At 47.5% G+C, this 1,088,736-nt stretch overlaps 299 protein-coding genes, 1 non-coding gene and 1 pseudogene across 301 annotated transcripts in view; 147 read left to right on the top strand and 154 right to left on the bottom strand.

Moving 5' to 3' along the window:
• Positions 1–436, top strand: part of RhiXN_07180 (AMP binding enzyme) — a gene marked incomplete at both ends in the record, with an annotated part of 2,899 nt that extends 2,463 nt beyond the window's left edge. The window contains 2 exons of the mRNA XM_043326996.1: positions 40–228; positions 290–436. Coding sequence (XP_043185468.1) covers positions 40–228; positions 290–436 — 336 coding nt within the window. The remainder of the gene's footprint in view (positions 1–39; positions 229–289) is intronic.
• Positions 437–548: 112 nt separating this feature from the next.
• On the top strand, positions 549–1,293 carry RhiXN_07179 (uncharacterized protein; the record flags this gene model as incomplete). The annotated part of the gene is made up of 2 exons (XM_043326995.1): positions 549–730; positions 801–1,293. The coding sequence occupies 2 exons, from the start codon at positions 549–551 to the stop codon at positions 1,291–1,293; spliced, it is 675 nt and encodes a 224-aa protein (XP_043185467.1).
• A 2,810-nt stretch (positions 1,294–4,103) lies between these two features.
• RhiXN_07178 (phospholipid-translocating P-type ATPase) lies at positions 4,104–9,365 on the bottom strand (the record flags this gene model as incomplete). The annotated part of the gene is made up of 24 exons (XM_043326994.1): positions 4,104–4,353; positions 4,410–4,593; positions 4,643–4,668; positions 4,725–4,867; positions 4,928–5,161; positions 5,217–5,260; positions 5,308–5,422; positions 5,472–5,617; positions 5,675–5,761; positions 5,820–5,934; positions 5,998–6,081; positions 6,147–6,395; positions 6,461–6,682; positions 6,776–7,307; positions 7,357–7,402; positions 7,458–7,475; positions 7,533–7,590; positions 7,641–7,758; positions 7,811–8,080; positions 8,136–8,231; positions 8,283–8,398; positions 8,503–8,654; positions 8,715–9,019; positions 9,088–9,365. 24 exons carry the CDS (start codon positions 9,363–9,365, stop codon positions 4,104–4,106), a joined length of 3,888 nt encoding a protein of 1,295 aa, XP_043185466.1.
• A 4,355-nt stretch (positions 9,366–13,720) lies between these two features.
• Positions 13,721–14,665, bottom strand: RhiXN_07177 (uncharacterized protein; the record flags this gene model as incomplete). Its single annotated transcript, XM_043326993.1, has 1 exon — positions 13,721–14,665. The coding sequence occupies one exon, from the start codon at positions 14,663–14,665 to the stop codon at positions 13,721–13,723; it is 945 nt and encodes a 314-aa protein (XP_043185465.1).
• A 7,916-nt stretch (positions 14,666–22,581) lies between these two features.
• Positions 22,582–24,991, bottom strand: RhiXN_07176 (Retrotransposable element Tf2 protein; the record flags this gene model as incomplete). Its single annotated transcript, XM_043326992.1, has 2 exons — positions 22,582–23,467; positions 24,978–24,991. The coding sequence occupies 2 exons, from the start codon at positions 24,989–24,991 to the stop codon at positions 22,582–22,584; spliced, it is 900 nt and encodes a 299-aa protein (XP_043185464.1).
• A 189-nt stretch (positions 24,992–25,180) lies between these two features.
• On the top strand, positions 25,181–33,582 carry RhiXN_07175 (Retrovirus-related Pol polyprotein from transposon; the record flags this gene model as incomplete). The annotated part of the gene is made up of 2 exons (XM_043326991.1): positions 25,181–31,470; positions 31,500–33,582. The coding sequence occupies 2 exons, from the start codon at positions 25,181–25,183 to the stop codon at positions 33,580–33,582; spliced, it is 8,373 nt and encodes a 2,790-aa protein (XP_043185463.1).
• A 203-nt stretch (positions 33,583–33,785) lies between these two features.
• RhiXN_07174 (uncharacterized protein) lies at positions 33,786–35,131 on the top strand (the record flags this gene model as incomplete). The annotated part of the gene is made up of 2 exons (XM_043326990.1): positions 33,786–34,467; positions 34,530–35,131. 2 exons carry the CDS (start codon positions 33,786–33,788, stop codon positions 35,129–35,131), a joined length of 1,284 nt encoding a protein of 427 aa, XP_043185462.1.
• A 1,966-nt stretch (positions 35,132–37,097) lies between these two features.
• On the bottom strand, positions 37,098–39,554 carry RhiXN_07173 (Retrotransposable element Tf2 protein; the record flags this gene model as incomplete). The annotated part of the gene is made up of 1 exon (XM_043326989.1): positions 37,098–39,554. One exon carries the CDS (start codon positions 39,552–39,554, stop codon positions 37,098–37,100), a length of 2,457 nt encoding a protein of 818 aa, XP_043185461.1.
• Positions 39,555–39,631: 77 nt separating this feature from the next.
• On the bottom strand, positions 39,632–46,727 carry RhiXN_07172 (Retrotransposon-derived protein PEG10; the record flags this gene model as incomplete). The annotated part of the gene is made up of 23 exons (XM_043326988.1): positions 39,632–40,977; positions 42,745–42,832; positions 42,897–43,133; positions 43,185–43,268; positions 43,321–43,371; positions 43,432–43,575; positions 43,626–43,694; positions 43,756–43,795; positions 43,853–43,918; positions 43,969–44,339; positions 44,399–44,608; positions 44,663–44,737; positions 44,800–44,844; positions 44,901–45,035; positions 45,103–45,214; positions 45,275–45,481; positions 45,540–45,646; positions 45,701–46,036; positions 46,091–46,132; positions 46,193–46,336; positions 46,391–46,462; positions 46,520–46,559; positions 46,618–46,727. 23 exons carry the CDS (start codon positions 46,725–46,727, stop codon positions 39,632–39,634), a joined length of 4,131 nt encoding a protein of 1,376 aa, XP_043185460.1.
• A 773-nt stretch (positions 46,728–47,500) lies between these two features.
• On the top strand, positions 47,501–49,644 carry RhiXN_07171 (eukaryotic translation initiation factor 4G; the record flags this gene model as incomplete). The annotated part of the gene is made up of 4 exons (XM_043326987.1): positions 47,501–47,520; positions 47,653–48,349; positions 48,403–49,329; positions 49,381–49,644. 4 exons carry the CDS (start codon positions 47,501–47,503, stop codon positions 49,642–49,644), a joined length of 1,908 nt encoding a protein of 635 aa, XP_043185459.1.
• A 1,082-nt stretch (positions 49,645–50,726) lies between these two features.
• Positions 50,727–52,423, top strand: RhiXN_07170 (legume-like lectin; the record flags this gene model as incomplete). The annotated part of the gene is made up of 14 exons (XM_043326986.1): positions 50,727–50,825; positions 50,888–50,899; positions 50,955–50,976; positions 51,031–51,058; positions 51,116–51,146; positions 51,200–51,220; positions 51,278–51,419; positions 51,451–51,513; positions 51,564–51,597; positions 51,653–51,770; positions 51,822–51,890; positions 51,944–51,965; positions 52,015–52,117; positions 52,177–52,423. The coding sequence occupies 14 exons, from the start codon at positions 50,727–50,729 to the stop codon at positions 52,421–52,423; spliced, it is 1,011 nt and encodes a 336-aa protein (XP_043185458.1).
• A 353-nt stretch (positions 52,424–52,776) lies between these two features.
• On the bottom strand, positions 52,777–56,653 carry RhiXN_07169 (importin subunit beta-2; the record flags this gene model as incomplete). The annotated part of the gene is made up of 13 exons (XM_043326985.1): positions 52,777–52,881; positions 52,937–53,011; positions 53,066–53,165; positions 53,231–53,402; positions 53,483–53,687; positions 53,753–53,875; positions 53,954–54,103; positions 54,161–54,353; positions 54,419–54,537; positions 54,661–54,771; positions 55,190–55,263; positions 55,313–55,425; positions 55,473–56,653. 13 exons carry the CDS (start codon positions 56,651–56,653, stop codon positions 52,777–52,779), a joined length of 2,721 nt encoding a protein of 906 aa, XP_043185457.1.
• A 91-nt stretch (positions 56,654–56,744) lies between these two features.
• On the top strand, positions 56,745–59,163 carry RhiXN_07168 (Organic solute transporter Ostalpha; the record flags this gene model as incomplete). Its single annotated transcript, XM_043326984.1, has 11 exons — positions 56,745–56,817; positions 56,864–56,961; positions 57,008–57,023; positions 57,068–57,107; positions 57,286–57,656; positions 57,711–57,864; positions 58,295–58,328; positions 58,380–58,466; positions 58,517–58,592; positions 58,640–59,000; positions 59,058–59,163. 11 exons carry the CDS (start codon positions 56,745–56,747, stop codon positions 59,161–59,163), a joined length of 1,416 nt encoding a protein of 471 aa, XP_043185456.1.
• Positions 59,164–59,676: 513 nt separating this feature from the next.
• RhiXN_07167 (ribosomal protein L11, N-terminal domain) lies at positions 59,677–61,967 on the bottom strand (the record flags this gene model as incomplete). The annotated part of the gene is made up of 10 exons (XM_043326983.1): positions 59,677–60,114; positions 60,213–60,272; positions 60,319–60,440; positions 60,487–60,846; positions 61,305–61,354; positions 61,452–61,534; positions 61,585–61,655; positions 61,697–61,748; positions 61,801–61,896; positions 61,953–61,967. The coding sequence occupies 10 exons, from the start codon at positions 61,965–61,967 to the stop codon at positions 59,677–59,679; spliced, it is 1,347 nt and encodes a 448-aa protein (XP_043185455.1).
• A 430-nt stretch (positions 61,968–62,397) lies between these two features.
• Positions 62,398–62,923, top strand: RhiXN_07166 (uncharacterized protein; the record flags this gene model as incomplete). The annotated part of the gene is made up of 2 exons (XM_043326982.1): positions 62,398–62,464; positions 62,511–62,923. The coding sequence occupies 2 exons, from the start codon at positions 62,398–62,400 to the stop codon at positions 62,921–62,923; spliced, it is 480 nt and encodes a 159-aa protein (XP_043185454.1).
• A 3,520-nt stretch (positions 62,924–66,443) lies between these two features.
• Positions 66,444–71,957, bottom strand: RhiXN_07165 (ABC transporter transmembrane region; the record flags this gene model as incomplete). Its single annotated transcript, XM_043326981.1, has 32 exons — positions 66,444–66,464; positions 66,520–66,714; positions 66,768–66,785; positions 66,848–66,882; positions 66,937–66,949; positions 67,001–67,168; positions 67,226–67,389; positions 67,440–67,694; positions 67,747–67,828; positions 67,886–68,038; positions 68,092–68,249; positions 68,301–68,332; positions 68,385–68,512; positions 68,565–68,764; positions 68,817–68,851; positions 68,904–69,226; positions 69,279–69,378; positions 69,431–69,515; positions 69,573–70,023; positions 70,073–70,089; positions 70,149–70,427; positions 70,489–70,517; positions 70,574–70,625; positions 70,675–70,682; positions 70,732–70,781; positions 70,825–71,063; positions 71,114–71,136; positions 71,190–71,370; positions 71,427–71,578; positions 71,634–71,699; positions 71,776–71,891; positions 71,955–71,957. The coding sequence occupies 32 exons, from the start codon at positions 71,955–71,957 to the stop codon at positions 66,444–66,446; spliced, it is 3,831 nt and encodes a 1,276-aa protein (XP_043185453.1).
• Positions 71,958–73,343: 1,386 nt separating this feature from the next.
• On the top strand, positions 73,344–75,704 carry RhiXN_07164 (TPR-2 domain-containing protein; the record flags this gene model as incomplete). Its single annotated transcript, XM_043326980.1, has 2 exons — positions 73,344–73,380; positions 73,441–75,704. 2 exons carry the CDS (start codon positions 73,344–73,346, stop codon positions 75,702–75,704), a joined length of 2,301 nt encoding a protein of 766 aa, XP_043185452.1.
• Positions 75,705–75,818: 114 nt separating this feature from the next.
• RhiXN_07163 (CHAT domain protein) lies at positions 75,819–76,986 on the top strand (the record flags this gene model as incomplete). Its single annotated transcript, XM_043326979.1, has 2 exons — positions 75,819–76,139; positions 76,192–76,986. 2 exons carry the CDS (start codon positions 75,819–75,821, stop codon positions 76,984–76,986), a joined length of 1,116 nt encoding a protein of 371 aa, XP_043185451.1.
• A 369-nt stretch (positions 76,987–77,355) lies between these two features.
• Positions 77,356–79,481, bottom strand: RhiXN_07162 (dynactin subunit 5; the record flags this gene model as incomplete). The annotated part of the gene is made up of 10 exons (XM_043326978.1): positions 77,356–77,459; positions 77,521–77,623; positions 77,675–77,813; positions 77,867–78,044; positions 78,633–78,730; positions 78,787–78,961; positions 79,011–79,145; positions 79,202–79,269; positions 79,318–79,404; positions 79,456–79,481. 10 exons carry the CDS (start codon positions 79,479–79,481, stop codon positions 77,356–77,358), a joined length of 1,113 nt encoding a protein of 370 aa, XP_043185450.1.
• Positions 79,482–80,625: 1,144 nt separating this feature from the next.
• RhiXN_07161 (isoprenylcysteine carboxyl methyltransferase) lies at positions 80,626–81,520 on the top strand (the record flags this gene model as incomplete). The annotated part of the gene is made up of 5 exons (XM_043326977.1): positions 80,626–81,042; positions 81,093–81,157; positions 81,210–81,240; positions 81,297–81,374; positions 81,428–81,520. The coding sequence occupies 5 exons, from the start codon at positions 80,626–80,628 to the stop codon at positions 81,518–81,520; spliced, it is 684 nt and encodes a 227-aa protein (XP_043185449.1).
• Positions 81,521–83,153: 1,633 nt separating this feature from the next.
• RhiXN_07160 (uncharacterized protein) lies at positions 83,154–84,893 on the top strand (the record flags this gene model as incomplete). Its single annotated transcript, XM_043326976.1, has 1 exon — positions 83,154–84,893. The coding sequence occupies one exon, from the start codon at positions 83,154–83,156 to the stop codon at positions 84,891–84,893; it is 1,740 nt and encodes a 579-aa protein (XP_043185448.1).
• Positions 84,894–85,928: 1,035 nt separating this feature from the next.
• Positions 85,929–88,004, top strand: RhiXN_07159 (poly(A)+ RNA export protein; the record flags this gene model as incomplete). The annotated part of the gene is made up of 4 exons (XM_043326975.1): positions 85,929–86,684; positions 86,734–86,961; positions 87,012–87,231; positions 87,286–88,004. The coding sequence occupies 4 exons, from the start codon at positions 85,929–85,931 to the stop codon at positions 88,002–88,004; spliced, it is 1,923 nt and encodes a 640-aa protein (XP_043185447.1).
• A 1,658-nt stretch (positions 88,005–89,662) lies between these two features.
• On the bottom strand, positions 89,663–91,969 carry RhiXN_07158 (ATPase; the record flags this gene model as incomplete). Its single annotated transcript, XM_043326974.1, has 4 exons — positions 89,663–90,591; positions 90,642–91,373; positions 91,426–91,636; positions 91,715–91,969. 4 exons carry the CDS (start codon positions 91,967–91,969, stop codon positions 89,663–89,665), a joined length of 2,127 nt encoding a protein of 708 aa, XP_043185446.1.
• Positions 91,970–92,373: 404 nt separating this feature from the next.
• On the bottom strand, positions 92,374–93,825 carry RhiXN_07157 (ATPase; the record flags this gene model as incomplete). The annotated part of the gene is made up of 1 exon (XM_043326973.1): positions 92,374–93,825. The coding sequence occupies one exon, from the start codon at positions 93,823–93,825 to the stop codon at positions 92,374–92,376; it is 1,452 nt and encodes a 483-aa protein (XP_043185445.1).
• Positions 93,826–94,944: 1,119 nt separating this feature from the next.
• On the bottom strand, positions 94,945–96,630 carry RhiXN_07156 (F-box-like protein; the record flags this gene model as incomplete). The annotated part of the gene is made up of 1 exon (XM_043326972.1): positions 94,945–96,630. The coding sequence occupies one exon, from the start codon at positions 96,628–96,630 to the stop codon at positions 94,945–94,947; it is 1,686 nt and encodes a 561-aa protein (XP_043185444.1).
• Positions 96,631–97,180: 550 nt separating this feature from the next.
• RhiXN_07155 (glucosamine-6-phosphate isomerases/6-phosphogluconolactonase) lies at positions 97,181–98,950 on the bottom strand (the record flags this gene model as incomplete). The annotated part of the gene is made up of 10 exons (XM_043326971.1): positions 97,181–97,342; positions 97,398–97,497; positions 97,731–97,903; positions 97,957–97,976; positions 98,039–98,239; positions 98,294–98,452; positions 98,510–98,532; positions 98,596–98,676; positions 98,733–98,849; positions 98,904–98,950. 10 exons carry the CDS (start codon positions 98,948–98,950, stop codon positions 97,181–97,183), a joined length of 1,083 nt encoding a protein of 360 aa, XP_043185443.1.
• A 589-nt stretch (positions 98,951–99,539) lies between these two features.
• Positions 99,540–102,982, bottom strand: RhiXN_07154 (protein kinase byr2; the record flags this gene model as incomplete). The annotated part of the gene is made up of 11 exons (XM_043326970.1): positions 99,540–99,734; positions 99,786–99,956; positions 100,917–101,243; positions 101,296–101,371; positions 101,680–101,708; positions 101,799–101,933; positions 101,988–102,153; positions 102,206–102,215; positions 102,263–102,633; positions 102,763–102,890; positions 102,944–102,982. 11 exons carry the CDS (start codon positions 102,980–102,982, stop codon positions 99,540–99,542), a joined length of 1,647 nt encoding a protein of 548 aa, XP_043185442.1.
• A 1,883-nt stretch (positions 102,983–104,865) lies between these two features.
• On the top strand, positions 104,866–107,391 carry RhiXN_07153 (Tyrosine kinase domain-containing protein; the record flags this gene model as incomplete). The annotated part of the gene is made up of 13 exons (XM_043326969.1): positions 104,866–104,902; positions 104,952–105,330; positions 105,387–105,509; positions 105,568–105,706; positions 105,760–105,966; positions 106,023–106,393; positions 106,449–106,485; positions 106,540–106,599; positions 106,649–106,783; positions 106,838–106,912; positions 106,962–107,020; positions 107,078–107,096; positions 107,149–107,391. 13 exons carry the CDS (start codon positions 104,866–104,868, stop codon positions 107,389–107,391), a joined length of 1,884 nt encoding a protein of 627 aa, XP_043185441.1.
• Positions 107,392–108,974: 1,583 nt separating this feature from the next.
• RhiXN_07152 (kinesin family protein) lies at positions 108,975–111,943 on the top strand (the record flags this gene model as incomplete). The annotated part of the gene is made up of 3 exons (XM_043326968.1): positions 108,975–109,473; positions 109,527–110,149; positions 110,198–111,943. 3 exons carry the CDS (start codon positions 108,975–108,977, stop codon positions 111,941–111,943), a joined length of 2,868 nt encoding a protein of 955 aa, XP_043185440.1.
• A 1,192-nt stretch (positions 111,944–113,135) lies between these two features.
• RhiXN_07151 (kinesin family protein) lies at positions 113,136–120,823 on the top strand (the record flags this gene model as incomplete). The annotated part of the gene is made up of 19 exons (XM_043326967.1): positions 113,136–113,278; positions 113,358–113,795; positions 113,846–113,968; positions 114,025–114,163; positions 114,212–114,418; positions 114,477–114,847; positions 114,900–114,936; positions 114,992–115,051; positions 115,113–115,247; positions 115,306–115,380; positions 115,438–115,496; positions 115,555–115,573; positions 115,633–115,873; positions 116,784–116,922; positions 116,981–117,193; positions 117,256–117,875; positions 117,931–118,553; positions 118,602–120,749; positions 120,818–120,823. The coding sequence occupies 19 exons, from the start codon at positions 113,136–113,138 to the stop codon at positions 120,821–120,823; spliced, it is 5,796 nt and encodes a 1,931-aa protein (XP_043185439.1).
• A 753-nt stretch (positions 120,824–121,576) lies between these two features.
• On the bottom strand, positions 121,577–121,937 carry RhiXN_07150 (Dabb domain-containing protein; the record flags this gene model as incomplete). Its single annotated transcript, XM_043326966.1, has 4 exons — positions 121,577–121,620; positions 121,675–121,715; positions 121,767–121,833; positions 121,886–121,937. The coding sequence occupies 4 exons, from the start codon at positions 121,935–121,937 to the stop codon at positions 121,577–121,579; spliced, it is 204 nt and encodes a 67-aa protein (XP_043185438.1).
• A 581-nt stretch (positions 121,938–122,518) lies between these two features.
• Positions 122,519–123,923, top strand: RhiXN_07149 (uncharacterized protein; the record flags this gene model as incomplete). Its single annotated transcript, XM_043326965.1, has 9 exons — positions 122,519–122,760; positions 122,827–122,835; positions 122,891–122,954; positions 123,006–123,037; positions 123,088–123,169; positions 123,223–123,395; positions 123,504–123,634; positions 123,692–123,830; positions 123,884–123,923. The coding sequence occupies 9 exons, from the start codon at positions 122,519–122,521 to the stop codon at positions 123,921–123,923; spliced, it is 912 nt and encodes a 303-aa protein (XP_043185437.1).
• Positions 123,924–124,232: 309 nt separating this feature from the next.
• RhiXN_07148 (uncharacterized protein) lies at positions 124,233–127,257 on the bottom strand (the record flags this gene model as incomplete). The annotated part of the gene is made up of 10 exons (XM_043326964.1): positions 124,233–125,396; positions 125,434–125,598; positions 125,639–125,935; positions 126,031–126,131; positions 126,248–126,374; positions 126,444–126,604; positions 126,662–126,750; positions 126,825–126,926; positions 126,981–127,152; positions 127,203–127,257. 10 exons carry the CDS (start codon positions 127,255–127,257, stop codon positions 124,233–124,235), a joined length of 2,433 nt encoding a protein of 810 aa, XP_043185436.1.
• A 631-nt stretch (positions 127,258–127,888) lies between these two features.
• RhiXN_07147 (hemopexin domain protein) lies at positions 127,889–128,649 on the bottom strand (the record flags this gene model as incomplete). Its single annotated transcript, XM_043326963.1, has 3 exons — positions 127,889–127,925; positions 127,977–128,423; positions 128,486–128,649. The coding sequence occupies 3 exons, from the start codon at positions 128,647–128,649 to the stop codon at positions 127,889–127,891; spliced, it is 648 nt and encodes a 215-aa protein (XP_043185435.1).
• Positions 128,650–130,054: 1,405 nt separating this feature from the next.
• RhiXN_07146 (hemopexin domain protein) lies at positions 130,055–130,729 on the bottom strand (the record flags this gene model as incomplete). Its single annotated transcript, XM_043326962.1, has 1 exon — positions 130,055–130,729. The coding sequence occupies one exon, from the start codon at positions 130,727–130,729 to the stop codon at positions 130,055–130,057; it is 675 nt and encodes a 224-aa protein (XP_043185434.1).
• A 2,076-nt stretch (positions 130,730–132,805) lies between these two features.
• On the top strand, positions 132,806–135,815 carry RhiXN_07145 (short chain dehydrogenase; the record flags this gene model as incomplete). The annotated part of the gene is made up of 10 exons (XM_043326961.1): positions 132,806–132,880; positions 132,940–132,963; positions 133,025–133,226; positions 133,281–133,403; positions 133,454–133,535; positions 133,593–133,682; positions 133,734–133,819; positions 133,895–134,021; positions 134,327–135,316; positions 135,368–135,815. The coding sequence occupies 10 exons, from the start codon at positions 132,806–132,808 to the stop codon at positions 135,813–135,815; spliced, it is 2,247 nt and encodes a 748-aa protein (XP_043185433.1).
• A 2,470-nt stretch (positions 135,816–138,285) lies between these two features.
• RhiXN_07144 (L-aminoadipate-semialdehyde dehydrogenase) lies at positions 138,286–143,022 on the top strand (the record flags this gene model as incomplete). The annotated part of the gene is made up of 6 exons (XM_043326960.1): positions 138,286–139,555; positions 139,605–140,060; positions 140,119–141,120; positions 141,170–141,978; positions 142,031–142,376; positions 142,427–143,022. 6 exons carry the CDS (start codon positions 138,286–138,288, stop codon positions 143,020–143,022), a joined length of 4,479 nt encoding a protein of 1,492 aa, XP_043185432.1.
• A 3,603-nt stretch (positions 143,023–146,625) lies between these two features.
• Positions 146,626–147,658, bottom strand: RhiXN_07143 (phosphoribosylformylglycinamidine synthase; the record flags this gene model as incomplete). The annotated part of the gene is made up of 3 exons (XM_043326959.1): positions 146,626–146,909; positions 147,131–147,407; positions 147,515–147,658. The coding sequence occupies 3 exons, from the start codon at positions 147,656–147,658 to the stop codon at positions 146,626–146,628; spliced, it is 705 nt and encodes a 234-aa protein (XP_043185431.1).
• Positions 147,659–149,139: 1,481 nt separating this feature from the next.
• On the bottom strand, positions 149,140–151,306 carry RhiXN_07142 (Retrotransposable element Tf2 protein; the record flags this gene model as incomplete). Its single annotated transcript, XM_043326958.1, has 2 exons — positions 149,140–151,191; positions 151,247–151,306. 2 exons carry the CDS (start codon positions 151,304–151,306, stop codon positions 149,140–149,142), a joined length of 2,112 nt encoding a protein of 703 aa, XP_043185430.1.
• A 95-nt stretch (positions 151,307–151,401) lies between these two features.
• Positions 151,402–152,295, bottom strand: RhiXN_07141 (Reverse transcriptase (RNA-dependent DNA polymerase); the record flags this gene model as incomplete). The annotated part of the gene is made up of 1 exon (XM_043326957.1): positions 151,402–152,295. One exon carries the CDS (start codon positions 152,293–152,295, stop codon positions 151,402–151,404), a length of 894 nt encoding a protein of 297 aa, XP_043185429.1.
• A 247-nt stretch (positions 152,296–152,542) lies between these two features.
• On the bottom strand, positions 152,543–153,727 carry RhiXN_07140 (Retrotransposon-derived protein PEG10; the record flags this gene model as incomplete). Its single annotated transcript, XM_043326956.1, has 1 exon — positions 152,543–153,727. The coding sequence occupies one exon, from the start codon at positions 153,725–153,727 to the stop codon at positions 152,543–152,545; it is 1,185 nt and encodes a 394-aa protein (XP_043185428.1).
• A 2,588-nt stretch (positions 153,728–156,315) lies between these two features.
• RhiXN_07139 (uncharacterized protein) lies at positions 156,316–157,449 on the top strand (the record flags this gene model as incomplete). The annotated part of the gene is made up of 6 exons (XM_043326955.1): positions 156,316–156,375; positions 156,442–156,484; positions 156,541–156,752; positions 156,808–156,823; positions 156,886–156,981; positions 157,265–157,449. The coding sequence occupies 6 exons, from the start codon at positions 156,316–156,318 to the stop codon at positions 157,447–157,449; spliced, it is 612 nt and encodes a 203-aa protein (XP_043185427.1).
• Positions 157,450–157,578: 129 nt separating this feature from the next.
• RhiXN_07138 (carbohydrate esterase family 10 protein) lies at positions 157,579–162,165 on the bottom strand (the record flags this gene model as incomplete). Its single annotated transcript, XM_043326954.1, has 18 exons — positions 157,579–157,877; positions 157,928–158,007; positions 158,058–158,971; positions 159,020–159,040; positions 159,091–159,131; positions 159,180–159,307; positions 159,339–159,395; positions 159,463–159,653; positions 159,720–160,160; positions 160,216–160,286; positions 160,614–160,685; positions 160,737–160,860; positions 160,913–160,949; positions 161,008–161,105; positions 161,238–161,624; positions 161,696–161,856; positions 161,922–161,952; positions 162,007–162,165. 18 exons carry the CDS (start codon positions 162,163–162,165, stop codon positions 157,579–157,581), a joined length of 3,312 nt encoding a protein of 1,103 aa, XP_043185426.1.
• A 376-nt stretch (positions 162,166–162,541) lies between these two features.
• On the top strand, positions 162,542–164,122 carry RhiXN_07137 (phosphatidate phosphatase PPAPDC1A; the record flags this gene model as incomplete). The annotated part of the gene is made up of 9 exons (XM_043326953.1): positions 162,542–162,621; positions 162,667–162,687; positions 162,735–162,800; positions 162,849–162,994; positions 163,055–163,101; positions 163,171–163,334; positions 163,380–163,573; positions 163,624–163,659; positions 163,737–164,122. The coding sequence occupies 9 exons, from the start codon at positions 162,542–162,544 to the stop codon at positions 164,120–164,122; spliced, it is 1,140 nt and encodes a 379-aa protein (XP_043185425.1).
• Positions 164,123–165,219: 1,097 nt separating this feature from the next.
• On the top strand, positions 165,220–166,111 carry RhiXN_07136 (uncharacterized protein; the record flags this gene model as incomplete). The annotated part of the gene is made up of 5 exons (XM_043326952.1): positions 165,220–165,349; positions 165,410–165,574; positions 165,639–165,799; positions 165,888–165,954; positions 166,008–166,111. The coding sequence occupies 5 exons, from the start codon at positions 165,220–165,222 to the stop codon at positions 166,109–166,111; spliced, it is 627 nt and encodes a 208-aa protein (XP_043185424.1).
• Positions 166,112–168,265: 2,154 nt separating this feature from the next.
• RhiXN_07135 (uncharacterized protein) lies at positions 168,266–168,571 on the top strand (the record flags this gene model as incomplete). Its single annotated transcript, XM_043326951.1, has 1 exon — positions 168,266–168,571. One exon carries the CDS (start codon positions 168,266–168,268, stop codon positions 168,569–168,571), a length of 306 nt encoding a protein of 101 aa, XP_043185423.1.
• A 1,272-nt stretch (positions 168,572–169,843) lies between these two features.
• Positions 169,844–170,876, top strand: RhiXN_07134 (uncharacterized protein; the record flags this gene model as incomplete). Its single annotated transcript, XM_043326950.1, has 2 exons — positions 169,844–169,862; positions 169,918–170,876. The coding sequence occupies 2 exons, from the start codon at positions 169,844–169,846 to the stop codon at positions 170,874–170,876; spliced, it is 978 nt and encodes a 325-aa protein (XP_043185422.1).
• Positions 170,877–170,949: 73 nt separating this feature from the next.
• Positions 170,950–171,312, top strand: RhiXN_07133 (uncharacterized protein; the record flags this gene model as incomplete). Its single annotated transcript, XM_043326949.1, has 1 exon — positions 170,950–171,312. The coding sequence occupies one exon, from the start codon at positions 170,950–170,952 to the stop codon at positions 171,310–171,312; it is 363 nt and encodes a 120-aa protein (XP_043185421.1).
• A 1,110-nt stretch (positions 171,313–172,422) lies between these two features.
• RhiXN_07132 (GMC oxidoreductase) lies at positions 172,423–175,160 on the top strand (the record flags this gene model as incomplete). Its single annotated transcript, XM_043326948.1, has 16 exons — positions 172,423–172,583; positions 172,633–172,715; positions 172,779–172,875; positions 172,937–172,964; positions 173,024–173,069; positions 173,123–173,161; positions 173,219–173,353; positions 173,411–173,484; positions 173,542–173,809; positions 173,864–174,089; positions 174,139–174,359; positions 174,421–174,509; positions 174,558–174,624; positions 174,697–174,864; positions 174,920–175,002; positions 175,059–175,160. The coding sequence occupies 16 exons, from the start codon at positions 172,423–172,425 to the stop codon at positions 175,158–175,160; spliced, it is 1,887 nt and encodes a 628-aa protein (XP_043185420.1).
• Positions 175,161–175,662: 502 nt separating this feature from the next.
• On the bottom strand, positions 175,663–184,831 carry RhiXN_07131 (carbohydrate esterase family 9 protein; the record flags this gene model as incomplete). Its single annotated transcript, XM_043326947.1, has 27 exons — positions 175,663–175,704; positions 175,761–176,073; positions 176,133–176,194; positions 176,252–176,303; positions 176,363–176,514; positions 176,566–176,700; positions 177,243–177,569; positions 177,734–177,794; positions 177,856–178,010; positions 178,069–178,263; positions 178,320–178,325; positions 178,377–178,507; positions 178,742–178,761; positions 179,370–180,556; positions 180,607–180,752; positions 180,800–180,845; positions 182,423–182,492; positions 182,550–182,613; positions 182,724–182,838; positions 182,890–182,910; positions 183,131–183,355; positions 183,411–183,573; positions 183,837–183,946; positions 184,011–184,120; positions 184,247–184,359; positions 184,421–184,656; positions 184,712–184,831. The coding sequence occupies 27 exons, from the start codon at positions 184,829–184,831 to the stop codon at positions 175,663–175,665; spliced, it is 4,377 nt and encodes a 1,458-aa protein (XP_043185419.1).
• Positions 184,832–185,491: 660 nt separating this feature from the next.
• On the top strand, positions 185,492–186,586 carry RhiXN_07130 (uncharacterized protein; the record flags this gene model as incomplete). The annotated part of the gene is made up of 8 exons (XM_043326946.1): positions 185,492–185,553; positions 185,605–185,622; positions 185,716–185,825; positions 185,896–186,014; positions 186,074–186,161; positions 186,209–186,277; positions 186,335–186,485; positions 186,538–186,586. 8 exons carry the CDS (start codon positions 185,492–185,494, stop codon positions 186,584–186,586), a joined length of 666 nt encoding a protein of 221 aa, XP_043185418.1.
• Positions 186,587–187,411: 825 nt separating this feature from the next.
• On the top strand, positions 187,412–187,726 carry RhiXN_07129 (uncharacterized protein; the record flags this gene model as incomplete). Its single annotated transcript, XM_043326945.1, has 2 exons — positions 187,412–187,478; positions 187,554–187,726. 2 exons carry the CDS (start codon positions 187,412–187,414, stop codon positions 187,724–187,726), a joined length of 240 nt encoding a protein of 79 aa, XP_043185417.1.
• Positions 187,727–188,859: 1,133 nt separating this feature from the next.
• RhiXN_07128 (F-box-like domain-containing protein) lies at positions 188,860–190,827 on the top strand (the record flags this gene model as incomplete). The annotated part of the gene is made up of 6 exons (XM_043326944.1): positions 188,860–189,152; positions 189,209–189,539; positions 189,593–189,656; positions 189,710–189,816; positions 189,858–190,307; positions 190,366–190,827. 6 exons carry the CDS (start codon positions 188,860–188,862, stop codon positions 190,825–190,827), a joined length of 1,707 nt encoding a protein of 568 aa, XP_043185416.1.
• Positions 190,828–191,476: 649 nt separating this feature from the next.
• Positions 191,477–192,334, bottom strand: RhiXN_07127 (major facilitator superfamily transporter; the record flags this gene model as incomplete). The annotated part of the gene is made up of 5 exons (XM_043326943.1): positions 191,477–191,554; positions 191,611–191,737; positions 191,790–191,915; positions 191,965–192,150; positions 192,207–192,334. The coding sequence occupies 5 exons, from the start codon at positions 192,332–192,334 to the stop codon at positions 191,477–191,479; spliced, it is 645 nt and encodes a 214-aa protein (XP_043185415.1).
• Positions 192,335–194,065: 1,731 nt separating this feature from the next.
• RhiXN_07126 (major facilitator superfamily transporter) lies at positions 194,066–196,376 on the bottom strand (the record flags this gene model as incomplete). The annotated part of the gene is made up of 13 exons (XM_043326942.1): positions 194,066–194,085; positions 194,142–194,317; positions 194,374–194,462; positions 194,523–194,732; positions 194,785–194,908; positions 194,969–195,094; positions 195,145–195,330; positions 195,382–195,511; positions 195,568–195,674; positions 195,725–195,813; positions 195,868–195,947; positions 196,003–196,118; positions 196,174–196,376. 13 exons carry the CDS (start codon positions 196,374–196,376, stop codon positions 194,066–194,068), a joined length of 1,656 nt encoding a protein of 551 aa, XP_043185414.1.
• Positions 196,377–197,433: 1,057 nt separating this feature from the next.
• Positions 197,434–199,074, bottom strand: RhiXN_07125 (ribonuclease H-like protein; the record flags this gene model as incomplete). The annotated part of the gene is made up of 1 exon (XM_043326941.1): positions 197,434–199,074. The coding sequence occupies one exon, from the start codon at positions 199,072–199,074 to the stop codon at positions 197,434–197,436; it is 1,641 nt and encodes a 546-aa protein (XP_043185413.1).
• A 331-nt stretch (positions 199,075–199,405) lies between these two features.
• Positions 199,406–199,765, bottom strand: RhiXN_07124 (Reverse transcriptase (RNA-dependent DNA polymerase); the record flags this gene model as incomplete). The annotated part of the gene is made up of 1 exon (XM_043326940.1): positions 199,406–199,765. One exon carries the CDS (start codon positions 199,763–199,765, stop codon positions 199,406–199,408), a length of 360 nt encoding a protein of 119 aa, XP_043185412.1.
• Positions 199,766–199,967: 202 nt separating this feature from the next.
• RhiXN_07123 (uncharacterized protein) lies at positions 199,968–203,584 on the bottom strand (the record flags this gene model as incomplete). Its single annotated transcript, XM_043326939.1, has 6 exons — positions 199,968–200,685; positions 200,787–201,012; positions 201,455–201,655; positions 201,708–202,813; positions 202,861–203,363; positions 203,453–203,584. 6 exons carry the CDS (start codon positions 203,582–203,584, stop codon positions 199,968–199,970), a joined length of 2,886 nt encoding a protein of 961 aa, XP_043185411.1.
• Positions 203,585–204,997: 1,413 nt separating this feature from the next.
• On the bottom strand, positions 204,998–208,188 carry RhiXN_07122 (Retrotransposable element Tf2 protein; the record flags this gene model as incomplete). The annotated part of the gene is made up of 2 exons (XM_043326938.1): positions 204,998–207,766; positions 207,898–208,188. 2 exons carry the CDS (start codon positions 208,186–208,188, stop codon positions 204,998–205,000), a joined length of 3,060 nt encoding a protein of 1,019 aa, XP_043185410.1.
• A 239-nt stretch (positions 208,189–208,427) lies between these two features.
• RhiXN_07121 (Retrotransposable element Tf2 protein) lies at positions 208,428–209,786 on the bottom strand (the record flags this gene model as incomplete). Its single annotated transcript, XM_043326937.1, has 1 exon — positions 208,428–209,786. One exon carries the CDS (start codon positions 209,784–209,786, stop codon positions 208,428–208,430), a length of 1,359 nt encoding a protein of 452 aa, XP_043185409.1.
• Positions 209,787–211,969: 2,183 nt separating this feature from the next.
• Positions 211,970–213,793, top strand: RhiXN_07120 (uncharacterized protein; the record flags this gene model as incomplete). The annotated part of the gene is made up of 8 exons (XM_043326936.1): positions 211,970–212,051; positions 212,107–212,126; positions 212,188–212,340; positions 212,397–212,426; positions 212,460–212,712; positions 212,769–213,133; positions 213,184–213,336; positions 213,389–213,793. The coding sequence occupies 8 exons, from the start codon at positions 211,970–211,972 to the stop codon at positions 213,791–213,793; spliced, it is 1,461 nt and encodes a 486-aa protein (XP_043185408.1).
• Positions 213,794–217,027: 3,234 nt separating this feature from the next.
• On the bottom strand, positions 217,028–217,358 carry RhiXN_07119 (Transposable element Tcb2 transposase; the record flags this gene model as incomplete). The annotated part of the gene is made up of 2 exons (XM_043326935.1): positions 217,028–217,180; positions 217,218–217,358. 2 exons carry the CDS (start codon positions 217,356–217,358, stop codon positions 217,028–217,030), a joined length of 294 nt encoding a protein of 97 aa, XP_043185407.1.
• Positions 217,359–225,065: 7,707 nt separating this feature from the next.
• Positions 225,066–225,620, top strand: RhiXN_07118 (Transposase; the record flags this gene model as incomplete). The annotated part of the gene is made up of 1 exon (XM_043326934.1): positions 225,066–225,620. One exon carries the CDS (start codon positions 225,066–225,068, stop codon positions 225,618–225,620), a length of 555 nt encoding a protein of 184 aa, XP_043185406.1.
• Positions 225,621–229,671: 4,051 nt separating this feature from the next.
• Positions 229,672–231,600, bottom strand: RhiXN_07117 (Retrotransposable element Tf2 protein; the record flags this gene model as incomplete). The annotated part of the gene is made up of 4 exons (XM_043326933.1): positions 229,672–230,157; positions 230,206–231,079; positions 231,140–231,297; positions 231,478–231,600. 4 exons carry the CDS (start codon positions 231,598–231,600, stop codon positions 229,672–229,674), a joined length of 1,641 nt encoding a protein of 546 aa, XP_043185405.1.
• A 3,960-nt stretch (positions 231,601–235,560) lies between these two features.
• RhiXN_07116 (Retrotransposable element Tf2 protein) lies at positions 235,561–235,863 on the bottom strand (the record flags this gene model as incomplete). Its single annotated transcript, XM_043326932.1, has 1 exon — positions 235,561–235,863. The coding sequence occupies one exon, from the start codon at positions 235,861–235,863 to the stop codon at positions 235,561–235,563; it is 303 nt and encodes a 100-aa protein (XP_043185404.1).
• Positions 235,864–236,277: 414 nt separating this feature from the next.
• Positions 236,278–238,248, bottom strand: RhiXN_07115 (Retrotransposable element Tf2 protein; the record flags this gene model as incomplete). Its single annotated transcript, XM_043326931.1, has 1 exon — positions 236,278–238,248. The coding sequence occupies one exon, from the start codon at positions 238,246–238,248 to the stop codon at positions 236,278–236,280; it is 1,971 nt and encodes a 656-aa protein (XP_043185403.1).
• A 752-nt stretch (positions 238,249–239,000) lies between these two features.
• RhiXN_07114 (Retrotransposon gag protein) lies at positions 239,001–240,410 on the bottom strand (the record flags this gene model as incomplete). The annotated part of the gene is made up of 2 exons (XM_043326930.1): positions 239,001–239,920; positions 240,002–240,410. 2 exons carry the CDS (start codon positions 240,408–240,410, stop codon positions 239,001–239,003), a joined length of 1,329 nt encoding a protein of 442 aa, XP_043185402.1.
• Positions 240,411–243,252: 2,842 nt separating this feature from the next.
• RhiXN_07113 (uncharacterized protein) lies at positions 243,253–243,938 on the top strand (the record flags this gene model as incomplete). Its single annotated transcript, XM_043326929.1, has 3 exons — positions 243,253–243,355; positions 243,437–243,877; positions 243,931–243,938. The coding sequence occupies 3 exons, from the start codon at positions 243,253–243,255 to the stop codon at positions 243,936–243,938; spliced, it is 552 nt and encodes a 183-aa protein (XP_043185401.1).
• A 4,671-nt stretch (positions 243,939–248,609) lies between these two features.
• On the bottom strand, positions 248,610–249,063 carry RhiXN_07112 (Transposase family Tnp2 protein; the record flags this gene model as incomplete). The annotated part of the gene is made up of 2 exons (XM_043326928.1): positions 248,610–248,782; positions 248,835–249,063. 2 exons carry the CDS (start codon positions 249,061–249,063, stop codon positions 248,610–248,612), a joined length of 402 nt encoding a protein of 133 aa, XP_043185400.1.
• A 444-nt stretch (positions 249,064–249,507) lies between these two features.
• RhiXN_07111 (uncharacterized protein) lies at positions 249,508–252,858 on the top strand (the record flags this gene model as incomplete). Its single annotated transcript, XM_043326927.1, has 14 exons — positions 249,508–249,575; positions 249,933–250,252; positions 250,349–250,495; positions 250,757–250,824; positions 250,880–251,038; positions 251,081–251,145; positions 251,195–251,257; positions 251,302–251,397; positions 251,571–251,688; positions 251,734–251,844; positions 251,895–252,002; positions 252,041–252,136; positions 252,185–252,735; positions 252,795–252,858. The coding sequence occupies 14 exons, from the start codon at positions 249,508–249,510 to the stop codon at positions 252,856–252,858; spliced, it is 2,034 nt and encodes a 677-aa protein (XP_043185399.1).
• Positions 252,859–255,087: 2,229 nt separating this feature from the next.
• RhiXN_07110 (uncharacterized protein) lies at positions 255,088–257,114 on the bottom strand (the record flags this gene model as incomplete). Its single annotated transcript, XM_043326926.1, has 7 exons — positions 255,088–255,264; positions 255,289–255,672; positions 256,167–256,299; positions 256,359–256,511; positions 256,641–256,720; positions 256,778–256,993; positions 257,046–257,114. 7 exons carry the CDS (start codon positions 257,112–257,114, stop codon positions 255,088–255,090), a joined length of 1,212 nt encoding a protein of 403 aa, XP_043185398.1.
• A 319-nt stretch (positions 257,115–257,433) lies between these two features.
• Positions 257,434–257,843, bottom strand: RhiXN_07109 (uncharacterized protein; the record flags this gene model as incomplete). The annotated part of the gene is made up of 3 exons (XM_043326925.1): positions 257,434–257,571; positions 257,624–257,706; positions 257,756–257,843. 3 exons carry the CDS (start codon positions 257,841–257,843, stop codon positions 257,434–257,436), a joined length of 309 nt encoding a protein of 102 aa, XP_043185397.1.
• A 1,393-nt stretch (positions 257,844–259,236) lies between these two features.
• On the top strand, positions 259,237–268,641 carry RhiXN_07108 (interferon-induced transmembrane domain-containing protein; the record flags this gene model as incomplete). Its single annotated transcript, XM_043326924.1, has 17 exons — positions 259,237–259,281; positions 259,328–259,398; positions 259,451–259,516; positions 259,619–259,646; positions 259,842–259,885; positions 259,941–259,972; positions 260,403–260,477; positions 260,547–261,053; positions 261,119–263,137; positions 263,207–263,341; positions 263,423–263,557; positions 266,538–266,683; positions 266,736–266,951; positions 267,009–267,370; positions 267,430–267,562; positions 268,057–268,440; positions 268,465–268,641. 17 exons carry the CDS (start codon positions 259,237–259,239, stop codon positions 268,639–268,641), a joined length of 4,575 nt encoding a protein of 1,524 aa, XP_043185396.1.
• Positions 268,642–269,859: 1,218 nt separating this feature from the next.
• RhiXN_07107 (uncharacterized protein) lies at positions 269,860–271,052 on the bottom strand (the record flags this gene model as incomplete). Its single annotated transcript, XM_043326923.1, has 5 exons — positions 269,860–270,107; positions 270,471–270,489; positions 270,568–270,786; positions 270,849–270,899; positions 270,957–271,052. The coding sequence occupies 5 exons, from the start codon at positions 271,050–271,052 to the stop codon at positions 269,860–269,862; spliced, it is 633 nt and encodes a 210-aa protein (XP_043185395.1).
• Positions 271,053–271,622: 570 nt separating this feature from the next.
• On the bottom strand, positions 271,623–272,820 carry RhiXN_07106 (uncharacterized protein; the record flags this gene model as incomplete). The annotated part of the gene is made up of 7 exons (XM_043326922.1): positions 271,623–271,787; positions 271,843–272,042; positions 272,101–272,224; positions 272,288–272,386; positions 272,448–272,560; positions 272,628–272,675; positions 272,736–272,820. 7 exons carry the CDS (start codon positions 272,818–272,820, stop codon positions 271,623–271,625), a joined length of 834 nt encoding a protein of 277 aa, XP_043185394.1.
• Positions 272,821–277,305: 4,485 nt separating this feature from the next.
• Positions 277,306–278,355, top strand: RhiXN_07105 (Retrotransposon-derived protein PEG10; the record flags this gene model as incomplete). The annotated part of the gene is made up of 2 exons (XM_043326921.1): positions 277,306–277,923; positions 277,975–278,355. The coding sequence occupies 2 exons, from the start codon at positions 277,306–277,308 to the stop codon at positions 278,353–278,355; spliced, it is 999 nt and encodes a 332-aa protein (XP_043185393.1).
• A 623-nt stretch (positions 278,356–278,978) lies between these two features.
• Positions 278,979–280,599, top strand: RhiXN_07104 (Retrotransposable element Tf2 protein; the record flags this gene model as incomplete). Its single annotated transcript, XM_043326920.1, has 4 exons — positions 278,979–279,178; positions 279,247–279,538; positions 279,614–280,240; positions 280,285–280,599. 4 exons carry the CDS (start codon positions 278,979–278,981, stop codon positions 280,597–280,599), a joined length of 1,434 nt encoding a protein of 477 aa, XP_043185392.1.
• Positions 280,600–280,712: 113 nt separating this feature from the next.
• RhiXN_07103 (Retrotransposable element Tf2 protein) lies at positions 280,713–281,681 on the top strand (the record flags this gene model as incomplete). Its single annotated transcript, XM_043326919.1, has 1 exon — positions 280,713–281,681. One exon carries the CDS (start codon positions 280,713–280,715, stop codon positions 281,679–281,681), a length of 969 nt encoding a protein of 322 aa, XP_043185391.1.
• Positions 281,682–282,376: 695 nt separating this feature from the next.
• Positions 282,377–283,963, top strand: RhiXN_07102 (Retrotransposon-derived protein PEG10; the record flags this gene model as incomplete). The annotated part of the gene is made up of 2 exons (XM_043326918.1): positions 282,377–283,286; positions 283,356–283,963. The coding sequence occupies 2 exons, from the start codon at positions 282,377–282,379 to the stop codon at positions 283,961–283,963; spliced, it is 1,518 nt and encodes a 505-aa protein (XP_043185390.1).
• A 41-nt stretch (positions 283,964–284,004) lies between these two features.
• On the top strand, positions 284,005–285,105 carry RhiXN_07101 (Retrotransposable element Tf2 protein; the record flags this gene model as incomplete). Its single annotated transcript, XM_043326917.1, has 1 exon — positions 284,005–285,105. The coding sequence occupies one exon, from the start codon at positions 284,005–284,007 to the stop codon at positions 285,103–285,105; it is 1,101 nt and encodes a 366-aa protein (XP_043185389.1).
• Positions 285,106–285,180: 75 nt separating this feature from the next.
• On the top strand, positions 285,181–287,951 carry RhiXN_07100 (Retrotransposable element Tf2 protein; the record flags this gene model as incomplete). Its single annotated transcript, XM_043326916.1, has 2 exons — positions 285,181–285,579; positions 286,344–287,951. The coding sequence occupies 2 exons, from the start codon at positions 285,181–285,183 to the stop codon at positions 287,949–287,951; spliced, it is 2,007 nt and encodes a 668-aa protein (XP_043185388.1).
• Positions 287,952–288,060: 109 nt separating this feature from the next.
• Positions 288,061–288,764, top strand: RhiXN_07099 (uncharacterized protein; the record flags this gene model as incomplete). The annotated part of the gene is made up of 2 exons (XM_043326915.1): positions 288,061–288,304; positions 288,355–288,764. The coding sequence occupies 2 exons, from the start codon at positions 288,061–288,063 to the stop codon at positions 288,762–288,764; spliced, it is 654 nt and encodes a 217-aa protein (XP_043185387.1).
• Positions 288,765–289,251: 487 nt separating this feature from the next.
• On the bottom strand, positions 289,252–289,752 carry RhiXN_07098 (Retrotransposable element Tf2 protein; the record flags this gene model as incomplete). Its single annotated transcript, XM_043326914.1, has 1 exon — positions 289,252–289,752. The coding sequence occupies one exon, from the start codon at positions 289,750–289,752 to the stop codon at positions 289,252–289,254; it is 501 nt and encodes a 166-aa protein (XP_043185386.1).
• Positions 289,753–289,793: 41 nt separating this feature from the next.
• Positions 289,794–291,407, bottom strand: RhiXN_07097 (Retrotransposon-derived protein PEG10; the record flags this gene model as incomplete). The annotated part of the gene is made up of 2 exons (XM_043326913.1): positions 289,794–290,401; positions 290,471–291,407. The coding sequence occupies 2 exons, from the start codon at positions 291,405–291,407 to the stop codon at positions 289,794–289,796; spliced, it is 1,545 nt and encodes a 514-aa protein (XP_043185385.1).
• A 4,672-nt stretch (positions 291,408–296,079) lies between these two features.
• RhiXN_07096 (Retrotransposon-derived protein PEG10) lies at positions 296,080–297,725 on the top strand (the record flags this gene model as incomplete). The annotated part of the gene is made up of 5 exons (XM_043326912.1): positions 296,080–296,124; positions 296,448–296,758; positions 296,815–296,902; positions 296,963–297,065; positions 297,313–297,725. 5 exons carry the CDS (start codon positions 296,080–296,082, stop codon positions 297,723–297,725), a joined length of 960 nt encoding a protein of 319 aa, XP_043185384.1.
• Positions 297,726–297,850: 125 nt separating this feature from the next.
• Positions 297,851–298,624, top strand: RhiXN_07095 (uncharacterized protein; the record flags this gene model as incomplete). The annotated part of the gene is made up of 3 exons (XM_043326911.1): positions 297,851–298,073; positions 298,144–298,479; positions 298,557–298,624. The coding sequence occupies 3 exons, from the start codon at positions 297,851–297,853 to the stop codon at positions 298,622–298,624; spliced, it is 627 nt and encodes a 208-aa protein (XP_043185383.1).
• Positions 298,625–302,688: 4,064 nt separating this feature from the next.
• RhiXN_07094 (Retrotransposon-derived protein PEG10) lies at positions 302,689–304,304 on the top strand (the record flags this gene model as incomplete). Its single annotated transcript, XM_043326910.1, has 2 exons — positions 302,689–303,533; positions 303,599–304,304. The coding sequence occupies 2 exons, from the start codon at positions 302,689–302,691 to the stop codon at positions 304,302–304,304; spliced, it is 1,551 nt and encodes a 516-aa protein (XP_043185382.1).
• Positions 304,305–304,345: 41 nt separating this feature from the next.
• RhiXN_07093 (Retrotransposable element Tf2 protein) lies at positions 304,346–305,941 on the top strand (the record flags this gene model as incomplete). The annotated part of the gene is made up of 1 exon (XM_043326909.1): positions 304,346–305,941. One exon carries the CDS (start codon positions 304,346–304,348, stop codon positions 305,939–305,941), a length of 1,596 nt encoding a protein of 531 aa, XP_043185381.1.
• A 129-nt stretch (positions 305,942–306,070) lies between these two features.
• On the top strand, positions 306,071–307,891 carry RhiXN_07092 (Retrotransposable element Tf2 protein; the record flags this gene model as incomplete). Its single annotated transcript, XM_043326908.1, has 1 exon — positions 306,071–307,891. The coding sequence occupies one exon, from the start codon at positions 306,071–306,073 to the stop codon at positions 307,889–307,891; it is 1,821 nt and encodes a 606-aa protein (XP_043185380.1).
• A 73-nt stretch (positions 307,892–307,964) lies between these two features.
• Positions 307,965–308,567, top strand: RhiXN_07091 (uncharacterized protein; the record flags this gene model as incomplete). The annotated part of the gene is made up of 1 exon (XM_043326907.1): positions 307,965–308,567. The coding sequence occupies one exon, from the start codon at positions 307,965–307,967 to the stop codon at positions 308,565–308,567; it is 603 nt and encodes a 200-aa protein (XP_043185379.1).
• Positions 308,568–313,107: 4,540 nt separating this feature from the next.
• Positions 313,108–313,869, bottom strand: RhiXN_07090 (uncharacterized protein; the record flags this gene model as incomplete). The annotated part of the gene is made up of 2 exons (XM_043326906.1): positions 313,108–313,755; positions 313,813–313,869. 2 exons carry the CDS (start codon positions 313,867–313,869, stop codon positions 313,108–313,110), a joined length of 705 nt encoding a protein of 234 aa, XP_043185378.1.
• Positions 313,870–314,333: 464 nt separating this feature from the next.
• RhiXN_07089 (Gag-Pol polyprotein/retrotransposon) lies at positions 314,334–315,215 on the bottom strand (the record flags this gene model as incomplete). The annotated part of the gene is made up of 1 exon (XM_043326905.1): positions 314,334–315,215. One exon carries the CDS (start codon positions 315,213–315,215, stop codon positions 314,334–314,336), a length of 882 nt encoding a protein of 293 aa, XP_043185377.1.
• Positions 315,216–315,341: 126 nt separating this feature from the next.
• On the bottom strand, positions 315,342–316,274 carry RhiXN_07088 (Retrovirus-related Pol polyprotein from transposon TNT 1-94; the record flags this gene model as incomplete). Its single annotated transcript, XM_043326904.1, has 1 exon — positions 315,342–316,274. The coding sequence occupies one exon, from the start codon at positions 316,272–316,274 to the stop codon at positions 315,342–315,344; it is 933 nt and encodes a 310-aa protein (XP_043185376.1).
• A 510-nt stretch (positions 316,275–316,784) lies between these two features.
• Positions 316,785–318,439, bottom strand: RhiXN_07087 (Retrovirus-related Pol polyprotein from transposon TNT 1-94; the record flags this gene model as incomplete). Its single annotated transcript, XM_043326903.1, has 2 exons — positions 316,785–317,295; positions 317,346–318,439. The coding sequence occupies 2 exons, from the start codon at positions 318,437–318,439 to the stop codon at positions 316,785–316,787; spliced, it is 1,605 nt and encodes a 534-aa protein (XP_043185375.1).
• An 873-nt stretch (positions 318,440–319,312) lies between these two features.
• On the bottom strand, positions 319,313–320,453 carry RhiXN_07086 (Retrotransposable element Tf2 protein; the record flags this gene model as incomplete). The annotated part of the gene is made up of 3 exons (XM_043326902.1): positions 319,313–319,876; positions 319,939–320,108; positions 320,165–320,453. The coding sequence occupies 3 exons, from the start codon at positions 320,451–320,453 to the stop codon at positions 319,313–319,315; spliced, it is 1,023 nt and encodes a 340-aa protein (XP_043185374.1).
• A 629-nt stretch (positions 320,454–321,082) lies between these two features.
• RhiXN_07085 (Reverse transcriptase (RNA-dependent DNA polymerase)) lies at positions 321,083–321,643 on the bottom strand (the record flags this gene model as incomplete). Its single annotated transcript, XM_043326901.1, has 1 exon — positions 321,083–321,643. The coding sequence occupies one exon, from the start codon at positions 321,641–321,643 to the stop codon at positions 321,083–321,085; it is 561 nt and encodes a 186-aa protein (XP_043185373.1).
• Positions 321,644–327,161: 5,518 nt separating this feature from the next.
• Positions 327,162–330,238, bottom strand: RhiXN_07084 (Retrotransposable element Tf2 protein; the record flags this gene model as incomplete). The annotated part of the gene is made up of 4 exons (XM_043326900.1): positions 327,162–328,034; positions 328,105–328,287; positions 328,340–328,452; positions 328,498–330,238. The coding sequence occupies 4 exons, from the start codon at positions 330,236–330,238 to the stop codon at positions 327,162–327,164; spliced, it is 2,910 nt and encodes a 969-aa protein (XP_043185372.1).
• Positions 330,239–330,702: 464 nt separating this feature from the next.
• Positions 330,703–334,898, bottom strand: RhiXN_07083 (Retrotransposable element Tf2 protein; the record flags this gene model as incomplete). Its single annotated transcript, XM_043326899.1, has 4 exons — positions 330,703–331,023; positions 331,084–333,824; positions 334,313–334,477; positions 334,622–334,898. The coding sequence occupies 4 exons, from the start codon at positions 334,896–334,898 to the stop codon at positions 330,703–330,705; spliced, it is 3,504 nt and encodes a 1,167-aa protein (XP_043185371.1).
• A 48-nt stretch (positions 334,899–334,946) lies between these two features.
• Positions 334,947–336,146, bottom strand: RhiXN_07082 (Retrotransposon-derived protein PEG10; the record flags this gene model as incomplete). The annotated part of the gene is made up of 1 exon (XM_043326898.1): positions 334,947–336,146. One exon carries the CDS (start codon positions 336,144–336,146, stop codon positions 334,947–334,949), a length of 1,200 nt encoding a protein of 399 aa, XP_043185370.1.
• Positions 336,147–339,849: 3,703 nt separating this feature from the next.
• Positions 339,850–340,917, bottom strand: RhiXN_07081 (DDE superfamily endonuclease; the record flags this gene model as incomplete). The annotated part of the gene is made up of 1 exon (XM_043326897.1): positions 339,850–340,917. One exon carries the CDS (start codon positions 340,915–340,917, stop codon positions 339,850–339,852), a length of 1,068 nt encoding a protein of 355 aa, XP_043185369.1.
• Positions 340,918–341,120: 203 nt separating this feature from the next.
• Positions 341,121–343,139, bottom strand: RhiXN_07080 (uncharacterized protein; the record flags this gene model as incomplete). The annotated part of the gene is made up of 6 exons (XM_043326896.1): positions 341,121–341,133; positions 341,184–341,867; positions 341,922–341,949; positions 342,270–342,845; positions 342,898–343,024; positions 343,080–343,139. 6 exons carry the CDS (start codon positions 343,137–343,139, stop codon positions 341,121–341,123), a joined length of 1,488 nt encoding a protein of 495 aa, XP_043185368.1.
• Positions 343,140–347,331: 4,192 nt separating this feature from the next.
• RhiXN_07079 (Retrotransposon gag protein) lies at positions 347,332–347,789 on the bottom strand (the record flags this gene model as incomplete). Its single annotated transcript, XM_043326895.1, has 3 exons — positions 347,332–347,464; positions 347,540–347,668; positions 347,710–347,789. 3 exons carry the CDS (start codon positions 347,787–347,789, stop codon positions 347,332–347,334), a joined length of 342 nt encoding a protein of 113 aa, XP_043185367.1.
• Positions 347,790–349,165: 1,376 nt separating this feature from the next.
• RhiXN_07078 (Sec7 guanine nucleotide exchange factor) lies at positions 349,166–354,477 on the bottom strand (the record flags this gene model as incomplete). Its single annotated transcript, XM_043326894.1, has 11 exons — positions 349,166–349,525; positions 349,577–350,107; positions 350,157–350,516; positions 350,566–350,850; positions 350,902–351,192; positions 351,247–351,467; positions 351,523–351,638; positions 351,687–351,767; positions 351,819–353,536; positions 353,646–353,726; positions 353,785–354,477. 11 exons carry the CDS (start codon positions 354,475–354,477, stop codon positions 349,166–349,168), a joined length of 4,737 nt encoding a protein of 1,578 aa, XP_043185366.1.
• An 86-nt stretch (positions 354,478–354,563) lies between these two features.
• On the top strand, positions 354,564–356,352 carry RhiXN_07077 (uncharacterized protein; the record flags this gene model as incomplete). Its single annotated transcript, XM_043326893.1, has 3 exons — positions 354,564–354,731; positions 354,803–355,742; positions 355,796–356,352. The coding sequence occupies 3 exons, from the start codon at positions 354,564–354,566 to the stop codon at positions 356,350–356,352; spliced, it is 1,665 nt and encodes a 554-aa protein (XP_043185365.1).
• Positions 356,353–357,171: 819 nt separating this feature from the next.
• Positions 357,172–357,901, bottom strand: RhiXN_07076 (peptidase inhibitor i66; the record flags this gene model as incomplete). The annotated part of the gene is made up of 5 exons (XM_043326892.1): positions 357,172–357,231; positions 357,294–357,408; positions 357,468–357,559; positions 357,619–357,702; positions 357,767–357,901. 5 exons carry the CDS (start codon positions 357,899–357,901, stop codon positions 357,172–357,174), a joined length of 486 nt encoding a protein of 161 aa, XP_043185364.1.
• A 1,746-nt stretch (positions 357,902–359,647) lies between these two features.
• On the top strand, positions 359,648–359,741 carry RhiXN_12449. Its single transcript has one exon. It is a non-coding gene; the product is annotated as a tRNA-Ser (tRNA).
• A 1,008-nt stretch (positions 359,742–360,749) lies between these two features.
• Positions 360,750–362,539, top strand: RhiXN_07075 (Cellulase (glycosyl hydrolase family 5 protein); the record flags this gene model as incomplete). The annotated part of the gene is made up of 11 exons (XM_043326891.1): positions 360,750–360,911; positions 361,086–361,115; positions 361,170–361,220; positions 361,277–361,345; positions 361,409–361,462; positions 361,529–361,629; positions 361,681–361,707; positions 361,759–362,058; positions 362,111–362,235; positions 362,295–362,379; positions 362,455–362,539. 11 exons carry the CDS (start codon positions 360,750–360,752, stop codon positions 362,537–362,539), a joined length of 1,089 nt encoding a protein of 362 aa, XP_043185363.1.
• Positions 362,540–364,775: 2,236 nt separating this feature from the next.
• On the top strand, positions 364,776–366,520 carry RhiXN_07074 (Cellulase (glycosyl hydrolase family 5 protein); the record flags this gene model as incomplete). The annotated part of the gene is made up of 11 exons (XM_043326890.1): positions 364,776–364,941; positions 365,003–365,034; positions 365,098–365,127; positions 365,288–365,356; positions 365,413–365,466; positions 365,532–365,632; positions 365,674–365,709; positions 365,761–366,060; positions 366,117–366,241; positions 366,301–366,385; positions 366,436–366,520. 11 exons carry the CDS (start codon positions 364,776–364,778, stop codon positions 366,518–366,520), a joined length of 1,083 nt encoding a protein of 360 aa, XP_043185362.1.
• A 313-nt stretch (positions 366,521–366,833) lies between these two features.
• Positions 366,834–368,144, top strand: RhiXN_07073 (cyclin; the record flags this gene model as incomplete). Its single annotated transcript, XM_043326889.1, has 6 exons — positions 366,834–366,951; positions 367,001–367,052; positions 367,102–367,192; positions 367,252–367,416; positions 367,474–367,548; positions 367,623–368,144. 6 exons carry the CDS (start codon positions 366,834–366,836, stop codon positions 368,142–368,144), a joined length of 1,023 nt encoding a protein of 340 aa, XP_043185361.1.
• Positions 368,145–368,447: 303 nt separating this feature from the next.
• RhiXN_07072 (U3 small nucleolar RNA-associated protein 6) lies at positions 368,448–370,797 on the bottom strand (the record flags this gene model as incomplete). The annotated part of the gene is made up of 6 exons (XM_043326888.1): positions 368,448–369,014; positions 369,062–369,244; positions 369,556–370,285; positions 370,341–370,512; positions 370,561–370,705; positions 370,750–370,797. The coding sequence occupies 6 exons, from the start codon at positions 370,795–370,797 to the stop codon at positions 368,448–368,450; spliced, it is 1,845 nt and encodes a 614-aa protein (XP_043185360.1).
• A 775-nt stretch (positions 370,798–371,572) lies between these two features.
• Positions 371,573–373,833, top strand: RhiXN_07071 (MYND Zn-finger protein; the record flags this gene model as incomplete). Its single annotated transcript, XM_043326887.1, has 7 exons — positions 371,573–371,663; positions 371,739–371,927; positions 371,984–372,520; positions 372,574–372,788; positions 372,836–373,315; positions 373,370–373,785; positions 373,830–373,833. 7 exons carry the CDS (start codon positions 371,573–371,575, stop codon positions 373,831–373,833), a joined length of 1,932 nt encoding a protein of 643 aa, XP_043185359.1.
• A 1,606-nt stretch (positions 373,834–375,439) lies between these two features.
• On the top strand, positions 375,440–376,984 carry RhiXN_07070 (uncharacterized protein; the record flags this gene model as incomplete). Its single annotated transcript, XM_043326886.1, has 6 exons — positions 375,440–375,521; positions 375,579–375,655; positions 375,733–376,491; positions 376,529–376,579; positions 376,635–376,751; positions 376,919–376,984. 6 exons carry the CDS (start codon positions 375,440–375,442, stop codon positions 376,982–376,984), a joined length of 1,152 nt encoding a protein of 383 aa, XP_043185358.1.
• A 304-nt stretch (positions 376,985–377,288) lies between these two features.
• RhiXN_07069 (3-phosphoinositide dependent protein kinase-1) lies at positions 377,289–379,623 on the top strand (the record flags this gene model as incomplete). The annotated part of the gene is made up of 7 exons (XM_043326885.1): positions 377,289–377,597; positions 377,664–377,911; positions 377,981–378,145; positions 378,191–378,298; positions 378,355–378,984; positions 379,041–379,425; positions 379,483–379,623. 7 exons carry the CDS (start codon positions 377,289–377,291, stop codon positions 379,621–379,623), a joined length of 1,986 nt encoding a protein of 661 aa, XP_043185357.1.
• Positions 379,624–380,145: 522 nt separating this feature from the next.
• Positions 380,146–385,501, bottom strand: RhiXN_07068 (amino acid permease; the record flags this gene model as incomplete). The annotated part of the gene is made up of 20 exons (XM_043326884.1): positions 380,146–380,268; positions 380,325–380,513; positions 380,561–380,771; positions 380,823–380,953; positions 381,005–381,176; positions 381,237–381,351; positions 381,419–381,530; positions 381,599–381,730; positions 381,785–382,221; positions 382,283–382,371; positions 382,424–382,518; positions 382,577–382,840; positions 382,938–383,024; positions 383,202–383,491; positions 383,548–383,659; positions 383,710–383,829; positions 383,883–383,930; positions 383,982–384,555; positions 384,609–385,186; positions 385,241–385,501. 20 exons carry the CDS (start codon positions 385,499–385,501, stop codon positions 380,146–380,148), a joined length of 4,140 nt encoding a protein of 1,379 aa, XP_043185356.1.
• A 420-nt stretch (positions 385,502–385,921) lies between these two features.
• Positions 385,922–387,261, top strand: RhiXN_07067 (guanine nucleotide-binding protein subunit beta-like protein; the record flags this gene model as incomplete). The annotated part of the gene is made up of 6 exons (XM_043326883.1): positions 385,922–385,967; positions 386,021–386,083; positions 386,140–386,479; positions 386,533–386,608; positions 386,791–387,056; positions 387,108–387,261. 6 exons carry the CDS (start codon positions 385,922–385,924, stop codon positions 387,259–387,261), a joined length of 945 nt encoding a protein of 314 aa, XP_043185355.1.
• Positions 387,262–391,139: 3,878 nt separating this feature from the next.
• RhiXN_07066 (Negative regulator of sexual conjugation and meiosis) lies at positions 391,140–394,559 on the top strand (the record flags this gene model as incomplete). Its single annotated transcript, XM_043326882.1, has 6 exons — positions 391,140–391,288; positions 391,335–392,563; positions 392,613–392,691; positions 392,751–394,128; positions 394,182–394,194; positions 394,270–394,559. 6 exons carry the CDS (start codon positions 391,140–391,142, stop codon positions 394,557–394,559), a joined length of 3,138 nt encoding a protein of 1,045 aa, XP_043185354.1.
• Positions 394,560–396,620: 2,061 nt separating this feature from the next.
• RhiXN_07065 (pectate lyase) lies at positions 396,621–404,225 on the bottom strand (the record flags this gene model as incomplete). Its single annotated transcript, XM_043326881.1, has 42 exons — positions 396,621–396,854; positions 396,904–397,179; positions 397,226–397,288; positions 397,336–397,349; positions 397,402–397,446; positions 397,509–397,557; positions 397,613–397,622; positions 397,678–397,804; positions 397,865–397,932; positions 397,984–398,087; positions 398,137–398,180; positions 398,237–398,364; positions 398,427–398,584; positions 398,636–398,742; positions 398,797–398,824; positions 398,876–399,000; positions 399,057–399,088; positions 399,142–399,162; positions 399,216–399,266; positions 399,320–399,391; positions 399,441–399,496; positions 399,546–399,588; positions 399,659–399,690; positions 399,742–399,763; positions 399,811–399,886; positions 399,937–400,007; positions 400,055–400,129; positions 400,177–400,355; positions 400,417–400,486; positions 400,539–400,637; positions 400,685–401,007; positions 401,065–401,134; positions 401,188–401,286; positions 401,344–401,627; positions 401,689–401,755; positions 401,806–401,867; positions 401,920–401,956; positions 402,007–402,228; positions 403,279–403,558; positions 403,612–403,799; positions 403,878–403,977; positions 404,051–404,225. The coding sequence occupies 42 exons, from the start codon at positions 404,223–404,225 to the stop codon at positions 396,621–396,623; spliced, it is 4,386 nt and encodes a 1,461-aa protein (XP_043185353.1).
• A 934-nt stretch (positions 404,226–405,159) lies between these two features.
• On the top strand, positions 405,160–406,110 carry RhiXN_07064 (pectate lyase; the record flags this gene model as incomplete). The annotated part of the gene is made up of 4 exons (XM_043326880.1): positions 405,160–405,334; positions 405,408–405,507; positions 405,586–405,773; positions 405,827–406,110. 4 exons carry the CDS (start codon positions 405,160–405,162, stop codon positions 406,108–406,110), a joined length of 747 nt encoding a protein of 248 aa, XP_043185352.1.
• A 728-nt stretch (positions 406,111–406,838) lies between these two features.
• RhiXN_07063 (MYND Zn-finger protein) lies at positions 406,839–407,522 on the bottom strand (the record flags this gene model as incomplete). Its single annotated transcript, XM_043326879.1, has 1 exon — positions 406,839–407,522. One exon carries the CDS (start codon positions 407,520–407,522, stop codon positions 406,839–406,841), a length of 684 nt encoding a protein of 227 aa, XP_043185351.1.
• A 414-nt stretch (positions 407,523–407,936) lies between these two features.
• RhiXN_07062 (Jacalin-like lectin domain protein) lies at positions 407,937–416,401 on the bottom strand (the record flags this gene model as incomplete). Its single annotated transcript, XM_043326878.1, has 28 exons — positions 407,937–407,994; positions 408,048–408,733; positions 408,785–409,398; positions 409,482–410,216; positions 410,264–410,440; positions 410,493–410,595; positions 410,843–410,901; positions 411,130–411,238; positions 411,291–411,312; positions 411,362–411,465; positions 411,518–411,543; positions 411,601–411,966; positions 412,015–412,329; positions 412,390–412,438; positions 412,492–412,563; positions 412,628–412,683; positions 412,744–412,766; positions 412,828–413,236; positions 413,288–413,303; positions 413,352–413,436; positions 414,737–414,843; positions 414,906–415,114; positions 415,175–415,489; positions 415,565–415,616; positions 415,675–415,746; positions 415,827–415,883; positions 415,935–415,953; positions 416,019–416,401. 28 exons carry the CDS (start codon positions 416,399–416,401, stop codon positions 407,937–407,939), a joined length of 5,298 nt encoding a protein of 1,765 aa, XP_043185350.1.
• A 548-nt stretch (positions 416,402–416,949) lies between these two features.
• RhiXN_07061 (Sugar (and other) transporter) lies at positions 416,950–424,744 on the bottom strand (the record flags this gene model as incomplete). The annotated part of the gene is made up of 26 exons (XM_043326877.1): positions 416,950–416,995; positions 417,058–417,178; positions 417,236–417,413; positions 417,481–417,654; positions 417,705–417,928; positions 417,979–418,302; positions 418,356–418,410; positions 418,470–418,541; positions 418,595–418,651; positions 418,708–418,726; positions 418,786–419,194; positions 419,247–419,262; positions 419,324–419,399; positions 422,242–422,389; positions 422,440–422,513; positions 422,569–422,652; positions 422,706–422,779; positions 422,831–422,930; positions 422,982–423,333; positions 423,389–423,539; positions 423,591–423,815; positions 423,868–424,011; positions 424,061–424,296; positions 424,373–424,458; positions 424,511–424,601; positions 424,654–424,744. 26 exons carry the CDS (start codon positions 424,742–424,744, stop codon positions 416,950–416,952), a joined length of 3,627 nt encoding a protein of 1,208 aa, XP_043185349.1.
• Positions 424,745–427,239: 2,495 nt separating this feature from the next.
• RhiXN_07060 (adenylosuccinate lyase) lies at positions 427,240–429,134 on the top strand (the record flags this gene model as incomplete). Its single annotated transcript, XM_043326876.1, has 11 exons — positions 427,240–427,268; positions 427,315–427,357; positions 427,413–427,520; positions 427,578–427,699; positions 427,747–427,776; positions 427,831–428,010; positions 428,086–428,188; positions 428,241–428,319; positions 428,370–428,586; positions 428,633–428,846; positions 428,904–429,134. 11 exons carry the CDS (start codon positions 427,240–427,242, stop codon positions 429,132–429,134), a joined length of 1,356 nt encoding a protein of 451 aa, XP_043185348.1.
• A 91-nt stretch (positions 429,135–429,225) lies between these two features.
• On the bottom strand, positions 429,226–432,125 carry RhiXN_07059 (phosphoglucomutase/phosphomannomutase, alpha/beta/alpha domain protein; the record flags this gene model as incomplete). The annotated part of the gene is made up of 24 exons (XM_043326875.1): positions 429,226–429,357; positions 429,413–429,434; positions 429,497–429,557; positions 429,599–429,695; positions 429,754–429,840; positions 429,891–429,909; positions 429,959–430,002; positions 430,114–430,244; positions 430,299–430,391; positions 430,441–430,535; positions 430,586–430,590; positions 430,640–430,677; positions 430,738–430,745; positions 430,801–430,989; positions 431,035–431,119; positions 431,179–431,200; positions 431,257–431,298; positions 431,347–431,363; positions 431,424–431,476; positions 431,536–431,705; positions 431,760–431,768; positions 431,873–431,894; positions 431,946–432,019; positions 432,075–432,125. 24 exons carry the CDS (start codon positions 432,123–432,125, stop codon positions 429,226–429,228), a joined length of 1,566 nt encoding a protein of 521 aa, XP_043185347.1.
• A 184-nt stretch (positions 432,126–432,309) lies between these two features.
• On the top strand, positions 432,310–433,663 carry RhiXN_07058 (dynamitin domain-containing protein; the record flags this gene model as incomplete). Its single annotated transcript, XM_043326874.1, has 8 exons — positions 432,310–432,345; positions 432,401–432,457; positions 432,506–432,644; positions 432,697–432,835; positions 432,922–433,045; positions 433,071–433,128; positions 433,177–433,417; positions 433,486–433,663. The coding sequence occupies 8 exons, from the start codon at positions 432,310–432,312 to the stop codon at positions 433,661–433,663; spliced, it is 972 nt and encodes a 323-aa protein (XP_043185346.1).
• Positions 433,664–433,941: 278 nt separating this feature from the next.
• On the top strand, positions 433,942–442,747 carry RhiXN_07057 (uncharacterized protein; the record flags this gene model as incomplete). The annotated part of the gene is made up of 14 exons (XM_043326873.1): positions 433,942–434,059; positions 434,255–434,418; positions 434,445–434,723; positions 434,798–434,921; positions 435,084–436,621; positions 436,690–437,470; positions 437,526–438,065; positions 438,114–438,158; positions 438,213–438,704; positions 438,758–439,408; positions 439,518–442,226; positions 442,361–442,527; positions 442,588–442,670; positions 442,726–442,747. The coding sequence occupies 14 exons, from the start codon at positions 433,942–433,944 to the stop codon at positions 442,745–442,747; spliced, it is 7,713 nt and encodes a 2,570-aa protein (XP_043185345.1).
• Positions 442,748–443,110: 363 nt separating this feature from the next.
• On the bottom strand, positions 443,111–443,207 carry RhiXN_12428 (annotated as a pseudogene). Its single transcript has one exon. The product of its transcript is annotated as a tRNA-Ser (tRNA).
• An 845-nt stretch (positions 443,208–444,052) lies between these two features.
• RhiXN_07056 (Glycosyltransferase sugar-binding region containing DXD motif) lies at positions 444,053–445,219 on the top strand (the record flags this gene model as incomplete). The annotated part of the gene is made up of 3 exons (XM_043326872.1): positions 444,053–444,528; positions 444,589–444,854; positions 444,909–445,219. The coding sequence occupies 3 exons, from the start codon at positions 444,053–444,055 to the stop codon at positions 445,217–445,219; spliced, it is 1,053 nt and encodes a 350-aa protein (XP_043185344.1).
• Positions 445,220–445,456: 237 nt separating this feature from the next.
• RhiXN_07055 (pectate lyase) lies at positions 445,457–446,450 on the bottom strand (the record flags this gene model as incomplete). The annotated part of the gene is made up of 5 exons (XM_043326871.1): positions 445,457–445,469; positions 445,529–445,808; positions 445,862–446,049; positions 446,120–446,219; positions 446,276–446,450. The coding sequence occupies 5 exons, from the start codon at positions 446,448–446,450 to the stop codon at positions 445,457–445,459; spliced, it is 756 nt and encodes a 251-aa protein (XP_043185343.1).
• Positions 446,451–447,338: 888 nt separating this feature from the next.
• RhiXN_07054 (pectate lyase) lies at positions 447,339–450,436 on the top strand (the record flags this gene model as incomplete). The annotated part of the gene is made up of 5 exons (XM_043326870.1): positions 447,339–447,513; positions 447,570–447,669; positions 447,740–447,927; positions 447,981–448,260; positions 449,323–450,436. The coding sequence occupies 5 exons, from the start codon at positions 447,339–447,341 to the stop codon at positions 450,434–450,436; spliced, it is 1,857 nt and encodes a 618-aa protein (XP_043185342.1).
• A 1,217-nt stretch (positions 450,437–451,653) lies between these two features.
• RhiXN_07053 (pectate lyase) lies at positions 451,654–452,212 on the top strand (the record flags this gene model as incomplete). The annotated part of the gene is made up of 2 exons (XM_043326869.1): positions 451,654–451,955; positions 452,011–452,212. 2 exons carry the CDS (start codon positions 451,654–451,656, stop codon positions 452,210–452,212), a joined length of 504 nt encoding a protein of 167 aa, XP_043185341.1.
• A 1,844-nt stretch (positions 452,213–454,056) lies between these two features.
• Positions 454,057–454,377, bottom strand: RhiXN_07052 (uncharacterized protein; the record flags this gene model as incomplete). The annotated part of the gene is made up of 1 exon (XM_043326868.1): positions 454,057–454,377. One exon carries the CDS (start codon positions 454,375–454,377, stop codon positions 454,057–454,059), a length of 321 nt encoding a protein of 106 aa, XP_043185340.1.
• Positions 454,378–456,434: 2,057 nt separating this feature from the next.
• Positions 456,435–459,503, top strand: RhiXN_07051 (HMG (high mobility group) box protein; the record flags this gene model as incomplete). The annotated part of the gene is made up of 6 exons (XM_043326867.1): positions 456,435–456,566; positions 456,703–456,791; positions 457,045–457,188; positions 457,318–457,802; positions 457,852–458,216; positions 458,268–459,503. 6 exons carry the CDS (start codon positions 456,435–456,437, stop codon positions 459,501–459,503), a joined length of 2,451 nt encoding a protein of 816 aa, XP_043185339.1.
• A 3,307-nt stretch (positions 459,504–462,810) lies between these two features.
• Positions 462,811–464,308, top strand: RhiXN_07050 (alpha/beta hydrolase family protein; the record flags this gene model as incomplete). The annotated part of the gene is made up of 4 exons (XM_043326866.1): positions 462,811–463,122; positions 463,168–463,217; positions 463,265–463,302; positions 463,488–464,308. 4 exons carry the CDS (start codon positions 462,811–462,813, stop codon positions 464,306–464,308), a joined length of 1,221 nt encoding a protein of 406 aa, XP_043185338.1.
• Positions 464,309–465,158: 850 nt separating this feature from the next.
• RhiXN_07049 (citrate transporter) lies at positions 465,159–466,756 on the top strand (the record flags this gene model as incomplete). Its single annotated transcript, XM_043326865.1, has 5 exons — positions 465,159–465,179; positions 465,226–465,369; positions 465,419–465,527; positions 465,580–466,391; positions 466,442–466,756. The coding sequence occupies 5 exons, from the start codon at positions 465,159–465,161 to the stop codon at positions 466,754–466,756; spliced, it is 1,401 nt and encodes a 466-aa protein (XP_043185337.1).
• Positions 466,757–467,168: 412 nt separating this feature from the next.
• RhiXN_07048 (pectate lyase) lies at positions 467,169–468,159 on the bottom strand (the record flags this gene model as incomplete). Its single annotated transcript, XM_043326864.1, has 5 exons — positions 467,169–467,181; positions 467,241–467,520; positions 467,574–467,761; positions 467,829–467,928; positions 467,985–468,159. The coding sequence occupies 5 exons, from the start codon at positions 468,157–468,159 to the stop codon at positions 467,169–467,171; spliced, it is 756 nt and encodes a 251-aa protein (XP_043185336.1).
• A 945-nt stretch (positions 468,160–469,104) lies between these two features.
• On the top strand, positions 469,105–470,095 carry RhiXN_07047 (pectate lyase; the record flags this gene model as incomplete). The annotated part of the gene is made up of 5 exons (XM_043326863.1): positions 469,105–469,279; positions 469,336–469,435; positions 469,503–469,690; positions 469,744–470,023; positions 470,083–470,095. 5 exons carry the CDS (start codon positions 469,105–469,107, stop codon positions 470,093–470,095), a joined length of 756 nt encoding a protein of 251 aa, XP_043185335.1.
• Positions 470,096–471,066: 971 nt separating this feature from the next.
• RhiXN_07046 (uncharacterized protein) lies at positions 471,067–472,489 on the bottom strand (the record flags this gene model as incomplete). The annotated part of the gene is made up of 10 exons (XM_043326862.1): positions 471,067–471,102; positions 471,156–471,380; positions 471,436–471,503; positions 471,557–471,678; positions 471,732–471,787; positions 471,849–471,952; positions 472,006–472,161; positions 472,220–472,312; positions 472,370–472,427; positions 472,487–472,489. The coding sequence occupies 10 exons, from the start codon at positions 472,487–472,489 to the stop codon at positions 471,067–471,069; spliced, it is 921 nt and encodes a 306-aa protein (XP_043185334.1).
• Positions 472,490–473,854: 1,365 nt separating this feature from the next.
• Positions 473,855–474,556, top strand: RhiXN_07045 (uncharacterized protein; the record flags this gene model as incomplete). Its single annotated transcript, XM_043326861.1, has 4 exons — positions 473,855–473,926; positions 473,985–474,111; positions 474,165–474,330; positions 474,436–474,556. The coding sequence occupies 4 exons, from the start codon at positions 473,855–473,857 to the stop codon at positions 474,554–474,556; spliced, it is 486 nt and encodes a 161-aa protein (XP_043185333.1).
• A 937-nt stretch (positions 474,557–475,493) lies between these two features.
• RhiXN_07044 (SKG6 domain-containing protein) lies at positions 475,494–476,424 on the bottom strand (the record flags this gene model as incomplete). Its single annotated transcript, XM_043326860.1, has 5 exons — positions 475,494–475,828; positions 475,884–476,033; positions 476,087–476,145; positions 476,242–476,307; positions 476,366–476,424. The coding sequence occupies 5 exons, from the start codon at positions 476,422–476,424 to the stop codon at positions 475,494–475,496; spliced, it is 669 nt and encodes a 222-aa protein (XP_043185332.1).
• A 1,267-nt stretch (positions 476,425–477,691) lies between these two features.
• On the bottom strand, positions 477,692–478,641 carry RhiXN_07043 (uncharacterized protein; the record flags this gene model as incomplete). The annotated part of the gene is made up of 3 exons (XM_043326859.1): positions 477,692–478,089; positions 478,160–478,254; positions 478,307–478,641. 3 exons carry the CDS (start codon positions 478,639–478,641, stop codon positions 477,692–477,694), a joined length of 828 nt encoding a protein of 275 aa, XP_043185331.1.
• A 1,799-nt stretch (positions 478,642–480,440) lies between these two features.
• RhiXN_07042 (ATP-NAD kinase) lies at positions 480,441–483,330 on the top strand (the record flags this gene model as incomplete). Its single annotated transcript, XM_043326858.1, has 6 exons — positions 480,441–480,936; positions 480,989–481,127; positions 481,173–481,921; positions 481,972–482,048; positions 482,104–482,293; positions 482,411–483,330. 6 exons carry the CDS (start codon positions 480,441–480,443, stop codon positions 483,328–483,330), a joined length of 2,571 nt encoding a protein of 856 aa, XP_043185330.1.
• Positions 483,331–489,789: 6,459 nt separating this feature from the next.
• On the bottom strand, positions 489,790–490,619 carry RhiXN_07041 (RNA recognition motif protein; the record flags this gene model as incomplete). The annotated part of the gene is made up of 6 exons (XM_043326857.1): positions 489,790–489,872; positions 489,924–490,204; positions 490,267–490,361; positions 490,415–490,444; positions 490,499–490,539; positions 490,595–490,619. The coding sequence occupies 6 exons, from the start codon at positions 490,617–490,619 to the stop codon at positions 489,790–489,792; spliced, it is 555 nt and encodes a 184-aa protein (XP_043185329.1).
• A 403-nt stretch (positions 490,620–491,022) lies between these two features.
• Positions 491,023–495,123, bottom strand: RhiXN_07040 (Organic solute transporter Ostalpha; the record flags this gene model as incomplete). Its single annotated transcript, XM_043326856.1, has 15 exons — positions 491,023–491,060; positions 491,120–491,334; positions 491,385–491,479; positions 491,536–491,565; positions 491,620–491,660; positions 493,875–493,959; positions 494,025–494,150; positions 494,217–494,324; positions 494,375–494,393; positions 494,448–494,593; positions 494,654–494,707; positions 494,761–494,854; positions 494,909–494,939; positions 494,989–495,011; positions 495,065–495,123. 15 exons carry the CDS (start codon positions 495,121–495,123, stop codon positions 491,023–491,025), a joined length of 1,164 nt encoding a protein of 387 aa, XP_043185328.1.
• Positions 495,124–496,622: 1,499 nt separating this feature from the next.
• On the bottom strand, positions 496,623–498,916 carry RhiXN_07039 (cytochrome P450 family protein; the record flags this gene model as incomplete). The annotated part of the gene is made up of 12 exons (XM_043326855.1): positions 496,623–496,709; positions 496,768–496,873; positions 496,942–497,053; positions 497,105–497,252; positions 497,306–497,377; positions 497,425–497,570; positions 497,626–497,876; positions 497,937–498,073; positions 498,125–498,244; positions 498,302–498,445; positions 498,501–498,736; positions 498,790–498,916. 12 exons carry the CDS (start codon positions 498,914–498,916, stop codon positions 496,623–496,625), a joined length of 1,686 nt encoding a protein of 561 aa, XP_043185327.1.
• Positions 498,917–500,326: 1,410 nt separating this feature from the next.
• Positions 500,327–504,878, bottom strand: RhiXN_07038 (ABC transporter; the record flags this gene model as incomplete). The annotated part of the gene is made up of 12 exons (XM_043326854.1): positions 500,327–501,728; positions 501,780–501,893; positions 501,946–502,232; positions 502,297–502,502; positions 502,559–502,724; positions 502,775–502,879; positions 502,936–502,976; positions 503,040–503,172; positions 503,225–503,292; positions 503,351–503,627; positions 503,680–504,329; positions 504,386–504,878. The coding sequence occupies 12 exons, from the start codon at positions 504,876–504,878 to the stop codon at positions 500,327–500,329; spliced, it is 3,942 nt and encodes a 1,313-aa protein (XP_043185326.1).
• An 851-nt stretch (positions 504,879–505,729) lies between these two features.
• On the top strand, positions 505,730–507,140 carry RhiXN_07037 (signal peptide peptidase domain-containing protein; the record flags this gene model as incomplete). Its single annotated transcript, XM_043326853.1, has 7 exons — positions 505,730–505,822; positions 505,869–506,033; positions 506,084–506,146; positions 506,197–506,281; positions 506,330–506,543; positions 506,597–506,941; positions 506,993–507,140. 7 exons carry the CDS (start codon positions 505,730–505,732, stop codon positions 507,138–507,140), a joined length of 1,113 nt encoding a protein of 370 aa, XP_043185325.1.
• A 453-nt stretch (positions 507,141–507,593) lies between these two features.
• On the top strand, positions 507,594–509,028 carry RhiXN_07036 (signal peptide peptidase domain-containing protein; the record flags this gene model as incomplete). Its single annotated transcript, XM_043326852.1, has 6 exons — positions 507,594–507,695; positions 507,752–507,910; positions 507,968–508,030; positions 508,082–508,431; positions 508,494–508,820; positions 508,872–509,028. 6 exons carry the CDS (start codon positions 507,594–507,596, stop codon positions 509,026–509,028), a joined length of 1,158 nt encoding a protein of 385 aa, XP_043185324.1.
• Positions 509,029–509,429: 401 nt separating this feature from the next.
• Positions 509,430–511,511, bottom strand: RhiXN_07035 (cytochrome P450 family protein; the record flags this gene model as incomplete). The annotated part of the gene is made up of 10 exons (XM_043326851.1): positions 509,430–509,498; positions 509,558–509,591; positions 509,728–510,147; positions 510,204–510,506; positions 510,556–510,655; positions 510,710–510,895; positions 510,949–511,057; positions 511,117–511,175; positions 511,233–511,389; positions 511,449–511,511. 10 exons carry the CDS (start codon positions 511,509–511,511, stop codon positions 509,430–509,432), a joined length of 1,500 nt encoding a protein of 499 aa, XP_043185323.1.
• Positions 511,512–515,353: 3,842 nt separating this feature from the next.
• Positions 515,354–519,759, bottom strand: RhiXN_07034 (E3 ubiquitin-protein ligase synoviolin; the record flags this gene model as incomplete). Its single annotated transcript, XM_043326850.1, has 12 exons — positions 515,354–516,890; positions 516,943–517,469; positions 517,527–517,685; positions 517,735–517,887; positions 517,939–518,031; positions 518,088–518,211; positions 518,446–518,729; positions 518,778–518,897; positions 518,950–519,350; positions 519,408–519,436; positions 519,521–519,555; positions 519,670–519,759. The coding sequence occupies 12 exons, from the start codon at positions 519,757–519,759 to the stop codon at positions 515,354–515,356; spliced, it is 3,552 nt and encodes a 1,183-aa protein (XP_043185322.1).
• A 284-nt stretch (positions 519,760–520,043) lies between these two features.
• On the top strand, positions 520,044–521,408 carry RhiXN_07033 (phytanoyl-CoA dioxygenase; the record flags this gene model as incomplete). Its single annotated transcript, XM_043326849.1, has 8 exons — positions 520,044–520,091; positions 520,157–520,170; positions 520,229–520,331; positions 520,381–520,555; positions 520,617–520,715; positions 520,771–520,837; positions 520,891–521,162; positions 521,218–521,408. The coding sequence occupies 8 exons, from the start codon at positions 520,044–520,046 to the stop codon at positions 521,406–521,408; spliced, it is 969 nt and encodes a 322-aa protein (XP_043185321.1).
• A 726-nt stretch (positions 521,409–522,134) lies between these two features.
• On the top strand, positions 522,135–524,264 carry RhiXN_07032 (ABC-2 type transporter; the record flags this gene model as incomplete). The annotated part of the gene is made up of 11 exons (XM_043326848.1): positions 522,135–522,402; positions 522,455–522,675; positions 522,733–522,841; positions 522,900–523,057; positions 523,123–523,265; positions 523,323–523,379; positions 523,443–523,452; positions 523,506–523,663; positions 523,720–523,852; positions 523,902–523,984; positions 524,045–524,264. The coding sequence occupies 11 exons, from the start codon at positions 522,135–522,137 to the stop codon at positions 524,262–524,264; spliced, it is 1,560 nt and encodes a 519-aa protein (XP_043185320.1).
• Positions 524,265–524,447: 183 nt separating this feature from the next.
• Positions 524,448–527,488, bottom strand: RhiXN_07031 (pre-mRNA polyadenylation factor PF I, YSH1-component related protein; the record flags this gene model as incomplete). Its single annotated transcript, XM_043326847.1, has 11 exons — positions 524,448–524,621; positions 524,678–525,094; positions 525,150–525,254; positions 525,310–525,564; positions 525,621–525,770; positions 525,828–525,992; positions 526,201–526,390; positions 526,443–527,021; positions 527,075–527,166; positions 527,219–527,264; positions 527,322–527,488. The coding sequence occupies 11 exons, from the start codon at positions 527,486–527,488 to the stop codon at positions 524,448–524,450; spliced, it is 2,340 nt and encodes a 779-aa protein (XP_043185319.1).
• A 507-nt stretch (positions 527,489–527,995) lies between these two features.
• Positions 527,996–529,277, top strand: RhiXN_07030 (start domain-containing protein; the record flags this gene model as incomplete). The annotated part of the gene is made up of 5 exons (XM_043326846.1): positions 527,996–528,080; positions 528,147–528,374; positions 528,430–528,855; positions 528,911–529,009; positions 529,063–529,277. 5 exons carry the CDS (start codon positions 527,996–527,998, stop codon positions 529,275–529,277), a joined length of 1,053 nt encoding a protein of 350 aa, XP_043185318.1.
• Positions 529,278–529,647: 370 nt separating this feature from the next.
• On the top strand, positions 529,648–534,175 carry RhiXN_07029 (uncharacterized protein; the record flags this gene model as incomplete). Its single annotated transcript, XM_043326845.1, has 13 exons — positions 529,648–529,717; positions 529,768–529,782; positions 529,829–530,026; positions 530,080–530,135; positions 530,185–530,379; positions 530,435–530,602; positions 530,707–530,844; positions 531,161–532,450; positions 532,508–532,546; positions 532,601–532,742; positions 532,790–533,735; positions 533,765–533,834; positions 533,888–534,175. 13 exons carry the CDS (start codon positions 529,648–529,650, stop codon positions 534,173–534,175), a joined length of 3,615 nt encoding a protein of 1,204 aa, XP_043185317.1.
• A 1,594-nt stretch (positions 534,176–535,769) lies between these two features.
• RhiXN_07028 (Hydroxyethylthiazole kinase family domain-containing) lies at positions 535,770–536,971 on the top strand (the record flags this gene model as incomplete). The annotated part of the gene is made up of 8 exons (XM_043326844.1): positions 535,770–535,964; positions 536,018–536,045; positions 536,101–536,138; positions 536,197–536,278; positions 536,329–536,496; positions 536,554–536,642; positions 536,701–536,821; positions 536,886–536,971. The coding sequence occupies 8 exons, from the start codon at positions 535,770–535,772 to the stop codon at positions 536,969–536,971; spliced, it is 807 nt and encodes a 268-aa protein (XP_043185316.1).
• A 328-nt stretch (positions 536,972–537,299) lies between these two features.
• RhiXN_07027 (Hydroxyethylthiazole kinase family domain-containing) lies at positions 537,300–539,531 on the top strand (the record flags this gene model as incomplete). The annotated part of the gene is made up of 13 exons (XM_043326843.1): positions 537,300–537,362; positions 537,420–537,443; positions 537,494–537,553; positions 537,601–537,772; positions 537,823–537,919; positions 537,972–538,075; positions 538,129–538,581; positions 538,643–538,672; positions 538,719–538,775; positions 538,830–538,906; positions 538,955–539,036; positions 539,106–539,331; positions 539,384–539,531. 13 exons carry the CDS (start codon positions 537,300–537,302, stop codon positions 539,529–539,531), a joined length of 1,593 nt encoding a protein of 530 aa, XP_043185315.1.
• A 1,202-nt stretch (positions 539,532–540,733) lies between these two features.
• On the bottom strand, positions 540,734–541,725 carry RhiXN_07026 (pectate lyase; the record flags this gene model as incomplete). The annotated part of the gene is made up of 5 exons (XM_043326842.1): positions 540,734–540,746; positions 540,806–541,085; positions 541,140–541,327; positions 541,397–541,496; positions 541,551–541,725. 5 exons carry the CDS (start codon positions 541,723–541,725, stop codon positions 540,734–540,736), a joined length of 756 nt encoding a protein of 251 aa, XP_043185314.1.
• A 978-nt stretch (positions 541,726–542,703) lies between these two features.
• Positions 542,704–543,695, top strand: RhiXN_07025 (pectate lyase; the record flags this gene model as incomplete). Its single annotated transcript, XM_043326841.1, has 5 exons — positions 542,704–542,878; positions 542,933–543,032; positions 543,102–543,289; positions 543,344–543,623; positions 543,683–543,695. The coding sequence occupies 5 exons, from the start codon at positions 542,704–542,706 to the stop codon at positions 543,693–543,695; spliced, it is 756 nt and encodes a 251-aa protein (XP_043185313.1).
• Positions 543,696–544,259: 564 nt separating this feature from the next.
• On the bottom strand, positions 544,260–553,226 carry RhiXN_07024 (Fungal specific transcription factor domain; the record flags this gene model as incomplete). The annotated part of the gene is made up of 20 exons (XM_043326840.1): positions 544,260–544,448; positions 544,499–544,630; positions 544,683–545,189; positions 545,245–545,522; positions 545,582–545,918; positions 545,976–546,161; positions 546,216–546,234; positions 546,287–546,354; positions 546,922–547,092; positions 547,145–547,270; positions 547,326–547,820; positions 547,871–548,076; positions 548,186–548,357; positions 548,434–548,683; positions 549,220–549,544; positions 550,032–551,537; positions 551,589–551,747; positions 551,799–552,534; positions 552,587–552,712; positions 552,765–553,226. 20 exons carry the CDS (start codon positions 553,224–553,226, stop codon positions 544,260–544,262), a joined length of 6,450 nt encoding a protein of 2,149 aa, XP_043185312.1.
• Positions 553,227–553,669: 443 nt separating this feature from the next.
• RhiXN_07023 (uncharacterized protein) lies at positions 553,670–554,893 on the bottom strand (the record flags this gene model as incomplete). The annotated part of the gene is made up of 2 exons (XM_043326839.1): positions 553,670–554,163; positions 554,224–554,893. The coding sequence occupies 2 exons, from the start codon at positions 554,891–554,893 to the stop codon at positions 553,670–553,672; spliced, it is 1,164 nt and encodes a 387-aa protein (XP_043185311.1).
• A 1,082-nt stretch (positions 554,894–555,975) lies between these two features.
• On the bottom strand, positions 555,976–558,080 carry RhiXN_07022 (cytochrome P450 family protein; the record flags this gene model as incomplete). Its single annotated transcript, XM_043326838.1, has 9 exons — positions 555,976–556,044; positions 556,100–556,199; positions 556,271–556,702; positions 556,763–557,222; positions 557,276–557,461; positions 557,522–557,627; positions 557,687–557,745; positions 557,803–557,959; positions 558,018–558,080. 9 exons carry the CDS (start codon positions 558,078–558,080, stop codon positions 555,976–555,978), a joined length of 1,632 nt encoding a protein of 543 aa, XP_043185310.1.
• Positions 558,081–562,607: 4,527 nt separating this feature from the next.
• On the top strand, positions 562,608–567,213 carry RhiXN_07021 (Retrotransposable element Tf2 protein; the record flags this gene model as incomplete). Its single annotated transcript, XM_043326837.1, has 6 exons — positions 562,608–563,220; positions 563,259–563,764; positions 563,818–565,758; positions 565,816–566,312; positions 566,355–566,608; positions 566,645–567,213. 6 exons carry the CDS (start codon positions 562,608–562,610, stop codon positions 567,211–567,213), a joined length of 4,380 nt encoding a protein of 1,459 aa, XP_043185309.1.
• Positions 567,214–572,355: 5,142 nt separating this feature from the next.
• On the bottom strand, positions 572,356–572,946 carry RhiXN_07020 (uncharacterized protein; the record flags this gene model as incomplete). The annotated part of the gene is made up of 1 exon (XM_043326836.1): positions 572,356–572,946. The coding sequence occupies one exon, from the start codon at positions 572,944–572,946 to the stop codon at positions 572,356–572,358; it is 591 nt and encodes a 196-aa protein (XP_043185308.1).
• Positions 572,947–573,199: 253 nt separating this feature from the next.
• Positions 573,200–575,441, top strand: RhiXN_07019 (Retrotransposable element Tf2 protein; the record flags this gene model as incomplete). Its single annotated transcript, XM_043326835.1, has 5 exons — positions 573,200–573,206; positions 574,098–574,604; positions 574,630–574,852; positions 574,974–575,167; positions 575,236–575,441. The coding sequence occupies 5 exons, from the start codon at positions 573,200–573,202 to the stop codon at positions 575,439–575,441; spliced, it is 1,137 nt and encodes a 378-aa protein (XP_043185307.1).
• A 77-nt stretch (positions 575,442–575,518) lies between these two features.
• Positions 575,519–578,865, top strand: RhiXN_07018 (Retrotransposable element Tf2 protein; the record flags this gene model as incomplete). The annotated part of the gene is made up of 4 exons (XM_043326834.1): positions 575,519–576,971; positions 577,020–578,333; positions 578,374–578,727; positions 578,792–578,865. The coding sequence occupies 4 exons, from the start codon at positions 575,519–575,521 to the stop codon at positions 578,863–578,865; spliced, it is 3,195 nt and encodes a 1,064-aa protein (XP_043185306.1).
• Positions 578,866–579,942: 1,077 nt separating this feature from the next.
• RhiXN_07017 (Retrotransposable element Tf2 protein) lies at positions 579,943–580,749 on the bottom strand (the record flags this gene model as incomplete). Its single annotated transcript, XM_043326833.1, has 1 exon — positions 579,943–580,749. One exon carries the CDS (start codon positions 580,747–580,749, stop codon positions 579,943–579,945), a length of 807 nt encoding a protein of 268 aa, XP_043185305.1.
• A 147-nt stretch (positions 580,750–580,896) lies between these two features.
• RhiXN_07016 (Retrotransposable element Tf2 protein) lies at positions 580,897–582,987 on the bottom strand (the record flags this gene model as incomplete). The annotated part of the gene is made up of 2 exons (XM_043326832.1): positions 580,897–581,544; positions 582,178–582,987. The coding sequence occupies 2 exons, from the start codon at positions 582,985–582,987 to the stop codon at positions 580,897–580,899; spliced, it is 1,458 nt and encodes a 485-aa protein (XP_043185304.1).
• Positions 582,988–583,229: 242 nt separating this feature from the next.
• RhiXN_07015 (Retrotransposon-derived protein PEG10) lies at positions 583,230–585,154 on the bottom strand (the record flags this gene model as incomplete). The annotated part of the gene is made up of 2 exons (XM_043326831.1): positions 583,230–584,491; positions 585,061–585,154. The coding sequence occupies 2 exons, from the start codon at positions 585,152–585,154 to the stop codon at positions 583,230–583,232; spliced, it is 1,356 nt and encodes a 451-aa protein (XP_043185303.1).
• A 780-nt stretch (positions 585,155–585,934) lies between these two features.
• On the bottom strand, positions 585,935–587,046 carry RhiXN_07014 (Retrotransposable element Tf2 protein; the record flags this gene model as incomplete). The annotated part of the gene is made up of 2 exons (XM_043326830.1): positions 585,935–586,946; positions 587,015–587,046. The coding sequence occupies 2 exons, from the start codon at positions 587,044–587,046 to the stop codon at positions 585,935–585,937; spliced, it is 1,044 nt and encodes a 347-aa protein (XP_043185302.1).
• Positions 587,047–588,742: 1,696 nt separating this feature from the next.
• Positions 588,743–590,080, top strand: RhiXN_07013 (Transposon Tf2-1 polyprotein; the record flags this gene model as incomplete). Its single annotated transcript, XM_043326829.1, has 1 exon — positions 588,743–590,080. The coding sequence occupies one exon, from the start codon at positions 588,743–588,745 to the stop codon at positions 590,078–590,080; it is 1,338 nt and encodes a 445-aa protein (XP_043185301.1).
• Positions 590,081–590,481: 401 nt separating this feature from the next.
• RhiXN_07012 (Transposon Tf2-7 polyprotein) lies at positions 590,482–593,621 on the top strand (the record flags this gene model as incomplete). Its single annotated transcript, XM_043326828.1, has 2 exons — positions 590,482–592,103; positions 592,151–593,621. 2 exons carry the CDS (start codon positions 590,482–590,484, stop codon positions 593,619–593,621), a joined length of 3,093 nt encoding a protein of 1,030 aa, XP_043185300.1.
• Positions 593,622–594,454: 833 nt separating this feature from the next.
• RhiXN_07011 (Transposon Tf2-7 polyprotein) lies at positions 594,455–595,768 on the top strand (the record flags this gene model as incomplete). Its single annotated transcript, XM_043326827.1, has 1 exon — positions 594,455–595,768. The coding sequence occupies one exon, from the start codon at positions 594,455–594,457 to the stop codon at positions 595,766–595,768; it is 1,314 nt and encodes a 437-aa protein (XP_043185299.1).
• Positions 595,769–596,166: 398 nt separating this feature from the next.
• RhiXN_07010 (Transposon Tf2-7 polyprotein) lies at positions 596,167–599,310 on the top strand (the record flags this gene model as incomplete). The annotated part of the gene is made up of 1 exon (XM_043326826.1): positions 596,167–599,310. One exon carries the CDS (start codon positions 596,167–596,169, stop codon positions 599,308–599,310), a length of 3,144 nt encoding a protein of 1,047 aa, XP_043185298.1.
• A 519-nt stretch (positions 599,311–599,829) lies between these two features.
• RhiXN_07009 (Retrotransposable element Tf2 protein) lies at positions 599,830–602,259 on the bottom strand (the record flags this gene model as incomplete). The annotated part of the gene is made up of 1 exon (XM_043326825.1): positions 599,830–602,259. One exon carries the CDS (start codon positions 602,257–602,259, stop codon positions 599,830–599,832), a length of 2,430 nt encoding a protein of 809 aa, XP_043185297.1.
• A 32-nt stretch (positions 602,260–602,291) lies between these two features.
• On the bottom strand, positions 602,292–603,479 carry RhiXN_07008 (Retrotransposon-derived protein PEG10; the record flags this gene model as incomplete). The annotated part of the gene is made up of 1 exon (XM_043326824.1): positions 602,292–603,479. The coding sequence occupies one exon, from the start codon at positions 603,477–603,479 to the stop codon at positions 602,292–602,294; it is 1,188 nt and encodes a 395-aa protein (XP_043185296.1).
• A 4,527-nt stretch (positions 603,480–608,006) lies between these two features.
• On the top strand, positions 608,007–610,866 carry RhiXN_07007 (CHAT domain protein; the record flags this gene model as incomplete). Its single annotated transcript, XM_043326823.1, has 2 exons — positions 608,007–610,028; positions 610,081–610,866. 2 exons carry the CDS (start codon positions 608,007–608,009, stop codon positions 610,864–610,866), a joined length of 2,808 nt encoding a protein of 935 aa, XP_043185295.1.
• A 2,204-nt stretch (positions 610,867–613,070) lies between these two features.
• On the bottom strand, positions 613,071–617,924 carry RhiXN_07006 (glycoside hydrolase family 23 protein; the record flags this gene model as incomplete). The annotated part of the gene is made up of 15 exons (XM_043326822.1): positions 613,071–613,167; positions 613,231–613,316; positions 613,372–613,458; positions 613,509–613,651; positions 613,708–613,815; positions 613,866–613,964; positions 614,034–614,465; positions 615,801–616,080; positions 616,733–616,811; positions 616,872–616,957; positions 617,013–617,099; positions 617,158–617,374; positions 617,431–617,542; positions 617,604–617,705; positions 617,759–617,924. The coding sequence occupies 15 exons, from the start codon at positions 617,922–617,924 to the stop codon at positions 613,071–613,073; spliced, it is 2,181 nt and encodes a 726-aa protein (XP_043185294.1).
• Positions 617,925–626,964: 9,040 nt separating this feature from the next.
• On the top strand, positions 626,965–628,504 carry RhiXN_07005 (Fungal Zn(2)-Cys(6) binuclear cluster domain; the record flags this gene model as incomplete). Its single annotated transcript, XM_043326821.1, has 4 exons — positions 626,965–627,579; positions 627,633–627,683; positions 627,750–628,033; positions 628,102–628,504. The coding sequence occupies 4 exons, from the start codon at positions 626,965–626,967 to the stop codon at positions 628,502–628,504; spliced, it is 1,353 nt and encodes a 450-aa protein (XP_043185293.1).
• A 390-nt stretch (positions 628,505–628,894) lies between these two features.
• Positions 628,895–630,569, top strand: RhiXN_07004 (Fungal specific transcription factor domain; the record flags this gene model as incomplete). Its single annotated transcript, XM_043326820.1, has 10 exons — positions 628,895–629,094; positions 629,166–629,256; positions 629,333–629,507; positions 629,571–629,628; positions 629,681–629,774; positions 629,831–629,859; positions 629,910–630,036; positions 630,098–630,216; positions 630,280–630,371; positions 630,442–630,569. 10 exons carry the CDS (start codon positions 628,895–628,897, stop codon positions 630,567–630,569), a joined length of 1,113 nt encoding a protein of 370 aa, XP_043185292.1.
• An 895-nt stretch (positions 630,570–631,464) lies between these two features.
• Positions 631,465–633,530, top strand: RhiXN_07003 (glycoside hydrolase family 43 protein; the record flags this gene model as incomplete). Its single annotated transcript, XM_043326819.1, has 3 exons — positions 631,465–631,472; positions 631,649–632,801; positions 632,865–633,530. The coding sequence occupies 3 exons, from the start codon at positions 631,465–631,467 to the stop codon at positions 633,528–633,530; spliced, it is 1,827 nt and encodes a 608-aa protein (XP_043185291.1).
• Positions 633,531–634,320: 790 nt separating this feature from the next.
• RhiXN_07002 (glycoside hydrolase family 43 protein) lies at positions 634,321–635,566 on the top strand (the record flags this gene model as incomplete). Its single annotated transcript, XM_043326818.1, has 8 exons — positions 634,321–634,371; positions 634,427–634,442; positions 634,499–634,531; positions 634,580–634,666; positions 634,728–634,835; positions 634,889–635,041; positions 635,094–635,472; positions 635,530–635,566. The coding sequence occupies 8 exons, from the start codon at positions 634,321–634,323 to the stop codon at positions 635,564–635,566; spliced, it is 864 nt and encodes a 287-aa protein (XP_043185290.1).
• A 704-nt stretch (positions 635,567–636,270) lies between these two features.
• Positions 636,271–640,115, bottom strand: RhiXN_07001 (CHAT domain protein; the record flags this gene model as incomplete). Its single annotated transcript, XM_043326817.1, has 3 exons — positions 636,271–637,056; positions 637,113–639,939; positions 640,006–640,115. The coding sequence occupies 3 exons, from the start codon at positions 640,113–640,115 to the stop codon at positions 636,271–636,273; spliced, it is 3,723 nt and encodes a 1,240-aa protein (XP_043185289.1).
• A 4,397-nt stretch (positions 640,116–644,512) lies between these two features.
• On the bottom strand, positions 644,513–645,971 carry RhiXN_07000 (HMG (high mobility group) box protein; the record flags this gene model as incomplete). The annotated part of the gene is made up of 6 exons (XM_043326816.1): positions 644,513–644,840; positions 644,901–644,977; positions 645,028–645,202; positions 645,263–645,349; positions 645,410–645,496; positions 645,544–645,971. 6 exons carry the CDS (start codon positions 645,969–645,971, stop codon positions 644,513–644,515), a joined length of 1,182 nt encoding a protein of 393 aa, XP_043185288.1.
• Positions 645,972–647,748: 1,777 nt separating this feature from the next.
• Positions 647,749–649,808, bottom strand: RhiXN_06999 (oxalate decarboxylase; the record flags this gene model as incomplete). The annotated part of the gene is made up of 13 exons (XM_043326815.1): positions 647,749–647,829; positions 647,886–648,028; positions 648,083–648,159; positions 648,211–648,245; positions 648,307–648,414; positions 648,473–648,727; positions 648,779–648,868; positions 648,929–648,985; positions 649,049–649,066; positions 649,122–649,149; positions 649,199–649,265; positions 649,322–649,395; positions 649,459–649,808. 13 exons carry the CDS (start codon positions 649,806–649,808, stop codon positions 647,749–647,751), a joined length of 1,383 nt encoding a protein of 460 aa, XP_043185287.1.
• A 1,707-nt stretch (positions 649,809–651,515) lies between these two features.
• On the bottom strand, positions 651,516–653,497 carry RhiXN_06998 (ribosomal protein S10p/S20e; the record flags this gene model as incomplete). Its single annotated transcript, XM_043326814.1, has 7 exons — positions 651,516–651,572; positions 651,627–651,725; positions 651,787–651,887; positions 651,940–652,066; positions 652,595–652,720; positions 652,777–653,268; positions 653,315–653,497. The coding sequence occupies 7 exons, from the start codon at positions 653,495–653,497 to the stop codon at positions 651,516–651,518; spliced, it is 1,185 nt and encodes a 394-aa protein (XP_043185286.1).
• A 3,298-nt stretch (positions 653,498–656,795) lies between these two features.
• Positions 656,796–658,857, top strand: RhiXN_06997 (oxalate decarboxylase; the record flags this gene model as incomplete). The annotated part of the gene is made up of 15 exons (XM_043326813.1): positions 656,796–657,121; positions 657,175–657,248; positions 657,304–657,370; positions 657,422–657,449; positions 657,506–657,523; positions 657,580–657,636; positions 657,692–657,781; positions 657,833–658,087; positions 658,141–658,212; positions 658,270–658,305; positions 658,358–658,392; positions 658,447–658,468; positions 658,510–658,522; positions 658,577–658,719; positions 658,777–658,857. 15 exons carry the CDS (start codon positions 656,796–656,798, stop codon positions 658,855–658,857), a joined length of 1,317 nt encoding a protein of 438 aa, XP_043185285.1.
• Positions 658,858–659,530: 673 nt separating this feature from the next.
• Positions 659,531–662,771, bottom strand: RhiXN_06996 (uncharacterized protein; the record flags this gene model as incomplete). The annotated part of the gene is made up of 4 exons (XM_043326812.1): positions 659,531–660,779; positions 660,839–662,264; positions 662,332–662,678; positions 662,734–662,771. The coding sequence occupies 4 exons, from the start codon at positions 662,769–662,771 to the stop codon at positions 659,531–659,533; spliced, it is 3,060 nt and encodes a 1,019-aa protein (XP_043185284.1).
• A 296-nt stretch (positions 662,772–663,067) lies between these two features.
• On the bottom strand, positions 663,068–664,289 carry RhiXN_06995 (uncharacterized protein; the record flags this gene model as incomplete). Its single annotated transcript, XM_043326811.1, has 2 exons — positions 663,068–664,080; positions 664,133–664,289. The coding sequence occupies 2 exons, from the start codon at positions 664,287–664,289 to the stop codon at positions 663,068–663,070; spliced, it is 1,170 nt and encodes a 389-aa protein (XP_043185283.1).
• A 352-nt stretch (positions 664,290–664,641) lies between these two features.
• Positions 664,642–671,555, bottom strand: RhiXN_06994 (proteophosphoglycan ppg4; the record flags this gene model as incomplete). The annotated part of the gene is made up of 5 exons (XM_043326810.1): positions 664,642–665,745; positions 665,799–666,598; positions 666,655–667,839; positions 668,115–668,676; positions 668,742–671,555. The coding sequence occupies 5 exons, from the start codon at positions 671,553–671,555 to the stop codon at positions 664,642–664,644; spliced, it is 6,465 nt and encodes a 2,154-aa protein (XP_043185282.1).
• A 1,049-nt stretch (positions 671,556–672,604) lies between these two features.
• Positions 672,605–675,404, bottom strand: RhiXN_06993 (CHAT domain protein; the record flags this gene model as incomplete). Its single annotated transcript, XM_043326809.1, has 3 exons — positions 672,605–673,393; positions 673,453–675,332; positions 675,392–675,404. 3 exons carry the CDS (start codon positions 675,402–675,404, stop codon positions 672,605–672,607), a joined length of 2,682 nt encoding a protein of 893 aa, XP_043185281.1.
• Positions 675,405–682,343: 6,939 nt separating this feature from the next.
• RhiXN_06992 (Retrotransposable element Tf2 protein) lies at positions 682,344–684,410 on the top strand (the record flags this gene model as incomplete). Its single annotated transcript, XM_043326808.1, has 2 exons — positions 682,344–683,246; positions 683,283–684,410. The coding sequence occupies 2 exons, from the start codon at positions 682,344–682,346 to the stop codon at positions 684,408–684,410; spliced, it is 2,031 nt and encodes a 676-aa protein (XP_043185280.1).
• A 1,103-nt stretch (positions 684,411–685,513) lies between these two features.
• Positions 685,514–686,872, top strand: RhiXN_06991 (Retrotransposon-derived protein PEG10; the record flags this gene model as incomplete). The annotated part of the gene is made up of 1 exon (XM_043326807.1): positions 685,514–686,872. One exon carries the CDS (start codon positions 685,514–685,516, stop codon positions 686,870–686,872), a length of 1,359 nt encoding a protein of 452 aa, XP_043185279.1.
• Positions 686,873–686,901: 29 nt separating this feature from the next.
• RhiXN_06990 (Retrotransposable element Tf2 protein) lies at positions 686,902–688,834 on the top strand (the record flags this gene model as incomplete). The annotated part of the gene is made up of 2 exons (XM_043326806.1): positions 686,902–688,529; positions 688,801–688,834. 2 exons carry the CDS (start codon positions 686,902–686,904, stop codon positions 688,832–688,834), a joined length of 1,662 nt encoding a protein of 553 aa, XP_043185278.1.
• Positions 688,835–689,298: 464 nt separating this feature from the next.
• Positions 689,299–690,135, bottom strand: RhiXN_06989 (uncharacterized protein; the record flags this gene model as incomplete). The annotated part of the gene is made up of 2 exons (XM_043326805.1): positions 689,299–690,006; positions 690,079–690,135. 2 exons carry the CDS (start codon positions 690,133–690,135, stop codon positions 689,299–689,301), a joined length of 765 nt encoding a protein of 254 aa, XP_043185277.1.
• Positions 690,136–690,168: 33 nt separating this feature from the next.
• On the bottom strand, positions 690,169–691,453 carry RhiXN_06988 (uncharacterized protein; the record flags this gene model as incomplete). The annotated part of the gene is made up of 5 exons (XM_043326804.1): positions 690,169–690,188; positions 690,240–690,399; positions 690,458–690,553; positions 690,606–691,078; positions 691,132–691,453. The coding sequence occupies 5 exons, from the start codon at positions 691,451–691,453 to the stop codon at positions 690,169–690,171; spliced, it is 1,071 nt and encodes a 356-aa protein (XP_043185276.1).
• A 520-nt stretch (positions 691,454–691,973) lies between these two features.
• Positions 691,974–693,904, top strand: RhiXN_06987 (Transposase family tnp2; the record flags this gene model as incomplete). The annotated part of the gene is made up of 5 exons (XM_043326803.1): positions 691,974–692,126; positions 692,268–692,414; positions 692,477–692,535; positions 692,587–693,131; positions 693,189–693,904. The coding sequence occupies 5 exons, from the start codon at positions 691,974–691,976 to the stop codon at positions 693,902–693,904; spliced, it is 1,620 nt and encodes a 539-aa protein (XP_043185275.1).
• Positions 693,905–694,955: 1,051 nt separating this feature from the next.
• Positions 694,956–696,143, top strand: RhiXN_06986 (Retrotransposon-derived protein PEG10; the record flags this gene model as incomplete). The annotated part of the gene is made up of 1 exon (XM_043326802.1): positions 694,956–696,143. One exon carries the CDS (start codon positions 694,956–694,958, stop codon positions 696,141–696,143), a length of 1,188 nt encoding a protein of 395 aa, XP_043185274.1.
• Positions 696,144–696,256: 113 nt separating this feature from the next.
• RhiXN_06985 (Retrotransposable element Tf2 protein) lies at positions 696,257–699,553 on the top strand (the record flags this gene model as incomplete). Its single annotated transcript, XM_043326801.1, has 1 exon — positions 696,257–699,553. One exon carries the CDS (start codon positions 696,257–696,259, stop codon positions 699,551–699,553), a length of 3,297 nt encoding a protein of 1,098 aa, XP_043185273.1.
• A 691-nt stretch (positions 699,554–700,244) lies between these two features.
• RhiXN_06984 (Retrotransposable element Tf2 protein) lies at positions 700,245–702,085 on the top strand (the record flags this gene model as incomplete). The annotated part of the gene is made up of 3 exons (XM_043326800.1): positions 700,245–700,972; positions 701,278–701,632; positions 701,687–702,085. 3 exons carry the CDS (start codon positions 700,245–700,247, stop codon positions 702,083–702,085), a joined length of 1,482 nt encoding a protein of 493 aa, XP_043185272.1.
• A 79-nt stretch (positions 702,086–702,164) lies between these two features.
• RhiXN_06983 (Retrotransposable element Tf2 protein) lies at positions 702,165–704,353 on the top strand (the record flags this gene model as incomplete). Its single annotated transcript, XM_043326799.1, has 3 exons — positions 702,165–702,196; positions 703,106–703,904; positions 703,997–704,353. 3 exons carry the CDS (start codon positions 702,165–702,167, stop codon positions 704,351–704,353), a joined length of 1,188 nt encoding a protein of 395 aa, XP_043185271.1.
• Positions 704,354–705,547: 1,194 nt separating this feature from the next.
• Positions 705,548–706,900, top strand: RhiXN_06982 (Retrotransposable element Tf2 protein; the record flags this gene model as incomplete). The annotated part of the gene is made up of 3 exons (XM_043326798.1): positions 705,548–705,982; positions 706,085–706,507; positions 706,538–706,900. The coding sequence occupies 3 exons, from the start codon at positions 705,548–705,550 to the stop codon at positions 706,898–706,900; spliced, it is 1,221 nt and encodes a 406-aa protein (XP_043185270.1).
• Positions 706,901–707,139: 239 nt separating this feature from the next.
• RhiXN_06981 (Reverse transcriptase (RNA-dependent DNA polymerase)) lies at positions 707,140–707,961 on the top strand (the record flags this gene model as incomplete). The annotated part of the gene is made up of 1 exon (XM_043326797.1): positions 707,140–707,961. The coding sequence occupies one exon, from the start codon at positions 707,140–707,142 to the stop codon at positions 707,959–707,961; it is 822 nt and encodes a 273-aa protein (XP_043185269.1).
• A 1,989-nt stretch (positions 707,962–709,950) lies between these two features.
• RhiXN_06980 (Retrotransposable element Tf2 protein) lies at positions 709,951–712,362 on the top strand (the record flags this gene model as incomplete). Its single annotated transcript, XM_043326796.1, has 2 exons — positions 709,951–710,666; positions 710,709–712,362. 2 exons carry the CDS (start codon positions 709,951–709,953, stop codon positions 712,360–712,362), a joined length of 2,370 nt encoding a protein of 789 aa, XP_043185268.1.
• Positions 712,363–714,397: 2,035 nt separating this feature from the next.
• Positions 714,398–718,069, bottom strand: RhiXN_06979 (Retrotransposable element Tf2 protein; the record flags this gene model as incomplete). Its single annotated transcript, XM_043326795.1, has 3 exons — positions 714,398–714,471; positions 714,539–717,750; positions 717,834–718,069. The coding sequence occupies 3 exons, from the start codon at positions 718,067–718,069 to the stop codon at positions 714,398–714,400; spliced, it is 3,522 nt and encodes a 1,173-aa protein (XP_043185267.1).
• A 186-nt stretch (positions 718,070–718,255) lies between these two features.
• On the bottom strand, positions 718,256–719,182 carry RhiXN_06978 (Retrotransposable element Tf2 protein; the record flags this gene model as incomplete). Its single annotated transcript, XM_043326794.1, has 2 exons — positions 718,256–719,103; positions 719,173–719,182. The coding sequence occupies 2 exons, from the start codon at positions 719,180–719,182 to the stop codon at positions 718,256–718,258; spliced, it is 858 nt and encodes a 285-aa protein (XP_043185266.1).
• A 4,140-nt stretch (positions 719,183–723,322) lies between these two features.
• RhiXN_06977 (spherulin-1A protein) lies at positions 723,323–725,375 on the top strand (the record flags this gene model as incomplete). The annotated part of the gene is made up of 11 exons (XM_043326793.1): positions 723,323–723,666; positions 723,719–723,792; positions 723,849–723,915; positions 724,433–724,567; positions 724,621–724,634; positions 724,688–724,758; positions 724,816–724,851; positions 724,905–724,927; positions 724,994–725,070; positions 725,123–725,265; positions 725,328–725,375. 11 exons carry the CDS (start codon positions 723,323–723,325, stop codon positions 725,373–725,375), a joined length of 1,032 nt encoding a protein of 343 aa, XP_043185265.1.
• A 1,538-nt stretch (positions 725,376–726,913) lies between these two features.
• RhiXN_06976 (cytochrome P450 family protein) lies at positions 726,914–728,162 on the bottom strand (the record flags this gene model as incomplete). The annotated part of the gene is made up of 4 exons (XM_043326792.1): positions 726,914–726,949; positions 727,014–727,439; positions 727,528–727,958; positions 728,018–728,162. The coding sequence occupies 4 exons, from the start codon at positions 728,160–728,162 to the stop codon at positions 726,914–726,916; spliced, it is 1,038 nt and encodes a 345-aa protein (XP_043185264.1).
• Positions 728,163–731,319: 3,157 nt separating this feature from the next.
• On the top strand, positions 731,320–736,999 carry RhiXN_06975 (uncharacterized protein; the record flags this gene model as incomplete). Its single annotated transcript, XM_043326791.1, has 20 exons — positions 731,320–731,344; positions 731,404–731,493; positions 731,781–732,113; positions 732,334–732,454; positions 732,507–732,535; positions 732,586–732,662; positions 733,075–733,212; positions 733,298–733,456; positions 733,570–734,124; positions 734,177–734,558; positions 734,609–734,704; positions 734,758–734,900; positions 734,957–734,982; positions 735,039–735,201; positions 735,256–735,324; positions 735,382–735,597; positions 735,654–735,897; positions 735,999–736,013; positions 736,076–736,502; positions 736,552–736,999. 20 exons carry the CDS (start codon positions 731,320–731,322, stop codon positions 736,997–736,999), a joined length of 3,756 nt encoding a protein of 1,251 aa, XP_043185263.1.
• Positions 737,000–737,309: 310 nt separating this feature from the next.
• Positions 737,310–737,618, bottom strand: RhiXN_06974 (GNAT family acetyltransferase; the record flags this gene model as incomplete). Its single annotated transcript, XM_043326790.1, has 1 exon — positions 737,310–737,618. The coding sequence occupies one exon, from the start codon at positions 737,616–737,618 to the stop codon at positions 737,310–737,312; it is 309 nt and encodes a 102-aa protein (XP_043185262.1).
• A 392-nt stretch (positions 737,619–738,010) lies between these two features.
• RhiXN_06973 (GNAT family acetyltransferase) lies at positions 738,011–738,355 on the bottom strand (the record flags this gene model as incomplete). Its single annotated transcript, XM_043326789.1, has 2 exons — positions 738,011–738,054; positions 738,121–738,355. The coding sequence occupies 2 exons, from the start codon at positions 738,353–738,355 to the stop codon at positions 738,011–738,013; spliced, it is 279 nt and encodes a 92-aa protein (XP_043185261.1).
• Positions 738,356–738,602: 247 nt separating this feature from the next.
• RhiXN_06972 (uncharacterized protein) lies at positions 738,603–740,485 on the bottom strand (the record flags this gene model as incomplete). Its single annotated transcript, XM_043326788.1, has 5 exons — positions 738,603–739,298; positions 739,368–739,528; positions 739,578–740,173; positions 740,248–740,308; positions 740,359–740,485. The coding sequence occupies 5 exons, from the start codon at positions 740,483–740,485 to the stop codon at positions 738,603–738,605; spliced, it is 1,641 nt and encodes a 546-aa protein (XP_043185260.1).
• A 305-nt stretch (positions 740,486–740,790) lies between these two features.
• Positions 740,791–741,294, top strand: RhiXN_06971 (bolA domain protein; the record flags this gene model as incomplete). The annotated part of the gene is made up of 4 exons (XM_043326787.1): positions 740,791–740,844; positions 740,907–741,012; positions 741,072–741,112; positions 741,169–741,294. 4 exons carry the CDS (start codon positions 740,791–740,793, stop codon positions 741,292–741,294), a joined length of 327 nt encoding a protein of 108 aa, XP_043185259.1.
• Positions 741,295–743,651: 2,357 nt separating this feature from the next.
• On the top strand, positions 743,652–744,824 carry RhiXN_06970 (methyltransferase domain protein; the record flags this gene model as incomplete). Its single annotated transcript, XM_043326786.1, has 4 exons — positions 743,652–743,743; positions 743,801–743,956; positions 744,017–744,126; positions 744,181–744,824. 4 exons carry the CDS (start codon positions 743,652–743,654, stop codon positions 744,822–744,824), a joined length of 1,002 nt encoding a protein of 333 aa, XP_043185258.1.
• Positions 744,825–746,370: 1,546 nt separating this feature from the next.
• RhiXN_06969 (uncharacterized protein) lies at positions 746,371–749,631 on the bottom strand (the record flags this gene model as incomplete). Its single annotated transcript, XM_043326785.1, has 10 exons — positions 746,371–746,887; positions 746,934–747,095; positions 747,148–747,309; positions 747,394–747,463; positions 747,519–747,549; positions 747,615–747,961; positions 748,018–748,026; positions 748,217–748,330; positions 748,393–749,113; positions 749,167–749,631. 10 exons carry the CDS (start codon positions 749,629–749,631, stop codon positions 746,371–746,373), a joined length of 2,598 nt encoding a protein of 865 aa, XP_043185257.1.
• Positions 749,632–753,623: 3,992 nt separating this feature from the next.
• RhiXN_06968 (uncharacterized protein) lies at positions 753,624–755,391 on the top strand (the record flags this gene model as incomplete). The annotated part of the gene is made up of 4 exons (XM_043326784.1): positions 753,624–753,854; positions 753,908–754,311; positions 754,368–754,707; positions 754,756–755,391. The coding sequence occupies 4 exons, from the start codon at positions 753,624–753,626 to the stop codon at positions 755,389–755,391; spliced, it is 1,611 nt and encodes a 536-aa protein (XP_043185256.1).
• Positions 755,392–757,421: 2,030 nt separating this feature from the next.
• Positions 757,422–758,523, top strand: RhiXN_06967 (uncharacterized protein; the record flags this gene model as incomplete). Its single annotated transcript, XM_043326783.1, has 4 exons — positions 757,422–757,727; positions 757,777–758,003; positions 758,062–758,191; positions 758,242–758,523. 4 exons carry the CDS (start codon positions 757,422–757,424, stop codon positions 758,521–758,523), a joined length of 945 nt encoding a protein of 314 aa, XP_043185255.1.
• A 104-nt stretch (positions 758,524–758,627) lies between these two features.
• Positions 758,628–759,874, bottom strand: RhiXN_06966 (uncharacterized protein; the record flags this gene model as incomplete). The annotated part of the gene is made up of 3 exons (XM_043326782.1): positions 758,628–759,102; positions 759,155–759,265; positions 759,318–759,874. 3 exons carry the CDS (start codon positions 759,872–759,874, stop codon positions 758,628–758,630), a joined length of 1,143 nt encoding a protein of 380 aa, XP_043185254.1.
• Positions 759,875–762,051: 2,177 nt separating this feature from the next.
• On the bottom strand, positions 762,052–763,123 carry RhiXN_06965 (HMG (high mobility group) box protein; the record flags this gene model as incomplete). The annotated part of the gene is made up of 2 exons (XM_043326781.1): positions 762,052–762,511; positions 762,567–763,123. The coding sequence occupies 2 exons, from the start codon at positions 763,121–763,123 to the stop codon at positions 762,052–762,054; spliced, it is 1,017 nt and encodes a 338-aa protein (XP_043185253.1).
• Positions 763,124–764,306: 1,183 nt separating this feature from the next.
• On the bottom strand, positions 764,307–768,278 carry RhiXN_06964 (glycoside hydrolase family 63 protein; the record flags this gene model as incomplete). The annotated part of the gene is made up of 13 exons (XM_043326780.1): positions 764,307–764,408; positions 764,466–764,497; positions 764,555–764,622; positions 764,673–764,971; positions 765,019–765,151; positions 765,203–765,317; positions 765,368–765,647; positions 765,701–765,770; positions 765,823–765,966; positions 766,029–766,085; positions 766,244–766,441; positions 766,493–767,886; positions 767,940–768,278. 13 exons carry the CDS (start codon positions 768,276–768,278, stop codon positions 764,307–764,309), a joined length of 3,231 nt encoding a protein of 1,076 aa, XP_043185252.1.
• Positions 768,279–769,078: 800 nt separating this feature from the next.
• RhiXN_06963 (F-box-like protein) lies at positions 769,079–769,858 on the top strand (the record flags this gene model as incomplete). The annotated part of the gene is made up of 1 exon (XM_043326779.1): positions 769,079–769,858. One exon carries the CDS (start codon positions 769,079–769,081, stop codon positions 769,856–769,858), a length of 780 nt encoding a protein of 259 aa, XP_043185251.1.
• Positions 769,859–773,256: 3,398 nt separating this feature from the next.
• On the bottom strand, positions 773,257–774,786 carry RhiXN_06962 (oxalate decarboxylase; the record flags this gene model as incomplete). The annotated part of the gene is made up of 13 exons (XM_043326778.1): positions 773,257–773,299; positions 773,328–773,469; positions 773,519–773,590; positions 773,653–773,686; positions 773,739–773,774; positions 773,836–773,906; positions 773,961–773,979; positions 774,029–774,213; positions 774,253–774,337; positions 774,423–774,479; positions 774,534–774,551; positions 774,613–774,640; positions 774,692–774,786. The coding sequence occupies 13 exons, from the start codon at positions 774,784–774,786 to the stop codon at positions 773,257–773,259; spliced, it is 885 nt and encodes a 294-aa protein (XP_043185250.1).
• A 168-nt stretch (positions 774,787–774,954) lies between these two features.
• Positions 774,955–775,285, bottom strand: RhiXN_06961 (oxalate decarboxylase; the record flags this gene model as incomplete). The annotated part of the gene is made up of 2 exons (XM_043326777.1): positions 774,955–775,165; positions 775,188–775,285. The coding sequence occupies 2 exons, from the start codon at positions 775,283–775,285 to the stop codon at positions 774,955–774,957; spliced, it is 309 nt and encodes a 102-aa protein (XP_043185249.1).
• Positions 775,286–778,330: 3,045 nt separating this feature from the next.
• On the top strand, positions 778,331–778,851 carry RhiXN_06960 (mRNA-capping enzyme; the record flags this gene model as incomplete). The annotated part of the gene is made up of 2 exons (XM_043326776.1): positions 778,331–778,636; positions 778,693–778,851. The coding sequence occupies 2 exons, from the start codon at positions 778,331–778,333 to the stop codon at positions 778,849–778,851; spliced, it is 465 nt and encodes a 154-aa protein (XP_043185248.1).
• A 2,655-nt stretch (positions 778,852–781,506) lies between these two features.
• Positions 781,507–782,572, top strand: RhiXN_06959 (uncharacterized protein; the record flags this gene model as incomplete). The annotated part of the gene is made up of 6 exons (XM_043326775.1): positions 781,507–781,533; positions 781,559–781,722; positions 781,790–781,940; positions 782,000–782,054; positions 782,119–782,372; positions 782,405–782,572. 6 exons carry the CDS (start codon positions 781,507–781,509, stop codon positions 782,570–782,572), a joined length of 819 nt encoding a protein of 272 aa, XP_043185247.1.
• A 2,745-nt stretch (positions 782,573–785,317) lies between these two features.
• RhiXN_06958 (polygalacturonase) lies at positions 785,318–787,858 on the bottom strand (the record flags this gene model as incomplete). Its single annotated transcript, XM_043326774.1, has 11 exons — positions 785,318–785,566; positions 785,621–785,686; positions 785,736–785,849; positions 785,912–785,986; positions 786,036–786,099; positions 786,154–786,268; positions 786,342–786,484; positions 786,535–786,671; positions 786,725–786,859; positions 787,689–787,724; positions 787,778–787,858. 11 exons carry the CDS (start codon positions 787,856–787,858, stop codon positions 785,318–785,320), a joined length of 1,215 nt encoding a protein of 404 aa, XP_043185246.1.
• A 903-nt stretch (positions 787,859–788,761) lies between these two features.
• RhiXN_06957 (uncharacterized protein) lies at positions 788,762–789,245 on the top strand (the record flags this gene model as incomplete). The annotated part of the gene is made up of 3 exons (XM_043326773.1): positions 788,762–788,869; positions 788,932–789,128; positions 789,185–789,245. 3 exons carry the CDS (start codon positions 788,762–788,764, stop codon positions 789,243–789,245), a joined length of 366 nt encoding a protein of 121 aa, XP_043185245.1.
• Positions 789,246–789,913: 668 nt separating this feature from the next.
• On the bottom strand, positions 789,914–790,510 carry RhiXN_06956 (Rho GTPase-activating protein gacZ; the record flags this gene model as incomplete). Its single annotated transcript, XM_043326772.1, has 1 exon — positions 789,914–790,510. The coding sequence occupies one exon, from the start codon at positions 790,508–790,510 to the stop codon at positions 789,914–789,916; it is 597 nt and encodes a 198-aa protein (XP_043185244.1).
• Positions 790,511–790,620: 110 nt separating this feature from the next.
• Positions 790,621–799,109, bottom strand: RhiXN_06955 (FGGY-family carbohydrate kinase; the record flags this gene model as incomplete). Its single annotated transcript, XM_043326771.1, has 21 exons — positions 790,621–791,072; positions 791,130–791,269; positions 791,336–792,830; positions 792,890–793,092; positions 793,796–794,999; positions 795,067–795,223; positions 795,410–795,591; positions 795,705–795,843; positions 796,218–796,300; positions 796,792–796,901; positions 797,068–797,180; positions 797,234–797,340; positions 797,393–797,573; positions 797,626–797,682; positions 797,733–797,777; positions 797,829–797,967; positions 798,028–798,143; positions 798,202–798,404; positions 798,461–798,554; positions 798,607–799,006; positions 799,066–799,109. 21 exons carry the CDS (start codon positions 799,107–799,109, stop codon positions 790,621–790,623), a joined length of 5,664 nt encoding a protein of 1,887 aa, XP_043185243.1.
• A 1,579-nt stretch (positions 799,110–800,688) lies between these two features.
• On the top strand, positions 800,689–802,449 carry RhiXN_06954 (Fungal specific transcription factor domain; the record flags this gene model as incomplete). Its single annotated transcript, XM_043326770.1, has 7 exons — positions 800,689–800,698; positions 800,788–800,906; positions 800,963–801,122; positions 801,174–801,433; positions 801,493–802,002; positions 802,055–802,180; positions 802,234–802,449. 7 exons carry the CDS (start codon positions 800,689–800,691, stop codon positions 802,447–802,449), a joined length of 1,401 nt encoding a protein of 466 aa, XP_043185242.1.
• Positions 802,450–802,637: 188 nt separating this feature from the next.
• RhiXN_06953 (YqeY domain-containing protein) lies at positions 802,638–803,401 on the bottom strand (the record flags this gene model as incomplete). The annotated part of the gene is made up of 4 exons (XM_043326769.1): positions 802,638–802,931; positions 802,987–803,088; positions 803,147–803,238; positions 803,293–803,401. 4 exons carry the CDS (start codon positions 803,399–803,401, stop codon positions 802,638–802,640), a joined length of 597 nt encoding a protein of 198 aa, XP_043185241.1.
• A 289-nt stretch (positions 803,402–803,690) lies between these two features.
• On the top strand, positions 803,691–804,950 carry RhiXN_06952 (uncharacterized protein; the record flags this gene model as incomplete). The annotated part of the gene is made up of 3 exons (XM_043326768.1): positions 803,691–803,753; positions 803,813–803,837; positions 803,893–804,950. The coding sequence occupies 3 exons, from the start codon at positions 803,691–803,693 to the stop codon at positions 804,948–804,950; spliced, it is 1,146 nt and encodes a 381-aa protein (XP_043185240.1).
• Positions 804,951–805,315: 365 nt separating this feature from the next.
• Positions 805,316–806,612, top strand: RhiXN_06951 (Fungal Zn(2)-Cys(6) binuclear cluster domain; the record flags this gene model as incomplete). Its single annotated transcript, XM_043326767.1, has 6 exons — positions 805,316–805,371; positions 805,433–805,622; positions 805,679–805,838; positions 805,893–805,995; positions 806,070–806,157; positions 806,214–806,612. 6 exons carry the CDS (start codon positions 805,316–805,318, stop codon positions 806,610–806,612), a joined length of 996 nt encoding a protein of 331 aa, XP_043185239.1.
• Positions 806,613–806,887: 275 nt separating this feature from the next.
• On the top strand, positions 806,888–808,255 carry RhiXN_06950 (Fungal Zn(2)-Cys(6) binuclear cluster domain; the record flags this gene model as incomplete). Its single annotated transcript, XM_043326766.1, has 4 exons — positions 806,888–806,920; positions 806,970–807,225; positions 807,672–807,813; positions 807,871–808,255. The coding sequence occupies 4 exons, from the start codon at positions 806,888–806,890 to the stop codon at positions 808,253–808,255; spliced, it is 816 nt and encodes a 271-aa protein (XP_043185238.1).
• A 570-nt stretch (positions 808,256–808,825) lies between these two features.
• Positions 808,826–809,149, top strand: RhiXN_06949 (Fungal Zn(2)-Cys(6) binuclear cluster domain; the record flags this gene model as incomplete). Its single annotated transcript, XM_043326765.1, has 1 exon — positions 808,826–809,149. One exon carries the CDS (start codon positions 808,826–808,828, stop codon positions 809,147–809,149), a length of 324 nt encoding a protein of 107 aa, XP_043185237.1.
• A 181-nt stretch (positions 809,150–809,330) lies between these two features.
• On the top strand, positions 809,331–809,617 carry RhiXN_06948 (Fungal specific transcription factor domain; the record flags this gene model as incomplete). Its single annotated transcript, XM_043326764.1, has 2 exons — positions 809,331–809,340; positions 809,403–809,617. 2 exons carry the CDS (start codon positions 809,331–809,333, stop codon positions 809,615–809,617), a joined length of 225 nt encoding a protein of 74 aa, XP_043185236.1.
• Positions 809,618–810,307: 690 nt separating this feature from the next.
• On the top strand, positions 810,308–812,582 carry RhiXN_06947 (Vegetative incompatibility protein HET-E-1; the record flags this gene model as incomplete). The annotated part of the gene is made up of 5 exons (XM_043326763.1): positions 810,308–810,643; positions 810,699–810,778; positions 810,886–811,024; positions 811,078–811,125; positions 811,191–812,582. 5 exons carry the CDS (start codon positions 810,308–810,310, stop codon positions 812,580–812,582), a joined length of 1,995 nt encoding a protein of 664 aa, XP_043185235.1.
• A 213-nt stretch (positions 812,583–812,795) lies between these two features.
• On the top strand, positions 812,796–815,100 carry RhiXN_06946 (WD-40 repeat-containing protein; the record flags this gene model as incomplete). The annotated part of the gene is made up of 4 exons (XM_043326762.1): positions 812,796–813,025; positions 813,233–813,322; positions 813,375–814,770; positions 814,828–815,100. The coding sequence occupies 4 exons, from the start codon at positions 812,796–812,798 to the stop codon at positions 815,098–815,100; spliced, it is 1,989 nt and encodes a 662-aa protein (XP_043185234.1).
• Positions 815,101–816,189: 1,089 nt separating this feature from the next.
• On the top strand, positions 816,190–818,578 carry RhiXN_06945 (uncharacterized protein; the record flags this gene model as incomplete). The annotated part of the gene is made up of 13 exons (XM_043326761.1): positions 816,190–816,402; positions 816,426–816,613; positions 816,672–816,744; positions 816,795–816,913; positions 816,964–817,003; positions 817,056–817,121; positions 817,172–817,322; positions 817,372–817,539; positions 817,590–817,594; positions 817,807–817,965; positions 818,031–818,215; positions 818,263–818,413; positions 818,453–818,578. 13 exons carry the CDS (start codon positions 816,190–816,192, stop codon positions 818,576–818,578), a joined length of 1,644 nt encoding a protein of 547 aa, XP_043185233.1.
• A 2,646-nt stretch (positions 818,579–821,224) lies between these two features.
• On the top strand, positions 821,225–824,153 carry RhiXN_06944 (Rho guanine nucleotide exchange factor scd1; the record flags this gene model as incomplete). Its single annotated transcript, XM_043326760.1, has 6 exons — positions 821,225–821,812; positions 821,858–821,989; positions 822,037–822,256; positions 822,325–822,506; positions 822,555–822,641; positions 823,590–824,153. 6 exons carry the CDS (start codon positions 821,225–821,227, stop codon positions 824,151–824,153), a joined length of 1,773 nt encoding a protein of 590 aa, XP_043185232.1.
• A 485-nt stretch (positions 824,154–824,638) lies between these two features.
• RhiXN_06943 (uncharacterized protein) lies at positions 824,639–824,943 on the bottom strand (the record flags this gene model as incomplete). Its single annotated transcript, XM_043326759.1, has 2 exons — positions 824,639–824,770; positions 824,800–824,943. 2 exons carry the CDS (start codon positions 824,941–824,943, stop codon positions 824,639–824,641), a joined length of 276 nt encoding a protein of 91 aa, XP_043185231.1.
• A 319-nt stretch (positions 824,944–825,262) lies between these two features.
• On the top strand, positions 825,263–827,093 carry RhiXN_06942 (Rho guanine nucleotide exchange factor scd1; the record flags this gene model as incomplete). The annotated part of the gene is made up of 4 exons (XM_043326758.1): positions 825,263–825,298; positions 825,335–825,758; positions 825,809–826,210; positions 826,252–827,093. 4 exons carry the CDS (start codon positions 825,263–825,265, stop codon positions 827,091–827,093), a joined length of 1,704 nt encoding a protein of 567 aa, XP_043185230.1.
• Positions 827,094–829,899: 2,806 nt separating this feature from the next.
• On the top strand, positions 829,900–831,262 carry RhiXN_06941 (WD-40 repeat-containing protein; the record flags this gene model as incomplete). Its single annotated transcript, XM_043326757.1, has 3 exons — positions 829,900–830,092; positions 830,484–830,978; positions 831,033–831,262. 3 exons carry the CDS (start codon positions 829,900–829,902, stop codon positions 831,260–831,262), a joined length of 918 nt encoding a protein of 305 aa, XP_043185229.1.
• A 1,761-nt stretch (positions 831,263–833,023) lies between these two features.
• Positions 833,024–835,147, bottom strand: RhiXN_06940 (uncharacterized protein; the record flags this gene model as incomplete). The annotated part of the gene is made up of 9 exons (XM_043326756.1): positions 833,024–833,155; positions 833,220–833,593; positions 833,681–833,701; positions 833,777–833,964; positions 834,013–834,110; positions 834,167–834,258; positions 834,378–834,418; positions 834,556–834,896; positions 834,962–835,147. The coding sequence occupies 9 exons, from the start codon at positions 835,145–835,147 to the stop codon at positions 833,024–833,026; spliced, it is 1,473 nt and encodes a 490-aa protein (XP_043185228.1).
• Positions 835,148–837,605: 2,458 nt separating this feature from the next.
• RhiXN_06939 (uncharacterized protein) lies at positions 837,606–839,480 on the bottom strand (the record flags this gene model as incomplete). Its single annotated transcript, XM_043326755.1, has 4 exons — positions 837,606–838,873; positions 838,923–839,105; positions 839,151–839,279; positions 839,339–839,480. 4 exons carry the CDS (start codon positions 839,478–839,480, stop codon positions 837,606–837,608), a joined length of 1,722 nt encoding a protein of 573 aa, XP_043185227.1.
• Positions 839,481–840,482: 1,002 nt separating this feature from the next.
• RhiXN_06938 (SH3 domain-containing protein) lies at positions 840,483–841,032 on the top strand (the record flags this gene model as incomplete). The annotated part of the gene is made up of 2 exons (XM_043326754.1): positions 840,483–840,539; positions 840,676–841,032. The coding sequence occupies 2 exons, from the start codon at positions 840,483–840,485 to the stop codon at positions 841,030–841,032; spliced, it is 414 nt and encodes a 137-aa protein (XP_043185226.1).
• A 571-nt stretch (positions 841,033–841,603) lies between these two features.
• RhiXN_06937 (mitochondrial carrier protein) lies at positions 841,604–842,968 on the bottom strand (the record flags this gene model as incomplete). The annotated part of the gene is made up of 7 exons (XM_043326753.1): positions 841,604–841,677; positions 841,731–841,851; positions 841,908–842,106; positions 842,156–842,488; positions 842,517–842,569; positions 842,615–842,786; positions 842,838–842,968. 7 exons carry the CDS (start codon positions 842,966–842,968, stop codon positions 841,604–841,606), a joined length of 1,083 nt encoding a protein of 360 aa, XP_043185225.1.
• A 2,610-nt stretch (positions 842,969–845,578) lies between these two features.
• On the top strand, positions 845,579–846,275 carry RhiXN_06936 (uncharacterized protein; the record flags this gene model as incomplete). Its single annotated transcript, XM_043326752.1, has 3 exons — positions 845,579–845,719; positions 845,775–845,947; positions 846,041–846,275. The coding sequence occupies 3 exons, from the start codon at positions 845,579–845,581 to the stop codon at positions 846,273–846,275; spliced, it is 549 nt and encodes a 182-aa protein (XP_043185224.1).
• A 2,227-nt stretch (positions 846,276–848,502) lies between these two features.
• On the top strand, positions 848,503–856,381 carry RhiXN_06935 (Transcription initiation factor TFIID subunit A; the record flags this gene model as incomplete). Its single annotated transcript, XM_043326751.1, has 11 exons — positions 848,503–848,599; positions 848,651–850,490; positions 850,544–850,650; positions 850,705–850,877; positions 853,138–853,163; positions 853,216–854,069; positions 854,117–854,184; positions 854,279–854,338; positions 854,393–855,955; positions 856,012–856,126; positions 856,176–856,381. The coding sequence occupies 11 exons, from the start codon at positions 848,503–848,505 to the stop codon at positions 856,379–856,381; spliced, it is 5,109 nt and encodes a 1,702-aa protein (XP_043185223.1).
• Positions 856,382–856,747: 366 nt separating this feature from the next.
• Positions 856,748–860,193, bottom strand: RhiXN_06934 (glycosyltransferase family 1 protein; the record flags this gene model as incomplete). Its single annotated transcript, XM_043326750.1, has 17 exons — positions 856,748–856,929; positions 856,987–857,023; positions 857,077–857,148; positions 857,200–857,324; positions 857,376–857,537; positions 857,598–857,725; positions 857,787–857,845; positions 857,910–858,068; positions 858,141–858,385; positions 858,441–858,481; positions 858,539–858,638; positions 858,693–858,853; positions 858,957–859,080; positions 859,136–859,289; positions 859,342–859,580; positions 859,640–859,858; positions 859,911–860,193. 17 exons carry the CDS (start codon positions 860,191–860,193, stop codon positions 856,748–856,750), a joined length of 2,490 nt encoding a protein of 829 aa, XP_043185222.1.
• A 362-nt stretch (positions 860,194–860,555) lies between these two features.
• On the bottom strand, positions 860,556–864,062 carry RhiXN_06933 (glycosyltransferase family 1 protein; the record flags this gene model as incomplete). The annotated part of the gene is made up of 17 exons (XM_043326749.1): positions 860,556–860,836; positions 860,894–860,930; positions 860,983–861,054; positions 861,112–861,236; positions 861,294–861,452; positions 861,504–861,631; positions 861,689–861,747; positions 861,800–861,958; positions 862,020–862,084; positions 862,140–862,319; positions 862,374–862,414; positions 862,463–862,562; positions 862,622–862,741; positions 863,006–863,159; positions 863,212–863,450; positions 863,506–863,721; positions 863,777–864,062. The coding sequence occupies 17 exons, from the start codon at positions 864,060–864,062 to the stop codon at positions 860,556–860,558; spliced, it is 2,421 nt and encodes an 806-aa protein (XP_043185221.1).
• A 362-nt stretch (positions 864,063–864,424) lies between these two features.
• On the bottom strand, positions 864,425–865,373 carry RhiXN_06932 (glycosyltransferase family 1 protein; the record flags this gene model as incomplete). Its single annotated transcript, XM_043326748.1, has 6 exons — positions 864,425–864,678; positions 864,734–864,770; positions 864,829–864,900; positions 864,954–865,078; positions 865,139–865,300; positions 865,352–865,373. The coding sequence occupies 6 exons, from the start codon at positions 865,371–865,373 to the stop codon at positions 864,425–864,427; spliced, it is 672 nt and encodes a 223-aa protein (XP_043185220.1).
• A 1,236-nt stretch (positions 865,374–866,609) lies between these two features.
• RhiXN_06931 (uncharacterized protein) lies at positions 866,610–868,271 on the bottom strand (the record flags this gene model as incomplete). The annotated part of the gene is made up of 6 exons (XM_043326747.1): positions 866,610–867,187; positions 867,251–867,269; positions 867,324–867,383; positions 867,439–867,534; positions 867,598–867,932; positions 867,995–868,271. The coding sequence occupies 6 exons, from the start codon at positions 868,269–868,271 to the stop codon at positions 866,610–866,612; spliced, it is 1,365 nt and encodes a 454-aa protein (XP_043185219.1).
• A 1,074-nt stretch (positions 868,272–869,345) lies between these two features.
• On the top strand, positions 869,346–873,186 carry RhiXN_06930 (Retrotransposon-derived protein PEG10; the record flags this gene model as incomplete). Its single annotated transcript, XM_043326746.1, has 4 exons — positions 869,346–869,862; positions 869,913–870,808; positions 871,755–871,771; positions 871,836–873,186. The coding sequence occupies 4 exons, from the start codon at positions 869,346–869,348 to the stop codon at positions 873,184–873,186; spliced, it is 2,781 nt and encodes a 926-aa protein (XP_043185218.1).
• A 125-nt stretch (positions 873,187–873,311) lies between these two features.
• Positions 873,312–875,039, top strand: RhiXN_06929 (Retrotransposable element Tf2 protein; the record flags this gene model as incomplete). Its single annotated transcript, XM_043326745.1, has 2 exons — positions 873,312–874,718; positions 874,791–875,039. 2 exons carry the CDS (start codon positions 873,312–873,314, stop codon positions 875,037–875,039), a joined length of 1,656 nt encoding a protein of 551 aa, XP_043185217.1.
• A 429-nt stretch (positions 875,040–875,468) lies between these two features.
• On the bottom strand, positions 875,469–878,729 carry RhiXN_06928 (Retrotransposable element Tf2 protein; the record flags this gene model as incomplete). Its single annotated transcript, XM_043326744.1, has 1 exon — positions 875,469–878,729. The coding sequence occupies one exon, from the start codon at positions 878,727–878,729 to the stop codon at positions 875,469–875,471; it is 3,261 nt and encodes a 1,086-aa protein (XP_043185216.1).
• Positions 878,730–878,899: 170 nt separating this feature from the next.
• On the bottom strand, positions 878,900–880,258 carry RhiXN_06927 (Retrotransposon-derived protein PEG10; the record flags this gene model as incomplete). The annotated part of the gene is made up of 1 exon (XM_043326743.1): positions 878,900–880,258. One exon carries the CDS (start codon positions 880,256–880,258, stop codon positions 878,900–878,902), a length of 1,359 nt encoding a protein of 452 aa, XP_043185215.1.
• Positions 880,259–881,284: 1,026 nt separating this feature from the next.
• On the top strand, positions 881,285–883,024 carry RhiXN_06926 (Retrotransposable element Tf2 protein; the record flags this gene model as incomplete). The annotated part of the gene is made up of 1 exon (XM_043326742.1): positions 881,285–883,024. One exon carries the CDS (start codon positions 881,285–881,287, stop codon positions 883,022–883,024), a length of 1,740 nt encoding a protein of 579 aa, XP_043185214.1.
• A 630-nt stretch (positions 883,025–883,654) lies between these two features.
• RhiXN_06925 (uncharacterized protein) lies at positions 883,655–885,262 on the top strand (the record flags this gene model as incomplete). The annotated part of the gene is made up of 3 exons (XM_043326741.1): positions 883,655–884,193; positions 884,256–884,829; positions 884,882–885,262. The coding sequence occupies 3 exons, from the start codon at positions 883,655–883,657 to the stop codon at positions 885,260–885,262; spliced, it is 1,494 nt and encodes a 497-aa protein (XP_043185213.1).
• Positions 885,263–885,549: 287 nt separating this feature from the next.
• RhiXN_06924 (glycosyltransferase family 1 protein) lies at positions 885,550–887,749 on the bottom strand (the record flags this gene model as incomplete). Its single annotated transcript, XM_043326740.1, has 11 exons — positions 885,550–885,635; positions 885,698–885,874; positions 885,932–885,972; positions 886,034–886,133; positions 886,183–886,343; positions 886,396–886,522; positions 886,572–886,725; positions 886,783–887,234; positions 887,284–887,536; positions 887,592–887,619; positions 887,673–887,749. The coding sequence occupies 11 exons, from the start codon at positions 887,747–887,749 to the stop codon at positions 885,550–885,552; spliced, it is 1,656 nt and encodes a 551-aa protein (XP_043185212.1).
• Positions 887,750–889,132: 1,383 nt separating this feature from the next.
• On the bottom strand, positions 889,133–892,538 carry RhiXN_06923 (glycosyltransferase family 1 protein; the record flags this gene model as incomplete). Its single annotated transcript, XM_043326739.1, has 18 exons — positions 889,133–889,392; positions 889,448–889,484; positions 889,541–889,612; positions 889,670–889,730; positions 889,774–889,794; positions 889,848–890,013; positions 890,063–890,190; positions 890,255–890,313; positions 890,371–890,529; positions 890,592–890,656; positions 890,714–890,890; positions 890,945–890,985; positions 891,047–891,146; positions 891,195–891,355; positions 891,410–891,536; positions 891,587–891,740; positions 891,798–892,249; positions 892,301–892,538. 18 exons carry the CDS (start codon positions 892,536–892,538, stop codon positions 889,133–889,135), a joined length of 2,478 nt encoding a protein of 825 aa, XP_043185211.1.
• A 736-nt stretch (positions 892,539–893,274) lies between these two features.
• RhiXN_06922 (chitinase) lies at positions 893,275–895,463 on the bottom strand (the record flags this gene model as incomplete). The annotated part of the gene is made up of 10 exons (XM_043326738.1): positions 893,275–893,391; positions 893,453–893,564; positions 893,627–893,792; positions 893,858–893,944; positions 894,004–894,135; positions 894,336–894,393; positions 894,453–894,485; positions 894,538–894,630; positions 894,681–895,089; positions 895,144–895,463. 10 exons carry the CDS (start codon positions 895,461–895,463, stop codon positions 893,275–893,277), a joined length of 1,527 nt encoding a protein of 508 aa, XP_043185210.1.
• A 481-nt stretch (positions 895,464–895,944) lies between these two features.
• Positions 895,945–898,243, bottom strand: RhiXN_06921 (major facilitator superfamily transporter; the record flags this gene model as incomplete). The annotated part of the gene is made up of 15 exons (XM_043326737.1): positions 895,945–896,194; positions 896,257–896,346; positions 896,410–896,498; positions 896,552–896,629; positions 896,683–896,749; positions 896,802–896,814; positions 896,872–896,879; positions 896,932–897,063; positions 897,115–897,242; positions 897,297–897,427; positions 897,481–897,591; positions 897,643–897,679; positions 897,742–897,838; positions 897,904–897,918; positions 897,981–898,243. 15 exons carry the CDS (start codon positions 898,241–898,243, stop codon positions 895,945–895,947), a joined length of 1,509 nt encoding a protein of 502 aa, XP_043185209.1.
• Positions 898,244–900,817: 2,574 nt separating this feature from the next.
• Positions 900,818–901,928, top strand: RhiXN_06920 (homeobox domain protein; the record flags this gene model as incomplete). Its single annotated transcript, XM_043326736.1, has 2 exons — positions 900,818–901,162; positions 901,206–901,928. The coding sequence occupies 2 exons, from the start codon at positions 900,818–900,820 to the stop codon at positions 901,926–901,928; spliced, it is 1,068 nt and encodes a 355-aa protein (XP_043185208.1).
• Positions 901,929–902,255: 327 nt separating this feature from the next.
• Positions 902,256–907,623, bottom strand: RhiXN_06919 (ABC transporter; the record flags this gene model as incomplete). The annotated part of the gene is made up of 20 exons (XM_043326735.1): positions 902,256–902,590; positions 902,647–902,727; positions 902,783–902,815; positions 903,006–903,261; positions 903,316–903,416; positions 903,472–903,500; positions 903,563–903,684; positions 903,747–903,826; positions 903,939–904,101; positions 904,156–904,204; positions 904,256–904,341; positions 904,724–904,908; positions 904,975–905,077; positions 905,296–905,431; positions 905,648–905,778; positions 906,032–906,297; positions 906,353–906,758; positions 906,818–906,946; positions 906,997–907,431; positions 907,501–907,623. 20 exons carry the CDS (start codon positions 907,621–907,623, stop codon positions 902,256–902,258), a joined length of 3,249 nt encoding a protein of 1,082 aa, XP_043185207.1.
• A 468-nt stretch (positions 907,624–908,091) lies between these two features.
• RhiXN_06918 (methyltransferase domain protein) lies at positions 908,092–910,261 on the top strand (the record flags this gene model as incomplete). The annotated part of the gene is made up of 6 exons (XM_043326734.1): positions 908,092–908,237; positions 908,295–908,368; positions 908,395–908,682; positions 908,813–908,973; positions 909,030–909,165; positions 909,219–910,261. 6 exons carry the CDS (start codon positions 908,092–908,094, stop codon positions 910,259–910,261), a joined length of 1,848 nt encoding a protein of 615 aa, XP_043185206.1.
• Positions 910,262–917,115: 6,854 nt separating this feature from the next.
• RhiXN_06917 (C2H2 zinc finger) lies at positions 917,116–918,149 on the bottom strand (the record flags this gene model as incomplete). The annotated part of the gene is made up of 4 exons (XM_043326733.1): positions 917,116–917,275; positions 917,336–917,364; positions 917,422–917,600; positions 917,669–918,149. 4 exons carry the CDS (start codon positions 918,147–918,149, stop codon positions 917,116–917,118), a joined length of 849 nt encoding a protein of 282 aa, XP_043185205.1.
• A 3,261-nt stretch (positions 918,150–921,410) lies between these two features.
• RhiXN_06916 (mitogen activated protein kinase kinase) lies at positions 921,411–925,789 on the bottom strand (the record flags this gene model as incomplete). Its single annotated transcript, XM_043326732.1, has 5 exons — positions 921,411–921,573; positions 921,642–921,730; positions 922,139–922,285; positions 922,362–922,802; positions 924,461–925,789. The coding sequence occupies 5 exons, from the start codon at positions 925,787–925,789 to the stop codon at positions 921,411–921,413; spliced, it is 2,169 nt and encodes a 722-aa protein (XP_043185204.1).
• Positions 925,790–932,107: 6,318 nt separating this feature from the next.
• On the bottom strand, positions 932,108–933,271 carry RhiXN_06915 (Transposable element Tcb2 transposase; the record flags this gene model as incomplete). Its single annotated transcript, XM_043326731.1, has 3 exons — positions 932,108–933,109; positions 933,154–933,218; positions 933,268–933,271. The coding sequence occupies 3 exons, from the start codon at positions 933,269–933,271 to the stop codon at positions 932,108–932,110; spliced, it is 1,071 nt and encodes a 356-aa protein (XP_043185203.1).
• An 851-nt stretch (positions 933,272–934,122) lies between these two features.
• On the top strand, positions 934,123–936,670 carry RhiXN_06914 (Fungal specific transcription factor domain; the record flags this gene model as incomplete). Its single annotated transcript, XM_043326730.1, has 7 exons — positions 934,123–934,182; positions 934,230–934,703; positions 934,764–934,889; positions 935,608–935,618; positions 936,099–936,322; positions 936,375–936,497; positions 936,549–936,670. The coding sequence occupies 7 exons, from the start codon at positions 934,123–934,125 to the stop codon at positions 936,668–936,670; spliced, it is 1,140 nt and encodes a 379-aa protein (XP_043185202.1).
• A 2,413-nt stretch (positions 936,671–939,083) lies between these two features.
• RhiXN_06913 (Fungal specific transcription factor domain) lies at positions 939,084–941,330 on the bottom strand (the record flags this gene model as incomplete). Its single annotated transcript, XM_043326729.1, has 7 exons — positions 939,084–939,290; positions 939,354–939,479; positions 939,546–940,085; positions 940,142–940,419; positions 940,492–940,837; positions 940,913–941,213; positions 941,278–941,330. 7 exons carry the CDS (start codon positions 941,328–941,330, stop codon positions 939,084–939,086), a joined length of 1,851 nt encoding a protein of 616 aa, XP_043185201.1.
• A 510-nt stretch (positions 941,331–941,840) lies between these two features.
• RhiXN_06912 (Metallopeptidase family M24) lies at positions 941,841–956,418 on the top strand (the record flags this gene model as incomplete). The annotated part of the gene is made up of 39 exons (XM_043326728.1): positions 941,841–942,347; positions 942,398–942,794; positions 942,857–942,923; positions 942,986–943,237; positions 943,292–943,335; positions 943,404–943,510; positions 943,573–943,694; positions 945,337–945,538; positions 945,585–945,879; positions 945,937–946,211; positions 946,264–946,779; positions 946,833–946,955; positions 947,004–947,192; positions 949,080–949,165; positions 949,239–949,434; positions 949,481–949,775; positions 949,828–950,102; positions 950,158–950,673; positions 950,728–950,850; positions 950,901–951,071; positions 951,122–951,212; positions 951,402–951,584; positions 951,712–951,790; positions 951,845–952,043; positions 952,108–952,468; positions 952,516–952,784; positions 952,840–953,331; positions 953,388–953,510; positions 953,565–953,696; positions 953,818–953,842; positions 954,253–954,327; positions 954,383–954,450; positions 954,511–955,202; positions 955,261–955,514; positions 955,565–955,581; positions 955,633–955,736; positions 955,793–955,866; positions 955,923–956,158; positions 956,206–956,418. 39 exons carry the CDS (start codon positions 941,841–941,843, stop codon positions 956,416–956,418), a joined length of 8,445 nt encoding a protein of 2,814 aa, XP_043185200.1.
• Positions 956,419–956,682: 264 nt separating this feature from the next.
• Positions 956,683–960,793, bottom strand: RhiXN_06911 (Serine/threonine-protein kinase; the record flags this gene model as incomplete). Its single annotated transcript, XM_043326727.1, has 22 exons — positions 956,683–956,901; positions 956,958–957,182; positions 957,249–957,326; positions 957,384–957,428; positions 957,477–957,617; positions 957,680–957,742; positions 957,794–957,833; positions 957,886–957,948; positions 957,998–958,332; positions 958,401–958,613; positions 958,677–958,751; positions 958,805–958,879; positions 958,942–959,076; positions 959,133–959,226; positions 959,284–959,660; positions 959,718–959,930; positions 959,984–960,061; positions 960,122–960,163; positions 960,229–960,363; positions 960,431–960,502; positions 960,558–960,594; positions 960,654–960,793. The coding sequence occupies 22 exons, from the start codon at positions 960,791–960,793 to the stop codon at positions 956,683–956,685; spliced, it is 2,895 nt and encodes a 964-aa protein (XP_043185199.1).
• A 1,038-nt stretch (positions 960,794–961,831) lies between these two features.
• RhiXN_06910 (Jacalin-like lectin domain protein) lies at positions 961,832–964,324 on the top strand (the record flags this gene model as incomplete). The annotated part of the gene is made up of 14 exons (XM_043326726.1): positions 961,832–961,871; positions 961,931–961,989; positions 962,044–962,059; positions 962,122–962,536; positions 962,587–962,605; positions 962,655–962,711; positions 962,764–962,841; positions 962,900–962,960; positions 963,014–963,331; positions 963,394–963,587; positions 963,644–963,820; positions 963,876–964,059; positions 964,113–964,221; positions 964,279–964,324. 14 exons carry the CDS (start codon positions 961,832–961,834, stop codon positions 964,322–964,324), a joined length of 1,773 nt encoding a protein of 590 aa, XP_043185198.1.
• A 3,870-nt stretch (positions 964,325–968,194) lies between these two features.
• On the bottom strand, positions 968,195–969,017 carry RhiXN_06909 (uncharacterized protein; the record flags this gene model as incomplete). The annotated part of the gene is made up of 3 exons (XM_043326725.1): positions 968,195–968,330; positions 968,378–968,643; positions 968,700–969,017. 3 exons carry the CDS (start codon positions 969,015–969,017, stop codon positions 968,195–968,197), a joined length of 720 nt encoding a protein of 239 aa, XP_043185197.1.
• A 2,674-nt stretch (positions 969,018–971,691) lies between these two features.
• On the bottom strand, positions 971,692–976,137 carry RhiXN_06908 (LATS, large tumor suppressor; the record flags this gene model as incomplete). The annotated part of the gene is made up of 19 exons (XM_043326724.1): positions 971,692–971,985; positions 972,034–972,153; positions 972,208–972,417; positions 972,471–972,495; positions 972,546–972,612; positions 972,667–972,687; positions 972,742–972,936; positions 972,983–973,014; positions 973,078–973,130; positions 973,182–973,244; positions 973,293–973,385; positions 973,442–973,597; positions 973,649–973,843; positions 973,933–974,285; positions 974,338–974,496; positions 974,557–975,403; positions 975,454–975,548; positions 975,598–975,683; positions 975,737–976,137. 19 exons carry the CDS (start codon positions 976,135–976,137, stop codon positions 971,692–971,694), a joined length of 3,465 nt encoding a protein of 1,154 aa, XP_043185196.1.
• A 1,533-nt stretch (positions 976,138–977,670) lies between these two features.
• Positions 977,671–979,343, bottom strand: RhiXN_06907 (F-box protein; the record flags this gene model as incomplete). Its single annotated transcript, XM_043326723.1, has 9 exons — positions 977,671–977,714; positions 977,765–977,876; positions 978,374–978,537; positions 978,585–978,646; positions 978,697–978,773; positions 978,828–979,028; positions 979,091–979,158; positions 979,207–979,269; positions 979,313–979,343. 9 exons carry the CDS (start codon positions 979,341–979,343, stop codon positions 977,671–977,673), a joined length of 822 nt encoding a protein of 273 aa, XP_043185195.1.
• Positions 979,344–981,019: 1,676 nt separating this feature from the next.
• RhiXN_06906 (uncharacterized protein) lies at positions 981,020–983,190 on the bottom strand (the record flags this gene model as incomplete). Its single annotated transcript, XM_043326722.1, has 7 exons — positions 981,020–981,084; positions 981,141–981,638; positions 981,693–982,160; positions 982,210–982,426; positions 982,481–982,579; positions 982,641–982,763; positions 982,822–983,190. The coding sequence occupies 7 exons, from the start codon at positions 983,188–983,190 to the stop codon at positions 981,020–981,022; spliced, it is 1,839 nt and encodes a 612-aa protein (XP_043185194.1).
• Positions 983,191–984,826: 1,636 nt separating this feature from the next.
• Positions 984,827–986,111, bottom strand: RhiXN_06905 (uncharacterized protein; the record flags this gene model as incomplete). The annotated part of the gene is made up of 3 exons (XM_043326721.1): positions 984,827–985,048; positions 985,767–985,912; positions 985,970–986,111. The coding sequence occupies 3 exons, from the start codon at positions 986,109–986,111 to the stop codon at positions 984,827–984,829; spliced, it is 510 nt and encodes a 169-aa protein (XP_043185193.1).
• A 615-nt stretch (positions 986,112–986,726) lies between these two features.
• RhiXN_06904 (Transposase family tnp2) lies at positions 986,727–990,117 on the bottom strand (the record flags this gene model as incomplete). The annotated part of the gene is made up of 7 exons (XM_043326720.1): positions 986,727–987,073; positions 987,141–987,462; positions 987,508–987,755; positions 987,801–988,132; positions 988,188–988,400; positions 988,461–989,496; positions 989,775–990,117. 7 exons carry the CDS (start codon positions 990,115–990,117, stop codon positions 986,727–986,729), a joined length of 2,841 nt encoding a protein of 946 aa, XP_043185192.1.
• A 712-nt stretch (positions 990,118–990,829) lies between these two features.
• On the top strand, positions 990,830–992,892 carry RhiXN_06903 (uncharacterized protein; the record flags this gene model as incomplete). Its single annotated transcript, XM_043326719.1, has 9 exons — positions 990,830–990,899; positions 990,953–991,125; positions 991,191–991,286; positions 991,374–991,503; positions 991,553–991,857; positions 991,907–992,269; positions 992,326–992,451; positions 992,506–992,810; positions 992,862–992,892. 9 exons carry the CDS (start codon positions 990,830–990,832, stop codon positions 992,890–992,892), a joined length of 1,599 nt encoding a protein of 532 aa, XP_043185191.1.
• Positions 992,893–993,833: 941 nt separating this feature from the next.
• RhiXN_06902 (uncharacterized protein) lies at positions 993,834–994,370 on the bottom strand (the record flags this gene model as incomplete). Its single annotated transcript, XM_043326718.1, has 3 exons — positions 993,834–993,965; positions 994,026–994,171; positions 994,229–994,370. The coding sequence occupies 3 exons, from the start codon at positions 994,368–994,370 to the stop codon at positions 993,834–993,836; spliced, it is 420 nt and encodes a 139-aa protein (XP_043185190.1).
• Positions 994,371–995,127: 757 nt separating this feature from the next.
• Positions 995,128–1,000,687, top strand: RhiXN_06901 (uncharacterized protein; the record flags this gene model as incomplete). Its single annotated transcript, XM_043326717.1, has 6 exons — positions 995,128–995,269; positions 995,327–995,472; positions 995,533–995,663; positions 998,540–998,615; positions 998,703–998,761; positions 998,818–1,000,687. The coding sequence occupies 6 exons, from the start codon at positions 995,128–995,130 to the stop codon at positions 1,000,685–1,000,687; spliced, it is 2,424 nt and encodes an 807-aa protein (XP_043185189.1).
• Positions 1,000,688–1,001,641: 954 nt separating this feature from the next.
• Positions 1,001,642–1,004,383, bottom strand: RhiXN_06900 (GMC oxidoreductase; the record flags this gene model as incomplete). The annotated part of the gene is made up of 5 exons (XM_043326716.1): positions 1,001,642–1,003,711; positions 1,003,788–1,003,820; positions 1,003,874–1,003,922; positions 1,003,978–1,004,168; positions 1,004,225–1,004,383. 5 exons carry the CDS (start codon positions 1,004,381–1,004,383, stop codon positions 1,001,642–1,001,644), a joined length of 2,502 nt encoding a protein of 833 aa, XP_043185188.1.
• A 2,994-nt stretch (positions 1,004,384–1,007,377) lies between these two features.
• On the top strand, positions 1,007,378–1,008,311 carry RhiXN_06899 (Retrotransposon-derived protein PEG10; the record flags this gene model as incomplete). Its single annotated transcript, XM_043326715.1, has 2 exons — positions 1,007,378–1,007,486; positions 1,007,542–1,008,311. 2 exons carry the CDS (start codon positions 1,007,378–1,007,380, stop codon positions 1,008,309–1,008,311), a joined length of 879 nt encoding a protein of 292 aa, XP_043185187.1.
• A 42-nt stretch (positions 1,008,312–1,008,353) lies between these two features.
• RhiXN_06898 (Transposase family Tnp2 protein) lies at positions 1,008,354–1,011,397 on the top strand (the record flags this gene model as incomplete). Its single annotated transcript, XM_043326714.1, has 14 exons — positions 1,008,354–1,008,796; positions 1,008,860–1,008,880; positions 1,008,930–1,009,141; positions 1,009,188–1,009,391; positions 1,009,443–1,009,646; positions 1,009,697–1,009,703; positions 1,009,768–1,009,783; positions 1,009,831–1,010,130; positions 1,010,194–1,010,436; positions 1,010,483–1,010,636; positions 1,010,685–1,010,817; positions 1,010,866–1,011,102; positions 1,011,153–1,011,300; positions 1,011,347–1,011,397. 14 exons carry the CDS (start codon positions 1,008,354–1,008,356, stop codon positions 1,011,395–1,011,397), a joined length of 2,373 nt encoding a protein of 790 aa, XP_043185186.1.
• A 269-nt stretch (positions 1,011,398–1,011,666) lies between these two features.
• On the bottom strand, positions 1,011,667–1,015,816 carry RhiXN_06897 (Retrotransposable element Tf2 protein; the record flags this gene model as incomplete). The annotated part of the gene is made up of 5 exons (XM_043326713.1): positions 1,011,667–1,011,717; positions 1,011,756–1,011,979; positions 1,012,031–1,012,111; positions 1,012,160–1,012,670; positions 1,013,141–1,015,816. 5 exons carry the CDS (start codon positions 1,015,814–1,015,816, stop codon positions 1,011,667–1,011,669), a joined length of 3,543 nt encoding a protein of 1,180 aa, XP_043185185.1.
• A 752-nt stretch (positions 1,015,817–1,016,568) lies between these two features.
• Positions 1,016,569–1,018,107, bottom strand: RhiXN_06896 (Retrotransposon gag protein; the record flags this gene model as incomplete). The annotated part of the gene is made up of 1 exon (XM_043326712.1): positions 1,016,569–1,018,107. One exon carries the CDS (start codon positions 1,018,105–1,018,107, stop codon positions 1,016,569–1,016,571), a length of 1,539 nt encoding a protein of 512 aa, XP_043185184.1.
• A 1,281-nt stretch (positions 1,018,108–1,019,388) lies between these two features.
• Positions 1,019,389–1,019,898, bottom strand: RhiXN_06895 (uncharacterized protein; the record flags this gene model as incomplete). Its single annotated transcript, XM_043326711.1, has 3 exons — positions 1,019,389–1,019,535; positions 1,019,591–1,019,746; positions 1,019,797–1,019,898. The coding sequence occupies 3 exons, from the start codon at positions 1,019,896–1,019,898 to the stop codon at positions 1,019,389–1,019,391; spliced, it is 405 nt and encodes a 134-aa protein (XP_043185183.1).
• A 2,345-nt stretch (positions 1,019,899–1,022,243) lies between these two features.
• Positions 1,022,244–1,023,615, bottom strand: RhiXN_06894 (uncharacterized protein; the record flags this gene model as incomplete). Its single annotated transcript, XM_043326710.1, has 2 exons — positions 1,022,244–1,022,887; positions 1,022,934–1,023,615. 2 exons carry the CDS (start codon positions 1,023,613–1,023,615, stop codon positions 1,022,244–1,022,246), a joined length of 1,326 nt encoding a protein of 441 aa, XP_043185182.1.
• Positions 1,023,616–1,023,815: 200 nt separating this feature from the next.
• On the bottom strand, positions 1,023,816–1,037,058 carry RhiXN_06893 (Retrovirus-related Pol polyprotein from transposon; the record flags this gene model as incomplete). Its single annotated transcript, XM_043326709.1, has 2 exons — positions 1,023,816–1,026,799; positions 1,029,510–1,037,058. 2 exons carry the CDS (start codon positions 1,037,056–1,037,058, stop codon positions 1,023,816–1,023,818), a joined length of 10,533 nt encoding a protein of 3,510 aa, XP_043185181.1.
• A 1,394-nt stretch (positions 1,037,059–1,038,452) lies between these two features.
• On the bottom strand, positions 1,038,453–1,046,418 carry RhiXN_06892 (uncharacterized protein; the record flags this gene model as incomplete). The annotated part of the gene is made up of 7 exons (XM_043326708.1): positions 1,038,453–1,043,925; positions 1,045,596–1,045,683; positions 1,045,738–1,045,923; positions 1,045,975–1,046,052; positions 1,046,101–1,046,112; positions 1,046,161–1,046,281; positions 1,046,329–1,046,418. 7 exons carry the CDS (start codon positions 1,046,416–1,046,418, stop codon positions 1,038,453–1,038,455), a joined length of 6,048 nt encoding a protein of 2,015 aa, XP_043185180.1.
• Positions 1,046,419–1,046,922: 504 nt separating this feature from the next.
• Positions 1,046,923–1,049,655, top strand: RhiXN_06891 (uncharacterized protein; the record flags this gene model as incomplete). The annotated part of the gene is made up of 11 exons (XM_043326707.1): positions 1,046,923–1,047,082; positions 1,047,130–1,047,240; positions 1,047,289–1,047,366; positions 1,047,418–1,047,614; positions 1,047,658–1,047,797; positions 1,047,847–1,048,234; positions 1,048,285–1,048,440; positions 1,048,496–1,049,159; positions 1,049,208–1,049,288; positions 1,049,339–1,049,559; positions 1,049,635–1,049,655. The coding sequence occupies 11 exons, from the start codon at positions 1,046,923–1,046,925 to the stop codon at positions 1,049,653–1,049,655; spliced, it is 2,217 nt and encodes a 738-aa protein (XP_043185179.1).
• Positions 1,049,656–1,050,111: 456 nt separating this feature from the next.
• Positions 1,050,112–1,053,468, bottom strand: RhiXN_06890 (Retrotransposable element Tf2 protein; the record flags this gene model as incomplete). The annotated part of the gene is made up of 1 exon (XM_043326706.1): positions 1,050,112–1,053,468. One exon carries the CDS (start codon positions 1,053,466–1,053,468, stop codon positions 1,050,112–1,050,114), a length of 3,357 nt encoding a protein of 1,118 aa, XP_043185178.1.
• A 53-nt stretch (positions 1,053,469–1,053,521) lies between these two features.
• Positions 1,053,522–1,057,984, bottom strand: RhiXN_06889 (Retrotransposon-derived protein PEG10; the record flags this gene model as incomplete). The annotated part of the gene is made up of 7 exons (XM_043326705.1): positions 1,053,522–1,054,200; positions 1,054,240–1,054,913; positions 1,056,343–1,056,490; positions 1,056,541–1,056,850; positions 1,057,018–1,057,171; positions 1,057,218–1,057,823; positions 1,057,871–1,057,984. The coding sequence occupies 7 exons, from the start codon at positions 1,057,982–1,057,984 to the stop codon at positions 1,053,522–1,053,524; spliced, it is 2,685 nt and encodes an 894-aa protein (XP_043185177.1).
• Positions 1,057,985–1,059,233: 1,249 nt separating this feature from the next.
• On the top strand, positions 1,059,234–1,063,834 carry RhiXN_06888 (Retrotransposable element Tf2 protein; the record flags this gene model as incomplete). Its single annotated transcript, XM_043326704.1, has 2 exons — positions 1,059,234–1,060,391; positions 1,060,445–1,063,834. The coding sequence occupies 2 exons, from the start codon at positions 1,059,234–1,059,236 to the stop codon at positions 1,063,832–1,063,834; spliced, it is 4,548 nt and encodes a 1,515-aa protein (XP_043185176.1).
• A 556-nt stretch (positions 1,063,835–1,064,390) lies between these two features.
• Positions 1,064,391–1,066,042, bottom strand: RhiXN_06887 (Transposase family Tnp2 protein; the record flags this gene model as incomplete). The annotated part of the gene is made up of 5 exons (XM_043326703.1): positions 1,064,391–1,064,473; positions 1,064,525–1,064,728; positions 1,064,766–1,064,986; positions 1,065,036–1,065,056; positions 1,065,120–1,066,042. 5 exons carry the CDS (start codon positions 1,066,040–1,066,042, stop codon positions 1,064,391–1,064,393), a joined length of 1,452 nt encoding a protein of 483 aa, XP_043185175.1.
• A 1,795-nt stretch (positions 1,066,043–1,067,837) lies between these two features.
• Positions 1,067,838–1,068,963, bottom strand: RhiXN_06886 (uncharacterized protein; the record flags this gene model as incomplete). The annotated part of the gene is made up of 3 exons (XM_043326702.1): positions 1,067,838–1,068,469; positions 1,068,526–1,068,552; positions 1,068,606–1,068,963. 3 exons carry the CDS (start codon positions 1,068,961–1,068,963, stop codon positions 1,067,838–1,067,840), a joined length of 1,017 nt encoding a protein of 338 aa, XP_043185174.1.
• Positions 1,068,964–1,070,980: 2,017 nt separating this feature from the next.
• Positions 1,070,981–1,071,809, top strand: RhiXN_06885 (uncharacterized protein; the record flags this gene model as incomplete). Its single annotated transcript, XM_043326701.1, has 6 exons — positions 1,070,981–1,071,064; positions 1,071,128–1,071,141; positions 1,071,199–1,071,364; positions 1,071,419–1,071,499; positions 1,071,571–1,071,636; positions 1,071,702–1,071,809. 6 exons carry the CDS (start codon positions 1,070,981–1,070,983, stop codon positions 1,071,807–1,071,809), a joined length of 519 nt encoding a protein of 172 aa, XP_043185173.1.
• Positions 1,071,810–1,073,578: 1,769 nt separating this feature from the next.
• On the top strand, positions 1,073,579–1,080,179 carry RhiXN_06884 (Fungal specific transcription factor domain; the record flags this gene model as incomplete). The annotated part of the gene is made up of 26 exons (XM_043326700.1): positions 1,073,579–1,073,718; positions 1,073,781–1,073,891; positions 1,073,953–1,074,470; positions 1,074,530–1,074,632; positions 1,074,708–1,074,956; positions 1,075,009–1,075,036; positions 1,075,088–1,075,207; positions 1,075,260–1,075,404; positions 1,075,460–1,075,612; positions 1,075,662–1,075,668; positions 1,075,733–1,075,753; positions 1,075,809–1,075,833; positions 1,075,938–1,075,950; positions 1,076,002–1,076,085; positions 1,076,135–1,076,257; positions 1,076,311–1,076,453; positions 1,076,510–1,076,603; positions 1,076,660–1,076,794; positions 1,076,844–1,077,136; positions 1,077,188–1,077,270; positions 1,077,587–1,078,067; positions 1,078,117–1,078,272; positions 1,078,331–1,079,078; positions 1,079,148–1,079,311; positions 1,079,368–1,079,394; positions 1,079,442–1,080,179. 26 exons carry the CDS (start codon positions 1,073,579–1,073,581, stop codon positions 1,080,177–1,080,179), a joined length of 4,902 nt encoding a protein of 1,633 aa, XP_043185172.1.
• A 788-nt stretch (positions 1,080,180–1,080,967) lies between these two features.
• Positions 1,080,968–1,085,696, top strand: RhiXN_06883 (Retrotransposon gag protein; the record flags this gene model as incomplete). Its single annotated transcript, XM_043326699.1, has 7 exons — positions 1,080,968–1,081,418; positions 1,081,468–1,081,621; positions 1,081,673–1,081,769; positions 1,081,819–1,082,472; positions 1,082,520–1,082,652; positions 1,084,223–1,084,417; positions 1,084,447–1,085,696. 7 exons carry the CDS (start codon positions 1,080,968–1,080,970, stop codon positions 1,085,694–1,085,696), a joined length of 2,934 nt encoding a protein of 977 aa, XP_043185171.1.
• A 170-nt stretch (positions 1,085,697–1,085,866) lies between these two features.
• On the top strand, positions 1,085,867–1,088,621 carry RhiXN_06882 (Retrotransposon gag protein; the record flags this gene model as incomplete). The annotated part of the gene is made up of 4 exons (XM_043326698.1): positions 1,085,867–1,086,321; positions 1,087,282–1,087,835; positions 1,087,871–1,087,931; positions 1,088,006–1,088,621. The coding sequence occupies 4 exons, from the start codon at positions 1,085,867–1,085,869 to the stop codon at positions 1,088,619–1,088,621; spliced, it is 1,686 nt and encodes a 561-aa protein (XP_043185170.1).
• Positions 1,088,622–1,088,736: the final 115 nt, after the last annotated feature.

Raw genomic sequence — 1,088,736 nt, 5'->3', positions numbered from 1 at the left:
TATCACACTAATTGGGAAGTAAAATTGGCGTCCGCGCAGAATCTTTCACCTATACGAATCGAGGATTGTCTCACATCACACCCAGAGATTGTGGAAGCAGCTGTTATAGCCGTTCCAGATGAACGATTTGGCGAAGTCGTCGGGGCATGGATTCTACTCCGGCCAGACGCTAAATCATTTACCCGTCGAGAGGCAGTAGATTGGGTAAAATCTAAAATGAATCCACAAGTACGTGTTCCCGGGGAGTTGGATGAATTTAGCGTTGTGTATTAATGTGCTTTTTTGATAGAATGCTCCATCCCGGGTCTGGCTACTGGGGGAGGCAGGAGCACCGGCTGAATTGCCCAAGACAGCCAGCGGAAAAGTCATGAAGAACGTTTTACGAGATTGGGCAAAGGAAATGATACCAGCTGGGGACATTTCGTTGGGGCGTTAGATACTATGCTCCGAAAGAAACGGTGTAGGATGTATAAAATCGAAGGGTTATAGCTCAAAGACCACCATCAACTTGAACCCCATCGGTAAAATATATGCACATACCTACTCCCATGGGAACCGATAACCCGCTACCGCTGCCCCACATATCGTCATTGTCAGCGTTCTTTGCATCTTTGGCTGAATCTGACGCTAGTTATGATTTCCTATCGTCTTACCAAGTTGATCCAGCCATACAGGACGAGAAGTGTTACCGTCATTGTGCGAAACCAACCCTCGCTTCCCAGTGCTCGAGGTGAGATCAGGCAGTTCCGCTGGATTCTTGTAGGAGTGAATACTTCGTTGTGTGCATGAATGCCATACAGGTATTCAAGCACTAGGGCCGGTTCTGGAAGTACCCACGAATTTTCCGAGGGATGTGTTCATAATGCAGCCAAGAAGTCCCATGATTCGTCAATAAAAGCTCAGCCTAAAGCTCAGCTCGAAGACGAGTACAGCCAAAGTCAGCATCAAAAAGTTGATAGCCACCAATTTGAAATGGCCATTCATCCTGAAGGGTTACCATATTTTTATCAAGACAAGTTCGTTACTTATGATAACGTGAATGATCCAAATATCAAGAAGCTTACGGTGGTGGCGGTTGCATTTGTTTGCTATATGCTGAGAAATATGAAGGATACTCAGAGCGACTTTGCGTTTCATGAAGAAGTCGAGCTTTGTATCGAACTGAAAACCACGAATTATCCACCCGAGTTCAACTACTACATTGTAGATCATGCAAAACAGTCAATATTTTGGGCTGATATTCGAGAGCCTGAAAGTATCAAAGAAATAAAAGGAATAGCTCGGGGTAGGTGAAGCCATCGCACATCATTCAATGAATATGACGAGGTTTTCACGCGCAGATAACATTCTGCGCGAGGAGTACTGGAAACATGTTGAATATTATCCTTGCCATCGAGAAGCATCAAGGATGCATTTGAAGAACTTAAGGATCTTATGGCTGCATGTGCAACTGGCAAGTATCTTGGCTTCAGATTCAGCCAGATACCTTGACTGAGACTAGCGTTTGTTACACAGATGCAGCTACATCTGAAGGCTCAACTTCACCTATGTCAGCCAATAATATTGCTTCTCACATAAGCAACTTGAAAGAATTTGGAGAAGATTCAAAAGGCAGAAAGACATGGGCAATTGGTTTGTCACTGCCAATTCGCTTAATAGGTTTCGAGTTTCAGCTGCTGACCACCCTCTGTTGTTGTTCCCAGCCAGAATTTTTGGACTATTTATCCGTTCACAGATAATCAATCGGTACGGCATGCAAAATGCTAGGCTGGATAGGTTCGCATCGCTTGAGAATAGTCCTCCAGTATTTCACGGATATTATGCATGGGTCAACAAATACCTAACTTTCAACCTCGGAGATAAACATCTTCAAAGGTGCTCACGTGCATGGGCCGACCGTATCGCATACACCGAGTCTTGGAGAGCGTATAAGACGCATTATTTGAAGGAATGGAAAGAAATTAGGCACTTGGTAAGGAACTTCCAAAGAGGGAGTTGAACAATTAATTTAAAGATTCGACTAGTCATGCATGATGTTTATGTAAGATTGGATCTTTTTTGGGAGTATGATGCTCATCTGAAATTCAGTGCCTGCTCAAGTATAACCCGCGTACACCCACTTTGTGGACTCATACTACAACGTATCGCTATCATCACGATGATTTGGTCCGCATCAATTAGTTACTATCTATCAAACGAATTGGTCAATAAGGGGGACCATGCTGCAGATGCTGTATGCATTCTCACCTTTGGTTGGGTTCATGGATTATTGAAAGCTAACCCGTGGTCTACATAGGCCGACTACTTTCAGACAGAAGAACATATTAAATATGATGTACAGAGACTTGCATTGATCAACTGTGCCCCTCAGGCCATCTTGTGCTGGTCGGTGGTTCTGACGGTGATAATGTTAATGTCTGGGTAATGAACTTGCAGAATAACATCAAAACAACCATAGCCTTCATGCCCATGTGAGCTACTTAACCTGTATTCTGATAGGAACATCCGTGTCTATCATGCGTATATGTACGTGTATATGTATTATTGGCACTAATCACTTCAATATACAATGTTGGTTCCTAACGCGGCATGAGTGGGGGCACCCGGACTGCCTTGGTGGCCTAGGGTTGTCGGTTGGGCCACCTAAGACAACGACCATCCAGGTATTGGGTGGCAGGGAGCCGTGGGGCTGTCAGAAGGGCGTGGTTGCGCTGGCGGGGATGGTGGGCGACAGCTGAAAAACGCGAAGTGAACTGTAGAGTCTCGCGTGTGACGTGCCATTGTGAGATGGTCGAGTAGAATGGCGTCTGAAGTTCACATGTTTTCTCGTTTCTCTCTTTGCACCTTTCTCTCTTAGCGTAGTCTGGCTTGGCTTTGTGAGTGGTTTGCCGAGTTTGCATGCAGCTCCTTAAATATGAATTCCCCAAAAACAAAACTCACGTGGCCGTAATTTTTTTTTTTGAATACACTTCTATTAGAGACTAACAGGAGCTACATGCGAACAAGGCAAACCGCTCGGAGAGAATACAAAGAACAACGCAAACGCGCACAAGGCACATGACACAAAAAAACGGACAGGCAACGCGAGAGCAAGAAGGAGAGAGAGAGAGAAAGAAAAGGCGTGAATGCGAGTGCGGCGGGGTTCGGTGCCGCGGGTGGGATAGACGGTAGACTTCTCGTCGAATTCAGGTGGAGCGTCGTTGTGAGGATAGGGCTATTTATAGAGCCCAATTCCGGAGTGGTAGATGAATTTGGCGACCGCTTCCAATCCCTTGGGGGTCACACGTGGCCGTAAGCCTCTGCCACCGGTCGGGTATCGCATAGTATAGGACTAGAGTGGGGTGGGGGCAACTCAGTAACCCCATTCAGCAATTTATCTGATATCAACCCGATCAATTTACAAACTTTGCCCAGTATCGCATGTGAACCCTCTGTGGGCTGCGGCTCGCATGTCGCAACAACATTCATCATAAACAAGATAGTAGTCCTGATTACTTATGTTGGAAGCAACGTAACAGGAATGGTATAGCGTAACTTCGTCCCAAGTTAGTGTTTAATAGCACCATCGAATGGGCATTACCCCTTTATATATGGAAATTCGCAGCTTTCATTAGTTTAGATCTTGTCGCACGTAAGGAAACATTTCATATGCAAAGCTAGGTAGACACACGAAATAAATTCATGGGCGCTCACATATGGCACGTTGATACCTAAGAGTATCAGGACTTCAATATCACGCACCTGTACAGACCCACATACCAATATTAATTGTCCCTTTGCAGCTTGTCGCATCATACAAATGACCGGACGTGTGTTTTAATTTTAGTTCTCCGTACGAATGCAACCCAAGCTGAGATATACTTCTATTTTGTTGCATTTACTGGCCTTTCTCTATTATTTGCGCTTTCCTTTCTGGTTGGTCAATTTGAGATCCCAATTTCTCCGTCAACGCTTCTATACAGATCCTATCGGTAGGCAACTAAGAGGTTTTATAAATAGAGTAAAACGTGCTTGTAGTTCTAATAGTTATATAACGAAAAAAAATATGGATGGTACGAACGCTGTACAAATACACCGGTCATGAGAGTAAAGGACAACACAATCTAAAGTCCGGATGGACGTGCATGCGACTGCGAGGTATCGTACGCACGAATGAGTCTCGCTTGGTCTTGCTTCCCACCGTCTTCGGTTTGACTGAACGCAAACCCGCGGTTCCTTCGCATTCTTTGAACAGCACGAACTTTCTTGATAGCCTTCTGGAATTGCTCCTGGCGAGGACGGTAGTCCGGAATATTATATTTCTGGAGCTCCTGAGCGATGTGATACGATGCAGGACTGTAGGTGCGACGGTAGCTAAAAAGCACGAAGAGTTAGGTTTAGGGCGGGACTCAACGACGACAATCACTCACTATTTCCATACGTAATCACGGATGAGACAAACCACAGGAAGAAGGAGAAGTGTAAGGTAAAACACTCCATTCTCCCACAGACGAGGCACGATCCCAGCGTATTCGGTCGAGAACCCAATGGCCGGTGCCGCCAGAGCATACAGAGGTAAGAATATCATCGTAAAAATGAACGATCCAGGAATGGCTAACAAGGGTATTAGATACAGTATTGGCTCAAGCGGTCATGTACGTACCAGCGACAGTGTACTTGGTCCACAAACTACCCAAGAAGTAAGTTAGTTTAGTAGAGTCATTTTGGAACTCTCGAGTACATACTCAGAGACCAAGGCTGCTTTGCCAAGGACTGTCAACAAGACGGCAAGGTAAAGGGTAGTACCCCAGAACCAATGACCAGTGTCAAGCCCATCTGTTTGTTTCAAGTCGCCCCAGAACAGAATGATTGAGAAACCATACAACACCTATCGCCCAGGATTTGCGTTAGCGACACAAGCAAGTTTCACGTCTCCCAAATTACTCACCAAGCTGTGATAAATCGCGTTGGCAAACCAAAGCCAGAAGCTCGTGGGGGTGAAGAAAGCATTTTGTTGACCAAGCATGTACAACTGTGGGTATCGATCAAGCATACGCGCCGATACGAATTGATCGAATACACCGATGACGAGAGGGGGTAAGACAGTGAAGATAACGTTGTAGAATGAGAGTGTCCAGGATTCGTAGGCGATTTGGCCAGAGAAATTGTTAAAGAACGAGTACTGGAGTAGGGGGTAAATCGGTCAACTTCAAGCATTCGGATACAAACAGACTCACCCAGAACTGGGTCATGTACAACACAATATTCTTGTAAAAGGAATCTATTCAAGATATGAGTATGATACCGCGTGAGATACAGAATACTTACACAGAATGAGCTTCGACAATCTTTGGTAACTCCATGAACCATGTACAAGCAACAGTTTCTTAAGATAGCGGAACTGTGAAATTGCTACATCGGCCGACCTAGCAGCTTGGAGACCCTAGGAAAGTGTGAGCTATCTTGCACAACTGAAGAACTATCGGGCTTACCTCGACTCCAGAAATACCAATCCCCACATGAGCAGCCTGGATCATGCTAACGTCGTTCGCGCCATCTCCAATTGCGAGCAGGATGGACTTTTGGTTTTTCTTGACAAGTTTGACAACCAAAGCCTTTTGGAGTGGCGATACACGGCCTATGGACGGGACAATCAGCCCGATGGGTAGATGCCAGTACCAAAGTTTGAACTTACAGCATACAACAGCTTTGCACAGGATAGCGAGCTCCAAGAAGGTTTTCGATATCTCTTTCTCAAGCGCCCAAGTTAAACTTTTACCGTCTAAAAAATAGGGGTGTTATAATATGCGCAAGTGTGTGTATGCGTCATTTGCACGTACCAATCACGAGCGCGAGATCTTCAAGTTCGCCTGATTTGCGTTGGTTTTTGATAGCGTTTAGACGTTTGGTAATGAACTCCTGAGTATCATGCGCATTTTCCTCGTTGATAATCACCTAAGTGGCCGAAAGAAAGTTAATGGCTTTGGATAGCAGCACATAGCCACCATAACCGCTCACGAGGTTCATTGATTCTGAGATTAGGCGGCAAGACATTCCAATATTGATTGCAGTTTCTTGTCGATCGCCGGTGAGAACCCAAACCTATAGCCAGTCACCCCCCTATTAGCATACAAAAGCGCCAATTCGGCATGTAAGATTCTACGAACCTTGATACCAGCCATTTGGAGTGTATGAATAGTTTCCGGGACGCCTTCTTGCAGCTTGTCCTCAATAGCAGTTGCGCCGAGCAAGAACATCTCTTTCTCGATAATCTCCGCGGCCTTGTCGAGTGCATCTCCGCGCCCATTGATCGTCGCAGCAGCTTGGTCGTAGAGCACCGACCATTGCTGGTACTCTGCCTCGGGGATCTCACGCATAGCCAAACAAAGCGTGCGGAGCCCCTCTGTTGCATAATCCTGTGGGGCAATTTCCACGTTATGATGAAACGCTGCGCGGTTAAAATATTGAGAAATGTGCACACCTCGAGATGGACTAGCGTTTGTTCGGTGTACGGCTGGTTCTTGCTTAACCGCTCAAGAATGACCGTATCGGCGCCCTTGCAGTACAACTTGATTTTCCCATCAGGTCCACGAACAACTGTTGACATCCGTTTGCGAGTAGAATTGAATTCGCACACATTAAGGATGTCAAACTGCTGCGACACGCCGGCGATCTCAACAAAGACAGATTTCGGCTTGCGTTGCTATTCGCGGGCCCCAAGTTAAATTCAGAAATAAGCGCAGAGTGAGTTAGTCCAGTCTAGTGCAAGGAAACATCAAGGGAATAGACGGCTTACGTAGAATTTATATCCTAATAGCTCTGCGCCGGCGACCAACGCAGCCTCGTCTGGGCTACTAGCCTGATATACCAGCTTTTCACCCTTCATTTCCGGGATAACGGTATGGCAAACAGCCAATAGGCTAAGGAATTCTCGTACAACGTATACTTCCTTGCCTCCGCCGCTCCCTCCGCTCCCGCCGGCGCTCATCCCCCCAGTCAGCCCCTCGGCGCGTTCTAGTTTACGTAGTTCAGCAAAGGTTCGTTGGCCGCCAGTCACTTGTCCATTTTCGTCGACTTCCCCACGCTTGCTTTCATCCACAATGTCTGCGTAAGCGACACCAGCTATGGAAGCCTGACGGAATTCCATTTCGTTGCGGGTGAGGGTCCCAGTCTTGTCCGAGAATATGTATTCGATTTGGCCAAGCTCTTCGACTAGGGAAGACGTGCGGCAGAGAGCAGGGGTATCAGTCTTGGCATAGTACATATCCAGGTCCGAGTTGATCAGCTGGGCTTGTTGATATTTGACAACTTCCATCGTGACGATCAAACTAAATGCGGTGTGAGAACTAGCTATCAGCTTATGTAGAACGGACGTACGAGATAGGAATCAAGTTGTTGTAGAGAATAACGAATGTTAGGATGTCTGGAACAATTATGTTCAGCAAATACCCAATTAACTTAGGAGACCCCAAACAAACCTTCAATGAATCCTTTCGCTAAAAAGAAATGTATTAGCCGTGGGTTTCACCGTTAATTGAGTCTGTTCTGCGTACCCCTATTACCGGTCAATTCAGCACTAAGCAAATACCACTGGTTTTTCGCAAAGAACCACTGATGCCGACGTGAGCCCAAGGTTCACGAAGGATGATGAATTTACTCACTTGACGAATGCTGCTTCCAATAGTCGACGAAAGAGACAAAGCGAGCAAAACAATGAACAGGAACACGATTTGAACATTCACTTGTCGCTCAACTGCAGTCCGTTTGATAGGGGCAGCCCTAAACCACAATTCAGTACAGTTATAACTTTGTTGCCAAGACGCCAACTCACGTAGCGTTCCTCATCAGCTTCGTTTCATGGCCGGTAAATACGACCAATCCATAGCACCAAGGGGTGTTGCGCATTTGGGCACCGCGCAACAGTAGCTGATCCGGACTCATTGGAATCTTCTGGCCACTGAGTTCAAGTGTGCCTTCGTACGTATAGAGCGAGTTGTTTGGCTGTTCGGATCGCAGATGTCCTGCCAGTCGAGCAAACGCGGCGGCGCTAGTAAGGTGTGCTGTTTGATGGGATGCTTGCTTAATTTTGAGGTTGGTTTCACTAGCCATGATCGAATGTCAACGCCCATCCCTCATGCTATGGTGTAGACACACACCCGTCAAGATTACTCGTCTCAATGTAACTCAGTCCCTCCGGTTCCGAACTAGATATCAAAATCATATCTGCCGGAATGAAGTCATCGCTTTCGAGTCTAGGCGCCCGAATCAGTATAGGATCAGTGTGCCTCGGATCAATCACATACCGAATCAGGTCGCCTACACGAACATCTTTCCATGCCCTGGGTACAAACGATACAGTGTTGGGGTCGAGAACTTGGCATGTGCGCGAGTTGAGTTCAGAATCTGATTGGTGTCGTTTCTACGGGCAAGGGTAGACGAGGTGAGCCATTATCTCTTATAAGAACATGGCCAAGGGGAACCGGCGAATGGATAGGATGCCTGGGAATTAAACAAGATTCTCACCAGGTCTTCCGAAATTTCCTTGAAGGCACTAGCAAGCAAAACAAGGGACAGGGGTGCAATGGTCGTGTATCGGTTGGTAGGACTGACACCAGGCACTTGTTGGATGAACGCGGTAAACAGGAAGAACAAGTTGGCATATTTCGAGAATTGCTCTACGCAAGAGACAATCAAATTAGAGCTCAGATAGACGCAGAAATAGAGGCATAACGTACCGACCAAGAATTTCGGAATAAAGGTCGCAAGGTTGTACTTGCTTGTGCTCACGTAGTTGTTGGGGTAGCCTTCGCCAATGTTACGTGCCTGGTCGTTAAGCCATACCTGCCTTTCGCCCTCGTAGACCTTTTCCTTTGCCCACGGCCATTTCCACCCTCCTCCGGTCTTCTTCATTGCGCCCTTGAGTCCTCCAGAGCTTGAAGCTGGCGCGGAGCGGGACGTCGCAGGCTGATTTACCGGTTCGTCGTCATCAAAGGCCCAACCGGGAGGCATGCCGTCTTTCCCCAACGCTACGGTTGAAGTGCTAGCGCCGACTCCGGCCGGCGGAACGGCGTTAGCTGTCAGCCCAGGTTCGGAGTGGACATTCCGTACGCATTTCCGGTTGAATTTCCGGGCGCAGCATACTTGTCACCAAACGGGTTTCCGCGCCCATCTCCGAACGGGTTCGCGTCATCTTCGTCGTCGTCAAAGAATGGGTCCATGGGCTGTGCAGTGCCTGGAGATACGGCATTTTGAGGTGGCGGATAGGTTCCAGCTTGCGCATATGCCCCTCCGGTCCCTGTTTGGTATTGTCGAGAGGCTGGATTGGAGCGTGAAACAAGGGAAACAAAGTCATCCTGCGAAGGCGGTGGTATATCTCGATTGGCCATAGTAGCCTATCTCGTCTCGGAGTACAAGTGGTTCAAAACAATCAAATCCAGCTTAGCGTTGTCTGTCGATATTGATAGCAAGTCTGTCTCAACCGTCCGTATCCTTCGTAGACCCTCTGATTGTGCTTACCGCGCCTCAGGCGTGACTCTGCTGTGTGTTGTCCTGGACTATCCCAGAGGTTATTTTAATAGAGCTCGAAGCGACAATGTCGAAATTACAAGTCAGCAGAGGCGAATTCAAGTTTGGGTATACGGCCCTGAGTGTAGTGAAGAGTTGTGAGAAAACTCCGGGTCGTTGGTTGCCTCGGTCAAGCGGATATTAGTCAGCAGTAGTCTCATCATGACACGTGATGTTTTTAAATACTAACAATTAGACAATTTAGGCATACACTTCCATCAGTAGATTGCTCGTCTCACAGGGTGACTTAACTCTGCAAATGGATATGAATTTTGAAGACACTCTGTCGCTTTCAATTTCTTTAAACTTAAAACGTGTCCTGAAAGGCTCCCAAATTGGCATGCTACTTCATTTAATTAGTCGTCAAAGGTGGTATACAGTGCTGAGTGATCAGTCATATATAGTCAATACGTACTGCTCGAGCACTTTATATGCACACCGTAACCCTAGTTACTTGCATCCTCTCTAACAAGCAGAACGATATTGCACAGCTTTGATTCGATAGCAGTCCTTTCGCTGTGATAGAGGTGTTCAGCATATTCGGGGGTTCAGCATCCCAACATATTGTAGGCTGGCATCACGTATATGACACACATAATCCAAGCTCTACGAACGATACAGATTGTATTATTTAATGTTTCGCTAAATTCTCACCTGCGAGCCAACCACGTTTCTAGACACCATACAAATAACGTACGCCTACTTGATGTAAATGGCAATATTAGCTCTACAAACATAGCTCCTTGGTCGACATTGCCACTCTATACTAGGTGGATAGAGTCAACAATTCTGCGGCTGGCGACAAGAGGGTGACTCACAGGACTTGCTATGAGATACACAGCACACGACCAAATTACAACAGTTGGGTCGCCGATCCGAAAAGCACTAAAGCTATACAAAATCAAAGGTCTCGCCAACCTTCCCGAAGAGGCCTAGTATTGTCAACGGCATATAATTCCAACGTTGCTGCGGCGGACTTAGCAACTCAACCGCACACATCGCTATCCCCCATATACACAACCGTCATGCCCACGGTTTTCCACCGGTGTCTCATATGGTTCGCACATATACCCAGACATAGGGACGCCAATCATCTATTCCCTTTACAGTGCACTGTGCCGCTGGCTTTGCCACCTCTTGAGAGAAACATGTGATACTCCAAGTTTTCACGGACACATATGAGATAAGTGCCGAGTGGAGGCAAAACAGAACACTCTGACTTGACTAAATGTGCATGAGCTGTTAAGGACAAACGAAGGGCAGAGAGTGTCTGTACTAGGTGATATACCCTTGAGAATACCATACGATCCACATAACTCTCCCGATCACCGGAGACACTTAGCCGAAAAGAATCCGAACTATGGTTAAGAGTCAAACAAGTCGAATCCTTCTACCGGAAAACATTTTCCAGTATGTTAACCTGAGACACGAATCCGAAGCTTCCAGAAGTCAACGGAACGCAATCTAACCGAGGCGCATCACCTAGAACATTCTATTACACGTATTTGCCGATATGCAGTGTCCCTCCCCAATCGTGTATGAGAGTCAATATACGTATTGAATGCACGTAGGCCATGGCTGACTGTGTTCCAGACTGAAGCATACACACGCAATCATAAAGTCGACAAAAGTTTCACCGAAGCTAATATTGCCAATTCAATATAAGCAAGCGGCGGTGCAACTGCGCAGGCTAAACCAACAAGTCGGCAAGTACTGTTATTGCTAGCAGTAATATCCATTCTCAGCCTTTTGGCCACCTGAGGGGTTTAATGTACTCCCAAAATTATTTGTTCAATACCAGGCCAGATATTTATTCAAGTGTAGAATACCTTAGACCTCTAAAGCTTGCCATCGGCTAATGTTGATTGATAGGTATGGCTTGGCTGTGTCTATGAGCCATGTTGTATACTTCGGAACTACTTTGTTAGCAGCCCTTGGTACCCAGTGGGTCTGCTGCGGGTGAGCAAAGTTGGGATGATACACAGTATGGCTGTGGATCCGATGCTCCACTACTGTGGAGCTCACATTAAATTCCCCATCTTTATGTGTGGCAGAAGTGACCCTTGTTTGGTTCCATAGTATCTTGAGAGCGTAGCGGGCGGTATCACATACGCATATATATGACTTCGGAGCTGAAACAAACGTCGAGGAACTTACATTGAGAGATTACACAGGCTTAAGGTGTGCATTTGCACCAGCATCGATTGGTTGATGAGTCAATCCTCAAAATAGCCAGTTTGATTGTTGTACTCTCATACGGACCACAATCTCGGGATAGCCAATCCTGAGATTCTGAGAGAGCTTACGTTAAATACATAAGTATATTCGCCGGTTCACGACAGGTACATAAAGTGAATCACCTTCGAGCAGTAAGTGCTCTTCCTTTGGAGTCATAATGGGCATCTACCGCCGCTGCGGAGATCTGAGTCAAAGACTATGCATGATACATGCACGTTGCTAAAATTTCACGGCGAAATTCTGAGTCATTCAACAATCCCAGCTTACAATAACAGTTGCCGATACAGCTCTAAACTAGCCTTTCTAGGTCTGCTTCTTGTTGATCCGGTTCCAGCTATTTGCCATTTTTCTAAGGTGGCTTCTGTAGGGAGTAGTATGAGGCTAGGATCAAGCCTTCTCTACATTCCAGTTTGTCACCTCCTTCCAGTTCCTAAACAAAAAGAAGAGTAATAATAGAATTATATACATCGAGTAAACTCTTCACATGATCTGTGAAAAGCCCAACTTACATTTGTGATATATATTTGAAACTGCGTGATGATAGCCCATTGGGAAAGGCTCTAGAGACTAGGTGAAAAAGAGGGCGGGGTAGGTTTCATAATCCTCCAGAGCAGGCAATGGTATGACAACCCAGAGCTCCAAGGAGTCGTTGAGCGAGAGATTTATATATGTATACAATATTAGTTTTTTCACCCCGCCGTTCCAACTGCTCCTTTTCCTTTCCCTCTAATCACCCTTCTGTGACTTTTGTCGGTATTAGCGATTCAACTCACGAGTCCTGCTCGCATCCCGGTACCCCAGAACCCGCCCACTTACTACGCAGTGAATGCTCCAGTTCCTGCTGGTTCATTTCAAGTATACACGTGCTAGGATAACATATCATTCGGATTTCTACGACTATGTACCATACGACAAGCATGGTTTAGAACCCTAGGTTTTGCATGTGCATTACTGGGGAGCAGATACCATGATTTCGGTCCTAGGCCTCCAGATCATAATATAACTTTTTGAAAGCCACCTTAAACTAGATTTGAGCTACTGAGTACGACTCATTCGCACCCACTTCGCCTGCATTCCACTAAACCCCATAGACATGGGATTATCTTCACCCAATCGTCGTTTTGTCGAACTTTTGTTCTTCGTTATACCTATAGAGGGAAACATACCCGGCTTCTGTAAAGATACACACCACATTGATGCTCCAAACTAAGTAATACTTCCATCAGCTTGCCTTGTGCAAAGGCAGATTTCAACAAGTTCCAGCAGTTTTCCTGAATAAAAAAAATTGACTTGGAAAAGCATCCTTCACATGTTCAGCCTAGCAATATGTATCGGAATAAATTACAGATGGAATTCGGACTAAAACAGCCGTACACAAACGTATTCTACGAGTTAGTTCAGTGTCAAGAACAGAGAAGTGATGAGCAAAGGGAATGAATGTTGCGATACGTCTATCTACCCGAACGTAAATGATTATCTTTGTATCTAAAGTAGGACAGAGAGTGTGAATAAGATAAAACTCCAGATTAACAAGGCATGCGGGACAGCATTTATTATGGCTATTCTTTGTACGCCATATACAATTTCTTCTCGGGCTTGAAAATAAATCGACTATAATAAAGAGAGAGTTGATATTGAGCTGTAGCGTATATCTGATATGAAGATACCCACCGCATCGGCCGCGTGATCACCAAGGTTCTGGGACTCATCGAGTAGGTAGTACGCCGAAGCCACAGATGTGAGCGCAATCAAAAGAGAAATATGAGGCAATGCTCTAAAAAAACAGCTCATTTGCTTGCTAACAAGAAGCGATGCACTGAAAAAGTGAAGTTCCTTAGTAAACGAAGAAAGGGGTCACCAATTATACATACATTACTAATACGCAGGACTGTGCGGATTTCGTGGCTATTTGTCGGTCAATGATCATGACACTCGTGAGTTAACTACCCACCAATTTCGCCACTTGCTTCCATTCTTTTTCGTTGGTGGCTTTGAACTTCCTCCATTCTTCTGTATACGCGATTCTGTCGGCCCATGCTCTGGAGCATCGCCCCAAATGCGTATGGGGTCGTTTAAACATAAGTTTCGCAATGAAGGCATACATGCCTACAAAAATAGGTGGGTTGTCGGTAATACTGACAAATCTGTCCAGTCGTGCATCCGTTGTTCCGTATTTATTGATTACACGACTCTGTAGGATCAAGTTCCATAACCGAGCTACAGCGTAGGTTTTATGGATGTCGCCGCCACTACTGAATGATTCCAGAGACTTCAAATGTGTTTGAATCTGTTGTACAGACATTGGAGAAGTTGACCCCTCAGAGGTTAGAGCATCGATAGCATTGCTCGATAAGACATGCTTGAGCAAGCGAAGATCATCCGGGGTGGAGAAGCGAGGCCCAGGAAAGTTCTCCATATGAATCCAATACTCGTGCTCGTGTTTTGCGCGAGTGGCGCCCTTGAGCGACTCAGGAACCTGCCCAGCAGCCCATGTAATCGCCTTGGATTCATGATCAACTACATAGTAATCGATTTGGCGCCCTAGAACGTATAAAAATATAGTGATCTTCGCATCCTCTGCAGGTCTTTCGCACCGATCTAGGATACGATCCGCAATGATGGAGTGAGCGTCGGTCAGAGTCTGGGTAGAGACAATGCAACCACGGTACGATATAGGCCCACCCTCTGGGTGAACCACAGTGCCTATCGGCGGGGCCGAATTGTGAATGCTAAGGGAAGTTGTAGGCTGGGAAACGGGGTTATTTGGAATGATTGATAGCGCTGATTCAAGTTCCTCAATTTTGATGGATTGGGCTGGAATGAACCTATCAAATTCGGTAGGAGCCTTGGCAACAAGAGTGTACGGCGCAAGGTGTGATGGCATGACTGGAATGTGTGGTGAAGTTACAACTGCGCTTAGCTGTAGAGAAAGAGACGAAGAACTGGTACTGCAGATTATGAGAATGGCTCAACATTTGTACCAGAAGGTGGGCAATCGATGCACCAGGCAAGGAAATTTGATCGGCGCGATCCCAATATTTATGATTGGGGCCGCCTGTCACACCGCATTCTCCGCCACCAGCTCACAACAAGCTATAAAACGAATGATTGCAGTGTGAAAATCAAATGAACAAAAGCACACTAAAGCGGGTATTGTGAGGGGACAGGGTAGTGGTAATTCAGGAGCAAAGTAGGCAACGATGAAGAGCACAGCCCCAATCGATTATTTATAACTTTATAAGTATCACAGCAAATGCTATGATTCCCAACGCTTTCACCCTAAGTACACACAATAAAGCTTTGGAAGCTGATATTTCAGATGGATAACATATTATCGTATTATGGTTTTGTTGAACTCTATTATCCATACATGTATAGGCTATTGGTTTCACAAGCCCCACCTGTGGGTGGCGTACGGCAGTAGGATGACACATGAAATCTAGAGTATCACTCCAGGCTTGGTGCACTAATTCAAACACGATCCAATTGTTCCAGACATCCCCATAGTGGCACATACACGTGCACAGTATGCCCACGCATGTCCACCTCTGCGAGCAACCAGCGCGAATACCTAGTTACTCATAAAGCTCGTAAGCGGAACTTGAATTTCGCCCTCAGTCTGCGTGTTGACTACAGGGCTTTAGTAGATTTGACTCAAATCTCCTGAATCAGCAGTCAAGGGCGCTTGATCAGTGCACCATTACTAGCTTCGGGTTGATTTACAAGATTGCCATAAAAGTCCAGCTTTGACCCTGTTCTACTTAGGCTTGTAGAATCAGGTGTGATGTCTACCGGGTTAATCACGTTGGTAAATATACGAGACAAGAGTACTCTTGGATAATAAATACGCCAGAAATAAGATCTATGAGGCGGTCAATCGCAAGTGAAGGTGTCCACCAAGTAAACGTGGACTTTCGGGACTATTGATCAAGCCTTCGGGTGTTGTCACCGTGTATCATGGATGGGGCCAAGGCCCAAAACCTAAACTCTGGATCCATTCCTCGATATTATTGAGGCGACCGCGAATATTCCATGACTCCGTAAACAATGCTCTCCATTGTTTCGATTTCTAGAAACTGAGTTTGAACTGACGCTGATCAATAATGTGTTTAGAAGTAGCTCCACGCCGGGCCTAACGTGTGGTCATGGTCAGGGGGATGCGCATGTTATTGTATCAGGACGAAGGTGGCAACTCTTTTCTCTTTACAAAGGAAAAAGAACGAAAAAGAGCCGAAGAGACGGATTGGAGCATATAATTTACCAAAAATGTCTAAAAGGAGCATGAAAGAGGCAAAGATAACAACAAGAGTCTCTACCTCGAACTCCCCCTCTGGCATCATAGGGTCTAATTTAACGCTTTCCTGAACACATTGATGGAGTTCACAGTGAAACTCAAAAGCGCAAATTTTCCATAATCGTGAGGCTCATTATACAGTACACTGGAAAAAGAATGGACGTTTTACAACGAAGCCCCGCGCACCGCGCAGCAGTAAAACAGCGACTTAGCCCGAGCATGAAACGAGGCATATGACTACCGACTGTGTTGACTGCGCTCGACCTCCTCCACCATCCGGCCTCACACGCCGAGTACCGCGGCACGCCCTTGTATGTCGCTTTTACCCCGCTCACCATCCCGCAAGGTCGTGAGAGCTGGTTTGGTACGCTCGCCCAAGAGCCAGTCTCGCGGTCGAATACCCCGGTCTACTCTCGCTACTTCGCAACAGCGGGAACTCCCTAAACCTCACCGGTCTGGGCCTTGTAGCCAACACAAACGAGCGGGCAGAGAATAGGTTAATATTTTGTACGGGTCTTGGTTTGTACTATGTCTGTGAGGTTTTACTTATTGTCCACTACTGTAAATACGAACGTCGATGGCGACCGTGTCGCCGAGGTAATGACAATCCGTAAAACACTCGATTGTTGTGGTTCCAAAGTAAAGACAGTTTTTAGAGAATCCCCCCGGGACCTTATAAGGTCAACGGGGTTCGTACATGAGTAAGCGGAATAATCCAAACGAGAGTATATAGTTAGAAATCAGATACAAACAATACGGAAACGAGAGTGGGCCGAGGTGGTAAGTCGGGTGAGCGTTGCCGACTTGATTATGTAAGGGGATCGCATATAATGGAGTTAATATACGAATATCGTGCATTCCTTACAATGTCCTGACTAAGTAGCAGTGATTCTATACTTAAGTGCTTACGCACAATAGAATCACGAATCACCATTTCTGGTGGTTGGCACCAAACTCTCTGACAGTAGTCTATCAATTCAGAGACCATAGCCATTGGAGACGGGGATGTGTAGCGGTGGAAGGGATGGGTCTCTGTGCATGCGAGTACGTGCTATATACATGCGTCTGGGGAGCATACCCCCGTGTGCCCCCTACTCCACCGTCTATAGATCTAGCGTTTCCTTTATTTATGAGCGCCCGTTAATAATTAATTAGTTTGCGTTTATAGGGCAAGCTCAGATATGCTACTGAACTTGCTCAAATTGATAATAGCTAACACCAGCGATTGTTCGATTGTTCGATTGTTCGGTTTCCGAATCAATCCGGATCTCGATGAATTGAAGCACAACTATTCACCGTGACCAAGCTCTTATCTTAACACGAGAGCAATACCACTTATGTACATCAACACCCTGTCTGTTTATGGAAGTTACACTAATCATTCAAATATCACGTCCCTGCTTTCCCTCCAGCAAGCACTTCAATCCATGGACCGGAGCTCGCGAGTGCCGAGTAGGATATTCTGAGACCGTGCTTTTTGTGCCTGGCATTCTGGTAACTCAGGAACTTGCTGTTAGTTAACCCTTGTGACACCCGGATCCGGAGCGCTCGGTTTCCCCTGGCCGATGCATATTACGCTTTGAGGGTGTTCAGCAAGAACTGCCATGTGTGATATGCTCAGTTTTCACCCCACAGCTGGTATCCCATATCAAGGTTCGGTTTTGTTATTCTTGGAAAATTAAAATCTGTGTGTTCACTCCACCCCCGAGGGCGGTAGACCAAATACTAAGCTCACTGACTCAATCGTGTGAGTAGCAGTCGCTGCCCAGACATACAATGCTAATCTTTATAAACTTGAAAACTTTAATCCAAGAGTGAGAAATCTTCGCCTTATTGTTCCCGCTGAAATGATTGTATATCTATAACATTTTGAATGCGAATTACTTAACCTAACTTTCGGCCTTGTCTTGATATATGCTCATGTGTGTATATAAGTGAATTCGAGTGTTTACATATAAGCGATCATGGTTACAAGTGTCTTATGGCTCTCGACGTGGTACGAGTGGTACGGCCCGGGGCCGCCAAAGGCGGCCGGGGGGTGTCGGCCGGGCCACGCAAGACAGTGTCTTACGCTCCGGTGCTCTGGCGGTCGTGAGACATGCACGATATGATCTGTCGCCAGGTACCAGTTTGGTCTGGGCGATCCAGCGCACATATGTACCGGATGGGGGGTCTGGGGCACCCGGACGCGAGCCAGCACTCGCGGGCGGGTGGGCCATCCCTAGCGACAGCAACACACACCAATGCATATTCATATATGCGTGGACTCAGGGATGGTGGGTGGGACTTAAAAAGAGAAAGGGCGCGTCGATAGACCGAACGCGCTATGGGATGTGGTAGGCAACGACCAACATCCAATGATCACGTGGCCGCGTCACTCAGCCGTCGCATCCTTCGCGCAAGACTAGGCTCGTGGGTCTCCGCAGGCTCCGATCCACAGCCTCCAACTGTCCGGATCGAAGGCTTGGGGTGGCAGAGAACCATGAGCGGTGATCTGTGTCGTTGATAGGGATGGTGGGCGGGACCTAGATGCGGAGTCATATATGAGTGTCGTGCTCGGTGCATTACTCAAGGTGGTAAAGACTAGGGACTAAAACGGTCAAACTAGCTTTTCTAAAATATGAGTTGTATACAAAACACCCGGGAGAAGAGATGTATTGTGCCATGAACCTGTTGCCATCCGGGCCTCTGCATTGGACGCTGCGTTAATTCTCTTATGGCGCTTTATGCGCTGACGAACAGGTCCGCCTGGTACGGTACGCTTGCATAGAGTACTTGAATATGGGGTGGAAGGATGCATTAGTACATATAATGAGAAACCGAGATAGTTCACAAGATATTATACATGATATATGATATGTATCGACTTAACAAACAAGCCGCAGCGGCACCAGATTTTATACTGCACATATAATCAATTTTATAAGGATGATTACATGAGCCATTACGGATTCAACAAAGCACCGACGCAAAAATCTCCGCCGAGCAGCGCTCGCTCCAACCCGCAGCGACCCGCACCACAGTCCGGTTAATGACCGTGGCTGTGGCAGATCGCGGGTAGATATTGTCAGTTAACCGTGATGACCGCCTAACCGGCGCGGTTTGGGAATGCAAGATCCACCGCGGGTTTACCCGGTTAACCGCGATCCGTTTTAGTCCCTAGTAAAGACGGAGTTATGTGAGATGGCCACGTGACTAGCATTTTTTTTTATTCATATTTAACGAACTACATGCGAAACAAGGCAAACCGCTCACAGAACCGAGGCAAACTATGCTAAGAGAAACAGAACGAGAAAGAGAAGTAAAAGGAAAACAAAGCGGGGCGACAAGCGAGGTAGTAAGCACGGCGTGGCCATGAAGACCTATTACAGGGGCCATAAGGGCGTGATAAGTGGTGTGTCTTAAGGACGGGGGTGTGGCGGCCGTAAGGGCGTATGGAGCGGTCGTAAGGACGTGTGGACATAGGCGTAAGGCCCTACATAGGTTGAGCGGTTGCCGGCGGATCTCTACACTTCCCGATTCCCGACTTGAGTATGAACTCAGATACTGCCTCCAGTCCCGGCAGTGTTCCGAAAATCTCCTCCCAGGAGCGTTCAGGCGATATGTCAGTGATTATGTGCCTGAATCTTTCCGTATCCGGGCAGAATATGAGTAAATGCTCGGGCGTTTGTGATGGTTCGCCGCATGAGCATTGCGGGTCGATGTGAGGGTGAAAGCGAGCGTTGTAAGCCCCATAGAAGCCGTGTCCGGTGATGAATTGAAAGCCACGTGACTAGCAACCTCCGCTCTTCGGTCAAAGCATAGCAGATGAGCGCCTCCGCGCTGCAGCTCACCTGTCACAATTAAAGCGCGGAGTCGAGAAAGCTCAGAGAGCCTAAGAGCTATGATAATCCCTAAAAGTACTAGAGATTCGCATCGCATCCGGATTTTGCCAAGGGCCCGCACCACAGAACCCAAGGGGGTGATACACTGGGAGAGCGAATTAAAATGATATGTCAGATTTGCTGACACTCCGCATAAAGCGCGGATTTTCAAGTTTATGTTCAAAAAAAAATCCGCACTTCCGGGTTTCACCGTGCTGGTGATGAAGCCTCTTTGTAGCGAATACGCGTGACGAGTGAACAAAGTCGTGAACTGATCGTTGGTAGTAATCAGTTTCTGTATCCTCTGTACTGTACCCATCGTAATACCTTTGATCTCCATCATCATACTTAAGTAATGATAAGCTTGCTTATAGCTTCTCAATTAAATCCCCATCTTCTCTGAAGTTCCCCAGGGTTTTCCAATAAGGCGACTTAGCTCTGAGGTGCTCCAGAGGACGCTGGAGATGTTTGGAGATGTTTGCTCTAGAGATCTCTAGAGATCTCCGGAGCGCTCTGGAGAGTTCTGGAGTTAAGTGATCCTTTTGGAGAAATAGACGATTTCGTTGGGAAGTGACTTTAAGCTTTTTCAAACCGAATAGAGCACCAGGAAATCAAGATAACTAAGTGGCCAGAGGTATTTTCGGTGCGCATCACAATGAGACAGGGGGGTCGGCTTATGGGGCACTGGGGTGCAAGGTTGGAGCGTTTCTGGTTAGACCTATTTGGGTACATAGGGAAATCAGGCTTTGGTCACAGCAACAACAAGCAAAACTCAACAGCTACGAGAATTCGTGTAGTACATTGTATATACACTAGGCCACAAATCAAATGGGACATGTGACTGTGATACAGGAAAGTAGTCATTGCTTGAAAATGGTTAAGATATGTAGAATACATCTACTAATAAAAAGTATTACTATGTACATGATACATCCAAGTGCAAAATATGAGAGAGATTGGATAAGTACAGCTGTAGATATGAACCAATGTGTGATTGTGAGTGTCCCATTTGTTTTGCCAATTGTACTTGAAAAGTCAGTGTCCTGTAAATTTTGTGCTCCCAAGCCATTTCCTGGACAATTCTTGTCAAACAAAAAGTGCAAAAGGACTGAGAAGTAGGCCTAGTACCTATTTGCAGAATATTAGCACCCAAAACAAAGCCTGTGCTACTAAAACCAGCTAACTTCAAGAGTTCACATCCTCACCCCCTCTTGCCATGCTACTCTATAACAAGCAAATGAAATAACCCAAGATGCTACTGACACATACAGAGAGAGGTGATAAGTGTATGTGCCTGAATAAAACAGGATTTGAGGAATAAAAAATGCATGAGAGGCAGAAAAGCACAGACTTGCTAGAAGCATCTTAAGTGCATCAGTCATAGCATATGGAAAAAGAAGTGCCAGAGGTCCTAAACATAGCAGAAGTGTGCATTATGTACCAGTGAGTATGTGTACAAGATCTCAAGCTTATAGCTCTAAAGCCTCAGGAGCAATGGACCATGCAACTCAGAAATACCCACAATGTCCCTTATTTTTTATGGTAAGTGGGCTCTGTGAACATGCATGGTCCATTGCTCCTGAGGCTTTAGAGCTATAAGCTTGAGATCTTGTACACATACTCACTGGTACATAATGCACACTTCTGCTATGTTTAGGACCTCTGGCACTTCTTTTTCCATATGCTATGACTGATGCACTTAAGATGCTTCTAGCAAGTCTGTGCTTTTCTGCCTCTCATGCATTTTTTTATTCCTCAAATCCTGTTTTATTCAGGCACATACACTTATCACCTCTCTCTGTATGTGTCAGTAGCATCTTGGGTTATTTCATTTGCTTGTTATAGAGTAGCATGGCAAGAGGGGGTGAGGATGTGAACTCTTGAAGTTAGCTGGTTTTAGTAGCACAGGCTTTGTTTTGGGTGCTAATATTCTGCAAATAGGTACTAGGCCTACTTCTCAGTCCTTTTGCACTTTTGTTTGACAAGAATTGTCCAGGAAATGGCTTGGGAGCACAAAATTTACAGGACACTGACTTTTCAAGTACAATTGGCAAAACAAATGGGACACTCACTGTCGTACACCACTGTAAGGTGGGTACTCGCTAGTGGTGGGCGCTTAAGGCCGTAACTACTACAGACACTGCTTAAGTAATCTACTCTAAGGCTATACTACTTAGCGCTTAAGGCGCTCTACTACTAACTACTGTCGACAAAGGGGCCTTAGGCCTGGGAGGTGTGGTGAGTGAATATAAGGGGTAACTTCTGGGATAACTAAGGCCGGCTACTTAGCTGGCTTCTGATATCCTCCTCTAATGAGTAAGAGACGAGGTAAAATCAACTTGGGGTCTCCAAGCGATTTCCCTGCTGTATATATAGACAAGAGTACAATATTTACATGGTCAGTGCGTATGGGAAAAGAAGAGTTCGTGTGAAAAGAGAAGCGTGCTGCGGGCTGCGCAGAAGCGTGGATTAGCCCTAAGCGCCCTTGGCACGGCATCTCGGCGCGGCATCTCGGCATGATAAGCGCCGAGATCACGTGATCGAAAAACAAAAGATATTAAGTCCGTAAAAAATACTAAAATTATCAGAAAAATCGTGCGAGTCTGATGGTATATGTTAGGAGGTTATAACATTGCCCCCCCCTTAAAGGCTCTTGGCGGAGTCACGAGCCTTTTTCAGTCGCGACTTGTTGAAGCGTTGGATCTCCTCTTGGCTGTTTTCTAGGAGTTCTTCCGGTTCCCAGGAATTGTCTTTGGGGCCATAACCCTTCCATTTGATTAGGTAAAACCATTTTCCTCGTTGTCTCCTGGAGTCAATGATTTGTTCCACCTCGTATTCCTCCTCCCCTTCTATTGTCTCCGGGGGCGGTCTATCTGGGAATGGCTGACTGGGGGATTCGTGAGCCTTGGATAACAATCCCACATAAAATACGTCATGGATTTTGAGGGTCTCTGGTAGTTTGAGGCGGTACGCGTGACTGGATACCTTCTCTAATACCTCAAAGGGTCCTAGTCGCTTGGGGTCTAATTTGTTGGAATTCGTCCTAAGTTCTACGTTCTTTCCATCCAACCAGACTTTTTCTCCAATTGAGTATACTGGTATCGTCCCTTTGTTCCCAGACATCTTTTCCTTACTCATCCTCAGGGCTGCCTCCGCTTCCTTCCATTCTTTTGCCAGGGTATCTGCCACTTGGTCGGCTTCTGGAACGTTTGCTGGAATGTTGGACGGGTTCATGACGGGGTTTCGCCCAAAAACTAACTCAAAGGGTGTCTTTCCCGTGGCGGAGTGCTTGGCGTTGTTGTAGGCATATTCCGCTAGTGGTAGCCAGGAAGCCCAATCTGAGTGGTCCGCTGCAACGTACGATCTTAGGTAAAACTCGATGAACTGGTTCACCCTTTCTGTTTGCCCGTCTGACTCCGGGTGGTACGCTGATGAGAAGGATGGTTTCACTCCGAGGCGTTGGTAGAGTGCCCTTAGGAATTTTCCGGTGAACGTAGTTCCCCTGTCCGATATTGTTCTGACTGGCAACCTGTTATGGATATGACATTTCTTCTTTAATCTGTACTTATTTTATTAATTACACTAGTAATCTCACAGTAAATAAATGAGATAAAGATGCGAACTAAGGTTTTCAAGGTCCCTCTATCCAATAGTGACCTTTACAAAACCTACAAACCCCAGGAATACCCTTAATATGCAATGCCTTTTGCATATATGCTGTTTTCTCACTCATTTAAATATATATAAATTCAGCTGAGTAGATAAACAGTAACAAGTAATATTTCTCTTGTTTGTAGTATTTATTATTCAAGATTCTATCTTGTGGCTACACACAGAAATATTCAGGGTCCCCCCTGTCGCATAGGCAAGTGCTCCGGCGCTTAATCAGCCCTTAAGCGCCGACGCACTAAATGCGCCTTTTCTCCATCACCCGGGCATCCCACACTGCCGAATCGCTTGCGCTTAGGTGCGCATGTTTGCGCGCTCCAGAACGCTGGGTCAAACTCCCAAAACGGACAACATTTGGTAGAGTTATGCCCCATTTACTGTAAGTACCCAATGCAGAGGTATCCTACCTTTGGGACTGTTTACTCCAAGGATGAAACACTTAGCCTTGGGACATCTAAGGACCCACACAGGTAAATACTGCCTTGGGGCAAACATTGCCTTGGGGCAAATATTAGGATCTGTTGTTTGTTTACTATGTACCAAGGTATCGGCTCCCTCAAGTGTTTCAGTTGCCACATGTACCTCCTGTACCCCCTCTTGGTATCAATCATGTATATACTTGTTTGTGCGCCTTCTCAGGGTATAAAAGGACCCTGTGAAGACGCTTCTAATGCATCCTACTTTTACTCTTATATATTGACATATACACACAAGCCTTTAACAGCTTATCTGCGCATTTACTTTAGTGATTGACTCACTGTAAATAGCATAGGAGGTTATTCGGCGCACTAAGACCATAGGCCAGTCCCAACAGACACAGGGTAACCTATTAGTGTACTTACTGCGACCCTGTGCCCCTTGACTGTCACAGTTGTTGAGTTCAACATTGAGTATAGTGCGACAATACTGTAAGGATTGTTGTGATTGAGTGATAGTGTTTCAATCCACCATACCCCTTATATTGTAGATAGCTTTATCTACAATATCTCATAAATCCTAGATATATTTTAGGTAAACCCCATAAGTCTTAAGTCTTACTTAAGCATATATAAGTCCTATACTTATTAGGCAAATCCTATAAATCCTGTACATTAGTCAGGTAACCCTCTTACTTAAGGTACTATCCTAGAGACCTTAAGTATACATACCCTTAGTCACTTAGGCTTAAGTAACATTAGTCTAAGGTACTATACATAACCAACCACCTGCACTTCATAGTTGCTAGACTATTTGTTAGGAGTTGTTATTCCTGATAACCTAGCCTATATTGTGCATATATTCTGTGCATATATTCTGATTCTTAATACTAGTTCTTAGTTATTCTCATATACATTTTGTATATAGTAATTCTTTCTTACTCCTGTACTTACACGACTCTTAACATTGGTGACCACCGCAGGGCATAGTGTTGGTTATCTTTAATTCTTACCTGTAATCTTTTGTACAAGCTTTCACACTTTGTATACACATTCTAATTGTGGTACTCTACTAACATTCTTTTATGTCTAGAAGATCAAGTAGACCTGCATCCTCTAATAGGACCCCTTGGGACACAAGACTTTCAAGAGAAGGTATGCCTAGACATAGTACCCCTAGAAGCTCTGTGCTTCCTAGAGACAGCATACCTACAGATAGTCCCAACAACCCTTTTGGACCTACTAGGTACCCTATTGAGCAATCCTCTCCTGAGGAACTAGTGATTCCCCAACCTATCCAACCCTATGAATCACCCATCAAGCCACATGCTTCCATGCCAGCCTTGGAAGACCCTCAAGCAGGACCTAGTAGCTCAAGAAGGATATCTCCTCACTCTCATAAGTCATCATCCAGACACTCTCCAAGATTGTCTCCTTTGGAATATGAAGCTAATCAGGAAGCTAACAAGCTAGCTAAGCCAAGTTCTTCTATAAGGAAACCTTCACCTTTTGGTCATAAGGCTAGCTCAGCTACCTTCCAGAGGATGATACCTGTATTTGGACTCCCTGATATAGAGATGTTGGAACCTTCCTCTAGTAAACCTCAGCCCTCTGAGCCTATGAACTCTCATGAGCTTAAGAGATCTAAAGGAAAAACTTCTGAAGCCCACATATCTAAGCATAGGGAAACTCAAGCTGCCTTACTGGATCCTAATGATAGGTCTTTTACTAATGACCCAGCAATCCAGAAGTACCTACCCTATTCTCCTTCCACTACCTTATACCCTTTAAATGAAGAGTCTCCAGGAGAATTCAACTATCAGCCTGACTGTACCCAAATGACCTCTTGGTGCAGGAAGAACCCTCAAGCTAATAGCTTTAGGAAAGTCTACAGGCAGCTAGGAAGAGTATTCTATCATGTGGAGATACCTCCAGCCCATGAGAATCGCTACCCCTCACCTTCTTGTGAGCAATGGGCTTCTCACTACTTCAAACTACTAGATACTGTAGTAACCTTTAGACCTACATGTCGCATCACTACCAAGTTGGTTCCTGCTCAAGAAATCAACCATTGGCCTGAATATGGTAAGTTACACATAGATCTGAATAAACTAATCAAGAGAACTGTTCTTAGCGTCTATGACATGGAGGAGCTATTGCCCATTCCTGAATGGCCAGAACATGACTGTTTATTCACCTCTCATTCCTTTGAGGTAGCTGCTGTCACTTATAGGGATCAGATGGAGCGTTTCATTCAGAAGCTATATGAGATCCTTGGTAGACAACTTCAGACTGGACCACCTTCCCCCGTCATCTCTGCAGGACATCTCAGTGAGGTAGAACCTGGACAAGAACACCTTAGGGATAGGACTCTACAACTTAAGCAAGATATGACCCTGTTAGTGCCCAAAAGTTCTAGAGCCTCTTCTGTCACTCCACAGGAGGCGGCTCAAGAAAACTTACTAAGGAGTCTTATCAAGCCCACAAGTCAAGTTACTATTGCTAGTCCTTTACTTCCAGAACCTCAAGTTTCTCCTCCAACTGTAACCCTGCACACCTCCAGTAGCACTCCTCCAGGACAACCTCCTAGTAGTCTTCATTCATCCAAAGCCTCTCTTACTGTTACTATGCAACCTAGGTATTTAGGACCTGATAATGGAACCTCACTTATTCCCTCAGAACCTTTACCACCTCCTCCTAGCTCTATTGCTACTTCTTCCTCTAGATCTATACCCTTAGGAAGAATACCAGAGGAGTCACCCCATGTAACATTACAAGTCCCACCTACTTTAGAAAGGACTGAGAGACTTAGGAGAGAAGCCACTAAATCTCTAGGACCTAGACCACCTACTCCTAGACCCACTGTAGTCCCTTCCACTAGTTCAGAAGAAACCTTACCATCATCACCTAGAGGTAATGCTAGTGTTCCTATTGCACAACCCTCAGCTATACCTCCTTTCAATATACAAGCCCTTGAAGACTACATCAACAATCTTTCAGATGGAAGTATAGATGGCTTAAGTTCTTCTGAATCATCAACTGGAAGAGACCAAGTAGCCCCAGAACTAATAGCCCCAGCTACTCCTGCTGATTCTATTACTTCTGTCTCAAGTGCTGCTACTCATACCATGCAAATCCCAGTAGCACAGTCTACTCCCAGGATTAGAAGCCAAGTAGAAGAGGATAATGTTAGGAATATACCTTATAATCCACCTTTAAGCAACGCTGCTAGAAGAGTTAGCCTTGCAGGCCCAAGTATTCCTCTTAGAGATCCACCTCCACATGCTAACTTTATTAATCGCAGATCTTCCTTGGGAGCAAATCGGCGATCCTCAGGAAGACCAGCTATACCAGCTGAATCCTTTACCAGAGTATCTACAATCCCAGAAGAGCGCTCCTCTAGACTAGCTGAAAGTGCCCACAGGAGACCTACCTCCTCTCCTGAATCAAGAAGAACTCCTCTAAGTATCCATACCAATTTACCTTACTTACAGGAGCAGCCAGCCCCAGCTACTAGAGAAGAAGCCAATATGAGTAGGAGAGGAAACTTCTTAGCCCCTCTACTAGCACCTGTCCCACAACTTCAAGTACCTCCAGCACCACCCATTGACAGGACTAGGTTACCTCCTCATATTGTAGGACGTATGGTCTCCTCTAGAAGGTTTAGTGAGCTGTTTAATGATCCACCTCCTAGGGATCAACTTAGAGATAGACTAGCTCCCTTAGCTGAAGGAGGAGGAGGAAATGACCCACCATATGATAGCAATGAGGGAGATTTTGATAACTCTGGTAGAAGAAGGAACAACCCACCTAGAAGGAATGGAGGAGGACCTCCCAACGACCCAGAAGATCCAGGAAATGAACCATATGCTCAAGCAAATGCAGCTAGAGCTAGACCTTTCAATCCAGCTCCTGTACATTTTGATACTAAGCTGAAACCTGACATAATCCCAGAGTGGGATGGAGACACTAAGAAGCTGTCGCGCTGGATGACATCCATCAACAACATAGCTGAGTATAGTAGCTACACTAGAATTCAGCTGGGACAGCAGATTCCTCTCAGGTTCACAGGAAGAGCTCTTAGATGGTTCAATGCATTAGATAAGGACTATAGGCGAATTATAACTGAAGATTGGCCAGCACTTAGGCAAGCTATCACCATCCACTTCATGAATAGGACCTTCCTGAACAGAAGCAAGAATGAAGCCATGCGCATCAGGTTCAGGGATAAAGATCACTCAGAAGAGACTCCAGAAGACTATGTCATCAGGAAGATGGAAGCTCTCACTATTGTCAGTGACTGGACTGACTCTGAATTAATCTTTGAAATCATGAATGGTGCTCCTAAGTCCTGGACCACGCATATAGACACCTCAAGAATAGTCACTTGGGAAGACTTCCTTGATAAGATTGCATGGCATGAGGAGGACCTTTTGGGAAAAGATTCTTCTCATAACTCTGACATACAGCGTCAACTACACCAGATGCAATCTACTCTCAAGAGACTAGAAGGAAACAGGCACTCTAGGCCAAGTGCGCGCTCACACTTAGCAGGATCCAAACCAGTAGGATGGCATCAAAATAATCCTCCACCAAAATACCCTAAGGATGACTCTACAGTATCTAAAGGTAAAACTCCTAAAGACAAGAAAGCTAGACCTTGTAGACACTGTGGAAGTATGATGCACTGGGATAGAGACTGTAAGCATGCCAAGAAGAACTCCAGATTTGTGCGATCACATATGGCACAAGCAGATGATGATGAATGGGAAGCACAGGAAGCTTATGAAGATCTCTGTGATGAAGCCTACCTTGATGAAACAGAATATGACACTGAAGGAGAAGAGTCTGTTTCTGAGGAAGAGCAGGATTTTCATAAGCCCCTTCAGTCATTAGCTGTCTCTACCTCCAGCGCTAAGCCCAGCTCTGGATCCCAGGAGGAACAGCATGGTCTGGAGGGGACCACTGTCAGCCAGGGTACTAACTCTGCTGACCAGGGCAGTAAGGAATCTGATTCATCTGTATTTTCTGGATATGTACAACCCAAGCTCCCCACTAGGAAGAGCCTTAATAAGAAACTGAAATTGGCCAGTAGTCATACAACTATTGCCAAAATTGGAGAAGAAATCACTCTCAAGCGATTAATGTCAAGACCACCAGGAACTGCTTTCTTTGGATCCAAAGCCACCATCATCAAAGGTTGGCTTCAGACAAATAATGGACCTAAGAAGCGCATCACCTTTGACTCAGGATCAGAGATCACTCTCATTAATGAGTCAATACTTAAAACTCTAGATCCATCACCTAGAGTGCGCATTGGACAAAAACTCAAGTTAATTCAAGTTACTGGGAATAGTAGCTTATCACAGTATATTTCCCTTCCTATCATCTTTGATACTGAACAAGGATTAGTTAAAATGATTGTAGAAGCCTACATAGTTCCTAACATGAACACACCCTTTATCTTAGGAACAGACTTTGCATCTCAGTATCAACTGTCATTAGTTAGGAATGGAGATGGAACAAGGATAGTTTTTGGGGATACAGGACGTTCTATTCCTGTGGAAGAATCAGATTCCAGCCCAAGAATTGACCAACAAGGTAATACCTTTATGGTTGAAGTTGCACAAGGATTCATCAAGAATTCTGAGAAAATCAAGATCTCTAAGAAAGCCTACAAAAAGCGACTCCAACATAGGAAGTTACCTCCCAATACTGTCAAAGTAAAAGTCTATGAGACAGTTACTATTCCAGCGCATACCATCAAGCTCATCAAAGTCAAGACAATATGGAAGGAAGGTCAAGCCTCTGGTTTTATGGACAGATCTTTCAATTCCCATCGACAAGAAGAACATCTGTTTGCAATAACAGACTGCCTGATAGATAGGAACAATCCCAAGATTCAGGTTTCTAACCTATCAGAACATCCTTTAAGATTGCAAGGAGGAGAGATTCTTGGATATATGCATGATCCCAACGAATACCTTGCAAAGGAAAAGGACATTACTAAGGAAGAAAAAGACAGCATTATCAAGTATGCTACCTTAGTACAAGCCATGGTGCAGAGGAAAGCTGAAGAAAAGCCTACTGTGCAAGAAGAGGAATTAATGAAGTCGCCTGAAGGAGGACCTAAGACTGCTGAAGTACCTGACCCAGAACCTGTCCCTTCAGATAGATTTCTTCAAGAAGTTAATTTCTCAGAACATCTCACCCCCAATCAAAGGGCTAAACTAGAAAAGGTTTTGCGCAAGCATGAGTTAGCCTTTGGATTAGATGGTAGACTTGGTACTCATAACACTCAACTGGAAATTAGACTAAGGCCAGGAACTAAAGAAATATCTCTAACCCCTTACCATGCTTCTCCAGCTAAAAGAGAAGTCATTGACAAGCAGATTGAGGAATGGCTTAAACTTGGAGTCATTGAGCCATCCAAGAGTGCTTGGGGATTTCCTGTCATAGTAGTCTATCGCAACAGTAAACCCAGATTATGTGTGGATTATAGACGTCTCAATGAAGTAGCTGTACCAGATGAGTATCCCTTACCAAAACAAACTGACATCTTGCATGCCTTGGAAGGAGCTCAATGGCTTACTACCTTAGATGCGCTAGCTGGTTTCACTCAGCTAACCATTAAGGAAGAAGACAGAGAGAAACTTGCTTTCAGATGTCACAACGGCCATTGGCAACCTACCAAACTACTCTTTGGATATAGGAATGGACCAGCAGAGTTCCAGCGTGTCATGAATAGGATACTTTCAAGATTTCTATGGCAATTTGCCCTAGTATACATTGATGACATAGTGATCTATAGTGTTGAGTTTGAAGACCATTGCAATCACTTAGATCAAGTCTTAGGAGCTATTGAAGAAGCTGAAATCACCCTATCTCCAAAGAAATGTCACATTGGATACCAATCACTACTATTGCTAGGACAGAAGGTATCAAGATTAGGTCTATCAACCCACAAGGAAAAAGTTGATGCTATCTTAGAGTTGGAACCCCCTAAAAATGTTCCTACTTTACAGACTTTCCTAGGGATGATGACTTATTTCTCTAGCTATATTCCCTTCTACTCATGGATTGTAGCGCCTTTGTTCAAGCTTCTCAAGAAAGGAACAGCTTGGTCTTGGGAGGAAAAAGAACAACAAGCATTTGAACTTGCTAAAGAGGCCCTAGCATCTGCTCCAGTAATGGCTTATCCTATTATTGGAAAACCTTACAGATTATATACAGATGCATGCGACTATGGCCTTGGAGGAATATTACAGCAAGTCCAATCAATCAAGATAAAAGACTTAAAAGGGACAAAGGCATACAAGTACTTAAGGGGGGAATATGATAAAGGAAACCCAGTTCCCAGAATGACAATTCCTGCTTCCAAGCAGAGAGACGACGTGACTGGGGGGATACATGGGATAAGCAAGACTTTGAAGAAACAACTGTACAAGTAGAGCGAGTCATTGCTTATTGGTCAAGGATTCTAAAAGAAGCAGAAAGAAACTACTCCCCAACAGAGCGCGAAGCATTAGCCCTCAAAGAAGCACTTGTGAAATTTCAGGTATACTTGGAAGGAGCTGAATTTGTTGCTATCACAGATCACGCCGCTCTCACTTGGAGCAAGACTTACAATAATGTCAACAGAAGACTCATGACATGGGGCCTAGTATTCTCAGCCTACCCAGGAATGCAGATTGTGCACCGCGCAGGAAGAGTACATGACAATGCAGATCCTATCTCAAGACTTAGGAGGAGAACCCCATATCATACCAGCCCTCTGGCAGATCAATCGACTCCACTCAAGCTCAATATGGAGGAAGACCCATTAAGAAACCTCTACAAGGAGATAAATGAACGTTTTGAAGAGAAACTTCTTAGAGTTGCAAGCGCATTCACCCAGAGTTACAAAATTGGAAATAGTCAGAAGCCCATCAAGAAGTGGATACCCACACCGGCAGAAGCTATACCTTATCAAACAACTACCTCATACTCTGTGGAAATATCAATAAACTCAGAAGAAATCACAAGGTTCATAGAAGCATACAAGAAGGACTCCCATTTCAAGCAAGTGATGGAAGAGTTCAAGTCGCACCACAATCCACTCAATCCACCCTTCCATCAATACCAGATAGGAGATAATGGATTGATCTACTTTATAGATTCCCAGGAAAAGTATTGGCTATGTGTACCTAGGGATCTACAAGTAGATATTTTGAAGGAAAATCATGATAACCTTAATCAAGGAGCACATGCCGGTTATGCTAAGACATATCATCGAATTGCTTCTGTTTACTATTGGCCTAAGATGGCTAGAAGCATTCAGAAGTATGTACACACTTGTGATATCTGTCAGAAAGCAGGACATCGACGGCATGGACCCAGAGGATTCCTTCAACCTTTACCTATTCCACAGCAACCCTTTGAAGTAGTATCAATGGACTTCATCATGGATCTTCCACCAAGTAACAACTACAACGCTATCCTAGTTATTGTGGACAAACTAACTAAGTATGGACATTTCATCCCCTGTACTACTCAGATAGATGAAGTACAAACAGCGCAACTGTTCCATGATCACATATGGTGTCACTATGGTTTACCTCGGCAAGTAATCACTGATAGAGACGCTAGATGGACAGGAGCCTTTTGGGGTCACTTAGTTAGTATGTTAGGAATTCGGCGAGCACTCACCACTGCACATCATCCTCAGAGTGATGGACAAACAGAGATACTTAATCAAACTACAGAAGTAGCAATTAGAGTATTCACTAACCCAGCTAAGGACAATTGGAGTAAGCTTCTACCAGGATTTGCGCACTCATACAACACAGGTGTGCATACATCCACACAACAGACACCAGCCTTTCTACTCTGCGGATTCCAGCCTCTAACATCAGCCGACTTACTGGCTCTCACTTCTGAGAACATTCCAAGACCAGCCCAAGAAAGTCAAACAGCTGAAGAATTCAAGGAATCCATGGAATTAGCACAATCATTAGCTAAGGACGCTCTCAAAGTAGCTCAGAATTATCAACAGAAATACTATAATTCTGACAAGACACATGTTACCTTTGAGCCAGGAGATTTAGTCTTAATCAATCCCCATTCCTTAAACTTACTCAAACATCAGTCAGGGAAAGGGAATAAGCTAAATATGCGTTATGAAGGACCATTTGAAGTTATGGAAAGCATATCACCAGTAGCATATAGGATAAGATTACCTGCTAGCTATTGCATACACCCAATCATTAACATAGCCCACTTGGAATCTTACAAGGCATCACCCCCAGAGTTTGGAAGCCAACCCACTCAGAATATACCTAGAGGGGACTTCCAACAAATGCCTGAATATGAGGTGGAAAAGATAGTAGAAGAAAGAACAATCAAGAAAGGCAACAAGAGGATTAGGCAGTACAAAATCCGTTGGCTTGGGTACAGCTCAGAACATGATAGATGGAGGACAGAAAAAGAATTAAGGAATGCTCCAGAAGTAATCCAAGAATGGAAGCAAACCTCTGGCTCCACTATCCATCCCAATCACAAGAAGAAGAAGGAGTTCTAAGCTCCACATGGCTTCTTCCATGTACCACAGGTGTAACTAAACCGGTCATATCCTCCAAGATAGGAAATAACAACATACTCAACGCTCAAATCTCTAAGTCAAACCTATCTTATGGAGGATGGATTTTGTATAAATGCTATCACTCAACTCTCTCCATTGCCATCCCACTCACACTGAATACGTCTACTCAGTACTCTATCAATATGTCTTTTGCTCAAAGCTTCTACTGCTTCCCCATCTTCACCACCTATCGCAATGATGTGCCTCTCTCCCCTGAGACAGGTATTATTGAGGCTAATCATGTCCGCGACTTATACTACATTTATGCTAACCGCCACAATGATCACCCTTCACCCTACTCAGAAAACCATCCTGACCCTCTGGAGCGGCGCATTCATGCTATGCCAGATGTTGAGGTGTTCCTCATGGCTGATGATCACCCTCCCCAGTGGTTCCTAGGTGTTGACCTTGCCCATGCTCTCCATGGGGCCTACTACCATGCTCTCCAGGTCTTTGGGGATGCTGTTCAACCCACAGGATGGAACCGCCATGATCCTTGGGGCAATTATGATTATGCCTCTAAGCTAGAAGAGATCAACTTCCCATACATCCCTTGTCCTATCTGCTTCACTCGCGATCTCTACCACTTCCCTTTTGACACCTTCCATGAATTACAGTGCCAAGTCCACCACAACAATTTCTATGTCATCTGTCTCAATGCGCTTTCCATCATTATTAATGCTACCAAGCAGAACCATTACAGCAACCTGGCTCATGTTGGGTACATTTGTGGTTCCCCTGCTTGCGTATCAGCACACCGCTTCTGGTGTCGTCTACACGGGCACCCTGTCATTGATAGCTCTGAAGACGATTTATCAGATGCGGGTAAGCAGAATTTGGCATAGAATTAATAATGTGCACTAAATATACAAGGATATGTGTCACAGGATTCCCTATCAATGGCTACGACGCCGACGACGAGTCCTTGGGCCCGCTTACGCCGCCCACTGAAGTTTCTCCACCGCCTGCATTGGAAGAATTTGCGGAACAAATCTTCGACTACGCCGCTTGGGGACTCAAGCCTCCTGTCATCCCCGAGTCCCACGGAATCCACTGGCTGGGACAGCAATACAGCGATTCATTCACTGCGCCGGAGTTTGAGCCCCTGCACGCCGCAAGCAATGCAGGCGAGTACCCTGCACCCCCCAACAGCAGCAACTACAAGCTCGACGTCAACGCTCTTACCGAGCAACTTGCGCAAGTGGCCGTTGTACAGGACGCCGATCCCGCACCCCCGTCCTTCAGCGCCGACTTCGTCGAATCTGTTTGGGAATGGCCAGGAGAACCTCAGCCCGTCGCCGACCTGGGACCTCCTGAGTGGCCCTCCGTACCGCAGCAGCACACGCCTCCGTTTTCATGGGAAGACCATTGGCACGAGGTTCGCGCCCGCGACTTAAGGACCGAAGGGGATATGGACTTCGACATTGGCGGAGGAATCGAAATCAACGCTAACCATGTCATTCAAACTCGTCCTGTAGCCTCTAACTAGTAGTCAGTGTCTCCTTCAGCCTTGTAACTTCCAATCCGTGCTTTTAGCACCTCTTTCCTGTATTCTGCGACCATTAATACTCTACTCGCGAATCCGATTGTTTTTGACTCGTCTAAATAATCGTCGCTAAGAATTCAACCCTTATCCGTGTGAACGTCCCACCACACTTAGTACCGATCGATAGCCACGATCCGATAGATATCGATAGCACTTTTAACTAAGTCAAAAGCCTCGGATTTGACCTTGTAATAATTACAACAAGTAAATACCTTGCACCAGCTGTAGACTCAGAGCGGGTGACTAAGCCTTAAGCGCCCATGGCTCCGACCTTAAGACTTAGCAATGAAGTAAAGGAGTTTAATTCCTATTTCAAGGGGTATAATCAATTAGCATCAAACCTTTGATCAGGAAGCCATCTCTTGATAGGATAAGTCCAGATTGGGGGGGATATGTTATGGATATGACATTTCTTCTTTAATCTGTACTTATTTTATTAATTACACTAGTAATCTCACAGTAAATAAATGAGATAAAGATGCGAACTAAGGTTTTCAAGGTCCCTCTATCCAATAGTGACCTTTACAAAACCTACAAACCCCAGGAATACCCTTAATATGCAATGCCTTTTGCATATATGCTGTTTTCTCACTCATTTAAATATATATAAATTCAGCTGAGTAGATAAACAGTAACAAGTAATATTTCTCTTGTTTGTAGTATTTACTATTCAAGATTCTATCTTGTGGCTACACACAGAAATATTCAGGGTCCCCCCTGTCGCATAGGCAAGTGCTCCGGCGCTTAATCAGCCCTTAAGCGCCGACGCACTAAATGCGCCTTTTCTCCATCACCCGGGCATCCCACACTGCCGAATCGCTTGCGCTTAGGTGCGCATGTTTGCGCGCTCCAGAACGCTGGGTCAAACTCCCAAAACGGACAACATTTGGTAGAGTTATGCCCCATTTACTGTAAGTACCCAATGCAGAGGTATCCTACCTTTGGGACTGTTTACTCCAAGGATGAAACACTTAGCCTTGGGACATCTAAGGACCCACACAGGTAAATACTGCCTTGGGGCAAACATTGCCTTGGGGCAAATATTAGGATCTGTTGTTTGTTTACTATGTACCAAGGTATCGGCTCCCTCAAGTGTTTCAGTTGCCACATGTACCTCCTGTACCCCCTCTTGGTATCAATCATGTATATACTTGTTTGTGCGCCTTCTCAGGGTATAAAAGGACCCTGTGAAGACGCTTCTAATGCATCCTACTTTTACTCTTATATATTGACATATACACACAAGCCTTTAACAGCTTATCTGCGCATTTACTTTAGTGATTGACTCACTGTAAATAGCATAGGAGGTTATTCGGCGCACTAAGACCATAGGCCAGTCCCAACAGACACAGGGTAACCTATTAGTGTACTTACTGCGACCCTGTGCCCCTTGACTGTCACAGTTGTTGAGTTCAACATTGAGTATAGTGCGACAATACTGTAAGGATTGTTGTGATTGAGTGATAGTGTTTCAATCCACCATACCCCTTATATTGTAGATAGCTTTATCTACAATATCTCATAAATCCTAGATATATTTTAGGTAAACCCCATAAGTCTTAAGTCTTACTTAAGCATATATAAGTCCTATACTTATTAGGCAAATCCTATAAATCCTGTACATTAGTCAGGTAACCCTCTTACTTAAGGTACTATCCTAGAGACCTTAAGTATACATACCCTTAGTCACTTAGGCTTAAGTAACATTAGTCTAAGGTACTATACATAACCAACCACCTGCACTTCATAGTTGCTAGACTATTTGTTAGGAGTTGTTATTCCTGATAACCTAGCCTATATTGTGCATATATTCTGTGCATATATTCTGATTCTTAATACTAGTTCTTAGTTATTCTCATATACATTTTGTATATAGTAATTCTTTCTTACTCCTGTACTTACACAACTCTTAACACAACCCGTGAAGTTTCCACACATGCGAGACAAATAATTCCGCTAGACCCTTGGACGTGACTTTCTTGGTAGTTGGGATAAAGTGTCCGAATTTGGAAAAGGAGTCAATGACTACCAAAATTGCGTCGTGTCCATTTGACTTTGGGAAACCTGTGATAAAGTCGTAGGAAATGGTGTGGAAAGGGAATGGGGGAACTTCCAGTGGCTTTAGAGCAATAACTGGGGCGTGGGCGCGGCAATTGGCTTGGCATATGGGACAACACTCAACCCACTCTTTGGCCGAGGACTTCATTCCCGGCCACCAGTAGTTTCTGCTTAGTAGTTCCAGGGTTCGTTGCTGTCCTGGATGTCCTGCCAGTGGAGAGTCGTGGAATTCCTTCAGGAGCCGTTCTTTTAGGGGTTCTGAGTCTGGGACAACTAACTTTCCGCGGTACCATAGGAGGTCTTCTTCCCAATCGTAGTCCCGGTAGGCCTTTCGAATAGAGGGAGGTGCGTTATCTGCGTCCTCTGTCAGGAATGTGATGATTGGCTCCAGCAAGGGATCTTCCTTGAGCTTGGTGCGTATTTCTGTAACAATCTCAACTTCTTCCTCTGACGTGTTGGCGAAGACTTCTGCTGGGAGCATGATCTCTGGTTCCTGAGGGCTGTCCGTGTAATCTGACCTTCTGGATAGGGCATCTGGCTTCCCTGACTGCTTGCCTGGGCGATAGTGTATTTCGAAGTTGAAGTCGCTCAGGAAAATCCGCCATCGCGCATGCCTTCTGTTGAACGTCCGTGCCTGCATCCAATATTCCAGATTTCTATGGTCCGTGAACACCTGGATTGGTCTGTCCGTTGCTTCTAAGAAAATCCTCCATTCCTCTAATGCCTTGATTATGGCCAGGAGCTCCTTGTCATGGGTGTCGTAATTTGCTTCGGCTCCTGAGAAGGATTTTGACATGTAGGCAATGGGATGTAACCAATTATCTGGGCCTCGTTGGCTGAGTATGGCTCCCATGGCTACTCCCGATGCGTCCGTTTCAAGGTAGTAAGGGAGGTCCGGGTTAGAATGAATGAGGACGGGCGACCGGGTAACAAGGGACCTCAGCTCCTGGAATGCTACTTCTTCTAGGTTACCCCATGACCAAGGGGTTTCCTTTTTGGTGAGGTTATGGAGGGGGCGAGCAACCAAGCTGAAATTGGGGATGAAGCGTCTGAGGTAGTTCACAAACCCTAGGAAGGCCTGGACTTGTTTAACCGTTCTGGGCGTGGGCCAAGAGGTGACCGCCTCAATCTTCTTTTGGTCCATTGAGAATCCGTCCGGGGAGATGACAATACCAAGGTAGTCTACGGTGGTCACGTGGAAGTGGCATTTTGACAATTTGCAGAATAGTTGGTTCTTCATGAGGCGCGATAGTACCTCTCTGACATGGGACGGATGGTCTTCAGTTTTCTCCAAGAAGATGAGGATGTCGTCTAGGTAGATTACCACGGTTACATCAATCAGGTCCCTGAATAGATTGTTCATAAAGTGTTGAAACGCTGCAGGGGCATTGGTGAGGCCGAATGGCATGACTAGATATTCAAAGAGGCCGTATTTGGTTCTAAAGGCCGTCTTCCATTCGTCTCCTTCCTTGATGCGTACATTGTTGTAGCCCCAACGTAGGTCCAACTTGGTAAAGATCTTAGCGTGCCTGAGTTTTGCCATGAGGTCATCCTGTCTTGGTAGGGGATAGACGTTTTTGTGGGTAACCTTGTTCAACTTCCTGTAATCCACAACCAGCCTGAGGGATCCGTCTGCCTTCTTTACAAACATGACGGGGGCGCCGGCAGATGAGGTGCTGGGGCGGATCTTGCCCGTTGCCAATTCCTCGTCAATGTGCTGCTTCAACGCCTTAGATTCTGCATCCGTCATGCCGTATATGGGGCCAGGGGTCAGTTTGGCGTCCGGGACAAGGTCTATAGAGATGTCATACTCCCTATGTGGAGGGAGGACCTTAAATTCTTCTTTGCCAAAGACTTTAGCAAACTCATGGTACTGAGGGGGAAGGTCCGCTAAGGGGTCTGAGTCCGCTTCTTCTTCTGAGGCAATTTGAACTTGTTCAGGGAAGGTGACTAGTCCCTGTTGCCAATCAATTAAAGGAGCTTCTGCCGTTAACCATGTCATGCCTAGAATAGCCGGTGTGTTGCCTATGGGGCAAACGAGGAAAGGGATAATGTGGGGATGGCCATTGGCCGAGACCGCAAGTTGAACCTGGTGCCATATGCGACCAGTCTGAGATATGGTACCATCTAACATTCTCACTACTCGTGGATTTTCAAGTAGGGTTTTTGGGATTTTGAGTTTTTCTACTAAGGAGGGGGAAATAAAGTTGGAGGTGGCGCCAGAGTCGATGAGGGTTTTGATAGGGTCCGTCGGATAGTCACGCAGTGTCATTTCTAGGAAGAGTAACGGTTTTTTGTTCGAGTCCATTGCAATATTTACAAACTCCAAGACAGATACATGCGTTTCTATTTTTGAGACCAAGGGCTTGACGGTAGCTCTTGGCCTCACTCTTTTTCCGATTCTACGACCTCTCCTATCTTGGCGGCCTCCTTGATTGTGGCTTTCCAGCCGTTGGGGCACTGTTTGATCCCATGCCCCTTTTGCCCGCATTTAACGCATAGCCCTGCTGCGCGGCGGCGGTCTCGTTCCTCCGGGGTGACATAGTTAGGGTCCTCGGATAGGCGGACCCTGGTGGTGGTTGTGGAGGTGGCCACGGTGGCCGGGGACTTGGCTGGTGCCTTTTTAGGGCGATTCTCCTCATTTTTGCGGCGGATATTGTCAATTTTAATTGCCGCCGCAAAGATGGCTTTGAGCTCGTCAGGGATGCTATCTTTGGTGGATAGCAGTTCCTTGACCTTCCAGTGGAGGCCTCGCGTGAACTGCGCAATATAGGCCTCCTTGTTCCAGTCTAGCTCCGCCATGAGATTGCGGAACTCCGTGACATACTCGGAGGTAGTGGTGGATTGGGAGAGAACCGCAATTTTTCTGGCGGCTGCCCGTTTGGCGTCGGGGTCGGCGAAGGCCTCCTTAAATTTGGCTGTTAGGGCCTGGATGGTGGTAGGGGGGTTTCCCTTGCCCTTGATGATGCTCCCAATGATGGGGAGAGCCCAGTCGGCGGCCTTGTCTGTCATGTGGTACAAAATCCACACGACCATCTGCTCTTCCTCGTCGAATTGATCGCGATGGAGGGCTACCCATAGCATCATTTGATCCAGCCACTGAGTGGCTTTTTGTCCCCTGGCATCGCCCTTATAGGGGTCGGGAAGATCCATCTTGGGTCTTTTTACGCTGGACCCTGCGTCGAAGGGGGTGAGGGATCCCAAGTGCCTTCTAGGCGTTCCTTGAGGCTCCTTTTTGAGGGGCCTTGGCTCTTCCTCTTCCTCTGAGTCAAACCCGGTTCCTCTTGAAGGCCGGAATGGGGCCTTGAGCCCAGGCCTAACCGTGCCTGGAGTGTGGGTTTCTCCTCCCGAGTGGGTGGGAGGAGTGACAGGCCCAGTCAGTGGGCCAGGCTTGGCTTGGGTTGCTCCTTGGTCTTTGTCCCCAAGGAGGTCTGCGGTCTCCTTGCATATGGCCCTGAGCTCAGTAATTTGTTGGCTCTGGGCTCGGATTTGATCCTGTAGGGACCCAACGGTGACTGTGAGGGCTGTGATAGCCTTGAGGAGAGCGGAAGGGGACGGTTCTGGTTCCATCCTTGGCAAGTCTTGCAAAGTGGGTGATGCGCTGCGAGAGGCCGGTTGGGAATTGGCTGGAATGGAACGTCGAGAGGAGCGGCTAGTAGGACGGGAGTATGGGTGGGGGACGCCAGAGCGTGTGGATGGAATAATTGGAAACGGCGTGGGGGAATGGGTGCCTGATACAGGACTTATGAGCGGTTTTTGTGTAGTGTGTGGGCGCTAAACCTTTGCGTCAAGCACCTAGCGTTGAATAGTCCCTACAGCAAATCAACAGATCTGGCAATCGTGATATGAGCGGGTTTTCTACAAGCGGGTGTTTCAGCTGACTAAGGTCGCTAACTACTGTGTTCCGGCGAAACACGTGGTACGCGGGGGATCAGAACTTGTCTGCCTTGTAGCAATTTGGTACTACGTGGGGGTGGGGGATTTTTGATTATTATATCCCGCAAAGTAGCCCCAATCACGTGATTTCCCTCGTGCTAGTACAGGGAGTCTTCTCTTTGTCGATCAAGCCTACAACAAGTCGATTTTACAATGTTGTACACCACTGTAAGGTGGGTACTCGCTAGTGGTGGGCGCTTAAGGCCGTAACTACTACAGACACTGCTTAAGTAATCTACTCTAAGGCTATACTACTTAGCGCTTAAGGCGCTCTACTACTAACTACTGTCGACAAAGGGGCCTTAGGCCTGGGAGGTGTGGTGAGTGAATATAAGGGGTAACTTCTGGGATAACTAAGGCCGGCTACTTAGCTGGCTTCTGATATCCTCCTCTAATGAGTAAGAGACGAGGTAAAATCAACTTGGGGTCTCCAAGCGATTTCCCTGCTGTATATATAGACAAGAGTACAATATTTACATGGTCAGTGCGTATGGGAAAAGAAGAGTTCGTGTGAAAAGAGAAGCGTGCTGCGGGCTGCGCAGAAGCGTGGATTAGCCCTAAGCGCCCTTGGCACGGCATCTCGGCGCGGCATCTCGGCATGATAAGCGCCGAGATCACGTGATCGAAAAACAAAAGATATTAAGTCCGTAAAAAATACTAAAATTATCAGAAAAATCGTGCGAGTCTGATGGTATATGTTAGGAGGTTATAACACTCACAATCACACATTGGTTCATATCTACAGCTGTACTTATCCAATCTCTCTCATATTTTGCACTTGGATGTATCATGTACATAGTAATACTTTTTATTAGTAGATGTATTCTACATATCTTAACCATTTTCAAGCAATGACTACTTTCCTGTATCACAGTCACATGTCCCATTTGATTTGTGGCCTAGTGTATATATGTTCTTGTTAATTTCACGATTCGGTAACATTCTTATCATAGGATGTTTGTACTAGTACTGTAAATGCGTTATGGTCAGCTTTTGTCCAAACGCAAAAGGCTTTCCGCGAGTTCACCTTGGTGGCAAATGCCTTATTTGAAATTTAGAGCCACCCAGATGCAAGCTGAATTTCTAAAAATCAACAACTCATCCTCTGCCCGCTCGTCTGCGTCGGCCACGGGACCCAGACCGGTGAGGTTTGGGGAACTCCTGCGGCTGCGAAACAGCTAGGGTAGACCGGAGGCGCCTGGCCCCGAATCTGGCTCGTGGGCGGCCCAAACCAGTTCTCATGGCTTTACGGTATGGTGGGTGGGATTATAACGACACGCAAACGCGTACCGTGGTACTCGGTGTGCACGAGGCCGTACGGACATTCAAATTATTGGGTCCAACGCAGGGTTAAGACTCAGTTCTAAACCGTTTGATTAGGTAGTGTATTGGAGTAGTAGACCATGCAAATTCCCCACACAAGGCTAAACTACCAACGAATGTTGGCTAATTGGTGTACTGGGTAATTTCTTGAAGAGCATCTGAGGCTGAAATTCGGTCCGTGGTTGAAACACTCCACAGCCGTTCCGCGATGTTCCATACCCCCCTATGCGAGCAATCACCTCTTGAGTAAGGCTTGTCTTTATTAGCGATTCGAGAGAACACTGCCGGAATGTTGGTGCCAGAGTATGGCTCCAAGCTGCTACATATCTTCCTCAAGCATGATTAGTCCATTGGGTTTCCACATGTTTCGTAACGCTATGTATATACTTACCGCAGCCAGCAAGCAGCCCACTGCCCATAGATCATTATATCGAGTCATTAGTGACCCATCTGAGCCTAAAGTTTCCAGAAACATCTCGGGCGGGTGCCATCGTGAGGGCATTGGCGCCAAGGCAGGCGCACGAATCACTGTAGCCACAACGCCTGGAGATTGATTGTGCGCATACTGAAATGCAAACTCGAAGTTCCGTATTTTTGCCGTGCCGTCTTTATCCACTACGACTGATGTCTGGGGAAATCGGTTTATTAGCAGGTTCTCAATGGGCAAAACGCGGCTCACATCCATATTTAAATTCCCATGAACAATTATACCATCGGTAACTTTTTCGTGTAAGTAGCTTACACCATTCAATATGTTTTCCATCTACTGCCATTGTTAGTTATTCTATCTCTCATAAATAACGAACACTGAGTACCAAGTGCAACCTTGCGGAAATATGAAGTTGATCAGAGCATCGGGTAAGGTACTACGCAATTATATGACCCAGATCAATAAATTAAAAAAACGGGGATAATTGTTCGCCTACCTCCCCGAGTGTTCCATTGGGACAAAATTCCGTTACAATCGCTGGAGAGCTTGGAGACCCAAAGGTGTCTTCTTCGTATCCCCATAGGGAGCATACATTTGAATGTTGAAGTTGCATCAGGATAGCTATCTCATGTTTAACTGCCTGAATACGATTAAAATGCCTTGTTTAAGTGTCTCAAAGGGTTGACTTACTGAGCGCGATGCTATTTGATGGCTAGACCCAGTGCTTGATTGACCGGACATTGAGAACTTGATGATAACCTAATTGAATTATTTTAGTTCACCTAATTTGGCTTATCTTCGTGAATACGCATTTAGTTACCTCGGTTCGGGAACGGAAGAAACCACGCTTAAATGATGCTCTGGACAATACATCATTACTACTGAGAAATCTTAGGGCAGCAATTAATCGAACGTACTTGGTCCAGCTCATGCTGATCTTGGTTGTCCGCGGATCGGGATTGAGACGCGATGCTTTCGGATATCTGGCCAAGCATCACTTGTGTATGCTTGCGGTAGGTGGAAATGAACTAACCTCCACGAGCCACTTGTGCTTCCACCTTGAACCCACAAAATCGGTGGGCGAATGATGCTTCCAGATAAATTGGACACTCTGGACATCCATGTGCTCGTGTCTTCGAGTTCGTCCATCTCACTCGAGAGTTCCCGAACAAAAATTAGGAGATCGTTTGCGGTCGGCCAGCCGCTTGGACTCCAGCAATTTTCTGCTCTGTCCGATATTCCATTGAAAAGCCATTCCCTTTGGCTATTTTGTCGAAAACGTCCATCGACTTCGGTCTCTTCGCGTAATACCTGAGCATCATTCGGGAGAACTCCCCTTTGAATCAATTTTTCAACATCATACTCTCGTTTGGTTTCATGGTATGGCTCTAAGCTCGAAAAAAGCTAGCTCAGAACCAGCGTTGTCAATAAGTTTAACTCGTATCGTTTCACCACCTACTGACCCAAAATAATATACAACCGTAAGCCCAGATGTCTGATCTAATCGAAGGTATTGCGGAGTCGGATAGCATCTCTGGGCTTAGATAGCGAATGACTTCAATACGGTCAGCTGAAGGTTGACTTGATTCCGCTTGGGGGATGCTTGTGGTAATCTGGGATAAGCTGAAAGTACTGAGTTTCAATGTTCCCCGTCCGTCAACCATAATGTTTGACTGAGTAGAATAACTTAGATTTGGCTTATTGGTATGATAGATAGGTGTACGCACCGGGTTGAGGTCCCCATGAACAATTGGAGTGGGAAACGTGTGTAAATAATGTAGTCCTTCTAGCATTTGAACTGCCTTAAAATCCAGATCGGAAATTAGTCTAACCGTACTCTAGATATGCCACTGATTGTGCTGACATGACGAAGAAGGTCGAGTTGATCGAAAAACTGATTTGATTTATACTGCCATATTGTTTCAATGTACCATAGCCAAAATGCGTAACCAACGCGTAACTCACAGATCGGAGAGATAAGTTCTCACAGAACTCGAAAACTAGTCCAGCGTATATACCGAAGCTAGTATCGATCCCAATCATTTCTACTATATTCTGATGCTGGAGACTATAGCGCTCTCGAACAATCCTCCTCAGGAGCTAGGTCAGCGAGTAACATCTGGTTCAGTTTTTTTTTGTCTCTACGTGTAGAGAAGTATTGACTTACATATTGAAAGGGATCCAATTTGGTCTTTCTTGGACGAAGACGTGTTGGGGGGATTGGCGCTTTGACAACGTATGTTGTAACTACTTGGGTAGTAACGGAGGTCTCTTGATGGCTATGCATTCCAGAAAATTAGTGACGCATACAAAGATTTATATGCGGGGATTTTACTGACACCCATAGCTCGGCCCTATTCCCTCTGCAAAGAATTTTGCGGTTCGGAGATAATCCTTGGTCACCAAAATCAACGATATTATCCGGCCAAGAAGGCATAGTGCCGTCAAAGTCAAGTGACATCCTATCGGGAGTAAAAGAAGAGATGTCGATCAAGTTACTGTCTATCAAGCGATTTAGCTCGTCGAGTAAACGACTAGCGGTTGGCCTATACTCCAATGGTCGCCAACACCACTCTATAACGTTCCAAAGGTAATTATTCAGACATCGTGGGGCATGCGGCTTTTCGGGCTTTGAACTTGGACTTCGACCGCTCATTATTGCGCTGGGTACCATATGTTCGTTTTTGATAGTGTGATAAGGCATCAGCCTGCTAAGAAGCTGGGTTGTGTTACTCAACGGACCTGGAGTACTAAATGAAACGAACCTGTAAGGCTACACATCCATAGGCCCATACATCGGAAAGATTGGTTGGGCGGACTTTGGAGCTGGCTACAAACAGCTCAGGACTCATAAACCGGTGCGTTGATTCAAATGTCGTTGACGCGTCAGATGCAAGTCCTCGTTGATCATTACAAAATCTCGCCTGTCCAAAGTCACACAACTTGATGATTCCGTCGAAGCTAAGGAGCAAATTGGCCTGTCTAAGGTTAGACGATTGGCGGGCATGAGATTTTAAACAACTTGCTAATTTGAGGTCTCCGTGTGCGATTGGTGGGTCAAAGCTATGCATATGAACCAATCCAGCCAGTATTTCTTTCATCTTATAGCACTCAGTGATGCACAGCTACATGATTGGTGCAAATGGATTACTTACAAACCTAATATACTCAGGCTTGGAAGGCGGATTCTTGAAGTACTACGAAAGAAGTACTTTAGAGGTGGCGCATATATATGCCTGCTAATACTATATACTCACCGCTTCAAGGCTAGATTGACAGTATTCACTAACTGAGCAGAGCCATCTACTTGAAGGTATGTATGCGACTCCTAAAAGCGATAGTACATTTGGATGAGGGCTACGTTGAAGAGAGTTCCAGACGGCAAGCTCTCTGAGTAAGTTCTGTACTCAAAATTCTAGGGTTACAAAGTCGGAGTTTGAGCCGGTGCTTGTCACCTTTTGGGTTCGCTGCCTGGTCCTTTCTGACGTACTTTCTAGGTCACTGGTTCGGGCTGACTTTATAACGACCTACGTTCCCTAGGCGTAAGTTGGTCATATGAACGGCAACGTGATCCTCAAACCTACTTGGATGTTTGTACGATTACCGGGCTCGACGTATACACCACTAGTCCATATGGTAGTCCAAACCTTTGGGTCTTGAAAGGATAACACAAAAGTCTTACCGGTAAACGTTCGCCGTAGCACCAGTATCAATGTTTGCAAAGCTAGCTTGCGTTTGTGTTACATATGCAGTGATATTCTGTATCCCAAGGTTTTCAGGAGCTATTAGCATGAGTGCCAGTGATAAGCGGTGCGAACAGGGTGACAGAGAAAGCTAAAGTGATTAATATACCCAACAGCTTACCAGTATCTTGATGCTACTCTAAGATACGTTGCTGATCATATCTGAGGTTGAGGATGACACCTTGACATCTCCCATATGCCGATGGTTGATTGGAGAATATGCCTATTGCTATGTTTTCTGATTTTTGACAACGAAAGTGTTAGAGCTCAGATGAAACAGCTATGATAAGCATAAAATACGCAGAAGATGTGAACCAGGTGGTTCTTTCACCTAGAGTAAGCTGTTGTACTTCATAAGGCGGTAAATACCCTGAGTCGTGTGTTATCCATCACTCTTTAGCTCAACGACTTCGTTCAAAATTGGAATCACACGCTTGATACGACCGAGAATTCACCAAGCAAGGAGGAGAAAGATACATAGTCCCTATGTAACTTATGGCCCTAACTAAGGAACTTAAACTTGTAGCAAACCGCGAGTGCCACTGCGTACGTGCGCATGGCTTACAAAACGTATTTTGTACTACAATGGCGTTTTTTCGCTCCCGATTATAGCTCAGTGTAAGGACTATAAAAGTTACATACGCCTTGTAACTTACTCTCCAAAGAGAGTTCGGGGTACATGCAGTAGCTGTGAGGAGCACACGTCATGTGGCTGTGCAGTGGATCCGTTGTGTAATCGTAACAGGTCCCACTGAAACCTCCTGCGACTCTCAACCACATTGTTATCCTTCCATACGCGTAGGGTGAAAATTTGGGTGAGCCATGGAAGCGCCAAAAACAAGGTTCGTGAGCATAAAATTGAATGTTTCTATGCCCGGCAGAAATATGCCTTGCTTTGAGGGACCATGGGGGAGTGACAGCATAATGGTTGCGATTAGGTGTTTAGAAATACACTGATTCATAATTACGATTAGGAAAGATACGCTCTCGCTGAATCTTGTTAAACTTCTATTGGAACAACTCCAATCCAAAGAAGACCTCGATACTATTGCTCGCCAACTTGTGGCTCTAGTATCACCATTACAAGGACAGTCAAGGGTTGAACTCTGCACACAGATTTCTCGTCTTATTTTCGAACGTTATTCATATAATCCGGGAAAAGATTCTGCTGAGCTTTATACAGTACTCTGCCATTCTCTCTTGGCTTCCAAAAGACACGCACCCGTAGCTGGCACCTCCAATCAAATAGTTGTAGTTCACAATAAACTATTCAATCTCTGCATTAACTCAATAGCCCCTGTATCCCTGCCGGAAATTATCGTCCCAGGAAAACCAACACTTCTAGCAAGTGATGGCGGACTCGACTTGGCTGCCGGTTGTACTAAAGTCACCAAGTTGAGCATTGAGTCCATCTCTCATCTTGTTTCCAAGCTCTTTGAGTATGGATTGATATCAGTAGCTCAAGTGTATCAATGCACGTGCGAAATAACAAAACTCTCACCAACCCAATACGCAAAGGATGGGTTGCTAGGACTATGCACCTTACTAGAGACAGACGGTTATGGCCTAAATACCCCAATATGGGCCGCCGAGATCGAGCAACTACTTGAATGGGGCAAGAAAATAACTGCGGAACTCAATGCCGATGACCATGTCGTACAGAGAATGGAGGTACGTCAAGACAGTCACGAATCTAACCAAATGGTCATAACACACATATCCAGGGAATTACTGCCAACCTGAAGGGGTCATCCTATTCCAAACTAGTGGTGAATACTCAGTACAGGGAGCTATCCATATCACCTTCTGGTTCTTGCCTTGATGAAAGCGACTTGGCCGAAAACAACTATGGCAGCCACCCACTTGAAACCCTAGTTGAACTATCGCTATCACCACATTCTCCATCTACCCAAGCACAACAATCAAAGTACCAGGTACTGGAATTGCTCCAGAAATTGAAAGCGAGGGACTTTGATAGGGTTTCAGAGAAAATTATCGAACACGTGAATAACGCTGAGCACGAGAATGATGGGGAAACACTAAGGCAGGTTATCGAGGTCATCTTCGAAAAGGCCAAGGACGAGGCTGCATTTAGCGAGATGTATGCTCGTCTGTGCCGCAAGATGATGGAGCGCATTTCTCTTAACGTTCGGGACGAGAAGATTCGCAGCTCGGATGGCCAACCAATCGCTGGTGGGATGCTACTCCGCAGGTACTTGCTTAACCGATGCCAAGAAGACTTCGAGCGCGGATGGAGCGCCAAGGAGGCCGCTCTTGCCTCGAAAGCAGGGGAAGACAAGGCTGCTTCGGCCGCGTCCGCCGAAAATAGCGGAGCGGCCTCGTATTCTGACCAGTATTATGCTGCCATCAAGGTCAAGCGTCAAGGTCTCGGTTTGGTCCGATTCATCGGTGAACTGTTCAAGTTGCAAATGTTGACGGAACGTATCATGCATGAATGTATCAAGAAGTTGCTTTCGAACGTGGTCAACCCCGAAGAAGAGGAAATCGAGAGCTTGTGTAAACTCTTGACGACCGTTGGGCAGAGCCTGGATAACCCCAAGGCGAGGAATCATATGGATATCTACTTCGAGCGTATGCAGGAGATGGCCAAGGGCAGCAGTATCAACTCTCGTATGCAGTCTGTGCTGCAGGTAAGTCCTCAATATGCGCTTTCATACGGGTCGACATTGATTCCTGTATAGGATGTTATCGAACTCCGCGCACGACAATGGCAACCCGGTCCCACCCCCACCTTCCTTCGCCAGAATAGTAACTATTCCGATAGTGGTCGACCCGACGGAACCCAACTAAGCACATACCGCGGTGCTAGTACCACCGAGCCTGATGGCCGACCACCCATGCGTGCAGGCGATCTCTCTGCATTTGCCAAAATTTCCAGGCCAAGCGGTATCCTGTTCGGCCCTTCAAGGGTGTTTGGCAAGAAGGATGAAAACAAGCGCGATTAGAACATCGGTCATACTGCCGGTGTGAATATGCTCTCTGCGCTGATCAGTGGAACTGCTGATGGACCCCTGCCACCTGCCGAACACACAAGGGATAGCCGCAAGCCTGGTTTTGACCTTGCACCTGGCAGTTTTCTTGCTGAAGCATATGATTCATGTTACAGGTAGTTGTCCGCATGTGAATTATGCAAAACCTCGTTAAAAATGTGTGGCCAATGTTAAGCTCATCATATGGACTTCTGTTTTCTATGAAAAGTTAAAATGTAGCGAAGAACTAGACAAAATACAGAAAGGGGGGGGGTGAAGGGCGAAGGAATTTTGTGGATAACAATGTACGGAAAGAATATTGGACAGGTCCATTCTCAACAATCTGGTCCACCAGTAGCCGGTCACCGGCACGACAGTGGGGTATAAGCTAAAATTTCTTCCTTAACTCTGAATTCATCCCACCATACAGCCAAGGTCAATTTGAAGTTTCGAACTATTGCCCTCGTGTTTGCGGTACTAAGCCATATGATTGGTGTACAAAGTCAATTCACCCGTATTGTATCCTCAGTGACTATAACCGTATTCTTATGTCATATTGGCCACATCTATGAGTCCGACCCTGGAGCGACCCGCCTCGGTTCACAAATATAACCATATCAGCGTGGTCTATATCACATACCAGTTCTTATCATAGGGTCGTCTTGAGTACAATATAAGTTCCAAAAGGAATTGGTCCTCGAAATCGTGCGGACAAATTGTCTTTCTAACAGTACGGCTCACACACGGAATAGTGTAATTATCGAAGGCCGTTAAACCCCCTGTTTGTGACCTGAACGAGTACTTGAGTATAATACATAGTGGGTTCAGTGGTTCATAAAGGTCCCGTTTATAGTAAAGTAACGAGATATAGTCGACAATTTACTCTAATGCGCGTTTTACATGGACTACATATGTATGCACGTCTAGGGGAGTTGCAATATCGATTTTGATATCCTCCTCGAGCGCTCGGCGCTTAATGCACAGATTGCCAAAGACAACGACCAGGTCCTAACCTACTGTAATTTACGATTATAACGTTTCACTTCGACTAATTTAAGATGTGGACTCGGTTAAATCTTGCGGCTGCCTTAATACTACTTGCGGCGGCTGGGACCAACGCACAGCAAAAAGCTCGGAAAAATCACACTATTGAGCAGGTGCGTATAGACGTTGATAAGTTTGGATCTTTGGTGTTAAAGCGAGACTCGGGTCCATCTAGACTGTTCCCCTGGTGAGTACATAGATATTCGAAAGAGGTTAGCACATGCTCAACTTTGACTGTGTAGCGAACACATTCAATTTATGCCCGTACGTAGATACTACCAGCGCTATAGTCTTTATTCTAACGCAATTGAAACCTAGCTTATGTCGACCAAGATCTACAAAATAGGTAGGTGTATATAATATGTCGAATAAGACCAGACTATTGAAGCACTCGCTTCTAAAGATGGTTTTCCTTTGGTGGAAATGCCTACGTGGTAAGTTCCACGTTATGCTTCGTTTATAACCCATTGATCATCTGTTGAAACAGAACACCAACAAACATATCCGAGTAAGCATCATTGTACAGGAGGGATAATGAGCGATGGTTTATGGAACTCCAATTCAGCTTACACGAGACAAACCCTCTCAAGCCGGATGGCTCTGGTCGCGCCTGCCCTTGACCGCGTCAAGTTACGAAATCATTATCGAATTCAAGGCGAGTTTGACTTGGGATCAATGGCTCATGGCTATTAACACGTTGATCGCAGGTCAGCGGTTCATCATCACATCTTTACGGAGACGGATTCGCAATATGGTTAACCGACACACGCACCGAATCCGGGCCAGTATTTGGCTCAGTTGGTGAGCATGACTAATTTCGAACAGAGAGCCATACTAAATTTACCTTGTAGACAAGTTTGTGGGACTTGGTATCTTCATAGATACGTACGTCTTTTGAAAATCACGCGACTTGGACATAACCCTAATTCGTGCCCTATAGATACGCCAACTCGAGACATACCTATGCGTTCCCTCGTATCATGGGCATGTTGGGAGATGGTAAGACGGTCTATGATGTCGGAAACGATGGTGCTTCAAACGAGCTTGCTGCCTGTTCGGTAAGTGTGCCTAGAGCAAGAGAGGTCGTGGTACTCATACCTAGTTTGTAGGCGAATGTCAGGAAAACGGATATCGCGACAAAGCTCAAGTTGACATACTTCAAGGACGAGTATCTCAACGTGCGTAGTACCCAAGTAATTTGATAAAACACATCTAACGGGTTGGTTACCAGGTTCAACTGCATTACAAAGGCTGTAAGTTATACACCTACTCTCGATCTGACCTCGACTGACAATCCAATAGGGGACGAATGGACAGAATGTTTCACGGTATACGACGTTTCCCTTCCCAACACGCCGTATCTAGGATTCACCGCCCACACCGGAGATATATCCGATAACCACGAGTAAAAGAGCTTTTATTTATTCTGTTTCTGGCACAATCTGAACTTGTTTTTTTGGATAGCATCATCTCGGTCTCGACGTCATCGGCTATCCTCGCCGATGCGCCTATAAACATGCCCACAAAGAAATCAGGCTCCTCGTCCGGGTTCTGGACCTTCCTCTCCTTCCTCGTCAAACTCGCCGGTGTATCTCTGGTCGGTGTCGCAGCGCTGGCGGGATACCGAGCCTATGCCCGAAACGCAAAGCGCCGTGGAGGATTTGGGGGACTGGGAGGGGGAATGCCACAATGGGATAACAAGCACTTTTAAGTCTTTAGGAGGGGAAGAAGGAGAGGGGAAGATTGTGTAGACTTTTAAAGATAATCGTAATCGATGAGGGTTCTGATCAGACATCTATTAGGCAACATAAACAATTCATGAATTTCTAGCTATGTAAGTAGGTAGGTAGTTAGGTATTGAAATCCCAATGAGAAGAATTATTTATATATGATTCGAGAACACACAAACAATATGACAGAAATGGCAGAGAGGGGGTGAGGGGGGGGGGGTCGTACACGAGGAACAGAGGAATGCGTGAGGTAGATGCATGAACTAGAGGGTCTTTTTTTTCTTTTCTTTTTTTCTTTTTCACGACACGATCGATGAAAATGATATGCAGCCTGCTAGACCTGATAACGTGACCTCAACCGTTCCTGTATGCCCTCGGGGAAAGCCGCCATTTGCGCCTCCCATTGCGATCCGCTCATTTGCTTGAAGCCGTGTAATATCTGCAAAAAACGCGGTCAAGATGAGATGCAGGAGGGAAGTAAATGTGCAACGGACCTTGGAGAACAAGTCGTTGAGCTCTTGCGAAGGCGCGGTCCACCTCACGACCGCATTGCAGAAGAACACAAACGCCTGTGCGCAAAAGATCAATATCCAAACCCCAACCAAACGCAGTTTAGAACAAACCTTGGCGATCCCGCTCGGGTTCCTCTCGATCAACCCACAGAAACCTCTAAACGCCGAATCCTTTTCGTCGTTGTCTTTAATCTCGGACAAGGCCTGACACCTATTCCGCCCAAAAGGCGCCATTAGCTCCGGCGCACCATTCCAAGTAAATAAAAGGCAACCCACCAAGGTTGGGCAAACACTTCGAGATGCGGGCTCACCATGTCCGGCTGGACAAGGGCCAATCTCCCGATCGTCACCGCCGCGTTCTCGGTCAAACTCTTGGGGCTCTTGGGGCTCAACAGGATCGGAATGAGGCGCTGGATAAGCGGCGTGACCCATTGTGCGAATTCCGGATCTGTCCCCGCAGAACGATCGTCAATCTCAATTCCAAACGGCCCGCGCATTCAACAAACAAATGGGATTAATCAGACGCACCGTTTCCGTAATGCAGCGCGACTTCGCCCACGCTCCACGCAGCATTGTTGCAAGCGCTCACAAACTCCATCTTGGGCTCGGGCATAATCTGCTCGATGAGCTCGGGCATGATCTGCGGAATGACCGGGCGCAAGACGGCAAAGCACGAAATGGCCATGTCTCCTACGAGCGCGTACCCGGATTGGCGGACCGGTGGATCGGGGTGCTGGTCGTTTCGAGTGTCAACATGTGCTACTGGGTGTCGGTAGTCGGATGGGAGAGATGACTGACCTTTAAGCATACTGCCAAGAGCTGGAGCAGCGGTGGCTGGCTTCCTTGGACGAGCGAGATAATCTGTGCGCCCAAGCCTTGCGTGAGACCGCTCAACAGATCCAACGCGACGATCAAAAAGACCTATATGTCTCATATGAGCTCCATTCCCTTTTTTTTTCCCCCCCCAAAAGGACCACCCTGAAATTAGGGAGAACACACCTTGTCGGGTTCGGCCCTCGTCTCGGGCTGTTGCTGGAACGCCTGGTACTGCAACAGCGAGCCGTGCACAATCTCGACGCACCGTCTGAACACGGGCTCGGCATACGGCAGGAACCCGGTTCCGCACGCGACTGTTACGCTGGACAGGCACTAGAATCCGGAATATGAACATGGGGTCCTATCATTGTGATATACTACGCAACGCACCTCTAAAAGCGGAATCAGGTCCTCGTCGTCGTTGCTCAGACGGCCCCAACGTTCCACGAGCGGAGGCATAAGGACGTCGAGGACTTCTTTACGATTGAGAGCGCTGCCGACTGCGTCTGCGAGTGTACCGATCGCGTCGTAGAGGATGAGCAAGTTTTTAGCTTGGTATTTTTGAAAGGCGAACACCAGGTTCCTGTCCAAGTGAATCCGACCGGGTTAGCAGGGGGTTGGGGTGTAATGTCGTTGGAGAACGCGCACCTGAGGATAGGGTCCAAATATGGTTCGAGAGCTGGTCCAGCGTCTTCTTCGAGTGTGGCAAATGCCGAACAGCCAGCCTCTTGAACACGCTTGTTGTTGTCCAGAACCATACGAAGGAGCTAGTGGCGTGTACAGAGAAATAAAAAAAAGCGTCGCATAAGCCCACAACAAAAAAACGCGCAAAGAACAATTCCGACGACCCATTAGTGATCCAAACCGCAATCAAAGACATAAAGACTCACGCCCTCCATGGCAGGCACGAAATACTTGTTCCTGTGCTCTTCGCTCGGGTTGGAGGTGCACCAGCTCGCATAGCGGCCGAGTGTCCAGCATGTGATGGAACGAACGAGGGGCTGTTGGGGGTCGAGTGCGTGGAATGATATGAATCGTTCGAGTAGAGCCCGAGTGGCGCGCATAATTCCGTGAAATAGTGCCCGCGCCATTGCAATTCGGGCCGAACCAGCCATTTGTACGTCACAAGTCCGAGGCACCGCAACAACCCATTCAGTCGAGTATCCCCATCCAACGACCGACGCATCGACGGACCATGGGAAAGCCAAGTCCAGTCGATCGATGAGTGCCAGCGCGAAAATGCGCGCGCACGCGGATATACCGGGTGGAAGCGAATCGTCAAGTGAGATTCGACGCGCCACACGAGGCGTGACACGCGTCGAGATCGATCGGCAAGTGGACGTGTCGAGATTTCGTAAAGACCAAAAAAAATCAAGAAAAGAGAATGAGCGTTGTTCTGTGTAAGACAAGTGTGCGCACCTTGGGATCGTTGAGCGTGTTGATCAAGAACGGAATGAGTTCGGCGAGATAGGGCTCGATGGCCTCGATGCATCCTGAAAAGCGCGATTAGATACGGAAAAGGACGTGTAATCGGGGGCTCACCTTCTGCCATGGCGCCCAAGGCGAGAATACCGCTCTCGCGCTGGATCCAGTCTTGGCTCCAGAGACGATCTCGCAAATGGGGCATGAGGATCTGCAAGAGGTCGGCTCCGAATCTGGGCACGATTAGCGCAGGTAAGATGGGAAATGAAGATGGCCGCACCTGACGGCAATCACGTCGACGGCTGCGGCGGCGCATTTGCGGAGATTCCACTCGGTGGAAAGGTCATCATCATCGTCGAAATCATCATACTCGTCCTCGTCATCGTCTCCAGCGGGACCAGCGGGCTTTTCAGCCGAGGATTCCGACTCGAGACCGTGTGCCTTGGCGCCGAAATGCTTGGGTTTGATATCTTCTGGTCTGTCGGGCACGTCCGCGTCGTCTTCATCTCCCGCGAGCCAGATGAGATCGTCCTCGCCATAGACCATGCAGGAGAGCAGGACCGGGGCGACACGCGGGAGAAGCGGACGGAGGTGGTCTCCAAGATCAGGGTCTTCGGCAAAGGTGAGCCAGAACTCGCATGCCTCGAGGGCGACGTTTTCGTCCTGGTCCTGGGTGGAAAAGAGCATGTAGTCGGCGACATTGCCCAGTGCAGGGAGCAGCTTGTCGGGACGGGCAGCGAGGAGGAGAACGAGGGCCTGGCAGACCTGGCGACGGACATCGGCAGCGGGGTCGGATGCGTGCTTGAACAATACCGCAAGGAGCGAGTCGATGTGGGACCAGAGCACGGGGGACGCGACAGGGATAAAGTGGGAGAGACAGGTGAGGGCGAGGGTGCGGATCTTGCTTGCGTCAGCGTCGGCGAGGGCGAGGAAGCGGGGAATGAGGACGTCGGTGGGTCGTGTGCCGTGGATCTCGGCCTCGAGCTTGCGCGGATAGTCTTCGCAGCATTTTTCGAGCACGCCAAAGGCCGCCTCTTGGGCCGCGACATCGCCGTCCAGGCCGTGCAGCAGGGCCGCCAGTGCCTCGGGCCAGTTGGCAGGCTCGAGCGCACCGAGCACAACGACAATGACCTGGGCAGCGGCATTGCGCACCATGGCACTCGTGTCCGCATATGCCCTAAGCACCGTCTCTTTCACGTAGCTCACCACTTGCGGCTGTGCACTCGCGATCCCCTTGGCCGCGTTCTTGAGCACCAGCCCCGCCACAGTCCGCACCCGCTCCTCTTCCGTGCCCGAAAACGCGAGGATGTGGGCCAGATAGCACGGATAGTCCGGCACTTGCATAAACGATTGCAGTCGCAGCGTCATCGCCTTTTGCACCTCGGCCGACTGATTCTGCGTGCTGTCGCGTAGCACTTGCTCGACCTCTTGTAGGCCGCCGGCTTGCGGGCTCCAACTCATTCTTGTGCTGCTACCAGGTGGTCGTGGTTGTGGGGTGAAACCAGCACTCTAACCGCTCGGCGCTTATCTCTCCCTTTGCTTTGTGACCACCATGGGTCCATGTCCGCTCCATCGGGCGCCTCCTGCTCCCCCGTTGATTCAGAGCGGTCAGGTCCACTTTCAGGGTGGGTCCGTCTTATTGTCGTCGTGGTTTTTGCTCATGGGTCTCAGCTCGGCACGTCGGGTACATTGTGTCCTCGTTCTTTACGCTTGTGTCCGTGGTCGCAACTGCATGGCTCGTCCAGAAACATCTCAAGTGGTATTCTTGTGTATGTCCTCCAATTATTAGTTGACACTCGACTAATGTGCGCATAGAAACCCCAACAACGACGTACGTCCCTAGCTATCCCCTTGAACACAATTGACACCCAACAGACATCGTCAGACTCTTGTTCATGGTCCCCATATATGCCATGTAAGTCGTCCTCGGAAGCCCCTATTTAATATCACTCAATTTCAAATTAATTTCGCCTGGATGAATCCGGTACTCGACCTTGTTAATCATCCCCTCGCACCGTGCACTGGCACTCGGCCTCCTCACCGCATTTACGGCCGCCATCATCCTGCACCGCCACATGACGCCCCCTGTGCAGAATCACCCTCGCGTCATACCTCTCCCTGTCCCATGCGACGTCCTTGTTGCTTATTCGGGACGCATACGAATCGGTCGTTCTTGCTTCTTTCTTTTCCTTGTTGCTCGAGTATATCGCTGGACCCCGACATCCCCCCGATCCGCACCCTGACAAGTCCAATCCCAAGTCCAAGTCCAAGTCCAGGTTTAAACGCAAGGAGAAACGCAGGGACGAAGAGCGTGAACACCTCGATACCGAAAGCGTTCGCACCCAGGTCGAGGATGACCAAGTCGAACTTTTGGACGGTGTGGAAACGATCAATCAGCCGTTGAGTAAATCCGAGCGAGCGACGGTTGTGCACAAGGTGTTTTATCGTGTGCCGATGTATCCTGGTGAGTATCAACTGAGCTTGGTTGGCCATCCACTTGCATATTGATTGTTGGTAGCCTCCCATCCGCTCCGAACAGACCCTCAGAACGCGCACAAGCCCCTCAAGTGGATATTTCCCTTGGGTGCCGTCAGTGCTCGCCCCAAGGACGGGCTGTCGTATCTCCACTGGATGAAATGGGGTGTGTTGCAGTATTGTATTGTTAGACCTGGGTGAGTGAGTCGGTCTTGACCTGAGCACATGGTATTGAATGATCTTACTATGAATTCCTGGCGGTGAGATAGCTCTACACTAGTAAGCACACCATCACTGCTCCAAACGCCTATTAATTGAAACACAGGCAGCTGTGATACTTGAACAAATGAACTTGTATTGCGAGTCGAGTTGGAACTGGAGGTGGGGCCATGTTTATGTACGCCTTGCTATTCTCTCAATCGACTTGACCAACACACCTAACTCTCGGCGCATCTCAATTTAACCAATCCCGATCAACTTGGCTGGGATCTCAACCAAACCGCAGGTCGTGACAATCGTTTCAGTCTCTGTAACCGTACGCCTGCATTTCTTTCCCTCTGATCTTGTTCATAAACAACGGAAACAGATAGCAATGTACTGCCTTATACAACTGTATACGACCATCAGTCAAGAATTGAAGCCTTATAATCCACTGTTAAAGGTTCGTTATCTGCGATGATGTCATATGCACATGGTTAACCTGGACGTAAAGCTGTTTGCAGTCAAGGCAGTCGTATTTCTTACATTTTGGCAGTCGGCGTTGCTCTCGGGGCTGGCGTCGTTGGATATCATCAAGGATGTGCGTTTTTTTCATTCGGATTTGAAATCTTGTTAATGAATGCGCGCTAGACTGAATATATGACGGCGGAAGATATCGTCGTTGGGTTTTCAGCCCTCTTGCAGACATTCGAGATGATGTATGCTCGTTGATCTCTTGGAAACAACCCATGCTAATGCACGAGATGAATGCAGGTGGGTTTACACGTCAAGGCGTTTCGTACATCCCATACAAACGGATCGCCCGAATTCGCGCAGACAATCATGTCCAACCCACCTTAGACCGACCCCAGGTCCGAGATCCAGATCCAGACATGCCCCCTCTTCTCTCCCCCCCACCGACGAACGCGCGCGAACAGAAAACCCGACCGTGCGGTCCCGGCCCCGCCCAAACGCCAGTTCCCAACCTCGTCCAAGCGTTCACGTTTACAGACACATTTCGAGACCTCCGAGCTGGGGTGTACTTTTTCGGCAGGGGTGCGAGTCGAGAGGCCGATGACATGTGTAGGCGCGAGGAGAGGTTTAGGCAGGTGTTTGGGAGGGAACGCGTTCAGCCGTATGTTTCTTTTTTTTCATTTTGGGTTAGTATATGGGTATCTAACGGGAAGGATAGATCGTTTTTAAAGGTGTCTGGGTACAAGGGTCTTCCTCAGGATGATGGACGGGCTATTCCGGGTGTGCGCTGTAGTCCTCTTCCGACCCCACCAAAGGAAGAATGAGGATGCACCACCGATGAGTCTTTTGAGGACTAGAGAGTCGGAGGACACGGTTCGTGCTGGAGACTACTGGGATGATACGATTCGATCCAACAGGGCAAATAGGACACGAGACGGACAGCTAGAGTACTCGTCCAGAGGCTCGATTACGGGTACCACCTCGAGCACCTGACCCCCCACCGAGAGGCGCGTATGTTCCGAACATGGTCCCGGGCCGTCGTTTGTTTCCCCCCTATGGGCCTGCGTCGTATGAGCCTAGTGAGCGTGCTCTTGGTGTCCAAGCGACAGGAATACGTCCACTGTACCATGTCCCCCGTTAAAGCGCCCTCTCGCCGGATTGGTGATGTCTATGTCGGAGGTGCAAAAGGAGCGGAATTTAATTCCCTGTACCAGTGTCCCCCGTTAAAGCGCCCTCTCGCCGGATTGGTGATGTCTATGTCGGAGGTGCAAAAGGAGCGGAATTTAATTCCCAATCTCGTCCTATGGGTGTGTATGCCTCTCCTCGGCCCGAGGGGACTAGTACTCCTCGATTAGGGGCCAGTCCGACTTCACCCTTGTCTGCTGGTCCTCGGTTCCCGCCGCGTCCTCAAGGTGGTCATGTTTCTCCCCGAGCTGAAGGTGGTTATGCGTCTTCTCGATCCGATACTGCTCGTGCTCAGCGTGATAGAAGCCAATCTCTTCCTCTTCCTCGAACAACAGGGCGCATATATCGCCCGACTCGGCCCAAATGCTCGCACAGACGTCTCCCCTATTCCAACGGTCGTTTGCTCCAGGTGCAAGCTGGGTACCCTCTATCTCCGTTTCGCCCCCTGCACAACGAGACTTGAATACACCTACCACCCCTCCTCCTCGCGCCTCAGGTGAAACTCGGCGTGCGTCGGGATGTGGAAGACCGTTGCAGCGAAACTCGGGATCGGGAGCTCCTTCACCACGAACGTCGGGGTATACAGATTCCTCTCACCGGTATTCGGGATTTACGATCCCCCAAGGGCATTGATCACACCTAGTCACTTTCAATGGCCAACCGATACGACTGCTCCCACGCGACGTACATCCGCAGCTACAGCGGACCCGCCGAGCCCGACCCGAGGGCGACGCATGTCGATTGCAGCCTAGTCACTTTCAATGGCCAACCGATACTGCTCCCACGCGACGTACATCCGCAGCTACAGCGGACCCGCCGAGCCCGACGAGGGCGACGCATGTCGATTGCAGAAGAGACAGAGCCTCCGTCGAGGGACGATAGTATGCTGGCCCGATGTTCTCGAGCGCGACGCGGACTACGGAAAGTCGTGCTCGGGACTCGGAGAGCGCTGGTGCACGGACGTCGATGGTGTCTTTCCGATTTGGTGAATGTCTCGTCGACTACGGGGGACGCTGGGACCAACGACGGCGCATCTATCCATCTGTTCGGACTGTATCTTTCCGAACTGGCGCACCTGCCCTGATCCGGCTTGACTCTAGACGCGACGCGTCTTGTTTCTTCTAGTACAGGGTGCAGGAGAGAACCGCCCTCGGCTCCGAGTTCCGTCTCTTCTCGTCCGTCGCCTGTTGGTTGTTTCCCATACGCAGCTGCCCTCGCCTCCAGAGGTCGCTCGTCCCCTACGTCGAATGAGCGCAAACCTTCAACTCCGAGTTCCTCAAGGTCCACGCGTCCAACCTCGTACGATTGTCCTCCCCGCGCCACTGAGTCCAGCCCGGTACCCACATTCGCAGTGGAGACCTACCATCACTCGTTCGTCGGGCCTGGCTCACGTCTCGTCCGTCATGGAGTCAGCCACTGGAGCCCTATTCAACCGCCAGCGCTAGCTCCTCTGAGAGTGTCTGGCTGGCCGAGGTGCGGGTCGGTCGAGTGCAGGCGCAGTTGCTTCCCCCAGCCCGAATACACATCCCTCTCGTCTCTATCTACCTTGTCCAACATCGAAGACAGGTATCCGACGACCTCGAGGCGTGATTCGTAGATTTCGGATTTATTTATGATGATGGACTGGCGCAATGAACTTATTGGTGTATGCATACAGTAACGACCTTTTACGACGTTTTGGTAACTTTATTTCCGGTGACGATGGCATTTATTTGGTATTTGTATTTTACAGAATGTGTCGATTGAATTTATGGATGATCTATGAATTGAATATGCATACTCATATTCGACCATGGGCTTGAAGTACGATTCTTAACGCCATGCTTCTCACTTCAATCAATTCACGTAATGAGTAAAATGAATACCAGCATATGAGCGACAAAGTGAATACAAGTGCATACAGGACAGCCCAACTGATACATTTTACTCATCGGGGACCTCGACCTCTCCCGAGTTGATCCCATCAATGACGTCGTGAGCAGGCTTGCCGTCAACAGTGCAGCCAACAGACTGGGCATGCATAAGTACAAATAACTCATGAATATCATAAATGGACTCACCTGGCAAGTTCCAAGGATCTCCTTGACACCACCAGCCAAGTTCTTTGCGAGCGACTTGGAGCGCATTGTTCCTGTCGGTTTTGAATGGTGAGCTGCACAGTTACACGCAGACCCTTCCATGCGCCAGTCGCCTTTGCGATATCTTCTCCGACCTTCTTTGGAGACTATAACAGGTATTTAGCCGCAAACTAATATAATATACGCATAGCTACTCACTAGACCAAGAGGACCAATCTTGGGCGCGAGCGCCGAAGAGGCTCCGACTTCACCACCAGTCGCACGCAGGTAGATGATCTTGATCTCGTTGGGGTCCTATCCACCGCATTTCTATCAGTTCGTAATCCTACGCAATAATCAGCTTGACATACGAGTTTTGGCGGCATGGCGGCGAGATTGGGTTTGTAGGTGGGTTGTGTTTACGGGTGTCGGGTAGGCGGCTCGTGTACAACCGGATGCAAAAGCCACATCCGATTGTTTGGTACTGTATAGAACCACAGCGTCTGCGATCATTGCAATTGAAGCCCAAAGTTTGCTGTTTGTAAGATCTTGAAGATAAATAAATAAATATTCTTAGACTATCCTTTACTCTGGCTCTTGCTCACTGTGAAATTCGGCCCGAAGTCTTGGCACTTGGTAGGCGCGCCAACCATCTCTCAGCAAACAGATCAAGTTTGCATGTCGTGACGCTCTCCCAGATTACTGGTGCAGCAAATTGCCCTATAGTAGTACATTGTACATGAGACTACGTAGCATTTGGCAAAGGCCGATCATAGCCCTCAAAGTACTTCGATCGTACTCCGCGTGCTTCCATCTATGGCCTCTTGTTTGCGTTGTCCGGGAGAACACGAGGTAGCATCGGCGCACTCGGTACGAACCACCCGTGAGCCAAGGGGTATAGTATGGTATAAGTTGCTTATAAGCCTCAGGTTACATGATATTCGTTTCGGCGACCCCTTCACCTCTCGAGCTCCAGCAGTGCAACAAGGATATGGGTCGTCGAACGGTCGTCGTCACTGCTTTGCAGTTGGAGGGAGATGTTTGGCAACAGCTCAATGATAACACGCTGCTTCCTGAAGCTCTGGATGTGGGGATATCACCAGATGACAATGTACCTGCTCTCACAGGAACGCATTTGGGCACTTCCGAGACCGGGACCCTGCCTCTCGAGCTCGTGCCGGCAGGGCCCTGCGACGGGGGCATTCTGCAAGCCGAGGAAGAAGACGATTACGATATGTGCGCTCTCTGCAGTAGCCCTCAGGATGACGATTATGTCTTGGTGGAACCAGAAGCGAGTCTTGGCTCGTATCAGGCCCACTACCAAACCTCGGAGACAGGATAACCAGCTTTAAACCTGTGAAGAATACCCCTGTGATTTAAACTACTCGGTCAGTCTCGCTGGTATACTCTCTAACTAAGCTTATACTAACTCTTATAGCGGCTGGTATTCAGCTTTTGTCTCCGATTTGTTTGTCTGATCTCTCGACAACCCCCATTCATAAATATGAGATATATGTACATGTTGATTACTTGGTAATGAGCAGGCTTGTTGCCTTAATATACACTGGGTGTCGTGAACGCACCACCTAGTGGCCGCCATAGCGCACAGCACTACGGACAGTCGTAATTACAACTCGAGCGACCAACCCCGGAACTGTCCAAGTTGTCAAAGTTGTCGTACCTCAAAGATGTTCCCCAATAAAGCATAACACAGAAGACATACTAAACGAGAAGCCGGTGCCTATGGACTGTAAACATATACTAGGGCAGTCAAGGCTTGAGCACTGGCCCGCGTACTACCCTCCCCCATAGCACACTGTACATACGATATCTGCCGCTTCTACCGGTCGCCGAACATGATTTCCCAGCACGCTACCCTTGTGGGATCTGGGCTCTCCATCTTCAACCAATCATATGTTACTCCACGGGACACTGAAAGTTTCCCCTAACGATGTGATTTTGGCGGAGGCAACACTGGCGCCCCTCCTTCAGCGCATAATGCCATCGTAATGAGTTGAATATCTGACTATCTCTGAAGGTGTGCTCATTACCTGCTTCTTCACGTGCGCCGTTTATGGTATCGCTATCTTTGTGATTCTTACACGTCTCTATGCTCACTTTTCTTTCAATCTCAGATCTAACATCGAAACATACTTCCCTGTCTGAACTCCGAATCGATGGTATTAGCATCGGTATGTGCAGCTCTCAATCGTGTTGTAAGCCGCGTACAATGCATTTGAATGCCACCTGAAGTAGCCCGATCGAGAGTTCCTCGAGCCACATCACCACTTACAATTGTGCAGCAACCTACGAAATAGTTCCGCTTTAAATTTCTGGTTTGTGCCTGTGTTGTGAACTCTGTAGAAGATACTCTGACTAAACCGCTCTAGAACTACCCCATCGTGAACTTGCGTCAGAAAAAAGGAGTTTGTACGGTAAATGCTTGTAGGCTCGATCATAGCGCCCTTACGTAGGAAGGAACAACACAGAGGTTCTAGGGCGGACCCCGTAGATGGTAACATTTCCCTGATACCTAGCTATAGCAAGGTCAGGTAGCTCCGCTCGTTCAGCGCCCTGAGTGAGAGGCACTTTGGATCACAATGTTTGCAAGTGCCTCGGAGAATAGGTTTCGGAGCTTATGATTTTTGTTTGCTTATGATGATGCTGGAGCTGTATCTAGTTAGCGGTATGTAGAGGAACTATACACGTTCTTGGGATAGGTCACAATGCGTCCTCCAAAAGGAACGCTGTACCCCCATGGTCTATGCGAGAGCTTGCTTTCAGTAGGGGCGTGTGGAAGGGCTTCGGAGAAGGAGTTTGATAGTGGGCCAAGAGACGATGGCGCTATTGGGATGAGTATACCAGCGCAAATGTTTACCTGAGCCCATCGATGAGCTAAATGTTATGTTTGCGCTCTTTGGCTCGACTAAATTCCCGTTAGATCAAACCTATAGCTACCAAAATGTCTTCAAAATTCCAGGTGATACAGCAACACAGAGGTTATTCCCCGAGACTTAGCAGCTACACATGTGGCTACGAGCTTTGCTTGCGATTCCACTTTATGCATATATATTGAAAGATACTGTGATTGGTGTACCCAAATGGGGCGTCAAGTCATAAAAATGATGTTAAAATTTGTGGTATGTGAGCTTGCAGCGGCCATAAGAGCTTCTTTAGGAAGATGCAGATGTGGAAGCCTTTGGTACTATCCCATGCATACCCAGTAAACGGAGCTCGGAAACTATGCAAGGTGGCTTATCACAAACAGAGCAACTCTATATATGCTGTCCCAAATAATAAAGTAGCTCGCAACTCCAGGCAAACAAGAGAATATTGGAACAAGGTCAACCGGTGACCAGTTCAGAAGTAAATCCCCCCTTTTCAAACATAACGGTAGAAAGCTTGTACTCGCGCCCATCAATCATATTTACTCATTTGGCGAGCTCCTGTATCAGTTCATACGATAGGAAACAAATCTTACGGCTCTCTCAAGAGACACATATGACATAACAATGCACGTAGCAGAGCTTCATCATCATTACCATGGTACGAATCCTCAAGAATGCGACATAGCCTATTCCTCACCAGCTTAGTGCCGCAACATGCGGAACATCTGAACCAAGAAAAGGGGCTGAGTTCCCAAGGCCAGGGAGCGTTGCAAAGTACAGGGGCTTGGGTTGATCCTGATCTGCCAATCGTTCTCAAACCGGGGGAGGGGGGGCAGGACTGATTTCATAACATAGATGAATTCGAATTATCTCCCATCCAAAAGGGATCATACCAAGGTAAAAAGCTCAAGTAACTAGACTATGACTGGGATGAAGGGGAAGTAGCATCGTCCCATATGTATAAATGCGCATATATTCCCATTTTTTTAATTGTAGAATCACAACAAGCGCCAAGCTGACTCAGGTTGAAGTGTCGTTTATTCGGCGCTTCTCCGAAGGCTTTCCCTTCATTCATGTACTTAAGATTTTCCTGTCCACCTTTGAGTAGACTCGCCCTGCAAGGCCATCGTCGTGCTTACAACGATGGATCAGTTAGGCTTGTGCAAGCTCTTTTCATTAAATCTAATTGCATAACGTGCCTGCAGTGTGATTGGGATGATGAAATTTTGAAATAAATAGCTCAAGTACTAAATTAGGAAGCTATTAAGATTATTGTTCTTGGACGGTTAAGAGATATTTGACTGTGCGACATTAGTTCATTCTCTGCTATCACTTGGACCATATATATGTTCATATAGCACAGACTCGTGAAGCAATCGACTCACTTCAGGGATATCAACTATGAAACCCCCAAGGTGCATTTGTTGAAAAGCACGTGTGTGCGTGACTATGACTTTATCTGTTCAAATGATTATAATTATCGCATCATGAAGCCTTACCTTCCCGAAGCACTCATAAAAATTGGCCTGGGGGATTTGGGGAGCTCCCTGTGTTTCCATATAGTGCGAATAGCCTCTCCTTAATATGGCAACTCCCGACCCCCACAAGCCAACGAAGTTGGAAAACATTGTCCAGTGTGCAGATCCATCGATACTGTGAAATAGACAGCAAATAGCAACTCCCTCATAGCAGCTAGTTCAAGAAATATCTACCCTATTTATCTTAAATTGTATTTAGTTTCTGAGTCCTGGTTATAGAGAATAAGGAGAAGATATTCAGGCTATGGAGCTTATGTGAGCGATAGTGCCAACCGAACGAAATGGGTTGCTATAGTCAGAGCTTGTTATTATAAATAGGCTGAGTATCAAACAGCCCAGCTTGAATTACAATCATCATAGGTCTGCTCTTATTAAGGAAATTATCCCACTAGAGTAATAGAAATCAATAACTAAACAACGTAGCCGCATCGATGGCTTAGAGTTGGGATTTAACGAGCTATGGATTGCATGAGCAAGCAATACATTGACGGCTATCAGGCTGATCCACTCACATCAACGTAACGCCCATTGAGGGCGAGCAACTCAACATGACTACCGCTTTCAATAATACGCCCATCCTCAACAACATGGATGATATCAGCGTTCTGAATTGTGGATAAACGGTGAGCGATAGAAATGGTTGTGCGACCTTTGGACGCTTGTTCTAGCGCTTCCTGTACAGATCGTTCGGACTCGGCGTCAAGTGCCTATAATCGATAATGAGAGGTTTGTTCAAGAATAGTAGTTACTCAACACTCACAGAGGTAGCTTCGTCGAGCTACAAGTGGGTAGAATTAGATAATTAGCTTGCATATACCTAGTCTCTTGGACTGAACTTACCAGGAGGATGCTGGGGTTTCGAAGTAGTGCGCGCGCTAGAAGAAAATGATCAATTCTTAATTCCCCAGATAGAGGTGCAATATACGTACCAATACAGATACGCTATTGGAATACAGTCAGCTTTATCCAAATGTTGTACTATTCAACACTTACTTGCCGTTGACCACCGCTCATTTGAGAACCCTTGAATCCAACTGGAGAGTCAAAACCTTGCGGTAATGATTGTATGAAGCTCAAGATGTTGGCGTCACGGCATGCACGTTCTATTTCATCCTGCGAAATGGATGTTTGCCCGAGGGTGATGTTTTCGCGGAAAGTTCCCTGGAACGCCAAGTCCTGTCAAGCTTTCCTCTAAATAATTATTCAGTCTTGGCTTACCTCATATAATACTGCATCTTGCGCCACCAAAGATATGTGGCTACGATATTCCTCCAGAGGGATGCTCCGGATGTCACGGCCATCGAGAGAAATGGTCCCCAAGTTGGGATCGTAGAAACGCGAAATCATCGAAATGATGCTGCTCTTGCCGCCACCCGAAGGTCCTGATCGAGTCGGGTCAGCTATTTATCATAGCAGTATCATATTCACTAACCGCAAAATGCTACCGACTTGCCAGCAGGTATAACCAGGTTAAGATTCTCAATCGCAGGTTTCGGTCTGGAAGCGTACTGCAATGTACAGGATGTGAAATTAATCTCCCCCCGGACTTTTTCTAGCGAAGGAGCTTTAATTGCATCGAGAGAAGCTATCTCTGGCTTGCGATCTTCCCAGTTACAGATGGCACGGAAACCTTGAATCATCCTGGCCATGTCGGGTATATATGTAAACAACCGACTCGCCGCGATGGCTATATATAATAATTTAAAATAAAATAAAAGACGAGAGGTCAAGGAGCTCACCTCCAATGAGGACAGCCTCAAAAGTCGCATACAGATTCTTCAAGCTAATCCGCTCCGTCAGATAAAGCTCAACACCCCACCACTAAACCGCAAAAATTACATCAGCAATATCATTCAGGAATCCAAGTAAGAGATGTACCATCAAGATTGCGCTTAAAATCAGAATGCTTCCTATTCCGAAGCCGAAACCCAAGGCGCCGCCAAAAAGGTATTTTGTCTTTGTAGTTTTCTGAGCGGAATTTTTGTCGAAATATTCCATCACTAAGCTTTCTCGTCCCAAAGCAGCAACGGTCTGTGATAATCTTGTTCAGCCTTCCACCCATGCCAATTCGCTCAGAAACTGACCTTGATTGCATCCACATTCTCGCTGGCAAATGCAGACGCGTCTTCAAGCGGCTTATGAAGCGTTTGTTCATACTTCTCTAATAATGCAATGTTGAAGTACGCGGTGACCAGGATGGCAGGAACCGGTGCAAAGCTGGGGAGCGCAAGCCTCCAAGATACTATAACTAAGGTTAGCCCAGAACCGAAGAAAGCAGTGGTTATTGACTTACACGCGACTCCGAGAATAAATGCTCCGATGAAGCTAAGGATGTAACAATTAGATTCAGATATATCTAAGTAACCTTTGTACTCACTTTCCACCGGAAGTAATAAGTTGCTGCCAGACAAGGCCTATCGCGGCAGAGACGTGGCCAGCCTGAGAAGCAATTCCGGCGGTCAAGCTCCCTGCTGCATTCTCCTCTTGGTCGAAGAATCCAATTTCCTAGTTTTGTGATCAATAATATTCAAATCATCAAAGCCAAGCGCCTACCAACCTGTCGGAGAAGGGAGCTGAGGGCCGCCAGCCGTAGTCGCCTGTCAACTCGAGTTCCTCCCATAGACAAGAAAAATCCAGCGATGAAACTGGATACAATATTGACCATAGACAAAACTAGGAACCACATCGCCCAGTATCTGCCCTCCCGCAGCACCTGCTCGTCGTTATCGTGGATACTCAACCCTTCGATCACAAAACCTGCGCATATAGATTAGCAAAAGGAAAGAGTTGACTCGAGGCTTGAGCTCACCAATAAGCCAGCCTGCAATAGGGAACGAAGCACCACTATAGCAAATCTTAAACATGGTGATTAACGCTGTGTCTTGGGCCCACTTACATGCACAGAGAGCCGATGATGCCTATCAAAATCCACTGACTATACCTGCCCATGAGCCGGAAAAAACGAGCAGCTAAGCCTTGAGGCTCTGTCCCTTTGACTAGTAGTCCACGTTCCATGGGGTCGTCTATCACAGTTCTGGCAACCGATACCGTCGAAACTGGCCGATAAAGTGGGACGTGTGGGGTAGAGAATGTCGCCGATCTATTGCCCATTTCTGGCTCCTTGCTTGTGAAATTAGAGACGGTCGTTTGAGAGCTCGAGGTTAATTGGCCCGCGGATGCTTGGTGTCGTACAAGCGCACTGAAAACGCTGCCAAGTTTCTGAAATTCAGCGTTAACGAGCATTAAGAGCCGGTAAAATTATATCAAATACCATAAGCTCGCTGTATGTGCCTTGCTCGGCAACCCGGCCGTTACTCATAGCGATAATCCTGTCGGCATTCTGAATAGAAGAGAGGCGATGGGCAATCAAGCTTGGTGCGCGATTAGATCACAAATACTAAAAGGGCAATCATAGCAGCTTACATCGTAGTCATGCCGCTCTGTGCCTGTTCTTCATGAACAGCTGCCATCATGCGCTGTTCGGTCTCGGCATCGAGCGCGGAGGTACCTACGTACCAATCAAAGTCAACCTACATCCATAAGCGTTTTTCTAAACAGCACCCACCCTCGTCAAGTAGCAGAATCCTTGGCTTTCGGACAAGTGCACGTGCGGCCGCAATCCTTTGGCGCTGTCCACCTGATAACACACCAGTCCGGCCTCCCTTGATACGAGTGTCCATTCCTTCTGGTAGTTTGCACACAAAGTCCCAAGCTTGGGCCTGTTTCAGAGCATATTCGACCCGAATCTTTGCATCGGCCAATCTCTCTTGGTAATTGGGCTCGGATTCGGATGTAGGCAATTCCCACGGGGTGCCGCTCAGACCGTACGCAACGTTTTCAAAGATTGAAGCCGTAAATAACTGAGGATCCTGAGCAATAATCCCAATCTGGGACCGAAGCCACGGAAGGTTAAGGTCCCGGATGTCGCGTTTGGCAAGGAAGATACCCCCGCTCGATTTCCCACCTTGGGCTGGCGATGGATCATAATAGCGAAGCAAAAGGGACGCAATCGTAGACTATATCCGGGATGATTATTGGAGTTTAAATGATTACGCAACTTCATACCTTTCCGGATCCAGACGCTGAAAGAAAAATGAATTATCAATTTTAACCACAAGGTATGTTTGATGCGGGCGCATACCTCCAACAAGGGCAGTGACTTTTCCAGCCTCCAAAACGAAACTCACATCGTCCAAGGTCTTGTGATCGGGTCGAGAGGGATACGAGAACGTAAGATTGCGGACTTCGATCGAAGCATTAACCTTTTCCCCTGTCTGGCTATCCCAGAGCTTCTCGCCCTTGTTACCTCGAACGTCGATCGTTGGTACGCGCTCGATTTCAGAACGGATTCGAGTCGATATCAGGATCGAATCACGAATGGCGGATATATGCGGCAAGATGTTGGCGATCGCAAAAATGGCTGGTCATCGTTTACATCAGTGGGCTTCACATGACTTCATAGCAGCCACTTTTAAACTTACCGTTAAACATATTCCAGAACACTGTGAACCTAAGTAATGTAATGAGAAAGTGAGGTTAATTCAGGACAAGCGTTGAAATACATACATTAATCCAACTTCGAGGTTGTCCCGCACAATTAATTGGCTTCCGTACCAGACTGTATTTGGAGTGAGCGACGCCTAACATATCACAGTAAAGCCACTTACACGCAACGCTGTACGTCAAGTTAAGGATACAGTAAGAAATACTCAACTCCAACCCACGCACAACCGAACGCCATTTGCCCAGGCGTTGTAACTACATACGCAATGTCCTGTCAAATTTGATCGATCTGCAGGTTGGAGAAATTGGCGCACCTGGTCCAAATATGCGTCATACTTCTTGACCAGAAACGATTCCGCCGCAAAAGATTGCACAACCCGAACGCTACTCAAAATCTGTTCGAGAAGGGTTCCTGCTTGCCCCTCGACGTCTAGTAGCCGTGCATCTGCCTTTGCGGCCAAGTAGCCGCTGCTCATGAATAGAATGAAAGCAAGAGGCACCACGCCAAATACCACCCCAGCTAGGCGAGCGGCGCGAGAGAAGGCCATAATTACTGTGAAAGGTTTAGAACAAACCGGCGTAGACCATAATTTTGCCACTCACAAGCAACGAGAAGTGTAGTAAAGCTAAACGCCTTCTTGTCAACACAAAGACGACTAATGCACAAAGCAGAACTTACGCCCAGACCATAAATCCTAGTTTTTCTCCAGTCGCAGTCTTAATCGTTCCAACGTCCTTGATCATTCGAGTTCCAACTTCTCCGGGACCAACCCTTTCAAAAAATTCCGCATCCTGGTGTAGTACGGAGTCTAAATACGCCCTTCTAAGCCTGTCGGTTGTACGGCCAGACGCAATGGTAACTGGAACACGCAAATACTGAGCTGAAATAAATGCAGTAGGAAGCATTCAAACTTACAGCAGGTCAAGAAAATTGACCCTGTGATGAACTGCAGAATTCCAATTCCCAAACAGATTCCTGCCATAGTGTTTGTCGTTCCTCGCAGTGACGAGGGGGTCATGTCCGCAGCGACCAGTGCGGTCGTCCAGTAGCCATAGACTAGGTCTAGCCTATCATTCAATTCAGTCAATTAGAAGACAATCAGGTATCATTTATGCCACTTACACAGGGAAGCCCGCTCCAGATATTACTGCCGCGACCCCTCCGACGCCATAAAGTAGCCAATCCAACCTATCCGCATAAGTAAATGCATAGAAAAAGGCAGGACCATGATGTTGTGGCCGTCGAGAGTTGCCAGTACGCGTACTGTCTTGCTTCGTCAGCTCCATGACGAAGGGCGATTAGTGAGAATAAGATGATCGGTGCATGTTTCTGAGGAGCATGCTGAGGTTTTATTGGAACCGGCGATTCGCCATCAGCCGGCTAGAGCAAAGGACCCTGAGCGATTCGCATGCGAGCCGCTAGCGCGATGCGCCAGGTACGAACCATTTGAATTAACTTCCCGCATGTTAGTCAGTTGATGTAATTTGTGGAGGCAAATGATGGTGCTCACCAATTCACCGAGTGGTCCCAAGCTTAAGACTGTAATTTCGGGAAGAGACCATAATTCAAAACCACGCGCAAAGCACGCCAAGACCGAGTGATGCAATACAGTGATCCCATTGGTAATATTCGTGTATCACATGCTGACAATAAATGCCAACTTATCCTGGTCAGGATTGGTGCCTCGCGCAACGTATATGGTGCAACGGTAGTGCTGAGTGTACTGTAAAGAACAAATGGGCGTGACCTGAGTAGAAACAATGAAATACATGTTTGCGTCTAGGGGCTAGGAATATATCGGAAGAGTGGAAGTAAGCATATTATCAAACGCTCTGGAGCTCCGTGGTAAGGTGAAGGACTCTCCAAACCTCAAGCTTTGGGAGCTCCAGAGATTGTTCTGGCGTGAGCAATGAGGAGGGGGAGAGCGGAGCACCGAGACACGAGAGAAGCTCGTGGATTGGAGAATTATTTCTGCTTAGGCACAGTAGGGTGATGGGTCGGGCAGAATCAAAGACCGCGCATGGGCTACGGGACACGGGCAACACTGATCACGTGCCGGCGAGGCTGGAGGTGGTGTGTATTGATCCAGACGATCAAGTGCATGATTTGAACATTTTAAGGAACGGATTGGTTAGCGTTCAGAAGAAACCCAAAATATGGGTGAGCCACTCAAGAAAGAAAACAGGCTAGGTATGGACGATACGATTAATGATGATTATCATTTGTAGCGCTTGGTTTAGATTGCACGCATGCTTCGATCATTGAACTACTGAGTCACAGCCGCTTTTCTATGACAGATGTTAACCCCAAATCCGTTCGGATTCAACGACGCTCATGGGGCCAGGTAGACTCCTACTTGATAACTTGTATATTGATTCAATTCATCGGCTTTGTCTTGTGGAAAGGAATAGCTTGATGAATCCGTTAACATGGCATAAAATTTACCCCAATTTTACTATTTAAAATGCATCGAGGCTTCAGCAAACCTCCTGGAGTAGATGCTCTTAAAAAATGCGCATAGAAAAACTACCAGGTGTGTGCTCAACTAAATCGGGCTTCGCCCTTGCTTCTCCGTGGCCAGGATGGTTACAATAATTAGGAGATAGCTCGAATCATCTAAAAATGTCCAGAGATAGGTGATCAAGTCGCCGAAATGCAGAACCCAATGGATCCATGGATTACATACTAACTTTCAGGCTGGACACGTGAGACTCCGCAAGAAGACAACTGTCACTATACCATAGCATATATATCCCATCAGTAACGAAGGATCAAGCCAGAGGTACACTAACAGATACACTGGGCCAAAACAGTAAAAAAGCGGTAGAGAAGATGGATTCGGATAGTGATTTTCAAGCGTGCGACTTAAGTAAGCACGAGAATGGTACTTATAAAGCACATTCTGCGTAACTGATATCCCACTGAATAGGTCGTGAACGCCTATCTCAGATGTGGAAGTCTCATATTGATGAATTTCGACGCTTTGGAAGGCTCAATGATATCGAGAAAGCAATCGAGTATGGGACTCATGCACTAGGCTTCACGCCTCAAGGTCACACGAGGTGGCCAGACCTACGAGCTGACCTAGGCGTGTCGTATGGTGTTCGATATCAGCGACTGGGCAATCATGCCGATCTCGACAGTGCGATTGAGCACTTCTCCAATGCACTCTCACTCACTCCTGAAGGTCACCCAAATTTGCCGGCTCGGCATGCTGGCCTGGGCGCGTCATATGGGGTTCGGTACCGAAGTCTGGGCGAGCTTACCGACCTCGAAAAAGCAACAGAGTACATTTCTCGCGCAGTCGCACTCACACCTGACGGACACCCGGACTTACCAGGTCGATATGCTAATCTGGGCGTAACACATACAGATCGATATAGACGCCTGGGTGAACTCAATGACCTTGAAAAGTCAATCGAATACAAGTCTCGTGCGGTTGCACTCACTCCAGACGACCATCCTAGCTTGCCACACCATCATGCTGCTCTAGGCGAGTCATACAGAGACCGATATCAACGCCTGGGCGAACTCAATGACTTGGAGAAGGCAATCGAATGCGACTCTAGTGCACTCATGCTCACTCCCGAAGGACACCCAGACTTGCCGGATTGGCATGCTGGTCTGGCGACGTCATACGGCCATCGATACAAACGCCTAGGAGAACTCAGCGACCTTGAAAAATCGACCAAATTCTTCTCTCATGCGCTCGAATTTACTCCCGACGACCACCCGTATTTGGCAGACAGGCATGCTGACTTAGGAGTATCATATAATGATCGATACCGGCACCTTGGTGAACTAATTGACCTCGAAAAGTCAATCGAATATACGTCTCATGCCCTTACACTCACCCCCAACGGCCATCCAGACCTGCCAGACCGGTGCGCTAGTCTTGGGGCATCATACACTGACCGGTATCAACGCCTGGGGGAGCTCACTGACCTTGAAAGTGCAATTGTATACGACCTCCGTGCACTCACGCTCACCCCCGAAGGCCACCCGCGCTTGCCAGACCGACATGCTAGTCTAGGCGTGTCACATGGCGATCGATACCGACGCCTGGGCGAGCTCGCTGACCTTGAGAAATCGGTCGAATACAAGCATAGAGCTCTTTTATTTACCCCCGAGGGACATCCGGATTCCTCAGACCGGTATGCTGCGCTGGGTGTGGCATATATCGATCGTTATAAGCGCCTAGGCGAACTGATTGACCTCGAAAACTCAGTTGTATGCAATACCCGCGCTCTCACACTCACTCCCCATGGACACCCGGACCTATCAGACCGACATGCCAACACAGGTGCATCGTATATTGATCGATTTTGGCGCTTAGGTGAACTCAGTGACCTCCAAGAAGCGATTGAGTTCTTCTCTCGTGCACTGGAACTCACTTCAGATGGACACGCAGAGCTGCCAGGCCGGTATGCGAATCTAGGCCTATCATACTCCAGCCGATATCGACGCCTGGATGAGCTTGCTGACCTCGAAAAGTCGATCGAATACAGATCTCATGCACTCGCGCTCACTCCTAAAAATCATCCACACTTATCAGATCGGCACGCTGATCTTGGGGTATCATACACTGATCGGTACCAACGTCTGGGAGAAGTCAGCGATCTCCAGAAGTTGATTGATTCTCACTTTCGTGCGCTAAGCCTGACCCCTGACGGGCATCCAAATCTATGTTTACGGCATTTCAATTGGGCTTTAGGTTGTCATAGCCAGTATCAGCATACACATGAGGTTTCCCAATTGGACGCGTCACTTGATTCATTTCGCAAAGCATCACAGCTACTGAATGGGACACCGCGCAACGTATTTAACTGTGCTCTTGCATGGGCAAAGCTTGCCTCAAAGCATGCCTACCTCAAAATCATTGAAGCATTTCGTGCAGCCATCGAAGCTCTTCCTCATTTTATCTGGCTCGGCTCTACAACTGCTCAACGATATGAAGATATTTTATCAGCCGAGAACTTGGCCGTACGCGCAGCCTCGACCACCATTTTGTCATCAGAGTACTCTCTCGCGCTTGAGTGGCTCGAACATGCACGATGTGTGGTATGGAATCAGAGCCTTATGCTTCGGTCCCCGGTGGACGTGCTTCAGTCCTCCCATCCTGGCCTTGCCACTCAAATAAAGTCGATCTCCCAGCAACTACATTATGCGAACTCAGAGTCCCCCACTACCTAATCCTCCATCTTCCACTCGGCTATAGACACAGCAGAGCATCGCCATCGTCTGGCAAGGGAATATACGGATCTACTAGTTCAGGCACGCAAATTACCAGGATTTGGGAATTTTCTCATGCCACCAAATTCGATTGATCTTGCCCAAGCTGCAAGAAACGGACCGGTTGTCGTTATCAACTGCGAGGAAAATAATTGCGATGCACTTTTGATCGTACCTGGACGTGTCAACGTTACTCACATCCCTCTCCCCAACTTTACTGGAACGAAGGCTCAGCGAATTCGTTTAGAAATGGAAAACTCGAGCAGGAGCCGGCGATCGAGTGAACGCGGCGCTGAACGCCGGCCAATGCAGGAGGAAGAACTGGGCTTCGAAAACATACTGTCGGACCTCTGGTACGATATTGTCAAGCCAGTGCTAGACTTCTTGGGATATACGGTTCGTTTGCATACCTGCCTCCCGAGCTACACTAACCATGATGCCTTGGCAGAAAAATACCGATGAGACAGCGAAGAACGTGCCGCATATAACATGGTGTCCGACAGGCGCAGTGTCGTTTCTACCATTGCATGCTGCCGGGGATTACAACCAACCGCAATCACGAGTATTCGATCATGTCATATCCTCTTACACGCCTACGCTCACCGCTCTTCTCGGCTCATCTCTTGGCACACTGAACCGTGATTCGCGAGTACTCGTTGTTGGCCAAGAAGCTACACCAGGCCATCAGAGGTTGCCAGGTACCGTCAAAGAGCTTGAATGTGTAACGGGACATCTAAAAGGGAGAGTCAAGTACTCGGAGCTGTTGGGAAGTCAAGCAACCACTGGGGCCGTTCTCGATGCAATGGAGCAACACGACTGGGTCCATCTTGCCTGCCATGCCCATCAGAATGTCCAGAACCCAACCGAAAGCGGATTCTTCCTGCACAATGGCACGCTGAACCTAGAGTCGATCAACCGGAGATTCTTCAAGAACAAAGGTTTGGCATTCTTGTCCGCTTGCCAAACCGCGACGGGCGACGAGAAGCTACCTGACGAAGCTATTCATCTTGCATCAGGTATGCTGATGTCCGGGTATTCGAGCGTGATTGCCACAATGTGGTCGGTGTACGATGATGATGCACCGCTAGTAGCTGACAAGGTGTATGGTTGGTTGATGAAGGACGGAAAGCTTGGGAGCGGAGAAGCAGGCAAAGCGCTACATTACGCGGTTGCAGAGTTGCGGGACAAGGTCGGGGAAAAGAATTTCAGTCGGTGGGTGCCATATATCCATATAGGCTCCTAGCTGGGCCCAAGCAAACAGTTTCCTGGCCTGTACGAAGCATAATTATCAATCCTTGTGTTGTTATACCAACGAAAGTGCGGAAATAACCCAATATTATTGGTATCTACGAGATCGTTCCATAAAATCATCTGTGACGCATGTGGGTTTGCTAGTCGTTGAAAACATATCACCGAACCCAAGGTTTATAAATGGTAACTGTGCTCCTCTCTTCGCTATTTTAATAGCATCCGTGCAACCCTAAGCGTTCCATATTTACACTGGCTAGAAGATAGTTTTGAGTTACTTATGAGATATCAATACGCTCTGCCACCCATAAATGGACTGGAAATCGAGATTCGTGTAATACTAGACAGTGAATAAGATAACCAACTAGTGGCCTGCAGGCTCCTGCGGTTGAAACCGCGAATAATATCCCTTGGTATGAATCTCGACATTCTCCATCGTAGACTCTGGAAGTTCCTCAATAAATTGGGCTGAGAAAAAAAAATCACAAATTTAATGAAGAATTCAAAGTGCAAATTCAGTATTACTTACCAGGTGAGCCCCCAAACCTCGCGAGCGCAGGAATAACCGTATTGGGCGGTACAATCGAATTATCATCGATTTTCGCGCAATCTTTGATTATAGTGAACTTGCCCTAGGTGGTGGTGAGTAAGTGTAAAAAGGCCATTGGAACGGACAATCTTACAATCACGCAGTTTTTCCCAATCTCAACGTGGTTTCCGATTGTGGCAGCTTCCACCACGGTGCCCGCACCAATGTGAACATGATCGCCAATCTTCATAGGGTAATAGTTAAAATTACCCCGATAGGTCTTATACGGCGGCCTAATGATCACATATGAGATTGTCCACCAAGGCTACAAGGAGGCGCAACTCACCTCATGATACATTGCTCACTGATCAGACAGTACCTCCCTAGCGAAATAACGACCGCCGACCCTGTCCCAGTTCGTCTTAAATCTCCACGAATGATTGCGCCGCTGGCTATAACGGTCTTTCCGCCTAGTATGATATTCTGAGGACCTGCAATAGTGGCGCGCCGAGAGACTTTATTTCCTGTATCCTATAGTGAGTGAGAGGTTTGATAGGTGCCAGGCATGCGAAGAGGCGTACTGTTTCAATATATTCGGACTGGAGAACAGCTTTGGATGATGAGTTACGCGTTTAGTCTAGGGTATGTGCCGGCCAACCTTGTTGTAATAAATGGGTTGATTGCTCATTGTGATTAGTCGAGTATGGTGGACCAGAGCAAGTCTATCTTGCTTGATCAGACACGCGTGTCAAGCGCCGACACATCGTAAACTAAATAAACCACAGGTCCATATAATATTAATTAAATGTATATAGCATGAAGTGCGCCTACTCAAGTAGGCTCATAAAAGTCGTCAAAGATCAACAATGCGCTGTATATATCGGTGAAATGTCCATACTCCAGAGGCGGACTAGTGTGCAAGAAGAGAAAAAGGGAATGTGTAAAATCCAGACCAAAAAGAAAGGGTATGAGGACAGGAGGACAACCTATAGCTACATTAAGACGCGAGTTCAAGAGAGTCCAGAGTAAATAAAGAGAGGGTAAACACGAGGACACTTAAGCCTCGCCAGGATACCTATATTGGTACTGGCCCTGCTGCTTATGCCCCTCACTCTGGCGAGGACTCATCTCAGTCGCAGTCGCAGAGCTTCCATTGTCCAGACTGTGCAACTTTTCTGCACCACCATATTGGTTCTTCTTTGCGCGACGACTGGAAACAGACCGTCAAATTCCGGGTGTAAGCTAGTTGAGAAGGAGTGAACTCACCCCCGACGCTTTCCACATCCGAAGCACCCGCAAGCAATCACACTGGCCCCGATCACGCCCAACCACAAAGCAGCCACAGCACCCAAAGTCATCCAAGCCCCATTTCCTAGCGCAACGGTGAGGGCGTTCTTGGTAGCTTCTTCGACCTTTTGACGTGCGATCGGAATCAAAACAACTAGCAGGCCAGATTAGACCCACAATACGTAGAATTTGAATCAACTCACTGTCAATGACAAAAACGATTGTCGCCGCCACGGCCGAGAGAATCACAGCAATCAGGGATATCACGTTAAGAGCCCTGACCGGGTGCCAGGTCGTTACGAGCGACGCAAGGAGAGAGAGGAACACAAGTCCACAGGCTGCGCCGTTGGTCATCAGGTTTTGTATATAGAACGCTAGAGGGAAATGGTCTCACCAATAGGATGCAAGATGAGGATACCCATGAGAGCTTTAAGCGCAATTTTGGCAAGATCTTTCTGTCCTCTAAATGCAAATTTTAATATCGCGCTGAATTCGGGCGCTGGTACTCACGTAAGTTGCAAGATGGCATCGTCGACAGTATACCCTAGCCTTGGAGGCGTGCAAGAGCCAGCATCGTCCCAACTTGCGCCGTCGGGCCTGTACGGTCATTTGAGCCAAGAAATCACGTCTTGTCGCATGCTAACATACCCGAATCTGTAGAATCCAAGGCACATTCCCCATACTCCGAATCGAATACTGGTCGCGATACTTGTCTGGACGCTGGGTGAAACTTTAGCATCTACTTCCAGTATATAGATAGGCTTGATGATCGGGAGGGAGATCGAGACGAGTAGTAATAGTACCCATGCTGGTAAATCATAATTTTATAGATGAATAAAATTGAAACGCGACCGAACAATGGGGCTTACCTGAGAATAAGAGAAAAGGCACCAAAAACCGAGACTTGTACATGGTCGTCGTTGGTTGGCTATCAACACGAGCAAGGAGCGGAAGCGAAAAAGTGCGTCGTCGGGTGGATTCGACTTGAAATAGGAAGTGGGGCACGTAACCACGAGGAGATGACGTTAGTTGTGTCGAGGTTCCAGACCAACGATATTCTCAAAGAAAGTGGGATTTAATGTGGGTCGTAAGTCAAGAAAGGAGTAAGCTGAGTGTCAGTGGTGGATAAATTCAGGTTAAACCGGGAACAATTGTGTTCTAAACATGGAATTCGCAACCACGGCCAAGCCGGCAATGGGTGGCAGTACTGACTATTACATAATTCACGGTCAAATATCCCAAATCGCGATTATGACGCTTGGGTCTGGTGGTTCCAAGTTCTGCTGTGGATAAAGGAAGTCGGTTGTTTCGGATGGCGCATATCTATGATATTGTTTCCTGGAAAGTTCTATTAGCTCAAATACCGCAGGTATGACCATCCATCACTATTGGGGTGAGCACCCTGTTGCCTTGGCTTTGTAACGCAAGGCGCCGGAGTACAAACGTGTATAGAATCAGAAGTGAGGGTGAACGGTGAACTCGGAGTGGAAGAAGCTTTGCCTTGATCAGAGGTAAAGTAACCAACACAAAGCGGTGCAACAATTGGCTCCAACTTAGTAACGAAGGGCAGGCAAGTGGACATTACATAATAATCGTGCCAATGATCCCATCCAATCAGCTCCAACTTAGACAAGTAAGCGCCGACCACTACCGCTAAGGTCCTCAGCTCGGAGGCCGGAAAACCAGGTGGCCCCGAAAGCTGCTATGGATAGCGGAGGTTAGGAGGTCTTCAGCAGGCTATATAAGTGGAGTCATGTCTGTTGTAGTTTCGCCATCACTCATCATTTCCAGCTACCCAACTAGCCAAGCATTTCGATCATGATCATCTACATCGCAGGTTTGCATATCTCCATTTCCCAGACTCAGGCTCTCAATGCGGCCGGCTGGGCGTCCATTATCTATTGGTTCAATCGGTGCCTCCCAAGCGCACACCAGCGGGCTCAAATTGAGAAGGAGGCGGGAGCGATCAAGGCGATGCCTCCTGGCAAGCAAGGCCAAAGTATTTCAGTCATTCATGGCTTGGGATTGTTTGTCCCTATTGCTGCATTTGTATTCACGTTGCCTTTTACGGGATTCCGTGTCCCGGGATGGCTGTCCAAGACTAGTTTGCCTCCTATCGAGAGCAACAAGCTATACATTGGCTTGAGGCTCGGTGCATGTGCTGCAACGTTCGTGGGTGTGTATGGAGCCAGGCTTACATTTAAGCATCTTGGTTCGCAGTGGGGAGCTATCGGGGTAAGTATATGCGTACTCGTTTTGAGTGTATATTCATTTGAATTCCTTAGGTTCGTGAGCGGCCCAAGATTGTGAAGACTGGGCCATATGCTCTCGTCCGTCACCCAGGATACTTGTAAGCAGCACCACAAAATAGCGTAATTGTATAAACTGAGAAATCGTGACAGCCTTGCCATGTCTGAACAATTGATTCTTATTGTAAGTACGATATGCTTGATGGAAATCACTTATTCTGGGGCTCATATTCCACATAGCCCATGTTCTGGAACTGGGTTTTTGCACCTGCCCTTGTTCTTACTTCGATTGCCTTCGCAATCAAAATGCCAATGGAGGTAAGTGGGTGTATTGTATACACTTGATTAGTCTGATCTGAACACGTGAGTAGGAGAAGGTGATCGAAGAGAATGCAGAGATCGGTGAGGCGTACAGACAGTACAAAAAAGAAGTTCCTTATCGTATCATCCCTTATGTTTGGTGATGAATCCGTATATGAATCTCTCACATCTCCAAAATGCTATAGAAGCACCATGACTGTTCGTGACAATATCGTAGTTTTAATTTACGCATTCACCTTAGTGATAGTCTGAGGCAAAGTATGTTGGCTGACAGGCCAACTCGAATGACATATTGGCACAGTATCATAGTATTCGATCGAGGCAAAAGGCTTTACATAGAGCTTGGGTAGTATACCAGGGGCGTACAATCCTGTATGATTGAAAGTTACACAGCCCGAATATGTATTCATCGGGGCTCTAACAGCAAAACAGCGTTAAGCGCATAACACTAGTAATATGCCCGAATTAGCTTGGTACCGGTAAGATTTCTTTTCTGGTGCGAGTCATTGTATAATTCAGGAAGTCCGGGCAGTCGGGTCACATACATTGGACTCATTCCCACAACAACGCAAGCGAGGCGTGAGTACCCTTAGAGCTCAAGGCTGGTTTTATTGTGTATAAAACCAACAGATAAATCAGTATACCATAGGCGTCATTGCCTAACTCACCTCGCGGAATCGTGCACAGGATCGAGTCCGAGGGTGAATACCTGAGAGTTAAAGTCGAGTAGAGACATGGTGGGAACTAGGAGTAACACGATGGAGCGCATATATTATTTGTGAGTATCAGTGGGATCACGCACGAACTCGAATCGACCATGAATTAGCGAGTTTATGGTTTTGTTTTGAATAGTCGGAGATGGCACGCGTATCTGTTGCGAGTGTTGGATGTATGCCCTGATTGTGAAGTGTAGCACACCGTTACGGTTTGGATAGTGAGCCTGTATTCATAATGAGAGATCAATTTTGAATCACAACGTGGCAATGTCACTCCCAGGGTTGACTGCGTATTCGCTCCGGATCTTGCGCTACTCCAATGTAACAAAGTCCTGAAATCTAGTATGTTGGTGAAAGACGTCTTTTTTGAGTATGATATGACCTGAAAACAACAATTCGAGTATAATTTCTTCAACATGAATCAGACTAAGAGTGGTTTGATTTGATGACTAAAGTTAGTATATATTGATTTCTCTTACAGCCCAGGTTTTACTTGAGTACGCATACTTGTTTTTAGCATGTTAACCTTACACCGTGCTGAGGGCGTTAGCGCTATAGCTAGCCGAAAAAGGAAGCTCCATGTACACAAACCCAGTCATCGTAGTTGATAACGCAGTTCCTAAAACTTGAGGCCGGATACCACCGATGGTTTGAGCAAGGATTGGTGAGAATTTAGTCTATGAGGGACAGGGCTACTCAGAATATATCGCGTTTTGAAAGGGTGGAAATAAACGCTCGTTTGGGTTCTTGAGCCGATTAACCGAAATTCCAACCTCCCTCCCCTCTTCTGAAATCGGATTCTCATAATGGAGCGGGTCTTGTTCAGTTTAAGTAAACGAGCCTATCCTCCAATGGGAGGGCATCGGACTCAGTTTGCAGGCGGGGATATTTCCTTTTCTATCGTGATGTGTAACCTGACATTTCGTGGCCCCCATCTCGACAATGTACATGCCTGTGATTGAGTACGTCTATACCACAACTCAAACAAGAAAATACAGGTAACCCCCTTGATTCTAGGACGGTGTCTAGTAAAGGACTACGATAGAACAATTAGCTACGGATGTCAAGCTCACCTCTCACTACACGCAATTATGCTGATAAAACCCCTTGCTCGTCCCCGAGTCCCCCGGATATCCCTCATGCCCTTTACCAACCCAAAAAAATCACCGATTCACGACGAAAAAGCTTACACATATGGCTTGTAGGCGTCTGGCCTCTACTATTACACTTCCTTCTTCTCCTCGGTATCTTCCTTTTTATGAGGCTCTACGTTCAAAGACGCCACTTCAACTTCAATGAACGGAGACCATGGGTGAAACTAAGAAATGGTACCGAGGTCCCATGGGTTTACTACTCTCCTCTGCAATCCGATATCACCACCATCCTATCCTTCGCCTTGGCCGGTTTGCGCTTAGTTACAGCGTGTTGGGTTGGCTCTTTATGCTGGCGATGTGCATTCATATTAATGCGCGAACACGGATTGAAACATCGGGATTTACGGAGCATGGTTTCCTACGGCATCATGCTACCATCCATCCAGACGGCCCCAAGGTCTCCGAACTATTCTAGTTTTGTTATAATCTGGATCATACTAGCACTTACACTCCCTGTGCAATTTTCTGCTCCTATTCTTACCGGCTCGATTACTTGGGAGTCCTCCAGCCACCCTCATCGGCGTTTGAGCGACGATACTGTTTATATCCCACACACCGAGTATGGGCGGTGGAATCGGATGGTGGCAGGGCATGAACGTGTTCTTCTTGAATCAGCCGTTGAGCACGCTAAATTCAGAAACATACTCACTTGGGGGCGAGATTCCGACAATTCTACCATCAGGCGCTTCATTCTGCAGCTTAATGAACTCGAAGTTGGGACTAGAATTGACTCTGTGGCATTACCCTATTTCTCGGTGCATAAAATCGAGTGGTTAGAAGAAGATAGTGAAGAGTACAAAGATCCTCAATATAATGTCGACGGCGTTATATGTCCAAAATTGAATATTACAGGGAGCAGCTTCTGTCCCCTAATTAAAGGCCAAATGGCTCTGGTCCCAACATCATACCTGATATATCACGCAGGGCGTATCCATAATGTAGTTTCTGAGCGACGATTACTGGTATATGTGCCTTACGCGTCGTTCAGATGGAAAGGTCACTGCACCATAAGTGATTACCAAGGACGCAAACTAGCCACTGGTTACCTCCAGGGTGAACGATGCCTAAAGTTTGCATGGGTATCATACACGGCGGGTGTTGTCAATTGCAACAACTGTACTATCTCATCTGATCGGATCGTTCAACTCAAGATTAATGATGTCCCTTCACCTTCACCTGGATCGATGATTGGAGAAGCTTTGCGCATTATGCCACTGGTTACAGCATCTATATTTGGAGAAAAGGAGTCGTTTGATGTAGCTCCTTCGTGGCCTACTTTTGACGATATGGTGATCGGAACTCTTACTCGATCATATGCTGCGTCTTGGGCGGCTTTGAACGAGGGCATTGCCAGCGAATCTCTGGAGTCAGGTTATTCGGTATCGCCGCCAGCATCTCTTGCAGTCGTTAACATGCTACGACTCTATCTCTGGGCCGTTTTGCAGCTGCTCGTCACACTTTCGGGGGCACTCTTTATCTATGTTCAGGCTAATTCATCCGATCCTATTTTAGGCGATACCACTCTGTTCGCCTTTTATGCTGACACTTCTGCCGTCACGAGTGATCATGAATGGGATGAAGCTACGGGCGGAATGGTGCACAGGATCGAACCCAAGGGTGAATATCTTAGACTCAAAGTCGACTAGGGGTGAAGCGAGAGCCGGGTCCAGTACAATGAAGTGAACGTAGCGTTCGTGAGTACTGATGGAATCGCGAACGAGCTCGGATTTACGATGAATTAGGGAGTTTATGCTTTGTGTTGAAGAGGTTAAGATGATACACGAATCCGTTGCGAATATTGAATGTATGCCCTGAAGTTGAAGTGTAACGTTGCAGCTTGGGTATCGAACCTGTATTTATAATAAATGCTTGTCTTTCAATCACGAGTCATCTCAACCGTTTTAGTTGGTCAACAGAGTTATTAATCTCTCGCCGAACAAGGAAGATCGATGTACACGAAATCAGACTCATTTTCGTTAGCAACTCAGTTTCTGAAGCTCAAGGCCGGATATCGCCGATTAGCTGAGTAACAATGAGCAAAGTCTCTTCATTCGGGCGCTAAGAACAGAGACAAACGCTCGAATCAAACAGGTTTCGAGCGTGTGTTGCTAGGACAGCCCATCAATTGGACGCGTTTGTGTGCTTTACGGGTGAGACAGGATTGCCACTGACGCATTTGATTTCTGGTACGATGCCGTACAGCATAAACGGCCCGGCTGATCTGGCAAGGCCAACTATCGTGTTCTCTCGTTTTTCGGTGATAACGCGACGCGTGGACCGAGTCAAACTATCCGAAATAACTCGGAGATGCGAATTTTTCCAATGGTGTCATGGGCGGGCAATGTAGAGAAATAATAATAATAAATTTAAAGAGATTACTCAGTCTTGGTCGCACCTCGTGCGAAACAACGTTGACATGTGTTCCAGCATGACGACACTGGCCAGGTCCAATCGGAAGAACCAGAGGGTGTGATTCGTCCGAGATGAAGATGAAAACACGTGACGTTGTTTTCACCTGAACTTCAGGGTCCGTGCAGACCCAAAATCTCGCATTAGATCGAACTTGAACTCACACCTGTCTTCCATCCCCCTTTCCCCCACTCGCTCGTTTCCCTTTTGTAAGTGACCTCACTAGGCTCCACCACTACCGATTAGCTCATAACGAGTGTATTTCAGCCGCAATGGCCCGCCCTAAATCGTCTACGAAAGCTGCTGCTGCGAGTACGGAGACAAAGAAGGCTACGACTTCGAAGCCTCGAGCGTCTGCTACCAAAGCTGCGGCAACCGAAAAGGTAGAAAAGGCCGAAAAGGCAACTACCAAGAAGACTGCACCCAGAACTAGCAAGGGGGCTGCGTCCAAGGCAGCCGCAGAGCCCAAGAAGGCTCCCACACGCGGCCGGAAACGTGCTCCTGACGATGAGCCTGCCTCTAGCGCTCCTGCCAAACCCACCAAAAAGGCCAAGGCCGATACTGCCGCGGAGACTGCTGCTGAAGAGACCGCTGCCGAGGAGACTGCCGCTGAGGAAGAGGCCACCAAGGAGAAGGAGGAGACTGCCCAAGAGTCGACTCAGCCCGAGCCAGAGACAGAAGCGCCCAAACCAAAGGTCAATGGCGTCAAGAAAACCGACAGTCTGCTCTCCAATTCCTCTCGTAGGAGAGGTCAGCCTCCCAAGCCCAAGCCGGCTGGTACCACACTCAACTCGGTTCCTGCTATTCCCGAGCACCCTCGACCCGCCTACCAGATTTTGGTCTTTGGCAACGGAGACTCGTCGCAGTTTGGCATGGGCCCTAACGCTACGGGCGAGTACCCTCGCCCGAGGATGCAAAAGTTCTTCAAAACGGCCTCGGACGAGGGCAAATTAGGTGGAGAAGGCGCTGGCGTCGAATCTCTTGCCGCAGGAGGCTTGCACACCCTTGCGATTGACGAGGCTGGCAAGGTATGTTGGATCTTTTTTATTGTTGCTTGATTCTGATTTTTTGAGTTAGGTTTGGACTTGGGGAACCAACGACGATGGCGCGCTTGGGCGTTTGGTCGAGGGGCCCGACCCTGAGGACCCATCCAAGACCATTGACAGCGACGTTGCCGAATCCACCCCAACTGTGCTTAACACCCTGGCCGAAGAACAGTTCCGCGCCGTCTCGGTCGCTGCTGGAAACAACGTGAGCCTTGCCTTGGGCACAAACGGACAACTCCGCGCTTGGGGTTCTTTCCGAGTAAGTCGTTTCGTTTTACGGGTTGCCGATAACCAACTAACCTGTTTCAGTCGAATGAGGGAGCCTTTGGTTTCGATGGCAGACCCGGCTCTGCCCGTATTCAGTACCTTCCCACAACACTCGAAGCGCTCACCAAGGACGTCTTTGTTCAAATTGCCTGTGGAGGGGACCATTGCTTGGCACTTACGGAAACTGGACATGTGTATGTCTGGGGCACAGGCGAACAATTCCAACTCGGTCGCAAGGTTCTTGAACGACACAAGAAGCGAGGTCAGTCTCCTTTAAACATCCTCGGCCGCGATAAACTAAATTAATTCCCCCCAGGCCTGTTCCCTGAAAAACTTCACTTGCGCAATATTGTTTCGATCGGATGCGGTGCATACCACTCTTTCGCAATCGACAAGAAGGGTGTTGTCTATGCATGGGGACTCAACGTCAAGCGCCAGTGTGGTATCCCTGGCGAAGAAGATCAAATTCTTCAACCTACCCCTATACCCGCCTTACACCCCGACGTTCTTGGCCACGACGCCCGTGTTGTTCAAGCTAGCGGTGGAAACCATCATTCGGTATTCGTTACCTCCGATGGCCGAGTCTACGCCTGTGGAACCTTGACCGACTCTCAATTGGGCATCGGTGATGACCACCCGGCGATCGTTAACCCGGACGATGAGGAAGAGGCCAAGTTCGCCATGTCCGAACCTGTCCTCGTTCCTTTCCCCCCACCTCCCACCGCCGACAAACTCGACCCAGACGTCGGACCCTATGCCGAAGCGTCGGTATACCCTCCACGCACACCCATTGTTCGCGTCTCGGTCGGAACAGACTATACTCTTGCCGTTTCGAAGTCCGGACATGTCTACAGCTGGGGCGACGGTCAATCGTGCGAACTTGGGTTGACCAAAGAGGAAGACGACGAAGAGAGCGTTGTGCAGCAAAAGACACCGAAACGAATCGTGTGGAAGAACGTTGACAATTGGTTTGTCCAGGACGCGAGTGCGGGTGGACAGCATTGTATGCTTTTGGTCAAGAAGATCGAAGAGTAATAGTCATAGTCGTAGTAGTTGATCAGTTACGAGCAAACCCATATTCCATCCACCCTATCCGAACCCCCATCTCCTAAACGTTGATTCATGCTCTTCACTACTCTCTACGAAATATCACTCATGCCCATCGATTCTTATTTTCTGACTCGTCCCACAACGTTTCTTTTTTTCCTGTCTTGTTTTGCTTTGTTTTACTCACGTTAAAACAGGATGATGCGCTGCTTTTATCGTTTTTATAAGACTAGAAATGTACCTTGTCATGGTTTTTTTATCCGTTCTGTCATGGCCCGCCAACGTTGTATATTACATTACATTCAGAGTATTTGTTCAATGGCGATGTTAAAAAGTTTATTTTTCGCGCTGTGTGACTGCTGTGTGGAGGTCACGTGAGCTTGGGGACAAACAAATCCCGGTTCTGCAGTAAGGTTTGTAATGCATTGGAGGGTAACTTGTGCACACCGCTGTCCGTGTAGACTTGTGTGGGTATTATAGTCCTTCAAGTTCTGAGTGTTTCTATATAAAAAGGGTTTTACTCGGTAAGATCTGTTACATAAGCCTACTTTGGTTGGTAGTTTGGGGGTTCTTGGATTGTAAATGGGAGGTGAGGGCACAAAGACAATCGGGTTTATGAAGTTTATTTGCAGACAAAGTGCTTGCCTTTGCACTCGAGCTTTTAGATGGCGCATATAGGACCTTTTGTATCATATATTACACAGTAGGTATAGTGACAAACCTTCAAGGAAAGAGATGCTAGCTCAACCCCCCAAATTAAAAAAAAAAAATGTTTTCCGCTCTTTATACTCCAGGGTTTTACACATGAGCCAAGAATGTTGAGTATCGTAGTATAGTGTCTATTGTTGAAAAGTGTCAAAGGGAGTTATGACCCGGTCTGGCACTGAGTAACTTGGATGTTGGGGGCCATGTATATGATCCCAAAGTAGCTCACACATTTCATTCCGTTGCTTACTTTAAGTCTAGCTGGGAATGTACTTATAGCATAGGTCGACTCTAAACATCAACTCGCTGAGCATATAGCTGGTACGTTTCTTTGCGCATGCCGCACTCGAATTATTTGACTCGTTTTTTCAGATCACTCGACCAGACTACAATTGGAATGTCGTATCATATCCAGCATGTTTCGGCAAATCGCATGGCCTGAAGCCTTATCTATAGCTCCACATTATACTCACATACACAACTTACTAGCTAGGCTCACATAAACCAACACGCCATCGAGTGAATTAATGACCTCTAATTATGCCGGAGCAGAATTTCACCTGGATCATAAAGCCGACAAAGTATAAATCAAGTGCACACCAATTGAAGCATGAATTGATATGCGGTAGGTCAATACACCAATATTCGCTTTTGTTGTAGCTAAAAAAATCGCGTACCTGGATATACATTTCAGACGATTCCCTCATGCATCTGCGTGTTGGTATTTTGTTGGAGTTCATCAGACAGCCCGGGCTGATATTTGAGTTTTAAGATCGTGTGCACGCTGATTGAATGGGAAAGCAAGCTAAGATCACCAGACCCCAACATAATTAAAGGGGATTGACTACAGGGGAATGCATCAAACTTGGCCTTGTTTTCTATCCTGAATAGGCCTAAAGACATGCAAATTGTCAACCTTGGAGATGGTTCAGAATATATGTTCACCGCCTGGGTTTCCCCTTCCCCCAGTCGCCTACACCCTTTCCCCAGTCATCTCGCACACCCCAAGCATGGTTTTCGCTCAATCGAGGTGGCTCAGGACGACCCCTCCGACTACGTCGGGCATCATACGACGCTTCTTCTGCCCAATCCTTCTCTAACACCTGATCCTCGGTAGCAAAAGTCGGAATCTGATTGTAGTCGGACGGCCGAGAGGGCGGCGTGTCGACGTGCCACGGCTGTTGTGCCCGGGTTAAAGGTTGCCATATTGCCTGCGCGGCGTATTTGGGTGAAGTCATTTGGACGAGACGAGAGGTTGCACGAGAATATGCGAACTTTTCTTCTTGACCTGGAAGCACCACATGGTAAATAGGTAGAGGGGGGGATGAATATATGCGTATAAACTTGCCAGTAAATATCGATAATTCTTTAATTGAAAGTCCTTCTTTTCTCGAGGTTCTTGGCGATGGCTTCTTATTGTCCCGTTCAGCAGGAGGATCTTGATCAACAGGTTGGTAAGTCGAGACATTGGGTCGATAGACAATATTCCCTTCGGAGAGAGCCTCTTCCATCATTGTTTGCTCATTATCTCTCCCTTCTAACTCTTCGCCTCTCAATTCCTCGGGGAAGAATGTTCCATCGATCTCGGCTTCGGCCATACAAATAATCTTGACTCGCGCCTCGTACAGGGCATCAATCAAAGAGATGAATCGTCTTGCTCTATCCTTGGTTGCAAGCTTCAAGATCGGTATGTCCGTGATAATCAAAGTAGGAAACGTCGAGGCGAGTGTTGCATAATCGGCTGTACCAAGGGCGGTATTGCATAATTCGTCAAATGCGAATTGTGCGGCTGGTGGAGAAGTAACAGTTGGAGGATATGCCTTGAGAATGGTAAAGGATCTCGAGAAAATGGTCAAGGTGGTATGAACCGCTATTTGCGGTGGGTTAGGCGCTATTCGACGTTTTCTTAGATGAACTCACGTTGCCGATCCTGCAAAATGGCTCCAACTATACGATTAAAATCAGCTTGTTGTCCACGAGTGAACCAATTCCGCTTCGGTTTGTCCTCCCCGCTGGCTCGTGCTCCATCTATCTCGTCTTCATCCTCTTCTCTTCTCCAATCAAGCCCACCGCCGACCGTAAAGACATCACACCTTGCTTCTAGAGCCGCAATAAATCCTTTAACACGTTCTGCTCCTAAGCCGTTCTTGTACAGCTCTCCGGGGACCTTGTTTGAGGTAGCGACTACGACACCACCCATCTTCCAAAAATGAGCAAGCACATCAGATAAAATCGTTGCGCTCCCAATATCGAGTAGCTGAAGTTCATCAATGTGAAGCAGCCACCCTTGCCGTAATAAAAGGCGTGCGGCGAGAATTTGTGAGATCGGAAGGGGCGATATGTGCGTGGTGGTACCAGCCGGTGTATCAACGGTTGGTTGTTGGTCCCAGATCCCGCGTTCAAAGAGGGACTTCCATTTTTGTTTGAGCTCGGCGGACCATTTAACCCTGTTCATTCCAGTTTGGGCCTCCAGGTGACGTTGGGCTTGAGCGACTTTCGCACGGTGCTGACTTTCCTCCCAAACAGCTCTGTACATTTCCAATACAAGTGTACTATAGTGTTTTCGGACTTTGTGTTTGGTAGGCAGCGACGAAAACCAAAGGTCGAGTAGGAATGTTTTTCCTCGACCAGGGGGAGCGGTCAGAATTAGTCCTGAGATGGCACGATTTATTGATGTGAGGGTATGATAAATAAATTCACCAACCCTTCGGAAATGGGAGGTCCTCCATCTCCTTCCCTATATCGACCCTCCGGAGCAGAGCTTTTGACTCCTTGGATGGGCGAAGTGAGCTCTCCTCTTCGAGCTTATGATGTGGAGTCCACCAACTCGTTCCTGGCGGAGTGATGGCTGGGACGGCGTGTCCGGAGATTAAGTTGGGGATGTAACCTTCGAGTGCCTTGGACAGTCGCCTGAGCTGTCGCACACTGTCAATAACCATGGACCAGTGGCTATAAACGATTGTATAAATGTCTCGAGGCTGCGTTTGACTCACTCTCATTACAGTCCTAACTTGTTCTTCGTCATGTTTAATATCCCCTCGTATGACTAGACCACGGTATAGTTCAAGTAGATCTGTCGGTTGTAGCGCTCGGCTGGTATTTTCTGAAGCTGGATTTATCTTTTCTGCGGTCTCCTGTGAGAAGTGACGGATCTTGTACTGTGGATTGGCACTTCGAATCGCGGTGTTGACGAGAGAAGGGGAAAGTCGATCGGATGCTCGAGATGATAGGCGCCGATGGAGAAGCATAGCTAGAAGTTGAGGATGGAAGAACGCCCTGATCTATGATCCAGACATAGAATTTTGAACAAGATAGTAAGCTTCGGGAGTTCCAGGAAGGCCAAGACCTTTGAATGAATGTGGTAAGATCCGTGAGGTTGGGTGATCATGACGATGGATCGGGGGACCAATCTGCTTTAGCGCCGTGATCCCTGAGAGTAGCGCGGATCCGTCTGAAGGCTTTCCTCTCATTCACGCACATAAATCTATCTTCCGGTCCTTTACCCATGGAATTGCCTGCCTTGATCATCACCTTTGCACTTAAAGGACTCGTAAATCTTCCTAATCAGAAAAACCAGCTGTCCATAAATATATTGGGGTAATATATGCAGACAAATGCAACAGGGTGCAAAACGCCATTTAAGGAAGTTGATCTATTTCCAGTTTTCAGGATCGATGGGTTGTGTATCACCAGTGAGATACTCGACAAGAGGGCAATTCTCAATACTGGATAGCCACTCCCGAATACTATCCACGTTCTCATAGATCTTCGGCCCAGTTTTCGACGGACACAGCAAACGGCACTTCCAAAGAAACAGCTCCTTCACTGAGAACTGGTTGATCGCCTCTTGGATATCAGCAAGCGCGAGTTTCTCAAATCCAAACAGGTACAGTCGATCGATACGGACCGGAACAGGACCAATGATCATTTGTTCTTCGTTCACCGGGTGGACCAGAGCTGTGATAGTGTCAACTTCGAACTCGAAGGCATCGAGCACCAGTGTCTGAATTCGGGTAGCCATACGTAGCACCTCAAGTAGAGTACCTAAATCCCACCCACGCTGAAAGAACTTTGTCACGTTGGAGCGTCCAAAAAATCGTGCGAGAGCCTCTGTTGATGTTCCAAGATATGTAAACTGCAAAGGCCTAGAGCCAGGCTGTATCCACCGCAAAATCTCGCCATTTTCAATGCCCCATGCTTCCAAGTCTTGAATATTCAGCACCTCGAGCTCTTTGAGCGTCACAGGAACTCCCTCTATAGCTGGAAAGCCGCGCAGGAGTGGAATATGTATCTGATTCATGAGATGAAGTGTACGCAGGTTTGGGCATACTCTCAAAATTTCGACCAACTCAAGTTCAGTCATTTCGGAAACGTTGCTCCCTAGTCGAAAGTCTACGAGACCATGGTATAGCCCACTCGTCCAGAGTATACATAATCCTCTAACGTCCAGGAACTTCATGGAACGCCACTGGCTTTCCAGCTGTGATTCGGGAAGGCCTAGAGTGTTGACCAGGCCATGTGAGGTTTCGGAGTTGTTAGGTCCGATGAAGAGTTGCTCCCGCGGAATTCCCACTCGTGTAACGTAGTTTATGAGCGTTCCAGTTATACAATTGGTGAGAAAATGCTCTATGGCTGAGAAGTGGACCTGACGATCATATAACATAAAGATGTCGAATAGCCGCGAGCCGATAGGTGCAACGACGGCCTCTGTAAACTTGAGTTTGCGTATATTTCCATATTTGGCCAAGTGCGCGTGAAAGGGATGTTCCATCCATATATTCTCTCTATAGTATAAGTGGATTTGGAGAGGATGGTGACATGTCCGTTGAGCGTAGGCCTTAGTGCAAGCGAGGAGCTGCTGGTCGACATTTCTATTAATAGGAATGCTCATGTGTGACCAAAGAGATGGCTCGGCGAGAGCAACGCGTCGCCATGTTGAGCATACGTGAGATATTGTCTCGGATTGTCTGGGGAATTCCATCTCTATAAGATGTCCATCCTCATGTTCACGCGATGATGAAATGTAGTGGTTCGAAGAGTATACCAGCCAGAAAATATGGGCAAGGATTTCGACATGAAGTCGGTCAACAGCTGGTGAATTCATGCCCAAGACCATAACCTATACAACATTACTTGGCTCTTGGAGTAGCGATCAACTGGTTTCTGAAGCCTGATCACATTATCGGACCATCATTATCTCTCGAATGTGACGCCATGTAAGTGCCACATACCTAGTAAAATGATACTAACGTAGGAGCCAGTCGCGCCCACAAAGAACACGCGGGAGGTATCTGTCATCGGGGTCAAGATTGTACCCTAGATCAAGCAAACACCAACAAGTGCTAACACATGGTAGCTACCGTTGGCTCTCCATCCTTGTTTGCTCGTTCCATGCTCCTTTTGAAGGGGTTTGTCACCGCCTGGCCAATAGGGCACTATATCATTGGTTTTAGACAGTTTGGTATATGACTAAAGCCCATGAATGAGCATGATGCAACGGTCGACTGTATAGGAGCAGAGCTCCAATCGGATATATAACAAAGATTCAAAAATGTTTCTACCATCCATGAACTGTACAGATGATCTATTTGCCGCCATGTGTTATAACAACGATCTAACCAAACTCGTCCTTACTCGACGTTGGTGGATGAGTACAGTAGACTTCACTGTTCGCAAGGCTGAACTTATTCTGGTTTGCGTATTGAGCTAAAGATTCAAGTGATGAATGGGAGGCATATGATCGATGTGCGTAAGGCATGTGGCAAATGCAGTATTACAATAGAGCGAGCACACCAGGGATTGGGTGGGTGGTCGATTCAAAAAGGTAATAGACTGAAATATCACGCATACATACGGCATAGCCACTCGTCAACTTAGACAGTACGGAGCGACTTCATCTTACCCAGACGTACTAGCACGAAATTAGGTTTATGCATATATGCACTTAGTGAGATGAAAGGTGATGGGCAGGCTAACCAGCGGAATATCTAGATTGCTTATGTTTACCCTATCTCTTAGTCCAGAACGTCAAATGATACATTTATGTCCTTGTGTATGGCTACTATACAAATGCGGAAGCACTTTTCATGCGCGATAATTTGGATTCACAACAGCAAAAAGGCGAAAGATCGATCAAAAACGTCCTGCGTATACACAACCACCGGTAAATCGGCTTCAGCAAGCTCGCCCAGCTCGCCCAAAATAGAATTTGGGAACCAGCCCCCTAATCCCAGGTAGACCACCATGCACCCCCGTCAATATCTTCTTCTTCGTCTTCATCAAAAAATTCAAGCTCAACGTGTCGTTCGAGCCACTCTCGGTCCTCGGCGCTCAACCAGTGTCCACCTTCTACCGCAGGCTCAGGGTTTTCCTCATCTCCATCGCCGCTAGAAGCAACGCACACTCGCACTTTGCGGATCGGCACACGAGCCTTGATTCGTCGAGCCACAAACTCACGGATCACTCTACCAGGAACGCCTGTGCAGCTGATAGTTTGGAGGCGTGGGCAAATGCGTTCGAGAGCAGATCCCCTCATGTTTGGAAACGTGGGATGGAACGTGGGACGGGGCGGCACCATATCTTCCGGGTCGATTTCGCTCTCATTGTCGCTCTCGGTCTCTGCCAGAGTGCAGAGTACTTCCGGGTCCGCGTCCCGTGCATCTAACTTCACGTTGGTGAGGTTAGGCAGACCGCGAACTAACTGGCGGAAAGCGGCCGGGGTGCATTCGACCGAACTAATTTTGAGGGTGGTAAGGCGAGGAAAGGCAGCAGTCGAGGATGCAGAAGAGGTGCTGTCGATCGAGGCACTCGATCCTGCGCCCACTACGGAGAAAGTTGACCCAAGATAACCGTTGAGAGATAACGTCGATCCAGCAACCATAGATAGCGTCGATGCTTGAGCTGCCCAATTATGGGCTCCTACGCCTACACTACGACCAACGGCGTCGGTGTTCGACCCCCGCCCAATAGCAAGCATTTCGAACACCCTACTTGAATCACCTGAAGCATCAGCCAGCGAAAGTTCGTCAAGCGAGGGCGTGCACACGCGAGCCAGGAGACGTTCGACGTACTCCGGATCGAAACAATCCAGAGTCAGGGACTTGAGATACGGTAAATCTACTCTCAAAGGCTCGGTGTGGCCGTGAGGTAGAATCGTTGGACCACTGGCATTGAGTATCAATGTATGTAACTTGGGAGACCCAGTGACGAGGCGCGCGAATTGGGTGAACGTGGGCTGACGAGATCCTGAATGAAGGGAAAGTTGTAGTTGTTCGAGGTTGGAAGGAAGGAATGTCCCCCAATTGACGGGTATCCCGCAAAACACAACGTCACGTAAGCGGGGAGTAGGGTCGAACTCGTCTTCGTCGTCCGGATCAACATGAGTGGGTCCAAAGATGGAGATGGGCGGGGGTAGATCGCGGGGTTCGGGCTGTGTTGGGTCGAACTCGGGCGGCCCATAGAGCCTCAAAACTTCGAGATTGGGTGCCATGGTTTTGTAGGGTTTGAATGCATCGCCTATCATTTCTACTGCTGAGTACATAATGTCAAAATTCGGCACCACAATGATGAGGTGGCGCCAGCGCGCAATTTCGGGTAGGATTACGTCCAGGACTGCTTTCACGAGGTCTGGTTGTGCGCGAGAAGAGAAATCAAGATAAACGTTCAACGGGGTACCCTTGGAGCGAGTGATATATGTCCGGGTTTTTGTAAACGGAGGCAATTCCTTTGAGTCGAGAGTAAGGTTGTTCCATAATGTAGGCGTATCAAGAGCAAGTGTGCGCCATGATTGACATACAAGAGAGACCAGCGAAGGGAAATTTTCTTGACCAAAGTCATTTTCTGGTGAAGCAGTCCCAAGTTCAAAGATATGGGCCAGGACCTCAGAGGGGAGCGAGTTTATGTGGATCATCACTGAAAGAAAAACCAGGGGAAAAGGCTGTACAAACGAGTAAGAAGCAGTCAAGGTACAGACTCATCCTGCTGCATACCTACAAACCAAAGTGTGAGGTCGAACAAAGTCAATTTAGCGAAACTGTGGGGGTCAATGGTCAATAAATAGTGAGAGTGGGGTCATCGACGTCACCTACAATCAACCAACGTAATATCTGAGAGGGATCGAGGTACCCGGGAGCTCCCCTCTTTTATCTTCCGTGGGCTATTGATGGTTTCGGGATTGAGCCAAGATAGGCGGGGGACAATATACCAGGCCGGGATCAGATGCCTCTTTATGAACCATCCCACGCTGTGACCAATCGGCAATTGCACAGCTTTGTTTGATGTGTTTTCCGCGGGAACACGTAGGACAAATCGGGCTCCGAGCGTTTATCGGAAAATCTGTCAAGGTACGCGCCGAGATACTTTTGCCTACACACCACGAGGATTCCGTACACGTTGGTTCGATGCGCATGGTCTATCTTGGCCCACCAGCCGAAGCGCAGTTCGGGTGTCGACGGACGTTATCACCGAACCTCTGATTGAGCCACGGCGAACGCGACGTCAGTAGTCATCATGATTTCGGTAGTGGTTGTGAGAAGTTTGACCGTTGCGGTAATATCCACAAAATCAAATATACGAGCCTTTTTCTTGGCCGTCGAAATGAAAGACCTTGAAATAGCCACCGTCTGATAGAAACATGAGCGAATACATGAAACCGGCATGTTCCCCGAGATTACACACCAAATCGTGCAATGTTTCCGGAAAGCATGCTATCCAGCATTGATTCCACGCGATATGTCGACCTGGCGCTAGTTCTGAGGGTCCTAGCGGGCCGAGGGCGCTACCCCAACCAAGGCGTGACACATGGGCACGGAATGCCACGGAATAGGGCTAGCCGACGCTGACGCAAGGGAGATGAGACATGAGAAGAACAGGTTACACGGCGTGTCAATGCGACATGAATTTTGAAAATACTTTATATTCAATATGGGAATAAACCATGCTACACCAGTTGATCAGCAAGCCAGACTGAATAAGGGAGCTTTGATAGAGAACAATCCTGCCATGGCTCACTCCATGTTACCAACCCCTTGAGCCTCGTCCTTGGCATGTGCCTTTTCTACTTCTTGTTGTACCATCTCAATGGACTTGAAGTATTTGACCGTCTTGACATGCAATTCAGCTGTTGCATCTTCATCACAGACAATCAAAGACCATGGGTGCATTTGTAGAGCAGACAAAGTCCACTGTATCATTCGTTAAGCCAGTTTTATGAGAATGCCTTGGACGGGCAACTCACCAAATGATTCACACCCTCCTCTGAAACAAATTTACACAAACAAATCAGTCCAAACAGGGAGTAGAATTCTAGAAACACGCACCAATCGCCTTGCTCAGTGCCAAGCTTTTCCTAAGTCCTGTGACAACAACCACGACTTCACGAGATTCCAATACAGTAGCCACACCAACAGTTAGGGCCATCCTCGGCACCTTAGATAGGTCATTCCCGAAGAAGCGAGAATTGGCCAGAATAGTATCGTATGCAAGAGTCTTGATCCGGGTACGAGACGCCAAAGAAGAACCTATGGGTTGTAGAGTAGTCAGAATACTGTGGAAGGGTAAGATTGGATATATACCTGGCTCGTTGAATGCAATATGACCGTCTTCTCCGATTCCGCCCAAGAAGAGCTCAATTCCGCCAGCCTTCTTAATAGCCTCTTCGTATGCTTTACATTCTTTAATGAGGTCGGGAGCATTTCCGTCGAGAATATGGACGTTTTTGGGATCAATATCAACTGTCCAATCCTCCTGTTAGCCGTGAGACAAGAATCTGAGAATACAAATCGACCCACCATGAGAGAAGAACTCTCGGAACCTAGTGTCAACGTTCGTCATGATCTCGAAGGATAAAATGATAGGAAGTAACGTGATGACTCACATGAAGGTGTGGTATGACTCAGGGTGATCCTCGGGTAACCCAACATATTCATCCATATTGAAAGTCACCACATTTTTGAAGCTATATTGTTAAATCAGAAAAAACAAGATACTCAATCAGTCAGTAGAAAAGCATACCTAAGTTTCCCCTCCTTGACCAGCTTAATCAAGTATTTGTATGTCGGTATCGGACTTGAGCCGGTTGGAAGTCCAAGAACAAATGGTTTCTCGGGGGTTGGCTCGAAGTCATTGATTCTATATTTATTCCGTTTCAATATAAAAAAACTGGCTCTAATGAAATGCGAATACCTTTGAGCAATGTATTTTCCGATGTATTCTCCCACGGCCTGAAACATGCATTACGACCCACCTCCATCGAATAAACGCTCAAAATACGTACAGCAGATCGTCACGAATGATCAGACCTGAGAGATGATCTAAGTCTAAAAAAATCTTATAGTTGAATATATGACATACGCATTATGCAAGTTGCGGGGGGGGGGGTGGCTAAAATATGGATAGGTAGGTTCTCGGGCAAGACAGGTAGTTTGTTCTCGAACACTAGGTTACAGGACCTTGGGCTCGTTAAATACTTGAGCCAGCACACGTGTGAGTCTTTGACGAGCCAGCAAAAAATAAACTGTTGTTCTCGGTTGATCTACATAGATTTGCCAGGGTGTGAGAACGTGAGTATTCAACCGAGTTGGCCGCTTGTGTGCTGGACAAAGGTTCTAGAGCCTACTAGATGTAGTTCACATGATGAGAGCCTCGCGCTTGATTCATAGCCGGCAATAGCAAGACACTAAGAACTGTTTGGAACCATAAGCGACCTGTGGTGGCATGTGTCAGAAGGATCTGCAAATGATTTGTCACCGTTCTGGTGAATGTGATTTTAGGATCTATATAGTACCAATATGCTATAAAAGGTGAATGTAAAATGACAGATTATAAGACCTCAATCATTTCCAGAACTTTGGAAGCCGAGGATCTTTGATATGGAATGTCCTCCCATAATGAACTAGCCAGACTCCTAATTTCATAGGCGCAGTCGTCCTCCGCGTAGGGCTTTTCACCGCTTACGAGGCGAGCGATTGCTCCAGGGAGTTCACTCTGAGCATAAGGAAGTTTACAAGAATAAATCTATGAATTAGTCGTAGTATGTTACTTTTGGTCAAATACGATTAAACTTACAAACATAATCAATGATCCAAATGACCACAGATCGGTATAGCGGGTTGGAAACGGCGCACGAGAATCAGATACGTCTTGAAAGAGTTCGGGTGCGTCCCATCTTGTGGGGTGGGATGCCAAAGGGGGAGCATTCAACACCTGAGCCTTTACGGGGTTGTCTGTGTGTTGGTACTGGCAGCCAAACTCAAAATTGGTCAACTTCGGTGTTCCAGTAGTATCTACAACACAGAGTCCTGAGTCCTCGATGAATGGGCAATCAATTTGAAAGATAAAGTAAGATATGATACCATTGAAAGATTCCCATGAACTATCGAGCCTTCGGGGATATCGTCGTGAATATATTTTAGCGCTTGAGCAATTCCTCGAATCTAGGTAGCATATTTGCCATCTCCAGGTTTGTGGCAGGTTAAAGAAAAGGACCTACTATGGCTATTCGTTCGATACCAGTCATAGTTTCATTATTGGCTGGACAATACTATTAGAACAAAGCGGTAAGGGCATAGAATCCATCAAAACTGGCGAATGTAAAGAATTAATACTTACTTCACGTAGTCTTCCATTTGCGCAATACTCTGTAATTAGCGCCGGGACCTTTAGGTGAGACCCAAGGTGAGTGGGATCTGTGGTGAAGCCCAGTATTGAAATAACGTTTGTATGTTTCATTTGGTTCAGCAGAGTTATTCATGTCGATATACCTACAGAAAGCTATGTCAGATATAACTATTGGCGAAGGAATGTGACCAAACGTCTACCTGCTGTACCGGGTCTTCGAATTCGCCTTTATCCGATTTTGCGGACTTCACGGTTACCTGCCCGAGAAAAACATATATTGAATAAGGTAAAAGCTCAAGCATAGTTTAGAACATACATCCAGGTTTTTGCGGAAGAAGCCACGTGAGTAAACCCCCCTTTTGTACACGGGAAAGAACGTTTAACTAAATGACGAGGTGTACCCTATAGTGTATATAGACTTACTTCCACCACCACAGCTTGATAATATCCGGAGTTTTACCTTGTGCCCTACGAGTATATATGCGCCTAGCATGTGTTACTTAAATAGTTTTAATAATACTATAGAGCTAGTTTCGACTCACCGCCAGGTTCCGGCTGACCATCCAATTATGCTCCTACCCCCCGGAGTTTGAACGGCCCGGTAAGATCCGGCACGCCCGAAGGTGGCCTCCATCTCACTACGCCTGTATTTGGCAATAGATCCAAATGTTTGATGATATCCTTGGCCGAGGGCCTGGCCTTGGCTTGGGAGTCCCAGCAACGAAGGATATGAGAAAGGGTACCGTTGGTTATCCAAGGTGAGTCCGCTCCGGTCTTAAGATGAGAACCAAGAGCTTCGATATTTCGAATGCTGTCCATATCATTTGGGAGCGTTCCACTTTCGATTGCTCTTACGATATCATATTCCTTTTTCAGGTTTGGATATGGGTGTAAATCTGTGTAAATCTATCACACTGTTAGCCTATGCATAAGTATCGAGATCAATTACAATGTTTACCCAGAACGCCACACATCCAAACGACCACATATCGGACTCAGGACTGGCTTCGGGATTATCCACCAATAACTCAGGACTGTATACCGGGCAGAGATAGCGCTTTCAGGGCGAGCGGCTACTTGGGTATTTACGGGCAAACTTGCCGCAACGCGTGCGAAGCTGATGATACTAAGTTTCAATGTTCCTTGTCCATCGACTAATATTATCCTAGATATCCAAGTAGTATATGAATTCGTATTTACGGAATTGAAGTCACTAACCGGCGTCAGGTCCCCATGCACTAGGGCCGATGATAGATTATGAAGATATTGAAGTCCTTGACTAATTTCCCTAACTTTGGCTACTAAGAATAGATATGCTCGATAGAATCTTGACTAAGCTCACGTATCGTTGGTGGTCCCGTTCATATGGAACTATTAGTCCCTTGTACTGTTAGTCGACGGTCAATCGTTTAGCAAAGCCACAAAGTCAGCTATAGTATACCACACGCTATAGTGACTTACATGGGTTAGATCTCCGTAGGGGCAATACTCTAGAACAATACCAGGGTATCTCCCGTAGCTCTTATCAAGCCCAATTAAATCAACCAAGTTCTCGTGGTCTAGTTCGAATCGTTCTTTCGCTGCGATACGAAGGAACTGGAAGAATATTAGTCATACATTATAGCTGATACATGAAATTGGCTTCTGAACCTGACGGAATTGATCATCTTCAGGCGAGGTGGTAGAGAGCCCACCGGGTAAACGTGGAACTTTGACCACAAATCTCTTTAAACGATCATCAGTTTTTACCATATCGAATCTCCTGCGTTCGTCCGTTTGAAGAAAAGTCGGAGCCGAATCTCCTTGGATGCGGTATCTTTTGAAGACAGATCAACCTAAGCCACGGCCAATCAGCTTCAAAGACCCACATCCATATATCTGCCATATTTTTGCTTGAAATCAACTTTTTGAGTAGTTTGTCAAACTTCCCGAGTAATCCTCCAAGCTCTCTGGCCACTCCACATTTGCTGATGCGATATCAGTGGTCGGGCGGAGTGGCGTCGCAGCATTGGTCGATATCAATCCTTGTCGAATCATCCCCTTGATTCGCTCTAGTAAAAGCGCAGCCGTCGGACGGTTTCGGTAGTCTATGCTCCAACAAGCTTTGACCACGGCCCAGAGACTATCGTTAAGACAGCCAGCCGCGTAAGGGGGCTCTGGACGTGTACTCGGTGTTCTCCCCTGTATTATAGCCACAGAAACCCGATGCTCGCTGGCTATGACATGATACGGGCGGAGTTTACTGAGAATCTTAAAGAAAAAAAAAAAAGCCCCAGATTGTGGATCGTTTAGCCTCCTGCCGTTCCAACGATCATCAGATAAAACTCAAATACTTGCCTCGAGTGCAACACAGCCAAAAGCCCAAATATCCGATGGACAAGAGGGTCGAGCGACTAGTTCCGTGAATAATTCTGGACTCATGTACCTTGTGGTTGCTTGAAATGTGGAAGACGAATCGGTCGGTTCTGTATAAGAGGGTACGGTATCCACGAAACGCGAATGTCCGAAATCGCAAAGTTTAGCTATGCCTTCCTCTGTGACCAGGACGTTGGGCTAGCGAATATTGGATTAGGGGATACGTTGCTTTTATCTCTAGACTGACGAACCGCTTTCAGGTCGCCATGTACAACGCCCAGCTTATGCATGTGAGATAGGCCCTCCAGAGTATCTATAAGCTGCATATATGCACCATGAAGATATGGGTGCATAGTTTCATGATTGTTACTATCTTCCGTCTTACCAACTGAATCCTCCGAGACCGAGCCTCAGGCAAAGTCATATACTATCAGAATCAGGGAAATTAAAAAGAAAAAGATATTCATAAATGAGTAATGCACCCACCTCGGATAAGTTTCCTTTGCAGAGCTCGCTAACCGAAGATGGAAATATGAGATTTCGGGGTGCACCTTCAAGGCTGGTCTCAACGATACCGAGTAGTTCTAGTATATTTGGATGACGCTGCTGAGCCTGTAGAGTTTTCCATATATCTAGTTCTCGGTATATTTTCTATGAAATTGAGAAATGAGACGAGCTGATGACAAAATGCATAGTGCGTTCCCGTGCCTTTTGGACTTTTGCGACCAACAGTGAACTGGCGGCGCCGTGAACCTCGAGTCGAACTGATTTGATCGCTACCTAGTATAAAATCATATTTAAGAGTCCGAACGTTAACTCCGAAATAACTCTACAACTTTAGCGATTCTAACTGACTTTTTGCGTAATGGAACCATTTTTATAAGAACCGCTATGGTACCAATAGCGACACAAACGGTGAGAGCCAGTCCGTTGGTCGCTGGAAAATACCCATCGACTCACTAACGCACATCAGCGACCCCTCCTCTGGCTACATCCACCCCAGAACCGGAGCTTGAAACGTAAGTCGTGAGGTCGGATAATCCCAAAGATTGTGCGATCCAGTGTACTGCATTGCCCTCGATTAAAGCAAACTTTCGTCCTAAGCTGGATTACGGGGGACTCGAGGTAAATCTGGTACACGAATTCATGACAGTCGATCACTGCATGAGAAATTCGGACCAGTGCGTCAGCTGTACTATGAGATGATGATAGCCTGAAGTCCCGGCGTGTGTTCAGGGTGGAAGTTAGTATCGGTGTTTGAACTTGGTCCTTGAACCAAAAAATCTAGACGAGGCAGGAGTACATGTTTATATGCATCTTTGAGGGATATACTCATCCAGTGTTTTCATCGAACGAATAAGCCTCTATATATGAATCATATAAAAGTTCATCGTATAGTCCGCAGATGGCCAACGAGAATAAATGGGTGATATGGTACTGCTCTCGATAAACTGTCGAAGGAAATAGGGAGAGAGGAGGAAGACTAAAAAGATGAACTTGCGTCGAATTTGTTCCAAAACGAACCTGATTCATATTAGGTATATACTATTTCAGTTGCGAAATAAATCCCATAATCGTCATAGAAGGCCATCATATGCGCACGTGAATAGCTGTGTAAAAGAGTTGTGAAGGACTGGTTCGTGGCAGTGAGTGTGTGGCTGTCAATAAGTGCATGAATTGATAGAGCGGCTGTGATGCCTAAAGTGCAGTTGTCAGGGTTCTTGCCAACTTCACTGTAACCCAACAGACGCACCTTGAAAGATATCCAGGGGACACATTGATATTCTGGGACTCATACGGCGCCAATTGACTCGAACCTAGTATCATTTGATTATTATGGGGGGGAGGGTGCGTTGACAATCGTATGCTTGCCAGCTTGGAGCCCATCCCTCGGCCCTTGGGGTAAACGCCGAGAGTGCCACCAATGTTTGGCAAGAATGACTAATCGATCATCCCTTTGCCTCCACTGACAACTATCTCCTTAAATATCCCAATCACAACAACACAGCATAATTGTCACAGAATAGGTGCCGGATGCGCTTCCTTTATCTAGTTCTGGAAATGACAACCCTTCCTGTTCCTCACAGGTAATGGTTGTGTATTTATATATCGAGAGGTGGGGCAACAACTTCCGCCACTTCCTACCACCCAGCGTTTGGCTCATTTTAAGACAATGCATCGGATACGCAAAAGAATAAGCAAGTTATTTGGTATGTGTATTCAACGGCTTTGGTGGGTTCTATTAACGATGATCCACAGGTGGCAAATCCTCTTCCTCTTCCAAAACCAGTAGTCCTCCACGGCCATCCTCGCTTGTTTCTCATTCCACCACACCATCACACTCAGGCGATGGTCGCGTTGTACCCACGAATCCTTCTGGTGGAGGGGTACCAGCTATCGAAGTCCACGCGGCAAGCTCCGAGTCGCTTCCAGCCCAACCGTCTCGTTCCCGTGCGTCATCTGCATCCCACGTCCCTACTCCCGAGAACGAAACTCGGGCGCTTGCCTCGCTCGGTGTGCAATGCACGCTCTCTTTGGCGCAAGCGGTGGCCGAGATTGCACCTGTGCCTTGTATTGGATCGTTAGTAGGATGCTTGACTGCTGTATTTCAGGCTGTGGAGCGCACACGAGTAAACAAGTGAGCAGATTTATTTTCTTCGAATATTTAAGACTCAAGCCATGTACTCCGAATAGGGATCAATGGAAACTGTTACAGGGCAGATGTGTGATGGTAATGCGTATTGCCGGAGCGCAAGTAATGAATAACGGACATCATCACTATCCTGGGCTTGAAGAAGCTGCGAAACTACTCGAAGAGTAGGCCGCATAGTTTTGATATATTTCTGATACTGACTTTACTCTTTTGACTAAATAGAACTCTCAACAAGATCGAAGAACGCGCTCAACACTACAACCAAATGAATGAGGTTCTCAATTTCCTATTATATCAAGACATTAGCGACGAAATCCAGTCGCTGTTTGGTGACCTTGACGCGTGCCTTGGCATGTTCTCTGTGAGTTTCCTAAAATCCCGAACACTGCGAGAATACTGACATGACATCGGCAGTATGCGACTGACATTGCCCAATCCCAATGGATTTCAGAGTTTCGAGCGGTGCAAAAGCAGGAGTCGCAGCAGCTCGAACATCTCAAAAATGAACTGGGAAGAATGGACATGAAGATAGATACGATCGGAAGAAGCTCTGAGCAAATACTACAGAACACAAGCAAGGTGGTCGATGCTCTCCAGCGAGTACTCGACGACAAGTCTTCGGTGAGTAGTCAGCTCGTTGATTCCAAGACGGTACCCATTGAACGTATTTCCTCAAGATTCTGCAAGCCCCAGCTACAACCACTGCCGCCACATTCGACGACGCACAACGCATCGTTCGTACTATCCTTGCAGTCACCAAGCTCCAGCTACCTCCCAAGCTCCTGCTCGGCCGACAATGTATACCCGACACTAACATCCCGATCAAAACTGGGATCACTTGTGACGTCTACTTGGCGTCATTTCTCGTGGGAGAGAAAGTAGCGAAGAAGGTGTTCAGGATTGGGATGTCGGACAAGGCATATGTCCAAAAGTATGCGACGCGGTTCTTGCGGATTGCAAGTCTATGGTCTGACCTCCGGTCGGACTATACGTTGCCATTCTACGGAATTGGGATGGAGTCGTTTGAGCAGAATGATCACTTCCAGTTGTAAGCAATGTTTATCAGTTAGCGCGAACACCACCGAGTTGACAACAAATGATAGGTATATGGTGTCGCCGCTGATGAAAAACTTTGATGCTGTATGCATATACCCTATACATCCATGGATTATAGCTAATTTATTTGGTGGTTAGATGACGTACCTTAGCAAGTACAGAAACAACGCAGGAATGAAGAAGAACATACTACGAATAGTAAGTTACCAGCTCAACTACATATAATTTAGCTTACCGACTCTTTTAGATCACCGACGCAGCCAAGGGGCTTCAATATTTACATAACCGTAGCCCGCCGGTTGTTCACTCCGGAATGAGGGGAGATAACGTACTGATCACGGACAGTGGAGGTGCAGTTCTTGGCGGATTTGGACTTACAAAGGTGCGTGGCGAGTCTCTAATTTTCAAAAGCTTCCGCTAACAAGTATGTCCACAGGCGTTGGAAAGTGTTGAGAATACCAGCCTTCCTCCGGCTGTCATGACGGGCAGGACCGAGTCGCAGCGCTGGCTGGTGAGTAAAGCAAGGCGATTATAAATGTATAATAAACCGGTTGTTGCAGGCGCCAGAGATGTTCGAGGATGACCCTCCGCTGAGGACACCTTGTGATGTGTGGGGATGGTGAGTCGAAACATGAGCTCATGTTGGAAAAAGCTAACTAGCAATTCGCTTTTGTAGGGCTATGGCTGCTCTTGAGGTACGTGCTTAGTATATATAATTGCGAACGGTTTTCTCATCACTTTCCAAAGATCGTCAGCGGCAGCATACCATATCATATGCACAAGCAAGCTATGAACATCATTCTAAAGGTCAACCAAGGTCCGCCAAGGCGCAGAGACCATCCGGGATTCGACATATACGCGTATCGACCTGACGAAATGTGGACGCTGCTAGAAAGGTGTTGGGCGAAAGAACCTGAGAACAGGCCAAGTATGGACGAGGTAGTTGCAGACCTAAAGAAGATAGGAGGGATGGAGGAACGGAGGGCCTAGATGCGTTTTCTGAGGTAGCTGGGCTCACGGAGAGGTGTGGATATACCCAAGTCTACTATACGATTTGTTTTGAGTTTTAGCATTATTTTGTCGTGTCGCAGTTGACTACTTTCGCTTTCAGAACCAGGTTTTAAAGTCCATGTATTAATATTATGCATGCATACATAGGCAATAAAGCACAAATTCAACTACTTCATGTGTTGTGTATCCCACCTTTCAGGGCTCACTCATAGAGCAAAGTGGATCAGCCCACTCGATATAACTTTAGCCGCTTGCACGTAAAGGTTACTGGAATATATGTATTAGGTGTTTATTCTACTCCGGGATGCGTCGCACAGGGTCAAGCGCGCATATGTGCTGGCAAGAAACGATAAGATAGTGTATACTAATAAAATTCAAATATCTGCAGCGAAAGAGCTTTTACACGGTGTCTCAGGGCCAGGAGGTTGTGTGCACCGAAAAGAAAGGAAGAAAAACAAGGGTCATCAAAACTGTCTGGACCCGAGGAGATTTCTACAAAAACCTCTGGGGTTCGCGAGCATTCACGAGCGCCCATGATACTCCATACGCTCACCGAGGCTCACAGCACGATTGGCTTAATCATCAAGTGCCTTACCTAAGCTGGATTGATAATTCTACCAAAATAGCATAAACTCCATCTAGCCAAGGTTCTGTGGAGCTTGGCGAGTGTACGGAGAACCATGCCCCCCCAGGCGCTCACGAACCACAGGGTCTTTTGTAGAGGAGTGATGTCATTGGCTAGGCAGCGCTGATATCTATAGTGGAGGCCCGAAATTAAGCCCTGGGCCTCGTCATTCATTCGTACCACTACCCTCTTACTTTCCAGTTCGTTCACTACGGAAGAATAAGCCCATAAGATGTCTGGTGCTAGTGCTAGCGCCCATATAAAAGGCCTGAATATACTGTGTATAGGTATTTTCCCATCGTATTCACCTTTCGGGTAGAATCCTGATGCTAGCGTCCACGCGTAGATGGCGGAGGCGTGAGAGGGCTATCGGCCCTCTTGCTCTTGAAAGAGCTAATGATGCGGTTGCAGCACATTGAGAAACTTGATTCTCCCCCAAAACCCCATCAGTATTTTGATCTCATAGCTGGGTCGGGCACGGGCGCGTATGTGGTATCCATTCAGTATCTAGAGAATACCATTGACACTTATGAGCATATGAAGCATCCAAGCGTGTATGCTAGGAAGGCTGCACATGTCAGTACATGAGGCTATCGATTCATATGCCAAGCTCGCAAAAGAGGTGTTTTCGGAAAGAAAGTGGATTGGGCAAGGCACCTTCAGGACGACCAAGCTCAAGGAGTCGCTCAAGAACACTATACACGACGTGACCGGAAATTCGGATGAACCGATGATGGATAGTGACTCGACCGCACCGTGTGGCACGTAAGTCAATGTCCACTAATAAATATAATCAACTCTAAGACATAGCCTCCCAGCTTGGTTTTCGCCATGTCAAGGCATAACATGAGGGGCGGCATTCCCACAGCCTTTCGATCTTATTTCTACTGCCAACGAAGGACCGCAGTGCACTATATGGGAGAGTTTATGCGCGACCATGGCCCATCCGGAACTGTTCAAGAGCTTCGACATCGGCGGTCCAATTCTGAAACAGTCGTTTATTGACGCAGGGTTCGGATGCAACAACCCTCTTGCTCATGTTCTGGAAGAAGTAAAGAGACTACACCCAGGACGACATGTATCAACCATCCTAAGCATAGGCACCGGTCATACAAGTACGATACAGATCCCAGATGGGTCAGTATTCCGCCAATTCCTACCGACAGCTGCGATCGGGGCAATGAAGGGAATCACAGAGGATGCAGAGAAGGTGGCGGAGGAGATGGCAAAGCGGTTCAACTCGACGGATGGCATTTATTTTCGACTTAGCGTTGATCAGGGACTGCAGAGTATTGAGGTAGACAAATGGGACCAATTGGACGAGGTGGCAGAACATACCCACGCATACATGAAGATACAAACAGTTACGCAAACAATCGATAAAGCAGCGGAATCAATACACCTAAGGAGGAACAATTTACCTGCGGTTCAGATAAGTAAGCTAAAGTTTTTAACTCACCATGAGGTCAGCTATCTTACTGATTCGTAGATGGCGAGATCCAAGTCGCAATACAGCGCGCCGAAGGTCCTGGCACCCTCTCCACTATTCGACGTTGCCCGGCACCGTCGCCCATGTTTGCGGGGTGCGAGCATAAGCTGCGCATGACCGAGTCGTGTATCATGGGAGCTGGCAGGGAGCTCAAGGTTTGCATCGTTCATGGGCTTGGAGGGGCTGGCAAGACACAGATGGTACTCAAAGTGATCGAAAGGACGTATGACAAATGGAAAGAGATCATATACATCGACGCAAGCACCCGTGAATCCATCGAAGCCGGACTACAAGAGGTGGCCACGGCCAAGAAGCTCGGAGACACGCATCGATCTACACTTCAGTGGCTTGAGTCGTACCGTGAGCCATGGCTGCTTGTGCTCGACAACGCAGATAACCCATCGGTCTCGATTCGTGACTACATCCCTCGAGGCAATCACGGTAGCGTAATCATCACCACCCGGCTATCTGGCATGGCTACACTTGCACGAGGGCAAAACTCTGAGTGCAACATATCAAGTATGGACCCGGAAGATGCGCTAAATTTGCTGCTCAAGTGTGCGCGTCTAAATGACCAGAAGCTATCGCCGAAAGAAGAAGAGAGCTCCAGAGAGCTGGTTAAAGTAAGTGAGGCTACTGTGCTCGGGTACCGATATTAATGGCATTGGCAGGAGCTTGGCTACTTTGCACTTGCAATAGTACAGGCTGGGTCTTTTATCGGGCATTCGCCTCATATGTCAATCACCAGATACAGGTCTCTGCTTGGGGGTGAACAACGAAGCGCACTAGAAGCCTATCGCAAACTACCTGCCGCAGTCAAGGCCGACAGCTATGGACACACGGTGTATACAGCCTGGCTGATGTGCTACAATGGCATCGGACCTCTTTCTCAACAACTTCTGTGGCTAATTGCGCACTTGCATCACACCGGAATCACCGTCGACATTTTTCGAAGAGCGGCCATCAGTATCGTGGCATATAATCCTAGGCTACCCACTACCAAGCTTGAAAATTTAGCACAAAAGAAGCTACAAAAGTTTTTAGGCGCATTCATAAACTCGGAAGGTGAATGGGAAGAACTCCTATTCGCACAGGTTATCCACGAGATCGTATCGCGCTCGCTACTGGAGTACGACCGTATGAATCAAGCTTATCGCATTCATGCACTTGTGCAAGACTGGGTCCGCACGGTAGTACCATATGAACACGATCTGGCAGCAAAATGTGCGGAGATGTTGCTCTCGATATCGGTCGGTGGGTGTACGGATGACACTATGGATGCCATTGTATTCCGAATGAGTATTGGACTTCATATCGACAAAGTAGTTTGGAGTAGCCTTGAAAGGGTTGGGGTAGAGCACGCATTAAATTTCTCTAGGGTGTATGCGAGTAGAGGACAGTGGAGGCAGGCCGAGCAGCTACAGATCATCGCTCAAAAGGCTCTCAGGCAGGCTTTGGGTGACGAGCACCCGGATACACTGACGTCCATGCATGAAGTGGGACGAGCTCGCTCGCATATGGGGCAATACGAAGATGCAAGAGCAATTCATGCCCAGGTGCTACGCATACGAAAAAGAGTGCTAGGCAGCGACCATCTCGATACACTGGAAACCATGAACAACCTTGCGATTGCTTACTCTCACCTAGGCCGAAGCGAGGACGCAAGAGCATTGCATGTCCAGGTGCTACACAAGCGGAGACGAGTGCTGGGCAGCGATCATCCCGATACACTGGCAACCATGAATAACATTGCAATCGCTTATTCCTACCTGGGCAGATACGAGGACGCGAGAGCATTGCACACCCAGGTGCGACACAGGCGCGAGCGAGTACTAGGCAGAGACCATCCCGATACACTAGCAACCATGAACAACCTCGCAAACGCTTATTCATACCTGGGACGACACGAGGACGCAAGGGCGCTACATGCCCAAGTGCTACGCAGACGGGAGCGGGTGCTGGGCAGAGATCATCCCGACACACTGAGAAGCATGAACAACCTTGCGAATTCTTACATCGGGCCGGGCCGATACGGGGACGCAAGAGCACTGTACATCCAGGTATTACAAAGACGGGAGCGAGTGCTCGGCAGCGACCATCCCGATACACTGGCAACCATGAATAACCTTGCAAACGCTTACTCCAACCTGGGTCGATACAATGATGCAAGAGCACTTTATGCCCAGGTGCTAGATGCGCGGAAGCGAGTGCTAGGCAGCGACCACCGTGATACACTGTCGACTATGAATAAGCTTGCAAAGGCCTGCTCTCATCTAGGCCGGTACGATGACCCAAGAGCACTGAGCGCCCAGGTGCTAAACACACGGAAGCAAGTGCCGGGCAGCGACCATCCCGACACACTAACAACCACAAACACATTACGCCAAAGCCATCCGCCGCTTCGCGGAACTCATTAGCTAGACTTGCCCAGTTTCCTATCCCCGTCCCTTATTCTTCCTCCCTCTTTCCTTTCTTCTTGATTTCTCTCTCGCATTCCCCCTCCCTTATTTTATCTTTTTGACACCACCGATGCCGCTGTATGTCGTCTTTTCAAGTTTATGGTTCGAGTCACTTACCAGATTCTTTAATCTTACATCCAGGCCTTTAGCGAACGTGGGTCCCCTTCGAGTTAACTTCAGGATTCGTAAAAGTATCCTTTCGAATGGTACAGACCGGATCAATAACCAAAAAGCGCAGTGTCTCATCTTACCTTTCAGTCTCCACGCTCTCTAATAATGTATACCCGCCTGACCATGTTCTATCTCTTTGTTACTTCCTTGCCCCGATTCGTAACGTACCCTCGGAATTCCAATGATATACCTTCACCCGTTCAGATGCCTACTATAGCTGTCGCCGACGATTGTTCATTGGATCTCACCAAGTCAATTCGAAGTTCCGCCTTTCATATATGCTAAACTATCATCATTTGTGAATAAGGCGAAAGCAAACAAAACCCCTAAAACTTTCTTTTTTATGGGGCAGCACGAATAATACGCGCGCTGGTCCACACGTTCCTCCAACAGGAGACCTTCGTCTAGCTACATACAGAATACGTGGCAGGATAGTTTTGCACTGTTTCAATGCCCAATCGTATTTCGATTCCAGGAAGGTTCCCTAGTTCACAGTCTCATGGGATCAAGTGTCCTAATCTTGCCTTTCTGCGCTGAGCTGTGTGTGCGAACCCAGTACGAAAGATCACCCACTGGCATCAGGCTTTATTTCTCCAAAAATAATACTCATGGATTTTTCTGGTTTTTTTGACATGGAAATTAATTATGCGATCGTATGGCATAGACAGCTGAAGTGAACGACTGATGGCAACGAGTAAATGTCCCATAGCCCCTATGTCTAGAACCACTCGGCGAATATACATCTGAGGGAACAAAGATACAAGTCTGCAGTATACTGGTTGTTTCGTCGGCAGGAATCCGTCATGTGGCGCACGATGTGGCAAGGTCCAGCAGGGATGATGTTATATGATTACTAAGCAGTGCTCGGAAAAGTGACAAACGCCGATGTCTGGTTCCAATTCGCAAACACTGCCCTTTGCCTCTTAACTTCCTTTAGAAGGGATTGTCATCCAGACAACTGGACGGTATACACGCCGCCATGGCTGTGCATACTTTCGCTCAAGCAATGTACATCACTGTATCGTCCAGCCGACCCAATCCCTCCACAACCTTCACCAGCATTTCGTGTCGACGCCATGAGCTCGAAAGGAGGCTTTCGCCAGTCGTTAAGGAGCATTTTCTGTATGTTATTAATTTGGCTTGATAATATTGATATGATTTAACTACTTTCCTTAGCCGGATCGCCATCGGCCAGTAATAGTGATCGCCCTCCTTCCCGTGGAGGTTCCCGCCCTGAATCGACTGTGAACTTGGCTGTCCCACAAGTAAATGTTCCCCAAGTGGCCACCCAGCAAGGCGTCCAACAAGATGTAGACATGACAGATGGAACCAACTCATCTCAGTCCCGACCGGCGTCTATGCCAGTCCCTATGCCCACTGGCACCACTTCGACAGCATCTTCCAGACTAACCCCCGAGCCGTCACACGCACGCCGAAATTCGCACTCTCGCACTCGCACATCATCTTATGTTCCGCCCGTACCCGAAAATGAGAACCGGGCCCTATCATCGCTGGCCACCCAGTGTGCACTCACACTCTCCGAAGTCACCAAGGAGATTGCGCCTATACCTGCCATTGGCCCGCTATGTGGCTGCCTGAAGCAGGTGTTCCAAGCCGTAGAGCGATCAAAGGTTAACAAGTGTGTGAATCTGTTGGTCAATGCTAGCCGAGTGGCTCATGCTCAGACAGGGACCAATGGAAGCTACTGCGAGGTCGATGCGTGATGGTTATGCGCATCGCAGGAGCACATGTCGATAACTATGGGAAGGAACAGTACCCTAACCTGGACGAGGCAGCAGCGGTCCTCCAAGAGTAAGGTGGCATATTCATGTCTCTCTTATTGATACTCACGCATGGAATATTGGCAGGACTCTGAATCGAATCGAAGAACGCGCACGATACTACAACGAAATGAACGAGCTGATCGCGTTGGTGCTTTACCAATCGATCAGTGACGAGATTCGCATGCTCTTTGCTGATCTGGATGCGTGCTTGTCGTTGTTCAATGTAAGTGCTTCTTCCGATATCTGGCAGCCATTCTGAATTTGTTCATAGTTCACGGCCGAAGTGGCTCAAGACCAATGGACAGGCGAATATCAGGCCGTTCAGAGGCGCGAATCGAGTGAACTCCAGCGCCTGAGAGGAGAGCTCGAGAAGATGAACGTCAACTTTGATGCACTACGCTCGAACCAAGGCGAACTACTGGAAAAGACAAACAGGATGGTTGACGCCTTGCAGCAAGTGCTGAACGACAAGTCTATGGTACGCCTCGTCCAAGTGCCATCATGTTAATGCCAGTCGAGCTGACTTTGGGTTGTAGATCCTTCAAGACCAGTCAACCACGACAGTAGCTACGTATGTAGATGCCCAGCAGCTCGTGCGCACCATTCTATCAGTCACGAAGCTTCAACTGCCGCCCAAGCTTCTTCTCGGCAAACAATGTAACCTTGATGCGCCGATCCCGATCAAGACTGGAATTACGTGCGACATCTACCAGGCCTCGTTCTTGGGCGGAGAGAAGGTGGCGAAGAAGGTGTTCAGGATCGGAATGTCGGACAAGGAATATGTGGAGAAGTATGCGACGCGGTTCTTGCGAATTGCCAACTTGTGGTCCGAGTTTCGTTCGGACTATACGCTGCCGTTCTATGGTATAGGGATGGAGTCGTTTGAGGGTGACAACCATTTTCAGCTGTAAGTTGTCAAACTTCGGACTATGGGCTATACTGAATCGAATTGGTCATAGGTATATGGTGTCGCCGTTGATGAAGAACTTTGACGCAGTGTGTATAAACGATTTTAATTGGAGTTCCTCGTCCTGATGCGTGTGTGCTTTAGATATCGTTCCTGAAGCAGTACAGGAATAATCAGGGCATGAAAAGGGGCATGCTTCGTATCGTAAGTAGCCCTTGACCCCTACACGACTCTGGCTCGACTCATCCCGAACTTCACGCTCTAGATTACGGACGCTGCCAAGGGCCTCCAGTATCTGCATAACCGAGATCCGCCGGTGGTGCATTCTGGGATGAGAGGGGATAATATACTGATCACAGATAGTGAGGGAGGTATCCTGGGAGGATTCGGGCTTACGAAGGTAACAGTTAATGGAGTCGCCCATCTCATAAATTTGCATCTGATTTTTACCATTATAGGCGCTCGAGAGTGTGGGGAACAACAAAATTCCGCCTGCGGTGATGACAGGCAAGACCGAATCCCAGCGATGGATGGTACGTTTCATTCGTCGGTTAATTTTTGTTTTGTCAATTAGTGATTATCTGTTCTAGGCACCTGAAATGTTTGTTGACGACCCACCACTGGAAACGCCGTGTGATGTTTGGGGGTGGTAGGTCGTATTTCTACTTGTATCTCCTTCACCGTTTATGCATATTCTCACTTTGTAGGGCAATGGCCGCGCTCGAGGTAAGCAATAGCGAACAAACTGCATGGAAGTGGCCTATCTTACAAAACGACCTTTACAGATCATCAGCGGGTCAATCCCCTACCACACGCACAAACAAGCGATGACGATCATTCTCCAAATCAGCAAGGGACCGCCCCGGCGAGAGCACCACGCCAAGTTCGAAGAGTACGCATACAGGCCGGACGAGATGTGGGCGCTGTTGGAAAAGTGCTGGGCCATGGAGCCGTCGGAGCGTCCGAGTATTGATGAGGTTCTGGTCGAGCTGAAGCGGATTGCGAAGATGCCCGAGGCAGAAGGTAGTAAGAGTGGATAAGATGGAGTTTCGTTGTGGATATACAATGCGTGAATGTGGATGTACTAATGCTGTGTATGTTAGTTGAGCTTGAATGATGCTATGTATGAGAGTGGTGTCGGTGGGGTATGTATTGGAGAGTTGTGATGATTGCATGCGTAGTTGGAACGCATGCGAACAGTGAATGAATGCAGATTAGTTCAACCCCATATCTTATTCTGTCTGGACACAACGAAATAATGCGCCGGGTTCAGGTAGCCGGATACAGAGGGGGCATGAACAAGCCTTCAAAGGGAGTCGCGCGGACAGTCTCTAATTATGTCATAGTTCATCATTTTGCAGTTATAATGCGAAGCTTGCAATCGAGTACGCATGAATAATCCACCATGTAGCATCCGGAATCTTACGACCGCGGTCGGTGATTTCTATCATACCGTCTGGTATTCGGCGCTTACTACAGGCGTACTTTACAGGACCAAATGGATTTTGCTTCCCTTGCGTGCCTGTAACTTTGATTCTTATAGTTTCTTCTACCTCGAATTAGCAATTCGCACACCTTTTTCGCTTCACTTCCTGCGAAACTATATGAATTGAACGATTAGTGAGAGATAAAGTCTGGAGGTAGAGATTATGGAGACTCGTTGAAATTCCACAACAATACCACATGTGTCCGGTTAAGCGGTGTTCAAATAGCGCCGATGCCTCGTGTCCGGAACTCAACTTTGACTCTTTGATCGTTCACTCCTGCTAACCACCCCTTGTCTTCCCTTTCATTCGCTGCAAGGAATCATAACACAAGCATGTCTGACACAACTGCAGGTACCTCTCCTAAAGGCTTGAATATACTGTGTATAGGTATCATCACCTCATTGAGTCTATCCCTCAAACAGAACCCTGATGTCAGCGATCACATGTAGATGGCGGGGGTGTGCGAGGGCTATCGGCGCTTTTAATCCTAGAAGAGTTAATGAAGCGGATACAACACCTCGAGAAGCTCGACTCCCCCCCGAAGCCTCATCAGTACTTTGATCTCATCGCAGGCACTGGCACAGGCGCGTATGTCACTTCCATTGGTATATCGTAGCCCCAACCTGACGCCTATGATCACACAAAGCATCCAAGCCTGTATGCTAGGAAGGTTGCGCATGGGGATAGATGAGGCTATCGAGTCATACGCCAGCGTTGCGAAAGAGGTGTTCTCGGAAAGAAAATGGATCGGGAAAGGTGCCTTCAGGACCACCAAGCTCAAGAACGCGATCAGAAACACCATACAAACCGTAACCGGAAACCCGGATGAGCCGATGATGGAAAGAAATCTAACCACACCGTGCGGCACGCAAGTCAGCTACCACCAAATAATAGCGATGATGCTAACATGCCACTTTATAGCCTAGTATTTGCCATGTCAAGACACAACATGAGGGCAGGTATACCTACCGCATTTCGATCGTACCCTGCTACCGCCAACGAAGGCCCCAGGTGTACGGTATGGGAGACCGTGTGCGCGACCATGGCGCATCCGGAGCTGTTCAAGAGCTTCGACATCGGCAGCCCACCTCTGAAGCAGTCGTTTGTTGACGCAGGACTTGGATGCAGCAACCCCCTTGCTTATGTGCTAGCCGAAGTAAAGAGACTACACCCAGGAAGACATGTGTCAATCACCCTAAGCATAGGCACCGGTCATACAAGTACGATACAGATCCCAGATGGACCGGTATTCCTTCAGTTTCTACCAACGGCTGCGATCGGAGCAATGAAAGGAATCGCAGAGGATGCAGAGAGGGTGGCAGAAGAGATAGCAAGGCGATTCAGCTCAGTCGACGGAGTATACTTTCGACTCAACGTTGATCAAGGATTGCAAAGCGTTGAAGTGTCCAAGTGGGACCAGCCAAGCGAGGTAGCGGAGCATACACGTGCATACATGAGGATGTTCGAAGTCATACAAACAATCGACAAAGCAGCACAAGCGATACGAGTGAGAAACCCAACTATATCCACGGCACAGATTGGTGAATCAGAACGTTATCCTGATGATATGCACAAGACTGAGTGTTTAACATCCAGATGGCGAGATCCAGCTTGGAGTATCCTACGTTAGGGATCCAAACGTTGTGTCGGTGGCTCAATACTGCCCGTCCCCCAGCTCCATTTTCACAGGGTGCAGGCTCAAGCTTCACAGGATGGAGTCATGTATCGTCGGAAGCGATGTGGAGCGCAGAGTGTGCGTCGTACACGGGCTTGGAGGGGCAGGAAAGACGCAGATAGTACTCAAGGTCATAGAAACAACGCGGCGCAAATGGAAGGAGATCATATACATCGACTCAAGCACCCGTGAATCCATCGAAGCCGGACTACAAGAGGTGGCCACGGCCAAGAAGCTCGGAGATACGCATCGATCTACACTTCAGTGGCTTGAGTCATACCGTCAGCCCTGGCTGCTTGTGTTGGATAGTGCGGATGATCCGTCGGTCTCGATTCGTGACTACATCCCTCGAGGCAATCATGGCAGCGTAATAATCACCACCCGGCTATCTGGCATGACTACACTTGCGCGGGGGCAAAACTCTGAGTGCAGCGTATCAAGTATGGACCCGGACGATGCGATGTCATTGCTACTCAAGTGCGCACGGCTACATGATCGGGAACTATCTTTAGAAGAGACCGAGAGTGCCGATGCCCTACTTAGGGTGCGTAAAGACCGCATAATCAGCCGTCCGTGCTAAAGGATTCTACAGGAGCTCGGTTACTTCGCACTCGGGATCGTACACGCGGGGTCGTTCATAGGAAACTCACCACACATGTCACTTACGGACTACAGAGCGCTATTCATGCGGGAGCAGCGGAGAGCGCTAGAAGCATACAGCAACTTGCCGGCCGCAATCAAGGCCGACGACTACCGACATACTGTATATACCGCCTGGATCGTATGCTACGATGGTCTTAGCTCACGTGCTCAGGAGCTGCTCTGGCTGATTGGCCACTTGCATTACACTGGAATCACAGTCGACATGTTTCGACGAGCGGCGGTTGCTATTGTATCATATAAGGCCAAGTATCCGATGACACAGCTCGAGGATTTGGCACAGCAAAAGCTGAAGGAGGCGCTACGCGCGTTCATGAGCTCAAGTGGAGGATGGGACGGACTTCTATTCACGCAGGTCATCGACGAGCTAGCATCATGCTCGCTACTGGAGTACGATCGTATGAATCAGGCTTATCGCATCCATCTACTTGTTCAGGACTGGGTCCGTACAGTTATACCGTATGAAAGTGATCTAGCAGCGAAGTGCGCTGAGATACTAGTTTCGATATCAGTCTCTGGGTGCATGGACAATAGTGTAGAGTCCGTCATGGTACGAATGAGCGTTGGACTTCATGTGGATAGGGTACTTCCGGAATGCACTGAAAGTACTGGGATAGACCATCTGCGGCACTTCTACGAGATATATATGAGTCGTGGGCGGTGGGACAAGGCGGAGCAATTTCAGGAACACATCGAAAGAAGACTTAGACAAATGCGAGGTGACGAGCACCCCGATACATTGGGAAGTATGAACAACCTTGCAAACGCTTACTCCGACCTGGGCCGATATGAGGACGCGAGAGCACTGCACACTCAGGTGCTAGACACACGAAAGCAAGTGCTGGGAACCGATCATCCCGATACACTGACAACCATGAACAACCTTGCAACTGCTTACTCCGACCTGGGCCGATATGAAGACGCAAGAGCACTGCACACTCAGGTGCTAGACACACGGAAGCAAGTGCTGGGAACCAATCATCCCGATACACTGAGAACCATGAACAACCTTGCAAACGCTTACTCCGACCTGGGCCGATATGAGGACGCAAGAGCACTGTACACTCAGGTGCTAGACACACGGAAGCAAGTGCTGGGAACCAATCATCCTGATACACTGACAACCATGAACAACCTTGCAATCGCTTACTCCGACCTAGGCCGATATGAGGACGCAAGAGCACTGTACACTCAGGTGCTAGACACACGAAAGCAAGTGCTGGGAACCAATCATCCTGATACACTGACAACCATGAACAACCTTGCAATTGCTTACTCCAAGCTGGGCCAATATGAGGACGCAAGAGCACTGTACAATCAGGTGCTAGACACACAGAAGCAAGTTCTGGGAACCGATCATCCCCATACACTGAGAACCATGAACAACCTTGCAATCGCTTACTCCGACCTGGGCCGATATGAGGACGCAAGAGCACTGCACACTCAGGTGCTAGACACACGGAAGCAAGCGCTGGGGGCTAATCATCCCGATACAATGAGAACCATGAACAACCTTGCAAACGCTTACTACTACCTTGGCCAATATGAGGACGCGAGAGCACTGTACACTCAGGTGCTAGACACACAGAAGCAAGTGCTGGGAACCGATCATCCCGATACACTAACAACCATGAATAACCTTGCAAACGCTTACTCCGACCTGGGCCGATATGCGGACGCAAGAGCACTGCACACTCAGGTCCTAGACACACGGAAGCAAGCCCTGGGAACCAATCATCCCGATACACTGGCAACCATGAACAACCTTGCAAACGCTTACTCCGACCTGGGCCGATATGCGGACGCAAGAGCACTGTACACTCAGGTGCTAGACACACAGAAGCAAGTGCTGGGAACCGATCATCCGGATACACTGAGAAGCATGAATAACCTTGCACATGCTTATTTAAAACTTGGTCTTGTTTGGGAGGCAGATAGTCTCAGCCTGAATGTTGGTGACTTTATTAGGGTCTTCGGTGAAGGTCATACATGTGTTGGTTCTGTTAGGCGGCTTATGAGAGAAATTCAGGATCGAAGGCATCGTGAAGCGCATAGACAGGGTATTTTAGGGAGGCAGAAGGTATATTTTATTTTATTCTCAGCTCACGATTCCGTTTGCTCAATAAGTTTGTCAGTCTTATGTCCGAGCCTTGAGCGAAAGTAATCAATTGTAACTCGAGAACATGTAAAGCTATTCTTTTGAATTATGTGAGCTATGCTAGTAGTCCGCAATTGTTGTGCCTCTCCTAGACATTTAGTGCTCGCATTCTACAATAACATATATTTATCTTATTATGCGCAACTTCACGAGACTTAAAGAACACTTCTGGCCTTCAATCGATTTTTTCTCGGTAGCATCCTGTTTGGTAAAAGCTATGGAGTCAAACCAATGTCCGCAAGTGAATCGTCGTCTACCAGTAGTGGTAGCTATCAGTAGGTGATTTTCCTCCTGGTTCGAAGGTGAGCTTGACTTGCCCACCCAAAAGCCTCTTTCGGCGATTCCTCAGTAAGCTACATAATAAAGTTCGGAGGCGATAGGTGTTTGAAGTAGGTATTCCATGCTATAAAGCACTCGAAACTAAACCAGCGACCGAACCTGTCACTGACCATTAACAAATGGATTAGTTTTAACGCTATGCACTTATGTTGCTTGATTCAATACCCATGGTTCTGCCTGCATGCGCGGCCAAAACCCAGGTGAGTAATGAGTGAATGCGAGCCTGTTCAATCCGGGAGTCTTGGCTGTTTGCATACATTTGGTTTAGTGGCCTGCTTCAGGCTGTTGAATATAGAATGAGATACGAATAGCTCTACAAGGACAGCTCGTGCAGGAATCCTTTCATCAAGTCTTGATTTATTGTTTTGTATTCACAGCGGCACGTTTGCAATTTAGCGCCCACGAAGGTTTCACCATGCATCGTCTGGAATCTCAAGATCATAGTCGATGGTTTCTGTCGTAGCATCATGTCAAGTAATCGAATCAGCGCAAGGTATCTCCGACTAACCTTCAATATCAGTATGCGGCCGGATAACATTATCAATCACCCTGTGTATCACCCAGTCAAGAGAACTAGCGACACTAAACTGCTGTACCTACCATCTGTGCTCATCGTTGGCAGCATAAGTATCCAAAGCAGCACGGTCCTTGAAGCGTGCGAATAAGGCTAGATCGGCCCAAATGAGAATGAACTCGAAGCAGAAAACACAATGACATACAGAAGTCGTAGCCCTTCGTTCGGTCGGTGATGAGTGGTCCGCCAAACTGCATTGGCACAAAAGGCCCTTGTTTTTTGGTGAGTCGTATCAGAGGCCAAGACACGTACAGAGAAACTTGAAGACACATGCTACACCGTGTGCCTGGCTTACCTGGTACCTTGGCAAGTGCCCGGAGATTTCGTGTTTAGCTTTCTCCTTAAAAGCGTCGAGTTGTTCTTGTGTGGCTTTGAAATATTTCGAACAGAATTATGTCAGTGGATGGTACCAATACTCAACACGCCGATATACCTTCCGGTATGTTCTTGAGTTTGAATAAGACTGCGGGGTTTCGTAGATCAGGATTTGCAACCAGTGTCACGCAATGAAACAAGGAAAGCTAATTGGCGTATGGGTGTCCTGGCCTTATATGGCGAATCTATATCTCACCAAAATGAATGATCATTGCAGAGACACCTGGGTCGTGTAGCTGAGATTAGAGACTACAGTATAAGTAGTGTCGTCGAGGGGTATCGGATAACCTATGGTCACGTGTAATTGCCAGTTTAGGACAGCTAAGTGTGTTACATCACACGTGCCCTGACCACACGTTGAATAAACAAATACTGTCCAGTATCTTTCCTCCCTCCATCAGCAATGGAACCACTCGCACTTCCTCCCTCTTCCCCGCCTCCAGCAGACTCTGGGGATGGCGAGACGACACCAACAACTCCAATAGCGGCCAGTGGACCTCCCCGACCTGCTTCACCCGCATTTAGCGTAGCAGAGACGACTCGTGCTGGTGGTTCGAGCAATAGACAAGGCCGAAGTAGCTCTGGATACAACATTCCGGACCAGACATCGATCAACAATCTTGTGAACGGATTTACAGCTACATTGTGAGTGGTGTGTGTTGCAAGGAGACGCGTATTTTTTGGTTAAACGCGTTGTTTGTCTGTGATTAGGGAGCAATTGTGAGTAAACAAATCCCTGTGGTATGCACTCGATCATTCAATACTCTGGACACAGAGATTCGAATCTTAAAGCCCTTGCAGTCCATGCGAAAGAAGTGGATGCACTTGGTCCACCACCCGTGAGTGTTCTCGAAATACCCGTGCCCGTGATACTGACGCCATGCTGGTAGGACGCTGCTGCACAAATCCATAAATTGCGATTGTAAGCCTATACCTGCCTATTATTAGATAACATTTGTAACAACATGGTAGACAACTCCGAGCTCAAGACAAGAAACAAGAAGCACGAATTGCAGATATCAAACATATTGTCAAGGATGTTCTCAAAGAACAGGTAAAGTCATTGATTACTTCTCATTTACGCGTTCACCTGATCAATTACGACAGATCGCCGAACACATGCGCCCTCAAATTCAAGAACAAATTCGGCTTGAGCTAAGACAACAAATCCAAGCCGCTGTGAAGGAACAAATCTCCGAGCACCTTCCGGTGTCTCTCCAGGATCAGGCCGATGAGAGTAAACGTCAGTTGATTGAGGTCCGAAATTCGTTGCTCAATAGGTGCGTGGATGTTATCTCCGTTTTATCCTTGGCGGGATCACCCGGGACTTAGATCGGGCTTGGTTTGCCTGCATTCCTCGCAACCAAACTAATTTTCTTGTTTCATAGCGAGGCTCGTCGGGCGAATGCCACTCTACGTTCAACCAACTTGGACGATGCACTTGCGCCTGTCGTCAAAGCCAACGGCGAAGAATCCGCCTTGGCTCCACAAACCCTGCGACAACTCTTCTCATACGATAGTATGCCAGCTTCGTTTGTTCTTGCACACGGATGACTCTGATCCACGTTCTGAACAGGTGCCCAAGCACGTGCATTGGTTCGGGATTACGGCCTACGCGAACACGATGTGCGCGAACGCAACCTAAACAGGTTCATGGCGCATATCGGTGTCCAATTCAACCTTATTCCTATTCCGGTTATGGTAGATGGAGTTGTGTACGTATTGCTTATCATTCATAATTGAGAGGTATTAATCGCAAGGTTTCTAGCGACGAGAATGGTGCGCCTATTGGTGTTACATTGATCTGATCATGATGCTTTACGACCCGTGTGCTATTTCTCTGTCTGTACTTGTATATACCATACATCTCACGAGTGGATCTGTTGTCTTTTACCTGTCTTTTCATACTATGAATGCATCACATTGTACTTGGCCCGCAAAAACAAATCAGCGTAATACAGTATATTTGTGGGTGTGCACATTGCCTTCTACTTATACATACATGCAACCGTACCTCGAAATTGGGCATCACAAACCAAATCTCAAGGCAGGGTTCTAACAACAGCTCAAAAAAGCAATACAATGCAACTACAGTCCGTAAAAAATTCAAAAATCGCCTACCCTCTCCTAACACCCACATTCGCCAACAACTGCGTGCTATACACACTCTCATCATCCGACATCGCACCTTTATCCATTTGCATCCGCCTCAACACTTCTTCCCTCGCAAGCGTATAGTCCCGTTTGAGGCCAGGCGCAGGCGAGACGTCGCGCTCGACATCCACGACATCTCCGTGTCGCCCGGGACGGCCAGGCGGGAAGAACGTATCGAGGCCGACGATGCGCGGGGCACCTGGCATGGGCGTCCATCGCGGCAACGTCGTCTCGGGCTCGCTTGTCGGGAAGGGAACGGTCAGGGGAGCGCGGCGCGGACCTTCGAGCCCGATCCCGATCCCGCCGGTTGTGTCTGCACCTGCGCTTGTGCCCAAACTTCCACTTGCACCCGGTTCTCCGCGCCGAACGTCCGAATAGGAAGGCTTGTGCATCGATTGCGGATGATACGACTCGGACTGGCCGTCGTATCTAAACGGATTCCGACTTGCCGAATGGGGGTTCAGGGAAGTGAAGCCCGAGGCCGGAGACGTGGGAGTCGTCGAAGGAAGGGACATTAAATGGCTAGTCGACGATGCGGGCTGTTGATGCCCGGACGAAGATGGTGGCGCCTGATGGTGAAGAAGATGTGGCGACTGATGGTGATGGTGATGGTGATACAGCCTCTCTCGCTCGTCCACTTGGGACGTGCTCTGCGCGAGCGCCTGGGCGCTCAGATACGCAGCCAGCGGACTCGCAGTCTTTTCGCGCGGGCGAACGCGGTAATGATACTTGTGCTCCGGCCCCGTAGAGGAGTTTCTCGCAATAGCGTTACCCCCGCCTCCGCCGCCGCCGCCACTCTGGGCCGTGACGCCCGTTTCGGCGTTGATGGTAAAGTTCGGAAGGGCGGGGACAATGGTCGTGCTCGGCAGGTTGGCAGTCGTGGGGGGAAAGTCGGCAGCGATCGGGACGGGTTTGGAGATCATGTCTTTGGAAATGCTGTTTTTTCGGAGCGTGCTCCTGCGTTTTGCGGGAGCCGGGGCGGGGGCGGGGGCAGGGACAGGAACCGGGGCAGGGACTGGGTTTGGTTCGGGGATGAAAGGTTTAGAGTCGTCCAGCTTGATACGTTCCCAAACGTCCTCGTCTCCATCCGCATTACGAGCCTTGGCTTCGTTCTCCCCAGCCGCCCTCTCCCGATCCGGTCAGCTCTCTCATCTGGAGCATCACAAATGGCTCGGTCCGTCCGCTCGATTGAGAATTAGAGTGCGCATGCGAGCCCCGTCCAGATCCAGATCCAGATCCAAAACCCGAACCCGAACCGGACCCAGAGCCAGAACCAGAACCAGAACCAGAGCCAGACGTACGCCCCGCCAAGCCCACATATTCCTCGCGCTAAACCGCTTGGCCGCAGTCGGACTGACCGGCCCATCACCCGATCCCGAATTGGGCCGTCGGGACTTTTCCCCTCCCCGAGCCAACCCAGCCTCTCCCCAGCGGCACCATCCACCACTCCCTCCTCCTCGTCTTCGTCCGAGGAACTATCATGGTACCGGGGGGCAGGGACTAAATACGGACTCCTCCCCTGTCCCGAGCCGTGCTCGTCAAACTCGGACCACGCCTTGGAGACGGGCCGGTTCCGGGCATCGCTGTCCAGTCCGAGCTGGAGCTGGATAATCTGGAGCGTGGGGATGAGTGCGGCGAGGGGTGCCAGCATCGGAACGAGAAGCGTCTGCGTGTGTTTTCAGATAAGTGTCAGTTGGCTTATCGTGCCGCATTCGATATCGATATGAAATGAATGCTTTGGGGAATGGGAAGGAGGCGTACCTCTTGTGCATCCTGGGCGACGTACAGAATCAATGCGGCCAACATGAACACCGGAGCCAATGCACCGGATTCGACGAGTCCCGCGAAGAGAGCCCATCGGGCTGAACAAAGCAAAGCGGCATATTAGCTAAAGGTGCATAAGCAATTCCAAAGTGGGATACCCAACATACACGACATGGTTCTGGGCCTCACGGGGGTCGGGGTCGGGGGACCGGACCGGTGCGCTCGTCAATGTCGAATACGTAGCCATCATCAGCGCTGAGCGTCGTGCGGTGGGTGTGTCTTCGGCGGGTAGCAAAGGCCGGGAGAGAATTGTTATTTAATCTGGGCGCTCCAAATGAAGTCTTTTTCATCCCGTGCCGAGAGGGACGATCAATTAAAAATGACTGATGTTCCTTGGGCTTCCGACATACCTTGACCATCATGAGTGCCGTTATCGAAAGATTTGCGAGAAAGGAAATGGCGTATACGGGTGGGACCCACAGGTTGAGAGCGTCGAGTTGCTTCTGCAGCGTCTCGTAATTGACGGTCAGATCAATATGGGCGTATTTTACAACGATGATGATCGAGATGACTGGGGATTATTGTATTCAGTGGTGGATTCGGATGAATTCAGCAATTTGGGGCTTACCAAAGGAGCCAATGGTCAAGAGTGTTGGACCGACGACCCAAATGAATCGGTAGCGGTACTTGACGAGGAGGCGATACAAGAGCATAGGTCTGAAAGCAAGACGATCCCAGCGTAGACACCCAGACCAGCTAGGTTTGTTGGGAGCGCCCTGTTGCCAATGTACCGGGTGGCATCACGGTATTGATATGGCATTTGCTGTGGGGGAGGCCGAGGAACACCGCTTGGGGCAGGAGAGAATGTGGGAGCCGGGGGAGAGGCAACGGGGCTGTAAATCCAAAGCCAAGTCAGCGAACGTAGGCAGAAATGAGAGTGCGCTCACCCAGTGTAGATCACTCGCACAAACGCATCGAGCATGGCACTGAGCGAGAGTGCACAGTGGGCCGTCGCTAGCACAAAGAGAGCACCGAGCCATATGGGCAGGGCACGGCCGACAACAGGAGCATGGGTGCGGAAGAGACGCAGACAGACAGCGAATGCGGCAACATAGACACCTGGAACGAAGATCAGTACAGGGTCGATTATCCAGGAACTATAGACTAACCATAGACCAATGCCTCGAGCCAGACGCCAACGAGAAAGCTAGTGTCGAGTCTCATCCCAGTGCCCTGGCTTGTCGTTGTCGAGAGAGACTACAAGATAGAACCGACGTGTCCCCGCATGGGCCGAGCACCGAGAACTACATGTCCACATGCAACTTCCATAACAGGCATCTCGAGCTCGATTGAGCTTCGAATCTTCACATGAGCCTATCTTCCTGTCCGTCCATTCATCGATCCTCTCCGGCAATCACCCGCTAACCATCCGTACCAGGCGCTAGCCTCAAGCGATATTAACGAGTCAGCCCTTGTCATGCTTTCCTATAATACACTCGGCCGCGGATAGTCTCGACATATACTGGGGCGCTTCCCACGGACATAAAGCAGGTAACAACCGGATAGAGTCGGTTTGACCAACACTCGGCACGTGGAACATCAGTGGCTCGCACGTGAGATCGACGATTGGATTTAAAAAATTGATTCGTCATATGGACTCATTGTAATCCATAGTGGCTTTTGAATTGATACCAATATATCTATGCTCGTGCCAGCTCTGAATTGTCAGTGGCTACTCAGCACCACGACCCACATCCATATGACGTCATCCTCAATGGAACTATCTTCCGACCGGACGTAACCACAACCGGGCTATTACTAGATATTTCATTTTGTTTGTATTTCTTCTATTTCATCATACAGAACTATGCAACCACATTTGGTCCCATTGCCTGAACGGAACATTAGCGATAACTCTATCTTCTCGACGCAATTACACTCACTCAGTAGAACCCAGCCTGACTAGTGCCGGCCAGTACTGGTCAATCTCACGCTTATCGCTAACAATTTCGTCATATCCTCCGACATTAACTTTGATCTGAGAATATTCGCTTCCGCTAAACACATAGGCCCCGTTTTCGGAACCAGGTCGAGCAAAAATCGTATCGAAATCCGTGAATCCGACCTTGCTCCAGCCAACCGAGATAGGCTTCGGCCCATCGAGCAGCTCGTCGTCGATCTTCCCCTCGGTGTATTTGATGCGACAATACTGCTGTCCACTGAAAATGTACGCCTCGTTGCTCCGTCCAGGCACAGGCAACGCAGCAGTGACCTCGGTGAACCCAGCCTTGTCGAGCGACAGCCAGTTACCCTTGATCGGGCGAACTCCACCCAAAATCTTGTCACCCGGCGCACCAGGGACGTACTCGATCCGTGCGTACTTGTCGCCGCTGAAAAAGTACGCGCGGTGGTCGTGTCCGGAATAGGCAGGATCGCGTCCACCCAGCCGAACCCGGCCTCCTTCAACGACGCCCATTCTTTCGCAAACTCGGTCGGGCCGTAGGTGATTTCGTCATCGGTCGTGCCTGGTGTCCATTTGAATTTGACGTATCGGTCTCCTTGGAAGAAGTAGGTCTCGTTGCTTTTGGCAATGTTTAGGGCTGCGACTCCGGACATCTGTGCGCATTGGGCGATCAGAAGATGGTTTGTTGAGGAATTGCGGGACTTACTTTTGGGATAATTTAGATTGCGTTGGTGTGAAAGTAGTATGGAGGGATGGGGCCATGATCCCTTCGTCTTTATACTTTTGCCCACCCAGGTGGAGTTTGCAACGAGGACTAGCGCAATCCCTACCACGGAATGATATCATATCCATCTGCCATCCTACCCACCCGTCATCTATCCTTACTTGGACTATCCGATTATTTTTGGGAGATCTTACGTCTAGAGTGGGGCGTATACCTGTCTCGGCAGCCCAACTTCTTACGAGCGACTTAGGGATTCTCCGTGGTCACTCCCACCAACATGGTTTTGGGGGGATATATGCACACAGGCTGGCCACTCCATCCGTCTCGGATCTTGCCGCGGCGTCCAGACTGAGCGGCATTTTGGTGTATTCACCACCTCGAAAATCGGGGGAAGAGAAGAGTCCGTAAGTTCTTCCACTCTCAAAACCGATGATTCATTGCGGCCGCACAGCAGCTTGACATATCCAGAGGATCGACTGATCTCATCTCATCGCTGGATTCATCTTCGTTATATTGAACGGGCGGCCTCGGTAGTTCTCGATTCCGCTTTATTTTAGATTTCCAGCCGACGTCAATCGGCTGCTTACGATCACAAAAGCGCATGAGCACACCTCGCTTTAACCCAAGGTTCAATTAATCACGTCGTCGTTTCCAATTATGATCACCCCATCAAGCGATTTTGGGCTTCTATTCGCGGCCTTGAGCTCCATGCGCATGGCTATGTACTATATCTGATGCCAGGTCTCGATTGTCCCATATCGATCCTCGGCTGGATCTTAACTCCACCGTAGTGAATTCAGTCGTATAGGGAGGGCTCTTTGGGGCAAACAGCGCTTTATCTGAACCCTCATCGTATAGATACGTGTTCCAGGCCTTGGCCATTCCGGGAGGTTCCCATACTGTAAATTACGATACCTTGGATCGGGTTTTAATCGAGGTTTTATGCAAGTCGCTCGGCACACCCGATGACGAGTTATCATTGTGTTGTGTGTGGTCAGTTTGGGACACATAGGTGATGGAATTGTGATAATTCGTCCCAAGTCGCTTGGATCAAAGACCGAAAGGCACGGTTTCGTATCGGCCGAACACACGAGTAATCGATACCATCAAGGAACAATTCAATCCCTTTGGTAGTGATCAGATACGTTCTTAGATGCGCAAGTATTACACCCTGATTCACGTCCACTCCAACAAGTTAAATGGGTTCATTTCATTTCAATCGCCATTACAGTTTATGCAAAAGCTATTCAAGTCGCCACCGATACTCTGGCACTTCTAGGTAGAGCAAAAATGATTAAATGTCACCCTATTTTACCAAGAGAGATTTAACGTACTTAGTAAAATCCGGCCTTGTGCAGTCCAGGCCAGTAGGGCGCGACTTCACGGTGATCGCTGATAAGCTCGTCATACCCCCCGACATTGACCTTGATCTGGACGTATTTGTTGCCTGAGAATAAATATGCGTTCTGGTTGTTCCCGGGCCTTGGGATGATTGTATCGATCGTATCAAACTTGGTCGCGCTCCAGCCAGTTGTGATATCCTTAGGTCCGTCCAGGAGCTCGTCGTTGATCTGCCCCTCTGTAAACTTGATGCGCACGTATTGTTTGCCGCTGAAAATGTAGGCCTCATCAGTCTTCCCAGGGACCTGCAGGGCCCCATCGACCGTCGAAAACCCAGCCTTGTCGAGAGAAAGCCAGTTACCCTTGATCGGGGCGAACTCCACCAAGATCTTGTCACCTGGCGCGCCTACGACATATTCTATGCGCGCGTACTTGTCGCCGCTGAAGAAGTAGGCACGGCGGTCATGGCCGGGAACCGGGAGGATGGCATCAATATGCTTGAAGCCACTCTCCTTCAGGGACTCCCACTCTTTCACGAACTCGGTGGGACCGTACGTGACTGAGTCGGTCGTCGTACCGGGGGTCCACTTGTATCTAACGTACTTGTCGCCCTTGAACCAGTAGGTCTCGTCGGTTCCGGGGATATTGAGAGCAGCGCGTCCGACCATATCTGTGAAAGAGGAAGAAATAAGCAGCTAGTTCCTTTATATTAAGAAAATGAAAACGAACTTTGGTAAAAAGTAAATTGTATGGGGTAAACTCAAGGTAGGAGGGGATTCAGTGAGTGATGGGTCATCTTTGCGTCTACAGTCCGAGTATTTATACATTATGTCTCTATAGGTTGGTGGAGTGTCGGCGCTATCGATTAACTATATCGGCACGTAATATGGCGACATGTCTGCTCATGGCCGCAAACGTATGGCGTGAACTCAGTGACATTAGCTTTCTCTAGCCATTCAGAATAAGCGATGATGCCATATCTTCACGTTCTCAGACACGTTTACTCAACTCCATCGCCCACTCCCAAGACCCTCGTGGTCGTGGTTGACATTTGGGGTGCTTGTATGCACCTCAGCTGACAGCAACATCGCTGGATCAGTATGCGAACCACATCATGAGAAGCATATAAATCACGTCTTTGTAACATTCTAGAAGTTACTATATTAGTAGACAGAACCTCCACTGACCGTAAGGCAGTTGCATATATTTGGGTGTGCGTGAAACTGAACGTACTCTCGTGTCCACGCCATCACACTTGGATATTACAAGTATCTCAGTCCAGAACAGAAATGTGAGGTTTTGGGGAACTTCCAGTTCCTTCGTTCTCATGTCTGACCAACGTGGAGCCAATATCCATAATAATCGAGTCTTCCAAAGGTCATAATCATTGTAAATCATTACAAGTTACCAGAAATTAATCACGCTCCTTGCGACCTAAATTACGTACCTTTATCCCACGTACTTGATGACGTTTTAATTCCTCACTGGCATAGGATATAAAACTGTCCGGGGACTCATAACACGACCAGCGTTTCATCGCAGATGATGAAATATGGTACATGGCTCATTCACTGTGAGTACAAGGTACGCATAAGAATGGTTCGTCTGAGCCGCGGAAGAGTGCACAAATACACGCACGTTTGCCTTCAAGGTCCTTAATTGGATGTCAGCCAGCCGTGGTGCGAAAACTATTCGTAATTCTCGACGGAGATCAGAATGTTTGTATGTGGATTGACTACCATTGATGCGGTCTCGGGCTCCCCTACTAAGTCTGCGCAGTGTCATCTGCGTGTACCCCAGGTAGCACTGGACCTGAGATCCGAAAGTGAACAGTGAAGTAGTGGATTCGGAGAATACCTAAGCTCTGGAAACCCGAACCAGAGAAAAGGGGCTATCCAATGCCAATTAACCTACTTCAGAATCAGTATACAAAGCTAAAGTAGCGTTCAACTGGATTGTGGCGCTTGCTTTAGTCGTACGGCCTATTAGTATGCTGATTCTGACTTAGATTAGCCAGCATTAGATGGCTCCTTTTCCCTGATGCGTTTGACCAGTGTTGATTACGGGGTATTTGTTCATCGGCTGAATAATTAGGGCAATAGCCTCAGAGGTAAAATGCATGCCATAAGATAGCGGTCAGCTGGCTTGGTTCAATGCGTACCGCAGCGGCATAATTATTCGCTCTGGATAAACAAGAGCACCGATCCAGGATCTCCGGACACTTGGGCTGCCGCCAGAGATTTTGCGAGATTTCTGCTAAATGAGTAATGCTTCCTGATCCCATAATGAACAACGTCGATAGCCCTTTCCCGAAGACTATGAATACCGTGGCTACGGTTATTGGTGGCTCGTCACGGATCCGGAACTATGTCAGGCGAATCTTGATAGCAATTTTGTGAAATGAAAGGGATAACGTAGTGAATAATCCTTTTGATTCCCCAATGAACATTGAACTTAGTATTTTGCCCAAATTACAGGAAATCCTTGATTGCAAGCTCATTCGCAACATATCAGCTCTCGGCACTTGTAAGTACAGGAATCTGTGGATGCGAACTACATCACAAGAATTTCTGGATACAGATTATATTATTAACTGGTGATGGGAAGCATACAATTTGAAGTTTGAATCGGTGATTTAGACCACGTGATGCCATGCGACGTTCGCGAGGATGCTTAGACGTCTAGTATCGCATTCCATCTCTCGTATCGTGCCCACAACCCAATACCTCACGCACTCTCGCAACATGTCGGTTTTTAACGCTTCTAGGCTTCAGAACAAAACAGTCCTTATTACAGGTGCTTCCGGAGGAATTGGCGAGGTGATTATTTTAGTGAAGATCCATATAACCAAAACTAAACTAATGTTGTTACTTGAAAGGCAACCGCAATACTATTCGCAAAGGTAAGAAGATGCGGTATCGATATCAACTAGTTTAAGTGCGCATTCATATCCAATCTACAAGGCTGGGTCCAACGTCATTCTTGCTGCACGTCGAACCGAAGTCTTAGCCAAGGTTAAAGCTGCATGTGAAACAGCTTACAAGGAATCAGGGATTCAAACCGGAGGAAAATTTGCCGCGATCAAGCTTGATGTGAGCGATAAGAATGCGGTCGCAAATCTCTGGAACGACGTGCCCCAAGAGTTACGGGACGTTGACATCCTTGGTAAGAGTATTTCATATTCGCGAAAACAAATGACTTAAGGGCAAAAATCAATAGTCAATAATGCTGGGTTCGTACTTGGTGTGGAGAGAGTCGGAGACATCAATCCCAATGACATTGAGGCTATGTTTGCAACGAATGTCTTGGGTTTGATCTCGGTCACCCAAGCACTCATCAAAGGTGAGTCAGATTCTCCGACCATGACCAGGGCCTGGAACAAGTTATCTCAGATTTCAAGGAGCGCAAGAAGGGACACTTTATTAACATTGGATCTGTGGCCGGAAGGGAACCTTACGTTGGAGGTTCAATCTAGTAGGTCCGCGTATCTATTTATCGGAATTTAGGCACTCATGATCATCGGATTAATAGTTGCGCTACGAAGCATGCCGTCAGTGCATTTACTGGTTCGTTGATGCGTGAACTTGTCGATACTCCTATTCGTGTGACTGAAATTCAACCGTATGCTAATACCAGCTACTCCTTGAACCGAACTAATGCTACATATTCCAGTGGAATGGTTGAGACTGACTTCTCTGTCACTCGCTATCGCGGAGACAAGACCGCAGCAGACAAAGTATATGCAGGATTACAACCTTGTGAGTATTCGAGACGCATATCTCAAAATTTGGGATCACTCAATATTGCGCAATCTTTCGTTTTGTTTGTACCAGTGGTGGCTGAAGATATTGCCGAAGAGATTGTTTGGGCAGCCGCACGACCACCACATGTCAATCTGGCCCAGGTATATGTGTTGCCTGTCAACCAGGCGAGTGCTACACTCAACTATAGAGCTACTCAGTAAGGCCAATAGTAGGCCTTACCTCCGTATATCTTGTATGTTAGAAACAAAATGAATATCAGTGTATTATGAAACTGGGGAATTTGAAGTACTTGAAGCAAAGTCTGGACAAAAAAAATGGGGTTCACGCCCGTTATAAACGACCTGGTTCTACTACTTGAAGATAAGACTATATGGCACAAATTCCATCAAATTGGAGGGTCCCGTCGGAAGCGGGCTTCATGCTGCTTAACTAAGTCAATTGACCAAACCCGAGCCATCCACGGGTGGTTTTGTCCGTGCCGGGCTCAAGGCCGACAATCAGATCAGAGGCCATCATTCGAATCAAGGGACGAAGTATAGCCTTCAGCGCCACACACGTGACCGTGATTTTTTTGAATACACTTCTATTGCGGAGAACAGGAGCTACATGCAAACAAGGCAAACCGCTCGTACACGTGACCGTGACCGTGCCTCTGCATACTACACTTTCTCTCTACCACGTCAACATGGGGATAGACCTCCGGCTAGGGGATTTTATACCAGGACTACTTGTTCCTCCAGAGGCTAATATTCATCTGACGATTGGTATCCATTTTCTTCTTGCTGCACTTTATACCCTCACAATCACATCTCATCCACGAGCTTTTACTCTCGTCCGAATCGTACTCGGTATCCCTGCTGGGTATATATTTTATCTTTACGCGTTTTATCCCTATGAGACTCCTACTAGAGGAGTAGATATAGGGCTGGCCGTTGTTGGACTCTATGGAATTATGCGAGTGATTGACACGTGCATAGTAGACCTTCTCGTCGGCGTTCATACTCCGCCGAGGTGGGTTGTCGATGGCAAAGTTCTACCGTTGCCAACATCCTTTTTTGGGCGCTTGGGATACTCCATAGACTACTTGCTGTCATTGCGCGGAACTAGCATTTTTAAAAATACGACTTGGGATTGGATTGTCCCGTCGACCAAACGTCGAATGCCATCCCCGAAAACCTCACGCCTAGTATTCCTTGCATCGGCGAGCTGGTCCTTATTCAAGCAATATCTTATTTATGATGCTTTAGATACACTCAACAAATCTCGGATATGGGATAACCGGCTACCACATCCTATCACCGATGGCGGCCTCAACATATTCGAGCAACTCACTTTTGCTTTCTCCGTCTGCGCGGGCACAGCTTTGAGCATTTCTTTCCCAGCCACAATGGTGGCTATATTCGCAGTTGCATGCGGTGCTCCAGTCGAAGCATGGCCACCCATGTTTGATGCACCGTTCTCAGCGGTGTCCTTAGCTGATTTTTGGACCCGGTAAGGTTCTAGTTGATGGCTACGAAGAAGTACTAATTGATCTGAAAATAGTCGTTGGCATTCTCTGTTTCGTCGTGTATTCGACCGACTTTCGCTCGGGATCATTCATGGTCTCGAAAAGATTCACGCACCTCTGCCTTCTCATTTGCGCAAGACATTACGCGCTATTTTAATTTTCGCTCTTTCTGCTACCCTGCACCTTTTTCTCATGTATCGCCTCCCGATCTCCGATACCCATCATCACCCGTCTTTCTTGGACCGTTCGACCTTGTTCTTTTTCCTCTCTCAACCCTTTGCACTTCTCGTGGAAAAAACCGTTATTGAACCTCTATCGGGAGGAAATATCTGGGTCACAAGATGCTGGGCGTGGGGATGGCTATTGTGCTCTGGGAGGTGGTGGGCCGATGTCTGGGTCCGCAGGGGTTTGTGGGATCCCAAGGAAAAAGTGGTTGGATACTCGGTAGCTAGGAGGCTGCTGAAGGGGACCTGGTCCCCTTAGGGCCTCATTTTGGTGTATGCTTATTTTGTCACCTAACAGACTGTAGCACTGGCGCCTTGTAGAGTACGCTTTGATTATTTAGGGTGATTTTAGTTTGGTTTCAAATAATTGCGCCGTTTATACCCTGTTACACCAACCAACCTCGATATTGTGGAGTCCCTAGACCATCGCTCCGAACAAGGTCTGGCCATTGAACAAGAAACCTGTAAGACATCTCAGCAAACAAGAACCGAGTTCAAGACCACAACTCTTACCTATCGGCTAACGGCTTCACAAGCTTTCCTGAGAGGCTCAAACTGCTGACACGGGCGAACGACTCCACGTACATCACGCGCGGAGACTCTAGCCACCAAAACTGACAACGAGAATCAGTAATTTTGCATTTATGGGATGGTCGAACTTGCTCGATTGAAGTAGGCAACTAATACCAATGCCACACATGTTCCTGGTCCATTGATCAATAACACGTCAGCAAATCCCTTTTTTGAAAGGATGGCGGGAAGAGCCATTGATTGGAAAGTCCATGCTAATGAACGGAGGGCGGTAAATGGGGTCGAAGCTAGGCTCTGATGGACTCGTCTCGCGCGTGGCATAGTCAGTATTCGGTAATTTGAATTCCCGGGCTGTGGGTAGTGTAAAATCATTTATTCGATCAATTATGTTCTGGCGCACACCTTTTTTAAGAGTTCCAAAGCAATAGCCTTCTTGGCGCTCAGAGTGTCACCTTCACTAATAATGTACGTCCTTGGCGAGTATTTATCAAAGTTAAGAGACGAGACCAGAGCGAGTGCTTCGGTAGTATGCCCGCCTAAGGATGATTATCGGCAAATGGTTTTCCTGTTCACGTTGCATTAGACCCACCAGATCCAAGAAATACAGCCAAGCTCCTATTAGATCGACCTGCGTATTTTTGGGGCTTCGAATCATAAGGGACGCAAAGAATAGAGTACAGCCGGTATAAAACGAACAGGTACGCGCCAAGCGAGAGAAAGAAAATGTATACAAATAGTGACCTAGTTGTGGTCCAGGCATAGACAAGTGATTCGTATAGAGCCATTGGAGCCAATGGTTCCGCCAGGATGCTGCAGCCCCTTTAGGGTGTGGTGACCTCAAGAAGGCCACATAACTCGCCCGTGATTATGAAATTGGAAATGATGTTGCATGTAACGGTCAAGGTTGATCTCTTTAACCTAGTCCGTACCGTCAGATTCCAACATCTTTTATAAGAATTCGGATGGAGGTTCGTGAATTATATACCAGGCATAAGCGACATGCCTATTCAAATCGGACACACCCGTTGCGTCGGACGGTCAGTCTTTCTATGGGTCGGGCTGAAGTTCCCCAGGGGCCGTACTCAGGCCATGCTTATTGAATAGCGTATTCGACCAATTGCGCAAGTTTGAATGCGGTACCTACTTGGCCTGCAGCAACTAAACAAATAAACTTTGGGAACGGTGGACATTGTAGATCGAGGCGTGAAGCGGAGACGACGAGAGCAATCATACAGATAGCTTTCTTGCCAACAAGTCAATCGCTATTTCGAGCACAGGACGTTGTGTATGCGCCATTTAAACAAAACTTTGGGGACCAGAGACCAAAAAGAGGTCACTATACCAGAAACAGAAGCTGAGTGTCTTTTTACGACAGCTTGCCCCTGACCCGGGGTCAGCTGAAAATCTGTCACTCGGTTTTTCAATTGGTCCGAATCCTACTTCATCGTCTTGCCCGGGGTATCCTCCCTCTTCTTTCGTCCTTCATATCCGAGTATGGGCCATATTTCGAATGCTTCAGCGTCGTATTTCTCTATGACTGAAAGCATGACTGATAGCCACTCAGGCGTCCATATGTACACTCGTGATCTGGGCATATTAAGAGAAGAACGCATCGTGCAAGATCTGTGGCGCTGTATATGAGCACGACACCTTGGGAGAATTTCTGGAACCGGACTCACATTTGGATATACACACTCTGGTCTTACGGCGGGCTTTCACTCAGGATCGTGCTAATCGGACCCATGCAACAGCTTTCTTGACTCTCGGCTCACGGCAATCTAACGACAGCGCCAATAAATTCCCCATTTTGCGCGACACTAGGATCCAGAATAATATCGTCACACGCCACGGGATACCACCCAAGGCCCGGAAGCGGCTATGCCCAGTCATGCTAGGTTTGGGCGCATTGAAACATTATACCCAGTCGAATCACTTTCAGTCTATGTACATATTCATTTCCATCAATACAATGAGACTTCTAATTCAACCAATGGGCATATGCTCAGCTCAACATCTGAGAAGGAGTCTCCAAACATTCGGAACGACCTATTAGCTGTCACGCCAACAATTATGCATAAATATTACAAATTGATAAGTGAATTTACAGACAATTTGGTGCCAGTGGGAATAAATTTATATAAGAACTATCATGATAATTCCGGGATATTGTTTTGACGCTTCTAGAGAACCGTAGGTTCATGAGTTGTGGCGATAGCCCCGAGTGGTATATTTTGGAATTTGTCACCTCTCTACTCGAGCGCCCGGCGCTTCGGCGCTTCGGACTTGCTTCGAAGATCATTTCTGGGGATGACTCCCATCAGGTTAATTTGGTACAAACGACCATCGCGAGAATGTCCGCGCAGGTGGATCCTTCCAGATTAGCACGAGTAGTCGGGCGACTCCAAAACTTGCCTGCTATTGCTTTGCCTACAGATTATCCAAGGCCGCCCACTAACCGACTTGTCGAAGCGGTACAAACCTATCAACTCACAGACGACACATCTCTCGGCCTCTTGAAGCTCGCCATATATGAAGATGACCCAGAGGTCTCACAGAACGGAGATTCTGACTCTGATTCCCAGGAGCGCCCTACTCCTTTCCAGCTACTGCTTTCTGCCTTTTTAGTCTTATTACATCGCTATACTGGCGACACTGACATCATCATTGGCTCGTCGTCCGCAACTGCACCAGATCCTCTCTTCCTTCGAGCTACCATCGAACCTACAGATCCTTTCTGGGCGATCGTACGGCGAATTCAAGCAGTCGAAAAAGTTGCCGAGGCAGATATCGTACCTTTTGACGTTTTAGTCCAAGAATTACTAAAAGGCCGAGATTCGGATAGCTCGCCCAATGCTCCTATTTTCCGAGTACGATTTTTTGACGAGACCGATGCTCCGCAGGGCGCTTTCTTACGCTCTACCGATTTGACCTCCGACCTTACCGTTTTTGTCACACGGCCGCCGATCTCGTCGCGTGCTCCCCTTGTTCCTCAGCTTGGTTTGCGAATCTCGTACAACTCGCTTTTGTTTGCATCAGCAAGAATAAATTCACTATTTGACCAACTCTCCGCGCTTTTGAAAGCAGTGTCTGCGGACCCACTCCGTCCTATTGGCTCCGTCCCACTTGTCACACCGTCTCAGCGACGCTCTTTGCCTGATCCAACGGCAGACCTTAATTGGTGCGACTGGAAAGGCGCTATCACGGACGTGTTTTCCTCCAACGCTCGCAAACACCCCGATCGTACCTGCGTCGTTCAAAGCATACCTTCCCCCGAGTTCGGAAAACCTCAACAGACCCAAGTGTATACTTATGCGGATATACTACGAGCTAGCAATATTCTGGCACACCATTTGATCAAGGGCGGGGTGCAAAGAGAAGAAGTAGTAATGGTATATGCGTATCGTAGCGTTGAGATGGTAGTGGCCGTCATGGCCATTCTCAAGGCGGGTGCCACTTTCTCGGTAATTGGTTTGTATTCTCTTGCCTTGAATGAGGACTTTTATTTATAACTCATTAGATCCTGCATACCCTCCTACTCGACAAACCGTCTATCTCAAGGTTGCACGACCTCGTGGACTCATTGTATTGAAAGGAGCAGGGGCGATTCATTCGACCGTTAGGGACTTTATTACGGACGAACTCGCCATTCGAGTAGAGGTACCAGCCTTGGAGTTTTTACAGCAAGATGGCAAGCCGGAAATTGCAGGGGGTGACGCTCATGAGGCAGAGCCCACCGATGTTTTGGGGTCGTCTAAACACCTGGCAGATACTGATCCTAACGTCGTTCTGGGTCCCGATAGCGTTGGTACCTTGAGTTTCACCAGCGGTAGCACTGGTATTCCCAAGGGCGTGAAAGGAAGACATTACAGTCTGACTCATTTCTTCCCCTGGATGGGTGAAAGATTTGGGCTTTCCGAAGAGAGCGTATTCACCATGCTAAGTGGTATTGCACACGACCCGATTCAACGCGATAGTAAGTGAAATCGTAAGCTACCGCACGCTGCATGTAATGATTGATCTTGCCACGACAGTGTTTACGCCTCTCTTCTTTGGGGCCCAGCTTCATGTTCCGACCGCCGACGACATTGGTACCCCAGGTCGCCTCGCCGAGTGGATGGCCGATAGTAATGTAACAGTAACACATCTCACACCTGCCATGGGCCAGCTTCTCTCTGCACAAGCAACCCGCCAAATTCCGTCACTCAAGAACGCATTCTTCGTCGGGGACATCCTCACTAAACGTGACTGCCTCAGGCTCCAATCCCTCGCAGCTAATGTACGAATCATCAACATGTACGGGACCACAGAAACACAGCGTGCAGTTTCCTATTTTGCGATTCCAAGCGTCAACGATGATAGTGCTTTTCTCGCGAGCCAGAAGGATATTATGCCGGCAGGAGAGGGCATGATCGATGTCCAATTGCTCGTTGTCAACCGGAACGACCGAAACATCCCTTGTGCTGTTGGCGAAATTGGCGAAATCTACGTCCGTTCAGGAGGGCTAGCAGAAGGATACCTTGACCCTGCAGCGACGGCAGAAAAGTTTGTCGATAATTGGTTTGGAGTCGGACAGCCACCCCGGGAGGATACGATCAAGCAGCCCCGCAACGGAAAGGCCACGGGCCCCGAAGCTAGGTTCTGGAAAGGGATTCGGGATAGAATGTACCGAACGGGGGACCTTGGACGGTACGATGCCGATGGGCGCGTTGAATGTACGGGCCGAGCAGACGACCAAGTCAAGATTAGAGGATTCCGAATTGAGCTCGGCGAGATTGATACTCACTTGAGCCAACACCCCTATGTCCGGGAGAACGTTACATTAGTACGACGAGACAAAAACGAAGAAAAGGTGCTGGTCAGCTACTTTGTGCCCGCTACTGGACAAGGCGTGGACGATTTCATGAGCTCTGCTGGGGAAGAGGAGGATAGCGCTGGGAAGGGTTTGTCTCGTGGATTCAAGGTCTACAACCGACTCATCAAGAATATCCGAGAACATCTGAAGAAGAAATTGCCAAGTTACAGCATCCCCTCTTGTAAGTGCTGTGAAGTGGTTACAAAATGCCGCTTATCGAATATATATAGTGTTCGTTCCCCTCAACAAAATGCCACTAAATCCCAATGGAAAAATCGACAAGCCTGCTCTGCCTTTCCCTGATACCGTCGAGGCTGCAGCTACTCGAAGTACAGGCAAAAACAAGTTATCTCCTACCGAAGCGAAGCTACAATCCATTTGGAAAAGCCTCCTCCCAAGCGCACCTAGTTCTATTCCTCTCGAAGAAAATTTCTTTGATATTGGCGGACACTCTATCCTAGCCACTCGTCTAGTCTTCGAAATCCGCAAACAGTTTGTTGTACCGGCTCCTCTCGGCCTGGTGTTCGACAAACCTACCATTCGCGGACTAGCTACCGAGATTGACTTGCTACGCGGCGAAGACTTTGGTCTAGCTAAGGATAAGATACAGGTGGCCAAAGAAGCCCCAATTACCGAGGAGCCGGCGGCGGTAAATTATGCAGCCGATTTAGACATCTTGGTTCCAACACTTAAGGACAAATATGCTCCTCTTCCAGATACCTTCTCGTCGGGTGCTGTCACCGTATTCCTTACGGGTGGAACTGGATTTTTAGGGTCATTCATTCTCAGAGACCTACTATCGCGTACCGATCGCGTCAAAAAGGTCATTTGCCATGTGCGCGCCAATAATGCGGTAGCCGCTGCGGATAGGCTCAAGCAAAGCATGACTGACAGAGATATTTGGAACGAGGATTGGGTCACCCAGGGTCGATTAGAAGCCGTTTCCGGCGACCTCGAGTCAGAAAAACTTGGTTTAGATGAGACGTCTTGGAATAAAGTAGCTCAGGAGGCTGATGCTGTCGTACACAACGGTGCAATGGTACGCATATACTTCTCTCGAACGCAAGCTTTCGCTGAAATGGAACTCCTAGGTGCATTGGGTATACCCGTATCCTAAACTTCGTGCAGCCAATGTCTCATCTACTCTCTCCGTTATTGAACTTGCGTCTACGGGCAAGGCGAAGATGGTGTCGTTTGTCTCCTCGACATCCGCTCTTGACACCGAGCACTATGTCCGGCTGTCTGACTCGACAATCGCTGCGGGGGGGCTGGGTGTACTCGAGTCAGATGATCTCGAAGGTGCCCGAACCGGACTACAGACTGGTTATGGACAGACCAAATGGGTATCTGAAAAGGTATTGATGGAGGCCGCACGAAGAGGCCTTTCTTGCCGTATCGTACGGCCTGGTTACGTTGTAGGTGATTCCAAGTTTGCTAGTAGGTTTTCCTAGTTGCCGATAGGTATCTGTGCTAATGTGAGTTGGAAGTCACAAATACCGATGACTTTATCTGGCGCCTGGTCAAGGGTTGTATCCAACTCGGCCTCGTACCGGACATGAACAATACTGTCAATATGGTTCCGGTTGACCACGTCGCAACATGTGCAGCACTTTCCGCCCTATTTCCTCCATCCACCTCATCCGATGCTCCGAGCCTTGGTGTAATTGCCGCCCCCGTACTCCATATCACATCTCGCCCGACCGTTCGTTATAACGCCCTATTCAATACGCTGCCTAAGTACGGATATGCAGTCAACCAAGTGGACTATCCCGTTTGGCGAACCCGTCTTGAACAACACGTCGTCGAAACTCAAGACAACGCCTTGTATCCTCTTCTGCACTTTGTTCTTGACGACTTACCCACGAGCACTAAGAGTGCGGAGCTCGATGATTCGAACACGACAAGCCTATTGCGTGCGGCTGGTGCAGTTGAGAATATGACTGTGGACGAAAGTTTGATGGGGATGTATCTGTCATGGCTTGTACGAGTTGGTTTCTTATCTGCCCCTGAATCAGGAAAAGGAATTCCGTTACCGGAGCTTAGTGGGGCTGGTATAGCAATTGGAAGAAGCACTGGGCACTAGGAAAACCTTACAGAATGGTGTTTAGCTCTTGGAAATTGCATATCAAAATTGCTAACTTTCTTGGCTGGTGTCTACTGTATTACAAAATCCTTGTAATTTTTGGCACTGCTGATACAGTTTCCACATTGGGCAAACAATACTAAAACAAGTAAAATGCATGAATAGGTGGGATTTTACAACTGGGTCAGGTCAACTCTGTATTTCTTTTTGAGAATGCAGGTGTGGCTGTTAAGCATCTTGAAGAGAGCTTCAAATGTTTTCAGGTGAGGTTGGCCCATATATGAATTATGATGTTGGAGCATCCATGACTTGTGGTCTACTTTGGGAGCATCAATGAGGTCTTCATTGGAGTCTTCATCAGAGTATAAACCTTAGATAGTTGTTAGATTACCTTTGCTACCTTGCTTGTAGTAGATACAGCTCTAAGTGCCCATCCCACCACCAAGTAGACTGCCTTACAGCAAGTCTACAACCAGTAATTACCTCACCCCCCCCCCCCAGTTCTCCCAATATCAACCCTATTGAACCACTGAGGTTATTGCTCAAAAATTGTGTTGCAAAAATGAAGGGCTCAAGTAATAGCACTGAGAAGCTCCAGGAAGCTGCTTGGCAGGCCTGGGAAAGGAGGTGAATATGTGTCATAAACAGAGGAAAATAGGACTAGCTGGAATTGAACCAGCTTGACCACTAAGCCATAGAGCCCTATTATTCCTGTGCTGACAACCCATGATTTGTTGTAACCTCACTGTAAGGTGGGTTACTTGCTAGTGGGTGGTGCTTGTGGCCATACTACAACAAAGCAAAACTACCTGAGGCTATCTAATACTGCTTAAGGCAGTCTACTGGCTACTATCTACAGTGTAAGTGGGTGCTTCTGCAGTGAGGGGCTATAAGGCCCAAGTATCTACTGGTGGGTGAAGGACTTAAGGTCCAAACTACTGGCTGACTACTGAGTACCTGTCTTAGATGGGAGACAAGGTAAAATCAACTTGGGGTTTCCAAGTGATTTTCCTGCTGTATATATGTCAAAGAGAACTATTTACATGTGGTCTGTGCATGTGTGAATAGAAGACTACATGTGAAAAAGGAAGCATGCTGTGGGCTGCACAGAAGCATGGATTTCTCCCAAGCGCCCTTGGCACAGCATCTTGGTGCAGCATCTTGGCATAATAAGCGCCAAGATCATGTGATCAGAAAACAAAAGATATTGAGTCTGTAAAAAATACTATAAATATCAGAAAATTCAGGCAAATCCAATGGTATAATTCAAGGGAGTGTAACATGATTACACCTGCTACCCCCCCAAATTTGGGCTTGGGCCAGCATGCAACCACTTGTACTGGTCATGTGACTGTGTCCTGGACAGTGTGGACTATGTAGCTACTGAGTATTTACTGGACTTAAGGTCCTTGTACATTGAGTAGGTGCAACAAGAGGTAATTGACTTGGGGATTACCATGGTTGATTGCCCTCCTTATATGTTACACAGAGGCATTGTTTATTTACAAATATTATATCAAATAAGAACCCTGCTACATCAGCAGCATTACTCATGCATATGTGTCACTGTTGTGACCCAACTGTGGTGTTGGTCACATGCTAGTGGCAGGTGCTTAAGGCTATACTACTACAAGTAAAACTTCTAACTAGGGCTATACTACTTGGTGTCCTGGACACAGTCACATGACCAGTACAAGTGGTTGCATGCTGGCCCAAGCCCAAATTTGGGGGGTAGCAGGTGTCATGGGTTGTCAGCTGTTATGGAATGACTAATTTAGACATATGCGCCCCTAATTGCCAATAGTGAATAGTGCGAACTGGGGTAATCATACTTGCTCTATCCAAATATGGGCATGAATATTACTATATTTGGAAACTGGCGGTGCTACAAGACCTTTTATACTTTATTTCCTCATTGCGCTTGCATATATACACGTCTGATTATGCGAAGTGGTCATAATATTATTTCTATGATTTATAGCATTTTTGTATCATGCATTTATATGTAGGAACGGTACTTATAGACCATAGAACAAGTGCAAGTAAGCATGCAAGCGCCGGCGCTTAGTAATTGCAAATAAGCGCCAAAGGTCGGCGGGGCGCGCCGACGCCGATATCTCGGCGGGAAATAGGCATATTACTATGCGGACAAATACCAATAGGTCGGAGGCTCCGGCATCTCAGCTCCTAAAAAGGAATCGTCTGATTCTGAGCCAAATTGATGGAGATACTAACCATTTAAGTTTCTAGCTTTTTCTAGGAGATCCTACCTTGCCTCAAGGTTATTTTTAGCATTCACACTAATGTAATTTAGTCATGTATGCTCTAGAACATTCTGTAAATAGCCTTGAGTCTATCCCACTAGGACTTATTGGGACTAATTGGTCTTTATGTATCAAATAGCTCAGACTGTACCTCTCATGTAACTTCCTCTTTTGTACATCATGTATATAGTTATTTGTTCTCCCTCTGGGGTATATAAACCCCCTGAGGGAGACCCTTTGAATACATCCTTCTTTTCATCCCATTCTTACCCCTTGTGTGAACTTGAAGATCTATTAGATCTTCTTAACTTAGTTTAGAGTGTCTTATTTCGCTTTCTTAGCCTCTTAAGCTCACTGAACTTAACCTGTAAGGTATCTCGGCGCATATAGCCTCTAGCAAGGTCCCAACAGATACTGGGTAGCTAGGAAAGGCTCTAGGGCGACCCTGAACCTCTTGAGTAAGTCAGTTGGGAGAGTTTAAGGCCTTGAGAGCGGCATATACACCTTAACTGAGTGCGATCTCAGTCAAATAAATTACTAACAAATCCAGATAAATTGTAGTAGGTAACTAAGACTCAATACTAACTTTCATACTATAGGTATAAGCATAACCAACCACCTGCATCTGCAGTAATCGCTTGATTACTTGTTAAGTGTAGGGATCACCCTGATTACTAACCTAATTTACCCTTATATAGCTAGTCTATTGCCTTTTATATCCATAGATAACTGATCTATTAATCACTTTATTATATTTTGTACTTAATTACATAGTCCCTAAAACCCTACTCTATAACATCAGCAGAGGAATAATAAGGCTCTATGGCTTAGTGGTCAAGCTGGTTCAATTCCAGCTAGTCCTATTTTCCTCTGTTTATGACAAGCATATATGCAAAAGATATTGCATATTGAGGGTATTCCTGAGGCTTACAGGTTTTGCAAAGGTTGCAATTGGAAAGAGAGACCTTGAAACCTTAGTTTGCATCTTTATCTCATCTTATTTACTGTAGTATTACTTGTGTAAATAATAAAATAAGTACAGATTAATGGAGAAATGTCATATCCATAACAGGAGTTGCTTATCCTTGATAAACTTAGCATATATTGTGCACATATCCTATGCATATATTCTGATACTTAATAATAGTTTTTGATTATTCTCATATAATCTTGTATATAGTAATTCATTCTTACTCCTATGGTTACACAACTTTTAACATGGTCCATCAGGCTTTGACAGGTCAACATCAGGTGAATTGAGCATGCCAGACCAATCAAAGCAGACAAAGTTGACAGTCAAGCTGCAGAGGGAGAAGACAAAGACACATAAATGGTAGATCTATTGAGCAAACACAATACAAGCATCACAAGCAAGCTGGAGGTAGGCAAGATTCCAGTCACTGGTTTTGGAGGTGGGCTTGCACTCAGTAATCAGCTTGATGTCAGCCCAATGGACTTGATTATTGCACAGGCTTCCTTGGATCAAGTTGGGCTTTGCATTGCCACCACTTGGTGAGTCATATTGTGCAGGATAGTTGCTGTTATTGGTGAATGGGAAGTACTCTTTGCAGATGGCATCAAGGGGGAACATGGTGTGGTACACATTGAATACAGCTTGGCCAACTACATCCAATGCTTTAGCTAGGGGCAAGTATACCAGTTTTCATCCCTCTGGTCCTTTATTGCTGTATGAATTGTCCATTTGTTACTTGAGTTGTTGTAATCAATATAGTTACTGTGCCTAAGTGCTGGCCCTTGATAATTCTGAGCACAAACTTGTTTGACCACTTTGGTATGTACATCCATGGTTAGTTCTTGCTTTGCCACTGAAACAAGAAACTCACTGAAGAACAAGCTGTGCAAGCCAACATCACCCTTCAGCTTGCTCTTGAGTAAATTTCCTACATCCTTTGGCTTTGCCTTGACAACCTCACCTGATTTATTTGCTTGTTCACTATGCATATTTGTTGCACCAGGAGCATGGCCACTCCTGTGGCTGGTTGAATCAGACAGAGGGATGCAGCCTGGGTCAATGTTTGAGCTATGTGTCTTTAGCAGTGTGCTGAAAACTCCTCTGATTGATTGAGAGTAGTGCAATTGAGTAACAGTGGCAGAAGCAGCCTGTGAAGGAGTTGTTAGCACAGAACTAACACTTTTTCATTCTTCCAATTCAGTGGTTATGGATGGACATACCAGAGCATTAGATAACATAGAAGGCTTTATCCCACTGGTGGCTTGTGTAATATATCAGTACCAGGAGTGATGGTGATGGCAGAGGCATGCTTGAGTATCTTGGCCCTTTTGTTGGTCCCAGAAGTAGCAAGTGTGTCTTCATTTTTTTGCTTGGTGGTTTCAAGTAGTGATGGTGTCATGGGGAATGGACAAGGTGTTGAAGCAGAGCATGGCAAGTCTGTTATGGAACAGCTTGCAGGATGTGTCACATGGCTGTGACCACTGTGTCCAGGCATGGTGTTGCTGTAGGTGGGGTAGTAGCATTATAATAGCACTATAGACTGATTAAGATACCAAAAGGCCTCTATTGAAGTAAATACTGAAATAGAGGGAGGGTGTTGGTTCACAAGGTGCTTTCCAGGTGTTGTACACTTGTACAGAAGCATCTGGGTACAAGTTGGGGTAAAAATGGTGGGAGAAATGTGTGTAGAAGCAGAATACAGATATATATACATAACCCCCTAACAAGAATAGGGGGGGTAGGCCATAGCCTATTCAACAATAACACAATCACATGGTGGTACCTTTTTGGATTATATTCAAGAACTATTATAAGAGCTAGACAAACCAATCATAGACCAAGACAAGAGAGAACAAGAGAGCAAGATCAGAAAAGCAAGTGTAAGAAGTAGTACAATGCTTGAGGGTGACCTGGAGAATCTGTTGTGTGCCATAAGGGCATACATAGGTTGAGCTATGCATATCATCCAGTAGCCATTTAATACATGTGGAATTCACTATCCAAAAACAACTTGCCAAGTCAAACACATAAGCACTTGTAGATCATCATCAAAGCAGTTTTATAGTTCTGATCCCTATCACCCACATACAGTATTGGACAAAACCTCTCACAACATTTTTGAAATTTACTAGTAGTGCCCATATCTCAGTTGTCCTTGTAGCTAGCAATATGTATATACTACTGAATGAGAGCCAGAGGTTGGAGCTATTTATTGAATGCTCAAACATGTAAATTAAACAAGCTGTTGGGGAGATATGGGGGAAACAATGTCATGGTAGGGTGTGAGAGGTTTTGTCCCCAGCAGTTCTTAATCTAAAAACTGTCATACACCACTGTAAGGTGGGTACTCGCTGGTAAGGGCGGGCGCTTAAGGCCGTACTACTACTGGACACTGTCTATCTAATCTAACTAGGCTACTACTGATGACGCTTAAGGCGTCCTACTTCTAACTACTGTCGGCGAGAGGGGCTTAGCCCAGGAGGGGTGGTGAGCGCAAGTAAGGGGGTTAGCTTCTGTAGACTACTGGGGGCCGGCTACTCAGCTGGCTGACTACCTTCTCTAATGTGTAAGAGACAAGGTAAAATTGACTTGGTGTTTCCAAGCAATTTCCCTGCTGTATTTATAGACATAAGTGCGCTATCTACATGGTCTGTGCGCGTGAGAAAAGAAGTACATGTTGGAAAAAGGAAGCGTGCTGCGGACTGCGTAGAAGCGTGGATTTCTCCTAAGCGCCCTTGGCACGGCATCTCGGCATAATAAGCGCCGAGGTCACGTGATCGAAAAACAAAAGATATGGAGTTCGTAAAAAATACTAAAAATAACAGAAAAATCGGGCAATTCTAATGGTATATTCAAGGAGGTTGTAACATTGCCCCCCCCTTAAAGGCTTTTGGCGGCGTCACAAGCCTTTCTGAGTCTTGCTTGGTTGAAGCGCTTGATCTCTTCTTGGCTATGTTCCAATAGCTCCTCCGGTTCCCATGAATTGTCCTCCGGACCGTATCCTTTCCATTTTATCAAATAGAACCATTTTCCCCGTTGGCGTTTAGAGTCAATGATTTGTTCGACTTTGTATTCTTCTTCCCCTTCTATTGTCTCAGGGGGAGGTCGTTCTGGAAATGGCTGACTGGGTGACTTGTGGCTTTTTGATAGTAGCCCAACATAGAACACGTCATGGATTTTTAGAGTTTCTGGTAGTTCCAGGCGGTAGGCGTGGCTGGAGATTTTTTCTGTGACCTTGAAGGGACCAAGGCGTTTTGGGTCCAGCTTATTTGAATTGGTTCTAAGGTCCACGTTCTTTCCATCCAACCAGACTTTTTTGCCTATTGAAAACTCTGGTATTACTCCTTGACTCCTGGTCATACGTTCTTTACTCATTCGGAGGGCTGATTCCGCTTCTTTCCACTCTCGGGCTAGTGTATCTGCTACCGCGTCTGCTTCTGGAACGTTGGCTGGTACATTGGACGGGTTCATGACTGGGTTTTGTCCATAGACAAGCTCAAATGGTGATTTCCCGGTTGCTGCATGTTTGGCATTATTGTATGCGTATTCTGCCAATGGTAGCCACGCGGCCCAATCAGAATGGTTGGCTGCCACGTATGAGCGCAAGTAGAACTCGATAAACTGGTTGACCCTTTCCGTTTGTCCGTCTGATTCTGGGTGGTAAGCCGAGGAGAATGCTGGTCTGACCCCAAGTCGCTGATATAATGCCCTCAAGAATTTTCCTGTGAAGGTAGTTCCCCAATCTGAGATGGTTTTGACAGGCAATCCATGGAGTTTCCAGACGTGAGTGATGAACAAGTCAGCAAGACCCTTTGCGGTGACCTTTTTGGAAGTTGGGATAAAATGTCCAAACTTGGAGAAGGAGTTGATTACTACCAAGATTGCGTCGTGCCCGTTAGACTTGGGAAATCCTGTGATGAAGTCGTAGGAAATTGTGTGGAACGGGAAGGGGGGAACTTCTAAGGGTTTCAGGGCAATGACAGGGGCGTGAGCGCGGCGATTGGCTTGGCAGGTAGGACAACATTCTACCCATTCCTTGGCGGATGACTTCATACCCGGCCACCAGTAGTTGCGGCTTAGGAGCTCCAGGGTTCTTTGCTGTCCAGGGTGCCCTGCCAGGGGTGAGTTGTGGAATTCCTTGAGTAGTCGTTCCTTCAGGGTTTCCGAGTCTGGGACAACTAGTTTACCGCGGTACCAGAGGAGGTCTTCTTCCCAGTCATAATCTTTGTATGCCTTACGAATTGAAGGTGGAGCGTTGTCCGCATCTTCTGTGAGGAATTGGATAATGGGATCAAGGGATGGGTCTTCCCTAAGCTTGGCGCGGATCTCTGTGACAATTTCCAGTTCCTCTTCTGACGTGTTGGCAAAGACTTCTGCAGGCAACATGACTTCTGGCTCTGGTGTCATATCACTGTAATCCGATCTTCTGGAGAGAGCATCCGGTTTTCCTGATTGTTTCCCTGGACGATAGTGGATCTCGAAGTTGAAGTCGCTCAGGAAGATTCGCCATTGCGCGTGCCTTCTGTTAAAAGTCCGTGCCTGCATCCAATACTCCAGGTTTCTATGATCTGTGAAGACCTGGATTGGTTTGTCCGTTGCCTCTAGGAAGATTCGCCATTCCTCTAATGCCTTAATGATAGCTAGTAGTTCTTTGTCATGCGTATCATAGTTAGCTTCAGCACCCGAGAAGGACTTGGACATGTATGCAATTGGATGAAGTCGGTTATCCTCCCCTCGTTGGCTCAGTATGGCCCCCATGGCTACTCCTGATGCGTCTGTTTCAAGGTAATAGGGTAGTTTGGGGTTGGAGTGAATGAGGACCGGGGATCTGGTGACGAGGGCTTTTAATTCCTGAAACACGTCTTCTTCCAATTTACCCCATGACCAGGGGTTTCCTTCTTGGTGAGGTTGTGGAGGGGACGCGCGACCGTGCTAAAATTGGGAATAAAACGCCTGAGGTAGTTTACGAACCCTAGAAAGCCTGGACCTGTTTGACTGTCTTGGGCTGAGGCCATGATGTGACCGCCTCAATCTTTTTCTGATCCATGGAGAATCCTGCCGGGGTAATTACAATGCCAAGGTAGTCGACTGTGGTTACATGGAAATGACATTTCAAAAGTTTACAGAAGAGTTGATTTGCCATTAGTCTGGATAGGACTTCTTGTACATGGGCGGGTGCTCTTCTGGATTCTCCGAAAAGATCAGGATGTCGTCCAAATAGATGACCACTGTGACGTCAATAAGGTCCCTGAATAGGTTGTTCATGAAATGTTGGAAAGCGGCCGGGGCATTTGTAAGACCAAAGGGCATTACTAGGTATTCGAAGAGCCCATATTTAGTCCTAAAAGCCGTTTTCCATTCATCTCCTTCCTTGACTCGGACATTATTGTAACCCCAACGTAAGTCCAGTTTGGTAAACAACTTGGCATGTCTTAATTTGGCCATGAGATCGTCTTGCCTTGGTAGTGGGTAGACGTTCTTGTGGGTGACGTCATTGAGTTTTCTATAATCCACAACCAGTCTGAGGGAACCATCCGCCTTTTTGACAAACATGACTGGGGCGCCGGCCAAAGAGGTACTGGGGCGGATCTTTCCTGTGGCTAACTCCTCATCAATGTGCTGTTTGAGGGCCTTCGATTCCGCATCAGTCATGCCATATATGGGGCCAGGGGTTAATTTAGCATCAGGGACCAGATCAATGGAGATATCATATTCCCGATGTGGGGGAAGCACCTTAAATTCTTCTTCCCCAAACACCTTGGCAAATTTGTGGTACTGTGTGGGTAGTTCCACCAAGGGATTGGGGTCTGCTTCTTCTTCCGATGCGATTTGCACCTGATCGGGGAATGTGACAGTCCCTAGGGCCCAGTCAATGAGTGGTGATTCTTGGATGAGCCAGGTCATACCCAAAATTGCGGGGGTATTGCCTATGGGGCAGACTAGGAAAGGAATGGAGTGGGGATGGCCATTGGCCGAGACCGTGAGATTAACCTGGTGCCAAATGCGACCAGTCTGGGAGATTGTACCATCTAACATTCTCACAACTCGTGGATTTTTGAGTTGGGTTTTGGGATTTTTAATCTTTCTACGACGGAGGGGGAGATGAAGTTTGAGGTTGCTCCGGAGTCTATGAGCGTTTTGAGGGGTTCTGCCGGGGAATTTTGGACATATAGATCGATGAATAATAAGGGTTTTTTATTTGAATCAAGAGCAAGGGATACAAATTCAAAACTATCTAGATTGTCCATTTTTTGAGTCGGGGGCTTGGCAGCAGTCCTCAACCTCAATCTTTTCCCGATTCATCCTCAGCTACCTTGGCAACCTCCTTGATCGTTGCCTTCCAGCCATTGGGGCACTGTTTGATGCCATGTCCCTTTTGGCCGCACTTGACACAAAGACCCAATGCGCGGCGGCAATCCCTTTCCTCCGGGGTAACGTAATTGGGGTCCTCGGATAGGCGGACCCTTGTTGTAGTGGTGGAGGAGGTGGTTGCGGTAACTGGGGACTTGGCAGGAACCTTTTTGGGGCGATTCTCCTTGTTTTCGCGGCGGATGTTGTCAATTTTAATAGACGCCGCAAAAATGGCCTCAAGTTCATCGGGGACGCTATCCTTGGTTGATAGCAACTCCTTGACCTTCCAGTGGAGGCCTCGTGTGAACTGCGCAATATAGGCCTCCTCATTCCAGTCTAATTCCGCCATAAGGTTGCGGAACTCCGTGACATACTCGGAGGTTGTGGTGGTTTGGGAGAGCGCCGCAATTTTTCTGGCAGCGGCCCGCTTGGCGTCTGGGTCATCGAAAGCCTCTTTGAATTTGGCCGTTAAGGCCGGGATGGTGGTAGGGGGGTTCCCCTCGCCCTTGATGATAGTCCCTATGAGGGGGAGTGCCCAGTCGGCTGCCTTGTCTGTCATGTGGTATAGTATCCACACAACCATCTGCTCTTCTTCATCGAATTGGTCTCGATGAAGCGCAACCCAAAGTAGCATGCGATCTAGCCACTGGGTTGCTTTTCTTCCCCTGGAATCTCCCTTGTATGGGTCAGGGAGGTCCATTTTGGGCTGCTTGATGCTGGACCCTGAGTCAAAGGGGGTAAGAGAGCTTAGGCTCCTAGGCGTTCCGCGAGGCTCTTTCTTTGGTGCTTGCCTGGGTTCCTCCTCCTCTTCTGAGTCATAACCCGTTCCTCTAGAGGGGCGGAACGGGGCCTTGAGTCCAGGCCTAACCGTGCCTGGAGTGTGGACTTCCCCCCCTGTATGTGTAGGAGGGGTGATAGGCCCAGTCGATGGGCCAGGCTTGGTTTGGGGGGCTCCTTGATCCTTGTCCCCAAGGAGGTCCGCTGTTTCCTTGCATATGGCCCTAAGCTTGGTGATTTGCTGGCTTTGGGCGCGGATTTGGTCCTGTAGGGACCCGACTGTGGCTGTGAGGGCTGTGATAGCCTTGAGGAGAGCGGCAGGGGACGGCTCTGGTTCCATCCTGGGCAAGTCTCGCGGAGCGAGAGATGTGCTGCGAGAGGCCTGTTGGGAGTGGGATGGAATGGAACGTTGAGAGGAGCGAGAGGGAGGCCGAGAGTAGGGGTGTGGGACTCCAGAGCGGGTGGAGGGAATGGTGGAGACGGTGTGGGGGTGATAGTGCCTTTATCAGGACTTATGAGCGGTTTTCTGTAGTGTACTGGCGCTAAACCCTTGCGTCTAGTACCTAGCGTTGGACTGTCCCTACGACAAATCAACAGACCTGGCGGTCGTGATATGGGCGGGTTTTCAGCAAGCGGGTATTTCAGCGGTCTAGGGTCGCTGACTACTGAGTTCCGGCAAAACTCGGGGTATGCGGGGGATTAGAGCCCGTCTGCCTTGTAGCAATTCGGTACTACCAGGGACCAACGTCTGTTTGATTATTAAAGACGAAAGGCGAGTCCGATCTGGTGTTTTCCCTTGTGCTAGTACAGGGGGTCTTCTCCTTGTCGATCAAGCCTACTAGAAGTCGATTTTACAATGTCGTACACCACTGTAAGGTGGGTACTCGCTGGTAAGGGCGGGCGCTTAAGGCCGTACTACTACTGGACACTGTCTATCTAATCTAACTAGGCTACTACTGATGACGCTTAAGGCGTCCTACTTCTAACTACTGTCGGCGAGAGGGGCTTAGCCCAGGAGGGGTGGTGAGCGCAAGTAAGGGGGTTAGCTTCTGTAGACTACTGGGGGCCGGCTACTCAGCTGGCTGACTACCTTCTCTAATGTGTAAGAGACAAGGTAAAATTGACTTGGTGTTTCCAAGCAATTTCCCTGCTGTATTTATAGACATAAGTGCGCTATCTACATGGTCTGTGCGCGTGAGAAAAGAAGTACATGTTGGAAAAAGGAAGCGTGCTGCGGACTGCGTAGAAGCGTGGATTTCTCCTAAGCGCCCTTGGCACGGCATCTCGGCATAATAAGCGCCGAGGTCACGTGATCGAAAAACAAAAGATATGGAGTTCGTAAAAAATACTAAAAATAACAGAAAAATCGGGCAATTCTAATGGTATATTCAAGGAGGTTGTAACAAAAACTCTACCAGTACTTCTCCCCTATGAGGAGCTGAAACAAGGTAGCTATATATTTATTTAAGAATGTATTTATACTATTTTACTACAGAGTATCAGCTTGAGAGCTGCTTTGCCCATGGCAGGATAGGAAGGGTTGTATTTGGGGACTGAATTATAAGAGTATGCTCTGACAGATGACTGACCACACTTGGGTTGCTACTTAAGCTACTCTGTGCAGCTAGATGAAGTCTAGGATAACTGTATGATATAGCTTTTAGGACACAGGAACCCCAGTACAGAGTGCTAAAAGCAAGTGAAGGTGCATACACCCAAGGATTGATTCATATATTCAGGTGCTACTACCCACAGGAAAAGGATAACCAGTTTAAAAATTCATATATCAAAGCTACCTAATATGTGGGAGATAGGTAAGCTGCTATCAAGGTAGTGAGTAGCCTCAAAAAGGTTTTAGGGCCAAAATATCCATATTCCATACTAAAACTACTTAAAATGCACTATTTTGGCCCTAAAACCTTTTTGAGGCTACTCACTACCTTGATAGCAGCTTACCTATCTCCCACATATTAGGTAGCTTTGATATATGAATTTTTAAACTGGTTATCCTTTTCCTGTGGGTAGTAGCACCTGAATATATGAATCAATCCTTGGGTGTATGCACCTTCACTTGCTTTTAGCACTCTGTACTGGGGTTCCTGTGTCCTAAAAGCTATATCATACAGTTATCCTAGACTTCATCTAGCTGCACAGAGTAGCTTAAGTAGCAACCCAAGTGTGGTCAGTCATCTGTCAGAGCATACTCTTATAATTCAGTCCCCAAATACAACCCTTCCTATCCTGCCATGGGCAAAGCAGCTCTCAAGCTGATACTCTGTAGTAAAATAGTAAAATACATTCTTAAATAAATATATAGCTACCTTGTTTCAGCTCCTCATAGGGGAGAAGTACTGGTAGAGTTTTTAGATTAAGAACTGCTGGGGACAAAACCTCTCACACCCTACCATGACATTGTTTCCCCCATATCTCCCCAACAGCTTGTTTAATTTACATGTTTGAGCATTCAATAAATAGCTCCAACCTCTGGCTCTCATTCAGTAGTATATACATATTGCTAGCTACAAGGACAACTGAGATATGGGCACTACTAGTAAATTTCAAAAATGTTGTGAGAGGTTTTGTCCAATACTGTATAAGTCCAAGGCACCCAAGACAAGCAGGAATTATGAACTTGATTGAAATTTGAATGGTAGCTGAATAACATGTAATTAACCAAAATGCTCTTCATGGGGTTTATTGCCTGTTTTGCCACTCAGTACAATTAACCACATCAGACGTTTGAACAAGAGCAGATAGAGATATTGTAGGATCCAAGTCAGATTGGAGCACAAGTTTGGTGAGAGTGTCTTAGATCACACCAGCTAAGTTTCCGACATCTCCCGATATTACAGTTACCGTAAAACGTTGCGTAAAATCAACCACAACCTAAGCACAACAATCGAGGTTCTCCCGTGACTGCACGGAACGATGATCCGAATTCTTGCGCTCCATGGGTATGCGCAATCGGCGGAGATATTTAAGAAAAAGGTGAATTTACCAAGCTGCAGAAGTTAGTTGCACGACTCATCGGCGGAATATGTATGTAACCTAAAGATGGGGGTGCTGAGAAAGGCCTGTGGCAAGAACGTCGAGTTTGGTTCGCTCTGATCTACTCTTAAATTGACTCTACGGTATCTAAACTTGCGGTTCTAGTTTTTTTGGATGCACCGGTCTTGCTACAGCCGGCCGATCTGCCCCAGAGCTTCGCTTCTGTAGAGGCCCTCGACACAGTCAAGGCCCCTCCCGAAGAGCCCGAACTTCAGCCTCGTGCTTGGTGGAGGGCTAATTTGGACAGAACGGTGTATTACCACGTTCCGGAGACAATCGAGTACCTGAAGAATTATCTCAAGGATCAGAGATTTAACGTGAGCAAAAATACTTCCTCTCGAGCTTGCCACATTCTCAATAGCAAACATATAGGGTGTCTTCGGATTTAGTCAAGGGGCGTCGATGGCAGCTGCTCTCACCAAAATTGCGAGTATTTTACATTTTCATCAGACGAATTGAAGTTTAATAACATTCTCCACATCCAGCTTGAACAACCAGAGGCATACCCAGCAATTCTTGTAGATGGGAAACCCCGCATCCACCATTGTACGCATATGCCGACTCTGCTCGAAAGCACACTAATTCTTCACTCAGTGACTTTTGCGTATTGGTGTCGGGGTTCAAGCCCGTCGATGACAACCTTGGTCCTCTCTTCTCTACCCCGATCACCACACCTAATTTACACGTCCTGGGCCGAAATGATGCAATCGTCATTCCTGAGCGTGGAAGAACACTTGTAGATGTATCTAAGGACCCTCGAGTCGAAGAACACGAAGGAGGTAGTCGAGTCCTGGTTGTGAGCATATCCTATCACTTACACTTTTGATAGGCCATTTCGTTCCATCCAAGGCCAACTGGCGAAACTTTTTCAAGGACTACTTCCTGAGTTTCGACCCTGTTTTGGGTGGAAAACCAGTCCCATCTCCTGGCCCGGCAGGCGACACACCAGCACAAACACCCGGATCCGGTACCCCAGCTGAAATATCCAGGGTGGGAACCCCGAGTAAGATTTGAATCAACAGAATAGAGTATCATCGAGTTTATTAAATATTCAATGGATGATATGGCATATAATAAGCGAGACAGACAAAATGCGTCTACAAAGCGAATGTGGCAATACAATGGTCTAAATAACGGCGGCAATCATTTCTCCACGACAGGAAGTCCTGGATTGCGAGATGAATCAATCACCAATGACAAGGGCCGTCTACCATTCGAGGTCGTATTGGATACGGGATCTTTACCCATAAACTTCAGGAACCCTGAAGACATGCGCTTGGATATGGATGGTGGAGTGGTTGGTATGGGAGGAGGAACGGGAGACGAGGGGGTTGGAGGTTGGACATGAATACCGAGGGAACTATCACCAGCCAACAGGTCCTGATCTGCCGCCAACGGGTCCGAGGACTTTGCATTCCGGTCTGGATTCTGGGACAAGAAATCTATACATCAAGTTAGCATTAGGGAGGGAAAATAGAATCCCAATACGAACCAACGACAATATTCCACAAGTTATTCCCGCTCATCTTGGTCTCTTCATTACTCAAATCTCGATCCGCACAAATCGCCAGCCTAGAGACTCGATCAATAAATTGATAAACCGACTAATAACTGTGACATACTGTCTCGCCTCTGCTGTATCTCTCCTGCTTACAATTGAACTCGGCGGAGGATTCTCACCCTCCAGAGCCCAGCTCATGCTCCAATTGGAAGACCCCAAGAACGTTACGCTACTCGATGGACTCCCGTCCGCTTCTTCCTTTCCACCTTCTCCATCCTTCAATGTCCCATTCGCAAGTCCACCCGCCAATGCGCCCATACTCTTCCTCCCTTCTTTTCTCGCAAGCTCCAAGTTCTTCAAGCGTGTTTTGGCAATACTCTTCAAAGTGCCTGAAAACTTGGCGTCCCACAACGCTTGGCCTTCCAAGTACCGTTTCACAGCTGCGGCATTGATCACACCGATAGCTTCTAGCGGGACCTTGCACGCATCGAGTTTGCTCTCGGGCTCGAGCGGACGGAGTACGCCGGCGGTGGAGACACGTTCGCGAATCATGTTATTCTTGAACGGAGACTCGAAGCCGGACGTCCCCGTCGCCTGTAGTTTATAGACTGATGGATCGCCAGCGGTCCCAACTCCGGTTGGGGGCTCGTTCTTGTCGAGATTGAAACGCGGTCCGGCAATATCGTCCGAGGGCTCACGAGCGGGTGACCTTGGAGAAGTGGCCTTGTGGGGTGAGGACGGCGTCTGGGCATCAGCGGATGCAGCACCCCGTCGAGTAGTGTGACGTCGAAGCAGAGACGGCGAAAATGATAAAGACATGGGAGAAGTGATCGACGGTCGACGGCCCGAGCTGGATGGTGGGCTGATGGGGGATATAGGGGAGATCGGGGGTTTATTTGATTCAGTTCCAAGGAACGTGGGTTCCAGTTCTGGGGATCGGGCAATCGTGGCTTCGGGTATGACAGGTGTAGGTGGGAAGGTAGGTGTAGCCTGACCGAGGTTTTGACCTGTAACATGCTTGCAGAACAGGGCGATCTACGAACAGTTAGTATTCATGAGTGCATCTGCATATATTAGACGTACAGCTCGATAACAGTATTTGGCCTGGTTCATAAAATTAACATCAGAGAACAAGTAAATTCACATCCACATACCGGAGTCGTAAACGAGAACAACGGCAAAACATGACACGTTTCTACAAACCCATCAGCACCATTCCCAGTTGACGCATACAGTAACATACCATCATACACCTGTAAATGCACCTTGGTGGGCTCATACCCCTTGCTCTCGATATCCTTCAACGAGGGCAAGAATTCTTTCGTCTCGGGTTTGACAGGGTACTTTTCAGGATTCGCCGCCTTGTGCGCGCTGCAAACCAATCAGCCCCACGGTTCAACACGAAAAGTCGAGCCAAACTTGCACATAGATAATCTCATCCCTCAACACCTCCTTGTCGCTGGCGGATGATTTCTAACACAACCCTTAGTTCCCCGCGTCGGACCAGTACACACATTGAAACTCACTGTGCATAGAATTGAATCTGGGACTTGACCGTCCTCATCTGTCCATCAATCTCGATCTCGATCGGACCCTTGGACGGATCGACGGTCGGTTGGCGCTTGGGCACCTTTTCACGGTGAGGTGGGTCGGGCGTCGTGGCTCTCGACACAGGGAGCGGAATTTCTTCCGGCAGCGCAGACGCAGGTTCGGCAGTCTGAGAACAAAAGTTAAAAGTCCCTCAGAATCTATATTCAAGTAAATTAGTACTGAGCACTCTCACCATATCAGGCAACTCGGGCTTTTTCAACGTCGGAGTCAGTGTCGCGCCAGGCGGAGGAGCAAGTACCGAATTCCCCCTCGCTCCCGTAGCATCCCCATTTCCTTTCCCCCCAGACCCAGACCCAGCCTCAGCATCCAAATGACCCTTGGCGCCCTGGTCGCCCTTGTCCTTTTTCCGCCAGCTCCATTTAGGATGGTGGTGGTGGTGCGCCGCGCGCTTGGTCTCGTCCGCCTTGCGACTGCCCTCCACCACCAGCTTGGCCAAGTCGATTTCGGAATCGTTGGTTGTCGGGCCCAGTCCGAGTTTGGATTTCCCGCGCTTGACGACTTCTCGGACTTTGCGCGTCATTCGGCCCCGGAGTTCGGCTGTCAGTTCGTCCGAGGGGGGTGGCCAGAGTGTGGATGGCTTGTGCAGGGAAAGACCGTAGGGTGGGATGATGTCCTATCATATCCATCCGATTAGATTGGAAAAAAGGTAGGGAGGGGGGAGCACGCACCGTTGCGTTATTGACCAAGACGCTCGGGAAACTATGCGTCAAGTCGCACCATGGGGAAATGAGGATCCCCCCTGCTGGAGCGGGTAACCCACATCCCGGATGATTTGAAGCAGAGCAAGCGTCATTCCACCTCCTGCCGAGTCGCCTGTGTCGATTCAGTTGGTGCACCATCATCAAACCAGGGTGCGTCGTTCATGATTATGATCAAGAACAGGCAGGATGGAGTCACACGACCACCCCATGAATAACCAAGCATATCCAAACGCATGACGTATTGCATAACCCGATCATCGTCCCAAACGAACCACGTCAATCAAAAAACGTTGTCGCATGAAATAGAAAAACAGAGGGTAGATCAGAACTTGATTCCAATTCCGTCTCAAAAGGGGTGTGCGCACCTGCGATAATGACCATGTTGGGAGGGACGGGCAAGTGTTCTGCACCCGGAGGTGGTCTAATAAGGTACAGATCTGTGCACTTTCAGATTCATGTTGTTTTCGTGACTAGGATAAGGTACCTACAGGCTGCTAGACAGTCCTGGAGGGCACATGGGAACGGATATTGAGGTGCGAGACGGTAGTTTACTGCAAAAACTCGACCGCCCATTTTTCGTGCGTACCGCTGGACACAGAACCGTTGTTGGTCCTACCATTGTACCATCAGCACCCTACATAGTAACGAACTAGAAAGAACTCACGACTGATCCAAAATAATATCCCCCTCCGTGAATGTACCTTGCGCCCACCCAAATCAGACTACAGGCACAGGAAAAAATTAACAAAGCAGACATACAGCATACATCGCATATCGTCCATCTCGGGTTCATAATGGGCTTCTTCCTCGCCCTGGGTGGGATCACTAAACTTGGGCGCCGAGGCCGACTTGGGGTCCTGTGAAGTCCCCGGAGCAGGCGAAGGCGCCAAGTTTCAGTCCCGTGTCCTCGCGGGGTATGACTGGGAGTAGACCCGGGTGTAGCATGTTCAGCAGGACTCGAGTCAAGGGTCGTCTTGGGACTGGTCGACACCGCTTCCGTAGCTGGGTGTCCTCCCTCCGCTGGTAGCAGGTCTCTTGGGCGGGACAAGCCCTTCGTCTTTTCTCCGCCCGTGCGCAGACGACGGTCGTTTCCCTTTTTTCTCTTCGTCGCCGTTGCCTTCTGTTTGACCGGCCCGACTTGCACCCGTATTAGTGTTGGCATTGGCATTGGCGCTGGTGCTGGTACCGGCCGCGGTCCGACTCCGCCTCAACTCGGGAACACTGGTTCGTCTAAACCGCATCGAGTTGAACCTCGAAGGCGGGTTGGTGGGTGATGTAACGGGGGACATCGGATCTTGTTTACGTCGTTTTTCTGCGTCTCGCCAGTCTCGTTTGACAGCTACCCACTGGGCGTCTACGCCCCGTACGCCTCGGACCTGTATCGACCAGTCAGACAAGTTCAGAGTTCAGAGAGTGGGGATGCGTGGGAAAATAAAAACAAACATACCTGCCACCATTTACTCCCGCCCACAGCCTCTGGTCCCCCAAGCGCTTGTAACAAGAGTGGGGCGGCAGCGTCGCAGCATTCGAGGGGAATCAGGACTCGCACGCAATGAACCCAGGGCGGACTCGGGATCCGCGCGTTCGAAAACTGCTGCAGTTCCTCGACTAGAAATGTATTCCAATAAGTTCGGGTTCTCGTGTTATAATAATAGCAGTCGTGAATAACCAACCGGTGTGTTTGGTGGACTCTTCCATAAAGGCCTGCCGTAAGATCCGTAAGTCAATCAGTCGGGAAGTGTGCAAGGAAGAACAGACCTTGACTATAATAAAGGCTTCGTCGAATAAGAGCTCGTTACGTGCTTTCGAGTCGCGGGTTACGTTGTGTCGTTCGAGATAGTGCTTGAGCAGTGTGCCGAGGACTAAGGGACCGAGCTTCACTCCCATCGTAGTGGTGAGGGACATCTTGCCCTCCATATCTGCCAAATGTGTCTAGTACGTTGGAGGCTCAACGGGCGTCGGAGAGGAGAGAGAGGGTATTATAGCAACAAGAAGACCAAGGGTCGGCTGCCGCGAGGCGTGTGGATCTCTTACTAGGCGCCGAGACCGAGCGCGGGAGAGCTGAGATGAGGTAAGCCACGACGACATAAATATCCACATAAGGACAAATAGAAGACAAATAGACGCCGACTGGGCCGCCAAGGCCAAGTGGCAGGGCGCACTGTATCCATGGCCGAGGAATGAACTTATTTAGCGCCCCATAACACACCCCTCACGTAAGCTCATCAACACTGCCACACACCGCCTTTCTCCGCGGCTCGTTAACTTCCTTGGTCTCCCTGCGCTCACCACCATGTTCGGACCATTCAAGAATGGGGGGTCCAAACCCCGTACGAGAAACATGCGATTATTGTTTAGTTATTTGCCCGATTGGTGAGTCCCGAGTTGGCTGATTGGATGAGGCTGATTGGAGAACAGGATCGTCACATGCGGTCTTGCGTACGTCCAGTTTGCGGCCGTTTATTATTTGTATTAATCAAGAACAGCGCGGCCTTTTTCGCACTTGACAAAATAGACGGATTCCGTCGTGAATTCTCACTAACCGATACAACGTACGAGATATCTCTTTATATCTATTATCCAGCTCACACACAAGACAGAATTCAACACACATACACCGTGCACGAACGAGTTCCCAACTGGATGCTCATAGCCATATGCTTCGGCATTCCAGTCGTGATCATGCCGATCGCGAACATGCTGACGGTCCGGAGCTGGTGGGACTGGCACCTCTCCATGCTAGGCTGTGCGTCATTTCTCTCCCATTGATCCCCCATTACATGGACTGACCGGGAACCATTCACAGTGGTCCTCGGACTGGCTACCACCGGCGCTGTTACCCAAGTCGTCAAGGTATAGCTCTTTCCTAGTCTACTTTTGGGATTTGATTTGATGATTAACCTCGGCTCGGTTGCTGCGCAGGTAACAGTCGGTCGCCCTCGCCCAGACGCAATCGCGCGTTGCAAGCCCACGGCAGGTTCACACGACCGTGCGGTCTTTGGGCTCGTCACGACGGACATATGCACCGAGACCGATGTATATGATGAAGGACGGATGGAGGAGTTTCTTTTCGGGGCATTCGTCTTGTACGTTTCTTGTCTTCCTTGTTTGTCTCGTTCTCTGCTATTCAGCCCTGCTGTTGATTCGTGTACCGGAGCTGACTCATTTGGCAGTGAGTTTTGCCGGCCTAGGATTCCTTTCATTCTACCTCGCTGGGAAACTCCATCTTTTGATGAGCGCGGACATACAGGGAAAGCATGGATCGCATTAACACCTCTCACCGGGGCACTCTTGACTGCTATTTCGCGAACGATGGACTACCGACGTATGTTCTCTAAACCTTTTAAGTTTTCAGACTAACCCAACGCACAATAGACCACTGGCAAGACGTTCTCGTAGGCTCAGCAGTCGGTCAGTCCCACCCCTTCTCCCCCAAACTCCATACAAACCCGTCCTTGACTCGTAGACTAACGCAATATAACCCATAGGCCTACTGTTCTCGTACTTTGCCTACAGACAATACTACCCCACCCTCGAATCTCCCTTTTCGCATAAACCCTACTCGCCCCGCATCCCGAAAGACGACGCGTACAGAGACGCCGTGCTCCCATTCACGCGATCAGACGACGACCACTCGAACTCAGGCCACGGGGGAGCATACCGCCGGTTCTCGCTCGGCAAAGGCTCTGCCGCCGCCGGCGGTGGAGGAGCAAGTCACGCCCCTATGCCGGTGCCAACAACTATGCGGGCTCGCAGCATGCTCATGCGTACCCTCCCATGGCGAGCAGTTCTGAAGTCCGACTTGGGAATCCGGATGATGATGAGGTCACCATTGGGGGGAATGCTAGTCCGCCCAAGGTTGGGAGGCGGATGAGCGCGGATGAGCCGTTGGTTGGGTATGCGCAGGAGAGGAGGGTTGAGGAGGCTTGGGAAGGGGGGGACTAGGTGTAGTCCTTGTTGAATTGGAGAGAGACGGACGTTCCATGGGCTGCTAAGCATCCCCGCCAAACGCTCCTTGCATTGTATACTCGACTCGGTTCTTGTTGTTTTTTGTCTTGTTTTTTTTGTTTTTGTTCGGTGGTGTATTTGTCTAGTCGAATAATCATCGGGTTTTATTTATTCTCATCTATTGGCCCCTTGGGCCTGGGGTTACAGCTCATTGATCGGCGAACCTGCACTTCATGGATCCCTGTGCCTATACAATATCCACTCACCCACTCTAGACCGGTCCGGTGGACGATCACCGAGCCCACAAGGATACATAGCCGAGCGAGGTTTATCCCCCTCCTCCAGATCTCGATCCAGCTGTTTATCCCGAAGCATGGCTAATATTCCCCAAGAAGGAAGGTAACACGAGCTTTATCTATATATCTTATCAGTTCACGCACGTTTCATCCCATTGGGGTTACGCTTTCTCCTCGTTTCCTCAGTTGCTTCTTTTTTATTGACTTGTCGATACAGTTAAGCTTCTTCCCTATCTGTTCCCCGATTTCGCATTTCATTCATCAGACTGCTTCCCTCGTTGTTTATTGGACCTACTTCTTTACCATGCTAGCACCAACCAAATACCTTATGCACTGCTTCCGCACCGCACGCACACGCGCGTGTACAAACCCGATTAGCCTATTCATAGCACGCGGGTTAACGAGAAGTATGACGACCATGCGGAGCAATTGCAAGTGGGCTCCACCCCTTGCACGTCTAATTCGGTTGCGATGGGTATTTAATCGCGGGGCCGGGGGGACCAAGGGGCTACTCCCAGTTCTAATTTCAACGATTGTCTTACCATCTTTCTCTACCTATTGAGCCTGCCTACGAACAGTTTAGAGGTACTACTTTAGTTTTGTTGTTGGTTATTTAGACGTGGTTTTAAGACCGTTTTCAGCTATTTAGACGCATTTCCTGAAGATTTACAAGTACTTTGAGGACATTTCCACCCGGCGAGCATTCATTTTGGACGACAAGCCCAAGATGTACATTCCTGTCCTCTTTGCATTCGTCGCGCTTGCTTCGGCAGCACCCCTAGACTTCAACACACCCTCGAAAAGGGCCCTTCCGACACCGGTGAGCGTCGCCACTGCCAAGACCTATCTATCTGAACGTTCGTATCCCCTCCTTGTTTATTCTTCTCTGAATATTTTGTATTAATGGTATTATATAGTGACAGTAGCAGCCGACTCCAACTCCCCTGCCTACTCTCGAGATCTTTTCCCTACCTGGGACACAATCTCAGGATCGTGCGATACAAGAGAGACAGTTCTCAAGCGCGACGGAACAAGTGTCGTAACTGACAGTTCGTGCAGTGTTACTAGTGGTACATGGACATGTACGTCTCCCCTTTATTCTCTCTTTTCTTCCTCTTCTTTCAGACTGATGATGTTGGGAAATAGCCCCGTATGATGGTGCAAAATGGACCGCTGCGTCTGATTTAGATATCGATCACATTGTTCCTCTCAAGGAAGCTTGGGTTTCTGGAGCTCGTAGCTGGACGACCGCGCGTAGAGAAGCGCTGGCGAATGATTTGACGAGACCCCAGTTGTTGGCTGTTACCGTACGTCTTCTCCCCCCCCCCGCCCAACTCCTCACGTTTAATTGGTCTATACCTTGCCCCTTCTGTTTGTACTGACGGTGTGGGTTAGGACAATGTGAACCAGTCTAAAGGAGATAAAGATCCTGCAAACTGGATGCCCCCATCAACTTCGTATCGTAAGTGTATTTAGCCATATGCGGTGGACTTGAACCTCATAAAACTGGGTTAGATTGCACGTATATCAGAGCATGGATCACCGTTAAGCATTATTATGGACTTACGGTTGACTCGGCTGAGAAGACTGCTTTGACTAGTTATCTTTCGAAATGTTAGGATTATAGTGAATGTATGCATATGAATAGTGTAGATTTCTGCAATATAAAATCGATACCCAGTTTTGGTTTATTTCGACATAACTGTCGAACATTCTTGCTTCCCTAAGGCATATACAATATTCAGCACTTGGGATTTTTCCGGAAATGCAATTTCAAGTAACCCATTGCGTCTGTTCAGTCTTGCACGTTGGCTACCACGCTGTGGTGCAAACAATCATTGTGATGTACGGGTTCGGGTGTAAAGGCTACGACTGACAGCTTGGTGCGATACTAATTATAATTATTTTTCAATATAGCCGTTAGGTTGCGATGCAACATTAAAGCGGGACAAAAGCCGCGAAATCAAGTCCTACGAGGGGAGAATGTGCTCACGAGCCACAGGTCTTTTGCAGATATACAAGAGGTCAGATTTCCCAACATCCTATGAACCTGTATGTCCTGCCTTCTCCTTGATATTGATAAAGTGAATTCAGGCAAGCGAAAGATGCTGTCCTCATGAAACCAGCGAACTCACTGAAAGGCGCCAGCGACATCACCTTAAAACGATTGAAAAATCGTTCAGAGCTCTTTGATCGCGTAAGCTTCCGGGAGCCCCAAGAACGTTTGACTCACAAAGCAAGTCTCTCTATCAGAATAAACCGGCATTTAGTAATTACCACTGGTAGATACTGTACGTATCACTCTCATGATACGCTCATTTCTGTAAGGACATCAAACGCTTGGACTGAACACGACAGATAAACAGCTTGGCCCGCGACACCGATGGTCCATAAGACCCGATGTACATTATCCACCCGATTGATGCTGGCCACTGTGGGTTCGACACTGAAGGTCCAGGTCATTAACTATACCTTACGGGTAACATTGTCCAGAAATAGCACTGTTACCGCATTCATCATAACCACAAAGCTGTTCGTGATCTCGTAGATGGCCCCTCGGACTTCGACTAATTTGATTTTAGGAAACCATGAAGGTATAAAAGAGCATCTTTTCTGGTCAAACGAGTCACAGATTTCACTGCGACTTTTAACAAACCATGAGCCACATCCATAATGGTCAGTACTTAATTGCTTGGAGCCCTCCGATACTTTCACATGTGTTTTACTTATTTTATGTTCAGTTATCGGCGATCACGCCCTAGATAGTGCCATTGGGTACCATGGTCCTTCCACCTTTGTCCATGGAAGGATTGTCACAGATATTGCTATGCCAGTGAAATATGCCATCAATAAATTTGCTCATGCTCCTCAGCTTCAAACGCACTACTCTACCATATCTCTCTCTTGGACGCCTCCGACAATTTTCAGCTCTCGAGAATCTGAAGACTTAGACGCAGCTTATAATAAATGGCTTACCTTGCCAATACCTCCCAAAAAACAACTCTTGGCGCTTGAAAATCAAGCAAATAATCTCAAAACATTTCGCGATCGGTCGGCGGTGCAACCATGCTCGTTCAAGATCTTGGATGCTTCTGGTACCGTGTATGCACCCCTGTGGATCCCGACATTCTGGCTACTGCTTCGGAGATTCATCTGTCGAGTTCATTCATGGTCAACCGTGATAAAAGAGTTAAAACAAGTCTCACAAAAGCCTTTTACTTACTCCAATATCGCATCTATTGCGCTTGCTTGGGCTAACAACCTCGAAGTTAATGGTTCAATTTCAGCGCTTGAGCCATTTCGAACATACCTTTTGGCACGCTTCCTGAACCATAGATGGCTTCCTCATGATAACATCAACGCAGTCGGACAATATATCAACTCACATCCAAGCCGCTTGCGAACACTACGCGTACTGGAATCCTATTTCTTGTGTTGCCTCGAAAACCGGTTCCGCAATACTTCTTCAATAATTGCCAGCCCCACTCAATTGAACCTTTGGTTGTTAGTCAGGCTGTGAAAGAGCTGCTTATACCACTAGATCGCTCTTCACACTGGACACTAATTTATGTTAACATCCAATCCCAAACATACTCCAACGCCGATACTCTCGACCCTAATGATCTGTCAGGCCCAGAGTCAGCAATTCGGCTAATTAATCATTGGTTATCGATTGTTTTTAAGAAGAAAATAGTACTAAAACCCGCTGCCCGCCCGTTTCGTCTATCGAAACAGACTGACTCCACCTCATGTGGAGTGGCTGTCTGTCCACAATGGCTCACTATGCACTTCAGGGAACGTCGGTGTTTGATGCCTGGGATCAATCGGCGTCTTACATTCATCGTCTCAAGTGGTTCTTACTCTTATGTCACCCATCGGAAGCCAACGAACGCACTTGGTTTCACTTGTACTTGCCCACTGTTCAGCAAACCATCCTTGCGTTGTATAGCATTCGGGTACCGAGTGCCCTGAACCTGAATGCTGCAACAGGTCAGGTTCAGAACATTGTGGATGCAGGTGGCTTCAACGCAACATCTCAAACCTTAGGCGACGATTCAGATTCTGACAAAAATGAGTAAGAAGACAAAAATGATTCTGTTCCTATGAACGATTTCTCCAACCCCTTATGTGTTCTACCTATGTTCTTGCACTGAGATTGTGATCAAATTCAGTTCTCTAGTGGTGTATATGCATATCAATGTATTTAGCAACAATCTGTTTACACTGCTGGTACACATACCTATCTTGCCCGAATCAATAACGCGGACTCAGATAGGTAAAATAGGTGCTCCTTCCAAAATAGGTGAACTGGACAAATGTGGCAGCAATATCACTCGAAAAGCACTCAAAACCTGTTATCTTGAGCACTTTGATGAGCCTTTCGGCTGCCATTGGTACACTTTGTATTTCTGTTATCCTCTTTGCTTCTTTTTCCTCTTTCAAGGGATAAAAAGGCTATACCCTTCCTCTTTATGTAAGGGGGGCACTTCACATACTGAGCCCAAAGCCTCTGGCTGCTAAAATATACCCATATATGCAGGTAGCCCTATATGAGCGGGCCCTCTGCCACGACGCCAAGGGTAAACCGGCGCATGGGGGATGCCCGAGCTGGGGTCCCGAGACGCGAGTATGGCTCATGGTTGGCCATCTATGCTCAACATATTCACCGTGGACCCCAAAAATGTGGATTTTCCGCACGCCCAAATCCCCACGTTTTGCGCGGACCTTGACAAGCCAAAGGTCAGGTGCTGGCCCAGAATCCGCAGGTAAGGCGCGGATTTCAGGAATATCCGCACTTTTGAGGCTCACCGTGATTGGTAACAGGGAAGCGGGGTAAAAAGAAAAGATAGCGAGCACGTTGTTTGATCTGTCTATTGGCCCGATGTGTTCAATGTTTGCAACCATTCGGTGAGGCGGTGGTTACGTGATCTTGTAAGTGCCGCCTTCCAGGCTCAGTACCGATCCTCCTGTAGGCTAAGTCGCACCACGTCATATTACTAGTCGGTATGAGTGTGGCTTCAAAGAAGTTCCAGCGGCTAAAGCCCATAATTTTGGGATGAACAACTTGACCCGTCACGCTAATGGTCTATGAAACCCGAAGCACCATTATTCATCTGGTCAATGCTGGTGGCTGTGCACCGGGCTCAGCGCCAAAGGTCCAAGTTATAACATACCATTGACCAACAATGACAGAGCTATCGCGATAACAAAGATACTCTTCTCTTTGTATCATGACCTCATAAACAATGCCTCCGACTCCAATCAATTTGATTTTACAAACTGCATGAATATAAAAGGGAGCTTTTTCTAGCCAAACAAGCCACAGATTCCGCTGAGATTTTTGTTAAACGATGAGTTGTTTCCGCTATGGTAAGCGTCTTTCTGCCACTGCCTATATGAGTGCTTTACTTATGCTACCGCACAGCTACCGATGTTGATATACTGAATAGCCCTAGTTATAAAGAAACATCTGCACTTATTTTTGGAAGACTAGCTATTGAAATGGGTATGCCAGTTGAGTCTGCCGTTGACCGCTTTGCCCATGCACCTCAGCTTCTACCGGACTACGCTTCCATATCTCTCTCGACAGCATCTCCAACCATTTTCAGCTCTCCACACGATTTTGATGCATCTTTTGATCAATGGCTTGCCATGTCAATACCCCCTCAAAAGCAGCTCTTGAAACTTAGTAAATATCTACACGACATCAAAGCATATTCGGCGTTCGCATCGGTAATACTTCCGCGCTCGTTCAAGATCTTGGATACTTCCGGTACCGTGTATGCGCCCCTGTGGATTCCGCATGTCTGGATATCGCTTCGAAGGTTTATCTCCCAAGTCCGCTCATGGTCGGCTGTGATAAACGAGCTAAAGCACTCCTCGCGACCGCCTTGTGCACATTCCGATATCGCATCTATTGCACTTGCTAGGCTTAATGCTCTCGAAGTTGATGGTCCAATTTCAGCCCTCAAGCCGTTTCGAACACATTCATTGACACGCTTTCGGAATAATAAAAAGCTTTCCGATGAGCACATTAACACAGGCGGACAATATATCAATTCACACCCAAACCGCTTGCAGACATTACATGTGCTGGACTCCCATTTCCTGCGTTACCTGGAGAGTCAATTGCCCGACTTATCCATATCTACAACCCATGGTAGATCCCACTCAGTTGGCCTCTTAATTGCTAGAAGGGCTGTCAACGAATTACTTATACCAGTAGATCGCTCTTCACACTGGACGCTAATTCATGTTAACATCCAATCTCAAACATACTCCAACGCCGATACTCTTTGCCCTGAGAATTTATCAGGCTCAGAGTCAACAATTCAGCTGATTGGCCACTGGTTATCATCGTTTGTGGGAAACAGATTGTGCTAAAGCCCGTTGCTCGTCCATTTCCTCTATCGAAACAGACTGACTCCACCTCATGTGGAGTGGCTGTCTGTCAACAATGGCTCACTATGCACTCCAGGGAACATCGGTGTTTGATGCCTGGGACCAATCGGCATCTTACATTCATCGTCTCAAGTGGCTCTTGCTCTTGTGTCATCCATCGGAAGCCAACGAACGTAAATGGGCGCATTTGTACTTGCCAGCCGTCCAGCAAACTATTCTCGAACTGGGTGATATTCAGGGACCAAAAGCACAAGACCTAAATGCGACAACTGATCGGGTTGAGAATGTTGCAGATGCATGTAGCGATGATGAAGCATATCAAGCCTCGGGCGAAAGCTCAGATTCGGATGAGTATGAGTATGAGAGTGAAGATGACTTTGCCCCACTCTCATGTGTTCCATCCATGCTCTCGGGCTGAGACCTTAATCGAAGTCAGCTATCGAATGCGCATGATATCAATGTATCTGATAGTAAATATTATATGCTCGTTTTCGATTGCCAGTTACGGGTCTGACTATCCCAAGTGCCGGAGAGCCCTTGTGATGCAAGCCAACAAGAGATCTTGTTGAGTACATGTCGCAGCATATGGCTAATGGGGTCCAGCCTCGACGCGTTCGGTGGCAAGGGAACTTAATGACTTTGTTCGCTCAAATCAAATTCTTTCTGTTTGTCTAGAGCTTTCTATACTCACAACTCTAGTATATACCCGATTCTCTAGGCGAGTTACCACCTACTCAAATTATGAAGGCAGCTACACTATGGTGGGAATGACAGAAAAAGAACCAGTTGGATCCCCCAAAAAGAGAACCTCCGGAGAAACATGATCCTAAGCAGACATCACGATGTTCTGTTCGAAGTGCTTACACCGAGAAGAACCGGGGTCTCGGGCAAGAGCGCCCGCTCGGATCATCGAGGTTGCTGATTATTAACTGGGTGCGAGAGCTAGCTCTACCGTGCGAGTCGAATAATTTAGCCAGAAGAACGCGTGCAACTGTCCAATGTTTTCCGGACAGTCCCCACACACGCAAGTCGCCTAAATTGGATATAATGCACATATGCCTGGATACGAAGGACCGGAATAGGTCCTAATTTGAAATATAATTCAACAGTGGCGCATTGCCGTCGTTGTTCACCCCAACTGAGAACTTGTGCCTCGTGCCGTTCTAGCCTCCCGCTCTGTTCCTGAACCTTCCAGGATGATGGCATATGTCGTGCGGCAAGTACTCGATAAATATGGCTAGATATACCGCCCTTTGACGTTAAAATATTACGTGCGAGCCAACCTTTGGTTTCCCAATATACCAATAGCAGGCCTTACCCTTGGGGCTTCGGGTTGATATGGAATGTTTGGATGAAGAGTAACCGCGGACATCGCTGATACAATCAGAACTCTACCTGTAGACGAAAACTAGGTTCACCCAGCAAATTACCTGGGGACTACCTGCATAAAAGCATGGCGTGCTTGGAATTCTTGCCTTGCCATCCCCACGAAAAGCTTCTTCCTCCAAGGCGTTTTCCCCAGTGAGCCATGAAGTTGCTGTCTTCCTTGCCAGTGATTACTTCTATTGGTGTCGTCGTCGCCGAGGTTTCGCGCAGGGGCATATCCGTCAATGGAGCGGATTTTGCTTCCAAAAATTTTGATTACGTTATAATTGGAGGAGGAACAGCTGGGCTGACTGTGGCCGCGAGGTAGGATTACTTTCATTGAACTATTATATATGCTCATACAGTTATCAAGGCTTTCCGAAGACCCTAAAACGACGGTTGGAGTTATTGAGACGGGGGAATACTTGCCAGACGATCCTCTAATAAATACACCGTGTAAGTACTATGTTGACTATTTTCAGGGGTAGGTACTGATATATGGTTGTTCTTCTCATATAGCGTCAGCCTTTTCCATTTACGGAAATGCTAAATACGACTGGTTATTCAAGACAGTTCCTCAAGCAAATGTGAACAATCGAGTCCTAGATTTGCCAAGGTACGACTGATTGATAACCTGTTGATTTAGGCTGTTTCCTCATATCGTATACCGCTTTCAGAGGCAAAGTACTTGGAGGATCGAGTGCGGTAAGTGTTACATATTACATGCTATCAAAACAGAATGTTCACTCATAGCTTTGTTGAAGATCAATGTCATGGTTTTTGATCGTGCATCCAAAGTGGAATACGATGGTATGAATAACAATTCCCCTCTGAACCTTCATCTCATTCATTCTTCATTATAGCGTGGGCAAAGCTGGGTAATCCAGGATGGGACTGGAATGGTACGCTGCTTCTTCGGGGCAATAGTCATATGAGAAACAAATAAGTTGTGAACGCAGGTTTACTCCCCAACATGAAAAATGCCGAGCGTTTCACAGGCATCGACCCATTCCGCGCGAATTACACCAACGCAGACCCAACCAGTATCTTTCCGTCTCAAGGGAGAAACGGCCCCGTGGCAGGAAGCTATAATAGTACGTCCATAATTGAGTTTCGCTCCGCCCCCCCCCCCCATTTATTGCTAATACTAGATTGGTACGGTGACATCACGGTACCATTCTTCAAGTCCATGGCCAACTTGAGTATTCCTACGAATTTTGACCCTGTGAGCCTCGAATAAACACAATTCCAACATTCAGTACTTAATTCCTGTCTCTTACAGGATAGCGGTAATGCTTATGGAGTATTCAACTCTGCGACGAGTGTAAACCGCACCACTGGGAAGCGTTCTTATGCAGCGTCCACGTATTACGCGTACAATTCTCATAGGTCCAATTTTATTGTTCTAACTGGGGCTCAAGCTACAAAGATCAACTTCAAGGACAAAAACAGCGACAAATCTGAGAATGTGGTGGCCACCGGGGTCTCGTTTGTCCACAAATCACAGACTTATACGGTCAAGGCAAAAAAGGAAGTCATACTTGCGGCCGGTAAGCAGCCTTCTCGACGAGAAAATATTTGTAGCCGAGATTAAATCCCATCAGGCGCTTTCCAGTCTCCGCAACTCCTTGAGCTCAGTGGGATCGGTAACGCTACTATTCTCAAGAATTACGGAATCAAACCACTGGTTGATCTACCTGGAGTAGGCGAGAATTACCAAGACCACATATTTGCTACAACGACCTACGAGCTGAAACCCGGTAGCTCATTCCAGGATATGGATACTTTGAGAAACAACGCTACGTTTGCAGCTGCGGCTGCAGCCCAGTAGTATGTTACAATTGTAACAACTATAGCGCAATTACTAATTCAGATCTAGCAATACAACTCAGGACGGGATACTGTCATATTCGGGCTCAATTATCTCCTTTTTTAACCTCGAGCCTTTGGCCACCTCTGCAGAGATAGCAAACTTGACTGCACAGCTAGACCGAGAAATCGCATCGGAGAAGCTGACCCCCCTCGAGAAGGCATCGTACAAGATCCAGAAAGAGTGGTTGAAGGAGAAAGTCGGTTTGGTTGAAGTTATCATGAACCCAGGTTAGCATATAAGAATGGTCATAAAGTAAAGTTGACCTAGTCGAGTACCTGTGTGATTAAGGCTACGCTGGCTCCAGTGCGCCGAAAGCCAACACTTCCTACATGTCCCTCGTTTCGGCTATCCAACATCCCTTCTCGCGCGGAAATATTGTGAGCTCCAATCAATCGTTCGATCAATTATTACTCATGAAAATGAAGCACATCAACAGCTCTAATCCATTGGTTGCTCCTCGAATTGATCCAAACTATTTTTCGAAATCGATTGGTACGCTCGCCGCACTTGCTAGAGGGTTTCTTTTCGCTAATCCGATGATCCGTTGATGTTTTGCTCTTCAAGATTTGCAGACGCTGGTACAGACGGTCAGATTTGGTCACAAACTCTCGAAAACAGAGCCTTTGGCATCATTGGTAGTTGCTCGCCAAGACCCGGCGCCTGAAGTCACCTCGAATAGCGCCATTATTGAATATGTCAAGGCGAACGCCGCAAGCATTCATCACCCCATTGGTATGTCAGCTAGGCCTTGGTGTCAATCGAGTACTCATTGACACGTTTGGATTAGGTACCGCTGCTCTCGCTCCTAGAGAAATTGGCGGAGTGGTGGATGTCGATCTTAAAGTATATGGGACTGCGAACGTCCGAGTAGTAAGTTGATGCTGGAGCTTGTCATAAATATCAACTTGTCTTCTAACACATTCTAGGTGGATGCCAGCGTGATCCCTCTCCATATTGGCACTCATATTCAGAGAACTGTGTACGGGATTGCGGAAAAGGCGGCCAATATTATCAAGGGACAGTCTTAACTTGCTCATTTACTTCATATCAACTTGTTTTCGGTCTCCTACTATGTGTACTGCGAAATCGGTTATCTATATCAACCAACCAAATGCTGAACACTTGTTTTCTGAAACCTAATATGACCCCTATATCAAATGTACCTCTTCACTCAAAATTAAATCTGGTCAAGATCACACCAATGAATACTGGTACTGTTAAAACTTCATGCAGGAGACTTCTGAGATATGTTGACTAGAAGCACCCGGCCTAGCTCCAGATTGACCATAATGTTTATCTCGAATGCTAGGCTCTTTTAAAGGCCGAGTAGCTACGCCGATATCTAAGTTTGTCATATTGACATGTCTGATTTCTTGTTGGCTTGATCCCCTTAGTTTTGCTACATGTATCTGGCAATCGTACGTCTACGCTAAGACCTCGCCGATCTTAATCAAAAGCAATCCTCCCTTGGAAACATAGCAGCACCTCATGCTATACACATATGCAATCATCACAATCATTTACAGGCCTCTAAGCGGCGTTGTTTGGTCTTTTTGATTCCTGTTCAAATAGCTTTACGCGCATATATATCAGACACGTGACCATCTGTCGGGTGTGATAAAACTTACTTTCTCAACGAGTTTTTCTAATTCCATCGTTCGCTCATGGAGAGCCGATACCTGACTTGACTCCTGAGACTTCAGCACGGCGACCTCATCGTGCAGTCGCTCAATTTCTTGATCCCTTTGCGAAAGCTGTGCTTCCAACAATTGGATCCTCCTAGCTTGTTGAGCGATTTGAATGTCTCGGATGGCGATAGGATCGAGCGCTGGAAGAGGCTTCTTGGTGACGCTCTCATCTCTCGAAGTGGAATCATCGCCTTCTGGTTGTCCAGAAGGTATTATCCCCTCTGTTTCCTTCGACTCATCACCCGTCTCGCATCTGTTTACTCAACTCAAAACTCAGCGATACGATCCAACTTAGCTTTATAGACTACGCACCCCAATCGCTCAAAGTCCCATACTTTCTGAGGCTCAACATCGTTTGCCGGCCAAATGTAAACCTGGTTTAACAGCACATCAATCGCGTCTCTCCCCCATAGGAGTACACATGAGAATACCTCTCCGCGATCGTGCAGGTCAAGCACGCGATCGACAGCTTCGAGTTGAATCCTATAAACGTCGAGGGTACGTAACTGGCGAAATAGTAACAGTAGTAACATATGACGTACAAATAACCACTAGACGTTCGTGGAATAATCTTCCACGTCGTAGGTGAACCGTGATACACTTGCGAGTTGCATTGTGTATTGTGGACTGACAAATATTTCCCGTGTCCACAGTTCTTGAATCTGTAACCGTTACCGGCACGTTGAATAAACCACTAGTCCCAGGCTCTATCAATGCTCTTAATTTGATAGGCTACACGACACACCTTTTGGTTTGGTTCATCCTGAACCTGCCAGCTCGTGATAGTATTGGTGCTTTCGTCCGGAACACGTAATGCTTTCTTACGGGCAATATTGATGATACGGTAGGTGCCGGGTTCGAGGCTAAGCATGTTGTCGCCCTGGAGTGGTCGTTCCGCTCCCAGCCACGAGACGCTACAGCTAATATGGAGTTGAATTGCAAATGCAAAAGTGGTACTTATCAGTAACAGGCGTGATGGTGGTTGCTTGCCAGCCCTTACTGAGTCGGTGGCAAAATTGATTCTCGATCTTCGTAGGCGATCGTCATTCATGTTGCACTTATTTAAATGCTAATGCCGACTTCACTTAAAAATAGGTCCCTACGCGCAAGGTATCCTTGGTTGATCAGCGTGTATGCAGAACCCCCGACTATCTCATTTAGTAGATAACTTCAAGTAACTTTATTTTCGATTTCAGGTGTTACATTGACTTAAAACTCAGCGACTAGGAGGAGGGATGCCATGAAAAGTCTCTAATTTGATTCCTCAGATGTCATGTTGTTAGGTCTCTCGCTAATATCTCCTACACGCCTCCACTATCATGATCAATTAGTCTAATGCTCTATACATCTGATCGACACTGAGAAGCTCACTTGACTCAATGCAGACTCTATGCGTGACACTTGCTCTCGCAGCGTGCTCACTTCACTTTCGATATGATCGTTGGAACTGGGTTGAGTAATCGGAGCGCTTGCATTTCCTTCAGCTAAACGAATAAGGAGTTTGTTTACTGCTATATTCAACTCCTCCAGATGTTGGTTCCTGGTCTCGGCCTCGCGCTTCAGCTCTTGAATCTCCTGTATTTGATTCTCGATTCGCTCCTCTTGCTCCGCGATTTGATTCTCCCGTTCGTCGAGCTGGTCAGTCAAACGCGCTATTAGCGCGTCCTTTGATGCTGCACTAAATACTTCGGGCGTATTTCCAGAAAACCCACTTCCAAAAGTTACCCGGTGTAAGGGATTAATTAATATCTATGGTAATGTTATTATAGTACGGATACCAACCTCAGTTTCTCCAAAATCCATATTTTCTGAGGCTCCGTTATACTTCGTTGCCAAACATGTATCTGTTATAGAAAAGATGCGAGAATCTCAAGTTTAATTGACAAGAAAGCAGTATTAATGCAAAGACTTACCTCAGCGCCATCCTCGGAGCCGTGCAAATCAAGTACTAGATCGTGACCAGCGACTTTGAAACTGCAGCAGCAGCCAAACCGCAATTCATGAACAATGATATATACTCTCTTAATGTACTTACACATATTTGTTCTCGCCGACAGACAATATCTCCCAATTAACTGGGTAACGTCCTAGATTGATTCTCGCACCCCGATCTGTATAATCTGGAACTAGGTAACGACCATAGAGACTATCTTCAATATGATATTTGTCCCCAGCGCGCCGAATAAACCACTTTTTATGACTGAGAACCAAACGATGGGTTGCCACTGAATGCCACCGGTCAGCTTACCTGCTGATTTGGTTGGTGGGGAGCCTGCCACCCAACGACTGTACTGGGGTGGTACGCCGGGATTGTAATTGCTTTATTGTACTTGATGTTGACGATGCGAAAGGTGCCCTCGATATTTTCCATGATATAGATTTTGCAGTGGTGTACTGGTGTAAGTTGGTAGCCACTGGTCATGAGGTCTCCGACAGTCCCCTTCTATTTGCAAAACACGTCAATGAGAACGCCACTCCACTCTCCAACCCAAGACATACATGCGACTGGAGCCAAAAAGGATTCAACGGACACAATTAATCTAACTGAGAAGATACATCATATCGATGCAAACCCAGCCTTTCAAGTTCGTGAATTAACAGATTATTTGGAATATCGAGGATAAGGTTCAAGTTGAAATCCACAAATATGATACAGGTTGCGTTGGCTCTTATAGTCCCGTAGTCCCCTAGGGCACTTGGGTTAATTGGAGAAGCCCAAGACTCCCATCTAAATCGCCTTTGGTATACTTTTTGTTGTAAAATATATCTTGTCGAGAACACTTGGCAAGAGCCACCGGCGTCTTCTGTTTTGCTGAAGGAATGCTTTTCGATGTTGAGCCTATCATATTTTCATATGACTACAGGAAGTAATAGATTTGCGGGGATGAAATTTCCCCTAAATGTTAATAATATGTACATACCGGTCATGTTGGTGCATAACCTGTATTTTAGGTTATGTTATTGGGTCGTTGCTGAGGGTAGTTTCCTAACCCGTTTTCATGAGTTCGATCCCGAGGGACTTAACACTCGCAGAGATGGTCTCTCCATTTGGGAGGTTAAATTCGCAACATCTCGGATATCTGGGACGAGCGCTCGCGGAAGTTGTATCTCAACTACATCTGCCTCGGTCATTTCTTCAGAGCGAGAGAGCGCTTCTCGAGTTTGGATATTTACGGGTGGATCTTCACAATATTCCTCGTTAAACCAATAACAAGAATGGTGTCAGCCTGTTACTTTTGAGATTTGCGATTCCGTAGGTTCCTTGATTCATAGTAGTCGGTAGACGATAGCAGGATTTGGGGGGAGATCATCAGATTTAATTTGCCACATGGTCATTTGGCCACCAAGGGCTCGAGTTGCAGCCAACAGAGCACAAACAACTGGTACATTATGTAATAACTGGGCAATGGACAAATAACTTACAAAAGCAATCGGATACAGTTTTGAGAAACCATACTTTATCACGTATGGATAAATAAAGTAGAAGTCCCAAAAATCGGTCAGTAAGCTGTACTATCTCTCAGTCGCCATCTTCTTAATGGACCCCACCCCCAAGTCCCTCCCACTCCACCCCCTTCCTCGTCCCCGCTCAGCTGTCTCCCCTCCCTACGCATTTCCCTCTCATTCCGTCTTGAACGCCGCGCGGCCTCTTGTTGGTCAAGGTCACGTTGAGTCCAGCCCAGAGGTGGATAAGCCGTCCTTCCCGGTCTGGTCTCTGCGTCCGATTCGCCACCGGAGCGAACGCCCTCAGTATCATCGTCTCGCCCATCAGCCGTGTCGTTTCCGGTAGCATCATCTCTATCCACAAGCCTCCGCTCACCCTCGCGCCTCTCAACCTCTCGCCCTGCGCGCCGCCTCTCCGCTTCCATAACACCAAAGCTCCCCAGACCCCAACCAGGAGTTGTGTTCCGAAGTTCTACTTGTTCAATAGCTTGGACAGTCGTGGCACGGCGATGAGCATGGCGTATGCTCGCCCATGCCCTCCCCAAGGCACCCGATGGTGCTGTAGATGTGTGGGAAGAAGTAGTGTGGGAATGTGTCTCGGGATTAGAAAGTGTATTTTCTGGATGAGATGATCCATCTGGATGAGAAGATGCGTTGTCCTGTCCAGATGATGTGCCTGCCCTTCCTGGCACACTTCCTTCATTGTCGTCTGGTGCTCGAGATCCCCGACGCCGAAAAGTGCGTAGGATACCACGCTGTGGGTCGGCACCTGATGCAGCAGCTTGGGCTTCTTTCTTCCTCTTCTTGGCACGCTTTCGTCGTCTACGGCGCTCCCGCTCAAGCATGTCTTCAACTTCGTTGACACCCTCTCCACTCCCAACCCACCACCACCAACCCAAGAAACTTTGCCAGAGGACAATCGCCCATGTGAGGCTTAGGAGCCAGTGAATCCGCCTATTGAGGAAGATCTGAAGGAAATTGGAAACGGTCGACAGAACAGCGAGGATGATGGCTCCAATTCCGAAAGCGGCTGTTCCGCCATCCGTGCGCCAAGCAGGCGTCCGATGGATGACAAATCCCCAAGCCAAGAGGGCTGCAGTGAAAAGCAACGAGAGCGCAGAATTGCAAACGTTACGGACGGCATCTCCAAGATCGCGGACTTCCGCCGCTGAGTTCATCGATGTAAACACCATGCCACTGGAAGCAATTGCTAGAGGTCCGAGGAGTAAGAAGATCAAGCGAGCTTCGATACCGGAGGGGTAGAGCAGTGTTAAGAATTGAATGTGTGTGATCTAGGCAATGTAAATATTTCTCTTAAAATGAATGAGAAATTAATACATACGTGTACAAGGCCAGACGTCGTACTTTCCATTACCAACCACCAGGCTTCCTGTGTATCTGTCCATTGGTCGCTTGGAATATCCACCGCTACGTAGTCTAGCATATACGGCCAGCCTTTACTCCTTTCATGGGCATGCTTCAGCACAACTATAAGTGTTGCACTCAGCCAGATTAGGAGAGTGACCACTCCACACAATTGCAGGATGTAGTTGAGACGAGCGAGAGGCCAATGGTACTGAGCTGTGAATAGCAAGTGAATGAATAGAACCAGAACCAGTGTAAAGACTATTCCGGTAATAAGAATCTGGATGGGCAACGAGTAGGCGAAAGATGGCTGATATTGAAGATATGGGTCATTGGGGTACGTAGGTAGCGAGCTATTACTACTGCTATTATAGAACATCAGTTGACGCCCAGTCAATACACAAACATCGAACGTACCCACTATCTGCATATGTACCTATTGCGAGGGATACTAGCACAGCTAATGTTTCCATCGCATTGGTGAACAAGGTTGTGTCGTGGTAGTATCTGCCAAGTGAGCTTGGGGCGCTTGACAGTATCGATCACGTAATCAGAATTGTCTAAAACGAATAATGCGCGCCTCGGCCTTGGAAGCCAGTGCGGGGTCGAACAAAAATTGAACCACTACCAAGCCGTGGTCTCAAGAGGTGAGCAAATTGACCCATTTTAGTAGATTTCTCATGTCTATTGCCTCGCTATTTAAGGGAGAAGGGTATCTGGAGAAAAGGTATTTCTGAGATTCTGATATTTGGGCTGAAACGGAGCGGGGGCTCCCACACATCAACTCCCACAACTTCTAGTCTTTCCACTCTCCTATTATCCGCCTCCGATATAGTAGTGACCCCGTCCAGCATTCTATATATTAGTATCCCAATTTGCCTTCCTATCGGATAAATATAGACCCAACAGGTGTATACAACGCAGCAAACGCCATTTCAATCAAGCGCCGACATGCGTTAGACTCACCATTGACTTCGATTGGAGCATGATATGCAAATGGGTACGTGTATACATCAGGTTTTCAAGCAATCCGTGCTGGAAACAACCATCATCTTCTCAATCCCTTGTCGAATCATGCTAGTACGCCTTCCGACTCTTGGTTCCTTGTATAAAGCTGCCACATTTTTGTAGAGCCTCTGGCCGGCTTCACTATCTGGTCCCCTGCTATCGGGTTAGACGATATGGATGATCTAACAGGCAAACTAGAGCCAAGTAGGATGTGGATGTGGATTACCCTTATCCAGTACTCTCATTCCTGGCCATTTGCCCAACGTATACAATTAGAGCTCTCCTCTAGTCGCCATCTCTAGTAGGACGCTTCACGGCCCTTCTGCACCATGTGCTCGCCACAGTAGTATTTACTGGCCTTGTTTTCCTCTTATTATGTGTGGGAACACGACGTATAGTTCTGGTACTTTCCATAACACTATGCAATCACCACAGTGGGCCAAGTGACTCAAATGGAAACTGGACTGCCGCTGTGCTTTGGGCTCATCCAAGGAAGAAAGGGAACATACATGAGGCTATTGTGTTTACTGGTGTTTGCTTATGATGGTGATAGAACCCGCGCCCATTCCATTTGTCTTTGGACGAGCATGGTTATTTATGAGCAACTCTACAGGTTCTAGATGCCTGTGCTATTCTGTCTTGTGGGACAGTCTCTCATAGAAATTAGCTCAGACAAACACATTCATTCGATTTCATGGATAAAAGATACTTTGGGCCGGCGGGCATTACGATATTGGCCCCGATGCTACTCATCCCGATTTGGACCAGACGACCTTGCCACTTACCCAAGTACTTAGAATCTCTCCTTCAGCCGTCATCACTACGAGATCTGCATCAGCACCAGCTCGCAGGGTGCTACAGGGCGTATTATATAAGGCCAGTGCATACAACCCAGCTGAGTAATACACATACCCTTTTCGAGCTTCAATTCCAAGACACTTGGCTGGGTTATAAGTTGCACATTTGATAGCATCGCCTAGTGTGCAAGAAGTGAATGCCATAAAATTACGGATGCACTTTGGCAAAGTAACAACGCTGTGCGCGGTGATCAATCAAAACCATGCGAACGGACGAGTTGGGACGCACCTTCCAGCGAGTGTGTCAGTGCCTCAATAAAGAGCTTATCCCTGATTTGACCAGCCTTTTCCGTCCCTCCATTCATGTACACCATCCGGAAGATGAGGATCGAGCATGGACATTGCTATCATATTGTTAGCATGCTACTAATTGAGATCCCATCCGAGAAGCTCACCATCGGTGAAGACGCAACCTTCTGGATGCAGTATACGCAAGCTAAAAACAAGCGTTTTATTAACTTGCTGTAGATGCCGATTGTACGTTCGCGCAGCGCGTGCTGACCTTGACACTGTTCGGGTGTGAATGAATTCCATCAACAATCATTCCATAAAACGGTCTTTCCAATGGTTCAATGCTATGAGGAACTGGGGTACAATAGTTGGTTATCAAGCTCGATAATGGGCCATATGACTTACTGGCCATGAGAATCGATGGCGTTGGGCCAACCGCTGGCGAGCGACCAAGGGGGTTTGGGGTGGGGTAATTAATTCTTGAAGTGCTTCGGACACCTCATGCTTTTGTTCGCTCTTGGTCGGTGATGTCAGATTCACTGTACTAATTTTCTTTAGCAGCGACTTTCCACCCAGAGTTGATACGGATTCGGGAGGAGCTTTCCCTGGAGCGTAAGCTGCGTGACTTGGCTGAATAGATGAAATGTTGAGGCCACAGTTGAGGTGCCGATGCTAATGAACTTACTCGAGGGACTCCAACTGCGTCTCCTTTTCCGGCTTGACTGGATCCTAGTAGCCCAATAATGGATGGATCACGATGGTGTAGTTGTGGCATCGCATTGAAGAGGTGAGTGATGAGACGAGCACCGTGTGCGACAGCCGCAGTCGCGATTGGAGTGGGTGCAATGCTAATACATAGGTCAGCTCGGTGATCTTGATGAGAGAAATAGGAGTAAATCAAAGCGCATGAAATGTAAGGGAAAGCAAGCATAGCTTGGAAATGCTCATCGCAAGAGCAGATATGAAAAAAGAGGTAAGGGAGATTGGGAAAGGTTGAGTGGTGGTATCTTGTCGTCGCCGCGCTATGCATGGATGATGCATGGCAAATGATCCATAGGGGAAGATACCGGCGAGATCCATCCACCGGCGGTCGAAAGAAAATTTCATTTACCTGTGACCGATCGATACAACTACGCCTCGTTCCGCAAGCGGTGCGACGCTACCAAGTACTCCTTCTAACTCTGGCGCCGCCGTAATAATGCGAACTCCCCCGGTATGTTTCTGTAACGGCCAATATGAGGCGATAATATTGGAAATCACAATTCATCCAGGAGCCAGGACTCACATCAAGCGCCGTGGAACCGTACACAGCTTCGAAGGAAGAAATTCCGTCTGGTGCAGAGAGCAAAAAAGCTGATGTGTGAGCGCCCCTTTTGGCAGGCTGCAAGAAAGGCCCTGAGATTATTTTCATGGTAAGCTGTAATCATGGCGGAATGATCCATATGTCCGAGCATGGGCGCTCCAACCCATCAGAGCTCATGAAGACACATGTCTAAACGTATGTGTATGATAAACACGCACCTTCAGCATGCCAACCCAACAAATGCGCACCGTGAGGCGTGTCTTGTGGGGCTAACAGAGACAGTAGCTTGGGGTAGATTTCCCTTTGCTGCGTAACAATGGTCGGGACCAATCTGGACGTTGAAGCTGGCGTGTAAACGCCAAAGTTCGCCACATCGGTGATTGACCACTCACCCGGTCACTCCAGTTTCCGTAATACGATCCGCCACCCGAACTAACGAATCAAGATAATCTTTATCCGCACGACTTTCCTCTTCGGGAGTGTCGGGAATTCCTTCGTTATTATTGTATATACTGAAGTCAAACCCAAATGCACCATTGATTTGGATATCGAGGAGACCAGGAGCCAGAATAGCTCCGTGCAAGTCAACGACGCGAGACGGACGAGTCCGTGCAGCAAAGAAAGTGTGCTGGATATAGAATCCGGTGAGAAACAAAGACTCAATAGAGGTAGAACAACAAGACCTGTGCGTCCAAAATCAGACCCAGTTCGGAATCTATCCAAAGATCCCGAGGGACAAGGGTACCGTCTTCAAGTGCCAGAAGACAATTGGTGAAGCATACTAGTTTGGTATTTGTCGTCATTTTGGTGAAGTATATCCGATTAGTGTACCCGATCGTCTCCCGATAAAGCCAAGAATAGGCCTAAGTAATAAGCGCCTTAGTTTAAAGGCAGCTATAGGCGTCAGCAAATTCTCCCCCGAGGTGGTAACAGTTAGGTCTATACCATGCCAAAAGCCTTTTTGACACTGTGAGATTATCCCATGCCAGCGAATCATACTTGTCCCACAAGTACAGTTTTTGCCGAGCTATGCGAGGACTCGGTAGATCTCAGTCGCCAACCGACCAATCTGATGGAAATCCCGAAGATCTCTAAGAGGTCACGTGGCTAGAGCCAGCGACACAGCCACATAGACTTCAAAGTCTCATTACAAATACGACACAAAGGGCGGGAGCTGTTTGGTTTCACAAATCCGTAAGTCCATTGTTTCCTAGGCTTGGAATTGGAAATTACGACTTGTCTACTTTCTAAACACATAAGCTCAAGCCTCTTGCTTGGCACCCCCTTTCTTAAAAGTGATAAACTTCTCACACCTTTCATCCGCAAACATAATAAGCCCAAACTAGGAAAGATATAAAGACTGTTATCTCCTTCATGAGGTGCTTTCACTCTTTAGGACACTACCTGCTGGCCGGGTTACGAACACCTGAGTTGAAACATCTAACGTTATCATTCCAAGAGATATGCACTCGCTGCCTACTGTCCCCACAGTTGCCGGAATTCCAACCGACCTTTCCACAATAGAGTGAGCATTTATCCTTGACTGGCCGTTACCTTTATCTGACACTATCGCCAGTTATGTGGATGCTTATCGGTACGATACTGCGTTCATGCATGCAAGTCGCAATAGCAACTGGCCCTAGTATTCTCGTCTGACCATAGGTTTGTTGCAGAACTCCCTAATTAGGGCTTTTAATCAAATCGGCGGGAAAGCTTTGAAGGTTCTTCCCACAGAGATGGTAAACTTTGTCAACTACGTGGATGCATTCTGTGAAACGCTGCGTCGGCATTGCGAAGGTGCGCCCATCTCCCACGACAACACTTGAACTCAATCTTGAGTGATCCTGATTTCATCGACTTACAACAGGCGAGAATACGATCATATTCCCTCGTCTTTCCTCTTTTACTGCCCTGGATGGCGAAGACAACAAGGCTCTGCTTGGTTGCTTAGAAAGAATGGAGCAATGGGTCCATGAGGCAGCACAGGTATGCGACTTCAAGTAATTTGGGATTCTACAGCTCACCTTGTTTGAGTACTGTTTCAGCACCCGGAGAAAGCTGATTCCGTCGAACTAGTGGCCGCGATGGAAGTTATGGCCCCAGTGTTTAGTAGCAACATGCATGAACAGGTCCGTATCTGGGAGTATACACCACGATTCCAAGACTAGATTCTACTTTAGGTAAACCACATGAACCCCCAGCGCTTAAATCAGCTCTAACGGGACCGGAACTAAGAGCACTTGTTGATGGTATGCCGCCACGTTTACACTCACTCAATCTAAGGTTGCCTAATTTTTTTTTCAAAGAGGACATTGCCTGGATCGCGCAAAACTCTCGAATGGAATATTTTCTCCCGTTCCTTGTACTTCACCACGATCGCAGTGCGAACGAGGCGTGGCCGGGCCTTCCCGACGAGGCAAAGAATGCTCTTCCGGAGCTTATGGCCGCCAACCCGGAGTAAGCTACTTCTTTACTTGAAGAGAGGACCGCTCTTACGCGGTATACACAGGTGTTGGCATTATGCTCCATTTGATCTTGCTGGTCAACTTCAAAATTAATACCCTTTCAAGCTTCTGTACCCAGAATAGCGGCTGCATATCTTCGTTTTACTTTGTAGCATATACCATTCTTAATCATAATCTATACTAGACAAATAACCGTTTAATCAAGTGTGGAGTCATCATAAGACACGTTTGGGGAGACCACGGCGATTTTGCTGTGAACTCCAAGAAAGGAGCTATAGTGATTGGCGTAACAGCTTACCACATAAGGCAACGCTTGATTTCAAAATACTGGATAGGGGCGAGTCGCGTCTCGATGTACACATCTCGCCACTCTCTTTCCTGGAGATACGTGCACGCGAATCGGATAATCACGACGCAAAGATAAACTCGCAATCTGCCTACCAAGAGATGGTACCGGATCATCCAGCTATGTGATCCAAAATGGCCCACCGCAAGGACATGCTCTTCATTAAAGTTAGCGCTTTGATGTACTGTGTCTTCTTAGATGGATGTTCAATAGAGTTTTGGCTCGATGCAGATGCTGAACACCGGCTGATGCATAGCACGAGTTTCTCAAGCACACCCGAGTACAAAGTGTAAATCTATGACCAGCATGCATGCAAAGTCCACGACTCGGTGAATTCACTTGGAAGATTATGCTGCATTCTTGGGCGCTCGTAAATTTGAGATTCTAGTGTCAATAAGTCCTGGGGCGCATATATAAGGTGATTCCATAGCTTGCTTCCCATCTTCATGCACTATTCAATTAGACTCTTGCTTAATTAACTTGCTCTTGCTCTCGCTCCCACTCGAATAACGATAGGTACATAACATATTTTAAGCCCTCGACGTGACTGATAAACACTATCTCAAGCTAAAATGCGTGGAAAAGTTCAAAAAGTTCATCAGCTTGACACATTGCCTGTAGAAGTGGTCCACCTTTCCAGTAAGAAAAGACACAGACACCACGTTACTTTACTCATCTTTAATCTTTAAAGTGGCAATGATTCCCCTTTGTTAGCGGGATTGCATGTACCAGCTGCAGGAAATAATCCCAACGCTCCACCTGACGCAGCCCCGACCGAAGTAACTATGGCGGCTAACCAACAGGCGAACAACGTCAACAATCAAGCAGAAGCGAACGCAGAAAATGAGGCGACTGCGGATCAGCTTGTCCCCGAGGAGGGTGACTAGCTCGATGTAATTCATTTCAGGTAAGCACTAACAGAAATGTGACTTTTACAATCGCTGAGAGTTGCTCTTAGTTCTGGAAGACTAAAAACATAAAAAATTTTAAAATAGCAAAAACCTTTAATATGTTGGCGTAGGACCGGATGTCGGGTCTGCAGGGTGGACGAATGAATGCTTGTGTAATTTTTTGTTACCATGTGTTTTCCTCCTCACTGCACACCAATCAATTTACTCTATATTATAAATGGCGAGCCATTTAAGACTTATCAAGAACAACTTATCACGTGATACAGTTTAGACTATAGGAGGCGCCTCCGTGTTCCATGAACGATTAAGAGATAGTTTAGCTGTGCCGATCCAGTCCTACTACCAGAATCTCAAATCCCACACGACTAAGCATTAACGGTACAAGAAAGAAATATCAATGAACGATTAAATTTTGATAGACCCACCTTCCAGCGTGATATATTGCCGAGCGCACAATCCAGACTCAAACGAAATTCCAGCGTTATACCAACGGGCTACAGGAATGATCCACCTGACGCGTCCCTCAGCGCGACCACGTGACGTGGGGTTGAGAAGCCGGGTGGCAACTGAGGACGTGTGGTTAGTTGTCTATTGTTGCCGGTGTTTGCGTGTTTCTGAGAAGTCCATGAATTCTATTTCGATACGAGCTGTAGTTGAACACTCGGGCCAAACTGATGATATTAGCACCCATAAAGTTTGAATGTATGCCCAGAGTACAAAGTACTTATCCCGAGTAGGATGTCCCTGTATATAATACTTAGACTCATATGTGTCTATCGTATATATCTTTGGAGTGCTGAGACAAGATAAAAGCGTTATGGGATTAGATGTGATGTTGATTGTGACACTGCACATCGCAACCATCTACGCCGTCACCCAGTAAATCAGTCCCTGATAACTAGATCTTGCTTATATCCTGATATGTTAGATAGTGCCTCGGATAAACTGACAACATTCATAAAAAAGCGGGCTCGCCACGCTAGAATATTGTTTGTTGACGACTGTGTGCGAAGATACACGTGTAGTATTTGCAATTAAACAGGGGTGTTTTCTTTAATTGTACAACGACCGGAATTATCTATTCATTATTAACTTTGTTTCTTGTCAACATGGACCGTTCTAGGAAAAAGCGTACTAGTGGAGAGGTTGTGCTTCGGAGGTCTAAAGCACTCGACCTAGGCTTCAACCTGAGCGTAGTGATTCCACAACCACCCACCAACACCGATCCCAGTTCTTCTAGCCAGAGCACCGCAGACGCCCTCATGATTGAAGGAGCCCCCCTATCGCCTCCAGCATACTTTATATATCTTCCTCCAGAACTAATTAACAGGATCCTTGCGTCAACTGGACTCTCCAACAGAGATCTTGTCAACCTCGCCCTCGTCAATAAACAAATCAACGAGTTTGTAACGCCTTGCTCTACGAGCATGTTGCGGTGAACGCGTCGATTCTGCCAAGAGATGCATCAGGAGCCTTTCTCGTGAACGCAGACGCCCAACCAGCCATTCCTGCGCACTGTTTAAGGTTGGCCCGCGACCCCGATCTAGGCCAACATGTACGCAAACTTCACGTGTCCGAGATCCACAAGCTCCATCGTCCTCTTGTAACATGTCTCCCAGTTATGATCGATAATATGCCACACCTTAGTGCTTTCGAATGGGACGTTATATCAGGGATGGACATTGAATCTTCGAATATGATCTTGGATGCCGTGCGTGATGCCACTGAATTGCGATCACTAAGAATCGGGGCGAAAGTAGGAGTCAACTTTACCGACAATCACATTCAAGTAAGTCCACTACCCCTTCTCGCGAGAACTAACCTGAGTGCTGTACACATTAGCTTTCTGGATTTCAAAATCTTCACGACTTTTCTTTCCGTGTACTAAACTCCATACATGACGATAGTGGGTCCCGTTTTGATGAATCGAGCATGATTCTATACTTACTACTCAATCAGCTGCACGAGTTATTATGCAGATTATTTTGTCTATTGTTGCTGCTTCCCCTGACCTGTCCTCGCTGGATGTGCGAGTTCCTGCCTATGGATCGATTGGAGATGCTTTGGTTGGTTCTCCCTATCGCTGGCCGTACCTCACCCGCGTAAGCATCGCCGGGTTCACATACCGGAGCCCGTTCTTGCTGGCTTCCTTTCGCGACATGCCGGTATTCGCGCCCTGCGTCTCGATATCCGTGGTACACAATCCGTTGGACTCGCCGTTCTAGGTATCCCGCGTCATGCGCTCTCAGCTTTACGTATATTCAAAGGCACCCTTTCTAATATCCTCGAAATCATTGACGAACACTCGATGAGACGCTCGCTCAAGGACGTTCGTTTGATTAATGGCAGTTGGCTCGGGTTCGGACACCATGGAATCTCGAAGCCTGTAGGGCTCAGATTGATGAAGGGCTTGGCCGTCCATCGTGGGATGCACACATTGCATGTAGATGCTGTGCCGCTGGACATGGACGTAGAGCTCTTGAGGGCCGCCGCAACTGCATGTCCGGGCTTGGAATCGCTGCGCTTTAGATGGCCAAAGCGCCTAGAACACACCTATGTAAGTAAATCAGTTGTGCCTGGCTTTCACAGAACAAAAATTTACACGATCGGAATAGGAGGAGCTAGCGCAAGCTTTGAGTATTTTCCCTCGGCTCGTTAGTGTTGCCGTCCGTGTCCCCGACCTGAGTGATACCCTCCACCATTCCGATCCCATGCCTATGCCTGAAGTCGATCCTAACCCCCAAATTGCGCCCAGCAGTCGCAAACGATACGAGCTCCCCAAAGCTGTAGCACGACAGCCGGTGTATACACTAATGCCTGTGCATGTCGAAGAAACCGACGGAGTGCAAAACGTGGCCGGTTGGATGGTTGCTCATGCTTGTCGAAGGCTAGAAGTCTTTCATATTCTGCCACCGGTACACAACGGGCAAGTTGTTAAAACTGTGTCTGGGTACACCATCAGGATTACACGCTGGGCCGGATATGACCTGTGCGACGTGGAGGAAGCCTCCCCTGCGGATGCAGCGCTAGAACAGGGGTGGACCGACGAACTACTTGATGAAATTTGCAGGGGATAGTATTGTGCTTGTGTTATTCGAGACACACTTGGTTCTATTAACGTTGAGGTTGTGATAACATCATTATATATTTCAGATTTACGTTGTGACGATTCCTGTGGCACGCTTTTAATTGTGGATGGTACTCTTTCTTGTCATGTGTAATATACCATGCTTGGTTCAAGTCAAGACACGCATATTGTATTTTTTTGGTTCGTCTACTGAGGGAACAGTCAGGATTACCTAATGAACAAATGTAAAATCTATTTCATAGGTTCTGTCGTCAGTACACGATCCAGGTGGGACATACCAAAACCCTACCCAATCGCTTGTTCCCCTTGTCCGATGTTGTTTCAAGGTAGTGTACCTTGTCTTTGGTGGTCATCTCATTCCACCGGGCTGCTTTCCATTTACTCCGTTGGACGTAGTACAATTTGACTAGGAGAACAGGACAATATTCCAACCAGTAACCCCGTTCAATACCTTATTTCCCTTGCTAGTCAGAATGAGATTATAGGTAACGAGAGCCCAAATATGAGCCAGTTTTCTTACTAGTAGTATGGTTTGTCATCTTCGCTGTGAATACGGGTCCCGATTATACTGCCTGCCTGTACGAAAATATTATAAAGAGCGGCGGAAACCTGTCACATGTTAGATGTATAAAGAACTACTAGTGCAATAAGAAGGGTAGCTGCCAGATCGATCCGATACTTCCTACCAGTGAGTGTTCGTTGGTTATGCGACTGAGCTACAGTCATGATCAGTTTCAGACCTATTGGTAGTAAGGGGTTAGTCCGGGCGTACCTGAGCGAGCGGCAGGTTGTTGATGATGATGAATAATACGTTGGCCGGAATAGTGAGCAGATTAGTATTGAGTGTGCTGAAACCGATATTACGCAGTGTCAACGTGAGATAATTAGATGGAGGATATCTAAAACTGAAGTCAATGCCTTTTCATCAAGATACGAGCTGGCGAAGCGTACCCAGGAATATATACGCCTATACCAATGAAGTGTAAGCCCCAGTTGTCATAATCTTTTATGGAAGCCCAAAAGTCGGATAGTCTCGGTGCCTGGCGGTTGTGCATATCTCCTTTGGAAGGATCGTCCCTGAATCGACAGGTGAGCGCCAAGAGTGGCGCTATTGAAGCACACACACCTCAATATACGATTAACCATGATAATTTCTTCTTTTTCTGTAAACCATCCGTTCTTTCCTCGCGGGATTCCTTTTGTTTGAGTAGGGCTAGGAGGTAGCCAAAAGAACGAGAAGATGCCAATTGCGGCCGTCATGGCACCTTCGATCAGGAACAAGTACCGGCAGCCTTCCCATCCATGGATTCCACTAATCACGCGTAATTAATCGCAGGCGGACAGACATGGAATGGGATAGAAGCACACCTCATTCGTAGGATCCCGTAACCAATCAGGGCGCCAGAAATATTGGCCAGAGTGTAAGAGGTCCAAAAGAATGAAAGGCGGACTGGAAGTTCACTTCCAGTGCAGAAGTAAGATAGGAATAGGTCCATATCTATGTGAAGAAGATAATATATTAGAAATATTGCTACAATAGGTGGTGCTTCTCTTGCCTGGGATGAACCCGCCTTCAAGTAGTCCGAGCAAGCAACAGGTAGCGAAAAATCCACCACGGCCTTTTAGTGTGCATTGTAGCATAGCGATGACCGACCATGCCACCCTATAAAGTTACTAATTAGTTGGTTAGATAAAAAGGTTAGGTGTTTGCATACAACTGAATTGGAAGCCATACATCCGGCCCAAGTCGCTTGGAGACTAATTGAGAAGGAAGTTCGGCACATAAATGATAGTAGAAAGATCTATGATGAGCAATGAATATAGGAGACAAAAAGTGGATTGAGAGGAGTCAACTATCATTTGCCCATTGTTAAAGTCGTTAGTAATCATCCCAAGATCTTTTAAAAGGTTATCTGAAAGGGCTGCAGAAATGTTGCCTATAAGGCCAAAAAGATGTTAAGGCCCTTCAATGAAAATGTTAGAAAGTTTGCATTACCTTGATCAAGTTGTAAAGCAAAGAACATAACACAGACCCATATCATGATCCGTTTATCTACTTTTCGTACTAGACTCCTTTCCTCGGCCTCTGTCCAAGTCGCTTTGGGATCAAATCTTTCGAATACATTAAAATAAACTACACGGAAACAATAGAAAGAGAATAGGGAAGCTCACAGATGTCTACCTTCATATTCCGGGATCGGCTTAAAGTATTTCCCTAACTTAGGATCATCAAATACGTGTTCGCGGCAAAATGTATCGCTGATAGCCCCGGGTGCTTCTTCAACTATGTGAGGTACGTTTGGCTGACTATAAACTCTCTGTTTGTCATCTATAATTGAGCTCGACGCAGTAGTCGGGCTTGGTTTTTGCGTCATGTTGTGAAGGCTACCTAGGGTCGCGAGGAAGATAAAAGGCGAAGAAAAGAATGGCCCAACGGCGATAAGGTTGCACCAGAGCTATAACCTTTATAAAACTTTGCCTATCTCGATAGACATCGCTGTGCCTGCTTTAGTTGGCGACATTGTTGGGCAGGGGAGCATAAGATGGTGTGCTCTGCTCGAATTTCTCATACCGGTACTTTGCGAAGCCAGAACTCCAGTACCTACGGTGAAGTAAAGTCGTCGGGGAGTGCCAATTCAAAGAAGTTTATTGATTCGAACCTAGAAATGCTAGTAAAGATAGCGCGGACGGTGCAATTCAAGATGCAGATGGCGCAAGCAGCGTAACGCGGGCGGATGAAATCTAGACTAATATAGAATTTTAGAAGCCTAATCTGGGCAGACTTACGTTACACGATACATTCGTGCGAAAATAATTGCTCTCGAGTCGGCCGAGACTTTACTAAGAATGCCGTCGGAATATGGGGAAGTGCATTTATCTCAGGGGGGGGGACCACCTTCAGTGGGAGTTATACCAACACTGCCCGCTGTTTTAATCATGTAAGTTTGCTGAGGTTCGGGAAAAATATGTTAGATGCCATTTAAAGATCATCTAACCGCGCTATTTATGAGATAGCTTGAACTATTAGCCTAGGTGTAACCTCTGCACTGACTCCGAGCGGGGTAAATGCGGCACTCTTACAACGCAAGCAGCCAGAAATTTCAATCAATAAGTCCAACGACTATAATCTAACGGACCAAGATCCTACAGATTTGTTAATAGGTGCAATCTGTTATTCAGCAAAGCGAAAATATGAATGAATCCCCATGATGCAAAATAAAACATTTTCAGTGAACAAAGACAAAGTCTAGTGATGGCATCGTAAGTATATATCCAAACTGGACGTTGGAAGCGGTTACTAACCTAGCCGTTTATTGCCTTTATCAGTTGTAGTCTCCAGATAGTGTGCCCGCTCCTCTGTGCTCATCGTGTTCCATCGAGCAGCCTTCCATTTATTGCGTTGAATGTAATAAAGTTTCACTAGTTGAAACAGAACGATGTTCCATACGGCTACGCCCACTAGGACTTTGTTCCCCTTGCTGTGTACGACAGAGCAGTCAAACGCCATTTGCGAGGATGGGGAAATTAAACCCACTGATAGAACGGTTTGTCGTTATCATTGTATATATGTGTGGAAACGATATTTCCTGCCTGGACAAATATGTTATACAACGCAGCAGAGACCTAGATGTAGTTCAAGCGAGGTCAGTACGGGGTTCCTCGAAAACAAATGAAAACACTTACCGTCCGTGTCCTGACTGTATTTGAATTTTGACTATTCCATCCAACAAGGATAGGATGGGCATATGGATAACCAAGCAGCAAAGTCAGCAACGCATAGCGAGTCCAAGGATTGGTCTCGTCAGGAAGAACGGCTAGCGCGATGAGAAGCGGCAACTGCCACACGTTTCCAAAGCTAGCAACGGTGGAACGTTCTTTGGTAATGCGGCTGAGCTGCGATGCTTTGAGTGTCCATCACGGCCAGGTTTGAATTTATGATACATACCTGAGTCAGGAGGAAATTATTAATCATGAATAAAACACTAGAAGGTATTGTGAGAAGGTTCGTATTGAAGGTGTTGAACCCCAAGTTACGGAGCGTCAGCGTCAAATATGCAGTCGGCGGGGCACTAGAAATGGAAACCAGTCAGTCTCAGGATTTGAATGTTTTCAGTAATATGATCACTTACGGTGGAATATATGCGCAAAGTCCAATAAGATATAAACCCCAGTTATCGTAATCTTTGATCGATGCCCAAAAGTCGGACAAGTGCAAGGCCTGCCGATTATGCATATCTCCCTTTGAGGGGTCATCCCTGTTCTCATGTTAATCGTATGAATTCGCGAATGCAAGATTGGTCCTTACCGAAGGATACGATTGACCATGATAACTTCCTCCCGATCGGTAAACCAACCATTTTTACCTCTAAGAATTCCCTTCGTTTGGGTAGGGCTAGGAGGAAGCCAGAAAAACGAAAATAAACCGATCGCGGCGGTCATGGCACCTTCAATGAGAAATAGGTAACGCCAGCCTTCCCAACCGTGTATGCCGCTGTTCGCAATTTTAGCAATAAGATTCTACAGAAAAGTAGATTGGACTTACCGCATTCGCAATATTCCATACCCGAGTAACGCGCCGGAGATATTGGTAAATGTGAGAGCCATCCAAAAGAACGAAAGGCGAACAGGCAATTCGTTCCCTTTATAGAAATAAGACAGGAATAAAATCATGTCTACAGAAATCGATAATGAACACTACATTTTTCAAGTCCGGTGACGGTCAACTCACCTGGAATAAAACCGCCTTCCAAGAGGCCAAGTAAACATCGGGTGGCAAAGAAGCTTCCGCGGCCATTAAGTCGACATTGCGACATGGCTACGATAGACCATGAGACTCTATAACAATCTCAGATGCGACATATACCCATAAAAAGAGGGATACTGACAACTGGATAGGTAGCCATACATCCGGTCCGAGGCGTTTCGATACCAGTTGGGACGGAAGCTCGGCGCACATGAAAGATAAGTAGAAGATCTGATAGTAGAAGGTGATAAGGGACTGGATTTTCTTTGTATAAAGTTTGCCTACCATTTGGCCATTATTATAATCGTTTGTGTTGAGTCCAAGATCTTTCAGTAAGTTATCGGAAAGGGCAGCGGAGATGTTTCCTGAGATAGGTTTACATTTTTAAAAGTCCAAAAGTCCAAACCTATTATTACGCACCTCGATCCAATTGCAAGGCAAAGAACATTACACAGCACCATACCATGATCAGCTTGTCAACTTTGCGGACCAAGTGTCTTTCTTCGGCTTCTGTCCAGGTTGCTTTGGGGTCAAACCTATGAGAATTACATGCTTATCATATACTGTCTGGTCGGAAATGAGTAGACGCACCGATGCATTCCTTCATATTCAGCGATAGGAACGAAGTACTTTCCCAACGTTGGGTCGTCGAAGATATGTTGTTGATTGAGCGTGCTACTCATGGTTCCAGGAACCTCTCCTCCATCGTAAGGATTCTTTGAATCAAGTGTCCCAGTATTTTTACCTTCCAAACTCGATCCCGAGATGGAAGCGGGAGCTGAGGCTCGCGTCATTGTCGGAAGGCCGTTGGAGACCAGTCGACAAACTGGAACAGCCAGGGAGGGAACGAATGCGAACAGATAGCTATCCTTGAGCCAGAATGCTTTAATGGGAGGTGGTGCTCCATGGGCAAAGAACCCGGCGTGCCTGTAATGCCTGACGACATAATCCGTCTAGCGAGAAGAGAATGGTGTGCTTAGTCCTAATCAAGATATCGGATTCCAACGACCGAGACTCCAAGCTATCAAGTAATGTGAGAAATAAATAGAGCGTGTAGAATTCATTATCGTTTTGCCAAGGCACCAATGCGCCGGCAAAGATAGCATGACGGTGCAATTCGACGTGTGGATGGTGCAACCGATGACCATAAGGAAGTGAGCACGTAATCTTCAAGAACCGGCGGGTAGATTCCGGATTAGTCCTTTTCTGTTATGATATGTCGGCAAAAATGCGACTCAAATATGATTAAGCCTCTGTAAACATTGTCCTGTCGATCATATAAATTAGGCTTTTCCGGGAAGACTACTCACAAATTGGTTCAAGGTACTCCATTACTGTGCAACCGGATGGCTCGGGTGAAATTTGCCAATTCAAACAAGCTCAACTTGATAGCCTGTAAATCACACGTAATTTTATTTCACACTGGCAGGAGAACGACTATCGATGATGTACAATTGCAACTATGGCCAAGATATTTGGATCAAAGGCGGTGGACGTTCGGCTAGTTGGAGCTCAATTGAAAATCAGAGAGCGACACGCTAGCACGATCACGTGAGCATTTTTTTTTTTTTTTTTTTGGTACATTTCCATATATAAAACAATACGGGAGCTACATGCGAACTAGGCAAACCGCTCACAAAACAAGAACCGAACCGTGAAAGCTACAACACAAAACGCAGAAGAAGGAAGCACAGGAGGGAAACAGCAGGAGAAAGAGGAAACAACAGAGACAGTAGCACGGTCAGAGAGCAAATGGGAGAGTCGCGTGGCGACATACAGGTGGCTTAAGGCCTAACTCGGGGTAGAGGCCGTAAGGGCGGGAATGAAGTGGCGGCCTTAAGGGCGTATATACTACATGGTTTGAGCGGCTGCCTGCGGGCCTCCTCGTCTTCGGCCTATGCCCGTCTTGGCAATGAACTTTGCGACTGCTTCGAGACCTGCGAGGGAGCCAAACAGTGTGGGATCGTTAATGTTGGTGGAAAACTCACTAAGTATCCCCCTGTGTCCCGCCGTAGCGGGACAGGAGGTGGTTAAATGAAAGATAGTCTCTACCGACTCCCCGCAGGCACACCTGGGATCTACGTCGTGATGGAATTGTGCGTGGTACTCGCCATAATGGCCGTGCCCGGTGAGGTATTGTACGAGGCGGCACTCGATGTCCCTGCCCAATTTGCTTGAGTTAAATATGGGATGTAATTTGAGCGCGGGTGGGCGGGGGATGTAGTATTTCGAGTTTATTCTTGTTTCTGAGTGCTCGTACCATGCTTTCTTCCATGAACGTACGGTTTTGCGTGTTGCCTGTTCTTTCGCCCATGTGATGGTGCGATTGAATAAGGGGGTCGGGGCCACTCTAGCTCCTTCGTTAGCCAAACGATCCGCTCTTTCGTTGCCTTCGACTCCGTTGTGTCCGGGCGTCCATGTGATGTGTATGGATCGTTCTGGATGTCCCTCCACAAATGCCTTGGCGGCGGGGACGAATATTCTGGACGCGTACTGGCACGGATGTCGCGAGAGGTCGGCGATTGATTTAACAGCGGACTGGTTGTCGCAATAGATGCGTATTTTGCGGTAACCTTGGTTTTCGGCTATTTGTTTAGCTTTCATGAACGCTAATAGAATTCCCAGCATTTCTGCATCGTATATGTTGGCTCGCGGTCCAATTCCGATTGACGACGAAGACAAAGTCCTTTTTCCGGCACGTATCACGTAGCCGACGCCGACTTTCCGAATGCCATTGGACACCGCCGCGTGCCCATCTGAGTAGCCAAGAACGCTGGCATGACATTCTTCCAGCACGCTGATTTCGGATAGGATTTTGTCGCGGTATTCGTCACGTTTAAGGCCGTCGGTGGTGTCCTTGATTTTGATTTGATCAGGGAATGGAATGGACGGATTGGATGGGTGGTTGATGTGCGGCGTGACAAACTCGATGTGTGGGTGGCTATGTGATGCAATGAAATGGATGGGGGATTCCAAGTTCTTGGTCTTGTTGTTCCTGTTGCTGTTGAGAGTGGGTGTATGCGTGTCCCATGATTCAGGGAGACGTTTAGCAACTTGGGACAACTTGGGGATGGTTCTGAGCTTGGTTGCGTAATTCATGATGAGCTTCTTGCACGTGATGTGCAGGGGTGGGATGGAGGCTAGGTGTTCAAGACAGGGGATGGGAGTGGTTTTGAAGGCTCCAAGAAGCCATCTCAATCCTTGGTTCTGGACCTTCCTAAGCGGTTCAAGCAACGACTTCTGTCTACGCCCCAGAAACCACAGAGGGGATCCATATGTGAGGATGGGGATGACGCAGGTGATGTATAGGATGCGTGCGTGTTTGATGGTGAGTCCACGCTGTGTGTTGGCTAGCATTCTGAGTCCGGCTATGACAGCTTTGGCTTTGTTAGCGGAATTCAGGATGTGCTCTTTGAACAAGAGCTTCCTATCTAAGAAGAATCCTAGCCAAACGGATACATCCTTGAGGCAGTATGGTGGAGTTCTTGCCATTCAGGGTAAGGTGAAGACTGGGGTTGGAAGAGTGATTAGAGTTGCGATAGAAGTGAATAAGGTCTGACTTATCAATTTCAAATTCAAGGCCAAGTTGGAGAGCTGTGTTGGACACGCGTGTGGCTATCCGCCTCATAGTAGACACATTATACTCATGGGACTTCCCCAAGCCAGTATAGTGAAGTCATCAATATATGCAAAGGATTGCGCGTGTGGGTCTTGTGCAGCAATAAGCAAGGGGGTGGAGTATAAGGAGGATAATATGGGGGATAGTGGAGAACCTTGGGGAATACCCACAGGGGGAAGTGCAATGGGAGGGCAGAGGTGCCCGTCAACCCTGAACTGCGCGGTTCTGTGGCTGAGATATGACTTGAGCCAATTGCAAATCTGGTTGGAGTATCCCATGCGGTCTAAGGTGTATATAAGTCTGCTGTGGTCCATTGTTAAAGTATCCAGAGACGTCAAGGGGTGATGAGACCCTGTGATTTGACTTCCAGTGAGTTTTGATGTCATGGATCATGCAGATCCCTGCATCGGTGCAAGATGTGATATCCCTCCCTCCAAATTGGCTATGAGGGATGAGAGTGTGTTTACCAGCCTCAAAAGTGAGTCGGGTGGTAATGACTTTCTCCAAGAGCTTAGACAGGGTTTCTAATAGGGCAATTGGTCTGTAGTTCTTGGGTAGGGACATGTCTTGGCGACGGGGTTTGGGTATGGGGCAATGACACAGCTTCGCAGCACAGTGGGGGGTATCCAATGTTAAGGCACAGATTGAAGAGTCTGGCAAACAGTGATGTGTCGTACCAGAAAGCCCACTTTAGCAGCCTGTAGTTAGAACCAAAGACCAGGTGATGATTTGTTGGATGTGTTTTTGATGGCGTTAGCAATTTCGTCTACTGATATCTCCTGAAAAGGCCGCTTGGGCATGGCTTTAATCCCAAGTGGTTGTAGGGATATGTGGGATTGACAGTAGGGAAGAATTGTTTGGCTAGGTTTTCGGCTTTGTGGTGTGGGTGCGTGGCTGTGTTGCCGCCGTTGGGGTTTTTGATCGGGGGCAGTAGGGATCGTCTTTTTCCTTGGAACCATTTCAGCGACTCGAAGACCTTGGACGTACGTATTTCAGATAGTATACGGTCACCGTTGTTTTGGCAAGCTCGTCTAATGGCGCCGCGTAGGGTAGCGCGTAGTTGGTCTTGGGTGCGTCCTTCGGGGTTATGTTTAAGGTCGTTGAGGGCGCCTGAGCATTCGGCGTTCCACCAAGGGGATCGGACTGGTCCGCTACCTTTCTTTTTGTTGCCGTCGGGCATCGTTTTCATCGTGGCGGTTGACATCGCTTCCAAGATCGCCCCCGTGATCAAGTCAGCGTCTTCGGCCGTAGTGGGTTCTTCGGGGAGTTCGAATTTCTTGAGGGCGTTGGCATAAGCTTCCACCCATTTGTCCTCCCGCTTGGGGTCGATTTGCCTGTGCGGTGTTTGGACCGCGTCTTCATCAGGCAGGTTTTGATCGGACGGCTGGATCGACCATGTTATGGCCATATGGTCCGATCCGCACGATCTGCCTGTCGAGGGCGTGTCTACTTCCCAGTTGAAGTTAGGCCATGCCTCGACGGCCCTAGGGTTAAGAAAGGTGAGATCAATGATTGAATTGGATTTGGTATTGGGTGCAATGCGTGTGGGGAGGAGGTGGTGTTCATTAGGGTCAGGTTGTTGTACTCAGCGTAGTCCCTAAATTCTCTCTCGGTTTGGTTGGGGTGCCTGTTTTTCCATTTGGAATTATCGAGGGCCCAATCGGGGTGGTGGAGGTTGAAGTCTCCTGTTAGGATGAGTGGGCGTTCGGCTGGGATGATTTGTTCGGTAAGGTGTTGGATTGTTTTGTAGGCGTCTTTTCCGTGTGCGTATGTGTTGATGATGGTGAATTTGTGGTTTTCGAGAGAGACGTCTAGTGCGAGGATATCGCGGTGGATCGGGACGCAGTTGGAGAATTGTGCGTGAATGTGTCGGTTTGCGGATATAGATGGCGACGCTCGGGCCTTGTGCTTCTTCGAAGCCGGGTGGAACGACGCATAGATAATTGGGAGTTGACCGTGCCATAAATATTATGATGATTGGGGTTGGTATTTTTCTGGGAGCCGATGCGGCCCCACCATATGTCCTGAAAGATAATATGTCAAAGTGCGCGTACAGTGGTTCGTTTAGCAGGGCATGCATGCGCGGGTTGCATCCTGCCACGTTGAGTTGGATGATGTGTCTTTCAGTCATTGCGGACCGATGACCGGTTTGCAATTAATTGCGTGATAGGGCGGCGGAATTCGGACATTTTGGGGCATTCGGTGGTGTTGAATCGGTGTCCGTGAAGACTGCAAGATGTGCAGTAAACGCACTCGCATGGGTTCCCTTTGCCTTCGCGGATGCATCGGGGGCAGTTGTCTGCGTTGTGTTCGTCGGTCGAGTGGTTGTTGCGTCCGCATTTGTGGCAGCGGGGTTTCTTGGTTCGGCATTGACGTTCGGTGTGTCCGTAGCGAACGCATTTAGTGCAGGTTTGCAGTAGGGGTTTGGGGTTAAACTTCTTGATTTCGCATTTCCTGCCGTAGATGAACAGGTTGGGTGAGCTCATTAGACGGGCCGAGGTGAGACCTCCTGCGTCTTCAAATGCGAACGAAACGGTGGAGGCATGGCGTCCCTCGGCTTGTAATCGCGCGGGGTCTGCTAGCCAGTCGGGTGCGAGGGTAAGTTTGACTGAGCCAAATTTGGCGGAGTCAGGGAAGGCTTCGTTGAGGAGCTGAGTTAGCTCCTCGCGGTTGCGCATGCGTTGGAGAGAGCCGCCCATCCCGGTGGGGACGTTGGTGACGACTAGTCTGCTCCAAGGGACCTCAGGTCCGAATTCGTACTCAGGGAGTCGTAGACGATCCATGAGCAGTGGGATGGCGTTTTCAATCGCCGTGACGGAGACATTATTGGAGAAGGAAAGGTGAAGGCTTGCCTTTAGTGACCACCGGACTCTTGTGAGTCTGCCCTTGCCGAGGTTGCGGTTTGCGGCATCAAGGCATTCTCGCATGGCCACGAATATGCTTTCGGGGTTTGGTTGGGTGACGGGTAGAGTTTTGAAACGAACAACAAAATTCTTGTCGTCGCTCTGTGCGGGCGCCGGTTTGGCGATATCCCTCTTGATAGCAGCGGCAATGTTAGAGGCTTTGACCTCCGGGGCTTTGGCTGGCGCCTTTGCCGCGACATTGGCAAAGCTTGGACGCGTTTGTGAGGAGTTGACGGTTGGGGCGGGACTTGGGTTAGTTGTGTGTTTGTTTCTAGACGTGCTCGTTTGTGCAGTGTGTACCTGCGGCGATTTGCCTTCGAGTTTGTCTAGTCGGGACTTGATATCGTCGAGCTGCCCCATCTTGGTTAAAATCGCCTGGAGCATGGCTTGAGTGGGATCGGTAGTGGCTGAGTGTGTTGGTGCTGGTGGGTTTGTGTAGCCTCCCCACTCGCCTGGTTTGGCGTCGGTTCCCCAGCAGATTTCGGTGGTTAGGGGGTTAGGTTGGTTCGGGCCGGGTTCGGGTTCGCCCATGTATGTGTCTTCCTCTTCGTCTTGCTTCATCGGTGATTCCGGACGACTTGGTCCTGCTTCCGTGCCGTTGTAAAGCGCGTTTTCGGCGATTGAAGAGATTTGGTTGCCTAGTTTTTCGATTTTTTGAATGAATGCGTTCGTGCTGCTCTTTTCTTCGTCGGTATCGTCATATAGTTGTCTGTTCTCGATGATGTGGCGATGGCTTGGTTGGTGATGGTGTAGTACTTGATGCAGCGTTCGAGAGCTTCGTTGTCGGGGTAGCCTCCAGCCTCGAGGCGTTTAAACCAGTGTAGCTCTTGGCTGCTGAAAACCCAGTCTTCCATGGGGGTGACTTGTCTTTCGGTGGGTCTCGTGCGGTTTCGGGTGGGGGTGGTTGATCCTGGCCTAGATACGGCCTTCTCTTCAACGTATGTGATTTTGGGAGGGCTAGAGGAGGGTTCATCGTCCAACGTATATTCCGTGAGTTGCGCCAGCGCCGCGCCGGCATCTCTAACCTGTTCTGACTCTTGTGAGGAGCTGATGACCAGTGTGATGCCTGCGTTTGCGACGCCAGAGCTTCTCGGCGGGCTTGCGACGAGAGGAACAGTGGGGGGTGGGCTAAGGGTATAGTCCGATATGCGGTCAGTTTCGGCTAGCGCGCTAGCGACTGCCTCTTGTGTGCCTCCGCTAGGGATGGCAGAGAATGGATTTTTGTATACAGGCTTACGGTTAGGGACATTGGCTATTTTCTGGGTTTTTTGTCGGAATCATCGGATGCGTAAATAGATATGGAGTCATTAGAGTCGTTGTTTTTGGGTTTTTTGATGACTTTTCTAACAGTCGGGTAATCAGAAGCAATATCATGTTCGTGTATGCCAGTCAAATCAGAGGTAGAGCGAGTAGAACGACGCAAAATGTTCGAAAAGCGCGAGCTAATGCCTTTGCCCTTGGGCTCAGGATTGTCGGTCATGGTCGCCGACGTCGTCACGTGACTTACCGTTAGGAACATGCTAGTACTGTTTGGTCATCTAGTCCCCGATGACCGAGCCCTCCCCGACTCCTTCCTAAGCTAGCCTCAATGACTCGATTTCGACCGGCTTCTTCTGTCTTCGACGCCGGCACTGCTGTGATATATAGTCGTGTTCAATGAAGATTTATTTTACCATTAATTGTTTTATTCGAGCATTCTATTGTACAACTCGGTGTTGAAGGTAAGGAGGCCAACTACATCTCTGTCTGATGTTATATGCGCAACTTACACTACATTATGCAGTATTAGTACGATTCTGTCTATGCCTGCTACCATGAAACGCACTCTCAGTCGTCCTTGTGGAGACTCCCAACCGCAAAAGCAAGCCAAACATGCTGGCCCGGCTTTTGATGCAGTTCCAACTGAGACCAATCCACTCTGGATCGACAACAGTGAGCATTCGTTGCCAGGGAGTAGAATTTGATCTGGTCCTATGCCTGATCTTCTTGCGCGTGAGCTCACCAAGCCATGCCATCCTGCTAGTGATGATGCACTGCGTCAAGACAACGCATACTATCATTGCATAGCAAGCTCTGTGTGCGGATGGACGCTCAAAGCTTGGGACAGAAATCTGCCCCGCATCTACAAGCATGCAGGACGATGTCGGGCACTTTGTAACTGGAGACCAGCGCTCTTCCAGAGAGCCAAATCCGCCTTGGCTAGCATGGCACCCGGCGGGTTTGGAGAACCTGATGCAAATGTGCAAGATCATAGTAGCCCAAATGATCTTACAGCCTTGCATGAACTCCCAGCCCCCAACCCCTTCTTGAGCTATAGCTGTCCTAGACGTCTGTAAGGACGTCAAGGGGGTTGGCGCTTGCGGCCAGATGTATCTAAGTGGAGAACCGCATAAGGCGGCGGCAAGCTATCCTACGACAACGACCAGCTATACTACGGTGATCAAGGCCGTAAGGGCAATGACCAACTATGTAACTACAGCAAGAGAGCCGCTTAAGGCGGTGTGGACTAAGTAGCTAAGTGGGTTACTGGGCTTAAGGCCCTTGTACAGTGATGGGGATGCGACAAGAGGTAATCGACCTGGGTGTTACCATGGTCGGTTGGCCTCCTTTATATTCTACAGAGTGACTAGTTACAAATACATCATATCCAATATGTAATCCAATAAGAACCCCGTTCCGCAGTCGGCCTTACTCATGCATACGTGTCACTGACGTGTCATAGTGATGTCATCAGGTGGAGGTGGCTACGTGTGCTGAGGTAAGCGCGGAAGGGGACGTGGCTTGGCGCTTAGCGTATGATATAAGCGCCGAAGTCACGTGATTGAAAATGTTGTCCGTTTGTCTTCGTTTAAATTCGAGAAAATGGGAATAAATTCCCTGGTATCGAGTGTGTCTACGACACTGCCCCCCCTCTAAGGACCTTGGCAGCGCCGAGGGCCTTTTTTCTCATCTCTTCCTCATATTTTTTCAAAATTTTCCCCGCATTTTTGAGGTTCTCTCGGGGCTCCCACGTGTTCTCCTCCGGTCCGTAGCCCTTCCATTTGACCCTGAAGAACCATTTTCCGTCTCTTTCCTCCATGTCTGTTATCCCTTCTACTTCGTATTCCTCTTCCCCGTCCACAGTGACTGGAGGGGGACAATTTTCAAAGGTACGCTTTTTGTCCCTCTTGACCTTAGATAAGAGTCCCACATAGAAGACATTGTGAATCCGCATGGTTGGGGGGAGTTCTAAGCGGTAAGCTTGGTCGGAGATTTTCTCAATAACCTTGAAGGGTCCCAGACGTTGTTCCGTTAGTTTGGGACTTAGTGTTTTAAGGTTAACGTTTTTGGCGTCCAACCAGGCTTCTTCTCCAATCTCGAATTCCGTTGGGCTTCCTTCTCCTCCGATTGTCATCCTTTGTTTGGACTGTCGGAGGGCTGACTCCACCTCCTTCCATTGTGCCTCCATTGTTTGGGCAAGGTCGTCTGCCTCCGGGACATCTGTTGGTACGCTTGACGGAGTTAAGGTAGGTTCCCAGCCGTACAGAGCTTTAAAGGGAGTTTTGCCCGTGCTGCTATGTACCGCGTTATTGTATGCAAACTCCGCCATCGGAAGCCATTTGGTCCAGTCCCTTTGGTTGACTCCTGAGTATGCTCTAAGGAAGTGTTCAATGGAGGGGTTTACTTGTTCCGTTTGGCCGTCGCTCTGAGGGTGGTATGCCAATGAGAAGTGCGGGTCAATCCCAAGGCGTTTGTAAAGAGCCCGTAAGAATTTGTTATTGAAGACCCTTCCTCTATCCAATACTGTTTTTTCCGGCATTCCATGGCGTTTCCATACGTGTTCCAGGAACAACTCCGCTAGCTTGGGTGCTCTCAGCTTTTTGGAGCATTTGACAAAGATCCCATATTTGGTGAAGCTGTCTACTATGACCAGGATGGAGTTGTTGCTTCCGTCCTTTGGTAAATCTACAATCATGTCATAAGAAACGTGTTGCCACGGCCTGGATGGGAGTTTGAGTGGCTGTGGGGGGATGGAAGCGTATTTTGGTTTCCAGATCCGTTGGCAAGTTTCACAGGAATCCACGTGCCAGTATGTATCTGCTCGGATGCCTGGCCAATAGTAGTTGCGTGAGACTAGTTCTAGGGTACGCTGCCTGCCAGGGTGCCCTGCCAAGGGACTATCGTGGAATATCCGTAGGAGATCCGTCCTCAAAGAGCCCACATCTGGGACCACAATACGTCCTTGGTAGAACAATAGACCTGCCTCCATTTCGTAATCCTTAAATGCGCGTTTGATAGAAGGTGGGGCTTTGGACTCGTTTTGTAGGAACTGTAGGATTTCTTCCAAAGACTTGTCCTGATCGAGTGACGATTCAATCTGGCGTTGTAATTCCTTCTCTGGCGTAACTAAGGCTACGTTTGCAAATATGGGTTCCGGGAGCATGGTTTGGTCAGCGGGTGGAATATCGGCGTGATCAGAACGGCGTGAGAGGGCATCGGGTTTTCCTGACTGCTTTCCCGGGCGGTAAACAATTTGGAAGTTGTAGCCTGCTAACAGTAGGTGCCATCTTGCGTGTTGACGGTTGAATGTCCGGGACTCCTTCCAATATTCCAGGTTGCGGTGGTCAGTGAACACAGTGATAGGGTGAACGGTTCCTTCCAAGAAGATACGCCAATACTTGAAGGAGCGGATGATGGCTAGCAGCTCCTTGTCATGGGTGTCATAGTTCTGTTTGGCGCCCTTGAATGACTCAGATAGGAAGCCAAGAGGATGAAGTTGGCCGTCTTCCTGCCGTTGGCTGAGTATAGCACCTAGGGCTGCGCCGGAAGCGTCTGTCTCCAGAAAATAAGGCTTGGTAGGGTCAGCGTGACGGAGTACGGGGGCGTTGGTTATGGCGTCCTTCAGCCCTTGGAATGCTTCCTGTTCCTTTGTGTTCCATTTCCAAGGCGTATCCTTCTTGACTAGGTTATGTAGCGGCCTAGCCACATGGCTGAAGTTGGCAACAAATCGGCGGAGGAAATTGGCGAAGCCTAGGAACAATTGGACTTCCTTGACTTTAGTGGGCACCGGCCATTCTTGTACTGCCTGGATCTTGAGTTTATCCAGACTAAACCCCTTATCGGATACAATAATCCCAAGGTATTCCACAGAGGTAACGTGGAAAGTACATTTAGACGCTTTGCAGAACAGCTGATTTTCCATTAGACGCCGTAAGACTTCATGAACGTGTTGTGTGTGTGATGCGTCATCCTTTGAGTAGATCAGGATGTCATTGAGGTAAATGATGACGCATACATCTAACAGGTCTTTAAACAACTCGTTCATAAAATGTTGAAAGGCGGCGGGAGCGTTGGTGAGGCCAAATGTCATGACTAAGGATTCGTACAAGCCATACTTGGTGCGGAACGCAGTTTTCCATTCATTGCCCTCCTTAACTTGGACATTGTTGTACCCCCATCTTAGGTCTAGCTTGGTGAAGATTTTGGCGCCACGGAGTTGGGCCATAAGATCATTGGGACGGGGTAGCGGGTACACGTTTTTCTTTGTCCGGTTGTTGAGGCGACGGTAATCAACGACCAAGCAACGGGAACCATCCTTTTTGGGGACAAACATCACGGGGGAACTGATGGAAGACTTGCTCGGGCGGATCTTCCCTGCTTTCAACTCATCCCTAAGCCAGTCCTTGAGCGTGGCAGACTCAGCGTCTGTCATACTATAAAGGGGAGAATTGAGGGGGCCTTCTTTGGTAAGTTCAATGCCAATATCGTAGTGCCTGTGGGGGGAAGCTTATTGAATTCTTCCTCTCCAAATACCTTGGCGTATTGATGGTACTTGGGGGGTACTCCTTCAAGGGGGTTCTTGTCAGCTTCCTCCTCCTCGGCAATGGCCACGTGTTCCGGTGGGGCATGAGGAAAGGAGAGGGTGCGTTGGTTCCAATCAATTTCTGGGTTGTGGGCGTCTAGCCATTTCAATCCCAAGATGGCGGCGTGAGACCCTGTATTGCAGATAAGGAAGGTCTTGGTCATTTTCTTGCCATCAAGGGAGAAGGTTAGGTTGGCCTTCTTCCAGATTTTGCCTGCCTGGGGGCTCAACCCATCAAGCATAGTAACAGTACGGGGATGAGGGAGATCTATAAGGGGGAGGCGTAATGTCTTGGCAGTGCGTGGGTGGAGGAATGAGGATGTGGCGCCTGAATCAATCAGGACTTCTAATGTTTCCGCTTTTTTCTCTGGTTGAATTGGAATTGTAAAAAGTGGGGCATTTCTATTGATACTATTCGATATGTTACAAAATTCAAAACAACCAGAGTCCTTGGGGTCCTTGCGCGCGGCAGCAGGTACCCTTAGTCTTTTCCCGATTCGGGTCCAGACTCTTCGCCAATTTTGGCGGCTTCCTTTTTGACGCCTTCCTCCTTAGGCGTGGCCTTCCAGCCAGTGCGGCATTCTGCAAACTTATGCCCTGCTTTTCCGCATTTGATGCAGAGGCCTTCAGCCCTGCGGCGGTTTCGCTCCTCCTCGGAGACAAAATTAGGATCGCTGGATAGGCGCCCTGGTCTCGTGGCCTGTTGGCCAGTACTTGCCCCCCTATTGGGGGTGGTGTTGGAGGTGCCAGACTTATTACCCTTAGGCGGGTGGCTGGCGCGCTCTTCTCGGAGGGCGTTGTCAATGACCAGAGCCGCGTTCTGCAGCTCAAGGAGGGTGGTGGGGCGCCGTTCCCGAGTGGCGAGGAGACGGCTGACCTCCCAGTGGAGGCCACGTGCGAATTGCCCACAAAGGGCGGCGTCGTTCCAGTCCAGGTCCATGGCGATGGTCCTGAACTTAGTGATGTACTCAGCGCAGGTTCCTGTCTGAGTAAGGTTTGTGATCTGCTGCTCAGCAGCTCGTGTGGCATCCGGGTTCCCAAATGCGGCCAGGAATTCCCTCTTAAAATCCTCAACTGTTTGAATGATGGCCCTGTGGGACCCTAGTTGGTCGAGGTGGGGGTGTGCCCAGGCTCCTGCCATGTCCTTCATGTTCATCAGGAGGAATGATAGGACCTCCTGATCGGTTGGGAACATCCGCTGATTGAGGCAGACCCATGCCATCATCCTAGTGAGCCATTGCCTGGACTTGTTTCCAATTTTCCCCGTATAGGCGTCAGGGTGGTCCACCTTGACGGGGGCTTGATAAGCGACTACTGGAGCCGCTGGTTGAGGGGCAAGGGGGGATTGGAGCCTGATAGGCGAAGGTGGAGCGGGAGTATGGACTCTCGGGGGGGCCCGGACAGGGGTTGGTTGGGCAAATGTGAGGGGGGGTTTGGTGGGGTTAGCCCAGGCAATGAGGGGCGCACTAGGCGCTGGAAGAGTGTCGGTTTTGGGTATGGGCCTGGGCGTGGCCTCCACTGCCGGGGGTTTCCGGTCTTCTGGTGTGTGGGGTTGGGGCCCCCCGCTAGCCTTGATTCGAGTGAGGGTTTGGTTGACTGCTCCCATCCAGTCTTGGGCTTCCTTGTTGACTTCCTTGATTTCCTCGAGTTCCCGCTCGAGCCGGATGACTTGGTTTTGCAATCCCAAGAGGAGGGAGATTGCGCGGCTGAGGGATATTTCCCCGTAGACCTCTGGTTGGAGATCTCCTGACTCATTGGCGGTTGCCGGAAGAGCGGGTCCCAGCTCTCCTTGATCGAGAGGGGACGGGGGACGAGCGGTGCTCCGGGAGCAGGTTGCCATCTCATGGGGATATGAGCGGCCTTGGTGGGAAGTGGCGCGTTGGGAAGCGCGAGAGGAAGCGCAAGAGGGGGTGCGGGACGTAATGATGGGCGAGTGGGGGATAGTGGTGCCTGTGACAGGACTTATGGGTCGCTTTATTGTTCTAGCGCTAAGAACTTGCGTCAACCGCCTAGCGTTGGACAGTCCCTATCAACCAATCAACTGCCGTGTGCGGGCGTGATGTGGGACGGGTTTTCTGCAAGCGGGTGGATCTGCTGACTAGTTCCGCTGACAAAAGGTGCGGTGACCGGTGGTACGCGGACAATTAGAATCCGTCTGCCTTATAGCAATTCGGTACTACCTGGGGCCGACGCTAGTTTGATTATTGATAGCGAAAGGCAAGCCCAATCAGGTGATTTCCCTTGTGCTAGTACAGGGGACCTTCTTGTTTGTTGATACTAAGTGGGGTGTGCTTGGTGGGCACGGTTTGCAACCGACTTAAGGTCGATTACCTAGTGTCCTAGACGTCTGTAAGGACGTCGAGGGGGTTGGCGCTTGCGGCCGGATGTATCTAAGTGGAGAACCGCGTAAGGCGGCGGCAAGCTATCCTACGACAACGACCAGCTATACTACGGTGATCAAGGCCGTAAGGGCAATGACCAACTATGTAACTACAGCAAGAGAGCCGCTTAAGGCGGTGTGGACTAAGTAGCTAAGTGGGTTACTGGGCTTAAGGCCCTTGTACAGTGATGGGGATGCGACAAGAGGTAATCAACCTGGGTGTTACCATGGTTGGTTGGCCTCCTTATATATTCTACAGAGTGACTAGTTACAAATACATCATATCCAATATGTAATCCAATAAGAACCCCGTTCCGCAGTTGGCCTTACTCATGCATACGTGTCACTGACGTGTCATAGTGATGTCATCAGGTGGAGGTGGCTACGTGTGCTGAGGTAAGCGCGGAAGGGGACGTGGCTTGGCGCTTAGCGTATGATATAAGCGCCGAAGTCACGTGATTGAAAATGTTGTCCGTTTGTCTTCGTTTAAATTCGAGAAAATGGGAATAAATTCCCTGGTATCGAGTGTGTCTACGACAATAGCCACATGGGAAGCATGACGCTTCAGGACCAACTAAATCACGCAGTTGCTGCACTGATCTGTGCCTCAGGGGCCCTGGCTTGACTTATTGACTATCCAGAGTGGACTCACTACAGCCGGTTACTCAACCCCAACTATACGCCCCCAAAATCAAATTATATTTGTGACCGGATCATTCCTGCCAAGGCTTGACGCGCTGTTCTCCATATGCAAGAGCACCTCCAAGGCAAGACAAACATTAGTTTGTCATTCAATGGGTTGACCGCAGGGCACCTGTTACAACCTCCTTAACTATACCACTGGATTCGGACGATTTTTCTGATTTTTACTATTTTTTACGGACTTCATATCGGTTGTTTTTCGATCACGTGATCTCGGCGCTTATTATGCCGAGATGCCGTGCCGAGATGCCGTGCCAAGGGCGCTTAGGAGAAATCCACGCTTCTGCGCAGCCCGCAGCGCGCTTCTCATTTGTCTTATGTACTTCCTTTCTCACGTGCACAGACCATGTAGATAGTGCGCTCTTGTCTATATACAGCAGGGAAATTGCTTGGAGACCCCAAGTTGATTTTACCTTGTCTCATACCATTGAGGAGGACCTTCAGCCAGCTAAGTAGCCGGCCCCCAGTAGTACAGAAGTTAACCCCTTACTTGCGCTCACCACAACTCCCAGGCCTAAGGCCCCCATTGTCACCAGTAGTTAGTAGAAGTCCACCTTACGTGGCAGTAGTATAGCCTAGTTCAATAGTTAGATAAGCTTTGTCAGTAGTAGTATGGCCGTAAGCGCCCGCCCACTAGCAAGTACCCAACCTTACAGTTGGCGTACAACAGCACCAGCCAGTTTACACAATCCATGTCTGCACCCCTGATTGGCGTACTTTCTTATACCGTGCAGACATCTTCTATGGGTTGCATAACGCAAGCTACATCATTGATTTCTTGGACCAGGCAAGTTGCAATAATTTATTTTGATTTTCTTCTTTGCTGACTGCGCATTTATGCAGGTAATTAAAGAAATTGGGCCGCATTGGATTGCCTCCATTGTATTGGACAATACTGCAACAACCAAGAAGGCGCGACAAGAAGCTTTGGGAAAGTACTTATGGATCCTCAACCTGGCCGACCCAATTCACAAGTTCAACTTGTGCATCCAGGACATCTGTTGAGACCCTATCTGGCAGGAGGTGAGTGTCTCAATGATCATTTTGTTCCATCATTCTTATTTTTTTCACTTTATAGTCACTCAAGCAACTACAAAAGTTGCTCACTCATTTTAAAATGTCAAACTATGCCACTGGTTGACTGAATAATGCTTGTAAGCTTGAAGGAGTTCTACAAAGTCTTCAAAGCATTGGGAATACGCAATTTGCAACAATATACTATGCTGCAACATCTGTACTTGACAACCTCCCTGCACTCTACAGGATATACCAAACTAAAGAGATTGACACTAAGGGGACACCACTACCTAGTGTACGTATATATTTATTCACAATCATTCTTACAGCTCAACCGTATTTGACCTTTAGATTGTTGCTGAAGCACTTGACGAGACAACTGTCACGGCACTCAAGTTCTGACAAGATCTGAAGGAACTTGTCAATATCCTAGAGCCCTTTGCTTGTGCCCTACTATGCCTTGAATCAACCCGTAGTAGCCTATCAGACGTTTACTTCTTTTGGCTGGGAGCGCTTGCAGCATTGGATCATCACTTTAAGTCCCAAAACTGTCTTCTTCTGCCGCAGGATTGGGGCCGTCTCCACTGCATTGCATTGAAGCGTTTCAACAAGGCAATCAATGACGCACCAACTGATGGGTATGTGACGGCGTTCTTCTTAGACCCACGTAAGCATCATATACGCAATATACATGTGTTATTATCCAGCTAATTTTTGTGGTAGGTTATCATGATGTTGCTATTTATGCTTCCTCAAACGCCTGCTCCCGTCAGGCCACTGTTCTGCCTCCGGTTGATTGTCCTCAAACCTCTAATCCACAGCAACTAAACAAGTACATCCTCAATTGTGTTCAAAAGCAGTTATTTGCTATGCTAAAAGCGGAACTGGAGGCTGCCAAGGACATCCCCCATCACCCACTTCATGCGTATAGCCAAGACGCGCTAGTTGCAAAGGAACAACTGCGTGAACAACTTGATTGCTATTACTGGGCTGATCAACAATTTCTTTCACAATATCTTATGCCCAATCAATCCGCTCTCCAATACTGGCGCTCACAAAAGCAGTTTGAACATATGTTTATACTTGCAGTACGTCTTGCTATGTACCCCAATCCATGTATTATCTGACATTTCTCTAGCATTTGGCAGAGAAGCTTTTTTCCATCTTACCAAACTCAATGTGCAACAAATGCGCTGGGTCTAGATTGACCTATCTTTATTCTAAACTGCAAACACGCCTGGATGCAAACAGCATGATCAAACAGATTCAGTTCATGCAATGGGAGTCTCTGGTGGGTTTTCCTGTTCTCTTTTTTTCCTTACACTAACATACACATCCTACAGGTGAATGGTTTGTTTTCAAAGAGACAGGAGAAGAAGCTTCCTGTCCTTTTTCGATTTTCTGATCTTCCTAGCAACTTCCAGCCCAATTGTCAGGCTGACAAAGATGCTAGCAAAATCGCACCCGCACTTGAGGACAAGTGTGGAGATGAATGGCTTGATTGCAGCAGAGCTGCGGCCCCCATTGCTGATACCAGCAATAACAAAGAAGACACAAGATTTGAGGATATTATCAATCTGACTTTGCAAGAGCTACTTGCCCTTTTTTCTAGCTACAACTCATCAATGCACGCCGCTGATTCTGAGTCTCACTTGCCGCACGGTACAAAAGGCTTGGAAGGTGTTAGCAAGGAATCCAAAGGCCCGCAGCGTGCAATTTGGAGGGCAAGAGATATAAATTGGGACTAAACTATGTATTTACATGTATTATTTTTATAAACAGATTGTATGCGCCTTAGATTACGCAAGCCAGGCTCCCCCCAGTTACTGACTTGGTTAGTATTATTACGTAAACACTAGCACTAACTGTGGCGCTGTCAGTAACATTAGTAAGCAAACCTAGCCGCACCCTAGCTAGAGTAAGCAGGCTTGTGGTTACTTGGTGTGATGATTAAGTGATTTGTGCCCTGGCTTGTGTGATGGGTCCATTCTGTCATAACCCATATCTGGAGGGGTTATTACCATATATATCCACTGTCAAAGATATATATAGTATATATGATGCACAGTGATATATTAATAATATAAGTTGCTGGGGGACGTTGCACTCCCCCTGCCCCCCTAGCCGCGGGCCAATGTTAAGGGAGCCCGCGGGCAAGGTCTGAATAATATATTATTATAGAAGAGATTATGTCATCCCCCCCCACCTCAAATCCGTAGTAGTTTAGTATAGTATTTGATAAAGGACTGGAGGGGGGGAGGTCATGTGACCTGGACTTAGAGAATATCACTAAGTCCAGCCATGTCGACCATAAGTCTCTTATATGTGGGAACCTGGAGGTTCTGAGTGCATATGTGCGAGTATATGCGTGCTTGCGGTCATGTTGGTGTGCAACATGAGTGTGTTGGAGGCTTGACAAGGTCAGGACTCATGGAAAGAATGGAGTGGGTCATGACACATTCCGTTGGGTTATACATATATTCAGCCTGGTTCAGTACGGTGCATGTACGGTACATGAAATGATAATGAGGTTTAAGTTAGTATGTACATGGCATCAATAACTTCTGACTATTCTTCATCCTTGCAAGTCACGCTCTCAAACAGATGAGAGACAAAATTGAGACCATTGGGCTCAATCTCAATCCCAGTCTCTGTAACACCATCCAGACGGTCTCTGCAGCGCCAACGCAACATGTGCTTCAAAACTTGCATATATTTGATGTTTGAAGCAGAGAGGTGAGTTCTCTGAGCAGTTACGGTCAACTTGCTCAACAAGAATACTTGTTCAGACAATACAGACAAGGCTTGCGCAGGGAGGACGTTCATTGCAATCTGGTACAGTATTGGGTATGTATACTGATGATTCTGCCAATAAATAATAAGCACTACAGCAATGATTTGAAGAGTCTAGTACTTATGATCCAGTACTCTACCAGGTCCAAGCTACCCATTGTCTCTTGGCCAACAAAGGGCTTGTCAAGGTAGCGCTGGTACTCTTCCTGCACAATTTGTTGGTTGCACTTTTCAACCTTGAAGGGGCTTGGCCCATTGTCCCAGCTGACCGTCTCTGATGTACTAGAAGTTCTGCTGGGTTTCAGGCATATATACATTGAAATTAGTCCTATTGTCAGAGCCAACAACTACCAGAAGGTAAGCCCAACAAGCTATTGCCTAATATAGGACTTATCAGTGAGTGGGATCTAACAATGCTCAAGGCAATTGCCAGATAAGGGGTAGGACAAGACCTTAATAAGTAAAGTGCACTATGCTATTAAGATAGCAGGGCTAAAACCAAGGCAGGGACTATTACACTCAAGGTGCACCTGATTGTATGCCAAGGGTAGGTAGTGTTGGAGGGATAAGAGGTCAAGTTCTGAGGCTTAAGGCTCTCAGAACCCTCCTTATATATTCAACAGAGAAGGGGAAGAGTAATTACATGTACAAACATAACAACAAAGATAAGGTCACATGACCAGAGATAAGAAAACAAGATCACATGACTAAAGATCATGTGATGAGATTACATAATAAGCGCTCAGCGCCTAAATAGCATAAAGATGCATATATCCATAAATCTTCATGAAAATAGCGCATATATTCACTATTTCTTCGACTTAGTGGATTCTAAGGTGGTCACGCCTCTAGGGCATGACACTATTGAACTGTACTTACAAGGACAGAGGCTGCAGGCCTGGGCTGGATGCATTGGATGCATGGTGCAGATTTATGCCTGCAGTAACAACTTGCAGATATCCAGAGCTCTGGGCCTGGCCAGCTCAACAAGCCAATAATGTTGAACATGCAACAGGCAGTGGGGCCAATCTTGTTGAATTTGCAGCATCTAAGACAAAAAAGATGATTAAGTACTAATAGTATATTTAATTCAACAACACCAACTGTTCCCCAAACTCAATCCTTGGAGACAGCAAAAAAAAAATGGCACATTTATTCCTTTCCTTAGCTATATCTGCACTCAAACAAACTCCATACAACTACACCTGTTGGCAAGTGTTTGCTCATGCCAATACTGTCTATCTATGGTATACATCAGGTAGGCAAAAGACCAAGCCAGACCCTCAATCATATGGTTGCCCTGAATCAACCCCACCTGATCCCAGCTTGTGAACTTTATTCTGCAAGGCAAGCCAAGTGCAAATTGCCCATGCTTGGCCTCAGACACAACACTACTATAAGATAATGTAAATCTGTAACAGCATTGGTAGCAATATTACTTTAACTAATAATGTGGGAGAAGTCATGGGAGAAGTTGGCAGCTGGGGTGGACAATATCAGTAGTGGTTGACTACTGGTAAGATATGTGTGGGACCTGGCCAGGGAAGAGAACAGGTTGCATTGGGTTTGCATAGGGTTGTTTCCCACAGGGCATAAACAAAGCTGACTAAGATACCTGTGGCTCATGTAATCAGGTCAGGTTGTGGCAAAACCTGTAATCTGTGGTGGGCAGATGGTGCACAGGGAGACACAGAATAATCAGATTGGCCATTAACTAACAAACATCATTAGGTCACTAGGTCATAAGCAACATAATGGATGTGTCAAAAGCAACTACAAATCAAGTGGCTCTACCTCCAAACCTTCCCAATTGTTCAATATACAGTTCCCCTCAAAACCTCTTGTGTGTTGTGAAATTTTGACTTATGACGCATGTAACTTGGGAGCCAAGCGGCATAAAATAATATGAAAAATACTTTTAGAAAGCAAAGCATCATAGCTGCATAATAAGTTAGGTTACAGCATATCCAGTCTACAAAGTGAGGAGATGTGGATGAAACAATATCAAATGTACATGTAAGAGGTTATGAGGCATGGTATCATACTTCATAGGACAGAGACATTCAATAAGGAATTGGTTTGCCTTTTTTCTCCAAAACCATAGCCATATGTTCTGGCATGCTTTCAATGAGGCCCTGACAATAATCTTGTCCAAATTTGTTCCAGACAGCCTGAACTCAATCCCATAACTATAGCATCCCATTGGGCAGCTCCTCATACTTGCCAAGGTGCCTCTTGAGCTCCACCCATAGATTCTCAATGGGGTTTTGGTTGGGAGAATTTGCTGGCCACTCAAGACACTCAATTCCATGATCTTCAAGCCATTTCACAACAATTTTTTGCTTTGTGGGCACTTGCATTATCATGCATATATATCACCTTGTCCTGTTCCATCCCTAAATGCTCCAGGCTCTGCAGGAATTTGTCCTCCAAAATCTCTACATAAACTTCCTTGGTCAACAATGCTTCTATCTTGGTACCATGCCCAGTCCCTAGCCACCCCATACATCCCCAAAACATGAGTGATCCTCTGCCATGGTTGGCAGTTGGGATTGTCAGCCAGTCACTAATCCCCTCCCCTGGCCAAGCCCAGGCCCAATGAACGCTGTCCAACCACAAGCAGTTGATTTTGGTCTTGTCAGACCATGGAACATGCTGCCAGTCTGCTACAGTCCAATCCTTGTGAGCCTGAGCAAATAGAAGTTGCTCCTGTATTGTCATAACCCATATCTGGAGGGGTTATTACCATATATATCCACTGTCAAAGATATATATAGTATGTATGATGCACAGTGATATATTAATAATATAAGTTGCTGGGGGATGTTGCACTCCCCCTGCCCCCTAGCCACAGGCCAATGTTAAGGGAGCCTGCAGGCAAGGTCTGAATATGTCCTGGACACAGTCACATGACCAGTACAAGTGGTTGCATGCTGGCCCAAGCCCAAATTTGGGGGGTTGCAGGTGTAATCATGTGTTGTCAGCAGAGGAATAATAGGGCTCTATGGCTTAGTAGTCAAGCTAGTTCAATTCTGTTGTAAATTGGGGGAAAAGAGGTTGAGACTCTGGTGCTGAGCAGAGTCTGTGTTGCAAGATTCCCAATTTCCAAGCTAAGTAAAGAAGTAGCTTCTTTAGGGTTCTCTGGGTCTAGCTATCTTAAATACAATCAACTACAGATATATCCTTTCACAGTGTAAAGTGTCTTAGTAAGTATTTCTGTAAGAGCAAGAGTACTGGCTCAGGTTCCCTTTGGCAGAGATAGTTATGTAAGTTTCACTCCTAGTTGCAGGAACTAACTGGTTACTTAGTATATATCCTTCTTGAAGGATGATTGCCTTCTGTTCACTTAACCTAAGAACTCTGTATCAGGTCTACAACCTTTCCACACTATGGGTACTTGGGAGATCCACTTATACAAGTTTAAGTTATTTGAAATCTTGAGGCACAATATATCACACAGTTGAGGGGGGCAAGCCCAAACCCAAGAGTGACAGTCAACAGTAACAGTGAGGTGGAGTAAAGTGGGTGGTGCCCTCCAAGGGTATGCAAGAGTCCCTTTTATACCCTAGAGTGGCAAGGTTACTGAGTCATTCACCTAGTCAGAGTATGAGTATAACTTGCTTAGCACTGTGCTTCCTAAGACTTTGATTGGTGGGTGGGAAGGCACAGATATGACTAGGATGGAATGTGACTGCTCTTGGGTTGAACTGCAATTAGTTAAAAATAGAAACATCTAAATACATGACTCAGTCTATCAAGAAATGCTTGGCAGCCAATGAGCACTTAGAGTGAGTCATTAGTGTGAGTCATTCTGGTGGCAAGCAGAATGACTCATAAGCAGGATTTGCAGTGCCACTAGAAATTACTAGATAAGGAGAACCTTAGTAATCTCATGAGAGGTATGACTCAGCTAAGCTAGGAATAAGGTTCATTTCCCAAGTTAGAGCTAGTCATGTGATGAGCTAGATGTAAAGATATAAATATAATGACTAGTAAGGTACTTGAGCCACATAGACAGAATCTTGTGAAGCTAATATCTCTATGAGATCTTATTGTATGAGCATGTGGCAGGCAGAGTTAGAACAAGCAAAAGGAGCTCTATTGAACAATATGTAACACACACAGTCAATATGAGCATTACATAGAGTAATGGCAGGAATAATGGAAAATAGGAGACAAATGGCCATTAAATCAGAAAGTCAGATATATGCAGATTATTGTGGATGGTGAGCTGTGAATGAAATACCATGTGATACATAACAAATTCTGGCTAGTTCTATTTACCTCTGTTTATGACACCAGGTCAATGGGGTAGGCCAGGGCAACCAAAGATGTAGTCATGGGCAAGGGGGCTGTTAAGAGTTGTGTAAGTACAGGATTAAGAAAAGATTACTATATACAGAATGTATAGGAAAGTAACCAAGAGCTAGTATCAAGTATCAGAATATATGCACAGAATATATGCACAATATATGCTAGGTTTATCAGGAATAAACAACTCCTAACAAATAGTCAAGCAACTATGAAGTGCAGGTGGTTGGTTATGTATAGTACCTCAGACTAATGTTACTTAAGCCTAAGTGTTACCCCTACAAATTATAACACCAAAACTGCACTATTTTTCTAATATTTTTACTACTTTTATGGACCTTATATCTTTTGTTTTTCAATCATGTGATCTTGGTGCTTACACATGCCAAGATGCCATACTGAGATGCTGTGCCAAGGGTGCTTAGGAGAAATCCATGCTTCTGTGCAGTCCACAGTATGCTTCCCTTTTCACATGTGGCTTCTATTTTACACATGCACAGTGTCATGACCCATGCCTTTGCTGGCATGTCTCCTGACCAAGCCACCTACTAATAGGATATTCCACAGTCTTTAGAAGGCCGCATATACTCACATATATGCAGTCAGAGCTGTCATTACTCTAAGGGCTCATGACTTAGAGACTGTTGAATGCCAACTGTAAGGTTGGGTACACGCTAGTGGGCAGGCACTTGTGGCTGTACTACTACACTGGCTTATGGAATCTAACTAACTAAGGCTATCTACTAACTAAGTAAGTTGCTTAAGGCAATGACCAACTATCTACTGTCAATGCAAAGGGGCCGGAGGCCTGGAGGTGTGGTAGGTAAGGTAAGGGGTGAGTGTATCTGTTACTACTGAGGGCTGGCTACTTAGCTGGCTGGCTACCTTCTCTAATGAGTAAGAGACAAGGTAAAATCAACTTGGTGTTCCCAAGCAATTTTCCTGCTGTATATATAGACAAAGGCGCACTATCTACATGGTCTGTGTGCATGAGAAAGGAAGTACATAAAGGAAATAAGAAGCGTGCTGCGGGCTGTGCAGAAGCGTGGATTTCTTCTAAGCACCCTTGGCACGGCATCTTGGCGGGGCATTTTGGCATAGTAAGCACCAAGATCACGTGATTGAAAAAGTAAAAATAACAAGTTTGTAAAAAATAGTAAAAATATTAGAAAAATCAGGCAAATCCAATGGTATAAGTAAGGAGGTTGTAACAGAGACTGACAGTCCACCAGGGTCACATGACCTCCCCCCTCCAGTCCTTTATCAAATACTTTACTAAACTACTATGGATTTGAGGTGGGGGGGGATGACATAATCTCTTCTATAATATATTATTCAGACCTTGCCTGCAGGCTCCTATAACATTGGCCCATGGCTAGGGGGGCAGGGGAGTGCAACATCCCCCAGCAACATATATTATTCATATATCACTGTGCATCACATATACTATATATCTTTGACAGTGGATATATATGGTAATAACCTTTCCAGATATGGGTTATGACAGCAGCATTGCTGCTGTTGTTGGTGCTCTCTCTGCTTGAGGGAGCATATTGGCTACCATTGCTTGCAGTATTACATGGGTCTATGCATTGTCTTTTCAGCCACTTGCAATCCTTTGCTGCTTTGCTTTGCTTTTTCAAATGCATTGAGAAAGACAATCAACAAAAAATGGCATTGGAAGGGGACTAGGTATGTACAAGTGACCAAAACCAAAGTTGGAACAAGGATCCTGAGGACTGAAAAATTTTTTATTACAGATTCTGGTTCTTCTTGTCAAGGCGCATCAAATGGTCAAATTCCTGCCCTGCCAGCCTTGCTTGGTCAGCTTGCCCTGAGCCAGGGTCCACCCAAAAAGAGGTGACTTGTGCCACTGTAGTATAGCCTTAGATAGCAATTTGCACTGTTTAGTATGGCCTTAAGTGCCTGCCCACCAGTGTGTAACCCACCTTACAGTGCGGTTACAACAGCGCTGAATAACCTCTATGCTATTTACAGTGAGTCAATCACTAAAGTAAATTTGCAGATAAGCTGTTAAAGGCTTGTGTGTATATGTCAATATATAAGAGTAAAGTAGGATAAAAGTGGGATACATCAGAAGTGTCTTGAAAAGGATCTTTTATACCCTGAGAAGGCACACAAACAAGTATATACATGATTGATATCAAGAGGGGGTACAGGGGTTACAGGTGGCAACTGAAACACTTGAGGGAGTTAATACTTTGGTACATAGTAAATAACAACAGTCCCTGATATTTGCCCCAAGTGTTACACCCTTACAGTTTATACCACTAGAATCTCCTATTTTTTCTATTATTTTTAGTATGTTTTATGGACTCTTAATCTTTCTTTTTCAATCATGTGATCTTGGTGCTTATTATGCCAAGATGCTGTGCTGAGATGCTGCCCCAAGGGCACTTATTGCAAATCCATGCTTCTGTGCAGCCTGCAGCATGCTTCTCTTTTCACATGTAGTCTTCTTTTTCACACATGCACAGACCACTTGTAGATAGCACCTTTGTTATATATATGGAGGAAAAATTGCTTGGAGACCCCAAGTCAATTTTATCTTGTCTTTCACCACAGACAGGTCCCAGTAGCCAGCTAAGTAGCTGGACCCTGTTATGGAACAGGATAAAGTAGTAAAGAATGGCAAAGCAAACATGATGTAGCCTTGGAATTAGTGTAGACAGACACATGTAAAGCAGATAGAAATATTCCTGGAATCTTTCTGTTATTTCTATTATTTTTAATTGTGTAAATACTCAAGGTATTAAGGGAGAAACAGTCCCTTGAATGAAAAGCTTAATAGCTTGAGTCTAACTGAAAGACTGTTCTTAAGTAAGCACTCTGCTTTCCAGAAGCTGCTAACCCAAGTAGTCAAGAGGAAGGTCTGGGCCTCACTAAGAGCACAGCTTGTTTCAGCCTTTTCCTAGAGTGTCTTAGTGAGGGGAAGGATATTTTTAGAACTGGAGGCTAACTCTTATAAGGCATAGCTTTGTGAGATAGGCTCTCACTTAACTTTTCATCTCTTTTCATCTTGTCATGTACCTTACCCTACTGTATATAGTAATCACAGGCCTCTAAGGGTATAAATAACCCCTTGAACTGGCCTTTTGAATGCATCACATTTTACCATCCTCTCTCAGCCTAGTGTGAATCTTAAGAACTTCTTCTATTGATCTCTTTAAGTATCATACATAGTAAATTAGCCTAAAGGCTCTTAAGTTTGGCACATATAGCCTCTAGGATGGCCCCAACCTATACAGGGAACCTAGAATCAGCTCAAGTACAACCCTGCTAAGACTCTCTGGCAGTCTGCTAAAGTATTTGGTGCTTCCACAACACCTTTACCTCCTTGTCAGCTGTTGGAGACAGGGAAATAAATTTCCATAATTCTCAATTAAATTGCACTGAGTTCCAGAGACTGACATTTAGGTTTTGTACTACTCTGTCTGTACCTTGCATTGCCTGCTGAACAGTAATACACACATTACTAGTTATTGGTAGGGATCACCCTGATACTAACTACTCTACTCTTATAGCAAGATAACTAGTTACTTTAATATACTCTGATTACACTAGCATAGACTTCTTGTCTTACTCTTCCTTCTAAGCTTTTACCTTTTATAGTTAGATTGTTACCTTATTTGACTTTTCTCTTCTTTTGGTTACTTTCTTTCCTCTTTAGAGTATTTAGTTTTATTACCTTTTTTCCCTATCTATAACAGACCCTCAGAAGTACTTCTGTTGAGAGTTGTGTAAGTACAGGAGTAAGAAAGAATTACTATATACAAAATGTATATGGGAATAGCTAACTAATATTAGGAATCAGAATATATGCACAGAATATATGCACAATATAGGCTAGGTTATCAGGAATAACAACTCCTAACAAATAGTCTAGCAACTATCAAGTGCAGGTGGTTGGTTATGTATAGTACCTTAGACTAATGTTACTTAAGCCTAAGTGACTAAGGGTACACTGAGCAGCAAAAGTATTGCAGGTCAGGAGAGGTCCAAAGTTTACCTCCATTGCTGAGCAGCCAATTGATGAATCCCATCCAAATTATACTGACACATGTGGCCATTGTGACACTATGTTTTAGCACAAAATCTCACAAATCTATCAAGAACTAAGCTCACAGCCCCACTTTTGCTGCAATGCAACCTGCAAAACTTTTGCCAATTGTGTTGAGCATCTTACAGATCTGCACATAACTGATTATGCAGTTCAGTATAAGTTCTGGTTTTTTGCACACACATTCTCAGTAATATGGGCCATTGCTGGACAGAGTATCAGCTTGTTTCACCCATTAGGGACTGTGTAACAGAACTGTCTTCTCAGGGCCAGTAAAAGAAACTCAAAATTGCAGTTACATTAAACTCAAGGCACTGTATGGGCTGGAATTGCTATAGGGTATCTCAGGTGACTGCTTGTACCTAGTGAGACTGTCTCCAAGACCATCCCATAGCTGGAACTGGCAATATGAGTGATTGCAGTGGGTTAGGCTGTATGAGCTGAAAATTGAAATGCCACCCATAAGCTGGAATCCAAGCCAAATGACATAGAACTTCTAGCAGTAGTAGACATAGATCAAGGGGATGCTGAGATCAGTTATCTATGGCAGCAGTGATGTGTACACAAAGATAGCATGCAGTATACACAGAGATTACAGTGAATGGGTGGGGTCTCAAATTGAACATGCTCTAACTCTGTGATTGTCAATCAGGAAACAGCCAGTTCTCCATCATAAGGTGTGTCTTAGAGACACCTTCTACTGTATGAGTTTCAACCTTTTCCAATTCACAATCACAGAGTTAGAGCATGTTCAATTTGAGACCCCACCCATTCACTGTAATCTCTGTGTATACTGCATGCTATCTTTGTGTACACATCACTGCTGCCATAGATAACTGATCTCAGCATCCCCTTGATCTATGTCTACTACTGCTAGAAGTTCTATGTCATTTGGCTTGGATTCCAGCTTATGGGTGGCATTTCAATTTTCAGCTCATACAGCCTAACCCACTGCAATCACTCATATTGCCAGTTCCAACTATGGGATGGTCTTGGAGACAGTCTCACTAGGTACAAGCAGTCACCTGAGATACCCTATAGCAATTCCAGCCCATACAGTGCCTTGAGTTTAATGTAACTGCAATTTTGAGTTTCTTTTACTGGCCCTGAGAAGACAGTTCTGTTACACAGTCCCTAATGGGTGAAACAAGCTGATACTCTGTCCAGCAATGGCCCATATTACTGAGAATGTGTGTGCAAAAAACCAGAACTTATACTGAACTGCATAATCAGTTATGTGCAGATCTGTAAGATGCTCAACACAATTGGCAAAAGTTTTGCAGGTTGCATTACAGCAAAAGTGGGGCTGTGAGCTTAGTTCTTGATAGATTTGTGAGATTTTGTGCTAAAACATAGTGTCACAATAGCCACATGTGTCAGTATAATTTGGATGGGATTCATCAATTGGCTGCTCAGCAATGGAGGTAAACTTTGGACCTCTCCTGACCTGCAATACCTTTGCTGCTCAGTGTATGTACAGTGCTGTTCAAAACTGTTCACAGAGATGCTGTTTTCTTCATGAACAAGCCATTATTTCACCACTAGTGGGCGGACCAATTTGAAGTTTTACTCAGACAAGCACTATCACCTTCCCTATGTGGTGTATGTCTTTTGGTCTGATTTGGTTGAGAATTGACTGAGTAACAAACAAAATCATCAGGGTATGTCTGTGAACAGTTTTGAACAATGGGGTCTAGCCCCCCAATGATTTCATGGTGACATCAACCATGATGTCATATGATGTCATTCAATGATGTCATACTCTACTGGCAGGTTATTTAACCCCTCCCAATTGCTCTGAGTCTGCCTCAACCCTCTGCTGTCCTCTGCCTACCATGCCTAAAGGTTTGCCTCCCTCTGATGTCCAGAATGTTGTTGATAAGCTCAAAAAAGGCCTTCACTTCTCAGAAGTTCACTCTCAAACTGGTGTCAGTCCTGGAATAATTAGCAGGACAAGGGCAATGCACTGTCCTGAGCTCCCCAAGCACTCTGGTGGCCACCCTTCTAAGCTCTCACCAACCAATATTTGCCATGCCACCCACTTGTTGACTGGCCCTGCCCCCACAACCCCATGCCTAGTTGCTCAAGAGCTCTCTAGCACAAATGAGGTTGCTGTCTCAAGCCTTACTGTGCATTGGGCAGTGCAGAAAGCTGGTGTGGTGCTTTTTGTCAAGCCCAAAAAGCCAGCTATGACAAAGGAACATATCAAGGCACATTATGAATTTGCTATGGCACACCAGCACTGGACAATGGATGACTGGAAGAGGGTTCAATGGTCAGATAAGACCAAGATCAACAGATTTGGGTCAGATGGGCACTGCTATGCCTATAAAAGGGTTGGCCAGGCACCTCAGCCCCACCAGATCATCAAAACCCACAAGCATGGATGAGGCCATATCATGATTTGGGCATGCATGGGGTGGGAAGGCCCTGGTTTCATGTGCAGGATAGATGGGTCTCTCACCAAGGAACTCTATGTGGAGATCTTAGAAGATGAATTCAAGCAAACTCTGGAGTACTATGGGTTGGACATGGAGAAGGTCATATTTATGCAAGACAATGCAAGCTCCCACAAGGCCCATATTGTACAAGACTGGTTCCAAGAGAGTGGCTTAGAGGTCTTTGAGTAGCCTGCTAACTCCTCAGACCTCAATCCAGTTGAAAACTTTGGGATCAAATCAAGAGGGAGCTTTGTAGCTATGAAACCCCTGCAAGTGGGATGTTGGAATTATTGGAGAGGGTGCAGGAGATTTGGGACAAAGTTAGTGCCCAGAAGTGCCAGGATTTGATAGAGAGTATGGCTAGGAGGATTCAGGCTTGGATCAAAGCCAAAGGTGGCCCAACCAAGTATTGATATTTGCTTGACTTGTATATCCTGTAGTCCATTGTTCAAACTGTTCACAGAGAGTGTTCCTTTGTTTTGAATGTATCTTCATCAAATCTCATTCAAACTGAATAAGATAAATTGTGTTAGACAGAGAAGATGCTACCAGATTTGCCAGATGAATTTCAAACTCATCATGTGACAATTGATTGAGTAACAACTGATACAGTACAAAAGCCCCAATTCTGTGAACAGTTTTGAACAGCACTGTATACTTAAGGTCTCTGGGATAGTACCTTAGGTAAGTGGGTTACCTGACTAATGTACAGGATTTATAGGATTTGCCTAATAAGTATAGGACATATAGATGCTTAAGTAAGACTTAAGACTTATGGGGTTTACCTAAAATATATCTAGGATTTATGAGATCTTGTAGATAAAGCTATCTACAATATAGGGGGTATGGTGGATTGAAACACTATCACTCAATCACAACAATCCTTACAGTATTGTTGCACTATACTCAATGTTGAACTCAACTACTGTGACAGTCAAGGGGCACAGGGTTGCAGTAAGTACACTAATAGGTTACCCTGTGTCTGTTGGGACTGGCCTATGGTCTTAGTGTGCCAAATAACCTCCTATGCTATTTACAGTGAGTCAATCACTAAAGTAAATGCACAGATAAGCTGTTACGGGCTTGTGTGTATATGTCAATATATAAGAGTAAAAGTAGGATGCATTAGAAGCATCTTCACAGGGTCCTTTTATACCCTGAGAAGGTGCACAAACAAGTATATACATGATTGATACCAAGAGGGGGTACAGGAGGTACAGGAGGTACATGTGGCAACTGAAACACTTGAGGGAGCCAATACTTTGGTACATAGTAAACAGGCAACAGTTCCTAATATTTGCCCCAAGGCAGTATTTACTTGTGTGGGTCCTTGGATGTCCCAAGACTAAGTGTTTCATCCTTGGAGTAAACAGTCCCAAAGGTAGGATACTGCTGCATTGGGTACTTACAATAAATGAGGCATAACTCTGCCAAATGTTGTCTGTTTTGGGAGTTTGACCCAGCATTCTGGAGCGCACAAACAGCAATTTGGCAGTGTGGGATGCCCAGGTAATGGAGAAAAGGCGCATTTAGTGTGTTGGTGCTTAAATGCTGATTAAGCGCCAGAGCACTTGCCTATGTGACAGGGGGGACCCTTAATATTTCTGTGTGTAGCCACAAGATAGAATCTTCAATCATAAGTATAACAAACAGGAGAAATATTACTTGTTACTGTTTATGTACTCAGCTGAATTTATATATTTAGATGAGTGAGAAAACAGCATATATGCTAAAGATATTGCATATTAAGGGTATTCCTGAGGTTCATAGGTTTTGCAAAGGTTGCGATTGGATAGAGGGACCTTGAAAACCTCAGTTCGCATTTTTATCTTATTTCATTTACTGTAGTATTACTTGTGTAATTAATAAAATAAGTACAGATTATTGAAGAAACGTCATATCCATAACAACTTCACTCACCACACTCCAGTAGTACCCCCACTCCTCACCAGCTTAAGGCCCCTCACCAGCAATGGTAGATAGTGGATGTCTTCCCATAAGGCCTAAAGCAGTCCTATAGCTAACTCTAAGCAGTTCTAAACTGCTAATGGTCAGCCTGGCTTGGTGGTGCTGGTTGACATGCAGCTAGCAGAATCCTGATTGGGATGTCATTGCTGGTAAAATTAAATACCAAGTTCCCCCCCAGAAGTAGCACAGCCACTTGTCAAACAGCTCCACTGCTGACTCCAGTGGCTCCAACTTTGCCTCAAAACACCCCTCAACACTGCAATTGCTGCAGTCAGGCATTGTCAAGCACAGTGCCAATGTTACTTTGTCTGGGGGTATTTGCCAGCATTTACCCCTGCTGGTGGACAAGGGACAGAAAACAAACAGCTGGTTGCAAAGATTGATTGGAGTTGGCAATACTACTGTCTGCATTTGGAAAGCACCACAGTACCCAAAAGGGAAGCCAATGGTCATGGGACTGTGGGGCTATCAGCCAATCTTTAGCCCACAAAAGAGCAGGATAGCTTAGCTTCAGTGAGATCTAGTGCTGACAGGAAGACATCCATTTAGTTGTTGCCTTAAGCAACTTAGTATAGCAGTAGTTAGCCTAGATAGCTGATTGTCAGTGTTTAGTATGGCCATAAGCACCTGCCACTAGCAAGTACCCAACCTTACAGTTGGTGTACAACACCAGGGCAATGTTTGCCCCAAGGCAGTATTTACCTATGTGGGTCCTTGGATGTCCCAAGGCTAAGTGTTTCATCCTTGGAGTAAACAGTCCGAAAGGTATAATACTTTGGAATTGGGTACTTACAGTAAATAGGGCATAACTCTGCCAAATGTTATGCGTTCTGAGTGTTTGAGCTGTCGTGTTGGAGCGCACAAACAGGCGCACCTAGGCGCAAGCGATTTGGCAGTGTGGGATGCCTGGGTGATGGAGAAAGGTGCAATTAGTGCATCAGTCCTTAAGCACTGATTAAGCTCCACAACACTTGCCTATGCAACAGGGGGGACCCTGAATATTTCTGTGTGTAGCCACAAGATAGAATGTTATATAATAAATACCTCAAACAAAGAAAATATTGCTAGCTACTGTTTATCTACTCAGCTGAATTTATGTACATTAAAATGAGTGAGAAAACAGTACATGTGCAGAAGATATTGCATATTGAGGGTATTCCTGAGGCTTATAGGTTTTGTAAAAGCTGCAATTGGAAAGAGGGACCTTGAAAACCTTAGTTTGCATCTTTATCTCACTTTATTTACTGTAGTATTACTTGTGTAAATAATGAAATAAGTACAGATTAATGGAGAAATGCCATATTTGAGACAGGGGATAGGGGCAGTGCAAACAAAAAGTAGCCCCCCCAATCCTCAATCCTCTGCACTCTCCCACCTCCATAAACCTCCTCCCCACTCACTGCTTCAACATCCCTGCTGAGAATGTGTTATCACACCCCAGACCCTTGCAGGAAGGCAAGGGCTGTGCCAATGCACCTCTTGAGCTCAAGAAGAAACCCAGTTGCAAGAGAGGTGCAGTGATGTGGACAAGCAGCAAGTACATACACTTGTATTGCAAGATCTTGGTGATATGCTGTCATGACCCAACTGTAATGTTGGTCACATGCTAGTGGCAGGTGCTTAAGGCTGTACTAAACAAGGCAATTGTCTAACTAAGGCTATACTACTGTATCTAAGACATGTAAGGCATTGACTAACTAGCTACTGGTGATGGTGAGGGGCCTTAGGCTGGTATGGTGCAGTGTACTACTGGTGCAGTGTGAGTTAGGTACTTCTGAAGGACCCAGCTACTTAGCTGGCTACTGGTAACCTGTCTGGTGTGAGAGACAAGGTAAAATTAACTTGGGGTCTCCAAGCAATTTCCCTGCTGTATATATAACAAAAGAATTGTCTACAGGGTGGTCTGTGCATGTGAGAAAGAAGTAGGAGAAGTGTGCTGCAGGCTGTGCAGAAGTGTGGATTTGCAATAAGCACCCTTGGCATGGCATCTCAGCACGGCATCATGGCATAGTAAGCACCAAGGTCATGTGATTCAAAAAACAAGGATAAAGAGTCTGTAAAAAATACTAAAAATATCAGAAAGAAGAGGCAATCCCAGTGGTAAAATTATCAGGGGTGTAACATTGCCCCCCCCTTTAAAGGCTCTTGGGGGAGTCACAAGCCTTTTGAGTCTAGCTTGGTTGAACTGCTTGATCTTGTCCTGGCTATGTTCCAGTAGTTCCTCTGGTTCCCATGAGTTGCCTTCCAGTCTGTATCCCTTCCATTTGATCAGGTAAAACCATTTTCCCTTCTGTCTTTTTGAATCAATGATTTGCTTGACCTCAAATTCTTCTTCCCCTTCTATTGTTTCAGGAGGGGGTTGATCTGGGAAAGGTTGGCTTGGAGATTTGTGAGATTTAGACAATAATCTCACATAGAAAACATTGTGGATCTTAAGGGTTTCTGGGAGTTTCAGATGATAAGTGTGGCTTGAGATCTTTTCTGAGATTTCAAAAGGGCCCAGGCACTTAGGATCTAGCTTGTTTGAGTTGGATTGGAGTTAGATGTTTTTTCTGTCCAGCCAGACTTTTTTGCCTATTGAGTATCCCAGAATGGTTCCTTTGTTCCCTGCCATTTTTTCCTTAGATAGCCCAAGGGCTGCTTTGGCCTCCTTCTGTTCTTGCAACAGGCAATTTGCTATGTTGTCTGCTTCTGGGATGCTTACAGGAATGTTTGAGGGGTTCATGGCTGGTGTTCTGCCAAAGACTAGCTTGAAGGGAGTTTTTTCTGTGGCAGAGTGTTTGGAATTGTTGTAAGCAAATTCTGACAAGGGGAGCCATTTTGCCCAATTGCTGTGATCTGCCATTACATAGGACCTAAGGTAGAACTCTATGAATTGATTTACCTGTTTGGTCTGACCATCTGATTTGGGGTGATAAGCTGAGGAGAACCTTGGTTTGCTTCCCAACCATTTGTATAGGGCCTTGAGGAATTTTCCAGTGAAGGTCATCCCTATATCTGATACTGTTTTAATTGGCAATCTGTGAACCTTCCAGATATTGTTGACAAAGATTTCTGCTAATCCTTTCACTGTGACCTTCTTGGGAGTTGGGATGAAGTGTCCCATTTTGGAAAAGGAGTCAATCACCACAAGTATTGCATTGAATCCTTGTGATTTGGGGAAGCCTGTTATAAAGTTGTAGGATATTGTGTGGAACAGATATGGAGGTACTTCTAGGGGTTTTAGGGATATGGTTCCAGAGTAGGCCTTTTGATTTGCCTGGCAGGTTGGGCAGCATTCCAACCACTCCTTGGCTGATGATTTCATCCCAGGCCACCAGTAGTTATGGCTTAATAGTTCCAGGGTTCTTTGCTGGCCCAGGTGACCTACAAGGGGGGAGTCATGGAATTCCCTCAGGAGGTGTTCCTTCAGGGTCTCTGAGGCAGGGACTACTGTTTTCCTGTGGTACTATAACAAATCCTCTTCCCAATTGTAATCTCTGTAGGCCCTTCTTATTGACAGGGGGGCATTATCTGCATCTTCTGTGAGGAACCAAACAATAGGTTCTAGTGATGGGTCTTCCCTAAGGGTCACTTGGATTTCCTCAGTGACTGCCAGTTCTTCCTCTGATGTACCCATATTGGCAAAGATCTCAGGTGGCAATATGATTTCTGGTTCCTGTGCAGCATCAGCATAGTCTGATCTCTTGGATAGTGAATATGGCTTTCCCAATTGTTTCCCTGGGCAGTTGTGGATCTCAAAATTGAAGTTGCTCAGGAAAATTCACCAACAGGTGTGTCTCCAATTGAAGGTTCAAGCCTGCATCCAGTATTCCAGGTTCCTGTGATCTGTAAATACCTGGATAGGCTCATCTGTTGCTTTTAGGAAGATACACCACTCCTCCAATGCCTTGATGATTGCCAGAAGCTCTTTATTGTGGGTGTCATAGTTTGCTTCAGCTCCTGAGAACAATTTTGACATATAGACAATGAGATGTCATTGGTTGTCTCCCCCTTGTTGGCTGAAGATAGTGCCCATAGCAACTCCAGAAGCATCCATTTCCAGTTAGTAAGGCAGATCTGGGTTGGAATGGATGAGTACCAGGCTTCTTGTGACCAACTTCTTCAGTTCCTGGAATGCTTCCTCCTCTGGTCTCTCCCATAACCTGGGTGTTTCTTTCCTGGTCAGGTTGTGAAGTGGGTGTGCCACTGAGCTGAAGTTTGGAATGAAGCAGCAGAGGTAGTTCACAAATGTTATGGATAGGACATCTCTCCCATAATCTGTACTTATTTTATTAATTACACAAGTAATACTACAGTAAATGAAATAAGATAAAATGCAAACTAAGGTTTTCAAAGTCCCTCTATCCAATTGCAACCCTTGCAAAACCTATAAGTCTCAGGAATACCCTCAATATGCAATATCCTTTGCATATATGCTGTTTTCTCACTCATTTAAATATATATAAATTCAGCTGAGTACATAAACAGTAACAAGTAATATTTCTCCTGTTTGTAGTATCTATGATTGAAGACTCTATCTTGTGGCTACACACAGAAATATTAAGGGTCCCCCCTGTCACATAGGCAAGTGCTCTGGCGCTTAATCAGCATTTAAGCACCAATGCACTAAATGCGCCTTTACTCCATCACCCGGGCATCTCACACTGCCGCATTGCTTGCGCTTAGGTGCGCCTGCTTGTGTGCTCCAGAAAGCTGGGTCAAACTCCCAAAACGGACAACATTTGGCAGAGTTATGCCTCATTTACTGTAAATACCCAATGCAGCAGTATCCTACCTTTGGGACTGTTTACTCCAAGGATGAAACACTTAGTCTTGGGACATCCAAGGACCCACACAAGTAAATACTGCCTTGGGGCAAATATTAGGAACTGTTGCCTGTTTACTATGTACCAAAGTATTGGCTCCCTCAAGTGTTTCAGTTGCCACATGTACCTCCTGTACCTCCTGTACCCCCTCTTGGTATCAATCATGTATATACTTGTTTGTGCACCTTCTCAGGGTATAAAAGGACCCTGTGAAGATGCTTCTAATGCATCCTACTTTTACTCTTATATATTGACATATACACACAAGCCTGTAACAGCTTATCTGTGCATTTACTTTAGTGATTGACTCACTGTAAATACACTGAGCAGCAAAAGTATTGCAGGCCAGGAGAGGTCAAAAGTTTACCTCCATTGCTGAGCACCCAATCAGTGAATCCCATCCAAATTACACTGACACATGTGGCCATTGTAACACTATGTTTTAGCACAAAATCTTACAAATCCATCAAGAACTGAGCTCACAATCCCACTTTTGCTGTAATGCAACCTGCAAAACTTTTGCCAATTGTGTTGAGCATCTTAAAAATCTGCACATAACCAATTATGCAGTTCAATACAAGTTCTGGTTTTTTGCACACACATTCCCAGTTATATGGGCCATTGCTGGACAGAGTATTAGCTTGTTTCACCCATTAGGGACTGTGTAACAGAACTGTCTTCTCAGGGCCAGTAAAAGAGACTCAAAATTGCAGTTGCATTGCACTCAACGCACTGTGTGGGCTAGAAATGCTTTGGGGTATTTCAGATGACTGCTGGTACCCAGTGAAATAGCTTCCATGACCTTCCCATACCTGGGACTGGCAATATAAGAGATTGCAGTGGGTTAGGCTGTATGAGCTGAGAATTGAAATGCCACTCATAAGCTGGAATCCAAGCCTGATGACATAGAACTTCTAGCAGTAGTAGACATAGATCAGGGGTATGCTGAGATCAGTTTTCTAGGGCAGCAGTGATGTGTACACAAAGATAGCATGCAGTATACACAGAGATTGCAGCCAATGGGTGGGGTCTCAAATTGAACATGTTCTAACTCTGTGATTGTGAATTGGAAAAGGTTGAAGCTCATACAGTAGAAGGTGTCTCTAAGACACACCTTATGATGGAAAATTGGCTGTTTCCCTAATTGACAATCACAGAGTTAGCACATGTTCAATTTGAGACCCAACCCATTGGCTGCAATGTCTGCATATACTGCATGCTATCTTTGTGAACACATCACTGTTGCCATAGATAACTGATCTTGGCATACCTTTGACCTGTATCTACTACTGCTAGAAGTTCTATGTCATTTGGTATAGATTCCAGCTCATGAGTGGTGTTTTAATTTTCAGCTCATACAGCCTAACCCACTGCAATCCCTCATATTGCCAGTTCCAGCTATGGGATGGTCTTGGAGACAGTCTCACTAGGTACCAGCAGTCACCTGAGATACCCTATAGCAATTCCAGCCCATACAGTGCCTTGAGTTTAATGTAACTGCAATTTTGAGTTTCTTTTACTGGCCCTGAGAAGACAGTTCTGTTACACAGTCCCTAATGGGTGAAACAAGCTGATACTCTGTCCAGCAATGGCCCATATTACTGAGAATGTGTGTGCAAAAAACCAGAACTTGTACTGAACTGCATAATTGGTTATGTGCAGATTGTTAACATGCTCAACACAATCAGCAAACATTTTGCAGGTTGCATCATAGCAAAAGTGGGGTTGTGAGCTTAGTTCTTGATGGATTTGTAAGATTTTGTGCTAAAACATAGTGTTACAATGGCCACATGTGTCAGTATGATTTGGATGGGATTCACTGATTGGATGCTCAGCAATGGAGATAAACCTTTGACCTCTCCTGACCTGCAATAATTTTGCTGCTCAGTGTAACAACCTGATATGGATATGACATTTCTTCAATGATCTGTACTTATTTGATTAATTACACTAGTAATCTTACAGCAAATAAATGAGATAAAGATGCAAACTAGGGTTTTCAAGGTCCCTCTATCCAATTGCAACCTTTGCAAAACCTATAAACCTCAGGAATACCCTCAATATGCAATGCCTTTTGCATATATGCTGTTTTTGTCACAACTAAGCTCAGACCTGTGATAAAAGGGGGCTTAAAGTCTGTGGCCCTATCACCAATGGACTATGAGGCAAAGAGGGGCAACAAAGGCCCAAGGGGTATGGTAGAGGTAGAGGGCAACAAGGCCTGGGTTATGGGTTTTTAGTTAAGTGCACTTATGGCCAACTAGGGGCCTGGGCAAGGGGTAAGGGTAAGCTTAGGATGAATTGACAAAGAGGTCAAGTCTTGCTGTTTAGCAGCAACTTGACCTGGTTTAAATACATGAAGAAAGGCACATCAAAAACAACAGTACTAAACAACAAGTCATTTACAATTTCACATCATATATCAAATATGTCACGTGATCTTGATGAGTCATAAATATATACCAAAAAAGGTGTTACAACCCTCTAACGTATACCATTAGACTTGCACAATTTTTCTGATATTTTTACTATTTTTTCCGATCCAATTATCTTGTGTTTGCTAGTCACATGATCCCAGCGCTTACTATGCCAAGATGCCACGCCAAGATGCTGTGCCAAGGGCGCTTAGGAGAAATCCACGCTTCTGCACAGCCTGCAGCACTCTTCTTATTTGCATTATGTACTTCTCTTTCTCATGCGCACAGACCATGTAGATAGTGCTCCTTGTCTATATATACAGCAGGAAAATTGCTTGGAAACACCAAGTCAATTTTACCTTGTCTCATACCATTGAGGAGGACCCCCAGCCAGCTAAGTAGCCGGCCCCCAGTAGTTCAGAAGTTAACCCCCTCATCTGCGCTCACCACACCTCCCGGGCTAAGCCCCTTTTGTTATCAGAACCCAGTAGAAGTCCACCTTACAGCAGCAGTAGTATAGCCTTAGGTAGTTAGTAGATTAGCCTTGTCTGTAGTAGTACGGCCTTAAGCGCCTGCCCCACTAGCAAGTACCCACATTACTGTGGTGTACAACAAAAGGAAACTGTCTCAGAAAAAAGCTAGAAAATAGTAAAAAAATCATGTCATGCCAATGAAGGTCATGACATTACCCCCTCTTCAAGCTCCTACTGCCTCAGGGTGCTCCTTGTGGAAATCTTCTTTTGCTTCTTTGGCATTGGCCACATTATCAACCGGCTCCCATGAATTGCTTCCTTTGTCATATCCTTTCCATTTAACCAGGTACCATAACTTTCTTGCCTTTCTGTATTCTTTCCATTTGCTATCCAGGATTTTTTCTACTTCATATTCCTCCTCACCTTCTTCTGTGACAATAGGTGCAGGTTGGGGAGGATCTTGTCCATGGGGATCAGAGTGGAACTTTGTTAAGAGGTTTATATGGAAAACTGGATGTATGCGCATAGTATGGGGTAGTTGTAGTTTGTATGTGTGCAATCCAATTTTTTCAATTACAAGGTAGGGGCCTAACTTTTTATGGCTAAGCTTGATTGATGGTCTATTGGTAGATATATTTTGATGACTCAACCAAACCTTGTCCCCTACTTGAATTTCCTCTTCTTCCCTGTGGTGTTGATCATAGAAGTGTTTCATCCTTTCTTGTGACAAGGACAGTGCTGCTTTGACTTTGTCATAGCCTTTTTCTAGGAACTCTGCGTGTTTGTCTGCATTGGGTACCAATTCATCCAATTTTTGACCCACAGAGAATTGGGGATTTAAGCCATAACATATCTGAAATGGAGATTTGCCTGTAGAAGATTGTTTTAGATTATTGAGGGCAAACTCAGCTAGGGGTAGTAGTGATACCCAATCAGATTGTCAATGATTCCCAAACATGTGGATGAAGATTTTGGCTTCCTGTTTTATTTGTTCTGTTTGTCCATCCGTTTGGGGATGGTAGGCTGTAGAGTACACTGGTTTGATATCTAGTCTTTTATACAGATGGCAAATAAACTTGGCATTGAAAGTAGGCCCTCTGTCCAATATGGTGCTTCTGGGCAGGCCATGGAGTTTCCATACATATGTAACAAATAAATTTGCAATGTTGATGGCAGATGAAGTGGACTGTGTGGGGATGAAATATACCATTTTTGAAAATTGATCAATAATGGTGAGGATGGCATTGAATCCTTCTGAAACTGGTAGTCCCACAATCATGTCATAGGCAATGTCTTCCCATGGACGTTCCGGAATTTGCAATGGTTTTAACAGGCCTACAGGTACTTGGTTTGTTGGTTTTGCTTGGATACAGGTTTCACAATGGCTGACATAGGAATTGACAAACCTTTTTAGGGAAGGCCAATAGTAATTTCTAGAAACCAGTTCCAATGTTCTAGCTTGTCCTGGATGTCCTGCGGCTAACATGTCATGCCTAGATTCTAGAATGAGGTTCCTAATGGTTTCATTTTTTGGTATGAATATCTTCTTTTGAAACCATAGTAAACCTTCCTTCAGTTCCCAATCTGTGACCTTTTCCTTGTTCTGAAGTTTATCCAAAATTTCCTTAAGCCGGTTATCCTTGTAAATTGCCTCACCAATTAGGTCATTGATTTCCTGATCTGGGGTAATAGATGAAATAAAAAGTTCCGGTTTCAGGAGAACCTGGTTCTCTACCCCCCCTTCAAGGGGTACTAAATCATAGCGTTGTGAGAGGATATCTGCCTTCTTATTTTGTGCTCCAGGTCTGTAGATAATTTGGAAATTGTAGTCAACTAAGAAGTTGGCCCATCTGATTTGACGTTTATTCAGGGATTGAGATGTGGAAAAATACTCCAAGTTCTTATGATCTGTTAGAACTTGGACTGGCAATTCAGATCCTTCCAGCAAATGACACCATTCTTTGAATGCCCTAATGACTGCTAACAGTTCCTTGTCAAAGATGTTGTAATTTTTCTCAGCTGGGGACAAGGACTTGGATAGGTAGGCTACTGGGGCCAATTTTCCTTCAGAGTTGCACTGGGATAATATAGCTCCAGTGGTGTAGTCTGATGCATTGCATTCTACATAGAATTGTTTTGTTGTGTCTGGCTGTAACAGTAATGGTGCTGATGTAAGACATCTCTTTAGGCCTTCAAAAGACTGTTGTTCCGCTGACTCCCATTTCCAAAGGCTATCTTTTTTGAGCAGATTGTACAAGGGTTGTGCCATATTGCCAAAATTAGGAATAAATTGCCTGTAAAAATTTACAAATCCTAGGAATTCTTGGATGTTTTTGACATTCTTTGGAACAGACCAATTCATTGCATCAGTGACTTTAGATTGGTTGACCTCTATGCCAAATTCAGATATGATGAACCCTAGGTAATCAATCTTTTTGACATGGAAGTGGCATTTTTTGATATTGCAAAAGAGGTCATTGTCCTGTAGCCTCTTGAGTACCTCCCGCACATGAGCTTTGTGATCTTTTTTGTTCAGGGAGAAGACTACGATATTGTCCAGATATATGATGACGTACACATCCAAAAGGTCTCTGAATATCTCATTCATCATATCTTGAAAAGCTGCCGGCGCGTTTGTCAAGCCAAAAGGCATAACCAAGTACTCAAATAGCCCGTATTTTGTCTTGAAGGCTGTTTTCCATTTGTTGCCTTCTTTGATTTGGACTAAGTTGTAACCTGCTTTAAGATCAAATTTGCTGAAGATCTTAGCACCTTGTAGTTTCTCAATGAGGTTTTGTGGTAATGGCAGGGGGTAGACGTTCTTTTTGATCATACTATTCAGACGCCAATAATCCACACACATATGTAGTTTCCCATTTTTCTTTTTGACAAATAATATGGGGGATGCCATAGGAGATTTAGATGGACAAATCAGACCAGTCTTGAGTTGTTTTTTGATGTTTTCCTTGAGTTCAGCATCTTCCCTTGGGCCTAGACTATATATGGGGCCATGTCAAGGTTTTGCATCAGGAAGCAACTCAATAGCAATATTGTATGGATGGTGGGGTAGCAATTTTGACAATTCCTCCTCCAAAAATACCTTGGAGAATTCTTGGTAAGGAGAGGGGATTTCTTCTACCGCTTTAAGTTCTAAGACAGTAGGTATAGCTAGTCAGTTGTTTGAGCAGTATAAAGAATTAAAAACAAGTGTATGTTTTTCCCACAAAATTTGGGGATTGTGCTTTTTTAGCCATGACATTCCTAAAACTAGTTGATGATTGCCAATGTTTGAAATGTGACACTCTAGTTCTTCAGTATGATTGCCAATGGTGCACTTGAAGCAAGTAAAATGAGTGATTTGGCCAGAGTCAATTTCTTGGCCATCAATAACACATAGCTTTTTTGGAATTGGGTGTAAATAAGTGGGAAGTTGATAGGTTTCCACTAAAAGAGGGTGTATGAAGCAAGAAGTTGCTCCAGAGTTGATCATGGCTTTCCCCTGGAAGGGTTTAGCCAAAAAACTTGATTTTTGAAATTTGGGAGATTCACATGGATTTGCAGTAAACAACACATATATTTGAGATGAGTTACATAAAGAGAGTATTTCTAGATCATTGTTTACATAATGCAAATCTGCAAGCATACAGCCAAGTGCCTTACTCCTTAATTGGCCTTGGCTTTCCCTTTTCCTGACTCTTCTTCATCCAAAATGACTTCAATACAATTTTCTTCCTTGGGCCTTTCCCAAGACCATTCAATATTAGCCACATGTCCAGACATGGGCTTTGAGGGGCAATTACACGCAAAATGTCCCTTACCACTGCACATGTGACACATGACACTTGCAAAGCCTTTTCCATCAAGGTCCATTGGGCCTGGACCTTTGGCATTTGAGGCTAGGACAGGGGTGGGAGCAATGATAGGCTTGATGGGCGCAGCAGCAGCAGGATGTTTGTCTTTTTTGAGGGAGGGGAAAGGAATCATAGTATCTTTTGATTCTCCATTCCACCTAACGTTTGGCATATTGCCAGAGGTTGTGCAAACAATGGAAGTAATAGCGCCTTTCTTGGCACAACAAGTGGTTGGATTGATCATGTAAACGTTATCTCCTACGTTAAGGCAAGTACAGGTAGGAGTGGGAGTGGACTGGGAGATAACGTTTGGGGATGTACAAGCTGTAGAGGAAGAGACAGATGGATTGGACAGACGTGTAGATTCAATATGATTTGCAATTTCTTCTGCCTTGTTGTAAACTTGCTGAGCCATAGCACGGCGCCATTGGAACATGGTGGAGAACATGATGTCCTTGATGTCATTTTTGAGGCCATTATAGTACTTGTCACACAAAGTCTCATCACTATAGCCTAAGGACATGGAGTATTGTTGGAACTCTTGAGTGTACTCTTGGACTGAGGTCTTTTGCTGCAAGTTGTTCCATTTTTGACAATACTTCTCATTGCAATTTGTATCCACATAGTGCTTAGTAAATTTGGCCCAAAACACATCAATGTCTTCCAATAAGGGGACCGCTTCACCCCTAAACACCTTCCTTTCTTTGTATGGGCAAACCCAGTCTCCAGCAGCTCCCTTGAAATATGATGTAACCCACAAAATTTTCTCTTTGTGGGATCAATTGGCCCCTTTTGCCCTTATATAAGCCTGACAGGCAATGATAAAATTAAGGGCGTCTTCTTTTTTGCCACTAAACTTGTTGGGCTTGGCAAACTTTAAATCAGAACTTGGGGATGACAGGGCAGGGAGATTGGTGGAGGTGGCAGTGCCAGAAGGTGCAGGAGGTGGAGGTGGAGCCGTGGGACAAGTGGTGGACATGTGGAGTAGCTGATCTTGCACAGCCTGGATGGACGCAGTGGCTCCTTGGATTTGATTGGAGTAAAAAATGTGTTGATTATGTGATTGATTGCAATATTCCTCCAGTTCAGCCCTTAATAGTGCTAATTGATCACTTTGGGCCTTGTAAGCACCTTGCAATTGTGAAAATTCTTTTTTCAGGATGATCATATTTTTGGCTACCATATCAAGAAGTTCACAATCTGACATCTGATCAAAAGACATAGGGGAATATACATGAGGCAGCACAGCTGCAGGAGCAGGAGTATGAGTTTGAGAGGATGGGGCAGACCATCCTGATTGTACTTGGGGGGTGGTTAAACTAGTCCCTCCCATTGCGCCCAAACCAGGTGTTGTTATGCAATACTGCAAAAAATTTGTAATCCCAGTAGTAGTGAATTTGCCCCCTTCCATCTTGGGTAGCGTCTTGGATAGATGTATGTAAATTGTCAAGCTCAATTTCCTTTTCTACCAACAGCCTGTCCTTTTCCTCAATAAGTTGTTCTTGCTCTTCAATGGTTAGAGCAAGGTCACAATTATGGGCTTCAAGGTTTGCAATCAAATTCCTATGTTCTTGTGCCTCTGTTTTGTATATAGTGTTAAGACATTTGGCAAAGGATCAATGACTTTTTATGATTGCAATATTTTGGACAAGGCCAGGTTCCTTGATTTGGGCTATGTGTTCTTTGAGGTTCTTGATTTGACCCAAAAGGATATGATTGATGTTGACAAGGGTTTTTTCAAGATAAAGATATTGAGTGACAATGGAGTAAGGCCAAAAAATGGCAAAAAGAATAAGATCTAAGAAATCAAACACTAGAATGCGTTCCCAATATAAATTGGTACTTGGTCAGATAGGTAACAACAGATTTATAGCGCTAAATACTAACTGTTTGCTTCCCCACTAGCGTTAAACTATCCTTTACTAATATCAACAGCTGTGTACAAGCATGATTATTAATCAGGTTTTTAGTAAGCAGAGGTTTGGCTGACTAACAGTGTATGGCTAAGGGTGCGGACACCTTGGTATGCGGACAATTGCTGGCAAAGGGCTATCCTGCAACCTTACTGGTACTTGTATTCCTGTCTTTGATTATGACACAGGGGCTACAATGTGATACCATTTCAGGCTTTGGTGCTTATCTAAGCGCAGTTCTTGTGTGTTGACAAGAGTACAAGTAGCAAGACTTGACCTAGTGTCACAACTAAGCTTGGACCTATGATAAAAGGGGGCTTAAAGTCCATGGCCCTATCACCAATGGACTATGAGGCAAAGAGGGGCAACAAAGGCCCAAGGGGTATGGTAGAGGTAGAGGGCAACAAGGCCTGGGTTATGGGTTTTTAGTTAAGTGCACTTATGGCCAACTAGGGGCCTGGGCAAGGGGTAAGGGTAAGCTTAGGATGAATTGACAAAGAGGTCAAGTCTTGCTGTTTAGCAGCAACTTGACCTGGTTTAAATACATGAAGAAAGGCACATCAAAAACAACAGTACTAAACAACAAGTCATTTACAATTTCACATCATATATCAAATATGTCACGTGATCTTGATGAGTCATAAATATATACCAAAAAAGGAAACTGTCTCAGAAAAAAGCTAGAAAATAGTAAAAAATCATGTCATGCCAATGAGGGTTGTGACAGTTTTCTAACTCATTTAAATATGTATAAACTCAGCTGAGTAGATAAACAGTAACAAGTAATATTTCTCCTGTTTGAGGTATTTATTATATAACATTCTATCTTGTGGCTACACACAGAAATATTCAGGGTCCCCCCTGTTGCATAGGCAAGTGCTCTGGCGCTCAATCAGCGTTTAAGCGCCAACGCACTAAATGCGCCATTTCTCCATCACCCGGGCATTTCACACTGCCGAATCGCTTGCGCTTAGGTGCGCCTGTTTGTGCGCTCCAGAACGCCGGGTCAAACTCCCAAAACGGACAACATTTGGCAGAGTTATGCCCCATTTACTGTAAGTACCCAATGCAGCAGTATCCTACCTTTGGGACTGTTTACTCCAAGGGTGAAACACTTACCCTTGGGACATCCAAGGACCCACACAGGTAAATACTGCCTTGGGGCAAATATTAGGATCTGTTATTATTTACCATGTACCCAAGTATTGGCTCCCTCAAGTGTTTCAGTTGCCACATGTACCTCCTGTACCCCCTCTTGGTATCAATCATGTATATACTTGTTTGTGCACCTTCTCAGGGTATAAAAGGACCCTGTGAAGACGCTTCTAATGCATCCATTTATCCACTCTTATATATTGACACATACACACAAGCCTTTAACAGCTTATCTGTGCATTTACTTTAGTGATTGACTCACTGTAAATAGCATAGGAGGTTATTTGGCACACTAAGACCATAGGCCAGTCCCAACAGACACAGGGTAACCTATTAGTGTACTTACTGCAACCCTGTGCCCCTTGACTGTCACAGTTGTTGAGCTCAACATTGAGTATAATGCAATGATACTGTAAGGACTGTTGTGATTGAGTGATAGTGTTTCAATCCACCATACCCCCTATATTGTAGATAGCTTTATCTATAATATCTCATAAATCCTAGATATATTTTAGGTACACCCCATAAGTCTTAAGTCTCACTTAAGCATACATAAGTCCTATACTTATTAGGCAGATCCCATAGATCCTGTACATTAGTCAGGTAACCCTCTTACCTAAGGTGCTATCCCATAGACCTTAAGTATACATACCCTTAGTCACTTAGGCTTAAGTAACATTAGCTTAAGGTACTATACATAACCAACCACCTGCACTTGATAGTTGCTAGACTATTTGTTAGGAGTTGTTATTCCTGATAACCTAGCCTCTATTGTGCATATATTCTGTGCATATATTCTGATTCTTAATAATAGTTCTTAGTTATTCCCATATACATTTTGTATATAGTAATTCTTTCTTACTCCTGTACCTACACAACTCTTAACACAACCTACTCAACATTTGAATCTCTAAGTCAAACTTATCTTATGGAGGATGGGTTTTGTATAAATGCTCCCACTTAACTCTCACTATTGCCATCCCACTCATACTGAATATGTCTACTCAGAACATCATCAATATGTCCTTTACTCAAGGCTTCTACTGCTTCCCCATCTTCACTACTTATTGCAATGATGTGCCTCTCTCCCCTGAGACAGGTATTATTGAGGCTAACCATGTTTGCAACCTATACTATATCTATGCTAACTGTCACAATGATCATCCTTCACCCTAATCAGAGAACCATCCTGACCCTCTGGAGCAGCGTATCCATGCCATGCCAGATGTTGAGGTATTCCTCATGGCTGACAACCACCCTCCTCAGTGGTTCCTAGGTGTTGACCTTGCTCATGCTCTCCATGGGGCATGCTACCATGCTCTCCAAGTCTTTGGGGATGCAGTTCAACCCTCAGGATGGAATCACCATGATCCCTGGGGCAACTATGATTATGCCTCCAAGCTTGAGGAGATTAACTTCCCCTACATCTCTTGTCCTATATGCTTTACTTGTGACCTCTACCATTTTCCCTTTGACACATTCCAGGAATTGCAGCACCAAGTTCATCACAATAATTTCCACATCATCTGCCTCAATGCACTGTCAATCATTATGAATGCTAACAAGCAGAACCACTATAGCAACTTAGCCCATGTTGGGTATTTTTGTGGTTCCCCTGCTTGTGTGTCAGCACACCACTCCTGTTGTTGTCTACATGGGCACCCTGTCATTGAGCGCTCTGAAGATGATTTATCAGATTCAGGTAAGCAGAATTGGCATAGATTTAATATGTGCACTAAATATACAAGGATATGCATCACAGGATTCTGTATCAACAGATACAACACCAATGACAAGTCCTTGGGCCTGCTTACGCTGCCCACTGAAGTTTCTTTGCCACCTGCATTGTGTTATGCAATGACTAATTTAGACATATGCACCCCTAATTGCCAATAGTGAATAGTGCAAACTAGAGTAAGCATACTTGCTCTATCCAAATATGGGCATGAGCATTACTATATTTGGAAACTGGCAGTGCTATAAGACCTTTTATACTTCATTCCCTTATTGTGCTTGCATATACACGTTTGATTGTGCAAAATGGTTATAATATTATTTCTATGATTTATAGCATTTTTTGTATCATACATTTATATGTAGGAACAGTACTTACAGAGCATAGAATAAGTGCAAGTAAGCATGCAAGTGCTGGCGCTTAGTAATTGCAAATAAGCGCCAAAGGTCGGCGGGAAATTGGCATATTACTATGTGGACAAATACCAACAGGTTGAAGGCTCCAGCATCTCAGCTCCCAAAAAGGAATTGTCTGATTCTGAGCCAAATTGATGGAGATACTAACCATTTAAGTTTCTAGCTTTTTCTATGAGATCCTACCTTGCCTCAAGGTTATTTTTAGCATTCACACTAATGCAATTTAGTCATGTATGCTCTAGAACATCCTATAAATAGACCTGGGTCTATCTCACTAGGACTTATTGGGACTAATTGGTCTTTACATATCAAATAGCTCAGACTGTACCTCTCATGTAACTTCCTCTTTTGTACATCATGTATGTAGTTATTTGTTCACCCTCTGGGGTATATAAAGCCCCTGAGGGAGACCCTATGAATACATCTTCTTTTAATCCCATTCTTACCCCTTGTGTGAACTTGAAGATCTATTAGATCTTCTTTACTTAGTTTAGAGTGTCTTATTTTGCTTTCTTAGCCTCTTGAGCTCACTGAACTTAACCTGTAAGGCATCTTGGTGCATATAGCCTCTAGCAAGGTCCCAATAGATACTGGGTAGCTAGGAAAGGCTCTAGGGCAACCCTGAACCTCTTGAGTAAGTCAGTTGGGAGAGTGTAAGGCCTTGGGAGCAGCATATACACTTTAATTAAGTGCAATCTCTGTTAAGAGTTGTGTAAGTACAGGAGTAAGAAAGAATTACTATATACAAAATGTATATGGGAATAACTAAGAAGTAGTATTAAGAATTAGAATATATGCACAGAATATATGCACAATATAGGCTAGGTTATCAGGAATAACAACTCCCAACAAATAGTCTAGCAACTATCAAGTGCAGGTGGTTGGTTATGTATAGTACCTTAGACTAATGTTACTTAAGCCTAAATGACTAAGGGTACACTGAGCAGCAAAAGTATTGCAGGTCAGGAGAGGTCAAAAGTTTATCTCTATTGCTGAGCAGCTAATTAGTGAATTCCATCTAGATTATACTGACACATGTGGCCATTGTAACACTATGTTTTAGCATAAAATCTTACAAATTCATCAAGAACTAGGCTCACAACCCCACTTTTGCTGTAATGCAACCTGCAAAACTTTTGCCAATTGTGTTCAGCATCTTACAAATCTGCATATAACTGATTATGTAGTTCAGTACAAGTTCTGGTTTTTTGCACACACATACTCAGTTATATGGGCCATTGCTGGACAGAGTATCAGCTTGTTCCACCAATTAGGGACTGTGTAACAGAGCTATCTTCTTGGGGCCTGTAAAGGAAACTCAAAATTGCAGTTGCATTGCACTCAAGGCACTGTGTGGGCTGGAAATGCTATGGAGTATCTCAGGTGACTGCTGGTACCCAGTGAAACAGCTTCCATGACCTTCCCATACCTGTGACTGGGAATATAAGAGATTGCAGTGGGTGAGGCTGTATGAGCTGAAAATTGAAATGCCACTCATAAGCTGAAATCCAAGCCAAATGACATATGACTTTTAGCAGTAGTAGACACAGGTCAAGGGTATGCTGAGATAAATGATCCAGGGCAGCAGTGATGTGTACACAAAGATAGCATGCAGTATACACAGAGATTGCAGCCAATGGGTGGGGTCTCAAATTGAACATGTTCTAACTCTGTGATTGTCAATCAGGAAACAGCCACTTTTCCATCATAAGGTCTGTACTAGAGGAACCTTCCACTGTATGAGTTTCCACCTCTTCCAATTCACAATCACAGAGTTAGAACATGTTCAATTTGAGACCCACCCATTGGCTGCAATCTCTGTGTATACTGCATGCTATCTTTGTGTACACATCACTGCTGCCCTGGATCATTTATCTCAGCATACCCTTGACCTGTGTCTACTACTGCTAAAAGTCATATGTCATTTGGCTTGGATTTCAGCTTATGAGTGGCATTTCAATTTTCAGCTCATACAGCCTCACCCACTGCAATCTCTTATATTCCCAGTCACAGGTATGGGAAGGTCATGGAAGCTGTTTCACTGGGTACCAGCAGTCACCTGAGATACTCCATAGCATTTCCAGCCCACACAGTGCCTTGAGTGCAATGCAACTGCAATTTTGAGTTTCCTTTACAGGCCCCAAGAAGATAGCTCTGTTACACAGTCCCTAATTGGTGGAACAAGCTGATACTCTGTCCAGCAATGGCCCATATAACTGAGTATGTGTGTGCAAAAAACCAGAACTTGTACTGAACTACATAATCAGTTATATGCAGATTTGTAAGATGCTGAACACAATTGGCAAAAGTTTTGCAGGTTGCATTACAGCAAAAGTGGGGTTGTGAGCCTAGTTCTTGATGAATTTGTAAGATTTTATGCTAAAACATAGTGTTACAATGGCCACATGTGTCAGTATAATCTAGATGGAATTCACTAATTAGCTGCTCAGCAATAGAGATAAACTTTTGACCTCTCCTGACCTGCAATACTTTTGCTGCTCAGTGTATGTATACTTAAGGTCTCTAGGATAATACCTTAAGTAAGAGGGTTACCTGACTAATGTACAGGATTTATAGGATTTGCCTAATAAGTGTAGGACTTATATATGCTTAAGACTTAAGACTTATGGGGTTTACCTAAATATATCTAGGATTTATGAGATATTGCAGATAAAGCTATCTACAATATAGGGGGTATGGTGGATTGAAACACTATCACTCAATCACAACAATCCTTACAGTATTGTTGCACTATACTCAAGGTTGAACTCAACAACTGTGACAGTCAAGGGGCACAGGGTTGCAGTAAGTACACTAATAGGTTACCCTGTGTCTGTACTCTTCAACCTATTTGGCAAGCCCTTGGCATATTTCTTGAATTTTGTCACATGGTAGGTCAAATGAGACAACAAGCCATAGAAGTCTGACAAGTCAAACAAAATGCCAGTAATACTGTTTGTCAGAGAACTGCTTATACAGAAGCAAAGGAGCCATTTGTGTTGTGAGTATGTTCCAGGACTCTGCAATGAAATGTGATGGCTTGCGCAGGTTGGGGATGGGGCAGCCAAAGGAACCAGACATAGTATGTTTTGATGGGACACAAGCATCACAGAAAGCATTCCATGTATTAAGCCTCAAATGATAGTCTTCAAGACCAGCATCCAGATTGTTAAAATCACCAGTCCAAAGTTCAATAAGTTGTGGGATCAGATTTTGCCAGACCATATGCATGAGATTGACAGGAAATTAGTGAAGGATTGACACAGAGGGGACACAAGCAAATAATGTAATGCCTTTGATACCAAATTCAGTTGCAAGTTGTTTTTGTTCCACCATGTTTTTGGCCTTAAGCACTTTGAGCCCAGTAGCAGTACATTGATCATGTTTATGCAACAGGAGGTTGAGAGGATCCATTCAAAAACCATTGGGCTGGTGAAGTGGACAATAGCAATGGGATCCACCACCCAATGTGGGTCCAGGTACAGTTGGCATCAGGCAGAATCAGCAGGGTAAGCAGCCGTTGTGTCCAACAAATTTGAGAATCTTTGTAAGGGCAGGAATGTTGCCAAAGATTATCAATAGATGCATGCAAAGAGCAAACAGTTGATGTTGATTGATGTTGACAGCTGCCACTCCACACAATAGATCACAAAGCTTGTTGATCAGGGGCTGGAGAAACAAATTGATGTTGGAAGGGCATTTCAGACCTGGTATAATGCCAATGCAGATCATATTTTCAATGAGAGTGTGTTTGTTGGGCAGTAGGTTATAGTTGATGATGAGAATTGGCCAGCAGGTATTGTTGCAATGTTTGAAGGGACAAGTTCCATCCATAGATATTCCTAGTGCAATCTCATGCGCATCTTGAAAGTATTTATAGGGCATTGTTTTGCCATCAATTGTGACAAAGAGATTGCATGGTTCAAGGTACCAAAGCCAATCAAAGATATTGGCTATAGTTCTGTTGTTGTTGATATACTTGTCTTGATAGCACATCTTCTTGGCAGTAATTGGACAAGCAAATAGAGCACACAGTTGAGGAATGGGGGGATAGATGTGAAATGATTCCTTGGTTTCCCAGCCAAGTCAAAGCGCAACTTGTGACAGACTGGGCAAGCCTGCAAATGGTCCAAGTAACCTATGAACACAACACAGGAGCTTACACAACAATGATGTTGGCTGGCAGCTAGTCCCAATAGTTCTCAAGCATGGGTATGCAGGTGTTTGATAGAAGGAATTTGTGTTCCCTTGGGACTATTGATAGGTTGGTAATGTTTAATTAATTTGGCAAAAAGAGCTTGGGATGGTTTGTATCTATCATAAAGATCAAATGAAGAGAGTTTGTCATAATCCTCATCTTCAAGGAAAGTATGAGCTAGATAATGTAGTATGAGTAATGGATGAATAGGTGATAATTGGGCACATACCTTCTACAACTGACTCAAAAATATTCTTGGCATCCATAATCTCCTCTCCTGAGAGGCCATAAGTTGACATGTTGAGGTTACCAAGGCAATCCAATAAAGCTATAAGACTGATATCATCCAGTTCTTCCAGCTGATTGGCTCCAGTTTGAGTGCCAGTCCCATCATCCAGTAAAACAACTTCATGGTTGGAGTCATAATAAATGCAATTGTGCAAGATTTCTTGCCACATATTGGGCTTGGTAAGTGGTATATCTTCAGCAAATAGGTCATCTAGGTTGTCTGATGCTTTGTTACAAGCAAAAGGGGGAGTACCAGGGATAAGTTTGGGGGGATTTGAGTACTGCAAATTCTGGGAATTTTGTTGCAAGATAGCTGCCTGTACTGATGTTTGGCATATCATCTTGCAAAGTTTTCTTGAGAGATATTAGCATTTAAGCACTCCAATACATAAGAACATACCAATTATTTGAACCCCTCTGCACCAGTGTTTTGAACATTGCTTGCCTCATATGTGCCCTGCATGCATGCTCAGTAAATATACCACAGCATGCACATCTACACTGTGTTTCTTTTTGCCAGCCATTTAGCAAATTTCATGCAGGGTCTGAGACATAAGTAGGACTGAAGCTGTGAAACTCTAAGTGCCAAACTCCACAACCATGTGCCATGCAAAATGTGGTGCACTTTCATTTTGATCACACCTGCACCCATACCTGTCTCCTCCACCTCCCTTGACATCAGGTAAGTTTCCAACTGCGCATTTTGAATATTATTGATAGCTAACATGTCTACAGATGCCAGGGAAGAGACTGGAACTTGTGCAAAAAACACAAAAATCTTAGAATTTATTCACCCAGCTTGCAGGTGCATATTTCCTGTATTATTCTGTCATATTTGAACTGGTTAGCTGATATATTTCATCTGGTAGACTTATCCAACTTGCCTCCCAGGTACAAAGCAGTAAGCGCAAGTGCAGGGAGGAAATTTGATTTATGATTTATTTTTGCGTGTGCCCCAAATTCACTAGTTTAACTACTAACTCAAGGTATTATTCTTTCCTATTCATTACATTGCTATTCAATTGCTCATATATTATAGATACCATGGCAATACCCTCAAAATCACAGCCCACCACCAAACCATCCAAACCACCAAAACCTTTCTGTCAAATGCAGAAAGGGTTGTGCAGTGTGAGAACACCACAGCGTATAAATATGCCAAGGCATCCACACTTGCGTCTGCTGCCCCCTGCAAAGGACCCTGCTATCACAACACAGACAACAACAATGCAGACAACAACAACAATGACAATGACAACAATGCAGATGACAACAACAACAATGACAATGACAATGACAATGACAATGACAACAAGGCTGGTGGTTGTGATAATGGTGGTTGTGGCTGCAGCCACAGGGGTAATTGGATTGCAGATGCAACCAATCATACATAACTTGCCTTTTTTATGTGCATACATTCACATGCATCCAAACTAGTTTGACCTTACAAGTCAGGATGCAGGAAATATATTTATGTTGCTAACAAGTTGGGCAAATACAAAAGATACAAGATGCTTGATTGCCCAGAAGGCAGCCTGAAAGGGCTTGACACTCTCATGGAAATGGATGGACCCAGGAATAAAGCCCTTTTAAAGGATCCAGGTATGTTGTCTTCATTGTCCTGTTATGCTTGCATAACCCACACTTGACCAAGAACCATGTTGGCACTGTTGTGCAGCATGTGTCTTGCAGCATCCCTGGGTGCACCTACATTAGGCTCACCAATGAACAGTGTCATAAACAGAGGAAAATAGAACTAGCCAGAATTGAACCAGCTTGACCACTAAGCCATAGAGCCCTATTATTCCTCTGCTGACAACCCATGATTACACCTGCTACCCCCCAAATTTGGGCTTGGGCCAGCATGCAACCACTTGTACTGGTCATGTGACCATGTCCAGGACAAACAGCAAGGATCCATCAACACCCAGGTGAGTGTGCAATTCACTTCTCAGTATTCAAAATCTAATTTGTCCATTTGTCTAGGTTTACAAGGCATACCCAATTATGCAGTGGTACTGTGACAATTGGGTGGTGAAAGAGTTGACAATCTGCACACTTACACATCAATGCAACCATCAAGTGCAAATCAAAAAGGCTGGCAGGCAAGTTGCCTGGTGCAACAGACTCAAGGCACAACACAAAGTAAGTATTTTTAATTACATGTCTATTGTTGATATTGATTAGGACAATCCTCAGGCAAAGAGAGTTGGGAATGCTTGTACAACTAAGACAAAGGGCAAAGGAAAACAGTAAGTTGCCTCCACAATTTGTCCAATCTCATAGTATGATGTGATCTAGCAATTGGAGCCCAATCCATCTAGCCTCACCTATCAAACCAACAAGGGATCTTCAAAGGCACATGTAATCTTGTGCTGCAATCTAATTGAATTAACAATTGTGTTCAGAACCAGCCCCACCACTCAACTGTTCCTGAGGATCAGTCTGATGACAGTGATCCTGCCCCCATTGCCAATCCAACCAGGCCCAGACCCAGACCCAGGGTGAGAATGTTTGGTCATGCGCATACTACAATACATTGAACCAGCACCACACCAGACTACCTGCATAGATGATTCCAAAGAGGAGGCAAGCAATGCTAGGCCATTGCCATTGGGGCAGACAACCAAAAATAAGGTTAGTAATATCCCTTCCCAAACAGCTTAATTTGATGTAGGACCTGTCAGACCTCAAAATGTGCTCCCAGGGCCACTTCCAATGAAGAGTTTGATGACAAGCCAACTCCAGTTGTCAAACCCCTCAGTGCAAAACAAAGGGTGGAGGATGCACTAGCAGTACATCCCAAGTTTGATTGTTGCATTGCCTAACCCAAGATTTAGTTGCCAAACCACGCCCCCAAGAAGGCTTGCACCCAACCAGTTGAAAGCTCCAAGGACAAGAGCATCAATGACCCCAAGCCTTTGTTATCAAAGTCAAAGGGGAAGGGAGTGGTTAGTAGTATGCTTATATTCATATGGTTTTGTGTAAAATACAACAACAGGCTTGCAAGCAGGTGTGCCAGGTAGCCAAAGATCTCAGCAACAATGGGGAACCAGCTCCAGCCCTTGAACATCTGGTGACAAAGCAGAAAGCTAAGGAGGCCCAAAAGGTATGTGTTCTAATTTGAATTCTCACCTTGCTCATTAGGAACAATTGCAGAGGAAGGTGCAGAAACGCCTTGTTGAGGACAACAGCAAATCCAACCCAGCCCCAGCCAAATTGCAAGGGAATAAACACATACAGGTGCATCAAATGAGATAGATTATTGATTTTTCTACTCATACATAGCAGGAAATTTATCCACCTGTCAGCTCAACACTTGTCTCCAGCATGCCCCCTTGTCCTGCCAAAGTTGAAGAACCTGCAAGCACAGAGGAAGAGGCTACGCAGGAGTATCTATCACCTCTTGCACCCAGTACCCCAACTCCAGCTGCGGTCCCACATCTTGGTTTGGACAGCCCTGAAGCCAGTACCTGCAAACATTGCACTGGACTGGACAGCAACAAGGACACCCCAATGCTTAAGCCTGCCCAGAAGAGAGCTCAGCCCAGCGCCTTACCAGCACCTTCTCCCCCTGCCACCACCTACAACAAATCAGTTGATGCAGGGAAGAAGTGCAAGACTCCACACAACAAGCCTACTGCCACCCAGGGCAAGCGCAAGGACATGTACACTCAAAAAGAACAGCCAGCTAAGAAGGGTTTAACAACTGCAACCTTGGCAGGGGCAGATGAGGAGATGGTTGGACCCAGCGCAGCTGCTGAGTCTCAGGCAGCACCAAAGGGTAAACAGGGGCAAAAGGCAAAACAAGAGTTGATCAATGCTACAGACGCATTGCTTGGGTGAGTTTTTCTTTTTGTTTTTTCTTCACTTTTCACATCACTTATAACTGCCCTGATAGGGATCCAACCCCACCCGCTCCTGGAAGAAAGACCCAACAAGCTACCAGAGCCAATAAGTGCTGAACTATGCATGCAACTTGGCTCCAAATTTCCCCCTTGTTTTGATTCCCTTGCCTTGTCTTTCCTCTTGTCTTTGCTTTTGTTTCTGCTCTTTCAGACTCCCTTTAACGCTTTTTATTTGCTTCTAATTATTTTGTTTGCTTTGCCTGTGTTTCTCCACTGTCTATGCTGTATCATCTCATCTCTGTTGGACTTGCACCCTCCATTTAACTTAAACACCTTGGACATTCTTCTTTTTGGACAATTTCAGCCTTTTCTTTCAATCTTCCCTTTGGAAGTTCCAGGGCCAGTTCCCAGGACACCCAGAGTTTAGGCCCAGACTGTGTATTTTTATCATATCTTTTTTGTGGCAACTTTTGCAGTTAGCATGCGGAAGTTGCAGTGGTAAAGCCCAGATCTACTGGGGTTTGGCCATGGTTTCAAGTTTTATGTTGTATTTCAAGTTTGGAAGTTCTGGCAGTAGGCCGCAGGACACTTGGTGTTTAGGTGCAGAACAGAAAGTTGTCCTGGGGCTGTATTGTGTATTATATGCGGAACAACTGCAAAAATATATATTGTAATGTGAAACTGTAACGTAGGATGACCACGGAATAACCGTGGCTAAGAAGAGTAACAGAGTAATCCAATGATAAAAATGTCCGCTGTGAAACCCCGGAAATGGTCATGATTCCGAAGGTTTGGAACAATATGAACTGGTCCGCAGCCAGAGCCCGGAACTTCCGCACAGTAGCCTTGTTACCTCCCGCAGGCAAAGTCCGGAATATTACCCCTGGAAGTTCCGCACTCTAGGGGGGCACAGTGGTATTTGTGAGATCCAAAGTAGAGCAAGTTGAACAATGCAGAATGCCTGAAAGGCAAGAGCTAATGCCTTTGCCCTTGGGCTCGGGATCAGTGTTGGTAAATCCCAATGGGAACGTGGTTGGGCACTGGGATTACGTAAACGGGGCGTGGGATGGGATGGTTGGGAAGCAATGGGAATGTCACGTGATACATTTGCCAAACATAGTACCGTGAGCGCCCGGGAAGTTGGACACATTTTGAAAGTTGCTGACGTCCAGGAGCAGCAACAGACTGGTAACTCATTCTAATAGCAAATTTATATACTTATGGGCACATTCTTCAACGTGCAAGTTGTTTTATTTAATTAGATTCAATATCAGCAGAATAATACCTAAATTATGTTTAGCCCGGACAGAATGTCCGGATACGGGGAAGTTGGACACGTGACCGGCCTTGATTCATCTGACTTGAGGCGTGAAAAAGTGAGTCTTACATACAGATATACCCCCCTTTGTGTTACAAATGAATGAAAAAAGCCAATTCGGAAAGATTGGGACACCTGAGTAGCAAGAAAACACCATAGATCTGGCAATTGAGGGTGAAAAAAGGGGGGCTTGGTCTCCAAGCAGCTGCTTCAAAATGCGGCACTCCTAAATTGGCACATAAAGACTAATTGAAGATTCAACAGGAACACCACATAACACGTGAGCAGGAGCAAGCATTGAGTCTCCCAGAGGAAACAGAGGTGATTATGCTTTGTAACAAAATGGAGCGGCGTACCAACAATGATTGACAAGAAGTGGTTGAATGAACCTTTATATTCAACACTGAATCAAGTACGGAAGCGCTCAAAAAAGGCCTGTGAGATATAATTCTGATTTTCGAGGGAGCAGAACCTCAAATAATCATACAACATGAAAAGGAGCAAAACAGAGAAGCAAACCCGGAAGCACGTGCTATGAACCTTGAAGGGGTTAATTTGGACGTGCGTGAGTGTATTTCCAAGCAGATATCGAAGAAATTTGTGAGAATTAACAAGCATATATACCCAGGTAGCATCAGCTCAAGGGAGAGGACACGGACAAGGTCATTGGGCCGGAATTTCTGGAGGAAAAGGTTTGCTTGGTGAGCGTGGGTACTTTTCTATGGTTCAGCGCCTTACTTATCAAATTCTGACCAATGAATATTCTACTAGAGCCCTTGGAAGAGGGGGAGGAGGTCTGAGATGATAATTGCTACGTTTTCCTATTTTTATATTATTCAATTCACTTCAGAAACACATAGAAATGCCCTTAGTCTATTTACTCAGGTGTATACATGCATTTGTAGCTCGAGTTTTTGTTGTTTGAGTCAAAAACGGCAAATGTCCGACTTCACGGGTGTGTCCGACTTCCCGGGCGCTTACGGTATATACACATATTGGAATTAAATACAACAACGTAAAACGAACAATTATGCGGCCGAATCGTCAATTTGTAGGGTTTGTTGCACGTCCCGAGTGACCAGCCCGTAGAGCTCAAGCTCTGCTTTGAGATTGTCCAATCCGTTGGACTTGAAAACATCCAGTCCGTGCGCTTTGGACCCGGTACTACGGGAGTAATCAAATAGATCACGTAGTGAGATGGGAGACTGAGTCCCAAAGAACAATCAAACCTTTTTCGGGAGCGTATTGGTGGGTGGTGTGGAGTTTGTTGTGCAAGAGTCTTTGAACTCATTGTCTAATGGGTCTTTGTCATTGAGTACATCTTGACGAAGTTGCATTGCAAGTGAGCGCACACTAGAGGTGGCTAAACCCTCCTCGGTTATATCGACGTCAGCAATTGACTCTGCAAGTTTGTCGGGCTGGTTATTGGCCCTTGAAATCACTGAGTCAAGGGCTGGAGAGCCAAATTGACGCTTCAGCCTTGAGCGCGTCTGTCCTTCATCTGCGTGCTTGCGTTTGAGGTCCATACGCACAACTGCAGTGTCAAATACCTTCTGGTATCCCAGTTGATTGCGCCGTTTTGTGTGGATGTGTCCCATCTCGCTGAATAGTTGCTTGCAGCCAGCCAAGTTAGCAACAATCAACAAAATGTGTATTGCTAAGTGAGCTAGCTGATGACGTCCAGAATTTGGTGTTTCATAGGCAAGCAGGCCCAACCAGACATTGATCATGTTGAGGGGCTTACCCTAAGTACACGCAAGAACTTAGTAAGAAATTGTATGGGGCTCAATAATGATTATTATGTACTTACCGCTTGCTTGTGCATTGCCCGCTGCTCTTTGTAATCCCATCAATTGGGGTGAAACTCGCTTTGAGAGTCGTAATAGTCAAGAAACGCTTTGTATAATTCGAGGTCATTTTCCTTACGAAAGACTTGTTGGAACACGCGCTTGACAACGCCATAGAGCGCAGACCAATTCAGTAAGGTGTTTTGTCAGCTAAATAGGCAAGCTCAAATGAAAGGGTTGAGGAAGACAGCCAGAATGAAGGGATCCTGGTCTGCCTTACCCCAGCGATGCTCTAAGCTCTCCAACACACACTCCCGAACCTTTGGATTGAACCCAAGGTGCGAAAATGTGTAATACAACCGCCCAAGTTCGACCAGAATATGATCCAGCCTAGTAGTCGCGGCCTGAGAGACATTTGCAGCGATTGCAAGTGGCTCTAGGTATAGCTTGAGCCTACAAGAAAAGGAGGTTAAGAATACATCTTAGCAGATTCAATTAATTTATGTGCTTACTTGCCCAATCTATGCCAAAATTCAGGATCATCAATGTTCTTCAAGACAGTGTTGGCTTGCTCAATTGTCTCAGGGGAGCGTCCCGCACTTGCCCAAAACTCCTCAGGGTTACGTGCGGCAATGGCACAAAGTGATTGGGACTCAGACAGTAGGCTGCAGAACAAAAGGAAGTGAGAAGTCCATCAAGTGAGAACAGGGAGAGTGAGACTACAAGGCTTCCTGCCATCCCGCGCCTGCTCCTGACGGAAGAGTCCAAGTAAATAAGAGTGATTGAGCATCCACTTAATGATATCAATTGCGGCATCTGCTGTATCAACAAGCCGTGAGGTTAGGCCCATGATATCGCCAACTATAAGGTTAATCTATTGCCAAGTTTATCAGACCCCAACTGAATGCATACACAAGCCATATGTGCATACCTGGTGTGCCCAACAGTCAAAAACCAAAATATGAGGGCGTAAGCAATGGAGTCGGACTTGCATGGCTCGTGAGTTGCCTCCCGCATCAGACACCCAGGCAATGATACGGACATTGTGCTCCTTCTCAGCACTGTCTATATCATTGAGTACCAGCTTCAAGTGGTTGTTGGCTGTCTTGTGTTGCGCTGATAGATTGTGCACTTGAACAGTATAAGTCTAAAGTTTGTGTGTTAGTTGGTTGACAGTAGTGGCAGTTAGGCTAGCATACCTTGTAATCAACAGAGAGCATAGACGCAATTAATGCGTTCCGTTTAATGTTCTTCCATCCATCACTCATACCTGTAGCTAACCAACCCAAATTGCCTCATGCATAGAGGAATTTGCAGCCTCAAGTTGAGTTTGAAGAATTGGCCCTGACAGCTTATGTCAATCGGGCAACATTGCATTTGGTAGCCACTTCTGAAAGAACTTATGGGTTTCCGGTGCATTGATAGCATGCCAGGCAAACCCATTTGCAACCCACAGTTTACAGAGATCGGAATTAAACTCTGTCTGTTGCTCCTTTGACAGCAAGTGGTAAATTTTGGGGAGGGCTGGGTACGGCAATGTCTTGCTATTGTTTCCGCGATCTGGGGTTGATCCTGTGGACCAAGGAATTAAGGCAGCTGAGGAGCAAGTACGCGCACGTTCTGAGGCCAGCCTATCCTTAGCCTCAGGGGATACAAGTTCACAGCTATGTATATGCGCTTCAAACGCTTCTCTACGACTGGGGATAGGGCAAACAAGTGAGATGGCTAGTAATCAACATGAGTATAACCAAAATATCCAAGTATCAAAAGAACTTACCCCAATGAAGGTGTTCAGTTTGTGGTCAAACTTTGGAGATGATACCATGCTCCAGTGCCTGTTGATCTTCCTGTTCCATAGTGCTGGTACATAATGCAATACATCCACAACACCAAGCGTTCAAGTAGCTACCACCATTGTAGTTGTCCTTGTTGCCAGCCAATTTGAGGTCATGTGGTTGGGTTTGGAAGTACTGCCAGTGCCAGAGTGGTGCCGGCATTGTTGTAGGAGGTAAAAGGTGAATGGGAGTTATCTTGGAACTTGGATCCTGACAATTACTTATGTATGCGCGCTGATGCGCCTTGGTTGTTCAAGAATCGCGTAGAAACTAACATATATGGTAATTCTCTGACTAAAGCGATACTTGGAGCAGTGGGATTGACTTGGGTTTTGTTTGGCTGATGCGGACTCGGGCTTTGTCAGCTTTCGGCAAAAGTTCGCCGAGCGCTCAGAGATCGGCTCCCATATGGTATCCCATGGTGAACACTTATGTAATCCCTATTCCCTCCCAGCACTTTCCAATACTGTTTGCCATGGGAATGGGATTTACCAACACTGCTCGGGATTGTCGGTCATGGTGGTTGTCGTTGTCACGTGCTCCTTACATTTGCCTGCAGAAGACACGCGGCTTGTGCTTGTTTAGCATGGCCACGGTCCCCATCCTTAGGGCTGGTCCCAAACCTGCCTTGTGATTGCCTTGAGGTCGCCTTGAGGTAGGTACGAGCCTCTGCGTTACAGGGATTTATATCCCTGCCCTCTCGAGTCTTCGTTCTTTGTTCTATCACTCGCTAGTGAGTCGATAGCTCCCCATAACTAACACCTGCGCAGATCGCGGTTGAGGTCTTCAAGAAATATCATAAAACTCATACATAAGAAATTAGAAATGGTACGCTGTCTCAAGGATCTGCTTCATACTCACTGAGAAACGCTGATAACCATATACAATGATACTATTATCGCATTGCTTTGGCTGTGTCTGACATATGCAGGAATCAAAGGCAAAGGTATGACTCATATAAGGGTCTCAGCCACTTCGATCTGTTGAGCCTGATTGTAATCCTCGCACACTTTGAAGGATGTAAGACCGAGTTCGATGCAAGAGGCTGTGGTTCTGATAAAATAATAAAATGATACGCCTATATAGGAAGTGAGTAGGACATCAGCATAGAGATCCGGATTTACAGTTCGATTGACGAATCGATAAACCCACCCAGCAAGTGCGTACCAAACTCTCATGCTGTTCATGTTAGGAGTAAAGTAAGCTAAAATGTGGATAGGCGGTTCGTGTGCAACTTGCCAAATAGGATGTTGGTGCTGATGATGGTTGCCGCGAACGCTTCAACAGAGGGTGAGTGGGGTATTGTACCTGGATACAAAAGAGGCTAAGCCCTGTTTGGAAACAGGATGTGAGTACATGTTAACTGACGTATCTAAGCGCGGTATGATAAAGCTCGAGTAGTGGGTATGTACAGATAACAACGGCATTGGAAGTTATGACCTTAGGCCGGGACCGCATATCAATATATAGATTGTGCGTTCAGGTGCGCGACTGTAGTGTTGTTACTAACCCAAGTCTCAAACTCAACAGAAGGTCAGTAGTCTCCTGGGTCCATATGAGTGTGACATCATTTCCCACATCGTTTACAGATGGTAAACGTGTAAGAGCCCAGATGAGGCAAAGGACTAATATACGAACTATTATAGAAGGTATATATCGCGTCTACTAGCACCTTATTCGTACCTCTATTGACGTATAAGCCGCAACGACAAATATGGTAGTTGGTAGGTCTACCATACCCAAGGCTGACGACACGACATATTTGACAGCACTTATGGCCCGTTTGTTAGGCTGTACGTTCACCGAATTCTGACCAGAGAGAAACAGGATGATCTGTGAGTGTGCTGTGCGCCTCGCTAAACGCAGGTCGGCTAATGTGAATGGGCTGCATGTTATGCTAGCGTTAGTAATTTGCTCAGCTCATCTGAACACAATAGGCTCATGGGTATGGATAGTGTGCAGGAAGTAAGTACTTGAAGCCCAACGTGGTGGTATCCGCTTTGGGGCTGCCTGTATGTGTGAGCACGAAATTGTCTCGTAACCAAATCTGTATGGCTTACTTGTGCGACAGAAACGAGGCGGGTGCCACCAGAGCTAAACGCATGCCATGTCAATAGGAGGTAAGTGACCTTTTTTCGAAGAAAGCGGGGTCTTATGTAGTGCATCAATGGGCAGAGAGTGAGCAAATTAAGATCACTTCTAGAGTAAGTATGAGTGCCATGTACAATGACTTGAGAATTGGCTAATGGTCACACGTAGGATCGATGTTATACTCATCAACGGAACAGGCAGTACGTATCCAAGTGTGAATTTGAACAACTTGAGTGAGAGCTGATGAGGTTCGGGTTACTGTATATGAGTAGTTGGTGCGTGAATTCATGGTTTGGTTACTGAGTGAAGGGTGAAAGAAGGGGACGCTAACTGTTGAAACCAAGGAGGTACGTACGCCATGGCCCTGAATCGCTTGGATGATATGGAAAACCAATCGGAGCCTCGGGTCTAGACAGTGAGTGAAGGATGTTTCTAGGGAGAAAGCATGCTGAGATAATCTTTGTACACCTATGTCCCATTTCAGAAGGTTAGGGCAGACTATCTGCTCGGTAGAGGTGCTCGCTAACGATGTCACGATTGATACCTGGTGAAACCAAGCCTGTGCGTACCGGAAAAATAGGGATAGGCTACGAGGGCTGACAAGAAACTGGGTGCCAATTGGTATCTTAGCCGGTGAGTATGATGCTGATGTCGAAAACGGATGTATATTGAGGGTGGACTACGTGACGTGCGGTATCTTAGAAGGTACGTATGGGGCTAATGTCGAGAATGAGATTTTACTAATGATGAACTGCGCGCTGTTCGGTTTATTAGCTGGTGCGTATGGGGCTGGTGTTGAGGATAAATATGCACTGACCACACACTGCGTGCTCTTCGGTATGTTAGCGGGTGCGTATGGGGCTGGTGTCGAGGATGAATGTGGACTGACCACACACTGCCTGCTGTTCGGTATATTAGCCGGTGCGTATGGGGCTGGTGTCGATGATGGATGTGCACTGACCACATACTGCCTACTGTTCGGTATATTAGCCAGTGCGTATGGGTCTGGTGTCGATGATGGATATGCACTGACAACACACCGCGTGCTGTTGGGTTTATTAGCTGGTGCGTATGGGGCTGGTGTCGAGGATAGATATGCACTGACCACACACTGCGTGCTGTTCGGTATATTAGAATGTGCGTACGGGGCTGGTGTCGAGGATGAATGTGCACTGACCACACACTGCGTGCTATCCGGTATATTAGTGGGTGCGTATGGAGCTGGTGTCGAGGATGGATGTGCACTGACCATACACTGCGTGCTGTTCGGTATGTCAGGATGTGCGTATGGGGCTGGTGTCGAGGATGGATATGCACTGACCGCACACTGCTGTTCGGTATATCAGGCGGTACGTATGGGGCTGGTGTGGAAAATGGATATACACTGACCACACACTACGTGCTGTTCGGTATATTAGCCGGTGCGTATGGGGCTGGTGTCGAGGATAGATATGCACTGACCACACACTGCGTGCTGTTCGGTATATCAGGATGTGCGTATGGGGCTGGTGTCGAGGATAGATATGCACTGATCACATACTGCATGCTCTTCGGTATGTTAGCGGGTGCGTGTGGGGCTGGTGTCGAGGATGGATATGCACTAACCACACACTGCCTGCTGTTTGGTATGTTAGCTGGTGCGTATGGGGCTGGTGTCGGGGATAGATATGCACTGACCACACACTGCCTGCTGTTTGGTATGTTAGCTGGTGCGTATGGGGCTGGTGTCGAGGATGGATATACGCTGACCACACATTGCGCACTGTTCGGTATGTCAGCGGGTGCGTATGGGGCTAGTGTCGAGGATGGATATGCACTGACCACACACTGCGTGCTGTTTGGTATATCAGGATGTGCGTATGGAGCTAGTGTCGAGAATGAGATTTTACTAATGATGAACTGCGCGCTGTTTGGTATATCAGTCAGTGCGTATGGAGCTGGTGTTGAGGATGGATGTGCACTGACCACACACTGCGTACTCTTTGGTATATCAGTGGGTGCGTATGGGGCTAGAGTTGAGGATGGATATGCACTGACCACACACTGCCTGCTGTTCGGTTTATTAGCCGGTGTGTATGGGGCTAGTGTCGAGGATGAGATCTTACTAATGAAGAACTGCGCGCTGTTTGGTATATCAGTCGGTGGGTATGGGGCTTGTGTCGAGGATAGATATGCACTGACCACACACTGCATGCTCTTCGGTATATTAGCGGGTGCGTACGGGGCTGGTGTCGAGGATGGATGTGCACTGACCACACACTGCGTACTCTTTGGTATACCAGTGGGTGCGTATGGGGCTAGAGTTGAGGATGGATATGCACTGACCACACACTGCCTGCTGTTTGGTGTGTCAGGATGTGCGTATGGGTCTGGTGTCGAGGATAGATATGCACTGACTACACACTGCGTGCTCTTCGGTATATCAGTGGGTGTGTATGGGGCTGGTGTCGAGAAAGGATATGCACTGACCACACACTGCCTGCTGTTCGTTATGTTAGCGGGTGCGTATGGGGCTGGTGTTGAGGATGGATATACATTGACCAGATACCGCGTGCTCTTTGGTATGTCAGGATGTGCGTATGGGGCTGGTGTCAAGGATAGATATGCACTGATCACATACTGCGTGCTCTTCGGTATGTTAGCGGGTGCGTGTGGGGCTGGTGTCAAGGATGGATATACACTGACTATACACTGCGTGCTGTTCGGTATATCAGTGGGTGCGTATGGGGCTGGTGTCGAGGATAGATATGCACTGACCACACACTGCGTGCTGTTCGGTATGTCAGCGGGTGCGTATGGGGCTGGTGTCAAGGATGGATATGCACTGACTACACACTGCCTGCTGTTTGGTATATCAGTATGTGCGTATGGGGCTGGTGTCGAGGATGGATATGCACTGACCACACACTGCGTGCTGTTTGGCATATCAGGATGTGCGTATGGGTCCGGTGTCGAGGATAGATATGCACTGACTACACACTGCATGCTCTTTGGTATGTTAGCGGGTGCGTATGGGGCTGGTGTCGAGGATAGATATGCACTGACCACACACTGCTTGCTGTTCGGTATATCAGTTGGTGCGTATGGGGCTGGTGTCGAGGATGGATATGCACTGACCACACACTGCGTGCTCTTTGGTATATCAGGGTGTGCGTATGGGGCTAGTGTCAAGGATAGATATGCACTGACCACACACTGCGTGCTGTTCGGTATATCAGTATGTGCGTATGGGGCTGGTGTCGAGGTTGGATATGCACTGACCACCCACTGCCTGCTGTTCGATATATCAGGATGTGCGTATGGGGCTGGTTTCGAGGATGGATATGCACTGACCACATACTGCGTGCTCTTCGGTATGCTAGCCGGTGCGTAAGGAGCTGGTGTCGAGGATGGATGTGCACTGACCGCACACTGCGTGCTGTTTGGTATATCAGGCGGTGCGTATGGGGCTGGTGTCGAGGATGGATATGCACTGACCACACACTGCGTGTTGTTCGGTATGTTAGCGGGTGCGTATGGGGTTCGTGTCGATGATGGATATGCACTGACCACACACTGCCTTCTGTTTGGTATGTTAGTTTGTGCGTATGGGGCTGGTTTCCAGCATGGATGTGGACTGACCACACACTGCCTGCTGTTCGGTATATTAGACGGTGCGTATGGAGCTGATGTGGAGGATGAATATGCATTGACCACAAACTGGGTGCTGTTTGGTATGTTAGCGGGTGCGTACGGGGTTGGTGTCGAGGAAGGATATACACTGACCACACACTGCCTGCTGTTCGGTATGTTAGGAAGTGAGTATGGGGCTGGTGTCGACGATGGATGTTCACTGATCACACACTACATGCTCTTCGGTATATTAGCGGGTGAGTATGGGGCTGGTGTCGAGGATAGATATACACCAACCACACACTGGGTACTTTTCGGTATATCAGGGTGTGCGTATGGGGCTAGTGTCAAGGATAGATATGCACTGACCACACACTGCGTGCTGTTCGGTATATTAGTATGTGCGTATGAGGCTGGTGTCGAGGATGAGTATGCACTGACTACACGCTGTATCGTTCCATACCTCAGTGGGTATGTGCACAATGTCCATCCATTCTACAAACTTACGGCTTTATATCTGCCATATAAGATAGTCAGTCTTTTCTTCTTTCTTACTTGCACTCTGGTCATCAGTATGAGTTTACGCAGCGAGTGCGTATATATCTCATTGGGGGTACGAGTACTTACTAATTTTTTGACATCCTTTTTGCTTATAGAGTGTACGTTGTACATTCACTTTCGAGTGGCAACGTGTACTTACTTCCGCGGCTTGGTGTCTTTAATTAATGTTAGCCAGTGAGTTCATCACAGTTATCAATCTCTCATGAGAACTTATTGCTACTGCTTTGGTCTGCCTTCTCTTCTAGTGGGTATGTTTGTATTTACCATTCACAATAGCTACAGAGGACACCCGTTGATCGGTCGGAATATTCTCGTTCAATGTTTCAGTATGTGCGTACACGACATTAGTTTTAGTCAAGTGACTCGTGCTGACTGAACCTTGTATCTCATCCCCCAGAAGGTACAAATCCGGCAGCAATCTGGTAGAATAGGTGTTAACAAACTTGATCGATACCCAAATGTGCACTTTCAGGCGGTACGGACTTATTTCCTCTTGACAGCAAATTTGTGCTCACAAATTGAGGATTGGGCATATCTATTATAGAAGGTTCGTATACCCTGCATTCCTCGTTGGAGTACGTTGATGGATCGAGGACCTGCATTCATTATGTTAGGCTGTGTGTATATTACCTTGACTACGTCGAGATAGCATTTGACTAACATACGTCTTGCCCTCCTAGCGGGTGAGTACATAGAGCCATTTGCTCAAGCATGCGCTCCAGTCTTGATTGTTGTTGATGTATTCTACAGCTGGTGCGTACATCGTCAGCAGAGCGGCGTTCTGTTTTGTGCTATTCAAACACTTATCGACATACGCCATTTCAGGATGCAACTCTGAGAAGGCATGCCCGTCAACGGGTCGGGTCTCATGCCTCGGAATTACACCACGGTAAAAGTTATGTTGATCTCCGAACCGGTCATGGGTACTGACCACTTCTGTGCTCGCATTCGACATCCCAGATCAAGCACAATCAGGATCTCAGGGGTCATGTCAAAACTAGCAAATCCGGGGCCGATGTTTTGGATGGTATGTAACAAGTAGCTACAAGGCAGACCGAGGAACTGATGGCTTACAAAGGGTACTGCGATTTGTGTGCGGGCATGTGTTATGACTGCTAGGAAGTCAAGTGTGGTTGGAATGGAATACATGGATTTCATGAGAGCATAAAAGTGGTACTCGAGCTTCAGTGCTCCGGTTGTCGCGAGACCCATCAATAGAGGCAGTCGTCCGGCTCTAGATACGGGCGCTGGGAGATTGGACGCGCAACTGGGCGGCACCGGATGATTTGGGGCATTAAGACTCGAACAGAACTAGCAGGTCGAGTGGGCCATGCCTGACGGATAGTAGTGATGTGTGAAGGAACGGGGAAGATAAGCCACTGATGTCTGTCGAAGATCACTGGATTGAGTAGCATGAACGTCAGAAGCACAAAAAAATCTGATCTTTCGGCTCGATATCCACGAACTCGGTAATGAGGGTTGCGCGTAAACATGAGTACCTGGGCCATATACCTTCTATAGAAATGTCATGTACTTACTAGTGAATTCTAGGATATTTTATTTGCTATAATCGAGTTGGTAAGTTGTAAGAGACCCAGTCGCAGTGTTGGTAAATCCCATTCCCATGGCAAACAGTATTGGAAAGTGCTGGGAGGGAATAGGGATTACATAAGTGTTCACCATGGGATACCATATGGGAGCCAATCTCTGAGCGCTCGGCGAACTTTTGCCGAAAGCTGACAAAGCCCGAGTCCGCATCAGCCAAACAAAACCCAAGTCAATCCCACTGCTCCAAGTATCGCTTTAGTCAGAGAATTACCATATATGTTAGTTTCTACGCGATTCTTGAACAACCAAGGCGCATCAGCGCGCATACATAAGTAATTGTCAGGATCCAAGTTCCAAGATAACTCCCATTCACCTTTTACCTCCTACAACAATGCCGGCACCACTCTGGCACTGGCAGTACTTCCAAACCCAACCACATGACCTCAAATTGGCTGGCAACAAGGACAACTACAATGGTGGTAGCTACTTGAACGCTTGGTGTTGTGGATGTATTGCATTATGTACCAGCACTATGGAACAGGAAGATCAACAGGCACTGGAGCATGGTATCATCTCCAAAGTTTGACCACAAACTGAACACCTTCATTGGGGTAAGTTCTTTTGATACTTGGATATTTTGGTTATACTCATGTTGATTACTAGCCATCTCACTTGTTTGCCCTATCCCCAGTTGTAGAGAAGCGTTTGAAGCGCATATACATAGCTGTGAACTTGTATCCCCTGAGGCTAAGGATAGGCTGGCCTCAGAACGTGCGCGTACTTGCTCCTCAGCTGCCTTAATTCCTTGGTCCACAGGATCAACCCCAGATCGCGGAAACAATAGCAAGACATTGCCGTACCCAGCCCTCCCCACAATTTACCACTTGCTGTCAAAGGAGCAACAGACAGAGTTTAATTCCGATCTCTGTAAACTGTGGGTTGCAAATGGGTTTGCCTGGCATGCTATCAATGCACCGGAAACCCATAAGTTCTTTCAGAAGTGGCTACCAAATGCAATGTTGCCCGATTGACATAAGCTGTCAGGGCCAATTCTTCAAACTCAACTTGAGGCTGCAAATTCCTCTATGCATGAGGCAATTTTGGGTTGGTTAGCTACAGGTATGAGTGATGGATGGAAGAACATTAAACGGAACGCATTAATTGCGTCTATGCTCTCTGTTGATTACAAGGTATGCTAGCCTAACTGCCACTACTGTCAACCAACTAACACACAAACTTTAGACTTATACTGTTCAAGTGCACAATCTATCAGCGCAACACAAGACAGCCAACAACCACTTGAAGCTGGTACTCAATGATATAGACAGTGCTGAGAAGGAGCACAATGTCCGTATCATTGCCTGGGTGTCTGATGCGGGAGGCAACTCACGAGCCATGCAAGTCCGACTCCATTGCTTACGCCCTCATATTTTGGTTTTTGACTGTTGGGCACACCAGGTATGCACATATGGCTTGTGTATGCATTCAGTTGGGGTCTGATAAACTTGGCAATAGATTAACCTTATAGTTGGCGATATCATGGGCCTAACCTCACGGCTTGTTGATACAGCAGATGCCGCAATTGATATCATTAAGTGGATGCTCAATCACTCTTATTTACTTGGACTCTTCCATCAGGAGCAGGCGCGGGATGGCAGGAAGCCTTGTAGTCTCACTCTCCCTGTTCTCACTCAATGGACTTCTCACTTCCTTTTGTTCCGCAGCCTACTGTCTGAGTCCCAATCACTTTGTGCCATTGCCGCACGTAACCCTGAGGAGTTTTGGGCAAGTGCGGGACGCTCCCCTGAGACAATTGAGCAAGCCAACACTGTCTTGAAGAACATTGATGATCCTGAATTTTGGCATAGATTGGGCAAGTAAGCACATAAATTAATTGAATCTGCTAAGATGTATTCTTAACCTCCTTTTCTTGTAGGCTCAAGCTATACCTAGAGCCACTTGCAATCGCTGCAAATGTCTCTCAGGCCGCAACTACTAGGCTGGATCATATTCTGGTCGAACTTGGGCGGTTGTATTACACATTTTTGCACCTTGGGTTCAATCCAAAGGTTCGGGAGTGTGTGTTGGAGAGCTTAGAGCATCGCTGGGGTAAGGCAGACCAGGATCCCTTCATTCTGGCTGTCTTCCTCAACCCTTTCATTTGAGCTTGCCTATTTAGCTGACAAAACACCTTACTGAATTGGTCTGCGCTCTATGGCGTTGTCAAGCGCGTGTTCCAACGAGTCTTTCGTAAGGAAAATGACCTCGAATTATACAAAGCGTTTCTTGACTATTACGACTCTCAAAGCGAGTTTCACCCCAATTGATGGGATTACAAAGAGCAGCGGGCAATGCACAAGCAAGCGGTAAGTACATAATAATCATTATTGAGCCCCATACAATTTCTTACTAAGTTCTTGCGTGTACTTAGGGTAAGCCCCTCAACATGATCAATGTCTGGTTGGGCCTGCTTGCCTATGAAACACCAAATTCTGGACGTCATCAGCTAGCTCACTTAGCAATACACATTTTGTTGATTGTTGCTAACTTGGCTGGCTGCAAGCAACTATTCAGCAAGATGGGACACATCCACACAAAACGGCGCAATCAACTGGGATACCAGAAGGTATTTGACACTGCAGTTGTGCGTATGGACCTCAAACGCAAGCACGCAGATGAAGGACAGACGCGCTCAAGGCTGAAGCGTCAATTTGGCTCTCCAGCCCTTGACTCAGTGATTTCAAGGGCCAATAACCAGCCCGACAAACTTGCAGAGTCAATTGCTGACGTCGATATAACCGAGGAGGGTTTAGCCACCTCTAGTGTGCGCTCACTTGCAATGCAACTTCGTCAAGATGTACTCAATGACAAAGACCCATTAGACAATGAGTTCAAAGACTCTTGCACAACAAACTCCACACCACCCACCAATACGCTCCCGAAAAAGGTTTGATTGTTCTTTGGGACTCAGTCTCCCATCTCACTACGTGATCTATTTGATTACTCCCGTAGTACCGGGTCCAAAGCGCACGGACTGGATGTTTTCAAGTCCAACGGATTGGACAATCTCAAAGCAGAGCTTGAGCTCTACGGGCTGGTCACTCGGGACGTGCAACAAACCCTACAAATTGACGATTCGGCCGCATAATTGTTCGTTTTACATTGTTGTATTTAATTCCAATATGTGTATATACCGTAAGCGCCCGGGAAGTCGGACACACCCGTGAAGTCGGACATTTGCCGTTTTTGACTCAAACAACAAAAACTCGAGCTACAAATGCATGTATACACCTGAGTAAATAGACTAAGGGCATTTCTATGTGTTTCTGAAGTGAATTGAATAATATAAAAATAGGAAAACGTAGCAATTATCATCTCAGACCTCCTCCCCCTCTTCCAAGGGCTCTAGTAGAATATTCATTGGTCAGAATTTGATAAGTAAGGCGCTGAACCATAGAAAAGTACCCACGCTCACCAAGCAAACCTTTTCCTCCAGAAATTCCGGCCCAATGACCTTGTCCGTGTCCTCTCCCTTGAGCTGATGCTACCTGGGTATATATGCTTGTTAATTCTCACAAATTTCTTCGATATCTGCTTGGAAATACACTCACGCACGTCCAAATTAACCCCTTCAAGGTTCATAGCACGTGCTTCCGGGTTTGCTTCTCTGTTTTGCTCCTTTTCATGTTGTATGATTATTTGAGGTTCTGCTCCCTCGAAAATCAGAATTATATCTCACAGGCCTTTTTTGAGCGCTTCCGTACTTGATTCAGTGTTGAATATAAAGGTTCATTCAACCACTTCTTGTCAATCATTGTTGGTACGCCGCTCCATTTTGTTACAAAGCATAATCACCTCTGTTTCCTCTGGGAGACTCAATGCTTGCTCCTGCTCACGTGTTATGTGGTGTTCCTGTTGAATCTTCAATTAGTCTTTATGTGCCAATTTAGGAGTGCCGCATTTTGAAGCAGCTGCTTGGAGACCAAGCCCCCCTTTTTTCACCCTCAATTGCCAGATCTATGGTGTTTTCTTGCTACTCAGGTGTCCCAATCTTTCCGAATTGGCTTTTTTCATTCATTTGTAACACAAAGGGGGGTATATCTGTATGTAAGACTCACTTTTTCACGCCTCAAGTCAGATGAATCGAGGCCGGTCACGTGTCCAACTTCCCCGTATCCGGACATTCTGTCCGGGCTAAACATAATTTAGGTATTATTCTGCTGATATTGAATCTAATTAAATAAAACAACTTGCACGTTGAAGAATGTGCCCATAAGTATATAAATTTGCTATTAGAATGAGTTACCAGTCTGTTGCTGCTCCTGGACGTCAGCAACTTTCAAAATGTGTCCAACTTCCCGGGCGCTCACGGTACTATGTTTGGCAAATGTATCACGTGACATTCCCATTGCTTCCCAACCATCCCATCCCATGCCCCGTTTACGTAATCCCAGTGCCCAACCACGTTCCCATTGGGATTTACCAACACTGCCGGCAGCTGGCCATCTGCTGTCACAGCGGATTTTGTCCGCTCTAGTGCCTCAGGCGCGTTGGATCCACTTCCCCAGAGCGCTTCGTCGACTGGCTGCAACGGAAGCGCTGCACCCTGGGAAGCTGTAGGACAGTGTTCAAAGCGCGGAAAATTGCGTATACAACACTTTAGGGTAGCAGCTTAGATTCTGTTGTTTAATTATTGCAGCGTTGCGGGCGCTGGTGGGCAGCGGCGGAGTTTGGAATATAACAATATATTATAATTATTATAGCGCCTAATGCGCTGACGGAGAACCGTCATTACGCAGCATACATTCAAGAAAGTAGCCGTATTAGAACTTGATGTAAAGCGGATAAGAAAAAGGCAAAACGTCAAAATACTATGAATCAATTGGGGGGGGGGACAAAAAAGACGCTGGAAGGTAGCAAGATAGATGGGAATTTGTACCATACCAATTTGATTAACAAGTTGGTTATATTACTTACGCTGCGCGCGTTCCTTTGACTAATTTTTGGCCTATGCAAATTGTTTTAGATAACACTTCAATATCTAGCCAAGATAGGTCTAAAACACTACACGTACCCTTGCTTGCGCTGCCACTTTCCTTGCTCCCTTGTTAGTGGCTTGTGTGGAGGCGGCCCTCAGCGCAGCGGCTTTCCTGCTCTTGGACCTCGATTTTGATGCTGCTGAGGGCAGGGGTAGTGCACTGGAGCTAGCAGCGGGTGGCTTAGAGCTAGCAGTTGGTGGTTTGGGTAGTTGAGATTGGGTCAAACGGGAGATTGGAGAGGCCGCTGGCATGGACTAAGAGAAATTACAACGCAAATTTAGACCACACTGTAGTGCCTACATATGAATATACTCACTGTCTTGAAGTTTTTGGCAAGGAAGGTTTGAGCTGGCATCTGGGAGGTAGTCTATGCGGCAAGAGGGATGATGAGATGAACATAGCTCCAAATTGAAGTAAAACTTACTATGGTTGCCTTTCCTTTCTTTGGCGCCAGTGCATTGGGCATGGTGTTGTCTTCACTTGCCTTGCGCTTCTTACTACCTGCCGGGTTTGTATTCATAGTTTGAGTGGTGGTAACCGCGGGTGTATTTTTGTGTCAATTGCCAGAGTCTGGCTTGGAATTAGTAACCTTGGGAGCAGGGCTGGGCCTGGTTGAATGCTTAGATTAATAAAAGTGTCAGACCAGATGAGAAATTGATTTAAATGAGCTTGTGATTGAATGTATCTTGATGGGAGTCCTAGCTCTAGGCTCTTCATGTGCTGGAGTCTGATCATGGTTGTTGCTAACCTGAGCAGAACCCTGAGCCTTCTTGGTGAGGTTTGGTGGCTTGGGAGTCTGCCTGTAAGTTTCAGCTTTGTCTGAATTGCTGGTGTTGAATGAGACCTGGGCATTCTTTGCATGCTGATCAGCCTTCACATTAGAAGGAAGTGGTTTGTCAATAAAGTTGTAATTGAATCAATGTGAATAGTGACTTACAATATGCCACAATTTGGTTGGCATTGTGGTAGTCCCCTCTTTGTTACCATTGTCATTTCTGAGGCCAAAACAGCCTGAGTTAAACAGGGTTGGCACTGGTAACAACCAATCCCTAGCAGTATGGAGCATTTCTGCAAGAGGTTGTTCCTTCATTCAGGGGTGTGGACAGATGGGAGGTACTGGAGTGCAATCAAGTGTATTGGTGTTAGAGAATAGGGGTTGACCCTTGTGTTGATCACTATCAGTATCCTTGCTAAAGCTTCCACCAGTGGAGGCTTGTGGCATGTCTGGAGCCAGAATGTCACCCACATTGGTCATCTAAATCATTGATTGAGGAGTGAGCAATAAACATATACAGCTGAAATAACCTTACCTCAACATCTTTTGACTCATCATCTGGCTCTTGCACTTCCTTTCCTTTCCCCTTGTCTGCTTTCTTGTCTCTCTTGCCTTTGTCCTTGTTTTTGTCTTCATCCTTCTCCTCACCCTTGGCCTTGCTCTCATGCTTGTTCTTGCCCTTGACTTGGCCTTTGTGTTTGTTGTCCTTGGTGGTCTTTGGCTTTTGGGTGCACCCTAAGGAATAAATGCATTAATAAGTTTGAAATGTGTCCATGAACAGCAGGGTACTAACTTTTGCCAGTTACCCAGTTATTATGTTTCTCCCTTGAGGCTTTCAGCATGCCTTGGAGCATTTGCCTGATTAACCAATCAGGATCTGAAATCTTCTGCTGTATCTTGGGGCGTAATTTGACCATCTTTTCCAAAATAGGTAACATGATTGAATTAAAATGATTTACTGCACCTATTGTGGTGCTTACCTTGTTAACAGTGTTGGTGACACATTGCAGGATGGGCTGCTTGGTGATACTAAACTGTAAATCAACACCTTGCTTGGTTGCAATAGCATTGAGCTTGTCCTGTAGTAAACATGAATCAACAAACATACATACTTGGGGTTACACCAAAGATGAATTGTACCTGATAAATATCCCAGCTGTTGTTGTTTAATCCACAAAGCATCTGCAGGTTGAATCCACACAATTTATATGGATTTGGGAAGTTCTGAAATCCTAGGATTGGCACAGTATGTGCTAATATAATAGGTCAACAGTGAGCCAAAGACAAGTGAACCTGCAGCAAACTTTGAATCTGACATACCTAGTGGATCTGACAAAGATGCTGCTGCCTTGGGCCCACCACCAATACCTGTAGGAATTTTGGTATTTAACAAGGAGCAGTACATGTATGGTAGTTGCAACAATGTACTAATAATCATCCTCTTGAGAGTGGCTTGCTGCTCATGAAGATTCTTGATCTGAGCAGCCTTTTCAGCAGGTAGAGTAGCAGGCATGGTGCAGTGAAAAAGAGGTAGCAAGAGGTAGCAAGAAAGCAAAGTTGACAACAAGTGCAAGTGTGCAAGTTGGTCCAAATGTTTCCCAAAAAGGACTTTTAAGCAAAAGGAAGACCCTGAAGAAGCTGTCTGGTGTTGCCTCAAACAATACTCTAGTGGCTTGGGAGCAGCAAACTCATCAATAATTTATTTTTGGCTTATATGGATTGAAGCCACACCCTCCAACATTGATTTTAACAATACTTATATTAACTCAAGACTTAGGCTTTGGTGGCTTTGTGTGTCCATTAAGATATCATTGGTATAAAACAAATATATAAATATGTGTATACATGAGTATTGTCAGAGACCAGTGGCAATGAGGGATCCAGCATGGACTGTGGAGATGAGAGCTGGGGCACCAAGATGCAAGCAGAACTTGCAGGTAGGTGGCCAAGCCTGACAATAGTTGGCTTATGCATAAGGGGATTCTTCAAGCTCTGAAAGGTGTGAGGGGATGGTTGGGTTGCAAGTCAAGGCCACATGATGCACTGCAGTGTTAGACTTGGAAACACAATGACAACTGTTGGCCCTGATTGACAGTTGATGCAACCAACAACCTTAGCTGAGTGTTTGCTCACTCTACCAAGCTGCTACCACCATGCCTTCAGCAGAAAGTCTTTGTGAAAATGTCCTTGTTGCAGAAAAATGCATCATCCACAAACTGTCCTAGACATTGTCTGGATGCCAAGGGGGATGGCACTTGTGGCTGGGTGTGTACAAGTAGATACTGCTTAAGGTGGTGAAGACTATCCTATGGCACCTAACTACCTAACTACAATGACCAAGGCTGTAAGGGCAATGGCAAACTATGTAACTTCAGTGAGAAAGCTGGTTAAGGCAGTGGTAACAATGTGACTACTTAGTGGAACCCAGACCTAAGGTCCTGGGTACTAGAGGTGTAACACAGGTACCTGTGCCCAACCCATGTTGCTTGCTACAGCCCACAGTTTGGCTCTGTCCCATGTGCACAATAGCTCAATCAATAGCCCTTGTTGAGGGTGCTTGAATAAGCTACTGCGCATGCAAGTTGATTGCATCCCTGTCAAGCAAACTGCAACACAGGTTCCACACAGGTACCTGTGTTACAGCTCTACTGTGTACAAAGGGGGATGCAACAAGAGGTAATCAACCTGGGTGTTACCATGGTTGGTTGGCCTCCTTATTTATTCCAAGGGTGAACTAATTACAAATATACTATGTCCACTACCATATCAAATAAGAACCCTGCTCCAACTGCAGCCTTATTCATGCATATGTGTCACCTACATGTCATCAAGGTGGAGGTGGCTATGTCTACTGACTAAGCAGGGAGGGGGATGTGGCAAGGCACTTAGGATATGACATAAGCACCAAAGTCATGTGATTGAAAAACTTGTCTGTTTGCCTTTGTTTAAAATTGAGAAAATTGTCATGCCCTAGAGGTGTGACCACATTGCAATCCACTAAGTCAAAGAAAATGTGAATATATGCACCATTCTCCTGAAGGTTTATGGATAAATGCACTTTATGTTAGATTAGGCACTGAGTGCTTATTATGTAATACAATCACATGACCTTCAGTCATGTGATCATGCTTTTGTTATCTTTGGTCATGTGACCTTATCTTTGTTTTTGTGCTTGTTACTGTATATACTATTCCTCCTTCCTGTTGAATATATAAGGAGGGTTCTGAGAGCCTTATGCCTCAGAACTCAACCTCTTATCCCCATCCCACACTACTACCCTAAGACATACACTTAAGAGTATTGCCTGAGAGCATACCAGTCCCTGTCAAAGGTTGATTGCCCAGCTATCTTTATAGCATAGTGCACTCTTACTATATTGATCTTGTCCAACCCCTTATCTGGCAGTTGCCTTGAGCTCTGTTGGATCCTACTAGCCCATACTTAAGTCCTTCTGGGCTGTTAGCTAGTTAAGTTTACCTTGTGATAGTTGTTAGCTCTGACAAAAATGGGATTAAAACCCCTGGTATTAAGTGTGTCTACAACACAAACCATTTGAAGGCATATGGTAAGGTTCCAAGCTATAGGATTGGAAGCATGAAACCCACCAGATGAGCCTGGTGCAGCTGTCACAACCAAAGTTGATGACAAGGAAGCTTTGGCTGTAGCAATGAATGGTATGTATTTTTACTAAATACAAGGGTCACAGTGTCCTAGACATCCTTAAGGGGCATCAAGGCAGCTGGCACTTGTGGCCATGTGGGAATACAGGTAAACTGTTATGGATATGACATTTCTTCAATAATCTGTACTTATTTTATTAATTACCCTAGTAATCTTACAGTAAATAAAATGAGATAAAGATGCAAACTAGGGTTTTCAAGGTCCCTCTATCCAATTGCAACCTTTGCAAAACCTATAAACCTCAGGAATACCCTTAATATGCAATATCTTTTGCATATATGCTGTTTTCTCACTCATTTAAATATATATAAATTCAGCTGAGTAGATAAACAGTAATAAGTAATATTTCTCCTGTTTGTGGTATTTATTAGTTAAGATTCTATCTTGTGGCTACACACAGAAATATTCAGGGTCCCCCCTGTTGCATAGGCAAGTGCTCCAGCGCTTAATCAGCGCTTAAGCGCCAATGCACTAAATGCGCCTTTTCTCCATCACCCGGGCATCCCACACTGCTGAATTGCTTGCGCTTGGGTGCGCCTGTTTGTGCGCTCCAGAACGCTGGGTCAAACTCCCAAAACGGACAACATTTGGCGGAGTTATGCCCTATTTACTGTAAGTACCCAGTACAGTGGTATCCTACCTTTGGGACTGTTTACTCCAAGGATGAAACACTTATCCTTGGGACATCCAAGGACCCACACAGGTAAATACTGCCTTGGGGCAATTATTAGGATCTGTTGCTTGTTTACTATGTACCAAAGTATTGGCTCTCCTAAGTGTTTCAGTTGCCACATGTATCCCCTGTACCCCCTCTTGGTATCAATCATGTATATATTTGTTTGTGCACCTTCTTGGGGTATAAAAGGACCCTGTGAAGACGCTTCTAATGCATCCATTTATCCACTCTTATATATTGACATATACACACAAGCCTTTAACAGCTTATCTGTGCATTGACTTTAGTGATTGACTCACTGTAAACAGCATAGGAGGTTATTTGGTGCACTAAGACCATAGGCCAGTCCCAACAGACACGGGGTAACCTATTAGTGTACTTATTGCAACCCTGTGCCCCTTGACTGTCACAGTTGTTGAGTTCAACATTGAGGATAGTGCAACAATACTGTAAGGATTGTTGTGATTGAGTGATAGTGTTTCAATCAACCATACTCCTATATTGTAGATAGCTTTATCTACAATATCTCATAAATCCTAGATATATTTTAGGTACACTCCATAAGTCTTAAGTCTTACTTAAGCATATATAAGTCCTATACTTAGGCAGATCCTATAAATCCTGTACATTAGTCAGGTAACCCCTTTACCTAAGATACTATCCCAGAGACCTTAAGTATACATACCCTTAGTCACTGTTACACCCTCTTGAAACATACCACCAGAATCTCCCAAATTTTCTCTATTTTTTAGTATTTTTTACGAACTTATATCTTTACCTTTTTGATCACGTGATCCTGGTGCTTATAAATGCCAAGATGCCATGCCAAGATGCTGTGCCAAGGGCGCTTAGGAGAAATCCACACTTCTGCGCAGCCTGCAGCATGCTTTTTATTTCATACAGACTCTTCTTTTCTCATGCACATTGACCATGTACATATGTTCCTTTTGTCTCTATATATACAGCAGGAAAATCACTTGGAACCCCCAAGTTGATTTTACCTTGTCTCTTATCCATTAGAGGAGGTACCCAGCCAGCTAAGTAGCTGGCCCCCAGTAGCAGAAGACACTTACCCCCTTATTTAACTCACCACACCTCCAGGCCAAAGGCCCCATTGCCAACAGTAGATAGTTAGTAGTTGCCTTAAGCAATTTAGCATAGCAGTAGTATAGCCCAGATAAGTTAGATTACATAAGCTTTGTCTGTAGTAGTACGGCCTCAAGTGCCCACCACTAGCAAGTACCCAACCTTACAGTTGGTGTACAACATTGTAAAATTGACTTTTGTAGGCTTGATTCAACAAGGAGAAGGCTCCCTGTACTAGCACAAGGGAAACACACATGATTGGGGCCACTTTGGGGACAGAATAATCCACAGTCCACCACCCCCATGTAGTACCAAATTGCTACAAGGCAGACAAGTCCTGATCCCCTGCATACCACAAGTTTTGCTGGAACTCAGCAGATAGCAATCCCAGACAGCTGAACCACCCACTTGCTAATAACCTGCTCATATCACAATTGACCAGATCTGCTGATTTGTTGTAGGGGTAGTCCAATGCTAGGTGTACAATGCAGGGACTTAGCGTACACACTCTGCAGAAAAACTGCTCATAAGTCCTGTCACAGGCACACTTCCCCCATGCCATCTCCAATATTCCCTCCACACACTCTGGTGTCCCTCACCCCTACTCACATCCCTCAAGCCACTCCTCCTATTGCTCAGTTCCAACCCATTCCCAACCACCCTCTTGCAGTGCATCTCCCTCTCCATGAGACTTGCCCAGAATGGAACCAGAGCCAACACCTGTTGCTCTCCTCAAGGCTATCCAAGCCTTATCCACCCAAGTTGGGGCCCTGCAGGACCAAGTCAAGTCCCAGGGCAAAGTCATCACCCAGCTCATTGCCCTATGCAGGGAGACCAACAACTTTGTCTTGGATAAGGATCAAGGAAAGCCTAGCACAACAGCTGGGCCTTCAACCCCCCCCAGGACAGCAAGGAGGTCAAACCAAAACTCCAGGAATGGTTAGGCCTGGGCACAAAGCCCCTTTCAAACCCCTCAGAAGACCAGGGTTTGTCTACAACTCCAAGGAAGAGGAACCCTGGCCAGAAGAACCCTGCAGGCAAATCAAAAAAGAGCCTTGCAGCATGCCTAGGGATTTGAGGGCCCTTACCCCCTTTGACTCAAGCTCCAATACAAAACATCCCAAAATGGAGCTACCTGACCCCTTTAAGGGCAACACCAGGGCGCATAAGGCTGTTCAATGGCTTGATTGTATGTTGCTATGGGGGGCCTTACACTGCAACTAGTTTGACAAGGATGAGCAGATGGTTGTATGGATCCTCTATCACATGGAGGACAAGGCAGCTGATTGGGCTCTCCCGCTCATAGGCAACATTATCAAGGGAGAAGGGAATGCCCCTACCACTATTCCAGGGCTGACAGTCCACTTCAAGGAGGCATTTGCCAATCCCAATGCCAAACAAGCTGCAGCATGCAAAATAGCTGCCCTCACCCAGACTGCCTCAATGGCGGAGTATGTCACCAAATTCTGCAACCTAATTGCAGAACTAGATTGGAATGAGGAGGCATACATAGCCCAGTTCACACGCAGCCTCCACTGGAAGGTGAAGGAGCTTCTGTCCACAAAGGACAACATCCCAGACAACCTTGAAGCTGTCATGCCCTAGAGGTGTGACCACCTTAGAATCCACTAAGTCAAAGGAATAGTGAATATATGCGCTATTTTCATGAAGATTTATGGATATATGCATCTTTATGCTATTTAGGTGCTGAGCACTTATTATGTAATCTAATCACATGACTAAAGGTCATGTGATCACGTCTTTCTTATCTCTGGTCATGTGACCTTATCTTTGTTGTTATGTTTGTACATGTAATTACTCTTCCCCTTCTCTGTTGAATATATAAGGAGGGTTCTGAGAGCCTTAAGCCTCAGAACTCAACCTCTTATCCCCTTCCTACATCTACCTACCCTAAGACATACACTTTAGAGTATTGCCTGAGAGCATGCCAGTCCCTGTCAAAGGTTCTTAGCCCTGCTGTCTTTACAGCATAGTGCACTTTACTATATCAGGTCTTGTCCTACCCCTTTCCTGGCATTGCCCCCAAGCATTGTTAGGCCCTACTAGCTGATAAGTCCTATATTAGGCAATAGCTTGTTAGGATTACCCTTTGGTAGTTGTTGGCTCTGACAGAAGCCATTTTTGCGGCTTCCATTAAAATTGACAACACCCACTGCAAAAACAAGGAAAATTGTCCCAAAAAGCAGCCTGCTAAGTCCCCAGCCACCATGGCCACCTCCACTTCCACCACCACTAGCAGGGTTTGCCTATCCAAGGACCCAAATTACATCACCCTGGAGGAACAAGACCATTGCTGTGCTGCTGGCCTCTGCATCAAATGCAGTCAGAAGGGGCATGGCATCAAACAATGCCCTAATGGATGGAAGGCTACAATCAAGGAGACAGCCAAGGTGGCCAAGGATGCTGAGTCAGGAAAAGATTGAAGTCAAGGACTGCTGCCAAGCCCCTGACTCAAAAAATGGACAATTTAGATAGTATTGAATTTGTATCTCTTGCCTTAGACTTGAATAAAAAACTGTTACTCTTTATCAATCTTTATGTCCAGAATTTCCTGGCAGAACCCTTGAAAACCCTCATAGATTCAGGGGCCACTTTGAATTTCATCTCTCCATCAATTGTAGAAAAATACAAAATCCCAAAAACCCAACTTGAAAATCCACAAGTTGTGAGAATGCTAGATGGTACTATATCCCAGACTGGTTGCATTTGGCATCAGGTTCAACTTGCAGTCTCAGCCAATGGCCATTCACACTCTATCCCCTTTCTAGTTTGTCCTATTGGCAACACACTGGCAATCCTAGGCATGACTTGGCTCACAGCAGAAGCTCCCCTCATTGACTAGCAACAGGGATTAGTCACATTCCCTGAACAAGTTCAGATTGCCTCTGAGGAAGAAGCAGACTTGGACCCACTGGCTGACCTACCTGCTCAGTACCACAAATTTGCCAAGGTCTTTGGTGAAGAGGAATTTAAGGTCCTCCCCCCACATAGGGAGTACAACATTGCAATTGACCTTATTCCCAACACCAAACTCTCACCTGGACCTATCTATGGCATGACTGATGCAGAATCTAAGGCACTCAAGCAACACATTGATGAGGAACTAGCCATGGGCAAAATCCGCCCCAGTACCTCATCTGCAGGCACTCCTGTGATGTTTGTCAAGAAAGCTGATGGATCCCTTAGGTTGGTTGTTGATTACCAGAAATTGAATGACATCACACACAAAAGCATTTACCCCTTGCCACAACAAGATGACCTCATGGCTAAACTATGTCATGCCAAGATGTTTACCAAATTAGACCTAAGGTGGGGATACAACAATGTGCGCATCAAGGAAGGTGATGAGAAGACTGCCTTCAGAACCAAATATGGGCTCTTTGAGTACTTGGTAATGCCCTTTGGTCTGACTAATGCACCTGCAGCCTTTCAACATTGTATGAACAATCTGTTCCAGGACCTAATTGACGTGATGGTGGTAATCTACTTGGACAACATCTTGATTTTTTGGAGAAACCAGAGGAGCACCCTACCCACATAAGGGAAGTCCTTTCCAGGCTAATGAAGAATCAGCTATTTTGCAAACTCTCCAAGTGCCATTTCCATGTTACAATGGTTGACTACCTTGGTATTGTCATCTCCCCAGCCAGCTTCTCCATGGATCAAAAGAAGATCAAAGCAGTTACATCAAGGCCACAGCTGAAGACAGTCAAACAGGTCCAGGCTTTCCTAGGATTTGTGAATTACCTCTGCCAGTTCATTCCTAATTTCAGTTCAGTGGCTCAACCCTTGCATAACCTCACCAAAAAGGATTCCCCTTGGTTATAGGGACCTAAAGAGGAGGAAGCATTCCAAAGTCCCTTGTCACAAGATCACCAGTCTTGATCCACTCAAACCTGGAACTACCTTACTACCTAGAAACAGACGTGTCAGGAGTAGCCATGGGAACAATCCTTAGTCAACAAGGGGAGGATAACTGTCTGCACCCAATTGCGTACATATCCAAGTTGTTTTCAGGAGCTGAGGCAAGTTACAATACCTACAACAAGGAGTTGCTGGCCATCATCAAAGCCCTGGAGGAATGGCACATCTTCTTGGAAGCCATGCATAAGCCAATTCAAGTTTTCACCAACCACAGGAATTTGGAATACTGGATGCAGGCACAGACATTTAATTGGAGGCATGCCTGTTGGCGCGTATTCTTGAGTGATTTCAATTTTGAAATACACTACTGCCCAGGGAAACAGTTGGGAAAATCAGATGCCCTGTCCAGAAGGTCAGATTACACAGACACACCCCAGGAACCAGAAATCATGCTCCCCTCAGAAGTATTTGCCAACATGTTGGAAGAAGAGCTTGAAATCGTCACAGAAATTTGCTCCAAATTAAGGGAGGACCCTTCCCTCAATGCCATCATCAGTTTCCTAACAGAAGATGCAGACAATGCCCCTCCCTCAATTTGGAAAGCTCACAGGAATTACAATTGGGAGGAAGACCTTCTATGGTACCGTGGAAAATTGGTAGTCCCTGACTCAGAACCCCTCAAAGAACAACTACTGAAGGAATTCCACAACTCACCTCTGGTGGGACATCCAGGTCAACAGAGAACCCTCAAACTCCTGAGCTGGAATTACTGGTGGCCAGGAATGAAGTCCTCAGCCAAAGAATGGGTTGAGTGTTGCCCCACCTGCCAGGCCAATCAATGTGCTCATGCTCCCACCATTGCTTTGAAACCCCTGGAAGTTCCCCTGTTCCCCTTCCATACCATCTCATACAACTTCATCACTGGTTTCCCTAAGTCACAAGGGTACAACGCCGTACTGGTGGTTATAGATTTGTTCTCTAAGCTTGGGCATTTTATCCCAACAACTAAGAAGGTATCTGCAAAAGGGCTAGCAGAACTGTCATGAGCCTCACCTCCTGACATAATTATGTGCTGCCTGTCACCTCCCTCCCCCCAGGGTATTTGTCTGGGGGACTCATCTGTATCCATCTCATCTGTTTGCATAGTTCCTATCTTCCCTGTTTATGTTCTTCCCTCTTCCTTGTTCCCTTCTTGCACTTAGCCTGGACTTACTCCGCTCTAAGTGCTTCTATCTTGCTTATCTTGCTGCACACCGGCCCGGTTCAATGTGTAGAGCTTCTGAGCCATATGCTCCATCATGCTTCCAAGTTGTGCGGCCCAGACACTGTCCCTCCTCCTTGTATTTACCCCCTTTCACTTTTGTTATAAAAGAAGACTGTGAATTGGCTTGGAAACCCCAAGAACAATTCACCTTGTCAATTTCCCACTCCCTCATCTGTGTGAATTGTCCCAATATCTCATAGCAGTCATTCCACTCTTGGTTGTGACATTGTGAATTGTTCTTTCCTGGCTGTAGCCAATTTATCAACCTGGACATCACTCAGGTCCTCATCCCCACCTTTACTTCTTACAGTTCTCTTTTCCCTTGCCATGGGGCGCACTGGGTTATTGCACACCACCAACTAGGCTATCCTCACATTGATTCAGAAAGACCTGAACTCTTTTACCTCAATACATCCCTCAGATTGCATGTAGTTTGCATCAGACGCTATGGCAGATGCCAGATAACGCAAATCATCAATGGCCTCACTTGCATTGAGGCAGGCATCCCCTCTTATCACTCCAGCCACACTAGAAGGACCTTGCAACGCACCTATAAGTTGCACAAGGGTCAAACTCCGTCCAGAAATCCTCTGGCAGCAAGAGGATGCTACAAAACTCAATCACCTGCACAGATATCTCATAGGCGACAATGCCAGCAGCAGATCTCAACCCCCAGCGCTCCACAGACTACTGGAGAAGAACACAGGGCACCTTATCAGCCATCTAGATGCTTGGAAACAAACCATGTTGCAGGACGTTACACAAGCAGTAGAGAGCGCAATTCAGCGCCTTCTGACTGCCCCCAGCAGCACAGATCCACACACACCTCCCAGAAGAGTCTTCACAGTCATAGACAACACCCCCAAGGCCCCTTCTGGCTCAGGCAGCTCAGGCAACAAGGACTTCTTAGTCCCTATCAAGGATGAGCCTGACCCAAAAGGAGAAAGGGTCAAACTGGAGTCACCAGAACCACCTAAAACAACCCCACACACCTCCTGGGCAATCCCACACACCCAGAAACACCTTGACCTCAACCCAGAGCAGCCCTTCACCAGACCAACGCCTGTAGATCTCCCAAGCACATCTCAAGCAGCAACAATTAATCCCCTAAGCAAAGGATATCTATCAGCGCAACCAGGAGAAACAGATGAAGAAAAGGAGGCAAGAACGCTACACAACATTGCTACCATCATGGGCAGAGCCTTATCTGTCCCACTGCAGAGCACCTTCAGGGGACTGTCCCAAACTCCTGGTCCAGTCCAAGCGAAATCCAAAATCCCTGCTCCTGAGAAGTATGATGGCAAGAAGGGCCCTGCAGCCAAATCATTTATCCTGGATTGCAAAACCTACTTCCTTAGCAATGCTTCCTCATTCCCTTCTGATCACAGTTGAATCTCCTTTGTCCTCATGAACTTAAAGGATGGGCAACCCAAGAAGTGGGGACAGATCTACTTAGAGAAGCTGCTGAATGGGGATGACAAGCCAACCTTGGAATCCTGGAATACCTTTGAAGCAGCATTCTTGCGCAACTGGAGCAATCCAGCAGCAGCACAAATTGTAGAACAACGCCTGCGCAAGCTCAAGCAGCTGAAATCAGCAAGCAAATATGCCACAGAGTTTAGAATCATAGCCAGCAAACTAGAATGGTCAGACCCTGCCCTCATTGCCTCCTTCCGCCAGGGGCTCAAGGCAGAAGTCAGAGGCAAGCTAATTGAGTACACCCTGCACAAGAACATCACTGCACTGGACGAGTATATCTCCACTGCCTGTCTAATTGATGACACGCTGTTTGAAGCACGCAAGGAGCTAAGAAAAGATAGCAACAGCAGCACCAGCTCACCACAACGCCCTGCTCAAGGGCGCTCAAGCAATTTTGTTTCCAAGAAGGTTCAGGAAGCAAGAAGAAACGCTGGAGAATGTTCCAAGTGTGGGGAGAAGTCTCACAAATGGGAGGACTGCAAGAATGGATGGCACCTCAAAACAATAGAATGCTCTAAGCCTGAATCAGGGAAGGCTGCAGAAGTAGAAGAGCTGGAATCACTTCCCCAAGTGGGAAAAGTCTGAGGAAGTCTTGCCCTGTGTCTAGGCTTCCTGAATCTCCCTCAATGTCTATAGAACCCTTGTTTTGTGCAGCCCTGCAAACCAATAGATCACCACTGCTCACTATAGACATAGAGGGAATCACAGACACTCAAACTGCTCTAATTGATTCTGGTCCCCCTGCTAACTTCATTGATCCCCAATTTGCCCGTTCTCACAACATTCCACTCATTGAATTGGATTCCCCATGCTCTGTCATTGGCATTAATGGCAAACAAGTCCGCAACCCTATCTGTTTCAAGGCTTGGTTAGTCTTTAGCTCTCAAAACAGGCGATTTTCCGCCATCTTCTATGCTCTTCCCCTTGGAAACAGAAACCTTATCCTTGGAACCCCATGGCTCAGATTGGCTAATCCAGACATTGATTGGACCACCATGAAAGTTTCACTCCGCTTAGCTACAGAAGCACGAGCTGGCAGCATCAATCCTGAGCCCCAGAACCTCCCTGTTGAATTCCAGGAGTTCCAGAAAGTGTTCAGTGAAGAGTTCTTTACCACACTGCCAGAACATTGCCCCTATGACATTGCTATTGACCTGGAAGAAGACAAACAGCCTCCCTATGGCCCTATCTATTCTATGACCCCTGCAGAGAGAGAAGCACTCAAGGAACACATTGATTCAGAACTTGCAGCTGGGAAGATTGTGCCAACCACCTCACCAGCAGGAGCTCCAGTGATGTTTGTAAAAAGGGCTGATGGCAGGCTTTGCTTAGTGGTGGACTATTGCCGGCTAAATGCCATCACAATCAAGGACAGATATGCACTACCCAGACAGGACAAGCTAATTGAGAAATTGCGCCATGCTAAGATCTTCACAAAGCTAGATTTGAGGAATGGATATCACAACATCAGAATCAAGGAAGGAGATGAATGGAAGGCTGCATTTTGCACTGCCCTTGGTCACTTTGCTCCCACAGTCATGCAATTTGGCCTTAGCAACGCCCCAGCTGTGTTCATGCGCTTCATGAACAACATATTCCATGATTTACTTGACATCTCTGTGGTTGTGTATTTGGATGATATCTTGATCTTCTCAAACTCAAGAGAAGAGCATGTGGAACATGTCAAGGAAGTCTTATCTTGCTTGCTGAAGCATAATTTATTCTGAAACCCTGCCAAATGCTACTTCTTTGTCACAGAAGTCACCTACATTGGTCTTGTGATTACTCCTAAGGGCATCTCCATGGAGAAGGACAAGGTGCAAGCAATCATGGATTGGCCTGAACCCCAAAATGTGAAACAGGTGCAATCATTCCTAGGTTTTGCAAACTTCTACCGTTGCTTTGTTCCCAACTTCTCTTGCTTAGCACACCCTCTGAATATCCTTACTCAGAAGGAGCAACCATGGATCTGGCTAGTAGAACAGAAGGCTGCATTTGACGCAATCAAGGCTGAGATTTGCAAGGAGCCTGTTCTAGCTCACCCTGATGAATCTAAACCTTACACCTTGGAAACAGACGCTTCTGGAGCAGCCATGGGTGCTGTACTATCTCAGAGAAAGGAAGATGGTCATCTATATCCTGTTGCATTCATGTCAGCCAGTTTTTCACCTGCTGAGCTGAACTATGTGTTGTACACCACTGTAATGTGGGTACTCCCTAGTGGGGCGGGCGCTTAAGGCTGTACTACTACAGACAAAGCTAATCCACTGACTACCTAAGGCTATACTACTGCCACTGTAAGGCGGACTTCTGCTGGGTTCTGATAGCAGAGGGGGCTTAGCCTGGGAGGTGTGGTTAGCGCAAGTGAAGGGGGGTTAACTTCTGAACTACTGGGGGCTGGCTGCTTAGCTGGCTGGGGATCCTCCTCAATGGTATGAGACAAGGTAAAATCAACTTGGTGTCTCCAAGCAATTTTCCTGCTGTATATATAGACAAGGGGCGCTATCTACATGGTCTGTGTGTGTGAGAAAGAGAAGTACATAATGTAAATAAGAAGAGAGCTGCGGGCTGCGTAGAAGCGTGGATTTCTCCTAAGCGCCCTTGGCACGGCATCTTGGCGTGGCATCTTGGCATAATAAACGCCGAGCTCACGTGACTAGAAAACATGAGATAATCGGATCGGAAAAAATAGTAAAAATATCAGAAAAATCGTGCAAATCTAATGGTATATGTTAGAGGGTTGTGACACTATGACACACATGATAAGGAGCTACTTGCCATTAATCGTGCATTTGAGCACTGGAGAATCTTCCTGGAAGGAACTGAGCAGCCAATCACTGTGTTAACTGATCACAAGAATCTGGAGTACTGGAAATCAGCTAGAACCTTCAACAGGTGTCATGCGCGCTGGCATCTCATGCTGGCGTCTTACAACTTTGTCATTGCTTATTGACCTGGGAAGCAGTCACAGAAACCTGACGCCCTGTCAAGACGACCAGATCACATGGACTTAGAACCATCTCCACAAGTTATGATTCCAGAATCTCACTTTGAGGCATTTTCAGCACACATAGATCTGTCCTTGTTGGATCAAATCAAGGAAGCTACCCAGGAAGACCCTAGTCTTGACACAATCTTGCTAGCTGTATCAGATCCTAAATCCGTGCCCCACAGCGTTGCACAGAAGTTCAAGGACTATACAATTCAGAAGGGTCTACTTCTGTATCAAGGAAGAGTAGTTGTGCCAGATGAACCTGAGACCAAACAGCAACTCTTATCTCACTTCCATGATTCTCCTGCTTCTGGTCACCAAGGAAGAGCACAAACTCTAGAGTTAATCAGTTGTCACTACTACTGGCCAGCAATGAAGTTCCAAGTCAACCGCTATGTGGAGTCTTGTGAAATCTGCCAAGGAAGCAAGGGTCATGCACACAACTATGCTCTCGACCCGCTTTCTGTCCCTGCAGGTCCCTGGGAAGACATCTCATATGATTTCATTGTCAAGTTTCCCAAGTGTAAGGGTTATGACAGCATCCTGGTGGTTGTAGACCGCTTCTCAAAGATGATGCACCTGATTCCCTGCAAAGAAACTGCTACTGCTGAGGATGTTGCTCAGATGTTCCTGGAGCATGTCTGGAAGCTACATGGCACTTCCAAGCACACTGTGTCTGACAGAGGGACTACATTCAACTCCAAATTCCTCAAGGCACTGTACAAATCTCTGCAAATCACTCCTAGTTTCTCTACTGCTTACCACCCACAATCTGATGGGCAAACTGAGATCAAGAACCAATGGCTAGAGGCTTACCTACGTCCCTTCATTAATCATAGACAGTCTGATTGGGTTGATTGGCTCCCACTGGCTGAATTTGCTCACAACAATGCCAGAAGCAAAGCAACGGGCAAATCGCCCTTTGAGATTGTGTATGGACGTTCTCCTGTCATTTCACCACTCCTGGAACCCACTGGATCACCTATTGCTGATGACAGAGCCAAGCAACTGGCTGAGACAATTCAGGAAGTACAGGCATCAATCAAATGGGCTCAGGAGCGCTACAAACAGACAGACACAGGGAAACTACCTCCTGAGTTTCAACCAGGAGACAAAGTTTGGCTTCTGGCTTCCAATATCACGTTGCAGCGCCCCAATGAAAAGCTAGACCACAAACAATATGGCCCTTTCCCTGTTATAGAAAGAGTGGGCTCTCACGCCTATCGCCTGGCTCTCCCTGAGACCATGAGAATTCATGATGCGTTCCATGTCAGCTTGTTGTCTGCTTTCAAACAAGACACAGAGTTTGATTGCACATTCACTCTTCCGCCGCCTGTGATCACAGCAGAAGGAGAAGAAGAGTACGAAGTAGACAAATTTGTAGATTGGGCAGCAGAAGACGGAATCTGGAAGTACAGGGTGAGATGGAAAGGATATGCGCCCCATGAGGACACATGGGAACCAGCCAAGGATCTACAGCATTGCAAGGACAAATTGCGCAACTTCTTTGCTAATTATCCAGATGCCCTGGCCGCCAACAACCCCATCCCTGTAAATGCGCACAAAGTTAAAAGAGGCTAGATGGTCAAACAACTCAGCAAGTCAAAAACTGCCCGCTTTGTCACTTTACAAGCTCTCACTGCCAAAACTCGCCCTGCTAAGCTCTTCTTGCGCTCCCCACTATCCCAGCATGCCCATCTTCAGCTCCATTGACGCCTTGGCTTACAACCCTTGCCTCAACATCAATTGCTACATCATGAACGGCCCAGAGGAGATGAGAGCACACCTAGACAGCTCTGCCAACATAATTCACGCTCTGATGAGTGCCAGCAGTTGCAACAAGGTCAGGTTCTTCAAGCGCAGCGTGTACAAGCACCTCAAGTGGGGATTCCTCTATTGGCTTGACCCAGGGGATAAGAAGGACCAGATACACTGTATGGAAAGCAAGTATACCGCTGGTGGCACTTCATTGCCTCCCATCCAGGTGCTTTCAGGGATCTGGCACAATGGCATTGTCATGGGTTTGCTACCCCACCCCCTACAGTCTCCACACCTCCATCTGCAAGAGAGCTGACCCAGGCAATGCAGAACCTCATTCTGCTTTACCCAGCAGACCCACCAGCCTACACAAGCAGGCCAGCAACGCCAGTGACCCCTTCAGCACGCCCAGACACTCCCAGGCCATCAGAGGCGCATGTACCAGCACCCTTGCCCTTCCCCCTGTTCTCCAGCATGCCAGACACCTGCTGGGCCCCAGGATACTTGTCCCCAGTGAGAGAAACACAATGGGAGCCTCAGAGCTACCTAGGATGGAGCAATGAGGAGATAAGAAGGAATGTGGAAACATTTGATGGCAATGAGAATGAGGAGCTGTTTAGTTTGAGGAGTTACTAGCTATTGATTGTTCTGAATGGATATAAGCAGCCCTTTGTCACTGCCTAAGGGCTTTTGAGGGGGGGGCAATGTCATGAGCCTCACCTCCTGACATGATTATGTGCTGCCTGTCACCTCCTCTCTCCCCCCAGTGTATTCGTCTGGGGGACTCATCTGTATCCATCTCATCTGTTTGCATAGTTCCTATCTTCCATGTTTATGTTCTTCCCTCTTCCTTGTTCCCTTCATGCACTTAGCCCGGACTTATTCCACTCTAAGTGCTTCTATCTCGCTTATCTTGCTGCGCACCGGCCCGGTTCAATGTGTAAAGCTTCTGAGCCATATGCTCCATCTTGCCTCCAAGTTGTACGGCCCGGACCCTGTCCCTTCTCCTTGTATTTACCCCCTTTCACTTTTGTTATAAAAGAAGATTGTGAATTGGCTTGGAAACCCCAAGAACAATTCACCTTGTTGATTTCCCACTCTCTCATCTGTGTGAATGGTCTCATTATCTCACAGCAGTCATTTCACTCTTGGTTGTGACAACTTTCTGGAACTCCTGGAATTCAACAGGAAGATTCTGAGGCTCAGGGTTGATGTTGCCAGCTTGTGCTGTAGCTAGGCGGAGTAAAACTTTCATGGTGGTCCAATCAATGTCTGGATTAGCCAATTCAAGCCAGGGGGTTCCATGGATAAGGTTTCTGTTTCCAAGCGGAAGAGCATAGAAGATGGCGGAAAATTGCCTGTTTTGAGAGCTAAAGACTAGCCAAGCCTTGAAGCGGATAGGGTTGCGGACTTGTTTGCCATCAATGCCAATGACAGAGCGTGGGGAATCCAATTCAGTGAGTGGAATGTTGTGAGAATGGGCAAATTGGGGATCAGTGAAGTTGGCAGAAGATCCAGAATCAATTAGAGCAGTTTGAGTGTCTGTGATTCCCTCTATGTCTATAGTGAGCAGTGGTGATTTATTGGTTTGCAGGGCTGCACAAAACAAGGGTTCTATAGACATTGAGGGAGATTCAGGAAGCCTAGACACAGGGCAAGACTTCCTTAGACTTTTCCCGCTTGGGGAAGTGATTCCAGCTCTTCTACTTCTGCAGCCTTTCCTGATTCAGGCTTAGAGCGTTCTATTGTTTTGAGGCGCCATCCATTCTTGCAGTCCTCCCATTTGTGAGACTTTTCCCCACACTTGGAACATTCTCCAGCGTTTCTTCTTGCTTCCTGAACCTTCTTGGAAACAAAATTGCTTGAGCGCCCTTGAGCCGGGCGTTGTGGTGAGCTGGTGCTGCTGTTGCTATCTTTTCTTAGCTCCTTGCGTGCTTCAAACAGCGTGTCATCAATTAGACAGGCAGTGGAGATAAACCCATCCAGTGCAGTGATGTTCTTGTGCAGGGTGTACTCAATCAGCTTGCTTCTGACTTCTGCCTTGAGTCCCTGGCGGAAGGAGGCAATGAGGGCAGGGTCTGACCATTCTAGTTTGCTGGCTATGATTCTAAACTCTGTGGCATGGTTGCTTGCCCATTTCAGCTGCTTGAGATTATGCAGGTGTTGTTCTGCAATTTGTGCTGCTGCTGGATTGCTCCAGTTGCGCAAGAATGCTGCTTCAAAGGTATTCCAGGATTCCAAGGTTGGCTTGTCATCCCCATTCAGCAGCTTCTCTAAGTAGATCTGTCCCCACTTCTTGGGTTGCCCATCCTTTAAGTTCATGAGGACAAAGGAGATTCAACTGTGATCAGAAGGGAATGAGGAAGCATTGCTAAGGAAGTAGGTTTTGCAATCCAGGATAAATGATTTGGCTGCAGGGCCCTTCTTGCCATCATACTTCTCAGGAGCAGGGATTTTGGATTTCGCTTGGGCTGGGCCAGGAGTTTGGGACAGTCCCCTGAAGGTGCTCTGAAGTGGGACAGATAAGGCTCTGACCATGATGGTAGCAATGTTGTGTAGCATTCTTGCCTCCTTTTCTTCATCTGTTTGTCCTGGTTGAGCTGATAGATATTCTTTGCTTAGGGGACTACTTGTTGCTGCTTGAGGTGTGCTTGGGAGATCTGCAGCTGTTGGTCTGGTGAAGGGCTGCTCTGGGTTGGGGTCAAGGTGTTCCTGGGTGTGTGGGATTGTCTGGGAGGTGTTTAGGGTTGTTTTAGGCTCTTGTGACTCCAATTTGACCCCTTTTCCCTTTGGGTCAGATTCATCCTTGATAGGGACTAAGAAGTCCTTGTTGCCTGAGCTGCCTGAGCCAGAAGGGGCCTTGGGGGTGTTGTCTATGACTGTGAAGACTCTTCTGGGAGGTGTGTGTGGATCTGTGCTGCTGGGGGCAGTCAGAAGGCGCTGAATTGCGCTCTCTACTGCTTGTGTAACATCCTGCAACATGGTTTGTTTCCAAGCGCCTAGATGGCTGATAAGATGCTCTGTGTTCTTCTCCAGTAGTCTGTGGAGTGCTGGGGGTTGGGATCTGCTGCTGGCATTGTTGCTTATGAGATATCTGTGCAGGTGATCGAGTTTTGTAGCATCCTCTTGCTGCCAGAGTATTTCTGGACGGAGTTTGACCTGTGTGCGACTTATAGGTGCGTCGGAAGGTCCTTCAAGTGTGGCTGGGGTGATAATAGGGGATGCCTGCCTCAATGCAAGTGAGGCCATTGATGATTTGCGTGATCTGGCATCTGCCATAGCGTCTGATGCAAACTACATGCAATCTGAGGGGTGTATTGAGGTAAAAGAGCCCAGGTCTTTCTGAATCAATGTGAGGGTAGCCTAGTTGGCAGTGTAATAACTCAGTGCGCTCTGTGGCAAGGGAAAAGAGAACTGTAAGAAGTAAAGGTGGGGATGAGGACCTGAGTGATGTCCAGGTTGATAAATTGGCTACAGCCAGGAAAGAACAATTCACAATGTCACAACCAAGAGTGAAATGATTGTTGTGAGATAATGAGACGTTTCACACAGATGAGAGAGTGGGAAATTGACAAGGTGAATTGTTCTTGGGGTTTCCAAGACAATTCACAGTCTTCTTTTTGTAACAAAGTGCAAGGGGGTAAGTATAAGAAGAAGGGTTGGTGTCTGAGCTGCACAACTGGGAAGCAAAATAGAGCAAATGGCTCGGAAGCTCTACATAGTGAACCAGGCTGGTCTGCAGCAAGATAAGCAAGATAGAAGCACTTAGAACAGAAAAGTCTGGACTAAGTGCAAGAAGGGAACAAGGAAGTGGGAAGAACATAAACAGGGAAGATAGGAACTATGCAAACAGATGAGATGGATACAGATGAGTTCCCTAGATGAATGCTGGGGGGGGGGGGGGAAAGGAAGTGACAAGCAATACAAAGTCATATCAGGAGGTGAGGCTCATGACAAGATATTATCTATTAAAGCAAGGGAAGCCATGGGAAAGCTGACTAACCTCAGAGACATTTTTGACAGCTGACTAGGGTCCAGCACAGCTTAGGCGCCAGGTCTGTATGGCAGTCAGGGGATCCAACATGGACACAAAATGTTGTATGTAGCATGTATAGTGTACAAAGCAATCAAATAAAGAGCAAAAGTTATATTAAGAAAGCCTGTAAGGCATTATACATATATAATACTCAATAAATGATAGTGTTAAGCACAGTGTAAGACAAAGGCAGGGAAACAAGATGAAACAGCTCTATCTCAGCCAATAACTCACCAATTTGGACTTTCCTATGCTCATTTGGATCCAGGAGACCACGCAAAAAACCTTTATTAAGAGTCCTAAGCGTAACAACCACAGGAGAAAGCTACTACATGTCAGTTGCAAATTCAGGTATACTTGATTAGTCATTGCTGTACTGTGTTGTAATCAAACACTTCTGGGGTCTTTTTTGCCCAGGGGCATGGTCCATAAAATACCCAGGTGTACCTTTGTGGAGAGAAAGAACAAAGCCAATTACAGCAGAAGCTGATCAAAATTGTAACTATTTTAAAACCCCAAATAAGATCAAGAAGGACAGTGGGTGACTACATCAGTGGGAAGGGTTTCCCCATGTAGAAAGGTGTCTCTACATAGAGCTATCATCTACAACTAGGTAAAACTAGGTATATGCAGGATCTCCCTATGTGAGCAAGATGATTTTTGAGTAAGGTTTTGTTTATTGAACTTTTTTATCCACCATATACAGAAAGCACCCAATTTCCAATTTGACCCACTTCCTAATCTTGCCAGCCAAATGTAATCCCTTGCTCACTCAACAGACTAAATAATATAAAATACCCATAACTGGGATGTGACCATGCTTCAGGGGGGGAAGGCACCTAAACCAGGGAATTAGGGGGGACTTAGAGGTTGCAGAAGTGACAAAGTCATGTGACCTACCATGTGACCCCTTCCACATAGCTCTACATAGAGTCTACATGAAATGCTTATATGCTCTATATAAGAGGGGTGTCTACAAGTGTTCCAGTACTACATAGCTGATATGTAATACCATGTAGGAAGTAATTTTTACTGATGTACATGTGGGGTCAAATCTATGATATAGAATGTTGTAGACATGGTCTGGGACAGTATGGGTGCTGGCACTTGCAGCTGTGCAAGTACAGGAGTAAGGTAAAACTGCTTAAGGCAGCAAGGGGCAACTATACAACAATGACCATATGCTGTAAGGTGTTGGCAAACTATCTACATACAATGAACACCCTACTTAAGGCAGTGTGGAAGCTATCTACTTAGTGGCCAAGTGACAAGGCCTAAAGCCTGGGCAAGTAAGGTGTCAACAAGAGGTAATCAACCCAGGGATTACCATGGTTGATTACTCTCCTTATATATTACAGAGGCTACACAATTACAAATCAAGAGTATGCAAAACCTAATCCAATAAAAAGAGTGCTCCATCAGCAGCCTTACTCATGTATACATGTCACCAGTGATGTCATAGGTGAAGGTGGCTTTTTAGGTTTAGTATGCAGAGGAGGAGATGTAGCTTGGTGGTTAGCATGTGGTATAAGTGCTGAGATCATGTGATTGAAAATGTTGTCTGTTCTACGTGGTTTGAAATTGAGAAGATTGGAATAAATTCTGGGTATATGCATGTGTCCACAACCACTATCCTAGACATTGTTTGGGACTGCACAGGGACTGGCACTTACAGCCTGTGTAACTACAATTAACAACCAAGATAATTATACTATGCCATTGAAGAGGCATCATGCTACTTAATGGGATTCCAGTGTATGCCTGTAGGCGTTGACAAGAGGTAATTCACCTGGGGACAAGCATGGTTGACCACCCTCCTTATATACTTGGAGTTACAAGCAGTCATTGGGAAAAACATTGCATAACTCAAGTGATTTTTTCAATTGACTTTTGTAACACTAGCTACATTTATAAGTCAGTGCTATTGACAATAGAAAATCAAATGCTGTATCAAACAAGAACCCTGCTTCATCAGCACCCCTACTTATGAGTTTGTGTCAGTCATGTGATTGAGGCAGAGATGGTGCTACTGCTTAGTAACATGGCAGAGGTGTTGGGTATATGGGTTAAGCACTAAGGCACTGTGTTCCTCCAAGGTCTAGATTATCTGCACCTTCTGGGTTCACACTCAGGTCACAAAATTGAAAATGTTTTTTGTTGGACTTTGCTTTAAAGGAAGAAAATGTACTAAAATCACTTCTCCTGTTCTGTGTCTACAACAAGATCCCATGCTCTGCAAAAGCCAAGGGTGTAATAAAATAGGGGGGAAAGATCATGGTGTCATGGCATACAGTGATCCCTCATGAAACCATGACACTAGGGTCATTTGGTCTCATGACACCATGATCTTTCCCCTCTATTTCATTACACCTAATTATTGCTAATGACACTTTTAGTTTTTGTTGAATGTTTTTGTATGGCTGTAAATATGTACCTGCTACATGGGGGTATTGTGTATAAGACTGCTTTAGGGGATTCATTACCTTAACTGAGCATTCCTTCTTTGTTTTTGACCTTATGTTTTACTTTTTGTCTTACCCCCCTTTTTGCTTTGTTTTCCCTTTATTCCTTTTTTAATTATCCCTGCATTTTGTCATGCCTATCTCACTTATCAAAACCAATTTAATTTTATACAATCTCAAGAGTCATAAATTAGTGTGCCTTGAAAGTTTATTGAATTGTTGTTGAATCCCAGAGGTACAACAGGTCAGTAAGGCTTGCTGTAGATAAAGCTATCTACAATATAGGGGGTATGATGGATAGAAACACTATCACTTAATCACAACAGTCCTTACAGTATTTGTTATGTATCACACAATATTTCATTCACAGCTCACCATCCACAATAATCTGTATATATCTGACTTTCTGATTTAATGGTCATTTGTCTCTTATTTTCCATTATTCCTGTCATTACTCTATGTAACGCTCATATTGACTGTATGTGTTACATATTGTTCAATAGAGCTCTTTTCGCTCGTTCTAACGCTGCCTGTCACGTGCTCATACGATAAGATCTCATGGAGATATTAGCTTCACAAGACTCTATCTATGTGGCTCAAGTACCTTACTAATCATTATATTTATATCTTACATCTAGCTCATCACATGACTAGCTCTAACTTGGTAAATGAACCTTATTCCTAGCTTAGTTGAGTCATACCTCTCATGAGATTACTAAGATTCTTCTTATCTGGTAATTTCTAGTGGCACTGCAAATCCTGCTTATGAGTCATTCTGCTTGCCACCAGAATGACTCACACTAATGACTCACTCTAAGTGCTCATTGGCTGCCAAGCATTTCTTGATAGACTGAGTCATGTATTTAGATATTTCTATTTTTAACTAATTGCAGTTCAACCCAAGAGCAGTCACATTCCATCCTAGTCATATCTGTGCCTTCCCACTTTACTCCACCTCACTGTTACTGTTGACTGTCACTCTTGGGTTTGGGCTTGCCCCCCTCAACTGTGTGATATATTGTGCCTCAAGATTTCAAATAACTTAAACTTGTATAAGTGGATCTCCCAAGTACCCATAGTGTGGAAAGGTTGTAGACCTGATACAGAGTTCTTAGGTTAAGTGAACAGAAAGCAATCATCCTTAAAGAAGGATATATACTAAGTAACCAGTTAGTTCCTGCAACTAGGAGTGAAAATTACATAACTATCTCTGCCAAAGGGAACCTGAGCCAGTACTCTTGCTCTTACAGAATTACTTACTAAGACACTTTACACTGAGAAAGGATATATCTGTAGTTGATTGTATTCAAGATAGCTAGACCCAGAGAACCCTAAAGAAGCTACTTCTTTACTTAGCTTGGAAATTGGGAATCCTCCAACACAGACTCTGCTCAGCACCAGAGTCTCAACCTCTTTTCCCCCAATTTACAACAGTATTGTTGCACTATACTCAATGTTGAACTCAACAACTGTGACAGTCAAGGAGCACAGGGTTGCAGTAAGTACACCAATAGGTTACTGTTATGGATATGACATTTCTTCCATAATGTGTACTTATTTTGTTAATTACACAAGTAATACTACAGTAAATGAAATGAGATAAAGATGCAAACTAGGGTTTTCAAGGTCCCTCTATCCAATTGCAACCTTTGCAGAACCTATAACTCTCAGGAATACCCTCAATATGCTGTATCTTTTGCATATATGCTGTTTTCTCACTCATTTAAATATATATATTCAGCTGAGTAGATAAACAGTAATAAGTAATATTTCTCCTGCTTGTAGTATTCATTGTACAAGATTCTATCTTGTGGCTACCAGGACCCAGTCAAAACCCAGGGCAAGCACATCACACAGCTCCTTGCCTTATGCAAAGAAACCAATGACTTTGTGTCCAACAAGGATCAAGCAAAGCCTGGACCAACAGCTGGGCCTACCACCCCTCCAAATCAACAAGGGGTCCAAGCCAACACTCCAAGAATGGTTAGGCCTGGCCTTGCAGACCCCTTCCAGCCCATCAGAAGATCCAGAACCTACAACTCAGACACAGAGGATGAGCAGCCAAGAAGGATCAAGAAGGAGCCTTGCACAATGTCTAGGGGTTTAATGTCCCTTACCCCATTTGCCAAGGAGTCCAGTACAAATGTCCCTAGATGGAACTCCCCAATCCTTACAAGGGGGACACAAGGGGATGGAAGGCCACACAATGGCTAGACAGGATGCTCCTCTGGGTGGCCCTACATTGCCACCAATTTGACAAGGAAGAGCAGATGGTAGTACGTATACTCTGCCATATGGATGACAAGGTGGCTGATTGGGCCCTCCTGCTTATCAAGAACATCATTAAGGGAAAAGGGTCTACCCTCAAGACCATCCAAGCCCTGGGAGCTCAATTTAAGGAAGCCTTTGCTAATCCAGATGCCAAGCAAGCTGCAGCATGTAAAATTGCCTCCCTCACCCAAATGGCCTCCACAGCAGAATACATCACAGTGTCATAAACAGAGGAAAATAGAACTAGCCGGAATTGAACCAGCTTGACCACTAAGCCATAGAGCCCTATTATTCCTCTGCTGACAACCCATGATTACACCTGCTACCCCCCAAATTTGGGCTTGGGCCAGCATGCAACCACTTGTACTGGTCATGTGACTGTGTCCAGGACACACAGAATTCTGCAACCTTGTAGCAGAATTAGATTGGAACAAGGAGGCATATATTGCCCAGTTCACACATGGCCTTCATCAGATAGTTAAGGAACTCCTATCCACAAAAGACAACATCCCCAAGGAACTGGAGACTGTTTTTGCTGTGGCAATCAAAATTGGTAACACATGCTGTGAAAACAAAGAGAACTGCCCAAAAAAGGCTGAAACCCTGGGCACTTCAACCACTTCCACATCCACTACTACCACTCATCAGGTCCACCTATTGGAGGACCCCAACTATGTCACCCTGGAGGAAAGGGATTGCCAATGGGCATCAGGCCTATGTGTCAAATGTGGTCAGAAGAGCCATGGGATCAAGCAATGCCCTTACAGATGGAAGGCCACCATCAAGGAGACCACCAAGGTGGCTGAGGACAAGTTGGGAAAAGAATAAGGTTGAGGATTACTGCCAAAACCTTGACCCCTGTTTTAGATGTGCATGACTCCATTTCTAGTTTTGAATTTGTATCTTTTGCTCAGGACTCAAATAAAAAACCACTGCTCTATTTAGAACTAATCATGCATAGCTACCCAGTGGAACCAATTAGGACCCTCATAGATTCTAGAGCTACTTTGAATTTCATATCTCCCTCCATTGTCAAAAAATTCAAAGTTCCAAAAACCCTACTCAAAAACCCACAAGTAACAAGAATGTTAGATGGTACTATCTCCCAGACTGGTTGCATTTGGCACCAGGTCCAACTTGCCATCTTGGCCAATGGCCAATCCCATTCCATTCCTAGTTTGTCCCATTGGGGACACCCCAGCCATATTAGGCAGGACCTGGCTCTCCCAAAAATCCCCCCTGATAGGTTGGCATCAAGGCACAATTGCTTTCCCAGAGCAAGTCCAGATTGAATCAGAAGAAGCTGATAAGAATCCTTTGGATGGTCTACCACCCCACTATCACAAATTCTCCAGGGTCTTTGGAGAAGAGGAATTCAAGGCTTTTCCCCCTCAAAGGGAATATGACATAGCCATTGACTTAATTCCCAATGCCAAGCTGTCACCAAGACCCATCTATGGAATGACTGATGCCAAATCAAAAACACTTAAACTTCATATAGATGAGGAACTAGCCATGGGCAAGATCAGGCCTAGCACCTCACCTACTGGAGGGCCAGTAATGTTTGTCAAAAAGGTAGATGGTTCCCTTTGGTTGGTTGTGGACTACAGAAAACTGAATGATGTCACCCTCATAAATGTTTACCCCCTACCATGGCAGAACAATCTCATGGCAAAACTACAACATGCCAGAATCTTTACCAAATTGGATCTCTGCTGGGGCTATAATAACATATGCATAAGAGAAGGGGATGAATGGAAAATGGCTTTTAGAACCAAATACAGCTTGTTCAAATACCTAGTGATGCCATTTGGATTAAACAATACCTGTTATGGATATGACATTTCTTCCATAATCTGTACTTATTTTATTAATTACACAAGCAATCCTACAGTAAATAAAATATGATAAAGATGCAAACTAAGGTTTTCAAGGTCCCTCTATTCAATTGCAACCTTCACAAAACCCATAAACCTCAGGAATACCCTAAATATGCAATGCCTTTTGCATATATGCTGTTTTCTCACTCATTTAAATATATATAAATTCAGCTGAGGAGATAAACAGTAATAAGTGATATTTCTCCTGTTTGTAGTATTTATTATACAAGATTCCATCTTGTGGCTACACACAGAAATATTCAGGGTCCCCCCTGTTGCATAGGCAAGTGCTCCAGCGCTTAATCAGCGCTTAAGCACCAATGCACTAAATGCGCCTTTTCTCCACCACCCAGGCATCTCACACTGCTAAGTCACTTGTGCTTAGGTGCGCCTGTTTGTGCGCTCCAGAATGCTGGGTCAAACACGCAAAATGGACAACATTTGGCAGAGTTATGCCCTATTTACTGTAAGTACCCAATACAGTGGTATTATACCTTTGGGACTGTTTACTCCAAGGATGAAACACTTAGCCTTGGGACATCTAAGGACCCACACAGGTAAACACTGCCTTGGGGCAAATATTATGATCTGTTATTTGTTTACTATGTACCAAAGTATTGGCTCCCTCAAGTGTTTCAGTTGCTGCATGTACCTCCTGTACCCCCTCTTGGTATCAATCATGTATATACTTGTTTGTGCACCTTCTCAGGGTATAAAAGGACCCTGTGAAGACGCTTCTAATGCATCCTACTTTTATCCTACTTTTACTCTCATATATTCACATATACACACAAGCCTTTAACAGCTTATCTGCACATTTACTTTAGTGATTGACTCACTGTAAATAGCATAGGAGGTTATTTGGCGCACTAAGACCATAGGCCAGTCCCAACAGACACAGGGTAACCTATTAGTGTACTTACTGCAACCCTGTGCCCCTTGACTGTCACAGTAGTTGAGTTCAACATTGAGTATAGTGCAACAATACTGTAAGGACTGTTGTGATTGAGTGATAGTGTTTCAATCCACCATACCACCCATATTGTAGATAGCTTTATCTACAAGATCTCATAAATCCTAGATATATTTTAGGTAAACCCCATAAGTCTTAAGTCTTACTTAAGCATATATAAGTCCTATACTTATTAGGCAAATCCTATAAATCCTGTACATTAGTCAGGTAACCCTCTTACCTAAGGTACTATCCCAGAGACCTTAAGTATACATACCCTCAGTCACTTAGGCTTAAGTAACATTAGTCTAAGGTACTATACATAACCAACCACCTGCACTTGATAGTTGGTAGACTATTTGTTAGGAGTTGTTATTCCTGATAACCTAGCCTATATTGTGCATATATTCTGTGCATATCTTCTGATTCTTACTATTAGCTCTTAGTTATTCTCATATACATTTTGTATAGTAGTTCTTTCTTACTCCTGTACTTACACAACTCTTATCAGAACCCCCTTGGCATCCTTACAGACATCTAGGACACAGCAGGCTTGTATCCAAGTGGATGAGTACTAGACTTCTGTTACACCCTAACAAAATATACCACCAGATTCTCCTACTTTTTCTATTATGTTTAGTATTTTTTACAAACTTGTTACCTTCACTTGTTCAGTCACATGATCTTGGCACTTACCAAGTCAAGATGCCACACCAAGACCTGCCAAGATGCTCTGCCAAGGGTGCTTACCTTCAATCCATGCTTCTGTGCAGCCCACAGCATGCTTCTCTTTTCTCACACAACTTCTTTCTCCCATAGACTCTCAATTTGTAAATAGTTTCCTCAGTGTATATATACAGCAGGGAAATTGCTTGGAGTCACCAAGTCAATTTTACCTTGTCTATCATCACAGACAGCTACCAGTAGTCAGCAGTAGAGTTGAGTCCATAAGACCCTTAACTGATCATTAGTCCAGTAGTCACCCCCTCCTCCACTGGCCTGAGGCCCTCCCACACCATAGTTAGACAGCCTAGCACTGCCTTAAGCAGTTTATTCAGCAGCAGTTAGCCTTTAGGTAGTTGTTCACAGTGTTTAGTATGGCCATACATGCTCACCTACCAGCATGTACCCAACCTTACAGTTGGCATACAACAACTTCTGGTCACCAGCTCTTTTAGCTCCTGAAACAATGTTTCTTCTGAGGGATCCCAGGACCATACTGTTTCCTTCTTGGTGAGGTTGTGAAGGGGGCATGCTACCAAACTGAAATTGAAATGAGTTGTCTCAGGTAATTAACAAACCCCAGGAAGGCCTGGACCTGTTTGATTGTTTTGGGAGTTGACCATGATGTAACTGCTTCAACCTTCTTTTGATCCATGAGAAATCCTGCAGGGGAGATGACAATGTCTAGATAGTCCATGGTAGTGATGTGGAAATGACATTTGAGAGCTTGCTGAATAGCTGATTCTTCATCAATCTTGATACTACTTGTTGGACATGATGAGGGTGGTCCTGGGGATCTTCTGAGAAGAAGAGAATATTGTCAAGATATATGACCACAGTCATGTCAATCAGATCCCTGAAGAGGTCATTCATGAAATGTTGGAAGGCAACAGGGGTATTGTTAAGGGTTGTGTAAGTACAGGAGTAAGAAAGAACTACTATATACAAAATGTATGAGAATAACTAAGAGCTAATAGTAAGAATCAGAAGATATGCACAGAATATATGCACAATATAGGCTAGGTTATCAGGAATAACAACTCCTAACAAATAGTCTACCAACTATCAAGTGCAGGTGGTTGGTTATGTATAGTACCTTAGACTAATGTTACTTAAGCCTAAGTGACTGAGGGTATGTATACTTAAGGTCTCTGGGATAGTACCTTAGGTAAGAGGGTTACCTGACTAATGTACAGGATTTATAGGATTTGCCTAATAAGTATAGGACTTATATATGCTTAAGTAAGACTTAAGACTTATGGGGTTTACCTAAAATATATCTAGGATTTATGAGATCTTGTAGATAAAGCTATCTACAATATGGGTGGTATGGTGGATTGAAACACTATCACTCAATCACAACAGTCCTTACAGTATTGTTGCACTATACTCAATGTTGAACTCAACTACTGTGACAGTCAAGGGGCACAGGGTTGCAGTAAGTACACTAATAGGTTACCCTGTGTCTGTTGGGACTGGCCTATGGTCTTAGTGCGCCAAATAACCTCCTATGCTATTTACAGTGAGTCAATCACTAAAGTAAATGTGCAGATAAGCTGTTAAAGTGTCATGAGCCTTACCTCCTGACATGATTATGTGCTGCCTGTCACCTCCTTCCCCCAGTGTATTTGTTGGGGGACTCATCTGTATCCATCTGATCTGTTTGCATAGTTCCTATCTTCCATGTTTGTATTCTTCCCTCTTCCTTCTTCCCTTCTTGCACTTAGCCCGGACTTATTCTGCTCTAAGTGCTTCTATCTTGCTTATCTTGCTGCGCACTGGTCCGGTTCAATGTGTAGAGCTTCTGAGCCATATGCTCTATCTTGCTTCCAAGTTATACGGCCCGGACACCATCCCTTCTCATTGTATCTACCCCTTTTCCACTTTGTTATAAAAGAAGACTGTGAATTGCCTTGGAAACCCCAAGAACAATTCACCTTGTCAATTTCCCACTCTCTCATCTGTGTGAATCATCTCAACATCTCTTAGGCAATCATCTCACTCTTGGTTGTGACATTGTGAATTGTTCTTTCCTGGCTGTAGCCAATTTATCAACCTGGACATCACTCAGGTCCTCATCCCCACCTTTACTTCTTACAGTTCTCTTTTCCCTTGCCACAGAGCGCACTGGGTTATTGCACACCGCCAACTAGGCTATCCTTACATTGATTCAGAAAGACCTGAACTTTTTACCTCAATACACCCCTCAGATTGCGTATAGTTCGCATCAGACGCTATGGCAGACGCCAGATCACGCAAATCATCAATGGCCTCACTTGCATCAAGGCAGGCATCCCCTCTTATAACTCCAGCCACACTAGAAGGACCTTCTGACGCACCTACAAGTTGCACAAGGGTTGAACTCCATCCAGAAATCCTCTGGCAGCAAGAGGATGCTACAAAACTCGATCACCTACACAGATATCTCATAGGCAACAATGCCAGCAGCAGATCACAACCTCCAGCGCTCCACAGACTCCTGGAGAAGAACACAGGCCATCTTATCAGCCATCTAGATGCTTGGAAACAAACCATGTTGCAGGATGTGACACAAGCAGTAGAGAGCACAATTCAGCGCCTTCTGACTGCCCCCAGCAACACAGATCCACACACACCTCCCAGAAGAGTCTTCACAGTCATAGACAACACCCCCAAGGCCCCTTCTGGCTCAGGCAGCTCAGGCAACAGGGACTTCTTAGTCCCTATCAAGGATGAGCCTGACCCAAAAGGAAAAAGGGTCAAATTGGAGTCACCAGAACCACCTAAAGCAACCCCAAACACCTCCTGGGCAATCCCACACACCCAGGAACACCTTGACCACAATCCAGAGCAGCCTTACATCAGGCCAACACCTGTAGATCTCCCAAACACATCCCAAGCAGCAACAAGTAATCCCCTAAGCAAAGGATATCTATCAGCACAACCAGGAGAAACAAATGAAGAAAAGGAGGCAAGAACGTTACACAACATTGCTACCATCATGGGCAGAGCCTTATCTGTCCCACTGCAGAGCACCTTCAGGGGACTGTCCCAAACTCCTGGCCCAGCCCAAGCGAAATCCAAAATCCCTGCTCCTGAAAAGTATGATGGCAAGAAAGGCCCTGCAGCCAAATCATTTATCCTGGATTGCAAACCTATTTCCTTAGTAATGCTTCCTCATTCCCTTCTGATCACAGTCGAATCTCCTTTGTCCTCATGAACCTAAAAGATGGACAACCCAAGAAGTGGGGACAGATCTATCTAGAGAAGCTGCTGAATGGGGATGACAAGCCAACCTTGGAATCCTGGAATACCTTTGAAGCAGCATTCTTGCGCAACTGGAGCGACCCAGCAGCAGCACAAATTGCAGAACGACGCCTGCGTGAGCTCAAGCAGCTGAAATCAGCAAGCAATTATGCCACAGAGTTTAGAATCATAGCCAGCAAGCTAGAATGGTCAGACCCCGCCCTCATTGCCTCCTTCCAACAGGGGCTCAAGGCAGAAGTCAGAAGCAAGCTGATTGAGTACACCCTGCACAAGAACATCACTACGCTGGACGAATTCATTTCTACTGCCTGTCTAATTGATGACACGCTGTTTGAAGCACACAAGGAGCTAAGAAAAGATAGCAACAGCAGCACCAGCTCACCACAGCACCCAGCTCAGGGGCGCTCTAGCAATTTTGTCTCCAAGAAGATTCAGGAAGCAAGAAGAAACGCTGGAGAATGTTCCAAGTGTGGGGAGAAGTCTCACAAATGGGAGGACTGCAAGAATGGATGGCGCCTCAAAACAATAGAACGCTCTAAGCCTGAATCAGGAAAGGCTGCAGAAGTAGAAGAGCTGGAATTGCTTCCCCAAGCGGGAAAAGTCTGAGGAAGTCTTGCCCTGTGTCTAGGCTTCCTAAATCTTCCTCAATGTCTATAGAACCCTTGTTTTGTGCAGCCCTGCAAACCAATAGATCACCACTGCTCACTATAGACATAGAAGGAATCACAGACACTCAAACCGCTCTAATTGATTCTGGATCTTCTGCTAACTTCATTGATTCCCAATTTGCCCGTTCTCACAACATTCCACTCATTGAATTGGACTCCCCACGCTCTGTCATTGGCATTAATGGCAAACAAATCCGCAACCCTATCCGCTTCAAGGCTTGCTTAATCTTTAGCTCTCAAAACAGGCGATTTTCCGCCATCTTCTATGCTCTTCCCCTTGGAAACAGAAACCTTATCCTTGGAACCCCATGGCTCAGATTGGCTAATCCAGACATTGATTGGACCACCATGAAAGTTTCACTCCGCTTAGCTACAGAAGCACAAACTGGCAGCATCAACCCTGAGCCCCAGAACCTCCCTGTTGAATTTCAGGAGTTCCAGAAAGTGTTCAGTGAAGAGTTCTTTACCACACTGCCAGAACATTGCCCCTACGACATTGCTATTGACTTGGAAGAGGACAAACAGCCTCCCTATGGCCCAATCTATTCCATGACCCCTGCAGAGAGAGAAGCACTCAAGGAACACATTGACTCAGAACTTGCAGCTGGAAAGATTGTGCCAACCACCTCACCAGCAGGAGCTCCAGTGATATTTGTAAAAAGGGCTGATGGCAGGCTTTGCTTAGTGGTGGACTATTGCCGGCTAAATGCCATCACAATCAAGGACAGATATGCGCTACCCCAACAGGACAAGCTAATTGAGAAATTGCGCCATGCTAAGATCTTCACAAAGCTGGATTTGAGGAATGGATATCACAACATCAGAATCAAAGAAGGAGATGAATGGAAGGCTGCATTTTGCACTGCCCTTGGTCACTTTGCTCCCACAGTCATGCAATTTGGCCTTAGCAACGCCCCAGCTGTGTTCATGCGCTTCATGAACAATATATTCCGTGATTTACTTGACATCTCTGTGGTTGTGTATTTGGATGACATCTTGATCTTCTCAAACTCAAGAGAAGAGCATGTGGAACATGTCAAGGAAGTCTTATCTCGCCTATTGAAGCATAATCTATTCTGCAACCCTGCCAAATGCTACTTCTTTGTCACAGAAGTCACCTACATTGGGCTTGTGATTACCCCTGAGGGCATTTCCATGGAGAAAGACAAGGTGCAAGCAATCATGGACTGGCCTGAACCCCAAAATGTGAAACAAGTGCAATCATTCCTAGGCTTTGCAAACTTCTACCGTTGTTTTGTTCCCAACTTCTCTCGCTTAGCACGTCCTCTGAATAACCTTACTCAGAAGGAGCAACCATGGATTTGGCAAGAAGAACAGAAGGCTGCATTTGACGCAATCAAGGCTGAGATTTGCAAGGAGCCTGTTCTAGTTCACCCTGATGAATCTAAACCTTACACCTTGGAAACAGACGCTTCTGGAGCAGCCATGGGTGCTGTACTATCTCAGAGAATGGAAGATGGTCATCTACATCCTGTTGCATTCATGTCAGCCAGCTTTTCACCTGCTGAGCTGAACTATGACATGCATGACAAGGAACTACTGGCTATCATTTGAGCATTTGAGCACTGGAGAATCTTTCTGGAAGGAACTGAGCAGCCAATCACTGTGTTTACTGATCACAAGAATCTGGAGTACTGGAAATCAGCTAGAACCTTCAACAGGCGTCATGCGCGCTGGCATCTCATGCTGGCGTCTTACAACTTTGTCATTGCTTACCGGCCTGGGAAACAGTCACAGAAACCTGACGCCCTGTCAAGACAATCAGATCACATGGACTTAGAACCAGCTCCACAAATTATGATCCCAGAATCTCATTTTGAGGCATTTTCAGCACACATAGATTCGTCCTTGTTGGATCAAATCAAGGAAGCTACCCAGGAAGACCCTAGTCTTGACACAATCTTGCTAGCTGTATCAGACCCCAAATCCATGCCCCACAGCGTTGCACAGAAGTTCAAGGACTATACAATTCAGAAGGGTCTACTTTTGTATCAAGGAAGAATAGTTGTGCCAGATGAACCTGAGATCAAACAGCAACTCTTATCTCACTTCCATGATTCTCCTGCTTCTGGTCACCAAGGAAGAGCACAAACTCTAGAGTTAATCAGTTGTCACTACTACTGGCCAGCAATGAAATTCCAAGTCAATTGCTATGTTGAAACTTGTGAAATTTGCCAAAGAAGCAAGGGGCATTTACACAACTATGCTCTCAACCCACTTTCTGTCCCTGCAGGTCCCTGGGAAGATATCTCATATGATTTCATTGTCAAGTTTCCCAAGTGTAAGGGATATGACAGCATTCTGGTGGTTGTAGACCGTTTCTCAAAGATGATGCACCTGGTTCCCTGCAAAGAAACTGCTACTGCTGAGGATGTAGCTCAGATGTTCTTGGAGCATGTCTGGAAGCTACATGGGACTCCCAAGCGCACTGTGTCTGACAGAGGGACTACATTCAACTCCAAGTTCCTCAAAGCACTCTACAAATCTCTGCAAATCACTCCTAGTTTCTCTACTGCTTATCACCCACAATCTGATGGACAAACTGAGATCAAGAACCAATGGCTAGAGGCTTACCTACGTCCCTTCATTAATCATAGACAGTCTGATTGGGTTGATTGGCTTCCACTGGCTGAATTTGCTCACAACAATGCCAGAAGCAAAGCAACAGGCAAATCGCCCTTTGAGATTGTGTATGGACGTTCTCCTGTCATTTCACCACTCCTGGAACCCACTGGATCACCTATTGCAGATGACAGAGCCAAGCAACTGGCTGAGACTATTCAGGAAGTACAGGCATCAATCAAATGGGCTCAGGAGCGCTACAAACAGGCAGACACAGGGAAATCACCTCCTGAATTTCAACCAGGAGACAAAGTTTGGCTTCTGGCTTCCAATATCACGTCGCAGCGCCCCAATAAAAAGCTAGACCACAAACAATATGGCCCCTTCCCTGTCATAGAAAGAGTGGGCTCTCACGCCTATTGCCTGGCTCTCCCTGAGACCATGAGAATTCATGATGTGTTCCATGTCAGCCTATTGTCTGCTTTCAAACAAGACACAGAGTTTGATTGCACATTCACTCCTCCGCCGCCTGTAATCACAGCAGAAGGAGAAGAAGAGTACGAAGTAGACAGATTTGTAGATTGGGCAGCAGAAGACGGAATCTGGAAGTACAGGGTGAGATGGAAAGGATATGCGCCCCATGAGGACACATGGGAACCAGCCAAGGATCTACAACATTGCAAGGACAAATTGCGCAACTTCTTTGCTAATTATCCAGATGCCCCAGCTGCCAACAACGCCATCCCTGCAAATGCGCGCAGAGTTAAAAGAGGCAAGATAGTCAAGCAACTCAACAAGTCAAAAACTGCCTGCTTTGTCACTTTACAAGCTCTCACTGCCAAAACTCGCCCTGCTAAACTCTTTTTGCGCTCCCCACTATCCCAGCATGCCCATCTTCAGCTCCATCGACGCCTTGGCCTACAACCCTTGCCTGAACATTGATTGCTACATCATGAACAGCCCAGAGGAGATGAGAGCACACCTAGACAGCTCTGCCAACATAATTCACGCTCTAATGAGCGCCAGCAGTCGCAACAAGGTCAGGTTCTTCAAGCGCAACATGTACAAGCACCCCAAGTGGGGATTCCTCTATTGGCTCGACCCCAGGGGAGAAGAAGGACCAGATACACTGTATGGAAAGCGAGTATACCGCTGGTGGCACTTCATTGCCTCCCATCCAGGTGCTTTCAGGGATCTGGCACAATGGCATCGCCATGGGTTTGCTACCCCACCCCCTACAGTCTCCACACCTCCATCTGCAAGAGAGCTGACCCAGGCGATGCAGAACCTCATTCTGCTTTACCCAGCGGACCCACCAGCCTACACAAGCAGGCCAGCAACGCCAATGACCCCTCCAGCATGCCCAGACACTCCCAGGCCAACAGAAGCACATGCACCAGCACCCTTGCCCTTCCCCCTATTCTCCAGCACGCCAGACACTTGCTGGACCCCAGGGTACTTGTCCCCAGTGAGAGAAACACAATGGGAGCCTCAGAACTACCTAGGATGGAGCAATGAGGAGATAAGAAGGAATGTGGAAACATTTGAAGGCAGGGAAAATGAGGAGCTGTTTAGTTTTGAGGAGTTACTAGCTATTGATTGTTCTGAGTGGATGTAAGCAGCCCTTTGTCTCTGCCTAAGGGCTTTTGAGGGGGGCAATGTCATGAGCCTTACCTCCTGACATGATTATGTGCTGCCTGTCACCTCCTTCCTCCCCCAGTGTATTTGTTGGGGGACTCATCTGTATCCATCTGATCTGTTTGCATAGTTCCTATCTTCCATGTTTGTATTCTTCCCTCTTCCTTCTTCCCTTCTTGCACTTAGCCCGGACTTATTCTGCTCTAAGTGCTTCTATCTTGCTTATCTTGCTGCGCACTGGTCCGGTTCAATGTGTAGAGCTTCTGAGCCATATGCTCTATCTTGCTTCCAAGTTATGCGGCCCGGACACCATCCCTTCTCATTGTATCTACCCCTTTTCCACTTTGTTATAAAAGAAGACTGTGAATTGCCTTGGAAACCCCAAGAACAATTCACCTTGTCAATTTCCCACTCTCTCATCTGTGTGAATCATCTCAACATCTCTTAGGCAATCATCTCACTCTTGGTTGTGACATAAAGGCTTGTGTGTATATGTGAATATATGAGAGTAAAAGTAGGATAAAAGTAGGATGCATTAGAAGCGTCTTCACAGGGTCCTTTTATACCCTGAGAAGGTGCACAAACAAGTATATACATGATTGATACCAAGAGGGGGTACAGGAGGTACATGTGGCAACTGAAACACTTGAGGGAGCCAATACTTTGGTACATAGTAAACAAATAACAGATCATAATATTTGCCCCAAGGCAGTGTTTACCTGTGTGGGTCCTTAGATGTCCCAAGGCTAAGTGTTTCATCCTTGGAGTAAACAGTCCCAAAGGTATAATACCACTGTATTGGGTACTTACAGTAAATAGGGCATAACTCTGCCAAATGTTGTCCATTTTGCGTGTTTGACCCAGCATTCTGGAGCGCACAAACAGGCGCACCTAAGCACAAGTGACTTAGCAGTGTGAGATGCCTGGGTGGTGGAGAAAAGGCGCATTTAGTGCATTGGTGCTTAAGCGCTGATTAAGCGCTGGAGCACTTGCCTATGCAACAGGGGGGACCCTGAATATTTCTGTGTGTAGCCACAAGATGGAATCTTGTATAATAAATACTACAAACAGGAGAAATATCACTTATTACTGTTTATCTCCTCAGCTGAATTTATATATATTTAAATGAGTGAGAAAACAGCATATATGCAAAAGGCATTGCATATTTAGGGTATTCCTGAGGTTTATAGGTTTTGTGAAGGTTGCAATTGAATAGAGGGACCTTGAAAACCTTAGTTTGCATCTTTATCATATTTTATTTACTGTAGGATTGCTTGTGTAATTAATAAAATAAGTACAGATTATGGAAGAAATGTCATATCCATAACAACATGTGTCAGTATAATTTGGATGGGATTCACTGATTGGATGCTCAGCAATGGAGATAAATTTTTGACCTCTCCTGACCTGCAATACTTTTGCTGCTCAGTGTAAGAAAAGGAACTATCTACATATGGTCTGTGCATGTGAGAAAAGAAGTGTCTGTGTGAAAGAAAAGTGTGCTGCAGGCTGTACAGAAGCATGGATTTGTGGTAAGTGCCCTTGGCACAGCATTTTGACATGGCATTGCAGCATAATAAGCACCAAGATCACATGATTGAAAAACTAAAGATACAGAGTTTGGAAAAATACTAACAATAATAGAAAAATGGTGTAACTTTGGTGCTATAAGTTAAGAGGGTGTAACAGGCTACCACACCATCCTAGTAGTCATTGATTCCTTCTCTAAACCTGGCCATTTCATCCCCACATGAAAGACAGTGTCAGCAAAGGATTGTGTCCTGGGCATGGTCACATGACCAGTACAAGTGGTTGCATGCTGGCCCAAGCCCAAATTTGGGGGGTAGCAGGTGTAATCATGGGTTGTCAGCAGAGGAATAATAGGGCTCTATGGCTTAGTGGTCAAGCTGGTTCAATTCTGGCTAGTTCTATTTTCCTCTGTTTATAACAATTCTCAATAGGCAAAAAAGTCTGGTTAGACAGAAAAAACATTCAACTCTGCACAAACTGTTTCAAAATAGACCCAAAACACCTAGGTCCCTTTGTAGTCACAGAGAGAATTTCAAGCCACACCTACTGCCTAAAGCTCCTTGGAGACCCTGAGAATCCACAACATCTTCTACATGGGATTGTTATCCTAGGCTCATGAATTGCCAAGTCAACCCTTTCTGGAACACCCTACACCCAAGACAATTGGAGGAGAAGAAGAATTTGAAGTCAAACATTTTATTGACTCAAAAAGGCAAAAAGGAAAATGATTTTACCTGGTCAAATGGAAGGGATGGCCCAGAAGATAATTTCTGGGAACCTGAAGCACTTATGGAAAACTAAAAAGATGAGATCAGGCATTTTAACCAAGCAAGAGTCAAAAAGGCTTGTGACTCTGCCAAGAGCCTTTAAAGGGGGGAAAATGTTGCAACCTAACAAACAATACCACCAGATTCCTCTACTTCTTCTATCATTTTTACTATTTTTTACAGACTCCATATCTTCACTTTGTGAGTCATGTGATCTTGGCACTTACCAAGCCAAGATGCTGCAGCAAGACCTGCCAAGATGCTGTGACAAGAGTGCTTAGATATCAAACACACTTCTGCACAGCCTGCAGCATGGTTCTTATCACATACCTTGATTCCTTTTCTCACATCTTATCTATTTATAATTAGCTAACCCTTGGGTATATACAGTTGCATGCAACTCAAATGCAACATGTGATTGCATTCCACAAAAATGTGTGCACACTGGGAACAGTTGAGATATTGACATAGATGTATTAGTTGAAAGTCTAGACACATATTATCAGACTCTAAGTACAAAATGTCTTAGAGATTGAAAGTGTCTATGCATGGGAGCACCCTTGTGTTTTGTGCTTGGTGTTGCATTTGATTTGCAAATGCTTACCAACTTCCCCATGCCTCAAAGATTTTGGTCTATCTTGACCATTTCTGGGCTGATTTTGATAGTTAAAAATATGTGAAATGCTTCTAGTATATGATATAGCAACATATACAAGATATGAGAAGATAAAATCTATAAATAAATGTGATATGGACATAGATTGTACAAATGAGATTCCCCCCCCCTATTTTGTATGATACTCCAGACTCAGGAAGCCAGTGAAGGGCATAAGCTATCAGTGCACTTTTGATGGTATGGTGACTATACTAAAAGTACCAGATAAGGACTTGGCCAAGAAGATAATGAGACAAGGCTAATATACAACAAATCTAGGATATCCCCCCAAATTCACTAGGTAGCCATACCATACAGAAAGCAGGTAGCAGGTTCATACTTGTCTAGAATGTAGCTAGCACAGACCTAAGTACTCACACAAAGTTTGAATCCATGAGCTGAGAAACTGAAAATATGAGAGACCATTCAATAGTTCAGTTATAGAATTTTGGTTAATTTCCTATTAAGATCATGTATGAATGCAGACTTTTATGGTGCATGGTCTCTCATATTTTCAGTTTCTCAGCTCTTGGATTCAAACTTTGTGTGAGTACTTAGGTCTGTGCTAGCTACATTCTAGACAAGTATGAACCTGCTACCTGCTTTCTGTATGGTATGGCTACCTAGTGAATTTGGGGGGATATCCTAGATTTGTTGTATATTAGCCTTGTCTCATTATCTTCTTGGCCAAGTCCTTATCTGGTACTTTTAGTATAGTCACCATACCATCAAAAGTGCACTGATAGCTTATGCCCTTCACTGGCTTCCTGAGTCTGGAGTATCATACAAAATAGGGGGGGGGAATCTCATTTGTACAATCTATGTCCATATCACATTTATTTATAGATTTTATCTTCTCATATCTTGTATATGTTGCTATATCATATACTAGAAGCATTTCACATATTTTTAACTATCAAAATCAGCCCAGAAATGGTCAAGATAGACCAAAATCTTTGAGGCATGGGGAAGTTGGTAAGCATTTGCAAATCAAATGCAACACCAAGCACAAAACACAAGGGTGCTCCCATGCATAGACACTTTCAATCTCTAAGACATTTTGTACTTAGAGTCTGATAATATGTGTCTAGACTTTCAACTAATACATCTATGTCAATATCTCAACTGTTCCCAGTGTGCACACATTTTTGTGGAATGCAATCACATGTTGCATTTGAATTGCATGCAACTGTATATGCAAAACTATAACCAATAAGAACCCAGTTCTAGCTGCAGCCTTACTCATGCATATGTGTCACTGAGATGTCATGATGATGTCATCAGGTGGAAGTGGCTATGTATGATTGGTAAGCACAGATGGAGATGTGGCTTGGCACTTGTGTGTGATATAAGCACCAAGGTCATGTGATTGAAAATATTGTTTGTTTAACTTTGTTTAAATTTGAGAAAATGGGAATAAATTCCCTGGTATTGACTGAGTCTACAACACTGCCCCCCCTCTTAAAGGCCTTTTTCCTCATTTCTTTCTCAAAATCTTTCAGGATTTTTTCAGCATTCTTGAAGTTTTCCCTGGGTTCCCAGGTATTTTCCTCTGATCCATAGCCCTTCTATTTCACCCTGAAAAACCATTCACTGTTTCTCTCTTCCATGTCTGTGATCCCTTCCACCTTGTATTCCTCTTCTCCATTGATTGTGACTGGTAGGGGGCAACTTTCAAAGGCATGCTTCTTGTCCTGTTTGACTTTTGACAATAATCTCATGTAGAAGACATTGTGGATTCTCATTGTGGGCAGCAGTTCAAGGCAGTAGGCACAATTGGAGATCTTTTCAGTGACTTTGAAGGGTCCTAGCTGCTGTTCTATTAGCTTGGGGCTCAGGGTCTTCAATTTGACATTCTTGGCATCCAGCCAAACTTCCTCCCCAACCTCAAATTGCATAGGTTCTCCTGATTCTCTGGCTACCATACATGACTTGGATTGCCAGAGAGCTGCCTCTACTTCTTGCCATTGAGCTTCCATCTGGTTGGCCAGGTTGTTGGCTTCCAAGATGTCTGTAGGTACATTGCTTGGGGTTAAGGCAAGTTCCCATTCATACAGTGCTTTGAATGGGGATTTGCTGGTGCTGGTATGAACTGCATTGTTATATGCAAACTCAGCCATGGGGAGCCATTTTACCCAGTCCTTTTGATTGACTCCAGAGTATGCTCTTAGGAAGTGTTCTACTGTAGGGTTGACCCATTCTGTTTGCCTGTTGCTCTGTGGGTGATAAGCCAATGAGAAATGGGGGTCTATCTCAAGGCATTAGTACAGTACTTTAAGGAACTTGTTGTTGAAGACCCAACTGCAGTCTGAGACTGTTTTCTCAGGCATGCCATGTGTTGTAGACACACTCAATACCAGGGAGTTTATTCCCATTTTCTCAAATTTAAACTAACACAAACAGACAACATTTTCAATCATGTGACCTTGGTGCTTATATCTTATGCTAAGTGACAAGCCATGCCTTCATTCATGCTTATTCTGTTGAAAGACACGTAGAGCTAAACAATATTGTATCTCAGCTCTACTATATGGTAGTGAACTCTTGTGTATACTGTACCTAAACAATATTGTATCTACAGGATTATAAGCATACATGAACAGAATAGAAAGATATGATACGTACCTCATCTCTACTATATGGTAGTGAACTGAGGTACACAAGAATTGATAAAGAACACATTTATACTTGTACATCCAAACGTAAGTAAATATATGCGTAAGGATTACATGTATGGTTCCGTGAGACTGATATTTCAACACGCCCACTCAGGATAACAGAGACAAAAGGAAAATTAAGACATGCCCATATCAGCAACAAAGCTGGGGAACTTGGTTCTTCTGAGTGGCTTAGTAAGTATATTGGCCACCTGCTTGTTGGTCAGGATGTATTGTAAGTCAACTTCCTTCAATTCAATCATCTCACAAATAAAATGGTGTTTAATTTGGATATGCTTTGTGTTCTGGTGATTGATTGGATTCTTTGCAAGAGCCATACTCAATTGATTATTGGTAAGTAAAGTTGTTGGCCCTTTGGGGAGTAAATTGAGTTCTGATAGAAATTGGCAAAGCCAAATTAGCTTGCGTGTAGCACTTGCAGCAGCAATGTATTTGGCCTCCATACTTGATAGCAAGATTGTCAGCTGTTTTCTCAATGACCATGCAATACTTGCCCCGCCTATCATGAAAGTCCACCCGGTAGTTGATTGACTGGTGTTTGGATTGCCTGCGTAATTGGCATCAACGTAACCGGTGAGTTCCAATCCTTTTGACTTCTTGTAAACTATACTGAGGTCCTTTGTGCCCTTTAAATACCGCAGAGTACGCTTGAATGCGTTCCAGTGCTTGTGCCCTGGGTTTGCGGAGTGCTGGGCCAACAGGCTGGTTGCATATGCAATGTTGGGCTGTGTTTGTACCATAGCATACATCAGCAAACTAATGCCACGCTGGTATAGGGCTTGGTTGACAGTCAGTGAGTTGAGTTTTGGTAGATTTGGCGATTCGGCCATAGGCGTGTTGCTTGGCTTACAATTGTTCATATTGATTCTTTTTAGGACTTCTTCAATGTATTGTTCTTGCAATATTTTGAGGGTTCCGGCATTGCAATCTTGATGAATTGACACTCCAACAAACATCTTTGGCTCTCCTAGATTGACAAGTTCAAAAACTTTTGCCATTTTGGACTTGATTTCCTCAAGAAAGGTACAAGGTTTGCCGATTAATAGCATGTTGTCTATGTGAGCTACAATAAATGCAATGTTATTTTTATTTTGCCTATGAAAGACAGCATGGTTGGAGTTGCATCAGGTAAACCCAATCTGTTTGAGAACTTTGCGTAGTTGAGAATAAAATGCTTGCGCTGCTTGCTTGAGGCCGTATAGTGCCTTCTCAAGCCGCCAAACGTATTTCACGGGATCGTCCTCAAAGCCTTCTGGCTGCTCCATGTATATCTCCTCCTTGATTGTGCCATGTAAGAAGGCAGTCTTGATATTGAGCTGAATTATGTTGTAATCTTTGCTTGTACCTTTGGCCAGGAGTGTACGCGTGGAGTCGGAATTTGCAACAGGTGAGGACGTATCTTCAAAATCAATACCTGGACGCTGAGAGTATCCTTTTGCAACCAGTCTGACTTTATACCGTAGTATTTTGCCATTTGGACCTACCTTGTACCCAAAAACCCATTTGCATTCAACCACATTTCTTCCAATAGGTTGCTTAACTTGTCTTCCCACACTGTGCTTAGTAATCAAGTTGTACTCTTTGTTCATAGCGCCCATCCACATTTGAGCATCTACGCGGGACATTGCCTCAGCAAAGGTTGTTGGGGGAGCGGCTAGAGCAGTGTAAAATGCCTCTACCATTGCGTTTATATGCATTAACCATGCATCTTCAGTGCCCACATTTGCCCCATACTGTTGAGGAGGTTTTGAGGGTTGAGTTGAGCGTTGAAATGTTACCGGCTCTGCTGCTGGTGGATTTTCCATTGGTTTGGTTTCAGCATTTGAGTTGTGAGTCTTGGGCTTTGGTTTGTTTTTGGCGTTAGAGTTGTGAGCGTTGGATTTTGGCTTGTTTTCAGCGCTAGAGTCGTCCTTGTAGGTTTCTAGTATTACCCAATGACGATTTCCGATTCCTTCATCAAATACAACGTCTCGGGAGGTTAGGATCTTTCCAGTTTCTTGTTGAACAAGTAAATGCGCCTTTTGATTTGGTGCAAAGCCCAGGTACGTGCATTTCATCAACCAATGTTGTAGCTTAGTACACTTATTATTGGGTATTCTTGCCCATGCCGTGCAGCCAAAAATACAAAGTTGAACTACATTGGGAGTTTGGCCTGAAAATACCTCTTTGGGCGTTCAACCATTTAGAGAGGTCTTTGGGGTAACGTTTGATATGTACGCCATGTGGAGTATGGCGTAGCCCCAGAATTTGTCCGGTAAGTTGGCATTGGCGCGCATACATTGTTTGGAGTTGTTTAATGTCCTTATCACGTGCTTGGCTACGGCATTACTTTTTGCCGAGTTTGCCTTGGTCTTTTGGTGTTCAATTCCCTTGCTGCATAGCCAGTCTTCAAAGGCGTTTGAGGTGTATTTGCCTCCTCCATTGGTGTGCAACACTTTGATTTTATTACCCGTAAGGTTTTTGACTGACGCTTTGAGCTCTTTAAATTGGGCCAGGTATTTGTCCTTTGACTTTAGTAGGTGCACAAAAATTTTGCACAACTTATTGTCAATTGTTATTGCAAAGAATCAAATCCTGCCAATCCCTTGGACTGCAGCTGGGCCGTGGAGATTGCTATGCATAAGTTGAAGGACTGCAGACAAGGTGGATTGTGATGGAACAAATGGTGCACATGCATGTTTGCCTTTGAGGCAAGGTTTGCATGGAGATTGTGGAGGTGAGCGCTTTCCTACAATGTCCATTCCATGTACTGAGCCGTTCCAAAACATGTCAAGAACGTACTCATAGCTGACATGACCCAATTGTCTGTGCCAGGTCTTGAGGTCTGCGTGTGCAATTTTCCCGGTGGCATATGCAACAAATTCACCTGCATCAATATTGTCCCTGTTGTTGATGCTTTTGGACTCAACAATAGCCATGTATGTGTCAACCTTGGTATGTTTTACAACGCATTTAACTTTGTATAGCTGACCAGATGTTTCTCTAGCAAAGCCTATTTCAGGCCCGTTGCCTTGGTCACCTACAAGAATTGCGCCAAATGATTTACAGAAGAGCACATTGGTGCCTCCTGGGTGAGTTCTTTGACCAACATTAAGTTTGCATTCAATTTGGGTACATGTAGCACAGACTTTATGAACGCAGGAGTTTTGACGCCGTGACGGTTGTATAACATTACATGAACTTGGCCAACACCAATTGCAGGGATCAAGTTCCCATTGCCCACTTGAATTTGGATTGGTGGTGTTAGTGTCTGGTAGGTGTAGAACCAATGCCGATTTGGCGTCATGTGTCTTGATGCACCCAAATCAAGTAGCCAGGTGTTCTTGTTATGTGACAATTTGTCCAATACAGTGAGCGCATATATCTTGGGGCCTACAGAGGAATTGCCTGATTTATCTGTTACGGCAACCTTAGCGGAGTTGCCTTTTGATGTGTTGGCTTGGGACTTGTTGGACTTGTCCTTTGACTGCTTTGAGTTCTGCTGTCTCTGCCAGGGACCAGTGCCTTTGGCTCCACCGCCTTTTGCCCAGCATTCCTGCTTGGTGTGACCAGGCTTTGAGCAGTTGGCGCAAGGGGGACCTAAGTCCTTCCTCTTCCCTTTTGGGTTGTTCCTTGCTGATTTTCTTGTCATAGATTTGCCCTTCAACAATTGCGCAAACATTGCGGTAATCCCTCCACCTTTTTGCCGACGTTCTTCCTCTTGTAATGTGGCTTTGCATATGGCATTGGATGTGATGGCTGCCTGCTGCGTAGATGTCTGGATGACGGTGCTGACAATTGCATAGGATGGTGGGAGCGCATTCATGATTATCTGAGCAAGTAGGAAATTGCTGATGGACTCTCCAAGTGTCTTGATTTTTGAGACTGTTGATTTTATCAAATTGAACCCGGTGGTAAGGTCCTCTTCTTCCTCAATTTTTGTGCTCATTAATTGTTGGTATAGGAAGGACAGCAATTGCATGCCCTTGCCTTCCCAGCGCTTGATAATCCGCGTCCAGGCTTTGTTTGCCAATGTTGTATCAACAATGTTGTTCATGACACCATCCTCCATATTGAGGGTGATTTGCAAGAATGCCTTGTTGTCCCGCTGCTTCCATTTTGCCATTTTTTCGGCCTGTTGGGACACTTTGATGCTGTCTTTTGCTTCTTTGCTGGTAAGTGCAACTGGTGCTGGTTCAGCTCCCGTAGCAATGCTGAGTAACTTTTGCATGCAAAGGACCATTGTCTGCCTGAATTTCCATGCTGTGTAGTTGGATCCATTGTCCTTGAGCAACGGAATTTTGTAGGTCTATTTATTGAGATATGTATTCTTGTTTGACATAGTATAATATATTTGTTTGTCAAGTTTGGTCTCTTTGTTGGGTTTAGTGTCAGGTGTGGCGGGGCTCATAACCTGTTGAAAGACACGTAGAGCTAAACAATATTGTATCTCAGCTCTACTATATGGTAGTGAACTCTTGTGTATACTGTACCTAAACAATATTGTATCTACAGGATTATAAGCATACATGAACAGAATAGAAAGATATGATATGTACCTCAGCTCTACTATATGGTAGTGAACTGAGGTACACAAGAATTGATAAAGAACACATTTATACTCATACATCCAAACGTAAGTAAATATATGTGTAAGGATTACATGTACAGTTCCGTGAGACTGATATTTCAACATATTCAGCATATGTAGCCAGCTCCACCTGATGACATCATTATGACACATCAGTGACATGTATGCATGAGTAGGGCTGCAGTCAGAGCAGGGTTCTTATTGGTTATAGTATTTGATATATGTTCTTGCAAAAAGCTTGCACCCTGTAATATATAAGGAGGCCAACCAAGCATTGTAACACCCAGGTCAATTACCTCTTGTTGCATCCTACTCAGTGTACAAGGCCTTACAGCCAGTAACTACTAAGTCAATAGCCTAAACCACCCTACAGTGGCTCCTCACTGTACTTAGATAGCCTGCAATCACCTTAAGTGGTTTTGTTGTTGTAGATAGCTGTTTGTAGCTGTAGCTAGCTCCCTTGTTGCCTTAAACAACCTTCTCATACTTGTACTCTGCAGCCACAAGTGCCATCTCCTCAACGTCCTAACAGACATCTAGGACACCTTGCCTCTTCCATATGTGGCATAGGAACAGGTCTGTCAATTCCAGAGCTTTGAGCTTTTTCAAGCATTCCACCAAAATGACATATTTGTTGAAGCTATCCACAATGACCAAGATGGAATCACAGTTGCTGTCCTTAGGTAGGTCTACAATCATGTTGTAGGACACATGTTGCCAGGGGCACAGTGCCAGCTTGAGTGGTAGAGGAGGAATTGGAGCATACTTTGGTTTCCAAATTTGTTGGCAAGTTTCACAGGAATCCACATGCCAGTAGGTGTCTACTTGTATCCCTGGCCAGTAATAATTCCATGAAACCAGTTCTAGGGTGCATTGCCATTCTGGGTGTCCCACCAATGGGTTGTCATGGAGAACCCTCAACAAGTCTGTTTGTAAGGTGCCAACATCCAGGACCATGATGTGTCCTTGGTAGAAGAGTAAGCCAGCCTCCATTTGGTAGTCCTTAAATGCTTGTTTGATGGACAGGGGTGCCTTGACTTGTTCTGAAGGAATGTAAGGATTTCCTCCAGGGATTTGTCTTGGTCTAGGCTGGCCTTGATCAGGTGCTGTAGTTCCTTTTCTGGTAGTACTAAGGCAATGTTGGCAAATACAGGGTCTGGGAGCATTGTTTGAGTGGCACAGGGAATATCAGCTGGATTGGAGCAGCAGGAGAGTGCATCTGGTTTACCAGACTGTTTTCCTGGTTGGTATACAATGTGGAAATTGTATCTGGCTAACAGAAGGTGCCATTGTGCATGGCAGCAATGAACATGCAAGATTCCTTTCAATATTCTAAGTTCCTATGGTTGGTGAACACAGTGACAGGATGTTGGGTACCTTCCAAGAATATGTGCCAATACTCAAAAGAACAGATGATTGCTAGTAGTTCCTTGTTGTGAGTATTGTAGTTTTGTTCTGTGCCTTTGAAGGATTCTGATAGGAAACCCAGGGGGTGTAGTTGTCTGTCCTCTTGGCATTGGCTAAGAATGGATCCCAAAGCAGCACCAGATGTGTTGGTTTCTAAGAAGTAGGGTTTACTAGGATCTGCATTAGCCAGTACAGGGGCATTGGTGATTGCTCCCTTGAGACTGTCACATGCCTCCTGCTCCTTTGAGTCCATCTCCATGGTATATCCTTTTTCACTAGGTTATGGAGAGGACAGGCCATATGACTAAAGTTGGCCACAAACTGTTGTAGGAAATTGGCAAAACCTAGGAAGGACTGGACCTCCTTGTCCTAGACATCTGTAAGGATGTCAAGGCAGCAGGTGCTTACAGCCATGTGGGATACAAGTAAGAACCACTTAATGCAGTGAGGATGCTACATACAACAACAACTAACTTTACTACAGCAACCAGCATCTTATGGACAGCAGCAAGCTATCTAAGTACAATGTAGAGGCTGCTTAAGGCAGTGTGGATGTAGCTAACTAAGTGTTACTGGGCATAGGGCCCTTGTACAATGTGATGAAGCATCAAGAGGTAATTGACCTGGGTGTTACCATGGTTGGTTGGCCTCCTTATCTATTACAGAGTGCAAGCTATTTGCAATTATACATATCAAATATCATATCCAATGAGAACCCTGCTCTGACTGCAGCCTTACTCATGCATACATGTCACTGATGTGTCATAATGATGCCATCAGGTGGACCTGGCTACTTATGATGAGTAAGCATGGATGGGGACATGGCTTGGTGCTTAGCATAAGATATAAGCACCAAGGTCACATGATTGAAAATGTTGTCTGTTTGTGTTAGTTTAAATTTGAGAAAATGGGAATGAATTCTCTGGTATCAAGTGTGTCTACAACATCCATGACCTTGGTGGGCATAGGCCAATCCTGAACTGCCTGGATTTTGAGTTTATCCAAACTGAATCCCTCATCAGAAACAACAATCCCCAGGTATTCTACCAAAGTCACATGGAATGTGCACTTTGATGCTTTGCAGAAAAACTGGTTTTCCATCAGGCAGCATAGGACTTCATGGACATGTTTAGAGTGGTTGGCATCATTTTTGGAGTAGATCAAGATATCATTGAGGTAGATGATGACACAGACATCAAGCAAGTCCTTGAACAGTTTGTTCATGAAGTGCTGGAAGGCAGCATGGGCATTTGTCAGGCCAAAGGTCATAACCAGTGATTTGTATAACCTGTACTTGGCCCAGAAGGCAGTTTTCCATTTGTTGCCTTCCTTGACTTGGATGTTGTTGTAACCCCATCTTAGGTCCAGCTTGGTGAAGATCTTGGCACCACAGAGCTGGTGTCCTAGATGTCTGTAAGGGGCATCAAGGCAGCAGGTGCTTGTGGCCATATGTAACTAAGTGAAAACCACATAAGGTGGTGGCAATGCTACCTACAACAACTAACTACCTAAATACAATGACCAAGGCCATAAGGGCAATGGCAAGCTATGTATCTACAATGAGCAAGTTGCTTAAGGCAACAAGTACAGGTGGGACTTAGTGGTTACTGGCCTTAAGGGCCTTGTACAGTGTGGGGATGCAACAAGAGGTAATTGACCTGGGTGTTACCATGGTTGGTTGGCCTCCTTATAAATTACAGAGCATAGCTAATTACAAATATAAAATATGCAAAACCATAACCAATAAGAAACCTGCTCTGCAGTTGGCCTTACTCATGCACATGTGTCACTGACATGTCATGATGACATCATAGGTGGAGGTGGCTATGTGTGATGGGTAAGTGCAGATGGGGACATGGCTTGGTGCTTAGTGCATGATATAAGTACCAATGTCACATGATTAAAAATGTTGTCTGTTTGCCTTTGTTTAAATCCAAGAAATTAGGAATAAATTCCCTTGGTATATGTGTGTGTACAACAGCTGGGCCATGAGGTCATTGGGATGGGGTAAAGGGTAGATGTTCTTCTTAGTTCAGTTATTCAATTGGCAGTAGTCAACAACCAATTGGCAGGAACCATCCTTCTTTGGCACAAACATTACAGGGGAACTGTCACAACCTACTCCATTCTTTCCATGAGTCCTGACCTTGTCAAGCCTCCAACACACTCATGTTGCACGCCAACGTGACCGCAAGCACGCATATACTCGCACATATGCAGTCAGAACCTCCGAGTTCCTACATATAAGAGACTTATGGTCAACATGGCTGGACTTAGTGATATTCTCTAAGTCCAGGTCACATGACCTCCCCCCCTCCAGTCCTTTATCAAATACTATACTAAACTACTACAGATTTGAGGTGGGGGGGGATGACATAATCTCTTCTATAATAATGTAATATTCAGACCTTGCCCATGGGCTCCCTTAACATTGGCCTGCAGCAAGGGGGCAGGGGGAGTGCAACATCTCCCAGCAACTTATGTTATTAATATAAGGCTGGCAACAGCTGGTTTGTGCAGGTGTGCCTGGCCAGATCTGGCCCTGACCTGCTCCTAGCAGGTTGGACTAGTAACACTCCTGTAAAATAGATAAAATTGTATATACTTCTTGACAAAAGTGCAGGTATATACATATTAAATCAATAAGTCCAGTTAGTTTGGTCAAAAACAAGTGGGTTTTGGTGCAATTTTCATTATCAGTTCTTATTGGCCTCAGGGCAACGCAGATAAGTACAGCCACAGCACAGCCACAGGTCAAGGTTGATTGGCCAAAGGTGCAGAGGGAGTCTGGGGTCATGAATGGTTGTTGTCAGTGATTTCTTTGTCTTCAAAAAACTTGGCACATGCTTCCATTTTGTCCATTATACTCTCAGGAAGTACACAGTGGCTATGATACTTTTTAGTAGCCCATGCAGCCTGTTGGCCATTTAATCCATGCCTGTAAGCATCAATGAATCAAAGCAACCAATCCAAAACCTGCATGTATTGTAACAGAATAGTTGAGCTCTTCATTATAGTATATTTAAGAACACATACCTTTGAATTGACTCTAATGGGACTGAATTTAAAGATGCCACCATATTTGCCTTGATTTCAGGTTCACTCCTTGGACAGAGCATTTGTCAATAGCAGTGCTTTGCATATCCCCAGCATTGTTCAATTGGATTGAGTTTGCAATGAAATTTTGGGAGGAACAATACTCAACAGCCATATGATTCTGCAATTTCTTCAAGTATTGACTTCTGGTTAGCAAAATCTGGCTGATTGAATAGTACATGGCATGCACAACATTCTTGGGGACCTGGGGGACATCAAAATTTTGGGCACTGGAGGTTTAGATGCCCAGCTTCAATTTCCCACTTTCTCAATATGTTTACAATCCCTTTAAACTCTCCAGGATGATTGGGGTGATCCATTGGGTAATACAACAGTTGGGGAGTACCGTTAGCCAATTGTGCATCACCCATTGGAATCTTCTTGGTTTTATTTGGACCAGCCTCCAGATCTGGTACAACAACTCCAAAATTTTGGATGGCCCAAGTGTCATCTTTGTTGCACTTGGGGCATTATCTCTTTGCTTGGTATGTGTAGTTGTGTTGTTGTATACAAAGACTAATTCATGACCTGGAAATTCCTCACATGCTGCTTTGATGCTGCATACAAGTTGTTTGCAGACCAGTGGGTTGTTTATAAACCTATCTCTTGAGTTCCCAGGACAAAGAATGACCTCTGGGTTTTTATCTCTATGAATTTAATGGAATTAAGTTGGTTTATGTGTTCAAATGACTAGCCATACTCACGGGTCATTGTTTTGGAGCCATCCATTTGTTGAAACATACCCAGAATACATGTATGATTGCCCCACACCTTTTGCAACAGGCTGTGGAGTCTCATTGTCTCCCACCCACTAGGAATCAATTTGTTGGTTGTTCCCATAATATATAACCTTGTTGTGCATAAATACTGCAATGGGTTTTTCTCCTGGCTCTAAGGTTGGCAGGATCCTTTCCATAGTTTTTCAATCCCATTTTTCCATTTGTTGCTCCAATTTAGTCCATTCTGGGATGAATATATTGTTGCAGTAATTGATAACATCTTTGCGTTCATGACCATCAACATATTGACATTTGAGTTCTTTTCTCCATTTATAACCTAGCTTTTTCTTCATCCAGTGTTGTATTGTTTGCAATGATGGGACGTTTTCTATCTTGGAACAATCTTTGACCTCTGGGTGCAATAAGTATAGTATTGCATCTTCAGCTTTGATATGTTTCCCAAGACTGCGTAGATGACTTTTTACCTCTGTATATAGATCTTTGTCATGAAATATTGTAGTGCTGCATGTGTTTCCATACCGGTTACCTGGCAGGCACTCACTTTCCATGTACAAACAAAGAAATTGTCAAACTGATTTTCCATATGACATTGCATGACCAGTAGCAATGGCGCCAGTGTCTGTTGCATCTGTGAAATTTTGCTTTGTATCTTTGCTACAGGATAGTTGCAGACCAGCTAGCATAGCTTCCATCTGTCAACAAAGTGTCTGATCCATCAAAGTACTGGCTTGTTGTGCATCAAATTCAGCTTCTAATTGATCTAAAGCATTTCTGGCAATATCTGGAGTGATTGGTGCATTCTTCCACAAGAGAACTGGTGGCTCTGGTTATACAACAATGGACAAAATCTTAAGTAAAATTCACTCTACTGTCACTACACAATCACCTTGAGGGGTGTCTTTGTTCTCATTATTTTTGTTTGAACTTTCAATACTATCTAAAAGGCTTGCATATTGTTGAATTGAGCCAGCAAACCTGGTTTGCTGTGCATAACTACTAGCCCACAAACCTAGAGGTTGAAGTGAGTATTGTTATTACCTTGCAGACTCCTTATAAGAGGCTTACACCAGATGTTTCAGCACTTACTTGTTGTATTCAACTCATGATTTAACTGGGCTTTTGTATTGTCAGCCTGGTTTAGCAGCACCACATTTGGGATTGGAGGATCAGCTGCTGATGGTAACAATCCACTGTTGATGGTTGAATTTGTATATTCTCTATCTGTCCTTGCTGTATTACTGTTCTCAATAGCTTTGTAAACTTCTTTCTGGTTTGAATCCTCCTGTAGACTTGACAAAAAGCCTGCATTTGTCTCTGCTTTGGCTTTTATTTTCTGCAGCCCAAGTTACTTGAATTAAATAAATTGTGCCAATAAATTGACAAGTCAAACCTTGAATGTCCTAGCGTAAGCTACACTCTTCTTCTGAGACTTCCTCTTCTTTGATTCAACACCCATCTTGCCAACTGATCAATGAACTACGTGTTCAACCAACGTCCCTTTAAGAGTCAGAGGGACCCCAGACTCCCTCTGTGCCTTTGGCCAATCAACCTTGACCCGTGGCTGTGCTGTTGCTGTACTTATCTGCATTGCCCTGAGGCCAATAAGCACTGATAATGAAAATTGCACCAAAACCCACTTGTTTTTGACCAAACTAACTGGACTTATTGATTTAATATGTATATATGTGCACTTTTGTCAAGAAATATATACAATTTCATCTATTTTACAGGAGTGTTACTAGTCTGACCTGCTAGGAGCAGGTCAGGGCCAGATCTGGCCAGGCACACCTGCACAAACCAGCTGTTGCCAGCCTTATTATTGTGCATCATATATACTATATATATCTTTGACAGTGGATATATATGGTGATAACCCCTACAGATATGGGTTATGACATTGAAAACAAGCTGCTTACCTATACCCAGTATATATACTTATATATGTGTATATGTATTGCCTATAAGGGATATAGGGATGACTAATGCCCCTACATCAATGATGCACAACATATTGTCCCAACAACACAACTTCAGATTACCATTTATGGTAACTCACCTTCCTAATTAGGAAAGAGACATAACTTGAAGAAGACTTTCAAGACAAATAGAGACTAAGCAACCTAGACTTACCAAAAATGGCAATCCCCTTTCCAAATTAGGAAAGAAGATGAAATGGATGGATGACTAAGCTTAGTTGGCCAAACTTTGATGAGTCAGCAGACAAATCACATGATCAACTCATTGATGACAAATCAAGTATGACTAAGCATGATGACAATTGCTTAGTCAGCAATTACTCAACTCAGCCACAAGTCACATGACTGTGGTTATGAATGATTAGTCACCAAGTACTATCTGCACTGCCACAATCACATGTTGATGGCTGTGCTCAATCTCTGGGTAAAACCAGGCCAGCTTGAGGAATAGAATTACCATATAAGGAAATTGGATGAGTCATACTGATGTTGTGGCTGTGCATGCCAAGAGTATGACTCATACTTAAGTGGTGCTCCATGTGATCATGTGCTAAAAAAAGAACCAACTCTGCCAAGTCCTCATGTTGTACACCACTGTAAGGTGGGTACTTGCTAATAGGGTGGGTACTTGGGGCTGTACTACTACAGACAATGCTTATGTAATCTACTCTAAAGGCTATACTACTAGCACGTAAGGTGCTCTACTACTAACTATTGTCAACAAGGGGGCCTTAGGCCTGGGAGGTGTGATGAGTAAACTGAGTGGGGATAAGTGTCTGGACTACTGAGGGGCCAGCTACTTAGCTGGCTGACTACCTTCTCTAATGAGTAAGAGACAAGGTAAAATTGACTTGGGGTCTCCAAGCAATTTCCCTGCTGTATATATAGAAGTATGGGCACTATCTACATGGTCTGTGCATGTGGGAAAAGAAGTACATGTGTGAAATAAGAAGTGTGCTGAGGGCTGCACAGAAGCATGGATTTCTTCTAAGCACCCTTGGCACGGCATCTCGGCGCGGCATCTCGGCATAATAAGCGCCGAGATCACGTGATCAAAAACCATAAGATAAAGGGTTCGTAAAAAATAGTGAAAATATCAGAAAAATCGTCCGAATCCAGTGGTATAGGTAAGGAGGTTATAACATTGCCCCCCCCTTAAAGGCTCTTGGTGGAGTCACAAGCCTTTCTGAGTCTAGCTTGGTTGAAGTGCTTGATCTCTTCTTGGCTATGTTCCAGTAGCTCTTCTGGTTCCCAGGAGTTATCTTCTGGGCTGTATCCCTTCCATTTGATAAGGTAGAACCATTTTCCCTGCTGTCTTTTTGAATCAAGGATCTGTTCCACTTTGTACTCCTCCTCTCCTTCTATAGTTTCAGGAGGAGGGCATTCTGGGAACAGCTGGCTTGGAGATTCATGAGATTTGGACAGTAATCCCACGTAGAAGACGTTGTGAATTTTCAGGGATTCCAGAAGTTTTAAGTGGTAGGCATGGCTGGAAATCTTCTTGGTGACTTCAAAGGGACCTAGGTGTTTGGGATCTAGTTTGTTGGAATTGGTTCTGAGCTCCATGTTCTTTCCGTCTAGCCAGACCTTTTTGCCAATTGAGTATTCTGGTATTGTTCCTTTCTCCCTGGACATTCTTTCCTTGCTCATTCTTAGGGCTGCTTTGGCTTCTTTCCATTCTTTAGCCAGGGTGTCTGCTACTTGATCTGCCTCTGGAACATTGGATGGAACATTGGATGGCTTCATTACTGGGTTTCTTCCATAGACCAACTCAAAGGGGGTTTTTCCTGTGGCTGTGTGTTTGGTGTTATTGTACACGTATTCCACCAAAGGCAACCAAGCAGCCCAGTCTGAATGATCAGCAGCTATGTAGGAGCAAAGATAGAACTTGATGAACTGGTTCACCCTTTCTGTCTGTCCATCTGATTCAGGGTGATATGCAGAGGAAAATGCCAGTTTGACTCCAAGTTGTTTGTAGAGAGCTCTTAGGAACTTTCCGGTGAAGGTTGTTCTGCGGTCTGAGATTGTCTTGACCAGTAACCCATGAAGTTTCCAGACATGGGTAATAAAACAAATCCGCAAGTCCCTTGGCTGTGACCTTTTTTGAGGTAGGAATGAAGTGGCCAAACTTGGAGAAGGAGTCTATGATTACCAAGATTGCATCCTGTCCCTGCAACTTGGGGAATCCTGTGGTAAAGTCATAGGAAATTGTATGGAACAGAAATGGAGGAACTTCTAAGGGTTTGAGGGCAATGACCAGTGCGTGGGGGCAGCAATTGGCCTGACATGTGGGGCAGCACCCAACCCATTCCTTGGCAGAGGATTTCTGTAACTATCTCAAGTTCCTCTTCTGACGTATTGGCAAAAACCTTGGCTGGGATCATGACTTCTGGTTCCGTAGGGGTGTCAATATAATTGGATCTCCTGGATAATGCATCTGGTTTTCCTAATTGTTTTCCAGGTCAATAGTGAATCTCAAAATTGAAGTCACTCAGGAAAATGCACCATTGGGCATGTCTCCAATTAAATGTCTGAGCCTGCATCCAATATTCCGAGTTTCTGTGATCCATGAATACCTGGATTGGTCTGTCCGTTGCCTCTAGGAAGATTTGCCATTCCTCCAATGCCTTGATAATTGCCAGAAGCTCCTTATTGTGTGTATTGTAGTTAGCCTCTGCTCCTGAAAAGGATTTGGACATATAGGCTACTGGGTGGAGGCAATTATCCTTTCCTCTTTGGCTGAGTATGGCTCCCATGGCTACCCCTGATGCATCTGTTTCAAGGTAATAAGGTAGATCTGGGTTTGAATGGATAAGGACTGGTGACTGGGTGACAAGGGACTTCAATTCCTGGAATGCTTCCTCTTCCAGGTTACTCCATGACCAGGGAGTTTCCTTTTTTGTGAGGTTGTGAAGTGGGTGTGCCACAGAACTGAGGTTGGGAATGAATTGACAGAGGTAGTTGACAAATCCTAGGAAGGCCTGAACCTGTTTGACAGTTCTAGGTGTAGGCCATGAAGTAACAGCTTCAATCTTCTTCTGGTCTGTGGAAAAACCAGAAGGGGAAATGACAATGCCTAGGTAGTCAACTGTAGTGACGTGAAAGTGGCATTTTGACAGTTTGCAAAACAGTTGATTTTCCATTAGGTGTGATAGGACCTCTCTGACGTGGCTAGGATGGTCCTTGGGGTTTTCTGAGAAGATTAATATGTCATCTAAATAGATCACCACTGAGACATCAATCAAGTCCCTGAACAGGTCAATCATAAAATACTGAAATGCTGCAGGGGCATTTGTGAGACCAAACAGCATAACCAAGTACTCAAACAAGCCATATTTTGTGTGGAATGCAGTTTTCCATTTGTCCCCTTCTTTGATTTGGACGTTGTTGTATCCCCAGCGTAAGTCAAGCTTGGTGAATATCTTGGTGTGTCTTAATTTAGCCATGAGGTTGTCCTGCCTTGGGAGTGGGTACACATTCTTGTGGGTTACATCATTGAGTTTTTGATAATCCACAACTAGCCTAAGGGAACCATCCACCTTTTTGACAAACATAACTGGTGCGCCTGCCAAGGAGGTACTAGGGCAGATCTTGCCTGTTTTTAACTCTTCATCAATGTGCTGTTTGAGTGCCTTGGACTCTGCATCAGTAATGCCATATATTGGGCCAGGAGAGAGTTTAGCATTGGGAGTGAGATCAATCAAGATGTCATATTCCCTGTGTGGTGGGAGGACTTTAAACTCTTCTTCCCCAAATACCTTAGTGAATTCATGATATTGGTTAGGGAGATCCGTTAAGGGATTTGGGTCTGCTTCTTCCTCAGAGGCAATCTGTACTTGCTTGGGGAAGGTTACTAGGCCCTGTTGCCAATCAATCAAGGGGGATTCTGTTGTGAGCCATGTCATGCCAAGGATAGCCAAGGTGTTGCCTATTGGGCAGACAAGGAAAGGAATGGAACGTGTGTGACCATTGGCCAAAACCGCAAGTTGAACCTGGTGCCAAATGCAACCAGTCTGGGAGATTGTACCATCTAGCATTCTCACAACTTGTGGATTTTTGAGTTGGGTTTTTGGAATTTTGTATGTTTCCACAATCAAGGGGGAGATGAAATTCAATGTGGCTCCAGAGTCAATGAGGGTTTTCAGGGGTTCTGCTGGGGAATTCTGGATGTGTAGGTTGATGAACAGTAGTGGTTTTTTGTTTGAATCAAGACCAACAGTGTCATAACCCATATCTGGAGGGGTTATTACCATATATATCCACTGTCAAAGATATATATAGTATATATGATGCACAGTGATATATTAAGAATATAAGTTGCTGGGGGACATTGCACTACCCCCACCCCCTAGCTGCGGGCCAATGTTAATGCCTGCAGGTTAGGTCTGGATAATATAATATTATAGAAGAGATTATGTCATCCCCCCCCCACCTCAAATCCGTAGTAGTTTAGTATAGTATTTGATAAAGGACTGGAGGGGGGGAGGTCATGTGACCTGGACTTAGAGAATATCACTAAGTCCAGCCATGTTGACCATAAGTCTCTTATATGTGGGAACCTGAGGTCTCTGAGTGCATAAGTGTGAGTATATGCGTGTCTCCGGTGGCCGTAGTGTGTACCATGAGTGCCCTGGTATGTGAATAGAGGGCACAATAGGGGTGTGGCTCATGACATTGCCCCCCCTTTTGCGCCTCTTTAGGGGACTTGAAGAGGTGCATATCTGTTAGAGTGAGACACACTCATATAAGCAGGTTTCCCCTTTATTGTCCTCTTTTTCTTTCCTGGGGTTTTGATTTCAGGAGGTAGAGGCCCATCAGGGAACTCCTTTTTGAATCTCTCCATAATCTCAGGCAGTTGAGCAATCTTTTCAGCCCTCTCCATGGTATCCTCTAGCTCATCATATCCTTTCCATCTGACCTGATATCTCAGCCCCTCCTTGTCCTTTTTCCATGCCACAATCTTTTCCACTTCATACTCCTCTTCTCCTGCCTCTGTTATGATGGGGGGAGGTTTCACCTATCTTCTGTGGAAGTCAGTGTCCTCTTTGAAGGGAGCCAGGAGGTTGAGATGGAAGACATTGTGGATTTTTATGGTATTAGGAAGGTCTAGTCTGTAGGCATGGGATGAGATTTTTTCAGTGATAGTGAAGGGTCCAGCTTTCTTGTTGTCCAGTTTCTTTGCAGGTCTCTTTGTTTGGATATTGGTGGTCATTAGCCACACTTTATCTCCTACTTTGTATTCCTGTCTGGGTGCTATTTCCTTTGCTTTGTGGAACTCCATGGAGGCCTTGACTTCATCCCAGATTAGTTCCATTTGTGTGGTCATATCTTCTGCATGTGGTACATTGGAGGTGGTAGGTGCAATATTCCATCTTGGGTGCATCCCATATACTGTCTCAAAGGCTGATTTGCCAGTTGCAGAATTGACTTGATGGTTGTGACAGAACTCAGCTATAGGTAGCCATTTTGCCCAATCATCTTGTGCATAGTTGCAGTAGCTGCGCAAGAATCCCTCTAACCATTGATTTGTCCTTTCTGCAAGGCCATCTGTCTCAGGGTGATAGGCAGTGGAGTATAGAGGCTTTATTCCCAATTTCTCATATAAGGCCCTTTGGAATTCATTGTTGAATACCCTGCCTCTATCTGAGATTGTTGTCCTAGGGGTACCATGCAGCTTCCATACTTCCTTGATAAAGATTTCAGCCATTTCCTTAGCATTGGTTTTTTCTATGCAAGGAATAAAGTGGGCCTGCTTTGAAAAGCGGTCAATTACCACTAGAATACTGTCATATCCATTGGATAGTGGGAGTTTGACTATCATGTCATAGGCAATATCTTCCCAGGGCCTGCTTGGAATAGGTAGTGGTCTTATAGGGGCTGTATGTTTGTGGCCTTTACTCCTTTGGCAGTTTTCACATGATTCCACATATCTGTTTACTTGGGCTTTCATTCCTGGCCAGTAATAGTCTCTTGACAGGAGTTCCAAAGTATGTGCTTGCCCTTGATGGCCAGCAATGGGGGAGTCATGGTACTGTTCTAGGAGTTCAAGTCTGATGGCCTTGCTGTCTGGTACAAAGATTCTTTCCTCATACCATAGGAGTTCTTCTTTCCATTGGTATTTAGCAAACTGTTTTGCTACACTAGGAGGAAGTTCTTCCTTGTGTTTGACAGTGGCAATCAGTGTTTGAATTGACTCATCTTCATCCTGAGCCTCTCTGATCTGAGAAATAATGTCTGTTGTTACCTCTGCCTTCATTACCAGGAAGTGTTTAGGATCAATCATTATTTGTTCCTTGTTGGGAATGTCCAAGTGATCAGGTCTTCTTGATAGGGCATCAGGCTTCTCAGACATTTTTCCAGGTCTGTAGACAATGTTGAAGTTAAAAGGTGATAGGATTTGGTACCACCTTGCATGTTCCCTGTTGAAGGTGTGGGCTGTCTTCCAGTATTCCAGGTTTTTGTGATCAGTGTAGACAGTGATGGGCTCAGTTGTGCCTTCCAGGAAAAGTCTCCAATGTTCCAGGGAAGTAATGATGGCTAGTAGCTCCTTGTCATGTGTGTCATAGTTAGTCTGGGCATCATCAAAGCTCTTGGATAGGAAGGCAATAGGGTGTAGGTAGCCATCAGTGTGTCTTTGACTAAGCACAGCACCCATAGCTACTCCAGAGGCATCAGTTTCCAAGAAGTAAGGTTTCTGGGCATCAGGGTGAATAAGTACTGGGTCCTTTCCAATTTCCTCATTGACTCTATCAAAGGCTTGCTGTTCAGCTTCACCCCACTTCCACTTTACTTCCTGCCTGGTAAGCAGAGTTAGGGGTTTTACAATAGTGCTGAAGTCCTTGATAAAGTGTCTGTAGAAGTTGGCAAATCCTATGAAAGACTGCAGTTGCTTGACAGTCTTAGGTTCCTTCCATTCCTGTACTGCCTTGATCTTTTCTTTCTCCATGGAGATACCTTCTGGGGTGATCACAATGCCAATATAGGTTACTTCAGTGGTGTAGAATAGGCACTTTGCAAGTTTCAGGTACAGGTTGTTGTCCCTGATTCTTCTAAGTACTTCCCTGAGATGTTTGGTGTGTTCTTCTCTATTCCTAGAGTAGATCAGTATATCATCTAAGTAGATAATCACTGACACATCAATCATGTCATAGAAGATATGATTCATCAACCTCTGGAAGATTTGAGGGGCATTTCTCAATCCAAAAGGCATCACACAATATTGAAAGAGACCATCCTTTGTCCTGAAAGCAGTTTTCCATTCCTCCCCTGCTTTGATCCTGATGTCATTGTATCCTGATTTCAGATCAAGTTTGGAGAAAATCTTGGCATCCTTGACCTTTTCTAGAAGGTCAGACTGCAAGGGCATGGGGAATTGATCTGTGATGGTGATGTCATTGATCTTCCTATAGTCCACTACTAGTCTCAGTCCCCCATCAGCTTTCCTCACAAAGAAGCATGGGGAAGCAATAGGAGAGTGACTTGGTTCAATTTTCCCATCCAATAGTTCCTTCTCCATATATTCTTTCATGGCTTTGGACTCTGCTGGAGACATGGGATAGGCTTTAGCAGGTTTTGGAAGTTCACTCCCTTCCTTGAAGTTAATGGAGCAATCAAAGGATCTGTGTTGAGGGAGTTGTTTAAAGAGCTCTTCAGAGAATACATCTTGGAAGTCTTCTATCTCAGGAGGGAGTTCCCCTATCTCTGCCAGTTTTCCTTTCATAGGTTCCTCATCCTGGTAGCTTAATGAGAAATCCCTCCAGCAGATGGTAGGGTTGGCTTTTCTTAGCCAGGAGAGACCTAGGATGAGTGGAGTATCTCCTAGTGGCATAGCATAAAAGGTTTGTCTGAAGAAGGTTCTTCCTTCAATGATAAGGTTTAGAATGGCCTTATATCAAATTTTTTCTTCTACTTCTTTTCCATCAATGGCTATGACTGTCCTAGGGGAGTGAAGTTCAATCAAAGGAATCTTGAGGTTCCTAGCAAAGGTAATATCCATGAAGTTTTGTGAGGAGCCAGAGTCAATAAGCGTTTTGATGGGGTCCATGATTCCCTCAATGGAAGTGTAAGTGGATAGAGTATCATTTGTTCCTTTCATAATATACACTTCATCACTATCCTCTGAGGGTTCTAGGGGAGTCTCTGACAAGGTTACAGAGACCCTTGGTAATTTTTTGACTCTATGGATTCACAATCCTCCTCTATCCTTTTCTCTGTCCCTCTCTTTCCCAGTACTGGGTCAGGTTTGTAGAATTTCTCAGGGCATTGTTTTATCCTGTGATTCTTGCTCCCACATTTTGGGCATTCACCTGCTTGGCTTCTCCTCAGAAAAATCTCTGCAGGGAACCTCTCTGTAGGTCTATAGTTGTTGGTCTTTCCTTTCTTTAGGATGCTAGGTGGTGTAGTAGTGTCCTTGATTGAAGCTGCCTGTTGAAGAATGTCATCAGTCCTGATGGCTACTTCAATGATTTGCTCTAAAGAGTAGTTGTCAATTTCAGGAGTAGTGATCTTCATGCAAATCAATTCTTACTGCAGGTTGATCTTGAGTCCCTTTTTGAAGGTGTCAATGAGAGCTTTCTCATCCCAATCAAGATCTTCCTTTAAAATTCAGAATTGACTGGCATAAATTTGTGCTGATCCAGTTTGTTTTAGGCTATTGATCTCCCTAATAGCCCTATCCCTTTTGGATGGATCACTGAAGTTGAGTAGGAATGCTGCTTTGAATGCATTCCAGGAAGTCAGGTACTCATGATGTTCATCACTGAGATGTTTCTGCATCAGGGGACTGGCCCATTTGACTGGTTCACCTTCTCCCATATTGGTTAAGGTGGCCCTGATCTTTCTTTTATCAGTGAAGGTACCAGGGTACTCTTTGAAATACATTTCCATCTTCATGATGAATGTTTCAGCTTCAGTACCTCTTTTTCCATTGAAGGCATTTGGCTATTTAAGTCTGGCTTCTTTTGGAATGGAGGTTCTTCTGGCTGGAGAGGACTGTCTTTGTCTAGAGAGATGAAGACTATCACCATCTTCTTCCTCACTGTTGCTTTCAGTCTCAGTTCCTTCTGGCTCTGGCTCTTTAGGTAGTCCTATCTTCCTGTCTACCTCCAAAATTGCTTCCAAAAGTCTTTCCTCCATGGTAGATATCCTGGATTGCACATCCTGAAAGAGTTGAGGCAATGCATCCACCTTGTCTTGTAGATCCTCTACTTGATTTACCAGGTGGTTATGGGCTGTTTGAGCTGCTCTTTGCTCCTCAGAGACTTCACCTAATTTCCTTCTTATATAGTTGGTCTGCAGGTTGAGGTCTGCTACATCTCTGCCCACTTGTCTCAGGGCAGCTGCACTTTCAGAGCTATTAGCATGTATGTATTTGATAGGGCCCATCTTCAAGGCAATGTCATCTTTGATATCATTGATGGCACTGCTGATGGCTGCTTCTACCCTGACTTGAGGCATCACCTGATGGCTCTTGGCCTCATAGTCAGCTATAGCAGCCCTGGATATAGGTAACCCCTGCATAGGTATCTGGGGTTGTGGCTGGTGTGCAATTAATGCTGTTGGTTGGTGACCCAGTGTTGGTTCCCCAAGCTTTTGGTCAAGCTCTACAGGGCTTGTTCTCCTACTAGATGTAATGGATGCAGGGATGCTCTGTAGGGCTGTTTCATGGTACCCCATATTGGAAGTGCTTCTTTTTCTTGGTTGTCTTATGGTGGTACCAGTAAGGTTGTGTCTCCTAAGAGTGGTATCCACTTCCTGGGCAGTAATGTCTTCTATAGTGACAGAAGATCTGTTGGAAGGCTGGATATGAGTGGCTGGTAGTGTAGGAGGTGTATCCTGCACTACTATGGGTTCTAAGCTAGAAGTGTCAGTAATCATAATGCTAGGGTTTTCTACTGTACTATCATCCTCAATCACAGTAGTTTCATCCTCAGAGCCAGGCATTGATCCTGGCATGACAGATGGTCCCCTTGCTGTATAGGTAGGAGAAGAGGCTCTAGAGGTTCCTACAGATGAGGTTCCTGAGATTCCCCTCCTTCTTGCTGGTCCTTCATCAAAGGTTGAAGATTGACTGGTTCTAGTAGGGTTTCTTCTAATATCTGTACCCACTGTGGCACTGTCAGGTTCAGGAGTGGCAGACATGTGTTTCAAGAAGTGGTTCTTTAAGATAAGGCTATCTTAATTGGTAATCAATGATACCTCAGTATCTTCTTCAAATAGAATACTCAAAGAGCTTCTATTGATCAAAGCAAAATAGCGCAACCCACAAAGAGGTCTTTAGCTGTTTGCAAGTAAAGTAATGGACACCTAGGGTCCAGGTGATGAGAAGACTCTGATAGTACTTCTTATCACTAATCAGATAGAAGGATCAGTGGAGACCTTTTGTTGACAGTTGTTGATAGTTGAATTTGAATTTAATCACTCAGTTGCTCTTTTTCAGGTGTAGCAGCACCTGCTTGTCCCTATAGGTTGTAAGACAAGGGAAAACAAGCTGGCTTTCTAAGCAGCTTGTTCCACCCCTATGTATACTGGGGCATCACTTGGGTCTATATACATATTTCAAATAGGAGCACAGCCTCTTGGAGCTGTAGCACAGCCTCAAGAAGCAGTATGGGTCAAAGAACCATGTGGCAGTGCTTGATTAGCCAATCAGATGCCAAGAAATACACCTGTGAGGTGAGGTCTTGGTGGAGTTGGTTCTATTTTTAGCACATGATCACATGGAGCACCACTTAAGTATGACTCATACTCTTGGCATGCACAGCCACAATATAAGTATGACTCATCCAATTTCCTTATATGATTATCCTATTCCCCAATCCGGCCCAGTTTTACCCAGAGATTGAGCACAGCCATCATCATGTGATTGTGGCAGTGCAGGTAGTACTTGGTGACTAATCATTCATAACCACAGTCATGTGACTTGTGGCTGAGTTGAGTAATTGCTGACTAAGCAATTGTCATCATGCTTAGTCATACTTGATTTGTCATCAATGAGTTGATCATGTGATTTGTCTGCTGACTCATCAAAGTTTGGCCAACTAAGCTTAGTCATCCATCCATTTCATCTTCTTTCCTAATTTGGAAAGGGGATTGCCATTTTTGGTAAGTCTAGGTTGCTTAGTCTCTATTTGTCTTGAAAGTCTTCTTCAAGTTATGTCTCTTTCCTAATTAGGAAGGTGAGTTACCATAAATGGTAATCTGAAGTTGTGTTGTTGGGACAATATGTTGTGCATCATTGATGTAGGGGCATTAGTCATCCCTATATCCCTTATAGGCAATACATATACACATATAAGTATATATACTGGGTATAGGTAAGCAGCTTGTTTTCAATTTCATAACCCATATCTGGAGGGGTTATTACCATATATATCCACTGTCAAAGATATATATAGTATATACAATGCACAGTGATATATGAATAATATATGTTGCTGGGGGACATTGCACTCCCCCTGCCCCCCTTGCTGCAGGCCAATGTTAAGGGAGCCTGTGGGCAAGGTCTGAATATTATATCATTATAGAAGAGATTATGTCATCCCTGCCCACCTCAAATCTGTAAAGGAGGTGTCATCCATTGCCCACCACCTGGGTGTGGAGTGTTATAGAGTAGGGTTTTAGGGACTATGTGATTAAGTACAAAATATAATAAAGTGATTAATAGATCAGTTATCTATGGATATAAAAGGCAATAGACTAGCTATATAAGGGTAAATTAGGTTAGCAATCAGGGTGATCCCTACACTTAACAAGTAATCAAGCAATTACTGCAGATACAGGTGGTTGGTTATGCTTATACCTATAGTATGAAAGTTAGTATTGAGTCTCAGTTACCTACTACAATTTATCTGGATTTGTTAGTAATTTATTTGACTGAGATTGCACTCAGTTAAGGTGTATATGCCGCTCTCAAGGCCTTAAACTCTCCCAACTGACTTACTCAAGAGGTTCAGGGTTGCCCTAGAGCCTTTCCTAGCTACCCAGTATCTGTTGGGACCTTGCTAGAGGCTATATGCGCCGAGATACCTTACAGGTTAAGTTCAGTGAGCTTAAGAGGCTAAGAAAGCAAAATAAGACACTCTAAACTAACTAAAGAAGATCTAATAGATCTTCAAGTTCACACAAGGGGTAAGAATGGGATGAAAAGAAGGTTGTATTCAAAGGGTCTCCCTCAGGGGGTTTGTATACCCCAGAGGGAGAACAAATAACTATATACATGATGTACAAAAGAGGAAGTTACATGAGAGGTACAGTCTGAGCTATTTGATACATAAAGACCAATTAGTCCCAATAAGTCCTAGTGGGATAGACTCAAGGCTATTTACAGAATGTTCTAGAGCATACATGACTAAATTACATTAGTGTGAATGCTAAAAATAACCTTGAGGCAAGGTAGGATCTCATAGAAAAAGCTAGAAACTTAAATGGTTAGTATCTCCATCAATTTAGCTCAGAATCAGACGATTCCTTTTTAGGAACTGAGATGCTGGAGCCTCCGACCTATTGGTATTTGTCCGCATAGTAATATGCCTATTTCCCGCCGAGATATCGGCGTCGGCGCGCCCCGCCGACCTTTGGCGCTTATTTGCAATTACTAAGCGCCGGCGCTTGCATGCTTACTTGCACTTGTTCTATGGTCTATAAGTACCGTTCCTACATGTGAATGTATGATACAAAAAATGCTATAAATCATAGAAATAATATTATGACCACTTCGCATAATCAGACGTGTATATATGCAAGCGCAATGAGGAAATAAAGTATAAAAGGTCTTGTAGCACCGCCAGTTTCCAAATATAGTAATATTCATGCCCATATTTGGATAGAGCAAGTATGATTACTCCAGTTCGCACTATTCACTATTGGCAATTAGGGGCGCATATGTCTAAATTAGTCATTCCATAACATGGAGCACGGCTTTTTTTTGGCGCTTAGCCTGCTTTTCACAGTAAACACTTGTTTTCTTGCTGACCAGACTAATTTCAAGTGATTGCTCTTGTCATGACCTTCATTGGCATGACATGAATTTTTACTATTTTCTATCTTTTTTCTGAGACAGTTTCCTTTTTTGGTATATATTTATGACTCATCAAGATCACGTGACATATTTGATATATGATGTGAAATTGTAAATGACTTGTTGTTTAGTACTGTTGTTTTTGATGTGGCTTTCTTCATGTATTTAAACCAGGTCAAGTTGCCGCTAAACAGCAAGACTTGACCTCTTTGTCAATTCATCCCCAGTTCTCACCTACCCTTTGCCCTGCTCCCTTGTTGAGCATTAGTGCACCTTATTAAGCATCATAACCCAGGCCCTTGTTGCCCTCTACCCATAACCATATCCCTTGGGCCTTTGTTGCCCCTCTTGCTTTCATAGTCTATTGGTGATAGGGCCACAGACTTTAAATCTTCTTGTACCATAGGTCCAAGCTGAGTTGTGACAGCTCTGGTAGTTCTGTTTGCATTTCTGTTGCATATATGTACATATAATTTTATTATTGATATCTTTAGTCCCCAAGCCTAAACATCCGTTAGAGTAACCAGCGCCAGGGTTGGCATGTGAACAGAAACCAAGTGGCAATACATGACGGTGCACGCGTAAGTTGACTAACGGAGTCCAGGGGCTGGCTGGTGGTTCATGCATATATGTTTCAGGTCAACCATCTATCCAAGTTGTGCGTTTACTCAATTTCATTTGTATGTACTAGCGGAGGAAAAAAGTTTGGAAATGGCGCGTGATTTGGGCGCTAAAAGAAAACTTGCTCTCCCCCGGCCGCATGAATGTAGTATATAGAAACAGGAAATACATTGGTTAAAATACAGTAGGAGAGATAAACAAGTGTTAGAATTTTGTTGGGAGTCCCTTTGACTTAACTAAAGCTGTTACCCAAGATGGCATTTTCCGTGTGTACTTATTGATATCATCTGCTGTGAAGGATTTCCAGGCAGCTTCAGTGGCATTCCAAAGGTGCTCAAGACTTCTTCGGGCCCCAGGGGTACTGTACACACGTCGCTTAAGTTCCATCCATAATGGTTCTATTGGGTTTAGGTCTGGTGAACTTGGGGGGTGTGCAATGTGTTTAATACCAAGTTCTTCACAAGCCTGTTTGGCTAGCTTTCCTTTGTGTGCCGGGGCCCCATCTTCAACTACTAGCATCCTGTGTCCCTTGACTTTCTCCATCTGTGCAATGAAGTCCTTAAGTGGACCATTTAGGACCTGCATAACATATCCTTCTGAGTTGAACCCTCCCCCCCTCCACCTCCCATTACGCAATTGCAGCCGGGGAGCCATCTCCAGTTGGATAAGTGGCCCCTTATACCCATGGGAGATACACCCCCATACCATTAATGCTTCATGGCCACTTTGAAAGGTTGGGGCTAGGCATTCCGGGAGATATGCCTCTCCGGGTTTCCGGGTGACCATTGGGTGAACTGAGTGATCGCCGGTCCCCAACTGGAGCTTGTCAGTCCAAATGGCTTCATCCCAGTTCCTAAACCGGTTCACGCAAGCCCATTCTAGACGCTTTAGGACCTTTTGCTTATCTAAGAATGGCTTTCGGCGTGCAACATATCGGCGGTAGCGCCGGCTCTGGGCAATGTACTTGACTTGCACAGCAGTAAGGCCATTACCTACTCTAGTAGCAATAGATGAATATGGCTCAAAACGATGGCAAAGGAGGGTACAAATGACTAGACGGCACAATCGAGGTGAGAATTTGCGTGGGCGGCCAGATCGAGGCAAGGAGGCAAGGGTGCCGTATGTTTCCCAACGTTTAACAGTTTTGCATGCCACAGATGGGGGAACACCAGTTTTTGCAAGTATTTCAGGATATGAATTGCCCTCATTGTGTAGTGTAATTATTTGAGCTCGACGAGTCACAGGGAGCTCTTGACCGCGTTTGCGAGACATAGTAAGATGTATTGTACAAATTCTGGGCCATCACGTGCCGGCATTTCCAAACTTTTTCTCCCCGCTAGTACATAACCAGGAGCAATATTATCAAAGTGAATGTGCTCTGGTGGTCCCCAATGGTGTTTGAATTTCTTTGTAGCCCAATCAATTGCTTGCAACCTGCTCAGTCCACTATGATACCCATCAACAAAGTGTTCCAATCAAGCACCAAACCTTTAAAGCACATTAATTGAAAGTGCTGAAAAGGTGCTGAGAAAACTTACTTCCACATCAAAAGAAGCTCAACACCGTCCATGGCTATGAGGGCATTCTCTTTGAGCACCTTTGGGTTACTTGACAGTGGGTAGTCACAATAACTCTGTTTAGCTTGCCCCCATATCTGCTCAATTAAGGTTAACTTGCAGTGGTATTTTGGCAGAAACATCACTTGAGTCCCAAGTTTGCAAGCTGTCTCTTGTAGACATGAGTCACATGACTTGAAGTTGGGTTGGTTGACCATGGCGCAACAACAGCAGCAGTTGGTCTTCCCCTTGGGACACTTGAAATTAGTGCATTGAGTGTTCTTCTTGGAAATATGAGCTAGTCTGCGCTCTTTCAAAATCCACGCCATGCCCTTGAAGCACTGTGGGTTTTTGGGATCATAGAATGACTGGAGAGATCCATTGGGTAGTTGGCCATCTTCCATTGGCACAAATACTTGATTATTCTCTGCATCCTTGTAGTATGGCCAGTCCATCAATGGTCCTTTGGGCATTCCCTGAGCACAGAGCAATGATGTGGAGTATTTTGTATGGTAGGGAGCATTGTTGTACACAAACACGTGAGTAAATTGTGGGAAGTGTTCTTGGACAATTTTGATTGCGTCTTGTAGCTGCAAGACCACACGCTTGTTTGTAAAATAACCATCCTTGTTGGCTCCCAGATACATTGCAACCCTTGCCGATTCACTGCTCCATGTGAGTTCAAATCATGAGTCTTTGTAAACACCTTTCTTCACTCACCTGTTTTGTCCACGCAACCACCCCAGCTCTGCACATACAAAGTTGGCAATCATGATACTACAACCCTCCCCTTTTTTGAACAGGGTTGGATGTTCACCAATATACACCCACCAGACCGTCCAGCAGTCATTTGCAAAGAAAATCAACTCATTGGACGGGTGGGATCTGGGATTCCATCCTGGTTGTAAATTGTTTGCCGCCGCTCCAGAGCCTTTATAAAGGGGATGTATGTTTGTTGCTGGTATGTGACAACATCTTTGCGTTCATGCCTGTCAAAGTATTGACCTTTAGGCTCTGAGCGCCAACAGAATCCAGCACAAGACAACCAACATTGAGCAGTCCACATACTGATCTTTTTGGTGATACCAAGCCAATCACGGACTTCAGGATCCTGTAAAAACTTGACAACATCTTGTGCACAGGCAAGTTTTCCAATTTGCTGTAAGTGCAGCTTTATTTTGCCTGAAATATCTTCATCCTCAAGTATTGACACATTCCACCATCCTTGATGATTGCTGGGTAGACAACCTGTTTGTATGGAATGTTGGGTCCATTTGCGGATGGTTTGAGTGTAAGTTTCTTTCCACCCTTGAACTTGTGCTGCATCTTTTGACGCCTCAATGAATCTCTTCCCCTTGGGGCTGGCCATGAGGAATTGATTCAAGCAAGCCTTGATTGCAGAATAATGCTCATTGGTGACCCAATCCAACCTTGCATACAAATAGCCACCTGATGGCCATGGAGTCCAAACAGCTTGATCAATTTTCTGGAGTGCAGCCTCTGCTTCATGGATTGTTGGGGGGCAGTAGTATGTTTTCCATCCAGTGGCTTGTTCCTCTTGGTCTGATTCATCCTCTGAGGAATCATCAGAGTCATGAGGTGGATTAGGAGCTGGTGGCATGCCCACTTGGGAGCCTCTTGGCTCTGAAGGATTTTTTTGGTTAATTATAAAGTCTATACTTTACTTTTGACCAACCTATGACAATTATTTCAATCTTCCTACTGCCTACAGGTTGCTCTGTCTGTGGATCTATGACCGGGTACTCCATTGGATCTTTCTCTCCAATTTTGTCAATTTCAGAATTGGCTTGTTCCAGCCATTGCTATCAAAAGATATAAGCACTTCAATTCAAGATTAATTAGCTTAGAATGGCCCACCCATTTTCTGGCCTCCCAAAGGGAGCTCTGCGGTTGTGCTTTCTGTTTACTAGCTACCATTGAGAATGAGTAGTTGTCTGCTAAGGCTGGTGGACCCCTGGACTCTGTTAGTCAACTTACGTGCACACTGTCATGTATTGCCACTTGGTTTCTGTTCACGTGCCAACCCTGGCGCTGGTTACTCTAATGGATGTTTAGGCTTGGGGACTAAAGATATCAATAATAAAATTATATGTACATATATGCAACAGAAATGCAAACAGAACTACCAGAGCAATCACTTGAAATTAGTCTGGTCAGCAAGAAAACAAGCATTTACTGTGAAAAGCGGGCTAAGCACCAAAAAAAAGCTGTGCTCCACACCCAGGTAGTGGGCAATGGATGACGCCTCCTTTAGTAGTTTAGTATAGTATTTGATAAAGGACTGGAGGAGGGGAGGTCATGTGACCTGGACTTAGAGAATATCACTAAGTCCAGCCATGTTGACCATAAGTCTCTTATATGTGGGAACCTGGGGGTTCTGAGTGCATAAGTGCGAGTATATGCGTGTTTCCGGTGGCCGTAGTGTGTACCATGAGTGCCCTGGTATGTGAATAGAGGGCACAATAGGGGTGTGGCTCATGACATTACCTCATCATGTGTAGCCACCTCCACCCAATGACATCACAATGACACATCAGTGACATGTATGCATGGGTAAGGCCAACTGCAGAGCAGGGTTCTTATTGGTTATAGTATTGCATCTTCTGTATTTGTAAATAGCTTCACTCTGTAATATATAAGGAGGCCAACCAACCATGGTAACACCCAGGTTGATTACCTCTTGTTGCATCCCTACTCAGTGTACAAGGACCTTACAGTCCAGTAAATACTTAGTTAGTCACTTAGGTAGATTACACCACTGTCATGACTCAGCTTGGACCTATGGTACAAGGAGGCTTAAAGTCCGTGGCCCTATCACCAATGGACTATGAAACTATGTAGAGGGGTGGCTAGGGCCCAGGGGATATGAAGTGTGGGTAGAGGGCAACAAAGGCCTGGATATGGTTCTTAAGTCAGGTGCACTAATGGCCAACTAAGGGCCTGGGCAAGGGGTAAGGTGTAAGCTGGGGATGAATTGACAAAGAGGTCAAGTCTTGCTGTTCTAGCAGCAACTTGACCTGGTTTAAATACATGAAGCAAGCCACATCAAAAACAACAGTACTAAATAATGAGTCATTTACAATTTCACATCATATATCAAATATGTCACGTGATCTTGATGAGTCATAAATATATACCAAAAAAGGAAACTGTCTCAGAAAAAAGATAGAAAATAGTAAAAATTCATGTCATGCCAATGAAGGTCATGACAACTGCCTTAAGTGGCTTTGTCATTGTACTTAGATAGCTTGTTACTGCCATAAGCAGTCTTGTTGTTGTAGGATAGTTGCTTGTCACCATAGATAGATCTGCTGTTGCCTTAAGCAACTTTCTCATAGTTGTACTCTGTGGCCACAAGTGCCATCCCCTCAACATCCCAACAGATGTCTAGGACAATAGTCACTGCCTTAAGCAGCTTCCTCACTGTACTTAGGTAATTTGCCAATGCCCTTATGGCCTTGGTCACTGCAGTCAGTAGTTAGTTGTCATAGGTAGCATAGCCACTGCCTTACACGGTTTCCCTCACCAGTACATATGGCCACAAGTGCCTGCTGCCTTGATGCCCCTTAAGGATATCTAGGACAGTGCCTGAATCAATCAGGGCTTCTAAATGTTCTGCTTTATCTGGCTTAATCAAAATGGTGAAGAGTGGTGACATTCTATTGGTACTAGTAATATAACAGATTTCAATATAGCCAGAGTCCTTGGGGTCCTTGTGTGCAGCAGCAGGTACCCTTAGTCTTTTCCCCAGTTGGGTCCTGTCCTAAATGTCCATTGGGACAACAAGGCAGCTGGTGATTATGTCCTAGACATCTGTTAGGATGTCAAGGGGATGGCACTTGTGGCTGCAATGTACAAAGAGGTAAAGTTGCTTAAGGCAACAATGGTCCTATCTACGGCAACAAGCTACTATCCTACAACAACAAGACTGCTTAAGGCGGTGACAAGCTATCTAAGTACAATGGCAAAGCCGCTTAAGGTGGTGTAGACAACTAAGTAGCTAACTAAGTATTTACTGGGCTATAAGGCCCTTGTACACTGAGTGGATTGCAACAAGAGGTAATCAACCTGGGTGTTACCATGGTTGGTTGGCCTCCTTATATATTACAGGGGAGAGCTAATTACAAATACATCATATGCAATACTGTATCAAATCAGAACCCTGCTCCACAGTTGGTCTTACTCATGCATACGTGTCACTGATGTGTCATAGTGATGTCATCAGGTGGAGGTGGCTACATATGATGAGTAAGCGCGGATGGGGATGTGGCTTGGCGCTTAACGTATGATATAAGCGCCAAAGTCACGTGATTAGAAATGTTGTCTGTTTAACTTTGTTTAAATTTGAGAAATTTGGAATAAATTCCGTGGTATTGAATGTGTCTACAACAGATTACAGCCAAGTGGGTACAGGTGTAAAACCACTTAAGGCAGTGTGGGAGCTACCTATGACAACTACCTATCTACAGTGACAAGACACTGTAAGGCATTGTAAACTACCTAAGTACAGGAGAGAAGCCACTTAAGGCAGTGTAGGGACTATGTAGCTAACTAAGTATTTTACTGGGCAGTAGGGCCCTTGTACACTGAGTGGTTGCAACAAGAGAGGTAATCAACCTGGGTGTTACCATGGTTGGTTGGCCTTCTTATATATTACATAGAGTGAGCTAATTACAAATTACAATATGCAAAACCATAACCAATAAGAACCCTGCTCTGACTGCAGCCTTACTCATGCATACATGTCACTGACATGTCATAGTGATGTCATCAGGTGGAGGTGGCTACACATGATGAGTAAGTGCAGATGGGGACATGGCTTGGCACTAAGCATATAATATAAGCACCAAGATCATGTGATTGAAAATGTTCTTTGTTTGTCTTTGTTTAAATTTGAGAAAATTGGAATAAATCCTGTGGTATTGTGTGTGTCTACAACAGGTCCAGACTCTTTGCCAATCTTGGCAGTTTCATTAGGCTTCCCCTTGTCCTCCTTACAGGTTGCCTTCCATCCCATGCAACATTTGGCAAATTTGTGCCCCATTTTACCACATTTGATGTGTCCTGGACACAGCCACATGACCAGTACAAGTGGTTGCATGCTGGCACAAGCCCAAATTTGGGGGGTAGCAGGTGTAATCATGGGTTGTCAGCAGAGGAATAATAGGGCTCTATGGCTTAGCAGTCAAGCTGGTTCAATTCCAGCTAGCTCTATTTTCCTCTGTTTATGACATGATGCATGCGCCTTCAGCATGGTGGTGGTTTTTGTTGTGACCCAACTGTAAGGTTGGTCACACGCTAGTGGATGGGCGCTTACGGCCGTACTACTACAGACACTGCTTACGTAACTATGTATCTAGGCTATCCTAATACTGCTTAAGGCGGTCTGCTATTTCTATACTACTGCAAGGGGGCCTTAGGCCTGGGAGGTGTGATGAGTAAGGTAAGGGGGGTTACTTCTGATGACTAAGGGGGCCGGCTACTTAGCTGGCTGGATGTCCTCCTCAATGAATATGAGACAAGGTAAAATTGACTTGGGGTCTCCAAGCAATTTTCCTGCTGTATATATAGAAGTACGTGTACTATTTACATGGTCTGTGCTTGTGTGAAAGGAAGTATATGTGTGAAATGAGAAGCATGCTGCAGGCTGCGCAGAAGCGTGGATTTCTCCTAAGCGCCCTTGGCACGGCATCTTGGCGCGGCATCTCGGCTTAATAAGCGCCGAGATCACGTGACTAAAAAACATAAGATAACGAGTTCGTAAAAAATAGTAAAAATATGAGAAAAATGAGGCGAATCCAGTGGTATAGTTTTAGGGGATTGTAACAGTTTTGCTCTTCCTCCAAGACAAAGTTAAGGTTGTTGGAGAGTTGTTTTGGTGTACTGGCCTGATAGCTGGTACTTGCCCCCTGTTGGGGGTGGAGGTGCTTCCAGACTTGATACCCTTTGGCAGGTGGCTGGCACACTCCTCACAGAGGGCATTGTCAATGACAAGAGCTGCATTCTGCAGCTCCAGGAGCATGGTGGGGCAACATTTGTGAGTTGCAATTTGTCTACTGATCTCCCAGTGGAGGCCTTGTGCAAATTGGCCACTGAGGGCTGCATTGTTCTAGTCTAACTCCATTGCCAGGGTGTGGAACCTGGTGATATAATTGGCACAAGTGCTGGTTTGGGTGAGTGTAGTGATTTTTTGCTCTGCAGCCCAAGTGGCACCTGGATCCCCAAAAGCTGCCAAGAATTCCCTTTCAAGTCATCTGTGGTTTGGATGATGGCCCAGTGAGACCCTAATTGGTCTAGGTGGGGGTGCACCCAAGCACAAGCTTAGTCCTCCATGTTCATCAGGAGGAACAAAAGGATTTCCCCTTGGGAGGGAAACATCCTTTGGTTTAGGCAAACCCATGCAAGCATGCAGGTAAGCCATTGCTTGGCATTGCTCCCAATCTTCCCTTTGTAAGGATTCAGGTGATCTATTTTGACAGCTGCCTACTGAGGGGCAGCAGCTGTAACCAGAGCTGGAGGGGGAGGCATAGGCATTTGGACAGAGGGGGCCAAGTAGAGTGTGGACATGGGGGGTAGGGGAGGTTTGACTGGAGTGGGCTGGTAAAGCCCAGGGATGGATCTAGTGGGTGTCACAACTAAGCTTGGACCTATGATACAAGTTGGGGCTTTAAGTCCATGGCCCTATCACCAATAGACTATGAAACAGGGTAGAGGGGCAACAAAGGCCCAAGGGGTATGGATAGAGGTAGAGGGCAACAATGGCCTGGGTTAAGGGTTTTTATAAGTGTCATGACCCATGCCTTTGCTGGCATGTCTCCTGACCAAGCCACCTGCTAATAGAATACTCCACAGTCTTTAGAAGGCCGCATATACTCACATATATGCAGTCAGAACTGTCATTACTCTAAGGGCTCATGACTTAGAGACTGACAGTCCACCAGGGTCACATGACCTCCCCCCCTCCAGTCCTTTATCAAATACTATACTAAACTACTACAGATTTGAGGTGGGGGGGATGACATAATCTCTTCTATAATAATATATTATTCAGACCTTGCCCACAGGCTCCCTTAACATTGGCCTGTGGCAAGGGGGGCAGGGGGAGTGCAATGTCCCCCAGCAACATATATTATTCATATATCACTGTGCACCACATATACTATATATATATTTGACAGTGGATATATATGGCAATAACCCTTCCAGATATGGGTTACGACAGCCACCACTAGTATGTTAAAAATGATCATATTCATGGTCCAATAATGTAATTACAAATTGGTCAAGGAGACAAATCACACTTGGTCTAGAAATGTAGACTCTGCCCACATGGCTGTGCAACTTCTGTCTTACAGGAGGTGCATGGGTCTGGAGTCCTACCTAGATCATTGGAGCAGAATTAGCCTGTATCCAACAGACCACTTATTTGCTCTTCTGACTGGGCCAGATCTTGCATGCACCTTATGGGTAGATCTGAGACACCCATCTTTTAAATTGGATTCAATTCCAATACCATTCTACTTCTGCTTGTTTCACCTTTTGCTGTATACATGTCTTTATTTTATTATCTCATTACTTATACACAAAATGAGCCCCTAGCCAAGCATAAACTAATAGCTTGAATTTGCATACATGGTTCCTCATTTGAATCAAAATGAAAATGACAGAGTCTTGCGTTATCAACGGCAAAGAACGCAAGCAAGGTAACAGTCGCAAACATGCAACGCTCCTCGAGTTAGTGGAGCCGGTAACAACTCTGGTTGTTGCATACGTTCAGGAAGCCCAAGATTAATAGATAAATAGGAGTTACTCAAAATCCATTACAGTACTTTGTTTTGTTCTCTTCTATTACCGTAATTAAAACATATTACGCATATACATCTTGATACAATATATTACGAAAGAGCATAAATATATCCGGGTATCCAAGGAAATGGAATCTATCAGCGATACCTTGTTGCGGAAGAGGTGGCGCATGGCAGTGGGGTTATTGGTTCATCGTCTTCCTGGATGACTTGGTGCCTTCCTCTCACAGAACTGCTTGCTCCTCGCTCGAGGCGAGCAGGTCCCGACCCAGTAATCGACGGTGATGCATATATCCGTTCGAGGTCGTCTTCATCGGGCCTTGAGGCAACTAGAGCACGTTCTAGAGCCTTCTCTCCCCGTCTTTTGAGACGCTGGGACATGGCTGAACGTAGTGAATCCACGTATGAATCGTACTTGACGATCTCAGACAGCAGGTATTGAGACCTACGCTCCCAGTTATTGGAAGCCTTAACTGCGTTTGTCGACCGAGGGATGTACTAGATAACAATATCAAGTTCATTCAAGCGGTTTCGTGAGAAAATGCTTACCATATTCATCATAGGCTGTCGGAGTTCGTTGTGAATGTGCAACTCTTGCTTTAGTAAGTTGGCTTGCTTCTGCAGTGCTTCCATTTGGGTCTCCTCATCATGAGTACTCGGCATTACTGAATGCATGGGGCCCGTCCAATCATGAATGAAAATGCGTTCCGAGCTGTAGGGAGAAGCGGGCATCCGCATGTTCAAGTTTCGACCGCTGCGCACGCTCTGTGCGTCTGATGAATCGACCCTACGGTCTTCTACATTTCCAGATTGAATCATCTCAAGCGCGCGGTTCCAGCCATACTCCATGTTTGAAACACCCCCAGACAATGGTTCCTTGCTCTGCCGCGCGGCCCAGTAATTGCAGGTCATTACCCACTCGTTGACCAGGTCCTCAGTCCCAGCCTGGAAAAAGAACACAGCACCCGATGCGAGTGTCAGGACAAAACAGTGGGGTCTCTGCCGGTTGTAGCCCGGAGGAGGCAAAGTGTGTGCTAAGGCGTGTGCCAGAACCACTTTGCCGACGCAATTGGCGTTGGACTATCCTACTAGTCAGAACATCCCATAGGTCAATCTGTTAGCAACTCACAACCCAGTTCCCACCTCCGACTTGGTTCCCACCCCCCGTATGGGCGCTGGTTTCGCCAAAGACGAACATGCTCAGCTCGCCCTTTTGAATGACCACAAAGACATCCATCCAAGTCTTGACCTTGGCACGTTTCCCAGCGGATTCCCAGTACTGCTTTCGACATAGCATTCCTTCCTTTGCCCATGGTGGGCCAAGCAAGGCCAGCTCCTCATCGGTGATGCTGATGATGGTGGAGCTGGTCACATCGCTCTTTACACTTCCTACATCATCTTCTTGAGCCTCCTTGATGATCGTATGTGAGAGGTTGGATGCGAAACCAATCGTCGGTGCGAATAGACTGGTGTTGGGAGTTGGGACACCCTGTATGACACAGATCAGAATCTGGTTCAATGGATAGGCCAACACTCACCTCGCCAATTGAGGTAGCAAAGCTAGGTGATGGGGAAATCCGACCATCTACAGTGGAGTTACTTCCGTATGGACTCTGGGCTAATAGCAGGCTTTGCAACCCTCGAATCGAACCGCGTTTCAGCGATGTAATCCTATCACCTCCTGCCCCGACGTGACTTCTCTGACTCCGAGTACGACTAAGAGTTGTCATACCTGGACTGAGAGACATCGACTGCCGTTCAGGAGGCGACAGTCCCGTGAGCGGTTGGAGAATCTGTTGGTGCTTGACGGAATTGTACATTTCCTGTAACCCAAAATCGTCAAACTCTAATCAAGAAACAAGAAATTGTCCTACTTTGAGCAGCATTTCCATTTCCGAGTCCCATCCCCGGACGCTAACCACAGCATGCATACTACCCGTAGGGGTTTTTGGATCCGAAGCATCCGTGACGCTGGGATTACTCGTATTCATAGGAAGTTGGCCCTCGCGCGACCCACTCCTCCAAGAATTCAGACTTCCACTTCGCTGCTTGCGAGTAAGGTGCTCCGATCCGTCACCCAGCTGACCTTCATCTTCGTCGAGTACTAGCTCGGGAGTAGACTCGCCTGCCAAGTGAGCTTGCGAACGCAACTGCTCTTGGCTAAACTGAGCCACCCTTTATGTCAATAAATAACAGTAATGGCACCAGGACCGACTCACTTGTCCGCGTTCAATATTGATCGGACTCTTTAGCGGTTCCATCACAGTGGACCCACTACCAGAACCTGGACTTTTTGGAAGCTCGGGTGCTCTTATTTGATCTTGAATAACAGCCCAGGTATTGCGCACGAACTGGTTTTTGCTCATGTGCGAAGTAAGCTCAGCAATGTGTAGATCGGTATTGAGGAGTAGAAGAGAGTATGCAATTGCGTGGACAATGGCTGGATAAGAGTATTAATAGTGGGACCCAGACCACGCAGGGAAGGCAGAACTTACAAGGAGATGCGTATACTGAGCCTCGATTACAATCCCAAAACCGCCTGCTAAATTCCTCCAGGATCCTGTCAACTTGCTGCGTCTCGGCCTTCAAGTACAGCTTGGTACACAAGTGCCTTTACTTCGGTCAGCACTCGCGCCATTCGTGTAAAAGTTGTACGTACCGAAAAGCACCGTCTAGCCTCATCCTGGTAAAATCGAAATTATCCATATAGTACCGCAAGGCAATCTTATTTATCGCAGCCCTGCCTTCACAATTAAACTATGAGCAGAATAGAACCATAAAACGGGCTCACGTTCCACCCAGCCATTCTGCAATCTTCTCTTTGGCCAAAAACGACTCGTCCTCTTCCCAACATTTATTTGCAAGTTCTTTCCCACGTCCATCCATATCCGTGCTTGCCGCACCTGAACTTCCTCTTCGATTGATCTTTGGTCCTTCGTTTTCGTCAGTCCGGTGATGATGCCACGCCACGGGATCCGAGACCAATCGTTGGTCTCGCTCTCGCTCCCGAGAAGATTCTTTCCGAATGGGGGCGTGGTCGCTAACGAGACGAATGCTGTTACTCGGACCCGCAGCTATACCTTCCAGGAGAGAAGGTTCTGAAGCACTGGCTGCGCTCCTGTGGCGTGGAGGCTGCCGACGAGGTAATGGTCGTGAAGATAGACGTAATGAAGAAGAGCGAGGGGGTGGAGAAGTAGACAACGCCACAGGGGCGTTGGTCGAAGGTAATGCTCGGTTGGCACCCATCGCGGGGCTTGTAGCCGGAGGAGTCGAACTTGAGGAATCGAGGATGGCGGAGCTTGGAGGGGTAATATACGTACCAGCAGTCTCGCTACTAACTGTACGCATGCTCTCCATACTGGGCTGATTGGTGAGCGTCTGTCCACTCGATGATGCAGGGTAGGTACCAGGCACAGCGAGCATGGACGACGACGAAGCATTGCTCTGGCTTCGAGCAGCGAGAGGCGAAGAGGGAATACCCCTTGACATAGAAGCAGATACGTGTTGATCGCCATGTCGAACTGGACGTAGCGAATAAGCCTTTTGAGCGTTGGCAGGAAAGGTAGTTCGATGAGGCGAGCCCCTGATTCCACCCAAAGCATCCTGCAGTCCCTCTCCAAATCCGTCGACTATGGTGGATATCTCCATGCCTTGGGTCCAAGCGGAGATTTCCCGAGCACGCCTGCTCATCCGTCTCTGGTCGACTGCGTGATGAGAATGATCCGGTGCCCGTGGTGGGTGCCCTTCTTCAGTTCGGTCTTCGTCGGACTCGGAATTGTTGGCCACTGCGTCATCCATCGATGCTCTCGGAGGGGAAGCATGCGCGTCTCTGCGCTGCCGAGTTTCCATCATCAACTTCTGAATATCAATATCGCTCACACTCATGCTCCTCCTTCGCCCGTCCTTGGACTGTCGAGGGAACGACGGGCGAGCATGACTCCGCTGAGTGAGGGTTGCACTATGGTCAAGTTCGCGAGGCGCAACATTGGTGGTTGCAGCAGAAGCAAGAGCCGCTTCTCTATTTGCTCCTCCGGTAGTCCTTAGACGCGTATCCGAGGGGAGCCTTGGTTTTGGTTCGAATGGAGGCCTTGCTCGACCTTCGAGTGTTGGCTTTGATCTAGTCGGGCCGGGGGGTTTCGGGGGCGCAAGGGGAGTATCATCATCAGTGTCGGAACGGTCATCTACAGGTACAGGTGGAAATTGTTTTTGGATAGGTGGGAGAGGTTTCATGTGGCGCGGTCCGTTCATAGGCTGCGAGGAAGAAGCGGTAGGTGTAATTAGTGGGCTAGATTGAGCAGAACAAGTGTCTGCAATGAACGGGTCAGCACTAGGTAAACTAGGCGTTTGGGCTGGGCTATCAGATAACTGGGTACTAAGCAAGGACTGTTGAGTATTAGTGGGGAAATAGGCTTGTTGAGGTGGCGAAGATCGGTATTCGAGTGGGATAGTGGGGACGGGGGGAGCAAACGAGTGTTGTTGGGTCGCGACGGGCGTGGTCGGGGTAGAACGCTAAGATACCGGGATGCACGTCAACAAGAAGATGCAATTCGGTAAACCGAAAATTGTATGTCGTCAGCTCAATTTAGAAGTTGTTTGAGTAGAAAAAGGGGACCCTTACGTTGCCGCCTCTGAGGGAGCCCTGCCCATGGCCGAGCATCTTTCCAATAAAAGCGCTGGTTTTATTGCGCATCGAGGCACGCTTCAAGATGAACGGGCCGATGAGTTGGCTGAAACACGATATATGGAAGCTGACTGACTTTACCCTCCCGGTCGGAGCGACCTTCGCCGACATCGCTGTCTGCCATGAGTTTTGAACTTGCACCAGGTGATATCCCGAGTGTTTTTTCAGCCTTTGCGAGGCGGTTTGTGCGGCGCTGACCCTGGGAGTCTGGGGATGTGAGCGCGCGATCTCTGGATTTAGACGGAGTATGGGCTTCGATAATCTCAAAGGCCGAGGATGTGGTCGACCGTGTGCGCTCTCTCTCCTCCGGCTGCTCCTCGCGGCTGCGTCTAACCTTGCTTATAAGCGTTGCCAAGTCAGGTGATGAAGCTGTGCCAGCGGCGCGGTACATGCTCCTGCGTCGGGAATCGTCTTCTTCAGGGGGCGTGGGAGTAGGGGGGACGACGACAGGGGTTGCAGGGGTGTGTTTGGACACCGAGTGTTTCGGAGTCGAAACAGTCTGGCGACGGCCGATGACGTCGATAGAGGCCCGTGGCGCAGTGAGATTGACTGAACCACTTCGGTTCCTGTGGGGAGTATCTGTATGGCCAAGTGTGTGCATATCCCGTCCCTCCTGCAACACCACTGTATCTTCGCTCCTTAGCGCCGCTTCAAAGTCATCATGCGTTCGTGACACTCTCCGAACCGTTCGGTCGGTGCTCGCCACTCCGCTCAGCTTGAATGCTGATGGCGGTGACCGTGATTGGTTGCTGCGGTTGAACAAGGACATCGGAGTCGTCGTCGAGATCTGTGTGCTCACCGCTGCGTCAACACACGCAAACACGCCACGCCACCTTGCTCCCAACCACGATCTTGATGGCCCCCCGCACCAAGTCCCACCGCACACTCAGTGCAGCGAGCCGTACCCATTCGACGACGAGTTTGCATAAAGGAGAGGCCAGACTCACGGGACTTACTACTATACACAAGGACAAGCCTGCTGGCAATCCACGCGATGCGCTGCACAAGACCAAAAAGCACTCGGTATGTTTCTCTTATCGCTCACGTCATACACCTCGTTCATGCTCCTGCCTCGTTGCTCACTTGCTATCTAGTCCTCGTCCTCTGCCCTGGCCGCCAAACGCTCAGCGTCGAAAACTAGCGTACACAAAGCCAGTACCGCCCGACTTGCTCAGCAGCAGCAGATGAAACAGGAATCGGAACCTGACAAGAAACAGGGTGATGACGAAGGATGGATCTCCTCAGATGAGGACGACGAGCTTGACGAAGATGAAATTCTCGTTCTGCAAACCCAACGGGCCCAACGAAATGCCAGAGAGGCTGAAAAGCTGAAAGCAGCCGCCAAGGCAGCTGAAGCCGAGATTCTTGCCAAACAACGAGAGGACGAAGATAGCGAACAAACCGAAGACTCAAACGGGAAACACAGTGACATGCCAGCACTACCAGTTGAATCACCTTCTTCACTTCCTCGAGGGAAGCCATCCCTGCCGGCCAAACAGCTGCCTACCGAAGCGAAACCACAACTTCCGCCAGCCGCGCCCAAACAGCCTCAAGCCCAAACTACTCGTCAACCACTCCCCAGTCATCACACCGAAACAGCCCGCCCTCATCCAGAGCCTTCCAGGTTGGTCCCGACCCTGGCTCCGGTTATTCAGCACGTCCCGGACCATACGAAACACACCTTCCCGAGCAAAGCAAGTCCTTCTCCCGCACATCTCCCTTCTCCTCGCAATGGACCGAGATATTCAGAACCTTTGACACTGATACCTCAAGCTAATGGGACACACGACAAGGCCCCACCCCACGATCATCCGTCAGATCATCATCATCAGAGACCCGACGATCGCCCTAACACCCGTCGAAGTCATTCCCATATGATCAAGCCCGCAGTTCCAACCCCGGGAAGGTCTCACACTCTTGCCGCTCCTGCTCGTCCACATCCTCTCATTCGTGCTCCTTCGGTTTTGACCAAGGTGATCCCTGCCTTGTCCCCGTTAAAAGCCCCTCCATACCTCTCTGCGCATTCGGCCAAGGGTGGGTGTTCCAACTCCTTTACTAAGTAATTACCATACTCACCTTACTGTTAGCACAAATATCCTCCTCGCCCCCTCCCGGGACGCCATCCACTTCATCGCCTCCACATACTCGTCAACCCAGTCTTTCGAGTTCTACACACACCCTCCCAACTCTCCAAGTCTCACCCACCGCAGCCCTCACTACTTCCGTCTCGTCCCTCCCGCACTCACCACACTCCTCACCCACTACATCCTTCAAACCCATTCCTGAGCGCGAGCGCACGGTCAGTGCAGTCTCGTCCGCTGCTGCCCTCCATGCGATACACAACCACAACCCACATCGTAAACCTCACAGATCGCTTGGTGCTGTCGCGACGAGTACTTTCCCTCCAGAACCGGCTGACACGTATAACGGAGGCATGTATCCTGGCTCGGGCTCCAGCTTGGCTGCCCCTGGTGGTACCTCGGCTGTTGTAGGGGCCAGCGGAGGAATGTACGGTGGAAAACCGGGCCCAGTGCATTCGCTACTGCCTGCACCGTATATGGCCACACACATGAGCGTCGGTAGATGGTATGCTCCCGCGAGGGACGCGGTTGGTAGAGTCGTTAGAGGTCGACCGAGCTCTTGAGTTCGTGAGCGGCAGTGTCACCTAGATCCGTGGTTGGACATCCACCCCTAGACTTTCATTTTCTTCACTTTCCTGTTCCTATTCTTTTTCTGACCAATTATTGCCATTCCTTTTTTTGACCATGATGTAACACGCACATACATGCATTCTTCCCTGGGTCTCTTACGGATGGGAAAAGAGTCTTGGTTCATTTATGGTGTATAGTAGAACTCTCCGAGTGGAATTCACTCAGTCTTATCACCTCAGTGTGAATGAGTCTACACGATCCGTATTGCGAGTCACACTGATGAGGACCAGTACTTAAATGATTGTCATATTCCATTAGCCAGGGGTGAACGCCTTGGAACCAAATACACAAGTTCTCAAATTCTGGAGGTCTACTCTGCATTTCAATTTTTAAGCTAATTTCGTGGGGACAAACGACATCCCTGGGCCCCCATTACACTGTGGCCTCTCGATGGTAATGCCAAGAGTCATCATTCCTTGTCTGATTGCTACCTTGTCCTGATTTGTACCACATGCTGAACACGGCTGGGTGCCAAACGTTCATCTCAAAGCACTGACCCTCGGTATAACCATCGCTCGTGCTCACGCACGTCGATCGTACATGTGTGTGCTGCACGTTCCAACTACACTCTTAGAAGTATGCGAGTATTAGTATCACAGGACGCGTAGGCCTGCGACTTGGGGACAATGCCCTCGCGTTGGCGGTCACGAGATATATTATTGGAAACATGCAGTATTGTGCGCGTCCTGGTCGCGGTTTTACTGAACTTATTTGTTTACGTGACTTGACAAACTAATTCATATTTATGCTGCTCAATTGCGTATGATTCTCCACTCTTGGAGAAGGTCTCCGTTTGCTTGCTCTAGGCGAATCTGCCGAACTCAAGAATGAGTGCGCATCCAATATACATATATCTATAGAATCGTTAGCCTACCGGGACACCTTCGCCTTCTATCTCATATTCTCCTTCTCCATATTTCTCAACGGTCTTACCTTCTTTTTCGCCTTTATGCCTTGTCCAATAACCTTCAGAAACGACATCTTTAATTCTAACAACCAAACGGTCAAAAAGTGCCAATCGAGCGTAGCCTTTCAAGATAAACATTACCTAAAGTGACCCTCACTACTTCCGCGTTCAATGACCCACCATATATCCTCGATTTCTATTGCTTCGAAACTAATTTTAACCGGCTCCTTGAGCTATGGATTCCGTAGTAGATGGTGACTATTCGTTTCGGTAGATCTTATGGCCTACATACGTCTTCTTTATCCCTGAATACAAAGTCGCCATACACTCTAAGTTGATATTTATCATCGTCGATCGGAATGATCTCCAATGGAGTCTATGATAGATGTACATAAACCCGGTCGATCCTTCCTTTCGCACAGAGACTACCCAATACTCACCCTTCTGTCTTCTGATAATATCGTCCTTAGAGGCACTGGGAGCGGTAGTAACCCGCGTGAAACAGAGCTAGTTGCGACCCATGGTTGACCTGATCCAACATTCTGAATGCAGTAAACTCCTTTGCGAAGAGACATCAGCGGGTGACTATCTGGCCACCGGGATCGATGGGTTCAAGCCCACTTTGCCTCCTTTATAGTTATACGCTTCGCAATAGACCCGCAAGTGAAATTTCAGCCTCCTTCTATATCATACCCATCCCGCCGGAGGTTTCGACTTTACAATTTGGTCTCGATGAACCGTGCAGAGCTTATCACTGCCTTTTCCAGATACTTGGTGCCTGATCTCCCTCCTTGGTATTTGGTAAAATTTACTTATCTGGCCCTTCCTTTGCGGAGCTTACGGAATGTCCATGACAGTAATGGACTCGTGTGGCGAATTCTAGCTTCTTGTAGGATTAGCCTCTTGGTAGGCTGAATGAATTAAAACGAGGTCAAATATATCACTCAGGCCATCGTGCCCCGGATCGTCTTCTGAAATATCTTCGAAGCGCGTGTAGTGCAACGCGGAGTAACGAGTTGGGGATATACTACTGGACGTTTTCCGACGAAGCCTGCGGAGTCGCGAAATAGCGACTTAGCCAGAGCATGTAGCGAGTCACGTGAGGACCGCTTCATGCCGTGTCGACTTGCGTCCGACCTCCTCCACCGTCTGGCCTCGTACACACCAAGTGCCGCGGCACGCCTTTGCGTGTCGTTTCTATCCCACCCACCATCCTGTAGGTCACGAGAGCTGGTTTGGGCCGCCCTCGCTGCTTCGCAGCCGCGGGGGTTCCCCAACCTCACCGCTCTGGGTCTCGTGGCCGACACGGACGAGCGGGCAGAGGATAATTTTGAAAGCTTCGCGTACTTTCTTTGTTGCAATATGTATTTTTTGGATCCAGATACGCATATATAACATCCGTAGCCCAGGCATTGACTTCTGGCCCAAAACAATTGATCCATGTGTACGCGTATGCATATCTATGTGTTATAGACTCTCGAATTCGCTACTTACCGGGTCCGTATCGACTAAAATCGTTGGGGTTGGGGAGTACATGGGAGTACCATAGCGATGCTGGCTGGATTCGGGGAGGCTCCAGAGCGCCACGACGATGGTCGGCGGCTGGCCCTTATGCCATCTTAGGCGGCTTTCGTACAACTTGTGGTGCCGAACTAAGCAAAGTGGAGGATGACTAACAGCCCCGTAGTGCCCCAGAGCTTCATAGGTCATGCCCCTAGCAAGCGCCACAACGGCACTCTCACGTACTCACTATTTCTTTGACTACATTTCTATTATGAACTAACAGGAGCTACATGCGAACCACGTGCTCCTGTTAGCTTCGTGAATACGAAGTAATATAAAGATTAATCAGGCGACTTAATCGTGCTAAATGACAATCCTTAAGTCACTTGTATTCATGGCTGAAGCTGAGTAGATACAGAATCTTTTTGGGTACGAGCCCCTTAAAAGGAGACGAGTGCTACACATGACCGACACAGTAAACGGAACTCGAGTGGCTGATGTATGTAACGGGTAACTAGTAGAAACAAGATACTGTACAATGAAATGGAAATGAGTTGCCTATTCGTTACAGCTCTCAAATACTAACGGTTTTGGTCGAGCGAACCGATAATCCATGGGTAGACGTTGGGAGCTTGTTTGAAAGGCCCATTATCGCCTCATTTGAGTGTCATTTTAAGAATCTACCATTAGGAGCAATCGCTTATATCTACACAAATATTCAGACAACAATTCCGACGGTGTAAGATAGATTAGTTGATCTGATTTTGTAAGCGAGTAGAGAGGATGTATATAATGGTGGTGATTGACAGCTACGCCGTGGTCGTTTGCCAGAGTGGTTAATGGGTGCCCCTGCTATTATATCAGCATAGGGTATGGTCTCCGACCGCGTGTGTTCGAATCGCACAGCGACCGAGTTCTTTTTATACTTTCTCGTGAGCGCTTCTTTTCACGATGCCTGCTAAGACTCAAGCCTGTCCAAAATGCGAGTTCAAGTCAATTAAGTAAACATAACTTGAGCCACAATTAGGCTAAAGCGTCACTGGCACACCTGGGCATAGTCTGTCATGCTCTCCTTGATCTACCAGAATTATTATTTGCCCTAGACATTATGTCAAAACGTGAATAACTCGTGATGTTTCTAAGTGCCAAAGAGGCGGCTATATGCTACAATTGCAGTGACCGAGTACTCGGAATGATTTCAGCTAGATCACAATTAAAAAAGAGATGTGTGGGGGTGTGGAGAGAGGGTGGTCATAGTATACATGGTAGAGCCCCGCGGCCTTTTGTTCCTGTAACTTGTCACCGGGGCATGTCAAACGAACCTGTGGTCATCAATCCAGCGTTCTCACTAGATATCCAAGTATTATGTTCTCGTCACCACCCCTTCTTTCTACCTGAGCATGATCAATAATTCCCCATTCTTTTTCCCGATGCTAGCGCTCGTTGCCAATCGGTTAGTAAACATATACTCATCATCTGTTCAACGGCGGAGTTGACGCGTGGCGCCTGGCCACGTACTACGCGCAAATATTAACCAGAGTGGCCGTAAAATCCATCGGTTTAGGCTCTTCCATCGTTGCCGTACTGACCATGAGACTCACCTGTTAATATCGGCGAAATTATCTACCGTCGAAAACTCCTAGTTTAACGCCTTATAGATAGTGCTCCCGTCAAGAAGCGGGTTCTACTTTCCATTTGGGGCTTTTTGTTTTATTGACTCGCGGTTTGCTGATAAAATGTGCGCCAATCGAACTCTAGGATATTATGCTATGACTAAGAACTGACCACGAGAATGTTTGCTTTATTCCAATGTAGGGCATGTATTTAAGGGACTTACTGTCGTTCCTTAGTAAATCACCGATACACCTATAAATACCGTCACTCTTTTATCTTTCATCGATATACTCTCAATTACTTACCATGCTCTGGTCACTACCGCTAATAGCCGCTGGCGCTGCAGCCAAGATCATGTATGCTGGAATTATCGAGTCTGGAGGAGAGTTCGGCACTTGGAGTAATGATGCCATCCCAACTACCGGTTTACCTGGAAGATTTGGCGTGGACTATGCATTCATCAACAAAGTGAGTAAAAGCGCTCAGCCAAGACCTGGGAATAACTCCGATAGGACCGAGTCTGATTTTGTTGCTTTAATTTAGTCGACTGTAGATATATTTGTAGAAAAGGACAAGGTAGTGTAATTTTCAACAAAAAGTTAATCCTATATGCCATACAAATATAGATAACCCATCAACTAGATTAACACCTTCCGAGTCACCTTCTTACTGGTAAATGAACTACTATTTGCATGACCACATAGTACCTCCTGATAGAAACTATAGGAGCGCATGTGTCCCCTCTCTTACGGCTTAGGGTCCAAGTTCAACGAGACAGTAAGCTGCTCAGCTAGACGTACTCGGTGTCAGAGCTAACCCATCCTTGTCTGCAGTACTTCGGCTACTTCAAAGAGGCAATTGACTACATTACTCTTACTAAGGGAGCATACGCTATTCTCGATGTACGTGTGTTCTTATGCTGTAACCACCATTGCATACCTGAGATTTAAACGCCGACCTTATAGGCGCACAACTATATGCGTTACAATAACCCCTCCCAACAGCCCTTCACCGGAAGTGTAAGTCTCCGCATTTATAAAATCAGGTTGGCGGATGGCTAATATTAACACCCGCTTGGTATAAAGATCATTGGAGACACTTCTGATATGAAGGCTGCAACAACTGCTCAGTTCCAAGCTTTCTGGAACCAGCTCGCAAACCGCTTCAAGTCCAACGAGAAAGTCATGTACGTCCCACCCATCTAGCCGATTGCCACCGAAGCTAAAGCCAGACTAAGCTTTGGTATCATGAACGAGCCCCATGAGTGAGTGCAACGGACCGCAGCGAATAAACACCGGCTAACCCACTCGATTAGCATGCCTACCTCTCTCGTGTTTGCCAACAATCAAGCCGCCATCAACGGCATCCGCGCGACAGGGGCAAAGCAGCTGATCCTTGCTCCCGGGAACGACTGGACAGGGGGACACTCGTGGACTGGCCATGTCAACGCATCGTCGGAATACATGTACAAGCTGAACGATCCGGCGAAGAACCTTGCGATCGAGGTGCACGAATATCTTGACTCGGACTACTCTGGGACACACGCGGAGTGCACTCAGCCCGGGCCATCTAATCTTGCTGCCTTCACAGCCTGGTTAAAGAAACACAGCCTTAGGTATCTTGAACAATTCAGTAGACATACATACCTTACTCACTCATTCATGCAGGGCCATTCTCACTGAAACTGGGGGCGGTCAGAACGCCAATTGCTTCGCCCAAATTCGCGAAATGTTGGACTATCTTGCTGCCAATGACGAATACATTGGCTGGACAGCATGGGCGGCCGGACCACGTGCGTTCAAGCTCTGGTGTCCTACTTTAATTTTCTCATAACTCTGATGTCTATGATAGTTTGGGGCAATTTTCGCTCATGTTGTGGCGAGGATTCCGGTAACCTCGAGCCTGGAACCAAGGCCGGCAACGGATCAATTCCTGGGTGAGCAACGTTTGATCCGCCCTTCCCATACCACCTGACCAAGCCGTTTGTTTACATGAACCCACTCGTCATTAGTGGATATGAGACTATTTGGGCCAACGGCTTCCGGCCAAGTATTCCACAAACTTTGAAACGCAGCGGAATCTCCAGTTGGCACTAGGGGATTGGTGTCCATTTACCAGCGTATTCCGAAGTGCCTCATCTTCTAACCATCATATCGCTATCTCAGTTAGAATTGGGCGATGAAACCTAACTCCGTTGTGCCATAAAAGTCAAAGTGATTGTATATAATCGTTTGAAATTATTGATAAGAAGGCGTTGGTGAGGAGAAAACCACTATCACTGGCACTACTGGAGAGTTGGGTTGATCTACAAGTGCATTGCGATCTTGTAGTTGGTAAAAGGAACCAAGTTAGTTGTGCGATGATTTTTGAAGTTATGTAGGGATCACTCCGCGTGGGCATAAACCTAACGTGTCTGTTTGTCCACAAGGAATTTTAGCCTGCATACACACACGGATCAAAGTTTCTATGCTCAGAGCTCAAGTTTAGATATAATAAGTGTATGAAATAAGCGCGGGCGGTAACACGCTTTCTAGAAACTCACTAAGTATTCGACTTGGGCAAGTTAGATCAAAGCCCAGTGGCGTGCGATTAACGTTACCTCCCCACACGGTGAACTCCAAAAGTACGGAAAATCCGTATGACGTCCAGATTTTGCCAGACATCCGCACTCAAAACTGCAAAATCCGCACCTTGACAACACACAGGGGTGAGTTGAGGATGCGGATTCATGGAAAAACTGGTCGGATTTTGCCAACACTCCGCATATAACGCGCGATTATTTATGTTCAGAAAATCCACACTTTTGGGGTCCACCGTGCCACAAAGTGTAAAAATCTAAGGGCGCAGATGATGTTGCCCGCTCGTGACTCCTCATGATCACTTGCGCGCTGGGTACCTTGGTGCTCGTCAGGAAAAGGTGCTTATAGTGTGGATATCGATGGATGTAACTGTAGCCTTCTTACATAGGAGAATATGATACAGAGGCTCTACGTTAGACCTTGTCAACAACCACCTTTCCAGATGGTCATCTCTGTCATGTGTCCCACACACTCAGAATGTTCCAAACCACTATGTTATGTAATTGTAGCCATAGACATAATAGAAGCATACATATATTTAGCGGATCGATGTACACGCACGAGGTTGAGTACAAATCTTGGGGATTGGGCTGCCTAACACATCTGGACAGTGTCCGGAACTCCCGAAGGGTCAGCGAGGCTTGGGAGCTCTGGAAACACCATCCTTTGCGGAGGAAGCTCCAGAGTCTTAACTAATGGTTCCCATACAGCTTCTGCACAACAATTGCTCTTTTGTATCAGTAGCATGCTAAGTATAACGTAGCAAAACCTTTCTAGGCGTACGACTGATCAATACATAATTCCAAATTTAAATCTTTCCTGTGCCCTTAAATTTGTCATAGTAAGTAGCATCCAGTTCATTCGATCATTACCGTACCATATATGTATACTATATACCGGAGGCAAACAGTCCTATATAGTGAAATCTATCAGCAAAATTTAAGCTAATTGCGCTCATCTACAATTTACAACGCTAACATAGACGACCCGAAGGACACAACGAAGTCTCAAACTGAATAAGTTTTGTTTCCAGGCTATCCGCCTAAAGGGTTTTGGTAAGCTCTATGGATCGTAGCTTGTTTTCTTTTACTCGTGTATTCCGAGGGTCCTTTTACGTATACAACGACTTTTGGGGTTAACCACCACACCTGACAGCTAAAGGGGCATTCTGCAGGTGACTTTATTCCGAGATGTCAAGTATTTTCAAATCTGGAATATAAGCCAATAGTTACTGCCTACGTGCATCTGGACCTTCCAAGATTACCGATTTTCCTCCGCTCTTTAGTGCGGGTTAATAATAAAGCATTGAGTCAGACAGCATGTAGCATGTGATTCCTCCTATAAAAAGTCAGCAGTGTGTACAGCTATAGGCTGTACCGTCAAAGTTATAGTTAACATTGTTCTGTTTCGTGGGTCTCTTGGTTGTAAAGTCTAATGTTTAATGTCGGTGAAACTAACCTCCGTGAGATATTCCTAATTTGATGAGAAGACAATTTATGGAAAGTAGCTTCGCCAAGAAGCTATTTTCGTCGTTCGCTAAGTCAACCCCTGGGCTCGTGACTCAAGGGTTGACAACGGATTGTATTCTAGTCGACTTCCGGTATACAGGCAGACTAGTAAGAAGCAACTACACGCTACTATTTTATCCTAATGGATAGGATGGGTTACTCGCTGGCACTCCTGAAAAACACCGACATACCTATAAATACTACTGCAATTTACGACCTCGTCTGCACCCTCTCACTTGATCACCATGCTCTGGTCATTATCACTGTTGGCTGCTGGCGCTGCTGCCAAAATTCTGTACGCAGGTGTTAACGAATCCGGAGGAGAGTTTGGTACTTGGAGTAATGATGCCATCCCAACTACCGGTTTACCTGGAAGATTTGGCGTGGACTACGCGTTCATCAACAAGGTTGGTAAAACCACTACCCCCGCGTTGGCCAAAACAGACCTATGATTCTCATTGTATTACTTCAGTCTACCGTAGATATTTTGTTGAGAAAGACAAGGTTGGTGATTTCCTCTTTTATAACGGGACTACGTTCCTAAGTAACGAACTCGTTACGAATTAGATAAACACATTCCGTGTGGCCTTCTTATTGGTAAGGAGACAGCTGCCTGCAGAGCATAGAATACTTCCTGATAGAAATTATAGGAGCGCATGTGCCCCCTTTCTTACGGCTTAGGATCCAAGTTCAACGAGACAGCAAGTTGCTTAGCTAGACGTACCTGCTGTGAGAACTAACCCATCCTTGTCTGCAGTACTTCGGCTACTTCAAAGAAGCAATCGACTACATTACCATTACTAAGGGAGCATATGCCATCCTCGATGTATGTGTGTCCCTATACCTCGCCTGCACTTGAGACTCAAGCCTTTGACCTTGCAGCCACACAACTACATGCGATACAATAATCCTTCCCAGCAACCGACGACTGGAAGTGTAAGCTCCCTCCAGATTGTCAAGCTAGTTAGTTCACCGAACCACTAACGGGTACGTTTTCAAAGATTATTGGGGACAGTTCGGACATCAAGGCCGCAACAACGGCTCAGTTCCAAGCTTTCTGGAACCAGCTCGCAAACCGCTTCAAGTCCAACGAGAAAGTCATGTACGTCCCACCCATCTAGTCGATTCTCACCGAAGCTAAAGCCAGACTCAGTTTGGTATCATGAACGAGCCCCATGAGTGAGTGCAAGGGACTGTAGCGAATAAACACCGACTAACCCACTGGATAAGCATGCCTACCTCTCTCGTGTTTGCCAACAATCAAGCCGCCATCAACGGCATCCGTGCGACAGGCGCAAAGCAGCTGATCCTTGCTCCTGGGAACGACTGGACAGGGGGACACTCGTGGACTGGCCATGTCAACGCATCGTCCGAATATATGTACAAGCTGAACGACCCGGCGAAGAACCTTGCGATCGAGGTGCACGAGTATCTTGACTCGGACTACTCTGGGACACACGCGGAGTGCACTCAGCCCGGGCCATCTAATCTTGCCGCCCTTACCGCCTGGCTTAAAAAATACGGCCTAAAGTAGGTCGAATTCTTTTCAATCGTATGAACTTCTTGTCATATATTCACCCTTCTAGAGCAATTGTCGGAGAGACTGGAGGAGGCCAGAACGCCAACTGCTATGCACAGATTAAAGAAATGCTCAACTATCTTGCTGCCAATGACGAATACATTGGCTGGACAGGATGGGCTGCCGGACCACGTATGTTCAAACCATAATATTGCTTCTACAGTTCGCCATTACTCAGACATTTCTGATAGTCTGGGGCACCTTCCGGTCCTGCTGTGGAGATGATTCTGGCAATCTTGAGCCGGGCACCAAAGCTGGTAATGGATCAATTCCTGGGTGCGTAGCCTCCTTATAGTCGGTGATGTGTTTACTTATTCCTCATATAGTGGGTATGAGACAACCTGGGCCAATGGATTCCGGCCAAGCATCCCGAAGACACTAAAGCGCAGTGGGATCTCGAGTTGGAATTAAGAGGAAGATGGACAGCTGCTCTACATGCGACAGGCGATCGTCGGAATCCAGTCGGTAGAAACAGAGTTGTAGAACCTTGTTTATAATACCATAAAAGTCAAATGATGTCATATATGGATTGCCAATTGTGGTGACTAAGGCCCGCAACCTCGTGGCAAATTATCAGATTTGAGCGCGCTGGTCCGGTGAGCGCCAAATCATACGAACCACGACACAAGAGTGCTGGATAGTTCGGCGACCCTTGAGCGACGACTCGGCGGACTCTTTTCGATACATAAGCAATGCCCACGGACGGCGTGGCGCTGACCTTTTCATGGAAACAACGACGGCCGAAAGCACATCCGGCATGCCCCAAACGACACTAGTTCCCCCGAGTATTTTACCTCCTGATTTCCTAGACGCTGACATTGACGATATTGTCAATCTCATTGGTGAGTTATCCGAGTCACTATTTCCTTGCCAAGCGTTGAGCGGCTGTAGCGGATATGCTTGACAGGCTCACTTCCCACAACGACCAGATTCCCCTTCGACCGTGAGTATGGATTAGTGACAAAGGCAAGGTGCTGACACCCTGAGCCCAGTGAAGCACTTACTCGTTTTCACTCTCGAACACCACCCGGGATATCTATCCAAGACTATCTTAAGCGCATCGTCAAGTATACAAATGTTGAGGTTGGTCGGAATAGGATTCCGCAGGTGTTCTAAGGACTGACAACCACTTGCTCCAACAGCGATCATGCCTTCTAATTACACTTCATTATATAGACCAGATCTGCACGCTCTTACCCCACTTCACGATCTCCTCTCTCACCGTCCACCGTTTTGTTATATCATCCATAACCGTGTCCTCCAAAGCCCTTTGTGATGCTTTTTGCACAAACTCCCACTACGCCCGGGTTAGTAATCCCATCTCTATCTTGATATGGCGAACTCACCCACGTTTGTGCCACTAGGTGGGTGGAATCAAGCTTATTGAATTGAACGTGCTGGAAAGGGAATTCCTTGAGAAGATCGACTGGAGACTCACTGTACGTGCCTGCGCACGTTCTATCACTGGATTGGTGAAGATGGTATGTATGGTAATAGCATCTATTTTTTACAGTGTACCCGTGAAATGCTTCAAGAATACTACACGAATCTAGTAAGGACACATAGTGGCCGCGGGATCAAGTATCAAATGGGAGAGGCGCTCGCGAAGAACGTTCGTCAAGACCCTGTCACTCTGGAATCTTATCAAGCAAACGGTAATGGCCCAGACAAAACCACACCATCACCCCCAAGATCTCCAGCAACGTCTACGGCGCCTTCCTCCGTGCACCAAGTACCTTGCGCGAATGCTCCACCGCCACCTATATCCACCAAACCATTCGCCCAGCCTCAGCCTCGAGACACCGTCGCTTCGCCCTCGCGTACTATAATCGCCGGTGTAACATCTCCGTCCCTGCGCCGCGCCGGCCGCTCACCTGTTACTGGTCCATCCCGATCCATTCCGTCTTCTCCTTCGCTCAAGCGAGCACGTGATGGCACGGAAGATATTATGCCAAGCCTTACAAACGCACACCTGAGAAAAATGGAGGAGAGCAGCCCTAGGACCAGAAGACGGACAGGCACTAATAGCAGTTGAATTTTGGCCAAGTCCTGGGCATTTCGACGCATAACTTATTTATGTTTCTGCTTTCGGGATCTTGACTTTACGTCATGGGCGTCACATTCACGGCACTACACGTTGCCCCATTATTGTGCAGTTTTCTCGTGATTCTGCACATGTAGTTGTAACTTTTGTCGCATTTACACTACTATCTATGTGATAATTCAGCACTGGATTTTCAAACCATAGCAAAGAAATCTTTTGTGAAGGATTATTACTCCGGGAGCGTCAATCATGCAACCCACAAGATGAAGATCAACTCATGATGGCAAAAATTGTCTAATTGAACTCTACATCATCCAGTGCGATATCCTTGTCGGGTTGTTCAGTCCCTTCCATTTTACCCGCACCGATCACAAGACACTCCAGTTCATTCCTGACCTTGTCCCACTCTTGTCTTAATCCTCCTTTCGATCCACCCACAGCCGCAATTGAATCCTCTGCACATTTCTCTTCGCCCAACTGATAGAGCACCCTTGCGTACTTGAGTGCTGCAGGGATGCTCTGCTCAGGGATAATGCGCCACGCCGTGTAGAGTGCTGTAAGACATGCAATGTCGGCCTGAGTAGTAGAATCGGCTGAAGCTTCGCACCCAGATCGTTTACTCCTCTTGGCTGGGCGCTCCCGACCTCCCGATTCCTGGCTTGGCGAGGCCGAAATTTTTTGGAACTCTTGTTCCATCGCCAAGTCGAAGAACAGGACAGAAGGACGGTACTGGGAAATCAGTTTCTTGGCTAATGTGATCCGGTCGCTTGAGGACTGATTCTCTGAGTCGTACAACCGGTGTACGAGTAGTTTTGAATGAAGATTGAGTGATCTATGCGATAGGGTTCCTCGAAGTATGATCTAATACAATGTCAGGACGACTTAATGCAACTTAGCTCACTACTCACAGCCCAAGTCTCCGCTCGTAGTGGAGATGCCGGGTCCTTGGGTAAGTGATTAACTCCCCAAAGCCAGAGTTTGACCAAGAGATCCTCCTCTCCTGGGTGTTCCTTAGCCCTGTCCCGGGCCTCTTCCCATAATTTTGGATTGGCTTCGGAATAATGCTTGGGGGAGAATATGTCGAAAGATCGCTGTCTACCGGTTGCGCTGCTCCGGATTCCGCATCGAGGCGGGCAATCCATAAACCAGCATCTTCCGGGCATGCCTTGGAGAATTTCTGTGATAGTTTACGATACTGTATTTCGTCGGTGCACGTGGTTTTATTTAGATAAAGGGTGATCCTAAGAATGGTGGACAGAGTGGGGATAAATGGGGATGTGTGTTTCCCTTTGCATAGATAAGCGGCAAGTCTAGTCAAGGCCAATACTAAATAGAGACGCTAGCCCAGGTTGAAAAATTTAAGCATGCCGTTCAAGATACCGAGCCTCAGTCCACAGCTCACCAAGTTATCCTCTGTTACAACCGCTACCCAAGCAGCTACCCATCGCGCATACAACTCAGCAACACGCAAATCCGTCCTGCCGGTTGATGATAACACCTCACTGGCCTTCTGCATACGCTTCACGAATTCACCGGTTTGTTCTTCTTGGCAAAAGGGTGTCGCCTTTTTAGGGAAAGCAGCAGCTACAAGTGGTCGGAGAGGTAGAACAGTAGGAAGCTGGGCCCCATCTTCGAGCGACCTCGCTGGGATATCAACGATCGCACGAAGGAATACGGCACCGCACCGAAAGTCTTCTCCAGAAGGCCCCGATCCAGTGTTTTGAGTTGCAAATTCAGAATGAAGGTGCTCAATCAACTTGGTACGGAGTTCGGTGGGATATGTGAGAAGCAAGGCCTGTAGAGAACCTAGAAGTGCCAGTGTAGGCAGGGACTCTGTCGCAGACGATATAGCCGCCTTGACAATCGCTCCCGAAATAATTGCATCAATTGCTTGCCCTTCCTCATTCTGTGTTTTAGGATCGATTCCAAGTGTTTTCCAACGGCGTCGAAGTCCCTCACAGTACCCAAGCTCCATGCGTATATATTCTGTCCAAAGTTCAATAGATTCGGGATTTATCCGTAGGCCTCGTTGAAGGAGCGCACGGGCACCGGTTGGGGATAGGGATGAGTCGAGCTCATGAGATGCGGCGATAATATATAGAGAAGGAGAGGTAGGGTGTAACGAAAGAGCCCTAGTGAAATTTGTGAGATTGGTGTCAAAATTGAACTTTTCTGCAGCAAACTCACCGCGAGCAAAGTTTTCCAACAAGTGATCGAGCATTATTGGACCTGGCGAGTTCTATATACTGTACCCAAAGCGATACATCATTCTTGAACTTGCGAACTGCTCGCTCGAGAATGAAGAACTGGCGTCTGACAATGCAATAATCGGCGAGCGAAGACTTATTATCGGTATTGTCTGGGAGTATCATAAGAACTCAACCAGGTCTGCACTACAAATACTCACTGAGTCGAGCAGCACGCTTCTTCCTAAGAGCTTCCAGAGTGATTTCATACTGAACATACTTGATATAATCCGACTTGAGAGCTACACGCCTAATTAGCGCTGATTCAAAGGCAGTCCTTTGCTTTAGTATGGCCCGAGCTTCTGGCTAAAACGAATTAGCTGATAGTTTAAGAAGACGCTGAAACATACCTGCGAGAATATCCCTCTTTCCTCGAGCTCCTTGAGCTCGGGGAGCATTTGCTCCTGATAAAAATGAACTCGCTCCATGATCGTTGTCTTCAAAATTCGCCTGGGCCGCACGATTGTCACGTGACTCAAAGCGCTTATAGTTGATGAGCAACTAATTTACATTCATCATGGTCAGTTGCACCCGTATCTTACAAGTGGCATATAGAAGGCTACTCGTGTCACAAGTATAAGAATTTGGCCTCCTATTTTAGTGAAAAAGTTACACTAGTGCTTTAATCGTTTTGAGTAAATAGCATATAACTAGCGATTCGGATCTAATGAGGCCTGCCCCTTGGTCAATGTCGCAAATACATATCTTGTCTTTGATACAGTATCTGACATGCTACAAATGCGTAGTCGTCTATTCATAATGAGAGAAAATAAAAGAAACAAGATGATATGACTTGGAAACTATTGATTAAGCAAATACACGCTCTCGCGCAAAACCCAATAGGTATGAGACCCACACCAACAATCCGTCAATGCTCTGAGAGCATGGAATGATATTCTCGTATATTGCTGTTTCCAAAAGAATACATGTTGGGTTGGAGATATGCTGGTCGTAATTACTGACAACGATAACATTAACTAGCGCTCATCATCTGCGTCATAATGAAACTTAAATCTCCAATCAAAAAACGGGTGACGCGTGCACACGCGCACACGGTGGCTGATCTATTTGCAATTTAATCATCAACCAAGCAAGACCCAGCCCCGCCACCACAACCACGACTGTTGACCTCTATACCGTACTTACTTCTTTATAAGATTTAGTTGAATTAAAATGGCTCGGTCAGATCTGTCCCGCAAGATTGAGCAAGCTAGCGATTATGTCCAAATGGTTAATATTTTGTTGAAGGAGCTGAAACTACCTGGTGAAACTTCATTCCCGACCTCGCTTTTCAAATATACCAGATTTAACTTGTTGTAACTCTCTACATATATTACAGACCCGACAAAGCGGCAAGGTCTGAAGCGGTTCGCTATCAATTATTCGCAGTACAGCAGGAAGATAAACGCGTGTTACGACGCGCACAATCAACCCGCTCATAAGGATTATCTCGTCCTTGCAGTGATTGTAAATCTATGGGCGAAACTTGGTGTTGATATGGTACTAAGAGACCGAATTATTGCCGACGGTAAGCTCTAAGTTCGGTGATGTTCCACAATCCGACACCATTATCTTCACGGATAGGCATCATCGAGCGCATGGCGGTATTGCTTCAGGAGGGTCCCGATGACACACGCCAGTCGGTATTATTTGCATTGTCTACCCTAACGCACCACGGTGGAGAACATGCACGCAAGATGATTGCCGTACTTACAGTCCCAGCCATCATCGACTTGCTTGACACACCCAATTGCCGTGCACGAGTCGCCGAACTTGGGATTGCAGTCTTAGCTCACTCTATGGGTGCTGCCATCACGGAGGGTGAACCACATTTCCATGAAGGGGCGGAAGTTATCATTCCAGCTGCTTTGCGGAGCATCGATGGGGTACGGATGTTATCTACTATTACTGAGGCAATACGTCGACCAGACGCCGATGAAGAGCTTGTATCCCATGGGCTCGATCTCCTACGTACCCTCGCATTCTCCTACCGTAAGCCCCTACTCGAGACCTCGGCCGAACGTCCGCTTGTTGCTGCACTTGCCAGTCCAAATCTCGATGTCCGTCTACTTGGTTTAACTGGACTTCTCAGACTTGGGTCATCCGTAACTGAGCGAGAAGGTCGACAAATAAATCCGCTTCAGATATGGAAAATATCTGGTAACATGGAAGAGCATTTTACCCAAAGCTCATGGAGGCTATGCGTAACCAGTATGGTGGTCTCGAAGGCGGGATGATTGCTGAATTAGCAGAGGATGGTATGGGAATGGGATTCGAAACCATGGTCAACGGGGACTCTGGAGACCCCCTACAAACTGGCCGAGACCTGTGCAAATCAATTATGGAAAAGGAATTCTCTTTAGGTGCTGGTTCCTATATGGGATGGGAGGTAATGGTACCTACACGCGTGCAATCAGCGCCTTACGCGCCTCCAAGAACCCTTCAGACGCACATCTTCCAGCTGTGATCGAAATCAAGCTTGCGATAGCAACTGGTGACAGACATCGAATATGGTCCTTAGGTGACGCTGCGATGCAACGGTTCCCCGACGTTGGATTCTTCTATTATGCACGCTCTATTTGGACGGAGGACCCCCGTCTTGCACTGCGCTTGGCTAAAAAGGGACTGGCATGCTCTGACTTGACGGATTATATTAAACGTGGGCTATTATTCAAGAGCGCTGACGCAGGGTACGAAATGACGGTGGATGGGGGGCCTCTTGAGATCGCTCAGCCCGGATCTCCTGCATGGCGCGAAGGAGTAGCCATCTTACATTGCGCTCAGGAGGATGCGAGGGCTTACATCGAAATGACCCCTATGGATCAAAGGAATATGAAGACGGCAATTTATAACTACATTGCTATCACCCTTTTATTGGAAGGTGATCAGATATTCAAAGACATAGAGAAAATTAGGGTACGTAATCACAATTTAGACGTGGCTTTCTCTTGACCGGCTGCTCCTGGATAGCCCTACGTCGAGAAGCTTTCTATTGCTGAACAAATATCTTCTGTCATCCAACCTCTTGCCAAAACACAACGCAAACTTGCGATTGATACTATTATTCCTTTGTTCGCGAAACCCATGAAGAACTGGCGTACCGTGATCTCTCGTCTAGATAAACCCAGCAGAGGGCACCACCGCCACTCCCATCTCACCGAAGACGACCCTGATCACATTCTTGCCAATTGGCTTGCACGAACACAATTTGACGACGAAGATGCGGCTCAAACTGAATTCGCGGATATCAATGCTCCGGACGACACATCCTACGGGACAGCCTTGGCGGATGTACTCGTCTATCGGTGCTCCTTGTGTGGAAATCCCAGCGCTTCGTTGAAGAGGTGTGCGAGGTGCAAGAGTGTGAGGTACTGTGATGATGTTTGGTAAGTGCTTCTTTCTCCTATGGATTGACGCTCAGAACTGAGAGTTGATTGTCTACGTAGCCAAAAGAAACATTGGAAGAAAGGGCACAAATTGGTGTGCAAGCCTGCTTAAGGGCCGAGGAGTCCGATAAATGTATTCGATGCTATTTATGAGGTTTCCATTAGCCAAATGAATACTGTATGTTCAATATCGACTGGACGGCGTGATTAATCGACGAAGTATCTCTCAGACGGTGATAAATGTACGGTATCAATGTATTTGTAATGAGAATAGCAAGGTCTACCAGGGGAGGCAAAGTGCCCGTAAAATAAAGGGTACATACATGCACGATAATGGACGTTAACCTAGGCAGACATAGCGATCATACGAGCTCAAAAGGAGGATCCCTTCATTTTGGCGAGATATAGTAAATTATGTCTATTGAAATGTTTAGATTGAGGGTGCCGATGTTGGTTTTGGAGTGTTACCTGGCCCAAGTAGGCAATGATCCAGTGTTCTCACCGACCATCATTTGGATGGATGACTTGACATTAAATGATTCATTCTCTTGCGCCGTTTGAAACAGACGCAAAAACTATGGGGTCCTGTGAATACCAGTGTTGATGACACCTCGTGATCGTGATCAGGGGGTGAGCGATGTGGCGAGGTAACAATCGGTCTGAACGAGCGACTTAGTATTCGGTACGCAAAACAGGCAGTATCTAAAATGAAACAACCATAGTTATGGAAAAGTAGGTTATTACCAAGCTCAAGTATTGGACTTTATCTCAATGACCTGGACGCATATAGCCACTGGATTGTACGACCATTCACTATAGATTCAACATTTGTCTTAGGGACTGGGTACCCAGTAAATTTTTTTTACATCAAACCTATACTACCCTGGATAATCAATACCCTGGGTGAAACGTGGGTCGTCATTCCCATCAATTGTATGTAGTTTGAGTCTCTGGAATCCACTGCGTCATCAGCGTGGTAATTACATCGACATGTGCATAAAGAGTGACGTCGTCATGATCGACCCGATTCAATACCGTGCGGTCTGATTGCCTTTGCTCGTCCGTGAGTAGAGATGAGGCGTATCGTTTCGTTTGGTCATGTCTAAGCTGATGCGATTACGGGAATATAATACGTAGACGACGGATATGACATGTTCTATCCGACCCGATGTTACGTTGTTTTAAGGGGTGGAGATGTTTCTTCAATAAAATTATATTTATAGCGTTGCTAGTACCAAAAATTCTTGCCGATGTACTATTCGTGTTACGAGGTGCGTGCGAGGAATATTAATGTATAGCAAACCGCATGCCAAGGAAAATATAGTGCAATTGATTTGCGAGTTGCGAGCTCAGTTTACACGGTTTATCGTAGATTAATCAGCGGCGCGAGGTGTTTGGCATTCCACGTGACGAGAATATGGACAAATGGCGGGTCTCGACCCGATGGCTAGGCTCGGAAGCGCCAAGTTGAGAATCGATTGGGGGGCACGCGTGTGGCCTGAAGCCTGCTGCGACAAGCAGGTTCGTCACTGCGATAAACGGTTGGTTGAACTGCCCAGTGCCCTCTCATCACCGCCACCGAGACCGTTGTTGCCAACGACCACTGTATGGTACATTGGCGCTCGCATAAACTCCGTTCCCATCGACCATTACAATGACTGCCACAGCCCCGTGCATTACCGTCTCAACTAGTTCGCCGGCCAACACACCGGCCGCATCGAGCACCAACCAATTGGGTGAGTTCAACTCTGATTTGCGTTTTTTTTCTCTTGGTGTTGTTATTCTTACTGAAGATGGATGGTATGCAGCGCAATTATCGCGCAATGCATCTGTCATCTCGACGTCGTCGTCATCATCAGCCTCGTCGCTGGTGAACACACCGCAGACACGGCCTCGTCCACTGCGACAGTTTTCGTACCAACCACCGTCAAGGCCCCGTTCGCCTAGCGATCATCTTCGCGTGCACGTTCTCCCTCTCGTCCCCCGGTCTCGCCCTCCACTCCCCGTGGTTCGAGAGCACCTCCACCAGTATGGGTTCCCAGAGAGCTCGGCCGCGCAGACAGCGACGACGACAGCGATAGCGTATTGCCAGCTCTTGCTCCTCCATCTTCTCGCCGAGGCTCGGAATCTCGTATCCGGGCTCAGTCTCGCAAGGGCTCAGTCAGCACAGTCCGTCGATGCGAGCAGCCTGAAACACCCATCACCTCCCACTCTCGAGGTCCATCGCTGTCTGAATTCGCACCTCCTGCCAGCCCGAAAAGTCCACCCGGTCTGCTTGCTGGGAGTCCCAAGATCATTCCACGTGCTCTTGTCGGCCCTGGAAAACGCAGCCGAGTTCCAAGTACGGCATCGAGCGCCGCTGTATTGGCTGGCCAGCTCGAGGTTGTCGGTGGTCCATCCCAAGTTCAGACGAGTTCCAGTCTCAACCCCAACGTACCATCCGCTGTCTCACGCACAGCAGCACCATCTCCCACTCCTCCACCCACAGGACGTAAACGCCGCACCCAATCCACGTCAACAACCAAGGCTCGGTCACGTTCCACTTCGGCCGCCCCACGTCAGCGACAGGCCGTCAGCGCCGCCGATTTCGAATTTGGTCCCGAACTGGGCAGTGGAAGTTATAGTACCGTCGTCAAGGCATGGCTCAAAGGCAATACTGGCGCAAACAGCTCGAGTGCACCAGGCGTTATGGGTGGAATAGCAGGCGTTCGCTGGAAGTGGGAATAGCGATCCCCATCTCAAGGTCTATGCCGTCAAGGTTTCTGATAAGCAGTATCTCATCAACAAGGGCAAGGTTCGTGCTTGCCAAGCCATTCAAGCTCCAAAAGCTCACCCTTCAACTCTTGCAGGTCAAGTACGCCAACGTCGAGAAATCCGCCCTTGCCCTCCTCGGTGCGGGAAACCAGCATCGCGGCACCCAGGCGTTGTCAAATTACACTGGACGTTCCACGATCCTACCAGTCTCTGTAAGTCGCTCGCATCTGTTTTCACCTACCTGTACCTGTGCCTGCAATGTGTATCCGTGTCGGTCCCGAAAAAAGCCTGCTTGCTGTGGGGCCTCTTTCCCCTCACCTCCCGCGGTGGTTCCTTTTAACTTCCCCGCATTATCTGCCATGTCGATCATTCGTCATAGCTTGTGCCGACAAGCCAGGCACTTCAAATCTTGTTTATGCTAAACGCGAGGTGTTCCCGCCAATAGAACACTGCCTATTCCTATCCTGTGAATAGCATGCCCTCTTGCGTTCCTATCTCCCATCCCCTCGGAAAACTCCTTTCTTCTCCTTATTTCATTTCACCAACTTGCCGATGACTGATCTCCTTCTTTCTGTTCACGCGCCTTACTTCCCTTGACGAATCTGCCGTAAACACACCTTGCTCTTGCATCCTACAATAAATAACCTACACATCCTCCCTGAAAATCGCCCCACAACCCCACATGATGTATATTCAACATATACGCCAATCTTGCCGCCCGCACTGTCGTCTACCAATGACAATTCACAATGGTGGCGGATATCACCTTCTCGGCACATCGTGTCCTGTGCGGCTTTATTGCTACTTCCACTTTCCTTGATGCGGGTAACTGCCCTGGCGCCTCGTTGTGCTCGAATCTTCAATCGCATGATTGGCGTCCAATTAACGCATTCTTTCCCACCGCAATCTCTTCCTGTCGTGCAGATTTCGTCCTGGATCTCGTGCCCAATGGCGAACTTCTGGACCGAATCAAGAAGCTTGGCAGCCTTACTTCGGAAGGCGCTCGTTACTATACTGCTCAAATCGTCGATGCCGTAGGATGGATGCACAACCTCGGGGTCATACACCGGTTAGTGCTAGTGTTCGTAAACACCGAGAATTGCTTGGTTGATACTTCCGTATAGCGATCTCAAGCCCGAAAACATCTTGCTGGACGAGGGATTCGAGTGAAGATCACTGATTTCGGTAGTGCTCGGATAGACCCAATGGAAGGACAAGGGGGAGGAGTAACCAACCCCAGCAGCGTTGGACCTTCCAGCACAGCCAATGGCGCGGTCGATTCGGTCGTGGACCAGCCGCGCGCAAGTTCGTTTGTGGGGACTGCCGAGTACGTCAGCCCCGAGTTGTTGATCAACAATGTGACGAGTCGAAGGTGAGCACAACAGCTTTTGCCTTTTTTCTAAATCCTCAATGGTGCTGATTTGGGGTCGGTGTGGTTCAGCTCGGATATATGGGCGATCGGATGTATCTTGTTCCAAATGTTGGCCGGGCGTCCTCCGTTCAAAGGCGGTTCCGAGTACCTTACTCTTGAACAAGTCAAGCGCTCGAGTACCAGGTGCCAGAGCATTTCGATTCCGTCGCGGAGGAACTTGTCAAAAACATTCTGGTGAGCCAACTTCTCAATTGACCTGGACTAATATTAATCATGGAGGGATCTATCTTTCTCGTCTTGTGCTGACCGCGCCTCACAGGTACTGGAACCTACCGCACGCCCGACCATTGCAGCCATTCGTAGCCACCCGTTTTTGGCGGATACTGTGTGGGAAGACCTATGGACGTCCCCAGCACCACCTATGGAATCTGGCCCTTGTAAAGGCCCACCTCCGCCCGAGTCCCAATGGAGTTCGAATCCGATGAAGACGACGATTGGAATCGGTTTGTTGACGGAAGCAATGAAGAAGAGGGAGGGCCCAAGGATGTCAGCTCCTACATGGCACGAATGGGCTACTTTGGTCCCGGTGCCCTGCCTCAGCAAAGCACGAGCAGCGAACCTACTCCACGTGCGACCGAGCCCAGTTACAACTTCCAAGACTACAGGTTTGGGGAAGTGTCGACTGTGCCTATCCCTGCTACTGCAGAAACTTCGCTGCTCTTGCAAGCCGAACCGGCCCCGCACTCTCGTTCGTCTATCCCGCCGTCGCTACCGCCCATCTTATCCCCAGGGTTGAGCACTCTTGAAAACGAAATCGCGGTCGAGGACGATGATTATGTGCCCGAGCTCCAGTCGAAAGAACAGCGTATACGAACAGACCCATTGCGAGCGTCTCATTCGTCTACCATCTCGGGTGCTGGAACGGCAAGTTCTTCAGAAGGGAGCCCTCTCGGTTCCACGGTCGGAACAGCACGCACCGGAAGCGGAGAACGCATGCCTGCTGCGGGTGGGGATGTTGAGGGTTTGAGGACTGCGTTGGCCGTCATGGGACTGGGTAGTGACTCAGAGCGACTGTGAGTAGTTTCAAAGAAAGCAAGTTTAGAGCTTCGTATTGATTCAGGACTCTTAGGACGTCTGCGCTCGCGCCAGGCGAAGCCCCCATGTTCATGAGCAGCATCTTGTCGCGGCCGCGGCATCGACTGACGGCCGTCCTCCCCTCCAAGCGCCGGATTCTTATACTCACTACTACACCGCGCCTGTTGTGTATCAAGGAGGAACGCGATCGGGTGGTTGTTAAATTCGCCTTGTTGTTTTCTGGTCGCGAAGCACCTCAACCGCCGTCCAACGCACGGGGCCGGTCTATAGCCAGATGGAAGCAGCAACCCTCCACGTCGTCCGCATCTACTCAGAGCACAGATCGTGGGTCGGAAGCGGACGGAGAGCAGGAGAATCCCACAGAGGAGACAGTTCAGAATGTGGAGACCAAGGGGGAGAAGAGTTTTGTTATTCAGACTGTGAGTATCTAACCGGTTCTGGATTCCCCCCAAGGTACTTACGAATTGGTCCCATAGCTGTCCAAGATTTATACCTTTGTAGCAGATAATTCAGAAGAAGCCCAACGATGGGTCCAACAAATCAAGGCCGTCCAGCAGGCCCAAATTCAACGCCGACGTAGTAGCAGGCTCTCGACTCGGCCGACTGTCATCGTTTGAACTTTTCATAACAAATGGATCTTTTCTTCTTATGAGAGATACCTACTAATATGGAAACATGATTGATCTAGCCTGGCAAGTTTGTAGTTTTCTTGCTTATCGATTACTGTTTCGTTGGCACCTAATTTTATGACGGATTTCAATTCAGTACAAATCATGTAGTTATTCTGACCAGTTTGTTGTCGAGTATCATGTTCATAGTTACAATAATCAATATCATGTGTGTGGAAACTAATGTTCATGTGTGGTTTGGAACTTACGGCTAAATGAGCAGGATGCAGCTTCGAATATTCTTGTTTGAGGTTTTAAACTGCGCTGATTCAACAAGGTCCAGTCACAACTTTCAATGGGTACACTTGTCCATGAGCACTAGTATTCAGTACATTTGTGATAAGCAATATAGCAATGTACAACCCCGTCCCTGATTATTCTAATAGTACTAGTGATGAACCATGGATACCAGAGGATTATAGGAACGAATTGCATTTAAAGTCCGGATATAAATAAATAAGCTCGGTCGCATCAAAATCTGATTAGTCGTACTCCTCTATAGTCACCAATTTGCCAAGGGTGGGATTTCCCTGGGCAAGACATGAACATCCTACTGCGAGGTACGGAAAGCGCTTCGCTGATTGCTTCTACTATCTAAACAAATCAATGCAAGTAAGCCAACTATCTGGTGTGGAAAGCTCAACACATACCACCGGACTAAAAGATCCGCGAACAAATACAAGATCTATGGTTACAGACGGAAAAAGTTCCTCGAGAAGTCGGATGTTTGCCTGAAGCTCGAGTACAATCATCCCGTCCGTGTAAGCATGTGCGACAATCACACGGTCAGTGATTTCGTTGTCTTGGATATACGTCACAGCTCGCATTAAATGATTAATCTGATGACTGTGTTGGCAACTAGTACTGTCGTAGAAGCGACACTTACATGCTCGTCTTTGACCCAGAAGACGACGGGATGTTTTCGGAAATGTTTCATCCAGCGAACGACCAAACGGTCAAGTTTCCACCCCCGAAACATTTTAGTCTGGTCCATTGCCCACAGCATTATTCGCGCCACTTTCAAACGGGAGCTAGGAAGTAAAATTCCCAGCAGTGTCAACGTGAAACATATGGCAAATAATCCTAGCGTTCGAGGACTATCACGAGAGTGTGAGAAAAGTGAGATTGCTATGTAAACAGCAACTTACTCTTGGATAATGTTTCCTATTAGGATGGCCAACATTACTATGATACCCAGTACTGCGGTCCACATGGATGACTTGTATGCCCTTGGTAATCTATCCAACGAGAACTTGAGTAAAAGGCAAGATGTACTGTACTGAATACCATTTTTAGTTATATTATCTTCTCCAATAGATATAGCACTCACAAGGAGCATAGTAGACACGAATGCCGCTGAAACCATAGTCGAAACGGTCGAGAGTGAGAAAGCTGACGAAAAATAGACAGCTATGGAGATGACAACAAACAGGATGACGGGCAGATATGTAGCTTCCATTGCAGGAAGTGGGTGCAGAAACAACTGAGGAAGTACTCTCTCCCTGAAGCAGATTTCATAAGTTCGCAAAGTGTATGAGGTCTATCAGTAGACCTTGGCTTACCGAGCTAGAGCTTCAACAAGATTACACCCGGTAACAACTCCAGCAAATATACCAACGGAAAAAACGAGCAAACAGTCAACCACAATTACGACCCTCATTGGCTTCCCAAGAGACACTTCGGCCAGAACAGCAAGTAAATTGTCCGTCTTCATGATAACCTCATTTGGAAGTAACGCATATACCAGCAGGACCAACGGAACATTCAGGATCAGAGACATGATGAGCAAGTTTCGAAGGGCCTGTCCATAAGACCCAGGCTTTATGCTTTGATATACCCAGGTGAGCACTCAAATCCTGAAACACGTTATTAGTATTACAAAAGTCACATTTGGGGCCTACATACCCGTAATTCCTACACAGACCCCGATGTAGATTGAACGGGCTATCCTGGCCGCGCCCGTTGGTCGTAGTTCCCAATTATGGCGTATCATATCTGTGCCGGTATGTGTCCACGCGATGGTCGATCCCACCATGAGCACTGCCATTACAACCATCTAGGGTAATTTCAATCCCAAGTGTATGCGCTGAATAGTTGAAATGATACATACATGAATGATAGTAATGACCAAAGTCAGTTTACCGCTTTCACGAAGTGTGAATAAAGCGAAAAGGGCGATCAATACCAACAAATAAATTCCAATGGTGTGGTCAGTTGCGGGTATTTCCGGAAACTCCCCCTTGACGTACGCTCCCGCAGCGGCTGCACTGACAACACTTGCAGCCACAGCATCGATTAATGTAGTGGTAGCACCAATCGCCGCAAGTGTTCTTCCAGAAGATTGCAATAGATAAACATAGTTGGTCCCGTTCAGCCTAAAAGCGCTACCAAGTTCCAGAAGTATTGGTCGATATATCGTCATTATCAGGCATGCAACGAGCAGAGAGATGGGCGAGAATATTGAAGCCACCGCCGCCATCGCAGGGAATGTATAAAAAGCAGACCCAACGATCCCATTTCCAGATAAGGAGCTGGATCGAAATTGACCTGAATACCGGTATATTCTAGTTAAACGACGAACATCGACTCGACACATGATCCAACTAACCCATCTGTCGTTCAGGTTTGTTTATACGAGCATGCGCCTGGAGCATTTGTCCTGGTGTAAGCTCGAGGCAAGATACCGAACCCCAATTACTAAAAGCCAAACAATTAGGCTGGGAAAAATGGGTGAGTTTTGTAGCCACACCTGAGTTCCCATCCGTTTCCTATGTGTGTAAAGCGTGAGGGGCTAGAAGTAATCTTTAGGTCTCGGTTCTCTCTCGTCCTGGGTCTACGGGTAGCCTGAAAGTTTTGGAGGACAGTGAGTAGTCGCGAGCCAAATGTTGTATGATTTACTAACTGTTTCAAAGTGGGACTCTGAAAAATCCGGGAGAAGTCGAGTCTCCACTTCCTCGACGGTGACGCTGGCTGGTTCGTCTCTGGGACCCTGATGATCAAAATAAACAGAAAGCATGTCCGGCGCGAGTGAGAATGCTTTTCTCGGAGCCTTCTCATCGCTCGGCGGCCATTCGCTTAGAGTCTCAGAGTCTCTCGACTCCATCAGCTTTGATGTACGACGACGATAAGGAATGAAAATGAAGGAACGAAAAGGAACGTAGGTTTGCTATTTCGGAAGTAGCGAGCTAACAAGAAAATGCGCTTCGGGGTGATCTGGCGGGGCGAAGAGACGCGTTGTAGAATTCTAAGCGTTGTAAACCCACATCGTCGTCCAAATTGGATAAAAGTCGGGCAGGGTTCACAACATCTTGGCGGCCTGAAAGAGCAGTTTGGACAGCCTGAAAGGCCTTCTAAGTCTGGACTGTGTAAGCCTCTTCCACGTGACTTGGCGTGCGCCCTCTGAAAGACTTCGTTCGACACTTGGTACCTCGACACGGCTAAACAGCCTCATCGGAGCCGAACGGAGAGACTTCATGGTATAAAAGATTGGTCTTATATAGATTGAATGGCCGTTAAATACATCATACGGCCTTTAGTTGAGCATGAAGCCAGCCAACAGCAGCCAGTGGCCCCGCCCTTCTCACAACCTCGTCAACCTGGTTCTCGAATTGGCCCAGAGTTTCAGTGACAGGTAGTTTGGAGTCGAGGGCACCAAACTGAATGCGAGTGCCTCGTGGTGCAGTAGGATCGTATGAAGCCATGAGCTGAACCACAGATGGTACGCCACCTTTACAGGGAACGGGGAATTGAAGTAGAAGGGACAAGGGCGCTGACCCCGTAGAAATGTTCATCTGTGTAGGAATCGAAAGGAATTTTCCTGAAACATATGTGAGGCGACCCGGGTTGATTCCGTAGGGGTGGGATATCACGTACCAGAAAGCAGATTTTCCAGTCCTGGCGCCTCCAAAGTGTCTGTGTGCTGGGGTGTTTCTTCCCAGACGTAGGATGAAATCGTGTTGTTCAGCCAACATTGTTCCCGAACGATCTAGAGAAGCTCAGCACAACTCGATAACCTAATCCGGGCGCGAGACCAACCTCCAGTATCGTCCATACTTCGGCCATATTCCGTACTCGTACTCGCCCGAGTACAAATCCTGCTTCATTAGGAACTCGGAGTGTCAAATGAATAGGAGGGTACAATCGGTTGGGTGACGTCTAGACGGCAGTATTTGGGTCAGAGAAGCTTGGTTCATAGTGATTTAACGTACTTGTGTCGTGTACAGATGCTCTGTTATTATTCGAGAACGCTTCTGAAGCTAAAGGTCGACCTTAGCTCTGAGAGTTCAGTGAGTTGCCAACCTTCTTACCAGCATGCTGACCCATCCAGGATTCTCTCCACTTATCAGGCCCATGCCGAGGTTCATGAATCCCATACCAGAGAGTGTGACATCAATGTCACCCACATGTCCTAAAGCTTGCACTAGAGCTTGCATCGCACTGCGTCGCATGACTAGTCCCTTGGCGCCAAAGTCTAGTACCCACGAGCTATCTCCGTCAGGTAATGGAAATGCGTGGGATTGTGACGGCATGGATGAGACACCCAGGAGTGGGAAGTATGGTATACGTGGAGGTGTGGGGTGAGTGGGTTCAGAATTAGACTGATTGCCAGATACAACGATCAAATTGCAGGTAGTAATGCCAGGCGGCGTAGGATGCTGGGCTACAAATCGCCGTAACAGATTGTTTGGGATGTCGATGTTAGGCTGGGGGTCTGAGGGGGGACCCTCGACATGGTTTGTGGACGCCTTGAGAAGGCTCAGGTACGATATAGGAGTCATGCCAATTAGGAATGAGATGCTAGGAGAATTGAGGTTGATCAGCGGAAACGCATGAGCACGTCGTAAGAATATGTCAAGTGGTGCTTTGGGGGCCCCTAATTGGCTGAAGCAAGAAGTAAGCATGAGATCTACACTGAGGCCGATAAATTTGCCAACCTGGCAAGTCCTGCTGCTTCCTGACACGCCAGATCTATTACTTTGGGAGACAGTATCCCGACCTCCGCAAACCATCGCGCGCCGGTTCCCCCATTTTTGGCCTCTTGAGCAGCCTGCGAATCTAAAAGCATGATATACCGTATGTGCGCCATAACGCGCCATGCCAACTGGGCAGCTTTTGTGGCATCAGCACCTTCTCTAGTAACCTCATTAATGTATGCAGTGATATCGGCCCCAAGAAGGTCTTCCACGGTGTTAGGTGGCTGGGTTACCGGGGCGGACTCTGATGTTGTGGGATAGGACGATTTTAACGAGACGAGTCGAATGGAATGATGGTCGGCTCCTGCAACTGATTTTTCAAACGTGAGGTCCAGGACAACTGCGGAGCCCGCACAAGTGAGGGTGTTTTGGCCGTTCTCATCGCTTTGATATACTTCCATTTTGGCACTCTTGGCCCATATTTCAGCTCGTGATAGGATAAAATCTGGACGAAGTTTAGGATCCAACGGAATATCCTCAACCCAGTGATGACCCTGGTCAGGTAAAAGCTCGCCCGCCCGCTGACTCAGATCTTGACGCTGGCTGAGTTCTTCTCAAACCGAACTCACTATTGATTTATAGAAGGGACGTACCTCGAAGACAACTTGATCGTGTGTGGCATGTTCTTTCAGCAAGGAAATAATCTTGGAATCGGAAACCGGTAGCATGGTTACTAGAGCATTAGACACTGACTGGGTCACATCCAGGATCTCTCTAAGAAATTGCTGAGATGGTGCCCTTGTCGCATAGGCATGCATATCCTGAGGGTCTGAGGATGGCAGCGCCGCGCCAACTCGGAGTAAGAGGTTATCTATAGCCCCTAACACAGTGGATGATTTATTTGTTGAAGCCATCGGTTCAAGGCAAAAGAATAGAAATAGGTAGCTTGAGCAGCACTCTAAAAGCAGGCTCTATCCACCAAGCGTCTTAATAAGTAGTTCTCACGGTTCAGGCTATGACAACAAGTCTACAGCGACCGTAGTATCAAGCACCCAAACAAACCCAGTTCAAGGTTAATCGATTATATAAAGCTCAGCTAGAGTATATCAACAGACGGTGTTAGCAAGATGGTGGTGAGTCCAGGACCGGAACGCAAATCCAGTGAGGTCAGGGACACCTAAGGAGGAGGTGGTCAGGACGTGAAGTCGCGTCAGGCACAGCGCTTAAGAAATGGATCTAGTTAGCACCTCAAGCCGCACCAATTTGCATCCGAAGGATTCCGTCGGACAATCCAGACAGGTCCATCGTTGCTACACGCACTCCCGCCGCCCAAAATGTCCGAGTCTATGCGCTATATCGGAACTCTTACTGGCCACAAAGGTGAGTAAATCTTGCTCAAGTAAATCATGCCGATCTAATGAGAACTATTTCAGGCTGGGTCACTGCGATCGCAACCTCTAGCGAATCGCCAGATACCATTTTGACAGCCTCGCGTGGTCAGTATACTATATACTGAGAATCCTGGACTCTTTCACTTAATCTATCTGGGTAGACAAGACTATCATCGTCTGGCAACTCACCCGTGACGAACAGCAGTACGGCTATCCCAAGCGTATTCTCCACGGCCACAACCACTTCGTGTCGGATATTGTCATCTCATCTGACGGCCAATTCGCCCTTTCCTCTTCCTGGGACCACACTCTCCGTCTCTGGGATCTCAACACTGGCCTTACCACCCGTCGCTTTGTTGGACACACTTCTGATGTGCTCTCTGTCAGCTTCAGTGCTGACAACAGGCAGATCGTTTCTGGAAGCCGTGACCGCACCATCAAGCTCTGGAACACTCTCGGAGAGTGCAAGTTTGATATCAAAGAGGAGGGCCACTCCGAATGGTAAGTTCAGAATCAAACGCGGAGTAGATATATGCTTAGGAGCACGTGTGTAGGGTTTCGTGCGTCCGCTTCAGCCCTAACGCGATGAACCCAGTCATCGTCTCGTGCGGTTGGGACAAGGTTGTCAAGGTGTGTTTAAAACGAGTTCAATACCGACTGTCTTCTTCTTCTCGGCATGATGCTACACATAATATTTGCTACTTTAGAGAGCCCCTACGCTCTATGAAACTAGAAATTATCACCAAGATCTCTGACCCCCTCCCATTCTTGTCGTACTCGTAATTTTCACATTCACTCACGGCGACTTTCAGGTCTGGGAGCTCTCCAAGTGCAAGCTCAGGACAAACCACTACGGCCACACTGGTTACATCAACTCGATATCCGTCTCCCCCGATGGTTCGCTCGCTGCTTCCGGAGGCAAGGACGGAATCACCATGCTGTGGGATCTTAACGACGGAAAGCACCTCTACTCGCTCGAGGCTGGTGATATCGTCAATGCTCTCGTCTTTAGCCCTAACAGGTACTGGCTCTGCGCCGCGACAGCGAGCTGCGTTAAGATCTTCGATCTTGAGAGCAAGTGAGCCATGGTCTCTCCATCTATTAATTCAAATATTAACGCAACTTCTAGGTCGATTGTTGATGAGCTTAAGCCCGAGTATACCAGCACTGGCAAGACCGGACGGGAACCTGAGTGTGTGTCCCTCGCCTGGTCCGCAGACGGCCAGACCCTCTTTGGTGGATTCTCAGACGACCTTGTTCGCGTCTGGACCGTCAGCTCGTAAGGTGCTGGCGCTGGTTGGCTGGTCTGGGTATTATCGTTTTTGTAGTATACTTTGTTTCAGCTCAAAATGGCACCTTGTATTAGCCGTGAACGATTCGGAGTATCGAGTGCTGAGGTAATCTGAGAGTCAAAGTGCCCGGAACGAACACAAATGCAACGAGCTGTATGAAAAATAATAATAAGGTGAATGGTATCAGTGGCCTTGACGTAGATCTGATCAGCTTTAAAGTTCTTTCATCTCAATAGGAACTGGCACTTTGTAAACTTAACCTGGCGAATCTACCCCAGCCAGATCTCCGAATTGGTTTGGCACTATTTGGTCTGGGTGTATGCGCTTATACAAGTCCGAAACGACTTCTCTTTACGGCTCACGTTCGTCTCGGCGCATAGGTATTTCTTATTCAAGCCATCCCTCATGCTATTACGTTCACCCTTCAAACCTTGCAATTACTCATTCGATTTTCTAAATTACAGAACATCACTTTGATCCATTACGCCTTTTTTCCGTTGACATGAACTCTTCACTAAAGCGGCCATTGTCTATGCATAGTTGCACCCACATTCATCAGCCCATTCGCCACGCCTCTGCACCTTGAGCTTGCCCCAATACACGAACACAACACCGCCCATCTTCACTGCTCTATCAGTCACTATACAAAACACGTCAATCTCAGCGAATCGTGACAGAACTGTGACCAACACCACAAATGAAATAAACGTCCCTAAACGTCATGATCATCCAAGTCTTGATACGCACAAGCTAGTTCAGGTTCGAAGATGGGCTTTGCATGATTTACACTATTGGATTCGCGAAGCACTTGACCACATTCAACGCTCACCGGCTGACCCGTGACTCCAACAAGAGACTCTGTCTCAATTCCAACGACACAACTAGCCCAATGGTGAACCCTTGCCATTGTTCTCTATGTAATGTGTGGCGCTGGACTAGTGCTCTTGTCCTGGTCATGGGATCTCGTCATTTAAACTCTAGTTCACACGTGGTTAATGGCGGTGACGGTGGTTGGCGGGCCTAGCCTAAGCCTAGTCTCTACTCCTCTTGCTCCCGTCACAGGCCCCAAAATCCGATGCATAGCTCCATTGGCTGGACCAGACTGTACGGAGGAATCCGCTGGGCCTATGTCAGCAGCACCGTCACGCTCTGCCCCAGCCGCCTTGCATTTTCCGGCGAATTGGTCTCACATTTCACTCACGGTCGCTTCTCACGAAGGAACATTGGAGCCAGCTTCCCTCGAGGCGGACACTTGTTCTCGCGGGTTCGAATTTATAATTAGCAGTGCGACGGGGTGACTATCGGGTTCAGCAGTTCGGTAATGGAGGTTACGGTCCTGATTGTAAGCGATCGTGTAAAGGGCAAAGCTATCGGCTCCGAACCGTAGATTTGCTCTTCTAGTCACGTTTGCTTCAGAAATAAATCCTTTGATCGCAGCGGTGGATCTAAATCCGGCCTGTTCTTGCGCATACAACCTTATTGATACACGAGAAGCCCTGTATCCGGTCCGAATACACACACACACCTGACAACTCGGTACTCGATGATCCTTACACTCGCCTCAAGGTACAATTCGGTCTCCTACCGAACACTCAAGGTTAACTGTGGGATTCGCCAACGATAACTCGGCCCTAAGTTCTCGTTCCGTCACGCCCTTCGTTCCTGCCTATCATACGCCGTTATGGCGCTTTCATGATAATCGAATTTCCATTTCGCCTATACATACCGTGTCAGTAATTCTACACAGTTGAACGTCAGGCGTTCTATTCACGAGGAACCATCTGTTTCCCCGAAGTTCAACGGCGAGGCCGAATGGAAACCACCCTTCACATTGACTGGCCTCTCGAAACGCGGGAGCAGGCGACTCCGCTAGGCTCGTCTAGCACTGGGTAAACCTCCAACCTTGAATACTCGAGGCAGGAGGCACTCGAAAATCAAAGTGTCAGATACTCGAATTCTATATCACGATAGTTGATCCGAATCTGTAAACGTTACTTCTCGGTAAATTGAGAATTTCATTTCTCGGGTTCGGGTCGAGTATGGCGTTTAATAGAGCGTGTTGTGCGAAAGTGAGAAGTATGGATGAGTGTAATTTCTATGCGGGTCTCATGTATACGCGTGACAACCCTGTTTCTATTTTGGGAAAAGTGGGCCTTTTGTGATAATTCACTATTCGCTGGGTAGAACACTTACAAAAAGGCCACCCCTCGAAACGAGCTGCCGACAAATACATACATAATGACCTTTGGGACCTTGCTATGACCCACTTGCCTTTACCCACCACAACATCAAAACGCCCCGGACTTCGTATGTTCCCTACTTTGCTGTTTAATTAAGTCCACGATCAAGCGCCGCTACCCCCAAAATGAGATCTACATTACCCCGAAATGAACCAGGAGGTTCTTGAGCTACGCCATTTATATTTCAGGGTGAGCTTGTCCGGGTGTGTGACCAAGAAGTAGTCCATCGATATGTGACTTTATTAACACGACACGAACTTGGTGTAAGATAGCAACCTTGGCAACGAACAAACGTAGAAATAGATAGGGTGGGAGTGGGGACATTTGAAATATATGCGAAACAGTCGAGTTTGAGTCTTGGGGAATATTCGAGGCATCTCCAATATTGTTTGTTCACTTGGGCAACAAGCTTGACATAAAAAAAATGACCAAAAGAACTCGGTCGCTGTGCGATTCGAACACACGCGGTCGGAGACCATACCCTGTGCTGATGTAATAGCAGGGGCACCCATTAACCACTCTGGCAAACGACCTTGAAATAGACGCATCCTCAAGCTTTGTATTCATTTCAATGCAAACTAAGAGTATTCGGAATTCCCACAAGCACACGCAATAAAGGACTCGTCATGCCGGCGCCGAGGGCCGAGTCTCGACCATGTGGACCGTCGCAGTGTCAATTGCGGTGATCATTTGTTTAGGATCCATACGTAAGATTGGAGAGAATACATGCACGCAGGTTTGATTGGCATTGAATTCGAACAGCATACATATATGGTGGTTCCTAAGTCTGGACGGAGAGAGTGATGGACGAACTGTAGGATGGTGTGCTTGGATTCTTGATTGCGAGCTGGGGACCCAATACGTGTCAGCCCTATCCAGGTGAGGGATCTCCTGTCTCGGAATAGACGGGTGCGATCGGCAGTATCTAGCAAGTTCTATGGACTCGGGGGTTGGGGCAAGCGGGATACCTGTGCCGTCCCACGTACTGGCAGTGTTTGTAGAACAGCCGGCGGATGTGTGTATTGTGTGGGGATGGAAGAGGCCGTACCTTTTGAGTGATTGTAGCCGGCTTGCTGAGAAAACGTCTGGAATCACACATCTCAAACCGGTTGCCGCCTCGTCGCGGTGAAAAAGCATGGGGTTGATCCGCGACATGGAAGCGGGAGGAGTGAAAATAGAGTGGATGACGAAAGAGGGATTTGGAGTTGCGTTGTGACCGTGACGGTCACGTGGAGTCGGGGCGGCGGGACGATAGGCGGGTCTGTATGCGTTTGAGGGGGAAAGGATGTGTAAGAGAGTATGAAGGAATGGAGAGAGAAACGTGTCCGAACGGCAAAGAGAGATGAGAAAGTATGGGAGGGTGTGACCAGTGTGACCGGATGCTGCGGGTTCTGGAGCACATGGGCGTTGCACATGGACAAGGGAAATAGCAGGCAGCGGTGATGCCGAGCGAGTGCAGTGTTGGTCTCTCCCCCCTCCTTCCCTCTCATCTTCTTCTCCCTCGTTCGTAGACTTGCTGCTGCTTTGAGCGCGTAGGTCGACGAATAACGTGTAGCTCTGGATAATTGTGATTGTGTGTGAAGGTGTCTTATCTTAATAACTTGACGTTTATCGCTCTCTCGGGCGCGGATGTCGCACGTCGTTTTTCCGACTGACGGTGAGCGGATGGCGCGTCCGCAGGCCAGCTCGGCGCTCTTTGCTGCTCTTGCTGCCAACACCGAGCGCTTCAGCCAGCCATACCAGTACGCGATTCCTCCGCTCCAGACCTCTGGCATCAGGTGAGCTGACTCGTATATCCATTCATAATATGCTCATTTTCTCCAGCCGCCGACTGTCCAGTGCTGGCTACGACTCTCCCTCGTCTGGCCTGCCGAGCCCCACATGGCCTACGCCGCCGCACACGCCGTCCAAGAGCCAGAATGAGCCCAAGCCGCTGTTGCTCCCACCGTCGGTGGTGTCGTCGGCGTCTCCGATCCGAATGAGTCCACGTGCAAATCCAAGGCGACTCAGCAATGCCTCTGCCCGCTTCTCTCGTCGTGTCTCTCTCGCCAGCGCTTATTCTCTCTCCCGCCCTCCCTCGAGCGCCCGTCTCCAGTCCCGCCAGGTCTCTGTCCGTCTTGCCTCGTCCGTCCGCAACTCGTCCTATTCCAATGGCATGCCTGAAGAAACACTCGGAGAAGGAGATGTCGTTGGTCATGGCATGATCGTCAACGGCGAGCTCGTTACCGCTGTCGACCATGGCCGTGAGCCGGTGATGGGCGGCCCCGAGAATGGCGCCAACGCACGATACGAAATTGTCCGTAAACTCGGAAGTGGTTCCTATGCTACTGTGTTCCTTGCCCGCGAGATCCTGGCCGAGCCTGGTCCCCCGACCGATAGCGACCTGCCGTTTGAGTGGAATGGATCGGACGACACCCATGCAGATCCCGACATGACGATCCGCCCCTCGAGTGCACGTATCTACGGCCGGTCTTTTGCAATCAAATGTCTCTCTCGTGCGTCCCTCACATCTCCCGAGAGTCTCGCCGTCCAGATGCTTGAAGCCACCATCCACGGAAGTCTCCCTGTCCACTCCAACGTCGTTACGCTCCATGCAGCCCTCGAAAGCAACTCGTGCCTCTTCCTCGTCCTCGAATACGTCCGCGGCCCGACCTCTTCTACTTTCTCGAGCAGAGCCGCGATACGTTCCCCCCGTCGCCTCTGTCTGAAGAACACGAACACGAATTCACTCCCCGTGCCCCATCCCATGTCCCCGAGCAGAACCGCACCCCGCCAACCCCATCGCTCCTTTCCGCCCTCGGGCCCAGTCTCATCCTCAGTCCGACACGGCTCAAGCTCATCGCGAGCATGTTCAGGCAGATGTGCGACGCCGTTGCTGCCTGCCATGCCCATGGAGTCTCCCACCGCGACATCAAGCCCGAGAACTTTATCGTTACCGATGCGAGTCGGCGAGGATCGTCGCGTTGTCGTCAAGCTCTCTGACTTTGGTTTGGCTACTGGTGATGATGAAAGCGCTGACATGGATTGTGGATCTGCTCCGTACATGAGCTATGGTGTGTCCCACTATTTTTGAACCCAACCTGTGACTGACGACCTGTATAGAATGCCGAAACAACTGCGCACCCACCTACAAGCCCCGTGCAGCCGACGTCTGGTCTCTCGGCATTGTCCTTATCAACATGTACGTCCTCTCCATCACCCGTGCCTTGCCCTCACAGCTAACCCGCCCCACCTACCCAGGCTCTACCACGTCAACCCCTGGTCCGACACATTCGAATCTGCCTGCCCATCCTTTACAGCCTTCCGACTTGCACCCATCGAGTTCTTCCTGTCCCGCTTTGCCGGCATGACCCGCACCGTCGCTACATTCCTCGCCACCCGCGTCTTTTGCATCCCCGACACGAACCGCATCGACGCTGAAGGGTTCGGCGAATGGGTCAAGGACCTCGTCTCGCATTTCGGCGAACCGGTTTCCGTAGGCGGTGTGGTTGTCAAGGGATGCGTGCCCGTGCAGAGGGAAGGCCTCATTGATGTCGAGGGTGCCAAGGAGGTGTTGGGTCTCGGTTTGGTCTTGGCCGAAGAGGTTCAAGTGGTCCGTGAGGAAGGAGACGAAGGAGAAGAGGAAGAACCCATGACGCCCGTCGCAGAGGAAAAAGAAATCATGCGCACGACGACTTCGGGAGCTAGGAAACGCGGCAAGCGAGGTGCCAAGAAGAACAAACAGCCCGAGACGGTCGCTGCTACTATTACCACTACTACTGAAACCGCAGCCAAAGTCCAAGACCTCGCTCGCGAGCTGTCTGCTCAGTCTGGAAAGATGTCTCGCGAGAGTTCGGGTTCGGGCACTGGAAGCAAGTTGACCAAGAAGGCGAGCAAGTGGAGTTTGTTCCGTGTCAAGAACGAGGCGGGTGTCAAGAAGGAGCCGAGCTCTGGTGCTGGTGGTGGATCGGCCGCGACGGTCAAGTCTCTGCTTACCAGCCTCGACGCTCAGCCTGCTATGCCTGAGCCGAAGTATGTGCACCCTCATGCCCCTGGAGCAACGCACGTCCCGCACCCTCCGATGGTGCACCAGCCGCTGCCGCCTCCTCCCGCTGCAACAACCGCCCCGACTCAGATCCCGTTCCCGGTCCACGCGCCTCATACACCTTCTCCCCTCGGCGGACGTCGTCCCGCAGACAGATGGGGCGACTCGCCCATCGGTCAATTTGGCACGTCTCCGGTCGGCGCGAGCGGAAGAATGTACAAGGCCCCCAGAGGGAGCGATTCGAATGTATCGCTTACAGGTTCGGTCAAGTCCAACGGTCCAGGCTCGGTCAATGCGTTCAGCGCACCCGCGCTTGCCAATGCGTTCAACCCCCCTGCCCCAACCAGCGCATACAGTCCTGTCCCAATCCCCAACGCGGTCCCGCCCAACGCCCACAACGCCGCGCCGATCCCCGAGTCTACGAGCGCGCCTCGGCCGCAGAATCCAACAACTGGCGCCAGAGCACGTCGACCGTCTCCACTTCGTTCACCCACTTTTCCAACGGGTCGTCTCGCACGGTCTCGACCGTCGCGACCAGCGTCTCCGGCTCGGCCTCGATGTATTCCCATCATTCCAAGGGCTCGCCGGCCCCGAGTGTGCGGAGCGGTCCCAAGAGATTCAATCAGCCCCACCCACAGCAACAACAGTCGAACGTCAAGTGTGAGTTTCTTTTTTTCTTCTTCCTTTGCGGGTGTGGGTTGGATAAGAGGCTGATCCCCTGATGGCGATGCGCAGATATCGAAGGCACACCATGGGAACTTGATGCTCTTCCTCGTCAAGCCCACCCTCGAGTCAACGGCCAACTCGTCCAGGGCCACATTCACGGTGGTCCGACCGGGTCTCGGAGGAATAAGCCGCGCAACGCAAATGGCCTAGGCACGATCAGCGAAGGTGGAGAGCGCAAGAGCATGAACCTTGAACGGCAACGGAGTGCGAGTCCCGAGGTTCCGAAGAAGGTTCAAAAGGGACAGATTAATACGCTTCGTGGAATGTTGAGGGCCTTTGGAGCAGGAGGCAAGGATTAATCATGTTTCTTGCGGATTGATCTCTTTGTTCCCTCACCCTTCCCCTTCTTCTCCTCCCCCTTAGAGTGAATCAATTCCTCCTCGTGCCCCCCCTCGACCTCACGCCGATCCCTACCCCGCTTTCGATGTATCAATCTCTGTAATGCCTATGCTCTCCCTCGCCCTCATCAACATGCTTAAACGGACTGAGCTCTCGTGTCTCTTTGCACCCCCCAAATTGTTTTATTCCGTCCCGAGCTCGGTCTTTGGACTATTTATCCCGCCCGGCTTTTTCCCCTGCTTTTTCTTTTTCTTTTTTATCGTACCTCCTTGTTCCATACGTCAACTGCCTTTCCTTAGCACACACACCTCCCTAACCTCCTGCCTGGCCAACACTGCCTCGCAGGACCCGTTGAAACGACCTTGACCCGCCCACCCCACCCAAAGGGGGCACAGCACCAACACACACACTCGCTACAAATTTCCGTTTTTTTTTCTCTCTCTCCTCCCGGTTTTTCTTATTTCTCTGCATCGATCTCGTTTTCTGCTATCGCCTCCAAAGTGTATAGAAAGACAGAAAGAAAGAAAGAAGAAACAAAAAACTGATGACACATCTACATGGAAATTTGTTGTTTTGTTCTACTGTTATGTTGTATTGTGACTATGTGCCAATTGAACTCGGGGTGGGTTGATGACCATGATCTTTTTCGGGCTTGACGGGCCATGGGATGAAGCTCAAGCTCTGACCAGGGGGGATGCGTGAGAACGTGGCTCCCTGGCTCCCCTCGAAAGTGTGGGGCTTGGAAGGTGCCTGGATATGGCGCACGCCCATGAGCGAATCCGCCAAGTCGACGTCTCGGCACAGGAACAACATCGGCCCGTGTACGATCCAGGATAGCCAACCCATACCTAAAAATGGACACGGGCAGAGCAAAACGTGTGTACAATACCCCATGTGTATGCCCTCTCTTCCCCTTTCATGTAACGCACTCTGATCCAACAGCCCCCCCCTCTCTCTCTTTGCTGGCGTATACGTATACGTGCGTTACAGTGACGCCAGTCACAAACCCTCCACGGTACCTCTTGCGACCATGCGGGGCGGCCGAGGGGTTAGAGATAACGAATTGGGTGGTGTGACGCTCCGAGCTTGGGTTGTTCTGATCATCTTCGGCGAAATGAGTCTCGATTTCGACGGGCGCGGGATGTGCGTACGTGTGGACTGAATTGGAATTTGGGCTAGGGGGTAAGGCTAGTGCATATATGCTTTACAAAGGGGGGTGGGGGGGTGTTTCGCTCTTGAATTGGCTGAATCCAGTACTGGTTTGCAAAGTTAGATACCTGGGAAAGATCTAATTAGGTGGGTTCTTGCTGATTGGTGTTGGCTTGGCCGCTTGGATCGTCGGTGTGGTCGGGCTTTATGTAATAGTCATCAATTGCCGAGGTGAGTGACGCTCGTAGCTTCTTAGGTTAATCATGACGCCATTAAAGGAAGTTCAAGATATCGAGTTTCTTCTGGGTATACGCAGAAAGTCATGGGAGCAATTCACTCAGTGGTTCTAGCGTGAACGTGACTTCTTGACTGCTGTACCTAGATAAGGAGTCAATATAGAAATGATTGGCCTCTCGAGAAAGGTATAGCCTGAATATGTCAATATGAATAGTTACCACATGGAATAAAGGCTACTCGATTTGGACAAACCAATATGAAGCAATTCCGATGTCGACCGGAAGGTTCATATCCATGTGTAGAGTTGACTTGATGTCTTGGCCAAGTCAAAGCCACTGTCGTGACCATATGGTCATATGGAAAATTAGTGACTGGGTCGACCCGACCTACTTAGAATGTTGCGTTGTATTGATATATACGACATTGCATACGTTGGATACATGCACAACATTGCCTTATATATATCCAGAGCTTGAGGTCATGGATGACCAGCTATTAGTTGAATTGTACATGAGTGTGTAAGAGATCGTTACGGCCTCGATATGATTAGGCCTATTACTTGGCCGTGGGAGAGAACATGTTTTAGAATAAATAAACGATAAAAGAGGGGGAAAAGGCTCAAGATCGAGCAAAATCTAAGTGAGTTGGGAGCCCGACCGTTTCTCGAACGCATAGCTAACCATCCCACCCCAGTCTTTTTGTTGTCCGGACTGGTCCGCGAGAAAGCTCGAGACCATAGTGCTATCGGCCGCCTGTAGGATGTGCAAAAGGACAGGGTCCTGAATAAGTTCGGAGCAGCCATCCATGAAGCAATTTATATGCCTCCATTGGCTTAATGAAGCCAGGGCTTCACGCCTTCGTTTCTTTTCCTACCCGCTCGTCAGAAGTTGGTCACGCAGCGTAGGTGACCGGACCCACCGCTTTACTCATTTTACTGGGTTTGACTTGGGATGCAGGAACGAATCCCATTTCTACCTCGGACTCTGAACTGGAATCTGAATCCGAGTCGTTGATAACATTTTTCCTAGACTTCTTGCCAACGCTCTTGGCTAGTTCACTGGGGTCTACAAGCTCTGATTCGTCATCAGAGTTGGCATTCGAGCTCACAACATGGTCGCTGTTTGAACAATGGCATTGCAAGAGCTCGTGAGTTTGGCATAGAGTATGCGGGTGAATGCTGAAAATATCTTGCAGCTGAAACGCCAGTGAGTGGAAATCCAACCAATGTCAATTTGCTTACATCTCGTTGGGTGAAAGAGTCCGCACTTGACTTTGAGGACGAATTAGCTTCCTTGCCGGATGACTATGATCGAGTTGAGAAACAGCAACAATGTTCAAGCACGTACTGACCTCGGACATCAGTGCTACATATCAACATATGAGTGATGAAACAATCAAGGTACTGGGATGTCTTACAGTTACTCAGGCCCAACTTGGTAACCTGTCGTTGATAAATTTTCTCTTTTCAATCGACCAAACACATGATGAGAAAGCGATGGCACGAATAATAGACGAAAGCATACCGTCAATGGTGCCGGTCGTTATCAACCGATATATAAAAACGGGGCGTTTCTACCATGCACATTGGTTAGGCTTCATTAAGCGCCGATGCTACAACGCATATTACCTGTCCATCACTAACCATATCAATGGGATTAGCCTCTGTGGTATGTGGGCGAAACAGAAACTAACCGATGAATCCGAGCCATCGACTGTAGGTCGTGGGAAGGATTCCAGTCGCTGTCGATTAGGATTAACCGGGAAGCACCAATTAAATTCAGCCCAACGCCGCCCGCTTTCGCGCTCAGGAGAAATAAAACTACGCCCGAAAATATAGTTTTGAGGATTTTATGAGAGGCTCCTAACATACGCGACTTACATTTATTCGACTGCTTGGCTTGGTTAAATTCGTCAACAAGTTGCTGGCGTTTGGTCACTGCAGTGGAGCTGAAGACCAGCGTTTAGTCAGTCGTGACTGTGATCAACTGTGGAACGTACCCATCCAAACGACTATAGGTATAATACACGCTACGGCAGTATGCCTCCACAATGTTCAGTGTCGACGTGTAGTGAGATACGAGTATACATTTCTCTTCTGTTGTCTGAATCAATGTGAATAAAAGTCATACGGGTTGTAATAAAGTGGCTCACTTGTCGCAACTGTTTAAGAAGAGTGGCAAGTGCAATTAGTTTACCTGGAATAATAGGGCGTTAATTTATCACAAGCTCCAAACTTGAGTTGTGCACCCACCACTCAAAGTAATGTCATCCGGAGCTGCCCCAGGCGGTAAAAGCCCCAAAGCTTCCTGAACAAGTGTCCGGGTCGTCTTCCCATTTTCGGCACCAGCGCCTTTGTCCGGTTTGGCAAGCATAATCGGACTATTGCATATCTTGGTCAAGGTAGTTATCAAGGCAAGTGAACGAGCAGTAGGCCCATGAACCAAATCTTGAACATGGTCGGGCGAAGGATCTTTTGAAAGACCGACAGCTGTAGTGCCGTAGGCTGTACGAACAAGACGTATTCGGTTTTAGGAGGGAGGTAGTTGGTAAGGATATCTGCGGTCCTTCTCAACACAAATGATTTGGCGAGCTCATTGAGCTGAGTACGACGAGTGAGTCTAACATAACCATACCATATTGAGACACTCACCTGCGCAGCTCGTGCCGCCCCGAGCTCGATATCTTTTGCACTCGCTTCGGGAGACCGACTCTTCAAAATAGGCGTTTCGTAAATTCTACGAAAGCGCGGGTACTCCTCTAAACATCACGCCGTGATTAGTGCGATAGGCTGGGATTCGATTTTCTACATACCAAGCATCCCGGAATTACAAAAATCTGCCTATTGCGCCGAGCTCAGTAGGTATTCACGCAATAGACGCAATGGACCGACCATAGCATGAAACTCGCCCAAATCATTCTGAATAGGTGTACCTGACAAAATTATTCGTCGAGGTGTTCGTTTTAGGGCTTCGAACATTTTGGTAGTTTTAGCTTGAGCAGACTTGAGACGGTGACCTAACAACAGTCGTTCAGTTGTGTTCGAGTTCTATGAAACGTCAATTTGAGCCAACCTTCGTCGCAAACAATAAGTCCAATAGGCGGGCTACGTGCCACCGTCAATAATCAGCCTTTAACATTCTCAGATGAGCAACTTACGTGCAGTAAGTTAAATCGTCGCTATATGCGAGCCAAATCAGTCACAAAATAACGAACTCCAGTGTACTACATACATGACCGTTCGAAGCTTCTCATAGCCAATAATCAGCACGTGGTGTATTCTCCTGCTCTGGAGCGTTAGCTGAAGGCAAAGCTCGGATAGTGAGATTTGGCGTACGAGTTCATAAATTGTTTGATATTGTTCTTGTCCTTGTCTCCCACGAATACCCTAAGGCGGTCTCGACCAAGCCTAGTCAAATATATCAACCGATGAGAATTAGTTGGGTACACAAACGCACCATTTATGAACTCTTTTCTCCAGTTCTGAAAGAGTGGTATCAACAATTGCGCTGATCTGATCCACGAATAAAGATCCTTACATTGACTAACGACACTGGGCACACAATTAATGCCTTTCCAATTACCCCTGGCACAGCGCCTGATGGGCTGTAGTACGGGTTCTGGCCTATTGAGCAGGAATCAGTCATGATGGAGTGTATCTCTTAATGCATATTACTTGCGTAACAGCGTCCAGACAAGGGCAATCGTCTAAAATTTGACTATGGGCACAAAGCACTCTTAATCAACGGGGTTACATACCTGCAAAGTTTTACCCAACCCCCTTCAACAATATTAGTACACGAGCGGTCAGAGGAAACCGCGACACACATTTCATCCGCAAGGATACAACCATGTTGCTCCCGGGTCCTCATTCCCATCACACTCTCATACATGAATTGAATCCCTGAGAGGACTTAGTAAGCCATTCATTGCGAAGGACAATAAAAAACCAACCTTCTCGTTGATGAGGACGCAAAAATTTAGTTAGCATCGGATCGACTACTACTGGCACTACCGGGAGGTTTCTACAATATAATATTAGCAGGGTCAAGCTATACTTAGTATTACCTACTTGGTGTTATATTTCTTCTGGTGTGCCTCATTCGGAGTTGGCATGACAAGAGCTCCATCTGCATCCGGGTCGTACCTATCGAAAATATAGCATGGTTATAAGGTAGTGGTAGAAGAACTCACAAAGGGCCAGGGGGCTTCTCTTTCTTCTCTGGAGCAGCATAGAACGAACGAGGAGCAACATAAGTGGAATTGGCGGCGATAGGTGCCAGGCTGGTCGATGTTCCGGGGGGCGAGTACCCAGGCTCGAAGCAGGTCTTTGATTCGAGGTCTTCCATAGGCACTGGAGTCTGAAGTTCCACCTAGACAATGATAATTTAATATTAGACAGAGCCTCGGAAATATGCGCTAGTTCATACGGACTTCGAGATTGTCTATCGAAAAGGTGACACCAGTGAGTGGCACCTCGGACTTCCACCTCATCGTCTTGAGCCTGGTCGATCGTTCTCAACTGAATCATAGCCCCATATCAAATTGATGCTTACAGGCGGCCCTTGTCATTGTAAAGCTTCATCGTATTGTTGGTAAGTTCGACGATTCCGGAGCCTTCCCATGATTTGTGTTTCTTGGTCTGTCGTTTGCGCCTAGTACGAGTCAGTACATACAAATTCAAATCGTTGCAAGATCGTACCAATTGGAAGTCCAACAACCTGTTGCCCCAACTCCAGTTTCGACGGTCTTCATCGTGGGTGGCCTGAACGCATGATTGGTTGGTTTACGTGTCGCATTGATAGAGAATTTGGAAAGAGGTTGCCCAGTAAAAGGGCGAGTTGTGCCATTCTTGGCAGGAGATTTGCTCTTGACCGGGGACACATCATATGTAAGGTCGATTTCCGCCGCCGGTGCACCGTCAATGGCATCCTCGCCTGTCCCTTCGACCGAGACCACGCGAACTGTAGGGGGCCTAAATGATGCTGCGTATTCAACGCTGGACAGAGGCGCGTCGATTTCCGCCTAGTATGAGAGCCCTGGTAAGGTCGTGGGGTTTAAGTTTCCAAGAAATGTGCGTACTTCATGCCCTCCAACGATAATCACGTCCCCAAAATCTGGTGGGTCCCCCTTCCAAGCCTTGACTCCAACACTATAAGGAAAATGAGCTCAGACGACGTATGAGTAAGAGCTTTCGATACGTACGTATGTCCTTCCTCGTTCACCAGCTTCAGCTGGCCGTCGGCCAGCGAAATAGCCCCTGATCCCTCCCATACTTTGTGCTTGCGGGCCTGTGGGCGGCGCCTGAGATATTCACCAGCGCCTGAGTACGTGGGAGCTTAGAGGCTTATTCGGACCTACCAATTAGCAGTCCAATACAGACCTGCGGCCGATACCACAGATTGAGGTGGGGCTGCAGCCGGCTTCGCTTGGGTATTTGTGCGATCTACGCCTTTGCCCTTCGCATCTGGAATAGCTTTAGCCGCATTGGACAGTCGAGGAGTGTTGAACTTTGGTGCGACAAAGCCACTTTGACGAGGGTTGAGAGTGACCGACTTTGCGGCCGGTTGATACGATGACGCATTCCCGCCGAATATCTTACCAGACAAGAACTCTGTGGCAGGAACCTCCCTCTCTATTTGTACCTTAGAAACATTATAAACATTGGATGAATGGAGAGCGAGCAAACGACAGGTTTGTCCGTACCTCTCTGCCACCAAGTTTAATTTCCGCCCCCTCTACGAGCTCCCCAAGAATCTTCCCGCTACCGAGGCTATAGACTATAATTAGCATTTAAAATATTGTTAATTGAATGAAGCATACGTCTTAGCCTCCTCATCCAGAAGCTCATAGGTTGAACCAGTAATGACTATTACACCGTCGCCCTAGACAAACAGCTTAGCAAATCAGAGAACATATGATTACGGAATCACACACATCCCAGGTCTTGTGCTTTTTTGTCTGGGGGGCTCTCCTGCATCTCGCCGTCAGTAGTTGTCCAAACCAGATCCGAGGCCAACGAACCAGAGTACTTGGTAATAGATCTTTTTGGCGTATGAAGTATTTGCTGAGTTTGGTTCTTCTTTCGCTCTCTTCCCATTGGGCTCCTCGCCTTCTCCAGCTTTTCGTTTGGATGGAGTGATAAACATGGTATAATGGTGGCGGGAAGGCGCGTTCGAATTTCGATCATCAGCTCCAGGGACGTGTGTAATGTCACGTGGCACAGACGGCTTAGCAAAGTGGTTACTGCGATTGATTAGAAATCAATTCCTCTCTGAGGGCGTAGGTTCGAGTCCTACAGTCGTCGGATGTCGTTTCTTTCACATTGCCCGTTCTCCTATTTTACCTTGCCTTGACTTTTTGCTACCAGGGCCCTGGCCTGGCAAACTATGAAGTCACGTGGGCTCCATATTCGAAATCTCTGACTTCCAGCTAAGCTGAAGGCAGTGGGGTGACTTCTGCATTGAGCAGAATATGAATAGCAAACAACTTTGAGCATTGCCACCCTCTCAAGGTGAATGAAACCAGTAGACATCAATTGTGTAGTACACAATAAGTGTGCAAGTGTAGAAAACACGAGCATACTTTTACAGCAGTACAACATTAATCATAGATAAACGTTCAAGCAACCAGCACCAGGCAGGATAGACAATGTGAGCTTGAGCAAAAATTGCGGAGGTCCATGGTTTTATTAATATTATTCCTCTCAACTCCTTTGTACCAAAAGTATTATCAACGCGCATAGGTTATTTCTGTTTTCAGTAACATAATTATGTATGTATATATTTGGAGCACTTGGGTTAACTACCACTAAGTCCGGTAGAATAGCCTATGAAACGTCATGGTTTAATAATCAAAATCTTTTTCCCATATATAACAGCCAGAGGATAAATGAATTAGTAGTAGGTGATAGATACACCATTTCTCCCCTTTGGTCCCTTTGATTGATAAGTCAGTACATACGAAAGATGCGTATACCCTAATGGAATGCCGACTTTTCCGAATTGAAGTAATATGATCAGACCAATTTAAGGAACTGTCATGTGCTCTCCAAAACCATTTATATAGCCAATTAAGTGCATACAAATAGAGTCATAATCGACGAAATGGCCCCCAGCTAGAACTTGCAGCTGCGAATCGAAAGCACGACAGAGTTAGCGCTCGCATTAGAGGGAGGAAGGGGGAGGGGGGAACGAAGATAGCAAGAGAGAGAGAAAGGGTTATGCCGAAAGAGAAAGAGAGAAAGAGAAAGAGAGAAAGAGAGAAAGAGAGAAAAGATCAAAACGGATCACTCACTTGGCATTCGACTTGTTCTCCGTCAGCATAGGAGGCTCCTGGCTCTTGTCGTTGCCCTGGTACGTGTTGCAGATCGACTTGACGCTTGTGTACGAGTTCGTCTTCGTGTCGATCGTCGCTACATCCCCGTAGTTCGAGTTCACGCCTGCGAGCACCTTGCCGTTGCGAGCGATGATGTTGCTGATCTGCACCTCGCGCTTCACCTGCGTGCTGCAGTTGCCGCACGATCGATAGAGCTTGCCGAAGTCCTGGACGCAGTACGAGTCGATCTTGACAAGACCTGGACGAGACTGATGAGGAAACTCCAAGCTCTGAGCTGGGATTACAACTCACCTCCCCCGTTGTGCTGAATGACCTTGTCGTCGGCGTTCTTGGCGCCTCCGCCGGTGATGGTGGTCGTACCGGAGCTCTGCCTGATGGTGATTGCGTCCTCGCATACGTCCTCGAACCAGACGTTGCGGATGGTGCAAGGTCCCTTGCAGTGGACGCCCTCGTTTTGGTTTTTGCCGATCACGGCATTGCTAGTGGATATATGCGCATGAGTATACATACGTGTGTGCATGTGATGGAATAAAGGCCGCAGACAGTAGGCTACTTACGATAGGGTAGCGCCGGACTCGAGCAGGAAGACAGCATCCTTGTCGCCACCTTCCTTCTGGCCACCGCATGTGACACCGCGGTGGTAGCGGAGGTTCTTGCCTGTGAGTACGTGGTTGAACGTTGTTTGAGTGAGCGTCGAGCAATGGTAGGCCTGGATGCAAGAACTGCTTACCGTCAAAGGACTCGCCGGCCTTGATGGTGCGAGCGGCATCGAACTTGACGTCGGTGGATGAAGATGGGTTCGGGAACGAGCAGCTGGCTGCCCGTTTTTCAGAAGGTGCAGCGAGCGCGGTTTGGGCAAGGACGCCGGCGATGACGGTCAAGGTAGCGAAAGAGATATGAACCATAGTATACTAGTAGTAGAGGTAGTAGAGGTAGTAGGGGTTTGAAAGACAGACTTGAGATAGTCTACAATTGGTATGGTAGTTGCAATCTGGTGCTGATGTTTAATGTGGGATCTGCCTCTGTACTTATACAGCTCTAGAGCCAAGCGAAATGTTATTGCCAAGAAAAGTAGACTATCTAACAGTTCGAGCGTGTGTCGTGAACACCTTAAGCTCACTCGTGGTTCCACTGATTACTCAGTTTCAGTCCGGACCGTTGCATTTCATCACAATGTTATGACGTGTCGGTCCAATACATGGAGTGCAGTGCCTTGCATTTGCCCACTTTTGACTCTGCCATAACCACCATCGTGAGCTTCACACTCACCGAAACCATACCCCGCGCTGCAATCCAGCCAGGTGATGCCTTTTGGATATCATGCGTTACAAATTGCATCTGTATGGTTAATTTATATCGGGGTTCGGCATGGTTGTATAAGGTTCTTCCACGGTCGCTTAAGTTGAATTATTTCATCAACAAATCAAATATATACACGCTTGTTTCCACCGATTACTGTTTCTACCATCTTGTGCCCTTTTACTCTGAAAAATCAACAATCAAGCACTGTGAGAAGGATGAAAATAGCGACACGTCAAGATTGGCTTGGCATGACGAAGGAAAAAAGGCGCGCTGGTCGCCGTCGCGAGCACTAAGCGACCGTGCCCGCTGAATCCGCTGACTTTGGACAATGAGATAATTCGTGGGTACCATGTGCAACGGGCCGTTGAGGCTCGTTCATAGTCGGTGATAGCTCAGGGGTGGAGCGTACTATAGTCTTGGATGACTATAAAAGTAGGACGCGGATTACACTGTGAAGCATCATCAGTTCAGTCTCACAACAAGAACAGCTTGCTTGACTACCTCTACTACCTCTACTACCTCTACTACTAGTATACTATGGTTCATATCTCTTTCGCTACCTTGACCGTCATCGCCGGCGTCCTTGCCCAAACCGCGCTCGCTGCACCTTCTGAAAAACGGGCAGCCAGCTGCTCGTTCCCGAACCCATCTTCATCCACCGACGTCAAGTTCGATGCCGCTCGCACCATCAAGGCCGGCGAGTCCTTTGACGGTAAGCAGTTCTTGCATCCAGGCCTACCATTGCTCGACGCTCACTCAAACAACGTTCAACCACGTACTCACAGGCAAGAACCTCCGCTACCACCGCGGTGTCACATGCGGTGGCCAGAAGGAAGGTGGCGACAAGGATGCTGTCTTCCTGCTCGAGTCCGGCGCTACCCTATCGTAAGTAGCCTACTGTCTGCGGCCTTTATTCCATCACATGCACACACGTATGTATACTCATGCGCATATATCCACTAGCAATGCCGTGATCGGCAAAAACCAAAACGAGGGCGTCCACTGCAAGGGACCTTGCACCATCCGCAACGTCTGGTTCGAGGACGTATGCGAGGACGCAATCACCATCAGGCAGAGCTCCGGTACGACCACCATCACCGGCGGAGGCGCCAAGAACGCCGACGACAAGGTCATTCAGCACAACGGCGGAGGTGAGTTGTAATCCCAGCTCAGAGCTTGGAGTTTCCTCATCAGTCTCGTCCAGGTCTTGTCAAGATCGACTCGTACTGCGTCCAGGACTTCGGCAAGCTCTATCGATCGTGCGGCAACTGCAGCACGCAGGTGAAGCGCGAGGTGCAGATCAGCAACATCATCGCTCGCAACGGCAAGGTGCTCGCAGGCGTGAACTCGAACTACGGGGATGTAGCGACGATCGACACGAAGACGAACTCGTACACAAGCGTCAAGTCGATCTGCAACACGTACCAGGGCAACGACAAGAGCCAGGAGCCTCCTATGCTGACGGAGAACAAGTCGAATGCCAAGTGAGTGATCCGTTTTGATCTTTTCTCTTTCTCTCTTTCTCTCTTTCTCTCTTTCTCTTTCGGCATAACCCTTTCTCTCTCTCTTGCTATCTTCGTTCCCCCCCTCCCCCTTCCTCCCTCTAATGCGAGCGCTAACTCTGTCGTGCTTTCGATTCGCAGCTGCAAGTTCTAGCTGGGGGCCATTTCGTCGATTATGACTCTATTTGTATGCACTTAATTGGCTATATATACACAATAAATTCCTTTTCTTTCTTACGAGGAACTCTCTACAATGCTGGTCCTTTTAGTTTCAATTCCACTTTAGAAGACCTCGGAGGGAAACAACTTTTGATTAAAACTGCCGGCATTGCGCGATTTTGACGTTTTTATGTTCGTAGGAGGAAAATATATTGCCCACGCCCATTTAGCGCCCTCCGCTGACCCCTTCGAGTAGCTTCGGCGGCACTAACTTATGAATAACACAAAATCATGAATATAAAAGAAATCTACGTTTGTATTTCCTCGCCCAACTACTTGGTGACCCCATGTAGTTCTATTTTCACCAAACTCCATAGGGTACTGATGACCCCCAAGATAGCAACAAAAGCAAAAGAGGTTCGACATACAAGAAGGTACAAATTAAAATGCTAGATAATAATTTCATGTAAGGCAAATGCATCCAATTATTAGAGGCTACTTGACGTACCAATAATGAACCAAATACTAGCGACACATGCCCCAACTTGAGTGCGTCTATCGAACACGCTGGCCAGGTTTGCTCTTGGCGTTCACCTGAGGTTTACTCTTTTCTTTTTTAGCCCGCTTGACTCGTTCCGAACCAGTGTCCTCCCGAGTATCAACCAAAGCGTCCCAAGCCCATTTGTAGGATGAGACCTGCTCATAAACGTACCCGAACGTCGAGGCTGGGGGAGTTGTATCCTTGTCTTTTTTCCACCAGAGCTTCCCGCTATCCTTGCTGTCACGGTCACGCGCGTCGAAGTGATCCCAGACACTCCGGGGGCCCGTTTTTCCTTCTTTGGGAGGTTGAGCATGTTCTTTGTACGCGGCCTCAAATTCGTGAAGCCGAGCAGCCAGATCACCAAAGCTTTCTGCGGCATTGCCACCCATAGCATAAGAGAAACCGAGAACTAGCATGGACAATATACCAATCCACTTGACCAAGAAAAAAACTAGATTGATGGCACTTCGTATCGTTCGATAGACAGACACGATCGTGAAGTATAGGGCCAAGAATGATAAAAGCGAAGGCACGAGCGACTTCAGAGCCTCGGTAGAGTCGGGGTCAGAAGGATGAGTTAGAGCATAAGAAAGCGTATTGATAGTTGAGGCAAGTGAGGAAGCCAGGTTTAATAACAAGTGAAAAACAAAAGGTGGGAGATGAGGTTGTAAGAACTCGAGTAGCGGTTCGAAATCCATGCTGAAGCAACGCTAGGGAGTTGATAGGTGAGTTTATAAAATTTGTTACAAGCCACATCTACCTAAATATACATACCTATAGGAATACTAATGTGGTTCGTGTACGTGCGACGGTGGTGGGTAAAGAGAGCTAGGACACTGGGTTCAGATTTGGTCATAACACGTCGACTAGTCCCTGAGTCGCTGATGTAATCAGACCTAAGTTGGTTTGTTCTGTACTTTTCCAAACGTTACCTGCCCAGGAATTTCTGCGGTAATACTGATAAAGTGAAGTCAAATGTCTATAATCCAACAAAAACTATTATATTCATTCCAAAAACACTGTACTACGGAGAAAGCCTAAATCATAACCTGAAATGCAGAAAGATCGTAGTCGCCCAAGTCATTAAAAGTGGGTATGATGTGAACCAACACCTATATAGTTTCGGGAAGACACTCGTCCCCATGACCGTTAATCCAATGTTTCTTCTGACTATAAAGAATATGTAAGTACGTAGTCAGCCTATATCTACAAGGAACACGTACCAAACTTCGTCACAGTACTTCGTGCGCCTGCACCCACTGCATGTCTTGAGATCGGATCCATCACTTGGATTGTGGCACGCAGAGCACATGTACTGGGCAATTGGCACAATCTGCTCGTCGATGAATGGCTTACGATCAAGCGGGCAAGGAGATACGACAGGGATCTGAGGGGAAATGGCGACGGGTGTAATCGGCGTGATTGGAGAAGGCTCGATAGATGACATGCCGGGGATACTAAGAGAATTGGAAAGGTTGTTCGAAATAGCTGAATTGGGAGCACCCTCCATCCAAGCTGCTAACCCCACATATGCTTGACGCAGCTCCTCCTCTTGGCGGGACTTATCCACATCTACAACAGGAATCAATGCACCCGAAGGATGGACGAGCGCCGGAATATCCAAAGTGGATATATAGGTCGGAGGTCGACCGCTGAAGCCAAAGTCCATTTCAGGCTCGAGTTCGTCGTGAAGCCCCTCTTCAACATCATGAGGATGATTGTGGGTGTGTTCAGGTTCACCCACGGGCGCCCTTCGATCGAACTTCCTGAGTAGAGTATCCCACTCCTGCTGGGCACTCTCCCAGTTGGGTATGATGGAGTTGATTACAAGACGGGAGTGTGTTCTGGGTATTTCCGAATATAAGGTAGTATAGAGTTGGTCAACGATCTCCTGTTGAGAAATCAATGACTGGAAGATGTTTAGCTAGTTATTCGCACAGATGAGTAGACATAATCTTACCTCGAGCTCCCGAACGGGTCTCCCTTCAAGAACGATGGTCAAGATAGTCTCCATAAGTAAGACACTCTTGTGCAACCTGTAGTCTAATGGCGCACTCCGCGTATATGACCTTGCATCTTCGAGCGCGCTGGTCAGATATACGACAGCCTCAGTGTAGTACTTCATAGTCCGACGGGGCGAAAGTTCTTCATCTTCATCTGAATCCTCCGTGTTATCATTTGATGGCTTCACTCTACCCATTGGGGGGCCAGATGCAGTCTTCAGTCGGTCTATGCCAAGTTTATATGCACATTCCGACGCAACTTTGTGCAATCCCAATCGAATATAGTTCGACGCGCCCTCGCACAAAAGGCCTCGTTTCGCCAATTTAAGCCTTTCAGCGGTGGGCATACGCTTGGCCGATGGGTCTCCTCCAGAGGAACTGGCTGCCAGAACCATGGCATAGTAGAAGAATGCGACATGAGAATCGGATTCAATCCTCTCGGAGCAAATTTGGCGCACGACAGCGTTTTGGCGAGTCAATAGAGCATGCTTGACTTCGATAACGTCGGCTGCCAGTCGTTCCCCGGGTATTCCCCTCATACGAATGGCATCTGCAGCAAGCGGTAGCGCATCTATAAACGAAGAAAAAGGCAAGCCTAGCTCCTCAAGTGGAATAAGTTCGCCATGTTTGTCACGGAATGCTCCCTGGGGATACTGGACTCGGTCGATAGGATCAAGGGGTATAGTCTCTTAGCAAGGGTGTACATATCCTTGTCTTCCAAAACCGTGGCCATCGCGTCTTGGAAGTCGTCTGTGGCGCGAGTGTTGACATATATGTCGCATGCCATTAACTGACCACCCATATGGATTTCCATGCGTTCCAGAATGTCGTCTGAGAGTTCCGTTTGGGCTGCTAAGGCAGCCCGATAGTACGCATTTGGATCCCAGGAAGAGCGCTCCTGTTCGGCACCCGAGGCATAAAGATCATTGAGAGCAAGCAATGCGTCTCCCCGAGTTGCGAAATTGGTGCTAGGGAAGTGAGCAATAATAAAGTGGACAGACGATGGATCGGCAGAGATGTTGAAGTGCAAACGAGAGGACGTCGCTCGTAGGAATCCCAAAAAATGTGTTTGCATGGTGTGGGTGGAGTTGGGACGGTGTACTGCACGACTCAAAGCCTGTATGAGCGTATTATAATCGATACCATCGGATCGAAGGGTATCCAAGGAGGCGGCCGCGGTGTGTGTAAGAATGATGATGCAAAGCTCATGAACCCTAACGGATTCGGCATCTGAGCGAAGGAGGAGTAGCAAAGTACGCGTAGTACGATGCGCGATGTCTGTCAAGACCGGCTGAGACGCGTGATGGACGATTGTAACAATTGATTGGAGCGCAGGGATTCGACAATCCGGCGTTGTAGTGATCAAGCGAATGATATTAATCAAGAACCCTGTCCAGAGAGTTAGTAAGCGCGCTCTATGGCTTCGAGTTTCTTACCAGTATCATACAAGGCCTGCCTGGCTCGAGACTCAGTCCAGATCCTTCCCCATATGAGGGCAAGGGCACCAAGCGCCAGTGGGTCCTTGAGGTGATCGGTATACGCTTTTTCAAGACGAGGATATACTTTATGAGGCGAACGGGCAACCTGGCGTAATCCAGACTTGGTAGTAAGATCTTCGCAAAGTCAGAGAGGGTTGGTACAGCCCCAGACTATGTCCACACCCACCAGGCAGCTTCAGGTTGGTTCGTATCACTTCCACTGTGGCCAGCCAGTCACTGACCATAGATATCTGCTTTGCGAGGGGAGAGGTATCAGCCATCGAGTGCGTCTAATCAAAGGGTTCAGTCAACCCAGTTGGGTGTATATGAGGGAGTGGTCGCGTTGGGTCTTCACAATAACATTTACCACGTGATTTATATTACCTGAATTTATTGAGCCGTATTGGAAAATAAGAGACACGTGACTAAACAAATATTTTGTGTTTTCCTCGCCAAAGCAACGTAAACTATGACTATAGTTGTGCATCGTTGGATTCACCCATGTGGCCACGGGCGAAGAACCATTTTATGACTCACATGCATACGGAACACTTCCTTGGAATAAAACCAGCTGGTGCCAAGAACATACTCTCCGGCTGAATTGAATTAAAGACCTCTCGATTTCGACACTCGCGTCCAGCGCATACATCTCGTGTAATCTACCACCATAAATAAAGCATTCTTATCCAAAATGATAGCATAAAACAAGAGACTATGACATATCCGGAGTCCAGGCAAACATCACCCCGTTCAATCTGGATTTATCGCTGAAGCACCGAACCATTTTAGCGCCAGTTCACGACAGAAACCACAATCTTGCTCACCTTTTACCAAGTATGTATTGCAAGCGATGGTATCGCCCAGCTTTGTCGATGGGGGCCTGGGTGGAGAACGACCGACCGCTTCCTCCACCGTATATATCACTCGTACGACCTTGAGCAATGATACGTGAAGATGAAATTATGCCCAGCTAAATACGGCTTACCTCGGTTAGTTCCAAAACATAACTGAGTTAAGAAGCGGTCGTTATATTTCCCCGAAACAGAGACAACATACTCTCCATCTCTAAGCTCGAATTGATGATGGCTACTCCCGGATCCCCCATGAAGTACTGATTTTATCTTCTCACTTTGACTATTTCGCGTATCTCTGTATATAAACTTATAAGATATGAGTAATAAACTATTAAATCTAGTAAAGACCGTCACCTACCTGAATCCCATCGATGCCATCATCTCCTGACCATATTTCCACACTCGATATGTGCATGGAACTCGAGTTTCCTATCAACGCACGATCATTGAAGCCCGTTCCGTTGTGAGTTTTTGCGCCAAAATAGTCGGAGTACACGTCGTTTTCTTTAGGCACGCTTCGTAGAAAATCACAGCGCCATATTCCCTGTTTAGTCGCATCGTCCATATATGTTTGGGGCTCGTAAAAAGTAGTACTAACATTGACTCCGGTAACCAAATAGTCCCACTCGGAATGCTTCTTGGTACTTGTCGTCAAACCAACCAAAATACCACCCTTGCTCCTTGAAATGACCGGAGTCCCTTCGAGGGAGCCGTATATGACAGAGCAACGCCCCATATTTGTGATAAACTGTATTCCCCGAAGCCATTCACCGTCAGCGCAGGTCAACATTTCGATAATGTGTTCCCCTAAGTAATACGTTTAGATATACTCTTTAGCATAGGGTCAACACAGACCTTCGGTCAGTGTGAACATATGGTGGTTACCTCCATCCTTGCCACCTCGGGATATCACACCATCGAAGTAGTGAGTCGAAAGTCCGATGATATGGGCTGTCCCACGAATCTCCACCCTCCAAATTGTTTTTGAAGCGTTGACAGTATCATCGTTCACCTTGCACAAGTAACTAATTGGGGCGACAGTGAGGGGAGGAACGTAAGTTAACCTTTCAGCATATAGGTTGGTAAGCTGCGCTTGTAGCTCGTTGGGAAGGAGTTTGAGGGTTGGTAAGACTTCGACAACTTTAACTGGTCGCCACTCAATGGGTGGTACTGGTAATATTCAATCCAGATATTAGTGTAAATTATTTGCCTGAAATACGAAGCACCCACCATCTATCATAGCTGACGCCTCGTTCCATCCCGCGTAGCTCGTAGCACCCTGATATCCATAACCATTATAAACCGTGCAGATATTAAGGTAAGATGTCTAACCTTTCTTGTCACATTGGCCGTATTAATTGTTGGCAAATGGGTAAGGCTGTAGTCCAAAGTTCCAGGTAGAAGCTTAAAAATGGTTGTGTGCATATATGCTTGAACAAGGATAGTCGTTTTGGAGTAGTAAACTCACTCGAGAAAAGTTTGCCTCTGTGTCCGTTAATGACAGAGAGTATCCCATTCTACCTCCTGTTCGCCAATGAAACCATTAGAACCAGTACCCATAGCCATCCGCGACCGTAAGCGTACTAACCAGTGGTACTACGTCTCCCCTAGTCAAATTGGTGATAATTTGAGCCTCCGGTTATTCTGTAACAATCCGATCACACTAACCAACGACTAAGGGCACGGTAGACCTCATGGAACTGTTCGAACCTGGTTGGCCTCTTCAGCGCTTCTTCAATTGCTGTTTGAAAGTCTGAAGTCGCAATGAGGTCCTCAGCCTGTATTTGAACACGGAGCCGCGAAACAACTGTTCTTCTCGTGACCCAGGCCCCTGCTGCATTATGGCGGTTCTTTACATCTATACGGGACGCAATCCAGGGCGATAGTGTTGCAACTGCGCCAATTGACCATCCATGATGAACATAGTTAGATCCCCGTTTAGTATGAGTATTGACTACTTCAACGAATGTGTCATTCTTCTCCTCAATATAGGGAGATGATCCAATAACGTAAGAGGCTACTTGGAGTGCTACAACCTGAGGTCCGTCCATGTTGTCCACCCGAAAGCCGTAAAGCCCTAAACGTACAATTCAGCAGCGCAGCTGAAGCTCCCATTCAACGTACATACACCGATTGTTTCTCAACTATAGACTCTGAGCAATACGCTTTTGTAATGGTAAACATAAACTCACTGTCTTGTCGTATTCGCCTAGAATGTTTGCTTCTGGCGAGAGTGTTATGCTACTATCGCTTGAATCGCTAGTATAGCTGAATGGGCTGAGACTCATTCTTAATTAGATTATAATTTAAAGCAATGGGATTTATTATGTTGTGGTATAAGTAGTTTGTGTAAAACAAGTTGTATCGCTTGGTTGGTGGCAAGGTGACGAAGGTTGGTTTGTATCTTATACCACGTGACCCTACTTGAAGGTTGACAGATGTTTATCCAGCGATCCTAAAGGAAATCCTGGTGTTTGGCTCTAACCGATCTTGGGGCCCCACGGTCACATAACGCGGTCCGAACGTTATACAATAACAAGAAGCCCCAACTGCTCTTGTCGAATAGCCCCCAATTGATATCTGAAATCGGAGATCAAGGAACTATAAAGGGCTCGTGGCTAGTGTGGCTCGATGCGACTTCGGTTCGATCACGAGGCCGGAGGTTTCGTTTTCCTATGTTATGTAATATCATCTTCTCTCTCAATTGCGCAAAGTCCGTGTATCGGGTAGGAACATAATGCCAGCAAGCCTCAGTTGCTCCGTAACAAATAGGGCCCAATATCAAGCAAACTAAGTCACATGAAGCTGACAGGAGCATAAACCTACTTTTGCCTGAAGTCAGAAATAACCAACCTTTCTTATAGTACCAGCATATGCTTGACACTTGTGTAGCCCCGTACATTATGCGAAAGCTTTCTGGAAACCGAAAATTCCTCATTCGATTCAACCTATAATCACGAGATGAACCAGAACAGTTTCAAGGATGCGGAGTCCAAACAAACATAACGCCGTTCAATCTATTGCTTCTTTAGGGTTGGGCAGCGTCACTTTTCAGTTATATCTAAAAATATGCTCTTTACTGGCCTTTTTCCAAGTATGTACTGCAAACGCAGGCTTTTACCAGATTTATCAAAAGGGGCCGTCGCCGAGAATGGCTTGCCATCTCCTCCACCATACATGTCACTTGCCCGGCCTTCAATTACCACTATATTAGATGCGTCTTACCTGATCCCTTACAAATGACCCACCTAGATTGGTTCTAAAGCACAGCTGTGTTAGGAATTTTTCATTGTACCTCCCTACGATAGAGGTAATGTACTCTCCATCTCTTAAATCCAATGAGGAGCGAGTCCCGCCGAGCCCACCGTGACGTGCCGTACGTATTTCTCCCGGGTTATTCTGCGCGCCAGCTGTATCTGTATATGTGAGCTTTCAGAAATTTGAATGCGTCCCTCCACCATCAGTTCGTAGTATTTTGATTAATGATAATGCTTTACTAACCTGAATGCTATCAATCTCGACACCGGCCCAAAATTCTACTCTTGAGATACACATGGTACTCGAGTTTCCCACTAACGCGCGGTCGTTGAACCCACTTCCATGGTGAGTCCTTGCACCAAAATACTCCGAGAACACGTCGTTTTCTTTGGGTGCATGTGGTATTAAATCATGGCGCCAGATGCCCTGATCGAAGTGAATTATTCAGTCTAAAGCGGGCTGACCGATGGTGAGGTAAGACTACTTACCCGGAATGAGGTGGCCAAGTATCCCCGTGTAGGATGTACCTTGCTAGTCACTGATAGGCCTGCCAAAATTCCACCTTTACTCCTTGCAATAGTTGGAACACCTTCAAGTGTTCCATATATGGCGGAGCATCGTCCTTTATTCGTAATAAACTGCACTCCACGAAGCCCATCGTCATCACCACTAGCCAAAATTTCAACGATGTGCTCTCCTGAAATATAACTATAGTATCAGTCGCACACCAGAGTAAGTGCATGTAACCGTTACAAACCATGGGTAAGTGTGAATGTATGTTTGTTGGCCTCATCCTTGTCAAGTTGCGGTATTGCATCGCCGAGATAGTCGACTTCAAACCGATCAATGTTATCCGAGCTATGAGTTATTATCCTTGAAATCGTCTTTGAAGCATTACTTGTGTCATCGTGTATTTGACATTGCCAACGTATCGGGTTGATTGTGAGAGGGGGAACGTAGGATAACCGTTCATTGTACAGGTTTGTGATTTGTACTTGAATGTCGTCAGCGAGAAGGCTAAAAATTGGAGCGACTGCGACAATTTTGATTGTCTGCCATTCCGAGGTAGGAGCTACTTGCATTAAAGTGGTCGGTTACCATTAACCTGGCTCCGACCTCGATTACGCCTCCATAGGAATATACATACCGTCCATTATAATCCACCTTCCGTCCTCCCATCCTGCGCTGGTGGCACCTCCCTTTATGATGGGAAACTCAGTTCAGCTAATTAAATGAGCCAAGTTAATCCCCACATACATATCTACTAATACGTGCGGTTTTGATTGTCGACAAGTGGGTGAGACTATTATATACGTTCGTCTTTGGGAGCTAAAAGTAGTAGGATGATACAGTATCAGATTATCGTGAAAGGAGGTCAACGAGAGATGACTTGAAAGATACGGGCTTACCTGGTCGAAGTTCACTTCCGTATCCGTCAAGGTTAGAGAAGATCCCATCTCGATTTCCTGGATATGAGTTAATGATCAAATGACGGCCAAAACGGGCAAGTAATATACCAATGGTACCACATCTCCCCTATCAAAGTAAAACGCATTATATTAGTCAGTGGCTGGGTAGCACTTAACGTAATATAGGCTAACCAACGACTCATTGCGAGGTAAACGGCTCGGAACCTTTTATACAGACTTGGTTTTTCCAGTGCCTCAATAATTGCTCTTGCAAATTCCGGTACTGGAGAAAGATCCTCAACCATCACTTGCACTCGCAGACGTCGGGCCAGTGTTCGCCTCGTCATCCACTTTCCTTTCTCGCTTAGCCGGTTCTTTGCATCTATACGTGACAAAATCCAGGGTGAGACTGTTTGAACCGCATCGATAGACCAGCCATGATGGACATAGTTGGCTGTACGCTGATCGTGTGTGGCAATCAGCTCGGTGTGTACGCTATTGACCTCTTGAATGAAAGGCATTGCCCCATTGGCATATGTTGCTACTTGGCGAGCCGAGACCTGAGGTTCATCCATACTGTCCACTCGAAAGCCGCAGAGCCCTGGTTGGCGAGGAGTCGGTAATGGCAATATAGCGGATTTAACATCTCTGTACGTAGTACTTACATCCGCTGTCATTTAGCTTTTTATGCTCAGCTACTGCGTTGCGCGAGCACTAAAAGCAAACGCTCACTTTTTGATGACTCCCCAGAAAATCTACCAACTGTGGGGATATCGGCGCGTTATTATTGTCAGGACCATCAGTTTGCGCGAGGTGAGTATCCATATTATAATTGAAATAAAAAGAACCTGATCTGGGATCTTACGATCGAGGGTTGCGGGTACGTCGTTGTCACTCTGAGATCACGGCCCAATCAGACCCCACAGACTGACTAGCATTGTAATAGTAAACCATAGCCACAGTCACGACGCGACCATTTGATATATGTGTTTCCAATGGGTAATGGTCCTTGAATGTTGCTTGGCCCTATAACAATTGCGCATATTATTACATAGTAGTTCCGTATATTTAAACACAGGTAATAAAGGCTTTTTTTCTATTACCCAATAATACTTTGACTAAATTATAGGGGAGTCCAAGCAAACACAACCCCATTAAGGAACGTATCGCTAGCAGTGTGCCCAGATTAGTTACGGGAATAAATTTCAATTTGTACAAATCGTAATCTTACCATTTTCCACATATGTACTGCAGCCTCATGCGGTTCCCTTCATGATCCTCAGGGGAAGAAACTGAGAAAGACTGAGATTCTCCGGTCGATTGTCCCACTCCAAATACATCGCTAGTCCGTCCTGTAGTCATAATGCATACACAGTTCAAACATTAAAGGACGTGGGATTATCACTGACCCCGATTTGTTATAAATGTTAGTTGGGTGATTCGACTGTTGTCATGCCTTCCAGAGATACCGAAGATATGCTCTCCTGAACCAAGAACAAACGGAGCCTTTTTAGAGCCTCCCATACCCCCATGTCTATCGGACAGAATTCGGCTCCCTGCCTTGTTTTTACTGTCAACGTATGTAAACTGTTGGGGTGTGTGCTATGTTAGTACTCATAGCGCATCAGAAGCATTGTATATCAATGGTGTGTACCTGAATGCTATCAATAACCCCGGCGCTCCATACCTCGATTTGGGATATAGCTATATCTGAGTTCCGTACAACAATACGATCGTTGAAGGGTCGACCGTCCTTGGAACCGTAATAATCAGAAAATACATCGCACTCTTTTGGCACTCTATCGAAAACATCGTGGCGCCATATGCCCTAATTAATATGTAGCCTATTTATTAAGCAGAATATCAATATCTGTCCACTTTACTCGCCTGGATCTTGCTAAACAAATAGCCCAAATCATGCCGCTTTAATAGGCTGATAACACCAACCAAAACTCCTCCTTTGCTTCTTGCTATAGTTGGCGTGACTTGAGTCTCGCCCCCTCCAAGGTGAGGAGAACACCTCCCTAGGTTGGTAATGAATTGAAGCCCTCCAATATACTGCTGTTGGCTGTGCCATATTATCATTTCCGTAATACACTCCCCTAGAAGAGAAATTTCAGTTAATAATTGGTGCATTCTTCCCCAGACTTACCCTCTACAAGCTTGAATTCATGCACAGCCCCATACCCTTCAGTTCCTTCGTGCTTAATAGAGCATGTTTTGTCTGCATAAGTAAATCTCATGCTCCTGATCCAGTCAGATGTATAGACAGTAACGCTAGATATTTGCTTTGTGGCATGAGGTGTGTCCTCATAAGTCTTGCTAGAACTATCTCCGGGCCCAATCGTGATAGCTGGGACATAGGATAAACGCTTGGCATATAGCTCCAAGAGTCGTTCTTGAATCTTGGGTGGCAGAAGTTCTATCGTAGGTGCAACTTTTGTTATTCTGATCTGGCGCCAAGTAAGCGGGGATGCTTGCATAAAGTCCATTAATCACCGCAAACAACTAATACCCAAGTCAACTTACTATAACTCATGGATGGCCACACCTCTTTTCCCCAATTCGCAGAATTATTACCGTCCTGGTTTTTATAAGGTGGGATGAGACAACAACCTGTGATCATGCTCGAACCGAACAAACCTGTCTAGTTGTACGCCCAGTTCGAATCGTCATCAAGTAATAAGTGTCTCTCCAGTTGGCAGTAGCAGGAAGCTAAGAAACATTTTTATTTCGAAACCGTCGTAAGTTATATAATAGCACTTTACTTGAGATATATTGGATTCAAGATCAGTGAAGGTCAAAGATATACCCATATCAATTTCCTGTATGAATGAGTTAGAAGTATTGCTAGCGAGTGCCTAAATTTGATACTCCATACCAATGGTACCACATCACCCCTGGTAGATGAACCTCATCATCAACTGCATGCACCCAGAATTGGGTTGATTTGACTGACCACTTGTGAAATGTACAATAAACCGCTCTGAATTGCTGAAAAACTGTTGGCTGGCTCAGCGCCACTTCAATTTCATCTTGGAATTCTGAGGTAGGAACGAGATCCGTCAATGACACTTGCACGCTGAGTCGTTTGATCACAGTCCGCCGCGTAATCCAGGCTCCGCTATTATTGGGCCCATTTCGGGTGATAGTACGTGACAAAGTCCATGGAGAAATTGTTGAGGTTGCATCAATGGACCAACCCTGGTGGACATAATTCGTGTCACGCTCAGTCGTAGTGGCAATATTCTCGGTGAAAAAGTCATTTGTTTCTTGAACAAATGGCGGGTTAACTCCAAGAGACCTGGCTACCTGACGTGTGAGCCTTTTGGGGCCATTGTTATCGTCCACTTGGATGCCACACAGGTCTAGCGTTTCTTCAGTAATTAACAAACTGCTGACGGTTTAGGTCGCACATACATCCGATGCCCCTCAACTATTGGTAAATTAAAAGTTTAATTAGTCACACTCCTTAATGCTACAATAGCTTGGCTCACTAGGGTATCTTTGTCTTTGGAATTCTTCAAGGACGTTGAGGTAAAGATATCCGGTTCTGGATTTAGCTCAGGTGGACTTGAGTGAATAACGTAGTTATTACTATCGTGTCTCTGCGTCATCGAGAAATATTTCTAAGCTTCGAAAACAATGACCGCAGTATCGGGGGGTTTGTCGATCCAAAGGAGTCGTGGTCACCGTTTGATGATCAGGATGTGATCAGCTACCACCTAACCGCGCTTAGATTATAGCCACCCAAACGCTTATTTGAAATATAAACTGAGGTCTGGAGGTTTCGTGAATCAAACCATTTTTAAAAATCGGCATAATAGCACACCCATCACATACAGTCAACTCTCTCGACTCGCAAGTTGATGGTGCAAGTTTTGCGCTAAAACTGAATTTACCCCACACCCTATTTGGGTCTAAGCAATTCAGTCGCTGTCAATTAATCACGGTTATGGAGGTTTCCACTAGAGGGAGTTGGCTATACATGACAGCCCATAGTCAAGCCTAATTACCTATGCGTGTTCACTGCTTACGTTTTATTTAATCTGACCTGGTTGCGGATCCAAACAAACATCACTTCAGCGAGCCTCAAGTCCTTGCTGAAACCATACCATTCATCAAATCAGATTGGCATGTCACCAAGAAATATTAAACTTACTACATATATACAACACAAGAGAAATGTTCCAACTCTCGTGAATCCAAGGCTAGGAAAGCTTTGCCCTTCCTATCACCAAGCATTTCGCCTACGCGACCTTGAAAATACAAGCCCCGAAACGAACCTCACAGAGCTATATGTAATGCTACACCTTAATTAGCTAAGAAACATAGCTGAATAAGACGATATCCGTCGGATGTCTTGACGCAGTTATAATGGGCTCTCAGTCCTTAGTATCAAACCGATGAAATGGACCAACGGAACTTCCCCATTGCACTCAGTTTCTCTATCACTCTTGACATCGTTACGTGTAACAATACGCTAACTAGGAGAAACTTGGCCAATTTAGTGAGTCATTTCTTGCGGTATCTATGCACATATCTCTAGTATATACCTACTAATAGCACCAGCTCGTGCACTCGCACAAGCCCTAACACTTGTTCTTCAAGTTTATTCGGACCTTCGTAGTAGCGCGCGTTCGTTGAATATATGTCCATTCCGACGATTGTTTTCGAAGTACTCTGAGTACACGTCACAAATACTCCGAACCCACCAGACACCAATAATATTAACTTTGGCATTATTAGGCTGATAATACATCGTGTTTTAGAGGACCAGTTAATATAATATTCATAAATATCAACTAAATTTACCAAAGACCTCTACCCGAGCCACGTATAGCCACCTATCGGCCATCGCCGTATCACGTGCACACTTGGCGCCGATAATCCCGAAAGGCTGATCAAGATATCCTAATCCTAACTTTTTGACTCGACCGAAACCATGTCGCTCGCTCGGGGTAGTGTCGGGCGCATATTGCGTCAAAGAACATTTTATACCAGTACTTTTCACCTTAAAGACCGCTCACGTCCTCCACCACCTATCGAAGATTCGACTTCGGCTCTAGACTACAAATCGTCACAGCGAAGATATATTCCACCACCTCTGCCAGAGACCAGTCTCCCGCGCTCAAGAACTGCGGAAGAGGCCGTAACAAACATCTTATACAATACTCCACCTCCCAGTAATGAGCCGTTCAAAAAGTAATGCACCGGCTTCAACTCACCAAAGCCCTAAACTCATACTTTAATTTCGGCTCATAGACACACCCTCAACTGCCTAGTTCAAAATGAACCTGGTGTATTATCTCGGGTTTCGGGCATCTTAGCTGGTCGAGGATTCAATATCGATTCGCTTGTCGTCTGCCGGACCGAAATCCGTGACCTGTCCGGATGTGCATTGTCATCAGCGGGCAAGACGGAGTTGTCGAACAAGCTAGGCGGCAACTCGAAGATTTGGTGAGCATAAAATGTTTAACCTTAAATTGTGTACTCACGTCTTGCAAGGTTCCGGTCTGGGCGGTTCTGGACTATACTAATACCCGGACTATCAACCGAGAACTGCGCTCGTTAAACTGTCGGTACTGGGACCAGAATACCTCGAAGACCAACTTCAAGGGGGCCCACTCATCAAGCTAAAACCTTCGAGCGTGAAACCACGCTTGCGCATAATTTTGAGTCTTCGGCAAATCCTCACCCAGATCCCCATGCGGTTGAACCTCAACCCGCCGTTAGCCCTAAGGTACTTACTCCCTCGGAGCTCTGCGGCGCAAGTCGGAGCACTTGGCCGCAATTCGGACCTAGCCGATCAGTTTGGGGCCAAGATCGTAGATGTGAGCGAAAACAGCGTGATTGTCGAGATGAGCGGCAAGACAACTCGTGTGAATGCGTTTTTAAGTTTGGTCAAACCGTTTGGAATTTTGGAAAGTGCAAGGACAGGCAAGTATAATCTGAATCGATAAATCTAATAAAAATACTAATATCGATAACAGGTACAATGGTTATGCCTCGTACGCCTATTAGCGCCAGTCCAGAGGATACGGAGCCTATGATCGAAACCAGTGGGCCTGTGGATCCAAGCTTGCTTCCCCCAGGCTAAAGACCTTCAGTCATCTCGGGTATTAGCTCATAGGTTATTTGTATCAAAAGGAATCACTTTTGCAGCGCTGCCCATTGTATTATTCCTGTCAGAATGAAGAATATAGGAGTCTCATGTCAAGCCCCGACAGACAGCTCATATGGATGAACTAAACGACGTATCAATTCCCAAAACAATAATATGGATACAAGGACTCACACATTTAGAGTCGTACAGAGTCCCGACATAACAACATCGCAACAAAAGAAAAAGTAAATCATTACACATAACAGATCCGAGCAATCTCGTCAATGAGACCTTATGCATGACCTGCACCGGGGGCGCATAAGTCCTTGGGCCAAGGTCTTCATGTTCATAAAGTTTAGGTTGGCGCTTAACATCTTGGCGCAGAATTTGCGTTTGAACCAGATGGGCACTTCACGAAGTTGGTATGCAGCATGGGTGTGAGTGGGGACGGAGAACACTAGAACTGTTGTTAGAACGAGCCAAGAGGAGCTAAATGCGGAAACTTACCTTGGTCAAGTTCTTCGAGCGAGAGTGCCTTAGTTTCGGGGACAAACAAGAGGATGAGAACCCAACCAATGGCGCTGATAAATGATTAGTATAAAAAATAGTATTGGAGAGATAATCTATATTACTTACTTCCAAGCGGCGTACCACCCAAAGGCACCCTGAGGAGTAAAGGCGCCCAAAAGGCGAGGGAATGTGATGGCTACCACGAAATTGCTACACACAACCAAATTGATCTAGAGATCCGCAGCTGTAACAAGATTACTCACAAGAACCAGCAAGTGGCAGTCGCGAACGACATTCCGAAATCACGAATGTTCAAGGGGAAGGCCTCAGCGGAGTACTAATATTTAATTGGTTAGAAAGAGGCCAACTTTGGTAATTATTAACTTACGGTAAATGGCACAGGTCCCTCTCCTGGCGAGTAGAATATGGTAAATACATACATGCCGGCGGCAACAACCCCGGTTCGTGCATGATCGTTGCCAATAAAACTGGAGGAGGCTGTCAGGATCCACCCACGATACAAATCAAGTAGGACTCACAACGCCATGCCTGTAATGAGCAAGCAAGCTGACATTGCGGGGAATGTCGTCAACAACAAAAAGCGGCGACCAAAAGTATCGATTGTATACACGGCAGGAAGGGCAAAGACAAAGTTAAGCATCCCAAAGCCCCAAGAACCAAGGATAGATTGGATATCACCCAACCCGGCCTGAGAGAAAATGGTACTCGAATAGTAGGCAATTACGTTGATGCCGCAGAATTGTTGCATAAACATGACAATGAATGACGCAAGAGCAGCACGACGGTTGCGGGGGATGGTGAAGAGCTCGACAATGCGCCACTTTCCAGATGGCTTCAACTCCTGTTCGGCAACTAATAAGGTGTGGATGTCTGGTGATTGCAATACAATTAGTAGGAACCGGATAGACTCGAGACATGGACGTACAATAGAAGTCACGAGCTGCCATTATCTTCGTCTTACGGAGGCGGCATAGGGATTCGAATGCTTTCAGGTAACGGCCTTTTCCCATTAGCCAACGGGGAGACTCGGGGCAGAAATAAACTTGAGCCATGATAGCAAGAGCTGGAACACCGGCCTAAATGCAGGATTTAATACACGGAGCTGATATGATTAATACCATACTCACACTTCCTAACATAAGACGCCAGTTAAGACCTGTGATGTTGGGGGTGTCCTTGACATGGTAGAACATCAAGTCGGCAACAAACCCGAGCATAATACCGAATGCGGTCCACATTTGCCACATCATGACAAGGGCACCACGTATAGGGGCAGGAGAGCACTCGGCTGCATAAACCGGGACGGTACTCGATTTAGGTCCAACTCCAAGTCCAAGAACGAATCGGGCGGCCTAAACTCGAGCGTGAGGTTACTTTGCTATGGGAAGGGGTGTTGAAACTTACGAAAAGGTGAGGCCACGAGTTAGTAACGCCTTGCCAGAAACAAGTCAACCAGGACAGAGTGGCAGTAATAAAGATGGTGCCTCGGCGGCCAAACATGCGATTCATGGGGTCAGTAAGCCAGCAACCCAAAACAGCGCAGCAGAGCTTTGAAATTCTGTTAGTCGAGGTTTTTCAGAAAAGACAGTTTACTCACATAAGGAGCACTAGCAACTAGTCCGAGCAGCCACTGGTCGCGTCCTCTGCCAGGTTCATCAGGAAAGAGGCCAAATTGTCTTGGCCAGAAAAGGTTTGCGCCATTAATGACAGTTTCGTCCATTCCTTGGACAGCAGCCGCCATGGAGCAGAGGACTACGAGGTAGTATAGTGTCTTCGGTTGGTCCCATCTATGGGTCTGTTCACGTTGTAGTTCGCCTTTTCCTCTGGAGTGAGCTGCGGTAATGAATCGAAGCCTAATTTCAGGTCGCGTGAGGTCAAAAGCAAGCATCTGGCTCGAGCCGAAACTCACCCAATGGGTCTTGGGCAACAAGTGCCCCCTTGCGGATGATATCGGCATGCTCGGAAAGGCCATACGAATGGGCAAATGCGAGTGCCCTACAAAAAAAATGATAAGAAAATGGCGCGATAGGCGACGGAGCGTACATACTGCTCCTCGAGCTTGTCGTGGGGAATGCCGACAAGTGGGTTGGAAAGCTTGGCATTAGTGTTACCTTCGGCCAAGTGTAGTTTATTTTTGGCTAATAAGATATATTTTCAGAACTGCCAATAACCATCGAATAGATAACGTACGGTCAAAGTCATCCGACTGAGAGCCTTGTTCGGCATGCGTATATTCGCGCTTTTCGGTTTCGACCGAAGGGTCTCGCTTGACGTCGGTCATGGCGCTATGTCCAATAAATGCGGAGAAAATATGCGGAGATGAGGGGGGGCGGGGAGGAAAGGTGGGAGGTATGGAAGTTGGGCGGAAGCCGCTTGTATTTGAGGAAGAAGAGTGCTTGCTGGGTCTGTTGGTCAGGGGCTTGAATGGGAATATCGTTCCGTATGACGAAGCACATCGACGGGCGCGGCACCCCTTGGCCGGCTATTTAGGTTTTCTGGGCCATTGATGCCGGGCCCCACTTGACGTCATGTCCAACGCCACGAACGATTGTGATCAAGAGAAATTTTGTACTCGGGCACCCCCGGCGCCCATACATGTCTTGGTATGGTCAATATGAGATATATCGGTGGTCATGAGTGAATGTATGCACCCCGGTATTGTGTATTTCCGGCTGAGGCCATATCTTTCCCCGCGCCCAAGCTTGATTTTGGGGACATCGTGTCCGAGGAATCATGTCACCAGATTTAGTTCGCGAAGCATGGGTGTTCTTCTGTCGCTTGTACGCGCGAATCAGATTGCTGCCCAACTCTTGAGGGATCTTCTTCGTCAATAGATCTGTCTTCTATACTCTAACGCTCCCTGAATAACGTCAAATTGTCTTCAATTGTCTATTTGCCCGCTCCCAACTCCAGGCGCTCATCGGTGGGGCCTCGGCATCGTTAGAAATGCATCCACCAACGTAGTTTGTATCTCACCACAGGACCCCCTCCATTTGAATCCGCCTTATGCCTCCGCTTGTCCAGCCACAGGTTCGAGAAGCTACGGTTCGTGAGATATTCGAGTACTGGTGCCTGTCATGTGAACCTTAATCAACTGGTGAACGAGCTCGGTCTGCTATCATGCTGATCGCTTAGATGCTCAATATTGACCCTAGCTTAGTCTATCTCGCTTGTGCAAGTACCGTTTTACCACCCATTGCTGAAAACGTTTTTGCTCAATCCTCTGCCCGGGCCGATCGGTTATTCCCGGCGAACTATGCGCCAATCACATATACCTTGAGAACTATGAGCGGCTCGTTTGCTGTCTGTGGCAATTGTGTCAATATTCGGCCCGCTTGCAATTGATTGACTGCTCTAAATAGCCTCCAATACAAGTACAAATTCAGTATGAGGTGGCCTGACTTCTCATGCCGGCGTGTCAAATTATTTGGTGTGAGCATGCTATAGCGTTGGAAAGCTTTCATCTGCCGATTAGGCTCACAAGCGCATTCTGCCGCCATGGCCATCCATAATCTAAGTCTTCTAGTAGAAAAATACGTCTATCCGAGATCCAACAGTACTATGTTGGTCGCTTGGAGGCCTTCCGGACCTTGCCTCGAGGTCGGCGTCCTCGGTCGTGGTCGCTTCGTACCCATTCATCTCGCTTGCGTCTCCATCCACTTGTATGAGCTTAATGACGAGTACTAACCAGTCTAGAACCAGAGTAGCTACATAATTACCATAGCACATGATACGGTAGCGTTCGATATGAAGGTACAAATCCGTTAGATATATCTATCCAAATGTTTTTCGTTGTCATCGCCGTTTTTCGTGTATCTCAACAGTGGTAAAATTTTCGGCAGAGTTCAATTTTTCTCCCTATTGTCTCTCCTGGTCCTTATCGCCTTGGTTGATATGTCGCCCGCCCATTACCGGATGGAGAATGATATGGGATGAAATGATACTGGCATGCATACATTCTTACATAACTATCTCGGATTATATGTAGAGCCGCTCAATGATTGAAGATGGCGATAATGCTATAACGTACACCTTTACTGGGGGTAGGGTGAAGTTCGTCCAACAGTATTTCTAAAAACGCGATCCCTATTGCTTGCAGAAGCCAGAGAACTGATAGGAAAATCCTTGGCCTGCCGTAAGACAACGGTCGTCCGGCATCGTAGCTGTACAAACCAGTACAAACGAGGGTGTTGGTGCCTGGTTGAAATATAACTTTGTCAACGTTAACCGCACTTGGCACTGCAAGAATATCTTTCATATTGGATATTTCAACTCGGCATGGGTCTCTCCTTGACTAAACAAGAATAAAGTACGAGTAATACTTGGTAAGAGCCCTATTTTCTTATTTAGTCAAGGAGAGACTCATACCGAGTTGAAATATCCAATATGAAAGTTGCGGGGACAATGTTATGATGATCAAGCTTTCTTTACAATAACTGTACTATATATTTCCCTTTCACGCTTTTCTGCATACTATCCGACTGGCGCTCAAATTAGGTGTAGTTTGAGTACACCCTATAGCTGGGCAGCTTACATCTGATGTTTGCATACCTCTCATGGAGAGTATAGTTAAGAGTAGAAGTAAAATAATGGATGCGGTTCTACGGGTAGGGAAATTTTCAGTTTTCGCTGGGCATACCCACGGCATACCCAAAATCAAGTTAAGATGCGTGGGATTCATCACGTGATTTGATTCAATTATTTTCGGCCGTCAATCATAGTCGATCATATCTCTTTGAAAGTTCTGGGATCTTGTCGACCATCTCATCTTACAAAATGGACACCTACCAAACGCCACTTTCAAGGTAAATGGTTAACAGAATATATGGCTCTTTTCGCTAACAGATACAGTCGTTATGCAAGCAAAGAAATGTCGCATCTCTTCTCGAGCGCAGTATGGTGCTTCTATAACATCTTCATAGCCAGGGGACATAACTTTATTTGAGTAGATGCGTTTTCATACTTGGCGCAAGCTGTGGTTGAATCTCGCCATCGCCGAGAAAGAGTTGGGTTTACCTATCTCAGACGATGCGATCACTCAAATGAAAAACAATCTAGTATGCCCCATAAGTTGTGCATTGCAGCATTGCGCTTAATAGGATTCTCATTCACAGTGGCTCGATGAAGATCAATTCAAAGTTGCCGCAGCAGAAGAAAAGAAGAGACGCCATGACGTGATGGCGCATGTACATACGTTTGGAACCGTCGCACCGCAGCGGCGCCTATCATTCAGTTAGTATCGAACTTGTCTATCATTCGGTGAGCTAAACGCATGATGTGCAGCCTTGGAGCTACCTCATGCTATGTGACAGAGTGAGTTGCTGATTTGCCTGATCGAGAGACAAGGCTCCAATGCTTCATCTATAGTAATGGTGATCTCATCCTACTGCGGGAGGCGTGCGATTTGTTGCTCTCCCGACTGGCAATAGTTATCGACCGATTGGCCAATTTTGCAAATGAGTATAGAGCACTGCCTACTCTTGGGTTCACCCATTTCCAACCAGCACAGCTGACCACGGTCGGCAAGCGTGCAACCTTTGGATCCAGGTAAATTTGAACTTGAGCTGCCTGTGAAATAAACCCAACGCAGGAATGGTTTCAGGAACTCTTATGGGACCTGAGGAACATTTCGCGAGCAAGAGACGACCTTGGTTTCCGTGGTGTAAAGGGAACTACAGGCACGCAGGCCTCGTTCTTGACCCTTTTTGACGGAGACCACCAAAAAGTACGAGCTTGATCATGACCATTATCATTAGATTACCTGATCATATGGATAGGTTGTCGCACTGGACAAACGTGTAACAGAGCTCCTCGGGTTTCCGTTTGCATACCCAGTCACCTCCCAGACCTACTCCCGTAAAATTGATATCGATGTCTGCAGCCCTTGGCATCATTTGGTGCAACAGCGACCAAGATCGCCACAGACCTCAGGTTGCTTGCAAACCTCAAGGAGATAGAAGAACCATTCGAGAAGGACCAGATTGGGTCGAGTGCAATGGCGTATAAACGTAATCCTATGCGATGCGAACGGATATGCTCTCTGGCAAGACACTTGATGGTCCTTCCTCAGAATGCACTCATGACGAGTGCTGGCCAATGGTTTGAGAGGACTTTGGATGACAGGTAAGGCTGATTCCAGGAGACCTCGAAACTTTTCTGACTTGACCAGCGCGAATCGCCGGGTTTCTATCCCCGAGGCGTTCCTCACCGCAGACATCGTTTTAAGCACGCTCCAAAATGTTCTGGAAGGGTTAGTGGTATACCCTAAAGTAATCGAACGCCGGATTTCCCAGGAGCTTCCATTTATGGCGACTGAGAATATCATTATGGCAATCGTGAAGGCGGGTGGCGATCGCCAGGTAGCTCATGAACAAATTCGTGTGGTATGTACCCATGAGTAGCCACGCTGTCCGAATGCTTGACCGTCTTTCCTTTCCCAGCTGTCCCACCAAGCCGCACGTGTGGTCAAAGAAGAGGGCGGTGAAAATGACTTGATTAAGCGAATCAAGGCAGAGCCCTTCTTTGCACCAATCGTTCCTCAGCTCGATACCCTATTAGACCCAAAGACTTTTATTGGGCGTGCGCCAGAACAAGTTGACTCTTTCCTGGAAGAGTGGGTCGCTCCGCGCTCAGTAAATGGCAGGATGAAATCAAGGGTGCCCAGAAAGTAGAGTTGAGTGTATAAGATGCGATGGCGTGTAGAAATATAAATTCGTTGTATGCGATGAACAAACGCTTGAATTAGATGCTAGATTATATTAACTACGCGCCTGGAATTCCTAAGTTATGCAACTTGGCTTGCATCCACTCGTCTCGAAGTTCATCAACCACTCGAGCCAACGCTTTCGTAACTTGTTCGCGGGTAGAACCACTGCCTTCTAGATAGTATTTGATCTATTATGAAGCTACTATTAGGATGGCTGAATTATCGCCTACACCAAATGCTGACCTTGGGCTCTGTTCCACTCGTACTTGTATAGCCCATTGCGTAAGCATCTCGCGACAAAGACAAGAGTATTCCTAGTCGACTCACCGAACCGTCAAAACAATCGCTACTCCATCTCCCTTTGCCTTGAATGTGATCATATGTCCTCCTGAGACAGGCAATGAGGGTGCGTAGTCCGGAGCGGCGCACTGCTATCGAACCCATGACCTGTAGTCAAGTCACGGATATCCATAACAGTGAGACCACCGATTGATTTCGGATATTGAGACATTTTGTCTTTAGATAACTACAGAATCAAGAGTGTGTCAGTACCCAAAAATGCATCTGCGGGAGGTTAAAAGTACCGAAGCTGGGTCATTGTATGATCGAAGGCGAGCGAATATTTGGTCGACTATTTCAGATTGGGAGCAAATGAAGTAACTGTTGCTTGTCTAGAGAAAGCGTCAATAAATTGATCCCCAATCTTGAACCTGATATAGACTGGCCTGAAATATCCATACCTGGAAAGATATTAGTTACGTGCAAACCAACGAGTTGAAATTAACTCACTGTGCATAAATCTCCTCCAAGTAATCGGTCGCTAGTTTTCCCGACTATGGAGAGAGGAAACCAATTCCGCAAAGCACATCTAACATGAAGTCAATCAGTTGAAGGATATATGCTAACCTCTAGAGAAGTTGACCAAGTCAGAATAGCCTACATACCGTTGCTGAAACGCCGTCCTTATCACGAACTTCTTCACCAAGCATGAACCCGATTGCTTCTTCATATCCAAATAGTACATTATATCCCTCGGCCTCGAGCGCACGAGCTGCATTCCCAATGTATTTAAATCCTACAATGGATCGCATAGCATCGGCTCTTATAGTTCAAAGAGACTAGAGCTCACCGGTGAGAGATTCGACAAACTTGAATCCCTCCTTGGCTGCCATTGCACCGATTAATTTGGAGCTGACCGTAGAGGCAACCATGGCCAGTTTTTCTATTTGCCGAGGTCAATTCACTTGCCTAACAGAAAAAATAGGACGTACCAATAGGTCTTCCAGAAGCTTTGTATCCCTCAATATCCACCCGCAAACAGCTTCCAAGTTGGTCCCCTGAAAAGACGAACCACGTTCCGTCTGGCCTATTTTAGCATGAGCATGACTCGCTGCCCGTTGCGCGTGGTATACTTACTTTTTCTGAGCGGCAGCGAATCGATCGGAATCAGGATCTTGTGCAAACACGTACGACGAACCAGATGCGTTCGCAGTCTTGATTGCCAAGTCCTACAATATTCAATTTACTGTGTTTGTAATCCTCCACGGGATATCATCATTTGTACGTACCAATGCACCTAAAACAAGTGTATATGCACTTTTCTTTAAAGTAAAAATGAAGAAAACGCATACCTTTTCTTCAGGATTAGGGAAAGCAACAGTGGAAAGTCCGGATTGGGATCTTGTTGTTCTTTTACATGCTCCAAAGGTTTAAAATCGAATACTTTATTTGCTCGGTCGATGATGCCCGAGAAACTCCATGCATGGAGGTATTGGTAAACTTGAGAGGACTGAAGCATTTGTTTCCCTGCAGACGCCAATCTTAGTGGTTCGATTGAACAACGGGTGAAAGCGGGAATCAAGTACCTGGTACGACTAAGTGATGCGATATAACCAAGATACGCAACTGTCATTTCTTCAGTGCGGTCAATGACTAGATTGTCCACATTGGCTAAGAATGTAAATCCCACGCAATGGGCCGGAGATTAGCTTCAATAGCGGCAGCGATACCGGCATCATGTGGGGATATGATCTATTTCAGAGGCCAGTTTGAATTAGTGCTTAAGCTTAATAAAGCATTCGCTCTACCTGGACGGCGTTTTCCCAATAGACTTTATAGCCGTTATCGTCCTAAGTAGCTAATCAGCGCTGACTAAAGGTATGAATCTAATGCCATACTTTAGGGTTATGTGACGCTGCGTATATGCCGATAAGCACTCGTCCAATGCGACAAGCACAAGACCAAATCAACGCACCAGTGATCATAACTCCCGCTGCAGCGTTCAGTTTGCTGACTGTATATGGTACTCTTCATAGCGGTAACGTCATGTCAGCCCGTGCACCAGGGGCGGAGCTTCAGCAACCTACAGAGGGGTGTGCACAATGCCCTTGTACAAATAAACCTTGAATCCCTTGGAGACAAACGCCGCAGCCGTCAGTTGGGCCCATTTCTCAGAGTTGTAACGATGGTCGTGACCGACGACGACACCGCGCTCAGTCGCATTTGGAACATTTTGGAGGACATAGGCACAGAGTCCCTAGTATACAATATGATTGTTATTTTATGTTTGGAATATGGAAATGAGGCTTACCTGAGATGCCTGAATGACAATCAATCATTCATGCAAGAGAAACCAGCAGCCATGAGTCCTCGGAGACCTTCGGACTCTATTAGACAACACTCGCTTGCCGGCGATGGACTTACCAGCTGTACCGAATTCGATTCGCTTCCTATTTGCAAAGATAAGCAGAAATAAGTCATATAGGTTTTTCCTTACATGAGTCGTCGCTTGAGCTCTTCCGTGTTCCCCGCATCCCGAAGCGACTCGATCTCGGCGCGCGTAGCTGGGTTCTAGATGCGCAACGTGGGTGCACGGCAGAGATCGCTAAAGTAGGAAATAGCCTACCTTGTCGAATGCAAGCCACTCGTTGACTTTGGCTTGAATCTGAGAGTCCATAGTATAACTTATGTTAAGATCCGATGATGGTTGTACTCGAGACCAGATGCCCGGTCCTTGCCGGCCAAATGTTTGTTATAATTTATATGAGCTCGGCGCTTAGATCGTCTGTTACGTAAAGCGTGTCTCTGGCCAGGTTCAGCGTGTTTCCTGACCCATAACCTCCCAAACCGGCAACGACGCGATGAGTGCAGCCAAGTACGCGAACTTGCCTGACATAGTGAGTGACGCGAATATTTAGCTGAGATAATCTCATTTTTAGAACATACGCGTAGGACCTAGAGGGGCATGATGTCTATGAAACCCCGGACGTTCCACCATCGCCTACTGAGGTAAGCACATGGCTACGTACACTGTATCTCAAGCTGCATATTCACTAGGTCGAATCTGATGACGAAAAAGATGCCGCTCGCGTTAGGGGCACTGCTAATCGACCGGGTCAGGGTGAGCTTGACAACGAACCGCTGCCATCGACAGAGACCTCGGGTCGATTCTTCAGACACGCAGAGAGGAGAGCTCGTATGTCCCCCTATCCAACGCAAACGTGTTCCTCACTGATTTGTCGAGATAGGCCGCCAGCGCGAGCTCTACTCGTATCCTGATTCGTCATATTCGTCTTCCAGGTCCCCCTCACCTTCACGCTCAAACCTACCTCTATCTCAGCGGATTGAACTTATGAAGAATGAATTGGCCAACTCGAAGCCGAAGCTGTGGGGTCAACAGATTCGAAGGATGAACCAACTGAGCTTATGCGGGAACTGAGCGACATGCGAGGGAGATTAACTGGTATTGGTAGTCGTACAAGGTTAATCAACGCCATGGCCAACGGCAAGAACAAGGATAAGGCAAAGCCCGAGGCCGATAGCTCAGTGCGGAACGTGGTCCCCCACAGCGCCCAGCCGGAGATTGCCATCCACATGGTGGAGGAGTAGTCGATATGGACAGCGTATTGCGCAACTTGAGAAACTTATCGGTGCTTCGGGAACATCGCTCGATGAAGTGAGTGTGGTTTATCTTGATTGTTTGGTGTTCTTTACTAGACCTTGTACAGTCATCGCCCCTGCCCCAGCCGCTTCTACCCCACTTGACACGGATATCCAATCTCCTACTCTCCTGGCTCAGCCTCGCCATATCGACTCTATCTCGCGTCGTCTCAAATTGCTATTGACCGACTTGGAACGCTACAGTGCATCCGGGACCCCTTCGGGCCCTGGGGCACCATTGCCCCCTGCATTGGCCGAACTTGCGCCCTCCTACAACGACTCGCACCACACATCACGACTATCCCCGCCGTTCTAGCCCGTCTACGAACATTGAGTGCGCTCCACGCTTCAGCCGCCGGCTTTGGGGATGCCGTCAGCGGTCTGGAGGAAGACCAGCGGAGGCTAAGGGCAGGCCTAGCCGATCTCGAAGAGGCAGTCAAGGGCCTTGAAGGCAGTATCAGCGACAACTCGGGAACTATCACTCGCAACGTGGAGGGTTTGGAGACGAGAATATCATCGCTCGAAGAAAGATTGGCAGGGTTATCGGCAGTGTAGAGTAGTGCAATCGACCGATTTGCAATCTATCGTCCTCAGTCGCGATAGCTCCGCGGTATGAGTTGTGCCTCGATCATGTCTTCCGCTCTTTTCGATGAACTCTTCTGTTTGTGAGAGGCGCTTGCAAATCTGGGGTCAGCGCCCACGTGTTGGGTGTGGCTCAGCTAACCCCCTAAAAGTCGGTGGGGCTCAAACGCTGGTCGCCTTAGAGCATTTGCTCCAGTCTGCCAGTGACTATCTCAGTTCGCCACTTCGTTCCACCACATTGACCTAACAGTATGGGTAAGAAGAAGACAGCGAATAAGAGGACTACTACGGCCCCGACAATCCTTCCGGCAACTAACGGAGGATCATCGGATGTGGATGCTAGCCCCACGGCATCGAGCTTTGGCAAAGGTACTGTATCTCGGAGCCCCACATAATAATACCTCGAGTCTGACATGCCCTCGGTCAAACCACTAGAGGAGCAGAAGGACTTGTCGTCTGGTATGTGTGTCGTCTCTTGCTATCAATGACGGGTACGACTCATATTTACCGGACTTCTGTCTCGGCTGTGGCTATAAAATCATAATTTCATTCCGGCGCACACAGATGAGATAAGGAATGCGACCAGTCCGACTGAAGGCTCTGCTAAAAGCCCGACAACGCCCATTGCCGAAGCTCCCTCCGCTCCCAAATCGAAGGGCCAGAAGAAGAAAGCTGCTGCCGCCGCAAAGAAAGCCGCCTCCGCCGCTGCCCGAGCCAACGATGATCCTGTCTCCCAGCCCACGACTACTGAGAGATCGATACCGCCGGCAACTCAGAGGCCAATGCAAATGCGAATATCACGAAGCCGTCCTCGGATGAACCCGAAATTTTGAAGCCTCTCGACGGTACGCTCGATTCAGCACGGGAACAAGACGTCGAAGGCGACGCATGGGGACTGAACGAGGACGAGCCAGCCGTGGCTCATGATGACGTTATGAAACCGACTGCGGACGATTCTCCCTCGCCAGACGCCCAAGATAGTAGCTCGGCCGACAACGTCCAAGTCGCTTCAACAGAGCTCAATCGGGGGAGGGTGTTTCCAAGGTAGATATATTCGCCTGGTTCTGGTGCCACACTTTGACGAGCGTCTTCTTTTTTTCTTGGTAGAGTAATGCAGTCTTGAATGACGACAAGGCTTCCGAAACCGTGCCGCCGCCACTCACTGCGGAGGTCACTCCCGACGCGCTCCAAATTCATCTAATGAACTCCCAAATTCAGACGCGGCAGATCTGTCCGAGGTTAAGATGGACCCTGTAACTCCATCCAGGGCAGTAGCAGTCGACAAGCATACACCGAATAAGGACACAACAGAGCCAAACGGCACGTTTAATTGCTTGTACTTGTTTGGCTATTCTGATCTGACCAACAAACTCTTGTTTTCTCCCTTTGCTAGGCGAACCTATGGATTTACCTCCTAGGCCCTCGGACGACGATAATACCCCTCTTGCGCATATTGCTGGAAGTAAAGCCCCTGCTATTAATACCAATCTTGTGTCTGATGGACTTGTCAACGGAGGCGCGAGAAAAGAGACGCCGAGTTCTGCTGGCGAGAACCTAGGAGGTGCTCAGTTTAGATACGACTCTCACACAACTGGAACTAGTGCCTTTTCCAATAATCCTGCCCGACCAAATGCGCCATCAATTTCGCCTACTTCGGGAGTTCCCGCTCGTGGACCGGGCGGCGTCGGGTTCGGCTCAACAGCGCCTGCTCAGACTCCGACGACAACGACATCTGGCTTCAACTTTGGCTTTGGCTCGCCGCAAAAGTCAACTCCTAAAAACGCGTCTGGGATGTCTTGGGGTGCAGCAGCCTCTTCGAAACAGGCCAAATCGTCTGGTTGGGGTTGGCTCAACAAAGCGCGCGAAACATTTGAACAGGCCATAGGCGACGAGCCATCCCCTACCCCTGCTCCCGCTCCTGGTCCCACTCCCGCTTCTACTCCCGTGCCTGGTCCTGGCCCTCCCGCTCGCGCCCCGCCTGTCCGATCCCCCTCTGTTGAGCGGGTCGCTCAATCTTCTACAGCGGGCCCCACTAATTCCAATTCCAACTCCGATGCTGCCCCTTCTTCCCCCAATCGGCCTACTAGAGGCATGACGTCTTTCGAGGCCAGGATGGCCGCTTTGAAGCAAAAGGCGGCCACTGCCACGAACAAAGATGGCCCATCGGGGCCGAAGGCAGAAGCAGAAACGCCCAAGGCATCGTCGCCCGTCACTCCCACTTCCATTTCGGGTGTCTCTCCGATTTCGCCCTCTGTGTCAACTCAATCTCACACTCAAGCTCAACCTTTGCCTTTGCCTTTACCGACCTCGATGACGATGCCAACCGAGCAGAACCCACCGCGAACACCGGATCAGGCCATGGTCACGAGCGCGTTCTCGCCGCCGCCACGCGAGAGCACGGCCGAAACCGGAAAGGCTGGGAAGTTGGTCTCCAAGTTTGATAACCAGGAGGCCCCTATCGGCTCCAAAACGGCCAGCACGGGACTCCGGCTCCAAACTCAACCTGCCGCTCCGGATCGTCGACGGAGCGAGTCCCCTGTAACGGTGCGAGATGGCAATGCCTCTGAAACTGAACGACCATCGCTCGCGGACATGCGGTCCACTTCTGCGCCGCTGCCCAAGACATCTATCAATACCACATCGCCTAGGACTCCCAGTAGCTTTAGTTTTGGAGCCGGCCTCGGTACTACCAATCGGATTAATGGAGGGCGTTTTGGATTCGGAGGCGGAGGATTTGGAGGGATCAGGCCGGGACCTGGGCCTAGTCCCATGTCAACGCCCATGGGGGAGAAGAACGAGACGAGGTTCGAGAGCCAGCGCGACGACGACTTGTCCTCGGTTATTGAAGGAAGTGAGCCGAACGACTTGGATTCGCAAGTCGGAGAGAACGAGAATCAGGACTTGGACTCGCTCGTCGGCGAGCCAGAGGCCGTTGCTTTGCCTGAGCTTCCCATCAATATCGACACTCCCACTATTCCCACCTTTCCCACAGCTTTAAGGCCAATATCCCTGTTACGAATCTCCCAGGCATTAAACCCTTCGTCGCTTCCCCTCCTCCTATCACTACACCTGCCGCTGCCTTGGAAGTAACTGCCCCTCTTCCTTCTCCCACCCGTTCCGAACTTGAACCGGGAGCAGCCACTCCAGACGATAAGACGATTGCCGACCCCTCAGATCTCGCGGAAGTCGCGCAGGAGCCCGTACCCCAAGACGAAGTCCTAAATCATGAGCCCCAAGTCGAGCCGCTAATTACGAGTGAGCCTGTTCTGACGCCAGTTGAGGAGAAAGGAATAGTAGACGCTGTCGCGGAGGAACCTGCTGCGCCACCTTCTGTGGAAGAGCCTGTTGTATTGTCGCCTGTTGAGGGGCCTATCATAGAGCCCCATGTGGATGAGCCCGTATCGCCTGCTACGCATGATGAAGTTCCTGCACCAGAAGCCACCGAGACGCCCGTGCCTGAGCCACGTGATGAGCCACCAGCTGTGCTTTCGATAGAACCGACCGTGGAGCCGTGGGAAGAGCCTGGAGTCGAGGTGGTTGTCGAGCCTACTCCCGAGACTACTGTAGAGCCGGTTGCTCAGCTTACTGTCGAGCCTACCGTTGAGCCTACCGTTGAGCCTACCGTTGAGCCTACCGTTGAGCCTACTGTCGAACTGATTCCTGAATTGACTCCCGAGTCAACTCCCGAACCGACTCTCGAGGTGGTTCCCGAGTCATCTCAATCCACCATGGAGCCGGTTGTCGAGCCTGTATTCGGTATCCCATTGAACCAACGTCGGAGTCTGTCGTTGAGCCGGTGGTCGAGGTGGCGGAGGTGGCAACTGAATCTCTCGAGCCGGCAGTCGAGCCCCTGCTGAGTTAATGAGCGAACCTGTTGTCGAATCTGTGACGGTCCCTTCCATACTCGAACCTCCCACCGAGGCATTTTCTCAGCTTCTTCCTCCCTCGCCTATCGAGCCTCCAACTGTCGAACCTGTCCCAGCGGAAGGAACCGAAATCTCCACTGAGAAACCGGTGGCTCCCAAACTTTCAATTGACGTTCTTCAAGCCGACGGCTCTCGCAAGCCCAAGTCTCCTTTGCCCCCTACTCCCGCAACCCCTGCGACCCCTATAACTCCTGCTACTCCGTCAAAGAAGAAAAAGAAGAAGGGCAAGAAGGGCGCTGCACCCAGCGAACCGGTTCCTGCTATCCCCGAGACTACATCTGAACCTGCGCCTGAATCGGAACCTGCTTCTAAATCAGAGCCAGTTTCCGTATCGGAGCCCATTTCATGGCCGTTCTCCAGGCCGGATCCTGCGTCACTCGAGGTCAAGCCAGTTTGGGGCAATGAAAAGGCAGAGAGTCCGATCCCTACTCCCATTGAACCAAAGGCAAGTAAGGTTTATTTTTATTTTACATGAAATTTACTGATAGATGCGTTAGGTGGAACCAATCCCAGAGGTCACCGTGCCCTCTCCGACCGCGGAGGTACCGATAGTCCCTGAAACTCCCAAGGAGCCAGAACCGGAACCTACTCCCCAGGTTGTTCAAGACGTACCATCCAAGAGGAGCCAGTGTCTCCAACCAAGGGGAAGAAATCCAAGCAGAAGAAGAAGCGCAAGAGCTCGACCGCACCTATCCACGCTGCTTCACCGATTGACGATGTACCGCCTGTCTCCGAAGCGAAGGTAGAACAACCTGAGCTGAAGGTTATTGAGGTCTCAGAGCCGGTTGCGGTTGAATCTGTAGTGGCTGGGCCTGTGGAAGCGGAACCTGTTGTGACCGAGCCTATGATCGTCGAGCCTGTGCCGGTTGAGCCTATTGTCACTGAGCCCATTGCCTTCGAGTCCGCATATGCTGAATACCCGGTTGACGAGCCCAAAGTCGACGAGCCCAAGGTTGTTGAGACCGTGGCTACCGAGCCCGAATTTGTCGAATTCGAGGTGACTGAACCCATCTTGAACGAGCCAGTAGTTGAAGTCGCACGTTCTCCGGTGGTAGAGGAGCTGACAAAGAACGAAGAGAATCGTACAGGTATGTGCCATGGCTCTATTCTCGTGAAATGAATTTTTATGTTCTCCATCCAGCCACCCCAGGCGAAGATGCCGAAACCCCCAAGGTTGTCTCACAGGAGCTCCCCAAGCCAGCTGAACTGGCAGCTGAACTGGTATCTGATCCGGTTGAGATCGCACAATTGTCTCCCCTCATGGACACCCCCATCGAAGCTACCGTGGCCTCCCCCATAGAACCCACACCTGAGCCTATACTTGCGCCCCTCCCCGTTGAATCTTCCCCGAAACTCAGCCCGGTACTCGAGACTCAGCCCGAACCAGAAGTTGAAGCAATCGTAGAACTAGCAATTGAGTCTTCTGTGGGAGTCAATTCAGGGCCAGTGATCGAATTTGTACCCGAGCTTCCAGTCGAACCTGCGCCTGAGCCGGTCTTCGGATTTCCTACCGAGCCAGTTCTGGAGGCGGAGCCGGTCGTGATGTCTCCTACAGACGAACCTGTCATCGAAAGGATTGAGGTGGTAGGGCCCTCCCTTACTATTACCCCCATCTGCACCCCCACCCCTATTCCCGGTGTTGAAGATGAGCATTCAGTTGAACGAGTGGTTGAACCTGCGGTATCGCCGGTCGAAGTGCCGAAGGAGCCGCCAGTTCTGGAAACGAAACAAACCGTACCTTCTACGAGCAAGTCCCCAAAGAAGAAGAGCAAGCGGAAGGGTGCAGCTAAAGGTACTACATTTTCTTTTTAAATATATATATAGAGAAACTATGTACTAATTATTGGACAGCCACTGTTATTGTTGAAGAACCGACCCCAGCCTGGCGATTGAAGAGCCAGTGGCCGAAATTACGAAGCCTGAGGTTCCATCCGTGATCACAGTGGGTGGAGATGAGGTTATCGAAGAGACCGTTGTGGTTTCAAGCCCTACTGCACCCAGGAAGAAGAAAGGCAAGAAGACCAAAGATGTAGTTTCGGTTCCGACTCTGGTCGAGGAACGAGTGCCCACACCACCTCTTCCCTTGGAGGCTCCCGTGACCCTCGTTGATACGCCCCAATTAGAGATGGAGGAATCACGACCTATCGTTACACCTTCGATCCAGCTACTCGAGTCCCCGATTCAGATGGAGGCAACTCCCAAGATTGAGATTATCGAGCTCCCCAACAGCCAGATGGAGTTAACTCCTAAGATCGAGGTTATCGAGCTCCTTGATGACCAATACGCAGAGGCTACTTCTACTATCAGCGTTGCCCAACTGTCTCACAGCAATCTAGTACCTTCTCAACCGGCACCATCGACCGCGGAGCTCGATATCGTTGAATTTGTGCCCGAAACTTTGTCTGATCCCGAACCTGAGCCTATACTCGTTGATCTACCGCAATCCCCAGTCACAAGTATTCCATCCATTGCTTCTTCTCCCCCTCGGTCTATTGTCCTAAGCCCCCGGCCACCATCAACCACATCAGTAGCTCACGAAGCCTTCACCCCTCTCCGATCGGTAACGCCTAGCACGACCAAACAGGACGAGATTTATGAAGCGCTTCCGATGCCTATCAGTCCCGCTCCCAGCCCGGTCCGCCCCACCTTCGAGCACATCGATTTAGCAGAGGTCATCATTCCTCTTTCCCCATCGCCCGTCAGCGAGCGAGCAAGTCAATACTCGCATGACCTCGATTTGTCCGGACGTGAGGCCGCTGCTGTACCCCAGGAATCACAGTCACCAAAGCGTGGTAGATTGGCGTCTTCTATTACATCTATCGACACCAGTTCCCCCTCGCCAGCTGAGAAAACGACAATGCGACCCGCTATGCCACCCCTTATCACCATCCCTGTTCCATCGCCTGTCCCTACAGTGAGCCCGTATCCCAACTCGGCGGCCAAACAACCCCCTGCCCAAGCAGAGCTCGAGTCCAAGCCTAATGCGGCGACAAACGAAATACCCATTCCAATCGTTTTGTCGAACGACCTTCCCACCAACGACGTGCCCGCGAAGTCTGACACGGCTACGAAGGCATCGTCAAGAATTTTGGATGGGTTTTCGCCATTGCGATGGTTCGGCTTCGGAGGATCGTCTTCACCCTCGATCGAGATTAAGCCTGTGGAAGCCAAGCCTGTTGAGGTCCCACCTATGGAAACCAAGTCTGTGGAAGCCAAGCCGATCAAGATTATGGAGGTCGAGGTCGAGCCAGTCATAGTTAAACCCGTAGAGGCAGTGCCTATGGAGATCAAGCCTGTAGCAGTCCAGGTTATAGAGACTATAGCTACGGAAGTCAAAGCGGTTGAAACCAAGCCTGTAGAAGTCAAGTCAGTCAAGTTGGTTGAACCTACAATTGTGGAGATCAACCCAGTCGCGGCCAAACCAATCGAAACACCGGCTATAGTCTCCCATAATCCCAAAGTCGCTGGAGAGCGGGAGAGGCGGCCTAAAGTCACGCTCGTCCCGATCCGTAAGGCAGCTTCGCCAACTTCGCCTGAGTCGCCTGCGATGGAGAGGACAACATGGTCGAGATGGCCGTATCAACCCACTATGGTAACATCCATCCCACCGGTCAAACCTAGGGTACCTCTAGCACGGGATTCAGTTACTGCTCCTACACGTTCCGATGAGCAGACAGCATCAGCCCGCACCCCGATTATTTCGACCATGCCTCCGATCATTCCTGTCGTCTCGATGAGGACGGACCAACCGTCCATAAAGCCGAAAACAGATTCTCCACAGCCACGACGCCCGCCCAGGCCCGATGACACGGTACTACCCATTCCTCAGACACCACACCATGCTCAAAGCATTCTCACCAACGAGAAGAGTGAACGCCCTGTGAAACGCCCCTCAGACCCCACTCGAGTTGTCACCCCAGCACCTAACACCCCATCTGTCGCTTTCCAGTCTCCTCGATCTTCAGAGGACTCGCTACCCGCATACACTCCTCAAGCGCCTAATGTCGATCGGGAGCCCAAGCCTGCTCCCCGCGGAATCCTTAAACAGCGTATTGCATCCCCAGCCATGCCCCCTACGACCAATGCTCCCGCTAGGAGCCCTGTGCGTTCCGTCCCACAGGTATCTAGATTCGAGTTCACAGGCTCCCGTAACATCCCCACCTATGAGAACTGGAGTCATACACAATCGGCCCGAGGAGATTGTTTAGGCAGTACTAGTATTCCACGATCCCACGGAACAGCGATACCGGTCACTGCGACAACTCCACCTTCGTCTCGTGATCGCACCTCTGGCGATTCTAGTCATCGCTCTCGACCGAAGCGCTCCCCCAAAGAGTCGGGTTCAGTGCCAAACAAGACCTCTCAACCTCATACACCTTCGCCTTCAAGGGAAACTAAAGCGACTTCGAAGATTACCACACCACCTAAGCCTAACCTGGTACCAGTCTTGAACGATAAGATTATCCGGGCCAAGGCCCCGAAGCCCGCAAAGATTTCTACGGCGCGAACTACGAGTAGCGCTTACATCCAACCGCTCACCTCGCCTATTCTTCTTACGAGTGAGAACTACGGAGCTCGATTGCCTGAAAACAGTGTATATCAATATGATGGTACGTATCACCACAGTATAGAAAGGTGTTATCCTAACATAATTGTTTTGCCCCTCTTCAACTCTCTGAATTGTTTAGTTCGTAAGTGATGGCTATCCCAATGAATGACGGCAGCTGCTTATCATTGTTTTTAGGGATTTCTCCTTCCGAATCTCTTTCCCCCATCACCAGGAAGAACATTTTCGATATCCTCCAGAAGCAGGTCGCTCCACAAATCTTCCCAGTCCTTGCACGTCCAAGCTTCGATGGAAAGAAGATGTTGTACTCAAATCGGCGCCTGAATGTCAGCAGCCGACAAGAGGTGAGCCAATGTTTTGAGCAACTTGACCTTTCTGAATCTAATGTTGAGTTTATTTGTTAGTTCTCGATAGAACTAGCTGAGTCTGGGCAGGAACCACAAGTGTACGTAGTCCAATTGAAGAAGATCGCTGTAATCACTCCCCAGTAAGCTCATATACTGTCACACTGATTTTTGGCGCTAACTTCAACCATCCCTCAGGATCACTCCCACGTTTCGTTGATTGTATTTCATGACTAGCCCGTTTTTTTATGTTGTTGCCTTTATTCTTCGGTCTATGATATACCCTGTATTTCACATGTGGTCCAATTGTGTCAATAGTAGTGCCGTGTCTTCCTTGGGGTTGCTTAACGCATAGTAATTCACAAATCAATCATACCAATTGTTATATCTGGTGATTCTAATACATGACATAAGCGAGAATGACTACAGTTGTATCTTGAACACAAACCCATTGGGGTGGCCCACGCATGTATGTTTTACTCCACTCAACCAGCTGGAGTTTGAGCCTTGGAGCATTCATCGCTAGTAAAGCCAATTCACACCATTTTATTCGGGGGTCTTTGACTGCATTCACAAAAAACAACGACTACTGTGCGATTCGAACACACGCGGTCAAAGACCATTGCCTTGACAGAACCTATAGTAGCAGGGCAACCCAGTAACCACTTTGGTAAGCAGTCATCAAGGGTCTACCAAAAGGAGAGTGTATGTGGATAAACCTCTGAACGCGGGCCAAGCGGAATACAATGTTCCGAGTTCTGTCTCCGCTATCAATATTGTGCTGCGGGGTTCCTGGGTCAATATTGATCGACTGCGCCCCAGATATATGTCGAGGCCTTGAACCGTGCTGTATGCAATATACAAATGATTTGGGACGCTATAGTCGGTGAGAATGTATTGAACTAGATAAAAGATCAATAGCTCAAGTGTATATACGCAGTATGAATGAAGCGATACTGAGCTCGTTGAAAGACCTAGAAAATAAAGAAGTAAAATTGAGATGGTTTAATGCGATGAATAAAGTCGCTTGTGTGCAATCAAACAAAGATGATTCACACACTGTAGGCGTGTGATACGTGCGAGAAACACAGGGATACATGTGTTCGATAGAAACGATGACTAAGAAACGCAGCCCGTGGTAAACTGGAGTATTTATGGGCAAAGTAAGGAGAACTTTAATCATAATCTAAAGTCTTGTTCAATAGAATGTTTTTATCGGTTCCCTGCCATGACTTTTTCTGTTCTCAATTCCACGTTGCGTACTCTCGTCATTACGCGGTTTGGTCACGTTAAGAAGGGCCGATTAACGTCATTCAATCACTCTTTTCTAAAAACAGATGCTCTGTTGAGCATAGAGTTGATCTGCCGGGATTCAAAACTGACTGCGGGAGCATCGCATTAGCCAACCTACCCAGTTTTCAAATGCGTACATATACTCTAGCCTCAGAACGCTAATAATATAACGCGTGTTTCCCCAGCCTGTCGCCCTTCCTCCGTTATCCCCCCCGCTTAGGCTCAGTCTACCATGAGAACTGTGCGCATACCAACCAAAGCGTACATTCGTATCACAGTTGCCGCCATCCTTATGGCCTCTTTGATCGCTCTGAGCCTACTTGAATTCGGCTCCACACCTATTCGTAGTGCAATTTGCCGTTCTATATACCCCGAATATGCGAGTAAAACAGTATACACTACCGACCTCGCTCCGTCTATTAATGCTTCGTCACTTATGGCCCATTTTCTTGCGATCCGAGAGGGAAGGGCGGTTTCTTCTTCGATAGTCCCAGGCGAGATTATTCATCAAAGCTGGAAGGCGCAAGACGTGCCCCCCGTCTATCATTCACTAGTGACATCATGGCGATCCGCATACTCAAAGTGGACTTACGTACTATGGGACAATGGTGACAATCGGGCCCTAGTTGAAACTTTCTATCCGGAATGGCTTAAAGCTTATGAAGCCTTACCCTCTGATATCTATCGAGCCCACTTTACACGGAGTTTGTATATGTGATTACGTCTCATAATATTTCTTGCGAACGCCCTGAACTGTGATTCCTACAGGTACACTTTTGGCGGGATATACGCTGATATTGACTCCGAAGCGGTCTCTCCTTTGGACACTCTAGTAAAAGCGCAAAGGTTCACAGGTGCTCCAACAGCATTCCTGGGTACAATGGAAACCTCATCCCACAAACTGCACGGAATACCGAACGCATTTATGGCTGCTTCGGCTCCCGGGCATCCTTTATGGCTTATAGCCGCGCAAGACGCCGTTGATTGGGCTCGAGCGAGAAGCTGGGATCATTCCGTTCCAGCTCCGGGGCCTGGTAAGTCTTACCCATTTTAATAGTCGAATAGTATTTATTAATCAGACTCCATAGAATATATCTCTGGTTCAGTTTCGTTACGACGATCCATCATCAATTACTCGCCCTCCGTACTCCGGTCCCCCGTCGGCGCAGAAAATAACGCGTTTCATCCTACTTCCAACGAAGCTATTGCTCCTGTGGTGCTGTTTTCACCCGAGGTTATCTATCCTTTTGCTTGGGATCGGCCACGACCGCATGTCTTGACCGCAGCTCAAGAATGTGTATGCTGGATGGCACTGTCGACATTCAACCCAGAAAGATGTAAGCAGATGACTGGGGCGCGATGGGTTGTGCACTACTGGAAACGCAACTGGAAACTCTGAACATAGGTCTCACATTCCTACGACCATGATACTATATGTCCGCTATACCCTCTGTATTATTATGTACTCCATAGCCTCCTGCGAACTCAATATACATCCCAATAAATAGACAGATGCTCCAAACTGGGCCATGCGTAAGGAAGGAATCCAATAGTATTTAGCACTATTTACAGTTGGGATTATTGCTGTAGACAGTGATATGTAACAAGAGTATAATTATAAGTTAACCGGGTTTGGTTAGAACTTGCAGCTGTGCGACGATTACTTGTGAGCGAACAGCCACGATAGCAATAAAGATAGCGTGCTTACCTAGCGTTGGCCTTGTTCTTGGTCAGCGTCGTCGGCTCGTCGCCCTTGTTGTTGCCCTGGAACGTGTCACACACTGACGTCAGGCTGGTGTACGAGTTCGTCTTGGTGTCGATCGTCGCTACGTCTCCGAAGTTCGAGTTCACGCCTGCAAGCAACTTGCCGTTGCGAGCGATGATGTTGCTGATCTGCACCTGACGTTTGACCTGGGTGCCGCAGTTGCCGCACGAGCGGTAGAGCTTGCCGAAGTCCTGGACGCAGTACGAGTCGATCTTGACGAGGCCTAGGCGGAAATGGTAAGACGAGCTGGAGTTTGAAGCTAGGCGCACAACTCACCTCCGCCGTTGTGCTGGACGACCTTGTCGGACGCACTCTTGGCGCCTCCACCGGTGATGGTGGAGGTGCCGGAGCTCTGCCTGATGGTGATGGCGTCCTCGCACACGTCCTCGAACCAGACGTTGCGGATGGTGCAAGGGCCCTGGCAGTGCACACCCTCGTTCTGGTCCACACCGATCACGGCGTTGCTGCAGGGTATATGCGTCAGTATATGTATATAAAGCCAGCTTGGATGCGACGACTGCAACTTGAACTTACGCGAGAGTAGCACCGGACTCGAGGATGAAGACGGCGTCCTTGGTGCCGCCCTCCTTCTGACCGCCGCACTTGACACCACGGCCGTAGCGGAGGTTCTTGCCTGCGAATCGACGCATATAAGTATATGTGAAGTAAGCTAGCACCTCGGACACTTACCGTCGAAGGTCTCGCCAGCCTTGATGGTGCGAGCTGCGGACAGCTTGACGTTGGTAGATGCGGATGGGTTGGGGAACGAGCAGCTGGCCGCGCGCTTCTCCGAAGGAGCCGCGAGCGCGGTCTGAGCGAACATGCCGGCGACGATGGCAAAGGTAGCGAGCGAGAGCTGAACCATGATGCTGTAGGTAGTAGTAGGCTAACGAGGGGCTGGTAGTAGAGTAAGTCTGAGCTGAAGATGCTCAGCACTCCTCCCGCCGCTTTCCTTTTATACCTAACTACATCCCGTGCCTTGGACTCTCGGGTTGGCACAGTGACTACCACCTGCCTCTGTCCACTCGTTGCACGTGGTTTGATATTCGTTCAATGCTCGTAACAGTGCTCTGTCGGTCATCGTGCCAAGCCAGCTTTGACGTGTCGTCGCTTTCACACTACTCACTCATCCGGCCCGGCCGAAGAGTCGCTAGGCACACACCGGTAAGAGGTACTTAATGCAAATAACCATGCCTGTATTTAATATACAATCAAATGTATATGATTAGCTGAACGTGGATCGATTGCCAAGTGCCAACGCTAATTAACCATGTAACTTAATAAGGTTCACAAAGTGCATTATACATGTAAACTATGCTCATGAGCTGGCCAGATCTCAGTGCGGGACACAGTTCGTGAAATAATCGCGAAGGCTAATCTCAGCAACGGGACTAGGTACAATCGCCAGAGATAACCAATGGAGGTGACACGTCATGGTGTGGCCGCACAAAATGAAACTGGAGTGGCAAATGGACTGGCCCGGGTGACTCTGGCTGTGGTCAAGGTCACTCGGGCTTGACGTGTACTCGGAGAGTGTGCGATAAAAGAATTAAAATATCAAATGATGAAGAAATGTCAAACCACGTGCAACGAGTGGACAGAGGCAGGTGGTAGTCACTGTGCCAACCCGAGAGTCCAAGGCACGGGATGTAGTTAGGTATAAAAGGAAAGCGGCGGGAGGAGTGCTGAGCATCTTCAGCTCAGACTTACTCTACTACCAGCCCCTCGTTAGCCTACTACTACCTACAGCATCATGGTTCAGCTCTCGCTCGCTACCTTTGCCATCGTCGCCGGCATGTTCGCTCAGACCGCGCTCGCGGCTCCTTCGGAGAAGCGCGCGGCCAGCTGCTCGTTCCCCAACCCATCCGCATCTACCAACGTCAAGCTGTCCGCAGCTCGCACCATCAAGGCTGGCGAGACCTTCGACGGTAAGTGTCCGAGGTGCTAGCTTACTTCACATATACTTATATGCGTCGATTCGCAGGCAAGAACCTCCGCTACGGCCGTGGTGTCAAGTGCGGCGGTCAGAAGGAGGGCGGCACCAAGGACGCCGTCTTCATCCTCGAGTCCGGTGCTACTCTCGCGTAAGTTCAAGTTGCAGTCGTCGCATCCAAGCTGGCTTTATATACATATACTGACGCATATACCCTGCAGCAACGCCGTGATCGGTGTGGACCAGAACGAGGGTGTGCACTGCCAGGGCCCTTGCACCATCCGCAACGTCTGGTTCGAGGACGTGTGCGAGGACGCCATCACCATCAGGCAGAGCTCCGGCACCTCCACCATCACCGGTGGAGGCGCCAAGAGTGCGTCCGACAAGGTCGTCCAGCACAACGGCGGAGGTGAGTTGTGCGCCTAGCTTCAAACTCCAGCTCGTCTTACCATTTCCGCCTAGGCCTCGTCAAGATCGACTCGTACTGCGTCCAGGACTTCGGCAAGCTCTACCGCTCGTGCGGCAACTGCGGCACCCAGGTCAAACGTCAGGTGCAGATCAGCAACATCATCGCTCGCAACGGCAAGTTGCTTGCAGGCGTGAACTCGAACTTCGGAGACGTAGCGACGATCGACACCAAGACGAACTCGTACACCAGCCTGACGTCAGTGTGTGACACGTTCCAGGGCAACAACAAGGGCGACGAGCCGACGACGCTGACCAAGAACAAGGCCAACGCTAGGTAAGCACGCTATCTTTATTGCTATCGTGGCTGTTCGCTCACAAGTAATCGTCGCACAGCTGCAAGTTCTAACCAAACCCGGTTAACTTATAATTATACTCTTGTTACATATCACTGTCTACAGCAATAATCCCAACTGTAAATAGTGCTAAATACTATTGGATTCCTTCCTTACGCATGGCCCAGTTTGGAGCATCTGTCTATTTATTGGGATGTATATTGAGTTCGCAGGAGGCTATGGAGTACATAATAATACAGAGGGTATAGCGGACATATAGTACTTTGATCAACAAAGTCTGAAGCAAACATTTTCTCTGCCAAAAACTCCCATGGTTTTAGCAATAGGGTCAGTAGTCATGGTGGCTGTTGTTGGTGTTTTCAGACCCAAAGCTTTAATTAATTTGGTGTAGCTTTGATAATTGTAAGCTCGTGGATGTTGTCGTGCTTAATCTAAGGTGGTTTTTTCAGGGCATCTTTACTATTTAAGACAAACTGATCACTTAGATGTCTCGCAGGACTAGCGACAATGAACTCATTCTCCAGGGAAATTAACTTACATCGCGTTGTGCCCGCGTAGAATTGCCAATTGATCGATGACACGTGATACGGAACTCGATTATAGAGTCTCAAGAGGCTCTTGGTCGCAAATCGACGTTTGTACTTTAGGGAGTAGCGGCCATGGCTAACTTGTTTGAGATAGCTGAAATTGTTTATCTTATCTGTGAACAAGTGCCAAAATCCGATCTTGCCAGACTGATAATTACTTCCCATTTATTCTTTGATTGTGCAGTCCCACTCATCTGGAGATGCCTTCCTGAGACCGCACCTATAATACTGATGAGACTGATTCCTGGCTCTGGTGCTTATCTAATGAATGACCTTGATACCTCACTCGTAAAGGTACGCCGCTTGACTCGAGCAGAAACTTGCACTGGTTGAAGCAAGCTAGAACTTGCAACCTCTGGTTGCGCAAGCACTCACGCGAGTCCGTTTTTATGCACCATATGTCAAAGAACTTTCGCGACATCGAAGAAACAAGCAATCAAACGTAATATGGGACAGGCTATTCAAACTCGTCGGCACAGAGTCTATCCTAACGAATCTCGAAATCCTGAGAATATCCTTGGCCATACCTAGTATGAACACAGTTCCAGACCCGGTACCATTTATTTCAGCATTCTTGACGCCGACTATGGTAGAAATCGACCACTCCCGTCAGGCCCATCGTTACATGGAACCATATATTCTATCTCATCTAGTCTCTACAATTGCACAACAGTCCCCACATCTCCGCTCGCTGAAGTTGAGTAATGTTGCTGAGCAGACCCGTATGGGACCCATTCACGCGGGTCAACTAGCCAACTCGCTGGCCCAGCTCCGTAACCTTCGTATTCTTGGCATTGGTCCCGTGGCTTTAGATCCTCAAGTGCTAGCAGCCCTTGGTAGCTTACCCTACCTCGAGTCTCTTACTCTGAGCGAGCCCTATGATCCCCTAGGACTCTTTAGTTTGGAAAGGATAGACAAACCACCGTATGAATCTCTTCCTCATGATAGCTTCCCCTCTCTTTGGCACTTAGAAATCAACCCTCATTTTACATCTGACTCAGCGAATCAAACGTGGAATATTGTTTCTCTCTTCCAACACCTTACCTCCATTTATGTGCGAATAAATACACACGTGACACAAGCCCATATCTGCGGCTTTGTACGTTCTATTTGCCAGGGTAGTCCACTGGTGACAACCTTGCGCTTAGATTATGATAATAATTCCTCAGGATATGTATCATGGGTTTCTGCCGAGATAATGGATAGCCTGGCGCAGTTACCTCTACGTCGCTTGTGGCTGGTAGGAAAGGGCGGATATTATGATGCACCACGCTGGGATAGTGAGCAACTCGCTCTTGCATTACCAAAATTGGAAGATCTTCGAATACGTAATTACCTTTTTACGTTTAATGACCTCGTATTTATGGCAAAACACATGCCCCGACTTCAACAACTTTCGTTGTCGGTTCATCTCAACAACTGGCCATCTATAGACGAACTGCATACCCTTCGCCTATCTTCGTCTCTATCCCGCCTGCACTTTAATATGCACATCTTCCGGAACGATCTTTACGCTCTAGAAACATCATTTGGACTTTCAGATAATTTTTCAAAAACAATAGCCGCGTAAGCCCTTGTTTGACTTGGATCTCGACTGCCAGTTGACGTTCACGGAGCTGATAGGGGACTTCACGCTCTATGGCCCAAAGGTGTGACCTGTAGTACACGCCAACGATCTAGTAACAATTTCGAAATTCTCTCTGTGGACAAGATCAATAAGGCACTAGGATGTCTCCACAAAGTCGAACATGTCAACAAAACGGAGATTATGCTTCAAACATAGTCTCACAAACGGACTCAATGATGAATCTAATGTACATTTGAGCTATGTTTTTGGCTCATTTCTATAGAAATTCAAAATCGATATTGAACTCATATATTTAATGCGGGTATACATGCGTATGTTTGCAATGTTGCACTATCTTAAAAAATTATTTTATTAAGTTTCAACTGCAAAGGGAGCTTCACGCCGAGTTTGAGAGACGGTGACTGTAAAATCGGTACAGGTACCGGCTCTCGCAAAGCTATGACGGTAAGGGAAGAAATTAAAATCCAATGTATGCGCCTCGATCTCAGTACCCGATCGAAGGATGATGCTACCACCCAATAACTTTCTGTCAGGGTATCATACACCCCAGTTCACTTCGGTATCTCATTCATTTAATTGCATTTTCCTCAAAGGAGATATCCGTCTATGTAAAGACAAAGAGATCCTAGCTACCTCGAGCCAACCTATAGCGGGGTTTTGGGGTCTGACTGGTACACCATACGCAAACAGAGCTAGAAGCGATCCCCTACAAGGATTGTACATACATTTGCGGTTGTCAAGTACGAGGGCTTTCCTACTAGTTCAAAATCTTATGAGTCTAAGGCCAACAAATGTAACGCTAGTATCGGAATTGAAGGCCTAATTTTGATCGCTGCTAGTAGAGACTAGTACCCTACAAGATGCAATAGATGTTCAAAGTCCACATACTCGAGGGAGATACAAAATTCCGGCCACCCGAAGAGGCTACCACTCTAGCTACATATTTATTCAAGGGTACCGATGGGCCATTGCTTCCACTCTAACCCGCGTTTATACTCAATTGGGTACACTTTATATGCGGCAGCGACCAAGTGAATTCGAACAAGATGCCCGAGGCCACATGTGCCACTGCGTCCATATGTGAGTTTGAAATACGAGTATACATCCTGCCAAGTGAATTTTAACGTGCCGTGCCTTCCAGCTTAAGCACAGTTTGTCAAAGTTTTCCCGAAGTTGGCCCAGTATGGTGTGATAAACAAATGACTTTACCACCAATTCAAGGCCTTGTCAAGATCGACTCATACTGCGTCCAGGACTTTGGCAAGCTCTGCCGCTCGTGCGGCAACTGCAGCTCCCAGACTAAGCGTCAGGTACAAATCAGCCAGGTGATTGCCAAGAACGGAAAACTCCTTGCTGGTGTCAACTCGAATTATGGCGATGTCGCGACTATTGATACCAAGTCGAACTCCTACACAAGCGTCAAGTCGATTTGCGACACGTTCCAGGGTAACAGCAGCGGCAAAGAACCCACCACTCTGACCAAGAATCAGTCCAACTCCAAGTGCGTATTTGTAACTATACTTGTGCGGCAGTTGCTTACCGAGTTCACTTTGTAGCTGTAAGTTCCGAAGGCAATTGTTTGAGCCGAACTTCTCAGGGTTGGCCGAACTCGGCGTTGTATTTGACTTTACTCATAGTTTACCGAATATGACCTCATTTACTCATTACACATCGTTCGATACAACTCTGAACGTCTCAGAGCCTCGAGTACTTCAAGCACTTGTTACATACTTGTTTGAAGCCAATAACACTTCTTGATCCGATAAAAGTAATGTTATTACCTAGAAAGAGCTCTTAATACGGAACCGAGGTCGCCGGTCGCGAATTCCCCACTCCCGGCGTCCAATACTGCATACTATATGACGTATACCGTTTCCTAGGATTAACTTGCCGACCATCAACTTACACGTCCACGCGATATAATAGTTGACAATAAGAACGGGTGATACGGTGCCTTTCAGTCTCATTTGACCTAATATATTGACTATTCGGACGTACAATGGACGGTGGTACCTCGCACCGGTGCACCCACATCCAAAATGCAAGCCCAATACCCAAAAGCGCAACGGTCCCAGGAGTCGTATACCCGCTTAACAAGTCTCGCGAGCGGTCCGATTCGATGAAATCGAAAGATACGACCAATTGAAGATTTGAGTTCCTACGTGGCCAATTGAAGGTTCGATGGCCGTAGGGTATGTATCCATTAATAAACACAAATTTGTATCCACAATCGCTAGTACCAAAACGCTCTGGACGAGTTCGGATGAGGCTCCGTAAAATTGGCTTTTAGACTCGAGAAGTTCTAATATGAAGCCATCGAAGAGCGTGTAAAAAATTACAATTTTCACAAGACAGAATGTTGTAATGTAGACATAGGGGGGAGGTGAGCCGTAAATCAGATAGGATCCCAGCTTCCAATGATGACGTTCATTTCGGTGGTGGCCCTGGATAACTTGAAGCAAGGGACAAAATCCATTTTGACCACAACAGCGCCAAACGCCTCCCGAGTTCCTAGCCTATTGTTCGACCACTATACGTTTACGCACCTTCCCTATCAAGCATATATTCATTTACCCCCAGGATCCCGGGTACGGTCGCTCACCTCACGAAGACGTCCCCAGTTGAGCAGGTGGGTCACAGGGGATAGGAATGCGCCGGTACGAGGAACTCAGTTGCCACGTCCGTCAAAGGGATCATGAGAGGAACCCATGGAGAGCATGATTCGAGTGTCCTGGGCGCATGAGACTTATCCGCCGAGCTGATCACAAGATGCCTTGCCGGGAGGAGGATCCGGTGCGCGGGGGTATGCAAGGGCCGAAACGGACCAAGGCTGGGAGTTTAAGACTATCGTGAGAATGATGGGTGTCCAATTAATGCTCGCAGAGCGCGTTATTTGCATAGCAGAGCGCGGCGTACATCCAAGTCGGAAAGCGCTCATGTGCGCAGATCAAAAGTTGAACGCCGATCGCAGTAGCTGGAGGGCTGGACACCGGGAATGAGCACAGAAAAGAGATGCGAGTGGCAATGTTTTGAAGCAATGACTAGCAGAGCGCGTACATCCATACGGTGGCTAGTCTCGACTCGTCTAGGCATATCCGAACCTGGGCACAGGATACCACTCCAATTAACGCTCGAGAATGGAAAGTCAAGTCGGACCAAAAGGATCCTACCCCGATCCCGGTGGAAGAACAACAAGAGACCCAAGGAGTCCTTACAAACCTTGAGCATATGCCACGAAATGATGGTCAATATGAGCCCCCTGTTGTTAGCAGTATACACACATGAACTCGAAGACGCACAAGGAATCTCAGTTGGAAAAAGTGAGGAGTGAGGTCATTCCTCCGTCTATTAGGTTTACGCACAAGCCTAGGGTCGGATGGGGTTCACGCCGAGAAGGTTCCTTTGGACCAGTAAGCACTTGCTTTTTCCAGCCTAAGCGAGATTCGGACCGGAGCGTCCGGCCAAGGGTCGCGTTCCATCTTGAGGAAGTGATGCCCCAGAGTACGGAGTGCCGACAGACGAGCGAGGAAGGGCGACCCCAGGCATGAGGGAAGTTTGAGATTGCGTGCAATACACCCGGAAAAGGCAATACAAGACATCGTTTATTCGTAACCAGTTTTCTGTAGATGTTCTGTCTGGTACGGGATAACCATGAGGAATGTAAACAAAACAGCATCGAGGGTGTAGAAGAACGTGGTTGGAGTTGGGCTGATGGACGAGTCCGCTTCGGTTGATGACCAAGGGCCCAGGTCGAAACACGTTGAACAGCGGCGCGCAGCTTTCACCGTTTTTCTTACTGATCCAAAGCCCGACGCCTCATCATCATCATCATCATCATCAACCAAAGGGGAAGGGGGAAGTGAAGGGGAAAAAAGATCGCGTAAAATACGCAAAAAATTACGCTGATGATCATCCATGCCCATGAGAGAACAAAATAAGACTTTTGCATTCGGACCGTTTGCTTTTGTACGAGCGATCACGGACGTTAGTGGCGCCAGTCAGACACCGGTCCTGGCACCCGGTCATTGGGCACATTGAGGGGGCCAATTGCCAAGTGCGACAGGACAACCGACCCCCCTTCCTCTCCCCGGTAAAGATCGCCCCCCGGGGTCCGCAAGTCCCCAGGGACCGAAAGTAACCAAACTCGACCCTCTCAGCTTTTTCCTTTGTCCAGCCATCCGCCAACAAAGCTGGACCTACATCAAGCGCCGCTCACGTGATAGTTTCGCTTTTCCTCTCTTCCCTTGTCGCTTTTCCCATCTCTGCTCTTGCCTCTCGGAATTGCAATTTGTAATTTTGGTCCAAGCGCGAATCGATGGTCGTGGCAAAAAAAAAAAAAGAAAGAAAAGAACAAGATACACACAGACGGGGGGTGAAAAATAAAGTTTGATTCGAGCGCAAACCTTGTTTGCATATCGGTCAGAGGGGCGCTGTGGGTATATGCAGAGTGAAACCGGCGAGAAGGAATCTTTACCCAAAATGCGCGCACATATTTCGCGCTCGGCGGTCGGGTGGGTGGCGGACTTTTAACCTTGTGAAGCGCGAGAAGACCCAAGGGAGAGGAAAGGAGAGGGGCGGGGGGAGGGGAGGGAGATGACGGAATGGAACAACGTATCGTCACGATCATGTGCTTTGTGCGGTGAGCTCGGGGCCGTGTATGTGTGTGTGCGATATGATAAGACGCATAATAGTGATAATAGCAAGTGGAGGAGATCGAAAGTCGGACTTGGACGAGTGGGTGTGAGAGATATAGTACCATCCAAGGTAGTACGCCCCAAACCAAAGACGACCTCATTCGATTTCACGAATCACATTAATATTATTATATCACTCCATCTAGGCGTTCAAAGCCAAGAATCGATCACGGAGGGGCAGTGTGTTCCGTAAATAGTTAGCGTTTCGCAAGGATCGCCCAAGTCTGAGAAAGCAGAGACCACATATAGGTCATTTACGCGGGGGGAGACAAGGGGAGCTGGTCTTTTCATGGGAACTTTGCGACCATATATGGTTATTCGACTTGGCCCCACGAGCGGGAGGAGGGGGGGGGGGGTTTCGCGATCTGTTGCGTCTGCCTCAGCGCGAGTCGCACGAACAGGCCGGAACCAACCGTACGAGTGTCACCCCGGTGCTGAATACGCATTATTACGCCAGTTAACCGCGCGCTGTGCGTTTGCCAAGAAACGGATTGTCATATCTAGTTCTCTGTCCCCTCGAGCACGTTTAACATGGATCAAGGCAAGGAACGGTCATATCCATTCATTCCATTCATTCATTTTCGTTTCGGAAAAGTTATCCCTCTCGATGATCTCATGCGGGCGGGCCGGGAGGGGGATGCAACAAGACAAGGCAAGGGCAACGCCTGGGCCACTTGGACCATATTATGTTATGTTACACATGTGCCCCCACTCGCGATCGACTTGTACCGGGTTGGGTGGGTGGTGTGATCATTTACTTTCCAATCCACATGGAATGTATTCGACTCTCTCTTTCTCGCCTGTGGCCACTGTGTGTGAACTTTTCCCCTGGTTTAGGTTTAGATCGGGGGTTGGGAGGGCCGGAGGGGGGAGGCAACCGGGGTGGAAAGTCTGTTGTTGTTGTGTCGGAGTGACAAGTTGAGCGCGTGGCGTGGTGGTTGGTTGAGTGGGTGGGTTGGGTGAGCTCGGGTTGGGTTGAAAGATGAACATTGCAACCTGATCTCCGCCGAGTCCCGGGTGATCGCGAGGTTGGTGATGGGATGATGATCACCATGGGTTAATCCGAGACCAAATGGTGAAAGGAGGTTTTACAATGTACACAGAGGCGATGTATGCGAGTCAAGTATAGCACAAAGTTGATCATATATGAAATATCTTGAATTAATTTGTTTTTGTTCTCTATGTATGCACGATCTCGAACCTCATCAACAACTTGAGCTCGAACGCGAAGCGAATATCCTGGGGGATGAGTAGGGTGGGGTACGTCGGCCCGGGGCGGTCCCGGGATGAAATCGCGGGAGAACGGATTGGTAGGAGTGGGAACCGCAACCCCATATCGCGTACTCGCCGCGGACGCAAAATCGCGAGTTTTGAGTTTTGGGACCAGGTTCACGACCGATGAGCGCGCGGGCTTGGCGGTGAGCACGTAAGTAAAGTCAAAGTAAGTAAAGTAAGTAAAGTAAAGTAAGTAAAGTAAAGTAAATAAAGTAAGTAGAGTCGAGTCGAGTGTAATATAGGATCGAATTGAATTCACGGGCCATATCGTATTTCCAGGAACCCCCGGAATCAGGCGTTAATCCCAGATTAACCGACGGACAGGAACTGGGATGCGCCCTCGATGGGATAGAGTTCACGGCCAGAGGGTTTGTCTTTCTTTCATTTGGGCCGGCGGGAGTGAACCAAGGAATGGCGTATGAGACATGGACCAGAACCTGGATTTTCCGATCGCGATCGAAGCGACATAGGGAAGGGCGAGCCGGGGGGGAACGAGAGGTATAAGACCGGAGAGAGCGAGGGGAAAAGGCATTGCGCTCTTTCGAACGAGAGCATACACCGAGACAGCGACTGGCCAACAGCCACAGCGATACCGATTTGAGATTGCTACTATCTGCCGAGTTTCGATCTACGCTCATCCCGAGACGAGAAGGAAGCGCATGGGATACACGGCACTGAAGCCGATCGCGATCGTGTCGATAGACAGGGAACAAGAGCAAGGTATCCCGTACCAGCGGCGGACACGGAGGGCGATGCGAAAAGCGGGTGAGTTGGCTTTTGGGTGTAGGGCTGATGGGGGTCCTTGTGGAAGCGTGTTTGTGGCCAACAAGGCGCGCAAGGACACACAGACACCCACACGGCCGTGTACTCAAATTGGCTGGGTTGGACTGACAGGATTTGGATTGTAGCTGCGATGCCTCCCACTCGCCCTGACCGTCAGAGAGCTCCTACTAGCTCCACCACGAACAATGGCTCCAACGCGACTGGCTCGAATGCCGGCGGGAAGGCTCAACCACCACGACCCCCGAATGCATGGATTCTCTATCGGTCGGACAAGCTCAAGGAGCTTGCGACACAACAGACGAGCGGACCACGCAAACCGCAGGCCGAGATCTCGAAGATCATCTCGCAGATGTGGCAGCAAGAAGGACCGGACACCAAGGGCAAGTACGAGACACGTGCAGAGGAGAAGAAGGCCGAACACGCAGCGCTCTATCCCGACTACAAGTTTGCACCGATGAAGAAGGAGGACAAGGCCATGTTGCGCAAGGCACAGCGCCTCGAAAAGGAGGAGATCAGACAGGCAGAGCGCAACCGCAAGAAACGCAAGGGCAAGGCACGTGCCGACGATGACAACGACAACGACGATGACGATGATGGTGTGTGCTGTTTGCATGTCATATGTGGCCTCTCCTGACGCTTGCCCAGACCGTCCGTTCCAGCAGCTGCCCTATCCGCTGCAGCGACCGGCCCAGTCCTGGTATCCCCCATCGACCTATGGTCCACAGGCTCAGGCGCAGGCGCCGACACTCGAGTACCCCCAACACCCCCACCCCCATCCACCCCACGACGACCACGCTGCCTTTGCCGCTGCGGGCTGGAGTGCTCCTGTCGATCCCCAGGGCAGGGCCGATGACGCCCCCTTCCGTGCCGACGCCTACCAGCAAGACAGCTATCCCGAGGAGGAAGAGTGGGCTGGCGAAGAGGGCGAGTGGAGTGCCGAAGAGGCCTGGGCCGGTCGCTCTAGGCGCGGCGCTGTCTGGGACGAGGAGCAGATTGCCGGTCCTAGTCAGGTGAGACAACACTCTTGTCTGTTGCCATTGCCTCTTGCTAACTCGCTCCAGCACCAGGACCAAGACCCCGTCCGCCAATGGACTTCGATCTCGACTACTCCCCCGCCCCAGCAGCCACGGTCGCTGACCATCACTCTCCCCGCCGTCATCAACCCCTCGGAACAGCCATACACATTCGACCTCGACTTTGACATGCCCATGGCCACCTTTTCCGGCGACCCAGACGCCAACGTTGCCATCTCCCTCAATGACATGAACATCAACGAGTCCTCCTCCTCGTCCCGCAACGTTGGCTTGAACGATCTCTTGCGCGCTCCCTTGCCTGATATTGCCGTTTCTTTCCCTGACTTTGTTGGGAATCCCGACGGACATGCCAGCTTCGACGTCTTGAGCACCGAGAACGAAGAGTGGTGGTCCGCCCTCATGAACGTTGCCATCCCACAAGATGACACCTCCTACGCCGACTCGGGCCCATCCCAGCTTATGCAGTCTCAGCCTGTCGCTGGCCCATCTTACGAGCCTGTCGCTGGTCCCTCGTCCCACCAACAGCAGCGTCCCGCCCCTATCCACACTCAATCCTTGCCCACATTCAACCATGGTCTGCCTAGTCCCGACGGCGATCATCATCATCAAGGTCGGCGGTCACGCGCTGCATCCAGTGCTGCCTATCCCGGCCAAATGCCGGGCGCTTTCCCCGAACCATCCTACCAAGATTCCTATCAACCCCAACCCCAACAATATCATCAACCCCCGCAGCAACAAGAATACAACCCCTCGCCATTTGCCCAGATCGCTTCCTCGCGATCCAATTCTGGATGGAGGCAACCCCAACAGCAGCAACCGCAACCAGCACAACAAAGGAGCCGGGCACCTTCATTCCCCGCTCCTGCTCCTGCCTTTGCTCAGCAACAGTTTTCTTCGGCCGGTGCGCCGTTCCCTTCTCCCTCCGGAACCGCCCAGTTCCCTTCTCCATCGGGTGCTGGAGCCTTCCCTTCTCCTTCGGGCGCAGGTGCTTTCCCCTCACCATCCGGTGCCATGCCCCACCGTCACTCCCACTCCCATCCACACCCACAGCCGCACCCGCACTCCCAGTCCTTCCCGCACCAGCGCCATATCCCTGCCCCGCCGCCACCGACGAGGCCACCGCCTCCGTTCTCACCCCCCGACAAAGGAAAGGAAAAGGACCCTGAGGCGTTTGATTTCTCCGGATGGGGCAGCCAGTACGCCGCTCAACCTCCCACCCCGGCTGAGGATGCGGTCAGGAGGGGTGTCGGAGTCTCGCATTGAATTCCTGTCTTGGTGTCATACTGAATCCTCCATGGCGAAGAATTGCATCTATTGGTGAGTGGCTCGTCGAGGCAAAATAAATAAACTTGAACTAACGCGCGATCATAGATTATACCTTCTCCTACATTATGTCTATGGCTCTATGACGACCTTGCTGAAAACCCTCATGATTTCTCTTTCTTTATTTGTTGCTGTAACTCTAACCATTGATCTGGTTGTTGTATTATCGATTGTATCGTCTTCTTGTTGTTTATCATCCATGATCCCTTGTCTCGCCTCGTATCTCTCCTTATTTTTTTCCTCACTCGACTCGTGTCTCGTACTCATTCAATTTTTATCCATTGCATACCCGCCCCCCTCCCTTTTCTACCGAGCGATTCGTTGCAAAAGGGACCCTTTTCTCGGTATCAGCCCCGGTATCTTATTGTCATACTTTTTATTGGGAGTTTACGCGTTTTTTCTCTACAGTATAAGATTTTTTGTGATGCGGGTGAATTGCTCGTGTGTGTGTTCGTGTCCGGTGAAACGGCAACTAGTTCCGAATTCATGTTTTCGGGGCTGTTCCAATTTCGGTCCGTGGGTCCACTTGTACGTACTGCAAAGACGGTTAAATACCTATGCAGTACCAACCACTGTGCATATGCATATATACGGTAAACTCTTTTAACCTCGACCAGGGTCCGCTAGGGCCGAACTCCCCCTTACTCTACTCTCAGCCACATTTCGCATTTTGACTTTTACTAAATTATCAGACTTAGGAACAACAGGGCGAGGGATGCGTATGAGGGCATACGAACGATCCGACCAAAAACGGAATTTTTTTTTTTCTTCGAGATGCAAGAAGAAGGAGAATGGGAAGGGCATCAAGATTGACCGTGCGCCTCGTACTTCCGACTCGAACCGGAGAGGAGGGAGAAAGATCAACGTCAACGGTAAACCCGCGGGAAAGGGAAGGGGAAGGAGAGTTGGGGGGGGGGGGGCAGTACTGTATACGTTATAGGAGTCATGACCCGTTCGTCGACTGCTTCTCGAGGTGATCATACATGCATGCACAGGAGAATAGGGTATACGTTAAAACAGCCGAGGAGGGGTGGTTAATGTTTATTATGTATATACATGCGCCGCTGTAGTTTTGATTGGTTGGTTGTATGTCTAGGAACGGTGGGTGTGGGGAAGCGGAATACCTCCTACGTGGGCTCGGGAGGTTTGTACACGACTACAATTACAAGGCTGACCAGGAGCAGGCACTATTCAATCAGATTCAGACATATGGTACCATGTAGGGTCGAAAAAGTTGATACATGACTGCGCACGGGTCAACAAAAAAAAAGAGCTACTACAAGTCAATTCACAACAGGGACGGAAAATAGTAGACGGCCAACACCGCATACGGACATCCGAAAGCTCCTATCAAGCCCCGTCGCAGTTCGCCTCGAGAGTAATTACATCTCAAACACGTGCTAGACCTGATTTGGACCAGAGGTCACGAGAGGGGGTAATTAGCCAATTAACCGCCGACAAACATCGTTATAGGGGGGATGAGTTGAAGTAAAGCGAGGGAGAAGGATTGAAATGGGAAGAAGGAGAAGGGTATGGCTATCGAAAGAGGTAAAGGGAAGTCTCGGATGGACATGGTGGTAACAGGGGTAATGCCTAGGGGGGGCGGAGATGGAGGGAGGGCGAGAAAGAAGTATCGTACGGGAATTTGACGAGCGTCGGTCGGGCCGACAATAAACCCACGTACTTGTGCTTGTTTGGCGGGTCGAACATATATGGAGAGGTTTGGGCTCTTTCGTTATCCGCTCTTGGACGTGTCTTCTCCTGCTCTTTGCCTTGTCTCTTGCCATCATGAGTTTGCTGCGCTTGCTCTTTAGGCTGATGGACGATGACCCCGAGAGCACCTTCTTTTGTGTATCCTTGTTCGCTAGTGTCCCACATACGTGAAGCAGTACGTACGGAAATGACTCGCTGTATGCATCGTGCTCGTGTCTTTCAAACGCGACTCGGGAACACGACTTTCTCTGCGTTTCATTTCGCTCGTGCGCACGTGATTCTTCGAGCTCTCCCTCCCCCCTCTCCGGGACCGGCTGAGCGGCTCGTGGAAAGTTTTCCAAGGGGAAGCAAGCGCACCGCGCGGTCGGTATTACATGTCCAATTCGAGGAGGGTGATGAGCCTTGAGATGAGATGGTGTCGTTCTGATCACTTGGGCTGTAGTTTCCCACGGAGCGATGATTTTGCTTTTCGGTGCTGCATGTTCAACGCCGCCGTGTTCGGCTGGGCGTTTGGGAAGTTTTGGGCGGGGGTGAACTATAGACTTGTTCGTGGGGGTTAAGTTGTATAGTTACATATACATCGGGCATGTATTAATTATGATCACCATCGCGACTGCGTTGGCCTCGTTTTCGGAAAGTTTGAATACAAAGGCGGGCTCATCCCCCATTCTCTCTCAATATCTGACGTCAGACCCGATCTAGCAATAGATATTAGACTCGTCTATTGTGTCGGGATCTATTTGGGCTGATTTACCGTGTTCATCAGGCACAAATAAACCCATCGCTAATTAGGGGGATTCTTCCCCTCCATATACGAATTGTGCATTCTTGAATTCGATAGGCTGTGCAACTACGGTGCCCCGCAATGTATAACCGGTGGATCCGGGTTTATACATACGTCAACTGATCTACAGGAGAGTAAACAAGCTCGCAGGTGGCAGAGTCGGAATCCCATGCCGAATTATTTACAAACACGATTCGCCGCGGCGACAATCCCGCATGAAATGCAATTATTCGCACTAAAGGGGGAATGAGGCATGTGCCCCGCCGCCGAAAAATGAGGCCAAGCTCCTATCATGTGGCATTCTAAGCATCGAGAGGGATCGCTCGCGGTACCGTGATGCGCAACAAAGGAGCGAGTCGCATTCCTTGATGTGGCTTTTTGATACGGTCCAAATGCGTTCGTTTCGTTACACGCGACTTGAAATATAGCGCAGGGCGGGAGCTTAACATGTCGATGCCACTGCGTGTGGAGGATAGTTGTCTTGTATGTGGCGTAATCCAACGGGTTCAACGGGCATCAACACGGGATGAGCTCTCCCTCCACGGGATGCTCTATATAACCTTCTAACCGGCCGTGATATTCGCCTCATGGGACAGAACGCCACGTGCAGATGGGGCTCTGCGATGACATATTTCGAGATGATTCGCTACGACTCAGCTCTCATGATTGCCCGAACCCGTGCTTCATAGGAAGAGATAATCGGCCAGACCCGGTGGCGCCGGGGTCCTAGTGCAGAGTACCACCACCCACATGCGCTTTTACTCGGTTTTGATAGCACAGAAAAGCGCTCTGCCGCCAACCACGGCTCGTCCCTGGACGGTGTTATATCGGTCCGACTCTGGTTTCCGCCGTAATCATAACCTTTTGCGGACTTCTTCGACGGCTAGGGCACTACTACCCACTCGTTCTAGTTTTGATCTCAAGTCGATACGGAAATTCTTGGGCGATGGTTCTGTACCAGTTAGCGCTCTTCTCGCCGTCTCAGAGTCATCTAATGCACCATCGCCTTGGCTGGTTGCCGGAGCTGTCGTAGGGTTACCCCTTGCGTTATGGATTTACAAGGTGGGACAACTCTTGCTCAAGCACATACAGGCCATAAATCTATAGCGAAAAGTGCTTGATGATGGTAGTATTTCAACGAAAGATAATTTATATGGGTAAGCGTCGACTCCTCGACGCCTCAGTCTTCTGACATCTCTCCTAGGTGGTATACCAATCGGAAGTCGCTCAGAAGAATTACGAGTCAATGACAGGGAGATAATTGTAAACGAAATTGCCATTCAAAACGGGAAAAGTGTTAAACTGTCAGGAATAATTGTCTCACGCTTTCGGGCAACTGAAAGCACTGTGCCCCCATTGGTGGTTATGTATCTTCAAGGCGAGTCAATTCTAATAGACTTTTTTTGTTCGTGCTAACCATTCTCTAGGGAATGCCGGGAACCCACTTCATCGAATTCCCAAGCTCCGTTTGCTGGTCGAGACGCTGATGGGCAGCTTTGAACGAGAAGTAAAGGTAGTCGCAGTTGCGCCGCGTTCATACTGGAAATCTACCAAGCGATCACCTTCCGAGGCGGGCTTCTTGTCAGATTACACCGCCGTCCTCGAATGGATTTCGACTGCATATCCTCATTCGCCGGTTGTCCTGTACGGACATTCCATTGGTGGTTCGATTGCTGTGAACTTGCTGGGCTCTCTTCCGACCGGAAGTACATCATTAGCATCGCGTGTGCGCGGACTCGTGCTCGAAAATGCTTTTACGTCAATTCCAGCTATGGTTCGTGCGGTGTATCCTTCGAAATGGTTGCCTTATTATTACCTCGGACCGCTAGTATTTGACAAGTGGGATGCGCTTTCCGCCATTCGACAATGTGGTTTATCGCTTTCACCCCCTATGGCACCTTCCTCCGCGCTTCAAAACGTCATACTCAGCTCTCCCTCGATCCTCATAATCAATTCAGAAAACGACGAGCTTGTTCCATCTCAAATGGGAGAACAAATACTTGACGCCGCCTCAAAAGTCCATCAAGAACTTTCAAACCCTCTGGGAACCGGTCCGAGACGGGTGGTGATCCCGGGAGCTTTGCACGATGGCGCATTTACAAAGCGACAATGGAGGGAGGAAATACGGGCCTACATAGCCGGAGTTGCTGCTATTGATTCGTACAGGAAATGTGGGTTCGGAAAAGGTACCAATGAAGATCGTACGCTAAACCTCAAAAGTCTTGCAGAGGAACACCATTACTTTTGAGCAGGAGAGACCAAGTCGTCTACTTCAGGCAAGGGGTTAAAATGATTGTATTTGTAAGCGCGTAATTCAAGCATTCTCTGGAATGGTTCGAGAGTTGACGTACTGTATGTATTGGTTATTCATCTCATAACAATCGTGTTAGGTTTACGAGTTTGAGTACATGAATAAATAGATGCTAAAAATAGTGTATGACTTAAGAATCTCAAATTGGCTCCATCCAAGTACAAAGTGGGGCCTCTACGTAACGGGTAGCGCCGTCGCTTCGTGTAAAAGGAAACATTACTCTATGTGACATTCGCATAGCCTCATTGCCAAGTGCACAAAACCAGGGCCTTCGAACGTGCGTTTACGCCTGGAACTTCCAGGTCTGCAGCTGTCTTCGATACCCAAAGTACATACACATGGCAGGCGAGTCAACGGCCTTCGTATCACAGCACTGTGGACTGAGATTTTTCTTCTGTAGCTGCTGTATTGGATAGTTTACGGCCTCGGGCGGAGCCGCAAGATTGGGATGGCGGTGTGAACAATTGGCGCAGCATTCTCACAATTATTGTTTTTCTACTAGCCAGTGAGCGTCATACATCGATACAATGACATCCTTCTCATCTATTTAGACATACTCGTTATATCTCCATTCAGAATCCCGTTACCACGTTTCTTGAACAAACCACTATCAATCATCTTGTTTCGAAAATCATTGAACGAGCCAGGTTCGCGCCCCTACTTTCCGGTCAATTACGTCTCAGCACCCGTGTTCGGCGTTTTCTTTCTCTGGGCTGCGCAGTGTATCGATGGAACTATAGTAAGAAACGGGATAGTAGGGACAGGGGGGATCAAGCCCCTTGATATCATGGCATTGTTCATATCCTTGGTGTGTGTAATTTTTGCAACTACGCCAACCGTCTAACGTATCGCAGGCGTACATTGCGATAGCACTCGATGCAACAGGGCTCTTACGATTCCTCGCTTTTTGGGTCGTTCGAAAAGGGGGCTCCTCTGGACATCGATTATACCTATTTTTATATATATTCTTTTTCGTATTTGGAGTTATTGTTGGAAATGTGAGGATCAAACTCTTGTGCTTGTTTTCATCTCTCATCCTTTTCATAGGACCCGATCATACTTTCGGGAACCGCGTTTTTGGCATATCTCACAAAGGTAGCTGGAATAGCACCGCCCACAGCATGGATATTCGCACAATTTTGTGCTTGCAACATCGGTTCGGGTTCTTTTCACTTCACATGGTCACCCACTAATTCATTATCGAGTAGCATCGGCTGTCCTTGTATCATCCAACCCAACAAACCTTGTCGTTGCCGGCGGCTTCGAGATCTCGTTCTTGGCCTTCACGGCTAATCTGGTACTTCCTGTGTTCGCATCTGCCATCGCGGTCTATCCTGTTTTACGATGGTTCCTGTTTCGATCAGAAGATTTGATCCCGGTATCCATCTATGCGCAAGATCTTGATCCAAAAGCTGCCTTGGTAGATAGCCACGGGGCGATATTTGGATCTTCTCTGATGCTCACAACGCTCATGGTTCTCGTTGGAACTAGTGCTGGTGGATTACACGTCGAAGTCTGGATGATAACGGTACCTGCGGCGGTTATCATGTTTATTCGTGATGTTTTGCACGACATCAATGCTCATCGGCGAAAGGCCGAGGTCAAAACCAAATCCAACCCGAGTTCACCAATTGAGCCGCATCACTCTGGTGGCCCGATACCTAGCGACGTTGGAGAAACTCCCAAAGAAAATGACAACATCGAGCTGGCTAGGTTCCCGTCGGAAGCGACTCGCAGGGTCTCCAATGGATCAGTGCCCAAAATTCCACGCGAGCCTACCACACCAGAATCGACATTATCATTCAAGCTGGCTCGACGTTTTCCTACCCCCCTCACGACACTCCGCCGTCTGCCTTACCCTTTGCTTCCTTTCGCCTTTGCAATGTTCATACTTGTTCAAGGTCTTGCCTCAACTGGCTGGATTGCAGTCTTCGCAGGATGGTGGGCCGCTTGGGCGCGGGCTGCCGGATTACTAGGAGTTGTTGGAGGGATGGGTTTTGTTTCCGTCTGTCTGTGCAATGTAAGTTTATCTGCCGTCTCGAATTGCGTCCTATCTAATCACACCAAAAGCTATGTGGTACCAACATTGGAGCGACGATTTTGCTTGCCCGTGTTATACAAGTCTGGATCCGAGTCCATGACCCATCACCTCGGTCTCGTCATGGAGCTATCTATGCGCTTGCCATTGGCTCCAATTATGGCGCCTTTTCCACCGTATTCTCTGCGTCTCTGGCGGGCCTGCTCTGGCGAGACATCTTGCGCCAAAAGGGCATTATCGTGAAACGCTCTGAATTTGCCAAGTTGAATCTTGCTTTGATCTTCGTCTCGATGTTGGTGGGATGCAGTGTTTTAGTCGCTCAGATTTATGTTCGACCACCGACTTAAAAATTAAGTCAGATAAACTTGTAGATCTAGTTGGCTTTGAAGCCAGTTTATTTTCTGTTTTAGATCTTTTGTTGGTAATACAGCCATTCGTGTTGGTTCATGAGGCTAGGGCGCGAGGTTTAATTTGAGGCCTGGAGAAGCTTTTTATATTTCGCCAAAAATCACTCCCTGGGATAAGGAGTAATAGTTCCCCGCCGGTTGGAAGGAGGGGTAAGCGATTATGTCTGCCCTCGATATAAGTTTATGGGCACCAAGTACAAGCTGTCTAGTGTTCGCTATATGTACCTAACATTGTAGTATTTTTGATTGCGTTGTTATGATGAGTTTAATCGAAAGTAAAAGATATGATGGATTACTACAGACGCATATAACATTGAGAAGTAGATATACGAAGCTAGTCACCCTAAGGTAATCAGAACTTGCAGCTGTACGAATATTTCTCATAAGTGAATGGCAACGACAGCAGAGAGAGAAGCGTGCACACCTGGCGTTGGCCGTGTTCTTGGTCAGCGTCGTCGGCTCGTCGCCCTTGTTGTTTCCCTGGAACGTGTCGCACACCGATGTCAGGCTGGTGTACGAGTTCGTCTTGGTTTCGATCGTCGCTACGTCCCCGAAGTTCGAGTTCACGCCTGCAAGCAACTTGCCGTTGCGAGCGATGATGTTGCTGATCTGCACCTGGCGCTTGACCTGGGTGCCACAGTTGCCGCACGAGCGGTAGAGCTTGCCGAAGTCCTGGACGCAGTACGAGTCGATCTTGACGAGACCTGGGCGGAAATGATAAGACGAGCTGAAGTTTGAGGCTATGAGCACAACTCACCTCCGCCGTTGTGTTGGACGACCTTGTCGGACGCGCTCTTAGCGCCTCCGCCGGTGATGGTGGAGGTGCCGGAGCTCTGCCTGATGGTGATGGCGTCCTCGCACACGTCCTCGAACCAGACGTTGCGGATGGTGCAAGGGCCCTGGCAGTGCACACCCTCGTTCTGGTCTGCACCGATCACGGCGTTACTGCGGAGTATATGCGTCAGTACATGTATATACAGCCAGCTTGAATGGAGCAGCGACTGCAACTTACGCAAGAGTAGCGCCGGACTCGAGGATGAAGACGGCGTCCTTGGTGCCGCCCTCCTTCTGACCGCCGCACTTGACACCACGGCCGTAGCGGAGGTTCTTGCCTGCGAATCGACGCATATAAGTATATGTGAAGTAAGTTGGTACATCTGGGACTTACCATCAAAGGTCTCGCCAGCCTTGATGGTGCGAGCTGCGGACAGCTTGACGTTGGTGGATGCGGATGGGTTGGGGAACGAGCAGCTGGCCGCGCGCTTCTCCGAAGGAGCCGCGAGCGCAGTCTGAGCGAACATGCCGGCGACGATGGCAAGGGTAGCGAGCGAGAGCTGAACCATGATGGTGTAGGTAGTAGTAGGCTAACGAGAGGCTGGTAGTAGAGTAAGTCTGAGCTGAAGATGCTCAGCACTCCTCCCGCTGCTTTTCTTTTATACATAACTACATCCCGTGCCTTGGACTCTCGTGTTGGCACAGCGACTACCAGCTGTCTCTGGCCACTCGTTGCACGCGGTTTGATATTTCTTCATCATTTGACGTTCTAGCTCTTTCATCGTACACTCTGAGAGTACACGTCAAGCCCGAGTCACCTTGACCACAGCCAGAGTCATCTGAGCCGGTCTGTTTGTCACTTTAGTTTTGTTTTGCGCGGCTACACCATGTCATGTCAGCTTCATTGGTTATACCTGGCTTGGCCGTCATTATACCTGGCTTGGTTGTCATTGTACCTAGCCTCGTTGCTTGCTTTAGTTTTTGCGATTAATTTTCACGAGATAAACCCCGCGCCGAGGTCTAGCCAGCTCATGAGCATAATTTTCATTAAAGTGTGTCATATGAAGCTTATACAACTACATGGTTAATTAGTGTTGGCACTTGGGCAATCGATCCATGCTCGGCTATCATATGCATTTGACGGTGTGATCAAATACTGACATAGTTGTCTCCACTAGTTGATTCACACGGGTATGTGCCTAGCGACTCTTTGGCCGGGCCGGGTGAGCAAATACGATTATAATGTGAAAGCGATGACACGTCAAAGCTGGCTTGGCATAATGACCGACAGAAGACACGCAGAGCAAGGTAACCTTATACGAGCACCAAGCGAATACCAAATCACATGTAGTGAGTGGCCAGAGACAGCTGATAGTCACTGTGCCAACACGAGAGTCCAAGGCACGGGATGTAGTTATGTATAAAAGAAAAGCAGCGGGAGGAGTGCTGAGCATCTTCAGCTCAGACTTACTCTACTACCAGCCTCTCGTTAGCCTACTACTACCTACACCATCATGGTTCAGCTCTCGCTCGCTACCCTTGCCATCGTCGCCGGCATGTTCGCTCAGACTGCGCTCGCGGCTCCTTCGGAGAAGCGCGCGGCCAGCTGCTCGTTCCCCAACCCATCCGCATCCACCAACGTCAAGCTGTCCGCAGCTCGCACCATCAAGGCTGGCGAGACCTTTGATGGTAAGTCCCAGATGTACCAACTTACTTCACATATACTTATATGCGTCGATTCGCAGGCAAGAACCTCCGCTACGGCCGTGGTGTCAAGTGCGGCGGTCAGAAGGAGGGCGGCACCAAGGACGCCGTCTTCATCCTCGAGTCCGGCGCTACTCTTGCGTAAGTTGCAGTCGCTGCTCCATTCAAGCTGGCTGTATATACATGTACTGACGCATATACTCCGCAGTAACGCCGTGATCGGTGCAGACCAGAACGAGGGTGTGCACTGCCAGGGCCCTTGCACCATCCGCAACGTCTGGTTCGAGGACGTGTGCGAGGACGCCATCACCATCAGGCAGAGCTCCGGCACCTCCACCATCACCGGCGGAGGCGCTAAGAGCGCGTCCGACAAGGTCGTCCAACACAACGGCGGAGGTGAGTTGTGCTCCTAGCTTCAAATTTCAGCCCGCCTTACCATTTCCGCCCAGGTCTCGTCAAGATCGACTCGTACTGCGTCCAGGACTTCGGCAAGCTCTACCGCTCGTGCGGCAACTGTGGCACCCAGGTCAAGCGCCAGGTGCAGATCAGCAACATCATCGCTCGCAACGGCAAGTTGCTTGCAGGCGTGAACTCGAACTTCGGGGACGTAGCGACGATCGAAACCAAGACGAACTCGTACACCAGCCTGACATCGGTGTGCGACACGTTCCAGGGCAACAACAAGGGCGACGAGCCGACGACGCTGACCAAGAACACGGCCAACGCCAGGTGGGCACGCTTCTCTCTCTACTGTCGTTGCCATTCACTTACCAGAAATATTCGTACAGCTGCAAGTTCTGATTACCTTAGGGCGACCAGCTTCGTATATCTACTTCTCAATGTTATATGCGTCTGTAGTAATCCACAGCGATCTCTATACTTGTTATTGCATTACCAATACATCTACTGGCATAATCTACCTGGAAATATTACTCGTGTTTCGCCTTCTCCATCAGCTCCTTCGACTTGCTGATCCGTTGACGCCTCAAATCTTTATTTGTGGCAAGTACCGGGCCTTAAGTTTCACATCAGTACCATTAGTCGGCTATTCACTTCGATTTGTAGCAAACTCCAGAGCGAATACTACCAGGAGTATAACATCATGACACCCCGATGCGGATACTTTTCTTATATGAACCTCATCAATTGATCACTGCTTCCCCTCCTTTGGACCGCTCTGAGTTGCCTTGACACTAATTTAGTCCTACGTTGTAATTATCAGGACACAGGCCACAATAGATTGAATTGACCGACTCACGAATACACATATCACTGCAACGTCTTTAGCCAACAATCGGAATAAGAGACCATCTTCAAAAATATCTCTATTTTAAACTTGATAGATGGCAAATCCGTAATTCGACCACGTGGTTTTTATAAACATAGCGAATTTATTCAGTGGTACTAATCAGTCCTACAAACACCACTAATTTGTCGCCAGTTTAAAGTTGCCGAATCCTGATCTAGACCCAATGGTAGTATTCGGCTAATTTTATTATATACACAGTGGGAATGAGGTTCCAGTATCGCGCAAACTTACCTAAACATCGTGAGACAATAATTCAGCTTCCTTGGTAAATACCCGTAACCTATTGATGGCTTGGTGGGCTTGGTGGATTCGGTAAGCCCATGGCCAGCTGATGCAGAATCCTTCTATAATATCCAAAGGCCATCATCATAAATACAAAGCATGGATAATTTGGATCACTATTCTTTCTTAGTCGTTAATATACATTAATTTGCTCATAGCCAAGGAGGCCCTTGACGAATTATTAGTTGTACACGAGGATTCGGTAGTTAGTAACAATCTGTTTAAAAGAAAGTCAGTTGCAAGTTCTCCAAATCTTCGTAGTGACTGCACCTTTTCCTTTCCACCGTAAGTAATATCCGCTCCCTGGAGATGCGGTCCTGTCTTGCCAGGGTGAGTTCCTTCCTTGTATGGGGCTTGAACAATATAGAGCGGTCCATTCTGCTCACGCCCACCCTCAACGGGCTGTGCACCTAGATATTGTGGATTACATGTACCACTTGCCTCGGCCCAATGGACAGATCGTGGGTCGGCTATCAAGATCTCATAGTCTTCGACCTATATGCTCGAGTCAATAAATGCATCCACTGGCCAAACCTGAACAATTTCATACCTCAATCTCATCACCGCCATACCCAATAATACATCCTTTCTGGAAGTTGGGGCTAACTTTACCGGGATCTATGCCATATATAGGTTAATATCCGGGGCCGAATCGATTCGTGAGAACTTACGAATTCCCCCCTCGAAGAAAGTGCGACCGACGTATAGTGGAGTACCATCGGATTCCTGTCCGGCTTGGAAGGCGCCTTGAGGAATTCGGTTGCCTTTGGTCAAAACCCAAGTAGGTTTGCCGCTAGTAGTCGCACAATCAGCACGCGATAATCTAGAGGTAACGAAGCGTCATACGAGTAACCGCCCTGATAGAAACTCTGTGAACGCCTTTGGGCGTCGGTCATCCAGTTCTATCCAGACGCAAATCAATTAGTACATATACTGATCGGCGTAGAGCGTACTATTACTAACCTGTAAGCCCCAGGCCAGAGCCTTCTTATCCTCCTCGTTCTCCTTGTGCTTCTTGTAAGCCAGGAAGCCACCACCGAGAAGGGCCGCACCGGCAAGAAGGCCGCCTCCGATCTGTTCGCCATTAGTGCACAGCTGCAGGCTTTTGGTTTAATTCTACTTGCCTCGAGCTGCTTGCGACGCTCAGGGTCAAGATCGTACCAATTCTTTTGCTTTTCCTCTTCGCCAAACTCAACCTTGGTCTGATCATGCTGATCCCAAGGACGCTGCTCGGGCGGTGGTTGATTGTAACTCTGCTGCGGTGGTTGGGTAGGGGCTTCAATATACCATAATTAGAATATTGTTGGCCATTAAATCGATCAATTGATACTTACCAGCTCCGTATTCACGTCCCCAGAGCGCAGGGGTCACATCAGGAGTCCAGTCACCTTGCGAGAAGTGTGGCTGGATGATCCTATACGTAGCACCTATCGGAATGGCGTTAAACTCGGAAACCAATTAACACGGATAACGTTGACGCGTACCTTTATATTCAACACAGTCCCCATGGTTGTAATCGACACCGGGTTGCCAAGGGTTAACCTGCTCCAAAATAGTTAATAACCTTGGTTGAGGGCATCGATAATGAGATCATGATGCACCATCTATGTGCGGGAATCAGTACAGACTGCACAATAGGAACTAGGGCAACTCACTTTGTTTGTAGAATTAGCTAGTAAGTGTTGGAGTGGATGTTGTGGATGAGATGAGGATACGCGTTCACCAAGGCCTCCTTTTATACCCTCGAATCCCAACCGGAGGAGCTAAATCGAATTCAGGCGTAACTCCAGTCTCCGCGATAGGACGCGTGTGGTACACGAATGCTGTGTCCAAGACGCAGCATGTGACGTAACCGATGAGGAAATCCCAAGTGGTCAAAAGAAATCTACGACTGCCGAGTGCAACATCCTTACGTGGTGTGGTACAAACGTGTTTGGTATTTGAGTGGTGTCATCTTGTTTACGCGTTGGAGTAAATAACTCGTATAGAGCCATGTTTTCTAGGCAAGATGAAGATAAGAATACACTCAATACGGGCAATAAGTAGGCACCTTGCGAGGTGTTATAATTAAGAGCCCTAAACTCCTATTTATAAGGATTGGGACGTTGGTATTCAATTCCAATGCGAGTACTGTAACAAAGGCCCTGAAGATCACTGGACTGTATTACGCCATCTACATCTCCAAAAGCGGAACCAAGTCTCGAACCCTCGGTATCTAACACTTACCTCATTTAGTTTGCGTAGATAACACCCGTGTTCGAAGATAATATAATTTGTTGTTGAAGATTGCGGGTTGTCACCGAGAGGGACCTTGGATCGCACACAATGTCGAGTGGAAGCAGCCGAAGTCTAAAGCTCCGCAGACAAGAATAGCCGTAGAAGTTACGCTGACAACAGCGGCAGGCTTACAACTAAATGTACACAGCGTATAACGTAAACCTGCACCGGGCTGAAAATTTGATCACACCGGTCCAGCCTTAGTCACGTGATTTCCCGAAGACTCCGATATTGCTCGGAGACTCCAGGATCGCTCACACGGTAGTGTTTGAGTTAGTTTGTCAAGACCAAGCAAGTGGTGTATTGAAAACGAGCACGTGACCTAACACCCCAAAATTCATTTCGGATTGATGTAACACAATGGGACAGTTTCCTGAAAGTACCTTCGGTTTCGGCTCGGGATTTATGAGTGAAATTCTTCAGTTGCTGCACCGCGGAATGGAGTTTGGGCGGTCATAACCCAGGATTCGTGTGAGACGGCGCTAAGCTGACTGCGAATTATAAAACCCAACACCTGGTTAGGCTGCCGCCCTTCAGCTTCCCCACCACCCCTTGAAGTGTTTATTCCCCTAGCTCTCTGGCTAGCACGCGCATACACTTGCTCATTATAACCCACCCGCCCATCCACCATTGCTGCTCTTAGCTAGCTCTTTCTCGGACGTCGCCTCATTTCAGCTCTTCTACACCTCGTCATGGCCTTCAATAGCAAACGCAAGTTCGACGACGCTGAAGAGCTCGCTCGTGAGACCTACATATCCGTCAAGGTACTTTCTCCGCACTCCCTCGCTATGTCTGGACCGTTATTCATCTGGGATCGAACAGCATACCAAGGTGGCGCCCATTGCTGAGCCTATGGTTACTGAGGATGTCGATATGGCAGGTGACAATGCACCATCCCCTGCCCCCTCACTTGCCTCTCTTGCTACCACTGCCTCTTCGCACAACTCTCGTGAGTTTCATTTCGGCTCGTGACGTGGTGCATGTTGACCCATGTTCGGCCAGCCGCCTATCCTCATTTCGACCTGTATCCGTTCCCGACCTCCGGAGACGCCGACATGATGGATTCCGACCCTGGATTTGACCCCAGGAAGCAAGCCTCGAACCGCTCCGACTCGACCGTCGGTCTGATGCAACCTCAAACTATTGCTAGCGATTTTGTTCACCATGGGTGGGTCTCTTTACTGCTGGGTTCCTAGACGAGGATCATTCCTCGCGTCTATTGGTGACCACGTGCTGACATTATTGGATTGCCCCTGGACGCTGCTGCTTCTAGCGCCAATTGCTCGCAGATCCCCCGCCTCCGTCTGGCCTCGCATCCTGGTCTCGATGGGCGCCGCAGCCTCTGGAGTCATTGTATTGAATGTGGCGCCGTCGAAATGGTTTCGAATTCGTAACTTCCGACACCTCCAGCTACCGAGTCGCTTTATTCGGTCGTTTCTCCCCTTCGACACTTGCTGCTTTCTCACTATTTCTCTTCAGTCTTACCTTTCTAGATAGTCACGCATCACTGTTTCTGCTGTCCCTAAAACCCCCAAAACAACCAACAATACCGACCCGACTTCGGCAGTGTCAACTGACGACCTTCTGAGCGACAACTGTCTCGGTTTGCTAGATTTAACCATGTTTATTCATCACTTTAGGATGTCTTCGACTTTCGTTTCGTGTGAGCTGGTTCAGTAATCGACATCGTTCGACCACCGCAAAACACAACCTTACTATACACGAACATTGCCGTACTATTCTACCAGATTGCTTTTCGCTAGTCTCCAGGCGTGTTGGAGTCGGATTTGTTGGCTCATCGATGTTTTCTTCCCCTGGTGTATTCTTCCGTTGTTAGTCATAAATGTATTTGTATTTGGATGTTTAGCCGTCCGCGTCGGTCCTAAAACTATAGTGAGAGAACCAATAGGCAAACCTTTCAAAAGAAAAGGCAGGCCAGAACCCATAGTTCGGTTGGGGACCGCGCATACATCCACACTGACATCTACCAAACTCTCATAAACACATGTGACCCGCCACACATATCAGTGCTTCGTCTTACTTCTTGCAGCATGCGTCTCGTGCCGATCTCATTCAGTACCCCGCATCAGCGTGCGCATCGGAGGTGAGGCCATTTTTGAGTTAGGGAACTCTCGATCCCGGACAAGGATGGGCTGGCCATTTCTGGGTGAACATCAGACCCCACGGAGATAGTTGTACGTTAAATATATTAAACAAACATGCAAAGGATCTGTAAAACACAATACATGATGAAAAAAGTCCTTCCCAAGAAAATAGAATCGTGAACAAGACCAAAGGATCGTCAGAATAATTGCACTTCTGATCGTGAAATTAGTAAGGAGTTGACATTGGCTCTGGGTGTTTATTGTAGGAGCCATCGCCTTTCAAACCACCGGAAGGTACTCCCGGGGAATTCATACCGTTACCCTGGTATGGCACGGTTGCGGCGGCATAATTGGGAGCACCGAATGAACTGTCGTGATGACCAAAAGTTCCTTGTGGATGGCTGTAACCGGAATAAGGGCGAGCTTGTTGCTCTACCATGGTTGTCCTATCGCCCGAGAAGAGCGATACGCTGGATGGCCCAACAGTCTCTCTCTTGCGGTTACGCCTCCACAATACAAGGACAAGTATAGCAATGATGAGTGCAACAACTCCGCCAACAACTGCAGAGAATTATAAGTTTGATGGGATTTGAACGATAAGTGAGGTGATACGTACCACCACCGACGATAGCACCGATGGGCGCTTTGGAACCGCTATCGCTTGATGCCGATGCCGAGGGACCCGGGGTGGCAGTACCCGTCCCACTAACGGCCGAGGATGTGCTGTTCAGCAACTTTTCAAACGCATTGCAGGCCGTGTGGTAATCTATAGACAAATTGTTTAAAACAAATATCCCACTGACTAAGCGCTGGACCTACCCGTGTGACCACCGAGAGCTGCTGCCATTTGATCTGGAGTCGTTGTAGTATCCGATGGGCTAGACATACAGATTGCACAGTTCTAGAACAAAACGGGCTATCGTTAGCGCGGGTCCAAAAAACCAGGCACCAGTCAAGCCCTTTGTTGAACTTACGTGTAGCGGATTGTGGTTCCCGCACCAGCACCCAGCATCCCCTTGGAGTCTTTGGCATCTGGGTACCTGGATAATGAGAACGATTTAGCTCGTATAGACTTAGAGGGAGAAGATGAATGCGTACCACTTCATCGTTGAATGTCCGACAATCCGCGAGGGAGCTGCATGTTGGCGATATAGCATCTCGGATTTTGAGTGCTGCCGTCGTGAGCTGGGTACTGAGCTCCGCTACCGTCTGTGCCGTTGAAGAGATAGGGAACGAAAAGAGAAGAGCAGCGCCCAACGTCTTATGAAATCTCATTTCTGTACTTCAAGTTCAATTTCTCTTGGCCTGGGGAGTGAGTGGTGGTGGCTTATCCCAGAAAGGGGAGAGAGTACGGAACTCTTCTCATTGAACGTCTAGTTATATTCACGGGCAGAAGCCGTAAACCGAATTGATTGTCTCATAATGGCAGCGTCCGCACAGCCTGCTATTGGGCTAGAGGAGATTAGGGCGCAAGGAACACGAATTAGCTTGGCGAGCGCTTAGACCCGTGTGGCGTGGGGCTCGATCAAGATCGATGCACCGCATACACATAAATTTTTAGCTAAAAACTGCCTTATATAGGGAAACCCGGATAATTATATGTACATATAGGGTAGTGGCGGGGGGTTTCTCAATGCAAAACTAGACAGCGATGTTTATTGAAGCACAGTTGCGGGCCTAAAATCTTCGTTTGGGATCCAGGATGGCACCTAGAATATGTCACGTGACATGAGAGGCTCGGGCAATCACAATACACCGTCCACGAACAGCGAAACCACACTGTCGCTTATCCTAGCCAGGAGGAGCTAAGGGTCATAAAAGCTCATTTAATTAGTTTGAATACCGGGAATTCTATCCAACAAGCGGTCCTGTTTACCAACATTTTGAGCCCGGATTCATTAAAGTACCCATTTCTAGCTATCACTCCAAGTCCCCTTCTTCATTACCCTGTAGTTAAACCACAGCGGGCCTCAATAATTATCAATTAAATAAGCAAATATTGACCGAGAATATAGTACTTTCCTTTTTGTTATTAAATAAAGTGATCAGAGCACCCGTGTAGCACCCACCAAAGACAATTCAAATTTCCCTAAGGAGCGCATGATTGTACTTGACCGTTACTATAGGTATATGCGTGCTTCGTGTCAAGTAATAGGGTGTACCGTTTGTACCCAGGGATATTCTGCACCTGACATAAGGACTCAAGGGCAAGATTTGCGCAGTCCGACGATCAGCTAACCGAGCATGTCCTTGTCGTACCCATGGCTGGTAGGATGATTCGTAAATTGTGACCGTCGTATCTTTCAAATGATTAGAACTTGAACGAGGCTTAGTAATTGAGCATATTCAAACTCGTTACATTTGAGGGAAACTTGAGCTAATCGAACCGATAGCATACATTGCTTGCACGCCCAGCAACTATGCCTACAAATCAATATTGACGCCATTACCAATAGCGGTGTATCCTGTTTGCTTGAACATGAGCGTCTTCCACGACAGCTTCTCATCGTTTGTCAGTTTGCCATTGGCCAGGTCTATCCACTCCTTCCGGTTGACCTCGATGACATTGGTCATTTTCCCAGCTTGTTCATCGAACTTCTTCATGCGGTCGGCACGATAGTCTTCGGTGATAATCTTTGCCGAAATAAATTCTCCTAACAAGTCAGAAATGACACTCCTGAGTTCTCCTAGGATTTCCTCGGCCTTAACACCCTGCTTCACGAAGTCTATTCCCCGGTACTTCTGGCCTACTTTAGCTAGGCGCTCGAGGAAGACATCTTGGTCTATACCCGAGGTGCAGAGGATAAAGGTCTCCCTCGTACCTTGAAAAGAGGAAGAATTAGTCCTTGGCATAAATATATTATCCACCCAGTTAATGAGGGGTCAACATACCAGGTTTGAGTAGGATGTTATCGCTGACACCTCCAAATACTGTATCCCTCAGATCAGACTCCATGGACATGGGTGCAAATATGTTAGAAAAGCAACTATAAAACAAGAGTGTAAGTAAGGGGCCGAATGGATAGTTGAAGACATTACGAGGTTTCTGGACCCCAACCATCTTTGGTGGCACTGACAGCATAATAATCGTCCTCGCGCTTCTCGGGAGCCGGGAATCCATGTTTATCAACTTGATCGCTACCACCAATCTTGACTTGCACAAACGCTTTACCCTCTTTTATCTTCTTCTCAAGATTTTGATAAAACAGGGGATGAGTTTTAATATAGTCGGGCAGCCTCTTCGCGCCTTCGAAATTTGCATAATGGAAGTACGCCACTGTGAAAGCTGATGTATGGGTTAGCGAGAGGCCGCCTGTGATCGCGCGACCAAAACGCGTCGCCGTGGAGAGCGTGTTCTTGGCTAACATGCTCATTATGAAACAGGAGTGTTGTTGGATCAGAGCAAAAGAGCTGGAAGATGTAAAGTGCTTGAGTAAATTGATAGTGTAGCTGGAGAAAACTGGGCTTATTTATAACCACTGGCAGCTGGCCAGCATAGCCGAAACAAATAGACATAAGCTAGTTGGTATACTGTTCCCGTTCGTTGATTGAATAGCCGATACCAGTTATGTGCTAGAGGTTCCAATTCTCGTGTGGTCGACCCATAACCTCGGTTATGCATGTGCTTTTAGGCGCACAATAGCCAGTCGGAAACTAGAGACTTGTATACGTTTTTATGATGGCTCTAGGAACAATTTTTTAATGTTGGACAAATGTAAGAACGGGATTTGTAGTTGAAGTTATGCAAGCTCCATTTAATCCCGAATTACCGTTCAAAGTCGCCCTAGAAGCATGGCAAGTGCAAGAAAAACAACGCATCTATGCGGCTCTCAATTGATGACCGGTCTGGGTAAATACTCCGGCAGCCGGCCAAGCAATATTCGGAACTGACGATTACTTACGGGTATACGGCTCGAAGCTATCCCGCTCCGGTTATCACCCCCCTGATTGAGTAGATTTATTCAAAGCCGGCCTGGCAATAAAAGCCAAGCTCGGGTTCGACAGGAGTATCTTCGGACTACCCCAGATGGTCAAGAAGGGACGAGTCCAAGTAGAGAATTTCCCGTTGAGAACGTCTTACAGGATAACATTTAAAATAATTAATCGACATTGCGCTGATATTTCATCTCATGAAAAGTTGGGAATCTCGGCCAACTACTGTTAGTGATATTGGACATCGTTGGTGGTCACAAATGACGAAGAGCCAGTAAAATGAAAAAAGCTGCCGAGATTATCGAGCCCGGTAACGATAAACCATAACTACATGACGATCCTATTTGCTATAGTACTTTGCACGTTGCAAGTCGAGTTCAAACTATACAACAAATTACAACCGAGTTCGCGACGCGAAAGTCGTCGAAATGGAGGGTCCAAGTCGTGTGGCCGTGTTTTATCGCGTGAGTGACACTCGGGTTTGTTCCTGGACGGGGAACGTTACTGATGTCCCCATCGTTGTGGATGATTATGATTGAGTATCGCACCGACGAGCGGCACGTCGATCGTCTAGCAAAAGTATACCTATAGACAGCCTCTATAACAGGATCAAATACACGCCGTAAGAAGGCCAAGCCGGGGACCACGGAGAGAACTCGCCAGAGACCCCGGAATCGGTGATTTGGGTTGATCCCTCGGTCTCAATTATCCGCTCGAGTGCATACAGGGCAAAATCGTCCCTTCTCCCTGTGATGTTTTGGACGGCCCTGAAGCGATGCTACTGTAGCAGTGAGAACGAGTGGCCGTAACTGTGGCATGATAAGCATTAACATTACGACCGGTTTGTCATTTCTTCTCGGCAAGGCACAGACTACTGTAGATGAGTAACACAGTGCCGACGACGCATGCTTCTGTCGCCAAGTGTGGAATCGTATCGAGGGGGCAGGAGGGTGGTCGACTTATGCAAGCACATAGTAATCCCATCTTCGCTGTGCCTATCTATACATGGAACTCAAAGAAAAAAAAACACGTTGTGACCGGCATAGAGGGAAAAAAGTAAGACTAGAGCGCAACTGCCGAGCTCTGAAATCAAAGAGAGAACGGTATATAGATATAGGGGCGATTGGAGTATTTTTTTGGTCCCGTATCTCGATCATTACCATAGGCTGAGCCTAGGAATCCTCCTCCCTCCTCTCTCTCGATCGTATAGAGTAAACACCACACGTCATCGAAATAGAAAATGACACCCGATACCGAAACGTTCTCCACACCTCCGACGACTCCTATGCCGCCTGCACCCGCGGCCCAATCACAGCCGATGGCAGGGCGCCGCCCGAGCCAACTGCAATTCACATCGACAGCGGAAGCGCATCCCGAGATCCAGGTCGAGGTCGAACAAGACGACCACAATAGCACTCCAAACCTCAAATCGTCGCCGCTTCCGGTTGGAAAATCATCGTCGTTGCCGTTACCAGGTCCGGTGGGGAAAGCGATCCAGGGTGCACTCAAGTCGCCGTGTTTTGTCCATTCGTTGCTCGACAAGGGCGCGTCGCTCTCTGATTGGCTCAAGCAGCAACCACAACCACACCTACCCCATCCCATGCCGTCTCCCCCCGTGTCTGGATCGAGCAGCGAGCCGGACTATGACGACGAGGAAGAGGAAGAGTACTCGAGCAGTCTTACTAGGCAGTTGGCCGAGACTGCGGTCGGGGTCAGAGAGATGAGTAAGCAGCTTGGTGAGTCGTCGCGGGTCTCTGGCACGATTCAATTGGGGCTAATGATGTTCAGGCCGAGCGAGGGTCCACAGCAAGATCAACAATGTCCTGATCATCACCAAGGCCCGGGACAATAGACTTAGCAAATTGACGCGAGAACTGGCTCTGATGCTCATGACGAAAGAACGAGAAGATGGACGTGGTCTGGTCGTGTATGTGTCTACATGACCCACCTGACTCGGACTAACACCAAGCAGATACGTCGACTCGCAGCTCCGCAACTCGAAGCGATTCGACGCTGCCGGACTAGAGCGAGATTATCCCGAATTATTCGTGCCTATCCGACAACCACGCCGTCGTTCCTCCTCATCGACCTCTCTTGCCTCATCCCACCATACAGGCTCGGTCTCTTCCCTCCGAATGACGGCCATGTCATCCCGCAACTCGTCTACCGATAACCTGTCCCTCCCACCCTCCGAAGGCCAACTGCGCTACTGGACATCCGACATGTGCATTCGCTCTCCCCACTTGTTCGATTTCGTCGTCACTCTTGGCGGAGACGGAACCGTCCTCTTTGCCTCTTGGCTCTTCCAGCGCATCGTCCCGCCCATTCTCCCGTTCGCACTCGGCTCCCTCGGTTTCCTCACAAACTTTGATTTCGCGGATTATAAAGCCGTCATGGACGGCGCAATCGATAATGGAATCCGCGTCAACCTTCGCATGCGATTTAGTTGCACCGTCTACCGGTCCGTCAACCCGGACGAATGTCGGTCCCGCAAAGCCGTCAAGCGCGCCGAGACGGGCGAGATATTAATGAAGAGTTTGGAAAAGGGTGGAGGCTGGGAAGCTCTCGAGGCCGGCTACGGCGGGAGCGGGCCCACCGCTGGCGGCAAGGACAAGGAGATCATGTGTCTTACGACCCGGCCCGTCGAGACGTTTGAGGTCTTGAACGATCTTGTCATCGATCGTGGCCCGAGTCCGTATGTCTCGATGCTCGAGTTGTTTGGTGGGTCTCCTGCACATTTGGTTGGTTGTGCGCGTATTGACAACGGATAGGCGACGAGCATCATATGACGACTGTCCAGGGAGACGGATTGACGGTTTCCACACCCACCGGATCGACCGCATACTCGGTGTGTCTTGTTTCTCTTCCTAGCCGATTCCATAACTTGACATCCGCCATCCTAGTTATCTGCAGGCGGGTCGCTCGTCCATCCCGAAATCCCGGCGATCCTCATAACACCCATCTGCCCGCACACTCTATCCTTCCGTCCGATGCTTTTACCCGACAGCATGGAACTGCGCGTCTGTGTGCCCTACAACTCGAGAAGCACCGCTTGGGCCAGCTTTGATGGCCGAGGCCGGGTCGAACTCAAACGTACTGTGCTCCCTTTCCTCCCACATTCCACTCTTATTTTATTTTTTATTTTTTATTTCCTCTTTATTTTATTTTTTATTACGCAACTTTACTAACATAGATCGGTTTGGATTGTAGCCGGCGACCATATAAAAGTGACCGCCTCGAAGTACCCGTTCCCGACCGTGTGCAACGATAAACAGTCGACCGACTGGTTCCATTCCATTTCGCGCACGTTTAAATGGAACGAGCGCGAGCGCCAAAAGTCGTTTGTCATGGTTGAAGAAGACGCCCCCTCGGCTTCTTCTCAGTCCCGGGCCCAAGCTGTTAAGAAAAGGGGAGATGAGGGGGAGGAAGAAGAGGAAGAAGAGGAGGAGAAATATGATATTGATGATTCGAGTCCCGAGGCTGCTGTCACTACCACCGCCAACAACAACAACAACAGCAACCACAACGGTAACAACGCCCCTTCTGTACCAGAACCAGAACAAGAAGGAAGAGGAAAAGGTTTAGCAGCTGTCGCAGCTCGTGCGATCAACAGAGACAACATTGTCGAGTCGCACTTTACAAACAAGTCGGGCTACGACTCGCCCGACCGGTTCCGTGTCCCGCACCCTCATCCGCCCAAGGTCCATTTCAGACACACGGTCGAGGGCGCTCCGACGTATCAGGGAGCACCGAGACCTCAAGATGGTCCGACTTCAAGATCCCAGGACGCGAATCCGGACGCTAAAACTCCTCGCCCGGGAGACACCCATTCCCATTCCCACTCTCATTCAAACTCAAATTCACATGCACCGCAGTATGCCCCCCAATCCCAACCCCAATCCCAATCCCAATCCCAAGCGTACCACGCGAGCATCGAGCAAGACGGTCGACCGCACAGCGCGGGGATCCAACACCACCACCACCACTCGCCGCATTACCCGCATTCGTCCCGGTCCCATCGCGAGCACCATCGCGACCGCGCGCCAAACACCGCTCCGCCCGATCGGAGGGCGTTTGCGGTGTGGGGCCAGGACGAGAGCGATAGTAATACGAGTGATGGGGAGGTCTGAGTTTGGGTTCACTTTTTTCTTTCGTTTTTTTTTTGGATATCTTTGTTCGTTTTTTGTTATCTCAATTGCATTGAATAGATAAAGTTTTGAATGGTGATGGATTTTTTTGAGGTGTGGAATGAAAAGTGGACCGCGCGTGTGTTGTGTATTGCACCGGGCACTGTAAGGATAAGAACCTGCTACTCTAGATTCCTTTGCTCCAATTGATGGGCAAAGTTGGAGTTCTGGGTTTTTTTACGGCGCTCGTTGTGTTCTCAAATAAGGCTATTGATAGCCACTGAACTGACCCATCTTATCGTGGAGAGTAAACTTGCGCCTGAATCTGACTGGCGCTCCCTCGTGTACATAATACATATACAGGTGATATAAAAAAGAGTGCCCCCTTGGTGCCCCGATGTAAACTATAGATCCGGCAAAATCGCCTTATCGCGGTAAATGCGTCTGAACAACCAGCTCATAGCATATATGCACCCAATTTGAACCCCCTCCCCCTCCCCCGCCGACAGCTCTGCGCATCGAGACATCGCTCAATCGTTTCGGTAGTGGGCTGATTCGAGTCTATTTTTTTGGAGTATGGCGGACTTGTGGAGACAGGGGTGATATCTGTCATTGTTTTGCATGCTGTTCCGTAGTATAGTACAGATGGATGAAGGCCTCGTGGTTTGGTCTGGTTTGAACAATATGATTAGAGCAAATGCACGATTGGCTATCATGCGCGCGTTCACCCACCCGTTGGTCTGGATAACAACCAGGCCTTGCATGAAGCCACCATGGACTGTTGTTCTAGTAATACTTGTATCTTGGGGAGCGTATTTTGGGTAATCAAGTACTAGCATGAACCGGTTGGCTACCTAGGTTTGCTCTGCAAGCAATCCAGTTTACCCGCCCCTTTGTGGTGCTTGGTGCTCATAATATTACAATAAATGTGTCCAAAAAAAAATCCCACTTCTTGTTTCTTACAGCTGCATACACCCAGGTTGTTCATACACGATATATGGTATCTTCATATAAAATATTCATTGATACGGATTCACGACTTGAGCCCGCGCTTCTGCAGAACTAGGGTCACGATAGCAAGGCGATGACGCGCCTACATCTCATCAGATGGTAATGGGCTCCAGCCAGAGTCAAAGAAGTGTGGAATTGTCCATGAGATCTCTCGTGGTCTCCAAGATCCGTGAGTATCCCGGTATTACTTGGTTCTGTGTGCTTTCGGTGCTGTATTGCACGCGAGAGTGATTCCAAATTCAGCTGGAGTGCCTCATAGCTCGGGCGATTTGCCCCTCTTTTCTCCTCCTATTGGTACCATTGTATCATTCAGACGCATTTCAATAGTTGACTATATGACATCAACTGTAGTTAATTAAATTATATGCGTACATCACCGACACAGGACGTGTTTGGATTCAGTGTTACACTAACACGACATTATTTCTACCCTGTTGATCACTTGATCACTAATTTTCCCCAAGAGAAACCAAGATTTGAGGTGTATATGAGACCCCATGGTTAGGTAGTTTAACGCCTAGTGGATCTAGAGCGAAGCTGTTAGCATTTTGTGATGTACAGACGCTGCATTGCCTCCTTGTCATAGCTCGACATATCCTTATTTTAGCTGCTGAGTTTTTCCCATTGTGCTATCTTATGTAGAAGAAAATACAGTGCGGCTCATGGAGCCCTTGAAATTTTATACATGCGCATTTCGACCACCTGTACCAATCACAAGAGGTGACACAACACCACCGCTCCCAATATTCCGCAACGTTGTGAAATGGGCGATAGAATATCCCAGTTTTGCGCTCGGAGATGGGCGTTTACTTGGAACCAGAAGATTCCCATATGGATTCATTTGTTCTAGCCATTTGACATGTGGGTAGTGGATGTGAGGGTTTTCACCAGCGTTCGTTGTACAAGGGGTACCTATCCTCGATCTACAGCCCAGACTGAGCTGCATGGGAACTATCCTATTGTGAAGAGTGAGCCTACACCCAAGTCCGGCGCCTCTCACTGTACACAAGATATAGGTATATAAGAGGGGCATTTTTGTTGACCAGTCACATACGTCCCGTTCAAAACATCTACTCACTAGCTGCTAGTTGAACTAAAGTATGTCAGTCTGATTACATTGGACGCTGAACTGAACTGACGCTGTTACGTAGATGGTACATCCGACCTGGGCTCTCAACATGTTCTACCAAGTCACTGACCTTTCTATTCCAGTCAACCCTGTTAACTCCTTGGGTGGCCAACACATACTACAGCACCGGTGCCATTGTTGAACACCAGGGTACGCCTCTGTATATGTTGTATATGTATACCATGATGGATACTTATCCAATCTCAATGCTACAACAGGTAATTCGTACGAGGCTATTGTATCTCACATGTCGCAGTCTGATTGGCCTCCCAATGCCTCTCCCTCGCTTTGGAAGCTTAAGGGTAAGCATCTCCTTATCAGTTCAATAATTTGTTTTTCTAAAATAAGTTTGTGCAAGTGTTGATACCAAGAGATTTGGGGGAAATTTGCAAGATCATGTAGCTATTATCTATAATTGATTAATTATGAGGCATTTGACGGCCAGGACAAGAGCAATAGTAATACAAGGGATGGAGAGGTCTGAGTTTGGGTTCATTTTTTTCTTTTTTCTTTTTTGATTTCTTTCTTTGTGTTTTGTTACCTCAATTACACTGAACATATAAAGTTTTGAATGGTGATGGCTTTTCTGAGGTGTGGAATGAAAAGTGGACTACACGTGTGTTGTGTATTGCACTGGGCACTGTAAGGATGAGAGCCTACTATTCTATAGTCGTTTGCTCCAAATGATGGGCAAAGTTTTTACGGCCCTTGTTGTGTTTCTGGATAAGACCATGGATATCCTCCAGCCTGATCCATCTTATTGTGGAGAGTAAACTTGCGCCTAAATTTTGACTTGGCGCTCCCTCGTGCATACAACGCATATATATGCAGGGTTATAAAGGAAAACTAGCTGGGATGGTTGCCAGCATTGTCTCGTCTACAACGCCCACCTGAGCAACTACTATTCCACTCTCTCCAAGTACGCCGTCTTTGTCGTGTTTGCCCTGTCTCGACTAACCTTTGCGCATATATTTAGATGGTACATCTTGCTATCAACATCTGGCTTCAACCAAAACAACCAGTATTACCCATTATATCTAAATAAGAGTCCCCTTGGTGCCTCGATGTAAACCATAGATCCTACAATATTGACTTATCGCGGTCAATACGTCTGAACAAGTAAGTCGTAGCATATATGCACTCAATCTGAAGCCCCTCCCCCGGACCGTCCCTTCTGTCACAGGTAATCTATACCAGTCGCAATCAACAATTGATTTTGCCGCCTAGCAGCTCTTCGCATTGGGGCATTGCCTAATTGGTTTGATAGTGGGCTGATTCAAGTCTATTTTTTGGAGTATGGGTGGACTTGCGGAGATAGGGTGATATCAGACATTGTTCCGCATGCTGTTCTGTAGTATAGTACAGGATGATGGAGGTTTTGTGGTTTGGTCTGGTTTGAATAATGTGAACCTTGAATCTTGGGGCAAATACACATTTGGCTATGATGCGTGCGTTCACTTGCCCGTTGGTCTGGATAATAACCAGACCTTGCACGAGATTACCATAGATTGTTGTTCTAGTAATACTTGTATCTTGGGGAGTGTATTTTGAGTAATATAGTGCTAATATGCGCCGGCTTGACTAACCAGGTTTGCTCTGCAAGCAACCCAGTTTACCCGCCCCTTCGTGGTGCTTGGTGCTCATAATAGTACAATAAATTTGCCCAAAAAATAAAATCTCCCACTTCTTGTTTCTGACAGGTGGATATAACCAGGTTGGTCATATATAATACATGAAATCATCATATAAAGTATTCATCGATGCGGATTCGCAACTTGAACCTGCGTTTCTGCAGAACTAGGGTCACAATAATAATGCGATGCGGCGTCTACAACTCATCAGATGGTAATGGGCTCCAGCCAGAGTCAAAGAAGTGTCGAATCACCTACGGGATCTCTCGCGGTCTCCAAGGTCCGTGAGTACCCCAATATTACTTGGTTCTTCATGCTTTCGATGCTGTGTTGCACGGAAGGGCGATCCCAAATTCAGCTGGGGTGTCTCCTACCTGTGGTCCATCTTTCCTTCCCCCCCTCTTGTTATCGACAATACTACCTATTTAAATGTACTTCAATCGTTGAACATCTGGCACCAACTGTGGTTAGGTAAAGTATATGCGCACATCACAGGCATAAAACGTGCTTGTATTCAGTGTTACAATTGGCCCGACTCTATTTCTGCCTCACCAAGTGGACTACTTGACCCCTAATTTTCTCAAAAGAAACCAAGATCTGGGGTGTATATGAGCCCCCATGGTTAGGTAGTTTAACGCCTAATGGATCTAAAGCAAAGCTGTTAGCATTTTGTGGTGTACAGACGCTGCATTGCCTCCTTGTCATAGCTCGACGTATCCTTATTTTAGCTGCGGAGTTTTTCCCATTATGCTATCTTATGGAGAAGAAAGTACAGTGCGGCTCATGGAGCCCTTGAAGTTTTATACATGCGCATTTCAACCACCTGTACCAATCACAAGAGGTGACACAACACCACCGCTCCTAATATTCCGCAACGTTGTGAAATGGGCGATAGAATATCCCAGTTTTGCGCTCGGAGATGGGCGTTTACTTGAAACCAGAAGATTCCCATATGGATTCATTTGTTCTAGCCATTTGACATGTGGGTAGTGGATGTGGGGGTTTTCACCAGCGTTCGTTGTACAAGGGGTACCTACCCTCGATCTACAGCCCAGACTGAGCTGTATGGGAACTATCCTATTGTGAAGAGTGAGCCTACACCCAAGTCCAGCGCCCCTCGCTGTACACAAGATATAGGTATATAAGAGGGGGTGTCTTGGTTGACTAGTCACATACGTCCCGTTCAAAACATCTGCTCACTAGCTACTACTTGCACCAAAGTATGTCGGTCTGATTACGTTGAACGTTGAACTGAACTAACACCATTACGTAGATGGTACATTGGACCTGGGCTCTCAACATGTTCTACCAAGTCACTGACCTTTCTATTCCAGTCAACCCTGTTAACTCCTTGGGCGGCCAATACATACTACAGCGTCGGTACCGTTGTTTATTACGGGGGTACGCCTCTGTATATATACCACGATGGATACTTACCCGAGCTCAATGCTACAACAGGTAATTCGTACGAGGCTATCGCATCTCACATGTCGCAGTCTGATTGGCCTCCCAATGCCTCTCCCTCGCTTTGGAAGCTTAAGGGTAAGTATCTCCTCGGCAACTCAATAGTTCATTTTCTAAAATAAATTAGTACGAGTGTTAATCGCATAGTATGGCTAGGGGTGGCCAAGCCCTAAGGTATTATGATAATAATGAGGCGCACAACTTCTTGATAGTTTTGATTTGAATACATGAATAAAGTTGAATTCAGACATAAATCTGGAATGAGCTATGCTTCCGTCGACTTGCGGCAATAAGGCAGTGCGGCGCTCTTAGAGTATCATTTATGCGTAGCTTCTCACTATTTTGTAGCAGGAAAACATCGTATTGTCATTTATACTGCTGTATAAAACCGATATGTGAGTGTAATACGATCGCATTCTCGATTGGACCGCTCCCTGAATCCCCAAGGTTCGTACAATCTACCCACGAACCTTGGAATAATCGACCTATTAGGTAAGTCACTGGCTCGGCTCTGAATTTAATTAGGCTTATGGTTCGCTCTAAATAGTATTCCGGACAACGAATAGACCCAGAAAACCAAAGGCATGCGGAGTCGGACCAAGCTCTGGTTCCGAGCGGGTTCCTACCTGGGCGTTTATGCCTTGTTTACCCCTAATATCGTTGCCGTGCGTACCAGCTTTGACTTCCAGGCATTTCTAGCGTAAAAAGCTCTTCTGTGACCCCTGATGAATCTTCAACCCGAGTTGTAGAGACTCTTTGCGTATTGGCCGAGAGCGACCTTGTCAATCACAATCACATGCTTATGCATGCAGCTGCGCCCCTGACGAGAATCAGATGGGGCTTATTTGTCCGGTGCTAACAAGGTGAGAGCCATAGTGCTATTGCAAGCGATGGCGAGCTTGGTTTACGTGTGCAGTGTGTCTCCAGTCGCACTTTTGCCTGCTCTAGTTGTGATAAGCAAATAATGATCGAATTACTTTTATCAACTATAGCTCTAATCTCCGAGACAAAAGGCACATAAAATAACCCACACATGCATTTGCCAGTACCAAGGACACATACAAACAATCCCTCTTACAAGTACATCCGTAAGACTAGGAACGATCACATGTTATACAGCGCAAGACCAGCCAAGACAAGGAGTGGAATGGGAAAATATGAACAAGGAAGATATATTTGTACAGTTGAAAAGGGATTCAAATAAAGGGTATTGGCCCTGTAGATAGCCTAATATTGGCCAGGGTACCCGCCTTGGTTGGGCGGGAACTGGTTAGGCGGTGCGCCGTAGCCAGCAGGACCTTGATTGAAGCCTAGGGAATTCCAATTAGCCGGACCGTTGCGTGGCGCCGATTGTGACTTACCTCCAAAACCGGCATTTCCTTGGGGAGGCTGGTATCCGCCAAATCCAGCACCGCCATACGGAGCTGCACCGTCGTTAGCCCAGATGCTAGAGAGCATAGAGGGGAACTTGCCTCCGCCACCACCGTATCCGCTCCCTGGGAAGCCTGGGTATCCACCTCCAAATCCAGGCTGCGGAGGATACATGGCCCCAGGTCCGCCTGGGCCACCTGCTCCCCCGCTCCCACGAGCGTTGGCAAGATTGACTTTAATTTGGCGCCCATCGAGGTCAATTCCGTTGGCGCTGGAACGAAATGAAAAAGTAAATTGAGCTCAAGTGTGGGATAAGAACATGATAGGACATACGTAGCAATAGCACCAGTAGCCTCGTCCTGGGTAGCATAGGTCACAAAGCCGAATCCGCGGGAACGACCGGTCTCGCGGTCGCGCATGACGATACTCTACAAAGATATGTGTCAAGATGTGATCGGCAGGGATCAGAAGACCGACGCACGTCGAGGACATTGCCATATTGACTGAAAACCTGATCCAATCTCGATTAGTCGGATTGAGCCTATGTTTGGGAGCGGAGACTTACGTTTCGCAGCGTATCATCATTGGTGTTCCACGAGAGATTGCCTGGAACGGTCTGGGTCAGCAAGGGGCCGCCACGTTCATGTGGCACGGAACTGACCGACATAGATTTTAGCACCGTTCATAGTTATATGCACACAGAGAAAGAAGTATATAGAGATAAAGCCGAAACGATGAGATCAGAGAGACTGCAGAACTCAGAACTCGGAAAACAAAACCCAAGACAAGACAGCTGGTGGTTGAGTTGGAGTGGGATTCCGGCAACCACACCTGCGCTTCTAATAGGCCGATCCCTCTTCGATTGCGCACGGACCAGGCAATTCCAACATTCCAGGCGCCAATATATAATTTTATAAAATCCCACACCAAAAGATATAAGATATCAACTCGGATTATTCACGATTCAGAGGGCCAGAATGTACTGTTACACTATGGTTACACATAAATCACAACAAAGGCGCACGCAGACACACGACTCGGGATTCACAAAACCAAAGACACACTGGACCTGCTCGAGGGCATGCAGATTTAGTATCCGCCTCCGTAGCCACCTTGCTGGCCATAGCCTATGTAATCCGTGACACTTGTCAATACAGATTCCTTATCTGGGTGCAATCTCACTTACCCTGTTGGTAGCCTCCGCCGCCGTAGCCACCCTGCTGGTAGCCTCCACCACCTTGGTATCCTCCACCGCCATAGCCACCACCTTGCTGGTAGCCTCCGCCGCCTTGGTAGCCTCCTCCGCCTTGATATCCTCCACCTCCACCTCCGCCGCCGCCAGTGCGCTGGTTGGCACTGTTAACCTTGATGCGACGACCATCGAGCTCCTGCTCGTTCATGCTGCGAACAATGTCAGCCTTTGCAAATGATCTACATCGGGTTTAGCCTACGAGTTGATGGCATTCTGAGCCTCCTGTTCATTCGAGTACGTGACGAATCCAAAGCCACGGGAGCGACCAGTCTCACGGTCACGCATCACAATCGACTGCATCACGATCAGTCTACCGTATCAATATGCAAACCACCTGCAAGGAAACGTACATCAAGAACTTGGCCATACTGCCCGAATGCCTAACTCATCAATTTAGCAAACAAAAAACAGCAAGATCACACGAAACCACGAACTTCACGCAAGGTATCATCATTGGTGTTCCACGACAAGTTACCTACATGCACATTCCAATCCAAACGAATTCGAACGAGAGGCAAAAAGGCAAACAGAGTCAGGAGGCAACACCACAAAACGCATACACGGAAACGACGGAACGGCCACTCGGACACCCCACACGCAGGCAAATGATTAATGAGAACGCAATACTAACCAACGTAGATCTTGGCTGACATGACTTTGTATATATATTTTTTGGTTGAAAGTCTGTAAGGGGGTGGTGTTGTGGTGTAGGTTGAACGTCCAGGATGGTGCAATTTTATACTCGACGAATGCACGGACCAGCACGTGCCCAACAAGTACGAATACGCCACACGCTATCGCATCCGGATCTGTGCATGAATACATTCCGTGCCCCCCTCCCCCACTACGGCCTTGCCATGCATGGTCGGTCGGCTATATGAATTCATTAAGCTTCTGCGCTCACTGTATGCGCTTGAACTGCGGGGAGGTCTCGCCCCTCTAGTCCGCGTGCCTTGATCCACTCGCGCATGTTTCCCGAAATTGGAGAGCCGTTCTCCTTCCTCCCAGGCTTGTCTAGAATCCTGCGGTTGCGCTCTATGTGCTCAATCCACCACGTAGGCGGGACCTCGCAACGCCCCATCATCTGAATATTCCGTAGATCTCAAGCCAAGAACCCGGCCCGGATCCGTTCTATCCGACCCTCACAACCGATGTGGTGGCTGGATCTAAATCTGCCACGACAGCCAGATTCGATCGTACAGACAGCTCAGATCTATCGGTGCCCCCTAAAGTAATAGGCCGTTGTGGATAATTTGAAAGTAAATTGATCGGGAGTTGTGGGGAGGTGGGGCGTAACTTAATTTTTTGAAAATATAAACTGGTTCCAAATTAATTTACGAGTTAGTTTTATCTGTAGTTTTGGGCACATCGAATCCATAGATGGACTGACTAGAGAGATTTGTAAACTGAATGCCACGTATTGGTACATACGATCGAATGCCAACACGTAAAGCTACTGCAATCACCACGCACCCAAGAACTACAGGATCTTCACCTTTGCTAAGACAAAACAGGCCTTTCTCTAACTTTGATTTCGCCCTGAGTCCGATCGTCAAAATATCTCTCGTAAAGACATCGCATTCGGTCCCGAGAGCTTGACCGGGACGGGAGCCACATCGACGATGTCTGGTGGCGAGTGGCCAGTCTTGCGCTGGCGGCGGTGGTCACGACAAAATGACTAGCAAATATCTTTCATTATTAAAGATCCTCGTAAAAACTAATTATCTCAAGGCCAAGTTAATTATTTAAAATAAATTGGTAGTATGCAAAATCAGATGGTGGTCCGGGGGCTCGGCAAGACTTTAGAACCCGGGGCCGTTTCACCCACCTAACTCGGACATTGAGTTAGTTATCGGTGAACACGCGCACCAAGAGGTAATCACCATGCACCAAGAACTCATCAACTGAAATCAAGCAGCCTATTTCCCCGCAGTATTGACTTCTTTATAGAATTTGCGCATACGATCTGGACGTATAGTTGTTCGGAATAACACTTTTAGATGATATTCTGTACTCCGCTGAGAGTTAGGGAGATGCAAGCCGAATGAATTCCGCTCCCATTTTATGAATCGTACCGGACTTCGATAGGCCCTTCAGGAATTTAAACTGGAACGACGCCGGTATCTGGCCAGCGCGAACATATCCCCCCTATTATCACTGGATTCTACCAGGCATTGAATCATGAAAATCTACTGTGGGGCGCAGTAGTCATTCCTTTTCTCACAAGGCCCGAAATACGGGGTTGGCATGTGCAGTGATACATCGAGGCTTTGGGTTTCGGCTAGCTGTGTCTGAAAATGGATGTATACTTTGCTGTTTGGATCGTTCTATAACATTCTAGTCCGAGTTAAGATGAAAAGAAGAAACCAGATTCGTCCCCCCCTCCAACGAAAATCCCCTCAGCATCTTTCTTAAACTGGTGATACTACAACTCTGGTCCCGTCCTTGGATGACAATCCGGATTCCAGGTTTATGGACGATGTACGACCACTAGCTATCCCATCAGCGCTGGGTTTATGGTAGTTCAAGGTTGTAAATGGCTCTTCACTCGCTCTACGCGATCTGTTTTGACGGCGATACCAGAAAAAGACTACAGATTGCTTTATTTCGGACATAAAGTCGCCTGTTGAAAATGGTCCGTCAGCGTCAGAACGGAAAATCCAACGGTGATTTATAGCAGATTCCGTACCGAAGTTCACACTATCGAGAATCGCTTGCGCAATCGTCCCCCTTGGTTTTGCATCATTGGAATGTTCCGACGCAGAAAACGCCGACTATGGTGCAATTGTCAATATGCCTGTATTCAACCGCTGACGATATAGTGCGCGATGTGGCTTACCAACATGGCTGCGGCAGCTCCCGCCATTTCAATCGACAACAAAAAGGCATTGAGGCTGTCAGCAACTTCGGCAGCTGGAAAATTCTCGCTAGGTTTGATCTTATCAGATGTACGAAGGAGTCTGAACTAAGGTATTCACGTGTGCAATTTAGATACGCATAACTAACTGTAATGGGTTTGGGACAAACTCACTACAAACTCCTGGATGACGGTGAGAGCTACGATTCCTTTAATAATCAAGAACTTTAGCAGCGGCCGGTGCCCTTCAATTTCTTTTCTGGTGAGGTTATAAAACAGAAGCTGCGATAAATAGTGAGAAAATACAGATGGCTGAGGGTGAGCTGGCTCACCAGGCCGTACATAGCGGTCCTATCCAAGATTGTATCAGTAATTATGATTGATTTGTTCAAGCCATTCACATACATCATACTCAAGAGATCGATTATGGTCAGCCAGAGGTTGGGATATTTAGGATTCATTTTCGATGGACACAGTACGCCCAGAGCGTGTAATGTAATCGATATAACCGAGACAATCGGCCTAATTATAATGAATTGAAGCACAAGCCACTGTAGATTAGAGCGAGTGTCAACCAGAGGCTTTCTATAAGACAAGAAGAGAGAACAAACTTTGACCATGTGTATAAAGTATGATTTAGTCGGTCTGTAACGGAAACAGCACCACTGTGAACGTATGAGCTGCATGTCATGCCTATGTGTCGTTCTAAGTTACCCACAGGAGCAGGCAACCTAGCCTTGTCTTTCTTCACTAATGCTTCCTCAAGCGAATTGGTTGCAGCGGCATTCGAGACATATTCAATCATAAGATACCTATAACAACACGCTTCACAACCCGATCGGAGTACAAAAGAATGTCACACTTACAAGAAAGCAGCTAGTGCAAAAACCTCGTAGACTGGATTGTAATGAGCATTGTACAATAGTGTGAGCCTAGCGGGGCTCACCAACGTAGATCAGGGACAAATACCTAAAAATGGAGATTAGAAATAAGTTCTAGCTAGATGTACGGCAGGTACTCACACATATTGATGAATAAAACGATAAGCCAGCCAATTAACGACTCCATAAACGAAAGGCATGTACAGTATCCGCTGATAGACTGTGAGCGCTCCAACCCCAGGAACTACACAAAAAGACTCACGATTTGACGCTGTTCTTTTGGCGCACGATAGTTTCTGTTACAGTCAAAGTCAATTTGGCCAATGTTTCTAGTTTTGTAAAACTGTGCCACACAAACCTAGCATGTCGGGCGACGCTTATGAAGTTATGGCCGATATCTATGATAAAATTGGAATCTATTCTGCACCATACAACGAGAGAAACTCACGATTATGACAAATATTCCCGAAGTGATCCAACCAGGTCGTCTAGTGTACCAAGGATTCCCCTACCAACGTGTAAGGCGCTCGATTACCAGTCATAGCGACTCTCTCACCTGCCCAACTGTGGCGCTGGCCTCACAAGTGTTTGTCATGCCAGAATTGAAGTACTAGGATAAGAAGTGGGAAACAATATGGATAGCCTGATAAGGTAGGTAGGAAATGAAGATATGGTAGTCTCTTGGATAGCTTGGTGAGTGTTGTGCACATATTCAGAGTATATATATACGAGGAGAACGTAATGCCAATGAGTAGGACCTTGGTTACGAACACCAAATCTTCGTCCACAATCGCCTTAGCTGTGCTTGGGGACTCAGTTATTACATGTACTATACTGCATAATCCCGCGCATATAGGAGTGGTTTCGTATTCTGAGATGCTACGCGTAACGCGCAATGGGCCCCGGACATTGTCTATGGGACTTGACACCATGTATTTTGCAAATAAAATGTTACTTCCTATTGCAAAACCGGGCCCCATTGGGATATCTGCAATGAGTTCTTGGCATATGTTCGCCGCAACGTGCCGACATCGCCCTTCCGGCACGCTGCAGGTTTGTAATTATCCAGGCCGGGCCCAACCACAATTTGCTATATGCAACACTCGCTGCCAGCACCACGAAAAACCACTATTGCCTACGAATTCTCCCTACAACCAAAATTACAATTCATAAAAATGTTTTTGTGCATTTATCGGCGTTGAGGTAGCCACACAGAGATTATTTTAAACACCAAAGCATGACAAAAATACTTATGTCTCGTAGGTAATTTTTTGGGGCCTGCAAGGATTCAAAGGTAACCGGAGGATAAACGGGTCGTGGACTCTACAATTGTGCAAGCAGGGGCTGAGCAGTCCTACATGCGTCACACCTCTGTTATAACTGATAAGAATACCTGATATTCACTATACTTGGAATGCACATGATCAAATGCCTTGTATCTAATTGGGTATTGCCGTCAATTTGCCTCGGAAGAAACTCCGCCCAAGCAAAGCTAACTTGTGAATATGTGGACCATTAGTACGAAATGAGTATAAACTAACCCGAATAACATAGTCGCTGATATACAATTAATGAAGACGCATGTGTTGAATGAAAGATATAATTTCGTGGGGAAAATGAGATGTCCGCGAGCATAGAGAGTAATTCTTGGAAAAAGGTTAGGCCGCACAGGCGGGGGGTTATGGTGGTGATGAGTCACTTAAAGGCGGCGTTTAAAAACTAGAGGGAGTCTGGCTGGAACCAGAGTGATAGTTTGGATAGGATCAAGAAGACGAGCCTCACGTTCCTAGGTCAAGTTATTGGTAAGTATAATTAGTCAACCCGCAAGAAAGAGGAAGCCCCACCAATTTGCTCTCTCCGGGAATATTGGGAAATCTCTCGTCATCAATACCGACCTCGTACCTCGCGAGTAACATAGCCAGCGCAACGATGGACTCAGTCTCTGCAAACCTGCAAGTGTTCCAGGAAATTGCTGGTAAAATATATTCTTTAGGTATGTCGAAAGACGAAGTACTCACTTGCGTCCAAGACAGGAGCGGGGACCGATTGAGAACGCAAGGAAAGCATCCTTGTTGTAAGGCTCTAGGAATCTCTTTGGACGAAATTTCTCGGGCTCAGACCAGTGTGTAGCTATATCCAGAATGAGCTTAAGGCGCGGATGGAAGATGAAATAAAACCTACGATTGTAGTGAACAGCAGTAAAGGAGAGCCAAATATTCGCGCCTTTGGGAATAAAGAAATCTTCACGCGTGTTTTCGGTCGCTCCGGGACCATTACGAGCAATACTTATAACAGAGTCCTCTGTAGCAATTTTAGGTGCTTGTGTCACCTAATTACCTCCTTTAGTTTGGTTCGTCAATTGAGTTTGGATGAGGTACATACGACTGGGTACAAGCGCAACGCTTCCCAAAGTACACATTCTACAAGGTTGATGTCGTTCATGTCGGAGTATTCCTGGGTCGAGTGTGAGTGACGCTCAGATTAGCAACCGTGTGGCTCACGAGTTTATCACGAGTTCCTATGACTTGCTTTATTTGTTCGTACACTTCTTGCTGGACCTCAGGGTATAGAGCTAAGAGTCCAAGACAAAACGACAATGTATGCGCAGTAGTCTCATGGCCAGCAAAGAGGAAAAGGAACGCATTGCCTATGATATACTGATTAAAACTATGATAAGTCACAATAAACTAGTATATACTCACCGGCAACATCCCGGTCGCTCAGCTTTTGACCTTTTCCAGAATCTGCATCGCTTGCTGAGAGGAGTATGTTGAACAAGCTATCAGACGCAACTTGTGCGTGAGGAGCTTCTTGCAGCTCACTGCCGTCAATTTCTTTTCCTATGCGACGGGCCGCAGTCATTTCACTGAGATAATTACCAAACTCGGAAAACGCAGTTGTGATAGTTCTAGTTGTCTTCGTAAGATCCTTAGCCCAATTAGGGATAAGCAACCTACGTTTACAGGCTAGTTAGAACGAATACCAAGGTGATAGGAGTTAAAAGACAGTTTACCTGGTAATGAGATTCCCTGAAACTGTACGGAGTGCGGTAGAGAACGACATTTTCCGTCCTTCGGGAGTCTTATCATCAGCTGGATCCCAATTCACACGACGACCAAATCCAGCCGCTGAAATTACCAGCAGGGCCAACTTTTGACGACTGTAAGATAAATATCTCAAGTTACGGGGAATTGAACTGACCATTTCCGTCATGTCAGGCACATCACTGATGCGAACTTCGGTAGTGTTGAGTTTGTCCCAAACTTCGAATAAGCTATTCATAACTCCCTCAGTCTCTGACCAGACCATGCGAATGTTTTTCTGTAAAGTGAAGACTTGGTTAGTGACCTTTTCATTTCTGGAGGCAAAAATTCTCACCTCGTTGAAGGCGCGCTGAGTTTCCCTGCGGTGCCTCTTCCAATCGTCCCCTTCAACGGACGCCAGGTTGTGCCCATACATTCCGACTACCTCCCCAACCTTCTCAAGGTCTTTTGTAAAGCGCTGCTTCTGCATCGTAATACTCTGCGCATTTACTGTTCAGTCAGAAATAGCCAGAGGATTATGGTCGCGTTCGTACCTTGATAGCTTGAGGATCAGCGATATAAATATTAGGTCGCGAGTTATCCACTGCCACTTGCATATATGCATCCTTTCCTGCGCGCAAAAATTCTAGGTTTTTCCTTGATGTTAGCTCGAATTTCATGGTAGAAGACATGAAACGTACCGCTATATTTCGCATTAAAAACTCGATTATTCCCATAGACGACTCCTGGTACATTGGTTTTGCCTGGAAGTATCCCTTTCCACTTTGTTCTAATGTATGCGGATCAGAAAAAAATCAGAACTTGAATGGTAGCTCTACATACTCTTCTGAGAATATAATATATTGATGAGCTCCGTATTTATGGCCTTGTATAACATTTGTAAGCAGCGGACGAGAACCCAGAGAGCGGTCGCTGAAATCGCAGCGGAGACGGGAGTAGTCGGTAACATGTCCATAACGATAACGATTTAGTTGGGTGGATAACGAACTGGGCGGTAGAGTAAGTTATTCGACTTTGCGTTGCAACGGAGGATTTATATACGACCTAGTGTACCCGCAGCAATTAAGAGGATGAAGGCTATGTAGTAATGCCTATCTGAACTCTACAGTGGATACTATTCGAGGCCGAAACGCGCGCTTCGCGCTGATGTTTGTCTTCTTTTTGCACCCTGCCGGGTTGATCAACGTAGGTTTGGAGCTTCTGACCATGTGGCCGGCCGCCGGGACAGACTATCTATCACCCAATACATACCCGTATGAGTAGAAACGGTAGTTCATCCTTGTTGCTTGTGTTGCTTCTTCAGACCGGGGTGCAAAGGAATTTCATTCAAATCAAATTTAGAGCACCAATAGAAAAGCCAATTTCCAAAGAGAGTATATAGCATTTTGACCATCCTCAAATTTCCGTGGCCAGTGTGCCTTGCGCAGCGAGACACAATGTACCGCATTCATCAAAGTCGAAAAATAAGGACCGAGTAAGAGCAGATGTCGGTACCAACACACAGCTCCGGACGCAAGATTAACGAAGTTCTTCGGGTGGGGGTTCTATCATTTTTGTCCGTAGATGGAGCATCATTTAATCGCTGCATACCTTCTTTTTCGTCTCTTTTTCGATGGTACCGAAGACTTTGATAGCTAACTTCCTGGTAGCCTGTAATCGTAATCCGGCACCTGGTGCACTGACACTTGTAGAATTCCCTGTTATTAACGGTCTAGGAAATGTCGACAATTGCCTTTTCACAGTTGATCAGACACTAAAAGCGTTTCGGTACTCACTGATGATATGAATGGACTGAAATGTAGCAAGCACAATTGCCAAAAGTCCTGAAAAGGCGAGTAATGGTATGGAGTAATTGACGATCTCGTGGCGAGCTTTACAACCAAACGATGATTCGCATTGTCACGTTATTCTCATTTGTCTGTTGTAACTACACTGTAATCTCCGGCACAGTACATGTGATCTACACGTAATCATATCCATTTATGGGTACGAGAGTGTAAGTGGGATCCCATGAGCGCTCGAGTCCATCAGTCCCACAGTGTTTTAAACATATCTCAAGCTTCCTCACTCTCAGTCACTAGAAGAGAATTTCAAAACTATATATCATCACATTGATCCTTCACCACTTTGAAGGTAGGTTAAGACACAAAAGGAAAAGACAAAGAAGAGAAATCACGAGTAGGAGTCGGGGGAAAGGGAAGTACAATTCTCAACGTTAGATGGGTGGTAAATTCCAGTCTTCCAGTCAGTGGGTATTCAAACACGATTGAGCAAAAGGATAAACAAAGAAAACCGTGGAATATGGGAGTCATTATGTCACAAAGCAAGAAACCGAATCCTCATTAAATCATCAACTCGATTAGTCGGCCGCGGTGCTCTTGCGCCTATCCTTCTTATCCTTCTTCTTCTTCTTGTCGCTGTCGGCAACGCTGCTGGCTTCACCAGCATCGAGCGACTGCCTGACGCTTCCGCTTCCTTCACGGTGCAAGTGACCAGGGGTGGCAGGGGGAGAAGCTACACCCGGAATGGAACCAGAGCTGGGCTGTCGGTTGGGGTTGAGAGTCATCCGGCGCGCGAGGTTGGCAAATCCTGCAGTGCTCTTAACGGCTGCACCCTGAGAAATCTTGCGGAATCGTTGGGCAGCATGCTTGATGCGGTCACCTCCCTCAGTGCGATCGCCCTCAGTACCCGCAGCGAAGCTGATACCAGGAGTTCCAGGAGTAGAGGGAGCCTCAAGAGCAGGGGAAGCGTCACCTTCAGTCTCGGGAGCGGGGGAGACAACAGCTGGAGATGGGGAAGCAACAGGAGTCTCGGAACCTGGGAAGGCTACAGGAGCAGGAGTAGAAGCAGGGGATTCGGCGGCAGGAGTAGCAGCGACATCGTCGGAAGGTCTTGGAAGGTCTTCCGAAGCACGAACGTCCTCGGTACCTGCATCGGGATGGATGCTCATGCTAGCTTGACGGCCAGGAGTACCGCGGGAGATGCGACGAGCGAGTTGAGCGAATCCTGCAGTGCTCTTGGCTGCGGCACCTTGCGAGATCTTGCGGAAGCGTTGAGCAGCATGTTTGATGCGTTCACCTTCAGTGCCAGGAGCAAACGAAATGCCAGGAGAGCCAGAACCAGAAGGATTCTCACGGAGCGGGGGACGAGAAGAGCCAGCGATAGAAGATTCGTCATCGCCCTTGGGGAACACGATCGGAGCCGGAGGAGGAATCGAAGAAGGCTCTTCAGTGCTAGGGAAGGCAGCAGGGGCAAACTCTTCGGCAGCGGGTTGGGGAGCATCATCGACATGAGTCTCGTCCTTGGGAGCAGGAACATCGCCAGACGCGACAGCGGCAAACGAAACATCAGGGTGAACTTCTCGGAACGAAGTCTCCCCAGCCTCCTGTTCCTCAGGCTTGATGGGTTCGGGGTGCTCAGACGTAACTGCAGCAGCGACAAGTTGTTCAACGGGGACAATCTGTGGGCCAAGCTCGAGCGCAACGGGACCGGCATCTGTTTGGATGGCGCTCAAGTTGCCGGGGCTATCGATCGGGTGGACAGGAAGGATGTGTGCTTCTTGGTTCGAATGCGAAGGAGCGTCAACTGCGTATCCGGGAACTTCAGACTCGTTATCGTGCTTGACATTATCGTGAATCGAACGGGTGTCGTCGACAGAAGAGATTTGATCAGCCCACATCGCGGCAAAACGACCATCGCGTTCAACCAATTCACGGTGAGTTCCGAACTCGACAATTTCTCCCTGGTGGAACACGAGGATCCTGTGCGGTAGTCAGTACTTGGTCGATTGAAACTCAAGTTGGTGTGCTCACAAGTCGGAGTTGGAAATGGTAGACAGACGATGCGCAATCGATACAGTAGAACGTCCATCAGTCAAGTTCTGGAGTGCCTTTTGAATATCGCGTTCGGTAGTAGTGTCTAATGCTCTGCCAAAACAATGTCAAGCTCGAGCAATTAGAAATGGGCATCAAAACTTACGAAGTAGCCTCATCGAGCAAGATAATCTTCGGAGCCTTCAGGAGCGTGCGAGCAATCGATACGCGCTGCTTCTCGCCACCACTGAGACGAACACCGCGTTCACCAACGACAGTCTCATAGCCATCGGGGAACGAAGTAATGCGATCGTGAACCTGAGCTGCCCGAGCAGCATTCTCAATCTCCTCGGTAGTCGCACCAAACTTCCCGTATCCAATGTTGTACGCGATGGTATTGTTGAACAACACGCTATCTTGGGGAACGACGCCGATCGCCTTACGCAAGCTTGCCTTTTAATTAAGAGTAACCCAATCAGCAAGTTGTCAGTTAAAGTTCGCCAACATGTTTGCCCACCTGAGTGACATCACGGATATCTTGACCATCAATGCGAATCGCGCCATCACCGGGGGCAAGGTCGTAGAAGCGGTACAGCAGTCTCAAAATTGTGCTCTTGCCTGAGCCAGATTCGCCAACGAGTGCGATGGAGCCGCCCTTCTGAACCGTGAAAGAAACGCCGTTGAGTGCGGTTGTGCGACCGTCATATGAGAAGGTGACGTTGTCTAGTTTCATCACCATCGTTATTCAAATGTAATTTGCATGTGATTAAAAGTGTGACACTTGCCAAATTCGATAACACCATCGGTCACAATGAGCTCCTTTGCATCAGGCTTGTCTTGCACCTCAGACGGCTCATCGAGGAGATCCAAAAGACGCTCAGTGTCAATAAGATTCTGGTTGATCGAGCGGTAGATATACGCGAGGCTGTTCAAGGGACCATAGAGCTAAAGAACAGTCAAAACCTAAAATGGGTTCATCTGGACGAGTGGCCTACCTGGGCAAGATACGTAATAAAGACAATATACCGCTTCACAATGTCTTCTTGGGGATGGGTAGTATCGAGAACGACAAGCAACGAGCCGATCAGAAGACCAGCACTCTGCCAGAGAAATGTCAGCAATGCGTAGTAAGATAGGGGCAAACGAGGACACATACGAGCAAGAGATTCTGAGTAAGGTTCATGAGACTCAAGGAGCCTATCGGAGCCGGAGTCAGTGCTTCGAACTTCCTCAACAGGATATAGCAGGAATAACGCTCACCCATTACACGAATCTCGAACTTCTGGTACCGAGTGATGGCCTCACGATAGCGCTCGCCCTCATGTTCCTCTCCACCAAAGTACTTGACAGTCTCGTAGTTTAGGAGCGAGTCGGTATGAATGCCGCGAGTAGCCTACGGATATGTGAGCCGAGATCCGATACAGATACGCAGGCCTAGGACTTACCACATCAGCATCAACCATCTCCCTGCGCAGCCTAGTCCTCCATGAGGTCAGAAGGACACTGACTCCAACTGTTGAATTTCATCAATAAACAAATTCTCAGTCAAATAGGAGGAAATAAGAGTTTACCGTAGACAACCATGATAGCAGCAATGACGATACTCAAAGCGGGTCCAAAGAAATAGAAGAAGATCCAAATAGCAATGGCGATATCGGCGATGGTAGGGAGAACATTGAACACCAAGAGTTCAAAGATGTGGTTGATTGCTGCGCCGCGATCGAGGATCCTGAGCACTTCGCCAGTCTTGCGACGAGTGTGCCATGCGAGCGAGAGATTGAGCAAATGGTCGAAAGCAAGCTGGGACATGGACCGGTCCGAGAATTGCATGACGGGTGCCCATAGAAGCTGTCGAGATCAAAGTTAGACGGGGCTCCGCAGATGACTCAAATTTACTCACATCACGAAGTGCACCCAATCCGCCAGAACCAGCAAGGAACCTGAGGCCGACATACCACAAGAGTGGGGACCAGACCGTATGACGACCACCCTTGTGAGTAAGAGCTTCGACAACCTCGCTAAGTTTGAACGGAATTGCGGCATTGATAACACGACCAGCAGTAACAATAAGCAGGCAAATAACAGCCAAAAGTTGCAAGGCAATGCTCTTGTGAGGCCAGAGGTAAGGAGCCAATCGTTTGAGACGGCCACCAATTTCAGACCAAGTGAGCTCAGTTCGCGAAGGACGTGCATCTGCGGAGCTAGAAGGGCCACCGATACTTGGAGCAGGGGTGTGTGCGCGACTGGGTGGAGCTGTTGAAGGTGTGGCGTTGAATGTGCCGTACTTGGCTTTGGGCGCTGCGAGTCCGGCGGAAGTTTCCGCAGAGGCAGCCGCCGCAGCTGGGATAAGCAAAGAAGTTTCGCCGTTTTGAGGGACGGGTGCGCTGTGCTCGACGGGTTCATAAACGGTGCGGGGGAAGAAGAGAGTAGGGAAAAGGACGGTCAAAACGAGCACGCGGAACACGGTCAGGCCGAAATGAACTGCAGGAGTAACTCCAACAGGTACGTCGATCGAACCGTTGGGAACATGCGGGTTCGGGTCCGGGTACACTGTAATACAAGGGGGTGTAAATACATATTGGAAAATTTTCCCGTGGATTGCTTACTGTGCCAGATGGGTACGACAAGTGGGATGAGAATTGCAAGAGCAACATCAAATGCAAGCGCGGCGAAAACAAACAGCTTGAGAAGTTTGGATTGCCAGATCGGAGCGCCTCGCGCCTCCTTGAAAGCGCCAATGATAGCAAACCCGGCAAAGGCTACGAGCAGAGCCACAGAGTGAAATTCGGTGCCTTTCCAAGGGGGCAGGTTGGTTTCGAATACATGTTTGATGACGGCCAGGCCGACAGTTACTGAGCCATCGAGGAAGGCAGTAAGTGCGGCCAAGCTAAGGAGGAATACTACTAATTGGCGTCGGGGGGTCTTGACGGCTCGTACAACAGTCGTTATCTCGGAGACTCCGTTGGTCGTCGCGTGCGGTGGGGTGGGTCCTTTGAGCAACGGAGCGCCCAAGAGAAGAACCAATAGGGTGGCTGACTCTGCCGCTCGTAGCTGGAAGAGCACTTCTGGCGACGGAGCCATGGCCAGAGTGGGAGACATGGTCGTGGCCGGCTTGACCTAGTCTCTCTGCGCCTCGAATCTGCTCAAAAGTACTCCTAAGGGTCCCGTGACGTGACTTGTTACCAAAAACACGCGGCGGCCTCATGTCCTTCCCCCGCTTCCACGTCCGGCTCTTCCGGCAAAATCCAAACGCTAATGCTAATCTGGCTCGATTTACCGTCTCTTTTACGCAAATTCACCACCCGATGCTTAATTGCATCCTTGCCCCTATGTCCTTCGGCTGATCTCCACTGTACGCATTCACCTCACTTTGGCGCTCGTGACCTGCCCAGAGCCCCTATCAATCTACCTTCAGGGGGTTCTTTCGTTCAAATTTCCTCGCTTCACATCCCATTCGGGCTCCGTTGCTCCACTCCATTGTCTGTGGTAGCTCACTAGCAGAAGATTGCCACCCCTCCTCATGCTCCAAGGCGGCACCGATCTTCCCTTTGATAAGCTATGTCTGAAATACTTGAACGATAAGCCCATGTCTTGCTTGCCGCACGAACATCGCTCGTTATCGCCAACTCGTCCCAACTAGCTCATTTTAGCCTAATCCGGGCAAGCGCCGCCGGTGGTGACTAAGCTTGTCACCTGTCTGTCACCCAGCGCCGTGGTCAGTCACTTCGTTTTTGTTTCCCCCACACACAAATCACCCAAGCAACCTCCGTCCGGGATCCGAGCCGCCTTCTTTTAGGCACCACTTGTGACCTGCTAACGACCAATTTATTAGTCGTTAACTGTGTATATGCTCCAAGCTTGTGTCGTAAAACTTGCTTTTTAGGGGTTTCACAGGGCTTTCATCATTCCACGTATTTCCGACTGGGCTGAAAGTCTGGACAAACACGGCTATGCTTCAACATATCGACTCAGTGCTTACATATGGGGGTCTCGTCGGGCTTGCCAGCGCGTCGGTATACGCCGGGTCATTGGGATCGTACAAGGTCGGTCTTGTCTTTCCGCTTGTTTCGTGGATTGACACGTCTTTAGGCGCCTAAACCATTGAAAGTCAAGCTGCGAGTCGGCGAGGATGATAGCGATGACGATGAAGAAGAGTTATCTGAGCGACTGGGCTCATCCGAAGCGTTGATTTTTCCGATTCTTGGTAGCATTATGCTCGGTGGATTATATCTTGCTTTCAAATACTTGGGAGAGGTAAATCTCTAATGTTTATACTACGATGCTGGCACTGATACCCGACTTAGGAGTGGATAAACAAGCTCTTAGGATATTATTTCTGTGTAATGGGCACTGGCTGCGTCTGGTCGGTGAGTTTTTGGATTAACATAATATCTGGGTTTATCCTAACCCCACTCAGTGCCTATTGAGCATCACGAAATCAGTCCTTGGATCCGCAAGATATAAAACCATGCCCCAGTATCGTATCAAATTTGGCTCCAATAGTAGGTTTCCTCTCTATTGTTCTCTCGACATTCACTAATTGGCCGCAGACAAACCGCTACTCAAATTCCGCCTCCCATCCCTTGTTCTCATACCCATCTCCGCGATTCCCTCCCTCTTGTTCTTCCTTAGTGACCCCAAATCAGCCATCATGACCGATATCCTCGCCCTCTCCTTTTCACATACCACGTTGGGAACCATGAAAATCGACAGCCTCCAAACAGGATGCATCCTACTCAGCGGACTGTTTCTCTACGATATCTGGTAAGCTTATTTTAACTTTAGTTGAAAAAAGCAAATTGACAAATTATTGACAGGTGGGTATTTGGAACAAAAGTCATGGTCACGGTCGCCACATCCCTCACGATCCCGATCAAACTCCTCTGGCCGCGCTCGATCTTGACAAGTCTCTCTATTCTTCCTCCTCCGGAAAAGGGGAGTTCGACTATGCTTCTCGGGCTCGGAGACGTGGCCGTCCCTGGGCTCCTTGTTGCGCTCGCCTACCGGCTAGACATGCACCTCCGCCGCAAGGGGATGATGAAAGCTTCCGACGGGGAAACGTATTTCCGAGCGACGATGATAGGATATATGACTGGACTGTCGATGGCGTTTGCGGCTATGCATGTGTTCAAGGCTGCTCAACCTGCGCTGTTGTATCTCAGGTAAGTTTTCGGCGTGTTCAAGTACGGAAGGTGGCTCATGGGATTTGGCAGTCCGACTTGTTGCCTGTCGTTCATCTTCACGGCATTGAAGCGAAATGAATGGAAGTATGTGTGGGCTTGGGAGGATGGGGCTGAAGAGGAAAAGGAGAGAAAGGAATGGCTAGAAAAGCAAAAGCAAAAAGAGAACAAGTCGAGTTGAGAAAGCATTGACTTTGAAACTTCCATACCGCTAGTAACAGTATCTATAGTACCATGGCACTTTCCAAGAACGACGATCAGGCGTAAGATCATACGCAATTTTTAGAACGCGCGCGAGTGATGAGCAGTGTCGTTCTTGGCAAATGATTTGTGTGCGTCGAGACCTCGATTACACTTGAGGGGCAGTGCACTCTCGATCGCACTGATTGCCAATAGTGACTCAGAGGTAACGTACAGATGAGGGTTACATGTTAGGGTCCCAGTCACCTCCCCCCATGTGCAATGCAGGTACGGAGCCAGCAAGTACTTTCCACCTGCCCACATCCGGTGCGGTGCGGGAATCTCGGTATTGCGGGGGGCAATCAAGAACCAAGCCAATATATCGATCACTTCCAACAAAACTCTGTATTTTGAAAGCTTTACGGTATTATTGTGGTCTCAGACCGTGACGAACATGACCTCGCTCGACGTCGACATGAACACGATCATCTCATCCTCAGCTTTGGTCGGGCTCGCTACCTTATCGGTCTATTCGGGATCTGTCGGATCGTACAACGTTGGTCCTCTAGATTCTCATCCCGCATTCCATCGGTTTGACGTATCTTTGTCTAGCCTCCTGCTGAGCTCGAATGTCTACCGACGTCCATCGACGAGAACTCCATTCCGGGGCAAACGCCGCTAAGAAACGGAGTATCTTTACGAGCTCGACATGTGTTTGTAGGAGTCGCCATAGTGGCTCTGTCCTTTCCTATCTATTTGTTGGTTGGGCCGGTAAGTAAGTTTTACGACTGACGAGGCGGCGATGATTCACACCATCTAATGGTTCAGGACCCAATGGCTAAAATAATCCGATTTATGTATTGTGTTATATCTACCAACAGCCTTTGCTGGGTACGTAAACTCGCGATGAATGTCGCAGCCCACTCACGTTTATCCGCCCAGACCCTGTCGAATCTAACCAGATCCATACTCGGAACCGACTGCTATCGAAGGATACCTCGCATTCGCCTCGTTCTCGTCGAGTCAAGGATCTACTTGGACTTTGAGCGTCGCTCCACTCGCCCCGACCCACCAGCCATCAGCACACTACAAGGGGTCCGTCTGACGACTGTTTTCTATCTACTTGCTTCTCTGGCAACATCGATTTCGTATATGTTCGGCAGCTCCAAATCTATTTATATCTCGGATGTCTTGATGTTTTCGCTGGCCCACGTTGACATGTCGTTGGTAAAGCCCGGTCGCTTACGAACGGCGTGTCTCTTTCTCGTCTTGGTGCCAATGTTATTTGGTTGGTACGTCTTGTTTGTTTCTTATTCCCCGACCCTTCAATCTCAAGCCACTTTGGAATTTCAAGGCCAGCATTTTCCTTGGGATACGGTACACTTGCCGTGTCTGAAATTCCCAATCTCAACAACCCAAGCCAGCTTCTTATCCCCACCACTCTCAACTCGCTCTCAACACAGCCAACCAGGATAATTGTCTTGAGTGCACTCGACATTATCCTCCCGGGGAAATTTGTGGCTTTTGCGTATAGGCTTGACGCTCATTTGCGTCGCCAAAGTAAACAAGGGCCACTCACATACTTTGGAGCAACCTTGGTGGGGTATACACTCGCGCTGTCGATCGCACTCGGAGTGACACATATACTCGGGGTTGCGCAGTTGGCTTCGTTATATATAAAGTACGTTTAAACTATTTTAAGACTGAATCAGAAACCTGACTGGTCGAGTAGCCCAATGTGTTTCTTGTCGTTTATGGGAACAGCGCTCCTCAGAGGAGAATGGCGTTACGTCTGGGCATGGAAGGAAGGCGCACAGGAAGATCTTGGTGAAGCCGAGGCTGAGAAGAATGGGGTAGGTATGAAGGAGGGTGGATTAGTAATGCAGTGAAGGAATGGCTGCATGGACTTGATTTAGCAATGCGGCTTGCTGCATTGTGACGCACGGACGTTTGTATCTTGATATTTATCTGACAGTGTATATATTGTGAAACAATGACATGATGACTGCAAAAGAGCTTCGGGATTACGGATATGTTGGAGTATATGCAGTCATCGTGGTGACAACGATGTTGTTTATGTTCAGACGGGTGTTATTAAATACCAATTCCAAACTTGATACATACTTGACGGCCCATCGATTTTGCTTCTCGCGCTCCATTGAACAAGTTTGTATAACTCATTTAGATTCGGTGTAGGGAGTGTTATTTAGTATGAGAAGTTGATTCTGGCTACTATTGCTCTATTACATACACGGCTCATGAGACATGTGTAGCTTCTCTCAAGATCCCATTAGACCCGTCGCTTGAGTGAAAGCTCGCAACGAGTCGATTCTCTGACTATCCCTTCCTTGATCGAAAGCTAAAGATGATTTGGTTAACCGGTGATATTAACAGCGCCGAGCTAGCTTGAACAAGTACCTTGGTGCTAGGACTAGCGAGCTCAACGTCGTATCTATGAAAAAACGTAGCAGCAATCAACAAGAGATTCAGATTGGCCAAATTACGACCCAGACAAGCACTTTAAAATGGTCAAAGTAGAAATAGTTAATCAATCCAACCGCCGTTTATGCGCTAGAATGTCAACTCACCGAGGCCCAAATGAAAATGCAGCAAAGTACTTGTTCAGAGACCCAGTGGTGTCTTCTATCCACCTTTCCGGCCTGTAAGCCTCGGGATCGGACCCCCACACGCTGGATCTATTGGTTAAATACGAGGGTACGCTGATGACGCTTCCGGCGTTGAAGGTCTCCCCAGCAATCGTCAGAGTCTTGCCTGGTGGCACAACTCGCGGGAGCCCGAGACCCAAGGTGGAGTAAAGTCGCAGGCCTTCTTTCACACATGCGTTGAGGTACGGAAGGTTCTTGATCTGCTCACAGCTAGGGACTGTGTGAGCGACTTGGTCGTCGTCAAACTCTACCGATGATGAAAGAGCCGAATCAAGCTCCTCCTGTAGCTTCTTTCGGGCCCGGGGGTTCGAAGCGATGTAATAAGATAGGCCACTTAGCGAACTACACAATAATCATGTCAATTAAACTGAGTAGATGTATATAAGATATCTACTCACTTTGCAGTCGTATCACTTCCTGCGCTGAATACTAAGAAAGCTTGAGCATCAATATCCTCTCTTGACAAAGGCGAGCCGTCGGGGTTCTTGATCTCAAAGAGTCTATCCATCAGGTCAGCTCCGCGCTCTTCATCTTCTTGCCCATCATTCTTCATTCTATTAATGCGCGCATCAACTGCAGCTTTGGTGGTATTCCTGAAGTCGCGGAGAGTGATAAGGGCCGGGATGTTAAACGGAGTACCGAAAAGGAGCAATTTCTGGATCCAGGTGGGTAAGGCCCGAGAGCCACTGCAGCTTGTGCTCCTACTGCATTAGTGTGAATAGGGCTAATCCCTGGATGTTTCCAGAAGACGCTAAAGATGCGGGAGTTGAGTCCTTCTGTCTTTCTACCATTCTAAAAGGGACCCCAAGAGCCAAATCGCTGATGATGTCGAAGGTGAGATATGCTAGCTCTGTAAAACAGGTGTATCAATGTCTTAACGCTAGTACTTGTGAGGGGTACTCACGCGGAGGAAAGTTGAGAACTGCTCGGCCACCCTTGGCGCTCCAGTTGAAGCCAGAAGTATTCTTGAGAGATTGTTCACATCGCATATCCAACTGTGCGCAGAACTGTTGGAGGTGCTCCTTGACACGAGGCTCAAAGGCTAAAATGCTCTGGGGGCTGAAGATGTTTGCAATACGTTTACGTTTTACTAGCGAAAGCTCTCAGACGATACATTGACACACTTAATCTAACGTCACTTACGGGTGTGATCAGCTCTATCTCGGACGTTGAATACATCCCTCTCACTACCAGGGTTGAAAGTTTCATAAAACTCAGATTTGAGCAGCCCGTTTGAGTGCCCGTAGACAGCCTGTTGAGTGAGGCGTTAAGTAGTCCATGTATGCATGGGAAACCAGACTTGGAGCTCACTTCCAAAGCCTCAGGGTCCGCGATACTGATGTGATTGGGGCCGATTCTCGCAAACTTTCCTATATTTGAAACCGGTTACTTTGTATCTTAATAGATAATGATGAAGTTCAATATACCATATTTCTCGTGAAGCCGAACGAGGGTATCGCAATGATGGCCAGAGCTAAAGTCCTTTGAAAGCCACCGATTGGTAAACGATGCAACCCATGGTCCAGAGAACCGGCGTCGGTAATCGTGCGGGTCCAGTAAATAAGGGGTAGCATAGTATGCTATCTGCATGTGCGTATTAAATATACCTCTATTAGTCTGGAAGAATGGATTTCAAAAGTTACCAGGAGAGCTCCTGCTGCGGTGCAATAATGAACGTTGAAGTGCTGGGTAGCGTCGACGAGCATGTTGATGTATGGGTAAGGCCTGATGCAGATGGGACTTTTAGATACTTATACTGGTATAAAGTAATATACAAATGAAACTCGGAGCGCTATCTCCAGTTCTGGTTATGATTATTCTGAGAGAGCAGATGCGCGTGTAGCCCCCGAGATCATATGATGGTTAGATAAGCCATTTTGTCAATGATATGACACGAAGAAAGCATCTGTGAACAGCACATCGAAGATAACGCAATATGTCATGCTGGGGATCTCAAAGTAAGTATCGGGGATGGTAAATTTAGAAAAGTATTTGATTAATGTAACCGCTATCCACCTCCACCTTGCCTCCACATCCCTCCACCTTACCTCCACCATTCATCCGCTTCCACTTTCCTATCACTCTGTCGCCTCTAGATGATTGGCGACCTCGTAAGAAACGTAGTGCAAGTGCGTGTCGAAACCGTATATCAATGCTGTTAGACTACCGGATCACGTAACCATGGTGAATCCCCAAAGTGCGGGTTTCCGATGCCAAAAGCCGTGCATTATATGTGGAGTGTTGGGAAATACCCGACCAGTATTTTCATGAATCCGAATCCCCAGCTCATCCCTGTAACTTCGAGCTGCGGCTTTTCTGTATTGTTGGGTTCGCCGTGATCCTGCCATTTTTGTAAAACGTGGTTCCGTATCTGGGTCTATATGTGGAAGAGGAGGTATCCAGGTATGACATTGTAGTGGGTCAATCGTTGACCAGCTACAGGGAAATATGCACTCTACATCTACCGATGAAACTTTGATGACACTGGTGTGACGATAATATGCCTATTTAGGCTTCTTGACTTACTTTATTCTGAAAGTAGCAGAATAGCTTTCTGGATTGTCCCAACAGATGGTCTTATTGTGCTGATACCTCACCTTAATTTGATCCGCCTGCACGATCGCGGTATTTTTCTGGGCTACTCTACTTTAAGACCATAATTTATAGCCTCTCATTTTCTTCAGTATATAATTATCGTGCATTTATTATGCGGTGCTTGACCCGAGGGCTAAGGTCGCAGTCACGTGAGCTCGATTTTTTCTTTTTTTAAAAGTCCATATTTAGAGAGCTATCACGTGAGCTCGACTCGAGTCGGCCAGCTGCCATTTCTTGCTACGGCCTCTGAATGGCATACCGAGCGCGAAGATTCGGTCTGTCTTCACGTTTTTCCGTGCCTACCCACCGTCCCTATATTGTTAATTCATTTTTATTATGCAAGTAACATTTATTTATCGATTTGTCCATTCTGTGTGGTTCTCTCCCACCCCAAGTCTTCGATCCCGACGGTCGCAGTCTTGGGTGGCCCGGGCAACGCCTCTAAGCCGCTTGTGGACGGCCACAGGCTCTCCCTAATTGTACTGCGTACAAAACCCACGCAGTATATATACAAGCACGTCAAAGCGAAGGATAGGTCAAGTATAACTTAAGCATGTGTGAAGCATTGAAATGACGCCTAATGCTTAAAAATTACACGTGACTCCGAGGTGGGGACTTTAACTGTCGAAAAAAGATTGAATCTTGTTATCCTTATAGGCCCCTTGGATACTTCTACCTCAACTTTTAACTACTTGCACAAATCCGCTATATGATCTTGAATCGTACCATAATACTAATCGGTAACTGTCCATCTTCCCAACTGAATTGATGGTGGCTTTGGTGCAGTGGCGCAGTAAGTTGGCCCAGGTATAGCTCTTACGCTGTAACTCTTGTACCCCTTCCGTTTGGGTATCAAAATGCGTCCACTGCTTGAAACAGATTCACTCACCACCTCCCACTATAGGGCCAACTAGAACTTTGCTTTCGTTGGAGCTGCCGTCTGCGGCAGAAGCGGTCGGAGACACGGGGCTTGTTGGGCTCATGGTATCTGTGCTATTTATGTATGACTCGTATGCATTACAGGCAATGTGAAATGCTGTACGAGTTAATAGTAAGTATTGGTCGTACTCGCGTTAGAGATTGTCAAATACCATTATGGCCAGCTGTGGCCGCCTCAGTCTGTGTCGGTGTGGTTTGGTTGTCGGTAGGATTGGCCATACACACTGCACAGTACTGAGGAATATTATCAGCCAATCACGCACGGGCGGGAACGCAGAAGCATACATGGACTGGGTTATGATTTCCGCGCCAACATCCGGGATCTTGTTCAACTTTATTAATACTAAACCAAGGCATGATCGTTCCAACAACATACCTCCACGCAGACGCAGGCATCTGGGCACCTATGTATACCACATTAGATACAATATTCTGTTTACGTTGTGTCATTAATAGATACACATACTACATCGTTGGTCAATTGCTGACAATTGGTGTTAATTCCAGCACACGGTGGAGAGATCGCAGATGCTATCTGAAGGACATCTTCAGTTAGGTTATTGGGTAGCGTAGGCCATTGAATCTGCCTCGCTTCGAGTGAGACCAAGGTGGCCGCGGAGGCGTAGCCAGCAGCGATGATGAACTTCGGGAACCACAACCTTGTAGAGAAGAAAGCGAAGGAGAGAGCTGCCCCAGTTTTCCAACTCTTATGGGAGCATAATATGTATATGACAGCCAGGCGGAGATGTTTTCAGCCCAGATCATTTCCCACCCAGACTGCTTTTGAAAACGTGCAAATCGGTTTCTGTGTGTATGCCCGAGAGAAGACTGTACGGCATGTTGCCGATGCGGGCGCCTGGGACCGGCTGATCATGATGAATCACAGCCTCTTGTCCATATAAAGCAACATTGATATTACATCCAGGATCTGAGCAGAGAGATCCAGCCACCCTAAACTAGCTGTAGCAAGCCATTACTTATTATGTTGTGGACTTGACTTCTCCAGAAGTGTAATTGGTCAGTCTCGACCGTTCCCCTTACTTGGGTGTTGTGAGGGTGTAAATTGGTCGCCAGATATCGAGTATACAACAATTAATTTCCATACATTTTACTTAACCTGACCTTCGGCCTAGTCTCGGAATATGCTGAACAAGTGTATAATAATTGGATGTGAGTGTCTACACAAGGAATAATGGCTACAAAAGGGATCATGACTACAGGCGTGTCATGGTTCTCGACGCGGTACGAGTGGGAGAGCCCGGGGCCGCCAAAGGCGGCCTGGGGGTGTCGGCCGGGCAACCCAAGACTGCGACCGTCCGGATCGAAGGCTTGGGTTGGCGAAGAACCACGAATGATGAATTTTGCCGTCGATAGAGATGGCGGGCGGGTCCTAAATGCGAAATTACATATGAACGTTGTGTTCGGTGCATTGTTCTAAGTGGCAGGGGCGGAGTCTAGTGGCCTAGGTCACGTGACTAGGGACCTCCGTATTCCGGTCAAGTATCGCATGTGAGTCCTCCACATGCTGCGGCTCACCTGTCACACTTTATTATTCTTTCAAAGACGAATTTGGCTGTTAGAAGGGATTAGCGCGGCAACATTAATAAAAAAAAACAGCAACCCTTCATCTTCCTCTGATAGGGTGGAATCTAGGGAGCAAAACGGGTGAATCAAATTCACCACGGTAAGATTTTTCTCGTCATCCTGCTAGTAGACCTCAAACAATCTTTTCTGTGGCTGTAATACGCCCGCTGCTTGCCCCAAATATATTCTTGGTTTCAAAGCTTTGTAACTGAAGGAGATATAAGGCAAGCAAAGCTGACCGTGGGTGAATTTGATTCACCCGTTTTACTCCCTAGTGGAATCCCATTCCCATTTGGCATTCGGTCTGAGCTGCCCATAGTTGTAATCGTGCATAGTCCATTTGCTAATAGGGTGCAAATTCAGAACGCCGTTATATGAGAGTAAATATATGCGTGACAATGAATCATACGATACAGCGTGGAAGCTACAATCATCGGGTGTCTACTACGTCGGTATCTTCGGTCTCATCCCCTACGTCTGCCAGTGCCTTTCCCTTTCCCTTCCCTTTCACATCTATATCTGATGACTCTGTAGAATCCACCTGAATATTAGGTGCAAACGCCTCGGCCTCGAAACTGGACGTGCTTCCATTCGTGCTACCGATAGGTCCTCCGCCACCCAAGCCTGAGGTAGACCCCCGCCGTTCCTCTAGTCCAGGGTCCGGAAGTGAGCTTCGGAGCCTTGTCAGTTCTTCTACGCATTGCCACACTGTAGTCTGTACACTTTCCAAGACCCGAAGTCGTTCGTCAATGGCCTCGCGGGTCACTCGATCGAGTTGGCGCAGCTGAGAGTCGGAGACGTCTGATGGGAGTTGACCATGCCTGGGTAGGGATGGTGGACGAGGACCGCTGGAAGGAGGCCCGAATAAGTACGGTGACGAACGGGGTGCTGAGGGCTGGCGAACGTCTATCAAGGGCGCGGTTGAAGAGCCAGAAGGCAAGAAATATGGCGATGGAATATTGGAACCGTGGCCTGGGGTGTTGGAGCCGGGGTTGTACAACGGAATTAAATTAGGTGCATGTGTTCGAGAGGATGTGGTGGCTGATGTGGCGCCGGGGAGGGATTGGGTCCGGACACCTTGCTCCAAAGACGTAGGAGATCTTTCTAATCGATCAGCCCCCTCCGCGGCTTCCTGGACCGTGTTCTGAGCTCGGCTCGAGAGGTCGATAGACCCAGATGGAGAGGATGACAATGCTCGAGGAGTAGATTTGGGCTCCATTGAATTTGTGGCGGATAAACTGCCAGGTTTGGAGCCAGACAGACCAGGAGACTTTAATGATTCAGTGCTGCGCCCAGCTTGGAATCTCCGTAGAGCTGCCAATGCAGCCGCCTCTCTCGCGCTTGTTCCAGGTCCACCATTGTTCACTATCTCATTCGAATCGGTAGACTTCGCGCCCTCTTTGGCTTCTGGCGGAGTTTTGTTAGGAACTGTTATAACCTGCCTCACGGGTGTTGGCGCTGGGGGTGGTGGTCCAGAAGAATTGGGCTGCATAGACGTAACGTCACGATCGAGAGGTGGTGGAGAGGAAGGAAGACCTAGACCAGATGTTGATGGTACAGTTCGGGCAGGGGTCGAGTCATTTTGCGGTCGCTGTCCACGTTCGTTCTCCGCAGGAGGGGCACCCCAAGGATACCACTGCCCACCAGCATTGAAGCCCTGGAACTGTCGTGGTACCTGAGGGGGCCACTGAGGTTGATTGATTTGACCAGCGTGCCAGGGGAAGGGCGGGAGTTGTCCAAAAGGCGGAGGGGGTGCGACTGGTGCTTGTCCGTTTGCGACAGCGGGTGCAGCGGGTGGTTGAGGACCTTGCCCAGGTGCATTCCACACACGATTGAAAAGTTCAACAGCACCTTGAGGAGGGTTGGGTACAGCACCAGCTTGTGGGTTGGGCGCGGCAGGATTGGCGTTTGCTGCATTCCCATTAGCTGCGTTTCCAGGTCGTCCAGATTCCAACACAGTTCGCCGGCTATATATGCGTCAGATCATGGCCAAATCAATACGTCTACCGATAAACTTACCATGTGGGGCAGCTTTGCTGTCTTTCAAGCCAAGAACGTAGACAGTGAAAGTGGAAAATATGACCACACGGAAGTTTCTTCGGTGTTGTATTTGGACCTCCCGTAACGGCACCTGCACCAGCAGTACCTCTCGAAACCATCTCTTCACGACAGATAATGCAGGTGCGGTCTCCCAGAGCCTCCATTTCGGTGGGAAGAGCATCAGGGTATCTATGATCCATATCCCTCGTTGCGGCCCGGTAACGGAGCAAGTCACGCACACGACCAATAAAGGAGCGGGCCGTGAGGAACACGTCGCGGATAATGTTGAGAGGAAGACCATAGTAAGTGAGTACGGTAAGGAAGAATGCCAGGTAAGTGCTGAGTTTGAGGAAATCCGTGAGAAGCTCGACGTAGAAGATGTACATGGACTTGTGCTCCCAGGGTGGTGCATCATCGCCACCTCGTCGTGATGCTCGATAGATATCATACACTGAAATAAGGTATTTGAGCCACGAGTTGAATAAGGATGCCAACAGAATGGCATACTAGATGCACATGTTAAACTAATCTTTATATAAGAGCCTCAGGGATAGACAACGCACCTCGCTCACAAACAATACCAGACCATCGACCCCCTCATGGAGTATCACCTCGGCAAGAGAACCTATCACCACCACATCGACTAGAGCAAGGAGATTGAATAAAGCCAATGTACGTATATGAAATGATTTTGGAGGGCCCGGATAAGGTTGTTGGTCCATCTAATACATGCGTTAGTTGACGGCATCTACGTCGTTGATAGCCACCTACCGCCTCGACTCGATCTGCAAGTATCCAATGGAACGACTTGACAAAGAGAAGTCCCCCAAATAAACACACAAAGGCTGCATCAAAGTCCTCACGGAATATTGTGAATGCGAGCAGGGATTCGGTAAGGAAGTACCAAGTTCGATCATAGAGACGCTATCACAGAGTGTCAACATGGTTAGAGAAATAACGCTTGGATCACTTTACCTCGACTTCATTGGTTCGCAATGGTCCAAAGAATATGAGTTGCATTACTTTAGCCACCATTAGTGTTACAAACACCATGAAATTGGCAAGTGTCTGTCGTTGGTCGCTCGTTCAGTATGTGTACCAGTATTTAATAAACCAGGACTCACAAGTATGCTCCCATTGCTCTTGGACAAATGGACTACGGCCGAGTAGAAGTTGCTGTGTGTGCTGAAAGTGGTGTACACAGCCAATGATGCCAGAGTCGTCGAAACAGCACCATATAGCAGCAGTCTATTTGTAGTAACAGTAGCCAAAGGCATGCCTAGTCCATCTACCTTTCAGATATCCTGACAGACACCAGTTAACGTGGCTCGATTTTGGTTTCTTTCGTAAATCGTGGCCGTGACGCGCCATGACGTGTCAGATACAGCGCTTGTTTACTTCTATGCTGACTAACTCCCGATCAGATGCAAATTAGCATAAATTCGATGTATCCCCGATTTGTGTACACTTCAAGCGCTTTACTTGTGGTCACCAGTCAACCCCGCACAACCTCCCTCAATCCATTGATCATGGGATGATGCGAGTTTCGCAACAATGTCCTCCTCGATTTCCGAGTCGTTGTCCTTCAGTCTAACTACTTCTTCTTTGAACTTAGGGATTTTGCTCCCAGGTCCATCGTCCGCCCGTGTAACAAAAATAACTTCATATTTCCTGTTGTCAAGCCTATTCGCGATCACCACCTGATGACCGTATCTTTCCAAGGCTGCACGAGCTTTGGGTATAAGAAGATCCTTGTCTGTCTCGAGCTACCACAAAGTCAGCGCATTCGGAACAAGGCGACACTTCACACTCACCTTGAATGATACTACAAACCCTCCAAATGTCCATTCCTCCACAAGTGGCTTTAGGATTTTTGGAACCTGATCCATTTCAATAATGAGGCTCCCCTTTCTCGACTGGATTTTGTGCTCCGACTATCCAGGCAATGAGAACATTCATCCCATTTATTCATATTTGGTCACTCACCAAGCGTTTTCTTGGTACAAAAAAGTCACTGACGGCCGCTGCCAGATAATACATCCCTTTGCGTCCTGCCGACTTTAATATACTACTTATTCCTCGTAGGAGGTAAAGGTAGTCATTGATTGTCACAAAGGTAAGAGTATGGAGGGTTCTCGCTCGGTGGACCTCTTGATAAGTGGCCAGTACTTCTGCGAGTTGCGTGCGTTTTGAAGGCGAGACAGTGATGACTGGTTGGTCACCGTTGCTTCCTTCGGCTGGAGGATGTAGTTCGAGGAAGTCGAGGAAGGGGTTTGTGGTGTGAGAGTAATGCCGACTGAACGGCTGGAGACTGAACTGCCGATGCATGAATATAACTGCATATCCAGCTTTCAGAAAGTATTCTGCAGATGTCGCCCCACGAGTTCCTGCACTCGTGTCAGTCAGTGAGTTGCCTCGCCCATGATAACAAGGAAAAAACATACCAGCACTAAAGTTGTCCAGAAATCTGACGCTGTCGAGAAGAAACAAATCAGAAATAAAATACGTGGTTCGATTACAGAGATAGCGTTAGGGTACGAATTGAAATGTGTCTTACACATGAAGCTCCAAAGGGACGGTTGTCCCTCCGCTCTAGATAGTAAATACGGATCAAATGACGCGAGAGTCAATTGAATGTTAAAGTGCCCACCGTAATAAGGACTATTTTTCTCCCGGAGTTTTGTGGTATTCAACAAACTCGCTTACCGACTGAATAGCCTCCTCTATACCCGCTGGAGGTGGTTGTGTTTCGAAGTATGATTCAGCGGAGAATGAGGTGTCCTCATTGACGTCCATCCTAGGTTTGGTAAGAGGTCACACCTAGATCATAGGTCTTAAACTCAACTCAATAGAAAGGTTCTTGTTAATACCTAAACGTACGATTTCGGTTAAGCTTCTATATGCGGTGATTATGGGAGGGTCGTTAGGCTTACTCACGTGGGATCTGGGAAGGCTTGATCACTACTATATATTGGAAATTATATCATATCTCCGGCTCGATCACCACATATCAATTGCCTGACGTTCAGATTTTCCATTACTGATATTTCGAAGAAATATTCTTGTGATCATCAGTCATTATGTCGGAAAATTCTTCATCCGTGCTTACTCCAGAGCAAGTAGCAAAGGTGTGTCCGGTATATTTATACGAGTCTGCGAGCAATTTAGTAACCGGCCACATTTCGTTTACCAGTTCTACAAGGATGGGTGAGTTGGGAGTATGGGAGCATTTATGTAACTATCAATTCTAAACGGAATCACATAGATATCTTATACTACCAGGGTTCATCCCCAAAGACGAGACCGCCGCACTTTTATCGCGTGCCAAACAATTGATCGCTGAATTCTCGCTTGAGGGTCATCCTATGGTAAGCTCTACACATCTATCTCTCCAGAACTATGTACGAATGTTTCTAGACCCGCTTTACCACCGGGGAAGAGGACGACCCAACCCAGTCCAAGAAGCATGTTGGAGACGAATACTTCCTTGCGAGTGGCGACAAGATCCGATTCTTTCTCGAGGATGATGCTTTTGATGCGCAAGGCAATCTCGTGAAACCAAAGGAGAAGAGTGTCAACAAGATCGGGCACGGTGAGCTTTAATATTGTAATGGTAAGCTATGCGTTGCAGGGTTGATTTGTGCCATGACTAGGGCTACACGAGCTTGATGCTGTGTTCCATAAATTTACCATGGAGAATGAGAAATTGAGGCAACTCGCTCGCGATTTAGCATTCCATCAAGATCCGGAGGGTACGTTTATTATTCGCACTATCCCTAACCGCAAATACGACCGTTCATATTCCAGTCTTACAAAGTATGGTAATCTGTAAGCAACCAGAGATTGGTGGAAAAGTGCCAGAACACAATGACTCGTGAGTCTTTTCAATAAAAATAATATCTTGCATTAATTGAATTATCTTCTAAGCACATTCTTATATACCGACCCGCCGTCGGCGCTCGGATTTTGGTTCGCTCTAGAGCCATGTACCGAATTTAACGGTGCCTTATCGTTCCTCGCCGGGTCCCATTGGTCAACTCCCATCAATAAGCGCTTCGTCCGTCTGCCTGAAGGTGGTACCGGCTTTACCAATATTGAAACTCCCATTACACCCTTGGATCTTCAGAACCAACCATCCGAGCGATCAACTAATACCAGTACCGCTGAAGGAGATTACGTCCTCGAGACATGTGACGCAGGTTTGCACTTCTCATTGAGTTAGGATCCGAGTTTTGCTGAAACTATGACTGACAGGAACTTTGGTTCTGATTCATGGTTCTGTTTTACATAAATCTGAGAGAAACACCTCTCAGAATACTCGTTTTGCTTATACTTTCCATATGATCGAAAGCGCCCCCAAGGCACGCTATGATGAGCGTAATTGGTTGCAGCCAACCGAGACCATGCCATTCTCGAAGTTGTATGGCACTCAGGCGGTCCATTAAGATTATTATACATGCAGTGTATGCACGTACATCATGTTATATACGCTATTGGATTTACTTGCTAGAGTCTCACGCATGTTCTGGACTATTCGACTTCCGCTCTCTGAAAAAGGAGTTGGCAGTCATCCGGGTCTTCGCTTGGAAGGACGTTAGGAGCTTCGACCTGATCTACACGATATGTACAATGGCGGCCTTATGTGACGTTCTGTCAACTGCGTCATCAAGTGCTGTTCCGTACCATTGATACGCATCTTCTACTGAGGCTACATCTCTGATTTCTGTGAGCGGGGTATCAGCAGCACCAAGTGAGGCACTGTTTCACTTCCGAACGACCACCGGATGAATCCTTACCTGCGTTTATTTAAGAATAACGAGGTACCAAAGCAATCCAGTATCGTGTGACGGGGTGAATGGAGAGCCACTAATACCATAGTAGTATATTCAGGAGTTGCTATCCGAGCTCTCGATAAACCGGCCCCGGCCCGAAATATGTCGCACCCAGGATCCTGACATCGACGTCAACCTTTGATCAACATTTCTATCCACGGAGCCAGTGTCACTCTTCAACTAAGACCGCATTTATGCTCCGTAGAGCATATCCCATAGTACTGATTTTTGACATCAGTGTTAGAAAACACTTTCTAACTTCGATCTAGCTGATAAAAAGGCCAGCTGACTAGACGATAGCCCAATCACAAAACACATTCGCTCACTGGTATCCCAGCTATGACTCCCAAAGGCTCCCCAAGAGACCTAGTATCCGAAAAAGGGCCATACCTCCACGAGATCCCAATTGACGAGGACCACGACGGAAAGACCACTCATTCCTCGGGAGCCTCTGTCCTCAGCTTTAATATGGATCGAAATCGAAAAGACAAAAGAGGCTTGACCTTCCGTGAAGCTCCTGTTCCTAGGCCCCCAACTCTCAGCAGAACAAAAACAATTCAAATACCACAGTCGAGACCAAAACCGAACCACGCATATTTATATCATCGTAAGTGCTGCCTTAACATTACCTGAAGCTGCTTTCTGATGTAAAATGGCAGTTTTTGACCCTGTCATTGAGGGCTTGTTATGGGACTACATGCGTGAAGTTTTGATCGTAGTCATGATGCTCGTAGTTCTCATGTGGGCAGCACTGCCTCTATATTGGGGCTCATTGGCACCTGGCCTCTCCCACGCCCCTAACTTCAAAGCCTGGGTCGTTGACTTTGATGGGGGTCCGTTGGGGGCTTTGGTCACAGAAAGCGTGATTAATTCAACCAAGGTGCGTTCTTCAGAGAAGCCTCAACAGTGTAATTGATAACTGATTGGGGTAAATCAGGTCGGAAATAGGCATCTTGACTGGGAGGTGAAGCCAGCTAGTCAGTTCAGTTCAATGCAAAATCTCGCTCAGCAGGTTCTAGAAGAAAAGGCTTGGGCTGCAATCACTAGTAAGCATGTTGAAGTATGCCTAGTTTGTCTACTGATTGTTAAGACGCATCTAACTAGTCAATCCGGGTGCATCTTCTACACTTTATATCGCTCGAGCATATGGCGACTACACTTATGATCAAACAACGGCAGTTACCTTATATATTGAGCAGGCCAGAAACGAGAATGCGGTTGGGCAGCTGATCACACCGATCGCCACTGAATTGTTGGACAAGGTACGCAGCCGTCTTTACGTCGCATACGCATCCATACTCACCTTAGTACCACGCTGGCATCCCAGACGCTGCGAGAGTTTAACGCGAGGGATATTGCAGCATACATTCGTGCCATAAGGGCTCATCCTGATGCAGTCGAAACCTCTCTTGAATCCCCCTCGGCACTAGCTGGCGCGTGGTGGAAGACCATTAATTTGAGGCCATGGAAGTAAGTTGCAACAATGCAAGTAAATATCCGAATTCCAACTAATGAGCTGTTACTCAGTGCGGCCGTAGCATCGCCCATGACAATAATAGGGCAAATCTATTTGACACTTTTCGCGTGAGTCTCCTATTGCTTCAGCCGTCTTGGACAAACGAATTAACCACACTCCCACTTATCTAGGTTCATGCTTGTGAGTCAGAAGCGCCAAATAATTAGTTGCTAGATTGATCGCAAAATCTACAGACTGTAATGTCCCATCGGGCGCGTCAACGACTCGAAGCCCAATTGACCTACAAGTCCTTGGTAATGCTTCGCATTGGGCTTCCATTACTGGCGTATATCCCAATCAGCACATCGTATGCTATGCTCGGACTTTTCTTCCGTGCACCTTTTGATGCCAAGTAAGGTTTAACTACGATGAATCAGCGATAAAAAAATTGACCCAACTAAACTAAAGGTTTCACTCGGGGGCCGGATTCTTTGTTTATGTAGCATATGCTTATATGGATATATGCGCACTTGGTCTGGCATGCGAAGCTGCCATGTCCATCTTGCGGCCGGACCACATGACCTTATTTCTAGTTTCTTGGGTGAGTATGTTCTTTCCATCTTTTGACTCTTATTTGACATTCTGTTTAGCTCGTCGTTAACATCAGCACACCCATCGAGCCACCTGAGATGCAAGCACGATGGTATAGATACGCCTATGGAATGCCGTTCTAGTGAGTGGCATGTCTAATCTCACTTATTTAATCGGTCCTTAGTGGCTCTTTCTTTAACAGCAACCATGCTTCGGCGGTCCGGACAATTTTATTCGATACAAAAAACCTACTGGGTCGAAATGCTGGTGTTTTGTTTGGTTGGATCGGACTTTCTGTGGTCACCATATCTTTGCTGGTATGGATCAAACGAAAGCTTACAGCAAAGGCAGACCAACTTCGAGGACTGGCTTACGATGTTGACAGACCACAAGAAGTGATTTGGTCTGCTGAGTATGTTTGATGACCTGGTTGATCTGCATACTATCTTTAGTTTAATAGGGTTCTTATTTAGTCGTATTTCGATGTAGTGGCTGGGAATCTTTATCATACGGATTATCACATATAGTTGGCTAGACATACTACAAATATACTCGCATTATTACTTCCAAAGAACGTATATGCATACAATCAACAAAAAAGTCGGTTAAGCACTCGATTCGATCATCATCTCTTTCGTGTCTTCTCTAATTGCCTGTACAGAAACCTCATTCTGTCCGGTGACTTCATAAGAGTCGGCCAGAGTATCTATGGTAGCAACAGCCATCTCTAAAACAGCGTTAACCCGGCGACGGAGGGGATCGTAGTCGCATGACACGGCCTAAATAGGTAGAGTGAGAAACCGCATGCCCGAAACAAAAATCTAATGTTGCGTACCATAGAAGGAATGCTAACGCGCGCTTCATAGTTGTCGACTTTGACTAGCAAGTGAGGACCCAAGGGGATAGGCATTCTGTTAGGCCTTTTATAATCTTGGTCACCTTCGGCATCGTCCATGTCAAGGTCCTTGGTTTCTTCGTCTACGTTCTCGGGCTTTGCGTCGCCGGCTTCGGGTTTCGATTCAACCTCCATTTCGGTCTTTGTGTCCGCTGTCTCGCTCATACTGACATCTCCTTGTTGACTAGGATCCACAAATTCAACATCTCCAAAGTGTGCCTCCAAAAATTCAACAACATGCTGAAGACGTTCTGCAGAGTGCTTCTCGGGGTCGGTAGTTGTTGGGTCGTGAGAATGAGGGTGCGAATGAGGGTGTGAAGTCACTGTCGAATAGTCAATAAATGTTCTTTGCGCATGCTAGGTTTCGTAAACTAACGTTTCACAGATGCAGGACTTCTATCGATTCCAAGACAAGTGCAACAGCAGCGTCCGCAATCATGTCGCTACTTGAGCCCGAAATCCATTCGAGCACGAGTTCTTGTTCGGAAGCGAGCTTGACATCAACTGCGTTCATGACCTGGAGAGTAATCTCAGCCCAGCTCAAAGAATCAGCAAAGTACAATAAAACTCACCCGTAGGACAGGTAAACCTTCCTCATCCTGTCCCTCTTTAACGGTTCCAAACATTCCCTCCAAGTGATATCGGACAAGAGCCCATCCGACGGTAAGCGGGACGCGCTGTTTCTGGGTAACAGTACTCAACGACAGACCCGTAAAATCGCGAAGGTCTTTCGTGGACAAGAGCGTGTAAGAGTAATCTTTTGAGATAAGGAGTCCCGAGAGCGTGGATCCCACTGATGGAAGAGGGGTTGCCAAGCTACCAATGGCCTAAAGAAAACTATTTCAGACCGACACGAATGGGGCGGGACAGAATAATGATGTACCTTGGCTACTCGTTCGCCTCTGAAACTGAGTTTCAGAGTTTCTAGATTTTTGGGAGCATGGACCTTGACATCTTCGTCCCTGTCCTTGTATCGGGCTTGCAATGATCCACGCAGACGGCCCATGGCAGTTTGTTCGCCGTGCACGAGGATCTAGTACCGTGGTGCTTGAATAAAGCTTGTGAAGCAGCCAGAATAACTTGCACTTACTACATGCCTCGCTCCGACAGCCTCGATAAACTCCGTATTCTGAGGTCCATCGACATGCGCGCTGAAAGATATATACTCAACCGATAACCTACGCGGAATCATTTTATTCCCGTCAGGTCCATCCGAACGGTATGGCTTGATCTCGTCCGGTTCGAGAATAATATCCTGTCCATTCCAAACGCAAAGTAACGAGTAAAAAAAAGAAGTCAGATCATGCCAGTCGATTCACCACCACCTTGAATCAAATAGAACGCTTAACGAGAGGGCACGCAACGGTTTGAGGAATACTCCGAAGAGTGAGAAAAATGATTATTGCATTGCATCGTTCGAGTTCATACACCTGAGAAAAAGAAAAGTAGATATGGAAACTCACCCTTGCCATGGTTCCTTCTATCGAGTACCCAGTAATAATCACTCCGTTCTTGGCGTCTGGAGCCCAGAGTTCGAGGAGTTCGCGACTGGGTCCGCTGCTCATGAATCCGGGCGAGGCTAGAATTACACACGGGCCTGCTTCAGCGATTTTACGTTCCCATCCACGAGTGGCGGGTAAATGCGAGATATGCCTAGACCAACGCGTTGAAAAATTGCATAGAAAAAAGAATAGAATTGACATACTTGAACACAAATGGATTATCCTTTCTTGCGAACCTCGAGCGAATATGCGAGTTCATGGTATGAATATAAGTCTGATACACCGCCATACACTTTCTCGCCAAATTACTCGCGTAGTAAACCGGGACACCATGCAACTCGGGATGCGCGGCCCAGTACTCGTCCAAGATCAACAACAATTCCTGAGCGCGCCCGAGCGCAAAGACAGGAAGCAACACGTGTCCACCGCGTTTCACGATCGTGTGCACGCTCGATGTGAACCGCGCCTCGCGAGATTCGCGGGCTTCGTGGCCTTGGACTCCGTACGTGCTTTCGACGATGAGCAGGTCCGGGCGGATGGGTGGGAGTTCGGCGCGGACGAGGTGGCGGTCTTCTTCTCGGGAGTAGTCGCCCGTGTAGAGGATTTGGAGGCCTGCAATGTCGATCAGGAACATGCATGCGCCTAGAACGTGACCTGCGTGGTAGGGTGTAAAGGACAATCCAGGGGTGGGAGAGATGAGTTGGTGAGCCGAGATGGGGATGATGTGCGAGAGGGAGAGTGAGACGTCCAGTGGAGTATAAAGAGATTCGTTCCCGGCAGTACTAGTCCGGGTGGGTCAGTTCCAGTTATCTCATCGTTCGACGAATACACTTACGCCATGCGAACAAAATCTTGCATAATGTACTTGTATACGGCCTTAGTCGGGTGTGTCATGTAGACCTTTCCTTTTCCTTCTTTAAAATTCGTCTATTCTCAGACTTGTTAGTCCTCCGTCTGTTCGAAAACCTTTGTTACTCACTTTTTCCATGACGTACGTCAAACTAGCCGCATGATCTAAATGAAAGCTATACCACACACTCAGTCCTTTACTTTAGTTTAAAAAATCGCGCAACGAGACATACTGAGTAACCAATATCGCATCTACAGTACTCCAATCCAATTCGTCCACAAACGGTAAACTTGCGAGACCCGAATGGGCAGGATGCACACCCGCGTCACACACAACAGTTTTACCACGATACTTTATTACACAGCAAGAACGACCGACCTCTTGACCGGCGCCAAGCATAGTCAAAGAGAGAATAGGCGAGTCGGCGTCGTTCATATTTTTTTTTCGTTGGCTTTACACTTGTAGTATTGGTCGTGGTCGTGGCTAGTGAATTGTATTTTGTTTAGGTTTCGACCCCTCCCCAGAGGCCACGTGACCGAGTGGGCGCTTGTAGGGGACCATGGCGGCGTCAGTGGAAGAGAGGAAGCGACGAGAAGCAAAGCAATCTATCGCATTGAATAACGCCATAGCTGAGTCAGGGAGGCCATCTAAACCCAGCGCTGGGGTTTGGGCTGGAGGTGCAACTGCAGCCCCGCGGCAGTTTCCATGTACCTGCAAATACAGTACGACCCTCGATTGAAGTCTTAAATCACATCGATTGTAACTGAACACAAAACCCCTCTATTTCAATCGAGGTACAACCCTCGATATATGAATCCCCGATTCGCCATCTAGACAAAATTCCTATCCGGGACACATCCATACCCGACCCGTAACCAATCCTGGGGCCGCAAAGTTCACATGCGAATGCGCATACACCTTGATCATTCACGTGTTGCGTCCCACCTCGTGGTGATTGGCTTCCAAGGCCGCGACTGTCCAACCAGAACTGGTCAGTCGAACTTGGCCTGGGTTACCTGAGTGTTACTCTATCGACGGGCGAGGCGCGTATATATAGGCCCCGCATACCTCGCGATTGTTTCTACTTTACTCAGCCAACCACCACCACTCACCGCTCACCACTCCACACTTTTCATATCGCTTTCCGTATACAATATGGGTGTTGAAGTTCCAAGTGATCCCGCTCCAAATGGGTACGTCTCCAACCCGCACCAAGAGAAAATCGACGAGGCGCTCCGGTACCTTCGCTCCGAAAAGCAAGGAGGCGAGGGATGGGAGAACATTGGTACATCCCACTCATCCCCACTCGTTCGTATTACGTACTGACTCGTCGCGGACAGACACCAAGGATGGCATCATCCTCGAAAAGAAATACGTGCAAGGGGACAGTTCAGCCATCCCTATCGTCAGGGGACACGGCCTCGTCAAGGACCTGTCGGCGCAGGCGCTGCTATCTACCATCCTCCAGCCGTCGGCCCGGCACCTCTGGGACGAGCGCTTCGCTTCCGGTGCACTCCTCGAGCGATACGGACGTAGGACGTACAAGTTCTACAGCGTTCAAAAGGGCGTGGGCTGGCTAGTTAGCGAGCGTGATATTGTAGGCGTGCAGCATGTACAAGACGGGGAGAACGGCGCGTTCGAGGTTGTCCAGACGAGCGTGGAAGGAGATCCGGATAATAGCGGACGGGTGAGGGCTACATTGACCTGTGCTGGGTGGTCGGTTGTTCCGAGGGGGAATGATCTCGAGGTTGCGTATGTCGTCAAGAGTGAGTTGGTGTGATACAAGTTAGGTCGCGTTTGCCAACTAATTTTTACGTACAGTCAATCCCAATGGCTCGATTCCAAGCGCTGTGGTGGGCAAGATTGTTCAAGACATCCCGCTCGCAGTGGTAAATATTACGAATTTTATTCGCAACAAGGGTGTGCCACCGTATATCACCAACCAGGATCTCAAGTCCCAGTTACGTACTGAGTGGTTGATGTCGAGAAGAGGCACCACGAGATTAGACTTATTGCGGGGGACACGGATGAAGAACTGAAAATCGCAGTCGATCCCAAGTTGTTTGGCGGTAACTGGAGTGTGGGGGTGACTGGAGATGGAGTGGCGGCGGAGAAGGATGGGGATAACGCGGTGGTCAAGGTTCCCGCCGGTACCGGACGATACGAAGTCAAGATTGATGCAGCTTGAACGCGGACTGAGTGAACAATGTGATAAATGTACAATAACCGGATATCTGTCGGGTGATGCTGATTGAAAGGAAGGAGATGACCAAACTTAATTGAGTAATGTGCCATGCGCAAAAGATAATCGTCATCTGGAAGGAATTTCGAGGCACCATATGCACACTGTTGCGGTCACGCCCATAATCAACAAACAGAGAGGGAGAAATAAACAAGGATGGAGGCAAATATAGGATAAATCCGGTACGGATATGAGGTCACGTGAGAATTGTTGCCTCGTTGGAGCCTTGCTTTGAACAACAACGAGCACTGGGAATCGGTGTAATAAACCCTTAGGCCACTGTCCACGCATCCCATTACCCAGATCCTCCGACGCGATGGCGACCCCGTTTATTGACTCGGAGGTCGCCCCGGTGCAGTACTACCATCTCCAGTCCCATACGCCCCGTGAGTTCGCTATATGCCCCACAAACACCATATACTGACGCGTGACATAGCTCCTGCCGAGAAAAGTAAGTTTAAACATGAATTTATAACGCGACTCTGACCCGCTCCCAGCCCTCCTATGGCTCCAGGGCGTCAACGATGCGGGCCCGCTTTCTCACCCGGCCGTGGACTCGACGTCTGAGTATGCTGCCGAAACACCGGGACAAACAGTACAGATGCTGCCAGGCGATGCCCCCGAGCGCCACCCACTGTCCCCGCCTCCGCCACCCCCCCAGCCTGTCCTTGCTGCTCCCTCCCCCCGCAAGCGCCGTGAAGAGCCCCCTCTGACTGGATTCCCCCTTCCTATCTCCAGCCAAAGGTAGCAGAAGAACAATCCGGCAAGTCGGAAAGCAAGATGGGCCTCGATCTCGAATATGCTGTGCGTAGTACCACCCAGCTCACACGCGTTTGCTCACGGCCTTTTCTAGGTATTCGGGGACCATGGAGCAGGAAGCGAGGCCTCGTACCAGCGCACTTTACAGCAGGCAGCTGGCGGATACCCTACTGAAGAGCATAATGGCGAAGAACTTGATATTGAGCCCGAGGGTGATTTGTATGATGATGATGTCGATAGTAACGAACAAGAACGGCCCGAAAGCCTGATGAGCCCCAATAATCGCACTGTACGTCCCGGATTTTCTCATATAAACCGTGGGGTTTCATTGACAATATGTCTAGGTACCAATTGAAGATCCAAACAACTCGCGCTCCCCGCGTTATCTCTCACAATCCACTGGTCCATCCTTTGGAAACATTAATCGTCCTAGCTCATTCGCTCCTATGCATACCATGATGGAAAAAGGTCCCAACGTGAACATTCAGATCCAGCCGCCAACCGACCGCACGGTGGGTCCATTTTTCTGCTTAGTGATCCATTCTGATTCTTATGACATAAAACCCCGCATTTCACGCGACTTTGCCCTTTCAAACCGACGGATTGATCATTGTAGCATTCGCGCACCGGCAGGGAATCTGAAATTACTATGGATCCAGTTGGACAAATCACTGACGAGATGGATAATCTCTGGAGTGGTAGTGCTCTGCCGCCTATCAAGACGCAAGGAACGGGGACAAGCGCCAAATGGAAGGTGAGTTTACGCGCTTTGTTACTCCCAAAGGGATCTCTTTGTTCTCGTGTCAGTTTGGGGTCGGTCTCGCGCGTAGATCCTCCAACCGCGTTCTGAGCTCTAGACTCTATGATCGCGACTCGAAAAATCCCAAGGAGGCGTGACGTTCAATGGCCAGCGTGTTTTGTTATCTGATCATGCGCTCGCTTTCATCATGACCCATACGCTTTTCTTTCGCGTTTTCTGCTCGACGCTTTTTGGATTTCCAAAACCCGTTTGCGTTTCTCTCACCCTCCCTCATTCCGTCATTCAGTATAGCTGACCAGACGTCATCTAGCCTCCTACAGAATCCGCAGGCTCAGAGGCATCATTCTATAGGAACTCTGGGCCCATTGGGTCTGGATACGGCAACGTCGCTCCTCCACATACTGGCCTAGTTTCGACGCAAATAACCGGCAGTCGCGGTGTAGCCCCTCAACAGACGGGAACAACAAACAGACAATCCACTGCTCGCGGAACTCAGGTACCCGTCCAACCCCAAATGACCGGCATGACAGGAAAACAGTCTACCCGAGGTGCTCCTATCGCGCCTCAGATGACCGGCAAGCAGTCGACTGCTGGAGGCCGACATTCAATGGGCGCCAGCCGTGGTGCACCGATTCAACCGCAGCAGACGGGCATGACGAACAGCAGACAGTCGACCGCGCGTGTCCAGCCTCAAATGACCGGAAGCAAGAGCAGTAAAGTTATTCCACAAATGACGGGCAAGTCGGGTCGAACTTCAATGTCGCGTGCCGGCCAGAGCGTTTCTCAACCCGGACCTCGTCATTCGATCGCTGGTTCGGCTGTAGGTGGCCAATCTACGACACCTGGACGCGCCAAGAGTCCATTGGGTCGGGGGTCTGTCACTGGAGGATATCAATCGTTTGGCGATATGATGCAGGACCCGGCGATGAATGATAATGCGAGTTATGCAGACGAACTTGACGAGGGGCAGTACCCGGGCGCATACCCTGGAACAGACGGAAACAGTTTCGCCGGGGAAGGTATGGCGTACATGGGCGAAGATATTGGGCGTGCGCCGAGCGTAGCGGAAAGCGCCAATACCCTTCGAGGCGAAAAGAAGTTGCACCCACTCGCGGGGAGTGCTGTTGCGCCCAGCGAGGGAGGCATGCATCCTCTTAGGAGTGTTCCCCCAAGCGAAGCTGGTGGGTCTATCGCTCCCCCGTACAGGACCGGTAGCCCGGCCGGGAGCCGTATCTCCCACCGTCGATCCGCGAGTGGAGCTGGTGGGCCTCCTGCCGACCGATCTGGAACCCCGACTCGGTCCTACCACAACCACCATAGCCACGGAGATTCGACTCCCACCCCATCGGAAGCCGGATTCATCGATCGCGTGCCTGACATGTCCGAGCGCGAACTATTGGAGGTTCTCAAGACTCCCAGGACGAGCTATACCGTCTCGCCGTCTGTGCTTGCCGAGGAAGTCAGCCGAACGCATTACCATGACGAGGATTTGTGCATCTTGTTGCATGCTGCCGAGGACCCCAGTCAACACGAAGTTATCCGCAAGGCCGTCAGGAAGGCTGCAAAGATGAGGATCAAGAGGTTGGGTATCGAAGATGAGGTAGGTTTTCGTATGCTTTATTGTATGAACGAACGGGTGTTGACGCTAGTTTAGCAGAGGAAGCGCGAGCCGTTGTCGATTGCTGCTCCGCCCGATGTGAGTTTGGTCTCTTTTTTGGCATGAAATTGGTGGTGACTGACATGTTTCTAGTCTAATGTCGCACCCCAGTGGGCTCGTCCGTTGTTTGATATGCTCCAGGATGCGCAAACCCGGTTGGAGAGCCTCGAAGGCGGACGAAATAGGATCGAAGCCCCGCCCTCGCATATTGGGTCTCATAGACCCCCATCGGATGGTGGGTGCACTCTACTACTCACCGTTATTTAACTTATGTACCTATAGCTGGGTTTGATCTAAACATCGGCCGCACACCTATGACCGCACATGGAAACATTGATGCTTCGACCGTTCCATCTGGCACACACGTTGGTGAATCGGTTCTAGGCGGCAAAACTGCCGACTACCAACAGCCCCTCGAGGATGAATTCCCGGACCACTCTCGTGAGCACATCCAAGACCCGGGGACTATCCGCCAGGCGCTGAGGGAATTTTTGCATCCAGATGAACATGAGCAGAGCGTGGCTGGTGGTCGATCCTTTGCTGGACCTGGAACTGCTATGGACCGTTCGGTATTTGGCCGTGGAGAGTCAGTCTTTGGGCATGAGCAAGAACCATCGATTGCGGGTGGCGAAGGTGACGTCGAAGAGGAGCTTTACAAGCTTAGAGTCAAGCAACCCCCTCCTCGCTCAGAGGTTTCCCATAACGGAGAGGTTCCTGAGATTCCGGGCGAAGACAGGAACGATGATCATCCTCCACAGAGCGCGGTGTCTGCTCCTCCTGATCGTGATCGGGCGTTGCAGACGTACCAGGCTCCACCGGTTTGGCAGCGCGTGCACCAGCGATTGTTGAACTGGGCCATGGTCTGGCCCTTGACCGAGTTGGACAAGGCGCTTGCGAGCACTGAACGAGGACATCAAGTTGAAGAAATCGCGCTGAGCGTGTGGTGTACCCAGGTTTATAAGCGCTACGTTCGTGCGCGTATGTCTGAAGGCGGCGGGGACGTGTCCAAGGTCGATCGTATGTATGTCCCGCCCAATATGGCAGACGCGATTAGCACCGCGGTGTATAATGGCCGACATGGAGACGCGTGTCAGATGTTGAAGGATTTGTGGACGCCGTTTGGGTTGGAGGGCATGCCGAGGTTGATTATTGTCCTTGCGAGGCATAGGAGGGATGAGCATCATTGGGTCACTCACAGGCAAGTTGCTGTGCTTTTTTCTTACTTTCTGTAAGAATCGTATTGACTCGTTTGGATAGGTTCTCGCTGCCTGATGGTCAACTCTCGACCTATGATACGTATCCCGAAAAGTCCCTTCCCGATGGACGTGTAAGTTGTTTTGTCCGTGTTTATGAGGATGAATGCTGATGCGATTGACCCAGCCCCTTGGATGGTGGTTCGCTATTCGTAGTGCATGGCCACATGCGTCATACCCTCCCGCCGACGCCCTTGTCCAAAAAATGGTCCGAATCAATCGCCCGCTCCAACTGCTCGTGGACTGTTCGGTTGCGGCTGCTGCCATCTGGCGCAACCTCCTTATGGGAAGCAAAGCCGAACGAAGTGTCGACCTCGAACGTTTGCGCGATTTGATCAGCACAGAAGTCAAATCGCTCAAGCAACGTAAAGAAATGGGCCGCTTGACGGTGTCTACTTCCCGGAACGACGATTGAAACACTTCTGATACTGTCCCGTCCAATAATATCTAGAAGAAAGGATGGACAAGCTGATCTAGCACAAGTTGGTATTTTCTTTTGGTCTGGTTTGGTTATGATCTACTTTTGCGTCTTTTATACACTACACATTATCCCCTTGTTTGTTTGTGTGTTCGGATTTAGTCCTGTGTTTTGCCTTGCTTTTGTTACGATCCGGTACGCCCCCCGTTCATGTCCTGCTTTTGTCACCTTGTACTTGCTTGGATGTGTGATGTTGCCAGAAATATATGTTACCTTTTTTCTCTTTGAATTTGCGTGATTTGAGGTTGAGCACCAGTAGCATGATCTGTGCGATGCCATTTGGGTTACTCACTCACCGATCGCTGATGCCCAACGGCAAGTAGTAAAGGATATCGCCATCCCTAGCGGGCTGCAGTAATATTCCCATGCAGTGCTTGCATGAAACCTGCCCTTCACGTTCAGCATATTGGAAATTTAACTTTATTACCACGACTGCCAATAAACTCAACCAAATGTTCTTCTTGTGTTTTTACTATCTCAAAATAAGTTAGGCTAGAGAAAGCTCTAATACATAGGAAAGATTTGAGGCTCTTATTTTCAGGATATGGATCGATTCCCCTCTGCGTGCTACATGATACGGTGGCTATGTCGTCGAAAATTTCGTTTGCGAACTTATCCTGGCTCGTATTACCTGGATACGGATGACTTTGTAATGATACTATGGAGCTGTCGTTACTGGCGCTATAACACGTGCGTTAGCCTCTCGAACGTAAGTTATAAGTGGCTGATGGCTTCCCAAGCATACCACCCTGTACCGAGCACACACTGTTGTACTGGCATGTTATTTCGAAGCCACATGCTGGAATACACTACAAGCATGATAAATGGGGTCAACCAAACACACACCCCTTGTAAATACTCTGTGCCCTTCGTCCCCTATTACTATTCACGATAGTTGGGCCCAAAAATAGCATAGATTGAATCCTGATTGAATTCAGAGCCAGTTGCTAAAAGCCGGTGGAGATTGTGGGTGGAAATTCGTACTATGGGATCAGCCACTGTCGATGCACGCTTTTTCGTGAGGCTCGTACAATGGCAAGTGATCACAATATTGATGTATAAGAGTATTGATAATTGTCCCAGAGGGCTCGATCAGATAGAAGCACACCTAGTCTGCTCTGTACCGATAACTACTGTACGGGGTCATTGCTGTTTGTCTAATGACCAAGAGGATAGTATCCTCCAGAAGGTGATAAATTCCACTATGGCCCAATTTTAGATACCTCCGGGGCACATACCTGGGCCAGGCACGCCAAGACTGAGTATTTGATCGGCCTGTGGCATTAGCCATACCTCGGCGCTCAAATATTACGCAAAAAGGAAAACTCGATTACACCCAACCTTATCGTTTACGCCAGCACTGCCTATCACCCAGCTAATAGGTCATATCGGACACATTTTTAAGTCTAGAATGAAATGCGGACAATTTTAAAGAGGTCTCGTGCCTGCCGCCTGGCGTCCTCATATATCAAGCTCCTCAGAGATGCTGGCGAACTAGGTTATCCTCCCTCCGTGCCTCATCTCCGCGACCATGTTGTGGGTTTCATATCTAATCGGCGTCGCCGCCTATGCTTCCGTTGCCACCTCGGTCGCACTTAACTCGAGACAGATCCAGTGGCCCACGCTTCCCAACAACTTGACTGAAGACGTTCTTCAGGTGGCGGGCGCAATCTCCCCTCCCTGTGCAGCAAATACTACCTGGTGTCAGCAATTGACAGAAGTAGTGGTGTGTTTGCTGCTGGTTTTGAAACAAGAGGGATACTGAGTTTGACCCTTCAGATTCCTCGATGCCAACGCCTGCGTGGGGGTAGGTCAATTGAGTGAATGGGTTCGAGCATAAATCACTGATGAGGCTATACCAGACCCCGGGTGCTGGTGTGGTAATCACGACCCACTTCATGTATGTTATTATTATTATTTTTACCCATTTATTATCTAATTGATACTTACTTCTCCAGTACTGTGCGATATGTATGTCGAGTCCTAGCGACAACCAAACCACCGCGGATCAAATGCAAGCGGCTACCGCTGGTCATAATGGTACGAGCTACCCACCTAATCGAGTCGAGCTGTTGCTCATGGAACCTCAGCTTTCCATGTTGCGTGCAATGCATATGAGCAGTTGATCAACGGCACAGCCGTTGTTACTTCAACTTCTTCCTCTACAAGCCCGGCCACCAGCGAAACTTCAACTCCAACCGCGGTCAGTTCTAATTCTGGTGATAACAAAGTTCCCATCGGTCCTATAGTCGGGGGTGGTAAGTGTCTATCAAATGGTAGACGAAGGCTTCCATTTTGAGAAATAACCATGATAGTTGTTGGTGGCGTTGTTGGTCTCGCCCTCGTGGTTGGAATCATATACCTCCTGGCAATTGTACTCAAGAAAAATGACCGTACAAGCGAAGTAAGTACACAATTCAGTTCTATACCAAGTACTAATGCTAACCTATTAGCGCTACTAGGTCCGGCCTTCGAACGTTTCTTACCTATCAAGTGAACATAAAAGTCCAAATCTGTATGCTGCTCCGTATCCTCAGTTACCAGCTTCCTATCCGGGTCCAGCCCCTGGTCATATTTCACCACGTAAGTATCTGTGGGCCAGACCTCCACGAGCTCATCTGATTCCTTAGTTGCGTTGGGGTCATAGATAATAACAATTACATTCCAGAACCCATGAATCCCATGACTGGCGCTGCTCAACCTCAACCCCCGATTCAACCCAGCCACAACTGAGATCATTTCTTAACACCTTTACTTTCTTTTTTCTTTTTCTTGGAGTAGTGGGTTTACCCTTAAAGTACTAATGTTATGTCTGTACTGTACACATGATTGGAACGAATTTACGAATCAAGTTATATCGAAGCTCAGGTATCCGCTGACGCCTCGCGATCGTGGAAGTAAGCATATTTGTCTGCCGATCGCATCGGTGGCTGTGAGTTCGCGATTCGGTCGTATATGGAATTTTCGCACGCTCTCATTCGGCGATCCAATCTCTTCATTTATAAACTCCCAGGCCTTGTTTGTAGGTCCCCCGCACTTGTATAGGTATACGATTAGTGACATGACAAAAATTGACTATTCTCTTTATCTTGTAACGGCGCGAGAATTTCTACCGCCTGGTAAAGTGAGTATCTGGGCTTCGTCTCTCAGAATAGGACAGCCTGACTGGTGGCCCGACTAGGACTATTATGAGTCCTTGGAGGAGGTAATTATTCTGCGACTTTAACTTTGATGCCTACTAAAACCTGATCTCAGAGTATTCAAGGGGGTGTTACGGTCGTCCAAGTGCGAGAGAAGAAATCGGATACTGGAGAAGTATACTGCTCAAACCTTTCGCTCGAGCCTTCTCTCACCCTTTTTAGTTTATTGAGATTGCCCGCCGAACGAAGCAAATATGCGACAAGTACAACGTACCGATGTTCGTGAATGATCGAGTGGACGTGGCACTGGCAGTTGGCGCAACTGGCGTACATATCGGTCAGACTGATATGCCAGTTTCGACAGCTAGGAAGCTTCTAGAATTGGCACATTCAAGTGTGTAAATTGTCCTTTGATTATTCCAAAGTTTGATTGACATTTGATAGATTCGCCTTGTCTGATTGGAGTATCGGTTAGTAATGTGGACGAGGCCAAGCGTGCTGTATTAGACGGAGCTGATTATGTTGGAATTGGGGCGGTCTGGTAACTATCTAATGGATCGAAGGAACCGAGTATTTTAATGATCAATTTCAAGGGCCACCGCGACGAAGGATCTCGTCAAGCCGGTACTGGGTGTTCGAGGTCTGGGAGATATGCTGGACATAGTAGGAGACGCGGGGATTCCGGCTGTGGCTATCGGTAAGTGAAGTCCCTAAGGTTACCAAAGCTTCTAATTCAGAATATACAAACAGGTGGCATCAAGGTTCACAATGCTCTCCATACATTACATGGGGCAGTTGGTCCGATTACAGGAACCGCTCTTTCCGGTCTTGCTATTGCAACTGAAATAATCAGCGCACCGGATGCCTCGATACCTGCAAAAGCATTGACGCAGATCATCAACTCTCGTTCCAGGCACTTCCATTGGCCTGCTCTATGTCTTCCCGCAAACACTTCTCCATCGGCGGCCCTCCTGGCCGAAAATGCCGGCTCGCTCTTGACAGCGTTGAGAGAGCATTCTCCACTCATACACCAGATCACGAATAATGTGGTTATAGCTCAGAGCGCAAATGCTACTCTAGCGCTGGGTGCCAGCCCGATTATGGCCACTGCACCAGAAGAAATGGAAGATCTGAGCAAAGTAGCGGGCGGACTTCTTATAAATTTTGGGACAATCACAAACAAGGCGGGTATGCTGATTGCGGGTATGTACCTCGTTTAGCCATGATTTTGGACTCGTTTTTTAACATTGTACGGCGCATACAGGGAAAGCAGCTAACGCAAACAAGAAACCAGGTAAATAATCCTTAGGAGAACATAAGCGGCGCTAACCAAAAAATAGTTGTATTTGACCCAGTCGGCGTCGGTGCGACCCAATTCCGACGGGAAACTGCAAGTGGTGCGTTAAGTGCAGTTTGTGTTTCAGAGTAAAATATTGAATGCGAAATTTAAGAGCTTTTGAACTCATGGCAAGCAAGTGTCATCAAAGGTAATGCCGGGGAGATTGGGGCTCTCCTAGGATCCTCAGAGGTAATTGAATAAAACGCGACGATATTATCTAATAATAGACTACCCTAGGTTATTGCAAGAGGGGTTGACAGTGTTGGTCCTGGATTCTCTGACCCAGCAAACATCGTTCGTGCTCTAGCCAAGCGAGAACGTAAGCCTAATCTTAAATGGTGAACCAAATCTCTACATACTAATTCACAGTGCCTGGTTCCCAATCTAGGCTGCATTGTCGTAATGACCGGCAAGACCGATTATGTATCTGATGGTTACAGCGCTGTTGCCCTCTCGAATGGACATTCCATGCTGGAGGATATAACTGGGAGCGGATGTATTGTAGGGACTGCGATTGCGGCTTTCGCCGCTGCATCTCGCCTCATAGCAGCAGAGAACACTGAGGATGAAGGCAAACTTGTTCGGGGAGACATGTTCCAGGCTGCCGTAGCGGGGTGAGACTAGCCTGTTTATCTGTTCACGCCGCGAATGCTGATCCTCTATCAGGGTTCTTGCAATAACGATCGCATCGGAAATTGCAGCGGCTCGCCCGGACGTCAAGGGTACTGGAACGTTTATGTCGGCACTTATCGACGAATTGTACAACTTGAAGCCGCAAAACATTGCAGACCGTGCCATGGTCGAAATTTTGTAGAATGGTTATTAGAGATCGCTTCGCCTCTTTCAATGGAAAGGTGATTAAAGTTCTACTCATATCGCCTATAATTGCCATGAATTTTATAAATTACGATGAAATTAATCCCATCGAGTCCTACTGAATATACTATTGTTTCTGCCAACTTATGTGCACTTTATAAGAACGAGTGTGTGGAGGCAGATGGTAAGTACACATTAAGTGAAACATCTCAATGTACTAGCGGTGCAGGCAATTATCGCACTACACGAATTAGGGTAAGTGGGGTTTTGCGACGGAGCCTGTGGAGGCCGCAAAACTTGTGATGGGCCGGTCAGGATGGGCCTCACATTGTTCGCCTCTGTGCCGTATTTACATGTGCGCATATTGTTAATCGTGCTACGACACGGCGTTTTTATACCGCGTCTTTTCCCTTCCATACCACGCAATGCGAGCCCGCTGTGCTCGCAGCTGGTTTGTCCTTATATTCTTTTCCTTTTCTGTGATTCCCGCCTACCCACTCCAATACTACTCACATTCGACCGACCTGGTTTGGCCGCCCACCCAGCTCTCTCGGTGTCGCGGCGCCCGTGCTACCCCAGTTCTGCGTACCGCCTCACTTGTCCCCATCCCTCTTCGCCCTCCGGTCGCGATCGTCTGTGTCTTCCTTATTTCTATTAGTCACGCTTATTTCCTAATCAGTGCCCCGGCCGAGGCCAAGTATGGGCTACGATTGACAGCTAAGTATAATATTATAAGTCATTCATTATATGTAGTTTCCAAAATACGATAAAACATACAAGCGGGTTAAAATCAAGATTAAATTTGACTCCCAAGAGAGGGAAATATACCCACCACTCGATTCAGCAAAACATGTTTTTTTGGGCCTTAGATTTTTACGGATAATCTGGGCAGATGATGGAATATAATACAAGTCTGACTGGCGGTACACTTTAAACTGAACCCAAATGCCTACTCGTTGTGGAGATAATGTCGCCATATGTTGACGATTCTCACAAGGAATTGGAGATATTGCAATATTTGTTAAGATGTTTGCGCCGCTGGTACATAGTATATACGCGGTCGATCGTGTACTACTTCTGACTGCTTGCTCCCAGATGTATCAAGCAAAGGTAGAAGACGTTATAGATTATTAAGTAGATAGGACAATACATATGTAGTAGCTCAGCATTAGAGATAGTTAGCCGAGAGCTCTGAAGAGATTAGAACTTGCAGCTGCAGGGCAATCATTGGCGAGTGAGCGCACGCGAGATCGAGAAAGATTGTATGCTTACCTGGCGTTCGCTGTATTCTTGGTCAGCGTCGTGGGCTCGTCGCCCTTGTTGTTGCCTTGGAACGTGTCGCACACCGATGTCAGGCTGGTGTACGAGTTCGTCTTGGTGTCGATCGTCGCCACGTCTCCGAAGTTCGAGTTCACGCCGGCGAGCAGCTTGCCGTTGCGAGCGATTATGTTGCTGATCTGCACCTCGCGCTTGACCTGAGTGCTGCAGTTACCGCATGAGCGGTAGAGCTTGCCGAAGTCCTGAACGCAGTACGAGTCGATCTTGACGAGACCTAAGCGGCAAAGATGAGGCGGACTCAATTGCAGAGCCAATGGGAGCAACTCACCTCCGCCGTTGTGCTGGACAACCTTGTCGGACGCGCTCTTGGCGCCTCCGCCGGTGATGGTGGTCGTGCCGGAGCTCTGTCTGATGGTAATGGCATCCTCGCATACGTCCTCGAACCAGACGTTGCGGATGGTGCAAGGGCCCTGGCAGTGTACTCCCTCGTTCTGGTCGGCGCCGATCACAGCGTTACTGCAGGGTATATGCATGAATACGTGACCATAGGGCCAGCTTGAATGCAACAGTAACGCCAAAACTTACGCAAGAGTGGCACCAGACTCGAGGATGAAGACGGCGTCCTTGGTACCGCCTTCCTTCTGACCGCCGCATGTGACGCCTCGGCCATAACGTAGGTTCTTGCCTGCGGGTCAATGCATATAAGTACAGGCATGCGCAGATATCTTCCGAGACTTACCGTCAAAGCTTTCGCCAGCCTTGATGGTACGAGCTTCAGATAGCTTGACGTTGGTAGATGCGGATGGATTAGGGAACGAGCAGCTGGCCGCACGCTTCTCCGAAGGAATGGCGAGCGCAGTCTGAGCAAGCACACCGGCGACGACAGCGAGGGTAGCGAACGATAGCTGAACCATATTATCAGAGATAGTCGTGAGTTGAGAAGGGGATAATTGTACTGTAGCTGAATCTGAATGTCAAAGTACCAAATCCAGTGCTTTGCTTTTATGCCCCTTGGATTCTGTATCTTCGCCCCCATAGTTATCATGTTGGCTGTTACATCTCTCGCCGACGCGGTACACGTGGCTTGGTATTCGTCAATGTTTTCATTCTTCACGGACGACAACGGGGAGTAGAGTCTATTTGCTTAGTTCTGTAGCCGTGGTCTGTGTATCTTCTTCCACCAATTTGTCTTGCCAAGCACATTTTCACGTGTCATTCTTTTGATATACACTAGTAGCTCCAGAGCGACATTAAATGATCCCGGCCCGGACAGGGACCTGTAAAGGTACAGTACAGGCCAGCAATAAATAATCAATAAAAACAACCTTATCTATTTGACAATACATTGAAATTCATATACCCAACCGAGCGTGGATAAACCGCCAAGCCTCAGCAACTCATCGAACGTTTAGTCTTTTTAGCCTCATATAGCATACGACAAATGTAGATGATGCTTACAAACCCACTGGGGTTCAGTCACGGGGTGTAAGCCATGAAAAGTACTAGTAAATAAAAGGTTAGCAGTGTGGCCAGGTAAGAAGAGAACCCAGCGACAGACAACCAACGAATTTGGACACGTCATGGCGAAGTGATCCGGAATGAAATTGGAGCGACAAATGGACTTGTCCAAGTGACTCTAGTGGTAGTCGAGACCATTTGACATGCACCAGCAGAGTAAGAGATTGCAGGGATAGAATACTATACGTGGCTCCTTCAGTTGTTCGAAAGTGGGTCAGCTGCGCTGGTTGACAGTAGCAACTCGAGTTCAACAGTGTTTAAATACAGAGGGGTGCACCAAGCATTCAGCATCAGCCCTTAGCTTTCCTCGCTCATCCGATATCGCCCTCATACTGCCATAGCTCTATCGTCAACTCACGACTATCTCTGATAATATGGTTCAGCTATCGTTCGCTACCCTCGCTGTCGTCGCCGGTGTGCTTGCTCAGACTGCGCTCGCCATTCCTTCGGAGAAGCGTGCGGCCAGCTGCTCGTTCCCTAATCCATCCGCATCTACCAACGTCAAGCTATCTGAAGCTCGTACCATCAAGGCTGGCGAAAGCTTTGACGGTAAGTCTCGGAAGATATCTGCGCATGCCTGTACTTATATGCATTGACCCGCAGGCAAGAACCTACGTTATGGCCGAGGCGTCACATGCGGCGGTCAGAAGGAAGGCGGTACCAAGGACGCCGTCTTCATCCTCGAGTCTGGTGCCACTCTTGCGTAAGTTTTGGCGTTACTGTTGCATTCAAGCTGGCCCTATGGTCACGTATTCATGCATATACCCTGCAGTAACGCTGTGATCGGCGCCGACCAGAACGAGGGAGTACACTGCCAGGGCCCTTGCACCATCCGCAACGTCTGGTTCGAGGACGTATGCGAGGATGCCATTACCATCAGACAGAGCTCCGGCACGACCACCATCACCGGCGGAGGCGCCAAGAGCGCGTCCGACAAGGTTGTCCAGCACAACGGCGGAGGTGAGTTGCTCCCATTGGCTCTGCAATTGAGTCCGCCTCATCTTTGCCGCTTAGGTCTCGTCAAGATCGACTCGTACTGCGTTCAGGACTTCGGCAAGCTCTACCGCTCATGCGGTAACTGCAGCACTCAGGTCAAGCGCGAGGTGCAGATCAGCAACATAATCGCTCGCAACGGCAAGCTGCTCGCCGGCGTGAACTCGAACTTCGGAGACGTGGCGACGATCGACACCAAGACGAACTCGTACACCAGCCTGACATCGGTGTGCGACACGTTCCAAGGCAACAACAAGGGCGACGAGCCCACGACGCTGACCAAGAATACAGCGAACGCCAGGTAAGCATACAATCTTTCTCGATCTCGCGTGCGCTCACTCGCCAATGATTGCCCTGCAGCTGCAAGTTCTAATCTCTTCAGAGCTCTCGGCTAACTATCTCTAATGCTGAGCTACTACATATGTATTGTCCTATCTACTTAATAATCTATAACGTCTTCTACCTTTGCTTGATACATCTGGGAGCAAGCAGTCAGAAGTAGTACACGATCGACCGCATACATACGCACATACCAATAAATTGAGACCACCTTTGCCTAGCACTAGCTTTTCACAATTTTTGTGCAATACAATGCCTCGAGAAATATTAAAGATATGGTTCTAGTCTTTAATCTAAATGTATGTACTAGTGTGTCTCTTATGGACTTCACCTGACACATTGAGGTTGATGAACACATCCAACATGCCTCTATAATCAAACTCGAATCGATAGTATTTTCAACTCATGGGTGCTGTGTGACCGGTATGTCCATTTTTGTTATTTAGAGAACCGAGAAGTTACATATTCCACTCTAGAGGAAGCAATCGCATTACAGGAGATTGTACAATATTAGTATACGGCTCAAAATGATATCTTCTAAGCAACATAAACATAAATACTTTTGTCTCTATCGACAGTTATATTGGAATTGGAAGTGCTATTGTCTTGAAGTGATGTAATCGCTCCACTTGAACGGCCGACCGTTGGCTGCTGCACCGTGCCACAGGTGATCTAAGACTGGCACCATATCACTGCCCGGCAGTAGCCAGCACTCATTGTCGAACGAATCCAAGAGTCTTTCTCTCACCAATGCTCTTTGCGTTTCGTTGCGCGTACACGCTCCAGCCTATACCAGAGGCAATTAGCAATAGATCCGAACGACACGATAAGACTTACTATGAGATATTGGAACATAAAATGGACGTTAACTTTTGGAGGCTCCTGCCTTTTGACTGTTTTAAACAGCTGAAATATTTGTCGTACCGCCGACTGAACTCGAATGTCGTTAGATGAAATCCCACAGACTGCCTTGAATAGGGTGAGCTCAACCCAATTGTAATACTATCGACAAGCCACCTACCATATACAAGTAAATCAATAATGCTTGGCGCCAACTCTCCACAACTGCTAGTCTTGCTATGTTCCTCCAAGACTCTGTCTGGTCCACAAGGGTCAGTCGTACTTTGTAGGACTGTAAGCGATGCTCGATCATTTGCCAGTCGGGGGCCACATAGCTTTTTGTACAGCGGTCGTTCATCAAGGCGATGCAAATCTGAAACTCAAGCGGACAACCATGAACCCATTCGATGGGGTGGATTTCTGCTTCAGGACTCAGGGTGGCGGTCTCGTAGTCTACCACTTGGGGTAGTCCATACGCCATAGAACAGAGTACATCCATAAGAGCAAAATGACCGAGCTCAAATCGGGTCGAGGTGATTACTTTGGACATGCAAACCGCAGGAGGCCCACTTGGGTCGGGCCATAGTCCAGGGTCTGAGTACACGATTTCCAGGAACGTGGGGGCCGCGTTGCGAAGTAGCCTGTAGGCATTGTACCCGTTTGATACCCTCATTTTCAGGAAGGCAACCTAATCACAGGAATATATAAATGCTGGATCAATGAAAGAGACTACACTATCGTACCTCCAGGAAACCATTAAGTAGATACTGAATTTCTTGTTGGTTTAGACGCCCAGCCTTTACTGCATGAAGATGATTCTCGAATCTGTGGACGGATTCCTTGAACGTTATGCGGTTGTTGCTAGAATTCCCATTAAGCATAGATTCGACCATCTTGGCAGCCAAAACGACAGCACATCGAGTAATACTCGATGCCTGTATGCGATTAACAATCACACTCCGAAGTAATGTTGCATGATGGTCCCTAGGTTTGAAGTAGACCGAGTCAAAGACTCGTTCGACTGACTCAATAAGCCCGAGTTACTTACAGCAAGTGTTAGAATAAAAATGAAGGACTTACACAGATTTAGGACATAATTAATTGAATGTCTCTCGCCTAGGGACAGGGGTGATAACCTCTGTGCAGTTTGAGCGCCAACCAGAAAGTTCAGTCTATATAAATTAGATAGGTGCGATGGTTCGGCATTGGTTTCTTCGGGGTCGGCCGGCGAATCAAATAATGGCGAGGACAATGCATTCCAAGGGGAATTGTTTACAGTCACCAGGGACGAGTGGATAGGAGTTGAATCAGATGAGGCTTCTGTTGAAGGGCTGCATCCAGCAGGTTCGTAAAAGGGAGCTTCATAATATCCACCAAATGGGGTATTCTGAGGTCGCAAGGCGAAGCTGACCGCTAGCTGGTTGCACTCTCGTCAGATCCAATACCAGAAGGATGCGGGTTGGGCATAACCTACTTGATCGCTATCCCCAATACTACTACCTTCATTCTTATTGACGCTGGCAAGTGGCCGAGAGTGTCCTTCCATATACCCATGATGACTGGTTGCTGAGTTCGATTTGGCAGCTTTTCGTTGCTGAATATGATCGTATCCTAGACAATCGTAACCACCCTCAACGCACTTTTGGCATGTTGGACGGCCCTTCAGAAAATAAAGCGTAAGCTTCAATGCTTCTAATAATACTGGTGTTCTTACCTGGTCACATTTTTTACGCCTAAGGCAAAGTCATTTATCAATGTTTACAACAAGCGCCGAGCGTATCTTACCGACGTTTACAAGTCAGGCAACTCGTTCCAGCCGGGCCGGGAAGACGCTTCGGTTTCGTTGACGAAGCCTGTTCAATCATATATCAAATCAAAATACCAAAAGGTCGACCAGTTATTTGAGATTATCACGCCCGGTGGGTAATTTGCAGTTGGGAAACTTGCAACCACTCCTCCAAGTCGTCGCGCGCTCTAAGTACGTAGTACATGGGAATTCATATGATAGCATATTTGATGATGTAATCTATAGCTCGGCGCCGACGCCGCGCAAGCGCTCGTATTCCACGTCTGCAATACACGCAACCCTATCCTCCGCCGGCCGAGATGATTCATCACCGGAGGTTGGAAGTATAGCTGGTTGGCTGATTTCAATATACAGATGCGGTGAACGTACGGGAATCCCCACTGGAAGTATGGTAGAACTGTGGTGCTAACGTCACGAGCAATCGTGAAATAACAACGATTAGATACTACAGTACAGGGAAACACAACGAACCAGCGTACGAAACTCAATAATTTAATGTTCTATGTCCCAAGCATACCGTATATATCCCCAAACGAGGAAAAAGACCCCGAAACGGACCTCCGAACAAAAGACTTTATCCTTCGACTGTAAGCGTCGCACTCCTTGAACGGACGTAATCATCCCAAGTGACTGGCCGGCCGTCACGGGCAGCTCCACGCCACAAGTGATCAAACACAGGAACAAAGTCAGCTCCCGTGAGGATCCACGAATTTGCCTCTCGGTACGCATATATTCGGCTCCTAAGCATGGCACGGTGATTTTCCGCTCGAGCAGCTACGCTGGCCTACAATATTACATGAGTGACATAAAGACGAAAAAAGACTAGGTAGACATACAATGAAGCACGGTGCAAAAAGATGTATCCCTAATGGGTTTGTACTTTGAACTGTGCTAGATAATAGGAAAATCTGTCGAACAGCAGCCTCGACACGCGGATCTGCCGAGTCAGCGTTGCACATACCCTGCCGAAAAACCGCTATATTGAGTTGTTGATAGTACTCAAAAGCGCAAACTCACCATATACAAATAAATATAGATGGCCTGCCTCCAGGATTCTTGTACCGCGAGCCTCGCAACAGTCTTGCATGAATCTTTATCCGGATATGTAGACTTTGAGTCCCATTGCTTCAAATGCATTTCAATCTCGTGCTGGTCACGAAGAACAAGAGGACGATTATGTGAGGCATTGATCTTGGCAAGCAAAACGATAAACGGCAAAGGACAACCGTACACCCATTCCAAGTAGCTCTTGTGCACGTTCATCGGCTGGCAAGTTGTATCGTATTGAAGGATAGAAGGGGTACCAAAAGCGAGCGCACAGATAATATCCCAGAGTATGAATTTGGATAACTCATATCTGGGAACGGAGATCGCATAGGCAAGGGATACAGTGGAGCCGTGTGACCAAACGAGAGGAAAGTTGGCGGCAAGCTGATACCATAGCGGCGTGGTGTTCCTGAAGATTGAATAGCCTGCCGCACTATTAGATACCATACACGCGTAAAGGCACAGCTATTTCGCCCGAATCAGCATGCGAACGAATGAAATGCAATTGAACGAACATCCAGGGCTCCACTGAGGCGCGTTGTGGGGTCAGAGTTCACGACCAAGGGCGAGTTTGAAACGATCTGTTGATGAAAACGGCGAATTATATCGAGATAGTTTTTTCGACCCAAACCATCCAGCAGCATCTGTGTAATCTGGGCACCAAGGTACATGCACCATCTCAGTAAATCGGAGCGGTACGCACGTCGGGCGACTGCAGCGTCTGCTTGAATCCGACCCGGCATAAAAATTCTATACCCGAGTCTCGACACTCGAATTACTCTGAGGTTAAACAGCCGTGTTCGATCAAACCTTAGTATATTTGGACTCACTTTGGGACAGAACCAATTCGACGACCTTGTTTATATGCTCAGATTCCAGGCGTAATATTCGTGGAATGCTTTCGGAATGCTGCCGTTCACAAGAGCCGGTGGGCGTTACGGCCGCCGTCACCAGTTCCGACCTTCTACGTTCTGGAGGTTTGACAGGATGGGCTATCAATGCCTGTATTTAGAGGGAAATAATAATAATAATAAAACGTCAATCTCGTTGAGTTTGGCTAGAACGTGCTGATGCGAACCTGAGGGTGATTGACAGGTGTTAATGGGGCCGGAGATGATTTGGCGCTTGGTGGAAGTCCTTGGGCGTCGGAGGATGGCAATAGCATCGGTTGATACGAAAATAGTGGGGTCTCCGCCAATCTCTTTGTCCTGGAAGTGAGGGAGTTGTGGAGCGACTCAAGCGAGTCCAAGTAGGCATATCCTAAACACTTGAACTTGCCCTGCTTGCACCGTTGGCACACTGGCCTTGTTTCGTCGCATTTCTTTCGTCTAAGGAGAAAACAATAAATTAGAATGACTGGTATAAATATTTTACCACAACCGCAACCTACCGTTGTTTGCAAGTAAGACACCCCCGAGGTGATCGAGTTGGAATATGAGCAGACATACCAAGCACCCAGAAGATATCGAAAATATGCAGCAAACTTAAACACAGATACACACACAAACTGACGAGAATAGCGATTTAGGCAAGGTCTAGAATGTGCTCATAGGAGATCAGTTGTTGGAGGAGTGGTCGGTAAAAGGACCAACAAGGTACGGCTTATTAGACGTGGTTGTCCAGGGTAGCCTCGGCAAGCTAGTCGAGTCCGAACCAACGACGTCAACAGGATGGGTGACAACCAAGGAATACCAATAACATATAGACTAGTTTGCTGATCCCATCAGGAATTATCGACTAAGTTTATGACTATCGCATATTTATACGATCACACGACGTTACGATATTGGCCAAATGTCACAAACTTCCCGACTGGGATTTGCTTAGAGTGTAAAGGATCCCACGAGAAGCCAAGCGAACGTACGTAGACGGTCGTTGTGGAGGAATCATGAAGGGTTCTTCTCGTTTATCCTCCGCAGTTACCCTGAGCACTGCCACGCAGATCGTTGCAAGGGCGACATACATCAAGCCGGCCGCAAGGAGTGCCGAAATATGTAAAATAGTTTGCAGTTTGCTCCCGCCCCGTAACGAAATGGAAAGTCTAAGTTGATAGCTATAGCGTTTGTGGGCTGAATTCAATTGTTTAATTTTGATACTCCACGTATATGTGCGTATGGGTAGTGGATGGCGTTTGACGGCAAAGTTGCCCAAATAAGCAATATTCAAACTGTTGCTTTTTCCAAACTTCCCTATGGACTCTCGCCGAGTTAGCTCGGTCATCGCCGGGCGATCAGCGCGAACTGTATTCAGTCTGTGGCCTTGTCACGAGCTTTGATTCATGAGTCAAGTGCCACAAGTTAGCCTATACAGTAGGCGGGTACAGCCTAAACAACGTTACAATAGACTGTAAGCGACAGGTGGTAGGCGTAAAACGGTACCCCGCTGAGGCTTTTCTATATACCATGCTCCTTGTCCGTTCGTCGCGCGCTTACGAACTAATGCTGAGTTAACCTTGTGTCGTTTTCCTTCCCAAGTTTGTCTACAGCACACACACGCGCGCGATGCGTCAACTCTCATGACATAAACATACAACACTAGACCACCAAAACAGCAAGAGAAGAAAAATAAATGGCAAGGGAGAAAAAGAACAAAAAAAAAAAAGAGATGGAACTACTATAGAGACAGATAATACTGCGTTTTATCCACGCCTCGAGAAAATCTAAGCGCCCACCTCACCGACCCGGGTCAACATCTCCAGATCCTCAAACAAGACATTATCCAAGCCCTCGATGCTCATCATCATCAACGCATCGTCGGACCCAATACCCGACAACCAGCCGCTCCCTTTGGCACCTTCGAGCTTCCCTCCTCTCACAGGCCAGCCAACTTGAACTTCCTCCTCGAGATCGTCTATGATTCTCAGAGCCTCCACGACCCTGCGAACAAGGCATACAAACGGAGACCGCTGCGCCCACGGCGTGTTCGTCTTTTCCGAGGAAGGATCGTACTGCGCCATACGGCACATCATGCGCAGCACGGACGATCCCAGCGCACGGTGGTTCGTCCGAATGTCGGCGCGCGTAGAAGGAGACAGCGAGCATGCCAGAGCGTACAGCCCGAGCGAAACTCTCTCGGCGTACGCCATCCACGATTCGAACCGAATGAGGAGGAACATGTCATTCTGTTCGGAGGGCAGCATCTTGGTCAGGGCCATGAATACCGCTTTCAAGAGCGGCGGGGAGACAGTGCGCTGGAATACTGCCCGATTGGCGTCGGCATGTGCGATCCTGGAGAGCGCGTCGAGTGCTATTTCGGTCGAGAGGGAGAATCGTCGGTTGGGCAAGAGGTGTTGATATAGTTGGACCGGAGGTCGTGTGTCGGTTGGGTCCAAGAGGAAGGAAGCCATTAGTTCGAATAGTTTCTGGGGTGTGGGGCTGGATGGGTTTAGTCGTAGGTGCAACCCGAGGTTGGCGATAATGTGTAATACGTCTTTTCGTACTCGGAGGAGCTGAGAAAGATTGAGAGGGGACGCAACAGGCGAAATGGAGATATCGACCCCGCTATCCCATGCGAACAGCCCATCAGTTTGGGTTTCCTTGCCTTCTCGGAACCCAATAATATTCGCCAGGACGTCTACAACTCTTGACCCGTCCCTCGCCATGAACTGACAATTATCCGGCCCGATCGAAAAGTTACGGAGCAGGCGGACAATCGTGATGATCACATCCGAGCGCACCAGACCGGGCGGAGCGACATCTCCATAATTCGAAGTCAAGTCGGGCTCAATGTCGTCGGCCAGCAAGTCATCTTCACGCTTCACACTCATGTCGCTCCCAACCGCACCCCCGTCCCACCCTCGTCCCCGAGCTCTCAAACCAACACCTGCCTCGGCCGCGATCCTGACGAGTTCGCGGTGGGTTCGGATGGGGACCTCTTCGTCTTGCTCATCCCATAATTCTGCTCCCCCGTCCTCTTGCTTGACGGGCGCATCGTCTTCGTGCTTAATACGGTTCTGGACCACTTCTCGTTCGGATCCCAGCGGACCGCCCAACCACCCATCTCCCTCTAGCGCTGCGCTCTCCAAGAGCTCAACGAGAACATCCAATAGATCTTCGCATCGTATGAGGGGGAAGCTTTGTTGTACATGGGAGGAGAGTGTGGAGAGTATTCCAAGTGCATAGCCGAGTGAACGGGGGGTGCGAGCTCGGAGGGAGAGGGTTATGGATGTGATATCGACAGTACCTAATCGAATAACATTATGAATTGAAGCAAAATGAGAGGAAAGGGACATACCAAGCTCGGCTATCTCTCTTATATTCTTTTCCATGCTCCCCTGAGCACCAATGCCAGCCATCATCCCATCCAAAGCACGTCCACCCCATGTCTCAACGTCCAGCCGTAGGGGAACATATTCGATTTTAGTGCGACGAGTGGCAGCAGCAGGTGCCGGATCTAGTGTACGAGGTCAGCCAGTTGAACTATTAAATAAGAAAAGAAATATACCTCCGACTTTAAGCTTGGCCCTTTTCTCGTCCTCGTCCGGTTCGCTCTTCCTCTTCCCGCCCAACTCGACAGGGACAGGCGCAGGTGGGGGCATCGTGCTCCCGCTTGGTCCTCCAACACCATGACCGACCCCGACTCCAACTCCAACACCCAGACCCGGATTTGGACCATTCGAAGCAGGATTTTGCATAGCGTGCATCTGAGCGGGCGTAAGTGGCGGCTGCTGGTTTTGTTGCTGGTGCATTTGCGCCGGAGTCATCTGCATCGCTCCGAGCCCAGTCAAGTTGTTCTGCATGACCCCGCCAGCGAGGTTGTTCTGCATCACGCCTCCGATCGTAGGGTTCTGCATGCCCCCAAGCGCCGCGGGATTTTGCATGCCCCCTAGTGCGGCCGCTGGATTCTGCATTCCTCCAAGCGCCGCGGCGGGGTTTTGCATCCCGTTCAATGCGGGGTTTGCCATACTGGCCACACCCAGGCCAGCAGCGCCCAGTGCAGGGTTCTGCATTGCCCCGAGCGCAGGGTTGCCCATGTTGTTCTGCATGGAGTTTTGCATGCCTCCGAGAGCCGAGTTTTGCATGGCCCCGAGAGCAGGGTTGACCATACCGGGGTTCTGCATGCCAGTGACACCCATGCCCTGTTGTTGTTGCTGGTGTAGCTGAGCGGGCGTTAAATTCTGTTGCTGTTGCTGTTGTTGCTGTTGAGCGAGCATCTGGGCTTGCTTTGCTTGTGCAGTACGCTACCAAACCAAGTTAACAACCGAAAAAAGACAATAAGACATGGGGACATACCTTCATATGCTCCTCGAGTGGCGCGAGCACAAGAAAGTAGAGCTGAGGGAGCTGCCCTGGGACTTGGGGCGACTGCTGGAATCCGATATGATTCGCAACAGCATCCCACTGGCCTCCAGCTTGGATCTACAACATCGATAAGCTCAAGTGGACGATCAAAAAAAAATAGTAGACGTACTCGCTGCATGCCACCCGCACCCGTGACTGCACTCCAGAGCTTGAACAAGTCGATGTCCCCGGTGCGTCCAGGGACTGCCCCGGGCAGCCGCAGGGCACCGAGTCTGTTGTCGGACGCAGGCTGGACGTTCTTGAGTGGACCGGTGTCGGGGCTATAGGCGGGGTTGGGCTGGCCGCTGACAAACGGAGGCAGTGCAATGCCGCGCTGCGCCAGGACCTGAGTAAGCATGGCGAGAAACTGTGCGCGTTGCTTGTCGCCCGGTACATTGGGTGGTACGGGGGGAGCCATTCCGTTACGCATCGCTTGTTGTTGCTGTCCGCTCGCAGAAGTCGCACGTAGTCGTCCCGCAGCAGTGAGCAGCGACATTTGCTTCGCCAGATCATTGTTCATGTTGTTCATGTTGTTCATGTTGTTTAATCCGCCCGAGGACATTCCGGTTTGCCCAAACATCTCTTCGCTCATCGTGGCAATGGGAGGGCGACGTCGGCGCTTGTCCCTGCAAAACCACAGGTCATGTGACTCCTATGCAACCTGCTAGCCGCCACCCGCTGAGATCTGCGCGACGAGCATGGGTTTATGCGTACAGTTCGTAGAATTCAAGAGAGGATGCACTGATCTATGCGCGAGAAACTGCTCCTAGAAGCTCGGCGCTCATGCAAATTGTGCCTTATATACAGTTTGTCGCTTCGGCGCAATTTCGCACATAGGCACAGATCTCCCGAGCGTGTGCCAAACCAGGGCCCTACTCGGGCGTAAAATGACGGCACCAACACCATCGATACTTAAATAATAGTACACATCCAGACCATTCAGCCAGGGAACATCCGCAAGGCCATGTCTATAAAAGTCAACCTGGGTTCAACAGCCTATCATACATCTCCCCTTTCACAAAAACCGCTGCTCCCCTAATACCACACAGTTCCCCTTTCTGCAAACCTCGGCAAATCCCTATAATCCGTTCGGTCCTTTGCAACACTCCACAACCACCCATCCAATTCAGGCAGCGTCATGTTCTTCCCCCATTCTTCCTCGCCTTGTCTCGCGACCCTCACTATCTCTTCGCATGCATCTACAGCGGCCGCACGAAGGATGTATGCGTTTCGTGCGTCGAGCAGTGGGCTTTTACGAGTTGGAGAACCTCGTTTGGCTTCGCTTGGTATGGCAGCCTCGTAGAGTTTAGTAATTTTGTCTGGATTGTTTGCGTCCGGGAATGCTTCTTTCAAGGGGGCAGGTCCGCTAGAAAGATCTAGGATTCCGAGATGGACAAGCATAGAGGGCAAGACGTTATCCGAAAAGACGGGCAAATTACTTGTATCCGGGACAACTATCCCACTCGTTCCTTGGAACCGAAGGGTAATAGCATGCACAAGGAATAAAGCCTTTTTGAACAAATACACCGCTGCAACAAAAATCCCAACCCCATAAATACCAACCAACCAAATAAAAAACAAACACTCACGCTGTCCATCCACAACACCCATATCCCTAAACCCCGGAATCGCCTTGACCAGCCTCTCAACAAGCACCTCCGCGCTTCCCTTGGCAACTTCCAGTCCCTCAACCACAAACGCGCCCAAATCGCTATATCCACCCTTGACGAGCACCTCTCCAGCCTCTTTCAACGTCCTCGTGATCAACCCTACGAGCTCACTCAGTTGTCCTCCTCGCTCCGCAACGACTAGACCAGGTATCGTCTCGTGCGCCCGTTCTTCATGAATCGACACATTCAACAGCTGCGCAATCTGCCCGTCTGACAATTCGGTCCATCCTCGGGCGGACATGAGCGAATCCGAAGAGTCAATGTACATCCCCATAACGAGCAGTCGAATATTATCATACGCCCCTCGACCAGTGGCTTTGTGCAAGGCTTCTCGGTACCCAGACGCAAAATTCAACAAGGCAAGAGTGGCAAGAAAGTTGAGCTCGGATTTGAGAGATGGGAAGGAGAGTGGGAAGGAGATTCCATGGATGGATGCGAGTCGGGAAAACGTATCGACTAGAGCTGGGGCACGCAACAGTGCTTCGATTTGGTTGGGGGGTATCGATATGCCTGATGCGGTGCGGAGAGCGCGACATGATTCGCGGACCGAAGAGATGTACGATCCTGATGGTGGGAGAGGTGCGGACATTGCAAAAAGGTATAGTAGTTTGTACGTGTAGTCTAACTAGAGTTTATGTATTATGGCCAAAATCGAGGCGAGTCAGGCCAAGACCGAACGATTCAAGTGGACTATACACGCAAACTAATGGTCGCATGATGGATGATTCATCTTTGCCCGTGACTGCCATTGGATGGTCACGTGTCCGCGTTTGGTCACTTTTAAACTTCCTCTCTCAGCTGTCATTGAGTCCGGTTTACCTGACTGCAACTACAGCAGGTATTTGCCTGTTTGATACCCTGGTATAGCCTTATAATAAGGAAGAGCGCTCATCTGATTATGCTTGTATGCGCAAAGTCTGGATTCAATGCGCATTTTCGTATCACCAACATCTATAATCTTGGACCCGAAACAAACCACGAATTAACATACGGAACAGGAAATCAACCTATGAACGACAAAGTCCTGCTTGCCTGGATATAGATAAGAACCGTGTACTCAACAAAATTCGAGGATTACCCTGGAGCGCTTCCGGACTCGAAGAATTATATGGGGTTGTTCGGGCGGGAGGCAAGAAGCGATCACTAATGGTTTGGAGGCTCAAGTGAGATACAACGCCCTCATCAATCACACACGTACTAGTATGATGCTCAGCAGAAACGATGATGGTTACAACAAAATCACCCTCATCCAGAATTTAATAAAATAATGGGTTATTGCAAGAAACCTGCGTCACAATAAGCGTCTGACCTGTGCTCAGTACCACATTTGCATGTTCAAAGCAAATTTCGATTGTTAATTTATGTTCGGTCTATCAATCGATTTATTAAGATATAGAGATGCCGCTTGGCCCACTCTCTAGCATACTTCAAATTGTTTCTGGTGTTACGAAAAGTGGAAAAATAAATGAGACGTTATGAGTTTCACCTGAAATCGATCTTGTGTTTACTTGGCCTTATTCACAACTGTACGGTTCAGGACGGGATCCGGAAGCTCGCCGACAACCTCCGTAAATACCGCAGAAAGACTAGAATTTGGCTTGCAGTAAATTAATCTACCCTAGGTATATCTATTACAGGGTACAGGCTTTGGACCTCTTGATAGTGACTGAATCAAACCCTTGGCTTGATCGAAACCTCACAATCCGTTACGTTCCTTACGAACCCTTCATCTACCACGAGCTGAAAGATATCACTTCAATGGCGTTCATAATCTCCGGAAAGCTAACATAAGTACCTTGGTGGCAGGAGTGGCCAAGTCAATATCGTATCGACGGAAAAATGCTGAAGCGATTAGCAGGAGATTCATGTTTGCTAGGTTACGGCCAACGCAGCCACTTTACGTGCAAGCCCAGAATAACATGAGTCAGTAAAACGCTAAGTATATGCGTCAAGCTAGCTTGCTCACCGAGGACCAGTCGAAAATGCCACAAAATACTTGTTCAACGATGCAGATTCATCTTCTAGCCAGCGTTCCGGCCTGTATGCCTCGGCATCAGATCCCCACACACTGGATCTGTTGGTGCAGTAGGAGGATATACTAATGACACTTCCCGCGTTGAACGTCTGGCCAGCAATCGTCAGATTCTTCCCTTCCGGCACAACCCGCGGAAGTCCAGCGCCCACTGTTGAGTAGAGACGCAGAGTCTCCTTTACACACGCATTAAGGTAAGGCAAATTCTTGACCTGTTCAAATCTAGGGATGGCGTGGCCTGATTGATCTTCATCGAGATCATCCTGATCTACAACCGAGTCCATATCAATCAAGTCGAGCTCCTGTTGAAGCTTCCTCTTGATCTCAGAGTTCGAGGCAATATAGTAAGACATAGCAGCTAGGGAGCTAAAAGTGAATTGGGTTAGATCGGGTTAAGCTCGGAAAATAGGTGTTAGAGATGCTCACTTGGCCGTCGTATCGCTCCCGGCGCCAAGAGTCACGAGGGCCTCGGAGTCGATTTCCTCTCTCGTCAATGGGGACCCATCGACATTTTTTACCTCGAACAATTTATCTAGCAAGTCCACGCCACGCTCTTTATCTGATTGTCCTTCTCTCTCGATCCTGGAAACTCGCGCGTTGACCGCGGCCTTGACCGTCTTGAGAAAGTTACGGCGAACGATTAGGTCAGGAATATGCCAAGGAGTACCGTAGAGAAGCATTTTCTGAACCCATGGGGGATATGAGCCCAGAGCCATTGCACCCTTCCCGCCGGCTGCTATAAAATGAATTGGGGACATCCCTTCAACGTTCTTCTTTGAGGTGAGCGATAAAAAGGCGGGGGTCGAATCTTTCTGTCCTTCTACCATCCCAAAAGGCAATCCCAGAGCCAAGTCGCTAATTATATCGAACGTTAGATAGGCGAACTCTGTCAAGCGGATGGTTTAATCGCGTGTCAGTCGGTGGTTAAGAGTAGCATACGTAGGGAGCTATTGATGACTGCTCGGCCATCTTTGGCAACCCAGTTGAATCCTGAATTGCCCATAAAGGCCTGCTTGCATCGCATGTCTAATTGAGCACAGAGCCTTCGAATGTGTACCCGTACGCGAGGCTCAAAGGCCACGATATTCTGGGGACTGAATATATTTGCAATACGCTTGCGCTTCACTGATGGCGATGCGAGTCCGTTAGGTAGCCAACTAGCATACTAGATTGAATGTGACATACTGGTATGGATGGCCTTCTCTCGCGAATTGAAAATATCCTCTTTGCCATTGTGAAAAGCGTCATAAAACTCGGACTTGAGTGTACCACTCGAATGTCCATACACAACCTGTTGACTTAGAAGTCAGGGTCCTAATGGATATGTTAAAATAATGGATTTGTTACTACCTCTAGGGCATCGGCATCGGCGATGCTGATATGGTTGGGACCAACTCTCACGAATTTTCCTGTTGTTATGAGGCATTATCTTCCGCGTATTTCTCCTGCTAGCAAGGGTTCCTCACCATACTTGTTATGGAGCTCGAGAAGATTCTGGTAGTGTCTGCCGGAAGTAGCACTATTCGCTAACCACGAGCCAGTGAAGGATGCGAGCCATGGACCAGAAAATCTGCGTCGGTAGTTGTGGGGATCGAGCAAGTAGGGAACAACATAGTATGTGATCTGCCATGGTTCTTTAGGTTAACTCAATCGATTTGCTGAATGCACTTTGAATACATACCAGCAGGACTCCCGCAGCAGCGCAGCAGTGAGCACCTGAGATTTGGGTGGTCTCGATAAACATGATTATTCGTGAGCTGCGAAACCAATTCGACAAGGCCTTTTATACACCAGCGAGTGATTGGGCGAGCCGCAACAAATTCGGGGCGGCGACGCTGGCTACAACCCATGATTATAGGTTGTACGAGAAGACCCATGCACCCATTGTCTCCCGAACCCGCGTGAGAATTGTCGAGAATACTATGACACCCGTGTAGCGACACCAAATGAATAAATATGGAAGGTTGTGAATTATACCCGCGCAAGATCCAGCGGTTAGAGAACAACACATCAAATCGAGTTTGCCAAAAGAAGCCCAGCGCGTGAAGCACAGTTAGGGCCAATCAAATGAATTTACCCGACCCAGGAGTCTCGTGACTTCCTATTAGTTTTATTTTTCCACAAATAGTATCAAAACAAACCTTGTGACCCCTGGCTTTCGTTCTATACGACTGCGGAATCTGCTACTGCTACAGCATTGTCAAGTTGAACAGTTCAGGGACTATTTCTCAATGACTTAATCGATATTTGAGCAACATTACGCTCGTACTTCTACATCGGGCAGAAACATGCGTCTCTTTACTTGCTTGGAAACAGAAAGCAGTTGAACTTGGGATGAATCCTTGATCACATTCACCAGCAGCTATGGCCCCATGAGAAGCCAAAGAATGAAAGCATATTCAAAATAATTCCCAAGAATGGTTGACAAAGAGCACAAAAAGTTGATTATAATGGCTTATTCTAGTGCAAGTTGTCCGCCTGCGTATAGTGCGCGTAATGGTGGTGAGTGATAATAAAGGAAGATTGATATCTCCGTGCGTGGTGTGTACAAATATATGGCAGATTAGGAAGGGAGTGGTATGGGAATGGGTGTCACCGGGGTTGTATTTAGCAACACCAACAAGGGCCCCGGGAGACTGGGCACCAAGACACAAGGGAGGCTTGCAGGCCAGGTAGCCAACCCTGTCTAACTATAGAGGAGTGGCAAGTGAGACCTCTACGGGGCCCCAAAAATCTTGGGAGCGCTCCAGGACTTGCTATTGTTGGCAAGCATTCTGGAGCCTTTGGTATGGCGCTCAGAAGGGCTTGTGGGGTGCTCCCAAGTGCTTGCCAAGCAGTCCAGATTCACCAGATCCTAACAAGGAGGTTCCCAGAACCGGAGCAGTCCAGAGTGCTCCTGGGTTTTTGGGGGCCCTGTAGAGACACAAGAGAAACACTGTGCAAGACTCTGGTGATGGCAAAAGCTATACTTTGTATCTCTGATAGTTGTAACCCAAGAAATTGGACGCCCCAAGTACTCCTGTAATACAAACTTGGCTTGAGTATTTTGTAATGAACCAAAGATTGATCCAAGTTGAACTTTTCTTGTTTACTGATTGCTGAATGAATGCACTGCCCAACAGAGTTGTGTTGGGCCTGGAAAGCTGTGTGCTACATGGAATTGGCTCTAGGTTCTCTGGTACTGCCACAGGATTGGCTAACAAGACATCCTCAAATGATTACACACCCCAAGGCGCCAACTACATGGCACCTCTCCCTTGTAATTTGTACAACCACTATAGTATGAACTCCCCAAGTTACCAATTCAGCCACCACACTGTTCTGTTTTGCAAAACCTGCAAGAACAAGTCAGGATTTACTTGGTTGAACCCAATGACAATTCTGATGACACGCCCTCACCTTTTTTCAGGGGGCAAATATGTAACAAGTGCTGGAGTTTTTCTATAGGCAGGCCATCTACTTCCATATCTACAAACCTTGAGGACCAATTTGGAAGCACATTGCCCAGTCCTGGCTTGGTCAAATGGGAAGCAGGTTCTTACTGGAGGATTCTACTGAAAGGATTGGTTACAAGCGCACCTGGTGTAAGCTATTTGCAATTATGAAATGCGGTGTAGTAGACTGGCTACTGGTAGGGCACTTGCAACTCATCAAGCCAATTGGGACCACCACTCAAAGAGGATTGGCTGGCTCAAAATTTGAGCTCTGTTCAGAAAGAGGATATCCAAGGAAAATATACGGCCTCTATTCAGCCCTTTTCTGCATATGAAGGTCCATGTTCTGCACCCTCTTTTTGCTATTGATGGGCTACTCACGTTGATATTGCTTTGATAGGTTTCAACAATAATAGCTTTGCATCACTTGGCAAGTTTCAGCATACTCAAATACCAACACTTATTCCACCTATGGATGAACTAGGCAAAGCAGTCCAATTCATAGTTATCCAACATATGAATTTAGTCTCCTGGTCTGACCAAAGCAACTAACTTTTGTTTCAGACAACCAATTTGTATCTCAGCTTGCTCTCCTCAAGCCCAAGAATACCAGATTCTATCTGGATGCTAATTGCACAGCAACTCAGTTGCAGAACTCATGTTACAACCTCATAACCAATACCACTGGATTTGCCTGATTTTTCTGATATTTTTAGTATTTTTTCCGGACTCAATATCTATTGTTTTCTAATCACGTGATCTTGGCGCTTATTATGCCAAGATGCTGTGCCAAGATGCTGTGCCAAGGGTGCTTAGGAGGAATCCACGCTTCTGCGCAGCTGCGGCACTCTTCTTACTTCCATTATGTACTTCTTTTCTCACACGCACAGACCATGTAGATAGCACCCCTTTGCATATATATACAGCAGGAAAAATTGCTTGGAGATGTTAAGAGTTGTGTAAGTACAGGAGTAAGAAAGAATTACTATATACAAAATGTATATGGGAATAACTAAGAACTAGTATTAAGAATCAGAATATATGCACAGAATATATGCACAATATAGGCTAGGTTATCAGGAATAACAACTCCTAACAAATAGTCTAGCAACTATGAAGTGCAGGTGGTTGGTTATGTATAGTACCTTAGACTAATGTTACTTAAGCCTAAGTGACTAAGGGTATGTATACTTAAGGTCTCTAGGATAGTACCTTAAGTAAGAGGGTTACCTGACTAATGTACAGGATTTATAGGATTTGCCTAATAAGTATAGGACTTATATATGCTTAAGTAAGACTTAAGACTTATGGGGTTTACCTAAAATATATCTAGGATTTATGAGATATTGTAGGTAAAGATATCTACAATATAGGGGGTATGGTGGATTGAAACACTATCACTCAATCACAACAATCCTTACAGTATTGTCGCACTATACTCAATGTTGAACTCAACAACTGTGACAGTCAAGGGGCACAGGGTCGCAGTAAGTACACTAATAGGTTACCCTGTGTCTGTTGGGACTGGCCTATGGTCTTAGTGCGCCGAATAACCTCCTATGCTATTTACAGTGAGTCAATCACTAAAGTAAATGCGCAGATAAGCTGTTAAAGGCTTGTGTGTATATGTCAATATATAAGAGTGGATAAATGGATGCATTAGAAGCGTCTTCACAGGGTCCTTTTATACCCTGAGAAGGCGCACAAACAAGTATATACATGATTGATACCAAGAGGGGGTACAGGAGGTACAGGTGTGTTACAACCTCCTTACATATACCACCAGAATTGGACGAATTTTCTATTATTTTTAGTATTTTTACGGACTTGATATCTCATGTTTTTCGATCACGTGATCTCGGCGCTTATTATGCCAAGATGCCGCGCCGAGATGCCGTGCCAAGGGCGCTTAGGAGAAATCCACGCTTCTGCGCAGCCCGCAGCACACTTCTCATTTCACACATGTACTTCTTTTCTCACGCGCACAGACCATGTAGATAGTGTGCCCCTTGACATATATACAGCAGGAAAATCACTTGGAGACCCCAAGTCGATTTTACCTTGTCTCATACTCATTGAGGAGGACATCCAGCCAGCTAAGTAGCCGGCCCCCTTAGTTACCAGCAGTTACCCCCTTTACCTAACTCATCACACCTCCCAGGCCTAAGGCCCTCACGCAGTAGTATAGAAGTAGAAGGCCGCCTTAAGCGGTATTAGCATAGCCTAGTTTAGTAGATTACATACGTGTGCTTGTAGTAGTACGGCCTTAAGCGCCCGCCTCCACCAGCGTGTGCCCACCTTACAGTGGTGCACGACATTGTAAAATCGACTTCTTGTAGGCTTGATCGACAAACGAGAGGAACTCCCGTACTAGCACAAGGGAAAACGGGTGATCGGACTCGCCTTTCAGCTTCAATAATCAAACAGCTGTCGGTCCCACCCAGTACCAAATTGCTATAAGGCGGACAGTCTCTAATTGTCCGCATACCACGTGTTTCGCCGGAACACAGCAGTTAGCGACCCTAGACAGCCGAATCACCCGCTTGCAAAAAACCCGCTTGTATCACGATCGCCAGATCTGTTGATTCGTTGTAGGGATTGTCCAACGCTAGGTGTTTGACGCAAGGGTTTAGCGTTCACACACTGCGCAAAAACCGCTCATAAGTCCTGTACCAGGCACCCTATCCCCCCACGCCGTCTCAGACATTCCCTCCACACGCTCTGGCGTCCCACACCCTTACTCCCGTCCCTCCAGCCGCTCCTCTAGACGTTCCATTCCAACCCACTCCCAACCGCCCTCTCGCAGCACATCTCCCGCTCCGCGAGACTTGCCAAGGATGGAACCAGAGCCGTCCACTTCCGCTCTCCTTGAGGCTATCACAGCCCTCACCGCCACAGTTGGGTCCTTGCAGGCCCAAATCACTTCTCAAGGCCAACAGCTCATCGAGCTCAAAGCCATATGCAAGGAAACCGCGGACCTCCTCGGGGACAAAGATCAGGGAGCCCCCCAAGCCCAGCCTGGCCCATCGACTGGGCCTGTCACTCCTCCCACCCACTTGGGAGGAGAAGCCCACACTCCAGGCACGGTTAGGCCTGGACTCAAGGCCCCTTTCCGGCCTTCAAGGGGAACAGGTTTCGATTCGGAAGACGAGGAAGAACCAAGGCGACCTAAAAAGGAGCCTCAAGGAACGCCTGCAAGGCATTTAGGGTCCCTCACCCCCTTTGATGCGGGGTCTAGTGTAAAGCGGCCCAAGATGGACCTACCAGACCCATACAAGGGAGATACCAGGGGACAAAAGGCCACCCAATGGCTTGACAGAATGATGCTCTGGGTTGCCCTCCACCGCGACCAATTCGACGAAGAAGAACAGATGGTCGTCTGGATCCTCTACCACATGGAGGACAAAGCAGCAGACTGGGCGCTCCCCATCATTGGAGCTATCATTAAGGGTGAGGGGAATCCCCCACCACCATCCAGGCCTTGACAGGCAAATTCAAGGAGGCCTTTGCCGACCCCAACGCCAAGCGGGCTGCCGCCAGGAAGATTGCGGCGCTCTCCCAAACTACCACCACCTCCAAATACGTCACGGAGTTCCGTAATCTTATGGCGGAACTCGACTGGAACAAGGAGGCCTACATCGCGCAATTCACGCGGGGCCTCCACTGGAAGGTTAAGGAATTGCTGTCAACCAAGGACAGCGTCCCTGACGAACTCGAGGCAATTTTCGCGGCCTCAATAAAGATTGACAACATCCGCTGCGAAAATGAGGAGAATCGGCCAAAGAAGGCTCCCGCCAAGTCCCCGGCCACTGCGGCTACTACTTCCACTACAACCACTCAACGGGTCCGCCTCTCAGAGGACCCTAATTACGTCACACCGGAAGAAAGGGACCGTCGCCGCGCATCTGGCCTCTGTGTCAAGTGCGGCCAAAAGGGGCATGGTATCAAACAGTGTCCCAACGGCTGGAAGGCTACCGTCAAGGAAGTAGCTAAGGTGGCAGAAGAGGAAGGGTCGGGAAAAGACTAAGGCCAAGGACTACCGTCAAGCCCCTGGCCTCGAAATTAGATGTACATGTATCAGATTTGGATTTTGAATTTGTTTCTCTAGCTCTGGACTCAAATAAAAAACCTTTATTATATCTTGATCTGGTCTTGCATAACCACCCGACGGAACCTCTCAAAACCCTGATAGACTCTGGCGCAACATCCAACTTCATATCACCCGCCATAGTTGAAAAATACAAAATCCCAAAAACCCAACTCGAAAATCCACGAGTTGTGAGAATGTTAGATGGTACCATTTCCCAGACTGGTCGCATATGGCACCAGGTTCAACTCGCGGTCTCGGCCAATGGCCATTTCCACCACATTCCTTTTCTTGTTTGCCCAATAGGCAACACACCGGCAATACTTGGCATGACATGGTTAACGGCAGAAGCTCCTCTCATCGACTGGCAACAGGGGCTAATCACATTCCCTGAACAAGTTCAAATTGCCTCCGAGGAAGAAGCAGACCCAAACCCCTTAGCAGACCTCCCTCCTCAATACCATGAGTTTGCTAAGGTCTTTGGCGAAGAAGAGTTTAAGGCCCTCCCTCCACATAGGGAGTATGACATCTCCATAGACCTTATCCCAGATGCCAAACTGTCCCCTGGTCCTATATATGGCATGACTGACGCAGAATCAAAAGCGCTGAAACAACACATTGATGAGGAATTGGCAACGGGCAAGATCCGCCCTAGCACTTCCTCCGCAGGCGCCCCGGTTATGTTTGTCAAAAAGGCAGATGGATCCCTTAGATTGGTGGTTGATTACAGGAAGCTGAATGATGTCACCCATAAAAACGTCTACCCACTCCCCAGACAGGACGACCTCATGGCCAAGTTAAGGCATGCCAAGATATTCACCAAGTTGGACTTACGCTGGGGCTACAACAACGTACGCATCAAGGAAGGAGACGAATGGAAAACGGCCTTTAGAACCAAATACGGCCTCTTTGAATACCTAGTCATGCCCTTCGGCCTCACCAACGCCCCTGCAGCGTTCCAACACTTCATGAACGACCTATTCCGGGATTTGATTGACGTTACCGTGGTAATATACCTAGATGATATCCTCATTTTCTCAGAAGATCCAGAGGACCACCCGGCTCATGTCAGAGAAGTGTTGTCACGACTTATGAAGAACCAGCTTTTCTGCAAGCTATCAAAGTGTCACTTCCACGTCACGACGGTCGATTACCTTGGGATTGTTATATCCCCATCAGGCTTTTCCATGGACCAGAGGAAGGTAGAGGCAGTCACGTCATGGCCTCAGCCCAGAACGGTCAAACAAGTCCAGGCATTCTTAGGCTTTGTCAATTATCTCCAACGGTTTATTCCCAACTTCAGCTCTGTCGCACGACCCTTGCACAACCTCACCAAAAAGGAAACCCCTTGGTCATGGGGAGACCTAGAGGAAGCAGCCTTCCAAGAGTTAAAAACCCTAGTTACCCAGTCCCCGGTTCTGATCCACTCCAACCCCAAGCTTCCCTATTACCTGGAAACGGACGCGTTGGGAGTAGCTATGGGTGCCATCTTAAGCCAAAGAGGCCCAGATAATTGGTTACATCCCATTGCCTATATGTCCAAGTCATTTTTGGGAGCGGAAGCTAATTACGACACCCACGATAAAGAGCTCCTGGCTATCATTAAGGCATTGGAGGAATGGAGGATATTCTTGGAGGCAACGGACAAACCGGTACAAGTGTTCACGGACCATCGGAATCTAGAATACTGGATGCAGGCACGAACATTCAACAGAAGGCATGCGCGATGGCGTATTTTCCTGAGCAACTTCAACTTTGAAATCCACTATCGCCCCGGGAAACAATCAGGAAAGCCAGACGCGTTATCCAGGAGATCAGATTACGTAGACGCTCCCCCAGACCCAGAAGTCATGCTGCCATCAGAGGTCTTTGCCAACACATCAGAAGCGGAACTCAAGATTGTCACAGAAATCTGAGAGAAGCTGAAGGACGACCCATCCCTGGAACCCATCATCCAGTTCCTGACAGAAGACGCAGACAACGCACCCCCGTCAATCAGGAAAGCATATAGGGATTATGATTGGGAAGAGGACCTACTGTGGTACCGTGGAAAATTAGTGGTCCCAGATTTGGAAATCTTGAAGGAACGCTTGCTTAGAGAATTCCATGACTCACCCCTGGCTGGGCACCCTGGACAACAACGTACCCTGGAACTACTAAGTCGTAACTACTGGTGGCCAGGTATGAAGTCCTCTGCCAAAGAATGGGTAGAATGCTGTCCAACATGTCAGGCTAATCGTCGAGCCCACGCCCCGGTCATTGCCCTTAAACCCTTGGACGTTCCCCCTTACCCGTTTCACACCATCTCCTATGATTTCATCACAGGGTTTCCCAAGTCAAACGGCCACGACGCAATCCTGGTAGTCATTGACTCCTTCTCAAAGTTTGGGCATTTTATCCCAACTACCAAGAAAGTCACATCCAAAGGCCTAGCGGATTTATTCATCTCACAGGTGTGGAAACTCCACGGATTGCCGGTTTGAACAATATCAGATAGGGGAACTACGTTCACGGGAAAATTCCTAAGGGCACTTTACCAACGCCTTGGGGTAAAACCGTCCTTCTCATCAGCCTACCACCCAGAGTCAGACGGCCAGACAGAAAGGGTAAACCAGTTCATTGAGTTCTACCTAAGGTCGTATGTTGCAGCAGACCACTCGGACTGGGCCTCCTGGCTACCATTAGCAGAGTACGCCTATAACAATGCAAAACACTCCGCCACCGGGAAAACCCCCTTTGAGTTAGTATACGGTTGAAATCCTGTCATGAACCCATCAAACGTCCCAGCAAACGTCCCAGAGGCCGACCATGTAGCAGATACCCTTGCACAAGAATGGAAAGAAGCGGAGGCAGCCCTAAGGATGAGCAAGGAAAGGATGACGGGAAACAAAGGGACAATACCGGAATACTCAATTGGAGAAAAGGTCTGGCTGGACGGGAAGAACGTGGAGCTGAGAACAAACTCCAACAAGCTAGATCCCAAAAGACTAGGACCATTCGAGATCACGGAAAAGATCTCCAGTCACGCATACCGCCTGAAACTTCCAGAAACCCTGAAGATCCACGATGTGTTCTATGTAGGATTGCTGTCCAAAGCGCACAAATCCCCAAGTCAACCATTTCCCGAGAGACCCCCTCCTGAAACAATAGAAGGGGAAGAAGAGTACGAAGTTGAACAAATCATCGACTCGAAACGCCAGAAAGGGAAATGGTTCTACCTGATCAAATGGAAGGGGTACGGCCCGGAAGATAACTCATGGGAACCAGAAGAATTACTGGAGCATAGCCAAGAAGAGATCAAGCGTTTCAACCAAGCTAGACTCAGAAAGGCTCGTGACGCCGCCAAGAGCCTTTAAGGGGGGGGCAATGTTACAACCTCCTTACATATACCACCAGAATCGGACGAATTTTCTATTATTTTTAGTATTTTTTACGGACTTGATATCTCATGTTTTTCGATCACGTGATCTCGGCGCTTATTATGCCGAGATGCCGCGCCGAGATGCCGTGCCAAGGGCGCTTAGGAGAAATCCACGCTTCTGCGCAGCCCGCAGCACACTTCTCATTTCACACATGTACTTCTTTTCTCACGCGCACAGACCATGTAGATAGTGTGCCCCTTGACATATATACAGCAGGAAAATCACTTGGAGACCCCAAGTCGATTTTACCTTGTCTCATACTCATTGAGGAGGACATCCAGCCAGCTAAGTAGCCGGCCCCCTTAGTTACCAGCAGTTACCCCCTTTACCTAACTCATCACACCTCCCAGGCCTAAGGCCCTCACGCAGTAGTATAGAAGTAGAAGGCCGCCTTAAGCGGTATTAGCATAGCCTAGTTTAGTAGATTACATACGTGTGCTTGTAGTAGTACGGCCTTAAGCGCCCGCCTCCACCAGCGTGTGCCCACCTTACAGTGGTGCACGACAAGGTGGCAACTGAAACACTTGAGGGAGCCAATACTTTGGTACATAGTAAACAAACAACAGATCCTAATATTTGCCCCAAGGCAATGTTTGCCCCAAGGCATTATTTACCTGTGTGGGTCCTTAGATGTCCCAAGGCTAAGTGTTTCATCCTTGGAGTAAACAGTCCCAAAGGTAGGATACCTCTGCATTGGGTACTTACAGTAAATGGGGCATAACTCAGCCAAATGTTGTCCGTTTTGGGAGTTTGACCCAGCGTTCTGAAGCGCACAAACATGCGCACCTAAGCGCAAGCGATTCGGCAGTGTGGAATGCCCGGGTGATGGAGAAAAGGCGCATTTAGTGCGTCGGCGCTTAAGGGCTGATTAAGCGCCGGAGCACTTGTCTATGCGACAGGGGGGACCCTGAATATTTCTGTGTGTAGCCACAAGATAGAATCTTGAATAATAAATACTACAAACAAGAGAAATATTACTTGTTACTGTTTATCTACTCAGCTGAATTTATATATATTTAAATGAGTGAGAAAACAGCATATATGCAAAAGGCATCGCATATTAAGGGTATTCCTGAGGTTTGTAGGTTTTGTAAAGGTCACTATTGGATAGAGGGACCTTGAAAACCTTAGTTCGCATCTTTATCTCATTTGTTTACTGTAAGGTTACTAGTGTAATTAATAAAATAAGTACAGATTAAAGAAGAAATGTCATATCCATAACAGGAGACCCCAAGTCAATTTTACCTTGTCTCTTATTCAGAAGAGAAGGTACCCAGCCAGCTAAGTAGCCAGCCCCCATCAGTAGTAAACACTTACCCCTTATCCTAACTCACCACACCTCCAGGGCTAAGCCCCCCTTGACAACAGTAGATACAAGTAGGACACCTTAAGCGTTGTAGATACAGTAGTATAGCGCAGTAGTATAGCCTTAGTCAGTAGTTTGCAGTGTTTAGTACGGCCTTAAGCGCCCGCCCACTAGCATGTACCCAACCTTACAGTTGGCGTACAACAACTCACAGCCAACTCACTGGTTATTATTCTTGATGTGTGTCATGTATCAAGAGATCCTCAATGGAGGAGAGTGGATATACAAGCACCACCATATAAACTGGGTTGAGTGGTTTGAGCAGTGTATTAATTCACAATTGACTGCCATTGTGGGTCCAATCACACCTATGGATAGCAGGAGTTGTCTGACCAGCCATATAGAGGTATGCTGCAAAGGACATTGTTTCACGCTTGGTACTAATTCAACTTGATAGATCAGATTTTGTTACTCAAACACAAGGTGACCAAAACAATTAACAAAAGCTATGCATGTCTCCAGTGGTGCTCACTCTCATTCCTGGAAGTTGCATTCTCAGAGCGCGCACTATGGTCAAGCAATGATGGATCAATGTCAATTTCTCTTGTTCACACTCTCTCCTCAACTTGTGGAGAAATCAACTGGTTTGCTTGTACCAATATAATGACCGCTCTTGCCCTTGGGCTTCCAACCCTTGTTGTGTACAATACATCCATTGATGACCTGCATACTTCAAGGTTTCAAGCCATGGAATATGTGCATGGCTGTCCATCCAAGTTTCTTGTGATCCTGGTAGAGATACACAACTCAAGGCTGCAACATCTGGAGGGTACACCTACCAAAGAGCACTGGCAGTTGATAGAAGAGTGTATCATGCGGCTGCATCAATTGCCTGACAAAACAAGCACAAGGACAGCAGATTCAGCCCAGTCAATCATATGGCTAGCAGTCCAAGAAAGCTGGAGACATGCAGCTCTGGTTTATCTATACTTGGTATGTGCATAGGAGTTTAGTGCTAATTGTTTGATTGAATATTGTTGCTTTATCAGGTAATGTGTGGTGTATCATCAAATGACATGCGCATACAATGCTCTGTGCAGCAGATTGTCAAGTTGATTGATAGCATCCAGCCAAGCATGTCATATATGTCATTCTTCTTCCTTCAGTACCTTTTCATATGTTTTCTCTTCTTTTCTTTTTCTTTTTTGCTGGCTGGACTTGACTATACTAATTATTTGTACCATCAGGCAGGCATATGCACGCAGAAGGAACAACATTGGCATTGTATCATGTTGCGGTATTTGATGCCTACACATGTTGATTGGGGTCTCCTTTGAGTATCTCAATTTGCCAAAGTGCTGGAGCACCTGTGGCATGGCGCTGCAAGCAATGGCTGTGCAGTGACATGGGAAGACTACCTGGATTTGCGGTTGGCAACAATGCCTATCAGCATATGACTTTATCTTCTTTAGTACAGCATTGTATTTGTCAGAGTCTGACTAATAAAGAATGGGATATATGCCTAAAGAGGCAGTGCTGGCTTTGGGGATAAGCAGAAGACTGCAACCAACACTTTAGATAGAGAGATTACTTGCCAAATATGGCACAAGACCCTTAGAGTAGAGCAGGAGAGTGGGGAGGGTAGTCAGTAGATTGACAGGAGGTCAAGTTCTGGTCTGAATGTGTCCTAGACGTCCTTAAGGGGCGTCAAGGCAGCAGGCGCTTGCAGCTGTAAGTAACTAAGTATACCGCGTAAGGCGGCAGAAGTACTACCTACAACAACTAACTATCTAAGTACAATGGCCAAGGCCGTAAGGGCGGTGGCAAGCTAAGTAACTGCAATGAGAAAGCCGCTTAAGGCAACAAGTACAGGTGGTGGAGACTAAGTAGTTACTGGCCTAAGGCCTTGTACAATGTAGGGATGCAACAAGAGGTAATTGACCTGGGTGTTACCATGGTTGGTTGGCCTCCTTATATATTACAAGGGTGGACTAATTACAAATACATGATGTGCAATATTGTATCAAATAAGAACCCTGTTATGGATATGACATTTCTTCTTTAATCTGTACTTATTTTATTAATTACACTAGTAATCTTACAGTAAATAAGTGAGATAAAGATGCGAACTAAGGTTTTCAAGGTCCCTCTATCCAATAGTGACCTTTACAAAACCTACAAACCTCAGGAATACCCTTAATATGCAATGTCTTTTGCATATATGCTGTTTTCTCACTCATTTAAATATATAAATTCAGCTGAGTAGATAAACAGTAACAAGTAATATTTCTCTTGTTTGTAGTATTTATTATTCAAGATTCTATCTTGTGGCTACACACAGAAATATTCAGGGTCCCCCCTGTCGCATAGGCAAGTGCTCCGGCGCTTAATCAGCCCTTAAGCGCTGACGCACTAAATGCGCCTTTTCTCCATCACCCGGGCATCCCACACTGCCGAATCGCTTGCGCTCAGGTGCGCATGTTTGCGCGCTCCAGAACGCTGGGTCAAACTCCCAAAACGGACAACATTTGGTAGAGTTATGCCCCATTTACTGTAAGTACCCAATGCAGAGGTATCCTACCTTTGGGACTGTTTACTCCAAGGATGAAACACTTAGCCTTGGGACATCTAAGGACCCACACAGGTAAATAATGCCTTGGGGCAAACATTGCCTTGGGGCAAATATTAGGATCTGTTGTTTGTTTACTATGTACCAAAGTATTGGCTCCCTCAAGTGTTTCAGTTGCCACCTGTACCTCCTGTACCCCCTCTTGGTATCAATCATGTATATACTTGTTTGTGCGCCTTCTCAGGGTATAAAAGGACCCTGTGAAGACGCTTCTAATGCATCCATTTATCCACTCTTATATATTGACATATACACACAAGCCTTTAACAGCTTATCTGCGCATTTACTTTAGTGATTGACTCACTGTAAATAGCATAGGAGGTTATTCGGCGCACTAAGACCATAGGCTAGTCCCAACAGACACAGGGTAACCTATTAGTGTACTTACTGCAACCCTGTGCCCCTTGACTGTCACAGTTGTTGAGTTCAACATTGAGTATAGTGCAACAATACTGTAAGGATTGTTGTGATTGAGTGATAGTGTTTCAATCCACCATACCCCCTATTGTAGATATCTTTACCTACAATATCTCATAAATCCTAGATATATTTTAGGTAAACCCATAAGTCTTAAGTCTTACTTAAGCATATATAAGTCCTATACTTATTAGGCAAATCCTATAAATACATTAGTCAGGTAACCCTCTTACTTAAGGTACTATCCTAGAGACCTTAAGTATACATACCCTTAGTCACTTAGGCTTAAGTAACATTAGTCTAAGGTACTATACATAACCAACCACCTGCACTTCATAGTTGCTAGACTATTTGTTAGGAGTTGTTATTCCTGATAACCTAGCCTATATTGTGCATATATTCTGTGCATATTCTGATTCTTAATACTAGTTCTTAGTTATTCCCATATACATTTTGTATATAGTAATTCTTTCTTACTCCTGTACTTACACGACTCTTAACAAACCCCGCTCTGCAGTTGGTCTTACTCATGCATACGTGTCACTGACATGTCATGATGACGTCATAGGTGGAGGTGGCTACATGTGCTGAGTAAGCGCGGATGGGGACGTGGCTTGGCGCTTAGTGTATGATAAGTGCCAATGTCACGTGATCAAAAATGTTGTCCGTTCAACTTTGTTTAAATTCAAGAAAATGGGAATAAATTCCCTGGTATGGAGTGTGTCTACAACACTGCCCCCCCTCTAAGGGCCTTGGCAGCGCCAAGGGCCTTTCTTTTCATTGCCTTCTCAAAATTTTCAGGATTTTTTGGCATTCTTGAGGTTTTCCCTTGGCCCAGGTATTCTCCTCCAATCCATATCCTTTCCATTTGACCCTGAAAAACCATTTCCTGTTCCTTTCTTCCATGTCTGTGATTCCTTCTACCTTGTATTCCTCTTCCCTGTCCATGGTTACCGGTGGGGGTTGGTCTCAAAGGCCGCTTATCATCCCTTTTCACTTTAGACAGTAATCCCACATAAAAGACGTTGTGGATCCTCATTGATGGGGGGAGCTTTAGGCGGTATGCACGGTCAGAGATTTTTTCCATTATTTCAAAGGGGCCTAAGCGTTGTTCTGTTAGCTTGGGACTCAGGGTTTTCAGTTTCACGTTCTTGGCGTCCAGCCAGGCTTCTTCCCCAACTTCAAAACTGATTGGTTCCCTTGTTTCCCCAGCTGTCATACATGATTTTGACTGTTGGAGTGCTGCCTCTCTCTTGCCATTGTGCTTCCATTTGGGTTGCCATGTCATCAGCTTCTGGGACATCTGTTGGTACATTGCTTGGGGTCAGGGACAGTTCCCATCTGTATAGTGCCTTGAAGGGGATTTGCCGGTGCTACTGTGTGTTGCTGTTGTAGACACATTCAATACCAGGGAATTTATTCCCATTTTCTCAATTTTAAACAAAGGCAAATGGACAGCATTTTCAATCACGTGACTTTGGCGCTTATACCATACACTAAGCGCCAAGCCACGTCCCCATCCGCGCTTACCTCAGCATACGTAGCCACCTCCACCTGATGACATCACTATGACATGTCAGTGACACGTATGCATGAGTAAGGCCGACTGCGGATTGGGGTTCTTATTTGATACGGTATTGCATATAGTTGTATTTGTAATTAGGTAGCTCTGTAATATATAAGGAGGCCAACCAACCATGGTAACACCCAGGTTGATTACCTCTTGTTGCAACACAAACACTGTACAAGGGCCTTACTGCCCAGGAATCCACTTAGTACACGCCTTAAGCGTTGTTCTCACTGTACTTACGTAGCTTGCCGCCGCCTTATAGCGTGTGGTCATTGTAGATAGTAGGGTTGTTGTAGGTAGCACCCTCACCACCTTAAGCGGTCCTTACATAGTTCTATACGGCCACAAGCACCTGCTACCTAGACAACCCTTAAGGACGTCTAGGACACTAGGTAATCAACCTTAAGTTGGTTGCAAACCGTGCCCACCAAGCACACCCACTCAGTCTCAACAAACAAGAAGGTCCCCTGTACTAGCACAAGGGAAATCACCTGATTGGGCTTGCCTTTTGCTATCAATAATCAAACTAGCGTTGGCCCCAGGTAGTACCAAATTGCTATAAGGCAGACGGATTCTAATTGTCCGCATACCACCGGTCACCGCACCCTTTGTCAGCGGAGCTAGTCAGCAGATCCACCCGCTTGCAAAAACCTGTTCCACATCACGCCCGTACACGGCAGTTGATTGGTCAATAGGGACTGTCCAACGCTAGGTGGTTGACGCAAGCTCTTAGCGCCAGCACAACAAAGCGCCATAAGTCCTGATACAGGCACCTTTGGCTACACAGCCCCCATTTCCCCCATCTTGCCCACCATTACCTCCCGTACCCCCTCTTGCGCTTCCTCCCGCGCCTCCCAGCGCACTGCTTCCCACCAAGGCGCTCATACCCCCATGAGATGGCAACCTGTTCCAGAGCTCTGCTTGTCCCCAATCCCCTCTCAATCAAGGAGAGTTGGGACCCACTCTTCCGGCAACCGCCGTTGAGTCAACAAGCCTTGAACCAGAGGTCTACGGGGAAGTATCCCTCAGCCAAGCAATCTCCCTTATCCTGGGATTGCAAAACCAAGTCCTCTGGCTTGAGCGGGAACTCAAAGAAACCAAGGAAGCAACAAAGGAAGCCCAAGACTGGATGGGAGCAGTCAATCAAGCCCTCACTTGCATTGAGGCTAGGGGTGGAGCCCCCACACACCAGAAGACCGGAAACCCCCGGCAGTTGAGGCCACGCCCAGGCCCTTACCAAAAACCGACCCTATTCCAGCGCCTAGTGCCCCTTGTTGCCTGGGCCAACCCCACAAAAGCTCCCCCTGCCTTTGCCCAGCCAACCCCAGTATGGGCCCCCCAAGAGGCTATACTCCCCCTCCGCCTTTGCCTATCCAACTCCGCTCCCCCAAGTCCCACAACCAGTGGCCCCTGTAGCCACTTATCAAGCCCCGGTCAAGGTGGACCACCCTGACGCCTATACGGGGAAGATAGGGAAACAAAGCCCGCCAATGGCTCACGCGGGTGTTGGCATGGGTACATCTAAATCAACAGATGTTCCCCACGGATCAGGAGGTCCTGTTGTTCCTCCTAATGAACATGAAGGACGTAGCAGGAGCCTGGGCACCCCCACCTCAACCAACTTGGGTCCCACAGGGCCCTTATCCAAACAGTTGACAAGTTTAGGACGGAGTTTTTGGCCGCATTTGGGAACCCCAATGCCACGCAAGCCGCCAAGCGGCAAATTACACTTACTCAGACAGGGACCTGCGCTGAGTACATTACAAGTTCAGGACCATTGCTATGGACCTGGACTGGAACAATGCCGCCCTCCGTGGGCAATTTGCACATGGCCTCCACTGGGAGGTCAGCCGTCTTATTGCCACCCGCAAACGGCGCCCAACCACCCTCCTTGAGCTGCAGAATGTGGCTCTGGTCATCAATAACGCCCTCCGTGAGGAGCGTGCCAGCCACCTGCCTAAGGGAAGTAAGTCTGGAACCTCTTCCTCCACCCCCAATAGGGGGCCAGTACCGGCCAACAGGCCACAAGACCAGGGCGCCTCTCCAGCAATCCCAACTTTGTCTCCAAGGAGGAGCAAAACCGCCGCCGGGCTGAGGGCCTATGCATCAAGTGCGGCAAATCAGGCCATAAATTTGCGGAATGCCGCACTGGCTGGAAGGCCACGCCTAAGGAGGAAGGTGTCAAGAAAGAAGCCGCCAAGGTTGGCAAAGAGTCTGGACCCAAATCGGGAAAAGACTAAGGGGACCTGCTGCTGCGCGCAAGGACCCCAAGGACTCTGGCTTGTGTATTGAATTTTGTAACATATCTAGTAGTAAAATGTCACCACTCTTCACTATTTTGATCACACCAGAGAAAAAAGCGGAATCACTAGAAGTCCTGATAGACTCAGGCGCCACCTCATCTTTCCTCCACCCCCGTACCGCGGAAGCACTCCGCCTACCCCTCATAGATCTCCCTTCACCCCGCACTGTTACTATGCTCAATGGGTTGAGCCCCCAGGCTGGCAAAATTTGGAAGAAGGCTAACCTAACCTTCTCCTTTGATGGCAAACGTATGACTGAGACCTTCCTAATTTGCAACACAGGGTCCCATGCCGCCATCTTGGGATTGAAATGGTTAGATGCCCATAATCCAGAAATTGATTGGAATCAACGCACCCTCTCCTTTCCCCACGCACCACCGGAACACGTAGCCATTGCTGAAGAGGAGGAAGCTGACCAAAACCCCCTCAAAGGAATCCCTTCCAAGTACCATCAATACGCCAAGGTATTTGGAGAGCAAGAATTCAATAAGCTCCCCCCGCACCGGCATTATGACATTGGGATTGATCTAACAGAAGAAGGCCCCTTGAACTCTCTGCTATATAGCATGACTGACGCCAAATCCGCCACGCTCAAAGATTGGCTCAGGGATGAACTCAAGGCAGGCAAGATCTGCCCCAGTAAATCTTCTATCAGTTCCCCCGTAATGTTTGTACCCAAAAAGGATGGTTCCCGCCATTTGGTTGTCAATTATTGCCGCCTTAACAACCGCACCAAGAAGAACGTCTACCTGCTTCCCCGTCCAGACAACCTCATGGCCCAGCTCTGTGGTGCCAAGGTCTTTACTAAGCTAGACTTGCGTTGGGGTTACAACAACGTACAGGTAAAGGAAGGTGACAAATGGAAGACCGCATTCCAAACTAAGTACGGCCTCTACAAATCCCTGGTTATGACCTTTGGCTTAACAAATGCCCCTGCCGCCTTTCAGCATTTTATGAACAAACTATTCAAGGATTTACTGGATGTATGCGTCATTATTTACCTTGATGACATCCTGATATACTCTAAGGATGACGCATCACATACACAACACGTTCATGAGGTCCTGAAGCAATTAATGGAGAACCAATTGTTCTGCAAAGCATCCAAGTGCACGTTCCACGCCACCCCTGTGGAGTACCTGGGAATCATTGTCTCCAATAAGGGTTTCGGCCTGGATAAGCTCAAAATCCAGGCGGTACAAGAATGGCCAGTACCTACTAAGGTCAAAGAAGTCCAATTGTTTCTAGGATTTGCCAACTTCCTTTGTTGTTTTGTTGCCAACTTTAGCCACATGGCTAGGCCGTTACATAACCTAGTCAAGAAAGACACGCTGTGGAAATGGGACACCAAGGAACAAGAAGCCTTCCAAGGATTAAAGGTTGCCATCACCAACGCCCCAGTTCTTTGCCACGCTGATCCGTCCAAACCCTACTTCCTGGAAACAGATGCCTCCGGCGCAGCTCTAGGTTCCATACTCAGCCAATGACAGGAAGACGGCTGCTTGCACCCACTAGGGTTCCTATCAGAGTCCTTCAAAGGTGCCAAACAGAACTATGACACCCACAATAAGGAACTCCTTGCAATCATACGTTCCTTTGAGTACTGGCGGATTTTCTTAGAAGGAACCAAGCATCCAATCACCGTGTTTACCAACCACCGCAACCTAGAATACTGGAAGGAATCCTGCACATTCAACCGGCGCCACGCACGTTGGCACTTACTCCTTGCTGGGTATAACTTCCAAATTGTATACAGGCCAGGAAAACAATTGGGAAAACCAGATGCCCTGTCACAACAATTGGATCACGCAGACATTCCACCAGAACCCCAGTCTATGTTGCCAAACCCAGTATTTGCCAATGTTGCCTTAGTTACACCGGAGAAAGAGCTACAACGCCAGATTGAGTTGTCCCTGGACCAGGACAAATCACTGGAAGAAATCCTCCAGTTCCTACAAAACAAGTCCAAAGCACCCCCTTCAATCAAACGCACGTTTAAAGATTACAAGATGGAGGCTGATCTACTTTTCTACCAAGGACGGATTGTAGTCCCTGACGTTGGGACACTAAGGACGGACCTACTCCGCATCTTCCACAACAGTCCCTTGGCAGGACATCCAGGAAGACAGCGCACCCTAGAGTTGGTATCAAGGAGCTACTACTGGCCTGGCATCCGTGCTGACACCTACTGGCATGTGGATTCCTGCAAGACTTGTCAACGGATCAGGAAGCCCAAATACGCGTCCATTCCCCCTCAGCCTCTTGAACTCCCCGTCAGGCCCTGGCAGCACGTGTCTTACAACATGATAGTAGACCTCCCTAAGGACGGAAGCCACAACTCAATCCTAGTAATTGTCAACAGTTTCACAAAGTACGGGATATTTGTAAAATGCTCCAAGAAACTCAAGGCACCCAAGTTAGCGGAACTATTCCTGGAAAATGTGTGGAAACACCACGGTATGCCGGAAAAGACCATATCCAACCAAGGAAGGGTCTTCAACAACAGATTCTTACGGGCTCTATACAAATGCCTTGGCATTGACCCTCATTTCTCCTCTGCCTACCACCCCCAGAGTGACGGACAAATGGAACACGTCAACCCCTCTATTGAACATTTTCTTAGGGCTTACTTGGGGGTTAATCAAAGGGATTGGACCAGATGGCTCCCAATGGCAGAATTTGCGTACAACAATGCCGTACATAGCAGCATGGGCAAGACCCCTTTCAAAGCTTTGTATGGATGGGAACCTACGTTAACCCCATCTAACGTACCAACAGATGTACCAGAAGCGGACAACCTGGCACAAGCAATGGAGGCAGTGGAAAGAAGTGGAGTCGGCGCTCCGGCAGTCTAAACAGCGGATGATAGCCGGAGAGCAAGGAAACCCAACAGAATTTGAGATTGGAGAAGAAGTTTGGCTGGACGCCAAAAATGTCAACCTCAAAACCTTGAGTCCCAAGCTAATGGAACAGCGCCTAGGACCGTTTAAGGTCATCAAAAAAATCTCCAACCAAGCTTACCGCCTAGAACTCCCTCCAACAATGCAAATCCACAACATCTTCTACGTAGGACTCCTATCAAAGGTAAAAAGGGACAAAAAACGCGCCTTCAAGAATTGCCCTCCACCAGTCACTGTGGACGGAGAAGAAGAATACAAGGTGGAAGGGATAACCAATGCCAAAGAAAGGAATGGGAAGTGGTTTTTCCAAGTCAAATGGGAGGGTATGGATCTGAAGAAAACACGTGGGAACCCCAAGAAAACTTAAAAAATGCGGAAAAAATTTAGAAAAATACAAAAAAGACATGAAAAAGAAGGCCCTTGGTGCTGCCAAGGCCCTTAGAGGGGGGGCAGTGTTGTAGACACATTCAATACCAGGGAATTTATTCCCATTATCTCGATTTTAAACAAAGGCAAACGGACAGCATTTTTGATCACATGACTTTGGCGCTTATACCATACGCTAAGCGCCAAGCCACGTCCCCATCCGCGCTTACCTCAGCATACATAGCCACCTCCACCTGATGACATCACTATGACACGTCAGTGACACATACGCATGAGTAAGGCCAACTGCGGATCAGGGTTCTTATTTGATATGGTATTGCATATAGTTGTATTTGTAATTAGGTAGCTCTGTAATATATAAGGAGGCCAACCAACCATGGTAACACCCAGGTTGATTACCTCTTGTTGCAACACAAACACTGTACAAGGGCCTTACTGCCCAGGAATCCACTTAGTACACGCCTTAAGTGTTGTTCTCACTGTACTTACGTAGCTTGCCGCCGCCTTATAGCGTGTGGTCATTGTAGATAGTAGGCTCGTTGTTGTAGGTAGCACCCTCACCGCCTTAAGCGGTCCTTACATAGTTCTATACAGCCACAAGCGCCTGCTACCTAGACAACCCTTAAGGACGTCTAGGACAGTTGCGTTGTTGTAGGCAAACTCCGCCATTGGCAACCATTTGACCCAGTCCTTCTGGTTGATCCCTGAATAGGCCCACAGGAAGTGTTCCACTGTGGGGTTTACTTGTTCTGTTTGGCCATCACTTTGAGGGTGGTTGTCACGACTAAGCTTGGACCTATGATACAAGTAGGTTTAAAGTCCGTGGCCCTATCACCAATGGACTATGAAGCAGGGTAGAGGGCCAACTGAGGGCCAAGGGGTATGAAGTAGGGTAGAGGGCAACTAGGCCTGGGTTATGGATTTCTTAGTAAGGTGCACTGATGGCCAACTAGGGGCCTGGGCAAGGGATAGGAGTAAGCTTAGGATGAATTGACAAAGAGGTCAAGTCTTGCTGTTTAGCAACAACTTGACCTGGTTTAAATACATGAGACAAGCCACATCAAAAACAACAGTACTAAATAGTGAGTCATTTACAATTTCACATCATATATCAAATATGTCATGTGATCTTGATGAGTCATAAATATATACTAAAAAAGGAAACTGTCTCGGAAAAAAGGTGAAAAATAGTAGAAAATTATGTCATGCCTGTGAAGGTCATGACAGTGGTAAGCTGAGGAGAAGTGAGGGTCTATTCCTAGACGTTGGTACAGAGCTTTCAGGAATTTGTTGTTGAAGACTCTCCCTTGTTCTGAGATTGTCTTTTTGGGCATGCTGTAACATTTCCATATGTGCCGTAGGAATAGGTCTGCTAGTTCCAGGGCCTTGAGCTTTTTGGAATACTCCACCAAGATGACATATTTGGTGAAGCTGTCTACAATGACCAGGATAGAGTCACTATTTCCATCTTTGGGCAAATCCACTATCATATTGTATGACACGTGCTGCCAGGGGCGTGTTGGTAGTTCTAGGGGTTGAGGCGGAATGGGCGCGTACTTGGGTTTCTGGATTTGTTGACAAGTTTTGCAAGAGTCCATGTGCCAGTAAGTGTCTGCGTGGATTCCAGGCCAGTAATAGTTCCTTGAGACAAGTTCCAGCGTTTGCTGTCTACCTGGGTGACCGGCCAGGGGGCTGTTGTGGAAGATCCACAGTAGGTCTGTTCTCAGGTCTCCAATGTCAGGGACTACAATCTGGCCTTGGTAGAAGAGTAGGCCTGACTCCATTTGATAGTCCTTGAAGGCGCGCTTAATGGACGGAGGTGCCTTAGACTTGTTTTGGAGGAACTGCAGTATTTCCTCCAATGACTTGCCCTGGTCTAGGGCGGCCTTGATCTGTTGTTGGAGTTCCTTTTTGGGAGTTACCAGAGCTATGTTGGCAAATACAGGGTTGGGGAGCATTGTCTGATTGGCAGGTGGGATATTGGTGTGGTCTGGTCTGTGTGATAGTGCGTCTGGCTTTCCTGATTGTTTCCCTGGGCGGTAGACAATTTGGAAGTTATACCCAGCCAGTAGTAGGTGCCATCTGGCATGGCGTCTGTTGAACATCTAAGATTCCTTCCAATATTCTAGGTTCCAATGGTTGGTGAAGACAGTGATTGGATGCTTGGTTCCTTCCAAGAATATACGCCAATACTCAAAGGACCTAATGATTGCCAAGAGTTCCTTATCATGGGTGTTGTAATTTTGTTCAGCACCTTTAAATGACTTGGATAGGAAGCCTAGCAGGTGGAGGCAACCATCTTCCTGTTGTTGACTGAGTATGGAGCCTAGAGCCACGCCCAATGTGTCTGTTTCCAGGAAGTAAGGTTTCAAGGGGTCCGCATGACATAGTACTGGTGCATTGGTGATGGCGTCTTTCAACCTTTGGAATGCTTCCTGTTCCTTAGTGCCCCATTGCCAGGTTGTATCTTTCTTGACCAGGTTATGTAATGGCCTAGCCATGTGGCTGAAGTTGGCAACAAATTGTTGCAGGAAGTTGGCAAATCCCAGGAACAATTGGACTTCTTTGACCTTGGTGGGTGTGGGCCATTCCTGGACGGCCTGGATTTTGAGTTTATCCAGACTAAAACCCTTATCTGATACAATTATCCCCAAATATTCCACAGAGTTGATGTGGAAGGTGCATTTGGAAGCCTTACAGAACAGCTGGTTCTCCATCAGACGCCTTAAGACTTTGTGAACGTGCTGAGTGTCCTAGACGTCTGTAAGGACATCAAGGGCGCAGGCGCTTACGGCCGTGTGGGCATACAGGTGTGAACTGCTTAAGGCGGTGAGGGCTACCCTACAATGTCTAACTAACTATCTACAATGGCCGCACGCTATAAGGCGGTGGCAAACTATGTATGTACAGTGAGAACAACGCTTAAGGCGTGTGACTAAGTAGTTTACTGGGCTGTAAGGCCCTTGTACAATGTGGGATGCAACAAGAGGTAATCAACCTGGGTGTTACCATGGTTGGTTGGCCTCCTTATATATTACAGGGATAGACTAATTACCAATACATGATATGCAATACTGTATCAAATAAGAACCCCGCTCTGCAGTTGGTCTTACTCATGCATACGTGTCACTGACGTGTCATGATGATGTCATGGGTGGAGGTGGCTACGTATGCTGAGTAAGCGCGGATGGGGACGTGGCTTGGCGCTTAGCGTATGATATAAGCGCTGGAGTCATGTGATTGAAAATGTTGTCCAATTGCCTTTGTTTAAAATTGAGAAAATGGTGATAAATTCCCTGGTATTGAGTGTGTCTATGACACTGAGTGTGAGCTGTGTCATCTTTGGAGTAGATCAAGATATTGTCAAGGTAGATGATGACACAAACATCAAGCAGGTCCTTGAACAGTTTGTTCATGAAGTGTTGGAATGCAGCGGGGGCGTTGGTCAGACCAAAGCTCATAACCAGGGACTTGTAGAGGCCATACTTGGTGCAAAATGCAGTTTTCCATTTGTCACCTTCCTTGACACAGACGTTGTTGTAGCCCCACCGTAAATCCAACTTAGTAAAAACCTTGGCGCCGCGGAGCTGGGCCATAAGGTTGTCTGGGCGTGGTAACGGGTACACATTCTTCTTGGTCCGGTTATTGAGGCAACGGTAGTCAACAACCAGTTGGCAGGAACCATCCTTTTTGGGTACAAACATCACAGGGGAGCTGATGGAGGACTTGCTGGGACGTATTTTCCCTGCCTTCAACTTGTCCCTGAGCCAGTCTTTCAGTGTAGCAGATTCTGCATCAGTCATACTGTAGAGAGGGGAATTGAGAGGTCCTTCTTCTGTTAGCTCAATACTGATGTTGTAATGCCGGTGAGGGGGAAGTTTGTTGAATTCTTCCTCCCCAAATACCCTTGTGTATTGATGGTATTTTGGGGGTACTCCTTTGAGGGGATTCTTGTTGGCCTCCTCCTCCTTGGCAATGGCTATGTGTTCCAGGGGTGCATGGGGGAAAGTAAGGGTGCGTGTGTTCCAATTGATTTCCGGGTTATGGGCATCTAGCCATTTCAATCCCAAGATAGCGGCGTGAGACCCTGTATTGCAGATTAGGAATGTCTCAGTCATGTGCTTGCCATCAAGGGAGAAGGTTAGATTGGCCTTCTTCCAGATTTTGCCTGCCTGGGGGCTTGACACATCAAGCATAGTAACGGTTTGGGGTTCTGGTAGGTCTATCAGTGGGAGGCGGAGTTGTTCCGCTGTGCAAGGGTGGAGGAAAGATGATGTGGCGCCTGAATCTATCAGGACTTCTATTTGATCTGCTTGTTTCTCTGGTTGGATGGAGATTGTAAAAAGTGGGGAGTTTCTATTGTGACTATTCAATATATTACAAATTTCCAATCCTAAAACAGAGTCCTTGGGGTCCTTGCACGTGGCAGCAGGTACCCTTAGTCTTTTCCCAATTTGGGTCCAGACTCTTTGCCAATCTTGGCGGTTTCCTTTTTAGCGCCCTCCTCCTTGGGCATGGCCTTCCAGCCAGTGCGGCATTCCGCAAACTTGTGACCTGCCTTCCCGCATTTGATGCAGAGGCCTTTGGCCCTGCAGCGGTTACGCTCCTCCTTGGATACAAAGTTGGGATTGCTGGATAGGCGTCCCAGCCTGGTGGCCTGTTGGCTGGTACTTGCCCCCCTATTGGGGGTGGTGCCAGACTTATTACCCTTTGGCGGGTGGCTGGCGCGCTCTTTGCGGAGGGCGTTATCAATGACCAGAGCTGCGTTCTGCAGCTCAAGGAGGGTAGTGGGGCGCCGCTCATGGGTAGCAATGAGTCGGCTGACCTCCCAGTGGAGGCCTTGTGCGAATTGCCCGCGGAGGGTGGCATTGTTCCAGTCTAGGTCCATGGCAATGGTCCTAAACTTTGTGATGTACTCAGCACAGGTTCCTGTCTGAGTAAGGTTGGTGATTTGCTGCTCAGCGGCTTGCGTGGCATCTGGGTTCCCAAATGCAGCCAAGAACTCCGTTCTGAAGTCATCAACTGTTTGAATTAGGGCCCTGTGGGACCCAAGTTGATTGAGGTGGGGGTGAGCCCAGGCCCCTGCCATGTCCTTCATGTTCATCAGGAGGAATGATAGCGTCTCCTGATCCGTGGGGAACATCTGTTGGTTCAGACGTACCCATGCCAGCATTCTTGTGAGCCACTGGCAGGCTTTGTTCCCTATTCTTCTGGTATAGGTGTCAGGGTGATCCACCTTAACCGGGGTTTGATAAGTGGCTACAGGAGCCGCTGGTTGAGGGACTTGGGGGGAACAAAGTTGGATAGGCAAAGGTGGAGGGGGAGTATAGCCTTGCGGGGGGGCCTGGACAGGGGTTGGCTGTGCAAAGGTGGGGGGAGCTTTGATGGGGTTGGCCCAGGCAATGAGGGGCGCACTAGGTGCTGGAGCAGTGTCTGTTTTGGGTAAGGGCCTGGGTGTGGCCTCAACTGCCAGGGGCTTCTGGTCTTCTGGTGTGTGGGGGGCTCCACCCCTAGCCTCAATGCAAGTGAGGGCTTGATTGATGGTTCCCATCCATTCTTGGGCTTCTTTTGCTGCTTCCTTGGTTTCCTCAAGTTCCTGCTTGAGCTGGATGACTTGGTTTTGCAATCCCAAGATAAGGGAGATTGCTTGTCCAAGGGAGATTTCCCCATAGACCTTGGGTTCAAGGTGTTGTAGACACACTCAATACCAGGGAATTTATTCCCATTTTCTCGATTTTAAACAAAGACAATTGGACAACATTTTCAATCACGTGACTTTGGCGCTTATATCATACGCTAAGCGCCAAGCCACATCCCCATCCGCGCTTACCTCAGCACGCGTAGCCACCTCCACCTGATGACATCACTATGACACGTATGCATGAGTAAGGCCAACTGCAGATTGGGGTTCTTATTTGATACAGTATTGCATATAGTTGTATTTGTAATTAGGTAGCTCTGTAATATATAAGGAGGCCAACCAACCATGGTAACACCCAGGTTGATTACCTCTTGTTGCATCTCTAACTTGTACAAGGCCTTAGGCCAGTAACTACTAAGTCACCACCTGTACTTGTTGCCTTAAGCAACTTCCTCATTGTAGATACATAGCTTGCCATTGTCACTAGGACTTTGGTCATTGTACTTAGATAGTTAGTTGTTGTAGGTAGCCTCCCCACTGCCTTAAGCGGTCTACTCAGTCCATACGGCCACAAGCGCCTGCTACCTAGACAACCCTTAAGGATGTCTAGGACACAAGGCTTGTTGACTCAACGGCGGTTGCTGGAAGAGTGGGTCCCAGCTCTCCTTGATCAAGAGGGGACGGGGGACAAGTGGTGCTCTGGGAGCAGGTTGCCATTTCATGGGGGTATGAATGGCCTTGGTGGGAAGCAGAGCGCTGGGAAGCGCAGGAGGAAGCGCAAGAGGGGGTGCAGGAGGTAATGGTGGGCAAGTGGGGGAGAGTGGTGCCTATAACAGGACTTATGGGTTGCTTTATTGTTCTAGCGCTAAGAACTTGTGTCAACCGCCTAGCGTTGGACAGTCCCTATTGACCAATCAACTGCTGTGTGCATGTTGTGACCCAACTGTAAGGTTGGTCACACGCTAGTGGGTTGGGCGCTTGGGGCCGTACTACTACAAACAAGGCTATACAACTACTATCTAAGGCTATACTAAGGTTACGTAAGGTAACTGTCTACTTGACTAAACTACTGGCAAGGGGGGCTTAGCCCTGGAGGTGTGGTGAGCGCAATAAAGGGTGAGCTTCTGAACTACTAAGGGCCGGCTACTTAGCTGGCTGGGGATGATCCTCCTCAATGGTATGAGACAAGGTAAAATCGACTTGGTGTTCCCAGTTGATTTCCCTGCTGTATATATAGACAAAGCGCACTATCTACATGGTCTGTGCGCGTGAGAGAAAGAAGTACAAAAGACAAATGGGAAGCATGCTGCGGGCTGCGCAGAAGCGTGGATTACTTCTAAGCGCCCTTGGCACGGCATCTCGGCGCGGCATCTCGGCATAATAAGCGCCGAGATCACGTGATCGAAAAAGTAAAGATAAAGAGTCCGTAAAAAATACTAAAAATAATAGAAAAATAGGCGAATCCAATGGTATAATTCTTGAGGGTGTAACATTGCCCCCCCTTAAAGGCTCTTGGCAGAGTCACAAGCCTTTTTCAGTTGTGACTTGTTGAAGCGTTGAATCTCCTCTTGGCTGTGTTCTAAGAGTTCTTCCAGTTCCCAGGAGTTGTCTTCCGGACCATAACCCTTCCATTTAATTAGGTAGAACCATTTTCCCCGTTGTTGCTTGGAGTCAATGATTTGTTCAACCTCGTACTCCTCTTCCCCTTCTATTGTTTCAGGAGGGGATCTTTCTGGGAATGGTTGGCTGGGGGATTCGTGTGCTTTGGACAGCAATCCTACATAGAATACATTGTGGATTTTCAGGGAGTCTGGGAGTTTTAGGCGGTAGGCGTGACTTGATATTTTTTCTGTGACTTCAAATGGACCTAGTTGCTTGGGGTCCAGTTTGTTAGAGTTTGTCCTAAGTCCTACATTTTTTCCATCAAGCCATACTTTCTTGCCCACGGAGTATTCCGGAATTATCCCTTTTGGTCTTGCCATGCGTTCCTTAGTCATTCTGAGTGCTGATTCTGCCTCCTGCCATTCCTGAGCCAGGGTATCGGCTACCAGATCCGCTTCTGGTACATTGGCTGGTACGGTTGACGGGTTCATCATGGGATTCCTTCCATAAATCAGTTCAAAGGGGGTCTTTCTGGTTGCAGCGTGCTTAGCATTGTTGTAAGCGTATTCCGCAAGTGGCAACCATTTGACCCAATCCAAGTGGTCTGCTGCTACGTAAGATCTTAGATAGAACTCAATGAACTGGTTGATGCACTTGGTCTGTCCGTCTGATTTGGGGTGATAGGCCAAGGAGAAGGATGGTTGGATTCCCAGCCTTTGGTAAAGGGCTCTGAGGAACTTCCCAGTAAATGTTGTTCCTCGGTCCAATATGGTTCTAACGGGCAGTCCGTGGAGTTTCCAAATATGGGTGACAAAGAGGTTAGCTAGACCTTTAGCCAACACCTTTTTTGTGGTTGGGATGAAGTGGCCAAATTTGGAGAATGAGTCTATAACCACCAGTATTGCATCATATCTGTCATGACCCAAGAGGCATGGACACAGATACCCTAATATTCTATTATCATTTTATCTAAATTTTACGAATTATATGGACCAGGGGATGTTCCCAACATGACCACAGGCCATGCAGGACTCCCCTGGCAGAGCAATCAACATGGAATGTGAATGGTCCCTTTGTTTAGCCTGTTAGCTTTGTCCTCTGGTTACTTAGTTACCATATGTCCTTAGTTGCATTGTTCTATTGTTCTCTTAGTTACCCATACCTTTGTAGTATGTCTTCCATTGTTCTCCTTTGTACTTTACAGTTCCCTTGTTCTGTATGATGTATATAATGAAGGGAGAGTTCTGGCATTCAGACCAGAACTTGACCTCCTGTCAATCTACTGACTACCCTCCCCACTCTCCTGCTCTATTCTAAGGGGTCTTGTGCCATATTTGGCAAGTAATCTCTCTATCTAAAGTGTTGGTTGCAGTCTTCTGCTTATCCCCAAAGCCAGCACTGCCTCTTTAGGCATCTATCCCATTCTTCATTAGTCAGACTCTGACATTAGGTCAAGTTCTTGGCTCTGTGCAGTGCTCTTGTTAGTGCTAGCATATAATACTCTACTGGGTGACGCATTTGCCCCAGTATTGCTTAACTAGGACTATTGGTGGGCCAGCTTAGTGGGCACTATAGTCTTAGGGGATTGAGACCATCTGTGGTACCAGTACCTGGGGAATAGCTGAAGGTCATAAGGGTGTAATAATCAAAGACCCTGAGGGACTAAGCAGTACCTGGATTACTATAGGGCTATAGACTAGGAATCACCAACTTGACAGGTGGATACATTCACCTACTGTCATGCCCTAGAGGCGTGACCACCTTTAAAAACCACTAAGTCGAAGAAATAGTGAATATATGCGCTATTTTCATGAAGATTTATGGTTATATGCATATTTATGCTATTTAAGCGCTGAGCGCTTATTATGTAATCTCATCACATGACCTTTAGTCATGTGATCTCGTTTTCTTATCTCTGGTCATGTGACCTTATCTTTGTTGTGATGTTTGTACATGTAATTACTCTTCCTCTTCTCTGTTGAATATATAAGGAGGGTTCTGAGAGCCTTAAGCCTCAGAACTTGACCTCTTATCCCTTCCAACACCTACTACCCTAAGACATACAATTAAGAGTATTGCCTGAGAGCATACCAGTCACTGTCAAAGGTCCTTTGCCCAGCTATCTTTATAGCATAGTGCACTCTTACTCAATTGGTCTTGTCCAACCCCTCATCTGGCAATTGCCTTAGAGCATTGTTAGATCCCACTTGCTGATAAGTCCTATATTAGGCAATAGCTTGTTGGGCTTTACCCTGTGGTAGTTGTTGGCTCTGACATTAGGTCGAGTTCTTCATCACCAACCCTTGTGGACTACTAGGGTGTTAGTACTGGCACGACCCATCAAGAACCAGTGATCCAGCATAGCCAGATAATAGTCAAAACTGGTGATTGTTGCACTAGGGGGTTATTGTTACACGGCTAGCATTGCAAACGTCCACCCAAAAGTCTGCCACAACTTCTTCTGCGTCACAGACAGTCAAAGACCCGCTTGTGCAAAACCTGCCTCTGTATCACGCCCATCCAAGGCTTGTTGATCAGTTGTAAGGAGCATTCAACGCTAGGTATTGAGACAGTGATTAGCGTAAAGAATAAACTGTGAGCTTAGTGGGGCCAATCATCTAGCCTCCCATCTTTCCTAAACTAGTAGTGAAGTTGCCTTATTTAGCAAGGACATTACTTAGTATCTTCCCATTCCCCTTTTCTCCACTATGTCAACCCAACCATCTACCTATGTGCATGCCAATCCCAATGCGCTGTCTGTCCCCACCAATATCCAGGAGATACCTGCGTGGGCCCAGGAGATCAAAAACCTCCTCCTGGCTATGAATCAAAACCTCTCCTTGGTCATAGGACAAGCGGCTGCCCATCACACAGATCTTGGCACCACACAGGCCACCCTCAACAACCACGACAGCAGCATCACCAATCTTGATGCCCTCATTGTTAAACTTGGGGCTGATATTGCCAAAATAGGCACTGCGGCTGCGTCTGGTTCTTCTATTGCCTCGGCTACCAAGGCTCCCAAACTTGCAACGCCAGACAAATTTGATGGGTCTGACAAAAACAAGGCAATCTCCTTTAGGGTTGCTGTATCTCATTATCTCAGGATCTCATATCCTGGCTCAACAGTGGATGAGCAAATTGCTTTTATCATTTCCTGCCTGGATGGCAAGGCCCATGAGTGGCTTGAGCCCTACCTGGAAGAGGACGTTGTTAAAGGGAATCCTGTCTCTTGGCTCCACAATCTGGATGCCTTCTGGCTGCAATTCAATGCACGCTGGAATGTCCAAAATAGGACAGAGAACTTCCGCGCCAAGCTGCGCACCCTCAAACAGACCAAGGGAGTCCAAGACTATTACAAGGACTTCCAGACCTATTCTCAAGGTCTTGGTTACAACGACCCCTCTCTTAGGGATATGTTCTATGATGGCCTATCCCACAAAATTAAGGAAACTCTCATGGTCCAAGATTATGACCATGCAGATGCCTCTGTTACTCTTGCAACTCTTGCAGAGAAGGCCCTTAAGGTGGATCAGCGCCTAGAGCAGTTTGCGGCCCAGCACAAGGGTTCCTCCTCCTCTTCAAACCAATCTGGAAGCAAATCCAGCACCTCTACGTCAGCAGCAGCCCAGGGAGCGCCCAGGGATAAACTGTCTGTTGGGGAACAGGTGTATGCGATTGTGGATGGAAAGGCTAAGAAGGGGGTCCTCCAAAAAATTGGCCAAAATGCCAAAGGGATTGCAGTTCCAATTGTTAAGTGGAATGATGGCACCACCATGGACGTTACCTTCAAAACTATCAAGAAGGATAACCACCCAGTCACTGCCACCTCCACTCCTGCTCCCAAGGCTTCCTCCTCCTCCTCTGCGCGCAACTCTGGTCCTTCCCCTATGGACTTAGACTCTGCCTCTTCAAAGGGCAAAAAACCAATTATATGCGCAACATGTGGAGGTAGGGGACACTACGCCAATCAATGCCCCTCCAAATCCTACTCTGGCCATGAGGCCCATATCTCTGAGGATGAGTTGGAAAATGGGGACCTCTGAACACTAATGGGAACAGTGTATCAGAGGGAAGCAATGGACATTTAGATAGCTTGGAAATTTTTTCTGTAAATAATATATCTCCTTTAAATATATATTTTCAAGCATCTCGCGTTCAACAAGTTCCCAACCCTAAGGTTACCAAGAAAATGAAGCCCTTCTTTGGATGGGCTATGATTGATTCAGGTGCATCATCTTGCTTTATACACAAGGACTTGATCAAACAATATGGTATACCTACTACAAAAAAGTCTGTACCACGTTGCCTTAAAGTGATTGATGGAAGAGACATTAGTTCTGGTTTGGTAGATTCAGAATGTATATTTACTTTAGAATTAGGTAGTCATAAAGAGGTTCTGAAATGTAATGTAGCTGATATAGGTAAACATAGCATAGTCCTTGGAATGTCCTGGCTCAAGTTACACAACCCTACTATAGATTGGCCTAATAAGCGTATCACTTTCAATTCTCAATATTGTAACAACACTTGTCTTTCTGTTTCTAATTCTATCCTGGGAAATGTCGGTGGGACTTCTAACCACCTTGAAGGCATACCAGAAGACTTAGGAGGTGTCGAGGTAATTGAACCTCTTGAAGGCATCCCTAGGGAAACTGGAGGTACTGTGGATTATCCACTTGAAAGTATCCCAGTAGAACTGCGCAATTTTGCGGAGGTATTTTCTGAGGACATGAAGGTGACGGAACTGCCGCCGCACCGTCCTTTTGATTTAGGGATTGATTTAATCGACCCTGATAAACCTGTTAAGGCTATGGTATACCCCTTGAAGGCATCTGATGATGAGGAACTTAGAAAACTCCTTAAAGAACAATTGGACAAAGGATTGATTCGCCCATCCAAGTCCAAATATGGTTCCCCAGTTCACTTTGTCAACAAGAAAAATGGGAAAAGGCGTATGGTTGTGGATTATAGATCCCTAAATGCAAATACAGTCAAGAATGCGTACCCTCTACCTCTAATACAGTCTCTCATTGAGAAACTTAGGGGCGCAAAATACTTTTCCACCATTGACCTGAAATCCGGATATAACTTGGTCCGGATAAAGGAAGGTGATGAATGGAAGACTGCGTTTAAAACCAAATATGGCCTGTTTGAATACCTAGTCATGCCCTTTGGATTATGCAATGCTCCTGCTGCGTTTCAACACTTCATGAATGAGATATTTAGAGACATACTGGACGTCTATGTAGTAGTATATCTAGACGACATCCTAATATTCTCAGAAAGCAGGGAATTACATACAAAACATCTCCAAGAGGTACTGAAAAGGCTGCAAGACAATGCATGCTATTGTAACCTGGAGAAGTGTAATTTCTATGCGTCGGAAGTAGATTACCTTGGTGTCATTGCCAATGGTGAAGGAGTAAAAGCAGATCCCAAGAAAATCACTCAAGCGGTTGATTGGGCAACACCGCGCTCTGTCAAAGGGGTTCAAGAGTTTTTGGGCTTTATAAATTTCTATAGACGCTTCATACATAACTTCTCAAAATTGGCACAACCCTTATACCAATTACTCCAAAAGAATATACCTTGGGAGTGGGGTGAACGCCAAGAAGTGTCTTTTAAAGCTCTCAAACAGGCTCTAATTGAATCCCCTGTTTTAATCCAACCTGATCCATACAAGGAGTTTTTCCTTGAGTGTGACGCCTCTGACTTTGCAACGGGCGCTGTCCTTAATCAAAAGGGCAGTGATGATAAATTACACCCGGTTGCATTCCTATCAAAATCCCTAGCACCTGCTGAAAGAAACTATGATATCTTTGATAAAGAGTTACTAGCAGTAGTAAGGGCTTTAAAGGAATGGCGTCACCTGCTGGAAGGAACAGTAATCCCTGTCAAAATACTGACAGACCATAAAAATCTGGAGTACTTCCAGACAAAAAGGGATCTGAACCAAAGGCAGTTAAGGTGGATGGGATTTTTGGCAGATTACAACTATAGGATTGTGTATAGGCCGGGTGCACAGAATAGAAAAGCAGATATTCTCTCTCGCCGTGAAGACCACAAGTCTGCGGTTAAAGGGGGGGGTGAAACCCCTGTGCTCATAAGCCCAGAGCTTTTATTGCAGCCATTCAAACAGATAGTGACCTTAATGATTTAATAAGGGACGCTCTGCATGATGATAAAGCTGTACACAAAATCCTTAAATCCTTGGAAGAGGATATACCTGTTAAAGGATGGAAGATTGATAATGGCCTACTCTACTATCATGATCGGATCTATGTCCCCAATGAGCCAGAAATCAGGAAAGCCGTCTTAGAAAGCAGGCATGATAACCCTTCCACTGGGCACCCAGGACAGTTCAGAACCCTAGACCTCCTTTCAAGGGATTACTATTGGTCAGGGATGAAACAGTCTGTAACAAAATATGTCCAAGCATGCGATTCATGCATACGTAGTAAACATTCCAACCGGGCTCCTGAAGGTCTCCTTCAAAACATAGATTTACCCAATAAGCCCTGGGAGGAAATAACATATGACTTGATTGTAGGACTTCCCACCTCAGAAGGATATGATGCAATATTAACCGTAGTGGACCGCTTATCCAAAATGGTCCATTTCATACCAACGCACTCTGATGCAACTGCGGTTGATGTTGCAAATCTCTTTGTATCTTTTGTATGGAAGTTACATGGGTTACCCAGGAAAACCATCTCGGACCAAGGCCCCCAGTTCAATGCAAAGTTCCTAAGACAAGTCTATAAGCGGCTGGGGATAGAACCACACTTCTCCACTGCATACAGACCCCAAGTTGATGGACAAAGTGAACGCTTAAACCAGTTTGTGGAAATCTACCTACGCCACTATATCAACTATAGGCAAACAGACTGGGTTGCATCATTACCACTTGCAGAATTTTCATACAACAATGGGAAGCACTCAGGCTCCAAACACTCTCCCTTCTACATGTGCTATGGTTATAACCCAGACTTTACAGTTGGGAACACCAAGGAAAGCCATGTCCCTCAAGCCGATGACCTAGCAGACTTCCTAAAAGAGATCCAAGCTGAAGCTAAAGCTGCTTTAGAAATTGCTGCAAGACAAAACGCACAATACTATGATCTCAACAGAAGGGAAGCAACCAAGCTGGAAATTGGTGATAAAGTCTATTTGAGTAGCGCCAACATCAAAACTTCAAGGCCTTCCCATAAGCTAGAACATAAGCGATTGGGGCCCTATAAGGTCTTGGAGAAAATTGGCAGGAACTCCTATAAACTGGATCTCCCTAAATCCATGAAAGTCCATCCTGTCTTCAACATTGCCTTATTACACAAGAAGCCAGTAGACGAGTACAACCGTGATCCAGTCCCACTCCCCCCAGTTGTCACAGCTGATGGAGAAGAGGAATATACTGTTGAAAGGATCCTAGACTCCAAGAAAGTGGGTCGGCAAGTCAAATACTTGGTTAAATGGAAAGGGTATGGACCAGAGGATAACACATGGGAGCCCAAGGCCCACTTAGCCAATGCCCCTGAAAAATTGGCTAAGTTTCACCGTGAACATCCAGAGGCAGCTGGACCTTAACGGGGGGGAAGTGTCATGCCCTAGAGGCGTGACCACCTTTAAAAACCACTAAGTCGAAGAAATAGTGAATATATGCGCTATTTTCATGAAGATTTATGGTTATATGCATATTTATGCTATTTAAGCGCTGAGCGCTTATTATGTAATCTCATCACATGACCTTTAGTCATGTGATCTCGTTTTCTTATCTCTGGTCATGTGACCTTATCTTTGTTGTGATGTTTGTACATGTAATTACTCTTCCTCTTCTCTGTTGAATATATAAGGAGGGTTCTGAGAGCCTTAAGCCTCAGAACTTGACCTCTTATCCCTTCCAACACCTACTACCCTAAGACATACAATTAAGAGTATTGCCTGAGAGCATACCAGTCACTGTCAAAGGTCCTTTGCCCAGCTATCTTTATAGCATAGTGCACTCTTACTCAATTGGTCTTGTCCAACCCCTCATCTGGCAATTGCCTTAGAGCATTGTTAGATCCCACTTGCTGATAAGTCCTATATTAGGCAATAGCTTGTTGGGCTTTACCCTGTGGTAGTTGTCGGCTCTGACACCTACTGCCTTGCAAACTTAGTCAGCAAAACACCCGCTTGCAGAACACCCACTTCTATATCACGCTTGTCCATAGCTGTTGATTAGTTGCAGGGGCTGTCCAAGGCTAGGTGTGGAGCAAAGTTTTAGCGCCTAGAGCAGGAATTTTTTAGTATAGTTTTTTGAACATTTTTAGGATAGTTTTTAGTAGTATAGCACTTTCAGTAGTATAGAACTCCTGTAACCTTTCTACTCTTTTCTACCTTTTATATTTCTTCTTCTTCTTTATTTTTCCACTTTCATCATGAGCAGCCAAAATCTCTTTGTTACTGTGGATCCTGATTCTGTTTCCATTGCACCTTCATTACCTGCAGAGGTGTCTCAGACCCTCACAGCCTTGAAAACCTTAATCATGGCTGTTAATCATAATTTGCAGGTAGCAATTGGTCAGATCCATAATAACACTGCTGATCTTGCTACTGCCAACAACTCTCTTCAAAACCATGATGGTGGCATCACCCAGATGGAAGGGCAAGTCAAAGCCCTGGAGAATATTATCTCTGCTCTGGCTGGTGCCCCTCAAGGTTCTGGTTCAGGCTCAGGCTCTGGGTCCAGGAGGCCCAAGCTTAACCTACCAGAGAAGTTTGATGGTAGTAACAAAGACAAAGCAGTTTCATTTAGGGTGGCTGTCTCTCACTATCTGAGGGTTTCATATCCCCAAGCCTCAGTTGAGGAACAGATAGCTTTTATTATCTCTTGCCTGGAGGGTAAAGCTCATGAGTGGCTTGAACCCTACTTAGAAGAGGATGTTGTCAATAATCACCCAGTGGCTTGGCTCCACAGTATCAATGGGTTCTGGTTGCAGTTCAATGCAAGGTGGAATGTCCAGAACAAGACTGAGAACTATAGGGCTAAATTCAAGACCCTAAAGCAAACCAAGTCTGTTCAAGATTACTACAAGGACTTCCAAACCTACTCCCAGAACCTAGGGTATAATGACATATCCCTAAGGGACTTTTTCTATGATGGCCTGTCTCTCAAAATCAAGGAGATGCTTATGGCTCAGGACTATGACCATAATGCCAGCAATGTTTCCTTAGAGAACCTTGCTGATAAAGCTCTGAAGATTGACCAGCGCCTAGAACAGTTCCAGGCACAACACAAGGGCCAGACCAACTCCTCTGGTTCCAAAAGTGGCACTACATTGTCAACAGGAGCCTTGGGCAATGTGACCAGGGATAAACTCACTGTTGGGGATAAAGTGTACATGATTGGACCAGATGGAAAAGCAAGGAAAGGCACCATTTCAAAAATTGGCAAAAATGCAAAGGGCATGTCTATTCCTACTGTGAAGTGGAATGATGGCACTGTGGTTGAGAGTAGCTTCAAAAGTCTCAAAAAGGACTCACATCCTGTAGACCCCTCTCCAGTCCAGCCAAAATCTTCCAACTCTGGACCAAGCCCTATGGATCTTGACTCTGCAGGAAAGGGCAAAAAACCTATTGTATGCTCTACCTGTGGAGGAAAGGGACACTATGCTAGCCAATGTCCTTCCAATACATACTCTGGCTATGAAGCCCATCTATCTGAGAATGAGTCGGAAAATGGGGACCTCTGAACATGAAAAGGCACCATGTCTCAGAGGGAATTAAAAACTTGGACAATTTAGAAATATTTTCTGTAAATAACATCTCTCCACTCAATATTTACTATTCTGCATTTCCAAGTATTAGTGCCCCCAACAAAAAAAGCACCACCCAGATGAAACCATTCTATGGGTGGGCTATGATTGACTCAGGAGCTTCATCCTGTTTCATCCATAAAAATCTTATTGACCAATATCATATACCCTTGGTCAGGAAGTCAATTCCTAGGTCATTAAAGGTCATTGATGGTTGTGATATCAGCTCTGGTTTGGTTGAGTTTGAATGTACTTTTGAATTTTTTATAGGTAGCCATAAAGAGGTTCTGAAATGTAATGTAGCAGACATAGGTAGACACTCAATTGTTTTAGGAATGTCTTGGCTCAAGTTACACAACCCTACTATAGAATGGACTACCAAGCGTGTAATGTTTAACTCTGTATACTGTAGTACAACTTGTTTTTCTTCTTCTTCTCATATTATCCTGGGAAACACTGGTGGGACTGCCAACCACCTTGAAAGTGTACCAGAAGACCTAGGAGGTGCTGAGGCTCCTTATGAGGCTCTTGAAAGTATCCCTAGGGACCCTGGAGGTGCTGTGAATCATTCACTTGAAGGCATCCCAGAGGAACTCTGTGACTATGCAGAGGTATTTTCTGAGGACAAGGTGACAGAGTTGCCTCCTCATCGCTCCTATGACTTGGAGATAGTCCTCCAAGATCAAACCAAACAGGTTAAAGGACCTGTCTATCCCCTTAGACCTTCTGATGATGAGGAACTCAAGAGGATCCTAAAGGAACAGCTGGACCAAGGCCTTATCAGGCCCTCAAAATCCCATTACAGCTCTCCTGTGATCTTTGTTCCCAAAAAGAATGGCAAAAGGAGGATGTGCATTGACTATCGTGCACTGAATGCCAACACAGTCAAGAACTCTTACCCCCTTCCTTTGATTTCCAATCTCATTGAGAAGTTAAGGGGTGCAAAGTGCTTTACTGCTCTGGACCTTAAATCTGGATATAACCTTGTCAGAATTAAGGAAGGAGATGAATGGAAAACAGCATTCAAGACTAAATATGGCCTTTTTGAATACCTGGTTATGCCCTTTGGGCTGTGCAATGCCCCAGCTACCTTCCAGCATTTCATGAATGATATCCTGAGGGACATCTTAGATGTCTATGTGATAGTGTACTTGGATGATATCCTTATTTTCTCCAAATCCAGAGAAGAACATGTTACCCATGTCAGGGAAGTTCTCAAAAGGCTACAGAAGCACAAGTTGTACTGTCAGCTTGAGAAATGCAGGTTCTTCCAGGATCAAGTACACTACTTGGGAATCATAGCCAATGGGGAAGGGGTATGTGCAGACCCTGAAAAAATTTCCAAAGCTGTTGATTGGGCAACACCCCAGACAGTTAAAGGGGTTCAAGAGTTCTTAGGTTTTGTCAACTTCTACAGGCGGTTCATTATGAACTTCTCCAAGCTTGCATATCCACTCTACCAACTGTTGCGCAAGGAGAACCCTTGGAAGTGGGGTGCTGAACAGCAGGAGTCTTTTGACAACCTAAAAAGAGCTCTGATTGAATCCCCTGTCCTCATTCAGCCTGATGTTTCAAAAGAGTTCTTCCTTGAGTGTGATGCATCAGATTATGCAACTGGTGCAATCCTTAGCCAAAAAGGTGGAGATGACAAACTCCATCCTGTGGCCTTCCTTTCAAAGAGCCTATCACCTGCAGAATGCAACTATGACATCTATGACAAAGAGTTGCTTGCAGTGATTAGAGCATTGAAGGAATGGAGACACCTTTTGGAAGGCTCTGAAATCCCTGTCAAAGTCCTCACAGATCACAAAAACCTGGAATATTTCCAAACAAAGAGGGAACTTAACAGGCGTCAGGCTAGATGGATGGGATTTTTGGCAGACTATAACTACAGAATTGTTTACAGGCCTGGCTCCCAAAACAAAAAAGCTGATATCCTTTCCAGGAGAGAAGACCTGAAAGGGGAGGCTAAAGGGGGGGGTGAAGCCCCTGCACTTATTGCACCAGAGCTTTTTATATCTTCAATTCTCACAGACAGTGACCTCAATGACCTTATCAGAGATGCACTGCCTGATGACAAAACTGTTGCCAAAATCCTGAAGTCCTTGGAGGAAAACATTCCTGTTAAAGGCTGGTCTCTGGATAATGGGTTGCTCTACTACCACCAGTGCATTTATGTACCCAATGAACCAGAAATCAGGCGCCTTGTCCTTGAAAGCAGGCATGATAATCCTTCCACAGGCCATCCAGGACAGTGGAGAACCATGGAGTTGCTGTCTCGCCATTATTATTGGTCTGGGATGAAGCAATCTGTGGCCAAATACATTCAGGCATGTGACTCATGCATTAGAAGTAAACATTCCAACCAGGCAAAGATGGGGTTACTCCAACCTATTGATCTACCCAGAAAGCCTTGGGAGGAAATTACATATGACCTGATTGTTGGCCTTCCTATTTCAGAGGGATATGATGCAATACTCACAGTGGTGGATAGACTATCCAAGATGGTCCATTTCATTCCTACCACCTCTAAAGCCACTGCTGTTGATGTTGCAAATCTCTTTGTAAACTTCATATGGAAACTCCATGGGCTGCCCAGAAAAACCATCTCAGATTGTGGGCCTCAATTCAATGCCAAATTCCTGCGCCAAGTATACAAGCGTTTGGGGATAGAGCCACACTTCTCAACAGCCTACAGACCCCAAGTGGATGGGCAAAGTGAGAGGTTAAACCAGTTTGTTGAAATCTTCCTAAGGCACTATCTTAGCCATAGGCAAGATGACTGGGTTGCTCTCCTTCCCTTGGCAGAATTTGCATATAACAATGGGGTTCATGCTGGGTCCAAACACTCTCCTTTTTACCTCTGTTATGGGTACAATCCAGATTTCACTGTTGGGGATATTACTGTTACCCAAGTCCCTCAAGCAGATGAACTGGCTGAGTTCTTGAAGAGAAACCTGGAGGAAGCCAAAGCTGCATTAACCATGGCCCAGAACAAGCAAGCCTTCTACTATAATAACAAGCACAAGGCAGCAATCAAGCTTGAACCTGGTGATAGGGTCTTCTTAGACAGCAGCAATATCAAAACTTCAAGGCCTTCCCACAAACTTGAGCACAAGAGGTTGGGACCATACAAAGTCTTGGAGAAGATTGGCAAAGAGAGCTACAAGTTGGAACTTCCAAAATCTATGAAGATCCATCCAGTATTCCACACAGCTCTACTCCACAAGGAACCCTTTGATGAATTCCAGCGCAAACCCAAACCTTTGCCTCCTGTAATTACCCAAACAGGAGAAGAAGAATATGTGGTGGAGAAGATCTTGGATTCCAGGAAGCAAGGAAGGAACCTGTGGTACTATGTCAAGTGGAAAGGGTATGGACCAGAAGAGAACACCTGGGAACCCAAAAGTCACTTGGCCAATGCACCAAAACAGGTTGCCAAATTCCACCAGCTACACCCAGATGCACCTGGGCCTTGAAGGGGGGGAAGTGTCATGACCCAAGAGGCATGGACACAGATACCCTAATATTCTATTATCATTTTATCTAAATTTTACGAATTATATGGACCAGGGGATGTTCCCAACATGACCACAGGCCATGCAGGACTCCCCTGGCAGAGCAATCAACATGGAATGTGAATGGTCCCTTTGTTTAGCCTGTTAGCTTTGTCCTCTGGTTACTTAGTTACCATATGTCCTTAGTTGCATTGTTCTATTGTTCTCTTAGTTACCCATACCTTTGTAGTATGTCTTCTATTGTTCTCTTAGTTACCCATACCTTTGTAGTATGTCTTCCATTGTTCTCCTTTGTACTTTACAGTTCCCTTGTTCTGTATGATGTATATAATGAAGGGAGAGTTCTGGCATTCAGACCAGAACTTGACCTCCTGTCAATCTACTGACTACCCTCCCCACTCTCCTGCTCTATTCTAAGGGGTCTTGTGCCATATTTGGCAAGTAATCTCTCTATCTAAAGTGTTGGTTGCAGTCTTCTGCTTATCCCCAAAGCCAGCACTGCCTCTTTAGGCATCTATCCCATTCTTCATTAGTCAGACTCTGACAATATCCTTCTGACTTGGGGAAACCCGTGATAAAATCATAGGAGATGGTATGGAACGGAAAGGGGGGAACCTCTAAGGGCTTCAAAGCTATCACTGGATTGTGAGCGCGTTGATTGGCTTGGCAGGTGGGGCAACATTCTACCCATTCCTTAGCGGATGACTTCATTCCTGGCCACCAGTAGTTGCAGCTCAATAGCTCTAAGGTTCTTTGTTGGCCAGGGTGGCCTGCTAGCGGGGAGTCATGAAATTCCCGTAGTAGTCGTTTCTTCAAGTTCTCCGCATCTGGGATGACTAATTTTCCTTGGTACCACAGGAGATCTTCTTCCCAATCGTAGTCCTTATACGCTTTCCTGATTGAGGGCGGGGCGCTCTCTGCATCCTTGGTTAGGAATTGGATAATGGGTTCCAAGGAAGGGTCCTCTCTTAGTTTATTCCAAACTTCTGAGATGACTTCCATTTCTTCTTCCAAGGTATTGGCAAAGACCTCTGCTGGGAGCATGACTTCTGGTTCTGGGGGGTTGTCAACATAATCTGATCTCCTGGATAGGGCGTCTGGTTTGCCTGACTGTTTTCCTGGGCAATAATGTATCTCAAAGTTGAAGTTGCTCAGGAAGATTTGCCAACGCGCGTGCCTTCTGTTAAACGTCCGTGCCTGCATCCAATATTCCAGGTTCCTATGGTCTGTGAAAACCTGGATTGGTCTGTCCGTTGCTTCTAGGAAGATCCGCCATTCTTCTAATGCCTTGATTATGGCCAGGAGCTCCTTATTGTGAGTGTCATAATTAGCTTTGGCGCCGGAAAAAGATTTTGACATGTAGGCCACCGGGTGTAAGCGGTTGTCTTCCCCTCTTTGGCTAAGAATTGCTCCCATAGCTACTCCGGATGCATCTGTTTCCAGGTAGTAAGGAAGTTCAGGATTGGAGTGTACCAAGACCAGTGACTGGGTGACAAGGGATTTCAATTCCTGGAATGCTGCTTCTTCTAGGGTACCCCATGTCCAGGGGTTTTCTTTCCTTGTAAGGTTGTGCAAAGGGCGTGCAACAGAACTGAAATTAGGAATGAAACGGCGGAGGTAATTAACAAAACCTAGGAAGGCTTGGACCTGTTTGACAGTTCTGGGCATGGGCCAGGTGGTGACAGCCTCAATTTTCTTCTGATCCATGGAGAAACCTGCTGGTGAAATAACAATACCTAAGTAATCCACTGTGGTGACGTGGAAGTGGCACTTGGATAGTTTACAAAACAGTTGGTTCTTCATTAGCCAGGCTAGGACCTCTCTGACATGGGTTGGGTGGTCCTTGGGATTCTTGGAGAAGATCAGGATATTGTCCAGGTAGATGACAACAGTGACGTCAATAAGGTTGCGGAACAAGTTGTTCATAAAGTGTTGGAAAGCGGCTGGGGCGTTGGTGAGGCCAAAGGGCATTACTAAGTATTCAAATAACCCATACTTGGTTCTGAAAGCCGTTTTCCATTCATCACCTTCTTTAATTTGCACGTTATTGTAACCCCAGCGCAAGTCAAGCTTTGTGAAAATTTTGGCGTGCCGTAATTTGGCCATGAGGTTGTCCTGTCTTGGAAGGGGGTAGACATTTTTGTGGGTTACGTCATTCAACTTCCTGTAATCAACAACTAGCCAGAGAGATCCATCAGCCTTTTTTACAAACATGACCGGGGCGCCTGCTGAGGAAGTACTAGGGCGGATCTTGCCCGTTGCTAATTCCTCATCAATATGTTGTTTTAGCGCCTTTGATTCTGCATTGGTCATGCCGTATATGGGGCCAGGAGACAGTTTGGCATCCGGGACAAGGTCTATAGAGATGTCATACTCCCTATGTGGAGGGAGGACCTTAAATTCTTCTTTGCCAAAAACCTTAGCAAACTCATGGTACTGAGGGGGTAGGTCTGCTAAAGGGTCTGAGTCTGCTTCTTCCTCGGAGGCAATTTGAACTTGTTCAGGGAATGTGACTAGTCCCTGTTGCCAATCAATAAGAGGAGCCTCTGCCGTTAACCATGTCATGCCTAGAATTGCCGGGGTGTTGCCAATGGGGCAAACAAGAAATGGGATGGAGTGGGTGTGGCCATTGGCCAAGACGGTGAGGTGAACCTGGTGCCAAATGCAACCAGTCTGAGAGATAGTACCATCTAACATTCTCACAACTTGTGGATTTTTGAGTTGGGTTTTTGGAATTTTATATTTTTCCACAATCAAAGGGGAGATAAAGTTCAAAGTGGCTCCTGAGTCAATGAGGGTTTTGAGGGGTTCTGCCAGGAATTTTTGGACGTATAGATCAATAAATAACAAGGGTTTCTTATTTGAATCTAGAGCAAGAGATACAAATTCAACACTATCTAAATTGTCCATTTTGGTTGGGGGCTTGGCAGCAGTCCTTGACTTTATTCTTTTCCCAATTCCTCCTCAGCTATCTTGGCAACCTCTTTGATAGTTGCTTTCCAGCCGTTAGGGCACTGTTTGATGCCATGCCCTTTTTGACTGCACTTGACACAAAGGCCTGACGCGCGGCGACGGTCCCTTTCCTCTGGGGTAACGTAATTAGGGTCTTCCGATAGGCGGACCCGTTGAGTGGTAGTGGTGGAGGTGGAGGCCGCTGTGACCAGGGACTTAGTGGGTGCCTTTTTTGGCCGGTTCTCCTTGTTCTCCCAACAGGTGTTGTCAATCTTGATGGAGGCGGCAAATATAGCCTCCAGTTTGTTGGGGATATTGTCATTGGTGGACAGGAGTTCTTTAACCTTCCAGTGAAGGCTGCGTGTGAATTGGGCAATGTACGCCTCTTCATTCCAGTCAAGTTCTGCCATAAGATTGCGGAACTTGGTGACGTACTCAGACGTGGTGGTGGTCTGAGTAAGCGCAGCAATTTTCCTGGCGGCCGCCCGCTTTGCGTCTGGATCTGCAAAGGCTTCTTTGAATTTGGCCGTTAAGGCCGGGATGGTGGTTGGCGGGTTACCCTTGCCCTTGATGATTGCCCCTATGAGGGGAAGTGCCCAATCGGCTGCCTTGTCTGTCATGTGGTATAGTATCCACACAACCATCTGCTCTTCTTTGTCAAATTGGTCCCTATGAAGGGCAACCCAGAGCATCATCCAATCAAGCCATTGAGTGGCCTTCCTTCCCCTAGTGTCCCCCTTGTAGGGATTGGGTAATTCCATTTTGGGCCGTTTTACTGAGGACCCGGAATCAAAGGGGGTGAGGGAGCTGAGGGAGCGTTTAGGCGTTCCCATAGGCTCCTTCTTGGGGGTTCTTCTTGGCTCCTCTTCTTCCTCAGAGTCAAACCCTGTGCCTCTTGATGGCCTAAATGGGGCCTTGAGTCCAGGCCTAACCGTACCTGGAGTGTTGGTTTCCCCTCCTGTGTGGGTTGGAGGGGTGGTAGGCCCAGTCGATGGGCCAGGCTGGGTTTGTTTCCCTTGGTCCTTGTTGCCAAGGAGGTTGGCAGATTCCTTGCATATGGCTTTAAGCTCCGCAAGCTGTTGGCCTTGAGATGAAATTTGGGCTTGCAAGGACCCAACTTGGTTTGTGAGGGCAAGGATAGCCTCAAGGAGAGCGGCAGTGGTCGGCTCCAGTTTCATTCTGGGCAGGTCTTGCGGAGCGGGAGATGTGCTGCAAGAGGGTGGTTGGGAGTGGGCTGGAACAGAACGACGGGAGGAGCGACTAGAAGGACGGGAGTAGGGGTGAGGGACGCCAGAGCGTGTGGATGGAATAATGAAACGGCGTGGGGGGAATGGGTGCCTGATACAGGACTTATGAGCGGTTTTTGCGCAAGATGTTATTTGCTAACTCCTTGCGTCAAGCACCTAGCGTTGAACAATCCCTACAGCAAATCAGCAGATCTGGCAATTGTGATATGTGCGGGTTTTTTGCAAGCGGGTGTTTCAGCTGTCTAGGAGCGCTACTTGCAGAGTTCTGGCAAAACTCGTGGTATGCGGGCAATCAGAGCCTGTCAGCCTTATAGCAATTTGGTACTACATGGGACCAACGCTAGTTTGATTATTAATAGCAAAAGGCGAGTCCGTTCACGTGATTTCCCTCGTGCTAGTACTGGAGGTCCTCTTGGTGTCAATCAAAGCCTACAGAAAGTTGATTTTACAATGTTGTGACCCAACTGTAAGGTTGGTCACACGCTAGTGGGTTGGGCGCTTGGGGCCGTACTACTACAAACAAGGCTATACAACTACTATCTAAGGCTATACTAAGGTTACGTAAGGTAACTGTCTACTTGACTAAACTACTGGCAAGGGGGGCTTAGCCCTGGAGGTGTGGTGAGCGCAATAAAGGGTGAGCTTCTGAACTACTAAGGGCCGGCTACTTAGCTGGCTGGGGATGATCCTCCTCAATGGTATGAGACAAGGTAAAATCGACTTGGTGTTCCCAGTTGATTTCCCTGCTGTATATAGACAAAGCGCACTATCTACATGGTCTGTGCGCGTGAGAGAAAGAAGTACAAAAGACAAATGGGAAGCATGCTGCGGGCTGCGCAGAAGCGTGGATTACTTCTAAGCGCCCTTGGCACGGCATCTCGGCGCGGCATCTCGGCATAATAAGCGCCGAGATCACGTGATCGAAAAAGTAAAGATAAAGAGTCCGTAAAAAATACTAAAAATAATAGAAAAAATAGGCGAATCCAATGGTATAATTCTTGAGGGTGTAACAGTGCAGGCATGATGTGGAACGGGTTTTCTGCAAGCGGGTGGATCTGCTGACTAGTTCCGCTGACAAAGGGTGCAGTGACCAGTGGTATGCAGACAATTAGAATCCGTCTGCCTTGTAGCAATTTGGTACTAGGTGGGACCAACGCTGGTTTGATTATTAACAGCAAAAGGCAAGTCCAATCACCTGATTTCCCTTGTGCTAGTACAGGGGACCTTCTTGTTTGTTGGATCTGAGTAGAGTGTGCTTTGTGGGCACGGTTTGCAACCAACTTAAGGTCAATTACCTAGTGTCCTAGATGTCCTTAAGGGGCATCAAGGCAGCGGGCGCTTGCAGCCGTAAGTAACTAAGTATACCACGTAAGGCGGCGGAAGTACTACCTACAATAACTAACTATCTAAGTACAATGGCCAAGGCCGTAAGGGCGGTGGCAAGCTAAGTAACTGCAATGAGAAAGCCGCTTAAGGCAACAAGTACAGGTGGTGGAGACTAAGTAGTTACTGGCCTAAGGCCTTGTACAATGTAGGGATGCAACAAGAGGTAATTGACCTGGGTGTTACCATGGTTGGTTGGCCTCCTTATATATTACAAGGGTGGACTAATTACAAATACATGATGTGCAATATTGTATCAAATAAGAACCCCGCTCCGCAGTTGGTCTTACTCATGCATATGTGTCACTGACGTGTCATGATGACGTCATAGGTGGAGGTGGCTATGTGTGCTGAGTAAGCGCAGATGGGGATGTGGCTTGGCGCTTAGTGTATGATATAAGCGCCAATGTCATGTGATCAAAAATGTTGTCCGTTCAACTTTGTTTAAATTCAAGAAAATGGGAATAAATTCCCTGGTATGGAGTGTGTCTACAACAGAATGCCAGAACTCTCCCTTCATTATACATCATACAGAACAAGGGAGCTGTAAAGTACAAAGGAGAACAATGGAATACATACTACAAAGGTATGGGTAACTAAGAGAACAATAGAACAATGCAATTAAGGACATATGGTAACTAAGTAACCAGAGGACAAAGCTAACAGGCTAAACAAAGGGACCATTCACATTCCATGTTGATTGCTCTGCCAGGGGAGTCCTGCATGGCCTGTGGTCATGTTGGGAACATCCCCTGGTCCATATAATTTGTAAAATTTAGATAAAATGATAATAGAATATTAGGGTATCTGTGTCCATGCCTCTTGGGTCATGACAGTATTGGCGTATTTGCCATTTGGTCTTGACCAGGCCAGGAACCAAATTCCTGGTGCACACAATTTGTTTGTTGTAGATGACATCTCTCTGAAGCTGACTCAACTGACTTGCCTTGACTCTTGTAGTATAATAGCAAATGATAGCTCCGGCCTTGGTGTTCAACAATCAATCATTTCCCCCTCTTGGGTTCACTTGAATAGTTTCTCCAAGAGCTTATGGATTGACTAGCAAATAACAAATTTTGCTGATTTATCCCACTTGTGAAAATACAACAAAATGTCAGACATATCATGATAGACCAGCCTGTGCCCAGTATCAATATACATAAATAGCGGTTTGTCAACTTAACTCCTGTCACAATTGTCAGCATTATAGTTGGTGCATTGTACACATACATAGCCACCCTGCTATTGCTGCTTCAACAGTTGCTCCAGGGACCTACTAGCATGTTAGTCCGCAATTGCATTGATAGGAAGGTTGAGCAGGCAGTATTTTCCTGAAGCAATGGATAGCAGATGACAGGCACCAGTATAAAGCATACGCAGTTTGGAGTTTTGGAAACAAGTTCTGTTGAACCAAGTAAAACAGACAGCTCAAATGTAGATAAATGCAGTGTATATAAAGCAAAACTGAGCTTCAAAGGTGATGATTGATAAGTAAATGAACAAGGAAAAAATTCACTGAGGTTTGAGCAGTCTGAATCTATTGTTTATATACTGCGTATACAGAGAAAATTCAAAGATAGAATCCATGAGTACATGCAAATGAGAAGGTAAGGGACAATAGACAGGGAGAAACAGTTGGTAGTCTAAAAGTGAGAGAACAATTGTGCAGGACATTGTTGACGCATAGTTGCTGGGACAAGCAACTAAGTGTTATGTTCAACAAGTTCCAATCCTTGCACATCTCATTGGTTGATCAAAAAAAAATTACCAAAATCACAAGACATGCCTTTGCCTGAAGAGAAGCGGTGGGCAATAGTGGGCATGTGTCCTGCAAGGCAGTTGCTGTGCAAAGCAGCTGTAGAGAATCTGAATCTTGTTCCAATCTTGTGTTCTGGGACTCCTATGTCTCACCAAGTTGACTCTGTACCACACGCACATCATTTGGTACATGTTTCTAGAAAATCTGTTGACCAAACTCACAATATTCAGCACGTAGCTAGGTAAACTGTCAAAGAAAAGATTGCAGTGGCGTCAAGAGGGAAGTGAGAGTTTGCTGCTTTGTTCTTGTCATAAGGTGGGTTGTAAAACACCCTTGCGTACTAGTGCTCTAGTGTTTGCATATGCTACCCAATTAGAGCGGAGCAAATTAGCTATTGCCGCATGCTCAGACCAAGTCAAGTCTGATAGTGCTGTTCTACCGGGAGCGCCAATTTGTTGGTAAAAGCGGCCATACGCCGTGTGTTTGCCATGAGATTGTCTTCTATAGCTCAGGGTGTGTTCTGGCCATTCTGGGGCTCATGAATCAAAGACAACATAGTTGATTAACATGAACAAATGAAGGCCTCTGGCAGTTAATGAGCGCAGGTTGGGTTGATCTTTAAAAGGAAACGCCTTGAGAAACAAGTAAAAAATCCAAGAGCAGGATCCACGTGATGACAAGCGCGAGCGCCGCTAGCATCAAATCTTTGCACAGCCCAAGGGGTCTCAGCACTGCTTGTAATGCATGGACACAGAATACGAGCACCGAATATCTACCTGTCACCGACAGACATGGTGCTGTGCTAAAGAGCAAGCAGAGGACCCACGAGGAACAGACAAAATGGCTACACGACTCGTATGGGCTCGGCAAGCACCGCCGTTGCCGCACCCACCCAACTCAACCCCGCCTAAACAATAGTTCGAGCCACTACATCTTCTCGAAACGGCAGCAAGTGTCGACCACTAAGAATAGACCATAAGGTTAGCACATCCAATCCGACCGCTAGTAGTTGTAGATGCGCATGGCGCTGAGTCATTCACCCAGTAAGCGGAATATTGAGAGAAAGCGACCCAAGGGCTTTTAGCAGAACAACGAGCAAGACGTCTGAGACTACCAAGTGAGTAGAACTTTGCTATCCCCATCAGTCTTGTACTTTAGCTGAAGGACTGCACACCTCGGGTGCAGATAAGTACATAGCCTAGTGAACGACAACAGACCTGACAGCTAGTGAGTAAAGGAGCACTAAGGTACCGATCCTCAGATGGATAGCCCAGGCGAGTGTCAGAACTGGTATGATACGCTTCACCTATTTGCTCATGAAAGGCGGAGCAGATCATGAAGACCTACACGAACAGGCAGAATCCTGCCTCGCTCGGTTTCGACGGTTCGGAAACCTAGACGATATAGACAAGGCAATCGAATATGGGGCTCGCGCCCTAGATTTGACACCCAGTGGACATCCAAGCATGTCGTCGCGAATTAGCTGGCTTGGAGTGTACTACGACGAACGGTATCGGCGACTTGGGAACTTGGACGACATAAACAAGTCAATGGAATGCGGTGTCCGTGCGCTTGAACTAGTTTCGGAGAACGATCCAGAACTGTCAGTACTGCTGGGCAATATGGGGATATCCTATGGGATGTGCTATACACGCATAGGGCGAGTGGAAGACCTAGGGAAATCGATCGAGTACTCATCCCGCGCACTTGCCCTCACCCCCGACGGCCATCCTCACCTGCCGCGCCGAAATTCTGCTCTAGGAGTGGCATACACCCATCGATATCGACGCATGGGAGATCCAGCCGACCTCGAGAAATCCATCGAGTACAAGTCTCGTGCGCTCGATCTCACTCCCGACGGCCATCCTGACCTGCCACGCCGGCATGCTGCTCTAGGAGCGTCATACACCCATCTATATCGACGCATGGGAGATCCAGCCGACCTCGAGAAGTCTATCGAGTACAAGTCTCGTGCACTCGCCCTCACTCCCGACGGCCATCCTGACCTGCCACGCCGGCATGCTGCTCTCGGGGGATCATACAGCGATCGATATCGACGCATGGGAGAGCTAGCCGACCTCGAGAAGTCGATCGAATGCGACTCTCGTGCACTCGCCCTCACTCCTGACGGTCATCCTGACCTGCCACGCTGGTATGCTGCTCTAGGAGTATCATACAGCGATCGATATCGACGCATGGGAGATCCAGCCGACCTCGAAAAGTCGATCGAGTACAAGTCTCGTGCACTCGCCCTCACTCCCGACGGCCATCCTGACCTGCCACGCCGGCATGCTGCTCTAGGAGGGTCTCACACCGATCGATATCAACTCATGGGAGAACTAGCAGACCTCGAGCAATCCGTCCAATGCTATTCCCGTGCACTCGCCCTCACTCCTCACGATCATCCCGACCTGCCCACCCGGCATTTTGACTGGGCTACATCCTGTCATCACCAGTATCAGCTTAACGCTCATCCATCCCACCTAGCAGCCTCTCTCCACTCTTTCCGCAAAGCGTCTCACTTATCCGCTGCTTCTCCCCGCGACGTGTTCCACAACGCCTTTCGCTGGGCAAAGCTCGCATCCGACCATACCTACCTCAACCCAATCGAAGCTTTCCGCATAGTCATCAGCCTTCTTCCCCACTTCATCTGGCTCGGCGCCACTACCGCTCAGCGATACCATGACCTCTCATCGGCCGACAGTGTCGCCGTACGAGCTGCCTCTGCTGCTATTCGTTCGTCTGAGCACAGTCTGGCACTCGAGTGGCTCGAGCATGCACGCTGTATCGTCTGGAGCCAGACCCTCATGCTGCGGTCTCCTGTAGGCAGCCTTACACCATCCGACCCACTTCTTGCCAGTCGCCTCCAGTCAGTTGCACAGCAACTCCATCATGCAAGCTCTGGCCTCCCGTCTCCCGACTCCACTGTATTCCTTCCGGAACATCGCCATCGGTTAGCAAGGGAGTACAGCGACTTGCTGGCTCAAGCACGCAGCCTATCCGGGCTTGAGCTCTTTCTTCAGCCGGCAAAGGCCGATGACCTGATCCGGGCTGCTCGGTACGGGCCTGTGGTCGTCGTCAACTGCCATCAATCTGACTGCGACGCCCTTGTGATCTTGCCTGGCCAGGTTCATATCCGTCATCTCGCTCTGCCTAACTTCACCGAGGTTAAGGCACAGCGTGCTCGCTCTGAGATAGAACGGATGCTGCGAATCAAGGGACTGCGGGAGCGCGGGTTCCATCTGATGAACCCTCCGCCTGATCCAGATGTTGGAGCTGTGCTCGCCGGTCTCTGGAAAGACCTGGTCAGACCAGTGCTTGACCACCTGGGATATCTGGTGCGTCCAGAAAAGTACACAACACGCATACATACTAAAGCTCGTTATGTAGGACGATCCCACGAACGACCTCCCTCATGTCACATGGTGTCCCACTGGTGTGTTGTCATTCCTGCCCTTACATGCCGCCGGAGACTACGACCAGCCACGGTCGCGAGTGTTTGACTACGTCATATCCTCATACACTCCCACTCTCACTGCTCTGCTGTCCTCTGCGCCCACCGTCGCCAACCGCCCCCCTCAGGTACTTGCCATTGGTCAAGCAGCTACACCAGGTCGTAGCCCATTGCAAGGCACCGTCAAGGAGCTCGAGTATCTCCGGACTCATGCACAAAGTAGACTGGCGTACGCAGAACTCACAGACAGTCAAGCCACGACCGTGGCCGTGCTCGATGCAATGGAGCAGTACGACTGGGTGCACCTTGCCTGCCACGCACACCAGAATGTCGATGATCCGACAAAAAGTGGGTTCTTTCTGCATGACGGCACTCTCGACCTGGCCGCCATCACTCAGCGGTCGTTCAGAAACAAGGGTCCTGCCTTCCTGTCCGCATGTCAAACCGCCACAGGTGACGCGAAGCTACCCGACGAAGCGATCCACCTTGCGTCTGGGATGCTGATGGCAGGGTATCCGAGCGTGATTGCGTCGATGTGGTCTGTGGTGGACGAGGACGCACCGTTTGTGGCTGATAAGGTATATGGGCGGCTGATGAAGGATGGAAAGGTGGGAAACGGAGAGGCAGGAAAGGCGCTACACGAAGCAGTTGCGGGGCTGCGCGAGAAGGTTGGGGAGAAGGAGTTTGGGCGGTGGGTGCCGTATATACACATAGGGTCATAGCTCTGCCAAACCGGCTACACAAGCGCGCAATCCAAGTACATGAGACCATTCGCGTTTCTTTGTCTGCATTTTGCAATCACTTTGACTTGATTCATGAACCGACATCTTTCTTTTATTTGTTCTCGGAGGTACTTAGGGCAGCCCCAGTGCCAAGGTGTGTATCAACACAGTGCGTTCTATTTTCTCTTTGTTCTGTAGTGTATTGTGAATTCCAAACAGCCAGAGCTTTCGACAATACCCTTTTCGTGTTTACGAGATGTAAACGCTCGCTTTACTTTGTGCCTTCCATAGATTGTCTAGAAGTTGCACGAAATCTCTGTCCTTATTTCCCATTCTGCACTTAAATTTGCAATTTTGGTGAAGATAAAGTTGACTATGAATTACTATGCAATATATCCGGAAGACCAATATAGAATTAGCGACTGGTAGATGATGAACAATGTATCAAGAGGCTGTGCTATATTAAATGCCTCACAGAGACGACAAAAGCATACCCGATTAAACGTAGGAAATCGCACAACTATGCAATTTTAAGTTTGAGTCGATAAACTTTTAAAACATAATACCGACTTGGCCTTGGGAGTTTTGTAGCCGCTCCCGCCAAAGGTAAAGTGTAAATTATAAGTGATTGATAGAATACTGTACTATACAGAGATGTCGTCCCGAATGAGAGCGGGTGGGAAATCTGGCGCGGAGCGTGCAGATGGGAACTGGGGCACCGAGACGCGAGTGTGACTCCAGGGTCGGGTAGCCATCCGTGGCCACAGGAATGGAGGGTGGTGGATGAGTAGAGATGAAGCAATATGTGTGTGAGTAACTGCATCATCTTAGGGATAGTGGGCGGGAATGAAATGTATGTGCACAAGGTAAGCGCACGAAACGGTACAGGTATGAAAGGCGATAACAAATGCGACCCGTGTTTTTTAATACCATTTATTACTCGGGCCCGAGCACACGGTCGGACACCAAGGCTACATTAGAGCATATCCACTTACATACAAAAGAACAGGAAATAGATAGGTACAGGGGGAGAACACACAGAACTCATGCGACCCATATAAGTACGGGCGGCCCTACGCGCCCTGCGGCCAAGTCCAGGCTTATAACTCTCCGCGGGCTCCTAAACTCACTCCTACAGCCCATGTCGTCAAGTTGCGAACTCTTGGACACCCGTGCATACATGTAGGAGAACTTCCTCTCCTCATGGCATCAACCTTTTTTACGCCGTGTTTTTTTCCTTATGTACGTAGAGCTTTGAGCTCATGGTGTATTCAAATTCTAATATACAAAACACCTGGCTATCATTTATACTGTCGCCAGTGCCATATACACACAGCTGAATTGAACGGTCAGTCGTTCATTGAATTCATACCACTTGTCCTGTTCGTCGGACCTCTCATGAGTGTATCAACGCTTCCTTTCGAATTCCTCTAATTTACGCTCAACTGAGTCCGTGGTCTATGGTCTTTGTTGTGTATATATGCGTATATACGGCTAAAAATGACTATGCTGAGATCGGAAATGTGACGATATCGAACACTTGCTCGTACTAGCGCCGGGGTCCCATCATGTTGTCTTGAGTTCGCTCAAAAGCACACTGGTCACGGATCAGCTATCGCATATCAGGGCCACTGCAACCAAGAGCGGGACAACACAGCCGGAGCCAACTGAGCCAACGCTCTGCCAATTCCTATCAACATCCAGCCTGCTCTTCTGTAATAATATATATTGTTAGCCGCCTCTTTGTTGCCGTCGATCAGGTCGAGAATAAACTTTCTTTTGCAAACGATGGTTTCAAAGTTTGATTGATGTCCTCTATCGTCAAACGCCCCTTTATAAACGATTGCTTCGATCTGTTTTGGGTGGGTTGACGGGCCCGCTTTTAACTTGACAACGACGTTCAAAGTCCGATGGCACCTGGGTTACCCAGGTGAGCCCAGTTCACGTGAGACTGGTTCGCATGCGAGTCATACCGTCTTCTGAGCATGTAAATTCAATCGCATCCACTCGCTCGCACCGACTTGCTCAACCCAAAGAGACCATTTAACTACCATTACTCAGAATACGACAAGTCTTGAACCAATCCATCGAATTGAATGAAGTAAAACTTAATAAGCTATATAAAATAAAACGAGCGGCATAGAGTTAATGCAAAAAACCCAGTCCTCAAATCGATAATCCTCAATTCTAAAATTCCCGCTCGGCTAGTAGGCACCGCACACCGCGAGGTTGTTGTACACGCCAAGACCGTTCGAGTAGGCGTCCTTGCCCTGGAGCCATCCGTTCAGGAACTGATGGAGGCTAGATGGGAAACAAGAGCTTAGAACTCGATGATAGAGTGAGGTTGTATATATATGTACGCACTAGTCAAGGTTGTTCTGGCACCTGCAGCAGGCGGACCAGCGGGCAGCGGTAGCCGAGTCAATAGTCATGCCGTCGACCCAGCCGTTCTACGAGTGCATGTGGTTAGCACAAGACCGATCGGGCAAAGAATAACCCACGCACGTATGATCCAATTGCCTTCAAAACATTTCCGCCATTGGCATCAACTTGGCCCTTCAGGTACCTGGCACCAGTATGGATGTTGAACCACTAAAGGACTATCAGTAAACCGATCAAATCCGGCAATGACGATGACTTACAGGATCCCTGCAGTTGCCGCCAGGGGCTCCAGCGCACTTCTCATGTGTGATCTGCATAAGACCTTGCTCTCCTCCACCGCCCACAGTATCCTTGTTACAACTCGATTCTTGCATCATGATTGATACAATCATGATCGCAGGCACTAAGATCAAAGGACCCTCAGATATATTGAGATCGGTTGAACCTGGTTAGACTCACAGCCAGTCTCCCCAGAAGCGTCGTCAATGGCATCCCAGTACTGCGCGCAGTTCTTGAAAATGCTGTTTCCACTCGCCAACTCGGCCCCGAGGTCCTTGTACCTAAGATCTACGCTCTGGTAATCAGCACAACTCTCGACGAATATCGACCATATTTACCGCCAACCGTTATGTAAGGAGGCCTCCAACCTCCAGTATTGACACCACAGTTGAGGAAATCTTGAGAACCATTCGGTCCAGAAGTCTTGGTGACATCCGCTGTGATTTAAAATAAAATAAGAATCATATTTAACGGCTGTTCGATTGGTTATAATATGATACACTTACAAGTTGCACCAACATCACCGCATCCATTCGACTTGACCTTGATCAAGTCCCCGGAGCCTCCACTGGTCTTCGCGGCAGGGATGGGTTCGGGAGAAGGCTCCGGAGCTGGCTCCGGAATAGTAACGGGGGCAGGAGAGGCGGCGGGGGCAGGCTCCGGGTTCTCAGGAGCAGGGGCAGGGGCGGGAGCAGGAGTAGAATCAGGGGTTGCAGATGGCGAACCCGTGTACTTGGGCTTGCAACGCCTGTACATTTGGCCGCCGGACTCGCGGCGCATCTGAGCACGGGAAGCATGCAGACGAGCATGGACATGGGAGACGCCGGCAGCATACGAGGGCGCTTCGATAGCGACGGCTACGGCAGACGAAGCCAATAGTGCAACAAGAGAAATAGGAGCGACGGTCTTCATGACGGTAGTGAGCGGCGGTGGGTAGGCTGGAAAACAAGAGAAAAAGAGACTCGGCTTGAAAAGTAGACTGAAGGGGAAGTTAGAAAACACCATGTGCCATTTATAGCTTCTCGTTTCGCGATTTGTTACTCATGTGCGCTTCGTGTTCGATCGAGCATGGACGCCTTGGAATCGCTTGGCGATGCGCCACTTTATGTAATTCTGCTGTTGTTGACGAACAATTAACCGGCAAATTAACCCCCTGCTCTTTTGCTTTCGGCAACCATATGTCCGATATACGCGCGAGACTGGAGAAAATGCCTCGCATAAGAACAGAGCGGCGTCGCTGCGCAAGAGCTACGAGACAGGGCAATGGGCGTTGGGATAACTTGGCCAGACGAGGTGTGCATGTGCCTGGTCTTTTACCGCAGATCACCTTCTAGTGCATCAAGCGCCGAGCGCTATGACACCAAGAAGGCACCTGTCACCAACTTCCTTTTGCATCTCAGGCTCCTTGTATGCGCTAATGGTTGAAATTAGAGTTCACGAAGAGGTATACATACTCAGGACTCTGGCAGATGGTTAGGCACCCTTTTTTCCTTCCCCCTCATAATATGGGTGGAGCTCAATGCAAACGTTGTGTCCCCCAGAAACCATCATCGGACGGCCTTCAACGTGAACCTGCGAGATAGACTAACACTCTGTATATATACGTAACTCGAGCGAACACACCCTTGTCAAGGCAGGTGTTCACGATGAATTGTTCAGTCTTCGAATCACATTCCTTCTATTATTTTAATTGGACCCCCCCCCCCACGGTTCCATCCAACAAGGGCTTCATCGGCCGTGGACAGCCCTCATAAATCAGTCAGATTAGATCCTAGCAACAAGTGCCGTATTAATTTTGTAATTTGGTGTCATGCGTTATATTCACTTTTGTTGGTCATCGTAATTAGCATTCGCAATGACGTTGTCATCGAATGTTTTGACTATCGTTGGTTGTGTTGATTTCCGTATAATAGAACATCATAAGAAGAGATCATACTCATACATCTATGTCTCTCAAGACAGATTCCATGCCTTAACATACATCTCGGACCAACCAACGACCAGCGTGGCGCATGGGATTACAGCAACCCAATGCACATGCATACCACTTGCATCACGACATAAATTCGAGCTCGGTCCGACCATGAGCCAACTCAGCGAACCCTTGGCTTACAGACCGCGCATTACCCACTACCACCATCAATATCACACCTGAGCCCGACCACATCTGGACCAGTAAATGCACTATTCTGAAAACTCCCAAAAATCGGTGTATTCGAGGCTCGGGTCCCTGCAGATTTTTTTTTGCGTTTGTGTATACGTGTGCGGCGTACCACGAAAGCTAATGGTGACGCCGGCGTCGATCAATACGCCTTTAGAAGCCAAGTCAAGTTTTGGATCGCGGTTCTTCTTTTGGGAAATCACCCGCGGGTCCGAGTCGACAGCTGCTGTTGGGTCCTTTTGCTCCTTGGACTTGTCGGGGGAACACTTTTTGTTGTCAAAATGGCTGTCGATCCTGTTCGGTTCGAGATGAAAATAGGCGACTGTCGAGCCACTTCTTTGCTTTTGAAAGTCGACAGAACGAAAGTGACTCTTGGACGCGTATATAGTGATCTACGACGGTCAGGTAGTATTTAGCCACAAGGCCTCATATCAGTTTGATGCCGATGAACCGAACTAATAGATCGCACAAGTTAGGCAATCACGATCATACGCCCTGGATTTTTTGCGATGGCCCTATATCGATCCCTGCACAATACAAGCAATCGGCGCTTGGATCGGGATAAGTTACTGGTACTGTATGAAGATCGACATTTATGGTAATATTATGGATCGTCAGGGCTGGTGAGTCTCTCATCATAATATCGCGAGAAGCTCCCTGCGTCCGACCCAGGGATACCCTTCGAGTGCGCATCAGCCCCTCTCGGGCCCCATCGTGTGGTAAGCAATTTTTGAGACGCCATGGATGACCGTACTTGCGAGTCTGCTCCCCAAAGCAATCAGGTTCAGTTCAACATATGATATCATGGTATATTTATATACAGCACACCATAGCGTCGTGTGAGGCATTCATTTCGTAAATAACCATAGGTGAGTTATGGAACTACCAGCTCCGAATAATTCAGTAAAAGTGATAAATAAGCAATATACCCCCAGGTCCCCTTTTCGAGTTCAAATCTCCCAAGTCATCAAGCGAAATAAATCAATTCGTCGGCGCAGGAGCTGGTGCGGGTGATGAGGTAGTTGGTCGTGGCTGGTCGCATACTCGTAGATTGAAGTAAGATCCGAGATTGGCAGCATAGGCATCGACACCTTGGATCCATCCATTGCACATTTGGTGGATGCTGAAATACGTTTTACGGGTTTAGTAATGACAAGTCGAAAAGGACGTAAGCTCGACTCACTAGTCTAGGTTCTGTTGGCATCGACAACAAGATGTGTTGGCAGCAGCGGTAGCAGCGGGAACGGTCATTCCCTCATACCATCCGTTCTAATCCCGGTGACAGTTAGTTATCAAATCAGCGCCGAATAGACTAGCAACTCACATATGCTCCAATGGTATGCAAAATACTACCATTATGCCTAGAAAGTTCACCAGCGAAATAGCCAATAGCTGTACGAATGTTAAAATCCTACCAAACCCCACATATCAATACCTTGCTTCAGCATGTTGCACGGCTCCGCACTTACCGGGTCTCGACAATTGCCGCCCGGTGCTCCACCGCATTTGTCCGGTGTGATCTGCATCAATCCTTGTTCATCTCCTCCACCTATTGTCTCCGCATTGCACCCCGACTCCTGGTTTGCAAACGATGCGATCAGAATCGCCGGAACTATTGAAGAAAACGTGCTCAAGTCAGTCAAAAGTTCTTCCTGCTGTCCAGTGTCCACCGAGAGGCCCTCGGATCTACGACACGGGCATGTCCGCGGCGCATGGAGGGGCGCTGTAGGACACAGGCTTACGTACCTTTGAACATGTCACTGTATTTGTAGAACAAGGGGAAGTATTGCTCGCATCGTGTAAATGGCGAGTTTGGCATCTTCGATGCCGCCTCGAGATCCTTCGAGATGATATCTAATGGAGTGGTCTAAGTCAAGGCTGCCCCTATCCGGCTCTGGAAAATATCCAAGCGCACCTTTGATTGAGAATCTCGGAGGATGCCATCCTCGGGTCGTATTCAACCCACAGCTGAGCCAGGCTTGAGAGCCATTAGGACCTGCAAACCTTGTGGTGTTTACTGGAAATAAAATTAGGGTACCAATTTAAAGGAATCATAGTTAAGAGACATACAGGTTGCTCCAATAGGTCCACAGTTAGGATCCAGTGCGAAACCTGCCTCTTTTTGTTGGTAGAATTGGGTCTCCAGATCTCGTGGAATTAGTGGAACTGCGATCCCGACTGTGGTCGTCCCCAGAACGACCAAGCTCAGAATAGATCCCAGTGAGAACGATACCATTCCTTTTCGTCGAGAGAACAATAGTATCAAGTCGAACAAACACTTGGAGAGAATCTATAGCGTTCAGTGAAGCTTTTCTAAAGTAATTAGGAGGGGAGGAGTTCGTCTAGGTCGTAAAGGAAGGGGGGGCTGATCGTCCTCTGTAGTTGGTCCTTGCCAAACTTATCTTGAGCTAGGTCGAGGCAACGTGCTGGGGGCGCAAGATCACCACACGCCCACGCTGTGTGCGCAACTCATTTATAACAGTGAGGCCGAAGAGAAAAAAACGTGGCCATCCAGGGCAGCCGGAGAGCTTGATTTTTCTTTTCAGGGCAACACCGGCGGGTTGCATTGGCAAGAAGCCTCAAATTGCCTCGTGGCTGGCTGCGCGGTGGAGCGGGAAGAGAAAAACAGTGGGAAAGAAGCAAATACCTCGATGGATCGATCACGTGCGCTATGTGGAGCGACGAGGAAAATTGAGAACTCAGGTCGGGATCATGGAAATTTAACTTGCGGTGCTAGGGTGCTACATGTCAAGTCTGCATGAATATGTGCAGCGTTTGGGACGTTGCTGACCGAAACTCGGATCGATCCACCTGGGGGTAAATGAGATAACCTTCGTGCCTCGAGGTGCAAAATGCAACGAAGATATGTATATAGATATATAAAACTATCACATCGAAGCGTTGGTTTGTGTATGGCATAGCGTGGAACGTCAACTGTGATGATGTACGGGTATAAATTCGGCAATACCCACATGGGTTCTATCGCGGATGATTTATACATGTGTTCTCGTTTAAGTACACGAGGTTTTCAACCTCTTTATCTATTTTCTTTGGCACCGCGATTCAATCCACTTGCTGGCCCTACCTGTTGGAGCTCGATATAGCAAATTCAATGCGCCACGGAGCGTCAGTAACTTCAAACTGTGAAGAAGGTTGTGCAATAACACTTACTCGCCAATGTGGTACACAACAGGAGCCGAATAAGCCCAAGCTGTGCCCCTCTGGTGCATGTTGCTATTCGCCCTTTGAATTCTGGCACGGAATCGGAGTCGTTGAATGTTTTGAAACGAGCATAAGGCTCGTAACCAATCCTCCATAGGTATGTTCAGAATTCAAGAGGAATAGATTCAAGAAACACAAAACGAATTGCCCTATTACCCCAATGATACCCTTCTAGTTCAATTCCGGTTTCAGCATTCTCCTACCTTGTTTTTACCACCGGTGACCTTTGCTAATTTGGATATTGATGGATTGGTCATCCCTCGGTCCCAGTACTGCAACTGCAGTTTAATAATCATAATCAAGGTAAGCATTATTATTTATTGTATTCAGCGCGACATACTCCAGATGATGGTCAAGTACGTGGCCCCAATCCAAAAAGTCCGTCCCTACTTTAATAACGATTCGATTTTACTCTCACCTTGGAGACAAATTAAATGATATGACTACAGCATATTTCGGCAGGACATGCCAACGAACAGGTCCAACGATTCAGAGGTTTCCTAGGCCTTTAATTTGCCCCGAATGAATGCGGTAACAATCCTAGACCTATTGGGGGCACTCAAGTCAATCTCTTAACGGAGCGGGCCCAATCTCGTCCGACGATCAGGCGCTCACGTTGGAATTTTTTTGTTCGGTCATGATCGTCCTCTCGTCCAGAGGTAGGCAAGGCCAAGTTCCATCGGCGATGATCAAGCGCGTCCTTGTCAACGAACTTCTTTCAAGACTTAAGGTACTGTTACTCTTCCCGTGGAGAGACAGGCCCGTCAGACATCGTTAATGAACTCAAGTAGCGTGTTCCAGTCGGAGAGCGCCAAGCCGCTCGACAAGCGTGAGCCATTTCCAAGTTCGTTCGAGCCGATAGATTCGCCTTTACAGTGCGGTCCCCGCGGGATTCGACCCGGTCCTGAGAATACAATTCGCGACCGACCACATGGTCAAGTTCGGGGAGGAAGCGACTGTGGCTAGCCGTCCCGCCCCACGTTCGTTCAAGAACCGTCGACGAAGTTGATTGCCTAAACCCGCCTCGACCGGACTCGGTAACTTCCCCGGGATGAGATAATTTAATGATCGTTGATAAGCATCAGATGAGATGTCCGCAATGAGGCCGAATGTCTATTCAATCGAGTCAGCCTCGGGCTTGGCTCTGTCGCCGTATGCGAATTTGAGTTTGAGCGCTGTCTTGGTGTCGGGACATTATGTCTCCACTGCTCATAACAGTGTTCCGTCGCTTAACAAGGTACCTAGGTCAAGTTTACTTTATGTTTATGAAGGTATCTGCTTATTTTGGTTATTGTAATGACCTTCTGATCTTCTCAGTCTCGGTACACTTGAATAAGTAGTTATCGTTTGGTAGTTCTTTGTCGGCTCGATATTGTCAAGAGTTGATTCGCAAGGTTCGTAATGAACAACTTCGAGAGAATAAATAAGCTCGGCACTCTTTCCTATCTGGGCAATATGAAGGCGTGGGTACGCTGTTATTACCGCCCAGCTAGCTACCGTGGGCGATTGAAGGCCGCTAAATATACGAGAGTACCAGTCTAGTGGTCATGATTGTTGAAAGAATGAGCGATCCGAGCGCTAATATTCTAACAATAGCTATGCCGTTAGCAACTGTCTAGATGATGGGGTAGTTTCCTCAAAGAAATAGTTCCGCTATTCGAACCCAGTAACACAGAGAATATGCAGAGTAATTTCATGAGTTTGAAGATAATCGAGTAAGGTTTAATACTTCAGCCGATGCTCCAAAGAAAATACAAGCGAGGTTTGATAGAACCTGATGGGGACACTGTGAGATCATGTGACCTACCACAGAATACCCTGTTTGGTTCACCATGGTCTCGAGCACGTGGCTAAACGCCTTTAACTCAAACATCATTGATGGATGAAGGAACGATTCCACATGATACGCACAGCTAGTTTCGACTACTGGAATAACATTGATGGTCGACTCCAAGCTTCTCCAATGGATGTAAATGCTTTGCACCCGGGTAAGCGCCAAACGCCCAGGATAAAAGTATATTCTGGCTCACCTATGCTTCGGTGCCATACTTACAAATGACCTTTTTAGGACTTGACTGATAATGTACCGCCTCGAAATGATCATGTGTTATCGGTGTATTTAATAGCCTCACATAATATCACAATGTTAAAATCGAAGTCAACGGAGCATCAACCCCGAGCACCGATTCGAACCTCCATGCGCGCGAATTCTAAGCTTTCCGTTGTACTGTTTATTGGCAAGAGCTTCCTTTTGCTGAGAGCTACAGATGTAGGTACCGTGAATGCCGTTCTGTATTCACATGTGTGGGTCTTGGCAATTTATTTTGAGCTCAGCCTGCCGTACTCAAACTGGGTTTCGGTTTTCTCGGGCACTCTAACCACTGCTACCCACTGATGTTTAGAGCTGTCTTGAAAACCTTGAGAGAGTCTTGGCTCTCGCCCTGAGTGCTCGGCGAGAACGCTTACTGTTATAAGACCCTTTATGAATATACAACTACAGTGCCTTGAGACTGTCTCCGAGTTTTGGCTTCCCTGTCACCTGTCTAACTTTTGAGTGTGCCCAGTGTGCCCCCGCTGTGTACAACCTAAGTAACACACGGAACCTTGATGCTCCTAGATGAGAATCTTCCCACCCAGTCATATGCTGAGAACTTACGCGTTGTTTGGCCATCAATAAGTATCAAGCCCTTTACGGTAGAACACAAACATATGTGCGCGCGCTACTACTCGTTTGAGAATTAAAAAAAACTGAATTTAAAACAGCCTCTTTGGCATATTATGATCCGGAATGTATTGGCGGACCCGCCCATACCCCTACTGACACCCCCAATGACCGAGCCAGCCTACCGAGAATAGAACTAACGGATAATGTACATCGCAACATAATCGGCGAGCCTGGGGCGCCTATGTGGCGGCCCAGAATCCTACGGAATTTTGCCAGCAGAGCGATATCAATACAGTGCAACAAAATTATGTTTTGTTTTATTAACGATAGGTCCAGCCCAGAACCTGTGCTACGGGGCTATCGGTCCCGCTCGGGGGGCGGGGGGGGGCGTTGCACGTAGTTTATCCGCCAAGCCCATACGTGCGACGTAAGTTTAATTGGTTTCTGATATGCGGATTTGAAACGTTCATCGACGATCATCATATGACTAGATACTCGCTTACTGTCGAGATCGGAGCTCTCCACTCAGCGATTGGGTACAGCACTAACTACTGCACCGCAAGCAATCGGAGATAGTTTCAAGTGACTAGTTGTAAATTTTCTGTGTTCTCAAGACTGATAGAAAGTCGAAATGATTGCGAGTCTTTCGCCTGGTTGTTCTGGATCAAAGGATGCGCATACTCATTACCGAACTGAACCAAAATGGTCCGATCAGCACGCGGGGAGGCGCCCTAGTTGTTACGTGGACAGCATCTTTGCATACATTTCTTACATTTCAGCCCAATTGTAGCATGCAGTTGACATCACGAACTCTAGAAGTAATGTGATCTTTATTCAAGGATAAACACGCATTCTTGGGGCTGGGTAGGAGTTCGGGGTCACCGGGGATTATCTGCTTACCAAATTTAGACACTGCTTCGCTTGTACACTTATCTAAACGAAAGGGATATTGACACTGTTAAATCCAAAGCTAAGCTGAAAGGAGTATGAGCTCGTGTAGATTTAGAGCTTGTGTTTCCATAAGCGTCCCCACACCAGTTATCGCCGGAGTGCTGCTCTGATACAATGAATATATGAGCGCGTGAATGAATTGCTGAATTAGGTGTAGGCTTCCAGGTGAAAAGTCCAGAACATGGACACGTTGTAAAGTACTGGAGATTCTAGGAACAATCATATTTCGATTAATTCAAGAAAGACAGCACCAAAATTGTCCGACACCTACGGACACGCCCCAGCAGCCAAGTTTAAGCCCTACATGTATTTCAGATGTGATTTAATTCTTGGCAAAAGCAGAATTTCAGCACATATATGAGCCCAAGTACGGGTTGAAATACAGGATGGAATTATGATATCACAATACATCCGCCAGTGAATTATCAAAACGTGCATTTTACAGTAAATTCTCGTGGATAACAGAATCTTGAAAGCTACCATCACACAGCTGGAGTGAGGTGACACCTAGGCACCGAATATTCCATGCTTATCCTCGTACGAAAATGAACTCGGGCTTCCGTACAGTTTCGTTAGCATTACACCAAATGTCCGAGTTCCACTGACCAGTTACATCATAGGCTGCCACCACCTATAACCCTAGACGTCCGTATTCTTCCGTATTTACCCTCCGAGGGAGGTGGATCTCAGGGCAGCAGATCTTAGGGAATGAGAAGGGGTCCATAAACGTGGTCGTTATGATACATGCGGAGAGTTATACACTGTACACCCTGTGTAAATCTATGATCGGTCTTCCGGATCTGAGCCCCGGCCTCCCCTGGTTCCAGAGTACTACATTCTTACTGTACTTATTGAAAGTTCTGGATTAAGGGCTAGAAAGGTTTGTAGTAGTGTTACAGTAGTCTCGAGCAGGGTTTTTGGGGCATCGGGGCAGGGGCCTTGGGGGTGGTCGATAAACTCAAGGAAGTCCAATGATGTAATCCAAACGGGAATGCAGAATCAAATACATATGTCTTCGATAATTTCAGTCATCTTATTTCGTTAAGAACGTTTTTGGTCTGGGTCGTCTTGGAGTCTTGCTCCGAAATTCACAAATACAGCAATACCCAGCTGGCTTTTCACTTTCGGCCCAACATGTAGGCTGATGGTTCAAGCAAAATGAACGTTTACGTTACCCGAGCCGTCAAGATACGGATCGTCGTGTGAGTGAGTATACGCTGCGGGCAGGATCTGTGCCTCTATGCGTCGGGGTCGGCCACGGGGCAAGACGCACACATACGCACACGGAGAAACTGATTCCGCCGACTCGCCGAGCGCCCATCACAGCCTTCTCCTCCACGCACTTCAAAACGAAAGAATGTGGCTCCAATCCATATATGCATCGAGTTTTTTCGCACTCCCCTTTCTCTCGGAGCTCCTGATCCAGAGGCTGAAAAACCACGATGGTTCGATCTGATGGAGAGGGGAGGGAGCTCAGATTGTGGTTTTGAATTGACAGCGCGCGGGACGGAGTGGACAATTGTGGTAACTCTCGTTGCAATTGGTGTGGTACGGTGATCAATTCCGATATACTGAATGCGCTGGCATGGGATGGAACGAGGCGTATTTGGTCGTGTTTATCCGGATGCCGAGCGGCAACAGCGCACTGTATTTTTATGAGCGTATATCGTATTAGATTGACAGCGTTATGTGAATGCGCCGAGTGCACGGGTTTCGTATGTGCGCACCGGCCGTACTGGCTAATATCGCACTGCCGATGTATGTCCAAGTTGGGGCGCTGAGCGGCGATTGCGCTCCCTAGTTGCTCAGGCCCAGGTAGTTACGACGATCTGACAGGACGATCGGAACTGGACGGGTGTGCACAACTGAGCTTGAGACGGAGTGTTTTGTTTCCCCTGACCGAGACTGGGCGACAGGATATTGAACTACCCCTCTCTGCATGACCCCATGTGACGCTAGAACGCAGTCTGTCTGTCTACTTGTGTGGGTGGGACAAGAATATACGTTTGTACATCTCCTAAATGTTTACCCCCAAGGGAAGTTGTCATGGGTAACCAAAAACAGCAACAGAGTCATCCATCATATTGAAACTTCGAAAAATGCGGTCTAATCTGTGTAGGTCAAATGTTTTAGGACGGGTTTGAATGTGTAAATTCAAAGTCGGGGAATAGAGGTTGTCAGCAACTGAGAGTTTGTGGGTGGGGATGCCCAACTCTCCTCGGGATGTCGGAGATGGCCTTGCCATGGTGGACTGGACCGCATGGCCCAGCGACCGGTTTACTGTACAGAACATCCGGCTCTTGGTTTCTGATTAGAAATGAAGTACACTCAATATAATTGACTAACTACAAAGGGTCGTTATCCGCGAAATTTGACCTGTTGGCCGGAGGTCGGGACGGAATGAACCGGTATGACAGGACGGAGTATCCAATCACAGACATGGGCATAACGTCACTGGACCTTCCTTCATATCACGGGGGCTTGCCCGAAACGCCGACCAGGAGTGGGTGTACTCAGTTTGGGGATATTCGCGATAGAAAATCGAGGGACAAGTGGCGCTCTTATGGACAATGGAGTACGTACTTTTGAGAAAGTGGGGAGAGGACACTGAAAATTTTCAGCGAGGGACCAGTTAATCACGTTGGCCTATTTTGTATTGGGTGACCAATTGTGCTCAAATCCTGCATGGGAGAATTGGAAATGCTCCATGGATCTGCCAAGCTGCGCTGTGGGGTACGGTGGACGATGACCTCTAGGCCTGTTGTGATAACTACGACAGCACAACTTCCGCACTGGCTAGCCCCCCCACCTGCAGTCGAGAACTCTTAAAATATTTACTTGTTATTTCTGGATTAATTTGGCTTGATCCGACGGGTATTGTGATTGACAGTGACCTTTTGTGGTATTGTGTCTGCAAGTATAGACAGTGCCTAGATTTCGTAGGTAGGAAATTCCCGGAGTTGAGTCTTGGACGCTGCGGATTGGGGATTTGTGTGGTGAGGTAAGGTCCGGGGGACGAGCCAGAGCGGCGGTGGCCGTGCCTGTGCTGCGTTTCAAAAGTGGATTTCGTGTTTTGGATGATCCTGTTATCGAATGCTGATTGATACTCTGTACTCAGCGTCATTACACCGGACCTTGGCAACTCCTGTCCCGAAGCAACTGTCTCTCCCAACCACCACCCCCTTAGAAATTAGAACATATCCCCTGATTCATCCTCCATAAAACAACCATCTCGGCTAACCTAGAAACTCGAACCCCCTACAAGGCACTGGAAGTTTCTTTTCTGGTGCTGACCAACCCAACGAGCTCTCTACTATATCTTGGGTCCCTTACTCACTTGACCCGACCTCTCCGACTACATCGTCATTAATTGTTGGTTCTCCCCGATACATTCACAAATTCCCTCGCCAGTCTTAGCCGATCCCACATCCCGACATTCGAACAACTTCGTACGTATATGCCCGCAATACTTCTCACCGCTGCCACTCACTCACCACATGTGTGGCGCGACCCATCTGTTTGCAGATATCCCAGCTAATTTCCATTTTAATTAATTCGCCATGGCTCCCACCGCCGACGACCGCAACACCCATCCCATCGACAGCAAACCTCATGCGTAAGTCACCTCCATTTTCGTTGGCTTTATAAATTTGTTCCGTTTGATCGCACGGGTCCTCCCGGAAATGCTGGCGTTATTGGGTTGGGTGGCTTTCAATTGGCTTCCCTAACCCCGCCGAGTCTATTGATGGCGATGCGCCAGTTGGAATTGATGGTCTGTCCGCATTTGGGCAATGCTTGACCATGGTCGGTCCCGATTGGGAATGTCGCCGACGCGCCCGACTCTCACATCTCGTCTCCGTCGCTTGGAGCCATCATCTCGCTTGAATTGTGCACATGCTCCCTGTTCACTTCCCTCTATGCCACCACACCGGCCGCCCTGATGCGGTACCCTCATTGTTTCCGTTCTCATCGCCTTCTCTATCTTCTTTCTCTCCTTACTTCTCTCTCCTGACTTGCATAGTCAGCCGGCCGACTTCGGGTCCTTGCCCCGTTGTTTCGGTTAGCCAGACTTTGGGTCCACATGATCCTACTGCGCCCTTCACGCCTTTTGTATGTCACCAATTTGGTATCAGCACAGACTCGATCTACGCGCTTCGTCGGGGAGTCTATGTTGGCCTCTTTCCGGGCCTAAGCCATTCTCGCCATCTTATTTCTCGTTCTCGTCTATTCGTATAAATCAGATGAACTGACTTGACCTTTGCCTCACCCCCCCCTGCATCATATCGCGACCTTACCAATCCTCACTCGGGTTTTACTTGTCAACCCCTTTGGGTTCCAACGGCGCTTCTACACCGCGGCCCTGTCACCGTAATCATCTGGATCACACTTGGCTACAATCAATCTTGCCCCATTTTGTGCCTTTAATCCCACTGCTGTGATGTATTCGTCTCCCGCCTCCTCTTTATCTTCTCCTTCGCTCTCCTCCCCCGATACGGCTTCACTACCCGACACACCTCCTGTCCAATCCACTACATCGCTGCCTCTCCTTCCTCCGCCTCTCATTACTGCCGCTTTACTCGACCAATCACGTCCAAAACGCGACTGCCGCCCCTTCCCCCCTATGACCGTGCTTGACCACACTGGCCCACCGTCGCCCATGGATCAACGTCCTTACATCTCTCGTCGGGTTTCCTACCCTTCGTTGCCGCCACCCCCGCCACGCATTGACCCATACCTTTTGCCTTCGATCTCTTCGCTTATGCTCGCACCGGCTTCTCCTTGGGACTATAGTGCTCAGCTACAATTTGCTCTCAACAGTGCCCAGACCGGGCCCTACCTCCATCCCTTTGGTCGTGGACACCAACACTACCAAGCTCACATGCAGCCCGGTGGCCACATCATCCCAGGCGTCGGCGCCGGGATGGGCCGGGACCTCGAGCACCACCACCCTGGCGAGCATAGCCTAGCTGGGCTCCTGGGAGGAAACCGCAAGCGTCCCAAGTACACTAGGAGCAAGACTGGATGCCTGACATGTCGGACCAAGAAAATCAAGGTGTGTTTAATTTCGAACTGAGTTGTGCGACTGATGCTAATTGTTCCTTTTAGTGCGATGAAACAAAACCCATCTGCACCAAGTGCGTGCACGGCCAGCGCGAGGTAGGACAGCAAAATCATTTGATCTCATTTCTCCGGTACTAAGCGCGCATAAATTTGAATTTACAGTGTACTTGGCCAAAGGACGTCCAAGTTAATCCGTCGGCCACCTCGTCAGCGCCAAGCTCGCGCCCGTCTCCTACCACCAGCACACCTCAACGATCACCATCACGGCCAGGTCCGAGTTCCGACCTCTCGCGATCAAACTCCGCAAATGGCCGTCGCGCCGGTAGCAATTTCCTATCCAGCTCAGAACGCGGAAGCAGTAGTGCTGGTACACCGTCAAGAGAGACTAGCCCGCAAGAGCGACTAGACTCTCATACACGCAACTCCACTGAGTCTCGTACGCCTGGGTATGTGATTAATCTAACAAGTTTAGCCCCTGAACTCGTGTCTAACTTTGCTTTCCTTGGCGATCCAGGCTCCTTGTCCCTCACTCAGGCTCGTCGCTCTCGGGGCTTACCTCCGGGGCCGACCCCTTAAGTTTTCCTCAACCTCTCGACATGACGTCCTTTGGTAACTCAGGGGTGGACTCGTTCCCGCTTTCGGCTCAGTTCGGAAGTTTACCCATGGGATACAGCGACCAACTGTCCATGCTCAACCAGCCACTGAGTGTTGATAACCCTGCTTCATATTCCCCATGGGGGCCGTCGTCGTACGGCAATGGCAGCAGCCCTATCGACACTTCCACCGCAAATGGACAATGGAGTGCAACTCAAATCAACTACTCACAAACCCAGACCCGATCGCGCCGTTTTTTAGGAGTGTTCAAGAAAGAAATCTGGTGCTTGTCTCTCCCTCTTCTTACTATTAATTTTCCTTGAGTACCATGCCTCTTTCATCTCACATCTCCACACACACACATTCGTTTAAACACATACACTACAATTCGCTGCGTAATTTTGGATGGATGGATGGATATAGAGGGGCGTATGACTGAATATGAGCCGAAATGAAGCTGCCGAATATGCAGATTATGACTCCACTTCATGCTACGCACCACCACTTGTCTTATCATATTTTATATTTATTCTGTGAATTCATTGTTGAAGACGGACGCTGATGCAAGCATTTCTGTTTGCTTTTGCGCATGCTCGAACTCTCAAATTTCCCTCAAAACTCGACCCAACCTACTCGTTTGATAAAATATGGGGGGAAACTATTGTCAATTTTTTCAGATCCGACACTATTGCAACACTTCAACAATGCTGACCATGGCAGTGCCATCTCAAGTAAATCCTATTCTCGCTGTGAACCTTCCGCTGGTGCTGGCCACCCCACCTCCGCTTCATGGCATGTCAGTTTTAGAACCGAACGCGGGCGGTAGTCCCGCAACTGAGGCGCTGAGGCTCTCGCTACTTGGCGTTGGGGCAATTCATCAAGCGTATCTACTCGCTCGGTCCGGAACCGACATGTCTCTCGTCAAGCAGACCAATGCGGGTGTGGCCGACGACTGATGAATTTGGCATTTCGTATCGGCTACAGGCGACGAATGTTGGCACTGGCTTGTCAGACTATCGAAGGCACACGAAGCGACGCTGCGCTGGGAGCCAGCGTTACGATAGCTTTGATCGATGTGAGTGCATTTACTCCTTCCGCACCCCCAAAAAGGCGCTTATGAACCATCTCGCTCATTGGCGCGTGCTACGCAGATCTTTGCCGGTGGCCATTCTTGGCAATCTAATATGAACTTGGCCAAAACGCTTGTGTCGCTACGTGGAGGTCCGGGCGCCATCGTCGCCCACAACCAGCCATCGCGCAAATCGAATCGGAGCGGCGTGACGGTCAGTCCCGCCCGTCTGCTTCTGGAAATCTTGACGGTACGAAGTGTGTGGTGCGTGCGGTCTTGTGATTCATTATCAAAAAAAAACTTACTGTGCACATCTCTAGGTTCGTTTACTTCCAACGAACCTCCGCAGCTTCTAGGACCGGGCAACTCTGATTGGTGGTAGGTCCTGCTTTCATTCACAGAACTTGATTATATAATGATTGGTGGTTAGGCTCTCCCATGAGGCGGATATAGACAACTATCATTCCTACTCTGTGGAGAACGTGTTTGGAATGTCACGTCGTATTGTGGAGCTGATGGCAAGGGTGGGTTCACAAGGTGCATTAATCTCGGTATTTAGAGTCTGACATATTTCGATAAGGTTAGCACCTTGGTCATCCGACACAACCAGTGCTTGGCTTCCATTTCGGAAGTGCCCCTTGACTCTCCCATGTCTCCAGCGTCGCGGTGGGCGAGGAAGCCCAAAGGCTCTATCAAGAGGTCGAGAACTGGACCGAGCCTCCACTTCCCGATCTACTGAAACGCAGAGTCGAGAACGGAAATACTGCTCATAAACTTGCTATGCAGGTCAGTTGACCACCCCGGCAAAGCGTTTTCGCTCGGCGTTCTCATCACTAAACTGTTGTAGATCATGCTACTCCGGGACGTGTTCCGTGTGCCTCGCGACGACTATCGAGTCCAGAAGGCATCGAGCGCGATCATCGAGCGTTGCTTCGAGAGCACAAAGCATATGGGGATGGCCGTCGAGTAAGTTTCCCTCGGAAACTTGTATATTTCACATGATCAATATTCTAACGTAAATATTGCAAGTTTAACATGGCCTGTGATTATAGCTGGTTGCCAAATCTCGGGATCTGGACGTTCATGGGTGGCAGAGACGTTTGAGGGGTTCAGGAAACAATGTAGGTTGCGGTCTTTCTGCTACTCTCTAATTGCACCGAATGGTCTGTAACTGATCTTGTACCTTATCAGGCTGTTTCGAGATCGACACGGCTGAACAAATTGTCTGTGAAGTCTGGCGACGAGAAGATGAAGGTCTCCCTGGCGCATCCTGGCGTTCCGTCATTGCTGACCTCAATCTTCGTTGTCTGCTCATCTAAGCTCCCAACCCTAGAAGTGAGCATGTGGACTTTACTTATAAAAATCAACCTACAGCGTATTCTATCATTAATAATCATTCTTCTGGAATTGTACTGGCTCAATATCTGTTGCTCTTTTTGGCCAATTGGTGTTGTGGTTGGATTCTAATGTACTCTATATGTAACTATGTCCCTCTAGCCCTGAGTGTACTAGGGCCGGGAAAAGCAATAAAAAAGTGTCTCATTAGTACTTGTAAAGTTTTGCATCAAAGTATCTTCGGTTGGTGCCTTGGCGAGCGCGCGCGGCAGTTAGAACGGGATCGGCGTTGCTTCTCTAGTCTCGAGTTCGGAGATCTGAGGCTCCGGGACATATTTTGATCGGCTCTCAAATGACGAATTAATAATATTGATGAAGAACAACTGACTCAGCACTCGTTTGGATACAATCAAGCCGCTCCAAAGAGTTGAATAGGATCGCAGCTTATGCATGAGCAACAATCATGATGCCCCAACGTTGTGCGCCATTCAACTAGCAGAGAATGGCCCTGTTTGTTACACCAAGGGAATTAATTCACATGGAAACACCCCGAAAAGTACAACATACCGGACTACCTTGTAATAGCCATCAAGGCTGTGCTGGCAGAGTGGGAAGCCGAACCCCCAATTGATGAACCTCTAGCATTCAGCGGCGTGCTGGCCGAGACGGCAACCTGTTACCCACATCCTTACTTCGGATAGCTCCCTTATTTATATATATATACATGGGCATGGGATGGCATCAGGTTGCGGCAACCAGCCGAGATGTCCGCCGGGCACAGCCTTTCTCGAGCAATTGCGAAATACGCTCTCTACTTGCTAAAATCAGGCCAAAGGTATTACCGAGCTGCCCGGCGCCTTTTCCCCGTTTGCCCTACATATGCTTAGGTGCGTTGGGAATGGGAGTGCTGTCATGTTCATCCAAGACTAAACTATCCTATCTCTCGTCGTTTTGGGCTGAAATCTCAGGTGATACTACGCCTATCCATGTTTTGGTGAGGTGACTGACCATATGGCTCTGATCCATCTCAATTCGAATGTGCAGGAATTAATTGATTTTATAGACGGGGAAAGATGGTTCTTTTGGTGGTCAATCCTTCGCATGAAGACGAACGCTCGACCCAAGATGCAAGGACCAGGCGTCAGCCATCTCCTATACCTCGAACATCTCATTCTCCTATTCCAGCGCGCACAGTAAACCTTCCTCCGGAGCTCATACGACTAGTTGTCCTACAAGTCACTCGAACTCCGGACCTTGCGAGCTTTGCACTGACATCGAGATACCTCAATAATATTGCAATGCCCCTCCTCTATTCCACTCTTTGCTTTGGCCCCACTGCCTACCGACTATACAAGCTACCGAGACGTAACCGAGGCTCAAGCGGCCATGGCTACGTGTCTATCTCAGCCGAGTCTCCCATGTCAAGGGACGAGGTGGGATCCGAAGACGATTTTTTCGACAATCGCTCCTCTCTGTGCGCCGAACTGCTATCCAACTCCCTGCACCTCCTTCCATACGTTCGTAGCATCTCCACCAACATTTCTGTCCCAAACTACGCGGCCGCGGTTAGAGTCGCTCGAGGACAGAGGGGAGGCAGAGAAGAAAATACGTTCCACGAATGGGTCACCATACTCAATTTGCCGCAGGCGTCTAATGTCAGGCATTTAGCCCTGGGTGGTGTAAACGATCAGCATTTACTTGATTTGAACGCTGCCAGGCATCTTAAGCTCACTGCACTTGAATTGGACGTTCCTCCCGCCGCTCTTCCCGAGCTTTTCAATCTTTCCTCTTTCCTTCAACGACAACGGCACATTACCCATTTTGCTAGTCGAAACTTGGCTGATATCAAAGGGCTGAAAGACCACGACCTCCCTCGTCTAGCTCACATAGATGTTCCAGCTGTTTTAGCTTGCCAGCTTGCGCCTGGTCGTCCGATTACCACAGCCCGTATTTTCCCTTCAAATCCGCGGCGGGGGTCCGGGCTGCGGTCGGCCGATGAGCTCCTTATGGCCATACATGCGTTATCCCAGTCGACAGATTCAATTGGAGTAACTGATCTTGATGTTTCTGTCCTCTGGTACGGCGACCGTAGGATGGAAGACGATTGCCGCGTTTTCTTTGCGGCAATTCGCGATTCTTTACAACAGCTACGACATCTACGAGTTACGCTATGGTCCGACCTGGCTCCCAGTAATGTCGACTTACTATTTGATTGCGTATGTCCTCTCATAGTTTGGAAACAACGCCTATATGCTAACGGGTTACTCGGGCTCGCATAGATTTTATCGGCCCTACCATCACTCCAGTTCCTTGAGACTTTTGAAATACGGACATGGGCTGAATACGGTATAAGCCATCCCTGCCATCTCTCTCACCCAGCTCGTCGAGCGATATTTGATTTGTGGAAGGAATTGTGTCCGTCTTTGAATAAGGTCGCAGCGCTCGACAGTCATACTTGGACCTGGCACGCTGCCAAGGCGATAACTCAACCCCCAGCCCCTGTCCGTTCCAATTCTGACCCACACACCAAGCCACCCGCCAGGCGCCCTTTGCCACCCCGTCCACGTCCGGCCTCGGGCAATTGGGTGCGGCTTAGTGATCGTTGGGATTGGCAACCTACTCCTTCACCACTTTCCCAGCCTATGCTGCCTTCAGGCATCCCTTCCGCCTCTCAAACATCCTTTCATGGCCTAATGACACCTCGCCCTGATTCACGCCCTAGAAGTGCCTCTCCTGGCGGCACTCACGACTCGCGGGCTGAAGGTACTTGGGTCCAAGAATCAAGAAAACAACCTTGTCACGACTCAAAGATGTGGCATTCGGACCTGCCTGTCCTAGGATCAACATATCAAAGAAATGAGCTGGACGAACATTACGTTCGGATTGCGCATACTCCACACATCGAATTCGCGACTCGGGACAGACATAGACTTTCAATATTTTGATGTTCTGGGACTGCTTCAACAGAGGGCTTTGCAATTTTTACCTGTATAATTATATAAGTCGGCGGATATTATTGATCCTAATTATTTGCTTGCTATTGCATTATTGCATTTTCTTTATACATATACCCCTGGACAGGTTTACCCTATTGATCATGACACTTTGCTTGATTCATGTAATGTAATGTATAGCTTCGCGTGAATTTGATATTTATTGTCTTAGCGCCAGGCGGTTGCCGGTCTTAGCTAGTTTGCTTCGAACGGCGTCGAGGACATTTTTGACTCGAGCCCCGAAGATTACGCAGAAGATGAACTGGCGGGCCGCACTTGCTTGGTTCTACCACCGAATATTTCCAAATGGAGTCTACCAGGTTATTTCTTATGGCCTACATCCGCAATATTTAAAAAGGGGATTTTCGTGTCTTTTGTTAGCCCCATAACCAGCTGCTCTGGTCGAACCCGGTACCCCACATATACAGATTTTCAAGCATGTTATTCTCTTCTCTTCTAATACCCATTTTTGGAACGCTTGTTGCTGGTTTCGTTTCTGGAAGCAGCGTTCTGAGCACACGGGCTACTTCCAATAGTAGCTATCCTCTGCCGATGAAATTGACTGGTTCGGGTATATATACCCATGATCCCAGTATCATCTACAATGAGAAATCAGGCTACTACTATGTTTTCAGTACTCATGGAGGGGTCTCGAGAAGTAAGGCATTGAAAGGGTTTGTTTGTTCAAGTTGCGTTGCTCTTGAGGTTGGGACTGAAATCAACTCATGGATAAAATCAGTCCATGGACAGCCATAGGATCATACCTGCCTACCGGTTGCTCGTTATTACTGAGGTAAGTAAGCAGTAATTGCTCGACCGTAGCACAGTTCACGGGTTTGTAATTACAGAACGCGGGGCACTGTGGTCAGTATTCCAGGCCGTAGAATTTTGTCCACTTTCTCATATATTTTGGCTCTAAGATACTTGGGCTCCAGACGTTGTTAACATCAATGGTAAGCCTGCATTTTCGGTACTAATTCCGGGATACTTATTCGTTTTAGGGACGTATTTCTTATACTATTCTATTTCTCAGTTTGGTACCCAAAATAGTGTTATTGGGGTCGCTACAAGCAAGACTATGGAATACGGTAAGATTATTCCCCATCAACCCTAGTACCTCATCCCTTGGTGATCGATGCATTCATTTAGGCTCTTGGACGGATCATGGAGCCGTGTTCTCATCCAAACCAGGCGACCGATACAATTCTATTGACGCCAACGTCATCAAGGCTGACGGAAAATTATTGTTTACATTTGGTACTATTCCCTAACACTTTCAGAAATGGATGTGCTCATAAAATACCGGGTAGGATCCTATTGGGCGGATATATTCCAATTTGAGCTAGCACCATCTGGCCTAGCCCCCTTGTCACCATCAGCACCTCAGCTCACACACTTGGTCCTTAATCAAACATCCCCACAGTCGGCAGAGGGAGGATTTATCTATAAGCCGCCCAAGTCTAGTATGTGTTTAATTAAATCTACCTTAGGGTCCTCGTTAACAGCTCTGCTCAGACTATTATTATCTCTTCTATTCGTCCGGTACATGCTGCGCCTTCGACCCTGCGGCCCTCCCAGCTCCCGGAGATGAATACAAGATTTTTGTTGGGCGTAGCGAGAATGCATCAGGCCCATTTGTAGGATCTACTGGAAAAGCACTAACCGAGACTGGAGGAACTCTTGTTCTTGCCAGCCATGGCAACATATACGCACCTGGTGGAAATTCGGTATTTTGGCAAGTAATTGGCATATCGCTCGAAGATTTAAAGCTGACGGAGATTTCCAGGGACCCCAAATCCAAGAGAGATGTTATTGCCTACCATTACAGACCACGCGATGATATTCGCGGGGATGCAAATCCGTCCTTGGCCTCAACTATTTGGATTTCTCGTCGGTACGTCTGCGATATGAATAAGTTATCCCATCTAAACCATGTTTTATTGTTTAACAGGGTTGGCCCGTCTTGGTGGCTTGAGTTTGCCCTCTGAGACATCATTTGTAGCGCTTGAAATGAGAAGGGTCAATACGGTAAAGAATTAGTGTCTTTGTGCGCAGCATCGGCCGTTTACCTGATGTCAAGATAAATCTATACTTGTCGTTCTAGATTTGTATAAGGTACCATCGTAAGTGATATACGAGCATGTTCGCGGGATGACCAATACTACTGACCATCATAAATATCGTTGACACGTCGAGCAAATAGACGAAGAGCAATGACAATTAGATGGTACCCAATAGTTATGATTTAAGATGTGAAGCAAGGTCGTTTATGCTTCATGACTATAGAGATGCGACACAAGTAGATACCCGGCACTTAGTTCAATCGTATGCATATGGAAAGGCGGCAATATCGTGACTTAGAGTATTTAGTACGTGATGTAACAAAGGAAAGGCAAGATGTAATAATGGGTGCCTTAAGTCGCTTTGAATGCCTCCATGTATACGCAAGACTCCAAGTGAATTATCGGCCGCAAATTAAGTCAATACAAACAAAGATACGCAATTGGTTGCATGCGCTTGATTGCACACTTACACCACCCCACACATATTCACGTATTTCATAAAATTTATATTGAACTTTTCGTAACCCATGGGTTCTTAGTGTAGCATATCTTTATTGCTCGACATGAGTCCGTATCAAACCGATCCTGGCCTCTTATTCCCGTAGAGGCTTATAGCTGGCTTGTCAAAGCTACGAACCTATATGTATATACGGCACCCACCGCCCGAAATCCTTCTGCCCAACCTTCTCACGTAGCTCCACGATTGCATCGTGTAGCGCCTTTCCTGCCTCTCCGTTCCCCACCTTTCCGCCCTTCATCAGCTGTCCATATACCTTATCAGCCACAAACGGTGCGTCCTCGTCCACCACAGACCACATCGACGCAATCACACTCGGATACCCTGCCATCAGCATCCCAGACGCAAGGTGGATCGCTTCGTCGGGTAGCTTCGCATCGCCTGTGGCGGTTTGACATGCAGACAGGAAGGCAAGACCCTTGTTTCTGAACGACCGCTGAGTGATGGCGGCCAGGTCGAGAGTGCCGTCATGCAGGAAGAAGCCGCTTCTTGTTGGATCATCGATGTTCTGGTGTGCGTGACAGGCAAGGTGCACCCAGTCGTACTGCTCCATCGCATCGAGCACAGCTGTGGTCGTGGCTTGACTGTCTGTGAGTTCTGCGTACACCAGTCTATCTTGTGCATGAGCTCTGAGGTACTCGAGCTCCCTGACAGTGCCTTGCAATGGGCTACGACCTGGCGTGGCTGCTTGACCAACGGCGAGCACCTGAGGGAGGCGGTTGGCGACGGTGGGAGTGGAGGACAGCAGAGCAGTGAGAGTGGGAGTGTATGAGGATATGACGTAGTCAAACACTCGCGACCGTGGCTGGTCGTAGTCTCCGGCGGCATGCAAGGGCAAAAACGACAGCACGCCAGTGGGACACCATGTGACGTGGGGAAGATCGCCTGTGGGATCGTTCTATATAATGGGCTTTAGTATGTATGCATGTCGTGTGCTTTTCTTGCTAGACGCACCAGATATCCGAGATGGTCAAGCACTGGTCTGACCAGGTCTTTCCAGAGACCGGCGAGCACAGCTCCAACATCTGGATCGGGTGGGGGGTTCATGAGATGGAATCCACGCTCTCGCAGTCCCTTGATTCGCAGCATCCGTTCTATCTCAGAGCGAGCACGCTGTGCCTTAACCTCGGTGAAGCTAGGCAGAGCGAGATGACGGATATGAACCTGGTCAGGTAAGATCACAAGGGCGTCGCAGTCAGATTGATGGCAGCTGACGACGACCACAGGCCCGTACCGAGCAGCCTGGGTTAGAACGTTGGCCTTTGCCGGCTGAAGAAAGTGCTCGAGCCCGGACAGGCTGCGTGCTTGAGCCAACAAGTCGATGTACTCCCTGGCTAGACGGTGACGATGTTCCGGGAGAAATACAGTGGAGTCGGAAGATGGAAGGCCAGAGCTTGCATGATGGAGCTGCTGTGCAACTGAATGGAGGCGACTTGCAAGAAGTGGGTCGGATGGTGTAAGGCTGCCTACAGGAGACCGCAGCATGAGGGTCTGGCTCCAGACGATACAGCGTGTATGCTCGAGCCACTCGACTGCCAGACTGTGCTCAGACGAACGAATAGCAGCAGAGGCAGCTCGTACGGCGATGTTGTCTGCTGATGAGAGGTCATGGTATCGCTGAGCAGTGGTGGCGCCGAGCCAGACGAAGTGAGGAAGAAGGCTGATGACTATGCGGAAAGCTTCGATTGGGTTGAGGTAGGTATGGTCGGATGCGAGCTTTGCCCAGCGAAAGGCGTTGTGGAACACGTCGCGGGGAGAAGCAGTGGATAACTGAGACGCTTTGCGGAAAGAGTGGAGAGAGGCTGCTAGGTGGGATGGATGAGCGTTAAGCTGATACTGGTGATGACAGGATGTAGCCCAGTCAAAATGCCGGGTGGGCAGGTCGGGATGATCATGAGGAGTGAGGGCGAGTGCACGAGAGTAGCATTGGACGGATTGCTCGAGGTCTGCTAGTTCTCCCATGAGTTGATATCGATCGCTGTGAGACCCACCTAGCTCAGCATGCCGGCGTGGCAGGTCAGGATGGCCGTCGGGAGTGAGGTCGAGTGCACGAGAGTAGCATTCGATTGCTTTGTTGAGGTCATCAGCCTCTCTCATGCATCGATATCTATCGGTGTATGACACTCCTAGATTAGCATGCCGGTGTGGCAGGTAAGGATGGCTGTCAGGAGTGAGGGCGAGTGCACGAAAATTGTACTCGATCGACTTCTCGAGGTCCACGGCTTCTCCCATGCGTCGATATCGATAGGTGTATGCCACTCCTAGATCACTATGCCGGCGGGGCAAGTCAGGATGGCCGTCAGGAGTGAGCACGAGAGCACGAGACTTGCATTCGATCGACATTTCAAGATCTGCTGGTTCTCCCATGCGTCGATATCGGTCGGTGTATGCCACTCCTAGATCAGCATGCCTGTCTGGCAGGTGAGGATGGCCATCGGGAGTGAGGTCGAGTGCATGAGAGTGGTGTTCGATGGACTTCTCGAGGTCTGCTGGATCTCCCGTGCGTCGATATTGATGGGTGTATGACGCTCCTAGATCAGCATGCCGGCGTGGTAGGCAAGGATGGCCGTCGGGAGTGAGGGCGAGCGCACGAGAATTGTACTCGATCGACCTTTCAAGGTCTGCAGGATCTCCCATGCGTCGATATCGATCAGTGTATGCCACTCCTAGATGGGTATGCCGGACTGGCAGGTCAGGATGGGCGTCGGGAGTGAGGGCGAGGGCACGACAGTAGCATTCGATTGAATTCTCGAGGTCTGCTGGCTCTCCCATGCGTCGATATCGGTCGGTGTGTGCCACTCCTAGCTCAGAATGCCGTTGCGGCAGGTCAGAATGGCCGTCGGGAGTGAGGGCGAGTGCACGAGACTTGTACTCGATCGACTTCTCGAGGTCCGCAGCTTCTCCCGTGCGTCGATATCGATCGGTGTATGCCACTCCTAGAGCAGCATGACGGAATGACAGTTGAGGATGGCCGTCGGGCGTGAGGGCGAGTGCACGAGAATGGCATTCGATGGACTTCTTAAGGTCTGCTGGCTCTCCCATGCGTCGATATCGATAGGTGTATGCTACTCCTAGATCAGCATGGCGGCATGATAGGTAAGGATGGCCATCGGGAGTGAGGACGAGAGCACGAGACTTGTACTTGATCGACCTTTCAAGGTCTGCGGTTCCTCCCATGCGTCGATATCGATCGGTGTATGCCACTCCTAGATCAGCATGCCGGTCTGGCAGGTCAGGATGGGTGTTCGGAGTGAGTTCGAGTGCACGAGAGTAGCATTCAATTGCTTTATTGAGATCATCAATCTCCCCCATGCGTCGATATCGATGGGTGTATGCCACTCCTAGATCACCACGACGGCGTGGCAGGTCAGGATGGTCGTCGGGAGTGAGGGCGAGAGCACGAGAGAAGCATTTGATGGACCTCTCAAGGTCTGCTGTTTTTCCCATGCGTCGGTATCGGCCGGTGTATGCCACTCCTAGATCAGCATGCCGGTCTGGCAAGTCAGGATGGCCGTCGGGAGTGAGGTCGAGTGCATGAGAGTGGTGTTCGATGGACTTCTCGAGGTCTGCTGGATCTCCCGTGCGTCGATATTGATGGGTGTATGACGCTCCTAGATCAGCATACCGGCGTGGTAGGCAAGGATGGCCGTCGGGAGTGTGGGCGAGAGCACGACAGTGGCATTTGATTGAATTCTCGAGGTCTGCTGGCTCTCCCATGCGTCGATATCGATCGGTGTGTGCCACTCCTAGCTCAGAATGCCGTTGCGGCAGGTCAGAATGACTGTCGGGAGTGAGGGTAAGTGCCTGAAACTTGTACTCGATCGACTTCTCTAGGTGGTTCACTCACCCTATGCGCTCATAGCACATCTCATACGATATCCTCATATTGTCTAATCGGGTTGGCAGTCTTGGATCGTTATCCGGAGTCAGTTCAAGTGCACGGATATCGTACTCCATTGACTTGTTCAAGCCGTCCAAGTTGTACGGTGTGGCTCGAAGCCGGTGAAGAGTCACAGCGCGGACTTATTCGTCAGGGTCGCCGAGCGCACGCGCCTCCCCGCACTGCCGGCAGCACGTGATCGCATTAGTTGAGATTCCGTCCTATACCACCACAGCTAGTCGCTCCCCCTCTTTATTCTTTTCTTTCCCACCCACCCCGCCTCTTCACTGCCAGGATGCACGGCCACCCGACCCGCGAGCCTCCCTCGCGTCTCGGTGTCCCGGTCTTCCCTACCGGCGTCGCTAACGCGACCCTAGCGGCCCCCTTCCCATCCCGTGTTCCGTTCTGGCCTCACAGATACACTATATTTCTTCTACATACATGTAAATATGATCGTCACTCGCTATACACTCTATTACCATGTCCCCTTTCCACGCGCGCTGACGATACAGACTGGAATTAAGTTCCCAAGTCGCCGATATCGTTCGTCGTAGTATACTCTGAGGCAGCTGATTCGCAACAGCGTGCTTGGATGCCCACTCGGTGTTAGATCTAGGGCGCAAGCCCTATATTCGATTGCTTTCTCTATGTCATCTATATTTCCGAAGCATCGAAATTGACCTAGGTGGTATTCTGCCTGTTCATGTAGGTTTACATGACCTACTCTACTCTTCATGAGCGAATAGGGGAGGCGTATAATAGCAGTCATGACACTGCCTAGGCTATCTATCTGAGGATCCGGTACCTTAGTGCCCTTTGTCAACCAACTTTTCAGGTCTATTATCGTTTACTAGGCTATATCCTTATCTGCACCCGATGTGTATAGTTCTTCAGCCAAAGTACGAGACTGATGGGCATAGCAAAGTTCTACTCACTCGGTAGCCTCATATCTCTTACTCGCTGTTCTGCCAACAGCCCCAGGGTCGCTTTCCCCCAATATCCCAATATTCCGACTACTGCGTGAACGACTCAGGGTCATGCGCATCTACAACCACTACCGGTTGGATTGTATGTGCTAACCTTATGGTCTATTATTTAGTGATGACACTTGCTGCCGCCTCGAGAAGACGCACTGGCTTGAGTTGTTCTTTCGGCAGGGTTGAGCTATGTAGACACTGGGATGGTAGGGCCTACAGAGCCCATATCAGTCTTGTGGCTATTTCATCTGTTCTTCGTGGATCTTCTGCGTGCTCATTAGTGTATTACAATGTCTAAGAGTGACATGTAAATTTTCGATACTCCTATTCTATGCTCATGCATTCATTACAAGCGGTGCTGGGACCCCTTGGACTGTGCACAGACTTGGCGCTTCCATAGGCACCTGCCATTATGTGGGTCCTGCTTTTCTTTCTTACGGCATTTCCTTCAGAGATCAATTTAACCTGCGCTCGGACGTGTATCTATCAATGACCAGAGGTCTTTGTTTGCTCTTGTTACTCGATCCCGCCATCTAGGATCCAGTCTCAACTCGAGCTCCAGAAGGGCCAGAGCACACTCTGAGTTATAGAAGATGATCGCATGTCAAAAACGCAGCGCATGGTTACTCTTACCAAGACATTGGCGCCCCCTGTGGAATAGTATTATTAGATTTGACTTGTTATGAGCATGCAACAACAACTAACTAGCTACGCTCAAAGTGGTTATTCCATTGAAATACCGGAATGCTAGTGGATAAAAGTGCTTTACAGTCCACAGTATCACAAGAACGAAGGAGCAAACTCGCATTTCCCTCTGGGCATCACCATAATCTTGTCTTCTATAACCCATTCAACTGCCTATCAAATATTGTGATTGTAGCGAGCATTTTTTTAGAAACATATACCAAAGGATGCGTGTGTGGTACAAGGCCAACAAAGCGCGACATGGGACTTCCAGAATATGGACTTGGGACAAGATGCAGATTCCCAGAAACTACTTTGTACATCACTGGTCTCACACAACATACGTCTGTTAGTAGTTATTAGTTCTTATTGGGCAAAGTGGTGTTTTAGAGGTTTATTAATTTATCTGACAAGATAATCTACGCAAGGATAGGAGAACTCGCCTAGGAAGTTCCAAAGTGGGCATACTTTATGTTATAGTGGCTGGCATGTGCTACAGTCGGGACTCTTGACCTGCAGGATTTCTATTGAGAAGCTGCGCGTTGCACCACTTTACAATTGATTTACAAGCTCGGGCCAATGTCTTCCCATGCTGTAGGTCAAGAGTCCCGACTGTAAATGCTTCAGAGTTTTTCGGGCCCGGTAGAGTTGACACAATCCAAGTTCCCGGCGACTTTACAGGGCCTCGAAAATCTTGGGAGCTCCCCAGGACTCGCTATTGTTGGCGAGCGCCCCGGAGCATCTGGTATGACGTCCAGGAGTGCTTGTGGAGTGCTCCCAAGTGCTCTCTGAGCAATCCGGATCCGTCGGATCCTAACAAGGAGGTCCCTAAAACCGGAGCACTCTAGAGCGCTCCAGAGTTTTTGGGGGCCCCGTAAAGGAGATAGTCCCCGTTGAAATGATTGGCAGCCAACGCCCTGGCGGGTCCCCGGAACAACGATCAATAACAGGGAGGCTGTGCATGTCTGCATTGCACTGACCCTCATGCCGACAATTGTGCCAGTGGTCAAGTTAGCAAATTTCCACCCATGTATATTGATATTGAACACAAGTTGTGCAGTATTCTCTCAACTCACACGATGGTAGAACCCGACGGTAATTCAGGTTAGAAGACGGGGTCTGGATTTGGACTGTTGGTCCATTGTCATATCCCTAATAGTTTGTCGTATTCTCGCAAGTACGGAATATTTATATTACTATTTTCGCCCTTTGCTGGGTAGCCCCAAAGTCCTTGAGAAAATTCGAGTAAAAAGGAAAGAGGAAAATGGTTGGTTGTGAACAACAAGTTTGAAGCTATCACTTGCTGACTCACAAGAGTCAAGGCAAAACAATTATAAAAGCTTCAGAAATTCAAAGATAAAATCTACGATGGACAAACGTAGCGCATCCAGAATTCCGTTCCTTGACTGATTGAGAGCAAAGAGGGAAAGCACCAACTCGATGCCATGCAACAGAGGTCCAAGCTATATGTCGACAGGTATTTCGGCGCGTCAGGAGTTTAGATAGTTTTCCGTGTCACCGCACAACCATTAGCGGCAGTGTCATGCTGCAGACTGGTAACTGAAATGCTCGAAGGAGACTCCAGTTGGTGTATATAGGCGACAAATGACGCGACATGAGATAATACCAATGCCGTTCCCTCTGTGCGCATATATACACCTAAAAGCGAGCTACGAATAGAATCTAACAAAAAAAATAAGACGAAAATACAAGAAAACATAGTGATGGAAGGAAGACGTATTAGTGTTTGGCCTGGTGCTGTTGGTCCCCCGCTTCGCAAAGCATTGTATGCGCGCGTCGTTTGATGGCGCACTACACATTAACTGATAAAGCATCAATCTTCAATCGATCACTTGATGCTAAACTCTTATGCACATACCAAGTATAGATAAACCAGAGCCGCATGTCTCCAGCGTTCTCGGACTGCTAACCGTGCGATCGACTGGGCTGAATATACTGTCCTTGTGCCCTTTTCATCAGGAAATTGATACAGTAGTAGGATACGCTCTTCTATCGACTGCCAGTGAATTTTGCTACACGTATTCTTCGGATATTGTCGTCTCGAATTGTGTATCTCTGCTGAGGTCACAAGAAACTCGGACGGACAGCCGTGTGCATATTGCCTGGCGTGAAAGCTTGGAGTATATCCAACTGATCCATGGATGCATCGCACACAGCAAGCGTTGGAAGCCCAAGCTCGAGAGCAAGCCCCCGAGACACGAGTAAGACTTGTGGGTCGGGTAGCTACTATACTCCTTTTGTGACCAGGGGGGTGGGACGAAAGGTATAGACCATGCCGAGTGTGGTAGCCAGTGAAGTAGTCGCGAGCAAAGATATTTCTTGCGACGTCGTGTCACGCTATATCCGTAGGGACCGCCCTAGCCTGCCACAGTATTGGTTGTGCAACTCTGCGGGCCACTTGGCACCACCTTATACTTACTTATGTTCAAAACCTTTATTTTGCTGGTATTCTGGACCCTTCTTATCAAAACGGGGAAATTCCAATGGCCATAGCTATAGGTTGAGCTCGTTTCTATTAAGCTAACATGCGCGTGTGCATATAGCCGCTCAGACAACCACACAAACAGATAAATTGGGTATAGAGATGGTAGATTAAGTATTATCCAAGAAGTTAGAAACCAAAACAAACATTAATATTGATCAGCCATTCAAAATTAAACTCGAGACCCCTCTTAATCGGATCCTTCAATAGTGTTGACAAGAAAGGACCTTCCCTTCTCAAGCCGCGATAAACTCAGAATCTGCCTCCGAAACAAAGTTAGCGCAGAGAATAAAAGTAATGCTTTGGTGTTTCAGTCAAGAGTAGGGCTTCCCCGTGGTATACTTGAGTCCCGAGAACCCGAATGCTGAGGCGCAGTCTCCCTTATCACGGATGCCACAGATGAGTCTGGCTGCCCAATAGGCAGGGCTGTGGCTGAAGAAGATCGAGGTGGAGGTGGCCATACGAAGTCCAGGCCACGCTCTTGAGAAGAGTGGTACGCCCGTATATACTCGTGATATTCGGGAATCGAACTTATATGTGGGTAAAACAGTTTGCCATTCTCGTCCATCGCTTCGGGCACCCAAGGGTCCGTATAATCTCGCAATATGAGGTGATCGGTCGAGACTTCGTTGGGGCCACTTAAGATGTGAGATGTTACAGTAAGTAATAGGCCCGTCCTCTCTGATCGTAGCACTTACGTTGAATCCAAGAATTTCCTGAGGGTATCTTCTGGAACATGATCATCTATAATCTCTGACACCCATACCATCTTCCCCTTTAATTGAAACATGGACAAAACAAGCCTGTTACATCACAAAAACGAACGTTAGGAGAGACTGGCTGGTGCGCAAACAGAACTTGCCTCTTGCGCTGAGAACCAGATGATTGAGAGTCAATAGGAACTAGAACATCTTTCAGCTGGTCAGGTGGTAGAGCCCTGCTAGCACTCCCGATTTGTGCCTGCTCTAGTGTATCCCCCTTTGTGGGAGGAACAGGCGCCCTGTAAACTCATGTAAGGTACAACCCAATAGGCACAAGTAAATACATATTTTTGGCTTACCTGCTATGCTTATTATATGGATGAAGCCTAAAAGAACTTGCTTTATTTGTCGCGATCGGGGCGCGGATAGATCTGCCATCATGTTTACTACTTAGAAGGTAGATATTAGTCGTACATATGCTAAGGAAATAGCTGAAGGTGAGGTACCGTAGGACTCGCAATGGGGAAACGAGACGAGCCGGAGACCCGGACTCGGATGTATGCTCTGCTCCAGTGACAACGGTGGCTAGAGACCTTGAAAGAGATCAGCTATTCGGTACTTTTTTCTCGAGATAGCTTACAAGTAATCTGATGCGCCTGGATAATGCTCATCCAGCCACTTCTCCAAAGTCAAAAACCCGTTCCAGGGTTTACCCGGACTCACAATCTTCTCCGCGATCCGGGCAGCCGAGGACACCCAAAACTCTTTTCTGTAATAAATACCGAGCTGCTTCCACTTCGCTTTGTTTTCCATGGACATCGGCTGGTAAGCGTAGTCTGGAAAATATTGGAGCAATTCAACAGTCGCTTGATGTGCTCGGTCTTGAAGCTTTTTGCGTTCCTCAGAGCTAAGCAAACTCCAGTGAGATTTACATTTCACTGTAACCTCGGCTTGGGAGATGGATTTCATTTCAGGATTAGCTGCCAGCATCTCCGAACGGAAAAGCAACCACGCATTGGGAGGGCGCTTGAGGCCACCATAATTATTCAGGCGATCATCTCTTAACATTCGGAGTATCGTGGATTGTGTACGGTCATCGAGAGCTTGGAAGCCAGAAAAAGCACAAAGTGAGGCTTCGTTTCTGAATGTAGGCATGAAAGATGAATGGTCGCAGGTGAATACGGGGGGATGTGAAGCTGCTGTGAGTCTGCGGCAAGTGCATAATATACGTAGATGCCACCAGACGTACCGTGCAGAAGTCTAAATCCAAAGGATTCTGGTAAAAACAATGCTGGCGCTTCATGCGAGAACAAAAGCCGGTCATATCTGATCGACCAAGCCAAAGTCAAATCTGAAAGGGGAATCCTTAGTAAGCTATTAGACTCCAGATCCACGTGAGTACTTAATAATATATAATATGCGTAACATCGCTTCGTTGCGAATCCTGTCTTTGTAACTATTTAGCAGGTTATTACTCTCGTTTCATATGGTGGATGGTGTAGTCATGACCAAGCGTCTATAGCCATAGGTAGCCGAGGATTTCGATTTATGCATACAGAATGGCCATGGAAATATTCCGTAAAAATGAGAGCATGAGCCTCACATGGCTTGGTTGGATACATTGGGGTCGTAACTTGTGTTGCTATACTCGATGGCGTTCAGCCAGAGCTTGTAGTTATCCAAAATCCTCAATCCGATCACGTGATAGACTGAAGTCCGGAAGTACGCATTTTTCGGATATCAAAATCCACCACTTGATGGCACAATTCGACTTTGGACTCTTCAGGGAGTTACAAAAATTCGATCGAGATGCTCGCCTTGCCTCATATGAGATATATTCTATATACGATTTAAACTTATATACCGATAGCACCAAAAAATTATATTGCCAAACTAAGCCTAATCACTCAAAATTGTGGGCATGTTTCGGAGCCTATAAAGAACTACAAGCCCGGACCACCGTACGATGCGAGTATACCAGATTCCCGTAAGAGACAGAGTTGTTGACAAAACGTGCTAAAAACGGTGTAAACATCCGGAAAATTTTAACCCGAACAATCGCATAGACCGTCTTTAGTACGATTCCGACCGATTGTTTGAGGAAGCTACAGAAACCCTAAAGATACATACAGAATTCTAGTAGACTTTTGACTAATATTACAAGGTCATTTCGTAGCGACTTTCCATAACTTTAGTTGACACAGTGAGACTTGGCCGCAAGGTGCACAATGCCGCCCGTCCGTATACGTACGGTCGCACCCGTCTTGCCTATACTGTGTCGCTCGCTCTAATTGCGCACATATATTTCCTTTCGTCCTGCCCACCATCCCTAGGATGTCATGGTCGCCCAGACTCAGTTATACAATCTTTTCCTTGGGCCTCCCATCACCCTCCATTCCTGTCGTCGCGGATGGCCACCCAACCCGCGAGTCATAGTCTCGGTGCCCCAATTCTCATTTGCGCGCTCCGTGCCAGATTTTCCACCCGCGCTGGTTTCGGACGACGCTATATATGGTGTTCTATTTCTTTGATTATACACACATAATTTTACTTCTGCCCATGAGAGTGGCTATCTAGCCCCGGAGGTTAAGTCCCATTTTTTTGGCTTTGATTTTTTGGAATCACTCATTTATATGCTTGATTATTGTTACCCCCATTAAGGCGTTGTTCTGCTGTAGCCAAGCTTGACAAGTACTGTAGCCAGCGCTATATATGCGGTACCTTAATGGCCACATAAAATTCACCAATATTGATGTAGAATTGAAACTGTTTGATTGAATACCAAAAAGCAAATGATCACATAGAAGCTACATTTCCAAATCGCGTAAAACACTATACAGACAAACTAAAGCAGACCAGACCCGACAACAATAGGCTTGACCTTCTGTAGCTTGCTAATGGTGTCATCGCTGAGTTGCAAGTGAGCCTACGGGACGTCGTTGTCAGTTTCACGGAATGAGTGAATAATGAAAACGATCGCACCTTGACCAAGTCAGGAGGGGTGAGCGCGAGCCACTGGTTCAGCGAGATATCCTCATATTTGTCGGCGTTGAAGATCTCGAGGAACTTGAGAGTGGTGTTGCCAATGTTCTCAACGTAGTGACCGAAAGAGGGAGGAACATAACCTTGATAGTGCATTAATAAGAGAATATTTTTGTCATCAAATTATTGAAGCTTACCAATATCACCAGCCTGGTAGTTGAAGGTGCGAGCATTGGCCTGAGCTGCAAATACTGTAATACGCGCGTTTCCTTCGCTATAAAAGGTAGTTAGTATCCGTTAGCGAGCGTTATCTAACAAGACTCACATGAAATAACTCCATTCGGGTTGAGTTGGGTGCCACTGGGAAAAGGATTGGTTATGATAGAGTAATATAATAGAGTAGCTTTGTTTCGATACTCACGTGGAGTTCCCGAATTCCTCCCACTTCAACGCTGACTTCTGCCATTGCAATAGTCTTGCTGATTTCGAAAGTACGAGAATCGACAACCTTGACAGTTCCACCTTGAACCTATTTGATAATACCAAGGTTTAATCTCCATTTAAGGAAGATATATTGTGATGGATACCTTGGTCGAGTTGGCCTTGCTTGCAGCGAATGTGTAGGGCAATGTAGATACGCCTTGTGGACTCTTTACGGCCTTGTCTGCAGCACTGCCTGTTGGCACAGCGCTAGGAAGCATCCAAAGTTGACGGTCGGGGATATGATCGAAGGCAGAGGCGTTGACCTTGAAGTTCTTGCTTAGGACCTCCTTGGGGACATGAGCCATCCAGTCGGTGACCGAGAAAGTGGAGTCTTCGCTGAACTCTCCATCATCGAAAACCTGGGCGTGATCAATTAGACTTGTATAAAGATAGTATGGTGAGGATTGTACCAAAAGGAACTCGCAGCCATCAGCAACGTCGTTGAGGCCTTGAAGCACGTGAGGAATGCCAGCTGGGAAGTACCAAAGATCACCAGGATACTGAAGGGGGAAAAAAAATCAAAAAGAGCCGTCCCGGTGCCATTCAAATCAAATACATACGACATCGACATCATAGTTCTGGCCATCGGCATTGGTAACGGAGACGCGGCAACTTCCCTGTAGTTCCCCAAATGTTAAGATTTGATGTCACATAATAGAATTGCTGGTTGGTCTACTTACCGCTAAAACATATGCCCACTTGTAGATTTACAGCAGTTAGTATAATGCTTGCAGAGTCAATGTTTTCACAAACCTCGGCGGTGATATGCCAATGCAATTCACTATTCGACTGTCAGAACACCTGATTCGGCTTTTGTGCATGATGCTTACCGAATTCCTCCAGCTTTCAGACGCATGTTCACACCAGCCATCGTCGTTGCGATCGGCATTGCGTGGACTAATTGGCACTAGTCAGACATATGCAGGGCGTGATTTCAACTCTCTATAACATACCGTTCTGCTGACGCGCCCAACCACCATCCTGAACACGGTTGTGGGACAAGCTGAATGGCCACTTGACGTTGGAGCTATATCGGGCAGTTAGCTTGGGGAAAATAATAATAATAATAATAAACTAGGCTTGAACTTACACTGCGCCGTTGTCCGTGCCTGGGCTAGCCAGAAAGTCAGGATTTTGACGGTCGAGCGCAACATTCTGGGGACCGAGGAGCTTCGCGCCTTTGGTACCCCGGATTGGTTCGGGGAGCTCATTCTGGAACTTGTCAAGATACGACTCGTTCAAGTCGTCCGACGCATAAGGGAGAGTGGGAACGGGCAGAGAAGAATCAACTGTTGAAGATGGGACGGCGGTCGACACGGAGGAGGTGGTCGAAGTAGATGCATGTTTGGTGGTCGAGGAAGTCTTCGCGTCGGCAGCAGGAGCTGGCGCACCGAGAACACCTGCTGAAAGAGCAAGAGCAACAATGAAAGGAGTAAACATCTCGATTGAAGGTTTGATTGTGCCAAGTACGCCGAGTAGAGGAGACCTCTGAGTATTTCGAGCTCGCCAAGGCCATCCTTTATAGGATAGAATGGCAGGGGTGGTACACTAGCAATTCGATCGAATAAGCCTCGGTGACGAGTTCAGCCGGTATCCGTGTTGCCAATGGCCGAAGGCTGCATGGCACAGGGTAAATGAGAGAACAAGCAAGATGGTTGGCCAGGTGCAAAATCCGCAAATTCATGCGGCTACACCGGTAGAGGAAGACGGAGAAATACAGTCGATGAAGAGCCCAGCCTTCCCATTCCGGCTTACCATCGGCGGTGGCATTAGGGAGCATGGCGCCGCAGAAGCCCATGGTGAAAACGATCAAGGATCCCCAATTCCGGACTCGCTAAAAGCTGACTTCGAGATTGGAGGTGAGGTTCACCACTTGTATCTAAAAATGGAATGTTTGAGATGAAAAATATTATATCAATTACCCAGGTGCCTATCGTCGATTGGACTTACGGAATGACTACCGTACGTTAAAGTGACGTTTGATGCGATGTATATCTCAACGCTGTGCCGAATCGGTCTTGATAAATGGAAAGCATAGACCGACAGAGGCCAAGAGAGGGTATGTAACAAGGGTTGGATCGGTAGAATATGCATTGAACCGAGAGAACGTTATCTGTAGCGCCCGGGGACATAGCTTGTCTAAGCATCGATATCTTCGGTACCACAAGTATATCTACCGGAACTAGTGCTGACAAGAGACAATTGACATGTGGCTTGCCAAGAGAACCGCGAGAAATCACACTGTGTATCGAGTTCTACCAGTATAGCTGCTTCATGAATTATTTTTAGCTCATCGATCGGTCTATCTTGCTGGTTCGTAGGGTACGGCATTGGAGAGAAGAGCCCGAAGAGACTCGTGATTCATCACCTGCGCACCTCGTTCTGGAGCCTGAGCGCCCTTATCAAGGATCCCAACAAGGTGTGCCTGGGCTCTCTGTGGACTTTGCACTCCCGACGTTCTCTATCAGGCAAAATATTAAAAAAAGACATGCTGTGGTTTAATGAGCTCTAATCATATGGGGCGGTTCCAACCTCACCTATTGGTGGAGAAGAGCAAGCCCTCGCTGCGCTTGATTAGTCAGCGCGCTACGCCTTGGCATCTGCCAATAATAGATCTTGCTGCTTAATTAGTGATACAAATATCACAGCCCTGAGCCGGAATTCACTGTCCGAGACTTCCTAGGCGAGATAACAAATCCGCCACCACTGCAAAAAACAACAATAACAAAACACGCCAATTGAGAGAAGTGGGGCGCCATTATGTTATTTACGGAACACCGACGCCATTTACGCCGTAAAATGAAAGATTATGACTCTGAGCGCTCTGGAGAACGTAGTGAGATGAATGCATATGTTTATTCTACGGCAAGATGGCATCAGTGACTCCATAGCATGCCTTCTAACTTGACAAACATGTAACGTTCGCATCGCGACTGGGGCGTTTGAGTCACACGTTGCGTTTACTTCCTCAATACATGTAGAGCATCGAACATGACTTCTGCCATCAGCTTTGGAGTTCTACGTTCACGAATTTCACAAACCATGAAGTTCAGTACCTTGTAGAGCACATGTAAAGCTTCTGGATTATCCCTCAGATGATGAGACAAGCATCCATAACATTGACATAACCATAGTACAGATGAGCATTTAATTGCTGGCAATAGTAACCTCGACCTCGACACCGGGTTCAAGCGAAATGGAGGTCTAGAACGGATAAATTTAGTGTCGAGGGGCTACAAACGTTTATCGGCTACTCACGATCTGCTTAACAATCTCGGATGAGGAGTGAAGGTCGATAAGGCGCTTGTGGATCTTGAGCTCGTAACGGTCCCATGTCTTGGAACCCTCACCGCAAGGCTAAAATAGAAACGAGCCGCCATCAGAGAGAAGTGCCGCTTGCGCCAATTTATTGACTTACAGTTTTGCGGGTAGTGATCCTCAAAACCTTAGTAGGAAGGCGGACTGGGCCCTTGACGCGGAGGTCCTTGTCCTTAGCACGGTTGACGAGGTCACGAGAGACTGCGAGGAGCAAATCAATATATACGCAAATGAGCTTTTTAGTATTACTGACACTTCTCGAGGTTCGTAACATTGCTGCTGGTCAAGGTAATGCGAATCTTGTGGAGCTTAGTAGAGACAGGAGCGCCAGTGGCGTCGTAATCTTTGTCCTTCGCGACGTAGCTCATCTTCCTGGGAGACTAGAGAAAGTGGCAGCAAGGTGACTATATTTTTAGGGCCCTCAGTTCTTTTCTTTTCATTTTGCTTGTTTCTTGTTAGAAACTTACCGAAGGTGTTTGGTTTGTAGATAGAATTTGCATCCGGAGTGTCTAATTGGAGATGGAGCTACTCAGTACCAATGTGGCTGTGCTGAAAGCTCAGGGCCTTGAGAGGCTCGACCTTGGTCACTGTGAATCCATAATGCTAAATTGGATTAGCCAAAATCAAATAGCTCTGTATTAAATAGTTGTATAATATAACGAGACGAGTGGTGTCAAAAGATGAAAGTGGGTGGCTGCGTCCCTGACCAGTGAGCTAATCGCCCGGTTGCGTCGGTCTCCTTCCACAAGTCATCTAGCCTAGCTGCCAGGTAACGTAGATATCGCTCATTCCCGCAGCTGAGTATGCGGTTTCTCAGTATGACCCTATCATGTTTAGACTCTGCAAAAGTTCCCGCCTATTAAATACTCATTATTGTCAGTTGCAGACCACACATTATCTTGGCTCACAATAAAATATGGGACGGGGATGAAGCAATCAGGGTTGAATCCTGGCTTAAGGATAGATGCCAATTTAATAATAGTCTTAACCGAATCCCGGACGGTTGGATGACTCGAATCCGACTTGAATATCGCCTACGATATATATAAATAAGATTTTCAGTCTACTCCGTTTGGTAACCGCCACTCACATGATAAACATACAAGATAGCTGCATGACGGCAGACCTCTTGCATAGCCAGTCTTGCAATTCTAAACCTAGGGTTTGTGCTCCTCAACGGACGAAACTGGGTGTTTCGCGCCAATTGCTCAATTTCGGTCCCAAGAGCGAGTTTTTCTTCTGGTGAGATATGGGCATGCCTTAGAGCTGATACACGAGCGACAAGGACAATCAGTGGGTCAGGGCATCCCACAATCCACTCAATCCCATGATCAGAGTCGACCCCTTTGTCCCATCGTGAGAGTCTAGATAGTTCCTGTGTATCTGTTTTGTAATCGAGCAACGTGGGCCTCGCAAGAGCCATGCTGCTCAAGATATCGTACCAAGCAATACAGCGGATATCAAATGTCTGCTCCCCACTTAGATTGGTAAAGTCTATTGCTTCATTCCCCATGACAGCCCTAACAAGAGCAGCAGCTTGATCAAGGTGGTGATAATAAGCGGATAGGTAGCCTGCATTGTACTACACGCCATCAGTGGTATTCTTTGCGCCTTTAGCTATTACATACTTCGTAATTCATTAGCTCCACCAGACCAGCTATTTTCACCCATGGGGAAAGATAGGTGCTCTCCAATTCGAGACGCAATGCTCGTACCCCAAGTTGATAATGTTCTTTTGAACGGTTACGTAGGGATTCTGTCGATGCAGACACCTCATAATTTGCTCGAAAGAGTAGCGCTGTGCCAACCATCCCATGTTTCAGTGAATCGGAGGAGCAGAACCTTCGACGTATTCGAGTAAACAGTATTTCGCAAACCGATGCATAATCGCTGATATAACGTGCTAAATAGATCGAATCTATGTATGCCGTACGACGCGTCTATAAAGTCCGATGTTAATCTGAATCGCCAAAAATAACTCACAAAAGTTAAGCAATTCCTGGAAGCTTGGTTCCTCAAATACCCTCAACGTGGCAACTGAACGCCTTACCAGGGGCATTACACCCTCCGGGTCAAAATCATCACTGTCATCCGTAGTTCTATTTGGCCATGCAATTCTAGGACCAAAGTCTTGCGCATATTCCCACATTTGCGTCGCTAGAATTCTGTCGTAAATGGCGCCACGTGAAGATGTTTGTCCACTATCATCGTTGGACGGATGCGAGAGTGTGATTTGAGATTGAGGTGAAATATTCCATGAAGGCAGAACCGGTTTGACGAGGTTCACAGTCATATCAGTGTCCGAAGCAAGTCTCAGGGGAGACTCAGAATTAGATCCCAAAAGGTTCGAACCAGAGTATCCACCAGCAAGAAACCCATTGAGTAATCCAACGTTTTCCCGAGCAGAAGGTTCATCAATAGTAGCCTGAGAGAAATCGCTTGTATTTTCACTAGACCCATAAGAAGGGGGAAAAGCCAGAAATATGTTGTCAGGGTTGGTATCGTGAGGTGCAGAATCATTGCTATGAGGGCTCGTATTCAATCCGGACTGCCTGGGCCATATGCACCCAGAATTAGTGCGGGTGCATCTTGAGCAAGACGGTCGTTGTTCGTCACATTTTTTGCGCCTGGAGAAGGTCAGTAATGATGGTCTTGGTCGAATACATCGAATCAATCCTACTTTCTCCGGCATGTTATGCAACCACTCCTCGACCTCTGAACGCATGAGCCATTTTGCGACATTGAAGTTGGATCAACAGAAAAAGAGGACGTGAGATTAATTATGAGATTCAATCGACCGTATGGCGGGTGTAATACTGAGTTGTGAAGCTAAAGGTTGTTGTGCGCTCGCTGCGGTGGAACAAGGTGAGTGTCCTAAGTATATTTCAAATGATTGCGTTTACCATTATCCACGGGTGAGTCAGCCGATGAACTCTACCTGGCACTGGAAGCCTAAGATGACCACCGGTTCTTCGTTATCGTAGCCTTCCCTTATAAACCCTCTAGCCGGGGCACATCCATAATTTTGATTGCTATTAATTGAAAACTACGGAGAGGGGCTTCTTTATAACGTCTTCCGTAACTAGCTAAACATTTAACTCCTTGGGGCTATCCTACTGCCCTTGGCGGATCTTGTCAGCGAGAAAGGAAGAAAAGAACAACGGAATGGCTGTCAATCAACCATGGCATCAATCCTGTAGTCTTCGCGATGTTCTTCCATGACTCCCAGCTTAAGTGCATATGACGCAGGAACCTCACTCACGTTGAAGCATTCCGTCTGTTCGTATTACCGACTACTTTCCCGAGACGGCAGTCGATTTGTTAATCTGTCATAGGGAGCAAATTGATAATTTAGTGGAATACCGCTAAGTATTGTACCCATATCTGGAACCAGTAGTAGACTGATAGATTCTGATCTATCTTTACGAGCGCCCACAGATCTGTGAACAGGATGGTCGTAATTTGGCACTTACATAAACTCATTGACCGTTACTGCCAGTTCTAGGCACAAACATACCAATAAATATAAGATTCATGAAACATGGCTACGCTTCATCCCTCGATATCAAGTCTCAATTAAGCCGGCCTAAGATTCCGGGGGTAGTACTAGGGTGAGATTCTACTATTATTCATGGTACCACAATCGTCACATGTAGTTGCTATCTTATTCCACGGGGAACTCAAGAGTGCAAAGAATCCGCGTCACGTCCGTTCTTCCCAGACATATACACCCATAAACACTGAACCTGCAGCTGAGCGGCATATAGGGACGAGGTGTGGGCGTGGATCCATGAAAATACTGGTCGGGTTTTGCCGGCACCTCGCATATAGAGTGCGGTTTTTGGTGCCAAGGAAATCCGAACTTTGGGGATGAGCGTGTTCTATTCAGCCCGAAGACGGGAGACCATGCCCGGTGTAACTTAGTCAGTTCTACAACATTACCATTCACCATCGACTCACCATCGACTTATGGTACCAGAACGATGGTACAAGACAATTTCTCGACTTTCCTTTGTGATCGAGTTATACGGGGGCGCCATGATTTCGCTAATTATGGAGATCTTGGTCAAGTTTTAATCTAGGATTTAGGCTTCGGTGACTTCGTGTATTCATAGAGGTGATATTGTAATATAAAGAGAATCTGTATGCATATGTATATGCGTGATTATCATCAGATACCAGCGGTTGTGGGAGATCCGGCACGGAGTCCGCGGATGAGAGCTGGGGTACCGAGACGCGAGCAGAACTCGCGGATGGGTGGTCAAGCCTGACATTATTCGAGCAGGGCAGGAACGGGAGCAGTGAAAGACTCCAAGAGAGAGCGCGATAGATTGCGAGGTGGGATGCGATGGCGAATGGCCGGGGAGGCGGGTGGGAGAAGAAGAAGTATGGGGACGCGGTGGTGCTTGGTCGACAATCACGTGACTAGAGACATGAGATGCCCTGCGCCCAAGTCTGGGCTTGTGCGTCTCCTAACTGCCAATTGCATTAATTTTCAAACTAACGGCGCTGGGACCACCCATCTGTATTACGCCCATTTTTGGCACATCCGCACGCTATTCGCAATGAATGATTCATAATGAAATAAACAGTCCGTGGCCAGCCCAAGATACCGTAAGAGAGAACGGTAGTTTGCACGTTTTCTGACGAGAGTGAAGTAAATATAGTTACAGGCCGTAATCATTGCTAATAGTCAGCATTCATCGACACGCCGCTTCATCAAATCAGAATTCATCAGCTACGATTACGTCCCTATTTTTAAACCCCCTTCATTCATTCCGTATCGAACCTCACCAGTAAAGGAAATCTGAATGCCGCGAGCTATGCAAAAAATGAATAGAATGCAGTGTTCCCCCCCGGCTTGGTTCTATACATTTGCGGATTTCGTGCTTGGCTTGGCACAACGCAGTTTTTACTGCCTGATTCGACTAGCATTGGCCCACGTCACGCTTCGCCATGAAGCAAGGAGAGATCTATTTACTTCAAGATAAATCATACTCATCGAGTCGAGGCAAATTCCCAACTTTCACCTATATAAACTACTCTCGTGCCGCCTTTCGACCTCAAAATTCTTTCTGCACATTATTCTTAGCTGTCATACATCTCAGCATGCGCATTTACCTTGCTTTAGCATTAGTTCTATCCACATCCGTTCTTGGAGCTCCAGCTCCAGCGGTAGAATCGAACACGTCCAGTACGAGGCTTCCGTCAGCGCCCGCCCACCCATCGCCGACAACGGACCCGTCATATCCGAGTCCAACGGTCCCATACGCGTCTAACGAGCTGAACGAATCGTTCCTTAGCAAATTTCGAGACGAGGTCCCAGAGCCTATACGTGGGTCAAAAGGCGCCAACATTCTTGGCCCTCAGAACGTCGAAATTGACCGTCAGAATCCCGACCTGCTTGCACCACCCACAACAGACAGCGGCTCGGTGTAAGTTTTGAGTTTGATTGCATCGCTGATTAATAAACACATTATACACTCAGTTCAAATGTTAAGTGGCCATTCAGCTTGTCTCACAACCGTGTTCAAGACGGTGGTTGGGCGCGCCAGCAGAATGGTAAGTCATGATTAGGCGGTGTGATATTGATACGTATTCTAACGATACTATTCAGTCCACTCGATGCCGATCGCAACAACGATGGCTGGCGTAAACATGCGCCTGAAAGCTGGAGGAATACGGTATGCAGCAGTTGTAGAATGCCCAAAACAAATAGTCTGACCATTGGAAAGTGAGTTACATTGGCATATCACTGCAGAGGTATGTAGACCATGCTGTCGTCAGCGATGGTGATGATATTGATTTTCTCCATCAAGTGGGCCTACGTTCTAGCAGTAAGTAGACATACCTTGTTGACTTTCGGTCATGTCAGTGAATTTGAACATAATAGGGAAGTTGCCGTATTGTTGTGGTCAATGCTGAGGGACAAAACTATATTGCTGACGTCGTACGTCATTCGAAGCTATATCTTTGTACTCTTCACTGATCTGAAATCTATTCAGTATCCTGGAGACCTCTGGTACTTCCCGCCAGGCATTCCTCATGTACTCCAAGGGCTGAATGACACTGCTGATGGTTGCGAGTTCCTCCTTGTATGTAGATCTATATCTGGTCCATACACGCCGTTGACTCTGACTTGATAGGTGTTCGATGACGGAGAGTTCAGCGAAGACTCTACCTTCTCGGTTACAGATTGGATGGCCCATGTTCCTAAGGAAGTCTTGAGCAAGAACTTCCAGGTCAACGCATCTGCCTTCGATCACATTCCAGACCGTCAGCTTTGGATGCTACCAAGCGCTGTTCCAACAGGCAGCGCCGAGGAGCAAGGAGTAAAGAGTCCGCAAGGCGTATCTACACTGCCTTACACGTTTGCTGCAAGCAAGGCTAACTCCATCAAGGTAAATTCAACGCATAATGCTGATGAAAATCGGGACCTGATCGATTCTATCAGGTTCCGGGTGGAACTGTCAAAGTTGTCGACTCGCGTACGTTCGAAGTCAGCAAGACTATTGCAATGGCGGAGGTAACCACATAAAGGAATACCCGATTGACGTATCTCTAATCATGCTTTGTGATATAGGTAACTGTAGAGGTCGGGGGAATGCGCGAGCTTCACGTGAGTTTCGTGGGCGTTCTCGAGTGCCGTGTCTAACGTAGAACATTGTTAGTGGCATCCAACCCAGCCCGAATGGTCTTATTTCATGTAAGTTCTCGATGCTGAAGCTCTCTCTGTTACTGTGCTGAATATCCTATATAGTGAGGGCGAAGCACGTATAACAGTTTTTGCTGCACAAGCAACGCACGGACCTTTAACTATCAGGCAGGAGATATCGGTATGCCATTCCAAGTTGATCATTCTTACGGGCTCTGAGCTGCTTAATACATAGGATATGTCCCTCCATCATTCGGGCATTACGTCGAGAACATTGGGAATACGACGCTCAAGTTCCTTGAGATCTTCAACTCCGACAAGTATGAGGACATTTCGCTCAATCAATGGCTGGCTCTCACACCGCCGGAGATGGTTAAGGTACGTTGCTCTAGTATGACGCCTTAACAATGGCGTTTCATCGCCGCACAATTCTAGGCTCACCTGCAACTGAGTGATGACACGATCAACAAGCTGCAGAAAGTGAAGCCGATCGTAGTGGGGCCTGGGCTGTCGTAACCATGATAGATATGACCCTTAAAGTTAGATTAATTACCGTTTAGTATCACATTTTAATTACAATAGAACAGTGAAACATTTCCAGTAACTCGAAAAACAATGAGGTCTCTTGCGGGATGATGCCTCATGATCATGATTGGGATTGCCGGCTAATCGTGAATATATATAGTAAATGAGTCGAACCCATAACATTTGACCCTGGAAAAGGAAGGTCATAAAACGAAAACTGAGCTATCTGGCTACAATATTACACAGGTAGTCTATGAATCTATCAGCAAGGACTATCTGATCCCTCAGAGACCAGGTTACAAGATCTCAACTAAAGTGGAAACTGTATAATGCCAGGGTCTGAGATGGATGTATGCGGTTTGGCTCAGCCCTAATATCCCATATCTGAGTTTACAGGAATTTTCGGTCAAAAGGAACATCTTTGCCGGATGTGTCTTGGAAGTCGACAAAGGCACGAGTGAACTCGAATTCACTTGTTGTCAGGTTTGCCTGAAGGCCAAGGATAAAATTATGATGTGGGGGACATACTGGCTGTACTGTACATATCTACAACAAGAGGACAAGGCATCTTACAAACAGCCATAGGTAATCACTACTCAGACCAAATAACGTTTAACAGTCGGCGACAAACTATAGGACAAAAAAGTACAAAAATCAACTAAGTTCAAAGTCCCTCCCCAAATAAAATCCGACTACTCATCCGGCTCGTGTCCCAATTCAGATAATCATTATTAGTTGCAGATAACTCTGAGCTATCCAGCTCCACTATCTCCCGCTGTTCTCCGCTCGGGATCCCTATCGTTGACCTACGTCGAGAAATGTTTAACCTTGTCTTATCTGCAGAATGTTTCATCCTTTCAAGCGTATCTTCGGTATCTTTGAGCGATCCAGCCTCTTGATAAACTTCCGCGACGACTTCAACTGTGAACCCATGGGCTTGACTTAGGCGCTTAAGGATCGGTCGAAGGCCAGCCTGAACAAGGATCTCTTGGTCGCTTTTGCTCACTTCAATAACTGAGATCCCAGATCGACCTCCCATGGATAATCTCGTACGAGGAGGGCTCCAAATAGGCTCAGGAGCGGGAGCTATCTGGAGCCCTGAGCTCGGACGCTTTCGCCTCGAGGATGCCTTCCTCGTTGAGCCCCCGTCAAGTTTGATGCGCTGTGGGGACACGGGCTGAGATCCACGCCCAACCTCGGGCGATGGGACAAGTTGATTTCGTGTAGCATGGGCTGAATGGTCTTTCCGTCCAGTACTCAAGGCCGATCGATCGTGTGGTAGAATGTAGGCAAAGTCGATAGGCTTCATACGAGGCTGTTCGCTTTCGAACCTCTGTGACTGGAATTCTTGGAGCTCTGAAGTAGCGAGGTCGTACGGATCACGAACACGAGTGCTTTGTGGAGTTTCCGAGATCTCAGTCGGCGGGCGAGGATCCCTATTCTTAGTTTCGTGAAAGTACGTCTTCCCTGGTAGCCCTCCCGTTTCCACTTGGTGCTCTTGCATTGTTTCACCATAAGGAACAGGGTCGAATGTTTCTGTGCGAGACTCCCGCGCGGATTCAGGAGGGTCGTAACTGAGCCTTTCCTCGGCTTCTTCCGACTCTTCGACCGGGGGCTGATACTTGGTCCTGATGGGCTTCTTCGTACTTGACGGTGGGACATCCAATGCACGCCTCATACCTGGCCTCTTTGGCACCCATGTCCGTCGACCAGATTCATCGTATGTATCTCTATGTGCCCGAAGCTGAGGAACTGCGTTGGACTCGATAGTGTCGTATTCGCGCCGTATCTTCTTGGATTCAGCCAAGGAGGCGATGGAGGATCGACGCCGTCTTTCAAGGTCGGCAAGTGTAATGGGCGGGAATTCATCTGACAAGGAAGCCCCCTTGACCGATACATTTTCTGGGATGAGGCTTTGTGCCATGGTTGACATCTGAGTAACAAGCCGATGAGGAGTACTCGCATTATTGACTCCGCCTCCCAGCCGTTCGAGGGGGAGGAAGGAGGTCCTAAAGGGAAGCTGGAGGGTGCCTCGGGAATGGAGCTATACTCCACGTCGTAATCCGTAGGTTGCTGACCCCCACTTGCACCATCTTTTTCGTTCGAACGGGATGCAACTCGCCGAGAAGGACTAGCATGACCCCAATCTGTCGATCTCCCAAGAGTAGGCGCAGCCTTCAATGTATTTGCCTTGAAATCGGAGTCTTTGAAAGCGGTTTTGTAAGTCCCATTATTGGTAGAAACGGACAGTGGTTTGGTTGCTTCCAACATACTCCTCCCCAGAGTTGGAGCGGCCCGTAGTTCACTCAAATCTTTTTGCCTTGAGGGTGGCGCAGGTTGAGGGGTATAAAGCCTGGACCGGGCGCGAGTTTCAGAGACAAATGGATTCGGCTGTGACAATGAAACAGGACGAGGTTGAGAGTCCACTTGAGGAGCGTCGGTCCGATCGGTAGCACCGGCCAACTTGCGCCCCTTGAGATCAAACGGATACGGTCGAGTAAAGGATTGAGGATGACTGCCAATAGTCTCACAGGCTGGAGACAGGGAGGGATGGTGTAGTGATGATTCAGGAGTGACATCCGATGGCCTGATCAACTGTCCAGATGACAACGAACCGATAGGAGATGGCGACCGGGAAGTGGGCATACGGTTTGGAATGTCCTGGTTAAGCGCCTGAGCCGGGTCTTGTCTATTTAATTCGTTGGGGTCCTCAATAGCCTTAGAAGGTTTAGCATAGCTCAAGTCTCCAGCTGCCTCATCCTCGTCAGCTAATTGGCCCTCGACTTCGTCCAAGAAGTTTCCGGTAAGGGGCTCATCAGGCTCGGATGTAGGTTCTCGGAACCGATTAGATTCCTCTGAAGCCTTTGGACCTGATCGTTGCTCCGCCCAGATTCTGGAAATTTCGACTGCTGAAATCGAGTTGTCCGCATTAATGTCTCCAAGCCAATCAACATCTTTGTCTGGAATAGTCTGAATCCCCATATTGGACGTTTTGCGCTTTCGTCGAAGCTGAGAATCCAGGTGTGCGGGCAAGTGATTGCTAGTTGCCTGTGGGATGGGTTGACTAGCAGAAAGATTTGGAGTTACGTTCGCCCTTGGGCTAGCATGCGAATGTATATATCTCGGTGACAAAGACCTATTGTGCTCGAGAACATCTTGTTCTTGATATTGAACACCGGCTTCCGATATTGGCGGCGTAGGTGCTAGCGAGCCAACACTTTTTCCTAACTTGGTAGTTTGCTCGACACTCGAGGGGAGATCCGAAGCTTGTTCCACTCGAGCCTCGTTGCTATGAGACTGGGAGCGCTCGTTGCTCTGGGATGTTTCGTCGCTGACGAGGTTAATTATCTCTGGTTGGGCTTGGGACCTTTGAGGGCTAGTTCCACGACTGGCAGATTCTATGCAACCACAAATTAGTTGACTTGGGAACACTTAACTGGCATGTTGGCATGTTGATATACGTACGAAGCGTAATTTGAGGCGGAGGTTGTTTCAAAATGGGCGAAGGTTTTCCGGCGGACTCCCTCTTTGTTGAAGTGTTGGATTGATGCTGAGGAGTTCTCTGACTGAGTGAGGACTTTAAAGAAGAACGGGGCCGATTCATCGGTGTGGGCGTGGACATGTCGGATAGTCCAGGTGTGATAGATTGGGAAAGGGATGTACGAGATCGTTTATTAGGTGAATCTGTGTCATGTTTCCTGATGTCTCCCCACGAGATTGTCTTTCTGATGGCAGCATGTTTACCATCTCGAGCAAATTCCTCTGCAATGAGCCTCTTTCGTTTAGCAATGTGTTGTGGATCGGCAGAGAGTCTAGAAACTCTCGATGTTAGTCTAGGCAAACAAAACATTGCACAAGAGCACATACCGAGGACCACGCCTTGTGAAGCCACTGTGTGTCGGCATGGGCCCAGACGCCATATTATACCCAAAAAGATTGAAGTAGTAAACAGCGCGTATGTTGTTCACGTGACAACCTCATCTCCACCGTTGGGGCTTCGCCCGTCGATCGTTGATGCAATTTAGAACAAAAACAACCTTGCATGTGAAGGCTACTCCTGAAAAATGGTCACAGATCTAATATAGCGTCAGGCAAGCTCGAATCTGAGTAGCTATAATTTCCGTTCTAAGCCAACCATATCGAACCTAATTGCGTAGTTTATATCCACTAATAAGTTCCTTACAATAAACAAAATTGAATATCAATCTAAATACCAGTGGTTTCCAAACGCTGCAGTTTCCATTTCTCTCAATTCATCTTCCGTGGCTCTCAACTTCTTCAACACTCTTTCAGTTTCTTCCAAACATCCCTTTGAGCGATACAACTTGGAAACCTTGTCCATCGGGAACCCATATTGCTCTACGAATTTCCCGAGAGCCGTTTGGAGACCCAAGCGGAAGAGTTTGTTTGCTTCACCAGGACTGACAGTATCAAACTCTGTTTCCACTACCTCATTAAAAGAAAGGCGGGGTCGATCTTCCGTTACCGGGGTGGGAATATTGATTGCCGTAGGTACCCTTTGAGGGGCGGATACGGGGGGCGGCGGTGTCCAATTATGTCTTTCTAGCACTATATCACGTTCTCGAGTTCCTGGTCCCGTAGACGAGCCTGCAGTACTGAACGCATACAGTGGTGTGCTTGACTCGGAATAAGTGGACATAGCGGGGGTATTCAACGCATGAGTCAACCGAGTTCTAGCAGTGCCAGAAGCTGGAGTGGACCAATAGGTATGCTCATATGTGTCGCATCCCCGTGCACTCTCTTGAGCTTGAATAGTCTCAAGGCGCGCACTTTCAAGATTTATCCGTATGCCAGAAGCCTTTGGAGTCAATTGAGATCGAGACTTGAAAGGGGATGCTGAAGGGATTCTAGGATGCGAGTCCGAGTCGGCAGTAGCGAATTCGGTCGGTGCTGATGGTGGTAACGGTGGTAGTGTTGATAATGCAGGACGAGGTCGAGTAGCAGTCACAGGTCTGTCCAGAGTGGATTCAATTGTAGCACCTCGCGGTCCACGCACTTGAATACGTCGTTTTCCAGATTTAGTTTGTTCCCGCTTTGGTTTTGTTCGTGGCTTTCCGGGGTTTCGAGGTCGCTTCTTTACCGGAGTTACATGCCAATACGTCCCAAGAGAGACCGAGGAGTCTGAGCGGGCAGGGCTGGAGCCTCTCGGACAAGCACGTACTCGCCTGGCCGTTGTAGCCTGTCCTTCGCCGACTAGAAGCAAATTGAGGCCGCTTCAACAAAGCCGATATTAGACAACGTTTACCTGATGGGGAGCGCTCTCTGGCCCGTTTTGGAATAGGTATTACAACCTCCATCACCATTTTTCGCGTTTTGTGTGGCGTTTGAGGTGGAGTATTAAGAATGGCCGACGACCTGCCTGTTTCGGAGGCTACATAGCTCTCGGAGTCACCGGAGGACATGCCGTGCCACATGCCTCTGTTTGCGTCTTTTCAGCACTATTGGCAGTAATAAAATAAACACAAAAGCGGTGATGTGCAGTGAGATGGAGGTTAACCAGAGGATCTTTGCCGTATCATGCCAAATTGATGGAGACAAAGCCTAAGCACGTGGGTATTACCACATAAGGAAATTTTATTATGCCTCCATGAGGAAATGCATATATCCTCACTATTAAGTTAAAATATTCGAATATTATCCATTATAGTTGTGGGGATACAGAAGCATGCTAGAGTCTAATGCAATGAATATTAATATATGCTATGTGTAACGAAAGTCGTAATCCATAAATCTAATCAAATCGTCTCGTGCCGTTCATCGCCCCGACGGGAATGCTCGATGCCCAAGCGCGCTCCGCGCACCCACTGTTGACCGCGCGCGAGGTTGAGTCCAGTCAACACCCCTTTGCGACGCGAGCATCGGAGGCCGGTGCGGCGGCGCATCCTCTTCCTCACTAACACTGCCACGCACACTCTCCAACTCATCCGCATCGCGCAACGCAATCGCCTTTAAGCACTTCAAATGTTTCTTCCCATCGAAATGGTCTGTATCACCACGAATAAGGAAGACTTGGCAGACCTCGCAAAAGGCGTACTCGGTAGGGAGAGCCCCACGGGGGTCGAGTCGGGTGGCTTGCGCCCAGAGTTCACGTGAGTCGACATCGGGATAGCGGGCAGTAAGGTGATCGAATTTCCACTGAGCATAGTGCGCGGCATTGCGTCGGTGCGCAGATCTGGAGATATGCTCGTACCACTTGGAGGCAGCCATGGGTGCGCGGCATGCATCACACATGATGGGCTGGAGGGCAAGTACCTCTTCAGGCATCGCCATTTCTCCTCCATAAGTCTGGAACACTTCCATTTCGTTTGGTGTCATGGGGGCTTGGGCCTCTGGGGTACGATGATCGATAAATTGGGTGTCGAAGCCTTCTGGAAGCGGGGGTGGCGAAACTACTCGTGGGGAACTATACAACGGACCAGAGCCGAGCATGCCTCCGTTTTGCGCACGATTAGACTCGAAAGATTGTTCCATGTTTGGTGGAGTATCAGCTTGAGCTTGGAGCCCAAACGGCTCGCCAATGCTCTCGGTCAGGTGATCGAGCCCATCATCGTCAGCAGTTTCAGTCCTCGCACCCTCGTCCGAAGACGTCAAACGTCCATCTTCATCAGCATCTTCCTCAACACCGTCATCTTCCTCTCCCTCGGCCTCTTCTGGATCTACCTCATCATATTCCTCTTCCTCATTAGCGTCTTGTTGTTGTTGAGGAAGTGGTCCCCTCAAAGGCCTTTCACTAACCCGAGGCGCGCTCGATGTTGGTGTGGGTGGTTCACTATCCGGCTCTACGTTCGGATTCTCGGCTACACGCATGGCGGCAGAGTCAAGTCCGAAATGACTGTGTCCTTGAGATTCCATTCCGCCCTGCAACAATCGTCAATCACAGTACCTACAAAGATCAAAACCATAGACTTTACCAAGAAACTCTGAAAAGTGAACGGATCAGAGGATTGCGGGAGTTCCAACTTCCACTCGACCTTGGGTTTCTCTTCGTGGGACGAATAGCTCGACTCTGGTCCGCGGGAAAAGATGCTGCTCGGTCCGCGCGGCTTGTCCCTGGACGTATCATCTGGCGGCGACTCGGGATGAGCAGGGGCGGCGAACGATTCTGGACGAGCGGATCGCTGAGACTTGGGAGTGCTGTCGAGTCCTCGAGCGAATAGGGGCCCTTTGGGAGGAGTAACGATGTGGCTGTTCTTGGGGGGAGTAATATCGCTCGCTTTAGGGGGAGAAACGTGAGTTGCTTTGGGAGGAGTAACAGGCGGTGTCTTGGTACGTGTAGATCCAGGGGTCTCCGAACGAATCATACTCAAACGTGGAGCCAAAGTCAAACGCGCAACAGCGGGGACCGGTTTGGGCGACGCGACACGGGAGAACAACGATCCTGCATCCGAGGGGGCACCAGGAGGAGCAACTGGGGATGTAAGCTCGGAGCCAGAGTCGACACGTCCAAAGATTTCAATCCCAATAGGTTCGGGGGACCCAAGCGTCTCGTGGAGGTTCATGCCAACGATGTGTTGGGCGATTGCCTCCATGCTTCTGTCAGACTCCTCGGAGATGGGCTCGTCGACGTTGATTCCCTGGGATTGGAGGACTTGAATCATATGAGGAGAGAGCGGCGTAACGATCGAGGAGGGAGCATCGCTCGAAGGACTCATCAATTCCAATGCCCGCAATTGCAGAGATGGAGGAAGAGTCACAAGTGGATGAGGCGCACCTAGAATACAAGTCAGACCCCGCTCAATACTAAAGTACGAACAACCCCCAACTCACCAACTTCAGATTCGGCATCTTCCCTCTCGGACACGACAGACTTGTCATCCATCCGCTCGGAAACAACTGACCTGTCGTCCACCCGCTCCGAAACTACAGACCTATCATCATCGTACCCAGAAACGACCGATCCACCATCGTATCCAGAAATAACCGACCCCTCGCGTTCGTATCCAGACACGACCGATCCAGCGTAGCGCCCGTAGCCAGAGACAACCGATCCAGCGACGGACGATCCCATCGGACGAGCGCGTCGGCGGGTCTTGAGGACCGGTTTGGAAGAAGCGCTCGCTTGGGGTTGAGCAGGCGACTCTGGGGTCTGTGGGATGGGATACCTGAGATTCGAGGCTATATGCGCGGGGACTGGGGTCATAGCGGGTGGAGGTGGGGGAGGAGGTGCGGTTTGAACTTCACGCTGGAGAGGAGAGGGGGCGCGCGCTCGGATGGTTGAGCCTCGTGTGAGAGGGGAAGGTCGTGAGATGGGAGTCGAAGAGTTGAACCCGAATTTAGATGGCTTGTCGACAGGAGTGGATGGCTTGTCGACAGGAGTGGATGGCTTTGGAGCAGGTGTAGAGGGATTCGACGGGGCAGGGAGAGGCTGAGCAATAGGGCCAGTCGACTTGAGAACCGGCTCGGGAGCTCGGATCGTAACGCGTCGAGTGGGTTGTTCTGGGGGCGAACTTTGAGGAATAGCACGAACAGGAGTGACTGGGGGTGGGGTCTCCGCGCGAGCAGGCGCAGGAGCAGAAACAGGAGCGGGAATGGAAGTAGGAAGACTCTGACGAGGACCAAGCGAAATCTGACGTCTAGTCGTGGTGGTCCCAACAAAAGGAGCCGAAGCTCTTCTCTTAACAGGCGAAGGAGGCAACGATTCTTCTCCTTGCGTTTCGTCGCCCTCTTCTTCGTCGTCCGAGGGCACTACGGCTCGTCCTTTGCCTTTGACATCTTGGACACGCCCGGGGCTCTTGCCCTTTGCTGACGCCGGACTCCAAGTTTTGGCCGAAGCTGGGCTTTTTCCCTTGCCTTGAGAACCGCCTCTCTCATATACAGGCGACCCCTCTTCGCTGGGGGAGGGAGGGCCCCTAACCTTGGGAGGAGGAATGGTAATCCCGAACCCCAAATCCGCCAAGAATTGTTTCTCGTCAAATGGCTGAACTTCAACGTTTTGATCTAATCCGGGCCCGTCTATCGTATCGTGCGTCACACGCAGTTGCCGATTCGTTCGTTCGTCCGCCACATTCGCCACGCGATCGCCACATCGATACCATATCAAGTAAATTCAACCCAACCCCACGATCGGAATCGACATCGAAATCGGAATCGCACGAGGACGAAGCAACGCCGCAATCGCGCGCCAAAAGAGAAATATAAATAGGTAGACAAAAAAATGACAACAAACAAACAACAAAAAAAATCCATTCAACCAACACTATTACATGACATCTAATAACGCAACGTACCAAAACTCCCAAACTCATCTACTTCAGATTGTGTGCTCTGCGAACGCGGACTCGCGGGCGCGAGCGAGCTCCAGGCCGCCGAGGGGCTAAATGCGCGCGTGGGTTCCGCGCCGGATGGGCCAAACGTCCGGCGGCTGGTCGTGGCGTAGATCGACTCGTTGCCGAGGATGGACGAGCTGGACGGGTTCCGCGCTGGAGCGGGCATGGGGGTCGGGCTGGACGAAATGGCTCGGGCGGTCGTTCGTGAGGGCAGGGTGCTCGTGCGTGAGATGACTCGTGCGTGGCCGTTGCCATTGCCATTACTGTTTCCGACTGGTGCTCTGGACGCTCCGACCGTCACTTTGTGTGCTCCGACTGTAGGCTTGGGCGCGTCGACAGCTGGCTTGGGAGCTTCGGCAACCGCCTTGGGAACCTCGACTACTTTCGGAGCCTCCGCCGGCTTGGGAGCCTTGCCGCTAAACTCTCGAATCAACTGGCTGGCCTCGCTATGACTCTTGTCTCCGCCCTCGCTCTCGCTGCCGCTCTCTGAGTCTTCTTCAGGAAGAACCTCGGGCGTCTGCGTCTAGAGTCCCCCCAAGCTTATCAGCTCCCATCCCCCTTAACTATGACGAAAAACAGAAGACTCACTCGGTTCTTCCATCCTCCAGCAGCAGGACCAGAAACACCAGCCCCGACCGCGACTCCTTCACCCTCCTTGCCCTCCAACCGCGCCCACTCGCCCGTCGACTTGCGAGCAACGACCGGACGAATCGAGCGCGTCGTCGGTCCCGTAGACTGATACAACGACGGTGGCGTATACCCCGCCGTAACAGCCCCACTCGACTGGGCTTGCCCGTTTCCAGTAGCCGCAGTGCTCGAGGGTACCTCGCGCTCGACCCGCGCAGGGAGAATCGTCGTCCGGACCGGCTGCGAGACCGAAAAGCTCCGGACGGGGGGCTCGGGAGTCCGGAACGACGGCTGGGCGCTCGAGCTTCTCACCGACGCGGACGCGCTTCGCCCGTGTGCCGGCCGGGAAATGGATCCTCCGAGTGTGCTCGCCAGGTGGGACGGGACGGTCTCGAGCCCCAGGCCGCTGACGAGCCCCTTTTCGAGTCCGGTTCCAAAGTTGAGTGTGGCGCCGCCAAAGCCGAGCTGAGAATTTGCGCTGCCCGAAAACCCGAGTTGGGAGCTTGCTGCTGCGCCAAAGCTGCTGCCCGCCCCGGTAAAGCCCATCTGAGAAGATGAGCGCATGCTCATTGACGAGGAAGATCGAGTGTGTGAGCCGACAGAGGGGGGTGGGCTCGTAGCAGGCGTTGAACTCGTTTCACTCCGGCCCGGAATAAGTGTGTACCTCTGAGGGGCCAAGACGGTCGCTACACCCCTCGGGACGCCAACCTCTGTACCAATAGGCGATGGCGCGCGAGAACGTTCTGGCTCTGGTTCAGGGGTGGGCGAGCGGGGAGGTGAAGGCGGTTGTTCCTCTTCCTCTTCCTCTTGAACGGAAGGCTGAGAGCTCGTCTCGGAGGCAGGCGCAGAGGGAGCCACGACAGACGAAGTCGAAGGCGGGGCAGACGAAGTGAGCGCACTACCCTCATTCGATTGCGGACCCAATTGTAACACTCCGCTCGAATCCCTCTCCCAGCCGAGCATGCCCAGCTTGAGCACTCTCCCGTACGTGTCGAATGCGAGTCTCGGGGGAGGAGAGGGAGAAGGCATATATGGCTGAGACTGCCCGGTTGACGAAACCGAGACCGACCGGCGTGGGATGGGTGCAGAGGGAGGGCGAGGTGGTGGTGGGTGGTTGAATGGCATGGGTTTAGCCGCGGGCGAGAACTTGGCGGCAGGAGCTGATGGGGGAAGAGGCGAAGACGTTCGAGGCTTGACGACTCCGGGCGCAGGAGAAGAAGTACGAGACCCAGCTCTGGGTAGAGGCGGTGGGGGACCGGGCTCTGAAAACCTCGAGGTCGTCTTTCCGGGCAATGCAGGTGGGGGACCAGGTTCCCTAAAGCCTCTCTCGTCCAGACTGAGCTTGTCAGGTTCAGAATCTAAATCTGTGGAATGGGTCATGGGGCTCAGACTAGGCAAAAGGTTCGAGGGGATCTGGACGGGCACCGACGCACCGTTCATGATCATTCGGCCATCGGCATCTACGCGATAAGCTCGTCCGTTTTCACCTCTCACGTACCGGCGGCCCATAGAGTCATAGGAAAACGTTGTCGAGGCGGACGAAACACTATGGGCCTGGGAGGATGGAGCGCGTGGAGGAAGCTGGAAAGAGGCCTGGGGCGGAGACTCGGAAGATCTGAGGCGGGACTCCCAATCGACAATAGACTCGTCGTCGTCGTCGCGTTTTTTGGGCGGGGGAGGAGGGGGAGGGGGAGCCGTGATACCCACAGCCGAACGCGCCTCGAAAGCCTTGAGGGCCCGACCGTATGTCGCATAGACGTCTTCTCCATCCAGGCCCATGACCGCCACACTGGGTGACGCGCTAAGGGAGCTGAGGCTGAGCTGCGAAGGCGAGGCAGCGATCTGACCAGGCGATAAAATGGCACGAGAGGGAGGCTGTTCGGGCTCGACCTGTTCTTCCTCGTCTTCGGGCTCGGGATCTGGAGTACCGTCAAGAGTGCCCTGCTTCTTCATTCTCCTCTCCCATGCCTCTTTGAACCTAGGGAATCGTAAGCGCCGAGCATGTTCGGTATCGTGGGCGTTGTGATGCGCGAGGACGAGGGATTTGCGGGTCTCAATCTCGGCCTGGGGATCAGTCGTGGTCAGAACTGTGCTCGTCTCATCTTCATCATCTTTGATTCGTCGTCGAGGTCTGCTATCCTTGACGGTGGCATCTGAGCTATGGCTGACGACTCGGTTCGTAGGTTTCCCATGCTCGCGCAGGAAGGCTAAATCCACCGGAGGAACGGGCAAGACAGTATGACATAACGCGCATAGAACGTATTCGGTATCTGCCAAACGGTGGGGAGAGGGACCTGGGGGAGCATTCGCTGCGCCGCCGTCAAAGGACATGCTACTCGAGGGACGCGAGCCGGGACCAGGGGACGTCATGCTCCGTGGGGGAACCATGGACGTAGAGGCCCGAGACGCATACGGTCGGTCAAAGCTGGGTCGTCCCATGCCAACGCTCGGCTCAGGCTTGAGCTTGCTTAGACGTGCTCGGTGGGCAGAGGTGCGTGCATGGACCGCATAATGCTCGGGACCGACGAACAAAAACTGCGCAGTGGGCTCTTGGCCGAGTGGACAGCATACTATGCACCGGACAGGCGCTACGGGGCCCTCGACGCGTAGTCTGTGGCCGACGCTGGCCAGATGGATCGACGAGTGGACTTGGGCGTGTACCGCTTTACATGGGTCGCAAAAGGCTGGGGTGTGTGTGTGCGATGCGCTGCATGATGGGTCGTTACAAGGTACAGGATCGAGTGCAACCAGCGACGGACAGAGCACGGTCGCCATTGTGGACGTTGGCACGGATAAAACAACAAGATTGTTTTTCTTATAATTTACTGCCAGGTGGTGGGCATGAGGCTCAGGGTTTCAGGGTCGTGTCCAGTTTTGCTCGTTGGTTTACTCGATTGTTGTTCGGTGTCGTGACTTGTATCATTGTTTTTCGAGACCAATTTACGTTTGATGCGTGTAGCATATACGTATCTTTGTTGTCGACGAGTCTCTCTGCAAACACCCTTCAACAAAAACATCCTCCCCACCCACGTGAGACGCGTACATCCAATCGCTGTGTTGTTTTCAATGACGACATGAGGCTGGGGAACATTTCCAACCTATGGACACGCCTATAGAGTAAGTTTACTTCACGTCCTGCACACCAGCCAAAAAGCTAGAGTTACTGCATATCTACCCCGAAACGGGTATATGAGTCTCCACCCATCTGCACTCCACCACGTGTCCCAACGAGGTTAATTCGGCAACTTGCGACAAACCTTGCTTTACGTTCTCGAATTTTTCTATATTGAATCCTATTTTACGGCAGAACTGATATTCTTAGCACAGCTTTTTGTACGTTCTGTGCGTGTCCTTTCCAGAGTCTTACCTGACTGTTCCAAAGGATCCGGACGCGAGGTTCTTGCTTTCGAAGTATACCTGCTCAATCTATATTTGGCCATATCATAAAGCCCGCACATCTCGATCCTTGAGCTTTATATTGGCATTCTATCCATTTGTATCAATATCCATGAATCTATGATCCAAAATGCGACCAGCACTTTATCTTGGAATTGTCACGTAATGGTGTATTTTACTTAAACACGTATTCATTTCACAGACAACAACGGTGATTGAGTATACTAGCCGTAGCCAGAAACTACTCTCGGAAAGCAGCCCTTTCCTGCGGAAGCATAAATCGGAAAACTTGCGAATATATGCGGTATAATACCAGGCTATATTGATTTGAATGTACCACATGTATGCTACCATATAGTACAATAATTCCACTTAAATCATCATAAAACATCACAAGATGATAAAATCTCTGAGACTACATTTTGTGATTACGAACCAATGTGGATATACGGCACCCACCGCCCAAACTCCTTCTCCCCAACCTTCTCGCGTAGCCCCGCAACAGCATAATGAACCGCTCTCCCCGCCTCTCCATTCCCGACCTTCCCAGCTTTCATCAACATCTCATACACCTTATCAGCCACAAACGGCGCATCCTCGTCCATCACAGACCACATCGACGCAACCACGCTCGGATACCCAGCCATCATCATCCCAGACGCAAGATGAATAGCCTCATCGGGCAACCGTTCGTCCCCCGTCGCAGTCTGGCACGCAGACAAAAACGCGAGTCCCTTGTTTTTGAACGATCGTTGGGTGATGGTCACTAGGTCGAGGGTCCCGTCGTGCAGGTAGAACCCGCTCTTGGTCGGGTTCATAATGTTCTGATGAGCGTGGCATGCCAGGTGCACCCAGTCGTATCGTTCCATCTCGGCGAGCACGGTTGCGGTTGTCGCTTGGTCATCTTTCAGCTGTGAGTACACCGCTCGGTGTTGTGTGTGGTTCTTAAGACATTCGAGCTCTCTGGTGACGCCCTGCAATGGACTGTGACCGGGTGTGATCGATTGACCGACGGCCAGCACCCGAGGAGGTCGATCTAGCACGGTAGGAACGGATGATAGCAGAGCATTAAGAGTAGGCGTATATGAGGATATGACATGGTCAAACACTCGTGATCGCGGTTGGCCGTAGTCCCCGGCCGCATGTAGCGGCAAGAAGGTGATGGCTCCTGTGGGACACCACGTGACATGGGGGAGGTCGTTTGGTGCATCGTTATCCTAAAGAACGCGCGTTAATATGCATATACACGGTGATAATGTCTAGTCGGCCGACGCACGAGGTATCCCAGGTAATCAAGCACCGGCTTGACGACTTCATTCCAGAGACTAGCAAGCACCAGCCCGATGTCAGGTTCAGGCTCTGACAGAGGCAGAGCCTTGGGCTTGAAACCGCGCTCTCGAAGTCGCTTGTTCCTCAGCATGGTGTCAATCTGCGAGCGAGCATTCCGCGCTTTCTCCTCGGTATAGTCGGAAAGAGCGAGATGGCCAACGTGGTCCTTTCCAGGCTTGATCACAAGCGCATCGCAATGGGCGTCGTGGCAGTTGATGACAACCACAGGTCCGTATCGAGCAGTCTTTAAGAGTTCCTTTACTTCCATGGGTCGAAGAAAGGTTTCGAAACCAGGCAACTTCCGTACCTGGGCTAGTAGATCGTCGTATTCCTTTGCCAATTGATGGCGATGCTCTGAAGAGTATGTGACAGAGCTGGGTGCTGGATTCTGGGAGCTTGCATGATGCAGCTGTTTTGCAGTTTCCCGCAGCTGAGCGGCCAAGGCTGGATACGACGATTCCAGAGTGTCTAGAGGAGACCGAAGCATGAGCGACTGATTCCACACCACGCATCGTGCATGCTCTAGCCATTCGAGCGCCAGACTATATTCAGATGAGCGAATGGCAGCAGAGGCAGCTCGGACTGCAACGTTCTCTACTAGGGACAGGTCATGGTACCGCTGAGAGGTAGTAGCGCCAAGCCATATGAAGTGAGGGAGAAGGTCTACCACCGCGCGGAAAGCTTCAATAGGGTTAAGGTAGTTGTATTTGGACGTCAGCTTTGCCCATTGAAAGGCGTTGTTAAACACGTCGCGAGCTGCACCTGTGAGCAGCTGAGAGGCTTTGCGAAATGAGTCGAGGGAGCTGTGCAGGCAGTCAGGATCGCTTGTGTAGAGGTACAGCTCGTGAGATGATACAGCCAAATTGAAATGGCGCAAAGATAGAGTGGGATGTCTATCGGGGGTCAAATTGAGCGCAAAAAAGTCGTGTTCGAATGATTTGTATAAATCAAGAAGTTTTCCTGTGCGTCGATATCTATCCGAGTACGACACCCCCAGAGTTGCATGCCGGCTCGGCAGGTCAGGATGGTCGTCGGGAGTAAGTTCGAGTGCACAAGAGCTATGTTTGACTGCTTTGTTCAGATCGTCGACTTGTCCCAACTCCCGATATCGATCTGTGTATGACACTCCTAGAGTTGCATGCCGGCTTGACAAATCCGGGTGGTTTTCGGGAGTGAGTTCGAGTGCACGAGATTTGTATTCAATTGCTTTGTTTAGGTCTGCAACTTTTTTCAGACGCCGATACCGATCTGTGTATGACACTCCTAGCGCTGCATGCCGGTTTGGAAGGTCCAGATGACCATCGGGAGTGAGTTCGAGTGCACGGGAATTGTATTCGATTGATTTGTTGAGGTCATCGCCCTCCCCCAGACGCTGATATCGATCTACATATGACACTCCTAGAGCTGCATACCGGCCCGGTAAGTCCGGGTGGCCGTCAGGAGTAAGTTTGAGCGCACGAGACTTGTATTTGATTGCTTTGTTGAGGCTGTCCACTTTACCGAAACGTTGATATAGAAGACCATAAGATACCCCAATATTAGCTAGCTGATTTGGAAAGTGCGGATTGGTTTCAGGCATGATTTCGAGCGCACGGACATCGTACTCCATTGATTTCTCCATATCGTCCAATTTCCCAAGCCGCCGATATCGATCATCATGATATGCTCCCAAGCACGATAACAGGGTCAACAAGTCTAAGTGTTCACTTGGAATCAGCTCCAGGGCACGATTTCCATAGTCAATTGCCTTCTCAAGGTCATCTAAGTTTTTGGACCGCCGAAACTCGTTGTGATAAAATTCTCCTTCCTTGTATAGATCTTTGTAGTCTATAAGATTACATATAAGTGGATGATGAAAAGATCCAGCAGCCTCCCTTGGCGCTCACCTAAGCCATCCATCGATACCCAAGAGTGAGCCTTTACTTTGACCTATGTCTGACACAATGCCAAATCTCTTGCTACTATCCTAGCAATCTTCTGCGGTACTCTTGATAATGACCTGTATTTCTTCCGCCAGTGATCAGAAGGTTATACGAGCTGTAATAGTTGTATCGAATGCCACACACTTCCCGGTTGCTGGTCCAACTTCCCGTTTATGATCGAGTAAACTGGTTGGTCACAGCCAAATGACTAATTCAATATACTGAACTTATGCCCTATCTGCACCTATCATGTCAAGAGATTAGTATTTTGCACTCGTAGCCACCACTATGAATTGCTTGAACTGCCTTTCTTGCCTTGTTATATGCCCTTAGTAGTCAGTACCACCAGAAGTTTTAAGACGCTCCCAAGTCCAATAGCTTGTCGTATGGGCTGAGTAGTATAATGGTGGTACGTTCTACTGGGCCCAGCTCTGCTTTTTGTCTTATCAGTGCGCAAGCGCAGAGATTGACACCTGATGCACAGCCTAAGTCCGACACCCATCACCTCACGTGAACTCCCTAAGCCTTGTTCGTATGTGTCTCTTGTTACGCTTGTGATGGATGTATACATAAATCTCACGGGTCGTGGCTGATTCCTTATGCAAGTTGTTATGAATCACAAGTGTTGCACGTTGTGTAACCCTCTGGACTTCACCTGGACTCAACAGGATGAGACTTATAGGGGCCTTTTGTCACGTAGGTCTACTTTTGGAATTTAGTCTGCGTCTATCAAATATTCTTTACAGCACTTTGGTCGATTGCTGACTACAAATGGGTATGTCATTAACATTCAGCTCCGACCTTAGGCCTTTGGCCTCGTCCGCTTTACTTTGTTGAAATTTCTGGATTTGGGCTCGTATATGCACTGAATTTACAAGCATAAAAAGCACAGCATGAAGAACATATGGTCCAAGTGCGTGCTTGTTTCAGCGGAAATCAGGTGGCCAAACAGAACACTGACATGCAATGCAGATTAGATTATGGTGTTTCGACACTATTGGACTCTAATAGTATTCAATGACTTGATAGGCGACGAGGTCGTAATGACAGCATACATTCTCACCAACCCCGACGGAATACCTTAATTTACAACTTAGCAATTCATATACTCTATGCCTGTATACCAAAAGCTAATAGGACTCTCGATTTATTCCAGCAATAATATATGCTCAATCAGAAGTTAGGCCTCTGGACTTGCTCGTCGTACCACATATAGTTGTAGCAAACTCAATTACTCAAACACAACCATGTGATCACGGCTCTTAGTATCCTAACCATTCCTGTGTATCTCCGTAAGTTCCAATCCATAGCCTTTATTTTGGTAGAATATATTATGTAGTGATAGGGTTTGGGTCTAAGTTCTGAAGATATGATGTACTCGCCTCACGGTGATACGACGCTCTTCTTTCATGATCATGTGATTCCAGGATGGGCTTAGCCACGTATCAAATGTCAAGGGCCAGGCTTCGCAAATCTTGTCCAACTCACCTATTTTATGCTAGCACGAATGAGCTGGAAAAATGACAGCTTCTTCTAGTTAGGTCGGCCGGGCTCGAGGACCGCATTGCTTTAGCAAGTTTTCAACTCACTTTGTCTCTCATTATTTCTATTTTTGAATCTCAATTTATTATCCTGTACACCCTCTAGATCCGGTATGCAAGAAGCCCCAGACTACATAGAAAGAGAAGGAAAGAAAAAGCAAAAGAGAACAGCAAACATATAACGTGAAAAGTGAAAGGTGACAATGGGACAAAACATAAATAACAAAACTAGGTATACTTCAGTGTCGCTAACGCCCGACGGACAAGCGCCAACCTCCTCCGCCACCCACTCCAACCGCACGGTGTTTTTGAAGCACACCACCTAAGTAACTAGGAGCAAACTGATGGGGACCGGTCAAGCGCTCGCTCCCTATGACGGGAGCATAAATTGGTGTATTTGTTCCTCCATTCCCCTCCCTTATATCTTGGTCCGTTTCCCTGCCTCCCACCTTCAACCATGGGACCAGTTTCCATTGTACCGTCACCTTTGTTTTTTGTATATACCCAAATAAATACTTGGAGTCTTGTTCTCATACTTTAGAGTGTAATCGTCTGGGATTCTACTACTTTTGGGGCCCAATGGCTTGGATATATTAGATAATTTAGCAATAATTTGCCCGGAAGATAATATGATTGGTTATGATCAATAGAGCAAGCGGGAGGACAAAACTAAAGGGATTATAAAACACCATGCATCACGTTGCCATTCAAGTCTGAAGTCAAGCGCTTGGATACTTCACACATGGCGTGTTGGTATAGAGACAAAGATATGATAAATAAAATATTTATTTGGGGAAAGCAGAACAAGGGCTTTATTTGTCATCAAGTTGAGCAGAGATTGAATCCTTAGAGGAGTCCTGAGTCAGTATTGTCAAGCACGTTTTGGTAGAAATTTACCAAGTAGATAACTTAATGTATACATGCCGCCAGAAAATAAGAGACCCAGAGCCGGGTCCACAGTGGTGATCAGAGTGTCCAAGAGAGATCCAAGAAGGAGCCCAAGGGTATCTTTGTTGTTGACTGAGTCTCTCTGCAAACACCCTGCAACAAAAACATTCTCTCCACCCATGTGAGACACGTACATCCAATTGCTGTGTTGTTTTCAGTGACAACATGGGGCTGGGGAGCATTTCTGTTGTAGACACAATCAATACCACGGAATTTATTCCAACTTTCTCAGATTTAAACAAAAACAAACAGACTACATTTTCAATCACATGACTTTGGCGCTTATATCTTATGCTAAGCGCCAAGCCACATCCCCATCCGCGCTTAATCAGCATACATAGCTACCTCCACCTATGACAACATCATGACATGTCAGTGACACATATGAATGAGTAAGGCCAACTGCAGAGCGGGGTTCTTATTGGATATGGTTTTGCATATTATACATTTGTAATTAGTTCACCTCTGTAATATATAAGGAGGCCAACCAACCATGGTAACACCCAGGTCAATTACCTCTTGTTGCATCCACTCAGTGTACAAGGGCCTTATAGCCCAGTAAATACTTAGTTAACTACTTAGAATAGTCTACACTGCCTTAAGCGGCCTTGTTGTTGTACCTTGATAGCTTGTCACTGCCTTAAGCAGTCTTGTTGTTGTAGGATAGTTGCTTGTTGCTGTAGATAGGTTTGTTGTTGCCTTAAGCAACTTTGTCTCTTTTGTACCCTGCGGCCACAAGCGCCATCCCCCTTGACGCCCTAATGGATGTTTAGGACACTAGGTAATCAACCTTACGTTGGTTGCAAACCGTTCTGCATCCCTGCCACTAAGCCCCAACCACCAAGAAGGTTACCTGTACTAGCACAAGCAAAATCACATGATTGGACTCCCCTTTCAGCTAGAATAATCAAAAAGCTGTTGGTCCCACATAGTAGCAAATTGCTATAAGGCAGGCTATGTTAAGAGTTGTGTAAGTACAGGAGTAAAAAAGAATTACTATATACAAGATGTATATGGGAGTAACTGAGAACTAGTATTAAGAATCAGAGTATATGCACAGAATATATGCACAATATAGGCTAGGTTATCAGGAATAACAACTCCTAACAAATAGTCTAGCAACTATGAGGTGCAGGTGGTTGGTTATGTATAGTACCTTAGACTAATGTTACTTAAGCCTAAGTCACTAAGGGTATGTATACTTAAGGTCTCTGGGATAGTACCTTAAGTAAGAGGGTTACCTGACTAATGTACAGGATTTATAGGGTTTGCCTAATAAGTATAGGACTTATAGATGCTTAAGTAAGACTTAAGACTTATGGGGTTTACCTAAAATATATCTAGGATTTATGAGATATTGTAGATAAAGCTATCTACAATATAGGGGGTATGGTGGATTGAAACACTATCACTCAGTCACAACAATCCTTACAGTATTGTTGCACTATACTCAATGTTGAACTCAACAACTGTGACAGTCAAGGGGCACAGGGTTGCAGTAAGTACGCTAATAGGTTACCCTGTGTCTGTTGGGACTGGCCTATGGTCTTAGTGTGCCAAATAACCTCCTATGCTATTTACAGTGAGTCAATCACTTAAAGTAAATGCGCAGATAAGCTGTTAAAGGCTTGTGTGTATATGTCAATATATAAGAGTAAAAGTAGGATGCATTAGAAGTGTCTTCACAGGGTCCTTTTATACCCTGAGAAGGCGCACAAACAAGTATATACATGATTGATACCAAGAGGGGGTACAGGAGGTACATGTGGCCACTGAAACACTTGAGGGAGCCAATACTTTGGTACATAGTAAACAAACAACAGATCCTAATATTTGCCACAAGGCAATGTTTGCCCCAAGGCAGTATTTACCTGTGTGGGTCCTTAGATGTCCCAAGGCTAAGTGTTTCATCCTTGGAGTAAACAGTCCCAAAGGTAGGATACTGCTGCATGTCATAACCCATATCTGGAGGGGTTATTACCATATATATCCACTGTCAAAGATATATATAGTATATATGATGCACAGTGATATATCAATAATATAAGTTGCTGGGGGACGTTGCACTCCCCCGCCCCCCTAGCCGCGGGCCAATGTTAATGCCTGTGGGCAAGGTCTGAATAATATATTATGATAGAAGAGATTATGTCATCCCCCCCCACCTCAAATCTGTAGTAGTTTAGTATAGTATTTGATAAAGGACTGGAGGGGGGGAGGTCATGTGACCCTGGTGGACTGTCAGTCTCTAAGTCATGAGCCCTTAGAGTAATGACAGTTCTGACTGCATATATGTGAGTATATGCGGCCTTCTAAAGACTGTGGAATATCCTATTAGTAGGTGGCTTGGTCAGGAGACATGCCAGCAAAGGCATGGGTTGTCAGAGTCTGACTAATGAAGAATGGGATATATGCCTAAAGAGGCAGTGCTGGCTTTGGGGATAAGCAGAAGACTGCAACCAACACTTTAGATAGAGAGATTACTTGCCAAATATGGCACAAGACCCCTTAGAGTAGAGCAGGAGAGTGGGGAGGGTAGTCAGTAGATTGACAGGAGGTCAAGTTCTGGTCTGAATGCCAGAACTCTCCCTTCATTATATACATCATACAGAACAAGGGAACTGTAAAGTACAAAGGAGAACAATGGAAGACATACTACAAAGGTATGGGTAACTAAGAGAACAATAGAAGACATACTACAAAGGTATGGGTAACTAAGAGAACAATAGAACAATGCAACTAAGGACATATGGTAACTAAGTAACCAGAGGACAAAGCTAACAGGCTAAACAAAGGGACCATTCACATTCCATGTTGATTGCTCTGCCAGGGGAGTCCTGCATGGCCTGTGGTCATGTTGGGAACATCCCCTGGTCCATATAATTTGTAAAATTTAGATAAAATGATAATAGAATATTAGGGTATCTGTGTCCATGCCTCTTGGGTCATGACATGGGTCATGACAGGCTCCCTCAAGTGTTTCAGTGGCCACATGTACCTCCTGTACCCCCTCTTGGTATCAATCATATATATGTCATGCCCTAGAGGCGTGACCACCTTAGAATCCACTAAGTCAAAGAAATAGTGAATATATGCGCTATTTTCATGAAGATTTATGGATATATGCATCTTTATGCTATTTAGGCGCTGAGCACTTATTATGTAATCTCATCACATGACCTTTAGTCATGTGATCTTGTTTTCTTATCTCTGGTCATGTGACCTTATCTTTGTTATTGTGTTTGTCACTGTATATACTATTCCCCTTGCTTGTTGAATATATAAGGAGGGTTCTGAGAGCCTTAAGCCTCAGAACTCAACCTCTTATCCCCTTCCACACCTACCTACCCTAAGACATACACTTAAGAGTATTGCCTGAGAGCATACCAGTCCCTGTCAAAGGTTCCTTGCCCTGCTGTCTTAACAGCTTTAGTGCACTTTACTTTATATAGGTCTTGTCCTACCCTTTCCTGGCTTTGCCTTGAGCATTGTTAGGCCCTACTTGCTGATAAGTCCTATATTAGGCAATAGCTTGTTAGGTTTTACCTCTTGGTAGTTGTTGGCTCTGACAGTATATACTTGTTTGTGCGCCTTCTCAGGGTATAAAAGGACCCTGTGAAGACACTTCTAATGCATCCTACTTTTACTCTTATATATTGACATATACACACAAGCCTTTAACAGCTTATCTGCGCATTTACTTTAAGTGATTGACTCACTGTAAATAGCATAGGAGGTTATTTGGCACACTAAGACCATAGGCCAGTCCCAACAGACACAGGGTAACCTATTAGCGTACTTACTGCAACCCTGTGCCCCTTGACTGTCACAGTTGTTGAGTTCAACATTGAGTATAGTGCAACAATACTGTAAGGATTGTTGTGACTGAGTGATAGTGTTTCAATCCACCATACCCCCTATATTGTAGATAGCTTTATCTACAATATCTCATAAATCCTAGATATATTTTAGGTAAACCCCATAAGTCTTAAGTCTTACTTAAGCATCTATAAGTCCTATACTTATTAGGCAAACCCTATAAATCCTGTACATTAGTCAGGTAACCCTCTTACTTAAGGTACTATCCCAGAGACCTTAAGTATACATACCCTTAGTGACTTAGGCTTAAGTAACATTAGTCTAAGGTACTATACATAACCAACCACCTGCACCTCATAGTTGCTAGACTATTTGTTAGGAGTTGTTATTCCTGATAACCTAGCCTATATTGTGCATATATTCTGTGCATATACTCTGATTCTTAATACTAGTTCTCAGTTACTCCCATATACATCTTGTATATAGTAATTCTTTTTTACTCCTGTACTTACACAACTCTTAACAGGCAGACCCCAACTAAAGTCAAAGAAGTCCAATCATTCCTAGGTTTTGCCAATTTCCTATGTTGATTTGTGGCCAATTTCAGTCACATGGCCAGGCTGTTACACAACTTGGTAAAGAAGGACACACCTTGGAGATGGGACACTAGGGAACAAGAAGCCTTCAAAGGCCTGAAGGAAGCTATCACCAATGCCCCAGTACTCTGCCATGCTGACCCAACCAAACCCTATTTCCTAGAGATGGACACCTCTGGCACGGCCCTGGGTTCCATACTTAGCCAACAACAGGAAGACAGTTGCTTACATCCTCTGGGATTCTTGTTGGAATCCTTCAAAGGTGCCAAACAGAATTACAACACCCACAACAAGGAACTCCTGGCAATCATCCGTTCATTTGAATACTGGCAAATCTTCCTGGAAGGGACCCTGCACCCCATCACCGTGTTCACCAATCACAGGAACCTAGAGTACTGGAAGGAGTCAAGAACATTCAACTGTTACCATGCACAATGGCACCTCCTACTAGCTGGGTACAACTTCCAAATTGTATACTGCCCTGGTAAACAGTCTGGAAAACCAGATGCCTTATCCTGCCAATCCAATCATGCCAACATTCCCCCTGACAACCAGACCATGTTACCCAACCCTATATTTGTCAACATAGCCATAGTCACACCCAAAAAAGAGCTCCAGTGCCAAATTGAGGCTGCCCTAGACCAAGACAAATCCCTAGAGGAAATCTTACAATTCCTCCAAAACAAGTCAAAGGCACCCCCATCCATCAAACAAGCGTTTAGGAATTACAAAATGGAGGCAGGTCTAATATTCTATCAAGGGAGAATTGTGGTCCTGGATGTGGGAGCCTTACAAACAGAGTTACTAAGGATTTACCACAACAGCCCCTTGGCAGGACACCCTGGGAGACAACAAACCCTGGAACTGTTATCATGCACCTACTACTGGCCAGGCATCTGCGCCAACACATATTGGCATGTTGACTCTTGTGAAACTTGCTAATGGATTTGAAAGCCAAAGTACTCTCCCATACTGCCTCAGCCCCTTGAGCTCCCTACCAGACCATGGCAACATATATCTTACAATATGATAGTAGACTTGCCCAAAGACAGTAACAACAACTCTATCCTAGTCATTGTGGATAGTTTTACCAAATATGTCATCCTGGTGGAATGCTTGAAAAAGCTCAAAGCTCCAGCACTGGCAGACCTATTCCTACAGCATGTGTGGAAACGCTATGGCATGCCCAAAAAAACAGTCTTGGATTGTGGAAGGGTCTTCAACAACAAATTCCTCAGGGCATTGTACCAGCACCTAGGGATAGACCCCCACTTCTCTTTGGCTTACCACCTGCAAAGCAACGGACAAACAGAACAAGTAAACCCCACAGTCAAACACTTCTTACGGGCTTACTCAGGAACTAATCAGAAGGACTGGGTCAAATGGTTACCTATGGCGGAGTTTGCCTATAACAACGCAGTACATAGCAGCACTGGCAAATCTCCATTTAAGGCACTATATGGATGGGAGCCCTCTCTGACCCCAAGCAATGTTCCAACAAATGTCCCAGAAGCAGATGACATGGTTGCACAAATAGAAGCGCAATGGCAGGAAATCAAGGCCGCACTCCGGCAATCCAAGACACGTATGGTAGCCAGAGAAGCAGGAGAACCACTGGAATTCAAAATTGGAGAAGAGGCCTGGTTGGACGCCAGAAATGTGAAACTGAAAACCCTGAGTCCAAAGTTAACCAAGCAACGCCTAGGTCCCTTTAAGATAATTGAGAAAATCTCTGACCAAGCATACCATCTAGAGCTTCCGCCAACCATGAGGATCCACAATGTCTTTTATGTGGGGCTACTATCTAAAGTCAGAAGGGACAAGAAACATACCTTTGAAAATTGCCCACCACCAGTCACTGTGGACAGTGAAGAGGAATACAAGGTTGAAGGCATAACAGACGCTGAGGAAAGAGACGGGAAATGGTACTTCTGGGTAAAATGGAAGGGATATGGGTCCAAAGAGAACACATGGGAACCTCAAGAGAACCTAAAACACACATGTCATAACCCATATCTGGAGGGGTTATTACCATATATATCCACTGTCAAAGATATATATAGTATATATGATGCACAGTGATATATTAATAATATAAGTTGCTGGGGGACATTGCACTCCCCCTGCCCCCCTAGCCACAGGTGTTGTAGACACAACAGATACCAGGGAATTTATTCCAATTTTCTTGATTTTAAACAAAGTAGAATGGACTACATTTTTGATCACGTGACTCCGGCGCTTATATCATACACTAAGCGCCAAGCCACGTCCCCAAACCGCGCTTACTCAGCACACGTAGCCACCTCCACCTGATGACATCATTACAACACGTATGCATGAGTAAGGCCAACTATGGAGTGGGGTTCTTATTTGATAAGGCTTTGCATATTATACATTTGTAATTAGTTCACCTCTGTAATATATAAGGAGGCCAACCAACCATGGTAACACCCAGGTCAATTACCTCTTGTTGCATCCACCCACTGTACAAGGGCCTTACTGCCCAGCAACCACTTAGTTACACGCCTTAAGTGTTGGACTCACTGTACATACGTAGCTTGCCACTGCCTTACAGTGTGTGGTCATTGTAGATAGGTAGCTTGTTGTTGCAGGTAGCTCCCACACCGCTTTAGGCGGTTTTCACTTAGTTCCATACGGCCACAAGTGCCCACTGCCTTGACGCCCCTTAAGGACGTCTAGGACACTAGGTAATTGACCTTAAGTTGGTTGCAAACTGTGCCCACCAGCACCCCTTTACTTAGCTCAACAACAAGAAGGACCCCTGTACTAGCACAAGGGAAATACCGGAGATTGGGATTGCCTTTTGCTGTCAATAATCAAACCAGCGTTGTCCCCTCCTAGTACCAAATTGCTATAAGGCAGGAAGTCCCTATTGCCCGCATACCCTGGTTGCTGCACCCTTTACCAGCGGACCTAGACAGCCAATACACCCGCTTGCAGAGACTGGGTTCTACATCACACCTGCCCACGGCTGTGATTAGCAATTCCTACTGTTCAATGCTAGGTTGTTTGACGCAAGGTCTTAGCAATTGAGTAATAAAGCGCTCATAAGTCCTGTTACAGGCACCTTCCCTCTCCACCTTGCCACCATTACCTCCTGCACACCCCCTCAATCTTCCTCCTGAGCAACCACCCACGCTGGACGCTCATGCCCCACTCATACAATGGCAACCCATTCCTGGCCACCCTCTCAAGCCTGCTCCCCTGTTGATCAAGGACAGTTGGGACCCAAATTTCCGCCAGCCTCCCCTGAGCTTGGCAAAATCAGCCTCAAACAAGTCATCCGCCTCTTATGGGGACTACAAACCCAAGTTGACCACATCAAGCAGACCCTCTTGGAACAAAATGAAATTAATCAAGAGGTTTGCACCAACGTTGAGAACATCTCCCAGACAGTCAATGTTGTCAAGGATGGGCTTGCCCAGCTACAGCTCACTTGGGGTCCCCACACCCCTGAAGATCAAAAACCCCCTGCAGTTGAGGAAACCCCCTGGGCTGCGCCCAAAGCCAAGCCTATTGGCAAGGCTCTACCCTTCCTTGGGGCCCCAGCCCCCATCATCTCTACAGGGGCCCCCAGGCGCAAACCCCTCACCCTTTTCAACCCTTACCCCTCCTCATCCTTCCCTTCAGGACCGGCTCCAGCAGCCCCTACAGCACCTCCAGCAGCGCCCCAAGCCACTCCGGCACCGCCTCCAGCCCCCTCTACCGTAAAGGTGGACCACCCAGATGCCTTCAAAGGCAAGATTGGCTTGGAGGCCAAACAATGGCTAACACGGATGTTAGCTTGGGTTTGCCTAAACCAGAGGCAGTTCCCCTTGGACCTGGAGGTCTTGAGCTTCCTGTTGATGAACATGACGGAAGCAGCTGGGGCCTGGGCCCATCCCCATCTGGACCAACTAGGGTCCCACCGCGCGCTCATCCAAACCGTGGATGAGTTTAAAATTGAATTCCTGGCCGCCTTTGGCAACCCAGATGCTACCAGAGCAGTGGAAAGAAAAATAACCTCCCTCACTCAGACCAGCACTTGTGCCAAATATATCACTAAGTTCCGCACGCTGCAAATGGAACTCAATTGGAACAATGCTGCACTCCGCAGCCAATTTGCGCGGGGACTTCACTGGGAGGTCCAAAGACAAATTGCCACAAGGGAGAGGCAACCCTGTACTTTGAGGGAACTCCAAGATGCCTCCCTCATCATTGACAATGCTCTCCGCAAGGAGAGAGCCAGCCACCCACAACAGGGTAGTAAGCCTGGTAAAACCTCCAACACCCCCAACCAGGGGGCAAATACTGGCCAACAGGCCACCAAAACCAGCCCCCTCTCTTCCAATCCCAACTATGTCTTGGAGGAGGAACGCAACTGCCGCCATGCAGAAGGTCTCTGCATCAAATGCGGCAAACCAGGGCACAGGTTTGCCAAGTGCCAGACCAGATGGAAGGCCACCCCAAAGGAGGATAAGGGGAAAGCCAAAGAAACCGCCAAATTAGGCAAAGACTCAGAGTACCAATTGGGAAAAGAGTAAGGGTCTCTGCTGCCGCGCACAAGAACCCCATGGACATTAGTAATAGTTGTATAGAAGTCTGTCATGTATCTACTGCTTCCAAATTGTCACCCCTTTTTACCATCTCTATACAACTAAAGCAAGCGGAACCATTAGAAGTCCTGATTGATTCAGGCGCAACATCCTCATTCATGCACCCCCGCACCGCGGAATCACTCTGCCTCCCGCTCATTGATCTCCCCACACCACAAACCGTAACTATGCTTGATGGGTTGAGCCCCCAGGCTGGCAAAATCTGGAAGAAGGCAACTCTAACCTTCTCCCTTGATGGCAAACAAATGACCAAGACCTTCCTCATTTGCAATACAGGGTCTCACGCTGCCATCCTGGGATTGAAATGGCTAGACGCACATAATCCGGAGATTGATTGGAATTCACGTACTCTCTCCTTTCCCCACACACCTCCAGAACACATGGTCATTGCCAAAGAAGAGGAAGCCAATAAAAACCCCCTTGAAGGAGTCCCCCCTGAATACCACCAATACGCCAAGGTATTTGGGGAAGAGGAATTCAACAAGCTTCCTCCACACAGGCACTACAACATTGGGATTGAACTCACAGAAGAAAGCCCCTTAAACTCTCCTCTCTATAGCATGATGGATGCCAAATCCGCTATGCTCAAAGACTGGCTCAGGGATGAGTTGAAGGCTGGCAAAATCCACCCAAGCAAATCTTCTATCAGTTCACCCGTGATGTTTGTACCCAAGAAGGATGGTTCCCGCCAATTGGTTGTTGATTACCGCCGCCTCAATAACCGGACAAAAAAGAACATCTACCCATTACCCTGCCCCAGTGACCTAATGGCCCAGCTCTGTGGTGCCAAGGTTTTCACCAAACTAGACCTGAGGTGGGGTTACAACAACGTCCGTGTCAAAGAAGGTGATGAATGGAAAACAGCTTTCCGCACCAAGTACGGCCTTTACAAATCCCTGGTCATGACCTTTGGCTTAACCAATGCTCCTGCAGCCTTCCAACACTTCATGAACAAACTGTTCAAGGACCTGTTAGACGTTTGCGTCATCATCTATCTAGATGACATCCTAATTTACTCAAAGGATGACGCATCTCACACCCAACACGTCCACAAGGCCTTACATTGTCTGATGGAAAACCAATTGTTCTGCAAGGTGTCCAAATGTACATTCCATGTCACTTCTGTGGAATACTTAGGGATAATTGTGTCAGATAAGGGCTTCAGTCTGGACAAGCTAAAGATCCAAGTGGTCCAAGAATGGCCCATGCCCACTAAAGTCAAAGAGGTGCAGTCTTTCCTTGGATTTGCCAACTTTCTCCGTTGGTTTGTTGCCAACTTTAGCCACATGGCAAGACCCCTCCACAACCTGGTCAAGAAGGACACGCCATGGAAATGGGACACTAGAGAACAAGAAGCATTCCAGGGACTGAAAGATGCCATCACCAACGCTCTGGTCCTCTGTCACGCCAACCCAACTAAACCATATTTCCTGGAAACAGATGCATCCGGCGCAGCCTTGGGTTCCATACTCAGCCAACAACAGGAAGATGGTTGCCTACATCCTCTTGCTCTGAATGAAAACGGGATGCTGAAACCTCAGATGAAATGGGTTTGGGGATTTGGGCTACTTTTTGCATCAGAATGGTATTATATTTGGCACAATAATAAGTGCTTTTTGGGATGTAATGTTAGTATGTTTAGGTGTCCCCTTTTTGGTACAATTTCAAGCGGTCCAAGAGCTGTGTTTTTCTACCTTTTTCCGACAAATCGACATATCTCTAATGTCAGACAATTTGTACGTCCTTGCCCAACCAGTACACATCCAACATTCAGTCTTGTTTTCTGGTACGCCGCATATAGCCCCTTCTGGTACAAATATTACTATCTTCTTGACTCAAGCCCGTGTACGCCATAGGGAAAACCCGCACAAATCAGTAGAGATGACTTGACCAAAACTCATACGTTAGGCGCAACACAAATTGCACAAGATAGTGAGACAAACAAGGGTATATATTCAATGCAATACGTATGGATACCAGCACACACAAATTGAGAAAATCAGACAACACGCGGAAAACGGCTCACAACATGTAAGAGAAAATGGACTGCAAAATTGCGTGTACAACTAGGACGTTTTGAACTGGCAGACAGTAGGATTCAAACGGAAACCACTCCAGTGGGGACTGAAAGAAACGGGTATTCAGTAACAATTCAAGAAAAGAGAAAAAACAAAATTGAGCCAACATATACCTTGTATCCGCAATTATGCACCATTGCCATCACCCTCCGCTTCATGAAAGCTGTTGTCACTCTCATGAGCATCCTCGGGCTCCTCTGGTTCCAGCGGCTCCAAAGGCAGTTGCGCAGCCAGTTTCTTGCCCTTCCCCAAAGGCTTGGACAGCGCGGTGGACTTTCAAAGCGCTGCAGAAGTTTGATCCATGGCAGCAAGAGCAGCATTGCTTGATTGCAAGCCTTGCCTGCGCATCGGACGTTGAACGTTGGGGTTGGGCCCTGGGTGGTTGGCGTGGCAGTTCACAGCATCAGTGGCGTCAACTGGGGGAGGTGTTGGCAGAGGCACCGGCCTCATTTTGGGCCGGATTGACCGCGTACGCAGAGGCGCAGGCGCAGGCTTGCTGTCAGTGGGACCGTTTGGCTTGGCCGTTGAACCATCAGTGGGCGGATTGATGTTTGGAAGCTTGCGCTGGCAAGCTGGAGCAGCAATATCTGGCTCCGTGTTTGTGCTGGTACCGGTGGGCGGCTTGGTCAAAGAGCAGGTAGGGCCAGGCGTAGGACGGGTTTTGGCGGCGGTGCTGGTTGTTGCGCCGTTTGCCTTTGACTTGGCTGGGGCCTTGGGCTTGGGGGCGGGTTTGGATTTGGGCTTGGGCTTGGGTTTAGGCTTGGGTTTGGGTTCAGACTTGGGTTTGAGCTTGAGTTTGAGCTTGGGTTCAGGCAAAGGCGGGAGCTTGGTCTTGCAAGCCCTCTTGGGCTGGGGGAAGGATGCGGAGGCAAGGGGATCAGGAGGGAGCACCAAGTTACAAATGGGCGCGTCTGGTGATTCCTCTTGACAACGCTTGAGCTGGGAAGCCGGTTGTGGATTGGCATAGGAGCCAGTAGACACCGGCTGAGTTTGACGCAGACATGGGAGCTTGACATGAGCTTGCAAGATTGGCACTGAGCAATGTAACGCACTTACAAGTTCAGCCTTGATCTTTTGCCGGGGTTGCTTGGGCTCCGTGTTGTTGAGGTCCATAGTAGCAACATTAGCAGGCTCAACCAAATTGAATCAAGCCAAGGCAGGGTTGTCTGTGAGAATGCGTTACCTAAGACCAACACAACCCCCATAATTGGACTTACCTAGATTGGTGTTGTCTAAAGCAAGTTCCAGAGCGAGTGCCTGCTCCTCCACTTTGCGCTTGGCTTGTAGTCTGTGGCCACGCCGGTGGTTGAACTTTGTTTGAAGAAGCCGGGTTGTTGCCCAGCAATCTTTGAAGTTCAGTAAGCCCAGGATACGTTTCTCGAGCCACAAAAACAATGAGAAGATAGAACATGTTGACCAAGAATATAAGACTCACAATGCGGCTTCCAAGAGCCAGATGGTTGCCGCTTTGCCGCTTCCAGATCTTGGTAAAATTGAACCCACAGAGGCCGGCCACTTGCCGTGCTGCATCCTACAATGAACAAGGTAAGTGTCAATGAATCAATGTATGAACAAACGCTAACCTGCATGTTGAGCCAAGTCTCCCAATCCGTTGCGCCAAGTCCATAGCGGATCCGGGCAATTGTGCAATTGGTGTCCTTCTCCGGAAACAGGATCCACCAAGGAGCATTGACTCCCACAATGGGTGGGAGATCTCCAGGCCTCTTGGCGGGTTGATCCGTGACAGGAGCTGGACGGGGGTTGGTGTGAAGACAAGCGCTGGATGGGCCGGGACCGTCAATCGGGCAAGAGGGATTGGCCGTGCAAGAGGCGTTGGCCGTGCAAGGAGCGTCAACGGAACGGCAAGGGATGGGCGTACAAGAGGTGTCATGTGGTTGGGCTACGTTGGCAGCAGCGCAAACAGCGGTGGCGCAGGAGGTGGATGCCAAGCCAGATGCGCCAGGAGTTGCGCCCAACATGCGGTCAAGTTGACGCATCATTTTTTTGTGTTCAATATGGGACTGCTCAATTGCAGCCTTCAGCTTGCGGATCTCATCTGACATTTTTGAGTGTGTTGGCGGACAATAACGCATAGGCAAGGCAACTCACCAGATTGGGCATCACAAACGGCACGCAAGGTGCGTGGGTCGTCTTCCTTGGCTGGGTCTGGCTTGGCGTAGTCGTCGTAGTCACCTTTGTTGTTGTAAGGCCAATATTTGGCCAAGTCTTGACCCTCCGCGTCCAAGTTGTAGCTGTCGTTGTTGTCACCCTCCTTGTCCTGCAAGTGCAATGTGACCAGTTGGCCTTTGGCCTTTGCCAGGGTGAGCTGTACGTTATGGGTTTGTTTTTGGCGTTCATTGTCGTGATCCCAGACGCCGCGGGGGCGGGTAGGAGCTTTGCCCTTGCCTTTTGTGTTTTTTGCGTTGGTCATAGCGTTTGAGAGACAAAAAAAAAGGGGATGAGGCACTGGAGTGAGCAGGAGTATTAGAAAAGCAAGAGTTCAGCTTACCTTGTGTACGAGCAACGGGACCATATAGGGCTGGGGACACAACTGCACCACATATTGTCGTGGTCAAGTTGCTGTTTGGTTGGATGAGACTCCCTCCAATCCGGAGGGAGTCCTGACCCGGTAACCGGAGCCCAACAATTGGCCGGAGTAAGAGGGCTGTGTGCATAGCAACAGCGTCCGGCTCCAGTCAGCACCGGGGTATCAAAACAAGACAATTTTTACCAGATTTTGTATGATACCTGTTGCTCTGCTTGCAATTGAAGGCTATTTGGTACGTACCTTGGTGGTTTTTGGGGGCATTGCTAACCTGTTGCATTACAGGTTCTAAGGGGCCAAGGGACTTGTCCCTGATTATGTGAGTGGTTGTATGCAAACATGCCACATCACCTACCACAACATCCCTCTGACTCAACGCTGCCCAGCAAGGCTCCCTCCCGTTGTAATGGCCATTACCGCCGTCAATTGCATTGACCACCAACACGTCAACAACAACAACAACAACAACAACAACAACAACAACAACATCCACAACAAGCTTGTCCACACTCCTACTGTGAAACTCCCCTATGCCAATCTCCTCAAACTTGTTTACAGCGTGAGTGATACACCGGTAAGATAAGTTTTTCCTGTTTCAATTATCCTCTTGGTTCAACGCTAACCTCACACTGAGCTCCACAGTGCTTTTGGTTGCGGAGGGGCTCTTGCCTCTGCAATTGTTCACTGTTTTTGGTCACAGCCGCTCTTACTTGTCCGACTCAGCCGAGATGCGCCTTTGGGCCTATGCTTGTTGCTCCCACGTCCTCTTTGGCTGCCGCTTTGCCATCCTACCCCCTGCCCAACTCATCCTTGTTTACCTCTGGGTGTCTCAGCCTACGCAGCAGCGGTAGGATTTTTTTGTTTTAACCGTTTCCAGAGGTTGACCAAATTGTATTAGAGGACGTCTAGCAGTATGGATCAGCATTAACCCTACACCTCCCTGAGCCGCACTTGCTCTTGTTCTCTGTGTACGTCTTATATATATTTTATCCCAAATTTTAGTGCTAATAACCTTGTAGTATGACATGCAGCAAACAACATTGTTCCGGGAGCAAGTGCTTTGTCTCCCTACGCACCATCTGCCGCCATCTCAAGCACGGGTGCAACCGTCAACGGCAACAACACTCTTGCCTGGTTGCCGCCACCAATGCCATTATTGAGCGTGCTTTGAACAAAGGTTGCGTTTGTCTGGACCCAAACCCACGACCTCCTACCCGTCTGTCTCGCCACTATGGTTGGCATGAGCCTCCGCGTAGCCCGCCTCCTCCTGCGCTGCGTGACCGCTTGGCTTGCCCACCCAATGACCCGCTGGCGGAGCTCCCTTGGTACTCTCCAGAGGTTGCACATCCGGATTTTTGTCATGACACCTTTGGTGTTGGTCCTGGTCCCGCCTCCCGTAGCGCCTCTCCTCAATTTGCACCCCAAGTCCCCAGACCCCCTCCAGTTGACAAAGATGACAAAGGTGCCCAGTATACGTTGCGCAATGCCTTTCCTTGGCTTGACAACCTGAATGCCAAAGAGTACCTTGTGAACAAGTTCCTCTTTCAGCTTGTGCATACGGTTGGTAAGTATTTCCCATTAACCTAAGTCAAATTAGAACCAAACTGATTTGTTTTCCTAGACCACAAACTTCCTGACCACCAACAACTTCTTGTCCAGGTGTTCAACCTCAAGGTCTTGACAGACATCAGTGGTATATCCTACAGCAAGCTCCGCCGCGCCTTCCCCAACCAACTTGGCAATCTCCCCACAGAGTCCAAGCTCCAAACTTGCATTGGGGTTATCTCAGGCTTACGTGGGAGTGGCGTTGACTGTTGCATTAACTTGTGTGCTGCATATACTGGTGCTTACGCCAATGAGGTGATATGCCTGTATTGCTCTGAGCCACGCTACCAACCCAACCCTTGCCGCCCTGATTGCTGTATTCCACGTTGGCAATTCCAATACATCCCCCTTGTGCTGCAGCTCATTGCCTACTACCAAAACCCCCTCATGGCACGCAGTATGCAATATTGCTTGGAACGGCGGAGGTCACCGGACTTATTATTGGACATCTTTGATGGCTCATTCTACCGCCAGTTGCTGGGCCGTTGTGTTACTGTTGGGGCTGAGACCCTTGACCACCACTACTTTTCTAAGCCAACGGACGTGGCTCTAGGTTTATCAACAGACGGCTTTGGGCCCTTCAAATCCTGCAAGCAAACCTGCTGGCCTCTGATTCTCTTTAACTACAACCTTCCACCCTCAATTCGTACGCAACTGCAGCACATCCTGTGCATTGGGGTTATCCCTGGTCCAAATGCACCAAAAGAGCTCACAACTGTTATAACCTCCTAACATATACCATTAGAATCGCACGATTTTTCTAATATTTTTAGTATTTTTTACGGACTCAATATCTCATGTTTTTCAATCACGTGATCTCGGCGCTTATTCATGCCAAGATGCCGTGCCAAGGGCGCTTAGGAGAAATCCACGCTTCTGCGCAGCCCGCAGCACGCTTCTCATTTGTCTTCTGTACTTCTTTTCTCACACGCACAGACCATGTAGATAGTGTGCTTTATCTATATATACAGCAGGGAAATCGCTTGGAAACCCCAAGTCGATTTTACCTCGTCTCTTACTCATTAGAGAAGGTACCCATCCAGCTAAGTAGCCGGCCCTAAGTAGTTCACAGACGTTCACCACCCCCTTTACCTACCACACCTCCCAGGCCTCAGGCCCTATTGTCGACAGTAGTTAGAAGTAGAAGTGCCTTAGGCGCTATTAGTATAGCCTTAGATAGTTATCTTACATAAGCTAGTGTAGTAGTACGGCCTTAAGCGCCCGTTTTCACCAGCGTGTACCCACCTTACAGTGGTGTACAACATTGTAAAATTGACTTCTTGTAGGCTTGTTCGACAAGGAGAGGATCCCCTGTACTAGCACAAGGGAAATCACGTGATCAGGGCCACCTTGCGGGGTAGAATAATCAAAAACCCCCCACCCTCACGTAGTACCAAATTGCTATAAGGCAGAAGGACTCTAATCCCCCGCATACCACGTGTTTTGCTGGAACACAGTAGTTAGCAACCTTAGTCAGCTGAAACACCCGCTTGTAGAAAACCCGCTCATATCACGATTGCCAGATCTGTTGATTTGTTGTAGGGACTATTCAACGCTAGGTGCTTGACGCAAAGGTTTAGCGCCCACCCACTACACAAAAACCGCTCATAAGTCCTGTATCAGGCAACCCATTCCCCCACGCCGTTTCACAATTCCATCCACACGCTCTGGCGTCCCACACCCATACTCCCGTCCCCCCAGTTGCTCCTCTCAACGTTCCGTGGCAACCCACTCCCAACCACCCTCTCGCGGCCCATCACCCTCTCCGCAACACTTGCCCGGAATGGAACCGGAGCCGACCACTGCCGCTCTCCTTGAGGCTATCCTCAACCTCACCAACCAAGTTGGGTCCTTGCAGGCCCAAATATCATCCCAAGGCCAACAGCTCGCAGAGCTCAAAGCCATATGCAAGGAAACCAACAACCTTGTTGGTGACAAAGACCAGGGCGGAGCCCAAACCAAGCCTGGCCCATCGACTGGGCCTATCACCCCTCCTACCCATTCAGGGGGGGAAGCTCACACTCCAGGCACGGTTAGGCCTGGGCTCAAAGCCCCATTCCGCCCCTCAAGAGGAACAGGTTTTGATTCAGAGGACGAGGAACCAAGGCTCCCCAAAAAGGAGCCTCAAGGAACGCCTAGAAGGCACTTGGGGTATCTCACTCCCTTTGACGCAGGGTCCAGCGTAAAACAACCCAAGATGGACCTCCCCAAACCCTTTAAAGGTGACACCAGGGGACGAAAAGCCACTCAGTGGCTCGATCGAATGATGCTATGGGTAGCTCTCCATTGCAATCAGTTCGACGAGGAAGAACAGATGGTTGTGTGGATTTTATACCACATGACAGACAAGGCCGCTGACTGGGCCCTCCCCATCATTGGGAACATCATCAAGGGCAAGGGTAACCCTCCTACCACCATCCAGGCCCTAACAGCCAAATTCAAGGAAGCCTTTGCCAATCCCGACGCCAAACAAGCCACCGCTAGGAAAATTGCTGCGCTCACTCAGACAACCACTACGTCTGAGTATGTTACCGAGTTCCGCAATCTTATGGCAGAACTTGATTGGAACACTGAGGCGTACATTGCCCAGTTTGTGCGCGGTCTTCACTGGAAGGTGAAGGAACTCCTGTCCACCAAGGACAATATCCCGGACGACGACCTTGAGGCTATATTTGCTGCCTCCGTCAAAATAGACAACATTTGTTGGGAAAACGAGGAGAACCGACCCAAGAAAACCCCCGCTAAGTCCCCGGTTTCCACAGCCACCACTTCCACCACCACCACTCAACGGGTCCGCTTATCAGAGGATCCTAACTACGTCACTCCGGAGGAAAGGGACCGCCGCCGCGCATCTGGGCTGTGCGTCAAATGTGGGCAGAAGGGCCATGGAATCAAGCAGTGTCCCAATGGTTGGAAGGCCACTCCCAAAGAAACTGCCAAGGTGGCCCAGGACAAGTCGGAAAAAGAGTAAGGCCAAGAGCTACCGTCAAGCCCTTGGTCTCTAATTTAGAATTGCATGTATCAGTCTCAGAATTTGTAAATATTGCAACGGACTTGAACAAAAAACCCCTACTCTTTCTTGACATGATACTGCGTGACTACCCAACGGACCCTATCAAAACCCTCATTGACTCCGGCGCCACCTCCAATTTTATATCCCCCACTCTAGTAGAAAAACTGAAAATCCCAAAAACCCTACTTGAAAATCCACGGGTAGTGAGGATGTTAGATGGTACCATATCTCAGACTGGTCGCATATGGCACCAGGTTCAACTTGCGGTCTCGGCCAATGGCCATCTCCACCACATTCCCTTCCTTGTTTGCCCCATAGGCAACACCCCGGCTATCCTTGGCATGACCTGGCTCACATCAGAATCCCCCCTAATCAACTGGCAACAGGGGCTTGTCACATTCCCAGAACAAGTTCAAATTGCCTCTGAGGAAGAAGCGGATCCTGACCCCTTGGCAGACCTCCCTACCCAATACCATGAGTTTGCGAGAGTATTTGGCGAAGAAGAATTTAAGGTCCTTCCCCCCCACAGGGAATATGACATTTCCATTGACCTACTTCCTGACGCCAAACTCTCACCCGGACCTATTTATGGCATGACCAATGCAGAATCCAGGGCGCTGAAACAACACATTGACAAGGAGCTAGCAACGGGCAAGATCCGTCCTAGTACCTCCTCAGCAGGCGCTCCGGTCATGTTTGTAAAAAAGGCAGATGGCTCCCTCAGACTGGTTGTTGATTATAGGAAGTTGAACAAGGTCACTCATAAAAACGTCTACCCTCTCCCTAGGCAAGATGACCTTATGGCCAAACTAAGGAACGCAAAACTCTTCACCAAGTTGGATCTTTGTTGGGGTTATAACAACGTCAGAATTAAAGAAGGCAATGAGTGGAAGACGGCCTTTAGGACCAAGTATGGGCTATTTGAATACCTAGTCATGCCCTTTGGCCTCACCAACGCCCCGGCCGCCTTCCAACATTTCATGAATGACTTGTTCAGGGACCTCATTGACGTCACAGTGGTAATCTACTTGGATGATATCCTCATCTTCTCAGAGAACCCCGAGAAGCACCCGGAACACGTTAGGGAAGTCCTATTGAGGCTAATGAAAAACCAGTTGTTTTGCAAGCTCTCTAAATGTCACTTCCACGTCACTACAGTCGACTACCTTGGCATTGTCATATCCCCGACAGGTTTCTCCATGGACCAGAAGAAGATTGAGGCAGTTACATCATGGCCCCAACCTAAAACAGTCAAACAGGTGCAGGCCTTCCTGGGATTTGTGAACTACCTCTGCCAATTCATCCCCCACTTCAGTTCCGTAGCTTGCCCCCTTCACAATCTCACAAAAAAGGAAACCCCATGGTCCTGGGGAACCCAAGAAGAGGAAGCCTTCCAGGAGTTGAAGTCCCTAGTCACCCGCTCCCTGGTCTTAATTCATTCAAACCCAGATCTCCCCTATTACCTAGAAACAGATGCGTCAGGTGTAGCCATGGGAGCCATCCTGAGCCAACGAGGGGAAGATAACCGCCTTCATCCAATTGCCTACATGTCCAAGTCATTCTCAGGGGCAGAAGCCAATTATGACACCCACGATAAGGAACTCCTGGCAATAATTAAGGCACTGGAAGAATGGCGGATATTCTTAGAAGCCACAGACAAGGCAATCCAGGTCTTCACAGATCACAGGAACCTGGAATACTGGATGCAGGCCAGGACGTTCAACCAAAGGCACGCCAGATGGCGCATATTCCTGAGTGATTTCAATTTTGAGATCCATTATCGCCCAGGAAAGCAATCGGGGAAACCAGACGCCCTATCAAGGAGGGCGGACTACGTAGAATCCACCCAGGACCCAGAGGTTATGCTACCGGCCAAGGTCTTTGCCAATACGTCCGAAGAGGAGCTGGAAATAGTCACGGAAATCCGTTCCAGACTAAAAGAGGACCCATCAATTGAGCCAATCATTCAATTCCTAACAGAGGATGCGGAAAATGCACCTCTGTCTATCCAAAAGGCTTACCAAGATTACGATTGGGAGGAAAACCTTCTCTGGTATCAAGGAAAATTAGTGGTCCCTGACTCTGAAGCCCTGAAAGAGCAATTACTGAGGGAATTCCACAACTCCCCCCTAGCAGGTCACCCAGGCCAGCAAAGGACCCTAGAGCTCTTGAGCCGCAACTACTGGTGGCCGGGAATGAAGTCATCCGCCAAGGAATGGGTGGAATGCTGCCCCACTTGTCAAGCCAATCGTCGCGCCCATAATCCGGTCATAGCCCTAAAACCCTTAGAAGTTCCCCCCTTTCCATTTCACACCATCTCCTATGACTTCATCACGGGTTTTCCCAAGTCAGAAGGACATGATGCAATCCTGGTAGTTATTGACTCGTTCTCCAAGTTAGGCCACTTCATCCCTACCTCAAAAAAGGTTTCAGCAAAAGGGTTGGCTGATCTCTTTGTCTCCCACATTTGGAAACTTCATGGGCTCCCCGTCAAAACTATATCAGATCGAGGAACTACATTCACAGGGAAATTCCTTAGGGCTCTCTACCAACAATTAGGAATTAAACCTTCCTTCTCCTCGGCCTATCACCCTGAATCAGACGGCCAGACGGAACGTGTCAACCAATTTATCGAGTTCTACCTAAGGTCTTATGTAGCAGCGGATCATTCAGATTGGGTTAAGTGGTTACCACTTGCGGAGTATGCCTATAACAACGCCAAGCACTCAGCTACTGGAAAAACCCCATTCGAATTAATTTATGGCAGAAACCCAATCATGAATCTGTCAAACATCCCTGCAAACGTCCCAGAAGCAGACCTCGTGGCAGACACCCTGGCCAGGGAATGGAAGGAAGCCGAAGCAGCCCTCAGGATGAGCAAAGAACGGATGACAAAGGATAAAGGAACAGTCCCGGAATACTCAATAGGAGAAAAAGTCTGGCTAGATGGAAAAAACGTAGAACTTAGGACAAATTCCAACAAGTTAGACCCCAAGCAACTAGGTCCCTTTGAGGTATTAGAGAAGGTATCCAGTCACGAGTACCGCCTCAAACTACCGGAAACCCTTAAAATCCACAACGTATTCTATGTGGGTTTGTTATCCAGAGTACACATATCCCCAAGTCAACCATTTCCAGAAAGACCCCCTCCTGAAACAATAGAAGGGGAAGAAGAGTATGAGGTGGAAAAAATCATCGACTCCAAAAGACAACAGGGGAAATGGTTCTACCTAATCAAATGGAAGGGTTATGGCCCGGAAGACAATTCCTGGGAACCGGAAGAACTCCTAGAGCACAGCCAAGAGGAAATCCAACAATTCAACAAGTCACGACTGAAAAAGGCTCGTGACTCCGCCAAGAGCCTTTAAGGGGGGGGCAATGTTATAACCTCCTAACATATACCATTAGAATCGCACGATTTTTCTAATATTTTTAGTATTTTTTACGGACTCAATATCTCATGTTTTTCAATCACGTGATCTCGGCGCTTATTCATGCCGAGATGCCGTGCCAAGGGCGCTTAGGAGAAATCCACGCTTCTGCGCAGCCCGCAGCACGCTTCTCATTTGTCTTCTGTACTTCTTTTCTCACACGCACAGACCATGTAGATAGTGTGCTTTATCTATATATACAGCAGGGAAATCGCTTGGAAACCCCAAGTTGATTTTACCTCATCTCTTACTCATTAGAGAAGGTACCCATCCAGCTAAGTAGCCGGCCCTAAGTAGTTCACAGACGTTCACCACCCCCTTTACCTACCACACCTCCCAGGCCTCAGGCCCTATTGTTGACAGTAGTTAGAAGTAGAAGTGCCTTAGGCGCTATTAGTATAGCCTTAGATAGTTATCTTACATAAGCTAGTGTAGTAGTACGGCCTTAAGCGCCCGTTTTCACCAGCGTGTACCCACCTTACAGTGGTGTACAACAACAACTTACCTCAAACCCCTTATCACCAAGCTTGAAGATCTGGCATGTGGCATTCCTGCCTTCAATGTTGTTGACGGTCATACATTCTCCCTCCGCGCCTACCTGCTCACGGCCTTTGGTGATATGCCAGCTATGGCCAAGCTGATGTCTATGAAAGGCCCAAACGGTAAATTCCCATGCCGTGCGTGCAAGATTGAGGGCGTAAACCAGGGAGGGGCTGGCCGTGGCAAAAATACCCTCTATGTTCCCCTTTCCCGACCCTTTGTCCCACGTGCCGAGATCCAACGTTATGATCCTCTCAACCTACCTTGCCGCTCTCATGCCAACCATGTTCAGCAGGCACTTGATGTTCAGGGTGCAGTCAATGACCCTGCTGAGCAGGTCCTCTCACGCAACACCAGTGTTAATGGACTTTTGCCCCTTGCACATCTGGCCTTGCTGGAGTTCCCTACCTTGTTCCCACATGATTTTATGCATGTGATGTTTGAGAACATTCTCCCAACACTCATAGGGCTCTGGACTAGGCGTGGTCAATGGTCAACATTTGGATCCAACAACAAGGACTACCAACTACTGGATGAGGTCTGGACTGCGGTTGGTGTTGCATGCGCTGATAGTGGTGACACAATTCCAGCAGCGTTTGGTTGTTGCATACCAAACCTTGACACCAAACCACAAGAGACCACATTGGAGAGCATGTTGCTCTTTGCAACGCTCATTGGTCCTGCTCTCCTCCATTGCCGCTTTGTGCGCCCCCGCTACTACCACCACTTTGTTTGGCTGGTCAAGCTGATCAAGCTGTGCATTGGACTTGATGTCAGGCGTGTTGATGTAGATGAGATCCGGCAAGGGTTTGCGCAGTGGGTGCAGGACTACAAGAGGTACAAATTCCCTGATGTATTATATTGGTTTCTTGGCGCTGATAAACAATTGCCGTGGCATATAGATACTATTATTGAGACAACCGTACCCGTCTTCCAGCTTGTACACTCCCCCTCCACGCTCTCCTTCACATAGCCAACGACATTGAGGCAATGGGTCCCGTGTGGTGCTATTGGGCTTTTCCAATGGAGCGGTTCTGCGGTGCCATTGGTCGTGCCAACAAAAGCCAACGTTACCCTTACTCAAGCATCAATTGACATGTGCTCCAACTATCTCAGCTCAGTCAGATCAAGCACTTGTATGGCCTTGCAGAGGAGCTGGATCTCAAGATGCGTCAAGAGAACATTGCAACAGGTACACGCTACAACGCGTACAAAGATCTTGTCTTTGTGAAGCCTAGGCGTGAGCGCCCTATTCAGGGTCCCTTGATCCGCAAGGTTGCTGAGTTCATTTCTACTCAAATCCCTGTCAGTGCCGCTTTCATCCAGAACAAGCTATTCAACTGCCCATTTGTTGCCTGGGGCAAGATGCAGCGGATCACTAGGAATGAGGCAGGCAATGTCACTGGCGGGGATCTCATTCAGGGGGACCATATTGTGGCTAACAACTGCAAGTTGCGTGATGCCTTGCACGTCATGGTAGGTTTTTTTTATGCAAGTATTCTTGTCACTAACCCCTTGGCTATTCTGTAGTACTGGTCAGTTAACTCACACTGGCAATGGGTTAGAGGTCCAGCTGTGGTTCTTGACGAGGAGACATTTGGCTACAGTTGTGCTGAACAATTCCTTGTGATTGACGCAGCTTTCCTGCGGCACGTTACCAAGTGTGCTGGTGTGTTTTATCCACATCTAGATGACCTTGTGCTTGCCGTTGTATCCCCAATTCCCTATCTCTGCCACATTGCCTCATCTGGAATTACCCAGTACAGCCTAAGGGGTGGCAGATATGTCTCACCTGAGATCCTTGATGCGTCAAAGATTGATTGCTTGGTTGGGCGTGTGCAATTGCCACTTGGTGCGTTGTACATCGTCCAACGTGACACAGCAGTTGGGCAGCTTGACATGTTGGATGAGGTTGTTAATCCCAATTAAGGTAAGTGAGCTTTTAATGTATCGTCATTGCACTTTGGTTCTTGTACGTATCTACAAAGAGCAATCTCATGAGTCCTCAATGCTACAATTTGTCTCTGATGTCCACGGTCTGTGAGTTTTTTGACCAAATGTCAATTCTGGGTTTGGCTTTTGGCAAGACACGTAATTTTTGGCAACGTCCTAGTTTGTGTCATGCCCTAGAGGCGTGACCACCTTAAAATCCACTAAGTCGAAGAAATAGTGAATATATGCGCTATTTTCATGAAGATTTAGGGATATATGCATCTTTATGCTATTTAGGCGCTGAGCGCTTATTATGTAATCTCATCACATGACCTTTAGTCATGTGATCTTGTTTTCTTATCTCTGGTCATGTGACCTTATCTTTGTTATGATATTTGTACATGTAATTACTCTTCCCCTTCTCTGTGAATATATAAGGAGGGTTCTGAGAGCCTTAAGCCTCAGAACTTGACCTCTTATCCCCATCCAACACTACTACCCTAAGACATACACTTAAGAGTATTGCCTGAGAGCATACCAGTCCCTGTCAAAGGTCCTTTGCCCAGCTATCTTTATAGCATAGTGCACACTTACTGTATTGGTCTTGTCCAACCCCTTATCTGGCAGTTGCCTTGAGCTCTGTTAGATCCTACTAGCTGATAAGTCCTATATTAGGCAATAGCTTGTTAGGTTTACCCTGTGGTAGTTGTTGGCTCTGACAGATTGAGTTTGATTGAGATGAGTACAATTCATCCTGGACTAATTAGAACATACAGGATTGGCCTAAGGTAATTGCACGCACATGGTCAGTACAATATGTCCTGGTTATGTTGAAACTATTTCTGGTACGGTCTGTTTGAAAACTGGTACATTAGTGTGGTCCTCTTTTAGTCTGTTTCCTACCATACAAAACGTACCAAAAACCAGTACGTCAAACGTACTAAAAACTGTTTGTAACTTTGCCGCTCTGAGTAAACTCTATTTCATCCAAACTTTCAGCAGGTTGATTTCATACAGTGTTGGGCTCCTGTTGGAATCATTCAAAGGGGCAGAGCAGAACTATGACACCCACAACAAGGAGCTTCTAGCAATCATCCGCTCCTTTGAGTATTGGCGTATCTTCTTGGAGGGAACGGCTCATCCCATCACGGTCTTCACCAATCACCGGAACTTAGAATATTGGAAAGAGTCAAGGACCTTTAACCAGCGCCATGCACAATGGCACCTCCTTCTAGCCAGATACAATTTCCAAATTGTCTACCGTCCAGGAAAGCAGTCAGGGAAGCCAGACGCACTCTCACGCCACTTGGACCATGCTGATATTCCTCCTGCTGACCAAACAATGCTCCCAGACCCAGTATTTGCAAACACAGCCCTAATCACACCAGGGAAGGAACTCCAGCGTCAAATTGAATCCGCCCTAAACAAAGACAAGTCTCTGGAGGAAATCCTGCAGTTCCTCCAGAATGAGTCCAAGGCCCTGCCATCAATCAAATGCGCCTTCAAAGATTACCAAATGGAGGCTGGCTTATTGTTTTACCAGGGACGCATTGTAGTACCCAATGTTGGAACACTGAGAACGGATCTACTTTGCATATTCCACAATAGCCCACTGGCTGGTCACCCAGGAAGACAACAAACCCTAGAGCTTATCTCAAGAAACTATTACTGGCCTGGGATCCGCTTGGACACATACTGGCATGTGGACTCCTGTGAAACTTGTCAACGCATTTGCAAGCCAAAATACGCTTCCATTCCCCTGCAACCGCTGGAGTTACCATCCAGACCCTGGCAACACATTTCCTATGACATGATTGTGGACTTACCCAAGGATGGGGGAACAATTCCATCTTAGTCATTGTGGATAGTTTCAGCAAATACGTCATACTGATTGAATGCTCCAAAAAGCTCAAGGCACCCAAGTTAGCAGACCTATTCCTGCAACATGTGTGGAAACGCTACGGAATGCCTGAGAAGACAGTATTGGATTGTGGAAGGGTCTTTAATAACAAATTCCTTAAAGCACTGTACCAGCGCCTAGGAATAGACCCCCACTTCTCTTTGGCTTATCACCCCCAAAGCAACAGCCAGACGGAACAAGTCAATCCCACAGTTGAACACTTCCTGCGGGCTTACTCTGGAGTCAATCAGAAGGACTGGGTTAGGTGGCTGCCAATGGCGGAGTTTGCCTACAATAATGCAGTACATAGCAGCACTGGCAAATCCCCCTTCAAGGCGTTATACGGCTGGGAACCTACCAACTAGAACTTCCCCCAACAATGCGGATCCATAATGTTTTCTACGTGGGATTACTGTTGAAAGTCAAACAAGACAGTAACCAAGCTTTTGAAAATTGCCCGCTGTTGTAGACACACTTGATACCAGGGAATTTATTCCTATTTTCTCAATTTTAAACAAAGGCAAACGGACAACATTTTCAATCACGTGACTTTGGCGCTTATACCATACGCTAAGCGCCAAGCCACGTCCCCATCCACGCTTACCTCAGCATACATAGCCACCTCCACCTGATGACATCATTATGACACGTCAGTGACACATATGCATGAGTAAGGACAACTGCGGATTGGGGTTCTTATTTGATACGGTATTGCACATAGTAGTATTTGTAATTAGGTAGCTCTGTAATATATAAGGAGGCCAACCAACCATGGTAACACCCAGGTCAATTACCTCTTGTTGCATCCCACATTGTACAAGGGCCTTACAGCCCAGCAAACCTCTACTTAGATACTTAGCCTACACCGCCTTAAGCGGCTTCTGCGTTGTACTTACCTAGCTTGCCATTGCCCTTACGGCTTTGGTCACCGTAGTATAGCTGGTTGTTGTTGTAGGATAGCTTGCCACCGCCTTACGCGGTTCCTACTTAGTTACATCCGGCCGCAAGCGCCCTCCTCCTCAATGTCCTTACAGACGTCTAGGACACTAGGTAATCAACCTTAAGTTGGTTGCAAACCGTGCCCACCAAGCACACCCCACTCAGTCTCAACAAACAAGAAGGTCCCCTGTACTAGCACAAGGGAAATCACCTGATTGGGCTTGCCTTTTGCTATCAATAATCAAACTAGCGTTGGCCCCAGGTAGTACCAAATTGCTATAAGGCAGACGGATTCTGATTGTCCGCGTACCACCAGTCACCGCACCCTTTGTCAGCAGAGCTAGTCAGCAGATCCACCCGCTTGCAGAAAACCCGTTCCACATCACGCCTGTACACGGCAGCTGATTGGTCAATAGGGACTGTCCAACGCTAGGCAGTTGACGCAAGCTCTTAGCGCCAGTACAATAAAGCGCCCCATAAGTCCTGATACAGGCACCCTTGGCTACACAGCCCCCATTTTTCCCATCTTGCCCACCATTACCTCCCGTACCCCCTCTTGCGCTTCCTCCCGCGCCTCCCAGCGCACTGCTTCCCACCAAGGCCGTTCATATCCTCATGAAATGGCAACCCGTTCCTGGAGCTCCGCTTGTCCCCAATCCCCTCTCAATCAAGGACAGTTGGGACCCACTCTTCCGGCAACTGCCGTTGAGTCAACAAGCCTCAAACCAGAGGTCTACAGGGAAATTTCCCTCAGCCAAGCAATTTCCCTTATCTTGGGATTGCAAAACCAAGTCCTCCGGCTCAAGCGGGAACTTGAAGAAACCAAGGAAGCAACAAAGGAAGCCCAAGACTGGATGGGAGCAGTCAATCAAGCCCTCACTTGCATTGAGGCTAGGGGTGGAGCCCCACATACACCAGAAGACCGGAAACCCCCGGCAGTCAAGGCCACGCCCAGGCCCTTACCAAAAACCAACACTTTTCCAGCGCCTAGCGCACCCCTTGTTGCCTGGGCCAATCCCAGCAAAGCTCCCCCTACCTTTGCCCAACCAACCCCAGTCCAGGCCCCCCCAAGAAGCTATACTCCCCCTCTGCCTTTGCCTATCTGACTCCGCTCCCCCCAAGTCCCACAACCAGCGGCCCCTGTAGCTGCTTATCAGGCCCTGGTCAAAGTGGACCACCCTGACGCCTATACAGGGAAGATAGGGAACAAAGCCCGCCAATGGCTCACGCGGATGTTGGCATGGGTACGTCTAAACCAACGGATGTTCCCCACGGACCAGGAGGTCCTGTTGTTCCTCCTGATGAACATGAAGGACGTAGCAGGAGCCTGGGCTCACCCCCACCTCAATCAACTTGGGTCCCACAGGGCCCTGATCCAAACAGTTGACAAGTTCAGGACGGAGTTCTTGGCTGCATTTGGGAACCCCAATGCCACGCAAGCTGCCAAGCAGCAAATTACACAACTTACTCAGACAGGAACCTGTGCTGAGTACATCACAAAGTTTAGGACCATTACCATGGACCTAGACTGGAACAACGCCGCCCTTTGTGGGCAATTTGCACGTGGCCTCCACTGGGAGGTCAGCCGCCTCATTGCCACTTGAGAACAGCGCCCCACAACACTCCTTGAGCTGCAAAATGCGGCTCTGGTCCTTGATAACGCCCTCTGTGAGGAGCATGCCAGCCACCCGCCTAAGGGTAATAAGTCTGGAACCTTGTCCACCCCCAATAGGGGGGCAAGTACCGGCCAACAGGCCACAAGACCAGGGTGCCTCTCCAGCAACCCCAACTTTGTCTCCAAGGAGGAACAAAACCGCCGCAGGGCTGAAGGCCTATGCATCAAGTGCGGCAAATTGGGCCACAAATTTGCGGAATGCTGCACTGGCTGGAAAGCTATGCCTAAGGAGGAAGGCGTCAAGAAAGAAGCCGCCAAGGTTGGCAAAGAGTCTGGACCCGAATTGGGAAAAGACTAAGGGTACCTGCTGCCGCGCGCAAGGACCCCAAGGACTCTGGTTGTATAAAAATATGTAATATATCAAGTAGCTCAAATAGAATCTCCCCACTCTTCACCATTTCTATTACACCAGAGAAACAAGCGGAAAACTTAGAAGTCCTGATAGATTCAGGCGCCACCTCCTCATTTCTACACCCCCGCACAGCGGAACTACTCTGCCTCCCTCTTATAGACCTTCTGTACCCCCGCACTGTTACCATGCTTGATGGGTCAAGCCCCCAGGCTGGCAAAATCTGGAAGAAGGCATTCCTGACCTTCTCCCTTGATGGCAAGAAAATGACCAAGACCTTCCTTGTATGTAACACAGGGTCTCACGCCGCCATCTTGGGATTGAAATGGTTGGGTGCACACAACCCGGAAATTGATTGGAATATGCGCACTCTCACCTTCCCTCATGCACCTCCCAACAATGTGGCCATTGCCAAAGAGGAAGAAGCAGATAAGGACCCCCTTGAAGGAGTACCCTCCAAGTACCATCAATATGCTAAGGTATTTGGAGAAGAAGAATTCAACAAACTTCCTCCCCACAGGCACTACAACATTGGCATAGAACTTACAGAAGAAGGACCCTTGAACTTGCCCTTATACAGCATGACCAATGCTGAATCTACCACACTCAAGGACTGGCTCAGGGACAAGCTCAAGGCTGGAAAGATTTGTCCCAGCAAATTGTCTATCAGCTCCCCTGTCATGTTTGTGCCCAAAAAAGATGGATCCCGCTGTCTTGTAGTAGATTACCGTTGCCTAAACAACCAGACCAAGAAAAATGTGTACCCGTTACCCCGTCCAGACAACCTCATGGCCCAACTCCAAGGTGCCAAGGTCTTCACCAAGTTAGACCTAAGATGGGGCTACAACAACATCCGCGTTAAGGAGGGTGACAAATGGAAAACTGCGTTCTGCACTAAGTATGCCCTGTACAAATCCCTTGTCATGACCTTTTGTTATGGATATGACGTTTCTTCTTTAATCTGTACTTATTTTATTAATTACACTAGTAACCTCACAGTAAACAAATGAGATAAAGATGCGAACTGAGGTTTTCAAGGTCCCTCTATCCAATAGTGACCTTTACAAAACCTACAAACCTCTGGAATACCCTTAATATGCAATGCCTTTTGCATATATGCTGTTTTCTCACTCATTTAAATATATAAATTCAGCTGAGTGGATAAACAGTAACAAGTAATATTTCTCTTGTTTGTAGTATTTATTATTCAAGATTCTATCTTGTGGCTACACACAGAAATATTCAGGGTCCCCCCTGTCGCATAGGCAAGTGCTCCGGCGCTTAATCAGCCCTTAAGCGCCGACGCACTAAATGCGCCTTTTCTCCATCACCCGGGCATCCCACACTGCCGAATCGCTTGCGCTTAGGTGCGCATGTTTGTGCGCTCCAGAACGCTGGGTCAAACTCCCAAAACGGACAACATTTGGCTGAGTTATGCCCCATTTACTGCAAGTACCCAAGGCAGAGGTATCCTACCTTTGGGACTGTTTACTCCAAGATGAAACACTTAGCCTTGGGACATCTAAGGACCCACACAGGTAAATAATGCCTTGGGGCAAACATTGCCTTGGGGCAAATATTAGGATCTGTTGTTTGTTTACTATTGTTACAACCTCCTAACATATACCATTAGAATCGCCTGAATTTTCTCTTATTTTTAGTATTTTTTACGGACTAGATATCTTACTTTTTTCGATCACGTGATCTCGGCGCTTATTATGCCGAGATGCCGCGCCGAGATGCCGTGCCAAGGGCGCTTAAGAGGAATCCACGCTTCTGCGCAGCCCGCAGCACGCTTCTTATTTGTCTTATGTACTTCTTTCTCTCACGCGCACGGACCATGTAGATAGTACGATTTGTCTATATATACAGCAGGGAAATCGCTTGGAACCACCAAGTCAATTTTACCTCGTCTCTTACTCATTAGAGAAGGTATTCAGCCAGCTAAGTAGCAGGCCCCCTAAGTAGTTCACACGCTCACCCCTCTATATTCACCTACCACACCTCCCAGGCCTAAGGCCCCATCGTCTGCAGCAGATAGAAGTAGAGCGCCTCACGCGTTTTAGTAGTATAGCCTAGAGTAAGATTACATAAGCAGTGTCTGTAGTAGTTACGGCCTTAAGCGCCCACCACTAGCGAGTACCCACCTTACAGTGGTGTACGACAACTATGTACCAAAGTATTGGCTCCCTCAAGTGTTTCAGTTGCCACATGTACCTCCTGTACCCCTTCTTGGTATCAATCATGTATCTACTTGTTTGTGCGCCTTCTCAGGGTATAAAAGGACCCTGTGAAGACGCTTCTAATGCATCCATTTATCCACTCTTATATATTGACATATACACACAAGCCTTTAACAGCTTATCTGCGCATTTACTTTAGTGATTGACTCACTGTAAATAGCATAGGAGGTTATTTGGCACACTAAGACCATAGGCCAGTCCCAACAGATACAGGGTAACCTATTAGTGTACTTACTGCAACCCTGTGCCCCTTGACTGTCACAGTTGTTGAGTTCAACATTGAGTATAGTGCAACAATACTGTAAGGATTGTTGTGATTGAGTGATAGTGTTTCAATCCACCATAACCCCTATATTGTAGATATCTTTACCTGCAATATCTCATAAATCCTAGATATATTTTAGGTAAACCCCATAAGTCTTAAGTCTTACTTAAGCATATATAAGTCCTATACCTATTAGGCCAATCCTATAAATCCTGTACATTAGTCAGGTAACCCTCTTACTTAAGTCTAAGGTACTATACATAACCAACCACCTGCACTTCATAGTTGCTAGACTATTTGTTAGGAGTTGTTATTCCTGATAATCTAGCCTATATTGTGCATATATTCTGTGCATATATTCTGATTCTTAATACTAGTTCTTAGTTATTCTCATATACATTTTGTATATAGTAATTCTTTCTTACTCCTGTACTTACACAACTCTTAACACCTTTGGCCTGACCAATGCCCCTGCCTCATTCCAACATTTCATGAACAACCTGCTCAAGGACCTGTTGGATGTATGTGTCATCATCTACCTTGATGACATCTTGATCTACTCAAAAGATGACGCATCCCACACACAGCATGTCCATGAGGTTCTGCGGCGCTTACTGGAAAACCAACTGTTCTGCAAGGCCTCAAAATGTACATTCCACGTCTCCTCCGTAGAATACTTGGGAATCATTGTATTGGATAAAGGGTTTAGTCTGGATAAGCTCAAAATCCAGGCAGTACAAGAGTGGCCAAACCCTACCAAGGTTAAAGAAGTCCAGTCATTCCTTGGGTTTGCCAACTTCCTTTGCCAATTTGTTGCCAACTTTAGTCACCTGGCCAGACCACTACATGATCTGGTCAAAAAGGATACAGCATGGAATTGGGGTTCCAAGGAACAGGAGGCTTTCCAGAACCTGAAGAACGCAATCACTAGCGCACCAGTACTCTGTCATGTGGACCCTACCAAACCATACTTCTTGGAAATGGATGCTTCTGGCGCAGCCCTAGGATCTATACTCAGTCAACGGCAGGAAGACGGACGCCTCCACCCTCTTGGCTTCCTATCCAAGTCATTCAAAGGGGCTGAGCAGAACTACAACACACATGACAAGGAGCTCTTAGCAATCATCTGCTCCTTTGAGTATTGGCGTATCTTCCTGGAAGGGACCCCTCACCCAATCACAGTCTTCACCAATCACCAGAACCTGGAGTACTGGAAGGAATCCTGAACATTCAACCGCCGCCATGCCAGATGGCACCTACTACTAGCTGGCTATAACTTCCAGATTGTGTACAGGCCTGGAAAACAATCAGGAAAACCAGATGCCTTGTCACAGCAAGCGGATCATGCAGATATTCCACCAGAACCCCAGTCTATGTTACCAGACCCAGTGTTTGCCAATATTGCCCTAGTCACCCCAGAGAAGGAGCTGCAACAACAAATTGAGTCATCCCTAGATCAAGACAAGTCCCTGGAGGAAATCCTCCAATTCCTGCAGAACAAGTCCAAAGCACCCCCCTCCATCAAACGCGCGTTTAAGGACTATGAAATGGAGGCTGGACTGCTCTTCTATCAAGGACAAATTGTAGTCCCTGACGTTGGAACACTGAGAACAGACCTACTCCACATCTTCCATGATAGCCCCTTGGCAGGACACCCAGGAAGACAGCAAACTCTAGAACTGATCTCAAGGGATTACTACTGGCCCGGGATCCATGCCAACACATACTGGCACATGGACTCCTGTGAAACATGTCAACGGGTAAGGAAGCCCAGATACGCATCAATACCGCCTCAACCCCTTGAGCTTCCTAGTAGACCATGGCAACACGTATCCTATGATATGATAGTGGACCTACCCAAGGACGGAAATTTTGACTCAATCCTGGTCATTATTGACAGCTTCACCAAGTACGGTATCTTCATCAAATGCTCCAAAAAACTCAAAGCACCCAAACTAGCGGAGTTATTCTTGGAACATGTATGGAAACAACATGGAATCCCAGAAAAGACGGTTTTGGATAGGGGAAGGGTCTTCAATAACAAATTCCTGAGGGCATTGTACAAACGCCTAGGAATAGACCCCCACTTCTCTTCTGCGTATCACCCTCAGAGCAATGGCCAGACAGAACAAGTGAATCCCTCAATAGAACATTTTCTTAGAGTGTACTCAGGGGTTAACCAAAGGGACTGGACCAGATGGCTCCCCATGGCAGAATTTGCGTATAACAATGCAGTACATAGCAGTACAGGGAAGACGCCATTCAAAGCCCTATATGGTCAGGAACCCACCTTAACTCCGTCCAATGTCCCCACGGACGTACCAGAGGCCAATGATCTTGCTGCAACCATGGAGGAGCAGTGGAAGGAAGTTGAGGCCGCTCTCCAGCAATCCAAACTACAGATGGTTGTTGGAGAATCAGGAAATCCCTTGGAGTTTGAACTAGGAGAGGAAGCATGGCTCAACGCCAAGAATGTCAACCTCAAGACTCTAAGTCCTAAGCTAACGGAACAACACTTAGGACCATTCAGGGTCATCAAAAAAATCTCCGACCGCGCTTACCGGCTTGAACTCCCGCCAACCATGCGCATCCACAATGTGTTCTATGTAGGACTACTATCAAAGGTTAAACAGGACAAGAAACATACCTTTGAAAATTGCCCACCACCAGTCACCGTGGATGGAGAAGAAGAATACAAAGTTGAAGGAATAACGGATGCCAAGGAACGCAACGGAAAATGGTTCTTCCAAGTCAAATGGAAGGGGTACGGGTCCAAAGAAAACACATGGGAACCTTGGGAAAACCTGAAAAATGCGGAGAAAATTCTGAGGAAGTACAAAGAAGATATGAAGAAGAAGGCCCTTGGCGCTGCCAAGGCCCTTAGAGGGGGGGCAGTGTTGTAGACACACTCAATACCAGGGAATTTATTCCTATTTTCTCGATTTTAAACAAAGGCAAACGGACAACATTTTCAATCATGTGACTTTGGCGCTTATACCATATGCTAAGCGCCAAGCCACGTCCCCATCCACGCTTACCTCAGCATACATAGCCACCTCCACCTGATGACATCACTATGACACGTCAGTGACACATATGCATGAGTAAGGACAACTGCGGATTGGGGTTCTTATTTGATACGGTATTGCACATAGTAGTATTTGTAATTAGGTAGCTCTGTAATATATAAGGAGGCCAACCAACCATGGTAACACCCAGGTCAATTACCTCTTGTTGCATCCCACATTGTACAAGGGCCTTACAGCCCAGCAAACCTCTACTTAGATACTTAGCCTACACCGCCTTAAGCGGCTTCTGCGTTGTACTTACCTAGCTTGCCATTGCCCTTACGGCTTTGGTCACCGTAGTATAGCTGGTTGTTGTTGTAGGATAGCTTGCCACCGCCTTACGCGGTTCCTACTTAGTTATATCCGGCTGCAAGCGCCCTCCTCCTTGACGTCCTTACAGACGTCTAGGACACCCGCCACCAGTCACTGTGGACAGAGAAGAGGAATACAAGGTCAAAGGCATTACTGACGCGGAAGAACAAAACAGCAACTGGTTCTTTAGGGTCAAATGGAAAGGTTATGGCTTGGAAGAAAACACGTGGGAACCCCAGGAGAACCTCAAAAATGCGGAAAATTTTTTGAAAAAATACAAGGAAGAAATGAGAAAGAAGGCCCTTGGCGCTGCCAAGGCCCTTAGGGGGGGCAGTGTCATAGACACCATTGATACCACGGAATTTATTCCAACTTTCTCAGATTTAAACAAAAACAAACAGACTACATTTTCAATCACGTGACTTTGGCGCTTATATCTTATGCTAAGCGCCAAGCCACGTCCCCATCCGCGCTTAATCAGCATACATAGCTACCTCCACCTATGACAACATCATGACATGTCAGTGACACATACAAATGAGTAAGGCCAACTGCAGAGCAGGGTTCTTATTGGATATGGTTTTGCATATTATACATTTGTAATTAGTTCACCTCTGTAATATATAAGGAGGCCAACCAACCATGGTAACACCCAGGTCAATTGCCTCTTGTTGCATCCACTCAGTGTACAAGGGCCTTATAGCCCAGTAAATACTTAGTTAACTACTTAGAATAGTCTACACTGCCTTAAGCGGCCTTGTTGTTGTACCTTGATAGCTTGTCACTGCCTTAAGCGGTCTTGTTGTTGCAGGATAGTTGCTTGTTGCTGTAGATAGGTTTGTTGTTGCCTTAAGCAACTTTGTCTCTTTTGTACCCTGCGGCCACAAGCGCCATCCCCCTTGACACCCTAACAGACATTTAGGACAATTTCCAACCTACAGAGTAAGTTTACTTTGCATCCTTCACACCAGCCAAAAAGCTAGTGTCCTAGACGTCTGTAAGGACGTCAAGGAGGCGGGCGCTTGCGGCTGGGTAAGACTAAGTAAGAACCGCTTAAGGCGGTGGGCAAGCTACCTACAACAACGACCAACTATACTACGGCAACCAAGCCTATAAGGGCAATGGCAAGCTAGCTAAGTACAACCAAGAAGTTGCTTAAGGCAACCTAAAGCTTAGTAACTAAGTAATTGCTGGACCTAAGGTCCTTGTACAATGGGTAGATGCAACAAGAGGTAATTGACCTGGGTGTTACCATGGTTGGTTGGCCTCCTTATATATTACAGAGGAGAACTAATTACAAAATACAAGATATGCAATACCATAACCAATAAGAACCCCAATCTGTAGTTGGCCTTACTCATGCATACGTGTCACTGACGTGTCATAGTGATGTCATCAGGTGGAGGTGGCTACGTGTGCAGAGGTAAGCGCGGATGGGGACGTGGCTTGGCGCTTAGCGTATGATATAAGCGCCAAAGTCACGTGATCAAAAATGTTGTCCGTTTGCCTTTGTTTAAAATCGAGAAAATGGGAATCAATTCCCTGGTATCGAGTGTGTCTACGACACTGCCCCCCCTCTAAGGGCCTTGGCAGCGCCAAGGGCCTTCTTTTTCATGTCCTTTTTGTATTTTTCTAAAATTTTTTTCGGCGTTTTTTAAGTTTTCTTGGGGTTCCCATGTGTTTTCTTCTGACCCATAACCCTTCCATTTGACTTGGAAGAACCATTCTCCGTTCCTTTCTTTGGCATCAGTGATCCCTTCCACCTCATATTCCTCTTCTCCGTCTATGGTGACTGGTGGGGGGCAATTTTCAAAGGTGCGCTTCTTGTCCCTTTTGACCTTGGATAGGAGCCCCACATAGAAAACATTGTGGATACGCATAGTTGGAGGTAGCTTGAGTTGGTAGGCGCGGTTGGAGATCTTCTCGATGACCTTGAATGGTCCTAAGCGTTGCTTGGTTAGCTTTGGGCTCAGGGTCTTGAGGTTTACGTTTCTGGAGTCCAACCATGCTTCCTCTCCAATCTCAAATTCTACTGGGTTTCCGTCTTCTCCAGCTACCATCCGTTGCTTAGATTGCTGTAAGGCGGATTCTACTTCCTTCCATTGGGCTTCCATTGCCTGGGCAAGGTTGTCTGCTTCTGGAACATCTGTTGGTACGTTGGATGGGGTTAAGGTGGGTTCCCATCCGTACAGGGCTTTGAAAGGAGTTTTTCCGGTGCTACTGTGTACGGCATTATTGTAAGCAAATTCCGCCATGGGGAGCCACTTTGTCCAGTCCCGTTGGTTGATGCCAGAGTATGCCCTTAGGAAGTGTTCAATGGACGGGTTTACTTGTTCTGTCTGTCCATCACTTTGGGGGTGATAGGCTGAAGAGTAGTGGGGGTCTATTCCTAAGCGTTTGTACAGGGCTTTTAGGAACTTATTGTTGAACACCCTTCCCCTGTCTGATATCGTCTTTTCCGGCATCCCATGGCGTTTCCAGACATTTTCCAGGAATAGGTCTGCTAGTTTGGGCGCTTTCAACTTTTTTGAACATTTGATGAAGATGCCGTACTTAGTGAAGCTGTCAATGATAACCAAGATGGAGTCAAAATTCCCGTCCTTGGGCAAATCTACTATCATGTCATAAGAGATATGTTGCCAGGGTCTGGATGGGATTTCTAGTGGCTGCAGGGGAATTGAAGCATACTTTGGTTTGCAAATACGCTGGCAGGTTTCACAGGAATCCACGTGCCAATAGGTGTTGGCGCGGATGCCAGGCCAATAGTAATTCCTGCAGATCAATTCTAACGTTTGCTGCCTCCCAGGGTGTCCAGCCAATGGGCTGTCATGGAAGATACAAAGTAGTTCCGTTCTCAGCGTTCCAACGTCAGGGACCACAATTTGTCCTTGGTAGAAGAGTAGGCCCGCTTCCATTTTGTAATCTTTGAACGCGCGTTTGATGGACGGGGGTGCCTTTGACTCATTTTGGAGGAATTGTAATATTTCCTCTAGTGATTTGTCTTGGTCAAGGGCGCCTTTGATTTGGCGTTGGAGCTCCCTCTCAGGGGTGACTAGGGCAACGTTGGTGAATACGGGGTTGGGTAGCATGGTTTGATTGGCAGGGGGAATGTCCGCATGGTCAGAACGTTGTGACAGGGCATTGGGTTTACCGGATTGTTTGCCGGGACGGTATACTATCTGGAAGTTGTATCCGGCCAATAAAAGGTGCCATCTTGCATGGCGGCGGTTGAACGTCCGGGATTCTTTCCAGTATTCCAGGTTACAGTGATTGGTGAATACGGTGATGGGGTATAGAGTCCCTTCCAGGAATATGCGCCAGTACTCAAAGGAGCAAATGATTGCTAGGAGCTCCTTATTGTGTGTGTCATAATTCTGCTTGGCTCCTTTGAATGATTCAGAGAGGAAACCAAGGGGGTGTAAGCAACCATCTTCCTGCCGTTGACTGAGTATAGAACCAAGGGCCGCGCCGGATGCATCTGTTTCCAGGAAGTAGGGTTTGGCAGGGTCCGCATGGCAGAGGACAGGGGCGTTGGTGATTGCGTCCTTCAACCCTTGGAAAGCTTCTTGTTCCTTTGTATCCCATTTCCAAGGAGTGTCCTTCTTGACTAGGTTGTGTAACGGCCTAGCCATGTGGCTGAAATTGGCAATGAATCGGCGGAGGAAGTTGGCAAATCCCAAGAATGATTGAACCTCTTTGATTTTGGTAGGAGTAGGCCATTCTTGGACAGCCTGGATTTTGAGCTTATCCAAACTGAAGCCTTTATCCGAGACAATAATACCCAGGTATTCCACAGATGTCACGTGGAAGGTGCACTTTGAGGCTTTACAAAACAGTTGATTTTCCATAAGGCGCCGTAGGACTTCATGGACGTGCCGGGTGTGGGAAGCGTTATCCTTGGAGTAAATGAGGATGTCATCAAGGTAGATGATGACGCATACATCCAATAAATCCTTGAACAGTTTGTTCATGAAGTGCTGGAAGGCGGCGGGGGCATTTGTTAAACCAAAGGTCATCACCAGGGACTCGTAAAGGCCATACTTTGTTTGGAAGGCAGTTTTCCATTCGTCACCCTCCTTGACACGGACGTTGTTGTAACCCCATCTTAGATCTAATTTGGTGAATATCTTGGCGCCGCAGAGCTGGGCCATGAGGTCATCAGGACGGGGTAGCGGGTAAACGTTCTTTTTTGTCCGGTTATTTAGGCGTTGGTAATCAACTACTAATCGGCGGGAACCATCCTTTTTTGGAACAAACATGACGGGGGAACTGATTGAGGATTTACTGGGTTGGATCTTCCCAGCTTTCAACTCGTCCCTGAGCCAGTCCTTGAGTGTGGCGGACTCAGCGTCTGTCATACTGTAGAGGGGGGAGTTGAGGGGCCCTTCTTCCGTGAGCTTGATTCCAATGTTGTAATGCCGGTGCGGAGGGAGCTTGTTGAATTCTTCTTCCCCAAATACCTTAGCATACTGATGGTACTCAGGGGGTACTCCTTCAAGAGGGTTTTTGTTGGCTTCCTCCTCTTCGGCAATGGTTACTTGTTCCGGTGGGGTGTGAGGAAAGGAGAGGGTGCGCAGATTCCAATCAATCTCCGGGTTGTGGGCGTCTAACCACTTCAATCCTAGGATAGCGGCGTGAGATCCTGTGTTGCAGATTAGGAAGGTCTCTGTCATTTGTTTGCCATCAAAGGAAAAGGTCAGTATGGCCTTCTTCCAGATTTTGCCAGCCTGGGGGCTCGACCCATCAAGCATAGTAACGGTGCGGGGTGTAGGGAGGTCTATGAGGGGTAGGCGTAATGCCTCAGCAGTGTGTGGGTGTAGGAACAATGATGTGGCGCCTGAATCTATCAGGACTTCTAAGGGGTCCGCTTGTTTCTCTGGCTTGATTGAAATAGTGAAGAGTGGGGAGATTCTATTTTTACTATTCAATATATTACATATTTCAACAAGCACAGAGTCCTTGGGGTCCTTGCGCGCGGCAGCAGGTACCCTTACTCTTTTCCCAATTGGTACTTGGAGTCTTTGCCAATCTTGGCGGTCTCTTTAGCCTTCCCCTTATCCTTGATAGGGGTGGCCTTCCAGCCCGTGTGGCATTCCGCAAACTTGTGACCTAATTTGCCGCACTTGATGCAAGCGCCGGCGGCGCGGCGGCGGTTTTGTTCTTCTTCCAACACAAAGTTTGGGTTGTTGGAGAGCTTCTTAGAACCGGTGTTTGACTGGCCGGTACTCATCCCCCTTGCGGGGTTAGTTGGTCTGCTAGACTTATTATCCTTTGGTGGATGGCTAGCACACTCCTCACGGAGGGCGTTATCAATGACAAGTGCTGCATTTTGCAGCTCTAAGAGGGTACGGGGGCGGTGCTCGCGGGTTGCAATTTGACGGCTGACCTCCCAATGGAGGCCACGGGCAAACTGGCCTCAAAGGGCCGCGTCATTCCAGTCCAGTTCCATGGCCAAGGTCCTGAACTTTGTGATATAGTCTGCGCAAGTGCCGGACTGGGTGAGGGTGGTGATTTTCCGCTCAGCGGCCCTTGTGGCGTCAGGGTTGCCAAATGCTGCCAGGAATTCCATTTTGAAGCCCTCGACCGTTTGAATGATAGCCCAGTGTGATCCAAGCTGGTCAAGGTGTGGATGGGCCCATGCCCTGGTGGAGTCCTTCATGTTCATCAGGAGGAAGGATAGAACCTCCTGATCGGTTGGGAACATCCGCAAGTTAAGGCGGGTCCAGGCCAGCATCCTGGTCAGCCACTGCTTTGCCTTGCTTCCTATTTTGCCTGTGTAGGCATTGGGGTGGTCAACCTTGACCGGAGCGGGGTAGTGGGCTGCTGGAGCCAGAGGGAGAGGGGCAGGTGCTCCAATCGGGGATTGGAGACGCGGAGATGTAGGGGGAGATGGGACTCGCGGGGGCACTGCTTGGACAGGAGTGGGTTGGGCAAAGGCGGGGAGCCCCTTGGATGGTTTGGGCCAGAATGAGACCCAACTAGTCAATCCAATAGGGTTGGCTTTTGAAAAGGGGCGTGGCGTTGCTTCCACGGCCGGGGGTTTTGTATCTTCTGGGGTCCGGGGCCCGTGAAGTTGGAGGCTTCTAAGCCCATCCTTGACAGTATTGACGGCTTGAGAGATGTTCTCAAGATTGGTGCGGGCCTCAACCCCTGCTTCTTGGACTTCTTCCACTTTCCGCTCAAGATGCTCAACTTGGCCAAGGAGGCCAAGGAGGAGGCTTGTGATCCGTTCGAGGGAGACTTCCCCAAGTTTGACATAGGGGGCTGCCGGAAGGTGGGGTTCCAACTCTCCTTGATTGATTGGGGAGCGGGTTCAAGAGGTTGGCCGGGAACGGGTTGCCATGGTATGTGTTGGCGGGTAGGAGCGGCCAGCGTGAGAAGATGCACGCGACAAGGAGCGAGTGGGGGTGCGCGAGGTAATGATGGGCAAGTGGTGGGGAATGAGGGCTGTATAGCCAGGGGTGCCTATATCAGGACTTATGAGCGCTTTGCTATGCAAACGCTAAACCTCTGCGTCAAACAACCTAGCGTTGGACAGTAAGTGCCGCTAATTACAGCCGTGGGCGGGCGTAATGTAGGGTCTTGTTTCTGCAAGCAGGTGTATCTGCTGTCTGAGGTTGCTGGTAACAGGTGCGGCAACCTTGGGTATGCGGACGATTAGAACCCGTCTGCCTTATAGCAATTTGGTACTACCTGGGGCCAACGCTAGTTTGATTATTGATAGCAAAAGGCAAGCCCAATCAGGTGTTTTCCCTTGTGCTAGTACAGGGGGCCTTCTCGTTTGTTGGTATGAGTGGTTGTGCTTGGTGGGCACGGTTTGCAACCAACTTAAGGTCGATTACCTAGTGTCCTAGACGTCTGTAAGGACGTCAAGGAGGCGGGCGCTTGCAGCCGGGTAAGACTAAGTAAGAACCGCTTAAGGCGGTGGGCAAGCTACCTACAACAACAACCAACTATACTACGGCAACCAAGCCTATAAGGGCAATGGCAAGCTAGCTAAGTACAACCAAGAAGTTGCTTAAGGCAACCTAAAGCTTAGTAACTAAGTAATTGCTGGACCTAAGGTCCTTGTACAATGGGTAGATGCAACAAGAGGTAATTGACCTGGGTGTTACCATGGTTGGTTGGCCTCCTTATATATTACAGAGGAGAACTAATTACAAAATACAAGATATGCAATACCATAACCAATAAGAACCCCAATCCGTAGTTGGCCTTACTCATGCATACGTGTCACTGACGTGTCATAGTGATGTCATCAGGTGGAGGTGGCTACGTGTGCTGAGGTAAGCGCGGATGGGGACGTGGCTTGGCGCTTAGCGTATGATATAAGCGCCGAAGTCACGTGATCGAAAATGTTGTCCGTTTGCCTTTGTTTAAAATCGAGAAAATGGGAATAAATTCCCTGGTATTGAGTGTGTCTACAACAGCTAGAATTGCTGCATATCTATCCTGAAACGGGTATATGAGTCTCCACCCATCTACACTCCACCACATGTCCCAACAAGGTTAATTCAGCAACTTGCAACAAACCTTACTTTATGTTCTTGAACTTTTCTACATTGAGTACTATTTTACGGCAGATAATGAGGTTTTTAGTACAGCTTTTTGTACGTTCTGTGCGTGTCCTTTCCAGCTCATTTTACAACTCTTACCTGATTTTTCTAAAGGATCCAGGCATCACATTCTTGCTTCCAAAGTATACCTACTCAAGTTATACTTGGCCACATCATGAAGCCTGCACATTGTCCTAGACGTCTGTAAGGACATCAAGGAAGGGGGCGCTTGCGGCCGGATGTATCTAAGTGAGAAACCGCGTAAGGCGGCGGCAAGCTATCCTACAACGGCAACCAGCTATACTACGGTGACCAAGGCCGTAAGGGCAATGATCAGCTATGTAACTACAACAAGGAGGCTGCTTAAGGCGGTGTGTACTGAGTGACTAAGTAGGTTACTGGGCTTAAGGCCCTTGTACAGTGGTGGGATGCAACAAGAGGTAATCAACCTGGGTGTTACCATGGTTGGTTGGCCTCCTTATATATTCTACAGTGAGACTAATTACAAATACATTATATGCAATACCTAATCCAATAAGAACCCCGCTCCGCAGTCAGCCTTACTCATGCATACGTGTCACTGATGTGTCATAATGATGTCATCAAGTGGAGGTGGCTACGTGTGCTGAGGTAAGCGCGGGTGGGGACGTGGCTCGGCGCTTAGCATATGATATAAGCGCCGAAGTCACGTGATTGAAAATGTTGTCCGTTTGGCTTTGTTTAAATCCGAGAAAATGGGAATAAATTCCCTGGTATTGAGTGTGTCTACAACACATCTTGATCCTTGAGCTTTATATTGGCATTGTATCCATTTGTATCAATATCTGTTACAACCTCCTGAATTATACCACTGGATTTGCCGGATTCTTCTATTATTTTTAGTATTTTTTATGGACTTGATATCTCATGTTTTTTGATCACGTGATCTTGGCGCTTACTATGCCAAGATGCTGCGCCAAGATGCCGTGCCAAGGGCGCTTAGGAGAAATCCACGCTTCTGCGCAGCCTGCAGCACGCTTCTCATTTCACACATGTACTTCTTTTCACACGCGCACAGACCATGTAAATAGTGCGCCTACTTCTATATACAGCAGGGAAATTGCTTGGAGACCCCAAGTCAATTTTACCTTGTCTCTTACTCATTAGAGAAGGTAGCCAGCCAGCTAAGTAGCAGGCCCCCTAAGTAGTTCACATGCTCACCCCCCTACATTCACCTATCACACCTCCCAGGCCTAAGGCCCCTTTGTACATAGATCCCAGTAGAAGTCTGCCCTAAGCAGCAGTAGTTTAGCCTAGTTAGTTAAGTTAGACCAGTGTAGCTTGTAGTAGTATGGCCTTAAGCGCCTGCCTCCTCCAGCGTGTACCCACCTTACAGTGGTGTACAACAATATCCATGAATCTATGATCCAAAATGCAACCAGCACTTTGTCTTGGAATTGTCACGTAATGGGGTATTTTATTTAAACACATATTCATTTTACAGACAACAATGCTGATTGAGTATATCATCCGTAGCCAGAAACTACTCTTGGAAAGCAGCCCTTTCCTGCGGAAGCATAAATTGGAAAACTTGCAAATGCATGCGGTATACTACAAGACTATATTGATTTGAATGCACTGCGTGTATGCTACCATATAGCACAATAACCCTAAGTAAATTATCATAAAACATGGCAAGATGATAAAATCTTTGAGACTACATTTTGTGATTACAAACTAATGTGGATATACAGCACCCACTGCCCAAACTCCTTCTCCCCAACCTTCTTGCGTAGCCCTGCAGCAGCATAATGGACTGCTCTCCATTCCCAACCTTCCCAGCCTTCATCAACATCTCATACACCTTATCAGCCATAAACGGCGCATCCCCATTCATCACAGACCACATTGACGCAACCACGCTTGGATACCCCTGCCAAGTTCAGGTCTTGCTCTACACTTCATAGATTAACATTGCTGCAATAACAATGGGTGTCATAGGGTATGCTCACTTTATTGTTCTTTTCCAATCTTTTGTGTGGTTGAATACATAATTTACTAAGGCCCCAATTTCATACTAAGTGCATCTATTTTCTGCAATTGATAATGGGCTCTGCTTGTGGGCAGCCTTGTCCTCGAAAGGTTCTCCACGAGTCACGTGACGCTCGTTACTCTGGGACAGATCAAGATATTAATATCCGACCCAGGCGTGATCCAGGCATATCCATTATGGTCACTCCAGCAGACAAGTCAACCTCAGTTGTATACTGTCGATCTTTTTCAAAATATCTCCTCTTCAAGCTTTTTCATTGAATAGGAATGCGTGATTCCTACGGATGACTGAGCCTGGAATCAGCACGTCATCAAGCGCCCATTGCGGTGGCCTCTCCATACACCCTCCCTTTGGCCACACTATCATAGAACTATGTATATCTACTGGTGACTAACTCCCGTATAATCTGATTGTGTAGTTCTGGATTTCGTAATTTGCAGATGTTCTAATTAAATGTACGGCCGACGCAACAGATATAGATACAGGTCGTAATCATAGATGATATTCACTGCTTCTCGGACACGCCACACCATTCAGTCAATTTACATGCGCTCCATGCGTCCCCTGCTTTTCAGCATCTTGTATATAATTGTTCAAGCCAGCTAGGAATAGCAACTGCAACATCTTGAGATGTGGGGAATTAATAATATACGGCCTCCGGCGCCGGCCTACCCTTACGCGTCTGCGGACTTTGTACTCGGGGCGATCCTGATTTGCTTCTTGGTTCGGTTATTGTTGCCCTCCAATACATTGCACCAACGTACAAGTCTATCTTATGGCACGCTCTATTCAACAAACTGGTCCTGGAATCTGGTATATAAACTTTCGTATTTCTTGGTTGATCCATCATCAACAGAATCAACTCTTCTACTTTCTTAAAGATAGTGTTTTCACCATGCGTATGTCCCTTGCTCTAGCTCTAGCTCTTTCCACGGGTGTTCTTGGTGCCCCGGCCCCGGCTGCAGATACGAAACCATCGGCCACAAAGGATTCATCCACTACTATATTCTCGTCCAAGTCTGCAGGACCTTCACCGACGACCGACTCATTGTATCCTAGCCCAACAGTCCCATACGCTTCGGAAGATCTGAACGAGTCATACCTTGATAAATTTCAGAACGAATTACCAGAGCCCATTCGCGGATCGAGAGGCGCAAACATCCTTGGCCCTCAGAACGTCGAGCTCGATCGTCAGAACCCTGACATCCTCGCACCCCCAACTACAGATAGCGGTTCGGTGTAAGTACCCAGTACATTAGCATCAGTGGCTATCTAACCTATCAACACTCAGCGAGAACGTCAAATGGCCATTCAGTCTGTCACACAACCGTATTCAGGATGGCGGTTGGGCGCGTCAGCAGAACGGTACATCGTGGGCGGTGGCAGCGTGATGATTTAGACTCCTGACAAACTATACGTAGTCCATTCGATGCCAATCGCGACAACTATAGCTGGTGTAAATATGCGTCTGAAAGCAGGAACGATGCGGTGCGTCATGCTAGTATTTTAAATTATCCATATTGACAGTTTGATAGTGAAATGCTTGGCATATCACTGCGGAGGTAGGTGCATCATATAGTAATTTAGTATTCGCAATATTCAATATCGATGACGTCATGATTATATTTATTAAGTGGGCATATCCTGGAGGTGTGTAGTTATCTTTCGGTTAACTTTGGCTGCCTGACAGCGAGTCCGGATATTATAGGGAAGCTGCCGTATTGTTGTCGTGAACACTGAAGGCCAGAATTATATAGCTGATGTTGTATGTACCCAGAAGTAGTCCTATTATTCTCTGAACTACCCTCCGATATAGTATCCGGGAGTCTTTGGTACTTTCCACCCGGTATCCCCCATGTCCTTCAGGGCCTTAATGACACCGCTGACGGCTGTGAATTCCTCCTTGTATGTGCATTATATGCCTTCCATTTCACTACTCTCACTTCTCCTTTGTAGGTCTTCGACGATGGGGAATTCAGTGAAGATTCTACTTTCTCGGTTACAGACTGGGCATCCCATATCCCCAAGGAAGTCTTGAGCCGGAACTTCAAGGTCAATGCCTCAGCTTTGATCACATTCCTGACCGCGAGTTGTATATGATCCCACTGCGGTACCGACGGGTACTCCCGAAGAAGAAGGGGTCAAGAGCCCTCAAGGTGTATCTACTTTACCTTACACGTTTGCTGCCAGCAGATCAACGCCACGAAGTATGTTCGCACCAAACTTGATTCGGAATCCAATATCTAAACAGTTCTGCTAGGTTCCGGGTGGAACAGTCAGGTCGTCGATTCACGCACATTCAAAGTCAGCAAGACTATTGCACTTGCAGAGGTATGCAACTGAGTGGCAATTACATTGCTTCAATACTCACTTTATCTTTTCGTATAGGTGACTGTTGAGGTTGGAGGAATGCGTGAACTTCATGTGAGTGAATCACATTTTTCCCAAAATAGAGAACTGACTGGGACACTCGCTAGTGGCATCCAACCCAACCCGAATGGTCTTACTTTATGTCATATCTAATAAAGCCACGCTCATAATCTAAGCCATTGACTCTCTTATCCAGTGAGGGAAATGCCCGCATCACTGTGTTTGCAGCTGAGGGTAACGCACGCACTTTCAATTATCAACCGGGAGATATCGGTAGGGCATTTCTTCGTTGGGTCCTCCAAGATCTCAACAACTTCCAACCCAGGTTATGTCCCGCCATCATTCGGGCACTATGTTGAGAACATTGGAAACACAACGCTCAAGCTCCTTGAAATTTTCAACTCCGACAAGTATGAAGACATTTCACTGAATCAATGGCTGGCGCTCACACCGCCTGATATGGTCAAGGTGTGCCTGCTCGGTTTTTTCTTCAGGTGAATAATTTTGTGCTCACTGCCTGAAAATTTCAGGCTCACCTACAGCTGAGCGACGACACCATTAGCAAACTGCAAAAGTAAAGCCAGTTGTAGTTGGGCCTGGTCTCCTTTAACCTACTTCAGTCAAATTCCAGCATGAGACAATAACTGTATGATCATCGCTTAGTTGTAAGCCTTAATATAATAATTAGTTTATTTGTACTGGTAGAGAAAGAGCACCTCGAATTCATCTGTCTTTCCGTTTGTCAGACATTTATCATAAAGGCTCGGATATGGATCGGAGCTCTAACTCCAAGGGCGAAGAGATGAGCGTGCAGAGGTCATATTTGAGTCTATAGTCTATTAATGATTTACGTGGAGAAGAGGATAAATAGTTCACTCAGCCAGTTTGCGTTTGATAGGCACAGTCGAGTGCACAATTTCCGCTTGTCGCTGGCTGTACCACATTTTGCCTCATCCCTCTTATATTATGGTGGGAAATTCGTACACGGGAAACCATTCGCCTATAGTTATAAGCTGCAACCTATAGAACTATCGCGATGAAGGTACTTATACTGCAGTATATACTTTAGCTAGTACCTTCTGCCCTATATATAGGTATATGAGAGATTGATTTCTGAAAATTGTATCTGGAATCACAGATACACTGAGTTATATTAGTAAACCGCCCGGAGATCATATGATGGGCCACAATCAGCATGTTTACGATCGTACGCCCGTAGATTCAAGCCCGATTATATAAAACATATTTATTTAATATTCCCAATAGGTCAGCAATCTTGGTCGGATACCCGAACCATACCAACTTGGCCGTGTGACGAACCTACTGGCGCATAGATATGGGATATATACTTCAGGTTCTCACTACCATGATAATTTGCATGCACAGTGCGAGACGCCTTGATCTACGGAACTTATAATTATTGTAATCTTCCAGAAGTCCAGGGACATGAAATAATAAATCCCTAGAAAGCTCATTTGCCGACACGTCTCAGTCGATTTCTAAACTATGGTTCTTCACCTTGATTGGGAGTTCTGATATTTTATTTCTAATGCGGTAACAAGTAATTTTACTGGATACTATCGGTTTACTAGTCAATATTACAGAATCAGGTCACGGACACATGATGTAGCCACGATCAATAGTTTCCCGTGGCAATAGAAGCGCAGCCCTATCATGGAACACTCCTCCGACGGATACTGACTTCACATTTGGCCGCTCATTCGCTGACACGTCTCAGTCGATTTCTAAACTATGGTTCTTCACCTTATTGGGAGTTCCGATCTTTTCATTTCTAATGCGGTAACAAGTAATTTTACTGGATACTATCGTTTACTAGTCAATATTACAGAATCAGTCACGGACACATGGTGTAGCCACGATCAATCGTTTCCTGGGGCAATAGAAGCGCAGCCCTATCATGGAACACTCCTCCGACGATACTAACTTCACATTTGGCCGTTTGTCGTGCGAATGCTTCACGAATAACGATCTAATTGTATGCGGCATTGTTAATATTGATATAATCGAGGGTCGTGTACGCATCATAATTACTCATACCTTGGTCGTAGGAAGTGCCTCAACTTGATAACGACGAAATAGGGTACCACAATCAACATCAGTCCATATACGCCAGGTTCCGGCCGATACGGCTCTGTAAGCGTTTAATATTGTTAGCACACTGTAAATCAAAGGTATATTAACCAGTAGAAACTGACCTTGGTCCTATTGAGAACGGCACGAAGTATTTGTTCAGAGCCAGCACCGTCTTCCAGCCAACGTCCAGGCCGAAAATCACTAGCGTCATTCCCCCAGACGCTTGATCGATTGGTTGTGTATGAGGGGACACTAATTACGCTCCCTGCCTCGAACGTCTGGCCAGCAACGGTGGATCGTCTTCCCGGATGGACAGTCCGAGGCATGCCTGTGCCGACCGTCGAATGGATTCGCAATGCCTCTTTAATACAGGCATCCAAGTAAGGTAGGTTCTTTATCATCTCATAGTAAACTACCGCATCGTTTGGCGGCGCTTTGCCACTAGTTTCTTCGGATGAGTCATATGGGACATGGAGATCGAGTTCAGCTTGTAATTCTCGCTGGACCTCCGGATAATTGCCAAGTGGTAGCATAAGGAGCTCAGTGTGCTAAGAAAGTATAGTTAGCCAAATTCAAATGACTAGCACATTGCTACTACTTGCTCGTTGTGTCGCTTCCAGCAACAAGCAGCATTACAGCCTCCGCATACAACTCATTAGCAGACAAGGGACTACCGTCATCATTCTTTGCTTCAAGGAGTTTGGCGACCAGGTCGATACCGCACCCTCCAGACTCTGAGTCTTTTCTAGAACCTCGTTTGATTCTTGCCTCCACCGAAGCCGTGGCTAGTTTTAAGAGATTTATCCTATTATTGGTCCCTGAAATGTTCCACGGGAGTAATCGAAGGAGCCTATGTGCCCACGAAGGGAATATGCCTACTGACATGCCAGTGAATGCTGCGCCAGCTATCGTTTCAATTACTGGAACTCGCATTGTCCCGCGCACGGGTTCTCCAGATGCATCGGTAGACTCGATAGATGGTGAAGAATCTGTTTGAGCCTGAATAAGCCCGAATGGAGATCCTAGCGCGAGATCGCCAATAATATCGAACGCAAGATAGGAGAACTCTATATACGTGTGAGTTGATACTATAATAATACTTAGGCTTCATGTGGATGTAACTCACGAGCGCAAACATTCATTGTTGCTGCCCATGTTTGCAACCCAGTTGGGACCCGAGGTTCCGCGAGCAGCTCCCTCGCATCGTAGGTCCCATTGTACACACAGCTGCCAAATAAGATTGCGCACTCGGGGTTGGAAATCAAGGACATTCTGCGGACTGAAGGCATGGCTAGGCGTCTGCGTTTCTCTGGATTCTGAGCTCGCGACATTATCTTTACTTAATATCCAGGTCACTTACTAGAGTGTTCAGCCTTATCCTGTGTATTAAACGTATTTGTGTTGGGACCATTTCGAAACGAATGGTAAAAGTCGGATTTCAGAACCCCACTGCCATGCCCATACACTGTCTAATGAATTTTGTCTTTAGTGCTTGAAAACCTCGGGGGGGGGATTGGCGGCATATTGGATATCATACCTCTATAGCATCTGGATCGGAAATGCTGAATGATTAGGTCCAAGTCGCACAAAAGTACCTACGGAGAACATCAGCGATTGAATATACGAACGGAAGGGATACATATGGCTACCATATTTCGCGTGTAGTGCTTTACAATCTCACTATGGTTACCGGCCCGCACAACGCGGTACATCCACCAATTGTGAACCCAGCCAAAGGTGGTCCAGGGAATCGATGGCGGTAGTTGTAGGGATCAAGCAAGTAAGGAGCCACGTAAAAACCACCTAAAAGGACGTGTAAATAAATATACATCCAACGACTAAGCAAGTAGAGATTCACCATTAGTGCGCCAAGTGCTGCAGAGCATTGAATGAGACAAGACGAGTCGGTATCCATAGCTTCAGGTGTTGAAGCTTATTGTGAGACCTTCGCCGCCTCTCAGGCCTCTTTTATATGCAAAGAGCCTACAAGAGCAAACATATTCTTCGTAGCTATATACCGCGAAGCTGACGAATGGTCCCACGAGTTCGTGATCTATTCGAATAGATGCAGCAATTCCATACATCGAAGCCCGTCACGCGACCAGGTGGCACATGTAGGCCGACAGATGAGCGGGGGTTGCAGAATACAGTAACGTCACTTCTAATGTAACTTTAGTTGACTTATTCCAGTGCTATAAACTGTTGAAATTACATGGTGTATGTTATAATGTAGTTTATATTGTAATATTTGGCTAACTTGACTGTGGTCAGACCAAGTTAATCGTCATAATAGGACATGCATGGAGAAAATCGATAGCGGTACAGCATTGAAACTGTCAGGAATACCTAACATAATTTGCGAGAAATACGTAACTCACCTAGACGTCTTGAATAGAAAGGTTGCGCTGGACTATGACCTGCCATGCATTACGTATACATACGCGTTTATTACTGTAAGGTTCCGCTGCCGCTCCGTTGATTGAGCGCCGCAGATCACTGAGTCAGGTCAAAGAAGAAAGCATGATAGAGTACCTTGGTCGAGAACAAGCTTGCAAGTATACCTAATGGTCTAGTTGAGCCATGATAGTGACGAGAACACAACTTGCTCCCAAGGAATTGAAATCAAAACGTGTCTCATGATTAAGCAACTTAATCTGTTCATATATGGATTAGAAAGTCAGCCCAATGACCTCCAGTCCTCATAATCTTTAGAAGCTAGAAAAAACTTCTGTGATATTGCATATATAAGCTGCTGGAATTGATCAAACCTGTATGTCTGGCATGAAACATATCATGCTATAAAAATACGATGGGTTTGTCGAGAGCGAGCTTTAATAGGATACAGTCACATGGACTAAAATGTTGCAAAGATACCTGTGTGGAAGGTTTCTTGGTTCGGGGGTAGTTAGGATAAAGTATATTACCAACAAAGTTTCAACTTAATAAATTTGCCGTTAGAACAAGAACATTTCTGGCAAGAGTACTTATAGATATGATAATAGTCAGATTGTCGGATACCTCATTTTATTCCCAAACCGTGCTTTATTCTGGCACTCTCGTATATGGGATGTGTGCGTTCTGTACGCGGCACGATTGCAGGTGAGAGAGCTCGCAGGCGGCCTAAGGACATTGGCCGAATCCCAAAGCTGAAACTACCTGGTTCGAAGGCCGGGATGGCAGAGCCGCGAAAAACGGACAAATGTATAAATCGAATCAGACATACAACAAATACTGACTGATTGGTGGGTAGCTACTGAAAAACACGAGGACAGATTAAGCCCTTGCGTTTAGTGTGTCATTCCAAGTCCCCAGTATGGAATGACATTTGGAGAACTTATGTGATCACGATCACGAATCTTCGCCCTCGGCTCAGTATCGTGTGGAGTGCCTTCGAACGCTGGGCTCATCAACTGGTCATTCAGGGAGGGAGGGAGAAAAGTCTAGTTGATAGTGAGATGTGGCTGGGGGCATGACTATGGAGACGAATGAAACTTCACTAGTACTAGCTGGCATTCACATAGGTATCTGTTTGCGGTAATGCAACCCCACTGATAGTGCCAAAGTAGGTGCATATCTACTTCTCAGAAGCGGAACCGCATCCTGGTGGTGTAGAGCTATTAGAATTGTCGGTACGCTGCTTTCAATATTATTTTGGAGGGCGTCGCTCCTCAAAGCTCATCTTGACATTACCTATGATTACGAATACGTAAACTTAGCCCGCTGTTTGGTCGATTGCGTGGATAAAGCCAATATACGTTTGTTGGGAAATCACGTGCAATCACCAAGCCTACACTTATCTTATCACTAATTTGCATTTCATTAGGAAGACGATCCTCCTGCCTTAATTATCCATCTGACGACGACTGCCTACTTGCTATCGAATTGTCTGCACATATTATTTCTCCTTGGTTAAAGACCTGAAAAAACACACATCTATAATGCGTGTTCTATCTCTTGGTATCTTATACTCTATTTTCAGCCTGAGCCTTGGGTGGGAAACCGTCGAGGATGCCGGTAAGTCGGTCAACCATCATCCGCAAATGCGGAGAGTTGTCCTGAAGTTCATACTCATATGGGAGATACAACTTCCTCATTTTACACGCCGAAAGGATGGATAAAATCAGCTTCTGCTCAGCTGTGAGAAAGTGGCTTACGGACTCGGCCCTGCCTTATTCCATGCTCTAGAGTACCAGTATAACTGACAAGCGTTTCTTCTGTGTTATTTTGCATTGTCAAACGGTTTGTTTTTTCCTTTACATATTCTCAACAAACCACGCAAACTGGGATTTTCGCTCGCACACCCGCCTGCCACCTGCCAAATTCATTCCGCTCTATCCGGCCCGCCTTTCTGACATGCCGCTCTACCCAATCGGCACAAACTCTTGCACTTTTGGATCGTAACGCACATCGACCTCGGTTGATTGCCCAATGTTCACCGGCCCTAACCGGCACGGTTTGCTTGGATTATTGGATCGTTCGTGGCTTGCTTCATTGGGACTCGTATTCCAACAGCACGGCTATCTCGAGAGCTTGTCAAGCGTGAGTCGGTCGGGACTCTCGCCACGGTTTATCCTTCTGATTACCGTATCGCTGGACTTGCTGGTGAGTACACGAGAGTTATTTTTGACCATTGTTCCTCGTGGCGATGTTGGATTGACTGCTATGGGTCAATACATTCAGGTCACCCTTTTGCTTTGATGGAGTATTACGCAAGGTTGGTCTTGTCAAGATCCTAATTTATGACTAAGCTGACTTTATCGGATCGTTTGACAACTTGTTGTCCTTTACACTATTGCTCTGGGATGAAATACATTGAGTTGATAGTTGCCACAAGAACGGTTCGCTCTCCTATCTGTTTTTTCCCATTTCCCAGAATGCGCGTAATGTAGCCAGTACACCTGGTAAGACGGCAAGCTTTACGGTCAGGGTCGGAGAGTCACCGAATGGATTTGAGCCGGACGTGGGAGGGTTCGATGTGGGGGTAGATCAGGTCCCAATGAGTGGTTGGGATGATCCAACTCCGCTCAGTGGAATGGTGAATCGGGACCCGCCGAGCAATCAGAAAAACCCCGTTAGGACGGGATGGCGGGGTTGGGGCAAAAGCATGTTTGCCGGCTGGCAAGCGAAAGCGGCTGAGCGAGGCCCGGCAGCGACGGCGCGAGTTGCGTTGATGGGGAATGTCACCGTTTTCTATGGTGTGACAGGCGAGGGAGACACGGAAGGTACGTCATTGTCCAGCCTTCGTTCCTCCACGGCTGTCCTACGTCCCTTTTAAATTACCCGGTCGCGGGGAATATCTCACGAACCTGAGATTCGTATTATCTGGCCCATGACTTGTTCCAGTGGCGACATGTGAACGGCTCCGACTTTGGTGGCCTGCCTGTCTTACCTTCTTGTGTGTGGTAATCGATCGACTGGCTGAACATGTTCATATCCCTATAGCCGACCTGGAGGCCCGTCAAATGTCAGAGTGCTTTTGGCTAAACATCCTGACGCAAAGTGGTGGGTACCCGGGCGTCCTGGAGCGCCTCATGTGGCGTGGTGGGCACGGTTCGATCCTCAAGTAAGTGTAGCATCGCATAGCAGAGCCTCGAGGCTGAGATCATCTTTACTAGGCTGTATTCTACGTGGGAGGGTTTGGAAAGTGAGTAAATATGACTTCGAGTAGCCATGCAATGGCTGATGCCTTGCCAGCGAACACTATATCGGGTGGATACCAGTGGAACTATATCGTAATAGTTCAGCTACGAACGCGTATTTTTAGGGCCGAGGTTAGCGACCTTGGCAACTGAGTGTGTTCATATGTCACGTGACGCTTGCGGGTCTCCATTCGGTAGTTCTTTCAGGGCTCTGGTCGCTCTCTGTGCTTGGCGGTGACTATCCTCTTGTATCCTCTCTCCTTGTTTCCTTATCCTCTTCCAGCCTGGCTCGACGCCAGCCCGCTTTCATCTGTCCGTGCAGCTGGTGACAACTCTCTTTTCTGCTTGATTTTTCTTGTATTTTACCCCGGTGGTCTGTTTCACTATCAATATGCGTGCTAAGCAAATCTTGTCTCGAATCCCAGTCCCCGCCCAAGTTAAGCTTGTCGTACGTGGCCAAGCCTTTTTTGTTTCCATTTTAGACCATGTCGGCTGACAAGGACATTGGTTTGCCACCAAGTATGCCCGACTGACACTGAACAAGCTCACGACACTCTACTTTGTGCTCTCCGTCGTCCACTGCGTGCTCCAAGTCATCCTTCAACTAGCCGCACATGCAATCAATGTCAATGCTCGGCACTTGGTTACCCACATCCTCGAGCAGGCCAAGCTCACAATGGACGTAAGTCTCTCCGCTCCTTTGTTACTCTGTTTGGACGATTATCAATCGCCTCACAATACAATAATACTGACAATGCGTCCAATAGAAATTCGCTCTCGTGGAGAACAAGCGTCGGGTTCCTCAAGTACGAACAACCGATCTGACACTCACATTGTGCAGGGGCATTCCCGGCCAATTCGGGTTTACGGGGAAAGATGTCTGTGATGTACTATGGAGCCAGAGTCGGGGCTTGGTCAATGACACTGTGAGTCGGCTCGACTACGCATTGCCAACAACGAGCTTGCGCATGGCTAGTTGCAAAGCTTCACGGCGGATCTATGTTGGAAAAAAATCTAATTAGTGCGATTGATTCCGCAGGTCGAAGACTTCCTTTCTCCCAGTTCCGAAAGTGATGACAACAACAACAAATCGAGCTCGGATTCTGACGACGACAAGACAACGTCGCCTCTTCCCGTACAAGCACCGACTGTCTCGTTCTCGTCAACGCGCGCATCTTCGACTTTTGCATCCTCAACTTCCAATTCAGTTTCAACTTTTCCTGTTGCACCTACACTTGTCAGCTCGACGCCGACTTTATCTTCAACTTCCCGACGCACAACTACTTCTCTTTCTGTTTCTATAACTACTACATCTTTTGTCGCATCTACCAGTAGCCCTCATGATTCACCTACATCTTCAACATTCACTTCGTTCCCTTCCGAGACCTCTACAACAACCGGTCCCACCGCGCCGACTGGCATTCAAAACCTTATCAGACCGAGACCAGGCTCTGGATCGTCGGACTCGGGCTCGGACAATGATACGGGGGTTATCTCAGCTCACTTCGTGCGAAGGCGAGCACTCAAGCAGAGGTCCACTGTCTCTGAGAGCAGAGATAGCACAAGGAAGGTCTTCGATAGGGAGAAGCTTAGGGTAAATGCGTCACCTCTTATACTTGGTTCATAATTGATACGTTTGGAATTAGCCACTTTCCCTGCCTCGCTCTCAACCTCGCGTCCCCTCCCAATCATCCTCTGTCGACATCGATGAATCTCATCCCGATCTCAAAACACACATTCGCCGTGCACGCGTCGCTCCCATAACTAACTCTCTACTCAAGCGCACTCTAGAAGGATCAACATTAGAATATATTCCAATCGCCCCACGAGCCGTCGATCCCATGCGATTTGTTTCTCGTCACTCGAGACGTACCAAGCGTTCAAGAAACCTAACTGCCCGGTCACCCTTCATCTCGGACGAACAAGATGTCAAAATTACACCCATCTGGAGATTCGAAGTCGACTCGGATGACGAGAAGAAACACCAAAGCGGGAATCTGGCCGGGAATTCGACTGTCCCAATGAATAGTATGTACCTGGATGTATCGATATGTTATTGATACTAAGGCGCATAACAGTGAACCGAGGCAAACCTATTCTCGTCTCCGTCAAGATATCTGGATTGGTTGGCCCCGGGATGGGCGATCAGCAAATCATGGCCGGGAACGGTACCGGTAAGCACCGGTTGGACCAAACTGTGGCATACCTTGAATTCACTTCGGTTTAGCAGCTACCTTTGGTGACGTAGAACTTTCTCCCGGATGTGCACTCGCCTTGTCATGGCCCGCGCAAGTGCTGCGTGATTTTGCTCGGGAAGATCTTGCCATGATCGGGTTCCAGGTCTGGTTATTGGGAATGAGTGTGGTCGCTGTAAGCTGCTCCTTTCAACTGATTGAATTCATTATTGATTCGCCCCGAAACCCCAGATTCTCAACGAGAGTGTCCCTCACATGTGAGCACACTTGCTTCTTGATTCAATCGAATACACTAAACGTTTTGATGTACTAGGGTCGCGGGACTATTCACGCAAGCACTTTCTACAGGGTGGTCCGCATTCCAGATGGCACGGTCTGCTTCGTTCCGAGCACAATACGGAGAAACGATCGTTCGTGGAGCTTGCTCAGGAGTCGACGTGCTTCCCGAATACTTTACTCATCGCACAACAGACGAGGTAAATTTTCGACCTTAACCCTCCCGAGATTCGAGACAAACTTTTCATTACTAGATTCCAATCGTGGTCTTCAATGCAGTCTTCTTGATCACAATGACGATCTTGTCATGGAGGGTCTGCAAGGTCAGTCTATTCCTATTCTGTAACAGTTTCCTATTTAATTCAAAGGGAAATACGTAGGTCTATGGGTGGCAAACTTTCAAGCGTATCGGCGCTTCCAGAGTCATGAATCGGGCCTATCGTCTTGTTCTGGCGTTCAGTATCCATCTGCAATGCGCAGTTTATTTCTTCGTCACATCCAGTGCTCTCTGGGTCGATGAGCTTCTCAATGGTTCAATTGCTTGTTTCGCGGAACACCAGGGGCTTTACAAAGGGGTGTTCATCACAAGCATCTTGGTAAGCGTTCGACCCCTTTGTTGTGTCCGAGGCGACACTTAGTTTAGCATACCTAGCTTTTACTCCCTTGGTTGATCCTCGGTTGGATTGGCGTCCGCCGGGAGAACAAACTCATGATGCACGCTTTCTTGATCATCAGCTTGCTCTTCATCACGGCCTGGGCTGCCATGTTTGCTTCAGACGTTTATCGATGGTCATTTGCTACCTGGCCGTTTTTCGCAGCAATGACCGTCACATCATTTGTGGTCTTGGTCGCAACCACCGGCCTTGCTATCGTTTGCAGGTACAACTTCAAGAAAGGTAAGCAGCCCTGGCTCGTTGATCCTTTGACTCTATGAGGCACTGGACTGACTTGCCCAAATTCAATTCGGAACTCCATCTCACCAATACATTCCATACAGGTCTAGCTCTATTCTGTAAGTGAAAATTTCCGGCCAGTACTCCTATCAAATATGGCTAATATTTGGTCTTTACCAAGTGCAATCTCAGCAGATCCTTCCTAGTGGTGATTTCACCGACGCCATGCCTGACCCGGAAAAGGTTGGCTTTCCGGCTCAGCGGGCTGGAGAAGAGCTCCCGACTTTTTCCGTCGCCTTTGGCCATGGCGGAGTCCCTCAGCCCCCTTCACAGATGTTCCCGGTACAACCAGCGGCTGCCGTCTCCCGTAGTACCACACTGAGCAACGATCGCCCAGCTGGATATTCGGTCAATCCGTATGTCACCAACAGATCCGACTTTTGGGGAGAGGGGAATGTCGCTCGTAGTGCTTCTATGCGAAGCAAATCGAGCACTGACACGAGCTCTGCGCCCACTATCCGTTCGACGGATCCTATGCTGTTTGACCATGACATTCCGAGATACTCGTCCGAAGAAGAACCAGATTCTGTCCGTCGCGAGCTCCCTCAGTGGGAAGAAGTCAGGCGTTCGCAACTGCCTTCTACATTTGATCTTCAGCCATCCCACTTGTCGATCCAACCTCAGACTCAAGCTCGGCCACAACTGGATAGGGATAGCACTTATTCTTCGGGAACTACTGGGACGGGAACCGGTCAGTTTGAAGTGCTTCGTGATGGGGTGGCAAAAGGTGGATGCGCGAGAATTATATCGGGCCAGTATTGTCTCGGGCGTGACGCATGCGAGCGGGTTCTCGGGTGCGTCATGGGCGCGTGGAGATGATGCTGGGCCGTTACCTACAAGGGCCGCCGTTCCGGTACCACCTGTACCAGCATACAGGCCACTACAGGCTCCACTCCCTGTTGCTGCTGCACCTCGCGCGTTTGTCGGTCTCCCTGGCAAGAACATTAAGCCCCAAACGACGGCCAGCGGGCGTGTTACTCAGCAGTTTTCTCCTCCCCAGGCGACTGGTGTACTGGGTGGCGTTGCTGTACCACCAGGGTGGTGATAGAACGGGTGAAAGATTGAATTGTGTATCCTAGTCTGCTTGGAAATGTATTCTGAATTTCACCTTGTTTGGGCTCGTCGTAGATTTCCTTGTTGAATATAATTCACATATCACACTCAGTCGTGAATAGTTTAAACGTGATGTACGAGCGGGGGCAGTAGATTACAGTACCTAAGTATACAATCAAGAGACGACGGCAACATACGAGAAGCGGGACAGGATAAACTTGAATATCGAGGTGACGTGCATAAACCCAACTACTTAAGAAGACCCAAGAAATAAGAGGTTATTTATGATTGAACGAGTTCCCTCAATCTGTTCCGTTTGTCTCGGTCGTGACGGGTCTCTCGAGAACCCACGCGTCGCGCTCAGGACCATCACTCGATCCCAATTTGCGATAATACCCCGCAATACGCTCGCGTTCGACAAAGCCATATCGCTCGTAGAACGTTCGGGCGTCGGTATTGGGCACATGGACATGTAAGTAGAATGACGTAATCTTGCGGTTGAGCGCGTTGAACGAGATCGTGGATGATTGTGGAGGTGTGCCGATGGGTGGCTTGTCACCGATCGACCCGTTGTATTGTGCAGCAGCGTTGAACACCTGCTGGAGGGCCATTGAGCCCAAACCGAGACCACGATATGGCTGACAAACAAACAGTAATAAAATCAGTTACACGTTTCATTTGTTATAAATGTCACGAATAAATGCGGAGTGGATTAAAAGGCCACTTTTGGACATCCCACAATGCCCTTACACGCCGAGATCACTCTTATTGGCACTCATTGTGGCTAACCCCTCCTGTAAAGGGCGATGGGGGAGAGCGATGCACGATTATTCTTGTACTCTCAAGAGTAACATGCAACAGGCGACACAAACACAACGTAGAAACGTGATATACGGCCGAGTCGCATAGACGCTCAAGGAAATCGAGGTAGAGAAATATACGTACAGCAAGCACGCCCATTGTCATAATGTATACACAAGCCTCTCCTGGCATGCGCCCCCTCTCAATACGACTGCATACGCCCCACAGGAACATCGTTGTAATAGACTGGACAAATCGACAATGGGATCAGTAATCAAACCCCAATCGAGCACACAATGTCGGTAAACTAACTTAGTTTACAGAATTCGTCCAGCTCAGGCTCAAGGACCTCCTTGTAGAACTTCTCAGAGTAACGAATAGGAAATAAAACAGAGTTAAGTTTTCTGAGTGTGCCGAGGTTATTCGGAGTCAACGAGGCTAGTGAGATACGGGCGGCAGGGCGCGCAGTCTTACGGGACGAGATAGTTGCCGGAATCGCAGTCGCGCCAGCGGGTGTAGGTATGGGCATAGCAGCAGCGGTTGCCATTCGTTACTATTCGTGCGTTGGCGGAGACCTATAGGGTGGCGGGCAGACTGTCGTGGTCGTGTGCAAGGGTCGATTCAACTCATCTGACGTGCGCGTGTTCGTAACCTGTTGATTAACTATGCTTACTAATCGCCCAATTTGGTATGTGCGAATACACCAGTTATTACCCGAGCCCGGTCTAATCAAATCCGTTGTTTATAACTTACTATACGTTGGTTAATAGTGAGTAGACGAGGCTGAAAATACATTACATCCATCGAAGGAACAACATTTCACAAAACTCCCGTGTTTCCTCCCACATTTTTCCACCCACCATAGTTGCCGCGCCTGCTTGAGTATCCGCCTCGAATCCAAGCCTTACGCTCTCTGCTATACCAGCCCTCCAAATATGTAGATCGCCACCGGGGATCCAAGGACTGTCAATCTGGTCCGCACATTGCTTCTCGAAGCTCAAGATTACAGCCAATCGAGCGAGTGCATGGTGCGATAAAGCATGTGAGAACGACTCTGGTTTGGTGCCTTGTAATCTCGGGGTACTTCGTAATAAAGCCAATATCGCATCGAGAGAAGGGGCCGGATAGGGTTCCAGAGTCTGCTTTGGTCCGACATCTGCGGTATGGTCGTTGGTGATCCCGGGCGCTCTTGCTGTTGGCCGAGCCTTTGGCCAGCGGCCGGCAGAGCTGTCTTTAATGCCACCAAAAATACCAATGTCAGATACGTCATTTCCTGACCTGGAAAGATAACAAGCGGCTAAGCAGAAGCAAAAGCGGTAATATAGATGGGCAGGAAAGCGTGATGCGGAATTCAGTTCCATGTAGACAGGTCCGGTGAAATGAACGAGTAGCGTTTTGAATGCCGGGCTTGAGAGGGCCGGTAACTGATCTGCAGCTGTTCGGACTAAGCTTCCAGGTGAGATCGCGTGTGCCGCAGACGCATTGACGAGCTACAATTGACAGCTTGTCAATGACGATAAAAGATCAACTATGGCATACGCGCGAAAAGGCACATTTACCAGTGTCAATAGCCGTAAACCTAGTTTGTTTATTTCGCATGACTCTGGGCTAAACGTCAGGGCAGAGAATGCGACACCAACCACATTTTGGACATCATTCTGCGGGGTGCCAGATCGGGATGCAGGTGGTATGTGAGAGAGAAGGAGTGTTGAATGGGAAGCTGTGAATGAAATAAAACAATAAACTTGAGTGTGGATTGGGACACGCACCAACAGTTGCTTCGGCAATATTAATTGCCTGATCCATCTCAAATAATTTTATCCACCATTCAACCACACTCCACGCGTGAGATGCAACATAAGAGTCGGTTTTATCATCGCCATCACTAAGATCGCTGTCATCCCCCTCGATCCATTTCGCTTGAGCAGTTGAGGTGCCATCTTTGGGCAAGAGGAACCCATCACGGACCATGGTCCAGCAATCCCGGGCCTTACCGATCTGGACCGACTCTTCAGCCAATGGACTTTTGAAAGTATCAATTTTCCCTGTTGCCATTATAGAACCAAAGTCTGATACGTCACAGGGTGGCCGAGTATACGAATTCAGGCCTACTGTTAGATGTGCGGGGTGGGTAGTCGTGGCCAGGGTTAGGAGCAGCTCCAGCGCTAACTGAGACCCGCGCTGGGTGGGGATTTCGGTTTGTGCCTGTGCTTTGCGGGGCGATAGAGGAGTCGGCGTGGCAAGGAGCCGAGGCTTGGCTGATGGTTTGGATGAAGGGCTGCTCGGTGATCTGGCCTTTGCTAGGGGCTGTGTGACTTTGTACGGAGGATAGAGCGCGAGGACCAGTAAATGCCGAATATGCGACCTATAATATAAATTTAGTTTAGACGGAGAGCGGCCATGTGCTTCAAAACGGCCCGGTGGTGAACGGCTACTTACGGTGATGGGTAACGGCCATCTCCTTTCCGGAATGCGTTCAATGCCTCAACTCCAAGCTCATCTACCTAATGGATCAGAGCTGTCTAATTAAGTGCTAAAATGCCGACTTACACGAGCCTTCTGACCAACAGTTATTGACGACATTGGCTTGATCTCTTGACAGCTGTTGTTGGTTCTCGAACTGTGGTATATGTGGCACCGCGCCTGGCAGGGATCCATCCAGAGCACCAGAGGCCATCTACTCCAGTATAGCTTTATTTATCGGAGTAAATATATGAGAACACGCAGTATCAAGTATGTGGATTTCGAGCGAACCACACGCCACCTTTGAACAAAATAGGCTCGTGGTGGTTTGAACGAGCGAAAGGAATTGGAAATAGTACGAATTAGTCATCGACCCTCGTTTCCCCCCACCACAAATGTTGTAAATCACCACAACTATCGTGCGTAAACGTTTCAAGCTGTATAGCACCTAAAGGAAATCACTTATAGTATAGCTCTCAGCACTATATGTTGGCTACCCGTCGTTTGTTTCAGGCGGCAATGTCGAGCCCTAACTCTACGAACGGCCCAGTATACCAGGCAATCCACGAAAAGGTTCCTCCAATACCTCCACCTGAATCCACTTGAAAATTTAGTAACACTGTTTCTCTCTTCAGCTTACAAAGCTGCTGCGACCGGCTTCGCTTGATATCACAAATGACTCATGGCAACATCGGCATCACACTGCAATGCGAGAGAGCGGCGGAGGAAATGGCGAGACTCGTAAGCACATATCACCCCTATCTCCAATGCCCTACCTCCTTACGCCCATCTCCGATCAGATTTCACAGTCCGGGTCGTATCCGACTCGTTCACGGGAAAAGTGGGCCTATAATTCTATCTTCGTATGACCGAATGTCCATCTGACTGATTTCGAAGACTACAATGCAAAGGCATCGAATGATCTACGGTGCTCTCTCGGATGAATTGGCCCAAGGGGTTCATGCCTTGTCGCTCCAGACCAAAACACCCGATGAGGTGGCCACACCGAGCACCGGAAATTAGCTGGCTCCCCCCCCCCCCGAATAGTGAGCGCTTGGTATAGATCGCCCATCGGTCGGTTCCGTGTATCCTAGATTGAGTGGTGGCAAGTGCATCTCATTGTGTATTTACACTAAAATTCCTCTTTGGTCGTAGCCTGCCCACCACCTTTTGATCAAACCAGCCAACTTTGCTTGCTTGTTGAATCCTTCACTGCTAATCGCAGACTCGGCGCCCCATTGGCTCATCAATGCACCTTAGTTTCCGGTCTTTGAAAGGCGATTTATGATCCGCTGCACAACGGTCCAGTGTCCAACCACTTCTTCCCCTAAGTTATCAATTACCAACCTATCGGCAAACACCACCTTGATCATTCGAATGCTGCATCGGTGCGACTACGTGTTGACCAAGCGATCCGCTTGTGGTGCTACAGGTAGATGTGAGTTTGGTTTATAAGACTGTGCGTCAAGGTCAGCAACCTTTTATAATAGTCTTTCACATGCAAATTCTCCATATGATTATGGGTGGCCTGTCGGTCAAAGATAGACTATTGTAGCTTGATGCAGTCAATTGTCCCTCAAGGATGACTGAACGATGTCGGCCCGATAACGGGAAGAATCATGTCCCTCTCGAAATGTTTGCGAAGTGATGAAGTGGAAGGCACTATCACCTACGTAAGTTATGATATGAGACTTTTCCTATTTTGACTAGGCCTAAGTTTTTCTATATAGCTTCCTTTCTGTCTTCCTGCCCACCCGCCCTCGAATGCTCGCCAGATGCCGGTAGAAGAGCTGGTGTGATTGGGCATCGAAGTTGGGAATGGGATCAATTGAGTATACAATACTCATACATTTGATACATACTCAATGAAATAACAATACAGTGATTCCCTAGTATACAGTCTCCATCATCTTTAGGTAATTGTATGTGATTCTATTTTGTCTCGGAGGGCATCCCGATTTATTACTCACCGCCTTTCAACTGGTCCAAGATCTGTTTGAGGTGCGCCGATTGGTCGGATTATCCAGTAGCATATCCGCTCGCCAAATGCAAGTTTGTCTTCCTGCCTCCTCAAACGTGTTTGTCCCTATGTTTTTTAAAGTTTGCTAAATCACCTTAGAGCATATCATACCATTATTTACCCCATATTTTAGCCAAACAGCGTGGGCGCAATTCCTAACACCTGACTACATTTGGCGAACGATTGCGATACAACGGGTTACAATATTACTTTGGCAGCCCGTTGCACCCCGGTGTTATAATGTTCAATCTTGGTCCTTGAGACAACTGAAATCCAAGTTGAATTTTCGATATAATTTCTTACTGCCATCGAGTTAGACTACCGCAGCCTTGCTCGGGCGCGCTCATCTCAGATGGATCTACAGGGGACGGACTTCAAACAGGTTAGAGACCGATTGTCGATTGAGGTTTATTACCCGTTGAGATCTGTGAGTTCGTTTACACTCAGAGCCGTGTTTCAACGATTTCCTTCAGCGCAACCCGCATAGTATATTTTCAATTCTGTATTTCAATTTGATCGACACGACGAGCCCGCGCGATCGCTTCCTTCACCGTATTCTCATTATCTATTCTAATAATTTTTGCCACCACACAGGCCATTACCGCGTCATTAGTCTATTTGGCATCAAGCTCGATCTCGCTAATTATGGACGACGATCATGACAACATACATGCATAGCTGAGCCACGATGATTCCCGATTCAGGAAGGTGTTCCACCCGGCGCTTTATTTCCAATCATGCCCGGCCTTGTAAACACTGGAGGGCGTCAGTTTGCATTTGCACACCATCTCAAATGGTTGAATCGGAAGTAGCACAGAGTAAGATCTGATTTCATTGCCGTATTATGCAACACTGAACCTAGCTCGCAAATAAACCCCGATCTACGATGATATTTCCCGGCCCGGTGTACCTTGATTAGTGTTTGACCACCGATCCGATGGGGAAAAGCGCCGACAATTTCGATTTGCTTTCATTTCTCGATCGTAGAAGCTTTCGCCGGCTCTTGATTTCATCCAGCTTTTTTTTCCCAACAAGTGCTACCAGAATCAGTCCGAGGTAACGTCGCTCCTTGCCTCGTGGTCGCTTCTTGACAGCCCCTAACGTGTCATCCCCCGGGTGCCACGGTCCACATAGCAGGTACTCAGCGAGCTTCCTTTTCCGGCTTGGAGGAATGATTGACGCAAAAGGGGATAGCGCCCAGTCCCGACGTTGACCAGTTGCCGGAATGCAATTGGTCCCATGTATTCATATCATACCTGCCCGAGTACTAAAGGTCGAGTACTCACTGGCTGTTTTCGACATCAGCTCCTACTCCTCCAGTCCTCTCATCGGCAATCTTCAACCTTAGCATTACTTCACAATGAATACTACTCTTGCTGCTCGCCTCTTCACTCCTGGACTTCGTCGCGGTTCCGTTCAAGCTGCAGCAATCTCCCGGCCTTTGGCTAGTCTGTAAGTATCTGGACTCTTTGAAACCCGATCTACCTTTACTCATTTATCTTGCGCTAGCTCGGGGGTCCCTCGTCCAAGCACACACCTCCCACAAGGCTATGTTCCTCTCGGACAACCCGATGCGACTCGAGTGATCCCTCATACTATTCGCAATCACCAGTCGGCACCCAAGGCCGAATACCTCCTGCCTTCTGACAAGGTTGAGGCTGACCGGTAAGTCAACCGTCATTTAACTATGGTCATAAGATTTACTGACATGCATGATTTGTCTAGTCTTCAGCTTCAGCATGACATGTTCAAGACCTTGTATGATAACAAAAATCTCCTCTCTGGAGCTCGCCTTACCAAGGACTCACAAGTTCTAGACTCGGGAGTTGGATCAGGTGAGCAAGCTGTTTGTCACTTTGGATATTAGTTTCTAACTCTCCCTCTCACAGGCGCTTGGCTTACGGCCATCTCTAAGGAAGTTCCGGGAATCCATATCCAAGGCATTGACATTGAGGATAACCTATTCCCCCGCCCGGCTCCCAAGAACGTCAAGCTAAATCGCATGTCCGTTCTTGACCTCCCGTTGTCATGGACCAACCGCTTCGATCTTGTCCACCAACGCGGCTTTGTTCTCGGCCTTCGTCGTGAAGAATGGCCCGTTGCTCTTGCTCAACTGTACCGTGTTACCAAACCGGGCGGATACATCCAGATCCTCGATGGCAACTTGTCTCGTGCACGAAACGTCGGGCCGGCTAACAGGATGCAGAACGCCATGCTCGCCGAGCTCTGCCGGCGACGAGGGCTCGTGCTCAACGTAACCGACCACCTCGCTGATATGGTTCGCGCTGCTGGGTTCAGGGGTGTCAAGGAGGACGCCCGCAATATCGTCATGAGCTCTCGCAACGGCAAGCTCGGTCGCGATGCCTGGACCAATCAATACCTTGCGTTCAAGGGCCTCAAGACCCCTATGCTCAAAGCAGGTGGTCTGAACCATGTTCAAACCGAGGGCGAGTTTGATCAAATGATCGAAGACATGGGCCGCGAGTGGGAGGAAAAGGGTGGAGAGTGGATACGTTGTCGTGTGCGCGCGTAAACCCCTCAACTGATACCTTCACCATTTTCGCTTATCTTGGTCTCCTATGATTATACCTTCGGTTTTCCTTCGGACTCGTGGTTCTGGGTTCATTTCTCATTTCTCTCCCTCACATCATCTCTCATCATCTCCATCATTTCTTGCGGATTAAAATGTGTATAACTGTGACAACCTGTAGTCTAGTTAGTTCTACTGTGCGATGTAAGTGTAATATCAACTATCTACGCTATCTCTGCCACGATGCACAAGGAACCAACGCAACGAAGGGTAAGATGTACATCGAGAGCCTAGATTCAGAGGCCTCCATCTGCCACGTGCGCTTCATTAAGTTTACTTGTTATAAGCAACTGTGCAGGGACCGTTCTTGGCTCACAATCACACCCACTACCCGGTCTGACCCACCCAATGGTCATGAGTTACCCCAGTTGCCCAGTGTCCAATGGGCCCAAATTAATGTGCTGCGCTGTCAATATCGGAGGTTGAATCCAAGCCGACCCTGTATCACCATACTTTTGACGGCATATGCTGGGAGAGAACAAGAGAACCCAGTCAAGCCATCAAATCCCTTCCATCTCGTTTTGATTGGGTTGATCTTCTCTCTCTCTCTCCGTATCTCCACCAACTAGCAACCTGGCAGACTTTGGAAACTTCTCACATAATGTGTCGATCGGTCCGGCTGCTGACATCGCTGAGGTGTTATTGGTACAGAAGACGTATGGTTGTTAGGTTTAGTCATGCTTGGTGGTTTTATCGGGTGATATCGAGAACAAACGATACCGAATCGTTCAGCTGCATCATTTGATGTATGATGGGATGTTTCAGTTGCCCGATGTTCGCGACGACGCCGCGGGATATTTGGAAAACATCGCACAGTCAATATGCCGATTAAAAAGGTATTTTTTTGAATGCCGAAATGCTAACCACTCTGGAAGAGCATGTCAATCACAAAAACAGACAAGGAATGAGGAAAATACTCGGTTGCTTAGTTGAGGGAAGTTACCCAGCAAGTAGGGTGGCAAACGACTACGGCCCGCGAATGTCATTGTGCTCCGTGAGCATCGTGGTGAGAGGAGCAACTCGATAAATGCGCTCTCTTCGCACATTGGACCGAATGGGTCGATTACATACGATGGATTTCGAGATGAACGTATGCCAACCTCGGACGACCTTAAGCTTTCTCTAGAGCAAACATCCAGTTAATTCAGAAATCATAGCACAAAAATATAGGGGGGAGGGGGAGCATAGAGCATATGGATACGGGCATAACAAACACTTTCTGATTTCGATTTTTTTTCCTAAATTTGTCATAGACATTGCAGACAACAAACACAAATGCAGAGAGAAACAGTCGGGAGATATACAAAGGGTTACAGCAGGCGCGGAGTAAATATGGTAGGGAATACGAGCAGACGTGGATAAAAAAGGGGAGACAATTTACCATGTATTTAAATGGAATTTGGTCGAGTGCTTCCGGATTAATTTATCTAGGTCGCTAGGCTGGCGCAGCAACCCCTTGACAAAGACTAACAATCTTGCAATCTTGCAGCTAAGCACCCACAACGCCGTCGGTTCCAAAATCCCAGTGCGACGCATTGATAGCATTCCAAGGCTGATCAAGGACCGCATACGCCAACGGAGACTCACGGCCGACTTCGACATAGATCGGCGCAGCATGCGCGCAACCCATGCTATCCGTCTGGGGCGTGACCATGTCAGAAACAGCGTGACGCAGAGGAGGGCGATCAAACGACCGAATAGAGTGCAGACTTGGACGGGAATGAGAGCAAGGCGGGAGAGCATCAGCGTTGGAGCTCATCGTCGCGCGCACGCGAGCGTCCGAGGAGTTCATGGCACGAACGCCCTTGGCGCTAGATGCGGCGCGCGAGCGAGCGTCCAAATCAGAGCTCATCGCAGCACGTTGCAAATCTCCATCGTGGTCCACTACGGCCGGTTCGTTCGAATCGAAATACTCTGGAGTCGCGGTCCATTGGCCGAGGTCTTCGTATCCCTGGAGCGCATCGGTTCCGAGTCGGAATACAGCGTCGGTGTCGAACTTGTCGTGCCTTGGGAGCCAGGAGGACTACTAAGCACAGATAGATTATCGTTGACGTATGGCGGGGACAACATTTGCTGAGGTGGAGCGGAGGTTGTTCAGATGCCGAGGAGCCAAACTCGCGAGAGACCTCACGGCCGACCCAAAGACGCCAGTTGAGAGCAGACCCCAAAGCACGTTCACACTTGCCAACTTCAAGAGCCTCAAGTCCACTCAATCTATATCACTGCAAAGTCAATATCCGCCCGAAACGATCTCTCCATTACTGACTTTGCCCACGCCTTGTTTGAAAACGCCTTGTCAAGCAAAAACTTGGATGCGAGAACCAACGAGGCCAGGAAAGTACGCCGGGGATCTATCAACGGGGAAGGCGTAAAGTCACCCCCATCCAATCCATAGCGGGCAAAGCTTCGCGAATATGCGCGGGTAATCCTAAAATTCAAAAAAAGAAACCCCAAAAAAAGGTCGCGAATGTCGTGTGAGTCCAAACTGGGTGCGCCCAACTATCCGATCGACGAACCAGCAATTTTCATAGCTAGATCAGCTTGACATTCTGCAGCTGCACGAAGTTCTCTGTGAATCTCGGCTAGAATGTACAAAAACATTGAGACAATGCCCGAGTCAATCATTGGATGACTCACGTTTAGCTCCAGCCAAATAAGCCAACGCTACCTGAAGGACATTGATGCTTGTGCGCGAACGACGGAGGACCTCGGTGACGAACCACGTCAATGTACGTGTGGGTGATCCCGAGTCGGGTCTTGTTGGTCGCGTTCTTCGCGCTCGACGGTGACGGGTGCGGGTGCGGGGACGGCCGCAGTCTCGATCCCGAGGACTTCTTTGCGGAGCGAGGCACGTTGGCGCCCGCGGCGAGTACGAGGGCTTTCGGGGGACGCGGGCATCGATGCCGGGGTCGGAGGCCAGTACGCGGTATCGCGTGAAGAGCCGGCTCGGGTACTTACCGCCGGTCCCGGTACCGTATCCTCGTCCTCGTCAAGTCGACGCTTCAAAGTCGTCGGAGAGCGAGTCTTGGGGACGTCGTCCACGCCGTAGTATATATGATTAATCACCTTGACCGACATGGCTAGAATCAAACATCCAAAGTTGAGTACCTCTACCATTTCCCTCGGTGCAACTCACCCGATGCGCCTAGCGAGCGCATGTATCCGGCGTCGGGCAGGCAGCCCATCTACCAACGAACAACTAATCGAGATTCAGAAACGGCGACGACTCGACGTCGGGGTTCGCGAAACGATAGTGGTCGTAAGGCAGGGCGACTGCATGCACGGCACCGCATATATACGCTCGCTCTCACATCGCTTGACACTTTTAAACTCACTGATGCGCTTGTCCATTTCGGCACGTTCCACAGGGGTAAGGTCGCCATCTTTAACAACGATATCGGCACGTTCCTTGGCGCGTTGGCGTTCTTTCCATTCGTTGAATTGGTCGCCTCGTTCGATGGGAGCGGTCAGTCCGCCATGCGGCAAGCCTGATAGCCCGCGACGAGCGGACCGAGTCCAGCAGGAGGATAGACCGGGCGAGAACTTGGGACAGGACGGACACCGGGGGCACACATGGTCGCAAATCTGGTGGTCCCGTCCGCAACGGGCACATTTTGAATGCCAAAAAAGGTGGCTTGGCGAGAAGGTCCAAACGCTGGGACCGGTGGCAACTTGTCGTGGACATTGTTTCGCTGAAGTTCGGCTGGGGCGGGGGTAACGCCCGCAGGGCCGTAGAGCAACAACTCTTGGGAGATCGTGGTTGGTCCGGGGTAGATGGGTTGGGTGGCCATGGGCGGAAGGCTTTGAATCGGTGGGAGCCTTATGCTAGTTGGGCCGCCACCCCCCGGCCCCACGTGATCCATATCCTCCTCCGGGGATCCCATTTCCGTCCTTGCATCATCGTCATCTCCTTCATTTGATCCTTCATATGATCTGGCCGCGACACCGCTTGTGGCCTCCCCAATAGCAGACTGGCCGTGGGTCATCGGTCGCCCAAAAAATCCCCGTTCTCGAACTGGCGAGATGGGACTGATGGCGCTGGCGGGCGCAACAAGAATACGAGAAGGATGAATCGTCGTCGGAGTGACGGAACTGGGAGTCGACGGACGGGTCGATGGAGTGGTGAGAATCGATCTCAAGACATGGGGTTTAATAGTCGATGGGGTGTGGATGGGCTGAGTCGGGTGATTGAATGTGCCCGGCAAATGTGCGGACTCGAAAGACTCGCACAACTGCTGAAATCGGGTTAAAACAAGCCAAAATCAACCAGTAAACAGAAACATACCTGTCCGGCACCTACACTGGAGACAGCAGATTGACGTAGGGGAGAAGGGGTTGGAACATTTGAATTATTAATATCGGTCAATGAACGAGTACGCTGCATTTTAGACGAAGCATGGCGCCGGGTATAAGGGTGTTTGGAGCGAGGGTGGGTATTATGCCGACGGACCGAGACGGTCGAACGAAGACGCGTGCCACAGCAGGAATCGGAGCCGGTACCGCAGGAAGAGCAGTGGTAATCAGCCGCGGATAAAATGCAGCCGGTACAATTGCCGCCAATGACATAAACACGATGAGGAAAGTAATCAATGTCGCGCATTTCAGGGGAAGGCATATTTTCAGGCGAGTCAACGAGATAGGAAAAATAGTCCGAGTCGAAAAGGTAGTTTTCGTTTGAGAGATTGAGGTTTGAAAAATCAATCAGGGGGTTTTGGAGGTGTAAGCCACGGGCAAGATCACCATAGGACATGGTGGTGGAGAGCATGGCGTCCCAAAACGGCAGGGAGGGACCAAGATAGGGGTACAGATATATTGAGTGAGCACCAACCCAAAAGTAGTGAAATAGAGAATAATGATAGCAAGCCCAGAGAGAAAAGGGGAGATTGCCACCGATAGGGACAAGAGTGGCAAACGTGGAGAGGCGTATGCGTCGGTAGATCAATTCGGGTAATAAATACGCAGAAGGGATGGGTCCGCCACGAGTAGAAGGCGATGCGGGTCAGGCCGAATTGCAGACGCCGGACGAGACAAGTCACAGAGAGAGTGACATCCGAATGCGGCAAGTGACAAACGCCCGGAGGAGGCAAAACAGACGCCCCAGTAGTGAGTTTCCATCGGAAGGTTCGATTGGCAATTGGATTGCAAATGGGATCGAGTCGAGTCATAACACAGCCGGTGACACGTGACGAATGGAATGAGAAAGAATAGGATTGGTGAGCAAGGAAAGGATGAGCAGATGAGAATGAATGAACATACGATGCATGGCCTTGGGATAGTAATCTGGAGTCGGCGCTTGTCCTGCTTCTCTGACAAGCCGGTCATTCCTGCACTGGTCGGGTTCCCACTTTCGTACGGATGCCATCTGACGGGACGAGAACGCTGAGAGGGACTCGCCCCGTGAGAGGGGGGTTGGGGGTTTAGGGTGGGCCATGCCGAGGGAGGGAGAGAGATTGGATTATGTAACATGGTCGCTGTGTATGGGTGTGATGTTGGTGTTGGTGAGAGCGGGTCAGACGATGATTGGGTGCGGTGGAATTCGCGGCTTGGAGCTTAGGATGCGAGGAGGCGGAAAGGGGACAGGGCTGGGTGGCAGTGAAGTTAGGGGACAGGATGATTATAGATATAAGAATGGGAGTTGGCAGTGGAATGGTCGAGGCAGCGGGGTGGGGATGATAGATCCAATGCTGAGTATAGATAGTGGGGTCGAGGCAGGCACGAGTTTGTGGATGGATGTGATTCGATGTGTATGGAGATATTCGAAAAAATTAGCAGTTTTTGGATCGCGTGTACGTGGTGCAGAGATTCAGAATTGGCGGCCATACGAGGCAACGATGGCAACGGTGGTAGACGACATGCTGTCGAGGCGCTCGAGGCGAGTAAACAAAGGGGCGTCAGAGACGAGGTTGTATATAGTCGAGTTGGAGTCACCAGTCCTTCGCATTGCCTGGGTGGAGTTTTGCGGCCAATCGCCGCTTGGCTGCAAACAGCTAGACGCTGCTTCGAGTCTATCAGAAAATGGAAATAAAAGTGTGCGCCCCACTCGGGATCTGTTGTCTGCTCTCTGCTAATCAGTGGGTTCCTTTGCCCCTACATACCCACTACTCACCCAGTATTATACCCTCAATCTCTCGCTAACTCGTGCGCTTGCACAATCAACCAATCCCTGTGTCGGCGCTAGCAAAGAACTCTCGGACCCCGTGCTCCCCACGAGGTGGACTTTTGACACCATTTGATCATCACCTCGAGTCAGACCCATGCCAACCAATCACCCCTCCGTTCACACGCGTGCCTCTCAGGCATCCCCCTCCTTCCTTGCCATTTCTGGCTCCACGCCGCCGGTCGGACCATATGTTCCATTCTCTAGCACTTTATTTGGTTCCATTCTCTCCATTTCCCACTCGAATTAATCCGCTCGCAATGCACATCACCTCCGATAAGATCCCCCCTATTCTTGACGTCAGCCTCCTCTGTGTCCTATTTAGACCAGATTAATCTCAGTCTGCCAGTGGGGCTAAACTCGAACAACGCCCATCTATCCATCCTGTGCATCACCCATCCAACTCATTCACTCGCATTCTGCCCCGCTCAGCGCCATCACCGAGCTCCATCGGTTTGCATCCTCCATCTCCCGCCCACATTTTATCAAAACTGTACAACTGTTTCCACGTCAACCCTAGCGAGAGCACCTCGAACCTTTTCAAGTCCACCTGCTTCGAATTCTCATCATCTATGGCGTAACGTCTATCTCCCAGAGCGGTTAAAACCCCTCGTCCTTCCGAGACACTCCGCAACTGGGTTTCCCCGTCTGGTTATAGACTCGAGGCTGGGCTCGGTCGCCGTTATTACCCATCACGGGCATAGTGAATCTCCAGAGGCACGTATATAAAACCTTCACTCGATATATGCATAGCAGTGTCGTTTCAGGTGTCCCATACTTTTTATATATAAAATAATCAGATTCCTTTATTCCCATATCTCGCATACGGGTATTATACCCGTTCCGGCCGAGACTATCGATCGGGTAGAATCCCCATGTGCTTGACCCTCGATGAGAACTTTTTTTTTTTCTCATTTCCATCACTGCTGTCACCAACACTACGTTACAATTAGCACACACGATATCAATTGTGACGCCTCCCCCCCCCCCCAAGAATATCGTTTCGGTTGCCACCCTTAGTACTGAATGGTCGTGCCACCTGCTTCACTGGGAAACTAAACTTTCGCAAACGTCGTCGTCGTACAGGTACGAAACGCCGGATCTCCACCAAACGGAACTAGAAATAACAATTAGGCTCTGAGGTCCGCATGTAGTGAGAACCGAACCGAGGTGCCTGGACTGGGTGATATTCATCCTGTGTGTATAACTTAAAAAATGATAACAAAATCCATAACTAGGAACCACGAACCACCATCGCTAATCAAAAAGAACCGAAGACCACCCGACCGTCCGTAGACCACGCGGCAGTCCTGTACGCTCGCACTATTCCATCCAATTATAATAACAATGTCCACGAGGCGACCCCGGTCCCGTCACCCTGTGGATCCCCCTAATCGTACCATACAGCACATAAGAGAGAAAATGATTTCCTGTCGAGGCGTACAAAAAAACGTTGTGTGAATGAGTACAAAAGAACCCATTGACTTGCATCATAAGGAAAGATGTTCAACCAGACAGTAAATTACGTACCTATCTCATCGATGAGCACGCTTTGCTTGTAATTGATCAGATCAGTGATACCTTCCTGTTGAATCGGCCGATAGATGCTCTTCTTTAGCATATACCCAGCACCTTTTCGCATATGGCTATTCCAAGGCGATACGGATTCTCCGCAGTGCACACAATCATACTTGTGATATGATTACATTTTAACATAAATAACACCTGCGTCTAGGCTGTACGCTACCACAAACCAACTGCGCAAACCCAATTTACGAATATATAAAAAACCCGGTGGGATTACTAATTATAGGTGTGACATGATGTGACAAGGTGAGTCACATGGGGTGGGGGCGCATAAAGCCAATCTCGCTCTTCAACAAACTCACAAATCACAAGAGTCTTACTTCTATACGTTTGATGGGGGGTTAGAATGGCTGAGCGGGGGGAGAACGGGGGTAATTTTTTTGCCGCCCATTCCTCCTATTCGTCGGTGACCCGGCTCTTCTCATTATTCTATCAAGTGACTCGAATGTGGAGAAGGAGATTGTTGGACATTTATAGTCTGGGAAGGTGTGCTGATGCCCTGAACAAGGTTGGGTGGAGTAATGGGTCTCTCACTCTCTTTTGTCCAAATGTCATGCGAATGTACTGTACAACAAAGAAGAGGGGAGTCGAGTCTGAAACGCAACTCGAGTTTACGAGTGTTTGAATTCACAAGGTTCACGTGATCGGAGTGCGTTATAGGCCGACCCCGACCCCGACCCACTCTCCGACGTCATCTTCACAGCCCGTATTTTGATCCCATACGAGAGAGAGAGAAAGTAGTTTTCCTGTTGGTAAATATACGTCATTAAAACCAAGCCACTAGCGAAATCGTAATGCTCTGCCTATCGTAGTCATATCAGCAGTCTTGGGGAACCCTAGTATATAGCTCGGAATACAAGAAGGGAACCGGGTTGTAGCCAAGGGATTACTTCGGCTCGGTCGTCCGGTAAGTACCCTATTGCGGTGTATGTGCCTCGCGTCTCTACACCGACCGCAGTATAAAAGCATTCTCCCTTTTTTTTAATGTCCTTGGCAGGATGTTGCACCGAGATGCACCGTTCGGGCTCGCGAGTTATCGGGGGCTTGCAGAGCCTTTTCGGGACCCTCAGCCACGAAAATATACAGCCTCAAGTTTAACATCTACGTCTCGCCACCTCAAAGCACCAAGCTCGGGACAACAAGTCCATGCGGTTGGGCCGCTTCCCGAGGACGTAATGGTTATGGTCATTGCCTATTTGGGAGTCGCGGATATTCTAGTCATCCGTCGCGTGAGTTTGAGTCACGTCCCCCTTGTGCAAAGGAACGGGTTGACTCATTAGAGTTGTTACCCATCGAGTGTAACAAATGGCTCAAGTACCTCACCGAAGATCGAACTATTTGGTTAAACTTTATTTTACAACCGACGTACCCGGTGTCCGAGCGTGTTTCTCAGGCAGCTGGGACCATGTCTGCTCAAGAGCTCGAAAACGAGGTTCGCAAGCAATTTGAACTATCCCGTCGTTGGTCTCCCAAAGCACAACCCGACGTTCCTATCAGGCCCCGAACATCCCGTCGCCTCGCCATGCCAAACAACGAGTTTCTGACGGCCATGGCTTCGATGGACTCGTGGGTTGCGGTTGCCTCTGACTTGGGAGGCGTATACGTATGCGCGCCTTTTGGAGAAAATTACAAACATGGTCTCAAGTGGATCAGGGTTCTGTCATTGACGGTGCAGATCGCCAAGTTGTGTGTGGGGGTGTCCAATGGGTGCGTGTCGGTCATGTGGGCCGGGTGTGTCACAGAGGACGGCGCGCCGAGGTTTGTTTCTTGGTCATCCTCCCGGTGGCCTATTCTAATTTTGTTCAAGCTATCGATGCGGGGTCGTCAGCGTTGGCGGAAGATCTGCTCCAAGCTCAGTCACGCACGCAAGGGGGTCTTTTATTGGATAGTTCGGATTTTATCCATTCAATTGCTTTGGATCTACGTAATCCTGCCTCAGAAGTGATGGGTATTGCTATTGGCGAGCGCTATTGTGCCGTAGTTGATGCTGCGCATATATTTCAAGTTTTTATGCACCGGCCGCAAGGGAATGAAGCGCCGGCTCGTTCAGAATTTCAGGGGCCACATCGCTCATCCAGAAGGGTAAGCCGCGACCAACTCGCGTTATTACCAAGCTCACGGCCAATTCAGACAATAACGCTTCAATTTCTGCCATGCGATCAGCTTTTGATTTACTCTGACAGTTTTATTGCCATTCATAAACCTGTAGCACCTTCGACCACTGTAATGGAGCGTAAATACTGGACACACTTGCCTACCGAAACCTTTTTTGGTCTTTTGAATCAATTTCGGTCGTCCAGTATAACGAATTCGGGTCATATGCGCGTGCCGATTCTGGCGTTTAGCAATAGTGGTGAAGAGATAACCCATTACGATCTTCGCGTCCCTTATTTGGAAGCAGAAGGCTCTGAGCCCGGCAGCTATGGTCTAACGCATCGCCGTTCCTTCTTTTATCTGCTCTCACCCGCATTAGGAGCATTCTCAATGGGTACCGTCAATGGGGGTTGCTATCGTTCCGTCTGGATCACCACAGGAAGTAGTTTCCAACCATTGGGGATCGCGCTTGGGCGAAGGTTTGCGAATAGCTACGACCCATCGATGTCACACCAGGCGCCTCTTGACAGGGCCTTGCTCGATCTAGGGGATTACGGAGATTTGGCCATGATTCAAGGCCGTCCTGGACCGCTGTTTGCATTTCATGAAGGAGAGGGGATGTTATTGGGTGGCACACGGGGAGGGTCGGATTTAGTCATGCTTGAATATTAATTGCTAAGTACTGGTTGTCGATGATCTCATTTGGCCCTGGGATTTATTCATTATCAGTTATTCTCTTGGATGCTATCGTAATGGACAATGCTTTCGAATCGCACACCAATTATGTAGTTACCGGATAAACATCGAGCGATCGGTTCAAGTGAAGCGAGCTCTGTGTAGACTTTTCGGCTTTTCTTAGCGGACATGTGGTTCTGAGCTTTTGATTTGGGACCATCCAAAAAATATATCGGTTACTCAAGAAGAAAAACATGCTTGATTCTTAATTCATCGTCCGATGCTATGCCATTTCCACTGAGTCCGCCAACTGAGCGCTCTTGCGATCTGGGACCGAGAACGAAAAGTCAGATAAACTCCCGAGGTGAGCTGCATCGGTACCTAAAGCCTAGCCTCCACACTGTTCTCAAGTTCTCCGTCATGGCCGAGAGTAGTAATGTGGGACACTTAACTTCATATTCTGAGCTCGTACAGGGCCGGTCCGAGAACCCCGCCATCGTTGGGTGTTTATAGCTCGGTTGAGCGCGGACTCTGATCGAGAGCGAGGTCAGATGGGTTGAGAGCATCGTATTTGATCCGGTAGGGTGCTTCCATCTTCGATTTGGACTGCGATGTAGCCACGTACATGAGATCGTACCGCTAGGCGCCGCCATTCTTCCCTTGGTTTTAATCATTACACCGGGTGCTTTTCCCGGCGTCATTGAGATCGATTCTATGTCATAGGTCCTGCTTCTACAGTCGCTACATCCCCTCTCCTCGAAACTCTCACATTCCGGATATCCTCTCCCGAATTTGTTCTGATTTGTCTGGTCTCTATGAATCCATTCGCTCATTTTCCTGAGGTCGATGTTCTCACCTGGGAATTTTCATCATGCGATTTGTCCCAGATCAAACGAGTCGCGATCGCGTTAATAAGCGTATTTTGCTTTTTCGTTATTTACTTGTTCCATTCTTACTCTCGTCGCGGTTTTTAGTATTTACGTATATCATCCGCAGTGTTTCTTGTTGGTACTCACGTCCCTTGAGCCTTATTTGCTGGAAAATATCGGTAACTTGAATACTCTAGCAGGCCGTTCATGCGCATCTTTCCGTTGGTTCAGTGGTGCCCCCAGGACTATCATATAAGTTTACACCCTTCTCTCACTGCCACCTGTCAAAACGCTGTCAATTTACGGCCAATCAGGGTCACACGCGAACTCTTCCAATCCTCACGGTTCTGTAGCACTCAGGATCCTGCTTACAAATCCTGTACCCATCAAGGAAGCTATACAACAATTAACGATCCCAATGGCCAGGGATACACAGTTGCGGGCTCAGCGATCTAATCAACAAGGTTGTTCTCCATCTGATCAATGACCGCATAGGCCTGACGAATGTTACTTAGGGGGTGATATCCTGCCAAAGATTACAACTTGTACAGTGACCCTAATATTACTACATGACCATTTTAAATCAAATTCCATCATTCGAATGCTTTCAACGCATACCGCCCAGGTAGAGCGATAACTATCAGTGACAAGAGCGTATCGTATAAAAATGGGAGAATTTAAGTGAGCTTGCATATAAACAAAAAAAATGGTGGTATGATAGGGCGCTATGGCTCTTGCAGATGGTCCTCAAGTTCTGGAATCCATGCGGTTAGGTCCGCCACCGATTAGCGGTGCACAACAAGGTTGTACTAGTATGCGAGGACTTGTGTATCAGGGATGAAGTGGATATGCCAAGCCACCGTAACCGTATGAGGATCGGTCGCCAATTTTTCAGTCCCCCAGACCCAGGAGTGGGTGTTCTAATGTCTACTAGGCTGTGACCGGTTTTCTCGGTATTTCAAATAGGGCCATTGCTGGGCTCTGAAGTCACTGCGTCTTTTGCCAAGGATTGCGTGCCTCCCTTACGTGAATTAAGAGAATTGGCTGCGTTTCTGCTTTCAGAAATCCTCCCCGAGTAACTCGGCTGGTATCATTCGTGCATAAAAAGAGGTACCTGACCAACCTCTGATCACAACCAAATCATTCGTATTCTCGAACATGTCAGCTCAAGTGCAGACAGCATGGGTATCTCGCCCTGTTGGTGGTATACCCACTACGGAAGATTTAGCTCCATCGATTATATTCACTATAGCTTATGCATTCCTACTACCCGGCATCATCTACAATTTCTTCTTTCGCAAACCACGCGCATGGAATACCATCCAAATTTCGACCGTAATTTTTGCAGTTGAACGTATAGCATGGTGCATTATACGTGTTGTCCAAGCGGCCTACCCAGAGAAACGAGGATCAGGAAGGCTGATGGAATACATGCAAGCAACGGTTGGGCTTGGTTTCATCGGAGTGAGTCAACTGTGCGTTTTTGAAGCTCATTAATCCATGTAATAAGTAGATATCCAATGACGCGATAAGCCTCCTCCGCTGTCTTCTTGTTAATACAACTCTTCCTGAGAACGGCGCATCAAAAGATCGCCGTGCTGCAAGGAAGAGTTACCGTTATCATTGTTACGTATTCGAACTGGTTTTCCTGGCATCAACCATCCCAGGAATGGTAGCAAGTAGCGCATACAGTTCAGCGCGATTTGACCAGGAAAGTGCCGACAGAAATTTGTATTATTTGTGAGTTTAAAAAACGATTGGATGATGTCGTTTTACTAAAATTGCCCTCGTTTTGCAGAAATGTCAGCGCCGGTGTCGCCCTTGCTCTTCAGTTGGTCACTATCCTTGCTTGCATTCTGGCTGCATTAATAGTCAAGGAGATCGATCGTATACGTTGCCTCGAGCTGGCGGCATTGACCGTACTCTTGGTACGTGGCCTAACCTTTTATAACAACGCAAAAATAACATGTAAACCCAGTTGCCAGTTCCAACCTACCGCCTCTGCGTCCTTGGTATCCGTACCATCGACGTATTTGACCCTCTTTCTGCATCTGCGAGGGCTTCTTTCTATATAATTCACCTCATCCCCGAATGGATATGTGTCAGCGTTTTATTGGGTACCAACGTTCGTGAGAGATTCAAGACGGGCAAGTGGGGGGATCACGAAAAAGATGAGACTTTACGTGATAAACGATTAGCAAAAGTCACTGATGAGGACAACTTGCCATTGCATGAGGTTGATAGGTCTAGAATGGCTTGATATGATGAGGTGGTTCTATTTTTTCTATTTATGAGACTCATTTTTTCTACGAATAACTACATGATTTAAACAAAAAAAAAAGATTAAACCAATAATATGTCAACTTAGAATGGGTTGAGTGGTACAGTATCATCTTCGTCTCCAAACTCATTGTCGTCCTCGTATGCAATGGGATTCATGTATTCGTGTATCAGCTCCGTGTAGTCGTAAGAAGGCTCTGACTCGTCCTGTGTCGATGGTCGAAACGAGGTAATGTAATCCATCATGGCTTCATATCCCGAGGTCATGTACTCCTCATATACTCGAGCCGGATTGGGATGAAATTGCAAATGATCGCCTTCTGTGTCATCATTGTCCCGCCAAATTTCATTGATCTCGTTGGTAAGTTCAAGTGCCAATGTTTCAGAAGAAGAGGGAAGATCCACGACAGGATTATGAGCCAGAGTTGCCAGAGTTGAATGAGAGTGGGTCACTGGCGGTAGCGCATGCTGTTGTAGAGATGATGTTGTCGCCGGCCCGGACAATGTAGCGGTGGTCGGTTGTTCATGGGGACTAGCATGGTCTGGCGATTGTGCAGGGCTGGATTAAACAGTTTGGCGTGGGGTATATAAGCCTGCTTTGAGATGCTTACCTGTGAATAGTAGGTAGTTGAGCTATGTTGTGAAGAAGGTTATCCCAATCCGAGCGAACTTTTGGTTCAGATCCATGAGCTCTCCTGGAACCAACCAGAAAGTCACGCAAGCTAGCAAAGTACTGTAAGCTTGTAATGTATGCAACAAAGAATCATCATTTACTCCTGTGGGGAAATATACTTATGGTTTGAAGGGTCGCGAATCCATTCGTTAATGTCCAGACTGCAGGGTCTAGCATCGGGTTTTAGCATGTTTTTGCTAACGAATGCGAGGCAATCCAAGAACCACTTCTTCCGACCTTCTTCGTTGATAACTTTCCATTTACGATTCAAGATGGGCATGAATTTATATCCTGGAAAATTCCGACAATGTGCTTGACGACCTTGGTTGGCCTGTAGTTTGTATTCGGCCATTCTCTCCTCAAAGTCGTTCCGCTCTTCTGAGGCTGTTGCCGAAGTTTGTTCGGATGGCTCGTCACAACGATTGCTACGCTGTTCCTTCGGCTTGGAAGCGAGCTTCTGGCGAGACAATAAATAGGAGTTCAGGGGTTGCTTAATGTTTCCTTTTTCATTGACCACACCACTGGCGAGCAGCTCGCAGATCTTAGCCTTCACCGAGGGATTCAGTGCCATGAATGGCTCATACTGTTTGATTGTTTCAACAGTGAAAGGGATCTTGTTGTAAGAGCGATTGGTGGAACTAGTACGCGAGCCAGACATTGCAAGATGGACGTAGTGAGATATTGGGTTAAGAACCAGTTATATACAGGCGCGAGCACTCAAATCTAAAGTGAATATCAAATCACCACAATGACATGCAGTATAATGGATCTGCGCATAAAGGCCCGATACCAACAAAGTTACCGGCAAAATGACTTTGTGGTCCAGTTAAGCTGGACCAAATAACGCTCAATTAGAAAAGGAGATCAAGGCCGATATAGCACCATGCAAAAGTACCAAGCTGTAACTTTGGTTCAATTTCAATTACTTTATTGCATAAAGTGGTAGAAAAGATAGGCCAAAGTCGTTCGAGCGGCGACTGCAACCATTTTGGAGTTGAACTCAGCCATGCAAAGTCTGGCATTCGTTCGGTATATAACGTAACGCTAACCTAAGCTCCCATCTTGTATGATTGTATACTGGGAGCATGTATACGTAGTAACTTGTGACATACACCGACGGGTCTGAATGCGGTGCGAGTGGGAGAGCTTGGGGACGCCAAAGGCGGCCCGGGAGTGTTGGCCGGGCCACGTAAGAGTGTGACCGTCTGGATCAAAGGCTTGGGGTGGTAGAGATCCGTGACGCAAAGTTCACTTTATGTACTATAGAGATGGCGGGTGGGTGCTGAAAATGTGAGATTCCATAGTGGTAGAGGGGAATAGCGTCTGGGCGATCCACGTGACTGTGAGACTCCGCTCCTATTGTGCATCTGGAGCATCCTCGCCTCTGCGGGGGACCTCCAAAACCTCGGAGTGCTCCATATTTATCGGAATTTGGAGACTTGATCGTTTAGATCCAGCTGAATCCAGAGTCTTCCGCAAGCGTCCCACAAGTGCTTCGGAATACTATACCTGATGCTCCGAAGTACTCGCTCACTTTTACGAGCGAGTGAGTACTCCGGAGTTTTTTGGGGCCCCATAGAGGCGTCGTAGTTTACTTGCCACGAACAATAGGTGTAGTTGTAACATATAATGATCGATAATCTTAGTGGGTTATGCACTGTGTCCCAGGCAGGCCGCAGGACAACATCCCACAACTAGGGAGTGTGTCCAAATATCTTAAACACATCTACTCGACAACACCAGGAAAGTATCTGAGGCCTCGAAAGGCCCAGAGAGCCATGGGAGCCATGGGAGCATCACTCACTACCGGAGAGCTACAGAGAATCTGGCGATGCAATGTTCAATGCTGGTTATGCTAGTCGGAGTGGTGAAGAATTGGGGGGTACCCGGAGCATCGTTCCATCCTCCGGCTTCCGTCAGCCACCAGCTTTACGATCCTACATCTCAGTGTCCACCGACCAACCTCAAATAAAATGGCTGCAGTCGTGTGGAGATACAGTCTTTATAACAAATAATAGGTCCACAAAAAGAAAACCCCCTACCAACGACCATCTAACCCACCTGGCATTTATACTTCAGTCTAATCATAACTTCAACAATTTCAAACCCAAGGGAAGTTGCAACTAGATCACATCGGGATAAATATTACCCAAGGTGCACATTCTATAATCGTGGGCATGTGAGCCGCAGCGCGCGGACGAGGGAGGAGGTCGTGGTCACGCGAGTCGACCAGACACCATTCCATACTGTGATCTTGGAGTGGTGTACTGAGCCTGAGGATTTAGACTATCCTCGCCTTTTTTAGCACCCACCCGCCATCCCTTAATTTTTACCGCATTTTTAAAGTTTATCATTATTATTACTTATTACCCATCTTATTATATTTCCGTTCCTTACACATCCATCTATGTACGGTTCTCTGCCACCCCAAGCCTCCGATTCGGACGGTCGTAGTCTTGGGTGGCCTGGCCAACACCCCTGGGCCATCTGCGGGTGGCCACGGGCTCCCCCTCCTGCACCACGTACAAAACTCACATAGCATACATATAGCGACTGAAGCATAGGTTAAGTATATGATGAGAGTAATGCTGTGACTCAGAGCTTACGTAGATGCACGAGCTGGTTCTACATACACTACAGTATTTGTATGTGGTAGTCTCACTTTATTCAATTGGACCAGCCGTCCAGTAAGTTCGCACTGAAGTACATCAACCAATTATTCAAAAATACTTGTGATTAGTGCTATGAGTACGCGACGGATATTGAATACGAGACTCAAGAGGCATTCATGAGGGATAATTAAGACAAGGAAAGCTAAGTTCATAAGTTGCCAACTTAGAATGAATTGAGGGGTATAGTGTCATCTTTATCCCCAAACTCATTGTCATCCTCGTACGCAATGGGATTCATGTATTCGTGTATCAGCTCCGTGTAGTCGTAAGAAGGCTCTGACTCGTCCTGTGTCGATGGTCGAAACGAGGTAACGTAATCCATCATAGCTTCATATCCCGAGGTCATGTATACCTCATATACTCGAGCCGGATCAGGGTACAAGCGATCCCCTTTCGTATCGTTGTTGTCCCGCCAAATTTCATTGATCTCATCGACAAAGTCGGGAAATCGTTCAGAAGAAGAGAGAAAAATTAGGTTAGGACTAGGAGCTGGTGTTGCCATAGCTGAAAGAGGCCGAGAATTTGGTGTGAGAACAAGTTGTTGAGGGCAGACTGTTGTCTCCGAGCGAATCCTAAATCCATATTCGTGCATGGTCTGGGGGCCACCCAGGGCCTCACTCAAGCTAACAGCAAATCTCCATCAGTTCGTAATGTACCCAGTGGATAGCTGGTACTTACATCTGGGGGCTGACATACTTGTGATTTGAAGGATCACAAATCCATTGATTGATGTCTAGATAGGGAGAACCGGCACCAGGATTTAGCGCTTTTGTGATGGCTGACACGAGAGACTCTAAGAACCACTTCTTCCGCCCCTCTTCGTTGATACCTTTCCACTTGCGATCATCCATAGGTGAGTGTTTATATCCAGGAAATTCCTCCTGGCGCGCCCGACGAGCTTGACGAGCCAGTAGCTTGTATTTTATCTTCTCCTCTTTGAGGTCGTGCCAACCTCTTGCTAGCGCTGCTTTTGTTTGGACAGAATGCCCAGTTTCGTTGCCGCTGCACTGGTTTGCTATTGTGAGAGACTTTTCCTGTATATAGAGCAGATAACCGCTCAGAGGTCGTTTGATTTTTCCCTTTTTGTTGACTTCTTTATTGGCAAGTAACTCGCAGATTTTAGCCTGTAATGCGGGATCCAGTGCCATGAATGGCCCATACTGCTTGATTGTATCGACAGTGAAAGGAGGCTTGTTGTCGGAATTTTTGGAGTGGTTGGTGTGCGAGGCAGGCATCATGGGGTGGTTGTAGCGAAGTATTAGATTGAAAACTGCTTATTTGTAGACTCGAGGACTTGAAATCAAGGTAAACATCAAAGCCCCGTAACAACATAGAGCACAATAACCCATGTGCATGTAGGGCCGACCTCAATAAAGTCGGTGGCAAAAGGACTTTGTAGTCCAATCGGACTAGGTCGTAGTACTCGGTTAGAATGGGTGGCTGGGACCGCTGTCAACACTACAGCAGTTTGCGAAAGTCCTTTGCCACTCAGAAGTCACTTTGTCTACTGAGGTAAGCATACCGCTGCCCTCCGGCCCGTTCATAATATGTTAAATGTCATTTACAGGGGCCCCAAAAACCCTGGAGCACTCTGAAGTGCCCAGGTTTTGGCAACCTCCTCGTTAGCATCCGACGGACCCAGATTGCTTGGCGAGCACTTGGGAACCTTACACGAGCACTTCAGAGCCTCATACCCAATGCTCCCGAGTGCTCACCGATAATAGCGACTCCCGGAGCGCTCCCGAGATTTTCGGGGCCTCGTAGAGTCGATCATGTCCCCTCGCTAATCAAAGCTATAACGTTTTTTATTATTAAAACATGAGTAGAAGAATACCCGAAACTATGTAAAGTAAGCGAGTGGAATCGGAGATCATTCATAAATGTTTCCATACTGGCAGGTATCGGGAGGAGGGAGGAATGGGGACTTGAAAGCGGCCAAGCTCAAACCCTCGAATTTCATTACTTTATAGATACCATTAGGTTCGCAAAAGTTCCAGCTTTCTGAAACATACATTATTATGGCAAACAATGGGGAATGCAAGTTTTTCTGTTAGACCAACCCATCCAAACTCCGTTCGTCAGCACTTAAAACCAACTTGGACAAGAACTTTTGCAAACCGCTGCAAGTAAACACACAATGCTGGCCGAACTAACTCAGATTATCCTTTGACGATAGATGGCCATATGCGTGTATCATAAGCACTTGCACTCTCATCGATGCCTATTACTCACATTGGTTGGGCCGAAAGGTTGGCTATTTTCAAATACAATGGCTACAGGCACACACAAACACACATTGCGTACAAACTAATAGGATCACAAAAGGATAACATCTATCAATGACAATCTAACCGACCCAACATTTGTACTTCAATCCATTCATAATTTCATCGACTTTGAACCCAAGGGAAGTTACAACTAGAGCGCATCGGGAGAAACGTCGCCAAACGTGTTGCGGTCGATAGCGCTGTAAGCGGAGAAGGGGGCATCACCTGCTTCAGAGACGGTATCGATATGTTCCTGAAATAAATATCAAAGTTAAGCGGGTGTAATAAGTAAGTAATGTAATCGACGAACATCGAAGTAGTGGCGTGCCACGCTGCGAGGTGCTGTGATAAATCAAGATTAGTACACCTCAAGTTTAAGCAAAAATTGCTCAGGCTCACTCTTTGGAGTGCGAGGTAATCTGCAGGACAAACCACTTTGCATAATAGAAAACGCGACCAGTCCGGTCCTGAGAACACGTTATTAATCTTGGAAACTAGGTGAGCCTGGATAACATACCATCCTGTCTGATGAGACGCTCCTAACCCACGACCATCATCACCATGGAAGAACTCGTGGAAGAGAACATAATCGCGGAAGTGAGGGTCGCGATCGAGTTTCTCGTCTCCGCCGTTGGTCGCGCGACGACCCTCCATATCTCTTCCAAAGATATGAATGAGCCGATGCTGAATTTCGTCGGCGACCTTGGCCAGATCCATATAATCGCCACTTCCGGTAGGGCATTCAACCTGGAGATCGTTCCCGTAGTATTGGTGGAATCGTTGAAGGGACTCGACCAGCAGGAAGTTTACAGCAAGCTGACATAGATGTCAACAAAGCATCAGAGATAGATCATTGGACTTACCCAAATAGGGCCACGCCAGTTGGAGTTACCACCGAACATACCAGATCTGGAATCACCAGGCCAGTATTCAACACCGAAATCTTGGCCCTTCACGTTGATCGACCATGGGTGGTCCTTGTGGTAAAGCGACATCCTGCCGTCCGATCAATATCAATAAGGACAAGAAGCATAGAGAGCTACGCACGATCGAATTCCGTAGTCGCTGAAGAACTCGGACTCATCAAGCATCTTCTCTAGAATTCTCACCAGACGGTCCTTGTTCGTGAGCGCCAAGAGCCTACGCTCACCCCTTCCGCGAGCTATTCGTAATTCAGTAACCAGTTATCTTCAAAGTCCGTTAGCTAATTACCTTTCATGTTTGCCATGTTACGTGCTGAAATCTCCGGTCGATTGTCAATAAACCATTCCATACGTTTCTTGAACCCAGGGAACCTATTGATCACACTTGGTTCCAAGACGAGCGTTGCGTACAACGGAATCAATCCGACAAGTGAACGGATGGGCATTTGTTGAGAGTGAGATTCGCCCCATTGAATGGCATCAAAGTAGAAGCCCTCCTCCTCGTTCCAAAGGGATAATTCGTTATCACCTTGGCGGTAAGTCATGGCATCGGCGATAAAGATGAAATGCTAATCAGGTTATGTCAGCTATGACGCACATATACCCTGGATTGGGGGATTACCTCGAAGAACTTGCTTGCAATATCCTCGTACACGCTATTATGCTTGGCAAGCTCAAGTGCCATATTCAGCCTAATGCGGTGTATGTTAGTCATGTAAATATGAAGATGATGTGAAGACTGACATGTTCAAACAATAGAAAGCCATCCAGGCTGTTCCGTCTGCTTGACGGAGTACACCTCCGGTCGGCAGGGGTTCACTCCGGTTGAAAGCACCAATGTTATCGAGCCCCAAAAATCCTCCTTCAAACACGTTGTGTCCCCCGCATCTTTGCGATTTACCCACCACGTGAAATTGAGTAAGAGCTTCTGGAAGACTCGTTCGAGGAACGGGACGTCCTCGTTTCCTGTCAGTTTTCGCTCGATCTTGAAGACACGGAAAGTTGCCCTGTGGGGTAATTGAGTTCAAAAGCGGAGATAAAGTTAGGCGAAAGTGGAGGGTTCCCCGGATATCACAGGCCAGAGGTCAAGGGGATGGGTATAGGGGAGCGTAATAATATGACTGGATCGCATATAATGATTTTTAGAACCATATTTGGTACTTACCAAGCGTGTACCGGAGGGTTTACATCGGAAAAGTTCCATTCGTAGGCAGGTAATGCACCATCAGGTTTCATATACCACTCTCGAGTAAGCAAATCAAGCTGCTTCTTCGCGAATGCTGGGTCTACCATCGCCAATGGGATACAATGGAAAGCAGTGTCCCACGCGGCAAAGAAGGGGTATTCCCACTTATCAGGCATTCTGGGGTCACAGTTTAGTACGGAATAATGACGCACAAATTATTCGACTCACGAAAGAACATCGGCAATATGCAAGTGTCTCCACTCCCTATTCCTGACCCACTTGCGTTCCGGAGGTGGAGGAGGCTGAGCGGGGTCACCTTCCATCCATTCCTTGTGAATAAACTGGTAGAACTGCTTGCTCCACATCATTCCTGCCAAAGCTTGACGCATAATCGCCCTCAAATCATCTGTGACACCTCCGGACCCAGTGGAAAGCCGGGCGTAGAATTCATCTGCATCCTGGCGACGCTCGTCTATAGTGTCGTCAAATAACTCTTCATCCCATATCGACGGATCCTTGTTTGGGGTGTGAGGGGTAAGTTTGAGACGAACTACGGCACAACCTCCACGGGGAGGGACCGCCTTGAAAACGTATTGCGCCCCGCATTTAGTACCCTCATTTTTCGGGTTAACAAATGGCCGATCACCCCTTTGCTCATCCCAGGGGCGAGGAGGTGCTCGTACAGTGGGCGTGACCGGTGACTTTCTGATCGCTTCCTCTGTCTTGCCCTTTTCCGCAAGGATCTCGGTTTCTCTCTTCTCAGTGCCAGTGTCGTCGTCGATAAGGGGGCGATGCTCGGGGACGATATGGTCGTGGAATGCATCCTTAACATATGGGCTGGAGTTCTTGCCTCCATACAGACGCTCGTAGTTTGTATCGTTCTCGGTAAAAAGCATGTTTGGAGTAACTCCATCACCTTCGACCTCGACAACATCTTCGCCCTCTGCAATAGGACCAACTGGGGGAGGAGAAGGGATGCAATACATGTACGGGGGGGTTGAAAGTTTCTCGTTGGTTACTTGAACAGTACCTGGAGCGATGAGCTTCAGTTGTGGGCGTGGAGGAGGATTATGAGTCCAGGACCAGGTATTAGGGAACCAAAGTTGAGGAATGATATGCAGGTCAGCCGGCTCTGGCCCGCGATTGTAAGCCGTGATACGGATAGACATAGCTTCAGGGTCGTCTGCATCTTTAGCGTACTCGATGAATACGTCCCAGTATCGATCATCCTCGAACGCCTCAGTATGATGAATCTCGAACTCGGGGACATCGCGACCGCGGCTGACGCTCTCGCGGACGAGCTCTTCGTATGGGAATCGGCGTTGAGGATATTTGTACAGGAACTTCATGTAAGAATGCGTTGGCGTAGAATCCAAATAGTAGTAAAGCTCCTTGCAGTCTTCACCATGGTTTCCCTCAGGACCGGTCACACCAAACAAGCGTTCTTTGAGGAAGGGGTCTTCACCATTCCAGAGGGCAAGGGCAAAGCACAAGCGCTGGTGGTTGTCAGAGACACCGCCTATTCCATCTTCGCCCCAACGGTAGGCGCGAGAACGAGCGGCAGAGTGAGGAAAGTTGGCCCAAGCATCTCCATTCCCAGAATAATCCTCACGAACAGTGGCCTGGATTAAAATTAATTAGTCTAAGCATTCTTGAATTGATGGAATTTACGAACCCACTGCCTTTCGGCAAGATACGGTCCCCAACGTTTCCAATGACGCTCCTTGCGCCCATCTTGCTCCAGACGATAGTTCTCAACACTGGTATAGGAAGTTCCGAGAGCATCGAGAACCTTCTGGCGGTAAGAGCGCGTATCTCCTTGGGGCTCACTCTCGACCTCCTCTTCGACCTTGGGCTTATTGGTCTTGGGCAAGGGAACTGGTGCAGCGGGTGCAGAGATAGGTTTGGGAATATCAATAGTTAGCCCTTGATCAGTAGTAGGAGCAGCGGCGCCCTCTGCTCCCCCAGCGGCCTGGCTGAATATCTTGTTGCGAATCTCCTTGGCCGTCGACATCGTGAGACCGCGCGAAACTAAATAGCGGCAACGATTGGAGTAGTGGCAACTAAAAGTTTGAATACACCCGAGATCAAGTCTTGTTGCTGGTCGTAGGAGAGAATAAAAACTTGCCCTAGGAGCGAGCTGCTAATGAACCCCGGCCAAGCGTGATTCAGGATCGCCCAAATCCAGATTCTCACGGTCTGATATGACGCGTCTCGATCCGATTACGATCACGTGATATGCAAGAGTCTCGATCTTCGCGGGTTGGATAATTCCGGGGGTGTCCACGACACTACCTGATGGCCTCAGAAACATCCCATCTTACACACCGTTATTTCTCTGGCGCATACAAGTAGGATAGTTTGCACACGCGCGTAAGAGTTTTTGTGGGGTCCGGAACAAAGTCGCCGGACGGTTATTGTGAAAATACCCGCAGGTATTGCTCGATCAACTTCTAGGTTGACATTTTATCATGTGCTGCTCCTTGGATTCGTCCATGACCTCAACTCGCATGCCGTGTAGGCGAACGTGACTCTTCGGAGCATATTAAATCAATGCCTGCACAGGCTCAACATCGCCACTGGTGCAGGTGCTTGGTTGTGAGACAAAACTATGCACAAATGATACGTAAATCACGAGCGTGAAGACCGAAAAATACGCCCGATGCGTTCCACGTCGACACGATCAGCCGGTAACGGTCCTATATAGGATTCGTACAGCCACCTTTCAGTAAGCCCTTTCCCACACTTACCAATCGCAATCACTTAATTTCATCCAAAAATTGAGGTTACAACGCAGCTCTTATTGTCGCATCGATGCCCGACGAAAAATTCTCTTCACCCATCAACAAATTGCCACCAGAGCTATTATCAAAAATCTTCATCACATTTGCCACTTCACTCACTGCGCACAACTATCCATTTCAAAGCTTTGCTCACTATGCGATAAAACTTTCGAGCGTGTGCACTGCTTGGAGACAGGCGGTCAACTCTACGCCAACACTCTGGACTTCAGTTGACTTTATGCGGCAAGGACAATCCCTGAGCGAACTACGGCATATACACCTTTGCCTTGAACGTTCCCGTAATGCACCACTCCATTTGCGCATCGGGAGGATGGACTTTGAGTGCCCACTTCCCGCCATGAACGTAGAACTTTCTACTCTAATTCACTCTAGCGCGCCCCGGCTAAGGTCTCTTGCCATCGCATTTTGGCGTTTTGGGTTAGCCAAAGAAATACTTGGGACTTTGGATGCTTTAGGTGCCTCTAACACACTACACGAGCTAGCCCTCTACGCAACGTCGGGTGACAAGCTACTTTATGCAGACTCTGATTTCCTCCCGCGAGAATCTCTTGATCGTATACTTTCATCATTGAGGTATCTTTACTTGGATAGCGTTTCCCTTGATTGGAATATGGCGTATTTATCGTGCCGGAACCTTGTAGAATTGCAGTTGATAGAGATTCCCATGAACGGCTACCCTACCTCTCTACGACTTGCTCAGCTATTAGAAGGCAACAAGGGTCTACGATCCATTAAATTCTCGCGATTCGAGCTCCGCGATTATACTGTCTATCCTGGCCAGCAACCATAGAACTTCCCGAGCTTAGCTATGTTCAAATATACATGCACCCGAGGTTCATCGCCTGGTTTTTCGGTTTACCGATTAAGACTGCATCGGATCTTAATCTGTGGTTAGCGTCGTACTTAGTAGATGCATACATAAGTCCGGTCAGAATTGCCCTCAACTCTTTCTTTGAACGACATTCCATAACTTCATTGTGTCTTTCGGGAGATTGGCTACCGCTTCCCTTTGTGGCAAGGAACCTTTCAAAGTTAAAGATGCTTAGAATATACGGTCATTATCTCGGGAACTACGCTTTCGTAGGAATGGAAGAAGCAGCTGATTTATTCCCTCACTTGCATGCTATTGATATTTTCGAATGTGTCGCTCAAATAGAAGATATTGAGCCCGGCTTTCGAACGCTACTTTCTATTCCGTCGATGAGAGATATTGGGATAGTTGGAGCCAGCTTATATGCTCAGAGATTTTCTGAGCAGACGCTATTGGACATGGATAGGACAAGACAGTGGCTTGTCCATGGTAATGTCAGTGCAGAATTAGTGACTCTCCTCAGACACAATTTTACACCTTTACGACCCCTCTAAGATGATGTATTTAACCTGACACATTCAATATATTACAATTTTGTTTAGTCATAATTTGATGACGTTGAGGCATTCTTCATTAAACTTTTTTTGTGTGTCAGCGATGGAGGCCTGAACGACTATGGTGATCCTCCTTAGGCTAACTTTGCACACCGGATCAAATTTAGCCGGCTCATGATCATTTGCTTGATCAGGATCTGGCCATGCATTTTAGGTAACAAACGGGTGTATGTACGGCCCACCATAACTCGATTGGGTGCCAGGTAAGGTTTGGGTACGCTTAAACTTTGTTCGAAACCCGAAATTTAATACCATCTTCACCACAATAGGCACTGTTCTGTGCTCAATGGTTTGAGGCGATGCACAGATTTCAACATGATCTTCCAACCTCCTACGAACGGCTCCAGTCAGCATACTTTCAAACCAAGCAGATTTATACCGCCTAGATGTCAACCGCTAGCCAAAAATAGGCCCATTAGCTTACATCTCTTGAAAGAATGATTTAAAGCTACTAATACCATGATGTCTTATCTCGATTATATCATTAAATTACTGAATAACACTGGATGGTAAATATTAAATTAATGTGCCTCTTCTATGTGCCTTAAACACAGTGGCTGCTCCACAGTAGCTAGTGCGAGTCATTGTGATGAAGCTACAAGACAAACGGATTAGGCAGGAGGATTGCCTTTCGTAGCGTTGCAAATTGTAGATAAGGTAAGCTTTGTAGACCCACGTGATCAATCCACTGATCCTTACATCCTCTGTTCTTGTTTCATCGCCGGGTTCGGTGGCATTCATATAATTGTCAAAATGGCAAGTTATCTCAGTTGTCATTGCAAGCTCTTGATATAGTTAAAACCTCATCCATAGGCGCCTCGTGGTCTCTCTGTCGAAGAAAAGCGCGTCAAGCTAGTTGAACTTTTTCACGAGACTAGGGACTTCTATCAAGTAGGTATCTCACTATCGATTTTCTATAACTTTGAGCTACTTGTGCTCTTTATCCACCTTTCACTTCTTTGATGGTGTTCTGACTTCATTATGCTTGACCCAATACGTATCTGAACTGCAACGGCTACACTCAACCCAAACGTTAGCTCAAAGAACTTGAAAAGCTCGCGCCGAAAATGAAAGGAATTGGTAGGCGCTTTCTGTTATCCTAACGCCTTACTGGACTAATAACAAGCGCATATATTTCGATCCCTATTATCCTTCCCCTTCACAACGCATGATCTAATTTAGTCTCCCAAAGCGTCAAAGAGGTTCTTCAGGGGCTTGTAGATGATAATCTTCGTTTCAATGGACAAGATAGGTAGCTCGAATTGTGAGTCCTCATGATTCATACACGCAAAGTGTCTATTATGTTGAGGAAAATAGTCTTTTGGAGTTTTCCCAGTGCAAGAGGAGCGTGCGTATACTTTACCTTTTATGTCCTCGGAAGGCACTGATTGCTTTTTAGAATGGTATGGGCGGAGCGTTCCATAGATCTTCAGGATGATGACGTAAATAGTTAACACATAGTCATCTGCAAGAGAAGAACTCGCGGCTTTGGAATCCAAGGTGACCTTGCTTACCAATGAAATAGACACGAGATTCGACAAAGAGAAGATACGGTACGCTCCTCTTTGGCGGCTGATCGTAGATACACCACCGTTTATATTACACTGATACAGGAAGAGCGCCATATCTCTCGCCGACTTGCACAATTGGCTGATCCCGCAGTTTTAGAACGTAAACGACGGGCAGTAGTCTTGGCGCGCGAGGCGGCGTGTAGGTGGACCGGTAAGTTTTATCGGCTGACAGGAAGAAATCATTGATAAATAGTATTGATTAGATAACCATAGCGTATTATTCTCGCATATTACTAGAACGCTTGGGTGTGAGGCGGGTGAACTAAGGGAGTACCTTGGCATAGGAGAGGACTATGAGGACATTGAGTAGGCACACGGTTGGGGTTGCATCGTAGAGAGTTCATCATATTTGTCGAGCCTCTCACACCGAATAAGACCTGTAGGTCGTATCAGTGGTTAAGGTGTGAGGGGTGAACTAAGGGAGTACCTTGGCATAGGAGAGGACTATGAGGACATTGAGTAGGCACACGGTTGGGGTTGCATCGTAGAGAGGTCATCACATTTGTCGAGCCTCTCACACCGAATAAGACCTGTAGTTTGTTGAAATATCAGTCTCCCGGATCCGATATGTAATCCTTACGCATGTATTTACTGACGTTTGGACTTAGTATATAAAAGTGTTCCGTATCGATTCTCGTGTACCTCAGTTCACATCATATAGTAGAGCTGAGATACAATATCGTCTATCTCTACGTGTTTTTCAACATAGTTCGTATAAGTGTTAATGTTCGAGCTGAAATATAAGTACATCCAACTGAAACCATAAGTTATCTAGCACCGAGCGTACAAAAGGTGTGTTAAGCGACCGAAATATCTTCTCATGTATTGGTGAATGCGCCCAGCTCATAGACTTTTACGTACTGCAATGTCTGCTGCAAATTTCCCAAGTAAACTAATATGTGAATATTTTGCCAATTTGCTGAGCATATTTTATGTCAGAAGAGTTAATAACGGTAGGCATCGCGTCCCTTGAGGTAGCAGTTTTACAAAGAACTCCATTCACGAGTTGTTGAGCACCAATTTAAATATTGTATTTGGGCTATAAAAATCGTGTTCTTGTCCATAGATTACTGTATTAAATAACATTATGAAATCTAAGGTGTGCGTCCTTTGGTCTAGTTACTGGATGACAGTAGGTCGGCTCATACTACGATTGGCTTCACTTTCTGTAGCTTGCTGATCGTGTCGTCGCTCAACTGTAAGTGGGCCTAAGGCGCGCTGCGATGGCATCAAAACTAATTCATAGTCAGCCATGCAACACACCTTGACCATATCTGAGGTGTGAGGGCCAGCCACTGGTTGAGCGAGATATCCTCATACTTGTCAGAGTTGAAGATCTCAAGGAACTTGAGCGTCGTGTTCCCTATGTTCTCGACATAGTGCCCAAAAGATGGAGGAACATAGCCTAAAAAACTGCTTAGAGCCCGAGTACATGAATGGATGGGACTAAATACCAATATCTCCTGCTTGATAATTAAAGGTTCGTGCGTTGCCCTGTGCGGCAAAGACTGTATGCGTGCTTCGCCCTCGCTATGTGCGATTTTCAGCACCATTGCAATTGCAGAGAAATTCAGCTTCAATCACTTACATGAAGTAGACCATTCAGGCTGAGTTGGATGCCACTAATAATGGAATGTTTAAATCGGACCCTCAGGAGCCACCTATAAAACTCACGTGAAGCTCGCGCATCCCGCCGACCTCAACAGTGACCTACATATGACAAAGAATTAAGCAATTACCAGAGCACAGACAGGCAGATAGTGATAGTTACCTCCGCGAGTGCGATAGTCTTGCTGACTTCGAATGTACGTGAGTCGACAACTTTGACCGTCCCGCGGGAAGCTAATGGATACAATAAGTCTCGATCTTTCTTTAATCAATTTTATCCTCATGTACCTTGGTAGAGTTGGCCTTGCTTCGGCAAATGTATAAGGCAATGTAGATACTCCTTGCGGGCTCTTCACTCCTTGCTCCTCAGCGCTGCCTGTTGGAATGGCACTCGGTAGCATCCACAGCTGACGGTCTGGAATGTGATCAAAGGCAGAGGCGTTGACCTGGAAGTTCTTGCTCAAGACTTCCTTAGGAACAGGGCCATCCATTCCGTAGCTGAGAAAGTGGAGTCTTCGCTGAACTCTCCGTCGTCGAAGACCTGTGAAACATATTAGAGTACAGAGTATGGTAGGTGTACATACAAGGAGGAACTCGCAGCCATCAGCGGTATCGTTCAAGCCCTGAATCACATGCGGAATACAGGAGGGAAGTACCAAGATCTCCTGGATACTGAAAAGCGGATTGGGTTAGTTTGTACTTTATGGTTCGCATTCCCAGTGCGAAAAAAGACAAGCTCAGATGACGTACGACATCAGCGATGTAGTTCTGACCCTCAGAATTCACAACAACAACACGACAGCTTCCCTACGAGACCAAATTAGTCATAAACCTCAAGGGAATTGCAAAGTCTCTACTCACCTCCAGAACATAGGCCCACTTACAAAGAGAAAATCAGGATTATTGACTTTTAGTTACTATGATTGTGCAGTATACATACCTCTGCAGTGATATGCCAGTGCAGCTCACTACATGAATCGTCAGAACAGCTGCCGTGAACCATCATGTCTGATACTCACCGAAGCGCTCCTCTTTCAAGCGCATGTTTACACCGGCCATAGTCGTCGCAATAGGCATCGAATGAACTGAGCGGGAGATATATGATGAGGTACATTTGGTACGACCGCAGCTATCTAAGACGCACCATTTTGCTGACGTGCCCACCCACCATCCTGAACACGATTGTGGGACAAACTGAATGGCCACTTTACGTTGGATCTTCCCACAATCGGGTGAGTTTGGGTAAATAATCAGCCAAACATCAGCTTACACTGCACCATTGTCAGTAACTGGGGCTCGCCAGAAAGTCAGGATTTTGGCGGTCGAGAGGAATGTTCTGAGGTCCAAGGATCTTGGCACCCTTCGATCCGCGGACAGGCTCAGGGAGTTCGTTCTGGAACTTGTCCAGGTACGACTCGTTCAGGTCGCCCGATGCGTAGGGCACTGTAGGGCTCGGGTGGGACGAGTCAGTCGTTGATGAAGGAATGTTTGTTCTAGACGACGATAGTAGTAGACGGATCCGCTACGACTGAAGAGCTCGAGTCGACAGCTGGAGCCGGAGCGCCGAGGACGCTCGCAGATAACGCAAGAGCCAAAGTGAGCGGGAAGTGCATCTGAATATATCGATAGTATGAGAAATAAGCGATTTAGCTAGAGAAATTCCCTGGGTGAACTGTCGGCCCGATGACGGTTTATATCGTCGGTGGGTTGGCTCAGCCGTTACTCTGTTTCGCGTCATTTTACAATTCGATCCGGCTCGCGCCAGCCCATGCCATAACTTCCAAGTACGAAATCCGCAAACACATACGGCCAGATTTTGATAAGTACTGCATCTTACTCGTTATTGGATATACATGGCGCTTCAACAGTTTCGCCGGCGAGCTTCGGCGCCGTATCAATGTACGGTGTTCAAAAATAGAGGGAGATCGAAGTATTATCAACGGTAATGAATAAGGATCTCATAAGATAGTGTACCTAGAGTGCAACGACTATGATTCATGATTACGGCCTTGAGCTATTTTGGTCACGCCTGCAATTCAAAGTAGGGTTTAGAAGAGACGATAATCTAAAAATAAAGTACACGGGCTGATGGCTTAACGCTGTTTAATTGCCACCCGTTCTCTTTGTCTGAGACTCCTCATATCTTGTGTTATAGGTCAGCGAGGTGAAAGAACTCCACCCAACTGCCCGACCGAGATTTCACGCTGATATGGACCCGAGAAAAGAATCGGAGTCGTGTAATGAAGTTGTGTACTGGCTGTAGTGAAATTTAACCGGATCGTGAAGTTTCCTGCATATCCGATAGCGTTCGCAATAGCGTCACTTCGATCAGCTTCGGTTCGAGTAAAGGTATTTGTAGTTTCAATGCAAACGGATATCTAGATAGTACCCGAGCAATGAGTTACGGTTATCATTCGAATTCTAATCTAATACTATGAACAGGTACACAGTTTTGCGAATTTAATTATTCGCGCCTCGTTCTTGTACGCGCTTATACGATCCTTATGACCGTAACTCTAATTGAATCATCCCGACATTTTCAACCTTACTGCGAATTTGATGAATCTATCTCTGATTCTGAGCTCCTCTGTAGTGTGGTACAATGCCCGATCAGGAAGACGACCCTTGATTTTACAAAATTGCTCGAGGGCTTACGTACGCGAACAGCGAGCAATATGTTATTCATTGATTCACAGCGAGCTTGTGGTATGCCATATTGACCAAGAGCCGATAGCTAGAAATTCACTACCGACTGAATGTCTCTACAGCCCAGATTTCAGCCCTGTTAAACTCATGATGCTCGGACCTACTTGAAGCTGTTACACTATTGGGAACTTTGGGGCTGCGGTATTTTGGTGTCTATATGATAATTGACGTTATCTGGGACCCGGCTCTTCTGATTGTTGCGGTCGGCTAATTATAACTGCAGAAGATGGTGATAAGAGGCTGAGAGTTCTTTCGGTAGGTCCTGGTCCGCAGTTATCCGATCTATAATAAATCAACATCAATACATATAGATTAGCCGATATTTGGGAAGGAGACTCACCGTGACCGGAGTAATCCTATTTGTGGTACATGATACACACCTGCAATTATGGTTAGTCGACTCTCTGTGGAAGAAGGACAGTAATAATCATTACATCTGTTTTAGTTTGGACATTAGTTCCACAGTTGTCTGTAAGCGAGCTACGTGATAGGGGTTTAAGAATTACTTGTCAAATTATTCGAAAAGAGCCCGTTTCGAAGCAGGGCCCTTCATAGGGCAATGGTAACGAGCCCAGAGTTAGGCGTGGGGGCCCTCCCAGGTAGACAGTCACGTGATTGTCGATTATGCCCAATCAACCATCCATACTTCCATAGCGTATTCGATCCCTCGTCGCACTTTTTACTTTCTTGTTTCTCCCACATACCGTCCGATCTCCTCTACTCCCTGTCTCGTGAATCACCATTCCTGCTGTTTTTCATTGCTCCCGCCCCCCAGCCTTGCTCGACTATCGTCAGGCTTGGCCACCCACCAACGTTCTGCTAGCGTCTCGGTGCTCCTCATCCATGCGCTCCGTACCGGATCCCTCGCCCCTGTTGATATCTGACGACGGTCAGGTATGCATACACGCATATATAATATATATATATTATTTCTATTCCAAACCTCTTCGATGGGTACATGAAGTTCTGGCTCTACTCATGTAATACTCCACATTAGACTTGATTAGAGTGGTTATTCAAAAACCATTTCGCAAACTCTCTATTAAGTGGCGTTGGTTACGCATATATGGCACGTTATTAATCAATTAATCAACTAACTGAGGGAGGGGCGCGGGAATCTTAGTAAATGATGTCCGGTCATTATAAGCGCTAGAATAAACGTCGAAGCTCGAGGAGCTATAGAGGTGACTAGGTGGGGTTGTGTAATTTCCTATGGTACCAGGAAACCACAGCGTCAATTATCACCCCCGGTGACACTACGGGTCACACAGACCCTTGTTCGATAGCAGCAATTCTACGATAGATTTATATCGTAGTAAATCCAACCGTGTTATCACGGATACTTTGGAATTCTGTAATCGTTAGTTCCGGAGGAACGTGCCCAATCACGGTTCTCCTTTCGCCTTCAGAGTCAAGAGGTGGTCGATCCAATGCAATTGTTTGTTAGACATGGATAGGTTGCGATGTTATTTTACTTTCGCGTGTTACTGTACTTGGGTAACCTTGGCTATTTGAAATTTGAAATCGAAGGCTATGGAGCGTTGAGCCATGCTGAATGTCGGAGAGATCTCGTCTGGTCAAGGTCTAACAGAGTCATTACTTCTATTCGGCTTGATACTTTCGCTATATAGATTTACGGTCCAGTTATCGAAAATTGGGGAGAGAACACTGCATCAATTTTACTTACTGCGGATATCCAGGATAGTTAGTTCTAATCTAGCTGTGTGAGCAGCTGGACTAGATTCGCCGCTGGATGAATGGAAGAGTTCACGAGTCGTGATGGAAAACTGTGCAACGCAGCCATCAGTGATAGGGCTTCCTCATTGGGATGCAGACCGAGCACAGCTCGGCAGCACGCCGATAACATCAGGGGGATCCACGTATCAAAGGGACTTCAGTTTGGCTGACAGATAATAACCTACTTTACTCCCCTAAATCTTTCTTGCATAACAATGTCGGAGAACGTGCAAAAAGCGTGGGTTTCTCGTCCAGTTGGTGGTATTCCAATTTCAGACGACTTGGGCCCATCCATTGTATTCGCAATGCTCTACGCGCTCTTGCTGCCCAATATAATCTACAACTTTTTCATTCGCAAACCACGCGCATGGAACGTCATCCAGATTTCAACGGTCATTTTTGCGGTTGAACGTATAGCATGGTGCATTATACGTGCTGTTCAAGCTGCACATCCCGAAAGACGTTCTTCCGGAGGATTGATGAATTATGTGCAAGTCACTGTTGCACTCGGGTTCGTCGGGGTGAGTTTTATACTCTATCTTTGAATAGCCACCTGGCCTAAGATTGAATTACACAGATATCAAGCGAGGCCGTCAAACTCCTTCGCTGTACACTTGTGAATACCACTCTCCCCGAAACGGTGCATCCAAAGACCGGAGAGCTGCAAGACAGTTCTATCGATACTTTTGTGTCTTTTTCGAGCTTGCTTTCCTGGGAGCAACTATTCCTGGCATAATTGCAGGTGGAAAATATAGCTCTGCGCGCTTCGATCAAACAAGAGCCGATAAAAACATTGAAGCTATTGTCAGTTGAATTTTGAAAGCAATATGTTTGTATTCTAACTGGCTCCGGTACAGAAAAGCTAGTTCAGGTGTTGCACTTGCCCTACAGGCAAGTACAGTCCTCGTTTCGCTTCTGGCAGCGTTCAAAGTCAAAGAGATAACCGTATGCGCTGCTTCGAGCTCGCATCCCTAACACTCCTCATCGTATGTGTTTTGTGCTCCTACATTTGTTTTCTCCAGAGCTCATGTGTCTATCCTAAGATGTCTGTACCTATGTATCGTCTCTGTGTCCTTGGCATCCGCACGATCGACGTTTTTTACCCCAATTCCGAGCTACGATCGTGCACTTTTCTACATCTTCCACCTCGCACCTGAATGGATTTGTGTTAGTATCTTGCTCGGCACCAACGTTCGTGCAAGGTTTGAAACAGGCAGGTGGGGCGACTATGAACTTGCGGAGCGTGAGCGGGACGAGAGACTAAAGAAAGCTGAGGAGAGGCCAAGCGGCTGCAAAAAAGCCCACCTACAGGGGGCGAAACCGTTTAAGCCTGTCTTTTTTTTTTACTAACGCTTTTATTTATTGACCCTGCAACTTGTATGCTGTCTCTTGGAGGTTTCATCGACTATGTATTACTTGTTTTAGTACTTTAAGTCGTGCTGGAGTCAAGCATCAAGTGTCTTCGATCTAGAGTAGCCCATAATCTTTGCAAAATAATTATAGCTTGGCCTTGTACTAAATGGCTCATAATCGTGCCCATTCACAACAAGAGTACTTATAGATATCTACATCCAGCTGGAGTATCATTTTAACGAAACCGCGTCAAACAAAATAGAGGTATACCGTATGATATATTACTTGGTATTTCCTCCATACCTAAGAAGTTAATATAGCATGAAGACTGAGATGTCAACATAAACGGTACGGATACATAACAATCATAGAAACCAACAAGCCTGTACGAAGGCGTGCACATAGGAATTTAACAAAGGAAGGAATTTCTTAAAATGCGTTGGGCGAAGAAGTGAGCATATACATATATGTGTGATGGTATAGTAGAAATCGGAAAGCAGGGCATAGAGTATACTAAGGATAAGCATTTCGTATGTATAATAAGAGCTCATCCAATAAAGTGGCGTCCATGGGCCAGCTTTTTAAGTGTTTAGCAAAGCGTTGATCGGCTTGCAATTGTCCTCTTGATGAGTAATCTAGTTGTTATTGTTCTTTACCATGATACTCGTTTGAGTGGCGGATGGATTAAAGCTTACCTCGGTAATTCGATAAGATGCCAGGTAAGGTTCTGTATGTATATATGGCATTTGACTAGAGCCCGATATCGTTAGCTCCGGCCTCAGTACAACAGATACATTTTGCTGCTTACTCTTAAGCTTTGAATTATTGCAAATATTCCTACGTGGTTCTATAGGTTCTATAGACTCCTGGGAATAATTGTAATCGATCGTGTTTCCAACAATATACATGTATAACATTCTTGACTCCTCGCTAGCGTTATATGCTTCTTTCGTTCGCCGACGCGGGCTAGGTCCACTGACAACTCGAGTATTCTCGAGCGAGGTTACCTTCAAATAGTTTAGGTTGTTCTGTAAAGAGTAGCGGTATGTTTCGACAGCCTTTTGTCGGGCATGGAGTGTAGCTGTGTGATCGCCTGCTTGTGAGTGGACAATGGACATCTACTCCAGTAGTTGGCAGCTGCACAGAAGTAACATAGTCAATTACGTAAGAGCATAAGATATAAAAAACGAAGCTCACTCTCATAGGATGTGCTCATTGATACGTGCTTGGTGTTTGGTAGGATTGTGTTATTCAGCTGGGATTGAGTATCTTCAAGGTAGGTTTGGCCGGTGGTATCCACATCGTAGAATGAAAATCTCACCAACAGCTAATAGATGAGATATACCTATCATTATGCTCCCTGGCACGCACTTTAAGTATGCCCCAATCATTTCGAAACCGCTTGAGCGGATACCCTCATGATAGGTATGATTTGCACAGCCTGGTGATTGTACGTTTGGCGCTCATCTCTGAGTGTTTTGAAGTCAGGAACAATTTCATGTACCGATATGATTGGCTTGATTGCAACTTTTCAGAATCTAGGCGATACGTATTTGCTGATCCATGAAAGCCTATCCGGGATTATAAGATGGTGTGGGCGCCACCATTGTCTATGAAGACGCGGTTTGACGCGCAGCACGAGGTGGAGTAAGCGCCGATGCTCGAGGCGGTGCCGGGGCTGAGCGCTACGCATTCATCTGCAAAAATGAGCTTTGCTGCCATGAGATCATGGGCAGCCCATGGCACTACTAAAATGAAGGGCTCTCATAAATGTTGGTTGATAGGCTAGTATCCAACATATATATCGAACCGAATTCACCCAGAGTGAATCAAGTCGACGCGAGTGCCCTAGTGGCCCCACACCACATTACCTTAATCTCCTAAATTGCAGAGCGTTTATTTAATATGGGCAGACGAAATACACCACATACAGCCCAAGGGTTTGCTTCGACCATGCGCTCAGCCGTTACGTCTCTCCTCTCCTTTGTAGCACTACCCGTCATTCCACTCAGCTCAACGCTGATACGTTGATCGAGATATGAAAGATATCGTCTATCTCTCTCGCGTATGTATAGAAAGCTCACAAACAGAGCTCTGATGTGTTTAACGTCCTACCCTTTGCAGATATCAATGCGACAGGATCTCGTCTTCGAGAGCACACCGAAAGAATGGTAAACCAGTTGGCTTCTGCCTTGAAGAATGAGCGACTTTCGCAAGATACCAATACGAGGAAGAGCTTGGAAGAACTTCGAAAGTAAGCTTGCTCCCTCTCCGCATCATTACTTTAAAGGGGCACTCCGATATTTACTCCACTCATCCAGAACTCTCGAGGACATCTTGCATAAAATGTTCAGGGTCAATAGCTCTCATGGAGCAATGTTTCGACTTCGGCGTGCGATGTTCCCCGAAGAGGATTATACACAGGTTGCTCACATGAGACAACAACTTAACGATGCTCTAGCACTATTCAATGTGAGATTCCGATATTCGCCTCATTGATCACATACCGTACAGAGCTAAAAATTTTATAGCTCGCTACCAATTGTGAGCTACTTGCTAGAGTTCCGCCTTATCCAAACCCATTAGGTGTGTACAGGGCAATGTAGCCTGAAACTTAGTTATTGACTATCATGTGTATTCTCTCGAGCAGGCGATACGTGCAGACCGTCTGAGAAACCCGCATCACGGCCATCTGAGCCTCTAGTTTCGCATTCAATGGACTGTGGGGAGAAGTCAGCTCCAAGTACCGTTAAGCCAACGCTGACTGGTGATTTGAATATCAAGCAACTTGACCCCCACGTTCCTCAGTGCGATTACTCGCCGGGAAATAGGCCACCCAGGCGCCGCAGCGACTTTGTCGCATCCGGAACGGAAAACGATGGATTGTTGGCCGCAGACGCGGAGGTAAACCGTCTACTTCACTTGTTCCAGCGTAGCGAAGGCCACTCCTTGCTATGGACCTCGCCATCGCTCTAAGCCACTACTCCGAGCTGCTGGTCAAATCAGGTTGTACTGCTGATGCGCTTGCTGCCAGCCAAGAGTCCGCACGCTTGTTCAGGTCTCTTGCTGAGAAAGGGCCAGAAGTTTACCACGATGCTTACTGAGCGCATAATCACTCACTTGAACAGCATTGATAAACTTCTGGTCACATGCAGTACTCTAATTCTCGTCTATAGCACCTTAACTTATATCGTAACTATGAACTGTAGCCTCCCAAATCTCTTAACTTAGTTCTTCTGTATCGCCTTTTATTTAGAGCCTTCGTAATTATTGATAAGTTAGGTGACTTATTTTCTACCTATCTTATTTCATTCCTTTAACTGCTATGAAGCTTACTTATTAATCCACTATGAACCTTTGTCATTTGCGCTCTTTCACTATGTGTATGGTTCCTCACGTATGCGAAGCAACTTTCTCTACTTACATGTAGAACGCTTGAATATGTGCACTTTGAATATTTAATTCTATCATTATTATCACAAATCACTCGCGGGGTGAAGGAAGTCCCTGCTTATCCACGCGCAGCGAGGAAAAATCTATCTCAGCAAGGCAGTATGCTCCGGAAAATGACTCGTGAGTCTCCCAAATCCTACATGCAGCACATCAGGCTTTCAGTAGATGAATTTACCCTCAAGCCCAATCTACTGCTTAGGATCTAAGAGCACACCGATGTCTCAGCGCTTTGCAATTTGGTCTCCTTGTTCTCATTCGTGCGCTCATAGATTAGTAATAGACCCGTATATTCTTTCTTTCATTCTCAAATAGGTTAATCATGAAGGAGTTCCTGTATTAGACAATCGGCACGAGACCCACGATGTGGAACTTTGTGTATCCAAGATATTAAATCCGCCTCATTAGAGCTTAACTCTAGATATAAATATAAATCGGAGCTTTGAGACAACCATCGAGTATAGCTTCGGCTATTCCACTTGGCGAACCAATGTCTACGACCTATCGGAGCGAGGGCTATTATGTCTTGATTAGAATAACTCCTAATCAACGGACGGCTCTCCTCATCATCAGGTCCCTCTCTATCCAGTTCATCTCGTGGAAGATCACATTGAAAGGGAGAACCGGGCCTGATATGCTTCATGACATAGCTTATCACCAACGAAGGATAATACTGCCTATATGCGAAGTAGGCGAGATTATCCCTGTGCGACAGTGAGAATACTGATATGGACAAACGATAGCAACTAACCTACTACTGCTCCAACTGTTACATCCTGCCAGTGGTCTAGAAGAGTTATCATCAAGCTGTTCACGGTTTAGTATGGATGACATACGACGGTTGTCTACTGTGCGAGAAATTGCAACGAGCAATGCGATAAGTAGTGGTGCCAAAGCTACCCATACCTTGGCCTGCGATGCTCATGAGAGAATAGCAGTAAACGAGACTAGGTTCATACCGTATATCCTTGTTCGTCGAACATATGTAAACTTCCCCGCCATGTAATACGACAAGAAACTCAATCCAGCAAAAGAGCCTATCGAATCCATGAAGCTTGTTCAGAGTTACATAGATAGTTATTACATACCACTGGAATGGCCGCTCCAAAAGCTTCTCCAACCATCCCGCATAATCAGTTTATTGGCCTGAGTGCATATGGTCCAAGTTGCGAGCCCAGAAAACTGACTTGGGGCGTGATTCGTGGCGCCAGATATGGGCTGGCAACGATGAAGAAGATCTATTTGTATACATCAAAGTTAGAATCGATATATCAGATCCAATAGAATGGGTGGAGTGTACCCGGACGCGGCCTCCCGACAGTGACCTTTACCAGATGTGTCACCACGCTTGTCATTGCGAGTCCAAGCGATACTTTTGGTGGCACTATATTGTTATAACCACGTTCAGCTATAGCTAGACCCACTCAACTTCCTAAGGCCGCACTATGAGCGTCCCACCAGCTCCGTACCACGGCGAGGTTGATTGACCACATTACGAAAAGCGGTACAACGAAAGATATGATGTGTAGAGCATATCCAGGAACTAGCTCCCTCGATTTATATCTAACAAAAGCCGTGAGAAATTTCATATGCCCAAGGTAAATGCGCTTACGTGTGTGATATGCTAATGAATCGTCCTCAGAATGATAGCTTTCTCCCATATGTTCCACATACAGAATATGTGGATACTACATACCTTGGGTCGTTCAGGTCAAACTCACGACGGAATCCGTCTACTTGGTTTAGAAGAGCTATCAATAGTCTATAGAGAACGTGTCCAAGTTTGTATTCACTGAATCCTCGAAAAAACAACCCACCCTAATGCAGCTGTCAATATCCTTTCGAATGGTAAACAAACGATTATAAAAATTGTTTACTCCTAAAACAATATCCCCCTCACCAGTCCGGTAAATAGCTGCCAAGCGACTTGGGCCTTCTCCTGTACCCATCCCTGAGTGGTCGCGGATTGAACTTTGGAATTGGTAGTGAATGTAAGGCTCTTCGAATGGTAAACATAGCTCAGATAGGAAGTCTCCGGTACCTATCGTGTTCCCACAGGGAACGATGGAGAAATAATCCGGAACTAGGTGTGCAGGGAGTCTGAGGAAGGTCACTGCTCGATCCTGTGCCAAGAGAGTGCTTTCAAATCCGTTGACCAATCAAGCGTATTAAGGGGTGTTTCTAAAACATCCCACAAAAGCCCAAACCAAACGGGTTGTCGTCGTCGAGCACTAGATTGACTAGATTAGTTTTGATTCCAGCCTGCCATACTCACGACGGTCAGCTGATTCAGATAGACAAATTGATTGCAAATAATGAACTTGGATCTTTATTGTTTTTGGTGGTGAGGATGATAATAAATACATAGATATAATCGGCACCCGACGACACATTTAGCTTCAAGCCGGCCACTTGAAAGTTCCATTCACGATCGTGGGGTAGGTGCAGTTTACACCCAGATCCTCGCTGGTAACGCTAAAACACCTGTATACTGGAGCAGCACCATTCTTCGGTTTGATATCCACATTCTTGAACTTGATGTCACATGTCGAACCCTCGGGACAGATAATAGACGAAACGACAGCCCCAGTCGAATTGCCGCGAATGTTAGTCACAGTAACATCGGTGATGCTTGCGACAGGCTTGCCCTAATGTATTCGGTAAGTCAATCTAAGTTTCAAAAATAAATTGAGCCCTCTTACGGTAGCACAATACGCCTGGCTGAAGTAGCACGAATCAACAACCAGAGGATTCGTTACATTGTCAACCTATATTCGGACAGTCAGTGCGAGTTCTAGTTGCAGACAGCACACGTACCGTGAGATCCTCATAGTGAATATCGTTGACGATGGCCGAGCCAACGGTCCGGCCCAGATCTTGATACGGGCACCATTTGAGGAGCTGTCCCCATTTCCGACAAAAGTAATATTTCTATACCAGTAATACATTAGTCAAGTACAGCAATTACCGGGGTGAGAAACAGGTTCACGTACAACTTTGACATGTTCTACCCGATCCAAGACGCCTGGGTACTGCGCGAGACTGCCAACACTGACACCATGAGAGTTCTGGCAGTAGACATCTTCAACGGTAACATAGGTCGAATTTCCCTTGAACGAAACAGTCATCACCAGAAACCACGTGCGCGCCACGAAGGACAAAGTGGGAGGTGCGATAAGTGCTAGGCGTTATGTGATTAGAATGCTGTATAGATCGTAGAATTGATCCAACTTACTCCCATCCATCTGCATTCTTAGGTGGATTCTTGTTGGTAGACAACGCGGAAAGACGAATATTGGTGTAGTTGAGGTATTTGCTGTCAATACCCAGTTGAACCAATTGGCAGGGTTCTTCATTGATACATTATCAATCGAGACCTTGTCGGCACCATCGACGTAAAGAGGACAGGGCGGCGAAGCGAACCGGGGTCGAGAGCTTCTTGCCCGGCGAATGCATTCCACCAAAGCTGGCCCGCACCGTCGATGAGACCCTTCCCAGTCTTTGAAACCAGCGAGGACTTCTTCCAGTCCTTAAGAATAAGGTACGAAAATGTATCCTGGAAGGGACTTGGACAAGAATAAGTATACTTACGAACTCAAAGCTAAATTATGCTCACTAGTAGACAAGATTAGGGTATGTAGCAGAGGTAAGGTTTGCAGGATTCGTCGCATTCTTTAACCAGTATGTGATATTGTCCGAGAGACGAAGGGTACCTTCGAGCTCAACCGTACAACTCTTGCATGGGGTGAGAATCTGTGATAGCATGTAAGTAATATAGAACTCCAAATAGCATTAGACTCACGTACCGTGAGTTCGTTCAAAGCATAAGTAGTATTCTCCTTGAAGATAATACGACCGCCCTTTCCGCACTTTTTGAACGCAGCATGAATAGCGGGCGTATCAGACTTGTTCAGGTTGCCATAAGAAGGCACAATGCATGTCTGAGGGTTGGTATATCGTTCTACCGAATCCACTAGCGCAACAGCGCTCGTAGCCCAAAGCGGCGAAAAAGAGGGAGAGCATGGTAAGCGTGGGGAACGTGGGGGAGGAGTGTGTCGAAGCACGGGGCCCACTCAACCTTGAGGAGCCCCACGTCGCTGCCCGCCGTAATTTATAGCAAGAAAATATGCAAGAAGTTAGCCCCATTTGATTGGGCCGGGCCGGGAGGAAAGGTGTGAGAGAAGTCGTGTTAGTTTATTGGCCCAGCCATTTTCAGTTTCTGAGAAGTTAAAAATACGTGATACAGGCACGTAAATCATTGGCTGGGCATGGCGCCCTCTCGTGTGTTATTGGAAGCCAAGCGTGGGTGCATCGTCATGTGAGAGCAATTAAGGTGGCCAGGTTTGAGAGTTGTCGTGATCTCCAGCCCGACGGGATATCCGGACCGTCCCGGGTGGCACAATCGACGTCACGTGAAGATAACGGTAAATTTATCAGTGAGATCGTACCCTTTCTAAATATGGGTCGGGTGTGTTGATACCCAGACAAACAATATGGATCTTTCACATTGATCGTACATACCGGTGTTATTCTCCAGATGTACACAAGCAATTTCCTGTGCACAACAGTTATATCAACTTTCTTTATTATCACCATTTCATCATGATGTTCACGCCCTTTGCGCGCCAGCCTCGGTTTGAAAAATAAGGTAATGATATTGGGCTTATTCGTATTCATTACACATCCATCAAGACACACAAGTGATAACAGCGCACTGCGCGCTGTACTCTGGAGGTGGCGTTTGTTATTCAAAGTGGGTTGGAATTATACCGGCGTGTCGCCTATTGCCTGATGAAGGCGAAGATACTGAAAGTTCACAGTTAGTCTACAGAAGAACACAACAGCCATGAGTCACATACCTGCCCCTCTTCTTCGGGGGTAAGCGATCCATGACAGTAAAGGGCCTCAACTGTACGCTCATATGGCTTCCATAATCTCATAAATTTTCTCGTTCATTTGAGCAGATAGCCTCTGATAAACTAAGAATGCGTTGGATTTGGGACCTCTGTGCAGGCTCAATTCGGCCATGCTCTGATGATTCTACAGATCGGGGGTAGTAGTTCATGCGAACCATGATTATAGCAGTCCAAAGGATAATTCAATGGAATATATATCCAACGGCTCTGCCATTTCTATCCCCTTTATATATCAATTACAGATGCGTTCAACTCGGGAAGTTAAGCCCGCCATGAGAACAAGGCGCATTGATTCAGTTTAAGCCTGTCTTTTAGAGTTATCGTGGGCAGACAGGTCCCGGAGAACAAAGCCGGGTGATCATATACTCGTGATAGTTGAAGTGATTTTTGTACGGCGGAAGTTCGGTCCCAACTACCCGCTAGAGCTTGAAGGATTACTCAATCTTAAACCGGAGCCTTTGTTCGCGGGCGTGATTGCCCATAGAGCAGTTTTGGCTTGTATACTATGAAGTGGGATATTTTCTGGAGCTTCCGGTACGCACAGGCTCGTACGAGAAACGATTTCATTTTGTCAAAACTTACTTTGATAGTTGAGATTCAGAACAGTTCTTCGAGGACGCTATCCGCAGCCTATATTTTAAATTACTTCACGATCAAACTCCAGCAACAGCATACCTAACATTCTCATCATTTCTAGATACATATCGAGCTAAGGATGAGATAGATCAAAAGTACACTCTTGTGAGCAACGAGGGTACATCTTGGGACAAACGAAGAGCAGAACATTCCGTCGAATCACTGCGCAGTCCAAAGTTGGACTGCGGACAGACATAAAAAACAATCTTCCGAAATGAACATAGTTTAAGAACAACTCCAGCTCTACTCTTTCTTGTACCTGTCTTTCACACTTTTCGTTCCCATCAAAAAATGCTCGCTTTCATTCGTTTATTCATCCTTACTGCTCCAATCGCGCTGGCCACCCCTCTTGTGCATACAGCTCGCGACGAGACACAGGGACAACCAGTTAGCGTCGCGGTAAGAATAGAACCCTCCTCCCACCTCCCCATCCTAATCTGGCGAATGCTAACCGAAATTAGCGCACCGCCGATCGTACGGTCGAAGCCTCGGCCCTTTTTGGCACGACATCCGACAGCCCCAACTTTACCGAGATCCCGACCGGTTTGTGCATCGTGCCCAAGTACGCCGATGAGGCTGGGATAGGCGAGGAGAAGACTCCTTTGATCGCCCAGCAGGCTTTGGATATGTGTCCACGGGCCCAGCGTATTGCGGTAATGTGTTTCGTTCGCCCATCTGAGGGGAGGAATTTGAATTGAATATCATTTGTGATAGGTCTGTGACAACTAGAGTTCCGGCTCAGACAGCTGCGGGAGGGTCTTCAAAGAGTCCATAGACATTTCGGGATTCACGCATTCAATGTACCTTTCTGTGAATTATACGCGGTCATGTGCGCTTGGCCGAATGACAATCTTCCAGAAACAACCTTTCATGGGTGATTCTAATCAACTTCCAAGCTTGGCACAGCGGTCCGGACCGTGGCGACTCGCGTGTGTACCAGTCATGCTGACTCTCCTCCCCCTCTCCCCCATCCGGAAGCCAAGAGAACTCTTTGTCACGCAGAAACTCGGAAGAAAGGACTCCAATTTCGAAACGTTTCACACGTGCGGGACATCCATGTCATTGCAACTAATCAAAGAGCATCAACTCGTCAAAAGAACAACTGAAATGAAAAATGAAAACAAAAAAATAGGATGGCATGAAAATCAAAGAGCACACACGAAAAAAACAAATAAACTTCCAACAAGTCAAATGAAAAACAAACGAACAAGCAAGCATACTGTAACCGTTAGTCGAAAGAGTGCACAGTCCGTCCGAGAGAGAGAGGGAAGAGGGAGTGATGGAGAGAGAGCGAAAAGTGTTTAGCATACACATAGTGAGAGTGATATAGAGAACGAAAACACGATGGGCGATAGATTAATTAGGGTAATAGCGATTGTGATCCTGGATTCCTTCAATAATACCGAGAAACAGAAAACAAAATAAAGATGCGCAATGACGGGACTAGCGGTGCCCAAGACTCGCCGAGGCAGCAGCATCCAACACACCACGACTCCACCCCATCTCGTCCACATCTTGCGAGTTGCCGAGCTGCAGCCCCAGTCTGGGAGGCATCGTCTTGCTCGACACGGCGGTGGCAGTCACAGTCGATGGAGCGGTAGTCGCAACTGCCGCGGTCAAGGGAGACTTGAACATGTCCGCAATCGGAGTCTGAGCCGAGCGTTTTGGCGCTAGCAGACGACGGCGATGCCCCGATTCCGCCTCGGTCTCGGGTGCGTCCTTGGTAGGACTCAACGAAGGGGCAAAGCTCCCGTCTGGGATATCGAGCGACACACGCGGCGGACGGGTCTGTCGCTTTGGGTTGGCGTACTGGGCGACCTGTTGCTGGTCATCGTCGTCGCTCGTCATGTACGATTCGCTAGAACTACTCGAGTGACGAGACTCTCGCGGAGCCGAGTTGATCAAGTCGTGGTTCGAGTTGCCGACGCCGAACAAACGGCTGATAGACGGCCGTTTGGGGAGATTCGGGAAGAACATCGACGCGCGACTGGGCGGGCCCGAGCTGGTGGTCGTTTGAGCTCGCGCACGAGGGGAAGACATATCAGTCGAAATCGCCAATGGCGATTTGATCGAACGAATCGACGAGGGTGCGGCCGAAGTCGAGGCCGACGGTGCATGTTTGGACGGTCCGGGCGAAGTCGTGGGCCCAGTCACAGTCGAAACCGACGTTTTGGTCGATCGAGGGCCAACGGCACAGGAAGCAAAGATTCAGCAGGCGGCTTTCTCCCCCACTCGAACAACACATCCTGCCCTTCGACCAAACACTTCAAGAACCCAGCGCTGAGCCCCAGCGTCGGGCAAAACAGCAAAAGCAAGTTCCCGATCGGCATCTTGGTCGTGTGCGCATGTTCGGTGGTATCGCAATAAATGACAGAGCTCGTGCAAGAGGTTATAGTTGGCTTGGGGTAGTGGTCGATGAGGACCTTGATATCAGCCAAGAGCGCGTCGTCCAACGAGCGCATATTTTCAGATGACTCGCCAAACGAGGTCATACTAGTGGGGAGTTTAGAAATGTCAAACGAAGCATTGGAGGTGCTGTCCGTAGCAGTCATGGCCATGTCGAATTGACCCTTGAGTGCCCGGGTCAAAATGGGCTCGGGAACTACCACATTATAAAATCAGTACAGGTCGATCAAAAGTAACTCGTGTATATACTCACGTTGTCGCAGGTAGGCCTTGAACAACGACGACACGGCGTGAGGATCCAAATCGCTCGGCGGAATCTCGTACAAATCATAATCCGCACCCGCATCAAACTCGGCCCTCAACCTCGACACATGCGACGGCCGCCCCGAAATCCTATTCACCCAAAAAAGACCCATCAGTACCAACTCGAATTCTCAACTCCCCCTGACGGAAACGCACCTAAACAGCCCTTCCTCGTCGCCTCCCCAGCGCTCCAAATGCCTCACACTGCGTGACACAAAGACAGGCAACCCCACACACCGCCTCACGCCCAAAATTTCATCCGTCCAGCCGTCCATGTCGCGCGGAACACTCGGATCCTCCAGCGCGCGCCCAAACACCAGACCCGACGCACCGGGCACAGCAGGCCGAAGGGGCGCAGACAAGACAGGCTCGACGCCCAGTCCGAGTCCGATCGTGTTGGCGTGGGTGTTGGCATGGGCGTTGGTGTGTGCGCCGCGCCCGGTCGATGACGTCGTTCGCATCCCGCCCAAGGACGGACGCTGTTCGTGGCCCGCCCCGCTCGCACTTCTCGCCCTGTAAAACTTCTCGACCCGCTTTCCGACGCCGAGCGCAAGGTCCCGCGCGGCAGGAGCGAGCGCCGCGATCGACATGAGCGGCGTCTGGGCGGCGGCGGGGAGCTGTGGGATATGAACATGCGTGTGGACTTGTAGGGCCGGCGCCGACGCTGGCGAATGGGAATACGGGTATCCTTGGTGGTGCGGAGAATCCGAGCGACGCGGCTCGGCCTCGCGGTTCGTATGTTTTTTCGGTCGGTGCTGCGGGTCCGCCGCTGCAGTCCAAGCCGCGATCTTGCCCTTGATCCCGCCGGGTACTCGACGGCTTCGTTTGCGCACGGGGGCAGTTCCCTCCGAGTCGGTGACCGCGCCATCAAAATGGGCGTGTCGGGTAGGCATAGGCGGCGGGGGCGACGTAGGCATCAGACCAGGACTGGACGCTTCGCTTTCGGGACCGGGGCTTCTGGGACTCATCATGGGCGGTAAAAGGATGCTCATCGACGCGCTCCGACGCTTGAGCGACCCGGCCAGTTGACCCAGTCTGGCCGGACGGGGAGTAGGCTTGGGGAGAGGCTCGGATTCAACCTCGTGCTCGACATCCAGGTTCCCATCGGTCGTATGGAGTCGGGCCAGGGGAGCACCACCTTGTTGCTGCTCGGCATTGGCGTTATTGTTGGGGAATACGAACCCGCCCGTGTTCCAGGCCGTCAACGTGCGCTGACTCGACGCCGTCGACACACGCTTGTCCGGATCTTGAGCCGCGCGGGGTTGGGGTCTGGCCGAGGGATTAAACGAAAAGGCCTGATCGAAGCAGGGCTCGGAGCTAAACGAGGCGTCGGCTTCATGTTGATCTTCCTCGTCGTGGACAACGAGATGGTCGTCTGTGCTGCCCGTATCTACGGCATGCGAAGGATGGTCATCCGCATCAGTGTGCGCGCTGGTCCCGGTATTGGTATGATTAGACAACAACGAATTCACGCTCGACGAAGGACCCGACGACGTTGCGCCCGTATCCGAGAAGCTCGACTTGCCAGCATCTGAAAAGCTCGCCTTGTGGCCCTTGGACGCAAAATCCGAAATACTAGGTTGCCCATGGACCTTTTGACTCTCAGCATCCGACTCGTCATCAAACGTATCTCCCGAACTGCGAGTCAGATCTTCTCTCGATTCGTTGGCGTTGGCGAGGCGTTCTCGCAGTCCGTTGCCGCCAATCGACCGGTCGCCTGATCCTTCGCCCAAATGTTCTCGCGACCTGCTAGCTCCATGTTCCCTCGATCCCGCTCCATCGTTTTCCTCGCATTGTCCTCTCCTGTCGATTCGGCACCATAAACCCCATGTTCATCTCGCTTCTCATCCAGAACAGAGCGACGGGGTGGGTCGTGTTCGTTCCTCATGTACTCGAGCGCAGCGGCGATACTTCTGCGAAAGAGGTTGGGGGGCATGGTTAGTTGATGTTATTTTGAAATCAGACAAATCGTGTCAAATAGCCAGAGGAAAAGACAAGGACGGGGGGACGTGGCGACTAGGAGAAATTGCCGTAGAACAGTCGTCGTGGACGAGGGCAAATCCCGCCCAACTCCAACTTGAACAAAGCCACAATGACCAACGCGACGTAATAACAACAAGGTGAGAGTTCAACTCGACCGCGATAGTTCAACAAGATGTGAAGAAACGTGAAACAAGCTCGTTGAAAAAAAGGGGAAAGAAATCAGATATGGCGGACACGAGGCCCCTAATAGGGGAACTGGCCAAATAGACCTTTTTTTAGGTTTCGTAAATCAACGTTGGTGGGGGCGTGAGCAGCAATGACCACGACGCCAGCGGTGGAGAGGAGGAAGGAAGATCAGGTTGGACACGAGGAGTTAATAAAGGCGGTCGCTGTCCACACGGAGACAACGTGTCTGTCTCCCCCACACCCTTATGTAAAGACGTACCCCGGCCGCGGGCAAAAGAGGAATATATGAAGTGTTTATGGGACGATGATCCGTAGATCTAGGCCGTGAAACAATTGAATCAAAGTGATCCCCAGCCAACCAAGAAAGGCACTGCCAACGCCTCTGAGAGTATCACACAGCCAACGAACGATTTGGAGAAGAAAGCACTAGCAGAAACTGGGACTCACGGACTAGTAGGCATCACATTGATGCTCCCTCTGCCACCCAGACTCATCCCGATCCCGATGGCGGTGTTCAACAATCCCTGGGCCTGGGATTTAAGCTTCAGAGGTTTGGTAGGCTGAGCCAATGCATTTGGTTTATCGCAGCTCAAAGCAGGGGTCTCGGTAGACGAGCCAGCTGCGGACGAGGAGAGATCGTTGGAAGCGGCAGAAACGATAGGACCGGCCCCTGCGCTCGCAGCTTTTCGCATTCCGACTGCACCTGGACCTGAACTAGGGCTAGGCGAGCGGAACATTCCCGTCGTCGTGCTTCCTCGTTTTCGTACGCTGTTTGCATTGGGGCCGAGCAATGTGGGGTCCTCGGTGGTGGTGGTACTGGCCTCGCTCCCCGCACTCCCACTCCTCATAAACAATCCCCCGCTACCTGGTGTGCTCGGTCGTCGGCTGGACACAACACCACCAACATTGGACTCTTTGCGTGCGCGGGATGAGAATAAACCGAGGTTCAAGCGGGGCGGTTTCCCAGGGGTCGGGGGCTGAGCATTTTTAGTCGGAGACTGGGCACCACTCAAGTGTTGTTGCTGGGTCTGCATATGGTGCTGGGGGATCATCTCAAAGTCGACTCCAGAGGGCGTGGGGACAGCCAACGAATCAGCCGACTCGCCAAACTTGAGCAAGTCCCGAGACAGTTGGCGTTTTTTCCTGTTCAGCCGGGCGAGCGGCGACGGCCTGGACGGTGTGATCGGGGATGGCTGTGTCGAGGCCGAGTTCGAGGTCGGGGAGGGCTGGACGGACGAAGCGGGGGATGCGGACGAGGTGGGGTGTAATGTAGCCGTCGACTGCGATGCCTCTGTCGTCGTCGCTGTCGGCTGTAGCTGGGAATCAGACGCGGACCCATGGCCAGATAGGTCCTGATTTGAAACCGTCCGAGGCGGAGCCAGGACATTCACAGTCCGATCCCCCAAACAACTATTCTCCTCGACCGGGTCTCGAACCGGAGCCCCAGCCGACCCCAACGGCGCCTCGTCAACGCTCAAGAGCGACGCAGTGTTCATGTTCGCAGCTGGTTGGGGCACAGGTAACGGCCGCACGGTGCTAGCGGACGTAGTAGTGGCGGCGAGGGACACCTGGGAGTGGGACGGTGGGAGCGCAGGAAGCGGTCGGATCGCAGGGTTCGTGGCGAGAGAAGATACGGATGCACTGCGGGAATCTAAACCAGGCGGCGATAGCGTAGTGGTCGAAGAGGAGGCACCAGGCACGGCCGGCAATGCACGCACAGACATGCTGAATCGTCCGTAGATCGGTGTTCCCCTCGGCGTCGGCGTCGTCGGTCGACTGGAATGAGGTGTCGTATGTTCGCTCGAACAGGCCAAAGGCGTGGTCGAACACGAATAAGAATAAGAATACGAACTCGGAGGCGGCGTTGACGTGGGTCTACCACGAAACCAACGAACCAACAAGAACTATATTAACCAATACTCCAATCTCAAATCCACCATACACCCAAACTTACCTCTCTCTCGACAAATCAAGCACACGCCCAGGAGCTACCAACCACGACAGACGCTGGGTCAGCATTCCACAGTGGGCATCGGCGTAAAGTGTAATCCCTCTACCTACTGCTTCAACTACTTCCGCGCGTGCCAAGTTCTCAATTGACGTTGCTCGTTTCGGTTGCAAATCCCCCCTCCCCTTTGCGCTCATATCCACGCCCACGTGACACGCGTCCACACCACCCGTCCTTCGTTCCCGCGACACGGCAGCCGACGCCCTCGTTTCATTATGTTGCTGCCTTCTTGTTCCTATCATGACTCTGTCTTTATGTTTCATCATGTCCTCCTTCCTCTTCTCACTTCATTACACTCTTCTATTCTCATGATACTGTATCTACAGACCGCTCCAAACCCTTACTGACCCGCAGCCGCCATTTCCCGTCTCCACCTCCTCTGAATATCAATCGCCTCCAAAAAGATGCTATACTTGGCGTCGAGCAGTTTGGATTCCTTGGGCGAGGCCTTGGGATGAACTTCCGTGCCGGGCGGTGTCATTTCCACCTACACATACATACATGTGCTGTCAGTTATCCGTTGCAATGTATCTTGATAGCGGGTGAGAAAAAAAAAAAAAGAGTGATGCACAGGTCAGGGCGCTGAGAAAGTGATGCGATATCGAGGGTACGATGCAACCATCAGATCCGGTCAACGCCGGAGACTGCATACAAAGGCGACCCGCACTAGAATATCCGCAACCACCTTGCCTGAAAGAGTATCCTCCGGCTATATGCTTGCGCTTGGTCGCTCACTACCGAGGCCATTGTCCGCTCGGGCACAGCCGTCCGATTGTGAGATCCAGCGACGACTGACCGCTCGCCACCCAGGCGCCACACAACCATTGAAAGAAAAAAAGAAAAAGAAAATAGAAAACGCACCATAATTTTCCATAGATCCTCCTTGGTCTTTTCACTCGCCTCTTCCGCCACTTTTTGGTCCGCATAAGATTGCCTATCCGATCCTGCAAAAACAATATAAGTTAGTCACAACCGCCGAGAAGAAACCCATCATTCAAATGAAGAACACAGGCGCGTTGCGAAGGAAGAGTAAGATAGAGAAAAAAAATATGCTTGGGGATGATCTACACGCGATATGACATAACGCATATACCTATCCACGCGATGCAGTGATGATGTGCGCATACAGCGGGCCGGATTCGGACTGGCCGATTTGATTAGTCACCGGGCGAGCAGCCGCGTCCCGCGCTACCGCGCGCATTCCTCGACCTCCGATACGCATACGGTATACCCACAGGCATCAATCCCAGGCAGCATGTCACACTTCTCTAATGAACACCTTCCAACCCAGGGTATATCCCCCTCTCCCATGCTCGGCCTCCGATGCATTCCAACATTCAAGAAACAATGGAACATTCCAATGTTCAACCAAATGATAAATGGAATTCCAAGTGTGGAAATATAATGGCTATCCGGAATTAGAATATGTGCTTACCCATCGCTACCACTTCAGCTGCGAACCTTCCGAGCATTGCTGCGCCGAGCACAACCGCCGCCGAGTGGGATTGAGGCAGTATAACCGGAACGCCGATCGTATCCGCAAACCTGCAAAATAAACGTAAGCATTCTTTCTGCGCAAGCTATAATTCCACAAGAGGAGATCATCTAGTATAACAAATATGATGATTCATGGTGCATAGTGCCAATCATATGCAAGAACCTTCTTGGAAATCATCTCATCCAATAAAATATCGAAAACCTTTACACTCACAATTGCATCAACTTGGTATTCGCAGCCTGTCCACCAGACATGAAGATCGACCGAACAGTATGTCCACGCGCATTCATAGTCTCGACGATATGCCTCGTTTGAAGGGCGATAGCCTGTACCCAGTATGAGTTACGCGATGGAACAATGAACGTGGGAAATGACGTACTTCGAGAGTGACATTGAATTTGAGTGCAAGGTCGCCCAGTCCAGAGTCGAGCTTGAGACCGACGATCGAGCCGCGCATCTGTGGGTCGGCAAGAGGAGATCGGTTGCCTTTTTGGCGGTTTTAGTTGGTTTGGAAGGCTGGATGGAAATGGGAACAGACCGTGTAAATCAGGATAGAAATGGACGTCCTTGGTTAGTTCGACTAGGCTATCTGCTCCGGCTTCCAGTCTCAATGCTTCGAGTTTCTCAGCCAATACAACATGCACACTCTTTTGCTGTTCTTTGGCGAGCGCTTGAAGGCGCGGGTAGGCAGCATGGGTGGTCAAAACAAAGTCGATGAGCTAATGTGAAATAGTTAATAAAATAAAACAGATTGGGTGCAGTGCTAATCACCTGGCCAGTACTCGACTGTCCACCCTCATTCATCCACCACCCAGGGAACACAGCATTCTGACCAAAATCATTAACGCCCGCATACATCTCGCAAATTAATTACACACCTTGTAGGGTCCCCAAACACCAGGAACAAAAATTCCCTTGGGGCTCTACATCACAGCATCAATAGTGCACTCCATCACAACAGCATCGCAACACACCTGAATGACATGACACGTACTCGTCCCAGCCACAGCTGCCAGCCGCTCACCAGACGCCTCAAGTCCAGGTGCAGGACTCAGTTCTTCCCCAGATTTGGTCTTGTACCGGGCCGCAACGGTACCAATCCAGCCTGCGTAACTGTGCAACGTCAGTTAATATACATGAGGGCTGGGTAAAGGCGTGTGTAAAGTAACGTACGCATCAATCACAGCGCTTCCTACGGGCGTGCCCTCGACCAGTCCAAGCTCCTCGGCCGCCTGTTTCGTCAGACCATGTCCAACAGGTTGACCGGCTGTCAAGACGATTCCGGGATCCTAAACCGCCGATGAAATTGAATATTCTGTAGATGAGAGCAAATCATGCTGAACATACGCCATTCTTGTCCGAAGGAGCAGTCACGCCCCATCCGCCCAACGCGGCGAAACCATCATCCACCAACGATCCTAGCCCAATCTTCCTGAAAAACTCGGGTACCCAGCCGTGTGCTGCCTCGGTCGCACCGGGCGGAACAAACGAGCATTTGCATGTCAAAGAACAAGTGGAGCGAGCTTGCGAACCGGTCGACTTGTACGTCACTGTAAGGGTGAAATGAGATGGGCAAGGGTACAATGAGAGTGCAGGTATGACGTACGCCAATCGGGTAAATCAAAGAATTGGCATTGGGCGAATTTCTCAGGAGACATGTGTCTGCTGAGCCAGAGGATTTTGGGAATCTCCATCTCGAGCTGAGTGGATCAAAGGTTAATGTCTGGTTGGGGATAAGCACAAAGGACCTACACTCATCGTGCCTCCGACATAGTCCAATACGACAGCTCCGCTCGAGTTGATAATTCCCGCCTCCTCTTCAGCACGATGATCTGCCCACAACACGATATTTCTCTCTCCCGTGCCTCCTAGCTCTTTCCCACCAGTCACACAAACAGGCTCTCCTTGTCGATTAGTAACAGCTAGCGAACAAGTCGCGTCGAACCCAATTCCAGCAACGTCAGAAGGGGAAACTTTGGCAGTCGCGAGGCATTCCCGCGTAGCAATACAAATTTGTTTCCAGATTTCCGTCGTAGATTGTTCAAAAATACGAGCGTCAGTGTCAGAACGCCATGTTGTAGTCGCTTGAGTGGACGATGCCAAAAGTTGGCCTGTAGGCGAAACCAAGGCAGCGCGTGCGGAACCGGTGCCTCTGTCCAAGTCAAGGTTAGTTGATAAATTGCGTCACCCTCACGTGAATGAATGGCCTACACATCTACACCCAGATAGTATTTTTCTCCAGTTGAGGTGCTCATGGTGAACGTCGTTCACGTCACGCGCCGTCGATAAATCAGTTTATATACCCGTGCGATCTTCATCCCGGCTTGCATTCGCGAAGATGGGGTGGTAGGCTCTAGCTCCACCACGGCAGGCGATCCGAGATCCCGAAGACTATCGATCAATTTGTTATTGATAAGATGTGATTGAGACTCCATTTACCTTGACACACCTCGAAATGTAACAATGGACAACGTCGAAACTAAGATAGCCAATTTCTCCGAGTTGGATGATCGTGTATAGAAGTACACCCTAGCCTCTCTAGGGACTGAGCGTATCAGAGCACTGGTCAACTACATAGCCCAATACTCCATGTCTTTCCGAGAAAAAATAATATCACTTTTCCCGTACCGCTTGGAAGCGTAGCCTCGTATCATTGTATTTTTTAAATGCGATCCCGTAGTGTCACTGTAAGTAGCACAATCCCAGGAAGTGACGTACTGCATTGGGTGTTGACTAGATTGAGCTTCTCCGGCAACAAAGCTTTCGCAATTTGGGCCTGAATAATGGCATTTGTGATTCTCCGTTTCAGAAAAACTAAATTATGCCTACGAATGTAGCCTAACCCCAGCTTATGCTCTGTAATGCGATTGACAACGTCGTCATGATCGAAGATGTTTTTGAAATTGTCCATATAGCTAGGTAAGATGCGGCTGTATTTCTCATCTTTCAAGGCAAGTCTAGGTGCCAGGTGAATGACTACGCTCCAAAGCTAGTAAATGTATTCGAAATGAATGAGAGACCGGGAGGATAGATGAGAAAACTATAGGGTTCGCACAGAGCGAGCGAATCAAGGCAAAGTTAAAATGCATGTTTTCGGTGTATATGTGCCTATGAAGGTATTTGTGCTCCATCTCATCACGCATACATAAACGTGTTTGACTACCCAGTAATATTCTTAGGCCCATTTCAGGATCTTATTTTATCAATGGGGTCTCAAGGAGAAACTGTGCTAAGACTTATATTTTGACGGACACCTCCGTTTGCACCCAGTATAAGGCTACTATGGTACCTTCACCGGAAGTGTGCTAGTGTAAGTTAATCCACGTAGATGTCATGACACCAAAACGTGCCGAATATATTTCTTGCACCACCAGACGAAGCAAACATTTGGATCATATTGGTGGGCAAAGATAGGTACTGTAAACGATGTGATTGCGGTGATCACGGAAAGCTTATGTCTATTTGTCCTCCTGGACAGCCACACGATTCCGTATCAGAAGAAACCATACCCGCCAGCTACCAACAAAACATTTGCACGACTTTTAAAAGGCCTCTGAACCATCGTAGCTTTGTGTTCGATCTCCTACCGTTCTATGACTTGGCAACTCGAGCTCTTGATTTAGTCCCTGTAGTGACCCAACCTGCACGTGTCTGAGGTGCTATATCTCTCCGGCCTTCCGCGTTTGTGAAGCTTGGCTGCGAGGGCAAGGCTCTTCATCGCTTTAGACATCAGGTGCAGACACCGCCACTGACCTGATGTTTGTTCCAAAACGTTCAACAAGAGGCTGTTTGACTTGCAAGCGCAGGTTTGTCAATTTGATCTTGCCGTCCCGTATGTCTCCAGGTTCGACTTTTATATATAAAGGAGAAAGAAATGTGACGAGCAAAAACCACACTGCAGGAGATGCATTCAAGGAGACTTCATATGTCTAGGATACAGCTCGACACAAGGTTACGACGGAGAATCATCGACTAAAACGAATGTCGGGTTTCTTACACACTCCTCTCCTAGCACTGTCGAAGATGCAAAGTCACCTTCCACTGCAACGTTGGTAAATCCCCAACTTATAACAACCTATGATCTGAATTGAACATTCTTGTTTCTTAGGATGGCCTTATCGCCTTACCAGAACGTACGGATGAAGTCGACCAATCGCCTGGGGTTCGTGCCTCAGTGCAGAGTTTTGGGACTGCAGCTGTTATCCCAAGAGATATCTCATCGGATCCTGTCATGCTTGAAGATGCAACTTCATTCATTATATCACAATGTGTGTAGATGTCACTTATGGTATATAAATTACAGGACTAACAGCATGCAGTCGTTTGGTTCTCACAGAAATTGCTCTTCAAGACACCCTCGACGCCTGTTGAGCAAGGGTTGTTATGGCGCATCGAATATTCCGAATTCACTCGGTGGTCGATGTACCTCAGTGCCCGAGTATTAAAAGATATGACGAATGGTATAAATAGCCAAAAGTATGTCGGCTGGATCTTCCGGTTCGGCCAGCAAATGCTGGAACCATCTACCGCAACCGAACCGGCATCATCGATGGAAGGGCGATTGGGTGGACTGCATGATGTTGGTATAATCATTGTTCGAGAGAACTGTGCTTCCACACTAACCGCTATCATTTAAAGGTAGCTTACCTAGGATTTATCGTATCTGGGACGTCAGTCGGGTACTCTCTATTTCGACAGTGCACGCCTACGTTCTTGCGATTAGCAAAACTATCCCCCGAAATTTGGCCGAGTGATTTTGCTATCTCCATATCAAAGGCTACTCAAAGCCGATATGAAATCATTAAGTTCATCGTAAACGACACAATTATTGCTATGATTCTCGGTATAGCTCCTGTGATCCATTATGATACCACTCCCGGATGCGACGGTAGGAGGCCAAGTAGCGTTCTCGAAATGGTGTATGGAATTCCTTCAGAGATTCTATGTATATTGGCAGAGATTAACGCGCAGCGGGCGTCGCGGATGATGGGAGAAAGGGCTTCGAATAACGATAATCAATGCGACATTGAAAAAATCCTGGGCAGCTGGACTCCGGTTGTCGGGAATACTGGCGAGCCAACGAAGGACATCGCGAGGGTCGCCGTGCAGGAAGCCTGGCGTCAGGCAGCTCTGATATACTTTTTTATGGTATGTTTGTACCAAACAGCTTTCTCTTCCATATAACCTCTTTATCATTTAGGGAATGAAGGAGGTGAATTCGGCGGACCGTCGGGTGCAAGCAGCAGTTCGACAAGTTGTCCAACTCGGGAATACGATCGAAGCCGGAAGCCCGCTGGAGCGACATTTACTGATACCATGTGTACTTGTAAGAAATTTCCATTAGTTTTACTCAAACCCATCACTAAATGCGTATCCCAGGCGGGAGTTGCCGCTTGTCAAGAGAAACATCGCGCCAGCTTACGTAGTAAATTGACCAACAACTCGTTCCTACGTGAAATTACAATGGTCTTGCGAATTTCTGAGTTTGTGGTAGTATTGGATCATCTTTGGCATGGTGCAGGAAAAGGTGGAAGCCCGGTCACATGGGAGGATTACGTGCAATCTCGTTGTGCAACTATACCGATCTCATATTGAAGGCCAGTATCCGATGGTGCGACCGACATGCACTTGTATGAGCTTGATTAAGGACAAACCTGCAAGGCTACGAAGGAGGTGAAATTCATGCTTATCCGGAAGGCGGGGTAACTTTATATACTTGAATACATTATAGAATGGTGGTGTTATTGTTGTAGCATTATTAGTCGGCACTAATGGATAATCATTCACTTGCTCGAAGCGGCTGATTGGATGATCTCCCGCGCTTTCTTACTCACGGCATCAGCTTGGACAGATGCCCGTTCTGTCGTCTCATAAAATGCCTTCATGAGCTTTCCAACCAATGCTCCAGGATTCCCAGTTGTACTTTCGAGTTTCGAAAATGCCTCACGTAATCGATTTTCGATCTCTTCCTCGCTCAGCTGTGCAGGAAGGAAACCCGAAAGCACTTGGCATTCGGCCTCTTCCTTTTCTGCAAGGTCATTTCTCGATGCTGAACGGAATTGGGAAGCCGACTCTGTCTATCTCTGAACATTAAATGGTCACAGAACTCAGAACGGAAGCAGCAAAACTTACTCGGCGTGCAATTGATTTTTGTAATAATGAGAGGATATTGTCATTAGCGATTGGAGTGCTCTTGTTTGCCTTGTCCGCATTGGTAATCTCTGCTAGAGCAGACTGAACAGAGAATGTATGCGTCAAGTAAAGCCAGTTGCTGATTGATTGAGCGACATACGCGAATTGTAGTTGACCGGAAGCTGTCCTTGGCTTTCATTGCCTGCTTGAGCTCCTCACGCAGTCGAGTACGTACATCAGCCGTGTGTAATTCTATGAGTCATTTAGTATGATTTATCTTCGTGATTTTTAAATAGCTTGACGTACCAGAGGCGAAATATCGAGCTGCAGCACCACGAGGTGCTATGTATAATCTAGGTAGGGACGCTCGGAGCACAATTTGAGGGCGAGCATGGAGGAGCTGCCGGTAAACCATGTTTTGGCCGTAGTGGATGAATAGTCTTGTGACGCGTGAAGCAGAGTCTTGAAGCCGGAACTGCGAGAGATCAACCGCGAGGGACGAGAGAAAGTCTTATTTGAAATAATTTATTGGTTGGATCTGCGGCGCTTGCCATATATACTTCTACCTGAACTCCACTACCACTACTCCTCGAACCTTTCGGCGGCGTGTAGACCGATAGAAGATTCGTTCGTAGTCGGTTCTCGATACTGAATCATTGAGCCTTGTGTAATCGATACCAGCACACTGCATAAATAAATTATTAATGGCCTCGACCTCTAAGGCCATTGACGGGTTAGCTGATGTTCGCCGAGAGTCTGGTCTTCACGTGAGAATTAGATACTTCGCCATATGTATCACGGAGGCTCAAGCTGTCGAGTTTGATAGTTGATCAATCGAGTTAAGCAAACAAGTAAGTCGACCCACACTAGTCGGTGTGATGTTTCTTATACGTGGTTGTTTTCCAGCGGACCCACCGGGCGATTCGTTTATCCAAGACTTCGACTCCCATATCATCAGAGCATTCCCCAAACTCGAGCAGACTCTCCCAAAATCATCCTGGGCGCGTGGTGACATTATTGAGATTCAGGGACCGGCCGCAAGCGGCAAAACCCACTTGCTTTACTTCTGGGCTATGACATGCGTACTTCCTTATCGAATGGATGTGAACTTGGAAGGCTATCAAGAGAAAAAAGATGTGCTTATTGGTGGGCGAAACAGATCTGTCATTGTATGCGACTGCGATGGGCGATGGAGTCCGCGTCGCCTAAACGCCATCATTAGTTCATACCTACGAGACCGACTTGGTACCATCCTCCCTCAAGATACTCCCGAATCATACGATCGTATAATATCCCAGGCTGTTATAAACGCACTGAAGCGGGTCCACCTGTTTCGACCTGATTCTACACTCTCGCTCGCGACTACGCTGATGGCAATACCTACATACCATCGCACAGGTATGGCAGACGAACAGATCGGGATGCTAATGGTCGACGGGATTAGTAGCTTCTACTGGTCCGACCGTTGGCTTTCTGAGCAGATCGAGAACGAGCCTGCAGAAGTCCAAACTGCGGCGCCACAGCCTCCCCCACCTCCACCGCTGCGATCAGACGCGAACCCATTACGCCATGTGCTCACAGTAATTCTCAACCTACGTCGTTCTCTCGGGTTGGTTGCGTTGCTCACAAACTGGGGTCTTGCGGCGCTCGACTCACAAGTTCCTCCTTCGACTGTGTACTTTCGTCAGCATTTGCGTGCACCGTACCCATCGCCGTTCGAGTCTGAGCCGCGGGCGAGTAAATTCTCTCTCACACACCATATCACAATTCCTTTACAAGGACCCGAGCCGTTAAGAGATGACGTATTACCAGAAGATGAGACTGGGGACCAGGAACGTGAGGATCAAGCTGAGAGATCACGGGCGATGGCCAGAACGATCGGCAAACGACCTGGAGAGGCACGGACGGTTATAGAATCTGAGCTTGAGTTTACGGTCACCGAGAGCGGTATCTCTGTATCATAGACGAGTCAACTGTCACTTGCATATTTTTCTCTACGGGATGCGGCTCTTGATTATGCTATAGATTTTTGCGAAAAAAAAACCATCGGTTTCCTATTCAAGTCTGATTGAAGTTGGAATATGTTGTCGTCTGTTTCTAGAAAGCACTGGCCGTGCCAGGGTCCACGCGTCAGTGGTTAGTCAACAAAGTTACAGCAAGACATTGGTAATTACAATCTTTATCCGACCCGTCGCCTGGCTTGCACCGCCTTGTTCCAAACATCACCCACTTGCCAATGACATTTCTAGGATATCGTGGATGCTTTGCTGCCGTACATATCTATAGACAGTTGACGTGATTCGTGTTCTATAACTTGACCTTGCTACCCATGCCGAACCCGGTTCCAGGCCGATCAGCGAAAGGGTGTCTTACTTGTAGACGACGGTCAGTCTGACTATGATGCTTAGGATCCTTACACAGACATGTGACGCCTTATGATCTATAGGAAGAAGAAATGCGACGAAAAACGCCCACAGTGCGAGCGATGCTTGCTTGGCAACTTTGAATGTTTGGGTTATGCTCATCTGGAGGGCATCTCATCAAATAGCAATCATATCTCATCGTCGGGCTCCATTACCCTGTCCAACGTGCAAGACAGCGTATCTCACCTACTCATCGAGGCGAACCACCCCACAGTATGTTTCAATCGTTGTGTTCATTGTCGATTGAGTTACTATATGTGCTCTTGCAGACTGCCGACTTTCTCCCTTTTGTTAGTTGTATGGGAAATCCAGTACATCCCAATACATTATCTCTAACCCACCCTCACGGGCATCCTCTGAGTATACCCAAAGGCCCTCAGCTCGACTTATTCGAACGGGATAATATGGTGGACCTTGTGGTGTCACAATGTGGGTGAGGGTTTGTCAGCAGAAGCTGCATAAGACTGAGCAAGTACTTTTCAGATTTACGAGTCGCTGAACGCGCGCCGTTCAGGCCGTTTCCTTACGAGTTCGGTAGAGCTATCGAAGAAAGGGCTCGAAGTTCAGACCTCGTCCTCAAGACAATGTATATCGGGGCGCGGATAGCACAAGCACTTCTCGATGGCACTAACCACAACGTTTCGTGGGGTGGATTGATAGCTTTCATCGCCAAATATCATGGACGCAACCATTATCCCTGAATACTGGTGCAACCCATCTGGCAGACCGTCTGTCAGCTGTTCACGACGTTAGTAATCTAGTTTCATTTGTAGCCTTGGGTTTATTGACAACTCGCTTATATAGCTTACATTGTATGCCTTTATGCTGACGGACAGTCGGACAGGCTATTCGTTGCTTCGCCAAGGTGTTCCTATCTTCCTCGAGTTTGCCGCTCAGTCGCCTCAAGTATGGTCTAAGGACTCTGCTATATCGATCTCACATGCACTCAACCCTACCAGACATGAGATGGCCAGATTTGTTCTCGTAGATGCGATTTCCTCTCTAGCTTTCGGCACCGCTCCTCTCATTAACTACGATACGACTGTTAACGAAAACGAGTTCTTGCATGGGAAGTACGGCTTTCTGGAAATGGTGTATTCGTGTCCTGTCGTTTTACTGGTACTCCTTGCTAGAATTAACTCGGCTAGGGTTGCGCGGGTCATGGACCAGGTAGTTCAAACTCGGGAGATATTGGGATATTGAGGAGTGCGTCAAAAAGTGGGCCCCGAAGCTGGATTATACCGAAAGGCCGTTTGAATCAATTACCAGACTGGCAGTGCAGGAGTGCTGGCGCCAGGCAACGTTGATATACGCGTATATGGTAGGACTTTTTATTTCTCTAACTATCACCACCATCCCCGGACTTTATTCTTACTTTTCCCATAGGGGTTGTGTGGGGCGGATTCGTCAGATGATCGAGTTCAGCCCTTAGTCTCTCAGGTAGCACAACTGGCTGCTACATTGAGCCTAATAGCCCTATGGAGGCGCACTTATTTGTTCCAGCACTGATAGTGAGTGCCAAGATCGGGGCTTTATCACTATGTCTCACGGATCTGATAGGCGGGGGCAGCTGCTCGGAAGGAGAAACACCGTACTGTTCTTCGGAAGAAGATTCTGGCATCGGAACATCGATGCGCGGATACTAGAGGGGCTGACTTTGTATTTGTCCTTGATCATCTGTGGCATGGCGCCGCGGTCGGGGGCAGTCCGGTGACCTGGGAAGACTATGTGACCTCGCGTTATGCAGTCATGCCTTTGGATGTTGAAAAAGTCCAAAAAACTGGCTCTGATTTGACTTATGGTTGGGGTTTGGTGTGTTAGTCCCGTATTGTATAATGTTACGCTGTAAACATGTCAGATAATATTATAATTTCGATCAGGCATGATCGACAGGTTTATATTGACAGTTGTGTGTATGTGTTTGGATCGAATCCTACTCCACATGACGATCATAGCCAATATATACAGTTTTACAGTCCGATTCGTAAAGCCATAACTTACCTGTTTTCAAAGTTAGGCTATCCTCTACTCGTGGTTTGCCCACAACCGTAAACGTTGCTACGTTGGCTTGGCCGCTTGGCCAGCCAATAAATTTGATCTATTGCCAAGCTGGGGGATTGGTATTGGTCGACGATGCTGTCCTTGCTCTTCTTTCCCCAAACCACTCCATTTGCCTGATCTTGAATTTTGAATATCCCACTTACGGTCTTCCCTTATCAAATTTTGCACAGCCTTTTTCGTCATAATTCCGTGAACACATAGCGACTAAATACGGAGGGATTGCACTGGCATTCCAGCTGCACGCACTACGACCCAGCGTCATTGTGGACCATGGTACGGCATACATCCCGTCTGATCCAGTCCCCAACCGATCCTCAAAAGGCTGTCTCACGTGTAGACAAAGGTCAGTTCGAGTAGAGCCATGTTTTGTCCCTCTTAGTCACCTCTTGGATTTTCCTAGAAAGAAGAAGTGCGACGAAAGAAAGCCAGAGTGCGAGAGATGTGCTCTCGGTGGATTCAACTGTCTGGGCTATTCCCACCTGAGTGGATCCAAGGTATTATTATCCAAGCACAGGGATAATGATGCCACACACAGTGCCGGAACTTCAAGCCCATTATTTACCCAGAATGAACCCGCCTCCAAATATTCCCCGGAGCAGGACTCTTCTTCGTATTCGAGTGATCAGGTGTGTTGGCCAACAACAGCGCCTGAGAACATCTTTTCCGGCTCTCCCACTCTCGATGGCGTTGGGTTCTGGCAACAGGAGCAGAGCAACACGTCTATCTACGAACCAAAGCGTATACCAATAATCCGCAACTGGACCCGTTCGATCTCGACAGTATGAAGAGCCTGATTTTAGTCCAATGTAAGTACACTTCTTGAAAAGTTCTTGGTGAAACATGCCTCTAAGTTTCTCCTCAGATACACGGCTTGCACATCGAATAGCTTTCCGTCCATTCCCATATCCGGTCGAATTGGGCCTCACTAACTACCTCGTACGAGGCTCCCATCTCATCTGCAAGACCTTGTATCTTGGTGCGAGAATATCCCAGGCGTTGCTCGACGACACCAACTGGCAAGGGTATAGGTGGATAGATACCTTCCACAATCGAATCCTGGAACCCAGTCTGCCTTGTGGAGAGTAATGTGGGCCACCTAGCCGATCGCTTGGCTTCGAACTGCAATGTGAGTAGATGTCTCTCCTTTATTTATCCTGGCACTACTGACACACCAAAAGCTCGCAGTATATGCTTCATGATTCTGAACAGCTCAATTGGATATACGATCTTCCGAAAGGCGCACCGATGTTTCTTCAGCTGGCCGTAAAATATCCTGATTTATGGACGGGAGATTCAGCCATTTCACTTTCCCGGCGCTTCACGGGCCAAGGCACGAGTTGGGCAAGTTCACACTTATGGACACGGTTTCTGCTCTGTCATTCGGCATCGCACCTTTGATTCACTATGACACTACTCTTGGTCCAAACGACCACAGGCCACGCAAAGACTTATTCTTGGAGCCTGCATTTGCTTGCCCCATTGTCGTTCTGATAGCGCTTGCTCGGGTCAATGCGCACAGGGCGTCACGGCTCATGAATCAAGATGCCACAAGTGCGCATGGACTCGAAGAGTGCGAAGCAGCCGTTCGAAAATGGAAAGCGCCGGTCGACTACAACGACCAGCCGTCAAGATTGTCACTCGCCTGGCAGTCCAGGAGGCTTGGAGGCAAGCAGCCTTGATATATCTATACATGGTTGGAGTCGTTTAGTTTGGGACGTGACCAGCATTGATAGTGGGTTGTTAGGGAATGTGCGAGGCGAGATCGTGTGACGGCCGTGTTGAACCGCTAGTGCAGCAAGTTGCGCAACTGGCAAGTGCTGTTGAGGCTGGTAGTCCATTGGAGACGCATTTATTTATCCCATGTCTGATTGTAAGTGTTATACCATAAATACTTGGTCGGTCGCTAACAGATAGCCGTACTGCACGCCACAGGCTGGGGTAGCTGGCGAAAAGAAAGGCACCGTGCGATCCTCCGCAAGAAGATCCAGGCATCTCAGAAGACCGATGCCTGTCTGTTGCGCGGAGCGGACTTTTCGTTTGTGCTTGACCACCTTTGGCATGGAGCAGGCTCTGGAGGAAGTCCGGTAACGTGGGGCGACTATGTGAACTCACGATGTTTGGTTTTGCCTATACCCGCCGAGGTATGATGAACGCTTAGTGTGGTCGTGGGTATTCTATGGTTTTTTTTTAGTGTTTATGATTATGCGGCTACTTGTTCTTAAGATGTATGTGTACTTTAATTCCAGACAGCTGTCCCGGTCTCCTGTCTTGTGTGTCTGGTAATATAGCCCGGCGTTGCATCCTGGGATTCGATTGATTCGGGAGGAGAGGCCTAGGGCGCACTGGTGCATGTCGGTTAATCATAATCTAGTCTATCATATGTGGGTCACATTACTACACTCTAGATACACGGCATATCCGCCAGCTTATATGTCAGGATGTAGTTTATTTCAGCCGACGGGACAGAAAGTGTTTGATAGAAAACAAGCACTACGCATAATTCTATGGTCAGGGCAAGCCGAGAAAATATACCAGAATAAACGTCCAGCCCGCGTCTGGAGGGAAAAAGCAGGGCTCATCCTGGAGTACTTCGTGATTCATGCTAAGCGCGACTGAGCAAGGACTTGCCGCAAAATCTCACCCGAAATGAAGCAAGCAAGAGAGTCATCTTTATTTCCAATCAGATATTGGTGAGCGACTCGGAGCTGGTGTTTCCACTAACGCCGATAAGATAGACACTAGACGCCCAAACCGGCCCACCCACGTGTCTCTGCAACTCTAGATCTCTCTCCCGTCTGTGCCCTACTCAAATTTATATATCCTACATATAGCTCGCTATGAAGCACATACGAAAGCTACTGAAGTCCCCAAAGGATGGGAGTCCAAGTCGCGGAAGTCCGTCGAGGCCAGAGACGCCATGGCCGAACAATAGTGTGCGAGGTTCTACTTCCAGGGCTGGCTCGCCGGTCGCCGTGTCTGCACTTGTATCCAGCCCACTCGTCCCGGTGCCTTCATCGCCTCACATTGAACCCGCTCAGACCAAGCCCACTGGCACTAGCAAGAATAACTGGAAGAACCTCGACGCATTTCTGGAAGCGCTGAAGCGCAGCTCCGCATTCTCGCCGCTTGTATCGGCGATCGAAGACCTGAGCTGGTTTATCCGGACCTATGAGGTAGCTAACTAGGTGTTTCTGTTCCACGAACGATTCATATGAATGCCATATCTAGAGCGTCTCTACCACGCGCACAGAGTACGATGCTCTGCGGATCAAGCTCGAGGGCTATTCACCAACCTTCGTGTCCATTTTGTCAGTAACACTCCGCCGGCGATAACATCCAGCATAACGAACCTATGCGAGTGCGTGACATTTTAGGTATTGATTCGAACCAATGATGCTAATGGTGCCAAACCCAGAGCCATTCAGATTGAGCTACGGGAGGTCTATGGCACGAAGGACAGGAACGTCATATCTCGTTACCTCCAAGCGGAGCAAGATCTCGACAAGATTGTAGGATGCTATCGTCGTATCGAAGACCATCTTGAGAGAGTGATGGTAGGTCTTCCACGAGAGATACGAGTAGCGTGCTGACATTCATGGTTGCAAAGATGAACGCAAGCTTGAACACATGGAGGATCGTAGACGGGCAAGCATCAGTGAGTGCATGACTCTTTAGTTTAGACAAGTGATGAAGACGCTATCGTATTCTTTCGTTCCTTAGGACGCCAAACTGGATAGACTCAAGCCGTCGATGTCGGCGTGTTACGACTCTGCACAGGCAAACGTGGTACAAAGAAGACAATGTGCCGCCAAAACTCGCGAGAAAGTCATATCAGACCTGGAAGCATGGAAAAACAAGCGTGAAGGGGAAAAGGTGTACTGGGTCAACGGCATGGCCGGGACAGGCAAGACTACTATTGCCACTACACTGTGCTCTACCCTCGACGAAAGATATGAGCTCGGTGCCAGCTTCTTTTGTACTAGATCTCTTCCGGAATGTCGTGACGTCAAGCTCATTCTACCCACCATTGCATATCAGCTTGCCCGTTTCTCTCAGCCGTTCCGAGGCGCACTACTTCAGGTCCTGGAGCGAGATACGGACGTACATACCAAACTTCCACAGGTGCAGCTCCGGCGCATGATTCTTGAGCCTCTGCAGAGCGTTGCAAGAAGCTTACCTAACAATATGGTCGTGGTCATAGATGCGTTGGACGAGTGTGAAGACGGAAATGAAGTCGGCCAAATACTGCAAGTACTACTCGAGAACGCATCAGCGATCCCTATCAAGTTCCTGGTATCCAGTAGACCAGAGTATCATATCAGACAGAAGATCCGCGAAGCGAAGCTCGAATCGAAGCTGGTCCTCCATGACTTGGATGAGAAGATGGTCGAGGCGGATATTGCCACATACCTACGCGCTGAGCTAGCAGAGCTTTCCGTGCCAGTCACCGAAGAACAAATTAGTACGCTTGTACAGCGGGCGGGTGCTCTGTTTATATATGCCGCTACTGCGATTAGATATATCCGGGGCGGAGACTTGCTAGATCGTTTGGACTCTATTCTGAAGGCATCAAGTACCGGACAAGGGACTTCCAACCAGACCAAAGAAATCGACCTACTATACGAGATCGTGCTCAAGTCCGCATTTAACGAGGGTCTAGAAGAGGGCGAGAGAAATCGAATGCAGCTCGTCCTGCACACTGTAGTCTGCGCACAAGAGCCGCTCACTGTGTGCGCGTTAGCAGGGCTCCTCAACCTCACTTCCGCCAGGGTAAACGCTGCGTTGAAGCCCTTGTGGTCTATCCTACGTGTATCGAACTCAGACGTGGAAGATCGAGTCAGCACGCTACATGCGTCATTCCCAGACTATATGCTCAACTCAAGCCGATCCGGAAACTTTGCATGCGATGCGAATGCTCATAACGCCACGCTGGCTAAGCTTTGCTTTGAGCGTATTGAACGACATATCCCACAGTTTAACATTTGTAATCTTCCCTCCTCATATCTATTCGATACGGAGGTTACTGGTATTGATGAAGATGTCAAGAGGCATGTGCCTTTAGATCTGTTGTATGCTTGCCAGTATTGGGCAGCCCATCTCGAACTGGTGTAGGACAAAACCAAGAAGACCAAGTCAACTCTCTGCATGGGTTCTATCTGAGAGACTGCTGCTGTGGATGGAAGTGCTGAACCTTACGGGACGAATCGATAAAGGTGTTGTACAGGTTAATAAGGCCACATCTTGGCTCCAGGTGAGATTTTCCAGTCTAAGTATGGAAGCTCCTCCTGAGGACTTGAATAGACAAAACATCACCCTGAAAACACCATGCTACTGGCCCGTGATGCACGGCGGTTTGTGACCTTGTTCGCTACCAGCCCTGTATCCAAGTCCACGCCCCACATCTACGTCTCCATGCTCGCCTCCTGGCCTCCTGCACAGCCCATTGCTCATTGCTACACACACAGATCAGCCGGGCTTGTCCAAGTCAAAGGACTCGAAACCACAGAGCGACAGCTATCGCTGCTAAGCATGACTCCAGCTGGATCCGCAGTCTGGTGTGTTGCATGTTCCCCAACGGCGCATACATTGCCGCTGGCACGCACGATAAGAGAGTTCTGATATGGGATGCGGTGACCTGCCAGATGACTATCGATCCCATTCAGGCCCATACCCACGCGGTGAGAGCCATTGCAATCTCGCCGGACAGCACTCAGGTCTGCTCTGCTCTGATGATTGGACATATGCGTCTGGGACATACAAAGCGGAGCACTCATTGCAGGTCCCCTCAAGGCACACAACGGCAAGATGCGGTCGGTGGACTACTCGCCTGACGGTCGATGGCTTGCTTCGGGGTCAGCTGACGGTACTGTCTGCATATGGGGCACATCCGACTGGCGAATGAAGGGCGAGCCACTCGGCAGCCGTGGCAAGAGGTGGTGTCAGTTGCGTTTCACCCAGCAGTACACTTCTGGCGGCCGCATCCGAGTCCGACATATATCTCTTGGACCCATTCGCAGGGCAAGTAGTTAGCGGACCACTCAAGGGTCACACCAATCTCGTCTGTACACTTATCTTCCTGCCTGACGAAAGGCACATCGTGTCTGGCTCATTTGACTGCACGATATGCGTCTGGGATGTCACACACGCAAAGCTGGTAGCTGGTCCACTCCAAGGGCACTCAGAAACTGTCAGTGCCGTTGCGGTCTCTCCTGATGGAAGGCTGCTTGTCTCAGCTTCCGAGGACGGAACAATGCGCACCTGGAGCACAAGCACCTGGCAGACGCACTCGGTGTTTCGATACACTGGCGTTGTTAGGTCAGTCAGGTTCCTGCCTGATGGCTCGCGCCTTGTCTCTGGCTCTGTTGATGGAAACATGCGCATATGGGAGGTGCCGGATGTGCCGATAGGACAAGTCATGGATGGTCAATCACTGGCGCATGAAGACTGGGTTACGGTGTTTCGTTCTCGCCTTGCGGCTCGTATCTCGTATCCGGATCTCCGATCTGACTGTTCGCGTGTGGAATATGCAAGCCGGCAGCCAACATGCACCACTCTCACAGGACACAACGCCTACGTACTCTCAGTCGGCTTCTCGCTCGATAGCAGTCACATATACTCAGTATCAATCGACAGGATGATCCATGTGTGGGAACGACAAAGTGGGAAGCTGGAGTACACGATTGGCCCGATAGACACAGATGGCGACTACGATCCTTGGTATCAACAGTTCTGGCCAGCTGTACTCATATATGACGACAAGCGAGTGGTGTGCGGGTCGAGGTCAGGACGCATATACGTGTGGAAAGATGGCAAGCAGACCCATGAGCTGACCGGACACGACAAAGCAGTATACTCGGTGGCAGTCTCACCTGATGGTCGGACATTTGCGTCAGGTGACGGTGGCGGGAAGCTGATGATGTGGGATGGTAGTACGGGAGCGCAGCTGCGCAGTATATCTGAAGCGCATACTTACCGCATTGCATCTATCGCATACTCCCATGATGGCGGTCTTCTTGCTTCTGGCTCTTATGACATGACTATAAGTCTGTGGAACACATATACATGGCAGCCCATCGGCGATCCGCTTCGAGGCCACAGCGACAGAGTTCGATGTGTTGCATTCTCGTCTCAGGGTGACAAGTTAGCGTCTGGTTCTGTTGACAAGACGATACGGATATGGGATGTAGAAAGCAGGACATCGATTGCAGTGCTCGAAGGACACACGGGCTATGTACTGTCAGTAATGTTCTCGCCGAACGGGGCTTATGTTGTCTCTGGCTCGGCCGATACCACGATACGGGTATGGAATGCACCCACGTCAAGCAGGTGTGCGAGCATCGTTAACTCGTTTAACTAGCTACTCACTTTTATCTGTCGCACACGCATTTCTATGAAGGCTGCTAATGCTGCCAGCGCTCAGGACATACAACAAAGTCAAAGCCTGAACTGGAAGATCCACGAGGACGGATGGGTTCGCGATAGTCGCGACCACCTGCTTTTCTGGGTGCCACCTGACTTACGTGGCGCTCTCCTGATGCCTCAGAACACCATGCTGATGTCACGCCAAGGCAAGGCCGAACTTGAGCTTACGAACGCTAAGATTGGGAATGAGTGGGAAGCGTGTCACTGACCATTACTGACCATTGTGAGTGTTAGTGCACCTTTCGGGCCAGACACTGAATGAGCCAACACTTGATTTATTTAGTTCTTCAGTTGCAAATGGTTCATGGCAGGATGCCTTGAAAGTGATAATTACCATTCATATGTACCGTTGTCTTGAACTCATTTTAATGTGACATGCATACGCGACATAATGCTATCATATTGTATTCGGCTAGATACTCTAACAGCGCTTGATCATGTGCGACAACCGTTAGACTCCACATGTAATGGCTGCATTAGCCACTACGTATTCTCCTCTGGCTTATCTTTTGCCGCTACTCGCCAGTTCTGCGCTATGTAACAAGCCTGACTATTCTTTAGATGACGTCCACAATTCACTGACTTTGCCTGTAGCATCACTGGTATCCACATTTTCCGCACATGAAGTTCAAGATGCTCGTAGTTCCATCTCAGAGTGATTGCACAGGCAAACAAACAACTATGCTTCACTCGATACGTGACTTTACGGTGAGCCCCCAAAGCACGACCTTTTGTACGCAACCAGCCGCACTTAACTACCTTATATGCAGGGTCCTGGCAAAGTGTTAAATCCGGCCGGCATTTCCATAGATCCACATTCTTAGCCCCCTTGTGTGCTTTCGAGCTGCGGCCCCGATGTTCCTGGATGTGGATGCTTGGCAAAAACTTGGACGCCATGGGTATTTCCCTGCACTTTGGGTGGCTCACCATACTCATAGCTTTGACTAAGAGTCAGCACTCAGTTGCGAATTCCAAATCACATTAGTACGACTCGGATCATGATCGACATTTCTTTGGTCTACCAACACTTGCATATATGCACCAGCTGTAAGCGAAGTCCTTGCTACACCGGTACAACGCAATCTGTTCATTCGAATCCGACTTTGCTTTCCACACCCATGTGAAGGAATCAAATCATCACGTGCTCAACGAACAAACCTGCCACCTCGATGATATCGTCCACGGCTTCTATTTGCCAAAAACCAATCCTCTGGTGGGGACTGGCGCATAACATTGGTAGACAGTGGTATATATCTGAATAATTGAACGTATATCAATAGCCCATAGCAATATCCTCATGCCTAGCACCAGCACTCGGCGCACCGTCTCCCCGCTTCGCCGAGTAACTCCCACCAACTCAGACGCTCGTAACCTACGCGCGCGCAGAAGTACATCTTCATCCTCGGCTACGCCCTCTAAAGCCAAGAATCCGGACTATGGGCGTTTCACGCCGCTTGCATCCCAACCACAGACCATATCCTCCAACGCGGGCAATGCACCCTCCGAGCTTGTTCGCTTCTACCCAACGCCTAGTCCACCTCCTTTGGATCTAGAGCCTCTCCTGTGCCCGTAGTCACGTCTAAGTCGACGCCTTTGTTGGAAGAACGGATGACGTATACTTCTCTCCCATCGACGCCTGTGCTTGGAGCGACGATACCTGAGTTCTCAGCGACAGCCAGACCCGAGTCTGTCGATCCGAGCTTCGCATCCCAGAGCGCGAAGTCGATCATGAGCCCTTTTCGCTATGGGACTACCTGAGGGAAGAGCTGCTTGCGACAGATTTCGATTCACACCAGAGCTCAAGTGGGAAAGAGTCAGCAACTTCCTGAACATACCGATTGCTATCGAAAAGGTATGTCGGTGGCGGGTGTCGAAGTCAGCTGCGCACCTAACCTCGGTTAGATTGTTGGGTTCGGCTATATTCTGTGTTTGGACTCGTTCCTGCATACGTTTACCATCCAGCCTATTCGATTTTTTCTCGCCGCATGTCGACTGTTCGTCAACTGCATCACGTTCTCCAAGTGATTTTATTCTATAGATTCGTTGAGTCGAAACTGATTAACGATCACAGGCACACACTTCCACCTTCTCAAAAAGCCGACCTGCTGCGAGTGTTGATTATGATTTGGCAATGTCAACCCTTATTCCTCTGACGGACGCCAGCAAGATATACCATTCCATCCGCGGTCAAGACAACATCAAATATATGTTATATACAATGCCCTGGAGGTAAATTGGTACCCTGCCCACCATCCAGGTACAAACTTACCATCCTCCAGATTGCCGACCGGCTGTGCACATCATTTGGCCAAGACATCCTTGACTGTCTATTTTCGCGCTCGACGCTTCTGGCGCTGACGTATCGGCTCCCTCTAACCTCCCAGACGCTGCGGCCCTTTCTGTACTTTGGACTGGCCAGCTGTTATCTCGGTAGGCAACCATCGTATCCCAGATGATACCACTAATATATTGCTTACAGTCCTTCATTCGCTCGTTTTGGTATACCAGCTGATCTCGCTCAACGTTGCTATCAACTCTTACGATAATGCGCTGCTGACATTGCTGATCTCGAACCAGTTTGTGGAAATCAAGGGAAGCGTGTTCAAAAAGTTTGAAAAAGACAACCTCTTCCAGATCACATGTGCAGGTGTGTGTCATACATTTCTCGTGGTGATTGACTGACGTCGCCGGACGTAGATATCGTGAGAGGTTCCAGCTGTCGTCGATGCTTCTTGTGATCGCATTACGGAATACAATTGAGCTGTCATCGGACAGCTTTGACTTGGAAAGCTCGGGACTACCCCAGAGCTTCAAGGTGAACTTTCTGAGTGGGATAGGCGGAGGAAGGATCTGGGCCATCTTTTCGGCAAGTCGCGTACTGGGGTCAACTGCCTGAGAGCTAACTATCAGACAGCCAGTGATGACGGTGTTGCTATCGGAGCTAGTGGTCGACTGGCTCAAGCATGCGTTTATCACGAAGTTCAATCACATCCGCCCCTCGGTCTACGAGCGATATACTGACGTGCTCTGTCGAGATCTGCTCGCCAGCGGCAGTCGCAGACCATCTCGTAAGGTGGGTTTGTCACTCTATCTTGTATATCCAATATATCCAATATCAATGCCTTCTATCACGACTAGAATACATACGTCGACCAATCGCCACTCGTCGCTCGACGTCTTGGCCTTCCTACTCTGCCGCTTGCTGTACTCGTTCTTCTCATTGGTTCCCAGCTGTCAGCAAATGTGATGTCGCTGCACGAATGGAACTGGACGTGGGAGCGAGCGACGCAGTGTGCAGTGCTGGGGGTTCTGATTTGGCTATGGTGAGGCATACTTTACCCAAATTGGGACTAAATTAATCGGCGGGCAGTTTGGTAACGATCAAGTTGATGCTCGGGGTCAACCTTCTCGTCTATGCTACGAGCCGTAAGAAATACATGGATACACGGGTTCAAGAAGACGAAGATGTGAACAAGTTTGGGCGGAATCCGATTGGGGAGGAAGGAAGAACAGGTGAGGCGGTTGGTGGCCCGTGGAGCATACCCTAACCGGACAATCAGGGCTACAATCGGGAGCTCAAGACTCTACTGAATCGCAAGGCGGATGATGCGGGTGGAGGAGCAGCGCGGAAAAAAGTGGCGCTGGAGGATCTGACTAGGTTCACTATGGTCAAGCGGATTTGGTAGGCTAGAGAGCTAGTAAACCAGCTGCGACTTCTTCCACCGAAACTACCTTCTTTTCTGCTTGCCTGAAAACATGCTTTGTTATCTGCGATATATTAGCTTTATCATATGGCTGATGTACCTGTCGCATACCTGGTAAATATCACTTGTATCCCTCATCCCATCTCGCACTTGCTCGTCCTTGGCCTGGAATGCCTGTACGGCCTCGCTGTCTTCCTCAGCTGTTTTGTCTTTGTGTTTTGCCTTTTAGCAGCAGGCATTGTATCCTAGGAAAGAAGCGTCGCTAGTCGAACGTCTGATCGCCGTGCTCCTCAAGTCTAAAAAAATGCGAGCGCAGATCAAACCAAAAAGGTTCTAGAGCCCGGGTCACGTGGCATGTGGAGCACGGTTTTGTGGGGTTGGGGATTCTCTGGGCGCGGCACGAGCTTTTAGACGTCGTGTGCCTGTCCTTCAGTTTTAAAGAGCTGTGCTGCGGCCGCTTACCTGGGGGCTGGGCTGTTGGGTTATCATGGGCCGAGATGTAGTTATTGGGAGGGCTATTTCCATTTTTATTCGCGCAATGCGACGATCAAATGACGGGATGGCCGTGCGGCGCGCGGGCGTATTGCTCGGTGCATTGTTAGGTATTGGGGTGTACGAGCTGAAGCATACCGAGGCTGCGAAAGGACTGTAATGTACTAGTACTGTAGGGCAGCTCGGCGACTCGGTGGATGTGTGTTGTACATTCAGGGAATGCACCCGCCGAACTAAGACGAAGCACAGTCATCACTTTAGTCATGATCATCAAGAACGGCGATACAACGCTCCGAGGTCCGTATGCTTTGACGTACATCATAGAACTACGGTCGAACACCTTGCATGATCAGGTTCCTGGCTAAGCGTGAGGGTAGGATTCGTACGATCGTTGCTGTACCACTCGGTCGACGAGGTGTTTTTGGTACTTGGCGAGGGAAGACCCGGTCCATCCCACCATCCCACCGCGATCGTTACAGTTGGGTTTCCCCACGGAGTACCCCGCACTGGCACGCATATACCCTCTAAACCCCGATACGCAGCAAACGCCGATTTACGATGCATATACCGTACATCACTCTGAACACCGATGACCCGGGAATTGCCTTGCGCTGGCACCCAGAGTGAATCCCGATCTCTCTCGCCCACTCTCACAGTACGCCCGTGAGTGACTCTGCTTCACGTACGACTCCTAAATCCGCCCCCGGCCACTCAGAGCTGGAATTTGCATTTTAAGGTTTTTTGCCTTTTCTAGGTCCCGACCGATATCCGTCCTGTGCAACCGATCCGGCTCATGATCATTATTCGCTACGAGCCGATTTCTGCTCCTTGTCAGTTGTACATCTTAACGGGTATATACATATAAGATTATTTGGTTCGGAGTATGTACTAGGACACCCGCGCCGCACGACCGATTCGTACACTCGTTCCGATACCGGTCTTTCCCGATCGCGGCTTCCTTGCCCCCCCTATTCAAGTTGGTTCATTTTAGTCCAAACAGGTGACAAGGTGTATAGACTCGATTTGACAGGGGGCGCTTTGTCATTTATGTACGGTGGTGATTTATAAGTGAGGGAGGCGTATGACGTGTAATGAATTGTATAGCTCGGGGATGTATGTGGAAGATGAGTGTGTAGGCTGGATAATCATACATGGTATCGGTGTGTACGTATGCGGGGCTAAGGAGGCGCGAGAATTCGAAGTATACAGGGGGGGGGTTCGTATCTCAAAAGCGACATATTCCGATCTCATGATCGGGTGTATCCGTCGTGAGTAGCCGGAGACGGGGGCAGGGGCGGTCAGGGACGAGTCTATCTCGATGGTATGTGGGTGTATGTATGTGTGCGTGTGAGAACTTGTGGCATGTGTATCCGTATCCTTGAAGCTTGTTATCAAGGGGTACACAAGGCAAGTGCACGCTTGGTGTGTCATCTTGTTCTTTTCGTATGAAGGTTGTGGTCGTCGATTTGTATAGTCAGCTAAAGGTTTATCTTTATCGCCACGGTCCTACGTGTCGCCAAAGTTTAGGTTTGTGGGAAGTATCGTTTGCGATTGATACGCCGAGAGGTAACGTACATATTCTGGGAGGTGGATATGGAGTGCACCGCATCTATAGACTCGTACATGTACAGTCAGTGCATTGTATATAGTGTACCGACTGTATAGCAATGTACCCGACGATAAGACGTTAGCCCGGTATGTGATACGCCCAGGTCATTTACGATTACGACCGGAGCCGAGAGCAGAATGATCTACCCACAGACGCGATGAGAGTTCGAATGCCTAGACCATGAATAAAGGGGCTGGTGGGTGGCGGATGGTATTGTTGCCACGGGTGACGTTGTGATAGTACAATAGGACGATAGTATACTTTATGATTAACATGGAAGTGGGAAGGAATTGCAAGTGTTCATTAGATTAGACAAGAAGATCCTACGTCACGCCTGGTATCCAGCGCAAAAAACCAAAACGGGGTGAAACAAACAAACCAAACACGGCCAAAAGCGCTCACGAGCGATTGGCAAATGGGTGATTCCGCGGAAGGGAAGGTGGCTGGGGTCCTGAGGGTTGGGAGGTCATATTGTGAGAGGGCACGAGACGAGGGGAGGGAAGTGAATAGGTAAAACGATGACCACGATGGCTCCGCGCAAAAAGTCGCTGCTGGGCGCGTCGAATCCTGTTGTGCAGGATCCTGGATTCCTTCCTGCGCTGAGCAGCAATCTTGCGGCGCTGGGCCCTATGGGTGGAAATGGGGGTGGTGTGCCGGCGAGTCCGGTGCCGACTGTTCCTCCTGCCATGTCTTTCGCTCCCACTCCGACACCCATTGCCACTCCGAGCGCACCCCTGGCCAACACTGTGTCGCTAGTCAACAAGACAGGCACCCAAAGCCTGTACCAGCGCTGCTCGTATGCACTTGGACGACTACTCCGGATCGAGGGAATTGCCTCGTTTTTCACGCTCTCGAACTCGGGACGGGCACCGCCACGCTTGGGACTGCCGCAGGACGACGAGGCGCAAAAGGGGCCCAGGGACAGCACGGTGCGGGCACGCCAGTCGACGGATCCAGTGCGCCAGTTGTGGGATCTCTTGGCCCTTGGTGTTCCCCTCTGCATCCTCTACAATGCCCTGCCTGGAGTCGACCCACTGCAGATCGACTGCAGCATCGAAGAAACAGAACGAAAGCTGGCTCAGGCGAGTGCAGAGTCCAAGACTCCAACGAATAAAGTGAGTCACTTGGGTACATCGCTCCACCTGTGCTAACCGTACTAGCATGCCAAACATGCCACTGCCTTTTTCATCATGGGACTCAAGCAGCTCGCCGAGTCGGGCGATCTACGTGGCCAGCCAGAGATGTTTACCGTTTCAGAGCTCTTTGGAAACAATACAAATGGCTTTGTCAAGGTGTGTACAGTCTGATTCCCTTGCCGAGCGAGCTAACTGGAACACAGGTCGTCTCGACTGTCATATTCCTTCTTGAACGTCTCCCCGAATCCATCTTTTCACCCGCTCCCCCAGTCCCCCCAGCCTTGTATCCCAATTCAGCACTTCCATACCCGCCACACCCGGCCTCTTCCCATCCGACTCGCTCGATTCCCTTACCTCACCCGTCGACGCTCCCTCCAACGGCTTCCCCTTTCCCCCCACCGCCCCATCCCTATCAGACGACGAGTCCTTCCGCAAAAAACACATCCAGGAGACTCTCGATGCCGAGCGAAAATACGTCGCTGACCTCGAAGTCATGCACGAATACGCACGCGAGCTCATTCAGAAGAACGTCGTCGATGCCGACACGGTCCATCATTTGTTCCCCGGTCTTGGAAAGCTCTTGGATTTTGGCCGTAGGTTCTTGATCGAGATGGAGGGCACCGCACAATGTCCGTGGGAGGATCAGCGTTGGGGCTTATTGTTCATTGATAACGTGCGTTTTCCGTCTCTTACTATCAACTTGGTGCTGATTGTGGTGCAGGAGGAGGAATTTGCCGTATACGAACCATATTGCGCCAACTATACCAATGCGAGCGAGCTGATGCTGTCTCAAGAGCAGAATCTCATGGTGTGTATTCATTACTCGTCCTTGCTCCTTTTTTCTTTTCCCTTTATTTCACCATTTATCTTGGCTCCTTTGTTGTGTGGAGCTTGCGCAATAGCGTTGGTAATTTACCAAAGCTATACGCTAGCCATTGTACGCCTATTGACGGCTTGTGCAATCATTGTGGGGCTAGCCTCGATATATGGGATAGCTCGGCCTGGCAATTGGCTTGGGAGGATGGCATGGGACCTAGATCGGGTTGCTCCAGGGCGAGTCAAGGCACTAGCTCGCTGGTGCTTTCGCCGTTTTTCTTGATTTGGTGTGCTTTTTGGCGCTTTTTTTTGGTCGAGGGCACTTGGTCATTATGCCTTGATTATTCTCGGTACTTTTTCCGATTATATTCGGTGCCTATTGCTCTACTCGGCACCTTTAATTCGATGGATCTCGACACTCGGTCTCAGCCCTCCTATCATCGGTCTCTGTTCCTCAACGGCACCTCCGGCATCTGTTACGCTTACATCCGGTATCCAACACAATCGGCCATTCCCACCTCTCAATCGACCCCGATCTTGTCGCCAACCAACGCCCTCGACTCGCAAACGCCGTCACTCAATTACCTAGTTTTGCGCGCGCTTGCCCAATCATTCGCTCGGCAACCACTCAATTATGTTCATGGCGACTCCCAATTTGTCCATGGCCATTTCAAGTCCTAGGGTAGCCGTTCCCCTTTCATGTTGGTGGCGGCGGCGGCGTTAGCGACGACTCGGGTGATCCTCATGTCCGTGGCGCACCCCGGATTGGTTCCGTTGCCTCTGGTTTGGACCGACCCGCGCCACACTTGAACTTGGCTCGACCCGCGCCGATCATGGATCCGCCCGGGCTTGGCCCGAGCTGTCCACCGAGTCATTTGAGCAGACTTGGTCAATCAGAGCGATCCGCCCGACGACTGAATGACATGACCACCCCGCCTAGAATCGTAGCAACAGAGCAGATCCGCGGCACCAGTTTAGCACGCCATTTCCGCCGGGGACTGGTTGGGGCATGTTTCCATCGGCGCCCAACGTAATTGTCGTTCTCGGTTTCCAACGTCGAATGGGTTGGTCGCGTTCCCTCGATCCCCTATTGCACCTTGTCGCAACCGTTTTGCGCTTCTTCCTCCACAGTCGCGACCTTGCTATCGTAAACACTCCACACTTGTTCCTGCTAGTCGCGATCACACCAACACAGCACTCTCTCTGGTTTCACTCGTTGCGATCCTTTACTTTTACTCGCACGATCCTCCTACTCTTTTCCCAGACTTTCGATTACCTGACGTCGAGGTGGAGCCTCCGGGGTCCTACCTTTGCCTTTTTGGAAAGGGTCGCTCTGGGCAACGGCCCGCACGGGTTGTCATGGTTCTTTCGCGATGGGTCCAAGGTCGGATTCACAGTCGGAGATGGGATTCAAAATCGAGGAGCTAGTGATGCAGAGGTCGGAACTGGCAATATGAAACTTCGGTTCGGATTGGGATTGGGTCGTCTCCCCTCGTCGAGATGAGGCCGGGACGCGCGGGGGAACTCGAATTGGGGTTTGAGCGAATGGAGACTTGAAAGCGAACATCGGACGTCTAGAGTCTAGCTTCGAACTTGGCTTTGAGACCCCGATTCGCTTCGCTTTGCTTTGCGTTCCTATTTTGGACGAAGCCCAAGCCGGCATTATTGCCTTTTTTGGATCGTCTCGTGCATATTTTATTTTATTCTGATTTATTCCATATTTATCGTTTTTCGTCTGATTATCTCATTTTTCTTTTTTTTCTTCCTCTCGCCTCGCCTCGCTCCGATTTATCTCACGTTTTCGGCCGACTGACGTGATGTGATTTGGCAGAACCTTGCCCATGTGGTCAACCCCAAGACTGAACTGCCGATGTTTCTCATCAAGCCGGTACAGAAGATTTGCAAGTATCACTTGCAGCTACTCGTGAGTTGACTTTTTTATGGTTATGTTGAGGGGAGACCGTGCCTATTCGGTCTATTTGTACCTGCCTATCTGGTCCGAGTGATGGCCGGATGGTCTTGCATCAAATGATGGCCACACTCTGCTTGGACAGCGATGGCGATAGCGATGGGTTTGTTTGTAAATTGTCGCGAAGCGACGGCGACACGCCTTGTTTGCACCTACCGCTTACATCAGGCGCGCGACGTACGGTGTCGGGAGGACCTGGAGGAGCGTGATTGGGTTGTTGTTTTCTTCGCTGGAAGATTGTCGGACCTAGAGGGTTGGATGGCGCGTCCCTGAGGTCTGGGCAAGCGGGGGAAGGGACGAAATCAGTTTGGACGCGTGCTTCCATTTTGGTGCACCTGTATGCGGACCTTGGCGCTCTATGACGCACTGATGGGAGCGGGCGATTTCTCTGCCCTCCTTTTGCGTGCTCGGTTCGAGTGGGTTGGATTCGGTCGTGGGGTAGCTGAATCGGGATTTGGAGAGCGTGGTCAATTAATGAGTGCATCGCAACGAGGCAGGTGGCGGCGCTTCTGGGCTCATCAGTTGGGTTGATCCACGAGGCACCGCTGTCCGTACGCTGCTCTTCATTTCGCACGGATTGGGAATGGCTCGGTCACGTCTAACTTTTTGTCGAGCAAACAACTGACGAATTTTCCCCTCCCTACATGACAGGACTTGATCAAGCGCGCGAGCAAAGAGACGTATCCCCACTATGACGAGCTCCAACAGGATACCAGGTCGCCAAGCGAATTGCGGACCAGGCCAACGAGACGATACGAAAAGTCGATAACCGGAACACGGTCAAGGCGCTCGAGGCCCGCGTGGACGACTGGAAAGGCCACCAGCTGCACAATTTCGGCGAGCTCCTGCTCGAGGATATTTTCATCGTGACCAAGGCCGAGGTCGATCGCGAGTACCACGTCTTTTTGTTTGAAAAGATCATCTTGTGCTGTAAAGAGGTTGTCGCCATGGACCCGCGCAAGGCCGGGACGATCGGCAAGGTCAGCAAGAGCGGGTCGCTCTTGAAGAAGCAGCAGTCGTTGGGGCCTGGTGGGATGCCTTCCCCCGCGTTGGGAGCTGGAGCCAAGAGGAAGACGCCGTTGTTGCTCAAGGGGAGAATTTTCTTGAATAATGTCACCAAGACTGTCGCTGGCAAGCCCAGTAAGTTTTATTACTCGTTTCTTAATTTCTTCTTGTTAAGTGGTTCGCAGGCCATGCTTTGCAAGTTTGGTGGCGCGGAGACGACGACCTCGAGTTTTTCACGCTACGATGCCGATCCGAGGAGCAATTGACCAAGTGGGAGACCAATATAAATCAATTAATTAAAGAGAATGCGAATCGACGAGCGAGCGACCGTGCCGCACGGCAACAACATGATCGGGCCTTGTCGACCAGTTCGGCACTGAGCTATGCCGCCACCCCTCCCCCCTACTCTTCCAACCAACCCCTCCCCCCCTATCCTGGTCCCCGAACGCCAAGGCTCCATGGCCATCCGTTTGTAGCGCAAGAGGATGACGGAGACTATCCCGCGTCTGGACGGGCGACCCCATTGGAAGCTCGCCGGTCCCAGCCGCCTGAGCGGGAACGCGAGCGCGGAGAATACGAGCGACCACGTGCGCGGACCGAGGGAGCAGATGGCGCGACGATGATGCAGTACCGACAACACCCCCGCCCATGCCTCCCCCAACCGGTGGATTGCCTTCGATCCCTCGGGGCGCACCTTTGCCTCCGCGCGGTGGATCCGAGGCGAGCTTTGGACCCGGTCGGGAGCCCAGCTTTAGTTCGAGTCGGCCCGTGCAGAATTTACGGAGCAAGTTTAGCTCCACCCGGTTGCGCTCGGCGTATGATAGCCAGAACGCGAGTACGGAGAGTATGCCCAAGGTCCACGAGGGCGGACATCCAGGGGAAGATCATGACGGCCATGTGTCGCGCGAGTCGGCAACTACCCCTACCCCGCGCAACGGGTCCGCGCCTCCTCACTTGCGGATGCGGAGCGCGAGCCAGCCGAGCGCATATGTAGCTGCACCACCCCAACAACCTCCTCCACCCGTACCGCGATGGAATGGCAATGGCTCGGCGAGCTCGCTGGGCACTTCGCCAGAGGAAAAACGGGGAAGCGGGTCGAGCGAGAGTACGAATTTGAGCTCCGAGTACTCGCCCACCAACACCCAGAGTCCGATTACGCCGTTTGGAGACGGTGCGGGTATAGCGCGGCGATTACTTGGGTCGGGCGAGTCGGTACGCGTCAAGGTGCATTACAAGACGGATTTGTTCCAGATTATCGTCCCCCGGGATACGGTTTTCAATGATTTGGTAACCAAGGTGGCCCACAAGGTACGGTTGTGCGGCGAAGCCGGGGAGCGAGATGCACCGTTGCGAGTTAAATACCGGGACGAGGACGGGGACATGATTTCGCTCGGATCCGACGACGACGTGCAAATGGCATTTGACGGAACGAGGACGGCCAGCGGAGGTGTTGAGCTTTGGGTCTCATAGGCGTCTGTTCTCACTTTTTCTCTTCACGTCTCTCAATATGCCCTGTCCCGCTTCGCACGACGATTCCCGACCTTGCAACATTTCCTAAAACCTCTATTTGATTACCCATCTACACTCTTACACCCTGCTGGACTATTTGGCCTTTTACCCCCGCCTGTATCGACTGCTGTAACGATCACCCCACCCCTACCCATGCATGATCCACCTTATTCCGCTATCTTGAATCATACTGAACAAAACCTTGCCCCGGGTTTTTCTTGTGCCGTGTTACTAGTTCTTGTTCCTTGTGCATATTGTCAATTTCTAGTATTTCATTCACTTTTTGGTATCTTGAGATGAGCCCAGGGGCATGTTTGTTTCTTGATCCAATTACCTATTCCTTCCTTTTTTTCCTTTTCATTATGCTATGCCCTTTTCTCGCTTTCGCTCTCCTTATGATGTTTGCCGGCCTTGCACAGTCGTTTTATTTTCACTTTTTTTTTATCTATTCTTGATCGGGGTTTATAGCATGGGTTTCCCCTTTTTTGTCCGTGATTTCTTTCTTCTGTAGTCTGCTGATAGAGATACAAAGCAAAAGACGGTTTCGTTCTCCTTCATTGTGTATCGTGTGAGCTATTCACGTTAGTTGAGGGTGCACGAGGTCCCGGTTATTACGACAATGGTCGCTAGAATTCGGGGTACAATGCAAACAATGGGTTCCACGTCGAATGTCGATCTTACGTCAGAAAATGCTGGATATGCGAGGTAACAGGTGTAATTTACCTTTTTGGGTGGGTTGGGGCATATGCTGATTTCACAAGTATGTCTTCTAGGGCTTGGATGCTGGACAAATCATATGTGTGCAATTATGCTGCGCGTTGAACTAGGCTTGATTTGATTGTGCTTCTCGTGGTCGGGCACGGCAGACGGAAGGTCTCGGTGACGAATTGAGGGTTGTATCGAGCTTCTAATTAATAGGTTGATTTCTTCTCTGACGGCTATGTATAACCATGATAGCCGTAAATATCGATTCAGCTCTCGGCAGCGTTGTCGTGTTGAGGAAGTCCGTTTGGGCTGTTCTATGCCGATGGCCATGTGGATGTATGCGCTCCAACTGTTCAGAGGCATTTGGCTCTCGTATCTTTTGGAATCATGTAGAACTCGCTGATAATCCCCATGTCAACTCTGTGGATCACGGCTCAACTGGGCTTTCAGATGCATCCAAATACACTCGGGCAAGTCGATAAGTCTTCAATCCCACATTGCGTAGCTTTCGTGATTTGAAAACGGATTTATCAGCTGTTTAAGTCGCAGTTTTAACGGCATTCTGTTTGAGATACGAAATCCGTACGCGAGGGCTTCTTTTAGCCAACCCAAACGGATTCCCTTGGGCAGATCCCGTTACGTACTCAAGGGCTCAGAGGGGGTAAAATGATTCGAGAATACGCAGCCATTAGACCAATGGTACCCATGATAAAATTTAGTATGAGCAAAGCTTTATATTCTCGCAATTTACCTGGAGACAGAAGGTGGTACGACTGATTAATTATGATACTCCGGTTTCTTGTCCTTCTTTGCCTAAGGCTGCTGTGTATGGGTTTGAATATACTCCAAAGACCATTATTATGTGTTAGGTAGCGGCTGCCCTGCACCGCCACCGAAAGAACGAACGGACATTGGGAAGGGGACTGGATGGATTCGTAGAGTGCATATGCATGTTTATACCTCACGCCCTAAAGGCTGGAATCAATGTATACAGTTCTCTACTCCCAATTCGAGTGGCTATTGGACTGCTAGCGTCTTCAGCTTAAGGTCCGACCACCCTGTCGCTCATCTGACACACATTATACCATCAGCTTGCACGGATTTCAGTACATTTTTGGATTTTGTTGTCAACCACGCTAGAAAATTTCCCTATAAAGAACGGGTCAAAACGCTATCTATTCCGTCAGATAATATTACCAAAAGTGGTTTGATCAAGGCACGAGAGTTTATAACTAAGGCTCAAAGCAAGGTGATGAAAGTGCTAAATCCAAATTTAATACGAAGGAAATGGCCCATTTCAGTGCCAATGTGAAAATAACGGCTTTTCGTAACGTAGATTCAACTGAGCTAGATGCGCGATGAGTGTTTAGAGATGGTAGGTGAACTCTGAAAAAGGCAAAGACAGATTGAAACCACACGCGTACGCATAGTATGCCATTCCAAGGCCATGATTATGGACGACATCCAGTCACCCTCGTCAGTGTCTCATGTAATGCCTCTGCATGTTGTGGTTCGCCTATCATTATGAACACAGGATAACTTTGGTTTGTTACCAATGGAGAGAATATGTGCTGGATCAACGGAATAACCGGAATGACCGGAACCGGCAAGACTAGGATAGCGACCACTTTGTGCTCTGCCCTCGACAAAAACTGTGAACTTGGTGCTGGCTTCTTCTGTATCAGGTCAATACCCGAATGTCTTAATGTTAAACTCATTCTACCCACAATCGCACACACTGTACAAGGTTATAATGCTGAAAATCGGTGCGTGTGTTTAAGTGAGAATTGAGCTGAAATCAAGATCAATACATACTGATTTTAGGTATCAATTCTTCCATAGTCTGATTCATGCTGAGGGAGGCATACTAACATTGTAATTTTCAGGCCATATCCTACTGAAAAAAGGAATCTTTTACTGATGTACTGACTTTCAGGATCTTATCACACCACAGTGATATCAACTCGCCCATTTCTCTCGCCCGTTCCGAGGTTCATTACTTCGGGTGCTATAGCAAGATCCCGATATCCGTACAAAGCTTCCACTAGTACAGTTCCAGCGCATGATCCTTGAGCCACTTCAGCGCGTTGAACAAATAGCCATTGAACCCATTGACGGACATACTGGTGCGTTCATGGCTGTCGCGATTTCGCGAGACAGTGCCCAAGTCTGCTCTGGATCCGACGACGAGACCGTCTGCATCTGGGATATAGGCAGCGGAAAGCGAATTACAGGTTCACTAAAAGGGAGTAGTGGTAAGTTCCGGTCGGTTGCCTACTCCCCCGATGGCCGGTGGCTTGTTTCCGGGTCGCTGTACGGAGTTGTCTGTGTTTGGAGTACCAGTGACTGGAAGATAAAGGGTAGACCACTTGGTCACCACGGAGAGAAAGTACTTTCTATTAGATTTTCGCCTTGTAGCACTATTTTAGCGGCCACATCTGACTCATATATATCTCTGAGATTCTTCCACAGATCAGGTTATCGTTGGGCGACTAAGCGGCCATACAAGCCTCATAAAATCACTTTCATTTATGCCCGACGGAAAATAGATAGTATTGGGCTCCTGGAACCGCACTATATGGGTCTGAGATACCAAACACGGAAGGCTGGTGACAGGCCCTTTCAAAAGAAGCACATCATCAGTAGGTGCAATTAATGTTTCCTGTGATGGCAAGTCGCTTGTTTTGGCTCTCGAGGACGGAACAATGCGCATCTGGGACACAGATAACTGGCAGACCCTCTCGCTGTTCAGGAACACTCGCGTTGTCAGGTCGTTCACGTTCTCGCCCGATAGCTCTCGCTTTGTCTCTGGCTCTCTAGATGAAAACATGCGGATATGGGAGGTACCAGGTGCAACCATCAAGCAAGCGAAAGGCGGTGACTCGACAGGCTACGGTCGCTGGGTTACACCAGTATCGTTTTCGCACTGCGGCTCGTATATCGTATCCAAATCCCACGACATGACAGTTCACACGTGGAATATTCAAGCCGGACAGCCAACATATACTGCACTCATGGAACAAAAAGAGCAGATACTCTCAGTTGGGTTCTCCCCTGACAGCAGTCACATCTACCCAGTATCAAGAGATAGAATGGTTTATGTATGGCAACGGCAAAGCAGGAAGCTGGAGTATACAATTGGTCCGATAGACACAGATGGCGACTACAATCCGTGGTACAAACAGTTCTGACCAGCCGTATTTATGCTTGAGGACAAACGCGTGGTCTGCGGCTCGAAATCGGGCCGAACATACGTATGGGACAACGACAAGAAGACTCACAAGTTGACCGGCCACGACAAAGCAGTATACTCGACCGCAGTCTCGCCCGACTGTCAGACCTTTGCGTCTGGTGACAACGGCTGGCGGTTAATGATGTGGGATGCTAGTACTGGGAAACAACAATATAGCGTGATAAGATCTTGAACATCATTATATCAGTAAAAGGCATCTTTTTTCAGTACAATTTGGCCTGAAAACTACAACATCAGTATGCTTTCCTCAGTACAAATTAGACCAAGGGAGAATTGATATTTAAAGTTAGCATATATTGTCCTTGATTTCAGTTCAATTCCTACTTAAATACACATTCTTATTTTCAGTATTTTAACCTTGCACAGTGCAATTGTACAATATATGCGGTGCACATGCATGCTAGTTGCATCCGTTCCATAGCGTGCTCCCCTGATGGGGACCTCCTTGCTTCTGGTTCCACTGACAAGACTATGCTGGGATATGATGTATATATATGTATTCAATACTAAACTAAATGCTTATACAAGAAGTAAAGACAATAAAAACGTTGGTAGTGAGAGGTAAGGATAGAGGACTCGTACGTGAGCCTTTATATACCCTAAGATACCTACTGAGTGATACGGTAAAGTGCTGCATATGGCTGCGCATTGAATGACTCGTACTTACTAACTCAATTACTGTGCATGGAAAATACTAAACAGTTCCAGTATTTACAAGACATTTCAACAGACTATATGTCTGTGGAGCACATATGTAGGGTGTGCCGTCGACGGTCCGCTTCTAGGCCACAACGACGCTGCTTCATCTGTTTCATTCTCCTTCCGGGGGAACGGCTCGTCTCTGGGTCCTTGGATAGGGGTGTACGTATATGGGATGTGGCCAGTAGGTCACCAATTGCCACCTTCAGGGGGCATGTAGATCAATCCCTTGCGGTCAAGTTCTCCCTCGACGGAAACCAGGTTGTTTCGGGGTCCGCAGATCATACAATACGTGTGTGGCACGACTCACATTGAACAGATGACCGTGCATTAATCTCGTATCCTCTCGATTGCTTACACCGACCTTTCAGCGTGATTCATACATGTATATCCCAATGATCCTGATATATGCAATGTCAATGATCTTCAACAGAATTGTGGCTTTTACTGGGAGATCGACGACGACGGATGGGTTCGTGACAGCCAAAACCGACCACTCATTTGGATTCTGCCTGACCTGCGGGGCGTCCTACTGACACCTCAGAATACCGTACTCATGGCCCATCAACCGCCTATCAATCTTGATTTTACGAACACCGGGATTGTTAACGGATGGGAAACGTGCTATGAGCCACTGTAAGTAATATTCTGACTCGAGACCGTATGTGTGACATACATTCATCAGGTATCCGTCCTGAATTGACTGACTAAACAACGCCTTGAAGATCCTACCATGTACTTTGCATGTAAATAAATTGGCTCACGCCAGTTTGTCCAACAATGGTATTGCCGACATAACAGTATTATGAGACAGAGCACATCCTACCAAGATAGTTACAGATACTGTCTTTCATCAACAAAAAAGGTCAGAAACGAGCCCGACGGCATTGAATATTGTAACAAGTGCCAAGTGGGCTTGGTTTGGGGCGCTTTCTCACTTGTTCTGCGTTTCATTGTAATTATTTCGCACCAGATATTCAATAGCTGTGGCGAAGAGCTCAGAGGCAGTGGCAGGATTGTCCGAAGAACCGGAAAGTGCCGGTGGCTAACTTTGAATATGGTCCAAATTAGTCCAAAGCAAACCACATCCTTCTCAATAACCGTACAAATCGCCCACTATGCTTGAATTATAGCTACAGAATGACAGACAACATAAATCCGACGAGAGCCCTCATGGAGAATAAAGTAACAAAAAAATGCATAGGCTTAAACGAGTGTCGTCGAGGAGTCTTGATCACCCACGACCCCAGCGACGTTTTTTCTTCTTGGCTCCTTCCTCGGGGTTCAAATCTCCTTCTTCGACCGGTCGTTGGCACGTCGGGCATCTACCAGACACATCAACCAGCCACGGATCGAGGCACTCTTTCTGTATCCACCAAATCATCATTTAGTTGGCTCTTTTCGGTCACAGCTAAAGCTGTACTACTCACGTGAAACACGTGTCCGCACGCCAGTAACCGCAACGGTTCAGCCGCACTTTCTCCGTCCTCCCCAACCCTTCTCGGAGGTTCAAAGTCCGTCAGACAAATAGCACAAGCCGCCCGGTTCGCTTCGAGCTTCACAAAAGGATACTCGTTCTTTTCCCACTCGGCGGCTTCCACATCGTCTGGTTGATTCTTGCTCTGATCCGTGTTGGACTTTTTCGGTTTCTTTTTGAGAAAGAAAAATCGACGTTTGGGAGCGGTGGGTGTAGTGGGCACGGAGGTGGCTGGAGGGTATACATGCGCGGGCTCGGGCGCTGTTGGCTCTGTTGGCTCTGTCGTGGCTGTGGCGGTAGGGATGTACATGACGAGAGGTATGCGGTCTACCATTGTGCGTGGCATTTTAGGTATGTCAGGATTGATATGACCCATTCGGCCTCCGGGTCGATTGGGTTACGGCCCATGCATACCAAAATTATGTTGATAGTAACCTGTGCACATGGAATCGAATCAGTTTATGCCACGAGTTTACGATAAGAAACAAGCACTCACGTAAACTAACGGACCAATCACAAATACTACTAATGCTACCAAAAGCATCTCGGCGACAACCAAATATCCAAGGCACAGGAGAGCAAAAGTAAGCCACCAAATATAAGGAGAAGTGTATCGACATGAGGCGATTGACCCATATAGGAGTATATTGGCGGTAACAAACCAGACCAATCCATAAAGGACTTGGAAGGATGAACATCTAGAGAGGGGTAAGTATCGAAAGAAAAGCGCTACAGCTTGTACTTACCGTGAATACCAACGCTCCTCATGTTCTCGCCTTTCTCTGATCCTCCTCATTCCTTGTACGATTTCGATAGACCGAGGGGAACCACTCATCGTTGCGTCCTAAATTAGAATAACGTTGGCCCGATCACATTGATATAGAAGTCATTAGGACGCACGATCATATCTAAATCTTCCTCTCTACCAGCGCCCATAGTCCAATGATGAGGGAGAGAGCGAGAAGCTATCGGTCCGTTGGGAGATGTTGGGCCTACGTCGTGTTAGAATATGCGCCGAATGAACGGGAGAAACAACAACCTGTTGGAGAATTTGGCGCTGATCTCATTCTCCCCGAGTTTAAATTATTTCTCCTTACACGTCGAACTTCACGGCTGAGTCTCGCACGTTCCACAGCAAGTAATTGATCCGTACTACAAAATAAGATTTATTAGACATGTAGACATTCGACCAAACTGAGGCTATGCAGTTTTTGTAGGAAATAGGAATATGTTCTAAAAGAGGCGAATCAAGAATCATCACACACCTCGGCCTAACTGCCCTAACGTACTCCCACCATGCCATGCCCAACCCTAAAAACGCCTTGACAGCCCAAACAATATTCCAAGCGCCTAATGGGCGATCACACGCCTGCCACTGGCTCATCCCAAACCCTCCATCGACCAATGGCCGCCCATCGGGGGGAACACTATCAGGTCGGGAAGAAAGCCCGAGCAAGACTGCTATGACAATGAGCTCGGAGGTGCCAAAACCCAAGCGCCAGGCCAGCGATGCTTTAGGAGTGGCAAGACCAAGCGCACGCCTGATTCGGGTGCTTATGGGTGGTCGTGCTGGCTGACGGGGCTGACGGGGAGGCGGCAATGGTATATCTGAAGAGGTGATGATGCGTTGCTCGAACGACGTTGGTGTGACTGTCGTGCAGGTGCTTCATTTGACAATGAGCGAATTGCGTCTACAATCACTGGGTCCAAAGCTATTCGCCCAGGCGTTGGAGTTGTTGTGGTCGCTTCAGTGGGGCCAGCATTGGTGTTGGGATTTGTTTGTTGTGAAACTAAATTTGACCCATTTTCTCCACTGACGGGTTCATGCTCTGAGGCTGTAGGTGTAGGTAGGCGTATATTCTCCGGTGCATGCGTCGACATGACGAGGTGCGATCGCAGGGGCCGTCGTCGCCCGGTTCGAAGAAGTCCTAGTTTAGTTTAGCGCTCAAAGGACGCCGAGGGCAGAATCCAAACGGCGTTGGTTGAAAGAGAGGATCCAATTTATCTAATATAAAATGATACAGAATATGGAAGATTAATCGATGTTGGACGGCAGCATTCCGCCGGGGTCGTGGTAGAGTGTGAGCCGTGGGTGACGTTTTGGCCGACCATGTCGTATCTCATATCGTGATCAGCTGAGTAATTGGTCGAGACTAAGTAAGGGCCGCTTCCCAGTGGCTTTAATTTGACCTCTTTGAAAAATGTAAAGTGTATAATCCGTCCCTTCCGATTATTCGCGTCATCGGTTTATCGTGCCAAGTTACCACGGGCTTTCCATGACGAACTCAACACAATTCGTGACAGACCGAAGCCGTTATGTTATGTCATCTATGCCGTTGTCCTGGGTGGGGCCGGCCAATGCCCCCTAAAATAAGAGATCTTTAACGTAGTTGATACTGTACTTAGAAATAGGGTGATTTATCCCACAGGTTCCTAACGAAGAAATATAGAGAGGAAGGTGACCTAGATGTGTAATTAGGTAGACGCAGATTGCATCGCCTTTTCTCCCGTAAACGTGCGATTACCAGGAATCTATACGATCTATAGCTAATGGATTCGTATCATTTCACAGTTCTCAATTGTTGACCATCGTCCCTGGCACTCGCTGTGACTGAGTGAGGGAGAAGAATCAAAATTCCCACAAATTGGATTTCTAGCAAGTGCATTAATTTCTCAACAAAATCATCTATTTCTCAAAAGGACCAGTTAACTCCAGAGCGCTCCGGATATCTCCAGGGTCTTCTGGAGCGGCCCGGAGCTAAACCGCCTGATTGGAGAAAATGGGGATGCACTTTAGTTGGTCATCATAAATTGGCGCGAACTAGAGTCTCCCGTAAACTATACTAACCTGAATCGTCTGGATTATCCTAGCGTACACTAGCTTTTGAGCAACCTGTGGTGGGGTAACTACAAAAAGCTGGAACCCATCTTTATCATTGGGATGCTTTATTATCGGGATGAATATAATCTGCGGTGCAGCTTGATTCGTGATAAATAATATAATAGGCGCCAGTCAGATCACATGAATCTTCCTTTGCGAAGCGCCGTCATGTGTTGCATATATCTTTTGGCCTGATATACATACACCCGGTCTGGTAGTTAAGGGGGGCGAAAAAAGATGCGATTCAAGAGAAAGGAACCTGTTCAAATGTATGCCAACAAAAAGGTTAAACCATACACAATCAATAATATTGGCCTTACGCGATTCGGCGCTCACTTTGACTTTTTCCAAGTAGAGCAACCACCATACTCGGATACGAGCTAACACCCCTGGATGTTCAATGACCATAAAACAAATGGACTCACAACTTTGCAATTTTGCTTAGTACTGCCTATAGCTAAGATAACCAGAAGCCGGTGCCACTTTGCATTTGTTACCTTTAAGTCAACCCTTAGTAGTTTCTCATTCGTGTCCTCGTACTTTTTACTTGGTATGGGCGCTGTGATAGTGTTAACATCAAACATAACCATGCTTGTATCGCCGACAAGGGTATGCGTAAATGAAGACTGCAGCTACAGAAAGACTAAACCCGTAAATATAGCAAATAGTTCAGGCTGTAGGACAAGCCAAGAGCATACCCTTGCATAACTTACATTTGTCTTCAGAGTATGAAGCGCTAGCATGTAGCCGGAGATTATCCGGGTATAGTACAATATATGTGACCAGATTTCCGCAGGGAATAGACTTTCTGATGAAACGTACCAAAAACGGTCTACGTGAACGTCCGAAAATTTTTGACCTGGACAATTACGTAGACTGTTTTCGGTACGGTTCTAACCAATTGTTTGAGGAAGCCGCAGAAATCCCGAAGATACAAATAGACTTCCGGTAAGTTTCCGACCAGTACTACAAGGCTGTTTCTTAGGTAATTTCCGTATTTTTAATTGACACAGTGTGATTTCGGACATAAAGATGGAGTCCGTTCACGAGTTTCGCAAAATTGAGTAGCATCACAGTCAAAGCTAAGGTATAGTGTATATTTTCGACTCTGTTTCATATCGTCTCATGGTACCCGTAGATTGTTTTACGTTTATGTACATACAAGATAGTTCACTACATCGTAGTCAAGGCTGGTATTGTTCTAAATTCAGCTTCGACACACCTGCGCTCCCGAGAAAGACTGAGCATACACGCATGTATACCGTAGGGTGCAAGATATGAGTCGGAGGGTAACACATTATTGGGGCCCTCTGAGGCATTAAAAATACTTGAGCACACTCAATAATCGAACACAACCTAGCTCTGGCATTGATATCGTCCACGCTATATCTACTAAACTTTGATTTCAATAAGTTATGGATACATGGATAACAAAAATGGCTCACAAGATGGCCTACACTAACTATACTCCCGTCTTCGGAAGCCAGATGCTATTATTACTTTCCATCTATCCTCATCTGGCTTAATTCCGAGCAGCTCCTCCTTCCCGGACTTGCCTTTCCTGTTAGGTACAGGCACTTCGGTGCTATCAATGTCGAACATAACCATACGTGTATCACCCGTGAGTAGGTGTTTTGATGATAATTCAAGATATAAGAATATCGTGCCCGCGAGTGTGGCAAGTAAGTGGAGGACGAGCCACGCGTAGACTCGAGTGGAGCTAACGCTCGCTTGAAGTGTTGGAAGTGCTGGGGCGTAACTTGAATTTAGTGGCGGAAGGTCACTTGAAATGGAATCAGTCCATGAGTTCCAAACACTCGAGTAACAGCGGGTGAGCAACGCCTTGATGTAAGTTTCGAGGTCACTGGTTGGATCCGGAAGTGACTCTCGTAGCGGCGCGATGGCAGGCAGGTACTTGTACATATCTTGTAATACCATATATATGAAGGGTATTTCAAGCACGGCGCCATTGACTGGCGGCCCTGCCTCTAGCCACTCCATTGCCGTGTCATTTTGAACCGTGGAGAATGCGCTGACGCGACAATTTCGACACAGCCCAACGCCTGCCTCAAAAGATATTTTGGCGTAGGCGAAGCAGCCATACAACTCGTAAATAACATCGCCAACCTTTGTCTGATTTAGAGCGTATCCAAAGGTAGGTATGGTGGTGTTTTGGGCTATAAAAGTACAGTTGCTGCAGCGAATGGATGGGGAGCTTCTGATGTGGTCCATCTGGACGTTGATAAGCAGTGACCAGGTTTGTGTTATGTTGGCACTACCATCAGGTCTGAGGTTAGCCATTAATGCGGCTCCCCGAGGTTCTGACATCACATCATGGAAGTTAGGGTAAATATCCGAACGGTTTACCATCTCGTTGTATGTTTGGTTCAAGTAATTGTCAGGTCCTGAGAGCCATTCGATTTTCTTGACTATGAAATACGGTAGAAAGATGCTATCGACCGTGCTATTGACGTCCAGACGGGCGACAGAGCTTGTAACACGTTTAAAAACATATTCTTCAACCTTCTGGCCCCAAGGCAAGTTCAAATTCTTCACTAAGAAACTCCGGAAGTTGGCGCTATAGGCATAGCTGGCATGAAAGTCGTACGAGTCCCAACCAACTTGCTTAATGGTATCCGATAACAGTCCCGTATATGCGATAGTGTAACTCGACAAAGACCCTGAAGGCTTTAGAGTAGAGCTATTGGGGACCCAGGATATGGCACCTGTGAGTAGCGGTGACGCTGGGTACGGTGCCAATGTAAATAAGAGAACCATCCCGATCAAGAAATTCCGGGAATGCCTCAAGTAGGCCTTCGGGGGGGAGAATCCCGTAACTGATTATCCACGATATATCGTGTCGGTATACCCCGTTACGTTCCGCAAGGAAGAACATGACGCGCAGACATAGCGGTCCAGTCCAGGCAGCACCAATCCACCGAAGTATCATCAACGCGCCTGATAGCATCGTCACAACATCCGATTGCAGTATATTATACCGACCCAGAGTGCTAGAGTCCTCGCTCCCGTCAGCAAGCTTGATTCGTGGCTGCCGCTCCAGGTACAGTTGAGTTCTGTTGAGACCGTATAAGAGGGTCATTGCTATCCCAACAGATCCAAGGAAGTGTATAACTAAGGGCAAGGCCATAAATAGCCTGTCCTTAATTCCTCGGCCACGCCCGGGGACAGACCTTCAGTAACGCCGGTCTCTTTAGCAGCATTAGGGTCGTGAGGGAGCAAGGGGACCGAGTTATAAGCCAGATCGAGCTCCTTTGACTCGGTGCCATCGACTGGCCATCGAAGGGGCTCGGTGGAGAATTCTTTCGACTCCATCTGGTAGGGTTATTACAACATAAGCTAGAGAAAGACTGAGAGGTGTGGTATGATCACCTGCGGATGAGTAATATATGTGTAAGAAGAAAACAATCCTTGTCTGACTGAGGCCGTGCGATGACGCGAGACAATAGTGACGAAAAAGTGAATAAATCAAGACCGGCTTTAGATAGAAGGGGGGGGTCGCACTGGGCTCCTATTATATGGGGTTGATAGCGCATGTACCAACATGATTGTTTGTATCAAACCGATCTGTTTGCTACATCGGGTATAGCTAAAAAGCGGTGCAACAGATGAGGAGCGAACCCCGTTATACAGTAGAGCACAGTTGCAACTGACCCTACTCCTCTAATTTGATTAGCGCCTTCGGGTTTCCCAACTTCCCCGCCAGATATCGAGACAAAAAGTGACCTGACACATAAAAAAAGCATTCCAGACCTAGGCCTAGGAGCATCTCCTAGAATATTTATCACGCCTATAGCAGCTGTATGGTCCCATAATATTGAACTTCAAACGCGCCGCGAAGCCCGGGACTGGATGACCCATTCCATCAATGCTTTAATATACCACCCTTCTGATGAAATTGATACGATAGTGAACGCCAAGTAAATCATGCACCGCGTGAATCAGGGTAATACCGGTACCACACGTGCGTATTCGCTTTATACCTACGGTGGGCAGAGTGGCAAGAGCCGCCCAACAAATTTGTCAGAAACTAATATCTATGTGTATGCGCGGCGACTCATGGGGAAAAAATTATATGACGACTTACCTGTACTGTTCCACCATACTGCCGTACCACGATTACTGAGTAATTTTCTTGCGCAGCGTTTCAACAAGTTGTTGTATCCTAGTCTCGCCCTCTAATTTTCCGGGAATGCAAATCTAATCATAAGAAGACATGATCCCAATCGTGTCGGGGTTCTGAATCGGAGTATGCAGCCTAAATCATCCCCAGTTACAGCACGTGTCACTCACGAGGAACCCCGCAAGCCACAACCCATGGCCAATGAGCTTCAGCCCGATGTTTTGCATCAGCACGCGTACGATGCCATGCTCGTCAGCCTCCGCCCTTGCAATCGGACGAGGCAAGAGACCATGCGTAGTTTCGTAAAAGGCTTCTCGATGAGTCGGTTTAAATGACAATCCCCCTGAGCCAAAAATTCAAAACAGCAATATTTCCCTGCTTATATAGCAGTCGGACGCCTACCCGCAGCTCACCACAAGTTCGCAACTGACCCGCGACCCATATACCACCCACATCATGGAGGAATTACTAACAGATGTCCCGACGTTATTCTGGGTCCAAGCAATCTACGACTACACGCCCCATGACGATAACGGAATAGCGTTCGTGCGGGGCGATTTGATAGAAGTTCTTAATACCTTACCGAGTGGATGGTGGGATGGACTTATACGGGGCGAAAGGGGATGGTTTCCGAGTAACCATGTGGTCATAGTTGATTATCGGGAAGTAATACTGGTTCCGCTTCGATTCAGAGGACAAGGAGACTCTGATAGCGAAGGAGAAACGGACTCTGATGGCGAATAGCTGTGGGTAGTTTGTACTTAGTATCCGATTATTGGTTTGTACCTGAGCTGGTGGTTCAAGGTATAGATATGACCTATGACGTTATTCGAAGGAAGACGCTCTGTACTTATGGTTACCCGATTCGCCTAGTAAAGATTGATATCTTATCACATGTATTCTCTTTTAGGTTAGTGATCACCCTTCTTCAATGAGACGTGCTTTGGTTCCGATTCTGTCGATCACTGGTCTACAAAGCATAAGCGACTCATCCAAATGATACTGGTGTAAACAATACTTCAAGTCAATCCACTGCTATCATGTCACCGAGAAAAATCTTGCCAGTATGACTCGCACAAACCAATCATAGGGCATTGGTTTGTAATTGATCACACGGCAGCCTGGACCAGATCAACCAATACTGAATTAGGGTAACAGAAACTTATGGTAATATTACTAGTCTGGGTCCTAATAAACAAAAATGTCTCTAAGTATAACAAAGCATGGAAATCGTAAGCATAGCCATATTCATATGACATAAGACGCGCAGCAATTCTAGCTGTGTAATCACAGTCTAGAGATATTTTAAGTGAAGCTATGATTTGTTGAGGAAGTCTTTGACAGTTTCGTAGGTGAAGAAGGAAGTGGCTATGCTTGGTGCGACTTTGACTACAGGAATAGGTTAGATGAAAGGAGTCGAGTACCCTAGTCGGAAAACGTACGTAGATTAGGCCACAGTCCCCTGTACAATCCCTGCATACCCTCCACTCTGACAATCGTCTGAAGAGCATCGATCGCACCATTGTATTTGTACCCCAACACGCCGGATTGCATGCCCACGACCTAAATACGAAATTTGCTGAGTATCTGACCGCTCGGGGATAGACACGCCAACAAACCTGCATCTTCCTCCTCAAAACATCAAATGGATACGTGAGAGTCTGAGAGATGGATCCAGCCAGAGCACCGCACATCAATTTTCTCGGAGCCGAATAGTCTACCGTTGGATCGGGGGTCATAATTTGACGTAGACGTTCGTAGGCTGCAAAGTTGATACCAACGTATGGGGCGACTCCAACGGCCGTTGGGATCAAACCACTAAAGTATGGAATTAGTATTATTCGACGGGGTGCAAAGTTGAACGCACCGATAAAGCCCACGAATGCCGCCCTCTTCTCGCATGACTTTGAGTGTCATCCCCCACATGGAAGGCACAGGTTGTCTCCGAGCAGGAGGATGTCCAGGTACGGGGGACGGATGTTGTAATAGGGTAGACATCGTTCGACGTCCTTGTGCACCAATCACTTGTGCACTTGCAGTTGGCATTGGTGCGGGAGCAGGAGCAGGAGGTGGGGTAGGGGCAGCGGCGGGAGTTGGAATGCGAATAGAAGCGGATGCAATAGACAGACGGGATCGTACGAGGTCGAGCGGATAGGTAGTCGTGACTGATGTTATCCCGGCCAAAGCACCTGCTAGCAGTCTGGTTGGGGTATCGAGTGGTTGCGTACCGTCCGAGGTAAATAGCTGTTGGTAGAATTGGCGGGGTAATTGTCGGAATGATCTATGTTTAGCAAGCGGGCAAGGGAGGGTTGGGCCATGAATTTACCTTCTTGAGCTTCTCATACGTCGTAAACTGTACGGCAGAATAGGGGACGATGCGCAAACAGTTTATGCCGTTACCAGCCATCATCCCTCTCCATCCCTCCTCGCGCCACATCTTCGCCAGAGACGGCCATACACCCACGTATGCGCTATTTGGGCCTGTGGGCTGGACTTGCCTATGATACAAACATTAAAAGCAAGAAATAATTGGTTAAACTACAACTTACAATATAATCTTCAACCTCTCTAAAGGCGAGACAACAGTTCGGGAAGCAGCACCCGCTATGCCGCCTGCCACAAAGTAGGACGCAGTCTGAGGCGACAAGAACGGTATACGGCCACGTTTTTCCGAGGACATGGTGGTGGTTATCCTCAAGTTCCTCACTTATTCGCCCCCAACCAAAGTTATTTCCGCGCCACTACAGTAGGGGTGTTGATTGACAGACGAATGACACGAGGTCGAGGCACCAGGAGAAAAAAAGACGAGACGTGACTAGGCTGGACTGGATTGAAAGGGATAACTTATCCAGATCCGAAATCCAACTCGTGGCTGTGCTTCTTCGGATCAGGGCGGTGCTGACCAGCCGAGTTCACGCGTTTCACCGGTTGCTGAGCGCCTGCTTGACGCCCTCACGAGCTCGTTTATAGGCCGTTTGGTATTGAAGAGCAATACGTGGCTTGGTTGCTTTGCTCTCTCCCGACCATACCTCGGAATTTATGATTTTTGAACATGTTCGAGGGGCGGCCACTTACGTTCTTCGGCGCCCTTCTTTTGCCTCATCGGACAATTTGGTGATATCACAGGGTCGAGCTACGATAGGGTTAATTGACAAAGTGACGTTATCCTGGCTCCCACCCGCGTTAAATCGGCCCGCGCACGCCATGAGGCTCGGGAGTATAATGTGACAATTGCGGTCTGCGCTAATCACTGGGGCTGGGCAATGGGGTGGTACGAGGGTATTGGTATGCCCATGTCGCCTCAAGCTATAAGCACGCGTTGTGTACATGTATGCGCATATATGGGTCGCACGACGGGTAACGAGGCTCAACTGAGATTGTATTTCAGAAAATCTTTCAGAGGTCTAGATTTCATTTAGTCGGTCCGTTCTAATGTGCTTTGAAAATGGGCCTTTTCATGTGTTCGCATTGATCGTGAGTTGTTCTGTCAATACAGAACTCACTGTGTGTTCGTTATACGGCCGTACATTGAATCACTAACGTCTGTGACGGTAACAGCTTGGGTGGTTGGACCAGTGTTAATTTTACCAATTAAGTTCATTTTTCCGAAGTACGTTTCAATAAAGAGATCTTGTAAGGACGATGGGTGGGATATGCAAACGAGAATCTAACTGAAGCTTGGAGACGAATTTTCGGGGGGGAACTTCTAAAACTTATGCCAGCGCTTTGTAGAGTACAAGTGTCATGTTTTACAGGCACGAGCTCACACATTCCTCATGAGTTTCTACTGGGCCATTCGAGGTGTTTTCTTCGGAGGTGAACCCTAGAACGCGCTTAAGATGAATTGTTGTGGGTTTAATCGGCACTTATTTTCCAGTGAGTCGGCCTTGTTCGATTAGGTTTCTGGGATCAACGTTTTCAGCCATTTCGTCCTCCAATAATAAGAGTAATGGATTGTCTCTTGGCCGACTTGGGTCGTTTATATGATTTTTTTTAAATATCTAAATAAGAGAGAGGTAAAAACCGTTCAGGTGACGGCACATCAACCAGGGTAGTATTAATAACCTACCAGTCAATTCCTCTACCCAGCAGGAGGTCCCGTCTAAGCTCGCAGTACGTAATTCAGATAGAATGCTGTTATGCGGTTCGCCTTAAAACCTGTTACAGAAAACACGATTTTCGTTGTAGCGAGTGTAACTTGGGAATAAATAGACATAAAATATCAATAAGATAGCATATCAGTAGCATAGCATCTCAGCTATATAACAAGTGTGCATATGTTGTATTCAGACAATAAACGATGGAGATGTGAGCAAAGTATTATGAGCTTATTCACATATAAATATCACTCCCACTCGACTTCTGTGCTGTATTCTGATACATAGGTATCCTTGTTTCATTTTGCAGCTTCGATGAAATGACAGATCTTGTCTCGCTGTACTCCTTGCGAAGCTACTTGGATGATTAGGTTGATCAGGATCTAGCAGTACGATTATATATATTAGTTTGACCACCCAGGAACAGAGGATAGAGCGGGACCCAAGAGAGAAGTCATGGGTGGGGGTCGGTGGCTGTGGTAGAACAGAGGGTATATAGTGTACAGAGTACTGTGTAATGCATGAGATAATCAGCAGGAGAATCAACCACCGGGCCTGGGACTAGTATGTATGAACTTTTCTTAAACTTTGATTCTACGTCTTTTTACTGCTTTATGCGTGAATTAGCTTTTACAGGGTCTTTATATACCCTTTCGTGAAAACGTACAGGCATAAATCAAGAGGAACAACAAAGATTCATCGAGTATCTGAAAAGTGGTTAACCAAATCAAGCTTTTGTGCTATATCAGTTCGATATATTAACAAAATTGCAATGGCTACATGTAGAGTTCGCGAGTTACTCGGAGGTACCTCTGGTACTCTGGACGCTCTTAGAGGCTCGCGAAATCTACGGACTGATTAGTCATCACGCGCCTTGCTGGGTTTGGGCTAATAGCTACCACACTAAGCTTGTAGGATAGCATGAAACGCGGCTCATCGAGGGTCTGTGAAGCTCTGAGAACGTAGGGAAAAGCGAAGCCCTTGCGAACTTCCACGATTTTGGTATTTGATTGAGCATTCAAATTCTTGGGAGTCTGGCGCTTAGCTTGTTTTGATCGACGGGACCGAAGCGCGGGGTGTCATGTCGTCAGGCCTACATGTTGGCTTCACGGACGACGACCACCGTCCCACAACTTCGTCTCATTCCACAGTCATCACTGCAGTAATCTAGTACTAGCTATCGCTATCTCGTTATGTCCGAGCCCTCATCTCAGCCATCAATTACCGTTCATCATCCGGATTCCTTCCACCCTTCACTATCTCGAGAACGATTTGACATTGATAAATTTATGGGGAAATGGCATGTTGTCTCTTCTACGTTACCTCTGTGGAAGGTTGGTCCTCTCCCTACTGCCCCGGGCTGCAAGTAATATTGATTCAGTAGTACAGAGCCGATCAGATGTAACGATCACATATTCTCCGTTACTCGTCTCCCCATCGTCAACCACCATCAAGTTTGATGACGTTGTTGAATATCGATCACGTAGCTCTCCAGGTAGTCCAAAAAGTCGAGTTGTCGGCGTGGACACGCTGGTTGCGACTCCTCATGACGCACCTGAGGGGTATGTAAGCGCGGTATCATACCACTGGAGGGGCAAAGGCTGGTATGCTCTGTATCTTATACGATAGCTCCCATTCTTATATCCATCTACTAGGCTAATGATTGCTACGTCCAAATGGCAGGTCCTTGGATACGACCCCGACCAAGGTTGGGCGGTAACCTACTTCTCAAAAACGTTATTCACTCCTGCTGGGTTGGACATATACGCGAGAGATCCCACAAGTATTAGTAAAGAGGTCGTAGATGAGATCAAGGAGGCGACGAAGAAGCTGGGCGGGGAGGTTGGAACTCTGGCAGAAGGCTTCTTTGAGGTTCCTGTCACAGAATGATTGTATTTTGTTGGGCGTCTTTTCTATTATTAGCGTAGCTTTGGTGTGTAATATTGATCTACATATATATATTTATATATTTATACATAGGGTGAGATTCGCATCTCAATCTTTGGATACTTGCGTTATGATCGTAGTGATTTACAGGTGTACTCTTGTATGTACGAGGGCCTTTCTTGGCCAATGGGGCGATAAGGGCAAGTTTAGCCTCATTGTAGAGTCACGAGCACATGATTTTATTCGGAGGATGAGGCATAGTACACTGAACCCTATTCCGGATGGCACAAAGTCAACACTTGGAACCACTCCCTGTATTTCTGGTTGAGACTTACTGTACGAAATTTGTGGCAATGGATAGGACAAGAGATCTGGATCACTTTCCCAGATGGGTTAGGGGCTTGGCTCTATCGTCGCTGGTATCGAAGCACACCCGATATCTTCACTTCTTGGTCTAGCGCCCCTTAGCTTCGTTTGTACATTTTCTTGAATTATGTAGATGCAATCACATATTATTTCAACGTAACAGGTGCAAATTATAGTACTAATTCTCACTAACTAGATGGTTACTCTCAGATGTATGATGATGTCAGTCATTCTACACCGGGTTACAACGACTGCGCCCAAAGGTTCGGCGATAGTCTGAATTACAATAAATATAACTTACTACAAAGTACTCGAATTCAACCTGGTTTTATACTACTACAAGTTTAATATTTTTCAGCTCATCATTCGGACTCCTGACTTCTTTCTCCTATAGTTTCTTGCTGTCCCATGATCGAATTTGCTCAAAGAAATATAACAAAAAGGGACAGAGCAACTATGGGAAAAGAATACTGTTGCGCGCGTTTCCTTAAAGCCGGTATGGTAGTCCATTAGGTAGACAGCGGGGCTCTTCTCAGCGTCTTGATTTGGGCATAGTAGAGTTTGGTTGTAGATATATCGCCAACTCTTACTCATCAATCTTTCAGCTTAGCTAAGCAGCTCAATCAATTATGAAGAGCTAAGTGCGGGCTCCTACAAATAGTTTTATGGGGTGCAAGTCTGTGATGTGCCCAGTCCCTGCAAGCAGAAACAAGCGTTAGATTGTTGTCCTACAGCAATAATGTGGCTCATAAAGTGTGACAGCACTCACTACAATACTTGGTTACGCAAAAATTTGCGCAAACAAGTCTTACTCTGAACATTGGATAGGGGGTTGGGGCATTGACTGTATGCGCACGGTTCCAAATCAGAGCTTGATGTTGGGTTGATAGGTATTTGAAAGTGAAACGTTTCTCCTAATTTCCTAATCCTGTTATGAGCTATTTGATCATACCCATGAAACAAACTGAGGATTGACTCTCATGCTGGGAGGTGGCCCAAACTGTGTTGGTATGACTTGAGCCAGTCTTCATATTCTGGACAGAAAACATTTAGACTGATACCATATTGCTCAACTCTTACAAATGCCTATTGCATGTTGACAAGGTTTTGGGAGGTTTCAGCAATGACCTGTCCCATCTTCTCCAGATCTTCTCATAAGCTCAAGTTTAAATTTTGCCAACCACATAGAAAATTGGGCTTGCCGCGCTAAATGTGCCCATTGAATCACGTGCAGGTGTACAGGGCTTCAAGGTTTATAAGTGAATCTTGTCTAAGCGTAAGCTTCATTTCATTTCACTATCTTGATTCCCGACCACAGCTCATCTCGTGAGGATTGAAGGGGAGAAGAATGGATGTTGATTGCCGGGAAACGGCGGTCTCGGGCCACAAATCTACTTGCGAATATAGCTTCTGAAACCTGGCCTACGCCGGTTAAAAATCTTATTCGGCGTCACCGTTGGCACACCCAAAACAGGGCTAACTTTAGTTAATTATTTGCTTTCTCGCACAAGGTATTGAAGGGAGCCGTAGGCCGTACCTTTGTACCATCTAAGGCGAACTTTCAATTCGTTTCATGGCTGCAATTGAGCCCAAAAACCTCTTGAGCTATTATCTCTTTGACCGTTTTCGACCACAGCCAGGCACTTTGCCAAGTAATCCTTAATCAATGCTTGAGGATATTCCAGCCGAAACATAGATTTGCCATAGTACTAGGTTGACGTCGGGAGATTGCCTCGCACTCCCCGCACAGAGGTTCCTGCATCCAAAAAAATTCACACCAGTGTCAAATCCCCATTTCTCATACTTAAAGCGGAAGATACTCCTGAAGCTACTACTGTCTTTACCTCCTAGTCGAGAGCTTATCATGGAGCGACAACCATGTGTTCCCATCTATACAGATACTGATGCAGTCAGAACTTATACTCTCACGAGAGCCCTTCCCGCGCCAACTTCAATTTCGGGTGAGCGCATGGTATTCTTTTCCTAAAAGAATTATATCAATGCATTTTTAGGTACTATACATTCCTCAGACTCTACGGCAACCAGTACTGCGTCAGTTGTCGAAACTTTTACAACAATTATCACGCGTCCTGTGGTCTATGTCACATGTCCTATTTCTTCGGCTACTTCGACGACTTCAGCGTCACTCCCCTCTGTGAATAAAACTGCCTCCACTTTGTCAGATTTCATAAGGCCGACCGTTACGCAAACGGTCATAGTCGCTGTCCCTCCTTCGGGCACTACTAATCTTACAACTCCAACGCCTTTCATGACTTTAAGTACTCTCTACCCGACTACAACTGCCATATTAACGGGAGCCTTGTACACAACTCACGAAAACACCTCCAATATACCGCTTACTCGTTCTCTGGTTGTCTCTACTCCAGATACAATTACTGCGGTGTCAGCAAACTCTAGTCGGCCCATTGTCACACGAACAACTATCGTCACTGCTGTATCTAGTGATGCAACTAGAAGCTTATCAGTTTCAGCCATTCCTTCACCAAACGTGACTATAGTTACTTTATATGGTACTATCACTTCAGTCAGGATATTATCCGCCACGCATACATTGTTCACCCCCAGTGCCACTACTCTACCTGTTACTCGTTCTTTGATCGCATCTTCATCCGGGAACACGACTAGCACTGTGTTTATGAATTCTACCCGCTCAACCGTGACGAAGACGATTATCCTCACCATACCTACTACAACGCATGTTTTGTCTAGCTCATCTACACCCTTGCCGTTAACTCGTTCACTTGTTGTATCTCCGCCAAAAACGAATGTCAGCCTGCTTACCGATTCTTCGGGGCCTACAGTCACGCAGACAGTAATCGTCAACGCTTCACCTACTAGCCTGTCAACGTCCTTTATTCCTACACAAAACATTACAGTGATAACCTTATATGGCACTTTCACGACCACAAAGACGGGGACAGTTACCCATGCGTCACCGACTGCTACGACTCTTACTCCACTTACGCTCACTCGCTCACTTATTGTTTCGCCTCCTAACGCAACTGGGGCCCCATCGCCAACTTCTACCCGACCCATCCCAACGCGCACAGTTACTGTTGTAGTCCCATTAAGCGTCACTGTCCCCTCATTGGCTGCGATCACCGGTCCTCAATACACAATAACTGATACTACTACCACTACAGTATTGATAGGATCCGTATCTTTGACATCGACAGCCAGCTCCACTTTTTCATCACTCCTACCATTGACTCGTTCTCTAGTAGCCTTTCCTTCGCCTGCAACGTCGGAATCAACCTCAATTTTAACTCTGACCCATACTACCATCACTCATACTATCATTGTAAGACCTACACCTACAATAACATCGACATCAACGGTATTCGTATCATTGAGTACACAATATGCGACCATAACCACGATTAAGATGGGGACATTGTCCCCCATCCAACCGACCTTGGCGACCAATGCTTCTCCAATCATGTACCCGACAAAAGCTTCGAGCACGCTGTCAATCTCAAATCTAAGTTCGCATATAACCGTGACCAGGACCGTGATTGTTCCACCACTGCCCACAACCACCATCTTTACCGCAGTCAGCTTATCGAGTTCTCCAGCGACAACTTTAGTGCTGACCCGCAGTCTCCTGGCTCCGGTGCCAAATGTACCTACAACTACTTCAAGGGCTATTGAAACAGTGACACAGACGGCCTGGTATGTCCCCGTTCCGACCACGGTTTCGTATATTTCCGTCACTACGGCCACCGTGACGGATGTGTTTACCCTTACCCCGACCCCAACCACTGTCGTTGTGATATCGGAGACTACGAAGCTTAGGAAGTCCACCGTTACTGAGGAAGGCGAAACTGTCACGTAAGTTGTTGTTCTCACTCGAAGTACGTTGAGGTCTGACTCTTGGTTTTCAGTCAATTATATACCGTATTAAATCCGACTACGGTGATAGTGGACCCGACAAATTCGCAATTGAGCCTCAGAAATCAAGGGGCCACATTAACTCCGAACGCCAACTCGAGTACGTCTTCACCAAATTCTTGTCCAGGTTGATTAATTAAGTCTACACTTTTAGTTGCTTTGACTACGCCCACACCTACACCTGTTGAAGTAGAAAGTAACCATGTAAACAAGGGTGCGATTGCTGGGGGTGTAATTGGTGGAGTGGTTGGGGTGGCGCTCCTACTTACCGCATTGATACTGGCAATTCGTTGGAGGCGCAAGAAACAGAGTTCTGGGAATATGTTGGTAGGGTCGCCAGTCGCCGTTGAAAGTGGGATGACTGAACCCCGTCTCTGAAAATAGTTTGTATGTTTATCGAATAATGTGAAGATTTACCGATATGTAATAATAAATTTCATGGATGAATTCGCATGTTTGTCTCGCGAAGTGCATATATAGGTCGATAGTTGTAAAATGATGGATGCCGATATATGACCGAACGTGCGCGGACTCGGTGACACTGAATGACAAGAATCACCATGGCGGGCATGATATTTTTGTCCACGTCAATCTAAAGACATCTAAATGACATACCTGGCAGGTCATGTTTGCCACCGACTATAGTTATATTCCAAATTTAGATAGACAGAAACACCATTGATTCCGTGCATAAGAATGTATTTGGCTTGATACACGGTCATTTTTGTTTGTTTGTGCAGGCTCGCCTGTTGCGGGATATGTTTGTTAGCAGTATCTTCGGTACCGAACGGTTCGGAAAACACGTGATTTGTTCTTCCCCTATATATACGTGACTCAGCGTCGGTCCGAGAGCATTGACTCAGGGGTATGGTGGATCAGCTGGCCTTGCATTCTTCCTCCACGTTCATCCGGATAAATATTCATGGTGGGTTGGTAGAGATCAGTTTCAGTGGTAGTAATGCTAATTGCAGCCCTTCAGAGCGGACGGGTAGCATCTTCAGATGGTCGCGCGACTATCACGCAGAAATGGACGACAAAAGATCTTTTATGCCCTCACCCCTTTCTTCTAGAACGGCCATTATCAAGAGATACGACTGCCTATAGCCAACAAACTGACCCAGGTCCGGACTACGGTCTTTTATCCACCACCGCCTTTCGCTTTTCCAATAACCAAGTTCGAGAGCAACCTCGTCAAGATGCACACCAGCTTCGTGCACTGGTGGTATCTTTCCTTCGGATTTGGCGGGAGCTTCGACCACAGGACGTACCTCGCTACGCATTCGTACTTCGTCCGATCGTCTCCCAGATATTCCGCATGTATCTGAGAAATGAATTAGTATTGAGTATGGATGAACTCGATCAAATGAGAGAGTTGGGTCGAAGTGTCATTCATCACTATCGCATGCGTGCTTATTCCAGAGCGATTGGTGAGGAGAGGAGCGAGACTAATGCCATAGACCGACTGGCGGACCGGCTCCGAGGGCAGCATATTGGTATTGGGACTCGTGTGGTCATCAATGGAGTTAATCCGAGAGAGCCATTGGTGAGAGGCATTGTTGTATCAGACGTGAGTATTTGTCTTGCTGTAAAAGTTCCAGTATTCAACTACTCATATGGACTGGAATCTATCACCAGACCGACCGGGGCAGGCATTCAACTAATGAAGAGGTTCATGGGTGGCTTGGTGGCTTATAAGAATTCAATGCTATCTATATTTCTGAAGAAATGTTATTATTGTTAGATAATTAGTACTCTAACAAGGATGTGTACATCTACTTTATAGCGTAGTGTATGCAGGTCGTCCAATATACTTGCCGGTTGACCGAGTTTCTCAAGTAAACTCCCACTTCCTCCAGAGTTCTCCAGGGTTCTTCGATCAGGGGACTTATCTATGGGACACTCCAGAGAACCCTGTAGATGTCTAGAGAAGTTTGCTCCAGATACCTCTGAAGATCTCCGGAACGCTCCAGAGCGCTCTGGAGTTAAGTGGTCCTTTGGAGAAATAGACGATTTCGTTGAGAATGCCGGGTCAAGCCCAAGGACTAGCGGTATAACAGATTGTCAATCAATTAATTCGTTGGGTTAATCTCATCTAAACGAGGGTATATCTCATACGACCCATAAGTGTATACATGGTTGAAGATCAAAACATTGAGCATTTATTGGATTTGATTTGAAAAAAATGAGCGCCAGGCGCGCTACATCCTAGTTTATTTATGGGCATCCGCTATGAAGGTAGTATCTGAAGCTACATGAGTGATTGTGGAAGATAACTTAAACCTCAGCACTGAGCCCAAACTCTCTCTTAATAGTTGAACGACTGGCTGTTTTTGGGCGCGTAAATCAGTGTTAGGCGCCGGCAGATAAGATAACTCGTTGCCACGTGATGTGATGTGATTCTTGGGTCTTCGACCGACGTCGACCAACAGCTGGACTTGCCTATTCGTACGCCTCGATTCATATTTTCATCACTCGGCCAACGCTGCTGGCAAGTGTGCGGACGAGGAATATGTATCCCGATTATTGAAAATATCTATTTTTTCTCACAGAATACTACTCTGATCGAGCACGGCCACACATACTATAGCGCCTCCTTTCACGCGCGGATTCTCGGTGAGTGATCTCGATGAATGACTTTTTGTACTCTCTGACCTAATCTTCGAAGAAATCCACTCATGTCTAATCAGCCTGGCCAACAACATCATGTACAACATCCGCACCTCGGAGGAAACCTATTTCCTAATGGCGCGAATACACATATAAACCCTGGGATGCACAATGCACTCGGATTTCCCGGAGCGTACAATGCGCAGATGGGCTTTCATGCTCCACAGCCGCCGCAACAGGCTTATGCGAATATGGCCATGATGGGCATGGGTGCGCAGAATGCGCAAGCACAGGCGGCGAGGTTACAATTGCAGCAAATCCAGGTCCGACAAGCTCAAGCCCGCGCACATGCTCAAGCTCAGGCACAGGCCCAAGCGCAAGCTCAAGCGCAAGCTCAGCAAGCACAACAAGCCCAGCAGGTTCAACAGGCTCAACAAGCCCAGCAAGCTCAACAAGCCCAAGCTCAAGCCCAGGCTCAGGCTCAGGCGCAGGCGCAGGCTCAGGCGCAGGCTCAGGCTCAAGCACAGGCTCAAGCACATGCACAGGCTCAAGCACAAGCACAGGCTCAAGCACAAGCGCAAAGTCAAGCCCAATTGCAGGCGCAGAACCAGGCCCAACCACAAGGCCAGCAACGACAGCAAAACCAGGCGATGCTCAATAATGGCGCCGGCCCTAGCACTAACTTCGCGCTAACCCCCGCCTCCTCAGAGGTAACACCGGAACAACTCGCCGTATCGCAGGCGAAGCTCGCAGGTCTCTTGCAGCTGACCGAACATGCTGGACCAACACAATCTCTTGCTGTCACTGCGGCGGTTGCTCCACATCTACCGCAAATTCTCGCCCTTGCCAAGTCCGGTCACCTTAATGCACAGCAATTGGCACAGGCAAGTTGGACATCGAAACTGGAACTTCGTCAATTAATCTTTTTATGTAGCTCAAGACTCTCATCGGAATGGTAGCAAAGAGTAACGGAAAACCAATTCCGAATCAGCTACAGCGTCAGGTGCAGGGGTCACCTCAGGTTCAGGTGAGTACTTGGTTTCGTCCCGGATTGAGTGTTCTTCAAACGGGACCCGTGTAAACCATGTAATGTCTGACCAGAGCCCTTGTTGCGATTGTAGGCCACCGGCAGCTCTTTCCCGAATAGCCCTGCTATGATGAACGCAACCCCACCACAACCGGTAAGCAATAAATGATTCGTATTCCTAGTTTAGAGTGTCAACCCGCACCTCCAGGCCCAACCATCGCATCTTCAGAACGTGAATTCCCAAAGTCCTCACCTGGGGCAGAATGTGACGTTGAACCAGAATCTTCATGGCCATATGCAACCGCATGCTCAAGTACAACAAAACCCGCCCCAGCCAATGAATCATCTCCCGACCCCCCAACAACTACATCTTCAGTCGCAGCAGCTCCAGGCGGGTCAGAATCATTCCCATTTGAACCAGCCATCGCATCTACAACAGCCCCACATCCAGAACCAGCCCCACATCCAGGCTCAAACCCAAGGCTCTCCTGCACCCCCAAATCAAGTAATCGGAATCAAGCGCAAAGCTCCGCCTGGTACTCTTACTTTGCCACCAAACGAATTGGCGCAGCAACCCCAGCAGGCAAACAATGTGAATGGTGGCCAAGTAAATGGCCTCCAACAAGGAGCGCAGGCCAACGGGACGCAAACGAATGGCGTCATTCAGGCGAACGGAATCAACCAGCAGGCGACCGGTGCTCAAGTAAACGGCGTCCATCAGCAGTCGAATGGCACAGCTCCTCAGCAAAACGGACAGACGCTACAGCCGGTGAATAAGCAAGTGCAAGCCGCCATTTTGGAGCGCGCCAGGACCATTGCTCGAAGCCAGGGTCGTGCTGACGAGGCCTATATACTTAACGTCGCGCGAGCACTCATGGCCAGGTTTCAGCAGCAACAGCAGGAGCGTATTCGTGCACAACAGGCTGCTCAAGCACAGGCGCAGGCGCAGGTGGTGGGCATGCCAGGAGCGAGTCAATCGCAAATTCCAGCGCAGGCTCAATCTCAACCCCCTCAACAGCAACCACAAACTCAACCGCAACAACAGCCACAACCTCAAGCTCCCGTGCAAGTTCCTCAGCAGTCGCAACAACCGCCAACTCTGCCTCAAACCCAGCCAAGTTCAGCTGCGTTATCAGGCCAGCCTCAAATCCAACCTCAAACCCCTGTCCAGGTGCCCCAGCCAACGCTCTCTCAACCACAACAGCCACAAGCGGGCCCTTCGACGTTGCAGCCACCACCCTCCGGTCCGAGCTTATCAGGCAATGCAGAAGCGCCAGCCACGTCCTCCTCCCAGACTCGAACGACCAGCGATCCTTCCATGGCGCAGATTAATAATGTCTCACAGGCCGACGAAGCCAGTTCGACTTTCCAAACAAATGGCGAGAGTGCACCTGGGACGGTAGCTCCTTCTTCCCCGCATACTTTGAACGTTACGAATCCGGGGCCCCAAACGTGGCCGGTTCCCAAAAATCTGAAAACCTTTGGTTCTTTTCGAATGGGCGCACGTCCAACGCTCTCCCAGGGTCTTGCTGGAGGCCCAGTTCTGGGCACTCCCAGCCAGCTGCTGCGATTTGGAGCAGGCGATGAAGCGCTAGGGCTCGGGATTGGCGATGCGGAGGCTGAGGAGAAGGAAGATGCGGGTGCGAGTGTTGCGGCTAAGAAGGTTGGATCAATGAGTGAACCGGGTGTTGGGCAGCCCGGGAAACGAACGATACAAGACTTGGTTGCTGAGCTGGATCCCAGGGTGACGGTCGATTACGAAATGGAGAGTGTGAGTAATTCTTGCCTGGTCTACATAGCACATTACTGACTGGGATCAACATCCAGTATTTGCTTGCCAGGGCGGACGAATTCATAGATTCCGTAATGCATTTTGCTTGTCGGATAGCGAAACATCGAGGATCAGATCAAGTCGAACCGAGAGATATACAATTGCATCTTGGTGCGTCCCACTGTAAACCACACTTAGCCCAGGTCTAACAATCTTGCAGAGCGTAACCACAATATCCGAATCCCAGGTTTCGCGTCTGATGAGATCCGAGGTGCGCTCTCTCGACCGGCCGTCGAAGTAAAGCCCAAGAACGTCGGTGGCACGGATAAGAGCAAGAAGAAGAAACTCAACCCCGAGGCCGCTGCGAGTTTGCGGACCGCACGAGTTGCGGCTGTGCAGAATGCCCGTGGGATGGGTAAGGATTAGACGACATGGGGCCCAGGGAGAGACGATTCACCACGTATATACCACTTTCTGGAATGATTTTTTGACGACCGCTTTCGTACCGATTATTTTCTGTTTGTTGTTTGTTTGACACATGGTCACTGTATTGTTTCTCGCATATGTTTATCCTAACTGCATTGACTGGTCTGATCGAATTCATATTCGCACGTATACACACAACTATGAACGGTCGATTACAGTATTTATAGTTTCACAGCTAGTAAATAACGCAATATCCCCAAGGTAAGAAGACCTGCAAAACAACAACATCGATCCCCATCATACAAGTCTATCAAGTAGCCCTCTGCTTTCCCTTTGATCGACTCCTCTTTTCTTCGAATGCATGAACTACCGCCTCTCGTTCGGCCTCGCTACTACTCTTGAATGCCCAACGCCCTGAGCGTACCGCGTCGCATGACGTTCTTTGGCGGGTTTTGCCATTGAAGAGCGAACGCTTTGGATCGTCCCTTCAACTGGTTGAGAAAGCAATCCTATCACTCCAGCAGTAGGTTTAACAACGGCATTAGTTACTGAAAGGAGATCAAGTGAGAAACAGATAGGAAAAGAGCCAGAAGGAGGCAGCTTACAGCCAATGATGAGACCTCCTGCGCCACCGATTACTCCCTGTGTCAGATTTACTTAGTGGCAATCTGGGTGGCTAAATTATTGAATCGTACATGTTTTTTAAACCCGTCCACAGGCTCCCTCACTATGTCTGTAAGACCATCATAAAATCCCATAGCGACACTCTGCATTGTCATTAGAATATACACAAAAGATAAGAAATGAGAGGCGCGAACCTTGCGTCCCTCCCTGATCCCACTTCTGAATCCAGTAACCTTCCCGGGATCGCGGACGCTACCTCCGTAGATTTTGGGAGCATTATTCATACCATGGTGAAGGCCTTCGAGGATTCCTCGAACACCTTGCCATGGGTCTATAAGTCAAGTATCACAATCAAGGGGAAGAGGCGTACCTTCCGGGGCAGCTCTAACAAGTTTGATCACTCCCTTTTCGGGACGGGGAGTAAATAGTCCTCCAACACCACCCAGAACGTCTCCTACTACACCCAAAGTCGGGCCAAGCGTACCCGAAATCGGATCCGAGGGTTGGACACGGGTTATGTACTCTCGCGGACCTGTTTGGACATATTCATTAATGGCGTGGTGTTGGCACATCTATATAGACTTCCACTCACGATGAAGCTCGAGTTTGTTCACATCCAATATTCCCTTTTCGGCCAAAACCTGGGCCGCAAACGCACTCAATCGTAACTTGTGCGAACGAGAATACCAGACGGCTACTCGCTTGGGATCCAGATCACACCTTTGCAAGTGACCTCGTTAAGATACCTATTCTGCAGATACAGGATATTACGTAGACTTACCGCATATCGAGCAGGGGTAAATGCTTATGAAACGAATCCACCCCATTTTTAACGCCATTCTATGGGCAACGAACAAAATCAGATATGAGACCTGAACAAAAATGGGTAGCAAAGAAAACACACCTCGGCCCTGATCATCTGGCCAACTCTCTGTGCGGCAGCCTTCGTCTCATCGGACAATGCACTCTTGATCGCGCCCACGAGCGCAGGAGTCGTGAGCTTTTTGTGCGGGATAGGCGCTGGTCCGGCTCCGCGCGCATGTACCTGGTCTCCCCACCACGGCTACAAACACATCCAAAAGTAAAATCAGATCATCATTCCCTCTGAATCAAAATGTATTAAAGCCTCTTTCACCTGGTCTCCGAAGAACGGGACAACGATCGTCGGTTTACCACATCGTAGTCCGATCGCGGCCGTCCCTGCTCCGCCGTGATGGACGACCGCGCTTACACGCTCGAATAACCAGTCGTGCGGGACGTTTCCGAGAATGAATATGTTTGGGTTTCGGGCATCTTGAAGAGTAGCATTGTCGAGGCTGCCCCATCCTGCTGAAATGACAGCCCGGACTCCAGATTCGGTAATCGCCGACAAGACGATTTCTATTAACACGTTTATGAAGGGGGAGGGAAATAGATGGGGTAAAAGGGTACGTACTGGTCACTTCAACTGGATTTTCGACTACTATCGAACCAAATCTGAGGACTACACGTTAATTTACGCATCGATAAATTAAAATTGTTATTCGCACGGACCCTATATAGATAGGAGGTTCACCCGCGTCAAGGAACTTGATTAAATCGTCGGGAGGAGTATACTCTGTTGCCAAGTCGAGGAAATAGAAACCGACAACATCTGTGGCGTGCCCTCTATTAACCCAAAGTCCACCACTGAACAAATGATACAAACCGATATGATTGACCCAGTCCTGAGGCTTAGGAACCAACGCTGGGGACATACAATATGTCCATGGTACACCGCAGCGTTCGATAATTCCAGAGCCGGATAATACCGAGAGGGACGGTAAACCTAGACGTTTGCGCCGGAATTTATTGATCGTGTGGCCCAGACTGTAGCAATTGATAGCCAAAGAGTGTCGGTTATTTATGATAGAGGGGGCGGGTGAATTAGGGGAACCAGCAAGTGATAGATAAATATAAATTTATGACGTACCCCTGCCAAGTCATTGCGTCCGCCAAGCCATAAGTCAAATAATTCGTGATTCGAGGTTCAGCTTGACTGCTTCGCACATTTACGAGAGGGTGGGGGAAGGCCGTAGTTGGACACCATGGCATCGCTTCATTCGTCGCTTAGTCCCATCAAAAGTGAATAGGATGCTGCGAGAAACTTACTGAAAGACATTAACAACGGAATTCCTAGCGCCTCTGCACAATGGATATGCGCAAATGTAGGTGGATTGGAAATTATTGCATCTGCTGCGAAACTAAGGCTTCCTTCTGTGGCATCATCAGGCTCATAACAGGAGCGCCAGCACCGTTCCAGCATCTAACGTTATGGAAAGTTAGATTGGAGTTTAAAAAACAGAAGTTGAGCCTACTTCAGCAACCATCATCTGCTTCCTCGTTATATCTCCGTTTGTCAAGCTCTCGAAACCAGGCATCAGACCGGGGTTGCGGACCATGTAACTCATCAACTCATGTGGGTTTCCTCCGATATTGAAGAATCGCAATCCAGCGTCCTTGACAGACTGACGGAAGGTTTCGTGAGTAGTGAGCCGCACGGTGTGTCCATGCCGACGAAGTTGTTTGCCTAATGCCAAGTAGGGCTGAACATCACCTTGAATCAGACATCGGTTAGTTCAAGGTGGGTAAAGGCTTGAAGCACACGGGAGATACCTCGACTACCAACGATCATGATATTCACGTTCATCGGTGGTGCATTTACGAAATTAACCAAATCGACCCCGGGTTCATTAATAGGTGTGGCATAATCCTTGGGCAGCCTCCCAGACGGAACGTCGATCGATACTTGGAACCGGCCGTCGGGCTGGAAAGCAGCAGACGCTGCCATGGCGGCTGTTCGGAATTCGGCGCTGGGTTCATCCTCTTGTACCGCTGGGTCCTGAATGTTAGGCAACTTGCACGAGTATTGATTAAAGTTACCTACACGAGCTCATAGAAGTCTGGGATTGCAAGGATTCTCTTCTGGGATCGATTTCGGATTTCACGTCCGCTAGAGGTCGGGGGGATGACGCGCCTTGAGTGGCCTCTTCGTACCGGGGCGGGCCAAGTTCTCCATGATTGGGTGGTTGAGGAAAGTCAGAAACGGAAATAGATCGACGGGGCTTGCCATCAGACTCAGAGCTCATATGACTGTCCCTATTGTACTCGCTCTGGTCCTCGCGCTCAGAGAGCGCTCTCTTGCTGTCGTAATCGTCGGGGATAATCATGGTGGCGATGGTTGGACAAGCTATAAGCTTTTTATAAATATTACAACCGCTAGTCGCGGACTGCGCTGATGAGCATTTCTATAGACCGCAGCAAGATATAGCTTCAGCGGTGCACCGCCATAGCCACAAGGCCCGTATAAGATTCGGCCATCTCGCTGATCGACAGTCAAGGTGCAGAACACGGAGATCAAATTATGTCATACCACGCCTTGACAACGTTGGAGCGCGTTACACTTGTAACCCCACTCTACCAGGTCTACCTCGAACATGTTAATTGATACACTCACAGAAACAGAGCGGAACAGAATATGTATCAAATACCCAGAAAATCCAAATAACATTTCCCCCATTAATCAAGTCTTTTAAATTATCTTTGCTTTTCCCTTTCCTTTCTTGTCTTCCTTATTCACCGTAGACGCCGAGTCGCCTCGACTAACACGCTCGATAAAGGCCCTCACGACTCTCTCTCTTTCCGCCTCGCTCGCGCCCCGGGCGGCCGAAACACCCTGAGCATACCTCGTCACAATCCGATCTTTCCCCACTTGTCTGTTTAGAAGTGATTTGACTTCCCTCACCGTCCCTTCGATCGGCATCGATACCGCGTGCATAAAACCGGCAGTCGGTTTTGTGGTTAGGTTAAGAGCTCAAGTTGCGCCGTAAGAATTATCGTATAGCCAATCAGCATGGCCGTATCGCTCACCTCCTATTCCAACTCCACCAATTGCACCCAACACGCCCTATCAAATATGTGAGTTTCAAAAAACAGGTAAATCAGACCACGAGACGTACCCCTCGTTTAAACCCCCTCACAGGCTCCATAAAAAAGTCTGAAAAGCCGTCGTATAATCCTAGTGCGAACTCCTAATATCACCCCGTTCATATCCCGTTAAAATCAAATGGTAGAGTGAAAATGAATACCTTCCCACCCTGAGCGAATCCAGAACCAATTCCAGTCACTTTCTTATGCTTGCGAACTTCCCCGCCGTAAACCTTTGGAAGATTATGCATCCCTTCTGCAGCACTTTGAAGCGTGTTTTGCAGCCCTGGACGATACGTTCATAAACAGAATAACGGGAACAGGTGGGGTTGAATGTACATACCAAGGGTAGAAGCGCTCAGCATTTTGGTAGCACCTTTCCCAGGCTCACTGGGCAATTGGGCAACACCTCTTCCAAAGTCATTCAGAATCTTTATACCAGGAAGAATAGTACCGGATACCGGGTCGATAGGTCCAATATGAGTATCGTATTCCCGAGATCCTGCGCATATATCCTAGGTTAAATGATACTGAGAAAGGATATGTGACTTACGATGCAATTCGAGCTTGTTGATATCGAGTTCTCCCGCTTCTGCCAGAACCTGGGCTGCAAATGCACTCAACCTCAATTTATGCGTAGGGGAATACCAAACTGCGACCCGATTAGGATCAAGGTCGCATCTACATGATGGATTTCAGATGTTATGCTATAGAAATAGGCAAAGGGAAGAGCCGCACCGCATATTCAATAACGGCAAGTGTCTGTGAATACTCTCGACCGCATTCTTAGGCCCATGCTACAAAACAATAGTTATAGGATCTCATCAGCGGGTAAAGTGAGCGGCATACTTCAGCTCGAATCGTGTCCCCGATTTTTCTCGCTGCCTCGCGCGATTCCGGGGAAATTGCCACACGGATCGCGTTTGCAAGAACCTCCGCGGTCAACCTGTTCGGGTGAATGGGAGGCGGACCAACTCCGAGGCGCGTTATTTGTGCGGCCCACCACGGCTGAGACAAAACCGCTTGTCAGGCACTTGAGAGACGCTTTTTCGATCCCAGGTGCTCTTACCTGGTCTCCAAAAAACGGGACGGTGACGGTAGGTTTCCCACATTTAAGTCCAATTGCCGTAGTACCTTGTTCCAAATAAATGATTAGAAGGCCGAAAAATGCCATACAAATAGGTCTTACCGGTCCCGCCATGATGAACTACTGCACTAACCCGCTCAAATAGCCAATCATGCGGTGTGTCAGCCGTCAACAGGAACACATCGTCTCCAGCATCCTTGATCATGCCCTCATCTAGACCCTCTGGACTCGTTGCGATTATCGCCCTTACTCCGGCCTGAGATATTGCCCCCAACACGGACTCTTGGGAAACAGAAGTGGTTGGTACAGTCTAACAGTTTAATAGAATTGACTCACTAGTCATGTTTTCAGAGTTCTCCAAGACGATCGAACCAAATCTAGAGGCAAGTTCAAATCAATCCAAGACCAAGTGGTAAATGGCGCACCCAATATATATAGGCGGTTCGCCAGATTCAATAAACTCGACCAATTCCCTCAGTGGGTCGTAACCCTTTGTCATATTTGGAAAACAGAAACCTGAAATATCTGCGATTTCGTCCATATTAGGCCTGAACGTATGGATGACCGAAACATATGTGTCTCACCAATATTTGCCATCCAGTCCGCAGGTCTGGGGATGACCGTAGGTGATATGCAGTATGTCCAAGGGACTGAGGCTCTTTCGATTATTCCAACGGCCGATTGAGGCGACAGGTATTCTAGTCCTAGTTTTTTGGTGCGAAACTTGTTGATTATTCGGCCAAGTCTGACAAGGATTAGCAGACAGGACAATAGTGCTTGGAACTAGCTTGCCTTTGCCAGCTCATTGTATCCACGAGACTATAGGAATAATAATTTGCCATTCCAGGATCAGTTTTCTCCTTTTGCTTGATGTTGACTAATGGATGAGGAAACGCGACGGTGGCCGACCATGGTATCGATATAATAAACTCAGATACTCTATCATTATTCATGTATTTCAGACTCACTGAACGAAAGATGCAACGGTATTCCCAAGGCTTCAGCGCAATGAATATGGGCAAATGTTTGAGGATTCGATATGATCAAATCCGCAGCGAATCCGGGTTCTTCTCCTGAAACATCGTCGTCTTCATAGCAGGATAACAAGCATCTTTCCATTATCTTGTCACAACCGCTCAGCTATATAATAGGCTGATATGTAAAAAATCCATACCTCAGATATCATACTTTGGTTCTTTTCAACGTCACCTTTCTTGATATTATCCGATTTTGAAACAGGCCCAGCGTTGAGAAACATGTATTCGCTAAGGTTGCTTGGGTCCCCTCCAATACTGAAAAATCTAAGTCCGGCGTGTTTAACAAGCGAACGGAACATCTCATGTGTAGAGATCCGAACTATATGACCGTATTCTTGGAGTTGTTGGCCAAGCGCAACGCATGGCTGGACGTCACCTTTGCATTATCATATTAGCGGTAATAATCATGGAATACTGAAGCCAGATCGTACCCCTACTTCCGACAATCATGATATTGATATTCATTGAAGGGGTATTAAGGCTCCCGTCCTTTTCAAGAGCAGGCTCATATATTGGAGGTGCATATCCCTCTGGGAACCCTTGAGACGATGCAAACGAAGCTTGAATGCGCCCATCGCTTCGAATCGTAGCTTCCGTCACAACAGTCTCACTATACTCGGGAAGACGGGCTTTTTCTGTTGGATAAGCTGGGATAGATTAACATCCCTCTGAATAACCAAGGGGAGCTATTTCTCGACTTACAAATACCAGAGGCAGAAGAATCTATCAAGTCTATAACCGAACCTGGTCTTCCATTGGTAACAAACATTCTTGCGCTCCCCCCAGGACTTACGGCAGTTGGAGAATAATTTGGTGGCGGTCGCATAGCAGCTTCTGGCAGATATTCGTGACTATCGGAGGCGGGAATATCTAGTATCACTGAGGAAGCAGCTGGTTCAGATCCATCGGCATAGGAATCGGACTGTGATAGTGATTCTGTTTGAGGTTGGATTTCAGTCGAATCGGTTTTGTTGTCGATGAGAATCATGGTATGCGAGGGGAACGTCCAAGTACCCAATCCCGTCAGGCAGAGCGGCTATTTAATGTCATTTTAGAACTACTGTGTCCAAATTTAGCGTGGTGAATAGAGGCTAGGAATGCTTAAAAGACGCGCAACGCGCGCATCACGAAAGCCGGGGGACAGCCGCAGTGCAAAATCAGTGACCTATATGACTGGTTTGAAATCAAAGTTGTCATTTGGATGTGTCATCGATCGCGAACCATGTGACGGAGCCATTCTAGTACGAATTCAATAATAACATTATGCGCATATATTAAACATATCGATCAATGCATAGTCCTCGAAACAAGAGTATCAAAGAAGATTGTATATAAATATCTGTTATGAAATTACTGTAACCTTCCTTTTCCTTTCCTATCGCGCAGTGTTTTGTCCTTGTGTTCAGCGAACGCTCGGATAATCGAATCTTGCTCTTCTTGACTCGATTGTTTTACAACAAGAACGCCTTCGGCACGTCTTGTCGCTATTCTTTCCTGGCTTATACCTTTGGTGAACAGAGTGCGGATATCTTTGACCCCGCCTTCCATCGGCATGGAAAAAAATTGGAGAAACCCAGCAGCAGGTTTCATGTAGAAGCTTAGTACTTGAAAGTTAAATAAAGTTAATGGTGTAGGTTGCACTAGACCATGTAAACTTACCCCCAGTGCCAACTCCGATGGCAGCACCCAAAGCACCCTATATAATCATCTCGTTGGCTATAGATGAACGCTTGTTTATATAGCTAAAATCTGACCTTTTCCTTGAAACCCCTCACCGGTTCATTTACTAAACCAGTAATTCCATCATAAAGTCCATAGGCGAAGCCCTATTGAATATCTCAGAGGTTATGCGGAGCCTAGCCAAGCTCGAGTTACTCACCTTACCACCCTCCACGATACCAGAGGCGAATCCAGTCACTGGTTTAGTTTCGCGAACTTCACTCCCATAAAGCTTAGGAACATTGGTAAGCCCCTCTGTTACACCTTGAAGAACCGTTTGGACTCCTATTATAGTAGAGACAATGAAGACGTTTATGCGTTTCTCTCGAAGCATTATTCACTTACCTCCAACGGTTGAAGTAACCATCTTTGCAACCCCTTTATCAGGCCTACTGGATCCTATTTTTACCACCCCATGAACAAAACCATTGACAACTCTGAGAAGTGGAAGTGCAGTGCCGCTAATAGGGTCTGTGGCCGATGCATGCGTCTTATATTCGCGGGATCCTTCACAACCAGTCAGTACCGAATCACAACGCCACTCGCCCCCCGACTTACTGTATAATTTCAATTTATTCATATCGATTTCTCCCCGGTCTGCCAATACTTGAGCAGAAAATGCACTCAATCGTAATTTATGTATTGGGCTATACCAAACTGCGGTTCGTTTGGGGTCAAGATCACACCTTCATACGCATGGTCAGTCTGCGGAATATTCCAAGAACATAGTTAACTTGGCCTACCGCATGTTGAGTAACGGTAGATGCTTGTGAAATGATTCCACTCCGTTTTTGGCCCCATCCTGAGCGCCAAGTTAAACCGCGCTCACATAAACTATGATCGATTACCCTAGACTTGCCTCTTTATTTATCATTTCACTAATTCTTTGTGCCGCTTCAATGGTATCCGGGGATAGAGCAGCTCGAATAGCAGCTGCAAAGCCCTCCGAAGTCAAGTTTCTCGAGTCAAGGGGTCCGGGTCCAGCGCCCTGCTGCGCTAGCTGAGCAGCCCACCATGGCTAGCGCCAGCAGAGCCCCGTTATGAGGAAGAGCATTCTTTCGGAACATTGTACTCTGTATGAGGTCGAGATCCTGAAAACTGGGACGCCGGAATCACACTGTATGATACTGAATTTAGATGTATAATAAATGCTGTTTAATAATCGTTCGTCCTTACTTTCACCCGTTTTTACTTTGCCCTGTTTCAGTACGTTTTCCGATTTTCAGGTCATTCGTGTTTTAAGTATGCTTCGAGTTTTCAGCACGTTTTTGAACTGACGTGCAGAAATTCACATTGAGGTCAGTTCGTCCTGATATTAAGGATGATGTTTTTAGGTTGTTTCGTGCAATTTTCTATGCTGATTTCCAGTGGATTGTCCCACAATTATTGTTAATTCATTGTACGATACGTACTGAAAGTGAGGTCGCGTAATCTGGGCGCAATTTTTAGGTACTGAATTTTAGGTGGAATCTTGCTGAAACGGTGCGTGCTTAATTTAGGGATCATACTAAACATACGCTCGAATCAAAACCTTTCGTGCTGATATTCAGAAAGGATGGTACTGATTGCGCCACTGAACGGGTCACTAAAACGTACTGAAATGAGCAACAATGTAAGATATTTCAGGCTAATTCATGCGTAAATTCGGCACTACATGCAGGGTTACAATTATCACGAATCTTGGGTAATATATAAAGGAAAAAAAAAAAAAAAACAAAGAAACAAGGAAACGTCTAGAAAAACCCTATGCATGCAAAATCCGGGATTCAGCAGGTAGGACGTGCCAGAAATAGAATATTATTATCAAAAACTCACCTCAGTAGTCCTCATCGCTCAATCGCCCGCCGTCGTCAGACTCCTCCAGCAGGCGCAGTGGCGATTCGCTTCTACAGGAGCGCTTCTTACTCCCCAAGGTTCCACCCGCTTGCCGCTGGTTCTCCTCGATTGCCGCAACTGTTTGGGCCTCAGCAGCCGCTGCTGCAGCACCGCGAGTGCGTAGGTTGTACCGCGAGCGCGAGGTGCTGGGATCGCCGCACAAACGGCAAGCGCGAGGCCCACGACGCCGGGAGGTTGGGGGCTGGTCTGCGGGGGGATGGATAGGCTCCGAGTCGGGAGGCGGGTGCAAGAGCCGGAGTGTAGGTAGCTCCGGGGGGTGTTCACGCTGGAGCCGAGGGGAAGCTGGTGGCGGGGGCGATTGCTGGGGAGGGTTTTGAGGTTGGGGCGCCTCATGCTCTGGCCCTGGCTCTGGTTGAGGCAGAGGGGTTGGTTCTCGCAGGGGGGATGCTGCAAGGAAGAGGGGAGAGGGCGGTGGGGGTGACTTCAGGGTCAGCTGTGGAGACGGAGTCTCCAAAGGTGGAGGTGGAGGGGGACCATGACCTTGAGCACTGTCCTCCGCTTGTGCACCAAATGGAGGCGATATTTAGTAATCAATGTGAATGTGTCATTCAATTGACCTACCTTTGACATTCGAGTGTCTCTGCTTCATGCGTTTCGTCTTGTAGCATCAATGGTTGTTGAACTTTGCCTGGACGAGCCACTCGGTGCCCCACCCGTTTTGAAAGACTCCGAGCTCGGGAGCCTCCTTGAGAATCTGACCCCCAGTCAACCATAGGGTCAAGTTTTCACGTAATGAATATAACACGTACCAATGCGTACAAGATACCAAGCTTGGTCTTGTCCTGATTCGACCACGAGTTACCATAGTCTAACCCAACCCGCGTCATAAGCTCACGTATGATGTTCTATAAGTTTAAAGAGAGTAAATAGTATATTGAACCGGGGGAAGACACATCTTCCACACTTACGCTTATCTCCAGCCAACGAGCCAGGTTGCCACCGAGTCCGGCATCGTTTTGTATGTCGCCAATGTTCGCACTGGTCTTAGACTTCGGGAGCGGCACAAAACGGCGGGGAGCTGGGTCGTCAGAAGGCGATGGGTGAGTATGCGATGGCGGGCAAGTGGGGGGATAGTCGAGGGCAGGTTCCCCAAGGGAAACAGGAGCAGCGCTGGAGGGACGAGGAACGCTACTTCGAGAGCGCGAACCAGACGCTCCCGGGGTGGCACCGTGGGTAAGCTGGTCATTACGTCCAAAAATTGCTCGCAAATGCGCGAGTTCTTGAGACATTGCCTCATTGGCACCTAATAATTAATTAGCAGCGTAATCTATTGGTCTGGCGTGAATATATATTAGATATACGCACGACACATGGCAGCCCAATCGTTCTCAGATGGCTCCCGAGAACCCAAACCAGCGTTGTTGCCGGTCTCGTCATCGTCATCGTCTCCGTTGTCGTCAGAAGGTGGCCAATCAATGGCCTGGAGAGTGTCGAAGGGGTCTGGGGCGTTACGGGTGGTACGCTGCTCAGCGCGGCGCGCCCTCTTGACGTTGTGTCTCGCGATCGAGCGTTCTAGGGCTCGACGGCGCGAATCCTGGTTGTTGGAGGCCCTGCCCTTGCCCTTCCATGGAGATGGAGCCATTGGAGTTGGAGGGATAGTCAAAATAGTCAAGGGTAGGAGGTCGGGTTGCCGAGTGTAGTTGTAAAATAATCAAATTATTAGCAGTTTTTCGTTCGCGTAGTGCTGGCTACCGGGGGTTCAGATCAAGAGGGACTTGATGTGCAAAGGCGTTGGGCGGCCAAAAAGGGGCTGTATAAATACCTCGAGACCGAGGCATTGTGGTGGTGGTGGCTTACTAGGATTTCGCTTGCGAATTCTACTTATGCTCACTTGGTAATTGTGTTTCATCCTTATCCGACTCGGAGCTCCACCGGTGTTCACCTTGCCCCGGTCAGCCGCGCCATACACAGCCAATTACCAATCAGTACGTTTCTCCTTGGTTATTTACTTTTTGGGCTTAATATGTATCTATATTAGGTACGTGTCTCTTATTTGTCATATCAATGCTTTGCGATCTTCAACCTGATCGACACCAATCAAACAGGCTCCTTCTCTCAGTCACCGACATGCCCAATACCCCCTACTTAAGTTGCTCACTTATATTCTGCTTGTTATGTTTCTATCCGTTGTTTACTTAACTGCGACGCGTGTGTTTTTGGCTTGCTGCTTGCACGTTAAACCCGTCCCCTTGCCGCCGTTATATTATTGGCATTTTCTGTTGTTTGCGTGGATGGAGAAGCAAAGCCAAGGAAACTGAAGTCGATGAGGTACGTAGCCTTTTGCGGTTTATTGAAAGTAGGTCACTAACTATTTTTGTTGTCCGGTGGTCCCGTAGTTGCGGTTGTGGGGCGCACACGCCTCCGCACTCGCGTAATTTCTGGGTCTATTCGCTTATTCCCCAATTTGATGCACAGCACCTTCACGCCACAAAAGCCGCGTAATGTGGCCAGTAGGTAAGTTTCTGGTTTATTTCTTGCGGTATAAGTTCTCACAATGTACGTTGTAGTTATAGATTGCTCAACCAACTTTGAACACACTCTTTGCGGTTTGTTTTCACTATCCTCGTTGGATTAACACAAGTTTACATTTTCTTTTTGCTCTTGTAAGTCCTTTTTTTGTATCGTCGTGTTCTTGCAACTGACTCTGCTCAGTACAATGGCTGGGACTCGATGGAGGTGCCCCGAATGTCACGAAATGCGGGCGCCCAAGACCTATTGGCGACACCAAAAGTATGGTTGCCCATCTCTTCGGAGAAGGGCCTCGAAACTTCGCACCGCGGCCGAGGCAACACTCACCAGGCTACGACGACTTGGGTTGGTTGCCCGCTCCCCACCACCACATTGCCCATTGCCACACTTTAACCGACGACACCCTCCCAATGTCCCGCCTCCCCCTGCATTTTGCGAACTCCTTCAATCACCTGCACTGCCCGTTGTTGATCACGCAATGGGAGAACCTGGGTTTGACCCCAACTTCCGATTCGTCACCCCTGGGGCTGGCCCTGGGCCCTCCAGTCGAGAGCAGTCCCCTCGATTTGCCCCATACAACCCCGCTGAGGAGGAGGAGGAGGAGGAGGAGGAGGACCCACTGGCCGCCTTACCTTGGATGCACGGCATTGCGCCACACGACTACTACGAGTTAATTGTACAGGAGGAGTTGTTACGCAAAGGGGGTAAGTAATTGATTTTTTCTTCGATATTAATGCTAATAAATCCAATTCAGGTTTACGGCTACCAGATTACCACCGACTGACGGTCCAGGCATTCAACTACAAGGTTGATACCGACATCAGTGGGCGCGCGTACAGCAAACTGCCGCGCGCTTTCCCCGACCACCTCGCCAACTTGCCCATGGAACCCAAGCTTCAGAGGCAGATAGACAAGATATCAGCCTTTGGTGCGAGGGCAATCCACTGCTGCATCAACTCATGCATCGCATACACTGGTGTATACCAGCGGCTTGAGTTGTGCCCATGGTGTGGTGAAGCACGGTACACAGCACACCGCAAGAACCCTGTTCGCCGTGTCCCGCGGCAAACTTTCCACTACCTCCCCCTTATCCCACGTCTGATAAACCTTTTCCGCAGCCCTCCTATGGCCGAGTTGCTCCAATATCGATCGCGGCGGCGGCCCAAACCCAACACCCTCTCTGACATCTTTGATGGCCGCTATTACCTTCAACTCCTTCAGGAGTTTGTATATTTGGGTGGTACACGACTGGGTCATCGATTCTTCTCAAGCAATACCAACATGGCCCTTGGGCTCTCTACTGATGGCGTAGGCCCCTTCAAGACGCGGAAGCAGCAATGCTGGCCACTAATCATTATCAATTATAACCTCCCACCCTCAATTCGAACGCGTCTTGAGAACATTTTGTGTCTTGGCGTGATTCCCGGCCCACGGACCCCAAAGGAACTTGACACATTCCTCGAGCCTTTCATCGATGAGCTTGAGGAACTTGCACGTGGAGTGCCAGCATTTAATGCAGCCAATCGTCATCCCTTTGTGCTCCGTGCCTACCTCATTGCTGCGTTTGGTGATATGCCTGCAGTTGCCAAAATGATGGAGATGAAAGGTCCCAATGGCAAACTGCCCTGTCAAGCCTGTAAGATTCACGGCGTACGTGCCAGACATGGGCCACACCCAAATACAAACTACATCCCCCTCTCACGACCATTCAATGACGAACCACATGCCACCCGACGCTATGATCCGCAGTGTTATAACCTCCTAACATATACCATTGGACTCGCACGATTTTTCTGATATTTGTAGTATTTTTTACGGACTGGATACCTTTTGTTTTTCGATCACGTGATCTCGGCGCTTATTATGCCGAGATGCCGCGCCAAGATGCCGTGCCAAGGGCGCTTAGGAGAAATCCACGCTTCTGCGCAGCCCGCAGCACGCTTCTCATTTGTCTTAGCTACTTCTTTCTCTCACAAGCACAGACCATGTAGATAGTGTGCTTTGTCTATATACAGCAGGGAAATCGCTTGGAGACACCAAGTCAATTTTACCTCGTCTCTTACACATTAGAGAAGGTAGTCAGCCAGCTAAGTAGCCGGCCCCCAAGTAGTATCAGTAGCACTCACCCCTTTACCTAACCTACCACACCTCCAGGCCTCAGGCCCCTCCGCATCGACAGTAGATAGTTAGTCGTCGCCTTAAGCGACTTAGTAGTTAGTAGTTAGCCTTAGTCAGTTAGATTACATAAGCCAGTGTAGTAGTACGGCCACAAGCGCCCGCCTCCACCAGCGCGTACCCACCTTACAGTGGTGTACGACATTGTAAAATCGACTTGTAGTAGGCTTGATTGACAAGGAGAGGACCCCCTGTACTAGCACAAGGGAAAACACCAGATTGGACTTGCCTTTTGTCTTTAATAATCAAACAGACGTCGGTCCCTGGTAGTACCAAATTGCTATAAGGCAGACGGGCTCTAATCCCCCGCATACCCCGAGTTTCGCCGGAACTCAGTAGTCAGCGACCCTAGACCGCTGAAATACCCGCTTGCTGAAAACCCGCCCATATCACGACCGCCAGGTCTGCTGATTTGTCGTAGGGACAGTTCAACGCTAGGTACTAGACGCAAGGGTTTAGCGCCAGTATACTACAGAAAAACCGCTCATAAGTCCTGATATAGGCACTACTTCCCCCACGCCGTTTTCACCATTCCATCCACACGCTCTGGCGTCCCCCACCCATACTCCCGTCCTACCAGCCGCTCTAGTCGTTGTTCCGTGGCAGCCAACTCCCAACCACCCACTCGCAAATCATCTCCCACTCCGCGAAACTTGCCCGGAATGGAACCAGAGCCGTCCATTGGCACTCTCCTCGAGGCTATCCAAGCCCTCTCCACACAAGTTGGGTCCCTCCAGGACCAAGTCAAGTCTCAAGGCGAGCAAATCACTCAGCTCACCGCCTTATGCAAGGAGACCAACGACCTCGTTGGAGACAAGGACCAGGGCGGAGCCCAAACAAAGCCTGGCCCATCGACTGGGCCTACCACTCCTCCCACCCACACGGGAGGAGAAGCCCACACTCCAGCAACGATTAGGCCTGGACTCAAGGCCCCCTTCCGACCATCAAGGGGCACAGGTTTTGATTCAGAAGACAAGGAGGAGCCAAGGCACCCCAAAAAGGAGCCTCAAGGAACGCCTAAACGGCACTTGGGATCTCTCACCCCTTTTGATGCAGGGTCCAGCGTAAAGCGGCCAAAGATGGACCTCCCAGACCCCTATAAGGGTGATACCAGGGGACGCAAGGCCACTCAGTGGCTCGATCGAATGATGCTCTGGGTTGCCCTACATAGGGACCAATTTGACGAGGAGGAGCAAATGGTCGTATGGATCCTATACCATATGACCGATAAAGCTGCCGATTGGGCTCTCCCCATTATTGGGGCCATCATCAAGGGCGAAGGCAATCCCCCCACCACCATCCAGGCCTTAACGGCCAAGTTCAAAGAAGCATTTGCCGATCCCGACGCCAAGCGAGCCGCCGCTAGAAAAATTGCGGCTCTCTCCCAAACAACCACCACCTCCGAGTACGTCACGGAGTTCCGCAATCTCATGGCGGAATTGGACTGGAACAAGGAGGCCTATATTGCGCAGTTCACGCGAGGCCTCCACTGGAAGGTCAAGGAACTGCTATCAACCAAGGATAGTATTCCCGATGAACTCGAGGCAATTTTTGCGGCATCTATTAAGATTGACAACATTTGCCGCGAAAATGAGGAGAACCGTCCCAAAAAGGCACCTGCCAAATCCCCGGCCACCGTGGCCACTACTTCCACCACTACCACCCAACGGGTCCGCCTCTCAGAGGACCCAAATTATGTCACACCGGAAGAAAGGGACCGCCGCCGTGCATCCGGGCTGTGCATGAAATGCGGCCAGAAGGGCCACGGCATCAAGCAATGCCCCAACGGGTGGAAAGCCACAGTCAAAGAGGTGGCTAAGGTTGCTGAGGATGTCGAGTTGGGAAAAGAATAAGGCCAAGGACTACCGTCAAGCCCCTGGCCCCAAAAATAGATATGCATGTATCAGATTTGGAGTTTGAATTTGTCTCTCTAGCCCTAGATTCGAATAAAAAACCTTTGTTATATCTTGATCTAGTCATGCATAACCACCCAACGGAAACCCTCAAAACCCTGATAGACTCTGGCGCAACATCCAATTTTATATCACCCGCCATAGTTGAAAAATATAAAATACCAAAAACCCTACTCGAAAATCCACGAGTAGTGAGAATGTTAGATGGTACAATATCCCAGACTGGTCGCATATGGCACCAGGTACAACTTGCGGTCTCGGCCAACGGCCATCCCCATTCCATCCCCTTCCTAGTCTGCCCTATTGGCAATACCCCAGCTATACTTGGCATGACATGGCTTACCCAAGAATCCCCACTCATCGACTGGTCCTCTGGCATAATTTCATTCCCAGACCAAGCCAAAATTGCTTCCAAGGAAGAGGCCGATCCAGACCCATTAGCCGACTTACCTGAGCAATACCACAAATTTGCTAAGGTCTTTGGGGAAGAAGAGTTCAAGGTCCTACCCCCCCATCGGGAATATGATATAGCCATTGACCTGATTCCGGATGCCAAACTCTCACCTGGGCCCATTTACGGCATGACTGACGCGGAATCAAAGGCACTGAAACAACACATTGATGAGGAACTGGCAACGGGCAAGATCTGCCCTAGTACTTCCTCGGCAGGTGCCCCGGTCATGTTTGTAAAGAAGGCGGACGGGTCCCTCAGACTAGTTGTTGACTATAGAAAGCTGAATGACGTCACCCATAAGAACGTATACCCGTTACCAAGACAGGACAATCTCATGGCTAAACTCAGACATGCCAAGATCTTCACTAAATTGGACTTACGCTGGGGGTATAATAATGTCCAAATCAAGGAAGGTGACGAATGGAAAACGGCCTTCAGAACCAAATATGGCCTGTTCGAATACCTAGTTATGCCCTTTGGTCTTACCAATGCCCCCGCAGCGTTCCAGCATTTCATGAACGACTTATTTAGGGACCTCATTGATGTCACTGTGGTTATATACCTGGATGATATACTGATCTTCTCAGAGAAACCCGAAGACCACCCAACCCATGTCAGGGAGGTCTTATCACGGCTGATGAAGAACCAGTTATTCTGCAAACTCTCTAAGTGTCACTTCCATGTCACAACCGTAGATTATCTTGGTATCGTCATCTCCCCAGCTGGGTTCTCAATGGACCAAAAGAAGATTGAGGCCGTCACTTCCTGGCCCACTCCCAAAACGGTCAAACAGGTTCAGGCCTTCCTAGGATTTGTCAACTATCTTAGACGTTTCATTCCTAATTTCAGCTTGGTTGCACGCCCCCTCCACAACCTCACCAAGAAGGAAACCCCCTGGTCATGGGGTAACCTGGAGGAAGCAGCGTTCCAGGAACTAAAACTCCTTGTTACCCAGTCACCGGTCCTCATCCATTCCAACCCAAACCTACCCTATTACTTGGAAACAGATGCATCGGGAGTAGCTATGGGCGCCATACTAAGCCAGAGGGGACCAGACAATTGATTACACCCTATTGCCTATATGTCTAAGTCGTTCTCAGGGGCAGAAGCAAACTATGACACCCACGACAAGGAACTTCTGGCAATCATCAAGGCTTTGGAGGAATGGAGAATATTCCTGGAGGCAACAGAAAAGCCGATACAAGTTGTCCTAGACGTCTGTAAGGACGTCGAGGGTGCGGGCGCTTGTGGCCGTGTAACTACTACAGAGAACCGCTTAAGGCGGCGATGGGTACCCTACAACGACGAACCAACTATCTACGATGACCGCGCGCTTTAAGGCGGCGGCGAGCTACGTATGTACAGCAAGAACAACGCTTAAGGCGTGTGACTAAGTGCTTACTGGGCTATAAGGCCCTCGTACAAAGTGGGATGCGACAAGAGGTAATCGACCTGGGTGTTACCATGGTCGATTGGCCTCCTTATATATTACAGAGCTATCTAATTACAAATACATTTATATGCAATACCGTATCAAATAAGAACCCCGCTCCGCAGTTGGCCTTACTCATGCATACGTGTCACTGACGTGTCATAATGATGTCATCCGGTGGAGGTGGCTACGTATGCTGAGGTAAGTGCGGATGGGGACGTGGCTCGGCGCTTAGCGTATGATATAAGCGCCGAAGTCACGTGATCAAAAATGTTGTCCGTTAGTCTTCGTTTAAATTTGAGAAAATGGGAATAAATTCCCTGGTATCGAGTGTGTCTACGACACTGCCCCCCCTCTAAGGGCCTTGGCAGCGCCAAGGGCCTTTTCCTTCATTTCTTTTTCGAATTTTTTCAGGATTTTTTCGGCGTTCTTGAGGTTTTCCCTTGGTTCCCAGGTATTCTCCTCTGATCCGTAGCCTTTCCATTTAACCCTAAAAAACCATTTTCCGTTCCTTTCTTCCATGTCCGTGATGCCTTTGACCTCGTATTCCTCCTCTCCATCCACTGTGACAGGTGGGGGCCGGTTCTCAAAGTTGCGCTTTTCATCCCTCTTCACCTTTGACAAAAGCCCTACGTAGAATACATTGTGGATCCTCATTGTGGGCGGGAGCTCTAGGCGGTATGCTCGATTGGAGATTTTCTCAGTTACTTTGAAGGGGCCCAGGCATTGTTTGGTTAGCTTGGGACTCAGGGTCTTCAGCTTTACATTTTTGGCATCTAGCCAGGCCTCTTCTCCGATTTCAAACTCAAGTGGTTCTCCTGTTTCTCCGGCTACCATGCGTGTCTTGGATTGCCGGAGTGCAGCCTTGATTTCCCGCCATTGTGCCTCCATTTGCATTGCCAAGTCGTCTGCCTCAGGGACGTCTGTTGGGACGTTACTTGGGGTTAATGAGGGTTCCCATCCGTATAGGGCCTTAAATGGAGATTTGCCTGTTGAACTGTGTACCGCGTTGTTGTAGGCAAACTCCGCCATTGGTAACCATTTGACCCAATCCCTTTGGTTCATCCCTGAGTAGGCCCTTAAGAAGTGCTCGACCGTGGGGTTTACGCGCTCTGTCTGTCCGTCGCTTTGAGGGTGATAGGCCGAGGAGAAGTGGGGGTCTATCCCTAGTCGTTGGTACAGGGCCTTCAGGAACTTGTTATTGAATACTTGTCCTCGGTCTGACACCGTTTTCTCAGGCATGCCGTAACGTTTCCATACGTGGCGCAAAAAGAGATCCGCTAGTTCCGGGGCTTTGAGCTTTTTGGAACATTCCACCAAGATGACATACTTAGTGAAGCTATCCACAATGACTAGTATTGAGTCGTTGTTCCCGTCCTTGGGTAGGTCTACTATCATATTGTATGACACGTGTTGCCAGGGTCGTGATGGAAGTTCTAGGGGTTGAGGTGGAATGGACGCGTATTTCGGTTTTCGGATCCGTTGGCAGGTTTTGCATGAATTGACGTGCCAGTACGTGTCAGCACGGATACCAGGCCAATAGTAATTCCTGGATACCAATTCTAGGGTTCGCTGCCTTCCTGGGTGTCCGGCCAACGGGCTATTGTGGAAGATCCAAAGTAAGTCCGTTCTTAGGGTCCCTACATTGGGTACTACAATTCGTCCCTGGTAGAATAACAGTCCTGCCTCCATTTCATAGTCCTTGAATGCGCGTTTAATGGAGGGCGGTGCTTTGGATTCATTTTGAAGGAACTGCAAGATTTCTTCCAAGGATTCGTCCTGGTCTAGGGACGCCTCAATCTGGCGTTGCAGTTCTTTCTTGGGCGTTACTAAGGCGACATTGGCGAATATGGGATCTGGGAGCATTGTTTGGTTGGCAGGGGGAATATCGGCATGATCCAAGCGGCGTGAGAGGGCATCCGGTTTTCCTGACTGCTTCCCTGGGCGATAAACTATCTGGAAATTGTAACCAGCCAGTAAGAGGTGCCAACGGGCATGGCGGCGATTGAAAGTGCGGGACTCCTTCCAATATTCCAAGTTCCGGTGATCAGTGAAGACGGTGATGGGTTGCAGGGTTCCTTCTAGGAAGATACGCCAGTATTCAAATGATCTGATGATTGCCAAGAGTTCCTTATCATGGGTGTCATAGTTTTGTTCGGCACCTTTGAATGATTCTGATAGGAAACCCAGTGGGTGCAACCGGCCATCTTCTTGACGTTGACTAAGTATGGATCCTAAGGCTGCGCCGGATGCGTCTGTTTCCAGGAAGTAAGGTTTGGTGGGGTCTGCGTGGCAAAGTACCGGGGCGTTGGTAATGGCATCTTTCAGCCCTTGGAAGGCGGCTTGTTCCTTTTCTTCCCATCTCCACGGTGTGTCTTTCTTAACCAGGTTATGCAAGGGTCGTGCTACGTGGCTGAAGTTTGCAACGAATCGGCGGAGGAAATTAGCGAACCCAAGGAAGGATTGGACCTCTTTAACCTTGGTAGGGGTAGGCCATTCCTGTACTGCCTGGATTTTGAGCTTGTCCAGACTGAAACCCTTATCCGACACAATGATTCCCAGGTATTCCACGGAGGTTACGTGGAAAGTACACTTTGAGGCTTTACAGAACAGTTGGTTTTCTAATAGGCGCCGCAAAACTTCATGGACGTGCTGAGTATGGGATGCGTCATCCTTGGAGTAGATCAGGATATCATCTAGGTATATGATGACGCATACATCCAATAGGTCTTTGAACAATTCGTTCATGAAGTGTTGGAAAGCAGCGGGGGCGTTCGTTAAACCAAAAGTCATTACCAGGGATTCGTATAGGCCATACTTGGTGCGGAAAGCCGTCTTCCACTCGTCACCTTCCTTGACCCGGACATTGTTATAACCCCATCGTAAGTCCAGTTTGGTAAATACCTTGGCGCCGCGGAGCTGGGCCATGAGGTCATCAGGACGGGGTAATGGATACACATTTTTCTTAGTCCGGTTATTGAGGCGACGGTAGTCGACTACAAGGCGACGGGAACCATCCTTTTTAGGAACAAACATGACTGGGGAACTAATTGACGATTTACTGGGGCGGATCTTTCCAGCCTTGAGTTCGTCCCTAAGCCAGTCCTTGAGCGTGGTGGACTCGGCATCGGTCATGCTGTACAACGGGGAATTGAGTGGGCCTTCCTCTGTGAGTTCGATGGCAATGTCGTAATGCCTGTGCGGGGGAAGCTTGTTGAATTCTTCTTCCCCAAATACCTTGGCGTACTGGTGGTATTCAGGGGGTACTCCTTCAAGGGGATTCTTGTTGGCTTCCTCCTCTTCGGCAATGGCCACGTGTTCCGGTGGAGCATGGGGGAAGGAAAGGGTGCGTTGGTTCCAATCAATTTCTGGGTTGTGGGCGTCTAGCCACTTTAATCCCAAGATGGCGGCGTGAGACCCTGTATTGCAGATGAGGAAGGTCTCGGTCATTTTCTTGCCATCAAAGGAGAAGGTTAGATTGGCCTTCTTCCAGATTTTGCCTGCCTGGGGGCTCGACCCATTGAGCATAGTAACGGTACGGGGCGTAGGGAGATCGATAAGTGGGAGGCGGAGTGATTCCGCGGTACGGGGGTGCATAAAAGAAGATGTGGCGCCTGAGTCAATCAGGACTTCTAAGTGTTCCGCTCGTTTCTCTGGTGTAATAGAAATAGTGAAGAGTGGGGAGATTCTATTCGTGCTATTGGATATATTACAAATTTCTATACGACCAGAGTCCTTGGGGTCCTTGCGCGCGGCAGCAGGTACCCTTAGTCTTTTCCCGATTCGGGTCCAGACTCTTTGCCAATCTTGGCGGCTTCCTTTTTGGCCCCTTCCTCCTTGGGTGTGGCTTTCCAGCCAGTGCGGCATTCCGCAAATTTGTGGCCCGGCTTACCGCATTTGATGCAAAGGCCTTCAGCCCTGCGGCGGTTACGCTCCTCCTTGGAGACAAAGTTGGGGTTGCCGGAGAGGCGCCCTGGTCTGGTGGCCTGTTGGCCGGTACTCGCCCCCCTATTGGGGGTGGTATTGGAGGTGCCAGACTTATTACCCTTAGGCGGGTGGCTGGCGCGCTCCTCACGGAGGGCGTTGTCGATGACCAGAGCCGCGTTCTGCAGCTCAAGGAGGGTGGTGGGTCGCCGTTCTCGAGTGGCAATGAGGCGGCTGACCTCCCAGTGGAGGCCACGTGCAAATTGCCCGCAAAGGGCGGCGTCGTTCCAGTCCAGGTCCATGGCGATGGTCCTGAACTTAGTGATGTACTCAGCACAGGTTCCTGTCTGAGTAAGGTTTGTGATTTGCCGCTCAGCGGCTCGTGTAGCGTCCGGATTCCCAAATGCGGATAGGAACTCCCTCCTAAAGTCCTCGACTGTTTGGATGATGGCCCTGTGAGACCCTAGTTGATCAAGGTGGGGGTGTGCCCAGGCTCCTGCCGTGTCCTTCATGTTCATCAGGAGGAAGGACAATACCTCCTGATCGGTTGGGAACATTCGCTGATTGAGGCGGACCCATGCCATCATCCTGGTGAGCCATTGTCTGGACTCATTACCAATCTTCCCCGTATAGGCGTCGGGGTGATCCACCTTGACGGGGGCTTGATAAGCGACTACTGGAGCCGCTGGTTGAGAGGCAAGGGGGGATTGGAGCCTGATAGGCGCAGGTGGAGTGGGAGTAGGGATTCTCGGGGGAGCCCGGACGGGAGTTGGTTGGGCAAAGGTGATGGGCGGCTTGGTGGGGTTGGCCCAGGCAATGAGGGGCGCACTAGGCGCTGGAAGAGGGTCGGTTTTGGATATGGGCCTGGGCGTGGCCTCGACTGCCGGGGGCTTCCGGTCTTCTGGTGTGTGGGGCTGGGGCCCCCCAATAGCCTCGATTCGAGTGAGGGTTTGGTCAACCGCTCCCATCCAATCTTGGGCTTCCTTGTTGACCTCCTTGAGTTCCTCGAGTTCCTGTTCGAGCCGGATGACTTGGTTTTGCAATCCCAGGAGGAGGGAGATTGCGCGGCCGAGGGAGATTTCCCCATAGACCTCTGGTTCGAGGCTTCTCGGCTCATCGGCGGCTGCCGGAAGAGCGGGTCCCAACTCTCCTTGATCGAGAGGGGACGGGGGACGAGCGGTGCTCCGGGAACGGGTTGCCATCTCATGGGGATATGAGCGGCCTTGGTGGGAGGTGGCGCGTTGGGAAGCGCGGGAGGAAGCGCGAGAGGGGGTGCGGGACGTAATGATGGGCGAAGTAGGGGGGATGGTGCCTGTGACAGGACTTATGGGTCGCTTTATTGTTCTGGCGCTAAGAACTTGCGTCAACCGCCTAGCGTTGGACAGTCCCTATCAACCAATCGACTGCCGTGTGCGGGCGTGATGTGGGACGGGTTTTCTGCAAGCGGGTGGATCTGCTGACTAGTTCCGCTGACAAAGGGTGCGGTGACCGGTGGTACGCGGACAATTAGAATCCGTCTGCCTTATAGCAATTCGGTACTACCTGGGGCCGACGCTAGTTTGATTATTGATAGCGAAAGGCGAGCCCGATCAGGTGATTTCCCTCGTGCTAGTACAGGGGACCTTCTTGTTTGTTGAGACTAAGTAAGGTGTGCTTGGTGGGCACGGTTTGCAACCAACTTAAGGTTGATTACCTAGTGTCCTAGACGTCTGTAAGGACGTCGAGGGTGCGGGCGCTTGTGGCCGTGTAACTACTACAGAGAACCGCTTAAGGCGGCGATGGGTACCCTACAACGACAAACCAACTATCTACGATGACCGCGCGCTTTAAGGCGGCGGCGAGCTACGTATGTACAGCAAGAACAACGCTTAAGGCGTGTGACTAAGTGCTTACTGGGCTATAAGGCCCTCGTACAAAGTGGGATGCGACAAGAGGTAATTGACCTGGGTGTTACCGTGGTCGATTGGCCTCCTTATATATTACAGAGCTATCTAATTACAAATACATTTATATGCAATACCATATCAAATAAGAACCCCGCTCCGCAGTTGGCCTTACTCATGCATACGTGTCACTGACGTGTCATAATGATGTCATCCGGTGGAGGTGGCTACGTATGCTGAGGTAAGTGCGGATGGGGACGTGGCTCGGCGCTTAGCGTATGATATAAGCGCCGAAGTCACGTGATCGAAAATGTTGTCCGTTAGTCTTTGTTTAAATTTGAGAAAATGGGAATAAATTCCCTGGTATCGAGTGTGTCTACGACACAAGTCTTCACAGATCATAGGAACTTGGAATATTGGATGCAGGCACAAACATTCAACCGGCAACACGCTAGATGGCGCATATTCCTGGGCGACTTCAATTTTGAAATCCACTATTGCCCAGGGAAACAGTCGGGGAAACCGGATGCACTATCCAGAAGAGCGGACTATGTAGATGAACCCCAAGAACCAGAGGTCATGTTACCATCCGAGGTATTTGCCAACACGTCTGAGGAAGAACTTGAGATAGTCACGGAAATCAGGAACAAACTGAGGGAGGACCCATCCCTAGAACCCATTATCCAATTCCTGACAGAAGATGCGGACAATGCACCCCCCTCCATTCGGAAAGCTTACAGAGACTATGATTGGGAGGAAGACCTCCTATGGTACCGCGGAAAACTAGTTGTTCCAGACTCTGAAGCCCTGAAGGAACGTCTACTCAGAGAATTCCACAATTCACCCCTGGCAGGGCACCCTGGACAACAAAGAACCCTGGAACTCCTGAGCCGCAACTATTGGTGGCCAGGAATGAAGTCGTCCTCCAAGGAATGGGTAGAATGTTGTCCTACTTGTCAAGCAAATCGCCGTGCCCACGCCCCGGTTATATCCTTGAAGCCATTAGAAGTCCCCCCTTTCCCGTTCCACACAATCTCCTATGACTTCATTACAGGGTTTCCAAAGTCCCAAGGTCATGATGCAATCCTAGTGGTAATAGATTCCTTTTCAAAATTCGGCCACTTCATCCCTACATCAAAAAAGGTGACAGCCAAGGGACTTGCGGACTTGTTCATCACACATGTCTGGAAACTTCACGGATTGCCCATTAGGACCGTCTCAGATAGAGGAACCACGTTCACAGGAAAATTCCTCAGGGCCCTCTACCAAAGGCTAGGAGTCAAGCCGTCATTCTCTTCAGCTTACCACCCTGAATCGGATGGTCAAACAGAGCGGGTAAACCAGTTCATCGAATTCTACCTCCGTTCTTACATGGCCGCGGATCATTCAGATTGGGCCACGTGGCTACCTTTGGCAGAATACGCCTACAACAATGCCAAGCACGCCGCTACAGGAAAGACACCGTTTGAACTGGTCTATGGAAGAAACCCAATAATGAACCCCTCCAATGTGCCATCCAACGTCCCAGAGGCAGATCAATTGGTAGACAACCTAGCCAACGAATGGAAAGAAGCCGAGGCCGCCCTCAGGATGAGTAAGGAAAGAATGGCCAGAGACAAGGGAACTACACCAGAATACTCAATCGGTGAAAAAGTCTGGTTGGACGGAAAAAACGTGGAATTAAGAACCAATTCCAATAAACTAGACCCTAAAAGACTGGGCCCCTTCGAGATCTCAGAAAAAATTTCCAGCCACGCCTACCGCCTGAAGTTGCCTGAAACCTTGAGGATCCACAATGTGTTCTATGTAGGGTTGTTATCCAAAGTTCATGAGTCTCCGAGCCAGCCATTTCCAGAACGACCTCCCCCTGAAACAATAGAGGGAGAAGAGGAATACGAGGTAGAACAGATCATTGACTCAAAAAGGCAACGGGGAAAATGGTTTTACTTAATCAAGTGGAAAGGATATGGACCCGAGGACAACTCATGGGAACCAGAGGAGTTACTTGAGCATAGTCAGGAGGAAATCAAACGCTTCAACAAGTCACAACTGAAAAAGGCTCGTGACTCCGCCAAGAGCCTTTAAGGGGGGGGCAATGTTATAACCTCCTAACATATACCATTGGACTTGCACGATTTTTCTGATATTTGTAGTATTTTTTACGGACTGGATACCTTTTGTTTTTCGATCACGTGATCTCGGCGCTTATTATGCCGAGATGCCGCGCCAAGATGCCGTGCCAAGGGCGCTTAGGAGAAATCCACGCTTCTGCGCAGCCCGCAGCACGCTTCTCATTTGTCTTAGCTACTTCTTTCTCTCACGAGCACAGACCATGTAGATAGTGTGCTTTGTCTATATATACAGCAGGGAAATCGCTTGGAGACACCAAGTCGATTTTACCTTGTCTCTTACACATTAGAGAAGGTAGTCAGCCAGCTAAGTAGCCGGCCCCCAAGTAGTATCAGTAGCACTCACCCCTTTACCTAACCTACCACACCTCCAGGCCTCAGGCCCCTCCGCATCGACAGTAGATAGTTAGTTGTCGCCTTAAGCGACTTAGTAGTTAGTAGTTAGCCTTAGTCAGTTAGATTACATAAGCCAGTGTAGTAGTACGGCCACAAGCGCCCGCCTCCACCAGCGCGTACCCACCTTACAGTGGTGTACGACACGCAGAACCTCCCCCTTCGAACACACACTGAATACCTTGAGGAAGCAATGTGGGTGGAGGAGGCTCAAAATGATGCTGAAGAGGGTCGGCGGTCCTTACGAACAGGCATCAATGGACTTGCCCCCCTTGCACGGGTGCCCGGCCTCTCATTCCCAGTCTCGTTTCCCCACGACTTTATGCACTTAATTTTTGAAAATATTATTCCCACTCTCTTTGACTTGTGGACGCGAAGCGGAAACTTTGAGGCATTTGGATCAGGGACTGAAGAATATCTGCTGCACCCAGACGTATGGACAACAATTGCTGAGGCCTGCCCTCTAGCCGGCAACAACATCCCATACACGTTTGGCTGTCGCGTACCCAATCCAAAGAAAAAGCGTGCTGAACTTACTGCCAAAGCTCGGTTACTACTTGCCACTATGCTTGGTCCTGTGCTCCTGCGAGGCCGCTTTGTCCATCAAAAGTATTATTGGCATTTTATTGAACTTGTCCGCCTCATTAATATGTGTATTGACTTTGAGATCACACCCAACAACATAGTTACCATTCGTGAAGGATTTGCAAAATGGGTGAAAGACTACGAAAAGTAAGTTGATTTAATATGTACTTGATTTTGCCGGTGTAGCTAACATGTGTATTGGTGTATAGATACTACTACATGAATGATCAAGCCCGCCTTTCTGCTTGTACCCTCCCACTCCACGCCCTCCTTCACATTGCCAACAACATTGAGGCCATGGGTCCTGTCTGGGCATACTGGGCCTTCCCAATGGAGCGCTTTTGTGGTGCACTTACACGTGCAAGCATGAGCCGCCGTTTCCCATACTCTAGCATCAACCGTCGTGTCCTCCAGCTTGCCCAGTTATCACAAATTAAGTTGGTATATGGGCTTACAGAAGAACTTGAGCTTGATGAACGTCAGGAGAATATCAGGCATGGAGTCCAGTATGATCACTACCCTGACCTTGTCTTTATCAACCCATCAAAAACACTCCCCCTTCAACGCTTGTTACAGCTCAAGATTGCTAAATACCTTGGCCCTGTAATAGGTATCCCTGTAGAAGACATGTCCAATGCACTAGCAAACCGGCCCTTGAAGGTGTGGGGTAGGATGCAGCGACTGGACAAGTCACTGGCTGAGGCTGTTGTTGGTGGTGACGTTATTCGGGGGGCTATGGTTGTGCCCAGTAATAAAACAATGCGCGATGCATCACATGTTCGGGTAAGTAGCATTTGGACTTGCAAGGCAATTGCTTACCCTACCTCTAACTTAGTTTCACTCAAAAATGTCTCGTTGGCGCTGGGACCGGCCTCATGCAGTTGAGTTCCCCAATGAGATACTCAGCTATGGTCAAACCGGGATGTTTGTTGTCATTGAGGCTGACTTAATTGCAAGCCTAAATGTGCCAAACCCCTGTACCCAAGTTCTTGCTGTGATTATGGCTTTCCCTCACCTGCGGTACCATAATGATGCTGACCTTGTGGAGTACCGGCTCTCATCTGGCAACTATGCTGGTGCTGAGGTTGTTGATGCCACTAAAATTGACTGTCTCATTGGTCGTATAACAACTGAGCACCAGGGCTCATTTGTTGTTGAACGTACATCTGTTGTTGGCCAAGTGGATATGCTTGATGTGACGGTTGAGATTGATTGACCATTTACACAATGGCAAGTCTATTTCATGTTCTATGATACTGATTCGGATTTTGGAATGTTCTCTTTACGTCCTTATTTGTATCATAACATACTTAAAAAAGTCGCAAACTTGATTCATACTAACTTTCAATACGTGTTTAAATTGGCGATTTTTGGGATTTCAGTCAGCCTTGGATCTCAGTATTTCATGTGCTGACTTTCAGTACGTACTGAATTTCAGTTTAAGGATCAATCCCTGGTAGATAGTGCTGGTTGAAAATCATCCTTAAATTCCGGATGAGGACATCATACAGAGGTAGGCCACACCTGATCACCAAAGAATGGGACAATGATTGTAGGTTTCCCACATTTCAAGCCAATGGCAGTTGTACCTGGCATTAAGAATGTTAAGAATGGTGATTTATGAACCCTAAGAGTCACAGGAAATACTAACCTGCCCCTCCATGATGGCAGACGGCGCTTACATGTTGAAAGAGCCAATCGTGGGGCGCGTTTCCGAGAGCAAATACATGTGGCCCTGCCGATTTGACCATCGTCTCATCGAGCCCGCCCCACCCCGGCGACACTATAGCTCGCACTCCAGCCTGTGATATCCCTGCAAGAATGGCTCCTATAAAATAAATCATTGAGTCACTTAATCATGCTGAATTGTCATTTGGAAACTAACTAGTCATTTCTTGAGGATCATTCAGAACGATTGAACCGAATCTAAATGTATGGTGGTGAGCTCGAGTTGTCTTTTTATTATTAACGGAAATGCCCAACCAACCCAACGTAGATTGGTGGCTCTCCTGAAGCCAGAAAATCGAACAGGTCAGTGGGAGGGACGTAGTTATTGGCTAGATCCAAAAAATAAAAGCCAACCACATCTATTGGGATGATCAGTGGGAGTCTGACCTGAAGAGAATATATGCGTACCAATATGTGTCAACCAATCCTGAGGTTTCGGAATGAGGGCAGGTGAGATACAATAAGTCCATGGAATGGCGCTGCGCTGTATCATGGTGACGGCTGATGCAGTTGACAAGTAGGGGAGCCCTAGTTTTTTGGTACGGAACTTGTTGATAGCATGGCCAAGTCTAGGAGGGCTCCTGAGCTTGATGCTTAGTTTTGATTGCGATTAAGACTCACCCTTGCCATGTCAGCATATCTACCAGGGTGTACGAGTAATAGTTCACCGCATTTGGCTCGTGCGACCCGCTCTGCTTGACGTTCACCAACGGATGCGGGAAGGCAGCAGTAGCACACCATGGCATAGCTTGTTACTCTTAGTCAAATTATCTCAAAATAGAGAAGAGCCAACTCACTGAACGACAAGAGTAACGGAATGCCAAGCGCTTCGGCGCAATGAATGTGAGCGAACGTGGGCGGATTGGATATTATCGCATCTGCTACAAATCCACCTTCATTCGGTGACTCTTCGTCAACTTCATAGCACGATAGGCAACACCTTTCAAGCATCTTTCCAGATCTAATGAGTAACAAACATCTATATCCATAATAACAACGGTCACTTACCTCAGCGACCATCACTTGTTTCTTCCCAATGTCGCCTTTCAGCACACTTTCGAAACCAGGAATGAGTCCAGGATTCCGAACCATGTAGCTCATTAGCTCATGAGGGTCTCCCCCGATGTTAAAGAAACGTAGCCCAGAGTCTTTCACTAGTTTGCGAAATGTTTCATGTGTCGATATTCGAACGGTGTGGCCGTAGTTTTGAAGCCTCTGGCCAAGTGCAAGATAAGGCTGTACGTCCCCCCTGCTTCCTACGATCATGATGTTGACGTTCATAGGAGGTGCATCGCGGAACCCCACTTCGTCGAGTCCAATTTCGTTCACCGGCTCGGCATAATTCGATGGCAATCGTTTGGACAACCGATGGCCAAAGGAGATTTGAAGTCGCCCGTCGTCTTGAAATGCGGCTTCGGCGTCGAGCTTTGAGCCATGTTTGGGACTACTTTCCTTTTCGGCTGATTTGGAATTAGTATAAGTCACATATATTAATATCCACATACCCACAAAGACCCCACGTAAACCGCTTTTCTAAAGATGCTCCCCCCTGCTCCAGAGTGGATTCATTGGAACGCCTATGGGGAGAGTAAGAAGGAAGCAGAGGTTGATCTGACTCTGCTCGAGCGACTGCCTCAAAACTCTGTGAGAATAACTCTGAATCTGGTGACTGATAGAAATCGTTAGGAGTAACACTCTGTAGATCAGAGGACCCAGGGTATTTGTCTATCCTGTCGTCGACAATCATTGAAAGAAACAGCGGCTTTGGAATTGAATTAGTAAGGTGACTGATGTATGTTTCAGTTTCAGGCACTGACAGGATGGTAGTTGTCTGGACGCTCCAGGCTTTAATATGCGGATCAGAGGCACAGCCACCCATTCGTCGCAGCGCGGCTAACGCGGGTTCAACCCGCCCGGATCGCGCGAAGAGTTGGAGAAACGCGTAGTCAATATTCGACCCAGTCCTAACCTTCATAATATAGTTAAAAAGCTTCAGTAGCCCAGGATGGTTTAAAGCTGGGATGTATTGAGATAGTTATATGACCTATGTCCAGGTCGGTTTCGGGGAAGTCATGGCCGAAGTGTGTGGATATATTTTCGTCTGCTGTTTGCCTCGGGTACGAGCTCGCCCGCGAGATGGGTCTGACCATGTTCCCCAGTAAGGAGAGACGCCCGATAAACTCAGTGGCACAGCAATGAATTTACAGAGCCTACCGCAGCTGCTGCGGATGCCGTATCATGAGAGCTATCGTGCTTGCAATGATCCCATGTTGGTGTATCCATTATATGATTAAATCAATGATTTGTAACAGACATCCTCACATGAGTGTAGTTTTTTTTTGGATGCGATTTATTACTCGGGCCCGATCGCTGGGTCGCACACCGAGGGCTGTTAACCAGTAGATACACACAAAGACGACAAAAGATAGCGGGTGGGCAAAAAAAGGGGAACACTCGGGGAATTCGATAAGTGAGTTTGACCTGAAAGTCGCACCAACAGGGGGACGCAATGGTGGGAAAAAGTGGGGGGGGGGGACAGAAAACACAAATAAAACTAAATATAAATGCTAATTAGTCAAATAAGCAACGCGAGGTGGTCCTACTCCAGGATTTGGACATTATTCCATACCCCATCTACAGTTGCGGGCCGAAGAGCTTGAGGATGAAGTCGGGCAGGCTTAGCAAGCCATGTTCAATGTTTATTGGCGCTCCAAATACGAAAATCGGGGTCTTGAGGAGGTCGCGGGCAATGGCTCCATCCAGGTCTTAGAAGCTGAGGACTATAGAAGATGGAGAACCGGTTGTTATCTCAGGTTTTTGGAGCCAGTGGGGTTGAGACGTGATGGCCAGGGGAGCAATGGCCGGGTTGAGCAACAAAGAGCCCACGAGTTTGGACTCATTGAAGACAGGGCTATTCACGTGAGTGCAGTACTGGGTTACTTAGCCGTAAGGTATCTAAGAGATAAGCTATTATTTTTTGTCACATTTGTGATATAAATATTCTCTTTGAGCGCATACATGGGCCTCGGTAGGAACTTGAGATGCGATTGGACTGGCTCTTATCTTACTTCATCTCATTCCTCATCCCGTAACGACTTCCTTCATACCTCAACCAATTCCATCCACCATACTCTTCGCCCGCACCCCCAAATATACCGCCCATAACGTCTGGTTTGAAAAGTTTGAAATCACAAACCATCATTTGTATTTGTCATTCAAGAAGCCATATGGCAAACCTGGAAGCATTTCGGTATAAGTTTAACATTGTTCTTATGTGCATATTTTCAAAATATCAATTAACCAGTGCGTAGTCACCATAATACACAAGAATGAAGTCACATAAGCCTTCAGCGTGAAGTTACGTCATTTTTCCTTTTCCTTTTCCTTTTCTTTCGCGCAACGTCTTGGCCTTGTATTCGGTGAATGCTTGAACAACCACTTCTTGCTCTGTCTGATTCGATTCATTCAGGGCATGTATCCCTTCCGCACGCCGTGCTGCAACTCTTTCCTGGCTGACATCCTTGCTAAACAAAGTACGAATACCTCTGACCCCGCCCTCCACTGGCATAGAGAACAGTTGGAAAATTCCGGCAGCAGGTTTAATAGTTAAGTTTAGTGCTTGAAAATGAAGCAGATTCAATAGAATAAATCATACAGAAACGTTAAAATTTACCTCCAGTGCCGACTCCAACGGCAGCACCCAAAGCACCCTAGGTTACCTGGTTGGCCACTAACGAGCGCTTAGTTGTAAAGTTGAAAATCTGACCTTTTCCTTGAACCCTTTCACCGGGTCAGCTACTAAGCCAACAACACCATCGTAAAAGCCATAAGCAAATCCCTTCACAAAAATATATTAGAGGCATTATGAAGCCGCAAACGATATCGAGGGGCTTACCTTGCCACCTTCCACGAAACCAGAGCCCATTCCGGTCACTTGTTTCGGTTCACGGACCTCACTTCCATAAAGTTTAGGAGTATTGGTAAGCCCCTCGGTTATACCTTGAAGGACCGTTTGTAATCCTATCATATCAGGGATGAGTAATTGTACGGATTTCTCTACAGGCATCATTCACTCGCCTCCGACGGTTGAAGTGACCATCTGTGCAACTCCTTTATCGGGTCTAGTGGAACCGATCCTGAATACTCCATGAACGAAGCCGTTGACAACTCTGAGTAGTGGGAGTGCAGTGCCGCTGATAGGGTCCGTGGCCGATGCATATGTTCTGTATTCACGGGATCCTATGCAACTAATCAGTGCCGAATCGTGATTTCACTCGGCTTTATTTACTATGTAACTTCAGCTTATTGATATCGATCTCTCCTCGGTCTGCCAATACCTGAGCAGAAAATGCACTCAGTCTTAATTTATGTGCTGGGCTATACCAAACTGCAGTCCGTTTGGGGTCAAGATCACACCTTCGCAGGTAAAGTAAGTCAGAGAAATAGCTCTAAGAATACAATACTAATCAACTTGGCTTACCGCATATTGAGTAAGGGAAGGTGTTTGTGAAATGATTCTACTCCATTCTTGACTCCATCCTGATTGCCAGGTTAAATCACTGCGACATAGACCGCGACAAACAACTCGTGACTTACTTCGCTATTTATCATCTCACTAATTCTTTGTGCCGCCACGACCATACTTGGGGATAGAGCAGCTCGAATCGCAGCTGCAAAGCCGTCCGAGGTCAAGTTCCTTGAGTCCAGGGGCTCGGGCCCAGCACCCTGCTGCGCTAGCTGAGCAGCCCACCATGGCTAGAATCGAGAGAGCACCATATGAGCAAGACTATCATTTTGTATTAGGTCCTTAATCATACCTGATCACCAAAGAATGGGACGATGATTGTAGGTTTCCCGCACTTCAATCCAATGGCCGTTGTACCTGGTGTTAAGAATGGTAACTTATAAGTTCTAAAGAAGCCTTGGGAAAAACACTAACCTGCCCCTCCATGGTGGCAAACAGCGCTTACATATTGAAAGAGCCAATCGTGTGGTGCGTTCCCGAGAGCAAACACATGGGGTCCAGCCGCTCTGATCATCGCCTCATCTAGCCCGCCCCACCCTGGTGACACAATTGCTCGCACCCCTGCCTTCGCAATACCTCCAAGAATGGCCCCTATAAAATAAACCATGTAGGCAGAAGAATTTGTTAAATTGTTAAGAAACTGACCAGTCATTTCTTGTGGATCTTTTAAAACAATTGAACCGAATCTAAAGGTATACGAATGGGCGTGAGCTTTCCTTTCGTTCTAAATGAACGTGCTAGACAAACCCGACGTATATTGGTGGCTCCCCTGAAGCAATGAACTCGAACAATTCAGTAGGGGGGACGTAATCTTTTGCCAGGTCCAAGAAATAAAAGCCAACCACATCTACAGGGATGATCAGTGGGAATTGATCTGAATGAGGTGTATGCGTACCAATATGTGTCAGCCAGTCTTGTGGTTTTGGGACAAGCGCGGGTGAGATGCAGTAAGTCCAAGGGATGGAACTACGCTGTATCATGGTTACAGCTGATGCAGTTGTCAAACTGGGGAGCCCTAGCTTTTTGGTACGGAACTTGTTGATAACATTGCCGAGCCTACGAAAGTTCTTCTTAGGTCTAGAACCTAAACTCAATTGAAATAAAACTCACCCTTGCCATGTCAACATATCTACCAGGGTATAAGAGTAATAATTTACCGCATTTGGTTCATGTGATCCGTTCTGCTTGATGTCCACTAGCGGGTGCGGAAAGGCAGCAGTAGCACACCACGGCATAGCTTGCCTACTCTCAGTCAAACGTCATCAAGATCCCGAAAAATAGGCTCACTGAATGACAAGAGTAAAGGAATTCCAAGCGCTTCGGCACAGTGAATATGGGCAAAAGTGGGGGGATTGGATATTATCGCATCTGCTACAAATCCACCTTCATTCGGTGACTCTTCGTCAACTTCATAGCACGATAGGCAACACCTTTCAAGCATCTTTCCAGATCTAATGAGTAACAAACATCTATATCCATAATAACAACGGTCACTTACCTCAGCGACCATCACTTGTTTCTTCCCAATGTCGCCTTTCAGCACACTTTCGAAACCAGGAATGAGTCCAGGATTCCGAACCATGTAGCTCATTAGCTCATGAGGGTCTCCCCCGATGTTAAAGAAACGTAGCCCAGAGTCTTTCACTAGTTTGCGAAATGTTTCATGTGTCGATATTCGAACGGTGTGGCCGTAGTTTTGAAGCCTCTGGCCAAGTGCAAGATAAGGCTGTACGTCCCCCCTGCTTCCTACGATCATGATGTTAACGTTCATGGGAGGCGCGTCGTGGAACCCCACTTCGTCGAGTCCAACTTCCTTCACTGGCTCTGCGTAATTTGGTGGTAGTGATTTGGACAACCGACGGCCAAAGGAGATTTGCAGCCGCCCATCGTCTTGAAATGCGGCTTCGGCATCGAGCTTTAATCCAAGTAGGGTTTCATTCCTTTTCTCGGCTAAGTTGAAATAAATATAGATTTTATATACCTCGATGTGTGCGTACTCACAGATATCGTGCGCAAACCGTGTTATAAAAGATGCCTCTCCTTGTTCCAGGGTGGATTCATCAGAATGCCTGTAGCGAGAATATGCAGGTGGAGAAAAGTGATCGGGCTCCGTTCGAGTAACCATTTCAAGGCTCTGAGAGAACATCTCCGAACTTGGCGACTGATAGACCCCATTAGGAGTGATAGCCTGTCGATGAGGGGTCTCAGGGGCTTTTTCTGCTCTATCGTTGCTAACCATTGGGAAGAACAGTAGATTTGTGAGAGTGAATCGAACAAGGAAGGTAATTGATGTAGTGTTCGATAGGGACCGAGGATAGGATGGTTGGTTTTAGTTGTCTGAAAGTCCCGAGCTTTAATATGCAGCTTTATACACACAGCCACCAATTCGTCGTTACGCGGCTAACGCGGGTTCAACCCGCCCGGATCGCGCGAAGAGTTGGAGAAACGCATAATCATTATTCGTCCCAACTCTAACCTTCATAATATAATTAAAAAGCTTCACTTGCCCAGGACAGGTTGGAACCATAGAGTGTATTTTGTTATCATGTAACTCACGTCAAGGTTAGTCTCAGCGAAATTGTGATCGAGATATGTGAGTATATGTTATTCTGTCGTTCGCCTCGCGTACAAAACTACCCCCGAGATAGGTCCGGCCACGTTCCATGTTAAGAAGAGGTGTTCAATAAACTCAGTAGTACAGCAATGGGCCTGCAGAGTTTACCGCAGCTACTGCGGAAGCCGTATCATGAGAGCCATCGTGCTTTTGATGATATCAGGTTAGTGTGTCCATCGTACGATTCTATCAAAAATTTGGAACAAACGTGCACACATGATGATAGCTTTTTGTCATTTGGGCGAAAATTATCTAAGAAAGAAAACACCGTCATATTGAATTTGCGGCATAAATATTCTCTTTGAGCGCATACATGAGCCCAGTAGGAAATTGGGATGCGACATTGTGACTGGCTCTTGTTTTAATTCATCCCATTCCTCATGTTCTCGTAACGACTTCCTTCATACCTCAACCAATTCCATCCACCATACTCTTCACCTGTACCTCTAAATATACCACCCATAGCATCCGCGACTACCTACATGCAAGCCCCAGAATACCATCAATGGCTGGTCAGCAAGCAATGAGAGAAGACCTACCTGGACTAACGAAGCTCCTGGACTCGCATCCTTGCCAGGACCTTTCTCCATTTCTGGACGATTCGGGTTAGAGGGACACTTGTCACCCGAAAGTTCCCAATACATGGCACCACTTTATCCCAGTCCGCTTCAATTTATCCATATAGAAAACTTAAAATATAGGAAGTTGCTTACGCTAGGCCTTCGTTTCTGATCCACTGGCCTTTGGTGACTCCGATTTCCTCGTTATCATAGGTGATCATTTCTTTTTTACGAGGATCGTATGACCAGCTTGCCATTCGGTGTGAGTCTATATGGGTTATTGTGCCCGGAAGGGGTAGCACCCGGTAGTCATAGGATCCTAATGAGGGATTTTGTTAGAGATTTTATTTCAAGATGCACAAGACGGATATAAATAAGACACACCGGCTTCCCATGAACCTGGCCCTACTCCATTATAGGATTTCCCTGGTCCATCGGTATTCATGAATGAACGTCCATATAGCGGAATTCCTAATAGTTATCAATGGTCAGCCAGGTTCGATACATGAAGGTACAGTCATCGCTTGTACCAATAACAAGTTTCTCTCGCCTGATGCCTTGTGATAGGTACCATTTCACTGCCCGATCTGTGCTAGCTTCTCCTGGTCCCCCAAATAGATTGGATTGGTGACCAGATACTGAATCCCAAGAACCGGCATAATCTAAGGGCAGGTTTATATTTAGATGAAATGGAATAGCGTGAAATTAATATGCAATATAGATATATGAAACTTGTTGGCTCCTCCGGAGCTAGCAAGTAATGCTATGAAATCTGCCCCAGCTATTGGTCCTTGGGACGAAACAAACGATTCATAATATAGATAGGCAAACTATGATGAGCCATATGCTAATCCTTACGTACCGTATGACATTAGGTTCCAAAAAGTCAAGTAGCTGTCCATTTCTCGCGCGTGCAATTTCTAAGCAGAGGCCGGATTCTATGTTAGTACGGATATATGATTCGCCCTTCAGGACATACCTCGTAATGAGAAGGACCACAAGGAGCAGCAATCTAAGAAAACGGATTATAGGTGCCATCAATAGCTGTACGTAAGGCAACGTACCGTCAGGGCGAAATGGTAATCCGTCCCCTTCTTCTGTGCATGGGCATCTAGTCCCAGGCGAAGTTCGCGTAGTAAAGAGACATAACCTCGGGCCTGCCAGTGTTATTCTTTAAGGCGTGCAGACCAATGATATGGTACCTTACTTGCTCATCGTTCTGGGGAAACTCGTAGTCTACGTCGAGCCCATCCAATCCGAGATCTTCCAGCAGTGTTACTGCAGTCTCCACGAACTTGGAGCGCTTATGAGGATCCACGACAATCGGGTGCAGGGCCGGAGAGTATGTCCACCCTCCAATACTCAAAAGTACTTTGAGGTGCCGATTTCTCTTTTTGAGGAGATATAATTGTTTGAAGCATCCATAGAGATTGGACGATTGATCTTCATTCCACGAATCGCCGGAATAGTGGATATCGGTATCGGCCCATTTGTCGGAGAGAATAACGGACCCATCAGGTGAGGTATTGGCGAAAGCGTAAAGGATGTGGGTAAGTGTGTCAGCTTGAATTGCAGAAGGAGGGAATTTTCGGCCGTAAATTCCCCAATTCACAAAGCTATGTAAGTATTGTAAGACACGATATATTAGCTTAATCGAGCGTAACACTTACTATCCGACACTGAGTTTATTGGCCATCTCGGGCTTGGTTGTGTTATGGTCGGTTGCGGGACCTGACACAGACGGTCTGCCGCCCGGCGCTTCGTGAGGAGGAAGGACGACCGAAAGTTGACCAAATCGAAAAGAAGTCATGGCTACGGCAAGGATCCCAACAATATATAAGACAGTACGCACATACGATCTTGAGTTCCTGCGAGATTGATTTGATTCATTGGCTTCCCTCACGTCTGGAGAGGTTCTAGCAGACAATGGAATCGCGTCCGCATTCGCGTCGGTCGCGAGCCTTGAGTATCCTGCAGATGATGAGGTCATTGTTGCAAGACCAAGAATCACGTGTCATTTCCTCCAATCCCTTGCTGACATAAGTTAGCTATACCCTCCATCCTTTCTTTGGCTTTACAACACGCCCTATGGCCACCAACTCGTACCAAGGGAGTAAGTAGAGACACACGGCTTAACAATGTCTCTATCTTATGCTAAATCACGTTTCTAATGTCAGTTATACGAAGTACAATGACATTAATACAAGTTTGTCGACCGATATAGAAATACAAATCCAACATTCAGATGAAATACGACCTGGTACAAACTTATTATATGAAAGGTTCAAACCTCAATGTTGTTCCAAAACACAATATTAATGTAGTTAGCACTGGCAGTAGCAAACCAGTTCTCAACTTGGCTCAATGTCATGATTGCATACCATTAACCCAATCACACCCATTTACTAAAAGAATTGGGTATGTATTGTTTCCAAACGAGCAAATAAATCAAACGAAATACTGGAGGGTGTCTATCGATTGAGAGGATTGCGTGCTCTCATTTGTTCTCCCTTGAAGTAGATCCAAATTGGGAATGGTACCCCAACCACGATCGCAATCCCTGCCAAAAACGAGTGGCCTCCTCCAATTCCCATCGCATCAAATAGTCTTTGACCAAAAAGTGGAAATGCAAAACCAAATAAGGAACGGAGAAACGTTGCAGCCGCAATGGCACTGGCAGCATATGTGAAGGAATCGACCAGATATAATTGAATCGGCATGCTATAATATATTTAGTCAAGATTGGCCGATTCAGACGCTTAATAAGTTGTTTTGATACTCACAAACAGAACATCATTCCAGCGCCAAAGATTCCCGACCCGATAATGGGCAATATGTAGTGAGCCTTGACGTGGGCCGTCCATCCATACCAACTAAGGGAGTTAATCGAGAGATACGTGAGACAATACAGACAATGCTACACGTATCATACTCACAACAACCCAATAACTATGAGTACAGTTCCAAAAAGCATCGGTGGTATACGGTACTCTGGTTTACCTTGACCCCCGTTTCTTTCAGAAAGCTAGTGCGAAGCCTATCAAAGGTTGTTGATAAGTCTGCAATCAAGGTACATACTTTCAGGTACAGGGTATTCATTAACCGTGAGCCTATCACTGCCGCGAACATAAACCCGATGCCAAGCCCAAGGTATGCCTTGAAATTAGAATACGTTAAAAATGACATAGTTATCAATTTGCATAACTCACTAGCCCAGCAATTCCCGGGCCCCAGCCGTAGACGCTAGCAAACAGCGTCGGAAAGGTGACAAACATACTGCAGTCGGCGAAAGTCAATATTGTGCTCTAGTTTGATTAGGCTTGCTTACAGATAAAGAAGTCCTATATTACCAGAGTTTCATTCGTTAAATGAACTTTGTGATAGCAGGATTAACACACCATAAATTCTATAAGTAGATTAGTACATCCTTGATTAGTAGTCCGAGCAAATCTGCTTACATAGCCATGTATAGACTCAGTGAGAAGCAGATCATGCTTCTCATCAATAACCGCAGTGGCCGACGAAGGTTCTCTGAGAGAACCTCGCCTAAGGAGCCACTTGGGCCCGAATCTTGATATCCATACCGCCGCCTGCTCTATTATTAGCTTCAATATTTACTTATCACACGGACTTATGCTTACTTCAAGACAGGCGCGTATGTCTCTTGCAGTAAAGGAATCCCAAAAATGGTCGCGATACCGGCTACAATTGAGATGATTTTGAATACCCACGGATATCCAACATTCTGGGTGATAAATCCCCCTGCAATCTAAAATCAATTAAGCATTTAGGTTATAATACAATGGATATCTTGGAGGCTCACCGGACCAATAATTGGACCCATAAGGGGACCTAGAGAAAAGAGCGACATGGCAACCGCCCGGTCTCGTTCGTGAAATAGATCCGCTATGGAACCTGCGCCGATTGTGAGAGGCGCAGATCCTCCTATTCCAGCTTTGGTATGGCTTTAATACGTGATATTTTTGTTTCTGGTTATTTACGCTTACCAAAGAAACGGAAAACAATAAGTGAGGCGGTATCGGGAGCCCAGGCGCAGGCCAGGTTAAATACCAAAAAGAAGATGTTGGAAAGATGCAGTGGCCAACTACGACCGTAAACTACAGAAGGTATTGGGATCAGCTTGACTAAAATGGAGAGAAATAGACTACCTTCCGAAAGCGGTGTAACAAAAAGAGGACCAATAGCCTAATGTAAGTTATGATTGTTGTTTTAGATTTTGATTCATAGATATTTAGCGAGGCACGTACGTATGCGAGGATGAATATACTCAGAGTGAGAGCTGCTACTGTTGAGTTTGTAATACCGAATGCGTGAGCTATCTCTGGGAGACCAGGCGCTATCATTCTACCCGGGAGTGCAGATAAGGTATCGGTATGCGTTACTGTAGGCGATATAATAACAAGACTCACGAGGACGCTAACGGACTGAAGGCCAAAGTGATTAAAGTGAGCTTGTATCCATAACCCCGTGTTACGTCCACACTCACGATACTAGTGTATATATGCTAACAATTGCGGCCGCTCCCCACTTCCGATACCCCGGCCATAACCGAGGATTGCGAGGGTCTTCGTCCCAACTGTCTTGCCCATCCTTTTGCGTGCCCTGCTCCACCTGACCAACCTGGTCTTGCGAAGAAACACTCCCCCCGACTAGATGGGTATTGGCTTTCCCCTCATCCAGCGTGTGCGAGCCTACAGACGCATTATAAGGGCCCGACGTACCGCTCTCATCAACCTTTTCGCTAGGCATGGCAAGTGAATTGAGGTGAAGGTAGTTAAAGGACGGAGTCAACCTCACCATATAAATACCCCAAAGGCAATATGGTGTCTGAATGACATTGGGTTCCTTTGGTCATGCCGGAGGCCGGTCGCGTGGCAAACGCTTCTCAGGAAACGCGCGAACCGCAGTTTCCCCACTCAATAGTCACGTGTTGTGTGCCTAGATCTCTTGGCACTCATAACCGTAAATTTAGATATGTTAATAATGGGTCACAATGATGTATGGCATTACGCCCTTAAGTAGACAAGTCTACTGGTTTATTTAAAGTGAGTAGATGTTATTCTACGGATCGCAGCGACAAGATACAGTTACTCAGGGTGTTCAAACTCGTGGTAGAGTGTTAGTCTCTCGATATACGATGTATATTAGAACCTATCGTGCCACGGTGTGTCTCGTAAATAGACAAGCCTTAAGTCACTTGTATTCGTTGAGACTAGAAAAGATAAATTAAATATTCGGGTACTGTACATGAGCATTCGGCTCTTTTAACGGGGTGGCTTGGGTCTAGGTAACGGTTGGTACATGTGACAAAATTAGGCTAATATAGAGCTAATGAGAGAAGCGTTACCGGTCCGTTACATAGAGCTCATGGCAAAGGGAGTTCAAGTCCCACATGGGGTTATAAAGAATGGGCCGAAATCACGTTCGAGGTGTGTGCTACTGTCAGAAATTAGGCCATAACACTAGGCTTGGTAGTATAAACAATATTTGTGATAATTTGAAGCGATACATAACTTGTAGGGGGTCTGCAAGTCATAAAAGTGACTACAGTATTAGGGTCAGGTTTTTTTCACCAGAAGTCATCCTTCAAAGCACTCATCTTTCACAAATAAAACGATACACCACGGAAGCTCACTAATGTATCACTTACACTACAGCACTCGCTCATCGATTATTGTAGTGTCCGCTCTACAACGTATGTATGCACCAGATCAACTTCAATCCGATACAGCCCCACATTTAGCTTTTGATTACTGTATTCTATCAGTGGAGCGATAAAGTTACGGAAAGATTTGCTAGTATAAACTCAACCGAATTCTAATTACTCGGAAAATGGCACCAGAACACAACCAAATGGGCCAAGTGAGGTAGTTCAGAAGTCAGTTCACTTGCGAATCAGGGGCAGTTCGCTAAATGTAATTTACGGGGTCAGTGGGCAGCGGGCTTCCATCACCGGAGGTAATTGGTTATTACTGCAATAAGTTTGAAACTGCTTCGGCGCTCGTTGAACATCAGGATACGAGTCAATATTAAATATTGTATCGCAGCAAGGAATTGTTAGGTCCCGTTCTTAAGATAGATAAGCGTTCGGCATTCGAAATCTTTGCAAAAGAACAGTTATGGATCCACTGGAAGCCGTTGTGAGGAATTATCCTGATGTACGATTTTCTCCCTCGACTTCAACGTATCCTCCCAAACTTTATCTCACAACTGTTTTCCCATGCACGTTGTTTAGTTCACATGGCTATCAGCCATTTCCATAGTATTCAATACTTACACTCGGAATGGGCAACTGTTTGTGCATAGTTTGATCTGAAAAGCACTTAGTTCTGAGGTTGAATAACCTGTCAGCTGATTGTAGTCAACATTTCCAAATCGAATCTCCGATGACTTGAAAGTAGGACATGTTGCTCACCCTGCCAAGGGTATTATAGAATAGAACTGAATTGATTACGGCATGTATATCACGTTGCCGCACGTGCATAGTTGCTGTCATTTCAGTCGCATACATCCTCGACTCAGACGCCGCATAATCTAGCACACGTAGATAGCGCCCGGGCAAGAATAAGCCCAACATTACCTCTACTAATTAAACAACACAGGGTTCAGGGAAGCATTAATTGCCCGAGTCAGAACACATGAGATGCCAATATAGGTAATGATGGAACATACCGATGCCTGGACCCCGCCACCAATTATAGTAATTTTGATCACTGCAGCCGTATAGCAACTTATTCAAAGGCACACAACTGATCGCCCCAAATGGCTGTCACTCTTCGATCACTGACGTACTGCATCCTTCATTTCGTAAGGCGACAAATTTTTGAGAGTCGATTAGTGCTTATATGTCAGTGATTTAGGAAGTTAGGATTTGTTTGGTCGACCTTGAAAGACCCCGGTTAGATTTTGCAACAAGAAGGCTTCGGAAGGACCCTTGCAACTCTAAGCTCTTGTGTAAAGATCTACCTCACAAATCCATGGACTAATTTGGGCGGATGAACTCGCGGTTTCGTACTGATTGCCGGTAGTATACATTATACAAATTCCCCCGCCACCCTAGAATAGCAGCGTGGCATACTGAGACAACATACGATTTCGAGGCTGTGGTCTCGCAAAGCCAATACTTGCTTTTCAAGGTCGATTCAAGCGTAGCTAGCACCGGGCAGCCGGTTTGATCGTTATTATATCGTCCCTTTGGCATGATTTTAAGCCGGCAAGGCGAGACCCAGATGCGACTCACCACTCAGCATCTCTGATTTAACACCTACTGAGAACTACATCAAGAACTCTCGCGTTCGCTTCCACTGTCACGTTCCAGTTCTCATGAGTCAACAACCATCAGACCACTACAAGCGCAGCATACAGGTGCCTGTTCAAGACAGCACTCAACGTGGTGTCCAGGTATATCCGGTCGAGCGCGGAAACGAGTTATCGTATCGTGATCCGAGGGGTAGAACAAATTCATCAGTGACGGGTAGCACGCATCCTCAACAATGGCATTCAGTGAGGCGCGAATCCCCACAAGGCGCACCTCGTTCAGACCACCACGCAGCGCAACATCAGATGCTAGCCGATGCATACTTTCGAAAAGAGGAAGGAGGTGACTTCGAACGAGTTCCGTGGAGAGAAGGGGCTTCGCAGACTGCCGGGGATTTTATACCCAAGACTGTGGGAAATTAAATCTGTCTTTAATTTCCGGGTTCATGAATAGAACTCATGCATATTCTTAACAGCCCACCACGCCCCCTTTCTTTCCTCACCGCCCACGACCTTTCAACCACTGCGGGACCGCCAGCACCAGGTCTTAACATGGGATCCAAACGCTCAAGAAAGGAGACATTCTGAATCAGGATATGATCATGCGCATAGCTTCCAGCCACCTCCAGGATCCCGTAGTGACACGACTTCAACTATATTGAGAGGTTCAGCTTCACCTATGAACCGGGACTACGAGCACCACAGACCATCGGCGGCCTCCAGACACCCTTCCGCGCAATCTTTCGGCCCCTATACCACTACAGTACTTCAGTCAGGAAGGAGTTCCGCCGCTCTTTCCGGCCCCGGCAATCATCGCCGTTCCCACTCGCCTTCACACACACCATATTCCTCACAGCAACAATGCCAACAGGGCGCCCACAATCCGGAGGCCGCAGTTCGCTCCACTGAAACCCAACAATATGTGGTTCCATCCTCTCGTATTCCCAGAGCTGATTTAGCATCTCACACTCCACCCGCTGGCTATTATGATACGACGAGGGTATCGCACAGTCCAGAGGAGTTGTCAGAAACAAAGCCAAAACGTCGTCGTGCCAACGCAGCACAGCTTAAACTCTTAAATGATACATATTCTCGGACTATGTTTCCGACCACCGAGGAGAGAGCTGATATTGCCCGGCGCATAAACATGACTCCTCGCCAGGTGCAGATTTGGTAAGCCAACCCCCCTCGACGCTGACGTTGCTGAAAAAACTACCAAACATCCAGGTTTCAGAATCGCCGACAGGCTTCAAGACAAAGTCAACTCGAGCATGAGGCATCCTCAGGCTCGAACTTGAAGGAATATACAACGAGGAGCAGACCGACTATTTGCACGGGCCGGAAGATGATTGATTTATCTTTACCTTCAAACTATCAGTTGATTTGGTTTCAATTCATTCGATTCCAACTGTATATACGCTGGATTGAGGTCTACGTTCTGAACTGAAAATGAAAATCTAGTTATAAATACGTGTAAAATCTATGAGTCTAGACGATCCTATAATCAATCGCTATCAGTATCCTCCGGTTTTGGGCCTCCAAAGGTCAGCCAGTTAAGTTTGCGAATACGTCTCCTCTCTTCCTGAGCCTTGAGCTGATTTCTCGTCAACTTTTTCTTCTTTGACTTGGGAACTGCGGGGGCTGCTCCTTCATTCCCACTGCCTGCCGGGGTAGCGGAGGCAGACACGGCGGGGGTTGGGGCCTTGCTGGCCCGAGCAGAAGCGGCTGGCGAACCCTTCGGGGTTGCTTTGAATTTGCCGTCTGCAAAAGCGTCTTCCACAACTGCTGATTTTCCTTGATGGGTCATCCGTCCTGCCGCGACATTCCATATCTCAGGACCTGAATTTGAGCTTGGGTGAGGTTCTGAGTGCATACGACGAAGCTATTCCACCCACACAGCGCGCCCACGAATTCCTCATTGTGGGAAATAATTGCTACGGCGCCACCCCAATCACGGATAGCGACGGCGAGACCACCTACAAGGGCCCAGGTTAGAGCAAATTAGGGCTCCAAGAACACGTATATGCTTACCTAGCGCCTCCCGGTCCAAGAAATTTGTAGGTTCTATAATAGGATATAAGAGTGAGTTTCGATCTGATTCTGTGAGCGCAGCACTTGCCATCCAATATCATAATCTAGGGAGGGTGTCAATAATTATGTAACGGACTATATCTCAGAAATAATCATACCTGTGGGTTGTTCCAGAGTGCCGATGCAATCACCACCTTGACCTTTTGTCCACCACTAAGCCCACTCATTTCATTATATTGGGCAATATCCCCATCTAGACCAACATCTTCAAGATGTTTTCTCACAAGGCTGGCAGAAGTATCACGAGTGCCAGCACCTTCACGCGAAGCTTCCAGGTCATCAAATTGCTGAACAAGCTTAGTAAACCCCTTCTCCAACAATTCTTCACGAGGGATCCATGTGTTGAACTTATGGTCGAGATTTCGCCATTTCACCTCGTATTGGAAAGATTTTTTTAGCTTTTGGCGACCCATTATCAACTAAAACAGAAAGGAGATTAGATTCAACATCAACATTCGGAATGATATACGCACCTCCAGTTTTCGTTTCTCTCCGTTGCGCCCGATGAAATCTTTCTCAAGCAATTCCTTTTCTTCCTCGGTGAGTACACGTGTTGACTTTTCAAGTAATTCACCTATCGCGATTCGAAGATTGAGTCACTAAATCAAACCGCCAGCTGGATAACTCACGGTCGTGCCCATCCTGAAAACGCCACTGACTGGAATTTCGTTGGTTTCCGAGGTGAGTATAAAGAGTAAAAACAAGAATAAAGTATCCCACATATATTGAACAGCGGTTTTTTCCAGATGCCTCTCAATATGATGTGTCGCGTGTTGCGATACATAGCCCACACGCAACGCGGGGTGTTTGTAAACCGTTCCTTCTTGCGGCGAAGTTTCCCCCTTTGTGATTTTGAAATGATTAGTCTTTTCGCTTATCTCTTGCCGCTTTAGATTTAGCTCACAGTCAAAAGTTTGATCAAAGTCGATTTTCCTGCCCCGTTGGGTCCTATGATTCCAACTCGACTACCGGTAACAACAGTAGCTGTCAGTAGCCAAGAAATCAAGAAAGATGAGCTTAATTTACCTAGACAAGGACAAGGCACAGCTGACGCTGTGGAGACTCGGCTCCTTCCGGCCAGGATAGGTGAACGTACAGTTGGCAAGTTTCAGAATGGCCCGAGTGTTACTACGAACGCCCATCAATGAGCCAGGAGGGGGGAAAGAAAATTTGACCGAAGTAGCTGCAAGAGTATAGTATGATTTAGCCTCTGGGACCTTTTCGACAAACTTGGATAGGTTCCCAGGATAGTACACGAGCTGGCGTGATTCTTTAGCGATCCAAGCTTTGGATTGGTTATTCAAACAACTCACCTTCTTGGACTCATAGTGAATAATATCGGTTGTTATGTTGTCGAGAAATCTAAGTGTCTGGTATGAAGACGACGGAATGAGATAATGTGAGTGTGCTTACCCTGAATCGTGGCTGACGGTGAGCACCGTCACTTTGTCGTGTGCGATCAAATAGTCTTCCAACCATTTAACAGATGCCCGATCTAGCTACAAGAAACTCGTGTAAGCGCGAGAGCATACAGTTTCATCGAGGCACGAGGGTCATGAGTCCAATTCATGTTTACGTCTTCTATCTACCTCAAAGCTAGACAGGTATAGTCCGTGTAATGCTATGAGTATACTTCAATGACGAAATCACCAGTCTGTTGCCTCATGTGTGCTGGTATGGGCTCTGACATGGGTTTAGCCGTTAGGTTCGATGGATAGGTTACTTGATTTTCGCAACCATCCATTCCTGAACATCCACCCGAGGGCCCCACCGATCGATGGGAATCTTCGCAAAACACCCCTGGATCCACTTGTTCCGCCGTACGATCGGAATATGGCCAAAGACCGGCGGTAACGCGAATAAATGATAGTGATAACTCACATGGTTTGTGGGCTCATCAAGCATCAGCAAATCGGCCTTGTATAACATGGCACGCGCAAGTTCTAGCTTCATTTTCCATCCTCCGGATAAGCTGCCTACGGTATGGGACTGGCGTTCATCGTCAAATCCAACTTCACGTAACTGAGCCGCGATCGTCTCGCGTGAAATATTGGCAAGCTGAGGGTCTGCGATACGCCATTTGCAAATAGATGCTATTAGTGATTGATTGCCAGAAAGGGGCATGTACATACCGCTTGCAATGAAATCCAAGATTGATAAACTGGCATCTTCTCCTTGAAGAGCATGTTCAACCATGACAGCTCGTACCTCGGATTGAGGCGGGAAATTTTCAACCTATGTGATCAATGTTAGCCGAATATCAACAACACATACAAGGCTGAAAAAATGCTGAAAAACGATTAGGCGCGTAAACGACGAAACGAAGGACCTTGACAGTGAGACGGGAGATATGGTATATCGGGTCGCGTGATGATTAACACGTGTAATACCGATCCAGAAAAGAGCTGGTCTAGAGGAGTCCCCCCCCAATAATAGTTACAATGGAGACAAACGTGGACGACTTTCTCAGCTGATTGGAATGGCCACAGGGCAAGCTCTAGACCAACACAACGGAGCCACAATTGAAACCCATGCTTGTCCTCTGGACAATTGATGTTCAAAACGAGGTAGATCAATCGGCGCGAGTAGCTTCGCACCACATCTCCAAGACGATGAGTGGTATTGGCGATCTAGTCCGGGTTCTTCCGCCCGGGCGGATACGCCTCCAAAAAGCCCACCGAAGATCACAGGAATACAGTGTTATGTTACCCTCGAGAAGGATTTCCCATGGAAGGCTATTTAGATTTTGACTCACCTTGCCATCCCGCAGAGCCCGAAGTAATGTACTCTTCCCGCTTCCATTACCCGCGCAAATACCATATCTTCGTCCCCTCACTAGCCTTAAAGTCGTATGTGATAAAAGCAGGAGCGCCCCGTATGCGAGTGAGAACAAGGCTGATATCAAGAACAAAAAGGATATCACGCAGAGACAATACCTTAATCAGCATCAATAAGTGATCAAGGTAAAGTGCAGTACATACTATCGCACAATAACTCCTCGCTATCATCCGTAAGAGGTTGGTTATTTTTGGCCTGCAAGGTTCCCCAATTGAAATTATGTGGGCGTAAGTCGTGATCGAAGGTGAATCATAAGTGCCAATGGAGTCGCCGGAGGATGCCGATTATTGAAATTTCCAGTAATAAACCATCAGTGGAATTGGAATAAGTTTGACAAGAATAGCCACACACCCGTTCCAAGTCCCAGTAATGTGACCTTACTGCCTGGGCAATCTCCCATCCGTCACCTTTTCCTTCGGCTTTTGCGTCACTCCCGGTACCATTAACCTCATGATCTACTCTAATCCAACCAGCAATGTAAGCTCCCACGCATCGACCCCACACCGCCTGCTCGGCGTCATAGGCACGGACCCTGCCAGCACGAACAAGCTCGGCCCCGAGTTCAGCAGCAAATAATAGACACTTTCGTTGGGCTGGGTGGAGTTGAACCTTTTGTCCTGTATCCAATTGCTAAGTAAGTAGAAAAGCGCACATATCTCACATCGAACTTACCAGGCAACTCAAACTTTGGTCTACGTAAATAGCCTTCTGGCATTTTTGCAACAATCGTTACCAGAACATCGTCATCCAGTCCATCGGACACTTTGTTCTCTTTGGCGCCATTAGTTTTCACATCACCTCCAGCAGCTTTCAGTACGCCCTCAGCCTCTTTGGCAAAAGCTCGCACTTCTGGAAAGGACGCCCCGCTCGCAACCCTATGAACTGCGTCGCTCAGAGGGCCTAGGTATTGAGCAGCAACGGCGGGATCGCGAACAAGCTTGACAATGTTGGTCGTTACAATCGAGGCTCGCCTGAGGGTCTCTGGCGACCTGTCGTTTAGCGCACGAGATAAGAGAGGGACCAAAACTGCCAAGCTCGGGGCGGTAACTTCAGCAACGAAGGTTGTGTTGCTCATAGCCTGAAACATAAATGGATGAGACTAGATAGAAAACGAGGTGAGATGTAGCCGCAATATACCTTGATTGTAGCTGGCACGTTGGCCGGTGATTCCATAGCCTGTACGAGAGCAGGAATGTGCTTTTCGAGGTCGGGGTTCGGAACTGTCCCGCAAAGTGCCGTAGCGCATTTTTTGGCAGCATTCGAGACCTTTTACAAGTTGAGCGTATGTTATGTGCTGACGTGAAAAGGGTGCTTACCTCGGACTTAGTGTCATGCATCGCATTTTCCACAGTTGGGAGGATAATTCCTAGCTCAGCAGCAATATACTCCGCTCTCTCAGCCTTCTTGCTCTTCTCCTCGACCCATCTCCTGATAGTGTCCAGAGCTCCCTTTGTTTTCCATTTTCCACCACCCTCTCCATTGACGACGCCCAATAACTCGCGTAGTACTACACGCGTTGCTTCCGGAGGAAACAAGGCTAAAATAGCACGAACAGCCGATGTTGCAGCAAGACGCACTACGTCTCCTTTATCCGAGTACAAGTCGAGTAATACGGGCAGAGACGCAAGTAAGAGAGGTCCGACGCCAGCCTTGAGATGTGTCGCCAGTGCGTGTAGTCCAACAGCTGCCGATTCTCGTTCATAACCAGACTTTTTATTTGCAGCAAACGTGTGTAATTGCTCTAACACCTTCTCGTCGCTATATCACCAACGAGATTTGATTAGATTTCATGGAACGGATGCGATAGTAAATGATCGTACAGTAATGTTGAAGACCTTCTTGTTTAACCTGTTTAGCCAAGTTTTCAGCCGCTGTCTCTGCATCAGGAGCGGTGGTGCTGTCCGCAAAGCCTCCAGGTGGGCTGCTGTGAGGGAGTTGGACATGATGGTTGTGCGTGACAGGACCAAACAGAGTGATCGGGTACAGAAGTTTTGAAGCGATGTGTCAGCTCACAGCCACCTCCTGTGCTCCATTTGATCGAGTGGGGCTCATAATTGCTATAATGGGACTTTATTAGTTTTATCACACTCTTTCAGTCCAGAAATCATGATTGTGATCTCATAACTGTCGTAGCACATTCTACAATGACACATAACAGAGTTAGATAAGTTCGTCCGGCCCCCCTATCTTACTTCATTAAAATTTTCAGGACAACGTTCGTAAATTAGCACGTTTGTAGCACTGCCACGATAATCAGAACCGGATAAGCTTCGGTTAGTCAGCGTTACGCGTGGCTGAAACAAGAAAAATGCATTACGCCTATCTGACTAGTTCCTGCCCGCTCCCTCTCTCACTGGATTGCCGTGGACTTTAGACCTAGAAACATAGACAAGACTTAGAATTAGACACAGATGGACGCGCCAACCAGCTTTCTCCCACCTTTAAAGCGACTAGACGAATGTCACGCTCCTCAAATACATCAAATTCTCACTCGCCTGGTTACCATATACCTCCCCAAAGTACGTGGTACTGCTCTCATCGACGAGGACCTGGAATCGTGAGTCACTTTTTTGTCTTGATTCGGAGCTCATCAGACCCAAATGGGTTTTTTTAGACTCCAAGCTGATGATTTCGAACGCTCATTGCCATCCGCTGGCTTACTGGCTTCATCGCTCGTGGCGAAGAATGGTCCGGATTATACACCGAAGGCGAAGACGATCTTAACAGCGGGGCCCCAACCGCAAATTCTGATTCGTCAATTGGCAGATTTCAAACCGAGTTCCTGGATGATACCTATCTTGCACGAACAACGGCCTATGATCGGGCGGCGGCTCTGCTTGGAGCATGTGCTGGTAGCTCTGCATCTGGTGCTATTTCCCGGGAGTTCAAATTTGCCCCTTCATCGGCCTCGTCTGAGGGCCATTTCATTTCGGAAAACGAAGGCTCTGAATCGAACTTACCTCCTATAACGATATCACTCCAAGACGAATCCATTTCAACTGGTGATCATACGCTGTTGGTCTACAAACCTGGGGTTCTGCGTGTATCCTGGCCGAACGTATTACTCGTGACCCTATAGCTTTTGGGTTGCCTGACTCATTTATGGACACCGCTCTTCCTCAAATGTACAAGGAGCAAGGGTACTAGAACTCGGAGCGGGAACTGGGTTACTCTCTCTGCTGGTTGGAAAGCTGGTAGAACGTGCCCACTCGACGGCCAGCATTGATAGCTCGAACTTCACTATTGTCGCAACCGATTACCATCCTGCGGTTCTGGAAAACCTTCGTGCTAACGTACAAAATAATTTCCCTATCTCTAATGTCGACCACAAACCACGGTCGACGTGCAGCCCTTGGATTGGTCTCTATACCTAAACGGGAAACCCACCACTGATCTCTCGCGCGCGCCAAGTACAGTGCCCACACCTGCGATAGGCACACCAGTGGGTGGGGTTGAGCGAAATGACATTAATGACAAGCCTTTGCGTGCGTAATTAATTAGTACGATTTTCTCGAGCTAACTTTGTATTTGTAATCAGCCTCATTGCGTTCGGTTATATCACCTGATACCCAGACAGCTTTAGCACCTGAGGCAACAGTGTTTCCTCCAATTCAGACTCCTTTTACACCCTCGTTTTCGGTGGCATCTTCTACATCTACCCCAACAACTTCTCATTCACCTCAAACACCTCAAACACCCCGTACAACACGTTCCCCACCTCCGAATTTGGCCCGAGCTGTTTTTTCGCGATTGATTGCCCGCGGGCTCAAGTTTGAGATGCCGGCCGGAGCGTCCGGGCTCGATCAAAATTCCGAGCTATCGAAAAAACCAGAGGTAGACTCGCCAAATAGCGAGGAGGATTTCCCTACCCAAAGTCTTGACCTAATCCCAAATGGCGCCAGTTTTGATTCTTTTGATTCTTCTACAGACTTTGATAACCGCATAGCTGCACTCGACCAGACGATCGAGACCGAAGAGTTTCTCCCTGCCCAAATCTCGAATCCCTCGCTTCTTTTAGACGCCTCGAGATCCGAGCTCCTTTGTCCAACTCTTTTGGGCCTAACGACCCAGGGCACTTCGAAGATAGACTCTACCAGGACGAATATCCTTCCTCCGTGCCTTGACGAAACAGGATCACTCCTTTGCTCGGATAATAGGGACGCCACATTCAATCCCAACGGAGATCCTCATCCGACTTCCTCACATGCTCTGGGTTTTGAGCAGTCTGCCTCAATTGGTGACGTTCGAGGATCAACGTCCCTGGAAGCACCCAAAAAGGCTGAGTGCCTGAGAATTGACAGCTTGGATGTACACGATACCGTCGGCAGTGAGATATCTCCATTCAAACCATTCAAGCATGCCGACGGCCTCAGATGTGATTTGTCTTCGGGGCATGTGCCACAGATAGTTAGCGCAAATTGTACCTCGATCCCCTCATTCGGCAAACTACCAGGGAACAATTCAATTGATTATGATCCGAAAGTGGACATAGTCGGAAAATCCCACTCGAAACCTGCTCTTGGAAGTGAAGACAGTGATGATCTGGCAAGCCCTTCCCTTAATGACATTGAGGCCTTATAGCTGACCTTATTCTAGCTTAACTTTATGTCGAGAGACAATAGGAAGCAAACAAGCTTTATAGGTAAGATTCACGGTTTTTCCTTGAATATGTGCGCTTACTTGCTTCCTAAATTTACTCTCTCAAGAGTCAGGCGCCTCTGCTGAACCACCCTTCGACCAACCTTTTGACATTATATTCGGTGCAGATGTTGTCTATGAAATCTCTCACATAGCTCTCGTCAGAGGCGTTGTAGAGCGTTTGTTACGCAAGCCATCCTACAGGCCTAGCTCCCCACCGCATACTTTCATCTAATTATGCCACTTCGTCCCACACACGCAGACGAAGCAAATAGCGTTGATATGGCATTCCCACGAGCCGAGGATGTGAGCCTCAAACACGGCAGCGAGGAGATCCTTGCCATAATCAAAACTGAGACATATGCTCGAAGTGCTGGCGTCGGTCGTGCTGATGAAGTTCAATATGTACACTACTGCGTCGGGTGGATCTAGGGAGTTCCCTGTAGATACTCTATGTCATCTTCTTTCTATTCATTTATTATTAAGTTTACTATTATTGTCTATAGCCCTCGTGAGGGAGTTAAAATCACACCCATGCTTTGTAATTTTTCCAATCTCAAGTCGTGCCCGTTGTAGTCGCAGAGTATCTAGGGATGTTAGTCATGGTCTGGGTCGTATGCCAAACTTACTACTTGACTTGTATATTAACACAACGTTAGATATATGCGTTATTATCTTATCTTCGCGCAGTTAAAACATCTGCCTGATTTGATGGGTAGCTGGCCTGGTACACAAAACCGATAGAGTATCTGAGACTAACAGGGTGATACCTAAAATACGGGAAACTCACATCAGGTCCGGAACTTGCCAAGCACCCGTACTCAGAACTCAAGGTCCGCAGCTAGGGTATATATGAGAGAGCTGAAGACATATAATCGTAGAAATAATGGCTGGGCTTTTGCCAGCACCCCACATGTAAAGGTTTTTACGTCTGAAAAACCTTCGCCCCTGGGGTCGAATCCCACCATGACCATTTTTTTTTGGCCACCATAGTTCGGCTGGCAGAAGCCTCGATTTACGTATAGCAGGATATTATTAGCTAGGTCTGTAGTTGAACACAGTTTACTGAGAAAAATGAGCCGCAGTGCGCGGGGGCATCACATGCGATACTTGATCGAGGGCGGAAGACGCCATTCAACACTACGCGTACCGAGCGCGAGGTCTCAGCCTGGCCTTCCATTTCAGCACCCATACATGACCATCAGATATCTATCGCGCGTTTAATGCTCTTTGGCCGGGTTTCTGTCACCACAAGCCTTCGCTTCGGACACCTGCAGTCTTGAGTAGTTCGGGTAATGTCCCCAGCCAGTAGCCCGTTTGCGGGCAGCCATAGGCTCCTCTACTTATACCGCGTCCAGAACTTACGCGTCACGTACAAATATACTATATGGAAGCATAGGTTAAGTTCTAGTGCTAGCCAAAAAAAATAAAATGATAGGAACTACTACAAGCATGGTAAGGGACAAACCTATAATCTTAGTTTACAAGCACATAGGAGCGCTACTTTCTGTATTAATCGGGCAAATTGTCATGATATAAGGGAAAATCTGTTTGTCTGTACAAAAGCTAACGTGATTCATCATAGTGATGCCACGGGTGCTTCCCTATATAGCTTGGTCCAGTCTTTCCACCCAGGCTTTGAACTGACCCTCAAGCTCGGAATTTCACTCTATAAATTGGTCTGAATGCCATAGTTCGGGCTTAAGGGTATACCCAGCAAGCACCGAGGATTGAGCTTCGAGGCTTTTTCTTACCCAGAGCTCACTTTTAGAAGCACATTATATTGATGAGTGGCGCTAAAAAAGGTTTTATGACAAACTGAAGCGAAGGACTAGACTATGATGTGGGTTCGTGATTGATATCAAGATGTTCATATGAATCAACTCCAACCACTGGCAGGAGTGGACGTAATTTACGTATAGTTTTCTGCTGACCTCCTGGGTCATAGTTATAAAATCTAAGCGCTCTTACAAACAATACGATCACCAGGATCAAGTCCTTAACAATTTTTGTGCAGCTATATACGGTCCCAACTCACGTTGCGCCAAGCAGTAAGCCATGTATAATCTCTGCATGATGATGTCCAGTATATTAAGCTTCTCAAGCGTGGGGTGTTTCTTATAGCTCATAAAGCGCGGATACTTGTTAAGAGAAAATTCGTCTCAACTCAAATATAATTATCACATGGTGCAGATGAATCACAGCGGGCGGAAGATTCACATGGGATACTTGCCCGAGGTGCTGGGTTCGCAGTCACGTGAACTGCTCAGACGCCATTCTACCTCCACCGCCTCGAATGACGTGCCGGGCGCAAGGCAAGTTTATGGTTTCGCATTCTCTAATGCCAGCCGGGTACTCTTAATCACGACACAGAGTCTATGTTCACGGCTCCCTGCTACCCCAAGTCCTTCGATGCGGACGGTCGCATTCTTTAGTGCCCCGGCCCCAGGTTCCCTCACTCGTACCGCATCGAGAACTGGTATTCTGCATGCGCTACGAACAAGTATCCGTATACTTACATGTGCATACATTAGCATATGTGGAGACCAGACCGGAGCATAGGCTAAAGTTCAACCAATGGTCGATATTCACGTTTAATTCGCCATGTTCGAGCTAAGTGGATGAATAGCTCGCTGATAATCTCGTTGTCAGCAAGGTAGAAGACTTTCAAATGTCTGATGCTCATTAATTAATTGATAATTAATTTGAAGCCCCGAATGATCACTACGATTGGAAAAGCTCCCGATACTATGCTTGCCACGCATACATGTGCACACGACTTCTTTTCTTTTCTTTTTCATACAATTTATTACTCGGACCCGAGCACAAGGTAGGACACCGATGCTATGTACACAGCACCAGGAAGGGACCGAGGTCAGCACATAAGAGGAACACACAGAACGGGTGAGACAACGTAACAAAAGGAAGGCCTAACAGAACCAGGGTTCCGAGAATACTAACAATTGCCGTACAAGATGAGTCGAAAAGTGAGAGAAACACAAAAAATTCAAAAGAGAGACTCAAGAGAGGGGGACATATAAGACCACGGACGTGCATACAACCTGCTCATATCATATCCTCACATAAGGCCCATAATCTCGCAATTTCAGAAAACTTGTCTTTTGATCAAAAGACACAAGCCCTAATAATATAGGCCGACTCAGACCATTCGACAACAACACGCATAGAGTAAGAAACTTTGACAAATTTCGTTGATTTGTCATTTTTTTTTGTTTGGGGCAAAGTACAAGGTTTGGATCGTCCGTATGTCTGCTGACTCTTATCAAGGACATTATGAATGGAATGGCTGAATCATATAACGGATGTGTGAAGGCTATGAAATGATAAATAGCATTGGCGCGCCCGGGATAATAGTTACCTCGATTTCTAACCAACCACATGGGAAAACGTCACTAGAAATCGATCAAAAACCTATCCACATTCAACATACGCGCATCCGATTTTGAAAGCGATCTAGAGTAACATTGACCAACGCAACAACCTTGGGATGTTATCCAAGTTTTTATTTGGTACTTATTACCACTTCGCTCAAGGCAACGATAGTATATACAGAACCTAAGCTTGCGGTAAATTGAATCAATCTAAGAACTAGGATTACCCCTATTCTCCAAATACTCGTTCCAATGGTCCATTGATGATTTGACTGTTTGTGTCCCTGGTTGAGCCAAGGGCAAAATCAATGGACATCTTTGTCTCTGAAAGTCTATACTCTATGGAGATCGATAGTTTGTCACGATCCACAAACCCAAAGCAAGATTGGACCACCGTTATCCCGCACGATTTTCCCATAGCCTCAACCGTATATCGTTGTACCATCTTTCGAATTATTTATGAGTACCTGAGTGATCTGATACACGTTGATTACCGGAACTGCTATACATAGCTATCAAACTTTACTTAAAGTTGAATAGTATTGGCGAGGACCGGAGCTGCTCCTTACAAGCAAATCGCAAGGAATCAAATGAGACATCCATATGCTCCAAACGCCTCACTATGGGGCCCTGAAAAACATGACTGGCCAAACTGATCGATAATAGTTTCCCGGACATACGGGTTTCCCCAATAAGTCTAACCTCAACCAAGTACAGTACCATCCGCATACTCAGAGCTCACTTAGCGGTACCGTTCTTCCTAACTTTTGATCAAACAACTTGCCATCACGACATAAATGATATCCATAAATGGGAGGTAGTAGTGATAATTTAGTTGAATTTACAGGTGGGGCAGTGTAATTGATGATACAGAGCGACTTTGGCTAGAACACACTATACCCCAGGTCGCCAGGGTTACATCGACATAGCCTACTTGAATAGTGTCAAAGCTTAACTTCTATAGTTAACTTGGGAGGATGCTGCTAACCATTCGGTCTGTATTCTTGATAAATGATCCAAATTTGGAGGACGGCGGGAACTCTTCACTAAATCCTGATGTCCCAAACTTAGTTTCTTGTGTCATCGGAGTAGGACCAGCGGTTTTGGAGCCAAGCAGCCCAATAAGAGGCGACGAGCCAAAACCTTGCACAGGTACCAGTCAACTGGGCGTATACCGGAAATTTAGCTCAGAATCTACACCCGATGCGGCTCCTGTCCAACACGATCTACGTCACCTCTCTCCGTGAAGATCGAAACTCGATAATACACAAACTTGACCCCTCCCCTTTAATTAAGCCTAACGTAAGGCGCAGGCTGGCGACTCGTTTGCTACTAAATGTGTATGCGCTGTCATTTCGGTACTCTACGACAAATGCACAAGGCATGGGCCCGGCTATTGTATTTTCGCCTTTATTCCTTGGGCTTTCTCTATATGTAGTATACGCGAAAACGGATCTCATTCGCCCCCTGCAAACAGCCGTTCCGTATGTATATTAAACGGTGCTGAAGGGAGAAACGGAGTGGGCGGCCAGAGTGCAGAATAGTGCACTGAGCAGGAATAGCGGCACTCGGTTGCGAGTATACACTTGGGAGGCACAGTTCCTGTCATTTGTCAATTACATATTTAGCACCGCCATGTGGCAACTACTTCAACGACTGATATACCTGCTCTAATTAACGTCCATTTAGGTAGTGAGTTTGCTCAATTGGAATCCGTTTTACCGCTGATTATCTTATAGGGCCATAAAACGTGGCCGATGCCAAGAAAAGATAGTTGCTCAAGTAATTTTTGGGTCCCTCTGGACCTCAGAATTGGATTCTTATCTTTATTGATATGTAGCTCTCGGCGCCGGATCAGCCCCAACACCCAGAAGGATACTCGAGCTCAACATCACGAAGATGCGGTAAAAAGGGCTCGGCAGATTGCGAAGCTTGAGATTCGCGCGCAACGTTTTCAAATGTGTAAATGCACAGATAGAATGACTGTTTCTTACTGGAAGCATGAGTGCTTTTGGTTTTAGAAATATCCAAGTGATAAAGTTGCCGTCCTTTTCGAACTGTCGAACTGGTGACATCTTTACTCGTGCAGAAAAGGCAACCGAAGGCCGGAGTCTGCCATGCGACAAATCAGTTTCACAAACTATTCCCACCAAGGTATTACACATACCACCGAACAAGCATCACCCGATTTAGGCGAGTTGCTAATTGCCTCCCCCACGCATAACGTATCGGCTCACGTGAAATCCTCAAATGAACCGATCATTTCGTGCCAACTTAAGTCCAATTATGATTCATCGCATGTTTCAGCTGCCAAATGTTCAAACCTCACCCAACTGCTCATTAGCGCCTGCTTCTTGATAAGTGCCTTAAATGGAAGCTACGATCTTTACTGCCGATCGAACGATGTTCTCGCGTTAACATGCTGACCTCGAATGGTTCCGAGAACTTGGCCAAATCTTTCAAGATGCCCGCAATGACCGCTCCGTTGATGGTCAAACCCTCCGTTCAATGCGTCTACGAGATAGGGAGATAGCACATGGCGTTGTTGAATCATATGGGTGCGTGGGAACCTAGGAAAAGGCCGGTTGATGTGCATGTTCTGGCCCCACGATTTCTATCCCTGTACATTCCAAATAAGAGCTGCGGCAGGGGGACATGAGCTGAGATGAAATTCTTATGCTCGAGTTTGACGATAATTAACATATACCTCATGACAGGGAAATTTTCGGTTAGAGCCTACGCCTTTTGATGGAGTTTTACCGCGCCCTTGGCCCTAAGGAGACTCTACGATACGCCCGTTTTGGGACTAGCAACGACCTTGCCATAACCAAGTCTATCGGCGAAGCTACCCTATCCACTGAAGCCTAGAAGCTGTTAAAATGCCATCACATCAAACTGACCGAGCCTCGGGAAGGCGTGACCTCGGAGGGAGAATACTACGTTCTCGACTAGACCAGAACACGAAGGATATCCACTGATTTCTCCCCTCGCTTGCCATATACGTGCTTGCTTATTCATCCCGGCGATTGATCGAAGCCGGTGGGTGATTTTCTCAGGGCCCGAAGTTTCAGCTTATGAGAATGGGGATCGTCCCGTAGACGAGATAGTCAACATAAACGATGTACGCTCCATTTATACTTGGGCGAGACAGAGTACAATATACAATGTGGTAGATACTACCAATGTTACATGAGGCTCACTTGCCTGCGAGGCAATACAGGGACAAGGAGCATATGAATACAAAGAACAACGAACATGTAAGCCAGCTGATCGGGCATTGCGAAGAGTACAAAAACATCAAGAAAATGGAAGTATTAAGTAGCATGAAGGGTATACATATACCAATTAAGCGGGAAGGAATAGGCGATTGAAACAGTTAATAGCCAGGCACCGTCGCACCGCCGATCAATAGCGATGGCCGGAGCCGGACATCTGAGGAAGGTTACTGACGGGATAGAATGTCGCGGGTACTTGTTGTGGAGATGATGAAGATGACGAGCGGGAAGATCGCGCAGGTGTACTAGCAGAAGCCGCATTGATATCACAGCCTTTTTGATTTGTGTGCCTACAGTGTCCCCAAATCAGTATATGCTACGGCAAATAGCGAACTGTTAAATTGGCTTACCGTTTCAGCGCATCCTTTCGTGTGAAAGACTGGAAAAGATTCAATGATTAGAGTTGGAAAATGATCTACCTCTCCGCCACACTAACCTTTCCGCACACAACGCAATGGTGGGGTTTCTCCCCAGAGGCATTCACCACGTGGGTTTCTCGGTGACGCCGGCAGTCATGGTGCCTTGCAAATCGAGTTTGGCAAATGTCGCAGACGTATGGCCTTTCCAGAGCAAGAGCCGAAGTAGACTGTCCAATATTAGGGCTTCGACCAGAAGCTGTTATTCCATTTCGGGATACAAGTTAGTTTCAAAAGCAAAATGGAATCGACTAAAGTTGTACATACTAGGTCGGGAAACGGGAGCATTGGATTCGTAAAAGGGCTGTGAGGGGACTGGTACAAACTCCCGTGCTTCATGAACAGACGCCATAGGTACCTCGCCACTCGGATGGCGAGGCATAGGATTTCTGGGTTCTGAGGGTAAAGCACTGGTTGGTTCGTATCGACGACGATAGGTCATTGCATCGGCGCTAGCCGGTGGGCCATAGGAGTGAGACTGAGCAAAAGTAGCGGCTGTCGGGGAGAACGACGGGACCGCATAACCATCCTGGTTTATATACTGTCCACCATCAACCGAGTCCTGAGGATACTGCATAGTCTGAGAATAACGCTGTCCCGACTGGGACATGTCGGCGTAGCCCATATGGCCATAAGGCGACTGGCTGTACTGGTTATAGGCCTGCTGAGGGTAGTTGGAGCGTGAAGATTGGTGGCCTTGGGATGATTCAGACTGATCATACGGAGGATAGTATGGCTGGTTAGACATTCTGTGTTGTGTCGGTGGATGGAAAAGCGACGGAGAGGATGATGTCTTGAGTCGAGTCGCACCTGCCCAGTTATATAGCCTGTTAGGGACAGCCGGATACGTATCGAAGTTGAGTCCAGTGCTTCCTGCTTAGACTATTTGGGTCTGACATGGCTGGGCAAACTATCCGAACGTGTCTACGGGGGGAGAACCAACTGGTTCTCCAAAATGTCCTAGAACGGCGGCCCAAGGAGCCGGCAGATCTGGTGCCGATCACTCCGTAAGGGAAATGGCATGTCACGCACGCGTGGCTCTTCCATCGAATAATCACCCTTGCCAATCGCCTGTCAATGTCTTTCAAATTCCGTAAAATTCATGATCTCGATTGTAATCCCCTTTTGGGCTTTATTCATTTGCGTGCCGTATCCCTGCTGCTATCAATGCGCTCTATAAACGCTGCTCTTTGGAGGCCATCAATTTTCGAGCATCGATTTTGGGTCTAGAACCCTGAATATGGATGAGCTAATATTACAGAATCCATTCCTGGCCCATTCTCATATTGGATAGATTAATTGCTTCCTGTTCCGGTGAACCTGAGAAAGTATCAACTCGAGAGATAGGACAGGCACAAAGGCCCACTAATCGGAGCTGGGCATCAACTGCCAATTAGCGCATGAAATGATCGAGTTGTAACGCGGAGTCGGGGTTTATTATCTCACTCGACGCCCACTAATGACTATGAATTTATCACGTACATATAAAATATTCCCTTGTCCAACGAGTGCGTTTCACGATATCCGGCCGAACTTCAGATGGCTGGCACATGCTGTGCTACCTGTAGATAGATGATTTCCGCTGTTTATCACCTCCGGTGGATGGCAGTGCGGTTACCCTCCTTTAAAAGGAAATGTTACCGTTACACATGTCTCGACACTCGAATGCTGTGTACGTTCGTCGGGGCCTTAAAGAGATTTGCATGCTGCGGAACTGCGTGCGTTGAAGCGGGCACTTCTCACCTATGACATTCGGTCACCTTTGTCGAAACCAAGCTCACGCGATTTTACACTAAGAAGACACAGATTGTCGAGCTGCGGTCAACACAAGGACTCATTCAGGACCTGGCTGCGGTCAACAGGAACGACGGAGGATCATTTTAGTGTATTAATTTGGTCTTGGGGTGCTTGCGTACTTGCCATCAGCATCGGTAAACCTGGATTATCGCGTTTTCCCAAGCATATATGCCCTATTTCTCAGCCGGGGTTGGACATACCCGGGCGAGGGTGGGTGCGAGCAGAAGAGGAACTGTATGGGCATCTAGGGCTCGTCCACTCATCTTGGGGGTCTTCTGTGTACTTGAAAAACCGAGCACCCATCCTGCTCTGCTCTCTATTGGTACTAAATCTTATTTCCATTACCACACTTTTGGAGACCACGAACCTTATGCGATGGTATTAGCGCGTACACACGCGCTCCAAATGGTCTAGCCAATCCAAAGAGTCTGTTACTTCTATACAATCACCCTGCAAGTGCTTGAATCTGGGGCCGCGCCCAATGCTAAGCTTGTTGGACATTGATTGGTGCTTCCTCTCGTCTGGTGATTAGGAAGAACTCGTGCGATGAATCGCATTATGACATCGATACGTGTCACAAGCTAGAATCGTCATATTGATTATAATTGCCTTTAATACTCGTCTCCGTTTCGTACCAAGATGAATTGGACTTTGCTCGGAACAGCAGAAACCCCTATACCCTTCTCGCAAGCCACCGCTCTTACTTCTGACTCTCTTCCCCTTCATTCGCAAAGCCTGAAGCGATTATGGCCGATGGCCTTCTTTCAAAAGCACGTACGACATGCGGGACGAGGAAAAGTCTTCTAAATTGGGGTGGAGGCCTTGGGTCCTCGTGTGCGCTGGCCCATATCCCTCACTCATTCTGGGAGGCTTCTTATTCTAGTTGATTTCCCCCTACACCCATCTCGCGCATCTTGTCCTCCAATCTAAGCTCCAGTATTGTCATATACAGTCACTTCCCCAAACCTTCCAGAACCATGAAGCTTGCTCACATTTGTTCGACGGGACCATCATCCGGGCTGATTCGCGCACTCTTCGAGCATTCATTCAGCTGTCTTTTCTCTTTTCTCGAACCGTCATGGTAAACTTTCTCTCTCTCTCGAGATGTACCAAGTAAGTCTAGGCTGCATACATATGATCCTTATCCCTCTGCCCTACGGCTAATCCCTATTCTTCTCTTCTCTCTCTCTCCCGCTACTGAACAGATGCGCTCGGACCACACAAACATAGACACAAAGCAAGACAGAGAGAAAAAGACAGGAAAGACAGAACTTAAACTATGACTGCGTTGAACAGAGATACACTTTATCGACGTTCGCTTCCCCCCCCCCCCTCGCTCGTTCCCGAACCCCGAATCCCAGATTCCCAAATCTTGAATCTTGAATCTCGAATCTCAAATGGAAGGGAGGGCAAGGGAAGGGAAGAGGAGAGGGGGCGCAAAAAGGAAGTTTCCGACCGCCGAGCTCCCCCCCCCCTCTCCCTTGCCCGAGTTCCCCAAGTTGAAAGAAGGGAATAAGCGCACCGATCTCCGGTCATAGAGTACCTTTTTTTATTATTCATTGTGCCATTTCCCGAGTTTCTTTTGACGTTGCCCGGGCTTGGGCGAGAGGGAGAGAAGAGGGAGCGGATAAACTATGAGAACTGATCGCCCACGTCGAACGAACCGTCGGGATCGCCCATCGGTTCCGCGCCGCAGTCTGTAAGCCGCCCCAACTTGGAGAGAGAGGGTGATTACAAGGGGGAAATATACATTGACAAGACAAAATAAGAGAACACATACGCGCGGGAATATATTCATGTGTATAACCTTTTTGTCGTAATAGTGGGTTTATGAGTCCCAAGTGCGTGGAAGCGAGCGAGCGAGGGGCCTCTTCGGCTCAACGGGCGGATAATACCAATTCAAATGCGGCTTCCCTGATAGATTACATGTTTGTCAAAAAACTGAATTGCAGATCTTGCTTGGTAACTCCACGTGACAGATCGCCGTTTTGTTTGTCTTGTTGACGCCACGCCTCGAATAAGCTCGAACGGCTGGGATAGGCCAAGAACACTCAGATCCGTGCGAATTCCAAGAAACAAAAAGAAAACAAAAAACGCAATCATTCATATCCATCATCTATGTTAAAAAACAGCAATGATAACCACAAGAGCAACAACAAGAAACTAAATTGTCCAGTTTTCAATCCACGCAAAACGAAAAAAACCGAGCTCATCAAGACTGCTGGCTCGTCCTCTTGAGCTTGGGCGGCTTTTCCCATCCCCACACCTCCCGGATCCACTTGGACATGTCAAGTTTTCGGGCCATACTTTCCTGAATCCAGGGGTGCTGGAGCATCTCCCGCGGCGTCGGGCGTGTAGCCGCGTCGATGCGCAAACTAAAGAACGAAGGAAAACGAGCGAGTGTTAGCATAAGTCAATTACGATTCAATCAACCCTGGCGTACGATTGTTTGATAAACGACTTCATGCCATCGCTCCAGTGAATCGCGCCGTTTCCATTTTCGTCACCGGGTTCGTCATCGAGTTCCGGAACCTGGATGTTTAGGGTTTGGGTACCATGTCCCGCCCATCCGCGCGCAGCGCATGCGTGCGTAACGTGAATGTGCGCGCGTGTCGGGTCGGGTCGGTGAGTGTCCCAGAGGTGGAGCCCGGTCATAAGTGCCCGGCACAACGGAAAGTGGGTAAATCAACACATTCGATGACATGGTAGATCACCCGCCAGAAGCAGGTTCAATATAGGGCAAATGACGTGCGGGATGCATCGGATATAGTCGGAACCCGTCATAGGAAGAGGTCGTCGGAATATACCATAAACCACCCAACCCATTCGCCATCGCATCGAGCGCAGAGTCGAACAAAAACAACAATAAACCAAATTAAATCAGCACCGATCCAACCCAACCAACCAGGTTCCCTGGGAAAAGAGCCGAGATTGACTCACCTCGCCGTTGACAATATACGTCAACAATTCGATAGGTCCCAAATCAGGCGGATACGGGAACCGGTTTTGCGCAAGTTCGAGGAACGTGAGACCCGTGGACCACACGTCCGCGCGGATCGAATACGGATGGCCCGTTATGCGCTCGGGCTGTCAAGGTAAACCCACACCAGTTCATGATCAATACCGGAATAAATCTATTCCACGAGCGTGAGTGGACACCTACAGCCATGTACCAACTCGTCCCGGTAAACGTGTTCGCAAGACTCATGTCCAACTCGCCGCTCACGCCGAAATCACACAACTTGACGACGCCGGCCTTGGTGACGAGGATATTGCTCGGTTTAATGTCGCGGTGCGTCACCTTGTTGCTGTGCATATAGTCCAAACCTTTCAAAACGCCCTCGGCGAGGCGCGCAATAACTTTTTCGCCGATCCGCACGTTGGCGTGCCGCGTCTTCATTTGGCGCGCGATCGCGTCGAGCGAGCCGCCTTCGCCGAGCTCCATGAGGATGTGGATCTCGGACGACATGCCGCCGCTGTTATCGTCCGAGGGAGGCGCGGTGATGTATGCGCCGTAGCAGACGATGAGGTTCGGATGCACGAGTTTGGAGAATTGGAGTTCGCGCAAGAGTTGGCGCGCGGGAACCGTGCCCGTCGGGATGGTCTATCCAAAAAGGGATAAATTAGCGCCTGGAATTCCGAGAGAGCCAAGAAGGACAAGGGATGGCGGTATATGGGAAGAAATAAGCTCGAACAGTTAATTAAAAAAACAACACTCCTAAAAATATCCAAATGAAAGAAAGAGAGAGAAAAGCAGGCACGAACAAAGTGTAATCAGTGGCGGCGAGCAATGTGGCACATTGAAAGTACAATCAATGGCGGTACACCGGACTCAAAGGAAGGGGATTGGGGGCAAGGGGACGAAAAGTGCCCGCGCCTCCTATCCCAAAACCTAAAGTGCCCGCGGCGGAACAAATGATAGCGCCATGACTGGACTATCTCCATATGACAAGTGGTGAAAAACCGCGTGGCAAATAAACGAGAGTAGCCAGCAATACGGCTAGCCAATGATACCGCGAGCCCGTCCCCTTGGCCGATACGATCAAGGCAATCCCTATCTCTCGCAGCCAATTAAAAAACAAAGAACAAGAACGTCGTCGAGGTGGCTCAATCACCCTCGGACCCGAACCCAGAAGCCCTCGCATCATCAAAAAACAGCAAGGGCAACAAGCGCCGGAATTATATCAGTTTAATCAATCATTCGAGGGGGATGACGAGGTCTGGGCTCCGTTTCCTCGTCCTTCCCGCCCTTGGGGCAGATTCATGAGATACGAGGGACCGGAGAGTAGAATTGATGGATCTCGAAGAATAAGATTGCTCTCGAGAGAATGCAACGAGCGAGATCGAGATCGCTCAAAGAAGAACCGCGATGGATTGAATAAAAGCGGACGGATGAACGGGGGGGCCGGCCATAACGAACCAACGAGGATGAGAAAGAAAGTCCCCGACCGATGATAGCAAATAGCCGAGCGATGACGGAGACGTGGAGGACAGGGATCGGGACCGAGGTCTGGTTCCCGTGAGCCATGTATGGATAGGGCTAGACTGTTGCCCCATTCAGAGCGTTATTCTATCACCCTTGAGCTACTCTATCACTCTATCAATCTGCAGGGTGATAGATACCATCGCCCATAGGAGATAAGTATCACCTGGGGAGGAAACACCACCCCATCTATCACCGACAAGGACACTATCCAATATCAGCAAACAGATTCCCACTCCACCGAGGGAAACATTTCATCCATCACAATCTATCATCTCGTGTCCACCGCGTCTCCGTCTTCGAGTGTGAAACGAAAACAGTGTTTCTGGGGACACGAGACACGAAAACTATCCACGGGATTGACTTGGGTTAGGTCAATCTATCGTAAGAGCGCTCTGCGGGGAGTTTGAAAGATTCGTATATCCCCCGCAAGAGGGTTGGTCTACACACGGAATTCACGCGGATAGTCCGATCATCCCATCACCAGGGACAACCCTCCAACCCAATGAAAGAGACAAAGAACGAAAACAAAGCGTCCGAATAGACACAAGACACCACACGCAGAATCCCCTCTGTGGCATCCAGGCTCGTGAACAGGCCCAACCCTGTTAAACACAGCCACGCCACTAATTACCCCCAAATCGGAACGTTCGAGTCATCGTACGGGTCCATGACTCCGGCGAGCAAAAAAACCAAACAGGAATGGAAAATTAAACACCCATAGCCATGAAAGAAACGCAAATATGAATAGAAAAACGTAAATGAATAGGTGGACGCACCTTTCGAGCCATAACCCTTCCGTTGCGTTTATCGACGACTTTGCTCACGGCACCTCCGGCACCTTCACCAAGCCTGCTGACGACCTCGAGGAGCTCGTCGGACCATTCTTGGGGTTGAGTTTGGTGCTCCTCGCCCTCGACACCACCGCTGCCACTACCACTTCCCTGGCCCAGACCCCTGATCTCGAGTTCTTCCTCGAGCTCAGGCATGCGTAGCTCTCCGATGGCGCGACGCAGCTCGTCGAGGCCTCCACCAGCGCCCTGGGGCTTGGCGGTGTGGGTGCCGGGACGCATGGTGGTCGTAGAATTGGGCTGCATAGTGGTGGCGTCGGATGGGAACTCGCCAACGCTGAGGGAGAGTGAGGGAGCGCGCTTGGAACTGGGTTTGAAGCCATAGTAGGAATAGTCTGCGTCGTCGTCTTCGTCGCTCGGTGGGTGGGCATTCACATCGAGTTTTAGTCCCCCTCCTGATGATGATGATGCACCAGGCATAGCGAGACCGAGTTTGGGTTTGGCGGGCCCGAGGGCGAGTTGGAGTTTGGGTTTGAGGGATGGGAGACTTGCAGATGTGTCTACTTGGTGTTGCTGAGCAGGAGCATCCTCGTCGGGAAGGGCGCTCCCCGAGGCGGTGCGCAGACCCAGGACCGGACGTGGTTTGGCAGGATTGCCGATACGGGACTTGGTGGGGCCAGGAGAGGGTGCGTCGTAGGGCTGGAGGTAGCTGGCACCCTGGGGATAGACTGGCTGAGGATCGTGGCCACCAAACTGCTGGTAGTTGTCGCTCGGGACCGGGGAGCGCTCGTCGATGACCTGGCCGAGACCGCTCGGCCTGGATCCGCCGGTTGCGCGCCTGGTGACGATGCGACTGACCTTTTCGTCGTCGGCATCGGCCGAGTCGATGTCTGATGGGATCGCCTGGCGCGGGACTTCTACCCGAGGACGGGCCCGTTGGATGTTGAGCGGTGCGACACTGGGCGTCGGTGGGTCGTTTCTGTACGATGGCTGCTGGAGCGAGAGCTGTGGGCGCTGGGTCTGCTGGGTCTGGCCATATACACCCATACGCGAACTGCGCATGACGTCGCCTGGGCCGAGGGACGTGTTGGCATTGGGCAACGGAGGCGGCGGGGGCGGGGTTTGGAATCCCAGACCAGGACTGGGCATCGGACTAGGAATCGGTGTCGCAGACGGCCCGAGTGCGCCCAGATACGCCGGTTGCGGAGGATGTTGGTCCAGTGCCGACGGCGGTGGTCCCAGCGCAGCCACCATCTCTGCAGGTGGCTTGGGCAGCGCACGTCGGGGTCCCATTGGGCGCGCTGGATGCGTCGACATGCTTTGTGGTCGTCACTCTGTTCCTAACCGTGGTGGCTGGGCAACGGGCGATTACTCAATTCCACATTCCACGTGTCTGCGGTCTGGCCCCCCCGCTAGTCTCTCTCTCCCATTTCAACTCCCAGCCACGCTCGTATCCCTCTTTATATTTTCACCATCCGCGAACAGTGGATGTATTTAATTATTCATGCCGCCGGCGTTACATGTCATCCCCTCCCACCGCCATTTCACACCCACCTCTTGCCTCGGTCAATCAAACACCAAAATTAATTCAACGTGCTGATGTCCACTCTTCTCTTATCCAACTCAAACGATCAACCCCGCCAACAAAAGCAGTCCAATACCATTCAAATTACCCACGAACAAAGTCTAATCCCTCCATTTCCGAGAACCATTTCGTCCTTGTACCCTGACCCCCGCCCAACCTCGGATTCGATCTCAGACCGTACGGCTATTTCCTAGCGCCTCCTACTCCAAATGAAATGCATATCATCCTTGGCTCTTGGCTCTTGGTTTTTTGGGCTGCGGCGGGGAAAGAAAACGAGGTTAATGCGTATGGGCGAGGTACTAGGGCGTCGCCGTCGATCATCATCACCCCTAGTAGTCGATATCCGCCCGCGCCATCCATCCATCCCTCCATCCATTCATTCCCTCATTATTTTTTTTGCGCGCGTGCCCGAGGTACATGGGAAAAACGATCGAACCTATACTCCTTTGGTCAAGTCTGTGGCACAAACGACATACACTCTTGTACGCCTTGTTATTTTATTCCATTTCGCCCCTGACCCCGGGCATGAATAGTGATCTTGTATCTACTATCGGGCGGGGATACGCTAGGAAATCGGTCCTCCAATAGCTAGACCTTTTACGGACTTGGTAAACTTGACTAAACTCTCATATCACTCGAACCGACCCTCGACGCCCACTAGAGAGAATCAATTAGGAGTTGGTCTTTTTGGTCAACACGGGCGCATTCGACTCGTGCCTTTTTTGGTTGATTTGACGAGGCGTTGGTTGGTGATTTGGTTCGTCCCGTTTGTAGATTGTATTTCTGAATAAACGTCTGGTTTTATGAGTACGAGAGAGCACAAGGAATGGTTTGCTGTCGCCTAGACTTTGAATTCGCTATACCAAGTTCAACTCCGGGTCCAAAACAATCCGAATCAATCGTACCACACACTCCCATAATCTCAGAGCCTAGTCCCGACTGGGTCTCGAGACCGAGACGACGACACGATGGGTAAGTAGGATCTCAACACAACCAAGCGAATGGGTATTTCGACTAGGACCGGTTCGAGGATAGTAGCGGTGCGGCTAGTGGTAGGGTGCTAGGCCATGTCCCCGAGCGAGTGCGGGTAGACGGCCGGGAGCGGCCGTGTGTATGCACAATGGACAAGAGATGGGTCATGCATATTACATGCAAGCAACAGCACCAGAAAAATCACCGGAGTATTGGGAATGCGTGGATTCTTGAGGCTGGCACTGCGTTGTGTCGAGGAAAAAGAGAGACGCCGTAGCGATATACTGTAAACAATATGGAATACGTTACATGCATATGGATCCAATGCGCCGGCCTACGGTACGGTAATAGGCTTTTGCCGGCTCTGTGTGTTCCGTAGCAAAAGTCCACACAAGCGTAGGTACATCTCTGTATATTAGAGACCTTGGGCGCCACCATATTTTTAAATTGCGGTCCCAAGCGATGACAAAAATACCATATAAATATAAAAATTTGATATAGCCGAAAACGCTGGTAAGCTTTCAAAGTACGTTTATTCTGACCCAAAGAGCGAACTTGGTCTCAATTGTGTGATATCTTGCCTAAAAAGGTCCCAAGGGACACCACCTCCAAATAAGGAACTTGTGTCCTCGTTGTCAAATGGTATAGCACATCCGACCCAGCAGCCAACTCTCAAATATAACAAAGTTGAACTCGCAATTTTTCTACAGATCTTGCACAGAACAGCTGAATATGCAAACGATGATTCGAGCAGTATTTGGTCGGTTTCCCGAATTGGATCCAGCGTTAGTAGGGGATCATGGCAACAGTACGACTGCAAGAGAAAAGAAGCGGCTTCGATCGCACTCGGAAGTTTGAATTATATCGCTCTGCTCTTTCACACTAAACACGCGGTGCTAGCTAACCCACGAACTCGTATGCATATATGGCCAACATCCCGCTCGGCTCGAAACCGATTGGAAAAAGACGGATCCTTTTGCCCCACAGCTGTATATCCATATCGTAAAGACCTCAACCGAACTTGAATAAATAACCCCCACCCACCCTAAAACCATTCGGAACCAATTCGTTTACAACACCTCGCTTATCGTCCCCGGGACGGAAAAGCAGTGCTCGGCTTGAACGCATCTTATAACCGGGCCGAAAGAACTCCCTGATCACCGGTTGCTCGGAGAAAGAAGCCCCGTGTCCGTTGGGTGAACGGAAGATGCGCAAACACATTGTACACAAAGTGTGACGACGAGATCACTTTCGTGAGATTATTTTACCCACCCCGTTGCCGGTAGCTCATAATGTCAGAAGCGTCTGGTCATCCATGGCCAATGCGTAGACCCAGCCAGACGGAACCAGTAACCGGCAACACGGCACTGTATCTCCTTCAGCTCATTATTCATGTATTTAACTCCGTGTGCTTCCCGGATCTACGATTATATACGCCCATAACAATGCATATAACACGCTTTCTCGAGTAACCCGTTATGTCAACTTGTTCTAACGGTAACGATCAGTGGCGCTCCGATGTTCACGGCCTGAGATCAAGCCCGGGATTGGGGAAGCCTATTTTGCTACTGTTTTATTGGACGTTTCCTCTGCTGTCACTTCCAAGAAGGATCGATCCCAAGTTTATAATTTATAGATCTTGATCGAGCCCCTGATACACCTGATATAGCCTTTCTCCTGACTGAATTAGATTCACTTCCTGAATCGGGTTTATACAGTCTGCCGCCCCCATCGGACAGATATTGATTCGTATTACTTTATGGTCTGATCCCATGCCTCGTAGGCTCGTGGACTCGAGGTCGAGTGCGTTCATCATTTCTCGCATGGTCCACTGGAAGAAATACCATGGGCAACGCTTCTGGTCGTATACTTCAAGACGCGCCGAAAGCAGTTTTGCTCAATACAACCACTCAGCTTCAAGTCGCGATGTTTTGAGTTCATATAGCTAGAGTTTAATGAACTGGCCTGGCGGCTGCTTCCGGTCTCACGCAAGCTCCACGTATGATTCGCCTTGACCCAGAACCTTCTTCACTGGACAGATACGATAAGCTTGGTTCGTGTGAGAAATTACTGTATACGTCGAATAAGGCGAGAGGAAGTCAATCTACTCATATAGTCGGAATGAATGGATTCCTGTTTTTGGGCTCGCTTACATGCGCAAATCCCCGGCGGTTACGCAGGTGAATGATCGATTCCCGCTCTTGGAGCGCATGACTTGAACATCGTGAAAAGTCTCACCACCAAAGGGGTTCAATGCAAAGCACCTGGTGTGGATAGTAGAGCTCCAGAATAGGTTTGCATATAGGTAGGGCTATTGGCTCGTAAAGCGAAGAGAGACTTGTGGGACATGAGCGGAAGACCAAATCCTTTCCAAGATGATTGACGCGCTAGGGGCATAGAAGGGTTAAGGTGGATTCGACGAAGGAACCTGACGGAATTCCAATGCATGCATGGACCCACCTTCTTGGGTTGAAGTATGCGACACCAGTTACTCCGGTATGATCCCCTCACTCGAAGTATATGGTCACCCCAGAGCTGTAGCGCTTTATCTCATAACTGGCAATATGCAGACACCGAACATATCTAATACACTCGAGTCGCTGATGTCTGATCTGGGAGAACCAAGCGCATGGTGGGTTTGTGGCATGATTTCAGGCTACTACGTGCAAAACATTGACTAGTGAGATGCTTTATTGTTGATTTGAATATTAGACATTTGCATCATATGAAGTATGCGACGACTTGACTTTCGTAGAATAAGGCTAACTGGATGTATTGGAACTGTTCTTGTGTCGATATGAAGCGAATCAGGCCTGGCCCCTTTGAACACTTACTTAGTAACCTCAATAAATGCGTTGAGGGCACGTAGAGAGAAGAATTGTACTGATTCAATATGCGCGACTCTATCCTTGAAGCGTTCATGCATACCATTCAGTCGTGGTATTCATTTCTCAACAAGGCATGCACGATTAATTCCCAGCCAGAAAGCATACACACTCTTTAGAAATCACCAACGACGATGTCACCTTGCTACACATTCGCTTCTTCGACTCTATTGAGCGGGGCGGGGTGTGAGCTGGATTTGTAATTTCGCCTATTTTGTTCAATTTGTATTGATTAGACTCATATCGAAACGCGACATATACCAGTAAAGATCACATATCCATTGAGTATAGCTCGTCGCACTTTAACCATGGGATGACCTCCATCCAGCCCCACGCCAGCTGTGCAACAAGGGTAGTAACCAAAGTACTGGGGCAAAAGCCTACACAATTACAAGTTATGTGTGCGTCTACCATGTTTGATATGGCAAATGGTGCTTATCATCTATCATTAATGCCATATTCCACGTGGAAAGGATCGACAAGGGCTCAATCATGGGCATCAGGGTACGATTCTTATTTGGTCACTTAATGCTTCCGGGGGTCAATACAATCCATTCAGTCTGTGTATTGGGGCTCAAGACACGGAGACTCGGCCAGGCTTATACGATTTGAGGACAACACATTGTTCTACGCTGCCTTGATAGTATCAGACGGTGCGCATCACTCAATATTGTGCGAGCACCCTTGATTGATGAACTTGAGTGTACACAACCATAATATAAGGAAACGGTTATGCCATATTGGCTCACAGGCTAAAAAGACTCGATGTTCTGAACAAGGGGAGCTTTCAGTCGCATATCTACAGATGTATACATTGGACCAGTGGACGGAGGAGTGAATATACAGACGCTTACCTTGAATGTTAGCGATAGTATTCGCTTTTGATACCGTAGTGCGAATACAGCAATAGGACCTGATCATAAAGAATTGCAAAGTATTGCAATGGAAAGAATACATGATGAATTCAATGGGATATCTGAAGGGAGAGCCGCATTTCGGTGATTGTACTCGGAGAAATGCGAAGTATCGGCGCCAGTAGCAATCCCAGCGTGCGTGTTTTTGGTCTCGGACAAGCAGCAGTCCAAATTTGACCCAGTTTTCAGGCACACTGCTTGGTCAGGAAATCCTCAATCAATCTGCATATCATATATTTTACTATGGTTCCCAAAGGCCGGGCCACCGGGGCTGCTTGCGTAATCATTTTTCGTCTTCCAATATAGCGCTACACCCCATCCTCTCCAGCAACCACGGGATCATTGAATAAATAGGATCTTTGTAGTTTTGGTCAAATGATTGAAATATAGATCTAATGGCACGAGCATATGTTGAAATCGGATGTATATAGATGTATATATACAGTTTGCGTCAAAACCTCTCACAGAGATAATATTTTTGACTTAAAACTTATGTAGCTCGGTGGCCAGGCCAACCCAGAAATTATGAATAATTAAAATCGATAGGAAATCGTCTTGGCTACACATCACATGTATATACAACGCGTCTAATTAGGACATGACGGATAAATAAATGAAACAAGATAGGAGTTGCATGTAAGAGGTTTTGACGCAGGCAAACGTATCTGAGCAAACATGACAGTTCAGTAAGGAGTTTCTTTCCCTTTCCTCTCCAGAACCGTTGTCATGCGTTTTGGTATGCTTTCAATCGGGTTTCTGACAATACTCCAGCACAAATCCATCACAAACCACCTGAACCTAACCCCACAGTTCCAACATCCCTGTGGGTGGTTTCTTATACTTGCCTAGACGCCTTTTGAGCTCCATCCATAAGTTTTCAATTGGGTCAAGGTTGGGTGAGTTTCCTGGCCATTCAATACACTCAATTCCATGGTTCTCAAGCCAATCAACAGTGAGTTTTGCTGTGTGTGGGCAAGCATTATCATGCATATATACACTTGCGCCCAAAAAGATTGAGCCACGTGAGCTCAAATCAATGACGCTCACGCGTCACCCGCACGATTGAGAATTCGTTTACGATGTAATAGTAAATTATGTAGATACAGTAGTATAGAACATATGTACAAAGTTTTAGATCGAAACTAAGTCTCCTTGTGGAGATACGCGTGAGCGAAATTTTTGGGCTGGCCCATTCTTTTTGAGCATTTTCAAATTGCACCTGCAACTGCATGCATGCACCCAAAATGACATGCAAAACTGAATAATTTGGATACAAATTTTAGTATTTGGTGTTTCCACCTTTAGCTAAATACACAGCTTGTACTCGACGCGGTAATGAATCATACAAATTGCCAATATATTTCAGGGAAATTTGTTTCCATTCGTCCCTCACTATTTTCCATAATTCTTCCTTATTCAAAGCGGGAGGTCGGTGAGTACGCACGCGCTCCTTCAGATGCCACCAGACGTTCTTGATTATATTCAAATCCGGGCTTTTTGACGGCCATGGGAGGACGCTTACGCCCCAACTGGCAAGCCAACGTTGTGTCAGCCTGGCTGTATGCTTCGGATCTTGGTCGTGCTGGAATGTAATGTCAAACGGGGTGATTTTATAGTCGGCGAGGGTTCCAAAGAAGGCGTCCCCAAGGATTTCAATGTATCCCGGGGCGTTCAGCTTGCGTTGTATAAGGTACAATTGCCCGACTCCCTCTCGGGTAATGCACCCCCAAATGAAGATACCCCCGCCACCATGAGATATTGTCTTTTTGGTGTATCGGGGATTATACGGGGACTCACTAGGCCGCCTCCAGTAATATTGGCCGCTGTCGGCCCCAAATAACTTGATTCGGACTTTGTCCAAGAAGACAATGTTGTCCCAGCGTGATTGTGGCCAGAATAATTGACTGTGGGCCCACGCGCAATGGGCTTTTCTATGCCAATAAGTGAGCAGGGGTACTCGGCGGCGTTTGTACGGCCGTAAACCCAGCTCTCGGAGGTAGCGGCGGAGGGTAGAGGACCCAACGGCAGGGAAGTACTGCCGTCTAATATTTGCTGCTGTTGGTACTCTACTCCAAGCTAGGGCCAAAGCGGCAAATCTGACGTCGCTGGGGGTTAATTTTTGTGGGCGCCCAGGAATGGGATCGTGTCGATCAAGTGGGCGGTCAGTAAGTCCATACTTGGCCCAGATACAACCAACAGTTGCGTGAGAGACCTTGGTCTGAGGTTGCAAAAGCTGAACAATAGCCCGATCTGAGTATTTGAGCTTTTTCAGCGCAATTATCTGAGCCTTAGTCTCGGGACTAGTGTATCAAGCCATTTGCGCACTTTTGGCAGGTATTCAAGCGTAAAAAGGGGTGGTAAATGGCACTCGATGAGGGAGGACCAAGTAGCTTATATAAAGTGATCAAAAAGAATGAGCCAGCCCAAAATTTCGCTCACGCATATCTCCACAAGGAGACTTAGTTTTGATCTAAAACTTTGTGCATATGTTCTATACTACTGTATCTACATAATTTACTATTACATTGTAAACGAATTCTCAATTGTGCGGGTGACGCGTGAGCGTCATTGATTTGAGCTCACGTGGCTCAATCTTTTTGGGCACAAGTGTATGTCCTAGACGTTGTCTGGGACCAAGTGGGGGGGGGGGGATGACGCTTATGGCTGGCAAGTACAAAATGTAAGTTGTGTAAGGCAACAAGGGTGCTACCTATGGTGATTAACTACCTATCTACAGTGGGCAAGCTATGTAAGGTAGCAACATGCTATCTAAGTACAGGGAGGAAATCACTAAAGGCGGTGATGATATGTTGTAGACACACACGTATACTGTTATAGATAGGGAAATTAAGCAGTAATCAAATATACTCAAAAGGGAAGCAAGTTGCTAACTGAGGCTGGAGAATATAAAAGGCAACTTGCTGACTATAAAAGGGTTAATTCGAGATTCCGCATGAACACTTGATGATACCAAAAAGCATACCTCCTGATCTCCATACTGTAAGCTACGCGTTTCCATTCATACGCTACCAGTGTCTGTATCTTTCAATATTTTGCCGCATATTCAACACTTATTTCATAATCAGATACCTGCGTAATACATTCCATATCATTTGGTAACCCACATCCATCAATGGTAGCCTTTTTATGAATCGATTTTCAAAATCAGATGTCACAGTCTTGCTAATGACTTTGGACGCCAGAGTAATTCAGTCATTGCTGGACCACAAAGTCAATATTGACTGGGCGACACTTGAGATATCAATCAATAAGCTTTACTGGCAGGTTTGCACCATGCCAGACGAGGCTTCAAGCTTGATCTGTGCTAAAGGCCGACTCACCGCAGCCATCGAAGTAAGTTGCATCCCTGTCAGATGATTCTCGAGTTAATCCAGTTCTAGCTCACGGCTTACAAGTTTGTTGTCTCTAACAATACGTCTGGCTACACATTCTTGAGAAGAACAGCGCCCCCACAAGGCAGAATTTCTGTACAAAAAATACTGTCTCTCGGAGTTATAGAGCTATGTTACTTCGTCTGGGTCGACGTTATGTCTTCGACGCTTCTTGGAACAACCCCACTTCTGCACTATGATACTACCATTGATGCATCGGAGAAACTATGCTCAAAAAATCTTATGGAATATTTCAACGGATGCCCACAAGAATTTATTTCTTGGTTTGCAAGCATTAGTGCAATGCGGTTGACCACCAAACAGTACAATAGCCATTCGCCCCAAATAGACTGCCGACCCATAGAATCAGCAATTCAAGAATGGGGGCCGGTCATTGACCAAACCGACCTCTCGAGAGATGCCATTACACGACTAGCGGTCATAGAGGGCTGGAGACACGCGCATCTAATTTATCTGAATATGGTAAGTGGTGAGACCAAAACGATTACTGCTGTGTTCATTAATGCGTTGCTCCTGAACCAGGGCGTGGGCGGGGTTACCTCGATGGACCCCAAAGTGCAGTCCTCGGTCAAGCAGATCATTCAACTTTCTCATGTTGTGAAAGGTCCAAAGCTATATGAACGCCATATGTTTGCCCCTGCCATCCTTGTAAGTTATGGCTCTGGAGGGTTTAAGATAGTTAACCCAGGGTTTGTTCAGGCTGGAGCTTGCGCACATCTGGAGTCGCAGCGCCAGAGCATCCTACAAATTCTAGTTTTTCGGCCTCATGATCGGATATGGATTCTTAAGATGTCAGATTTCGTGCGTGTGCTCCAGCATTTATGGCTCGGCGCCGCAAAAGGTGGGCGCCCAATCACATGAAATGATTATGTTCGTTCTCGGAAGGCGTCTTTTCATGTCGATGGTTATTAAATGACCTAGTATTGAGGCGCCGGGGGAGGGGGGGAGTTCACCCCTCCCTTTTTACTCTATCGCTGTGTAGAACTCCGTAGATCGGATGTTGATGGACTTATCGCAATCTTAATATCAAGACTAACTGACAAATTCACAAACACTTGATTGATGCAAGAGAAAGAACAGTACATAAACATTTCGGGTACGCGGGCCTTAAAAGGCGCCGCGGTACTATACAGGACTTGGTAAGGATGGTGATACGTTCAGTAACGATAAATGAGGCAAATAAGGAAACGTATGATACCGTAACGTTACACGCTGACTGAATTGTACTGGAGATTGGTTGTTAACATCAGCATCATGTAAATTGAATAACAGCTTGTCACTTCACCGTATACTCCTCGAAGAGAACCCAAGACAGATACAGTGAACAATATGGTAAAACTCTCTATTAGACTAAAACCATTCATAGCATCCCTCCATGTACGTGTGAGATGGGGAAATTCTAAAACTCTTTATGGTGGTCTTAGATAACGTAATCGAGTGCAAAGGCAAATGTCACGTAATTTGATGTAACCTCATCGTCAAGGCGAACCACGGCGAGCGTTTGTGGAGTTGTGCCCGAATTCGCCTGATAAAGTCGTTAAGATAGCCCTTTGGAACTCCGGTGATCTGTGGATATTTGAAGTCTGCCTATTCCCTACTCGAAATTTAGTCAGCACTCGAACCGAGTTGATCCCATCTACAGCGGGAGTCATCACTCTTGTTTAGGGCGAGGTTACTCGATCTGAGTTCTTATGCCATTTATAGACTAGGCGTATATAGTACGCTGGTTGTATGATTTACAGCCACATGCAAGATGCCGGGGGCCATAGTTGCAAAAACTGCCTAGAGAGGTAAGTATGTTCGTCTAATATCGCTACCGTTGATTACGATTGACGAGTACTTATCCGGCTTTCGTAGGGGTAAAGTCTGCGATAGAGCCGAACCTATATGTAACCTTTGCATACGCGATGGTTTGTTTTGCTCTGGTCCAGATCCTCCTATTCGAGCACCTTCACCCGTATTTCCGTCTTGGGAGCCTCCAGACCTTCTCCGCCCATTTGACAGGTCACTGAATAGTGCTCCTAGAGTTCTCCGGGGGGCTGTTTCAGCTATTGTATCGACCCCGAGCTGGGGTGCTTCAAGTAAGTGTACGAAGCTCTTCATGGCATCAAACTAGGTGCTCAAAGCGCCCAGATAACAGTCCACGCTACTCCAGCCGCAAAAGTTCCCTATCAACATTGTCTTTAACTAAGTCCAGAACACTGGCACTTGACCGTCAAATAGAGAGTAATACTTTACCGTTTATTCTTAGCCAGTGTAAGCTGTTAAAATCTCAAACTAGCTGAATGTTACTGAAATTGACACTAGACGTTCGGTTTGTTGACAAGATTGCGTTCAAAATGCCCCCGCCTGAACTCCGGGAGGGAATTATTCTCCGCCTTCGGAGTTCGGTAATCACATTCTCGGTCATGTCCTTGGGGCTAGGATAATTCAGGCCTTGATCGACAATTTTGACGACACAAACTGGACCGTGTATTCAAATCTTACCGACCGATTGTACTCCCACATTTGCGCAGTATCGAACAATGCAGACGACCAGTCGCATATTGAGGGGCGATTAGCTGGCACTATTGATGTATGTCAGGTTTGATACTTTTTTCTCCAGCGCCAAGTCGAATGAATTTCAGTTAGCAGGCTTCAAATTTATGACGTCTAATAATGCTGCTGGATATGAACTTATTCAAAAGGCCACTCCCACTCTTCTTCGTCTGGCCTACCGACATCCTGAGATATGGACTAAATCTGGACTAATATCCATTTCGCAAGTTATGTCATGTGCGAAATATGAAATCTTCAACTTCATATGGATGGATAATATTGTAGCCATGGTATTGGGGACCTCAACTTTCCTACCTTACGACATCACAGGGCAAGCAAGTCATTCACGGTTTCAGATGGAATGGATTTGGGGGTGTCCCCAGGAGTTTGTCATTCAATGCGCACGAATAAACAAATTACGGTTTTCCGCGGGAGGTCAAAGTGGCTTGAACCAGTGGAAGGGCATAGAGAGGGAGTTGATGGAGTGGGAACCCGTGTCGGAATCGACGAATGACTCCAGGGATGTTGTAGCGAGATTAGCTGTGCAAGAGAGTTGGAGACATGCAATGTTGATATATCTCTATATGGTAAATTTAAACTTTTACTACTATTTATGCCAAATATCTGACGCCAACAGGCCATATGCGGGGTAAATTCGGCGGACCCCCGAGTCAACTCGTCGGCAAACCAAATAACTAGGCTCGTTGGAACAGTAAAGCACACTGACTCATTTGATCGCCACTTATTTGTTCCTTGTTTAATCGTAAGTATCGGTCATAAATTTATACGGTATCAATGTTAACCTTCCACGCAGGTCGGAACGTGTGCTCGGCAGGAATCACAACGAGGACTAGTTGAAGAGAAACTTTCCTCGATGAGAGCGACCAAGATGTGGGTTCTTCGAAGTTCAGACTTTACAGCGGTGCTCGAGCACCTTTGGCATGGTGCAGCGAAAAACGGCAGAGCAACAACTTGGAACGACTATACTCGGTCAAGAAGAGCAGTCTTACCAGTAGCTGAAGGACAGACGCCGGTTTTTTAGCCCTTTTTCGCTATCGATTGTTGATCACTCTAGTTTTTATTTAGATTATGATTCATTCACATATGTAGTATAGCTATCTGTGCTAATTAATGGGAGGAATTGCAATGAACTTGCTGTGCTTGGGTCTACCCAATTATTTTATTTTATCTATTAACGCGAGGGAAGCCGTGGGAAAGCTGACTCAGCACAGAGACATTTTTGACAGCTGACTAGGGTCCACCACAGTTTAAGCGCCAATGGAGGTGAGCGGGTGGGGTAGTGTGCTTGCCTGTGGCCGAGGAACGAGGCCCAGGCAAGCACACTACCCCGTCTGCGAGCCAGGAGAACACAACGCCGACCACTCCCACCCGGAGGTACGACGGGTCGTAAAGCTCGTAAGCATAACTCATGGTACGCGATGTGGTCGAATTTGACAATTAACCATTAGAGTCTACGATTCGATCAAAACCTGCCGACCATACACTTATATCGTCCAGATTAGCGGTTTTATAGCATTAATATTGGACGCGTAGTGAAGAATTACGTCATAGCTAGTAGGTGTATGCGGTACACAGAGCTATATGTAAGGGCGGGTCGTCGAATAGCGTGACTGAAGCACTCATATATAAGCAGCAACTTATGGATAAAGAATAGATCCGGTGTTTTATGTATAGTACTTTGCACGAAAACGAAACAAACGAAGACTTACAATTGAGAGAAATTGCTCACAACTTCAGTTACGGAACTCTATAGACCGTGATAGGTTATATACCAGGGACAGTTACGGAGCTCGGACATCGGCTACAAAACGGTCTTTCCTTGTTGAATTTATTCTCTAGATAATTGAGAGGAATTGCGAGCTATGGATTGAGTTGAGCCAAGGCGGGTTACAAGTGGGGGCTGCCTCTTGCTACGTGCTGGACAACGTTAACTCTCTTTCTCTCTCCACAAGTATCGAGAGGTAATCGTTGGTAGTCCGGGAGACACGAACGTCCTTTGAGTATTAATTTGTCGAATCTTTGTCTCTCTGACAAACTTGAAACTCTCGGCACGCTGGAGTCAGTGATTCGGGCCAAGTTGCCCGTTGCCGATCATGGTTTAATAATAGCACTTACGTCAATACCTAACTCTACCAGAGTGTGTGTCGAGCCACTGTTGTTAGCACGCGGCTTGTAACGCAATATAGTCCCCATTGAAAGGTATATTGTAACAATACTATACACACATAACGTATACCAATAGAATAAGATAATAAACCCAGATTTAAACTTCGTCCTTCGCAATTAATCAATAGGCATAACTGCCCTCCTCGAGTTAATATAATCCTCCCACCTGACAGGCTTCCCACCTGCCGCAGCACCGTGCCATAAATGGTCGACCAGATTCCTGTAATCGAGCGCTCGGAAGAGCCAAGGCAAGTGCTCCTCGACCTTGACAAACGCATTACGCAGCTCTGTGCGGTGTTTCTCAGAGGGTGTGCATATAGAAGCCTATGAATAAAGATTTTCTTAGTAACGAGCGAGATATGAAAGAAAGCAGGCGAGATATCGTACAATAAGGCAAGGAATGAAGTAATGGGACCTCGTAGTCAGATCGGGCTGGAGAATCTGTAACAGCTGTACGATTTGGCGAACCGAGGCCTGGACGCGCGGATCGTCGCTCATACATCCACACATTCCCTACATCGCCAAATCCATTTCATTCAGCCAAAGCTTAAAGAGAGAGGTAAAGAGCTGAAGTCTCACCATGTAAAGGTAAATCAATCCAGCGTGGCGCCATCCTTCTTGTACAGCCATCCTGATTACCATCTGATTCGGCTCGTTGAGGGCGCCCGGGCTGGCGACCCTCGGTGCCCAGGCCCACGCTTCAATCTCGAGCGGTTTCCAGGTCGACTCGGGGGCGCATTGGATATCTGGGTGCTTGGCCCGCCAGAGGCTAATTTTGATGATGAGCGCCGTAAGCTCGATGGGAGACCCATGCATCCACTCGGTAGGGTGTATAGACCCCGGAAGTCCGTTGCACTCGATTGGAGTTCGAACGACAGGCATCGTGGTGTCGTAGGCGATCGTGGGGGCAACGCCGAGGATAAAAGATGTGACCGCGTCGATGAATACGAACCGACCGAGTTCGTAGTTTGTGGATGTAAATGCTTCGACTAGCGATATCTTTTGAGAGCAAAGGTATGATGGGAGAGTTTCGGCCGCACGTATGAACGAAGGCACGAGTTGTTTGAAAAGTTGGTATCCTGAACGACTATTAGATGTCATATAATCCAAGAAAACAAGCTTTCGGAGGTTTATTACTGATTGGGGTAATCTGGCGGACAATGTGAAGCACTTACTTCTAGTCCTCCAGACAGGGCATGTAACGCTCCAGTTAATGACCCATCCCTCGTAGTTTGGGAACAAACATGTTCTCCCATTCTCTGCACACATTTCTCGAGAAACCGTAGATCAGCCCGTTTCCCGTATTTCATCAACGCTTGAAAGATGCGCGCTCCGATGTACATTGACCAATGTGTCAGGTTGGACTCTTGTAACCGCACGATAAGTTTTTGTCGTGCAAAGTCGAGCATTTCCCGGGTTGGTCGGAAAAATACCATCTCCAATACAGGTTCATCTGTTAACGTTATTTTGGTTAGTAACGCAGCAAAGCGGCACGCCAGTCAGGGGGAAAGGAAGGCTATCTCACATTGAGCCAAAATGAAATCGATGATTTGTCCTGAGAATAAAGGGTTCGGGGATATGGTCGGAGGAAGGTTAAACACAAATGAAGGATTATATGATCCTCCATAGGTATCGATCATGGAGAACAAGGGCTGCGCCCAGGTTTCATTTGGGAGCTCTTGTAGCTCCACGGGGCTAGATTCTATTACCGGCGGTCGAGGGGGGCCAAATACAGTCTTGGGAGCAAGGGCCATCGAGCTTCGAGGGCATTCAGATGATATTGGCGATGACAAATAGCCGGCTTGGGTAACCCTTTGAGGCGATTGCGCAGAAACAGGCCTCGGCATGGGGAAGGCTGATGTACAAGACGGCTGAGAAAGTTCGGGTGAGTATGAGTATGACAAACCCTATGCCAGTAAGGAAGACCGAGGCCGGATTGGACTTACTGCACGGGCCGCGGGAGTTGTGTGCATGCTGCTGAGTTGCCTCGGGGACAAGTCGCCCGTGTCGGATGTCCCACTATCCGTTGAGGAGTGTCTGTAAGAGTTGTATCCTGGCGATCCTAGTCTGTTTTTGGGATCTCGAATACTGGGTGCTCGTAATGAGCTAGTGGCAGCTTGCTTGGAGGTGGAGGCCCTGGGCTGCTTGGGATTGGATGAAGTTGGTATATGGTCGTATCCAAGACATCTGAAGCCTCCAACTAGACACCTGTCGCAAGCAGGGCGATTTTTGTCGCATTTCTTTCGTCTAGTGATTTGATAGGTCAGAGAGCTCGTAAACTTCAGTCCGCAGCACATATGCAGTGACTAACCGTTGACGGCAAGTTAAACAGCTGGAAGGCAAGGGCCCGGGGGTGTGCTTCATGAGTAAAAATAAAGATACAGTATCGGGGGATGTGGTAGAGTAGAGGCTGCAATAAGAGCGTCGGAAGTACTCGTACGCGACTCGCGCGATACATCATTGCATAACGAAAGAGTTGTCACGACGGCGCTTCTCGGGTGTCCGGTCATCGCCACCTGAGGCTTAGTGAGCCTCCACATCCATGAGAGCGTGGCGCCGTGCTGGGGAAAATTCCAACCCGACCGCGGGAGTTCTTTTTAGGCCAATTGCCAATGAATTTGAACCTTGGCGCCAGATGACTAAGCACACCAGAGACTTTGTGAGAGTATCCAATTGGAGCCAGAGGTTCCTCGCCCTTCGACCTCGATAGCCCGAGCGCATCTAGTTCGACGTGGAGAGAAGCCTTGGCTAACCAGAACTAAGAACACACACGTCACATACGTAATCAGTTCCACTATATTTGCGAACGCTTGTTCTTGTTCTCGCGACCACTGCCAGCACTATGTCTATGCCCTATTGATTCGACTCCCAAATATGATTACACCGCAGCTGCGTCCTCTTGCGCCTCTATCTGGCAGCATGACCTACCAACATGTACTTGAGGATTCTGGTCCTACTGACTCCCACTCTGACGACTATCAATCACTTCTTTACGCACCCTTCATATCAGCCATCTTGTCTGCAGCCGTGCTCCTTATTCACTACTATCTCCATGACCTCGATCTCCGGCGCTCATTATCTAGCGGTACCGTGCGAAAGAAAACGCGGAGTACCACTCGTCCGACTCGCGCCCAGCGATCTATCAATATCTGGAAAGTGCTCCGACTTGGCGTTTGCTTGATACTATTACTACTTGCAATCGTGATGCTCGGAATGGCCGAATCTTGCCCCAACCCGGATAATGCTAAGCCGGGGGCAACGGATCAAGTGGCGAGCGCTCTCGCAGGACATGGAATCGGCAAACGCAAGAAACGACAGCACCACACCAATCTATGCTTAACCAAGGAACAGTCTACCCGGCTATCGCTCGCGTGTTTCTATGTATGTGCAGTCTCCCATAGTGCCCGTTACGATCTAATCTTTTTGAGCAGACATATACCACCTTACTCGCTTTCCTAACACTCTGCCTCGGTCCCGAATTCAACGCAGCTTGTGATTCGCACATCACCCCCCTTCTACTACTCGCTTTACTCGTTGATATATGGGTCCAAATATTCCCAGGACGCGAAATGTCCAAGGCTACTCTGATATGCGACTGGGTTCGTATCGGTTTTCTCGCCATCGCCTCGATTATCACCCCGATACTTGCATGGTCCTCCTCTCCTACAAACAAATACAAGACCCCTCCTACAAACTGGCCCACATCAGGTCGGCTTGTAGTCCAGAACCTGACGGCCCAATACAGCGACCAGGAGCCCCCAACAATCGAAGATATTTCGTTTCGCGTTTCAGCGGGGGATAGGATCGGTATAGTCGGAAAACTAGCAAGTCAGTGCTGTGCCCACCACTCTTGAAAAAAAATTTCGAGGAATACTAAACGGGGAGCCTAGGCGGGAAAGATGCCTTGGCATTGGCGTTGTTAAGGTTTATTCCCACAGAAGGCAAGGTCTTCTTTGAGTACGCGCACTGCTCTTGGTTCTTGGCAATCTGGGGCTAACCACGACTTTGGGCTACAATAGCGGTGTTGGAACGCATACCATTCATCCTACGATCCTTTCATCCCATATTTCATTAATAACCGGACAAGCAGCTTCGTCGTCCAGTCGAGCCACGGTCCGATACGTTCTCGACCCACAGCACCAATATTCAAACGAGACGCTCTATGCGGCGCTGAACACTGCGGGATTAGTCGGATTTGGGTTAGAGATTGGTCTGAAGAGGATAAGCGCGCGTGCTCAGTATGGGGTAGGATTTGCTGCGGCAGTTGTGAGGTAAGCAACTATTCGTGTTTTGGTTCGGGACATGACGCCAAATTGGTATGATAGACAGAGTAAGCTTATCATCGTGGACGAAACTACGACTTCGATTGGTCAGTTGATTAATTGCTATTATTGCTTTCGTCATTGCCGAGCGGGGGCTTATCTCTGTTTATGGTAGAATACGCGCCTGACACGGAATTCCACGCATCTCTCCGTTGCGCACTTCCAAACGCAACCATCCTTGTGATCACGAACACGCTGAGGAACATCCAAGGCGTAGACAAGGTATCCTGTAGCCATATCATGTGTAGATCTACATGGTACTGATGGAATGTGTTCTCTTGTAGGTCTTGGTCCTTGAAGCCGGACACCTCGCCGAGCTTGGGACTCCAAGCGAATTATTAAATCGACATGGAGCGTTCAGGAAATTGGTTGATGTGGATGATGCTCGAGATGCGCTTTACGTTGCGTTTACTGATTGAATTATGCTTATTTGTATAATACTGGAGGATCAAGGTGGTTTCTTTTTTTTTTTGCTACAATGCTTTGGATTGGTTGGATTGTTCAATGTGTTGCATATATCCATATTTTTTCTCATCCATTTTATTGTCGATTGGATGTGTCGGATGATTCTGAGAGGAAATTGGGAATACAGTGGGGCACCGGGGTGTTGTCGGAACTCGGGAGGCCCACAACCTGTATAGGCGATCGCACCAATCAAATGGAGAGCTACCCCTATAGAGACGCGAGTTACAATCTCCGAAACTCGAACCTCATACCCAGTCAAGTCCCCCAACGAGCAATCGCCAAGCAAACACGCCGAGAGCGCAGCTGTGCCAAAAACTCCAAATATCCTCGGTCGAAGTCAAAATTGGAGTTTCGGATTGGACATGATTCTGGCCTTGGACTCTGGGTTGCAATGTGCAGGAGGCGATGACATTCCATCCTTGCGGCTTCTTATGACCACTGGGATGCATGTCATTTGGTCGAAAGGAAATGCAGTGGAATACACATCAAGTTGATATATTGCAATTGGCGAAACACCTCCCCTTCCCCTCTGGTTTACAATATTGATGGATTTCCAACACTCGTAACTTTACTGTTGGAGCGCGTTGCGAGGGCTCAGAACTGGCGCGAGGAAGGTGTTATCATCTTGTCTGGTAGCTCGGATAAGCTTACTACGGGCACATTGCTGGAATCTTTGAAAAGTGTAAAGGTGCTTGTCATCCATCTTAGTCTCCTGGTGCTGGTGTTGTTGGATTTTGCGTGTACAAGGATCGGAGTACATTGCGGGCTCATTATACAGTGAATCCCCAAAGTGCAGATTTTCTGGATGTCAAAAATTGCGCGCGCTTTTTACAGGTTCTGGAAAAATCAAACGGCATTTTCATGGATATACATACCGTTTAGACTGCGGACTCTACGTTTTTTTGGGTCGTGAATGCTTGGCTAAAATCTGAACTTCACGCGGACTTTTTGTACTTTTGGATTTCGCCGTGATTCATCGAGCAAGATGAACTATTGGTGGAGAACGCAATGAACGCTTTATCTGAACATAGGTATGGCGCACGAGTCCCACCGTATTGAATTTCTAGGAATTTTATGCATATACACAACTCTCATACGTGATAGTTATCGCAGCTGGCCTATTGGAATTGATGAGAAATCAAGTAGCGTGTAGCGCGCTAATTTATTACATTAATGGCTCAAGCGATAGGACAGCCTCCCTATCTGGGCGCAGTCATGAGCTCCATGTATGGTATTTGCCATCGTATACTGTTTGTCGAATGTATTGTAGCTTACGGGTAGGCAGCCACGTGACTACCCGACACTTGTGTTCTAAACGCTTACGATCGAGGACCCGACTCGAATGTGGATCATCTCATCATAGATACGAAATCTAGGGATACAGCTCGACTCGGAAGCGCTCTTTGGGTTATATTGATCGCCCACTGACTTACGATCCACTCATGCCAAGTAAACATAGATCTGCTCCTGGCCCGCGACCTGAGAGCTGCTTGACATGTAGACAAAGGCAGGTCCCTTTGCCCATTTATGACATTGGTCAATTCTGATTTATGACTGACGACTCTTTCGGATGTGTTATTCAGGAAGAAAAAATGCGATAAGACCCGGCCATTTTGTCTACGGTGTTTGAATTCAAAGGGACTTTTTCCGTGTTTGGGGTATGAGGATGAAACGTACGAGCCAGAGATCAAGAAACTGGCACCAGTCCTCGAAGAGCGCGCGACAAACTTGCCTCGAACGAACTTGCGTCCGCTTGTCTTCGGAGTAGAGTTTGGGGACGCAGTTGTGAGTACCATCGCCGTGCCGTGAAGGTGCACTGAGGTCTATCAAGCCCGAGTCGAGTGCAAAGGTCACTTACTACAAGACACGTGTGTCGGCATCAGATATAAACGATTATCTTACTCCTGCGTTCATCTCGCTTACCGACCGTGGCTCTCCCGAAAGCTCGCTAATGAGCGTTGCATCATCGATGCATCGTCCAGTGAAAGACGCCGACTGGGAGCCAGGTGTAAGAAGGCATGGATCGGATAATGCTATCAGACTATCGCTGCCTTCGATGATTCCACGTGGGGTGAACGCTAACAGGTGGATGAGGGAGAGCTACCTGACGTTCATTCTGGGAGAATGTGAGATTTTGTGTGCTGTGCTTCTGGTCTCAAAAGTTTGAATAGCACAGTTTCTAGACCAGCGGCACCGAGTCCTCAAGTTTTTCAGACCTCCCACTAACACAGGGCAGGGATTCGTTATGGCACAGTTGAATCGGCCCCTAAGACTTGGGCTCATGTATCTTGGAGCTAAAGTATTTGAAGCCTTTGTCGAAAAGTCAGAGGAAGTGGCCATAAAATTATGTTCACAGTGGGTGACGCGGTACACGAATGATGTAACAAGCTCAGAAGAACTTCAGAACCCGTTTCCGTCGACACAAGAAGTAGAGGATAGATTGAGTAGGCTACATAATGTAAGACGAGCTACCGCATAGCACTTGGGCCAGATAACAACACGTTTACCAGCTAGCCCTCATACAATTCATTGTCCTCGGCACCGGGGTAGGCTATAACACATTTCGTCTCGCACTGCCAAACTTTCTTCGCCTGGTATCAGACCATCCAGATCTCTGGGCTAGACAAGAGCGCAATGGACTTCTCCGCATATCTCTTCCAGCAGTCCTTAGCTCGGGTCGAACTGAAATTCAACGATTCGCATTCCAGGATATCTTGTATTCGCTTGTACTTGGAGTTCCAACATTAGCTGAATACGACTCGACGGGACTGCCAACCGCACCTGGGACAAACATCTCGGCTGATTGGTTTCATGATGTGCATGGTGCACCCGCTGAGATGGTTATCATTATCTCCGAGGTCCACAGTCGGCGAGCTCAAGTGAAAATCGTGGATTGGCTCGAATTAGAAATGAGGACATGGTCGTGGGGCCAGGTAGATACTCGGTACGAAGAGTCCAGCCAACTGATCTATCGCGCCGCGATTCAGGAAGCCTGGAGGCACGCAACATTGATGTATATCTACATGGTGCGTTTTTTTATTTAAATACTTGGGTATCTGTATTAATCATAAGGCCGAAGGGTATGTGTGGGGCAACTTCTCATGATGGACGAGTTCAAGCCTCCGTGTACCAAATCATCAAGTTGGTCGATGTGGTAGGAGATACAAATATAAATGGACATTTGACAGGTCCACTCATCATTGTAGGTTCCTGTCAATCTGCCCTTTTAAATCAGCTAAATCTTTCTCAGGCTGGCATAGCAGCACGATACGAGTCGCAACGCACGCTCATTTTCAATAAGCTCAACTCTTACAGTGGAGTTAGGGTGTGGTTACTCCAAGGTGCGGATTTCGCGCGGGTTTTGAATCATCTTTGGCATGGTCCCGCTATATGTGGTGCTGCAGTTGGGTGGGATGATTACGTGCAGAAGAGATACGAGGTACTTCCAATACCATATATATAAGGATGGATCGGCGGCCGGGCCAGGGGTTTGAAATTGGCCAAGGATCCCAAGGTATGTGCTTCTGTTTGTATCGGGGCGGTTTTTCTACGGGATGCTCACTTGGCCTGGTAAGAATGTGGTACCTAACACGACAGCCAAATAATATTCCAGGATCTTGTTGTCTGTAAGGGTGAACGTTTTGTGAAATATGCACCAGAGCGGTTAAAGCAAAGACATTACCCACATCATAAATTTAATGCTATATTTATAGAGACTCTTGATATGTCCATACGCACGTTCTGTACTCTGCACTAATGTAGATACTTTTCTTATTGTGAGGCATCATAACTTGACCTTGTGATTGTGCTTATCGATTATATTCATATCCCGGTAGACGAGTATGTCTTGTCTGTGTTTTTGTGAGCAATTTCTGGATGAGAATACGGAGATCGAACTTCCGGGGGGGGGGGGATGCCCACCAGCCTAGGGATTAGAGGCCGGTTTTGGTCTTGTTCACCTACACATTTTGTTTGTCCAATATTGACACCTTGACTCATGTTCTCCACCAGCTGAGCGCATGGAGTATGTCTCCTTCTCCTTCTGATATTGTATGTTTGCGTTTGTCATTTATACACTAATCTCTTTCTGTGTGCTTGACACGCTCCCCTGTTTCCGCTCGCTACACCCTACTATGATAAATTAACGACATTTGGTTCAGGTAGTACCCAGGGCTACTTGTGTGCATTAGCACCTTTGTATTATGCCTATTTTCAGACTTTGATGATATGGTTCGTAGTTCCTGGTGAGACGGTGTGAATAGACCAATGGACGTTCCAAACGAACATGGTCATTACATCGTTGCGAAAATTGCAATATGACACCTGTAGGAAGCCCTTGGAATACACCTGCACTATATGGGCAGTTAAAGACCCTAAAGGACACTAGGATAATATCAATCGATATATGCATGCTACCAGAGGATACCATTCTCTAGGAATTCGAAAATAAAATGGTTATAATTAGTATGCAGTGAGCTCCCAAAGTATGAGTTTTCCGCGTGCCAAAACCACACTTTATATGCAGAGTGTTGGTAAAAGCTGACCAACCCTTTTGTAAATCTGCATCCCAGCTCGCCCCCGTGCGCTGTCGAGGTGCGTATTTGGTGTTTCTGCATGCGGATCTTTCGTACCTTGGGGGTTTACCATGTAGCTAGTTGGCAAAATAAAGGCTGGTCATAAGAATTGTGACCCTGTATATAGGCTATAGCTACAAAAAGGATTCATGCTATCAAGCACCAACCATTTGTCTCAGCATTAATTTGGCGCTGGCCAAGCACCTGGAGCCATCCAGTGAGTGATTCCCAAATATTCTGGCTTAATTATCATCTTGCTTGAAAAGTCTTCACAGAACCATGGGATACTCGTAGAGATGGACCTATTAAGAAAATTGGACAAATTTGTAAGCAATACTCAACACCGATGAAGTGTATCATCTGGTAGTAGATTCCTGCAGCTCGCGTTGCGGGTAAAGCATAGATAAAGAGATATTGATGCACTTATTCAGGCTCCACGCATGAATGAAACACTCTCTTTGAATGGTTCAAATAGGACACATATATTGTATTTGGGGCCGACTTACCACAAATCAAGAAAAATACGCACCAAAGTTTGATATATCTAATTTTGTGCGGTTCTGTATCCTTGGCGAATAAGATAGAAGCTATAGGGTCGCATCAGCGACGCTTCTTGAGCATATGATAGGTAACCACGTGATTACTGGACACTTTGTTCTCGACTCCAACTGATCGAATGTATCGATCTTCTTATCATCATACATTCGAAGGCTGATATAACTCAACTTGCACACCCCTCTTGGGCTATATAGATCGTCTACTACGATCTGCTGATGCCAAGTAAACCTAAATCCGGCCCTGGCCCCCGACCTGAGAGCTGCTTGACGTGTAGGCAGAGGTGAGTGCTTTGAGTCATTTATGACTGAAATTAATTACAGTTTGTTACTGATGATTGTCTTGTGACTATATAGGAAGAAAAAATGCGACAAGACTCGACCGTTTTGCTTGCGGTGCTTGAATTCAAAGGGGGCATTTCCGTGTTTGGGGTATGGCGATGAAACGTACGAGCCCCCAACCGACAAACCGTCCCTTGAAGAGCGCGTGGTGAATACCTCTGGAGCGAACTTGCGTCCGCTTGTCTTCGGAGTAGAGTTTGGGGACGCAGTTGTGAGTGCTATCGCCGTGTCGTGAAGGTGCACTGAGGTCTATCAAGCCCGAGTCGAGTGCAAAGGTTGTTTACTACGGGACGCGTGTGTCGGCGTCGGACATAAACGACTACCTTACTCCTGCGGTCATCTCGCTTACCGACCGTAGCTCTCCCGAAAGCTCGCTAATGAGCATTGCATCATCGATGCATCATCCAGTGCAAGACGCAGACTGGGAGCCAGGTGTAAGAAGCCATGGGTCGGATAATGCTATCAGACTATCGCTGCCTTCGATGATTCCACGTGGGGTGAACGCTAACAGGTGGATGAGGGAGAGCTACCTGACGTTCATTCTGGGAGAATGTAAGTTTTCTGTTTGCTTGTAGTTTCGGATTTTGGATAGTCCAGTTTCCAGATTATAGACACCGAATCCTCAAGTTTTTCAGACCTCCCACTAAGGAAGGACCGGGACACCTCATCGCGAATTTAAGCCGACCTCGAAGACTTGGATATATGTACCTTGGAGCTAAGATATTCGAAACCTTTGTAGGAAAACCAGAGGAAATGGCCATACAGTCGAGCTCCCAGTGGGTGACGCGGTACGCGAATCATGTAACAAGCTCAGAAGAGCTCCAGAACCCGTTCCCATCAGTGAAAGAGGTAGAGGATAGGTTGAGTGGGCTTCTGCACGTAAGGCAAGTTAACTTACAACGCCTAGGTAAAATAACAATACCTTCAATATTAGTTAGGTCTCATACAACTTATTGTCCTCGGCACTGCTGCGGCGTACAATACTCTGCGTCTCGCGCTGCCCAACGCCCTCCGCCTTGTATCGAATTACCCAGATCATTGGGCCAAAGAAGAACGCAACGGACTTCTTTGCATATCTCTGCCATCAGTCCTGACCTCATTTCAAGCCGACCTTCAGAGATTCGTGTACCAAGATATCGTGTATTCGCTCATACTCGGGGTTCCAACACAGGCTGAATACGACTCGACGGAACTGCCAACCGCACCTGGGACAAACATCTCGGCTGATTGGTTTCATGATGTGCAGGGTGCACCCGCTGAAATGGTTATCATTATCTCCGAGGTGCACAATTGGCGCGCCCAAGTTAAGAGTGCAGACTGGCGCGAGCTGGAAATGAGGGCGTGGGCATGGAATCGAGCGGATACTCGGTACGAAGAGTCAAACCAACTGATATATCGCACTGCGATACAGGAAGCCTGGAGACATGCAACGTTAATTTATATCTATATGGTGGGTCTCTTGGTCGAGTAAGCACAGGAATTTGTGTTGATGATGGTGTTAAAGGGTATGTGTGGGGTAACTTCTCATGATGCCAGAGTTCAGGCCTCCGTGTACCAAATCGTCAAATTAATGGAAGTGGTGGGAGATACGACTATGGACGTACACTTCTCGATCACATCCCTCGTAGTAAGTTCTCGCTAACTCCCTTTTATGTTTGTTGACTAAACCTTTGTTAGGCCGGGATATCAGCCCGATACGAGACTCAGCGAGCACTCATTTTCCGAAAGCTCAGGTCTTTCAGTGGAATCAGGTTATGGGCGATTCAAGGCCGAGATTTCGCGCGAGTTTTAGATTCTCTGTGGCATAGTGCCGCTATATATGGCGGCGCAGTCGTGTGGGACGATTACGTCCAGATGAGATGTGAAGTGCTTCCAATACTATGATGACGGATCGGCAGCCGAGTCAAAGTTTGAACGTGCCCGAGGACCCCGAAGAATGTGCCTCTATTTGCATCGAGGCAGGTTTATTTTACGGAATGGCTCAACATGGTAAGAGCGGGAAACTAACGTTGGTTTAGGACATCATTGTCTGTAGAAATAGATTTTTCTTGACCACTTTCCAGAGCGATTGAAGCAAAAGATATAGTCCTCATTGTAAATTTTGCGTGTGCATATAAGTGCTCTCTGCGCAATGTAGATATTACTGGGAAGTATTGGAATTCAATTTTATGCTTGCAGTTACAAACGATCTTCTTGGCCCAATAGACGAATATGTCCCAGCAGTGTTTTCGCGAGCGAGTTCGAATCCTACCCTGGGAGTTCGAAGTGTCCCACCCGAGGCGGCAAGCTTGAGGTCCCACCATTCCTCGGTGTCGGGCAAGCGCCCACACGTGATGAAACTAGAGTCTGGTCATGACTACGGTCATGATTCCCACTGCTTCCATTTCTGAGAGGTCACACGATAACTACAGCGCGGGGGAAAGTATCGATGAAAACACATAAGTCTACGTATGGGCCGAGGGGACTGAGTTGTCTCACTTGTCGACAGAGGTTAGTATGTCATCTACTGAGGATTCTGTCTTGTCTGACTTGCGGAGTGAACTTCCCAGGAGAAAGAAGTGCGACCGGTAAGCATTAATTTCAATTCGAGCCACCGCTATTCTGATGATTGAACTGTATAGGACTAGACCGGTCTGCGAGCGTTGTACCAAGGGCCGGTTTAAGTGCCTTGGGTATGATAACGACCCTCTGGAGAGCCCATTAACGGAGAAAGTGTTTGGATCAACAAGGACACTCGGGCGCTTAGATATAAATGACCCTGCCCCAACGCCAAGGTGTGTGGAAACACCGAGTGCAACTCGGGCTGTCCAGAACCAGTCGGTGAGTAAGCTGTCCAGTACCATCGTGATTTGCGGACCTCAAGTTCGTTAATCAATCCAACCAGTCTAGTCGACTCACCGGTCCTAATGCTTTGTCCCGAAATTTGGATGATGTACCTTCAGAGGATGCAAAGTCACGTCTAGAATCGTTTAACGACTCCGAAAACTCGATCCTGAGTGCAGGCGCTCTGGAACTCATGGCCAAGTCACTTTCAAAACCACAAGGTCTATCAACTTTGGCTCAGGAACTTCGAGCATTCGATGGGGTGTGGCCTCAGGAGCATTCACAAAGCCTCGTTCGAGCGAGAACATTTGACCCGGGTATAGGTGCCACTCTCCCCCTGGTAATTCAAGCTGAGATACCCCGTTCCTTGAACGTAAACGCGCGGATGCGGGAAAGTTATTTCACATTTATCTTATCCGAATGTGAGTCTGACAGTGCGGGGGCACTTACAATCTAACATCTCATTCAGACGAGACACATCGCCTCCGTAAATTCTTTCGGTCACCTCCTGTCCCAATAAGCCGTGGTTTGGCCCAGCGTATGAAGCGTTCCAATAAAATGCTTGGATTCATGTACCTCGGTGCCAAGGTATTTGAAGTTCTTACAGAAAAACCCAAAGATGCCGCTTCGGATTGTTGCAAGAAATGGATTGCCAACTTCGATCGACAAGTTATGGGTCGCGCGTCTTCGAGCCCTTCGCTCCAAGAATCAGAAGATCGGCTTACAGGATTATTAGAAGTAGGTATACCTTTTGTCGCTTTGAACCGCCTAACGCATTTCCCTCATGATTCAGTTGGCTTATTTGACTTTCCTCGTTGTTGATACCGTCGCAGGATACGCCTTTCTGAAACGAGCATTACCACTATTTCTACAGTTGGTATCAAGCGACCCCGAACTTTGGAGTGAGAAAGGGGGACAGCTCACGATATTACTCCCTCGAATTCTTTCGACTTCACGATACGAGATTAGGAGGTTTGTCTTCTATGACATGATGTGTTCCTTGGCTCTTGGCGTTAGGTCACTGGCGGAATACGACCCAGGTGATCCCCCGGTAGTGTCATATCCACCTCTTCCTATGGAAATATTTCATGGTATCCCAATCGAATGGATTCATATCATTGGACATGTTCACACTCACGCGAGCGACTGGTCCAACTTGGAGACTCAAACTTTGTCATGGCGGCCGCGGATATCTGATATTTGGGGAGAGGAATCTGTTGAAGTAGTACTTCGGATGGCGATACAAGAGAGCTGGAGGCATACTACTCTTATTTATATTTATATGGTATGTTTCAAACATCCGTTCATTCTATCACGTCGACATTGAGTATTTTCGTTTAGGGTATGTGTGGGGTGAATTCGTCTGATCGACGCGTACAAGCTTCTGTGAGACAAATTATTCGGCTGATAAGAGTTGTACATGATTCGCCTATGGATGTGCACTTGTCTATACCATGTCTGATTGTGAGTTCGCGTTCAATGTGTCATGTTCATCAGCTTGAGGTGGTTTTAATATAGGCCGGGATCGCAGCGCGATATGAAACTCAGCGAACCTTAATTTATCAAAAGTTATTATCCTTCCGAAACACTCATATATGGATTCTTCGCGGGGCCGACTTTATTCCTGTCTTGAGGCATCTTTGGAATGGGGTGGGTGTTGGGGGTGGTTCGGTTACGTGGTGTGATTACGTGAATTCGCGGTGTGCACTATTGCCGCTCTTGTGAATGACAATAGTATCGTTGGATTTTTCGTATGATTGGTGATTTAAAGCTGCATTTCCCCTCTTCGTATTGTTGTGTGTAGTTTGAACTTTTGCGTGTATGTATGTGTCGTTACGCTCTACGAATACAGCAGCCCATTTTTGTCTTGCTCTTGGGCGCCTGCGGGCGGATCTGATACACGTGATAGGCCGACCTGCTGTCCTCCACGACCACTGTCTGGAAGTTGTATTACAATCAACCGTAACACAAACTCTAAGAGCGCTAGTATATTGGTTGCCACTTGAAAGCTATAAACCATCGCATCTCGGGTAAATACTCGTCTGACAGTACAATTCCACCCACACTCACGTTATCTCCATTCCATTCGGTGATCTACCATTGGATTTGCTTACTCTCATAAACGTTTGGCCACTAAACAAAGTCTGATATAATCATCCTCCCGCTTTTGCCGCTTGTCACTTATATCCCGAAGCTTCTCATCTAGCAACGCACGCCCGCCGATCCAAAGATCCAGGAGCGATGTTTGGCAATCCTGCGCTTTTAGAGAGCGTTTATCCTGGTACAGCTTATCCAGAACTCTTATGATGCTCCCATATCAATCACCACTCTATCAGCTCGACTTCATACAACAAAGACCATAGAGAAACTTCTTGGCTTTCTCCCCGACGGAGACAGAGTGAAGGTATGGTGTTACCCCATGTCTCAGTATATCAACGGATCATCTGCTTACTATCGTACTTAGACTCAAATAATCCTTCTTTCCGGATCAACAACTCCATTCCGTAATGATACCGACCGTGAAATGCCGCTGCGTCAAGAATCAAACTTTTTCTACCTAACTGGATGCGACGTCGCCAATTCCCACTTGATGATAACTGTCTCCCCTCCTACCGTGGCGTCCAATGGTCCCGAAGTAAAGTCGACACTTTTCATCCCCAGGGAAGACCCATTGGAAACAATGTGGTCTCCCCCGCCTCCCACTCTAGAAGCGGCACGCTCGACGCACGAAGTCGATATCCTTGCGTACTCGGATGAATTTGATAAACATGTTGCCGGTGCTATCAAGACCAGGGAAACCGCCGTGCACATCCTGCCACAGACCATCCAGTTCCCGACTCTTCCTGCTCCATTGCTCGTGGCTCTGTCAGCCTCTGGAGCAAACCCTCCACCGATGATCAAGTACCTTCTCCCAGCTCTCCACTCTGCGCGTCTCATTAAAACTGAATATGAAATTGAACTCATTCGTCAAGCAAATGCGATTTCTTCTAGAGCACATGAAGTAATCATGCGTGTGTTGGGAAAGGATGTGAAAGAGGTTGGAGGAAGGGTCAGTACCGGCTCCAAGGAGGTTACGGCCGTGATGCCAGGGCAGTGGAGGATCGAAAAGGAAGCTGAAGCCGAGGCGATATTTGTTGCTAGTTGTAGGCGTGAAGGGTACGATTTCACGAACGAGATTTACCACCCGAGTTGTCAACTGATCGGATAACTTCAGCGCCGTACATCAAGCATATATGCCTATTGTCGCATCGGCTCAGCATGCCGCTACTTTACATTATTGCTGCAATGATCGGGCGTTCGCCTGGGGCCCTGTAAACTCCGAACGTCAAGATCTGGCTACGCAGCCCGCGAACGGTCATGCCCATGCGCATAACGGCACACAGAACGGGCATGGAAATGAGCCAACACTTGCGCCACAAGTACTCTTACTGGATGCGGGCTGTGAGTGGCGCAATTACGCTTCGGACAGTGAGTTATTCTATCGAGCCTATTTTTATTCCGTGCTCATACGCAATAAGTTACCCGTACTACTCCTGTGAGCGCATTGGTTCGACATTATTGAAATTATTAAATCATTTCGGTTTAGGTTGGGAATGGAGGAAAGTTCACTCCAGAAGCTCGTGCAATTTACGAACTCGTCCTGAAAATGCAAGAAGAGGCTATCGATTCTCTGAAACCTGGCCTGCACTGGTATGTGAACATAACTCGTTCATTCTGCGCTGGGACTGAATGATGCTTCATTTTAGGGATAAAGTTCAACTTCAATGTCATTTGACGTTGATTGATGGATTCCTAGAGTTGGGACTCTTCAAAGGCGAAAGTACGTTATTTATCAAACCCCTGTTAGATGCGCACTACCCTTATTTTTTCTCCCAGGAGCCGACATCATCAACTCGGAAATATCCAGCGCATTTTTCCCTCATGGAGTAGGCCATTCACTTGGCCTCGATGTGCATGATGTCCCGTCAGCATCTAAACCCGAAGCTGTTACTGCCTCTTCCTCCTTGCTTGCTCTAGGTCCGAACGTAACAATTCCTATTGAAAGTGCAGATCACCCGTCGTTCTACAGGTATTTACGCCTCCGTCTCCCTCTCGCCACTGGTATGGTCCTCGTAAGTATCACATTTATTTAAATGAGCTACATTTTAACTATTTCCAGACTGTTGAACCTGGTATCTACTTCTCTCCACACCTGCTCGCTCCCGTTCGATCGTCCCCATACATTGACCACGAGCTTCTGGCCAAGTATGAGAGCGTTGGCGGTGTACGAATCGAGGATGTTTTGTGGATCACAGAAACTGGATGCCAAAACTTTACCATGACGGGGAAGAGCGTAGAGTGGATTGAGAAGCTGACTTCTGGCCAAGCTTGAGCGGAATCAAGGGGTTTTTAGTCATGAAATTAACTGATGTAAACCTGGGCCTGAATAATATTCTGCATATCAAGTTGTTCATTGACAAGTATGTGTTGCGTTATATTATGCTAGAGCTGAGAGCCGCTCGAATTGTGATCATCAACGAGGTAAGGCACGCCAAAAAATTAGAATATTCAGAGAGTAATCCACACGAAAGCTTTACATATCGCAATTGTATCTACCCCAACTAGAGCGCATATATATGCTTTCTTGTCCCATTGATTAAGGATCACTCAATGAACTTGATTGAGATAACCTGGGAAGGACTAGCGAGATTGCCAGACGACTGGTGGGCTCAAGTACCAGTAGCTCACGGAGAAGCGGGAGGACCCGGTCATCACAGTCTGCAATAGCCTCTTGCAGTTCGAGCGGGGGAGTACCGCTAGCAGTGTGATCCATATATTGCTCGATGTCGACTCCTCTAAAACGAGGAGAGCAAGTCTGAGAGAAGTAAAGTTCAGATACAATCAGGCTTTTGGATGGTTCCGTATGCTTACACTGAGGATGACCATACCAAAACTCCACACATCCCCGGCTATAGTCGGAAACGCGAATGGAGCACGGGACTCCGGGCTACTATACAACGACGGTTGAGGCGGAGTTGAAACCGCCTCAGACCATTGTTGAACTGAGCTCGAGGCTGGCTGACCCGAGATGTACTGAAACCCGCAAGTAAGGTTTGCAAGCTTGGCTCGCCCATCGGAGAGAATATAAATGTTGGACTAGATATATCAAAGATACAGGACTTGAGTATGTAGTAAACTTGTCCTTTACTAAATAAACTTCACCGGTTGTATGTCTCCGTGAGCTATACTACCACCTCTATGTTCGTGGAGGTATAATATAGCAGAAGCAACATCTCTGAGCTGGTTGGCGTTGAAGAAGGGGGGTAAATAAGCAAATAAATTTCAAGACGGGCTCACAATTTGAATGGAGCGAACATAATCTGCTTCGCCTTGGTTAAGTAACTAAACAACAATCAGCACAAATACTCATGAGTGAATATACGCACATACAGACTCGAGTGTTATTCTAGGGAGAGGTTCAAATATCATATCCGGTATGTGCGTATGCGTAAGGCTAGAATCAATCCCAAGTAATCTGTGGATGAATGGATGATCAATCTGTTCCATGAGGGCAACCTCGTGTTGTACAGTCTATAAAATCGACATTCAATCTTAGCCACGGGCTTCCCAGACTCAAGCTCATTGAGAATCACCGAATAAAGGGCTTCCAAAGCATTAGCGCTACTTTCAGGACCAAATCCAGTCTTAATAACGACCTATCATACTTACTTTAGTCCACCGCTATGTCAAGATATTCTGATACATACTCTGGTGGCTTTTGAGTACCATTTTGGCGAATACGTGGCTCTAATGCACTAATGGTTTAGCTAGTGATCTTCTATAACGTATCTTCACTAACTCGAAGAAAGCCATCTTGACGCGCGCTTCTTCCAAAATCTCAGGTTTCGCATGATCGAATCTCCTGTAACAATGTGAGGTGACCTATCGTTGATAAAAACGAGCAAGCTGACCTCCAAATAGACAAATGATCCGCAACTTGTTTGCTCTCTTGTCGTGCGGACGAATCAAATCGGACTTTTCCGGCCAAGTCTATGACGCTGATTGGTAACCAGTCTATCTTTCTTCCTTCCAGTTGTGTTAAAATCTTCATGAAATCAGTTGCACTAGGTCTCTGCAGTGGTGATTGACGCCAGCATTTAGCTATTGTGTTCCAGAGTCCGTTTGTAGTCCAGGAATCTCTGCGGTAGACCTGCGATAAAGTAGCTGGCGAGTGACCATGTATAATCTCTGCTCCAGCCAGATCATCGCGATCGATTGAGCTATAGGGCTCCAGGAGCGTGAGGAGCTAGCGAGGAGAATTAGTCTATAATAAATTATAAAGGCGGTGCACCTATAAATCAAAACGTTACTTACCCAGAAGCAGACACATCCGAAAGTCCACATGTCTGATTCAGTGGTTTGTTGTGGCCTATTTGAGATGATGAGCTCCGGACTCATCCAACGGAATGAAAGTACTGATTCGATGGTCCCGGTCACCGCTGCATCAGGAGGTAGCGCTGCCAGCATCCTTCCGAAACTCATTAAACTAATTTTGGCTCTACCGCTGTCGTCGATTGAAATGTTCTCCTATCCAATAGCCGCTGTCATTATCTCTATTGAGAAGCAAAATATAAAGTGAATTATGCTTACGGGTCTCAGGTCACCATGAGTGATTGGAATTGGGTACCCATGCATATATTTTAGTCCTTCGAGAATGTCACACATCTATGACAGTCTAATATCAGTTGGTAGACACGGGTAGATTACATAGCACTTACTAGACTATGAGCAGTTGGATAAGGATCTGTGGAGCGTGTATACTCCTCCAGTACTACAATCCTTTTTTTACGATACTAAATTGGAGAAAGTACAGTGGATGAACATAAGAAAGTGTTCACTCGGTTCGATTGCGAACCTCAGCAAGAGTCCACCGATAGCAGGCCTCAAAAACAAGCCCTTCATGTGGAGAAAATCCGGAAGTAATTCCGAGAAAGTCTATAATGTTTGGGTGGTGGACGTCGTAACAGCTCGAAGCAACTTTGCGAAATACCTGCAATGGTGCTTGAACATAAGCCAAATAGAATGACCTAATGAAGGGTATCTCACAATTTCTAGGTGATCATGTCGAGTTTGATTATCAAGACTGGCATTGAGCCGTGGAACCTTTACTACTATTGGCTGACCAGCAACTGTACGAGCCCTTGAATAACGATGAGTGAGCACACGCGAATATCCCTTTACGAGATTTAATGACTACCTCCAGACGGTTGATCGTAGGCTACGAGAGCGTTCAACCAGTGTGTTAGTATTAATTTGATTCTTTAAGTCCTTAATGTCAGATGGCCAAGGTGGTATAGGCTGGTTGTCGATAGCAGTGAAAAGATCCATAGCTATAGGTGAGCTTGGAACTTCTCCACTGTGCACCATACGATTTAACTCCTCTAAGAACCCCTGCGCTGTCGGACGCCAATCCTGTGCTTGCCAGCATGAGGATAGCACGCTCCATAGGGTATCGTTAATTAGGCTGCCTCTAGGACCAGTGGGCCGGCCACTCGGAAGATGTCCGCTTTTGATTAGTTCTGCTACCATCACATCACTGCTTGCTTCATTGTATGGATGAATACGGCAGAGTATCTGCGGTTTTACAATATCTAGTTGTGTACATGCCTATTTTCAATTAGAACGACTCACTTCAAGAGCGATGCATCCGTAGGCCCACATGTCTGCTGCCGGCGAGGGTCTTGCAGAGGCTGGAAAAAGTAGCTCTGGGCTCATATATCGAACCGTGCCAGCAAAAGGAGACGAGCCGGACAAGACAACTTCACCTGTACGGTCATTAGGTTGACGAGAGCGGCCAAAATCACATATCAACGCTGTCTCATCGGAGTTTACGAGGATGTTACTCTGGAATGCATCATCGCAAGGGGTAAACATGTAGCAGCATAAGCTCCGCTCACCAATTTGATATCCCCGTGGGCAATCGGCCCTGAGCCGAGTCCATGCATGTAGCTGAGACCACGAAGTGTATCGGCCATCTATTGGAATCACCCCAATTATCAACGAATATACTCTTACAAAGCATCCGGTAAATTTACCATCTTCGTATGTCTTGGGGGTGGTGTTTTTCGTTCTAAATACTAAGAAAAAGGTGCTGAATAATTAGTAATACTCTGACGCATCCAAACATATGAGAAGCACTCACGTCCTGAAGGTTCCAGGGGCAGAGCTCACAAACAAACGATGGAAGGGGACCAATTCCAGTCATAATTCCCAAAAGCTCAATAATGTTACTCCCGCCACTCAAATTACGCCAGATTTCAAGTTCACGGGCCAATTTCTGTGTGTTGCATATAGTGTCATTTGATGAATGGAAAAAAGTGATCGCCATGTCTCGAGCCCGTTACCTTCTCAAGTCTTTCCATTTGTGTAGTTGCATCATTGTCTAAATCGAATGCCCGTATAGATTTGATGGCGACCTTTTATACGTGGTAATTATTTCCAGCTCCTTCTACTGCAACCAATTTTGTATACCTTGACCATACCTCCGTCATGCCTTATATACTTCCCACTAGGGTGAATCACGATTACCATTAACATCACAGATTCAGTGTACCTAGCTAGACTTACCTGAAGATATCTGCAGATCCCCCCAGCCCAGCCTCTTCATACAGATCTTGTCCAGTTCGGTTCACTCGGACGAGCTTTGTGATGTCGCTTGTAGCTCCCAGCGCACCCGACCATAGCGGCGAGGTGTATATTGTGGACATGGTGTCCCAAGGAAAAGGTGTGCAGCATTCCCCAAACGGACGATTAGGATGAGATCAGTCTAGGATACTTGAGTACTCAGGCGGATGAGCGTATGAAGTGCCCTTAACGCCGAGTATCCTAGTTCACCGCCGAATGATTAACGAAATTAGGAATTCAACCAATGGGGTTGGCGTTGGGTAACAGAGACTCAATTGTAGCTTCATGAGTTGATTGTATCTTATAAGACTTGTAAACTTTACGGAATGATTTTCTAAAATGCCTACTAAAGGTGAGCCGATTTGGAAAACCCTCGCATAATTTAGGCTTCCGACGTTTTACAGAGTACAAGTGTAGTGAAAAGGGCGGGGTTATTGGGAACCATTCAAGATATAGTTATATTGGCTGCATGTTGGTCGCGACTTTTATAGATTTTGGAGATATACTGCGGTTCGTTATTAAACCAAGAAGCACGCGTATAATCACGTGATACTTTTCCCCAGAAAGCCTTTGGGACGACTGGCTCATGTTTTCCAGAAGAGAGTCTGATTCCCTTGGCTAGGCACGATCACATTGTCAAATGTAATCATCTGCCCCAGGGAAACCCGGCATTTTAGAGAGTACGTTTGCTATAGTGCTGGAGAGCTCACACAGGTACATGACGAGAAGCTGTGGAAGTTCAAGCAGTGTTGAGGAGCAGGCACAAACATTCCATTTTGAAAACGTAGAAAATCCTATTCTGAAGAAAAATGCAATTATTACCTAAATTACCCCGCACGATAAAAACGCGGGTTGAATGCTTGAAATTGACCACATTATAAGCCATAACCTCAAGTCTGTCGACGCGGAGGGGTGCAAGAGCTCATGTGACTCGATCAAAGTTTTGTCATGAGTGGCTATGTCATAGTGTATCATATGGGTGGCTGAGATCGCAATCTTTGTTGTCGACCACCATAGTCACTCGCAAGAAAATGGAGGGCAATCAAAGTTAGCTATAAGCTTACTTCTTAACTCACCCAACATTTCTACTTATATTCACCGCATAGATCGTAGCCGCCACCATGGTCAACCCCGTGGCCATGGACGTAGCTCATGGGGTTCGTGGGCCCAAGTGCCGCACCAGAATGAGAACAATAATGTTTATCCATCTGATTGGGTAGAAGGATCTACAGATGCTTCGTCTTATGCTGAACTTGACGAAGCTACTCGAGAAACATTGGTAAGATGTTATAAGGTTTTAAGAATGTCATACTGACATTTAACGACGGAAAAGCTCCTTGATAAAGGATGTACGTGTTATGGGTGATTTCCAACTCGATATTTTAGTATGATCCTCTAACATTACTCTTAGATCTCTCTGGCGTTAGGGTAGATAGCAATGATGGTCCAAGACCGTCTTCCCACCGAGTAGCTCAGTGCATTTCTACCCGATCGCCCCATGTACGAGAGACCAACAACATTGACTCAGACGTCGTTTCAACGGAGAACAGACGAGAGACGAACTATGTGCACAAAGGCTGGTCCCTCTCGGCTTTATCAACTTCGGACAAATCGCCTTGGGCCGTATCAAGGATCGCTCGCAACAACCAAGCGAACTCTTGGATCCAGTCATCTACCAAGTATGTTTTGATACAAAAGCTTAGGGTTGATCTTTCAGCAGAGGACCTTTCACCGACTGTGGAGCTCAGTAAAGCTTTCGAAGAGGCCTTGAAGCGCCCCAGCCTTTTTGAAAGGTCTGAAGCTGTATATCAGATATTCGAACAGTGGTCAGTTTCATAGTAAAATGGTCAAAATGTAGAGGCTCACCTACTTATAGGGGTGATGTCATTCCTCTGGTAACCTTCTCTGGTCACTGCTGTAATTAATGATTGACCATCTTACTAGGTGTTTGATATCGGTATCTCGTTGGCAGTGACCGATTTGGAGCCCGTCGCCAGAAATGTACATTATTTCTTCGCTGGCTTCAATAAAAAACACTCTAACTTTATTATAGTACCTGAAAGTCACAGACCGGTCGTATCTGGGGCTTCACCAGCTATCGATGTCAGCCTCAGCTAGGGCATCCACACAGGTATGTTCAAACGAAGTGACGAATGCTATATTAATCATCTTTTGTCTCTCGAGCATAGGGCGGAGATCCGACTACCCTCCAGAGCGAGGATAATGTCAAAGAGTGGCTACGTAGGCCAGGTTCGCTGATCCATTCTATTAAGACAAAGCGCACTAATGTCTTGTTTCGTTAGTACCCCCACACCAATGGGAGCGAGTACGAATTATCAAAGTGACGCACCTTACGACTATACTTTCCAAGGAACTTCAATTCAGACTGAACGAGCTCCACCGATCGCTTGTGACGTACTGCCCGGTTACTACCAAAGCCATCACATCAGACGGAACTTCATTTGACGGAACCTCTCATGTGCATAACACAATCTCCAAGATCGCGTTTTACTCCGATGGATATTACATAAAATCAATATCGGTAAAGTACACAACTGAGGGCTCTCCAGTCACATACGGATCGAATAAGACGCCGAACAACGAAGTAACATTAACAGCTGGTATGGCACAAATTGCGGCTTGCCACTTTTGCATGCTTAGACTACTTTGAAATGCATTCCAGGTGAATATGTAACCGATATAATCCTGTGGAAGGATCAAAAGGGTGTCTGTGGGCTCCAATTGAACACTAGCAAAGGCATAACTTCACAGCACTTTGGATCCGATGGCGGCACTCCGACAGTTATGCGCAGTTCAGGAGGCTGCTTGTCCGCATTCTCTGGAATAGTTCAATCTGATATAATACATGACTTACGGGTAAGTAAGAGCTCTGGTGCCCCTCTGCCCATGCTAAGAATAACGGTTGGTTATAGACATTGTGGAGACACGACGTTCAAGGCTCGGGACTAGGTGGCGATAGGGAGTTTTCCAAATACTATGGCGGCGTGGCAGGAACTCCCTTTTCTGACTGGCCTTTTGTAAAACAGTCTGATACAGCTCGTATTAAATCCATCCGTATAAAATGTGGAACGTACATCGATGGCATAGAGGTAATTGATAATCGGTCGAGTTGAAAGCCGGGATATTAACAAGTATCTCGATTAGGTTACGTATGAATACTTTGGCCCCGGAGGATGTGGCACAAAATCTCAAAAGGCTGATTATCATGGGGGTTCGAACTCGGGCGGGAAGGAGCATACTTTCGTTTTGGCATCCGATGAAGATATCGTGGCTGTTCTAGGACGCTATAATAAGTATATTGTTCAGCTGTGTTTCGTTACTAACAAAGGTCGGGCTTCAATGTTTATTTGCCGATGGCCAGCTAATCGTGTAGTATTCTAGGCCGGACCAGCGATATCTTTGGTGGGGGCGACGGAGAAGACTTTAGATGCCAAGCACCCGCCACGGGTGACGGTAAGGCTACACGTTTGCACTATATATGCGGCAAAAGGTAAGCTTGGGAACGTGATCAACCTTCAACTGATTTCTTGACGGTCACCTACTATAGTGGAGATTGGCTTAACGGTATAATGCTAGCCTGGGTCCCACTTTAGCAGGTTATTGTGACATCCGGAGGCGAAGGAGCTTGTCGTGAATTGAAAAGCAAGAATGAAAATAAATTTGTTCTTCAAATACTACTCTGCAGGTGTAGTCTAGTGTTCGAATCGGAGTAAAATTGTAATGCGGTTTTCAGAAATTTTTATGATCTTCTATCGGTTGTTTCTGACTTCCTTCGTGCGTGAGTGTAATTTATAAGTCATTTAGCCACCCCGCATAACATACATCTCATGGCATTCATTCTGCCTCCTTTCAGAGACTCATGCGACCTGTGATAATTTATATTATTTTCTCTCCCATTAATATCGCCAGAAGCGCATCTATGTCAGGCTACCTTGGTGATAAGCTTGCTACACGTTTGAAGCTCCGGTCGACGCCCCCCCCCCATTATAGCAGTGACGCAAGAGCGCCCATACTAGCGCAGCGTACATGTCCATTTGACAAGTGACCTCACCCGTCCGGTATCGATTGATTCCTATCTCAATCACTTACAACCAGTTCAATTGAAGTTGGCTGCCTTTATGCCGGTCAGGTGTGGCGATAGGTATACGCACAAGACCTCGCCGTCAGTGTGGCGTACCGGACGAGCCCCTGTTCAGTCAGTCTCCACGTTTTGATCGACGGCTATGAGATCTTCGGATAGGGCGGAACTACGGTACGAGATTCTCTACGTACAGAGATTAAATCGCTTTGTGTCCCGGGTAATGAAGTTCCAATTAAAAGATTGAAGAACATGTAGTGGAATGTTTGCTGGTCCACTAGAACTCGGTCTAGATGGAGCTAATGGTTGGTTCCGACGCCTATCGCGGGAGTAAAAAAACTTATCCTCTGTCCACTCGTTCCCCGCCGGCCACGAGACCTAGACCGGTGAAGGCTGGGAACCCCCGCGGCTGCGAAGCAGCGAGGGTGGACCGGGGTGCCCGACCGTGAGTCTGGCTCGTGGGTGGGTGGCCCAAACCAGCTCTCGTGAGGTTACGGGATTTCGGGTGGGATCAAAGCGGCACGCAAAGGCCTGCCGAGGCACTCGGTGTGTACGAGGCCAGACAGTGGAGGAGGTTAGACGGCATTAAGCGGTAGTCACGTGACCCACTACATGCTCCAGCTAAGTCACTATTTTGCGTCTCCGCAAACCTCGTCAGAAAACGTCCACATCAACGGCCGACAAGCTTTTGGGGTCCTATATGTTCAGATTATAACTATTAATGATTCTCGGATAGACTATTATCAGAATATGGGGTAGCTAGGGGAGGAAGACGAACTCAAACAAGGGATGTAGAAAATGGAACGGAAAAAGTAGACTACAAATAGAAAGAGATAGGACAAGACAGTGAGCCAGTAGTTGATCCCTATTTATAAATCTACTCATATCCATAAAAATTCCGGACGGTCGCAGTGCAAGTGGGAGGATGCTAATACTCCACGGAGCTCGTGCGCACAAGAAATGTATTCATATTGAGTTTAATATCTCATAACTAGGCACTAATATACCTTCAAATTCATCAGCAAGCGATGCAGTCATAGAGCTTTCAAAACAGGTTTATGGAATCGTAGAACTTTGCTACTTGTAGAGGGCAGAATCGACTGACTGGGTACGTGCTCCAATGGATTCCCTGCATCTTAGTAAAGGACAAAGTCATTGATTCTCTCTCAAACATTGCTTTAACCGATATCGATACTCTCCTACCTCAGCTTCAATAGCACAGAGCCTTGTACTAAGTCTATGTACAGCAAGTCGACTTCATGTCAACATCGTCTCATATGGTCACATCGTGTCATAACTCTCCATTAGTAGGGGTAAAATCCACACTATCATACGGAGGCCGAAGATCCAGGGAAGGTTCTAATGGAAATTATCAGCTACGCTCTTATTGGATGTAATATCTCCCCGCCCCATTATGCACTAAATTACTTCCAAACCGTCCAGACTGGGGAAATACAGTGATCCGAAATCGAGAGTACGGGTGCTGGGGTAGTCTAAACGGGGATGAGCAGCGACGGGCTCAACTGACTTGTCTTTTATAATTACCCAGGGATGGCTCTTTCAGGCCATATTCTTGCTATTTCGTTCCTTGATTTTGTCTTAACATGTCCAAACAAACAATTTCCGTTAATTGGTGCCAGTCACTGCAACAATAATCCACGCTCCTTAACACGCAAGTGCGGATCCTCATTGCTTGGCTACAGATAAGTCAGCAACGACTGGCGTTTTCCTCGCTATGCATTATATGTAGAAACGCAGGGTGTGTAATGCTACGTTATTTATCCAAGACATAACCTTGCCTTGGCACCCTTTCTCACCGCTTGTTCCTTCGCTATAGCCTCGTTTCACTTTGTGTATCATGTATGCATTCATCGGCTACTTATTGAAGCGGTTTTCGTTATACATGCTGCTCATTCAGAGCTTACTCCGTTGTGCCAAGAAGACAACAGTATATTGAGAGCTAAATCAGGTAGTGTCCGCTATCATACCGATATCCACACCTTAGTTTGGAAATGTTAATCTCTCCTGCTGATAGGATCATGCCATATCAATGAAATCATAGACTCAACCCACTTACAACTAGCAATATCACTCTTACGCTCCGGTACTCTGGCGGTCGTGAGACACGCACGATATGATCTGTCGTCAGGTACCAGTCTGGTCTGGGCGACCCAGCGCACATATGCACCGGATGTGGGGTCTGGGGCACCTGGACGCGAGCCAGCACTCCCCCCCGAAAGGCCGACGCGACTGACGCGACTGACGCGACGCAATGGCGTGTGTTGACCAGGCACACGCCGACAGTGGGAGAGCGGCGGGTCACCCCCAAAGGCCTGGGCAACGGAATTAGGTCAATATAGACGAACCATCCATTTCCTGAAAATTATGTAATAGTTAGGAATAGTCCGTAGTAACCACACAGCTTTGAGGAGCCGCAACAACAATTCAACTTACACTGTATAAGGTTATAATGCTGAAAATCAGTGCGTGTGTTTAAGTGAGAATTGAGTTGAAATCAAGATCAATACATACTGATTTTAGCTATCAATTCTTCCATAGTCTGATTCATGCTGAGGGAGGCATACTAACATTGTAATTTTCAGACCATATCCTACTGAAAAAAGGAATCTTTTACTGATGTACTGATTTTCAGGATCTTATCACACCACAGTGTTAATGAGCCACAACGGTGGAGAAAGCCGATTGAGGGTGAGAAGCCAGTTATGGCAGACAACCCAGTTAAGGGGGAATAAGCCCAGTTAAGGGGAGGAAGGCCGGTTAAGGAAAATAACCCACTTAAGGGGAAGGAAGCCGTTTAGGGCAAGAGAGCCATGTTGGCCATGAATTAAGAAGTGATCCTTCATGTAGGCAAGGATCCCCAAAAGTCATATAAAATACATAAATGACCCTGTACATAGGCAAGGATCTCACAAAGGGAAGAGATTAAGATATTTCTTAAAAAGAGAAAGGGCGCGTCGATGGACCGAACGCGCGATGAGATGTGGTCGGCAACGACCAACATCCAATGATTACGTGGCCGCGTCACTCAGCCGTCGCATCCTTCGCGCAAGACTAGGCTCGTGGGTCTCCGCATGCTCCGGTCCACAGCCCCCAAATGACTGTAAGGTACAATTATGTGAGCAGCCCTTCAATGTTGACTGGATTGACTTGAGATGAAATCCATTGCATTCTTCCGCGCAAAATAAGTGTATATATCACAAGAACAAGAACAATTACATGGCAACAATCACAACAAGACTACACGCAGAGTTAGAAACAAAAATAATCCCAGGCTGTAAAAATTTCAAGAGGAAAATGTATCTTAGAACGACAGTATTCAGGCAGTCGTTATAGCGATTGGAGTAATTCTTCACAAGAAGCCAGATCAGAGAAATGCCAAATCGTGGGGTGGGAGGCCGTATCCTCCAAAGTCGGCAATAGAGTCGTACACGTGCTGAGGTGTATAGTGCAAACACGCCGCCGGCTCAGCAATTCCGTGTCTGATAAGTGTATGCGCCGGTCTAAGCAAAAAAAAAAAAGGATAACATAACTAACCCGATTTACTTACACGTCTTGAAGGTGCCTAACGATTGCCCACTCGGGGGCAACCACGTCTTTCAGACCCGGAACCTGGGCGCATAATAGGCCTTTGCGGCGCTTGCCCGTGTGTGCGTCGAGCTCCATTTGCGGATCGATTGAACAAGATCCAACCATGGTTTGTTGGGTGGGAAGGTAAGTATCATGCGCATTTCTGTGCGTGATACATCCACCGAGTGAGCGCACTATCTTCAGATTCTTCTTGAAGAACTCATTAGATATGATGTAGTGGCGCACCTGTCAACAATAGTTATTAATGTACTTTAGCCTCTCGTAATTGTTCCAATACTTACCAACTCTACCCAAGTCACTTGTTTAGCATCAAGACACCTCTTGCATTGAAATTCGGCACTCATACCAACCAACGAAAGGTAGGATGCGGTGGTTATGTGTGTTGATGCCATGAGATCACATGCAACCAGGTGGGCTTCCAAATAAAATTTGTACCTGCTGAGGTTTGCATCTGGCATACGCAACACCGAATTAGGTTTGAGGGATAACGAGGATGCGATGAGGCCGTTGTTGCCGAGAATTTCGCCGTAGGTCATTGGAATTGGAGGTGAATGGTTCTTCTCGGTATCGTAAAAGAATATATCGCCTTGTAAAAGCATTTTATGCGCATCTGTATAATTCAAAAGTGAGCCAGCCGTGCTTTCAAACCGGAGTATCGTCGGTTGAATAAGGGGGGCTTGTACACGTGATCCTTTCTTGTCTTGCACCAGCTTTGCAAAATGGGATTCGATCCCACGCTTCCACTCAACTATCAATCCCTTGATGGTCTGTATGCTCTCCAAAGAGAGCAAGCATATCCTCCTTGGTGCAATGCATCTTCCACAGGTCTCTAACAATAGCCCAATCGTGCATATGTATGAAGGACGGCAACGGTGGGTGATATGAAGATGGGGAGGTATAATCCCACATCGATGACTGGCGGTGACGGATTGAAAAATTAACAGGCGGTGAGAGTTCCTCCAATAGTTCGCTGAGCTTTTCTGATAGGGCTATTTCTCTATCTTTTGCACGATCCCGTTCAGAACGCGCGGTGCGATCTTCCGTCAACAGAAGTGTGAGCTTTGATTCAATATCTACCCAATCTGATATTACGTGAGCAGGATTTGGTTAGGATATAAGCATGCGACTTGCCTTTGTTGGTCGAAGGATCGGTCTGACAGACCCACTTGGCCCAAACCGAGTTCAGTTGCGTGTTGGTCAGCAACCTTGATATATCATCATGAGTCTAACCCCTCTTCTCCAAGCAATGTTGGGTCCTATAATAAAATAAGTACTATTTTACTTGATTTGGCTCATTATTCCTACTCTTTCTGGCGGATATATATGCCATCAACTAATTCGCGCGCTTGTGCGAGTTTTGGAAAGGGGCTGATGGTCTGGATAAAATTGTAAGCAAGTCGACATAATACACCAAGCTGTACGCTCACCTTGGTGTGTTGTTTGATTTGCTTGCAGTGCCGGTTATGCAATGATCTTCGAGAAGGCTACTGCTCCGTGAGCTGTAGGCCAAGTTCCCTAAGGAGGAGCATAGGCGAGGCCGCAAATAGGAATGATTTTATGAAGCTTACATTCTCCTTCCTTGGTTCCATGACTATTTTCTCCCTCCTTTACAATATTCGCGTTGCTAAGGCACTCAGTATTGGGAGCCTGGATGACGGTCATGTAATGACGCATACCTGGTTCTTGAATACATGTCTTACTGGGTTGAATAAATGGACACAAGAGACAGGGGGCGGGCGTTGGAAAAATTGGGGTAGAACATAGAATGCCAAGTGGTGAGCGCATGGAGTTATATATGTCTACGGATCATACAGGGCTCGGTCAACTATAAACCAATCCGGCTTTTTACGTGGTTATGCTGTGGAGAGCCTTGTTTTTTGAGGTAAGTATTTCCAAATATGGTTGAGCTCATCGGCCAAGGTTTATTGTGCGCTGAGCTCAGCCCAATCGATTGCTTCTTGCGATCATAAAGGCTTGATGTTCGGATGTACATAACAATGCATTTGCGCCAATAATTAACACAACGACGTGCGACTGCTGTCAGTTGAGATAATTGGAACATTGCAATCACGATTATTATTGGCTTCTACACATGTACCACGCATACAACTCATTTTTGAATCCATCAGTGGATAAAACTATACCATAAACGATATGTTGTTCCCCTTGTTCTGAAACCTATATGCCTAAAAGTAGCAATGAAATCAGGTCACTACTCTTGCCACCCAGATTACTTTGGTGCGTTCTGGATTTTTTCATGCTTCCCCTACACCGAGCCATGTGTCGCCACCCTGGAGTTGCCCGACCAGAAGGCCTCAGAGAGATCCTTGTAAGTAATAGGTACGTCCTTAGTGGCTTGAAAGCATTTCGCGCTCCTTCGATATCTCCCGTCGTGTTTCGTGCCCTCATTTCAAAGCCCGCATTTGCTTGTTCCCTAGATCATCCCTTTTTTTTTTTTTTTTTGTTTCCAAACCCAGTTTCCGTATCGTGCTGTGGCAAACGCACATGTTAGGCTATCATACCAAGGCAAAACTCAAATGTCGAGTTTACTTGATTGATCGTGCCTACGATAACATACCATTTGACTCCCTTCGTGCTGAATTAATACATGCGTGTAAATTTAGAAATGTAGAGAACGCGACGAGAAGTTCGTCCCAGTATATCACTGTGGTGTGATAAGATCCTGAAAATCAGTACATCAGTAAAAGATTCCTTCTTTCAGTAGGATATGGCCTGAAAATTACAATGTTAGTATGCCTCCCTCAGCATGAATCAGACTATGGAAGAATTGATAGCTAAAATCAGTATGTATTGATCTTGATTTCAGCTCAATTCTCACTTAAACACACGCACTGATTTTCAGTATTATAACCTTGTACAGTGGCGTACTTGCACCAGCCTGAGGGAAAGATAGCTGTGGTTAACCATGATCGACTTCTGCGCCCGCTAACAACAGAATAAACCCCTAAAGTTGGCTGGCACACTGTTCACGAGAACATAATTGACGCTTTCAGTATCTACGTGGAATCAGACGAATACATATGCGCTGGCGAAATCCGCTTTCACCAGGCTTAGAGCGAAGCGGAGTTCAATTGCTGTCGGATCACACGTCGGCGTTAAGTGATTGATGACTGCAGAATCTTAATCTCATAACCATGAGTTACATGGATTCATATCATTATTTTCAGTGCAACGTATTACGAGATCAGACTCGGGTATCTAAACTACTATAAACAAAACAACAACCCACTAGTAAAACTTTTATAGTCCGAATTACATGGATATAGCTCTTCCGCGCCCGACGGTTTCCTGTTCCCTAAGGGTCGACCGGCCTCTTTGTTCATCATCTCCTCCATGTGCTGCAGGGACTCGTTTGGCGTCGTTATCCTCAAAAGGTTTGAGGATAGCATCAATAGTGGTATAGCTGATCTTGCGCGGGCTTTTGTGTGTAAAACCGGCGAATGCAAATGCCTTTCGGGTCTCGAGGATGTGGGCACCGTGTACTTTGTGTCGTAACATTGGGTCTCGTGTTGCGTCTGGGGGAGCACCGTTGGCTGGTGCGAGGGGCTGGATAATGTCAGAAAGAGGTGGAGAGCTCTCTTTGACAGCACCTACCTCGGGTGCGATTTCTGTATCGAAATGCTTCGTATCATCTGGGCGCTGTAGTTCGGGCCTGAATGGCGCCTCTTGTTCATGTATGCGTGCAAAATCAATGTCCCTGAACCATGGATGGGCCTGTTACAATAGATCAGCTGAAATAATTGATACTCCGAAGGTAGACCATGGTACCTTGATGTCATCCGCCCCATCTAGGCTACCACCGAGGAATCCACTGCGCCGGTTCATCCCTGGCGGAAGTCCACCTTGTGCTCCAATACGATCCTCTGGTTCACACAAAAGGCGTGCCATCAAGTCAACACCTTCACGAGATATTTTTGGCCGAGGCGGGAAACGGAGGGATGTTCGCCAGTTGAGGATCTTCTGACGCGTAACGTGGCGCTATTAATGAAGTTAATAATCGTGGTTGCTAATGAAAAAGCAAGATGATATACCGAATTGCTGACGAATGGGGGATAGCTAGTATTGAAATCAGCTTCCCATTCTTTCATCTAGTACATTTCACTTACCCGTACAAACATTCGAACATTATAACACCCAGGCTCCACCAATCACAAGAGAAGGAATATCCTTGACCTGGACAAGACAAACTGTGAGTTTAACACTCATCAATGGAGCTTCTGGATATACCTCGAATAACCTCTGGGCTCACTAATCGAAGCCTACATCAATTATTGTAACCTGAAAGAGGTCAATACCACTCACTATACGAGTTCGTCCCGCAAACCGAATACGCTAGCTTCTTTCGGTTTTTCTCGCGCCAAGTGAACACACCCTCACCTCCCATCACACGATCAGCTTCAAACTTGTCCATTCGACGGTTCTTATGAGTACGAGTCTCTCCATCTTCCAGATCAATACCATGTTTGTGAAGTAGATCCCTTCGCTGTTGCTCATAGTCTGAAGAACTTCAGTTTTGGGTTTAGTAAGGATAGTCTCAACTTACAAGATGTATCATGCGCCCAGTGCAGATCAGTACTATCCGGGGGATAAATTTAATCATCATAAACCCTGATTGACATGTTGATCAAGGCCACTCACGCCAGCCCAAAATCACTCAGTTTGATGTGCCCATTGGGGTCAAACAAGAAGTTCTATAACAAAAAATCAGGATGAAAGCAAAATATGTCTGAGAAACGACTAACATCAGGCTTGATGTCTCTGTGAATAAACCCTTGCTTATGACATTGCTCGATCGCAAGAATCATCTATTTCTATGAGTACTCATTCCGTCCATCTAAATAGGACCGACCAACCTCGGCAATGTAAAATTTGGCAAAGTCCTCTTCAAAAATATCTTTCTCGATCAACAAATTCAATAGATCACCTCCGCCCATAAACTCGAGTACCTATCGGGGCAGACAACTCAGAACCCAATTGGATCTCCAAAAAGCGGCAAACTCACAAGATACAAATGGTCCTGGTCCTGGAAGCTATAAAATAGCCGAACGATCCAGTCCGCTCCAGTCGGACTAGATACGAGCGCTGCTCCCTTGAGTACATCTCGCTCCGCGCGCACATGTCCTTCTTGGCCTTTGCGAAGCATATCGACTTTGCGCATCTGGGTCCCCCATTCTCAATTTAATTTCCTAGTCGTATATACCCAACCTACCTGCTTCATTGCGTAGAGTTCCCCGGTATCTTTCTCCTTCACGAGACTGACAACACCAAAAGCTCCATGCCCAATCGTCTTGAGCTTGACAAACGAACGTTGATCAACTCGTCGCCGTCGTTCGCGAAGGTAAGCGGTCTCATTGGCTCGCCATCTTGCACGGAGCTGAGTGCGCATATGTTGGGGAATATTGAGCTGATAAGATTGGTGACGGTCGGTTAATACAATAAAGCGTGGAAATAGTGGAAATCAGAATAAATAATAGGTCAAGGCACCAAACATACCTGTTCCATCTCGGCCTCCATGGCCAGACGCCTCTGCTCTCTGGAAGGCGGAAGTCGTAGCAACGGGAAATATACATTCTCAAAGTAAATTTTTGCCGAAACAGCCTTATCGAGCGTAGTAAGCGATGGTCGGAATAGTTTAGAGGGAGCTGGATATGAATGATTTGATTTAATAGATCCCCAATGAGGTAGAGAATATGTCAGGATAACGAAGCCAATGATAAGATGGTAATACTGACGATTGACATTTGGCCCTGTAGCCCACTTATCTCCCGTTCCTCCAATGATCGAGTTTGTAAAGCCACGAGGGACACCGATTCCGCCACTATTGGTACCGGGTGAATTAGCTATTTCTGCACAAACGATTAGATGTCAAAATTGGAGGGTACGAGGAAAGTGTCTTACCCGCGTCCTCTTTGATAGCAGTTGCCCCCCAGGCCCCCGGAGTAGGGGCAGGAAGGGGCGTACCCTCAGGGTGGATTCGAATTGTTCCAGGTGTCCCAGGAGATCCAGGAAGACCCGATTTTGGAGGCGAACCAGGTAAGCCGGGGATAGGAATAGGACCTCGAGGCATATCAGTCAATGTACTCGGGGCCAAGGATAATGAGGATAAAGGGTACGTACTAGCTCCACCATTCACGCCTCTCATTAGCTCATTCGCAAACATGGCCAATGGGTCTTCAGGAGCTCCGATTGCACCACCGGCAGGAATAGGTAACGGTCGTGATGTCGAACGTTTGAGAGGCATCGTCGCTGGTTGGAACTCACGCTTGGGCGTTACGGGAGTGATATCACGTTTTGGGGATATAGGATAGCCCAAGTCGGCGCGCTTGGGTGGTGTGGGTGGCGGAAAGTCTTTGGGTGGAGTTGCGGGGGCAAAATCTGGTTTAGGAGGTGTCGTCGGTAGCCAGGGTGTATGTTGTGGAGTATATGGTGTAGCTGGTTGCGTCGGGGAATACGGCACAGATTGCGCTGGAGAATATGGTACTGCAGAACTGTCGCCAGGTGGCCTCGGTCCCATCGGTCGGTCTGGAGATCTAGGCGGCACGGCAATTCGGCCAGGAGATCGGGGCTGGGGTGGATTCCCAGGGCTCCTCGGCCCGATCGGATGCCCAATTCCCACGCCTTCCCTGCACACAAGTGGGCTCGCAACCATTTCGACCTGACCTAGGTCGGGACTAACAGTGGCTTGAGCCTGCTTTGGTGGATGTGGTACGATGGATCGACCCTTGATCGTGATCTCACTGCCTTCGCTCGTATGACCAGCTTTAGCGTCAGTTGATTCTTCTCCAGAGTGCTCGTGCTGAGTTTCGAGTGGCGGACTGAGCCCAAGTCGGGAGTTGGAATTCGCAAGGCGGGAATAGGTCTTCTCAGCTCCAGGTGTCGATGGCGCGACAGTTGATGTGGTTAATGTGGATGTGGACATGCCATTGACCACACGAAGCACTAGAGCGCTAGCCGAGGATGTAGACTAGGATATGATAAACACAAAATACCGATCGCTATAGATAAGATACGTACAGGAGTAGCATCCATTGCGTGCATTACCTCCGCCACAGCTCGTTCTTGCTGCTTAGAGCGAATTTGAGTCTTGATCGGTTGAGCCCAATTTGGATCTACCAATTGGCCCATTAACACAATCTAGGATAAACATAGCCCAAATACCTACTCCTAATTTTCCTATTCCATCTGGTCCCCACCGACTCAGCAATGCTTCGGCCTGATCTGCGTCAGAGGCATGGACCAGATGACTCAAAATTCCCTATCAGACTAGATTGTAGTCATTTAATTCCAAGCGACTCACACAAACCCCATCGGCCGAGATACCATATCCTTGCTTATCCTACGCTTGCCTTTGGGTGAGGCTAGGGTAGGTGGCGATACAGCAACTCCGGTTGAAGGGATAAACGTGCCTCCAGGTGGAGGAGCGGGTGGGGGTCCTCCCATTCCTATGTCCTCGTACCTCTGCCCCGGCACTAGCTCGTCATGCGGCCACATATCATTCACCTTTCCTCTTCTCGTCCCAACCCCCACACCGGCAGTACCAGGGACCAATGAAAGCAAGTCATAGAACCCACGATGAACGAGCGTCGAGTTTCGGTGAGAGTTCACAGTTATTGGGCTGGCCATCGCCGGTGCAACGTTAGACGCCGGATAGGGCAGACGAGACGACTGCGAGTACGGAAGGCGAGACGACGAGGGCATGATGATAGCAGGAGCCGACTGCATTTTATTTGGATTTCATCTATTATGGGTCTTTCGCTTAGTGCAAGCCCGGTCGTCGCCATCTAGAGTAATTACCGAATAGGGGCTAGATGAACGCATCGGTTGCCTGATGGAGGCATTCCGAAACACGCCCACGAGATGTCGGCGCTTCTCTATCTCAGGTCACGTGCCATTCTGGTCCCTAATGGAGGTCGACACATATGCTCATAGAATGTGTTCAGCTATCCAACAGTGGCAAAACGAACACTTGGTAAAAGCACAGCGCGAAAAATGAACCATAAATTGTACCAATTTAGGTCATACCAAAGAGCTTCACTCTCGTCATGAGTAAAGAGTAGAGGCCGTCTAGATATCAAAATACGAAAAATCGCAGGTCATTATATAACTTTCATTTCAAGCTTAGGTGACTCATCGAAAAGGGCTATCGGAGCTGGACTGGGCTCACATGATAAACGGAATGGTTGCCCATAGAGACGTGCTCAAGTACTATATCACTTGATAAACTCGAGAGGACAATTAGAGCTACACTTGTCTTGGGATATCACGTTAAGCTCCATCTCGAAATCTTTAATGTCAATACTAAGTGTGACTTCACTTTCTATATAAATCCATCCGGTGGATATCGATACGCACCTCTAAATCCATAAATCTGTTGGATTATCTGTTATCCTCCTCCATGATCATCGATTGCTCTTTTGACCAGGTTGTGCTTATTATCTTGTCATGCCAAGCAGTCAACAAAAAATGCACAGAGCTAGCTGCATGACAGGATAGATGGGTGATACTTCTGGGTGCCAATCAAGCTAGCCCCCAATTATATTCACAAGGAATGATTAACTATTTCTCCGATCGTGTGACCATATCAGGTAAACAAGCGGAGATATTCGTGCTCAAGTCATAGTTTTACAATCAAGTCCAAATTCACGTATTCATTCAGTGGGGTTATCTAGTCGATAGACCTTCAGTTGTTTGTGTTCACATCGTTCCTTCAACCTTTGGCTTCGACATCAAGGACGCAGTGCAATATCCCCAGCTAACTGGAACCTAATGGTTAATATTTAGCCACGGTGCTTCGGGAAACAACAGTCATCCGCGATGGAAGAAGCAGAAGGCGCGTGTAGGGCACAATTTCCTTGTTCTTCCTTGGTAAAGAGCTTGGCCGAGCCCGACTCTAACCATGTCCGCAAGGGGAACTGATACTTAAAGCGATGCCTTGGCCGACAACCTCTCTGGCACGATCATGCCGGATACCTTAATATAACTCAATTTGTGTCTTAACTCTTGTAGACGTCACGACCTTACCACAAAAATGCCGAAGAATGACTACTCAATGGCAAATGGCTTGCCCCGGACGCAGAGGCGCCGACCAAATGGACATCGTTCGCGTTCTATTCAACTTCAGTACGGCTTCTAGATAGTTCCGAAGAAGAATTGAGGGATTGACCACCGCAGAACCTCTGACAAACATACCAAGCACTACATGCTATCATCGGCGCGCATGTATCCGATAATCTATGCCCACTTACATTCAATCTTTCCCGGGTTGAGGTTTAGGCCTGTGCGCATTATTATAGCAGCAAAATAGACAGCGCATATATACACCTACCGAGCACGCTGAGCTCCCAATAGATTTGATCACCATCCACAACAAGCTGACCGTGGGAGACTGGAATAGATCTTAACTCTGAAACGGGGAAAGTGTCGAGCTTCTCTGAAGCCTACAGAATGAATCGCAAATTGTTTCATCTGTCTCGCTGATTGGGAGCATCAAGGACGATAGCTACCCGCCATTGGTGCTTGGGAAGCAGTCAGTTTTTCGTGATCTTCCTTATACTTGTGATTCAAACTTGCCCTTTTTCTAGAACCTGAATCCCACGCTGAAACGAATGCATGTGGCGAACTATGGTCATCCCTGTGGAATGTTGTATAATCGCAATGAAATGAAATTTGGAACTCGTGATGTTTTGCACATTTGTGCGAGGCGTGATACTTTCTACACAACGGCTCAAGGTAAAGTCACAATACAACGCATGCGAGTGGAACATTCACTCATGGGGCACGATGCCCAAACCGACCTGCGGCTAGTGCGGCCCGATGGGTCACTGTATTTCCATAACCTATACCCCACTAATGTCACGTAGAAAAACAGACATCTCTCTAGCGTACTATTGTCTAGGTCAATTTCAGGTTGATTCAAGATTCTTATGAGACCCACCAACACCCTTTCTACCAAGTTATCCCCTATCTGTCCTATCTCAGACCGTATTTCCTTTCGTGAAAGTTGGCGTTGATGCAGCTCCTTATACCAGGCCTCCATCGCCTCCTTATCACGTCTTAGGCACGTCTTTGTACAGCAGCCGCCTCCCTTTAGCCTAGAGACTACATGTGTTCAGAAGGCCCCCGCGGCCTGACACAGACATACTTACTAGGCGACTGCGGAATTAGTACTCCGACTACTTCATCTTTGATGTCTTCGGCAGCGACAATGCTATTCGGAGTAAGTCACTCGAGTAATCTACCTTCTATCAGCTGACTCACTTTTTTTCGATGCAATCTTGGCATAGCCGGGTATTTAGGTACGGATCCATCGGCTCCGAGGTACTGGTACCGCACACCTATACGAATAACTCTTAATGCTGTTTTCTTCTTATGAAGCCCAAGACACTTACAGTGCAGTGGTGAGAATATATCAGTGCCGCATACTGCGGCTCAGACAGGTCTTTTGGGCACGATGGCAACCCTGGTACATTCTCGATAGATGCACGCCATACGTTTAGGGTAGCGGCAGTGGGGTTCATCAGAATTCGACGGAAGAACTTGCTCGAGCGCGAAAGCGCCAGTGTATCTGGCAATGCGAGGTACCCTAATACCTGTGAATCGTAGAACGCGGAAAATGCTGTGAGTTTATGACACTCATCGGCACGAGACCTACCTCAATAAGGATTTCGATAGGTAATCCAATCACTCCTCTTAACGCCCCTTCTAATTCGTTCAGCGAGTCTAATTATAAATTAGCTATAGCTAGCCCCACTACTGTTAATGTCCCACCTGTAACTATAAGCTCCGAGCCATCGTCTTTGCTTGATTTTCCAGGTTCTTCTGTAGGGTTGGCTAGCTTAAATCTGGTGAGTCAAACTGATCGTGAGCTACCCACCATTCTGAGCGTAGGTCAGTAGCTCTTTCATATCTTTATGAAACCCCACTCTATCGGTGCTGTCGACGCCGCTAGATTCTCCTATCCAAATAGTCCCTCAGTTAGTTCAACTCCTAATAGGTCGTTTCGACTGGCATGTATTTCTAATATCTACTCGACGAACTCACAACTATCTTGCCAGCTGTCAACAGCCTTCGTGGTAGAAACGTGCTTGAGTGACACTGGTGCCAAAGTCACGTGTCGGCGATTACGTACTAGACCTCACAGCACCACGAAGTGATTTGCTGCTCAATCCCCTTCGACAAAAGTCTGAATAAGTATTGTCATGCATATAAATTATATATCCTTCATCTCCAGTCGGTATACATTGGGCCTTTAGCTTTATCGTGGCCTCCATGAGTTTGAGGCGATTAAATAAATTAGCATTTGGCAATTGCAATTCATTCACGGTCGCAAACTTCTCATTGATGTATGTGAGTCGAGTTATTGAAAAGGGGTCGTTCTTAATGTGTATGATTGTATGAATGAATAAAAAACATTCAAGCGAAGAGAGATGGCGTTGGAGTCGCCCTAAGCGCCCCCTATATATACACAAGTAAGAAAACCGAGTCATACATTGAATCAGAACATCCACATGGTATTAATATACGCGATTGGTCGCATATAGTTGACTCGCGCGCTCGTATTGACTCTTATATGCTCGCACATTCGATATGACTTGTATCTAAGTATTTCAATGCGAGTGGCATCCGGCCCTTATCCATTTAGTAAACCGACTAACGTCTATTCTTTGTCTACACTTGTTCGCCATAGGCTTATATTATTATATCGAGTCGTGATTTAAAACGATAAGAAGCGCAAGCAGGTATGAAACGCTGGCCCACAGACGCTTGAATACTGGAAAAGCAGAGTATATTATCTAGGTAAAGGAGGCATTCCTAGCGCATGCTACCCTGGCTCAGTATACTGAAATACATCAATAAAGCAACCAGGTAACTAGTATGAATGAATTTCACACCCAATGCGATTGAACAAGAAGCATATAATGTATTTTGGCCAAAAACCAGACCAAGTGCACGTGTGACTCTACACTACCTGCGTGAAAATGGGCGTATAATTGGTGTCTGCAGGAAGCTTATAAACGTAAAAAAAAAGAGACTCTCGGTGATGACCAAGTCGAGTCACTGACCTTTATTTAGTGAATGTCATCGTTGTATATGAACTAAACAGCCGTTTATTATAACATTGATGCGGAGTCGGTCTTAGAAAAGGCCCTTAAAAGGTGAAACCTGCGATCTAAGCCGCTGGCCCCGAAAACATGACGCATATATTTTGCTTTGGTGTTTGAAACAGGTGGTGTGATACCAATTAAAATAGTTCTATAAAGAATCCAAGCGAGAAGTCGCCAGCTCAACAAGCTAGCACAAGGACCGTGGGCATGGAGATACGAACCCTTGGGATTTGGCCATTAATATTCCTTTATCCGGAAAGATTAAAACTTTCGTTGCTCATACTCAGCTTTATATCAATATCCCAGTTGTACTACTTCAATACCGAGCTCAAGGTATTTGTCACTTAAATGGGTGAGTAGTTGCATTTCAAGTTTGTTTGATAAAAATCGTATACACATGGGCTGACCACAGTACCAAACGGTAACCCCGCGTCCATATGGAACACTAAACGAAGTCCAATCACCTGGCTATAGTTTCAAGCAGGCGCAGATGCCTCGGCCGTTGGCGTTGCGTTACCAGAAGAGCCACGTCCGCGGTAACCTGAAGGAGACCAGCGATTTAGTATAAAGAATTATTCAAGAGGACAGTATACGTACCACTTCCACCACGACCTTCTCCCCTTCCACGATAACCTCCACCGCGACCGCGACCACCTTCGCCTTCTCCGCTACTATATCCTCCTCGACCGCGTCCACGATAACCTCCTTCACCCTCTCCACGGTACCCACCACGCACCTCTCCTTCTCCACGATAGCCGCCACGTCCTTCCCCATCTCCGCGATAGCCACCACGTCCTTCTCCATCTCCACGATATCCACCACGTCCCTCACCATCCCCACGGAACCCACTTCCTCGCCCACGACCACCTTCGCCACGGAAAGCGCCGCGTCCACGGTATCCACCCTCTCCTCCACGCCCTCCACGTCCACGATTAAAGGACCCACGCTGTGCGTGTCCACGACGAGCGGGGATGGCGGTGAATCCGTCGTCGTCGATCGTGACACTCTTCCCTGCAGGAGCAGACGTAGGGACTGAGGCAGTAGTAGGCGCTGCTTGGGCAACAGGGGTTGCTGTTCCCGAGCCACCAAATGTAGCTATATAAAATAGTATTAATTACTGGGAGTATGTTTCGCCTGAAGATGCTTTACCTTGAAGTCCACCAAGGTCTGGCAATTCATCGCCCTCATCCCCAGTTGCAGCCCAGTCAAGTGGTGCTCCACCAGCGACATCGGCGCCGGCGGCAGCGCCCCATGTATCGACAACGTCCTCCTTGACTTCTTCTTGAACGGCTTCAGCCTCTTCGGCCACTTCCTCGCTGTGTACGGGTTCGCCTGTGGGAGGAACAGATACCCATTCCTGCGATTCGCTCATAGCAGCTGGAGCCTCAAGTTCAGACTCTTGCATAAAGTGGAATCCGCCACCTGTTGACTGAGGAACGAAGCCGAGAACAACTGGCTCAGATGATTCAGGCTCATCCTGGGGCTCCTCAGGTGCTGGTGGCTCGGGTTGGACCTCATGCGTGGTTGTGGTCGGGTCGAGGGGAATGGATGGGTCGGGGATAGGAGTGGGTGGTCGAGGAGCAACAAATTGGCTAGTTATCTCAATGAGACGAGAATCTAAACATAATGTAAGTAGAGTATACAACCGTAAAGCCGGAACACACACATTCAACATCCTCCCAGCTTCCAGCGCCTGATAAGAATCCTTTTACGATTTCTTCCACGTGACCAACAGGAGGATGAGCGAGAATTACCTCGCCTGCACTGAGAATCGCGTTTCGTTCGGGATCGGATATTGAGAGATCGGTAGGAGTGGAGTGCGTGAGGAGGTTACGGAGGGCGAGGAAGGAAAGCAGTGACGTAATTCGTGGGAGAAGCGAAGCCTGCACAAATTGATTCCATACTCATGTCCAAATCAAGCACTCGCGCAAACGTACCTCGGCTTGCTGAGAGGCCTCAGCAACTCGTTGGTCTGCGAGTTTTTGCTGCTCGATCCGCTCCTGATTCCGAGTACGATGAGCGCTAATCTCAAGTCCCTGAAATTAATATCGGTTACTTCTCTGTCAACCACATGTATCCAGGTACCGATATGCGCACCTCCGCCGTTTTCTTGATGCTTTCCAGTTCCTTCAAGCCTGCCTCAATCAACGGGAGCCCAGCAATTGCAGCTTTCTGATCCTCGTTCAGCTCTTTCTGCTCCTTGTATTCTTTCACTCGTTGCTATATAGTATCATTGTAAATAGGCATTGCATAAGCGCCAAGCGCATCGAGTGCTTACCGCTTTCTTGCCCAATGCCTTGATGCGCTTCGAGATCGCGTCTACAACCAAGCTTTTTTCGGAATCGAACTCGTGGGTCGGCTCATCTGCCTCGGTATGATCGCCAGTATCACCACCACCACTCGACGGAGGCGGAGGGTTTGCCAACAACGATGGATCGACTTTGCCCGCCTTCACCTCTTCCGCATCCGGCGCATGGTCCGAGAGTGCAGCTTCATGTGCCGCAATGACCAAGCTCTTTGCTCCAGACTTGGTCTTTTTTCTCGATTTCTTTGATATACTTGATGGAGGCGGGGCTCCGGGTACGTAACGCGGTTGTGGAACAGTTGTCGAAGGGGGAGCTGCAGGTGCTTGCTCTGTAGACGCCATTTCAATTCGTTTCTGAAAATCCGTATATGCTACTTATGAGAATCGAGTCTTCAACGCGTGCGTGTTTTTCTCACTCACCTTGTTTTGTGTACTTCGCGGTTTGATGATCGTCTCCGGAGGCAAAACGAAATTTGTCCTGTGTCGTACCACAAGCGCCGCATGACACGTGACATGGTTGGAGCAGAGGAAGATCGCACCATGGAGCGTATAGTTGGTTTCGGTAGCCTGATTGTCCGCAGGAGTAGTCGTATGACCCGCCCTTACATTACTGCTGGGTAATCGATCAATATTGGGCCCACGCGAGCAGCCGGTTTGGAAAGCATCCAGCACTAATGAAGAGCGGGGTGGACTAGTACGAAAAGGCCAATACGTAGAGGTGGATCAACAAGTGGAGAAAAGCTTAACTGGAAAGATGTACGGTGAAAATCACTTGACTGAGTAATTTCCTTATTAAATATTAAAGCGTTACAGCGCAAACCGCATGTGAACCGTCGTTCCCAAATGACGAGCTATTCACAGAGCTCTAGAGGAGCTCGAGACTATTGAATGTGTACAACAGTTCCCGAATAGACCCTACGTGTGAATATTTATCGAGCATAAGAGAACGCTCTAGTTGTTTATATTTGTGTAATCGATTCAGTCCGTATACATGCGCAACATGTGCCCAGTGGTACCGGTTAAACGTGGAACGGCTCGGCGATTTCTATGGGATGTATAAGGAGTGTTATTTGAACTCATATCTTCTCCATTTTTCACCATTTCCACTACGTATACCACCCTCACTCTCATTCATACCCAGAAATTACTTGGAACTAGGCTAATATAGAATTCTATTGTAAATACTGCGTTTTTGTATCAAGCACGACGCTCAAAGGAAGTCACTTTAGGCCTAAGGGACAAGCTCTAGTTGTTATAGGTTTAAAATTCTCAGATACTATGGTATAACAAAATCCCAAGCTTTGGTATATCTGTAAAAATATACCATTTCAGCATCCAGATTACCCGAATACCACTGCTTCGGCACGCCTTCCTCAATGAGTCCTATTCAATTTCAAAGAGGTTGTACCCATCACATAGACCGAAAGTCGGTTTGCGTTGACCTTTCTGTTGAGCTCAACGGCCCCCAGCCGCTCGTGCTCGTCTGTAAGGTAGTTACCCGGCATATCTCTGTCGCTTTATTGATTCCCTTCTTACACTCTGTACCTCTCGATGTTTACTACTGCGCGCTCTGCCGTCTTAACGACAGCTCTGTTCTTTCTCTGACACGAATGAGTATTTAAACCGCATGCACGAGCCGTATATAGATACATCATCTCATATCAATTTACATACCGTTATTAAAGCTTCTTAGTTTAGTTACACGCATATATCTATCCTATCCGCCTCTTAATCACACGCTTACACGCGTCAAAGCTTGCATACTTACCTTGAGGCCGTGTTCACCATCCTCAACATTTTCAGTCCAACTTTCACTTAAAGCACTATCCTCGTTTTGAGTATGTTAGTCTGCGCAGTAAGTAAATCATGATATGACTCGCCGTATTAATGTTCTACACTATATCTCCTTGCTCCTTTCCTGTATCAACTATGTATATGATGGTTGATTCTTAAGGTTATCAAAGTCCGCATAGTAAATCTACTTATGGCCGACTGTGACAGGTGAAAGGTCCGGGCGGTGCGTGGTGCAGGAATTGACGAATTCCAGAAATTGGGAGAACGGGGGTAATTGCGAAAGGAGAAGGTCCGAGGCGGAGTCGAGACGAGGAGAGGCGAACGGAAAAACGAGCAGAGACGAGCCGAGAGAGGAGAGCGAAGTAAGCGTGGGTAGGACAACTTTAGCGGACGGGAAGGCGTCGGACTAACCGTTCCGTCCAATAACGCGTGCTTACTGAGACGGTCAGAATGGCAAATGAGGCGCGTATCATTAGTAACGTGGCACAAAGCCGGTAACTGTATGGTATTTAAAAACGAGAGAAACAAACGGAAAGCTCAGTCGTGCGTAGATAATGGCCGCGACGACTGAGTTTCGGCTACAAACGAAAGTGTTCTTATACTAAGGAAAGGAAAGGCAAGGCACGAACATAGGGAAAATCCAATTAAAGTAAAATATATACGCGATAAGCGCCGGCTCCGACTGCCAGGTGCCCGTCATCTGTGACACAACCGGCCTCTGGCCGGTCGTTACACGGGCCAAGGGGTTCGAAGCGGCTCTCACAGTAAACATTGACGATTTATAAGCGCCAGTATTCGTACGCGTATGCGTATGGCCATCAATACCATTGAGACCAGTATTGTGCTTGCACAGTACCTACAGTTTTTGAGTAATATACTTATTTTATAATTATATATCTCCCCGTTCTCAAAGGACTATAAGAAGAAAATTTTAATAATACTCAACGGAAGACAAAGATCTTCTATAAGTCCGAGGGTTGTATCCAGTCTTTGACTGAGCAACGCTCCAATCACCCTTCCCTTGGTTAAATTTCTTTGGTCTTATTCTATCACTGTATGCTACTACCTATTGATTACACTGAATCACTACGACAGTTGTTGAAATCCACCGCACAAGCACTCACCGTTCCTGCGGTAGCCTGATCTGGATTGCCTATGGTGACAATCGCGTACTTTCCACCCGTACGAAGGCTATAACGAATTGATGAACCAATTAACATATAATCAAAATTGCTATAGAATATTTGGCCAGCGAACGGGTGTAAGTCACCTGAAGTCAAAATGTAAGAAGTAAACTCCCAGTTTACAGACTAGCAACTTAACCTACCACCCGGATCGTTATCGGTTTTGAATGTGCACGTTCCTCTAGAACCAAAATTCATCACGACGTTGATTAGATTATCGTCATCATCATAAGTGATGGTAGCAGGGGCGCAAAAGTAGTTGTCAGTGGTAAAGATCGAAGACATTTGAAACGCAAAAAGAGAGAGAAGATGGTCGTGGCGATAGCATACTAAATATTCTAGGTGTAGCGCTAAATACTTAGGTGAACATTTCAAATGCACCGTACTTACCTTTCCAAAAGAATTTCTTCAGGAACGATACAGAGGAAGAATTTTTAAGCCTTTCAAAGCATCTTGACCTGACCGATGAGTGCCTAGAACATATGACACTTGTCGTCTATCTGGTGCCGGTGCCGGGAACTGTAACGAAGGTAATTTAGTGCTAGGTAATATTTGAATTTGGCAGCCTGGAGTGCCTGGTTTGTGGCAGGTTCCTTGATTCGACGGATTCTGATCCTCACCGACCCCGCAGTAGCCGGCACGGCTTCTCTGTTTCATTTAGCGCCAAGGCCAATTTGATTACAAAACGGACTATCCATTGGCCGCTAGACCACCGCTCATATTATAAAAGTAGACCACCCAGTATTATCTGGGAGCACATGCATTGGGTGATCAATGGAATATGTATAATTATGCTATTTAGTCTACCTCAGCATGACTTGGGTAAGCATTGATTATTGTAGGATCGGAAGTCACCGTGTACCCAAAAGGTACGGAGAGTTCGACCCCGGGGGTCGGACACTAGGAAAAACCGGACCCCGGCGCCGGGGGGTTATTTCGGATGGGGTTCGGCTTTTTAAATCCGAACCCCCTCGAGGGTCGGACTTTTTCTCGAGGGTCGGATGTCTGTAATCCCCAGGGGTCGGAATTTCTCGAGGGGTCGGATTTCTGCTCGGGGGTCGGGTTCTTGGGTTTTTTAGGGGTCGGACATTTTCGGAGGGGCCGGATTCGTGGCCGGGGGTCGGATTTACATTCTTCGTCGGGGGTCGGGCTTATTTGAGGGGTTCGGATTTGAGCACTGGGGTCGGATGCGTGAATGAGGGTCGGATTTCCAGGCGATTGCTCATCCAGCGCGTAGCAAGTGTAAACTAGGTCAAAATCATATTAATACCAATTATATACCTCATACAAAATCCAAGTGTGCCAAATCCGAACTCCTATCAATGATCCACCAACGCTTGTTGTCTTGAATTCGTCCAATAGCACACTGTATGGTTAGGGCGTCGACCACTTCCCCACTTCCCAACTTTCCCTCGTACCATGTGACCCTGTATTCGTAAGCATCTTCAATAACCACTGGTGCCTCCAAGATGAACGCGAGAATGAGATATTTTGATCCATCCTTTGACGGATTGACGACACTTTCGGGCTTTAGGGGCAACTTAAACAAATATTGAAGCTGACCATAATAAGAAGTTGGGACGAAGTCGGGTGTTGCTCTTGGAAGATGAGCAAGTCGATCGGCCAGCAGTTCATACTAGACTTATTGAGTCAATATTAATATATATAAACTAAAACATACCCGAACAAATGATGCGTCGCGGCCGTCCCATCGTAGCTTATGGTAGCCTCGTGCTTGAATCAAGTTGCCTCCCTGGGTGATTCGCATTCGGCCCCATTGTTGGAGGGTATCGGGAATCAGCTCTAGAGCTAATTTCTTTCCAATTCGTACTTCATAGGTGGTTGCCAAGTACTTGGAGATCTGTGCGCGTAGTTCAGGAGTTACAGTGAGCGCCTCGGCCCAGGGGGTTAGGAATATTCGGTTGGGATCTAGACATAATTAGTTAACATTGAAACAATAAATGATAAACATACAGTTTTCGAATTTATCACCTTCCCTCATCTCAGTCTTCAAGTCCTCCTCGGTTGATGCTCGGGTTTGCCCGAAGCTGATCATATTGCGTAAGTCGTATATTTCGCGAATGATACAAAGCTGAGCGACATCGCAAACGCGCCGAGCAATGTTCGCGTAAGGAAATCGCCGGCTTTTCACCGAGGCCCCAATGAAGCTACAGTATTGCTCCATAGGGAATGCCCAGTAGCCAGGTAGGGGCCCAAGACGCTCGATTGAGTCCACGATATGAAGCAAATAGTGTATATTTGTTGTACACACTTGTATGCGCTCTGGATCGTGCTGGTAGTAGATCCTATTACATAGTTGATATACCATCCAATATGTATATACGCGCAAGCATTACTTACTGTTCGAAATCCTCCACCCACTCAATGAAGCCTCGACGAATCGCCGGGAGCTCAGAGCGGTCGACGGCGTGGTCGGTGCATTTGTTCATTAGGTTGACTAGACAAACAAAATGAATATAATACCTCAAGTCCATAAAGCGACGGCGCAGTAAATTTGGGGCCGCGTGGGTTGCCCAGCGAGACCAAGATTCAGCAGTAAAATGTGAGCGATTTCTGAAATGAGGAATAGGACAGCCGAAAGAAGAAGGTGTCGAACGCGAAGAATCAACACACATGTCCCCCATAGAATTCCAGACAAGCGCGTTGATCAAGTAATCCTCAAATCCAGAATCAATTCCATTGAATTTTTCGCGCCATAAGTCTGCAAGCTGAGGGATCAAGTTTATCCACACAAGATGCATAGCTTCGACGGGGAACGAGTCGGGGATCCGGATCGACGAGAGTTTAGCCAACAACGTCACACCCTTGATGCCGCAATCAGTTGCTAAGTCGGCCCGTACAGTGTCGTTTGGAGCTCGGAGGACATCGTATCCATCTTTAAGGCACTCCTCGTGAGTGCGGAGTGGGAGTTCGTAGGGGTCAAGTCCGGTGTCGTCTGAACGATGGAGTGGGCAATACAGATGGGATGCGTTCTTGGCTGTGCGACCAAGAATACTCATAATCTTGCATAAGCGACAAGGGAAGCGGCCATTATGGCCTACAAACTCCATCAATTTTGCAATTGCCGGTAAGTCTCCAAACGCCGCAAGAATATGCGCACGAAGAGCAAAAACCTCTTCGTTAACCACATCTACGGCCTCAACACCTCGAGACAGCTCCACAAGTTCGTCGATTAGCGGCTGGAGGAAGGAGTTGAGGTCTTTGGGGGAGTGGGGACCAGGAATAACGCCGGTGCATATCATGTTGGAGAGGTGTGTTCGGATTTCGGGGGGGAAGTTGTAGATAATAATAAGTATTGGCCAACATGAATGATTTTGTCGCTTAAATGGGCCCATGCCGTCCAGTGCGATTGCCAGCGCAAGCTCTTGAAAGTCCTCGAAATGTCGGTATGGCTGTTCAACTCCATCGACAACCACGCGCGTAGCGCATAATAGTTCATAGAGTACGGCGTCAAATACATCCCGGACGTGTGTTCCACTCCGCTGGAATTCAGACCAATATAGCATTTTTAAGAATGTTGCTCGGTTCCGAAAGAGTGCTCGCAGCTGGGGGATAAGTGGAATATGTTGGAAAATGGAATATGGACGTCCAGAAGGGTCAAGGCGAGGGGAATGACAGTAAGGGCAATCGTTGAGATTGGCAAGATATCCTGCGTAGCAAACGCATGAGTTCTTGCAGCAGTGGTATTTAACTGGTTTCAGTGCCGATAACGCAAGCATTCGAGTTCTAATAGACTTAAGACTCGGGATTTTAGTTTTGGTTTCAGACCGACAGTAAGTTCTTCGCATTGCTTCATGTGTACGTACAGCAGTCTTCTCCCTAAAAAAAATTAAAGTCCCGGATGGTATCTAGATCATCCGGGCCAATAGTTGTTCGAGCTGAAGCGCATATAAGATAAATGCAGAGCAAATCAAACAAAATACGTACCCAGTTTAGCAACCTTGACCAACAATTGCTCCCGAATGAACGATTCGGGCGGTAATCCATATGTCGCAGGGTCGTATTCCACGTTGTCCACATCCGCCGACTCATCCGAGTCACTTCCTCCAAGCTCCAACGAATCCAATGGCGTCTTTGAGGTATGTGTGCTGTGTGAACGAGAGCCTTCGGAGCGAAGCTCTTGATCTCCCAAGTCGAGCGGGCTGCGTGCTCGCATGACCTGTTCCCAAATATGGGTTAGGTTGAGTTCAGGTATGGTCTCGAGCTCCGAATGATACGGTTCTGTATCATGGTCTATATCTTCGGGCTCGGGGGGGAAAAGGTCCGGCATGGGGATTGGCTGGGGCTGCATAACTGGGATGGGGGAGAATTCGCTCGGTGTGCGTTGATGGATTCCCGGCTTGAATGCCGGCGTAAGCGTTGTCTGTATAGTAGATTAAATGAATCTTAATTAGCATATAACAAGATTAAATTATTACTTACCGAAGCTTCTCAGTGCTAGGTCTCCTCCTTGGCTTGCCTAGAGGTTTGCGAACTGGCCTAGGCATCCCCTCTCGAACCCGTTGGTGAGACTTGAATGTCTCAGTGGTTACATAATTTCGACAGCAACCGCACCATACTTTCCGCTTATCAACCATTTATGACGATAACTGAGGACGGACTGGGGGTAGGGAGCGAACAAAACTTTTGTCCAAGGGCTAAGCGCCGTCGGCTGACATAAGCGTCGGGGGGACTTGAGCGTCGGTCGACGTCCTGCCTCCCTTCCTCCCAACCATCACCAGCACACTCCCTCTCCCCCATCCTCTCTCGTTTGACTGAATACATAAAATCGTATAATCTGGTAAATATTTATCCGAGTTCCTGTTACCTATTGCTGACAATCTACCAACTTTCGCGATGAAATTCCACCCGCGCATTCATTTCGCAAATTTCACTCCAAGCCCACGAAAATTGTTCATCTATTCATCTAAAGCCTTATAAAGTGAGTAATAACACAATACTCTCTTGTTTCCACGTATTTGACGTGTCTTAACTCGTTCGCAATGCTAGGTATGGTCAATAGTGTCTCCAGCGCCACGGCGCCTGTCGGCGGCACAGCCACAGATCTACCTGGTAAATGATCGAGATTTCATTTGATTGTCGATCGCTGATAAATCTCTTATCAGCGCGGTACCTAAAGGGGGGAAAATTTGTAAAGATTACCTTCCCCAATGGTACCCAGAAAACCGTCCCGACCATCGAAAAACCGCAGAACATCAAGAAGTGCAAGGGGTTAGAAGGGTACATGGATTTTGGCGTTGGAAAGACATTCCCCCATGGGATGTGGTTAGATATCAAGGTAAGTCTCAAACGCATTTATTTGCTTTCTTTGTATTTTTAGCACTACGCTGATTTTGTACTTAGGCCAAATTTCGAAACGACTTGGCAAGTATGCTCGGGAATGTTGGAGTTACCTGGGAGCTAGTCCCTTACAACGTTCGGGCTGCCGTCCTTGTCTCTGTGAGTTTTATCTTATTTTATTTTATCTTCATTTTTTTTCTCTATCACACAACGTTTTGCTAATATGAACGATTGCTTTTTTTACAGACTAAGGCCGCATACCCGGTCCTCTACCGCTTCCCAGAGGACTGGGCTGGGAAAGCCTTGATGAAGACCATATGCAAAAACAAGCGTGACACCAAGGCGAATAAGCAAGGGCGGCTACGCGGAGGGAAGAGTAAGTCGGAATTGTGCTCACTCGATCGTGTATTAATTTGGTTTGTTAGATGCCAATACAAACGCCCCTCTCCAAAGCGCCGAGGAAGATCCCGCCGAAGAAGAGCCCGCCGAAGAAGAGCCCGTCGAGGAAGAGCCCGTCGAAGAAGAGCCCGTCGAGGAAGAGCCCGTCGAAGAAGAGCCCGTCGAGGAAGAGCCCGCCGAAGAAGAGCCCGCCGAAGAAGAGCCCGTCGAGGAGGACCCCGTGGCCGAAGAACTTGTGGATGAAGAACCTGCCGGTACCATTGGACCCGACATAGACGAGGATGATGTCGGAGTGCGGGTGAGCTCAACGAGGACCGCAGATCTAGGAAAGGTACGTTTCGATCATATTTTTATTCTAGTTTCTTTTCTAATACAACTAGAAGCGCTGCCGTATTGAGGATTCCGATAGCGAGGATGAACCAGAGGTCAAGCGATCTGTATCCAAGACTCGCACCTTGACTCCGGCCCCGACTCCCACGTCCGACGCTCCAGTGCTCAAGCCCTCTGCTCGCGCATCCAAATCTTCCTCTTGCACGCATAAGCCTGCTGCGTCCAATACTCCCGCGACCAAGGCCAAGACCCCCACTGCTGCCGCCATTGCCAAGTCCGCCAAATCCTTGCCCATATCGAAGCCATCCCCGCCTCCAAAGGTGCCTCCGGCTACTGTGAAAAAGGCAGGCATCGGTAAGACTACCAATCGAACGGCACCGATCACCAAGTCCACCAATACAGGTGCATCGCCAGTAAGCATACTGTATATGCTCGTTCTTACACACTAACATTTACTAACGGTCTATAGAGTCTCAAGAGGAAGGCTCAACCTGAACCTGGCCCCGGTGTGGAATCCAACCTTGAAACCGCAACCAAACCAGCAAAACCCCCGCCGACCAAGCGCCAAAAGGGCAGCGTACATACCAAAGGGAAAGTAAGTTAACTTTCTTCTTGAGCACGAAAAACTCTCACTGGAGATTGACGCAAGGTGTCCGGGCGCTCAAACTCTTGGGCGCAGAACTGCCAAGACGAAGTCTCGCAGCTGGAGAGTGCGAGTGCGAAGACAAAGAAGAAATCCACTGCTGTAGCCTCCACCTCTGCCTCGATTTCAACTAAAGTCACGGCGGCTTTGAATACTGCCGTTGCTCCTGTCTCCGAGCCATCTGACTCAGTGCCGAAGCCCCGCATTCGTCCGAAGCCCCGCCCACCACCACAAGATTTGTCGGCTACGACTTCACACGCAGCCAAGTCGGAAATGGTTAACGAATTCGATTTGAGCAAGACCGTTCCGATGTAAGAGACTTAGAACATCGGCTTTCGGGTACTAACATAGTATTCTTGCAGGAAAACGCGAGCCGCGGCCAAAAAGAAATAACCGAGGCCGGTTCGCGACTCGCTCTCGATTATTCATTTTTTCTCTTTCTCGCTGTTTCGTTACTTGTTCGTGTCTTGGACCTCGACTCTATGTGTCTCGAACTCGCTGTACATTTTTGGTGATTTCATGTATCCTTTTCCCCTGCTTCTGTTGTTTCTCAGTTTCCCGGCACCATGTATCTCCGCACCCCAGGATAGGCTTGTTCGAACCCAGGGGTCGGGTTTGTATTATTGCATCGGACCGTGTATATTAAAATTTAGTATATTATCCGAGCATTACAGTATAAATCGCACCCCGGGTTCGGATACCAGCTGGGTATCCGAACCTCGGCGGCGGATTATGAGTATTCATGAGCGCTAGAACAGCGCCAGGGTCCGGACAATTACCGTGCTAAATAGCCGGCCCCCGGGTCCGGATATTCTTGGGGTCGGATTTTGCCAAAGGTCCGAACCCAAGGGTGGGTTTTCTACTTAAGAGACATCCGTACCCTAGGGCTCGGACTTTAGGGCTCGGACTGTCCGTACCTTTGGGGTATACGGTGAGTGTGACTATAGAATACATAAGAAAACTAGCTTGAAAGTTGAAAGTGAGCAATTCTACAAAATTTTATCCTATTATGATATTGCTGTTAGTGAATAAACGTAGACCATCAAGAAGCGAGTCTATAGCCTGAAGCATAGAGCGGTCCCAGTATGCCATCGGGTCCCAAATGCATATGCGAGACTTGTGTTATTATTCTTTTATCAGATATTTTAAGGTTCTTCAGATAGTTAGATATAGCTGTGTTGATTGCCAAGTCCGCGATTATTATGTCACGTACTGCCGTACCAAGCATTCACAGAACACTGCGCCGTTGAAAGACAAAGAGCAATATATTACAGGGTAACTAATCCGACAATACATGGAAGCATACACAGCTTGCTCAAAGTACCGCAAGCCCACTAGTAGTCGTCTCCTGCCGACGACGCAGGCGCCTTGGGACTCCGACGCCCGGCCTTTACTTGCGCCAGAGTCCAGTCGCCTTCGCCCTCGTTCGACTTCTTCCCTACGATCCTCTCGTTGTAGGCAGCAACCTGCGAGTCCAAAACACCGATCAATCACCCATCGAGCTATACACTCTGGCGAACACGTACCACTGCCGTGGTGGGCTGATCCTCGTCGCCGATCGTTACGACGGCATACTTTCCGCCGGTGCGAAGCTTGTATCCGACACCCTGTGTGGTGTCAAGAGTGGCCAGGTCGTTGTAGAAGATCTGACCGGCGAACGGGTGAAGATTCCCTGAGTGCGAGTCCGACATCAGATCTAGATGAAAAAAGCTGGGGCAAAATGACTGACCAGAGGGGATGTTGTCAGTCTTGTAAGTGTATGTTCCCTTGGGACCAAGGTTCATCACGACGTTGATGAGGTTATCGTCATCATCGTAGGTGATGGTTGCGGGGGCACAGGTGTAACCGGCGATGGCGAAGATGGAAGACATTGTGTTTGTACAGGGGAGTGAGAGGAGTTGTGATGCTGTGATGCTGAGAACCGAGCAGCAGCAGAGCGTGTTATATACGAGAGGACAGATGATGGTGCTCGTATGATAGATAATTTATTTTCCGTATGGAGGCTCTGCTAGGCACGCATGGGCGCATTCTGTTGTTCTTCGGAAGTTCAAAGTGCGGAAAAGTTTTTGTACCTAATGCCGGCGCCGGTAACTGTACTTGGGACCACTAAAGATGCAGTAGGTGCCTGGTCCTTGACAAGACGCTGGACATAGCGCTTTGATGAGATCAGCAGAGTCCCAAGAGAAGGCAGGAAGTAATGTCAACTTGTCAGCATCTAATGTCGTGGATAGGATCATATAGGCGCTGGGATCAACCAGTTACCGGTCTCGGCTTCCCTAATTGGCAGACACATGCACAGCCACCCGCTCAGCTAAGTTCAATAAACAATCAGGCACGGTTGTTCAGTATGAACAACCACCGAGCACGAGTTGCCGAGGTCGGCTCCATATGTGCGACAACACTTCCGCCTTCCCCAAGATGTAAACGATCCGGTTGGCTTGACAGGTGTACTTGCGAGCCCGAAGAACAGAATGCGCCCATGCGTGCCTAGCAGAGCCTCCATACGGAAAATAAATTATCTATCATACGAGCACCATCATCTGTCCTCTCGTATATAACACGCTCTGCTGCTGCTCGGTTCTCAGCATCACAGCATCACAACTCCTCTCACTCCCCTGTACAAACACAATGTCTTCCATCTTCGCCATCGCCGGTTACACCTGTGCCCCCGCAACCATCACCTACGATGATGACGATAACCTCATCAACGTCGTGATGAACCTTGGTCCCAAGGGAACATACACTTACAAGACTGACAACATCCCCTCTGGTCAGTCATTTTGCCCCAGCTTTTTTCATCTAGATCTGATGTCGGACTCGCACTCAGGGAATCTTCACCCGTTCGCCGGTCAGATCTTCTACAACGACCTGGCCACTCTTGACACCACACAGGGTGTCGGATACAAGCTTCGCACCGGCGGAAAGTATGCCGTCGTAACGATCGGCGACGAGGATCAGCCCACCACGGCAGTGGTACGTGTTCGCCAGAGTGTATAGCTCGATGGGTGATTGATCGGTGTTTTGGACTCGCAGGTTGCTGCCTACAACGAGAGGATCGTAGGGAAGAAGTCGAACGAGGGCGAAGGCGACTGGACTCTGGCGCAAGTAAAGGCCGGGCGTCGGAGTCCCAAGGCGCCTGCGTCGTCGGCAGGAGACGACTACTAGTGGGCTTGCGGTACTTTGAGCAAGCTGTGTATGCTTCCATGTATTGTCGGATTAGTTACCCTGTAATATATTGCTCTTTGTCTTTCGCCTAATGCTTCTATACGCTTGCTTTGGTCTATATATCCCTCAGGTCTCAAGGGCCGTCATGGTAACGGCACCTGTTCTCAATGATTCAACCGTACTAAATGATCAGCAAGTATACACAATCAACGTGTGATCATTCAGGGTAATTAATAATCACGTGATTACATGAGGCACCGGCCATTCTCTGAGCAGGCATAGCGTGTTTTCGTCCACTGCCAGCGTCCTCGAGAGTCACGAGATTGTCATCAAACTCGACATAAAGATATTCGTTTGGTATTGAGCTTTATTCTCGCCCTACACCCTCCTATCGTAGTGGCTTCGAAAGCATATCTTCAATTCTCAAGTCCGTGGCCTCTGACTTCAGCATAAGGCTGGGCTTATTCTAAGCCTGTTTTTGACGGTTACAAAGAGTGCTGAGTTAGCAAGTAACTCAAAAAATGACTACAGTACATGACTTGACTGACAATCACCCTATCATGGATACTGAATATACTTGGTTGGGCGAACCAACCGCAGGCCTAGGATTCGGACTATGGATGCGCTTGTCTCTGGCACTACGTATACTGTACGTCATATGGCCAGTACGTCAATTGCGTACTTGAAATGCCGTGTTTGATAGCGTTTGTCTCAATGGATACAGATGTATCTAATCATCAATCGTGGATATCATGGACAGTTCTGCTGATCTATGGTCTATGATCTATGGTCTGATCAATTTCTTCTGACAGCTCAACAATCGCCTCCAAATGACAACATGAGCCCTCAACTTTACGGCATTTTCTATCAATTTGGCTACTGATGTTTCTTCCGTCTGATATCCTATCTAACCTTCAAGTGGTTCTCATAATGTTAATTCAAGATCTAGGGCTAATTAACTCTACGCTTATCAAAACGTCGCACGTCTTCTTGGCATGTTTTCTTGGCTCCAGCAATACACAGACTCTAAGTAGCTCTTGGAAAACCTTGCTTAGCCTCAAGTCAATCACAGGTCTGAGGTTTACGTCTATTGGAGCTCCTTAATTTAAATGATCATCTGATTCTCATTGATGATTTATCCCGATTACACTTACTATATAACCTTGTGTACACATAATTTCTACGCTGGGAACTTCGGCCAATAAACACAAACCCATATCCGAGCCCTTTGATCTGAGCGCAGAGCACAATTAGCCCGTTTCGTTACTAGCTAATATACTCAGGTGCAGGTTCCACGTGGGTGAACTGGGTGCGGGTTAGAATGTGCTGCTACCGAAGACTCGGAGTAGATCAGCCACTATGACTGACATTTTCCTCTATCATACAATGGCAAAATGAAACACTTTACTTGCATCATTCCTCATCCCGCTCACTGGAGAGGTTTTTTTTTAGATATGGGACACTTTAAGCGCTCTAATATCCCGATCTCACCTCAATGTATGCGATTGTTAGTCAGTGTACCCGAATCCGTGGATACTATTCTGTGATGTTGATACGTGTCATGCGCCTTACTGGCAGACCAAGAGTGTTCTACAAGATAGCAGTTGATTGGTTTTCGTTAAATTCTCATTTTTTGGCGTATCTTCTTCGTGACACTGCATGTCAACTTTTGGTTGTTCATGCCAGTGTGTTATCATAAAAAGTCATTCCGATGATCATAGCGCTTGGCTAAGCCTGTGAGAAATCGGATCCTTCTCAAACCACGAGGCCAAGGTAACTCATGCTAACGCGCTGCCCCAAATGATGGCTAACTTCCTTGAAAGGTATGTTATAATTTCATCTTAATGAATGTCGTGATGTAAAAGCAACCCTTCCTAGGATACCACACTTCTCCACTTCACGTGCCAACGGGCATTTCGGTGTTATTTCATTCAACAGATACCCATTTTAGTGAGCCTCTTATCCCATAATTGGTCTTATGGCGGCACAGATGCCACAGATGGCAACGTGACCGAGTTCGTCCTCGAAAATCGTGTTCGGATCTTTGGGGCTGTATCGGAGATCGGTATGAGCCCGATACGGGAATATCAAATTAATTACCATGTTGGATTGTGGGAATCCTTGGTGGGATATCTTCTCAAGAAGGTCTGACTGATCAGATGAAAAGATCAACTCGTATATGCCTTGGATATAATTACCTATGCACACACACGCTACTATATATATGGAGACTGATATAATGCTTTTATGAGACAACCAAGCATAGTGTATGAGCGTTATTTATTGTCTACGCATGCATAGTGATGCACAATTTAAATATGGTAGGTAAGTACCAAACTTCTTCATAACCGAGATCACCGGTGATAAATCAAGGGGACAACAAACAATACCGCGCAGAAACTTGTATCTATGCAGCTTTACTCATAAGAGAAGCCATGGGAGGAGCTGAGTCGGGTAGATAGCGTGGTCGAGTGGATGTAGTGGAGTTAATTCATCATGGGTGATTAATTTGAGAGCTATAATGGGTGGCTGTGTGCAGATCAAAATAGCGGCTGTGTCAAAACAAACATACCTTTTCCGATAACCCCACGTCACCGAAGCATCAGGCTGAACCCTTGGCGGCGGTACACTTCGGCTTGACAACCAGCCTCTATTTAGCCGTAGGTCTGTCCATATCATGTTATCCAGTTCTCCCACCTCCATCCAACACCAACCAGACACGCGTCAGGCTCGCAGTCTCTCGTGTATATTTCGGCCATAAATCCATATTATCTGTGGGCGATTAGATCAACTTCCTCGAGAATTGATTGAGTAAGGATTCGCGTGTTCGAACATCGAATTTTGCTGACTTTACCCGCCTTCTGCGAACCAACAGCACTGCAATGCCCACACTTCCCTTTCTAGGAGCATACGACAGCCTGGAAAGACGTTCTGGAAGCCAGGAAGCGCCGGTGAGCACAACTGATATACACGGACTGGCTTAAGTTGATCGACTCGGATATCACTTCCCATCGTCCATGTCCATTTAATCTTACCAGATTCCCAGACAACTCAATGGGTTAAATGCTCGCGCGATCGGAAGTATAACTGATTCAACGTGAGTTTATTATTTGGCTATTTAATTCATCCCATCGGTTTAAACTTTGTCTTTAGATCCCGGAGTTTGATAATAGTAGGAATTACTTGCGGAACTCTTGCAGCTGTTGTTCTACTCGGAATCATAGTATATCTCGTTATACGAAATCGCCGCAAATCCCAGAGCGAGATACAGCATCGTCGGCATCGCAATTCTGTTCCAGTTTCTTCCCGCATTCGAAATGGCTACACTCGCACTAGAGGGTCAAGCAACTCGACAGCAACATCTGGGGAGCGCTCAATGGGAGAGGTACCTCAAGGCTACTTCAAGTCTTGGTCCTCGCGTTCAAAAAATGCTTATTTAAGCCTGCCACTTATGGGAATGACTTCGTCAGAAAATCTCGCACAAAGTCATAGTCAGCCACAGGGACAACTCTATGATCCCGAGTCAGCAACAGGTCTTCCTGCACCGTCCAAAAATAAATCGAGAAAGTCGACCCGAGAACGTCTACGCCTGGACACTTCCATTCTGGCCCCATCTCCTAGACTGAGCAACATCCCTTCTCCTCAAAAGCACATGTCCAGCCCCAGACACCGTTCGTCATCCCTCATGAAAAGCGCAACTACCCCGCCCCCTCTTGCAAAATACTTCACTCAATCGCCCAAGCCGAATGCCGGCGGCCAGCCCATCCGCCCCCATGCTGAACTTCGGGTAGGCGACACTCCCGTGGATATCAATCGACGCTCACGTGGTGGTGCGTCAGGCTTCGCCGGACTGGGCTCGTTTGTTCCCCCACCGCCACCTTCTTGGGCTTCGATCTGGCCGACCGAGAGTGGGTGGACTGGGCCTGGAGGAGAGCCCAGTATTCGTGATGAAGATTTTGGATCAGATTCGGGAGAGGATTGTGACGAAAAGAAACCCAGGACGGATTCATCCGGGGACGATTTTGACCCAGAAAACCTACGACTAGATCACTCGGATGGGGAGGACGAGGGCGATTCCAAAGTACAATATGCCATGGATAAACGGACAAGGAACGGCACACCTGAACCATTCAGGTTAACTCCGATGGCACTACAGGGCAATGGAAACCCCCGGGGGAGCATGGACGACGTGAGCACGCCCTTGTCCGAGGGGATTACATCTCAATTCCCCATGTCATCTCCCCGTACTATCCCAGTGGAATTAAAATCCCCTACTCTCGATCTTCAGGACGACTTTACTACCCATACAGACCAAGGCCAATCTCTTGCCCGCACAGCAACCGGGCGATTAACGCTTGCATTCGGATCCAAGTCTACGCTCTCGGAGAAGGCTCAACGCTCGAATACGAAGTCGTCGTCTCGCTCGGGCAGGACAACCCGATCGAGTCCTTCCAAGACACATAGTCGTAATGCATCATCAACTCATTTATCCGTTGCCCGTTCGGGCACTCGGGTGACCCGCTCAAGCACTGTGCGCACCGAAAGGAGTGATTGGACCGACCCTCCTGAAACTCCCGTCTCGACTATCAGCGGTCATGTCATGTCCGCTCTCACAGGGCACGTAACCACCCCCTTGCTGCGTAGTATGGATTCGTTGAGAAGGGCTGGGTCCGAATATTTTAGGCAACGCGGGAATGACGGCGGCGCTCCGGAGCCGCCGATGCCTAGTCTCCCTGTTTCTGGGGTGCCTCATCCCTCGGGATCAAGCCCGAGGTCTGTTTCTGTGAGAAAGCTGCCTGATGTACCACCCGTTCCTCCCATCCCTCAACGGTATGCAACCGAGCCCCGGCCACTACCGGTCCCTGAACCTCTCAGTTCTCTACTTCCGGCGCCCCCCATTCCACGATCAGCGTCTCTAAAGGTGGACCTCGATGAAAAGGAGAGTGCACCCACTCATCCTCTATCGATGGGAGCCACCCCATCAGGTATACGACCACTTCCTGTTCTTCCTGTCACCCAATGAGCCTCTTATCGCATCCATATATCATTTTCTATTTATTCTTAGAGTCCTTCGTCTCAACCATGCATGTTCCATTGATTCGTTTTGGGATTTTTCGATTTAAATATTTCGTCAGCTCCAGCTGAGCATTATTTGACATCCGTGTCCATATTTTCTTGATTTTTATTCTATTTATTATTCCCTTTTCGACATATCACTTCTCTGGGTCCATGGAACTCTACCTGTGTTGTATACTAGTTCATATGCATCATACTTCGGATTGTCTATTGCTGCTGCTTTGGTATGGCCATTAATTTATTTAAAACATACCTAGTTGGTAATATCTCATGCTATTTTTGCCTGTTCCCTGTTATATGCGCATTGAAATCTGCCGTTTGTGCCAACCTGTTACTTACTGTTTGATTGAGGGAGTCCTATGGGTGCAGGGGATGTACACGGGACCGAGATCGCGTCTGAAGATGATTTGGTACATTTACACGAATCTTTTGCCGTTTGATAAGATATCTGTCCGACAATTGTCGTCTTCTAGGCGTCTCAATTCACACTAGGTCTCGGGCTGTTCATCCTGTTCGGGGCGTTGTAAAGGTATCGGCACTTTTAGATGTTATGACTTGTCAAACCGTTTTTATGCTCTTAGAGGTTTAGAGAACGGCTCTTATAGACTATACATGCGATAATTGGGCATAATATACACAATTTTATGATGGCGGTAGGTTGAATATATGCACTCACCCAATGAGATCATCTGGTATGCACTGTGATAGGTAGAAGGTTTAAAATTTCGACCGCAGTAGCTGGAGACTTTCGGCGTATGGATCGTGACATCGTGGCTTAGGTTACAAAATGGTGTAATAGCAATGCTGGTGTTTTCCTATGAAATTAGCTTTAAATTGATTCAGTTTACAAGTTTCTTTAGGCCATACATGATCGGTACTTCATCAAACATCTGGGAGATATTCAGTCGTACAAAATAGGTGTCACTTTTCCAGGATGAGCCACAAGGACAACAGGTCTATCCAAGAATTTCTCCTCTTGCGAGCTCATATCAAGTCTGTATATAAAGAGTCCCTGAGGCACATTCGCCTCCCGTTGCCACGAATATTCTTGGCCTGGCGCCAGGACAACTGCCTCCTCCGCATTACCACTCTTTCCACGCGGTTTCTGATAGGAGAGGAAAACTCGAACCTTGGCGCTTGTTTGATTAACGGTGTAAACGCGCGTATTGTCCTGGACCTTAACTCGAAGTCGTTCATTAAGATGGCGAGAGAGACGAATGGCGAGAGCCGCAAGAGTAAGTGTGGGGTTAGCTGCGGGAGAGTGAGGGAAGCATGAAAGGTCACAGACGTAAACTCCATCGCATATTTCAGGTCGCACTCGAAGATTCGAATCAAGGCAGAACGCGTCCGATTCAAGCTTGCTAACCATGGGCAACGTTCCGAGTTCGTGCGCCACACCCCCGAGCGGGAGGTATCCGATATCGATCTTTTTCAGGAATTTTTTGTCGTTGACGTCGTTGAATTTGGAGTCCGCTTTCAAGTCCTCGAAGTCAACAAACTCCAGTCCAGCTGAGCCAACGAGGGCCTTCATAGCAGCTAAAATGAATTTACGCATCTTCTCTTCGCTAAGCGGCATGTTCCTCCTGTTTAGCCGGATCTTTGGTTCATCATTCTCCAGTACGATGCTGTTGTCTTTGACAAGTTCGTCTTGCAACATAATAACGAAGATGAATTTCGGGAGCTTTGGATCGGGAGATTTCCCTCTTGGGAGAAATGAGGACGCATCAATGGACATGTTGAATAGGACTATTTGATTATCAATTTTGGCATAGGTTTGTAGCTTCATCGCTCCTAATTCCTCCCTAAGGGCGGGATTGGTGTAGCGGAATGAAGCTTGGAAGAAAAGGATGTTATGGTCGGTCAGGTGGAGCGCGTTATACTTCCCATCCTGAATTTTAGCTTTGGTGTGATCGCTTCGAAGTAGGATAGCAGGAGAATGTACGCTCCCCGCGCATAGTACGACCTTTCCGTTTTCGACCCCTTTTCCCGGATTCCTAACATTGATAGTAGTATTTTCCCCATTGGCTGCCTTGACGTTTACACCCGTAACAGCACCGTTTGTGTCAAAGTTCAATGATCTAACATCGGCGTTGAGGACAGTCTTGAAATACTTGTGCTCGGTGAAAACATCGTCTCCGCTGCGACTCTGAACGTCTGTCTTTGGGCGGCTCATAGCAATCTCCAGGATCTTGTCAATAGTAGAATATGCGCCTTCGGCAAAGTCAAAGTTACGGTCATCCTTGAATTCTGACGCGATTCGGCCCCATTGCCACTGGACACTCGGCTCCACTTCCTGGCATTTCGAAGTGAGACGATCCATTACGTGTTGATGTGCCCGGCGAGTGGTCGGTAGGGAGACTAGCATGAGGCGCTCGGCTTTGTCGTAATACTGTTCGCGTAGATCTTGATAAACTTGGGAGTGATATTTATCTCGGAGGACACTGTCATGGACGCGAGGCGCAAACAATCCCCAGGCAGCGCTACGGCCCCCAAGGCAGTACATGGCACCACCACTCCAGGGGTCTTGCTGCTTAGGATCGCGTTTCGGATCTCCAGGAATTTCGGCATCCTCCTTCTCAAGTTTGGGCTCAAATAAGTATTGACGCTTGAATTGCTTGAAAAAGGTATCGTTTTGTTGGCCACGATCATTTGCTAATCCAGCAGGACGAGCAGTATTCAAACAGTGAGAATGAAATACCAGACCTCCCCTCTCAAGGAGGAGAATCCGCTTCGCGTTCTTTCCGAGCCTAGAGTTGGTGTCGTAGAGGTCGTTTGCTAGAATTCCGCCTCCGATACCAGAGCCAACAATGATGATATCGTACTCCTCCCAAGCAGCCTCTTTCAGGGTAAGGTTGAAGAACTTTTGCTGGAAAGACTCTCCGTCTGCCGCGGACAAAGCAGACCAAGATAAATGTTCAGGTACTTCATCTGATATTTTCTCAAATTTCCAGCCCGAACACGGAGCCTCATCCTATAAGCATACGATCCACAAGTAAGCTTCTCTTCACCAGCGAGTTCAATTATGGGCGTATGCCCAATGAACTCACCTCCTTAGTCAATATTTTGGTGAGAGGGCCTGTCTGCACAGAAATATTTAACTAGCAGCTCTGCTTTTAATGAGTAACTAACTAACCGTGTCGTTGACTTTTATATAATATCCAGGTTTGTCGTTTGGAGATATCCTTTTATACCCATATGGTTGAGCACAAAATTGAACGGGGGGACAGGGATATTTACTTCAAATAATGCCAAATTTCGCCCCCATTTTTTCCCTTTGCAGCTTCTATGTTCCAAGTTGTGCGTGAAGACCCCGATGGTACCAGGCTAAGATCTTCCTCCTTCCATGACAAAACATGTTTGCCATCAATGCTCGAGATTCTAAAATCGCCGATACCTTGTTCAGAAGCAGATACAGGATAAACGATCCACTGTGTACCAAAATCAGATACCTATAGAGCTATCAGGTAATACATAGGATGAATACCTTATTCACTGGGCTGTCCGAGAGGCTCGATAGCTCAGATGCAGCTAATGCGTTATCATCCTTTCTCGATAGCTCGTGCTTCCCGCATGCAGGATTGACTAGGTCAACAAGAGCAATACGGTATATCCCGTATCCGGGTACAGAGTTGGACTCAGGCATATCGTGAAGCAACTATAGATGACAATGAGAAGTAGACCTAAGACAAGGGGAGAATTCTGAATATTCTTGACTTAGCCATATGCAGTATTTATACAAGTAGAAGGACAATGCTCCAATAGCAAATCGAGTGGAAAATTCTTTCTAAGACTTGATATTACGGGAACCCAACTTACGGCGTCCCCCGTTTGCGTAGTAGTTCCCTTGATCGAGGTCGTGAACTGAGGGGGATGCGGCATCATCGGACCTTTCCATATGGCTCAAAATCAACCCCAATTAAATTGGGCCAGTAGACCGGCTCCTGATATCCATTAGTGCTAGCGGCAAGGGAGTGATAATTATCGAGGCCTTCTGTTCGGCTCCCTGTCTGAGGGATTATGCTCGGAGACAACAAACTACCAAAATGCTGCCTTTGCAGTATTCTGCGAGCAATCTCTCAGAAGTACGGAGATTTCAGTCTCATTGCTGCCTGCATGCTCAGTATGACGGGGTTCACTATAGGCAAAGTGCCACTCCGGCATAAAAGCTGAAAAATCCGTCACGAACTTGGTACCGCGCGCGGGATCAGGCATGATTGCTTGGCTTGGAGTAATAGAAACGAGAACCGAGAATGAGGTATGTGATAAGAGTATTGTATATCAGCTCAGAAACCGGGGTGGTTTTTCCCCGGAGGACGAGTTAGCCTCCTTCCCCCAGCCGTATGCCCTAGAATCGCGTCGGTTACAAAAGCGAAACCATATTAAGATGATCCGGTTCAAATATATGTTCACCATGTAATTAAAAAATGTCTGGGGCGATCATGCTGTTTCTGAGGAATATTTCCGTCCATTGAGATTTGGGGGTGAGACATGAAGTGATCATGACGTCGATGCAAGCCTTATTCACTCAAGATTTACCCGGGCATACAAACTTGCTGGTTCTCTGCACCGATGAGACATTTGAATGCATTCGAATTCAGCGTATTGCCGTTCCTGGGAGTGGGATCCTATTTGGGACTAAAATTAGTTAAATTAGGCTCCGACATAGGCCACTGTGTAAGTGAGGAATAGATGACGAACGATGATATATAAAATATGGAAGTAAATACGGGAGCTCGAGGGCGTAGTCGTCGGAGGTCAGGTCAGGTGAGGGGTGGGGGACTCGGGGCACCGATAATGCTTCATTAATCTCTTTATTCCATCTCTTGCTTATTAGCTGTATCATTCGTGATATTGCCCCAAGCTACCCCAACCAAAAGACCTATTTGCCCATATATAGTATTTGTACCCATATTCTTTAAAGATTGGGTACTCGAAAATTTTGCCGTATATATGAGAGAATCGTCTCCTCTCTGTGTCAAAGAACACAGATGACTTAAGACTCGTCATTTTATGTGAGTTGCGTGGCTCACTCATGCCTAAGTGTTATGATTCCGATATGGTCAGTATTCTCGGCGTCAAGCCAATGTACGATGTCATGGCTGGGGCCATGACCAGCGAATGAGAGGGCGCACGACCAGGTCCCATTTTAGGTCATCGATCATCAGAGATTCGATGATGTCACGATTGGAACTCGAAGCCTATACAGGCACCGGCCGACTGTTATCACTATGGCCAATAAATGCACCCCTATCTGGAATGGGGTAGTAAGTCACACCCGGTGGAGATAAACCTGTGAGATTGATGTTGGATGTATTTGTACGCACACTAAACCGAGGCTAGAGTAAATCTGTCTTGAGCCGCACTGAAGAAGCCTGGGTCTCTTAATATTTTGCTCGGAGACTTGGTTTGATTAGGATCAAAGGTATGAAGCAACACTGATCTTTATGGTTAGCTGAAGGCCCCTACACGGATCCGAAATCACCAATACATTTCGTGTATCTAAGTTTGAGGCATCCGCGTTCACCTACAAAATTGGCCAGTACGACATGTATATACTAGTATATATAGACTTGGGATCTTCAGTGGCCAGTATTTATTCATATAATAATTCCAGATATGTGTACTCATTGATATTCTCACACTGAAGGCTGGCAGGGTGCGGAAAATCCGCACCCTTGTTTTTTAGTTTTACAGCTGTTACGGAAATAGTATACATTTCGATTTTCCGCCCGACTCGTTGTTTGGAGTTCGTGGGACGTACCACAGATGATACATCACATGCACAGGACTTCACCCCCTTTTCGACAAAGGGTGTGCGGCGGGCACGGGACTTGGACGGCACGTGTCCAGCCTTTGTCGAGGCATGAACTGGACTTTTTTGTCGCGTTCGGTACAGTAATAGACCAGGCTGTCCAGCATTTGTCGATTGTCGGGATACAAATGCTGGTCCATTGCTGGACAATATCTCTGCGATGCCTGTGCCCGACACTTTGGGCCTTTCGTTTCTTTGGGATAAATGGAATATATTTATTTGATTACATACATAATTGTTTCATCGTTACATTTCAATCCATTACTCTTCAACACCTAAATAGGATGCGCCCACCCTCTCCCAGAAGGGGGGACGTGTGCGCGTTGTTTGGTATGCTGGTCAGTGCGTCAGAAGCTGCAAATTTCAGGGTACTCACCCAAACACCTACTACCATCAACCTCCACAGGACTTCACCCCCTTTTCAACAAAGGGTGTGCGGCGGGCACGGGACTTGGACAGCATGTGTCCAGACTTAGATTGGATCTCAGATCATGCTTTGCTGTGGCGTTGTTGTACAGTAATTGACCAGACTTAGAATAGGAATACGATCTTCAGGGTCTATTTGAAATTTAATGACCATGAGCATCGGGGACGACTTAGACAATTTTGTTCTTCTCCTCACCCGCGCCACAACGTATCGAAGTCAACACCTAGCACACATGGCAAAGTACGATACGGAAATATTACTAAAAGCGAAGGAAAAGGCTAGAAAGGCAAGTTTAATTCATCTAAGTTTAATTAATTTGAGCTTCACCGTAGTTTACAGTCCAAGAAACGTATCTCTGACTGCTTGCTTGGCCGGAAGAGGCTCTGCGACTGCTTGAAATGTTATCCATTTTGGTATCACCAGAAGCCAGGGACTATAGCTGCACATTGAAGGACAAACGGTGTCCACCCGCTGGCCCAACAATGCAATGTGCGGGCGGGACCGTCTGTCCCGTGCCCCTCAGAAGCCCCTCCCCGCCAATCACCTGATCTTAGCGACTTAGATAATCAAGCCGCAACAATCTCTAGCACTAGCATTAATGCATGTCACCTTACTGATCTCGACACATTTCCACCCAACAAGCATTATACTCCCGCCGATTCTTGTTCTAGACCTGGATCGCCCCATCTTGGCTCTTGTTCTAAGACTTACTTATTACAATCTCCACGTACCCCACCGCTTTTCGAGTCTATTGATAATTCTACTCAACCGGACGAATTGCTTGACTTATGCGACAATTCCTCCGCCGGCTCAGACTCAGACTCAGACTCAGACGATCCATGCCTTACCACGTGCAGTCCTTGCTTGGATGTTGATTATTTCGGCAAATATCTCATGAATCTATCTGTTTCTGGAGCAACTAGGCCTGCCCCGCTTCCCCTCGGCAACGATCCCCTTCCTTCTGACGCCAAAGAACCCCACCATGACGATCCATACATAGAAGACGACGACAATGCTGATACTTACCCAGACAACCCAGACAACCCAGACAACCCAGACGACCCCGAGGGAGTGCTGGTGGAGGAGCCTCCAATCCGTGTCCCACCAGATGATGCCAAGGGGCCTCCCGGACCTCCGGGCAATGATGCAGGGGCCGGTATGCCTCTATTTGATGCTCACCCAACTCTGCGGAACATCTACTTGCGCACTTGGGCTCAGTATGCATTCAACCACGCAACACAGGACTCTGTCCAAGCAATACTGGAGTCTCACAAATTGGCACTTATGGCCAACGCGCAATACCTCCCCCAGCCGCTTGTCAAAGAGATTTGACAGATGCCACTTACTCTACGGTCGCTTGAGCGTCGGCTCGGGATGGATCACTCAGAGCTCATGAGGATCTATCCTGTGTGTCCCAAGCCAACATGCGGCAAGCAATACACGACGGAGCAACTTTACCAGCTACCCAAACCTCGTTGCACTTGGAACGTTGGAGAACGGTGCCCCGGTGTTCTATACACAGAGCGTTTACTTGCCGATGGTACTATCAAGCGTAGCCCGTCCAAATTGTTTCCTTACATCCCTCTCCCTGCTGCTCTCGGTCGTCTACTGTCCCGCCCTGGTATGTCTGAGCTTTGTCAACACTGGCGTAACAACGACAACCCCAAAGATGAACCAACCAAAAACCCACCAAGACCCCAGGATCCTGTGGAGTGGTTTGATGACATGCCAGCCAACCAACGGTTTTCGGACATCAGCAAGGGATGGGGATGGCGGGCGCATGCGACGGGACTCACCCAACAATTTATTGACGGCGAGTACGTGGATTTGCCTGCCGGAGATTTTCCTTTATCTCTTGCGCGCTTACCTTTGGGCCTTAGCCTTACACTTAATGCGGATGGGTGAGTACTTAACTTAACGCTATCTTTTCATTTAAACATATATGCGCAGATACCAGGCAAACGGAGGCAATTACACTGCCGGTGGAAGTTATACTTCCAACGGAGTGTATATTGTTATCAATAATCTTCCTTATTTTGAATGGAATTTATTCGAAAACACGATCCTTGCGATGGTACTCCCTGGACCAACGGAGCCTAAGGACTACGCGTTCAACCAAATGATGGAGCCTCTTATAGACAATCTAATTTCTCTGTCTAATGGTATGCCCAGTTAACGATTTTCACTTATATACTAAAGCTACTATAGGCGTTGATTTGCCGGTGCACGATGCCGAGACGGGGGAAATTCAAGACCGACGCGTTTACGCAAACTTATTGGTCCTTGTGGTTGATTGGATCGCGCGCATCAAATGTACAGGTCATGTCGGTGCTACTGCGGAGGAAAATCACTGCCCATATTGCAAGCTACGGGCCTGTTTGCTGTCGACTGGGCGAGGCTATGACCATGAAGGTGAGTGTATGATCATATATGCGAATTTGACTTACTTAATGTTTCCCATAGGCTATGATCTTTGCGATCCACACAAACATTTGCAGGATAAGCACCAATGGCTCCGTGCGGAATGGCACAAACGCAATGACATCCGTAATGAGACCGGGACAACGTTTACCGAACTAGACCGGCTCTCCGGTTTCTACGCATTTGATAATGCGCCCACTGATGTAATGCATTTGGTAGATCTTGGGCTCACAGAGGCTATCAAAAGTAAGTATATATACAAGCAAGGGATGCTCCGAAAACGTTTTCATCGGCAGCCTGCCGGTGAGACACCCAAGGCACGCTACAATGCTTTTATCACGCGGACGATTTTCCCTCATTATTGTAGCCGGCTCCCTACCCATGTAAGTTCGCATATATTCAACGTACATATTATTAATATACATCACAGGCTCAAGGGTTGAAGGGACGCGTTAAGGCCGACCAGCGGCGCCTCTCGCGCCTTATCATGATCGGCTCGTATTTTGAGGCCTGGCGTGTGGGCAACTCAATCCCTGATGGGGATATTCCTCGCGGCAGCGAGAGGTCAAAGCATTACAAGGCCCAGAAGGCCAATGCAAAGGCTTTTCGTAGACGTCGGAACCATGTCAACGACTTGGATGGGGGCAAGCTTGACAAAGTGCCTCCTTGGCATGAATTCATGCCATTGCGAAACCCTCGCAATTGGTTTGCAAATCTATTACGGTTCTGTGTTGGAACCACACTTCTGACTCGACACAGAATTACTTGAGAGGAGGTAGAACAAGGTTGCCAGTTACTTGAACAGGTCGGCACGGTGTTCACTGATATGAATATCCACCTCACCCCAAGTTTCCACGCCATTACTCACTTGCCTGACCACCTCTATAAATATGGAAGTGTTTACAACACTTCAACTGCCCAATTTGAGCGTGCAAACCAAATGCTCATCAACGTCAACAAGAATGGGCATGGAGGTGGAGAAATTGAAGCAACAATGGCAAAGGGGTTTATGCGTTGCGTTGAGTGTTACCGCTATGTATATCCCCCTCTAATTCATATTTGGTTTACTAATATTTATATAGATTAACGAATTACAATTGATTGAAAGGCCAACCGACGACAATACGGCAACCACAAAACTTTTATTACAGGGCATGAGAGACGCCCCGGAACACGAAGTTCAGCATGGTCGGCTGGACGCAATTCTGGCCGGGGACGCCCAATTTCTTGAACAAGGTGAGTCTATGCTTTTTTTTTGAGCACTTATATATAGTTATTATATAGAGCACATTCGGTTGGCAACCGCCCCCGCCAAAGTCAACTTCCAAGATCACAAGCACCGGGGATATTATAATCTTATGGTTGAGTATTGCAATAATCACCGCCCTGTAGGTCTGCACAATGTTCGCTTTTACGGGTATGGCGCGCCGCCACCAGAAGGCGCTTGAGTTCAGCTTCATCCCAGCCGATCCACTCTTACTTACCCCCACTTCCGTTGGTACGGCGTTCGGTACGGCTCGGCAAACCATACCCAAGGATTTGGTTCACGCTACGGTTATATCGGCGACCAAGTACCTGTGATCATTCAGGGTATTTACAAATCGACAGTGGCTGTTCTGGGCGAGGAGCACAAGTTTCTGGCTGTCATGGTTCAGAGATTTGTTGCTCCGGCAGAACCACCAGCCTTCCCATGGAATCATTGGTATGTATTTTCTTTCTCTAAGGTATTTACATGGTAATTGTAAAATCTAGGGATCATATTCTTGGAATCGGCGCATGGGAATACCAAGAGCTCCAGCCAGTGGAAGCAGTGCCGGCAACCGCATTTACCGGCCTCTTTGCGCTTTCCAATATCGAGATGTCATACGGGCGCTTTTGGCTTACTTTTGCAATGATAACAGTGCGTTCTTTTTATAAATCTTTTGCTATCTAATCCCAGTGAACAGACAAGGCCCGACAACTTGATGGATGGAGACAACATGCGCGTTGATGACTAAGCTAGTATAACAACAACTGTGGTGCGTTTTTATTTCTTTTACACAATAGTATACGTTTGATATATGAGAATTGTTACAGGTAGTGATAAATATTAGAGCCATGATCATCCATGTAATCGAACATATAATAACCGAACAGGTTGTTGAGAATCGGACGCGTACACAATAATAAAGGAAATTATCAACAACAAAAGACAATAATACAGGGCAAAAAGTGAGTTGATAATAGTTCATAAAAACAACAGGAAAATGGGTATATAACAGGTGAGTTACGCACCTTGGAGAACAACTTTGACTTGCTTGACTTGTTGGGTGCGACGCTTCCGAGGAGGTCGCAATGGATCAAGCCCAGGATTACCATCCCCGTTGCCGTTGCCGCTATTGCTTGCCATTCTTGATTTGCGTGCTTTGGCTGCTTGGAGTCTGGTTTTGATGGCTGACTTGGCCCGGGCATATTTGGCTGCGCAGTCTGGCCGTGTTGCGTGGCAGCGGCGGCGGCTTCTTGTTCATGAAGCTCTGGCGGTGGAGGCATGCCGTTTGAGGGATACAAGCGACCAATTGTCTCACCTTGAAGAGTAGGGTCTAAAATATAACGATAAGTATTCTACCTTTACGCATAAATGTTCAACTTACCGATTGGAATATGCGCTTGAGTGCCTCCGTTCCTGCCGGGTTGTCCATACAGATATCCAGGCTGAAAACCTGGTTGATACCCTATCGGCAATACGTTGTGTGGCATAAACGCAGCCCCGCCTAACTGACCGTATTGCGGAAACGCAGGCTGGACAAACGCCGGTGCTTCTGGAGCCGCAAAGGCTACGTTGGGACCAAACCCCACCAACGCACCGGCGTGCATTGCTGTACCCCATGGATGAACAGACCCGGAGGCATGACTGGGGGCAATTAACAAAGCTGCAGGCACATCCAAAGGGGGCTGATGCGCTGCATTTCCGGGGGAATGGCATACGTCGGTATCAAGGAGAATAGGTGTTGTAACTGGGGTCGGTTCAATGACCTGGCTCTGCGTAGCTAACATAACAGAGGCAACAGGGGTATTGGCCGGAGCGTTAGATTTGGAAGGCAAGGGGGATGCCAAGGGGAATGGTGATGGCAAAGGGGATAGATACTCCCGTGGTTGAGGTGCGTACCAATCAATAAATTTGTCGAATTTTTCTTCTTGGGGGATTTTGTCTAGGTCCGAGTCGATTCGCTTAGCCGATTGTTTGCATGCTTTTGGATTTGTGCGTTCCCATTCCTTGTCAACAGCCCAAGCCTGTCACGACTAAGCTCGGACCTATGATACAAGTAGGTTTAAAGTCCGTGGCCCTATCACCAATGGACTATGAGACAAAGAGGGGCGACGAAGGCCCAAGGGGTATGGTATGGGTAGAGGGCAACGAGGCCTGGGTTAAGGGTTTTGTAGTAAAGTGCACTTATGGCCAACTAGGGGCCTGGGCAATGGGTAAGGGTAAGCTTAGGATGAATTGACAAAGAGGTCAAGTCTTGCTGTTTAGCGGTGACTTGACCTTGTTTAAATACATGAGAGGAGCCACATCAAAAACAACAATACAAAACAGTGAGTCATTTACAATTTCACATCATATATCAAATATGTCACGTGATCTTGATGAGTCATAAATATATACCAAAAAAGGAAACTATCTCGGAAAAAAGGTAGAAAATAGTAAAAAATCATGTCATGCCAATGAAGGTCATGACATTACCCCCTCTTCAAGCTCCAACTGCATCAGGGTGTTCCATGTGGAATTCTTCTATGGCTTCTTGAGCGTTACCCACATTATCCACTGGTTCCCACGAGTTGCTTCCTTCGTCGTATCCCTTCCACTTGACTAAATACCAGAGTTTCTTTGATTTGCCACGCCCTTTCCATTTGCTGTCCACGATTCTTTCAACTTCATATTCTTCCTCACCTTCTTCTGTAATAATAGGTGCAGGTTGAGGAGGGTCGCGTCCATGAGGGTCAGGATGGAATTTTGTCAGAAGATTAATGTGAAAGACTGGATGTATGCGCATGGTATGAGGTAGTTGTAATTTATACGCATGTGATCCAATTTTTTCAATTACCAAGTAGGGGCCTAGCTTTTTGTGGCTGAGCTTGATGGATGGTCTGTCGGTGGATATATTCTGATGACTTAGCCAAACTTTGTTCCCTACTTGAATTTCTTCTTCTTCTCTGTGACGTTGATCATAGAAGTGTTTCATCCTTTCTTGGGACATTGATAACGCTGCCTTGACTTCATCATAGCCCTTTTCCAAGAATTCTGCATGTTCATCTGCGTTTGGGACTGATTCATCTGACTTTTGTCCTACTGTAAATCTTGGGTTATAGCCATAACATGTTTGGAACGGGGATTTCCCTGTGGAAGTTTGTTTTAAATTGTTTAAGGCAAATTTGGCCAATGGCAATAGTGACACCCAGTCTGATTGACGATGATTCCCAAACATTTGTATGAAGATTTCAGCTTCCCTTTGGATGCGTTCCGTCTGTCCATCGGTTTGTGGATGATATGCTGTTGAATATGTTGGCTTAATGTCCAGCCTTTTATACAAATGACGAATGAATTTGGCGTTAAATGTGGGGCCCCTGTCTGAAACTGTGCTCCTGGGTAAACCATGTAGTTTCCATACATACGTGATGAATAAATTGGCAACGTCGATGGCAGATGCTGTGGATTGGGTGGGGATAAAGTGTACCATTTTTGAAAATCGATCAATGACAGTAAGGATAGCATCAAAGCCTTCTGAAACTGGTAGTCCTACAATCATGTTGTATGCTATATCTTCCCAGGGCCGTTCAGGGATTTGTAATGGTTTTAATAGGCCTGTGGGAACTTGATTTGTAGGTTTGGACCGGATACATGTCTCGCAGTGACTGACGTAAGAGTTCACGAATTTCTTCAGGGATGGCCAGTAATAATTTCTGGAGACAAGTTCCAATGTTCTGGCTTGTCCTGGATGACCTGCGGCTAATGCGTCGTGCCTGGATTCCAAAATGAGATTTCTGATGGTTTCGTCCTTTGGTACAAATATTTTCCCTTGATACCACAGTAAGCCCTCTTTCAATTCCCAATCTATGACTTTTTCCTTATTCTGGAGTTTCTGCAGAATTTCCCTAAGGCGGTTATCCTCATAGATTGCCTCGCCAATTAGATCATTGATTTCTTGATCCGGAGTAATGGATGAAATGAAAAGTTCCGGTTTCAAGAGAACTTGGTTCTCTACCCCCCCTTCAAGGGGTATCAAATTGTAGCGTCTTGAGAGGATGTCTGCCTTCCTGTTCTGTGCTCCAGGCCTGTAGATGATTTGGAAATTGTAGTCCACCAAGAAATTGGCCCATCGGATTTGTCGTTTGTTAAGGGATTGGGATGTAGAAAAATATTCCAAGTTTTTGTGATCCGTTAAAACTTGAACCGGCAATTCAGATCCTTCTAACAAATGGCGCCATTCTTTAAATGCCCTAATGACTGCCAACAATTCCTTGTCAAAGATATCGTAATTTTTTTCGGCAGGGGATAAGGATTTGGACAGATAGGCTACTGGAGCCAATTTCCCTTCAGAGTTGCGTTGGGATAGTATTGCTCCAGTGGCATAATCCGATGCGTCGCATTCCACATAAAATTGTCTTGTGGTGTCAGGTTGTAAAAGCAAGGGCGCTGAAGTAAGACATTTTTTAAGGCTGTCAAAAGATTGTTGTTCTGCTGATTCCCATCTCCAGTTACTATCTTTCTTGAGCAAATTGTACAGTGGTTGTGCCATATTTCCAAAATTAGGGATAAACCGTCTATAGAAGTTCACAAATCCTAGGAATTCTTGGATGTTTTTGACATTCTTAGGTGTTGACCAATTTAAGGCGTCTGTGACTTTTGATTGATTGACTTCTATACCAAATTCAGATATGATAAACCCTAGATAATCAATTTTCTTGACGTGGAAATGGCATTTCTCAATATTGCAAAAAAGGTCATTATCCTGCAGCCTTTTGAGTACCTCTCGCACATGGGCTTCATGATCTTTTTCATTCAGAGAGAAGACTAGAATATTGTCCAAGTAGATGATGACATAAACGTCCAAGAGGTCTCTGAATATTTTGTTCATCATGTCCTGAAAGGCTGCCGGCGCATTTGTCAATCCAAAAGGCATAACCAAGTATTTGAATAATCCGTATTTAGTTTTGAAAGCGGTTTTCCATTCATCGCCTTCTTTAATTCGGACTAAGTTGTAGCCTGCCCTAAGATCAAATTTACTAAAGATCTTAGCACCTTGTAGTTTCTCAATAAGGTTTTGTGGCAAGGGCAGGGGGTAAGCGTTCTTCTTGGTCATGCTATTCAACCGTCGATAGTCTACACACATGCGTAATTTCCCGTTTTTCTTCTTGACAAATAGTATTGGGGAAGCCATGGGAGATTTAGATGGACGAATCAAGCCCGCTTTCAGTTGCTTTTTGATAGTTTCCCTAAGTTCTGCATCTTCCCGGGGGCCTAGACTATATATGGGGCCATGTCAAGGTTTTGCATCAGGGAGTAATTCAATAGCAATATCGTAAGGGCGATGAGGCGGCAATTTAGACGATTCTTCCTCAGAAAAGACTTTGGAAAATTCTTGGTAAGGTGACGGAATTTCCTCTACTGCTTTAAGTTCTAGAACCGCAGGTATGGCTAGACAGTTGTTGGAACAATACAAGGAATTAAAAATGAGTGTATGTTTTTCCCACAAAATTTGGGGATTGTGTTTTTTCAACCATGACATTCCTAAAACTAATTGGTGATTGCCAATATTGGAAATATGGCACTCTAGTTCTTCGGTGTGATTGCCAATGGTACATTTGAATTGAGTGAAATGAGTGATTTGACCAGAATCAATTTCTCGGCCATCAATAACGCGTAGTTTTTTAGGAATTGGGTGTGAATAGGTTGGGAGTCAATAGGTTTCTACCAAAAGAGGGTGAATGAAGCAGGACGTTGCTCCAGAGTCGATCATGGCTTTTCCTTGAAAAGGTTTAGCCAAAAAACTTGATTTTTGGGTTTTAGGAGTCTCACACGGATTTGCAGAGAACAATGCATATATTTGAGATGTATTACATAAAGAGAGTATTTCGAAATCATTGTTTACATAATGCAAATCCGCGAGCATACAGCCAAGTGCCTTACTCCTTAGTTGGCCTTGGCTTTTCCTTTTCCCAACTCTTCCTCATCAGAGACAACTTCAATCCTATTTTCCTCTTTAGGTCTTTCCCAAGACCATTCAACATTAGCCACATGTCCCGACATGGGCTTGGAAGGGCAATTGCGTGCAAAGTGACCTTTTCCACCGCATACATGGCAAGTGAGGTTTGAAAATCCTCTTCCATCAAGATCCATGGGGCCTGGGCCTTTGGAGTTTGAGGCCAGGACAGGGGTAGGAGCAATGATGGTCTTGACTGGGGCAGCAGCGGTGGGGCGTTCGTCTTTTTTAAGAGATGGGAAAGGAATCATTGTGTCCTTTGTTTCCCCATTCCACCTAACATTGGGCATATTGCCAGAAGTAGTACAAACAATTGAAGTAATAGCGCCTTTCTTGGCGCGGCGAGTGGTTGGGTCAATCATATAGACATTGTCTCCCACGTTGAGACGAGTGCGGGTGGAAGGGGGAGTGGAAGTGGTAGTGGGGGCGGCATTAGCAGGGGCGCGGACTGTGGAGACAGAAGGATGAGATAAGCGTGTAGATTCGATATGGTTTGCGATCTCCTCTGCCTTATCATAGACTTGTTGGGCAGTAGCGCGGCGCCATTGGAACATAGTTGAAAGCATGATGTCCTTAATATTGTTTTGGAGGCCATCATAGTACTTATTGCGCAGTGTCTCGTCGCTGTAACCCAGGGACACGGAGTATTGTTGGAATTCTTGGGTGTATTCCTGAACCGATGCTTTCTGCCGCAAATTATTCCATTTTTGACGGTACTTCTCATCGCGATTAGTGTCCACATAATGCTTAGTGAATTCTGCCCAGAATACGTCAATATCCTCCAATAATGGGACTGCTTCTCCCCTGAAAACCTTCCTTTCTTTATAGGGGCGAACCCAATCTTCTGCTGCACCTTCAAAATATGATGTTACCCACAATATTTTCTCCTCGTGGGATCTATTTGCTCCTTTCGCTCTTATATAGGCCTGGCAGGCAATAATGAAATTGAGGGCGTCCTCTTTCTTGCCATTGAACTTATTGGGTTTAGCAAATTTCAAATCCAAATTGGAAGACGCAGGAGCAATTGGGGGATTGGTGGAGGTGGCTGTGCCAGAAGGTGGAGGTGGGGGAGGAGCCGTGGGACAAGTAGTGGAATTGTGAAGTAGCTGGTCTTGCACAGCCTGAATGGAAGCGGCCGCTCCTTGGATTTGGGTGGAATAGAATATGTGTTGATTTTGCGATTGATCGCAATGTTCCTCAAGTTCTGCCCTTAACAATGCTATTTGATCATGTTGTGCCTCATAGGCGCCTTGTAATTGCGAGAACTCTTTTTTTAAGATAATCATATTTTGAGCAACCATATCAAGTACTTCACAATCTGACATCTGGCTAAAAGACATGGGGGAATATACATGTGGCGGCTCAGCCGCAGGAGCAGGAGTATGTGTACAAGAGGATGGAGCGGACCATCCTGATTGAACTTGAGAAGAAGACAAATTAGTCTCTCCTATTGCGCCCAAGCCAGGCATTGTCATATGAGACTGCAAAAAACTCATATTCTTTGTAATAGTGGATTCGACCCTTCCCGTCTTGGGTGATATCCTGAATAGAACAGTGGAAGTTATCTAGCTCTAGCTCCTTTTCCACCAATAGTCGGTCCTTTTCCTCAATGCGCCTTTCTTGCTCTTCAATTGTGAGAGCTAGATCTCAATTATGGGATTCGAGATTGGCAATGAGGTTTTTTTGCTCTTGAAGATCTGCCTTGTATATATTATTAAGGCGCTCGGCAAAAGACTTGTGGTGTTTGATATGGGCTATTGTTTGGACTAGCCCTGGTTCCTCAATACAAGCAATGTGTTCTTCGAGATTATTAATGCGACCGACTAGGATGTGATTGATATCGTTGATGGTTTTTTCAAGGTAGAGGTAGCGGGTGACGAAGGAGTAGGGCCAAAAGATGGCAAAGAGGATGAGATCTAAAAAGTCGAACACTAGAGTGCGTTCCCAATATAAATTGGTACTCGATCAGATAGGTAATAACGGATTTATAGTGCTAACTACTAACTGTTTGCTTTCCCACTAGCGTTAAACTATCCTTTTCTAATATCAACAGCTGTGTACAAGCGTGATGATTAGTCAGGTTTTTAGTAAGCGGAGGTTTGGCTGACTAACAGCGTATGACTAAAGGTGCAGACACCCTGGTATGCGGACGATTGCTGGCAAAGGGCTATCCCGCAACCTTACTGGCACTCGTATTCCTGTCTTTGATTATTACACAGGGGCTACGATGTGATGCCGTTTCAGGCTTTGGTGCTTATCTAAGCGCAGTTCTCGTTTGTCGACAAGAGTACGAGTAACAAGACTTGACCTAGTGTCACGACTAAGCTCGGACCTATGATACAAGTAGGTTTAAAGTCCGTGGCCCTATCACCAATGGACTATGAGACAAAGAGGGGCGACGAAGGCCCAAGGGGTATGGTATGGGTAGAGGGCAACGAGGCCTGGGTTAAGGGTTTTGTAGTAAAGTGCACTTATGGCCAACTAGGGGCCTGGGCAATGGGTAAGGGTAAGCTTAGGATGAATTGACGAAGAGGTCAAGTCTTGCTGTTTAGCGGTGACTTGACCTTGTTTAAATACATGAGAGGAGCCACATCAAAAACAACAATACAAAACAGTGAGTCATTTACAATTTCACATCATATATCAAATATGTCACGTGATCTTGATGAGTCATAAATATATACCAAAAAAGGAAACTATCTCGGAAAAAAGGTAGAAAATAGTAAAAAATCATGTCATGCCAATGAAGGTCATGACAAAGCCGGTATCTTCCCCTTCTTGAGCTTAGGTACATTGTTATTGACCTTATCAAAATCCCGGCGCGTGACCTTTTGATTTCCGCATTGTTTCTTGTTGTCTTTGTATGCAATATCAAGCGCCCCCAAAAATTGGACAAGCTGAGCAAAGGTTAGTGTTTGTAACTCAAACCCTAAATAGTTACTTGTTACTAACCTTTGCGATTCGGTACTCGGGTTCCTGAACAACACGGCGGCTCTGATCGTCCGGGTCTGAATATTCGGACGATTGAAAACCGGGGTCGCCGGTAAATTTGAATCCCCCGACTTCAAGTCCCAATCCTTTGAGCGCTGCCATGCAACTTTTAGCTTTCTGCCACGAGCGTAAGTATAATTACTCAATGGAAAAAGCTTGGTACTCACCGCATCCTTCCGGGATTGACGTCTGTTCAACATCCTGCGTTTATCCAACCACTCCCGCCCTTTGCCTGCATCTCCCTGGTACTTCTTCCAAACACGAAACATCGTCGCATAGACCCCATTTTTAACAACAACTCTCCATTTGGCATCGGTCACAGACTCCAAGTACTCAATGTTGGAAGGGTCCCAGCGGCTCTGGTCGCGTATCACATCTATGGCGCTCGTCCCCCATTTTACCCACTCTTTGTCGAACCCACGATCAAAATGCGGGACGAGAATCCCGTTAACAAACCAGACAGCCTTGCCAGCGTTGTCGAACTTTGCTACAAGCTCGCCGGCATCATTTGCTCAATTTAAGGCGCATAAATTGAGCATGGATTTGAGGGCGTGGCTCTATTGTAACAGTAAGTCCTTACTCTAAAAATGGCTGATAAACTTACAGATATGACCATTTGCCGGTGTCGCTCAAATCCGGTGTTAAGAGTTGTGTAAGTACAGGAGTAAGAAAGAATTACTATATACAAAATGTATATGGGAATAACTAAGAACTAGTATTAAGAATCAGAATATATGCACAGAATATATGCACAATATAGGCTAGGTTATCAGGAATAACAACTCCTAACAAATAGTCTAGCAACTATGAAGTGCAGGTGGTTGGTTATGTATAGTACCTTAGACCAATGTTACTTAAGCCTAAGTGACCAAGGGTATGTATACTTAAGGTCTCTAGGATAGTACCTTAAGTAAGAGGGTTACCTGACTAATGTACAGGATTTATAGGATTGGCCTAATAAGTATAGGACTTATATATGCTTAAGTAAGACTTAAGACTTATGGGGTTTACCTAAAATATATCTAGGATTTATGAGATATTGTAGATAAAGCTATCTACAATATAAGGGGTATGGTGGATTGAAACACTATCACTCAATCACAACAATCCTTACAGTATCGTCGCACTATACTCAATGTTGAACTCAACAACTGTGACAGTCAAGGGGCACAGGGTCGCAGTAAGTACACTAATAGGTTACCCTGTGTCTGTTGGGACTGGCCTATGGTCTTAGTGCGCCAAATAACCTCCTATGCTATTTACAGTGAGTCAATCACTAAAGTAAATGCGCAGATAAGCTGTTAAAGGCTTGTGTGTATATGTCAATATATAAGAGTGGATAAATGGATGCATTAGAAGCGTCTTCACAGGGTCCTTTTATACCCTGAGAAGGCGCACAAACAAGTATATACATGATTGATACCAAGAGGGGGTACAGGAGGTACATGTGGCAACTGAAACACTTGAGGGAGCCAATACCTTGGTACATAGTAAACAAACAACAGATCCTAATATTTGCCCCAAGGCAATGTTTGCCCCAAGGCAGTATTTGCCTGTGTGGGTCCTTAGATGTCCCAAGGCTAAGTGTTTCATCCTTGGAGTAAACAGTCCCAAAGGTAGGATACCTCTGCATTGGGTACTTACAGTAAATGGGGCATAACTCTACCAAATGTTGTCCGTTTTGGGAGTTTGACCCAGCGTCCTGGAGCGCACAAACATGCGCACCTAAGCGCAAGCAATTCGGCAGTGTGGGATGCCCGGGTGATGGAGAAAAGGCGCATTTAGTGCGTCGGCGCTTAAGGGCTGATTAAGCGCCGGAGCACTTGCCTATGCGACAGGGGGGACCCTGAATATTTCTGTGTGTAGCCACAAGATAGAATCTTGAATAATAAATACTACAAACAAGAGAAATATTACTTGTTACTGTTTATCTACTCAGCTGAATTTATATATATTTAAATGAGTGAGAAAACAGCATATATGCAAAAGGCATTGCATATTAAGGGTATTCCTGAGCTTTGTAGGTTTTGTAAAGGTCACTATTGGATAGAGGGACCTTGAAAACCTTAGTTCGCATCTTTATCTCATTTATTTACTGTGAGATTACTAGTGTAATTAATAAAATAAGTACAGATTAAAGAAGAAATGTCATATCCATAACATATCCCCCCCAATCTGGACTTATCCTATCCAGAGATGGCTTCCTAATTAAAGGTTTGATGCTAATTGATTATACCCCTTGAAATTGGAATTAAATTCCTTAATTTTATTGCTAAGTCTTAAGGTGTCGGAGCCATGGGCGCTTAAGGCTTAGTCACCCGCTCTGAGTCTTCAACTGGTGCAAGGTATTTACTTGTTGTAATTATTGCGAGGTCAAATCCGAGGCTTTTGACTTGGTTAAAAATGCTATCGATATCTATCGAATCGTGGCTATCGATTGATACTAAGTGTGGTGGGACGTTCACACGAATAAGGGTTGAATTCTTAGCGACGATTATTTAGACGAGTCAAAACAATCAGATTCGCGAGTAAGGTATTAATGATCGCAGATTACAGGAATTGAGACGCGGAGAACGTTGAGTTGTAGTATATACAGGCATGGCACATGGTTAGCTCAGTTAGTGACGACGGGGAGAGGGCGAATGATATGCTCCGAGTCGATTTCGAGCCCTCCGCCGATGTGGATGTCCTGGTTGTCACCTAGCTCTAGGTCGCGAGCGTGAACCTCGTGCCAGTGGTCTTCCCACGAGAACGGCGGCGTATGTTGCTGCGGTACGGTGGGCCATTCAGGTGGTCCCAAGTCGACGACGGGGTTTGGTTCTCCCGGCCACTCCCAAACAGAAGCGACGAAGTCGTTACCGAACCCGGGGGAGACGGATTCGACGCTCTGCGCGACGGCAACCAAAGAGAGTTGCTGCGTGAGAGCAGCGATGTCGAGCTCGTGGCCGTGGGCGTATTCTGGAGCAGGGAATTCGCCTGCTTCGTTGGCGGCGTGCAACGGGGCGTATTCCGGAGCCGTAAACAAGTTGCCGTTCTGGTAACCCAGGTAAGCCGTTTCGGGTTGTTCGGAAGATTCTCGAGGGGGAAGTCCCCAGGCGGCGTAGTCGAAGGGGAAGTCCCCAGGCGGCGTAGTCGAAGGGGACTTCCGCAAAATCCACCAACTGGGGCGGCGGAACGTTCTCAGGCGGCGGAGTAATTGGTCCCAGTGCTTCGTTGTCGCCGTCGTATCTGTTGACAGGGAATCCTGCAATTGATACCCTGGTGAGCTGAGTACGATTATGTTGCGTTATACTACCAATCTTACCTGCGTCAGACAGATCGTCTTCGGAGTGTTCGACTACTGGGTGACCATGTAAACGGCACCAAAAACGATGCGCCGAAACGCAGGCGGGGGAGCCGCGAATATACCCAACATGGGCTATGTTACTATACTCCATCTGTTTAGTAGCAGTGATAATAATTGACAGAGCATTGAGGCAAATCGCGTAGAAGTTGTTGTGATGTACTTGTTGCTGGAGCTCGTGGAAGGAATCGGCGGGGAAGTGGTAGACGTCCTCCTTGAAACAAATGGGACGCGGGATGTATGGAAAGCCAATCTTGACGAGCTCAGTTGCGTAGTCGTAATTTGCCCAGGGCTCGCGACGATTCCATCCAGCAGGTTGGACAGCTTCGCCAAAGACACAAAGTGCATGGGTGTAGGCCCCATGCAACGCGTGAGTGAGGTCGACACCTAGGAACCATTGAGGGGGATGATCATCATCCATAAGGAAGACCTCAATGTCAGGCATGGCATGAATACGACGTTCTAAGGGGTCTGGGTGATTCTCAGAGTATGGGGAGTAGTGGTCATTGTGGCGATTAGCATAGACATAGTATAAATCGCGGACATGACTAGCTTCAATGATACCTAGCTCAGGAGTGAGGGGCACGTCATTCCTGTAGGAGGTGAAGATGGGGTAGCAATAATAATCTTGGGAGAAAGACATAGTAGATTTAGTGTGTGGGCAATTGAATATGATTGGGATGACAATTGGGAGAGTTGAATGAGAGCATTTATACAAAATTCATCCTCCATAAGATAGGTTTGACTTAGTGCTTCAAACGTTGAGTATGTTGTTATTTCCTATCTTGGAGGATATGACCGGTTTAGTTACACCTGTGGTACATGGAAGAAGCCATGTGGAGCTTAGAACTCCTTCTTCTTCTTGTGATTGGGATGGATAGTGGAGCCAGAGGTTTGCTTCCATTCTTTGATTACTTCTGGAGCATTCCTTAATTCTTTCTCTGTCCTCCATCTATCATGTTCTGAGCTGTACCCAAGCCAACGGATTTTGTACTGCCTGATTCTCTTGTTGCCTTTCTTTATTGTCCTTTCTTCTACTATCCTTTCCACCTCATATTCAGGCATCTGTTGGAAGTCTTCTCTAGGTATATTCTGAGTGGGTCGGCTTCCAAACTCTGGGGGTGATGCCTTGTAAGATTCCAAGTGGGCTATGTTAATGATTGGGTGTATGCGATAGCTAGCAGGTAATCTTATCCTATATGCTACTGGTGATATGCTTTCCATAACTTCAAATGGTCCTTCATAACGCATATTTAGCTTATTCCCTTTCCCTGACTGATGTTTGAGTAAGTTTAAGGAATGGGGATTGATTAAGACTAAATCTCCTGGCTCAAAGGTAACATGTGTCTTGTCAGAATTATAGTATTTCTGTTGATAATTCTGAGCTACTTTGAGAGCGTCCTTAGCTAGTGATCGTGCTAATTCCATGGATTCCTTGAATTCTTCAGCTGTTTGACTTTCTTGGGCTGGTCTTGGAATGTTCTCAGAAGTGAGAGCCAGTAAGTTGGCTGATGTTAGAGGCTGGAATCCGCGGAGTAGGAAGGCTGGTGTCTGTTGTGTGGATGTATGCACACTTGTATTGTATGAGTGCGCAAATCCTGATAGAAGCTTACTCCAATTGTCCTTGGCTGGGTTAGTGAATACTCTAATAGCCACTTCTGTAGTTTGATTAAGTATCTCTGTTTGTCCATCACTCTGAGGATGATGTGCAGTGGTGAGTGCTTGCCAAATTCCTAACATACTAACTAAGTGACCCCAAAAGGCTCCTGTCCATCTAGCATCTCTATCAGTGATTACTTGCCAAGGTAAACCATAGTGACACCATATGTGATCATGGAACAGTTGCGCTGTTTGTACTTCATCTATCTGAGTAGTACATGGGATGAAATGTCCATACTTAGTTAGTTTGTCCACAATAACTAGGATAGCGTTGTAGTTGTTACTTGGTGGAAGATCCATGATGAAGTCCATTGATACTACTTCAAAGGGTTGCTGTGGAATAGGTAAAGGTTGAAGGAATCCTCTGGGTCCATGCCGTCGATGTCCTGCTTTCTGACAGATATCACAAGTGTGTACATACTTCTGAATGCTTCTAGCCATCTTAGGCCAATAGTAAACAGAAGCAATTCGATGATATGTCTTAGCATAACCGGCATGTGCTCCTTGATTGAGGTTATCATGATTTTCTTTCAAAATATCTACTTGTAGATCCCTAGGTACACATAGCCGATACTTTTCCTGGGAATCTATAAAGTAGATCAATCCATTATCTCCTATCTGGTATTGATGGAAGGGTGGATTGAGTGGATTGTGGTGCAACTTGAATTCTTCCATTACTTGCTTGAAATGGGAGTCCTTCTTGTATGCTTCTATGAACCTTGTGATTTCTTCTGAGTTTATTGATATTTCCACAGAGTATGAGGTAGTTGTTTGATAAGATATAGCTTCTGCCGGTGTGGGTATCCACTTCTTGATGGGCTTCTGGCTATTTCCAATTTTGTAACTCTGGGTGAATGCGCTTGCAACTCTAAGAAGTTTCTCTTCAAAACGTTCATTTATCTCCTTGTAGAGGTTTCTTAATGGGTCTTCCTCCATATTGAGCTTGAGTGGAGTTGATTGATCTGCCAGAGGGCTGGTATGATATGGGGTTCTCCTCCTAAGTCTTGAGATAGGATCTGCATTGTCATGTACTCTTCCTGCGCGGTGCACAATTTGCATTCCTGGGTAGGCTGAGAATACTAAGCCCCATGTCATGAGTCTTCTGTTGACATTATTGTAAGTCTTGCTCCAAGTGAGAGCGGCGTGATCTGTGATAGCAACAAATTCAGCTCCTTCCAAGTATACCTGAAATTTCACAAGTGCTTCCTTGAGGGCTAATGCTTTGCGCTCTGTTGGGGAGTAGTTTCTTTCTGCTTCTTTTAGAATCCTTGACCAATAAGCAATGACTCGCTCCACTTGTACAGTTGTTTCTTCAAAGTCTTGCTTATCCCATGTATCCCCCCCAGTCACGTTGTCTCTCTGCTTGGAAGCAGGAATTGTCATTCTGGGAACTGGGTTTCCTTTGTCATATTCCCCCCTTAAGTACTTGTATGCCTTTGTCCCCTTTAGGTCTTTTATCTTGATGGATTGGACTTGCTGTAATATTCCTCCAAGGCCATAGTTGCATGCATCTGTATATAATCTGTATGGTTTTCCAATAATAGGATAAGCCATTACTGGAGCAGATGCAAGGGCCTCTTTAGCAAGTTCAAACGCTTGTTGTTCCTTTTCCTCCCAAGACCAAGCTGTTCCTTTCTTGAGAAGCTTGAACAAAGGCGCTACAATCCATGAGTAGAAGGGAATATAGCTAGAGAAATAAGTCATCATCCCTAGGAAAGTCTGTAAGGTAGGAACATTTTTAGGGGGTTCCAACTCTAAGATAGCATCAACTTTTTCCTTGTGGGTTGATAGACCTAATCTTGATACCTTCTGTCCTAGCAATAGTAGTGATTGGTATCCAATGTGACATTTCTTTGGAGATAGGGTGATTTCAGCTTCTTCAATAGCTCCTAAGACTTGATCTAAGTGATTGCAATGGTCTTCAAACTTAACACTATAGATCACTATGTCATCAATATATACTAGGGCAAATTGCCATAGAAATCTTGAAAGTATCCTATTCATGACACGCTGGAACTCTGCTGGTCCATTCCTATATCCAAAGAGTAGTTTGGTAGGTTGCCAATGGCCGTTGTGACATCTGAAAGCAAGTTTCTCTCTGTTTTCCTCCTTAATGGTTAGCTGAGTGAAACCAGCTAGCGCATCTAAGGTAGTAAGCCATTGAGATCCTTCCAAGGCATGCAAAATGTCAGTTTGCTTTTGTTATAGAGTAGGGTTTTAGGGACTATGTAATTAAGTACAAAATATAATAAAGTGATTAATAGATCAGTTATCTATGGATAAAAAAGGCAATAGACTAGCTATATAAGGGTAAATTAGGTTAGTAATCAGGGTGATCCCTACACTTAACAAGTAATCAAGCGATTACTGCAGATGCAGGTGGTTGGTTCTGCTTATACCTATAGTATGAAAGTTAGTATCGAGTCTTAGTTACCTACTACAATTTATCTGGATTTGTTAGTAATTTATTTGACTGAGATCGCACTCAGTTAAGGTGTATATGCCGCTCTCAAGGCCTTAAACTCTCCCAACTGACTTACTCAAGAGGTTCAGGGTCGCCCTAGAGCCTTTCCTAGCTACCCAGTATCTGTTGGGACCTTGCTAGAGGCTATATGCGCCGAGATACCTTACAGGTTAAGTTCAGTGAGCTTAAGAGGCTAAGAAAGCGAAATAAGACACTCTAAACTAAGCTAAGAAGATCTAATAGATCTTCAAGTTCACACAAGGGGTAAGAATGGGATGAAAAGAAGGTTGTATTCAAAGGGTCTCCCTCAGGGGGTTTATATACCCCAGAGGGAGAACAAATAACTATATACATGATGTACAAAAGAGGAAGTTACATGAGAGGTACAGTCTGAGCTATTTGATACATAAAGACCAATTAGTCCCAATAAGTCCTAGTGGGATAGACTCAAGGTTATTTACAGAATGCTCTAGAGCATACATGACTAAATTACATTAGTGTGAATGCTAAAAATAACCTTGAGGCAAGGTAGGATCTCATAGAAAAAGCTAGAAACTTAAATGGTTAGTATCTCCATCAATTTGGCTCAGAATCAGACGATTCCTTTTTGGGAACTGAGATGCTGGAGCCTCCGACCTATTGGTATTTGTCCGCATAGTAATATGCCTATTTCCCGCCGAGATATCGGCGTCGGCGCGCCCCGCCGACCTTTGGCGCTTATTTGCAATTACTAAGCGCCGGCGCTTGCATGCTTACTTGCACTTGTTCTATGGTCTGTAAGTACCGTTCCTACATATAAATGTATGATACAAAAAATGCTATAAATCATAGAAATAATATTATAATCATTCCGCATGATTAGATGTGTATATATGCAAGCGCAATGAGGAAATAAAGTATAAAAGGTCTTGTAGCACCGTCAGTTTCCAAATATAGTAATGCCTATGCCCATATTTGGATAGAGCAAGTAAGATTACTACAGTTCGCACTATTCACTATTGGCAATTAGGGGCGCATATGTCTAAATTAGTCATTCCATAACATATCCCCCCCAGTTTGGACATATGTGCTTGTGTGAAGTAACTGGGTCACCATTCTGATTCTTAGGATGGGTCTTGATTCTCTCTTATAGCCATTCCAGGAGGCTAGCTGACCATCTTGCATAGTGGGAGCAGGCAGGAAAGACTTGTATTTCCCATGTCCTTATGTGGTCCTGTGTTGATATTCATGCATAAAGCTTCATAATGCCTTGCTAAGTAATGCTAGCATCATGAGTTTGGAAGGTGTGGAAAGTTGCACAGCAACTATGGATGCATGCAACAAAAATGCAAAGCCTTGCAGAGTTTGAAAAGTAAGGTACAGGCCTTGCAGATTATTAAAAGGAGTATAGGTAAATTAAATGCTAGTAGAGTATTGGGGAGAGGCATGTTTAAGTATGTTACCAAGATATAGTAGCCAGGCCAGGTTTATTACACCAGTGTGGACACATCAAAAGTGTCAAGGAACTTAGAGTGGATTATCTTTAATGGTTCCTTTGAGTGATTTTGATCTTAATCTTAAATCTGGTGCACTCTTGAGTTGTTTCTTTGGTTTGCTACTTAAGTTGCGTCCCAGCCATTGAATAGGGTGCTGGTAGGTGCATTTATCTCCTAGTTTCATGTATTCTTGTTCCCTTAACATTTCCGCTAAGCTCTTAGACCATTGATTGATCACTAGGTCTTGCTGATATCTATTAGGACGTCTTCTGAGTTTGTACAAAGGCGCTTTGATGATATCTGAACATGGAACATCTATTAAATTGATAATGGTACGTTGTCCTGACCAATATGTTAACTTGTCCAGAGGCTGTTGCATTTTCCCTGGATATAAGTGGTTACGCCTGTGAGTTGTTCCGTGTGACCTTGGGTTTGCCGGGCTGATATACGGTAGGTCTGCCTTTGACTGGAGACGTGTCTTGCGCAGAGGTGATTCCACTGCTTGATTCCGTCCCATAAATGCGCTGGTACCTGCTGACGCATTACAGTCCGTAGGGATTTCTTTCCTATCGCCTTTAGGTAGTTCCGCTACTGTTTCAGTCCTAGCTCCAGTTGCCCTGTTTCGTCTCAATGTACACTTAAGTATTGTATCTACCGAGTGCCAAGAGTTTGGATGCTTGAGGCGATTCCCTTGCATGTTGACAGGCGCTTCCTGCTTGTTGTGCTGCACGTCCATTTGTGTCCTAGTATCATTTACAAGTACTTGTAATCTTTCAGTGCAACTAAGGTTGTTCTGAGCAGAGTTATTCAATAATATGCTTCCGCTAGTTTGGCTGGTTGTATACTGCGTTGTTGGTCCTTGCATATAACTACGTTGCTTCTTTTGTATATGTTTGAACGCTCTTGCCGTTTCATGATAGCTGTCTACAGTAGCTGTACTAGCTTTGGTGCAATCAATTGGCTTAGTTGCTTTAATCTGTGTAGTTAAATGCGATTCCTTTGTCCAAGCATGAGCAATGTGCTTTGCGGCGATATACTTGGCTGTCTTTTGAGTGTTCTCTGACCAGTGATGATAGTTCTGGGATTTTTTGGCTCTCAAACTCTTAAGTCTTTCTGGTTGTTGCTTAAGACTTCGCTTTTCTAATCCAATTTTTTCTGTGTCGAATTTTCTATCCCTTGTATCCCCCCCAGGCACGTTGTCTCTTTGCTTGGACGTGGAAAGGACTGAATTCAGAAGGAAGTGTTGATTCCCCTTGAACCACCTAAACCTTTGAAAACTTGCCGGGCAATATTTCCCTGTCCTATACGCTGTTTGTCTTGGTTTGTTCGTGTGCGTACTAGCAGGCAACGTTTGCGGTGTTAATAGCTCATTCAATTGCTCATTCAGTTTAGCTAATTCTATTGTTAATTGCTCCTGGCTGGACTTCCAGTCCAAACTCTGTCGACTACTAACGTCTTCTTCGATTGACTTTCTAGCTGGTATTGGCTCGGGAGTGCATGGGCGCACTAACGCTGTGAAGGATCGAAGGGTTTGGTAGGAGTCTTGAGTAGAGGCTTTTTCGTTGATTTCAGACTCGTTGTCACTCGTATTCTTGTTGTCGCTTAACTCTTTGTAATCCCCTTGACTGGAGCGATTCGTCTTGACGTTGGAATCCGGTTGAATTTCGATATTTTTCAGAATTTCTTTCATTTCGTCGAGCTGCTTCTGTATGTCCTGAGATATATTATTATCATGTCTCAGCAAGCGGTCTTCATGCCATGCAACTTTGTCCAAGAAGTCGTCCCATGTAGTTCCTACAGATGTATCTATATACAATGACCAATGTTCAGGAGCGCTGTTCATGATCTCCGTAATTAGTTCAGATTCGGTCCAATCGCTAAATAGAGTAAGCGTTTCGGCCTTCCGAACAATGTAGTCTACCGGTGTTTCATACGGGTTATCTCTGTCTCTGAATCCGGCTTGAAGAGCTTCGGCCTTATTTCTGTCTATCAGCGATTGATTCATGAAGTGTATTGTTATTGCGCGTCTTAAACTTGGCCAATCGGCGGTGATGATTCGTCGATAAGTCTTATCTAGTGCATTAAACCATCTTAGCGCTCGACCCGTGAGTCTCGATGGCACTTGTCGTCCTAACTGTATGCGTGCATAGATACCGTATTCAGCTAAATTATTGATGGATATGATCCATCTGGGTAATTTGCTGGTATCGCCATTCCATTCTGGAATGTTATCCGGCTCAAGTTTAGGATCAAAGTGCACGGGCTTAGGTCTGAAAGATCGTGCGCGTATAGGGTTCCTTATAGGTACGTCACTATACTCATCTCCTGATTCGTCAGGTGGATCCGGAGGATCGTTCCTTGTCCTTTGTTGAGGATGTTGGTCTTTGTTGGAGCTCTGATTTGATTCATGGGCACAAGGCGAGTCTCCTCGGTCGCATTTATGACTATATTGACTGCTAACGGAAGCTTGCGACGTTTCATCCTGAGACGATTCGCTGAATCTGCGCGAGCTGGCTAATCGGCTCCTTACGTGAGTAGGTAATGTATTCCTATTTCGTCGTGCCTTAGACGCGGTTGAACTACTGACTCTATTCGACCTTAAATTCTTCGCAGTGCCGAATGCTTGGTTAGTACTTCGTCTTGAGCTGGACCTTACAGGCGATCGAGACAGCCGTGATGTTCGTGCTGCGGCGCTCCTAACTGTAAAGGTAAAGTTGTCTTGGTACGACGGACCGGTTATATTCTGCAGTGCCTGTTCCTCCGCTGTGCCAGATGCTTGTGTATTTAGTGAGCTAATACAAAGATTAATATCTGGTTTGTCGGGCTCGATAGCTTCCGGCTTGTAAGTCGAGTGTTTACGTTCCGCTTCCTGATTGTACTTGTACGAGAGGGTTGTCAATATATCCAACTGATCTTCTAAAAGTTCGTATTGGTATAGATGCTCTCTCATTGGTGTCGAAGCTAACGTGTCGTTGTTACTCCTGTCTCCTGGATTGGATACTTCACTTGTAACCAAACCATATGGCGTAAGCTTATCAGGCGGTAGCAAGTATTCATGATCGGTCGGCTTGGTGAACGAATGCGTTATCGAGCTTGACATCCCTGATATAAGTGTCGAAGGTAGTTCGGGATCTTGCGACATAGGAGTTTCGACTCTTACATCCGATATTGTTAAACCGTTTGGACTCCTTGTATTAATTACCGGCGACCGGAGTCCTTCGTCAGTAGATATTGATGAATGAATACTTATTTGATCGATATTATCACCTCTGCTTGGTGTAGTCGGCTCTTCTGGTACTAGACAATTAATTCCAAGATCTGAAACTAACTCTGCTTGACTAATAACTGGTTTGTCATTAGCTGATTTCTCAGGTAATACGATTCGGAGCTCAGTGTCAACGGCGCTTGACTCGGCGCTTGACTCGGCGCTTATGCATAGGGCCATAGGCTGGTAGTCGGGACTTAGATTTCTAATTTCCGACGGCGCTAGAGATTCAAATGCGGCGTTCGCAGCAACGCTAATGCTCGGGACTAATACTACCGGTGTACCCGATGAGTCGTATTCATGAAACGAGTTAGGACCTTCCGTGTTTGCAAGTATAATAGGTAAGCTCGTATGAGCACTGTTTGGTTCTCCACTGATATGTACTAGCGTCTGCTCGCTGATCAAATTCCTTAGCTGCTCGGAGTGCAAACCGATGTGTTCATTTCGTAACTCAGAGCTGATACACTGGGTATCGAAGCTTGGCGTAAGTGTCTTATGTTTTATTTGATAATGCAAGCTCTCCGGAGGCTCGCTCAAGACTTGCGTCGATGGTTCGATATTGATTGTACTTACAGATGATGCCGATGAATCAATTGAACTAATAGTCACGCTTCCTTCTACACTATTGATTGAAACGTCCTTGAATATACTAGTGTTAGTGGTAGCATAGTCGGCTGCACTTGTTTCAGTCGATTCAGAGCCACAAATTGTTTCAGACAATGCTGAGTAAGGATCACGTGACGGTGTCGCTTGTAGCGCGCTCTGAATAGTGTCGTTCTTGCCCATGTCAATTTTATCCACCAATAAAGATTGTTTGCTTGCTTCAGACTCAAAGATCCTTACGGATGATTGCGCTGGTAGTAATAGATCATTGACAAGTCTAGTCGTGTGACTGTTGTTACACAGAGACGAAGATTCCGAACTCTTCATTGAAGCGCTAAGCTTAGGTATTTGCTGGGCCGACTTGCTTGATTCGTCAGGCAATATCGTCGATACTGGATGTTCCGGACCGGGCGGTCTAGTCGAGTCTAAAGCTAAATCACGTTCAATCTTAATAGCAGCTGAATCGACAGTAGATATATGCGAGTCGGTAGAATCGGCGTATATATCCATTATTTGCTGAATTTCACGGATAGTTTCAACTAGCCAGTCCTGCATATCTGGCGATAAATCGACTTCCAGTGGTTGAAAATCTGGACAATTTCCCGATGTTTTGCTGCAAATACTTGTTGCCGTCTCACCATGCTCTTGCTGACTAAGTGGTGTGTACGGCGCGTTAGTCTTAGAAGTAGCTTCTTCCTTAGTATTTGTATATAGGTCCGAAGTAATACCAATACTTGATCCTTCTAAGGTACTAAGTACTGATTGTTCGGCCAAACCTTGCGGCGCAATTGCATTTGAATGTGGCTTATAAGCTTCCGAAGATTGCTCTAAGCTATCTAGATATTCGACACTTAGGTTTCCGTAAGAGACTGACAAAGTATCTTGACTAATCAAAGGCTTCGAGTCTATTAGTGGTTTAGGACTTGAAGGAATCTTGACCAAGTTGTTACTATTGCTTGTTACCGTGCAATCTGTTTGACTAATCGATAGCGAGGGTAGAGCCGACTCAAGAATAAGCTGTTCTGCTGTATTCAGGTGAGTGCCAATAGTATTACTACTGATCTGTGGCAGCATAGCGTCGACTGTTGAGTACAATTGGTCCAGGGACCCTTGAATCAATTGCGTTGCCTTTGGAGAAAGTTGAGCGGGTTTGCTTCTTATGTTCAATGCATGTATCTTGACTAATGCATTGGCTGAGTTCTCTGAGGCGTTGAGCAGGAAGTTTGTGACCAAAGATTTGGGCGCAAATTCAAGTAAGCGTTGCTGAGTAGTGATCAGGGATTGTTCCTTATCCGGCAATTCATGAGCCAATAGACCTTTGTCTAATGCCTTGGGTTCGACGCTAGCTGACACTTTACTTAAGTAACCTATATTGGTATCCTCGCACGAATTAGACAAGGGGTCTAGGCTAATCATAGGATTCGGCTTCAGCTGTGATTCTCTATGAATAGAGATGAGAGTTGAAACTGTTTCAGCGTTAGTCAATAGGTCTTGGTTTAAGCATGGCTTAGATTGCGACTGTCTAGGTAAGCGACTAGCTAAATATTCTTCCTTTGTTCGCCTAATACTGCTTGAGGTGTGTAGCACATCATTATGCGAAGCGTCGATTGCTTGTTTGGTTATCATAGATGAAGACGGAATAGTCGCCACATGGAATTCGTCCGGTGAATGACTAGCTTGCGAAGTCAACAATCCGCTAATTGGCTTAGGAGTTGCTTCCTTATAGTTTAACTCATTAATTATAGTCCGCTTATCATGTGTATTAGATATGTGAGTATCTGTGCTAGTAGGACCATGACTAGTAAGGTTAGACGGCGTTCCTGTATGCTTAGTGATTCCATTTGCAGTACTAGTTGTAACCAATGCATGCAATTGACTAAGGTTACCAACAGAGTGACGGCTGTTTATGTGTACCAGATCACACAATGCTTCATCTAGCAGTGGTGTAGTACTTCTGAACTGGTCGCGCATCATCTGCATTGACTCATTGTCTGATTGCTTAACAGGTTTGGCTAAGCTCTCCTTTCTTGATGTAATACCATTGCGTTTTTTGATTGTAACTAAAGGCTGAGCTATCTTGTTGACCAATAGATCGCTTAGCTGTTCATTAGATGCAATACCCTTTACGGCTTCTACTGGTATCTCATCAACAATGGGTATTGATTTGTCAACAGACTTCCAGACGGGCAATGCTGGGCTATTGTCACACTCTAGAGTAAACGTAGGTGTCGATACGGATACTACTTCCAAGTCGAGAGGGGTGGACGGCTGAGAATCGTTGAGTGATGAGTAGGAGCTTGAGCTCATTGTCATATGATTAGGCTGAGTACCCTTAACCGTTTCAAGGTTGCTAATGGTACTTCCTGCTGACGCATACATGTACTCAATGCTTGCTCTAGGACTTGTATGCCGATTTAGATGTTCCATTGGTTCTGAATGGGGCAGTCGAAGCTTAGCTGATGACTGAAACACTTTGGTCACTCTGTAATCATCATTGCATGTAGATGACATGGTAGGCGATTCGATTAGTGTTGTTTGAGTTGGCAACTTATCATGTGATAACTCATGTTGGTTCTTAGCCTCGTTAGGTAACAAATCCAGTAGGGAGTTCATATTCATTTGTGAGCTATGCTTACGTGGATCACCTTGTGGATGATTTGTTGCGGGTAAATGATTAGTCGATGACTTATGAGGCAAGTCTTGAACTGTTATAGACTTAGTAAGTATGTTGTGCAACCTTTGGATCGATCGTTCCATTTGATCCCTAAAGCTAACAGCAGCTACTTCGAACGCGCATGCGTCGAACAAGCATTTGGATGCCGGCCATTCTGGTGTTAGAAGCAGTAAGTCCAATTCATTTGATTTCCGAATGGTCTTAGCAACTAGACTATTATAGGCAATATGAAGTTCACCATATTCGGGCCAGTAGTGTATGTCTTGGGCAGGAATTAACTTGTTAGTGATGACGCAAGTCGGTCTGAATGTAGTAACTATATCTAGTAACTCAAATAAATGCGCAGCCCATGTTTCACATGATTGGTTCGGAGTGTAACTGTCTTGCTGAGTCGGCATGAGTAGATTATATAAGTTGCGTGCCAACCGCCGAAGTGTTCTTCTGGCTCGGCTAATTTCCGGGTCCAATCGGGTCTCAGAGATAAGTCCGGCACTAGCAGGCTGAAACGAGTAGTCTGCTATTTCCTTATCTGTAATCGCGTACGCGGGGGTATCAGGCAAATACGGTAAGTACTTCCTTAGTTCTGGACTGCTAGTTGCCGATGAACTACGGCTATTGTGCAGTGCAACCTGTTCTGGCGAGTGTTGGGAGCTAGTAGTCTCCTCGTGCTGCCATGTTCTAGGCTGTACCAGCCATTCGTCTAGCTGCACTGCAATTGTTGGCAAGTACTTGCTTAAATCTGGACTCTCTGCAACTGATTTGTTATGGCAGTCGTATGATATAGCCTGGTTTGGCGAGCGTTGAGAGCTAACCGTTGCCTGGCTTCGACGAGTCTTAAGCTTAGCATGCCCCTCATCTAGCTGTCTTACCGTTGCAGGTAAGTACTTAGACTCTGTATCAGGCTCGAAGCTTAGTTGACTGCCTGAGGCTTTGTAGCCGTTATCCATGTTGTTGACCAAGTGGTTATCCAGCGATGTATCATAGCTGATGCTATGATTCAAAGGGTCGACTGGGTCCTCACTGTTGTAGTTGATCAAGCTGTACGGCGGATCGCTTAGGGCGTACGATGGGTCACTTGCAGTATACGATGGGTCGCGTGGGATGCACGGCGACGTTCTCTCAGTTGACGGTGAGTAAATATTGTTCGGCAATGATTGTTTAGAGCTTAATTGTTGATATGAACGTTTGTGATGGTTGTCCATATAGCTTTCAACGCATTCATGCTGCGCCGTAGCCGTGCGGGCCTCATGAGTCGATGGAGTCGATGAGATAGCTTCCTTGCGACGATGGTTTGGGTCGAAAGGTGCGTCGCGCTCTCTGTACCGTTCCTTAGATGTATGTATGCTACCATCCTGTGCTCGACGAAATATATCCTTGTTAACCACTACTACGTTGTGCGTATCCGAGACCGTGAGGCTGTTGTTCTCGTGCTGGGAGCGTTTGTTACTAATGCTCCGGCATTGAGAGCTCTGTTGGGAGCGTCGGCTTGAGTTAGACGTAGTCTCAGTGTTGTTCGCATGATTATTATTCGTATCTAAGTACATCCTAAGAGCAGCATCTAAGTGTATACAATCGTCATTCATGTCTGATGAGTAGCGCGATTGGTGCTTTGGTCTAGGGGGCGTTGTCGACCGGGGCTGAGCTGATGAGGAAGTGGAAGGGGTAGCTTTGGAGTACTTGGTCATCAGACCACATTTGCAAGCGTCTTGATGGGTTCTCGGCGACAAAGTTGTTGAGTCGGGCAACCTGGCAGCATTAGTACTGTTGCTGAGGTCGATGGAGTGATTAGGAGAGGTAAGAGGGTGTCGAGCAGTGGGCTGAAGGGTATCCAAGGCAGTGCTTGTTGACGGCACCTGTTTGGACGTTGTAGAGCGATGTTCCCTTGCTGTCCGAAGCCCTAATTCAGATCTAGACGATCTGTGCGAGTGTTCTGGAGGTTTCCACATGCAGTGTTAGTACAACTATAGTAGTAAGACTAAGTACAAGTAATAAGAGACTACAGGTAAGAATTAAAGATGTAACCAACGCGATGCCCTGCGGTGGTCACCAATGTTATAGAGTAGGGTTTTAGGGACTATGTAATTAAGTACAAAATATAATAAAGTGATTAATAGATCAGTTATCTATGGATAAAAAAGGCAATAGACTAGCTATATAAGGGTAAATTAGGTTAGTAATCAGGGTGATCCCTACACTTAACAAGTAATCAAGCGATTACTGCAGATGCAGGTGGTTGGTTCTGCTTATACCTATAGTATGAAAGTTAGTATCGAGTCTTAGTTACCTACTACAATTTATCTGGATTTGTTAGTAATTTATTTGACTGAGATCGCACTCAGTTAAGGTGTATATGCCGCTCTCAAGGCCTTAAACTCTCCCAACTGACTTACTCAAGAGGTTCAGGGTCGCCCTAGAGCCTTTCCTAGCTACCCAGTATCTGTTGGGACCTTGCTAGAGGCTATATGCGCCGAGATACCTTACAGGTTAAGTTCAGTGAGCTTAAGAGGCTAAGAAAGCGAAATAAGACACTCTAAACTAAGCTAAGAAGATCTAATAGATCTTCAAGTTCACACAAGGGGTAAGAATGGGATGAAAAGAAGGTTGTATTCAAAGGGTCTCCCTCAGGGGGTTTATATACCCCAGAGGGAGAACAAATAACTATATACATGATGTACAAAAGAGGAAGTTACATGAGAGGTACAGTCTGAGCTATTTGATACATAAAGACCAATTAGTCCCAATAAGTCCTAGTGGGATAGACTCAAGGTTATTTACAGAATGCTCTAGAGCATACATGACTAAATTACATTAGTGTGAATGCTAAAAATAACCTTGAGGCAAGGTAGGATCTCATAGAAAAAGCTAGAAACTTAAATGGTTAGTATCTCCATCAATTTGGCTCAGAATCAGACGATTCCTTTTTGGGAACTGAGATGCTGGAGCCTCCGACCTATTGGTATTTGTCCGCATAGTAATATGCCTATTTCCCGCCGAGATATCGGCGTCGGCGCGCCCCGCCGACCTTTGGCGCTTATTTGCAATTACTAAGCGCCGGCGCTTGCATGCTTACTTGCACTTGTTCTATGGTCTGTAAGTACCGTTCCTACATATAAATGTATGATACAAAAAATGCTATAAATCATAGAAATAATATTATAATCATTCCGCATGATTAGATGTGTATATATGCAAGCGCAATGAGGAAATAAAGTATAAAAGGTCTTGTAGCACCGTCAGTTTCCAAATATAGTAATGCCTATGCCCATATTTGGATAGAGCAAGTAAGATTACTACAGTTCGCACTATTCACTATTGGCAATTAGGGGCGCATATGTCTAAATTAGTCATTCCATAACAGCTTTGGTAAGGGATACTCATCTGGTACAGCTACTTCATTGAGACGTCTGTAATCCACACATAGTCTGGCTTTACTGTTGCGATAGACTACTATAACAGGAAATCCCCAAGCACTCTTGGATGGCTCAATGACTCCAAGTTTAAGCCATTCCTCAATCTGCTTGTCAATGACTTCTCTTTTAGCTGGAGAAGCATGGTAAGGGGTTAGAGATATTTCTTTAGTTCCTGGCCTTAGTCTAATTTCCAGTTGAGTGTTATGAGTACCAAGTCTACCATCTAATCCAAAGGCTAACTCATGCTTGCGCAAGACTTTTTCTAGTTTAGCCCTTTGATTAGGAGTGAGATGTTCTGAGAAATTAACTTCTTGAAGGAATCTATCTGAAGGGACAGGTTCTGGGTCAGGTACTTCAGCAGTCTTGGGTCCTCCTTCAGGCGACTTCATTAATTCCTCTTCTTGTGCAGTAGGCTTTTCTTCAGCTTTCCTCTGCACCATGGCTTGTACTAAGGTAGCATACTTGATAATGCTGTCTTTTTCTTCCTTAGTAATGTCCTTTTCCTTTGCAAGGTATTCATTGGGATCATGCATATATCCAAGAATTTCTCCTCCTTGCAATCTTAAAGGATGTTCTGATAGGTTAGAAACCTGAATCTTAGGATTGTTCCTATCTATCAGGCAGTCTGTTATTGCAAACAGATGTTCTTCTTGTCGATGGGAATTGAAAGATCTGTCCATAAAACCAGAGGCTTGACCTTCCTTCCATATTGTCTTGACTTTGATGAGCTTGATGGTATGCGCTGGGATAGTAACTGTCTCATAGACTTTTACTTTGACAGTATTGGGAGGTAATTTCCTATGTTGAAGTCGCTTCTTGTAGGCTTTCTTAGAGATCTTGATTTTCTCAGAATTCTTGATGAATCCTTGCGCAACTTCAACCATAAAGGTATTACCTTGTTGGTCAATTCTTGGGCTGGAATCTGATTCTTCCACAGGAATAGAACGTCCTGTATCCCCAAAAACTATCCTTGTTCCATCTCCATTCCTAACTAATGACAGTTGATACTGAGATGCAAAGTCTGTTCCTAAGATAAAAGGTGTGTTCATGTGAGGAACTATGTAGGCTTCTACAATCATTTTAACTAATCCTTGTTCAGTATCAAAGATGATGGGAAGGGAAATATACTGTGATAAGCTACTATTCCCAGTAACTTGAATTAACTTGAGTTTTTGTCCAATGCGCACTCTAGGTGATGGATCTAGAGTTTTAAGTATTGACTCATTAATGAGAGTGATCTCTGATCCTGAGTCAAAGGTGATGCGCTTCTTAGGTCCATTATTTGTCTGAAGCCAACCTTTGATGATGGTGGCTTTGGATCCAAAGAAAGCAGTTCCTGGTGGTCTTGACATTAATTGCTTGAGAGTGATTTCTTCTCCATTCTTGGCAGTAGCTGTATGACTACTAGCCATTTTCAGTTTCTTATTAAGGCTCTTCCTAGTGGGGAGCTTGGGTTGTACATATCCAGAAAATACAGATGAATCAGATTCCTTACTGCCCTGGTCAGCAGAGTTAGTACCCTGGCTGACAATGGTCCCCTCCAGACCATGCTGTTCCTCCTGGGATCCAGAGCTGGGCTTAGCGCTGGAGGTAGAGACAGCTAATGACTGAAGGGGCTTATGAAAATCCTGCTCTTCCTCAGAAACAGACTCTTCTCCTTCAGTGTCATATTCTGTTTCATCAAGGTAGGCTTCATCACAGAGATCTTCATAAGCTTCCTGGGCCTCCCATTCATCATCATCTGCTTGTGCCATATGTGATTGCACAAATCTGGAGTTCTTCTTGGCATGCTTACAGTCTCTATCCCAGTGCATCATACTTCCACAGTGTCTACAGGGTCTAGCTTTCTTGTCTTTAGGAGTTTTACCTTTAGATACTGTAGAGTCATCCTTAGGGTATTTTGGTGGAGGATTATTTTGATGCCATCCTACTGGTTTAGATCCTGCTAAGTGTGAGCGCGCACTTGGCCTAGAGTGCCTGTTTCCTTCTAGTCTCTTGAGAGTAGATTGCATCTGGTGTAGTTGACGCTGTATGTCAGAGTTATGAGAAGAATCTTTTCCCAAAAGGTCCTCCTCATGCCATGCAATCTTGTCAAGGAAGTCTTCCCAAGTGACTATTCTTGAGGTGTCTATATGCGTGGTCCAGGACTTAGGAGCACCATTCATGATTTCAAAGATTAATTCAGAGTCAGTCCAGTCACTGACAATAGTGAGAGCTTCCATTTTCCTGATGACATAGTCTTCTGGGGTCTCTTCTGAATGATCTTTATCCCTGAACCTGATGCGCATGGCTTCATTCTTGCTTCTGTTCAGGAAGGTCCTATTCATGAAGTGGATAGTGATAGCTTGCCTAAGTGCTGGCCAATCTTCAGTTATAATTCGCCTATAGTCCTTATCCAATGCATTGAACCATCTAAGAGCTCTTCCTGTGAACCTGAGAGGAATCTGCTGTCCAAGCTGAATTCTAGTGTAGCTACTATACTCAGCTATGTTGTTGATGGAGGTCATCCAGCGCAACAGCTTCTTAGTGTCTCCATCCCACTCTGGGATTATGTCAGGTTTCAGCTTAGTATCAAAATGTACAGGAGCTGGATTAAAAGGTCTAGCTCTAGCTGCATTTGCTTGAGCATATGGTTCATTTCCTGGATCTTCTGGGTCGTTGGGAGGTCCTCCTCCATTCCTTCTAGGTGGGTTGTTCCTTCTTTTACCAGAGTTATCAAAATCTCCCTCATCGCTATCATATGGTGGGTCATTTCCTCCTCCTCCTTCAGCTAAGGGAGCTAGTCTATCTCTAAGTTGATCCCTAGGAGGTGGATCATTAAACAGCTCACTAAACCTTCTAGAGGAGACCATACGTCCTACAATATGAGGAGGTAACCTAGTCCTATCAATGGGTGGTGCTGGAGGTACTTGAAGTTGTGGGACAGGTGCTAGTAGAGGGGCTAAGAAGTTTCCTCTCCTACTCATATTAGCTTCTTCTCTAGTAACTGGTGCTGGCTGCTCCTGTAAGTAAGGTAAATTGGTATGGATACTTAGAGGAGTTCTTCTTGATTCAGGAGAGGAGGTAGGTCTCCTGTGGGCACTTTCAGCTAGTCTAGAGGAGCGCTCTTCTGGGATTGTAGATACTCTGGTAAAGGATTCAGCTGGTATAGCTGGTCTTCCTGAGGATTGCCGATTTGCTCCCAAGGAAGATCTGCGATTAATAAAGTCAGCATGTGGAGGTGGATCTCTAAGAGGAATACTTGGGCCTGCAAGGCTAACTCTTCTAGCAGCGTTGCTTAAAGGTGGATTATAAGGTATATTCCTAACATTATCCTCTTCTACTTGGCTCCTAATCCTGGGAGTAGACTGTGCTACTGGGATTTGCATGGTATGAGTAGCAGCACTTGAGACAGAAGTAATAGAATCAGCAGGAGTAGCTGGGGCTATTAGTTCTGGGGCTACTTGGTCTCTTCCAGTTGATGATTCAGAAGAACTTAAGCCATCTATACTTCCATCTGAAAGATTGTTGATGTAGTCTTCAAGGGCTTGTATATTGAAAGGAGGTATAGCTGAAGGTTGTGCCATAGGAACACTTGCATTACCTCTAGGTGATGATGGTAAGGTTTCTTCTGAACTAGTGGAAGGGACTATAGTGGGTCTAGGAGTAGGTGGTCTAGGTCCTAGAGATCTAGTAGCTTCTCTCCTAAGTCTCTCAGTCCTTTCTAAGGTAGGTGGGACTTGTAATGTTACATGAGGTGACTCTTCTGGTATTCTTCCTAAGGGTATAGATCTAGAGGAAGAAGTAGCAATAGAGCTAGGAGGTGATGGTAAAGGTTCAGAGGGAATAAGTGTGGTTCCATTATCAGGTCCTAAATACCTAGGTTGCATAGTAACAGTAAGAGAGGCTTTGGATGAATGAAGACTACTAGGAGGTTGTCCTGGAGGAGTGCTACTGGAGGTGTGCAAGGTTACAGTTGGAGGAGAAACTTGAGGATCTGGAAGTAAAGGACTAGCAATAGTAACTTGACTAGTGGGTTTGATAAGACTCCTTAGTAAGTTTTCTTGAGCCGCCTCCTGTGGAGTGACAGAAGAGGCTCTAGAACTTTTGGGCACTAAAAGGGTCATATCTTGCTTGAGTTGTAGGGTCCTATCCCTAAGGTGTTCTTGTCCAGGTTCTACCTCACTGAGATGTCCTGCAGAGATGACTGGGGAAGGTGGTCCAGTCTGAAGTTGTCTACCAAGGATCTCATATAGCTTCTGAATGAAACGCTCCATCTGATCCCTATAAGTGACTGCAGCTACCTCAAAGGAATGAGAGGTGAATAGACAGTCATGTTCTGGCCATTCTGGAATAGGCAATAGTTCTTCCATGTCATAGACGCTCTGAACAGTTCTCTTGATTAGTTTATTCAGGTCTATGTGCAACTTACCATATTCAGGCCAATGGTTGATTTCTTGAGCAGGAACTAACTTGGTAGTAATGCGACATGTAGGTCTAAAGGTTACTACAGTATCTAGTAGTTTGAAGTAGTGAGAAGCCCATTGCTCACAAGAAGGTGAGGGGTAGCAATTCTCATGGGCTGGAGGTATCTCCACATGATAGAATACTCTTCCTAGCTGCCTGTAGACTTTCCTAAAACTATTAGCTTGAGGGTTCTTCCTGCACCAAGAGGTCATTTGGGTACAGTCAGGCTGATAGTTGAATTCTCCTGGAGATTCTTCATTTAAAGGGTATAAGGTAGTGGAAGGAGAATAGGGTAGGTACTTCTGGATAGCTGGGTCATTAGTAAAAGACCTATCATCAGGATCCAGTAAGGCAGCTTGAGTTTCCCTATGCTTAGATATGTGGGCTTCAGAAGTCTTTCCTTTAGATCTCTTAAGCTCATGAGAGTTCATAGGCTCAGAGGGCTGAGTTTTACTAGAGGAAGGTTCCAACATCTCTATATCAGGAAGTCCAAATACAGGTATCATCCTCTGGAAGGTAGCTGAACTAGTCTTATGACCAAAAGGTGAAGGCTTCCTTATAGAAGAACTTGGCTTAGCTAGCTTGTTTGCTTCCTGAATAGCTTCATATTCCAAAGGAGACAATCTTGGAGAGTGTCTGGATGATGACTTATGAGAGTGAGGAGATATCCTTCTTGAGCTACTAGGTCCTGCTTGAGGGTCTTCCAAGGCTGGCATGGAAGCATGTGGCTTGATGGGTGATTCATAGGGTTGGATAGGTTGAGGAATCACTAGCTCCTCAGGAGAGGATTGCTCAATAGAGTACCTAGTAGGTCCAAAAGGGTTGTTGGGACTATCTGTAGGTATGCTGTCTCTAGGAAGCACAGAGCTTCTAGGGGTACTATGTCTAGGCATACTTTCTCTTGAAAGTCTTGTGTCCCAAGGGGTCCTATTAGAGGATGCAGGTCTACTTGATCTTCTAGACATAAAAGAATGTTAGTAGAGTACCACAATTAGAATGTATATACAAAGTGTGAAAGCTTGTACAAAAGATTACAGGTAAGAATTAAAGATAACCAACACTAGGCCCTGCGGTGGTCACCAATGTTAAGAGTCGTGTAAGTACAGGAGTAAGAAAGAATTACTATATACAAAATGTATATGGGAATAACTAAGAACTAGTATTAAGAATCAGAATATATGCACAGAATATATGCACAATATAGGCTAGGTTATCAGGAATAACAACTCCTAACAAATAGTCTAGCAACTATGAAGTGCAGGTGGTTGGTTATGTATAGTACCTTAGACCAATGTTACTTAAGCCTAAGTGACCAAGGGTATGTATACTTAAGGTCTCTAGGATAGTACCTTAAGTAAGAGGGTTACCTGACTAATGTACAGGATTTATAGGATTGGCCTAATAAGTATAGGACTTATATATGCTTAAGTAAGACTTAAGACTTATGGGGTTTACCTAAAATATATCTAGGATTTATGAGATATTGTAGATAAAGCTATCTACAATATAAGGGGTATGGTGGATTGAAACACTATCACTCAATCACAACAATCCTTACAGTATCGTCGCACTATACTCAATGTTGAACTCAACAACTGTGACAGTCAAGGGGCACAGGGTCGCAGTAAGTACACTAATAGGTTACCCTGTGTCTGTTGGGACTGGCCTATGGTCTTAGTGCGCCAAATAACCTCCTATGCTATTTACAGTGAGTCAATCACTAAAGTAAATGCGCAGATAAGCTGTTAAAGGCTTGTGTGTATATGTCAATATATAAGAGTGGATAAATGGATGCATTAGAAGCGTCTTCACAGGGTCCTTTTATACCCTGAGAAGGCGCACAAACAAGTATATACATGATTGATACCAAGAGGGGTACAGGAGGTACATGTGGCAACTGAAACACTTGAGGGAGCCGATACCTTGGTACATAGTAAACAAACAACAGATCCTAATATTTGCCCCAAGGCAATGTTTGCCCCAAGGCAGTATTTGCCTGTGTGGGTCCTTAGATGTCCCAAGGCTAAGTGTTTCATCCTTGGAGTAAACAGTCCCAAAGGTAGGATACCTCTGCATTGGGTACTTACAGTAAATGGGGCATAACTCTACCAAATGTTGTCCGTTTTGGGAGTTTGACCCAGCGTTCTGGAGCGCACAAACATGCGCACCTAAGCGCAAGCGATTCGGCAGTGTGGGATGCCCGGGTGATGGAGAAAAGGCGCATTTAGTGCGTCGGCGCTTAAGGGCTGATTAAGCGCCGGAGCACTTGCCTATGCGACAGGGGGGACCCTGAATATTTCTGTGTGTAGCCACAAGATAGAATCTTGAATAATAAATACTACAAACAAGAGAAATATTACTTGTTACTGTTTATCTACTCAGCTGAATTTATATATATTTAAATGAGTGAGAAAACAGCATATATGCAAAAGGCATTGCATATTAAGGGTATTCCTGAGCTTTGTAGGTTTTGTAAAGGTCACTATTGGATAGAGGGACCTTGAAAACCTTAGTTCGCATCTTTATCTCATTTATTTACTGTGAGATTACTAGTGTAATTAATAAAATAAGTACAGATTAAAGAAGAAATGTCATATCCATAACATCCGGCGTCTTTCTCAGCCGACGACTTTGCGCGTTTCTGGATCCTGGAAGTATTGGCGCAGGAGGATGCATGGGATAACTCGGAACTTCTGATTTTGGCTGCAATAGGACCTATAAAACTATGTAAGCGGCTGAATCCTGTGTTAGTACTGACAAGTCTTATACCTTTTCGCCTTCGAGGAGAACCCAACACTTCATTGCCTCCTTCCTTGTCGTCCGAGCTTGAGTCCGCCTCCAAACCACCCTCGCCTCCGCCTTCGTCCTTGCTCTCGTCATTTCTCTGCAAACTCTCTGTGTGTTTGGCGGAGTTCGTGCCCACAACCTTGTTAAACACTGGTCTACTCGTTGTAACTAGCATACATGGTAAGCAAAACACAAAATATAATCACATTAGATACTTACTACTCCCCTCCATCGGAGAATCCGAGTCTTCAACATCAGCATCGCATATACCTCGTAGGTTGTGCCTTGGCGCGGAAGCTATGATCTTTAGGTAAGCAAAGTAATCGGTACTTGTGTGCGACTCACCAGGCTCCAAGTCTAGGACTCAAACGTTCTTCTTGAACACAAACGAGCTCCTTCGCGTACCATTCTTGCGCCCAGTACCCGGCGTTGGGTAAGCAAAGGACGGGGGGACATCTTGGGACCGGGTAAGCCTTGATTCATGCGCATACATTTGTACTGACGTCTCCCTAACCCCAATGCTGAACTTGATTCTCGGTCAATGCTTGCGCGCCCAGGGTTGCGCAAACGCACTTGCAAAGTCGACGGTGATCTAGAGGCCAACCTTCGGGGGGCGCTAGGTGGTAGCACGGGGTCTTTGGATATAGATGCCCTTTCAGACATTGCAACGTAACAAGTGTACTGAGGAATCCCGAGGTTGATGGTAGTAGGTGTTTGGGTGAGTACCCTGAAATTTGCAGCTTCTGACGCACTGACCAGCATACCAAACAACGCGCACACGTCCCCCTTCTGGGAGAGGGTGGGCGCATCCTATTTAGGTGTTGAAGAGTAATGGATTGAAATGTAACGATGAAACAATTATGTATGTAATCAAATAAATATATTCAATTTATCCCAAAGAAACGAAAGGCCCAAAGTGTATATATACATCGGGCCCAGGCATTGCAGAGATATTGTCCAGCAATGGACCAGCATTTGTATCCCAACAATCGACAAATGCTGGACAGCCTGGTCTATTACTGTACCAAACGCGACAAAAAAGTCCAGTTCAAGCCTCGGCAAAGGCTGGACACGTGCCGTCCAAGTCCCGTGCCCGCCGCACACCCTTTGTCAAAAAGGGGGTGAAGTCCTGTGCTCGGGATTCCTCAGTACACTTGTTACGTTGCAATGTCTGAAAGGGCATCTATATCCAAAGACCCTGTGCTACCACCTAGCGCCCCCCGAAGGTTGGCCTCTAGATCACCGTTGACTTCGCGAGTGCGTTTGCGCAACCCTGGGCGCGCAAGCATTGACCGAGAATCAAGTTCAGCATTGGGGTTAGGGAGACGTAAGTACAAATGTATGCGCATGAATCAAGGCTTACCCGGTCCCAAGATGTCCCCCCATCCTTTGCTTACCCAACGCCGGGTACTGGGCGCAAGAATGGTACGCAAAGGAGCTTGTTTGTGTTCAAGAAGAACGTTCGAGTCCTAGACTTGGAGCCTGGTGAGTCGCACACAAGTACCGACTACTTTGCTTACCTAAAGATTGTAGCTTCCGCGCCAAGGCACGACCTACAAGGTATATGCAATGCCAATGTCAAAGACTCGGATTCTCCGACGGAGGGGAGTAGTAAGTATCTAATGTGATTATATTTTGTGTTTTGCTTACCATGTATGCTAGTTACAACGAGTAGACCGGTGTTTAGCAAGGTCGTGGGCACAAACTCCGCCAAAGACACAGAGAGTTTGCAGAGAAATGACAAGAGCGAGGACAAAGGCGGAGGCAAGGGTGGTTCGGAGGCGGACTCAAACTCGGACGACAAGGAAGGAGGCGACGAAGTGTTGGGTTCTCCTCGAAGGCGAAAAGGTATAAGACTTGTCAGTACTAACACAGGATTCAGCCGCTTACATAGCTTTATAGGTCCTATTTCAGCCAAAATCAGAAGTTCCTAGTTATCCCATGCATCCTCCTGCGCCAATACTTCCAGGAGCCAGAAACGCGCAAAGTTGTTGGCTGAGAAAGACGCCGGATTTGAGCAACACCGGCAAATGGTTATATCTGTAAGTTTATCAGCTAGTTTTAGAATAAGGACTTACTGTTACAATAGAGCCACGCCCTCAAATCCATGCTCGATTTATGCGCCTTAAATCAAGCAAATGATGCCGGCGAGCTTGTAGCAAAGTTCGACGACGCTGGCAAGGCTGTCTGGTTTGTTAACGGGATTCTCGTCCCGCATTTTGATCGTGGGTTCGACAAAGAGTGGGAAAAATGGGGGACGAGCGCCATAGATGTGATACGCGACCAGAGCCGCTGGGACCCTTCCGACGTCAAGTACTTGGAGTCTGTGACCAATGCCAAATGGAGAGTTGTTGTTAAAAATGGGGTCTATGCGACAATGCTTCGTGTTTGGAAGAAGTACCAGGGAGATGCAGGCGAAGGGCGGGAGTGGTTGGATAAACGCAGGATGTTGAACAGACGTCAATCCCGGAAGGATGCGGTGAGTACCAAGCTTTTTCCATTGAGTAATTATACTTACGCTTGTGGCAGAAAGCTAAAAGTCGCATGGCAGCGCTCAAAGGATCGGGACTTGAAGTCGGGGGATTCGAATTTACCGGCGATCCCGGTTTTCAATCGTCCAAATATTCAGACCCGGACGATCAGAGCCGCCGTGTTGTTCAGGAACCCAAGTACCGAGTCGCAAAGGTTAGTAACAAGTAACTATTTAGGGTTTGAGTTACAAACACTAACCTTTGCTCAGCTTGTCCAATTTTTGGGGGCGCTTGATATCGCATACAAAGACAACAAGAAACGATGCGGAAATCAAAAGGTCACGCGCCGGGATTTTGATAAGGTCAATAACAACGTACCTAAGCTCAAGAAAGGGAAGATACCAGCTTGGGCTGTTGACAAGGAATGGGAACGCACGAACCCAAAAGCATGCAAACAATTGGCTAAGCGAATTGACTCGGACCTAGACGAAATCCCCCAAGAAGAAAAATTCAACAAATTTATTGATCGGTACACACCTCAACCACGGGAGTATCTGTCCCCTTTGCCATTGCCATTGCCATTGCCATCGCCATCCCCCTTGCCATCCCCCTTGCCTTCCAGGTCCAACGCTCCAGCCGATACCCCTGTTCCCTCTATTACGTTAGCTACGCAGAGCCGGGTCATTGAAGCGGCCCCAGTTACGACACCTACTCTTCTTGCTGCCGACATATGCCATCCCCCTGGAAATGCAGTGTGTCAGCCCCCTTTGGATGTGCCTACAGCTTTGTTAGTCGCCCCCAGTCATGCCCCCGGGTCTGGTCAGTCATGGGGTACAGCAATGCACACCGGTGCGTCAATGGGGTTTGGCACCAATGTAGCCTCTGCGGCTCCAAAAGCACCAACATTTTCCCAGCCTGCGTTCCCGCACTATGGTCAGTTAGGCGGGGCTGCATATATGCCACACAACGTATTGCCGATAGGGTACCAACCAGGTTTTCAGCCTGGATATCTATATGGACAGCCCGGCAGGAACGGAGGTACTCAAGCCCATATTCCAATTGGTAAGCTGAATATTTATGCGTCAGGTAAAACACTTATCTTTATATTTTAGACCCTGCTCTTCAAGGTGAGACAAGTGGTCGCTTGTATCCCTTGAACAGTATGCCTCCACCACCAGAGCTTCATGAACAAGAAGCTGCCGCCGCGCAATACAGCCTGACTGCGCAGCCAAATATACCCGGGCCAAATCAACCATCAAACACCAGACCCTGGGCAACCAAAGCGCGCAAATCAAGCGTGGCAAGTAGCAGCGGTGTTGTACACCACTGTAATGTGGGTACTTGCTAGTGGCGGGCGCTTAAGGCCGTAACTAATACAACACTGCTTATCTAATCTACTGTATCTAAGGCTATTCTACGGGTTGCGTAAGGCAACGTTCTACTATCTACTGGCAAAGGGGGCTTAGCCCGGGAGGTGTGGTGAGCGTAATAAGCGGGGTTAACTTCTGGACTACTGGGGGCCGGCTACTTAGCTGGCTGGGGGTGTTCCTCCTCAATGGTATGAGACAAGGTAAAATCGACTTGGTGTCTCCAAGCGATTTCCCTGCTGTATATATAGACAAAGCACACTATCTACATGGTCTGTGCGCGTGAGAGAAAGAAGTAACTAAGACAAATGAGAAGCGTGCTGCGGGCTGCGCAGAAGCGTGGATTTTCTCCTAAGCGCCCTTGGCACGGCATCTCGGCGCGGCATCTCGGCATAATAAGCGCCGAGATCACGTGATCGAAAAACAAAAGATATCAAGTCCATAAAAAATACTAAAAATATCAGAAAAATCGTGCGAGTCCAATGGTATATGTTAGGAGGTTATAACATTGCCCCCCCTTAAAGGCTCTTGGCGGAGTCACGAGCCTTTTTCAGTTGTGACTTGTTGAATCGTTGGATTTCCTCTTGGCTGTGCTCTAGGAGTTCTTCTGGTTCCCAGGAATTGTCTTCCGGGCCATAACCCTTCCATTTGATTAGGTAGAACCATTTTCCCCGTTGTCTTTTGGAATCGATAATTTGTTCCACCTCATACTCTTCTTCCCCTTCTATTGTTTCAGGAGGGGGTTTTTCTGGAAATGGTTGACTTGGGGATATGTGTACCCTGGATAACAAACCCACATAGAATACGTTGTGGATTTTTAGGGTTTCCGGCAGTTTGAGGCGGTACGTGTGACTGGATACCTTCTCTAATACCTCAAAGGGGCCTAGGCACTTGGGGTCTAACTTGTTGGAATTTGTCCTAAGTTCTACGTTTTTTCCATCTAACCAGACTTTTTCCCCTATTGAATATTCCGGGACTGTTCCTTTATCCCTTGTCATCCGTTCCTTGCTCATTCTGAGGGCTGCTTCGGCTTCCTTCCATTCCCTGGCTAGGGTATCTGCCACAAGGTCTGCTTCTGGGATGTTTGCAGGGGTGTTTGACAAATTCATGATTGGGTTTCTACCATAAATTAATTCGAACGGGGTTTTTCCAGTAGCTGAATGCTTGGCGTTGTTATAGGCATACTCCGCAAGTGGTAACCACTTAACCCAATCTGAATGATCTGCTGCTACATAAGACCTTAGGTAGAACTTGATAAATTGGTTGACACGTTCCGTCTGGCCGTCTGATTCAGGGTGGTAGGCCAAGGAGAAGGAAGGTTTAATCCCTAATCGTTGGTAGAGGGCCCTAAGGAATTTCCCTGTGAATGTAGTCCCTTGATCTGATATAGTTTTGACGGGGAGCCCATGAAGTTTCCAGATGTGGGAGACAAAGAGATCAGCCAAGCCCTTTGCTGAAACCTTTTTCGAGGTAGGGATGAAGTGGCCTAATTTGGAGAACGAATCAATGACTACCAGGATTGCATCATGTCCTTCTGACTTGGGAAAACCCGTGATGAAGTCATAGGAGATAGTGTGAAATGGAAAGGGGGGAACTTCTAAGGGTTTTAGGGCTATGACCGGGTTGTGGGCACGACGATTGGCTTGACAAGTGGGGCAGCATTCCACCCATTCCTTGGCGGATGACTTCATTCCCGGCCACCAGTAGTTGCGGCTCAAGAGCTCCAGGGTCCTTTGTTGGCCTGGGTGACCCGCTAGTGGGGAGTCATGGAATTCCCTGAGTAATCGTTCCTTCAGGGCTTCTGAGTCCGGAACCACAAGTTTCCCTCGATACCATAGTAGGTCTTCCTCCCAGTCGTAGTCTCTGTAAGCCTTCCGAATGGAGGGGGGAGCGTTATCCGCGTCTTCAGTTAGGAATTGGATGATAGGCTCAAGGGATGGATCTTCCCTTAGCTTGGAGCGTATTTCTGTGACAATTTCCAGTTCCTCTTCTGATGTATTGGCAAAGACCTCTGCGGGGAGCATTACCTCTGGTTCTGGTGATGTATCAACGTAGTCCAATCGTCTGGACAGGGCGTCTGGTTTCCCTGATTGCTTTCCTGGGCGATAGTGGATCTCAAAGTTGAAATTGCTCAGGAATATGCGCCATTGGGCATGCCTCCGGTTAAATGTTTGTGCCTGCATCCAATACTCCAGATTCCTATGATCCGTGAAGACCTGTACCGGTTTGTCCGTTGCTTCCAAGAATATCCTCCATTCCTCTAGCGCTTTGATGATGGCCAGGAGCTCCTTATCGTGGGTGTTGTAATTGGCTTCTGCTCCTGAGAAGGACTTGGACATATAGGCAATGGGATGCAGCCGGTTATCTGGACCTCTTTGACTCAAGATGGCGCCCATCGCTACTCCCGAAGCGTCTGTTTCCAGGTAGTAGGGGAGCTCGGGATTGGAGTGGATCAGGACCGGGGATTGAGTGACCAATGCCTTTAATTCCTTGAACGCAGTTTCCTCTGAATTTCCCCATGACCAAGGGGATTCCTTCTTTGTGAGATTATGGAGGGGGCGTGCTACCGTACTGAAATTGGGGATGAACCGTTGAAGGTAATTAACAAACCCTAAGAAGGCCTGGACCTGTTTGACCGTCTTAGGTGTGGGCCACGTAGTAACGGCTTCGATCTTCTTCTGGTCCATGGAGAAGCCGGCGGGGGAGATAACAATACCAAGGTAATCTACCGTGGTGACGTGGAAGTGGCACTTGGATAGTTTGCAGAATAGTTGATTCTTCAATAGCCAGGACAGGACTTCCCTGACATGAGATGGGTGTTCTTTGGGGTTTTCAGAGAAGATCAAAATATCATCCAAGTATATCACCACGGTGACGTCGATGAGGTCCCTAAACAAGTCATTCATGAAATGCTGGAAGGCGGCAGGGGCGTTGGTGAGGCCAAATGGCATTACCAGGTATTCGAATAGCCCGTATTTGGTTCTGAATGCCGTTTTCCATTCATCTCCTTCTCTAATCCTGACGTTGTTGTAACCCCATCGTAGATCCAGTTTGGTAAACAGTTTTGCATTCCTAAGCTTGGCCATTAAGTCATCTTGCCTGGGAAGAGGGTAGACGTTCTTATGGGTGACATCGTTGAGTTTTCGATAGTCTACTACGAGCCTCAGGGATCCATCCGCCTTCTTAACAAACATTACAGGGGCGCCTGCGGAGGAAGTGCTGGGGCGGATCTTGCCCGTTGCTAATTCCTCCTCAATATGTAGTTTAAGCGCCTTGGATTCTGCGTCCGTCATGCCGTAGATGGGTCCAGGAGTGAGTTTGGCGTCGGGAATTAGGTCAATGGCAATATCATACTCCCTGTGTGGGGGGAGGACCTTAAATTCCTCTTTGCCAAAGACTTTAGCAAACTCATGGTATTCCGTGGGCAGGTCGGCTAATGGGTTGGGATCTGCTTCTTCTTCTGAGGCTATTTGGGCTTGGTCAGGGAATGTGATGGTGCCTTGGGACCAGTCAATAAGAGGTGACTCCTGAGTTAACCATGTCATGCCAAGTATTGCCGGAGTGTTTCCAATGGGACAGACCAGGAAGGGAATGGTATGTGGGTGGCCATTGGCCAAAACCGCGAGTTGTACCTGGTGCCATATGCGACCAGTCTGGGATATTGTACCATCTAGCATTCTCACAACTTGTGGATTTTTGAGTTGGGTTTTTGGTATTTTAAGTTTTTCTACTAGGGAAGGGGATATGAAATTGGAAGTGGCTCCTGAATCCACCAGGGTTTTTATGGGTTCCGTTGGAAAGTCTTGCAGTATCATGTCTAGAAAGAGGAGTGGTTTTTTATTCGAGTCCATAGCAATGTTTACAAACTCAGACATAGATACAGTTGATTCTAATTTGGGGACCAAGGTTTTGACGGTAATCCTTGGCCCTACTCTTTTTCCGACTCATCCTGGGCCACCTTGGCCGTTTCCTTGGGAGTTGCCTTCCAACCATTGGGGCACTGCTTGATTCCATGCCCTTTTTGACTGCATTTGACACATAGTCCTGATGCGCGGCGGCGGTCCCTTTCCTCCGGGGTGACGTAGTTGGGGTCCTCGGATAGGCAAACCCTAGTGGTGGTGGTGGAAATGGAGGTGGTTGCGGTGACCGGGGATTTGGCAGGAGCCTTTTTGGGGCGGTTCTCCTCATTTTCGCGGCAAATGTTGTCAATCTTAATAGAGGCCGCAAAAATTGCCTCGAGTTCATCGGGAATACTATCCTTGGTTGATAGCAGTTCCTTGACCTTCCAGTGGAGGCCTCGCGTGAACTGCGCGATATAGGCCTCCTTGTTCCAGTCCAATTCCGCCATGAGATTGCGGAACTCCGTGACGTACTCGGAGGTGGTGGTTGTTTGGGAGAGAGCCGCAATTTTTCTAGCGGCAGCTCGCTTGGCGTTGGGGTCGGCAAATGCTTCTTTGAACTTGGCCGTTAAGGCCTGGATGGTGGTGGGGGGATTGCCTTCGCCCTTGATGATGGCCCCAATGATGGGGAGAGCCCAGTCGGCGGCTTTATCAGTCATATGGTACAGGATCCATACAACCATTTGCTCCTCCTCGTCAAATTGGTCCCTATGTAGGGCAACCCAGAGCATCATTCAATCAAGCCACTGAGTGGCCTTGCGTCCCCTGGTATCTCCCTTGTATGGGTCGGGGAGGTCCATCTTGGGTCTCTTCACGCTGGATCCAGCATCGAAGGGGGTAAGGGACCCAAGGTGCCTTCTAGGCGTTCCTTGAGGCTCCTTTTTGGGGACCCTTGGTTCTTTGTCTTCCTCCGAGTCAAATCCTGTTCCCTTTGAGGGGCGGAAAGGGGCTTTGAGCCCAGGCCTAACCGTACCTGGAGTGTGGGCTTCCCCCCCTGAGTGGGTTGGAGGGGTGACAGGCCCAGTCGATGGGCCAGGCTTGGTTTGGGCTCTGCCCTGGTCTTTGTCACCAACGAGGTCGTTGGTTTCCTTGCATATGGCAACGAGCTGAGTGATTTGCTTGTCCTGTGATTTGATTTGGGCCTGCAAGGACCCGACTTGGTTGGCAAGGGCGTTGATAGCCTCGAGGAGAGTGGTAATGGACGGTTCCGGTTCCATTCCGGGCAAGTGTTGCGGAGGGGGTGATGGGCCGCGAGAGGGTGGTTGGGAGCGGGTTGCCACAGAACATTGAGAGGATCGACTGGGGGGACGGGAGTATGGATGGGGGACGCCAGAGCGTGTGGATGGAATGTTTGGAACGGCGTGGGGGAATAGAGTGCCTGTGACAGGACTTATGAGCGGTTTTTGTGCAGAGTGTGAACGCTAAACCCTTGCGTCAGACACCTAGCGTTGAACTACCCCTACAACAAATCAACAGATCTGGCGATCGTGATATGAGCGGGTTTTTAGCAAGCGGGTGAATCAGCTGTCTAGGGTCGCTATCTGCTGTGTTCTGGCGAAACACGTGGTATGCGGGCGATTAGACACCGTCTGCCTTATAGCAATTTGGTACTATCTGGGACCAACAACTTTTTGATTATTCTAGTCGAAAGGGGAGTCCGTTCAGATATTTTCCCTCGTGCTAGTACAGGGGCGCTTCTCGTTGTCGATCAAGCCTACAAAAGTCGATTTTACAATGTTGTACACCACTGTAATGTGGGTACTCGCTAGTGGCGGGCGCTTAAGGCCGTAACTAATACAACACTGCTTATCTAATCTACTGTATCTAAGGCTATTCTACGGGTTGCGTAAGGCAACGTTCTACTATCTACTGGCAAAGGGGGCTTAGCCCGGGAGGTGTGGTGAGCATAATAAGCGGGGTTAACTTCTGGACTACTGGGGGCCGGCTACTTAGCTGGCTGGGGGTGTTCCTCCTCAATGGTATGAGACAAGGTAAAATCGACTTGGTGTCTCCAAGCGATTTCCCTGCTGTATATATAGACAAAGCACACTATCTACATGGTCTGTGCGTGTGAGAGAAAGAAGTAACTAAGACAAATGAGAAGCGTGCTGCGGGCTGCGCAGAAGCGTGGATTTTCTCCTAAGCGCCCTTGGCACGGCATCTCGGCGCGGCATCTCGGCATAATAAGCGCCGAGATCACGTGATCGAAAAACAAAAGATATCAAGTCCGTAAAAAATACTAAAAATATCAGAAAAATCGTGCGAGTCTAATGGTATATGTTAGGAGGTTATAACAAGCGGCAATGGTAATGGTAATGGCAACGGCGATGGGAATCCTGGGCTTGATCCATTGCGACTTCCTTGCAAGCGCCGCGCCCAACAAGTCAAGAAAGTTAAAGTTGTTTTCCGGGGTGCGTAGCTCACCTATTATGTGCGTATTCTCCTATTGTTTTTATGCACTAATATGAACTCAGTCTCCGACCTGTATTATTTATTGTCTTTCCTCATTGATCTCCTGCTGTTGGTGCACTGCGCCCTATTTATTCTTCTCACCTGTCATTTCTTGGCATATTTTCCTGCATTACCGTGTGCGCGTCCAGTTCTCAATGACCTGTTCGGCTACTATATGCTCAATTAAATGGAACTGGATGATTGTGGCTTTAAATTAAACTACCTGTAACAAGCCTTATATATCAAACGTTTATCATTGTGTAAAAGGAGTAAAAACGTACACCAGTTACTGTTACACTCTCTTAGTCATCAACGCCCATGTTGTCTTTGTCCCTCAAATCGTTGGGCCTTGTCTGTTTGCAAGGATTAGATAGCAAGATATGCATAAAAAGGACTTACTGTTATCATTGAAAATGTAAGCCAATAGTGCCCGTATGACATCTCAATATCGGAAAGCGCAAAAAGGCCAGTAAATGCACTTGCTGGCACTGCTTCCACTGGCTGGAGTTCTTGGTACACCCATGCACCAATCCCAAGAATATGATCCCTAGATTTTACAATTACCATTTAAATAGCTTAGAGGCAGAAAACACGTACCAATGGTTCCATGGGAAGGCAGGCGGTTCTGCCGGAGCAACAAATTTCTGAATCATAACAGCCAGAAATTTGTACTGCTTGCCCAGAACGGTCACTGTTGACTCATAAATACCCTGAATGGTAACAGGTGTTTGGTCATCAATATAACCATAGCGTGAACCAAACCCTTGCGTATGGTTTGCCGAGCCGTACCGGACCCCGTACCAACGGAAGTGAGGGTAGGCAAGAGTAGATCGGCTAGGATGAAGTTGAACTTGAATTCCTTCTGGTGGCGGCGCGCCATATCCGTAAAAGCGGACGTTGTGTAGACCTATAGGACAATGGTTATTGCAATACTCAACCATAAGATTATAATATGCTTGATGCTTGTGATCTCTGAAGTTAACTTTGGCAGGGGCAGTTGCCAACCAAATGTGCTCTACATAAATTTAACAATTTATTATGTGCACACAAGATAAAAAAAATGCGTGAATTTACCTTGTTCAAGAAATCGGGCGTCTCCAGCCAGAATTGCATCAAGCCTGCCACGCTGAACTTTGTGTTCCGGGGCGTCTCTCATGCCTTGTAACAAAAGTTTTGTTGTTGCTATATCATCGTCCGTTGGCCCCTCAATTGATTGTAGTTTGTTAATCTGAATAGGTATTAGTAAACTGAATAAGAGTTGGAGGGGGACTTACATAGCGGTAACACTCGACGCGACGCATAAATCCCTTTGCCATTGTTGCTTCAATTTCTCCGCCCCCGTGCCCGTTCTTGTTGACGTTGATAAGCATTTGGTTTGCACGCTCAAATCGGTTGGTAGAAGTATTGTAAACACTTCCATACTTGTAGAGGTGGTTGGGCAAATGTGTGATGGCGTGGAAGCTTGGAGTGAGATTGATGTTCATATCAGTGAACACCGTGCCGACCTGTTCAAGCAACTGGCAACCCTGTTCAACCTCCTCTTGAGTGATTCGGTGTTGAGTCAGGAGCGTTGCCCCAATACAAAATCTTAATAAGTTTGCAAACCAGTCGCGAGGGTTTTGTGATGGCATAAATTCTTGCCAAGGGAGAACCTTGTCAAGTCCGCCTTCATTCAAGTTGTTGATGTGGTTTTGACGTCTACGGAAGGCCTTGGCATTGACCTTCTGAGCCTTGTAGTGCCTTGATCTCTCACTTCCACAAGGGATATTGCCATCTAGGATCGAGTCACCAACGCGCCAAGCCTCAAAGTACAAGCCGACCATGATAAGGCGCAAGAGGCGCCGCTGTTTGGCCTTGACGCGTCCCTTCAGCCCTTGGGCCTTTAATGTATGTTAGTGATATATATGTTGAATATATGGAAACCTACATGGGTAGGGAGCCGACTACAATAATGAGGGAAGATTGTCCGCGTGATAAACGCATTGTAGCAAGCCTTGGGTGTCTCACCAGCAGGCTGCCAATGAAAACGTTTTTGGAGCATCCCTTGCTTGTATATGTACTTACTTTCAATAGCCTTGGTAAGCCCAAGATCCACCAAATGCATTACATCAATGGGCGCATTATTGAACGCATAGAAACCGGAGAGCCGGTCTAGTTTGGTAAATGTTGTACCAGTCTCATTACGGATGTCATTGCGTTCATGCCATTTGTTATAACCTCCTAACATATACCATTGGACTCGCACGATTTTTCTGATATTTTTAGTATTTTTTACGGACTTGATACCTTTTGTTTTTTGATCACGTGATCTCGGCGCTTATTATGCCGAGATGCCGCGCCGAGATGCCGTGCCAAGGGCGCTTAGGAGAAATCCACGCTTCTGCGCAGCCTGCAGCACGCTTCTCATTTGTCTTAGTTACTTCTTTCTCTCACGCGCACAGACCATGTAGATAGTGTGCTTTGTCTATATATACAGCAGGGAAATCGCTTGGAGACACCAAGTCGATTTTACCTCGTCTCATCTTCATTGAGGAGGATTAGTCAGCCAGCTAAGTAGCAGGCCCCCAGCAGTACTCAGATGCTTACCACCCCCTTGACTCACCACACCTCCAGGCCTAAGGCCCACTTGCACTAGTTAGTAGCAGTAGTCCGCCCTAAGCGGAAGTAGTATAGCCTTATTTAGTTAGATTACGTACAAGCTGCTTGTAGTAGTACGGCCTCAAGCGCCCATCTCCACTAGCGTGTGCCCACCTTACAGTGGTGCACGACATTGTAAAATCAACTTTTTGTAGGCTTGATCGACAAGGAGAAGACTCCCTGTACTAGCACAAGGGAAATCACGTGATCGGGGCTACTTTGCGGGATATAATAATCAAAAATCCCCCACCCCCACGTAGTACCAAATTGCTACAAGGCAGACGAGTTCTGATCCCCCGCGTACCACGTGTTTCGCCGGAACACAGTAGTTAGCGACCTTAGTCAGCTGAAACACCCGCTTGTAGAAAACCCGCTCATATCACGATCGCCAGATCTGTTGATTTGTTGTAGGGACTATTCAACGCTAGGTGCTTGACGCAAAGGTTTAGCACCCACACACTACACAAAAACCGCTCATAAGTCCTGCATCAGGCACCTATCCCCCCACGCCGTTTCCAATTATTCCATCCACACGCTCTGGCGTCCCCCACCCATACTCCCGTCCTACTAGCCGCTCCTCTCGACGTTCCATTCCAACCAATTCCCAACCGGCCTCTTGCAGCACATCACCCACTCCGCGAGACTTGCCAAGGATGGAACCAGAGCCGTCCCCTTCTGCTCTCCTCAAGGCTATCACAGCCCTCACAGCCACCGTCGGGTCCCTACAGGACCAAATCCAAGCCCAGAACCAACAGATTGTTGAGCTCAGGGCCATATGCAAGGAGACCGCAGACCTCCTTGGGGATAAAGACCAAGGAGCAGCCCAAGCCAAGCCTGGCCCATCGACTGGGCCTGTCACTCCTCCCACCCACTCGGGAGGAGAAGCCCACACTCCAGGCACGGTTAGGCCTGGACTCAAGGCCCCATTCCGGCCTTCCAGAGGAACCGGTTTTGACTCAGAGGAAGAGGAAGAACCAAGGCGCCCCAAAAAGGAGCCTCAAGGAATGCCTAGGAGGCATCTAGGGTCCCTAACCCCCTTTGACGCAGGGTCCAGCGTAAAACGGCCTAAAATGGACCTCCCCGACCCATATAAGGGAGACACCAGGGGCCGCAAAGCCACCCAGTGGCTAGACAGAATGATGCTCTGGGTAGCCCTCCACCGGGACCAATTCGACAAGGAGGAGCAGATGGTTGTGTGGATCCTCTACCACATGACCGATAAGGCCGCAGACTGGGCGCTCCCCATCATTGGGGCAATCATCAAGGGAGAAGGGAACCCTCCTACCACCATCCAGGCCCTAACGGGCAAATTCAAAGAGGCGTTTGCTGATCCAGATGCCAAGAGGGCCGCCGCCAGGAAAATCGCGGCACTCTCCCAAACCACCACAACCTCCAAGTACGTCACGGAGTTCCGCAATCTCATGGCGGAATTAGACTGGAACAAGGAAGCCTACATCGCGCAGTTCACGCAAGGCCTCCACTGGAAGGTGAAGGAATTGCTATCAACCAAAGATAGCGTTCCTGACAAACTCAAAGCAATTTTTGCGGCTTCCATAAAAATTGACAACATACGCCGCGAAAACGAGGAGAACTGCCCAAAGAAGGCACCCGCCAAGTCCCCGGCCACCGTGGCCACTACTTCCACCACCACCACTCAACGGGTCCGACTGTCAGAGGACCCTAACTACGTAACACCGGAAGAAAGGGATCGCCGCCGCGCGTCTGGCCTCTGCGTCAAGTGCGGTCAAAAGGGACATGGTATCAAACAGTGCCCCAATGGCTGGAAGGCCACAGTCAAAGAGGTGGCTAAGGTTGCCAAGGAATCAGAATTGGGAAAAGACTGAAGTCAAGGACTGCTGCCAAGCCCCCGACTCAGAAAAAGGACATTGTAGATACTTGCGTAGAATTTGTTTTTGTTGGACTTGACTCTAATAAAAAACCGCTATTATTCATCAATCTACACGTCCAAAATTCCCAGGCAGAACCCATTAAAACCCTAATAGATTCCGGCGCTACCTCCAACTTCATATCCCCGAGCTTAGTAGAAAAACTCAAAATCCCAAAAACCCAACTCAAAAATCCACGAGTTGTGAGAATGTTAGATGGTACAATCTCCCAGACTGGTCGCATATGGCACCAGGTTCATCTCACGGTTTCGGCCAATGGCCACATCCACTCCATCCCATTTCTTGTTTGCCCCATTGGCAACACCTTGGCGATCCTAGGCATGACTTGGCTAATGGCAGAAGCTCCTCTCATTGATTGGCAACAGGGACTAGTCACATTCCCTGAACAGATTCAGATTGCCTCAGAGGAGGAAGCAGACTCAAACCCTTTAGCGGATCTTCCCCCACAGTACCATGAGTTTGCTAAAGTCTTTGGTGAAGAAGAGTTCAAGGTCCTCCCGCCACATAGGGAGTATGACATATCTATTGACCTTGTTTCAGACGCCAAACTGTCTCCAGGACCAATATACGGCATGACTGACGCGGAATCCAAGGCACTGAAGCAACACATAGACAAAGAATTGGCAACAGGAAAGATCCGTCCTAGTACCTCTTCTGCCGGCGCCCCCGTCATGTTTGTCAAGAAGGCGGACGGATCTCTTAGATTGGTAGTTGATTACAGGAAGTTGAACAAGGTCACCCATAAGAATGTGTATCCTTTACCAAGACAGGACGACCTCATGGCTAAACTCAGGCATGCCAAGATCTTCACCAAATTGGACTTGCGCTGGGGCTACAATAACGTCAGGATCAAGGAAGGAGATGAGTGGAAGACAGCGTTCAGGACCAAATACGGGCTATTCGAATATCTGGTAATGCCGTTTGGCCTTACCAATGCCCCCGCTGCCTTCCAACATTTCATGAATGACCTATTCAGGGATCTCATTGACGTCACAGTGGTCATATACTTGGATGATATCTTGATTTTTTTGGAAAAACCTGAGGAACACCCATCCCATGTCAGGGAGGTACTATCCCGGTTACTAAAGAATCAGCTATTCTGTAAACTGTCGAAGTGCCACTTCCATGTCACCACGGTAGATTACCTTGGTATTGTTATTTCCCCCGCCGGCTTCTCCATGGACCAAAAGAAGATCGAAGCCGTTACTACGTGGCCCACACCTAAGACGGTCAAGCAGGTCCAGGCCTTCCTAGGGTTTGTTAATTACCTTCAATGGTTCATCCCCAATTTCAGTTTGGTAGCACGCCCCCTCCATAATCTCACAAAAAGGGAATCCCCTTGGTCATGGGGAAATTCAGAGGAAACTGCGTTCAAAGAACTAAAGACATTGGTCACTCAATCCCTGGTTCTGATCCACTCCAATCCCAAGCTCCCCTACTACCTGGAAACAGACGCTTCAGGAGTAGCTATGGGCGCAATCTTGAGCCAAAGAGGTCCAGATAACCGGCTGCATCCCATCGCCTATATGTCCAAGTCCTTCTCAGGCGCAGAAGCCAATTACAACACCCACAATAAGGAGCTCCTGGCAATCATCAAAGCGCTAGAGGAATGGAGGATATTCTTGGAAGCAACGGACAAACCGGTACAGGTCTTCACGGATCATAGGAATCTGGAGTATTGGATGCAGGCACGGACATTTAACCGTAGGCATGCCCGATGGCGCATATTCCTGAGCGACTTCAACTTTGAAATCCACTATTGCCCAGGAAAACAATCAGGGAAACCAGACGCCCTGTCCAGACGATCGGACTACGTTGATACATCACCAGAACCAGAGGTAATGCTCCCCGCAGAAGTCTTTGCCAAAACATCAGAAGAGGAACTGGAAATTGTCACAGAAATACGCTCCAAGCTAAGGGAAGATCCATCCCTTGAGCCTATCATCCAATTCCTAACGGAAGACGCGGATAACGCTCCTCCCTCCATTCGGAAGGCTTACAGAGACTACGACTGGGAGGAAGACCTACTATGGTATCGAGGAAAACTGGTGGTCCCGGACTCAGAAGCCCTGAAGGAACGATTACTCAGGGAATTCCATGACTCCCCACTAGCGGGTCACCCAGGCCAACAAAGGACCCTGGAGCTCTTGAGCCGCAACTACTGGTGGCCAGGAATGAAGTCATCCGCCAAGGAATGGGTGGAATGCTGCCCCGCTTGCCAAGCCAATCGTTGTGCCCACAACCCGGTCATAGCCCTAAAACCCTTAGAAGTTCCCCCCTTCCCATTTCACACCATCTCCTATGACTTCATCACGGGTTTTCCCAAGTCAGAAGGACATGATGCAATCCTGGTAGTTATTGATTCGTTCTCCAAATTAGGCCACTTCATCCCTACCTCGAAAAAGGTTTCAGCAAAGGGCTTGGCTGATCTCTTTGTCTCCCACATCTGGAAACTTCATGGGCTCCCCGTCAAAACTATATCAGATCGAGGGACTACATTCACAGGGAAATTCCTTAGGGCGCTCTACCAACGATTAGGGATTAAACCTTCCTTCTCCTTGGCCTACCACCCTGAATCAGACGGCCAGACGGAACGTGTCAACCAATTTATCAAGTTCTACCTAAGGTCTTATGTAGCAGCAGATCATTCAGATTGGGTTAAGTGGTTACCACTTGCGGAGTATGCCTATAACAACGCCAAGCACTCAGCTACTGGAAAAACCCCATTTGAATTAATTTATGGCAGAAATCCGATCATGAATCCATCAAACATCCCGTCAAACATCCCAGAAGCAGACCTCGTGGCAGATACCCTAGCCAGGGAATGGAAGGAAGCCGAAGCAGCCCTCAGAATGAGCAAGGAACGGATGACAAGGGATAAAGGAACAGTCCCAGAATACTCAATAGGGGAAAAAGTCTGGCTAGATGGAAAAAACGTAGAACTTAGGACAAATTCCAACAAGTTAGACCCCAAGCAACTAGGTCCCTTTGAGGTATTAGAGAAGGTATCCAGTCACGCGTACCGCCTCAAGTTACCGGAAACCCTTAAAATCCACAATGTATTCTATGTGGGTTTGTTATCCAGGGCACACATATCCCCAAGTCAACCATTTCCAGAAAAACCCCCTCCTGAAACAATAGAAGGGGAAGAAGAGTATGAGGTGGAACAAATTATTGACTCCAAAAGACAACGGGGGAAATGGTTCTACCTAATCAAATGGAAGGGTTATGGCCCGGAAGACAATTCCTGGGAACCGGAAGAACTCCTAGAGCACAGCCAAGAGGAAATCCAACGATTCAACAAGTCACAACTGAAAAAGGCTCGTGACTCCGCCAAGAGCCTTTAAGGGGGGGGGCAATGTTATAACCTCCTAACATATACCATTGGACTCGCACGATTTTTCTGATATTTTTAGTATTTTTTACGGACTTGATACCTTTTGTTTTTCGATCACGTGATCTCGGCGCTTATTATGCCGAGATGCCGCGCCGAGATGCCGTGCCAAGGGCGCTTAGGAGAAATCCACGCTTCTGCGCAGCCCGCAGCACGCTTCTCATTTGTCTTAGTTACTTCTTTCTCTCACGCGCACAGACCATGTAGATAGTGTGCTTTGTCTATATATACAGCAGGGAAATCGCTTGGAGACACCAAGTCAATTTTACCTCGTCTCATATTCATTGAGGAGGATTAGTCAGCCAGCTAAGTAGCAGGCCCCCAGCAGTACTCAGACGCTTACCACCCCCTTGACTCACCACACCTCCAGGCCTAAGGCCCACTCGCACTAGTTAGTAGCAGTAGTCCGCCCTAAGCGGAAGTAGTATAGCCTTATTTAGTTAGATTACGTACAAGCTGCTTGTAGTAGTACGGCCTCAAGCGCCCATCTCCACTAGCGTGTGCCCACCTTACAGTGGTGCACGACACCATTCCGCACAGAGCCAGCGGTGCTTATGCTGTAAATGCTTGTGAGGCTTGCAAAGATCATAAACTATGGAACCCAATAATTAAGTCAAATTTGAATATATAATTACACACTCACCTTCATGGTCATAGCCTTGCTCGGTCGACAGCAAACAGGCCCGTAGCTTGCAATACGGGCAGTGGTTTTCTTTGGAAGTAGCGCCAACATGACCTATACACTTGATGCGCGCGATCCAATCGACCACAAGGACGGATAAGTTTGCGTAAACGCATTGGTCTTGAATTTCCCCCGTCTCAGCATTGTGCACCGGCAACTCAATGCCTGTAGTAGCTTTAGTATATAAGTGAGAATTAATCACTAGACATGCCATTAGACAGAGAAATTAAATTGTCAATAAGAGGCTCCATCATTTGGTCAAACGCGTAGTCCTTAGGCTCCGTTGGTCCAGGGAGTACCATTGCAAGGATTGTGTTTTCAAATAAATTCCGTTTGAAATACGGAAGATTATTGATAACAATATACACTCTGTTGGAAGTATAACTTCCACCGGCAGTGTAATCGCCTTTGTTTGCCTGGTATCTGCGCATATATGTTTAAATGAAAAGATAGCCTTAAGTTAAGCACTCACCCATTGGCATTAAGTGTAAGGCTAAGGCCCAAAGGTAAGCGCGCAAGAGATAAAGGAAAATCTCCGGCGGGCAAATCCACGTACTTGCCATTAATAAATTGTTGGGTGAGTCCCGTTGCATGCGCCCGCCAACCCCAGCCCTTGCTGATGTCCGAAAATTGTTGGTTGACTGGCATGTTGTTGAACCACTCCACAGGATCCTGAGGCCTTGTTGGGTTCTCAGTTGGCTCATCGTTGGGATTGTTGTTGTTACGCCAATGTTGACAAAGCTTGGACATACCGGGGCGGGACAATAGACAACCAAGAGCAGCAGGGAGAGGAATGTAAGGAAATGATTTAGAGGGGCTACGCTTGATAGTACCGTTGGCAAGTAAGCGCTCCGTGTATAGAATACCAAGGCATTGTTCTCCAACGTTCCAAGTGCACTGGGGATTGGGGAGCTGGTAAAGTTGCTCCATGGTGTATTGTCTGCCGCATGTGGGCTCGGGGCACACAGGATAGATTCTGATTAGTTCCGAGTGGTCCATTCCAAGCCGGCGCTCAAGCGACCGTAGAGTAAGAGGCATTTGTTGAATCTCTTCAACAAGCAGCTGAGGGAGGTATTGTGCATTGGCCATAAGGGCCAATTTGTGGGACTCCAGTATCAATTGAACAGAGTCTTGTGTTGCATGGTTGAACGCGTACTGAGCCCAAGTGCGCAAGTAAATGTTCCGTAGCGTTGGGTGAGCATCAAATAGAGGCATGCCGGCTCCTCCATCATTGCCAGGAGGCTTGGGAGGCCCCTTGGCATCATCCGGTGGGACACGGATCAGCGGTTCCTCCACGAGCACTCCCTTGGCGTTGTCTGGATTGTCTGGATTGTCTGGATCGTCTGGGTAAGGATAAGCATTGTCGTTGTCTTCTATGTATGAATTGTCATGATGGGGTTCTTTGGCGTCAGAAGGAAGGGGATTGTTGCCAAGGGGAAGCGGGGCAGGCCTAGTTGCTCCAGAAACAGATAGATTCATGAGATATTTGCCAAAATAATCAACATCCAAGCAAGGACTGCACGTGGTAAGGCATGGATTGTCTGAGTCTGAGTCTGAGTCTGAGCCAGGGGAGGAATTGTTGCATAAGTCAAGCAATTTGTCCGGTTGAGTAGAATTATCAATAGACTCAAAAAGCGGTGGGGTACGAGGAGATTGTAATAAGTGAGTCTTGGAACAAGAGCCAAGACGGGGCAATCCAGGTCTAGAACAAGAATCGGCGGGAGTATAATGCTCGTCGGGTGGAAATGTGTCAAGATCAGTAAGGTGACATGCATTAATGCTAGTGCTAGAGATTGTTGCGGCTTGATTACCTAAGTCGCTAAGATCAGGTGATTGGCGGGGAGGGGCTTCTGAGGGGCACGGGACAGACGGTCCCGCCCGCACATTGCATTGTTGGGCCAGTGGGTGGACACCGTTTGTCCTTCAATGTGCAGCTATAGTCCCTGGCTTCTGGTGATACTGAAATGGATAACATTTCAAGCAGTCGCAGAGCCTCTTCTGGCCAAGCAAGCAGTCAGAGATACGTTTCTTGGACTGTAAACTACCATGAAGCTCAAATTAATGAAACTTAGATGAATTAAACTTGCCTTTCTAGCCTTTTCCTTCGCTTTTAGTAATGTTTCCGTATTGTACTTTGCCATGTGTGCTAGGTGTTGACTTTGATACGTTGTGGCGCGGGTGAGGAGAAGAACAAAATTGTCTAAGTCGTTCCCGATGCTCATAGTCATTAAATTTCAAATAGACCCTGAAGATCGTATTCCTATTCTAAGTCTGGTCAATTACTGTACAACAACGCCACAGCGAAGCATGATCTGAGATCCAATCTAAGTCTGGACACATGCTGTCCAAGTCCCGTGCCCGCCGCACACCCTTTGTCGAAAAGGGGGTGAAGTCCTGTGATGACAAGTCTACCAATCGATTCTTGGTCCGGAAAGGTCAGTATACTCAATGGAACATTGTGCCCTCATCTCGGGTACAAAGTGTTCTTGGACAATTGCAAGGCCCAAGCCTAACTCCAACGAAAATGGCAATTGTTGATGCTGTAACTATCTTAGGCATGTGTCTATTGTTGGTCCTCTCAAAGTACTTGTTTGACCACAGCATGATCTTACTACTCTACGGGGTTCCGAAAATCTCGGGAGCGCTCCAAGACTCGCTATTGTCGGCGAGCACTCCGGAGCGTCTACTATGACGCTCAGAAGTGCTCGTGGAGTGCTCTCGAGTGCTCGCCGAGCAATCCGGATCCGTCGGATCCTAACGAGGAGGTTCCCAAAACCGGAGCACTCTAGAGCGCTCCAGAGTTTTTGGGGACCCCGTAGAGTACCTATTACAAGACACCTTCCATTTCAAATTTCCTTCGTTTATTCTCAAATCGCGAAAGTGAGAAAATTTTGAAAGTTTTCTGAGGCACGTCAACCCGACCCAATCCACATCTCTAGGTTCTAGGAAGTTCCAAACACCACGCTTGCCTCTTTAACTACTAGCTTTCCCCAAGAGCATAGAAGAATCGCAGTATGGATTAACGATAATTTAGCGCACCTCTATCTGGGCCAGGGTGGCAACATGAGGCGATCAATAGCTCGGTAATTGACCTCTAGAACATGCAGGTTTTATACTTATATCATGTTGTGTCATTTGCAAGTTCTCAATTATTAAGGAATGAGCGGAATCTAAGATCGCGAGAGGCAGAAAGCCAAATGAAAGCTTGCATTGGATCCAACTAACGCTTGAAACACCTTTGTAAAATACAGAGCTATCAAGACACAGTTTCTCATTATCGTTCAGCTTGTTCCATAGCATCCAATGCACGCTTGGAAGCATCATTTATTTTTGAATCCTGGAATTTCTCATTCCCAGCGCTACCGCACCATAGGATAACCTTGTTCAGGACGTCTTTCCATACCTGCCATCGTTTATGATCGTGATCGTACCCATCCACCCCATCCCATCGTTTACCACCTCTACCTGGGGCCCCTGCCCTCTTGGGCCAATCTGGATTACCCTTCGGTCCCCATATTTCCGTGCATTTGTACATCAATGGTGCCGTGTTGCATATCCATATCGTCGCGGCTTCAACTTGAAATGCAAGGTACGCTGGACTTTCCTCAAAAGTGTCGCACTCGGTACCGTAAACCGGCGGTGATTCTGGCCAGTCTTCCAGTCCAGAACGGAGGGCCCAGATCGCATACAAAGCATAATCACTGTATCCGCAGTCACGCCAGAGAAGAGAGATGAAAGATTGAAGCGACAGCCATTGATGGCGAGATTTCGCGAGACGAGTGACATCCGATTCTGATTCCCCACCATGGAGATGAGAAGTTTCAAGTTGAAAAGCCCCAGCTACTGATGCTTGACCTTCCCGGCATAATAACGAAGAGGAGCTGAATCTCATCGTGTCGATAGGCTCTATACAAGAAAAGCGCATGATTATTCGTTGCTTGACGGACAAGAAGATCACCTACCATTGTAATGATCACGAAGTGTTTGACCTAGTAAGGGCAAAGTGCTCCAGCCGCATTTTCCCCTCTAATCGACCATTCACCGTTTTCCGATTGTGAATTGTCTTTAATTTTGCCAACAAGGTCGACAAGGCGAGTGATGTGCTCGCTATGAGCTTGTTCCTGAACAGGCGAATTGTTCACGCATCCAATAACAGTTTCCCACAGGGTAGAAAAGAATTGGGGAACGCCGGGGGTACTATTGCCACGATCAAAGTCTTCTTCCTCTTCAGCTGTAGATCCAGCGGTCTGAGCGGGGCGCTCGGAGCATATTTTGAAATATTCATTTCCGATTTCATACAGTCGTCGGTTGGCTTCGGTGGGCAAGATGTTGTGAGTTGAAGACACCAGAGAACCCAATGCAGACTCGATGTCAGACTTCATTTTGTCAAGATTTGACATCGTGTAATGCAAGGAGCCACACGTGCTTTATGGAATGGTTGGTTGATGGTGTACCGACAATATGCCTAAGCCTGGAAGGAAGTGGAAAGCAAGGCAGAGGTTTGCCCGGTAGTAATTTAAGGCGGGGTGAAGTTGGTTCCCAGCATGTGATCCGGCTTCGACGCACGTGAGTGACTACCCAGCACCAAAGGTGACACCGGGACCTGGAACATAATAGTGCCGCAGGATTGCATCTTTTAATATCAAGTCTATGATGACTCATTTGGGCTAAAGTAAGGTGGCGAATGTAGTTGTGATCAATTTAAACTTGGTTTACGGGCCCTCGTCTTGATACGATGATGTCATGGACCCGCGGAGATGCATGGCAGGCTAGGGACGGCGCTTATGTAGATCACGCGGCACGGCTTATTTTTATTATTTTTATTCATATTTAAAGAGCTACAAGCGAATAAGCTTAAGGCTAACCGCTCACAAAACCCAGGCAAACTACGCTAAGAAAGAAAGAGAAAAGAAGGAAAACAACAGAGGACGAGACGAGGTAGTAAGCACGGAAGGGCCTTTCGACCCGATACAGGGGCCCTAAGGGCGTGGGACGGGAGGTCATAAGGACTGGAGTGTGGCGGCCGTAAGGACGTATGGAGGCGGTCGTAAGGGCGTGTGGTCATGGACGTAAGGTCCTACATATTTTGAGCGGTAGCTGGTGGGCCTCCAAGCTTTCCGATTCCGGGCCTAGATATGAAATCAGCCACGCGGCACGGCATCGCGAGCAACTAGTTTGCTCGCGACCACCGCACTGACTAGCACATTTGGCTCGCCCGACACCTTTTTACCACCCCCTCCATTGCTATATGATCGCGACAGGAGCCTTGTAGCCACCCAACCCACGCACGAGTTGTACTTCAGATCCGAATCGATTTACTACAGATATTTAAACTACATGAGCTCTCATAAATGATTGAGAATGTATCCCTGATTTAAAAGAGGTGAAGAGCATTGAGAAGTTAGGAGTATATATAGACGCGGTATATACATATAGTTCGATATCGATATCGAGTCGGCCGTTAGCTACATACCACTTGTATCGTCATGCCCCGGAACCAACGCCTCATAAGCAGAGTTTGAATATAAGTTCAAAAACCCAATAAAGGAAGCAACCCCGAAGAATAGCCACTCATCTCGATTGACCCGGATCTAGGACGACCCAAACAAGCCTCTTCGGTTATCTCGGTCATGATAATGATTATGACTATCCGCTGCCCCCTCCCCCCGATTTCACATAGACCCGCCCTGTAATGGATAGTTCCAAGTAAGGTGCTCATAAGGCTCAAACTTCGTTATGATAGAATTAATAGTATTATTGATGCTTGGGACACGGAGGTGCTTTTGCTCAAGTAGGTCAGTAGGCCTGCTCAGATGATCTTCCATCACCCGGCAAAATCAGCCGAACGCCCGGGCTGATACTCGATCGAGAGTTCCTGTTTGAATCAGTTGGAGGTGTGCTTCTTGGGCGTAAGAAAACAACCGGAGAGCTTGGCGCTGTAATAAGCGATGGATACGCGCCCATTCAAGCGAGCGCCTGGTGTTTTGATATACACGAAATCATAATTGAGGGCCATGTATGCGGATTCAAGTGAGGTCTAGTATAGTTAATTAAGTAGCTAAAACGCTTGAGATACTGACAGCAAAGTAATAGTCAAGAAAGGCTCATCTGAAATATTGCTTTCAAAACACACCAGCAAAAAGCTTTGCATAACAATTACCTGTGCGTATAGACATCGATTTCAGATACCTTAGTTGAATGCATCCTCCAGCCCGTGAACCCCGGTGGCTAGTCTGCCGAACCGGATCAAATATTGTCGAGGGCTGTATCCCTCGAGGCACATGCACCACTGACTGGCCTCTCAGGCCTAAGAAGATATCGATTGAATGGGGGCCTATAAGTACCAGCCTCATTGCCAGGCAGCTATCGTCACAGAGGTTTAGCTATTTCACTTACTCACAAAGAAATCTCCCAAATATGCATTTTTCCATCGCATCTACCGTTTCCGCTTTGGTGTTCCTTATATCGGGGGTCCAAGCTGCCCACAAACTTACGTTGAAGGTAAGGATTCAGGTTTTGACACCATCAAGACAGGTTGCTGATATCTAATTATGAAATGGTCAGAATAATTGTTCATGGTAAGGGTGGTACGACATATGTGCCATTGACAGACATTTATACTTTTTCTTTATCAGGGGAGTCGGTGTGAGGGTCGATAACTGGAGCGGCAGTCCATACACTGGAGCGGCACGCGTTGATATTGGGGCAGGGACCTCCAAGAGCGTCTCTGTTCCTGACGGCTGGATCGGTCGCGTTTGTGATGTCGCTGGGGATGGTTCGTGTGCCAATAACTGTTATGGAGTGAGTCGCATTTACAATGTTTGCCAAGGAGTTAACATTTAAGCTGCTATCCAGAAATGTTCTATGTCTGAGTTCAATATGAACGCGGGAGGCCTCAATTACTACGACATCTCAAATATTCTAGCGTTCAGTGTGGTACGTAGTTTGAGTTTTCAACCAAAATAAGGCACACTTTCTACACAATATTAATTAACACCTCAATACAGGCCCAGAAAATCACCAGCACCTGTGGCTCAGTCACCTGTGGATCGGCGAGCTGCCCTTGCAACCAGGTAAGCAAGCTCTTAACACTGGCAGTTGATGTGGCGTGCAAACTCATATGAAAATTCAATATCAGGCTTACCGTCCAGGCGATACCTCTGGTACTTGCGGGGGAACTGGCCCAGTTGACCAAGCCGTGCGGGCCTGTGCCGGAAATGATTTCACCATCACTTACTGCCCATAAAGTCAATGAGCCGTTCTGTAAATACGTTCTCTTACGATGGTGGTTTTTGAGTACTAGATTTGTTCTTTGTTTCACTGCTTGAAGCGTCTGGGAGCCTGACATAAGAGCGATGGATATTTTTATGGGAGTCTGGTCCATGGGGTAATATACAGTATGAGAGACTTGAACAAGTCAAATGGATTAAAGAGACCGGTACCAAGCAACCTTTCCCAACTTCTCAGAAAGAGTGAAGGTGAATGGCTGTAGGCAGAAACTAACTAATTTCAACAGAAGTTTCGTTATGTAGGGATAAGTTCAGTAAACTGTGGTTATTCATTATTTATTTGATTAGTTCAGCACTCCTAAGTATGGTTGTCCTTGCAGATTCGGCAATTTGACCAGGGATAAGTTCTCTAGAAATCCAATGGATTTAGATAACCGCTGGTGAGCCCCTAGGAATTATAGGATACTGATAAAAGGTCAAAGCTGGGGAATTCGAAGTGAGCCACCCCAAGCAAGCGAGCCCCTCGGCTCTCAGTGGCTTTCTTGTCAATTTCTCTGCAAAGAAGGTAGCATATAGCAAGACAGAAAGTAAGAGACGTATATAAATAAACCTTGGAGTCAATACGGTGGACCCCAAAAGTGCGGATTTTCTGGGTGTAAAAAATCGCGTGTTATATGTGGAGTGTTGGCAAAATCCGGCCGGTTTTTTTCATAAATCCGCATCCTCAACTCATCCCTGTGTGCCATCGGCGTGCGGATTCTGCGATTTGAGGTGCTGATTTCTGGAAAAATCTAGACGTCATGCAGATTTTCCGTACTTTTGGGGTTCACCGTGCAATGCCAATAGCAAAAGAGGGGAAGATAATGGGAAAGGGGATAATTATGCTGGATCATTGAGCTCAGACAGATACTCGGGCTCCGATGCGCGCTGGGAGTTAGAGTGGAATTCCTTATCATCATGAGCCTCCCCGACCTTCTGTAACCCTCCTGGAAGCGCAAACATGGCGCCACGATTGAACTCGAGATCCGCATACCGTTCGCGCAAAACATCGATGTATACGTAGTTGGTCTAATCTGCTACAATTTCGGGGACGGCGTGTGAATGCTGGCCCACGAGCTGCAGGGTAGTCTCTTGTAATGCAAAATTCTTTCTTTCGTCTTGTTGATTGAGTGGCTTGCCTTGTTTGCGTGCAGCTCCTGTAATAGAAATGTAACTAAATAATCGCCCTCAGGTGACTCTTGACTATGTTTGCACCACCCAGGATTGGGTTGAGACACAGACGACCGGGACAAGATAACAAGCAAGTAAATAATACGCATATATCCTCAAATAAATATGAAAAATCAGTGATCACGTTGAGGGAATGATTCACAGAGTCGTTTAGTGGGATTGTATGGGGTACTGGATCAGTAGTAAGCCCATCCCCGTAAGTGATGGTAGCTTATAGGGCAAGGGAGAAATAATGATGGGTATCAAACAATGATTGTATTACTGGCAAACTATCAAGGCCTCTAGAAATAGATCTAGAAACGACGCGACGGATGTATGATTGTGTTCTAACAAGCCACGAGCCATTCCACGAGCTTGCCGAAAGCGACTGCAGGGGTTCTCATTCAATTCACTTATACGAGATGAAGGTCGGAAGCGTTGTACACTCAGTAGCATCACTGAGCACGGTTGGTATTGGACAAGACGCTGGCGCTTATTGATTTCCACGTGACTGTACTGCCACTGATGCGGGGGATGATCATCCAGCGACGTGGCCAGCGAGTCGGAAACGAGACCGATGATGGCAGGAAAAAAGGCGTTGCCAACTCTCCTTCCCAATGGCGTTCCCCCACCGCAATCTGGCCAAGCTCCACCTCCACCACACAATGGTCCTAAGCCAGTGCTTCGTGTTAATCGTGCCTGTAATGCCTGCCGAAAGTAGGTCACTAATTTCCAGAGTGTGGCTCCGAACTTGCGATTAAGATTATTCGTCTCTGTAGACAGAAAATGAGATGCGAAGGCCCTGATAACCCACCATGTGCGAGATGCCGGGCGAATGCAACCGAATGCATCTTTGAAAAGGTTCCGAAATCTGATCCTGACTCGAATGAGTGAGTTGCGATTATAGTCATGGTCAATTACGTATAAAGTGCTGATAATTGATCATAAAAGGCGTTTACAGAAGCTCGAAACACAGTTTGTGACTATGCAAGCGACGCTCAGTGAGATACTCGCCGAGCTTAGGAATCCGTCTCGACATCTAGTTGACCCAATCAACTCGGCTCTCCTCACCAGCACACCGACATCCGCCACTCTCCTCCACGAGCTCCCAAACAACAGCCGCTCGCAGCTCACTCAACCGCCCACACCCGAACCTACCCGACCTCCCGGGCCTTATCCATCTCAAATTCGACAGCAGCGTCAGTTACCAAGCCTTCACTCCGTACTTCCTCGACATTACCATTCCCGCTCTCCTCCAGCTTCTACCAAGGCCTTTACTCATCGGCCAAGCTCAGTACTCAATCACCTTTATCCACCTTCTCACCTTCATCCTTCACACCGCCGATTACCAGCCCCGTCATCCCCATATCGTCCAACTCTACTTTCCGGGATAACGAGTGCAGCAAATTCAGATGATGAAGGTGATATCCCAAGCTCTGCATTGCTCGCCCCGATCGGAGTGTTGAATGGTATGTCTCTCGCTGTATTGAAAATTTGGTCGGATATTGTTTTGCTCATGGGAAGACAGACCTGGCCAGTGTGGCCGCACAATCGAACAGTTCGAGGCAGGGTGTCAAGCGGAAAAGGGGGGAGGGCTCCAGTCCTGAAGGCAAGTCCCACTTCGGCAAATAGTCGCTCGCTCAAGTACACCCAAGTTGATCAAAGGATCTAGGTTATCCATCGCGTCCTGCACCTTCTCCTTACAGTACATCCGTCGGGCTTTCTCCTCATGGCACCCAGTCGACTCCCAGAATGACTGCCTCAGAAGCCTCGCCTGCAGTTGATGACGACGCAAGATTGGGTACGCAAGACACCGGGCCCGAAGAGTTAGAAGGCCACAGTATATCTCAGGCAAAATCCGAGGCGGTCGAAGACGAGAGGTCACCAGAGCGAGAGCAAGATGCGATTGAAAAGGGAATTGTGAGCGAGGAAGAGGCAATGGAATTACATCAGATGTACGTGTGTTACGTTTTTTATGGTCAAATCACATTCCCAACTCGTTTGAAGATATTTTACCGGATGCTATCGAGTTTTGGTGAGTTTGGTGATTGGTTGTTGGGTTCTGAGTTTAATTTTAGGCTTATAGGCTGTATTCAACAAATCAATTGATACCCTTGCTTCAATACGAGCCCGTTCTCCCTTTCTTCTGAACTGTATTCTCATGACGGCGAGCAAAGCAAGAGACGGAGGCGGCCCACCAAGTCAAGTAGGCGATTCCTGCATTTCGACGGTGCTCTCTGCTGATTGACATTCATCAGACCCAGATGGCTCTTGTTCGTGAATGCTCCTGTATGGCCAAAGAGTACCTCTTCGGTCCTGTCAAATCAGTTGAAATCGTCCAAGGTTTGCTATTAATCGCCGGATGGAGTCATTCGACGGGTCCTATTGGTTGGCTTGCTGCAGGTAGGCCATTTTATGTTCCACAGACTCGAGTTCTTTTATGACACTTTTGTCGAAGGCCATGCTATTCGATATGCGGTCGAGCTTGGGTTGCATAAAGCTTTGCCTAGGCTTGCCCGTCGCCAAAACGTCCCCAGTACCGACCGCACGAGCGATACTGAGCGTGCATTGATTGTTGCAGCTCGTACCTGGTGTGGACTATATGTCTTTGGTGAGTCTGTTACTACGGATCATGGAATTCTGTTCTGAACAAACGGTAGAGTACCAGTAAGTGACGAATATGGTTTGAGTTTCAAGTTCATGCCGGACTGATGGGTCCATGGGTGTCAAGGATATCGTTTGGAACTGGTCGGTTGGTACTCGTTTAAATAAATTTCCCAAGAATGGTCTCTGATGTATGGGTCCAGGCCCGCGATGATGAAAGGCGACAAGGTAAAACCACACACACATACACACACTCCCTCTCCCTCTCCATCCCTCTCTCTCTTTGATGTTATTAAACGATTTTTACGATTTTTTCATCTGTTAACTTGTAGAGCTTGATAAGAGGTTTGTTTCTACCCTAATTGGATGGCGAAATTACTGATCTTTCCATTTTAGCGAGAGACATTCTTCTCAAACATCCGCTGGCCATACCAACTGATGTTCGACTAGTGTCAACATGCGAATTGATGACATTGCAAAGTAAGTGCTCAAGCACCCGCCGTCAAGCAGTTCTTACCGCTCTCTGCAGGTAAAATACACGATCGACTTGGTCCGTTGGATGAACCGGTTAACGAAAATCAAGTAATCGAAACTCTGTCACAGAGCATTGTTGAACTTGACGCCTGGCTGGCTGAATGGACTATAATTATGAGTAGGTTGCAGTCTTGCGACAGGGCTTTTGAACTGATTCTATTTATCATGTAGGAGAGCTCGGACTCTCATCTCGTGATATGGAATTTTTTCACTCCTCGGCCAGAATACAGTTGTTATACGCCCATCTTTTTCATCACTGCATCGCGCTAAGAAATCTACATACCATAGCCGATGCCAAGGCTTTGCGACCTGAGGTTGGTTTGAACATTTTTCATACCCAGCTCTCTCGTCCTAATGCATATTGTAATAGATGAAAGCCGTAGCGCTGAGAGCAATTGAATATGCTCAGTCAGCGATACGAGTTTGTCTTGATAATGCAGAGTATCGTTTTGGTTTAAGATATGGTACGCCTCTTGTTGCTCCAGCGTGACAGTCAACGCTTACTCCCGTTACCCTTCAGCTATAGCATATAGCCACACATGTGCTACGTTTGCTGGGGCGTTTCTACTCCGCTTAACGCGACTTTTCCCGCAGGACTTGGATGTACATGCGATGATCGTGATGGTTGATCAGCTGGCACACCTACTGGAAGAGGGTAAGAAATTTGATCAAGTACCATTTCACCTCAGCTAACTGTCGAAAAGTGCCCGCCGGTAGGTTTGCTCGCTCGCTTTTTCAAATGATCAAAGTCTCCCAAGCACGGCTGCAAGCTAAAAAAGAAACGACCCCTCCTTCGGATACCCGGACTGAGGCTTTGCCTATTGTTGATTTTTCTTCAAGTGCGGTCATCCAGCCTTTGGGAGGAACCGAATACACCAACGATTTCGGGAACTTGATGAGTTCGAATCTGGGACTCTATGAACACGGAGTTCCTAACGATATTGCCCATGGACTGTTGAGCGTTGATGGGGATTGGCCAGAATGGATCCAAAATTCGGTAAGTTTGATCTGAATGGGGTCACTTTTGATGCTAAAATATGTGATGCAGATTTACGGAGATTTACCCGTTTCCGGAGATCATGCATTCGTTGGGACTGGCCAGGGAGATTATAATATCTATCCGCCTTACTCGTGGGGTCCTTTGTAATCTAGAAGTTGAACGTTTTGCTCTGTCATAGTCAGACTGTGAGATTATCTCTGATCTGTTTACCACCCCATGGTATACCCTACTACCAGATATACTCGTACACAATCACGATTCACAAGAGTGACACAAAATATAAACAGTATAGAAACAAGCCAGGGGTCACGTGTGGATTGTCAGCGCTAATCAAACAACTTATTGTGCGCCACTACTACAACTGTTCATTGGGCTCACTGTTCCTGAGGTTATGACTGATACTCGAGGTGACTCTCCCGCAAGACCTAGATACACTCACACTTCTAGTTATCTGTCTACCAATGTGGCTGAATCCCAAACAACACTCTTGCGCGACAACCCTGTGGTTCAGGAGGTTTATCTGACTTCCCTGATGGAAACTGTTCTTCCGCATGTCTCGCAGAGCTTACTAGAAAAAGCGTACAAGAATCTAACTACTACTCGTACTATTCGATTTAATAGAAAGAAGAAAACCCCAAGATGGTGTTTTTTGTCACAGGACCCAAGCCAGTCCAATATAGCGGAGGGCAAGACATTCAAATTTCTGGAGGAGATTGCCGGGTCTACAACCAAAAATTTGAATGTTGTTGCCTCACTGGATATACGTCTCCTGGTAACTGGTGAAGCCACCCCACCTAGCAATCGCCGTAACACATCTCGCCCAGATGGACACCTTCATATAGCCAAGGCGGGCAAGCAGGTGGGATGGTCTGATATCATTATGCCCATGGAATTCAAGAAATCACGTAACGATGATTCAACAGTTGATGTGAGTATTTTATGAAACCTTTGTATCTAACGTTCTAACTTGCCACAAGGGTTTTGGCAAGGTGATATGGTCAATGCATCACATCATGCGCAACGATCCTTGTCGTAGATATGTCTACGGACTTACCTGGGAAGATACAAAAGCAAGGCTGTGGTTCAACAATCGGTCAGACATAGTTGCTTCAGAAGAATTTGACATCAATACAGTAAGTGGCCTGAGAAAACGGATGTTAGTCTGTTTGATAAGAAGGTTTTGTTACGTAGGATTGGAAGCAGCTTGTTCGCATTCTTCTGTCTATACAGGTGGCCAACTCTGGCCAACTGGGTTTTGACTTCAGCATGACCGCGGCTCCCAACAACAACGGAGAGTCGGAACCCTCGTATGATATAACAGTTCACAATGACAAGGCAAAAACCGCCTGTGTATACCGAACTCTCCGAGTAATCTCTGACCTCGGAACTGACAGTTTGACGGGCCGTGGAACTCGTGTATGGGAGGTGCGGAAACTTGTAAACGGCTTGCCTTGTGGGCCTTCATATGCTCTCAAAGACGTATGGGTGTACGCAGATCGTACCGCGGAGCACCAGCTTCTGAATACAATTCGCACGACACACACGGAATACGCTCAACATCTTCTTACACCCATCGACCATGGATTTGTTCCCCATGACTCTGCTGCAACATCAATTCCCGACAGTACCCATGAGCCTCTTGGCTGCAAAAGACAGTTTGAGCCAACAAAAATTCTCTTACGTACACGCAAGCGGTTGGGTGTAGCTTATATGGGCACCTCCACTGGAAGCAAAACTCATCTTGCAAGCACTTCAAGAGATAGCATTGGCCTTCCAGACCCCATTCCTCCCTCAACCACGGAGGGGCATTGCAACCCAATCTGCCTTAGTGATCATACTCGATATCATTATCGAATCGTATTTCAGGAGATTGGTACACCAGTACAGGAACTTCGTGTTTTTTCAAAGGTTTTCACTGCAATACAAGGCGGGTGGGAAGGTGAGTGTAACCTGTGGCAAAGTGAATCACTACAGTTAACAAATCGACTTTGTCCATCTGAATTAAAAGGGCTTCATGCCATACACCTTTCCGGGAAGGTTCATCGTGATGTGAGTTCAGGGAATGTGATGCTGGTGCCAGCTATGGGAACGTTGGCCGAACGAGGTGTGGTGTTGGACCTTGAATACGCCAAGGATATTCACGACACAAGTACCCCTCATGATGTGAGGACCGTGAGTACTCAAGCTACTGTCATGGAAATGAAACTGCTTGACATTATTGTTCACAGGGCACAAGAGCGTTTATGGCAACAGAGGTCGAAGTTATGACTCACCATCGATATTTGAGATAACCCGATCTCAGGATGTGAGCGCTAGTATTGACCTGGATGAATTGATCGAGCAATCAACACTTTGGTCTTCTAACTTGCCGATGCGAGCACCTCCATTTCGTCACAACCCGCTTCACGATATGGAGTCATTCTGGTGGCTATGTGTGTGGATGATGTTCTACTTGGTCCCCACCGGGACAACTGACCGAGATCGGCTTGCTGACTTTCATAGCATATTCCATGACGAAAGGACAAAGCGAAATTCTTTATCGATCCCCGTATTCCGGGAGTTCACTTTGCATCTTTCCACGGAATTAACATCCTTGTTGGTTACGTGGTTGGATTTAATGAACCAGATATACAATGCGGCATACAAGCTAATGGACCTGAAGAATACTAGTCAAATCAACGATAAAATGATCGAAAAGTCTTATCAAGTCGGGAAGAGGATATTAGAGGATCTCCGACAGGTTTCTGCAAAGACGGAATCCCTGCCGATGATAACACTACAAGAGCATCTTGAAGTCAAAGACCCCGATAGAGCCAGGGCAAGAGCTACGTCAGGAGCCAGGTTAAACTCTGCCCAAGGTACGGCACGGGGCGATTTTCGGAGAGCTGCCCCGCGCCTTGTCATGGATTGTGTCCTTATGCCTCCGCGGAAGCGGCGGCACGAATCAATTGTTACACCTCCTTCCCAAAAACGCCGGTACGAGTCAATTGTCCAGTCCGCAGATGATAATGGTACTCATCATTTGCGCAGTTTCAAATAGCAAACACGCTCCAGGCAGGATGGTGAGTTTCTACGGCGGGAAAGCTCGAGGAAATTGTACATCTTTTGATCAGTTTCATTTAATTTCTCATCCAAGGCAGCGTGGGCGAAGCGCTAGGGATTTCTTATGAACTTCAGCTTTTGTAAGAATGCGGGATAAATACTTATGTCTTGAAAAATCTTCTTCTCGCTTTGTTTCATCTTCATGGGCAGGAAACCCTAACCAAAGCGCAGAGAAACAACTACGACTCACTGAGATTTTGCTAATGTGGGACCTCGGCGTTTCGCCTGACAAGGATCGACAACAAACAAGGGTTAAAGTATCCATAATTCTTTGAGCTTTTGATCGCGTCTCCCTCCTCGCCTTCTCTTCTCGATGCGCTGGGGGTACCGGTGCCAATGGTACCATGGATTCACCGGTAACTACGTTCACTAGGAAGCTCAGCTTGCTATCCATGGAATCCCGCCCCAAGGGCTGGTGTCCACACGTACCTCACCCAGACCCTATGCCAATTAGCCGAGAAAGCCAGTCGGGCTTTTACAGCTAATTAGCTCCAGTTCCTATGATTTCCTGATCTTGGGAGATATCTCCAGATAAGTATTGTATATAAATTTACATGTCTAAGTCCTTCAGCGCTCGGCGCTAATATACCTCTTGACCTCTCGCTTGGCGTCGACCGCCCGACTCAGCGCTTAGCCCTTTCCATCTTCGTCGGTTGAGCTAAACAGCATCGGAGACCGGCTGCGAATCGCTCCGAGACTTCACCAGCACTCCAGCAGGATATGACAATGTCGGTAGTCAATACCCAACTAGAAGATCCAGCGCGGGCTACCGAAATTGGAGCCGAAGTTTACATGCCTGTTGGACCTGTTGCCCAAGCCGGTCCAGGCCAGCGCCGATACACGGCGTTGGGAGTACATGTTCTAGATGGGTCGACGGTATTCATCAAAGATGTCTGGCGAGATGAACGCAGGTTATTTTTTGAGGCTGCGCTGTACGAAGAGGCCCATAAGGAGCAGGTGCTTTCAGGGCTAATGACGGTCGAGGCTCACGGCTACGTCCTCGACGAAACACGAAAACCAATTCGCACGCCGCGCATCGCTGCGAAAGATTCTGATGAGTCAGGAGCTGAATCCGGAAGGTGCAAGATGCGAATAGTGACAAAGGATGTTGGTCGGCCACTGGGAAGTATACGATCGTTACGTCATTTTCTCTGCGTTATGTACGACGCTTGCGCTGGTGAGTGGTTTCAGTAAAATTTCACGAACCCGTTTTCATGAATACATAGTGCAACGTAACCTCTACCGGAGGTCTCGAATTTTACATCGCGACATCAGCGATACCAATATCATGGTTGCACCTGATACGAACGAGTATCGAAATCGCAATATGTGTGGATACGCGGAAGTGAGATTTGTTAACCAGGTGTTAGCGAAGGACAAGTAAGATGTGAATGGTGTTCTAAGAATAGCTCAGCAGCTAATTGTTGTTAGGAACGCTAATCCTGATCCTGCCTGCCTGTTGGTGGACTTAGGGAACGGAGCTGATCTCAAAGTCGAGCGCAATGAACAAGTCCTGAAAGAACGAACTGTAAGCTTGATATATTTCACGAGGAAATGTGTGAATTAAAAATGAACAGGGGACTCCCAAATTTATTGCACGTTCCATTTCGTGCGGAAGTTTGCTTCCCAGAGGGGACGATGATGAACAGATGCCACCACTAGTCGAATCAATACTGAATCAAAGTAAATTCATGCACACTACTGAGTATCAGGTCCTCAATAATATAACCTCGGGTACTCAACCTCACGTCGAATTTGCGCATCGACTTTTCCACGACGCAGAATCAACGTTTTGGGTTATTGCTTGGACACTTGCTCGGTCTATCAAAGAAGGGCACACACTGGAGCCCACACCCGACCCAGAATTCCGCCGCTTCTTTCACACCATGCAAAGACACTTTCCGACCCCCAATGATCGGGACTCTCGAGCAATTATTTGCGTAAAAAGTTGTGAATATTGGACCCAAATCCTGCACGATGATCTCAAGAGCTTGGGTCCAATGCTTTTCGGAATGTTCAGATATATTCTTCCCGAATGGACTTATCGATCAGAACTCAACCCTGAACACGTACACGAAGCTTTGATGCGACTCCTGCTGGTCGAGATAGTTCGCATAGATAAGGAAAAGTCTGACATTCCCCTTGTCATTGGTGGCCGCCCAGTCCCTCCCCCGCCAGGTGAGATGGCCTACGGTCCCTCCCCTGATCTCTCTCTCTCCTACAGCACTTCTGTTTCCTTCGCGCCTGGAAGCAACTCCTTCGATCTCCCTCATCACAGTACTCCGAATCTTTAAACCCTTCAAAGAAGAGAAACCTTTCGCTTGCGGATGAACCGCCAGTTCTTCGCCGCAGCCCTCGTTTAAGGGATCTTTCAAAAGCCCCCGGCACAGGCGCAGCAACCAAAGCTGAAAGTAAGTAGATACTCATCCCAGGTTAAGAGCCATGGGTAAAACAATCACAGTTGTCAAAAGGGCCAAAAAAAGCGAGTAATTGTATGGACTGATTCAAGATCTTGTGGCAAGCCTCAAGATCAAATGATAACTTTCCTTCTCAGGTTATTCCCATTTGTCTGCTGTAACTACACTATAATATCTAATGATAGATTATATACGCAATACAAGAATCTGTGATCTCCGGCCCTGTGATCTCCACGTAATTGTCCCGTGATCTTTAACTTCCCCTTGTGAAACCTCTGGTGTTACAACACAAACGGTTTTTCCTGAGTATGGGCTCTTGTATGAGCTTTCTAGGCAAGCTTCAGAGCTGCTTCAATATACCTTGTCTACTTGCTTATACGTGGTGGCACAGGCCATAAAAACTTGCACACGCAGGCAGAATCCTACCTTGATCAATTTTGACGCTCTGGAAATCTTGGCAACATAGAGAAAACAATCAAGTACGGTGGCTGTGCACTGCATCTGACTCCGCACGGGCACCCACACATGCTAGCCCAACTCATTTCCTTGGGAGTAAATCAATGACCTCCAAAAGTCTATCAAACGCTACTCTTGCGCACTTGCACTCTGTTGTAGACACAATCAATACCAGGGAATTTATTCCCATTTTCTCGGATTTAAACGAAGGCAAACGGAGAACATTTTCGATCACGTGACTTCGGCGCTTATATCATACGCTAAGCGCCGAGCCACGTCCCCATCCGCGCTTAATCAGCATACGTAGCCACCTCCACCTATGACGTCATCATGACACGTCAATGACACGTATGCATGAGTAAGGCCGACTGCGGAACGGGGTTCTTATTGGTTATGGTATTTGATATAATGTAATTGTAAATAGTACTCCTGTAGAATATATAAGGAGGCTAACTGACCATGGTAACACCCAGGTCGATTACCTCTTGTCGCATCCCATCACTGTACAAGGACCTTAGGTCCAGTAACTACTTAGTTCACTAGTTCCACGTTGCCTTAAGCGGCTTCTACACTGTACTTAGGTAGCTCGTCATTGCCCTTACAGGTCTTGACACCGTAGTATAGCTGGTCGTTGTCGTAGGTAGCTTGCTCACCGCCTTACGCGGTTCTCTACTTAGTCACCCCCGGCCGCAAGCGCCCACCTCCTCGACGTCCCTACAGACGTCTAGGACACTAGGTAATCGACCTTACGTCGGTTGCAAACCGTATTGTACCCACCACTAAGAATCAACAAACAAGAAGGGTACCTGTACTAGCACAAGCAAAATCACGTGATCGGGGCCACCTTGCGGGACAGAATAATCAAAAGTCCCCACCCCCACGTAGTAGCAAATTGCTATAAGGCAGACTACCACTATTGTCCGCATACCCACGGTCGCCGCACCTTCTACCAGCAACCTCAGACAGCAGATACACCCGCTTGCAGAGACTAGACCCTACATTACGCCCGCCCACGGCTGTAATTAGCGGCACTTACTGTCCAACGCTAGGTTGTTTGACGCAGAGGTTTAGCGTTTGAGTAGTCAAGCGCTCATAAGTCCTGATATAGGCACCCCGGCTACACAGCCCTCACTCCCCCTCACTCGCCCACCATTACCTTGCGCACTCCCACTTGCTCCTCCTCCTGGGCTTCTTCTCACGCTGGCCGCTCCTATCCGCCAACACATCCCATGGCAACCCGCTCCCGGCCGCCCTCTTGAACCCGCTCCCCTATTGATCAAGGGGACCTGGGACCCTTCCTTCCGTCAGCCGCCCCTGTTGAGCTTGGGGAAGTATCCCTCGAGCGCGTCACACGCCTCCTCCTTGGCCTCCTTGGCCAAGTCAAACGCCTCGAACGAGAAGTTGGGGAAATCAAAGAAGCAGGGATCAAAACCCGCACCAACGTCGAAAATATATCCCAAGCCGTCGATGTTGTCAAGGATGGGCTTAGAAGCCTCCAGCTCCACGGGCCACGGACCCCAGAGGACACAAAACCCCCGGTCGTGGAAGCAACGCCACGCCCCCTATCAAAAGTTGACCCTATTGGATCGACTAGTTGGGTCTCATTCTGGCCCGAATCATCCAAGGGGCTCCCTACCTTTGCCCAGCCCACTCCGGTCCAAGCAGTGCCCCCGCAAGTCCCATCTCCCCCTCCATCTCCGCGTCTCCAATCCCCCATCGGAGCACCTGCCCCTCCACCTCCGGCTCCAGTCGCCGCCTATCCCGCTCCGGTCAAGGTTGACCACCCCAACGCCTACACAGGCAAAATAGGGAGCAAAGCAAAGCAGTGGCTGACCCGGATGTTAGCCTGGACCCGCCTCAACTCCCGCATGTTCCCCACGGACCAAGAGGTCTTATCATTCCTCCTCATGAACATGAAGGATTCCGCGGGAGCATGGGCCCATCCACACCTTGACCAGCTTGGGTCACACCAAGCCATTATCCAAACGGTCAAAGGGTTCAAACTGGAGTTCCTGGCAGCATTTGGTGACCCTGATGCCACAAGGGCCGCCAAGCGGAAGATAACCTCCCTTACCCAATCCGGCACATGCGCGGATTACATTACAAAGTTCAGAACCTTAGCCATGGAACTGGACTGGAACGACGCGGCCCTCCGAGGCCAGTTTGCCCGCGGCCTCCACTGGGAGGTCAGCCGCCAAATTGCCACCCGCGAGCACCAACCCCGCACCCTCCTCGAGCTGCAAAACGCAGCACTCGTCATCGATAACGCTCTCCGCAAAGAGCGAGCTAGCCACCCACCAAGGGATAATAAGTCTAGCAGACCATCCAACCCCGCAAGGGGGACAAGTACCGGCCAAGCCATAACCGGTTCGAAGAAACTCTCCGACAACCCCAACTTTGTGTCGGAAGAAGAACGCAATTGCCGCCGCGCCGCAGGCGCCTGTATCAAGTGCGGCAAAATGGGTCACAAGTTCGCGGAATGCCGCACGGGCTGGAAAGCCACCCCTATTGAGGATAAGGGGAAGGCTAAGGAAGCCGCCAAGATTGGCAAAGACTCCGAGTACCAATCGGGAAAAGAGTAAGGGTCTCTGCTGCCGCGCGCAAGAACCCTATGGACACTAGTAACAGTTGTATAGAGATTTGTCATGTATCTACAGTATTGAAATTATCACCCCTCTTCACAATCCCTATACAACCAAAGCAAGCGGAACCTATAGAAGTCCTGATTGACTCAGGCGCAACCTCCTCATTTATGCACCCCCAAACCGCGGAATCACTCCGCTTACCACTCATTGACCTCCCCTCTCCTCGCACCGTAACTATGCTCGATGGGTTGAGCCCCCAGGCTGGAAAAATCTGGAAGAAGGCCTCCCTAACCTTCTCCCTTGATGGTAAACAAATGACCAAGACCTTCCTAATCTGTAACACAGGGTCTCACGCCGCCATCTTGGGATTGAAATGGCTGGACGCACACAACCCAGAGATTGATTGGAATACGCGAACCCTTACCTTCCCTCACGCCGTACCAGAACACGTGGCCATTGCCGAGGAGGAAGAAGCAGACAAGAACCCGCTTGAAGGAGTACCCTCCAAATACCATAGATACGCCAAGGTATTTGGAGAGGAGGAATTCAACAAGCTTCCCCCTCATAGGCACTACGATATTGGGATCGAGCTCACAGAAGAGGGTCCCCTGAACTCTCCCCTGTACAGCATGACGGACGCCGAATCCGCCACTCTCAAGGATTGTGTTACAACCTCCTTGAATATACCATTAGAATCGCCCAATTTTTCTATTATTTTTAGTATTTTTTACGGACTCTATATCTTTTGTTTTTCGATCACGTGACCTCGGCGCTTATTATGCCGAGATGCCGCGCCGAGATGCCGTGCCAAGGGCGCTTAGGAGAAATCCACGCTTCTACGCAGTCCGCAGCATGCTTCCTTTTTCCAACATGTACTTCTTTTCTCACGCGCACAGACCATGTAGATAGCGCACTTATGTCTATATACAGCAGGGAAATTGCTTGGAAACACCAAGTCGATTTTACCTTGTCTCTTACTCACTAGAGAAGGTAGTCAGCCAGCTAAGTAGCCGGCCCTCAGTAGTAACAGAAGCACTCACCCCTTGATTAACTCATCACACCTCCCAGGCCTCAGGCCCCCTCGTCGACAGTAGATAGTAGTAGAGCGCCTTAAGCGCTATTAGTATAGCCGTTAGTAGTTAGATTACATAAGCAAGTGTAGTAGTACGGCCTCAAGCGCCCGCCCACTAGCGTGTACCCAACCTCACAGTTGGCGTACGACATTGTAAAATCGACTTCTTGTAGGCTTGTTCGACAAGGAGAGGACCCCCTGTACTAGCACAAGGGAAAACACGTGATCTGGGCCACCTTGCGGGGTAGAATAATCAAAAACCCCCCACCCACACGTAGTACCAAATTGCTATAAGGCAGACGGGCTCTAATCCCCCGCGTACCACGTGTTTCGCCGGAACACAGTAGTTAGCAACCTTAGTCAGCTGAAACACCCGCTTGTAGAAAACCCGCTCATATCACAATTGCTAGATCTGTTGATTTGTTGTAGGGGCTATCCAACGCTAGGTGCTTGACGCAAAGGTTTAGCGCCCACATACTACACAAAAACCGCCCATAAGTCCTGATATAGGCACCACCCCCCCCACGCCGTTTCCAATATTCCATCTACACGCTCTGGCGCCCCTCACCCATACTCCCGTCCCTCCAGCCGCTCCTCACGTTGTTCCATTCCAACCCACTCCCAACCGCCCTCTCGCAGCTCATCTCCCACTCCGAGAGACCTGCCAAGAATGGAACCGGAGCCAACCACTGCCGCTCTCCTTGAGGCTATCACAGCCCTCACTGCCACTGTTGGGTCCTTGCAGGCCCAAATCACATCACAAGGCCAACAGCTCATTGAGCTTAAAGCCATATGCAAGGAAACCGCCAACCTCCTCGGGGATAAAGATCAAGGAGCCCCGCAAGCCCAGCCTGGCCCATCGACTGGGCCTGTCACTCCTCCCACCCACTTGGGAGGAGAAGCCCACACTCCAGGCACGGTTAGGCCTGGACTCAAGGCCCCATTCCGGCCTTCCAGAGGAACCGGGTTTGACTCAGAGGAAGAGGAAGAACCAAGGCGCCCCAAAAAGGAGCCTCAAGGAACGCCTAGAAGGCATCTAGGGTCCCTAACCCCCTTTGACGCAGGTCCAGCGTAAAACGGCCTAAAATGGACCTCCCAGACCCATACAAGGGAGACTCCAGGGGACGGAAGGCAACCCAGTGGCTAGATCGTATGCTGCTGTGGGTCGCGCTTCATCGAGATCAATTCAATGAAGAGGAACAAATGGTTGTGTGGATTCTGTACCACATGACAGACAAAGCTGCCGACTGGGCTCTTCCCATTATTGGGACCATTATCAAGGGCGAGGGAAATCCCCCCCCACCATCCCGGCCTTAACGGCCAAATTCAAAGAAGCCTTTGCCGACCCAGATGCAAAGAGGGCGGCCGCCAGGAAGATTGCCGCATTAACTCAGACCACCACCACGTCTGAGTACGTCACAGAATTCCGCAACCTCATGGCGGAACTTGACTGGAACACTGAGGCGTACATTGCCCAGTTTACGCGCGGTCTTCACTGGAAGGTGAAAGAACTCCTGTCCACCAAGGACAACATTCCCGACAACAACCTGGAGGCCATATTCGCCGCTTCGGTCAAAATTGACAACACTCGTCGGGAAAACAAGGAAAACCGCCCCAAAAAGGCTCCCACCAAGGCTCCGGTCGCCACGACCACCTCTACCACTAGGGTCCGTTTATCAGAGGACCCCAACTACGTTACCCCAGAGGAGAGGGACCGCCGCCGCGCGTTGGGTCTTTGTGTCAAATGCGGCCAAAAAGGGCATGGTATCAAGCAGTGCCCAAATGGTTGGAAGGCCACGATCAAGGAGGTGGCCAAAATAGCCAAGGAATCTGAATCGGGAAAAGACTGAAGTCGAGGACTGCTGCCAAGCCCCCGACTCAGAAGAAGGACATTGTAGATACTTGTGTAGGTTAGGTTAGGTTAGGTTAGGTTAGGTTAGGTTAGGTTAGGTTAGGTTAGGTTAG

The sequence above is a fragment of the Rhizoctonia solani genome, chromosome 13 (assembly GCF_016906535.1).
Source record: "Rhizoctonia solani chromosome 13, complete sequence".
Lineage (NCBI taxonomy): Eukaryota > Fungi > Basidiomycota > Agaricomycetes > Cantharellales > Ceratobasidiaceae > Rhizoctonia > Rhizoctonia solani.
This window is presented reverse-complemented; position numbering and strand designations above follow the sequence as displayed.